The following is a 1,153,433-nucleotide window of genomic DNA, read 5'->3' as shown; positions in this document are numbered from 1 at the left end:
GCGAGGGCAAAAGAGTGCGAGCAAAAAACAAAAACAGAAAAATTTAAAAAGAAAGAGTCAGCAAATGGCGTTTCCATAGTGGTGAAAAAAAAATTAAAAATAATTTGAAAAAAAGTGTTGAAAAAGGTTTTGGAAAAAAAGGAATTAAAAAATTTGAATATGTGGTAAAACATAAAAAAGTTTAATTAAAGCAGAGCGAAAAAAATAAGAGAATTTTCGAATGCGAATGAATTAGTGATGAAAGATAGAAAGCGTTGTGATTTTTTTGTTTTTAGCTTCCATTTTAGCTAGCTGCCATCACCCCATCAACTGGCCAGAGGAAGGAGGACAACATGGTAAGTATATTTTCATAAAAAAAAATATTTATTTCACTTTTTGTATTCGCACCAACTCTGGGGGAAAAGCGCTCTTCAAGAAAGCACATTATTTAACGTTTCTTTAATGGTATTGATTGTTAGGCTTATTTCGCGATAATAACCATTTTTTTCGTCATAAGGGACCAGTTTTTGGGGCATGTGACAACATAGCCAGTAGTTTTGTGGCAAGGTTTTAATGGTACCACAACGTGAGCCTTTTCGAAAAATTCGATCAATCTAATATGTACTAAAAGACATTTCGAACCATCTTTTGAGTAATCTCCACTGCTTGTTTTTACTTTTTGTATTGGCTCACTCTCACCCAATAACACCATAGAACTTTGACTTTTGAGAGAATCTTAGAAATTGGAGAACCATAATTCTAATGTTGAGAATAATTGCGGTCTTTTGGTCTCGCTAACTCGCTCACTGGCTCACTTTTCTAATTTGCGTTAGTATGCATGTATAAACTGAACTCCACTTTGAAATGTTAAGATAAGTTAGCGTCTAAACTTATTGAGAACACGTTAGTATACAATAACACAGGAATGTTATGTTCAAGAGATCTATTGCCCAGGAGAAAAATAATGTGAATAAAAAATTGTTAAATTACATGACAAGCCTTTAGTAATTTTGAGAGAAGTTCGAACACGAACTTATGTGAAAGTGAACTGTTAATAAAAAAAATGTTAAATTACATGAAAAACATTTGTTAATTTTGAGAGAAGTTCGAAAGCGAACTTGTGAGTGAAATGTTAGTTTTATAATAGTGGAGAGTTAATGTTAGATTTTAATACCGAATCTTTACAGAAAAATGTTCGAGTAAACACATTTGAGAAAACAGCGTTTGAGATTAATGGAAATTTTTGCATTGTTAATGCTTATAATCTCTCTGTTAAGTTAATATGAGTTATACACCCAACTATGTACATATATTAAGTGGTTCATGTCAACATACCCAAAGGCAGGGATAGGAAATAATTGGATTTTTGTAATAAATTTAAGTTGAAATTAGTTTGAAAAAAAATGATTGCGTAAATTATTTGTATAGTTGCTAGTTGAGGCAGTGGTGAATATGACTTTGGGCTAAAAGAGCCAACGTCCATTTTCTTTCAGCGGGTTGTGTCGGTTATAACGGAACGGTAACAACATGTTTAGCCTTCCACAACACGGCCGAAAGATCTTTAACCCGGTGAATGGTATGACGACCAATAAGTTTTAAGATGGCAAGTTTTATTTGAAGGTCTATTCAAATTTAGGGACAATTTAGTTTTTTTTCATGCAACCTTCCTTTGTCCCGAAAAAATTTTTTTAAAACCTCTGGTTGAAATTTGTTTGTGTGAAGCCGAGAAAAAGTCTGCGTAGGAGCAAGTTCCCCCCCTCATTCGCTGAAGGCTAGCTGGTACCAGCAACCAGAGTATCCGCTCCTTAAACTATATACGTACTCGGAGAATCAGGTGTTCGAATGGTCGGCGTCCGAATAGATGGTTGAGCAGTTAATAATAATTTTCCCAAACGGGCTAACCCTACCAGAAGCCGCTATTCTCAGTAGTTCATTACACAGTTTGAATGGATAGTTCAATGGCGGGGAGTCATAGGCAGTGGAGTAATTAGATTTAAAGAAGCTGGCAAACATATTGGCGATTTGCTTGCCATCATTAGAACTTAGATTGTTAAACTTCATTACGGTTGGAAACCTTTTGATCTTTCTTTTCGAGTTGACGAACGAATAAAGGACTTTGGATTTGAGGAAATTTTATGCTTAATCTTTTTTAAGTAATCCGCATAACATCTTCCCTGTAACCTATTGTACCTGTGGTGCAGAATAGATTATGCCGCAGAGTCACTTCTTGATGCGGATAATTTGAATCTCTTAAAAGAACGCGTTTTTTCGATTTTTAAAATACTTGAGTTCTTTAGAGCTCCAAGCAGAAGTTGGAACTGCTGAAGAGGTGTTAGATATAGGTACGCATTTGTGAAATATCGCATACAAAGCATTGTTAAAGTGTGTACAACTCCTTTCGATATATCCATTGTAGGCGGGCCAAGAAATTTTGGAAACCTCATCAATAAGCACATACAGATTAGCCTTCCTGAAAAGAAACCGGTCAGAACACACATTCCTAATAGTCCTACGCTCCGGTGCAAGGAGATAATCCAAGTATAAAGCCAAAGCCGTACGGTATACATCTTCGGGCAGAACTATTGGATCGCATCGACTCACTGAACAATTCGACGAGTCATCTGAACAAATTAAGTCTAAGCAAATACCAAATTCATTATGAATCCTATTCAGTTGAAGCATTTAGAAATTCGTAGAATATATCGCGAGATGATGTGGGAATTAACAAACCATCAATGATATTCCAAGACACAAGGCAAATTAAAATCACCAGCCACGATGACAGAATCAACAGGCCTAGCCAAAGAAAATACCAACCTCACCAGGGAAGCATGTTTTATATATATAGAAATATCTGACTGGGGCGGAATATATAATGCTACAAAATATTTGTAAATAGTAGAGAGTGTTACTCTCACCCAAAAGAACTCAACATCATTAGCGTCTGCGAAATACATTTCCTCCGCAGAGAGCCTGGTATGCACGGCAATCAACACGCCACTACCCACTCTGTTTAGACGTTCTTTCCAAAATATTTCATAAGAATCGGATAAAATTTCAGAATTGAACACCGATGGTTTCAGTCATGTCTCGGTAAGAATTAGAACTTCGTAACTGAAGTCATAAATTTTTACGAAAAGGTCCACTAATTTAGTATTAAGACCGCAAACATTCTGATAATAAATAGAGAGAGTGGTATTGTCTGACAAATTTAGAGGCAATTGCTCGTTAATACAATTGTTTCGGGAATTAGTTAAGTCTACGACAATACAGGATTTTCTCCGGGCTTCGAAAAAAAAAACGGAAGGGTTTAATAGTTACTTTGGTAGGCCACAGCGCAGCGTTAAAAAGTTTGCTATAGTCAGATGCAAACACACGAATCTTAAATGAAACTCTCACCAGAGAGTTTACATCGACTTCTCTCTTAGTTAACTTAAAGCAAGCTAATATCGAGGAAGCAATGCCAAAGTGAAAAGAAATGTATTTACTGCAATACTCTCTTCAGTAACTGATACATGGATCCACTTATATTTCACAAATACATCCAAATCAGCATTGTCATTAATGCCACTAACAAAAGCACGCGAATTACGATTTGACTCTTTTCCTGCATTCGTTACTTGTTTGTGTGCCAAAGTATTATTCGACATGAGCAAAATAATTGGAAGTAGCAGAGAACGATGCCGCAGTATTAGTTGTCGTAATGTTAGCAGAAACTGTGGAATTAGAGTTGATATCATTACTAACTTTGACTGTAGATTGCGCAGCTGCACTTGATTCGGATTTATTTGCTGATTTTGCAATATTATTATTTTTTGCAGGTGGCCTAGATGTAGAAGAAGGCGCCTTTATGTTTAAATAGCCTTGGTCCACCCATTAAGAGTGAAGCTGAGTGGAAAAAATAAAACTCCTTTATTGCTAAGTATGTAAACTCAATTTTTTATGACAACGTATCTCTTTCTAGGTATGGATTGACCAAAAAAGATATGTACGGAAGAAGGCATCAAAAAATGCTTTTTACGCGAGGGGGACGGGAGGCGGGCCCAACAAAACACAAAAGCTTTCGACTGCAGAAGAGGCAATATACCAACTGCTGGTATTCAAGACTCACATAGCTACAGAGTTCTTTCAAAAAAGGCCAAAATTAGTTCGCCAATCGAAATATTATCGAACATTGTACTATGAGACAGTCCTGGTTGTAGTAGCGATGACGTCCCTGGTTGTAGTACGGATTTGCCTAAAAGCATGGCGGACAGCGAACCTGTTGATCTTGTTGCTGCTGAACGGGAATGTCCACCAAGCGATAGCAACACTCAGCAGGTTCTGCAAAGTAGACCTAAGTCCAACAAAAAATTGACAAACACAGAGTTAATTCACAAGGAACTAGAGACTCAACAAGGCCTATGTTGTAAATTGGGCGAAATTTTAGCAGAAATTAAACCAAATAACGATAGATTGTGCCGTACACTGGATTCTAAAAGAAAAAAAATAGTTAAATTTAAAAAGCATAACCTGAAAATGGAAAAGTTGCGAAAACGTGAAATTGAGGAGCAAATTGAATTTAATCGACGGACGTTAAGTTAAAAAATTAAAAATTGAAATTCTAAGACGAAAAACCAAAGACTGAGTTTTAAATTTTTTCAAATTTATTTTAAGCGAATTTTCAATGAACGAAAGAGTTATTTATTTAGTTAAATATTTTCATTTTTATATATATGTATATAGTTTAGTGCAATGCGGTATTTGTGTTCCTTTTTTTTTACCATGAAATGAAGTATTGATGTTTGATTTTTCTAGAAATAAGTTTGATAACAAAGGTACCTTAATACTTTAAAATAAAAATAATGAATGAATTTAAATTAATATTTTTTATTTAAAGAGTGTTTGTGATTTCTGTACGAATACGCTGACCTGCCACCGTATAGGTACTGTTTTCTTCGCCAATATGTTGATTTTCTAATGTAGGAGTCTCGTTCAAATATCCGTTATCAGATGGCGTTGGAAAATTTGCTACACTTTTGTAATAAATGCAAATGTTATGTAAAGCTGCGCAAACGTTATTTATTTTTTATATAATAATTTGGGAAAAATTTAAACAACGTGACATCAGGACGGACAAGGCGACTACTGTTTCGATTATACCTTTTAAATCTCTTCAAAGCCTTTTCTCCTGGGAGTCGAACCCGCACTCCTACGATAGTTGAAATGGTTACAAACGCATTTAGCCACGTCATGTCTTAGTTGTTGTAAAGTTTTTCCCAATTGCCTTCTTTCGCATATATTATCTTCTACACATCACATACTTCGTATGTAGTTATGTATTGAAGTTATGCATGTTTGTAAGGCGGTTTTCAGAGAAACTTGTCTTTGTTGCTGTTTTTGTTCTATTTACAGAACTACAACGAATTAACAAAATGTTGTCTACTTATATGAGTTAACCGGAGATTGCCCGTATCGCTTTCAATGTATGAAAACATTTATTTCAAGCAATTTTTTATTTTATAATTTATTTAATAATTTAGGAAAAATTTAAACAACGTTACATCAGGACGGACAAGACGACAGCTGTTTCGATTATACCTTGTAAATCTCTTCAACGCCTTTTATCCAGGGAGTGGGGGTCGAACTCGCACTCCTACGATAGTTGAAATGGTTACAAACGCATTCAGCTACGTCATGCTTTAGTTGTTGTAAAGTTTTTTCCAATTGCCTTCTTTCACATATATTATCTTCTACGCATCACATATTTCGTATGTAGTTATGTGTTGAAGTTATGCATGTTTGTAATGCGGTTTCAGAGAAACTTGGCATTGTTGCTGTTTTTGTTCTATTTACAGAACTACAACGAATTAACCAAATGTTGTCTACTTACATGAGTTAACCGGGGATTGCCCGTATCGCTTTAAATGTATGAAAACATTTATTTCAAGCAATTTTTAATTTTATAATTTATTCAATAATTCGGGAAAAATTTAAACAACGTGACATCAGGACGGACAAAGCGACAGCTGTTTCGATTATACCTTGTAAATCTCTTTAAAGCATTTTCTCCCGGGAGTGGGAGTCGAACCCGCACTACTACGATAGTTGAAATGGTTAAAAACGCATTCAGCTACGTCATGTTGTTGTAAAGTTTTACCCAATTGCCTTCTTTCGAATATATTATCTTCTACACATCACATACTTCGTATGTAGTTATATGTTGAAGTTATGTATGTTTCCAACGCCTTATGATGTCCTCCCTCTGCGAAAAAACCAACACATGCGCTCAACTTTACAATTGGTGGTACTCCAAGTTTTTGCTACAATGGTGACAAGGAGTTGGTAAGAATATCTAGCAAATAATTGAATGCCGGCTTATTTAGCCTTTAATATTGTAGAAAACTAGTTGAAGAGAAGTTAATTTGTTATTCAAAAGTACTGAAAATAGTAATTTTTAACTTACAGTGAGTCACTTATCTCCAAATGGTTATAACTGTCCCTTAATTTCCTCCGAATCGCTCTCACATTTATATTCTCCTCGCGCTCAGTCAACACCAACCTAAGTACAATACTAAACATTTTTTTCAAAATTTTTTTATCTCTATTTTTGCTGTATTTTAAGGAAATATATGCTTGTTTACAAAATTTACGCAATTGCAAATAAATTATTTGTTCACTGCTAATTCACAATAGAGCATCAGCTGTTTCGAAGTGAACTTTTGTTCCTGAAATTGCCGATAGGCGGAAAAAGTTCACCCGAACAAAAAAGTGAAGGCGAACAATTTTCCGCGTGAACTTCGCGATAAGAGTGATTTTTTTTGTGGCTGAAAAGTTTCACAAAAACTTAAACTGTGCACGTGGTCCCACTTTATAGTTTTTTCAATACGAAAGAATAAAATCTCAAATAAAACTACAGTGGCGACAGTGCAGGTTAAAATATGAGATTTAACAAATTTTAACAGTTACGGTTCTAGGTGGAGATATGCATGCTGTTATTAATTATTATTATTATTATTATTATTATTATTATTAATATTATTATTTATAGCATATAAATAAATTTTGACAATCTGAACAAAGGTATGTTGTCGCTGTAGAGATGAGCCAACCATATAGTTGAGTTTTTAAAGTTGCCATACGCATACATAATTCGAGATTTAATTTATTTTGCAAGATTTAACGTTAAATCGTTTCAGAGGCCTAAATCTCGAATAAAGCTCTAAGTGGAAATATGCATATCCCACCTAGAGCTTTAACTGAGAAAATTTACCCTTCAAGACGGAGGTGACTAGTTCACCCATACATTAAAAGCTATTTTCGCTCTCCACTAACACATCGACGTTTCATGCTGTCATCGAAGTGACAGTGTCATCTTTAATGACAATTTATGAATTATTCCGAGAAAACATATAATTGTGATTTATCAAAATTATGTTTTGACAGAAATAAAAATTTATATTTTCGTTTTCGGATTCTAGAAACGGAGCTCGAGGCGCGTCTTTTCATTCCACCTTTGATTATTTTTGATAAAAATTAGGTGGTACACCGTCTTGTAAAACGTTACCATATTAAGTTGTATAGGATCGACGGGACGGCCTAGAAGATTTCACGTCATACTAAATCGCTCCCGAGATGGTCGAGCTAGTACCTTAATGCTTCCCGAACGTACCCGATCTGCATCCAACAAAGGACCAACAAAGTCGATAACGGGGAGTGTCCTTATCGCTACAACATCAACAATATTATTTACTTTCTGCTTTTCATTAATACGTATGTGCATTTTTAAATAATAAAAAATTGTTATATTATTCTAATAGATAGCATCTATGCCGGGGTGCGATTCAGCTCAGAATATGCCATAACCAGAGGAAACCTACAATTAAATGCAGATTCACGTATCATTTGCCAAGGTATTACCGGTAAGCAAGGTACTTTACACAACCAACATGGAATACGGTACCAAACGGGTTGGATGTATTTCCCTAAAAAAGGGTGGAACTACGCATCTTGGTTTGTCAGTATTTGCTTCGCTAATTTATATTGATTTGTATTGATTATAAATTGCAATATTAGATAATGTAATGCGAATTAAAATTGAACAAGTAGCCGGAGCAAAAAAGGCAGCTGATCCGCATGCAACTTTTATTCATGTGGCGCCACCAGGAGCTGCTACTGCTATCCTAGAAGCATTAGAAGCAGACATTTCTTTGATTGTTTGCATCACCAAAGGTGTGCCATAACGCGATATGGTTTGCGTTAAGCACGCTCTCTTAGGGCAAAAAAATCGCGTCCAGTCAAACCCGATTGTCCAGGAATCATCGCACCAGAAAGGGCAAGTAAATTGCCTACCATATTAAATATATAAACATGTATGAATTGTTAGTAATAATTTGTTATGCTTTTGTTGATAATCAACTGAAGAATGCAAATACCACAAAGTTCGAAGTTCATGTAAATACCAATTGATTTTTTTAATTAGCGTTTAGAGAGCAAAATACATACCGTTACGAATATTGGCAACACTAAGGGGTACTGTCATCTCGAAGCGATGCTAAGAGTGACTTGTATGCACATCCATAAATCAATCATTATGTCTACACATATGTACGTACACGCAGCGGAGAAGCAACGCACAAACACATGCAGATATCTTATCTGAGATTCTCCCAAAAGTATGCAATTGTTATTGTGGATGTGTCGCTCACAAATACACGCGCATATGAGAGCTACACTGGTACATCTGTAGTTATAATTATATACCAGTAACTAAGTAAATTCTGGAAGCGCCCAGAAGATGCAACGAGGAAATCACACAGTATAAAAGCAGCAACAGTAGAGGCGCGATATTCAGTTTGAGTTAAGCAAGCTATCAGTAAGCGAAGTATAAGTGTTATTGTGAAGTACTTTAATAAACACCATTTTACATTATCGAATATTGGAGCTATTTATTCAACAGTTTAGTGATTCGAACCTTAGCAGAAGATTTGAAATAAGCGGAATTGCAGTAAATTCGTTACAATATGTATGTATGCATAGAACTGCATAGAAAGGGAGGAATTATTTAATTATGATCAGTAGATTTACAAGATTTTTTCTCATTTCCCTGCGTCGCAGTTGTGATTACATTGCGTTAAGAGAGGACATCAACACCTTATTACCCACAGCCAGTTAAAATTTTAGTAAATCTTGCTCTTTTCATCACTGATTCAAAACGTGGAAAGTTATATATCGAGCATTCCATGGAGAATTGTAAATTTTAGCAGACTTTCGAATTGCGGTCATTATTAATATTCAATCCCTAGATGGTTTAATGTAGTCATATCAAGAGTTCCCGAGATGGTCGGGCTAGTACCTCAATGGTGCTTGTTACCGGAACGTAGATAGATAGATAATTTATTGAGGCTTGCACAGTGACTTGCACATCTCCTTCACAGCACCTCATCCTAGCCGACTTCCTTGATGAACCTTGGCAGTGTTTTTGGCTTGAGGGATTAAATGTGGGAATACTCTGGCCATGGTGAGTCCATAAATTTAACCCTACGTCTTGAGATTGCGTCGCAGTCTAGGAGGATATGGTCCGCCGTTTGCTGATCGATCACATAATCGGCATGTGTTGTTCCATATTATACCCAGCTTTTGCATCTGACTGTTCAGTCTACAGTGTCCTGTAAGAATAACCTTTAGGAATCTTAGGTTACCTTTCGGGAGGCCTATTAATACCCTATATCGAGTTGTGCTGTAACCCCTAATAGTCACTTAGATTGTCTCAGGCCTGGCATATTGCGCCAGTGTTCTTCTCTTCACTACTGTCTAAGCTTTGGGCAATTGAGGGCGAGCAGTTTAATAAGAGTTATAAATGAGTAATTTTATGTGCTTGTAAGCGTATGAGTCGTGGCACAGTGGCTGAGGTACCCGACCAAACGCCCGGGGTTGCGGGTTCAACTCCCACCAAGCATTCCTTTTTTTTTTTTTTAATTTATAAATTATTATTAATGGACTGTATTGAGTTTATGGGGTTTTTGATTTAATGTATTCCATTTATTGAGTTGGGTAGTTTTAGTGTTATTGGTGTATTTAAGTCATGGGAGGATGCATAGCATCAGTACATCTTTATTTTTTTGTGTTTATTTTAAGGGATTCAGTTTATTAAGTTGGGTAGTTTTAGTGTTATTGGTGTGTTTAAGTCATGGGAGGATGCATATCATCAGTACACCTTTTAGTTATTTAATTTGGGGGCGAGCACTGGGGGCTCTGAGGCTTCGCTCTACTGAGCCACCTCATCCTCTATTTGAAGAACCCTTTAAAATGTGATATGGAGGCGAGCACGGGACGGCTCTGAGGTATTGGCACCCCATTTTCTACAAGAAAAACCTCTATTTATTTAATTTGGGGCGAGCGTTGGGCACTCTGAGATTTCGCTCTAATGAGCCACCTTATCTTCTATTTGAAGAACCCCTTCAAAGTGTGATATGGAGGCGAGCACTGGGCTCTGATGTATTAGCACACCATCCGAAGAACCTCGCTTTTAATTAAAAAACTCAAACTATGTCTTTAGAATATTTCACTAACCAGTTGAGAATTACAAGCACACTCAATGGCTACTGAAACAAACGAACGAAAAATGTTCATAGTTTAAGTCGCTTAAACATACTCCCCCCTTAGACGGCTTAGTCGTCTAATGAAACTTCCATACGAGCCAGTGATCCGGCTCGGAGGACCATGTCTAAGCTTTGGGCAATTGAGGGCGAGCAGTTTAATAAGAGTTATAAATGAGTAATTTTATGTGCTTGTAAGCGTATGAGTCGTGGCACAGTGGCTGACGTACCCGACCAAACGCCCGGGGTTGCGGGTTCAACTCCCACCAAGCATTCCTTTTTTTTTTTTTTTTTAATTTATAAATTATTATTAATGGACTGTATTGAGTTTATGGGGTTTTTGATTTAATGTATTCCATTTATTGAGTTGGGTAGTTTTAGTGTTATTGGTGTATTTAAGTCATGGGAGGATGCATAGCATCAGTACACCTTTATTTATTTATTTGTGTTTATTTTAAGGGATTCAGTTTATTAAGTTGGGTAGTTTTAGTGTCATTGGTGTGTTTAAGTCATGGGAGGATGCATAGCATCAGTACACCTTTTAGTTATTTAATTTGGGGGCGAGCACTGGGGGCTCTGAGGCTTCGCTCTACTGAGCCACCTCATCCTCTATTTGAAGAACCCTTTAAAATGTGATATGGAGGCGAGCACGGGACGGCTCTGAGGTATTGGCACCCCATTTTCTACAAGAAAAACCTCTATTTATTTAATTTGGGGCGAGCGTTGGGCACTCTGAGGTTTCGCTCGTTAGGGGTACGATTGCCTCCTACAGCATTTCTAAGCCGAGTTACAAATTTTAACACGTACGCTGTTACGCGTAGGGCGCGGGGATAGGAGGAGAACCGTTCCAAGAAGTCTTCTGACTCTTCCGCTGCATGCAGTGATTCGACTCGGCGAAGTTCGGGGGGTACAATATTTCTGGCCGTTGGTGTTGGCCAGTCCTCGGGGGGTCGGGAAAGCCACTCTGGGACATTCCACCATAGCGATGAGTTAGCTAGCTCGAGTGGGGTGCATCCTCTGGTGCCCATATCTGCGGGATTGTCTTTGCTTCGCACATGTCGCCAAGGGACATTTCCAACGAGGTCTATGATCTGCGCTGTTCGGTTAGAGCCGTATGTTTTCCACGAGTGGGGTGGCTTTTCCAGCCAGGCTAGCACGATTTCCGAATCGGACCACATGATTAATTTTTTTTGATTTAGGCCGAGATGGGGTTGGACTACTGCGACTAATTTTGCTAATAAGAGCGCTCCGCATAGCTCCAGGCGTGGCAGACTAATAGTTTTGAGAGGAGCCACTTTGCCTTTGGACACTATAAGGTGAGAGTGGACCTGAGTACCGACGGTACTTCTTAGGTACAGGGTTGCGCAATAAGCCTTTTCTGAGGCGTCGCAGAATCCGTGGAGCTCAACGTATTGATCGGGCGTAAAATTCATCCATCGGGGTATCTGGATGGCTGAGATAGAGGGAAGGTTTTGAGAGAACTGCGCCCATTTGGCTAGACGGATGGGTTTAACCTTCTCGTCCCATTCGGTCCCATCTAACCACAATTCTTGCATGAGCATCTTCGCTTGGATCATTATGGGCGTCAGCCACCCTGCGGGATCGAAAAGTTTCGCAACAGAGGAGAGGATTTGCCGCTTCGTGGCTGCAGTGGATGCCGGATTTGAGTTGACGGTATACGAGAATGTATCCGTTAGGGCGTTCTACTGGATGCCCAGGGTCTTGGCGGTGCTAGTCTTTTCGAACTCGAGGAAGTTTGTTTCCAGCAGATCAGTTTTCGATATTTTTTGGAGGATGTTGGGATGGTTTGCCGTGATCTTTTTTAGGGGAAAGCCAGCTGAATTGAGAGCATCTATAGTCTCTGTTAGGGATTGCTCGGCTGATTGAAGATCATGACTGCCAGATAAAATATCGTCAACATACGTCTCGGATTTTAGTATTGGGGCTGCGCGTGGATGGGAATCGGCTATGTCTATCGCTAGCTCGTGTAGAGTGCGAATAGCCAGGAAAGGCGCGCAGTTAACCCCGAAGGTGACCGTTTTTAACTTGTAGTCCTTTATTGGACTGTGTTCGGGGGTTCGGAATATTATCCGTTGGTAGTCTCGGTCATCGGGGTGCAAGAGAATTTGGCGGTACATTTTCTCGACATCGCCATTAAACACATATTTATATGTTCGCCATTTCAGCAACATAAGTCGGAGATCGGGTTGGAGGGTTGGTCCGGTACATAAAACATCGTTGAGGGAGTGACCGGAACCCGACTTTTTGGAGGCGTTGAACACAACTCTGACTTTTGTTGTCTTTTTGTCTGGCCTTACGACTGCATGGTGAAGGAGATAGAATGAGCAGTATTTACCCAGGGATTCTATTTCATTGGGACTGCATTCTTCCATGTGGCCTAGGGACAGATATTCTTCGAGTACCTGGTCGTACTGCTGCTTGAGATCGCCCTTTTTTGAGAGGGAACGTTCCATGCCGTGGAACTGTCGTAGGGCTGCAGTACGGGACTGACCTAGGTCGACATCGTTCGGGAATGTTGGTTAAAGGGGAGCCGAACCATATATCGACCGTCATCCATGCGAGTGGTTGTGCTTTGATAAAAGTCTTCGCACATTTTATCTTCTGGGGTTTCCACTCGCACTCTGGGTATTTCTTCGATTTCCCAGAATTGTCTTAGCTGTTCATTCAGCTGGACATTCGTCACTTCCCACGCTTGAGAGGAGTGTGATCCGACCTTTTCGGGGGTTTGGCCACTTATTATCCAGCCAAATATCGTGTTTTGTGCTAGCAGTGTGGGCGAGATCTTTTCTATGCCATTTAGCATTATTTGTGGGATAAGATCACTGCCTAATACCAGATCAATTTGGGAGGGGTTGTGAGTGTTCTGGTCTGCTAGCTTGAGATGGGACCATTTACGTATTTGGTCGTTATTTAGCGTGAGTGTTGGGAGCTGCCTAGTGAGTCGAGGTAGCACGATTGCCTGGGCCTTTATTTTTCCTTGTGGTCATTTGAGACTAGGGTCAGTGAGCATAGCTTGTTGGAGGTTTGTACTACTCCGCCTCCCATTCCCGATATTTCAAATAGGGAGTGGGTATATGGGAGGCCTAGCTTGATTTGAGCTTTCGACGAGATGAAGGTACGCTCTGACCCTTGATCCACTAAGGCTCTGAGCCTGAAGCAGTCCCCTCGGTGTTCTATGGACACTATCGCTGTTGGGAGAATGATCTTGCTATCATTTTCCGCATACAAAGATTGAATGCGGGCAGCGTTTGAGGTGGTGGGAAGTTCCTCGTTGGGATCTGGGTTGGTAACGTCCTGAGTAGTTGCTACTTGGGATGCCGTTCTTCGAGGGCCATTGGTTTGGTGTGATGTTCCGGTATCGTGGAGGGTGGAGTTGTGGCGACCTTGGCAGTATAGACACGTTCCTGTGCTTGTGCAATCTTTTTCGAGGTGGGTTTGTGACAGGCAGTTTTCGCAGAGATTGCTTTCTCTCACGAATTTTTTCCGTTCGGGGATTGCCAGCTTTTTATAATGCAAGCAGCTTTGTAGCTTGTGGGAGTTCTGCTTGCACTTTCTGCAGGCGTATACTTTTTGATGCTCGGCCACATGAGCATTTGTGCGAGTTTGAGAGTAGTTGTTGTTCTGCGGGGGGTTGCGGCTTTGGTTAGGGGTTTGAGCCTGCCTGAACTGGGGATTGTTTTGACTTTTGTGGGAGGCTTTGAGAAATTAGTGGAGGGTGGGTTATATCGGGATTTGGCTGGTCGCCATTGATCCACCCTTTCCACAATCTCGTAGCGAGTAGTCAAAAACTGATCCATTTGGGACCAGTTCGGTAGGTCTCTTCTGGAGCTTAAAGATTGCTCCCAAAGCGCAACTGTATTTTCCGGCAGTTTTGAGGTTACCAGATATATTAATATGGGGTCCCAACTGTCTGTCGAGACTTGATGGGTTGCTAATATCTGGAGACAGTTATTAACGGAGGATTGCAATCGCTGGATGTCTTCGCTGTTTTCAGTCGGAATGGGCTTGAGGGTCATGAGGGCTTTTATTTGGTTGTCGACCAGGACTCTTTTATTTTCATAACGGGATTTAAGAGCTTCCCAAGCCAGAGCACTACTACTATCTGGCCGGCTTTCCCTTGGGTTTTTTACCTGAGGTGGTACAGTTATTGGGGGCTCGAGAGTTTGGGGTGGTTGATATAGACCGCCGTGAACATGTCACGGAAGGACGGCCATTGATCATAACTCCCGTAAAAGACTTCGGTGTCACAGGCGGGTACTTTGAGGTGCATCCCGGAATTTTCTTGGGGAGTGGTAGTTGTAGCGGGGACGGGATTACTTAGTACCCTTAGCTGGAGCTGATCGCCTATTCTTGCCTTTGTGTCTTCATACGCTATAAGGCAGGCGCGGTATTTATTGAAGGCTGAGGCCTTAAAGTCGTCGGGAGGTCGTTGTCATCTGACTCTACGACGGCGTCATATGCGCTCTGTACCCTTTCCCAGAACACATCTATATTTTTATCTTTTATTTTTAGGGATGCCTCGGTGTTATCTTGGATCTCTGTTGTGCCGAACCGAGCGCAGTAATCCGAAAAGAGATCCGTTTCGGATATAAATTTATTTTCGACCACGGTAGCCATTCTAAAAAAGGACTTGCTTAATGTCACTTTGGCTATTTTGGGAATTTTTTGGGACTGCCTGGTGTTTATTTATGAGGGAATACCAAAGGCAGAAGCTTTCCTATCGGTCAAGAGTGGGTAGGTTAGGACCAGTTAGACTCAATTGGGAGTAGTCTGGGACCAGTCGGGCAGATTTTACTGCTGGGTAATTTAAACTATGAAAGTGTGGCCGAATTTGCTGCTGGGTCTCCCGAGTAATAATGATGTAGGGATATGTATTTATGTTATACCGGGAGGATGCATAGCATCATTACACCTTTATTTATTTATTTGTGTTTATTTTAAGGGATTCAGTTTATTAAGTTGGGTAGTTTTAGTGTTATTGGTGTGTTTAAGTCATGGAAGGATGTATAGCATCAGTACACCTTTTAGTTATTTAATTTGGGGGCGAGCACTGGGGGCTCTGAGGCTTCGCTCTACTGAGCCACCTCATCCTCTATTTGAAGAACCCTTTAAAATGTGATATGGAGGCGAGCACGGGACGGCTCTGAGGTATTGGCACCCCATTTTCTACAAGAAAAACCTCTATTTATTTTATTTGGGGCGAGCGTTGGGCACTCTGAGGTTTCGCTCTAATGAGCCACCTTATCTTCTATTTGAAGAACCCCTTCAAAGTGTGATATGGAGGCGAGCACTGGGCTATGATGTATTAGCACACCATCCGAAGAACCTCGCTTTTAATTAAAAAACTCAAACTATGTCTTTAGAATATTTCACTAACCAGTTGAGAATTACAAGCACACTCAATGGCTACTGAAACAAACGAACGAAAAATGTTCATAGTTTAAGTCGCTTAAACAACTACAGTATTGACCCTGTGCGATGTCAGGACGGTGTCCAGCTAAGATCAGGAATCAAGGTTGTGTGGCTGACTCATTAATAGCCTGGCTACACGGAAATGATTCTTGACCATGGTTTCTGGGGTATCTTTCTCTTTCTTTCTTTTACTTTTTCTCTCTTTTTCCTTTTTTCTGTTTCCTTTCCTTTTCCGGGGCTGGGTCAAGGCGTTATGCGTTTCCGTGCCGATGATCAGCCAGGCTGGGGGCCCCTAAATAGCCCAGTCGCGAACGGAGCCCTCCTGGCACCAAGTCGCACCAGGTTGTATGAAGATCTTACCCGGGTATTGCGGATCTCTGCCCGGGTGGACGTTCCTTTTCTCCGCCACTCGTGGGATTATGAACGGAAGTAATAAGAAGACAAAAAAACAAAAAGAGACCGGCGCTCTTCAAAAGCCGGGAGGGCTTCTGCCCACCACAACTGTGACCAGTGCGATGCAGGGTCATTCTAACCGCCAGAATATCGCTGCCCACCGCAACTGTAACCAGTGCGATGCAGGGTCATTCTAACCGCCATAATATGGCTAAAAAAGGTGTTGGTTCAAGACCAGTGGCGATGCCGGGTAAGAACCCTCTCCCCAACCAAACTTTAGGCCGTGAGCCAGGCAAAAGGGTGTTCTCCGGGATACTCCTGGCACTAGCAGAGACGCAGCAGGTATACGGAATGCAGCCTCGGTTGAAGCTGGTGCGCAGGCCCCGCGTGGCCTACCCCCGACACCCACGGCCTTCACGAAGCCTAGTGACCAAATCCCAGTGAAGTTGGATACAAGCACAGGAGAGCGGCTGCAAGGATCCTCACCAGATCCGCACATATGCGAGACCTCGAGAGTAGAGCGGAAAGCGACAGCGTAGGAGAAATACTGGCGGAGATTCAATTGGCGAAAGAGGTGATACCCGACTTTCGTCTGGCAGAAGAAAGGGGCCACAAGTGGCAACCAAAAGGGCAAGATCGGCGGAAGTAGTGCGTACCAAACCAAAGAGGCCGAAGGTGCATGGGCGCTTTTTGCAGAAGTGGTCAAGGACAAAATCCTGCTAGGGGTGCTTGACGACAATCAGGAAGACGGCGAAATAAAGAAAGTCAAATAGAAATGAGTGAAAAGCGAGTTCTCGAATATCACCCTGGACGTTCTTACGCGCAATCCTGGACCGCCACCGGTATGCAAGGATGCAGGGTGATTCCAGCGTATATCAAAGTCGTGGCATGCGGAGACGAGAGGTCCGCAGCCGTATACAAAAAGGCGGTAGAGTCTGTAGGTGAAGTCTACCCTGGAGCAAAGCTCGATTTCAAAGACATAACGTCACGGCCACGAGCAAGGGTGTGACTACCGGCAAAACCAGCTGAACCAGAGGATACTCATTATGATAAGGAATCTCAACCCGACGCTGCCAGCCGCCAATTGGAGAGTTGTCAGCGTGGAGAAGGGGGACAGAGCCACACGTCAGGCTGTCCTCCTACTGAATGAGGAATCGCTGACAGTATTGAGGAAAACTGGAGGCGAGATAAACTATGGTTTATACACCGTGACTGTAAGGGTCTACAGTAACGACGTCAACGCCGCTAGGAACTGGGTAGCCGAGTTGGAGCCAGAAGAAGAAGGTAGCGACGAGGACGTGGTTACGAAGGCAGATAGGGGTGAGCCGGACACGCTGGACGGCTACGCCTGGTCTACTTTATCCATGGGGATAGGCGTGTTAAACCTGCATTATACGGAGGAGGAGCTGATGATGGAGGATGCAGCTAACTCTACGCTCAAAGAGGGAGAGGAACTGTGCGATGTTGGTGCGGGTCCTCCAGATAAACCTGCACCATAGTAAAGCAGCTTTCGCTGCATTGCTGCTCCGACTGACATCTAAAGGGGCAGCAGATATTGTCCTCATCCACGAGCCGTGGGTGGTAGGACAAAACATTTGCGGACTCAAGTCCACCGGCTACACCCTGGTAAGTTGTGGCACCTCGGGAAAGCCCAGATCGTGTATACTTGTTAGTACCAAGCTTAATGTTTTCTTTCTTCCTCAATTTAGTGATGAAGACACGACAACGATCAGCCTGAGCCTTAGTATGGGTCAAATCAGGCTATCATACATTTATCTAGCGCATGAGAAGACGGTGCCGACATCGACCGTCAATCAGATGGTGGAAGCTACGTCAGGTGCACTGATACTGTGAGGAGATGTAAACGCGCCCCACTCCACCTGGGGGAGTAATGACGAAAACAAAAGGGGTGAGTTACTTTTTGATTTCATCCTAAACTCTAGACTAACCACAAGCAATAGGAAAACTGAACCAACATTTATTACAAAAACAAGAAGGGAAGCTCTCGATGTCACCTTAGTCTCAGAAGATGGGGAAGAGTTGGTCAGAAACTGGAGGGTCCTAAGGACCACTCATTCTCTGACCATCGTTAGATCTAATTTGACTGAGGCTTGGTCAAAACGCAGAGCGCTGCCACCAGAAATATTAAAAATACAAATTGGCAAAAATACAATAGGGAACTAGTTAAGATATTGCCACTTGAGAGCGTACCCGAAACACTAGGTAGCATACCAGAACTGGAAAGACTGGTAAATAACTTCACGGGGCATGCCGCAAGGCACTAAATAAAGTCTGTCCCAAGAGTATTCAAAGGGGTAAAAAGAAGCCACCATGCTTGAATTCACAAATTGAAAACCTTTGCAGGTTAAGTAGGACCACTTTCAATGCAGCTAAAGCTTCTGGCGATGAGCAGCATTGGGAAGTATACAAAGAAAATCTTAGAAACTATAACTTTGAGCTAAGGAAAGCCAAAAGATCCTCCTGGCGAGATTTCTGTAGCAGCACGGATGTCTGAAGGGGGTAGACTCAGGAAATTACTTTCCAGATCGGCTAATACGGCCCCAGGATGTTTGCAAAGGCCTGATGGTTCGTGGACCGAAACTGGGGAGGAAACCCTGGATCTACTGCTGGATACACACTTTCCAGGTGCAGCTAGGAACGAACCAAGGGATACACAAAGCTTGACACAAGCAATAGTGCAACCTATACTGTACAACCTAATTACAAGAGATAAGATATCTTGGGCCACCCAATCTTTTGAACCATTTAAAACTCCAGGGCTGGACGGAGTTACACCTATACAACTCCAACAGTCACTGGAATGCAGCACTAGCTGGCTATATGCTATAATAGGAGGTGTCGTGGCACTAAACCACATCCCAATTATATGGAAAATATCTAAAGTGGTATTTATTCCCAAGGCAGGCAAGACATACCACGCGAATCCTAAGGATTTCAGACCCATCAGTCTATCTTCGTTCCAACTAAAGGTGATGGAGAGGCTGATGGAAACATATATCAGGGAGGCAGTGAATGACCAACTCTCGGAAGCACAACACGCCTATATGAAGGGTAAATCAACGGAAACGGCATTGCACGAAATTACATCGTGCATAGAGAGATCGTTCTCTTCCAAGGAATACTGCCTGGCAGCCTTCCTAGTCATAGAAGGAGCGTTCAATAACATTAAACCCGAGTCAATCATTAAGGTACTGACTGAACTGGGCATCGAATCTCAGCTGGTGGGTCTTGTGCACCAATTGCTGCTATGCAGGATAGTACAGGCAGAACTTGCAAGGATATCGGTGAGCAGGTTCGTCAGTAGGGGAACTCCCCAAGGTGGAGTCCTATCCCCTCTGCTGTGGGTCTTGGCACATGGAGGAGGGGAGGGGCTGTAAAGCTATAACATATGCTGACGACCTTGCCTTGGTGATAAGTGGGAAGTTTCCACAAACTCTCTGCGATATGATGCAGGTGGAATTAAGAAGGGTCGAAACATGGGCCGTTGATAATGGTCTGGGCGTGAACCCAAATAAAACGGAGCTGGTGCTCTTTACGAGGATGTATAAGATACCACGTCTCTCAAACACAGTGCTTAAGTTAAGTGAGTCCGCCAACTATCTAGGGCTCACACTTGATAAGAAATTGAACTGGACACAAAACACCACAGAACGTGTCCGTAAGGCCACGGTTGCCCTCTACACATGTAATGGGGCAATTGGACGGAAATGGGGTATGTCCCCTATGATAGCACATTGGATATACACGGTCATAGTTAGGCCAATATTGCTATACGGGGTGGCGGTATGGTGGCCCGCCCTGAATAAATCCTCGACGGTTCTTGCTCTTCAAAAGGTGCAAAGATCTGCACTACTATGCATAAGCGGAGCCATCCGCACAACGCCAACGGAAGATATGAATGTAATACTGAACCCACTACCCATAGATATAGTAGACATTAAATATGCAGCATGTGCAGCTATCAGGCTGAGGAAACTGAACACATGGTCGCACTGCAAACATACTGAAATTCTCGTCAGATTCTGCATACCAGATTTGACATATTTCTGCAAACCACATACCAACTTTAACAAGGGATACCATATATTAATCCCTGAGATGGAACAGTGATTGGCCCAATAACAGCATTCAGATCTACACATATGGATCTAAACTGGATAACAGGATCGAAGGGGGTGTCTATTCGGAACGATTGGAGATACAAAGATCGTTTCGCCTTCCGGATCACTGTAGCGTATTTCAAGCCGAGCTTGCGGCCATACAAGACGCTGTGGACTGACTTAGGGAGAAGGCAGTCTCTCAGAAGCACATTTATATTTTCTCAGACTGTCAAGCAGCACTGAAAGCCCTTGACTCTGTCACAGCTAATTCTGAAACTATAGTCGGCTGTCGCAGACAAAGTTTACTCTGCATCTGGTATGGGTTCCGGGACATAAGGGCATACCAGGTAATGAGATGGTGGATGAGCTTTCAAGAAAGGGTACCCCCTTCCACTTGCGCCATCCTGGAAGAGGCTGGTCATGCCGCTCTCCACCTGCAAGCTCAAGATAAAGGAGGCTCTACTGATGGAAGCGGGAGCCATGTGGAAGCATCATTATAGATGCCACACGGCAAAACTCACATTGCCGGAATGGAATGAGAAGAGATCGCGAGAGCTTCTCACCCTCCGTAAGAGGGCTATTTCCTTAGTTGTAGGTCTTCTTAGGGGTCATGTTTGTTTTGGATCGCATGCGGGACAGATTGGCGCTTCATATAATGATTATTGTAGAAGCTGCGGCAACGAAGAAGAACCTGAAACTGTTAGGCTTCTACTCTGTGAATGTCCAGCGCTCGGTAGAAGAAGGCAACGTTTTATGGGCAAGATGTATCTCGTAGATCTGACTGATATAGCTGAGATCAGCTGAGTTAACTTCATAAACTCAACGAAGTGGTTTGATTAGGAGGGTAGGAACAAATCCTTGTGGTTTCAAAAAGGGCCTATAAAGGCCAAAGTGTGCCGCTCCAATGCGGACGGCAGCCACTTGAACCTAACCTAACCTAACCTAGGCTTGGTTAGTGATAGCAGATGTAGGAAGTGCGGGTTGGAGGAGGAAACGATCGATCACGTTCTGTGCTCGGGGTCCTGCGCTTGTCAGGCTAAGACTCCAGCTATTAGGCATGATACAGCTGTCAGATCTAGAAGCAGCAAGTGGCTTAAGTCCTAGGAAGCTTCTAGTATTTGTCAAGAAGGCGGAGTTATTTTATAACATAGATCCTGGTTGTTGATAGGATTTTCAGCTTGGTCGTTAAAACAAACTTCTGGTAACACTACGGACTCATTCAGTCTATGTGAAGTCCTCATGAACCGGCCAGTTCAACCTGACCTATATTTTGTTTTGGTTTTTACTTTAGAATCAACCGGTTAAGTAAGCGATGTCAGCTAACTTAGCGCCTTTAAATGTAGATCCATAAGGAACATGGTGTCGCCAGAGCCTCGGCTGTTAAAGAAACAGGATTCGCCCGGGTAGGTGGGGTTGACAATTGGGTTCGAGAAGCTATATATTGCGCTGGCAACCTATTGAGAGAGTTGCGCTACACAACCCATTGAACCAATTTGGTATTTTAGTCGCCTCTTACGACAGGTATACCTACCGTGGGTATACTCTAAGCCCCTAACCCGCTGGAGCCATGAGAAGCGTGAGTGCACTTTGGGTGTCCCAAGACAAGTTCCGTCGTGCCTGGTGTTGTTGGGTGAGCGGCCAGACAGAAGGTGCAACAAATGCACCTTTCAGTAAGATACCCTTTCTGAGCCCCGAAAAGCGGGGAAAATTAGATGTAGCAAACAAGTATATTCTGTATCATAGATCAACTTGGAGACAACCAAACGTTTATTTTCCTGTCCAACACAGAACTGGTGCACGCACTGCTGCTAAAGAAGGATAGGCATAGTCATATCAATTTGTTCCCGGGTTACTCATGGAAAGCAATTTTAGCAGTACTTTGTCCTTTTCAAATTTCACATCCATTCAAGAACTTCGCATAATGGATTAAGCAGTCATCTGCATTTATTTGTTTTTGTAGCGAGCCTAATTTACTTCTTAACATCAATTAACCCTTGTTATAATTTTATGCTTTCTATAAATGCAACAGCGAGTTATCTTCGGGCACCCCTGCCATCGGAACATACCTTGGCATGGTGCAGGTTCACTTGAAGGTACTTTACAAGGGCCTGATTCTGGTTACCTGAAATCTCATTGAGTCCCTTAAGCCTTTGGCCTATCAGAAAAGAGCTAATAGTGGAGTCCTATTTATAGAGCACTTTTCCGGTTATATTAAAAACTGTTAATCTATCCTTACTGAAATTAGTTTCTTTTTCATTCTAGGTAATTTAATTTTGACGCTGTGTGTATACCAATATTCCAAATATTTCAGCTGTGGCTGTACGAAGAACACACATTTGCTCAAATAACAGGAAAACTGCGACAACTATCCCTCCACCTTTTTATTACCACATATATGGCCCTACCAAGCATATTATGGGAAACGGTCAAGGCCAAATGCTCAACATCACCTGTCAATCGACTTTAAAAGCACGAGTTGGGCTGCCTATATGCCGGTATTTTACCTACAAAACTCATATGGCTCTGCAAACTGATGTTGAACAACACCAGTACAGGAAAAATTGGGCAGCATCAGTTTGACCTTCCAAACAAGGTTGCAGAATAGGCACGACTATGAATGGACGTTAAAGTATTTATGTAGCTTGTACATATCAATATTTTATTTATTTATTTATACGTTAAGTTTATTAGGGTCATAAGGAAATAACTTAAATTGTAAAAACCATTATAAATATGAATTATTTGTTGATTAAATATTATTTAAACAAAAAGGACGCGTTTCATTCATGGAAAAAGCGTATTCACAGTAGGCAACCGGTACGGGTAAACGGCAAGCCGTGTTGTTGTTGTTCCATATGTTTTGGGTAGCGATAACGAAAACATACCTGATGAAGTAACTTCAAAATATAAATAACATCGAGCGAGAAGGAATGTCGAAAGGGTAAGAGCGAGAAAGCGAGTCACACGTACACTATTTTGAGAGAGCGCGTGCGTTACTTTTTTCACGACATCAATGTAAAAGTGATTAAGACGATAATTGGTGACCAAGATATCGGTGACGATTAAGTAATCGATTACGTAACGAGTACCTGTCTTGTAAGGTATTCATTGTACATACAAAAGTTGCGTTCCAATGAAGCGTGATCCATATATGGATTGAAATTTAGCATGCAAATGCAACAACAACGCTGTGATCCTGACATCTATCTGGATCAATTTCTGATCAGCAGACATACAAGGAATATACATACATATCAGACTTTATATACTTAGTAATCGGGTTGATTTTTCTTTCATTAATCGTGTAAAAATTCGCTAAAATTATTTCCATTTCCATGGCATCGGCCTTTGTCTATTCCTCTGAGTCACCTTCTCCGTTTTCCATAATCTGTGCGACAAAAGAAAAAATGTTCCATTGGTAGAAACTCTTCCGAGGTTATTAATTTCCCTCCCCACAAAGATATTGAGTGGCTCCATCGGACTAAAGTTTTTTTACAGCTGATGTTTTGACAGCCTTTGGCGAGATATAAATGCAGGACGCGAGTGATTGAAAAGGACCATCAGTTTACTTGCCTATTCGCACGGCATAGGAAAAAGATTGAAATTGCTTTGGTAGGTTCAATTCTCTCTTACTTCAGTAGATTTGTATTCAAAGTCAATTTTCTGTGCTATCAAAAAAGAAATAACTACATTAAGAAGAATATTTTTCTTAGAAAATAGAGAAAACTAGTACATTGCTATTGCATTTTTCAAACCCACAAACCAGTATAGATACAGTAGTTGACCATATGACGCTAAGAAAAATGTATGAAGGAACTTGTACTAAAAGCTTTTATAATAAATTGCCTTTTTTTTAATTATTTATTTATTTATATATATTTAGTCTATGATATTACAAAACCTAACAGACTAGGTATCAATATCTTATACAGTAGAAAAAAAACTTGACTTACAATTATAAAAAAAAAACTCCAAACAAGCAAGGACTTAAAAATAGAAAAATTGGAAGAAATATCCATGAACAAATCTCACCTGGTCTTTCTTCGCTTACTCTGCACGAATTCTTTCTCCAGTTAAAAGACTTTAATCTTCTTTTAAAACGTTATAAATTCTTCAATTTTTAATATTCACTTTTCATAGTTTGACTTTCAACAATAAATGGAATTAACTTAAGAATATTGAATACAGATATATGCACAAAGTATTAAATATGAATATATGCAAAATGGGACCGCGTTCGCGGTTGCCGAGTGATAGTACTCGACTGCCTTGACTAGCTTATTGGAAAATTGTTGATGCGCCTTTTAGTTGGCGCCTTTCCACTCGCCGGGAACGGCTGCGCATTTGCATTTTGACGCCGCCATCTAAATGGTAATGGAGGCGGCTTAAACATCCTGCTCGCCCTCCAGGGAGGTGCTTGTGAGCACCTTCTGCAGTTCCTGCAAGGCGCGGATGGTAGTATCTAGGCGCGATTGGCCATATTACGTCGTTGGTATTGCGCCATTTGTAGGCCTTGTGTGGTGCGCGTGATCGTGCGCTTGGCCATCCGTTCCGGTTTGGTGGTTGCCGCTGGTTTCTTCTCTTGTTCGGTCCGCTGCGCGTGGTAGCGGTGGCAGAGCTGACACTGAAGGCAGCTGTCGGTCTCTGCTGAGGGAGCCATATGGGCGTCGTCCTGGAAGTATAAGAACAGACAGAGAAACGAGAAGTAGTTGGATACAGTAAATGATAAACGGAAAGTTAGTTCTGCAAGGAAAGTTAATTATACAAGGAAATGTATATAAGTTAGAGCGCTGTGCCCGAAGAGTGCTCCATTGGAAGAAAGCAAAGTTTAACTAAGGGGCGCATGACAAGCCCATTTCGGGTGCGAACCTCTACAACCCGAACATGGTTGCCAGGTCCGAGGCGAACGGAAGATTTCGCTGTGGCGTTCGCCATTTATAATGCTTCTGAAGGTCCTTCAGATAATCCCCTTTCCAGCGTCGACTGAGTTGGTGATGAAGCGATTTAAGTTTTTCCTATCGATTTATCCAGGAGAGGTCTTCCGCGTTAGGCTCAGGAATGGCTAATAGCGCCGCACCTCGAAGAAAGTGACCCGGAGTTAGCGCTGTGAAGTCAGCTGGATCCTGGGATAGTGAGATTAGAGGCCTCGAATTGAGAACTGTTCCAATACGCACCAGCAGCGTCGTGAATTCTTCGAAAGTAAACTTGTGGGATGCAGCGGTTTTTTTTGAAGTGGGTCTTAAAACTTTTTACTGCGGATTCCCACAAGCCGCCCATATGAGCGGAGCATTCGTTAAGAAATTTAACGAGGTCGCGTTCGATTGCGCGCTGAGCGCCAATGAACGTTTTACCATTGTCGCTCATCATTTTTGAGGGATAACCTCGTCTGCCAACGAATCGGGCGAATGCTGCGCGAAAGGCTTCGGTGGTAAGGTCCGAGCATAGCTCGAGGTGTACTGCCTTTGTGGAAAAACAGACGAACACAGCCACGTACCCTTTTAATGATAGTAGTCTACTCCTGTTGTGGAAAAGGGGAGTGAGAAATTGCAGTGCTCAGGTGGTAGAGCTGCCATTATTTGCGTGCGCGTTTTCTGTTTGAAAAGCGTGCACGATTTGCATTGAAAAATGCCTTTCTTTATAAGAGGCTTTAGTTTTGGTACGTAGTACTCTTGTCTCACCATTTGGAGCATTAACCGCATTTCTGCATGAAGAAGCAGGTGGTGTAAAAACTCCAGATACAACTGGCAGAGCCTTGAATCCGGAGGAAGGATTACTGAATGCTTCTCGTTGTATTGCATTGTAGAATGTTCAAATCTTCCACCGATACGTAGGAGCCCGTATGCATCCAGAAATGGGTCAAGAGCCAGAAGGGAACTCTTTTTGCTGATTGGCATATTGTTTTGAAAGGCGCTCTTTTCCGCCCCGAAATGGCGAGATTGTGCCATTGCCACAAGCCGCGTTTTCACATGTTGCAACTCCTTGTACGTCAGATTGGGATTATGTGTTGTTGCCACCGATTTGGATTTGTTGCAGGCATTGTTCGCAAAGCGGAACACGTATGCAATCACACGGAGAGCTCGAGGGTATGAGGAGAAACGTTGAAGAATATCGTCCTTTTCCTCGAGTGCGTGATATGCTTCGAACTTGCGTTTCTCGGGCGGAGAAGCGCTACCTGCTTTCGGCTTTGGCCATGCCGAAATGTGGCAAGAAAGCCATTGTGGTCCGTGCCACCAAAGTGAAAACCCTATCAAATCATGCGGCTTGCAACCACGTGTGCCAAGATCAGCAGGGTTGTCTTGGCTAGATACATGGCGCCAGGTGCCGCTGGGAAGATATTCTCGAATTTGAGAGGTACGGTTGGCCACATAAGTCTTCCAGGTCGATGGAGATTTTTCTAGGCAGGCTAGTACAATCTCAGAATCTGACCATAAGAATATGTTGCATGCTTGTAAGTCGAGCTGTTTTCGCACAGTTGAAGCCATTTTTGCGAGTAGCACTGCACCACATAGCTCTAAGCGGGGTAAGCTTACAGTTTTTATGAGGGCAACTTTGTCTTTCGCAACCAAAAGAGAAGATTTTATTTGGTTGCCCACATGTTTGCGGATTTAAATCGCTGCGCAATATGATTTTTCAGAGGCATCACAAAACCCGTGGATTTGGGTGTCTTGCCCTGGAACGACATTAAGCCATCGAGGGATTTCGATGTGGCAAATGGCTGGCAGATTTTCTGCGAAATGTTGCCATTTTGATAATGTTGCGGGCTTGGCGCTTTCATCCCAATCGCTGCCATCCAGCTAGATTTCTTGGAGAAGCATCTTGGCCTGGATCATAACTGGCGACAGCCATCCTGCCTGGTCAACAAGTTTTGCAACAGAGGATAAAATTTGTCGCTTTGTGACCGCATTTTGGGTGTGTTCCGGCAGAATGGTTTATGAAAATTTGTCGAATTTATCGAATGCCAAGCGTTTTGGTATTGGAAGTTCTCTCAAATTTCAAGAAGTTGGAGTCTAGAAGGTCCTCCTTCGGAAACTGTTCTAATATGGCCGGGTGATTAGCCGTTAACTCCTTTAGTATGAAACCAGCTGATTTTAGGGCGTTTATCCCTTGAACGAGTGATTTAGTGGCGTTATCGATGGTACGACTTCCGGATAGGATGTCGTCGACATACGTTTGCGTCCTGAGAATTGTTGCAGCCAACGGGAATGTCGCTTTCGTGTCATCGGATAGTTGATGCAACGTACGAATAGCGAGATATGGTGCACAATTGACGCCGAATGTAACCGTTTTCAGATTGAAATCGCTAACAATGGAGTTGGCCGATTTGCGAAATAGGATTCGCTGAAAATCGTTGTCATCCTCGTGTATAAGGATCTGACGGTATATTTTTTCAATGTCTCCATAGAACACATACTTATGCATGCGCCACTGTAGAATTAGTAGCATGAGATCTGGTTGGAGAGTTGGACCAGTGTATAGCACGTCATTCAGGTATCTTCCTGACCCAGATTTTTTAGAGGCGTTGAAAACCACACGAACTTTGGTGGCGACCTTATCTGGTTTGACTACCGCATGATGTGGCAAGTAAAATGAGAAGGCCTTGCCATTCGAAGTTATTTCGCATGGGTCGGTAGATTCCATGTGATCAAGGTCGAGATATTCTTGCAACACATTGTTGTACATTGTACCTAACTCCTCCTTTTTCTGAAGCGATCGCTCCATGCTGAAAAACTGCTGCAGAGCAGCCGGGCGGGATTTGCCGAGGGAGAGTTTTTCAGGAAACTCTTCCTTGAATGGAAGTCGCACAATGTATCGACCGTTTGGTGCACGTGTCGTGGTTGTTGCGTATATCTGCTCACGCGCTTGATCCTCGGGGGATATCTGTGGAGGTTGTGGAATTTCCTCCTCCTCCCAAAATGTTCTCAGTTGAGAACTGAGTGTCTCGTTTGACGCTTGGACTTGTGTCGAGAATGACACAACATTTTCAGTTATTGGACCACTGAGAATCCAACAAAAATGGTTTGTTGCGCAAGAATGCTACCGCACACCTTTTGTATGCCTTCCAGCAGAATTTGTGGAAGTATGTCGCTGCCAATGACCATGTCAGTCTGACCTGGTATGTGGCAACTGGGATCAGCGAGCTCAAGGAGCTTGAACTGCTACCAGATTTTGCGACTAAAGGTGGATGTTGGCAGATTTTTTGTCAGTTGCGGCAACACAATGGCATGAGCCTTTATCCTTTTCATAGCCTTGGTGGCAACCAGTGTCAAAGAACAAAGCTTGGAGGACTTTTGTACTTGTCCACCCATGCCAGAAATTTCGAACTTTGAATGTTCGAATGGAAGTTTCAACCGTTTTTGAACTTTCGAGGAAATGAAAGTTCTTTCCGAGCCCTGATCCATAAGGGCTCTCAGTTGAAATAATTCCCCTTCGTGTTCGACTGCGACCATAGCAGTAGGAAGGAGAATTTGATTATCATTGGCTGCATGCATTGATTGAACCGGTGCGTGTTTTGAACAACACGGTAGCTCGCTAGAACCGGAGCTATTCTGCGTTTGTCGAACGGGAGATGTTGACTCAGAAGTTGTGTGCTGCACGTTTGGTGCATTCGTTCGCGGGGTGGAACGTTGAGCTTGTGGGCTCGCATGCAACAGCGTGTGATGCCGTTGATGACATGTCGAACATCACCACTTGCTCGTGCTGCTAAGGCAGTTTGTACACAGCTTAGCTTGTTTTACGAATTGTGTCCGGTTTTGCACAGACATTCGTTTGAAACGTGGACAGGGGAGTTGCAAAATTGGCAAGTTTCCTTTTTAGATTCTGCCACAAGGGTTTGCGTCCTGTTGAAGGGCCTGTTTTGCGCAGAATTTTGATGAGCGACTGGTCTTTGTTTGCTTGGTTGAAGCCTATTGACCCTTTCAACGACTTCATATCTCGAGGTGAGAAAGTCGTTCATTTGTGACCATGAGGGTAGTTCTCTTCGAGAAGAGAGAGATTGTTCTCAAAGGGACAGGTCTGTTTCGGGGAGCTTTGATGAACAAATGTACACCAGAATCGGATCCCAACTGTCTGTCGTAACTCATTGGGAGTGAAGGACGGATAGGCAGTTGTTGATTGTATTTTGCAATTTCTGAAGTTGCTCACTGTTTTTGAATTGAATAGTGGCATGAGTCAGTACGGATATGATCTGGTTGTCAACCAGGATCCGCTTGTTTTCGTATAGTGACCGTAAAGCTTCCCAGGCAAGGGCAATGTTAACATCGCTCAACGCATATTGTTTGACGATGGAGCCGGCTTTGCCTTGCGTTTTGTACCGGAGATGGTACAATTTCTGAGCACGGGAGAGCCTTGGGTGGTTAATGTACACCGCTGTGAACAGGTCACGAAAAGCGGGCCATTCTTCATAGTCACCATAAAAGGTATCCGTGTCGCATGCTGGGACTTTGAGGTATTTGCTCAGCCGGGGGTTGTTCCACGCGGGGTGGTGGACTCGGAGTTGCCATCATTTTTATCAACGAAAGTTGATCGGCAATCTTTGCTTTTGTCACTTCATACGTATCAAGGCAGGCGCATTGTTTGCCTTGTACTGAACTCTTAAAATCTTCAGGGAAACTTTCGTCTGGTTTCGAAAACACCAGATCATAAACCGATTAAAGTCGTGCCCAATAATCATCTAGTGATTTGTCCTTTATAATGAGATACGATTCAGTGTGATCCTGAATCGGTGCTTCGTTGAATTTTGCAGAGTATCTCATCAGATTGTCACTTTCCGCGATGAACTTTTGCGCGGATGGGTCAACTGATTTGGATTTCCGGCGGGGGGATGTTGACCTTTCCTAGGCCGTTTCTTCCTTTGGGCCACCTTTTGGTTTTGTCCCGGTTTCGGACGTTTTTGGGGGACTGAGAGGCATTTTATGCAAACTTTTGGGTTTTCACCAAAAAAAAAACCGAATAAGATATTTGTCCGCTCAGAGAACGTTCGCAAAATTCGAAGATGGAAAACTCTTCGTACCACAGAAATTTAAAAAAAGGGAATTTAAATTGGTGGCGGTGTTTGTGTTTGTGTTTTTTTTTTTTTTTTGTTTTGAAAAATAGAGTCAAGCGCGGACAACGGGACGTTCCTTAAATAATTTATATCCGCGAAATTCGGCATTCAATAGTTTGTATAATGCTTTGTAAAAACAAAAAATATTAAATTAAAAAAAAAATCACAAACACTTCACTTATATATACGTGCAAATATACGTGTGGAAATAAACGTGTATTTGTAAATTACTGGTATATATAGGTATGTATTTTTAGAAAATAATAATACTTTGAGGTTTGTAGGAATATTTTTGAAAAGTTCCTATACGGACGAAAATATCTCAAACTTAGTTTTGTACGACAGAATAAGTACAAATGTACGTGCGCAATATACAAACGTATGTGTGTATAGATGTTTGTTTGTGCGGACGTATGCACGTGAATCAGATGAGCTTCTCTGTTTATGTTTACAAAGAGAAGAGTTTGTTTTGATTCGCTTCTTCGTCGCTTTAATGTCGCGTTTCTTTTGTGAAGCTGAGTGCGCTTGTTTGCACTGTTGGGAGAGTGCAGCAAAGAAAGATGAAAAAATTGCAAATATGAGTGGTTGAGAAATTTGATCAGCAGTACACAACTCTCGTTGCTAATGTAGCTATATGTGCTGGGAGAATGTCGCTGGAAGAGCGACTTGAACGTGTGAGTAAACAAGTATGATGTTCTCAGAGTGGAGAAATAGGAATGTTGGAAAAGCAACTTGAAATTATTCGTACATGTATGTAAGTATGTACATACATACGTATGAATATTATACTTTTCTATATGCTGCGAAGCAGAAAAAATGATTTGGAAGTTTAACTGTATCGCCAAGTTCAACGCTCTGTGCGAACAACGGGGTAAACTCAGCTGATGTTGTTCTTGCACAGTGGGTTTGAGTGGGCAAGTAAACTGCAATTTTTTGTTGGTTAAATACCACTAGAATATGTATACATATATATATATATAATTGGCGGATTTTGCCTATTGGTGTAGCGGAATATTTTCTACCAATTTTTGGTTGCAAAAGGGTTGCAGTAAAACCAACGGTAAAAAAATTTCCGCAATATTCATGTATATATGTGGATATATATATATGCTTTTGCAGTTTACAAAAATAATAGAACTTTTTTGGAAAAAGTTTTATTATTTTCTATATTTTTATGAAAAATTAAAAAACCGCCTACTCACCAATTCTTGTATGTACAGCTTCTTATTGTGTTGTTGTTGCCTGTTCTGCTTGTTGTTGATGATAAGCTGGCTGTTGTTGCTACTGCTTGGTTGCTTAGGTAAAGATTATTTTTAATTTTTTATTTTTTGAGTTTCAAAAATTTGCTTTTCTCTTTTAAAAAACAATTTTTCTGTGCATTTAAGTGTTTGTATTAATATATGTTTGTATGATGAGTGCGCCCACAATTTTCAAAACATTTTTTTTCTTTTGTGTTTTAAAGGTCTTAAAATTTTTTTCCGATTTTTGGCCGATCTACATCAATTTTTCGCTTTTGTTTTTTACACCAACGTTTACAGGTATCTGCCGGAGTACCTCCTGTGCATGTCGACAGCATTGTTACAGGCTTTGTATCCATCCATTTGATGACACATACTCGTTCGTCACTCCTTACTTTTTCATCCCACTGTCCTCTTTGCAGAGCCTTATCAGCCTTCAGTTTCTTTGTTACTGGGCCAATGCGATTTATCATCACAGTCCTAGTCAGAAAAATGCCATCATTTTTTTTAGCAAAAGCTCGGCCAGTTTTAGACTAGTAAAAAACCTGTCGGTGTACAGGACACAGCTGTTTACAATTGTGCGACAAAGTTTTTGTACCATGCCTGCTCCTAGTCCTAGACTTTTCACAACCTCTTGGGGTAGAATATTTTTGCCAACATAAATCTCAAAATCCAACACCAGCCCATCTCGGGCAGCCAGTACATAGTTCTTAAGACCAAGAGGATTTGGCTTAGATGGCACATATTGGCGAAATTCACATCGTCCTAAAAATGGAATCATTTGTTCGTCTATGGACATATGCTTAGACCGTGGCAACTTATGGAATTTCTTCAAAATGGGGTATATTAATGGTCTTATTTTCCATTGTTTGTCATCGGCATTTGGCTTATTTATATCTACAAAGTGTAGATAATTTCGAAGCTCAAAAAATCTGTCTCGGTTCATTGTATCTGCAATAATAAGCACACATAAATCTATATTCCAGTAAAGCTTACCTTGAGTATATTTGAGGTTGCCCATCATCAAGTGCACGCCTGCAAATTTAATCATTTCAATAGCGTTCGTGTTCAACGATTTTAAATCCCGCTTTTGTGCCGAATATAGGTTGCTCTGCTCTGCTACTAACTCCCAGAATTCTAGGCCCAGATACTCAAAAAAGCAGTACAATATATTCATGTCTGAAGTACCCTCCGAAACAAGTACATCCTCTGAAATATCTGGCCCACGAGGGGTCATTTCAGTAGTGCGCCACAACGCTGAACGCAGTGTATTCTGCGATTCCTCTCCTAAATTCGTCTCGTGGTGTACCAGCTGCACACCTGCATCTTCTTCGCCATCCATTTCCATGACATCTGCAACCTCTTCGCCACCCATTTCCATGATATCTGCACCTTCTTCGCTGTCCGCTTCCATGAAATCTGAAGGAAGGTACTCATCATCTCTATCTCCAGAGAAGTCCAAGTCGCTATCACTCAATAAAGCCTCAACTTCTCGGTCGTCCATGTTGAAACTGAAAATCGGTTATACATTACACAAAACTAAGGTCTAGTCCTGAGGTACACATATGTGCACCACAGAAAATAAGGAAAAGTTACGCGGGTAGAATTAAGAAAAATGTAAAACTTACCTTTTCATACGATAATCCAACACTTCAACTGTAGTATCCACTTTGAATTACCAAACAAAAAGTGAACAATTGATTTTTTATAGAATTTCAAAGTTACTGAGTAGGCGTCTCTTGCAAAAATTCTCAACTGTCAAATTCAAATTAAATAAATACATAAAAAATAAGTGTTTAGGGACACCTAGTGATAAATAGTGGAAACTTTGATAGCTTTAGAAGAATTTGTAGTACAAACCTTTACCATAAGATGTCACTAAGATGATTAAGTTGTATGAAATTAAAAGAGCACATATGTGTACCCAGGGTCTGAAGAGGGTATAGTAATATGGATATATTTGAGTGAAATAGAATTCTACATACATATATAACACATCTCTACCCTTAATTTGATACTATGTTAAATTATTTCTTATTGGTTTTTGAATGTTCGGCGGTGAACAGCGATTATCACCTCGACGTATTCGATTACTTTTTCGTAAAGGTTTATCCGATTCAGACGGAATGCTTGGTTTCGGCGTTTGATTTTGATTCGCTAGCGGATTCGAAGATGGCGTATACCTTTTGATTGGAGCATTTGAAGTATTATTGGAATGCACCTCACCCTAATGTATATACATACACGAATATCGACCGCACAAGCTCTCATATTTACTGACCTAGATAACCACTTCAAATCAGCATGAGTTTGTTTACGACCGTACACATATATCGATTAGTCGCACCAACCGACATATGCGCGTCATATTGACAATATTTAGGTCACAACAATAATATGCTGACCAGCAATTGTTTATTGTGAAATCATGTACTTTTAGTATGTAAGTATTAGTGTTACTACATATATGTAAACTAAGAAATTGTGTATAAAAGGAAATGCATTTCTCCAATAAAGTCAATAATGTTCAAACGCTAAACATCGGCGTTTCATTTATTTTATTTTGCTTATTTCATGGCGATCCTTGACAGTTCGATCCTTAATAAGCATAAAATTTGCTGAACAAACAAAAATTGCTAAAACGATCTGACTGGAAGAGATCCTGCCAGTTTGAAAAGCAAGACATTAAAGAAATCCTGCTGTTTTGCGGGGCAGTGTGGACCCGGGGAAGTCGGCCGTGTGCGTCGCAAATAAAAGAAAATAAATACCGAATTAGTAAATAGTAATCACAAGTTTATTTATAAAATATAAATTTATTGAAAATGTATAAAGGAATTAGCGACGAGCTACAATTTATGAAAGTGAAACACTCACAATTTTCCTGTTCGTCAGGAAAGTTAGTTACTTCACAAGATAAATAGCGATTCCGATTTAATATGGAGTCGTGCAATTGGAAAGAAATTAATTGAAATAAAAAATGCACTTGGCACATTCAAATGTATGCAAGTGATTAATTGCAAATAGAAAATTGAAAATTTAAAGTTTAAGATTTACACTTGTGAAAATTATAACTCGAAAATGGTTAGGAAACTCACCTGTGAGATAGCTGCTGTCGCTCGAACGTTCAAAAACAGAAGAAAGAGTTTAAAACGAAAAAAGGTCCGCACCACCTGCCGATAGCTAACTTTCGTCGAGTTTTTCCCCTTTGAAGTTAGCGCTCGGCAGGGGTGGGCCGTTACCGGTAAATAATAATACTGCCAAAACTGTGCATTAGGGTGGTAGGGAATATTTAGGCAGGTGGCCTAAACACCTGCCAAATTGGAAAAACTAATACCATGGAAGGAGCAAAGGATAAATAACGCATATGCATACCCAAATGCAAACTCAATCGCAAACGCAAACAAAGCCACAGGAATTATGATAAACCACCAAACAGAATGCATTATTTTCAAACAACCAACGTACGAGCAATTTTGACGGCCATATTTACATATTTCATGGCATCTTCTATAACGCCTAAAAGGGTGGAATAAATTGAGCAATTTAGCAGCAAAATAGGACCAGAAGATATCTTTTCAACTGGCGGCGTGCCGTTTGAGACTGGCAGCAAGTTGGCGTAATTATTATGAGTATATTTAAATGTTAGAATAAATTGAGCGGCCTTACGGACGCTTAACCAAGAGCAAAAACTTTTGTTGTTGTTTAGGAATTTTTTTTAGAAAACTAGGACTTGTGTTTAGTTGAGATAAATATATAAACTGAAAAGCTAACTTGTTAAATTTTTAGGAAAATTTTTTGAAAAAAAAGAAGTAACAAGAAAATTAAAATGACTTATTAAATTTGAAATAGAAAATATTAAAATCAATTTTAACAACTAAGTAAAGAGTAAATTGGAATGCAGAGGGATTTCTCAAAAAACCCCATTAAATGGTGGGATGAAGATACAACTTTAGAATTATAAAACAGAAATTTTGAAAAAGAATTAGAATGGCTAACAACTTTCTGGAAAAATATAGGCATGAATAGGGAACCCACAATAGAGGATGTAAAAAAATCCTACAACCAGGGAAGAAGACACCATGAGAAAGATTAGGATGGTTTTCCCTAATAGGGATTAAACTAAGTTATAATAGTATTGTAAAATTGCACACCTGCATCATCTTCGCCATCCATTTCCATGACATCTGCACCCTCTTCGCCACCCATTTCCATGACATCTGCACCTTCTTCGCTGTCCGCTTCCATGAAATCTGAAGGTAGGTACTCATCATCGCTATCTCCAGAGAAGTCCAAGTCGCTATCATTCAATAAAGCCTCAACTTCTCGGTCGTCCATGTTGAAACTGAAAATCGGTTATACATTACACAAAACTAATGCTTAGTCCTGAGGTACACATATGTGCACCACAGAAAATAAGGAAAAGTTACGCGGGTAGAATTAAGAAAAATGTAAAACTTACCTTTTCACACGATAACCCAACACTTCAACTGTAGTATCCACTTTGAATTACCAAAAAAAAGTGAACAATTGATTTTTTATAGAATTTCAACGTTACTGAGTAGGCGTCTCTTGCAAAAATTCTCAACTGTCAAATTCAAATTAAATAGATACATAAAAAATAAGTGTTTAGGGCCACCTAGTGATAAATAGTGGAAACTTTGATAGCTTTAGAAGAATTTGTAGTACAAACCTTTACCATAAGATGCCATTAAGATGATTAAGTTGTATGAAATTAAAAGAGCACATATGTGTACCTAGGGTCTGAAGAGGATATAGGAATATGGATATATTTGAGTGAAATAGAACTCTACATACATATATAACACATCTCTACCCTTAATTTGATACTATGTTAAATTATTTCTTATTGGTTTTTGAATGTTCGGCGGTGAACAGCGATTATCACCTCGACGTACTCGATTACTTTTTCGTAAAGGTTTATCCGATTCAGACGGAATGCTTGACCTCGGCGTTTGATTTTGATTCGCTAGCGGATTCGAGGATGGCGTATACCTTTTGATTGGAGCATTTGAAGTGTTATTGGAATGCACCTCACCATAATGTATATACATACACGAATATCGACCTCACAAGCTCTCATATTTACTGACCTAGATAACCACTTCAAATCAGCATGAGTTTGTTTACGACCGTACACATATATCGATTAGTCGCACCAACCGACATATGCGTGTCATATTGAAAATATGTAGGTCACAACAATAATATGCTGACCAGGAATTGTTTATTGTGAAATCATGTACTTTTAGTATGTAAGTATTAGTGTAACTACATATATGTAAACTAAGAAATTGTGTATAAAAGGAAATTCATTTCTCCAATAAAGTCAATAATGTTCAAACGCTAAACATCGGCGTTTCATTTATTTTGTTTTGCTTATTTCATGGCGATCCTTGACAGTTCGATCCTTAATAAGCATAAAATTTGCTGAACAAACAAAAATTGCTAAAACGATCTGACTGGAAGAGATCCTGCCAGTTTGAAAAGCAAGACATTAAAGAAATCCTGCTGTTTTGCGGGGCAGTGTGGACCCGGAGAAGTCGGCCGTGTGCGTCGCAAGTAAAAGAAAATAAATACCGATGTTTGAGCGACTGTCGTAGTCGCCAACAGCCAACCCTTCTATTTAATAGAACTTAGGCTTAAGAAAACCTAAACATGAATTTAAATGAATTTAGCTGAATTTTATATTGAAGTTTTTTACATATGTACCTTTTACGTATAAGTACGCATTCTGAATTATTTGCACGTACGAATACGTAATATCATATATTACGTACATATTTATTAAATTTAAGAATTTGAAATGTTTGTATTTTACGCTAACACGCGAGCGTATTTCACCTCTCTGGCAACCCCAACAATGGGTTGACAGATGTGACTATGTACGTACATACATACATTTATATTATTGTTTTGACACTTCTTTTTACTTTACTTATTCGAAATTATCCATCTCGTGTGTGACACAAAAAACCTTGTAAAATCTCTTTAAAGATATATTTGTATAATATATTAGACAGAAAAATTTATATAAATTGAAAAAAAGTGTATTATTCGAATTCCTTTAACCATTCGGGTGTGACCCTGTACTTTCTATAATCAAAAGAAATCTCGTGAATTAAATAGTTTGTTTAAAGAAAGTTAAATTCACGAAGTGCCTTGTTCTTTCTCTTGGTGGAGAAATATTCGCCACAGTTACTGTGCAACTAAAGAACTGCAGCCAGCATTGCAGAATTGGAAAAAGGGGCCTACTGTCGCCGTCACCATCACCATCCTCCACACATCACCAACCCAGCGGTACCCACATTCACTCAGCCACATCCCAAAAGAGGTAAGGTAAATTTATCCAGCCACCCCGTAAACAGTGGTCCTTCGACGCCACTAGGGAAACCAGCGCAGGAAAAACTTAAATACCCATTTGCCAAAAACCGTGAGTATTAAATGAGATTTTAATACACCCCTAAACACGGAAAAATATATATAAAATCGGAAAAAGTAAGGCAATTTGATCCTCAAAAAATTATTATTTCCCGCAAAAAGTTATAATTTCCCGCCAAAAATTGCACATACCACTTCGTATATATACATATATATATATATATATATATACAGCAATAACCTCATATTGCAAAACTCAATACGGTATATGTGCAAAGCAAAATAAGAAAAACTCAGTAGTTAGCTACAGTGGGCACATTTGCTAAAAGCACCCCTTATATTTTAATACGACAAACCTCTTAATAATTTAAAATTTCCTCATTTTAAATTAAAATATCTCTTGTCGTTAATTAAATATATTGCACAACCTCTGCTAACTTCTCATTTTTCCCAATTTAAATTAATATAAAACGCAAAAAACATTTGTAAATCTCCATACTTGCGTATACATACATACGGATATACAAAAGAAAGAAAACGACATAAGCGGTGAAATAAAATATCGTGCACAGTGGTACAAGAGTGGTGCAGTGCGTATTATAGCACTTTTCTCGCATTAAATTTGCACGCTATAAATTCTCAATCCCCATTAAGAATTTCGATAAGCTACTAATTTCTCTCTCCTCAAAGCCCCTACAGTCCAACAAATCGAAGCTAAATAAGACTCCTCTAAGTCACACAAAAAAAAATAAATAAAAATACACATTTTTAGATAATCTCATACGTATCAAAATTATAATAATTTACCCCCGAGATACTTTTAATACGTATATATGTAGGATGTGAATTCATTTATTTATTTTTCAAAGTACATTGATTGTTACATTTATAATGATAATGAGTTAAATAAAGTATTTGATGATTAAAATATGTGTTGGATGAATTAAACTGTATATTGGCGTGTTACTTCGTTGAAATTCGTACGTAAACTAACTTGTCGTCTTTTCGGTTTTTTTTCGTCCGTCTCGTTTAGGTTTAAAAGTCAGGGTTGTATTTGTACATCTGGGTTGCATTTTTACGTCTAGGTTGTTAGTCGCTATGAGGGTTGTACGTCACCGTAAGTACGTCCACTTCTGGTACGTCCCTTATCCGTTCCTACAATCGGCCGTCCTGACATTCGTTCGTCCCCGAACGAAGCTTGCCATTTTTTCATAAATTCCGCTACTGTCGTCGTCCGGTTTGGCCCTTCGTGCTCGCCTACCTTTTCGACATCATACCGACCGTGATTTAATTTGCGGACAACTTTATAAGGACCTAGGAATTTTTTCTTAATTTTCAGAGCGGGACCATACTGTGTACGCTTTATAGCTACTAGCTCGTTTTCTTCATACGTTTGTTCGGCTTTTCGTTTTGCATTAAAACTTTTCCGATTCTCTTCTTGAATTGCCTGAATGCTATCCCTTGCTGTTTCCCTAATGCGTTCGCGCTCTGTCTCCAATTCTTTTATTGCGTCATCCACAATAAACTCATTTAAATCTATATCTTTTGTTAAACGCATATTAAGACCTGTCAAAAGTTTAAATGGGGATACTTTCGTGCTACGACTGGGACAATTATTTAAAAACTGTTGTACATTCCCAACGTTTTTGTACCATTGGTCCGGATTGTTCAAAGAAAGTTTCGTCAACATTGGAATTACGGTTCGGTGGATACGCTCCACTTGACCGTTACCCCTCGGAACTCCTGTCGCTATATAGAGGTGTTGTATACCTTGCTCACTACAGTACTCTTTAAAGGCTTGTGAAGTAAACGCTGCACCTCTGTCAGTTACAATTCGTTTTGGGTTTCCAAAAACGGTGGCTAGTTTGCTCAACCTGTCAACTACTGCTGATGCTCCCGTATCTTTTGTTGGGTATAACCAAACAAACTTGGAGAATGCATCTACGACTGTCAAAATATGGTTATAACACTTTGTTGTAATTGTCAGAGGTCCTAAGTGGTCTAAATGGTACGTGCATAACGGTTGATCATCTTTGGGAATTGGTGTGAGAAACCTCTCTTTCTTACCCATTTTTGCATTTGCCACAATACACTCTACGCAACTGGTTACAATCTTGGCTACCTTTTGACTAAGCTGTGAAATATAGTATGACCTTTCTATTAACTCCTGCGTTTTCCGCGCAGCACAATGACCCTGCCTATGCACGGTTTTTATTATATCCTCTTCCATCTGACAAGGCACAACCACAAGCTCTTTGGAAGGGTCTTTACATAATATGCCATGGGATATATAAAAATCTTCATAGGGTCCCTTTTCAAGAATCGTCGTAACAGCTTTTATCCAATCATCGTTCAACTGAGATTGCAACAACCGATGCCTTAAGGTATCTTCCATCTGTAGGCAATGCATTCTGCTTAAGGCATCTACATGCCTCATCTGAGTTCCAGATCTGTGTACAATTTGATAGTCAAATTCTTGTAAGAAAATCGCCCATCTTGCAATACGAGGCGGCACGTCTTCTTTGCGCATCGTAAGTGCGAAAGCGTTACAATCGGTAACGATGGTGAACTTAACACCTTTCAAATAAATTCGCCACTTTTTAAGAGCAGCAATTACTGCCAAAACCTCCAATTCATATGAACTGTAGTTCTCTTCTGCGTGACTTGTTTTTCTACTTAAAAACTGAACGGGATGAAAATTTTGGTCTTCACTCCATTTTTGCATGAAGATCGCCCCATAACCAAATTTTGACGCATCCGTGTGAATCTCCGTCATTGCGTTAGGGTTATATAACCGAAGAACTGGTGAAGTGGTTAAAATTCTTTTTAACTTTTCGAAAGAAGCTACTTGCTCTTCTCCTATTTTAAAAATACTATCTTTTTTTAACAAGTCAGATAAAGGTCTTGCTAAAATTGCATACTTGTTTATGAACCGCCTAAAGTATGACGTTAGTCCAAGAAAACGTTCGAGAGTTTTCTTATCCCTCGGAATTGGGTAGGACTCTATCGCTTGTATCTTTTCTTCAGATGGCCTAATTGTTCCTTCCTCAATGATGTAGCCCAGAAAGTTAACTCTTTTCTCTAAAAATTGGCATTTCTTCCATTTGATACGTACACCGTACCGCGACCCTACTTCTAAAACGCGTTTCAATTTTAGCAAACCCTCGTCAACATCTTGCGATGGAATGATGATGTCATCCATATACATCGCAATAGTCCCATCTTGTATTAGTTCTCTGAACACAAAGCTTACAAACCTACAGAAAACCGCCGGCGAGTTGCATATACCAAACGGAACGTATTTAAATTCGTATTGTCCATCCGGTGTCACAAAAGATGTGTACTTCCTTGAATCTTTGGCGACTGGAACATGGAAGAACCCATCTTCCAAGTCCAATGTTGTGAAAACTTTACCTCTTTGCAACCTGTCCAGCACGTCATCGATGCGCGCCATGGGAAAATTATCTCGGATAATTTTCTTGTTTAACAATCGGTAATCACAGCATAATCTTTTTGACCCGTCTTTTTTCCCTACTATTACGATGGGAGATGCGTAGTTTGAAAAGCTTGGCTGGATAATATCTGCTTTCAGCCATTCTTCAACTTGTTTGCTCACAAAATTTTTATCATCCAAGGCCAATCTGCGTGGACGCTGAAATACAGGTACTTCGTCACTCAAAAGTATCTTCATTTCAGTTTGGCACTTTTCGATACGTTGTGGCTTGTAACTTTGTATTAATTCTTGAATAATTGTGTTTTCGCTGTAGACTCCTGCAGTCATACATAACTTTGCAAACTCTTCTAATAACTCCATCTTTTTTCCCTCACTACTTTCTTTTGATTCTGATAGCGTACTAATCCTCTTCTCGAATTTTGTACCTTCTGGCTTTACACTAATATTCACTTTATCGAGTACTGATGTACCTATAAATACTGAATACGGAATCGCGTTTTCACTAGTAATGTGAAATTTTTGTAAGAACTTCAAGTCATCTACTTCAAGCTCTGTGACGAAACTACCGCACGTCGAAAACTCTTTTGCACAAGCGCCGTATAATGTTCGCTTGTCGTCGGTAACCTCACCGCTGAAATTAATTTTGTTGAACACATCACGCCGGATTAGGCATAAACAACACCCTGTATCGACCAAAGCATCAGTTTCCAACCCACCCACCTTTACAATTTTCACTGGCAACTTTATTTTTTCTTTTTCCATATCTACAACATTAATTTTGTCAGACTCTTTTTTAACTTTCACGCTTTCAGTACTCTTACACTCAAAAGACTTGTGTCCAATGCCATTGCACTTAAAGCATTTAGTTTGTTGACTGGTGCAGTCACGAATGAGATGTGTGCTACTTCCACATCTAAAACATGGCCTTGACACCTTTTGAGCGCTAGAAGTACTTGCTGTACTCTGGATTGGTCTAGAGTTTTGATTGATCGTTTTGCAATGAATTTTCTCATAAATTTTAATTTTTTCTTTAAGCTCACCAACGGTCTTTGCCTCATACAAAACCGTTTTGTTTAGCCTGGTGTCTACTATGCCCTCTATAAAGTATGATATCAAACTTTCAGTGTCAATATTTATTGGTTTACCAATTTCAGTAAGTACATACAAATACTCACGAAACGTTTCGCTTGCTTTCTTTTTACGGTTTCTTAATTTGCTATGTACTTCAGATGAAGAAATTTTTTTTCCAAATTCCTCGATAAGTGCATCTTTTAATAACTCCCAACTGACTAAACCTCTCTGACTTCTAATAAATAATTTCGCTGCCCCTCTTAGCAACTGCTTTCCATATATGAATTTCTGCACACTATTCCACCCTACTACCACAGCATTCTCTTCAAATTCATTTATCCATAGCTGTACATCAACGTTATCATCACCATTGAATTGTGTTAGACTTTCCTGTATGTCTTTAAAGGTAAACATTGATCTACCAGCCGGTGCGACGGCGGCAGCGGAATTTGTTTCTGGTGCGTCTTCATACGTACTACCCGATTCGTCATTGTCATCGTTGTTACTTATCTCGTGTCCGTAGTGTGACAATAATCTTTGTTGTAACTCCGCTTTACGCCCCGCAGTTGATTGGTCAAGTTCACGGAGTGCTTGCTGCAACTCCTTTAAATTAAATGTAAGTATTGTCTGTCTGTCCATTTTTTACGCTACGCTTTTGTAGTATTTAAAGTAGGTATTATGTTATAAATGAAATTGTGTGTTTACCAGTAAGAAAAAATATTCGAAGATCACTTAAACAAACTACTTTGAACGAAATACATAAGATTGTATGAATATATGTAAGTTCTTTTCTTCGCTTTGTTGTGATATTGATTTCCACTTATCTGTTGTTTCTTCTTTGCTTCAGCTTATTCAATGTTCCGTATCGCTTTTATACTTCTTTTACTTCAATTTGACTTTGTTTTATTATCGCTTTCTTCTCATTTGCTGTCTATTCTTTGCTCTTCTTCCTTCGATGTCTCGAATTTATTACTTTCCTTTGTCTTCGCTTGATGCTGCACAACTTTGATTTGTTTCTGCTTGTGTCAGTCGTTCTATTTTCTCGCTGCTTGTGTTGCTATGTTTTCTCTGCTCTGCTTTCCTTCTGATGTATTCTACTATTGACTTCGCTTAGCTATGTTTTGATGTTGATTTCATTACTTCATTTGATGCTGCACAACTTCGCATCGTTTTATTTTCTTGTTGCTTGTATTGCTACGTTCTCTCTGCTCTGCTTTCTTTCTGATGTCTTCTATTCATTTGATGATGCACAACTTCGCATCGTTTTATTGTATCGCTGCTTGTGTTTCTACGTTTTTTCTGCACTGCTTCCTCTGATGTCTTCTTCTATTCTGCTTAACAACTCTTGCGTTCTCTTTTGCTCGTTGTCGTTATATTTTTTCTGTCTCTATACGAATTCGCTGTTTTCGTGCCAACGATTTGTCTACTCAAATTCTATTCGTCGCGTTTTGAACGTTACGCAGTTTAAAATTTTATTTGGCTTCGTTGCCACTTTTCACAAGCTTTTGATGACGCTTGCTTAATTTCAAAATTGTATGCTGCGATCGACTGCACAGCGTTTGACGACGCTTTTGTGTCTTTCGGCGTTGAAAATTTATATAGCGTTTGGAGACGCTTGTTTCCTTATTAACTTTTTCACGTACGAATGAAGTCTGCACAAATATTTTACTGCGTTTGATGACGCTTGTTAATTCTTTTGCGCTTGAAGACGTTCACAAGTTCAACTTTTCAGCGTTTGGCGACGCTCACACACAGCACAATACACGTTTTATGGCACGATCCCGGTTGAGCCCCCAATTTGTAGGATGTGAATTCATTTATTTATTTTTCAAAGTACATTGATTGTTACATTTATAATGATAATGAGTTAAATAAAGTATTTGATGATTAAAATATGTGTTGGATGAATTAAACTGTATATTGGCGTGTTACTTCGTTGAAATTCGTACGTAAACTAACTTGTCGTCTTTTCGGTTTTTTTTCGTCCGTCTCGTTTAGGTTTAAAAGTCAGGGTTGTATTTGTACATCTGGGTTGCATTTTTACGTCTAGGTTGTTAGTCGCTATGAGGGTTGTACGTCACCGTAAGTACGTCCACTTCTGGTACGTCCCTTATCCGTTCCTACATATATACATATATCTCACATAATTTTTCCCACGTATATTTAAACCACCCTCATACACATATATTAAATATAGTGCAAACGCAGCACAGTGGTAAAATTTTCTCAGTCTCACCCTCAAATAAATTTAACTTAAAAACTTTTTTTGGTTTTGAAAAGTATTCTCTCTTGCTATTTAACGTGAATATTTTAACGTAACTCCCTCACATAGTTAAAAGCAAATACTCTCTCTTCAAAAAAAAAAAAAGTTTTCTCTCTGAAGTTAAATTTTTTGTTGATTCTCAACTCTAAGCGACATAAAACAAAGCTCAAAAATGAGTGACGATGAAACCAAAAAAGGTGGCTCCAAAACTCAAGGAGTTAAAAAATTTAAAATCTCGTCTGCCCCCAAAAAATTTACATCCGAAACGGACAATTTTTTGGAATATTGTGCTCGGTTTAGGTCGACGTCGCTCCAAGACAACACGGAGTCCTCACTCAAAATAAAAAACGCCAATATAGACAAATTTTGGAATAGAGTCCAAGCAGTCTTCGATAAGATTGTCGAAACCCCAGATCAGAACCTGCCCGAAGATTTTCCAACATCTGCTAATAGCATATACAGGTCCTGTCTCATAGCATACGAAGACACAAAAGCCCAGATCGAAGACCAGCTTCAGTTGCTTAAACAAGCAAATGCCCCCGCTCCCCCTACCGTCACAACAGGTCCACCCGATAACTCCGGTATTTCGCTAAAAATCCCTCCCTGCGATACCGAAATATTTCATGGTGGTTATGAAAAATGGCCCTCATTTCGTGACATGTTCACAGCCGTTTATATTAACCATGCGAAACTCTCCCAAGCGCAAAAATTGTATCACCTCAGATACAAAACCCAAGGAAAGGCAGCTCAAATAGTCAACCAATTTCCCTTGACTGACGACAACTTTGCCTTAGCGTGGGAAGCCCTAAAGGCCCGATACGAGAACAGACGAGTTCTCGTAGATAACCAAATATGGGCCCTGATGAACTTAAAAACTATCACTACCGAAAACAGTGAAGACATTCAAAGGTTGCAATCGTCCGTAAATAATTGCCTTCAAATTCTCGCCACGCAACAAGTCTCCACAGATAACTGGGACCCCATACTTATTTATCTGGTTACCTCTAAACTCCCAGAAAATACAGTCACGTTGTGGGAGCAATCTCTAACCTCAAGAAGAGAACTTCCCAACTGGTCCCAAATGGACCAGTTCCTCACAACGCGGTACGAAGTGGTAGAAAGAGTTGATCAATGGCGCCCAAGTAAAAGTAAATTCACTCCTCCTCAAACTAGGCCGCCATTTAAACCCCAACAGTCACATGCGTTTCCAAATAAACCGACCTCCCACACCCAGTCCCATGTGACAGAGCAGCGGACAATGTACAAGTGCGCTATGTGTAAAACCTCATCTCACCCCCTTATAAGTTGCTTCAAATTTAAGAAGCTGTCGACCTCTAATCGCAGAAGGTTTGTGAGAGAAAACAATATGTGTTTCAATTGTCTCTCTCAGTCACACATATTGAAAGACTGTTCCAGTACTCAAACTTGCAATCAATGTCAAGATCGGCACAACTCAGTTCTTCACGAAGACTCATCTCAAGTGCCGAAAAGACAACCCTCACGATTGCAAAGGACAGCCTCACAAGCCACCACCACGAATTCCACAGTCTCACCCGGCAATACTCCCGATCAAGCCAATGCTCTGGATGAAAGCCCTTCATGCTCGCAGAAAAGCCAAGTGCAATCGTTTTATTCCGAAAACGATTGTGAAATAATTTTACCCACGGCTATCGTTCCCGTAGAGCATAAAGGAGAAATTTTTAAACTACGAGCTCTTGTGGATCAGGGATCTGAACGAAGCTTTATCTCTACCAGAGCCCAAGATAGACTCAAACTCCCATTCAAACCCTCTAGATTTGAAATATCAGGGATGGGCGGCAAGGTAGTTCAGACCTCAAACAAATTGTGCTCTCTGACTTTGGTATCCCCCGATTTCAAAACCAGAATAAGTGCAGAGGCAATAGTATTACCCCGGCTAACTAAAATGCTCCCCTCGCTTAAGCTCACTAGCGAGCTTCAAGCAAAATGGGCACACCTCAACCTCGCAGACTCGAACTGTCACTCCCCCTCGCAAATAGATCTCGTCCTAGGCAGTGATGTAATACCGCAAATCATCCAAAACGGCGTTGAGAAACTTTCCCCCCATCTTCTAGCGCAGAAAACCATTTTTGGATGGATTCTGAGCGGTAGAGCTCCTGTGATGGTAAACGCTTTCTGCATGCAAGTGTCAGAAGTGTCGAACGAAGATCTTCACTCTCTATTGCGTAAATTCTGGGAATTGGAGGAAGTTCCCACCAAACCCCAAATAATCCCAGAAGACGAGTTTTGCGAAAATTTCTATGCAGCCACAACCTCACGCGATGATAACGGTCGTTATATCGTAAGGCTGCCGTTTAAACCCAGCTTCCCAGAGTCAATCTCATTATCCCACTCTCGGTCTTCAGCTCTAAGCCAGTTTCTTGGAATGGAGAGAAGTCTGCAGAAGAAAGGGGATTTAAAGACTCAATATGATAGTGTTCTAGAAGAATACCTCACCCTCGATCATATGGAGGAAACCGGCTCCTATGAAAAATTTGACGGAGGAAAATGCCTCTCATTTTATCTTCCTCATCACGCAGTTGTCAAACCCGAGAAAAAGACATCAAAGGTGCGGGTCGTGTTTAACGCCTCAAAGAAGTCGGCATCTGGACATGCGCTCAACGACGTTCTGTATACCGGCCCTACCCTCCAGCCCGATCTGATGCTTCTGATTCTCAAGTGGCGTACCTACCAATTTGTTTTTAACGGAGACGTAGAAAAAATGTATCGTCAAATCATAATGCATGAAGACGACAGAGACTATCAGAGGATAGTCTTTCGCTCATCTCCGAGCGACCCCATAAAAGACTATCGTCTGAAAACAGTCACATTTGGTGTGAACTGTGCCCCCTACCTCGCCATACGTACTCTTCACCAACTGGCCAAAGATGTAAAGGAAACTTTCCACAAAGCCGTCCCTGTTTTAACGAAAGAAACATATGTAGATGACATTCTCTCTGGCAGCCATGAAATTCTCTCTGCTGAAACATCTCTCTCCCAAGTCATCCAAGTGTTAGCGTCAGCAGGATTTCCATTACGGAAAATAACGGCCAATCACCCCAGTATAATAAAAAACATCAAAGAAGAGGACTTGCTAGATACCAATCTTTTGGAATTCGAGAAAGCAAGCAACACCAAAACTCTCGGCATACAGTGGAACGCTCTGACCGACACGTTTTCGTATACAGTGGACTCAATACCCCTCTCGTCCGCTAATACAAAGCGACAAATTCTCTCCTCGGTCGCAAAACTTTTTGACCCCGCAGGGTGGCTTACGCCGATTATGATTCAGGCCAAGATTTTACTCCAAGAGCTATCGATAGACCGAACTGGCTGGGACGAACCAGTGAAGCCCCTCCGCTTCATTAAATGGACGCAGTTCGCAAAAAATTTACCCAACATCTCAGAGATAAAGATACCTCGATGGGTTGACTACATGCCGAACCAGCAGGTTGAACTGCATGGTTTCTGCGATGCGTCAGAAAAGGCATATTGCGCCACTATATATCTGCGAACAACCCACGGTGCCACCACTTCGTCCCACCTTCTGGTCGCTAAAGGCAAGGTTGCCCCTCTTCGCACTACCAGTCTTCCAAGACTAGAACTATGTGCAGCTCTACTCCTTGCCCGACTAATCGCCGTCGTACAATCCCATCTCGAGCTCTCTCTTACAAATCTTTACATGTGGTCTGACTCGGAAATTGTGTTAGCATGGCTCGAAAAGCCTCCCCACGCTTGGAAAACTTTCGTATCCAATCGAACAGCTGAAATTATGGATCTCGTCGGAAGCGCCTCCTGGAAGCATGTAGGCAGTCGCGACAATCCAGCAGACATGGGCACTAGAGGATGCAAACCCATGGACTTGGCAAATTCTTCGCTGTGGTGGAATGGCCCTGCGTGGCTGACCCAGCCCCCCGAAGCTTGGCCAAACCCATCTACCCGCAGCATCAACCCGCCTGAAATGCGCCGAGTCGAAGCACTATACTCAGCTGGAGATGACCCTAATGTATTGGATCGATTTTCCTCATTTCCTCGCGCCCTCAGGGTCATGGCATATGCCTTCAGGTTCATTAATAATCTCAAGGACCGAATTCGAGGCATTAAACCCGCTTACACCCCCTCTCTGTCTCATGAAGATCTCCGCAAAGCGAAAAATAAACTTGTGACGTTAACACAAACCCGATATTTTCCTCGCGAAAGAGCATGCTTGGAAAATGCAAAACCCATTGATCAAAGAAGCTCTCTACTAACCCTCAACCCATACCTTGATGAAAACGGGCTCCTCAGGGTTCATGGTAGACTAGTTCATTCGACGTTGACTTACAATGAAAAACATCCCGTTATTATCCCAGAAAAATCAAGATTCGCTGTCCTCTATATACAGTACCTCCATGAACTTCTTCTCCATGCCGAAATACGTCTCATGCAGCAATGCCTCAGACAGGATCTCTATATTCCACGACTTAAACCCCTCATAAAGAGATGCATACATCAGTGCAAAACTTGTACCCTCCACAAGCAGCAAATGCGATCGCAAATCATGGCGGCTTTGCCCCCGGAACGATGCACATATGCTCCGCCTTTCACCACTACCGGTGTCGACTTTGCGGGGCCTTTTCAAATAAAAGCCTCCTTGCTAAGGTCTCACACCTTACTGAAAGGCTACGTGGCCGTTTTTGTCTGTTTCGTGACAAAAGCTGTCCACCTTGAGCTGTGCTCGGACCTAACAACAAATGCCTTTCTCGCAGCATTCGCTCGCTTCGTCGGACGTCGTGGATATCCTGCCACAATGATGAGTGACAACGGCAAAACGTTTATTGGAGCTAAAATAGCGACGGAAAAAGAGTTCGTTGACTTCATGAAAACTGCCTCTCAAGAAGTAATCGCAAAATACTCTCCCCAGGGCATTAATTGGAAATTCATTCCACCCGGAGCTCCCCACATGGGCGGCTTGTGGGAGTCTGCAGTGAAGAGTTTCAAACTGCACTTCAAGAGGACTGCAGGAGCCCACAAGTTCACATTTGAAGAATTTACCACCCTCTTGGTAAGAATTGAAGCCGTATTAAACTCTCGTCCTATCTCACCTTTATCCCAAGATCCCACAGAGTTTACCGCGCTGACCCCCGGCCACTTTCTCCGAGGTAGCCCCCTCCTCGCTATCCCTGAAGTGGATCACGCGGATTTATCTCTTATAAACCGATGGGACAGGGTAAAAAGCTTACATCATCAATTCAGCAAAAGGTGGAAGGAAGACTACCTAAAGGATCTCCAGAAAAGGCAGAAGTGGAATTTCCACAACCCCAACCCAAGGTCGGTGAGTGTGTCTGCATTCACGACGACTCACTTCCCCCGGCTGAATGGCGCCTTGGACGTATTGAAAAAGTATATCCCGGACCTGACGGCCATATACGTGTTGTTGACGTTCGTACTCAAACCGGCACCCTCACACGGCCACTTGTCAAGCTCTGTTTCCTCCCTCAGATTGAAAGCCCACCCTCTCGGGCATCCCCGGAGAATTCGTAGCTACTCTCAAACCACCTCTGACCACTCTTACCACATCACCGTCTCCAATAGTCGTATTTCGCAACATAATGCCAACTGAAACTCCCTGCCTTAACATTTCTCTCACCTAAAAGGCATTTACAACTATACTTTCAGATTGTCATGAATCGCGAGCAGCAACGGGCACCCCGAAACTCCTTGCGGTCAGCAGTGGTCGCGCGCAGCCCGCCGCTGCAAATCGACTACCGACGATGCCGCGTATGTATGCAAACCCACGCTCTTCGCAATTGCAGAGTCTTCAAGCAACTGAAGCCGCCACAACGATGGATTCTCGCGACGGCGCATAAATTCTGCCTAAATTGCTTAGCGCTATCGCACGCCACAGATGAATGCAGCTCACATGATCGCTGCCGAACTTGCGGCTTACGACATCACTCTCTGCTACATCGACGGGATGCAACCCCGAGCATCCCACGTCATACCCAGGCACCCCGGCCTGGTCGCCAAGTAGTACCACCTCAGGTACCCTCGGCCCCCACCGTGCAACCCCGTTCTCGCCCAGCTATCTCTCGGTCTCGTCCAGCTACCGAAGCACAACCGCCAGCATCTACTGCCGCTCGACGCACCGTTCGGTGCACCGCTCAAGGGCTGCAAACTGCCACTTTCAGGGGAAAGGTGTCTGACCTCCTCGTACGAGATGCGCTACGGACTCTTCAAGAGCTGCAAGAGGCTCTAGCCGCTGAACGCGCCTAGGGCGGGGACGATGTTTGAGCGACTGTCGTAGTCGCCAACAGCCAACCCTTCTATTTAATAGAACTTAGGCTTAAGAAAACCTAAACATGAATTTAAATGAATTTAGCTGAATTTTATATTGAAGTTTTTTACATATGTACCTTTTACGTATAAGTACGCATTCTGAATTATTTGCACGTACGAATACGTAATATCATATATTACGTACATATTTATTAAATTTAAGAATTTGAAATGTTTGTATTTTACGCTAACACGCGAGCGTATTTCACCTCTCTGGCAACCCCAACAATGGGTTGACAGATGTGACTATGTACGTACATACATACATTTATATTATTGTTTTGACACTTCTTTTTACTTTACTTATTCGAAATTATCCATCTCGTGTGTGACACAAAAAACCTTGTAAAATCTCTTTAAAGATATATTTGTATAATATATTAGACAGAAAAATTTATATAAATTGAAAAAAAGTGTATTATTCGAATTCCTTTAACCATTCGGGTGTGACCCTGTACTTTCTATAATCAAAAGAAATCTCGTGAATTAAATAGTTTGTTTAAAGAAAGTTAAATTCACGAAGTGCCTTGTTCTTTCTCTTGGTGGAGAAATATTCGCCACAGTTACTGTGCAACTAAAGAACTGCAGCCAGCATTGCAGAATTGGAAAAAGGGGTCTACTGTCGCCGTCACCATCACCATCCTCCACACATCACCAACCCAGCGGTACCCACATTCACTCAGCCACATCCCAAAAGAGGTAAGGTAAATTTATCCAGCCACCCCGTAAACAACCGAATTAGTAAATAGTAATCACAAGTTTATTTAAAAATTTAAATTTATTGAAAATATATAAAGAAATTAGCGACGAGCTACAATTTATGAAAGTGAAACACTCACCATTTTCCCTTTTCGTCAGGAAAGTTAGTTACTTCACAAGATAAATAGCGATTCCGATTTAATATGCAGTCGTGCAATTGGAAAGAAATTAATTGAAATACAAAATGCAATTGGCACATTCAAATGTATGCAAGTGATTAATTGCAAATAGAAAATTGAAAATTTAAAGTTTAAGATTTACACTTGTGAAAATTATAACTCGAAAATGGTTAGGAAACTCACCTGTGAGATAGCTGCTGGCGCTCGAACGTTCAAAAACAGAAGAAAGAGTTTAAAACGAAAAAAGGTCCGCACCACCTGCCGATAGCTAACTTTCGTCGAGTTTTTCCCCTTTGAAGTTGGCGCTCGGCAGGGGTGGGCCGTTACCGGTAAATAATAATACTGCCAAAAATGTGCATTAGGGTGGTAGGGAATATTTAGGCAGGAGGCCTAAACACCTGCCAAATTGGAAAAACTAATACCATGGAAGGAGCAAAGGATAAATAACGCATATGCATACCCAAATGCAAACTCAATCGCAAACGCAAACAAAACCACAGGAATTATGATCAACCACCAAACAGAATGCATTATTTTCAAACAACCAACCTACGAGCAGTTTTGACGGCCATATTTACATATTTCATGGCATCTTCTATAACGCCTAAAAAGGTGGAATAAATTGAGCAATTTAGCAGCAAAGCAGGACCGGAAGATATATTTTCAACTGTCGGTGTACCGTTTGAGACTGGCAGCAAGTTGGCGTAATTATTATAAGTATATTTAAATGTTAGAATAAATTGAGCGGCTTTACGGACGCTTAACCAAGAGCAAAAACTTTTGTTTTTGCTTAGGAATTTTTTTTTAGAAAACTAGGACTTGTGTTTAGTTGAGATAAATATATAAACTGAAAAGCTTACTTGTTAAATTTTTAGGAACATTTTTCGAAAAAAAACAAGAAGCAAGAAAATTAAAATGTCTTATTAAATTTGAAATAGAAAATGTTAAAATCAATTTTAACAACTAAGTAAAGAGTAAATTGGAATGCAGAGGGATTTCTCAAAAAACCCCATTAAATGGTGGGATGAAAATACAATTTTAGAATTATAAAACAGAAATTTTGTAAAAGAATTAGAATGGCTAACAACTTTCTGGAAAAATATAGGCATGAATAGGGAACCCACAATAGAGGATGTAAAAAATCCTACAACCAGGGAAGAAGAAACCATGAGAATGATTAGGATGGTTTTCCCTAATGGGGATTAAATTAAGTTATAATAGTATTGTAAAAAAAATATATTCATTTTATTAAATAAATAAAATAAAACGACGAAAAATTTTTAATCTTTTATATATGGCATGGTATCCCAATAGGAACAACAAAGTACGAATTCGAGATGCCAAGAAATTAATCAATGGGAAGAAATTTACGTCACATTACCCTAGGAAAAAACGAAAACTGATAGGTCATACAAATGCATAAATAAAAATACTAATATAAAAACAGAAACAATAGCAAAGCATTTGAATATAATTTTAGAGGCACTAAATAGCATAGGACAGGTGATCAATAAAGTATATCATATACTTACTAAAGAGCACCAAAAAGAGCTTACCAATTTTTTTTGGCAAGACACAACATAGAAATAACAATGCCTACCACAATAGAGGAGAAATTCCAGGTGGATTTTAACTAAATTTTATCAGAACCTTCTCGAAGCCAAACTCCATCACTCTCTCTGGGTCAGACTCCAGCAGTGGAAGAACACAAGCCATTAAATATACCAAATATAAATGTTACATTGGCACAAACAGTAGTAGAATTCATTAAAACTGCTTCGCCAATATTACCAGTGTTTGATGGTAAACCGGAAAATCTGCACAGTTTTTAGACGCCCTTGACATACTCGATCAAATTGTAATGGTTACGCATCTACTATGGAAGCAGCAAGGAAGCCAGTCGGCATGATATCTTGGTGCACAGTGGCTAGTAATGTCGGCTGGGCTGGGTTCTTGCCAACCTTGCTGTCCTGCGCCATAAACAGAAAAAAAGGTCATATCATGCCTTTGGAAAAAAAACTGACAGAGCCAACTCAAAACGCTATAATTCAATCTAAAAAAACATCCGGCCGAACCGGATGTCACGGACAGACCGCTCAATTCAATTCAAAATCTAAAAAAAATAAACGCAAAAAAAAAGAAACAAAATTAACCGAAGCGGATACGACCGGTTACCCAACGCTGAAACAAAAGAAGCTAAAACGGCTGAAGGAAAAAATAAATAAACGGCTGAAAATTAAAAGAACAAAAAGGCCGAATATATATCGGGGGCGCCGCGGGTTTGTCGCGACGCCCGGTGCATAACCCACCCTCAAATCCATGGCCACCGACGAACCTATATTCCTGTGGCCCCTTACCTGTTAGCCCTATGTGCCTTCTAAAGGAAAACGAACACCAGCATTACCATTTTCAAATTACAATTTTATTTAAAATTCATTATAGAGAATAAAGGAATAAACAAAGGTTGCTTAAACACAAAAGGGTGCTACCGCAGGGGCTATAAGGACAAACCAAGACTGCTTATGGTAAACCCAGAACCTTGAACGAGAACGAAAAACTTAGAACTACGAATATCGAAAATCGCAAAAATACTTAAAATGCCGATTTTAGCTAGTTCAAGGAAGAACAAACTTTTAACCTTCGAAACTGAAATTAATTTCATTAAACTGGAGAGATTTCATCTGTTTGCGGTGAACTATTAACCTGGCAATTCACTTCTAAAGCCGAGTCTTGTTCTGACTTTAACCCCCGCCGCGGTTCACCGGTTATTTTAAAGGTTCTTTCAATCTTGGCCAACTTTCCTTCCTAGTTATTTGAAGGGTTTATAATAATTATAGGCAACGTGAATAAGGGCCTTATAATTCAGCGCAACTGTTATATAATATTCTTTGCTTAAACGCAAAACAAAAGTTTATTGAAGGAACAAGAGATATTCAGAGGAAGTTTGTCGCTCCTACGAATTTAGAAAATGCCTTATAATGCCCTTATTTTCCTAGTAATATAATTTGTTTACGACGGGTTACAATTATTTCCAAATTTCCCGCTTACAACTAACATTTCGTGAAGAGATAAGAAACAATTTTGCAAGAAATTCACCTTTTGTCAATTTCCCCTCATAAGTGGTACTTCAAGAGTCTCTAAATAACATTATATACAAAGGCGGCGTCAGCTAAAATGTTATATATTATATAAACAAAAATAAAGGTGTAATAGTTAATATGGGCAGGACGCAGAGTTTTATCTAGTTTCCGAACGAAATTATAGCTAATTCGTTGTATTTGTTGTAGCCACCCTTCTTTTCCCCTTTTGTAATTATTTAATTTACTTATTCATTTTATTTATTTATCGGGTTCACTTGTTCTTCTCATTTATTAATAGGATTCATTTATTTTAAATTAATTTTAATTAAATTTAATTGGAATTTTACTGAATTTAATGGTATTTAGATTCATTTTAACTTTTATTTTAATTTTATATCTAACATTTTATGCTTACTCATGGGTGTACACATATATCCACATACGTATATATGTGTATATATATAGATATATATAATTCCTTCTAATTTTATTTTTCGAAAGCTGAAAAAAAATGTGCTGGCTACTTTACCTAAGCCTTAAGTTTTTCAAAAAAAACCATACAATAGTTTAAATTTGTTTCTCCATTTAGTGGACATGAATCATTAATGCATAGACGACATAATACAATTTACAATTCTCCGAAGTTGTCGGTTGCATTCTCTGCTACGACAAATTTTTCCAAAAGCAGCATGTTGTGGTTGAATTATGTCCACACAATCGAATTCATACACATTTAAACCGATGTGGGCCCGTCAATCAAATCAAAGCCTAATTGCCCAGAGCGGAAATTTGCGTTTACAAAAAAGAGTCTTTCCTGACTTGGTCTATGCTCATGCTTTACGTTAGACGATTTAATCGTTTTTAATTTATGATTTTGTAAAATTTTGTTCAATTAAGAGTATAGTGGAACAAACTAACCGACTTAGACGTTGTTCTTGTTGTTGTTTCTATGTACGGCGGCCCTGCTGTTGTTGTCGTTGCCGCTGTGGTTGTTTTGCCGGCAGATTGTCGTTGATAGTGTTGTTGTCGTTGCCGGTGTGGTGGTCGTTGCCGGTATGGTTGTTTTTGCCGGTAGGTTGTCGTTGATAGTGTTATTGTCGTTGCCGGTATGGTTGTCGTTGCCGGTATTTGCCTTGTGCTGGTTGTAGTGGTAGCGCACGGGGTTGGCAGTGGCGTGCGGCTTTGCGCGCGGTATTGGTGGTGGCGCGCGGCGTTGGCGCTATCGATTTGGTCGCGCGTGGTGTTGGCGCCGTAATATGCTACGTGGCGGCAGCGTACCTGTGTAATAAATCAGTTAATAAGTGTATTCATATAAGTGTATAAGGGGTATTTGCTTTATGCGGAAGAAGGAGGTTTACTACAGAGGAAGTTGAAAGGCATTTTTAAGCATGGCAAAGGTATTACACAACGATGTCTCAAAATTACATATGGATTGCGCAGACTTTAAACAGCCCTTCCGAGCTATTAAATAGCCCTTCAGAACCATTTAATGTAAGAAATTAATTCAGAGGTCACTAAAAGCCTTATTTCACTTCGTTGTAAACTTACCAGTAAGCCAACCTATCGCAGGTCAGTTTAGAATATCCATCATTACAATTTGAAATTAACTTCGGGTTACCGCTGTGTGCACGGAGGTCAAGGCGCAATCCTGTCTTTACCCCCTCCTGTCCCTTTTCCCAGGTTTTCACAATACTAATTTTAGTTAGGTGCTAAGCGAACGATATACAGTTATGTAGTTAGTCGCGACGTACGGACTCTGCTTTTTATATGTTCATTCAATGGCGGTTCTGCTACGGCCAGCGTTATGGTACTCCGCTGTGTGCCAGGCAATATAAAATCCACCGCCAAATCACAATTTTCACTTTTATATTTTTCCACTACTTTTATTCCCACAGGCTATGATGTAAAACAACGTGTAAAACCATTTTTTGCTTGTAGCGGATATGATCGCAAATCCGAACAATTTATAAGAAATTTTCTTTTCGTTTAGACTGCTCCACTAATCCGATCACCACGCTTGCTATTTGATTATTGACATTTTTTTTAAATGCCCACCCACGACATCGTGCCGTTGGAAAAGAAAAAGGAATGTCAGTATCGCGCATGCGCCAAAAATCAGTCATATGCCCAGATCTAGTGGTGGCGCCATTCTTGTGTGTTTTGGCAATATGGTGGGCTGATCCCTCCTACAACACGTGCCGTACTCTGATTGTCAAAACCCTCGTGTTGAGGTTGGGCGACGGAATGGAGAGAACCTTGCAACTCTTGCGCGTTGTGGGAGAATTATGCGCTAAATTGGATAGTAACTGACCACCACGGCAGTAAATAATTGTCAATGTGTTGGGTTCAATCTTGCGTTTGCCATCTCCTTTTTACAATCCCCATGCCAGTGAAATGGAGGGAGAACTAAGTTAGCTGCTGAGATGAGCCACCTATACAATTGAGCCAGGTGTTATTGAAAATTCGTCAATGTCATGGGAATTTTTGGCGATGCCACCCGCACGAAATTAAGAAAAATCGTTTTAACCACCCCAGGCAGACATGAGTGAGGTAAATCCTGACCTTTTCGCCTATCACTAGCCAACTGGTATGTTCCAAGGGTGAATCTCCCCAGTGAACCATAACAAAATCAAGGACACACACGACGCCTTAGCAATAACAATGATAAACACCAAGCTAAAAGGCACGGCAAGAAACTTCATTAGCAGCGAAAGCACAATTGCACAAATAAAGCTAAAATTAAAAACTGCAATAAAAGGTGAATCAGTAGAAGTTTTGACAGCAAACCTCCTGAATATTCAACAGCGCAGTAAAACCGCAAACCAATACACGGAGGAAATAGAAAAAATAACTAGGTCAGTGGAGGGAGCCTTTATCTCGGATGGACTAAATCCAGACTTGGCAACCAGATACGTTACTCAACCAGCAGTCAAAGCCATGTGTAAGAACTGCTCCAATGACAAAGTGAAAATGATTATGCAAGCAGGAAAGCTCACAACAATGAACGACACGATTTCCAAGTTCACAAACAGTTGCACGGAATTAACAGGCAGCACAAACACTATTTTGAACATAAGACATCAAAGTAAATATCGGAGTAATTTCCGTGGGGGTTACCGAAGTAGTAACTATGGAAGTTATAGAGGCAGAAGGTTCAGACCGCAACCAAGATATAACGATAAAACAAGACCAAGTAATAATTCCCAAAGGGTCGCAACCCAAAATGGAAATATAAATTATAGCCAGACCCGTAACGTTCGCAACTGTACGCACTAGGAAAACCAGCAGACTCCACTTCAAGAGCAGTAAGCAGAAAAATATGTGTACTAAATTTACACTTAAATAACTACATACCCACTAAAACGACTCTAAGTAACTCAGTTTCAAACCTCCTAGTAGATACAGGAGCAGATATCTCAATTTTCAAAAAGAATCGAATAGATAGTCATACAAAAATAAATACAACACAAATAATAGATTTAAAGGGCATCGGTCAAAGTATAACCAACACATTAGGCACAGTCAAAGCGGACTTAAAAGGTGATGACCTCCTAATTTATCATAAATTCCACGTCGTAGAAGACGACTTCCCAATACCATGTGATGGAATTATAAGACTAGATTTTATAAAGAAATATAATTGCATTCTAGGTTACGGCAAAACAGAGGATAAATTTATCCTACGACCATATGATTTTCTCCAAACAACAACAATGCATCTGACAAATTGTCTGTCTGTTAATACAATTACGATCCCTGCTAGATCTGAAGTCATTAGACAAGTTACAGTGAACACCGATAGTAAAAACATTTTCATACCCCATCAACAATTATCTGAAGGCATTTTCATAGCAAACACAATCACAAATAAAGACCAAACTTTCGTTAGAATTATCAACACAACAAATAAAAACACAACTATTCAAAATTACAAAATTAATACTCAAAATGTAGATGACTACACACTAATTGAAATAAGCACACACACTAAAAATAGCAATGATACAGAAAAATTAAAAAGACTAACCAAAAACTTTCTAAAATTTGTCAATTCTCAATTAACCTCGTTATGCACAGAATTCATAGACATATTTGCACTAGAAACAGAACAAATTTCTTCCAATAACTTTTATAAACAAAAACTACACATGAAAGACGACACCCCAGTTTACATAAAAAACTATAGATTGCCTCAGACCCAAAAAATTCCAAATTAAGACCGACCACCGCCCTTTAACATATCTTTTCTCGATTAAGAGTCCTTCATCTAAGTTAACACGAGTAAGACTCGATTTATAGGAGTGTGATTTTGAAGTGGAATACATTGCTGGAAAAGAAAACCACGTCGAGGCTGCATTGGCTCGCATTAACATAACAAACCTAAAAGAAATGACAGTGGAAGCATGCAAATTAATGAAAGTCACAACTAGATCAGCAGGTAAAAATACTAAAATAATATTAAAAAGAAGAAATTCACCAAGAGAACTCCAAAATATATGAAGCCCTAAATAAATTTGAAGTACAAAGACATGTCAGGCTCGTTCTCGATCCCCCAAATTATATTTCAAAAGGGAAAGAAAATTTTTAGCACTATAAATACAAGCAACTTAATTGCACTAACCCAAAGGGTTAGAAATGTGACAAATCCCGATACAATTAAAGAAATTCTTCATAAACACCATGGCGATCCCATCATGGGTGGCCACCCTGGAATAAATCGCATGATAAAGAAAATCAAGAAAAAATATAGCTGCAAAAACATGAGAAGTGACATAAAGAAATACATACACAACTGCATCCACTGTAAAACGAATAAAGTTAATAAGCATATTGTTTAGGCCAACAGCCCAAACTCAAAACATAAAAGGTCGCACTCGCACTTTTTCTTATATTGTTAACAGTGCCAGTCAAACTGTTTATGTTAACCATACAAATGAACATCGCTGGAATAAATAAACAGTTTGACTGGCAAGCGGTATTGACCTGTTATACATTTTTTACTTTACTTGTTTTTACACATCAGTTTCCAGATTCAACCAAAAGGTAACCTAAAAATATATATATAATTAATTTTTGTGCACAATCTTGATTTCGAATAAAGATATTATATTTAAATTAAAATTCTAATACCAAACTTTTTCTTCTTTTCTGCACTATATCTTGACCGGCACCATCCCTGAGCTGTGGCCCGGCCAAGACATTGGTCCATTCAATCCGATTTTTCACAGCGACCATTTCGGCATCAACAAGCGCGAGTGTTTAAATATTATTATAAAAGCGACCATTTTGTGAGCAAAAAACACAAATTCCAAAATCACAGGATCGATTTGGGCCCCCGTGATACGTTGTTTGCTACAAAAGTTTATATATTATTGGATTTGCGACCAACAGCAATATCAACTTAAACCACACAGCCGTTTATACAGCCATTTCTTTACATATTATTTCATCCATTTCATCAGGACACATCTACAAATATAAAGGTACGTGGTTATGTCACATGAGCACATTAGTTAATAAATTAAAAATTTGTGAAAGTGAAAAGTGCGCGAGTGATTTGTGAAACAAAAACAAAATTAAATTTGATTTGTACAAATAGCCTTTTTGACCATCAAATATTGCTTGCCGCCGACGGTAAATAATATTTGACACGGCTTAAGGGTCTTCGCTGTTGCATTATTGCACACAAATATTTGTACAAACAGTGTTTGGGAATATTTTAATAGGAAAGTGCAAGTAATTTTTCAAAATTTAATTAATTCAATTCACATTTATATGACTCGCACTTCTCTGTTATTAACAGCCCACAACAACAACACTGCACTGTGTAATTAACCTCACTTTGGGTTTGGTTCATCACAGTTGAATTTGAGAAAAATTTATTTCACAAAAGTCACTCGGTTTTTAATTAAATTCACTTTTTTAAAACAAATAAAATATAATTTGAGCGTTTATTTAGTGGACGGAACATTTTTCCTCCAACTTTGCTCAGTTTTTTCACTTGCGTCGTTTGATTTGAATATACTGTGCTACATACATATATACACGCACACGTACATAAATATATTTGAATTTAAGAAAAATTAATTTCACAAATGTCACCCGGTTTTTCATTCAATTCAATTTTTAAAACAAAACAATTTAATTTGAGCATTTATTTAGTGGACGGAACAATTTTCCTCCAACTTTGCTCAGTTGTTTCGCGTTTGATTTAAATATATACTGTGCTACATACATATATACACGCACACATACATAAATATATTTGGTTGGAGAGCAATAATTTTTTTTAACACGTATATTTATACGTATATACAGTCCACTGTACAGTCCACAGTTTTTTACTCTGAAAATTATTAAATTTGAGTTTTGTATCAAAATAAATATTTTACATTAGAAATTTACACTCAATTTTTTAGAAGTTATTCAATTTATTGGGGTCCCTTTGTTGGTGGGAAGCCTTGTCTAATTTTTATATTAGCGAATTTGGTAATTCCACAGATTCTGTCTCTGTGTACGTAATTTATTTTAAAAATCAATTCCGTCGGTTTTTTTTTTCATTTTCAATATGGAAGCATATAACCGCTCGACACAATTATTGAGTTCGACATCGAATTTTTAAGCATAGCCACTAGCGAACACTCCAAAAATTCGCTGAAAATTCAGCAGCAGGAGTTGAAATCGATGTGGAAAAAAGTTAAAGAAGCTTTTGATGCGTTATTATAATCCGAAAATATATCTGAGAAGAATGTCACGGCAATTAGAAAGAAAAACAAGTCGTGCTATACTGTTTTTGTGCGGTGTATGACAAAAATAAATGATTTGGCAGAAAAACTTGAGAAGGCAGAGAAGGAAAACAATGCTGCCTTCACGCCACGCAATTTGCATTTAGCATTTGTGATACTGATATATTCAAAGGTGATTATTTGTCATGGCCAACTTTTTGTGACATGTTCAGGGCCATTTATATTCTAAATAAAAGCCTGTCGCCAGTACAAAAATTATATTATCTCATACAAAAAACCCAAGGTGAAGCCAGAGAAATCGTTAAGAAATGCGAATTGACGAATATGGTTTTGATATAGCTTGGAAAAATTTGTGCGACAGGTATGAAAACAAGAGAATATTAGTCAACACCCAATTAAAGATTCTTTTCAACCTTCAATCAGTCGAAACTGAATGCGGTAATTCAATAAAAAGATTACAAAGGGACATAAATAATTGCATATCCTCGTTAGTAAGTCATCATATTGACATATCTAATTGGGATCCAATTATTACATACTTATGTTCAACTAAGCTTCCTGATGTGACCCTTTCGCTATGGGAACAGTCCGTAGAAAACAAGACAGAAACTTCCAAGTGGGCGGATATGGACCGATTTCTGACAAATCGTTTTCAAACGTTAGAATCAGTCTCAGGTTTAAGATGTACAATGAGTATAAAACCTCAAAAGGTACAAACCTCAAAGCAGGCCTCTGGACATCCCCAAAGAAACTTGGCGCTTTCCAAGCAAGTGTAGCTAAAGGCACTTGTAAAATGTGTCAAAGCAATGATCACAAAATTTATGCGTGTTCAAAGTTCAAAAATTTGAACACGAATGAAAGACTTGCTTTCATAAAAAGAAATCACTTCGGCCTAAACTGTCTGTCATCGGGGCATTCAGTGTCAAAATGCACAAGTGCGCACAATTGCAGCAACTGCCATTTAAGACATAATACCCTTCTGCATTTACAGACAAGTAAGGCAAAACCTACACAGGCAAATAATTCTGCAGATTTATTGGATGAGCAACCGTGCATTTCAAAGCAAGCTCAATCTCAAAACGAATCTGCAAAACAAAAAAAGCAGAAAGATAAAACTACTGTAAAATCTAATTTTATTAATACCAGTAAAGGGGTTTTAATAGACACAGCTCGCGTCACCATTCATTATAATGGTACAGAATTTTCGGCCAGAGCTCTCATAGATTCGGGATCTGAATGCTCTTTTATCACTGAAAGACTCAGACGAAGAATCAACCTGCCAACTCGAAAGATGCATGCTCAAGTTTCGGGCATCAATAATTCAGTTTCTGCGCTGGTAAAAGAGGCATGCGCCATTCAGTTGCGGTCCCCAGTTGACCCACTAATTTCTATTGACGCTTTAGTTCTAGTTCTACCACATTTGACAGGTAATTTGCCAACATGCGATGTTAGTGCATTAACACAACAAGCATTCCCTGATCTCGTGCTTGCGGATAAACGTTTCTTCGTGAATGAGCCAGTTTATCTTGTTCTGGGCGTGGATATTTATCCGCAAATCATATTAGACGGTATCAAAAAAAATATTCTTAGCACTCTTTCAGCTCAAGAAACTGTCTTTGGTTGGATACTGACTGGTCGTGCTGATGCAGCCAGTCCAACCAATCATAATCGGGTATCCTTTTACAATGAAGTGGCTTTAGACAAGCAGCTAAGGTCATTTTGGGAGCTCGAAGACACGCCGAAAGCTAAAGCCTCCACATTAGAAGATACATCTTGTGAGGAATTGTATCAACGTACAACGCAGCGGAATTCTGACGGAAGATACATTGTGTCGCTTCCGTTCAGGTCAGACTACCCAGGAGAGATAAATCTAGGTCCATCATTAAGAATAGCGTGCTCTCAATTCTATAAAAATGAAACCCGACTTAGAAAAAATCCCGATTTACAGAAAGAGTACAATAGAGTCATACTAGAATACGAGACTATGGGGCATATGTCAAAATTAGATTCAATTCAATCGGCCAATGCAGTCGATAATTACTATTTACCACATCATGCAGTAATAAAAGAAGAAAGCATCTCTACCAAAGTTAGAGTTGTTTTCAATGCTTCTTCACGCTCTTCAAATGGTGTCAGCCTGAACGATGTTCTTCTTCCTGGTCCTGTGCTTCAGGCCGATCTACCAATATTAATTCTTCGCTGGCGACTTTTCAGATACGTCTTCAATAGCGATATTGAGAAGATGTATAGGCAAATCCTAGTAGATCATAATCATACAAGATACCAAAGAATAGTTTTCCGCTCAAGTCCAGATGATCAAATCAGTCTGTATGAGCTCAAAACAGTGACATTTGGTATCAATTGTGCTCCTTATCTAGCAATAAGAACTTTACTTAAACTGGCTGATGATTCCGAAAAATCTCAATCAATCGGCTCAAATATCCTACGAAAAAATATGTATGTCGACGACGTTCTTTCGGGTGGGCATACTATAGCATCTGCGATCAGAGCAAGAGATGAAATTTCCGGGATTTTAAGTTCAGCTATTACAGGGTATTCCCAAAGCTCCTCTTCTGAGCGAAGATTTCTTAGAATTTGAAGATTCAAGTAATGTAAGGGCGCTCGGTATTAGGTGGAATGCTCATTCCGATCAGTTTTACTTCATAGCAAAACCTATAGAAGAAAACACCGAGCCCACAAAAAGAGCGATACAATCTACTATCGCAAAACTCTTTGATCCATTAGGGTGGCTAGCTCCAACTATTATCGTGGCAAAAATGATTATGCAAAATATCTGGTTAGAGGGTACTGGCTGGGATGAAACCGTTTCATCTGCAACATAAGACAGGTGGACAAATTTTACCAATTCGTACAAGGAGATCGACAAAATACGAATACCGCGATGGGTAGCCTTTTCCCCAACAGAAAAGGTCGAAATCCACGGATTCTGCGACGCCTCCGAGAAAGCGTATGGTGCAGCCGTGTATTTGAGAGTGGAAACCAACGACGGCATATTTGTGAATCTGCTTTTGGCAAAAACAAGAGTAGCTCCAGTCAAAACCATCTCACTTCCTCGACTGGAACTTTGCGGTGCTGTATTATTAGCGGAGATAACCGAATCTATCTGCGCTAGCCTTGATTTAGGTCAACAAAACATTCACCTGTGGACAGATTCGACAATCGTGCTGGCTTGGATACGAAAACCTCCGTGCTCATGGTCAACTTTCGTTGCGCATCGAATTACAAAAATCGTCGACAAAGTTGGAAGTTCATCGTGGTATCACGTGGATTCAGGTACAAATCCAGCAGATTAGCCAGTAGAGGAATACTAGCCGAGGATTTAGTCAACAATTCTCTGTGGTGGCAGGGTCCTTCTTGGCTCCAAGAAGGGGAGGAAAAGTTGCCAACACAAGATTTGGATTTTACCACGAATATTGAAAAAAAACGCGTGCAAGTACATGCAACCGCAATTTCAAGCAATATTAATGATATTCTCGATAGGTTTTCAAATCTTCCTAGGGCTTTAAGAGTTATCTCATATATATTCAGGTTTTTTCATAGAACGCATTCTAAAACGAAAGATTGTAGTCAACCTGAATCTTATTTAATTTCTTCAGATGAAATTAAAACTACAACAACCCGTTTAATAAAACTTGCTCAGAAGCAATATTACGGATCAGAAATATCAAGTTTGCAATCCAAAACACCAATTGGATCTAAAAGCGAAATACTTTCGCTCACCCCATATCTTGATGAAGACGAAGTAGTGAAAACGGGTGGACGACTTGGTGCATCCAAAGATTCTACAGAATCTAAACGCCATCCCACAATACTTCTGTACAATTGTAGGTTTACACGACTTTATGTTCAGTTCGTCCATGAAATGTCTTTCCATGGTGAAAAGCAATTAATGCTGCGCATCATTAGAACGCAATACTGGATACCAAAAGTTAAGACCGTGATATGATCCGTAATTCATAATTGTAAGATCTGCACGATCTTCAAGAAACGATCTCAAAATCAGCTCATGGGAATTATATCCCAAGAACGCACCACCGTTTCGCGTGCATTTACCAATACAGGGGTAGATTTCGCAGGGCCTTTCAATATTAAGAGTTATAGTGGGCGCGGGTGTCGTACCTCAAAGGGTTACGTTTGTCTGTTCGTTTGCTTTTCTACTAAGGCCATACATTTAGAAGCCACTAGTGATTTGAGCACTTCCTCATTTCTAGCCGCTCTTTCAAGACATTTATTCGGACAATGGAACAAACTTTGTCGGTGCATCACGTGCATTAAAAACTGAATTTAAGGAATTTCTTGCCAATGTAAGAAACCAAACCCTGTCAAAATATTCCCATCAGGCATTAAATTGGCATTTCATACCAGCAGGAGCTCCACACATGGGAGGACTATGGGAAGCGGGAGTAAAAAGCTTTAAAAGCCACTTCAGAAAAGAGGCCTTAAACAACAAATTCACTTTTGAGGAATTTAACAAACTGTTATGTAGAATTGAGTCATGTCTCAATTCTCGTCCTCTTAGGCCCGCTTCAAATGAACCATCTGACCTTGAGTCTCTAACACCAGTACACTTTCTTATTGGAGGACACCTAGTAGCACCAGCGGAAATCAGCGTGGATAAAAATACTGCCTCAATTGTCAATCGCTGGCAGAAACTCAAGGCGTTGCATCAAAACTTCTGCAGAAGATGGAAATCAGAATATCTTTCGGAACTACAGAAACGGATAAAATGGAAGCATCCTAAATCAAATATGCAAGTCGGAGATATGGTGGTTATACGGGAAGCCAATCTTCCTCCCAACGAATGAAGATTGGGGCGTGTGATAAGGTTACACCCTGGTTCATACAACCGGGTGCGCGTTGTGGATATAAGGACTGAAAGGGGGCAAGTAACAAGACCACTTGTCAAATTAATGTTACTACCACCATATACCGCGGACACCGAAAACACGTCAGACCGTAATCTTCAGCAGTAACGCTACAATTGGAGTTACAAAATCTTCACACAACATCAAAACTTCTCCTAATCAAAACTAATCAACTTCAACAAAACTCATAGTGGAAACAAAAATATCCTTTTTGATCCAGCCTAATGTTACATACGTACATATGCATGCTTGCGCACATGGGTGGTATGGTTTACATTTACAAAGGCAACAATATTTTGCTACAATTGATGAACACATTTTATTATTAAATGTTCAATTTTTAATGCGTTTTTACACACTCACTACAAAGTGAAGTTATATCTGGGTAGTCTCCACCGAAAACATGTGCACAAACATGTACATAATGACTATATGCATTGGAGTGCATGGAATCATGAAGAAAAAATGTTCGGGTCTGCTTAGGCAATCAAAAGAAAAAAGAAAAAAATCATGGGTTCGCAAACCACATATTCAATCATGAAATTTCCCTCAAATAAATATTTCCTTTGTTCTTTTTGCCTAATGCATTATATATAAGGGTGCTCACATAAACATAATTTTTTATTTTTGTTGTGAAGAAATGAAAAAATGGATAGTACAATGGCAAAGGCAACGCTACTTAAATTAAACAAAATCGCTGCCAATTCCATTGCATACACCCGTTTTTATCGAAATAAAAATAAAAACAAAAATAAAATAAGTAAAAAAAAAATAAAATTACGGAAATAAAAATTTTTCAATTAAGGACACCCTAATATAATGCACGGCACATAGCACAATTCCTTTTTACTTTTCGAAGCAAAAACCAACACAAAAAAAGGTAATAGTGCAGTTTACGGTACCCACCGAAATTTGGGCCAACATTTTACCCGTTCAAAAGATATTAACGAAAAACCGAAAAAAGACCCCGGGTCCCTCCGAAACCGGGGGTGGGATCCATAGTATTTTTGCGCAGAACACCTCTCTGCGTTGGCGCCCTTCGGCCGCGCTTATAAAAAATAACCCTGGGCTACGCCATGCCAAGTCCGGGTGTGTAGTATAACCGTGGCTACCGCCACGGTGATGCACAATTTTTTTTGTGGGCATAAACACAACAACAACCACATTAAAATCGCCAACTTCAACTGCAAATATCTCCGCCTTCGGATTATTGTTAATACACGTCTTTTAATACGTCACTCGAAAATCTTGGCCCAACTTTAGGGCGGGTACCGTAAACTGCACTACTACCTTTACACGTTATCCTCTGGAAAAACAACACCGATTTGACGCCTAATCTCGTCTTGCACTTGAGCAATAATCAAACTGACATTGTGCGTAACGTTTTCGTTTTCGATTTCACCCTTCAATATGCTTTGACGCGCTGCCTCAGCCTCGTAACGCAAACCCTCTGCATTTCTGTATTTAGTAACAAGTTTGCCTTTAGGCAAAGGCCATTCTTTCGCCTGGCCATCAGCATCAATAAGTTTAGTCGGACACCAAAAATCGATCAGCTGGTATAATGTAATAAAGAAAGTAATAGAAAATAGGGTAACAGTCTAGTAGAGGGGTCCACTGCTAATACGCTACCAAAAATATCGAGGGAGGTGTCAAACAACGCGTCTTGACATCAGTATTTATAATCCGAAGGCGGAGAATAAAATGTTTAACTCGTTCAAAATATATTAACGAAAAACCGGAAAAAGACCCGCGGGTATCTCCGAAACCGGGGGTGGGATCCATAGTATTTTTGCGCAGAACACCTTTCTGCGTTGGCGGCCTTCGGCCGCGCTTTCAATAAATTACCCTGGGCTACGCCATTCCAAGTCCGGGTGTCTGGTATAACCGTGGCTCCCGCCACGGTGATGCACAATTTTTTTGGTGGGTACGACACAAAAACAACCACATGAAAATCGCTAATTTCAGCTGCAAATATCTCCGGACAAAGATAAAATGTTTCTTTTCAGTCTTCGGATTATTGTTCTCGAGATTAATACGCGTCTTTTGACACCTCTCTCGATATTTTTGGTAGCGTATTAGTAGTCGACCCCTCAACTAGACTATTACCGAAAATAGAATACAATAAACACAAAGAAGTATAATAAGCTTACCGTAATTTCCCCTTTAGTACCTTTAAAGAATGCCTTATCGTCCAACGAAGCTTTACCGCCAAATATTAGCTTGCCAACACGTCCACCTGAGTACTGCAGTTCGGCTTCAAAATATTTATCGACACCTTTTTCATTTAATTCACCTTTAGCTATGATTTTCTGTGGGGCCTCTTTAAAACCCCACTATGATGCCTGAATGTTATATACACCCAAATCTAAGACAACACCACCACCTAAATTCTTCTTACTAAATCGTGAAAGAACGGAAAATATGATATCTATATTTTTAAAATTGAATTTGAATAGCGTGCAAACAAACTTACGTTAAACGATCGACAGTACTCAAATCAAAACCAAATATCACTTATATTTCTTTGATATCACCCAAAGCACCGTTCTATAATTGTTGTTGTAGGTACTGATAAGCAGGGGAAAAACGAGACCAAATTGCTTCCATGAGAAAAAGGCTTTTACTCTTGGCAAGATCTGTTAACTTTTTGGTTTGTTTATAATTTATGCATAATGGCTTCTCACATAGCACATGCTTGCCATGGTTGAGATAAAGCGAATGTAGTTCGAAATGCTGTGCACCAATGTAAACAATATCTGCGGAAAATGTAAAATAACAAGGTGTATCTTAATGTTTACATGCATATCCACACTTACCAACATCTGCAAGCTCGTACAATTCTTTGTAGCTGCCAAAAGGATTTGGTATTTCGTGTAATTTAGCGAATTCTTCAGCCCGCTCCTTCTGGCGTGCTGCTACTGCAAAAAGTTTGTGATTCTTCGCCGGTAAAGTGCTCAAAGCAACAGCGAAGTCATGACTAATTTTTCCCGCAGACGCGATACCCCAACGCAAAGCCATATTTTTGATTTGCAAGACAGTTGTTGAGATCTGACCACTTTGAGCACACAATTAAAACTAAATGAATCAATATATTTACTTGTTATAAATAAAAACTGTTATAAGGATAACCACTTAAGTGTTGCTTTTGTGTGTACTTATTTCACTCGAATGTATATAGTAAATGTAACGTACATTATCTATTTGATAAAATAAATGAATACTCATAATTCACGCATATATGTAGTTGTTTCTGAGTAATGCGAATAGTGTACATATTTCAGCTGCCATCAATATTATCACTCAAAAATTATTAAAAATTCGTTCAAACAAAATATATATTTGAAATAAAAAAATACTTAGAATTATGTACAAAAACATCACTTTTTCAAGAGATCCTCATTCAAAACTTTTAAGTTGCTAGCATAAGTAGACGAAGCTTTCAAATCCGTTCCAGTGCGCAATGGGTTGTCTATCAAGTCAGATTGGATGTGCACTTTAAAATTTTCTGCGCATCTTTTTACTTTGTGTATTTTCTCGCTAATGACAGATTTATTCATCCCAATGCCATGAATTACGGTACTTGGGCTTATACTCAGTAGGAAATCTGAAAAACCTTCCAATATCCTCCCAACATCAATCAGATTTTTCCTGTCATCGTTTGCAAGTATTGTCACAAGTTCATATAGATTTTGTATTTCTCCGATTACTTGATTTTTAGTGCACTGATGGTAGCGTGCTCCGCCTATCACACCGTATGCCCTGGGTTCAACTCCCGGGCAAAGCAACATCAAAATTTTAGAAATAAGATTTTTCAATTAGAAGAAAATTTTTCTAAGCGGGGTCGCCCCTCGGCAGTGTCTGGCAAGCGCTCCGATTGTATTTCTGCCATGAAAAGCTCTCAGTGAAAACTCATCTGCCTTGCAGATGCCGTTCGGAGTCGGCATAAAACATGTAGGTCCCGTCCGGCCAATTTGTAGGGAAAGATCAAGAGGAGCACGACGCAAATTGGAAGAGAAGCTCGGCCTTAGATCTCTTCGGAGGTTATCGCGCCTTACATTTATTTTATTTTTTTTAATCATTATATTAAAAGTGCCCAATTCATATAAAATTTGATTCAGTTCAAACAGTTGAAATAGGTGCTTCCGTAGAACATTTAATGATTTTTCCGTAGCCATGGCTTTGTAATTTTAATAAATTTGTTTCTACTACCTGTTAATAAAATAAAACCTTTATAAATTTGTAATTTATAAAAAGAGAACACGTTTCTTAACTTCTATGAGCAATAAAAAAAATATTGAACTTTAATATTTAAATAAAATAAAAAATATTTCATAGATACCTACTTAGATACTGAGATACCAAGCCACTTGCACAGTCGCTGCACTATCTTTACTAGCCTTAACCTTAGCCTTAACTTAAATGTTGTTGTTGTTGTTGTAGCGATTAGGTTACTCCCCGAAGGCTTTGGGGAGCGTTATCGATCCGGTAACACAGCACCATTAAGGTGCTGGCCCGACCATCTCGGGAACGATTTATATGGCCACATTAAACCTTCAGGCCATCCCTCCCTCCCCACCCCCAAGTTCCATGAGGAGCTTGGCCTAAATTTCGGTGGGTACTGTAAACTACAGTATTACCCAAAAAAACACTTAAAAGAAAAAAAAAATTTTCGTTCACAATAAAAAAATCACTGCACAACCTACTATAATGTAACAACATACGATCGCATGATTTTATTGCGAATCGTAGCAACAACAAAACACAATTACACACTTTTTACATAACTTGTTGCTCTGCTTTGTTGGAGGATTTTTACATGACCTTTCATAGGTCTTTATTATCACATTTTTTTTTCTTTCCTCTCTTTATAATTTGCAACATGTATATACATATATGTACATATGTATATTTTGTTTCACTAAACCACTTCACAGACACGGAATATACACTAAATATTCGCGATTTACATTTTTCGCCCGCACGCGCACTATTTTTCTTGCAATTACAATTATATTGCAATCACAAAACAGAAATCACACGCGCCACGTTTGTTTTTTTCGTGTTTCATTTTCATTAATTAATCCGGAACTGAAGTTAGTGAAACATGCAATATATCGATATTGCAAACAATCGATACACTAGTAAGGTAGCATAAGGGGGTTGACACATCATCAATTATCCGTAAGGCTACATGCGTCACATACGGAAAAGCATGACGTAGACATTTACATTTTTGAGAAACTAGTTAGTAATCAAAAATAAATGCTATAAATGCTTGGAAATATATAAATTAGACATTGTTTGAGAAAATTTTTCCCGTTAATGTTTGGGTTGGCGTTGTTTCTGGGTATCATTTGTTTCCGAGGGTATCATTTGTAAAACAAATGAATATCAATTATATTAGAATACAATACAGCTATCGTGTATTTATATTTCGTATACATTACCCTGCTTCCACCAACAACCCCTTATAAGGTGAAGTTCACATTTACTTTATCAGAATTGCTCGCCAACCGAAATACGCTCGCTACGTCGACAAAACCCATGAGGAAAGCGACACCCTCTCCATTAACGCATCGGAGGTGGAAGCACAGTCATCTGCAGTGGAAACGTCTGCTTTCCATCCGGAGGCCTCAGGTGGAGTGGAATCATCTGCATTCCACCCACCTTCTACGAGCGGATTGGAAATGAAAACTTTCCAACTGCGCCGTTTTCGTCCTCTACTCCTACATGACGTGATTGCAAGCGGATTGGAAATGCAAACTTTCCAACCGCCCAAAAATAGCTACAATGGAAAAGGCAAGAAAAATCGATGAAAGCAGCAAGCGCATCATAGTCGCGCCGCAAGGAGAGTGGAATCACCTGCATTCCACCTCCATCCAACGAGTGCCTTCATGAATTGTAAATACCTTTCTTATACAACATATTTTTTTTACAAAAAAAAAAAAAAAAATGATTTTAAATACTACTTATGCATATACATAAGCAATGATATATTTTATACATACATATATGAAATAAAAATGAATGTGCCACTGAGATTGATCCATGTACATTTATTATTTATTTTTCTTCATTTTTCGACCTTAGGTAATTCAAACGGAACCTGAGCTGAAAATGGTTTTAAGCTTAATTGAAACAAATACTGCGAACCAGCGGCGGAATATGTCCAAACAAATCTTGCGTATCGCAAGGGGCCGGCATGTTTAGGCCAACAGCCCAAACTCAAAACATAAAAGGTCGGCCTCGCACTTTTTCTTATATTGTTAACAGTGCCAGTCAAACTTTTTATGTTAACCATACAAATGAACATCGCTGGAATAAATAAACAGTTTGACTGGCAAGCGGTACTGACCTGTTATACATTTTTTACTTTAATTGTTTTCACACATCAAAAGGTAACCTAAAAATATATATATAATTAATTTTTGTGCACAATCTTTATTTCGAATAAAGATATTATATTTAAATTAAAATTCTAATACCAAACTTTTACTTCTTTTCTGCACTATATCTTGACCGGCACCATCCCTGAGCTGTGGCCCGGCCAAGACACATATAAAGGAACCAATGACAATAACGGAAACACCTACGGTTGGACATTTACCGAAATCGATAAATGGAAACGAATATGCAGTTACCATTATATGCGTACTAACCAGATACTTGGTAGCAATCCCCGTCCCAAGCTAACATGCGATAACAGTTGCTAAAGCTGTATTCGAGAATTTGATTTTAATTTATGGTTGCATGAAACCAATTGTAACAGATATGGGAACCGAATACAAAAAAAAACTTATTCGAAGATCTTTGCAAACTATTAAAAATTAAGCATAAATCCTCAACACCATACCATCATCAAACTTTGGGCACTCTAGAGCGTAGTCAAAGAACGTTTAATGAATATGTACGCTCATACATATCCAGTGACAAAGATGATTGGGATGAAAATCTCAGGTATTTCACTTACTGTTACTATAAAACGCCATCCACTGTACATGGGTATTGTCCTTTCGAAATCATATTCGCGAAAAACCCCCCGACTTACGAATTTAATCTATTTAATCTATTTATTTATTTAATCTTGAAATTGTTACATTTCTTACAGACTAATTACAAATGTAGGCAAATACCAACTAACTTAACTGGTCATTAAGTAGCATTTTAAACCTATTTTCACAAAAGGAGAAATCCAAAACTGAAGATTTTGGAAGCAAATTAAACTCTTTAAGAGCTCTGACAACAGGAGCATTGGCAGCATAATTAGTCCTCGCCAGCCCCACATAAAATGTGGCATGATTCATTAAACAAATATTAGGAATAACAAAGAAAATACGTTCAAGTGAAAAGGGGCAGTCCACCACCCCAGATATCACAGAGCATACTTAATAAAGATTTTCTAAACTCCTTCCAATCGACTTATATGATAGGAATAATACGGACGCCAAATAAAAGCAGCATATTCTAGTTTCGAGCGTACCAGTGAAGTAAAGAGTGTCTTTAAAGTATACGGATCGGAGAAATCTGAACTGAAACGTCTAACAAAAGCCAGCATAGAGTACGACTTAGCTATGATATAGTTAAGATGGCTATGAAAAGTAAACAACCCATCGACATCAGTCTGTGACGACATCTTGATTTGACGAATCCCAAGTTCAATATCATCTAACGAGAGTTCAAGAGCCCCAAAGTTTAGTAAAAAATCACTAGCATCCAAGGCACAAAAAAAACCACCACTACTCAAGACAGGGTCAGCCTCGAAATTCGTGCTGAAAAAATTTGCAAAAAGATTTGCAGCATCTAAAGCCGAATCCGCTTGTGTATCTTTGTAAAATACAGCAGAGGGAATACTAGAACACGATCTCTTTGACTTCACATAGCGCCAAAAAGCCTTCGGATTCACTTTAATATCGTCTTCAAATTTACTTATATAATTCCGCTTCAAAACTTTGCTCAATGACTTAAATTCTTTCAAATATTTTAAATACAATTCCTTTGAAGTAGGAGACCTATATTTTTTAAATTTTTTGAAAAACTTGTTTCGCAAATTCTTCAGTTTTTTCAACTCTTTTGTGAACCAAGGAATTTTGTAAACCTTTTTTCTTACACTCGGAATATTTTCACAACAAATGCAATTTAAATTATTCTTAAAAATATTAAAACAACTAGTAACTTCAACCTCAGAAAATAGCGAATCCCAATCAATAGACTCAATTGCCGCATTAACAGCATCAACATCGTAATTTTTAAAACAAAACTTGGAAAATGAATCTTCTACGTAAGAATTAAACTCATAAAATTCCAAATGAAGAACAAGCGGTACATGATGGGGACCAGGAGTGGACAAAGGGTCTAGACATTCCTGGAGGCAAAAATTCATATTATCACTTAAAAATATGAGATCTAATATTCTATTAAGACTGTTATTAAAACTGTTAATCTGACTAAGGTCACATCTTGAGAAGCCGTCAATCAAATAGGTTTCAGCAAACGCATTTGAAGACATAGGAAGAAGCCCCCGACTATTATCAAAAGTATACCATTCTAGATTACTGAGGTTGAAGTCGCCAAAAACGCAAACATTTTCATGACTAGATGCTAAGGCTAAAATATTATCAACATGCTCTTTATAAAGTAAATCGCTACTAGTAGGCGGTACATAAGAAACACAAATTAAAAGTTTAGAAACTCCATGTACAGAAACGCAAAGCATATCTAAAAGAGAATCAGCATTCGGCAATGGCACCAGAGTCGCTCGATATTTTCGCCGAATCGCAATTAAAACGCCTCCTCCTCTAGACAGACCAGTTTTTAATGCATCGCGATCTTTTCGAAAAACGTAGAATAAATTTTCATCGAAAAATTCACCATCCATAAAAGTGTCATTTAGCCAGGTCTCGACAATAACAAAGATGTCAAAATCCAAGTTTGAACTCATCGTATATAGTGAGTCAGACTTGGTTCTTAGGCCTGATAATTTTGAAAATAAATTTTAAGATCCTTGTGAGAATGAATATTAGCTACATCCCGCGTCGAGGTTTGTATAGAAATGTTTAAACGGTTCCTTGTACCATCTGACCCAACCGAATGCCATTGGACAACGGTTGGACCTCGTCGTTTTTTGAACGAAAATTAAAAGGACGCACGGCAATGTTTGAAGGCCATAAGTCAGGCACCAATAGCTTAGGTAGTACACTTTCCTCTAGAAGAAAATAAAATATGCCCAGTGTATAACCTCGTGGCATACGATAAAGAAATAAAATACAAACTACAAATAGCACAGCAAAGAGCTAGGAACTTAGTCCAAGAGGCTAAAGAGAACCACAAATTTAATTATGATAAAAGTAGCTATAGTAAGGAAATAAACATAGGATATTTAGTGTTAGTTAGAGAAGAGGCCGGCCATAAGCTAGATAATAGATATAAATGATATTATAGAGTTAAAAGTATTGATAAATACAACAACTTCACAATAATACCACATAGAATAGGAAATAGGATTAAGAACAATAAAGATAAGGAAATAATAATCCATAAGAATAGGCTTAAACCAATATAAAACATCTGCTAGTAACTCAAATAATTTAACAAAAAAAAAAACACAGTCTCAACATAACCATTCCACTTTACTCGTCAAGCAAAAAAAAACAAAAAAAAAAAAAACAAGAAAAAACAAACAAAAGTCAGCATAACAGTTCATCTGTAAAGCAAATATAAGCAAAAAAAAAACACATAAACAAACAAACTCATTACCTTTTATATCAAGTGACCACTATGTCATAAATTACAATTTAATGTGGAAGACAATTGAAATTTGGTAACCCAAAGCAAGTTAAGTGGGTCATTAAACGTAAAATTAAACAGCACGGCACCCTTATATCAATGCCACTAGAATGACCGTATATAATTAGGCGCCAAATTATATACGTTCATTCCTTAAAGGCTGGTGGTGAAGTGTTATTGGAATGCACCTCATCCTAATGTGACAAATATACATACACGAATATCGACCACCCCTCATATTTTACTGACATAGATAACCACTTGAAATCAGCAAGAGTGTTTACGACCGTACACATATATTGATTAGTCACACCAAGCGACATATGTGCGCGTTTTATTGACAATATGTAGGTCACAACAATAATATGCTGACAAGCAAATGTTTATTGTGAAATCATGTACTTTTAGTATGTAAGTATTAGTGTAATTACGTATATGTAAAGTAAGAAATTGTGTATAAAAGGTAATGCATTTCTCCCAAAAGTCAATAGTGTTCAAACGCTAAACATCGGCGTTTCATTTGTTAAGTTTTATTTATTTCACATTAACTACATATACATATGTGTATAGCAATATGGATATATTTGAGTGAAATAGAAAAGATATAACACAAACTCTGACCGCGTACTCCAGTTTAGACCTAACAAAAGCATAAAAAAGTATTTTTTTCGTGTAGGGATCCTTAAACTCACGACTATTCCGTTTTATAAAGGAAGAGCGGCATAAGCCTTAGGTATAGTAAAGTTAAGATGCTCTGTAAGAGGGAAATTGTAATCGAACAAACACCAAGATCCTTAATTTTGGTAAGATAATTTAGAGCAAAATTCGAAATGAATTACGGGGATTGAAGGGGCGTTCACGTTTTGTGGTAAGTAACGAAGCAACATTTGTCGACGTTTATAGCTACCTTATTTCGTCTACCCCAGTCATCGAAGCAGTTCAGCTGATGTTGAATAATTTCAATCTCACTGTAACATTTTACCATCATGAAGGTCTTCAAGTCATCAGCATAGAAAAGATGATGACAGAACTTAAAACAGGAACTGACATCATTAATAAATATTAAAAATAGTAAAGGTCCCAGTATACTACCCTGAGGTACCCCCGAAGTAGCAATATAAGGAGGTGATTTCGCATCGTCAACAACAACATAATTAACACTATTGGCAAGATAAGATTTGATCCAACTGATAATGCCCACCAAGCAAGGATAACTTACTCAGTAGCAAATTATGACTAACTCTATCAAATGCTTTTGATATATCAGTGTAGATAGCATCCACCTAACCCCCCTTAATAAACGATAAAAAGCAATAATTCGAAAATATAGAAGACAGAAATATACGGTTTAAACGCAAAGGCGAGCTTACTACTTACAATACTCTCAAATACTTTATATAAATATACGGCTTAAACGCAAAGGGGAGCTTACTACTTACAATACTCTCAAATACTTTAGTAAAATTAGATAGCTTGGAAATTGGGCGATAGTTTGAAATATCACATTTATCACCTGCTTTGAATATGGGGTGACAAATGCTACCTTCCAATCATCTACAAATATGCCTAACATCAGTGAGAGATTGATCAATAAGCCTAAAGGCTCGCAAATCGAGTATATGCATTGCTTAAGTACGAATGCGAAAAGTACATGCACATCAACAAGCTTTGAAATTTTTAATCCAATTATTGACTTAGAAATTTCTGCTTCAGAAATTGTCAGAGTGCTAAAATTTAAAGAGTTTGACAAGTTAATACCTCCTAAATTAACATCGGAAGAGTCAGCATCAAAATTTGACTTGAACAAATCAGCAAACAAGTTTGCAGCCTCTAGTGAAGAATTGGAGGTTAAGCCATTATAAAACATCGCAGCCGGAATATACGAAGTTGCTCGTTTAGAACTGATGAAATTGCAAAAAGCCTTTGGATTGAACCTTATGTTTGATTCAAACCCCAAAATGTAATTTTTATAAAGAAATTTATTTAAGCAATTGAAATTCCGCATATATTTCTCTTGTAATAATTTATAATAAGCAATACCAGTTCTATTGAATAGGTTATGATACTTACTTCGCAACTTCTTGAGTTTTTTTAATTAGCTATTATGCCACGGTAGTTTAAATATTCTTTTACGATATCTAGAGATAAAACGTACTAAGGTATCTGATATTATATCCTTAAACAAAGCAAAGCATTCTGAAAGGCTACAGCCTTTGAATAACGAAATCCATTCCAGGGATGAAATGTGGCTATTTATCTGCACAAAGTCAACCTGACTAAAATTTAATTTAAAACAGTATCATTTTTTACGTAGGCAAATTCATAGAACTCAAGTTCCAATACAATCGGCACATGATGCTTATCAGTAATTGATAAGGGAGCTTCAGATTTAGATATCCAATACCTTAAGTCACTTGATAAAAAAGTTAGATCCAAACTTCAATTGAGATCATTAACAAGCAATAACAAATGCACGATATTATCAACATGATCACAATATAATTTGTCATGGCTATTGGGAGGAATATAAGATACGCACACAAATCACACAAGAAGATTGCGCAATGCGCATGTAAACATTAGATCAACCGTTTTTTATGAGGTATGAATTTACCCTTTTCCTTTAGGTCCTTTTTTCTTGCTCTTTTTGCATTCGCTCAAGGGTCAGCTGTGACGTAGATGCGCAGAACAAAGGAATTTTGAAGTCGTGAATGTTCAATCTGGGTAGGTGATTTTGAGACACGCAAAGGTAGAGCATACTTTGCACACAAATCACACACACAAGATTGCGCATTGCGCATGTAAACAAAAGATCAGCTGTTTTTTGTGGGCAATTTTTACATCATTTTCCTTTAGCTCTTGTTTTTTTCTCTCTTTCTTTCATTCGCTCAAGCAGTCAAGTGTGACGTAGATGCGCAGAACGAAGCAATTTTGTACTCGCGAACGCGCAATCTTCAGATGTGATTTGTGTAGTTTGCAGCCCAATAATCGATACACATAACTGGGCAAGCAGCGAATCCGGGTTTTTTAAGGCAACTTCGATCGCTTTCAGATGATTTCTTACCACAATAAGTACACCACCACCACGCGTAATATCGGTAGCTATACTATCTCTATCCTTGCGAAACACTGTGAATATAATTGTTAATTTTACCAAGTAGCGCAACTAACAGCTAATCGGTGAAAATTCGCACATTCACACGCACAGTTCTCGACCCAGTTTCAAAAAAAAACTTTACATCAAAACGTGACATCAGGACGGACGAGGCTGTACCTTGTAAATCTCTTCAAAGCCTTTTCTCCCGGGAGTGGGAGTCGAGCCCGCAATCCTACGATAGCTGAAAAGGTTACAAACGCATTCAGCGACGTCATGCCTTGGTTGTTTTAAAGTATTTCCCAATTGCCTTCTTTTGCATATTTTAATCTTTTACACACTGCATACTTCGTATGCAATTATGTGTTAAAGCTTGCTTGTTGGTACGGCGGTTTTCAAGGAAACTTTGGTATTGTTGCTGTTTTTGTTCTATTTATAGAACTACAACGAATTAACCAATTTTGTCTGTTTGTATGATTTAATCGGGGATTGCCCGTATTGCTTTTTTTTTAAATGTATGAAAACATTTATTTGAAGCAATTTTTAATTTTATAATTTATTTAATAATTTGGGAAAAATTTAAACAACGTGACATCAGGACGGACAAGGCGACAGCTGTTTCGATTATACCTTGTAAATGTCTTCAAAGCCTTTTCTCCCGGGAGTGGGAGTCGAATCCGCACTCCTACGATAGTTGAAATGGTTACAAACGTATTCAGCTACTTCATGTCTTAGTTGTTGTAAAGTTTTTCCCAATTGCCTTCTTTTGCATATTTTAATCTTTTACACATTGCATACTTCGTATGGAATTATGTGTAAAAGCTATGCTTGTTGGTACGGCGGTTTTCAAAGAAACTTTGGTATTGTTGCTGTTTTTGTTCTATTTATAGAACTACAACGAATTAACCAATTTTGTCTGTTTGTATGATTTAATCGGGGATTGCCCGTATTGCTTTTGTTTTTTTTAAACGTATGAAAACATTTACTTAAAGCAATTTTTAATTTAATAATTTATTTAACAATTTGGGAAAAATTTAAACAACGTGACATCAGGACGGACAAGGCGCCTCCCAAGGCAGTCGGTTCTATGTACCGGAGCGACTCGGGATTTTTCCCGACCAAGGACTGTCATTTCAGTGTGACCCCATTTAATTTGTTGCGTCCCTCCCAGCAGCTCCCTGCAGCAGGATTGCTACATATTCTCTTACTCCGGGAAGGCATCGAATCCAATCCGGGTCCGCCTCCTGACCCCGGTCCTGAGAAATGCACGGCTGCATCTGCCGGAAAAGAATCTTTTTAGGACGGTCATACTCTGTTCAGTGTGTCTCGTGCAAGGGATGGTTGCATCGGACAGGTTGTTCTGGCCTTGATCCCAAAACCCGACGTCCACGTAACTTTTATAAATCTTTTGTGGCTCCTTGCTGTTCACGCCCAAGGGCGTCCCGTAGTCTACGCCTCAGCGCTGGTTGGTCGGCAGGCATCGGTGCAATTTAGAAACGAAACATCAAAACCAAGGAGAATTAAACAAGGGGTGCCACAGGGTGGTGTCCTATCCCCACTTTTGTTTAATTTCTACATATCTAAGCTACCTTCACCACCGGAAGGAGTCACAATCGTTTCCTACGCCGATGACTGCACAATAATGGTGGGCCCAGACGGCATAGCCATGCCGATGCTTAAAAGCCTAGGGAAAGAGGGTTTCAAATATTTAGCGCATGTCTTCAACCTGCCTCTTTCCACCTTTGTCATACCCGAGAAATGGAAAATGGCCAAGGTGGTCCCGCTACTAAAGCCTGGGAAACCAGCTAACATAGGTGAGTCGTATCGTCCGATATCTCTCCTATCGCCAGTAGCAAATACGCTTGAAGCCATTTTACTCCCTTATTTCCAAGCAAATTTGCAGCTAGCCTCTCATCAGCATGGCTTCAGAAAACTCCATAGCACTACCACCGCGCTAAATGCCATTAGCACCCAGATAAATTGCGGTTTAAATCAATACCCCACCATAGAAGAGTACTCGTAGCGCTAGACCTATAAAAAGCTTTTGATACGGTCAACCATGGCTCGTTACTGCAAGACCTGCAAGGGTCTACCCTTCCCCCATGTCTAAAAAGGTGGACCGCAAATTATCTGGGTGGTCGGCAGGCATCGGTGCAATTTAGATACGAAACATCAAAACTAAGGAGAATTAAACAAGGGGCGCAACAGGGTGGTGTCCTATCCCCACTTTTGTTTAATTTCTACATATCTAAGCTACATTCACCACCGGAAGGAGTTACAATCGTTTCCTACGCCGATGACTGCACAATAATGGCCACAGGCCCAGGCCCAAAGATCGATGCGCTATGCAATAAAATAAACAGCTACCTCCCTGATCTCTCCAGTTTTTTCACCTCGCGAAACCTGGCATTGTCACCGAATAAACCTTCCGCGACCTTATTTACAACATGGACGTCCCAAATGTCGACTATTTTGAACATCCACGTCGATGGCACTACGCTACCGACTGTCCTACACCCCAAAATCTTGGGTGTGACGTTTGATCAGGATCTACATTTTGGTGAGCACGCATCCGCAATTGTTCCGAGAATTCAGAGCCGTAACAAAATCTTCAAATCCCTCGCTGGCAGTACCTGGGGAAAAGATAAAGAAACGCTCATGGCTACATACAAAGCAATTAGCCAGCCGATTACGTGCTACGCGTCACCCATATGGTCGCCAAGCCTAAAAAGTACCCACTGGAAGAAATTACAGGCCTGCCAAAATATTGCTCTCAGAATCGCCACGGGCTGTCTTCTTATGTTCCCAGAACACCATCTGCATAATGAGGCGAGAATACTCCCCATCAGGGAGAGAAATGAGATGCTCACCAAACAGTTCCTGTTGAATACCCAGAAACCTGAGCATCCCAACAGACATCTGATTGATGAACCAGCACCGCCTAGGGGCTTAAGGAGTCATCTCCGTAAGCATTTTGAGGAAATACGGCACCTGAGAACCCAGCCGTATGAAGCGAAAAAACACAAGCAGGTCCTTGGTGTAATCCATATACAGGCGGACCTTTATGCCGGGAATTGCCCGGTGAATCTAGTACTTAAAGAAAAGTATCCACAACTCGCGGAAGAGGAACGCATATTCCCCATGGAAACGCGTGTCACTCTTGCTCAACTTCGTTCTGGATACTGTAACAGGTTAAACTCTTACCTATCCAGAATCAACCCCGACATACAAAATGTATGCCCCGCTTGCAATATGTCCCCACATGACACCAACCATCTCTTTAATTGTAATGTGGAACAATGCCTCTAACACCCCTTTCCTTATGGTCCACCCCTGTTGAAACGGCATGTTTCCTTGGACTCCCGTTAGAGGATATTGATGATAATTTGTGATCGGTCGCGGCTGATAGGTGGGGCGAAGCATTTCTACGACAACAACAACAACAGCTGTTTCGATTATACCTTGTAAATCTCTTCAAATCCATTTCTCCCTGGAGTGGGAGTCGAACCCGCTCTCCTACGATAGTTGAAATGGTTACAAACGCATTCAGCTACGTCATGCCTTAGTTGTTGTAAAGCTTTTCCCAATTGCCTTCTTTTGCATATTTTAATCTTTTACACATTGCATACTTCGTATGAAATTATATGTTAAAACTATGCTTGTTGATACGGCGGTTTTCAAAGAAACTTTGTTATTGTTGCCGTTTTTGTTCTATTTATAGAATTACAACGAATTAGCCAATTTTGTCTGTTTGTATGATTTAATCGGGGATTGCTCGTATTGCTTTTTTTTTTTTTTGAAAACCGCCGTACCAACAGGCATAGCTTTAACACATAATTGCATACGAAGTATGCAATGTGTAAAAGATTAAAATATGCAAAAGAAGGCAATTGGGAAAAACTTTACAACAACTAAGGCATGACGTAGCTGAATGCGTTTGTAACCATTTCAACTATCGCAGGAGTGCGGGTTCGACTCCCGATCCCGGGAGAAAAGGCTTTGAAGAGATTTACAAGGTATAATCGAAACAGCTGTCGTCTTGTCCGTCCTGATGTCACGTTGTTTAAATTTTTCCCAAATTACTAAATAAATAATAAAATTAAAAATTGCTTCAAGTAAACGTTTTCATACATTTAAAAAAAAAAGCAATACGGGCAATCCCCGATTAAATCATACAAACAGACAAAATTGGTTAATTCGTTGTAGTTCTATAAATAGAACAAAAATAGCAACAATACCAAAGTTTCTTTGAAAACCGCCGTACCAACAAGCATAGCTTTAACACATAATTGCATACGAAGTATGAAATGTGTAAAAGATTAAAATATGCAAAAGAAGGTAATTGGGAAAAACTTTACAACAACTAAGGCATGACGTAGCTGAATGCGTTTGTAACCATTTCAACTATCGTAGGAGTGCGGGTTTAACTCCCACTCCCGGGAGAAAAGGCTTTGAAGAGATTTACAAGGTATAATCGAAACAGCTGTCGCCTTGTCCGTCCTGATGTCACGTTGTTTAAATTTTTCCCAAATTATTAAATAAGTTATAAAATTAAAAATTGCTTCAAGTAAATGTTTTCATACATTTAAAAAAAAAGCAATACGGGCGATCCCCGATTAAATCATACAAACAGACAAAATTGGTTAATTCATTGTAGTTCTATAAATAGAACAAAAACAGCAACAATACCAAAGTTTTTTGAAAACCGCCGTACCAACAAGCATAGTTTTAACAGATAATTGCATACGAAGTATGCAATGTGTAAAAGATTAAAATATGCAAAAGAAGGCAATTGGGAAAAACTTTACAACAACTAAGGCATGACGTAGCTGAATGCGTTTGTAAGCATTTTAACTATCGTAGGAGTGCGGGTTCGACTCCCACTCCCGGGAGAAAAGGCTTTGAAGAGATTTACAAGGTATAATCGAAACAGCTGTCGCCTTGTCCGTCCTGATGTCACGTTGTTTAAATTTTTCCCAAATTATTAAATAAATTATAAAATTAAAAATTGCTTCAAGTAGATGTTTTCATACATTTAAAAAAAAAGCAATACGGGCAATCCCCGATTAAATCCTACAAAACTTTAGATTATTTAACTCAAATTTTAAAGTGAGATAATCCTTACGAATTTATGTATATATAAGATATAAGGGGTTTTGTTGTTATTAAAACAATAGTTTTATTTATATTAAAGCTTTTATCATTTTTTTTTTTAACTTTGAAAAAACTCCGAACACCATTCCTTCATTATATGACATTCGACTGCCTAGTCCACTGCCTTCCACTCTATTCGCAACATAACCTCATTTAAGCTGCCAAACTATATAGTAAACAATGGCGAATATGCTAGTGTCAATCACCAATTGAGGGCACACAAATGTAGGTTAGTACTTTTTCCTGTTAACGCCTTTATATGGCACATTGGAAACACTTATTTAGATCGATGACAATTTTCGGAACAGGGATGTCGAAATATTTGTCATTTGATTTTTTATCATTCAATTTTTGGATAGTTTCAATGAAAATAGTTTTCCCGTTAACTTCCTTGTGCTTTATTATCATTTATGCCTGGTTTTCCAGTGCGAGTTCAAACTCTAGTTAAAGTTGACTTTGTTCGATAACATAAAATTTTGCTGCTCATCTCAGCTTAAGCGGCCGAAGTGGCAGGGTTGAACTCTAGTCAACTTTAACTGAAAAACCCAGCCTTAGATTTTAGAAACAAGTTTTTTCAATTACAAGAAAATACGTTTAAGCGAGGTAGCCTCTCTGCAGTGTTTTGCAAGCACTCCGAGTGTATTTCTGCCATGAAAAGCTCTCAGTTAAAACTCATCTGCCTTGTAGATGCTTTCAAATTCGACATAAAACAAGTACGTGCCGCCCCGCCAATTAAAGAAGCACGACGCAAATTGGAAGAGATGCTCGGCCTAAAATCTCTTCGGAGGTTATCGCGCCTGACATTATTTATTTCTATGTTATATTTGAGCGGGTTTTGTGCATGTACGACATTTTTCACAATTGATTAATTCTAGAAAAGTGTGTGCACACTCAGCAAAGGCTGCATTTATTTGAATGCATATTCTGTGTTAAAATTTTTTTTATTCAATTACTTTATTCTTTCTTCGAATAAGTTCAGGAGTGTAATCTTTTCTTCCACTACTGAATGAAGAATGGGTTAAATTGTAAGCCACATTCCTTAATAAGGAATGAATGAATAAAGAACCAGCATTCTTAAATATATCATTTAAAATTGCAAATAAATACACATGTTACGGCTCTGATCTACGCTACATCTACATTTGCAGGTGAAAAAAACGCGTACCACTTAGATAATGTTTTGGAGACTCCGACAGTGGTAAATTACTCGCTACAAAAAGGGTTGTACTGAACAGCGGCGACACGCACCTATAACTGAATCAGTTGGGAAGAATAGTGGACCCACAACCTTTTCGGTCATAGAAGTGGAGAATTTTGTAGTGGTAAAATGGAGACACATTTAAGTTGCACCTGAGTATAATGCATACTGACATTTGACAGTACTAATTTTATGCGCACAAATTGCATAAGTGTAGATAAAGTTATACATTAAGCAGATTAAATTGATATGAATATACATATAAAAAAAACAGTTCGTATTGAACAACGAAGGCTTGGAGAATAAAGCATTCCAACAATACATTTGGACTAAAATCCAATTCAGCAGCACCTGTAGATCGGGTGTACTAAGTGATAATAATAGTGTTAGGCTTTCAAAAATTAAGATATTTTAATGTTTTTAACCGATATACATCGTGTTTTCTGGCAACTCTAATTAACAATTGTTTCGAAATTTTTTCGCTCGTATGTTTAACAGCCAAAATATATAACAATTATTGCAATAGAAAGTGTAATATTTGTATAAACAGTAAATTACAAATAAGTAAACCGAAATAATGGGAAATTATATGAAGTTACATTAAATTATTAAAAATCAACCAGAATCTTTAATTTGTGATATTGAATCGATACAGTATGGATGGCGGAGGAGGGGAAACTTGCGGTAAATTCAAAAAGAAATTTACAAACGACGAATGTATTGGTTGTGAAGGGGTATGCCAAAAGTGGTTTCATGATAATTGCGTGAACATAACAGCAACGGAGATGAGGATGATTTCAAAAAATAAAAACCTGGAATGGTTGTGCAATGACTGCAATGACCAGTATGTAAATATGGTAGATACTTCCGTGAAGAAAATTATGAGTGAGATGATGGAAACCATGAAGGTAGCTATGGAAAAAATGGTGACAAGCAAGTTAACCGAGATAATGAAGAAACACAAAAACACTGACAACAACAACAAGGTAAACATGCCATCATATGTAAAGAAGGTAGCGGAGAGCAATGAAGAAGTTATTCGTATACAACCAAAAAAACAAAGTCAAACAAGTGAAGTTATTAAGAAGGCATGCAAAGAAAAATTTAATCAAACATGTAACGTAGCAAGTGCTACGCCACAATATCTATTTCCCATTTAGCGCCCATCCCTAACATTATATTTTCCATTTACTGCCCACCCCTAGTATTATATGTACCGACATACATATACATACATACTGGCCCAACAACCATCGCGCAAGCACTAGGCAAGACAGCGATGGTGAACGCACAATGCTTGGGAATTTTCGTTCGTGGCGCGCTGTGCGCGACAATGAGAGCATAATTCTCAATGTGTTCATAGTTACATATGAATATAATGATTGGCCAGAATACACCAGGGACACTTCGCCGTAGGTACAACATCATCGCCATCCCGATCCTTGGACATCCCATTCCGAAGTCTAGCCACCACCGTCGTCATAGCTATTTGGTGAGAACTACCGTCACTCAGTACTCTCTCTTCGGGCGTGATCCTAACTACCGCCGCCATTACAACCGCCGTTAGCACCCCTTAGCGAGAGCTACCGTCGTCTTCACCATCTCAGCCACCGCTTAGCTAGCACTCTATCTCCCTCTCTCTGTGGAGAGCCCTCGTCCTTGGGTTACACTATATTGTCAGCGACACTACCTAGTGAACATCACTCTCTCTCCTGGACATTTTAGCCTGAGAGCCGCGCGTGTGTGTGTGTTCGAAATAAAAACACTAATTTACTGTGTATTTATTTGGGTGGGGGAAGTGGGACCTCCGTCCGACTCTGGATTGACTTGAGCATACCTCAGATTTTGACCAAACCCACCTCATAAACATAAATGAAAGTTGGAATTGAAAATGTTAGAAAAATTAAACATGGTGGCATTGCAATAATTTGCAAGACCAAGGATGAAATTCAGAAAATAAATACTAAAGTTGTAAAGAAGATGGGAAAAGAATATGAAAAATGCCAGAATGGAAGAAACCAGAGTTAAGGATATACGGCGGCGAATATCTATTGGAAAATGGCGAGTTATTAGAGGCAATAAAAAATTAAAACCCAGAATTAATCACTGCAGAGTCGGAAATCGAAATAAAAATAAATAAGAAAACAAGGAATGCAAACATAATTGTGCTGGAAAGTGATCAACTGACATTTCGAAGAATGATGGAGGAAGGAAAAGTAAACATCAAATGGCAGAAGTGTAAGGTTCAGGAGCATTTGGTATTATCGCGATGCATGAAATGTTATGCGTATGACCATGGAAGTGATGTATGTAAGGGCGAAGGGGGGGGAGGAGGATCTCCTAGTCTCCGAGGGCGAAGCCGCCAAGGATGGGGTGCAGAAAAAGAAGGGTGGTGTTGATGGAAATCCGTCAAATCAATCTTCAGCATTCTAAGGCGGCTTCCGCAAACTTGTTGCTCTGTCTTGAGAAAGGCGGAGTGGATATAGTCCTTGTCCAGGAGCAGTGGCTGAGTAGCAACGTCGGAAAAATTTCTGGAGTAAGGACGGGAAAATTCAAAACCTTGGTGCATGGGGAGGCAGGTAAGCCTAGATCCTCTGTGATTATTAAAAAGGAATTTAAAGCTTTTATCCTCTCTAATTTCAGCAATGCTGACGTAACCACGGTCTGCCTCGAGCTAGGCAGTAACGAATTGTGGGTGGTCCCAGCGCATATGCCCCATGGGGACGTAACGGGACCACCGCCTGTGATACTGGGCGAAATCACCGCTGAAGCAAGGCGCAGAGGTGTTGGCGTAATCATAGGTGCCGATGCTAATGCACACCATAGCAGATGGGGGAGCTCGGATACGAACACCAGAGGTGAGTCTTTATTTACTTTTATTGTAGATGAGGGACTTTGTATATGTAATAGGGGGAATGACCCGACTTTTATTACTGCGGTAAGGGAGGAGGTCCTGGACCTTACCCTGGTTAGCAGAGAACGGGAAGATCGGATATCTGGCTGGAGGGTTCTCAACGAGCGCTCTTTCTCTGATCACCGATATATTCAGTTCTCGGTGAATGAAGAACGTCCCGGTAAAATATCTTTTAGGAACCCTAAAAGTACCAGCTGGGAATTGTATTGTAGGAAGTTGGGAGAGCTATTGCCTGAGGCGCCTATCGTTGGTTCGGCCCTCCCCGAATCTGAAATAGACGGTCTGGTGGAAAACTTCACCTTGGCAAGCAAAAGCGCCTTTCAACAGTCCTGCCCACTGAAAACTTACAGGAGGAAGGGCAAGCCGCCCTGGTGATCTGATTCCCTTGACGACCTAAGAGCGTCCAGTAGGCGGCTCTTTAACAGAGCCAGGAGGAGTAAACTACCCTCGGACTGGGAGCTCTATAAGGTGAGTCTGGGGATTTATAAATATGAAATAAGGATAGCCAAGCGAGATTCATGGCGAAGCTTCTGCGAAAACGTAGAGGGCTGCAATGAATCCGCGAGGCTTAGAAAAATACTCTCTAGGAATCCCACCCCTCGGGGGTATCTGAGAGATGGTGGTGGGGACTGGTCGATGAGTAGCGAGGAGTCCCTGAGACTTTTACTGAGACTTTTTAACTCGCCTGGGACGCCCTAAAGACTAGGTATGAAAATCGCAGAATATTAGTAGATACTCAGCTGAAAACTTTATTGAATCTTCCTCCCATCTATTCGGAAAATGGTGAGCAAATACAAAAAGTACAATCCACAATCAATAATGGCTTGTCGACGCTCTCAACACAAGGAATCTCAACCAGCGATTGGGACCCCATTCTTGTGTATCTCTGTTCATCGAAACTCCCCAGTGAATCCCTCTTTCTCTGGGAACAATCACTTAGCTCACGGAAAGAACTACCTATGTGGGCAGATATGAGCAAATTTCTCACAAGCCGATACGAAGTTGTAGAAAGACTGCATACCTATCGGCCGGGGAATGCAAAACCCCCGCACTCTAATTTCACTCCCAAAGCGCCATCTCAAAACTCTACATTTGTAAATAAAAACAGAACTCAAAATTTTCATGCAGAGGTAAGCCATCCAATCTCTTGCAAACTGCATAAAATTTAAGGCGCTATCCGTAGCTGATCGCGTAAAATACGTTAGAGAGCACGGTTACTGCGAAAATTGTCTGTCAAATTCCCACTCAAGCAACAATTGCCATAGCAGCTTCTCGTGCGTGTATTGCCAAAAAAGACACCATTCCCTCCTGCATTTCCCGCGGAATACCCAAAGCTCAGGACAAAACTCGAAATCCCAGGGGACAACAAGTCAGGTAGCCATCTAGCGTCAAATTAACGATGAAAGGCCTTGTTGTTCAAAAAATGTAACACACTCAACCACTGAACAAAGTCCATCTAAAAACAACGCGAGTAAAGTTTCGTCACATTTTTCAAGCACCCATGTAACAACACTACTTCCAACTGCAATAATACCCATTTATTGTGATGGTGAATACCACAATATTCGACCTCTGGTGGACTAAGGCTCACCGCTGTTATGGAGAGCCCAGGTACGCGGCCATGCTTCGAATACTCGGGGTGGTATCATGGATTTAGACTGATTACTTGTGCTGACGAGCGGTCGGCCTGTATCTTTAAGAAAATAATTTCTTTGGTTGGGGAAGTCTGGAGGGGAGCCAGACTCGAGGCCGTGGAACGGAGGGATCTCCCCCTTCGACCGAGGGCTCGAGTGTGGTTGCCTGCCGGGCCCTCTCAGCCGGAGAAAATACTTGTATTAATGCGTTACTGCAACCCGAACCTTCCGAAGCATAACTGGAGGGTCCTCAGAGTAGAGGAGGCTGTTGGGCCACGTCGGCAAGTGCTGATTTTGCTAAACGCAGAGTCCACCGGTCCTCTCTCTGATACGAGGGGGGGTTATCTCCTATGGCCTCGAGCGTGTGGTTCTCAAAATCTACCACGCCGATTTCAGGGCAGATGGTTCCTCTCCCCCAGAGACTGTTCGGGAGGTGGAGGCGTCCGCAGGGGAGCCAGTACCCATGATTGTGGATGCTGACCCCGCTAATTTGGACAGCGAAAGCACTGTTGACGTCCCGTCAATAGCGGGATCTGTCATCAGTGCTAGTCGTCTGGCTGACAGGGCAGAGGAGGAGCTCCTAGCCTCCGAGGGCGAATCATCGATGGCGGGATACGTCATCAGTGTAAGTCGTCTGTTTGGGGGGGGGGGGGGGGAGGATCTCCTAGTCTCCGAGGGCGAAGCCGCCAAGGATGGGGTGCAGAAGAAGAAGGGTGGTGTTGATAGAAATCCGTCAAATCAATCTTCAGCATTCTAAGGCGGCTTCCGCAAACTTGTTGCTCTGTCTTGAGAAAGGCGGAGTGGATATAGTCCTTGTCCAGGAGCAGTGGCTGAGTAGTAACGGCGGAAAAATTTCTGGATTAAGGACGGGAAAATTCAACACCTTGGTGCATGGGGAGGCAGGTAGGCCTAGATCCTGTGTGATTATTAAAAAGGAATTTAAAGCTTTTATCCTCTCTAATTTCAGCAATGCTGACGTAACCACGATCTGCCTCGAGCGAGGCAGTAACGAATTGTGGGTGGTCTCAACGTATATGCCCCATGGGGACGTAACGGGACCACCGCCTGTGATACTGGGCGATATCACCGCTGAAGCAAGGCGCAGAGGTGTTGGCGTAATCATAGGTGCCGATGCTAATGCACACCATAGCAGATGGGGGAGCTCGGATACGAACACCAGAGGTGAGTCTTTATTTACTTTTATTGTAGATGAGGGACTTTGTATATGTAATAGGGGGAATGACCCGACTTTTATTACTGCGGTAAGGGAGGAGGTCCTGGACCTTACCCTGGTTAGCAGAGAACTGGAAGATCGGATATCTGGCTGGAGGGTTCTCAACGAGCACTCTTTCTCTGATCACCGATATATTCAGTTCTCGGTGAATGAAGAACGTCCCGGTAAAATATCTTTTAGGAACCCTAAAATTACCAACTGGGACTTGTATTGTAGGAAGTTGGGAGAGCTATTGCCTGAGGCGCCTATCGTTGGTTCGGACCTGCCCGAATCTGAAATAGACGGTCTGGTGGAAAACTTCACCTTGGCAAGCAAAAGCGCCTTTCAACAGTCCTGCCCACTGAAAACTTACCGGGGGAAGAGCAAGCCGCCCTGGTGGTCTGATTCCCTTGACGACCTAAGAGCGTCCAGTAGGCGGCTCTTTAACAGAGCCAAGAGGAGTAAACTACCCTCGGACTGGGAGCTCTATAAGGTGAGTCTGGGGATTTATAAATATGAAATAAGGATAGCCAAGCGAGATTCATGGCGAAGCTTCTGCGAAAACGTAGAGGGCTGCAATGAATCCGCGAGGCTTAGAAAAATACTCTCTAGGAATCCCGCCCCTCGGGGGTATCTGAGAGATGGTGGTGGGGACTGGTCGATGAGTAGCGAGGAGTCCCTGAGACGTTTACTGGACAATCATTTTCCCGATGTCCCAGTTGCACAGGGATCTTCGCTTGCGTGGTCGGCGGTTGCTGGCCATGCAGAAACGCCTGCCATCCCACTACGGGAAAGTCAAATAACCTGGGCTATAAATTCGTTCAAGCCCTATAAGTCACCCGGCCCGGATGGCATCATTTCTGTGCAACTTCAAAGGTCTTTAGGGATTTCCTGCCGCTGGTTGGCCATCATCTACACTAACTGCCTCAGGCTTAACTATATCCCTAAGTCGTGGCACACGGTTAGGGTCACCTTCATTCCGAAGGCCGGCAGGAGCTCTCATGTGTCACCTAAGGATTTCAGGCCAATCAGTATCTCGTCGTTTCTTCTTAAGACGTTTGAGCGGCTGATTGACCTGTACCTACGGGAAAGGATACCTTGGGGCGGGGGGGGGGGGGGGGGGGGGGGGGGTGTTACTGTCGGCTTCACAGCATGCGTACTGCAAAGGCAGATCGACGGAAACGGCCCTCCTTTCGATTGCAAAGCAAATAGAGGGGTCTCAAGAACATAAAGAGTATGCTCTGGGTGCCTTTCTAGACATCGAGGGGGCTTTTAACAATGTCTTACGGGGGGCAATCGAAAGAGCTCTGGTGGGTTTAGGAGTCGAAGCGGATCTGGTTGAATTTATTAGCAACCTTCAATGCGGCAGAATTGTCGCAGCGGAGTGGAGAGGGCCATAATTAGGAGGAAGGTGTGCAGGGGCACGCCACAGGGGGGGGGGGTGTCCTATCTCCTCTGCTCTGGGTTGTGGTAGTCAACGAGCTTCTTGTAAAATGTTGATGGACATGTTTAAAGTTGGGTATTGATGGGGGAGGATGACGATATTATGAAGGGAGATTAGTATTGTTGTTTTGATTGTCTCTATCTTTACTGTTGAGTGCACGTTTTAGTTGCGCTTTAAGTCGTTTAGAAGCTTTTTTTGGAAGAATCTTAGTTGTTTTGATTTTATTTAAGGATGTTGGAAAATCTTGTTGGTCGTCGAATTCGTAATTGTATTGTATTGTATTGTATTGTATTTATTTAAAATCAATTTTTTACAATTCGTTTACAATGGAAACAGTTCCCGCGAAGCTTGGCGCCTATCTGCGGTTATTCAGATATAACAACAAAAAATCTTAAAATTAATACATTGAGTCTTAAGACTAAATTCACAAATTATATAGATATGTCTAGACATTATTTAAAGGAAGAATATATAAGAGTTGGTAGTGTAGGAAGAAGGGAAAGAGTGGGAAGAAAGATACAGAATTTATGTATGTGCTTGGACAATCATTATATTATGCTCTTAATAAACTTTACCAAAACTGACTTCCTGGCAGGAGTATTAGGCAAGTTAGTGAGATTGACCGGAAGGTTATTTAAAATTTTAGGGAATTGTACGGTAAGAGTTCTTTTTGTGTAGTTGTTCGAGAATTTTGGGATTCTTAACCTGTTTTCGTTACGCTTACGGGTACCAATGTGATGATCAATGGGTATTCGCCACTTACCTTCACCGTAAAATTCATTTAGAACTGTAACTGTATATATAGATTTTACATTTAGTATACCGAGCTCTTTGTTGAGGGATATTGTCGAATCAGGTATCTTTTTCTTTCTGCCTAGAATTTTAAGGATCTGGTTCTGACTATCTTGTAAATAGTTGCAATATGTGGATGAACCCCACGCGGTAATTCTATGTCTCAAGTACGACTCTGACAGTGCCAAATAGGCTTGTTTTAATACATCATACGAGCTGCAAAAACTAAGATGTTTCAGAAAGTATGATGTCGACCTAAGCTTTTTTTGCAGATGGTTGATATGCGTACTCCATTTGAAGTGGTCGTCCAGATGCACACCCAGATATTTGTATGTGTTCACTTTTTCAAGAACCTCGGAACAATTACACGCTGCGGCGTTATTATGTATGCAATTGAAGCTATGAAACAGGATATTTATCTCTGAGGATGGAATATGCGGAGGTCTCATATGCATAATTTTAGTTTTAGATGCGTTTATTCTCAAACCATTGTCATGGGACCACTTGGTAATTACGTTAAGCTTTCTCTGCATGACTTTTATTGCTTGGTTAAGGTCTACGTGGGGAACTAATACAGCTGTATCATCAGCATAGGCAAACACTTCAGAATTCTTTAGCAGTTGAAGCATGCTGTTAGTGTATAGAATGTATAAAAGCGGGCCTAGCTTTGAACCTTGGGGAACTCCGCATTCAATTGTTAGTATCTCGCTATAAGTGTTATGTATTTTTACTGTGTATTTCCGCATTGAAAGATAATTTTCAATCCATCTAAGGATTTTCCCTCGCACCCCTGAATTATACAATGCACTGACGAGATTCGAGTGGGATAAGGTGTCAAACGCTTTGCTAAAATCTATAAATAGTGCTAATCAATGATGGTTTCTACCTAGACTTTCATTCACCTTATTAGAAAAATGTCCTAACAGCTGATTAATATTTTTCGCTTTCTGGAATCCATATTGGTTTTCGCTTAATATATTATATTTATTAATAAAATGTCTCAATCTTCGTACCAATACTTCCTCCATTATTTTCTCAATTACGGGCAGTATTGATATTGGCCTATAATTTACAGGGTCGGTTTTTATACCCGATTTATGTATAGGCTTTATTACTGAAACTTTTAATGCTTCAGGGATTTCGCTTTGACTTAGACTGAGGTTTACAAATTTAGCTAAGATTTGACTCATTAAAATTGCGTTGTTCTTAACGTCCTTTGGTCTTATACCGTCTATACCGGGTCCTTTTTTGCAATCTAATTTTTGTATGATATCCAGGACTTCCTCCTCGCTTACTTCGTCTAAATAAATTGAATTCGATATACTGCATTCTGGTGAAATTAAAGTCTTTATGTCACAATTGTGGACTGCTTGTTTAATGCCGTTATCAAAAGTTATAATAAAGGTATCACAGATACTTTTGAAATCCCCACCTATAAAATTCCTAGACAACATTTCGTCAGTGCTAATGGGTTTTCTTCCTATTAATTCATTAATCACCTGCCATGTTTTACGGATATCATATCTGCAGGCTGCGAATTTTTCTCGATAGTATTCGTTTTTTCTTTTATTAATTGTTTTATTTACGTGATTTCTAAATTTTTTGTATTGCATTTCTATGTTCCTTTCATATGGGTTAGCCTTCCATTTTTTGTACAGACTATCCCGCTTCTTACACAGACGTATAATTTCGCTCGTTAGCCAATCATTTGCTTTTCGAGATTTCTTTGTATGTTTGACCAAAGCATTCTCATAGATACATCCAAAGGTAGAAAGTATCTTTTCATACATAGTGCTAACGTTTGTACATTCTAGTACTTCGTTCCAATTAACCTCACGCAGTTGATCAGCGACTTTTTTGTCACTTAATGATAAGGAGAACCTACTACTTGTGCTCTTACTAACTCTGTCGCGTTCACCAAAAGAGACACCAAGTAAAAGGGAGTAATGGTCAGAAATATTGGTCTCTATTATTGCGGAGTGTAATTTTGCATCTTTGCTTTTGATAAAAATGTGGTCAATGCATGTGGCGCTTTTTCTCTTCACATCTACTCTTGTATAATCTTTAATAATATTTTCAAATCCATACGAAGATAACATGTCTAGGTAAAGCATAGCTTGCCTATTGTTGGTATCAAATATATTGATGTTTATGTCACCAATGACTATTGCGCATTCTTCATCATCCGCATTCTTCAGTGTGCTCTCTAGCTCTCTGACAAACTCACGGGTGCTATTGAGTGGGGGTCGGTATATGGCGTATAGTTTGCATTTGAGTTCAGTGTTGTTGTTAGGTAAGATATCAATTACTATGGTTTCGTAAGAAATAGTTTTCGAAGGGGTATATTTATAGGACAGGCGATCTCTAATAAATACAACTACACCACCTCCTTTACTTCGTTCTCTGTTGACGAACTCTGCGACAAAGCCAGCGATAGAAAATAGATTTTGTTCTCCTTCTACTATATTGGTTTCAACTAAGATTATTATATCAATATTATTTATGATTGGATCTATTTCTGTTATAAAGCTGTTAAAATTTGTTTTTGGCGAACGTATATTTAGGAAGACGTAGTTTATGGTAAAGTTTTTTATATTTATCGTATTGATGTCTCTAAAGCTTGTATATTTGTTATAGGTTATAGTGTTTATTAATAGAGAAAAGTATGGAAAGTAAAAAGTTTCGATATATAACGAGAAGTGAGAAATTGGCGTAAAAAGTACTTAATACTAATTTATGAGATCGATGTCTGATTCGGAATAAATATATATATAATCATTGTTTTCCCCCTTTTTGGCTAGCACCTTGCCCTCCTTAACCCAAACGAATTTCCAGCCGCACGCCTTTGCCTTATTTTTGGCGGCCCACAATAGGTAACGATTGTATGCGGTGAGTTGATCATTCACATGCACATATTTACCAGCTCCATTGCCATTGCCTAGTACAGCACCTGCACTCAGCTTTTTACCCTTCGTTTTCTTTATGAATTCCCTTTTCTTTGTTGTACGGCAAAACTTAACAACTATATTACCCTGCTTCCTCTTTTCCCTGTAGACGTCGTCTATATCACTCTCCTCAATGTTTACATCGGCAATCGCTGCTATCCGCTCTACAATTGCGCTCAAATTTTCGTCGTCTCTTTTATCAATGTTTCTTATAACGACGTTACGTATAAGTGATTGCTGCTGCTGTGCACTCTCATTATGCTCTAATCTAGAAATTATTAAAGTTTGTTCATCGCACTTTTCACGAAGGTCAGCAACCTGGCTCTTCAACTCTGCTATTGTTTTCTCAAACTGGAATGTTGTTTTTGCAAATTCCTGTCTTAAGTCTTCCTGCGATTTTTCAAATTTAGCAGATAGATCTGATATAAGACGCATTATTTCCTTACTGTCATCTTTGAGTTCGCTGACATCAGATTGCACAGTATGGACGTCAACGTCGCTGCTTGTACCTTGTCCGGCCTTATCCTTCTTAAGACTAGGAGTAGGCGGTAATGATGATGATGTTGTTCCCTTACTTTTTGAGGCGCTTGCTTCATTTCTGACTTGGCAGATTGCCTGCACCTGTGGCATCTCCAGGCGCGACGGCGCTCAGCGTTCATCCCAGCATGTGTGTTGCTAGATATTGTAGTGCAACTGGAGAAATGATATGCGTTTTTGCAAGTGGTGCAGGTGGCGTAGTCTCCATCGGTCGGCAAGGGTTGCTTACACTCATCACACGCGATTGTTGTTGTGTTCAAAACTTCCATAATTTCACTTTTTAACTATTCTTTAATTGCTTATTTCGTTTATTATTATAATTTTTTTATTTTTATTTTTTTCTCGTTTGCTTGCTTGTTGAGTTTACACAAGTAGCCACAGCAAATCGCGAGCACGTCCGCACAGCAGCTCGCTAAGCTTGCATCGGATTCGGTTGTTAGTTCCGGTAGGTCGGAGTAATCTACCTGGTTTCGTCTTGTAGTAATTTGTTGCGGAAGTTGTTGTTTTGTTGATGTAGTGTTTTGTAGGTGGCTTGAAGATTTGACTTCGTTTTTCCCTGTTGGTTTGTTGTTTTGCTGGGTTATTATTTGTGTTTGATTTCGAGAAATAGTTGGGTTTTACTGGTGTCTTTCGTTGTATATATTTAGGGCTGATTTGAAGTCAATTTTTTGGTAGTTTTAATGGCATGGATCTCTTTTTGTTTTATGAAAACTGGACATTTTTTGTCGACTGCTGTGTGGTCAGGTTGTAGATTTTGTCTGATGCAATTTATGCAGGCTTCTTCGTTGGTGCTCTCTCTTGCTTTTCCTCATTGATGTGATGGCTGTTGGCGCAATTAGGGCAGATTTTTTCGCTTTTACAGATGTTTGCTCTATGACCCTATCTAAGGCAATTTTTGCATCGTAATGGTAAGGGTATGTATGGTCTTACTGGTATTTTTTCGTAGCCTACTCTGATGTCGGAGGGCAGATTTGTAGAGCTAAAAGTGATCGTTATGAGACCTATTTCGACAAGTTTTTTTTTAAATTTCTGTAATATTTTTTTAACTTCGGTCACGTTTTGGTTTTCCAATTCGGCACAAATATAGTATTCTGGAAGATCTCTAAGTGCGTTGCAATAAATTACACCTTTTATTTGGTTAAGGGTTTGTGTTCGGAAATTTCGACTGTTGTGTTGTCGTCTAGGGCTATTAGTGAAGTTAGTTTGTTGGCATGCAGATTATTTTTAGTTTTAATTAATATTTGATAACTTCGCGTTTTTTACACTCCTCTATTTCACTGCCGCATGTAGGATCGATGGTTTTTTTTACAAGAAAAGGTGAAATATTTGCCAGTGTTTCGTTGCTGTTTGTTCTGGTCATAATTAAGTATATGGGGCCATTATTCATGAATTGAGAATTTTTCGTTTTATCCCACGTAAAGTTTGGGGTATTTGATTGAGTTTTTTCCGAATTGGATGGGTAGCCCATTTTATATTCCTGGTATATTGCTTCCATAATTGTAGTAAAACACGTGTTTCGCGTATTTATTTATGTATACGGTGAGCGGATATAGCACAAAAGAGAAATCGTGTATTGACTTTTTGTTGAATAGGTAGACTACCGTTCGCTTTGAGTGTTAGTCGAAGACTACCTAAGGCCAATTAATATCCTTCCAGTGATAGAAAAAGTTATTGAAACTATTGTACAAGCATATATCTGAAAATAGGTTACTTACAAAGCATCAGTAAAGCTTTAGAGAGAAACACAGCACAGAATCGGCTTTGCAACTAGTTATAGAAGACTGGTTAAGAGCCATTGATGGAGGTGAAGGCGTACTAGTAGTTTTTCTAGACTACAAAAGAGCATTTGAAACTATTAATAGGGATCTGTTGTTGAAAAATTAAGGAAGCTATATAACATCACTGGAAGAGTTTATGAATGGATAGAAAATTATCTAATTCACAGATATCAAACTGTAAGATTTAATAATAAAGTTTCACAGGAGATAGAAGTAAAACATGGTGTTCCACAAGGAAGTAAATTAGGTCCGTTTTTGTTCATAATGTATATAAATTATTTGCCAGTATTACATCATTGCAAAATACATATGTTTGCGGATGATACACTGATTTATTTAAGGGAAAAGGATGTGCAAGTTGGGCTTGGAAAGATTGATGAAGATTTACTTATTGTATACGAATGGTTGTGTATGAATCAATTGTGTGTTAATGTGCAGAAAACAAAATGTATGGTATTAGGAAAGCCTGGATTTAGGGAGGAAGCTGAAATGATATTAGTTTTACTTTCAGGGTCACAGCTGGAATGGGTCCAAAAATACAAGTATCTAGGGCTAATTATAAATAATAGTTGGAGTTTCAAAGAACATGTTGAATATATAAATGGCAAAATAGCAAAGAAAGTCAACTTGCTGCGTTGGTTGGTTGCTGTGCTGCCCGGCTATGGAGCCGGACCCAAGTAGCGCTCTAGGCGCCATTTTGACACAATTCCTCCTGGAACCAATTACGTTTTGGATTGATGTACCCTACTATAGTTTTACTCAAACCACTTGGTTAGATCAATAAACCTACTGATGTCCTTGATTAGGCAGTTTGACACCGCCCTTAAGTCCGAAAACACATAACTGCCTAGAGTTCGGGACCGAAAATTCGCGAGGGCTGGGCACTCGGAGAGAAAGTGAGTAACCGATTCCTCGGCACCTTCCTGTCTATAGCTCCTGCACCTCTAATTGTAGGGGATACCCATTCTATTCGCGTGTGCGCCAAATGACCAGTTCCCTGTAATAGTGGCCTTGATTCTGTGTATTTCCTTCCTAGACCTATTCAGTAGGCCATCGGTTCTTTTCTGGTTGTAGTCTGGCCATATTAGTTTGAGGATTCTACAGGTGTCCGTAGAGTACCAATGGCGAATTGCTATTTTCCTTAGATAGGTGAGAATGTCTCTTTGAAATGATGTGAGTGGTCGATGCACAGCGACTGCTTCCGTGATGTCTAACGATGCTCCTTCCTTTGCTATTTCATCCTCTTTTTCGTTGCCGTCAATGTTCCTGTGGCCGGGTACCCAGCTGAGAGCGACAGCTGCCTGGTTGGCTGCTTCACGTAGCACCCTCTTAAAGTTTCGACGGCTTTAGACGATGTGAACGGTGATTCTAGCGCTTTGAGTGCCGCTTTGATTTCGGAGTATATAACTACCTCATCGTATATCCGGTTCTGCAAAAGGAAGATGCAGGCCCTCTCAATTCCTTACAGCTCTGCTTGGAAGATGCTTCCTGTGTTTGGAAGACGGATAGGGATTGCGACTTTTAGTTGGTTGGAGTAGACACCTGCACCGACGCCGCAGTCCATTTTGGACCCGTCAGTGTAGATTGAGGTGGCCTCCTCCCTGCCAACTCTGTCGTCCGCCCAATCCTTTCTAGAGGGTATCTGCACCTTGTAATTTCTGTCGAAAATCAGTGTCTTTGAGAGGTTATCTGTTGTCGAATCCACATCGGTGAACATCGTTAGGATGTCACTGCGGCCATAACCTTTTTCTTTCCAGCATATAGACTCCCTTAATCTGATAGCTGTGCTGATCGCTGTATATCTGATGTGGAGGGTCAGTGGCAGCAGGTTAAGTTTAACGTTTAGTGCATCCGTCGGGCACGATCTAAGTGCACCTGTTACCCCTGCGCATGCTGCCCTTTGTATTTTGTCTAGTTTTTTAGTGTTGTATTGCTTGTTCAGAGCAGGCCACCATACTATGGCTCCGTACGCCAGGATGGCCTTATGACAGCCGTGTATAGCCACATCATAAGCTTTGGCTTTAGCCCCTATTTCTACTGACTATTCTCTTGCACGAGTAGTATGCGGTATACGCCTTCTCTACTCTTTTTTCGATATTGGTTTTCCAATTTAACTTGTTGTCTATTTCGACGCTCTGTATACCGCTTCCAGCCAGAGGATCATTGGATCACCGTACTGTCGTTCTAAGTTTCCTAAGGTCCCCGCTCTATCAGAGTGGGGACTGCTTTTTACGAATACTAAATGGGGTGCACTTGTTGAAAGAGGTAGTTATTGCGAGCTCTACCTTGCCGACTAGCTCATCGAGCTTTTGAGGGCAGTTTATGTTTGGTTCGCTCATTTCTAAAGCTGGCGTAGTTATCCTTACAAATTTATCCCACTTTGTTCTTCGAGAGAGAGGCTTTGTCTGACACTCTCCAGTTTTCCACTAACGCCGGGTCATCGTCGGTTGTCAAAGTTAGATCTAGGACTTCCTCCCAGCCCTGAAACCTGTCTGAACTAGGGAATATAAAAGTGGGTTTGTTACCGCTGTTGCAAATACTGAGGTTGGAATTAAAAATAAAATGTAGAAGTGACTCACCCCCCTCGTTGGTTAAGGAGCTGCCCCATATCGTGTTTCCTGCATTGCGTCGCAGCCGATAATTATCCTGCATCCGTCGCTATAATTAATTAAGACCACGTAGATGGCCTGGTTGGACGCGCCCTCTAGCTTTACCACTGTTAGGTCTGCTGTGCTGTAGTTTGAACATAAGAAAGTATTTATACGTTTTTTGATTAAAATGCCTGCTCTTGGCTTACCTGCATCCGTTTTGTAGAACGGATTGTGTGCGCTGATGTTTAGCCCCATGATATCCTGATTGTGGACCCAAGGCTCTTAGATTAGGCAGATGTTGGTATCCTCCTCACCGAGAAGGATTTTATTATTATCTGTAGCTATTTTAGAGTGCTGCAGATTAATCTGTCTACACTTAGTGTTTTGTTGTGTCCCCGTCCTTGATGTTGACACCCTGCAGCAGATTACCTGCCCCTTCAACTTCATCAGGGTCGTCTTCACCAGGGATTGTAACGCCGCGGAATATCTTTACCTTGGCTATGCGAAACGCAAAGGCGATTTTGTAGTCCGCCTTGGCCAGAGCCTCTAGGGACTCCTCGTAGATGGCCACCAGGATTGGTTTACTGGTTTTCGACGGCGTTTCTTATTTTATCAACTGCCATTCTGCAATGGCCGGAATCCTGCTGTTGTACAGTTTGGTGCAGTCCAGCAACTCCTCTCCCGAGTCCTCCAGGGGGGAGCCAAATGCGCGCACGAGGTCCATTTGGAACCTCTGAGGCAGGTATTAGCTTTAGCTGGAGGTTGCTTACCTCTCCGCTAATTTGTGCTACACACCTTGTCAGAAATTCCAACGAGACCTGGTCCGTGCACCTGATGATCCTATATCCTCTGAGGGTCTCGGAGGAGTCAAAGACTGGGAGAGGTTCATTCGGGTTGTCGCGCACGTGCCGCCTAGCAAGTTTCGACAAACCGACCTCGATCTCCACCCAGTTCTGTTGAATCGTTGCTGGCGATCGGCTGTCAGCATCCACTATGGCCACGTGCAGGTGATCTCTGGCGACTTCGCTGAAGTGTCTCTTGGATCTCTGTTCCGTGTCCGCCCGTTTGGGTTTCTTCGAGGCAGCCTCATTGCTGTTTTCAAGGCCGGATCTATTTCTCTTTTGAGAAACATCCCCAGCCGAGCTTGGTTGTCTTGGCTGTTGAGGAGTCGGATGCTCCGTTTGGAAGCGTTGGTACTCCTCCACCACCGATGTGAGGGATGCGATGTCCGAGGAACCGCTTGCGATCGCGCCAGTTTGTATCCTCCGCAGAGTATACATCACTCGCTAGTACCTATTACGCCTAATCTGTCCTTGACTTTTCTTTTTCTTCTTTCCTCTGGAGGCCTGAGTGCTGCGGTTGGTACCACCAGCCTCCTTGGAGTTAGGGGTTGGTCCCTGGGTTCTGTGGTTGGTACCCATCTGGAACTTTTTTTCTGTTGTTTTTGAGACTGATTGCGCCTTTGGTGTACTGTGGATGGTACTACCGCAAGTGCTGTTTATCGTCTCCTGACTGTAGGCGAGAAGCGTCTCCTCTTCAGACTCCATCGCATGTGGCACCGGGCCCTGTGAGTGTCAAAGTTCGTAGTCGTTGTCCTTGTCGTCGTCGCCATTTCCGTCAGCGTTACGTCCGTTGCGGAGTCGATTATGTCCATTGTCGTTATGTCCGAGTTTATGTTTTTTTGTTTTTTTGTTTATTAGCTATGTTTTCGTTCATGTTGGTCCCACAAGTAAGCCGGAAGGGGTTAGTCATTCGTCCGCGGAGCCGGTATGCGTTTAGAAAGCACTTATCATCCATCGGCACGGGTACCTCAACACCTTGGATTGGGGTGGTGCTGGTGCGGCAATCCTCCCCTCGCTTATAGTCGTAGGAGACGTAAACTGACCTGTTGAGTTCTGTTTACAATCCCACGGTTGCAAGCCACGAGAGCCTTTCCTCTTAGTTCACCACCGTCTAATGTTCTCTAATAGAGAGATTCCTCAGGCAGTCATTTAAGCCCCCTCGCCAACGACAAGGCACCAGCACGAGGAGGTAAACGTAGTTATAGCTGGTAATTTTATAGCTCGTAACTAACTAGTAAATTCTAGAAATAGAAGCGCCTAGAAATATTTCGATGAGGAAACCAAACAGTATAAAAAAGCAGCAACAGTTGAGGCACGATAAGTCATTTTGATTTAAGCAAGCTATCAGTTGCGAAGTATAAGTATTATTTTCAAGTAGTCTAATAAATACCATTTTTTTCATTATTCAATATTTGAGTTATTTATTCAACAGTTTTGTGATTCGAGCGTTAGCACAAGATTTGGAATAAGCGGAATTTCAGTAAATTCGTTACAATACGAATGGCCCTGATGGAATAAGTTGTGATACAATTAAAAATTGTGGGAAGCGGTGCTGAAGTAACTAGTATTGTACATCAGTCACTTACACAAAGAAGTATGCCGCATGCACTAAAAACGTTGCGCCCATCGCCAAAATCAAGGGAAGTGTGGATTGCAATGACCTAAGGCCAATTAATATCCTTCCAGTGATAGAAACAGTCATTGAAACTACTGTACAAGAAAGATTGCTTAAGCATATATCTGAAAATAGGTTACTTAGAAATCACCAGTAAGGCTTTAGAGAGAAACACAGCACAGAATCGGCTTCGCAACTAGTCATAGAAGACTGGTTAAGAGCCATTGATGGAGGTGAAGGCGTACTAGCAGTTTTTCTACACTACAAAAGAGCATTTGAAACTATTAATAGGGATCTGTTGTTGAAAAAGTTAAGGAAATTATATAACATCACTGGAAGAGTTTATGAATGGGTAAAAGATTATCTAAGTCACAGATATCAAACTGTAAGATTTAATAATAAAGTTTCACAGGAGATAAAAGTAAAACATGGTGTTCCACAAGGAAGAAATTAGATCCGTTTTTGTTCATAATGTATATAAATGATTTGCCAAGAGTATTACATCATTGCAAAATACATATGTCTGAGGATGAGACACTGATTTATATAAGAGAAAAGGATGTGCAAGTTGGGCTTGGAAGATTAATGAAGATTTACTTATTGTATACGAATGGTTGTGTATGAACCAATTTTGTGTTAATGTGCAGAAAACAAAATGTATGGTATTAGGAAAGCCTGTATTTAGGGAGGAAGCTGAAATGATATAAGTTTTTCTTTCAGGGTCACAGCTGGAATGGGTCCAAAAATACAAGTATCTAGGGGTAATTATAGATAATAGTTGGAGTTTCAAAGAACATGTTGAATATATAAATGGCAAAATAGCAAAGAAGGTCAACTTGCTGCGTAGATTGAAAAAAAATATTTCGAAGTCAGTAAAAACTACATTATTTAAAATGATTTTGGTGCCTCATATAAAATGTTGTTCTACAATACTATTGATGGCAAGTAAACAAGCAATATGCAATTTGAAAAAAAATTTTAATAAAGGTATGAGGGCAGTATTGAACAAAAAGCATACTGAACGTGTTCAAAATATGTTAAGAGATTTAGGACATTTATCGATAGAAAATGCAGTGAAAAGAGATGTACTAACTTTGATCTATAGAGTTGAAATTGGCATATTACCTGAATATTTAGAATCTTTAATTAGAAGAAACTCTGATGTACATCAGTACCTAACTAGACAGGCAAATCAAAATGGTCAAAAAATCAGTTTCACTTGGAGCCTGTACGTACAACTAAGGGCTTAAAATCAGTATTTAATAATGGAATAGCAATGTATAATGCCGTCCCAGATGAAATAAAAAATGTAAGAACCGTTGGATTGTTTAGGGAAAAGATAGGTCTCTGGTTAGATGCTAATGCAATGAATGATGATTAATGTGATGTAAAATAATATTTAATAAATCTACTTATTTTAATTTTTAATTATAATTAACTTAAAATTGTATATACAGCTGGCTGTTAAACTTAATAAGAAATAATAATTGTATAGATTTTAATTGAATTAGCCGTAGGCTCCTTTTTAATAAATTTATGAAATAAAATACAACATACAATCATTGTAGTGTTCAGAGGGGCTATGTTTAAAGATATACTCTATAAGATAATAAAAAACTTTGTAAATTGCCTAAATGTGCTAAAATAATGGCCCATAGTTATAGTCAAAATAAAACGGCACATAGTCATAGCCAAAATAAAATAAGTTTTAAATTTAGTTGCAGCTTTTTTCACAGATACCTGATAGAAAATAATGGCAAAAAGCTGCAATTAAATTTAAAACTTATTTTATTTTGACAATGACTATGCGCCAATAAGTTTAACCACCTTTCACTAGAAAATAGTCAACAATTATGGCCCCTATTGTGAGCATTTTTCAATCTTCGATGGCTATCGAAAATCGAATTTGAAATTGGTATTATGACATCTAATCTCTGTCGAAAATTTCGTTGTGTATCTAATCTTGAAGCGAATAGAAATTTGTTGTCGACGCTGTATCGAATTAGAAGAAAATTGTTTGAAACGTAAGTTTTTGTGTTTATCTTCCACTTTTTTGCTACATAATAGTAATTTCAAACTATTTGTATTAATCGTGTATAGTGTAGCAGGCTTTATTTTTATTAAAATTAATATCCACACAAAAATTATTTAAAAGAAAATGTTATATTTTCGTGATGCAAAATTGAATAATAAGGCAAGGTGCACACGAAGCTACGTGTCATAGACGCGTATTAGACGCTGCAGGTGAAATCTGAACGCTTTGATCTCGAACACATGCACTTGAATGCAGAGCTGCACACGAGGCGCAAGCTGCATGAAAGCGACAAAACATGAAGTCTTCATGTGGTTAAGCGTACAGCAATGTTGGTCGCTGAGCGTACGTACGCTTGAAAAAAAGGTAAGAAGAAGATATTTGTTTACATTTTTTTGTATGCAAATTTGTGTAATTATTTAGAAAATGTTTATTTTAGTTAATAAAAGTGCGTAAAGGGTAAAAAAGCGAAAAAAGTATTCAACATCATAAAAGCTTGGTTAGACATTGTTGAAGCAATTAAAAGGCTAAAAAGTGTTGGAAACTAGAAATCAGTTTTCTCTAGTCCGCGGTGGTGTAAAGTTGCTTTTCACAATTTACAAAGGCACGTGGATGCAAACAACTTTTAATACCTATTTTCCTTTGGTTTCGGGGACGGATATACCTGAAGAAATTTAAATTCTTATTTTTTTCAATAATTGTTTGCTTTTCGTAGCGACGCTTGAAAGTAGCTTCGTGTGCAGATCTTGAGGCGTAGAGAAATCGTAGCTACATGTCATATCTTGTACGCGTCTATGAAGCTACGCCTCATGTGCATTTTGCCTAATGAAAATTTTTTAAAATAGAAAAATCAATATTGAAAATTAAAATATTGTAAATCTTATTAAAATCACAAAGTTCAAAGTAACATAATAACAAAGTTAAATAAAAATAATTGAGTCAGTATAATTTAAGAACCCTACATACAGGTCCAAGGTCGTGAATACAAAACAAATGCTTGGAAGACTGGTTTGGAAAATTGGACAAAATCCGTTTTTAACAATAGGAATTTGCAGAAAGGATCAGGTAGAAAAAATTCCGAGTGCCTTCTCGTACCCGATGCTCAGTTGAGACAATCCCTAGGGCAAAATATTAGAAGTGTTGCCAATTTGCAAATGGTTGGAATATACTTGGCTCTTATACATAGTTGCAGCGATTCATCTTTACTGGATAGCAAGTGCTTAAACGCTTCTATTGTCATTATGAAGTTTAGTTTTTAACACATGTAAAAACATGTTTAGAAAGTTACTGTGGCAACCTAAACAATTGAACTACGCTGGTAACCCAGCAAAAGCGAAAGAACGAAACAAAACGAACTACAAGTGCACTTAGCAAAAAGAAGAAAATGTTTTCAATCGTCAAATCGTCATGGAAACGCCGGCACGCTTAAATTCGACACCAAATATTCACATTAAATTTATACCTTTATTAAATAATTAGAGTTCCTTACTTTTAGTAAATAACATGCAAATGAATTAAAATTGTCTTAGTGTAGTAAGCATTTACAAAGTGAATTAAAGTAAACAAATAAAAACCTAAAACTCGTAGACTCATTATCCCCATAAAGTGGTGACCCCGAAATAAAAACCCGGTGATAGTCAGTCTTAAAGCAAAGGACGATTCAAGTGAGATTGTATGGTGGACGCACCGGCATTTGGACCCACAGCAGATTCTGTAAGAGTCGAAAAGCAAACGCGTAGGTATTACAACGTGACCATAACGGCATACATCATAACGGTTCTCAAAGACACTTTCGACCTCTGGCAAAATGAGCGACGACGAGGCAGCAAAAGCCGCAGCGGCTGCAGGAGGCGGCAGCAACGTCCACGCCTACGGCGGTGCTAACGACGAAAATGCTGATAGACCGCAAATAAATGCGATATTTGGGAAGTTACCGTTTCCCAAGCTTAATTCCAAATACAACATAGAGTCATGGTTTATCAAAATCGATCCGTGATTTGAAATCCATGGTTTTAGTGTACGTAAGGAAAAGGATAAGTACACAGCTATTATAGCACATGCGGACGACTTCATTTTAGACCAGGTTTTCGATTTAGTGCGCTGCCCACCTAAAACAGCCCCGTATGCTAGGCTTAAAAAAGCGATAATAGAGAAATTCAGCGATTCTGCTATGGCCCGACTCGATAAGTTAACCGGCATACAACTTGGCGACAGTAAACCAAACCATTTTCTGAGACAAATGCAACGAACGAATGCCACGACAGACGAGTCAATTATCCAGCAATACTGGCTCAAACAGCTACCTGAATCAGCACGCGCCGTTATCGCCGGCATGCTACAGACACAACCCAACACGCCATTGCATCAACTCGCAGTCATCGCAGACTCAGTACGAGATGCACTAAGCCGAGACTCGAACGCATCAGCTCCACCTAGAAGATCCGCCATCAACGCTGTCGAAACATCATCCAACCGTGTGTCCGAGTTAGAAAGACGAGCTGAAAAGCAAGAGACCATACTCGACAGCATGAACAGCAAGCTAAATCAGTTAACACTCAACAATCGCAGTCGACCACGTGAACGTTCACGAAACACAGCTAAACAAACTAATACACAGTACGGCACGGCAAAGGTGGAACAATCTCGGACTTGTTGGTATCATCGCGAATACGGAACGCAAGCTCGTAAGTGTCGCAGTCCTTGCGATTTTTCATCGAAAGCTACAAAGGCAACAAAAAACTGAACACTGCCGCAACGGGTATTTTCGACGGTTGCGGCAAAATAAAATAATCAAACAATCGGTCCCAATGCGAATTAGAGGTAAAGTTTTCAGAATTCATTAAATCTAAACGTTTTTTTTATACCCGATAGAAAATCGAAGCAACTGTTCCTAATCGACACCGGAGCAGAAGTTTTTGTGATTCCCCCAAGCCGGGCATGCCGTTTGTCAAATGTTAAAGGCAACCCACTCTTTGCAGCTAATGGCACACCCATAAAAACGTATGGTGTAACACGACGAACACTCGACTTAAGTCTCACACGAACATTCACGTGGGACTCCGTCATCGCAGAAACGAGGTACGCTATTATCGGCGTCGATTTCCTTCGTCACTTCAACCTCATAGTAGACATCGCGAGCTCCATACTTATCGACAAGGCATTACAAACGAACCCACTTCGCGTATGTAGTCTCGAACAGCCAACAATCAGCGCGTCCCAATTTCCCAACGAAATCGCAAATCTGCTCGATGAGTTTGGTGAAATCACCGACATGAACGCACCAGTCCTTCCAAAACTCAAATGGGTTTAACTCACTCATCGAAACAAATGGTCCGCCTGTTTTTGCTCGACATAGACGACTCACCCTAGACAAGCTCAAAGCGGCAAAAGACGAGTTTGAATACTTAACCAGACTCGGAAATTGTCGCCCGTCTAAAAGTTCGTACGCTTCCCCACTATACATGGTAAAGAAGGCAAGTGGCGAGTGGCGACCATGTGGTGACTATCGCGCTCTCAACGCCCAGACAATACCGGATCGTTATCCATTGCCACATATACAAGACTTCACACATTTCTTGTACCAAAAATGAGTTTTCAGCAAAATTTACCTAAACCGAGCTTATCACCAAATTCCAATCGAGCCCAGCGACATTCCGAAAAAGGCAACAACCACGCCATTCGGACTATTTGAGTTTACGCACATGACATTTGGTCTATGCAATGCTGCACAAACATTCCAACGGTTCATGCATGCAGTTTTTCGAGGGTTGGAATTTGTTTTTGTTTACATCGATGACGTGTGCATCGCTTCAGAAATCGTCGACGAACATAAAATCCAATTGCGACAAGTTTTTTGTAATGTCACCTTAAGTTGGTAATGTCACCTCTAGTTTTAAGTTTTATTCATATAAGCAACCCTGTACATAGCAACCCTGGAATAGGATGTCGAGTATAAAAGAAAATGTTAAAATGTCAAAAAGAGGGAAGCGCAGCTAACTTCACTGATTTCCTTCTTCTTCCTGTGCCAGCCAAAAGGACAAGTAACCATTTTGTAAGACAAACTAAATATCGCAAATAAAATAAAAACATCCTCTCGAATAAAACGATAAAGTTTAAACTTCAGGTGTGGGAAGACACCTACTAATGTTTAACGTGAATATTTAAGCCTGATTGCGAATTAAAAAAAAAAAATATTGAAGAAATGCGTTCAACACGTACCGCGGCCAAAACCTTGGGAGTTAGCGGCGATTCGAAACGCAGTAGCGAAACATCGTCAACTTCTGGTGCAACTATTAAGCCGCAGACAATCAACTTAGCGACCACAAATGCACATAGAGCTGCTGAAACTGGTATAACCGAAGAATTTGAAATATCTGCTGCCATTATACGTAATGCAACTTTCGCTGCGGCACCGGCTGCTGCTGTAGAAGATCAAACCTATTTCACCTCTGTTGAGACAGCACCCGAAACCACCGCTGCCATTTGTTTCTGCTGCTATGTCAAATCACGATGCCTTATCATTTACTCATAACCCTGGCTTTCATGTTGCTTCTAACTCACCTTTTGGAGAAGCTAGTCAGCTAGAGGACCAGTTAAGAGTCCTGAAATTGCGCCGCGAAATCGTGGAACTCCAAAGTCAGCAATGACAAATACAAAGCAACCCAAGTGTTCGCATAAGAAAATATATAAATTTCGATGAACTAGACGCTGCAGTGCCAAAGTTTAGCGGTGATAATCATTATGATATCAACAGGTGGTTCCTGCAGTTCGAGGACTACGCTGATGCCAATAAGTACGATGAAAGGCACAAGTGCCTAGCACTGAGGCGGTGCATGACCGGAACGGCAAAAAAATGTATTTTAAACAAGGGTCTTATGGAGTACTCAGCTCTTAAGTCGTCGTTGTATGCGATGTTCCGACGCAATTGCTCGCGGCAAGAAGTTTATAGTCAACTAAGGCTACGCAAATTGAACCCATCCGAAACTTGCATTAGCTACGTCGTCGCGATGCAATCGATAGCCGCTCCGGCAGAGATACCGGAATCGAAGTTGGTCGATATAATCATTGACGGGATCCCAGACAGTAGCAACAATATTAGTATACTCTATGGCGCCAATTCGGTGTCAGAACTAGTACGGTGAACTGAACGGTATGAGCAGCGCCACCAGAACTCTTCACGGAGGCAATTTGGAAATACCGCTGGAAGCATCGAAACAAAAACGCCGAGGGCAGTTACCGGCGAAGATTTGACATGAGTACCCTGCTTCAACTGCTCCCGATTTGGTCACTATCAGAGCAGTAACCCAAAGCCTCAACGCCCTGCAGGTTCCTGTTTTACATGCCACCAGTTGGGACATATGCGCAAGGATTGCCTTCGTAAGAAGAACCAACTCACTCGTGTCGCCACCATCTCCAATACTGAGGATTACTATGATATAGCAGATAAGCAAGAGGTAAGTGTGGCGTTTTACAATTTAAATCGAAACAGATGGTCAGGTTTTGTAAATATTATTTCTCTCCTTGATTCCGGTGGTCCGAAATTTATAAAATGACCACCTATTGCGGTACCTACGAAGTACATCGGGGTCGGCAGAAATAGACTTCACTCGTTTGGCACAAAATAGTGTACAGTTAAATTTCGTGGTACAACCAAAATGATGAACGTTATGATTGTACCAGATGAATCACTCTCCATACCACTGATCCTTGGTCAGGAATTTATGAATAAATTTAATATTTATTTTGTAAAATTTAATAACAATGTAAAGTAAATGAATTTAAAAACAAATGCAATGTAAATGTGGATTCAAAAAGAAATGAATTTATTAACATACTTTGAAACCTTATACATCTGATTCGATTACTCATAAAATACCTGATGGTGACTATAGTAATAGATCGCTTAGCGATGAACATATATTGGATAAAACGTATGGAAAATGTGATCAAGAATTTGCAGTGAAACAAAAGTTAGGCGATGGTAATAATTATTGTGATAATGGAGGTAGCGCGTTTGACTTGATAGCGAAAGAGATATGTGCTATAAATGAAAGTGTTGTTCAATCAGAAATAGATATAGGTCCCAATCTCAATAAAAGTGAACGGAAAGCCATCATGGATGTTCTAAATAGTGCTTATTTGGCCCCACTATGAATCGATAAGAAACCTTACGATTATAAAATGATAATACGAACAACTGACGACACCCCTTTCTACTGCTTGCCTATAAGATTATCTTTTAAAGATAGAGATGAGTTTCAAAATATCACCGATGACTTAGTTAAGCGACAAATTATTCGGCCTAGCAACTCCCCTTATGCATCTGCTATTGTCCTAGTGAAGAAAAAGAATGGTGAAACGTTAGGGACAATTTCCCATTACCCCTAATAGATGATTGTATTGAATATATGTCAGGGAAAAAGTGTGTTACGTTACTCGACCTGAAAGATTGTTTCAATCAGCTAGCGATGCACGAGATTCTATTCCTTTAACGTCATTTGTTACACCACATGGTCAATTTGAATACCTTAAGATGCCTTTCGGGTTAAAAAATGCACCAGCAGCAATTTTGAATGTCACATCGAGTGCCTAGGAAAAGTGCTCAGCAGGGCCTATGAAAGGAATTTAGAACTTAAGCTGAAGAAGTGCAAGTTCGGCTATAACAAAATAGAGTACTTAAGTTATCTCGTCAGTCCGTCAGGGATACAACCATCGACATTCCACATTAAAGCAATTGCAAATTACCCAATTCCGAGGAAACAGAAAGAGTTTCGTTCTTGTATTGGACTATTCTCCTATTTCCGTAAGTTTGTACCCTAATTCTCCAAAACCGCTCATCCACTTCTGAACCTCTTACTTAAAGAAGCTGAGTTCATATTTTCGGAAGACTGCTTGAAGGCCTTCAAAGCTCTTAGAAATGCGTTAGTCAGTGCCCCACTTTTGGCTATATATGATTGCAATCTTGAAACACAACTTCACTGTGATGCAAGCAGTCAGGGTTTTGGATCTGTTCTGTTGCAAAAACAGGATGACGGTAAATTTCACCCAATTGCATACTTTTCTAAAACAACCACTCCGGCCGAGTCTAGATATCATAGCTTTGAGCTAGAAACCTTGTCGATTATTTATGCCCTCCGAAGGTTTAGAATCTACTTAGAAGGCATCCCATTTAAAATTATTACTGACTGTAATTCGTTGACAATGACTTTGAACAAGAAACAAATTAACCCTCGAATAGCCCGATGGGCACTTGAGTTGGACAATTTTAACTACTCTGTTAAACATCGAATCGGAACAAACCTTGGGCATGTAGACGCCCTAAGTCGAACTCCGTTATTAGAAAAGGAGGAGGGCGTAGGCTCAATTGTAAAACACGAAGCATGCAAACGCGAAGACATAGTGAAACCTCGGCCCTCGGTGAAGAAATGTATGTTAGTTGCTGCAGTAGACCTGGATGATTTGGATGTTTCGATCTAAATCGCCCAGAATCGAGACGAAAAACTTAAGAAACTTATGAGCGAATTGGAAAAAGGGGAAATAATAGGTTACGAAATGGTCGATGGCTTAATATGTCGCAGGATTGGTCGAAAGGTCATGCTGTGTGTCCCTACAGAAATGCAAGACAATTTAATTCGGTTTACACATGAGAAAATAGGTCATCTAGGGGCAGATAAATGCTATAATCAAACACGGAAAACCTATCGGTTCAGCGACATGAAGGAAAAAATTCGTAGACTAATCCAAAACTGCATCAAATGCATTATATATTTTGGGCCTGCTCGTTCTAACGAGCATAACCTCTTTCGTATTCTAAAGAAACCAATTCCATTTGACACCCTCCATTTCGACCACTTCGGCGCCCTGCCCGCGATTAGGTCAAAGCGTACACATATATTGGTCGTTATGGATGCCCTCACGAAGTTTGTAAAATTGTATCCAGTAAATTCTACGAGCACAAAGGAAGTGTGCTGCTCACTAGAAATGTACTTTGGCTACTACAGCCGTCCTCGACGGATCATTACTGACCGAGGTAGCTGTTTCACCTCCCTTGAATTCAGCGAGTTCTTATTAAAAGGGAATATAGAACATATTAAGGTTGCAGTGGCGTCACCGCAAGCGAACGGGCAGGTAGAAAGGGTCAACCGTGTCCTCAGGGCAATGTTAAGTAAGATGACTGAGTCCGAGGAACACTCTGATTGGACCATTAAATTGTCGCAAATAGAATATGCAATGAATAACAGCGTTCATAGTACGACTAAATACACTCCAAGTGACTTACTTTTCGGAGTAAATCAAAGGGGCTGTGTCGTCGATGAACTGACCGAATGTCTGGAGGAAAAATTGTCAAATGAAGATGTTAGGAGCCTTAGTGAAACCCGACAAGACGGACTTAAAAACATAGAACGGTCCCAGAAATATAATCAACGATACTTCTTGAGAAACAGTGTCCCTGCCAAGACCTACTCAGTTGGAGATTTCGTAGTTATAAGGCACACTGATACAACCGTCGGAACCAACAAGAAACGTATCCAGAAATATAGAGGACCATACGTTATCCATAAATCATTGCCAAATGACCGTTACGTCATCAGAGATATAAATAACTGCCAATTGACACATTTACCATATGATGGAGTCGTTGAAGCTTTAAAAATTCGTAAATGGTGTTCGCCAACCAATGGGAACATAGAAAAAAATAATAATAATGTCCAGTCACCAACGGCAACCGGTCACACTACCTCAACATGAAATGTTAATTGATTGAGTTCTATCATTATGTCAGATTGGCCGAGTTATAGTTGTTATAAATTATACATTCATCTGGTCACCTTAACATAATTATGTAGTGTAACAAGAGTCGGTTAACATCATCTGAGAACACACAAATATAGAGATACTCAATTATGTATATATGTTAATAGTGTAAAGCTCAAAGCTATAAGTATGCTGCATCAAGTGACAAAATAAAAACCAGTTTCTCACCGACCGTATAACACAAACTTTGCTTATAATTTTCAATCATTTTTATATATAATAAATTTATTGTTATTAAACCTACATCGTTTTTCTGTTAAATCTTGATATTTCATCATTGTAGCAGAGCAAGGTTTGTGAACAAGAAAGATTAAAAATTATCACGGGTTCGAAATAGAAAATTAAAAAAGTGGCACTTCGTGAGAAATAGAGAATTAAAAAATTAGCACTTGGTGCGAAAAATAAAAAAACTAAATTTGGAAACTAAGCTTGAAAATTAACACATGGTGAACTTAAAAAAAACAACGACGAATTTAATAAAAGCCAAGATACGCAAAATTATACTAGACACATCTTTCTTGAAAATTTAAAAATAATATTGGTCTTAAAAAACGAAATATGAGAAAATATAAAAAAGGAGAAACAATGGCTAAGCATGAAAAAATTGATTATATTTGCGTTCCAATTTTTAGTGGCGCAAATTTTAGTACCTGGAAATTCAGGTTGATAACTCTTTTGAAATATAAAGAATGTAGTGAACTTGCAATGAGAGGAAAGGAAGAAAATGAAAAGCCTGAAAACTGGAAAGCTGATTTAAAAGCAAAAACAATATTAATAAGTGCCGTAACAGACAAGCAGTTAGAGTATTTGAGTGACTGCAAAACTACCCTCGAAATGATGCAAAAACTAGAAATAATGTACTCAACCAAATCTACAACAATGCAAATTATAAACAGAAATAAATTGGATGAAGTGAAACTAAAGAACTACGATAATGTTGAAGATTTTTTTAATAATTTTGAAAAGGCATGCAATGATTTAAAAGCAGCATGTGGAAGCCTAAATGAGGAAGCAAAAATGAGATACATGATTAAGGCATCGCCACCAAGTTATAGCTACATTGGTGATTTTATAAACTTAGTACCACAAGAGCAAAAAAAGTTGACTTAATAAAATAGAAAATCCAAGAAAAAAATTTAACTAAGCCGACTCTGAAAAGAAGCCAAATGTGAGTACATTTAATGTTAAGACCAAAGGAACCTGTTATCAGTGTGGAAAAACAGGGCATTGGGCCAAATACTATTGGCATTGTCAGAAAAATATCAACACAGGTGAAGTCGTGCAAAGTAGCCGGACAATATATGCTCCAAGAGTGCGAGGTTCACACAGAAATAACGGAGGTGGAGCACAACAAAGTAACGGTCGAGCCGGAAGGTCAAGGCAACTAAAAGCACGGAACGACGAACAATATGGGTCAACAAAAGAAGCATGGGCAGCTCAAGTAGTGGGAGTAAATGTGAATCACGTAGATTTACCTGAACACAAACAGCCTAACGAAATTGAGTGGTTATTGGACAGTGGTTGCACTGATCACATTATTAATAATGAAAGGTATTTATCAAATTGTATCGATTTAGAAAAATCAATTGATGTAAAACTGCCCGACGATAAAACCTTAAAAGCGACAAAGATAGGGACGGTAAAAACTTACTTTAAAACTTACTATAACGAAATAGAAGTCGAATTAACAAATGTTTATTATGTAGAAGGTATCAAGAGAAATTTATTGGGCTTTTCAAAAATAAGTAAATATAACAAAATAATAGAGAGAAATGATGTTGCAAATATCTATAACAAACACAGAAAGCTAATAGTAGTAGCGAACGAAAAAGGTGGTTTATATTGTATGAAAAGTTTTTATAACACGAATAATCCTAAAAATAAAAATAATGCTTGTATAAATTTAGTGAAGATAACGGAAAAAGAAAAATGGCATAGGGCTCTTGGCCATATAAATTTTCAATACTTAAATAAACTAGTAAATGATAAATTGGTGGAAGGTTTGCCAGATGGATTATAAACTAATGATATGAAATGCACAAATTGTATACAGAGTAAAATGGCCAATATGCCATTCGAGAATAAGCGAACACATGCAACTGAAATATTAGAATTAATACATACAGACTTAAATGGGCCGCATAAAACTACAGGGTATTGCGGGGAAAAATATTTTGTAACTTTCATTGATGATTTTAGCAAATCTGCTAAAATATATTGCATCAAAAACAAGTCAGATACAGCAAGTTGTTTCATAGAGTATGTAAATTTAGTTGAAAATCAATTCAACAAGTACATTAAAAAATTTCAATGCGACAATGGAGGAGAATATTTAAATAAAGAAATTTATAATTATGACAAACACAAATGTATTGAAATTTTACCCTGTCCACCTTATGTGCATGAGTTAAATGGTGTAGCTGAACGCTACAATAAATAGGCAATGGATATGGGCAGATGTCTGGCAAGAGAGGCAAAAATACATAACAGATATTGGCCAGAAATAATGACAACTGTCTCCTATTTAAAAAATCGTACATTAGCTAACACACAACAAAATAAAACTTCATATGAAATATTTTTTGGTAAAAAACCTAATGTAAGCCACTTAAAAATCTATGGCAGTAAAGTTTTTGTAAGAGTACCAGAAGTATTGAGAAAAAGCAAATGGGAAGATAAAGCACAAGTAGGAATCCTAGTGGCGTATAAAAATAATTGTTATAGGGTTCTTGTTGAAAATAAGGTTATCAATGCCAGACATGTACGAGATATAGAAAATGAAACAGAGTTGATTTGCTTAGAAAAAGAAAATGAAAGTTTCGTGCATTTAAGTTTGAAAATGAGAATGAGGGCAATGATATTAGTGGGGAAAAGGAAAATATTAATGATAATATACCTAATCAAATACCCTCTGCACCTACCCTAGAATCGTGTAGCGAAAAAGAAAATAATTTTGAAGGTGAAAACAAAAATAGTAATTTACAACAAGAAGAGAAGAATGAGCAAAACCTCTTAATAAGAAGAACCTCACAACGAAATAAACGTCCAGTAAATAGATTCGGTAGTCCTGTTACACATTATATTTACCTAAACTATGTCAATGCAAATATACCTAATACGTTCGATGAGGCTATAAATTGTAATGAACATAAAGAATGGAAAAAAGCAATGGACTCAGAAATTAACACTATAAAAAGGAATAAAACGTGGGTTGTGGTTGATAAGCCTAAAGGTAAACAAATAATTGATACAAAATGGGTATATGTATAAAAAGAAAAATGACAATACGTATAAAGCTAGGCTAGTCGCCAGAGGTTTTCAACAAAAGGAAACTATTGAAAATGTATACTCCCCAGTAGGGAAAGCTCAAACATTAAAAATACTGCTTTGTTTTTGTTGTGTAAATCATTTAGAAATTGAACAAATGGATTTTGATTCTGCATATTTGAATGGTTGGCTAAAATCAGAAGTATACATTTATGAACCCTAGGGCTATGAAACTGGACAAAACAAAGTATGTAAATTGCAAAAAGCTCTTTATGGTTTAGGAGAAAGTCCAAGAGCTTGGTATAAGCATTTAAATCAACTTATGGCAAAATTTGGTTTCATAAGAAGTAATTGTGATTATTATTTGTACGTAAAAGATCAAAACAAAGATCCAATATATATTTTATGTTTGTTGATGATATGTTGATTTGTTGCAAAGACATAAGAAAAATCAAGGAGATTAAAGAAAATTTGAAGAAAAATTTTTCAATGAAAGACATGGGACATAACATATAGTACTGATAAAAGTAAAATGACCTTGAGCCAAACTAAGTATAATATAACCTAGAATATTCAGGGTTGTATGATACCACAATGGAAAGTAAACTAAAATTATAGCAATCTAGTGAGACAAGTGAAGGAATCAAATATAGAAATTTGATAGGTGAGCCGTTGTATATTAGTGCAGGTACGAGACCGGACATTGCATATAGTGTAAATTATTTAAGTAGGTTTAAGAGTTGCTATAATGAAACACATTTTAAGTACGCGTTAAGGGATTTGAAATACTTGTATAAAACTAAGGATTTGAAATTAACATATTTTGATAACTTAAAAGGCAGACCTCTTGATTGTATGGTTGGTTCTGATTTCGAAGGCGACAATATTGATAAGAAATCAACTACAGGCTTCATTATTAGATTGTATGGGAATTTAGTCTTTTGGAAAACGCACAAACAAAATAAAGTAACTAAGTGCTCAACATTTGCTGAGTATACTGCAATGTCAGAAGCAGTGACTGAAGTACTGTTTGTTAGAAACTTGTTGAACGATGTTTTCAAATTATCATTAGAAAAACCTATTAAAATATTTGAAGATAACTCAGGTGCAATAGCTATTGGAAAGATCGGAAATTTCACTAAAAACTCTAAGCACATTGAGGTACAATATCATTACATAAACGAGAGTTATGAAAACGGTTTAATAGATAAAGTCAAGATCGAGTCCTGGAATAATCTGGCAGATTTTCTTACTAAAAGTCTGGATAAAGTTAATTTTGTAAAAATAGAGCAAATTTAAATTTGATTTGAAAATTTAAAAGTACTATCAGGTGCAGAATTACTATGAAAAATTATTAAATTGTAAAAATTTGGAATTGTAAAATAATGAATTCTGCGTAAAGCAAATTTTGTAAAAAAATAAAGAAAATTTAAATTTAATTTGAAAAAATGAAGAATATTAACTGATGCTAAATTACTATGAAAAATTATTGAATTGTAAAATAGTACTAAGTTAACATTTAAAAGGTGGCCAACATTAATGTAAGGAGGTGTGTATTAATTATACATTCATCTGGTCACCTTAACATAATTATGCAGTGTAACGAGAGTCGGTTAACATCATCTGAGAACACACAAATTTAGAGATACTCAATTATGTATATATGTTAATAATGTAAAGCTCAAAGCTGTAAGTATGCTGCATTAAGTGACAAAAAGAAAAACCAGTTCCTCACCGACCGTATAACACAAACCTTGCTTATAATTTTCAATCATTTTTATATATAATAAATTTATTGTTGTATATCGTTTTTCTGTTAAATCCTGATATTTCACCAGTAATGTCACCTTAAGTTGGTAATGTCACCTTTAGTTTTAAGTTTTATTCATATAGCAACCCTGGCGTAGGATGTCGAGTATAAAAGAAAATGTCAAAATGTCAAAAAGAGGGAAGCGCAGCTAACTTCACTGATTTCCTTCTTCTTCCTGGGCCAGCCAAAAAGACAAGTTGCCATTTTGTAAGACAAACTAAATATCGCAAATAAAATAAAGACATCCTGTCGAATAAAACGATAAAGTTTCATTTTGAACATTTACGGCAATTTCACTTGACTATTAACCTCAAAAATTGCAAATTCATGCAAAATCAGATAGATTTTCTCGGGCACGTTGTCACTGCGGATGTCATGCCTGAAAAAATGCAAGCCATCATAAATTTTCCACTCCCCAAAGTTTCCAGAGAACTACGGCGATTCTTGGCGATGATCAACTTTTACCGGCGTTTCGTTCTTAATGCAGTACGCATCAAATACCTTTAATCAGTTTGATTCCGGGGAGCCGAAAAAACGATAACACCCCTATTAAATTCAATGACGAAACGACGAACCATTTTAATGAGTGCAAGAAGCAACTGGCAAACGCAACCCTCCTCGTGCACCCAGCGACAAACACTTAAATATCGAAATACAGACGCCAGCGATACCGCTATTGGTGCTGCACTCAACCAAATCGTTAATAATAATCTGCGCCACTGGCATTTTATAGCAAAAAGTTGACCGATACCCAACGGAGGTATAGCACCTACGACCTTGATTTTCTCGCAATAGATATGACCATAAAGCACTTTCGTTGCTTTTTAGAGGTGAGACCTTTCGAGATACGAACCGATCATAAACCTCGTTTACGCATTTAAGAAAAATCCGGAAAAGGCGTCACCCCGGCAGCTGCGGCAATTATATTTCATCGGGCAATTTACCACGACCATCGTTCACTCAACTCCAATCATATCGCCGAACAACAAACAAAATGTCCATAATTAAAAAAACTATTAGAAGGTAATACTTCCCTCCAATTGAAATGGATACGCTTACCAGGCACGAAACACAAAATCTGCTGAGATGTGTCTACGGCAGAGGTACGTTCATTCATAACAAAATCGTTGCGTAGAAATATCGTCGACAAGATGCATAGTATATCGCACGGTGGTGTTCAAGCAACCACCAAGCTCATCAAGGCACGCTTCGTCCGGCCGAACATGGGAAAAGAAATAGCGAACATAGTACAACGACGCCTCAGCTGCCAACGATCTAAGGTTAGCAAACGGGTCCGATCTCCGTTGCAGCCAATTCCGTTACCATCATCCAGGTTTGAGCACATTAACGTGGACATAGTAGGTCCCATTTAACGATTATCAGTACTGCCTTAGGATCATTGACAGGTACACTCGCTGGCCATAGGCAATACCGATTCACGACATATGTGCAGAAACCGTAGCCAAAAAACTAGTCAACATTTGGTTCTCACGATTTGGTATACCAGCACGCACCACTAACCACCAAGGAAGGCAGTTTGAGTCCCAGCTCTTCAAGGAGTTGTCACTCATGCTAAGCATAACACATCTGCGTACAACGCATATCGTCCACAGGCGAACGGAATCATTGAGCGATGGCATCGAACCCTCAAAACTGCAATTACGTGTATCGAACGAAATTATTGGGTTGATCATTTGCCTATATTACTACTAGGCCTTCGCTCTGCATTTAAACCTGACATCGGAACCACAGCTGCGCAACTTGTTTATGGCACTAATCTACGGTTACCAGGCCAGTTTTTCAATTACAGCGACAAACACATACCGCTACCAAATTTCGTTAACAACTCACAGATTTAATGCAAAAGGTACGCCCAAATCAAACGGCAAATCACGACGCTACGAAAGCTTTAGTATTCAGCAAATTATCCTACGCAACTCATGTATTCGTGCGCAACGACAAAACCAGACCAGCATTTCAACCGCCGTACGATGGCCCGTATCTCTTAGTTTCTAAACACCCAAAGTATTTTAACGTCGAAATAAATCACAATCGAGTAAATATATCTGTAGATAGATTAAAACCAGCATTTATGGAAGAACAACAACAACATACTCAATCGCCGACCGTCGTAACACCACAAAGCCCAACCCAAGGACCTGCAGCAACACCATCATCAGATAAACCAGACATCCCATCTCAAACGATTTCAATCGCTCAGAACTCAGTCCAAGCGACCACTACATCATCATCAACGATCACCACAAACGAAACGCCTACTAATAGCCGCGGTCGCAAAGTAAGACTTCCCGTCCGTTTCAGGACGTAAAGTCTGGGGGGACCTCTGTGGCAACCTAAACAATTGAACTACGCTGGTAACCCAGCAAAAGCAAAAGAACGAAACAAAACGAACTACAAGTGCACTTAGCAAAAAGAAGAAAAAGTTTTCAATTGTTAAATCGTCATCTCGTCATCGAAACGCCGGCACGCGCATTTAAATTGGACACCAGATATTCACATTAAATTTATACCTTTATTAAATAATTAGATTTCCTTACTTTTAGTAAATAACATGCAAATGAATTAAAATTGTCTTAGTGTAGTAAGCATTTACAAAGTGAATTAAAGTAAACACATAAAAACCTTAAACTCATAGACTCATTATCCCCATAAAGTGGTGACTCCGAAATAAAAACGCGGTGATAGTGAGTGTTTAGCCCACCAAGCTAAATTCTTTTTATATGTCTTCGCGGATGACCCACCCTAATCCTACACTCCTTTGGGCATATCGCCAGTCAGCCAACGCTAGCCCCATGGCACCCACAAAGAAATCAGTCACGCAAGAAAAGCACAGCTAATGTGCATTATTCTGGTAAGGCTAATGCCTTAACTTATAAAACATACCCAACATCTAAGTCCGATGTAAGACTCATATAAACCGTTCAGGCAAAAATACTAAGGCCTCAATAAGGCGTTCGTTTTTCGCATCGGCAACCCACAAGCAGGTTGGTAGCCAGCAGAACAATTAATATACCATTGTTTTGTTATGTTTTCAAACGCCTACCAATAACATGCACGAACATATCCGTGCCTGCTTAGAGCAATGAACGGACGGTACAGTTCTTAGGTTTAGCATAATAACAAACGCTCAAACCTATTGCCACATATGTGAGTATATGGATGGACATATCGGTAACCATTTATATTTTTTTGTGGCAGCATTCCTCTGCTAAGGCATCTGCCTGAATGCATGGCGAAGTATGTACATCCATATACGTGCATATATCTTACAGATTTCCTCCTATTGTATGCGCTTTTGAGCAAAGGTAATTTCCCCTCAAAACGGTTAGCTATGTTAACTGCGGCTCGAGGGGTTTATCTCTTTTGCGAAGAACTTAACTTTTACTTTTCTGTCCACCTTCAGCGGATCAGCAGCAACCACATCACCGGGTAAGCCTATATATATATACTTAGCTATAACTTACAATAAAATTTCATTTGTCTATAACGCTATTACTATCACTTACATGAATTGAACTTTAATAAATTTTATAACGATTATATGATTAAAACTCTCTCTCTCTTTACTTCTTTATATCGACACAATCCACCGGGAATCTGAGCTATCCAATCCCTCTGAATTGTGTTCATGGTCCTTACTCACCCGGAACTAGAGAGATCGGCACCAAAATCCACCATCCATCGGAAGTTATTTGAAAAGCGATATAAAGGCGCACTAAAACTACCGGCAGGTTTTAAAGAGGTGATAAAGCGAGCACAACAACACAAATATCACCACGAACAGAGGTTATTAGAAGCGGATACAAGGCACCATAATACAAGTTAAAGAGTCATCCAGCAACGAAATAATTACAAGGTGCGTGGTTATATTTCAGTGACACTTAGGCTATATACACGGTGTATACACGAAAATACGGCCCAGAGCCAAGAATAAAACCCGCGGTAGTGTTTTTTTGTCTTTCTTGCGTAAATTTCTAGCACTTCCCCCACCAGTGGTAAGGGGTGCCAGAACTTGCGCAAAACACTCTTTAGTTTCGGCCAATAAAGGCAAAACCTTGCGTCGGTCTGTTGCTTCCCCCCACCAGCGGTAAGGGGTATCAGATCCTGCGCAAGAAACTACGTTATCCACTCCGTTCAATTCGCAAATAACTTGGAGCAACTCTAGTATTTCCCCCACCAGCGGTAAGGGGTATTAGTTATTGGTCAGGTTAGCGAATCAACTCCCTAGTGCTGCGTCGACGAAACTTTGATTCAGTCTGGTACTTCCCCCCACCAGTGGTAAGGGTTCCGGATACTGCTCAAAGTGAAGGAATTAAATTCCGTCATCCTCCCTCTGTATGCATATTCGGGAACGAATGCCCAGCCCCTCATATCAGAGCACTCATAAAAATACGTTAAATTAGCGAAACGAAACATTATATTAGTGGCAGTTGGGTGGCGAGACTAATTGCCAAACGATACCAACCTTCAGTTATCCCTTGCAAGATACATATATACGTCTGTATAGCAAGCCCCCGAAAGGCACATTTTTTGCTTTTAAAACAAAAAAAAAGATCAGATCCCCCTCCTTGATTAGAATCGTGTCCTTTATTCAACCATAATTATGGAGTCGTATATCAGGCTGGCTGATGGCTTCATCGAATTCGGGTCAGACTACAATGACATGCCTGTGGCTAACCACACAAAACACACCCTTGCAATCCAACAGGAAGAGTTAAAAGCCATATGGAAAAAAGCGAAGGTATCTTGCGACAACCTTTTAAACGCAGACACATTGGAGGCAAACAATATTTCGGCTGTAAAAATAAAGCATAAAGCAGCTTATGCAATTTTCCTCCGCTGTATGTCCAATATGGCCGAGCTTCAGGCAAAATTAAATAAGAAAGATACTGATGGAGAGGAACGAACCGAGCGCGAGCGCGAACGAAATATGCGTTTACCTCCTTGCGACACAGAAGTTTTTAAGGGAGACTGTCTCTCATGGCCAACATTCCGTGATATGTTCACGGCCATATACATTCAAAACAAGAGCCTGTCAAATGTTGAGAGATTGTACTACCTTAATGAGAAAACTCAGGAAGAAGCGAAAGAAATTGTGCAAAAATTCCAGTTAACTAACGACGGTTTCGCCACGGCGTGGAAAAATTTAACAGATAGGTACGAAAAAAAACGCATTCTGATAAACACACAATTGAAGACTTTATTTAGTTTAGGAAAAATTTAAAGTGAGTGTGGCACCTCGATCAAAAAGCTGCAACGTGAAATAAACAATTGTATCGCGTCTCTCAAAACCCATCAAATCGACATCTCTAACTGGGATGCGATCATCACATATCTCTGCTCGACTAAGTTACCAGAAAGCACCTTGGCGCTCTGGGAACAAACAGTGGAGAATAAGACAGAAGTCTCCAAATGGGAGGACATGGACAAATTCTTGTCCCATAGGTTTCAGACATTGGAAACCGTCTCGGGCATTACAGGTAGCAAAAGCACCACAGCCCCGAAACAACAACCTGGTAAACAAACTACCGATACTTCGCTCCGCAAGCTTGGCGCATTCCAAACGAGTGTGTCCAAGGGTTCGTGCAAGATGTGTACATCAAATGAGGACAGGCTTCAAAACTGTCCGAGGTTCAGGAATCAAACACCCCTCGATAGACTTAATTTTATTAAAAATAATAATAGTTGCATCAACTTCCTATCCCCGAGACATACTGTGTCTAAGTGCACGAGCTCGTACAATTGCAGCACTTGCCACCTACGACACCATACGCTTCTCCATATCCAGGCAGTTTTACCAAAACCAGCTGGTAGGGCTACAACGTCGTACCCCCATAACAACTCCCCAACCACTTCGGCCCAGGCACAGCAGAAACGTGATGTTGCAACCAAGCATGCAAACAGCGTCAGTAACGTAACATCATGCTTCTCAAATACCAACAAAGGGATCTTGCTAGGCACAGCACGCGTTAACATCTATTACAACGATACCAATTTTTCAGCGCGCGCCTTGATAGATTCTGGGTCCAAATGTACGTTTATAACGGAAAGGCTAAAGCGCCGTATTAACTTGCCGCCTAAAAAGATATCTGCCCAAGTTTCGGGCATCACTAATAAAGTGTCTGCGTAAGTGGAGGAAGCGTGCCTTCTCCAACTGCGATCACCGATTGATCCTTTAGTACACATTAGTACAACTTAGTACAACAAGCGTTGGTTTTACCACAATTGACAGGGGACCTTCCAACCTGCCAGGTGAATCCAACCACTATGCAAGCTTGCCCTGACCTAATATTAGCAGACAAGCGCTTCTTTATTAACGAACCGGTCGACCTGATATTAGGCGGCGACATCTACGCGCAGGTGATGCTAGGGGGCATCAAGAAGGACGTATTAGGAACTCTAATCGCTCAGGAAACAGTATTCGGCTGGATAATGACCGGCCAAACTGAAATTTCACCCCTTCCGAAAAGTGTGTACCAGTTGTTAGCAACGTAACACTAGACAAGACTCTACGTTCATTTTGGGAATTAGAAAATGTGCCTAATAAGAGGCCATACAGTGAAGATGACGCTTATTGCGAAGAGATGTACAGGAGAACGACGAAACGAACCGAAGAGGGAAAATATGTGGTATCACTTCCATTTAGGCAGAATTTCCCAAACGACGTACAGTTGGGTCCATCGTTCAAAATTGCCTGCTCACAATTTTTTAGAATGGAAACTAGGTTAGCAAAAGATCCACCCCTACAAAAAGAATATAATAGAGTATTAGCCGAATATGAGACCCTAGGACGTATGTCGTGTATCACCGACCGCATTCACTTGTGGCGATCCAAAATGGAAGCCTTCTTTTGGGAGGTCGCCGCCTCCAAATTGTTGCCATTTTTGCGGTATAGGGATTTATATTACGCGAGGGGGCCTTCGCCGCCAGAACATCAAGAAATTGTTGTTTCTAATAACGCTTTGGAGAAAAACTCACTATTTAGTTTTTAATTTCTTTCTTATTAATTAATTTGCGGACACTGCCGAAGCCGGACAAAATTGGAATGCCGCTCGTGTATGTTTTTTATTTTTCTTTCTTTTTTTCTTTTGTGTGACGTTGGCTGCAGTTGTACTTGCCATGCGTGTTGCCACTGCGTGCTCCTGTCAAGTACAACTAAAGCCTCAACCACATAAGATACCTTATTATAATTTTGCTAATGCTACATCACCCTTCCTTTGAAAAAAGAAGAATTTGGCAACTTGATCATTTTTGCCATATTCTTCTTTTTGCATTCTATATAATTAATTGGTTCGAATGAACGAATATATTAGGGTGCACCTTCCTTTTGAACTCGTTCATTAGAAGCAATTTTAAATTTTTTTTGTTATCTAAACTTTACATTAGGGTTTTTGAATTTTAGTTTTGTTTTTTTTTTCTTTTATGTACATATATAAATCAGATTGTATAAATTTCCTCTTCTTACATTTATATTAACATATATATTAGAAAAAAATTTTACAAATTGTACATATTCATTTTAGTATAACGATTTGGTTTATATTAAATTTTTCCATTTTCATAGGAAAATAAATTTCTTAGATACTATTTAAATAGTTACCATTACATTATACATTAGTGATTATTTTGGTTCTGTCATTTTTGATAATACAATTTAACTTTGAATTTTCATTTTCTTGATTTTACATTAGAAAAATATAAGTATATACATTTTAAATTAGTTTTTTTGTTTCAAGTTTTTTTTTTTTTTTGTGCCTTCTTAGCTATTTAACAGTGCTTATTTACCTAACACTTAAATTATTAGAATGTTTTGGATTTTTTTTTTTTTATAAAATATTACTTTAATTTTATAAGTCGATTTTTGTGTACTTCTTTTTCCTTTTTATTTGTTTCGTCGATAATTGTTGCATTAGGCCCGTCTATTTTAGTTACCGTAAATGGACCTTGGTATATATTTTCGTGTTTTTGATGAGGTTCTTTTTGTAAAAGAACCTTGTTGCCTACTTGGATAGATAACGGACGTGCCGTTTTATCAAAATGTGTCTTAACCTGAATTTTATGCTTATTTATTAAATGTTTTGCCAATTCATGTGATTTTTGCATTCTAAATTTGACTTCTTTACTATAGTTTTCCACGTTATAAATGGGATCTATTTTTTCTTTTTTTAATTCGTGTGGCAATGTAGCCTTTTTCCCAAATACTAACTCAAAGGGAGTAAATTGGTTATTGAAAGCTGTATGTGTTGTTGTGTTATGGAAAAATGTGAAGTATTTCAGGTATGTGTCCCAATCGGAAAATGTTTCATCTAGGTATGCCCTTAAATATTCATTAAAAACTCTATGATTTCTTTCAACTGAACCAACCGTTTCATGGTGGAAGGCCGTTGAAAAATCATGTTTAATATTTTAAAGTTTGGTTAATTCGAAAAATACTTCATTTTTAAACTCTGTTCCTAAATCAGATCAAATGGATTTCATTATTCCGTAATTTAAAATGAAACTCTCAAAAATTGCTGATGCTACTGTTTTAGCTGACTTATCTGGTATTGCAACTGTTACCAGATATTTAGTTAAATCACAAATCATGGTAACTGCGAACCTGTTACCATATTTGGATTCTGGTAAAGGTCCTATTGTATCTACTATTAAAATATCAAACGGATTGCAAGGTGTAGGTGTAATAACTAATTGTTCTTTTGTTTTAGGTTTCGCTTTATTTAAAAGACATTTATTGCAATTTTTAACGAATTTAGTTATATCACGACTCATGTATTTCCAATAGTATTTAGTTCTCAATTTTGCATATAGTTTTTTCGTACCGCAGTGTCCGCCTAGAAGTGGGTCATCGTGAAAAATTGTCATCAGTTTCTGTTTTTTGTCGTTCTCTGTTACCGTTTCTACTGGGTCTGTTAGTATAATTTGTAAACTTTTTAAAATTTGATTTCCTCTATCTTTTAAATTTGTGATCGTGAAATATTTGAAAAATATATAATTTTTTGGCCATTCTAACTGTTTAATCTTGTGAATGTCGGCTACTTTTTCAAGCCTCAAAAGTAACTCATCTAAATTCATTATTTCGTTGGCATTCGCAAAATTAAGTAACTCGTTTTTTTTGTGTTTTAAATGTGCACATAGTTGAAAATTTGAAATTTGGTCGCTTTTATCGTAGGTTATTTGTGTTTTAACTCGCGATATTTTCTTCGAGAAGTCGTACGAAAATTTGTCGTAAACCTGTACTGATTGTATTTCACTAGTTTCGTCTGTCTTGGGTTTGTCGTCATTTTGTGGTTTTGTCTGTCTTGACTTTGACCTTGTTGTAACTGCTAAAACATGTTTCGTCGAGTCTTTTATTTCGTCTATCGTTATTCGTGAAAGCGCGTCAGCCACAACGTTCGATTTGCCTTTAACGTATACTATTGTAAAATTATATTCTGCAAGTTCTAATCTTATTCTTGTAAGTTTGGATGACGGATCCTTCATATTAAAAAGATAAACTAATGGTCGATGGTCGGACTTTACTATAAAATGTGTACCGTAAACGTACGGATGAAATTGTTTAATTGCGAAATATATTGCTAAAAGTTCTAACTCAATGATAGATTTTTTCTGTTCTGCTTTGTTAAAAGATTTTTAAGCAAAACAGATTGGTAAGTCAGCATCTTCATGCTTTTGACTTAATATAGCACCGCATCCAACTTTTGAAGCATCAACTGTAATTATGAACTCTTTACTAAAGTCAGGATACTATAAAATTTGAGGAGACATTAGAGCTAATTTTAATTTCGAAAAAGCAACTTCACAAGCTTCGTCCCAAACAAAGTCCACTTTTTTTCTACTTAAACGATTGAGAGGTGTTGCCAGCAATGCGAAATTCGGAATAAATCGTCTATAATAGTTTGCAAAGGCGACAAAGCGCCGAACGGCATCTTTGTCAGTAGGCTTTGTATATTTTTTAATCGCATTTATTTTAGAATCGTCTGGCAACGATCCTTTCGAGGAACATTTGTGTCCTAGGAAAGTTACCTCGGAAGGAAGGAAATTACATTTGTTGGGATTCAGCTTTAAGTTGAATTTTCTACAAGTTTCAAGTACTTTCTCAAAATTTTTACAATGATGTGTCTCGCTACACCCTATGACGATAATATCGTCGATATACATGAATGCTTGATTAGGCGCAATGCCTGAAAATGCGAGTGACAACATACGCGAAAATGAATTGGGTGCGACATTTAAACCAAAAGGTAAGACTTTCCACCGAAAAACTCCTCTATTAGTACTAAAAGATGTTACGTCCCTGGAGTTAGGATGCAGTGGAATTTGATGGAAACCAGAAAAAAGATCTAAAGTTGAAAAATATTTTGCCCTACCAAGGTTGTCAAGTATATCGTCCACTCGTGCTAACGGAAATTTGTCAGCGATAAGCTTTTTATTAACCGCTCTAAAATCTACGCACATACGATATGGCTTTTGACCTGTGTGATCTTTTTTGTAACTGAAATTAGTGGGCTATTGTAATTTGAAAAACTTGGCTCTATTAAATCGTTCTGCAGTAAATTATCAACCTGTCTATTTATTTCTTCCCGTTGTGAATAAGGCAAACGATAGTTTTTAATGTAAACAGGATTTTTGTCAGTTAATCTAAGTTTCTGTTCGTAAAAGTTGTTAAGAGTCATACGGTCCGTTTTTTTAAAGCAAATACATCGGCATATTTTAGGCATAAATCAAGCAATTGGCATTGGTCATATTTTGGCATTTGGTTTTGTAGAACACTTTTTAATTCTTCCAGACGTTTTGTATTTTCTGAAGTTTCACTGATTTTGTATACGTTGAAGTTGGTAATTTCTTCGGTTACTATATTGCATTTGTTGACATATTTTACCTCATCGGTTATATTTAAAACTTTTAAAATTGGGTTATTTGTGTCAACAATGCACTTTGCGGTAAAAACACCACTACAAATTTCTTGCGCGTCTACAAAAACGGGATTTTTATATTTTTTCAAATTAAACAACCGATAAACTTCACATCTTGGAGGAATCACTAAAGTGTCTGTGGTCATACCATGTAAAATTTGTATACTATGAGTTTCTGTGCCAATGCTAATTGTTATGCTATTGTTTGCATAGTCGATTATGCACTTATATGTTTTTAGAAAATCCATGCCGAGTATGCCGTCCGAAGGTATGTTAAAATCGCCACTTACTACGTGTAATTTATGCGGAATGAAAAAATTTGATGCATTTAAATTTGTATTTACTGTACCTAACGTTGAAACCGATTATGTTGTTACACCTGTTATGTTAATAATATCTTTACCGTTAATTTGAACTCTATCTGTTAAACTTGAAAATTTAATTAAGGAAATGTCAGCTTGAGAATCTACGAGAAAAGTGCATGGCTTATAAGAATCACTACATTTTAATTCGATGAAATCGGAATAGTTGAGATTCAAACAGTAAACAGCGTTTTTAGGAAAGTTTTCATCTAGTATTCTAGCTCTTGCTCCCCCAGTGTTCGCTCCTGAGGGGCATCCGCGTTTAAAGCACGCACATTAGCATTATTACTCGCACGACTGTTACTATTGTTTCCCCGAGAACTAGACCGATAGCCCGAATTATTGTTATTAGAATTATTACTGTGGCCTCTTCTGCTATTGCTATTAAACCTATAACTGTTTCCATTATTATTGTATCTGCTGTTATTGTTATTGAATCGGCTGTTATTGTTATTGAAACGACTGCTATTGTTATTGAACCTATTACTGTAATTATGTCCCCTAAATCCGCCTCGAAAACTATTTGGCCTATTAACACGCGACTGAAACGCTAGCACTTGACATTCTTTAACTTCATTATTACGCTCTACTATCATTTTTGCAACTACGTCCTTTGAGTCGCTGAAAGTAGTTGATGCTAAAATTTACTTTACTAATTCTGAACGAGTGTTCAGCCTACATACGTTAACTGTTTGCTCTACAGCCATTTCGTGAGCTTTCGCTTGCGTCATACCTTCAATGATCAGGGAACGTTCTAATGAGTCTGACAATTCTTCAACACGCTTGGCAAATTCCGAGTAGTTATTGTTTACCACATGTAAAGACGCGATTTTACCCGCGACAACTTTTGAATTGTCGGGTTTAATTCTACTTCGTAACGCGGCTTTAATTTGACTAACGGAATTTACCTCAGTTGGAATTGCTTCGCATGCTTTACCCTCGAGTTTTGATTTTAGAAACGATATGAAAGTACCAGTTAAATGTTCATCGGCGAACTCTTCAAGTAATTCAATTTTGTCTATAAAGGACTCAAGCGCCAACGTATCGCCGCTGTAGTTTTCTCTAATAGAAGTAGCACATATGGTAATGAAAGATCTCTTTTGCTCGAGTGTTGCCATGATTTGATCGTTAAGATCTGAAGCTGAATTAGAAGAAGTTGAGGCAATGTTTGGACTAATTGGATCGTTACGATCTGGGTTTAAGTTAGAAGAAGTTGAAGTTAATTTTGCACTATTGGAATCGTTGAGATTTGACTCTAAACTAGAAGTTACATTTTTGCTAGAAGAATCTTCGAAGCCTGCGAAATCTGCTGACAAAGGTAATTTATTTTCCTGTTTTGTGACTTTTTCGGTCGACGATGAAGTTAAACTTTCCGAGCTTGAAGCTAGTTTATCGGAATCTGGTTCTGAATCTGAAGTTTTGTGAACTCGCTTCCTATCTCTAAGGTTGTGCATGTAGTTATAAGAAGAGCAAAAGAATTAAGTTTAAACTACTATGAAATTAATGAAGCACTTATTTGAATATATACTTGAAGCTGAAATGTTGAAAGGAAAGAAAATTGGAAAGGGAACTGGTTTACAGTGAATTGTCGCTAACGAAGTATTTGTAATTTACTGGAGAATCTAACTGAAACAAAAATATTGATGCTAGAAAGCTGAAAGAAGAAATTGAATTTAGAATGGGCTGAAAGATTTAAAAGTATGAATGGCAAAAATCTCAGTTATGTGGTAATCACGGACGCACCGCATTGTTAAAAAAAAATCTGAATTGGTTTTCCACAAACCAACGTTTATATCAAAATTCCAAACTGCTTATATAGTTCACTTATATAGTGAAAAATAATTTTTTTGAGAATGTAAGTATTAAAAAACTGAAGTATAATGAAAATTTGAGAAATGGAAATACAGACATGTGAAACTTTGAATGAAAGATGTGTGAAATGATTTGAAAATTTGAAATTAAAATTGAAGCTTGAGAGTATGGGAATTTGTAAAATTAGTTGAGAAGCTTTTAACTTAGAAATTTGAAAATATTAAAAATTTGAAGAAAATGTGGATTCGTAAAATCAGTTGAAACTTGAGAAAAAATTTAAATGTAAATTTGCAAATGTTGAATTTTATAAAATGGTTCGAAAATTTTAGAATTGTTGAAAATTGAAAAAAGTATTAATTGTTAAGTTTATACGGACGCACCGCTTTAATCAAAAATGTATTTGGTTGTTCAACAGTACCACCGTTTTAATCGAAATCCAAAATAATTTATGTATATACGTAAATTTGTGTATGTAGAAAAAAAATTTGCACAAAAACTACATATACATATGTAAGTAATATACTTAAATGCTGCTTCCGAGGTTCTGCCTAGCCGCCGCTGCTTCTTCTGCTGCGCTGCTGCCCCGATGTTGGTCCTGCTGCTGCTACTGCGCTGCCACTGGTGAAACTCGTTCAGCTCCCCTTCGCTCATAAGGAGGATCCGACAACGTCCTCCTAATGGAACACGCAGCACATCCCATTTCGTACTATTAAAAAAAAAAAAACAAAGAACCCGATACAGTCCACTGCCCCCTAAAATAGAAATAAAAAACGAAGTCCGAATCGTCGAGCTCGACAATTTGACAAATTGAACAAACCTCACCCTGTAGAAAGGTCCCTAACGCAATTAAAACAAAGAAGACTTCACTGCTTGAATTATGAATGTCGAATTGTCTTTATTCAAATAATTCAGCCTATTTATATTAGATTATTCTAAACATATTCTTATATATCTATTTACATTTAAGCTTACATACTTACATACATAACTACCTTAAACATACATACTTACATACCTACATACTACTCGGCACAAAATATGTACCTACATATATGAGCTGCAAATTTATGGGAAATGCTAACCTTGCAAGTTGCAGGAATGCAAATTGCTGGGATTCAAATTCGTTTGGTTGTGTGTTGTACACGTCTGTTTATTAACGGCTGTGTCAGCATTAATTCTCAAATGCATTTTTATGTGTTGATGAACATTTAGACTATTTTTGTAGCAGGTTAGAATATTAGACTGATTTAAATATTTTGGATTAAAATGAATTGTTGGCTGCTTACACTACCTACATCTCCTTTTTTTTTTTTAGAATGCTTATGCATTTGGGGAATGCATGAGTATTCTATTTTTGTAAATTAATTCTACTTTTGTATTTTAATGTTTGTAGGTTGAACATCTTCTTATTCTACTAATTTAAGTCTATTTTTGTGTATTTTTATTTGCCTATTCTCTATGTTACCACTAAATTTTTGCTTATCCTCATTTCCTATTCTAGATGGGATTAAGGTGTCATAGTTTTTATTATTAGTGTTTCCTTCTTCATCGATTTCTTCTACCTTATAGGGGATTAATGTAAAATTATTGTTTTCATCGATGTTTACTACTCTAAAGGGCACTTTATATCTATTATCTAACTTATGTCCTGATTCATTTTTTACTAACACTACATCTCCTATTTTTATTTCCCTATAGTGAATATTCTTATCATAACTAATCTTTTGTTTTTCTTTAGCCTCTTTTACTAATTTAAAGGCTCTATCCTGTGCTATTTGTAACCTATATTTAATTTCTTTATCGTAAGCCTCATAATTGTACAATGGGCTTACCGTATTTTCTTGTAGAAATTCGTAAGTCTGGGGTTTTTTGCCAAAGATCAATTCGAATGGACAATAATTATGGACTGTAGATGGGGTAGTATTGTAACAGTATGCAAAACATTTGAGATATTCATCCCAGTCATCTTTGTTAATGGATATGTATGAGCGCACATATTCATTGAAAGTTCTATGACTACGTTCAACCGTGCCTAACGTTTGGTGGTGATACGGCGTAGATGTTTTGTGCTCAATATTGAGAAGTTTACATAGTTCTTCAAACAGGCTATTTTTATATTCATATCCCATATCCGTTATTATTGTTTTCATACTTCCATAAATTAATATGAAATTCTCGAATATGGCTCTGGCTACTATTTTTGCATGTTTGCTTTGTATAGCAATTGCTACTAAGTATTTAGTTAAATCACATATTAGAGTAACAGCGTATTCGTTTCCATTTAATGATCTTGGTAAAGGTCCAATTGTATCTATTTGTACTGTTTCGAACGCTTTTGGCGGTGTTTCAGTTAAAATCATTGGTTCTTTTAAATTTTTATAAATTTTATTTTTACTGCAATTAACGCATTTCTTTATGTATATTCTGATATCATTTTTCATATTTTTTCAGTAATATTTTTGTCTTATTTTATTAGTTGCACGATTGATTCCTGGGTGCCCACCAATAACAGGATCATCGTGATATTTTTGAAGAATCTTTTTAATTTTATCGTTTTCCGTCACATGCACAACCTCCGGAGTTAATGCAATAGTTAAATTTTTGAGAACTTTGGTACCTGTTTATTTAAATGTGTCTACCCGGGCATAATTATCTCTAAACAATTTGTCTCCTAAGGACAACTGTATTTTCTTAATTCCCAAATTGCCGGCTTTTTCTATAAAGAATTGGCCTAAGTCAATCTTCGCCTCAACAATTTGATTTATTTCACTACAAATTTTCTTTCCTTTTTTGAAATATAATTTCGGAGGATCGAAAACGAGCTGGACTAGTCTTTTTACTTCACATTTATTAAGCGCTTCGTATATTATAGAGTTCTCTTTGTGACTTTTCTTCTCTTCATTTTTATGACTGTTATTACTGGAATTATTTTAAGTTTGCGATCTTGTCGTTACTTTCATTATTTTACATGCCTGTACTGACATTTCTTTCAACTCATTGATATCTATTCGTGACAGAGCGTCTGCCACGTAATTTTCTTTTCCTGCTATGTACTCCACCCCAAAGTCATACTCTTCCAAATCTAGCCTGATTCTAGTTAATTTAGATGAAGGGTTCTTCATTGAGAATAAATACGTTAAAGGTCGATGATCCGTTTTCACTGTGAATTTTCTGCCATAGACATATGGTCTGAAATATACAATTGCCCAATGTATGGCCGCTAATTCTTTTTCGATCGTGGCTTTGTTTATTTCGCCTTTTGTAAATGATCTTGAGGCATAGGCAATGGGCAATTGTTTTCCCTCATATTCTTGGCTTAGCACAGCACCGCAAGTATAACCACTTGCGTCGGTTGTAATAAAGAACTCTTCATCAAAATTGGGGTATTGTAGGATATTTGGACTAACTAGTGCATTTTTTAGGTAATTAAAAGATTTCTCGCAGTCGTCTGTCCAATTGAAAATTACATTTTTCTTACTAATACTATGTTCAAACAGAAAAATATATTGAGGAAATTTCGATTTGAATTGAGTGCTGTTCATACAACTCGATTTAGCTTACACAATAGTAATTAGATAGCTGGTTGGCTCATCTCTACAGCAAGAACATACCTTTGTTCAGACTGTCAAAATGAACACGCACATTATTAGGCGAATGAAATGGAATGAAAACATAAAACTTTGAAATTTTTGTGTGTTGTAAGAAAATTTGTTCAATGTTTTGGTTTCATTTTGATTTTGCCATCTTTTTTGAAATCCGTACTCCAGTGAAATGAAAGACATAAAATCAGCTGATTAGATGAGCCAACCATATAGTTCAGCCATGCGTAACTGACGTTTAAGTATACTCAATAAACACACTTTACAATGTTGCATTTGCAGTTTGAAACAATTTATTACGCTTTTTTTTTTAAATTGGCAATTTATTATTACAATTTATTATATGACAAATTGCGTAATAAATTGCCCAAATAGTATAAATTGCCAATTTGGTGTGTGTTTGAACCTAGCATAAGTCTTGTTAGTATGCTGGCGTATTCCACGAAATTTGGTATGAATCTTCTATAATAATTACAAAATGCTACAAATCTTTTTGCTTCATCGGCATTTTTGGGAGTTGGGTAGTTTTGAACAATTTTAAATTTGCTTGGGTCTGGTAAAATTCCAGTACTTGTGCATTTATGTCCAAGATAAGAGACTTCTTGGCTGAAAAATAGGCATTTGACCGGATGTAATTTTAAATTATATGTCCTACATGTGGAGAATACACTCCGTAAATTTTTAATCATATGTTTTTCAGAGCATCCCAACACCACTAAATCGTCCATGTACAAGAATGCTTGTGATGGTTTTAGACCTGCGAATGCCAATGTCATCATCCTCTGGAATGAGTTTGGCGCTACTTTGAGGCCATAAGGTAATCTCTTGAACCGATAAGTACCGTTGTTTGCTGTAAAGGATGTTATATCTCTTGATTCTGGGTTGAGTTCTATTTGGTGAAATCCTGACATTAAATCTAGGCATGAGAAATATTTTGCTCTTCCCAATTGATCCAGAATATCATCTATTCTAGGCAAAGGGAATTTATCAGCCGTTAATTTTTTATTTATTTGTCTGAAATCGACCACTAATCTCCACCTTTTTTCTTCTTTGCCCGGAAGAGATTTTTTAGGTACTAATAGAATAGGGCTGTTGTACTCTGAGGTTGATGGTTCAATAATATCATCTTGAATTAGTTTATTTACTTGTTTATTTATTTCATTCTTATGTGCTTGGGGTAGTCTATAATTTTTAATTTACACAGGAGTGTTATCCTTCAGATGCAACTTTTGTTTGTAGAAGTTGTTGGTCGTAATTGGTTCTGTTTCTAATGAGAATATATCAATGAATTCTGAGCATAATGTGTTGAGTGATTTACTAGCGAATGGTGGGAAATTTTTATTTAATCTTTCTAACTTTTCTTTACTATTATCTTTACATAGAGGTGTATTTTCAATTATTACATAATCCTCTAAACTTTCTGTTTTGATGTCATAATCTTGAATGATTGCATGTTTATCTGTTGTATTTATGCTTCTGATTAAAGCTTGATTTGAGTTTACTATAGTGTTGGCTACAAAAATGCCCTTAGTCAATTCTTGATGAGGCACTAATAGTTCCTTATTGTGACTATTGATATGAACCTGTCTAACTACTTCAGCTCTAGCGGGTAGTGTAATGCTATTAATTGTTGGTTTATTTGTCATTTGTATAACTATATCTTCTGGGTAGTCATATGGTTTTAATATTAGGCTGTCCCCAATCTTATTATAATCTAATATACAATTATATTTTTTAATGAAGTCGAGTCCCAAAATCCCATCACATGGGATTGGGAAATTGTCTTCTACTATGTGAAACTTATGTCGTATTAAAAGACTATTATCTGTTAGATCTTCTTTTACTGTTCCAAGTGTGCTTGTTATGCCTCGGCCTATACCTTTTAAATCTGTGATTTGTGAGTTTTTTATTGTGACATTACTGTCAATTTGACCCTTCTTTATTATTGAGATATCCGCTCCTGTATCTATCAGGAACGTCGAAGTTGACTTATTTAGGGTAGTATTGGAAGATATGTAGCTGTTAGATGCAAGTTGAATGTGCATACTTTATTACCGTTAGAATTTACTGTTGGGGTGGAGTTGGCTGGTTTTCCTGTTAGTTTATATTACGGAGGTTCCTTGTGTTACCCTGATTGGATGATCTTGACTGACCTCCAAAATTACGTCTTTGGATATTATTATTTTGTCTATTATTATTGTTGTTGCTATATCTGTTAGTGTTACCGTAATATCTTCGGGTTTGGTTACTTCTATAATTATTATTTTGGTAGCTTCTTCGGAAGTTACCTCGTAATTACCTTGCGAGCGCGTCAAGCGTAACACTGTATTTGGGTTACCCGTGACTTCAGTACAGCTATTCGTGAATTTTGAAATAGCCTCGTTCAGAGATGTGAACGTTCCTGCCTGCATTATTAGTTTTACTCTTTCGTTAGCCGAGTTTTTACACATAGCTTTTACAGCTGATTGTGTGGCATATTTGGTTGCCACATTAGGTGCAAGTCCGTCTGATATGTAAGCACCTTCTAACGATTTTGTTAATTTTTCTATTTCTGCAGTGTACTGGTTAGCTGTTTTACTGCGCTGTTGAATGTTTAGGAGTTTTGCTGTCAAAACCTCTACCGATTCTCCTTTAATTGCTGAACTCAACTTTTGCCTTATTTCTAGTATTGAGTTTTCGGTGCTCAAAAGGTTTCCAGCTGTTCCCTTGAGCTTTGTTTTTATCATGGAGACTGCTTCGGTCTCGTGAGTATCCTTAATTTGTTCTAGGATATCCAGTGCATCTAAGAAGCTATGTAAGTTCTCATGTTTACCATCAAACTCAGGCAGGATTGACGAAGCCGTTTTTAAGAATTCTACTGTGGTTTGAGCCATTTTGTCTTTTCTTGTTTGGTAGTTTGGCGTCTCTGTTAAACTTTCTTTTTGTTCCTGTTTTTCTTCTTCTTTTTGTTCTACTTTTCATTCTTCTTCTAAATCAGATGCTGACTCCAGAAGGAATGTGTTATAGTCTATTTCTATTTCTTTCTTAAAACTCGTTGGTACTATGAAGTCAATATCATATCTTGCCAGTGAGGACACCAATTTGTCTCTAATGCTGGAAAAAATTTGATATGCTTGGTCTTTCGATTGCTGCCGAGTTTACCATTTAACTGTTGAATTATTTTTCCTATTTTGTTAAACGATTCAACTATTATTTTAAGATGCTTTACTACTGTTTCTGCCTTAATTTTTGTATTTTTATTAATCCATTTGTAAGATTTTTCTCCTATCGTTTTTTCTTATATGAGTAGTTTAACGACATCTTCCCATTTGCCCATTGGAGATGGCAGTTAAAATTTTGTTAAGCCTTATCTAAACCGTCTGCGCGGCTAGCATATCGCTTTTTTAGGAATTTATTATGGGTTGAGTAGAGTTTCAGAAACAAACTTATGCAACTGAATACGCAAATTATTAGAAGCATGATTTTGATAGTATCTAGTGCTTCAGTATGGTCTACTACTTGGACTGAGTTTACAACGTTTGCCGTTGGTTTTTCTATTTTCGATTCTTGGCCTCCCATCGTAAAAAAAATAATATGAAGACAAAAAATTTTTGGTTTTTAAATTTTTTTTTTTTTTAATATATTAGTCCTTTCTTCCCATAAATTTGACCTCGAATCTATATAACTCTTCAGGTGTTGTTGCTTGTGCGTTTCGTACGTTCCACATAGTTGGTTCTCTAGGCATATCGATAAGTTTCCACCACCATTTCAAAAATACTTGTTGTTTTTCTTCATCTACAACTTTGATTTCATTTTTAAGGTCCTCAAGTGGGCCTTTTACATAAGTTTTAATCCTTCTTGGTCTTTCCATAATTTAAAATTAATAGTTTTACAAAATTATACTTTTTTTTTTCAACACCCTAATATTTACATTGTTGGATTCGGTTTTTATGTTTGTAACTATTGTTTCTTAATTCCTTAATTTCTTTTTTTAGTTGAATTTTCTCTGCCTGATTAGTGCTTAAATTTTTATTTTTTTTTATTTTTCTTGGCTATTGATTTTCGTATGCCAAATTGCTCTCCTCCTCTTTTTCTTTTTAATTTGACCGGCTTTGGAACTTCAGGTTCCTCAATTTTTTGAATTTTGTTCCTCTTTCTATACTCTTCAATTGTTATTGGCTTAGGGCCTTGGTTTATTTTCTCGGGTGTTTTCTTTGCACCTTCTAGGAAATTTAAATTTTGTCTAGCTAGTTTATAAAAAATTTGGTCAAACTGACTTTGATTTTGTATGTCCTCTTTTGGGAACATAATTCAATAAGCAGTAAAAAAAATTTTTTACAGCAAAAATATAATTTTTGCTTGTCAATAGGCAGCCGCTAGGTTGCCCGAATATTTTTTTTTTTTTTTTAAATAATGGTTAAAGAAATGACTTCATACTTAAGCTAGTGTATTTATTATACTTATCATTATCATGCTCCTCTTGTTTATCACCATTGAAAATGTGGTACGCTTCACGAGATCAGTGTCATTCTTGCTCTGGGGCTATGCTAGTATCGTTCCAATTTTAATGTATTTTCCGTTGAAGTAATTGCCACAATATGCTAATCTTCGTGTATTTTCCGTTGAAGTAATTTTATTATTGGTGCCCGACTTTAACACCTTCTCTTTTTTTTTTTTTTACAAGGCTTAGGCTGTAATCAGCCAGAAAATCCTGCCCGTTATGACATTAGGCTGAAAAATCAGCCAGTAGCATCATAGGCAGGATCGCCATGTAGAAAGGCCCTAACGCAATTAAAACAAAGAAGACTTCACTGCTTGAATTATGAATGTCGAATTGTCTTTATTCAAATAATTCAGCATATTTATACTAGATTATTCTAAACACATTCTTACATATCTATTTACATTTAAGCTTACATACTTACATACATAACTACCTTAAACATACATACTTACATACCTACATACTACTCGGCACAAAATATGTACCTACATATATGAGCTGCAAATTTATGGGAAATGCTAACCTTGCAAGTTGCAGGAATGCAAATTGCTGGGATTCAAATTCGTTTGGTTGTGTGTTGTACACGTCTGTTTATTAATGGCTGTGTCAGCATTAATTCTCAAATGCATTTTATGTGTTGATGAACATTTAGACTATTTTTGTAGCAGGTTAGAATATTAGACCGATTTAAATATTTTGGATTAAATTGAATTGTTGGCTGCTTACACTACAACCCGAAAACGAGCGTTCCATCTTGTTACCTTCGCTATATTAATGAAAGATTTCCGTTATTTCACAAATGCATTTATTGGTTAACTTACATACTCTAAATAATCAATAAAAAAGGGAGCTGAATGTTGTTCCAGGGGCGAGCGGGAAGACGAAGCTACGTCCCCTGCGCTGGCCTCTCCCACACTATCCGGACCGATTCCGAAATCACAGTGACGGAAGCCGACCTTCCAGGCGTCAACTGTATTTCCGCGAACGGCCGGACGGCGGCAGAGGGGGCAGCCACGGGACGCGTCCCGGAGTCCCCGCTCGCCAGGCTCTGGGGGAGGAAGATATCCCTGGAGCTGACGGGACTGTCCCGCACCCTCGCCACTCTAAAAACCAGATCTCGTACGCTAGGGGGAGCAGGCCTCAGCTCCAGAGGATATACCTCCCTCACCCGTGGACACTCGTAAAAGAGCACATAGTAGTTCCAAAGAACCCGATACTGGAACAACTCATCCCCCACCAAATCAATACCCGTAGCGTTACGGACATCCATGAGGATGTGACGCACCACCCGCTGCCAAAAGCTAAGCTCCATAAAATGCCTGAATGGCACGGGGAACTGGCTCTCTGTGTATTCCCCCGGGTGCTCAGCTAATAATAAAGAAACATCCACGCGTGACATGACCCTGGAAAGGGAAAAGAAACCCGAATGAGTTAAAGTGCAAGGGTTATCTACGTGCCCATCTCCCTTTCACCAATCAACGCACCGGCCCCTTAATGGACCACAAGGCTTACAAATAGAACAGTCGCAAGACAAACGAAAACAAATTAACTATTCTACTACACAGTTAAAAATAAAAATGTAAGGCGCGATAACCTCCGAAGAGAATTTAGGCCGAGCTTCTCTTCCGAATTGCGTCGTGGTCTGCAGGGCAGATGAATTTTCACTAAGAGCTTTCCATGGCAGAAATACAGTCGGAGTGCTTGCCAAACGCGTCCGAGGGGCAACCCCGCTTAGAGAAATTTTCTTCGAATTGACAAAAAAAAAACCCTATTTCTAGAATATGATGCTACCTTGCAGTAGGTGGAGCACGCTACTATCTTACCACAAACTGCAAACAATTGGACAATCACTACACTAATTAAACAATAACTACGAAATCAACATCTGGATGGATCCCTTAATAGGAAGAGCGACGTCTTAGTTGCGAATATTATTTGCTAGGTAGCAAGCAATATGAAGCCAACCAACTTAACAGCCGAAATTAGAAGTCCAGCATATTTGGTAATATCGCTGTTCTCCTCCCAGAAGTCAACAAATGTCTGCTTGCAGCCACGACGCTAAATATTTTCTATCCGACAATTGCTGTCCTTGCAGCTTGATGGCGGGTAATAGCCTTGGAATGAATAATCCACATAGGAATTTTTACCACAGCATTCAATACTAATTTGAATTGCATCTATATAATCAGCTTTGCGTATGCGACACGCCCACGCCTTTTCGACCACATCGCCCATTATCACCAAATATCCATCTTTTTGTACCCACATGTAAATGACCAAAGCGATTTGGCCCACATACGGAACGAAGAGTAGCACAGAGTACGTCATCGACGTGCAGTATGATTCGCGTATCGCGCCACAACAGCCAAAACGATAAGCAATATACCGCATATCGAACAAAAAATTAAATAAGAATAACAAAGATATTTAACCAGAGAAAGACCTTTTTTTGTATTTCAGCCCATTTCAAAAAGGCTTTAGAGAGATTGACTGTTGTATTTTATTACTTTATGCATTTATTTTTTCGTTTAACAATTAAATAAGGATCTCGCTTATATGCATACTCATCGAAAGAAAATATATTTAAATACACACATACATACTTATGTAGGTACTTATTCTGCTTCATAAACTCTACAAAAAATATCAAATGTCATGAGAAATAATATTAGGCCAACGCAACCAACAAGGTGCATTTCGGGTTTGCATTAAAAAAGGTCGAGCTTGTGCACTGAAACCCAATCCAATGCGCCACGCATGGTATCTGTAACTTGACGTGCCACTTCATATTGCTGCAGTAAATTTGAGAGCATTACTTCACGCGTTTTCACATCAGGCGCTACAGATGGCACAGCTTTTGTTCAACTACTGCAATATCTTCCTTTGGTGGTGGCACATTACCCTTTATACCCATTAAACGCATAAATTTCGATGCTACCTTGCCATCGGTATCTTGAGAGAATTGCGCATTACCCCACCTTTCGCTGTATTCTCCGTCTTTTTAGCACCCCAAATCAATTTACGTTTTTGCACCTGTTCAGCATATTTGTTTGGATTTATAACATTTGGATTATAGTAACTAGGAAGTTGTATTACTGCAGGTTCAGCAGAAGAAGAAGACGCTGGTATTATGGCAATCACATTTGGTTGCTTTGGCGCTATTTCGCTGAGAGGCAGAGCCAATAATGGGTGCGTATGACTACGGAAACTAGAGCCACTGGCATATGTTTGGTACTCATTTTTGAGTTCCATGCTGATCATCTGTTTGTATTTTACGTTCCATCTCGAATGCAGAGTTCCGCGCTTTCTCTACAGCAAACTTTCGCGGTCACTGCGTTCACGTGACACAGAACGACGTTTAGGCGTCCTGGAACGCGAACGAGATCTAGTGCGGTGTTGTCTATAAGATTTATCAGTACGCGTATATGAACGTTTATGAGAATAAGAATGGCGTGGATGTGGCTGAGGTGGTGGCGATTGAGAAGGTGAAATACTGCATATGTGATTGCGGCTACTCGAACGAAAGTTCGTTGCGATCGCGATCTGAATGACGTTGATCGTATGATCGATTGTGATGATAAGGTGGACGAAAAGGAGAATTTGGTACAGTGGTAATTATTTTTAGTATTTTAATTGTTATTTTTATCCACGTCACTTGTTGCCAGCTCCGTCGTTGTTTTAGACCGAGATCAGTGCAAAGTGGTGCTTGGCATCAATGCTCAAATAAGTGAGCAGTCAGTTAGTTAAGGAGTCAACCACCACAGCCAGCCAGCTAACCGGTAGCCAAACAAAATGTGTAGAGCACCAAAGGCATTAGATTCATGCCAAAACAATAGCCTGTTGCTGTTGTTATTGACGATTGCTTCTGGTATCAGCTCATAGTGTTAATATTATTATTTTAAACTTTCAAGCTTTTGTAGATGCTGGTTCAACACTATACCAGTGTCATACTGCGTTTGCGTGGAAATATGATTTTGTTATATTTTCACTCGTTTTTGGGAATAAATACATTGTTTACAATTTGGTGTTGACAAATTTTTTCGTCGAAACGTCAATGCGTGTGAGCAGTGTTACCAGAGAGGTTTTCACAAAATTCACATGCAGATGGTTGCATGGCACTATAAAGTAGCAAAGGCCTTGTGAGTGATTTTGATCGCTCAAAGGCACGGCCACTATAATCACATTTGTGATGCACCTCATCATTAACGTTATTTTTTGATGTGGTTATGTGTGATTCAACAGCAACCCACCCAATACCAGACCTATTCTCAACTTAATCTTCTATCGACTTAGATACATAGCCTATGCCTCTATTGGGTTTAGCCACAGCAACGCCTCGAGCGTTGCTCGTCATACAATAACATATTTTACTTAATCAAGCTACATTAGATCTTACAGTTAAACTTTTCCCCTTTTGACAATTTCGAACATGTCGAGCCGCGCGGTGCGATATTTAAGAAACGGGCGACAGCATCAAGACTGGGCCAGGATAGCTAGAGCGGTAAACCCTAACCAAGTATGGATTTGACACGCGGATGTCAGTAAAAGTTCTCGAAAATTAGTGTTTACAAAGGATTTTCCGAATGATAGTCTGTAAATGGTGTCGGAATAAACGCTAGATGGAATCCTTTAAAGATGTGAAGACTTGTTGTTGCGCTAACGACGGGACACTCCTCGAAGGTTTGGAGAGGGTTATCGATGGTCTTTACCGGATATATACCCTATACGTTTCGTAACGAGCCGCCATTAGGGCACTGGCGGGACCATCTCGGGAGGATTCGTATGACCACATAGAAACTTTTCTTTATGCTGTGTTGGTTAAATTGGACACTTAGGGCATTGGTTGTTGGCGCATATATGCATGTCGAAACCATACAAGTTGTAAATTTGAGGTCACAATTGGAAGACTTAAGACATATCAATATTAGTTAGTGAACATATGGGGTCCTGGGCATACACATACATTCTTCGTTCTTAGCATACTGGGTTAGTTTCTGAATTAAGCCCCGTTTTAGTTCAATTAGCTCTACCATCTGTGATTTTCGGTTGGCGATAATCTAACTACATACATGCCAAATGGGTCTCACTTGTTTTTACCTTTAAATATGTGTTACAGCTGCAGAGACGACTGGAACCTTGTGTGCGTGTTGATTGAACAAAGATCGATGGTAACAATATTTTGCGATTTTTTATATATTATAGCTGAATTGCAAATGTAGTACTTCCGTGGCAGGGTTACAGCTGCAGCGACGACTGGAACCTTGTGTGAGTGTAGATTGCACAAAGATCGATGGTAGCAATATTTTGCGATTTTTTCTTTATATATTATAGCTGAATTGCGAGATGTGGCACTTCCGTGGCAGGCATTGTTTACTATATAGTTTGGCAGCTTAAATAGAGCTTATGTTGCGAATAGAGTGGAAGGCAGTGGACTAGGCAATCGAATGTCATATAATGAAGGAATTGATGTTCCGAGTTTTTCAAAATTTGCCCGAAATCCTGAATCACAAAAGGGAGTGTATTTAAGTACGAAAATGAAAAAATGTAGTTAGGTTTTGCTCCTTTTTTAGCATGAGATTTTCATTTTAAAAATGTAATATACAAACCAGTGTTCATTCTATGACTTTTTTAGCAGGAGATTTTCATTTTAAAAATGTAATATATAAACCAATGTTCCTTCTATTACTCATTTGATCTATGGAGCTTCACATGCACTTTATAAAAACGTGCTTTTTATTTTTACGAACTTACTCCTCAATGAAAATAAATGAAACACGTATTAATATAAGCATCATAAATTGCATGCATTTTATACATATGCATTATATTTTAAATTTTCTCTAACTATTCGTTTTGTGCTGACTAAATTTTGCTTATGCATAACTTTATTTGGCTATATAAGATAACAATTCCGGGGACCGTTTTCACTATCTTCGGTGAACGCTAACAAACACTTTATTTGAAAGAAATTGTTCAGTGATTCGTCAAATAAGGGTTACTTTAAAATAACGGACGTTAAAATTTCCCCTGTCACATGAGGAAAGATGAAATACAACTATTTTTATAACATGAAGATAGATAGAATATTTATTGGGGATTGCACTGCGACCGTTGATCTATTGTGCCCTTATCAGATTGCGTCGCGTTCCAGGAGGATATGTTCCACCGTCTCTCCTGATCGATCACGAAATCGACATGAATACAAAATTATGTTTTTTATTTAGTTGAACGGCGATAGAAATTCTTATATTTTTCAAGAATTCCAGGAAACTTCAAGAAGAACCCTAAGTGTTTAATTATTTGTGTTTTGCTTTGACGTTGGCGGTGCGTTGCTTATAGATTGAAGCAATTAACGCGCGTGTGTTCAAAGTCAGATGTAGACGCAACGCAAGTGCCAAACGACTCAAAAGTTACCTTAAGCTTAGTTGCTTCACGTGTTATTTATCATTATTAATTAAAAATGTTGGATCTCGTAAGAAGCTAAACTTAGGCAAGATAAACACGAGACATAGCTTTGTAGACGCGTACAAAATATGGAATGCAGCTTCGATTTTCTACGCCTCAAGATTTTTTATGCTATACCTAATACGCGTCTATGAAGATACGCCTCGTGTGCATCTTCCCTTAGATTATTTTCAAAGAAAAAATGCTTTGTTTTTTTAAACTTTATTCACATACATGTCTACTACTATAGCTGTCGCTTCCATACTACTATTTCATTATATACAAAAAAATTTGTTCGGCAAAATGCAACCTTGTCACATGCGTTCTCAAACACGGTTGCCACACCATGTTTTCATTTAGGACCAAAATGCATCGAAAAAAAAACCAGATCTCAAAAAAAAGGACCAAATTTTTGGTTTTTTATTGGTATACAAACAATTGGGATGTTTCAATGGTTTAATATATAAAATGTTAATAAAGTAGAAGTAAATCGTAAATAAAACTAAGCAGTGGTGCTAATGCTATTTTTACAGATGTTTACTTTTTCCCTAACAGTTTAAACTTCATACCAGAGCCTAGATTTAGTAAGTGTGAGTTGGAACTCAGACTAAAAATCAAGCGTCTTAAAAGTTTCAACTGTGTAATAACTGAATGCCGATCGAAATATCTAATCACTAAAACTTTTTTCTGATAAGTCCGTTGTTTCATCAAAAATTAATGACAATGTGTTTGCCCGAACATTCAACACTTCCCTTATTAATGCCTTGCCTAAATTATCTGCCGGGTGAAATTTCATTGTTCTGCTACATTTTATAGATAGAGGAATTTTCGTGGTAAGAATTCCATTGAAGTGTAAATTGGTTAGGTATTTCAATTATTTTATACGATGTTTAATGATTAAGTTGAAACACGACTTTTCTAGTGTTTAGATTTACCGGAAGTTCCGGCCACCATATTTATTTTCAAGTTTGCCCTCTATTTTCATATCGATAGTTTTATAATATTTACAATAGGGTTGCTTAACGTCTAATAACTTAAGCTGCATGTACATGGGTTTACAGAAGTAAATTGAAAATTATGTGTGGGTAATATATTTGCCGAAAATTTTATTAGTAGTATTTTGAATTTTTGTTTCAGAGAAAAAGAAATAAAAGTACTAAATTATTGCCGAACAAGAACCAAAATTGAGAAAAAGGGACCAGCGGACCATATGGGGTTGAAAAGGGCTATTTTTTGTCCAAATGGACTGAGGTGGCAACTGTGTTCTCAAATGCAAGCTTCCACATCAAATACATCAGGTATGCTTAACCAACAAAACGATATCATTTCGTTACGATAATCAACGTTAATAAACGAAACGAAGTCATTTCGTTTATTAACGTTAAGATCGTAAAATTAACGTTTATTAACGTTGATTATCGTAACGAAATGATATCGTTTCGTTGGTTAAGCATGCCTGAAATACATACACATATAAGTACTTCGACATTACGAAATACATTGTGGCGTTGTAAGCCAATGTATTTTTGCATAAAACATTTTTGACCACCACAGTACCACAGATTAAGTGTAAAATTTCACAAAAATAATACATTTTTTCGAAAAATCGCATCGAATAACTGCAGTCCTTGTTTACGAATTTAGAATCAATGAGAATGGCAAACACGAACGAGTATGAAATATAATGTCAAAACGTATATGCACATGGTTGTATTTCAATGCACGAAAGTGCTTTAAAAACGCATGAAATTGTTAAATTAAAGTTGAAAAAAAAATGTTAAAAACTTTAATATCAATAAAAAGCTTCTTTTAATAACAACAAATACGCCTTATATATTCTATTAATACATCAATTGGTAAGGTTTATCTCACTTTAAAATTTAAGTTAAATAATCTAAAGTTTTTTTTTTGAAATTGAGTCGAGAACTGTGCGTGTGAATGTGCGAATTTCACCGATCAGCTGTTAGCTGCGCTACTTGGTAAAATTTACAATGGTGGCAGGGTTCATGCAAATATCAAGTGTTGTATAGACGAACTTCTGTCTCAACATCGTATTGAGTTGTCGATTTTTCGATACTTTCGTTTTTGCTCACCACCAGTAAGAGATAAAGGTGTATGTGATGCTAAGCAGCGCGACACCGAGCGGCACGACACTTAGCGACACGTACTACAGGGGTTCAATCCCCTAACTGAAAAATTTTCAGTCATTGAAAACTCATCTGCCCACATAATTTGCACTTTTTTAATAAGATTCTGTAAATTGTTGTGCACATTGTTTCGCTGAATGTAAAGGCCTTATGTCAGTGAGAAATTATTCATCAAACGCCATGAAAACAAAAAGGTCATTCTGTAACAGGGCGTATTAGTTTTGAATATCACAATAGTGTACACTGGCTGCCAAGAAAACTCACGAAGTTTTTATCAGTGAGTCCTTTTGGTTCACAGTTTCGCTTTACAGAATCATAATTTCAAAGTTTGCACAATTTCTTGAAACTTAAAATGGGCGAATGGGGCCCCAGAGCACTCGCGGCATTTTTGCCTAATAGAGGCGCGTGAACTCTATGCGGCGCGACACTGTAAGAAAAATTGTGTCGCTACATGTCGCGTCGTGTGGTGTGCACTCTGCTTAGTTGGTCAACTAGGTTGGGTCGTGGCGTCTGACGGTCGCCAAATCTGCATGGTTCGACAAGTATACATGCAAAGAATATTATGTCACTATACGTCGCGTCGTATAGGAGCATTCAGCTTACACGAACCCGATCGTTGAAGGCACACGAGAAATCAATGACTATAGCCAACGAGAAAGTAAAGCAATATCTTGATGGCCTGCATGATAGGTCGCAATGTTTATTATGCAAAATTAACCACCAGCTGCCCTATAATTCCCTGTCTATATCTAACTTGCTCGCCACCCAACCCATCGTCAAATACAGAAGGTCATGCATTGGTTTATCTAGCGAACCTCTCTTTCCAGATTCAACATGACTCGCTTTACGGCATTGCGTGAAAAGGCAGAGAGCATGGTACAACGATATCCCGCACCATGCCACCTATGCGAAGGTAATCACCCCCTTCGTCTATGCCCAAGCTATAGGGCGAAAACTCCCGAAGAGAGGCTAAGGGAAGTACTCGTCGAACGGCTTTGCAGCAACTGTTTGTCCATATCACACAGCGCCGGCGCATGTACCAGCCAAGGACGGTGCCATAGGTGTCAGGGAAAACACCACACCACCCTACACATCGGAGGAGAAGACCAGCCAGAAATCGATACACGACCGTGGTGTGTGCAAGTTGAGAGCGAAGAAGAAAATGAAAACTGGCTGACACTAGATGCATCTGGAATTGAAACCGACGACCTGGAGGAAGGGGAGATTGTAGAAGTCGGAGCGGAATCTCGGACTTTCCACCCAGCCCCCCGGAGGGAAGCGGAAGCCAGAACTTGGCGCGGAACCGCGGCCTTTCCGCCCATTGCTACAACAACAACAACATCAACGTGGAGCGGAATCTCGGACTTTCCGCCCACCCATACGAAAGCAACAGCAGCGTGGAACGGAATATCGGTCTTTCCGTCCACCCATAAGAGAGCAACGCCAGCGGGGAGCGGATTCGCGCCCTTTCCGCCGCCCTACGAAAGATCAACGAAAATTTGGAACGAAATCTCGGACTTTCCGTCCTCCCCCTCGACAACAACAACGGCGTGGAGAAGAATCACGGACTTTCCGCCCATCCAACCAACTTCGCCGCAAGCCGAACGAAAAGAAATCGTCACATCGCCAAATGATTCCTGTCCGCACGGTAGCCAGAACGGCCTCTCGAGCCTCGCAGCTACCGGCATCCTTCAGAAATGGGCACATCGTTCGTGAAACGGTAGCCTTGAGGCCGTTCGTTTCAATATCACCAACTGCATTGGTAAAAATAGTGGCACGAGGATGCCTTCACATGGTCCGAGCGCTGATCGACGCCTGCGCCCCAACTTCCATCATCGCGCACGACCTAGCGCGAGAATTACACTTCGCGGATGACGCTCCGGGTACTCTCCGAGGGTGCCTCCTTCGAATACGGGGTTCGCAAGGAGTAAATAAGCGGTTGACAGTGCACGCCATTATCAAACATCGCGGTGATAAGTCCAACCGCAAACGTCGATCCGTCGATCGCCAGCACGTTCACGCACATAAGACTTGCGGACCCCAATTTCCACACCTCCGCGCCTGTTGGACTGATACTGGGAGCCGACGCATACGCCGAAATGTTGCTAACAGGAGCGCAACCAACAACGATGGGCCCCTTTTTGGCTCAAAGTAGCATCTTTGGGTGGCTCTTGTCAGGATCGTGCGCTGCATAAAGATCAACAAGCAAAATTATACCCTGAAATTGAAGAACGTATACGCATACGCATACGAAAAACCACATATATTAAAATTAAGTAAAGAACCAATACAACGTATACGCACACGCATACGCAAACGCAAAATACGCATGCGCCTTGAAGAATGAGTTTATGAATTTTCAATGAATTAGTAATTTGTACATAAAAAACCAAAATAAAAGAATGTGCCAAACAAACTGAAATATCAACCATGTCTTGTTTTCGTAATTTTGCTTACTCTTTCATCCCAGCGCAAGAACCAAGGATGCGAACGAAGACGAGTCGACGCGTTGGATGAAATCTCCACCTAAGCACACATCTGTTAGAAATTAAGTAATCCCGGCCAAGTCTCGTGGCTGTGCTGATCCATAGCCGTTGCTCTGGCAAGGGGGCCGGCATGTTTAGGCCACCAAGCTAAATTCTTTTTATATGTCTTCGCGGATGGCCCACCCTAATCCTACATTCCTTTGAGCATATCGCCAGTCAGCCAACGCTAGCCCCATAGCACCCCACAAAGAAATCAGTCCCGCAAGAAAAGCTCAGCTAATAATAAAGAAAAATCCACGCGTGATATGACCCTGGAAAGGGAAAAGAAACCCGAATGAGTTAAAGTGCAAGGGTTATCTACGTGCCCATCTACTCCCTTTCACCAATCAACGCACCGGCCCCTTAATGGACCACAAGGCTAACAAATAGAACAGTCACAAGACAAACGAAAACAAATTAACTATTCTACTACACAGTTAAAAATAAAAATGTAAGGCGCGATAACCTCCGAAGAGAATTTAGGCCGAGCTTCTCTCCAATTTGCGTCGTGGTCTGCAGGGCAGATGAATTTTCACTAAGAGCTTTCCATGGCAGAAATACAGTCGGAGTGCTTGCCAAACGCTTCCGAGGGGCAACCCCGCTTAGAGAAATTTTCTTCGAATTGACAAAAAAAAAAACCCCTATTTATAGAATATGATGCTACCTTGCTGTAGGTGGAGCACGCTACTATCTTACCACAAACTGCAAACAATTGGACAATCACTACACTAATTAAACAATAACTACGAAATCAACATCTAGATGGATCCCTTAATAGGAAGAGCGACGTCTTAGTTGCGAATATTATTTGCTAGGTAGCAAGCAATATGAACCCAACAAACTCAACAGCCGCAAATAGAAGTCCAGCATATTTGGTAATATTGCTGTCCTCCTCCCAAAAGTCAACAAATGTCTGCTTGCAGCCACGACGATAAATATTTTCTATCCGACAATTGCTGTCCTCGCAGCACGATGGCGGGTAATAGCCTTGGAATGAATAATCCACATAGGAATTTTTACCACAGCATTCAATACTAATTTGAATTGCATCTATATAATCAGCTTTGCGTGTGCGACGCGCCCATGCCTTTTCGACCACATCGCCCATTATCACCAAATATCCATCTTTTTGTACCCACATGTAAATGACCAAAGCGATTTGTCCCACATACGGAACGAAGAGTAGCACAGAGTACGTCATCGACGTGCAGTATGATTCGCGTATCGCGCCACAACAGCCAAAACGATAACCAATATAGCGCATATCGAACAAAAAATTAAATAAGAATAACAAAGATATTTAACCAGAGAGAGATCTTTTTTTTGTATTTCAGCCAATTTCAAAAAGGCGTTAGAGAGATTGACTGTTGTATTTTATTACTTTATGCATTTATTTTTTCGTTTAACAAGTAAATAAGGATCTCGCTTATATGCATACTCATCGAAAGAAAATATATTTAAATACATACATACATACTTATGTAGGTACTTATTCTGCTTCATAAACTCTACAAAAAATATCAAATGTCATGAGAAATAATATTAGACCAACGCAACCAACAAAGTGCATTTCGGGATTGCATTCAAAAAGGTCGAGCTTGTGCACTGAAACCCAAACCAAGGCGCCACGCATGGTATGTGTAACTTGATGTGCCACTTCATATTGCTGCTGTAAATTTGAGAGCATTACTTCACGCTTTTTCACATCAGGCGCTACAGGTGGCACAGCTTTTGTTCAACTACTGCAGTATCTTCCTTTGGTGGTGGCACATTACCCTTTATACCCATTAAACGCATAAATTTCGATGCTACCTTGCCGTCGGTATCTTGAGAGAATTGCGCATTACCCCACTTTTCGCTGTATCCTCCTTCTTTTTAGCACCCCAAATCAATTTACGTTTTTGCACCTGTTCAGCATATTTGTTTGGATTTATAACATTTGGATTAAAGTAACTAGGAAGTTGTATTACTGCAGGTTCAGCAGAAGAAGAAGATGCTGATGTAATGGCAATCACATTTGGTTGCTTTGGTGCTGTTTCGCTGAGAGGCAGAGCCAATAATAGTTGCGTATGACCACGGAAACTAGAGCCACTGGCATATGTTTGTGACTCATTTTTGAGTTCCATGCTGATCATCTGTTTGTATTTTACGTTCCATCTCGAATGCAGAGTTCCGTGCTTTCTCTACAGCAAAACTTTCGCGGTTACTGCGTTCACGTGACACAGAACGACGTTTAGGCGTCCTGGAACGCGAACGAGATCTAGTGCGGTGTTGTCTATAAGATTTATCAGTACGCGTATATGAACGTTTATGAGAATAAGAATGGCGTGGATGTGGCTGAGGTGGTGGCGATTGAGAAGGTGAAATACTACAGATGTGATTGCGACTACTCGAACGAAAGTTCGTTGCGATCGCGATCTAAATGACGTTGATCGTATGAACGATTGTGATGATTAGGTGGACGAAAAGGAGAATTTGGTACAGTGGTAATTATTTTTAGTATTTTAATTATTATTTTTATCCACGTCACTTGTTGCCAGCTCCGTCGTTGTTTTAGACCGAGATCAGTGCAAAGTGGTGCTTGTCATCAATGCTCAAATATGTGAGCATTCAGTTAGTTAAGGAGTCAACCACCACAGCCAGCCAGCTAGCCGGTAGCCAAACAAAATGTGTAGAGCACCAAAAGTAGCAGATTCATGCCAAAATAACAGCCTGTTGCTATTGTTATTGACGATTGCTTCTGGTATCAGCTCATAGTGTTAATATTATTATTTTAAACTTTCAGGCTTTTGTAGATGCTGGTTCAACACTATACCAGCGTCATACTGCGTTTGCGTGGAAATATGATTTTGTTATATTTTCACTCGTTTTTGGGAATAAATACATTGTTTACAATTTGGTGTTGACAAATTTTCGAAACGTCAATGCGTGAGAGCAGTGTTACCAGAGAGGTTTTCACAAAATTCACATGCAGATGGTTGCATGGCACTATAAAGTAGCAAAGGACTTCTGTGTGATTTTGATCGCTCAAAGGCACGGCCACTATAATCACATTTGTGATGCACCTCATCATTAACATTATTTTTCGATGTGGTTATGTGTGATTCAACAGCAACCCACCCAATACCAGACCTATTCTCAACTTAATATTCTATCGACTTAGATACATAGCCTATGCCTCTATTGGGTTTAGCCACAGCAACGCCTCGAGCGTTGCTCGTCATACAATAACATATTTTACTTAATCAAGCTACATTAGATCTTAAAGTTAAACTTTTCCCCTTTTGACAATTTCGAACATGTCGAGCCGCGCCGTGCGATATTTGAGAAACGGGCGACAGCATCAAGACTGGGCCAGGATAGCTAGAGCGGTAAACCCTAACCAAGTATGGATTTGCCAATAGAAAACAGGCGGATGCCAGTAAAAGTTCTCGAAAATTAGTGTTTACAAAGGATTTTCCGAATGATAGTCTGTAAATGGTGTCGGAATAAACGCTAGATGGAATCTTTTAAAGATGTGAAGAGTTGTGGTTGCGCTAACGACGGGACACTCCTCGAAGGTTTGGAGAGGGTTATCGATTGTCTTTACCGGATATATACCCTATACGTACCGTAACGAGCCGCCATTAGGGCACTGGCGGGACCATCTCGGGAGGATTCGCATGACCACATAGAACCTTTTCCTTATGCTGTCCACGTGTTGGTTAATTTGGACACTTAGGGCATTGGTTGTTGGCGCATATATGCATGTCGAAACCATACAAGTTGTAAATTTGACGTCACAATTGGAAGACTTAAGACATACAAATATTAGTTAGTGAACATATGGGGTCCTGGGCATACACATACATTCTTCGTTCTTAGCATACTGGGTTAGTTTCTGAATTAAGCCCCGTTTTAGTTCAATTAGCTCTACCATCTGTGATTTTCGGTTGGCGATAATCTAACTACATACATGCCAAATGGGTCTCACTTGTTTTTACTTTTAAATATGTGTTACAGCTGCAGAGACGACTGGAACCTTGTGTGCGTGTTGATTGAACAAAGATCGATGGTAGCAATATTTTGCGATTTTTATATATTATAGCTGAATTGCAAATGTAGTACTTCCGTGGCAGGGTTACAGCTGCAGCGACGACTGGAACCTTGTGTGAGTGTAGCTTGCACAAAGATCGATGGTAGCAATATTTTGCGATTTTTTCTTTATATATTATAGCTGAATTGCGAGATGTGGCACTTCCGTGGCAGGGTTCATGCAAATATCAAGTGTTGTAGAGACGAACTTCTGTCTCAACATCGTATTGTGACTTATCGATTTTTCGATACTTTCGTTTTTGCTCACCACCAGTAAGAGATAAAGGTGTATGTGATGCTAAGCAGCGCGACACCTAGCGGCACGACACTTAGCGACACGTACTACAGGGGTTCAATTCCCTAACTGAAATATTTTCAGTCATTGAAAACTCATCTGCCCACATAATTTGCACTTTAAATTTTCATAAGATTCTGTAAATTGTTTTGCACATTATTTCGCTGAATGTAAAGGCCTTATGAAAACAAAAAGGTCATTCTGTAACAGGGCGTATTAGTTTTGCATATCACAATAGTGTACACTGGCTGCCAAGAAAACTCACGAATTTTTATCAGTGAGTCCTTTTGGTTCACACTTTCGCTTTACAGAATCATAATTTCAAAGTTTGCAAAATTTCTTGAAACTTACAATGGGCGAATGGGGCCCCTGAGCATTCGCGGCATTTTTGCCTAATAGAGGTGCGTGAACTCTATGCGGCGCGACACTGCAAGGAAAATTGTGTCGCTACATGTCGCGTCGTGTGGTGTGCACTCTGCTTAGTTGGTCAACTAGTTTGGTGTCGTCTGACGGTTGCCAAATCTGCATGGTTCGACAAGTATACATGCAAAGAATATTATGTCACTATACGTCGCGTCGTATAGGAGCATTCAGCTTACACGTACCCGATCGTTGAAGGCACACGAGAAATCAATGACTATAGCCAACGAGAAAGTAAAGCAATATCTTGATGGCCTGCATGATAGGTCGCAGTGTTTATTATGCAAAATTAACCACCAGCTGCCCTATAATTCCCTGTCTATATCTAACTTGCTCGCCACCCAACCCATCGTCAAATACAGAAGGTCATGCATTGGTTTATCTAGCGAACCTCTCTTTCCAGATTCAACATGACTCGCTTTACGGCATTGCGTGAAAAGGCAGAGAGCATGGTAGAACGATATCCCGCACCATGCCACCTATGCGAAGGCAATCACCCCCTTCGTCCATGCCCAAGCTATAGGGCGAAAACTCCCGAAGAGAGGCTAAGGGAAGTACTCGTCGAACGGCTTTGCAGCAACTGTTTGTCCATATCACACAGCGCCGGCGCATGTACCAGCCAAGGACGGTGCCATAGGTGTCAGGGAAAACACCACACCACCCTACACATCGAAGGAGAAGACCAGCCAGAAATCGATACACGACCGTGGTGTGTGCAAGTGGAGAGCGAAGAAGAAAATGAAAACTGGCTGACACTAGATGCATCTGGCATTGAAACCGACGACCTGGAGGAAGTTGAGATTGTAGAAGTCGGAGCGGAATCTCGGACTTTCCACCCGGCCCCCCGAGGGAAGCGGAAGCCAGCACTTGGCGCGGAACTGCGGCCTTTCCGCCCATTGCTACAACAACAACAAAATCAACGTGGGGCGGAATCTGGGACTTTCCGCCCACCCATACGAAAGCAACAGCAGCGTGGAACGGAATATCGGTCTTTCCGTCCACCCATAAGAGAGCAACGCCAGCGGGGAGCGGATTCGCGGTCTCTCCGCCGCCCTACGAGAGAGCAATGCCAATTTGGAACGGAATCTCGGACTTTCCGTCCTCCCTCTCGACAACAACAACGGCGTGGAGCAGAATCACCGACTTTCCGCCCATCCAACCAACTTCGACGCAAGCCGAACGAAAAGGAATCGTCACATCGCCAAATGATTCCTGTTCCTACGGTAGCCAGAACGGCCTCTCGAGCCTCGCAGCTATCGGCATCCTTCAGAAATGGGCACATAATTCGTGAAACGGTCGCCTTGAGGCCGTTCGTTTCAATATCACCAACTGCATTGGTAAAAATAGTGGCACGAGGATGCCTTCACATGGTCCGAGCGCTGATCGACGCCTGCGCCCCAACTTCCATCATCGCTCACGACCTAGCTCGAGAATTCCACTTCACGAATGACGCCCCGGGTACTCTCCGAGGGTGCCTCCTTCGAATACAAGGTTCGCAAGGAGTAAATAAGCGGTTGACAGTGCACGCCATTTTAAAACATCGCGGTGATAAGTCCAACCGCAAACGTCGATCCGTCGATCGCCAGCACGTTCACGCACATAAGACTTGCGGACCCCAATTTCCGCACCTCCGCGCCTGTTCGACTGATACTGGGAGCCGACGCATACGCCGAAATGTTGCTAACAGGAGCGCAGCCAACAACGATGGGCCCCTTTTTGGCTCAAAGTAGCATCTTTGGGTGGCTCTTGTCAGGATCGTGCCCTGCATAAAGATCAACAAGCAAAATTATACCTTGAAATTGAAGAACGTATACGCATACGCATACGCAAAACCACATATCTTTAAATGAAATAAAGAACCAATACAACGTATTCGCACACGCATACGCAAACGCAAAATACACACGCGCCTTGAAGAATGAGTTTATGAATTTTCAATGAATTAGTAACTTGTACATAAAAAACCAAAATAAAAGAATGTGCCAAACAAACTGAAGTATCAATCATGTCTTGTTTTCGCATTTTTGCTTACTCTTTCATCCCAGCGCAAGAACCAAGGATGCGAACGAAGACGAGTCGACACGTTAGATGAAATTTCCACCTAAGCACACATCTGTTAGAAATTAAGTCATCCCGGCCAGTTCTCGTTGCTGCGCTGATCCATAGCCGTTGCTTTCGCAAGGGGCCGGCATGTTTAGGCCACCAAGCTAAATTCTTTTTATATGTCTTCGCGGATGACCCACCCTAATCCTACATTCCTTTGAGCATATCGCCAGTCAGCCAACGCTAGCCCCATGGCACCCCACAAAAAAATCAGTCCCGCAAGAAAAGCACAGCTAATGTGCATTATTCTGGTAAGTCTAATGCCTTAACTTATAAAACATACCCAACATCTAAGTCCGATGTAAGACTCATATAAACCGTTCAGACAAAAATACTAAGGCCTCACTAAGGCGTTCGTTTTTCGCATCGACAACGCACAAGCAGGTTGGTAGTCAGCAGAACAATTAATATACCATTGTTTTGTTATGTTTTCAAACGCCTACCAATAACATGCACGAACATATCCGTGCCTGCTTAGGGCAATGAACGGACGGTGCAGTTCTTAGGTTTTGCATAATAACACACGCTCAAACCTATTGCCACATATGTGAGTATATGGATGGACATATCGGTAACTATTTATATTTTTTTGTGCCAGCATGTCTCTGCTAAGGCATCTGCCTCAATGCATGGCGAAGTATGTACATCCATATACGTGCATATATATCTTACGGATTTCCTCCTATTGTATGCGCTTTTGAGCAAAGGTAATTTCCCCTCAAAACAGTTAGCTATGTCAACTGCGGCTCGCGGGTTTTATGTCTTTTGCGAAGAACTTAACTTTTACTTTTCTGTCAACCTTCAGCGGATCAGCAGCAGCCACAGCACCGGGTAAGCCTATATATATATACTTAGCTATAACTTACAATAAAATTTGATTTGTCTATAACACTATTAATATCACTTACATGAATTGAACTTTAATAAATTTTATAACGATTATATGATTAAAACTCTCTCTCTCTTTTTACTTCTTTATATCGACACAATCCACGGGGAATCTGAGCTATCCAACCCCTCTGAATTGTATTCAGTGAGCCTTAAAGCAAACGACGATTCAAGTGAGATTGTACGGTGGGCGCACCGGCATTTAGACCCACAGCAGATTCTGTAAGAGTCGAAAAGCAAACGCGTAGGTATTACAACGTAACCATAACGGCATATATCATAACGTTTCTCAACGACACTTTCGACCTCTGGCAAAATTAGCGACGACGAGGCAACAAAAGCCGCAGCGGCTGCAGGAGGCGGCAGCAACGTCTACGCCAACGGCGGTGCTAACGCCGAAATTGCTGATAGACCGCAAATAAATGCGGTATTTGGGAAGTTACCGTTTCCCAAGCTTAATTCCAAATATAACATAGAGTCATGGTTTATTAAAATCGATGCGTGGTTTGAAATCCATGGTTTTGGTGTACGTAATGAAAACGATAAGTACAAAGCTATTATAGCACATGCGGACGACTTCATTCTAGACCAGGTTTTCGAATTAGTGCGCTGGCCAGCTACATCAGCCCCGTATGTTACGCTTAAAAAAGCCATAATCGAGAAATTCAGCGATTCTGCTATGGCCCGACTCGCTAAGTTAACCGGCATACAACTTGGCGACAGTAAACCAAGCCATTTGCTGAGCCAAATGCAACGAACAAATGCCACGAAAGACGAGTCAATTATCCAGCAATACTGGCTCAAACAGCTACCTGAATCAGCACGCGCCGTTATCGCCGGCAAGCTATAGGCACATCCCAGCACGCCATTGCATCAACTCGCAATCATCGCAGACTCAGTACGAGATGCACTAAGCCGAGACTCGAACGCATCAGCACCAGCTAGAGGATCCGCCATCAACGCTGTCGAAACATCATCCAACCGTGTGTCCGAGTTAGAAAGACGAGCTGAAAAGCAAGAGGAAATACTCGACAGCATCAACAGCAAGCTAAATCAGTTAACACTCAACAATCGCAGTCGACCACGTGAACGTTCACGAAGCACAGCTAAACACACTAATACACATTACGGCACGGCAAAGGTGGAACAATCTCCGATTTGTTGGTATAATCGCGAATACGGAACGCAAGTTCGTATGTGTCGCAGTCTTTGCGATTTTTCATCGAAAGCTACAAAGGCAACAAAAAACTGAACACTGCCGCAACGGGTATTTTCGACGGCTGTGGCAAAATAAAATCATCAAACAATCGGTCCCAATGCGAATTAGAGGTAAAGTTTTCAAAATTCATTAAATCTAAACGCTTTTTTATACCCGATAGAAAATCGAAGCAACTGTTCCTAATCGACACCGGTGCAGAAGTTTCTGTGATTCCACCAAACCAGGCATGCCGTTTGTCAAATGTTAAAGGCAGCCCACTCTTCGCAGCTAATGGCACACCCATAACAACGTATGGTGTAAGACGACGAACACTCGACTTAAGTCTCACACGAACATTCACGTGGGACTTCGTCATCGCAGAAACGAGATACGCTATTATCGGCGTCGATTTCCTTCGTCACTTTAACCTCATAGTAGATATCGCGAGCTCCATACTTATCGACAAGGCATTACAAACGAACCCACTTCGCGTATGTAGTCTCGAACAGCCAACAATCAGCGAGTGCCAAATTCCCAACAAAATCGCAAATCTGTTCGATGCGTTTCGTGAAATCACCGACATGAACGCACCAGCTCCTTCCAAAACTCAAATGGGTTTAACTCACTGCATCGAAACAAAAGGTCCGCCTGTTTTTGCTCGACCTAGACGACTCGCTCCAGACAAACTCAAAGCGGCAAAAGACGAGTTTGAATACTTAATCAGACTTGGAATTTGTCGCCCGTCTAAACGTTCGTACGCTTCCCCACTACACATGGTAAAGAAGGCAAGTGGCGAGTGGCGACCATGTGGTGACTATCGCGCTCTCAACGCCCAGACTATACCGGATAGTTATCCACTGCCGCATATACAAGACTTCACACATTTTTGGTAAAAGAAGTTTTCAGCAAAATTGACCTAAACCGAGCTTATCACCAAATTCCAATCGAGCCCAGCGACATCCCGAAAACGACAATAACCACGCCATTCGGACTATTTGAGTTTACGCACATGATATTTGGTCTGTGCAATGCTGCACAAACATTCCAATGGTTCATGCATGCAATTTTTCGAGGGTTGGAATTTTTTTTTGTTTACATCGATGACGTGTGCATCGCTTCAGAAAGCGTCGACGAACATAAAACCCAATTGCGACAAGTTTTTTGTAATGTCACCTTAAGTTGGTAATGTCACTTTTAGTTTTAAGTATAAGCAACCCTGTACATAGCAACCCTGGCATAGGATGTCGAGTATAAAGAAAATGTTAAAATGTAAAAGCAGCTAACTTCACTGATTTCCTTCTTTTTCCTGTGTCAGACAAAAGGACAAGTTGCCATTTTGTAAGAAAAACTAAATATCGCAAATAAAATAAAAACATCCTGTCGAATAAAACGACAAAGTTTAAACTTCAGGTGTGGGAAGACACCTACTAATGTTTAACGTGAATATTTAAGCCTGACTGCGAATTAAAAAAAAATAAAATATTGAAGAAATGCGTTCAACACGTACCACCGCCAAAACCTTGGGGGTTAGTGGCGATTCGAAACGCAGTAGCGAATCATCGTCAACTTCAGGTGCAACTATTGAGCCGCAGACAATAAACTTAGCGACCACAAATGCTCAAACTGGGAAACCCGATGAATTTGAAATATCTGCTGCCATTATACGTAATGCCACTTTCGCTGCGGCACCTAGTGCTCCAGCTGCCAACTTAACTTCATTTTCGGCCAGCGCTACTACTAGTGCTACCAACTCTGCCATTGCCACTACCGCTGCCATTTTTACTACTGCCGCCACCGCTGTTCATGATGTTGTTGGGCCTGTATTAAGTGCTGCTGCTGTAGAAGATCTAACCTATGCCACCTGTGTTGAAACATCACCCGAAACCAACGCTGCCAATTGTTTCTGCTGCTATGTCAAATCACGATGCCGTATCATTTACTCATAACACTGGTTTTGATGTTGCTTCTAACTCACCTTTTGGAGAAGCTAGTCAGCTAGAGGACCAGTTAAGAGTCCTGAAATTGCACCGCGAAATCGTGGAAGTCCAAAGTCAGCTATGACAAATACAAAGCAACCCAAGTGTTCGCATAGGAAAATATATAAATTTCGATGAACTAGACGCTGCAGTGCCAAAGTTTAGCGGTGATAATCATTATGATATCAACTGGTGGTTCCTGCAGTTCGAGGACTAAGCTGATGCCAATAAGTACGATGAAAGGCACAAGTGCCTAGCACAGAGGCGGGGCATAACCGGAACGGCAAAAGAATTTATTTTAAACAAGGGTCTTATGGAGTACTCAGCTTTTAAGTCGTCGTTATATGCGATGTTCCGACGCAATTGCTCGCGGCAAGAAGTTTATCGTCAACTAAGGCTACGCAAATTGAAGCCATCCGAAACTTGCATTAGCTACGTCGTCGCGATGCAATCGATAGCCGCTCAGGCAGAGATACCGGAATCGGAGTTGGTCGATGTAATCATTGACGGAATACCAGACATTTGCAACAATATTCGTATATTCTATGGCGCCAATTCTGTGGCAGAACTAGTACGGTGAACTGAACGGTATAAGCAGCGCCGCTAGAACTTTTCACGGAAGCAATTTGGAAATACCGCTGGACGCATCGAAACAGAAACGCCGAGGGCAGTTACCGGCGAAGATTTGACATCAGTACGCTGCTTCTACTGCTCCCGATTTGGTCACTATCAGAGCAGTAACCCAAAGCCTCAACGCCCTGCAGGTTCCTGTTTTACATGCCACCAGTTGGGACATATGCGCAAGGATTGCCTTCGTAAGAAGAACCAACTCACTCGTGTCGCCACCATCTCCAATACTGAGGATTACTATGATATAGCAGATAAGCAAGAGGTAAGTGTGGCGTTTTACAATTTAAATCGAAACAGATGGTCAGGTTTTGTAAATATTATTTCTCTCCTTGATTCCGGTGGTCCGAAATTTATAAAATTACCACCTATTGCGGTACCTACGAAGTACATCGGGGTCGGCAGAAATAGACTTCACTCGTTGGCACAAAATAGTGTACAGTTAAATTTCGTGGTACAACCAAAATGATGAACGTTATGATTGTACCAGATGAATCACTCTCCATACCACGGAATTTATGAATAAATTTAATATTTATTTTGTAAAATTTAATAACAATGTAAAGTAAATGAATTTAAAAACAAATGCAATGTAAATGTGGATTCAAAAAGAAATGAATTTATTAAACATACTTTGAAACCTTATACATCTGATTCGATTACTCATAAAATATCTGATGGTGACTATAGTAATAGATCGCTTAGCGATGAACATATATTGGATAAAACGTATGGAAAATGTGATCAAGAATTTGCAGTGAAACAAAAGTTAGGCGATGGTAATAATTATTGTGATAATGGAGGTAGCGCGTTTGACTTGATAGCGAAAGAGATATGTGCTATAAATGAAAGTGTTGTTCAATCAGAAATAGATATAAGTCCCAATCTCAATAAAAGTGAACGGAAAGCCATCATGGATGTCCTAAATAGTGCCTATTTGCCCCACCATGAATCGATAAGAAACCTTACGATTATAAAATGATAATACGAACAACTGACGACACCCCTTTCTACTGCTTGCCTATAAGATTATCTTTTAAAGATAGAGATGAGTTTCAAAATATCACCGATGACTTAGTTAAGCGACAAATTATTCGGCCTAGCAACTCCCCTTATGCATCTGATATTGTCCTAGTGAAGAAAAAGAATGGTGAAACGCGTATGTGCATAGACTACAGAGCCCTCAATAAGAAAAATGTTAGGGACAATTTCCCATTACCCCTAATAGATGATTGTATTGAATATATGTCAGGGAAAAAGTATGTTACGTTACTCGACCTGAAAGATGGTTTCAATCAGCTAGCGATGCACGAGGATTATATTCCTTTAACGTCTTTTGTTACACCACATGGTCAATTTGAATACCTTAAGATGCCTTTCGGGTTAAAAAATGCACCAGCTAATTTCCAGAGATTTGTTTATAACATTTTTCGGGACATGATAGATGCGAGAGATATTATTGTGTACATTGACGGCATATTAACAGCTTCAAACAATTTTTAATGTCACATCGAGTGCCTAGGAAAAGTGCTCAGCAGGGCCTATGAAAGGAATTTAGAACTTAATCTGAAGAAGTGCAAGTTCGGCTATAACAAAATAGAGTACTTAAGTTATCTCGTCAGTCCGTCAGGGATACAACCATCGACATTCCACATTAAAGCAATTGCAAATTACCCAATTCCGAGGAAACAGAAAGAGTTTCGTTCTTGTATTGGACTATTCTCCTATTTCCGTAGGTAGGTAGGTTGAACTGGCCGGTCCATGAGGACCTCACATAGACTGATTGAGTCCGTAGTGTTACCAGAAGTTTGTTTTTTTCGACCAAACTGAAAAACCCTATCAAAAACCAGGACCTATGTTATAAAATAACTCCGTCCTCTTGGCAAATACTAGAAGCTTCCTAGGACTTAAGTCACTTGCTGCTTCTAGATCTGACAGCTGTATCACTCCTAATAGCTGGAGTCTTAGCCTGGCAAGTGCAGGGCACGAGCACAGAACGTGCTCGATCGTTTCCTCCTCCAACCCGCACTTCCTACACCTGCTATCACTGACCAAGCCTAATTTAAAGGCATGTGACGCCAGAAGGCAGTGTCCAGTCAGAATACCCGTCATGAGTCTACAGTCCTCTCTTTTTAATGATAGAAGCAACTGTGTTAGTCTAAGGTTGTAAGACCTACACATAATCTTCGACACTTTACAGCCCCGCGCTTGAACCCACGCCTTTTCTGCTTGGTCGATCATGTGCACCTCTCGCCTTCGCTTAATCTCGCCCAATCTAATTGGGACGTCTACGGAGCAAGCTTCAAGGGATGCGCTCTTTTTTAGCTATTTCCGTAAGTTTGTACCCTCATTCTCCAAAACCGCTCATCCACTTCTGAACCTCTTACTTAAAGAAGCTGAGTTCATATTTTCGGAAGACTGCTTGAAGGCCTTCAAAGCTCTTAGAAATGCGTTAGTCAGTGCCCCACTTTTGGCTATATATGATTGCAATCGTGAAACACAACTTCACTGTGATGCAAGCAGTCAGGGTTTTGGATCTGTTCTGTTGCAAAAACAGGATGACGGTAAATTTCACCCAATTGCATACTTTTCTAAAACAACCACTCCGGCCGAGTCTAGATATCATAGCTTTGAGCTAGAATCCTTTTCGATTATTTATGCCCTCCGAAGGTTTAGAATCTACTTAAAAGGCATCCCATTTAAAATTATTACCGACTGTAATTCGTTGACAATGACTTTGAACAAGAAACAAATTAACCCTCGAATAGCCCGATGGGCACTTGAGTTGGACAATTTTAACTACTCTATTAAACATCGAATCGGAACAAACCTTGGGCATGTAGACGCCCTAAGTCGAACTCCGTTATTAGAAAAGGAGGAGGGCGTAGGCTCAATTGTAAAACACGAAGCATGCAAACGCGAAGACATAGTGAAACCTCGGCCCTCGGTGAAGAAATGTATGTTAGTTGCTGCAGTAGACCTGGATGATTTGGATGTTTCGATCTAAATCGCCCAGAATCGAGACGAAAAACTTAAGAAACTTATGAGCGAATTGGAAAAAGGGGAAATAATAGGTTACGAAATGGTCGATGGCTTAGTATGTCGCATGATTGGTCGAAAGGTCATGCTGTGTGTCCCTACAGAAATGCAAGACAATTTAATTCGGTTTACACATGAGAAAATAGGTCATCTAGGGGCAGATAAATGCTATAATCAAATACGGAAAACCTATCGGTTCAGCGACATGAAGGAAAAAATTCGTAGACTAATCCAAAACTGCATCAAATGCATTATATATTTTGGGCCTGCTCGTTCTAACGAGCATAACCTCTTTCGTATTCTAAATAAACCAATTCCATTTGACACCCTCCATTTCGACCACTTCGGCGCCCTGCCCGCGATTAGGTCAAAGCGTACACATATATTGGTGGTTATGGATGCCCTCACGAAGTTTGTAAAATTCTATCCAGTAAATTCTACGAGCACAAAGGAAGTGTGCTGCTCACTAGAAATGTACTTTGGCTACTACAGCCGTCCTCGACGGATCATTACTGACCGAGGTAGCTGTTTCACCTCCCTTGAATTCAGCGAGTTCTTATTAAAAGGGAATATAGAACATATTAAGATTGCAGTGGCGTCACCGCAAGCGAACGGGCAGGTAGAAAGGGTCAACCGTGTCCTCAGGGCAATGTTAAGTAAGATGACTGAGTCCGAGGAACACTCTGATTGGACCATTAAATTGTCGCAAATAGAATATGCAATGAATAACAGCGTTCATAGTACGACTAAATACACTCCAAGTGACTTACTTTTCGGAGTAAATCAAAGGGGCTGTGTCGTCGATGAACTGACCGAATGTCTGGAGGAAAAATTGTCAAATGAAGATGTTAGGAGCCTTAGTGAAACCCGACAAGACGGACTTAAAAACATAGAACGGTCCCAGAAATATAATCTACGATACTTCTTGAGAAACAGTGTCCCTGCCAAGACCTACTCAGTTGGAGATTTCGTAGTTATAAGGCACACTGATAAACCGTCGGAACCAACAAGAAACGTATCCAGAAATATAGAGGACCATACGTTATCCATAAATCATTGCCAAATGACCGTTACGACATCAGAGATATAAATAACTGCCAATTGACACATTTACCATATGATGGAGTCGTTGAAGCTTTAAAAATTCGTAAATGGTGTTCGCCAACCAATGGAAACATAGAAAAAAATAATAATAATGTCCAGTCACCAACGGCAACCGGTCACACTACCTCAACATGAAATGTTAATTGATTGAGTTCAATCATTATGTCAGATTGGCCGAGTTATAGTTGTTATAAATTATACATTCATCTGGTCACCTTATCATAATTATGTAGTGTAACAAGAGTCGGTTAACATCATCTGAGAACACACAAATATAGAGATACTCAATTATGTATATATGTTAATAGTGTAAAGCTCAAAGCTATAAGTATGCTGCATCAAGTGACAAAATAAAAACCAGTTTCTCACCGACCGTATAACACAAACTTTGCTTATGATTTTCAATCATTTTTATATATAATAAATTTATTGTTATTAAACCTACATCGTTTTTCTGTTAAATCTTGATATTTCATCATTGTAGCAGAGCAAGGTTTGTGAACAAGAAAGATTAAAAATTATCACCGGTTCGAAATAGAAAATTAAATAAGTGGCACTTCGTGCGAAATAGAAAATTAAAAAATTAGCACTTGGTGCGAAAAATAAAAAAACTAAATTTGGAAACTAAGCTTGAAAATTAACACATGGTGAACTTAAAAAAAACAACGACGAATTTAATAAAAGCCAAGATACGCAAAATTATATTAGACACATCTTTCTTGAAAATTAAAAAATAATATTGGTCTTAAGAAACGAAATTCAGGAAATTCAGGTTGATAACTCTTTTGAAATATAAAGAATGTAGTGAACTTGCAATGAGAGGAAAGGAAGAAAATGAAAAGCCTGAAAACTGGAAAAAAGCCGATTTAAAAGCAAAAACAATATTAATAAGTGCCGTAACAGACAAGCAGTTAGAGTATTTGAGTGACTGCAAAACTACCCTCGAAATGATGCAAAAACTAGAAATAATGTACTCAACCAAATGTACAACAATGCAAATTATAAACAGAAATAAATTGGATGAAGTGAAACTAATACTAGGTTCAAACACACACCAAATTGGCAATTTATACTGTTTGGCCAATTTATTACGCAATTTGTCATATAATAAATTGTAATAATAAATTGCCAATTTAAAAAAAATTGCGTAATAAATTGTTTGAAACTGCAAATGCAACATTGTAAAGTGTGTTTATTGAGTATATATAAACGTCAGTAACGCATGGCTGAACTATATGGTTGGCTCATTTCATCAGCTGATTTTATGTCTTTCATTTCATTGGAGTAGGGATTGTCAAAAGAAGATGGCAAAATCAAATGAAACCAAAACATTAAACACATTTTCTTACAACACACAAAAATTTCAAAGTTTTATGTTTTCATTCCATTCCATTCACCTAATACCAACACGCACATTTTGACAGTCTCAACAAAGATATGTTGTTACTGTAGAGATGAGCCAACCAGCTATCAATTTACTATTGTGTAAGCTAAATAGAGTTGTATGAACACCACTCAATTTAAATCGAATTAGCCTCAATTTATTTTTCTGTTTGAACATAGTATAAAGAACTACGATAATGTTGAAGATTTTTTTAATAATTTTGAAAAGGCATGCAATGATTTAAAAGCAGCATGTGCAAGCCTAAATGAGGAAGAAAAAATGAGATACATGATTAAGGCATCGCCACCAAGTTATAGCTACATTGGTGATTTTATAAACTTAGTACCACAAGAGCAAAAAACAGTTGACTTAATAAAATTGAAAACCCAAGAAAAAAATTTAACTAAGTCCGACTCTGAAAAGAAGCCAAATGTAAGTACATTTAATGTTAAGACTAAAGGAACCTGTTATCAGTGTGGAAAAACAGGGCATTGGGCCAAAGACTATTGGCATTGTCAGAAAAATATCAACACAGGTGAAGTCGTGCAAAGTAGCCGGACAAGATATGCTCCAAGAATGCGAGGTTCACACAGAAATAACAGAGGTGGAGCACAACAAAGTAACGGTCGAGCCGGAAGGTTAAGGCAACTAAAAGCACGGAACGACGAACAATACGGGTCAACAAAAGAAGCATGGGCAGCTCAAGTAGTGGGAGTAAATGTGAATCACGTAGATTTACCTGAACATAAACAGCCTAACGAAATTGAGTGGTTATTGGACAGTGGTTGCACATTATTAATAATGAAATGTATTTATCAAATTGTATCGATTTAGAAAAATCAATTGATGTAAAACTGCCCGACGATAAAACCTTAAAAGCGACAAAGATAGGGACGGTAAAAACTTACTTTAAAACTTACTATAACGAAATAGAAGTCGAATTAACAAATGTTTATTATGTAGAAGGTATCAAGAGAAATTTATTAAGCTTTTCAAAAATAAGTAAATATAACAAAATAATAGAGAGAAATGATGTTGCAAATATCTATAACAAACACAGAAAGCTAATAGTAGTAGCGAACGAAAAAGGTGATTTATATTGTATGAAGAGTTTTTATAACACGAATAATCCTAAAAATAAAAATAATGCTTGTATAAATTTAGTGAAGATAACGGAAAAAGAAAAATGGCATAGGGCTCTTGGCCATATAAATTTTCAATACTTAATTAAACTAGTAAATGATAAATTGGTGGAAGGTTTGCCAGATGGATTAGAAACTAATGATATGAAATGCACAAATTGTATACAGAGTAAAATGGCCAATATGCCATTCGAGAATAAGCGAACACATGCAACTGAAATATTAGAATTAATACATACAGACTTAAATGGGCCGCATAAAACTACGGGGTATTGCGGGGAAAAATATTTTCTAACTTTCATTGATGATTTTAGCAAATCTGCTAAAATATATTGCATCAAAAACAAGTCAGATACAGCAAGTTGTTTCATAGAGTATGTAAATTTAGTTGAAAATCAATTCAACAAGTACATTAAAAAATTTCAATGCGACAATGGAGGAGAATATTTAAATAAAGAAATTTATAATTATGACAAACACAAATGTATTGAAATTTTACCCTGTCCACCTTACGTGCATGAGTTAAATGGTGTAGCTGAACGCTACAATAAATAGGCAATGGATATGGGCAGATGTCTGGCAAGAGAGGCAAAAATACATAACAGATATTGGCCAGAAATAATGACAACTGTCTCCTATTTAAAAAATCGTACAATAGCTAACACACAACAAAATAAAACTTCATATGAAATATTTTTTGGTAAAAAACCTAATGTAAGCCACATAAAAATCTATGGCAGTAAAGTTTTTGTAAGAGTACCAGAAGTATTGAGAAAAAGCAAATGGGAAGATAAAGCACAAGTAGGAATCCTAGTGGCGTATAAAAATAAAATTAGCACGGTTAATTAGCGGTTTAAATCAATACCCCACCATAGAAGAGTACTCGTAGCGCTAGACCTATCAAAAGCTTTTGATACGGTCAACCATGGCTCGTTACTGCAAGACCTGGAAGGGTCTACCCTTCCCCCATGTCTTAAAAGATGGACCGCAAATTATCTGGTTGGTCGGCAGGCATCGGTGCAATTTAGAAACGAAACATCAAAACCAAGGAGAATTAAACAAAGGGTGCCACAGGGTGGTGTCCTATCCCCACTTTTGTTTAATTTCTACATATCTAAGCTACCTTCACCACCGGAAGGAGTCACAATCGTTTCCTACGCCGATGACTGCACAATAATGGTGGGCCCAGACGGCATAGCTTGCCGATGCTTAAAAACCTAGGGAAAGAGGGTTTCAAATATTTAGCGCATGTCTTCAACCTGTCTCTTTCCACCTTTGTCATACCCGAGAAATGGAAAATGGCCAAGGTGGCCCCGCTACTAAAGCCTGGGAAACCAAGCTAACATAGGTGAGTCGTATCGTCCGATATCTCTCCTATCGCCAGTAGCAAAGACGCTTGAAGCCATTTTGCTCCCTTATTTCCAAGCAAATTTGCAGCTAGCCTCTCATCAGCATGGCTTCAGAAAACTCCATAGCACTACTACCGCGCTAAATGCCATTAGCACCCAGATAAATTGCAGGTTAAATCAATACCCCACCATAGAAGAGTACTCGTAGCGCTAGACCTATCAAAAGCTTTTGATACGGTCAACCATGGCTCGTTACTGCAAGACCTGGAAGGGTCTACCCTTCCCCCATGTCTTAAAAGGTGGACCGCAAATTATCTGGGTGCTCGGCAGGCATCGGTGCAATTTAGAAACGAAACATCAAAACTAAGGAGAATTAAACAAGGGGTGCAACAGGGTGGTGTCCTATCCCCACTTTTGTTTAATTTCTACATATCTAAGCTACCTTCACCACCGGAAGGAGTTACAATAGTTTCCTACGCCGATGACTGCACAATAATGGCCACAGGCCCAGGCCCAAAGATCGATGCGCTATGCAATAAAATAAACGGCTACCTCCCTGATCTCTCCAGTTTTTTCACCTCGCGAAACCTGGCATTGTCACGGACTAAACCTTCCGCGACCTTATTTACAACATGGACGTCCCAAATGTCGACCATTTTGAACATCCACGTCGATGGCACTACGCTACCGACTGTCCTACACCCCAAAATCTTGGGTGTGACGTTTGATCAGGATCTATATTTTGGTGAGCACGCATCAGCGGAAGTTATCGCGCCTGACATTATTTATTTCTATGTTATATTTGAGCGGGTTTTGTGCATGTACGACATTTTTCACAATTGATTAATTCTAGAAAAGTGTGTGCACACTCAGCAAAGGCTGCATTTATTTGAATGCTTATTCTGTGTTAAATTTTTTTTTATTCAATTACTTTATTCTTTCTTCGAATAAGTTCAGGAGTGCAATCTTTTCTTCCACTACTGAATGAAGAATGGGTTAACTTGTAAGCCACATTCCTTAATAAGGAATGAATGAATAAAGAACCAGCATTCTTAAATATATCATTTAAAATTGCAAACAAATACACATGTTACTGCTCTGATCTACGCTACATCTACATTTGCAGGTGAAAAAAACGCGTACCACTTAGATAATGTTTTGGAGACTCCGACAGTGGTAAATTACTCGCTACAAAAAGGGTTGTACTGAACAGCGGAGATGCGCACCTATAACTGAATCAGTTGGGAAGAATAGTGGACCCACAACCTTTTCGGTCATAGAAGTGGAGAATTTTGTAGTGGTAAAATGGAGACCATTTAAGTTGCACCTGAGTACAATGCATACTGACATTTGACAGTACTAATTTTATGCGCACAAATTGCATAAGTGTAGATAAAGTTATACATTAAGCAGATTAAATTGATATGAATATACATATAAAAAAACAGTTCGTATTGAACAACGAAGGCTTGGAGAATAAAGCATTCCAACAATCCATTTGGACTAAAATCCAATTCAGCAGCACCTGTAGATCGGGTGTACTAAGTGATAATAATAGTGTTAGGCTTTCAAAAATTAAGATATTTTAATGTTTTTAACCGATATACATCGTGTTTTCTGGCAACTCTAACTAACAATTGTTTCGAAATTTTTTCGCTCGTATGTTTAACAGCCAAAATATATAACAATTATTGCAATAGAAAGTGTAATATTTGTATAAACAGTAAATTACAAATAAGTAAACCGAAATAATGGGAAATTATATGAAGTTACATAAAATTATTAAAAATCAACCAGAATCTTTAATTTGTGACATTGAATCGATACAGTATGGATGGCGGAGGAGGGGAAACTTGCGGTAAATTCAAAAAGAAATTTACAAACGACGAATGTATTGGTTGTGAAGGGGTATGCCAAAAGTGGTTTCATGATAATTGCGTGAACATAACAGCAACGGAGATGAGGATGATTTCAAAAAATAAAAACCTGGAATGGTTGTGCAATGACTGCAATGACCAGTATGTAAATATGGTAGATACTTCCGTGAAGAAAATTATGAGTGAGATGATGGAAACCATGAAGGTAGCTATGGAAAAAATGGTGACAAGCAAGTTAACCGAGATAATGAAGAAACACAAAAACACTGACAACAACAACAAGGTAAACATGCCATCATATGTAAAGAAGGTAGCGGAGAGCAGTGAAGAAGTTATTCGTATACAACCAAAAAAAACAAAGTCAAACAAGTGAAGCTATTAAGAAGACATGCAAAGAAAAATTTAATCCAACATGTAACGTAGCAAGTGCTACGCCACAATATCTATTTCCCATTTAGTGCCCACCCCTAACATTATATTTTCCATTTACTGCCCACCCCTAGTATTATATGTACCGACATACATATATATACATACTGGCCCAACAACCATCGCTCAAGCACTAGGCAAGCCAGCGATGGTGAACGCACAATGCTTAGGAATTTTCGTTCGTGGCGCGCTGTGCGCGACAATGCGAGCATAATTCTCAATGTGTTCATAGTTACATATGAATATAATGATTGGCCAGAATACACCAGGGACACTTCGCCGTAGGTACAACATCATCGCCATCCCGATCCTTGGACATCCCATTCCGAAGTCTAGCCACCACCGTCGTCATAGCTATTTGGTGAGAACTACCGTCACTCAGTACTCTATCTTCGGGCGTGATCCTAACTACCGCCGCCATTACAACCGCCGTTAGCACCCCTTAGCGAGAGCTACCGTCGTCTTCACCATCTCAGCCACCGCTTAGCTAGCACTCTATCTCCCTCTCTCTGTGGAGAGCCCTCGTCCTTGGGTTACACTATATTGTCAGCGACACTACCTAGTGAACATCTCTCTCTCTCCTGGATATTTTAGCCTGAGAGCCGCGTGTGTGTGTGTGTTCGAAATAAAAACACTAATTTACTGTGTATTTATTTGGGTGGGGGAAGTGGGACCTCCGTCCGACTCTGGATTGACTTGAGCATACCTCAGCCAAACCCACTTCATAAACATAAATGAAAGTTGGAATTGAAAATGTTAGAAAAATTAAACATGGTGGCATTGCAATAATTTGCAAGACCAAGGATGAAATTCAGAAAATAAATACTAAAGTTGTAAAGAAGATGGCAAAAGAATATGAAAAATACCAGAATGGAAGGAACCAGAGTTAAGGATATACGGCGGCGAATATCTATTGGAAAATGGCGAGTTATTAGAGGCAATAAAAAATTAAAACCCTGAATTAATCACTGCAGAGTCGGAAATCGAAATAAAAATAAATAAGAAAACAAGGAATGCAAACATAATTGTGCTGGAAAGTGATCAACTGACATTTCGAAGAATGATAGAGGAAGGAAAATAAAAATCAAATGGCAGAAGTGTAAGGTTCAGGAGTATTTGGTATTATCGCGATGCATGAAATGTTATGCGTATGACCATGGAAGTGATGTATGTACGGGCGAAGGGGGGGAGGAGGATCTCCTAGTCTCCGAGGGCGGAGCCGCCAAGGATGGGGTGCAGAAGAAGAAGGGTGGTGTTGATGGAAACCCGTCAAATCAATCTTCAGCATTCTAAGGCGGCTTCCGCAAACTTGTTGCTCTGTCTTGAGAAAGGCGGAGTGGATATAGTCCTTGTCCAGGAGCAGTGGCTGAGTAGTAACGTCGGAAAAACTTCTGGATTAAGGACGGGAAAATTCAACACCTTGGTGCATGGGGAGGCAGGTAGGCCTAGATCCTGTGTGATTATTAAAAAGGAATTTAAAGCTTTTATCCTCTCAAATTTCAGCAATGCTGACGTAACCACGGTCTGCCTGGAGCGAGGCAGTAACTAATTGTGGGTGGTCTCAGCGTATATGCCCCATGGGGACGTAACGGGACCACCGCCTGTGATACTGGGCGAAATCACCGCTGAAGAAAGGCGCAGAGGTGTTGGCATAATCATAGGTGCCGATGCTAATGCACACCATAGCAGATGGGGGAGCTCGGATACGAACACCAGAGGTGAGTCTTTATTTACTTTTATTGTAGATGAGGGACTTTGTATATGTAATAGGGGGAATGACCCGACTTTTATTACTGCGGTAAGGTAGGAGGTCCTGGACCTTACCCTGGTTAGCAGAGAACTGGAAGATCGGATATCTGGCTGGAAGGTTCTCAACGAGCACTCTTTCTCTGATCACCGATATATTCAGTTCTCGGTGAATGAAGAACGTCCCGGTAAAATATCTTTTAGGAACCCTAAAAGTACCAACTGGGACTTGTATTGTAGGAAGTTGGGAGAGCTATTGCCTGAGGCACCTATCGTTGGTTCGGCCCTCCCTGAATCTGAAATAGACGGTCTGGTGGAAAACTTCACCTTGGCAAGCAAAAGCGCCTTTCAACAGTCCTGCCCACTGAAAACTTACAGGGGGAAGGGCAAGCCGCCCTGGTGGTCTGATTCCCTTGACAACCTAAGAGCGTCCAGTAGGCGGCTCTTTAACAGAGCTAAGAGGAGTAAACTACCCTCGGACTGGGAGCTCTATAAGGTGAGTCTGGGGATTTATAAATATGAAATAAGGATAGCCATGCGAGATTCATGGCGAAGCTTCTGCGAAAACGTAGAGGGCTGCAATGAATCCGCGAGGCTTAGAAAAATACTCTCTAGGAATCCCGCCCCTCGTGGTATCTGAGAGATGGTGGTGGGGACTGGTCGATGAGTAGCGAGGAGTCCCTGAGACGTTTACTGGACAATCATTTTGCCGATGTCCCAGTTGCACAGGGATCTTCGCTTGCGTGGTCGGCGGTTGCTGGCCATGCAGAAACGCCTGCCATTCCACTACCGGAAAGTCAAATAACCTGGGCTATAAATTCGTTCAAGCCCTATAAGTCACCCGGCCCGGATGGCATCAATTCTGTGCAACTTCAAAGGTCTTTAGGGATTTCCTGCCGCTGGTTGGCCATCATCTACACTAACTGCCTCAGCCTTAACTATATCCCTAAGTCGTGGCACACGGTTAGGGTCACCTTCATTCCGAAGGCCGGCAGGAGCTCTCATGTGTCACCTAAGGATTTCAGGCCAATCAGTCTCTCGTCGTTTCTTCTTAAGACGTTTGAGCGGCTGATTGACCTGTACCTACGGGAAAGGATACCTGGGGGGTTACTGCCGGCTTCACAGCATGCGTACTGCAAAGGCAGATCGACGGAAACGGCCCTCCATAAAGAGTATGCTCTGGGTGCCTTTCTAGACATCGAGGGGGCTTTTAACAATGTCTTACGGGGGGCAATCGAAAGAGCTCTGGTGGGTTTAGGAGTCGAAGCGGCTCTGGTTGAATTTATTAGCAACCTTCAATGCGGCAGAATTGTCGCAGCGGAGTGGAGAGGGCCATAATTAGGAGGAAGGTGTGTAGGGGCACGCCACAGGGGGGGTGTCCTATCTCCTCTGCTCTGGGTTGTGGTAGTCAACGAGCTTCTTGTGGAGCTGGAAGCCAATGGTTGTCGGGTGGTTGCCTATGCAGATGACCTCGCTATCCTAGTCAGGGGCAAATTTCTGGGCGCCCTGCGCGATGTTCTGCAGGGCTACCTGGATACTGTGGCTAGGTGGGCTGAATCATGTGGATTGGCGGTCAACCCGGGAAAAACAGAATTGGTTCTTTTTACAAGGATATATAAGATACCCGACTGCAGAACTCCTTCGATTGGAGGGGTACCGTTGGTACTTACTGACAGGGTTAAATATTTGGGAATTGTTCTGGACAAGAAGCTGTCCTGGAGGCCCAATGTGGAAGATAGGGCCTGGAAGGCCGCGGTTGCCTTGTACTGCTGCAGGGGGGCTATCGGAAAGAGATGGGGGTTCTCGCCAGGAGTAGTACACTGGCTTTATGAGATGGGGGTCAAACCGATTCTGCTCTATGCGGTGCTGGTCTAGTGGAAAGCACTGGACACGGCGAGCACCTCCAAATTGTTAGTGTCAGTACAACGGGCGGCGCTTATTGGTATCAGTGGCGCTATGAGAACAACACCTACCTTGGCACTGAATGACATGCAGAATATACATCCAGTAGATATTGCGGGAAAGGCAGCCGCGGCCCGGTCGTTGGTCAGGCTTCGTGATATGGGTTATATGCTTTCTGATTTCGGACACTCTAGCCTTCTTACTAGTTTCGACTTTATCCCGGACAGGACGGCCTATTGCATGCCGGTGGCCGCTCCCTATACAACCTTCACCCCAGTCATTCCCCCGAGGGAGGAGTGGAGAAGAGGAATTATCTGGGGCATGGGACCGGTTAACTTGTTCACGGATGGGTCGAAGTTGGACGGAAAGTTTGGCGGGGGGTCTTTTGTCAAGAGCTAAATATAAGCCGCAAGTTTAAGTTGGCTGATCAGATAGGTAGGTAGATGAAATGCTATCCAGCGCTATTACGGTTAGGGAATTTAACATCTTCTCTGATAGCCAAGCGGCTATAAATGCCTTGAGCTCAACTACAGTGCGATCGAGGATGGTCTGGGAGTGCCTGACCTCACTTGCGATTGCATCGAATTATTTTACAATTAAGATTACCTGGGTCCCGGTCCATAGTGATATTCCGGGTAACTGTCAAGCGGATCTCTTAGCCCGAATCGGTACAACTGAACCGGATGAAGATGGCTTTAGGGATTTCGGGATTCCGCTAGCCACCTGTGGATTTCTCTTCCATAGCTGGGCCTCGAGTCAGCTCAGCAAACGTTGGGCGGACACTACTTCTTGCAGGATATTAAGATCTTTCTGGCCGAAAGTGGATGGCAGGAGGTCTGCTGAAATATATGGGTTCACTAAGGCTCACCTATCAATGGTCATTGGGGTTTTGACAGGGCACTGTCCCATGGGTATCCATGCTGTATGTCTCAATATATTGGAAACTACAATCTGCTGCAGCTATATGGAGGATGATGAGATGGAACCACCAAATCACTTTATGCTTGACTGCCCAGCTTTTGCCAGAACTAGGCGAAAGTATTTCGGTCGTGACTCACTTGGATCTCTCGAGGAGCTATACAAGGTTGAGATCGGGATCATTCGGAACTTTATCGTTGCTACCCAACGATACCCCAAGTAGTTATATCTACGTCACCGTTAGTTTAGTTTATTATATGTGGTATCACAACGGACCGTCATGTTTTCCAAGTGAGCTTCCCCTATCAGTGAAGCTACCACCCAACCTAACCTAACCTATCACTCACATATACACGCGCATATGAGAAGCTATAAACGTAGTTATAGCTGGTAATTTTATAGATCGTAACTAACTAGTAAACTTTAGAAATAAAAGCGCCTAGAAATAAGTCAACGAGGAAACCAAAGAGTATAAAGCAGCAACAGTTGATGCACGACAATTCAATTTGATTTAAGCAAGCTATCAGTTGCGTAGTATAAGTGTTATTTTCAAGTAGTCTAGTAAAGACCATTTTTTGCATTATTCAATATTGGAGTTATTTATTCAACAGTTTAGTGATTCGAACGTTAGCAGAAGATTTGGAATAAGCGGAATTTCAGTAAATTCGTTACAATACGAATGGCCCTGATGGAATAAGTTGTGATACAATTAAAAAATTGTGGGAAATGGTGTGTGATGAAGTAACTAGTATTATACATAAGTCACTTACACAAAGAAGTATGCCGCATGCACTAAAAAAGTTGCGCCCATCGCCAAAATCAAGGGAAATGTGGATTGCAATAACCTAAGGCCAACTAGCTGCTATGGCTATCGGCTCAACTTATAATTAAATATTAATTTATTATTATTATAAAAAGCTGTAACTTATAATTAAAATTACAAGTTAAGAAAATTTGAATAATTTCAATTATATACTTATGCATTTACATATATTTCATTTTGTAATTGAGAGTTTGGTTGTTGTAAATATAAAAGGAATTTTTTTTTTTTTTTTAATTTGGAAATAAAGTCTTGTATTTTTCAGGAATTTTATAACTACTTCTATATTTTGTATGGAGGGATTATTAAGGAAGTGGGTTGGATTAAGGCATTGGAAAGTCTGGCTTCTAGAATGATGAAAGGATGGGCATTCGAGGAAGATGTGTGTTATTTTGAGAGAGGTGTTATTTCTACAGTAAGTACAGGTGTTGGGAAGGTTGTTGTTGAGTATGTATTGATGGGAGATCTTTGTGTGTCCGAGTCGTAGTCTGGTGTATTTTGTGATGTCTAATCGGGATAGGGTTTGATGGGTATTTATGTTTGGGAACTGGATTACGTTAGTTTTGCTTGTGCTATTTAATTTGTACCATGTGGATGTTCGGTTCCAGATTAATTGTGTAGTCTTTTGATTAAATTTACTTTTTTGGAATTTGTACACATCGTTTTGGTTTAGGTTTTGTATTGTATGTACTGATGAAGTTGCAGCTACTTTGGCGACTTCGTCTGCGTATACGTTACCGGGTATTTTTGTGTGTCCAGGGATCCAAATTAGAATTATTTTCGGAAATAAGCCTATGAGTATACTTCTTAATGTTTGGGGTAGAATTCGTTGTTGTTTATGTTTTGGATGGCTTTTAAAGATGAGAGGGAGTCAGAGCAGATGGCGTGTTTTCCTCTATTTTCCTTTGTGTAATTTATGGCTGATAAAATTGCAAGCATTTCAGCTGTGTATACCGTTGTGTATGCTGGGATATTATTATTGTTGACGTTTTTGTGGTGACACTTGTTCCTATGATTGATCTATAGCATAATGAATTCCTATTTTATCGAAGTCTTTTGTGAAATCTAATAAAATGAGGGATGCGTGTTTTTTCTTTACGAGAGAGTCGGTAATCATGTGCTCTACATATAGTAAGGCAACATTTATCGACTTTCCTCTTTTGAAACCTTTTTGGTTGTTATGAGTGAGTTTGTTATTGCTAACGAACCACCATAACCTGTGATCCAATGATCTTGTCCATCAATTTAGCTATACATGAATTTAGGGATATAAGGCGGCAAGACCTCGTATGTTCCATTGTAAAATGTTGATGGACATGTTGAAAGTTGGGAATTGAAGGGGGAGGATGACGGTATTATGAAGGGAGATTTAGTTTATGTGATTTTTCTTAGTTCTTTATTAGTATTGTTGTTTTGATTGTCTCTATATTTACTGTTGAGTGCACGTTTTAGTTGCGCTTTAAGTCGTTTAGAAGCTTTTGTTGGAAGAATCTTAGTTGTTTTGATTTTATTTAAGGATGTTGGAAAATCTGGTTGGTCGTCGAATTCATAATCGGATTCGGTTGTTAGTTACGGTAGGTCGGAGTAATCTACCTGGTTACGTCTTGTAGTAACTTGTTGCGGAAGTTGTTGTTTTGTTGATGTAGTGTTTTGTAGGTGGCTTGAAGATTTGACTTCGTTTTTCCCTGTTGGTTTGTTATTTTGCTGGGTTATTATTTGTGTTTGATTTCGAGAAATAGTTGGGTTTTACTGGTGTCTTTCGTTGTATATATTTAGGGCTGATTTGAAGTCAATTTTTTGGTAGTTTTAATGGCATGAATCTCTTTTTGTTTTATGAAAACTGGACATTTTTTGTCGACTGCTGTGTGGTCAGGTTGTAGATTTTGTCTGATGCAATTTATGCAGGCTTCTTCGTTGGTGCTCTCTCTTGCTTTTCCTCATTGATGTGATGGCTGTTGGCGCAATTTTGGCAGATTTTTTCGCTTTTACAGATGTTTGCTCTATGACCGTATCTAAGGCAATTTTTGCATCGTAATGGTAAGGGTAGTATGGTCTTACTGGTATTTTTTCGTAGCCTACTCTGATGTCGGAGGGCAGATTTGTAGAGCTAAAGGTGATGGTTATGAGACCTATTTCGACAAGTTCTTTTTTAAATTTCTGTAATATTTTTTTAACTTCGGTCACGTTTTGGTTTTCCAATTCGGCACAAATATAGTATTCTGGAAGATCACTAAGTGCGTTGCAATAAATTACACCTTTTATTTGGTTAAGGGTTTGTGTTCGGTAATTTCGACTGTTGTGTTGTCGTCTAGGGCTATTAGTGAAGTTAGTTTGTTGGCATGCAGATTATTTTTAGTTTTAATTAATATTTGATAACTTCGCGTTTTTTTACACTCCTCTATTTCACTGCCGCATGTAGGATCGATGTTTTTTTTTACAGGAAAGGGTGAAATATTTGTCAGTGTTTCGTTGCTGTTTGTTCTGGTCATAATTAAGTATATGGGGCCATTGTTCATGAATTGAGAATTTTTCGTTTTATCCCACGTAAAGTTTGGGGTATTTGATTGAGTTTTTTCCGAATTGGATGGGTAGCCCATTTTATATTCCTGGTATATTGCTTCAATAATTGTAGTAAAACACGTGTTTCGCGTATTTATTTATGTATACGGTGAGCGGATATAGCACAAAAGAGAAATCGTGTATTGACTTTTTGTTGAATAGGTAGACTACCGTTCGCTTTGAGTGTTAGTCGAAGACTACCTAAGGTCAATTAATATCCTTCCAGTTATAGAAAAAGTTATTGAAACTATTGTACAAGCACATATCTGAAAATAGGTTACTTACAAAGCATCAGTAAAGCTTTAGAGAGAAACACAGCACAGAATCGGCTTTGCAACTAGTTATGGAAGACTGGTTAAGAGCCATTGATGGAGGTGAAGGCGTACTAGTAGTTTTTCTAGACTACAAAAGAGCATTTGAAACTATTAATAGGGATCTGTTGTTGAAAAATTAAGGAAGCTATATAACATCACTGGAAGAGTTTATGAATGGATAGAAAATTACCTAATTCACAGATATCAAACTGTAAGATTTAATAATAAAGTTTCACAGGAGATAGAAGTAAAACATGGTGTTCCACAAGGAAGTAGGTCCGTTTTTGTTCATAATGTATATAAATTATTTGCCAGTATTACATCATTGCAAAATACATATGTTTGCGGATGGTACACTGATTTATTTAAGGGAAAAGGATGTGCAAGTTGGGCTTGGAAAGATTGATGAAGATTTACTTATTGTATACGAATGGTTGTGTATGAATCAATTGTGTGTTAATGTGCAGAAACCAAAATGTATGGTATTAGGAAAGCCTGGATTTAGGGAGGAAGCTGAAATGATATTAGTTTTACTTTCAGGGTCACAGCTGGAATGGGTCCATAAATACAAGTATCTAGGGCTAATTATAAATAATAGTTGGAGTTTCAAAGAACATGTTGAATATATAAATGGCAAAATATTAAAGAAAGTCAACTTGCTGCGTTGGTTGGTTGCTGTGCTGCCCGGCTATGGAGCCGGACCCAAGTAGCGCTCTAGGTGCCATTTTGACACAATTCCTCCTGGAACCAATTACGTTTTGGATTGATGTACCCTACTATAGTTTTACTCAAACCACTTGGTTAGATCAATAAACCTACTGATGTCCTTGATTAGGCAGTTTGAAACCGCCCTTAGGTCCGAAAACACATAACTGCCTAGAGTTCGGGACCGAAAATTCGCGAGGGCTGGCCACTCGGAGAGAAAGTGAGTAACCGATTCCTCGGCACCCTCCTGTCTATAGCTCCTGCACCACGGTGATTCTAGCGCTTTGAGTGCCGCTTTGATTTCGGAGTATATAACTACCTCATCGTATATCCGGTTCTACAAAAGGAAGACGCAGTCCCTCTCTATTCCTTACAGCTCTGCTTGAAAGATGTTTGCTGTGTTTGGAAGACGGATGGGGATTGCGACTTTTAGTTGGTTGGAGTAGACACCTGCACCGACGCCGCAGTCCATTTTGGACCCGTCAGTGTAGATTGAGGTGGCCTCCTCCCTGCCAACTCTGTCGTCCGCCCAATCCTTTCTAGAGGGTATCTGCACCTTGTAATTTCTGTCGAAAATCAGTGTCTTTGAGAGGTTATCTGTTGTCGAATCCACATCGGTGAACATTGTTAGGATGTCACTGCGGCCATAACCTTTTTCTTTCCAGCATATAGACTCCCTTAATCTGATGGCTGTGCTGATCGCTGTATATCTGATGTGGATGGTCAGTGGCAGCAGGTTAAGTTTAACGTTTAGTGCATCCGTCAAGCACGATCTAAGTGCACCTGTTACCCCTGCGCATGCTGCCCTTTGTATTTTGTCTAGTTTTTTAGTGTTGTATTGCTTGTTCAGGGCAGGCCACCATGCTATGGCTCCATACGCCAGGATGGGCCTTATGACAGCCGTGTATAGCCACATCATAAGCTTTGGCTTTAGCCCCCTATATCTACTGACTATTCTCTTGCACGAGTAGTATGCGGTATACGCCTTCTCTACTCTTTTTTCGATATTGGTTTTCCAATTTAACTTGTTGTCTATTTCGACGCTCTCTATACCGCTTCCAGCCAGAGGATCATTGGATCACCTAGTTTTTGTAGCATTACCGGGATAACGCCATCCAGACCGGGCGATTTGAATGGAGAGAAGCCATTGATAGCAAACCTAATCTTTTCGCTGTCTATTATTATGTCCACTAAGCGCTCTGAGGGCTGAGAGTCTCTGCAGAGAGATTCTTTTACTGGTGCTAGATCGCATCCAGGGAAGTGAGTATTGATGAGTGTGCCCAGGGAGCCCTCTGCTGAGTTTGTCCATAGGCCTACCTCGCTTCTTACGAAGTGATTATTGTGGTGTTCTTTGGACAGAATTTTACTCAGTCTGGAGGACTCGCGAGTGTTTTCTATTGAGGAGCAGAAGGATTGCCAGGATACAGCCTTCGCTACCTTTATAGCTCTTTTTATATGTTTTGAGCGCCTGCCTATATGGCTGCCACTCCTTGGTTGTAAGGCACTCATTAAATGCCTTCCGTACTGTCGTTCTAAGTTTCCTAAGGTCACCGCTCTATCAGAGTGGGGACTGCTTTTTACGAATACTAAATGGGGTGCACTTGTTGAAAGAGGTAGTTATTGCGAGCTCTACCTTGCCGACTAGCTCATCGAGCTTTTGAGGGCAGTTTATGTTTGGTTCGCTTATTTCTAAAGCTGGCGTAGTTATCCTTACAAATTTATCCCACTTTGTTCTTCGAGAGAGAGGCTTTGTCTGACACTCTCCAGTTTTCCACTAACGCCGGGTCATCGTCGGTTGTCAAAGTTAGATCTAGGACTTCCTCCCAGCCTTGAAACCTGTCTGAACTAGGGAATATAAAAGTGGGATTGTTACCGCTGTTGCAAATACTGAGGTTGGAATTAAAAATAAAATGTAGAAGTGACTCACCCCCCTCGTTGGTTAAGGAGCTGTCCCATATCGTGTTTCTTGCATTGGCGTCGCAGCCGATAATTATCCTGCACCCGTCGCTATTATTAATTAAGATCACGTAGATGGCCTGGTTGGACACGCCCTCTAGCTTTACCACTGTTAGGTCTGCTGTGCTCTAGTTTGAACATAAGAAAGTATTTATACGTTTTTTGATTAAAATGCCTGCTCTTGGCTTACCTGCATCCGTTTTGTAGAACGGATTGTGTGCGCTGATGTTTAGCCCCATGATATCCTGATTGTGGACCCAAGGCTCTTAGATTAGGCAGATGTTGGTATCCTCTTCACCGAGAAGGATTTTATGATTATCTGTAGTTATTTTAGAGTGCTGCAGATTAATCTGTCTACACTTAGTGTTTTGTTGTGTCCCCGTCCTTGATGTTGACACCCTGCAGCAGATTACCTGCCCCTTCAACTTCATCAGGGTCGTCTTCACCAGGGATTGTAACGCCGCGGAATTCCTTTACCTTGGCTATGCGAAACGCAAAGGCGATTTTGTAGTCCGCTTTGGCCAGAGCCTCTAGGGACTCCTCGCAGATGGCCACCAGGATTGGTTTACTGGTTTTCGACGGCGTTTCCTATTTTATCAACTGCTATTCTGCAATGGCCGGAATCCTGCTGTTGTACAGTTTGATGCAGTCCAGCAACTCCTCTCCCGAGTCCTCCAGTCCTCCAGGGGGGAGCCAGATGCGCGCACGAAGTCCATTTGGAACCTCTGAGGCAGGTATTAGCTTTAGCTGGAGGTTGTTTACCTCTCCGCTAATTTGTGCTACACACCTTGTCAGAAATTCCAACGAGACCTGGTCCGCGCACCTGATGATCCTATATCCTCTGAGGGTCTCGGAGGAGTCAAAGACTGGGAGAGGTTCATTCGGGTTGTCGTACACGTGCCGCCTAGCAAGTTTCGACAAACCGACCTCGATCTCCACCCAGTTCTGTTGAATCGTTGCTGGCGATCGGCTGTCAGCATCCACTATGGCCACGTGCAGGTGATCTCTGGCGACTTCGCTGAAGTGTCTCTTGGATCTCTGTTCCGTGTCCGCCCGTTTGGGTTTCTTCGACACAGGCTCATTGCTCTTTTCAAGGCCGGATCTATTTCTCTTTTGAGAAACATCCCCAGCCGAGCTTGGTTGTCTTGGCTGTTGAGGAGTCGGATGCTCCGTTTAGAAGCGTTGGTACTCCTCCACCACCGATGTGAGGGATGCGATGTTCGAGGAACCACTTGCGATCGCGCCAGTTTGTATCCTCCGCAGAGTATACATCACTCGCTGGTACCTATTACGCCTAATCTGTCCTTGACTTTTCTTTTTCTTCTTTCCTCTGGAGGCCTGAGTGCTGCGGTTGGTACCACCAGCCTCCTTGGAGTTAGGGGTTGGTCCCTGGGTTCTGTGGTTGGTACCCATCTGGACCTTTTTTTCTGTTGTTTTTGTGACTGATTGCGCCTTTGGTGTACTGTGGATGGTACTACCGCAATTGCTGTTTATCGTCTCCTGACTGTAGGCGAGAAGCGTCTCCTCTTCAGACTCCATCGCATGTGGCAACGGGGCCCTGCGAGTGTCAAAGTTCGTAGTCGTTGTCCTTGTCGTCGTCGCCATTTCCGTCAGCGTTACGGCCGTTGCGGAGTCGATTATGTCCATTGTCGTTATGTCCGAGTTTATGTTTTTTTGTTTATTAGTTATGTTTTCGTTCATGTTGGTCCCACAAGTAAGCCGGAAGGGGTTAGTCATTCGTCCGCGGAGTCGGTATGCGTTTAGAAGGCACTTATACAACCGACCTTGCCCGGGCGTCGGAGGGGACCGTTCGGGATCAGCAATTCTAATAACCCACCCGCTGACCATTCATCCATCAGCACGGGTACCTCAACACCTTGGATTGGGGTGGTGCTGGTGCGGCAATCCTCCCCTCGCTTATAGTCGCAGGAGACGTAAACTGACCTGTTGAGATCTGTTTACAATCCCACGGTTGCAAGCCACGAGAGCCTTTCCTCTTAGTTCACCACCGTCTAAGGTTCTCTAATAGAGAGATTCCTCAGGCAGTCATTTAAGCCCCCTCGCCAACGACAAGGCGACCAGCACGAGGAGGTAAACGTAGTTATAGCTGGTAATTTTATAGCTCGTAACTAACTAGTAAATTCTAGAAATAGAAGCGCCTAGGAATATTTCAACGAGGAAACCAAACAGTATAAAAAAGCAGCAACAGTTGAGGCACGATAAGTCATTTTGATTTAAGCAAGCTATCAGTTGCGAAGTATAAATATTATTTTCAAGTAGTCTAATAAAGACCATTTTTTTCATTATTCAATATTTGAGTTATTTATTCAACAGTTTTGTGATTCGAGCGTTAGCACAAGATTTGGAATAAGCGGAATTTCAGTAAATTCGTTACAATACGAATGGCCCTGATGGAATAAGTTGTGATACAATTAAAAATTGTGGGAAGTGGTGCTGAAGTAACTAGTATTGTACATCAGTCACTTACACAAAGAAGTATGCCGCATGCAATAAAAACGTTGCGCCCATCGCCAAAATCAAGGGAAGTGTGGATTGCAATGACCTAAGGCCAATTAATATCCTTCCAGTGATAGAAACAGTCATTGAAACTATTGTACAAGAAAGATTGCTTAAGCATATATCTGAAAATAGGTTACTTAGAAATCACCAGTAAGGCTTTAGAGAGAAACACAGCACAGAATCGGCTTCGCAACTAGTCATAGAAGACTGGTTAAGAGCCATTGATGGAGGTGAAGGCGTACTAGCAGTTTTTCTACACTACAAAAGAGCATTTGAAACTATTAATAGGGATCTGTTGTTGAAAAAGTTAAGGAAATTATATAACATCACTGGAAGAGTTTATGAATGGGTAGAAGATTATCTAAGTCACAGATATCAAACTGTAAGATTTAATAATAAAGTTTCACAGGAGATAAAAGTAAAACATGGTGTTCCACAAGGAAGAAATTAGATCCGTTTTTGTTCATAATGTATATAAATGATTTGCCAAGAGTATTACATCATTGCAAAATACATATGTCTGCGGATGAGACACTGATTTATATAAGAGAAAAGGATGTGCAAGTTGGGCTTGGAAGATTAATGAAGATTTACTTATTGTATACGAATGGTTGTGTATGAACCAATTTTGTGTTAATGTGCAGAAAACAAAATGTATGGTATTAGGAAAGCCTGTATTTAGGGAGGAAGCTGAAATGATATAAGTTTTTCTTTCAGGGTCACAGCTGGAATGGGTCCAAAAATACAAGTATCTAGGGGTAATTATAGATAATAGTTGGAGTATCAAAGAACATGTTGAATATATAAATGGCAAAATAGCAAAGAAGGTCAACTTGCTGCGTAGATTGAGAAAAAATATTTCGAAATCAGTAAAAACTACATTATTTAAAATGATTTTGGTGCCTCATATAAAATGTTGTTCTACAATACTATTGATGGCAAGTAAACAAGCAATATGCAATTTGCAAAAAAATTTTAATAAAGGTATGAGGGCAGTATTGAACAAAAAGCATACTGAACGTGTTCAAAATATGTTAAGAGATTTAGGACATTTATCGATAGAAAATGCAGTGAAAAGAGATGTAGTAACTTTGATCTATAGAGTTGAAATTGGCCTATTACCTGAATATTTAGAATCTTTAATTAGAAGAAACTCTGATGTACATCAGTACCTAACTAGACAGGCAAATCAAAATGGTCAAAAAATCAGTTTCACTTGGAGCCTGTACGTACAACTAAGGGCTTAAAATCAGTATTTAATAATGGAATAGCAATGTATAATGCCGTCCCAGATGAAATAAAAAATGTAAGAACCGTTGGATTGTTTAGGAAAAAGATAGGTCTCTGGTTAGATGCTTATTCGGCCTGGGTGCGTCTGAAACCGGCATGGGTAGGAGCACACGGGTCGATCTTGGAGTGGATGGTTCGCTCAAAAGAAATAAAAGAAACATACGCAAAGAGGATTTCCTCGTTATAATAATGTTTTATTAAGAGTGTTAGGAAATATAGAGTGGATACAATATTACCTTGGTGTTGAACGTGACGATGGCGATCTTGGCCGATGTGTGCTGGTTGGCGGTCAATCGAGAAAGAGGCCGGTTATCCCGTTGAGAACAACCGCTAAGCCGCGAGAAAGTCCTCTGGTATTAAGGAGGGGAAAAAAGCCACACACACAACAACCCCCACATATACGTGCATGGGTGCTGACAACCCGCACACACACGTGCATGCGTATGAAACGCATGCATGTGCATGCATGCACACAAATGCGGCGTGAGTGTGGGTGGCTGGAAATATTATTAAAACGTTAGGGAGGGGCGCCGTCAATCAGATAAAAGTTAGGCATTGGGCCTAAATATGCCGCCCCCCTTGCGGTACGCAACATCACAGTCCGCCAAGGATCACCGACCGTGAAGAAGAGAAAAAAATAAAAAACTTATAATTAATTATATCTAACTTAACATAATGCCGGCCAGTCCGCCGGCTTGGCGGCACGCAAAATGGTTTGCGCAGTGTGGGAGCTTGGTTGCTGCTGCCTCGGTCATTCACCAATTTTCCCTTTATGGTGTAAGGCGTGAGCCAGGTTTGCCTAGAGCTAGGGATTGCGAAAAGAAGTAAGAAGATATACGTGTTCATATTTCTTGCCGTTTATTACAAATTCATTGGAAATTCTATGCTTGTGAATTTTGTATGAAGAAAATTCAATAAAAAATAACTTATTGTAATGATACAGGATTTTAAACGCACACCTCCATTGTGAATCCATACAAGTGGCGAATTTTTGGTAGAACGTTCACAATAGTGAACAGCTTCGATCACCTGTTCAATCGCTGTTGATTACTTAAATCATTAGCTAACAGTTGTTTTCAAACATCTTGTAGACGACTGGTATATTGCTTTTTACATAATTTAAATGCCTGCATAGTTGGTTACGCAAATTTAATCCATAAACTTGATTTTAGGAATGAGTATTAATATGTAGTCTGATTTTCTGTATACAAATTTAAAAGAAAAGCTGATTTGAAGCAAATGTGCAATTCATGGCACTTCAATTTAGTAACGGCGAGCACAATAAAAAGACCTTTCTTCCATTCTCTGGCCCTTCGCGACAGCCGTTCTCCCTGTCAGCTATGATTTGACACGTAGGCATGGCAATGGAGGGATAGAAAGATTTTTCACTTGTACGAACTCACAATGCACACCTCTTGCGACTGTGTACAACAGAAATTCAATAAAATAAAAAGGATAAAAAGTGTAAAAATTCATGTATTTCGGTCGTTACCGAACATTTTGCTGTTAGGTCTTCGCTGTGCCCGAGAGTACCCAACCGAAGATGGTACTCTGAGCTAACAAAGGGCCAAACGTGGTGGGCAGAATCCCTGGGAGTATTATCTCGGCATATACATCTGTGCCTAGGACGAGGCGGATCGGAGCGGATGAGTAGAACTGCGGATCCGCCAGACGAAGATGTGCGTACGGGGCTGCGATGGCACTGTCGATGCTGGTTGTGGGTGTCGTGCGCCGGAAATTGGCTACGACCGCAGCATGGGTCGCAATCCTTCTGTTCTGTCCGTGTCTTCCTCGGATACGCAGCAGACATCCTGCTTGCCCGCCAATGCTGCTGGTAGGAAGTTGGAGCTCCTGGGCGAGCTCATCCGCAATCACTGTGGTGGGGGAGCATCCGTCGATTAAGGCGCGAACGAGGTGTAGCCGCCCCCTGCTTCTATTTTCACGACCGCGGTGGGGGTGATCGCTACCGTCGGTATCATGGTGGCGGTGGCAGCTGAATGCGGGGCTAGGAGCCCTGCCCGGAAGGCGGACACGGTGGTGGGCTGCAGCGAGTTGGATCCGTGACTGCGATCTCGTGGTTGATGATGGGTGTGATGTCGTTGTTGCAGGCGAAGAGGCCTTGTCTCCGCTCTGCGATCGCGCGGTGGTTGTCTTCGTTGAGGGTCCTTAGTTTGCCGGCGAAGAGACCGAGTCTCCGCTCGGCCGTCACGAACATGGCGCTGGACTGTAGATGTGTTTTGCTGGAGCCGCTTCCTTTCATGCTGCAAAAGCGGTCGAAACGATTTGGCTGCTGGTGTTGTGTTCGGGCGAAGAGACCGAGTCTCCGCTCCGGTTCGGTGGATTCGAGCTGGACGAAGAGGCCCAGTCTCCGTTCCAGCATCTGACGCATATAACGATATGGAGTCGTCAATCCGCTCACGGGGTGATTCCAGCTCCTCCTCAACTTGTACACTCCATGGCTTGGAGCGGGCTTCGTGGAGTAGCTGTTCCTCTTCATCAATCGAGGAGATGTGAAGCATCGTGTGATGTTTTTCGCCGCATTTTTTACATCGGCCTTGGCTTGGGCATGCGTTAGAGCGGTGGTCTAGAGCCAAGCAATTTCCACAGCAGCTCCCGCGGATCGCTAAGTAAAGGCGCTCCTCGGGTTTTTTGGCCCGAAAGATGGGGCACAGGCGTATGGGATGTTGCTTAAAACAAGCGCGGCATTCCGACGTATAACGCATGACGTTCTTGGCAGCGCTTCGTTGCATAGCGGCAAAGCGACCAATTTTTCTGAAAGAAATGCAATATGTTTGACTGGGTCGAGTCATTCTCGAAAATGCGGGGGCGAGTGGTCCCTAGTTGTATTATTGGGGATTTGGGAAATTTTATTAGCGCGCGCATAAGGGGAAACATCTGTCGCTGCATAAAAAAAAATATTCATATGTGGCGTGCATTATGCAATGCATCTTTCCCCGCACGTTATGTGCCTGGGTCTTTAGTGCCTTATTTTGTTTATTTTGTGTCACCCGGTAGCGTTTTAGTTAGCCACGGGCACACTAATGCTGCAGAAAAATTAGCATTTACGATTTTCGGTTCGCACATTCTGGTACCGAACCGGGTAGAAAGTGTATAGCGTGGGTTCTTTTGAGTCATTGTTATTTGTGTTCTTGGTGCTAAAAACCAACAACTTTCCTTCCCGCCGCAAAAAAAATGTTTGGACAGCAAAATCGTATGCTATATAAAGAAAAAAAATAAAGGAAATGTTCGTTTTGGAAGAGGGGAGAGATTTATAAACTGTATAATTTTTTATTTGTTTGTATTGCCCTTCACTTATTTCTTCAACTTTTCCCCAAGTACGCTTGTAGTCCTGTTTTATTGATGGCCTTTAGCAAACGCCACGGTTCCCGAAGGGTCTTTGGCTCCGGTACCGATTTTTTCCGGAAACGGGTTTTTGGGTACCCGTTTGCATCTTTTTATGCATCCCTAATACAATGTACATTTAAAACTCGGCATATATATGTACATACGTTGGTACAAGTATATGGGCAGTCAGTGCACGGACTTTACCGCATTGGTAGATTGACCTACCTTTTTGATCCATTTTCATTTTCTACTACTTTTACGACTTCTGCTACCAAAACTAAGATTCTACCAATATTTCAGTATTTTCGCGCTGAAAACGTATACTGCATTGCAGTATTGAATTGCCGAGCCCACCAACTAATCTTAGGAGGGGATACTGATTAAAGCAGTCAATTTTGAAAAACTTTGTGAACAACTTTAAACAAGAAGTAAATTTTTGATGAGATAAATAGCCCTTTTTTTTTTTTGAATAATTTGAAGAAAAAAGTTTTACGCAAACGATAACATGCCGAAATCGGTTATTTTGTGGCAGTATTTTTGGTATTTTGGAATATTGTTGTGGTAGTGAGATGTTTTGGTATGTTTTGTCTGTGTATTTCAGGAAATAATGAGTATCCTAAGGCTTAAGCTGTGTATGTACAAATTTACATGGATTTTGTCTTGTGTACATGTTTTTACAAGTGTTATTTCCCTGACATTCGCTTTATTTGCTTGACAATAAATGATGAATAATTCATGATAATTCAGTAACAAATATTGTTTTGCACGCAAATAAACTACCAATTCCTACTGCTATTTTCATTTCTCGTTTACCAACATTCCTTTTATAAAAAGTCCGCGCACTGGTATATGTATACCAGACAAAAAAAAAATATGAACATTCCTACGCACAAATTTACATTTCTCTGAATTGAAGCAAACGGTAAACGGATCGTTCGATTCATGGCGCCGTTTGTTTCATTCTTTTCGTTTTACGCGTAGTGGAGTACGGTGCTTGGGATCATGGCGAACAAATAGTAAGTAAAATTTATTACATGATAATTTAATATATTCTTTTTGATAATTAATTAATTTTTTCTTTCTTTTCAGGTTACTGGCATGGATGGTGGTGACGGTCCTGCACGTTGGCCTGGGCACCAGGATTGATTGGGTTTTCCTCGTTTTTTTTGTTTTTTAGGTTACCGGCATTGCAAAGGGGTGCTCCAACTGCGGCGTCGGCCGCGCCGTCAGTTGTCACACCCTTGCGATGCCCATTGATGCAGGCACTAATGGATTTTCTCTTTGCAGGTTTTGGTGCGGAACATCCTGGCCTGGGGCGTAAGTCCACCAGCAAAAACAACCACAAACCTTTTGTATTAAATTTGTTATACAACGAATGAGAACGGTTTGTGGGCGATTCTGTAGTAGCTTCGCTATTTTCGAATAATTTTTAGTTGAGAGGAAATGAATATAACATCAACTAAACTTTTTGAAAAAATCATGAAGTAGATATAAATAATTCGAAATTTTCTGCGAATTTTCATCAATAGCTGGTGGATACACGCAATTTGTTGATTTGTGAACAAGGCAATATATCTTCGTTACTGAAGACGGAATTTTTTTTTTTTCACCCAGCCAACATGGCGGACGACAAACAATTTTCGCTGAGTTGGAATAATTTTAATAGCAATTTATCGGCTGGATTTCATGAGTCGCTATGTCGTGGCGACTTGGTGGATGTCACGCTAACGGCAGAGGGGCAATTCGTTAAAGCGCACCGATTGGTATTATCAGTTTGTTTGCCCTATTTTCGGAAAATGTTTACCCAAATGCCGGCGAACCAACATGATTTTGTCTTTCTGAAGGATGTAAGTCATTCGGATTTGAAAGATCTAATACAATTTATGTATTGTGGTGAAGTAAATGTAATCAAGAAGCCCTACCAGCGTTCATCAGTACAGCAGAGGCTTTACAAATAAAGGGATTAACTGATAGCGATCCACCACCCTCGCAATCACCAGCTGAGCCATCGACACTCACACCACAATTTCAACCAATTTCTTCACCGCGCGTCCGTCAACGAACATCAGCCTCTCGCTCATTTAAAATTGAATCAGTTGATGATTCGGGAAATGATAATAAACAGACTCCGATTGTTATACAAACGAATGCAGACATTGTCCGGCGTTTAATGGTATTCGTTGTGGCATTAATGGAGGAATCCACATCACCTTTTGCCAGTGCCTTCCCCGTACTACCTAACAATGTTACGGGTAAACAAAAAGTGGCTAATTTGTGTACGGTCGACCCCACGAACCATTCTGCTACGCTGCTACCAGGCGAGATTGCCTTCGAAAATATTTAGTTGGATATGCCATATCAAAGGTATTTCTCGATGACACGGGTCATCACTCCCCCCTTCCCTTGGTTCCGCTAGCACCCGGTGTATCTGCCGATTTTCTCGCATTCACGGCAATGGTCAAAAAGTGCGCTTTGAAAGAGGTGAGACATTTTCAAATGTCAGCGGTTCTTGGGAATATTCTGCGCTCGCTTTAATTGATTCACTTTTTCTGAAGCTCGGAAATTATTTTCACAAGTTTAAGTGAATTACGATAAAAATGATAACCTTAAAAGTCTCTGACAGCTAACGTGTCGAGTGACGAATTTTTGCAATAAAGATCGTGAGAAATTTGCTTACGCTTTTTATTGGTCCGAAACAACACCGACCAAGGGCGGTGCTCATACTTACCTTGTATATTTGTATGTAGTCCCTCGCAAGCACAGCTGCCGTCCGTCGGACATAATGGATTTGGATTTTATTAAGTTGAATAGGCTATCCGATACAGAAATAGCGGCGCATATGCGAAAATTGAATTATGAGAAATTCAAATCGTTGGTGCGCATGCATCTTTCCTTCGAGCTAGATTTAAACACGGATGACTGTGATTTACCATGTCATGAAATCGAATATGAAGAGGAAGGCAAGCTGAAGAAATGGAGTCGTTTGCCTAAAAGGCAAAAACATGCCGCCGCAACGGGCTGTGCGAGCTCATCATCGAAGGGGTCAATAAGCGCAGACGATAGTCCTGTGGAAACACTGCATCAACAAATTAATGCCGGCTTTTTGATGCACCTAGAGGAAATAAAGCATTTTAATGCAAGAAAAAAATCTCATACAGGAGGGCCTATTTCGGAAGACGGGATCGGCTTCTAAGCAAAACGGGCTACGGCAACATATACAAAATGACAAACCACTCGATTTGGAAGGTGGTGGCTATTCGGCACACCATTGTGCACTGGATTTAAAAGTTATCTAGCCGATTTGTCGGAGCCATTTCTTACCAACGCACACTATTCACCTCATCAGCAAATAGCACCACTTTGCCTAGGCTCCGGCTCTTGCAGTAGCAGCAGTACAGGGACGTTAACACGTCCTCCAAATCCGGAACGTAGCAAACGTGAACAACCCTTACTTAGTTCAGTCCAATTGGTAATGTTGTTGTTGCCTGACGATAATCGACAATTACTAACATATCGTTGAAATTTTACATGCTGTAGCTGCGTATGAAATAAAATGACACCAGAAAATTTAGCTACCATATTCGCACCACATCTTATGAAGGAATAGGAGGACCGGATACCAGCGGAAAAAGGTATGAGTTCACAATCAGAAAGCACCAAGAGTTCCGTGCCTTTGAAGTAGGATATGTTATGAGGAATTAAAGGTATGACTTATAATATAGTGTACATATAAAGAAGCTTGTGCCATAATATGAGCATTACAAATCCCCTATTAGATGGTTGTGTCGGTAATATAAACAAATCCAAAAACAGGCAAAATATTGGTAATATAGCAATGGACGGAGGCCAATATGATGGAAAGGTAGATGTTAACGTCTGTTGCATGACTTATGCGTACACGAGCCGCATCGATTGGATACTGATGAGTTGGATTGACGGTGAGTAATTTTTTTTTTGTGTTTAGTTTTCCTTTTGGAGTGTGGCTTTAGAATTTGGCCAGTAAGAATGCGAAATGTTGTTCATAAAAAAGTTGGTTGGAAATGGTTCAGCGAAAGGGATTCTCGTCACTAGATAGTGAAGGCAGGCTAATTTAGTTGTCGTAAAAAAAGGGAACTGCAGCACAACTTCGTGTTTGGTTGCAACCGGAAATAGGATGACCATATCAGCAGCTCTCCCGCTTTTAAGCAATGCCTTACGAAGATATCCTAGGCCCCTTACTTAAACCGCTGACGGTTTACGACGCACTCTTAACCTATTGAACCCATATGATTTGAAGTTTTGTGTGCCATTTTTACGCCACTCATTGCCAAATCTACCACAACCCAGATCTCTCTTTGTTTAATAATAGATTTTATGTAATGCACTTTTGCTTGCTGTTGTGTCATGAGAGAATTTTATTTGCAAAAATTTATCACACGAAACAATGAATCAAATCTAATTTATAAATAGAGTAAAGAGATGATGGGCGCGTATAGTACACAAAGTTATGCCGGAAATTGCACTTTGGAAACTTTTGTTCAAAATTTAGCTCTTTGAAAATACAAATTTAGACGTTTTTAAATCTTTAGTTACTGGTCTAATATATTTTTACTAGTCAGAATATAAATTTAACTGTTTCTGTTAACGAGTTCAAATCCAATTTAATTTCTTTAAAAAGATTTGTGCAGATATGAGTCCTGTAAGAGTCATAAATGACTCATATGTCGCATAAGCATATCAGGCGAATATCGCGCATAGAAAAACTATTTTTGATCTGCTAAATGTTAAAAGTAAACGCTCCGATTCAGACATGTTATATCATGGTGCCAATTATTTGATAGGAGACTTTTCTTTTAACTCACATATGACTCCAGCAATTTTTAAAATATGTGTTTCTGCTTTTTGTAATAACCTTTTGTAATTATGTGGAATTTCATAAATGTTATATGTATCCCCTATAATTTCTAAGCTATTTTTCAAGTTTTCTAAACAAGAAGTTTGAATTTAGTCCCCGTATACTGTGAATTCTTCATATTTAGTCATGTTTTGAAGCAAAATTAGAGCAAGTAACGGTTCAATTACGACAAGATTTTTTGTACATAAGGCCATGCTAAATCATCTAATTAGGATAAGACGCGATCAATTCCTTTTACGAGTAAAATGCCGTTATTGACCTTCTAAATTTGGATACATAAATAACGGAAGTATTTATTTATAAGGAGTTCTGTGGCAGACCGTGAGTCTGCATTAGGGCTCTGGTGTCCTCGCTCGGGGTGAGCGAGTGAATTTAGGGTTTGACTCCAGCAAATTTTTTGAAAGTTTAAAATTTTAATGGGCCGGAGCATGCCTCCGTTTTCTGTGGCAGATCGGTTCGCCCTTCTGCGGTCGGCTTTTCTGTTGTCCTCGTTATGGGATAACGAGTGAATTGGGGTTGGTTCTTGAAAATTCTAAATAAAATAGGCCGAAGGCCTTTATGTTCTTTGGCAGATAGCGGGTCTGCGTTAGGTTATTGGTTGGCCTCGTTCCGGGTGAACGAGGGCTGGGGTTGATTTTTGGAAAATGTAAAGACGAGGTTGATTTTTATTGATTTTTTTCTTTTAAAGGAGGTATGTGGAAGAACGGAGGGATTGTTAAGAGGAGCTCGTAGTCCTCTCACAGTCTGTCTCCATGGGAAGAAGGATCAGTTTGACCAAAGGTCGTCTGACTTGACCCTTCTCGGTTATGAGGTCGACTACACGTACTCGGTTATCTTCGCCGGCGTGTACGTTGACGACTTTACCTAACCTCCATTCGTTGGGAAATAAATTGTCCTCTTTGAGGACAGCGAGATCTCCCACTTTTATATTTTCCTTGGGATGCTTCCACTTCACTCGTTTTTGGAGTTCGGATAAATATTCGGTTTTCCATCGCCGGCAGAAGGTTTGATGGAGGGCCTTGAGCTTCTGCCATCTATTTAGCATGGAGGCAGGGCTTTCGTTCGCATCCGGTTCTGGCGGCGCCAGAAGATGGCTGCCGGTGAGGAAATGTCCTGGGGTTAGTGGTTCCAGATCCGTTGGGTCATTCGACCCTGGACTGAGTGGGCGCGAGTTGAGGCACGCCTCAATCCTGCACAAAATGGTTTGGAACTCCTCCATGGTGTACTTATGGGGGGATGCGATCTTTTTGAAGTGGCTTTTGAAGCTCTTCACTCCCGCCTCCCACAAGCCGCCCATATGTGGAGCAGCGGCGGGAATGAAATGCCATCTTAATGCTTGATGGTTGTACTTTGAGACTGTTTTGTCTCGGCTTTCGGCCAGAAAGGCTTTGAATTCCGATCGTAGATATCTGGAAGCTCCGAAAAAGTTCGTACCATTGTCGGAGTAGATTTTCTTCGGACATCCCCTTCTCGCGATAAAACGCGAAAAAGCCGCGAGGAAGCCTGGGGTACTAAGGTCACTAGTGGCTTCTAAGTGGATGGCCTTAGTGGAAAAACAGACGGAAAGGCATACGTAGCCTTTTGACAGTCGACATCCCCTACCGCGGTAGCTTTTGATGTCGAAAGGCCCCGCAAAGTCTACCCCGGTATTGGTGAACGCGCGGGTAAAAGTAGTCCGTTCGCATGGAAGGGTCCCCATAAGTTGGGACTGTGCCTGCTTTCGGTGAATAATGCAGGTTTTGCAATTGTGGATGATGGCTCTGATCATGGTCTTGACATTCGGTATCCAGTATTGGGTTCGGATAAGACGGAGCATGAGTTGGTTCTCGCCATGAAGGGAGTCATGATGAGCCATCATAACGGTAAGGCGAGACAGCCTACAATTGTACGGCAAGATGATCGGATGACGCTCATTGTATGACATGTCCTTTGAAGCCCCTAGACGCCCCCCCCCTGTTCTAATAATATCATCTTTGTCGATATATGGGTTGAGTGACAGTATTTCACTCTTTCGATCGATAGGTTCCCTATTTTTCAATTTTAAATATTCTGTCCCGTAAAATTGTTTCTGGCAGACTCGTATTAATGCTTGAGTCGTTGCCTTAATCTCATCGGCTGAGATTATACACGACCTTTCGTGGAACATTGCTTTAGTTTTTGGGTGAGTTCGTTTATAAAATCTCCTAACATAGGATAGAACCTTCAAAGCCCTGGGTAAATTTGAAAAACGGTCGAGAATATCTACATGATCTACCCTTGTCGTGGCATATGTTTGTGCCCTCTTCTCCTCAACGGACGTTTTGTATTCGGTCTCTTGTGCTGGCCAGTGGGAATTGGTTTCTTGCAGCCAAGAAGGTCCCTGCCACCACAACGAATTGTTGACCAACTCTGATGCAAGTAGTCCTCTGCTTCCTAGATCCGCTGGATTAGATTCCGAGTCCACGTGAAGCCAGTCCTTGCTACCGACCATATCGATGATCTTAGTGATTCGGTGTGCGACGAAGGTTGACCAGTAACAGGGCGGCTTTCTTATCCATGCGAGTACGATGGTTGAATCCGTCCAGAGGTGAACTTTTGCTGGTCCCAGATGAATGTTTCTGAATATTGATTCCATGATCTCTGCAAGCAGCACGGCGCCGCATAGTTCTAAACGTGGTAGCGAGATGGTTTTCACTGGAGCTACTCTGGTTTTCGCTAAAAGTAAGTGTATGAAAACCTGATCGTTTCTTTTCACGCGCATGTATATCGCTGCCGCATATGCTTTCTCGGAAGCGTCACAGAAGCCGTGGATTTCAATGTCGTCTTCCGGTGAAAAATTTACCCACCGCGGTATCCTAATGTTATCTATTTCGCTATAGTGTTGGGTGAAATTTTCCCACCGTTCTAAGGTAGTTGGGGAGACAGGTTCATCCCACCCGGTGCCCTCTAACCAGACATTTTGCATTAGTATTTTTGCTACTATAACCATTGGTGCAAGCCAGCCTAAAGGGTCGAAAAGTTTGGCTATAGCGGATAGGATTGCGCGTTTGGTGGTATTCTCGCCATTCCCTAAAGCTCCTGCTGTAAAGTAAAACATGTCTGAGTGCGCGTTCCATCGTATTCCGAGTGCCTTCACCGAGCTAGCCTCTTCAAACGCTAGGAAGTCCTCGCTGAGCAAATCCGTTTTGGCGATGTCCTGAAGGATTTCCTCACAATTTGATGTCCACTTGCGCAATGGAAAGCCAGCTGAGTGTAATGCTTCGCGAATCTCGTTTCTTGCTCTGATGGTTGACGCCATTGTATGCCCTCCAGATAAAACGTCGTCGACATACATACTTTCGCGTAATATACCCGATGCTATTGGGTGGGTATTTTCTATATCATCAGCCAATTGTAGAAGTGACCGTATCGCGAGGTAGGGGGCGCAGTTTACACCAAAGGTGACAGTCTTTAGTTCGTAAAGACTGATGGGTTCGTTGGGGGATGTTCGATGGACAATCCGTTGAAATTTGGTGTGATTTTCGTTCACCCAAATTTGCCTATACATCTTTTCGATGTCGCTATTAAAGACGAAGCGATACAGTCGCCAACGTAGAATTAAAATAGGCAAGTCTGCTTGGAGTACTGGACCTGGGTGGAGTATGTCGTTTAGACTAATGCCATTTGCTGTCGGACTTGACGCGTTGAAGACGACGCGCACCTTGGTAGTGGTACTTTCTGCCTTTACAACGGCGTGGTGGGGCAGGAAATAATTATCCGAATCGTCGGATGGTACATTATTTTTGTTTTTTCTCATATGTCTAAGTGTTTCGTATTCTGACAACACCCGAACTTACTCTTTCCCTAAATCTTGGTTTTTCAGTAATCGCCCCTCATTTCTGAAGAATTGTGAACATGCACGCTTTAGGGACGGTCCTAATTTAATATTCTCAGGGTAATCCTGCCTGAATGGTAGCGAAACTGTATATCTTCCACTTTCATCACGTTTTGTTGTGTCCTTAAATAATTGTTCACAATACCTTTCTTCTTCATTCAGCATTTTGTTTTTGGGAACATTTTCTACCTCCCAGAAAGCTTTTAATTGGTTGTCCAACGCAACCTCGTTGTAGAATGACATGATGCTCTTCGCTGGACTCGGTGCTTCGATGCGACCGGTTAGTATCCAACCGAACACTGTCTCTTGGGCCAAAAGTGTATTTAGTACATTCTTTTTCAGACCGCTCAGTATAATTTGGGGATATATGTCTCCTCCAAGTATGAGGTCTACATCTTCGTTGATCTAGAACCTCTTGTCTGCCAAAACCAAGTCTGGGAATGCCTGCATAGTCATGACGTTGATATGGCAGGATGGAAGATTCCCAGTGAGTTTACTAGGACTAGAACGGGTGTAGTCAGGCTGAAGCAGGCATCCACGGGTGAACGTAATTCAATTTTGGATGCTTCTTTCACCTGAGCTGACACCGAATTTGTGATGCCTGAAACTTGGGCATACATTTTTCTCGCTGGCAAATTGATTCTGCGTTTCAGTCTTTCAGTTATAAAGGAACATTCAGACCCTGAATCAATTAATGCCCGTGCGGAGAAGTCGGTACCATTATGGCGAATGTGTACGCGAGCAGTTCCTAATAGCACGCCTGTGCTGGAATTGGCATGACAGGATTTTACATTCTGGTTCGCAGATTGTCGCGCCTGTGCCGAAGTTGTTGGGATATTATCCGCATCTTTGAAAGGATTGCGTACAGCCGTGTGCTGAGATGTATCCGCATGCAGGAGCGTGTGGTGACGAGAGTGGCACTTGGAACAGTTGTAGGAACTGGTGCACTTCGTCACGGTGTGTCCTGGGGATAAGCAATTCATTCAGCCACTTGTGGATTTTATAAATTTAATCCTTTCTACTAGGGTTAACTCGCAGAAGCGTGAACAGTTGCGTAATCTGTGTTCAGGGGATTTACACATTTTACAAATTGTTTTTATTGTTTGCTTGGATACTTTCGTTTGAAAAGCACCAAGTCTTTTCGTAGGGGGCTCTGTTGATTGTCGCGACGCGTTTAGTTTTTGCACTTTCGAAGTGGCATGCCCTGTAAAACCAGACACTGTTTCAAGTGTCTGAAACCGATTAGAACGGAATTTATCCATATCCTCCCACTTGGATATGTCCATTTTATGATCTATACTTTGCTCCCATAGAGCCAACGTGCTCTCTGGTAGCTTGGTTGAGCAGAGATAAGTCAGGATTGCATCCCAATTGGAAGTGTCAATTTTGTGGCATTTGAGGGACGAAATACAATTATTTATATCATTTTGCAGCTTTTTTATTGAACTGCCACACTCACTTTCTACCTTTTTTAAGTTAAATAAAATTTGTAGTTGTGTGTTAACTAAGATACGTTTGTTTTCGTATCTTTCACACAAGTTTTTCCAGGCCATCTCGAAACCATTCATTTTTTAACGATATCTTTTGCTTCGCCCTGCGTTTTGTTGTTGAAATGGAATAACTTTTCCACCCCTTTCAAGCTGGAATTGTTTATATAAATTGCCGTGAAAAGGTCGCGAAACGTTGGCCAAGACAGATATTCCCCTTTAAAAACTTCCGTGTCGCAAGCAGGGAGGCGAATTTTATGCGCATGAGGTTCTTGCTCAGGGTTGACGTTCTTTTCATCCTTCTTGTATTTTTCTGCCTCAGCAGATATAGACGCTGAACATCGCACGTAGATTGCGTATGCTGCCTTTTGCATCTTTCTGATCGCCATAACGTCATCCGCTGACACCTCATCAGATCCCAATAGCGAATCAAACGAAGACTTTACCTTCTTCCACAAGAGCCGCAACTCTTCCTACTGTATTGCAAGGGTGTGTTTGCTATGGTCGCTCTCCGGAATAAGGCTGTAATCTTTATCAAACTCTGCGATTGATTCTGCTAAACGGATGTAGGTTTCCATTGTTTTATTTACGTTTATTAACGAGAAAATTTCCGATTAGAAAAATAGAACTCTTCTGAGTTAATATGCCTGCCCAGCCCTAAATAAAAACTATTGAACTTCGAGTTTATTATTTATTTTATTTATTGCAGACTTTTTGTCTTGGTAGCGACAACGAAAAGGGTTTATTTTATGGACTTTTTGTCACAGCAGCGACAACAGAAAAAAGGTTTAATTTACAGACTTTTTGTCTCAGCGGCAACAACAAAAAAGGGGACCACTCGCCACCTCCACAAATAATGGGTGTATTTTGGTGAAAGTGAAAAAAATGCGTGCGATATTGCAAAACAAGCGCCAAAAAATTAAAAAAGTGAACTTAATTTCGTGTTTGTGAAGTACAAAAAAAACAACAAAAACCTCTTTAGTATGGCGCGGAAAGTGAGGTTAGGTTGCCCTCTTCCTTGTGTTGTGTCTGGAAAACCTTACCACTGGTGGGGGGATAGACCAGATAATCACAAGGACTGAAAATAAAGGCTAACAAACCGAGTGATTTAACCTTTGAAATTAGAAAAATAAAGTGGTGCTCACTAAATCACTTCACTGTTTTCACTTTTACTTTCAATTTTTCGCGCACTTCACGGGGTTTTTTTTCTTTATTTTGCAAAAAAAAAAAAACAACACTCAAAAAAAAGTGGCAAGAAATATAAACTTACTTCTCTTTGTGCTGTGGCTCCGGTGGCTCTGCTAATATGTGTTGTGGCAAACAAATTTTTTGTAGGCAAAATGTGCTGTGGCTCTGGTATTTGTCTAATATAAAAGCTCCAACTTTTTCCTTGTCAGCAATTAGTGGCAAATAAATTTTTATTAGGCAAAATCCTTCGGCAAATTGTCTAGTAGGCAAAATTGTGCTGCGTTGTGGACTGTAATTTGTAGGTGCTTTTAGTTCCTTTTTCGGGGAGTAAGGACCAATGTTCGGCCTGGGTGCGTCTGAAACCGGCAATGGGTAGGCGCACACGGGTCGATCTTGGAGTGAATGGTTCGCTCAAAAGAAATAAAAGAAACAAACGCAAAGAGGATTTCCTCGTTATATAATGTTTTATTAAGAGTGTTAGGAAATATAGAGTGGATACAATATTTCCTTGGTGTTGAACGTGACGATGGCGATCTTGGGCGATGTGTGCTGGTTGGCGGTCAATCGAGAAAGAGGCCGGTTATCCCGTTGAGGACAACCGCTAAGCCGCGAGAAAGTCCTCTGGTATTAAGGAGGGGAAAAAAGCCACACACACAACAACCCCCACATATACGTGCATGGGTGCTGACAACCCGCACACACACGTGCATGCGTATGAAACGCATGCATGTGCATGCATGCACACAAATGCGGCGTGAGTGTGGGTGGCTGGAAATATTATTAAAACGTTAGGGAGGGGCGCCGTCAATCAGATAAAAGTTAGGCATTAGGCCTAAACAATGCTAATGCAATGAATGATGATTAATGTGATGTAAAATAATATTTAATAAATCTAATTATTTTAATTTTTAATTATAATTAACTTAAAATTGTATATACAGCTGGCTGTTAAACTTAATAAGAAATAATAATTGTATAGATTTTAATTGAATTAGCCTTAGGCTCCTTTTTAATAAATTTATGAAATAAAATACAACATACAATCATTGTAGTGTTCAGAGGGGCTGTGTTTAAAGATATACTCTATAAGATAATAAAAAACTTTGTAAATTGCCCAAATGTGCTAAAATAATGGCCCATAGTTATAGTCAAAATAAAACGGCACATAGTCATAGCCAAAATAAAATAAGTTTTAAATTTAGTTGCAGCTTTTTTTACAGATACCTCATAGAAAATAATGGCAAAAAGCTGCAATTAAATTTAAAACCTATTTTATTTTGACAATGACTATGCGCCAATAAGTTTAACCACCTTTCACTAGAAAATAGTCAACAATTATGGCCCCTATTGTGAGCATTTTTCGATCTTCGATGGCTATCGAAAATCGAATTTGAAATTGGTATTATGACATCTAATCTATGTCGAAAATTTCGTTGTGTATCTAATCTTGAAGCGAATAGAAATTTGTTGTCGACGCTGTATCGAATTAGAAGAAAATTGTTTGAAACGTAAGTTTTTGTGTTTATCTTCCACTTTTTTGCTACATAATAGTAATTTCAAACTTTTTGTATTAATCGTGTATAGTGTAGCAGGCTTTATTTTTATTAAAATTAATATCCACACAAAAATTATTTAAAAGAAAATGTTATATTTTCGTGATGCAAAATTGAATAATAAGGCAAGGTGCACACGAAGCTACGTGTCATAGATGCGTATTAGACGCTGCAGGTGAAATCTGTACGCTTTGATCTCGAACACATGCACTTGAATGCAGAGCTGCACACGAGGCGCAAGCTGCATGAAAGCGACAAAACATGAAGTCTTCATGTAGCTAAGCGTACAGCAATGTTGGTCGCTGAGCGTACGTACGCTTGAAAAAAAGGTAAGAAGAAGATATTTGTTTACATTTTTTTGTATGCAAATTTGTGTAATTATTTAGAAAATGTTTATTTTAGTTAATAAAAGTGCGTAAAGGGTAAAAAAGCGAAAAAAGTATTCAACATCATAAAAGCTTGGTTAGACATTGTTGAAGCGATTAAAAGGCTAAAAAGTGTTGGAAACTAGAAATCAGTTTTCTCTAGTCCGCGGTGGTGTAAAGTTGCTTTTCACAATTTACAAAGGCACGGGGATGCAAACAACTTTTAATACCTATTTTCCTTTGGTTTCGGGGACGGATATACCTGAAGAAATTTAATTTCTTATTTTTTTCAATAATTGTTTGCTTTTCGTAGCGACGCTCGAAAGTAGCTTCGTGTGCCGATCTTGAGGCGTAGAGAAATCGTAGCTACATGTCATATCTTGTACGCGTCTATGAAGCTACGCCTCATGTGCATTTTGCCTAATGAAAATTTTTTAAAATAGAAAAATTAATATTGAAAATTAAAATATTGTAAATCTTATTAAAATCACAAAGTTCAAAGTAACATAATAACAAAGTTAAATAAAAATAATTGAGTCAGTATAATTTAAGAACCCTACATACAGGTCCAAGGTCGTGAATACAAAACAAATGCTTGGAAGACTGGTTTGGAAAATTGGACAAAATCCGTTTTTAACAATAGGAACTTGCAGAAAGGATCAGGTAGAAAAAATTCCGAGTGCCTTCTCGTACCCGATGCTCAGTTGAGACAATCCCTAGGGCAAAATATTAGAAGTGTTGCCAATTTGCAAATGGTTGGAATATACTTGGCTCTTGTACATAGTTGCAGCCATTCATCTTTACTGGATAGCAAGTGCTTAAACGCTTCTATTGTCATTATGAAGTTTAGTTTTTAACACATGTAAAAACATGTTTAGAAAGTTACTGTGGCAACCTAAACAATTGAACTACGCTGGTAACCCAGCAAAAGCGAAAGAACGAAAAAAAACGAACTACAAGTGCACTTAGCAAAAAGAAGAAAATGTTTTCAATCGTCAAATCGTCATCGAAACGCCGGCACGCTTAAATTCGACACCAAATATTCACATTAAATTTATACCTTTATTAAATAATTAGAGTTCCATACTTTTAGTAAATAACATGCAAATGAATTAAAATTGTCTTAGTGTAGTAAGCATTTACAAAGTGAATTAAAGTAAACAAATAAAAACCTAAAACTCGTAGACTCATTATCCCCATAAAGTGGTGACCCCGAAATAAAAACCCGGTGATAGTGAGTCTTAAAGCAAAGGACGATTCAAGTGAGATTGTATGGTGGCCGCACCGGCATTTGGACCCACAGCAGATTCTGTAAGAGTCGAAAAGCAAACGCGTAGGTATTACAACGTGACCATAACGGCATACATCATAACGGTTCTCAACGACACTTTCGGCCTCTGGCAAAATGAGCGACGACGAGGCAGCAAAAGCCGCAGCGGCTGCAGGAGGCGGCAGCAACGTCGACGCCTACGGCGGTGCTAACGACGAAAATGCTGATAGACCGCAAATAAATGCGGTATTTGGGAAGTTACCGTCTCCCAAGCTTAATTCCAAATACAACATAGAGTCATGGTTTATTAAACTCGATGCGTGATTTGAAATCCATCGTTTTGGTGTACGTAAGGAAAAGGATAAGTACACAGCTATTATAGCACATGCGGACGACTTCATTTTAGACCAGGTTTTCGATTTAGTGCGCTGCCCACCTAAAACAGCCCCGTATGCTAGGCTTAAAAAAGCAATAATAGAGAAATTCAGCGATTTTGCTATGGCCCGACTCGATAAGTTAACCGGCATACAACTTGGCGACAGTAAACCAAACCATTTGCTGAGACAAATGCAACGAACGAATGCCACGACAGACGAGTCAATTTTCCAGCAATACTGGCTCAAACAGCTACCTGAATCAGCACGCGCCGTTATCGCCGGCATGCTACAGACACAACCCAGCACGCCATTGCATCAACTCGCGGTCATCGCAGACTCAGTACGAGATGCTCTTAGCCGAGACTCGAACGCATCAGCACCAGCTAGAAGATCCGCCATCAACGCTGTCGAAACATCATCCAACCGTGTGTCCGAGTTAGAAAGACGAGCTGAAAAGCAAGAGACCATACTCGACAGCATCAACAGCAAGCTAAATCAGTTAACACTCAACAATCGCAGTCGACCACGTGAACGTTCACGAAACACAGCTAAACAAACTAATACACAGTACGGCACGGCAAAGGTGGAACAATCTCGGACTTGTTGGTATCATCGCGAATACGGAACGCAAGCTCGTAAGTGTCGCAGTCCTTGCGATTTTTCATCGATAGCTACAAAGGCAACAAAAACCTGAACACTGCCGCAACGGGTATTTTCGACGGTTGCGGCAAAATAAAATAATCAAACAATCGGTCCCAATGCGAATTAGAGGTAAAGTTTTCAGAATTCATTAAATCTAAACGTTTTTTTTATACCCGATAAAAAATCGAAGCAACTGTTCCTAATCGACACCGGAGCAGAAGTTTCTGTGATTCCCCCAAGCCGGGCATGCCGTTTGTCAAATGTTAAAGGCAACCCACTCTTTGCAGCTAATGGCACACCCATAAAAACGTATGGTGTAACACGACGAACACTCGAATTAGGTCTCACACGAACATTCACGTGGGACTTCGTCATCGCAGAAACGAGGTACGCTATTATCGGCGTCGATTTCCTTCGTCACTTCAACCTCATAGTAGACATCGCGAGCTCCATACTTATCGACAAGGCATTACAAACGAACCCACTTCGCGTATGTAGTCTCGAACAGCCAACAATCAGCGCGTCCCAATTTCCCAACGAAATCGCAAATCTGCTCGATGAGTTTGGTGAAATCACCGACATGAACGCACCAGCTCCTTCCAAAACTCAAATGGGTTTAACTCACTCATCGAAACAAATGGTCCGCCTTTTTTTGCTCGACATAGACGACTCGCCCCAGACAAGCTCAAAGCGGTAAAAGACGAGTTTGAATACTTAACCAGACTCGGAAATTGTCGCCCGTCTAAAAGTTCGTACGCTTCCCCACTATACATGGTAAAGAAGGCAAGTGGCGAGTGGCGACCATGTGGTGACTATCGCGCTCACAACGCCCAGACAATACCGGATCGTTATCCATTGCCACAAATACAAGACTTCACACATTTCTTGTACCAAAAACGAGTTTTCAGCAAAATTGACCTAAACCGAGCTTATCACCAAATTCCAATCGAGCCCAGCGACATTCCGAAAAAGGCAACAACCACGCCATTCGGACTATTTGAGTTTACGCACATGACATTTGGTCTGTGCAATGCTGCACAAACATTCCAACGGTTCATGCATGCAGTTTTTCGAGGGTTGGAATTTGTTTTTGTTTACATCGATGACGTGTGCATCGCTTCAGAAATCGTCGACGAACATAAAATCCAATTGCGACAAGTTTTTTGTAATGTCACCTCTAGTTTTAAGTTTTATTCATATAAGCAACCCTGTACATAGCAACCTTGGAATAGGATGTCGAGTATAAAAGAAAATGTTAAAATATCAAAAAGAGGGAAGCGCAGCTAACTTCACTGATTTCCTTCTTCTTCCTGTGCCAGCCAAAAGGACAAGTAGCCATTTTGTAAGACAAACTAAATATCGCAAATAAAATAAAGACATCCTCTCGAATAAAACGATAAAGTTTAAACTTCAGGTGTGGGAAGACACCTACTAATGTTTAACGTGAATATTTAAGCCTGATTGCGAATTAAAAAAAAAAAATATTGAAGAAATGCGTTCAACACGTACCGCGGCCAAAACCTTGGGAGTTAGCGGCGATTCGAAACGCAGTAGCGAAACATCGTCAACTTCTGGTGCAACTATTAAGCCGCAGACAATCAACTTAGCGACCACAAATGCACATAGAGCTGCTGAAACTGGGATAACCGAAGAATTTGAAATATCTGCTGCCATTATACGTAATGCAACTTTCGCTGCGGCACCTAGCGCTACAGCTGCCAACTTAACTTCATTTTCCGCCCCCGCTACTACTAGTGCTACCACCTCTGCCATTGCCACCACCGCTGAGATTGCCACTACCGCTGTCATTTTTACTACTGCCCCATCGCTGTACATGATATTGTTGGGCCTGTATTAAGTGCTGCTGCTGTAGAAGATCAAACCTATTTCACCTCTGTTGAGACAGCACCCGAAACCACCGCTGCCATTTGTTTCTGCTGCTATGTCAAATCACGATGCCGTATCATTTACTCATAACCCTGGCTTTCATGTTGCTTCTAACTCACCTTTTGGAGAAGCTAGTCAGCTAGAGGACCAGTTAAGAGTCCTGAAATAGCGCCGCGAAATCGTGGAACTCCAAAGTCAGCTATGACAAATACAAAGCAACCCAAGTGTTCGCATATGAAAATATATAAATTTCGATGAACTAGACGCTGCAGTGCCAAATTTTAGCGGTGATAATCATTATGATATCAACAGGTGGTTCCTGCAGTTCGAGGACTACGCTGATGCCAATAAGTACGATGAAAGGCACAAGTGGCTAGCACTGAGGCGGTGCATGACCGGAACGGCAAAAGAATTTATTTTAAAAAAGGGTCTTATGGAGTACTCAGCTCTTAAGTCGTCGTTGTATGCGATGTTCCGACGCAATTGCTCGCGGCAAGAAGTTTATAGTCAACTAAGGCTACGCAAATTGAAGCCATCAGAAACTTGCATTAGCTACGTCGTCGCGATGCAATCGATAGCCGCTCCGGCAGAGATACCGGAATCGAAGTTGGTCGATATAATCATTGACGGGATCCCAGACAGTAGCAACAATATTAGTATACTCTATGGCGCCAATTCGGTGGCAGAACTAGTACAGTGAACTGAACGGTATGAGCAGCGCCACCAGAACTCTTCACGGAAGCAATTTGGAAATACCGCTGGAAGCATCGAAACAAAAACGCCGAGGGCAGTTACCGGCGAAGATTTGACAAGAGTACCCTGCTTCAACTGCTCCCGATTTGGTCACTATCAGAGCAGTAACCCAAAGCCTCAACGCCCTGCAGGTTCCTGTTTTGCATGCCACCAGTTGGGACATATGCGCAAGGATTGCCTTCGTAAGAAGAACCAACTCACTCGTGTCGCCACCATCTCCAATACTGAGGATTACTATGATATAGCAGATAAGCAAGAGGTAAGTGTGGCGTTTTACAATTTAATCTAAACAGATGGTCAGGTTTTGTAAATATTATTTCTCTCCTTGATTCCGGTGGTCCGAAATTTATAAAATTACCACCTATTGCGGTACCTACGAAGTACATCGGGGTCGGCAGAAATAGACTTCACTCGTTTGGCACAAAATAGTGTACAGTTAAATTTCGTGGTACAACCAAAATGATGAACGTTATGATTGTACCAGATGAATCACTCACTACCACTGATCCTTGGTCAGGAATTTATGAATAAATTTAATATTTACAATGTAAAGTAAATGAATTTAAAAACAAATGCAATGTAAATGTGGATTCAAAAAGAAATGAATTTATTAAACATACTTTGAAACCTTATACATCTGATTCGATTACTCATAAAATAGCTGATGGTGACTATAGTAATAGATCGCTTAGCGATGAACATATATTGGATAAAACGTATGGAAAATGTGATCAAGAATTTGCAGTGAAACAAAAGTTAGGCGATGGTAATAATTATTGTGATAATGGAGGTAGCGCGTTTGACTTGATAGCGAAAGAGATATGTGCTATAAATGAAAGTGTTGTTCAATCAGAAATAGATATAGGTCCCAATCTCAATAAAAGTGAACGGAAAGCCATCATGGATGTTCTAAATAGTGCCTATTTGGCCCCACCATGAATCGATAAGAAACCTTACGATTATAAAATGATAATACGAACAACTGACGACACCCCTTTCTACTGCTTGCCTATAAGATTATCTTTTAAAGATAGAGATGAGTTTAAAATATCACCGATGACTTAGTTAAGCGACAAATTATTCGGCCTAGCAACTCCCCTTATGCATCTGCTATTGTCCTAGTGAAGAAAAAGAATGGTGAAACGCGTATGTGCATAGACTACAGAGCCCTCAATAAGAAAACTGTTAGGGACAATTTCCCATTACCCCTAATAGATGATTGTATTGAATATATGTCAGGGAAAAAGTGTGTTACGTTACTCGACCTGAAAGATGGTTTCAATCAGCTAACGATGCACGAGGATTCTATTCCTTTAACGTCATTTGTTACACCACATGGTCAATTTGAATACCTTAAGAACCCTTTCGGGTTAAAAAATGCACCAGCTAATTTCCAGAGATTTGTTTATAACATTTTTCGGGACATGATAGATGCGAGAGATATTATTGTGTACATTGACGGCATATTAATAGCTTCAAACAATTTTGAATGTCACATCAAGTGCCTAGGAAAAGTGCTCAGCAGGGCCTATGAAAGGAATTTAGAACTTAAGCTGAAGAAGTGCAAGTTCGGCTATAACAAAATAGAGTACTTAAGTTATCTCGTCAGTCCGTCAGGGATACAACCATCGACATTCCACATTAAAGCAATTGCAAATTACCCAATTCGGAGGAAACAGAATGAGTTTCGTTCTTGTATTGGACTATTCTCCTATTTCCGTAAGTTTGTACCCTCATTCTCCAAAACCGCTCATCCACTTCTGAACCTCTTACTTAAAGAAGCTGAGTTCATATTTTCGGAAGACTGCTTGAAGGCCTTCAAAGCTCTTAGAAATGCGTTAGTCAGTGCCCCACTTTTGGCTATATATGATTGCAATCGTGAAACACAACTTCACTGTGATGCAAGCAGTCAGGGTTTTGGATCTGTTCTGTTGCAAAAACAGGATGACGGTAAATTTCACCCAATTGCATACTTTTCTAAAACAACCACTCCGGCCGAGTCTAGATATCATAGCTTTGAGCTAGAAACCTTGTCGATTATTTATGCCCTCCGAAGGTTTAGAATCTACTTAGAAGGCATCCCATTTAAAATTATTACCGACTGTAATTCGTTGACAATGACTTTGAACAAGAAACAAATTAACCCTCGAATAGCCCGATGGGCACTTGAGTTCGACAATTTTAACTACTCTATTAAACATCGAATCGGAACAAACCTTGGGCATGTATACTCCCTAAGTCGAACTCCGTTATTAGAAAAGGAGGAGGGCGTATGCTCAATTGTAAAACACGAAGCATGCAAACGCGAAAACATAGTGAAACCTCGGCCCTCGGTGAAGAAATGTATGTTATTTGCTGCAGTAGACCTGGATGATTTGGATGTTTCGATCTAAATCGTCCAGAATCGAGACGAAAAACTTAAGAAACTTATGAGCAAATTGGAAAAAGGGGAAATAATAGGTTACGAAATGGTCGATGGCTTAGTATGTCGCAGGATTGGTCGAAAGGTCATGCTGTGTGTCCCTACAGAAATGCAAGACAATTTAATTCGGTTTACACATGAGAAAATAGGTCATATAGGGGCAGATAAATGCTATAATCAAATACGGAAAACCTATCGGTTCAGCGACATGAAGGAAAAAATTCGTAGACTAATCCAAAACTGCATCAAATGCATTATATATTTTGGGCCTGCTCGTTCTAACGAGCATAACCTCTTTTGTATTCTAAAGAAACCAATTCCATTTGACACCCTCCATTTCGACCACTTCGGCGCACTGCCCGCGATTAGGTCAAAGCGTACACATATATTGGTGGTTATGGATGCCCTCACGAAGTTTGTAAAATTGTATCCAGTGAATTCTACGAGCACAAAGGAAGTGTGCTGTTCACTAGAAATGTACTTTGGCTACTACAGCCGTCCTCGACGGATCATTACTGACCGAGGTAGCTGTTTCACCTCCCTTGAATTCAGCGAGTTCTTATTAAAAGGGAATATAGAACATATTAAGGTTGCAGTAGCGTCACCGCAAGCGAACGGGCAGGTAGAAAGGGTCAACCGTGTCCTCAGGGCAATGTTAAGTAAGATGACTGAGTCCGAGGAACACTCTGATTGGACCATTAAATTGTCGCAAATAGAATATGCAATGAATAACAGCGTTCATAGTACGACTAAATACACTCCAAGTGACTTACTTTTCGGAGTAAATCAAAGGGGCTGTGTCGTCGATGAACTGACCGAATGTCTGGAGGAAAAATTGTCAAATGAAGATGTTAGGAGCCTTAGTGAAACCCGACAAGACGGACTTAAAAACATAGAACGGTCCCAGAAATATAATCTACGATACTTCTTTAGAAACAGTGTCCCTGCCAAGACCTACTCAGTTGGAGATTTCGTAGTTATAAGGCACACTGATACAACCGTCGGAACCAACAAGAAACGTATCCAGAAATATAGAGGACCATACGTTATCCATAAATCATTGCCAAATGACCGTTACGACATCAGAGATATAAATAACTGCCAATTGACACATTTACCATATGATGGAGTCGTTGAAGCTTTAAAAATTCGTAAATGGTGTTCGCCAACCAATGGGAACATAGAAAAAAATAATAATAATGTCCAGTCACCAACGGCAACCGGTCACACTACCTCAACATGAAATGTTAATTGATTGAGTTCAATCATTATGTCAGATTGGCCGAGTTATAGTTGCTATAAATTATACATTCATCTGGTCACCTTATCATAATTATGTAGTGTAACAAGAGTCGGTTAACATCATCTGAGAACACACAAATATAGAGATACTCAATTATGTATATATGTTAATAGTGTAAAGCTCAAAGCTATAAGTATGCTGCATCAAGTGACAAAATAAAAACCAGTTTCTCACCGACCGTATAACACAAACTTTGCTTATAATTTTCAATCATTTTTATATATAATAAATTTATTGTTATTAAACCTACATCGTTTTTCTGTTAAATCTTGATATTTCATCATTGTAGCAGAGCAAGGTTTGTGAACAAGAAAGATTAAAAATTATCAAGGGTTCGAAATAGAAAATTAAAAAAGTGGCACTTCGTGCGAAATAGAAAATTAAAAAATTAGCACTTGGTGCGAAAAATAAAAAAACGAAATTTGGAAACTAAGCTTGAAAATTAACACATGGTGAACTTAAAAAAAAACAACGACGAATTTAATAAAAGCCAAGATACGCAAAATTATATTAGACACATCTTTCTTGAAAATTTAAAAATAATATTGGTCTTAAAAAACGAAATATGAGAAAATATAAAAAAGGAGAAACAATGGCTAAGCATGAAAAAATTGATTATATTTGCGTTCCAATTATTAGTGGCGCAAATTTTAGTACCTGGAAATTCAGGTTGATAACTCTTTTGAAATATAAAGAATGTAGTGAACTTGCAATGAGAGGAAAGGAAGAAAATGAAAAGCCTGAAAACTGGAAAAAAGGCGATTTAAAAGCAAAAACAATATTAATAAGTGCCGTAACAGACAAGCAGTTAGAGTATTTGAGTGACTGCAAAACTACCCTCGAAATGATGCAAAAACTAGAAATAATGTACTCAACCAAATCTACAACAATGCAAATTATAAACAGAAATAAATTGGATGAAGTGAAACTAAAGAACTACGATAATGTTGAAGTTTTTTTTAATAATTTTGAAAATCCATGCAATTATTTAAAAGCAGCATGTGGAAGCCTAAATGAGGAAGAAAAAATGAGATACATGATTAAGGCATCGCCACCAAGTTATAGCTACATTGGTGATTTTATAAACTTAGTACCACAAGAGCAAAAAACAGTTGAATTAATAAAATTGAAAATCCAAGAAAAAAATTTAACTAAGTCCGACTCTGAAAAGAAGCCAAATGTGAGTACATTTAATGTTAAGACCAAAGGAACCTGTTATCAGTGTGGAAAAACAGGGCATTGGGCCAAAGACTATTGGCATTGTCAGAAAAATATCAACACAGGTGAAGTCGTGCAAAGTAGCCGGACAAGATATGCTCCAAGTGTGCGAGGTTCACACAGAAATAACAAAGTAACGGTCGAGCCGGAAGGTCAAGGCAACTAAAAGCACTGAACGACGAACAATATGGGTCAACAAAAGAAGCATGGGCAGCTCAAGTAGTGGGAGTAAATGTGAATCACGTAGATTTACCTGAACATAAACAGCCTAACGAAATTGAGTGGTTATTGGACAGTGGTTGCACTGATCACATTATTAATAATGAAAGGTAATTATCAAATTGTATCGATTTAGAAAAATCAATTGATGTAAAACTGCCCGACGATAAAACCTTAAAAGCGACAAAGATAGGGACGGTAAAAACTTACTTTAAAACTTACTATAACGAAATAGAAGTCGAATTAACAAATGTTTATTATGTAGAAGGTATCAAGAGAAATTTATTAAGCTTTTCAAAAATAAGTAAATATAACAAAATAATAGAGAGAAATGATGTTGCAAATATCTATAACAAACACAGAAAGCTAATAGTAGTAGCGAACGAAAAAGGTGGTTTATATTGTATGAAAAGTTTTTATAACACGAATAATCCTAAAAATAAAAATAATGCTTGTATAAATTGAGTGAAGATAACGGAAAAAGAAAAATGGCATAGGGCTCTTGGCCATATAAATTTTCAATACTTAAATAAACTAGTAAATGATAAATTGGTGGAAGGTTTGCAAGATGGATTAGAAACTAATGATATGAAATGCACAAATTGTATACAGAGTAAAATGGCCAATATGCCATTCGAGAATAAGCGAACACATGCAACTGAAATATTAGAATTAATACATACAAACTTAAATGGGCCGCATAAAACTACGGGGTATTGCGGGGAAAAATATTTTCTAACTTTCATTGATGATTTTAGCAAATCTGCTAAAATATATTGCATCAAAAACAAGTCAGATACAGCAAGTTGTTTCATAGAGTATGTAAATTTAGTTGAAAATCAATTCAACAAGTACATTAAAAAATTTCAATGCGACAATGGAGGAGAATATTTAAATAAAGAAATTTATAATTATGACAAACACAAATGTATTGAAATTTTACCCTGTCCACCTTATGTGCATGAGTTAAATGGTGTAGCTGAACGCTACAATAAATAGGCAATGGATATGGGCAGATGTCTGGCAAGAGAGGCAAAAATACATAACAGATATTGGCCAGAAATAATGACAACTGTCCCTATTTAAAAAATCGTACAATAGCTAACACACAACAAAATAAAACTTCATATGAAATATTTTTTGGTAAAAAACCTAATGTAAGTCACTTAAAAATCTATGGCACTAAAGTTTTTGTAAGAGTACCAGAAGTATTGAGAAAAAGCAAATGGGAAGATAAAGCACAAGTAGGAATCTTAGTGGCTTATAAAAATAATTGTTATAGGGTTCTTGTTGAAAATAAGGTTATCAATGCCAGACATGTACGAGATATAGAAAATGAAACAGAGTTGATTTGCTTAGAAAAAGAAAATGAAAGTCTCGTGCATTTAAGTTTGGAAAATGAGAATGAGGGCAATGATATTAGTGGGGAAAAGGAAAATATTAATGATAATATACCTAATCAAATACCCTCTGCACCTACCCTAGAATCGTGTAGCGATAAAGAAAATAATTTTGAAGGTGAAAACAAAAATAGTAATTTACAACAAGAAGAGAAGAATGAGCAAAACCTCTTAATAAGAAGAACCTCACAACGAAATAAACGTCCAGTAAATAGGTTCGGTAGTCCTGTTACACATTATATTTACCTAAAATATGTCAATGCAAATATACCTAATACGTTCGATGAGGCTATAAATTGTAATGAACATAAAGAATGGAAAAAAGCAATGGACTCAGAAATTAACACTATAAAAAGGAATAAAACGTGGGTTGTGGTTGATAAGCCTAAAGGTAAACAAATAATTGATATAAAATGGGTATATGTATAAAAAGAAAAATGACAATACGTATAAAGCTAGGCTAGTCGCCAGAGGTTTTCTACAAAAGGAAACTATTGAAAATGTATACTCCCAAGTAGGGAAAGCTCAAACATTAAAAATACTGCTTTGTTTTTGTTGTGTAAATCATTTAGAAATTGAACAAATGGATTTTGATTCTGCATATTTGAATGGTTGGCTAAAATCGGAAGTATACATTTATGAACCCTAGGGCTATGAAACTGGACAAAACAAAGTATGTAAATTGCAAAAAGCTCTTTATGGTTTAGGAAAAAGTCCAAGAGCTTGGTATGAGCATTTAAATCAACTTATGGCAAAATTGGGTTTCATAAGAAGTAATTATGATTATTGTTTGTACGTAAAAGATCAAAACAAAGATCCAATATATATTTTATATTTGTTGATGATATGTTGATTTGTTGCAAAGACATAAGAAAAATCAAGGAGATTAAAGAAAATTTGAAGAAAAATTTTTCAATGAAAGACATGGGAAAAGTTTCTAATTATATAGGCATCGACATAACATATAGTACTGATAAAAGTAAAATGACCTTGAGCCAAACTAAGTATAATATAACCTAGAATATTCAGGGTTGTATGATACCTCAATGGAAAGTAAACTAAAATTATAGCAATCTAGTGAGACAAGTGAAGGAATCAAATATAGAAATTTGATAGGTGAGCCGTTGTATATTAGTGCAGGTATGAGACCGGACATTGCATATAGTGTAAATTATTTAAGTAGGTTTAAGAGTTGCTATAATGAAACACATTTTAAGTACGCGTTAAGGGTTTTGAAATACTTGTATAAAACTAAGGATTTGAAATTAACATATTTTGATAACTTAAAAGGCAGACCTCTTGATTGTATGGTTGATTCTGATTTCGCAGGCGACAATATTGATAGGAAATCAACTACAGGCTTCATTATTAGATTGTATGGGAATTTAGTTTTTTGGAAAACGCACAAACAAAATAAAGTAACTAAGTGCTCAACATTTGCTGAGTATACTGCAATGTCAGAAGCAGTGACTGAAGTACTGTTTGTTAGAAACTTGTTGAACGATGTTTTCAAATTATCATTAGAAAAACCTATTAAAATATTTGAAGATAACTCAGGTGCAATAGCTATTGGAAAGATCGGAAATTTCACTCTAACTTCACTGATTTCCTTCTTCTTCCTGTGCCAGCCAAAAAGACAAGTTGCCATTTTGTAAGACAAACTAAATATCGCAAATAAAATAAAGACATCCTGTCGAATAAAACGATAAAGTTTCATTTTGAACATTTACGGCAATTTCACTTGACTATTAACCTCAAAAATTGCAAATTCATGCAAAATCAGATAGATTTTCTCGGGCACGTTGTCACTGCGGATATCAATAAACCATTGCCTGAAAAAATGCAAGCCATCATAAATTTTCCACTCCTCAAAGTTTCCAGAGAACTACGGCGATTCTTGGCGATGATCAACTTTTACCGGCGTTTCGTTCTTAATGCAGTACGCATCAAATACCTTTAATTAGTTTGATTCCGGGGAGCCGAAAAAACGATAACACCCCTATTAAATTCAATGACGAAACGACGAACCATTTTAATGAGTGCAAGAAGCAACTGGCAAACGCAACCCTCCTCGTGCACCCAGCGACAAACGCTAAAATATCGAAATACAGACGCCAGCGATACCGCTATTGGTGCTGCACTCCACCAAATCGTTAATAATAATCTGCGCCACTGGCATTTTATAGCAAAAAGTTGACCGATACCCAACGGAGGTATAGCACCTACGACTGGGATTTTCTCGCGATAGATATGGCCATAAAGCACTTTCGTTGCTTTTTAAGAGGTGAGACCTTTCGAGATACGAACCGATCATAAACCTCGTTTACGCATTTAAGAAAAATCCGGAAAAGGCGTCACCACGGCAGCTGCGGCAATTATATTTCATCGGGCAATTTACCACGACCATCGTTCACTCAACTCCAATCATATCGCCGAACAACAAACAAAATGTCCATAATTAAAAAAACTATTAGAAGGTAATACTTCCCTCCAATTGAAATGGATACGCTTACCAGGCACGAAACACAAAATCTGCTGAGATGTGTCTACGGCAGAGGTACGTTCATTCATAACAAAATCGTTGCGTAGAAATATCGTCGACAAGATGCATAGTATATAGCACGGTGGTGTGCGATCAAGCTCATCAAGGCACACTTCGTCTGGCCGAACATGGGAAAAGAAATAGCGAACATAGTACAACGACGCCTCAGCTGCCAACGATCTAAGGTTAGCAAACGGGTCCGATCTCCGTTGCAGCCAATTCCGTTACCATCATCCAGGTTGAAGCACATTAACGTGGACATAGTAGGTCCCATTTAACGATTATCAGTACTGCCTCAGGCTCATTGACAGGTACATTCGCTGGCCATAGGCAATACCGATTCACGACATATGTGCAGAAACCGTAGCCAAAAAACTAGTCAACATTTGGTTCTCACGATTTGGTATACCAGCACGCACCACTAACCACCAAGGAAGGCAGTTTGAGTCCCAACTCTTCAAGGAGTTGTCACTCATGCTAAGCATAACACATCTGCGTACAACGCATATCGTCCACAGGCGAACGGAATCATTGAGCGATGGCATCGAACCCTCAAAACTGCAATTACGTGTATCGAACGAAATTATTGGGTTGAGCATTTGCCTATATTACTACTAGGCCTTCGCTCTGCATTTAAACCTGACATCGGAACCACAGCTGCGCAACTTGTATATGGCAATAATCTACGGTTACCAGGTCAGTTTTTCAATGACAGCGACAAACACATACCGCTACCAAATTTCGCTAAATAACTCACAGATATAATGCAAAAGGTAAGCCCAAATCAAACGGCAAATCACGACGCTACGAAAGCTTTAGTATTCAGCAAATTATCCGACGCAACTCATGTATTCGTGCGCAACGACAAAACCAGACCAGCATTTCAACCGCCGTACGATGGCACGTATCTCGTAGTTTCTAAAAACCCAAAGTATTTTAACGACGAAATAAATCACAATCGAGTAAATATATCTGTAGATAGATTAAAACCAGCATTTATGGAAGAACAACAACAACATACTCAATCGCCGACCGTCGTAACACCACAAAGCCCAACCCAAGGACCTGCAGCAACACCATCATCAGATAAACCAGACATCCCATCTCAAGCGATTCCAATCGCTCAGAACTCAGTCCAAGCGACCACTACATCATCATCAACGATCAACACAAACGAAACGCCTACTAATAGCCGCGGTCGCAAAGTAAGACTTCCCGTCCGTTTCAGGACGTAAAGTCTGGGGGGACCTCTGTGGCAACCTAAACAATTGAACTACGCTGGTAACCCAGCAAAAGCGAAAGAACGAAACAAAACGAACTACAAGTGCACTTAGCAAAAAGAAGAAAAAGTTTTCAATTGTTAAATCGTCATCTCGTCATCGAAACGCCGGCACGCGCATTTAAATTGGACACCAGATATTCACATTAAATTTATACCTTTATTAAATAATTAGATTTCCTTACTTTTAGTAAATAACATGCAAATGAATTAAAATTGTCTTAGTGTAGTAAGCATTTACAAAGTGAATTAAAGTAAACACATAAAAACCTTAAACTCATAGACTCATTATCCCCATAAAGTGGTGACTACGAAATAAAAACGCGGTGATAGTGAGTGTTTAGGCCACCAAGCTAAATTCTTTTTATATGTCTTCGCGGATGACCCACCCTAATCCTACACTCCTTTGGGCATATCGCCAGTCAGCCAACGCTAGCCCCATGGCACCCACAAAGAAAAGCACAGCTAATGTGCATTATTCTGGTAAGGCTAATGCCTTAACTTATAAAACATACCCAACATCTAAGTCCGATGTAAGACTCATATAAACCGTTCAGGCGAAAATACTAAGGCCGCAATAAGGCGTTCGTTTTTCGCATCGGCAACCCACAAGCAGGTTGGTAGCCAGCAGAACAATTAATATACCATTGTTTTGTTATGTTTTCAAACGCCTACCAATAACATGCACGAACATATCCGTGCCTGCTTAGAGCAATGAACCGACGGTACAGTTCTTAGGTTTAGCATAATAACAAACGCTCAAACCTATTGCCACATATGTGAGTATATGGATGGACATATCGGTAACTATTTATATTTTTTTGTGGCAGCATTCCTTTGCTAAGGCCTCTGTCTGAATGCATGGCGAAGTATGTACATCCATATACGTGCATATATATCTTACAGATTTCCTCCTATTGTATGCGCTTTTGAGCAAAGGTAATTTCCCCTCAAAACGGTTAGCTATGTTAACTGCGGCTCGAGGGTTTTATCTCTTTTGCGAAGAACTTAACTTTTACTTTTCTGTCCACCTTCAGCGGATCAGCAGCAGCCACATCACCGGGTAAGCCTATATATATACTTAGCTATAACTTACAATAAAATTTCATTTGTCTATAACGCTATTACTATCACTTATATGAATTGAACTTTAATAAATTTTATAACGATTATATGATTAAAACTCTCTCTCTCTCTTTACTTCTTTATATCGACACAATCCACCGGGAATCTGAGCTATCCAATCCCTCTGAATTGTGTTTATGGTCCTTACTCACCCGGAACTAGAGAGATCGGCACCAAAATCCACCATCCATCGGAAGTTATTTGAAAAGCGATATAAAGGCGTACTAAAACTACCGGCAGGTTTTAAAGAGGTGATAAAGCGAGCACAACAACACAAATATCACCACGAACAGAGGTTATTAGAAGCGGATACAAGGCACCATAATACAAGTTAAAGAGTCATCCAGCAACGAAATAATTACAAGGTGCGTGGTTATATTTCAGTGACACTTAGGCTATATACACGGGGTATAAACGAAAATACGGCCCAGAGCCAAGAATAAAACCCGCGGTAGTGTTTTTTTGTCTTTCTTGCGTAAATTTCTAGCACTTCCCCACCAGTGGTAAGGGGTGCCAGAACTTGCGCAAAACACTCTTTAGTTTCGGCCAATAAAGGCAAAACCTTGCGTCGGTCTGTTGCTTCCCCCCACCAGCGGTAAGGGATATCAGATCCTGCGCAAGAAACTTCGTTATCCACTCCGTTCAATTCGCAAATAACTTGGAGCAACTCTAGTATTTCCCCCACCAGCGGTAAGGGGTATTATTTATTGGTCAGGTTAGCGAATCAACTCCCTAGTGCTGCGTCGACGAAACTTTGATTCAGTCTGGTACATCCCCCCCACCAGTGGTAAGGGTTCCGGATACTGCTCAAAGTGAAGGAATTAAATTCCGTCATCCTCCCTCTGTATGCATATTCGGGAACGAATTCCCAGCCCCTCGTATCAGAGCACTCATAAAAATACGTTAAATTAGCGTAACGAAACATTATATTAGTGGCAGTTGGGTGGCGAGACTAATTGCCAAACGATACCAACCTGCAGTTATCCCTTGCAAGATACATATATACGTCTGTATAGCAAGCCCCCGAAAGGCACATTTTTTGCTTTTAAAACAAAAAAAAAAAATCAGATCCCCCTCCTTGATTAGAATCGTGTCCTTTATTCAACCATAATTATGGAGTCGTATATCAGGCTGGCTGATGGCTTCATCGAATTCGAGTCAGACTACAATGACATGCCTGTGGCTAACCACACAAAACACACCCTTGCAATCCAACAGGAAGAGTTAAAAGCCATATGGAAAAAAGCGAAGGTATCTTGCGACAACCTTTTAAACGCAGACACATTGGAGGCAAAAAATATTTCGGCTGTAAAAATAAAGCATAAAGCAGCTTATGCAATTTTCCTCCGCTGTATGTCCAATATGGCCGAGCTTCAGGCAAAATTAAATAAGAACGATACTGATGGAGAGGAACGAACCGAGCGCGAGCGCGAACGAAATATGCGTTTACCTCCTTGCGACACAGAAGTTTTGAAGGGAGACTGTCTCTCATGGCCAACATTCCGTGATATGTTCACGGCCATATACATTCAAAACAAGAGCCTGTCAAATGTTGAGAGATTGTACTACCTTAATGAGAAAACTCAGGGGGAAGCGAAAGAAATTGTGCAAAAGTGCCAGTTAAATAACGACGGTTTCGCCACGGCGTGGAAAAATTTAACAGATAGGTACGAAAAAAAACGCATTCTGATAAACACACAATTGAAGACTTTATTTAGTTTAGGAAAAATAGAAAGTGAGTGTGGCACCTCGATCAAAAAGCTGCAACGCGAAATAAACAATTGTATCGCGTCTCTCAAAACCCATCAAATCGACATCTCTAACTGGGATGCGATCATCACATATCTCTGCTCGAATAAGTTACCAGAAAGCACCTTGGCGCTCTGGGAACAAACAGTGGAGAATAAGACAGAAGTCTCCAAATGGGAGGACATGGACAAATTCTTGTCCCATAGGTTTCAGACATTGGAAACCGTCTCGGGCATTACAGGTAGCAAAAGCAGCACAGCCCCGAAACAACAACCTGGTAAACAAACTACCGATGCTTCGCACCGCAAGCTTGGCGCATTCCAAACGAGTGTGTCCAAGGGTTCGTGCAAGATGTGTACATCAAATGAGGACAGGCTTCAAAACTGTCCGAGGTTCAGGAATCAAACACCCATGGATAGACTTAATTTTATTAAAAATAATAATAGTTGCGTCAACTGCCTATCCCCGAGACATACTGTGTCTAAGTGCACGAGCTCGTACAATTGCAGCACTTGCCACCTACGACACCATACGCTTCTCCATATCCAGGCAGTTTTACCAAAACCAGCGGATAGGGATACAACTTCGTACCCCCATAACAACTCCCCAACCACTTCGGCCCAGGCACAGCAGAAACATGATGTTGCAACCAAGCATGCAAACAGCGTCAGTAACGTAACATCATGCTTCTCAAATACCAACAAAGGGATCTTGCTAGGCACAGCACGCGTTAACGTCTATTACAACGATACCAATTTTTCAGCGCGCGCCTTGATAGATTCTGGGTCCAAATGTACGTTTATAACGGAAAGGCTTAAGCGCCGTATTAACTTGCCGCCTAAAAGATATCTGCCCAAGTTTCGGGCATCACTAATCAGGGTCAAAGTATGTAAATTGCAAAAAGCTCTTTATGGTTTAGGAGAAAGTCCAAGAGCTTGGTATGAGCATTTAAATCAACTTATGGCAAAATTGGGTTTCATAAGAAGTAATTATGTTTATTATTTGTACGTAAAAGATCAAAACAAAGATCCAATATATATTTTACATTTGTTGATGATATGTTGATTTGTTGCAAAGACATAAGAAAAATCAAGGAGATTAAAGAAAATTTGAAGAAAAATTTTTCAATGAAAGACATGGGAAAAGTTTCTAATTATATAGGCATCGACATAACATATAGTACTAATAAAAGTAAAATGACCTTGAGCCAAACTAAGTATAATATAACCTAGAATATTCAGGGTTGTATGATTCCCCAATGGAAAGTAAACTAAAATTATAGCAATCTAGTGAGACAAGTGAAGGAATCAAATATAGAAATTTGATAGGTGACCCGTTGTATATTAGTGCAGGTACGAGACCGGACATTGCATATAGTGTAAATTATTTAAGTAGGTTTAAGAGTTGCTATAATGAAACACATTTTAAGTACGCGTTAAGGGTTTTGAAATACTTGTATAAAACTAAGGATTTGAAATTAACATATTTTGATAACTTAAAAGGCAGACCTCTTGATTGTATGGTTGATTCTGATTTCGCAGGCGACAATATTGATAGGAAATCACCTACAGGCTTCATTATTAGATTGTATGGGAATTTAGTTTTTTGGAAAACGCACAAACAAAATAAAGTAACTAAGTGCTCAACATTTGCTCAGTATACTGCAATGTCAGAAGCAGTGACTGAAGTACTGTTTGTTAGAAACTTGTTGAACGATGTTTTCAAATTATCATTAGAAAAACCTATTAAAATATTTGAAGATAACTCAGGTGCAATAGCTATTGGAAAGTTCGGAAATTTCACTAAAAACTCTAAGCACATTGAGGTACAATATCATTACATAAACGAGAGTTATGAAAACGGTTTAATAGATAAAGTGAAGATCGTGTCCTGGAATAATCTGGCAGATTTTCTTACTAAAAGTCTGGATAAAGTTAATTTTGTAAAAAATAGAGCAAATTTAAATTTGATTTGAAAATTTAAAAGTACTATCAGGTGCAGAATTACTATGAAAAATTATTAAATTGTAAAACTTTGGAATTGTAAAATAATGAATTCTGCGTAAAGCAAATTTTGTAAAAAAATAAAGAAAATTTAAATTTAATTTGAAAAAATGAAGAATATTAACTGATGCTAAATTACTATGAAAAATTATTGAATTGTAAAATAGTACTAAGTTAACATTTAAAAGGTGGCCAACATTAATGTAAGGAGGTGTGTATTAATTATACATTCATCTGGTCAACTTAACATAATTATGCAGTGTAACGAGAGTCGGTTAACATCATCTGAGAACACACAAATTTAGAGATACTCAATTATGTATATATGTTAATAATGTAAAGCTCAAAGCTGTAAGTATGCTGCATTAAGTGACCAAAAGAAAAACCAGTTCCTCACCGACCGTATAACACAAACCTTGCTTATAATTTTCAATCATTTTTATATATAATAAATTTATTGTTAAATCCTGATATTTCACCAGTAATGTCACCTTAAGTTGGTAATGCCACCTTTAGTTTTAAGTTTTATTCATATAGCAACCCTGGCATAGGATGTCGAGTATAAAAGAGAATGTCAAAATGTCAAAATGAGGGAAGCGCAGCTTACTTCACTGATTTCCTTCTTCTTCCTGTGCCAGCCAAAAAGACAAGTTGCCATTTTGTAAGACAAACTAAATATCGCAAATAAAATAAAGACATCCTGTCGAATAAAACGATAAAGTTTCATATTGAACATTTACGGCAATTTCACTTGACTATTAACCTCAAAAATTGCAAATTCATGCAAAATCAGATAGATTTTCTCGGGCACGTTGGCACTGCGGATGTCAGTAAACCATTGCCTGAAAAAATGCAAGCCATCATAAATTTTCCACTCCCCAAAGTATCCAGAGAACTACGGCGATTCTTGGCGATGATCAACTTTTACCGGCGTTTCGTTCTTAATGCAGTACGCATCAAATACCTTTAATCAGTTTGATTCCGGGGAGCCGAAGAAACGATAACACCCCTATTAAATTCAATGACGAAACGACGAACCATTTTAATGAGTGCAAGAAGCAACTGGCAAACGCAACCCTCCTCGTGCACCCAGCGACAAACACTAAAATATCGAAATACAGACGCCAGTGATACCGCTATTGGTGCTGCACTCCACCAAATCGTTAATAATAATCTGCGCCACTGGCATTTTATAGCAAAAAGTTGACCGATACCCAACGGAGGTATAGCACCTACGACCGGGATTTTCTCGCAATAGATATGGCCATAAAGCACTTTCGTTGCTTTTTAGAGGTGAGACCTTTCGAGATACGAACCGATCATAAACCACTCGTTTACGCATTTAAGAAAAATCCGGAAAAGGCGTCACCACGGCAGCTGCGGCAATTATATTTCATCGGGCAATTTACCACGACCATCGTTCACTCAACTCCAATCATATCGCCGAACAACAAACAAAATGTCCATAATTAAAAAAACTATTATAAGGTAATACTTCCCTCCAATTGAAATGGATACGCTTACCAGGCACGAAACACAAAATCTTCTGAGATGTGTCTACGGCAGAGGTACGTTCATTCATAACAAAATCGTTGCGTAGAAATATCGTCGACAAGATGCATAGTATATCGCACGGTGGTGTTCGAGCAACCACCAAGCTCATCAAGGCACGCTTCGTCTGGCCGAACATGGGAAAAGAAATAGCGAACATAGTACAACGACGCCTCAGCTGCCAACGATCTAAGGTTAGCAAACGGGTCCGATCTCCGTTGCAGCCAATTCCGTTACCATCATCCAGGTTTGAGCACATTAACGTGGACATAGTAGGTCCCATTTAACGATTATCAGTACTGCCTTAGGATCATTGACAGGTACACTAGCTGGCCATAGGCAATACGGATTCACGACATATGTGCAGAAACCGTAGCCAAAAAACTAGTCAACATTTGGTTCTCACGATTTGGTATACCAGCACGCACCACTAACCACCAAGGAAGGCAGTTTGAGTCCCAACTCTTCAAGGAGTTTTCACTCATGCTAAGCATAACACATCTGCGTACAACGCATATCGTCCACAGGCGAACGGAATCATTGAGCGATGGCATCGAACCCTCAAAACTCTGCAATTACGTGTATCGAACGGAATTATTGGGTTGATCATTTGCCTATATTACTACTAGGCCTTCGCTCTGCATTTAAACCTGACATCGGAACCACAGCTGCGCAACTTGTTTATGGCACTAATCTACGGTTACCAGGTCAGTTTTTCAATGACAGCGACAAACACATACCGCTACCAAATTTCGCTAAACAACTCACAGATATAATGCAAAAGGTACGACCAAATCAAACGGCAAATCACGACGCTACGAAAGCTTTAGTATTCAGCAAATTATCCGACGCAACTCATGTATTCGTGCGCAACGACAAAACCAGACCAGCATTTCAACCGCCGTACGATGGCCCGTATCTCGTAGTTTCTAAACACCCAAAGTATTTTAACGTCGAAATAAATCACAATCGAGTAAATATATCTGTAGATAGATTAAAACCAGCATTTATGGAAGAACAACAACAACATACTCAATCGCCGACCGTCGTAACACCACAAAGCCCAACCCAAGGACCTGCAGCAACACCATCATCAGATAAACCAGACATCCCATCTCAAACGATTCCAATCGCTCAGAACTCAGTCCAAGCGACCACTACATCATCATCAACGATCACCACAAACGAAACGCCTACTAATAGCCGCGGTCGCAAAGTAAGATTTCCCGTCCGTTTCAGGACGTAAAGTCTGGGGGGACCTCTGTGGCAACCTAAACAATTGAACTACGCTGGTAACCCAGCAAAAGCGAAAGAACGAAACAAAACGAACTACAAGTGCACTTAGCAAAAAGAATAAAAAGTTTTCAATTGTTAAATCGTCATCTCGTCATCGAAACGCCGGCACGCGCATTTAAATTGGACAACAGATATTCACATTAAATTTATACCTTTATTAAATAATTAGATTTCTTTACTTTTACTAAATAACATGCAAATGAATTAAAATTGTCTTAGTGTAGTAAGCATTTACAAAGTGAATTAAAGTAAACACATAAAAACCTTGAACTCATAGACTCATTATCCCCATAAAGTGGTGACTCCGAAGTAAAAACGCGGTGATAGTGAGTGTTTAGGCCACCAAGCTAAATTCTTTTTATATGTCTTCGCGGATGACCCACCCTAATCCTACACTCCTTTGGGCATATGGCCAGTCAGCCAACGCTAGCCCCATTGCACCCACAAAGAAATCAGTCACGCAAGAAAAGCACAGCTAATGTGCATTATTCTGGTAAGGCTAATGCCTTTACTTATAAAACATACCCAACATCTAAGTCCGATGTAAGACTCATATAAACCGTTCAGGCAAAAATACTAAGGCCTCAATAAGGCGTTCGTTTTTCGCATCAGCAACCCACAAGCAGGTTGGTAGCCAGCAGAACAATTAAAATACCATTGTTTTGTTATGTTTTCAAACGCCTACCAATAACATGCACGAACATATCCGTGCCTGCTTAGAGCTATGAACGGACGGTACAGTTCTTAGGTTTAGCATAATAACAAACGCTCAAACCTATTGCCAAATATGTGAGTATATGGATGGACATATCGGTAACTATTTATATTTTTTTGTGGCAGCATTCCTCTGCTAAGGCATCTGCCTGAATGCATGGCGAAGTATGTACATCCATATACGTGCATATATATCTTACAGATTTCCTCCTATTGTATGCGCTTTTGAGCAAAGGTAATTTCCCCTCAAAACGGTTAGCTATGTTAACTGCGGCTCGAGGGGTTTATCTCTTTTGCGAAGAACTTAACTTTTACTTTTCTGTCCACCTTCAGCGGATCAGCAGCAGCCACATCACCGGGTAAGCCTATATATATATACTTAGCTATAACTTACAATAAAATTTCATTTGTCTATAACGCTATTACTATCACTTACATGAATTGAACTTTAATAAATTTTCTAACGATTATATGATTAAAACTCTCTCTCTCTTTACTTCTTTATATCGACACAATACACCGGGAATCTGAGCTATCCAATCCCTCTGAATTGTGTTCATGGTCCTTACTCACCCGGAACTAGAGAGATCGGCACCAAAATCCACCATTCATCGGAAGTTATTTGAAAAGCGATATAAAGGCGTACTAAAACTACCGGCAGGTTTTAAAGAGGTGATAAAGCGAGCACAACAACACAAATATCACCACGAACAGAGGTTATTAGAATCGGATACAAGGCACCATAATACAAGTTAAAGAGTCATCCAGCAACGAAATAATTACAAGGTGCGTGGTTATATTTCAGTGACACTTAGGCTATATACACGGTGTATACACGAAAATACGGCCCAGAGCCAAGAATAAAACCCGCGGTAGTGTTTTTTTGTCTTTCTTGCGTAAATTTCTAGCACTTCCCCCACCAGTGGTAAGGGGTGCCAGAACTTGCGCAAAACAATCTTTAGTTTCGGCCAATAAAGGCAAAACCTTGCGTCGGTCTGTTGCTTCCCCCCACCAGCGGTAAGGGGTATCAGATCCTGCGCAAGAAACTTCATTATCCACTCCGTTCAATTCGCAAATAACTTGGAGCAACTCTAGTACTTCCCCCACCAGCGGTAAGGGGTATTAGTTATTGGTCAGGTTAGCGAATCAACTCCCTAGTGCTGCGTCGACGAAACTTTGATTCAGTCTGGTACTTCCCCCCACCAGTGGTAAGGGTTCCGGATACTGCTCAAAGTGAAGGAATTAAATTCCGTCATCCTCCCTCTGTATGCATATTCGGGAACGAATTCCCAGCCCCTCGTATCAGAGCACTCATAAAAATACGTTAAATTAGCGAAAAGAAACATTATATTAGTGGCAGTTGGGTGGCGAGACTAATTGCCAAACGATACCAACCTTCAGTTATCCCTTGCAAGATACATATATACGTCTGTATAGCAAGCCCCCGAAAGGCAGATTTTTTGCTTTTAAAACAAACAAAAAAGATCAGATCCCCCTCCTTGATTAGAATCGTGTCCTTTATTCAACCATAATTATGGAGTCGTATATCAGGCTGGCTGATGGCTTCATCGAATTCGAGTCAGACTACAATGACATGCCTGTGGCTAACCACACAAAACACACCCTTGCAATCCAACAGGAAGAGTTAAAAGCCATATGGAAAAAAGCGAAGGTATCTTGCGACAACCTTTTAAACATAGACACATTGCAGGCAAAAAATATTTCGGCTGTAAAAATAAAGCATAAAGCAGCTTATGCAATTTTCCTCCGCTGTATGTCCAATATGGCCGAGCTTCAGGCAAAATTAAATAAGAAAGATACTGATGGAGAGGAACGAACCGAGCGCGAGCGCGAACGAAATATGCGTTTACCTCCTTGCGCCACAGAAGTTTTTAAGGGAGACTGTCTCTCATGGCCAACATTCCGTGATATGTTCACGGCCATATACATTCAAAACAAGAGCCTGTCAAATGTTGAGAGATTGTACTACCTTAATGAGAAAAGTCAGGGGGAAGCGAAAGAAATTGTGCAAAAATGCCAGTTAACTAACGACGGTTTCGCCACGGTGTGGAAAAATTTAACAGATCGGTACGAAAAAAAACGCCTTCTGATAAACACACAATTGAAGGCTTTATTTAGTTTAGGAAAAATTGAAAGTGAATGTGGCACCTCGATCAAAAAGCTGCAACGCGAAATAAACAATTGTATCGCGTCTCTCAAAACCCATCAAATCGACATCTCTAACTGGGATGCGATCATCACATATCTCTGCTCGACTAAGTTACCAGAAAGCACCTTGGCGCTCTGGGAACAAACAGTGGAGAATAAGACAGAAGTCTCCAAATGGGAGGACATGGACAAATTCTTGTCCCATATGTTTCAGACATTGGAAACCGTCTCGGGCATTACAGGTAGCAAAAGCACCACAGCCCCGAAACAACAACCTGGTAAACAAACTACCGATACTTCGCACCGCAAGCTTGGCGCATTCCAAACGAGTGTGTCCAAGGGTTCGTGCAAGATGTGTACATCAAATGACGACAGGCTTCAAAACTGTCCGAGGTTCAGGAATCAAACACCCCTCGATAGACTTAATTTTATTAAAAATAACAATAGTTGCGTCAACTGCCTATCCCCGAGACATACTGTGTCTAAGTGCACGAGCTCGTACAATTGCAGCACTTGCCACCTAAGACACCATACGCTTCTCCATATCCAGGCAGTTTTACCAAAACCAGCGGGTAGGGCTACAACGTCGTACCCCCATAACAACTCCCCAACCACTTCGGCCCAGGCACAGCAGAAACGTGATGTTGCAACCAAGCAAACAGCGTCAGTAACGTAACATCATGCTTCTCAAATACCAACAAAGGGATCTTGCTAGGCACAGCACGCGTTAACATCTATTACAACGATACCAATTTTTCAGCGCGCGCCTTGATAGATTCTGGGTCCAAATGTACGTTTATAATGGAAAGGCTTAAGCGCCGTATTAACTTGCCGCCTAAAAAGATATCTGCCCAAGTTTCGGGCATCACTAATCAGGTGTCTGCGTAAGTGGAGGAAGCGTGCCTTCTCCAACTGCGATCACCGATTGATCCTTTAGTACACATTAGTACAACTGCGTTGGTTTTACCACAATTGACAGGGGACCTTCTAACCTGCCAGGTGAATCCAACCACTATGCAAGCTTGCCCTGACCTAATATTAGCAGACAAGCGCTTCTTTACTAACGAACCGGTCGACCTGATATTAGGCGGCGACATCTACGCGCAGGTGATGCTAGGGGGCATCAAGAAGGACGTATTAGGAACTCTAATCGCTCACGAAACAGTATTCGGCTGGATAATGACCGGCCAAACTGAAATTTCACCCCTTCCGAAAAGTGTGTACCAGTTGTTAGCAACGTAACACTAGACAAGACTCTACGTTCATTTTGGGAATTAGAAAATGTGCCTAATAAGAGGCCATACAGTGAAGATGACGCTTATTGCGAAGAGATGTACAGGAGAACGACGAAACGAACCGAAGAGGGAAAATATGTGGTATCACTTCCATTTAGGCAGAATTTCCCAAACGACGTACAGTTGGGTCCATCGTTCAAAATTGCCTGCTCACAATTTTTTAGAATGGAAACTAGGTTAGCAAAAGATCCACCCCTACAAAAAGAATATAATAGAGTATTACCCGAATATGAGACCCTAGGACGTATGTCGTATATCACCGACCGCATTCACTTGTGGCGATCCAAAATGGAAGCCTTCTTTTGGGAGGTCGCCGCCTCCAAATTGTTGCCATTTTTGCGGTATAGGGATTTATATTACGCGAGGGGGCCTTCGCCGCCAGAACATCAAGAAATTGTTGTTTCTAATAACGCTTTGGAGAAAAACTCACTATTTAGTTTTTAATTTCTTTCTTATTAATTAATTTGCGGACACTGCCGAAGCCGGACAAAATTGGAATGCCGCTCGTGTATGTTTTTTATTTTTCTTTCTTTTTTTCTTTTGTGTGACGTTGGCTGCAGTTGTACTTGCCATGCGTGTTGTCACTGCACGCGCCTGTCAAGTACAACTAAAGCCTCAACCACATAAGATACCTTATTATAATTTTGCTAATGCTACATCACCCTTCCTTTGAAAAAAGAAGAATTTGGCAACTTGATCATTTTTGCCATATTCTTCTTTTAGCATTCTATATAATTAATTGGTTCGAATGAACGAATATATTAGGGTGCACCTAGCTTTTGAACTCGTTCATTAGAAGCAATTTTAAATTTTTATTGTTATCTAAACTTTACATTAGGGTTTTTGAATTTTAGTTTTTTTTTTTTTTTCTCTTTTATGTACATATATAAATCAGATTGTATGAATTTCCTCTTCTTACATTTATATTAACATATATATTAGAAAAAAAATTTTACAAATTGTACATATTCATTTTAGTATAACGATTTGGTTTATATTAAATGTTTCCATTTTCATAGGAAAATAAATTTCTTAGATACTATTTAAATAGTTACCATTACATTATACATTAGTGATTATTTTGGTTCTGTCATTTTTGATAATACAATTTAACTTTGAATTTTCATTTTCTTGATTTTTTAAATATAAGTATATACATTTTAAATTAGTTTTTTTGTTTCAAGTTTTTTTTTTTTGTGCCTTCTTAGCTATTTAACAGTGCTTATTTACCTAACACCTAAATTATTAGAATGTTTTGGATTTTTTTTTTTTATAAAATATTACTTTAATTTTATAAGTCGATTTTTGTGTACTTCTTTTTCCTTTTTATTTGTTTCGTCGATAATTGTTGCATTAGGCCCGTCTATTTTAGTTACCGTAAATGGACCTTGGTATATATTTTCGTGTTTTTGATGAGGCTCTTTTTGTAAAAGAACCTTGTTGCCTACTTGGATAGATAACGGACGTGCCGTTTTATCAAAATGTGTCTTAACCTGAATTTTATGCTTATTTATTAAATGTTTTGCCAATTCATGTGATTTTTGCATTCTAAATTTGACTTCTTTACTATAGTTTTCCACGTTATAAATGGGATCTATTTGTTCTTTTTTTAATTCGTGTGGCAATGTAGCCTTTTTCCAAAATACTAACTCAAAGAGAGTAAATTGGTTATTGAAAGCTGTATGTGTTGTTGTGTTATGGAAAAATGTGAAGTATTTCAGGTATGTGTCCCAATCGGAAAATGTTTCATCTAGGTATGCCCTTAAATATTCATTAAAAACTCTATGATTTCTTTCAACTGAACCAACCGTTACATGGTGGTAGGCCGTTGAAAAATCATGTTTAATATTTAAAAGTTTGGTTAATTCGAAAAATACTTCATTTTTAAACTCTGTTCCTAAATCAGATCAAATGGATTTCATTATTCCGTAATTTAAAATGAAACTCTCAAAAATTGCTGATGCTACTGTTTTAGCTGACTTATCTGGTATTGCAACTGTTACCAGATATTTAGTTAAATCACAAATCATGGTAACTGCGAACCTGTTACTATATTTGGATTCTGGTAAAGGTCCTATTGTATCTACTATTAAAATATCAAACGGATTGCAAGGTGTAGGTGTAATAACTAATTGTTCTTTTGTTTTAGGTTTCGCTTTATTTAAAAGACATTTATTGCAATTTTTAACGAATTTAGCTATATCACGACTCATGTATTTCCAATAGTATTTAGTTCTCAATTTTGCATATAGTTTTTTCGTACCGCAGTGTCCGCCTAGAAGTGGGTCATCGTGAAAAATTGTCATCAGTTTCTGTTTTTTGTCGTTCTCTGTTACCGTTTCTACTGGGTCTGTTAGTATAATTTGTAAACTTTTTAAAATTTGATTTCCTCTATCTTTTAAATTTGTGATCGTGCAATATTTGAAAAATATATAATTTTTTGGCCATTCTAACTGCTTAATCTTGTGAATGCCGGCTACTTTTTCAAGCCTCAAAAGTAACTCCTCTAAACTCATTATTTCGTTGGCATTCGCAAATTTAGTAACTCGATTTTTTTGTGTTTTAAATGTGCACATAGTTGAAAATTTGAAATTTGGTCGCTTTTATCTTAGGTTATTTGTGTTTTAACTCGCGATATTTTCTTCGAGAAGTCGTACGAAAATTTGTCGTAAACCTGTACTGATTGTATTTCACTAGTTTCGTCTGTCTTGGGTTTGTCGTCATTTTGTGGTTTTGTCTGTCTTGACTTTGACCTTGTTGTAACTGCTAAAACATGTTTCGTCGAGTCTTTTATTTCGTCTATCGTTATTCGTGAAAGCGCGTCAGCCACAACGTTCGATTTGCCTTTAACGTATACTATTGTAAAATTATATTCTGCAAGTTCTAATCTTATTCTTGTAAGTTTGGATGACGGATCCTTCATATTAAAAAGATAAACTAATGGTCGATGGTCGGACTTTACTATAAAATGTGTACCGTAAACGTACGGATGAAATTGTTTAATTGCGAAATATATTGCTAAAAGTTCTAACTCAATGATAGATTTTTTCTGTTCTGCTTTGTTAAAAGATTTTTAAGCAAAACAGATTGGTAAGTCAGCATCTTCATGCTTTTGACTTAATATAGCACCGCATCCAACTTTTGAAGCATCAACTGTAATTATGAACTCTTTACTAAAGTCAGGATACTATAAAATTTGAGGAGACATTAGAGCTAATTTTAATTTCGAAAAAGCAACTTCACAAGCTTCGTCCCAAACAAAGTCCACTTTTTTTCTACTTAAACGATTGAGAGGTGTTGCCAGCAATGCGAAATTCGGAATAAATCGTCTATAATAGTTTGCAAAGGCGACAAAGCGCCGAACGGCATCTTTGTCAGTAGGCTTTGTATATTTTTTAATCGCATTTATTTTAGAATCGTCTGGCAACGATCCTTTCGAGGAACATTTGTGTCCTAGGAAAGTTACCTCGGAACGAAGGAAATTACATTTGTTGGGATTCAGCTTTAAGTTGAATTTTCTACAAGTTTCAAAAACTTTCTCTAAATTTTTACAATGATGTGACTCGCTACACCCTATGACGATAATATCGTCGATATATATGAATGCTTGATTAGGCGCGATGCCTGAAATGCGAGTGACAACATACGCGAAAATGAATTGGGTGCGACATTTAAACCAAAAGGTAAGTCTTTCCACCGAAAAACTCCTCTATCAGTACTAAAAGATGTTACGTCCCTGGAGTTAGGATGCAATGGAATTTGATGGAAACCAGAAAAAAGATCTAAAGTTGAAAAATATTTTGCCCTACCAAGGTTGTCAAGTATATCGTCCACTCGTGCTAACGGAAATTTGTCAGCGATAAGCTTTTTATTAACCGCTCTAAAATCTACGCACATACGATATGGCTTTTGACCTGTGTGATCTTTTTTGGAACTAAAATTAGTGGGCTATTGTAATTTGAAAAACTTGGCTCTATTAAATCGTTCTGCAGTAAATTTTCAACCTGTCTATTTATTTCTTTCCGTTGTGAATAAGGCAAACGATAGTTTTTAATGTAAACAGGATTTTTGTCAGTTAATCTAAGTTTCTGTTCGTAAAAGTTGTTAAGAGTCATACGGTCCGTTTTTTTAAAGCAAATACATCGGCATATTTTAGGCATAAATCAAGCAATTGGCATTGGTCATATTTTGGCATTTGGTTTTGTAGAACACTTTTTAATTCTTCCAGACGTTTTGTATTTTCTGAAGTTTCACTGATTTTGTATACGTTGAAGTTGGTAATTTCTTCGGTTACTATATTGCATTTGTTGACATATTTTACCTCATCGGTTATATTTAAAACTTTTAAAATTGGGTTATTTGTGTCAACAATGCACTTTGCGATAAAAACACCACTACAAATTTCTTCACGTCACTGCGTTCACGTGACACAGAACGACGTTTAGGCGTCCTGGAACGCGAACGAGATCTAGTGCGGTGTTGTCTATAAGATTTATCAGTACGCGTATATGAACGTTTATGAGAATAAGAATGGCGTGGATGTGGCTGAGGTGGTGGCGATTGAGAAGGTGAAATACTACAGATGTGATTGCGACTACTCGAACGAAAGTTCGTTGCGATCGCGATCTAAATGACGGTATGAACGATTGTGATGATTAGGTGGACGAAAAGGAGAATTTGGTACAGTAGTAATTATTTTTAGTATTTTAATTGTTATTTTTATCCACGTCACTTGTTGCCAGCTCCGTCGTTGTTTTAGACCGAAATCAGTGCAAAGTGGTGCTTGTCATCAATGCTCAAATATGTGAGCATTCAGTTAGTTAAGGAGTCAACCACCACAGCCAGCCAGCTAACCGGTAGCCAAACAAAATGTGTAGAGCACCAAAAGCAGCACATTCATGCCAAAATAACAGCCTGTTGTTATTGTTATTGACGATTGCTTCTGGTATCATCTCATAGTGTTAATATTATTATTTTAAACTTTCAAGCTTTTGTAGATGCTGGTTCAACACTGTACCAGTGTCATACTGCGTTTGCGTGGAAATATGATTTTGTTATATTTTCACTCGTTTTTGGGAATAAATACATTGTTTACAATTTAGTGTTGACAAATTTTTTCGTCGAAATGTCAATGCGTGTGAGCAGTGTTACCAGAGAGGTTTTCACAAAATTCACATGCAGATGGTTGCATGGCACTATAAAGTAGCAAAGGACTTCTGTGTGATTTTGATCGCTCAAAGGCACGGCCACTATAATCACATTTGTGATGCACCTCATCATTAACGTTATTTTTCGATGTGGTTATGTGTGATTCAACAGCAACCCACCCAATACCAGACCTTTTCTCAACTTAATATTCTATCGACTTAGATACATAGCCTATGCCTCTATTGGGTTTAGCCACAGCAACGCCTCGAGCGTTGCTCGTCATACAATAACATGTTTTACTTAATCAAGCTACATTAGATCTTAAAGTTAAACTTTTCCCCTTTTGACAATTTCGAACATGTCGAGCCGCGCCGTGCGATATTTGAGAAACGGGTGACAGCATCAAGACTGGGCCAGGATAGCTAGAGCGGTAAACCCTAACCAAGTATGGATTTGCCAATAGAAAACAGGCGGATGCCAGTAAAACTTCTCGAAAATTAGTGTTTACAAAGGATTTTCGAATGATAGTCTGTAAATGGTGTCGGAATAAACGCTAGATGGAATCTTTTAAAGATGTGAAGAGTTGTGGTTGCGCTAACGACGGGACACTCCTCGAAGGTTTGGAGAGGGTTATCGATGGTCTTTACCGGATATATACCCTATACGTACCGTAACGAGCCGCCATTAGGGCACTGGCGGGACCATCTCGGGAGGATTCGTATGACCACATAGAACCTTTTCCTTATGCTGTCCACGTGTTGGTTAAATTGGACACTTAGGGCATTGGTTGTTGGCGCATATATGCATGTCGAAACCATACAAGTCGTAAATTTGAGGTCACAATTGGAAGACTTAAGACATACAAATATTAGTTAGTGAACATATGGGGTCCTGGGCATACACATACATTCTTCGTTCTTAGCATACTGGGTTAGTTTCTGAATTAAGCCCCGTTTTAGTTCAATTAGCTCTACCATCTGTGATTTTCGGTTGGCGATAATTTAACTACATACATGCCAAATGGGTCTCACTTGTTTTTACCTTTAAATATGTGTTACAGCTGCAGCGACGACTGGAACCTTGTGTGCGTGTTGATTGAACAAAGATCGATGGTAGCAATATTTTGCGATTTTTTATATATTATAGCTGAATTGCAAATGTAGTACTTCCGTGGCAGGGTTACAGCTGCAGCGACGACTGGAACCTTGTGTGAGTGTAGATTGCACAAAGATCGATGGTAGCAATATTTTGCGATTTTTTCTTTATACTCAGTTGAGCAGAGCTCACAGAGTATATTAAGTTTGATTGGATAACGGTTGGTTGTACATATATAAAGGAACCGAGATAGATATAGACTTCCATATATCAAAATAATCTGGATCGAAAAAAATTTGATTGAGCCATGTCCGTCCGTCCGTCCGTCCGTCCGTCCGTCCGTTAACACGATAACTTGAGTAAATTTTGAGGTATCTTGATGAAATTTGGTATGTAAGTTCCTGAGCACTCATCTCAGATCGCTATTTAAAATGAACGATATCGGACTATAACCACGCCCACTTTTTCGATATCGAAAATTTCGAAAAACCGAAAAAGTGCGATAACTCATTACAAAAGACAGATAAAGCGACGAAACTTGGTAGATGTGTTGAACTTATGACGCAGAATAGAAAATTAGTAAGATTTTGGACAATGGGCGTGGCACCGCCCACTTTTACAAGAAGGTAATTTAAAAGTTTTGCAAGCTGTAATTTGGCAGTCGTTGAAGATATCATGATGAAATTTAGCAGGAACGTTACTACTATTACTCTATATGTGCTAAATAAAAATTAGCAAAATTGGATGAAGAACACGCCCACTTTTTAAAAAAAAATTTTTTTAAATTCAAATTTTAACAATAAATTTAATATCTTTACTGTATATAAGTAAATTAAGTCAAAATTCAACTCCAGTAATGATATGATGCAACAAAATACAAAAATAAAAGAAAATTTCAAAATGGGCGTGGCTCCGCCCATTTTCATTTAGTTTGTCTAGAATACTTTTATTGCCATAAGTCGAACAAAAATTTACCAATCTTTCTCAAATTTGGTAGGAGCATAGATTCTATGACGGTAACTGTTCTCTGTGAAAATGGGCGAAATCGGTTGAAGCCACGCCCAGTTTTTATACACAGTCCACCGTCTGTCCTTCCGCTCGGCCATTAACACAATAACTTGAGCAAAATCCGATATATCTTTACTAAACTTAGCCCACGTACTTACCTGAGCTCACTTTTTCTTGGTATAAAAAATGGGCGAAATCTGACCATAACCACGCCCACTTTATCGATATCGAAAATTACGAAAAATGAAAAAAATGCCATAATTCTATACCAAACACGAAAAAAGGGATGAAACATGGTAACTGGATTGGTTTATTGACGCAAAATATAACTTTGGAAAAACCTTTGTAAAATGGATGTGACACCTACCATATTAAGTAGAAGAAAATGAAAAAGTTCTACAAGGCGAAATCAACAGCCCTTGGAATCTTGGCAGGAATACTGTTAGTGGTATTGCATATATAAATAAATTAGCAGTACCCGACAGATGATTTTCTGGATCACCTGGTCCACATTTTGGTCGATATCGCGAGAACGCCTTCACATATACATCTAAGGGCCACTCGCTTTTAAAACCCTCATTAATACCTTTAATTTGATATCCATATCGTACAAAAACATACCAGAGTCACCCCTGTCCCACCCTAATGGCGATATCTCGAAAGGGCGTCCACCTATAGACCTAATGCCCCCTCCCTCTTAAAATGCTCAGTAACACCTTTCGTTTGATACCCATATCGTACAAACATTCTAGAGTCACCCCTGGCCCACCCTAATGGCGATATCTCGAAAAGGCGTCCACCTATAGACCTAGTGTCCACTCCCTCTTAAAATGCTCAGTAACACCTTTCGTTTGATACCCATATCGTACAAACATTCTAGAGTCACCCCTGGCCCACCCTAATGGCGATATCTCGAAAAGGCGTCCACCTATAGACCTAATGCCCACTCCCTCTTAAAATGCTCAGTAACAGCTTTCGTTTGATACCCATATCGTACAAACATTCTAGAGTCACACCTGGCCCACCCTAATGGCGATATTTCGAAAAGGCGTCCACCTATAGAACTAAGGATTACTCCCTTTTAAAATACTCATTACCACCTTTCATTTGATACCCATATCGTACAAACACATTCTAGAGTCACCCTGGCCCACCCTAATAGCGATATCTCGAAAAGGCGTCCACCTATAGACCTAATGTCCACTCCCTCTTAAAATGCTCAGTAACACCTTTCGTTTGATACCCATATCGTACAAACATTCTAGAGTCACCCCTGGCCCACCCTAATGGCGATATCTCGAAAAGGCGTCCACCTATAGACCTAATGTCCACTCCCTCTTAAAATGCTCAGTAACACCTTTCGTTTGATACCCATATCGTACAAACATTCTAGAGTCACCCCTGTCCCACCCTAATGGCGATATCTCGAAAAGGCGTCCACCTATAGACCTAATGCCCACTCCCTCTTAAAATGCTCAGTAACACCTTTCGTTTGATACCCATATCGTACAAACATTCTAGAGTCACACCTGGCCCACCCTAATGGCGATATCTCGAAAAGGCGTCCACCTATAGAACTAAGGATTACTCCCTTTTAAAATACTCATTACCACCTTTCATTTGGTACCCATATCGTACAAACACATTCTAGAGTCACCCTGGCCCACCCTAATGGCGATATCTCGAAAAGGCGTCCACCTATAGACCTAATGCCCACTCCCTCTTAAAATGCTCAGTAACACCTTTCGTTTGATACCCATACCGTACAAACATTCTAGAGTCACCCTTGGTCCAGCTTTATGGCGATATCTCGAAAAGGCGTCCACCTATAGAACTAAGGATTACTCCCTTTTAAAATACTCATTACCACCTTTCATTTGATACCCATATCGTACAAACACATTCTAGAGTCACCCTGGCCCACCCTAATGGCGATATCTCGAAAAGGCGTCCACCTATAGACCTAATGCCCACTCCCTCTTAAAATGCTCAGTAACACCTTTCGTTTGATACCCATATCGTACAAACATTCTAGAGTCACCCTTAGTCCACCTTTATGGCGATATCTCGAAAAGGCGTCCACCTATAGAACTAAGGATTACTCCCTTTTAAAATACTCCTTACCACCTTTCATTTGATACCCATATCGTACAAACACATTCTAGAGTCACCCCTGGCCCACCCTAATGGCGATATCTCGAAAAGGCGTCCACCTATAGACCTAATGCCCACTCCCTCTTAAAATGCTCAGTAACACCTTTCGTTTGATACCCATATCGTACAAACATTCTAGAGTCACCCCTGGCCCACCCTAATGGCGATATCTCGAAAGGGCGTCCACCTATAGACCTAATGCCCACTCCCTCTTAAAATGCTCAGTAACACCTTTCGTTTGATGCACATATCGTACAGACACCCCTGGTCCATCTTTATGGCGATATCTCGAAACGGCGTCCACCTATGGAACTAAGGATCACTCCTTTTCAAAATACTCATTAACAGCTTTCATTTGATACCCATATCGTACAAACACATTATAGAATCACCCCTGGTCCACCTTAATGGGGACATCTCGAAAAGGCGTCCACCGATAGACCTAAGGCCCACTCCCTCTTAAAATGCTCAGTAACACCTTTCATTTGATACCCATATCGTACAAACAAATTCTAGAGTCAGCCCTGGTCTACCTTTATGGCGATATCCCTAAATGGCGTTCATCCATAGAACTATGGCCTACTCTCTCTTAAAATACTCTTTAATACCTTTCATTTGATACACATGTTATACAACCACATTCCAGGGTTACCCCAGATTGATTTTCCTTATTTTGTCTCCATAGCTCTCAACTGAGTATGTTATGTTCGGTTACACCCGAACTTAGCCTTCCTTACTTGTTATATATTATAGCTGAATTGCGAGATGTGGCACTTCCGTGGCAGGGTTCATGCAAATATCAAGTGTTGTAGAGACGAACTTCTGTCTCAACATCGTATTGTGACTTATCGATTTTTCGATACTTTCGTTTTTGCTCACCACCAGTAAGAGAAAAAGGTGTATGTGATGCTAAGCAGCGCGACACCGAGCGGCACGACACTTAGCGACACGTACTACAGGGGTTCAATTCCCTAGTTGAAAAATTTTCAGTCATTGAAAACTCATCTGCCCACATAATTTGCACTTTAAATTTTCATAAGATTCTGTAAATTGTTGTGCACATTGTTTCGCTGAATGTAAAGGCCTTATGAAAACAAAAAGGTCATTCGGTAACAGGGCGTATTAGTTTTGAATATCACAATAGTGTACACTGGCTGCCAAGAAAACTCACGAAGTTTTTATCAGTTTTGGTTCACAGTTTCGCTTTACAGAATCATAATTTCAAAGTTTGCAAAATTTCTTGAAACTTACAATGGGCGAATGGGGCCCCTGAGCATTCGCGGCATTTTTGCCTAATAGAGGTGCGTGAACTCTATGCGGCGCGACACTGCAAGGAAAATTGTGTCGCTACATGTCGCGTCGTGTGGTGTGCACTCTGCTTAGTTGGTCAACTAGTTTGGTGTCGTCTGACGGTTGCCAAATCTGCATGGTTCGACAAGTATACATGCAAAGAATATTATGTCACTATACGTCGCGTCGTATAGGAGCATTCAGCTTACACGTACCCGATCGTTGAAGGCACACGAGAAATCAATGACTATAGCCAACGAGAAAGTAAAGCAATATCTTGATGGCCTGCATGATAGGTCGCAGTGTTTATTATGCAAAATTAACCACCAGCTGCCCTATAATTCCCTGTCTATATCTAACTTGCTCGCCACCCAACCCATCGTCAAATACAGAAGGTCATGCATTGGTTTATCTAGCGAACCTCGCTTTCCAGATTCAACATGACTCGCTTTACGGCATTGCGTGAAAAGGCAGAGAGCATGGTAGAACGATATCCCGCACCATGCCACCTATGCGAAGGCAATCACCTCCTTCGTCTATGCCCAAGCTGTAGGGCGAAAACTCCCGAAGAGAGGCTAAGGGAAGTACTCGTCGAACGGCTTTGCAGCAACTGTTTGTCCATATCACACAGCGCCGGCGCATGTACCAGCCAAGGACGGTGCCATAGGTGTCAGGGAAAACACCACACCACCCTACACATCGAAGGAGAAGACCAGCCAGAAATCGATACACGACCGTGGTGTGTGCAAGTGGAGAGCGAAGAAGAAAATGAAAACTGGCTGACACTAGATGCATCTGGCATTGAAACCGACGACCTGGAGGAAGTTGAGATTGTAGAAGTCGGAGCGGAATCTCGGACTTTCCACCCGGCCCCCCGAGGGAAGCGGAAGCCAGCACTTGGCGCGGAACTGCGGCCTTTCCGCCCATTGCTACAACAAAAACAACATCAACGTGGGGTGGAATCTCGGACTTTCCGCCCACCCATACGAAAGCAACAGCAGCGTGGAACGGAATATCGGTCTTTCCGTCCACCCATAAGAGAGCAACGCCAGCGGGGAGCGGATTCGCGGTCTCTCCGCCGCCCTACGAGAGAGCAATGCCAATTTGGAACAGAATCTCGGACTTTCCGTCCTCCCTCTCGACAACAACAACGGCGTGGAGCAGAATCACGGACTTTCCGCCCATCCAACCAACTTCGACGCAAGCCGAACGAAAAGGAATCGTCACATCGCCAAATTATTCCTGTCCGTACGGTAGCCAGAACGGCCTCTCGAGCCTCGCAGCTACCGGCATCCTTCAGAAATGGGCACATAATTCGTGAAACGGTCGCCTTGAGGCCGTTCGTTTCAATATCACCAACTGCATTGGTAAAAATAGTGGCACGAGGATGCCTTCACATGGTCCGAGCGCTGATCGACGCCTGCGCCCCAACTTCCATCATCGCTCACGACCTAGCGCGAGAATTACACTTCACGGATGCCGCTCCGGGTACTCTCCGAGGGTGCCTCCTTCGAATACGAGATTCGCAAGGAGTAAATAATCGGTTGACAGTGCACGCCATTATCAAACATCGCGGTGATAAGTCCAACCGCAAACGTCGATCCGTCGATCGCCAGCACGTTCACGCACATAAGACTTGCGGACCCCAATTTCCACACCTCCGCGCCTGTTCGACTGATACTGGGAGCCGACCCATACGCCGAAATGTTGCTAACAGGAGCGCAACCAACAACGATGGGCCCCTTTTTGGCTCAAAGTAGCATCTTTGGGTGGCTCTTGTCAGGATCGCGCCCTGCATAAAGATCAACAAGCAAAATTATACCCTGAAATTGAAGAACGTATACGCATACGCATACGCAAAACCACATATATTAAAATTAAGTAAAGAACCAATACAACGTATACGCACACGCATACGCAAACGCAAAATATACACGCGCCTTGAAGAATGAGTTTATGAATTTTCAATGAATTAGTAACTTGTACATAAAAAAACCAAAATAAAAGAATGTGCCAAACAAACTGAAATATCAACCATGTCTTGTTTTCGTATTTTTGCTTACTCTTTCATCCCAGCGCAAGAACCAAAGATGCGAACGAAGACGAGTCGACACGTTGGATGAAATCTCCACCCATGCACTTTTGAGCAAAGGTAATTTTCCCTCAAAACAGTTAGCTATGTCAACTGCGGCTCGCGGGTTTTATGTCTTTTGCGAAGAACTTAACTTTTACTTTTCTGTCAACCTTCAGCGGATCAGCAGCAGCCACAGCACTGGGTAAGCCTATATATATATACTTAGCTATAACTTACAATAAAATTTCATTTGTCTATAACACTATTAATATCACTTACATGAATTGAACTTTAATAAATTTTATAACGATTATATGATTAAAACTCTCTCTCTCTTTTTACTTCTTTATATCGACACAATCCACGGGGAATCTGAGCTATCCAACCCCTCTGAATTGTATTCAGTGAGCCTTAAAGCAAACGACGATTCAAGTGAGATTGTACGGTGGGCGCACCGGCATTTAGACCCACAGCAGATTCTGTAAGAGTCGAAAAGCAAACGCGTAGGTATTACAACGTAACCATAACGGCATATATCATAACGTTTCTCAACGACACTTTCGACCTCTGGAAAAATTAGCGACGACGAGGCAACAAAAGCCGCAGCGGCTGCAGGAGGCGGCAGCAACGTCTACGCCAACGGCGGTGCTAACGCCGAAATTGCTGATAGACCGCAAATAAATGCGGTCCATTTGAATCAATTCGGCCCCCTGCCCGCGATTAGGTCAAAGCGTACACATATATTGGTGGTTATAGATGCCTTCACGAAGTTTGTGAAATTGTATCCAATGAATTCTACGAGCATAAAAGAATTTTGCTGCTCACTATAAAAGTACTTTGAGTACTACAGCCGTCCTCGACGGATCAATACTGACCGAGGTAGCTGTTTCACCTCCCTTGAATTCAGCGAGTTCTTATTAAAAGGGAATATAGAACATATTAAGGTTGCAGTGGCGTCACCGCAAGCGAACGGGCAGGTAGAAAGGGTCAACCGTGTCCTCAGGGCAATGTTAAGTAAGATGACTGAGTCCGAGGAACACTCTGATTGGACCGTGAAATTGTCGCAAATAGAATATGCAATGAATAACAGCGTTCATAGTACGACTAAATACACTCCAATTGACTTACTTTTCGGAGTAAATCAAAGGGGCTGTGTCGTCGATGAACTGACCGAATGTCTGGAGGAAAAATTGTCAAATGAAGATGTTAGGAGCCTTAGTGAAACCCGACAAGACGGACTTAAAAACATAGAACGGTCCCAGAAATATAATCTACGATACTTCGTGAGAAACAGTGTCCCTGCCAAGACCTACTCAGTTGGAGACTTCGTAGTTATAAGGCACACTGATACAACCATCGGAACCAACAAGAAACTTATCCAGAAATATAGAGGACCATACGTTATCCATAAATCATTGCCAAATGACCGTTACGTCATCAGAGATATAAATAACTGCCAATTGACACATTTACCATATGATGGGGTCGTTGAAGCTTTAAAAATTCGCAAATGGTGTTCGCCAACCAATGGGAACATAGAAAAAAATAATAATAATGTCCAGTCACCAGCGGCAACAGGTCACACTACCTCAACATGAAATGTTAATTGATTGAGGTCAATCATTATGTCAGATTGGCAGAGTTGTAATGTCACCTTTACTTTTAAGTTGCTTTTCATATAAGCATCTCTGTGCATAGCAACCCTGACATAGGATGTCGAGTATAAAAAAAATGTCAAAACATCAAAAAGAGTGAAGCGCCGCTAACTTCACTGATTTCCTTCTTCTTCCTGTACCAGCCAAAAGGACAAGTTGCCATTTTGTAAGACAAACTAAATATCGCAAATAAAATAAAGACATCCTGTCGAATAAAACGTTCATTTTGAACGATTACGGCAATTTCACTTGACTATTAACCTCAAAAAACGCAAATTTATGCAAAATCAGATAGATTCTCTCGGGCGCGTTGTCACAGCGGAAGGCAATAAACCATTGCCTGAAAAAGTGCAAGCCATTATAAATTTTGCACTCCCCAAAGTTTCCAGAGAACTACGGCGATTCTTGGCGATGATCAACTTTTACCGGCGTTTCGTTCTTAATGCAGTACATCATCAAATACCTTTAATCAGTTTAATTCCGGGGAACCGAAAAAACGATAACAACCCTATTAAATTCAATGAGGAAACGACGAACCATTTTAATGAGTGCTAGAAGCAACTGGCAAACGCAGCCCTCCTCGTTCACCCAGCGACAAACGCTAAAATATCGTTGTGTACAGACGCCAGCGATACCGCTATTGGTGCAGCACTCCACCAAATCGTTAATAATAATCTGCGCCACTGGCATTTTATAGCAAAAAGTTGACCGATACCAAACCGAGGTATAGCACCTACGACCGGGAGTTGCTCGCAATATATATGGCCATAAAGCACTTTCGTTGCTTTTTAGAGGGGAGACCTTTCGAGATACGAACCGATCATAAACCACTCATTTACGCATTTAAGCGAAACCCGAAAAAGGCGTCACCACGGCAGCTGCGGCAAATATATTTCATCGGGCAATTTATCACGACCATCGTTCACTCGACTTCAATCATATCGCCGAACAACAAACAAAATGTCCAGAATTAAAAAAAACTAATAGAAGGTAATACTTTCCTCCTATTGACTTGGATACGCTTACCAGGCACGAAACATAAAATCTGTTGCGATGTGTCTACGGTAGAGGTACGTCCATTCATACCAAAATCGTTGCGTAGAAATATCGTCGACAAGATGCATAGTATATCGCACGGTGATGTTCGAGCAACCACCAAGCTCATCAAGGAATGCCTCGTCTGGCAGAACATGGGAAAAGAAATAGCGAACATAATTCAACGATGCCTCAGCTGCCAACGATCTAAGATTGGCAAACATGTCCGATCTCCGTTGCAGCCAATTCCGTTGCCATCATCCAGGTTTAAGCACATTAACGTGGACATAATAGGTCCATTACCACCATCTAACGATTATCAATACTGCCTCACGATCATTGGCAGATACACGCGCTGGCCATAGGCAATACCGATTCACGACATATGTGCAGAAACAGTAGCCAAAAAACTAGTCAATATTTGGTTCTCACGATTTGGTATACCAGCACGCTTGACTACCAACCAACGAAGGCAGTTTGAGTCCAAACTTTTAAGGAGTTGTCACGCATGCTAGGCATAACACATCTGCGTACAACAGCATATCATCCACAGGTGAACGGAATCATTGAACGATGGCATCGAACCCTCAAAACTGCAATTACGTGTATCGAACGAAATGATTGGGTTGATCATCTGCCTATATTACTACTAGGCCTTCGCTCTGCATTTAAACCTGAGAACCACAGCTGCGCAATTTGTTTACGGCACTAATCTACGGTTACCAGGTCAGTTTTTCAATAACAGCGACAACGCCATACCGCAATCAGATTTCGCTAAACAACTCACAGATATAGGTACGCCCAAATCAAACGGCATAACATGACGCTACGAAAGCTTTTGTATTAAGCAAATTAGCCGACGCAACTCATGTATTCGTGCGCAACGACAAAACCAGACCAGCATTTCAACCGCCGTACGATGGCCCGTATCTCGTAGTTTCTAAACACCCAAAGTAATTTAACGTCGAAATAAATCACAATTGAATAAATATATCTATAGATAGATTAAAACCAGCATTTATGGAAGTACATACCCAATTGCCGACAGTCGTAACACCAAAAAGCTCAACCCAAGGAGCTGCAGCAACACCATCGTCAGATAAACCAGACATCCCATCTCAAACGATTCCAATCGCTCAGAATTCAGTCCAAGCGACCACTAAAACATCATCAACGATCACCACAAACGAAACGCCTACTAATAGCCGCGGTCGCAAAATAAGACTTCCCGTCCGTTTCAGGACGTAAAGTCTGGGGGGACCTCTGTGGCAACCTAAACAATTGAACTATGCTGGTAACACAGCAAAAGCGAAAGAACGAAACAAAAGGAACTACAAGTTCACTTAGCAAAAAGAAGAAAAGGTTTTCAATTGTTAAATCGTCATCCCGTCATCGAAACCCCGGCACGCGTTTATATTCGACACCAAATATTCACATTAAATTTATACCTTTATTAAATAAAATGAGTTCCTTACTTTTAGTAAATAACATGCAAATGAATTAAAATTGTCTTAGTGTAGTAAGCGTTTACAAAGTGAATTAAAGTAAACATATAAAAACCTTAATTTCGTAAACTCATTATCCCCATAAAATGGTGAACAGACCCCGAAATAAAAACGCAGTGATAGCGAGTCTTAAAGCAAACGACGATTCAAGTGAGATTGTACGGTGGGCGCACGGGCATTTGGACCCACAGCAGATTCTGTCAGAGTCGAAAAGCAAACGCCTAGGTATTACAATGTGACCACAACGGCATACATCATAACGGTTCTCAACGACACTTTCGACCTCTGGCAAAATTAGCGACGACGAGGCAGCAAAAGCCGCAGCGGCTGCAGGAGGCGGCAGCAATTTCGATGCCAACGGCGGTGCTAACGACGAAAATGCTGATAGACCGGAAATAAATGCGGTATTTGGGAAGTTACCGTTTCCCAAGCTTAATTCCAAATACAACATAGAGTCATGGTTTATTAAAATCGATGCGTGGTTTGAACTCCATGGTTTTGGTGTACGTAATGAAAAGGGTAAGTGCACAGCTATTATAGCACATGCGGACGACTTCATTTTAGCCCAAGTTTTCGATTTAGTGCGCTGCCCAGCTACATCAGCCCCGTATGCTACGCTTAAAAAGCCATAATAGAGAAATTCAGCGATTGTGCTATGGCCCGACTCGCTAAGTTAACCGGCATACAACTCGGCGACAGTAAACCAAGCAATTTGCTGAGCCAAATGCCAGGAACAAATGCCACGAAATACGAGTCAATTATCCAGCAATACTGGCTGAAACAGCTACCTGAATCAGCACGCGCCGTTATCGCCAGCAAGCAATAGGCACATCCCAGCACGCCATTGCATCAATTCGCAATCATCGCAGACTCAGTACGAGATGCACTAAGCCGAGACTCGAACGCATCAGCTCCGCTAGAGGATCCGCCATCAACGCTGTCGAAACATCATCCAACCGTGTGTCCGAGTTAGAAAGACGAGCTGAAAAGCAAGAGGACATACTCGACAGCATTAACAGCAAGATAAATCAGTTAACACTCAACAATCGCAGTCGACCACGTGAACGTTCACGAAGCACAGCTAAACGCACTAATACACATTACGGCACGGCAAAGGTGTAACAATCTCGGACTTGTTGGTATCATCGCGAATACGGAACGCAAGCTCGTAAGGGTCGCAGTCTTTGCGATTTTTCATCGAAAGCTACAAAGGCAACAAAAAACTGAACACTGCCGCAACGGGTATTTTCGACGGTTGCGGCAAAATAAAATCATCAAACAATCGGTCCCAATGCGAATTAGGTGTAAAGTTTTCAGAATTCATTAAATCTAAACGTTTTTTTATACCCGATAGAAAATCGAAGCAACTGTTCCTAATCGACACCGGAGCAGAAGTTTCTGTGATTCCACCAAACCAGGCATGCCGTTTGTCAAATGTTAAAGGCAGTCCACTCTTCGCAGCTAATGGCACACCCATAAAAACGTATGGTGTAAGACGACGAACACTCGACTTAAGTCTCACACGAACATTCACGTGGGACTTCGTCATCGCAGAAACGAGATACGCTATTATCGGCGTCGATTTCCTTCGTCACTTTAACCTCATAGTAGATATCGCGAGCTCCATACTTATCGACAAGGCATTACAAACGAACCCACTTCGCGTATGTAGTCTCGAACAGCCAACAATCAGCGAGTGCCAAATTCCCAACAAAATCGCAAATCTGTTCGATGCGTTTCGTGAAATCACCGAAATGAACGCACCAGCTCCTTCCAAAACTCAAATGGGTTTAACTCACTGCATCGAAACAAGAGGTCCGCCTGTTTTTGCTCGACCTAGACGACTCGCTCCAGACAAACTCAAAGCGGCAAAAGACGAGTTTGAATACTTAACCAGACTCGGAATTTGTCGCCCGTCTAAACGTTCGTACGCTTCCCCACTATACATGGTAAAGAAGGCAAGTGGCGAGTGGCGACCATGTGGTGACTATCGCGCTCTCAACGCCCAGACAATACCGGATGGTTATCCACTGCCGCATATACAAGACTTCACACATTTTTGGCAAAAGAAGTTTTCAGAAAAATTGACCTAAACCGAGCTTATCACCAAATTCTAATCGAGCCCAGCGACATCCCGAAAACGACAATAACCACGCCATTCGGACTATTTGAGTTAACGCACATGATATTTGGTCTGTGCAATGCTGCACAAACATTCCATCGGTTCATGCATGCAGTTTTCCGAGGGTTGGAATTTGTTTTTGTTTACATCGATGACGTGTGCTTCGCTTCAGAAAGCGTCGACGAACATAAAACCCAATTGCGACAAGTTTTTTGTAATGTCACCTTAAGTTGGTAATGTCACCTTTAGTTTTAAGTTTTATTCATATAAGCAACCCTGCACATAGCAACCCTGGCATAGGATGTCGAGTATAAAGAAAATGTTAAAATGTAAGAGCAGCTAACTTCACTGATTTCCTTCTTTTTCCTGTGTCAGACAAAAGGACAAGTTGCCATTTTGTAAGAAAAACTAAATATCGCAAATAAAATAAAGACATCCTGTCGAATAAAACGACAAAATTTAAACTTCAGGTGTGGGAAGACACCTACTAACGTTTAACGTGAATATTTAAGCCTGATTGCGAATTAAAAAAAAATAAAATATTAAAGAAATGCGTTCAACACGTACCACCGCCAAAACCTTGGGAGTTAGTGGCGATTCGAAACGCAGTAGCGAATCATCGTCAACTTCAGGTGCAACTATTGAGCCGCAGACAATAAACTTAGCGACCACAAATGCTCAAACTGGGAAACCCGATGAATTTGAAATATCTGCTGCCATTATACGTAATGCCACTATCGCTGCGGCACCTAGTGCTCCAGCTGCCAACTTAACTTCATTTTCGGCCAGCGCTACTACTAGTGCTACCACCTCTGCCATTGCCACTACCGCTGCCATTTTTACTACTGCCGCCATCGCTGTTCATGATGTTGTTGGGCCTGTATTAAGTGCTGCTGCTGTAGAAGATCAAACCTATGCCACCTGTGTTGAAACATCACCCGAAACCACCGCTGCCATTTGTTTCTGCTGCTATGTCAAATCACGATTCCGTATCATTTACTCATAACACTGGTTTTGATGTTGCTTCTAACTCACCTTTTTGAGAAGCTAGTCAGCTAGAGGACCAGTTAAGAGTCCTGAAATTGCGCCGCGAAATCGTGGAACTCCAAAGTCAGCTATGACAAATACAAAGCAACCCAAGTGTTCGCATAGGAAAATATATAAATTTCGATGAACTAGACGCTGCAGTGCCAAAGTTTAGCGGTGATAATCATTATGATATCAACAGGTGGTTCCTGCAGTTCGAGGACTACGCTGATGCCAATAAGTACGATGAAAGGCTCAAGTGCCTAGCACTGAGGCGGGGCATGACCGGAACGGCAAAAGAATTTATTTTAAACAAGGGTCTTATGGAGTACTCAGCTTTTAAGTCGTCGTTATATGCGATGTTCCGACGCAATTGCTCGCGGCAAGAAGTTTATCGTCAACTAAGGCTACGCAAATTGAAGTCATCCGAAACTTGCATTAGCTACGTCGTCGCGATGCAATCGATAGCCGCTCAGGCAGAGATACCGGAATCGGAGTTGGTCGATGTAATCATTGACGGAATACCAGACATTAGCAACAATATTCTTATATTCTATGGCGCCAATTCTGTGGCAGAACTAGTACGGTGAACTGAACGGTATGAGCAGCGCCGCCAGAACTTTTCACGGAAGCAATTTGGAAATACCGCTGGCCGCATCGAAACAGAAACGCCGAGGGCAGTTACCGGCGAAGATTTGACATCAGTACGCTGCTTCTACTGCTGCCGATTTGGTCACTATCAGAGCAGTTGCCCAAAGCCGCAACGCCCTGCAGGTTCCTGTTTTACATGCCACCAGTTGGGACATATGCACAAAGATTGTCCTCGTAAGAAGAACCAGCTCACTCGTGTCGCCACCATCTCCAATACTGAGGATTACTATGATATAGCAGATAAGCAAGAGGTAAGTGTGGCCTTTTACAATTTAAATCGAAACAGATGGTCAGGTTTTTTAAACATTATTTCTCTCCTTGATTCTGTTAGTCCGATTAATATCATGCAAATATCTGTTGCTACAAAATTTATAAAATTACCACCTTTTGCGGTACCTACGAAGTACATCGGGGTCGGCAGAAATAGACTTCACTCGTTTGGCACAAAATTGTGTGCAGTTAAATTTCGTGGTACAACCAAAATGATGAACGTTATGATTGTACCAGATGAATCACTCTCCATACCACTGATCATTGGTCAAGAATTTATGAATAAATTTAATACATATTTTGTAAAATTTAATAACAATGTAAATGAATTTAAAAACAAATGCAATGTAAATGTGGATTCAAAAAGAAATGAATTTTTTAAAGATACTTTTGAACCTTATACATCTGATTCGATTACTGATAAAATTTCTGATAGTGACTACAGTAATAGATCGCTTAGCGATGAACATATATTGGATAAAACATATGGAAAATGTGATCAAGAATTTGCAGTGAAACAAAAGTTAGGCGATGGTAATGATTATTGTGATAATGGAGGTAGCGCGTTTGACTTGATAGCGAAAGAGATATGTGCTATAGATGAAAGTGTTGTTCAATCAGAAATAGGTATAGGCCCCAACCTCAATAAAAGTGAACGGAAAGCCATCATGGATGTTCTAAATAATGCCTATTTGGCCCCCCCACAAATCGATAAGGATCGTTACGATTATAAAATGATAATACGAACAACTGACGACACCCATTTCTACTGCTTGCCTAGAAGGTTATCTATTAAGGATAGAGATGAGGTTCAAAATATCACCGATGACTTAGTTAAGCGACAAATTATTCGGCCTGGCAACAGCCCTTATGCCTCAGCTATTGTCCTAGTGAAGAAAAATAATGGTGAAACGCGTAAGTGCATAGACTACAGAGCCCTCAATAAGAAAACTGTTAGGGACAATTTCCCATTACCCCTTGTTGTTGTTGTTGTTGCAGCGACACGGCTGCTCCCCGAAGGCTTTGGGGAGTGTTATCGATGTGATGGTCCTTTGCCGGATACAGATCCGGTACGCTCCGGTACCATAGCACCATTAAGGCGCTAGCCCGACTATCTCGGGAACGATGTATGTGGCCACATTAAACCTTCAGGCCATTCCCTCCCTCCCCACCCCCAAGTTCCATGATGGGCCTAGGAGTCGCCAGAGCCTCGTCTGGTAGTGAAACAGGATTCGCCGCTGATAGGTGAGGTTGACAATTGGGTTTGGAGAAGCTATATATTGAGCTGGCAACCTGAAGGGTTGCCCTACACAGCCCCTTGAATCTGGTGTTTTAGTCGCCTCTTACGACAGGCATACCTACCGCGGGTATATTCTGATCCCCTAACCCGCTGGGGGTCCCATTACCCCTAATAGATTATTGTATCGAATATATGTCGGGGAAAAAGTGTTTTACGTTACTCGACCTAAAAGATGGTTTCAATCAGCTAGCGATGCACGAGGATTCCATTCCTTTAACGTCAGTTGTGTTACACCACATGGTCAATTTGAATACCTTAGGATGCCTTTCTGGTTAAAGAATGCACCAGCTAATTTCCAGAGATTTGTTTATAACATTTTCGGGACATGATAGATGCGAGAGAAATTATTGTGTACATTGACGGCATATTAATAGCTTCAAACAATTTTGAATGTCACCTGGAGACCCTAGGAAAAGTGCTCAGCAGGGCCTATGAAAGGAATTTAGAACTTAAGCTGAAGAAGTGCAAGTTCGGCTATAACAAAATGGAGTACTTAGATTATCTCGTCAGTCCGTTAGGGATACAACCATCGACATCCCACATTAAAGCAATTGCAAATTACCTAATTCCGAGGAACCAGAAAGAGCTTCGTTCTTGTATTGGACTATTCTCCTATTTCCGTAAGTTTGTACCCTCATCCTCCAAAACTGCTCATCCACTTCTGAACCTCTTACGTAAAGAAGCTGAGTTCATATTTTCGGAAGACTGCTTGAAGGCCTTCAAAGCTCTTAGAAATGCGTTAGTCAGTGCCCCACTTCTGGCTATATATGATTGCAATCGTGAAACACAACAACAACAAGCAGTCAGGGTTTTGGATCTGTTCTGTTGCAAAACAGGATGACGGTAAATTTCACCCAATTGCATGCTTTTCTAAAACAACCACTCCGGCCGATTCTAGATATCATAGCTTTGAGCTAGAAACCTTGTCGATTATTTATGCCCTCCGAAGGTTTAGAATCTAATTAGAAGGTATCCCATTTAAAATTATAACCGACTGTAATTCGTTGACAATGACTTTGAATAAGACACAAATTAACCCTCGAATAGCCCAATGGGCACTTTAGTTGGAAAATTTTAACCACTCAATTAAACATCGAATCGGAACAAACCTTGGGCATATAGACGCCCTAAGTCGAAGTCCGTTATTAGAAAGGAGGAGGGGGTAGACTCAATTGTAAAACACGAAGCATGCAAACGCGAAGACATAGTGAAACCTCGGCCCTCGGTGAAGAAATGTATGTTAGTTGCTGCAGTATACCTGGATGATTTGGATGTTCAGATCCAAATCGCCCAGAATCGAGACGAAAAACTCAAGAAACTTATGAGCGAATTGGAAAAAGGGGAAATAATAGGATACGTACTGGTCGACGGCTTAGTATGTCGCAGGATTGGTCAAAAGGTCATGCTGTGTGTCCCGACAGAAATGCAAGAGAATGTAATTCGGTTTACACATGAGAAAATAGGTCATCTAGGGGCAGATAAATGCTATAATCAAATAAGGAAAATCTTTTAGTTCAGCGACATGAAGGAAGAAATTCGTAGACTAATCCAAAACTTCATCAAATGCATTATATATTCTGGGCATGCTCGTTCTAACGAGCTTAACCTTTTTAGTATTCCAAAGAAATCAATTCCATTTGACAACCTCCATTTGGATCAATTCGGCCCCCTGCCCGCGATTAGGTCAAAGCGTACACATATATTGGTGGTTATAGATGCCTTCACGAAGTTTGTAAAATTGTATCCAGTGAATTCTACGAGCACAAAAGAATTTTGCTGCTCACTATAAAAGTACTTTGGGTACTACAGCCGTCTTCGACGGATCATTACTGACCGAGGTAGCTGTTTCCCTTTCCTTGAATTCAGCGAGTTCTTATTAAAAGGGAATATAGCACATGTTAAGGTTGCAGTGGCGTCACCGCAAGCGAACGGTCAGGTAGGAAGGATCAATCGTGTCCCCAAGGCAATGTTAAGTAAGATGACTGAGTCGGAGGAACACTCTGATTGGGCCATTAAATTGTCGCAAATAGAATATTCAATGAACAACATCGTTCATAGTACGACTAAATACACTCCAAGTGACTTACTTTTCGGAATAAATCAAAGGGGCTTTGTCGTCGATGAACTGACCGAATGTCTGGCGGAAAAATTGTCAAATGAAGATATTAGGAACCTTAGTGAAACCCGGAAAGACGCGCTTAAAAACATAGAACGGTCCCAGGAATATAATCTACGATACTTCTTGAGAAACAGTGTCCCTGCCAATACCTACTCAGTTGGAGACTTCGTAGTTATAAGGCACACTGATACAACCATCGGAACCAACAAGAAACTTATCCAGAAATATAGAGGACCATACGTTATCCATAAATCATTGCCAAATGACCGTTACGTCATCAGAGATATAAATAACTGCCAATTGACACATTTACCATATGATGGAGTCGTTGAAGCTTTAAAAATTCGCAAATGGTAATGGGAACATAGAAAAAAATAATAATAATGTCGAGTCACCAACGGCAACCGGTCACACTACCTCAACATGAAATATTAATTGATTGAGGTCAATCATTATATCAGATTGGTCGAGTTGTAATGTCACTTTAAGTTGGTAGTGTCACTTTAATTTTAAGTTCTTTTTTTTCATATAAGCAACCCTGTACATAGCAACCCTGGCATAGGATGTCGAGTATAAAAAAAAATGTCAAAATGTCAAAAAGAGGGAAGCGCAGCTAACTTCACTGATTTCCTTCTTCTGCCTGTGCCAGCCAAAAGACAAGTTGCCATTTTGTAAGACAAACTAAATATCGCAAATAAAATAAAGACATCCTGTCGAATAAAACGTTCATTTTGAACGATTACGGCAATTACACTTGACTATTACCCTCAAAAATGCAAATTCATGCAAAATCAGATAGATTTTCTCGGGCACGTTGTCACAGCGGAAGGCAATAAACCATTGCCTGAAAAAGTGCAACCCATCATAAGTTTTCCACTCCCCAAAGTTTCCAGAGAACTACGGCGATTTTTGGCGATGATCAACTTTTACCGGCGTTTCGTTCTTAATGCAGTACGTCATCAAATACCTTTAATCAGTTTAATTCCGGGGAACCGAAAAACGATAACACCCCTATTAAATTCAATGACGAAACGACGAACCATTTTAATGAGTGCAAGAAGCAACTGGCAAACGCGCAGCCTCCTCGTTCACCCAGCGACAAACGCTAAAATATCGTTGTGTACAGACGCCAGCGATACCGCTATTGGTGCTGCACTCCACCAAATCGTTAATAATAATCTCCGCCACTGGCATTTTATAGCAAAAAGTTGACCGATACCAAACGGAGGTATAGCGCCTACGACCGGGAGTTGCTCGCAATATATATGGCCATAAAGCACTTACGTTGCTTTTTAGGGGGGAGACCTTTCGAGATACGAACCGATTATAAACCACTCATTTACGCATTTAAGCAAAAACCAGAAAAGGCGTCACCAGGGCAGCTGCGGCAATTATATTTCATCGGACAATTTACCACGACCATCGTTCACTCGACTTCAATCATATCGCCGAACAACAAACAAAATATCCAGAATTAAAAAAACTAATAGAAGGTAATACTTCCCTCCTATTGAAATGGATAGGCTTACCAGGCACGAAACATAAATTCTGCTGCGATGTGTCTACGGCAGAGGTACGTCCATTCATACCAAAATCGTTGCGTAGAAATATCGTCGACAAGATGCATAGTATATCGCACGGTGGTGTTCGAGCAACCACCAAGCTCATCAAGGCATGCTTCGTCTGGCCGAACATAGGAAAAGAAATAGCGAACATAATTCAACGATGCCTCAGCTGCCAACGATCTAAGATTGGCAAACACGTCCGATCTCCGTTGCAGCCAATTCCGTTACCATCATCCAGGTTTGAGCACATTAACGTGGACATAATAGGTCCATTACCACCATCTAACGATTATCAGTACTGCTTCATGATCATTGACAGGTACACTCGCTGGCCATAGGCAATACCGATTCACGAGATATTTGCAGAAACAGTAGCCAGAAGCTAGTCAACATTTGGTTCTCACCATTTGGTATACCAGCACGCATCACTGCCGACCAAGGAAGGCAGTTTGAGTCCCACCTCTTCAAGGAGTTGTCACGCATGCTAGGTATAACACATCTGCGTACAACAGCATATCATCCACAGGCGAACGGAATCATTGAACGATGGCAGCGAACCCTCAAAACTGCAATTACGTGTATCGAACGAAATGATCGGGTTGATCATCTACCTATATTACTACTAGGCCTTCGCTCTGCATTTAAACCTGACATCGGAACCACAGCTGCGCAACTTGTTTACGGCACTAATCTACGGTTACCAGGTCAGTTTTTCAATGACAGCGACAACCACATACCGCAATCAGATTTCGCTAAACAACTCACAGATATAGGTAAGCCCAAATCAAACGGCATATCATGACGCTACGAAAGCTTTTGTATTCAGCAAATTAGCCGACGCAACTCATGTATTCGTGCGCAACGACAAAACCAGACCAGCATTTCAAGCGCAGTACGATGGCCCGTATCTCGTAGTTTCTAAACACCCAAAGTATTTTAACGTCGAAATAAATCACAATCAAGTAAATATATCTATAGATAGATTAAAACCGCCGACAGTCGTAACACCACAAAGCTCAACCCAAGGAGCTGCAGCAACACCATCATCATATAAACCAGACATCCCATCTCAAACGATTCCACTCGCTCAGAATGCAGTCCAAGCGACCTCTATATCATCATCAACGATCCCCACAAACAAAACGCCTACTAATAGCCGCGGTCGCAAAATAAGACTTCCCGTCCGTTTCAGGACGTAGAGTCTGGGGGGACCTCTGTGGCAACCTAAACAATTGAACTATACTGGTAACCCAGCAAAACGAAAGAACGAAACAAAACGAACTACAAGTGCACTTAGCAAAAAGAAGAAAAAGTTTTCAATCGTTAAATCGTCATCTCGTCATCGAAACGCCGGCGCGCGCAAATAAATTTGACACCAATATTCACATTAAATGTATACTTTTATTAAATAATTAGAGTTCCTTACTTTTAGTAAATAACATGCAAATGAATTAAAATTGTCTTAGTGTAGTAAGCATTTACAAAGTGAATTAAAGTAAACACATAAAAACCTTAAACTCGTAGACTCATTATCCCCATAAAGAGGAGTAGGTGATCCCACTCTCGCTTTCTTTGTGAGTATTCCATAGAGTACATACGTGAGAGTACGTTCCAAAGTACTTTCACTGTAGTACTCCATAGAGCACCCACAGAGGATCATATGCCAAAGTACTAAAGAGGAATTATGTCGGAAAGAATTATCGAAGTGAATTGAATTTAAAATTAAAGTAAATGAAGAGGGGCAATACAACTTTTATATTTTATACTACGAATATTCTTATATTATTTAGCATTTGCGTGAATATAGAAACTAATATTTCTCTATACATACTGTAGTATGTATACATAAAACCGTGCGCTGTTGTATTTTATCAGAGTTGCCAAAGTAAAATTTTATTATTAGTTATTTGCATGCAATATTTTACTTTTGGCAACTCTGTTCGATCGTCATCGTGTCGTGATCACTGTCGTTAAAAACGAGCTATGATCGGCTGATGGTAGTCCGCAAACGCATTGCAAAGGAGTATTGTTAGTGCACTCCAACTTGAAGAAAATGGAACACGTAATCCAACAATTTTTGCAGGGTATACATTGCAGTGCCATCTACTTGCTAAATTTCATATACAGGGTAATTTAACTTAGATTAACATTATTTCCTTCAACACTTTCCCTTGTTAATTAAAGTTAAATAAACGTATAATATTACATAAATAACAACGCCTCTTTCATTTCATATAAGTCAAATCTTCAGTGAAAGAATCTTCAATCGTGTGTTTGGCAACGGTTTAGTCATAGTATCTGCTAACTGGTAGTCTGTAGAAATTTTTTTAATACCCAACTTGCCTTCTGTCACCTTTTCTCTTATGAAAAAGTGCTTAATCGATATGTGTTCCGTTCTACGATGAAATTCCGGGTTTCGAGCCAGTCTTGCTGCTGCAGAGTTGTCAACTAGGATGACGGGGACATCTATCAGCTTCAACATACCTTTAAAGAGCCTGCTCAACCAAATTGCTTATTTGGCTCCCTCGTTTGCTGCGATAATTTCTGCTTCAGTTGTGGAAGTGGCCACAATAGCTTGACGTTGACTCATTCAGGAAATTGCTCCTCTTGCATATTTCACAATGACTTCGGAGGTTGAGCGACCTGCCTTCATGCATGCTCCAAAATCAGCATCACTATAGACTTCCAAAAGCCCTCATCTTCATTATGCCGGTAGACTATTCCAAGATACAGAGTGCCTGCTATGTACCAAAGAACTCTCTTGAATCGTACGATGTCGTCCTGAGTGGGATTTTCTAAGGCTCTGGAAATAAACCCCACACTGTACGCCAGGTCAGGTCTTGTGTCAAGCATCAGGTACATCAGTGCTCCAACAGCTTGTCTGTAAGGAAATTTTGTTGCTTTGTCATCTTTCCCTGGTCTGGAAGTTTTTGCGTCTTTGATCATTGGAGTTGAAACTGGCTTACAATCTGAAAAATTGAAACGTTCTTAAATTTTCTTTGCACATGATTTTTGACTTATTTTAATAAAATTTTCTTTTTGTTCAATTTCAAGCCCCAAAAAGTAGTTTGCTTCATTTGAGACTATTTTAAACTCTGTTTTCAACTCTCCAATGAAAGTATCCATCTCATGTGTATCTGTTGCGGCTAGGAGACCATCATCTACGTAAATCACAAGTATGAGTTTTTGACCACGTCTTCTCGAACATACAAACATGGATCAGCGCAACTAACTTTGAATCCATACTTTTCAAGAAAAGCTCCGACCTGTTTATTCCAAGATCTAGGTGCTTGCTTTAGACCACATAGGGTTCTCTGCAACTTACATACCTTGTTGGTTCCGTCCTCATACCCATCTGTCTGTTTCATAAACACGAGCTCTTCGAGCTCACCGTAAAAAAAGGCTGTTGATACATCAAATTGTGTTAAATGCATCTTCTCACTTGCTGCTATGCTAAGTATTGAACGAATTGTGCCCATTTGCGCTACTGGACTGAAGGTTTCGCTGTAATCGATGCCTTGACGCTGATTGAAGCCCTCAACGACCAACCTTCCTTTATATTTGTCGATGTTTCCATCCGGATTTTTCTTAACTCGGAAGACCCATTTGCATGGAATTGCTCTTGCACCTGATGGCAATTCTGTTAAAGTCCAAGTGTTATTTTCTTTTAACGATGCAATTTCGCGATCCATGACTTTCTTCCACTCTACTGAATCCTCACTCTTTAGAGCATTTTCAAAAGTATCAGGTGTTTCTGTCAATTGGTTGTGAATTTCCTCCACAATCATTGCGTAATCCTCAAGATGTTTGGGCTGCTTTAAAGCCGATCTCTCCCTCAATATTCTGGGTGTCTGCTGCGCTTGTTCTCCAAAGTCACTTTCAGACTGTTCTTCAGTGCCAGACTGTTCTTCAGCGCCGTTTAGTGGCTCACTGTCATCTTTTTCATCGGTCTCTGCCCCAAAATGGTCGTCACTTTCATCTTCTTGTATTTGATCTTGATCGTCTTCATCAGTGTCCCTCATTGGCAGCTTGACTACACTTTCACATTCTTTGGGTGTTTCGTGGAATTGGACATCTCTCGATAGGATTACTTTGTTATTGCTCGGAATGTAAATTCGATACCGCTCATCTCCATCATACCCCACTAGGAATCCTTTTTCTGCCTTCTTATCCATTTTCTTTCTCTTCTCAGCTGGTACATGCACATAGCATGAGGACCCAATTATGCGCAAATGTTTGATTCTTGGCTTCTTCTTCATCCATAGTTCGAAGGGGGTGACTCCTTCTTCTGATGTTTTTCCGGTTCTATTAAGAATGGAAATAGCTGACGTCACTAGCTCCGCCCATATTGTATCTGGAAATTTAGCTTCACAGTTTGAATACTTAAATATCCTTGCCATCTCGACAATCGTTCGATTTTCTCGCTCACTACCGCCATTTTGCTGTGGTGTGTATGGCGCTGTTAGTCTATGTACGATTCCGTTCTCTGCTAGAAAGCTTTTTACTTCTTCGCAATCAAACTCTCCGCCGTTATCACTAAGTAGTTCCTGAATATTGTGCCCAATAGTATTTGCATGTGCTATAAACTGCCTTAAAACAGTTTTCACATCTGATTTTGTTTAATTGCAAAACCATAACGAAACTTGGTGTAGCTGTCCTTGAAAACAACTAGAAATCGTGCCTTGCTAAACGATTCACAAAATGGGCCTACAACATCAGTGGAAACAAGTTCGCCTGCCGGTTACGAATCTTTACTCTAGTGTCGAATGGTAGACGATGTGCTTTGCCAAAAACACAGAGTTCACATATTTCTCGTTCTAGCTTAACTGTGATGCCCAACTCTATTTTGAGTATATCTCTTGCGTGTCGCATGTCTTGTTGACCTCACCTATCGTGATTATTATTATTATTAGCTTCTTTATTTAGCCGTAGTTATTTAAAACTTTCAGGTACAGTTTATTAAAACATAAAAGCTAATTGGCTCATTGTGAGCTATAATGTTCTCTAATATGATATATTATCAGTCTTTTAAATACATTAATATTTCTTTCGTTTTTTATATTGCTTGGCAATTCATTTAAAAGTTTTAGGCCTTTATATATTAAAACGTTTTGTGCCTTATTGGATTTATAAAATTTATATGCTATTTGGCTCGTTAAGTACTTTGGTAGTAGGTGATAGTTCATTTTAAACACAAAAAGAAGTACGCAATAATTGTTCTTTGATTGATATTTAACCATTTCAGAGTTTCTAATATATATGTGATTGGTGTCAGCCTATTACATAATAGTAAGCACCGCATCCCTTTGTTTTTTAGTTTTTGCAGCCTGTTTTTCATCTGTGTGGATCCAAGGAATAAAATGGTCGAAGAGTATTCAAAATGTGGCTTGATCATTACATTAAATATCTTTACGGCGCTATTGATAGATATATTTTTGCGAATTCTTTGGAAAAATCCAATTTTTTTCGAGATTTTACAGCAGATATAATCTATATGCTTATCGAAATTTAAGTTTTTGTCGATGAAAATCCTTAAATATTTAATTTCGTCAACTTTATCTATTATTTCATCACTAACTATAATATTATCTTCCGATTCGCCGTTGATTACAATTGCTTTCGATTTTTTAACGTTGAGTTTTAGCTTGTTCATACTAATATAGTTATAGATACATTTTAAATTATAGTTCAACCTAGCAATACACTCCTGACATGAATTTCCGGTTGTATATAGTAGTGTATCATCTGCAAATTGACAGATACAACTGCAGCGTCGAGCTTTCTGCTTCAGCCATACTGACTCTCTCTACGTTTCCAGCAATTAACGGTTCAATAGCTGCCTTGTACAGAGTTCCGCCTCTCTCACGATTTCCGCACAGCACCGTTTTCCCATTTACCTCCAGCCAGCATTTGGTTGAAATCGAGTGAAATATGCTATTTTCATTTCTGTCTTGAGCTGCTAAAACTGAAAAGAGATCTTTAGAAATTTTTGGAACATACCAGGCTTCGGTTAAGATCATCTTTATTGTGTTGTCTTCAGTAAATGTCTTCTTGAATAGTTCCTTTTCCAAAGGCGATGATCACACGGGGATCATGAAACTTGTCTCGACGAATTGGTCCGGGCAGTTCATTACATGCCTTTTGGCTCCATTGTCAATCCACCATCCCGATGAACTGGTCTCAACTTGATGAATATCTTCACTGATGCTACATAGGGCTACATTGATAACTAGTGCATTGCTCTGAGGGGCGTTCTTTGGCGGTCGTCCATCAGCAATCCACTTTTTACACGTGGTTACCCAATGTCCCTTCTTTTTGCAATAGTTATAAATGTCGTTCTCTTTTGACCTTTGTGATCCTCTTTCTGGCTTAACTTTTCCGATTTTCACAAGAAGTGCTTCTCCGGTGATGGCCTTTCTAAAATTTATTTCGTATATGCATAGCTGCGTAATCAGCTCTTCAAACGTTCTTTCTTCATTCTTCGACAATAGCAACCAACTGGATCTGAAATTCTCGAAGTCACTAGGCAAAATTTGCAAAACTAGAATAAGGCCGGAAAGTTCGTTCTCATCTTTTTATCTCAAACCATTATTTAGTTCGTTCCATAGGTTTCTTAACTTATCAACGTGCGTCGAAACATCTTCGCCATTACTCCAATCAAACGCAAAAAATTCTGTACACATTTTAAACAGTTGATCTTTTGACGATGCTTCAAAATTCATTTTAAGTGCCTCCCACGCCTCGTTTGCTTTCTCCATTATTTTCTGATAAATGACGTCTGCTACTGAACTCGAAATCACGGATTTTGCATAACTGTTGGCCTTTCGGTACAAATCATTCTCCTGCTTGTGTTTCTTCACTTCGCTTTCTGATGCACCTTCTTCCAAGGGCTGTGCTTTCACCAGTTTGCCGTCAATTGCATCTAGAGCACCTTCATAGTAATCTAGCAAATCTCGCACCTTCCTTTACCAGATTGGCCAATCTGCTTCACCAGCCAGAGGTTTGATGTGTTTTGCCAGTTCCATATTAAAAGAAAAAACGCAACACGTGGAGAATTCTTGTTTGTAGTATTCCTTTTCTTGTTTTTATAACTTGCGTAAACTGGTACCCATAACCTGTTACAGTATTTTCTCGGCAAGAAAAATAAAAAGAAGATTGCTTAGTCCGTTTGAAGTAGCTGTTTATTTGTTACTGAGTAATTCTTACGGTTTTACAAAGACTTTTATTTAGCTGTCTCAGCAAAAGCAAATACCAAATTATTAAGGCGCGCTGCGCAGCTGACTAAAAAAAATATCAAAATAGAGTGTAACGGCATGGGCCGAAAAGTATGATTTACATACATATATACATTGCAGTGCCACCTACTTGATAAATTTCATATACAGGGTAATTTAACTTAGATTAACATTATTTGCTTCAACAATTATGCGTTGAAATTCATTTCAGTGTTTCGTACCTCTGGCTAGTTCCAGTACTTAAGCTTTTTTCTTCATAATAAATATTTTTGCTATTTTATTTGACAGATGATGGGAATGTGCTTTTCTGAACGGTTGAATTTATCGAATTACCGAACAATGACACTAGTCTTGTTCGAATGAGTGTCATAATACCGAATGAAAATTCGTTCGATCAGCTCTTTCGACCACAGTCGAAGATCGAATTTGTCTCATAATAGGGGCCTATGAGAACAAAAATACAACTGAGAAATAAGTGGTATGACCGTGAGCTTACAGCTCTCCATAAAAGAAAACTTGAGCTATATAATATTGCCACATAAACAGGATACTGGGATGAATACAGTGTATTAAAAAAATATACAAAAGTACGATTATGTATAAGAGGAAGATGTATATGGAAGGAAGAGTTCACAGCAATAACGGAAACATGAACCGGATGTGGAAGTGTCTGAAAGACCTCGCAGAGCTTACATATAACAAAAAACATATCACTAAGATAGTAATACATGGCGAATGCCTCGATAATGAGTATCATATAACTAATGCCTTAAACAATTTTTTTGTACAGAGCATAATCGAAATTAGTGATAGTATGGAAGAAATGCCTACTGCACCTGTAAAAAGTATAGGAAACAATACTTTTTATATTTTAGGTCAATTGTCTTATTTACAATATATGTAGATTTATTTATTATTTAGTACAAGATACTTATAAAATTGACGTGAATGTACGCTGCTGGTTGATGCTCAACTGACAATACTGTCAATACAATCTGACAGTGTAATTTGGCTGACAGCTCTGGTAACACCAAACCAATATCATTACACGCTCTTTTTTTTTTTTTTTGTTTTAATTAATTCAGTCCCACCCGTATCTTTGTGGAGTCCGTATGTTGCGACCACTACGGGTTGTATACGCATGATCTAAACCAGGATCACGGTCCGATACTTCATTTTCCGACTCTGCTCCTGAACCCTCACTACCAGCCGTTTCATATTCGTCCGTAGACGTAGATTCATTCAAATCAACCCCAGCTGGTGGTTCACGCTCATTCGCCTCACAGTTATTTTCAACCCCATGCCAGATCCAGACCCGTTTGGTATTATTTTACTTTCGCTAAATTTGTTCTGACCATTACAGTCATTTTTGATACTTTCCTCAAATACCAATTCCGACGCATCAAAATCGGAATTTTTTGTCTTTGCAATAAACCTGCGATTTCGTCTAAAGTAGTTATCGAGGCCGTCACGAATAATATATGAACTACCGTTTATATTTCCAATGATCTTTCCGTAATTCCACTCCTTACTATTCTTTTTAAAAATTACCAAATCACCCTCGCTTAATGCTGGCAATGACTTCGCATTTCGATCATAGTAATATTTTTGCACTTCTTTTTTCTTTTCCATTGTTTTTATAATTTTCGATTCCGCGATACTCTTTCTGACCAATAATGAACCAGAGATCGGTAATTTGGTTGTAACCAGCCGACCAAAGAATAGTTCCGAAGGAGTTATACCCATACTTGTGAAAGGTATTGTATTATATTCAAGTATTCGATACTGAAATTGATCGACTTCGCCTGCTTCATAGCACCGCTTGAGGATATTCTTCGCAATTGCAACAGCCTTCTCCGCTAAGTCATTGCTTTGCGGGTATCTTGGACTTGAATATTTGAATTGGATGTTAAATGCAGTCGCGAATCAAACTCAGCCGAGTTAAATGGAACATTGTCACTCCTCACAATAGTTGGATATCCGACCTTGTCAAACATCTCCCGAATGCTTTCAATAATATGCCCCGATGTTTTGTTATTGAGCTTAAAGGCCGCCAGATAATTCGAATATGCATCTATCAGTGCCAAAAAAGTCGCGTCCCGCATATTCAAACAAATCCATCGCTACTACCTCAAATGGATAATTCGGCCCCTTCCTGTTTTAAATGCTCTTTTTGATTATTTCGCTTGAACTTTTCACAGATGGTACGTGACGTAACAAGATCTTTAATTTGCTCATTCATTCTTGGCCAATAATAGAGCATTCGAGCCCGAGCAAGCATCTTCTCTATTCCGAGATGAGCACCATGCAACCAACTAGCAATCTTCTTTTGTAATTCAGTTGGAATCACTAGTCGGTGATTTCGAAACAACAATTTATTTTCAACATGCAGTTCTGATCTGAATTTGTGAAATTGCTGGCTCAAATCATCAAGCTGATGAAACTTTGGCCACCTATTTTCAACATAATTGCATATTCGTGAGTATTTTTCATCGTCGTTTAGTATCTTGCGATAAAAGTTGTAATTTTCTTCCGTGGCACAGACAGTTTTTGTTACCTAATGAATGATTCCGGATAAGCCATTTACCTCCTCCACTTCCGATAACTGTCTCATCTCTTTACCTGGCTTATACACAACCGACAAGTTTGGATATTTTAGCAAAAACATAAACATCCTTTGCAGGCGCATTGTTACGTCATCAATGTCACGCTTAATCAATGTTTCAATTGGTTTATGATTGCTTTCAACTTTGAAGTTACGTCCGTAAAGGAAAAAATTAAAGCGTTAGCACGCGAAGACAATTGCCAATAATTCCTTCTCAATTTGAGCCCATTTTTGCTCACTCTTACTCAGTGTTCTTGATGCAAATGCAATCGGACGTCCCTCCTGCATTATCACACAGCCCAAACCATCCTTTGATGCATCCGTTTGAACCGTGAATATTTTGCCCGGGTTATATATTGCCAACACTTGTTCTGATGAGACGATGCTCAACAAGTTTTGAAATTCCGACTCGTGTTCTTCACACCACTTGAATGGGACATCATTTCTTGTTAAATTACGCAGATTGGCCGTTTGTTTTGACAGATTTGGAAGGAAACGAGTAATATATTTCAACGAACCCAAGAATCGTAAAACAGCCGCTTTATCATTTGGCCTTTTCATTCCAAGAATTGCGTCCCGGTATTTTGGTTTTGGCTTTATTCCCCCACCAGAAATTGCATTACCCATGAAACTTATTTCGGTCATACGAAATTGAAGTTTGTCCGGGTTGAATTTTATACCGTTCTTTTTTGCCCGATCAATAACTTGTGCCTTGATTTCGTCATGTTCTTTTTCATTGCCTGCATAAATGCCCACGTCATCAAAATATACCATAACACCCGGAATGTCTCCAAAAATTTCGATCATTTTCTTTTGAAACATTTCAGGTGTACAGTTCAACCCGAATGGAACCCGATTAAATTTAAACCGCCCAAATGGTGTCATAAATGTCGTAAGGTTTGAACTGTCCTCGTCCAATTCCATGTGCCAAAATCCACTGCTAAGGTCAAGCACCGAAAAACATGTTTTATTCGCAAGCTTGGTCGTTAAGTCCTCAATTGTTGGAATTAAGAAATGCTCACGTTTGATGCAAGAGTTCAGGGGTTTTGGGTCCAAGCAAATACGAAGCCTACCATTTGTTTTTTCTACGATCTGTAGATTATTAACCCAATCCGTTTGGTAGCCAACAGGTGATATGATCTTGTCTCGGACCATTATATCAAGTTCAGTCTTTAATTTATCCACCAATGACAGTGGGATTCGCTTCTTGTAGTGCAATACTGGTTGTGATTTTTCTTTTAGAATTATCGAAAACTTTCCGGGAAATTTGCCCAGTCCGTCAAAAAGGTCTTGATTAGATTTCACAAATCTTTCCTTTGTAATGCAAGCGATTGCACCAACGTCCATTCGTTTAATGAAATTAAATCGAACACAAGTATCAAGTCCGAGAATTGGTTCAAAATTGTCATCAACAACGATAAATTCAGCCGAATGTTTAGTTCGTAGGGACAAATCAAAACATTCCAATTTAACAATTAGATGAACACTAATTTTATTGTTACTATAATCGAAAACAGAGAAATCATTTTGTCGATCAAGAGTTTTAATATTCAATTTCCTAATTAGTGTTGCCGGCACACAATTTACGTCAGCGCCAGTATCAATTTTGAATTCTACTGTTTGGCCCCTTATGCTATATTTCTTGGTCCATTTCCCATTGTCTTTCGAATTTATTCTATAAATGAATTTCATACAACTAAGCGTGTTTACAAAAGCGTTACCACTGTCAACCAAATTACCTGTGAGATCACTCCAGTTAAGTCCAGCGACGTTCTTATTTTCCAATGGTTTTTTTTTCTTCTGATAACTCTGCTGGTTTCCCCTTTGATTTGCGACACATGGCTTGAAAGTGTTCCTTTTTTGAGCATCCTCGGCAAATAGCTTCTTTTGCCTTACATACCATATTATGCTTTGGTTCCCATGGTTTAGCACAATTAAAACAAAAACGTTTTGTTGTGTTAATCGCATCCACCTCATGTGACGATGATACCGTAGCAACCACTAATTTCTTTGAGGCCAAGATTCCTTTGTTGACATTTGCCGATTCAAACGTTTTTGCAATATCGATAACCCGTTCAACTGTTTCATCTCGACCGTCCAACAATTTTAATTGTAGTTTTTTGTCGAACACGCCGGTTATTATTTGATCACGCAACATTCGGTTTTCATATGAGGCACCACATATGCATCGGTACTCGCAACGCTCCAATTGAGTGCGCAGTTCCGTCAGAAATTCATTAAATGTTTGCTTCTCCTTTTGAATTAATTATTAAATCGATAAAATTCCATTGCAACATTTTTTTGTGGCAAACAATGCTCATCGAACTTCTTGAAGACCTCAGATAATGTGCGTTGCTGAATTTCTTCTACGACACGTTCTGGTTGATCATCAGTTGCCTGAATTGTACGATTTACAGTGGTTGTTCCCAATAATGAGTTTTCTGAGCCATCATTTGGGTATAATGTATTGAATATATTCGCACCCTTTGTGCCAATCAACCACAGAAATATGGCAATTTTCGTTGGTTCCGGTTGAGCGTTTTTGTTGTTTGCAATCATGTAAACTGAGAAATCTCGTTTCCAATTTTTCCATTCTGTTGACAAATTCGAGCAATCCAGTTCTTTCAATTCTTTCCGTGCTTCTGCCATTTTGCACCCAGTCCGCTGATTTTCATTTATCAGTATTTATCAACTCAACAATTTCAGTAATGCTTTCACACTGTTGTACGTAATTGCATTCACCTTTGATGTTATGTTTCATCACCATGTGATAAAATCAATTCTTCGTTCTATGCGTGTGACTGACGAAAATCGATGGTGGTACTTTAACTTCTGACACCATGTAAAAAGTATAGGAAACAATACTTTTTATATTTTAGTTCAATTGTCTTATTTACAATATATGTAGATTTATTTATTATTTAGTACAAGATACTTATAAAATTGACGTGAATGTACGCTGCTGGTTGATGCTCAACTGACAATACTGACAATACAATCTGACAGTGTAATTTGGCTGACAGCTCTGGTAACACCAAACCAATATCATTACAGCACCCGAACTAAACGTTGATCGCTCGATCGCAATAGAACCCTTTCTTTGCACTGACATTGTGTTAGATGATATAATGAATATCACAAAAGCTTTTAAAAATAAATATGGCGGAGAAAAGTTTTATCTGAGGGTGTTTTCAAGTATTCCATGATGTACATTTGTAACTTTTACAAAGACATAATAAATGAGTCCTTAAATAATGTCATTGTTCCAAATTGCAGGAAAGTTTCAACAATAGTACCTGTGGAAAAAGTAAAAATACATTGAAACGGGAGAAGCTACGGCCAATCAATAACCCTTTCTTTGCACTGACATTGTGTTAGATGATATAATGAATATCACAAAAGCTTTTAAAAATAAATATGGCGGAGAAAAGTTTTATCTGAGGGTGTTTTCAAGTATTCCATGATGTACATTTGTAACTTTTACAAAGACATAATAAATGAGTCCTTAAATAATGTCATTGTTCCAAATTGCAGGAAAGTTTCAACAATAGTACCTGTGGAAAAAGTAAAAATACATTGAAACGGGAGAAGGTACGGCCAATCAATACGTTACCCTCAGATGAGAAAATTATGGAAATGGTGGTGAATAATCAATTGGTGGCATACCTAGGAAAGCACAAAGTTATTATAACAGAACAGTCTGGATTCAGGAAGAGCCATTCTTGTGAAACAGTACAATGGAAAGAAGATACATCAGATAAAAAAGTTGTGGTGTCTGTCTTCTTAGAGTTGAAACGGGACTTTGAAACAGTTGATAGACGGGAATTATTGAATGTTTTGTTCAAAACTGTTGTCAGAGGAAAGACTTTGGAATGGTTCCGAAGTTATCTCAGTGACAGAAAGCAAAGGACGATAATTGGAAACGCAGTCTCATCGGTTGTGGATGTAGATATCGGATTGCCAAAAGTTCAGTACTTGCACCGATACTATTTACATTAGCCGTGTTTTTTAACACGCGTATATCCGTTTACGCTTAAACTTTATATTGACTGCTAAGGGACAAACTATAAATACACCTCTGAAATTGCTGCTCATAAATTTTGTCCTACTAAATTTCAATACGCATTATACTCAGATGTAACTGAAATATGTGTCTTTGTGTCACCCTCTACACTAATTCTATGTATTCTATGTGTGTCCACAATTCATCGCAACTGATTCAGCTATATGTTATACCCTATGGCCATCAGAGCGTTGCGTCTCCGCTTTTCGGTACACCGTGTTGCTGTAGCTAGTTGTTTAACCACAGCCGCTAGATGGGTCTCCTAAGCATTATCTAAGCGAAGATAGGCGTTTTTTAACACGCGCAAACGAAACGTATACGCGCGTGTTAAAAACACGGCTATTGTACATAAATGATATAAAAAATGCTTAAAATATTGCAATATACCTTTATTTGCGGACGATTCACTGCTCATCATCAGTGAGAAATATGCCGACTGTGCAATGCAGAAAGCACAAGAAGATCTTGATTCTCTGTACAACTGGTTGTGCCTTAAAAAATTGAAGTTAAATATAGATAAGACTAAGTTCATGGTATTTTGCAAAAAACAGAACATCATACGTAATAACGATTTAAACAATATAACCCTGAAGATAAAAAACAATTTAATTCAAAGAGTAAATGAAAGGAAGTACCTAGGAGTGTTAATTGATGAATACGTGAATTTTGGAGAACATATAAATTATATTGAAAGAAAAATTGCGCAGAAAATAGGATTCATGTACAGAACATTCAAACATTTTAGTAAACGTCATAAAATAATGGTGTAACGTTCAATTATTGAGCCGCACTTTATATACTGTCCTACAATTCTGCTGATAGCCAGTGATATGCAAATTAAAAGACTACAAATACAACAAAACAAGGCAATGCGATTTATATTAAAATGTCCCCCAAGAACATCAAAAACTATAATGCTGAATCGGTTAACTGGCTTAGTATAAAACAGTCAATAAGTTATTTCACTTTGAAATGTATACATCATGTAAGATTAGGAATCATCCTTCTTAATATCGCATATAAGGTCCTTTCAAGTGTATTGTGCGAAAGATTGAAGCCCACCGTGAACCGGCTGATTGGACCTTATCAGTGCGGCTTCAGACCTGGTAAATCTACCATCGACCAGATTTTCACAATGCGTCAAGTCTTGGAAAAAACCCGTGAAAAGAGAATCGACACACATCACCTCTTCGTCGACTTTAAAGCCGCCTTCGACAGCACGAAAAGGAGCTGCCTATATGCCGCTATGTCTGAATTTGGTTTCCCCGCAAAACTTATACGGCTGTGCAAAATGACGTTGAGCAACACCATCAGCTCAGTCAGAATTGGGAAGGACCTCTCCGAGCCGTTCGAAACTAAACGAGGTTTCAGACAGGGTGACCCCCTATCGTGCGATTTCTTTAATTTGATGCTGGAGAAAATTATACTAGCTGCAGAACTTAACCGCACTGGAACAATATACTATAAAAGCGTGCAATTACTGGCATATGCTGATGACATTGATATCATCGGCCTAAACACCCGCGCTGTTAGTTCTGCTTACTCCAAGCTGGAAAAAGAAGCGGTAAAGATGGGTTTGATGGTGAATGAGGACAAAACGAAGTACCTGCTGTCATCGAGCAAAGAGTCAGCGCATATGCGCCTTGGCAACCACGCTACTGTTGGCAGCCATAATTTCGAAATAGTAAAAGACTTCGTTTATTTGGGAACCAACATCAACATTTGCAACAACATCAGCACTGAAATCCAGCGAAGAATCAATCTTGCCAATAAATGCTACTTTGGACTAGGTAGGCAATTGAAAAGTAAAGTCCTCTCTCGGCGAACGAAAATCATACTCTACAAGTCACTTATCGTACCCGTCCTGCTATATGGGGCAGAAGCATGGACCATGACAACAGCAGATGAAGTGGCTTTGGGAGTGTTCGAGAGAAAAGTTCTTCGAAAGATTTATGGACCTCTACGCGTTGGCGATGGCGAGTAACGAAGCAGATTTAATGATGAGCTGTACGAGCTATACGCAGACATCAACATAGTCCAGCGAATTAAAACGCAGCGGCTGCGCTGGCTAGGCCATGTTATGCGAATGAGAGATGATGCTCCGGCCAAGAAAGTGTTTCTATCGGAACCCGCCTATGGAAGCAGAGGTAGAGGGCGGTCCCCACTCCGTTGGAAGGACCAGGTGGAAAACGATTTAAACTCCCTTGGTGTGACCAATTGGCGCCGGTTGGCGGAGCGAAGGAGCGACTGGCGCGCCTTGTTGGACGGCCATAACCGTTTAGACGGTTAAGCGCCAATTAAGTAAGTAAGTAAGTAAGTAAGATTAGGAATGCTACCGAGTTACCTGAGTAATAAAATATTATATAATCACGAGATCCATAGTTGTGGAACTAGATATTGCAATAATATAAGACTGCCTAGAGTAAGAAAAGAGCTCGCAAAGAAGACTTTAGAATACACAGGGTACAAAATGTACAATGAACTACCTACTGAGATAAAAGATTGTGAAAATATTAATAAGTTTAAACGAAATTATTTTTATATTGTAAAACACTTAATATTTAATGAAACAAATGTTTACTTAACATCAACTAGGTTTTTAAGACCGTAATAAATAAATATAATAATAATAATATATGATATTTTAAGCTGTCAGCATTTATTGAATGTTTATTAATTATATAAGGGTTGAATTTTTATTGCATGCGTCAATATTTATTGCAAGTGTAGCCCTAGCTGAGACTATCGATTGTTGCTGTTAAACGATAACTCTTTTTTCTTCTCATCCTTTTTTTCTATTTTAGAAAAATTGTAGTAGCGGTATAATTGAAGTATATGAGTGGAGCTTTAGAAACCTATTTTATGCATGTCTTCTTATTTTAATAACTGGAATTTGAGAAACGTGATCATCGAAAATTTAGGATAGTTAAAAGTGGTTTGAATTTTATGTCGAATGTTTCCACATTGGGATGATTAAATGTGGTGTATGTGGTGTTCTTTTCGTAAATAAAGGATAGTTTTTGTTTTTTTTTTTCAAATAAAATACTAGTTGTGTTAAAAAATTTGAATTCGAAACTGGCGTGGTGTATTAGACAAGAATTTCTATAATTAATCCAAAGGTGATGGCACTGTCAGTTAAAAATTGGGTGTACATAAAAATTTAAGAACTCTTATGAGTGGTGGCTTCGCAAAGTTTCTGTATACACATATGAAATGAATATGAATTCAATTTGTACATCCGAACGTATGATATTGCAGACAGCATTCTTATTGCTAACTGGTATTGCAACTACACAAGAATTTACAGTACAAAATTTAATGCAAAGTAAATAAAATGAAGTCTATAACAAAAAACGTAAGTACTTCTGTAAAATAAAAAAATGGGGAAAATTAGGGTAATAGTCTAGTTGTGGGGTCGACTGCTAATACGCTACCAAAAATATCGAGAGAGGTGTCAAATGACGCGTCTTGAACTCGTCCAAAAGATATTATTTTTTAATTTTTATTTTATATTGACAATTGATATTGACAAAAAACCGCAAAATGACCGGTAATAGTCTAGTTGAGGGGTCGACTGCTAATACGCTACCAAAAATATCGAGAGAGGTGTCAAACGACGCGTCTTGACATCAGTATTAATAATTGCGCAGAAAACCTCTGCGTTGGCGGCCTTCGGCCGCGATTATAAAAAATAACCCTGGGCTACGCCATGCCAAGTCCGGGTGTGTGGTATAAACGTGGCTACCGCCACGGTGATGCACAATTTTTTTTGGGGGTACAAACACAACAACAACCACATGGAAATCGCCAACTTCAAATGCAAATATCCCCGAACAGAGATAAAATTTTTCTTTTCCGCCATCGGATTATTGTTCTCGAGATTAATACGCGTCGTTTGACACCTCTCTCGATATTTTAGGTAGTGTATTAGCAGTCGACCCCTCAACTAGACTATTACCGAATGACCACGGGTACCTCCGAAACCGGGGGTGGTATCCATAGTATTTTTGCGCAGAACACCTTTCTGCGTTGGCGACCTTTGGCCGCGCTTATAAAAAATTACCCTTGGTTGATCCAACACCGGTTTGGAGGCCAAAACTATCCGCACAAAACAATTATGTTCACAATTTTTTTGTGGGTACCCAACACAACAACCACATGAAAGTCGCCAACTTCAACTGCAAATATCTCCGGACAGAGATACAATTTTTGGTAATTGTGCAGTTTAGGGGCCCCACCCTAAAACTGGGCGTTTCTTTTTTAGTGAGGTATCAAAAGACGCGTATTCATGTCTAGATCAAGAATCCGTGGCTACCGCCACGGTGATGCACAATTTTTTTTGTGGATACAACACAACAATAACCACATGAAAATCGCCAACTTCAACCTCAAATATCTCCGGGCAGAGATAAGATTTTTTCCGCTTTCGGATTATTGTTCTTGAGATTAATACGCGTCTTTTGACACCTCACTCGAAGATTTTGGCCCAACTTTAGGGTGGGGCCCCTAAACTGAACTACTACCCAATTTTTCTTTTCCGCCTTCGGATTATTAATCTCGAGATTAATACACAATGTAAATTTTACCAAGTAGCGCAACTAACAGCTGATCGGTGAAAATTCGAACATTCACACGCACAGTTCTCGACTCAGTTTAAAAAAAAAACTTTAGATTATCTAACTCAAATTTTAAAGTGAGATAATCCTTACGAATTTATGTATATATAATATATAAGGTGTTTTTGTTGTTATTAAAACAATAGTTTTATTTATATTAAAGCTTTTATCATTTTTTTATTTAACTTTGAAAAAACTCCGAACACCATTTCTTCATTATATAACATTCGACTGCCTAGTCCACTGCCTTCCACTCTATTCGCAACATAACCTCTACTTAAGCTGCCAAACTATATAGTAAACAATGTTAATACGCGTCTTTTTACACCTCTCGATATTTTTTGACGCGTATTAGCAGTAGACCCCTCAACTAGACTTTTACCCAAAAAAATTGTGAACATAAGTGTTTTGTGCAGATATAGTTTTGGTCTCCAAACCGATGTTGGACCTACCCAGGGTAATTTTTTGATGGCGCGGACGAAGGCCGCCAACGCAGAAAGGTGTTCTGCGGAAAAATACTATGTATACCACCCCCGGTTTCGGAGGTACCCACGGGTTTTTTTCGGTTTTTCGTTAACATCTTTCGAACGAGTTAAAATTTTTATTCTCCGCCTTCGGATTATTAATACCGATGTCAAGTCGCGTCGTTTGATACCCCTCTCGATATGGACGATTGGACGAATATTAGGAGTGTCATGCTGTCGTAAGGAATTACCGCGCGGCCGAAGGCCGCCAACGTAGAAAGGTGTTCTACGCAAAAACGGTTGGATTTTCACACTTTTTTTGATTTGTAATTGAAGAGGGGCTCCTAAAAATCACCAAAATGGCATCCGCAGCTCTAAGAAACCCTTAGTTTGTGAAATATAAGAGTTTAAATATCCAAATTTAGTAACTTTCCAACTTAAGTCCTGCGCCTAGAATTCGGGTCGCATGCAGTATTAAAAGACGCGTGTTATCGTCAAGATTCAGGATCCGAAAGCAGAAGCTATATGTTTTATCTCGTTTAAAAGTTATTCGCAGAAAACGTCGGTACTATTGTCGCTTTGGCAGCGATTTAGTTTAGCACCTCCCGAGTTTAGGGGATGTTTACCGGTCACAAATATATACATTTTAAAGTGCGCAAACTTATAATTTAAAAGTTATTTGTTGTTAAAGTTTGCAAATTTCTATACAACTTTTATATGTGTATACGTATATAGATTTTATGACATTACAAATCTGTGCTGCCACATCTAAAAAACGGAACAAGTGCAGAATCGAAAAATAACTCTTAAAAATACCTTTCATCTGATGTATATTTATATTTAACTTTTCTAGTCTTTATTTACCAAAAATTTGAAAAAACGGCAGCGATTTAGTTTAGCACCCCCCGTGTTCAGGGTTTAATTTTAATTTAATTTTATTTTATTTATTATTACGGCTGTTTAGGCCTAAAACTTAAACTACTAAGTACAATTCATTATTATATCATTTATTTCTATTGAATATGCTGTTAGAATGCCCTGTGATTCCGATCAACATATTTACTGGCGTAACAAACGGACGAGTCTGGGAGCCAGTCATTTAAGGAAGGTTGGAAAGGACGCGTTTCCAATCCTCCAGGGCTCCCAGCTTAAGGCAACAAAATTTGGAAGTTATATTTTTCAATTATATTTGTATTTTAAGCTGTCGGAATGTATTGGTCTCCGATATACACATAGCTAAACATGTCTTTGGATGTTGGAAATTGAAAATAAAGTGTACCCAATCACCCGTCAACTTTGTTTAGTAAAGACGTTGTCGGAACGCATGAAGATTCCGATCAGCACATCTCAAAATATATTGGGAGGTTGAAAAGGACGTCTTTCCAATCCACCCTGCTCCAACTTTTATTTGACCTTATTTTGGTTACACATCATATAATTTTATTGTTATGTTAATGCTGTCGGAATGCGAGTGATCCCGATCAGCAACAGTAAATATAGGCTGAAAATACCGAATTCCAGCGAAATTTGTTGTTGGAACTATCTGGAGTTACAGGTGTCGACTGATTTTCTTTTCCGTAGGGCCGCGTGCATTGTATTTTGCTGCTACCAGTATTACCATTCCCTTTTCGCGCTCGAGTATCGGTATGTCATGTAAAAAATAAAATAAAAAAAAAACTTTATCTTATTGGAAGGGTTTTACAATGCTCCAATAAACTTTTTTTAAAGTTATCCTTTAGTGACTTCGTCGGCGGAAAGCTTTCGAGCGTACCCCTTGTCGATGTAGTGATTCATTTTCTCAATGACGAATTCTTTCAACTCGGCGCACTTTTCCATCTTTCTTTCAAGACATTGAAGTCGATGATAAGCAATTTGGAAGGAGTCGGGTAAATCAATTATGTCGTATCTCTATAAGAGGCCAGTCTCCCACTTCTTCTCGCATGGTTTATATTTGACTGTATTCTGGATTATGGTATATGCGCGTTCGTCTGCCTTTGACCTGAGCGGTTTGACGATGGGACTGGTACCTATCAATTCTATGGAAAAATATGTTCTCATCAAGCTGTCCACTTGATTATCTCGCGTACAGGGGCATACGTGCAACAAGCTTTCCTCTACTGGATGATCGGAATTTTTTTTGGCCATATACCGACCAGCCTAACTTGCAACGCGCAGCTACTAGATCATCACCCTCGACTTCGTGTACCTCTATCGGAATGGAGAGCTTTGTGTTATCCAAACCTATCAACAAACGTGCTCTTCAATTAGTGTATGGTACAATAGGCAGTGGTCTCAAGTGATGGTGCTCTGCCAGCTCTTCGGCGTTTAGAGATTGTTGCGGTAGTTCTAGGTTAGTGATGGTGCCCACGTTACGCATACGGTATCGCGTTGAGTTTTCTCCTCTGCCAGATATTTCGCAGCCTACAAACTTCGAGTTAGCCTCTTGTTGAGTGATATCGCCTGTCCATCTCAAACAAAGTTCTTCGCTGGGACCGTCAAGCCCCAAGTGCTCGCCCAAGCTATTATCCATCAGTGTGCACGATGCTCCTTCGTCGATGAGGGCAAACGTCTCTAAAGTTGATTTCGGTCCATAAAGAGTCACCGGAATGTAGCGGAAGATTGCTCTCTTGAATTTGCGCTGATGGAATAGGACTGTGGGACCGTCATTATTGTTCACCTTGCTGTTGTCAGCTCCAGATGATCGACTATGTAATAGTGGGTTGTGGGCCATTCTACAACCGTCAACTCCGCACTCTTTCTTGGATGCACAGCGCCGAAGCAAATGCGTTTCGAAGCAACGGATGCATAGTTTTTTGTCCTTCACCACCTGCCAACGTTCATTACTGCTCTTTGCGTTGAAGTTTTGACACTCGGGGAGATTATGGTCGTTGCCACACAGATGACAGAGAGGTTTTGTTCTAGCATGCCCTTTGGAATTACTGTCGTGAATGAGGACTCTTTCTTTGTTGCCCCTTCGTCCCGCTTTTTCTTCCCCAGTCGTATAAGTGGGAGAGCTAAGTGGTGTCACATGGCTAGCGCACGATGCTAGGCCGAAAAGCCAATCATCAAATGCTATAATGTCGACGCGAGCCGTGGTCATTCGACGGCGACCCCAATCTAGTTTCATATCCCCTGGAAGTTTGGCCAGCAACTCATTTATCAACATTGGATCATTAAGATAGTCGCTAAGACCCAACGCCTGCATCGTTGCCCTACAATTTTGAACGGCCAGAGAGAGATCGATTAGGGTGTGCAACCGATCAGTTTTTACGTTGGCATTTGTCTCAACTTGCGCTGAAGTGTATCGTGGATTACATCGGGTCGCCCGAAAAGCATGCGCAATGTAGCAATGGCAAGGTGAACGGTGGAGGGCATCATTAGTTTCCCTCTCACAGCTTCTAGAGCCGCCCCGCGTAGTGACTTTTGAAGTCGAATTAGATTTTCCTGTTCAGTAAACCCACAACGCTCAGTTGATTGCTCGTAGTTCGTGATGAAGAGCGGCCACTCCTCTGCTTTTCCAGAGAAGAGTGGCAGATCTTTACTAAGCACGTGTCGTGCTGCCGCTTACGATGGTCAGGCTTACGTCCAGATTGTACCGAGGCTGCGTGTATAGACCACACCACGTGCTGTCACTGACGGGCGCTAAACCTCCATGTGGTTGCCCGGAACAGCCGTGCACTGATAGACGGGTTGGTATGGCGCGGGAGCGCCATATGTTCCTATATATGCAGTGCCCACGTTAGCCTGTGATGTATCGAATGGTAATTGCGATGCATGCTGGTCGTTACCCCTTTGAATGGATGTGAAAATGGTGCTATTCGGTCCGTGACGGCTCTGACCGTACACGCATCCAGATGGGTGAGCAAACGTTGAGTTTAGCTGAGGTTTACCAATATATGAGGGTACATTATTATAAAGAGAAACTTGGTTATGCATCATATGTGTGCTAGTATAACATGGCTGTTGATTTATGGGTACACCCAGGCCTCCGAGCCCGGCATGTAGCGATGTGTATGGTGACATTTGGTAAGCACTATTCGTGGAAAATATTCCGGACACACTCCCTGGTATTGTGGTAGCAGGTGTTCCAATTGATAAATTACCCCCCGTAACATGTGACTGCGGATTACTGCTGCATGCACCAATAAGCGGAGGTGCATCACTAACAAGGGAAACTTCGGAATTTTGCAAGTCATTCATGGCGTGTTAGCAAATGGCGGATGCGTAGAAACAATATATTTTCCACAACGTGCTTTCGTTTGTCGTTTTCCACAAGTATTTTAGAATGTTTGCGGGTGGAGAAATAACACGTATTGTAAGCTGTATTACCTTGTAAAATTCATTTAATTCAGGTGTAATTCTGTACAAAGGAAATGATTAACTTATATTGCAATTATATGATTGTAAATCTAATTATAAGCGTGGTCGTGGTCGCAAAATACTTGTGCTGCTTGTCCTCCTTGTTCAACACCGCCAACGAAAAAGAAAGGCAAAGGATCCAATGCAATGCCTTAACGTCAGTTGAATTGAACTCGTGTAGGCGATTTACTTGACATACAGACACAAGGTTGCATTTTGAAGTAGAATAAATTTGTAACTTTAGGTACTCAAGGGTGTACTGGTTTGTTGCGCGCTAACATACCCTGTGGAACTCCAGACGTTGCATAAAAAGGTAGGGACTTGCAGCCCTCGGTTCGATAGATACGATTTTAACCAAGATAAGAATACAGAGTGAAATCCAATATACTCAAGTTTAGATAGTAAGATTTGATGTGAAACTTTATCAAAGCCTTTGAGAAGTCGGTATATATACATATATTATTGAATCAGTTGTCGGGATGGACTGTGATGCCGAGCAACGGAATTGATTATCAGTGCTGTCGGAATGGACGTGATTTCGAGCAGCTGATGTATATTTAACACACAATAGTAGGGCTTCGATGTGTGGGAGGTTGGAAAGGACGTGATTCCAAGCCACCCGCCCAAAGTAACTATTGATTATTAGTGCTGTCGGAATGGACGTGATTTCGAGCAGCTGATGTATATTTAACACACAATGAGTGGGGCTGCGATGTGTGGGAGGTTGGAAAGGAGGTGATTCCAAGCCACCCGCCCAAAGTAACTGGAGCAGGTAACAGATTTAGTTTAACATGTGATTTTGAAACAGTTATGAGTTCAAGGCAGTGAGTATATATTTTTTTATACTGTAAAGTGTGTCGCAAGTATCAATACTAGTGCAGTGACTTATGACATCCCAAACTTCGTCTCGGGTGCATCTCTGAGAGTCTACTTTCAAAATGTTGGCGGCATGCGCACCAAATCTAAAGACTTTCTTTTAGCTACGTCTCGTTTGGACTACGACGTATACGTCATCGTTGAAACGTGGCTTAACGAAGACTTCTTTGATGAAGAGTACTTTGACCCTAAGTTATTCCTAACTTTCCGTAAAGACAGAGACTTCGCGAACACCGGTCAAAAGAAAGGTGGCGGTGTCCTAATTACAGTGAACAGAAGCCTGCATTCATTAAAGTTTCAACTACATAATCAGGATACGCTGCTCGATCAGCTGTGTGTCTGTGTTTCCAGTTCGTCTGGCTCTACTTTCATTTGTTGCTCGTATATACCGCCCAATAGTGGTGATTGCTTATATAATGGTCATGTGGAGAACATCGTTAATTTATGCGAAACTCATACTGATGCCAACTTCTGTATACTTGGAGACTTCAATCTACCAGATATTGTCTGGTCAGATTTTCAATATAATGGAATTTTGACACCTACCAATGTCACGCGTTCTAATGAAATTAGCCTTATAGATAATACCTTAAGTTGTAATTTGATTCAAATCAATAATTTATTTAATACTCTCTCGAGGTTAATTGATGTTATATTCGTCGACGAGAATTTAATATATCAACTCTCTGAGAGTACTTTTCCTGTATGTCTATCTGATAGGCATCATATACCAATAGCTATTCATCTACATAACTTTGATGCTATCCCTATGTCACCTGCTTTAGATAATTCCTCTTTCAACTTTCGATCTACTGATTTCGGCGAGCTGAACAATGTATTATTTCAAATTAACTGGGAAAAAATATTTCCCTCTAATGACGTCAGTGTTTGTTATGATATTTTCTTATCGAATTTGACTGAAACATTTCAAAGAATAGTGCCTCGTTTTGGGCCCAGGCTTCATAAATTACTATGGTATAATACAACTCTTAAGAGGTTGAAAAATAAGCGTAGCAAACTCAATAACTTATTCAAGGCAGATTCAGATAATATCCTTCTAAGAGAACAGTTCACTACCAGTGTGCGTCAATTTAATGTCCTTGACAAATTCCTTTACAATCGCTATATGGGTAGGCTCGAAAATGAGCTTAAAGAAAATCCTAAAGCCTTTTGGAACTTTATCCGATCCAAACGTGGTTCGACGAATATACCGATCTGCATGAGCTTTAATGGTGTACGCTCCCAGTCCCTACCAGAAACAGTTGAGATGTATTCTGATTTCTTTAAATCAAACATTGATGATGCTACTGTAGATCTGAATGACTCTTATTCGCGATCCGGGCTCTATGATCGTCTAGATTTTGGCTCCCTCGTGATCTCCGGCGATGACGTCAGCATTGCTATGTCCTCCCTTAAACCCTCGTTAAAATGTGACAGTGACGGCCTCTGTGCCTTTCTCCTGAAGTTCTGTAGTTTATCTTTGTGCATACCTCTTCGGCATATATTCAATTTATCCCTGTCTTCCGGAACTTTTATCGATAGGTGGAAAAAAAGTTCCATTTGTCCAATCTTTAAAGCTGGCAATAAAAATGACGTCTATAATTATAGGCCTATCGCCAAACTAACAGTTTGCTCGAAGCTTTTTGAGAAAATTATAAAAGAGAAGCTAACTTTTGTCATCAAAAGCGTCATTGAGCCGTGCCAACATGGGTTTGTGGCTAGTCGCTCGACTGTTACGAACCTAGTGTCGTTTTCTGATTTCTGCATCTCTGCATTTCAGGACGGTTGCCAGGTAGATACTGTATACACCGATTTCACGAAGGCTTTCGATAAAGTATCTCATAAAATCTTATTATTTAAACTGGAATGCATTGGATTTCACTCTGTTTTCCTATCATGGTTCAAATCTTATTTGTCGAATAGGTCCTTGTGCGTCGAAATTGAAGACTGTAAGTTCCAACCTTTCTTGGCAACATCCGGGGTACCTCAGGGTAGCATTCTTGGTCCTCTTTTATTTGTACTCTTTATTAATGACATTGGTTCCTGCTTTAATTCGTTTGATTTCCTTTTATATGCAGACGATCTTAAGATTTTTCGTAGAATTAATGGCCCGTCAGATACAGTGCCCCTACAAAATGATCTAAATAATCTTGTTGCTTGGTGTAATGCCAATAGTCTCTACTTAAATGACAAAAATTGCTTTCAAATGTCTTTTTCCAAGTCGTCTACCCTGCATACCACGCCCTACGGTATTTCAGGTGTTCCACTGGCTTCTGTCAAAGAAGTTATTGATCTAGGTGTTATCTTCGACACCTCTTTCCCCTTCGTTAGTCATATCTGTTATGTCCTTTCGAAGGCTTATAGAAACCTTGCCTTCGCAGATATGCAAAAGACCTTAAGGATCCCTATACCAGGAAGGCACTTTTTATCTCTTTAGTTCGCTCAAAATTAGAATACGCCTCAGTTGTCTGGAATCCTATCTATAGTGGCCACTCTGCCAGAATAGAGAGGGTTCAAAGAAAATTCATTAGATTTTGCTTAATTTCTATTAACTTTGACGATCCAACCCCATCCTATTACGATGCATACTTATCAATCTCCAGTCGCTTGAAATCCGGAGAACTGCGCATCTACTAATGTGCTCTTCTAGCTAAAGTTAATTTTAATGTACTAATAGGTGTCCTAATAGGTGTCTTCGTACTTTCTTGCCCTTTTACTTGCGTATGGCTAGAGCTAACTATTGCATGTTTGACCCGATTTTCCGCGCACTTACCGTATTTAATAGGCTCTCAGGGAGTTTCCTTCTTGACTTCTCTTTGTCGAGAAGTAGGTTCAAGTCTTCTCTGGATTTGTGGCTGTAATTTATTTTTATTATTTATTCATCTCATTGTTATCTTTTTTCTTTTTTATTATTTACACGGTAATTACATATATAAGTTTGACTATATAGTTTTTATATCTTTCTATTCATTTGTATCTAGTCTGTAGGATTCTTTTCGATCATAGACTTAATAAACATATACAATTCTTACATAGTGCCGTCAGTCCATCTTGTGTTAGTGTGCGCGAAAATACAAACAACAATAACCACGGGTCTGCTACAGCTGCGCTTTCGTCTTTGCCGTTGTCTTTTACACCTTCTGTTTACCCTATACCTACAATGTTATCACCTGTTTTTTGCAATGTCAACGGCACTTCGGCATTCGTACAGTCAAATGGTGTGAGTGGGCAAAATACATGTTCTTTAACAGATGTTACTAAGGGTCATGCAATGTCTGCTAATAATGCTATCGTGAGCAACGTACCTTCTGCCGATGGGACTGTTATTGCTTCGACTGGTGCTCAAACGTTTGCCTCTGCTGTTGCTAACAGTGTGAATGCATTGGCTTCTTCAGCTGACGATGTTTATAATCGTAACAATGCTACTTATACCTCTACGAATCCTGTTAAATCAGATGCTGCTGATACTGCTAATGCTAAAGCATCAAAATCTACAAAGAAGCGCACACTTAAGGAAATACCTGCTGCAATTGCTGTTAACCCTGATGAGTTAAATATTACTTCTAGTGGTGGGAATCCTAATATGCAATCAAGTACATCGTCGGGATTGGACATCCAACCTAGCTCGCCTAATGACAATAATAATAATAACAATAACAAGAATGCCAACAACAACAACAATGTCGGTAACACCAACAATAATGTTAATAACAATCATAGGCGTTCACGGAGGCGCGTGATTGGCTCTTGTGTGTCTACTGACCTTGGGGTAGCTGCTCGTTTCAGATGGTTTCATCTTTCTTCTTTTTTACCCTCGGTCAAACCTGAGGATATTATTGAGTATGTGATTAAACATACTAATCTAAATAAGCGTCAACTGCAGTGTTTCAAGCTTGCTAAGGAATCGGAGTCGATTAACCGTACATATGTTAATTTTAAACTTGGTGTAGATGAATTGCACTTTGATAAAGTTCTGAAGGCTGAGTTGTGGCCAGTCAATGTAACGATCAGCGACTTCCGTTTTTTTCAAAAGGACGCAAAACTACAACAGCGGACTTAGTTCATAGTGTCAATCACATGCCATGCAAATATATCAATATCTTTTTTCAAAATGTTTCTGGCCTTAGAAGCAAGACCGAAAATGTGCGCCTATTTAGTTCTTTATTGGAGTATGATGTATTTGTCATCATTGAGACTTGGCTGAATAGTAATTTCTTAGATGCTGAATTTTTTGATCCTAAGCTTTATCATGTTTTCCGTAAGGATAGAGATGCAACAAAGACTGGCCTAAATAGAGGAGGTGGTGTGCTGATTGCCGCCCGGGTCGGTCTCCAGGCCTCGCTTATTTCTTTAACTGTTAGTGACACGCTTCTTGATCAACGTTGTGTGCGGATTCATGGCTCTCTGGGTCAACTGCTCATTTGTGCTTCATACATTCCGCCGTCCAGCCCAGAAAGTATTTATAAGGCTCATGTAAATAATATCTTAAATCTTAAGCGAAGTTCAGGAGAAACGCAGCTATGTGTTCTGGGGGATTTTAATTTAAGTAATGTTAGCTGGATCTCTCTTGAAAACAATCTCTATTTAACTCCTACTAATATTAACAGCTCTTATGAATCGTATCTTATTGATAATTGTGGAGGGGTTGGTTTATCTCAAATTAACAGTTTCCATAATTCTTTAAATCGCACTCTTGATTTAATTTTTGTAACTAATAATATTAGTTTTGTTAACTCGGAACCTGCGTCTTCAATTTCGCCACCAAACTTGCATCACCTGCCCTTAAAGCTTGAAATTCAGTTCTTTGAGTATTTCTGTATTCCTACATCAAATATGAAAAAATCGTTCAATTTTCGAAGATGTGATTTTAATCGTTTAAATTCTGCTTTACGTGCAGTTGATTGGGATGCTATGCTTGGCGAAAGTGAAGTTGGAAAGTCTTTCAATGTATTTAAAAATGAAATTCATAAGATTTGCGAAAAAATCGTGCCGATATATAAAAATAACATTTACAAATCTCCCTGGCACAATAGTGCGCTCAAACATCTAAAAAATTTGAGAAACAAGTTCTTTAAAAAATATAAGTTTACTAATCAGCGTCGATTTTATGATTTGTTTATTGTTTATAAGAAAAAATTTAACAATCTTAATAAGTCTTTATATGCTAAGTACGTCAGAAATTTTGAGGTAAACATCAAGAGCAATCCGAAGAACTTTTGGAATTACATTAACTCCATGAAGAGCGTATCTAGCATACCGAAATCAGTAAGCTACAATAATATTACTGCCAACTCTGTTAATGATGCTGCTAATCTCTTTGCTGACTTCTTCTCGGCGAATTTTATCACAGATAATGATTTAACTGTGGAAGATACAGATAACATACACAAGTTAATTAAGTCTCACTCTGCTAATAATTTTGGGTCACTTACTCTCACTGAGGCAGACATAATTGAGGGGATTATAAAACTTAAAAATTTCTCCAGAACTGATGTTGATAATCTTTCAGTTATTCTATTGAAAAATTGTCCTTCTCTAGTACGACCCTTAATGATTATATTCAATAAATCATTGGAATCGGGTATTTTTATTGATGACTGGAAACAAGCATCCGTCACTCCCATTTTTAAGTCTGGCAACAAAAGTAACTGTTCTAATTACAGGCCTATTTCCAAATTGTCTACAACTTCGAAGCTATTTGAATGTGTTGTCAATGACAAGCTTTACTTTAGCATTAAACACCTGATTTGCGCCAATCAACATGGTTTTGTCCCGGCCAGATCCACATTAACGAACCTCGCTGTCTTCTGAGGATTGCTACGCGGCATTTAGGCGGGGTTTTCAGGTTGATACAATATACCTTGACTTCTCCAAAGCATTCGATAAAATTTCTCATAAAATTTTAATTGCGAAATTAGCTTGTTATGGGTTCCACTCTACGTTCCTACAGTGGATTAAATCTTACCTGCACAACAGAAGTAATGTTGTAAATATTGACGGTGTTTATTCGAAACCATTTTGGGCCACCTCTGGAGTGCCCCAGGGCAGTATTCTGGGCCCTTTACTATTTATCTTGTTCATTAATGACATTAGCTCTTGCTTCTCATCTACCAAATTTCTGCTTTATGCTGATGATCTTAAGATCTATTCTGAGATCAGTTGTTATAATGATGTCGTTGTTCTTCAATCTGAGATTAATAAGCTTTATATCTGGTGTGTTAAGAACCGTCTTTTCCTTAATATAAGTAAGTGCCACACTGTGACGTATGGTAAAATGCTGAGGCCACTTCATACCTCCTATCATATTGCAGAAACCTTTCTTCGAACGAATCTTGAAGTTAAAGACTTGGGGGTATACTTCGACTCAAAGTTTAATTTTAACACTCACGTCAGCTTCACAATTTCTAAGGCGCTTTCAATGCTTGCTTTTGTCAGACGCCATTCCGCAAACTTCTCTGACCCCTACACACTCAAAGTTTTATATACGTCCTTTGTGCGGTCCAAACTTGAGTATGCGGCTTTCATTTGGCGGCCCTACCACACATCACATCAACCGCCTGGAGCGGGTTCAAAAAATCTTTATGCGCTTCGCGCTTATTTCATTACGTTTCTCCGAACCGATCCCGTCTTATGAGTCTCGATGCCAACTAATATCCTTATTATCCCTTAACAATCGCAGAATTCTGTTGGCCTCGTTGTTCATTTTCGATCTTTTCACGGGCAAAATTGACTGCGCGCTGCTTCTTGAAAGACTATGCTTAAATACTCCCTGTAGAAACCTCCGCCACTTTGAAATCTTTTTCATAGGGCTGAGTAGAACTGTTTATAACTCAAAAGCGCCTATTAACAGAGCCCTATCAGAAATTAATTGCTTCTCTAGTGTTTTGGATATTGATTTCTCCGACTCAAAATACGCTTTTCAACTTAAACTAAAAAATTACTTAATCTGTAATAATATAAATTCTTCTTGTTAATGTTCTCCATTGCTTAATATAAGCTGGTCTCTGTAATTTAGTCATAAGTGTCTGTACTAAACATTTGTTACCAGACTAAATAAATAAATAAATAAATATTATTGAAATCTTGACACAGACAACGAAGAGGTTCATGCATTTGAAAATTCGATCACATGTATTTAAATATAGCGGTTGGAAATACCGAGAGGGCCTAAAAGGGACATTAAACATCACCTCGCCAAGCAAAAATGGACTGTTTATCATCCCCCTAAATAGTTTTACCATAAATAAAACGCCAAGCATCTCCCTATGGCTCTGGTGTGAAGCAGCTGTAAAAGTTTTAACCGGCTGCAATAGGGCGGTAGGTTCCTTGATGGATCCCAGGGCAAATGATTTAAAGCAAAGAGCAAAAATTGCTTCTGGACCGATTCCAATTTTTCGCTATGAACCTGATAACGCGGGTTCCAGATAATGGAAGCATATTCCAATATAGGTCTTACTAACGATAAAAAGAAAGTTTTACTGACATAGGGGTCATTGAATTCCTTTGACCACCTTTTTACGAAAGCCAAAGTGCCTCTAGCCCTATTCACACACAATTCGATATGTATTTTGAAGTCCAGTTTAGGGTCCATTATAACGCCAAGATCAGTAAAGTTTGTGACTTGCCTAATGATATAATCGCCTATCATGTACTGATAGGTTTTAAAAGATTTCCTCGTAAAACACATAAACTTGCACTTCGGTAAATTTAGTGACATGACGTTCACGTCACACCACTCAACCAGATTATTCAGATCCAATTGAAGAAGTGCCCTATCTTCAGGTGAGCGAATGGGCATAACCAGTTTGACATCGTCAGCGTACATCAGCGGTATGCAGCGCTTCAAAACATTTGGGAGGTCAGTAATGAAGAGCAGAAACAGCACTGCACCAAGGTGACTGCCCTGTGGAACTCCAGAAGATACATTGATTAATTCAGACAAACAATTGTTAAACACAACGGTTTGCTTTCTGCCTACCAAGTACGAAGAGACCCAAGAGAGAAGCCGTGACAGAAAACCCAATCGATCGAGTTTTAGTAGGAGTAAGGAATGGGAAACTTTTTCAAACGCCTTACTAAAATCAGTGTAAATGACATCAACTTCGCAGTTCGTCCTTAAGTTATTGGATACGAGGGTTGTGAACTCCAGCAAGTTAGACACAATGGAATTACCCCTGCAAACCCCATGTTGTGACAGGTCCAGTGCCGAAGATACTGCAAAAGCCAGTTGATTTGTGACAACTGATTCAAATAGTTTTGGAATAGCACAAAGTTTGGCTATTCTTCTATAGTTTGTGACTCAAGATCTACTCCCACTTTTATAAAGTGGTATTATAAACGACTCCTTCCACTTCTTAGGGAATATCCCTTGCCTCAAAGAGGCATTAAATAAGCAGGTAAGGGGTTGACAAAGAAATTGAGCGCAAATTCTGAGCACAACAGATGGTATTTCATCAGGTCCACTGGAGTAGGAAATGTCAGACTTTCCAGATGCCTTAGTACCTCATCTGTATGAATATATGGGATACCTACTGAGTTAAGCGAAGGTAACATGTATTGATAATCCACCGGAGGGGAGTCAGGGATAGTCGAGTAATTAGATTTAAAAAAGTCAGCAAACATATTTGCAATCTCGGAGTCAATACTGGAAATCCGATCGTTATACTTCATTACAGAAGGAAATCCTTTAATTTTTCTTTTGGAGTTGAAGGAATAAAATGTTTTTGGATTGGATGCTTAATCTTCATCAGATAATTCTTATAGCATCTTATCTGTAGCCTGTTGTACTTAAGGCGCAAGATGCAGTATGCAGCATACTCACTATTAGAGCCAGATAATTTCAAACGCTTGAAGAAGCGTGTTTTTTTGTTTTTTAGATAATTAAGTTCTCTAGAGCTCCAAGCAGTAGCTGGAGATGCTGAGGAGGTTTTGGAAAAAGGCACACATTTGAGGAATATCGCATGTAAAACGTTGGTGAAATGGACGGATCTCGCTTCAATATCTCCGTCGTACTCAGGCCACTTTATTTTAGAGACTTCGTCGATTAGTAAAGACCATTTGGCCTTTCTAAACAGAAGCCGGCGGGAAGACACATTCGGATCGGTAGTATACCGCACGGGTAAGCTAAGACAATCCAGGTAAATTGAAAGTGCTGGATGATAAACATCCTCAGGCAATACCACTGGATCACATCGAGTAACAGAACAATTCGATGTGTCGTCTGAAAAAATCAAATCAAGATATTTGCCAAATTTATTATGAATTCTGTTAAGTTGATAAAGACCAATGTCTGCAAGGCCATTTAAAAACTCGTAGAATACAACATTACAACGCTTCCCAAGGCAGTCGGTTCTATGTACCGGAGCGACTCGGGATTTTTCCCGACCAAGGACTGTCATTTCAGTGTGACCCCATTTAATTTGTTTCGTCCCTCCCACAAATTGTCATCCTCCCAGCAGCTCCTTGCAGCAGGACTGCTACATATTCTCTTACTCCGGGAAGGTATCGAACCCAATCCGGGTCCGTCTCCTGACCCCGGTCCTGAGAAATGGTTTTGCTGCATTTGCCAGAAAAGAATCATTTTAGGACGGTCATACTCTGTTCAGTGTGTCTCGTGCAAGGGATGGTTGCATCGGACAGGTTGTTCTGGGCTTGATCCCAATACCCGACGTCCACGTAACTTTTATAAATCTTTTGTGGCTCCTTGCTGCTCACGCCCAAGGGCGTCCCGTAGTCTACGTCTAAGCGCCCCTCCACTACCTTCCAGCAGCCTAGCTGATCAGGAAGCCACAACAAGCACCCGCTGCTGCTCGCGCCCCACGGCGCCAACAACTCAAACAGCTGATACCACTCATAACTACTACCTTCGTAGTAGAGCTGGTAGCAATGCTGAGCATCAGCCCCTGCCCCCGTCTTCTTCTCCCCCCCCCCCCCCCCTCTTTTCTGGCAGCAGTCGTGCAGGTCAGGGAAACAGACTCTTAGTCCCTACCTCCGTTTGCACCGTCTGCCAGCACAGAATATATAGGTTTGCGACATCCGCTCAATGCAGCTCCTGCCTTGGGTGGTGCCACTTTCCTAGATGTTCTGGTCTCCGCGACGGCAGCCCCTCGACGGGTTTCATCGCGCCATGTTGCCAGGTCGCAAACCCAAATGCTTGCCCGGGTACCCCAATGCTTGCCCAAAGGCGCCCAGTACCAAGGCCACAACAGCAATTGCGTCCTGGCCTTCCACAACCTAGGCGTAGTCACCCGTCACTTACCCCTAGAGTGGCGGCGTCACCCCTCATGCACTTCTGCCGTTAAACTGTAATGGACTAACTGGGAAGATTACGGAGATAGTCGATTTCATGAAGCGGCCCAACATCCGCATTGCTGCGATTCAAGAGACTAAACTCACAGCAAGATCTGCATTGCAGACCTGCTCTGGGTATAATGTCCACAGGAAGGACCGCGAGAGCGGAAATGGATGCGGTCTCGCGTTTATTATACACCACTCTGTGCAATATCATATATTTGATCCTGGCATCGACCGCAGGGACAATGTCTTAGAACGTCAAGGCCTATCTGTCCGGTCAGGCAATGCAAATCTAGATATCATCAACATCTACATCCCTCCTGTCACCTGTTGCCCCAGTGGATACCGCCCTAAAATCGAGGCCTTACTCACTGGCAACAATCGCATTATGTAGGCGATTTCAATGCCCATCACGACCTATGGCATTCAAACTTGCGGGCGGACAGTAGGGGTGAGATGTTGGCGGATCAAATAGAAGAAACGACGTTCTGCACAATAAACGGAGACGCCCCCACACGTATGGTAGGAAGCTGTCATAGCTCGCCAGATATCTCAATCGTGAGCGCAGAACTCGTAAACTGCGTCAACTGGCAGCCGATGGTAACATTGGCATCCGACCACCTGCCCATACTTATTTCGTTCGAGCGTATCGCCGACTTCATCGTCACCGAAAAACGCACTTTCATAAACTTCAAAAAAAGAAAGTGGGAAGAATATAAATCTGCAACAGACAGCAGCTTTGCTGCCCTCCCTATCCCGACTGATGCCCGCCAAGGGGAGCGTGCCTTCCGTAAGGTCATTGAATCCGCCTCGGCACATTTCATTCCCGCCGGGAGAATTCCCGAAATCCGGCCCCACTTCCCGGCGGAGGCCGCGAGCTTAGCGAGGGAACGCGACCTTATAAGACAGCTTGATCCAGGCGACCCCCAAATAAGGGATATAAACCAACGCATCAGATTGCTTGTGGACGAACACAAGCGGGCGAAATGGGAAGAGCACCTAAGAGGTTGTAACCTCTCTACCGGTGTAGGTAAACTTTGGTCCACCGTAAAGTCCCAATCGAATCCGACTAAGCACAAAGACAAAGTTTCCATCGCCTTTGGCGATAAGGTGCTGTCGGATGCGGAAAAATGCGCGAGCGCTTTCTGCCGACAATATATAATGCATCCTACGGTCGACAAAGATAGACGGAGAGCCAATAGACACGCACATAAACACAAATTCAGCGCGTCACCAATCACCATCACCGCTAGAGAGGTTGAGGACGCCATTGGTCGCGCTAAACCATCCAAAGCAGTGGGCCCAGACGGCATAGCCATGACGATGCTTAAAAACCTAGGGAAAGAGGGTTTCAAATATTTAGCGCATGTCTTCAACCTGTCTCTCTCCACCTTTGCCATACCCGAGAAATGGAAAATGGCCAAGGTGGTCCCGCTACTAAAGCCTGGGAAACCAGCTAACGTAGGTGAGTCATATCGTCCGATATCTCTCCTATCGCCAAGCACATTTGCAGCTAGCCCCTCATCAGCATGGCTTCAGAAAACTCTATAGCACTACCTCCGCGCTAAATGTCATTAGCACCCAGATAAATTGCGGTTTGAATCAATACCCCCACCATAGAACAGTACTCGTAGCGCTAGACCTATCAAAAGCCTTTGATACGGTCAACCATGGCTCATTACTGCGAGACCTGGAAGGGTCTACCCTTCCCCCATGTCTTAAAAGGTGGACCGCAAATGATCTGGGTGGTCGGCAGGCATCGGTGCAATTCAGAAACGAAACATCAAAACCAAGGAGAATTAAACAAGGGGTGCCACAGGGTGGTGTCCTATCCCCACTTTTGTTTAATTTCTACATATCTAAGCTACCTTCACCACCGGAAGGAGTCACAATCGTTTCCTACGCCGATGACTGCACAATAATGGCCACAGGCCCAGGCCCAGAGTTCGATGAGCTATGCAATAAAATAAACGGCTATCTCCCTGATCTCTCCAGTTTTTTCGCCTCGCGAAACCTGGCATTGTCACCGACTAAATCTTCCGCGACCTTATTTACAACATGGACGCCCCAAATGTCGACCATATTGAACATCCACGTCGATGGCACTACGCTTCCGACTGTCCTACACCCCCAAATGAGAGAAATGAGATGCTGACCAAACAGTTTCTGTTGAATACCCAGAAACCTGGGCATCCCAACAGACATCTGATTGACGAACCAGCACCGCCTAGGGGCCTAAGGAGTCATCTCCGTAAGCATTTTGAGGAAATACGGCACCTGAGAACCCAGCCGTATGAAGCGAAAAAACAGGGATTCAAGGGGTTGTGTAACGCAATATATAGCTTCTCCAACCCAATTGTCAACCTCACCTTCGAGCGGCGAATCCCGTCTCACTAACAGACGAGGCTCTGGCGACCCTAAGCTCCTCATGGAACTTGGGGGTGGGGAGGGAGGGATGGCCTGAAGGTTCAATGTGGCCATATAAATCGTTCCCGAGATGGTCGGGCCAGCAATTTAATGGTGCTGTGTTACCGGAGCGTATCTGATCTGTATCCGACAAAGGACCATCACATCGATAACACTCCCCAAAGCCTTCGGGGAGTAACCTAATCGCTACAACAACAACAACAACAACAAGCGAAAAAACACAAGCAGGTCCTTGGTGAACTCCATAGACAGGCGTCGGACCTTTATGTCGGGAATTGCCCGGTGAATCCAGTACTTGAAGAAAAATATCCAGAACTCGAGGAAGAGGAACGCATACTCCCCAGGGAAACGCGTGTCACTCTTGCTCAACTTCGTTCTGGATACTGTAACAGGTTAAACTCTTACCTATCCAGAATCAACCCCGACATACAAAATGTATGCCCCGCTTGCAATGTGTCCCCACATGACACCAACCATCTCTTTAATTGTAATGTGGAACCAACGCCTCTAACACCCCTTTCCTTATGGTCCACACCTGTTGAAACAGCAAGTTTCCTTGGACTCCCGTTACAGGATATTGATGACAATTTATGATCGGTCGCGGCTATTAGGTGGGGCGAGCATTGCTACAACAACAACAAGCAGTGGGAACTAGTATTCCGTCAATAAAATGCCACGACACAAAGGGCAGATTAAAATCGCCAGCCACTAAGACAGAATCAACAGACCTTGACATAGCAAATATAAATTTCAATAGGGAAGAGTGTTTTAAGTATATAGAAATATCTGACTGGGGCGGAATATAAGACGCAACAAAATATTTATAAGTAGATAAAAGTTTAACTCGCACGCAGAGGATTTCAACATCAGAAGAATCATCGAAGTACACTTCCTCAGCAGAGAACCTGGTGTGTACGGCGATTAACACGCCTCCGCCAACTCTGTTTCGTCGGTCTTTCCTAAAGATCTCATAAAAATCTGCTAATATCTCAGAGTTAAACACAGTTGGTTTCAACCATGTCTCAGTAAAAACCAAAACGTCATAACAGAGTTCATGACTACGGAGAAAAAGATCAACTAGTTTAGTATTTAGACCCCTAACATTCTGATAATAGACGTTGAGGCCATTATGAAAGGTGTCAGACAAATCTATGACTCCGCGGAAATTTCTACATCTTTTCGAAAAAAACGGAAGGGCTTAATGTATACATTACTGGGCCTAAGAGAAGCATTGAAAAGTTTGCTATATTCACTTTCAATCACTCGAACTTTAAAAGCGACTCTCACTAAAGTGTTAATGTCGACATCTCTCTTTACTAACTTAAAACAAGCGACATTAGAAGCAGCAATGCCAAAGTGATCAGAGATGTATTTAGCAATACTCTCCTCAGTGACCGATGGCTTAAATGAGGACAAATTAATCCATTTATACCGCACAAATACATCTAACTCAGCATTGTCATTGCTACCACTAACAACGCGCGATTTTTGCGTAATTTCTTTTGATGCACTCTTTCGTTGTCTGTCAGAAACATCAACAGATGGCACATTTGCATTAACTGCGCTAGCTGCAGCATCTGCATACGATACAGTGCCAGCAGAGCGCGACACTGCACTAGTATTTGTCACATTGTTGACAACCATTTGAGTATCAGACTTCTTGGAATTAACAGAAGGCACATTTGAATTATTTTTATGATTGTTAGCTTTAGTTGATTTAGATGTGGATGCAGTAGATTTAGTTTTAGATGTAGAATTGGAACTAATTGATGTTGATGTATTTCCAGATGTAGATGTAGTTTTAGACGAACGAGAGACTTTAGAAAATGAGGCGTTTTTAGATGTAGTTGTATATGTAGATGCAGGCGAAATAGAAGTTGTCTTTGTAGTAGAACTAGTAGTGAGAATATTAGATGTTTGCGGCTGAGTAATAATAGCAGCAGGTATAGATGTAAGAGTAGTAGTAGGTGCAGGTGATGAAGCATTAGCTCTCAGATTATCGATAGGGGAATTAGAGAACTCCGTGCCAAGCGGGGTAGCGGGAAAATCCATTAGGTTGCTTTGTATTAAGTTGTTGTTATTGGATGCCATGGGGAGAGCAGAAATAAATAGCGCACTATTTCTGACATTCGGACAACCATATGACTCAGGAACATTTAATTTGTTGTTGGATGACTTCAATGAGTCCATTATATGATTTTTTAAAGCATCGAATTTTTTAGACACAGCATTAGAAATTATGTCAAAACCTTGTTTTTGAGCCACAAGAATAGCGTTCAAAATATTAGATAGCTTGTCCGGCATGTATTTGTATTTTATTAAATTTTTCCTAACAACAATTTGACAAAATTATTTTATAGTGCTAGTCAGAACAATGGCGAAAATTCAAAAAATGTTTCAATAACTTAGTTAAGCAATAGATAATTTGTAAAATAAGACTTAATGGTTACAATAAATTTTAAAGAGCTTAGCCTAGGGACACAGAACAGAAATAAGAATAGAGGGGACATTGCAAGGGTAGGTAGTACAGTAATAATATTAGGTTCTATCCTTTGAGGAAATAGGAGGTGGCAAGAAAAACGGATAGAAGATCAGTAAAGAGAGTCAGTTGAAGAAGGAGAGGTGAGTCAATTAAAGAACAAGATTAATTCTTTTTTGAAATGCAGTGCATTACTTATTTGTCTTATCTGGCTGGAAGGGAGTTCCAAAGACGAATCGAAGTAACGAAGAATTGGCGTTCAGAAATTAGCATACGGTGCTTAACATGTGCAAGAACCATTGTCCTCGTAGAATGAAGAAATTGAAGCCTTCGATATAGGTAATAAGGCTCCTTTGTGTAGATTATCTTATGCAAGGTAATAAGTGTTCTAAACTTTTAAAAGATTGTCAAAAGAAATGTTTAGCAACTTTGCAGAATAACAGGAAACGTGATGAAGTATATTCAGCCCGTAAATGTATCTAGCAATGTTATTGTAGGCAACATTAAGCTTATTTTTACTCACAGCATCACATCGATAACACTCCCCAAAGCCTTCGGGGAGCAACCTTATAGCTACAACAACAACAACAACAACAGCGTAGGTATTAAGTACGCTTTGGATAAAAGTAGTCGAATATGTAGCGGAGTGAAATACTCAGGCCTGTTCTGAATTCCGATTCCTATCAATTTTTTCGGAATCGAAATGGATTGGTGTTTTTAATTTCGATTCCGACCAAAAATTATCGTTTTGAAAAGTATTGTCTCTGAGCAGTCGGAATGAAAATTAATTGGCAGATTAAACACAAATGTTGCGATATTTGTCTTTCAAATAATTTTTTTTTAATTCTTCGTTTTATTTGGAAGAGTTATGTGTAGTTTTTTGTTTAAATTTGAGTTAAATATGCATAATAAATCTTTCTTTAAAAACTTCTATCAAGAAATCTATTAGGCAAAGAAATCGATAATGATCGAAATGAACTCGACCTGTTCTGAATTCCGATCCAGCGCATGCGCAGTATTAATCGAAAAACTCATTATTGCCATGTGTAGAGAAAAAATATTCGAGTGCCATATTCGAAGAACATAAAATCTAAGCACTTTTATTTTTGGTCCTATGTTTGTTATTCTATTGGCATTATATGAGGAATTATAATAATAATTGTTATTATTTATAATTATTATAAAGTAATTGCTAAAATTCATCAAAGTAATACAATTTTCGAAAATATTTTCGTCCAATGAATTTGTCACTATAAAAAGTACGACTAATGGCAACGCTTATTTACTTCGATCAGCTGATATCTATTGCATTGTGTATCATACGAAGTGTGATAAAAATAAATATCTTACAAATATTTGGGAAAAACAAGAGATTATGTTGTGTAAGTATTCATTTGGCAGTTTTACTTTGCTTTAATTTGTTCCAAATATGGATATATATATATGTATGTTCATATATTTCAGGGGAAAGAAGCGAAACCCAAAGCAGGAAGAAATCCTCTTATCCTTTATGCAAGTTAACGAAGCCATTGCTTAAGGGGACAGGATGGATGTAGAAGCAAAATGGGGTGAACTAACAAAGTCCCTGAATGCTGTTGGTCCTCCGTGCAAAGATTTGGCTGGTTGGAAAAAGGTAAGGAAGTTTGTTTGGTTATTCTTTACTTTAGCTCCCAACGGCTAAGACTCAGCAAAAAATTTGGGAAAAGGGATGGAAAGACGCGTTTTGACCGTATCAATAATTGGAATACATTTTTTTGTTTCTGTGAACATTTATTGGCACCTTTCTGAGTTGGCTGCATTCGGCCACGATTTAAAAAAAAAACCCTTAACCGATCCATCACCGGCTACGCGATAATCAGTATTACTTTGCAGAACAGCTTTCGGTAGTACTGCAGTTTACAGTACTCACCCTAAAGTTGGGCCAAGATTTTCGAGTGAGGTATCAAAAGACGCGTATTAATCTCGAGAACAATAATCCGAAGGCGGAAAAGAAAAATTTTATCTCTGTCAGGAGATATTTGCAGTTGAAGTTGGCGATTTTAATGTGGTTGTTGTTGTGTTTATACCCACAAAAAAAATTGTGCATCACCGTGGCGGCAGCCACGGTTATACCACACACCCGGACTTGGCATGGCGTGGCCCAGGGTTATTTTTTATAAGCGCGGCCGAAGGCCGCCAACGCAGAAAGGTGTTCTGCGCAAAAATACTATGGATCCCACCCCCGGTTTCGGAGCGACCCGGGGTCTTTTTTTGGTTTTTCGTTAATATCTTTTGAACGGGTAAAAAAAGTTAACTTCAGGTTTCGGATTCTTGATCTAGACGTGAATACGCGTCTTCTGATAGCTCACTTGGCACTTTTGGCCAAAATTTCGGTGGGTACCGTAAACTGCACTATTACCCAGCTTTCTGCACTTTTCGGAACACTCTAAATGTGTGACTACAACAACCAATAAAAATTACGGAGTGTTGAACTTTGATTGCAAATATCTCGACAGAAATAAAAATCGCCTTCGGATTATTGATAAGGTCAAACCGCGTATTTTTTGTATAACTCCCCCGGCATTTTTGAACGTGTTTTAGCAGTTGCGTGCTGTCGCAGAGAATAATCCAAATCTCGATTGCAATTCGCTTATTGTAGTAAAGAATTGTGGAGGTTCACACCAAAAATACACGATTCCAAAAATGTTTAAAATTGACTTTTAAATGCACATATCTTTCCCTGGCGCCCGCTGCTACTACTATGCTGTTCATTCGAAAAAACTTTTTTCAATTTACTTAAAATTATAAATAAGTGAATTGTGCTTTTCTGGTGTGGACCTTCACAGTTACTCTTTGTTTTCTTTTGGTTTTATTTCAACTCTTTTTACAGTCTTGGGTCGATTGGAAGTCCACTATAAAAAAAAGTTGTCAGATAACCGGCGCGAAGTGAATTCAACTAGTGGTGGACCATATTCCCAGCAGCCTATTTCACCGACTGAAGAAGCGATTGCGGTGCTCTGTAGCCTATATAAATCCGTGAATGGTATGGATGGCGTCAGACGCTATGGACCCTCACAAGCTCCAACTACAAGCAGCAACCGGGAAGTCCCAGGTGACGGCGCTGAAAAGTCTGCTGGTGAAAGCAGCGACAGTATTGCAGAGTCAACCACAAATAAAGCTGCTACAATTGAGCCACGAAATACATCGCGTGCACGTCGGCGATCTATTGACACTTTTGAAAAAATGTGCATGGAGCAAAATGCTGCATTTGATCGGATTGCCCGTGCATTCGATGAACTGCTAACATTCAAGAAAAAAGAATTGGAGATTAAAGAGCAGGAGGAAAAGGAGAGAAAAAGACATAACGAAAGATTGGAGGAAATAGAGATGCTGAAGTTGGAAACTTTACGAAAATTTTTGTAATTGCAATGCTAAACCAATGCTGTGAATATCGATCTCTATATATACATTAGGGTGTCCTTTATTTCCCAAGTTGTTTATAAGCAGCACCCGCAAAATTTTGGTTAAGGCCTCATAACTAATTTAAGAACCAGAAAATTTATTAATTTTTATTATTACTATTAATTTTGTAGAAGTCAATGGATTACAGGTATTTTTTTTTTTAGCAATTTTCGCCTCCTTTGGCTTCAGTAAAAGTATTTTAATATTTTTTTTATAAATGTATATGTTAGTGAGTGTTAAAAAATTTGTAAATATTAGTTTACAAAGTACACAAAAATTTAAATAATTTTCGGAAAAACTTTTACGTTTGTAGTACTAATCTTGAGTCTATAAAAAAGAATTTTGTAAAGTTTTTGCAAATTTTGCATAAAGTGTTAACTTTTAATTTACTGTTTGTGTAATATACATATACCCCATTTCATAATCATAAGGTCACTCACGTGGACATGTTCCAATTAAATTAATTGCCAGTTAGGAGCCGTTCAAATCTGCGTCCTAAACTTTTTAAATATTCTTTTAAAGAAAAAAATTTCTAAAAATTAAAATAAATTTTCCTAGACTTAGGAGTTATACCCCTAGAATCTAGAATTTGATGGAGTTTCGGTTTTTTGATTTGAAGTATTTCAAAAAAATGTCAACGTTTTTCAAAACTTTTTTCAACTTATTTAAAATTTTTTATTTAAGGCGTATATTTGCAAGGCTCCTAACTTGGAATTAATTTATAGAAAAATTAAAATTTAAACGAAATGATAAACAAAATAAGAACGTTTTAATATGAGTGACCTTATAATTATGAAATTGGGTATATATTTGAATAGAAAATTAGGAAACATAATTTTACTGAAGCCAAAGCTGAAGAAAATTGCAGGAAGTTGCCTATACGCAGACTTTGGTTTGGATAGAGATTCGAATCCCGAATCAGAAGCATCTTTGAATTGAACGGAGAATCAAATCACAAGTAAAATTTTTATTTTATTTGAACAAATTATTTAAGGTACGAATAAAACGATTGTCAATTTAACACTTTAATTTGACCAGCAGTAAAACACGTGTATATATTTCAGGGACGTTCTTGTTTCAAGAGGAGCCATTAATAATAATACGTAGTTATTGGAATAAAAGTTATAAATCACCATTATCAATATAATCAATTTATTTTACCAAACCTAATAAATATGAGAATTTTTTTTACAGAGTGGGGGAAAATTATGGGGGGGGGGTGGGAATATCAGAGGAAAAGGAAGAGGAGTTAGGAATGTCAGAAGCAAAAGACTAAGGAGTGTGTGATGAAAAGTGAGAGGAGGAAGGTGGAGAAAATAGGAAGAGAAAACTCAAGACCCTGAGATTGAGGTTTCCGCAAGGAAAGTGCGAGTGACCTCATTCCTGACCTCTGCTCCATCTATAATGACCTGCTCAATTGGTTCATGCTCCTCTTCGGTTTCAGCATTTCTCTCTGGCATTTCGTGATTTCTATCATCTTCGTTGCTTGGAACGTTACGCTTGCGGCAAATGTTGTGTAGCGCAGAACAAACATTGATAATCTGCGCAACAAACTGTGGATCATAGTGCAGAGTTCCTTGCAAGCAACGAAACCGACTTTTCAATAACCCTATAGTACGCTCAACCATATTGCGGGCTGTAGCATGCTTTTTATTGTATACATGTTCCATGGATCCGTGTTGTGGGTTCCTGTATGGTGTCAACATAAAACTTTCCAGGGCATTTGATAAAGTTTCTCATTCTATACTTTTATTCAAACTTGATCGGTTAGGATTTCCTCCTTTGCTTCTATCTTGGGTTTCTTCTTATGTGAGGGAAAGAAAACAAACAGTTATATTTAATAATTGTTGGTCTCGGTTCATAAACGTAACTTCTGGTGTTCCCCAAGGCAGCCATCTTGGTCCGGTTTTGTTCCTGTTGTTCATTAATGACCTTCCTTGTGTTTTGAAGAGCTGTAAGCCGTTGATGTACGCTGATGATGTCAAACTTGTAATGCCTATCCGCTCACCCGTGGATAGGGCATGTCTTCAGGCTGATCTGAATAGTCTTGGTGACTGGTGTAATGTAAACGCCATGTCACTAAACCTACCTAAATGTAAGTTCATGTGTTTTACAAGGAAGTCCTTCCAATCCCATGATTATGTTATTGGCGACTATGTAATCAAGCAAGTTACAAATTTTATTGATTTAGGCGTTACAATGGACCCAAAACTCGATTTTAAACTTCATATTGAATCTTGCGTGAATAGCGCGAAAGGTACTTTGGCTTTCGTTAAACGTTGGTCTAAAGAATTTAATGACCCATACGTTACAAAAACTCTTTACCACATTGGTCAGACCTATCTAGCGAGCAAGAGCAGTATTATTTTGAATAGTAGAGTTTCATTTGACCTATCAATCAGTTTGGTTATTAAGCAAGCTATTCGTTGCACAGTTTGAGTGTTATTGTGAATTACCATTAGGCCATTTTACATTATTACAAATTGGAGTTATTTATTCAACAGTTTAGTGATTCGAACTTAGCAGAGGATTGCAAATAAGAGGATTTGCACCAAATTCGTTACAATTACAAAGCAAACATTTGCTGAAAAAGTATCCTATGCACTGACTCAGAAAATTGCCTCACTTTTGAGTAACCCCGCATACAAAGCTCATCGTGTGGAATTGGAAAGGCCAGACTGGGTAGACACAATTTTAGAAGCATTAAAAGGAACGCAGCCGTCAAATGCTTTAAGTGTGGAAAGCCAGGGCATTTTGCATGTTATTGCAGTACCAACCCTAATAGTTCCAACAATGTGGGTGGCCGTAAACGCAGAGCTGAAGGAGATGAGCAAATCTCCAAATCTACTCAATCGGTAAACTAAAATTTAGTCAAGAAGATAAAACCATTGCTTGGAGTAAGATTACGTACAGCCACGGGAGAGGACACCCAGGTAATTGGAGAAGTAGCATGTGAAGTAGCAATTGGAAACGTCACGGTACTATACAATATTATAGTGGCAGAGATTGTTGATGAAATCATAATTGGAGTGGACTTCTTAATCGACCAAGACATCAAGGTCGATATGCAAAGCAAGACGATGCGATATAAGAACATGGATATTCCACTTAAATTCGGCTACGAAAGAGGCTACAGCAGTAAACGAGTGCTGGCGGGTCAGAGTCAGCAAATATCACCAAAATCAGAAGCAGTCATCTGGGCAAAGGTTGATGGAGATTGTGGGACAAACAAATTGTGGGTTGTCGAAGCAGCAAACAAATCAACACCGAATGTTCTTTTAGGAAAAACCCTGACTATGACAAAACAAGATGGACGTATTCCGGTAAGAGTACTCAATGAGTTCAAGTCACCACTGAAACTGACCAAAGGAGTTATATTGGAAAGATGCCAAGAGGCTGATGTAATTATTAACTGCGAGTAGCTCCAGGAACACGTTTCAAATAGCAAGACTGATCTTTCGAATGAAATCACGGCATGGAGGGAATAGAAGAAGACTATCATAGTAAGGCAAAAGAGCTGCCCCTAAAGTACGCCAACATATTTAACCAAGATGGCTCCAAACCAGGTCGCACCAACGTTGTGAAACATCAAATTGACACTGGAGATGCTAGGCCAATCCGTCAAGTTTCTCGTAGTGTTCCACTGGCGAAGCGGGAAGTGGTGAGTCAAATCACACAAGAAATGAGTGACAGCGGCGTAATAGAACCATCAGCTCGTCCATTGAGCTCACCGGTGGTACTTGTGAAGAAGAAGAATGGAAAAATTAGGTTTTGCGTGGACTACCGGAAGTTGAATGACGTTACGAAAAAGGATAGCTACCCATTGCCAAGAATGGACGATACTCTGGCCTCGCTATCTGGTACAAAATGGTTTTCCACAATGGAATTAAAAAGTGGCTACTGGCAAGTTGAGGTGAATGAGGAAGATAAGGAGAAAACAGCCTTCAGTGTCGGAGATGGTATTTGGCAGTTTATAGTAATGCCCTTTGGACTACGTAATGCACCAGCTACTTTTGAAGGACTCATGGATCAGGTACTGAAAGGACTACGAGAAGACGATATCATCGTATTTGGAAATAACTTCGAAGAGCATCTAAAGAACTTGGAAGAGGTTTTCCAAAGAATAGCTGGTGCTGGTCTGACACTTAATCTTACAAAGTGTTCTCTGTTCAAGAAGCAAGTTAATTACTTGGGTCATATAGTAACGACGGAGGGCATCTGTACCGCCAATGAACAGATAGAAGCAGTGAAGTATTGGCCAAGACCACAGAATCTCCATAAGCTAAGAAATTTCCTTGGGCTGTACACATATTACCGCCGATTTGTACCAAATTTTGCCCATAGCCTCCACGAGCTAACAAGAAAAAACAAAGCTTTTGAATGGAAGAAGGAGCAAGAAGTGGCTTTCCAAACATGAAAGAGCGTTTGTGCACTGCCCCAGTGTTGGCATATCTGATTCCGGATCGAGCGACTCCAAAGCTTTGACTTTTCCATTGAGCATCGGAAGGGTAGTACCGATGGAAATGCTGATCCAATGTCACGAAGACCATGTAGATTGGAACGCAAACACTGCTCAAAAGCTGAGGTTAAAAAAGACATTATAGATGTCCGGCTAATGAATATAACGTGTACGGATGAATGGGACAAGCAACAACTAAAAAAGTGTCAGCTAGCAGATACAGATCTGTCACATGTTATGCAAGGGCTCGAATGAAACGAATGGCCAAATAGAGAGGAGGTGTCAGCAGAGAGTCCCATTGCGAAGTCATATTGGGCACAGCGGAACAGTTTAGAATTGATATCCAGTTGCTTGCATCGAGTATGGGAGAGTGAGGATGGTCAATGCAAGAAGAAACTGATAGTTGTTCCCAGGAAAAGGCATAATGGGTCAAGCGGAGTTCATCTCCGATCGGGAAAATTAAGCAGAGATTCTATTGGGTTGGTTGCCGTCAGTCGGTAACCGAGCGGATTGCCAACTGCGAGGTTTGCAGCAGAGCGAAAGGGCCCAAAACACGAATTCATGGCCAGATGAAGCAGTATATTTCAGGTGCACCATTTGAAAAGATCGCCATGGATGTCATTGGTCAATTTCCTACTAGCAACCGCGGAAACAAATACGTACTGGCGCTTATGGATTATTTCAGTAAATGGCCAGAGGTATATCCAATCCCAAATTAAGAAGCGGAAACAGTAGCAGAAGTGGTTATAAACTATTTGGTTACAACGTATGGTGTACTAATGGAGTTACATTCTGACCAAGGCAGGCATTTTGAATCAGCGGTGTTCAGCGGCATTCGAAAAACACGGACAACTGCATTGCACGCTCAGTCCGATGGCATGGTGGAACGATTCAACAGAGCCTTGGAGGAGCACTTAAGGAAAGTAGTCGACAAGCTCCATAAAGAGTGGGATACACACATATCATTATTCGTGATGGCTTACCGATCGGCAGTGCATGATACAACGGGCCAAACTCCCGCAAAGATAATTTTTGGCAATGACCTTCGACTGCCAGCTAATTTGAAGTTTGGGATAGATGCCGATGTCAAGAAATCCACTGATGTCTTGGAAGAAGAGATGAGAGAAATATACGATCTTGTAAGGCAACGAACAAAGATTACGAGTGACAAGATGAAAGCCAGATACGATAAAGCAGTTAATTTGGAAGGTTTGCAGGAAAGAGATTTGGTGCTGTTATACAACCCACAACCAAAAAAAGTTTGTCCCCGAAATTGCAGTGTAATTTGGAAGGCCAATACAAAGTTGTAAAACGGATCAACGATGTAGTTTACCGCATACAAACCATTGGAAAATCACGAACCATAATGAAAGTGGTTCATTTGGAAAGGCTGGAAAGGTTTAGGTCAGGAAATTTGTCTGATCGTGACGATCAGACTTAGGTGGAGGGCAGTGTGATGAATATTAGCATCACTAACCTAATACTAGTATCACTAAGCTGATACTAAGCAGCCACTCGTATGTACTTAAACACATCAATCATCATTTACACACATATGTACATACAAGGCAACGAGGATATAATCACAGACCCTTGTATCATCAGCTGAAGTAGTACTCACGCATACCCCCGCATATGGCTCTAAGAGAAACATAAACTATAAATAGGTATACATGTATATAGCTAACAACCAAGCAAGTGATACAATTGTTCTGGAATAAAGTTTCGCGAAATGGCTAGACCTTAAGAGAAATGGATGAACGAGAAAACTGAGAGTATAAAAGCAGCGAAAGCTGAGGAATCAGTAATCTGTTTTGATTTACGCACGCTATTGGTTGTGAAGTATAAGTGTTATGTGAAGTACTTTCAAAGTAGTCTAATAAAGACCATTTTGTATTATTGAATGTTGGAGTTATTTATTTAACAGTTTAGCGATTCGAACGTTAGCAGAAGGCTTGGAATAAGCGGAATTTCCCTAAACTCGCTACAATATAAATGCGCGATAGAGTGTAAGCAGACTCTGGAGGGAATCGGTACAGGGAGAAGCATACGTGTATATTTGGTCCCAGGGCATATGGAAATAGATGGGAATGAAAAGGCAGATGAACTAGCTAAAAAGGGCGCATCCCTTGAAGCTTGCTCCGTAGACGTCCCAATTAGACTGGGTGAGATCAAGCGAAGGCGAGAGGTGCACATGACAAACCAAGCGGGAAAGGCGTGGGTTCAAGCGTGGGGCTGTAAAGTATCGAAGATTATGTGTAGGTCTTACAACCTTAGACTAACAAAATTGCTTCTTTCATTAAAAAGAGAGGACTGTAGACTCATGACTACGGTTGCCAGACGTACTGATTTGGGCAGGACAGTACTGAATTTTCACTCGCTGTCCTGAATTTTCACAATTCCCAATTCAGTACCCAAATGTCCTGATTTTTTACAATTCTGTACTGATTTGTGCTGATTTTTCTATCTCGACATATTTAATCGCAAAACTTCTGAAGTTAGAATGAATTTTTGGAGCAAGTAAGAGTGTGTTTTTTGAGTTGAAGAAAGACAATGCCGAAATAATTGGAATAGGGTGCTTATGCCACGTTATTCACAATACTTTTAAAAAGACATTACCTGTACTTAAATTTGATCTTGAAAATATTGTTATTAAAATCTATAATGAGTTTAGTGTTTCAAAAAAAAGAACTGTATGTCTTAAGGGCATTTTTGAATTCTGAAATATTGAATGGGCAGAAACTTTGCGTCACGTTCCGACCAGATGGCTTAGCGCCAGCTATAGAAATGCTTTTAAAAAATTACCCTGCAAATAGATTAAATTTTGAATCGCAAAATGACTGTTCTCGTAGTTTAAAACAATTTTTTGAATGTAGTGCAAGTGAAGCATATTTGGGCTTTGTTCAAAATATTGGAACCCCACTAAATTGCTACATTAAAGAATTGGAAGAAGACAATTTAGTTATAATAAATATTTATCAGATAATGTCTGATTTGCGAGACAAACTTCTACAACAAAGGGAACAATCGTTTTACGGTGATATATGAGTCACTTCGAACAAATTGTAATAACTTTAACCAATACAATTTGTTTAAGGAAAGAGCTGATATTTATTTGCATGAATTGGTTAGTTATCTGGAAAGAAAATTCCAGTAAAATGATAATAAATTTGAAAAATTGAAAGTATTAATAGAAATAATAATAATAAGTATTATTAGAAATAATTAATGATTTTTATACTAGAGACATCGATTTAGATATGCTGCTTGATGAATTTCTTGCTTTAAACATTTTTCTTACTAACGAAACAAATAGTTCAAGTTTTGAAAATAAATGTATACAATTTTTTAATAGTGGCTCTATTCCCCAGTTTGAAAAAATTTATAACATTAATTTCTCAATTCCACATTCCAACGCAGCTGTTGAGCGAATTTTTAGTTTTATGTTTGCAGCGTCCCGTAAAGAAAGAAATCGCCTTTTAGTTACTTCAATTGAAAGTGAACTTCAAATAAAAGTAAATTTTTTAATGAATTGCGAGGAGTTTATAAAATTTTTAAAAATCAATGACGGCCAAAAACTAATCAAACTGGCACAAAAATCCAACAAGTGTTAGAAAAAAAACATATCCGTATGAATATGTAGAAAATAATTTAATTTTATTATACATAAATGTATGCTGTAAATGTCCTAGGTACTAGCCCTCACACTCCTTATCAATCTGCGCGTGAAATTTTTAAAAATGTGAGGCGTAGCATAACCTGATTAAGGTTCTGTTGGTCTTACTTATGACTATCAATAGAAATTTTACTCGTACAACGCTTTTATATAATTGTCTGATCAACGCCCTAGATTGATGAGGAGTGTGATGACTAGTACCTAGGACCTACCTAATTATTTTCAAGCTTTTAGAATTATTATTACTTCATGTAAGTATTATTTTCAATAAAACCGTTTAACTAAAAAATTTTTTTTTATTATTTTATTTTCAAGTTTTTAGTCTTTATTTTATTGCCTATTATTATTATTCTATTTAGTTCATTTATTTAATCATTATTACAAGGACTCTTTCCTGACAATTTGTTACCATCTAAGTCCTCAATACGTAATCCTTCCAAAGACTTTACTCGACTCTGCGCCACGTATGCTTGTCCCTCCTCCAACTCCAAAAAATTTTAATGTCACTTCTACCGGACAAATCAGACATCATAGGTCGCTTTCTATTCATGTAGGTATTATGTGTTCCAAATATGAGCCAAATCGCACCACAAATACGAGTTTTGTGAATATATAGATCCTTGCGCTACCTAGTGGTGATTTTTTTCAGAGGTCGCTCTCTATTATTGTAGGTATTATGTGTTCCAAATATGAGCCAAATCGGACCACAAATACGATAACGTGAATACCTCGATCTTTGCGCCACCTAGCGGCGACTTTTTTTCATAGGTCGCTTTCTATTCTTGTATGTATTATGTGTTCCTAATATGAGCCAAATCGGACCATAAATATGATTTTTCTGAACATCTAGATTCTTGCGCCACCTAGCGGCGATTTTTTTCTTATTACTGCATTGTCATCGGGTTCTGAACTATATTCCAAGTTTAAAGCTTGTAGCTTATCTGGAAGTTACTTAAATTTCAATTACGAAATACGTTCACAACGGCCGTGCAGCCGTGCAGCCTGCCAAGCAGTGTTGCCAGATTGACGACGCCGTCATCATTTTGACGATTTTCAACTAGAATGACGCTTGGACGATTTTTAATGAAAAATTACGATTTAAGCCTGCCTTCTATGTAAGATTTATTTTAAATATTGAAACACCAAGAAATAGATCCACTAATGTTGATTTTAGATGGACACAACAGTAATAAATATTGAAGTGATCAACTTAGCTCGTGAAAACGGAGTGGTGATGATATCATTGCCTCCGCATTTCACTCATAAAATGCAATCGCTAGACAGAGCATTCATGAGCCCACTCAAGGCTTATTACATTAACGAATTAAAGAGTTTTATGAGAGAAAATGGACGAAAAGTTAAATTCGATTTAGTTGGTCTCTTTTCCAAAACGTATTATAAGGTTCAGACCGGCCAGGTTGCAGTTAACGGTTTTAGCTTGTACTGGTATATACCCATTCGATCTAAGCGTTCCTCCAACGTAGTGCGAAAGACCCCTCACCGGTTTCTGTTTAGAAAAGCCAATTGGTCTAAAATAATACTCGAAATATCGAGAATAAATTGGCCTGAGTACGATGGGGATATTGATGAGAGTATATCCCATTTTAGTAATGTACTATACGGAATATTTAAAAAATGCATACCGACGTCCGAAACCACTGCTATATCATCATCGGCTTGGAGCACTAAAGAATTGAAACGCCTGAAAAATCAGAAGACGCGTTCATTCAAACGCTACAAACTTTCTGGATCAATGACTGACTATGCCGCCTACTCAATTTTACGTCACAAATATAACACATTGAACAGAATTTGTTATAGGAATTATATCAGTAGGATTAAAAGCCAAATTTTTGTCAATCCTAAGTCGTTTTACAGCTTTGTTAATTCAAAAAGGAAGATAAAAGGGGTTCCTTCTACAATGAAGCTAAATGATCAGATTTCCAACGATAGCTTCGAAATTGCTAACATGTTTGCGGATTTCTTGGAATCTACTTATTCAAACACCTATGATTACCCGCCATCGAATTATCCTTTCAGATTGTCTCCTCTGGATTCCCAGGCAGTCCCATATATATGTACTGATGATGTTTTAACTCATCTGGAAAATCTAAAAATTTCTTACTCTAGTGGTCCGGATCAAATTCCGTCGGTAGTGCTGAAATCTTGTGCTCGATACTTATATCGACCTCTAGCCTGTTTGTTTAATGCGTCCCTGAAGCAAGGGGTATTCCCCAAGAAGTGGAAAGAATCATTCATTATACCACTTCATAAAAATGGAAGCAGAACGTGTGTTATAAATTATAGAGGAATAGCCAAAATCAACACTATTCCTAAGCTATTTGAATTGATTATCACAAAACAGATTGCTTTTAGAGTATCTTCATTAATTGACTTTTCACAACATGGCTTTTGCAAGGGTAAATCAACGGTGTCCAACTTGCTCGAGTTTACAACCTTTGTATCCAACAGATTTAAGACTAATTGTGAAATTGATGTTATTTATACTGATTTTAGTAAGGCATTTGATAAAGTTTCTCATTCTATACTTTTATTCAAACTTGATCGGTTAGGATTTCCTCCTTTGCTTCTATCTTGGGTTTCTTCTTATGTGAAGGAAAGAAAAGAAACAGTTATATTTAATAACTGTTGGTCTCGGTTCAAAAACGTAACTTCTGGTGTTCCTCAAGGCAGCCATCTTGGTCCGGTTTTGTTCCTTTTGTTCATTAATGACCTTCCTAGTGTTTTGAAGAGCTGCAGGCCGTTGATGTACGCTGATGATGTCAAACTTGTAATGCCTATCCGCTCACCCGTGGATAGGACATGTCTTCAGGCTGGTCTGAATTGTCTTGGTGACTGGTGTAATGTAAACGCCATGTCACTAAACCTACCTAAATGTAAGTTCATGTGTTTTACAAGGAAGTCCTTCCAATCCCATGATTATGTTATTGGCGACTATGTAATCAAGCAAGTCACTAATTTTATTGATTTAGGTGTTACAATGCACCCAAAACTCGATTTTAAACTTCATATTGAATCTTGTGTGAATAGCGCTAAAACCGCTAAAAAAAAACTCTTTTTACATCATTGGTCAGACCTACTTTGGAATATGCTTTAATAATTTGGAATCCGCGTTATCAGGTTCATTCCGACAAGCTGGAATCGGTCCAGAAACAATCTTTACTTTTCGCTTTAAAACACTTACCATGGGATCCTTCTAAAAATCTTCCCCCTATTGCAGCCGGTTAAAACTAATACAGCTGCCCACATTGCAGAGCCGCAAGGAGATGCTTGGTCTCTTATTTATTGTTAAATTAATAAGAGGGTCAATAAATAGTCCATTTTTGCTTGGTGAAATTAAGTTTAACGTTCCTATTAGGCCATCTAGACATTTTCAATCAATTTTTGTAGCTATATGCAGGTCGAATTATGAAATGCACGAACCACTTCACTTTTTATGTCGTGATTTTAATAAACACTGTAAAAATTTAGACGTCTGCGACTCGTTTCTTGGTATTCAAAAATAGCTTTTAACTACATTAAATTTGTAATTCGAAATGAAGCAAAGAACGCTAAACCGTGATATACTGTTCAACCCTCTGTTTCAAATTTGAAGTACCAGTTACTTGAAACTTGTTTGCAAAATTGCGTTGTGATCATTATTTTTATATGTATGCAATCAAATTTACTCTGTATAAATTCTATTCTGTATATATTTTATCTACTATTAATTTGCTTTATTGTCAATTTCATAAATTATTATTTACTAGCTCCTTCATGAGTACATTTTAACACATTTTCAACAGTTTATCTTTTGCTTACTTCTAAGTTTTTAATTGAAATTGTTAAGCGTTTAATTCAATACTGTTTAAATATTTAAAAATTAAATTAAAAATTGATGACTGAGATTTAAGTGTCGGTATATTTGGTCTGTATAATTGTTTAATTTGTAGACTGATAAATAGATAAATAAATAAATAGCCAGAGTCCGCCAAAATCCAAGAATTTTCGGTACGATTATTGATGTAGAATTGTCTCACGTCACTTTGATTCCAAATGAAAGAATCATGGCACGAACCAGGGTGACTTGCATCTACTGCTATTATTTCCATATTGTAATTGCAAACCTGTAAGACATTTCATGATTTCTAGCCAAATATTGTAATATTTGATAACATACTATCATAACATTAACGCTAAAATATCCCTTTCTATTGAAAAAGAGGGACTCGTCCACTGCTGGCTTTATTATATTCGCGTGAGTGCCATCTACACAACCAATGACACCCGGAAAATTAAATTGCCTGTAGAAATATTGCTTGGATCGATCCATCTCCACAGCAGATATATTCAATTGAATATTCTCTTCACAAATACAGTTCTCCAATTCCTGGATAGTATAGTGTAATATCTTCGAAAAACTACTTCTGCCAACGTTTATGTCCTGATCCTTAGCTACAGCCAGTTGGTATGATCCAGTAGCTAAAAATCGGAGTGTAGCCGCTAGTTGCGTAGTTGGTGAAATAAGAGGATGTCTTTCTGCCAACTTGTTGCCTATTTTGCCGAGGAATATTTTAAAAATATCCTTGTTGTTGTTGTTGTTGTTGTTGTTGTAGCAATGCTCGCCCCACCTAATAGCCGCGACCGATCACAAATTGTCATCAATATCCTCTAACCGGAGTCCAAGGAAACTTGCCGTTTCAACAGGGGTGGACCATAAGGAAAGGGGTGTTAGAGGCGTTGGTTCCACAATACAAGTAAAGAGATGGTAGGTGTCATGTGGGGACACATTGCAAGCGGGGCATACATTTTGTATGTCGGGGTTGATTCTGGATAGGTAAGAGTTTAACCTGTTACAGTATCCAGAACGAAGTTGAGCAAGAGTGACACGCGTTTCCCTGGGGAGTATGCATTCCTCTTCCGCGAGTTCTGGATATTTTTCTTCAAGTACTGGATTCACCGGGCAATTCCCGACATAAAGGTCCGACGCCTGTCTATGGAGTTCACCAAGGACCTGCTTGTGTTTTTTCGCTTCATACGGCTGGGTTCTCAGGTGCCGTATTTCCTCAAAATGCTTACGGAGATGACTCCTTAGGCCCCTAGGCGGTGCTGGTTCGTCAATCAGATGTCTGTTGGGATGCCCAGGTTTCTGGGTATTCAACAGAAACTGTTTGGTCAGCATCTCATTTCTCTCCCTGATGGGGAATATTCTCGCCTCATTATGCATATGGTGTTCTGGGGACATAAGAAGACAGCCCGTGGCGATTCTGAGAGCAGTATTTTGGCAGGCCTGTAGTTTCTTCCAGTGGGTGGTTTTTAGGCTTGGCGACCATATGGGTGACGCGTAGCACGTAATCGGCTGGCTAATTGCTTTGTATGTGGTCAAGAGCGTTTCTTTATCTTTTCCCCAGGTACTGCCAGCAAGGGATTTGAGGGTTTTATTACGGCTCTGAATTCTTGGAACAATTGCGGTTGAGTGCGCACCAAAATGTAGATCCTGAAGCGGTGATGGTGATTGGTGACGCGCTGAATTTGTGTTTATGTGCGTGTTTATTGGCTCTCCGTCTATCTTTGTCGACCGTAGGATGCATTATATATTGTCGGCAGAAAGCGCTCGCGCATTTTTTCGCATCCGACAGCACCTTATCGCCAAAGGCGATGGAAACTTTGTCTTTGTGCTTAGTCGGATTCGATAGGGACTTTACGGTGGACCAAAGTTTACCTACACCGGTAGAGAGGTTACAACCTCTTAGGTGCTCTTCCCATTTCGCCCGCTTGTGTTCGTCCACAAGCAATCTGATGCGTTGGTTTATATCCCTTATTTGGGGGTCGCCTGGATCAAGCTGTCTTATAAGGTCGCGTTCCCTCGCTAAGCTCGCGGCCTCCGCCGGGAAGTGGGCCGGATTTCGGGAATTCTCCCGGCGGGAATGAAATGTGCCGAGGCGGATTCAATGACCTTACGGAAGGCACGCTCCCCTTGGCGGGCATCAGTCGGGATAGGGAGGGCAGCAAAGCTGCTGTCTGTTGCAGATTTATATTCTTCCCACTTTCCTTTTTTGAAGTTTATGAAAGTGCGTTTTTCGGTGACGATGAAGTCGGCGGTACGCTCGAACGAAATAAGAATGGGCAGGTGGTCGGATGCCAATGTTACCATCGGCTGCCAGTTGACGCAGTTTACGAGTTCTGCGCTCACGATTGAGATATCTGGTGGCTATGACAGCTTCCTACCATACGTGTGGGGGCGTCTCCGTTTATTGTGCAGAACGTCGTTTCGTCTATTTGATCCGCCAACATCTCACCCCTACTGTCCGCCCGCAAGTTTGAATGCCATAGGTCGTGATGGGCATTGAAATCGCCTAAGATAATGCGATTGTTGCCAGTGAGTAAGGCCTCGATATTAGGGCGGGATCCACTGGGGCAACAGGTGACAGGAGGGATGTAGATGTTGATGATTTCTAGATTTGCATCGCCTGACCGGACAGATAGGCCTTGACGTTCTAAGACATTGTCCCTGCGGTCGATGTCAGGATCAAATATATAATATTGCACAGAGTGGTGTGTAATAAACGCGAGGCCGCCTCCATTTCCGCTCTCGCGGTCTTTCCTGTGGACATTATAACCAGAGCAGGTCTGCAATGCAGATCTTGCTGTGAGTTTAGTCTCTTGAATCGCAGCAATGCGGATGTTGTGCCGCTTCATGAAATCGACTATCTCCGTAATCTTCCCAGTTAGTCCATTACAGTTTAACTGCAGAATTCTGAAGTGCATGAGGGGTGACGCCGCCACTCTAGGGGTAAGTGACGGGTGACTACGCCTAGGTTGTGGAAGGCCAGGACGCAATTGCTGTTGTGGCCTTGGGACTGGGCGCCCTTGGGCAAGCATTGGGGTACCCGGATGATTTGGGTTTGCGACCTGGCAACATGGCGCGATGAAACCCGTCGAGGGGTTGCCGTCGCGGAGACCAGAACATCTAGGAAAGTGGCACCACCCAAGGCAGGAGCTGCATTGAGCGGATGTCGCAAACCTATATATTATGTGCTGGCAGACGGTGCAAACGGAGGCAGGGACTAAGAGTCTGTTTCCCTGACCTGCACGATTGCTGCCAGAAAAGAGGGGGGGGGGGGGGAGAAGAAGACGGGGGCAGGGGCTGATGCTCAGCATTGCTACCAGCTCTACTACGAAGGTAGTAGTTATGAGTGGTATCAGCTGTTTGAGTTGTTGGCGCCGTGGGGCGCGAGCAGCAGCGGGTACTTGTTGTGGCTTGCTGAGCAGCGAGGCTGCTGGAAGGTAGTGGGGATACGCTTAGGCGTAGACTACGGGACGCCCTTGGGCGTGAGCAGCAAGGAGCCACAAAAGATTTATAAAAGTTACGTGGACGTCGGGTTTTGGGATCAAGCCCAGAACAACCTGTCCGATGCAACCATCCCTTGCACGAGACACACTGCACAGAGTATGACCGTCCTAAAAAGATTCTTTTCTGGCAAATGCAGCAAAACCATTTCTCAGGACCGGGGTCAGGAGACGGACCCGGATTGGGTTCGATACCTTCCCGGAGTAAGAGAATATGTAGCAGTCCTGCTGCAAGGAGCTGCTGGGAGGATGACAATTTGTGGGAGGGACGAAACAAATTAAATGGGGTCACACTGAAATGACAGTCCTTGGTCGGGTAAAATCCCAAGTCGCTCCGGTACATAGAACCGACTGCCTTGGGAAGCGAATCACGTCCTTTCCAACCTCCCACTCATCACAGCTCTACTCATTGTGTGTTAAATATACATCAGCTGCTGGAAATCACGTCCATTCCGACAGCACTAATAATTAATAGTTACTTTGGGCGGGTGGCTTGGAATCACGTCCTTTCCAACCTCCCACACATCGCAGCCCTACTATTGTGTGTTAAATATACATCAGCTGCTCGAAATCACGTCCATTCCGACAGCACTGATAATCAATTCCGTTGCTCGGCATCACAGTCCATCCCGACAACTGATTCAATAATATATGTATATACATATTTTATAATATAATTTTGTTCACTATGTATGCTTGTTAATTTTACACTGTAATCCGCATTTATATTCATTCATTCATTCATTCATATTTAGTCTGATTGATTGTAAAATTTGTAGACTAACAAATAAATAAATAAATATTCCTCTGTAGGGTGTAGATACTCCCTCCATCCAGCAATTTTATTTAAGTATACATACTTGCAGTCCAGGTGCCTAAAGATATTCACACAGGATCTTAGATCCCGATTTTTACGATTCGCACGCACAATAGCACGTGTTCTTGCGTCTGCGCATCCAAAAACCATAGCTGCACGCATTTTTTAATTAAAATAAAATTTTATGATATTTAAACCAAAACACATAAACAAAAACAGCTGATTAAACTGGTTATCGAGTCGGAATGAAAACGATTCGAAACCGACTTCGAATCAGTTTTTTACAATCGGAATTGAGAACACCAAATAGAAAGCGAGTCGAAATCAATGTCGTTTTACTTTTCATTCCGAGTCGGAATTCAGAACACGCCTGACTGTGTCAACCACAGTGTACGGAGCATACCGTACACTTTTCCTACGGTTCTAAAGATATGGTCTCTCCAGGACAATGTTTTGTTAAAAACTATGCTAAGATTTCTTGCCGTGTCAACAGATTCTATAACAGAATTTTCAAACATAATATTGTTTAAGCCATTTGTAGCTAGCGGCTTTCTATGGATAACAATGCACTTCGACTTTCTAGGATTTAGACATAAACCATTCATGGAAGCCCATACACCTATTTGACTAAGGTCTTGATTCAAGTTACTTATACATAAACTCATACAATCGACAGGACAGCACGTATACAATTGAACATCGTCAGCATAGATGTGGACGTCACAATACTTAAGAACACGAGGCAGGTCATTAATGTACAATACAAACAACAAAGGACCAAGGATTGACCCTTGGGGTACACCACGCGAAACGTCTAACAAGTTTGACTTTGTATTATCTACACATACTGCCTGCGTTCTGCCGTCTAGATAAGATCTGATTAGGTTGGTTGCATGACTGGAAAAATTAAACATGTTTTCCAGCTTTTTACATAGTAGGGAATGGTCAACAGAGTCAAAGGCTTTAGAGTGGTCAAGAAGGGTTAGGAAAGCCGTAAAGTTATAATCTATGCGCTCCCGTATATCTTCTACCACAGAAATAAGTGCCGTAGTACAGCTCCTTTTTGGTCTGAAACCGGACTGATGGTCCGTTAAAAGTTTATTTGCATGCACATATGTGGCGATCTGCCCATGTAGGATGCGCTCAACGACCTTCGAAAGAAAAGGCAGTATGGCTATCGGCCTGTACTCTTTGTTTTGTTTGGGAATGGGGATAACTTTAACAGCTTTCCAACATTTTGGAAAGACAGAGGTGGTTAGGATAGAGTTTATTAAATAGGTTATATGGAGCAGGATTACGGGTAGAATAATTTTCACAGGTAACTTTAAAGAACTATCATTGATATCGTTAACATCTACATCAGGGGGGACAGAGAGATCGGCCTTGGATTTGCCAATTCCAATTTTCTTGATCCTATTCCAAGTTTCTTTTGAATTTAAAGCGGTGCTGAACTTATTTTCCTAGAAATGTACTTTAGCCGATCTTATGGCTTTATTGGCAGTGACTCGTGCAGCTTTGAAGCGCATGTGCATTTCCACAGTTCTGTATCTTTTCCACCGGGAATAAGCTAGATTACGCAAGTGAATTAGATGCATAATACTGGCGTCAAACCATGGATTGCTATTGTGTTTCGTCACCTTAAGTTTCGTAGGAACGTGGTGTTCACACACTTTTCACACAAGTAAAGCAAATGAGGGTTAGCCTTGATTAGCTTTACTTCATAGTCCGATATACCCTCACTACAGGCTCTGTGGAAAATCCTCTTGCAGAACCCATTACACGGCACTAGACTATTGTCACCAGTTCTGGAAAATTGTTTATTACACTTTCCACAAAATTCATCCATTTTGGCAATTTAAAGTAAAAGAAAATATAAGAATACGTGAAAATATGAGAGCGATTAAAACACGTCCGTACGCGGGGAGAGAACAAACGAAAAAAAATATTTAAATAGAAATATAAAAATATATTAAAATAGAAGAGAATACGTCTTCAATTTATCGAAATAAAGAGATGCTGGGAAATATTTGGAATTTTGTCAAAAAAAAAAAAAAAAAATCGGACTTTATAGCGATTTTTATGCTGATTCCAACGGTATATTTCTTTTTTGGTGCAAATGAAAGGTTTAGGGGTAATTCCACGTCAAAAGGCGAAATTATGAATTTTTCAAATCAAAATATCTCCGAAACTAGTGGATGGATTTCAAAAATTAAAAAATCGAAAAATAACTTATAAAAATACCTTTCATCTGGTGTATATATATCTTTAACTTTTCTAGTCTTTATTTACCAAAAATTTGAAAAAGCTCTTTTTTGGTGGCCATGCACAGTAATTCTGCGTTGTTGTTGTTGTAGCAATGCTCGCCCCACCTAATAGCCGCGACCGATCACAAATTGTCATCAATATCCTCTAACGGGAGTCCAAGGAAACTTGCCGTTTCAACAGGGGTGGACCATAAGGAAAGGGGTGTTAGAGGCGTTGGTTCCACATTACAATTGAAGAGATGGTTGGTGTCATGTTGGGACACATTGCAAGCGGGGCATACATTTTGTATGTCGGGGTTGATTCTGGATAGGTAAGAGTTTAACCTGTTACAGTATCCAGAACGAAGTTGAGCAAGAGTGACACGCGTTTCCCTAGGGAGTATGAGTCCCTCTTCCGCGAGTTTTGGATAATTTTCGTTAAGTACTGGATTCACCGGGCAATTCCCGGCATAAAGGTCCGACGCCTGTTTATGGAGTTCACCAAGGACCTGCTTGTGTTTTTTCACTTCATACGGCTGGGTTCTCAGGTGCCGTATTTTCTCAAAATGCTAACGGAGATGACTCCTTTAGCCCCTAGGCGGTGCTGGTTCATCAATCAGATGTCTGTTGGGATGCCCAGGTTTCTGGGTATTCAACAGGAACTGTTTGGTCAGCATCTCATTTCTCTCCCTGATGGGGAGAATTCTCGCCTCATTATGCAGATGGTGTTCTGGGGACATAAGAAGACAGCCCGTGGCGATTCTGAGAGCAGTATTTTGGCAGGCCTGTAGTTTCTTCCAGTGGGTTATTTTTAGGCTTGGCGACCATATGGGTGACGCGTAGCACGTAATCGGCTGGCTAATTGCTTTGTATGTAGTCATGAGGGTTTCTTTATCTTTTCCCCAAGTACTGTCTGCGAGGTATTTGAGGATTTTGTTACGGCTCTGAATTCTCGGAACAATTGCGGCTGCGTGCTCACCAAAGTGTAGATCCTGATCAAACGTCACACCCAAGATTTTGGGGTGTAGGACAGTCGGTAGCGTAGTGCCATCGACGTGGATGTTCAAAATGGTCGACATTTGGGACGTCCATGTTGTAAATAAGGTCGCGGAAGATTTAGTCGGTGATAATTCCAGGTTTCGCGAGGCGAAAAAACTGGAGAGATCAGGGAGGTAGCCGTTTATTTTATTGCATAGCGCATCGATCTTTGGGCCTGGGCCTGTGGCCATTATTGTGCAGTCATCGGCGTAGGAAACGATTGTGACTCCTTCCGGTGGTGAAGGTAGCTTAGATATGTAGAAATTAAACAAAAGTGGGGATAGGACACCACCCTGTGGCACCCCTTGTTTAATTCTCCTTGGTTTTGATGTTTCGTTTCTAAATTGCACCGATGCCTGCCGACCACCCAGATAATTTGCGGCCCACCTTTTAAGACATGGGGGAAGGGTAGACCCTTCCAGGTCTTGCAGTAACGAGCCATGGTTGACCGTATCAAAAGCTTGTGATAGGTCTAGCGCTACGAGTACTGTTCTATGGTGGGGGTATTGATTTAAACCGCAAATTATCTGGGTGCTAATGGCATTTAGCGCGGTGGTAGTGGTATGGAGTTTTCTGAAGCCATGCTGATGAGGGGCTAGCTGCAAATTTGCTTGGAAATAAGGGAGAAAAATGGCTTCAAGCGTCTTTGCCACTGGCGATAGGAGAGATATCGGACGATACGACTCACCTATGTTAGCTGGTTTCCCAGGCTTTATTAGCGGGACCACCTCGGCCATTTTCCATTTCTCAGGTATGACAAAGGTGGAAAGAGACAGGTTGAAGACATGCGCTAAATATTTGAAACCCTCTTTCCCTAGGCTTTTAAGCATCGGCATGGCTATGCCGTCTGGGCCCACTGCATTGGATGGTTTAGCACGGCCAATGGCGTCCTCAACCTCTTTAGCGGTGATGGTGATTGGTGACGCGCTGAATTTGTGTTTATGTGCGTGTCTATTGGCTCTCCGTCTATCTTTGTCGACCGTAGGATGCATTATATATTGTCGGCAGAAAGCGCTCGCGCTTTGTCGCCAAAGGCGATGGAAACTTTGTCTTTGTGCTTAGTCGGATTCGATAGGGACTTTGCGGTGGCCAAAGTTTACCCACACCGGTAGAGAGGTTACAACCTCTTAGGTGCTCCTCCCATTTCGCCCGCTTGTGTTCATCCACAAGCAATCTGATGCGTTGGTTTATATCCCTTATTTGGGGGTCGCCTGGATCAAGCTGTCTTATAAGGTCACGTTCTCTCGCTAAGTTTGCGGCCTCCGCCGGGAAGTGGGGCCGGATTTCGGGAATTCTCCCGGTGGGAATGAAATGTGCCGAGGCGGATTTAATGACCTTACGGAAGGCACGCTCCCCTTAGCGGGCATCAATCGGGATAGGGAGGGCAGCAAAGCGGTTGTCTGTAAAGGATTTATATTCATCCCACTTTCCTTTTTTGAAGTTTATGAAAGTGCGTTTTTCAGTGACGATGAAGTCGGCGGTACGCTCAAGCGTATATAAGTATGGGCAGGTGGTCGGATGCCAATGTTACCATTGGCTGCCAGTTGACGCAGTTTACGAGTTCTGCGCTCACGATTGAGATATCTGGCGAGTTGTGACAGCTTCCTACCATACGTGTGGGGGCGTCTCCGTTTATTTTATTGTGCATCATGATGGGCATTGAAATCGCCTAAGATAATGCGATTGTTGCCAGTGAGTAAGGCCCTGATATTAGGGCGGTATCCACTGGGGCAACAGGTGGCAGGAGGGATGTAGATGTTGATGATTTCTAGATAGGCCTTGACGTTCTAAGACATTGTCCCTGCGGTCGATGCCAGGATCAAATATATAATATTGCACAGAGTGGTGTATGATAAACGCGAGACCGCCTCCATTTCCGATCTCGCGGTCTCTCCTGTGGACATTATACCCAGAGCAGGTCTGCAATGCAGATCTTGCTGTGAGTTTAGTCTCTTGAATCGCAGCAATGCGGATGTTGTGCCGCTTCATGAAATCGGCTATCTCCGTAATCTTCCCAGTTATTCCATTACAGTTTAACTGCAGAATTCTGAAGTGCATAAGGGGAGACGTCGCCACTCTGGGGGTAAGTGACGGGTGACTACGCCTGGGTTGTGGAAGGCCAGAACGCAATTGCTGTTGTGGCCCTGGGACTGGGCGTCCTTGGGCAAGTATTGGGGTACCCGTATGATTTGGGTTTGCGACCTGGCAACATGGCGCGATGAAACCCGTCGAGGGGTTGCCGTCGCGGAGACCAGAACATCTAGGAAAGTGGCACCACCCAAGGCAGGAGCTGCATTGGGCGGATGTCGCAAACCTATATATTCTGTGCTGGCAGACGGTGCAAACGGAGGTAGGGACTAAGAGTCTGTTTCCCTGACCTGCACGATTGCTGCCGGAAAAGAGGGGGGGAGAAGACGAGGGCACGGGCTGATGCTCAGCATTGCTACCAACTCTACTACGAAGGTTGTAGTTATGGGTGGCATCAGCTGTTTGAGTTGTTGGCGCCGTGGGGCGCGAGCAGCAGTGGGTACTTGTTGTGGCTTGCTGAGCAGCGGGGCTGCTGGAAGGTAGTGGGGGGGGGGGGGGCGCTTAGGCGTAGACTACGGGACGCAAGGAGCCACAAAAGATTTATAAAAGTTACGTGGACGTCGGGTTTTGGGATCAAGCCCAGAACAACCTGTCCGATGCAACCACCCCTTGCACGAGACACACTGAACAGAGTATGACCGTCCTAAAAAGATTCTTTTCCGGCAGATGCAGCAAAACCATTTCTCAGGACCGGGGTCAGGAGACGGACCCGGATTGGATTCGATGCCTTCCCGGAGTAAGAGAATATGGAGCAGTCCTGCTGCAAGGAGCTGCTGGGAGGATGACAATTTATGGGAGGGACGAAACAAATTAGATGGGGTCGCACTGAAATGACAGTCCTTGGTCGGGAAAAATCCCGAGTCGCTCCGGTACATAGAACCGACTGCCTTGGGAAGCGATAGAACAACTTCTGCGTAGAACACCTTTCTGCATAGGCGGCCTTCGGCCGCGCTTATAAAAAATAACCCTGGGCTACGCCATGCCAAGTCCGGGTATGTGGTATAAACGTGGCTACCGCCACGGTGATGTCCTTGGGTTGGATTTTATATAAGGTGCCACGATTTTCAAATTTTTGTTGATTTGTAGGGGTAGAGGGGGTCCTAAAAATCACAAAATTATCATACGCAACTCTAAGAAACTCTTAGTTTATGAAATATAAGCTTTTTAATTTCCAAATTTAGTAAAATTTCAACTTAAGTCCTACACTTAAAATTCGGTTCGCACATGTCGATAGCGGTATCAAAAGACGCGTATTTGCGTCAAGATTCAGAATCCGAAAGCAGAAACTATATTCTTTATCACGTTTAAATGTTATTCGCGGAAAACCCGTCGGTACTATTGTCGCTTTTTTCGTTGTTGCAATTATACAAACGAAAACATATGAAGGTGGTGAATAGTGTTGCCAGCTCCGCAACAATATCTTTTTATCATGGTAGAACATTATAAGGTGGTGGCACGTTGACATAAATGCAAACAAACATACACTATCAATGTATTTTGGGCTTACGTGCAGAATACATACATTTGTCAAAAAAAAAAAAAAAATTATATGATTATCGGTAGTGGTGTTTATGGTGAGTTCAACCGTATAATTTTTTTTGGTGCAAATAATAACTATAGGGGTAATTCCACGTCAAAAGGTACTCAGAAGGGTGTACTACGCAGAAGGACATCACCGTGGCGGTAGCCACGGTTATACCACACACCTGGACTTGGTATGGCGTAGCCCAGGGTTATTTTTTATAAGCGCGGCCGAAGGCCGCCTATGCAGAAAAGTGTTCTACGCAGAATTAAAATTTAAAAAATTTCCACCAAAAAAGAGCTTTTTCAAATGTTTGGTAAATAAAGACTAGAAAAGTTAAAGATATATATACATCAGATGAAAGGTATTTTTATAAGTTAATTTTCGATTTTTTAAAATTTGAAATCCATCCACTAGTTTCGGAGTTTGAAAAACTCATTGACATGGAATTACCCCAAACCTTTCACTTGCACCAAAAAAGAAACATACCGTTGGAATCAGCATAAAAATCTCTACAAAGTCCGATTTTTTTTTTTTTGACAAATGCATGTATTCTGCACTTAAGCCAAAAATACATTGATAGTGTATGTTTGTTTGCATTTATCTCGACGTGCCACCACCTTATAATGTTCTGCCATGATAAAAAGATATTGTTGCGGAGCTGGCAACACTATTCACCACCTTCATATGTTTTCGTTTGTTTAATTGCAACAACGAAAAAAGCGACAATGATACCGACGGGTTTCCGCGAAAACTTTTAAACGAGATAAAAAATATAGTTTCCGCTTTCGGATTCTGAATCTTGACGCAAATACGCGTCTTTTGATACCGCTATCGACATGTGCGACCCGAATTTTAAGTGCAGGACTTAAGCTGAAATTTTACTAAATTTGGAAATTAAAAAGCTTATATTTCATAAACTAAGAGTTTCCTAGAGTTGCGGATGATAATTTTGTGATTTCTAGGACCCCTCGAAAAAAAAGTTGGAAAATCGTGACACCTTATTCAAAATATTCCCCTTATGCGTAGTACACCCTTCTGGGTAGGCGGCCTTCGGCCGCACTTTAAAAAAATAACCCGTAGCCGATCCAACACCGGATGTGCCATGCACAGTAATTCTGCGTAGAACATTGACGGGTTTGTTTGGAGGTGAGTTTTTATTTTAGTGTTCTTTTTGCCGGTGTCGGATCGGTTAAGGGTAATTTTTTAAAGTGCGGCCGAAGGCCGCCTACGCAGAAGGACATCACATACCACACACCCGGACTCTGCATGGCGTAGCCCAGGGTTATTTTTTATAAGCGCGGCCGAAGGCCGCCTATGCAGAAGGGTGTACTACGCAGAAGGACATCACATACCAAACACCTGGACTCTGCACGGCGTAGCCCAGGGTTATGTTTTATAAGCGCGGCCGAAGGCCGCCTATGCAGAAAGGAGTTCTATGCAGAATTATTATGCATTGCCACCAAAAAAGAGCTTTTTCAAATTTTTGGTAAATAAAGTCTAGAAAGTTAAAGATATATATACTAGATGAAAGGTATTTTTATAAGTTATTTTTCGATTTTTTAATTTTTGAAATCCATCCACTAATTTCGGAGATATTTTGATTTGAAAAATTCTTAATTTCGCCTTTTGACATGGAATTACCCCCAAACCTTTCATTTGCACCAAAAAAGAAATATACCGTTGGAATCAGCATAAAAATCTCTATAAATTCCGACTTAAAATTTTTTTTTTGACAAATGTATGTATTCTGCACTTGTTCCAAAATGAAAATTCCAAATATTTGCCAGCATCTGGCACATTCAGTAAATTACAAAAGCAATGTAACTGTATGTTTATTTAAATTTATGTTTAGCCGCCACCGCCTTGTATTAATCCTATCAGAGAACAACAAAAGTAATGTTGCTGTTGTTTTTGTAGCAATGCTTCGCCCCACCTAACAGCCGCGACCGATCACAAATTGTCATCAATATCCTCTAACGGGAGTCCAAGGAAACTTGCCGTTTCAACGGGGGTGGACCATAAGTTTAACTGCGACCATGGCTTGTTTAACTGCGACTTCAAAAGAGCCGCGTAAGCAATTTATTTCCGCGGTGAGGGAAGCAATTGTATTGTCTTTTTCTACCATATCGCGCTGAAACGCATGGAGAGCTGAGTGCAAGCTATCAAATTTTAACGAGAGTTTTTTGTTATCATCTTTTAGAGCACTGACCACATTAAAAACACGAGCATTCTCTGCTCTAAGAGAAGATATTATATTAAATAAAGATACCAATGTTGGTTGTTGTCTGTTGACGTTGTTATTAGTGTTGTCACTTTTTATCGCATTGTCAGGCTTAGATTTCGTAGATTCTGAAGAATTACTTTCTGACAAATTCGAATTTATGGCAATAGCCTTTTCATCCATCACCAGAGTTGGGGGAGGAGAGCGAAGGGAATTCCGACGCTGAGTAGCACAATTTTTACAAAAAAAACTTTGCTGGGAGTTCAATAAAAAATCGACGTCTGACTGACGGATATCAACACAACGTATGTGAAAGAGATTGTTGCACTTAGCGCACTGCACTTTCAGTTGATTTCTATCAACTTTTTGACCGCACACTTAAGGCATTTTAATTAAAAGTTTAAATAATTGGAATTAATAATGATAATTTCCAAAAGTCAGCAATTTGTCAAATGTGTTACCATTGCAAAGCCACTTTTACTTTCACAACATGGTGGATTTATAGATTTATGAAAGATCGTTTTAAAAACACGTCCGAACTGCACGAGCGCAGATAATTGAGGCGTTGGTTCCATATTACAATTAAAGAGATGGTTGGTGTCATGTGGGGACACATTGCAAGCGGGGCATACATTTTGTATGTCGGGGTTGATTCTGGATAGGTAAGAGTTTAACCTGTTACAGTATCCAGAACGAAGTTGAGCAAGAGTGACACGCGTTTCCCTGGGGAGTATGCGTTCCTCTTCCGCGAGTTGTGGATACTTTTCTTTAAATACTGGATTCACCGGGCAATTCCCGGCATAAAGGTCCGACGCCTCTATATGGAGTTCACCAAGGACCTGCTTGTGTTTTTTCGCTTCATACGGCTGGGTTATCAGGTGCCATATTTCCTCAAAATGCTTACGGAGATGACTCCTTAAGCCCCTAGGCGGTGCTGGTTCATCAATCAGATGTCTGTTGGGACGCTTCCCAAGGCAGTCTGTTCTATGTACCGGAGCGACTCGGGATTTTCCCGACCAAGGACTGTCATCTCAGTGTAACCCCATTTAATTTGTTGCGTCCCTCCCACAAATTGTCATCCTCCCAGCAGCTCCTTGCAGCAGGACTGCTCCATATTCTCTTGCTCCGGGAAGGTATCGAATCCAATCCGGGTCCGTCTCCTGACCCCGGTCCTGAGAAATGGTTTTGCTGCATCTGCCGGAAAAGAATCTTTTTAGGACGGTCATACTCTGTTCAGTGTGTCTCGTGTAAGGGATGGTTGCATCGGACAGGTTGTTCTGGGCTTGATCCCAAAACCCGACGTCCACGTAACTTTTATAAATCTTTTGTGGCTCCTTGCTGTTCACGCCCAAGGGCGTCCCGTAGTCTACGCCTAAGCGCCCCCCACTACCTTCCAGCAGCCCCGCTGCTCAGCAAGCCACAACAAGTACCCGCTGCTGCTCGCGTCCCACGGCGTCAACAACTCAAACAGCTGCTTCCACTCATAACTACAATCTCCGTAGTAGAGTCGGAAGCTATGCTGAGCAACAGTCCCTGCCCCCGTCTTCTCCCCCCCCCCCCCCCCCCCCCCTCTTTCCGGCAGCCATCGTGTAGGTCAGGGAAACAGACTCTTAGTCCCTACCTCCGTTTGCACCGTTTGCCAGCACAGAATATATATGTTTGCGACATCCGCCCAATGCAGCTCCTGCCTTGGGTGGTGCCACTTTCCTAGATGTTCTGGTCTCCGCGACGGCAACCCCCCGACGGGTTTCATCGCGCCATGTTGCCAGGTCGCAGCCCCAAATCATTCGGGTACCCCAATGCTTGCCCAAGGACTCCCAGTCCCAGGCCCACAACAGCAATTGCGTCCTGGCCTTCCTCAACCCAGGCGTAGTCACCCGTCACTTACCCCCAGAGTGGCGACGTCTCCCCCCATGCACTTCAGAATTCTGCAGTTAAACTGTAATGGACTAACTGGGAAGATTACGGAGATAGTCGATTTCATGAAGCGGCACAACATCCGCATTGCTGCGATTCAAGAGACTAAACTCACAGCACGATCTGCATTGCAGACCTGCTCTGGGTATAATGTCCACAGAAGAGACCGCGAGAGCGGAAATGGAGGCGGCCTCGCGTTTATAATACACCACTCTGTGCAATATTGTATATTTGATCCTGGCATTGACCGCAGGTACAATGTCTTAGAACGTCACGGCCTATCTGTCCGGTCAGGCGATGCAAACCTAGAAATCATCAACATCTACATCCCCCCTGCCACCTGTTGCCCCAGTGAATACCGCCCTAATATCAGAGCCTTACTCACTGGCTACAAGCGCATTATCTTAGGCGATTTCAATGCCCATCACGATCTATGGCATTCAAACTTGCGGGCGGACAGTAGGGGTGAGATGTTGGCGGATCAAATAGAAGAAACGACGTTCTGCACAATAAACGGAGACGCCCCTACACGTATGGTAGGAAGCTGTCACAGCTCGCCAGATATCTCAATCGTGAGCGCAGAACTCGTAAACTGCGTCAACTGGCAGCCGATGGTAACATTGGCATCCGACCACCTGCCTATACTTATTTCGCTCGAGCGTACCGCCGACTTCATCGTCACCGAAAAACGCACTTTCATAAACTTTAAAAAAGGAAAGTGGGAAGAATATAAATTTTTACAGACAACCTCTTTGCTGCCCTCCCTAGCCCGACTGATGCCCGCCAAGGGGAGCGTGCCTTCCGCAAGGTCATTGAATCCGCCTCGGCACGTTTCATTCCCGCCGGGAGAATTCCCGATATCCGGCCCACTTCCCGGCGGAGGCCGCAAACTTAGCGAGAGAACGTGACCTTATAAGGCAGCTTGATCCAGGCGACCCCCAAATAAGGGATATAAACCAACGCATCAGATTGCTCAGATGAACACAAGCGGGCGAAATAGGAGGAGCACCTAAGAGGTTGTAACCTCTCTACCTGTGTGGGTAAACTTTGGTCCACCATAAAGTCCCTATCGAATCCGACTAAGAACAAAGACAAAGTTTCCATCGCCTTTGGCGACAAAGTGCTGTCGGATGCGAAAACTGCGCGAGCGCTTTCTGCCGACAATATATAATGCATTCTACGGTCGACAAAGATAGACGGAGAGCCAACAGACACGCACATAACCACAAATTCAGCGCGTCACCAATCACCATCACCGCTAAAGAGGTTGAGGACGCCATTGGCCGTGATGGAAGATTGCTTTTCTGAAAGCGGCAACAATATCGTTATTGGCGACTTTAATATAAATGTCAATACACACACAACATACTCGAGACAGTTAATTAGGACATTCGAATCAGTAGCAATGTATCAATTAATTAATTTTAATACAAGAGTAACAGAAACAACGCAAACGAGAATAGATCTACTCTTTAGTAACAAAACTGAAGTTGAAGTATCGAATTTGGATTCGCATAAAATATCGGATCATGAAACTATTTCATTCAAACTACCAATTCAAAAGAAGTATCAAATGAGAATCTATGAAAACCGCGTGTGCTGGAATAACTATGCAAAAGACCACTTAGTAAATCTCATTAGAACTTACAGCTGCTTAGCTGAACTAAACAACTGCGAAGTTAGCCTAAAGGTCCAAAGAATAAACATTATCCTTAATGACGCAATGGCCACTTTAACATATAAAAAACGAGTTCAAGTTCAATTGATTAATAAATGGTACGACCATGAACTAACAGAGTTGAATAAGCTGAAATATGAACAACTTAAAATAGCAGAGAGAACCAATAATTGGGATAACTATATTACAATAAAACGATATTACAAAAAAGCAGTTAAAATAAAAAAGAAAACATTTATGGAAAACAAAATCTCAAGAAATACTAATAACCAAAAGTTAATGTGGAAATATCTTAAAGACTCCATAAATCTGAGTAGTGAGGTAGCACAAATTCAAAAAATTTCTATAAATGGTGCTCTTATTGAAGATGATTATGAATTAGCAACTGAATTAAACCGTTACTTTAATGAGAGCATAATCAGAATCAGAGATAGCATTGAAATCTTCGAAACAGGTGGAAATCAAATGGAGATAAGCAGAAGCTTGTTTAAACTGAAGGAAATAGATGTTGAAGAAATTATGAGAGTTACAACGAAATTAAAAAACAAGTACGGAGGAAAAAAATTAGTAACGGAAGGTTTATTAAAAGACAGCATGGAGTACTTAGGCTATACCTACACATGTGTAATTAATGAAAGTTTTCAATTTGGTGTATTTCCAGACTGCTGGAAGACCTCAGTAATTGTACCTGTGGAAAAAGTAAAGGGAACAATTAAACCAGAGGAGATACGACCTATAAATACCTTACATAGCGATGAGAAAATAATAGAATCTGTAGTTAGGAACCAATTGCTGGATTACTTAAATAAATACGAAATTATTATAAAGGAGCAGTCGGGGTTTAGATCAAAACACTCGTGTGAAACTGCACTTAACCTGGTAATTGCAGAATGGAAAGAAAGTAGAACGAAGAAACAATTTACAATTTCAGTTTTCGTCGACCTAAAAAGAGCTTTCGAAACAGTAGACAGAGATATTCTTATAAGAAAACTGTATAAGATTGGCATTAGAAACATAGCGCTTAACTGGTTCAAAAGTTACCTTAGTGGAAGAAAGCAGAAAACTGTAATAAGAAATAAGATTTCCCCCGAAGTGGACATTGAAATAGGATTGCCACAGGGATCGGTGCTTGCAGCAATTCTTTTTATAATTTACATAAATGATATTAAAAACTGTATCAAATACTGCAAAATAAGATTATTCGCTGATGATGCACTTTTGACTATAAGCGGTAACACAATTGATGCGGCAGCCTCAAAAATACAATCGGACCTACAGGCAATATATAAGTGGTTGTGCCACAATATGCTTAAAATAAACATAGAAAAGACAAAATGGATGATAATGGGGTCTAGAGTGACTCAAGATGATGTGTCGCTAAAAATAGCAAATACCCCTATAGAGAGAGTAACCCGAATAAAATACCTGGGAATAATTATAGATGACAAATTAAAATTTGATGAACATCTAAAATACATCGAAGGGAAAATTTCCAAAAAAAAGGGTTCATGTTCGGTCATGCAGGCATATTAGTATGCAATACAAAAAACTGGTCTATAGATCCATTATCGAGCCGCATTTCATTTACTGTCCTACAATCATATTCGCATTAGCTGATTCGCAAAAATCCAGGCTACAAATTAAGCAAAACAAAATTATGCGTTTCATATTAAGAAAACGGTATGATACCCTAATTAAAGATTTACTAGACAGCTTAAACTGGCTTAGTGTAAAACAGAACATCACTTACTACACATTGAAGTTTATAAACAACATAAAGTTGGGAAACCTGCCGAATTACCTAAGTGAACGTGTCAGACTAAACAGAGAGGTCCATAGCTATCAAACAAGACACAATAACAACTTTTACTTGCCGGTAGTGAGATCCGAATTCGATAAAAAAAGTATATACTACGAAGGAATTAGAGAATATAATGATCTGCCAATTGATATTAAAAACTGCAATAATACCAAAAAATTCAGAAAGGTTTTATACAGCTAATGTAAAGCGCTACCTATAAAGTAGTTACATTTTTTTTAGTAAATAATTTTATATATTATTATATAATTATTATATAATTTTATAGATTATTATATAAAGAAATTCAATGAATTGAAACAAATATGTAAACATTAAAAATACTTTGTACCTTATTGTCAGGAACACACCTATCATCGGTTCAGGAACACACATACAATCGATTCACAATACACTTTCCTATATATACATATTACTGCACAACCACTTTTTTATTGTACACACTTGAATATACATATTATTAAAGATTGTTCTAGACACGAACTATACTAAAACACGTGCCTTCTCAATCGTTCTATTTTATTTAACAAAAGTAATTTGTACCAAAGTTAAGGTACATTACATGGTGCCGAAACCCGAATTAAAGCGAAAAAATGCCAGAATCAGCAATTAATAGCGTAAAACCGGACCACAATATTAGACCACCAAAAATTTTTGGCATCAACAATTACCAAAATGTGGCAAACGAGTGGAAATTGTGGCTTGAACAATTCGAGTGGTACGCGATCGCGACAGAACTGGATACTAAGAAACCAGAAGTGCAAGTCGCAGTATTCATGTCGTCGGTAGGAAATGACGCAGCAGTAATTTACAATACTTTTAATTTAACAGAAAGTGATAAAAAAAAGCGTCAGCGCAAACAAAAGGCGATTTGCAGAATATTTTACACCCCAAATCAACGAAACGTACGAAAGATATGTATTCAACACCATCGTACAAAAGGAGTGTCAAACATTTAATGAATTCGTTACAGATCTAAGAAGCAAAATTAAAAATTGTGGCTACGGGACGTTAGAAGACACTTTAATTCGCGACAGAATAGTAGTAGGTATAAAAAATGATACAACAAGAGAAAAACTACTAGCGGAAAGCAAATTAACCCTGGAAAAAGCAATAGATATATGTCACTCTGCAGAGCAAGTTAAGATGCAGGTAACAACAATGAAGCAAGCGGCCACAGTTGACGCCGTTACGTGGAACAAAAAGCAAACTAAAAGAGACATCAAAGAAACTAACAAAAAAGATGAACCCTTTCACTGCAATAGGTGTGATACCACGCACGGTCGCCGTAACTGTCCGGCCTTTAAAAAGGTTTGCCAAAAATGCAAAAGAAAAGGCCACCTTACCAAATGTTGCAAAAGCAAAACGGTCAATGAACTGGTCCAAGACCGAGAAAGCAACGATTACAGTTTTTTAGTGTCTACGGTAGGTGCGGATTTAGACAGTGTGGACGTCGAAGATTGGTATGAAAAAGCTACGCTGGCCAAAAACGTAATGGTAAAGTTTAAGCTTGACACAGGTAGCCAGTGCAACGTTTTAAACTACGAAATAATAAAGAAAATAGACGTTCACATCAGTCCATCGCCAACAAAGCAATTAACATCGTTTTCAAACCATAAAATCCCCGTACTGGGTGAAGTGGTCATGGACACGCTTATTAAAAAACAAGAGGTACCCATAAAATACTTAGTTGTCAAAGCGGATGTTACAGCAGTGCTTGGTAAGTCAACATGTGAGAAATTGAAATTAGTGAATCGTATTGAAACTTTAACTGTTGATGAAAACTTGTTTGAAAGAATTGGTTGCCTTAAGCAATACAAATACGACATAGACTTAATAGAAAATCCGAAACTAAGCATATGCCCTGCGCGAAAAATCCCGCATACTATTAGACAGACAGCAGGTTAAAGATGAGCTTGATAGTATGATAGCGCAAAAAATAATTAAACCCATAACCAAGCCGACACCGGCTGTGTCACCCATGGTCGTAGTAGTAAAAAATAATAAAATTAGACTGTTTAGATCCATCGGAGATAAATAAAAATCTCAAAAGACGTCATTATCCACTTACTACTTTAGAAGAAATTACAGCCCGCATCCACGGCTCTAAGTGGTTCACGTTACTCGATTGTAAAAAAGGCTTTTGGCAACTGCAAGTAACACCCCGTACTTCAGAATATCTGACATTCAGTACCCCATTCGGAAGATACTCTTCCTTAAGAATGCCATTTGGCTTAGCATCAGCTCCGGAAGTTTTCCAACAAGTAATGAGTTCGTTGATAGCGGACGTAAAGAACGCGGAGGTGTCTATGGATGATGTTCTCTTGCATGCCACCAGCAAACTAGAACTAGAGAGGATCACTCAAGAGGTACTTGACAAATTCAGAAAAGCAGGCCTTAAGCTTAATAAAGAAAAATGCGTTTTTAATACACAAGAAGTAAAGTTTCTGGGACATATAGTCTCCGCTGAAGGGGTAAAACCTGATCCCGAAAAAATAGAAATTATAACGAAAATTAAGCAACCGGAAAACGTGAAATAGTTGCAAAGATTCTTGGGTATGGTAACATACGTGTCGAAATTTATAAAAAATTTGGCAGATATCACCCAACCACTAAGACAATTATTGCGAAAAGATGTTGAGTGGGTGTGGGATACGCAACACAATGAAGCATTCAATAAATTAAAAAATCTGTTGAAGAATCCACCAGTACTAGGGTATTATGACACTAAAGCGCCAATTTTGCTGTCAGTAGATGCCAGTAGTTATGCATGTGGCGGAGTACTAATACAAAACAGAAGCCGATCGCTACTGTGCGAAATCGTTCACAAAAACTGAACAGGGCTATATCCAATTAGAAAAAGAAGCAAACGCCATTCTAGTTGCATGTAAAAAATTTCACATGTACATTTGGGGTTGCAAAGATTTAACGATTGAATCTGACAATAAGCCTCTTGAGACAATATTTAAAAAGCCAATTATGCACCACCGAGATTGCAAAGAATCATGTATCAAATCCTGCCTTATAATCCAAAAGTCACTTATAACAAGTAAGGAAGGTTAAGTTCGGGTGTAACCGAACATTACATACTCAGTTGAGAGCTATGGTGACAACATAAGGGAAAATAACCATGTAGGAAAATGAACCGAGGAAAACCCTGGAGTGTGTTTGTATGATATGTGTATCAAATGAAAGGCATTAAAGAGTATTTTATGAGGGAGTGGGCCATAGTTCTATAGGTGGACGCCATTTAGGGATATAGCCATAAAGGTGGATCAGGGTCGACTCTAGAATGCGTTTGTGCGATATGAGTATCAAAAGAAAGGTGTTAATGAGTATTTTAAAAGGGAGTAATCCTTATTTCCATAGGTGGACGCCGTTTCGAGATATCGCCACAAAGGTGACCCTAGAATTTGTTTGTACAATATGTGCATCAAACGAATGTTGTTAATGATTATTTTAAAAGGGAGTGGGCCTTAGTTCTATAGGTGGACGCCGTTTCGAAATATCGCCATAAAGGTGGACCAGGGGTGACTCTAGAATGTGTTTGTATGATATGGGTATCAAATTAAAGGTATTAATGAGAGTTTTAAAAGGGAGTGGTGGTAGTTGTATATGTGAAGGCGTTTTCCAGATATCGAACAAAATGTGGACCAGGGTGACCCAGAACATCATCTGTTGGATACCGCTAATTTATTTATATATGTAATACCTGGCAAGACTTCAAGGGTTTTTATTTTGCCCTGCAGAACTTTTTCATTTTCTTCTACTTAATATGGTAGGTGTCACAACCATTTTATAAAGTTTTTTCTAAAGTTATATTTCGCGTCAATAACCAATCCCTTTTTTCGTATTTGGTATAGAATTATGGCATTTTTTTCATTTTTCGTAATTTTCGATATCGAAAAAGTGGGCGTGGTCATAGTCGGATTTCGTTCATTTTTTATACCAAGATAAAGCGCGTTCAGATAAGTACGTGAACTAAGTTCAGTAAAGATATGTTGATTTTTGCTTTAGTTATCGTGTTGACGGCCATGCGGAAGGACAGACGGACGACTGTGTATAAAAACTGGGCGTGGCATCAACCGATTTCGCCCATTTTCATAGAAAACAGTTAACGCCATAAAATCTATACCCCTACCAAATTTCAAAAGGATTGGTTAATTTTTGTTTGACTTATGGCGTTAAAAGTATCCTAGACAAATTAAAGGAAAAAGGGCGGAGCCACGCCCATTTTGAAATTTCCTTTTATTTTTGTATTTTGTTGCACCATATCATTACTGGAGTTGAATGTTGACATAATTTACTTATATACTGTAAAGATATTAAATTTTTTGTTAAATATTACTTAAAAAAATTTTTTTTTCTTAAGTGGGCGTGGTCCTTCTCCGATTTTGCTAATTTTTAGTAAGCATACATATAGTAATAGGAGTAACGTTCCTGCCAAATTTCATCATGATATCTTCAACGACTGCCAAATTACAGCTTGCAAAACTTTTAAATTACCTTCTTTTAAAAGTGGGCGGTGCCACGCCCATTGTCCAAAACTTTACTAATTTTCTATTCTGCGTCATAAGGTCAACTCATCTACCAAGTTTCGTCGCTTTGTCTGTCTTTGGTAATGAATTATCGCACTTTTTCGGTTTTTCGAAATTTTCGATATCGAAAAAGTGGGCGTGGTTATAGTCCGATATCGTTCATTTTAAATAGCGACCTGAGATGAGTGCTCCCTACATACCAAATTTCATCAAGATACCTCAAAATTTACTCAAGTTATCGTGTTAACGGACGGACGGACGGACGGACATGGCTCAATCAAATTTTTTTTCGATCCTGATTATTTTGATATATGGAAGTCTATATCTATCTCGATTCCTTTATATATGTACAACCAACCGTTATCCAATCAAACTTAATATACTCTGTGAGCTCTGCTCAACTGAGTATAAAAAAGGTACGGAATTGTATGTAGCAGATTTACTGAGTAGAGACTGCGAAAACTTAGATAGTGAAGATTTAAATACAGAAAATTTACAAATATGTGCTATTGTACCATTCACGAAAACGCGAAAAGACGAACATAAAGCAGAGACCTCAAAAAGTAAAGAACTTAATGATTTAAAGTCAACCATATTAAAAGCATGGCCAGAGACCATCAATAAAGTGCCGGTAAATCTCAAAAAATATTGGTACTACAGAGAGGCTCTCAGCGTTCACGAGGCACGGCCAGAGACCATCAATAAAGTGCCGGTAAATCTCAAAAAATATTGGTACTACAGAGAGGCTCTCAGCGTTTACGAGGACATAATTTTTAAAGATCACAGAGTATTGGTTCCAAACTCAATGGTGCCATTAGTAATGAAACATTGCCATCTTAGTCATAAAGGACTACAAGGGACGCTAAAACTGGCCCGTGACAATGTATTCTGGCCAACAATGATGCATTGCATGCAGCAAAATACAAAAAGATAATCAGATGGAACAAATAAATCTACAAGCAGCACCGAAACGCCCATGGAGTACTGTCGCTTCGGACATATTCCACTTAAGAGGAAAGGATTACATCCTCATTGCAGATAGCTACTCAGGATACTTTGACTTTAAACAACTAAACAATATCACCAGCTTCAACGTCATTAAAGAACTTAAGACATGGTTTGCTACCTTCGGCATCCCGGAAGTACTATTATCAGATGGTGGTAAACAATTTGATTGCAGCGATTTCACGGCTTTTCAGAAAGAATGGAACTTTGAACATAGAATATCGAGCCCTCATTTTCCATGTTCAAATGGTCTAGCCAAACGCTATGTACAAGAGGCAAAAAACCTGATGAAGAAGTGCCTCGAAGACAACACGGACATACAGCTAGCGCTGCTACATCATCGGAATACTCCACGCATGGACCTAGGGTATCCAGTTCAACGGTTAATGAACAGAAGAACCAAAACGCTATTACCTACCAATGAAAAGCTACTCAATCCAAAAATAATAAAAAACGTAAGCAAAAAACTAACAAAACTCAAGGAAGGTGAGAAAGAAACAGCAGATAGAAATAAAAAACAGAGTAGAGAATACACAACGCAAGAGAAAGTACTGCTTAGACAAAGCCATAATAACTGTGTTCCAGCTTATATAGTGAGACCAGAAGGACACCGCTCGTACAGAGTACAAACCGAGGATGGCGCCATATACAGAAGAAACACATGGCATCTTAAGCCAGCCACTTCATCCCTCGACGTTGATCCTAACTCGTTCACAGATCGTCCTATTGTTGTAACAAAAAACCAAAGTTCTTCGAGTCCAACACAGCCACCGACAGAAACCACAACACAACAGTGTTCGCCAGATGATGTGCCTCGTGAAGCTGAACCTTCCACGCCCGGTACACCACAGGATGCAGCTAGCCTCAATCATCCACCACGCACTCGCTCTGGACGTGTAATTAAAACACCCGCAAGGTACCGCTGAAAAGGAGGGATGTCAGGAACACACCTATCATCGGTTCAGGAACACACATACAATCGATTCACAATACACATTCCTATATATACATATTACTGCACAACCACTTTTTTTATTGTACACACATGAATATACATATTATTAAAGATTGTTCTAGACACGAACTATAATAAAACACGTGCCTTCTCAATCGTTCTATTTTATTTAACAAAAGTAATTTGTACCAAAGTTAAGGTGCATTACACTTATTAAATTATATAGATCTTCAAGATCGTAAATAAATAAATAAATTAAAATTAAAATTAAATAAAAATACCCTATGCCAATGATTTATTGAATATAATCATTAACGGTCGTACTAGCGAAGGACAGTTTTTCAATAGAATAACTGAAAGGTTGTCAACATCAGTTCTGGAGGAATTTTTAAGTTTTATAATCCCCTCAACTATGTCTGCCTCAGTGAGAGTAAGTGACCCAAAATTGTTAGCGGAGGGAGACTTAATTAACTTGTGTATGTTATCTGTATCTTCCACAGTTAAATCATTATCTGTGATAAAGTTCGCCGAGAAGAAGTCAGCAAAGATATTAGCAGCCTCATTAACATAGTTGGCAGTAATATTATTGTAGCTTACTAATTTCGGTATGCTAGATACGCTCTTCATGGAGTTAATGTAATTCCAAAAGTTCTTCGGATTGCTCTTGATGTTTACCTCAAAATTTTTGACGTACTTAGCATATAAAGACTTATTAAGATTGTTAAATTTTTTCTTATAAACAATAAACAAATCATAAAATCGACGCTGATTAGTAAACTTATATTTTTTAAACAACTTGTTTCTCAAATTTTTTAGATGTTTGAGTTCACTATTGTGCCAGGGAGATTTATAAATTTTATTTTTATATACCGGCACGATTTTTTCGCAAATCTTATGAATTTCATTTTTAAATACATTGAAAGACTTTCCAACTTCACTTTCGCCAAGCATAGCATCCCAATCAACTCCACGTAAAGCAGAATTTAAACGATTAAAATCACATCTTCGAAAATTGAACGATGTTTTCATATTTGATGTAGGAATACAGAAATACTCAAAGAACTGAAGTTCAAGCTTTAAGGGCAGGTGATGCAAGTTTGGTGGCGAAATTGAAGACGCAGGTTCCGAGATAACAAAACTAATATTATTAGTTACAAAAGTTAAATCAAGAGTGTGATGTAAAGAATTATGGAAACTATTAATTTGAGATGAACCAACCCCTCCAAAATTATCAATAAGATACGATTCATAAGAGCTGTTAATATTAGTAGGAGTTAAATAGAGATTGTTTTCAAGAGAGATCCAGCTAACATTACTTAAATTAAAATCCCCAGTACACATAGCTGCGTTTCTCCTAAACTTCGCTTAAGATTTAAGATATTATTTACATGAGCTTTATAAATAATTTCTGGGCTGGACGGTGGAATGTATGAAGCACAAATGAGCAGTTGACCCAGAGAGCCATGAATCCGCACACAAAGTTGATCAAGAAGTGTGTCACTAACAGCAAAAGGAATAAGCGAGGCCTGGAGACCGACCCGGGCGGCAATCAGCACACCACCTCCTCTATTTAGGCCAGTCTTTGCTGCATCTCTATCCTTACGGAAAACATGATAAAGCTTAGGATCAAAAAATTCAGCATCTAAGAAATTACTATTCAGCCAAGTCTCAATGATGACAAATACATCATACTCCAATAAAGAACTAAATAGGTGCACATTTTCGGTCTTGCTTCTAAGGCCAGAAACATTTTGAAAAAAGATATTGATATATTTGCATGGCATGTAATTGACACTATGAACTAAGTCCGCTGTTGTAGTTTTGCGTCCTTTTGAAAAAAACGGAAGTGGCTGATCGTCACATTGACTGGCCACAACTCAGGCTTCAGAACTTTATCAAAGTGCAATTCATCATCGACTCCGACTCCTTAGCAAGCTTGAAACACTGCAGTTGATGCTTATTTAGATTAGTATGTTTAATCACATACTCAATAATATCCTCAGGTTTGACCGAGGGTAAAAAAGAAGAAAGATGAAACAATCTGAAATGAGCAGCTACCCCAAGTTCAGTAGACACACAAGAGCCAATCACGCGCCTCCGTGAACGCCTATGATTGTTATTAACATTATTGTTGTTGTTACCGACCACCAAGGCAGGAGCTGCATTGGGCGGATGTCGCAAACCTGTATATTCTGTGCTGACAAACAATGCAAACGGAGGTAGGGACTAAGAGTCTGTTTCCCTGACCTACACGATTGCTGCCGGAAAAGAGGGGGGGGGGGGGGGGGGAGAAGACGGGGCAGGGGCTGATGCTCAGCATTGCTACCGACTCTACTACGAAGGTAGTAGTAATGAGTGGTAGCAGCTGTTTGAGTTGTTGGCGCCGTGAGGCGCGAGCAGCAGCGGGTACTTGTTGTGGCTTGCTGAGCAGCGGGGCTGCTCGAAGGTAGTGGGGGCGCTTATGCGTAGACTACGGGACGCCCTTGGGCGTGAACAGCAAGGAGCCACAAAAGATTTATAAAAGATACGTGGACGTCGGGTTTTGGGATCAAGCCCAGAACAACCTGTCCGATGCAACCATTCTTTGCACGAGACACACTGAACAGAGTATGACCGTCCTAAAAGGATTCTTTTCCGGCAGATGCAGCAAAACCATTTCTCAGGACCGGGGCCAGGAGACGGATTCGATGCCTTCCCGGAGTAAGAGAATATGGAGCAGTCCTGCTGCAAGGAGCTGCTGGGAGGATGACAATTTGTGAGAGGGACGCAACAAATTAAATGGGGTCACACTGAAATGACAGTCCTTGGTCGGGAAAAATCCCGAGTCGGTCCGGTACATAGAACCGACTGCCTTGGGAAGCGCAACAAAAGTAATCACCAGCGTTGCTGAGCTGGGAACACTGTTCACTTTCATGTGTTTTCATTTCGACAGTAATTTGTTGTAAAATTTGTTTTGATATTTTATAAGTAAATCAGTGAAATTTAACATAATTTTTTCGTTAATTCGTGCAAGTTAGATTATGTTAATATACTAAATATAAAAAGTAAAGTGATGTGTGCTCTTAAAAGATTGTAAACGTGCGGGAGCAATATCTATCACTCAAACCTGTTTTTCGTGGATAACTTTTAAACGGGTAAAAAAAATTTACTTACGCTTTCGGATTCTTAATCTAGACGTGAATACTCGTCTTTTGATACCTCACTCGAAAATTTTGGCCCAAATTTCGGTCAGTACCGTAAACTGCACTAATACCGTCTTTTCTTGTCTTGTATTGTCTTGTATTGTCTTAACTTTCTTGTCTTGTCTTGTCTTGTCTTGTCTTGACTTGACTTGAAGCACTGCTGCAACAACAACAGCAACCAATTTCCATATTTCAACTTTTCACACACATACATATACATACAATTGTTTTTTCTTCATACAACCTAAGGATAGGTTGCGGAATTTTTATAATACTTAGTCGGCCGGTGGCCCGAACAACCCCGCCTTTTTTTTTTCTTTTGTGATGCCGTAATCGTGGACATACGCTGTTTTACTCAGGAACCGTTAATGAAACTTTTCCATTCCCCACAAATACATTTTTTTAGGAAGACAAAGTGGCGCGAAACAATTGAATTGGAAATTATATATATAATTATTGTCAATGTGTTATTTGAGCATTTTCTTTTGTAAACCATTACTTTTAACGTTTTTTTATACACATGCGCACACGCAAATAACCTTTTTTGAAACGTAAGTTTTGAATTTTCAGTAATTTTTATTTTGTTGGGTTAATCAAGTTTTTGGCATACCCTATTCTGTTCTATAAAGGACAAGCAAAAGTCTTTTGACGAAAGTTTATGAAATAACACTGGGTTGCGGGACATGCTAAGTATATACAATTTTGTGTGTGGGTATTGTTGCCATTAAATTCGGTCCTATTAAGGTGGCAGACACACTATAGCAAACAACAATATTATATATTAAATAATTTATACCTCATTTATTGGCAATTTAGTACCGCAAAAAAAAATTTAAAGCTGCGTCCGGTTCCGAGAAACGGGAGTGTCTGCTAGCTTAAGACTCAAGCCAGCAGACACTTCGTGAAAACACGACCTACGACTTCCGAACGACTTGGATAATTGATATTACATTTATTGGCAATTTAGTACCGCAAAAAAAAATTTAAAGCTGCGTCCGGTTCCGAGAAACGGGAGTGTCTGCTAGCTTAAGACTGAAGCCAGCAGACACTTCGTGAAAACACGACCTACGACTTCCGAACGACTTGGATAATTGATATTACATTTATTGGCAATTTAGTACCGCAAAAAAAAATTTAAAGCTGCGTCCGGTTCCGAGAAACGGGAGTGTCTGCTAGCTTAAGACTCAAGCCAGCAGACACTTCGTGAAAACACGACCTACGACTTCCGAACGACTTGGATAATTGATATTACATTTATTGGCAATTTAGTACCGCAAAAAAAAATTTAAAGCTGCGTCCGGTTCCGAGAAACGAGAGTGTCTGCTAGCTTAAGACTCAAGCCAGCAGACACTTCGTGAAAACACGACCTACGACTTCCGAACGACTTGGATAATTGATATTACATTTATTGGCAATTTAGTACCGCAAAAAAAAATTTAAAGCTGCGTCCGGTTCCGAGAAACGGGAGTGTCTGCTAGCTTAAGACTCAAGCCAGCAGACACTTCGTGAAAACACGACCTACGACTTCCGAACGACTTGGATAATTGATATTACATTTATTGGCAATTTAGTACCGCAAAAAAAAATTTTAAGCTGCGTCCGGTTCCGAGAAACGGGAGTGTCTGCTAGCTTAAGACTCAAGCCAGCAGACACTTCGTGAAAACACGACCTACGACTTCCGAACGACTTGGATAATTGATATTACATTTATTGGCAATTTAGTACCGCAAAAAAAAATTTAAAGCTGCGTCCGGTTCCGAGAAACGGGAGTGTCTGCTAGCTTAAGACTCAAGCCAGCAGACACTTCGTGAAAACACGACCTACGACTTCCGAACGACTTGGATAATTGATATTACATTTATTGGCAATTTAGTACCGCAAAAAAAAATTTTAAGCTGCGTCCGGTTCCGAGAAACGGGAGTGTCTGCTAGCTTAAGACTCAAGCCAGCAGACACTTCGTGAAAACACGACCTACGACTTCCGAACGACTTGGATAATTGATATTACATTCATTGGCAATTTAGTACCGCAAAAAAAATTTAAAGCTGCGTCCGGTTCCGAGAAACGGGAGTGTCTGCTAGCTTAAGACTCAAGCCAGCAGACACTTCGTGAAAACACGACCTACGACTTCCGAACGACTTGGATAATTGATATTACATTTGTTGGCAATTTAGTACCGCAAAAAAAAATTTAAAGCTGCGTCCGGTTCCGAGAAACGGGAGTGTCTGCTAGCTTAAGACTCAAGCCAGCAGACACTTCTTGACAAAACGACGTACAGCTCCCTAACGACTACAATAATTTATACCTTATTGATTGCCTAAATGTTTCGTTGTCCTGAAAAATATTTTCACTATACACTATAATACACGTAAAAAAATCCGTACTTCAAATAGCGTTTGGTTTTTTTTCTTGTTCATTTTCACATGCAAAAATTGAAGAGTTTGTTTTTTACATTTTACCAGGTGTTGTTATCACAACACTGATTGCATCTTCTTGATTATTTCTCATACAACACGTAGGTACAACAATATGTCAGTTAATCAAAATCAATGAAGAATTTCTTCTGACTTGACATTCTTCTGTTTTGCGAAATAGTTGAATTAATTTGAAACTCTTAGTAATAAAATGTTTTATTTTTAATATAATAATGTGTTACCGATAGGGTTGCCAAAAATACTGATATTTTAGCAAACCAAAGACAATATGCATTTGTACTCATTTTTTCGAATTTGTACTGGTTTTGAGGATATGTCGATTCATTAATTCATTGCTTTTATTTTACGGTTCGTTCGGAAGACAGATCAAAATTAGGGGTTTGTGTAAAACGCTTTCAATTTAGGCTGATAACAATATTCTTATTACCACTAAAGAAAATTACAAGCAACTTTTACACTCTGATGGTATTTTGTTGCTAAGAGTTTCTGGAAAATATCGTTACCATCAGAATAGGTGGCATAGGCTTATTAACAGTCAAAATTACAGTTTTTTTTGTTTTCAAAATAGGGTATTCTTTGACCGATTTCCGTGAAACGACATTTTTCGAATTCTGAGATAGGGTGTTCTTAAAATAAATTGTAATATATGGAGTTTTCAAAAGTTTTCAATGATAGAGGGGTTTCAAACCGGTATAGAGGGATGTACCACTCAGCCGCCGAAATAATACTTATATTTGTTTTCAAATCCGTATCCACTCATTTTAGAAGATTGTAACATCTTTGAAACTTATTGAAAATCAAATAGATGTTTTAATATCATATGTAGCATGTCGTAGACAAACTTCCATACATTTTTGGAGTTTAAGTATTTTTTGTTTTAATTTCACATGAACGGCCAATGTTTAATACCGAATGCATCCCTCATAAATCAAAAATTTATGAAGTCACAGAAGAACATAAAATAGTTGGCGCACACCTCATGTACTGAATTCGATTGAGAAAAAATATTCTAAAATATACTGATGCCCAGACCAAAAGTACTGATATCACCACCTGAAAATCCGGCAGCCCTAGTTGCCGATAAAAGTAATACAGATCAAAACGCTATTTACCATTTATCGTTCCTTCGACAGCGTTCTCGGACAAATAGTAATTCTTAAAAAGTATGGGGCATTTGTAGCGGCTTTCCTCCCAAACTTTTTCGGTAATTACGTGTTGCCATGCTCCTTGCTTAAACTTCGTCCACGTTCGTGTATAAACATTTTTTGCACAAGCTCGCTTGTTCTTTTTTTTTACGGTAGTCGAAATTTGCTTGAAAATTTCCCTTTCTAAAATTATTTCAAAAGCTATCGTGTCTGTTTCTTCATCCATATCTTCCTCTGAATCGTCATTAATCGTAGTATTCCGAGATGTTATAAAACTTAGCTCCTCGATACCACGTAACTTGTCCAATACTTTAAAAGCATTCACACATACTTTGGTATAAAGTGTAGTTGGTTTTACGTCCACATTTAGTTCATCAGCAATAACACGCCAAATTTCACTATTTTTACTGGCAATTACTCGGTCTTCCTTTAGTATTTCGTCTTTGTGCTCAATACACGCTTTTACAAACGGTTCTTCTAAAACTGTTGGCTTACGACCAACCATAGGAGCCACTTAAAACATAAAGAACAACAGGAAAACGTTAGCTGCATTACAATTTCCATCGGATCTAAACTTACTCTTTATTCGGGTTTATTCGACTGAAATTATTAGAACGGTGCATAGACCCTAGCCAGGGTGGGTCCCTGTTACGAATTTTCTATTAAAAGTCCTAGAAAAACAGGTATTTTTCTACTGTAATTTTTTTAAATTATTTTAATTCCTTGGCTTTTTTTAGTCCAATAATATCTGTTAAACCAAGCCAAGTATTTTTTTGGCAAAAATAGAAGGCTTGCACGAGTTTTGATCAAGCCATTGAATCTATATAAACATCGATTGGCCTTATGTCTAGAATTAAAAAATATATAGTTTGTTTAAAATGGAGTGTTTCGTTTGTAAGATATACATAAATCAAATACTTATATGTAGTCTAGTTCGTGACACATAGCAAAATGATATTTCTATGGTACTTCGATACACTTTTTGCAGAACAATGAAACACCCGATGTTAAACTAACTATATATTTTCAAATTGTCGACATTAGGACCAATCGGTTGGTTCCAAATTTTTAAATATAGGATTAATACTTTTAATCTTTATCCGACCAAGCCTTTTATTTTTGACAAAAAAAATTGGCTCCGTTTAACTGATATTATCTAACTGAAAAATTAAGTATGAAGTATGTTGTACTTTTTTTAAATAAATCAGAAAAATAGAAAGGATACACGATTCGTCATGAGTATGAGCAAATATTACGTACTATATTCCCCTAAAATATTTTCGAAAATATTACATCGTCGCTCGCTAGCCTGAAGCATGAATGTCAAATTTTTCCGAATTTGTGTTAGAGGCCTCTTTGGATTACCCTTTAGACTCTCTAGGTTCTACTTAAATCTACAGCTTCCTACCTTACATGGAAACCCCAATAATTTATGCCGTTTACACGAATGTATAAATCAATCACACAAAATTGGGTTAGAAAAATGAATGTGGTATATTCATGTTTCTCGATGACAACAAAGTAATGCTGTTCCTGTTTGTATGACACATTCGTTGATATGGCTCAACAATTTTTGAAATTAAGGTAAGAACAGCACACATTCATTCATTAATTTTTACTAATAATTCGAATTATTTTAAATATTTAATTATTTCTATAATAATTAAAAAATGGGATTCGGCACAACGCTATCCGAAAAAAGGGTAATTTACCAGTTGGGCCAATTCTTATAGCGTATTCGGACTCAGCGCATCAAAATTCATAGAAAACATGAGCCGCATTACCTGATCCGACTACATTTTTTAATTTTTTTGTATAGCTGTGTTAAAAAAAATTAAATCAGTTTTTAAAACTTTTGTTGTGCCAGAAAAATTAATGGGCTAAATCTCGGAGAATAAAAGGGATGGGAGCAGAACTGTTATTTCAGTTGAAAGAGCATATTGTGAGTATAATATATATGTAGATACGTTTTTACATTAGAAACTAATTCTTCTAAATTTGAGAGAGCAATAAAGTTTGAAACTCGATTTCCCAGCAATTTAATTTTGGCACATTCATGCTTCTGCTAAGCGGGCGACGATATAATACGCGCTACACGTTCATCAAAAAATCCTTTTTTTTTTATTTCAAAGTGGAGTGTTAGTTCAAAAAATATTAAATCATTTATGACGTGACGCCGAGCAGCTTGCCTACATTTACTTGCAGCAGGCAATTTGTTTCACTAATTGTATGCAGCTAACGCGTGCCTTTGTATGAATGCATGGTCGAGTTACCCTGCAAAAATTCGTGCGATTAATACATAAAGAGATTGGACTCCGCTTGATCTCTTTTGTCTACATTTGAGCATAATTGCTCCCCTTTAGTCCCTTTCGGTTGCAGTTGCGATTAGTTTGAAATCTATGTAGCCCATTTTAAAAAATATTTAATATAAAACGCCCTAAATTTGTGGATAATATTTGTTATTCCTTTTTGAAAAACGGGGAAAACAACTTTCAACAAATAGATTTGGTGGCTTGGCATACCCTTCGATAGTGTTTCTGCCACGAAAATGCAACTGCTGCCTATTTGAGACCTTGTTGAACCGATAGGGACTAGTCTTCATATGTTCGCATAAAGGTACAAAAGGGACTGGTTATATCGATCCCTTTCGGTATAAATGGGTAAAATTCTTCATAGGACATGCTCAAACAAAAGGGAACAGTTGAACTCATACAAAGAGATCAAAACAGGCATTGGTCACATACTCCATTGCGACTCAACCCGGATTCATCATAGACTAATCGCATTTTTGCAGGGTAACTACACATACATACATATGTACATATGCAATCGTAAATAAACGTACTAATCACTTGGTAAGTAGCTAGTATTTGTGTTTTACCAAACCATTATTGTAAGACAATAGGATACAAATGAAAAAATTATTTCTATTCTTTTATAAATTTTATTTTCACACTTCATTGCTCATTTTCCACTTATAACAATAAAATAACAAAATTTAATAATAACTTGTAAAATATTAATTTTACAAAAATAATTAATATAAATTATAATTTATTATTAGAAATTATTAAATTCTATTTTCGAAAAGGAAATTTTTTATATTATTACATGAAGTATCTAAACGTGTACACTATACTGGGTCGAATTATTAACCGATAGCGCGACATCGTTTTTTCGATAGGATTTGGGCTCAGGAAAACAAAGTTCCACTACACATGCCCAAAAATAATAATTTTCGAGCCTGTGAAAATTATAATTTTTTTTTACTTTTTTTCGACTTTTATTTTTAAGTTTTTTTCATGACCTACTAAAAAATCTTCATTTGATTGTAAAATTTTCATGTATGTATACCCTGTCCGACCAAAAAATGTCCGCTAAAAAAATATTCTTTTTTTTTCAAAAACTGTTATCGACAACGTTTAGCGGATATTTTTGGGTAGGACAGGGTATACATATGAAAATTTTTTTAGTAGGTCATGAAAAAAAACCTTAAAAATCAAAATCGAAAAAAGTCAAAAAAATGACATTTCGCGGGCTCGAAAATTATTTCTTTGGGTATGCGTAGTGGAACTTTTTTTCCTGAGCCCAAATACTATCGAAAAATCGATGGCCCGATATCGGTTAACTTTCGTCCATACAAATCGACCCACCCTAGTGTACACATATATTTTCTTACGAAGGTTTTGAAATGTGCGTTGTGAATGAAAATAAAATTTATAAAATAACTAAAGGAGTAGAAATTATTTTTTTATTTGTATTCTATTGTCCTTTGTACTACAATAATGATTGCATATGTATATATATATATATATATGTATGTTGTTGTTGTTAAGTTGACCATGCATACATACGTACATATGTATATACATACTAGGCACGCGTTAGCTGTATACAATTAATGCCACCTATTGCTTGCTGTAAGTAAATGTAGGCAAGCTTGTCGTAGTAACGTGAGAAATTAGTTAATATTTTTTGAACCAACAAAATAAAATAAAAAGGGGAATAGAGTATGTAATATTTGTTTAAAAAGTATAACTTTTATTTACTATTTCGATTTTATAAAATAATAATTTTATTATTTATTTACTATTTCGATTTTATAAAATAAAATCTTTCTTTAACGCAGTTATAAAGTAAATGTCGTTACCTTCAAAATAAAACAAAAACGACGAGTGGAACCAAATATATAGAATTTTGAATGTGGGCAAGTTTGCTTAACCATGGAATCTGAACACATGCAGATCTTTGAAATAAACTTTTTTTGAAGGAAGTCTTGATATACATATGTATTTAGGTATTGACTTAAATTGTGAAAAGATTCCAGGAAATCTGGTATCTTTTAACCTTCCTATACCCGCGCATTGGTCTGTGAGACCAACAAAACGCTTTTACGTAAATACTCTTTTTTCCAGCAACCCTAGAAATTTGAATTTTCTGTTAGCTGCCGCTTTTTTTACAGGCTTTGTTTTAGTGTTTGTGCGAGACGGGCATACTGGTGTATTTGATAATAATTGGTCTGTGAGACCGGCACGGGTATATGTGTAACTTTTTGTGCAGGTAAAATTTTTTTGGTGTTTTTTCTTCATTGCTGTGCATTTTAAGTTATTGCATAGATTTTATCGCGGGCTTGGCGACCAAATCAAAAAAAACCGTAACGGATATTTGTCAAAAAAGGTTCGAAAAGGTTCGAACAGTTTCGAAAAAGTTTCGGTGTTAGCAACAAGATGATTACATAAAATTGTATCTATTTATGCGAATATTGGTTGTTGTCTTTGGTGTACATTTATTTTCACTACTGCGCTGTAGATGGCACTGGTAACCGCCAGATGCCAGATGACCTGCACGCTAGATGATGCACACCAACACACACACACACACGCTGTACAGAATTGCCATTGTTGCTGTTGAACTTAGTACAGTAATTACGCACATAGTTGTTCCCTTTGATTTTAAGTTATTGCATAAATTTTATCGCGGGCTTTGAGCGTGGCGACTGAATCAAAAAAACCGTAACTATATATGTACATAAAATCATGGAATAACATCTGTTAATAACAGCAAAAGTTTCGGTGTTAGCAACAGGCTGATCACATAAAATTGGATCTATTTATGCGAATATTGGTTGTTGTCTTTGGTGTACATCTATCTTCACTACTGCGCCGTAGATGGCACTGGTAACCGCCAGATGCCAGATGACCTGCACGCTAGATTTAATCAATAAAAGTAAAAAATTTGTTTTCTTATCGGTCACCACGCTTAAAAAGTGTAACTTGAATTAATATCAAAGACAAAACTTGAATTAATATCAAAGAAAACAAAATGTTGCATAAATATTATAATTGCATAAGTGATAATATGCAATAGCTTTACCGTGGCAGTCCCCGAGTGCCACACGTCCTTTTTTATTATTTTGAAGGTACCTGTAATTATCAAAATGAATCAAGAGCAAATCAAACTACTTTTGGAGGAAGAATTTTCGAGTTCTGAATATAAGGATGAAAATGACAGCCAGGTTGAAGATTTGTTTGGAACATGCTATTATGGTATGTTCTAACTGTTACTGTAGGGTGAAGAAGCTTTTTTCTTACCGCGGAAAAAATTCGAAACAGGGACTGGGCTGTGCTCTAAATTAAAAGAAAAATAGCACGATAAAACTACGCCTCTTGGTGGTTCACTGTAGACTAGTTTATTCAATATAAAGAGAAATGTAGCTTAGTTCTAGTTACATATATAACAATAGCTGTGTTTTTTTTACTTCTATATACGTTTACGCTTAAACTTTATATGGACTGCTAAGCGACAAACTTTAAATACACCTCTGAAATTGATGCGCATAAAATTTGTCCTACTAAATTTCAACACGCATTATACTCAAATGTAACTGAAATATGTGTCTTTGTTTCACCCTCTACACTAATTCTATGTATTCTATGTGTGTCCACAATTCATCGCAACCGATTCAGCTATATGTTATACCCTATGGCCATCAGAGGGTTGTGTCTCCGCTTTTCGGTACACCCTGTGATGTTATGTTAGTTATTTAACCACTGCCGCTAGATGGGTCTCCTAAGCATTATCTAAGAAAAGATAGGCGTTTTTTCACGCGCAAACGAAACGTATACGCGAGTATAAAAAAACACGGCTATTGTTTCAGTGTAGCTGCATATGTAGGTATACATACATGCGTTTGTTAGAATTAGTCTAGAGGGTTACATAGAATTAGTCTAGAGGGTGAAACAAAAACACATATTTCAGTTACATCTGAGTATAATGCGTATTGAAATTTAATAGGACAAATTTTATGCGCAGCAATTTCGCGTAAACGTACATACATATATAGAACTAAAAAAAACACAGCTATTAATTATGTGGGTACACACATGTCTGTTTGTATTATGAGTTCATGCTCTAATATTGAAATGTCAATGCGACAGTTATGTACATTATTAAATGGTAAGGTAATGATTGAATTTAAAGTAAATACATTTGCAAGTGTTCCTGCCTACGACAAAATGCAGCGTGTGAAAAATTCCTAGTTATACATCAAGCAAGGAATATGTGTGTAAGTGGAAGGAAGATAATAATCTGTTTCATAGTTTTCAATCAATTTTTGTAAAATTGGAAATTATTACCACTACGACCCAACTTAAAATGTTGATGAAAACAAAAGTTTAGTGCATTGTGCTCTAATTAAATGTTGCGATATGAATTATAAAAATACTTACTTCTTGATACACTTTTTCACGCTCGCGATTTAAAGAAATGTCGACTAAATTCGTATAAAAATAACACAAAATTCACTCTATTAATAAATAATATTTTATCACATTTATTTAGAACGCACAACTTTTTGAATCTATTTCTTATTTGCAACTGAAGAAATTCCTCAGAGCAACCTCTTTAGTTAACAAATCGCGAAACAATAAAACATCGAATTCGGCAACAAAGAAGTTGAAACCATCAAAAAATTGTAGTAAATGATAATTACATACAAAAATATGCATACCCCACGCGTACCCGTTAGCGCAGGAGTCCTGCGCGCATGCCATTTGAAGCTTATCGAAATACAAACTTTTCTCTGATTTTCGAAAGAAAGAAGAGCGAGATGCATTTTATAAACCGTTATAGTAGCAAACGTTTCCTTTTTTGTTAACATAGGTATATACAATCAACATATTTATGCAACTAAATTTACGCATTACTTAAATCATTTGTAGTAAGCACGGTTGCCACATCATGTTTTCATTTGGGACCAAAATTCATCGAAAAAAGGACCAAATCTCAAAAAAGGGCCAAATTTTTCTTTTAGTTTATTGTTATACAAACAATTCAGCAATTTACTAGAGTGTCGTTTCGTTGTGAAATATAAAAAATTTAGGATTTTTCCTTGGTTTCCTACAAAAAATAGATACCACCAGCTGAGTTTAAATCAGGGATGCACCTTAACGTTAAGCTAATCGTTTATCAAAAAATTTCCACCGTTTCCGTTGAAACACTTCGAAATATTATCGATAAAGAAATTATCAAGATAAATTGTATCTCGTTTTTAACCGAAACGAAAAGCTTTCGTTAACGTTAAAAACGTTAACGAAAACGTGATACTTTATGTTTGAATTGTGCTGGCAATGCTATAGCCATGGTGAAGCCGTAAGGTGGCAACAACGAGCGCACATACACACACAAACTCTATGTAATTTGTTTGTGTAATTCGTTGGTGGTAATGTCAAAAATACTCTGAGAAATGTTCGTACTGTCAAAATTCATGAGAAAAGTTGCAATCAGCTTGGATAATGCTTTCACCTTTAATGACTCCGCCATCAATCAGCTTTGCCAGCATAGTTTGAAATTAATAATCAACATAAACGATTTGATTTCGTTTTGATATGGCAGAAAACGAAACGAAATCATTTCGTTAATTTAACGATCTTAACGTTAATAAACGAAACGAAATGACTTCGTTTCGTTTATTAACGTTGATTATCGTAACGAAATGATATCGTTTCGTTGGTTAAGCATGCCTGGTTTAAATTAATAAATAGAAAAGAAATATTAAAAGTATACAAATACTACGTTAATTATTTAGGTATAACATTTCCACATTTCTAGGATAAGCCTATGTCTTTCACCAAATTTAATGACAATGTGCTTGCCCAAGGATCCAACACATCTCTTTTTAATGCCTCGCCTAAATTATCTCGTTGGTGAAATGTCATTGTTCTGTTACATTTTGTTGACTGAGCAATTTTTATATTAAGAATTACATTGAAGTAAATTGAAAATTATATGTGAGTTAACGAGTGTGTGGCAAATTTTGTGAGCAGTATTTTGAATTTTGCCCTCAGTGAAAAGGAAAGGAAAGTACCAAAGTCGTGGCTACTTTCTAAAAAGGACCAAAATTTAAAAAAGGAACCAACGGACCAAATTGGCAACAGTAGTGTAGCAGGTATGCGCGCTAACATGTATGTATGTACAGTTGTGAACACGAAAATAGCAGTGAAATTCTAAATAGTATGATTTTCACATTATAGCTGTGTTTTTATACATACATATGCACTCAAACATTATATGGACTGCTTAAGGTATAATTTTATCTATTATGAAATTTTTGCGCCTAAAATTAGTACTGCTAAATTGCGGTATGCATTATACTCAGTTGCAACTGAAATGTGTCTCTCCGTTTTATCTCTGCGTCATTCTCCACTTCTATGACCGAAAAAGGGTGTGTGTCCACTATTAATTGTAACCGATTCAGCTATAGGTGATACACTATGACCAACAGAGGTGCGTGCCTCCGCTATTCAGAACAACCCGTTTTGTAGCAAGTTATTTACCACTGCTGCGAGTCTTCAATAATTGCCGCTAGATGGACCTCCTAAACATTATCTAAGCGTTTTTTTAACCACAAATGTAGATGTATATGAAGAGTAAAGAAGAGCAAGATGTATTTCATAATTTATGTTCTTTGGGATGGGCCAGATATAAAAAGTAAAATTTTTTCTTTTGGTATAGTAAAAATGTTGTTGAGAACAACGAAAAAAATGGTCCTTAAAAATTGCAGCTTTTAATTTTTATGTTAAGAAGTGCCTCATCGCGATTTTAGTTTCTCCATACAAAATTATATGGGAAGGTTTTGATTTTTTATTTGAAGTGTACCTGCACTGGGTCTTAAATGATGAGCAATACCCATTCGTATAAAAAAGTGTGAGTTTCAAGCAGCTGAGAAGCCGTGTTGATTTAAAAAAAAAATTTTAAGACTAACTTACGCACTTTTGCCATATATTCCAGGAGAATAATAGAGTTTTCTTTTCTGAAATAAAAGTTTTCCTAAGTAAATGGTAAAGCCTTAATAGAGTTACTCCTACCTCAGAAAATTTTCAACATTTATAGTGCATGCAAAGAACATAAATGGCTACCCCGTGTATTAGCTGATTTTCAAAAACGCACACAGAATTATTTCCTTCATTTAAATTTTCGTCGCTAAAAATTTGTGAAGTTATGAAAATAAATTGCCACGATCAGGTGGTTTAGCAGGGTTGTTCTGCCACACCGCCATTTTTTGCAGGGTAAAAGTGTAACGCTTTTGCGTTGCAAGCCTGCAACAATTACACAAAAGAACGAAATACCCCGTAAAGGCGTTACCTGCTTTTTAGAATAGAACAAAATATATTTACAACTCTTACGCCGCGTACAAAAATCATAACACTTTTGCCAGAAAAGAAAACGCTATAAGACCGGATCATTAAGTAAACGTCATTAAAGCGTAGGTACACATCGAATAAAAATTCCCCATGTAATTTGTAAGAGAAAACTAGATTCGCATGATGCACCTCTTAACATTAAAATTAAAACCTGCAATTTTGACAGGCTAAATTTTTCGTTGTCCTAAACAATATTTTCTAATAGCACGAGATCGCAGGAGATCTACCCTAGTGCGTACATATGAAAACAGATATGTACAATGTGCATGCCAGGGTTGCCATTTGGATACAATTGTATACATTTGAATACATTTTTAATGAGTGGATACAAATATACAAAAAAGCTAAAATGTATACATTTTATTTTGGAAGATTGAAGCTCTGTCCCTGTCATGGGAACTACAAATTATCAGTAAGATTTCTAAAAAATGTTTGAATATGCAGTTTTATAGTAAATCAAATTTTAGAATGATATTTATTTTTTCCTTTCTATCTATATTATATATATAGATAAACCGTATTTCTTCTACATAATCTAATTTTGTTGGTATTAGTTTTGTTTAAAATAAGTAGTGTTTGTTAAAAAACGTATAAACAATAATTTCGTTTAAATAAACGCGTTTCGATATGTTAAATAGAAAAACCTTTATAACAGCGACATTTATTTAAAACTGAGCGTTGGTAAAATTTTATAAAATTCAGTTGTGTGATCCGTTTAGCCAAAATAGTGCGGTGATGTTTTGTTTTAAATATTATTAATTTCAGAATTTTGTTTCACACATTATATAAAATTCAGACGAAATGACTCAAAAACTTTGTATCAATCTATTAAAACGAATTGATACATTTTTTCAAGAATGATACACTTTATGAACAAAAAAAATTGCGCGAGTGGCAACGCTGGAACATACATTCAAGGTAGCGAGCATACTTACTACAAATGATTTGAGTAATGAGTAAATTTAGTTGCATGAATATGTTGATTGTGTATGTGTTAGCACAAACTGATATGTTTGCTACTATAACGGTTTCTAAAATACATCTCGCTCTACTATTTTTCGAAAATCAGAGAAAAGTTTGTATTTCGATATGTTTCAAATGGCATGCGCGCAGGATTTCTGCGCTAATGGGTACATATGAAAAATTGCATATTAGGGTGGTTCGAAAAAAAATTTTGTCCAAATTCTATCCTCTGAAATGTTTCAATTTGATGTAAAAATAAAACCCTCACCAAAGTTTGGTCCTATTATTCCACCCTAAGTGGTACCCGAAAAACGGATTTCCCGCCGGGTTTTAAGGTCTTGTACAGGCTTCAAACAATTTGTATGATTTTTTTCTCTAATCATATCATTTATAAACACTCTTTAATATATTGAGATCTTAATTACGATTTTTGTCCAAATTCGTGGCCATTTGAAGTTGTGTTCTTTGACGAAATTGTGTAAACAGTTATTTCACACTTAAAAAGTCTATTGAAATGATAAAGCATAAATTCACATAGACATAACTAAAACAATATAATAATAACATAAATTCGTAATTAAGGTCGCAATACATTAAGAGTGTTTTCAAATGATATGATTAGAAAAAAATCATAAAACCTTTTTGTAACCTGTAAAAGACCTCAAAACTAGGCAAAACGGCACATAAAAGATTTTCGTAAAAAGTTGAGTAAATTCAAGTTTGGACAAAAAATAGTTGTTCCCATGTTAACGAAATGGGAAAATAAAATAAAAATATCGTACCCTGTAGAGTGGAATTATAGGACCCATCTTTGGTGGGGGTTTTTTGTTTTTAATAAAATAGAAACATTTGAGAGGATGGAAATTGAAAAGTTGTTTTTCTCGGCACACCCTAAAGCACATATGTGCCCGTTATCAGAAATCCTACGCGCAAGCGGGAAAATACCAGGCATGCTTAACCAACGAAACGATATCATTTCGTTACGATAATCAACGTTAATAAACGAAACGAAGTCATTTCGTTTCGTTTATTAACGTTAAGATCGTCAAATTAACGAAATGATTTCGTTTCTTTTTCTGCCATATCAAAACGAAATCAAATCGTTTATGTTGATTATTAATTTCAAACTATGCTGGCAAAGCTGATTGATGGCGGAGTCAATAAAGGTGAAAGCATTATCCAAGCTGATTGCAACTTTTCTCATGAATTTTGACAGTACGAACATTTCTCAGAGTATTTTTGACATTACCACCAACGAATTACACAAACAAATTACATAGAGTTTGTGTGTGTATGTGCGCTCGTTGTTGCCACCTTACGGCTTCACCATGGCTATAGCATTGCCAGCATAATTCAAACATAAAGTATCACGTTTTCGTTAACGTTTTTAACGTTAACGAAAGCTTTTCGTTTCGGTTAAAAACGAGATACAATTTATCTTGATAATTTCTTTATCGATAATATTTCGAAGTGTTTCAACGGAAACGGTGGAAATTTTTTGATAAACGATTAGCTTAACGTTAAGGTGCATCCCTGGAAAATACAAATACGAAATATGCACAAACTTTTCTCTGATTTTCGAAAGAAAGAAGACCGACATGTATTTCATAAACCGTTATAGTTGCGAACATCATCAACACAAAAACAATCAACATATTGATGCAACTAAATTTACGCATTACTTAAATCATTGTATGCGCGGTAACATGTACATTGTACATGTGTACATATGTATGTATGCATGTATGTTCATACGTGTTTTCGCGAAGCGTCTGCTGGCTTCAGACTTAAGGGCCCATTACTGATACTTAGCATAGACTTGACTTGACTTGGCGTAAACTTGGCAATTTAGCACCGATTATACTCCACTTAGCGCATACACTCTGGCATCATAATCAATAAGTGTCAATCTGTATGTCAAAATGAAATGGAAACAAATAAATGGCATCTCAAAATGTAAACGTCACTTAGAACTTACATAGAAAATCAAAATTCAGCAGACTTCTAAGTCAAGTTAAGTGTTGCTAAGTTTTGAGTAATCAGTAACATGCAACTCACTGATTTTCGAAAGTTATAATTTATATTTATTAGGGTCGGCAAAATATAAAATTTAATTTTTCCTTTTGGTATAGTGAAAATATTTTTCAGGACAACGAAACATTTAGGCAATCAATAAGGTATAAATTATTGTAGTCGTTATGGAGCTGTACGTCGTGTTGTCAAGAAGTGTCTGCTGGCTTGAGTCTTAAGCTAGCAGACACTCCCGTTTCTCGGAACCGGACGCAGCTTTAAATTTTTTTTGCGGTACTAAATTGCCAATAAATGTAATATCAATTATCCAAGTCGTTCGGAAGTCGTAGGTCGTGTTTTCACGAAGTGTCTGCTGGCTTGAGTCTTAAGCTAGCAGACACTCCCGTTTCTCGGAACCGGACGCAGCTTTAAATTTTTTTTTGCGGTACTAAATTGCCAATAAATGTAATATCAATTATCCAAGTCGTTCGGAAGTCGTAGGTCGTGTTTTCACGAAGTGTCTGCTGGCTTGAGTCTTAAGCTAGCAGACACTCCCGTTTCTCGGAACCGGACGCAGCTTTAAATTTTTTTTTGCGGTACTAAATTGCCAAGAAATGTAATATCAATTATCCAAGTCGTTCGGAAGTCGTAGGTCGTGTTTTCACGAAGTGTCTGCTGGCTTGAGTCTTAAGCTAGCAGACACTCCCGTTTCTCGGAACCGGACGCAGCTTTAAATTTTTTTTTGCGGTACTAAATTGCCAATAAATGTAATATCAATTATCCAAGTCGTTCGGAAGTCGTAGGTCGTGTTTTCACGAAGTGTCTGCTGGCTTGAGTCTTAAGCTAGCAGACACTCCCGTTTCTCGGAACCGGACGCAGCTTTAAATTTTTTTTTGCGGTACTAAATTGCCAATAAATGTAATATCAATTATCCAAGTCGTTCGGAAGTCGTAGGTCGTGTTTTCACGAAGTGTCTGCTGGCTTGAGTCTTAAGCTAGCAGACACTCCCGTTTCTCGGAACCGGACGCAGCTTTAAATTTTTTTTTGCGGTACTAAATTGCCAATAAATGTAATATCAATTATCCAAGTCGTTCGGAAGTCGTAGGTCGTGTTTTCACGAAGTGTCTGCTGGCTTGAGTCTTAAGCTAGCAGACACTCCCGTTTCTCGGAACCGGACGCAGCTTAAAAATTTTTTTTGCGGTACTAAATTGCCAATAAATGTAATATCAATTATCCAAGTCGTTCGGAAGTCGTAGGTCGTGTTTTCACGAAGTGTCTGCTGGCTTGAGTCTTAAGCTAGCAGACACTCCCGTTTCTCGGAACCGGACGCAGCTTTAAATTTTTTTTTGCGGTACTAAATTGCCAATAAATGTAATATCAATTATCCAAGTCGTTCGGAAGTCGTAGGTCGTGTTTTCACGAAGTGTCTGCTGGCTTGAGTCTTAAGCTAGAAGACACTCCCGTTTCTCGGAACCGGACGCAGCTTTAAATTTTTTTTTGCGGTATTAAATTGCCAATAAATGAGGTATAAATTATTTAATATATATTATTGTTGTTTGCTATAGTGTGTCTGCCACCTTAATAGGACCATTAAATTCCCCAATAGGGTAGTTAATTTTTAATTAATTTTTTTGAGCGACGTCAAAATGATAAAAATTAGTCATTAAGATATGGATAGTTAGTTTTATATGTGTGTTAATGTTAGTATGGCCAGGCCATTTTTTACATGCAAAGCGATTCTGCCCATAAATTAACCTTTTTTTAACCCAAACGATTTGAATATATATATAACGTCGGGAGCAAACCGACGTTTGTTACGAGAGTCAGGGCAGAGGTCCTAGATATAACACTTGGCAACAACCTAGCTGAGAATATGATCTCGAAATGGAGAGTCTCAGAAGAACCCTCCCTATCGGATCACAGGATCATAAGGTTTGAGCTGGGTGCTGTATCGGGGCAATCCAGCCCTAGAAGAAATCCCAGGAAAACAGACTGGGGCAGCTATAAAAGTATCATAGAGGCTAACGCGGATAGTCTCAGAAATAAGAGCAGAAGCACTAACTGTACTGAGTTAGAAGGCAGAGTTGAGAGAGCAAATCAGATAATGATAGATGCCTACAACTCCAGTTGCCGAGTCTCCCTAGTTAAGGGTAAGAAGGCAACCCCCTGGTGGTCGCATGACTTGACACTACTAAGAAAGAAAGTGTAATGTAACTGCTTGGTCCGGGGCGAGAAGTGTGGCGGTTAGGCATGGTGGTAGCCCGGCTGAGGCTCGTCGGCGTTGAGGCGCGGTTCTTGCCACCTAACTCGACCCACAGTCACAAAAACAAAATTAGGAGTTCATGCCTAGGTTAGGAAAACACAGAGACTAGAAAAAGTTAGCGACAAAAGAGAAGAGAAAAGGAAAGCGGGAGAAGACTGTCCGTGTCAGGTGGAGTCATCCCACCCGTCTTGTTCATGAGGCATGAACAACCTTGAACTCCACTTTGACTCCGATAACCGAGTGGAGTTCCCTTATCCTGACATAGTCCGTCCGTGAAAGTCAAAGGTCGGGCCTAACCCATAGTCTGTCAGTCTAGTCGCAACACCTCACCCATTCCTAGTGTGCCGCAAGGGCAACACCCACACTAACACCAAAGGGACTTAAAGGGCCGACATTTTACCTACAGTCGCTTCAACTAAAAACTCCAAAAGGTACCATTACCTTTGCTTACAATGTTTTATTTCAAAATTTCAGTATTAACTTACGTGCTAGGGACCTCAATTCTGTAGAGCGATATGACTTATATTAGCTTATTAAAATCTACCCTTACCAAAAAAGGGATATTGAAATTCAAATAACAAAATCGACAAAAAGGATGGCGAAACTAAAATGCGCTTAACCTAAACTTATTTCAAGAACTCTCTTTACCAAACAACTAAGAAATCAAGGCAAAAAGCAATTCAATTCAATAAAAACAATTAGAATTATAAAGAAATAGAAATATAATAAAACTTCCTAGGGGAACACCCTTTTTAGCTAATACTCCATATTTCTTTACAGACACAGTAATTCATTAAGAAGTCTGAGCATGAGCAAGTGAAAAAAAGGAATATGTAAATGAAATGAGAGATCATAGAAAAATATTATATATTACCGTTTTCTTTAACTCTCTACACTCATCTGCAGTCCAGGTACCAAGGCTGAGGTGATGTGAGCTGAAAAGAAAAGAAGGAAAGAGAAAAAGTCCTACTCGTTTTCCACCAAATTTAGTGTTCTCTTCGGTTGGCCACATGGGACCTTCAGTTCCGGTTTACATGAATTAAAATGTGTACGCATATTTTATCGCGATCGCGTTGATTGATAAAAAAATTGCATAAAAAAAATATGCGAACGCGAAAAATAAATGAAATAAAACAAATGGTGAGAAGTGAGTTGGGTTGGTTATTTGTTAAAAACCAGGATGATCAAATAATAGAAAAAGAAATTTAAGAAAAGAAAAAGGAATTGAAAGTAGCAAGAAAAGTGTGAACAAAAGTGTGGAAAAAGAATGTTGAGGCAAAGATGTTTTGTGTTTGGTGTTCATTTAAGGGGCAATAACAGAATGTTGCTATAAAAGAACAAAAAAAAATTAAGAATTATACGGAAGGAAAGAAACAAATACAAAAAAAGCAATACAAGAAGTATAATGGAAGCAGAAGATGTTTGCATGAAAAAAAGGGAAATTCCGTAAAGGAAGCGAGTAACAGAAATGATAAAAAAAGCTCTCTTTTGTAAAGCAAAACAAAAAAAGGTTAATGCAAAATTACGAGTTTGCCAAACGTAAGTAAAAAAAAAATGAAAACTGATAAATTAAAAATAAACAAAATGCAACAGTGAAAAACAAGTGAAAACTAAATTGTATAAACTTAAAATTTTGCAGCAAAAAAAAACTTATAGAAGTCTGTGTGACAATTATTGGGTAAGTGTTAAAAACAAAGATTTAGATATGTATATATAAGAAAGAATGTAGGGAAATAGAAATAACAATCCCGATAAAAAATTTATGTGTGGAGGGAATTACGAAACGAATAATATGGGGCTTAGTCTAAAAAGAATGGTTGTTAGAATTTAAAAATTATACGGGTGTTTTCCGGTCTCTGTGGTACTTGATTCCCTTTTAGTTGGTGGTGTTGTTGCGGCGAATTCGTGGTAGTGGGGAGCACGCTCTCTACCTGGCGATCTTCTCCCGACTTCGATTGCTCAGTCTAGCTGTCCTATGAACCAATCCACACCAGTGATCGGATAACAATTACTCACCGCGATGCCTTCTTTGGTGTGACGTGATGTTATAATAGATAAAATGATGTGATGTGCGGTACTGCGATGTATGATAGCGTGATGTGATGGAGGTGGATGTGATGTAATGATTGTGCTGTCGAGCCTTCTTTTCAATGATTTACCTTCTTTTCAATAATTTACCTGTGTTTGTGTTTTTAGATGTTGCGTGGTTATTGTTGGTATGATTGTTGCAAGTCGTTGTGCTGGTTTTATGGTGAACGTGGTTTGTTGTATTTCGCTGGTGTGTTTGCGATGGGCTTGTGTGGTTATAATAAGTGGTGTGGTTGGTTCTGGGTGTATGATAGTTTGCGGTGTTGATGCGTATTTGTCTTTGGATGTTTGGTCGTGAGTGCAGGTGGATGATATTTGGTGCTGCTGATGTGTCTTAGTGTTTAGATGGCTAGTTGTGAATGCGGGTGAATGTTTTCTGGTGATGGTGTGTATCTGAGTTTAGGTGGCTGGCCGTGGCTGCGTGTGAAGGTGAATGTATGTATGATCTTGGTGTTGTTTGCGTTTCGATGTATCCTTTTACTTAGAGTCTGGTTATGGAGTTTTATACGAGGGAATGTATGTCGACTTGGTATTCGGTGCGGTGTGCTTTAGTTTAGGTTTGTGTGCTTGCGGCTCAGTGTGTTGATCTTGAGTGTTATGGGGTGCTTACCGGTCGGGTGGTTATGTTTGGCTACGGTGCCTCACACCGGACGTGCTGGTGAATCTCCAAGCTAATGGTATCGACGTTCCTGCAGCGAAAATCATAAAACAAAATATATAAGTCGGCTGTACATACTTTACTTGGTTGAAAGCAATTTAGTCCCGTTTTCTCACGTAACTTCCAAGGTTTGTCTGGCAGACAAAATTTCCACTTAGGGCAGAAAAAAAAACCTCTAAAGTTCACCTGAGAAAACGTAATTAAATTTGTCCTCGGATTTAGTCACTTAAGGGAGGATGGTTTCACTTACCTGTGTTATTGGTGGTGACTCCGTTGGTGGTTAACTGTTGTCATCCGCTAGGTTGCGGAACCTTTTTTTTTTTTATTCACTAAGTAGGCCGTTCCTTAAGGGAAACGGTAACTTTGCACTTAAACTTTTAACCTCTTTTTTTTTCACTGCACTCGCGGCTTAAAGCATACGCACGTCGCTTTCACTTTAGACTTTTGAAAGGGAAAGATGGAATGGTGGCCCTTTTATAGGCAATCTTTTTTTTCCACTGCCACTACCGTTTTGCGTTGACTGCCAAACCATTTTTCTTCTTGTTCAAAGTCACTCAAAGATACTGGAAGCCTTTGAACATGTTGAATGGAATGCTAGGTAAGATAACCACACACACACACATACACATAATACAGAGGCGATTTGCTGTTTGTTGGCACGCTTACTTGCAGAAATAGCTTTGAGTAATCATGCAAGTGCAGGGGCGTAGTTTATACAAAGGCTGTCGTTACAGGGTCGCATCCGCCGATGATGCCCGCGTCATGGAGCGTGTGCGTAAGAAAAATTCATAACGCAGCCGCCAATTACTCTTTGTTCTGGCCCAACGTGTGGCCTCGACCCACTCCCAATGCCGGGCTTCACAGAGTTGTACCCTTTACGCTCATATTTTTTTAACACGCGCGTATACGTTTCGTTTGCGCGTGTTAAAAAACGCCTATCTTCGCTTAGATAATGCTTAGGAGACCCATCTAGCGGCTGTGGTAAAAGAACTAGCTACAGCAACAGGGTGTAGCGAAAAGCGGAGACGCAACGCTCTGATGGCCATAGGGTATAACATATAGCTGAATCAGTTGCGATGAATTGTGGACACACATATAATACATAGAATTAGTGTACAGGGTGAAACAAAGACACATATTTCAGTTACATCTGAGTATAATGCGTATTGAAATTTAGTAGGACAAAATTTATGCGCAGCAATTTCAGAGGTGTATTTATAGTTTGTCTCTTAGCAGTCAATATAAAGTTTAAGCGTAAACGGATATACGCGTGTTAAAAAACACGGCTATTAAGACATATAGACATAGGGACAACTATTCCAGTATTAAAATCACTGGGTCTTAAGACTACTTATCACAGGTATCACTGGTTAAGAAAATCTAAGTCTATATTGAAGGTTAGCCTAAATCTATATCACAGGTTAATCTTATTCTATATCACAGCTTAATGTTGTGGTAAAAAAAAAACAAAATCTAAATGTATAAATGCTAAAATAATCACACAAATAAATAAATAAATAAATAAACAAAATGGTTAATAAATACATGGTCAAGTCGGATACTTAGTCAGAGTGTGTTATTGGTCTAGGGGATTTCTACCGTCGTTAACAATAAATAACATAAAACATAATTTGGGAACAAACTACACTTTACATTGGTTACAAGGACTACATAGAACATATATCTTAAGCCGCGAAAAGATCCTTTCCGTGGTATACCCCGATTGATTTGCCGCTGGTATCTCCTAACTCGTACATCGAGTTGCCAACGACCCTAAGTACAATGCACTTAACTTGCTTTGGTGCAAGTTTTGCGTTAAAATTATCTACTTTTGAACTTTGTTTAAAATTGCGGCGGTATACCACTGCCCTACTTTAAAAGCTACTTCTCTGCTTCTGAGGTCGTACGTCTTCTTACTTTTCTCGTGTGCCAATTTAAGTTCCTTCATGATCTTTTCCCTGAGTATGTGCATCTTATATTCTGTTGTCTCTACTTCCACGTCAGTATCTTTCAGGGCACTCAATTTCCTGCATAATTCGTATGACGCGCCGTGTTGCATCATCGGGATTCCAAACACAGCTGCATATGGCGACGTACTTATTGCCGTATGTACGACACTGCGAAGGGCAAATGCTGCGTCGCTTACGGCTCTATCCCAATTCTTTTGGTTTCCTTTAATGTACGACCGGATGATTTGCAACACGGAGCGGTTAACCCTCTCTGCGGCATTCCCTTGTGGCGAGTAAAATGCGGTCTTTATGTGCGTCGTACCATACTTCTTCAAGAAGGAGTTAAATATATCTGACGTGAATTGCTTTCCGTTGTCTGAATGCACATACTCAGGTACTCCGAAAATATGGAACACGTCTCTCTCTAGATATTTCACGACTTCGGCAGAGGTGGCTTTTCGCATTGGCTTGAGAAAGACAAATTTTGAAAAATGATCTAAACATACAAATATATAAACGTTACCGTCACAAGTACGTGGGTATGGACCCATGAAATCGACGAACAGACGTTGAAAAGGGCGTTCGGTGAGGTGCTGATTTCCCATTGTTGGTTTGTGGAAGGCGTTTTGAGTTTTGTTTCCTTTGCATATTTCACATGCTTTTACATGTGCATGCACATCTGCAACCATACCGGGCCAATAATATCTTTCTCGGACACGTGATAGGGTCTTATGGATTCCACCGTGTCCAGCTGAAGGCGATCCATGTGCTGTTTCTACCAAACTCCTTCGCAGCTCAGTTGGAACCCAGAATTTCCAGGTATGGTCTTCCTGTAGTTCGTCTCCCTGTTAAATTGTGTTCGTCTGTACACGTAGCCGTCTGAAACGCAAAGCTCTGGTAGTCTGTCTTTATTCTCCGTTATTGTCTTCTGTAGCTCGACGTATTCAATCGACTTAAAGGCTTCCGAGTTAATGTCGATGTCTAGTCTTCTGTCATTGACGTCGATTTCATCCATGTCCATTCGTGAAAGAGCATCAGGGACTACGTTTTGGGTCCCCTTACGGTGTTCTATCTTGAAATTATATGACTAGTTTTAGGCTCCATCTAGCCAATCGACCTGAAAGATCCTTTTGCCCCATGAGCCACTTCAAGCTAGCGTGATCTGTTATCACCGTAAAAGGTAGACCCTCCACGTATGGCCTGAACCTCTTTATGCTGATTACTGCAGCGTAACATTCCAGTTCCGTAATACTGTAGTTGCGTTGCGCTTTATTTAGTTTAGCTGACACATACGCTATCGGTCGTTCGTTGTTTTCGTCTTCCAGTTGGAATAGTACTCCACCCACCCCGTCTGTCGATGCGTCACACTGTATGTAAAAATGTCTGTTGAAGTCCGGGTGAGTCAGCACTGGTGCCGATATCAGGCTTTGTTTTAGGCTGTTAAACGCCGCCTTTGCATCCTCCGTCATTGAAAACTTTTTTATGTTTTCTTTCGTCAGTCTGTCGTGTAGTGGTGCAGCAATCGTGGCATAGTCCTGTATAAATCGTCTATACCATCCCGTCATCCCCAAGAACCTTCTAAGCTGTTTCGGAGTTCGTGGCTCTGGAAAGTCTCGCATCGCCGCTATTTTACTATCGTCTGTACGGATGCATCCGTCCGCGACCACGTATCCGAGATAGCGCACTTCTTTGTAACAAAATTTGCTCTTCTCAACGTTGATCGTCAATTTCGCATCACGAAGACACTTAGCTACAACAGATAACAAATATAAATGAGACGAAAAATCTTCTGAACAAACAAGTAAATCGTCTAGATACACAAACAATGATTCACGAAGGGAAGCGGGTATCACCTTGTCCATTAGTCGGCACATGCGCTGTGCAGCGTTGCACAGTCCAAACGGCATTACCGTGAAATGGTACAAAGGTCTACCAGGCACTGTGAAAGCCGTCTTTTCTCTTGATTTCTTCTCTAATGGTATCTGCCAAAACGCGTCTTTTAGGTCGATGGCAGATATATAGCGGGTATTTTGTAGTCGGCTTAAAATACCATCAATATGTGGGAGTGGATAGGCATCTTTAATGGTGCGTGCATTAACTTTTCGGGCATCGAGGCACAGTCTGTTTTTGGTTCCTTTGATTACGAGGGACACAGGTGAGTTCCAGCAGCTGTTGCTCTCTTCTATCACTCCCATCCCTAGCATGCGATCGAGCTCGTTGTATATTAATTTCTGTATTGCGGGTGAAATAGGATAATGCCTTTGCTTCACGGGTAGGTGTTCATCAGTGACTTCAATAATGTGTTCCTCCATGTCGGTTTTTCCCAGTCCCAGAACAGCAAACGACGGAAACTGCGCCTTGATGCCCTCTAACGCTTTGTTTTCTTCCAGGCTTAACACGTGTTGCACCGCATCAAAACACAGATCACCCTCGGCGGGCGCAAGTTCTGATACGACAGCACTTTTAGACGTGTCACTTCGCCCCCTACTAACAACACTAAGTTCAAAAGCCTGCCAAAAATCAACACCCAGGTAGACCTCCTGCTGTAGGCCAGGGACAATCAAGAATTCCAGATCCCGGGTCATCCCATCCCACCGAACTGGTAAAGTTATAACACCCTGGACGGATGTTTCACCTCCATTCGCCGTCCGTATCTTCTGTCCCTTGACTGGTAGGATCAGATGTTCCTTATCCTTTAATATATTTTCCGAATTTTTTCCCAAACAACAAGCTCCTGCACCTGAGTCTAATAACGCTAATACTTCCCAACCCCCTATCTCGGTTCTTGCATAAAATCGGTTATCACCCTTAATTGTAACGATTGTGGCTATTATCTTATTTCTTATTCTCCTAAAATTCTTTTTCTTTTCCCGCATTTTATGTATTTTGTTTTAATTCCTATTTGTACCTCTATTTCTTCGTTTATCTAGCTCTTCGCAAAATATGCGTCTGCGGGCTTCCTCATACCTAATTTTCCTACTGTGCAAACTATCTTTTTCCATCCTTGGTTTCTCTTCTTTTTCTTCTCTATCCGGTACCCCTACTATCTTCTCACGTTGCAAAATCTTAATGCCTACCTCTTGGCCTAGTTTGTTTGCTGCCTTTCCGGGTGTTCCTTGTTCTGGACAGAGTGCCCGGACATCTCCGCCAGACCCCGGTTTCCCGCCTCAGGTTTAAACACACAGAAGGACGAATCTTTACCACACGCAAAACACTTCATAAGGCGAAAAGAGGACTTACATTTAATGATATTTACCAGTTCTGGCTCCGGAATCCTTGCTCTCAGGCGGAAAGTGAGATCATGGATGTCAGCGTAGAATTCGTCAAAAGTCTCATGTGGAAGTTGCTTTCTCTCCATGATCTCGCGGATCACCTCATAGTCCGAGTCCGCCGATTTGAACTGAGCCAAAAGTTCCGCTTTCAGGCGAGGGTAGTCGAAGTTTGGGTCGTCCACATTATCTTCTAAGACCTGCCAGTACCATTTGAGTGCCGAGCCAGTGACTAAACAGTGAAAATCTGTAAGGATCTGCTCGTAACTCAACTGGTACTGCATTCTCATCCTCTCTACCCTGAAAACAAAACTTTCGACCGTCATTCCCTTCGGCGACCCATCGAACTTAAGGTTCCACTTATGCAGATCGATCCGTTTTCTGCCGTAATTGTCGCTGGCCCTATCCTCGCGCTGTTTTGTGTTGCCGCTAGTTTCCCTGTTTTCCCTATCGTAACTTCGCCCTGGTGTTGAAGTAGATGCTGGCTGGTGTGGCGCTGCTGGAGCATGCAACGATGTCTCTACGTTTGCCACTCGGCTACTAAGACGCGTCACATCGGCCCTCATCTTCCGAAACTCGTCCATTGTTTCCAACACGATTTGGTTTTGTTGCGATATTGTTTCCATTATGGCATTCAAATTCTCCATACGACCAGCTGTCGGTCTCTGTGTGTAGTCTGGCCTTCTTTCTTGCTCAGCATTTCCAGGTGGATTACGCGGCATTGCTCCTCCGTATGCTCCCCTAGTCCCCAAATCCTCTGTTGGGTCAGACATATCTAGCATAGATAACTTGCGGGAAAAGCTTAGCGAATTATCAACGTTGTCTACCACGACAGTGTTCGTTACAGCAACCTCTTTTCTTCCCTGTCCCCTAGGCTCCAAGTTACCAAAAATCCTAGCAGAACAACGGTTGAGGAAATCAGTTGGCAGGAAGTCTACTGGAATTTCGATACCTGTGTCTATCTGCGTGAATATAGACCCAACTACCTGGTTTTCGAGTGCCCTCGTAATGCTACGGGTGACTGGACCTTCTCTGTTGCAACTAAGAATCTCTAGTCCTGGCCTTGGTACTTCTTCTTGGTTTTTCTCCCTCTCCATGTACCACACGGTGCGGTGTAGAAGAACGCAGTTAAAGAAAAATAAAAAAAATACGAAAATTAAAAATTCAATTACAACCTTTGGTTTTACGAGGTCTCTTAAGCTAGCCCAACCTTTTCAGCCCAATCAAAAAACGAGACCGTACTAAATTGCACAACATTTATTACTAATTTAGTACCGATTAATTAAATTTATTACCCTTATATTTTAAAAAATATCGAGGGTTGGGCTAGCTTAAGTTTAAGCCAACCCAACCCATATGCACAATCAAAAAACGAGACTGTACTAAATTGCACAACATTTATTACTAATTTAGTACCGATTAATTAAATTGATTACCCTTGTATTTTAAAAAATATCGAGGGTTGGGCTAGCTTAAGTTTAAGCCAACCCAACCCATATGCACAATCAAAAAACGAGACTGTACTAAATTGCACAACATTTATTACTAATTTAGTACCGGTTAATTAAATTTATTACCCTTGTATTTTAAAAAATATCGAGGGTTGGGCTAGCTTAAATTTGAGCCAACCCAACCCATATGCACAATCAAAAAACGAGACCGTACTAAACTGCAAAACATTTATTACTAATTTAGTACCGGTGAATGAAATATATTGCCCTTGTATTTTAAAAAATATCGAGGGTTGGGCTAGCTTAAGTTTAAGCCAATATGCACAATCAAAAAACGAGACCGTAATAAATTGCACAACATTTATTACTAATTTAGTACCGATTAATTAAATTTATTACCTTTGCATTTTAAAAAATATCGAGGGTTGGGCTAGCTTAAGTTTAAGCCAGCCCAACCCATATGCACAATCAAAAAACGAGACCGTACTAAACTGCAAAATATTTATTACTAATTTAGTACCGGTTAATTAAATTTATTACCCTTGTATTTTAAAAAATATCGAGGGTTGGGCTGGCTTAAACTTAAGCTATGCACAATCAAAAAACGAGACCGTACTAAACTGCAAAACATTTATTACTAATTTAGTACCGGTTAATTAAATTTATTACCCTTGTATTTTAAAAAATATCGAGGGTTGGGCTAGCTTAAGTCTAAGCCAACCCAACCCATATGCACAATCAAAAAACGAGACCGTACTAAACTGCAAAACATTTATTACTAATTTAGTACCGGTTAATTAAATTTATTACCCTTGTATTTTAAAAAATATGGAGGGTTGGGCTAGCTTAAATTTGAGCCAACCCAACCCATATGCACAATCAAAAAACGAGACCGTACTAAACTGCAAAACATTTATTACTAATTTAGTACCGGTGAATGAAATTTATTGCCCTTGTATTTTAAAAAATATCGAGGGTTGGGCAAGCTTAAGTTTAAGCCAATATGCACAATCAAAAAACGAGACCGTAATAAATTGCACAACATTTATTACTAATTTAGTACCGATTAATTAAATTTATTACCTTTGTATTTTAAAAAATATCGAGGGTTGGGCTAGCTTAAGTTTAAGCCAGCCCAACCCATATGCACAATCAAAAAACGAGACCGTACTAAACTGCAAAACATTTATTACTAATTTAGTACCGGTTAATTAAATTTATTACCCTTGTATTTTAAAAAATATCGAGGGTTGGGCTAGCTTAAGTTTAAGCCAACCCAACCCATATGCACAATCAAAAAACGAGACCGTACTAAACTGCAAAACATTTATTACTAATTTAGTACCGGTTAATTAAATTTATTACCCTTGTATTTTAAAAAATATCGATGCACAATCAAAAACGAGACCGTACTAAAGTGCAAAACATTTATTACTAATTTGGTACCGGTTAATTAAATTTATTACCCTTGTATTTTAAAAAATATCGAGGGTTGGGCTAGCTTAAGTTTAAGCCAACCCAACCCATATGCACAATCAAAAAACGAGACCGTACTAAACTGCAAAACATTTATTACTAATTTAGTACCGGTTAATTAAATTTATTACCCTTGTATTTTAAAAAATATCGAGGGGTGGGCTAGCTTAAGTTTAAGCCAACCCAACCCATATGCACAATCAAAAAACGAGACCGTACTAAACTGCAAAACATTTATTACTAATTTAGTACCGGTTAATTAAATGTATTACCCTTGTATTTTAAAAAATAGCGATGCACAATCAAAAAACGAGACCGTACTAAACTGCACAACATTTATTACTAATTTAGTACCGGTTAATTAAATTTATTACCTTTGTATTTTAAAAAATATCGAAGGTTGGGGATCACGTTTAATGCTAAATGCCAGGGTAATAAATACAAGGGTAATACATTTAATTAACCGGTACTAAATTAGTAATAAATGTTTTGCAGTTTAGTACGGTCTCGGTTTTTGTTTGTGCATATGGGTTGGGCTGGCTTAAACTTAAGCTAGCCCAACCCTCGATATTTTTTAAAATACAAGGGTAATAAATTTAATTAACCGGTACTAAATTAGTAATAAATGTTTTGCAGTTTAGTGCGGTCTCGTTTTTTGATTGTGCATATGGGTTGGGCTGGCTTAAACTTAAGCTAGCCCAAACCTCGATATTTTTTAAAATACAAGGGTAATAAATTTAATTAACCGGTACTAAATTAGTAATAAATGTTTTGCAGTTTAGTACGGTCTCGTTTTTTGATTGTGCATATGGGTTGGGTTGGCTTAAACTTAAGCTAGCCCAAACCTCGATATTTTTTAAAATACAAGGGTAATAAATTTAATTAACCGGTACTAAATTAGTAATAAATGTTTTGCAGTTTAGTACGGTCTCGTTTTTTGATTGTGCATATGGGTTGGGCTGGCTTAAACTTAAGCTAGCCCAACCCTCGATATTTTTTAAAATACAAGGGTAATAAATTTAATTAACCGGTACTAAATTAGTAATAAATGTTTTGCAGTTTAGTACGGTCTCGTTTTTTGATTGTGCATATGGGTTGGGCTGGCTTAAACTTAAGCTAGCCCAACCCTCGATATTTTTTAAAATACAAGGGTAATAAATTTAATTAACCTGTACTAAATTAGTAATAAATGTTTTACAGTTTAGTACGGTCTCGTTTTTTGATTGTGCATATGGGTTGGGTTGGCTTAAACTTAAGCTAGCCCAACCCTCGATATTTTTTAAAATACAAGGGTAATAAATTTAATTAACCGGTACTAAATTAGTAATAAATGTTTTGCAGTTTAGTACGGTCTCGGTTTTTGTTTGTGCATATGGGTTGGGCTGGCTTAAACTTAAGCTAGCCCAACCCTCGATATTTTTTAAAATACAAGGGTAATAAATTTAATTAATCGGTACTAAATTAGTAATAAATGTTTTGCAGTTTAGTACGGTCTCGGTTTTTGATTGTGCATATGGGTTGGGTTGGCTTAAACTTAAGCTAGCCCAACCCTCGATATTTTTTAAAATACAAGGGTAATAAATTTAATTAACCGGTACTAAGTTAGTAATAAATGTTTTGCAGTTTAGTGCGGTCTCGTTTTTTGATTGTGCATATGGGTTGGGCTGGCTTAAACTTAAGCTAGCCCAACCCTCGATATTTTTTAAAATACAAGGGTAATAAATTTAATTAACCGGTACTAAATTAGTAATACATGTTTTGCAGTTTAGTACGGTCTCGTTTTTTGATTGTGCATATGGGTTGCGCTGGCTTAAACTTAAGCTAGCCCAACCCTCGATATTTTTTAAAATACAAGGGTAATAAATTTAATTAACCGGTACTAAATTAGTAATAAATGTTTTGCAGTTTAGTACGGTCTCGTTTTTTGATTGTGCATATGCGTTGGGCTGGCTTAAACTGAAGCTAGCCCAACCCTCGATATTTTTTAAAATACAAGGGTAATAAATTTAATTAACCGGTACTAAATTAGTAATAAATGTTTTGCAGTTTAGTACGGTCTCGGTTTTTGTTTGTGCATATGGGTTGGGCTGGCTTAAACTTAAGCTAGCCCAACCCTCGATATTTTTTAAAATACAAGGGTAATAAATTTAATTAACCGGTACTAAATTAGTAATAAATGTTTTGCAGTTTAGTGCGGCCTCGTTTTTTGATTGTGCATATGGGTTGGGCTGGCTTAAACTTAAGCTAGCCCAACCCTCGATATTTTTTAAAATACAAGGGTAATAAATTTAATTAACCGGTACTAAATTAGTAATAAATGTTGAGCAGTTTAGTACGGTCTCGTTTTTTGATTGTGCATATGGGTTGGGCTGGCTTAAACTTAAGCTAGCCCAACCCTCGATATTTTTTAAAATACAAGGGTAATAAATTTAATTAATCGGTACTAAATTAGTAATAAATGTTGTGCAATTTAGTACGGTCTCGTTTTTTGATTGTGCATATGGGTTGGGCTGGCTTAAACTTAAGCTAGCCCAACCCTCGATATTTTTTAAAATACAAGGGTAATAAATTTAATTAATCGGTACTAAATTAGTAATAAATGTTGTGCAATTTAGTACGGTCTCGTTTTTTGATTGGGCTGAAAAGGTTGGGCTAGCTTAAGAGACCTGGTTTTACGCGAACCGCTGCCAACAAAAAGTATAACATGAACTTAAGAAAGAAACAATGTTACAACCGAAACGACTGATTTCAGCAACTATCTCCAAAAATTCCAATAAAAAACAAAAACAAGGAAGGGAAGTATATATGTATGTTGTATGTAAAAAAAAAATATGTGAAAAGGTTTTGGTAACACCTTTTCGTAAAAAAAAACTCAAAAATAAACGTATGAAAACAAATAAAAATTCAGTATGAAATTTAGAAATATGTATACATATATATGTATGAGTGTTGAAAAATTGAAATCTAAATGTATAGGAGTAGTTTGTGTGCATGTGTTAATTTTTCTTAACGGTATGGAAATTTCTTTGAGAGGCTCAGGATTCAGTATCCTCTGAAAATTTCGAATGCTTATATCTTTTGTTGTTAGACTCGATTATTATGACTAAGTTGAAGGAATTTTATTAAAAGAAATATAGGGAAAATTCAGAAGAAAATTAGAACTACACATCCACCTTTAAACTTCAAATCGGTGGTCTATAGTTTCCTAGGGACTAACTTATTAAAATAATGTAGCAAAAGTTAAGCGGAAAAAGTACGATTAAATTCAAATTTGTTTTTTTTTTTTGTTGTATTAACACCAAAATCTAATTTTATAATTCCCTTTCTACAAAAAAGTAAATTAAAAGTAAATTTTCCCCAATTTTAGCAATTTATTACTAGTATATCAAGATTCAAATAAAAACTTCAAAACGAGTTTTCTTCTTCGAAATTTACGCTGATTTCTGAATCGTTAAATTAATGCAAAAATATCTAAATTGAATATGTATGTGTTAGCGGTTAGTGCGTTTTGGTGTTGACCTTGCGAAGGAATTGAAACTTAGGTCGGTGCTGCTTACGTCCGTCAGTTCTCAGTCCGAAGTCATGTCAGCTAGTCCCCCTTTTAGTTACCCTATTCGACACTTCAACGGTCAGAGCACTTGCTCCAGCCGTGGTTGCCGAATATCTTTGAATAAAAACCCGAATCTACCCCCAGTGGACAAAAGCTGCTAACCTCACGTGCAGGTGTTACTGGAACATTTGCATGGCAGCTTGAGCAGCTTCGCCACAACAATCGTCATGAAATGTGCTAGTCTCGACTTCGAATACCACCTTTTCACGACGTTGAAATCGAAGAAAGGGAACTTCGAAGTCACACTAACAACCCCCCGTCTATCTAAATGTCACTTAGGCACAAATCACTTCACCGACTCGGAAAGTGATGCTACCCTCGTAACCCTAACCCGTCCGAAAGAAGGAAAATTCATTAGAAAGAAAACCACCAGGAAAATTAACAAAATAGCCATAGAAACAAATTAATTAAGATTAAGGTAGTAGACTGTAAACGGAGATTGAAATTAATGTGGAATTTGATGAATTAAGAGAGACAAAAAGTAGGACGAAAGCAAACTGGTAAGCAAGAAGTAAAGTTACTTACAATAGCTATTTCGTTGGATATTTGAAAGATAGAAGAATTTAAAAAAAAATTTCGGAAAATGAGAGGTATAGTAGAAATGAAAAGATATGGGAAATAAAAGGTGATCGGCTATTACCGTTGGGCGCCATTGTAATGTAACTGCTTGGTCCAGGGCGAGAAGGGTGGCGGTTAGGCATGGTGGTAGCCCGGCTGAGGCTCGTCGGCGTTGAGGCGCGGTTCTTGCCACCTAACTCGACCCACAGTCACAAAAACAAAATTAGGAGTTCATGCCTAGGTTAGGAAAACACAGAGACTAGAAAAAGTTAGCGACAAAAGAGAAGAGAAAAGGAAAGCGGGAGAAGACTGTCCGTGTCAGGTGGAGTCATCCCACCCCTCTTGTTCATGAGGCATGAACAACCTTGAACACCACTTTGACTCCGATAACCGAGTGGAGTTCCCTTATCATGACGTAGTCCGTCCGTGAAAGTCAAAGGTCGGGCCTAACCCATAGTCTGTCAGTCTAGTCGCAACACCTCACCCATTCCTAGTGTGCCGCAAGGGCAACACCCACACTAACACCAAAGGGACTTAAAGGGCCGACATTTTACCTACAGTCGCTTCAACTAAAAACTCCAAAAGGTACCATTACCTTTGCTTACAATGTTTTATTTCAAAATTTCAGTATTAACTTACGTGCTAGGGACCTCAATTCTGTAGAGCGATATGACTTATATTAGCTTATTAAAATCTACCCTTACCAAAAAAGGGATATTGAAATTCAAATAACAAAATCGACAAAAAGGATGGCGAAACTAAAATGCGCTTAACCTAAACTTATTTCAAGAACTCTCTTTACCAAAACAACTAAGAAATCAAGGCAAAAAGCAATTCAATTCAATAAAAACAATTAGAATTATAAAGAAATAGAAATATAATAAAACTTCCTAGGGGAACACCCTTTTTAGCTAACACTCCGTATTTCTTTACAGACACAGTAATTCATTAAGAAGTCTGAGCATGAGCAAGTGAAAAAAAGGAATATGTAAATGAAATGAGAGATCATAGAAAAATATTATATATTACCGTTTTCTTTAACTCTCTACACTCATCTGCAGTCCAGGTACCAAGGCTGAGGTGATGTGAGCTGAAAAGAAAAGAAGGAAAGAGAAAAAGTCCTACTCGTTTTCCACCAAATTTAGTGTTCTCTTCGGTTGGCCACATGGGACCTTCAGTTCCGGTTTACATGAATTAAAATGTGTACGCATATTTTATCGCGATCGCGTTGATTGATAAAAAAATTGCATAAAAAAATATGCGAACGCGAAAAATAAATGAAATAAAACAAATGGTGAGAAGTTAGTTGGGTTGGTTATTTCTTAAAAACCAGGATGATCAAATAATAGAAAAAGAAATTTAAGAAAAGAAAAAGGAATTGAAAGTAGCAAGAAAAGTGTGAACAAAAGTGTGGAAAAAGAATGTTGAGGCAAAGATGTTTTGTGTGTGGTGTTCATTTAAGGGGCAATAACAGCATGTTGCTATAAAAGAACAAAAAAAATTAAGAATTATACGGAAGGAAAGAAACAAATACAAAAAAAGCAATACAAGAAGTATAATGGAGCAGAAGATGTTTGCATGAAAAAAAGGGAAATTCCGTAAAGGAAGCGAGTAACAGAAATGATAAAAAAAGCTCTCTTTTGTAAAGCAAAACAAAAAAAGGTTAATGCAAAATTACGAGTTTGCCAAACGTAAGTAAAAAAAAAATGAAAACTGATAAATTAAAAATAAACAAAATGCAACAGTGAAAAACAAGTGAAAACTAAATTGTATAAACTTAAAATTTTGCAGCAAAAAAAACTTATAGAAGTCTGTGTGACAATTATTGGGTAAGTGTTAAAAACAAAGATTTAGATATGTATATATAAGAAAGAATGTAGGGAAATAGAAATAACAATCCCGATAAAAAATTTATGTGTGGAGGGAATTACGAAACGAATAATATGGGGCTTAGTCTAAAAAGAATGGTTGTTAGAATTTAAAAATTATACGGGTGTTTTCCGGTCTCTGTGGTACTTGATTCCCTTTTAGTTGGTGGTGTTGTTGCGGCGAATTCGTGGTAGTGGGGAGCACGCTCTCTACCTGGCGATCTTCTCCCGACTTCGATTGCTCAGTCTAGCTGTCCTATGAACCAATCCACACCAGTGATCGGATAACAATTACTCACCGCGATGCCTTCTTTGGTGTGACGTGATGTTATAATAGATAAAATGATGTGATGTGCGGTACTGCGATGTATGATAGCGTGATGTGATGGAGGAGGATGTGATGTAATGATTGTGCTGTCGAGCCTTCTTTTCAATGATTTACCTTCTTTTCAATAATTTACCTGTGTTTGTGTTTTTAGATGTTGCGTGGTTATTGTTGGTATGATTGTTGCAAGTCGTTGTGCTGGTTTTATGGTGAACGTGGTTTGTTGTATTTCGCTGGTGTGTTTGCGATGGGCTTGTGTGGTTATAATAAGTGGTGTGGTTGGTTCTGGGTGTATGATAGTTTGCGGTGTTGATGCGTATTTGTCTTTGGATGTTTGGTCGTGAGTGCAGGTGGATGATATTTGGTGCTGCTGATGTGTCTTAGTGTTTAGATGGCTAGTTGTGAATGCGGGTGAATGTTTTCTGGTGCTGGTGTGTATCTGAGTTTAGGTGGCTGGCCGTGGCTGCGTGTGAAGGTGAATGTATGTATGATCTTGGTGTTGTTTGCGTTTCGATGTATCCTTTTACTTAGAGTCTGGTTATGGAGTTTTATACGAGGGAATGTATGTCGACTTGGTATTCGGTGCGGTGTGCTTTAGTTTAGGTTTGTGTGCTTGCGGCTCAGTGTGTTGATCTTGAGTGTTATGGGGTGCTTACCGGTCGGGTGGTTATGTTTGGCTACGGTGCCTCACACCGGACGTGCTGGTGAATCTCCAAGCTAATGGTATCGACGTTCCTGCAGCGAAAATCATAAAACAAAATATATAAGTCGGCTGTACATACTTTACTTGGTTGAAAGCAATTTAGTCCCGTTTTCTCACGTAACTTCCAAGGTTTGTCTGGCAGACAAAATTTCCACTTAGGGCAGAAAAAAAACCTCTAAAGTTCACCTGAGAAAACGTAATTAAATTTGTCCTCGGATTTAGTCACTTAAGGGAGGATGGTTTCACTTACCTGTGTTATTGGTGGTGACTCCGTTGGTGGTTAACTGTTGTCATCCGCTAGGTTGCGGAACCTTTTTTTTTTTTATTCACTAAGTAGGCCGTTCCTTAAGGGAAACGGTAACTTTGCACTTAAACTTTTAACCTCTTTTTTTTTCACTGCACTCGCGGCTTAAAGCATACGCACGTCGCTTTCACTTTAGACTTTTGAAAGGGAAAGATGGAATGGTGGCCCTTTTATAGGCAATCTTTTTTTCCACTGCCACTACCGTTTTGCGTTGACTGCCAAACCATTTTTCTTCTTGTTCAAAGTCACTCAAAGATACTGGAAGCCTTTGAACATGTTGAATGGAATGCTAGGTAAGATAACCACACACACACATACACATAATACAGAGGCGATTTGCTGTTTGTTGGCACGCTTACTTGCAGAAATAGCTTTGAGTAATCATGCAAGTGCAGGGGCGTAGTTTATACAAAGGCTGTCGTTACAAAAGTCAGGAAACTCTTCAACGGGGCAAGAAGAACCGGCAACTGGGAGGAATACACTCAAAATCTAACAAAGTACAATAAAGAGATAAGGAAAGCTAAGAGGGAAAGTTTAAGAAATTTCTGTGAGGGAATTTCTAGCACACCTGCAGCGGCAAGGCTCCACAAGGCCCTACACATAATACAGAGGCGATTTGCTGTTTGTTGGCACGCTTACTTGCAGAAATAGCTTTGAGTAATCATGCAAGTGCAGGGGCGTAGTTTATACAAAGGCTGTCGTTACAAAAGTCAGGAAACTCTTCAACGGGGCAAGAAGAACCGGCAACTGGGAGGAATACACTCAAAATCTAACAAAGTACAATAAAGAGATAAGGAAAGCTAAGAGGGAAAGTTTAAGAAATTTCTTTGAGGGAATTTCTAGCACACCTGCAGCGGCAAGGCTCCACAAGGCCCTAGCCAAAGAGCAGAGGGAGATTAACCTAGCGATTAGGCTCCCAGACGGTACCTATACCGGAACGGTGGAGGAGCGGGCGAAGGCCCTGCTACAAACGCATTTTCCGGGTGCCTCTTCGCAAGTACCGGAACCTGTGTTCCCCAGAGTGAAACCAACCCCATCAGACTGCCAAGTGGCCAACTCCCTCTTCAGTGAGGCCAGAGTCTGATGGGCAGTGGAATCCTTTGAGAAATACAAATCTCCGGGGGTGGATGGCATCTACCCGGCGCTAATGCAGCAAGGGACACAGATTATCTCACATCTGGCCAGGATCATGAGAGATAGCCTGGCACTGGGATACATACCCATGATGTGGAGAAGAGCAAAAGTGGTTTTCATACCAAAAGTAGGAAAAAAGGACTATTCACAGGCAAAGTCCTTCAGACCAATAAGTCTAACTTCCTTTGTCTTGAAGGCAATGGAAAAGATATTGGACCAAGAATTTAGATCGAACGCCCTCAAGAGCTGGCCCCTACATCATAGCCAGCATGCGTACAGAGCGGGTAGGTGCACGGACACAGCTTTGTACCAATCAACATCTGAAATACAGAGGGCGTTCGAAACAGAGGAAACAGTGATTTGCGCTTTCCTTGACATCGAGGGTGCCTTTGACAACACATCTCACGAAAGCGTAAACATAGCACTGCAGAGAAGAGGAATTCAGATGCCTATCCAGAGATGGATTGACAATCTACTCCGCACAAGTATCGCTGAAGTCCATGTAGGCAACAGCGCAGTTAAGGTTAATACCACGAGGGGGTGCCCTCAAGGAGGTGTTCTATCACCCCTTCTGTGGAGTCTAGTAGTGGATGAACTCCTGCAAAAGCTATCTGACAGTGGCATAAGATGCCAGGGATATGCTAACGACATCGTCATAATTGCAAGGGGTAAATTCGAGAGTACGCTCTGTGACATAATACAGAGAGCATTGAATATTACAAAGGGATGGTGTGCCAGTGTGGGGCTTAACATCAACCCATCTAAAACGACCATCATCCCTTTCACCAGAAGAAGGGCCCTACCAGCCCTGAGAGCAATTACAATAGATGGCGTGGCACTAGAGCATGGAACCGCGGTGAAATACTTGGGGGTCATTTTTGACACCAAGCTCCTATGGAAACAGCACTTCGACTCCATGAGAGCTAGGGCCACGAGGTCCATCATGATATGCAAACGTTTAGCAGGGAAATCATGGGGCTGTAGCCCGCATGTGCTAAGATGGATGTATACCATGATAATACCTATAACATACGGTTCGATAGCCTGGGCATCGAGAGCAACTCGGGCGACGACGAGGCAAGCACTGTCAAAACTTCAGCGACTGGCATGTGTATGCATCACGGGAGCTATGCGCACATGCCATGCCCTACATCAGCGCTGGAGGCTATCCTCGATCTGACCCCGCTGCATATATCAATAGAGCAGTCAGCCAAGCGAACGCTCCTGAATTCCGCTAAGGAGGGCTCGGGCATAGGTAAAGTCATATCGTCCCGAAACATGGAGGAATTGAGAGAGAAGATCCCAATATCTCAACTCCCGAGGGATGATATCCTCAGGCAGATAGTCTATGAGAGAAGGTTCAAAGTAGAACTGGGAGACAAGGGCACGTGGGAGGAAAGCAGAATTGAGTACATTCATCAGCTAATAGAATAGTATGGTATACCGATGGCTCGAAGACGCCAGAGGGGATTGGATCTGGAGTAATTGGACCCAGAGCCAAGATATTAACGCCTCTGGGGCACACCCGAGCATTTTTCAAGCGGAAGTATTTGCTATAAGCCAGTGTGCTGACCTGAACATTCAGCGCGAATACTCCAAAGAAACAATTGCTATACTCAGTGACAGTCAGGCCGCCATCAAGGCGATCTCGGCGTCTGAAATAAAATCAGCACTAGTCCTTGAGTGCGTTGAAAAGCTAAATCAACTAGGAGCACACAACAAACTGTTGTTGGCCTGGGTTCCTGGCCACAGGGGAGTGGAGGGCAATGAGCAAGCGGACAGCCTGGCAAGAGAGGCAGCAACGACACTACCTATTGGTCCTGAGCCGTTCCTGCCAGTAGGCCGGCAGGAAATCAGAGGGCATCTACTAGTAGAAGAAAGGGAAAAGAGGGAAGAACACTGGTGCAATATGCCAGGCCTGAGGCAATCTAAGTTACTGCTAGGGGGCTACAACACAACTCGATATAGGGCATTAATTGGCCTGTCGAAAGATAACCTGAGGATCCTAACAGCTATTCTTGCAGGACATTGCAGACTGAACAGCCACATGCAGAAGCTGGGCATACTATCGAACAACACATGCCGATTTTGTGATCGATCAGCGGAGACAGCGGAACATGTACTCCTGGAATGTGACGCAATCTCAAGACGTAGGGCTAAGTTTTTGGGCTCACCATGGCCAGAACATTCTCACATCAAATCCCTCAAGCCAGGTGAACTGCTAGGGTTCATCCGAGAAGTCGGCTTGGATGAGGTGCTGTGAATCAGTTGAGGGCACAATAGACCAATGGTCGCAGTGCGATCCTCAATTAATTATCTATCTATCTATGTAACCCAAACGTATATTTTTTTGTCATCGATACCTATACACATATATACACTATGGAGCAAAAGTGAACACTTAAGAATCAATTTTGCAGGTGATGTCATGCACAAAACGTAGTGTTATAATATGATAGAAATCAACCAGGTTATTAGCATTGCAATTGTTTTTGGAGCGAAAGTAAATTAATAAACAAAAACAACAACAAATACATTTAACACAATTCGTCTTTAGGTAAGGTTAGGTATAGTGTTCGCTTTTGCACTCATTGAAATTTTTTGCACTTGAATAAAGTAGGACGTCGTTTAATACCGTTATTCGGTATGAAGCGAGCGGTCCAAGGTAGGGCGGGCTTCCTGTGGTTGAGAAATGTACATGTATTTTTGAGTAGGCTAGTCTGATCTAATATTTCCTGGTACAAATAGAGATTTATTTTACCTTTCGCCCAACGTTTCGCTGAATATTTCAGCCTCTTCAGGGGCTACACTATTTTTATTTTCAAATAAATAAATAAACAAAATGTAACAACACATAGAAATTAATATGAAAACATTAAATTACACTTACAACAATATTGGACAATAAGAACACACATATAGAACTAAAATATCAGTACCACCCTACGTGGTAGTCTTGTCATTACTAATTTATTTATTTACTCAAGCATAGCATGTATGCAGCGGCGATATTGTCGCTGTCCTCCTTTCTGTTCATCGTCGTTTGTCTGTTGTTTAAAATGTGCAAGCTTTCAAGTGTGTATCTCACCATCTCCCTTTTTTCGTTATCAATAATTTTGGTGTTCGTGAAATCAGCTGTATGGTCACAAATCGCAAAAATACAACTAAAAAAAAAAAAAAAAACAAACAAAGAAATGTTTAATAATATCAATACCCCAATAATTAATAAGCAAAAGGAGGAAATTATAAGAGAGGTTAAAAAGGTTGCAAACCAAAATAAAGCTGTTACTGCTAAGGAAGTCAATTCATATGCCAATATTACTAAGGGAATTCCTCCAATAGTAATTAAACCCAACGTTAAACAAGCATTAGAGAACACAAAAACAGAATTGAATAAAATAGATCCATCCAATTTGAATATAGGTAGGGTACACAAATAGAAACAATGGTACAATAATTATTAGTGCGAAGTCAGCTAGTGATAAGGATAAAATTAACGACACTCTAACAGAAAGGCTAGATAAAAGTAAATACAACATAGCTGAACCGAAAATATATTTTCCTAAAATCATGGTGACTAACATTAGTACTGAGCATCCTGAAGAGAAAATAGTTGGTAAGATCACCAACCAAAATGAGTTTTTTCGAGATGCTCAAATGAAATGTGTAAGTAATATTAAACCAAGGAAGGATCGGCACACAGGCAAAAAACTGTCCAGCAAGGGTATTTTGTGACTTTTTCAACGAAAAAATAGATCAATTGAGTGATGTTGCTAGTGAAACGCTAATAATGTGTGATTTTAATATAGATTGGCTAGTAAACAGCGCATACAAGCAGCACATTTTTCAAGCAGTCTCAGACAATGCGTTTACGTAAGTTGTTTCAGAACCAACAAGAGTTACGAATACTAGCGCTACATTGATTGATTATGTAGTGACTAATATGCCTGATGTTGAAGCTAAGATGAACATGAACTATAAAATAAGTGACCACGAATCAATTGAGATAAATCTAAAAAACCGGCAAATTAACCGTGATAAAATAAAAATTACTGTTCAAAAATTCAAATTTGATAATGATCTTTTGATAAGACAACTGCAAGATACAAATTTTGAAAATATTATGAGGAGCAATAGAGGTCTAAGCGACATGGCTAGTATTTTAAGTAATAAACTAAAAGAGTCCATTGATAAAATGATCACTACTAAAATGGTTACAAAAAAGAAAAAAGTTTGATGTGTGGTTTGGGAACAATCTACGCAAAATGAAGCATACTAAAATACAATTATACAAGTTAGCCAGGTGGAGCAATTCGTTTGCGGATTGGCAAAATTATAAAGATTATAGAAACTACTATACTAAGGAGCTCCAAAGTGCGCGAAACAAATATATGTATATCTAATAAAACTGATACTTCAAAAGACCAAAAAGCAATGTGGAGAACAATAAAGCAACTCGTATTAAACGCAGAAAGAACTGAAATAGGCAAAATAATTGTGAAAGGCCATGAACTAAAAAATAAAGTGGAAATAGCGAATGAGCTTAATACATTTTTTATAGAAAGTTTTGAAGAGCTCAACAGAGATATTCCCCAAGTGTCATATACTAACTATATTAAACCATGTGGAACGCAATTTAAATTTAAAACATTTGACTTAAACGATCTGTTTAGCGTTATTAAAGTCATGAACAGTAAAAAAGATTACAACCGCAAGCGGACAGCCTGGCAAGAGAGGCAGCAACGACACTACCTATTGGTCCTGAGCCGTTCCTGCCAGTAGGCCAGCAGGAAATCAGAGGGCATCTACTAGTAGAAGAAAGGGAAAAGAGGGAAGAACACTGGTGCAATATGCCAGGCCTGAGGCAATCTAAGTTACTGCTAGGGGGCTACAACACAACTCGATATAGGGCATTAATGGGCCTGTCGAAAGATAACCTGAGGATCCTAACAGCTATTCTTACAGGACATTGCAGACTGAACAGCCACATGCAGAAGATGGGCATACTATCGAACAACACATGCCGATTTTGTGATCGATCAGCGAAGACGGCGGAACATGTACTCCGGGAATGTGACGCAATCTCAAGACGTAGGGCTAAGTTTTTGGGCTCCACCATGGCCAGAACATTCTCACATCAAATCCCTCAAGCCAGGTGAACTGCTAGGGTTCATCAGAGAAGTCGGCTTGGATGGGGTGCTGTGAATCAGTTGAGGGCACAATAGACCAATGGTCGCAGTGCGATCCTCAATTAATTATCTATCTATCTATGTAACCCAAACGTATATTTGTTTTGTCATCGATACCTATACACATATATACACTATGGAGCAAAAGTGAACACTTAAGAATCAATTTTGCAGGTGATGTCATGCACAAAACGTAGTGTTATAATATGATAGAAATCAACCAGGTTATTAGCATTGCAATTGTTTTTGGAGCAAAAGTAAATTAATAAACAAAAACAACAACAAATACATTTAACACAATTCGTCTTTAGGTAAGGATAGGTATAGTGTTCGCTTTTGCACTCATTGAAATTTTTTGCACTTGAATAAAGTAGGAGCGTCGTTTAATACCGTTATTCGGTATGAAGCGAGCGGTCCAAGGTAGGGCGGGCTTCCCGTGGTTGAGGAGTGTGTGGCGTAAGAGGATGAATGAAGAGGAGAATAAATGTCTGTTACATTAACGGCGGACGGACGTGTATTTTTTAAAGTCATTAAAGAAAGCGAAAATTGTTAAGTTCTGTGCGTTAATAAGCACACAAAAGTGGTGTAAACAATAAAGTTACAGCAGGTGATGTACCAACATTCAAAAAATAAAGTGTTTTTGTATACAAATAAACATTAAAGTGAAATTTTCAGTTGGTATTGTGCTAAAATATATTTTGCTTGTTCAGTTCGACATATATATATATATGTATGTAACAGTGAAAACAGAAAAATAAAAGAGAATGTAGGTGTGCGATAAATGCCACAAAAAAATAAAAGAGGAGACAGGTGTACGATGTGAGGGTGTGTGTGGTAAAGTGTATCACAAAACAATTGCATGTGCATCTATGGACGAACTGCTTGCAAGGCTGCCAATTTTTAAGATTTATGTGCGATGGTTGTATGACATATATCTCCAATGTAGATGATGCCCTCAGAGAAATACTTTCTATTTCAGAAATTAACAAAGTAAATTTAAGGGAGCAAAAGGGTGAACTTGAAAAAATGTTGAATGATCACAAAAGGGAGATAAGCGCATCCATAACGCACAGCGAAAGAGAGATGAAAATAATTGTGGATAATATAAACAGCGTGAACACGGAAAAATTAGAGTTGATTAAACATGTAGAGAGTCTTTTCAAAGCAAACAAAGAAATGTTTAATAAGATCAATACCCCAATAATTAATAAGCAAAAGGAGGAAATTATAAGAGAGGTTAAAAAGGTTGCAAACCAAAATAAAGCTGTTACTGCTAAGGAAGTCAATTCATATGCCAATATTACTAAGGGAAATCCTCCAATAGTAATTAAACCCAAGGTTAAACAAGCATTAGAGAAAAAAAAAAACGGACTTGAATAAAATAGATCCATCCAATTTGAATATAGGTAGGGTACACAAATAGAAACAATGGTACAATAATTATTAGTGCGAAGTCAGCTAGTGATAAGGATAAAATTAAGGACACTCTAACAGAAAGGCTAGATAAAAGTAAATACAACATAGCTGAACCGAAAATATATTTTCCTAAAATCATGGTGACTAACATTAGTACTGAGCATCCTGAAGAGGAAATAGTTGGTAAGATCACCAACCAAAATGAGTTTTTGCGAGATGCTCAAATGAAATGTGTAAGTTATATTAAACCAAGGAAGGATCGGCAGACAGGCAAAACTGTCCAGCAAGGGTATTTTGTGACTTTTTCAACGAAAAAATAGATCAATTGAGTGATGTTGCTAGTGAAACGCTAATAATGGGTGATTTTAATATAGATTGGCTAGTAAACAGCGCATACAAGCAGCACATTTTTCAAGCAGCCTCAGACAATGCGTTTATGCAAGTTGTTTCAGAACCAACAAGAGTTACGAATACTAGCGCTACATTGATTGATTATGTAGTGACTAATATGCCTGATGTTGAAGCTAAGATGAACATGAACTATAAAATAAGTGACCACGAATCAATTGAGATAAATCTAAAAAACCGGCAAATTAACCGTGATAAAATAAAAAATACTGTTCAAAAATTCAAATTTGATAATGATCTTTTGATAAGACAACTGCAAGATACAAATTTTGAAAATATTATGAGGAGCAATAGAGGTCTAAGCGACATGGCTAGTATTTTAAGTAATAAACTAAAAGAGTCCATTGATAAAATGATCACTACTAAAATGGTTACAAAAAAGAAAAAAGTTTGATGGGTGGTTTGGGAACAATCTACGCAAAATGAAGCATACTAAAATACAATTATACAAGTTAGCCAGGTGGAGCAATTCGTTTGCGGATTGGCAAAATTATAAAGATTATAGAAACTACTATACTAAGGAGCTCCAAAGTGCGCGAAACAAATATATATCTAATAAAACTGATACTTCAAAAGACCAAAAAGCAATGTGGAGAACAATAAAGCAACTCGTATTAAACGCAGAAAGAACTGAAATAGGCAAAATAATTGTGAAAAGCCATGAACTAAAAAATAAAGTGGAAATAGCTAATGAGCTTAATACATTTTTTATAGAAAGTGTTGAAGAGCTCAACAGAGATATTCCCCCAGTGTCATATACTAACTATGTTAAGCCATGTGGAACGCAATTTAAATTTAGCGTTATTAAAGTCATGAACAGTAAAAAAGATTACAACCGCGTCTCGACAAAAATTATACTGTGCGCCTTCGAAATAATAGGACCAACCCTCCTGAAAATTATTAATAATTCTCTAGAGAGTGGTGAATTTCCCAGCAACTGGAAAATGTCCATGGTGGTACCAGTGGAAAAAGTAAAAAACGCGGTGAATCCAGAAAAGTTTCGACCAATTAATATGTCAATGACCGAAAGTAAAATACTTGAGAAAGTGGTACACAAGCAATTGGAAGCCTATATGGAGAAGAATCAACTGATATCCGAGAACCAATCAGGATTCCGGCAGCGACATAGCTGTGAGACAGCGTTAAATTCAGTAATTTCTAACTGGAAATCAGAAATGAATGAGGGAAAATGCATAGCTGCTGTATTTCTGGACTTCAAGCGAGCATTCGAAACAATTGACAGGTGTATTTTGGTAGAGAAAATGAGAAGGTATGGAATTGATGGTGTCGAAAATCAGTGGTTCAAAAGCTACTTGAGTAACAGATGGCAACGCACGAAAGTCGCAGAAGGCATCTCAGAGCCTGCACAAATAACACTAGGCGTACCACAAGGTGCAGTGCTTGGTACTCTTCTGTTCCTAATATATATTAATGATATGGAAAATATACTACAAGGAGTTGAAATCTGTTAATTTGCAGATGATACACTACTATATACTACCGGAAATTCATGTCAGGAGTGTATTGCTAGGTTGAACTATAACTTAAAATTTTTCTATAACTATATTAGTATGAACAAGCTAAAACTCAACGTTAAAAAAATGAAAGCAATTGTAATCAACGGCGAATCGGAAGATAATATTATAGTTAATGATGAAATAATAGATAAAGTTGACGAAATTAAATATCTAGGCATTGTCATCGACAAAAAATTATATTTCGATAAGCATATAGATTATATCTGCAGCAAAATCTCGAAAAAAATTGGATTTTTCCGAAGAATTCGCAAAAATATACCTATCAACAGCGCAGTAAAGATATTTAATGTAATGATCAAGCCACATTTTGAATACTGTTCGACCATTTTATTCCTAGGATCCACACAGATGAAAAACAGGCTGCAAAAACTACAAAACAAAGGGATGCGGTGCGTACTATTATGTAATAGGCTGACACCAATCACATATATGTTAGAAACTCTGAAATGATTAAATATCAATCAAAAAACAATTATGAACGTACTTCTTTTTGTGTTTAAAATGAAATATCACCTACTACCAAAGTACTTAACGAGCCAAATAGCATATGTAGGAGATGTGCAACCCTACGGCTTAAGGAACAAGAATGATTTTAGAATTAAATTTTATAAATCCAATAAGGCACAAAATGTTTTAATGTATAAAGGCCTAAATTTTTTTAATGAAGTGCCAAGCAATATAAAAAACGAAAGAAATAATAATGTATTCAAAAGACTGATAATATATGATATTAGAGAACATTATAGCTCACAATGAGCCAATTAGCTATTGCTAAGATTGCCGATTTTGTATAACTAAACTGTACCTGAAAGTATTAAATAGCTAAGGCTAAATAAAGAAGCTAATAATAATAATAATAACAGAGCCTCATATATCAATGCAGTCATTGAGATTGAGCACAAATACTATGAAGACGTGTTGAAATGCAAGAAAATCAATATTGGTTGGGACCGCTGTCCAGTTTACGATGCTCAAACGGTAAAAAGATGTTATAAATGCTTAGGGTTTAACCATATAGCGGCTACTTGTACACTTAAACAGATGTGTAGTAAATGCAGCGGGGACCATAAAGTCGAAGACTGTACAGAGAGTGCACCCCTAAATAAATGTGGTAATTGCATTGATAGTAATAATCGGTTAGGTTTAAATATTGATACAGAACACGACATAATGAGTCATGAATGCCCAGTTTATTTAGATAGATAGATTGATATTTATTATTAATATGTTTACATATTTTTTTATTTCACAATAAATTTTAAATATTATTATTATTATTATTTTATTTATTACGGCCAAAAAAGCCTAATTCATTGTATAGTACAGTTTACAAAATTCATAATTGTTTCTTAAAACTATTTCATTAAAAAGAAATGAGTAAATTTATTGTTTAACTAGTATTAAATATTTAAATTTTTACAATATAGAAATAGTTTTTCTTTAAACTTAACAACGTCACAGTCTTTTATCTCTGCTGGTAGTTCATTATACATTTTATAGCCTACGTATTCTAAGGTCTTTTTTGCGAACTCGGTTCTTACTTTGGGCAGTCTTAAATTTCTGCTACTCCTAGTTCCATAGTTATGGATCTCATAATTGTACTGTATCCTATCACTCAGATAATTTGGTAACATTCCCTGTGTTATGTAATGTATAAACTTAAAAGAGTAATAACAGATTAATTGCTTAATACTAACCCAATTTAACATAGGAAGCATAATACTTTTTGATGTTCTATAAGAGCATTTTAGTATCAAACGCATTGCTTTGTTTTGCTGTATTTGGAGCTTATTAATTAACGTATCATTTGTTACTAGTAGTATTGATGGGCAGTAAATAAAATGTGGGTCTACAATTGATCTATATACTAATATTTTATGATGTTGGCTAATATGCTTACATGTTCGATACATAAATCCTATTTTCTGTGCAATTTTCTTCTCTAAATGATTCATGTGTTCTGTGAAACTTAGTTTCTAATCAATTATTACACCTAGGTACTTCATTTGACCTACTCTTTCAATTGCATTGGTTTTTATTTTCAGACTAGACTGGATTAAGTTATTATGGTTCTTGTTAAATATCATATACTTGGTTTTATCAATATTAAGTTTTAGCTTTCTACTGCATAGCCACTTAAATAAATTATTTAAGTCTTCTTGTATTTTCATGACAGCGCAATCTACATTTTTGTCACTAATGCTAACTAATGCATCATCCGCAAAAAGACTTATTTTACAATTTCTCAAGCAAGTTTTTATATCATTGATGTAAATTATAAACAATATCGGAGCAAACACTGAGCCTTGTGGCAGCCCAATGTTAACATCAACAACCGATGAAACTGCGTCTCCAATTACCGTCCTCTGCTTTCTGTTACTGAGGTAACTACGAAACCATTCCAAAGCTTTTCTCTTGATCCCAATTTTATCTATTAACTTCAGCAATTCATTTCGATCGATTGTTTCAAACGCCCTCTTTAAGTCTAAGAAGCAAGAGAAGCCTCTTTCCACTCTGCAATTACCATATTCAATGCTGTTTCGCAGGAGTGGCCTTTCCTGAAGCCTGATTGCTCTGGTATGATTATATTATGATCGTCTAGGTATGCTACTAGTTGCTTTTTCACCACTGTTTCCATAATTTTTTCATCAATAGGTAGGGTATTAATCGGACGCATCTCGTCAGGTTTCATTGTACTTTTTACTTTTCCCACTGGTATTATTGTGGATATCTTCCAGCAGCTGGGAACAATGCCACTATCAAACGATTCGTTTATAATGTCCTTATATAAGTGTGCAATGTACACCATAGAGTCCTTGATAACACCCTCTGACAATAGGTTTTTACCGCCATATTTGTTTTTAAATGATTTTGTTATGTTCATTATATCTTCTAACTCGATACTGGTGAGCTCAAATGTTGCTACCGTGTTGGTTGTTTCACTTTCATCAACAAGTTCAATTGTTTCAATACTATCATTGATTTGAATTATGCTCTGAACAAAGTAACAATTCAAGACATTAGCTATATCGTTGCTATTTTCTAGACATTCACCGTTAAATACTATTTTTTTAATATGCTCTTTATTATCTGCAAGTTCCACAGCATCTTTCAAACATTTCCACATGGATTTCATATTTCCTTTATTAATAATCACTTGATCTTCCATGTATTTCTTCTTTTTAAGTATTATTGTTTTTTTATATATTTTTTTAACGGCATTATAATCATCCCAGTGACCTGTGCTAATCGCAATTTTATATAATTCAAATTTTCTTTTATGTAGTACTGTTAGTTCACGGTCGTACCACTTATTTCGCAATTTTATATTGATCCTCTTCTCGTACGTCAACGTTTGCATGGCTTCAGACAAGATATCATTCAAAGCCTGAACCCTATTTTCTAACACTATATTAGATATAGAACTTATATCACATATCCGCAGCATATTTATCAGGTTCTCCGCGCTGTAGTTCTCCCAACAGACAGCATTAGCATATTTTCTCATTCTGCAATATTTTGAAGTAGGTATCTGAAAGCAGATTGTCTCATGATCAGATATTTTATATTCGCTGGCACATTCAATTTTGATCTGGTCATTATTGGCAAATAGTAGGTCAATTTTTGTAGCTGAGTGCTCCGTTACTCTCGTATTAAAATCAATTTTTTGTACCATGGCCATTTGTGCAAACACACTTCTAAGCTGGTTAGAGTACGTGGATGGTATATATATAAAGTCCCCAATAATTAGATTATTATCCGAATATTTAAGGTGCTCTGTGACGATCTCATTTAAATATTTAACAAAATCTGCATCGCTGCTACTAGGTGAGTGGTAGATTACTCCAAGTTTCCACTTTAGAGCGCATTTTTTAATTTTTATAATAATACACCATATGTTCATGTCGAAAGACTTATTGCATACAAATCACAAATTCATTTTCATTTCACAGACGTGTATGATATATATATATGTATATATATTAAGTAATAAAAAGTAATAAAAAAGTATTTTAGCCTCGAATAAGATCTATGCATAGCCGTTTAAAATTCATAATATTATTCTCTCCTTTGATATAATCAGGTAACGAGTTAAATATGTTAAGGCCCTTATATAATAATGTGTTTTGGGCTGCAGTAGTCCGCTGTAATCCTAGTCGAAAGTCATTCGCATTCCGCACAGCATATTGGTGTGTATCTCTAACATACTGAATGCAACTTGCCATGTTCTGTTTAATTTTAAAAATCACTATTAGTGTATTGAACATCAGTTTTTGCTCAATATTTAGCCATTTCAATGTTTCAAGCATGTGACTTATTTGGGTGTATTTGTGGCATTTTATTATTGATCTCATACATTTGTTTTGTAATTTCTGTATTCTTGTGATTGGTTACAAGATGTGTACAGAATTGTGGAACAGTATTCAAAATGTGGCTTTATGACTGTATTGTATATTTTTATTGCTGTTAAAGTGTCTAATTTATTTCATATTCTTCTAAAGAAGTAAATTTTTTTTGCAGCTTTTTTACACAAATAGTCCACGTGATTGTTAAATTTGAGCTCATTGTCTATTATTACACCTAAGTATTTCATATTGGTTACTTGCTCAATACTATTATTATTTATCACTAAATTTATTTCGCTATTTGTATTCATCACCATTACTTTTGTTTTCTGTTCATTCAATTTGAGCCTATTCATTTTAAGCCATTTCATAATTTCATCTATATCACATTTTAACTTTCGTTTACATTCTTCCACTGTTTCTGCTTCTGTATATACCAATGTATCGACTGCATACATTACCACTTTGGGTTTTGATATCACTTTCTATATAATTTATGTAAATTATAAACAGAATTGCTCCCAGAAGAGATCCTTGGGGCACCCCTGTATTCACATATGAAAAACTTGATTTTGTGGATTTTATTTTTGTTTGCTGTCTACGATTTGTAAGGTAGTCCTTAAACCAAAGTAGCTCTTTTCCTCTTATTCCAGACATATACAGCTTTTTTATTAGAATACCTCTGTCTATTGTTTCAAATGCTCTTTTAAAATCAAGAAACAGCGCTGCTATTATTGTTTTTCGTGGACGCTTCTTTCATTCACTTACGACGAAGTTTATTGCACTTTCACATGAATGATTCTTACGAAATCCGGACTGGTTTAGAGACAGTATATTATTAGTTTCTAGGTACGTTTGTAGTTGATTCTTCACAACACTCCATTATTTTTTCAAATGTCTTAAGAGTATTTATTGGACGAAACTCTTCAAATTTTTTTGTTTAAGCGATTTTTTCAACTGGCACTACCAATGAGTCCTTCCATTCATTTGGGAATACTCCGCTCATTAATGAATGATTTATTAACTTTGTTAAGAAAGGCCCAAGCACATTCCAATTGCCTTTAGTTCGCAAATTTGAAAAATTTAAAATGAAAGGTTTCAGGACAATGATCAATATTGTTAATATATATTTCTTTATCAATTGAATGATCTTTTAATTCTATGCTCTCAATGAAGTATTTATTGAGCTTATCAGCTATTTCATCTTCATCACTTATTTCTTCGTTTTTATAAATTATAGAGCTTATTTCGTTTACATCTTTGCTAAGTATTAAATTTTTAAGTATTCTCCACATTTCTTTTTGATTTGTTGCGCTATTGATTTTTAGCTTAAAGTATTTATTTTTTGCCTTTATAATCTCTTCTTTGTATGTTTTACATACACTTTTATAAATTAACCATGAATTGGTATCGTCCATTACTCTTGCAGCTTGGTATGCTCTAATTTTATTTATTTTTAGCTTCTTTAACGTTGAGTTAAACCATTTGTTGCGACTTGAGCTATTTCTAATCGTTCTACTTCTCGTATTAGCTACCACCAAATCTTGTATGCACTTTTCCAGAATAACAGTGTTTTCATTTACATCATATGCGTTACTATGTTTTAGGTTTTTGTTTAAAAGCATTCTATTAAATTCACCCTGATTGTAGTGGAATTGTTCAATTACTTTGTGCTTTGGTTTTATTACACTTTCGCGAGTAGGTTTTTCTATAACTATCGACTCATGATCTGATATTTTTAGAGAATTTTGCACTGTTACTCTCAGATTGTGTATATTCGTTAAAACATAATCAATCAAGGTTTTAGAGTTTCTAGTTATTCTAGTACTCTCGTTCATTTCTGCATTATACCGTTATCATTTGTTATTTTTTCTAATTTCGCTTGTATAAACTATCTTTCGACCAGTCAATGTTAAAGTCGCCTGCTATTATAAAATCTTTACTTATTTCCGTTATTGTTTCCAGTTTATCTTGAAATGTGTTGCAAAATTCACGTTCCGAGCTATTTGGTGATCTATAAAGCCCCATGATGTACAGCTCGTTGTTATCAACGATGCATTTTATTGTTAATGTCCATATTTTAATATCACTGACTAGACAGTCTACTGTATTCGCTTTAATTTCTTTACGCGTGTATATAATCACGCAACTTTTTCTTCGAGAGATTGATACACACTGAAAACTATTGAAATTTTGTAGTTTTATTTCACTAAGTTCTATGTCTTCAGTTACATGAGTTTCCGATAGAATTATTATATCGTATTGATGCTCTTCTATAATATGCTCTAACTCCGCTTTATTTTTTATAAGTCCTTGTATATTTGCATAAAAAAGTATTATTGACTTTGATTGCTAGTAACCATTTTTTCTCCTTTTAGCTTCCAGTTTATTTAGATATAGTGGACATCTTTTACTAAATGTCACGTGATTAATGTCCACATCGATATTTAGTCTTTCTTTCGCACGTATGCAGTTAATACATTTATTTGTTAATTCTCGGTTGCAATCCCTTGAACTATATTTTTCTAAAGATTTCACACAGATTTCTTCATTTTTACTGTGCGGCTTTGTGGTTGAATCCTCTACATTTATAGCACTGTTGTACCTCAAGGCCATCAAAAACTCTACATTTTTCCCAACCTATTTAAGGAAACTTAAGCTGGAAAGACAACGCGTGGGCTTTTAGCCACCAAAACTAGCTGATCGGGGGATAAAAGCTTTTAACTTACAGTGCATTTACCTAAATATTTGTAGTTTTCTAGCCAACAAAGCTGAACTCGAAAGAATCATAGAAGAGTTAGATGCGGACATCGTTCTATGTTCAGAAGCTTGTATAACACCGGATGTTAGTGATGCGGAAATAAACATTCCTTATTATACAATGGTTCGTTGCGATTCTCATAGTAGACACACAGGAGGTGTAGTCTTACTATTAAAAAAAGGTATCGGTACAAAGTCAGGTATAATAGATCTATTGATTTAAATGTTTGGTGTGCTATAATTAAATTAAAAAAGGTCGACATTAAATGGCAAATAGGTGTGTGGTACCATTCTCCAAGCTCTAGTGATATCGAATTTTTAAATCACCTGGAAGCTATACTTTTTGAGGAACTGGAGAGTGGTACAAATGTTAATACCGCAACGAGTTCTAAGCTCAATGAGATATTTTCACGTAGCGCGATGAGGCAAATGGTGAATTTCAATACAAGGATTGCTGACAGGTGCCAAACGCGAATAGATCTATTATATGCAAATGCTGATGTACTGTCCTGTACTAATCTTGAAAATCACAGAATTTCTGATCACGAAACCATTTAATTTGCTTTCAAAGTGTGTAATTCAAATCCTCTGCGGAGAATGATACCCACAATGTGTTAGTTAGTTATTTTTTTTATTACAGTCTTTAGACTTATTTTTGTTTCTTGTGTTATAGTTATGGACATCGTTGCTGTATTTTACACGATTATTTAGATAATTTGGTAGGTTTCCTAATTTCATGTTGTGTATGAATTTCAAAGTATAATATAACACAAGCTGTTTTACACTAAGCCAGTTCAAGCTGTCTTGTATGGGAGTATCAAAACGATTCTTTAAAATAAATCGCATCACCGTATTTTGTTTTTTCTGCAACGTATTTATCCTTGAATCAGCTATTGTAAATAGAATCGTTGGGCAATCTATAAAATGAGGTTCAACGATAGACTTATAAACCATTGTTTTATAGTATCGGCTTATGTGCTTGCACGTCCGTATCATAAAACCTATCTTCTTTGAAACTTTCCCCTCTACATATTTAAGATGCTCATCAAACTTTAATCTTTCATCTATTATAACTCCTAAGTATTTTATTTGGTTTATTCTTTCTAATGGGATATTTGCTATTTTTAGGGTTACATTGTCAACTCCTGAGTGTATTTTACTCATAACCATCCATTTTGTTTTCTCAATATTAATTTTGAGCTTGTTTTGACATAGCCATTTATATACAGAGTCAATATCCGCTTGTACTTTTGATATGGCCTCAGTTACGGATGGACAGCTTATCGTCAACAATGCATCATCTGCAAATAGTCTTATTTTATAGTGACTCAAACAAGTTTTAATATCATTTATGTATATTATGAACAGAATCGCGGCTAGTACTGATCCCTGTGGTAAACCTATTTCAACTTCTATTTCAGGAGATGTAACGTTTCTAATTAAAGTTCTCTGTTTTCTTCCTGTAAGGTAGCTTCTGAACCACTTTAAAGCTGTATTTCGGACGCCGATGTTATATAATTTCCTGAACATCATATCTCTATCAATAGTTTCAAAAGCTCTTTTAAGGTCAATAAAAACTGTGACTGTTACTAGTTTGCAAGAATTATTCTGCTGATAACCTCATTTACTTATTAAGAAAGTATGATTTCAGCGTATTAAAAAATATGGATCTGACTCGGTTGAATATATAAATACCTGCTAGTGAGGTTGAGAAATAAGTGGTACGATCATGAACTGACCGAAATTAACAAATTAAAAATCCAATTGCGCTCACAAGCCAGAAGATCTGGTGAATTTTCGGAATATAATACGGTTGCGAAGTATTATAAGAAACTAATCAAAATTAAAAAGATTAAGTATATGGAGAAAAATATCGCCTTAAATTCTTCTGATAGGAAATTAATGTGGAAACACCTCAAGCATGAAGTAAACTTAACTGAGGTGCGTGACAATATCCTGACAGTGACTGTAAATGGTATAAGATATGAAACACCCGAAGATATAGCTGAAGCATTGAATTCCTTCTTTGTTGATATTGATTGACATAAATCGAGAAATCGAAACTTTTGATAGTGGCGACAGTGTGCAATACACGGTTAGCACATGTCTGAAATTCCAAGAAGTTACGGTTGATGATGTCATATTGGTAGCTAAAAGGTTAAAAAATAAAATCGGAGGAACAAATTTACTATCAGAAGGAGTAATTAAGGATTCGGTGTCATACATGGGATATTTCTATGCGGATATCATAAATAAATCATTAGTAGAGGGAATAGTGCCTGACGCATGGAAAATATCAACAATAGTGCCAATAAAGAAGGTAAAAAATTCATTAAAGGCAGAAGATCTGAGACCGATCAACACGTTGCCGAATATCGAAAAAATTCTAGAAACAGTAGTAAAAAATCAGCTCATAATTTACTTGGAAATAAATAAAATACTAATTAAAGAACAATCCGGTTTCAGAGAAGGCCACTCTTGTGAAACGGCGTTAAATTATGTAATATCGAGTTGGAAAGAAGAACTAAATCAAAATAAAAGTATACTTGCGGTTTTTATCGACTGAAAGAGAGCATTTGAAACTATAGACAGAAATATAGTGATTAAAAAATTAGAAAAAATTGGAATTAGGGGCAACGAGCTGCAGTGGTTTCAGAGCTTTTTAGGTAACCGAAGACTAAAATCAGCCAATGAGTCGGTTGTCTCGGATGAGGTATTGACAGGAATTGGATTGCCACAAGGATTGGTTTTGGCACCGGTCCTATTTAACATATATATAAATGATATATCTTCGGCGCTAAAAAATAGGAAGACTTGAACACCCTATACAGGTGGCTTTGTAACAATAAGCTTAAACTTAATATTAATAAAACCCATTTTATGGTCATATCTAGAGAGATGAATAAGGAATCTTGTAATATCGAGCTAAAAATAATGAACTTAAACATTAACGAAGTTAAAACTTTCAAGTACTTAAGGGTTCAGATTGATAATAAATTAAAATTTAATGATCATATTGATTATATAGTTGCCAAAATAGGCAAGAAAATTGGTTTTTGGAGGAGGTCATGCAAATTTATCAGTAGAAAATACAAACTGAAAGTGTATAAATCCATCATAGAGCCGCATTTCATATATTGTCCCACAATATTCTTTATGCCCAATGGAACTCTGGTAGATAAGCTACAAGTTATGCAAAATAAAGCTATGAGATTTATATTAAACATGAGGTATGATACTCCCATTAATAACATGATAGAAGCACTAAACTGGTTGAGTATAAAACAGCTCATATTCTACCACAGTATGAAATTTGTATTTAATATTAAGCACGGTAAATTACCAACATACCTCAGCGAAAAGCTTATATATGTAAATGATGCACATTCATACGTAATCAGAGAAAACAATAATTTTAGATTACCTCTTTTCAAAACATAAGTGGACAAGCAAAATATATTTTATAAGGGCCTGAAATATTTCAATGAACTTCCTCATCACATAAAAAGTAGTAATAACTTCAATACTTTTAAAAAAAGTTTATTGGAGCATTATAAAACCCTTCCAATAAGATAAAGTTTTTTTTCTTTTATTTTTTACATGATATACCGATACTGGAGCGCGAAAAGGGAATGGTAATATTGGTAGCAGCAAAATACAATGCACCCGGCCCTAAGGAAAAGAAAATCAGTCGCCACCTGTAACTCCATACAATTCCAACAACTAATTTCGCTGGAATTCGGTATTTTCAGCCTATATTTACTGTTGCTGATCGGAATCACTCGCATTCCGACAGCATTAATATAACAATAAAATTATATGATGTGTAACCAAAATAAGGTCAAACAAAAGTTGGAGCAGGGGGGATTGGTAACACGTCCTTTTCAACCTCCCATTATATTTTGAGCTGTGCTGATCGGAATCTTCATGCATTCCGACAGCGTCTTTACTAAACAAAGTTGAGGGGTGATTGGGTACACTTTATTTTCAATTTCCAACATCCAAAGACATGTTTAGCTGTGTTGATCGGAGACCAATACATTCCGTCAGCTTAAAATACAAATATACTTGAAAAATATAAGTTCCAAATTTTGTTGCCTTAAGCTGGGAGCACTGGAGGATTGGAAACGCGTCCTTTCCAACCTTCCTTAAATGACTGGCTCCCAGACTCGTCCGTTTGTCACGCCAGTAAATATGCTGATCGGAATCACATGGCATTCCAACATCATATTCAATAGAAATAAATGATATAATAATGAATTGTACTAAGTAGTTTAAGTTTTAGGCCTAAACAGCCGTAATAATAAATAAATTAAATTAAATAAATATGTGTCCATCCGGCTCCTGGTTGGAGGGTTGAGAACCACTGCCCATTGTATACTGAGCTAGCCAGGGTTCCACCAACGGCCAAACGTTCGTGTACGTGACATATATTTATATGGCGCCCAAACTAAAAGACAGGAAAGGACATATATTTGCATAGAGATATGTAGGTATATGTCATTTGGTATTGTTTTTTTTTACATAAATATTAACGCGGCAAAAAGTTTAAATTGGCGCCCACTCAAGATCAGTAAAAATCCTAACATGTGTTAATGGATAATAAAATTGTTGTCGAATCTTTTGATTCTTTTAAAGTCTTGTTGTTTTTCAAAATAATTTATTTAAACTTTTTGTACATTAAAATCATTCATCGTAAAAGGGTCGGATGAAAGCGGTCTTTCTTGGCGAACGAGGTGACTTGCTTAGGTATTTTGTTACAAAAGTTCAACTGCACTATTCAATAGACATTCGATAGCATAGTAGCTTAAGACTCAAGCCAGCAGACACTTCGTGAAAACAGGACCTACGACTTCCGAACGACTTGGATAATTGATATTACATTTACTGGCAATTTAATAACGCAAAAATATTTAAAGCTGCGTCCGGTTCCGAGAAACGGGAGTGTCTGCTAGCTTAAGACTCAAGCCAGCAGACACTTCGTGACAACACGACGTACAGATCCCTAACGACAATAATTTATACCTTATTGATTGCCTAAATGTTTCGTTGTCCTGAAAAATATTTTCACTATACCAAAAGGAAAAATTTAATTTTATATTTTTCCGACCCTAATAAACATAAATTATAACTTTCGAAAATCAGTGAGTTGCATGTTACTGATTACTCAAAACTTAGCAACACTTAACTTGACTTAGAAGTCTCTTGAATTTTGGTTTTCTATGTAAGTTCTAAGTGACGTTTACATTTTGAGATGCCATTTGTGTGTTTCCATTTCATTTTGACATACAAATTGACATTTACGCCCCGATTCTAATGTGGTAACAACATTCTTCGCCACGGTAACGAAATCATGTGGAAACTTCTACACCCTTTTGGTATTCTATCCGCGAAAGTAGTCGGATAATTTTTTACCCACAAAAGTAGGTGGTTACATCGAAATAACCACACAACAGTCGGTCGCAAAAATTTCATAATAGATAAAATTACACCTTAAGCAGTCCATATAATGTTTGAGTGCATATATATGTATAAAAACACAGCTACAATGTGAAAATCACACCATTTAGAATTTCACTGTTATTTTCGTGTTCACAACTGTACATACATACATGTTAGCGCGCATACTTAGGAAGTAGCCACGATTTTGGTACTTTTCTTTCCTTTTCAATGAGGGAAAAATTCAAAATACTGCTCACAAAATTTGCAACACACTCGTTAACTCACATAAAATTTTCAATTTACTTCAATGGAATTCTTAACATAAAAATTGCTCAGTTAACAAAATGTAACAGAACAATGACATTTCACCAACGAGATAATTTAGGCGAGGCATTAAAAAGGGATGTGTTGGATCCTTGGGAAAACTCATTGTCATTAGCTTTGGTGAAAGACATAGGCTTATTCCAGAAATGTGGAAATGTTATACCTAAATAATTAACGTAGTATTTGTATACTTTTAATATTTCTTTTCTATTTGATAATTTAAACTCAGCTGATGGTATCTATTTTTTGTAGGAAACCAAGGAAAAATCCTAAATTGTTTACATTTTACAACTAAACGGCACTCTAGTAAATTGCCGAATTGTTTGTATAACAATAAACTAAAAGAAAAATTTGGCCCTTTTTTGAGATTTGGTCATTTTTTCAATGAATTTTGGTCCCAAATGAAAACATGATTGGCAACCGTGCTTACTACAAATGATTTAAGTAATGCGTAAATTTAGTTGCATAAATATGTTGATTGTATATACCTATGTTAACACAAAAGGAAACGTTTGCTACTATAACGGTTTATAAAATGCATCTCGCTCTTCTTTCTTTCGAAAATCAGAGAAAAGTTTGTATTTCGATAAGCTTCAAATGGCATACGCGCAGGACTCCTGCGCTAACGGGTACGCGTGGGGTATGAACATATGAATGTTTTTGTATGTAATTATTAAATACCTGCAACGAATCATCCATTCGGCGTTTTAAGCCACTGGCAAAAATCGTTGCTTACTAGTCTACACAACAATAACTCGCCATATGATCCGAACAGCTTGTAAGCAACGACCGAAGCGAATCTCACTGCACTGCAGCGATGAGAAATGCGCGTTTGTTTTTGTGGCACATTATGCACTTAACTCGAAAGGCAAATGAGTCTATTGACAATTGAGTCGATTGACAATTGATTCGAAAGGCAATAGTATAATATTCAACTACAAACATATATGTACATATGTGCGTGTATTTCCTAATTTTTTACAAAGTGTTAAATGTATGACTCAATTTCGACAAAGCGCAAAATACGGTTATAAATAAATCGAGTTTTGGATGAGTTTAGAACAACAATAAACAAACTGGCTATTTCTAAAGAGACATAATTTTTGGATAATTTGAACTTCGTTTCGTAAATTTAACACTTTTTAAAAAAATTATGTGTAAAACAGAAGAGTTTTCTTAACTCAGGTACATTTGTACTTATTTTTATTTCGTATAATGTAAGTAGGTACATTTATGTTTACAAGTAATTGAGCATTAGGACACTTCCTGATTCCTCATAGAAAAAAGAACAAAATCAAAAAAGAATATTTGCTTTATAAATGAAAAATTAGATTTTTTCGGTATTAAACAAAACAAAATAGAAAGGAATTTCATAAATATATAGTAATATGGCATTAAATACTAATACTACTAAATGTACTAATTCAATAATTTAATGTCCATATTATTATGCTAAAACATTATCTGATGTACCGAAAACGAGCTGCAACCGATCGCACTCCGCTTTTCTGATATTAAGTGCCTAGCTTTGTAAAAAACTCTTTCCGAAGCAGCACTGCTGGCTGGAGTCGCTAATAAACTATTGGCTACTTTATAAAGTAAAGGAAATTCTAATCGATGAAGGTGCCACTACTGAATCGCATTGAAGTCGCCATATTACGTGACATTAGTGGACTCGTATTTAACTAGCTCATTAAATACAATATCGTCCCCATTCGAAACTTGAGTTGTCTGTAAAAATACGTTAAAAAGCTGGGATTTGCGAGTAGGAGGATTCGCTGATGTACTTTGTTCGTCCTGGTTGGCAGTTTCATTGACGTAGTTTGACATTTGCGTTCTGCATTCAGTTCTTATAAGAAACTTATCATTTTCATTAAAAAATATTAACTTGTTAGTTGGTAAGATTTTGCCAAACAGTGGTGTCCAACATGTCACTCAGCTCGCCCTTAAATTGTTTCATAAAGGATAAGTCAGTTTCATTTATTGCGCAAATACCTTTCAGTCTGTAAACATGAGGAAGAACCAAATGCAGGGTTGGATAGTTTTCACCTTCTAGCTCCTTTGATGATTCTTCGAAAACCTCTAATACCTTCAAAATTTCCTCCACGTAGTTTATGTTAATACCATTGAGTTTGGACAATTCACGTTTTCTTTGCAATATGCTATTAATTTCCGTCCAGTTTTTTTGATTGAGCTAAACATATAAAATACAGTGTTCCATCTTGTTGGTGAACAGCTTTTAAGGGTTGATTGTAAGTTTGAATTTTCACCAGATTTTTTAAAATATTTTACGAGTTTAGTAGCTTTATCACATATGTCATCCAACTCAGGTACAGCTTCAACAGAATCTTCCAACACATTATTTAGCAAATGGTTAATGCATGAAATATTTGCATAGGACTTAAAAGCCTTCTTCACGTTTGTTCCCCTATCAGTTACAAGAATTGACTGTTACTAATGTTTTTCTGAAGTGCCTAGCCAAAGATTAATGTTCCGCCGAAGTCTAGTCAAAATTTAAATATTTAACTTTCATTTTAAACTTTTAAACAGTGAAATTCAATAATGCACTTTTTAAAAATTTGCGAAATATCAATTTTCAGATTTATCACATCCTCTCATACAAAAAAATGTTTATCTCGGGACCTATGAGGACGTACCGTTTAGAATTTGGCAACAGCATCTTTGATATTGGTCCCATAACATGAATTTTTTTAAATATGCGTATTTTTTTATTTAAATGTAACTACGAATTTTTTGCCAATTTTTGCTAAATATAACTTTTTCGCAATAAACAAAAATCATAAAATTCTTTTTTATCGAAAAAGATCAAATGATTTATTACATTGGACCTTTTTCTATAAAAAAGTACTTAATGATTTTTTTGATGTAACCGATATTTATCGAGTTATAATATGATTGGTTATTACAAAACTTCTAAAAAAATAAAGTTTCGCAATTCCTTATGTATGGTAATATATTAGGAGTATATCTAAAACATGGTAAAGTTAGAGCAATATCTAAAAAAAAGTCCGATTTTTTATGGAAATACCTTGGAGGAGCTCACATATGTTTAACATATGAAGCGTGCGCACATATATTTGCATGGGGAGAGTGTTAGCCTATTATTATTAGTATTATTATATCACACGTTTTATTGCAAACAGAAGTAATTCAGAATGCCATTTTTTTCGCCTAAAGCAAATAAAGTATTTTTTTATATACAATTCCTTTACAAAAATTAAATTCAAAAAACTTAAATTTTAAGTTACATCTGCTTACAATAAAACGTGAGAGTTTTACTTTAATTATAAAAGTCAAACATATTAGTTAAAATTTGATATTTTAAATCAATATTAGACTAAATTATTCACACGGACATAGAATTAACAATTTAATAGGAACTATTACATAATTTTGAATTTAATGCCTTTTACCTGTACATCTTTCCCCTTTAAACGCTCATAAACCTAATAGCCGATTGATAAGTTCACCATCCTTTATGTAATGAATTGTCAGGGACATATATGAAGTTCTTATAAAGTTATCGGTCCATATATCATAGGTTAAGCCGTAACCTATCTTACTTCCATTTCTTATCATAAACTGCAACTAATTTTTTACTATTGCTACTACTTATATTTCTGGATATTGTTGATGGATGTGGTAGCAATGCTTCAACATTTACATGTGGCCCATATTTCGCGCCAATTGATACAAGGAACTCAGAAAATTTCAGAAGACCACTGTGTTGTACTATTTGAAACGGTCGGCAATTAACAATCACCCATCCCGTTAAAATATTAATTCCTGTGTGTTTCAAGTCAGCACTAACTTCCTGTTTTGAAGTAGAAACATTATCCTTCATGGTTTTATAGCACTTATGCCTCACTAAATTGGAAGTGCTTTTTTTATTAAACTTGTACACATTCCAACAAGTTCTGCAAGCAACTATATTTTCCAATTCGATGCCCGCGTTAGTTTTAATTTTTCCAAAAATATTCCAAACTGCACTACGCCCTTTTTTGCTACAAATTTGGTACTCCTTACTAAGAATTTTGCTTTTTATTTCGCGAACATTTTCATCCCCACTACTGGCATCATCAATTTGTGGTACAGAGCTACTCGAATTTAACTATAACGTAAATATAATTTCGTTTACATAATATCCACTAAATAACGTTAAGCAAAAAAAAAAAAAAAAAAATACGCATCAATAAAATATACTTACACCTCCTTCCATTTTAGCGTCCTGTTCTTTTATAATTTTATATGCTTTGAAAATGCAGAACGCAAGCAAGCAACGACTCAGTAGCAAGTCTCGAATGAATAGAGTTATTTACAGCATTTAGTGGTGTTGTAACTGTTAACTAGCTCGTAAGTCGAAAGGCAATACAAATTGGAACAGTGCAAACTGTTCATGAGAAGAGCTGCTGCATTGTCGCTCATTGCTTGTTGACGATTGCTGTTGAGTGAGTGTTGATCGTTTGCCAAACGAATCAAAACAAACATCAGCTATAACACCGAATCACAGTGTGTGCATAGCGAAGTGAATCAGCTTGTGCAGCACTTTAGTAATTATCATTTAGTACAATTGCTTGATGGTTTCAACTTCTTCGTTGCCGAATTCGATGTTTTATTGTTTCGCAATTTGTTAACTAAAGAGGTTGCTCTGAGGAATTTCTTCAGTTGCAAATAAGAAATAGACTCAAAAAGTTGTGCGTTATAAATAAATGTGATAAAATATTATTTATTAATAGAGTGAATTGTGTGTTATTTTTATACGAATTTAGTCGACATTTCTTTAAATCGCGAGCCTCAAAAAGTGTATCAAGAAGTAAGTATTTTTTTAATTCATATCGCAACATTTAATTAGAGCACAATGCACTAAAATTTTGTTTTCATCAACATTTTAAGTTGGGTGGTAGTGGTAATAATTTCCAATTTTACAAAAATTGATTGAAAACTATGACATCATCCTTGCTTGATGTATAACTAGGAATTTTTCACACCCTGCATGTTGTCGTAGGTCAGGAACACTTGCAAATGCATTTACTTTAAATTCAATCATTACCTTGCCATTTAATAATGTACATAACTGTCGCATTGACATTTTAATATTAGGGCATGAACTCATAATACAAACAGACATGTGTGTACCCACATAATTAATAGCTGTGTTTTTTTTTTTAGTTCTATATACGTGTACGCTTAAGCTTTATATGGACTGCTAAGCGACAAACATTAAATACACCTCTGAAATTGCTGCGCATAAAATGTGTCCTATTAAATTTCAATACGCATTATACTCAGATGTAACTGAAATATGTGTTTTTGTTTCACCCTCTACACTAATTCTATGTATTCTATGTGTCTCCACAATTCATCGCAACCGATTCAGCTATATGTTATACCCTATGGCCATCAGAGTGTTGTGTCTCCGCTTTTCGGTACACCCTGTGATGTTATGTTAGTTATTTAACCACTGCCGCTAGATGGGTCTCCTAAGCATTATCTAAGACGGACATGCTTAACCAATGAACCGATATCATTTCGTTACGATAATTAACATTAATAAACGAAACAAAGTCATTTCGTTTCATTTATTAACGTTAAGAACGTCAAATTAACGAAATGATTTTGTTTCGTTTTCTGCCATATCAAAACGAAATCAAATCGTTTATGTTGATTATTAATTTCAAACTATGCTGGCAAAGCTGATTGATGGCGGAGTCATTAAAGGTGAAAGCATTAGCCAAGCTGATTGCAACTTTTCTCATGAATTTTGACAGTACGAACATTTCTCAGAGTATTTTGACATACCACCAACGAATTACACAAACAAATTACATGGAGTTTGTGTGTATGTCCGCTCGCTGTTACCACCTTACGGCTTCACCATGGCTATAGCATTGCCAGCACAATTCACACATAAAGTATCACGGTTTTGTTAACGTTTTTAACGTTAACGCGAGTATAAAAAAACACGACTATTGTTTCAGTGTAGCTGCATATGTAGGTATACATACATGCGTTTGTCTATATGTTAGCCGTGTTTTTTTTTTACACTTGATACACTTTTACTTTGATACACTTTTTCGCGATTTAAAGAAATGTCGACTAAATTATAAAAATAACACATAATTCACTCTATTAATAAATAATATTTTATCACATTTATTTAGAACGCACAACTTTTTGAGTCTATTTCTTATTTGCAACTGAAGAAATTCCTCTTTAGTTAACAAATCGCGAAACAATAAAACATCGAATTCGGCAACGAAGAAGTTGAAACCATCAAAAAGTTGTACTAAATGATAATTACATACAAAAACATTCATATGTTCATACCCCACGCGTACCCGTTAGCGCATGCCATTTGAAGCTTATCGAAATAAAAACTTCTCTGATTTTCGAAAGAAAGAAGAGCGAGATGCATTTTATAAACCGTTATAGTAGCAAACGTTTCTTTTTGTGTTAACATAGGTATATACAATCAACATATTTATGCAACTAAATTAAGCATTACTTAAATCATTTGTAGTAAGCACGGTTGCCACATCATGTTTTCATTTGGGACCAAAATTCATCGAAAAAACGACCAAATCTCAAAAAAGGGCCAAATTTTTCTTTTAGTTTATTGTCTATATGTTAGCCGTGTTTTTTTTTACACTTGATACACTTTTACTTTGATACACTTTTTCGCGATTTAAAGAAATGTCGACTAAATTATAAAAATAACACATAATTCACTCTATTAATAAATAATATTTTATCACATTTATTTAGAACGCACAACTTTTTGAGTCTATTTCTTATTTGCAACTGAAGAAATTCCTCTTTAGTTAACAAATCGCGAAACAATAAAACATCGAATTCGGCAACGAAGAAGTTGAAACCATCAAAAAGTTGTACTAAATGATAATTACATACAAAAACATTCATATGTTCATACCCCACGCGTACCCGTTAGCGCATGCCATTTGAAGCTTATCGAAATAAAAACTTCTCTGATTTTCGAAAGAAAGAAGAGCGAGATGCATTTTATAAACCGTTATAGTAGCAAACGTTTCTTTTTGTGTTAACATAGGTATATACAATCAACATATTTATGCAAATAAATTAAGCATTACTTAAATCATTTGTAGTAAGCACGGTTGCCACATCATGTTTTCATTTGGGACCAAAATTCATCGAAAAAACGACCAAATCTCAAAAAAGGGCCAAATTTTTCTTTTAGTTTATTGTTATACAAACAATTCGGAAATTTACTAGAGTGCCGTTTCATTGTAAAATGTAAAAAATTTTGGATTTTTCCTTGGTTTCCTATAAAAAATAGATACCATCAGCTGAGTTTAAATTAACAAATAGAAAAGAAATATTAAAAGTATACAAATACTAAGTTAATTATTTAGGTATAACATTTCCACATTTCTAGGATAAGCCTATGTCTTTCACCAAAGTTAATGACAATGGGTTTGCCCAAGGGTCCAACACATCTGTTTTTAATGCCTTGCCTAAATTATCTCGTTGGTGAAATGTCATTGTTCTGTTACATTTTGTTGACTGAGCAATTTTTATGTTAAGAATACCATTGAAGTAAATTGAAAATTATATGTGAGTTAACGAGTGTGTGGAAAATTTTGTGAGCAGTATTTTGAATCTTTCCCTCATTGAAAAGGAAAGAAAAGTACCAAAATCGTGGCTACTTCCTAAAAAGGACCAAAATTGAAAAAAGGAACCAACGGACCAAATGGGGTTGGAAGGGACCAAATTGGCAACAGTAGTGTAGCAAGTATGCGCGCTAACATGTATGTATGTACAGTTGTGAACACGAAAATAACAGTGAAATTCTAAATGGTGTGATTTTCACATTGTAGCTGTGTTTTTATACATACATATGCACTCAAACATTATATGGACTGCTTAAGGTGTAATTTTATCTATTATGAAATTTTTGCGCCTAAAATTAGTACTGCTAAATTGCGGTATGCTTTATACTCAGTTGCAACTGAAATGTGTCTCTCCGTTTTATCTCTGCGTCATTCTCCACTTCTATGACCGAAAAAGGGTGTGTGTCCACTATTAATTGTAACCGATTCAGCTATAGGTTATACACTATGACCAACACAGGTGCGTGCCTCCGCTATTCAGAACAACCCGTTTTGTAGCAAGTTGTTTACCACTGCTGCGAGTCTTCAATAATTGCCGCTAGATGGACCTCCTAAACATTATCTAAGCGTTTTTTTAACCACAAATGTAGATGTATATAAAGAGTAAAGAAGAGCAAGATGTATTTCATAATTTATGTTCTTTAGGATGGGCCAGATATAAAAAGTAAAATTTTTTCTTTTGGTATAGTAAAAATGTTGTAGAGAATAACAATAACATGGTCCTTAAAAATTGCATCTTTTAATTTTTATGTTAAGAAGTGCCTCATCGCGATTTTAGTTCCTCCATACAAAATTATATGGGAAGGTTTTGATTTTTTATTTGAAGTGTACCTGCTTTAACGACTGGGTCTTAAATGATGAGCAATACCCATTCGTATAAAAAATTGGACGATCTACAAAAAAGGTCTAAAGAGATTTTTCACTAAGACGAATCGTTTGTAAGATATTCTGGGTTGAATGTCAACCCCAAATGCAAAGATCTGCATATTTTACCTAAACTTTGAACCATTGACTTAGGCTCTTAAGAAGTATTCTGGTTATACAGTGTTGAAGCCAATTAAATTTGAGTAAGACAAAGTGTCAGTTTCAAGCAGCTGAGAAGCCGTGTTGATTTAAAAAAAAAAAATTTAAGACTAACTTACGCACTTTTGCCATATATTCCAGGAGAATAATAGAGTTTTCTTTTCTGAAATAAATGTTTTCCTAAGTAAATGGTAAAGCATTAATAGAGTTACTCCTACCCCAGAAAATTTTCAACATTTATAGTGCATGCAAAGAACATAAATGGCTACCCCGTGTATTAGCTGATTTTCAAAAACGTACACAGAATTATTTCCTTCATTTCAATTTTCGTCGCTAAAAATTTGTGAAGTTATGAAAATAAATTGCCACTATCAGCTGGTTTAGCGGGGTTGTACTGCCACACCGCCATTTTTTGCAGGGTAAAAGTGTAACGCTTTTGCGTTGCGAGCAGGCAACAATTACTCAAAAGAACGAAATACCCCGTAAAGGCGTTACCTGCTTTTTAGAATAGAACAAAATATATTTACAACTCTTGCGCCGCGTACAAAAATCATAACACTTTTTCCAGAAAAGAAAACGCTATAAGACCGGATCATTTAGTAAACGTCATTAAAGCGTAGGTACACATCGAATAAAAATTCCCCATGTAACTTGTAAGAGAAAACTAGATTCGCATGATGCACCTCTTAACATTAAAATTAAAACCTGCAATTTTGACAGGCTAAATTTTTCGTTGTCCTAAACAACATTTTCTAATAGCATGAGATAGCAGGAGATCTACCCTGTGCGTACATATGAAAACAGATATGTACAATGTGCATGCCAGGGTTGCCGTTTGGATACTGTTCGGCCTGGGTGCGTCTGAAACCGGCAATGGGTAGGCGCACACGGGTTGATAGTGCACTCGAAAGAAATACGAGAAAGAAAACACCAAGAGGAATTCCTCGTTATAATAATGTATTTAATTGAATTGAACGGAAATGTACAATGTAAAGATGACAAGGGTTATTTTACCTGTGTAACAAAGTACAGCGTTGATCCTTGGACGATGCGTATCGGTAGGCGGTTGATCGAAAAAGAGGCCGGTTGTGCCGTTGATGACAACCGCTAAGGCGCGAAAAGGTCCTCTGGTATTAAGGAGGGGAAAAACCACCCACACAACCACCCTTACGTATACGTGCATGGGTGCTGACAACCTGCACACACACATGCATGTGTACGCAACTCATGCATGTGCATGCATGCACACAAATGCGGCGTGAGTGTGGGTGGCTGGAAATATTATTAAAACATTAGGGAGGGGCGCCGTCAATCAAGTGAAAGTTAGGCATTGGGCCTAAACATGCCGCCCCCCTTGCGGTACGCAACCTCACAGTCCTCCAAGGATCACCGACCGTAAAGAAGAGGAAAAAAAATAAAAAACTTATAATTAACTTAACCTAACGACGGCCAGTCCGCCGGATTGGCAGCACGCACGATGAGTTGCGTAGTGTGCGGGCTTGGGTGCGGATGCCTCGGTCATTCGCCACTTTCCCGTCATGGTTAGAAGCCTGAGCCATGTTTGCCTAGAGCTAGGGATTGCAAAAAAGTAAAAAGATATATATGTTCATATTTCTTGCCGTTTATTACAAATTCATTGGAAATGAACAAGCATAGAATTTTGTATGAAGAAAATTCAATAAAAAATAACGTATTGTAATGATACAGGATTTTAAACGCACACTTCCATTGTGAATTCATACAAGTGGCGAATTTTTGATAAAACGTTCACAATAGTGAACAGCGAGTGAATATTAATCTGTAGTCTGATTTTCTGTATACAAATTTAAAGGAAAAGCTGATTTGAAACAAATGCGCAATTCATGGCACTTCAATTTAATAACGGCGAACACAAGAAAAAGAAACCTTTCTTCCATTCTCTGGCCCTTCACGACAGCCGTCCTCATTGTCAGCTATGATTTGACAAGTAGGTATGGCAATGGAGGGATAGAAAGATTTTTCACTTGTACGAAGTCACAATGCACACCTCTTGCGAATGTGTACAACAGAAATTCAATAAAAAATAAATAAAAAAAAGAATAAAAAGTGTAAAAATTCCTGTATTTCGGTCGTTACCGAACATTTTCATGTTAGGCCTTGGTTGTGCCCAAGAGTACCCAACCGAAGATGGTACTCTGAGCCAGCAAAGGGCCAAACGTGGTGGGCAGAATCCCTGGTAATATTATCTCCGCATATACATCTGTTCCTAGGATAAGGCGGATCGGCGCGAATGCATGGAACTGCGGATCCGCAAGACGGAGATGTGCGTACGGGGCTGCGATAGCGCTGTCGATGCTGGTCGTGGGTGTCATGTGCCGAAAATTGGATATGACCGCAGCATGGGTCGCAATCCTTTTGTTCTGTTCGTGTCTTCCTCGGATACGCAGCAGACATCCTGCTTGCCCGCCAATGCTGCTGGTAGGAAGTTGGAGCTCCTGGGTGAGCTCATCCGCAATTACTGTGGTGGGGGAGCATCCATCGATTAAGGCGCGAACGAGGTGTAGCCGCCCCCTGCTTCTATTTTCACGACCGCGGTGGAGGTGATCGGTACCGTCGGTATCATGGTGGCGGTGGCAGCTGAATGCGGGGCGAGGAGCCCTGCCCGGAAGGCGGACACGGTGGTGAGCTGCAGCGAGTTGGATCCGTGACTGCGATCTCGTGGTTGATGATGGGTGTGATGTCGTTGTTGCAGGCGAAGAGGCCTTGTCTCCGCTCTGCGATCACGCGGTGGTTGTCTTCGTTGAGGGTCCTTAGTTTAGTGAGGGTCTCCGCTCGGCCGTCACGAACATGGCGCTGGACTGTAGATGGGTTGTGCTGGAGCCGCTTCCTTTCGTGCTGCAAAACCGGTCGATACGATTTGGCTGCTGGTGTTGTGTTCGGGCGAAGAGACCGAGTTTCCGCTCCGGTTCGGTGGATTCGAGCTGGACGAAGAGGCCCAGTCTCCGTTCCAGCATCTGACGCATATAACGAGATGGAGTCGTCAATCCGCTCACGGGGTGATTCCAGCTCCTCCTCAACTTGTACACTCCATGGCTTGGAGCGGGCTTCGTGGAGTAGCTGTTCCTCTTCATCAATCGAGGATATGTGAAGCATCGTGTGATGTTTTTCGCCGCATTTTTTACATCGGCCTTGGCTTGGGCACGCGTTCGAGCGGTGGTCTAGAGCCAAGCAATTTCCACAGCAGCTCCCGCGGATCGCTAAGTAAAGGCGCTCCTCAGGTTTTTTGGCCCGAAAGATAGGGCACATGCGTATGGGATGTTGCTTAAAACAAGCGCGGCATTCCGACGTATAACGCATGACGTTCTTGGCAGCGCTTCGTTGCATAGCGGCAAAGCGACCCATTTTTCTGAAAGAAATGCAATATATTTGACTGGGTCGAGTCATTCTCGAAAATGCGGGGGCGAGTGGTCCTTAGTTGTATTATTGGGGATTTGGGAAATTTTATTAGCGCGCGCATAAGGGGAAACATCTGTCGCTGCATAAAAAAAAAATATTCATATGTGGCGTGCATTATATGCATGGGCTCTTTCCCCGCACGTTATGTGCCTGGGTCTTTAGTGCCTTATTTTGTTTATTTTGTGTCACCCGGTAGCGTTTTAGTTAGCCACGGGCACACTAATGCTGCAGAAAAATTAGCATTTACGATTTTCGGTTCGCACATTCTGGTACCGAACCGGGTAGAAAGTGTATAGCGTGGGTTCTTTTGAGTCGCTGTTATTTGTGTTGTTGGTGCTAAAAACCAACAACTCCCTGCCCGCCACAAAAAAAATGTTTGGACAGCAAATTGTATGCTATGTAAAGAACAAATAAAAAATCTTCGTTTTGGACGAAGAGAAAAATTTGTAGAATGAATCATTTTTTTTTTTTTTTGTATTGCCCTTCACTTATTTCTTCAACTTTTCCCAAGTACGCTTGTAGTCCTGTTTTATTGATGGCCTTTAGCAAATGGCACGGTTCCCGAAGGGTATTTGGCTCCGGTACCGATTTTTCGGAAACGGGTTCTTCGGTACCCGTTTGCATCATTTTATGCATCCCTAATATAATGTACATTTAAAACTCGGCATATATGTACATACGTTGGTGTAAGTATATGGACAGTCAGTGCACGGACCTTACCGCATTGGTAGATTGACTAACTTTTTCTGACCCTTTTTCATTTTCTACTACTACTACCGAGGCCCAAAATCTACCAATATTGTCAGTATTTTCGTATTGAGAACAAATAATGTGATCATTTTGTAAAAGTATTTAATTGTTGAGCACACCAGCTAATATTGGGCGGTTACACTAACCACCCCAACGATATTTGGACAAAGTTGTGCACAAATGGAAAACGGAAATAAATTTGTTTGTGAAATAAATTCAGTAACTGAGCCGAAAATACTTTGGTATGTGAATACTTTTCCGAATAACATGCCGAAATCGGTTGTTTTGTGGCGATATCTTTGGTTCATTGGAAAATTGTTGTGGTAGTTAAACGTTTTTGTATGTGATTTAGTTTGTGATTTGTTTGTTTTACAATGAATTGGGAATTTTTGTGACAAACGTAGTTATCGTTTTCATGAAACTTCTACTACCATTTTTCGTCTCCCAACATTTTGCCTTTAAAAGTGTCCGTGCACTGGTAAATATTTACCAGCAGCAAAGACAAACATATTGTGCACATTCATACACACCCGTGTATGGAATGTAAAATTCCTATGAATTGAAACAACGGGAAATGTATACAGCGATTTTCCGTTCGTTCATTCCATTTTTTACTACGGCGTGGCGTACGCCTGTGCATAAAACATTTCATTTACAAACAATTCACAAATTAAACTAGTGGTATCAGAAAAGGCAAACAAATTTTGCTTTCCTACTGCCTAGCTGTTTACAAAACTGGATAGTGTTGGAATTTTAATAATTTTATTAGGCACACCAAACCTAAGAACTTAACAGCTCCAATATAGAACTGACCTTGGCCGCAAACTGCAACAGCAGCAACAGTAAGGACAGTTGTGTGGATTAGTGCAAAAATGTATACTACACCGGTGCGTCATCCCTCGGCGGGGGGCCACCACCACAGGGGCCATTGAAATTTACTAGCGTTGATACACTTGAATGCATCAAGGAGGATTTAAATTTTCTACAAGCACAATATCATACATTGGAATTGGAGTGCGAAAAGCTTGCCAATGAACACCGAAATGCAGCGCCATTATGTCATGTACTACGAGATGTCATATGGCCTTAATGTTGAAAATGCACAAAACAGTCGGAAAATCGTAGTCAGCATGCCGGCGTGGTTTTGGGTGATCAAGCGGATAATTTGCCACTGTACGTATGTATGAATGTAGGTATATTTGTATATTATTTAAACATTACTATATAAATATCGATATATATTAATATACATATATAACAGCACTATTTTTCATAGATGTGCTTACTATCATCATATACCTACATATATTATTTCTGATTGCTGTTTTTATGTACGGGTCCCTTTTTCGTTCTTATTTGAAATCCAAAATCTATCAATAGAGTTTTGGTCAAAGACACCGTCGATTGCACACGTTTGCGCTTTGTTCTGAAATTCGATTTACGAGTCCCTAATACACTACTTGCTTCACGATGGTTAGGGAGAACAAAGCTGCTTGGAAAGCTTAATATTTCCTGAAAGTTGTTGAACTTTTTGATGAATATCCGAAACGTTTTATTGTCGGCGCTGACACTGTTGGATCTAAACCAGATGCAAAACATCCGCACCAGTTTGCGTGGCATGGGCGTTGTACTCATGGGTAAAAATACAATGATGTGCAAAGCTATACGAGGGCATTTGGAGAATAATGGTTTGTTGGAGAACTTGTTGCCGCATATCAAAGGAAATGTTGGCTTCGTATTTACCAAGGGTGACTTAAACGAAAGACGTGTAAATTGCTTGAGTCAAAAGTGCGTGCGCCTGCCCGTGCTGGCGCTATTGCCCCTTTACATGTCGTTATTCCAGCACAAAATACTGTTTTGGGTCCCGAGAAAACATCTTTCTTCCAAGCTTTATCTATTCCCACCAAGATTTCGAAGGGTACTATTGAAATCATAAACGATGTACCTACTTTGAAACCTGGTGATAAGGTCGGTGCTTCCGAAGCAACACTGCTGAATATGTTAAGCATCTCGCCCTTCTCATATGGTTTGGTCATCACTTAAGTCTACGATTCTGGTTCTATTTTCTCACCCGAAATCGTGGACATTAAACCAGAGGATTTGCGCGTCAAATTACAAATGGGAGTTGCCAATTTAGCCGCTGTGTGTTTAGAGATTGGTCTGCACCGCACAGCATTGCCAATGGTTTCAAGAATCTTTTGGCACTTGCTGCTTCAACCGGAGTGGAATTCAAAGAAACTGCTACCATCAAAGAAGTTACCAAAGATCCCAGCAAACTCTTGGAAAGTAATTATTTATTATTACCTCTCGTAAGGATTTTCTGGGTGACACAATAGAACATTTTTTTTGTTTGAAAGCGATATTAATACTGTTTTTACATAATGAAAAAGACCAAAGTCAAAATTTTTACAAAAAGAAAGGGATATGAACGAAATATCTATATACTGCATATCTTTGGTTTCCAGTACTTTGTGTGCTTTCCATTTGCTTTCATTACATATTGCTAATGATGTGGCATGGAACTAACAACTATTGATCTCACCTCGATACAATTTCTGCCATTACACGAAAATAACGGCTCTGAGCCTTTCTTACTACAAAATGGTCCTTTTTTTGAATTTTTCTATCTAGGTTCTTCCATAGATGATAGATAAGTTGAGGTACAGTGAATTGGGTGGGTGATCTAAAATGTGTGGAGTGTGTTACAGCATCCGGTCTTTGACAATTTTCGCCGTGTGGTCGGGTTCATTGTCCTGCTAAAAAGCCCATCATTGATCTAAACTAAATTTTTCGGCATTCAATTATTATTTTACATGTTCAGAAGGTCTCATTTGTTCATGGAGATTTCTATGAAAACCAAATTTTCAACATCGCCTAAGGCCAAACACTACACCATCACCGAGCCGCTCATGTTTCACTGTGGATATAAGATTGCAAGATTGCGTTTGGACAAGTGTCTTATTTCTTGTTTTCCATATTTTTCTTTGTTTTTTCTTCCATGACACATTTAAATTGCTTTCGCTGCTAAAAGTACATTTCAAAAGAATATGTCCTTATACTAAATTTTTTAAAATAAAATTTAATCGTTTTATTTGATTGGGTTTGGATATAAAGATTTTTTCCAGTGGAACGTGCCATGTGAACTGTTTTCATATAATTGTCACTTACCGTCACACCTGATATTTCTAAAATACTTTTCGACAAGTTTTCAGCACTTCCGGAAGGATTTTTCACTACACTTCACCGTATTTTAGCACCACTTAGTCGGTGATATTGGCCTAATTCGAAACGAGTTTCTAATTTTTCTTATTCTTTGTCTTTGTCAGTAATAATTCTTACAGTGTTGTGAATTCTATCATATTAGTTAATATCTCCAATTCGGTGCATGGCATTTCCTTCCTTATGATATTTTATCACAACCTATCAACTGTCGATGACATTGTTCTTCTGCCAATATAACCAAAGCTCGCAACAGCAAATTTGCTGCTGCCGCAGCTGCAGTTGCCCCAGCGGCTGGCGCGAGCGCTGCTGCCGAAAAGAAGGAAGAAGAGTCGGAATCTGAAGAAGACGACGACATGGGTTTTGGTCTATTCGACTACGTGCTATGACAGAAGCTTTTACGTTTGGCAAAAATTTTAATCCTCTAAAGAATGTGTTTACATGCCATGGTCAACACACTGGTGGAGTCAATGCATTAAGGTGCAGGTGATCGGAAGTTTGGACTCATTTTCAATTCAGCTTTCTAAGCTTCTTTCTGGCTATCTTTGTTGATTGAATAATGAGTTTTATGACAATCTCACACAGAGGCTTAATGAAATAATTATCAAAGTTTTCTACATTAAAGCCCTATCGAACTCAATCTTCGATACAAAATACAAATTCTTAACTGTCTCATTATTGCTTTTTTGAATGCCTAATCCAGTGAAACATCGGTTTTGCTTGGTGCTTTCGCCTTCAATGTAGCTAATTACAAGAAAAAAAATTATACGAACAATAGAACACCACGAACAAAAAAAACACAGAATTTCATTTTTTCTGCAGTTGCTGGAAAAGAAGATACCTCCTTTTCGAAAAGAGGCACGTATTTGGTTAGGTGCAACCTCTATGGGTAGTTGCGCATGGATTTTTATTTTGATTGTATTTATAGTTAAGAAGGAAACGGTTGCTTTCCATTTTAACTATTTTTTAATAGCTATTTCAAGTTTTTGGGTGATGGGATGAATCCTGATACATCTTGTTGGCCTCGCGCCTTGGGCCGAGTGTGTAGGTGTTCTGTCATCCTCGCTCGGGGTGAGCGGGTGAAGTTGGGTTGATTTGCTGTCCTCGCTCTGGGAGAGCGGGTGAATTGTGGGTTGGTTTTTAAAAATGAAAATCTAGTGGGCCAAATGCCTTTCGGTTCTGTGGCAGATATCGAATCTGCGTTAGGTTATTGCTTGGCCTCGTTCCTTTGGCTGAGTGCATCAGCGTTCCGTGGCAGACCCTGAGTCTGCGTTAGGGTTCTGGTGTCCTCGCTCGGGGTAAGTGAGTGAAGTGGGGTTTGGTTTTGAAAATTAAAAATAAGTGTTTTGTGGCAGATGCGGACCTGCATTAGGGTGGTTGATTGGCCTCGTTTCGGTGAACGAGCGCTGGGTTTTGAAATTTTAAAAATTTAAAAAGATTACGGGCCGAGTGCCTTTGTTTTCTGTGGCAGACCGAGGGTCTGCGTAAAGGCTTCTCTGGTATACTTGTTATGGAAAAACGAGTGAGTGGGATGGTTTGGGATATTTCGAAAGTAGGGAGGAACGGAGGGATTGTTAGGAGGAGCTCTTGGTCCTCTCGCAATCTATCTCCTCCGTGGGAAGAAGGATCAGTTTGACCAAAGGTCGTCGGACTTGACCCTTCTCGGTAAAGAGGTCGACCACACGTACTCGGTTATCTTCGCCGGGGTGTACGTTGACGACTCTACCTAACCTCCATTCGTTGGGAGATAAGTTGTCCTCTTTGAGGACAACGAGATCTCCCACTTGTATATTTTGTTTGGGGTGTTTCCACTTCACACGCTTTTGAAGTTCGGATAAATATTCCACCTTCCATCGTTTGCAGAAAGTGTGGTGGAGGGCTTTGAGTTTCTGCCATCGATTGATCATCGAGGCAGAGCTCTCACTGGCATCTGGTTCTGGCGGAGCCAGTAGGTGGCTGCCCGTTAGGAAATGTCCGGGGGTTAGTGGTTCCAGATCCGTTGGGTCATTTGACCCTGGACTGAGTGGGCGCGAGTTGAGGCACGCCTCAATCCGGCACAAAAGGGTTTGGAACTCCTCTATGGTGTACTTATGGGGAGACGCGATCTTTTTGAAGTGGCTTTTCAAGCTCTTCACTCCCGCCTCCCACAAGCCGCCCATATGTGGAGCGCCGGCTGGAATAAAATGCCAAGTTAACGCTTGATGGCTATACTTGGAGACTGTTTTGTCTCGGCTTTCTGCCAGGAAGGCTTTGAATTCCGATCGTAGAGATCTGGAAACTCGGACAAAGTTCGTACCATTGTCGGAGTAGATGTTCTTCGGACATCCTCTTCTCGCTATAAAACGCGAAAAAGCCGCGAGGAAGCATGGGGTACTAAGGTCACTAGTAGCTTCTAAATGGATGGCCTTCGTGGAGAAACAGACGAAAAGGCATACGTAGCCTTTTGACAGTCGACATCCCCTACCGCGGTAGCTTTTGATGTCGAAAGGCCCCGCAAAGTCTACACCGGTATTGGTGAACGCGCAGGTAAAAGTAGTCCGTTCGCAGGGAAGGGTCCCCATAAGTTGGGACTGAGCCTGCTTTCGGTGAATTATGCAGGTTTTGCAATTGTGGATGACGGCTCTGATCATTGTCTTGACGTTCGGAATCCAATATTGGGTTCGAATAAGACGGAGCATGAGCTGGTTCTCGCCATGAAGGGAGTCGTGATGAGCCATCATAACTGTAAGGCGAGACAGCCTACAATTGTAAGGCAAGATGATCGGATGACGTTCGTTGTATGACATGTCTTTTGACGCCCCTAGACGCCCACTGTTCTAATAATGTCATCTTTGTCGATATATGGGTTGAGTGACAGTATTTCACTCTTTTGGTCGATCGGTTTTTCAATTTTAAATATTCTGTCCCGTAAAACTGTTTCTGGCAGACTCGTATTAATGCTTGAGTCGTTGCCTTAATCTCATCGGCTGAGATTATACGCGCTTTTTCGTGGAACGAGGCTTTTGTTCTTGGGTGAGTTCTTTTATTAAATCCCTACCCTTGTCGTGGCATATGTTTGTGCCCTCTTCTCCTCAACGGACGTTTTGTATTCGATCTCTTGTGCTGGCCAGTGAGAATTGTCTTCTTGAAGCCAAGAAGGTCCCTGCCACCACAACGAATCTGATGCAAGTAGTCCTCTGCTTCCTAGATCCGCTGGATTGGATTCCGAGTTCACGTGAATCCAGTCTTTGCTACCGACCATATCGACGATCTTAGTGATTCGGTGTGCGACGAAGGTTGACCAGGAACAGGGCGGCTTTCTTATCCATGCGAGTACGATGGTTGAATCTGTCCAGAGGTGAACTTTTGCTGGCCCCAAATGAATGTTTCGGAATATTGATTCCATGATCTCTGCGATTTGTGAAAATTGTATCGTCCCTTTTTACGCGCATGTATATTGCATATGCCTTTTCCGATGCATCGCAAAAACCATGTATTTCGATGTCGTCCTCGGGCGTAAAATTTACCCATCGCGGTATCCTAATGTTATCTATTTCGTTATAGTGTTGGGTGAAATTTTCCCACCGTTCTAAGATAGTTGGGGAGACAGTTTCGTCCCACCCGGTGCCCTCTAACCAGATATGCTGCATTAGTATTTTTGCCACTATGACCATTGGTGCAAGCCAGGCTAAAGGGTCGAAAAGTTTGGCTATAGCGGATAGGATTACGCGTTTGGTGATGTTCTCGCCACTCTCTAAAGCTCCTGCGGTGAAGTAAACCATGTCTGCATGCGCGTTCCATTGTATTCCGAGTGCCTTCACCGAGCTAGCCTCTTCAAACGCTAGGAAGTCCTCGCTGAGCAGATCCGTTTTGGGGATGTCCTGAAGGATTTCCTCACAATTTGATGTCCACTTGCGCAATGGAAAGCCAGCTGAGTGTAATGCTTCGCGAATCTCGTTTCTTGCTCTGATGGTTGACGCTATTGTATGTCCTCCAGATAAAACGTCGTCGACATACATACTTTCTCGTAATATACCCGATGCTATTGGGTGCGTATTTTCTACATCATCAGCCAATTGTAGAAGTGACCGTATCGCGAGGTAGGGGGCGCAGTTTACACCAAAGGTGACAGTCTTTAGTTCGTAAAGACTGATGGGTTCGTTGGGGGATGTTCGATGGACAATCCGTTGAAATTTGGTGTGATTTTCGTTCACCCAAATTTGCCTATACATCTTTTCGATGTCGCTATTAAAGACGAAGCGATACAGTCGCCAACGTAAAATTAAAATAGGCAAGTCTGCTTGGAGTACTGGACCTGGGTGGAGTATGTCGTTAAGACTAATGCCATTTGCTGTCGGACTTGACGCGTTGAAGACGACGCGCACCTTGGTAGTGGTACTTTCTGCCTTTACAACGGCGTGGTGGGGCAGGAAATAATTATCCGAATCGTCGGATGGTACATTATTTTTGATTTCTCTCATACGTCCAAGTGTTTCGTATTCTGACAACACCCGAACATACTCTTTCCCTAACTCTTGGTTTTTCAGTAATCGCCCCTCATTTCTGAAGAATTGTGAACATGCGCGCTTTAGGGACGGTCCTAATGCAATCTTCTCAGGGTAATCCTGCCTGAACGGTAGCGAAACTGTATATCTTCCACTTTCATCACGTTTTGTTGTGTCCTTAAATAATTGTTCACAATACCTTTCTTCTTCATTAAGCATTTTGTTTTTGGGAACATTTTCTACCTCCCAGAAAGCTTTTAATTGGTTGTCCAATGCAACCTCGTTATAAAATGACATGATGCTCTTCGTTGGACTCGGTGCTTCGATGCGACCGGTTAGTATCCAACCGAACAATGTCTCTTGGGCCAAAAGTGTATTTAGTACATTCTTTTTCAGACCGCTCAGTATAATTTGGGGATATATGTCTCCTCCAAGTATGAGGTCTACGTCTTCGTTGATGTAGAACCTCTTGTCTGCCAACACCAAGTCTGGGAATGCCTGCGTCATGGCGTTGATATGGCAGGATGGAAGATTCCCAGTGAGTTTGGCTAGGACTAGAACGGGTGTAGTCAGGCTGAAGCAGGCATCCACTGGTGAACGTAATTCAATTTTGGATGCCTCTTTCACCTGAGCTGACACCGCATTTGTGATGCCTGAAACTTGGGCATGCATTTTCCTCGCTGGCAAATTGATTCTGCGTTTCAGTCTTTCAGTTATAAAGGAACATTCAGACCCTGAATCAATTAATGCCCGCGCGGAGAAGTCGGTACCATTATGGTGAATGTGTACGCGAGCAGTTCCTAATAGCACACCTGTGCTGGAATTCGTATGACAGGATGTCACATTTTTGTTCCCGTTTGAACCTGGTTTTTCTGATTCCTGTCTCGCTAATGCCTGTCTAGAAGTAGAGGGCCTATTATCGTAGGAGTGTTGGGGCGGGTTGTAGGTGGTGTTTTTCTGTAGGGTATCCGCATGCAGGAGCGTATGGTGACGAGAGTGGCACGTATTGCAGTTGTAGGAACTGGTGCATCTGGTCACTGTGTGCTGGGGATAGACAATTCAGACAACCACTTGTAGATTTTATGAATTTAATCCTTTCTGGAGGGGTTAACTCGCAAAAGCGTGAACAGTTTCGTAATCTGTGCTCTGCGGACTTGCACATTTTACACATTGGCATGCCCTGTAAAACCAGACACTGTTTCAATTGTCTGAAACCGATTAGACAGGAATTTATCCATATCCTCCCACTTGGATATGTCCATTTTATGATCTATACTTCGCTCTCCGGAATAAGGCTGTAATCTTTATCAAACTCTGCGATTGATTCTGCTAAACGGATGTAGGTTTCCATTGTTTTATTTACGTTTATTAACGAGAAAATTGCTGATTAGAGAAATGGAACGATTTTGAGTAAAAATACCTGCCCAGCCGTAAATAAACACTATTGAAATTCGAAGCTTTATTATTTCTTTTTATATGGCAGACTTTTTGTCTCGGTAGCGACAACAACAGAGGTTTATTTTTCAACTTTTTGTCACAACAGGGACAACAAAAAGGATTTATTTTTGGACTTTTTGTCACAGCGGCGAAAACAGCAAAAGATTTAATGTACAAATTTTTGTCACAGCGGCAACAACAAAAAGGGGACCACTCGCCACCTCCACAAATAATGGGTGTATTTTTGAAGAAGTGAAAAAATGCGTGCGATATTGTAAAACAAGCGCCAAAAAAAGTGTAAAAAGTGTTTAAAAAGTGAAGTGAGCACCGGATTAAATAATTAAATTGAACTTAATTTCGTGTTTGTGAAGTACAAAAGAAACAACAACAAAAACCTATTTAGTATGGTGCGGAAAGTGAGGTTAGGTTACCCTCTTCCTTGTGTTGTGTCTGGAAAACCTTACCACTGGTGGGGGATAGACCAGATAATCACAAGGACTGAAAATAAAGGCTAACAAACCGAGTGATTTAACCTTTGAAATTAGAAAAATAAATTGGTGCTCACTAAATCACTTCACTGTTTTCACTTTTATTTTTAATTTTTCGCGCACTACACGGGGTTTTTTTCTTTACTTTGCAAAAAACAACACTCAAAAAAAAGTGGCAAGAAATATAAACTTACTTTGTTTTTGTGGAAAAATTGATGTGATGGCTGTGGCTCCGGCGGCTGATAATGTCGTGTATAGTATCAAACTTCCAACTTTTTGGTGGTTCTGCTGGACTATGCTGTGACAAATAAAACTTTTGATGATTTTTTTGTGGCAATTCGTGCAAATTTAGTAGTAGGCAAATGTGCTGTGTTGTGGACTGTATGTATAAAGAGGCGCTTTTAGTTCCTGGTGAGGAGGACCAATGTTCGGCCTGCGTGCGTCTGAAACCGGCAATGGGTAGGCGCACACGGGTCGATCTCGGGTTGATAGTGCACTCGAAAGAAATACGAGAAAGAAAACACCAAGAGGAATTCCTCGTTATAATAATGTATTTAATTGAATTGAACGCAAATGTACAATGTAAAGATGACAAGGGTTATTTTACCTGTGTAACAAAGTACAGCGTTGTTCCTTGGACGATGCGTATCGGTAGGCGGTTGATCGAAAAAGAGGCCGGTTGTGCCGTTGATGACAACCGCTAAGCCGCGAAAAGGTCCTCTGGTATTAAGGAGGGGAAAAACCACACACACAACCACCCTTACGTATACGTGCATGGGTGCTGACAACCTGCACACACACATGCATGTGGTGCTCACTAAATCACTTCACTGTTTTCGCTTTTATTTTTAATTTTTCGCGCACTACACGGGGTTTTTTTTTTTTACTTTGCAAAAAACAACACTCAAAAAAAAGTGGCAAGAAATATAAACTTACTTTGTTTTTGTGGAAAAATTGATGTGATGGCTGTGGCTCCGGCGGCTGATAATGTCGTGTATAGTATCAAACTTCCAACTTTTTGGTGGTTCTGCTGGACTATGCTGTGACAAATAAAACTTTTGATGATTTTTTTGTGGCAATTCGTGCAAATTTAGTAGTAGGCAAATGTGCTGTGTTGTGGACTGTAGATCCATAGGTCGCTGGTTCATATCCGGCTCGAAGGACCAATGTTCGGCCTGGGTGCGTCTGAAACCGGCAATGGGTAGGCGCACACGGGTCGATCTCGGGTTGATAGTGCACTCGAAAGAAATACGAGAAAGAAAACACCAAGAGGAATTCCTCGTTATAATAATGTATTTAATTGAATTGAACGGAAATGTACAATGTAAAGATGACAAGGGTTATTTTACCTGTGTAACAAAGTACAGCGTTGATCCTTGGACGATGCGTATCGGTAGGCGGTTGATCGAAAAAGAGGCCGGTTGTGCCGTTGATGACAACCGCTAAGCCGCGAAAAGGTCCTCTGGTATTAAGGAGGGGAAAAACCACACACACACAACCACCCTTACGTATACGTGCATGGGTGCTGACAACCTGCACACACACATGCATGTGTACGCAACGCATGCATGTGCATGCATGCACACAAATGCGGCATGAGTGTGGGTGGCTGGAAATATTATTAAAACATTAGGGAGGGGCGCCGTCAATCAAGTGAAAGTTAGGCATGGGGCCTAAACAGATACAATTGTATACATTTGAATACATTTTAATGAGTGGATACAAAGATACAAAAAATCTAAAATGTATACATTTTATTTTGGAAGATTGAAGCTCTGTCCCTGTCATGGGAACTACAAATTTTCAGTAAGATTTCTAAAAAATTTTTGAATATGCAGTTTTATAGTAAATCAAATTTTAGAATGATATTTATTTATTCCTTTATATCTATATTATATATATAGATAAACCGTATTTCTTCTACATAATTATTTTTTGGCATTAGTTTTGTTTAAAATAAATAGTGTTTGTTAAAAAACGTATAAACAATAATTCCGTTTAAATAAACGCGTTTCGATATGTTAAATAGAAAAACCTTTAAAACTGAGCGTTGGTAAAATTTTATAAAATTCAGTTGTGTGATCCGTTTAGCCAAAATAGTGCGGTGATGTTTTGTTTTAAATATTATTAATTTCAGAATTTTATTTCACACATTATATAAAATTCAGACGAAATGACTCAAAAACTATGTATCAATCTATTAAAACGAATTGATACATTTTTTCAGGAATGATACACTTTTGGAACAAAAAAAAATTGCGAGAGTGGCAACACTGGAACATACACTCAAGGTAGCGAGCATACTTACTACAAATGATTTGAGTAATGAGTAAATTTAGTTGCATGAATATGTTGATTGTGTATGTGTTAGCACAAACCGATATGTTTGCTACTATAACGGTTTCTAAAATACATCTCGCTCTATTATTTTTGAAAATCAGAAAAAAGTTTGTATTTCGATATGTTTCAAATGCTAACGGGTACATATGAAAAATTGCATATTAGGGTGGTTCGAAAAAAATTTTGTCCAAATTCTATCCTCTCTATTTGATGTAAAAATAAAACCCGCACCAAAGTTTGGTCCTATTACTCCACCCTAAGTGGTACCCGAAAAACGATTCTGAGCGTTACCGGTAAAATAGTACCCAGAACATTATGTAACCGAAAATCGTTACCAGTTCTTTTATTCGCGATTCTGGCCAAAGTGGTAACGCTGTCATCACTGAAAAACTCACCAATGTCTGGTGAAATTTAAAAGTTGGTTTTCTTCGCTTTACCCATGGCGGAACGATACAAAGTGGCAGCATGCGACAGCTGAATATAAACTTTTTTATTTGATTTGATACATCAACTTCCGGCGCAGTACGATTTTGACATTCGTCCATCGAATTTACAAAAACAAAGTACATGTAATTTTTATTTATGTTTGTAGGTATGTCACCATGCTGCCACCTTGTATGGTTCCGCCATGGCTTTATCGAAAATGTGTCACCTGTAGAAACGAGGCTAACGAATAAACGAGACGATGTGTATGTACATACATGCATAAGATTTTACATAGCTATATTGTAACTTATTCTGTGAAAGTACATAATGTAAACAAATATATTGTAACGAATTTACTTGCAAATCCTCTTATTTGCAACCCTCTGCTAAGTTCGAATCACTAAACTGATGAATAAATAACTCCAATATTTAGTAATGCAAAATGACCTTTATTAAAGTACTTCACAATAACACTCAAACTTTGCAACGAATAGCTTGCTTAAAACCAAACTGATTGATAGCTCACATGAAACTCCTCTTCGCGTCTACTGTCGCGCCTTTTATACTTTTTGATTTCTCATTGCATACTTCCAGGCTTTTCCATTCCAGAACTTACTAGTTAGTTTCAGCTACAAAATCGCCAGCCACAACTACGTTTATAACTTCTCATTTGAGTAATACTTGCACAAATTATTGCCCTCTCTTGTGAACAATTCAGATAAGATATATGCATGTGTTTGTGCATTGCTTCTCCGCTGCTCGTATACGTACATATGTGTAGACGAAATTATTGATTCGTTTATGTAGATACATAATGATTGATCTATGGATGTGCATGATATCACTGTTTAGCATCGGCTTAGAGATGACAGCACCCCTTAGTTTTGCTAATATTCGTAACAATATAATATATAGCAAGAGGCAACACTTTTTTACTATTATCTTTACTTATTTGCGCTTACAATTCTTTATTTTTCAGTTTTGCCTTTTTCTAAACAACAGCTGTTGTGTGGTTATTTCAAAATTCAACAGACTTCTAAGTCAAGTTAAGTGTTGCTAAGTTTTGAGTAATCAGTAACATGCAACTCACTGATTTTCGAAAGTTATAATTTATGTTTATTAGGGTCGGCAAAATATAAAATTTAATTTTTCCTTTTGTTATAGTGAAAATATTTTTCAGGACAACGAAACATTTAGGCAATCAATAAGGTATAAATTATTGTAGTCGTTAGGGAACTGTACGTCGAGTTGTCACGAAGTGTCTGCTGGCTTGAGTCTTAAGCTAGCATACACTCCTGTTTCTCGGAACCGGACGCAGCTTTAAATTTTTTTTGCAGTATTAAATTGCCAATAAATGTAATATCAATTATCCAAGTCGTTCGGAAGTCGTAGGTCGTGTTTTCACGAAGTGTCTGCTGGCTTGAGTCTTAAGCTAGCAGACACTCCCGTTTCTCGGAACCGGACGCAGCTTTAAATTTTTTTTTTGCGGTATTAAATTGCGAATAAATGTAATATCAATTATCCAAGTCGTTCGGAAGCTGTAGGTCGTGTTTTCACGACGTGTCTGCTGGCTTGAGTCTTAACCTAGCAGACACTCCCGTTTCTCGGAACCGGACGCAGCTTTAAATTTTTTTTGCAGTATTAAATTGCCAATAAATGTAATATCAATTATCCAAGTCGTTCGGAATTCGTAGGTCGTGTTTTCACGAAGTGTCTGCTGGCTTGAGTCTTAAGCTAGCAGACACTCCCGTTTCTCGGAACCGGACGCAGCTTTAAATTTTTTTTTGCGGTATTAAATTGCCAATAAATGTAATATCAATTATCCAAGTCGTTCGGAAGTCGTAGGTCGTGTTTTCTCGAAGTGTCTGCTGGCTTGAGTCTTAAGCTAGCAGACACTCCCGTTTCTCGGAACCGGACGCAGCTTTAAATTTTTTTGCGGTATTAAATTGCCAATAAATGTAATATCAATTATCCAAGTCGTTCGGAAGCTGTAGGTCGTGTTTTCACGACGTGTCTGCTGGCTTGAGTCTTAACCTAGCAGACACTCCCGTTTCTTGGAACCGGACGCAGCTTAAAATTTTTTTTTGCGGTATTAAATTGCCAATAAATGTAATATCAATTATCCAAATCGTTCGGAAGTCGTAGGTCGTGTTTTCACGAAGTGTCCGCTGGCTTGAGTCTTAAGCTAGCAGACATTCCCGTTTCTCGGAACCGGACGCAGCTTAAAATTTTTTTTTTGCGGTATTAAATTGCCAATAAATGTAATATCAATTATCCAAGTCGTTCGGAAGTCGTAGGTCGTGTTTTCACGAAGTGTCTGCTGGCTTGAGTCTTAAGCTAGGAGACACTCCCGTTTTTCGGAACGGGACGCAGCTTTAATTTTTTTGTGCGGTATTAAATTGCCAATAAATGTAATATCAATTATCCAAGTCGTTCGGAAGTCGTAGGTCGTGTTTTCTCGAAGTGTCTGCTGGCTTGAGTCTTAAGCTGGCAGACACTTCCGTTTCTTGGAACCGGACGCAGCTTTAAATTTTTTTTGCGGTATTAAATTGCCAATAAATGTAATATCAATTATCCAAGTTGTTCGGAAGCTGTAGGTCGTGTTTTCACGAAGTGTCTGCTGGCTTGAGTCTTAAGCTAGCAGACACTCCCGTTTCTCGGAACCGGACGCAGCTTTAAATTTTTTTTGCGGTATTAAATTGCCAATAAATGTAATATCAATTATCCAAGTCGTTCGGAAGTCGTAGGTCGTGTTTTCTCGAAGTGTCTGCTGGCTTGAGTCTTAAGCTAGCAGACACTCCCGTTTCTCGGAACCGGACGCAGCTTTAAATTTTTTTGCGGTATTAAATTGCCAATAAATGTAATATCAATTATCCAAGTCGTTCGGAAGTCATAGGTCGTGTTTTCACGAAGTGTCTGCTGGCTTGAGTCTTAAGGTAGCAGACACTCCCGTTTCTCGGAACCGGACGCAGCTTAAAATTTTTTTTTGCGGTATTAAATTGCTAATAAATGTAATATCAATTATCCAAGTCGTGTGGAAGCTGTAGGTCGTGTTTTCACGAAGTGTCTGCTGGCTTGAGTCTTAAGCTAGCAGACAATCCCGTTTCTCGGAACCGGACGCAGCTTTAAATTTTTTTGCGGTATTAAATTGCCAATAAATGAGGTATAAATTATTTAATATATAATATTGTTGTTTGCTATAGTGTGTCTGCCACCTTAATAGGACCAACTAAACTGGTTGATTGTGAAACAGTTGTTATTTTACCATAGTATGAAATTTGTATTTTATATCAAGCATGGTAAATTACCAGCCTACCTAAGTGAAAAACTTGTTTATGTGAATGAAACCCATTCTTACATAACCAGGGAAAATAATAATTTTAGATTACCTCTTCTGAAAACAGAAATGGACAAGCAAAATATATTTTACAAAGGCCTGGAATGTTTTAATGAACTACCTAATCATGTTAAAAATTGTGAAAACTTAAACAGAATACAGAATTGCAAAACCCTTCCAATAAGATAAAATATTTTGTATCTGTATTTCATGTTACTGATCCTTGAGCGTACATGGCAATCCAAATAGACACAGAGGAACCTTATGCATTAGGTCAAATACATATATCGCTCGCAATCAAATTGGGAAAAAATTCCTGAAAATATCGTCCCAGACAAACAGTTGGAGTGTTCATGTGAATCACGTATATTCCTACAACAATGATATATTAAATTAATTATGTTTACATAAAAGCTGGTACAGGGAGGATTGGAAACACGTCCTTTCCAACCGTCCGATAAGAGCGGCTCATTCTGCTGAGCTGCTAGCTTTCGAGTTGACCGGAATCAAATGCATTCCGACAGCATAAATAATAAAACTGTGTAATCATACGTCTTGGAGTAGGGCAGGATTGAGAACACGTCCTGCCAACCTCCCAATGAGATGACTCCAAGACTCGCCCGTTGGGACCACCAGTTCCTGTGCTGATCGGAATCTCATGCATTCCGACACCCCAAACGCTAGAAATCCTATTATTATTAAAATGTATTTATAATTTGTAATAATCTAAGTTTTAGGCTTAAAACGCCGTAATAATAAATAAATAATAATAATAAAAAATAAACTTAATAAAATTCACCCACACAGTATTGTTTTACTAAAATGGCTTACAAAGACTTAAGTTGTTTTTGCACATTATATTTTTTAATAGTTTGCCATAAACAAGAGAGATTACATAAAAGCCTAAGAGAAGATAGACCATTATTCATTATTATTATTATATTATTATTATATTTATTTATTACTGTCTTTAAGGCCTAGTTGATATTAAGTAAACATTTGTTTCATTAAATATTAAGTGTTTTACAATATAAAAATAATTTTACTTTAAACTTATTAATATTTTCACAATCTTTTATCTCAGTAGGTAGTTCATTGTACATTTTGTACCCCGTGTATTCTAAAGTCTTCTTTGCGAACTGTGTTCTTACTTTAGGCAGTCTTATATTATTGCAGTATCTAGTTCCATAACTATGAATCTCGTGATTATATAATATGTTATTTCTCAGGTAACTCGGTAGCATTCCTAATCTTACATGATGTATAAATTTCAAAGTGAAGTAACTTATTGACTGTTTTATACTAAGCCAGTTTAACCGATTCAGCATTATAGTTTTTGATGTTCTTGGGGGACATTTTAATATAAATCGCATTGCCTTGTTTTGTTGTATTTGTATTCTTTTAATTTGCATATCACTGGCTATCAGCAGAATTGTAGGACAGTATATAAAGTGCGGCTCAATAGTTGAACGATACACCATTATTTTATGACGTTGACTAATATGTTTACATGTTCTGTACATGAATCCTATTTTCTGCGCAATTTTTCTTTCAAGATAATTTATATGTTCTCCAAAATTCAGGTATTCATCAATTAAAACTCCTAGGTACTTCATTTCATTTACTCTTTGAATTAAATTGTTTTTTACCTTCAGGGTTATATTGTTTAAATCGTTATTACGTATGATGTTCTGTTTTTTGCAAAATACCATGAACTTAGTCTTATCTATATTTAACTTAAATTTTTTAAGGCACAACCAGTTGTATAGAGAGTCAAGATCTTCTTGTGCTTTCTGCATTGCGCAGTCGGCATATTTCTCACTGATGATGAGCAGTGCATCATCCGCAAATAGATGTATATTGCAATATTTTAAGCATTTTTTTATATCATTTATGTACAATGTAAATAGTATCGGTGCAAGTACTGTACCTTGTGGCAATCCGATATCTACATCCACAACCGATGAGACTGCGTTTCCAATTACCGTCCTTTGCTTTCTGTCACTGAGATAACTTCGGAACCATTCCAAAGTCTTTCCTCTGACACCAGTTTTGAACAAAACATTCGACAATTCCCGTCTATCAACTGTTACAAAGGCCCGTTTCAAGTCTAAGAAGACAGACACCACAACTTTTTTATCTGATATATCTTCTTTCCATTCTGCAATAACCATGTTGAGTGCTGTTTCACAAGAATGGCTCTTTTTGAATCCAGACTGTTCTGGTATAATAACTGTGTGCTTTTCTAGGTATGCCACCAATTGATTATTTCATTTCATTTATTTATTACGGCAAAAAAGTCTAATTCATAAATTAAATTAGATTACAATTTACTATCTTATTGCTAAGGTTTTACAATATTCGTAAAGTTTTGCTTTAAAAGCTACGATTTCATTACAACTTTTTATATATATAGGCAGTTCATTGAAACTTTTTAGACCTTTATAAAAAATAGTTTGCTGATCTATTTCAGTTCTGAATAAAGGCAGTTTGAAATTAGGTTTATTCCTTGTATTAATGTTATGTGTTTGCTTAACTAATACTACGTTTTTAGTTAGATATTCAGGTACATTTTCACTTTTTATATTAAATATAAACTTCATAGCGTGAAAAAAAGTCTTTTGCTTGACACTTAACCAGTTCAAACTTCTCAGCATATCAGCCGTACGAGTATCTCTAGGTTTTTTAAGAATAAATCTCATACATCTGTTTTGCATCTTTTGAAGTTTATCTATTTCTTTGTCTGACACAATGAATAGAATAGATGGGCAGTATACAAAGTGCGGTTCTATAATGGACTTATATATAATTATTTTGTACTTTTTTTGAATATATTTGGATGTTCTCTGCACAACCCCAATTTTTTTCGCAACTTTCTCGACTGTGTAGTTTATATGTTCTTCAAACTTGAGTTTGTTATCAATTATAATTCCCAAATATTTTATACTGTCAATTTTTTGTATGCTTTCATCATTTATTTTTAAACCAATTATATCCTCATTAACGTTCCTCCTTGTTATTATCATAAATTTCGTTTTATTTATATTAAGTTTCAGTCTATTTCCGCACAACCATTTATACAGGTTATTCAGTTCATGTTATATTTTAGAAAGTGCAGAATTAATATTATTCTCACTAATCATTAACTCTTATTTCCATTCATGTATCACCAAATTAAGAGCTGTCTCACATGAATGTTTCTTTCTAAAGCCTGGCTGTTGGTGGGCTAGTATATTATTATCTTCAAGGTATTTCATTAACTGGTTCTTAACATAAGCTTCAAGTATTTTACAATCACTAGGCAGGGTGTTTATGGGTCTAAGTTCTTCAGGTTTTACTGTCTTTTTAACTTTTTCCACTGGTATCACCGTTGACGTTTTCCACTTTTCTGGTAAAACACCCTCTTCTAGGCTGTTATTGATTATTTGTGCGTAGAAATATCCTGTATACGATATACAGTCTAAGTCTAAGTACTTCCGAGTACGGACGTGTTTGCTTGTGCTGTGTGGGGTGCGCGCTGAGTTTTCACGTTTAATAATTAATAACAAACCAAAAAAATAATAGAAAACCAATAAGAGTACAAACAACAAAATCAAAAAAAAAAAAAAAAAAGTGACAATAAATATCTAAGTTATTAAATCTGTTAAATACATATTTGCCGCCAATAACTTAAAATACAAAATCATGAACTGTGTACTATGCAAGGATAAGGTTGATCGCTTTGATCCAACTAAAGTTGTTTGTGTAGAATGCAATCGCATTTTTCACGGCTTATGTGTCAAAATAACTACAGCGGAGATAGAATATATGAAAGCCTCGAATGCTAAGTATCGGTGCGATTCGTGCTCATCTGCCCGCCGAAGCTCTCTACACCGAGATGCTTTACCGCCAACTCAGCTTTTACAACAACAATTTCAACCCACAAATGTCAACCTGCAGAAAAATAGTAAGCCAAAGACACCAAGCACAACCGGTTTTCCAAATGATCTGCAACAACAACAACATAATACCGTGCAGAGCAATGCTGATAACATGTCTAGCAGCAAAAACTCGGAAAACGAAAATGCAGTAAATAGCGTGGAGAGTGATAATGTAATAACTCTTGTACAAAGAGATCATTAGCCTCAAAGGAATTAACACTGACTTTTTGGCAACAATAAATAGTCTAAAAGGGGAGAATGATGCGTTACAAAAGAGAGTCGCTAAGCTGGAGCATAAGCTGAATTGGAGTGAGCAGAAACACATGGAGAGGGACATTGAAATTGTTGGTTTGCCTAACTTAACTAATGATAAAATTTACGAATGTCTTGAACAAATAGTTGTGAGAGCGGTAGGTGTTTCTGTGTCGCCTGGCCAAATCGAGAGGCGATACATAAAAACGGTCAATAGCTCTTCGTCTTCACCACGTGAAGTGCTATGTGTTCGGTTCTCTTCAATGGAAGTAAAGCGCAAAGTAATGAGTGCAAAATCTAAGGGCAAGAATAAACTAACTACCGGATTGTTTTCAGGGACCAACAATAAACAAAAAATTTACATAAATAATAGCTTAACTAATTACAATAGAGCTTTGTATGCTGCTGTTAGCAAAATTAAAAAGGAAAAGGGTTATAAATATGCATGGTTTAGCAATTCAAGTATAATGCTAAGGAAAGCTGATAATGATAAGGTTGTTTTTGTGCGTTCTTTTGATGACTTGCCTGGGATTCCAGACTAGTTTTATTTCTAAATATTATTATTATTATTAAATTATTATCTTTAAACCAATGGAAATTAATGATATCAACACCAACAACCTCATCATTAACAGCCCTTTAAATTCTGTAGACCAGGTTATTTCTGACAGAAATGCTCTTTATATTATTCATCAAAATATTCGTAGTCTACGGCAGAACTTCGACTCATTACTGTGTAACTTAGAAACATTTCCAGTCTACCCAGATGTAATATTTGTATCCGAAATATGGATATATTCTCATGAGACGAATTTTTACAATATTCCTAATTACGATTTTTTTGCTAACTATAATGATAAATATTCTGCAGGTGGAGTAGGAGTTTTTGTACGCAATTCAATGGATTGCAAATTTTTTAAATATTATTTAACGAGCGCAGATATCTTGAAAGTTTCATTAAAATATGGGAATAAGGTTTTAGCCCTGATTTGCGTTTACAGGTTTCACTGTGAATCTAGTCAATCCTTTCTGGAGGAATTCTCAAACCTTTTAATTAATGAAAAATCGAGTTTTGCAGTTGTACTAGGTGATTTGAATTTAGATATTTTACAATTTAATGCAAGTTCTGAGAACTATCTAGCATTAATGGCGAGTAACGGATTTATTTCCTATTTAAACGAACCAACAAGGCTTTATTCTGGCACCTGCTTTGATCATATTTTTTGCCGTTCCAACAGTTTGTGCACCTTCACTGGTATTAATCTGGATCTGGATATTACAGATTACTCCATGACGGGTGTCAAGATAGGATTTCCCTTTCAAGAAAAAAAAGGAGAAACCAAAAATAACAAAAATTAACTATTCACTACTAAATGAAAAATTACGTCAAGAGGATTGGGTTGATGTTTATTCAGAGAATGACATATCCAATGCGTACTCTACATTTTTAAATTTGCTTCAAAATTATATCCAGTTTGCTAGCTTTACCCGCGCTCCACGAAAAAATAAAATTAAACTTAAACCTTGGATAAGTTTTGACCTTATCAAGAAGACAAAGCTTAAGAATAGACTGGGTGCAAAGTGTAGGAAACACCCAAATAATCAAGAGCTCCATTCCAGGTATAAAAAGTTGTGTAAACAATTACAAAAGAATATTAAGTGGCAGAGAGATACTTATTTTCGTAATAGGTTACTAGAATGTAGCGGCAACGCAAAGAAGGAATGGGAAATTGTTAATAGTATTATCAACCCAAACGGCATCGGTGATGAAAAGTCTATTGCTCTAAGTGATCATGGCAACATCATTGACGACTCCTCTGCTGTATCTAATATATTTAATGATTTTTTTGCTTCAGTCGGTCAATCTAATGCCTCTTCCTGCAATTGTGTGATGTCAGGTATGGAAGGAACTAGTTCAGGCAATAGTTTGAACCTTTCTCTGGCTCTGAGATCCTAACAATAATAAAACAACTTAACAACTCCAGTTCTTGTGGTCATGATGCTATTTCCAACCAGTTGCTTAAAAATATAGCCCTTAACCTACTAGACATTCTGAAACATCTCTTTAATGCTAGTGTATACTCAGGAACTTTTCCAGAAGACTTGAAATGTGCGATTATTATTCCTCTGTTCAAAAAGGGTAACAGGGAAGATAAAAACAATTATAGGCCAATTTCATTAGTACCTTCCATTTCTAAGGTTTTCGAGAAAGCCCTTAAAAGCCGTATTTTACTTTTTCTTGAAAGCAAGAGCTTTTTCAGCCCAAGGCAGTTTGGATTTAGAGCCAACCGGTCAACCGAGGATGCTCTATTAGATTTTTGTATATTTATTCACCAAGAATTGGACAGTAAAAAACATTGCGCGAGTCTTTTCGTTGACATCACAAAAGCTTTTGATACTGTGGATCATGTAATTCTACTTGATAAATTATATCATACTGGCTTTCGAAGATTTATACATGAGTGGTTCAAATCGTATCTTACTGGAAGAGTACAACGCGTTAAAGTCTGCGGAACCCTCAGTAGCTCTAATCCAATTAAAGTTGGCGTTCCACAAGGTTCCGTTCTCGGTCCTATTTTATTTCTGGTCTACGTAAATTCAATTTTCGACATGCCATTCTTAGGGAAGGTCACTGCATTTGCAGATGATCTAGCGATAGCTTACGGCTCATCAAATACGTTCGACTTGATAAGTTGCATAAATCATGATGTACATGTTTTAAGAACGTGGTTCGCTAAACACAAGCTCGTTGTTAGCAATAAGACCAAGCTAATGTTTTTTAGCTTGAATGCAAAAATAAGACCAGACGTAGACATTGTTTTCCACTCCTCCAGTTGTGAGCGTCTCGCTCTCCACGATAATTCGTGCCAAATGGCTCAGTATGGTATTTTTAATCCGCTCGCTATTTGTAATAACGAGTGCTTTATAATTGACGTTGTTGAAGACTTTCGGTATCTAGGTGTAACTGTAGATCAAAATATGAACTGGGGCATCCACATATCCCGCCTAAAGCATTATCTCCAATATTCTTTACGTTGTTTCTATCATCTCAGAGGTTGCTGCTCTAACTACACCCTTAAAACAGTTTATTATGCGCTTGTTCATTCTAAATTGTTATATGGTATCAGCTGTTGGGGGGAGCATCCTTTAATAAAATTCAGTCTATCCTAGTTTTACAAAAATTCGTTATTCGTAAAATATCTAGTGTAAATCGACTGCATCCCTCAAGAGAGCTTTTTAGAGATCTAAGGATTCTTCCAATAAGGGACCTTTATTATTTTAAAGTTTTAAAAATCTTTTTCATTAGGTGTGGTTATCTGCAGAGTATGAGGTCGGAAACTTATAACCTTAGGATAAACTTTCATCCTACAGTTATTGTTCCTCCTTCCAGAACCACACGCTCAACAAAGTTTTATACAATTGTATGCAGGAAACTCTTCAACATACTACCCTCCGAAATTCGGGCCAAGAGGAATGTTCTACAATTTACAAAATGTGTGAAATCCTTTCTTCTGAGTTTCTCACATAATGAAATCGAAGTTTTGCTACGATCTATTCAATAAGCAGCTTATTAACAGAGACTAAAAGCAAATAATAGTAGTAACTTTCTTTACTTTATTTTATATACCTACACCATTATTTTTTCTTTTACTTACTTTTAGCTTTTCCAATAGTAGCATCTTGTAATAAGGCTAAAAATCATATTTAGGTTTTAAAAAAATTATAACTTAATTTCTATATTTAGCAGTCACCCCACTGCACTAATGTTTCAATATTTTTGATAGATATGACATTTGCCACTATGTTAAGCTTAACATAAAAAATGTCTTACCTTTTTCTTATATCTACACGGTCTCATACACATATTATGCATTCGTTAATTTATACTTCATAATGTTAAACTTTTTTATTTTTTTTTTTTGCTATTGTAACTTTGCTACATATGTAAATAGATAGGTATAAGAAAAATGAAAATGAAAATATATACTACTAATATTTTTTAAGTGCTCCATGAGATAAAAGTTTTCTGCCGCGTATTTTATATTTGAACTCTTTCAGAATATTAATAGCTTCATCTGTTGTTATTTTGGCAAACTTTAATCTAGAATTGACTTGTACATCACTTAGTGCTACACGGCAAGGTTCTATGATGTTATTAATTTCTATCACGCTATTTATAAAGAACCTATTTAGACCATTTGCCAGCATCACTATTATATTTATCCCAAGCTGTGATTTTCTTGGTCATTCTCATCTGGTATGATTTAGACGTTTTAATATTGAACATTATTGTTTCATGATCTGAAATTTTGTATGCAGGCAAATTATTGCACTGAATTTCATCTGAATTTGAATATAATAAATCAATTTTAGATGCACTTGTATCTGTAATTCGAGTATTAAATTCTACTTTTTGGGTCATACCCATTACAGAAAATATCTCATTCAATTACTATATGTTGATAAATAGTTCATGTTTATATTAAAATCCCCGATTAGTATATTACATTTACTTCTTTCAAATTTATCGATTAATATTTCATTTAGTTACTCGATAAACGCTGCATCACTTGCGCTTGGCGAATGATACAGAACTCCTATTTGCCACTTTTTATCGACCTTTTTCAATTTTATTATAATGCACCATAAGTTCATATTGACACTAGCATTATAAATTACATTTATCTCCACTGTCCTATGAACATACACTAGTACTCCTCCTGTATGCCTGCTGTGCGAGTCGCATCTAACCATATTATACGATGCTATTTCTAATTCGCTGTCTTCAACATCTTTCGTTGTACACGTTTCCGAACATAATATGATACTTGGTGAATGTACTTCAGCCAACACTTCCAGTTCACATTTGTTTGATACTATGCTATTAATATTCAAGATATGCACTTTAGTTCATTGTGTCTAGTCCGCAGTCTTTCTTTGTATCGAATTTTCTTCAGCGGTATCTCATTGGATTGTGGCGGGCTAATCAGTGCGTCGGGTGTTCGGTGCTAGTATCCTAGCCTTTGTTTTTTTGCATTCAAGTGATTTAGGTAGACTGGACACTTGCCTGCTATTGCACGAGTGATTGGCATCTAGTCCTAGATTTAACTTCTCATTTGCCTTTATGCAGTTTTTACACTTGTTTGCTGGTTGTTCATTACACTCAATGGTCTTATGCTTACCCAAGCATTTGGTACAAACTTCCTCGTTTTTGCATTCAGTTGGCTTGTGATTGTATCCTCTGCATTTGAAACACGTTGTCACATCAACGCCATCGTAAAATTTGCATCTTTCCCATCCTACGTTCAGCTTATCCAATTTTAAAGCATTAGTAAACATTTCCTCGTCCACCTCCACTATTGCGTTGTAATAGTTTTTGTTGCTAGTTTTAACATTATATTGCTTAATAATTTTTATTTCAGCCTGTTCTAGGCATTTGTTTTGCTTTCTTAGACACTCGATCAGGTCATCTCTATTCCTTTCAAACTGCATGCCTGTTATAAATAATTTTGGTTTATAGTCACGTGGTATCTTTATTTCATATTCATCACTTATTTTTTTGTCCATAATTTGTTTAATCTTATTGCTTTCATCTTCATTAATACTATCGATCACCATAATACCATTATGGCCCGCTTTAATGTCTGTTATCTTTAGCTCGTTAGGGTTAATTTTATTGTTTAGATCTTGCCTTGTTCTTTCCCTAGTTTGTTTTGCCTTCGGTTTAACAATAATAGGAGCCCGTTTCTTAAGTTCTGAAACGGCCCTAGCTGTGTTTTTATTTTCACCCGTTCTTAGCATATTTGCATATGTTTGTTGTGGTATCGTTTTTCTCCTTTACTATTTTTTTTATCTCACTACAAAATTTCTCATTCTCCCTCCCCACTACTTCAGCTTGATTTTTTATTTTCTCTGCTATCTCCCGCACTTTCTTAATTTCAGCTGCATTTTTAATATACATTTCTTGGTGCATTTTTAAGGTCGCCAAACGTTCATTGTATTTTTCCTCCATTGTTTTCATTAACGCCCGCATCTCTTTTTGGTTTTTAAAGCTTCTTCAAATTCGTTTTTGTATTCTTTTAAATAACCACTGTTCCTATTAACACTCTCTTGCATGTCTCGCAATACCAGGTCAATATTATGTATGTACGTAATACACTCTTCGCAAATAAAATTCGTTATAAAAGTGGACCAGGGTTGACTCTAGAATGCGTTTGTACAATATGGGTATCAAACGAAAGGTGTTAATAAGTGTTTTAAAAGGGAGTGGGCCTTAGTTCTATAGGTGGACGCCTTTTCGGAATATCGTTATAAAAGTGGACCAGGGTTGACTCTAGAATGCGTTTGTATAATATGGGTATCAAATGAAAGGTGTTAATGAGTATTTTAAAAGGGCGTGGGCCTTAGTTCTATAGGTGGACGCCTTTTCGAGATATCGCCATAAAGGTGGACCAGGGGTGACTCTAGAATGCGTTTGTACAATATGGGTATCAAACGAAAGGTAATAATGAGTATTTCAAAAGGGCGTGGGGCTTAGTTCTATAGGTGGACGCCTTTTCGAGATATCGCCATAAAGGCGGACCAGGGGTGACTCTAGAATGTGTTTGTACGATATCGGTATCAAATTAAAGGTATTAATAAGTATTTTAAAAGGGAGTGGGTCTTAGTTCTATAGGTGGACGCCTTCTCGAGATATATCCATAAAGGTGGACATATTCATGCAACTAAATTTACTCATTACTCAAATCATTTGTAGTAGGTATGCTCGCTACCTTGAATGTATGTTCCAGCGTTTCCACTCGCGTAATTTTTTTTGTTCCAAAAGTGTATAATTCCTAAAAAAATGTATCAATTCGTTTTAATAGATTGATACATAGTTTTTGAGTCATTTCGTCTGAATTTTATATGATGTGTGAAACAAAATTCTGAAATTAAATAAATAAATAAATCAAAACATCACCGCACTATTTTGGCTAAACGGATCACACAACTGAATTTTATAAAATTTTTACCAACGCTCAGTTTTAAAGGTTTTTCTATTTAACATATCGAAACGCGTTTATTTAAACGGAATTATTGTTTATACGTTTTTTAACAAACACTACTTATTTTAAACAAAACTAATACCAAAAAATAATTATGTAGAAGAAATACGGTTTATCTATATATATAATATAGATATAAAGGAAAAAATAAATATCATTCTAAAATTTGATTTACTATAAAACTGCATATTCAAAAATTTATTAGAAATCTTACTGAAAATTTGTAGTTCCCATGACAGGGACAGAGCTTCAATCTTCCAAAATAAAATGTATACATTTTAGATTTTTTTGTATCTTTGTATCCACTCATTAGAATGTATTCAAATGTATAAAATTGTATCCAAACGGCAACCCTGGCATGCACATTGTACATATCTGTTTTCATATGTACGCACAGATCTCCTGCTATCTCATGCTATAAGAAAATGTTGTTTAGGACAACGAAAAATTTGGCCTGTCAAAATTGCAGGTTTTAATTTTAATGTTAAGAGGTGCATCTGCGAATCTAGTTTTCTCTTACAAATTACATGGGGAATTTTTATTCGATGTGTACCTACGCTTTAATGACGTTTACTAAATGATCCAGTCTTATAGCGTTTTCTTTTCTGGCAAAAGTGTTATGATTTTTGTACGCGGCGCAAGAGTTGTAAATATATTTTGTTCTATTATAAAAAGCAGGTAACGCCTTTACGGGGTATTTCGTTATTTTGTGTAATTGTTGCCTCACACTTTTACCCTGCAAAAAATGGCGGTGTGGCAGTACAACCCCGCTAAACCAGGTGATCGTGGCAATTTATTTTCATAACTTCACAAATTTTTAGCGACGAAAATTGAAATGAAGGAAATAATTCGTTTTTGAAAATCAGCTAATACACGGGGTAACCATGTTCTTTGCATGCACTATAAATGTTGAAAATTTTCTGGGGTAGGAGTAACTCGATTAAGGCTTTACCATTTACTTAGGAAAACATTTATTTCAGAAAAGAAAACTCTATTATTCTCCTGGAATATATGGCAAAAGTGCGTAAGTTAGTCTTAAAATTTTTTTTTTAAATCAACACGGCTTCTCAGCTGCTTGAAACTGACACTTTGTCTTACTCAAATTTAATTGGCTTCAACACTGCATGACCAGAATTCTTCTTAAGAGCCTAAGTCAATGGTTCAAAGTTTAGGTAAAATATGCAGATCTTTGCATTTGGGGTTGACATTCAACCCAGAATATCTTACAAACGATTCGTCTTAGTGAAAAATCTCTTTAGACCTTTTTTGTAGATCGTCCAATTTTTTATACGAATGGGTATTGCTCATCATTTAAGACCCAGTCGTTAAAGCGCAGGTACACTTGAAATAAAAAATCAAAACCTTCCCATATAATTTTGTATGGAGAAACTAAAATCGCGATGAGGCACTTCTTAACATAAAAATTAGAAGCTGCAATTTTTAAGGACCATCTTATTGTTATTCTCAACAACATTTTTACTATACCAAAAGAAAAAATTTTACTTTTTATATCTGGCCCATCCTAAAGAACATAAATTATGAAATACATCTTGCTCTTCTTTACTCTTCATATACATCTACATTTGTGGTTAAAAAAACGCTTAGGTAATGTTTAGGAGGTCCATCTAGCGGCAATTATTGAAGACTCGCAGCAGTGGTAAATAACTTGCTACAAAACGGGTTGTTCTGAATAGCGGAGGCACGCACCTCTGTTGGTCATAGTGTATAACCTATAGCTGAATCGGTTACAATTAATAGTGGACACACACCCTTTTTCGGTCATAGAAGTGGAGAATGACGCAGAGATAAAACGGAGAGACACATTTCAGTTGCAACTGAGTATAATGCATACCGCAATTTAGCAGTACTAATTTTAGGCGCAAAAATTTCATAATAGATAAAATTACACCTTAAGCAGTCCATATAATGTTTGAGTGCATATATATGTATAAAAACACAGCTACAATGTGAAAATCACACCATTTAGAATTTCACTGTTATTTTCGTGTTCACAACTGTACATACATACATGTTAGCGCGCATACTTAGGAAGTAGCCACGATTTTGGTACTTTTCTTTCCTTTTCAATGAGGGAAAAATTCAAAATACTGCTCACAAAATTTGCAACACACTCGTTAACTCACATAAAATTTTCAATTTACTTCAATGGAATTCTTAACATAAAAATTGCTCAGTTAACAAAATGTAACAGAACAATGACATTTCACCAACGAGATAATTTAGGCGAGGCATTAAAAAGGGATGTGTTGGATCCTTGGGAAAACTCATTGTCATTAACTTTGGTGAAAGACATAGGCTTATTCCAGAAATGTGGAAATGTTATACCTAAATAATTAACGTAGTATTTGTATACTTTTAATATTTCTTTTCTATTTGATAATTTAAACTCAGCTGATGGTATCTATTTTTTGTAGGAAACCAAGGAAAAATCCTAAATTGTTTACATTTTACAACTAAACGGCACTCTAGTAAATTTCCGAATTGTTTGTATAACAATAAACTAAAAGAAAAATTTGGCCCTTTTTTGAGATTTGGTCATTTTTTCGATGAATTTTGGTCCCAAATGAAAACATGATTGGCAACCGTGCTTACTACAAATGATTTAAGTAATGCGTAAATTTAGTTGCATAAATATGTTGATTGTATATACCTATGTTAACACAAAAGGAAACGTTTGCTACTATAACGGTTTATAAAATGCATCTCGCTCTTCTTTCTTTCGAAAATCAGAGAAAAGTTTGTATTTCGATAAGCTTCAAATGGCATACGCGCAGGACTCCTGCGCTAACGGGTACGCGTGGGGTATGAACATATGAATGTTTTTGTATGTAATTATTAAATACCTGCAACGAATCATCCATTCGGCGTTTTAAGCCACTGGCAAAAATCGTTGCTTACTAGTCTACACAACAATAACTCGCCATATGAGCCGAACAGCTTGTAAGCAACGACCGAAGCGAATCTCACTGCACTGCAGCGATGAGAAATGCGCGTTTGTTTTTGTGGCACATTATGCACTTAACTCGAAAGGCAAATGAGTCTATTGACAATTGAGTCGATTGACAATTGATTCGAAAGGCAATAGTATAATATTCAACTACAAACATATATGTACATATGTGCGTGTATTTCCTAATTTTTTACAAAGTGTTAAATGTATGACTCAATTTCGACAAAGCGCAAAATACGGTTATAAATAAATCGAGTTTTGGATGAGTTTAGAACGACAATAAACAAACTGGCTATTTCTAAAGAGACATAATTTTTGGATAATTTGAACTTCGTTTCGTAAATTTAACACTTTAAAAAAATTATGTGTAAAACAGAAGAGTTTTCTTAACTCAGGTACATTTGTACTTATTTTTATTTCGTATAATGTAAGTAGGTACATTTATGTTTACAAGTAATTGAGCATTAGGACACTTCCTGATTCCTCATAGAAAAAAGAACAAAATCAAAAAAGAATATTTGCTTTATAAATGAAAAATTAGATTTTTTCGGTATTAAACAAAACAAAATAGAAAGGAATTTCATAAATATATAGTAATATGGCATTAAATACTAATACTACTAAATGTACTAATTCAATAATTTAATGTCCATATTATTATGCTAAAACATTATCTGATGTACCGAAAACGAGCTGCAACCGATCGCACTCCGCTTTTCTGATATTAAGTGCCTAGCTTTGTAAAAAACTCTTTCCGAAGCAGCACTGCTGGCTGGAGTCGCTAATAAACTATTGGCTACTTATAAAGTAAAGGAAATTCTAATCGATGAAGGTGCCACTACTGAATCGCATTGAAGTCGCCATATTACGTGACATTAGTGGACTCGTATTTAACTAGCTCATTAAATACAACATCGTCCCCATTCGAAACTTGAGTTGTCTGTAAAAATACGTTAAAAAGCTGGGATTTGCGAGTAGGAGGATTCGCTGATGTACTTTGTTCGTCCTGGTTGGCAGTTTCATTGACGTAGTTTGACATTTGCGTTCTGCATTCAGTTCTTATAAGAAACTTATCATTTTCATTAAAAAATATTAACTTGTTAGTTGGTAAGATTTTGCCAAACAGTGGTGTCCAACATATCACTCAGCTCGCCCTTAAATTGTTTCATAAAGGATAAGTCAGTTTCATTTATTGCGCAAATACCTTTCAGTCTGTAAACATGAGGAAGAACCAAATGCAGGGTTGGATAGTTTTCACCTTCTAGCTCCTTTGATGATTCTTCGAAAACCTCTAATACCTTCAAAATTTCCTCCACGTAGTTTATGTTAATACCATTGAGTTTGGACAATTCACGTTTTCTTTGCAATATGCTATTAATTTCCGTCCAGTTTTTTTGATTGAGCTAAACATATAAAATACAGTGTTCCATCTTGTTGGTGAACAGCTTTTAAGGGTTGATTGTAAGTTTGAATTTTCACCAGATTTTTTAAAATATTTTACGAGTTTAGTAGCTTTATCACATATGTCATCCAACTCAGGTACAGCTTCAACAGAATCTTCCAACACATTATTTAGCGAATGGTTAATGCATGAAATATTTGCATAGGACTTAAAAGCCTTCTTCACGTTTGTTCCCCTATCAGTTACAAATGTGGCATTTTCAACAAGTAAGTCATGGAATTTTAATATTATCAGCATCTTATGTTGAATGTTTTCCCCTAAAGAAAGAATTGACTGTTACTAATGTTTTTCTGAAGTGCCTAGCCAAAGATTAATGTTCCGCCGAAGTCTAGTCAAAATTTAAATATTTAACTTTCATTTTAAACTTTTAAACAGTGAAATTCAATAATGCACTTTTTAAAAATTTGCGAAATATCAATTTTCAGATTTATCACATCCTCTCATACAAAAAAATGTTTATCTCGGGACCTATGAGGACGTACCGTTTAGAATTTGGCAACAGCATCTTTGATATTGGTCCCATAACATGAATTTTTTTAAATATGCGTATTTTTTTATTTAAATGTAACTACGAATTTTTTGCCAATTTTTGCTAAATATAACTTTTTCGCAATAAACAAAAATCATAAAATTCTTTTTTATCGAAAAAGATCAAATGATTTATTACATTGGACCTTTTTCTATAAAAAAGTACTTAATGATTTTTTTGATGTAACCGATATTTATCGAGTTATAATATGATTGGTTATTACAAAACTTCTAAAAAAATAAAGTTTCGCAATTCCTTATGTATGGTAATATATTAGGAGTATATCTAAAACATGGTAAAGTTAGAGCAATATCTAAAAAAAAGTCCGATTTTTTATGGAAATACCTTGGAGGAGCTCACATATATTTGCATGGGGAGAGTGTTAGCCTATTATTATTAGTATTATTATATCACACGTTTTATTGCAAACAGAAGTAATTCAGAATGCCATTTTTTTCGCCTAAAGCAAATAAAGTATTTTTTTATATACAATTCCTTTACAAAAATTAAATTCAAAAAACTTAAATTTTAAGTTACATCTGCTTACAATAAAACGTGAGAGTTTTACTTTAATTATAAAAGTCAAACATATTAGTTAAAATTTGATATTTTAAATCAATATTAGACTAAATTATTCACACGGACTTAGAATTAACAATTTAATAGGAACTATTACATAATTTTGAATTTAATGCCTTTTACCTGTACATCTTTCCCCTTTAAACGCTCATAAACCTAATAGCCGATTGATAAGTTCACCATCCTTTATGTAATGAATTGTCAGGGACATATATGAAGTTCTTATAAAGTTATCGGTCCATATATCATAGGTTAAGCCGTAACCTATCTTACTTCCATTTCTTATCATAAACTGCAACTAATTTTTTACTATTGCTACTACTTATATTTCTGGATATTGTTGATGGATGTGGTAGCAATGCTTCAACATTTACATGTGGCCCATATTTCGCGCCAATTGATACAAGGAACTCAGAAAATTTCAGAAGACCACTGTGTTGTACTATTTGAAACGGTCGGCAATTAACAATCACCCATCCCGTTAAAATATTAATTCCTGTGTGTTTCAAGTCAGCACTAACTTCCTGTTTTGAAGTAGAAACATTATCCTTCATGGTTTTATAGCACTTATGCCTCACTAAATTGGAAGTGCTATTTTTATTAAACTTGTACACATTCCAACAAGTTCTGCAAGCAACTATATTTTCCAATTCGATGCCCGCGTTAGTTTTAATTTTTCCAAAAATATTCCAAACTGCACTACGCCCTTTTTTGCTACAAATTTGGTACTCCTTACTAAGAATTTTGCTTTTTATTTCGCGAACATTTTCATCCCCACTACTGGCATCATCAATTTGTGGTACAGAGCTACTCGAATTTAACTATAACGTAAATATAATTTCGTTTACATAATATCCACTAAATAACGTTAAGCAAAAAAAAAAAAAAAAAAAATACGCATCAATAAAATATACTTACACCTCCTTCCATTTTAGCGTCCTGTTCTTTTATAATTTTATATGCTTTGAAAATGCAGAACGCAAGCAAGCAACGACTCAGTAGCAAGTCTCGAATGAATAGAGTTATTTACAGCATTTAGTGGTGTTGTAACTGTTAACTAGCTCGTAAGTCGAAAGGCAATACAAATTGGAACAGTGCAAACTGTTCATGAGAAGAGCTGCTGCATTGTCGCTCATTGCTTGTTGACGATTGCTGTTGAGTGAGTGTTGATCGTTTGCCAAACGAATCAAAACAAACATCAGCTATAACACCGAATCACAGTGTGTGCATAGCGAAGTGAATCAGCTTGTGCAGCACTTTAGTAATTATCATTTAGTACAATTGCTTGATGGTTTCAACTTCTTCGTTGCCGAATTCGATGTTTTATTGTTTCGCAATTTGTTAACTAAAGAGGTTGCTCTGAGGAATTTCTTCAGTTGCAAATAAGAAATAGACTCAAAAAGTTGTGCGTTATAAATAAATGTGATAAAATATTATTTATTAATAGAGTGAATTGTGTGTTATTTTTATACGAATTTAGTCGACATATCTTTAAATCGCGAGCCTCAAAAAGTGTATCAAGAAGTAAGTATTTTTTTAATTCATATCGCAACATTTAATTAGAGCACAATGCACTAAAATTTTGTTTTCATCAACATTTTAAGTTGGGTGGTAGTGGTAATAATTTCCAATTTTACAAAAATTGATTGAAAACTATGAAAAATATTATTATCTTCCTTCCGCATACATACATATTCCTTGCATGATGTATAACTAGGAATTTTTCACACCCTGCATGTTGTCGTAGGTCAGGAACACTTGCAAATGCATTTACTTTAAATTCAATCATTACCTTACCATTTAATAATGTACATAACTGTCGCATTGACATTTTAATATTAGGGCATGAACTCATAATACAAACAGACATGTGTGTACCCACATAATTAATAGCTGTGTTTTTTTTTTTTAGTTCTATATACGTGTACGCTTAAGCTTTATATGGACTGCTAAGCGACAAACATTAAATACACCTCTGAAATTGCTGCGCATAAAATGTGTCCTATTAAATTTCAATACGCATTATACTCAGATGTAACTGAAATATGTGTTTTTGTTTCACCCTCTACACTAATTCTATGTATTCTATGTGTCTCCACAATTCATCGCAACCGATTCAGCTATATGTTATACCCTATGGCCATCAGAGTGTTGTGTCTCCGCTTTTCGGTACACCCTGTGATGTTATGTTAGTTATTTAACCACTGCCGCTAGATGGGTCTCCTAAGCATTATCTAAGACGGGCATGCTTAACCAATGAACCGATATCATTTCGTTACGATAATTAACATTAATAAACGAAACAAAGTCATTTCGTTTCATTTATTAACGTTAAGAACGTCAAATTAACGAAATGATTTTGTTTCGTTTTCTGCCATATCAAAACGAAATCAAATCGTTTATGTTGATTATTAATTTCAAACTATGCTGGCAAAGCTGATTGATGGCGGAGTCATTAAAGGTGAAAGCATTAGCCAAGCTGATTGCAACTTTTCTCATGAATTTTGACAGTACGAACATTTCTCAGAGTATTTTGACATACCACCAACGAATTACACAAACAAATTACATGGAGTTTGTGTGTATGTCCGCTCGCTGTTACCACCTTACGGCTTCACCATGGCTATAGCATTGCCAGCACAATTCACACATAAAGTATCACGGTTTTGTTAACGTTTTTAACGTTAACGCGAGTATAAAAAAACACGACTATTGTTTCAGTGTAGCTGCATATGTAGGTATACATACATGCGTTTGTCTATATGTTAGCCGTGTTTTTTTTTACACTTGATACACTTTTACTTTGATACACTTTTTCGCGATTTAAAGAAATGTCGACTAAATTATAAAAATAACACATAATTCACTCTATTAATAAATAATATTTTATCACATTTATTTAGAACGCACAACTTTTTGAGTCTATTTCTTATTTGCAACTGAAGAAATTCCTCTTTAGTTAACAAATCGCGAAACAATAAAACATCGAATTCGGCAACGAAGAAGTTGAAACCATCAAAAAGTTGTACTAAATGATAATTACATACAAAAACATTCATATGTTCATACCCCACGCGTACCCGTTAGCGCATGCCATTTGAAGCTTATCGAAATAAAAACTTCTCTGATTTTCGAAAGAAAGAAGAGCGAGATGCATTTTATAAACCGTTATAGTAGCAAACGTTTCTTTTTGTGTTAACATAGGTATATACAATCAACATATTTATGCAACTAAATTAAGCATTACTTAAATCATTTGTAGTAAGCACGGTTGCCACATCATGTTTTCATTTGGGACCAAAATTCATCGAAAAAACGACCAAATCTCAAAAAAGGGCCAAATTTTTCTTTTAGTTTATTGTCTATATGTTAGCCGTGTTTTTTTTTACACTTGATACACTTTTACTTTGATACACTTTTTCGCGATTTAAAGAAATGTCGACTAAATTATAAAAATAACACATAATTCACTCTATTAATAAATAATATTTTATCACATTTATTTAGAACGCACAACTTTTTGAGTCTATTTCTTATTTGCAACTGAAGAAATTCCTCTTTAGTTAACAAATCGCGAAACAATAAAACATCGAATTCGGCAACGAAGAAGTTGAAACCATCAAAAAGTTGTACTAAATGATAATTACATACAAAAACATTCATATGTTCATACCCCACGCGTACCCGTTAGCGCATGCCATTTGAAGCTTATCGAAATAAAAACTTCTCTGATTTTCGAAAGAAAGAAGAGCGAGATGCATTTTATAAACCGTTATAGTAGCCAACGTTTCTTTTTGTGTTAACATAGGTATATACAATCAACATATTTATGCAACTAAATTAAGCATTACTTAAATCATTTGTAGTAAGCACGGTTGCCACATCATGTTTTCATTTGGGACCAAAATTCATCGAAAAAACGACCAAATCTCAAAAAAGGGCCAAATTTTTCTTTTAGTTTATTGTTATACAAACAATTCGGAAATTTACTAGAGTGCCGTTTCATTGTAAAATGTAAAAAATTTAGGATTTTTCCTTGGTTTCCTATAAAAAATAGATACCATCAGCTGAGTTTAAATTAACAAATAGAAAAGAAATATTAAAAGTATACAAATACTAAGTTAATTATTTAGGTATAACATTTCCACATTTCTAGGATAAGCCTATGTCTTTCACCAAAGTTAATGACAATGGGTTTGCCCAAGGGTCCAACACATCTGTTTTTAATGCCTCGCCTAAATTATCTCGTTGGTGAAATGTCATTGTTCTGTTACATTTTGTTGACTGAGCAATTTTTATGTTAAGAATACCATTGAAGTAAATTGAAAATTATATGTGAGTTAACGAGTGTGTGGAAAATTTTGTGAGCAGTATTTTGAATCTTTCCCTCAGTGAAAAGGAAAGAAAAGTACCAAAATCGTGGCTACTTCCTAAAAAGGACCAAAATTGAAAAAAGGAACCAACGGACCAAATGGGGTTGGAAGGGACCAAATTGGCAACAGTAGTGTAGCAAGTATGCGCGCTAACATGTATGTATGTACAGTTGTGAACACGAAAATAACAGTGAAATTCTAAATGGTGTGATTTTCACATTGTAGCTGTGTTTTATACATACATATGCACTCAAACATTATATGGACTGCTTAAGGTGTAATTTTATCTATTATGAAATTTTTGCGCCTAAAATTAGTACTGCTAAATTGCGGTATGCTTTATACTCAGTTGCAACTGAAATGTGTCTCTCCGTTTTATCTCTGCGTCATTCTCCACTTCTATGACCGAAAAAGGGTGTGTGTCCACTATTAATTGTAACCGATTCAGCTATAGGTTATACACTATGACCAACACAGGTGCGTGCCTCCGCTATTCAGAACAACCCGTTTTGTAGCAAGTTGTTTACCACTGCTGCGAGTCTTCAATAATTGCCGCTAGATGGACCTCCTAAACATTATCTAAGCGTTTTTTTAACCACAAATGTAGATGTATATAAAGAGTAAAGAAGAGCAAGATGTATTTCATAATTTATGTTCTTTAGGATGGGCCAGATATAAAAAGTAAAATTTTTTCTTTTGGTATAGTAAAAATGTTGTAGAGAATAACAATAACATGGTCCTTAAAAATTGCAGCTTTTAATTTTTATGTTAAGAAGTGCCTCATCGCGATTTTAGTTCCTCCATACAAAATTATATGGGAAGGTTTTGATTTTTTATTTGAAGTGTACCTGCGCTTTAACGACTGGGTCTTAAATGATGAGCAATACCCATTCGTATAAAAAATTGGACGATCTACAAAAAAGGTCTAAAGAGATTTTTCACTAAGACGAATCGTTTGTAAGATATTCTGGGTTGAATGTCAACCCCAAATGCAAAGATCTGCATATTTTACCTAAACTTTGAACCATTGACTTAGGCTCTTAAGAAGTATTCTGGTTATACAGTGTTGAAGCCAATTAAATTTGAGTAAGACAAAGTGTCAGTTTCAAGCAGCTGAGAAGCCGTGTTGATTTAAAAAAAAAAAATTTAAGACTAACTTACGCACTTTTGCCATATATTCCAGGAGAATAATAGAGTTTTCTTTTCTGAAATAAATGTTTTCCTAAGTAAATGGTAAAGCATTAATAGAGTTACTCCTACCCCAGAAAATTTTCAACATTTATAGTGCATGCAAAGAACATAAATGGCTGGCTACCCCGTGTATTAGCTGATTTTCAAAAACGTACACAGAATTATTTCCTTCATTTCAATTTTCGTCGCTAAAAATTTGTGAAGTTATGAAAATAAATTGCCACTATCAGCTGGTTTAGCGGGGTTGTACTGCCACACCGCCATTTTTTGCAGGGTAAAAGTGTAACGCTTTTGCGTTGCGAGCAGGCAACAATTACTCAAAAGAACGAAATACCCCGTAAAGGCGTTACCTGCTTTTTAGAATAGAACAAAATATATTTACAACTCTTGCGCCGCGTACAAAAATCATAACACTTTTTCCAGAAAAGAAAACGCTATAAGACCGGATCATTTAGTAAACGTCATTAAAGCGTAGGTACACATCGAATAAAAATTCCCCATGTAACTTGTAAGAGAAAACTAGATTCGCATGATGCACCTCTTAACATTAAAATTAAAACCTGCAATTTTGACAGGCTAAATTTTTCGTTGTCCTAAACAACATTTTCTAATAGCATGAGATAGCAGGAGATCTACCCTGTGCGTACATATGAAAACAGATATGTACAATGTGCATGCCAGGGTTGCCGTTTGGATACTGTTCGGCCTGGGTGCGTCTGAAACCGGCAATGGGTAGGCGCACACGGGTTGATAGTGCACTCGAAAGAAATACGAGAAAGAAAACACCAAGAGGAATTCCTCGTTATAATAATGTATTTAATTGAATTGAACGGAAATGTACAATGTAAAGATGACAAGGGTTATTTTACCTGTGTAACAAAGTACAGCGTTGATCCTTGGACGATGCGTATCGGTAGGCGGTTGATCGAAAAAGAGGCCGGTTGTGCCGTTGATGACAACCGCTAAGGCGCGAAAAGGTCCTCTGGTATTAAGGAGGGGAAAAACCACCCACACAACCACCCTTACGTATACGTGCATGGGTGCTGACAACCTGCACACACACATGCATGTGTACGCAACTCATGCATGTGCATGCATGCACACAAATGCGGCGTGAGTGTGGGTGGCTGGAAATATTATTAAAACATTAGGGAGGGGCGCCGTCAATCAAGTGAAAGTTAGGCATTGGGCCTAAACATGCCGCCCCCCTTGCGGTACGCAACCTCACAGTCCTCCAAGGATCACCGACCGTAAAGAAGAGGAAAAAAAATAAAAAACTTATAATTAACTTAACCTAACGACGGCCAGTCCGCCGGATTGGCAGCACGCACGATGAGTTGCGTAGTGTGCGGGCTTGGGTGCGGATGCCTCGGTCATTCGCCACTTTCCCGTCATGGTTAGAAGCCTGAGCCATGTTTGCCTAGAGCTAGGGATTGCAAAAAAGTAAAAAGATATATATGTTCATATTTCTTGCCGTTTATTACAAATTCATTGGAAATGAACAAGCATAGAATTTTGTATGAAGAAAATTCAATAAAAAATAACGTATTGTAATGATACAGTATTTTAAACACACACTTCCATTGTGAATTCATACAAGTGGCGAATTTTTGATAAAACGTTCACAATAGTGAACAGCGAGTGAATATTAATCTGTAGTCTGATTTTCTGTATACAAATTTAAAGGAAAAGCTGATTTGAAACAAATGCGCAATTCATGGCACTTCAATTTAATAACGGCGAACACAAGAAAAAGAAACCTTTCTTCCATTCTCTGGCCCTTCACGACAGCCGTCCTCATTGTCAGCTATGATTTGACAAGTAGGTATGGCAATGGAGGGATAGAAAGATTTTTCACTTGTACGAAGTCACAATGCACACCTCTTGCGAATGTGTACAACAGAAATTCAATAAAAAATAAATAAAAAAAAGAATAAAAAGTGTAAAAATTCCTGTATTTCGGTCGTTACCGAACATTTTCATGTTAGGCCTTGGTTGTGCCCAAGAGTACCCAACCGAAGATGGTACTCTGAGCCAGCAAAGGGCCAAACGTGGTGGGCAGAATCCCTGGTAATATTATCTCCGCATATACATCTGTTCCTAGGATAAGGCGGATCGGCGCGGATGCATGGAACTGCGGATCCGCAAGACGGAGATGTGCGTACGGGGCTGCGATAGCGCTGTCGATGCTGGTCGTGGGTGTCATGTGCCGAAAATTGGATACGACCGCAGCATGGGTCGCAATCCTTTTGTTCTGTTCGTGTCTTCCTCGGATACGCAGCAGACATCCTGCTTGCCCGCCAATGCTGCTGGTAGGAAGTTGGAGCTCCTGGGTGAGCTCATCCGCAATTACTGTGGTGGGGGAGCATCCATCGATTAAGGCGCGAACGAGGTGTAGCCGCCCCCTGCTTCTATTTTCACGACCGCGGTGGAGGTGATCGCTACCGTCGGTATCATGGTGGCGGTGGCAGCTGAATGCGGGGCGAGGAGCCCTGCCCGGAAGGCGGACACGGTGGTGAGCTGCAGCGAGTTGGATCCGTGACTGCGATCTCGTGGTTGATGATGGGTGTGATGTCGTTGTTGCAGGCGAAGAGGCCTTGTCTCCGCTCTGCGATCACGCGGTGGTTGTCTTCGTTGAGGGTCCTTAGTTTGCCGGCGAAGAGACCGAGTCTCCGCTCGGCCGTCACGAACATGGCGCTGGACTGTAGATGGGTTGTGCTGGAGCCGCTTCCTTTCGTGCTGCAAAACCGGTCGATACGATTTGGCTGCTGGTGTTGTGTTCGGGCGAAGAGACCGAGTTTCCGCTCCGGTTCGGTGGATTCGAGCTGGACGAAGAGGCCCAGTCTCCGTTCCAGCATCTGACGCATATAACGAGATGGAGTCGTCAATCCGCTCACGGGGTGATTCCAGCTCCTCCTCAACTTGTACACTCCATGGCTTGGAGCGGGCTTCGTGGAGTAGCTGTTCCTCTTCATCAATCGAGGATATGTGAAGCATCGTGTGATGTTTTTCGCCGCATTTTTTACATCGGCCTTGGCTTGGGCACGCGTTCGAGCGGTGGTCTAGAGCCAAGCAATTTCCACAGCAGCTCCCGCGGATCGCTAAGTAAAGGCGCTCCTCAGGTTTTTTGGCCCGAAAGATAGGGCACATGCGTATGGGATGTTGCTTAAAACAAGCGCGGCATTCCGACGTATAACGCATGACGTTCTTGGCAGCGCTTCGTTGCATAGCGGCAAAGCGACCCATTTTTCTGAAAGAAATGCAATATATTTGACTGGGTCGAGTCATTCTCGAAAATGCGGGGGCGAGTGGTCCTTAGTTGTATTATTGGGGATTTGGGAAAATTTATTAGCGCGCGCATAAGGGGAAACATCTGTCGCTGCATAAAAAAAAAATATTCATATGTGGCGTGCATTATATGCATGGGCTCTTTCCCCGCACGTTATGTGCCTGGGTCTTTAGTGCCTTATTTTGTTTATTTTGTGTCACCCGGTAGCGTTTTAGTTAGCCACGGGCACACTAATGCTGCAGAAAAATTAGCATTTACGATTTTCGGTTCGCACATTCTGGTACCGAACCGGGTAGAAAGTGTATAGCGTGGGTTCTTTTGAGTCGCTGTTATTTGTGTTGTTGGTGCTAAAAACCAACAACTCCCTGCCCGCCACAAAAAAAATGTTTGGACAGCAAATTGTATGCTATGTAAAGAACAAATAAAAAATCTTCGTTTTGGACGAAGAGAAAAATTTGTAGAATGAATCATTTTTTTTTTTTTTTGTATTGCCCTTCACTTATTTCTTCAACTTTTCCCAAGTACGCTTGTAGTCCTGTTTTATTGATGGCCTTTAGCAAATGGCACGGTTCCCGAAGGGTATTTGGCTCCGGTACCGATTTTTCGGAAACGGGTTCTTCGGTACCCGTTTGCATCATTTTATGCATCCCTAATATAATGTACATTTAAAACTCGGCATATATGTACATACGTTGGTGTAAGTATATGGACAGTCAGTGCACGGACCTTACCGCATTGGTAGATTGACTAACTTTTTCTGACCCTTTTTCATTTTCTACTACTACTACCGAGGCCCAAAATCTACCAATATTGTCAGTATTTTCGTATTGAGAACAAATAATGTGATCATTTTGTAAAAGTATTTAATTGTTGAGCACACCAGCTAATATTGGGCGGTTACACTAACCACCCCAACGATATTTGGACAAAGTTGTGCACAAATGGAAAACGGAAATAAATTTGTTTGTGAAATAAATTCAGTAACTGAGCCGAAAATACTTTGGTATGTGAATACTTTTCCGAATAACATGCCGAAATCGGTTGTTTTGTGGCGATATCTTTGGTTCATTGGAAAATTGTTGTGGTAGTTAAACGTTTTTGTATGTGATTTAGTTTGTGATTTGTTTGTTTTACAATGAATTGGGAATTTTTGTGACAAACGTAGTTATCGTTTTCATGAAACTTCTACTACCATTTTTCGTCTCCCAACATTTTGCCTTTAAAAGTGTCCGTGCACTGGTAAATATTTACCAGCAGCAAAGACAAACATATTGTGCACATTCATACACACCCGTGTATGGAATGTAAAATTCCTATGAATTGAAACAACGGGAAATGTATACAGCGATTTTCCGTTCGTTCATTCCATTTTTTACTACGGCGTGGCGTACGCCTGTGCATAAAACATTTCATTTACAAACAATTCACAAATTAAACTAGTGGTATCAGAAAAGGCAAACAAATTTTGCTTTCCTACTGCCTAGCTGTTTACAAAACTGGATAGTGTTGGAATTTTAATAATTTTATTAGGCACACCAAACCTAAGAACTTAACAGCTCCAATATAGAACTGACCTTGGCCGCAAACTGCAACAGCAGCAACAGTAAGGACAGTTGTGTGGATTAGTGCAAAAATGTATACTACACCGGTGCGTCATCCCTCGGCGGGGGGCCACCACCACAGGGGCCATTGAAATTTACTAGCGTTGATACACTTGAATGCATCAAGGAGGATTTCAATTTTCTACAAGCACAATATCATACATTGGAATTGGAGTGCGAAAAGCTTGCCAATGAACACCGAAATGCAGCGCCATTATGTCATGTACTACGAGATGTCATATGGCCTTAATGTTGAAAATGCACAAAACAGTCGGAAAATCGTAGTCAGCATGCCGGCGTGGTTTTGGGTGATCAAGCGGATAATTTGCCACTGTACGTATGTATGAATGTAGGTATATTTGTATATTATTTAAACATTACTATATAAATATCGATATATATTAATATACATATATAACAGCACTATTTTTCATAGATGTGCTTACTATCATCATATACCTACATATATTATTTCTGATTGCTGTTTTTATGTACGGGTCCCTTTTTCGTTCTTATTTGAAATCCAAAATCTATCAATAGAGTTTTGGTCAAAGACACCGTCGATTGCACACGTTTGCGCTTTGTTCTGAAATTCGATTTACGAGTCCCTAATACACTACTTGCTTCACGATGGTTAGGGAGAACAAAGCTGCTTGGAAAGCTTAATATTTCCTGAAAGTTGTTGAACTTTTTGATGAATATCCGAAACGTTTTATTGTCGGCGCTGACACTGTTGGATCTAAACCAGATGCAAAACATCCGCACCAGTTTGCGTGGCATGGGCGTTGTACTCATGGGTAAAAATACAATGATGTGCAAAGCTATACGAGGGCATTTGGAGAATAATGGTTTGTTGGAGAACTTGTTGCCGCATATCAAAGGAAATGTTGGCTTCGTATTTACCAAGGGTGACTTAAACGAAAGACGTGTAAATTGCTTGAGTCAAAAGTGCGTGCGCCTGCCCGTGCTGGCGCTATTGCCCCTTTACATGTCGTTATTCCAGCACAAAATACTGTTTTGGGTCCCGAGAAAACATCTTTCTTCCAAGCTTTATCTATTCCCACCAAGATTTCGAAGGGTACTATTGAAATCATAAACGATGTACCTACTTTGAAACCTGGTGATGAGGTCGGTGCTTCCGAAGCAACACTGCTGAATATGTTAAGCATCTCGCCCTTCTCATATGGTTTGGTCATCACTTAAGTCTACGATTCTGGTTCTATTTTCTCACCCGAAATCGTGGACATTAAACCAGAGGATTTGCGCGTCAAATTACAAATGGGAGTTGCCAATTTAGCCGCTGTGTGTTTAGAGATTGGTCTGCACCGCACAGCATTGCCAATGGTTTCAAGAATCTTTTGGCACTTGCTGCTTCAACCGGAGTGGAATTCAAAGAAACTGCTACCATCAAAGAAGTTACCAAAGATCCCAGCAAACTCTTGGAAAGTAATTATTTATTATTACCTCTCGTAAGGATTTTCTGGGTGACACAATAGAACATTTTTTTTGTTTGAAAGCGATATTAATACTGTTTTACATAATGAAAAAGACCAAAGTCAAAATTTTTACAAAAAGAAAGGGATATGAACGAAATATCTATATACTGCATATCTTTGGTTTCCAGTACTTTGTGTGCTTTCCATTTGCTTTCATTACATATTGCTAACGATGTGGCATGGAACTAACAACTATTGATCTCACCTCGATACAATTTCTGCCATTACACGAAAATAACGGCTCTGAGCCTTTCTTACTACAAAATGGTCCTTTTTTTGAATTTTTCTATCTAGGTTCTTCCATAGATGATAGATAAGTTGAGGTACAGTGAATTGGGTGGGTGATCTAAAATGTGTGGAGTGTGTTACAGCATCCGGTCTTTGACAATTTTCGCCGTGTGGTCGGGTTCATTGTCCTGCTAAAAAGCCCATCATTGATCTAAACTAAATTTTTCGGCATTCAATTATTATTTTACATGTTCAGAAGGTCTCATTTGTTCATGGAGATTTCTATGAAAACCAAATTTTCAACATCGCCTAAGGCCAAACACTACACCATCACCGAGCCGCTCATGTTTCACTGTGGATATAAGATTGCAAGATTGCGTTTGGACAAGTGTCTTATTTCTTGTTTTCCATATTTTTCTTTGTTTTTTCTTCCATGACACATTTAAATTGCTTTCGCTGCTAAAAGTACATTTCAAAAGAATATGTCCTTATACTAAATTTTTTAAAATAAAATTTAATCGTTTTATTTGATTGGGTTTGGATATAAAGATTTTTTCCAGTGGAACGTGCCATGTGAACTGTTTTCATATAATTGTCACTTACCGTCACACCTGATATTTCTAAAATACTTTTCGACAAGTTTTCAGCACTTCCGGAAGGATTTTTCACTACACTTCACCGTATTTTAGCACCACTTAGTCGGTGATATTGGCCTAATTCGAAACGAGTTTCTAATTTTTCTTATTCTTTGTCTTTGTCAGTAATAATTCTTACAGTGTTGTGAATTCTATCATATTAGTTAATATCTCCAATTCGGTGCATGGCATTTCCTTCCTTATGATATTTTATCACAACCTATCAACTGTCGATGACATTGTTCTTCTGCCAATATAACCAAAGCTCGCAACAGCAAATTTGCTGCTGCCGCAGCTGCAGTTGCACCAGCGGCTGGCGCGAGCGCTGCTGCCGAAAAGAAGGAAGAAGAGTCGGAATCTGAAGAAGACGACGACATGGGTTTTGGTCTATTCGACTACGTGCTATGACAGAAGCTTTTACGTTTGGCAAAAATTTTAATCCTCTAAAGAATGTGTTTACATGCCATGGTCAACACACTGGTGGAGTCAATGCATTAAGGTGCAGGTGATCGGAAGTTTGGACTCATTTTCAATTCAGCTTTCTAAGCTTCTTTCTGGCTATCTTTGTTGATTGAATAATGAGTTTTATGACAATCTCACACAGAGGCTTAATGAAATAATTATCAAAGTTTTCTACATTAAAGCCCTATCGAACTCAATCTTCGATACAAAATACAAATTCTTAACTGTCTCATTATTGCTTTTTTGAATGCCTAATCCAGTGAAACATCGGTTTTGCTTGGTGCTTTCGCCTTCAATGTAGCTAATTACAAGAAAAAAAATTATACGAACAATAGAACACCACGAACAAAAAAAACACAGAATTTCATTTTTTCTGCAGTTGCTGGAAAAGAAGATACCTCCTTTTCGAAAAGAGGCACGTATTTGGTTAGGTGCAACCTCTATGGGTAGTTGCGCATGGATTTTTATTTTGATTGTATTTATAGTTAAGAAGGAAACGGTTGCTTTCCATTTTAACTATTTTTTAATAGCTATTTCAAGTTTTTGGGTGATGGGATGAATCCTGATACATCTTGTTGGCCTCGCGCCTTGGGCCTAGTGTGTAGGTGTTCTGTCATCCTCGCTCGGGGTGAGCGGGTGAAGTTGGGTTGATTTGCTGTCCTCGCTCTGGGAGAGCGGGTGAATTGTGGGTTGGTTTTTAAAAATGAAAATCTAGTGGGCCAAATGCCTTTCGGTTCTGTGGCAGATATCGAATCTGCGTTAGGTTATTGCTTGGCCTCGTTCCTTTGGCTGAGTGCATCAGCGTTCCGTGGCAGACCCTGAGTCTGCGTTAGGGTTCTGGTGTCCTCGCTCGGGGTAAGTGAGTGAAGTGGGGTTTGGTTTTGAAAATTAAAAATAAGTGTTTTGTGGCAGATGCGGATCTGCATTAGGGTGGTTGATTGGCCTCGTTTCGGTGAACGAGCGCTGGGTTTTGAAATTTTAAAAATTTAAAAAGATTACGGGCCGAGTGCCTTTGTTTTCTGTGGCAGACCGAGGGTCTGCGTAAAGGCTTCTCTGGTATACTTGTTATGGAAAAACGAGTGAGTGGGATGGTTTGGGATATTTCGAAAGTAGGGAGGAACGGAGGGATTGTTAGGAGGAGCTCTTGGTCCTCTCGCAATCTATCTCCTCCGTGGGAAGAAGGATCAGTTTGACCAAAGGTCGTCGGACTTGACCCTTCTCGGTAAAGAGGTCGACCACACGTACTCGGTTATCTTCGCCGGGGTGTACGTTGACGACTCTACCTAACCTCCATTCGTTGGGAGATAAGTTGTCCTCTTTGAGGACAACGAGATCTCCCACTTGTATATTTTGTTTGGGGTGTTTCCACTTCACACGCTTTTGAAGTTCGGATAAATATTCCACCTTCCATCGTTTGCAGAAAGTGTGGTGGAGGGCTTTGAGTTTCTGCCATCGATTGATCATCGAGGCAGAGCTCTCACTGGCATCTGGTTCTGGCGGAGCCAGTAGGTGGCTGCCCGTTAGGAAATGTCCGGGGTTAGTGGTTCCAGATCCGTTGGGTCATTTGACCCTGGACTGAGTGGGCGCGAGTTGAGGCACGCCTCAATCCGGCACAAAAGGGTTTGGAACTCCTCTATGGTGTACTTATGGGGAGACGCGATCTTTTTGAAGTGGCTTTTCAAGCTCTTCACTCCCGCCTCCCACAAGCCGCCCATATGTGGAGCGCCGGCTGGAATAAAATGCCAAGTTAACGCTTGATGGCTATACTTGGAGACTGTTTTGTCTCGGCTTTCTGCCAGGAAGGCTTTGAATTCCGATCGTAGAGATCTGGAAACTCGGACAAAGTTCGTACCATTGTCGGAGTAGATGTTCTTCGGACATCCTCTTCTCGCTATAAAACGCGAAAAAGCCGCGAGGAAGCATGGGGTACTAAGGTCACTAGTAGCTTCTAAATGGATGGCCTTCGTGGAGAAACAGACGAAAAGGCATACGTAGCCTTTTGACAGTCGACATCCCCTACCGCGGTAGCTTTTGATGTCGAAAGGCCCCGCAAAGTCTACACCGGTATTGGTGAACGCGCAGGTAAAAGTAGTCCGTTCGCAGGGAAGGGTCCCCATAAGTTGGGACTGAGCCTGCTTTCGGTGAATTATGCAGGTTTTGCAATTGTGGATGACGGCTCTGATCATTGTCTTGACGTTCGGAATCCAATATTGGGTTCGAATAAGACGGAGCATGAGCTGGTTCTCGCCATGAAGGGAGTCGTGATGAGCCATCATAACTGTAAGGCGAGACAGCCTACAATTGTAAGGCAAGATGATCGGATGACGTTCGTTGTATGACATGTCTTTTGACGCCCCTAGACGCCCACTGTTCTAATAATGTCATCTTTGTCGATATATGGGTTGAGTGACAGTATTTCACTCTTTCGGTCGATCGGTTTTTCAATTTTAAATATTCTGTCCCGTAAAACTGTTTCTGGCAGACTCGTATTAATGCTTGAGTCGTTGCCTTAATCTCATCGGCTGAGATTATACGCGCTTTTTCGTGGAACGAGGCTTTTGTTCTTGGGTGAGTTCTTTTATTAAATCCCTACCCTTGTCGTGGCATATGTTTGTGCCCTCTTCTCCTCAACGGACGTTTTGTATTCGATCTCTTGTGCTGGCCAGTGAGAATTGTCTTCTTGAAGCCAAGAAGGTCCCTGCCACCACAACGAATCTGATGCAAGTAGTCCTCTGCTTCCTAGATCCGCTGGATTGGATTCCGAGTCCACGTGAATCCAGTCTTTGCTACCGACCATATCGACGATCTTAGTGATTCGGTGTGCGACGAAGGTTGACCAGGAACAGGGCGGCTTTCTTATCCATGCGAGTACGATGGTTGAATCTGTCCAGAGGTGAACTTTTGCTGGCCCCAAATGAATGTTTCGGAATATTGATTCCATGATCTCTGCGATTTGTGAAAATTGTATCGTCCCTTTTTACGCGCATGTATATTGCATATGCCTTTTCCGATGCATCGCAAAAACCATGTATTTCGATGTCGTCCTCGGGCGTAAAATTTACCCATCGCGGTATCCTAATGTTATCTATTTCGTTATAGTGTTGGGTGAAATTTTCCCACCGTTCTAAGATAGTTGGGGAGACAGTTTCGTCCCACCCGGTGCCCTCTAACCAGATATGCTGCATTAGTATTTTTGCCACTATGACCATTGGTGCAAGCCAGGCTAAAGGGTCGAAAAGTTTGGCTATAGCGGATAGGATTACGCGTTTGGTGATGTTCTCGCCACTCTCTAAAGCTCCTGCGGTGAAGTAAACCATGTCTGCATGCGCGTTCCATCGTATTCCGAGTGCCTTCACCGAGCTAGCCTCTTCAAACGCTAGGAAGTCCTCGCTGAGCAGATCCGTTTTGGGGATGTCCTGAAGGATTTCCTCACAATTTGATGTCCACTTGCGCAATGGAAAGCCAGCTGAGTGTAATGCTTCGCGAATCTCGTTTCTTGCTCTGATGGTTGACGCTATTGTATGTCCTCCAGATAAAACGTCGTCGACATACATACTTTCTCGTAATATACCCGATGCTATTGGGTGCGTATTTTCTACATCATCAGCCAATTGTAGAAGTGACCGTATCGCGAGGTAGGGGGCGCAGTTTACACCAAAGGTGACAGTCTTTAGTTCGTAAAGACTGATGGGTTCGTTGGGGGATGTTCGATGGACAATCCGTTGAAATTTGGTGTGATTTTCGTTCACCCAAATTTGCCTATACATCTTTTCGATGTCGCTATTAAAGACGAAGCGATACAGTCGCCAACGTAAAATTAAGGCAAGTCTGCTTGGAGTACTGGACCTGGGTGGAGTATGTCGTTTAGACTAATGCCATTTGCTGTCGGACTTGACGCGTTGAAGACGACGCGCACCTTGGTAGTGGTACTTTCTGCCTTTACAACGGCGTGGTGGGGCAGGAAATAATTATCCGAATCGTCGGATGGTACATTATTTTTGATTTCTCTCATACGTCCAAGTGTTTCGTATTCTGACAACACCCGAACATACTCTTTCCCTAACTCTTGGTTTTTCAGTAATCGCCCCTCATTTCTGAAGAATTGTGAACATGCGCGCTTTAGGGACGGTCCTAATGCAATCTTCTCAGGGTAATCCTGCCTGAACGGTAGCGAAACTGTATATCTTCCACTTTCATCACGTTTTGTTGTGTCCTTAAATAATTGTTCACAATACCTTTCTTCTTCATTAAGCATTTTGTTTTTGGGAACATTTTCTACCTCCCAGAAAGCTTTTAATTGGTTGTCCAATGCAACCTCGTTATAAAATGACATGATGCTCTTCGTTGGACTCGGTGCTTCGATGCGACCGGTTAGTATCCAACCGAACAATGTCTCTTGGGCCAAAAGTGTATTTAGTACATTCTTTTTCAGACCGCTCAGTATAATTTGGGGATATATGTCTCCTCCAAGTATGAGGTCTACGTCTTCGTTGATGTAGAACCTCTTGTCTGCCAACACCAAGTCTGGGAATGCCTGCATAGTCATGGCGTTGATATGGCAGGATGGAAGATTCCCAGTGAGTTTGGCTAGGACTAGAACGGGTGTAGTCAGGCTGAAGCAGGCATCCACTGGTGAACGTAATTCAATTTTGGATGCCTCTTTCACCTGAGCTGACACCGCATTTGTGATGCCTGAAACTTGGGCATGCATTTTCCTCGCTGGCAAATTGATTCTGCGTTTCAGTCTTTCAGTTATAAAGGAACATTCAGACCCTGAATCAATTAATGCCCGCGCGGAGAAGTCGGTACCATTATGGTGAATGTGTACGCGAGCAGTTCCTAATAGCACACCTGTGCTGGAATTCGTATGACAGGATGTCACATTTTTGTTCCCGTTTGAACCTGGTTTTTCTGATTCCTGTCTCGCTAATGCCTGTCTAGAAGTAGAGGGCCTATTATCGTAGGAGTGTTGGGGCGGGTTGTAGGTGGTGTTTTTCTGTAGGGTATCCGCATGCAGGAGCGTATGGTGACGAGAGTGGCACGTATTGCAGTTGTAGGAACTGGTGCATCTGGTCACTGTGTGCTGGGGATAGACAATTCAGACAACCACTTGTAGATTTTATGAATTTAATCCTTTCTGGAGGGGTTAACTCGCAAAAGCGTGAACAGTTTCGTAATCTGTGCTCTGCGGACTTGCACATTTTACACATTGGCATGCCCTGTAAAACCAGACACTGTTTCAAGTGTCTGAAACCGATTAGACAGGAATTTATCCATATCCTCCCACTTGGATATGTCCATTTTATGATCTATACTTCGCTCTCCGGAATAAGGCTGTAATCTTTATCAAACTCTGCGATTGATTCTGCTAAACGGATGTAGGTTTCCATTGTTTTATTTACGTTTATTAACGAGAAAATTGCTGATTAGAGAAATGGAACGATTTTGAGTAAAAATACCTGCCCAGCCGTAAATAAACACTATTGAAATTCGAAGCTTTATTATTTCTTTTTATATGCGACAACAACAGAGGTTTATTTTTCAACTTTTTGTCACAACAGGGACAACAAAAAGGATTTATTTTTGGACTTTTTGTCACAGCGGCGAAAACAGCAAAAGATTTAATGTACAAATTTTTGTCACAGCGGCAACAACAAAAAGGGGACCACTCGCCACCTCCACAAATAATGGGTGTATTTTTGAAGAAGTGAAAAAATGCGTGCGATATTGTAAAACAAGCGCCAAAAAAAGTGTAAAAAGTGTTTAAAAAGTGAAGTGAGCACCGGATTAAATAATTAAATTGAACTTAATTTCGTGTTTGTGAAGTACAAAAGAAACAACAACAAAAACCTATTTAGTATGGTGCGGAAAGTGAGGTTAGGTTACCCTCTTCCTTGTGTTGTGTCTGGAAAACCTTACCACTGGTGGGGGATAGACCAGATAATCACAAGGACTGAAAATAAAGGCTAACAAACCGAGTGATTTAACCTTTGAAATTAGAAAAATAAATTGGTGCTCACTAAATCACTTCACTGTTTTCACTTTTATTTTTAATTTTTCGCGCACTACACGGGGTTTTTTTCTTTACTTTGCAAAAAACAACACTCAAAAAAAAGTGGCAAGAAATATAAACTTACTTTGTTTTTGTGGAAAAATTGATGTGATGGCTGTGGCTCCGGCGGCTGATAATGTCGTGTATAGTATCAAACTTCCAACTTTTTGGTGGTTCTGCTGGACTATGCTGTGACAAATAAAACTTTTGATGATTTTTTTGTGGCAATTCGTGCAAATTTAGTAGTAGGCAAATGTGCTGTGTTGTGGACTGTAGATCCATAGGTCGCTGGTTCATATCCGGCTCGAAGGACCAATGTTCGGCCTGGGTGCGTCTGAAACCGGCAATGGGTAGGCGCACACGGGTCGATCTCGGGTTGATAGTGCACTCGAAAGAAATACGAGAAAGAAAACACCAAGAGGAATTCCTCGTTATAATAATGTATTTAATTGAATTGAACGGAAATGTACAATGTAAAGATGACAAGGGTTATTTTACCTGTGTAACAAAGTACAGCGTTGTTCCTTGGACGATGCGTATCGGTAGGCGGTTGATCGAAAAAGAGGCCGGTTGTGCCGTTGATGACAACCGCTAAGCCGCGAAAAGGTCCTCTGGTATTAAGGAGGGGAAAAACCACACACACAACCACCCTTACGTATACGTGCATGGGTGCTGACAACCTGCACACACACATGCATGTGTACGCAACGCATGCATGTGCATGCATGCACACAAATGCGGCATGAGTGTGGGTGGCTGGAAATATTATTAAAACATTAGGGAGGGGCGCCGTCAATCAAGTGAAAGTTAGGCATGGGGCCTAAACAGATACAATTGTATACATTTGAATACATTTTAATGAGTGGATACAAAGATACAAAAAATCTAAAATGTATACATTTTATTTTGGAAGATTGAAGCTCTGTCCCTGTCATGGGAACTACAAATTTTCAGTAAGATTTCTATTATATATATAGATAAACCGTATTTCTTCTACATAATTATTTTTTGGCATTAGTTTTGTTTAAAATAAATAGTGTTTGTTAAAAAACGTATAAACAATAATTCCGTTTAAATAAACGCGTTTCGATATGTTAAATAGAAAAACCTTTAAAACTGAGCGTTGGTAAAATTTTATAAAATTCAGTTGTGTGATCCGTTTAGCCAAAATAGTGCGGTGATGTTTTGTTTTAAATATTATTAATTTCAGAATTTTATTTCACACATTATATAAAATTCAGACGAAATGACTCAAAAACTATGTATCAATCTATTAAAACGAATTGATACATTTTTTCAGGAATGATACACTTTTGGAACAAAAAAAAATTGCGAGAGTGGCAACACTGGAACATACACTCAAGGTAGCGAGCATACTTACTACAAATGATTTGAGTAATGAGTAAATTTAGTTGCATGAATATGTTGATTGTGTATGTGTTAGCACAAACCGATATGTTTGCTACTATAACGGTTTCTAAAATACATCTCGCTCTATTATTTTTGAAAATCAGAGAAAAGTTTGTATTTCGATATGTTTCAAATGCTAACGGGTACATATGAAAAATTGCATATTAGGGTGGTTCGAAAAAAATTTTGTCCAAATTCTATCCTCTCTATTTGATGTAAAAATAAAACCCGCACCAAAGTTTGGTCCTATTACTCCACCCTAAGTGGTACCCGAAAAACGATTCTGAGCGTTACCGGTAAAATAGTACCCAGAACATTATGTAACCGAAAATCGTTACCAGTTCTTTTATTCGCGATTCTGGCCAAAGTGGTAACGCTGTCATCACTTAAAAACTCACCAATGTCTGGTGAAATTTAAAAGTTGGTTTTCTTCGCTTTACCCATGGCGGAACGATACAAAGTGGCAGCATGCGACAGCTGAATATAAACTTTTTTATTTGATTTGATACATCAACTTCCGGCGCAGTACGATTTTGACATTCGTCCATCGAATTTACAAAAACAAAGTACATGTAATTTTTATTTATGTTTGTAGGTATGTCACCATGCTGCCACCTTGTATGGTTCCGCCATGGCTTTATCGAAAATGTGTCACCTGTAGAAACGAGGCTAACGAATAAACGAGACGATGTGTATGTACATACATGCATAAGATTTTACATAGCTATATTGTAACTTATTCTGTGAAAGTACATAATGTAAACAAATATATTGTAACGAATTTACTTGCAAATCCTCTTATTTGCAACCCTCTGCTAAGTTCGAATCACTAAACTGTTGAATAAATAACTCCAATATTTAGTAATGCAAAATGACCTTTATTAAAGTACTTCACAATAACACTCAAACTTTGCAACGAATAGCTTGCTTAAAACCAAACTGATTGATAGCTCACATGAAACTCCTCTTCGCGTCTACTGTCGCGCCTTTTATACTTTTTGATTTCTCATTGCATACTTCCAGGCTTTTCCATTCCAGAACTTACTAGTTAGTTTCAGCTACAAAATCGCCAGCCACAACTACGTTTATAACTTCTCATTTGAGTAATACTTGCACAAATTATTGCCCTCTCTTGTGAACAATTCAGATAAGATATATGCATGTGTTTGTGCATTGCTTCTCCGCTGCTCGTATACGTACATATGTGTAGACGAAATTATTGATTCGTTTATGTAGATACATAATGATTGATCTATGGATGTGCATGATATCACTGTTTAGCATCGGCTTAGAGATGACAGCACCCCTTAGTTTTGCTAATATTCGTAACAATATAATATATAGCAAGAGGCAACACTTTTTTACTATTATCTTTACTTATTTGCGCTTACAATTCTTTATTTTTCAGTTTTGCCTTTTTCTAAACAACAGCTGTTGTGTGGTTATTTCAAAATTCAACAGACTTCTAAGTCAAGTTAAGTGTTGCTAAGTTTTGAGTAATCAGTAACATGCAACTCACTGATTTTCGAAAGTTATAATTTATGTTTATTAGGGTCGGCAAAATATAAAATTTAATTTTTCCTTTTGTTATAGTGAAAATATTTTTCAGGACAACGAAACATTTAGGCAATCAATAAGGTATAAATTATTGTAGTCGTTAGGGAACTGTACGTCGAGTTGTCACGAAGTGTCTGCTGGCTTGAGTCTTAAGCTAGCATACACTCCTGTTTCTCGGAACCGGACGCAGCTTTAAATTTTTTTTGCAGTATTAAATTGCCAATAAATGTAATATCAATTATCCAAGTCGTTTGGAAGTCGTAGGTCTTGTTTTCACGAAGTGTCTGCTGGCTTGAGTCTTAAGCTAGCAGACACTCCCGTTTCTCGGAACCGGACGCAGCTTTAAATTTTTTTTTTGCGGTATTAAATTGCCAATAAATGTAATATCAATTATCCAAGTCGTTCGGAAGCTGTAGGTCGTGTTTTCACGACGTGTCTGCTGGCTTGAGTCTTAACCTAGCAGACACTCCCGTTTCTCGGAACCGGACGCAGCTTTAAATTTTTTTTGCAGTATTAAATTGCCAATAAATGTAATATCAATTATCCAAGTCGTTCGGAATTCGTAGGTCGTGTTTTCACGAAGTGTCTGCTGGCTTGAGTCTTAAGCTAGCAGACACTCCCGTTTCTCGGAACCGGACGCAGCTTTAAATTTTTTTTTGCGGTATTAAATTGCCAATAAATGTAATATCAATTATCCAAGTCGTTCGGAAGTCGTAGGTCGTGTTTTCTCGAAGTGTCTGCTGGCTTGAGTCTTAAGCTAGCAGACACTCCCGTTTCTCGGAACCGGACGCAGCTTTAAATTTTTTTGCGGTATTAAATTGCCAATAAATGTAATATCAATTATCCAAGTCGTTCGGAAGCTGTAGGTCGTGTTTTCACGACGTGTCTGCTGGCTTGAGTCTTAACCTAGCAGACACTCCCGTTTCTTGGAACCGGACGCAGCTTAAAATTTTTTTTTGCGGTATTAAATTGCCAATAAATGTAATATCAATTATCCAAATCGTTCGGAAGTCGTAGGTCGTGTTTTCACGAAGTGTCCGCTGGCTTGAGTCTTAAGCTAGCAGACATTCCCGTTTCTCGGAACCGGACGCAGCTTAAAATTTTTTTTTTTGCGGTATTAAATTGCCAATAAATGTAATATCAATTATCCAAGTCGTTCGGAAGTCGTAGGTCGTGTTTTCACGAAGTGTCTGCTGGCTTGAGTCTTAAGCTAGGAGACACTCCCGTTTTTCGGAACGGGACGCAGCTTTAATTTTTTTGTGCGGTATTAAATTGCCAATAAATGTAATATCAATTATCCAAGTCGTTCGGAAGTCGTAGGTCGTGTTTTCTCGAAGTGTCTGCTGGCTTGAGTCTTAAGCTGGCAGACACTTCCGTTTCTTGGAACCGGACGCAGCTTTAAATTTTTTTTGTGGTATTAAATTGCCAATAAATGTAATATCAATTATCCAAGTTGTTCGGAAGCTGTAGGTCGTGTTTTCACGAAGTGTCTGCTGGCTTGAGTCTTAAGCTAGCAGACACTCCCGTTTCTCGGAACCGGACGCAGCTTTAAATTTTTTTTTGCGGTATTAAATTGCCAATAAATGTAATATCAATTATCCAAGTCGTTCGGAAGTCGTAGGTCGTGTTTTCTCGAAGTGTCTGCTGGCTTGAGTCTTAAGCTAGCAGACACTCCCGTTTCTCGGAACCGGACGCAGCTTTAAATTTTTTTGCGGTATTAAATTGCCAATAAATGTAATATCAATTATCCAAGTCGTTCGGAAGTCATAGGTCGTGTTTTCACGAAGTGTCTGCTGGCTTGAGTCTTAAGGTAGCAGACACTCCCGTTTCTCGGAACCGGACGCAGCTTAAAATTTTTTTTTGCGGTATTAAATTGCTAATAAATGTAATATCAATTATCCAAGTCGTGTGGAAGCTGTAGGTCGTGTTTTCACGAAGTGTCTGCTGGCTTGAGTCTTAAGCTAGCAGACAATCCCGTTTCTCGGAACCGGACGCAGCTTTAAATTTTTTTGCGGTATTAAATGCCAATAAATGAGGTATAAATTATTTAATATATAATATTGTTGTTTGCTATAGTGTGTCTGCCACCTTAATAGGACCAACTAAACTGGTTGATTGTGAAACAGTTGTTATTTTACCATAGTATGAAATTTGTATTTTATATCAAGCATGGTAAATTACCAGCCTACCTAAGTGAAAAACTTGTTTATGTGAATGAAACCCATTCTTACATAACCAGGGAAAATAATAATTTTAGATTACCTCTTCTGAAAACAGAAATGGACAAGCAAAATATATTTTACAAAGGCCTGGAATGTTTTAATGAACTACCTAATCATGTTAAAAATTGTGAAAACTTAAACAGAATACAGAATTGCAAAACCCTTCCAATAAGATAAAATATTTTGTATCTGTATTTCATGTTACTGATCCTTGAGCGTACATGGCAATCCAAATAGACACAGAGGAACCTTATGCATTAGGTCAAATACATATATCGCTCGCAATCAAATTGGGAAAAAATTCCTGAAAATATCGTCCCAGACAAACAGTTGGAGTGTTCATGTGAATCACGTATATTCCTACAACAATGATATATTAAATTAATTATGTTTACATAAAAGCTGGTACAGGGAGGATTGGAAACACGTCCTTTCCAACCGTCCGATAAGAGCGGCTCATTCTGCTGAGCTGCTAGCTTTCGAGTTGACCGGAATCAAATGCATTCCGACAGCATAAATAATAAAACTGTGTAATCATACGTCTTGGAGTAGGGCAGGATTGAGAACACGTCCTGCCAACCTCCCAATGAGATGACTCCAAGACTCGCCCGTTGGGACCACCAGTTCCTGTGCTGATCGGAATCTCATGCATTCCGACACCCCAAACGCTAGAAATCCTATTATTATTAAAATGTATTTATAATTTGTAATAATCTAAGTTTTAGGCTTAAAACGCCGTAATAATAAATAAATAATAATAATAAAAAATAAACTTAATAAAATTCACCCACACAGTATTGTTTTACTAAAATGGCTTACAAAGACTTAAGTTGTTTTTGCACATTATATTTTTTAATAGTTTGCCATAAACAAGAGAGATTACATAAAAGCCTAAGAGAAGATAGACCATTATTCATTATTATTATTATATTATTATTATATTTATTTATTACTGTCTTTAAGGCCTAGTTGATATTAAGTAAACATTTGTTTCATTAAATATTAAGTGTTTTACAATATAAAAATAATTTTACTTTAAACTTATTAATATTTTCACAATCTTTTATCTCAGTAGGTAGTTCATTGTACATTTTGTACCCCGTGTATTCTAAAGTCTTCTTTGCGAACTGTGTTCTTACTTTAGGCAGTCTTATATTATTGCAGTATCTAGTTCCATAACTATGAATCTCGTGATTATATAATATGTTATTTCTCAGGTAACTCGGTAGCATTCCTAATCTTACATGATGTATAAATTTCAAAGTGAAGTAACTTATTGACTGTTTTATACTAAGCCAGTTTAACCGATTCAGCATTATAGTTTTTGATGTTCTTGGGGGACATTTTAATATAAATCGCATTGCCTTGTTTTGTTGTATTTGTATTCTTTTAATTTGCATATCACTGGCTATCAGCAGAATTGTAGGACAGTATATAAAGTGCGGCTCAATAGTTGAACGATACACCATTATTTTATGACGTTGACTAATATGTTTACATGTTCTGTACATGAATCCTATTTTCTGCGCAATTTTTCTTTCAAGATAATTTATATGTTCTCCAAAATTCAGGTATTCATCAATTAAAACTCCTAGGTACTTCATTTCATTTACTCTTTGAATTAAATTGTTTTTTACCTTCAGGGTTATATTGTTTAAATCGTTATTACGTATAATGTTCTGTTTTTTGCAAAATACCATGAACTTAGTCTTATCTATATTTAACTTAAATTTTTTAAGGCACAACCAGTTGTATAGAGAGTCAAGATCTTCTTGTGCTTTCTGCATTGCGCAGTCGGCATATTTCTCACTGATGATGAGCAGTGCATCATCCGCAAATAGATGTATATTGCAATATTTTAAGCATTTTTTTATATCATTTATGTACAATGTAAATAGTATCGGTGCAAGTACTGTACCTTGTGGCAATCCGATATCTACATCCACAACCGATGAGACTGCGTTTCCAATTACCGTCCTTTGCTTTCTGTCACTGAGATAACTTCGGAACCATTCCAAAGTCTTTCCTCTGACACCAGTTTTGAACAAAACATTCGACAATTCCCGTCTATCAACTGTTACAAAGGCCCGTTTCAAGTCTAAGAAGACAGACACCACAACTTTTTTATCTGATATATCTTCTTTCCATTCTGCAATAACCATGTTGAGTGCTGTTTCACAAGAATGGCTCTTTTTGAATCCAGACTGTTCTGGTATAATAACTGTGTGCTTTTCTAGGTATGCCACCAATTGATTATTTCATTTCATTTATTTATTACGGCAAAAAAGTCTAATTCATAAATTAAATTAGTTTACAATTTACTATCTTATTGCTAAGGTTTTACAATATTCGTAAAGTTTTGCTTTAAAAGCTACGATTTCATTACAACTTTTTATATATATAGGCAGTTCATTGAAACTTTTTAGACCTTTATAAAAAATAGTTTGCTGATCTATTTCAGTTCTGAATAAAGGCAGTTTGAAATTAGGTTTATTCCTTGTATTAATGTTATGTGTTTGCTTAACTAATACTACGTTTTTAGTTAGATATTCAGGTACATTTTCACTTTTTATATTAAATATAAACTTCATAGCGTGAAAAAAAGTCTTTTGCTTGACACTTAACCAGTTCAAACTTCTCAGCATATCAGCCGTACGAGTATCTCTAGGTTTTTTAAGAATAAATCTCATACATCTGTTTTGCATCTTTTGAAGTTTATCTATTTCTTTGTCTGACACAATGAATAGAATAGATGGGCAGTATACAAAGTGCGGTTCTATAATGGACTTATATATAATTATTTTGTACTTTTTTTGAATATATTTGGATGTTCTCTGCACAACCCCAATTTTTTTCGCAACTTTCTCGACTGTGTAGTTTATATGTTCTTCAAACTTGAGTTTGTTATCAATTATAATTCCCAAATATTTTATACTGTCAATTTTTTGTATGCTTTCATCATTTATTTTTAAACCAATTATATCCTCATTAACGTTCCTCCTTGTTATTATCATAAATTTCGTTTTATTTATATTAAGTTTCAGTCTATTTCCGCACAACCATTTATACAGGTTATTCAGTTCATGTTATATTTTAGAAAGTGCAGAATTAATATTATTCTCACTAATCATTAACTCTTATTTCCATTCATGTATCACCAAATTAAGAGCTGTCTCACATGAATGTTTCTTTCTAAAGCCTGGCTGTTGGTGGGCTAGTATATTATTATCTTCAAGGTATTTCATTAACTGGTTCTTAACATAAGCTTCAAGTATTTTACAATCACTAGGCAGGGTGTTTATGGGTCTAAGTTCTTCAGGTTTTACTGTCTTTTTAACTTTTTCCACTGGTATCACCGTTGACGTTTTCCACTTTTCTGGTAAAACACCCTCTTCTAGGCTGTTATTGATTATTTGTGCGTAGAAATATCCTGTATACGATATACAGTCTAAGTCTAAGTACTTCCGAGTACGGACGTGTTTGCTTGTGCTGTGTGGGGTGCGCGCTGAGTTTTCACGTTTAATAATTAATAACAAACCAAAAAAATAATAGAAAACCAATAAGAGTACAAACAACAAAATCAAAAAAAAAAAAAAAAAAAGTGACAATAAATATCTAAGTTATTAAATCTGTTAAATACATATTTGCCGCCAATAACTTAAAATACAAAATCATGAACTGTGTACTATGCAAGGATAAGGTTGATCGCTTTGATCCAACTAAAGTTGTTTGTGTAGAATGCAATCGCATTTTTCACGGCTTATGTGTCAAAATAACTACAGCGGAGATAGAATATATGAAAGCCTCGAATGCTAAGTATCGGTGCGATTCGTGCTCATCTGCCCGCCGAAGCTCTCTACACCGAGATGCTTTACCGCCAACTCAGCTTTTACAACAACAATTTCAACCCACAAATGTCAACCTGCAGAAAAATAGTAAGCCAAAGACACCAAGCACAACCGGTTTTCCAAATGATCTGCAACAACAACAACATAATACCGTGCAGAGCAATGCTGATAACATGTCTAGCAGCAAAAACTCGGAAAACGAAAATGCAGTAAATAGCGTGGAGAGTGATAATGTAATAACTCTTGTACAAAGAGATCATTAGCCTCAAAGGAATTAACACTGACTTTTTGGCAACAATAAATAGTCTAAAAGGGGAGAATGATGCGTTACAAAAGAGAGTCGCTAAGCTGGAGCATAAGCTGAATTGGAGTGAGCAGAAACACATGGAGAGGGACATTGAAATTGTTGGTTTGCCTAACTTAACTAATGATAAAATTTACGAATGTCTTGAACAAATAGTTGTGAGAGCGGTAGGTGTTTCTGTGTCGCCTGGCCAAATCGAGAGGCGATACATAAAAACGGTCAATAGCTCTTCGTCTTCACCACGTGAAGTGCTATGTGTTCGGTTCTCTTCAATGGAAGTAAAGCGCAAAGTAATGAGTGCAAAATCTAAGGGCAAGAATAAACTAACTACCGGATTGTTTTCAGGGACCAACAATAAACAAAAAATTTACATAAATAATAGCTTAACTAATTACAATAGAGCTTTGTATGCTGCTGTTAGCAAAATTAAAAAGGAAAAGGGTTATAAATATGCATGGTTTAGCAATTCAAGTATAATGCTAAGGAAAGCTGATAATGATAAGGTTGTTTTTGTGCGTTCTTTTGATGACTTGCCTGGGATTCCAGACTAGTTTTATTTCTAAATATTATTATTATTATTAAATTATTATCTTTAAACCAATGGAAATTAATGATATCAACACCAACAACCTCATCATTAACAGCCCTTTAAATTCTGTAGACCAGGTTATTTCTGACAGAAATGCTCTTTATATTATTCATCAAAATATTCGTAGTCTACGGCAGAACTTCGACTCATTACTGTGTAACTTAGAAACATTTCCAGTCTACCCAGATGTAATATTTGTATCCGAAATATGGATATATTCTCATGAGACGAATTTTTACAATATTCCTAATTACGATTTTTTTGCTAACTATAATGATAAATATTCTGCAGGTGGAGTAGGAGTTTTTGTACGCAATTCAATGGATTGCAAATTTTTTAAATATTATTTAACGAGCGCAGATATCTTGAAAGTTTCATTAAAATATGGGAATAAGGTTTTAGCCCTGATTTGCGTTTACAGGTTTCACTGTGAATCTAGTCAATCCTTTCTGGAGGAATTCTCAAACCTTTTAATTAATGAAAAATCGAGTTTTGCAGTTGTACTAGGTGATTTGAATTTAGATATTTTACAATTTAATGCAAGTTCTGAGAACTATCTAGCATTAATGGCGAGTAACGGATTTATTTCCTATTTAAACGAACCAACAAGGATTTATTCTGGCACCTGCTTTGATCATATTTTTTGCCGTTCCAACAGTTTGTGCACCTTCACTGGTATTAATCTGGATCTGGATATTACAGATCACTCCATGACGGGTGTCAAGATAGGATTTCCCTTTCAAGAAAAAAAAGGAGAAACCAAAAATAACAAAAATTAACTATTCACTACTAAATGAAAAATTACGTCAAGAGGATTGGGTTGATGTTTATTCAGAGAATGACATATCCAATGCGTACTCTACATTTTTAAATTTGCTTCAAAATTATATCCAGTTTGCTAGCTTTACCCGCGCTCCACGAAAAAATAAAATTAAACTTAAACCTTGGATAAGTTTTGACCTTATCAAGAAGACAAAGCTTAAGAATAGACTGGGTGCAAAGTGTAGGAAACACCCAAATAATCAAGAGCTCCATTCCAGGTATAAAAAGTTGTGTAAACAATTACAAAAGAATATTAAGTGGCAGAGAGATACTTATTTTCGTAATAGGTTACTAGAATGTAGCGGCAACGCAAAGAAGGAATGGGAAATTGTTAATAGTATTATCAACCCAAACGGCATCGGTGATGAAAAGTCTATTGCTCTAAGTGATCATGGCAACATCATTGACGACTCCTCTGCTGTATCTAATATATTTAATGATTTTTTTGCTTCAGTCGGTCAATCTAATGCCTCTTCCTGCAATTGTGTGATGTCAGGTATGGAAGGAACTAGTTCAGGCAATAGTTTGAACCTTTCTCTGGCTCTGAGATCCTAACAATAATAAAACAACTTAACAACTCCGGTTCTTGTGGTCATGATGCTATTTCCAACCAGTTGCTTAAAAATATAGCCCTTAACCTACTAGACATTCTGAAACATCTCTTTAATGCTAGTGTATACTCAGGAACTTTTCCAGAAGACTTGAAATGTGCGATTATTATTCCTCTGTTCAAAAAGGGTAACAGGGAAGATAAAAACAATTATAGGCCAATTTCATTAGTACCTTCCATTTCTAAGGTTTTCGAGAAAGCCCTTAAAAGCCGTATTTTACTTTTTCTTGAAAGCAAGAGCTTTTTCAGCCCAAGGCAGTTTGGATTTAGAGCCAACCGGTCAACCGAGGATGCTCTATTAGATTTTTGTATATTTATTCACCAAGAATTGGACAGTAAAAAACATTGCGCGAGTCTTTTCGTTGACATCACAAAAGCTTTTGATACTGTGGATCATGTAATTCTACTTGATAAATTATATCATACTGGCTTTCGAAGATTTATACATGAGTGGTTCAAATCGTATCTTACTGGAAGAGTACAACGCGTTAAAGTCTGCGGAACCCTCAGTAGCTCTAATCCAATTAAAGTTGGCGTTCCACAAGGTTCCGTTCTCGGTCCTATTTTATTTCTGGTCTACGTAAATTCAATTTTCGACATGCCATTCTTAGGGAAGGTCACTGCATTTGCAGATGATCTAGCGATAGCTTACGGCTCATCAAATACGTTCGACTTGATAAGTTGCATAAATCATGATGTACATGTTTTAAGAACGTGGTTCGCTAAACACAAGCTCGTTGTTAGCAATAAGACCAAGCTAATGTTTTTTAGCTTGAATGCAAAAATAAGACCAGACGTAGACATTGTTTTCCACTCCTCCAGTTGTGAGCGTCTCGCTCTCCACGATAATTCGTGCCAAATGGCTCAGTATGGTATTTTTAATCCGCTCGCTATTTGTAATAACGAGTGCTTTATAATTGACGTTGTTGAAGACTTTCGGTATCTAGGTGTAACTGTAGATCAAAATATGAACTGCGGCATCCACATATCCCGCCTAAAGCATTATCTCCAATATTCTTTACGTTGTTTCTATCATCTCAGAGGTTGCTGCTCTAACTAAAACAGTTTATTATGCGCTTGTTCATTCTAAATTGTTATATGGTATCAGCTGTTGGGGGGAGCATCCTTTAATAAAATTCAGTCTATCCTAGTTTTACAAAAATTCGTTATTCGTAAAATATCTAGTGTAAATCGACTGCATCCCTCAAGAGAGCTTTTTAGAGATCTAAGGATTCTTCCAATAAGGGACCTTTATTATTTTAAAGTTTTAAAAATCTTTTTCATTAGGTGTGGTTATCTGCAGAGTATGAGGTCGGAAACTTATAACCTTAGGATAAACTTTCATCCTACAGTTATTGTTCCTCCTTCCAGAACCACACGCTCAACAAAGTTTTATACAATTGTATGCAGGAAACTCTTCAACATACTACCCTCCGAAATTCGGGCCAAGAGGAATGTTCTACAATTTACAAAATGTGTGAAATCCTTTCTTCTGAGTTTCTCACATAATGAAATCGAAGTTTTGCTACGACCTATTCAATAAGCAGCTTATTAACAGAGACTAAAAGCAAATAATAGTAGTAACTTTCTTTACTTTATTTTATATACCTACACCATTATTTTTTCTTTTACTTACTTTTAGCTTTTCCAATAGTAGCATCTTGTAATAAGGCTAAAAATCATATTTAGGTTTTAAAAAAATTATAACTTAATTTCTATATTTAGCAGTCACCCCACTGCACTAATGTTTCAATATTTTTGATAGATATGACATTTGCCACTATGTTAAGCTTAACATAAAAAATGTCTTACCTTTTTCTTATATCTACACGGTCTCATACACATATTATGCATTCGTTAATTTATACTTCATAATGTTAAACTTTTTTATTTTTTTTTTTTGCTATTGTAACTTTGCTACATATGTAAATAGATAGGTATAAGAAAAATGAAAATGAAAATATATACTACTAATATTTTTTAAGTGCTCCATGAGATAAAAGTTTTCTGCCGCGTATTTTATATTTGAACTCTTTCAGAATATTAATAGCTTCATCTGTTGTTATTTTGGCAAACTTTAATCTAGAATTGACTTGTACATCACTTAGTGCTACACGGCAAGGTTCTATGATGTTATTAATTTCTATCACGCTATTTATAAAGAACCTATTTAGACCATTTGCCAGCATCACTATTATATTTATCCCAAGCTGTGATTTTCTTGGTCATTCTCATCTGGTATGATTTAGACGTTTTAATATTGAACATTATTGTTTCATGATCTGAAATTTTGTATGCAGGCAAATTATTGCACTGAATTTCATCTGAATTTGAATATAATAAATCAATTTTAGATGCACTTGTATCTGTAATTCGAGTATTAAATTCTACTTTTTGGGTCATACCCATTACAGAAAATATCTCATTCAATTACTATATGTTGATAAATAGTTCATGTTTATATTAAAATCCCCGATTAGTATATTACATTTACTTCTTTCAAATTTATCGATTAATATTTCATTTAGTTACTCGATAAACGCTGCATCACTTGCGCTTGGCGAATGATACAGAACTCCTATTTGCCACTTTTTATCGACCTTTTTCAATTTTATTATAATGCACCATAAGTTCATATTGACACTAGCATTATAAATTACATTTATCTCCACTGTCCTATGAACATACACTAGTACTCCTCCTGTATGCCTGCTGTGCGAGTCGCATCTAACCATATTATACGATGCTATTTCTAATTCGCTGTCTTCAACATCTTTCGTTGTACACGTTTCCGAACATAATATGATACTTGGTGAATGTACTTCAGCCAACACTTCCAGTTCACATTTGTTTGATACTATGCTATTAATATTCAAGATATGCACTTTAGTTCATTGTGTCTAGTCCGCAGTCTTTCTTTGTATCGAATTTTCTTCAGCGGTATCTCATTGGATTGTGGCGGGCTAATCAGTGCGTCGGGTGTTCGGTGCTAGTATCCTAGCCTTTGTTTTTTTGCATTCAAGTGATTTAGGTAGACTGGACACTTGCCTGCTATTGCACGAGTGATTGGCATCTAGTCCTAGATTTAACTTCTCATTTGCCTTTATGCAGTTTTTACACTTGTTTGCTGGTTGTTCATTACACTCAATGGTCTTATGCTTACCCAAGCATTTGGTACAAACTTCCTCGTTTTTGCATTCAGTTGGCTTGTGATTGTATCCTCTGCATTTGAAACACGTTGTCACATCAACGCCATCGTAAAATTTGCATCTTTCCCATCCTACGTTCAGCTTATCCAATTTTAAAGCATTAGTAAACATTTCCTCGTCCACCTCCACTATTGCGTTGTAATAGTTTTTGTTGCTAGTTTTAACATTATATTGCTTAATAATTTTTATTTCAGCCTGTTCTAGGCATTTGTTTTGCTTTCTTAGACACTCGATCAGGTCATCTCTATTCCTTTCAAACTGCATGCCTGTTATAAATAATTTTGGTTTATAGTCACGTGGTATCTTTATTTCATATTCATCACTTATTTTTTTGTCCATAATTTGTTTAATCTTATTGCTTTCATCTTCATTAATACTATCGATCATCATAATACCATTATGGCCCGCTTTAATGTCTGTTATCTTTAGCTCGTTAGGGTTAATTTTATTGTTTAGATCTTGCCTTGTTCTTTCCCTAGTTTGTTTTGCCTTCGGTTTAACAATAATAGGAGCCCGTTTCTTAAGTTCTGAAACGGCCCTAGCTGTGTTTTTATTTTCACCCGTTCTTAGCATATTTGCATATGTTTGTTGTGGTATCGTTTTTCTCCTTTACTATTTTTTTTATCTCACTACAAAATTTCTCATTCTCCCTCCCCACTACTTCAGCTTGATTTTTTATTTTCTCTGCTATCTCCCGCACTTTCTTAATTTCAGCTGCATTTTTAATATACATTTCTTGGTGCATTTTTAAGGTCGCCAAACGTTCATTGTATTTTTCCTCCATTGTTTTCATTAACGCCCGCATCTCTTTTTGGTTGGTTTTTAAAGCTTCTTCAAATTCGTTTTTGTATTCTTTTAAATAACCACTGTTCCTATTAACACTCTCTTGCATGTCTCGCAATACCAGGTCAATATTATGTATGTACGTAATACACTCTTCGCAAATAAAATTCATCATTGGATGCGTTCCTATTACAGTAGCTTTATAGCTATCCAAGCCGGAACATTTTGCTGCCGAGTGGTATACTTTCGCACACACATCCACACATCTAATTCCCGTCTCCCCGCGAATTGCAAGTTTGCACTTGTCACACTTATTTTCGCTTTCAGACATATTGCCTTTGCTATCGTTTTCACTATACCGTTTTCGTTTTGTGTTAATTTGTAATTATATATGCATGTGTATGCGTTTCTATTCGCTAGACTTGAGTCACTTTCTCACCGGTATAGAATTATTAAATATTTAAATGGTATTTCACTAGGTTTTGAATCGTTATTGATATTTGATTTTGTTAAATTAAAAGTGAACTGATCTGCTTACAGAGTCTCTATCTCACATATCTGTCACTTTTAATAATTATTGAAAGGGTTTCACCATTTTTGCAAACAAAATTCAACGAGCGATCTTAAACACATCCGTTCCTCTCGACTTCAAGTTATTTAATTTATTCACCACCATTTCCATAATTTTCTCATCTGAGGGTAACGTTTTGATTGGCTGTAGCTCCGGTTTCACTGTATTTTTTACTTTTGCCACAGGTACTATTGTTGAAACTTTCCAGCAGTTTGGAACAATGCCATTATTTAGGGACTCATTTATTATGTCTTTGTAAAAGTTACCAATGTACATCATGGAATCCTTGAAAACACCCTCAGATAAAAGCTTTTCTCCGCCATATTTATTTTTAAAAGCTTTTGTGATATTCATTATATCATCTAACACAATGTCAGTGAAAAGAAATGGTTCTATTGCGATCGAGCGATCAACGTTTAGTTCGGATGCAGTAGGCTTTTCTTCGATACTATCACTAATTTCGACTATGCTCTGTACAAAAAAATTGTTTAGGGCATTAGCTATATGATACTCATTATCGAGGCATTCGCCATGTATTACTATCTTAGTGATATGTTTTTTGTTATCTGTAAGCTCTGCGAGGTCTTTCAGACACTTCCACATCCGCTTCATGTTTCCGTTATTGCTGTGAACTCTGCCTTCCATATACATCTTCTTCTTATACATAACAGTACTTTTGTATTTTTTCTTTAATACATTGTATTCATCCTACAGAGACAGGATGGCAATATTATATAGCTCAAGTTTTCTTTTATGGAGAGCTGTAAGCTCACGGTCATACCACTTATTTCTCAGTTGTATTTTTGTTCTCTTCACATATGTCAGTGCATTACTTCAGTAAGAATATTGTTCAGGGCTGTAGTTTTATTTTCTACTCCCGCATTACGCATAAAGCTAAAATCGCATGTTCTTAGCTTATTTAAAAGGTTTTCGGGACTATAGTATTCCCATGAGGTAAAAGTAGAGTAACTTCTCATTTTGCAAAACTATGTTGTTGGCACTTTGGAATTAATTGTTTCATGCTCCGAAATTCTGTATTCAACTATATTTTCCGACCTAACTTGATCATTCTTACTAAAGAGCAAGTCAATTTTAGTAGACGAGTTCTCTGTTATTCTCGTATTGAAAATAATTCTTTGAATCATTGCCCTTTGTGCGAATAAATTTAATAGGTGTTTCGAATATGTTGACGATACATTCATATTGATGTTAAAACCTCCAATTATGATATTATTGTCTGATTCCTTGAGGTTTTCAGTCAGGATTTCATCTAAAAACGTAATAAAGTCGGCGTCACTGCTACTCGGTGAGTCATAAAGTACACCAATTTGCCAATTTAACGCACATTTTTTGATTTTTATAATGATGCAACATATATTCATGTTAATGGATATATTGCAGACTATACTAAACTCTAAATTTTCATGAACATACATCAAAACACCACCCGTATGTCTACTATGGGAATCGCAACGAATATATTTGTATGTCGCAATATTTAATTCGGTATCCATTATAAGATAAGTTGTGCATGTTCGCATATCGGGAATTGTAGCTCTTAAAAACAGCCGAAAAAACTGGAGGCGCCCTGTGCCACGAGAGTCATGAGTATTAATAGACCGTTAATAGCAACCGTAAGTCGCCTTTGTGCGTGACCGCAAAGGAGCCACAAATGATTTAAATAAATTGTTTAGGAGTTAATCCCACGCTTTGCAAGAGATATACATACAAAAGCGTGACCATTTTATGTATCTCTATTTGTTTTCAGCAGACGCAGCAGTACCAATTCCAAAGACCGGGGTTAGGTTCGAAGCCTCTCTGGAGTAAGTGAACGGCGGACAATCCGCAGGGAGCTACTCCTCAAAATTTTTGAACGATCTGCGAGATTTTGAGGCAAAAACCCCGGATCTTTCCGAAATGGCCAAAACGTTGATTTCCTTAAATACATACAAACAAAACCTTTCCTAAATATTATTTTTTTAAATAGTAAAATTAAGCTTTTTAAAGTAAGAACACCGGCGTAAACCTCTACTATATAGCACCCTGCTTTGCTCGGTAAACTGCATGTTCATTACCTTCATGTCCCCGATGTCCAGGAACCCATCCTAACAAAACCCTGTTTTTGGCGCCCAGGTCATTAAGGATTTCAATGCAGTCCTCCAATAGCTTAGATGTAACCGTGTTGGATTGCAAGGAAACCAGGACCGCCTGGTTCACCGGCATAATGTAGATGCTCTTCGAGGATGAGCCTCCGCAGACTTCTATTGCATGGATTTCTGCCTGAAATATGGTGGGGTAGCTTTCCATTGGTATCGATTTATTGAAGTTCGGCCCATAGATGCCAGCTCCCGTTCTTCCGTCATCGAATTTAGATCCGTCCGTGAACCAGACCTCTGAGCCGTCCATCCCTGTGATGCAACTACCTAGGTCATCTGCATACCATTCATGAAGGAGGTCATCGATGACCAGGGTCCACAGGAGAGGGGAGAGCACACCTCCTTCTGGGCAACCTCTTGTGGCCGCAATAGATTCAGTAATAAAGTCAATGGCCTTAAGTTTTGTAATTTCCACATTTATGCTGCGATTAAGAACATGTTGTCCTCGTGATGGTACCACTTTGTTCGTAAATAATTTGAATTATGATTTGAATCAAATAGGCGTGTGGGCTTCTAAGAACGGCCTATGTCTAAACCCAAAAAAGTCGAAATGCGTCGTTATTAATAGAAGGTCGTTCTCCCCAAATTACAATATAGGGAATGAAAATTCTGTCAGCGAATACGTTGACACACCAAAAAAGCTATGAGTAGTTTTTAACAAGACTTCGCCCCCTTCATCTGCCCTTCGGAATCGGCATAAAATGTGTGGGTCGCCTCACCTCAATTTGTAAGCAAATAAAAAATGGCACATCGCAAGTTAAAAGAGAAGCTCGTCTAAATCTCATCGGAGGAAAGTCGCGTCAAGTATTTTTTATATATAATTATAAATATATATTGTTAAGAATATTAGCAACACTAAGGGGTACTCTCATCTCTAAGCCGATGCTAAGAGTGACTTGTATGCACATCCATAAATTAATCATTATGTATCTACATAAACGAATCAATCATTATGTCTATACATATGTACGTACACGCAGCGGACAAGCAACGCATAATGCAGATATCTTATCTGAGATGCTCCCAAAAGTAGGCAATTGTAATTGTGGAAGTGTCGCTCACAAATACACGCGCATATGAGAGCTACACATGTGCATCTGTAGTTATAGCTGAGAAACTTATAGCAGATAACCAACTAGTAGGTTCTAGAACAGAACCGCCTAGAAATGTCAACGAAGAAACCAAACACTATAAAATGCAGCAACAGTAGAGGCGCGAGAATCAGTTGGATTTAAGACGCTATCTAGCGAGAAATAGCAGTATTATCGGTTTCATTTAAGCAAGCTATTAGTTGCGAGTTATAAGTGTTATTGTAAAGTACTTTAATAAAGGCCATTTTGCATTATTAAATATTGGAGTTATTTTTTCAACAGTTTAGTGATTCGAACTGCAGTAAATTCGTTACAATATTTTTTCATATGTATAATGTTTTGTGGAGAGATTAACTAAATAGAATATAACTATTTTCCTATTTTTTAAACTGTTATACCTTGCACTACCATATCTCTAGTGCACATTGGTCCCAAATCCAAAATTTGTGACATAAACTCAATTTTTAAACTTTGAAGTGTTCGAAAAAGGCATGCAGTTTCCAGTAGTTCATATACTATTGCACCTAAAAACCAGTTTTATTCAATACATCTGGCAACCATTAGTTTCTGACAAGCCATCAAAGTCAGCTGTATCGACACAATAATATCTAAGTTTTGCGTTTTTTTTTTTGCTGTAAACTATTTATGGAAAACCTAAGCTTGATTGAAAAAAGTGTACTTTTTTGTGGATAACGTAGGAAAATGTAAGTAGAATTTACTTTTAACAAGTTTTTTCATGTTTCTAAGTGTATTAGGGTAGCTTTGAAGTGCTTTGCGAAAGGTATTTTATGTTAAAAAAATTTTATAATTTTTGTGTTTCGTAGACAAAAAGTTATATAATTACACAATACTTCACAAAAGTAAAGACGCTATTTAGTAAAGTGTAAAGCCGTGCAAAAATATTATAGCCGTTTTTTTCCGTTTTTAAAAAATTCGATATTTTTCCAGTGAACTTCTATCTCAGCAATTCCGAATTGTTCGACATTTGGGTATTAAATGGAAAAAACAAAGAATCAATCTCAAAGTGGGTGTTCGGAAAAATAAGTGCAAGTCTCACAAAACGGAAAATTCAAGAAATTAACAAACAAATTGCAAATTTTGACACCTATATTAAGAGATTTTTTAAAAAATTCAAGGGAGATATTGAACGATTCAAGAGTGAACATCAGAAGTGGCATTCTCGGCATATGGTAATAAAAATTGGAGAAAAAGATTGTGTGAAGTCTAGTAAGGTGGACGCCCCTCCTTGACATATTCTGAAGGCGGTACTAGATTAAAAAGAAAACAAGTAAGGAAAGCTAAGTTCGGGTGTAACCGAACATTACATACTCAGTTGAGAGCTGTGGATACAAAGTAAGGGAAAATCACCATATTGTAAAAAGAACCTAGGTTAACTCTGGAATGTGTTTGTATGACATGTGTATCAAATGGAAGGTATTAAAGAGTATTTTAAGAGGAAGTGGGCCATAGTTCTATAGATGGACGCCATTTAGGGATATCGCCATAAAGGTGGACCAGGCCTGACTCTAAAATTTGTTTGTACGATATGGGTATCAAATGAAATGTGTTAATGATAATTTTAAAAGGGAGTGGGCCTAAGTTCTATAGGTGGACGCCTTTTCGAGATATCGCCATAAAGGTGGACCAGGGGTGACTCTAGAATTTATTTTGTACGATATGGGTATCAAATGAAAGGTATTAATGAGTATTTTAAAAGGGCGTGGGCCTAAGTTCTATAGATGGACGCCTTTTCGAGATATCGCTATAAAGATGGACCAGGGGTGACTCTAGAATTTGTTTGTACGATATGAGTATGAAATGAAAGGTGTTAATGAGTATTATAAGAGGGCGTGGGCCTTAGTTCTATATGTGGACGCCTTTTCGAGATATCGCCATAAAGGTGGACCAGCGGTGACTCTAGAATTTGTTTGTACTATATGGGTATCAAATGAAAGGTGTTAATGAGTATTTTAAAAGGGAGTGGGCCATAGTTCTATAGGTGGACGCCTTTTCGGAATATCGTTATAAAAGTGGACCAGGGTTGACTCTAGAATGCGTTTGTACAATATGGGTATCAAACGAAAGGTGTTAATAAGTGTTTTAAAAGGGAGTGGGCTTTAGTTGTATGGGTGGACGCCTTTTCGGGATATCGCCATTAACGTGGACCAGGGGTGACTCTAGAATGCGTTTGTACAATATGGGTATCAAATGAATGGTGTTAATGAGTATTTTAAAAGGGCGTGGGCCTTAGTTCTATAGGTGGACGCCTTTTCGAGATATCGCCATAAAGGTGGACCAGGGGTGACCCTAGAATTTGTTTGTACGATATGGGTATCAAATGAAAGGTGTTAATGAGTATTTTTAAAGGGTGTGGGCCTTAGTTCTATAGGTGGACGCCTTTTCAAGATATCGCCATAAAGGTGGACCAGGGGTGACTCTAGAATTTGTTTGTACGATATGGGTATCAAATGAAAGGTGTAAATGAGTATTTTAAAAGGGAGTGGGCCTTAGTTCTATAGGTGGATGCCTTTTCGAGATATCGCCATAAAGGTGGGCCAGGGGTGACTAGAATTTTTTTGTACGATATGGGTATCAAATGAAAGGTGTTATTGAGTATTTTAAAAAGGAGTGGGCCTTAGTTCTATATGTGGACGCCTTTTCGAGATAGCGCCATAAACGTGGACCAGGGGTGACTCGAGAATGTGTTTGTACGATATGGGTATCAAATTAAAGGTATAAATGAGGGTTTTAAATGGGAGTGGCCCTTAGTTGTATATGTGAAAGCGTTTTCGAGATATCGAGCAAAATGTGGACCAGGGTGATCCAGAACATCATCTGTCGGGTACCGCTAATTTATTTATATATATATAATACTACGAACAGTATTCCTTCCAAGATTCCAAGGGCTTTTGATTTCGCCCTGCAAAACTTTTTCATTTTCTTCTACTTAATATGGTAGGTGTCCCACCCATTTTACCAAGTTTTTTTCTAAAGTTATATTTTGCCTCAATAGACCAATACAATTACCATGTTTCATCCCTTTTTTCGTATTTGGTATATAATTATGGCATTTTTTTTCATTTTTCGTAATTTTCGACATCGAAAAAGTGGGCGTGGCCATAGTCGGATTTCGGCCATTTTTTACACCAATACAAAGTTAGTTCAGGCAAGTACGGGAACTGAGTTTAGTAAAGATATATCGATTTTTGCTCAAGTTATCGTGTTAACGGCCGAGCGGAAGGACAGACGGTCGACTGTGTATAAAAACTGGGCGTGGCTTCAACCGATTTCGCCCTTTTTCACAGAAAACAGTTATCGTCCTAGAATCTAAGCCTCTACCAAATTTCACAAGGATTGGTAAATTTTTGTTCGACTTATGGCATTAAAAGTATCCTAGACAAATTAAATGAAAAAGGGCGGAGCCACGCCCGTTTTGTAATTTTCTTTTATTTCTGTATTTTGTTGCAACATATCATTACTGGAGTTGAATGTTGACATAATTTACTTATATACTGTAAAGATATAAACTTTTCTTTTAAAATTTGAATTGAAAAAAAAAATTTGTTTAAAAAGTGGGCGTGGTCGTTCTCCGATTTTGCTAATTTTTATTAAGCAGACATATAGTAATAAGAGTAACGTTCCTACCAAATTTCGTCATGATATCTTCAACGGCTGCCAAATTACAGCTTGCAAAACTTCTCAATTACCTTCTTTTAAAAGTGGGTGGTGCCACGCCCATTGTCCAAAATTTTACTAGTTTTCTATTCTGCGTCATAAATTCAACTCACCTACCAAGTTTCATAGCTTAATCCGTATTTGGTAATGAATTATCGCACTTTTTCGATTTTTCGATATCGAAAAAGTGGGCGTGGTTATTGTCCGATATCGTTCATTTTAAATAGATGAGTGCCCGGGAACCTACATACCAAATTTCATTAAGATGCCTCAAAATTTACTCAAGTTATCGTGTTAACGGACAGACGAACGGACGGACGGACATGGCTCAATCGAATTTTTTTTCGATACTGATGATTTTGATATATGGAAGTCTATATCTACGATTCCTTTATACCTGTACAACCAACCGTTATCCAATCAAAGTTAATATACTCTGTGAGCTCTGCTCAACTGAGTATAATTAGCTCTGAGTTTTTGGAAAAACATGAGCATAATACAGATCTGCTTACACACGCAGCTGCTATGGGAGCTAGGAAGTCAAAACGTAACGACGTGGCACTTGTGTTAAAGGAGATATTGACTACACCTAGCAAATTTAGTGAGGTTAGAAAGAAGCTTGAGTATCATGAGCCCATTCCCATAACTCCTAATGAAGCTTTGGCCTTTTTGTTTGAAAATAGTTTAACTAAAACAACATATAACAACACGAGACTTCTAAATAAAAGTAAAAATTGTGATATATATCCGAGTTATAAGCAGTTGATTGAGGCTAAAGTAAAATGCAGACCTTCTGGATTTCATGTCTCGGAAACTGTCGTTTATGTATCATTACAAAATCTGTTGAATCATACTGTTGAGCGCATAATTACAATGCAACAGGACATTTTTGATCAATTTCCTGACATTAGGAATGTGAAACTAATAGCCAGCTTTGGTTTTGACGGTTTCACTGGACAAAGCATATATAAACAGAGCTTCTTAGAAGAAGAACCGAAATCGCTTGATCAATCTTTGTTCGTCACAACGGTAATACCATTACAGTTACTCAATCCTACTGGCCGAATAATTTGGATTAACCGTTCTCCGCAATCTATCAGGTTTTGCAGGCCCCTTAAAATAGAATTTGCCAAAGAAACAACGGAACATATTTTAAAGGAAAGGGCTAATTTGGATACACAAATTGAAGACTTGCAACCATTTGTGTGCTTTATAAAGAGAACTATTACTGCCGAGTTTGAGCTGAACATGACTTTAATTGATGGAAAAGTCTTGAATATATTGACGGGGACTAATTCCTGTCAATCATGTCCGATATGTGGGGCAAAGCCCACGGAATTTATAAAATCTACTGATCTGAATTCCGAATGTTTCAAACCAAGGCCTGGAAGTCTGCTGTATGGCGTGAACCCCCTTCATGCGTGGATCCGTTTTCTGGAGTTTGTGCTGAAAATATCTTATAGGATCGGGGTAAATATATGGCAAGTAAGAGAATCAAATGATAAGGCCATGGTGAAAGAACGTCAAACAAAAATTCAAAAGAGATGATGGGAAGAAAGGGGACTGCACGTTGACAACCCGAAACAAAACGGAAGCGGAAGTTCCAATTATGGTAACACGGCTAGGAGAGCGTTTTCGAATTGTTACTTGTTTGCGTCAATATTAGACTTTGATAAAGAAGTCCTTAAACATTTTCATACAATTTTAATAACAATTCCCTGTGAATATAATGTTAATGCTTCAACATTTCAACTATTCTGTGAAAAAGCTGCGCTTCTGTATTTGGAAGAGTATCCGTGGTATCCAATGTCTCCGACCGTTCACAAAATTTTAGCGCACGGTTCTCAGATTATTTCCGCTTCTGCACTTCCGGTTGGCTGTCTTGGAGAAAATGCTTCAGAAGCTCGAAATAAATTTCATAAGCACGATAGGCTATCACACGCTCGAAAAAACAGTCGGAACTAACAATATGTTTGATGCTTTCCATAGAGCTATTGACTCTTCGGATCCATTGCTATTTACCCTTTGTCTTACTAAGATAATATCTCGAAATCTACATAAGGCTCTCCCACCTGATGTAATTAGTCTTGTGGAACCAGCGAGTCATATTTCTAATGAAGATTGCGCTAATATATCTTTCAATGACAACGATGACGTTTCAGATGAGGACGACTTGCAAAGTGTAAATGAATATTCATTTGATTTGGATGTGGAATCTATTTAAATTTTAAAATATGGAAACAATCGATTTGTCAACTTTCAACTGCTTAGCTGCATTAGTTTAATTTATGCCAAAAAAATGGAACTGGAACCAATGTGTAGTGGTGGTATTTTTACGTACCATATACAAATTAACAGTCTCCTATTTTAGGAGGTGTTTTTAAAAAATAATAAAACGTATGGTTAGTTACCAAACGTAACGTCGACACCAAACTGCCTTTATATTTCTGAATTGCTCTTATTTATAATTTAATTTTAGTTTATTGCGTTTGATACCTAACTTACTTTAAAATTTATAATAACTGAACACTTAGCATAAGCATTGCATCAGATTCGCTAATGAAAACCGATGCGTGAGAATTGGAGTATTTGCTTATAAACATTTCTATTGGCATTGCATCCGCTTCTCCAATGAAATGCCAGTGCCTTGAGAAGTGGAATACTTATTTATAATTGCCATAAGAACACTATGGGAAGTGTACTGTTAAATCCTCCCTTTCTTTAAGAGAATCGCGCCGATTCTGTAATTTTGTTTGTAATTTTATTAATTTTAACAGTTATCTCATTAAAAATTTCTTCTTGTTTTATTAACTGCCTATTTATTTTCCATCTCTCAACCACTTTGTTGATCTTAAAAAATATATATATTATAATTATAATACATGTTAATACAATAACAATCCAATATAAAAGGTGTGATTGTATTTAATTTTTTACATGGTTGATCAGATTAATGTTTTCAAATTTCAAATTGTAGTCTTTTGACTCAATGTAATCTACAATTTCAAAATTACTTACTTTACTATTCCTGATATACTGCCAAATTTTTGTATCTATATTTTCGTATGTAACATTGTCAATATTTGTTTGATTTTGAAACGTAACTAAGTAAATTCCATCTACTTTCTGATTATCAATAATATGCTTCCCTGAAACTAATATAGCACAATTTAATAGTAACAGCGGAAGTATTAAAAACACAAATACTGAAAAAATCCGAACAAATGTTACTAAGCTTTCAAAAGCGCGCCTAAAAATTATATTCACACCATTAGGAATAAACTACATACAGAGTGTATGTGCCTACATGGTGATCAAAAGGAATATAAACAAAAAGGCAACTCTTAGAGACCAATTGTACAGCGAACAACGGGACATTCATATGGCTTAGCAGCTAAAAGGCTTGCACTGATATGAATGTTGGAGATTCGAGTTCAACGCTCAGCTCCCGAAAAGCTAGCTGATGAAGAAGTGAAATTCAGAAAAATGTCCTAGTAACCATCGCCGTTTGTAAACTTACAATTTTTCTCTAATTTTGGATATTTTATGTAAATAACTATTAAATCTTCATTTTGCAATATTTCAAAAGTAGATATGTCTATTAAATCTGATATAGATATTCGTTCGTGCTCATTTTCGGTTATATTTTTTATTTCATCAAAGTGTAAAATTACTGGATTTAAAACTCCTACTTTTGCCATTGCTATAGTATTAACGAGATTTTGTAATTCCGACATTAAAAATTCATTTCTTCGTTTTACATGTAATTTAACATATTCATCTCCATTTAAACTTCTTATTGCTTCGGTTAATCTATAAATTTCTTTAAAAATTTCCGAGTTTATAGTGTACTGTTTATTATTATTATTATCAGCTAATTCGTTCAATTTGTTATTTACTAATACCAAATCATCATGGTCTGCTGATCCTGCTATCCGTTTCCATATTGTCCCTAATTCATTAATACCCCTTTTATTTCTTCCATTCTTTCTTTGTAGTTGCCCCAATAATGTTCCTATTAAACCAGTTTCAAATTCTAAGTCTAAATTTTTAATATCTGCTTTTTCAAACGTTTCCTGTAAATTATTATATCCAAATTTTGTATTGTACAATTTCTTATCTGCCATTAAGAGATTTACAAAATAAGTTAAATTGGTTATGTGAAAAATTGTTCCAAAGCTGCGGTATAAGCCAACATCACCATCTTCTACTATTAGTATATAACCCTCCCGTGTATAGTCTACTATGTCTGATATCGCTAGAGCAATTAGTGATAAAATTATTACTGGTGTCATCTAAAAAAAATATATAATTAAGATTTTATATTATCTTTGTGCACTATTCTTGATTAATTTTAACCCTATTGAAATATTCGTAATTGAAAGACGTTGCACGTTTGATTGTGCGACATTAAGTCTCCCCTTTATTGAATAAATTTTTGTCTTTTATACTAATTTACTTAACCTATACATTCATAAATATCTTAATACTAATAACTAAAAATAAGTACATAGGAAATGGGTTATGCATACATGTACGTTTGTATACAGTCTTTGTATACATGTAGTTTTGTATGCATAACTCCATACATGTAGTTTTGTACAATTTCCAGCGTCAGCAGATCAGTTTGAATATTTTGGTATTTTCCCACAATTAGTTGAATGTTTGTATGTATATTACAATGGGTTGTGTGTTTATATGTATAATTTATTAACTGTGATATGTGTCTCATATTCGGCATTCCGTGCCGTCTGGGTTAGTTCAATAATTGTAATATGATTATTACTAAAATATATTTGAATTTGTTATGCGTAAAGCCGCAAGTATGTTGCAGTAGGTGTGGCATATAATGATACAATACAGTGTGTGACGTATAATGCTACACTATTGCCTAATCCTCCTTTACTATCCGTGTCTTATACTTGGGTCTTAATTTATTTCTCTCTCCTATGATTTTCTCGTATATAGCATCGCCACATCAATAAGTTTTCATTTTTCTGTTTTTGTTTTGTCTATCTAACATCTTTTCTGGCGCCAATAGTAATTTTGGTTACACAGTATCATGTTTAGCCTTATTGTAAAGTACCTCAAAAGGTTTACTTTCAATTACGGAGTGTATTGTTTTATTATATTGATAAACCGCTCTATACATTGATTCAGAAAAACTGATCAAATCATAATCCTTCTTCATACATCTCGCAATCTCAATTATCGTTGAATTAACTCTTTCAACCTGTCCATTTGTTGTACTGTGATTTGGGTTACAAAAATATACCTCAATATTAAGTATCTGCATCAAAGTTTTAAATTGCACAGTAGTAAATCCTGGTTCATTATCTAGTGTTATCATCTTTACATTAGGAAAACCGTGTAATATCTATAATTCTTTATCTTCCAACTCAATGTTATCCTCAATTTGTTTAATCACCAAAAACTTTGAATATGCGTCAATACATGTAATAAATTTCAAAGATTGAGCATAAAATATATCCATATGAACCTGTATTCCTTCCTCGTTAGGTATTTTCTTCGGGTGCCTGTCATATTTATTTCTATTACAAATATCGCAGTTTCTAATATATTATCTGAATTGCTTATGCATTTCAGGCTAATAGTACATCGTACAGATTTGTTTTATATTTTCCTCAAAACTCCTGTGTGCTCTGTTATGTGTTTGTTCTATTATCGCACCTTGGTCGTCCCTGTTTGTTACATCTATAGGAAAATTTCAGGTATACAAAAATTTATTTGTAAACGTTTCCTTTAATTTAGTTTTAATCCCATAGAGATCTTCTGGTGTACAGTGAATTGCAGTCACAAGATTTGGTTGTATAAATTCTTTTAAAATTGTTATCAGATTTTCCACCTTATCGTATTCAATAAAATGTCTTGTCCTACCAAAGTTTACCACTGATTCATGTATGGTAAAACGTCCTTTACTCAGCAAAATCTGCTGTTTAAACTGATCCCAAAGTTTTTTTTGTGTCCGGAATTTCCACACCATCTGAGCTTTCCGCAGATTGCTGCGTAGCACGATCTGATGAGTTATCAGATACCTAATTCAAATATTGCCTAGATAATGCATCCGCTCTATATTCACTTTACCTGGCTTATAAATTATTTTTGGAGCATATTCTTCGATTATAGTGTGTCATCTTTTCATTTTAACATTAGGGTTTCTTGGAGAAACCGAAAAAGATAATGGCTGATGATCCGTGTGAATCTCCAAATCTGATACCCTATTTATAATTTCTTAAAGTTTTCAATGCCCAAACGATTGCATAAAGCTCCTTTTCGTTTGTCGCATAATTTCTTTCTGTCGAATTCAATGGTTTCGATATAAAAGTAATGGGCTTTTCTTCCTGACTTAATACTCCTCCAAATGCGTCATTTGAGGCATCTGTTGTCAATATAAATTTTTTTGTAAAATCCGGCTGAGTTAGTTCGACTTGGTTTGCAAGTAATTTCTTTAATCTTTCAAAAGCCATAATTGCGTCCTGTTCTAATCTAAGCTCAATTTTTTTAGACATGTGCTGTGACACATGTCCATTTTTCCCTGATAAATGCTTCGTCAATGGTTTCGCTATGGCTGCATAATCTTTAATAAATTTTCTATAATAACCTGTCATCCCCAGAAAACTACGAAGTTGTCTCACTGTTTTAGGTAATGGATATCTCGAAATCGCTTCAATCTTTACCGGATCGGTTTTAACAATATTGTTAGCCACAATATACCCTAAAAATTACTTCCTTTCCGTAAAATTTCGATTTTTCCAATGTAATTTTCATATTTGCTTTCTTCAACGTATCAACAACCGTCTTTAAATGCTCCGTGTGCTCCGTAAATGTTTTGGAAAACACAATGATTTCATCTATATATACGTGACTAAATTTGCGTTTTGTTTTAATCTAACCTCAATTTTTTTAGACATGTGATGTGACACATGTCCATTTTTCCCTGATAAATGCTTCGTCAATGGGTTCGCTATCGCTGCATAATCTTTAATAAATTTTCTATAATAACCTGTCAACCCCAGAATACTACTAAGTTGTCCCACTGTTTTAGGTAATGGATACCTCGAAATCACTTCAATCTTTTCCGGATCAGTTTTAATAATATTGTTTGCTACAATATACCCCAACGAAATTTTCATACTTGCTTTCTTCAACGTATCAACAACCGTCTTTAAATTCTCCGTGTGCACCTTAAATGTTTTGGAAAACAATGATATCATCTATATATACGTGACAAAATTTGCCAATGTGATCCCTAAGAACGTTATCCATAGCTCTTTGAAAAATACTAGGTGCGTTTTTCAGTCCAAAAGGCATTCTTAGAAATTCATATTTCCCGTTATTAACTGAAAATGCTTTTTTTCCACATCACTATCCTTCATCAAAATTTGATGGAATCCCGACTCAAGGTCAATTGTAGAAAAATTTTATATTTATCCGAAACATTTACTTCGTTTAATTTTTTAAAGTGCACAACCATCCTCAACTTTTGTGTACCATCTTCATTTATGCTTTTTTTTTGGTACAACCCAGATAGGTGAATTGTATGGGCTTGGACGAACCACACTATCTTGCAATAAAACTCTGATCTCATTAACAAAGCTATTTGCAGCTAGCGGATATTGATACTGCTTACTCCAAACGGGAGTATTACTCGTAGTACGAATATCCGCTTTAACATCTGTTCTAAATGGGGGACTGAACAATTTAGATTTAGATTTCCTTTTCCCTAACAATAAATTTATTTGACTCTTTCTTACTACAAGGTTTGTAATTATTTTCTGCATTGCCGGAACATACATCGGTTGGTGCTTCAAAGGATTCTTCCTGCAAAGTAATTGCATTCAACGCCCCTTCAGCATTTCTTTGTCCTGAATGTTTTCCTTTTTCCCTTTCTTTCTTTTGCCGGTATTACCATCGGCTGGCACTTTAGAAGTTCTTGCTCCCAAAGTATTTTCATTTTCTAAAGTTTCCTGTCGCTCGGATTCACTTCCCAAGCTAAATATTTCTTCTACTTTATCATTGTTTATTATCAACCTCTTCCCTTCAAGATTAATGACCGCTTTTATATCTCTCAAAAACTTATATCCGATTAATAAATCTGCTTCTAAATTTTCAATTTCATAAAAAATTTGCTTTTTACCAAACACCGTTAAAAAATGAATAGCCATTAATTGTTTTCACTCTTTTTTGTATAGCCAATTCATTTCTATTCTTGTAAATACCTGACTTTATATATCAGCTAGTTGCTCCTGTGTCAATTAAGACTATAAAATGTTTACCTATTGCCCTTTCATACAAGAAAATGTATGGCAAAGCTAATTTTGGTCTAAAAAATGAGCCTGTTGTTGTTGTAGCAATGCTCGCCCCACCTAATAGCCGCGACCGATCACAAATTGTCGTCAATATCCTCTAACGGAGTCCAAGGAAACTTGCCGTTTCAACAGGGGTGGACCTTAAGGAAAGGGGTGTTAGAGGCGTTGGTTCCAAATTACTATTAAAGAGATGGTTGGTGTCATGTGGGGACACATTGCAAGCGGGGCATACATTTTGTTTGTCGGGGTTGATTCTGGATAGGTAAGAGTTTAACCTGTTACAGTATCCATAACGAAGTTGAGCAAGAGTGACACGCGTTTCCCTGGGGAGTATGCGTTCCTCTTCCGCGAGTTTTGGATACTTTTCTTTAAGTACTGAATTCACCGGGCAATTCCCGGCATAAAGGTCCGACGCCTGTTTATTGAGTTCACCAAGGACCTGCTTGTGCTTTTTCGCTTCATACGGCTGGGTTCTCAGGTGCCGTATTTCCTCAAAATGCTTACGGAGATGACTCCTTAAGCCCCTAGGCGGTGCTGGTTCATCAATCAGATGTCTGTTGGGATGCCCAGGTTTCTGGGTAGTCAACAGGAACTGTTTGGTCAGCATCTCATTTCTCTCCCTGATGGGGAGTATTCTCGCCTCATTATGCAGATGGTGTTCTGGGGACATAAGAAGACAGCCCGTGGCGATTCTGAGAGCAGTATTTTGGCAGGCCTGTAGTTTCTTCCAGTGGGTAATTTTTAGGCTTGGCGACCATATGGGTGACGCGTAGCACGTAATCGGCTGGCTAATTGCTTTGTATGTAGTCATGAGCGTTTCTTTATCTTTTCCCCAGGTACTGCCAGCGAGGGATTTGAGGATTTTGTTACGGCTCTGAATTCTAGGAACAATTGCGGCTGCGTGCTCACCAAAATGTAGATCCTGATCAAACGTCACACCCAAGATTTTGGGGTGTAGGACAGTCGGTAGCGTAGTGCCATCGACGTGGATGTTCAAAATGGTCGACATTTGGGACGTCCATAGTGTAAAAAAGGTCTCGGAAGATTCAGTCGGTGATAATTCCAGGTTTCGCGAGGCGAAAAAACTGGAGAGATCAGGGAGATAGCCGTTTATTTTATTGCATAGCGCATCGGTCTTTGGGCCTGGGCCTGTGGCTATTATTGTGCAGTCATCAGCGTAGGAAACGATTGTGACTCCTTCCGGTGGTGAAGGTAGCTTAGATATGTAGAAATTAAACAAAAGTGGTGATAGGACACCACCCTGTGGCACCCCTTGTTTAATTCTCCTTGGTTTTGATGTTTCGTTTCTAATTTGCACCGATGCGTGCCGACCACCCAGATAATTTGCGGTCCACCTTTTAAGACATGGGGGAAGGGTAGACCCTTCCAGGTCTTGCAGTAACGAGCCATGGTTGACCGTATCAAAACTTTTGATAGGTCTAGCGCTACGAGTACTGTTCTATGGTGGGGATATTGATTCAAACCGCAATTTATCTGGGTGATAATGACATTTAGCGCGGAGGTAGTGCTATGGAGTTTTCTGAAGCCATGCTGATGAGGGGCTAGCTGCAAATGTGCTTGGAAATAAGGGAGCAAAATGGCTTCAAGCGTCTTTGCCACCGGCGATAGGAGAGATATCGGACGATATGACTCACCTACGTTAGCTGGTTTCCCAGGCTTTAGTAGCGGGACCACCTTGGCCATTTTCCATTTCTCGGGTATGACAAAGGTGGAAAGAGACAGGTTGAAGACATGCGCTAAATATTTGAAACCCTCTTTCCCTAGGCTTTTAAGCATCGGCATGGCTATGCCGTCTGGGCCCACTGCTTTGGATGGTTTAGCGCGACCAATGGCGTCCTCAACCTCTCTAGCGGTGATGGTAATTGGTGACGCGCTGAGTTTGTGTTTATGTGCGTGTCTATTGGCTCTCCGTCTATCTTTGTCGACCGTAGGATGCATTATATATTGTCGGCAGAAAGCGCTCGCGCATTTTTTCGCATCCGACAGCACCTTATCGCCAAAGGCGATGGAAACTTTGTCTTTGTGCTTAGTCGGATTCGATAGGGACTTTACGGTGGACCAAAGTTTACCTACACCGGTAGAGAGGTTACAACCTCTAAAGTGCTCTTCCCATTTCGCCCGCTTGTGTTCGTCCACAAGCAATCTGATGCGTTGGTTTATATCCCTTATTTGGGGGTCGCCTGGATCAAGCTGTCTTATAAGGTCGCGTTCCCTCGCTAAGCTTGCGGCCTCCGCCGGGAAGTGGGGCCGGATTTCGGGAATTCTCCCGGCGGGAATGAAATGTGCCGAGGCGGATTCAATGACCTTACGGAAGGCACGCTCCCCTTGGCGGGCATCAGTCGGGATAGGGAGGGCAGCAAAGCTGCTGTCTGTTGCAGATTTATATTCTTCCCACTTTCCTTTTTTGAAGTTTATGAAAGTGCGTTTTTCGGTGACGATGAAGTCGGCGGTACGCTCGAACGAAATAAGTATGGGCAGGTGGTCGGATGCCAATGTTACCATCGGCTGCCAGTTGACGCAGTTTACGAGTTCTGCGCTCACGATTGAGATATCTGGCGAGCTATGACAGCTTCCTACCATACGTGCGGGGGCGTCTCCGTTTATTGTGCAGAACGTCGTTTCGTCTATTTGATCCGCCAACATCTCACCCCTACTGTCCGCCCACAAGTTTGAATGCCATAGGTCGTGATGGGCATTGAAATCGCCTAAGATAATGCGATTGTTGCCAGTGAGTAAGGCCTCGATATTAGGGCGGTATCCACTGGGGCAACAGGTGACAGGAGGGATGTAGATGTTGATGATTTCTAGGTTTGCATCGCCTGACCGGACAGATAGGCCTTGACGTTCTAAGACATTGCCACTGCGGTCGATGCCAGGATCAAATATATGATATTGCACAGAGTGGTGTATAATAAATGCGAGGCCGCCTCCATTTCCGCTCTCGCGGTCTTTCCTGTGGACATTATAACCAGAGCAGGTCTGCAAATCAGATCTTGCTGTGAGTTTAGTCTCTTGAATCGCAGCAATGCGGATGTTGTGCCGCTTCATGAAATCGACTATCTCCGTAATCTTCCCAGTTAGTCCATTACAGTTGAACTGCAGAACTCTGAAGTGCATGAGGGGTGACGCCGCCACTCTAGGGGTAAGTGAGGGGTGACTACGCCTAGGTTGTGGAAGGACAGGACGCAATTGCTGTTGTGGCCTTGGGACTGGGCGCCCTTGGGCAAGCATTCGGGTACCCGGATGATTTGGGCTTGCGACCTGGCAACATGGCGCGATGAAACCCGTCGGGGGGTTGCCGTCGCGGAGACCAGAACATCTAGGAAAGTGGCACCACCCAAGGCAGGAGCTGCATTGAGCGGATGTCGCAAACCTATATATTCTGTGCTGGCAGACGGTGCAAACGGAGGCAGGGACTAAGAGTCTGTTTCCCTGACCTGCACGATTGCTGCCAGAAAAGAGGGGGGGGGGGGGAGAAGAAGACGGGGGCAGGGGCTGATGCTCAGCATTGCAACCAGCTCTACTACGAAGGTAGTAGTTATGAGTGGTATCAGCTGTTTGAGTTGTTGGCGCCGAGGGGCGCGAGCAGCAGCGGGTACTTGTTGTGGCTTGCTGAGCAGCGAAGCTGCTGGAAGGTAGTGGGGATACGCTTAGGCGTAGACTACGGGACGCCCTTGGGCGTGAGCAGCAAGGAGCCACAAAAGATTTATAAAAGTTACGTGGACGTCGGGTTTTGGGATCAAGCCCAGAACAACCTGTCCGATGCAACCATCCCTTGCACGAGACACACTGAACAGAGTATGACCGTCCTAAAAAGATTCTTTTCTGGCAAATGCAGCAAAACCATTTCTCATGACCGGGGTCAGGAGACGGACCCGGATTGGGTGCGATACCTTCCCGGAGTCAGAGAATATGTAGCAGTCCTGCTGCAAGGAGCTGCTTGGGAGGATGGCAATTTGTGTGAGGGACGAAACAAATTAAATGGGGTCACACTGAAATGACAGTCCTTGGTCGGGAAAAATCCCGAGTCGCTCCGGTACATAGAACCGACTGCCTTGGGAAGCGCGGTCTGCGGCGTGCTTCCATATGGTCTTTTGTCTATATTATCACTTTGATTGTTATTATTTTGGTCATTATAAGCAGGTTTGAACTGCGGAAGATTTTGTACCTTGATGCTGGGATCAACATCCATTGGGGTCGGTCGGGGTTGCCTTCTTGCAATTCTTTGGTTAACATTTCTTTGAAGCTGTGCTGGTGCAAACCTCAGATTATTATTGAAGTTTTTTATGGCTATAGTTATTTTGCCCATTATTTGCTGAAGGCGAAAAATGGGTTGGCGTACCGAACTGTAAAGCAAAATTTGCTCGCATAGTATTCGACTTCAACTCCCGGGCCTTTGCCAAAGCGTTCAGCAAATCGTTAGGCGACAATGAAAACAGGATATTTGATAAATTCCTATTCAGGCCGGTTATAAATATGCGTAAGCATCTCGCCTATTCTTGTCATTAAATTCGTTAGTGAAAATTGTCAGTACCGTAGGTCATGATCGTTTTATTAATTAACAAATTTAATTTCTCGTTAACCTTATTGTAATAATCAATTATTGAATTAAAGCCCTGTCTCAGAATGCTCATCTCTTGTTAAATGATGTGAGCTGGCCTCATGTCGGCGTATGCAAAATCGAATCGTGCCAAAATGGCATCAAAATTAAGTACTGTCCTATGATTTGATAACAAATCATTGGCTTCCTTGGTGATATTATTTCTCAATATCGTTAGTGCAGCAAAATACCTACGGCTGCCTATAACGTACAAACTCATCGTGTTATTAGCGGATTCCCTCCAACTAATATATTTGCTTTGATTTCCCGTGAATTCGGGCAAAGACTTTATTATTTCTAAAGACTCCTCGCATTTTATTATCTGGTTGATAGTCTCAGGCTTTTACTCTGCAATGTTAGCTGCCTGAGTCATCCCCTCGATTTTCCTGCGCAACTCCGCTACCTCTAATTTCAAAGAAGCGTTAGTTGCAGAGTAAGTAAGTAAGTAAGTTAGTTGCAGATATTAACCTAGCCACTAGGGATTCATTTTCACTTTCTAATGACATATTTCTAAAGACTTGTATTAATGAATCCACACTTAAAATGTTTATACTCAGTTGAGCAGAGCTCACAGAGTATATTAACTTTGATTGGATAACCGTTTGTTGTACAGGTATAAAGGAATCGATATAGAAATAGACTTCCATATATCAAAATCATCAGTATCGAAAAACAATTTTATTGAGCCATGTCCGTCCGTCCGTCCGTCTGTCCCTCTGTCCGTTAACACGATAACTTTAGTAAATTTTGAGGTATCTTGATGAAATTTGGTATGTAGATTCCTGGGCACTCATCTCAGATCGCCATTTAAAATGAACGATATCGGAAACGATATCGAAAAACCGAAAAAATGCGATAATTCATTGCCGAAGACGGATAAAGCGATGAAACTTGGTAGAAGGGTTGACTTTATGACGCAGAATTGAAAATTAGTAAGATTTTTGACAATGGGCGTGGCACCGCCCACTTTTAAAATAAGGTAATTTAAAAGTGTTGCAAGCTTTAGTTTGGCAGTCGTTGAAGATATCATGATGAAATTTGGCAGGAACGTTACTACTATTACTATATATGTGCTAAATAAAAATTTGCAAAATCTGATGAAACACGCCCACTTTTTAAAAAAAATTTTTTTAAAAGTCAAATTCTAACAAAAAATTTTATATCTTTACTGTATATAAGTAAATTAAGTCAACATTCAACTCCAGTAATGATATGAATCAACAAAATATAAAAATAAAAGAAAATTTGAAAATGGGCGTGGCTCCGCCCATTTTCATTTAGTTTGTCTAGAATACTTTTAATGCCATAAGTCGAACAAAAATTTACCAATCCTTAAATTTGATAGGGGCATAGATTCTATGACGGTAACTATTTTCTGTGAAAATGGGCGGAATCGGTTGAAGCCACGCGCAGTTTTTATACACAGTCCACCTTCTGTCCTTCCGCTCGGCCGATAACACGATAACTTGAGCAAAACCCGATATATCTTTACTAAATTTAGTCCACATACTTATCCGAACTCACTTTATCTTGGTATAAAATATGGCCGAAATCCGACTATAACCACGCCCACTTTTCGATATCGAAAATTACGAAAAATGAAAAAAATGCCATAATTCTATACCAAATGCGAAAAAAGGGATGAAACATGGTAATTTGAATGGTTTATTGACGTAAAATATAACTTTAGAAAAAACTTTGTAAAATGGGTGTGACACCTACCATATTAAGTAGAAGAAAATGAAAAAGTTCTACAGGGCGAAATCAACAGCCCTTGGAATCTTGGCAGGATTACTGTTCGTGGTATTGCATATATAAATAAATTAGCAGTGCCCGACAGATGATTTTCTGGATCAGCCTAGTCCACATCATGGTGGATATCGCGAAAACGCATTCACATATACATCTAAGGGCCACTCGCTTTTAAAATTCTCATTAATACCTTTAATTTGATACCCATATCGTACAAACATTCTAGAGTCACCCTTGGTCCACCTTTATGGCGATATCTCGAAAAGCCATCCACCTATAGAACTAAGGATTACTCCCTTTTAAAATACTCACTACCACCTTTCATTTGATACCCATATCGTACAAACACATTCTAGAGTCACCCCTGGTCCACTTTTATGGCGATATCTCGAAAAGGCGTTCACCTATAGAACTAAAGCCTTTCCCTTTTAAAATACTCATTAACACCTTTCATTTGATGCCCATATCGTACAAACACATTCTAGAGTCACCCCTGGCCCACCCTAATGGCGATATCTCGAAAAGGCGTTCACCTATAGAACTAAGGCCCATTCCCTTTTAAAATGCTCATTAACACCTTTCATTTGATACCGATATCGTACAAGCACATTCTAGAGTCACCCCTGTCCCACCTTTATGGCGATATCTCGAAAAGGCGTCCACCTATAGAACTAAGGATCAATCCTTTTTAAAATACTCATTACCACCTTTCATTTGATACCCATATCGTACAAACACATTCTAGAGTCACCCCTGGCCCACCTTAATGGCGATATCTCGAAAAGGCGTCCACCGATAGACCTAAGGCCCACTCCCTCTTAAAGTGCTCAGTAACACCTTTCATTTGATACCCATATCGTACAAACACATTCTAGAGTCACCCCTGGCCCACCTTAATGGCGATATCTCGAAAAGGCGTCCACCGATAGACCTAAGGCCCACTCCCTCTTAAAATGCTCAGTAACACCTTTCGTTTGATACCCATATCGTACAAACATTCTAGAGTCACCCCTGGCCCACCCTAATGGCGATATCTCGAAAAGGCGTCCACCGATAGACCTAAGGCCCATTCCCTCTTAAAATGCTCAGTAACACCTTTCATTTGATACCTATATCGTACAAAAAAATTCTAGAGTCAGCCCTGGTCCACCTTTATGGCGATATCCCTAAATGGCGTCCATCCATAGAACTAGTATGGCCTACTCTCTCTTAAAATACTCTTTAAAACCTTCCATTTGATACACATGTCATACAACCACATTCCAGGGTTACCCTAGGTTCATTTTCCTACATGGTGATTTTCCTTATTTTGTCTCCATAGCTCTCAACTGAGTATGTAATGTTCGGTTACACCCGAACTTAGCCTTCCTTACTTGTTAATAATTCTTTTTAAATACCGTAAGTATAGCAGGGAGTTCTTAGTCACTAAACATAGTAAGCATAAAAGTTAATCTTACTTTACTGCCTTATTTTTCACGTTCTTCTTTTGGGAGCGTGTCATTATTCTGTATTACAAAATTCTGGGTGACAAAATTCTATAAATTGCAAAAAAATTCTGCTTGAACAAAATTCTGCTTGAACAAAATTCTGCTTTTTTAAAATTCTGCTTTTTAAAATTCTGCTTTCTAAAATTCTGCTTTTTCAAAATTCTGCATGTTTAATTCTGGAAGTCAAAATTCCGGAATTATGGCATGGCGTAGCCGGTGTTGGATCGGCTAAGGGTTATTTTTTTTAAGTGCGGCCGAAGGCCGCCTACGCAAAGGGTGTACTACGCAGATGGACATCACCGTGGCGGTAGCCACGGTTAAAACCACAACCCGGACTTGGCATGGCGTAGCCCAGGGTTATTTTTTATAAGCGCGGCCGAAGGCGCACTTTTTCAAAATAATTACATGACCTCTTTAACATTATATTTTAATACAGAATTTTGTAATACAGATTTTGAGAGCAGAATTTTAAAAGGCAGAATTTTAGAAAAAACAGAATTTTGTGGCTGAATCAATTATATCCTTGTTTGTTGCGTTTGCTATAGTTCCCAGTTCAATTGTTGCTTCTGCTGCTAATTTGAATCTGTTGTCTTTTCACTATTCTTTTCGCTTGGCCAGCGTTGCAAAAATTTTTAACACACGTACAAGGAATTCTTTATATCACAACTCTCTTTTGTGCTGTCTACTGTTTTCAATATTTGGCAGAGTATAAAATGTTTCACTTTGAGTTTCGCGTGTTTTCCTCCAATAACACGGTCACTGCATCCAAAAATCACTTCTGTCTTTTGCAAAAATTTTCACTTTTTATGTGAATTAGAAAAATCGGCTTAATTTTTTTAGCACTGTTCTTTTTTATTTGATTTTTGTTAGCTGTAGCAATTTTGTTACCGTTGCTGATTGCGGTTTCATTAAATTTTACGTCAAGTTTTCCTTGTTGTGTTTTTTTGTTTTTTTCTCGCCCCGTGACGATACTTATAGTTTTTAGTTTTCTCTGGTGAAATTTTACGTCAAGTTTTGCTTCTTGTGGTTTTTTTGTTTTTTTTCTCGTCCCGTGACGATACTTATAGTTTTTTAGTTTTCTCCTCCCATGAATATACTTGGAAAAACTTACAACGCGTGCCTTATACGTTGGGCGCCAATTAACAGCCTCCTATTTTAGGAGGTGTACATATAAAAATATATATATATGTAATATATATTGAAAATTTTGTTAAGATTAAAACTGTAACCCCCATTTTTAACCCAGGCGTGTTCGTTATCCGCTTTTGACGGATCTATATATAATACAAAGGACCACAATTCCACCAAATTACAAAGTGATATTAACGGCTTTTGTTTTGCGGCTTGCAAATCTTTTGAATTTTCTTTTGGGCGGCGCCACGCCCATTTTACAAAGTTGTAATACATTTTTATTGTACATCGTAGCCTTTTTTTATCCACTCGTCAAGTTTCACTACTTCTAAGTTCGCAAGTAGAGAAAAGAGCTATGCAATGTTATTTGCCGCCATTAAGGGTGGACTTGCATCGACACGAATGAGATAACATTTTTCTAAAAGAGTTCTGCAGGATTACGCCCAATTATCACATTTTCTGATAATTTTTATCTTTTTCAGGAACTCTAGAACTATTGAGAAACTAATCACAACACCATTTTTTGTTTATTTAATTTTATCCTTTTCAGGAACTTCAGAACTATTGAAAAGCATTTTGTTTTAATTTTAAAAATTTCGACTTTTAGAAAAATGTTATTGTTGCCATAAATGTTTTTCTTCTTTTAAGGAAATCCAAAACTGTTGAGTAGCTTACTCAGAACAACATCTTTTTAAAAATTTAAATCTTTTAAAAAGAAATTTTTCGAGTTTTAAAAAAGTATGATAATTGAGCGTAATTTCGCAGACCTTTTTTTTCGTTACAGGAAATCCAAAACCATTGAAAATCTACTCAGAACACCATTTTTTTATTTTCTAGTTTTTTAAAACACCATTGAAAAGCTACTCAGAACACTATTTTTGTTATTTTCAACTCGACACTTGGAAAAATGTGAACTTTTTTTCTCCTTTTCAGGAACTCTAGAACTATTTGAAATCTACTTAGTAGTCCGTAAACACGATAAGTTGAGTAAATTTTGAGGTATCTTAATGAAATTTGGTATGTATGTTCCTGGGCTATAACCACGATATTAAAAATTTCGAAAAACCGAAAAAGTGCGATAATTCATTACCAAAGACGGATAAAGCGATGAAACTTGATTGGTGGTAGGCAGAATAGAAAATTAGTAAAATTTTATACAGTGGGCGTGGCACCACCCACTTTAAAAGAAGGTAATTTAAAAGTTTTGCAAGCTGTAATTTGGCAGTCGTTCAAGATATCATAATGCAATTTGGCAGGAACGTTACACCTATTACTATATGTGTTCTAAATAAAAATATGCAAAATCGGATGACGAACACGCCGACTTAAAAAAAAATTTTTTTTATACCAAATTATAACAAAAAATTTAATATCTTTACAGTATATAAGTAAATTATGTCAACATTCAACTTCAGTAATGATATGGTGCAACAAAATACAAAAATATAAGAAAATTTCAAAATGGGCGTGGTTCCGCCCTCCTTCCGCTCGGCCGTTAACACGATAACTTGAGCAAAAATCGATATATCTTTACTACACTTACTTCACGTATTTCTCTGAACTCACTTTGCCTTGGTATTAAAAATGGGCGAAATCCGACTATGACCACGCCCACTTTTGCGATATCGAAAAATGAAAAAAAAGCCATAATTCTATACCAAGTACGAAAAAAGGGATGAAACATGGTGATTGGATTGGTTTTTTGACGCAAAATATAACTTACGAAAAACTTTTTAAATGGGTGTGCCTCCTACCATATTAAGTAAAATAAAATGAAAAAGTTCTGCAGGGCGAAGTCAAAAGCCTTTGGCATCATGGCAGGAATACTGTTCGTGGTATTACATATATAAATAAATTAGCGGTACCCGACAGTTGATGTTCTAGTTCACCCTGGTCCACATTTTGGTCGATATTTCGAAAACGCCTTCACATATACAACTAAGGGCTACTCCCTTTTAAAACCCTCATTAATAACTTTAATTTGATACCCATATTGTACAAACACATTATAGAGTCACCCCTGGTCCAGCTTTATTGCAATATCTCGAAAAGGCCCACTCCCTTTTAAAATACTTATTAACACCTTTTGTCACCGACAGTTTCGATTAATTCGGTGTGATCCTAACATGAACTACATTGTTGCTAATTTGCCCATTTTCCTTATTCTTTGTTTTAATTTCACTTTCCTACTTAGCATATAACATACAAATACATGATATGCTTTATTACATACTCGCATATATGCATATTTTTATGTACGATCTAACGGCAGAATCAGCTCATACTTAAAAGGTATAAATACTGAAATAACTGTGTAAAATGTCTAGTTTTATCAGAGGCAGCGAATAAAGTTAAAGTTTAAAAGCATCCGCTTAATAAAATCTTTGTTCTTATTTTTTCTGAAAAACAGGCGTGTTAAGTGAACGCAAAAATTCTTTTAAACTTCAAAGTGTAATTCGAGATTAAAACCAATAAACATGGATAAAAATTGTCAAGTATGTGAAGAGGTGGACAATGAGCGAATGGTCCAGTGTGACGCCTGTAACTCGTGGTATCATTTCGACTACGTCGGAGCTGGAGCTGCGTCGGGTGTAGGCGCGACGTATTAGCTACAACTGCTCAACCAACAGCTTTATCATCGCCAAATACTAATAAAAGTAACGGGCATACGCAATATGTTCCACTGTGCCAATCAGTTACAACAGCACAAATATTGGGAACGATCGTAAGGGCGTATACTCTGACCACAACAGCCACCACTGTTATCCCAACACCTATTGCTTAGGGCATCGCAGTGCCTGTAACAACAAATTTTTCAACTTCGCAACATCAAAACCTCGTAAGCACGACTGTTACGAATGCTGTCTCGCACACAATTCCACAAGCACCCTTTACGGTAAAGTCGTCGACGCAACCCGTAGATATTGGAAGGCACGCGCCGATTCCCTTGGTACATCACTCACAGCATTTAAATGCTGGCTATATAGCTAGCTCGTCAACTAATATTTCATGTACTAACGCAAATACAGTGCCACGTCAAAAAATTAGTGCATTAAACGACATGTGTGATAAATCCGACATACAGCGAAACCTTCAATTAGAGCGTCTTAAAGAAGAAATGGAGATACAACAACAATATTTGGATAGCAAATACAGAATTTTGTCACAATACAGTGAGCTTCCTTCTACTGTTTTTTCTCCATTCTCGCAGAATGTAGGACCGTCGCATTCGCAACTAGTGGCAAGGCAAGCGATCCCAAAGCAGCTTCCTATATTTAGTGGCGAACCAGAGGAATGGCCACTCTTTATCAGCAATTTTGAAAATAGTACAGCAGTTACCGGATACACCGATGCAGAAAATCTCATAAGGCTCCAGGCCTGTCTCAAGGGTAAAGCTCGCGATATGGTTAGAGCGAAACTTTTCCTGCCTGCAATGGTTCCCGAGATTATTCGTACTTTGAAAATGTGTTTTGGAAAGCCCGAGTACATACATCAACGCATGGTCAACAGAGCTCGAGCAATGCCTCCTCCAAAAGACAAATTGGAAGGCCTTATTGATTTCGCGCTTTGTGTCAGAAATATTTGCAATACTATGGAAAGTTGCCAGATGCATATGCATCTCCATAATCCACTATTAGTTAAGGAATTCGTCGATAAACTCTCCAATACTCATAAGATGAACTGGGCTGTCCATCAAAAAGATAATACTATTCCGATCGTGAAGCAATTTAGTGACTGGAGCAGAAGCGGCTAGCACAGTTGTCAACTTGGCACCAGGTAAGATTAATGCCACGGTTAACACCCATACAATTGAAAGTAGTGCAAAACAGTCGAAGTTAGTATCTTATAATACAGCTAACAAACAATGTTGCATATGTAAAGGCTACGACCATAAAGTGCCCCAGTGTGAAGTATTTAAAAGGTTTGCTTTATCACGTAGATGGGAAGTAGTTAAAGCCAACAATCTTTGTCGGCAATGTCCTGGTTCGCATAGACGCAAATGTTTCATAAACAAAGCGTGTGGAATAGAGGACTGCACTACAAAACACCACCCTCTACTACACAAATACGCCGAGGTATCAATTGAACAAGTTAACACTCACAACAGTAGCCACGAGGACTCGCGCCCCCTTTTTACAATTTTAACTGTTCGTTTGTATTCAGGCAATACAGTGGTCGATGTTCACGCATTCTTAGACGAAGGCTCGTCAGTGACTTATAGAAAGGGAAGTGTGTAACAAACTTGGCGTAAAAGGTGAAAAGGTGAAAAGGGAACTCTATGTTTGCGTTGGACTGGTAATACCACTCGCATCGAAGAAAACTGAAAAGGCGTCCATAGATATTTCTGGTAGGAGCCTCAACCATAAATTCACACTGGGAAATTTACGCAGGGTAGATAACCTTGATCTCCCAGTACAGTCGCTTAACACAACTGATATGCAATCGAAATATCAGTACCTTAGAGGGCTTCCCATCGAATCGTACAATAATATAAAACAGTCGGTACTTATTGGTGCTGATAATTGGAAGTTGGCCATACCGCTTAAAGTTAAATAAGGTGCCTGGTGTCAGCCAATAGCCTCCAAGACGCGTTTGGGGTGGACACTGCAGGGGTGTGAGAGAAACCAAAACGACAAATTTTATCTGAATGTACACACGTGTGACTGCCAACTGAAATACGATCACCTGCATGAAATAGTGAAGGATTTCTTCGCAAAGGAATCCCCAAAATCAAAGGAGATCCTTTCAAAGGATGATGCTAAAGCTTTAAATATCATGACCAGCACGTGCCAGCAACTTTGCGATCGTTACGAGATTGGGTTGTTGTGGCGAGATATAAATGCGCCTCTGCCTGACAGTTATCCAAATGCAATACGACGTCTGATGTGCTCAGAAAAGAAATTCGCTAAATCGCCGCGATGTCATTAATGAAAACTTGGCGCCTACAAATAGGGAGGTTCTCCAGGTGGTAATGTCTATTTTCGATCCTTTGGGGTTCGTCAACTGCTACACTGTAGGGTTGAAAATTCTCCTCCAAGATGTGTGGCGATCCGGTATTGCCTGGGACGATCCGCTATATGACAAACTCTACGACAAATGGTGCCATTGGAAAACTATGGTGCAACTTATAACTGCTGTACAAATTCCTCACTGTTATTCCTCATTGCTTAAAGGGGCAGACGATGTACAACTGCACAGGATGCAGGAGAAAACGCGTATGCAGATGTTTGCTATTTAAGAATACAAAAAGGCAACGATGTGTCTGTCACTCTAGCAGCGGCCAAATCCAAAATCGCACCCCTCAAGCCATTGTCAATCCCGAGGCTGGAATTACAGGCAGCGGTTGTCGGCACCCGACTGGCCTCTACGGTAGCTAGTGTGCAACGAATTGGCACAACGTCTATGCATTGGTGGACCGATTCGAAAACGATATTGCGGTGGATCCGGATGGATCCCAGAAACTTCCATCAATACGTTATGCATAGGGTTGGTGAGATACTCGAGACATCAAATACAGACCAATGGAGGTGGGTACCCTCGAGGTCGAATCCCGCCGACTTGGCTACTAAAATAACTAGCCCTACTGCTACGGCCTACAAGCCATGGTTTGAAGGGCCGGAGTTTTTAGCGTTAGAGCAGAAGAACTGGCCGCATTTCACCGACGTAAACTCAAATGATGATGACTTTGTTAAATCACGAGCTGATTTATATTTTAAATTCAATGATTGCAATTTATTCACAAACTTTGGCCTTAGTCTAACAAAATTAATTTTAAGTTACGTATTCCCTTTCAGTAGTTTATCAAATTATTCAATTATTTACAAAATTAAATTGCTATGTAATTCTTTAAAGCAATTCCAAATGAAACTTTAATTTACGCAAAATAAAGGGATTTAATAGAATTATGTTGAATACTTATGTATGTATGTTGATTGTACTTGTTGCTGAGTAGGATCCCGTGTCGTTACGGGAGATGCTCCGTCTTGTGGATTGGTGATGAAAAAAGGAGAGGCAAGTGGCAAAGCGCCCAGGGCTTATATAACCTTTTGGACATTGGAAGCCCGTTCCAATGAGTTGTCAAATAGTGACGAGTGCATGCAGGGATGCATTATGCACATATGTGTGACTGATGTGGGGAAAACTGCGGGAACGTGAGTCACCACAGTACTCGTAGACTCTTCACATGAGCGTGAGTCATAGAAGAGTGGTTTAAGTGGAGAAACTCACTTAAACATCGCGCCCCCTTTGCACCGGTGCAAGGCTGACCCTTAATCGCTCCAAATCTCTGATCACCCGGTTTAATTGGGTATGCACGTCTACCGTTGTTGGCCGTGCTCTGCGTGGTAGCTGGGTTGGAGCCGGGTCTTCGCCGGCTTGCGGCCGGTGTAAGAGCGTATGGTGTGGCTCGTGACAAACTTTGCATGTTTCCGGCGACGAGCACTGGCGTACGTTGTCATGGTTGCGCGCCAAACAATTTGGGCAATACTTGTGTTGCCGTACACATACGATGCGCTCATTAGTGGACATATCCCGAAATTTGGGACAATAACGCAAGGCGTGATATCGCTGACAAAGCTGACACATGTGAAGTCGTGGGTTTCGTGGCGCCCGAATCGGTGACGGAAGTTGTGGGGATCGTCTGTAAGTAAAGATGATATTAGTCACAATTCAATAAAGCGATAAGTTGGAATATGTGTGTTGTGTGAGATTGTGAAGTTAGTGTAGATAAAATTAGGGAGTTGAGGGAGTTGGCGCATCGGAATAAATTGGTAGGGGACATAGTTTTACGATTGGTCTAGTGAAACGACCATGCTGTGTTGGAACATCCGCAACTCTGACAAGATTATCCGCTCCAAGGCCTAAGCGCCATTCTTGAGGGGGAAGTAAGTCATTTTTGACGACCACAAAGTCACCTACGGAGATATCTTTCTGAGGGTGTTTCCATTTATAACGCCGATGTAACTCCTTAAGATATTCGTCCTTCCATCTCTGGCTGAATTGTTGGTGAAGAGTCTTAAGTTTTTCCCATCGATTCTGAAGTGAAAGATTATCTATTCGGGGTTCTGGGGGAGCCAGCAATGGCGCACCGCGCAGAAAATGTCCTGGTGTCAAGGTTAGTAATTCGTCGGGATTGTCCGACATAGGCGATAGTGGACGGGAATTGAGCACCGCTTTGATATGCGCGAGCAATGTAGCTAATTCTTCAAAGGTGAAGTGATGGCTTCCAGCGACACGTTTAAAATGAAATTTGAAGCTTTTGACAGGTGCCTGCCACAGGCCACCCATGTGAGGTGCAGCCGGTGGTAATAACTGCCATTCGAACCAATGTATGCCATGTCTTGCTTGAATATCGACGGACGTGGATTTGAGGAACCGGTCGAAATCCCTTTGAAAGGCTCGGTTTGCGCCGACAAAGTTTTTCCCGTTGTCAGAATATACGCATTTTGGTAGCCCACGCCTTCCAATGAATCACAGAAACGCTGCTTCGAAGGCTTTGCTGGAAAGGTCAGAACAAGGCTCTAAATGAATTGCTTTTGTTGAAAAACGTACAAAAACGCAGACATAACCCTTTATTATGGACGATTTTCGGAGAGCTGACGACCTGAGATCCAAGGGACCTGCGAAGTCCAACCCGGTAAATGTGAATGGTAAGGAGAAGTTGGAGCGTTCTGGTGGTAACGCTGCCATGATTTTGGATTGAGTATTCTTCTAAAAAATGGTGCACGTTTTGCAACTGCGAATACATAGTTTTATTTTCGACTTCAGTCGAGGAATGGAATATTCTTGCCTGACCGTCCAGATCATGAGTTGATGCTCAGCATGCATTATTACATTGTGTACAAATTGGAGAAAAAGATGGCAATACCGTGAAGATTCAGGGATGATTATAGCGTGCTTTTCATTGTGTGGGAGATTGGAGTTGGCTAATCGACCATTTACTCGAAGAAGGCCGTTTTCATCTAGAGAAGGATTCAAAGGTAAAAGTTTACTTTTGTTGGAAATTGGTAGTTGGTTCGAAAGTTTGGCATATTCATTATGGTAATATCTTTCCTGAGTGAGCCTAATCAGGCGTGCTTTGACCCAGTGAATTTCTGCTTGGGAGATAACTAGGGATTCATAATTTATTGATGGAGTGGACTGTATGGGCTTGGTTCGATGTATACAACGAAACATGTAAGTTATCACCCGGAGAGCTCTCGGCCATGATGAGAAGCGATCTATTATATCAGGTTCACTATCCAAAGTAAGTAGAGCTTGGACTTTTCGTTCTTCTGGAGGTACTATCTTTTCTCTGGACGAAATGGGCCATTGATCGGAAGCTTTTAGCAGCCAGTCAGGGCCTTTCCACCAAAGTTGTAGTTGGATTAAATCTTGAGGCCTACACCCTCGAGTACCGAGATCAGCAGGGTTGTGGTTTGTGGATACGTGGCGCCATTTGATGTTCCAACATTTTGTATGATCTGGGATGTGCGATTTGCCACGTAGACTTTCCATGTGCATGGCGGTTTTTCAAGCCATGACAACACGATCGATGAATCTGACCATAAAATGAGTTCGATATTTCTTAAGGGAAGTTGTGATGCATTTGGACAGTAAGACTGCTCCACACAGCTCCAGACGCGGAAGGCTCACTGTTTGTAATAGCGCAACCTTAGTTTTAGAGAAAAGTAAATGAGACGAGACTTTGCTGTTTGACTGTGAACGAAGGTAAACGGCCGCACAATGCGCTTTCTCTGATGCATCACAAAATCCGTGTACTTGTATTTTATTATTAGGGGAAAATTCAGTCCATCTCGGTATTCGAATTTGCTCTATCATTGGGAAGTCTGCTAAAAACTGTAGCCATTTTTGGAGAGATAATGGTTTGACACATTCGTCCCAATCCGTGCCTTCCAGCCATATTTGTTGCAACAATATTTTCGCCTGAATAAGAATTGGCGCTAGCCACCCTGCGGGGTCAAAAAATTTCGACACCGACGATAAAATCTGCCTCTTGGTTGCACTAGTAGGGGGCTGGGTTGGCTCAATGGTATATAAGTCATCGCTTAAAGCATTCCATCGGATGCCAAGAGTTTTAGTAGAACTGGAACAATCGAATTTCAGAAAATCTGAATCGAGCAAGTCTTCTGCTGAGATGTGACTAAGGAGATCGGGATGATTAGCAGTGATCTTTTTAAGGGGAAAACCTGCAGACATTAAACAACTAATTGTTTGGGATTGGGCCTGGATACAAGATGGGATGTCATGTCCACCGGACAGTATGTCATCCACGTAGGTTTCCTCTGTTAAAATTCGCTTTGCTAAGGGATAAGTGACTCGAATCATTCGCCAACTGATGTAAGGTGCGTATGGCTAAGTACGGCGCGCAGTTTACTCCAAACGTGACAGTCTTGAGAGCAAAATCGGTAAGCTTTGTTTCGTTGCTTATGCGGAAAAGAATCCTTTGAAATTGTTGATCCTCCTCGTGTAATAGTATTTGGCGGTACATCTTCTGGATATCTCCGTTGAATACGAATTTGTAAAGACGCCAATTTAAAATTACTAACATTAGATCAGACTGCAGAGTGGGACCAATGTGGAGAATATCATTTAGAGATTTGCCAGATGAGGTTGATTTAGAAGCATTGAAAACTACTCGAACCTTAGTAGATTTACTATCTGGCTTAACTACTGAATGGTGTGGAAGGTAATACGAGAAATAATTACCGTTTTCCTGAATTTCCTTGGGATCGATGGGTTTCATGTGATTCAGCATGAGATATTCTTCTAAGACACGCTCGTACTCGTGAGATCTGGATTCTTAGTGAGCATGTGCTCCATTCGAATGGCTTGCGCCCGAGAGGGACCAAGGGCGAGATTAGAGGGAAATTCCGATTTAAATGGTAGACGTACCACGTACCGTCCATCAGGGTGTCTGTAGGTGGTTTCCTTGTAAAACGATTCGCAGATTACGTCGTCATCTGATGGTTGATGTGATTCTTGCACTTCTTCTATCTCCCAGAAGCGTTTCAGTTGCATGTTGAGATTTTCATCGGAAATCCCGGTAGCGTATGTATGAAAAGTGGAACAATAAGTGGAAGATAGAGGTTCACTAAGGTACCAACCAAATATGGTATTTTGCGCGAGTAAGCTGCCAAGAACCTGATGTTTGATGCCTTGGAGCAGAATTTGAGGAATGAGGTCACTGCCTATAACAAGATCTATTTGACCGGGAGTGCAAAAATAGGGATCAGCGAGATCTAAATCTTTAATTTGGGAAACGTCTGGTTTAGGGATTTGGAAAGATGGGAGAAAACTCGTTAGCTTTTTCAAAACGATCGCATTGGTGTTGATGCGTGTGTTGTAGCGCTGGGAAACTAGCGTAAGTTGACAAACTCGGTTTGCATTTTCGACAATTTTTCCACCCATTCCTGTGACTGAAAAATTGTCTTTAGATGTAGGGAGTTGTAAACGAGTCTGAGCCTTTTGGGGTATAAAGGTTTTTTGCGAACCTTGGTCAATTAAGGCTCTTAAGGTATAAAGCGAACCCAGGTGTTCAATTTGAACTTGGGCGGTGGGAAGAAGCGTTTTCTCATTATTAGTGGAGAAATTCGCTTGGACCTTTGACTCACTACCTGGACTAGTCTTGGACGATGAAGGGGATTCCTGCCAATTGGCCTTGGTTAGGTCAAATATCGGATGCCTGGACTTCTGGTTTGACTCAGTGTGAAGTAAGGCTGGATTTTGAGAGGATGTAGTAGAGGAAGTTCTACCGTTTGATTTTGGGTTAGGCTTATTAGTGACTTGGGGGTGCAGCATTGTATGGTGATTTTTCTTACAATGTGCACATCGGAATGTACTGGAACATTTAGAAAGTGCATGATTGTAGGCGAAACAGTTACTACAATACTGGTTTCGCTCTACGAACTGCGTGCGTTCGGCGACAGTTAGCTTACGAAATTCAGGACACGATTTCAGTGGATGATGATTTGTGCATAACTTGCATTTCGGAGTTAAATTTCCATGCGAATGATATGTTTGAATTTTGGGAGGAGATTTAGTGGTAACTGAGTTCCGGGATTTGGTACTTTTGTACCCATGTAGGCGTTCAACTACCTCATATCTACTAGTGAAGAACTGGTTCATTTGGGACCAGTTGGGGAACTCTTTTCGGGATTCTAAGGATTGCTCCCATAAAGAAAGGGTTTCTTCGGGAAGCTTGGTGGAACACACATAAATCAGAATAGGATCCCAATCGGACACAGACACCCCTTGGGATTTGAGAATAATTAAACAGTCGTTAATGGTATTTTGTCCTTTTTGGATTCCCTCGCTATTTTCCAACGTGACTGGAGTAATATTAAAGAGCGTCTTAAGTTGCATATCAATGAGAATCCGTTTATTCTCGAATCGTGTTCTTAGTGCTCCCAGGCCAATTGAAAATTCCCATAAACCAATGGATACTGCTTCACGATTGCTCCTGCTTTTCCTTTGGTTTTGTTTCGTAGGTGGTACAATTTCTGGGCAAGGATTAATTTGGGATGATTGATATACACTGCCGTGAACATGTCACGGAATGACGGCCAATCTTCGTAGCTACCGTAAAATATTTCGGTATCGCAAGGGGGTACTTTGATACAAGGGACTGAATTGGGGTTGACATATGTGGAGAGAGATTGACGGGATTGGTTGTTTGTTTCGCCCGATGCGCCTTGGAGAAGCTTAAGCTGATCCAAAATTTGGGACTTACAGATATAAAAACTATCAGTACAAAGTTCAAATTTCTTAGCTGCTTCCTCTTTGAAGTCCTTTGAAATACATTGGACATCTCCAAGACCTACAGTGCGATACGAGGCCTGCAAGGTTTCCCAGCGTGTGGTGAGGTCTTGGAGTTTCACTTCTAACAAAGTGTCGGTATTAACCCCGGGATCTACCTTTTCAAAATGTGAACAAAAACTGATCAAATTGTTACAGTCGAAAATGAAAGCGGACATTGCTGCTGCGCCCGTTGCCATAGTTTAATTTTAAACGTAATATGAGATTTCGAGCTTGATTTTAAGGAAAATTTAAAATGGAGAGAAAGTGTATGTGGAGGTGATATTTGGGGATTTGTATGTATACAGTGGAATTTTTTAGCGAATTTTTAATTTTATAAACGTGTCTGTGTTTAACCGTTTCTTTTTTATTGCACGCTACTGTAGTTAGATATTTTCCGCTATCGACTCAATTTGGTTTAATTCCCCAAATGTTTTAACTTTTACGTCTACGTATATATCTTCTATGGTCACTTCTTCCAAGATACGTTATGTTGTCGCTAATCGCAGCTTAAAATGTGCATGTGTACAAAAAATGTATGCTTGACGCCGGCAGCGAGTCGGTAAATAACCCAACTAACACCAAAATTCACAAGTATTCCAATTACAATTAGGTTTTGCGAAATCAATTAACAAATAGAATAACTGCTACGTTCCAAACCTCTTGGATTATTAATGTGTAGTTTTATGGTATTTGAAAAAGGTAGAAGGGACTAAGAATAGTTATATATTTTCTTGCGGGACTTGCAAATTGATAGGATTTTAAAAGAACGCATTAATGGCTGTGATATCACAATTTGGAGTGATTTTAGGGATTAATTTCTTGAAAGTGGGACTTTGATTGAAAATTATTATTTGAAACTCTCAAGTCGATACGATGCGCAACTGTTTGCTGGTATATGATGTCTTTTTGTATGTACAAATGCTCGAACGAAAGATTTACAACAACAAAGACTCGACCATATATTTTATGCCCATGTATGTTTAATGAAAATTAAGAATTTAACGCCAAATGACAGAGAATTTGCTTTAAAAATTATGTATGCATGTTTGTGGGAGTTTACATGGGAAGAATTTATTTATTATGAGAATGAGGGTATTTAGCACTGGTTGCAAATCTAACCTCAACTGTATGTATATATTTCAGTCGCCTTGGGGATTTTCGATACTTCTTGAACGAGTACTTTTACTTGGCGATGTACATATATAAATACATATGAACCGTTTGCCGGTAACAGTAAATGTGCCGTTTGAAATGGAAAATTTTCAGAGACTGGACATAATTCCTTGTGCTTTACCAATGTGCCTTCTGGGATAGCTTTTCGGGACTATTGTTGCGATGTGGTGCTCCCTCGTTGAGCCAACAATATGGCTTTTCTGCTTTGGCTGGATACAAATTCGGCGACGGATGATATTGAAAAATATTAAGTAAATCCCACGGTGGGCAGCGGCACTTGTTTTAATAAAAACACTTTTAATTTCCACCACGTTTCGCTTTTATTCTTAATTTAGTTTTCCGCACTTTTATTTAACCTGTTTTTTACGTATTTTAGTTTTTTGCTGCTTGTGCCGATGAGCTGCCAAATTTGCCGGTTGACGAAAATGAAGTGTGTTTGTGTGTTCAGCGAGTGATCGCTGTCAAAGCTAAGGCCAATGTTGTTTCTTTGCGTAAGGAATTAGAGGGAAATTTTTGCGTTGCCAATTTGCTGATTCCAACGAAGAGATAACCTTTTTGCTGGACGGGAAACCTTTGAAAAGGTCGAGCAAATTATATTCTCTGGATGTCTACTTGGACGAGACAGGTATAATCAGGAGTAGGAGTCGCCCGGGAAACTTGAATAACCGAAAATACGCTATTGTCATGTCTGCTTCTAACTACGTCACGTTCGGCTCACGAGCAATTTCACCACCAAATGCACGAATCAGTTATCAACCATGTACGCGGACAATACCTTATACCACGTCTTAGAGTTCTCTATAAAAATGTTCGTAAATGTTGCCAGCTATGCAAAAACAACAGAAGTATTCCCAAAGCCCCACAAATGGCAGCTCTACCATCGGCAAGACTTGCCGCGTTCGAGAGACCGTTCACGTACGTCGGCATAGACTATTTCGGTCCCCTACAGGTGGTCGTAGGGAGAAGGCGCGAAAAAAAGATGGGGTGTAATTTTCACGTGCTTAACAATCCGTGCCATACACATCGAAATAGCATACAGCTTGGACACAAGCTCATGCATAATAGCGATACGCAACTTTATTTCACGACGGGGCTATCCCAGAGAGATATTCACAGACAATGGGACTAACTTCAAGGCGACAGAGAAGGTTATATGCGCTAAGCTCAAGGAGATCAACTTCCCGGATCTTACGCTATCATTTGACACGATAAAATGGACATTCAACCCTCCAGGTGCACCCCATATGGGCGGGGTGTGGGAAAGACTTGTGAGATCTGTCAAAAACGTACTGTATCATATTCTTCCATCTACGAGTTTCAACGACGAGAGTCTACGTAATGCATTATGTGAAGTGGAGTTTGTTATCAATTCCAGACCACTCACCTTTGTATCGCTCGAGAGTCACGATGACGAGGCGCTTACTCCCAACCATCTACTTATTGGATCGTCGAGTGGCTACAAACCTATTTGCAACGACAGCTCCAGCCTTCGTGAACGTTGGCGTCAGTCTCAAAACTTTGCTGACAGTTTTTGGAACAGATGGATTAAAGAATACATTCCTATCATATCGCGACGCAGTAAATGGTTCGCGAAACAGCCCCCGGTACGTGTAAACGATATCGTAATAAAGGTAGATCAAAATCTCCCCCCAAATTGTTGGCCGAAAGGTAGAGCAATAGACGTTGTGTCAGCTAAGTATGGCCAAGTTCGAGGCGTGAAAGTCAAAACATCAGCTGGTATACTTCATCGACCCGTAGTTAAAATTGCAGTACTAGATGTCGGCGATATACGAAGTAAACATACTGAGACTAGTTCGTTTACAGTCCAGGGGATGTCACCGACAGTTTCGATTAATTTGGTGTGACCTAACATGAACTACATTGTTGCTAATTTGCTCATTTTCCTTATTCTTTGTTTTAATTTCACTTTCCTACTTAGCATATAGCATACAAATGCATGATATGCTTTGTTACATACTCGCATATATGAAAATTTTTATGTACGATCTAACGGCAGAATCAGCTCATACTTAAAAGGTATAAATACTGAAATAACTCTGTAAAATGTCTAGTTTTATCAGAGGCAACGAAGAAAGTTAAAGTTTAAAAGCATCCGCTTAATAAAATCTTTGTTCTTATTTTTTCTGAAAAACAGGCGCGTTAAGTGAACTTTCATTTGATACCCATATCGTACAAACATATTCTAGAGTCACCCCTGGTCCACCTTTATGGCGATATCTCGAAAAGGCGTCCACGTATAGAACTAAGGTCCACTCGCTTTTAAAATACTCTTTAATACCTTTCATTTGATACCCATATCATACAAACACATTTCAGGGTTGCCCTAGGTTCGTTTTCCTACATGGTGATTTTCCCATATTTGACAAAGGATGAAGGAAAATCGTTCCAAAAACGTCACCCTTGGTCTACAATTTGGTCGATATTTCCCAAACGTATGTGATATGGAATTAAAAACCACTTATAAATCTACGAAACCAACGCAGCTATAATTATACTCAGATGAGCAGACCTCACAGAATATATTAATTTTGTTCGCATAACGGTATTCTGTAACGGTATAAGCTAATCGAGATAAATTTAGACTTCCATATATCAAAATTAAAAATACATTCTTGGCATACGGCTCATAATTTCCACCTGATAGGAGTCATATATGAGTATTTTATGGTTATAGGTTTAGATTTTCTCGAGGCACATATTTCGGACTCTTATCGGACTCATTATTAAGAGCGCTTCGAAAATATTTCAGGTGTGATTTAAAACAAAAAAAATGATAAAGAAATGCGTTCAAATTTAATCAAATTATCATATTAAAAAAATATTCAAATAAAACGAATTGATAGCTGAAGATAGCAAATGCAAGTTGCTCCACTTTTTAGTATTACCATTTGTATGTATCCATGAAAAAGGCAATTTTGTCTCCAAAGCTCCCAGCTGAGTATGTAATGTTCGGTTACTCCCGTACTTAGCCTTCCCTACTTGTTGTTTTTTGTTTTGCGAGTTTGTGCATTCAACTTAGAAGATATCCCATAGTAGTAATTGTAGAAGAGTGTCAAATGCGTCACTTAAAACAATTTTTGCAAAACACAGATTGCATCTGTAAATTGTTTTAATTATTTTCTATGAAATTGGAGTACAAATTAATTATAGCTTTTTACTACGGCGGCCGCCGTGAGCTCTGTGAAGTTGCCACCTACATGTGCGAGTAATTAAAAAACCATATCTCATTCGTTTGTCCAGGCAAAATTTTCGTTTGTCCACCTTTTGTAAAAAAATTAAAAAAAAAAAAAAAAAATGTGTGAAGTTGGCACCTCCATTTGCGAGTAATTAAAAAAACCAAATGCCATTCGTTTGTCCATGTTTGTCCAGGAAAAATGTTCCTTTGTCCACCTTTTGTTAAAAAGTTATTTCAAAAAAAAAAAAAAAAAATTAAAAATCGTGTGTGAAGTTGGCACCTCCATTTCCGAGTAATTAAAAAAACCAAATGCCATTCGTTTGTCAGTCGTTTGTCCAGGAAAAATTTTCGTTTGTCCACCTTTTTTTAAAAAGTTATAACAAAAATTTTTTTTTTTTCGAAAAACCCCAAATTTTTTTTTTCGCTTTTTGTGCTAAATCGTATGTCCATCGTTTGCCCATCGTTTGTCCATGTTTTTCCAGGAAAAATTTTCGTTTGTCCACCTTTTGTTAAAAAGTAATTTCAAAACAACAAGTAAGGACGGGGCTGTCTTCGGCTGTGCCGAAGACTTCATACCTTTCATGAATGGGGCTGAACAATAATCTTATCCCATTCGTAATCTCCAAATAATGCGCTGTATAAGATAAGAAATATATAGTGAACAGATGTACATACCTAAACGATTTTAAGATAAATATAAAAAAATGGCAAAAAACCCCCTTATCTGAACGATCAGTTGTATGGGATATATATTATATATAGCTCCGATCGAAATGATTTTTACAGGAAATCTTCTATGATATATTAAAATATATATCACCAAGTTTCAAGTTTTTATATTGGAAACTAAGAGAAAAATGGCGAAAAATCTTTCTATCTGAACGATCGGTTGTATGGGATAGGTATATACTATATACATATAGCTCCGATCAAAGTGATTTTTTCAGGAAATCTTCTATGACATATTAGAATAAATATCACCAAGTTTAACGTTTTATATTGGAAATTAAGGGAGAAATAGCTAAAAATCTTTCTATCAGAACGATCGGTTGTATGGGATATATATTATATAGAGCTCCGATCGAAATGATTTTTTCATCAAATCTTCTATGATATATTAGAATAAATATCACCAAGTTTAACGTTTATATATTGGAAATTAAGGGAGAATTTGCTAAAAATCTTTCTATCTGAACGATCGGTTGTATGGGATATATACTATATATAGCTCCGATCAAAGTGATTTTTTCAGAAAATCTATGATATATTAAAATATATATCACCGAGTTTCACGTTTATACTTTCTAAATTAAGGGAGAAATGGCCAAAAATCTTTCTATCTGAACGATCGGTTGTATGTGATATAACTATATATAGCTCCGAAGTGATTTTTCAAGATATCTTCTATGATATATTAGAATATATATCACCGAGATTCACGTTTATACTTTCTAAGTTGCGGCAGGAATGACCAAAATCGTCTTATCTGAACGATCGGTTGTATGGGAGATATATGTCTTTTGTTAAGTTATAACAAAATTTTTTTGCGGCGTTTAGTTGTTATATAATTGGTGATTGAATATGTATGTATATGCTTATATCTGTTTGAAGGAGGAAAAAAGAAATACGCCAAGCTTTCTGTACAGAATTTCTGAACTAATGAGAGCCCACCAGATTCAATCCGTCACGACGTACACCATTTTCCACTGAGAGCACGTACGTGGTGGAAAGTGAGACACAAAACGACTGCGTAAATACTTTTATTTAGTAATACAACTCTTAAAGCATAAGGCCGGGGAAGAACAGTTTGGTCTGATCATATAACCATTAACATCTTTCAACTCAAAATCGCAAACTTCGCCGCCGGTATACTCTGGATCCTACGCCGCCGCCGAAAAAGTGATCAGCGTAAACCTCTAAAAGTATGTCATCAAAAATAAAAAAAAATTTATTTTTAAGTCATAAATATAATTCCTTTATATTTTAATTTTTTCAGAATAAAAGATACCTTAAAATGACAGTGATATTTATAAATTTTGAAATACATGACAGCTGCAAATGTTACACATAAGCTGAGCTATTTAATGGTTTCTATACAAAGGCCATTGATTTTTTAAAATTATTCAGAATTCAAAGTTTTTTACATTCATGTTTTGCATTTACAGAAAAATTATTATCATTATAACTAATTTGTTATTAATTATTGTCCATGTGATGTAACTCAAAATTTATTTTATTTTTTTGAGAAAACGCAAACAAATTAATTTTTTTTTCGTACTTTCGTTATGAAAATAATATTCAAATAAACATCCAGTGTTCAGAGTCTTAATTGATTTATTGACAATTTTCACTAATAAATACTTCAGCTAAATTTATGCCGATACTTTTCTATAACAATATGTGTCAATATATGGTAAAATCAATGTAAGTGAAATTTGGAAATATGAAAAATTATTCCATATAACATACATTTTGAGGTCCACATAAAAACGAAACATTTCCTAAATGCAACCAAGCCTTTGTGTTTTATGGTAAAGATCCCTATGAATTTGAAAAAAGTGCTAACATCAAAAAAAAAAAGAAACAAGATATACAATGTAAAGCTGGGCCAGTATCGTGTTGTAAGATCCGTGATTGAAATAAATTTTTTAAATCGCAATAGCGCTGAATTGGTTAATCAGATTAGGAAAATATTTGAAATGGTGGCTACTCATAAGATGGACAAACGATGGACAAACGAATGGCATTTGGTTTTTTTATTATTCGCAAATGGAGGTGCCAAATTCAAACACGATGTTTTTTAAATAACTTTAACAAAAGGTGGACAAACGAAAATTTTTCTTGGACAAACGTGGACAAACGAATGACATTTGGTTTTTTTAATTACTCGCAAATGGAGGTGCCAACTTCACACAAACGATGGGCAAACGGCGGACATACGATTTAGCACAATAAAGAAAAAAAAGTGTTTGGGGTTTTTCGAAAAAAAAATAATAATTTTTGTTATAACTTTTTAACAAAGGGTGGACAAACGAAAATTTTTCCTAGACAAACGTGGACAAACGAATGACATTTGGTTTTTTTATTACTCGCAAATGGAGGTGCCAACTTCACACACGATTTTTTTTGTTTGTTTTTTTTTTAAATAACTTTTTAACAAAAGGTGGACAAACGAAAATTTTTCCTGAACAAACATGGACAAACGATGGGCAAACGACGGACATACGATTTAGCACAATAAAGCAAAAAAAGTGTTTGGGGTTTTTCGAAAAAAAAAAAATAATAATTTTTGTTATAACTTTTTAACAAAGGGTGGACAAACGAAAATTTTTCCTAGACAAACGTGGACAAACGATAGACAAACGAATGACATTTGGTTTTTTTTATTACTCGCAAATGGAGGTGCCAACTTCACACACGATTTTTTTTGTTTGTTTTTTTTTTTTAAATAACTTTTTAACAAAAGGTGGACAAACGAAAATTTTTCCTGGACAAACATGGAAAAACATCGGACATACGATTTAGCACAATAAAGCGAAAAAAAAATGTTTGGGGTTTTTCGAAAAAAAAAAAAATATTTTTGTTATAACTTTTAAAAAAAAGGTGGACAAATGACGAATGGCATTTGGTTTTTTTAATTACTCGCAAATGGAGGTGCCAACTGCAGACACGATTTTTTTTTGTTTGAAATAACTTTTTAACAAAAAGGTGGACAAACGAGAATTTTTCCTGGACAAACGATGGGCAACCGACGGACATACGATTTAGCACAATAAAGCGAAAAACAAATTCTGGGTTTTTTCAAAAAACAAAAGGTGGACAAACGAAAAATTTTCCTGGACAAACGAATGGCATTTGGTTTTTTTAATTACTCGCAAGTGGGGGTGCCAACTTCACACACGATTTTTATACTCAGTTGAGGAGAGCTGCAGGGCGGCCACCGTGGTGTGATGGTAGCGTGCTCCGCCTATCACACCGTATGCCCTGGGTTCGCACCCCGGGCAAAGCAACATCAAAATTTTAGAAATAAGGTTTTTAAATTAGAAGAAAATTTTTCTAAGCGGGGTCGCCCCTCGGCAGTGTTTGGCAAGCGCTCCGGGTGTATTTCTGCCATGAAAAGCTCTCAGTGAAAACTCATCTGCCTTGCAGATGCCGTTCGGAGTCGGCATAAAACATGTAGGTCCCGTCCGGCCAATTTGTAGGGAAAATCAAGAGGAGCACGACGCAAATTGGAAGAGAAGCTCGGCCTTAGATCTCTTCGGAGGTTACCGCGCCTTACATTTATTATTTTTTATTTGAGCAGAGCTCACAGAGTATATTAACTTTGATTGGATAACGGTTGGTTGTACAGGTATAAAGGAATCGAGATAGATATAGACTTCCATATATCAAAATCTTCAGTATCGAAAAAAAATTTGATTTAGCCATGTCCGTCCGTCCGTCTGTCCGTTAACACGATAACTTGAGTAAATTTTGAGATATCTTGATGAAATTTGGTGTGTAAATTCCTTGGCACTCATCTCAGATTGCTATTTAAAATGAACGATATCGGACTATAACCACGCCCACTTTTTCGATATCGAAAATTTCGAAAAACCCAAAAATGCGATAATTCATTGCCAAAGACGGATAAAGCGATGAAACTTGGTAGATGGGTTGACCTTATGACGCAGAATAGAAAATTAGTAAGATTTTGGACAATGGGCGTGGCACCGCCCACTTTTAAAAGAAGGTAATTTAAAAGTTTTTCAAGCTGTAATTTGGCAGTCGTTGCAGATATCATGATGAAATTTGGCAGGAACGTTACTACTATTACTATATATGTGCTAAATAAAAATTAGCAAAATCGGATGAAGAACACGCCCACTTTTAAAAAAAAATTTTTTTAAAAGTCAAATTTTAACAAAAAATTTTATGTCCTTACTGTATATAAGTAAATTAAGTCAACATTCAACTCCAGTAATGATATGATGCAACAAAATACAAAAATAAAAGAAAATTTAAAATTGGGCGTGGCTCCGCCCATTTTCATTTAGTTTGTCTAGAATACTTTTGATGCCATAAGTCGAACAAAAATTTACCAATCCTTCTTAAATTTGGTAGGGGCATAGATTCTATGACGGTAACTGTTTTCTGTGAAAATGGCCGAAATAGGTTGAAGCCACGCCCAGCTTTTATACACAGTCCACCGTCTGTCCTTCCGCTCGGCCATTAACACGATAACTTGAGCAAAAACCGATATATCTTTACTAAATTTAGTCCACGTACTTATCCGAACTCACTTTATCTTGGTCTAAAAAATGGCCGAAATCCGACTATAACCACGCCCACTTTTTCGATATCGAAAATTACGAAAAATGAAAAAAATGCCATAATTCTATACCAAATACGAAAAAAGGGATGAAACTTGGTAATTTGAATGGTTTATTAACGTAAAATATAACTTTAGAAAAAACTTTGTAAAATAGGTGTGACACCTACCATATTAAGTAGAAGAAAATGAAAAAGTTCTACATTGCGAAATCAACAGCCCTTGGAATCTTGGCAGGAATACTGTTCGCGGTATTGCATATATAAATAAATTAGCAGTACCCGACAGATGATTTTCTGGATCACCCTGGTCCACATTTTGGTGGATATCGCGAAAACGCCTTCACATATACATCTAAGGGCCACTCGCTTTTAAAATCCTCATTAATACCTTTAATTTGATACCCATATCGTACAAACATTCTAGAGTCACCCCTGGCCCACCTTTATGGCGATATCTCGAAAAGGCGCCCACCTATAGAACTAAGGATTACTCCCTTTTAAAATACTCATTACCACCTTTCATTTGATACCCATATCGTAAAACACATTCTAGAGTCACCCCTGGCCCACCCTAATGGCGATATCTTGAAAAGCCGTCCACCTATAGAACTAAGGATTACTCCCTTTTAAAATGCTCATAACCACCTTTCATTTGATACCCATATCGTACAAACACATTCTAGAGTCACACCTGGCGCACCCTAATGGCGATATCTCGAAAAGGCGTCCACCTATACACCTAATGCCCACTCCCTCTTAAAATGCTCAGTAACACCTTTCGTTTGATACCCATATCCTACAAACATTCTAGAGTCACCCTTGGTCCACCTTTATGGCGATATCTCGAAAAGGCGTCCACCTATAGAACTAAGGATTACTCCCTTTTAAAATACTCATTACCACCTTTCATTTGATACCCATATCGTACAAACACATTCTAGAGTCACCCCTGGCCCACCCTAATGGCGATATCTCGAAAAGGCGTCCACCTATGGACCTAATGCCCACTCCCTCTTGAAATGCTCAGTAACACCTTTCATTTGATTCCCATATCGTACAAACACATTCTAAAGTCACCCCTGGTCCACCTTTATGGCGATATCTCGAAACGCCGTCCACCTATAGAACTAAGGATTACTCCCTTTTAAAATACCCCTTAACACCTTTCATTTGATACCCATATCGTACAAACATATTCTAGAGGCACCCCTGGTCCACTTTTATGGCGATATCTCGAAAAGGCGTTCACCTATAGAACTAAAGCCCATTTCCTTTTAAAATACTCATTAACACCCTTCATTTGATGCCCATATCGTACAAACACATTCTAGAGTCACCCCTGTTCCACCTTTATGGCGATATATCTAAAAGGCGTCCACCTATAGAACTAAGGATTACTCCCTTTTAAAATACTCCTTAACACCTTTCATTTGATACCCATATCGTACAAACATATTCTAGAGTCACCCCTGGTCCACTTTTATGGCGATATCTCGAAAAGGCGTTCACCTATAGAACTAAAGCCCATTCCCTTTTGAAATACTCATTAACACCTTTCATTTGATGCCCATATCGTACAAACACATTCTAGAGTCACCCCTGTTCCACCTTTATGACGATATCTCTAAAAGGCGTTCACCTATTGAACTAAGGCCCATTCCCTTTTAAAATGCTCTTTAACACCTTTCATTTGATACCTATATCGTACAAACAAATTCTAGAGTCAGCCCTGGTCCACCTTTATGGCGATATCCCTAAATGGCGTCCATCCATAGAACTATGGCCTACTCTCTCTTAAAATACTCTTTAAAACCTTCCATTTGATACACATGTCATACAACCACATTCCAGGGTTACCCTAGGTTAATTTTCCTACATGGTGATTTTCTCTATTTTGTCTCCATAGCTCTCAACTGAGTATGTCATGTTCGGTTACACCCGAACTTAGCCTTCCTTACTTGTTTTTTTTTTTTTTTTTTTTTTTTTGAAATAACTTTTTAACAAAAAGGTGGACAAACGAATGGCATTTGGTTTTTTTAATTACTCTCAATTGGAGGTGCCAACTTCACACACGATTTTTTTTTTTTTAAATAACTTTTTAACAAAAAGGTGGACAAACGAGAATTTTTCCTGGACAAACATGGACAAACGATGGGCAAACGACGAATATACGATTTAGCACAATAAAGCGAAAACAAAAATTTTGGGATTTTTCGAAAAAAGAAATATTTTTGTTATAACTTTTAACAAAAGGTGGACAAACGAAAATTTTTCTTGGAAAAACGAATGGCATTTGGTTTTTTAATTACTCGCAAGTGGAGGTGCCAACCTCACACACGCTTTTTTTTTTTTTTGAAATAACTTTTTAACAAAAAGGTGGACAAACGAATGGCATTTGGTTTTTTTAATTACTCTCAATTGGAGGTGCCAACTTCACACACGATTTTGTTTTTTTTTTTTGAAATAACTTTTTAACAAAAAGTTTGACAAACGAGCATTTTTCCTGGACAAACATGGACAAACGATGTGCAAACGACGGACATGCGATTTAGCATAATAAAGCGAAAAAAAATTTTGGGATTTTTCGAAAAAAAATTATTTTTGTTATAACTTTTTAACAAAAGGTCGACAAACGAAAAATTTCCCTGCGCAAACGTGGACAAACGAATGGCATTTGGTTTTTTAATTACTCGCAATTGGAGGTGGCAACTTCACACACGATTTTTTAACAAAAGGTGGACAAACGAAAAATTTTCCTGGACAAATGTGGGCAAACGAATGGCATTTGGTTTTTTAATTACTCGCAAATGGAGGTGCCAACTTCACAAACGACTTTTTTTTTAATAACTTTTTAAGAAAAGGTGGACAAACGAAAATTTTTCCTAGACAAACATGGACAAACGGTGGACAAACGAATGATATATGGTTTTTTTATTTACTCGCACATGTATGTGCCAACTTCACGGAGCTGCCGCCGTGGTATGATGGCGGCGTGCTCCGCCTACCACACCGAAGATCCTGGGTTCACGCCCCGGGCAACATCAAAGATTTTCAAACAAGTTTTTTCAATTAAAAGAAAATTGCTCTGAGCGGGTTCGCCCCTCGGCAGTGTTTGGCAAGCACTCCCAGTGTATTTCTGCCATGAAAAGCTCTCAGTGAAAACTTATCTGCCTTGCAGATGCCTTTCGGAGTCGGCATAAAACCAGTAGGTAATTTGTAGGAAAAATTAAAAGGAGCACGACGCAAATCGGAAGAGAGTTTCGGCCTAAAATCTCTTCGGAGGTTATCGCGCCTTACATTAATTATTCAAATGTTTATACTGTTACGTTTTTTTGAATAAATAGAATTAAGCCCTTGAAAAGTTGCCTTGAACTTTTACCTTTTTTAAACATTTTTTATTTAGCCTTTTTTTAGCTCATGGTTTAATTAGTAAAGGTTACCCATGTAGCCTTAGACCACCCTGTGCGTTTCACATTCCAAACTCCCAAGTCGATCCTAAAAATGAAATGATAACATTCGTGAAAAATTTTATAATTTTGCTGTAAATTTTTGGGTAAATTACTAATAAAAACGCAATTTTGTAACAATGTTGAGTACTTGAACTTTGTAATTATTTTGCAGATGCCACAAATAAGCTCAAACCCTGGTTGCTGTGCTGCCCGTATGCTAAAGACCCGTAAGTAAAGAATGTGGTGCTGTTTTGATGCACTTTCTTGCTGCTGGTCAGAAGTATGGTAGGCGCTCTTTTCAAAACATTTGGCTCGCCCTAAGTAAATTCCGAAAGTTTCGGCTGTGTGTAGCTGCCAATAGGTTGAAACCTAGCGTGTGCTCAAGCTGGGCATAGCAAAAGGCAGTGCGTGACTGTTTCTTTGCAGCTCTCCTCGACGCAGCTCATGCCAATGCTGTAAAAAGGGATCTCCGTTCTTTCTTCATCAGGCCAGTGGACAGTGATTGTGGCAATGATCCTAAAGATTTATTTTCTTAAATGATGCATCTCGACCACCTATGATGCATCCATCTGGGGATGTTGCGTAGTTAGCTGCAGCCTAAAGCGACCTCTTGCAGCTGCTGACGATCTTAGACGAAGTGATGGGGGGAGGTAAGCGCCATGAGCGCTGCTTGAGTAAGTGCTCAGGTGTGTTATTTTGTAACTATTCGAAAGAAATTTTTTCCGGATTAAACATTTTTTTTGTATTTGAAAGCTTTTGCAACGCATTATTCTTTGAATATAGTTACAGGATAAGACCCCAAGACTTCTGCTTCGAAGATACTAGCCGAGTTTGAAAGACGGGCTGACAGCGACAGTTAAAATTGCTGAGAAGCTTTCAGCTCCTAAACAGTCCATATATCCATCTTAGGATTTATCTATGACGCGTTATGCACACCATCATTTTCCCTCAGTGTCAAATGTGACTAACAGGTTGTTTATTACGGCCATATTCTCTAACAAAGCCCTTGGCTAAAGTTTTATCAATCGTCATGTCTCAAAAGGAGATTTTTGTCAAATTTGCGCCCTTAGAAAAAGGGAATTTCTTTTTCCCCTTTCTCCACTTCTTGTTAAAAACAACCATGAGTGCGGAGTGTCACATTTAAAAAAAAAGCTACATGCGAAACCTCGTGTAATTGAATCATGTTTTAGCTCATATTTTTTGTCCATCTAGCCCCCTGGCTACACTCACAACAATATAGCTAGATATGTATATGGGTTGAAAAAACTTGGCCACGTTTCGTATCACGCTGAAAGGTTGCTAAAAGTTAAAACACTGACTATTCCTCACAAAATTATATATACAAAGGAACATGACTATATCGGAGGCCTACTTTTCTTCGTTCATCGAGATCAGTGCTTCTTCTCATGCACATAAGGTACCGTTTGCTAACCTCTGGATGGCAGTTCTTCGTTACTTCTATACGCCTTTGGAACTACCTTCTCGCAAGACTAAGACTAATAGGAAGTGCTCGGCACTTCAAAAATTGTTAAGCACTTTTTCTTAATAATTTGTCAGCCGAAAGTATTTCTGTATTAATGAAAATCTATTATGTTGTTAAATGATCGCTATTATTCTTATTCTTAATTTTATGTTTTCTTGTTTTCCTTCCCCATATTCTTTTACTATTGAATACTACTTGTTGAATGTCGTAGTAATATTTGTATATATATTATTTTTACTGTTGTTGATGTTGTTGTTGTAGCAGTGCTTCGCCCCACCTAACAGCCGCGACCGATCACAGATTGTCATCAATATCCTCTAACGGGAGTCCAAGGAATCTTGCTGTTTCAACAGGGGTGGACCATAAGGAAAGGGGTGTTAGAGGCGTTGGTTCCACATTACAATTAAAGAGATGGGTGGTGTCATGTGGGGACACATTGCAAGCGGGGCATACATTTTGTATGTCGGGGTTGATTCTGGATAGGTAAGAGTTTAACCTGTTACAGTATCCAGAACGAAGTTGAGCAAGAGTGACACGCGTTTCCCTGGGGAGTATGCGTTCCTCTTCCGCGAGTTTTGGATACTTTTCTTTGAGTACTGGATTCACCGGGCAATTCCCGACATAAAGGTCCGACGCCTGTTTGTGGAGTTCACCAAGGACCTGCTTGTGTTTTTTCGCTTCATACGGCTGGGTTCTCAGGTGCCGTATTTCCTCAAAATGCTTACGGAGATGACTCCTTAAGCCCCTAGGCGGTGCTGGCTCATCAATCAGATGTCTGTTGGGATGCCCAGGTTTCTGGGTATTTAACAGGAACTGTTTGGTCGGCATCTCGTTTCTCTCCCTGATGGGGAGTATTCTCGACTCATTATGCAGATGGTGTTCTGGGGACATAAGGAGACAGCCCGTGGCAATTCTGAGAGCAGTATTTCGGCAGGCCTGTAGCTTCTTCCAGTGGGTAATTTTTAGGCTTGGCGACCATATGGTCATAGAACCATCGACGTGGATGTTCAAAATGGTCGACATTTGGGACGTCCATGTTGCAAATAAGGTCGCGGAAGATTTAGTCGGTGATAATGCCAGGTTTCGCGAGGTGAAAAAACTGGAGAGATCAGGGAGGTAACCGTTTATTTTGTTGCAAAGCTCATCGATCTGTGGGTCTGGACCTGTGACCATTATTGTGCAGTCATCGACGTAGGAAACGATAATAACTCCTTCTGATGGCGAAGGTAGCTTAGATATGTAGAAATTAAACAAAAGTGGGGATAGGACACCACCATGTGGTAGCCCTTGTTTAATTCTCCTTGGTTTTAATGTTTCCTTTCTAAATTGCACCGATGCCTGCGAACCACCCAGATAATTTGCGGTCCACCTTTTAAGACATGGGGGAAGGGTAGACCCTTCCAGGTCTTGCAATAACGAACCATGGTTGACCGTATCAAAAGCTTTTGATAGGTCTAGCGCTACGAGTACTGTTCTATGGTGGGGGTTTTGATTTAAACCGCAATTTATCTGGGTGCTAATGGCATTTAGCGCGGAGGTAGTGCTATGGAGTTTTCTGAAGCCATGCTGATGAGAGGCTAGCTACAAATTTGCTTGGAAATAAGGGAGCAAAATGGCTTCGAGCGTCTTTGCCACTGGCCATAGGAGAGATATCGGACGATACGACTCTCCTATGTTAGCTGGTTTACCAGACTTTAGTAGCGGGACCACCTTGCCCATTTTCCATTTCTCGGGTATGACAAAGGTGGAAAGAGACAGGTTGAAGACCTGCGCTAAATATTTGAAACCCTCTTTCCCTAGGCTTTTAAGCATCGGCATGGCTATGCCGTCTAAGCCCACTGCTTTGGATGGTTTAGCGCGAGCAATGGCGTCCTCAACCTCTTTAGCGGTGATGGTGATTGGTGACGCGCTGAATTTGTGTTTATGTGCGTGTCTGTTGGCCCTCCGTCTATCTTTGTCGACCGTAGAATGCATTATATATTGTCGGCAGAAAGCGCTCGCGCATTTTTTTCGCATCCGACACCACTTTGTCGCCAAAGGCGATGGAAACTTTGTCTTTGTGCTTAGTCGGATTCGATAGGGACTTTACGGTAGCCCAAAGTTTACCCACACCGGTAGAGAGTTTACAGCCTCTTAGGTGCTCCTCCCATTTCGCCCGCTTGTGTTCATCCACAAGCAATCTGTTGCGTTGGTTTATATCCCTTATTTGGGGGTCGCCTGGATCAAGCTGCCTTATAAGGTCACGTTCTCTTGCTAAGTTTGCGGCCTCCGCCGGGAAGTGGGGCCGGATTTCGGGAATTCTCCCGGCGGGAATGAAACGTGCCGAGGCGGATTCAATCACCTTGCGGAAGGCACTCTCCCCTTGGCGGGCATCACTCGGGATAGGGAGGGCAGCAAAGAGGTTGTCTGTAAAAGATTTATATTCTTCCCACTTTCCTTTTTTAAAGTTTATGAAAGTGCGTTTTTCGGTGACGATGAAGTCGGCGGTACGCTCGAGCGAAATAAGTATAGGCAGGTGGTCGGATGCCAATGTTACCATCGGCTGCCAGTTGACGCAGTTTACGAGTTCTGCGCTCACGATTGAGATATCTGGCGAGCTGTGACAGCTTCCTACCATACGTGTAGGGGCGTCCTCCGTTTATTGTGCAGAACGTCGTTTCTTCTATTTGATCCGCCAACATCTCACCCCTACTGTCCGCCCGCAAGTTTGAATGCCATAGATCGTGAAGGGCATTGAAAACGCCTAAGATGATGCGATTGTTGCCAGTGAGTAAGCCTCTGATATTAGGGCGGTATCCACTGGGGCAACAGGTGGCAGGGGGGATGTAGATGTTGATGATCTCTAGGTTTGCATCGCCTGACCGGACAGATAGGCCTTGACGTTCTAAGACATTGTCCCTGCGGTCGATGCTAGGATTTCACAGAGTGGTGTATTATAAATGCGAGGCCGCCTCCATTTCCGCTCTCGCGATCTTTTCTGTGGACATTATACCCAGAGCAGGTCTGCAATGCAGATCGTGCTGTGAGTTTGGTCTCTTGAATCGCAGCAATGCGGATGTTGTGCCGCTTCATGAAATCGACTATCTCCGTAATCTTCCCAGTTAGTCCATTACAGTTTAACTGCAGAATTCTGAAGTGCATGGGGGGAGAAGTAGCCACTCTGGGGGTAAGTGACGGGTGACTACGCCTGGGTTGAGGAAGGCCAGGACGCAATTGCTGTTGTGGCCCTGGGACTGGGCGTCCTTGGGCAAGCATTGAGGTACCCGGATGATTTGGGTTTGCGACCTGGCAACATGGCGCGATGAAACCCGTCGGGGGGTTGCCGTCGCGGAGACCAGAACATCTAGGAAAGTGGCACCACCCAAGGCAGGAGCTGCATTGGGCGGATGTCGCAAACATATATATTCTGTGCTGACAAACGGTGCAAACGGGGAGAAGACGGGGGCAGGGGCTGTTGCTCAGCATTGCTTCCGACTCTACTACGAAGATTGTAGTTATGAGTGGTAGCAGCTGTTTGAGTTGTTGGCGCCGTGGGGCGCGAGCAGCAGCGGATACTTGTTGTGGCTTGCTGAGCAGCGGGGCTGCTGGAAGGTAGTGGGGGCGCTTAGGCGTAGACTACGGGACGCCCTTGGGCGTGAACAGCAAGGAGCCACAAAATATTTATAAAAGTTACGTGGACGTCGGGTTTTGGGATCAAGCCCAGAACAACCTGTCCGATGCAACCATCCCTTACACGAGACACACCGAACAGAGTATGACCGTCCTAAAAAGATTCTTTTCCGGCAGATGCAGCAAAACCATTTCTCAGGACCGGGGTCAGGAGACGGACCCGGATTGGATTCGATACCTTCCCGGAGCAAGAGAATATGGAGCAGTCCTGCTGCAAGGAGCTGCTGGGAGGATGACAATTTGTGGGAGGGACGGAACAAATTAAATGGAGTTACACTGAGATGACAGTCGTATTATTTTTACTAATAATGTTTTATTTATTTTTTTTATTCTATTGTCATATTAATTAATTTATTTTAAAATTAACTATTTACAATCCCTGACCAGCACTGTAATATAATTTACAAAATTGTTGTGCTAGGAAAATATTTAATGAAAATAAGATATATCTATATATGTACATAATTACATTTATGCAATACATAAACGCTTTTATTGTCTTATGGAGTATTTTTAAACTGCGACGTTTGTGAACACTACAAATAGTTGTATGCCGTATTTAAATACATCCGCAAGAAAAGCCATACGTAAAACGAATTAAAAAAACCTACACAAGTTTTGAGAACTTGCGACATTTACGTCATTTCTTATATTGGTATTTGCACTTTGAGGAGATACATTGTATGTCTGAAAACGAATAAGTGACTATTAAACGCTTATTTCATAATTTTCATTAATTTTTAATTAATTTAAATTTCGTATTTGTATCTAATCCAAATAAAAAAATTTTACTAAGTGCTCTTATGTTTGACGTGTAGACATAAAATACGGGACGAGCTCGCAAAATGTTCCTCAGTGGAAACATGAGAGTCTGGAGCGTACCACATCTTATAAAAATAACAGTAATTCGGCGCGATATACCTACGAGGAAATTTACGACGGGCTTCTCTTCTAAAAGCGCGTCATGCTGCCGCCAAGTCTTTTTATATAAAAAGATCACATGTTTTTTGTTTTATTTTATAACTTGGGAATAGCTTTGACAAAATCTACTAACCCGATATATTCGGGCTGTTATGTAGGTGATTTATGACATGTTGCGTCGCAGTCACTCACATTCACCACTGAGTATATAATAAAAAAATTTCACAATCACACTCAGATTTACTGTCAATGAATACTTTTATGGTCTAAATAACAATCGCCTTTTGCGTCGTTTAGGAGTTGGCGTCACTTTGCGCGTTGAAATTCTCCCTGCTACTACAATGAACGCAAAAGAAAAAGTTTCATTTTGATTTTTGTCATGATGAAAAATAAAACTAACACATTTCAAATCAAACAAGGATATTATTTCAAATGGAACAAAAGAGATTGAAAATGGATATACTTTTTCCTCCACAAAACCACGTAAAACGTAAGTTTTCGAATTTTTTTGTGTTACTGCGGCGTTGTCTGAGGATTAAGAACAACACATTAAGACGTGTGTTTTCAAAGTCAGATGCTGACGCAACACAAGCGCCAAAACATTACAAAAGTTGAATGGGTACCTCATGCTTTTGTACCTTAAAAATTTCTCGTGGGTTCGCGTGTCGTTGTACATACTTTGGCCTAAATGTGCCCGCATTCGGTTGAACGAATCATTAGATATAATGATAGCAAATGAGCTGACTTACATTATTTCTTTGACAGTTCAGATTTAGTCGAAGGGAGAAAAAAGAAGGGCAGAACTTAAGCTGGCTCAACCAGCGACATTTAAAAAACCCACGTGTAATAAATTAAACTAACCCGTTTTAAACTAGCATTAAATATTATGAAATTTAGTGTGATATCGTTTTATTAATAAAATTTAATAACTAACCCGTATTAAGTTAAGATTAAATTTTGTTCAATTTAGTGCGCTCTCGTTTTTTGATTGGGCTGGAAAGGATGGGCTAGCTTAAGAGACGTCCATAATCCCCTCAAAAGAAAATTACTATAAACCGCTTATAACTCATAAAACTTCACTAAATTGTAAAAGTAAATAATACACTAAATGTTTTTACCAACTTTTAATCTTTTCTTTTTATTTATAGGCACTAAGGATGCTTTTCTGATGTATGTGTTTAAAACAGATAAATTCTAACCGTGCAATGAGTCTGCGATGCCATGTAATCTAATGAGCAAATCGTTTTTCGCGTAGATATTTTTATATGTATATAAAAATTTGGAGTAAACAAGAAGAAACGAAACAAGAAACATCATAATATAGTGGGTAATATTAAAGTAGTTGGAATTAATTTCACAAATTGAAAAAGTGCATGAAACTTTGTCATTCAAATAACCCAAACACAATGCACGATACTAATATGTGCACTGCGGATAAACCCCTCTTTGCCACAGGGAACGCTGGTGATTTAAAGTATTTAGAGAACAAAATACCAGATAAGATGTTTAGAGACATCAAAGATGTTAGCACTAAAAATAAGAAAACTGTTCTAAGTGATAGCGTACAAAATCAAAAGGTGACATCAAAAGGTATTATATTTTCGTTTGATGTGGAAACAGCTATTATCTGCCGCAATAAGTCAAGACAAAGCATTGGCTTTCCCAGAATTAAGTATCGAAACTGCAAAACCTATCGTAACCAATTGAGAAACACCATGGTAACAGCGTTAGAAGACCCAATATCTTGGAACCCCAGAGGACTATCGATTAATAAAATAGTCTTGACACGTCCATCAGAAGTGGAGCGTGTGACATCTCTTTTAGCTACGCCGTATTTATCATCATCATCATCATTATCAATGTCGTCGACGTTGGAAGTGCCGTTTTTGATACAAACGTCATTGGAATTCTCTGTTTTTTCAACACAGGCTTGGTATCAATATCTGCTACTATTGGTAATTAATTTAATTAAGTTATCCGACGCAATGCGAATAAATAGTCCAGTAACATCTAGAGAAACAAAGAAAATAGTTCGAATTGATAATTGGCCGCAGCGGCGCCTGACTGTATCAAAAATATCTTCAGCTCTCCCAAAAAGAATAGTATATTCACATCCAGAATCACGTTGTAAAATACGTGCATCAGTCATACCTTCTGGGCATTCATCTACCGGATCATCATCACATACTAAGTTTCGTTTACTACCAGGTTTACGCGCAACATCATTCTGTACGTTACTGACTCTTATTTTCCTGGAAACAGTGCTGCTCTCTACTGTATCAAATTGTGCTAAAACGTTCTATATGCATTGGAACACGTCAAACAGCATGTGAGTTAAACCTTCCTTTAAAACTAAAAAGATTTGGCAGGCATTTATTAGTCACCAATTATTTAAATACTCATCTACAATTCACTTTGTTTAGAAAAAATTATCAATTTATTTAATGTTTGTCACTTTTGACGCATCTGAATTATAGACGAAAATTCGTCCCCAGCGGGTTAGGCGGCTTAGAATATACCCGCGGCAGGTATGCCTGCCGTAAGAGGCGACTTAAATACCAAATTGATTCAAGGGGTTGTGTAGCGCAACCCTTTCAAGGGGTTGTCAGCACAATATATAGCTTCTCCAACCCAATTGTCAACCTCACCTATCCGTGCTGAATCCTGATCGTTTAACAACCGATGCTCTGGCGACCCCAAGTTCCTCATGGATCTAGGGGTGGGAGGGCGGTATGGCCTTGACGGTTTCATATGATCATACCAAATCGTTCCCGAAATGGTCGGGCTGGTACCTGTTGTTATTGTAGATCTATGTAGTATCTATGTGATGGTCCTTTGCCGTATACAGATCCGGTACGCTCCGGTAACACAGCACCATTATGGTACTAACCCGACCATCTCGAGAAGGATTGATATGGCCACATTAAACTTTCAGGCCATCCCTCCCTCTCCACCCCAAATTCCATGAGGAGCTTGGGGTCGCCAGAGCCTCGTGTGTTAGTGAAACGGGATTCTCCGCTCGAAGGTGAGGTTGACAATTGGGTTGGAGAAGCTATATATTGCGCTACACAACCCCTTGAACCCCGGGCTGGTGCCTTAATGATGCTTGTTCGCGGAACGTACCGTATATGCATCCGTCAAACAACCATCAACATCGATAACACTCCCCAATGCCTTCGGGTAGTGTCCTTATCGCTACAACAACATTAACAACAGACGGAAATTCGTCTATTAGGGAACCTCTTTAACAGCGAATACAATGTCAGTAACAAATGGTACATTTATGGTACATTTATGGTGGCTGCCGTGGTGTGATGGTAGCGTGCTCCGCCTACAACACCGAAGATCCTGGGTTCGCTCCCCGGGCAAAGCAACATCAAAAAAATTTAGGAACAAGTTTTTTGAATTAGAAGACAATGTTTCTAAGCGGGGTCGCCCCTCGGCAGTGTTTGGCAAGCACTCCGAGTGTATTTCTGCCATGAAAAGCTCTCAGTGAAAAATCATATGCTTTGCAGATGCCATTCGGAGTCCGCATAAAAAGAGTACGTACCGTCCCGCCAATTTGTAGGGAAAAATTAAAAGGAGCACGACGCAAATCGGAAGAGAAGTTCGGCCTAAGATCTCTTCGGAGGTTATCGCGCCTTACATAATATCTTTGCTCCCAAGATCTTTAGCCAACCTGCTCGAATCCATGTACACTGTGCTGATTTCTCTTCCCTTACAGTGCTCAAGCCTGATATTAGTCTGCCCATACGTCAATCAGTAATTGAGGCGCGAATTTCCTTTCACATTTTTTATTGCTGTTACAGCAAAACCGATTATAGCTGCAGACTTCTTGTCTAAATATGCCTACTTATCGATATTACTTATTTGTCCCTAACAGTTTAAACAGTTATGATCGTCCAACAAGGCGGGCCAGTCCCTTCTTCGCTCTGCCAACTGGCGCCAATGGATCACACGAAGGGAGTTTAAATCGTTTTCCATCTGGTCCTTCCAGCGGAGTGGGTGCCGCCCTCTACCTCTGCTTCCATAGGCGGGTTCCGATAGAAACACTTTCTTGGCCGGAGCGTCATCTTTCATTCACATAACATGGCCCAGCCAATGTAGCGGCTGCGTTTTAATTCGCTGGACTATGTGAATGTCTGCGTAAAGCTTGTACAGCTTATCATTTAATCTTCTTTGACACTCGCCATCGCCAAAGCGTAGATGTCGATTAGTCTTTCGAAGAGCTTTTCTCGAACACTCCTAGAACCGCTTCATCTGATGTTCATCTGATGTTGTCATGCTTCATGCTTCTGCACCATATAGCAGGACGGGTACGTTAAGTTACTTGTAGAGCATGAGTTTTGTTTTCCGTGAGAGGACTTTATTTTTCAATTGCCTACCTAGTCAAAAGTACCATTTATTGGCAAGAGTGATTCTTCGCTGGATTTCAGAGCTGTTATTCTTGCTAGTGTTGATGCTGGTTCCCAAATAAACGAAGTCTTTTACTATATCGAAATTATGGATGCCAACAGTAGCGTGGTTGCCAAGCCGCATATGCGCTGACTCTTTGCTCGATGACAGCAGGTACTTCGTTTTGTCCTCATTCACCATCAAACCCATCTTTACCGCTTCTTTTTCCAGTTTGGAGTAAGCAGAACTAAGGGCGCGGGTGTTTAGGCCTATGATATCAATATCATCTGCATATGCCAGTAATTGCACTCTTTTATACAGTATTGTTCCAGAGCGGTTAAGTCTTGCAGCTTTTATAATTTTCTCCAGGATCAAATTAAAGAAATCCCACGATATGGGTTCACACTGTCTGAAACCTCGTTTAGTTTCGAACGGATCGGAGAGGTCCTCCAATTCTCACTGGGCTGATGGTGTTGCTCAATGTCATTTGCACAGCCGTTTAAGTTTTGCGGGGAAACCAAATTCGAACATAACGGCATACAGACAGCTCCTTTTCGTGCTGTAAAATCGGGGCAAGAGGTGGTGTGTGTTGATTTTTTTTCTCGGGTTTTTTTCCAAGATTTGGCGCATTGCAAAAATATGGTCGATGGTAGATTTAGCACTGATAAGGTCCAATCATCGGGCATGCTCTCGTCCGACCATATTTTATAAAGGACCTGATGCAGGCGCCTTACCAATTACTCGCCGCCGTATTTGAATATATCCGCACGCAATCCATCAGCGCCCGCGGCCTTGTTTTTTAATCTGGTTTTTGCTTTCTGACTTCGTCATAATCGGGTGTGGGGGCATTTATTCCATCATCATCGATTGCGGGATCGGTTTGTCAGTAAATCGCTGTCTCCATTTAGGAGAGCAGAGAAGTGCTCTCTCCATAATCTAAGTACTCTCTGGGTATCGGTTACAAGGCGCCGGCTTCGTTCTTACAACAGTTCGCCCCGGACTTAAAATATTCCATCTTTCCCCAAATTTTTTGGTAAACTTTTCGGGCGTCATTCCTGGTGGCTAGCAGCGCAAGCTCCTCGCACTCAAGTCTGTCTACCTCTGCTCTTTTCTTCCTGAAAAGTCGTCTCGCTTCCCTTTTCAACCCCCGATAACGTTCACGCACTCCTCTTGTTGCGCTCGCCTTTAACGTAGTCCTGTATGCACTGTATTTTATTTCGGTTGCAACGTGGCATCTTTCATCGCACTAGTTGCTTTTCCGTGGTCGCCGTTAAAAATTTTTTCCTCGGCGGTAGTACAAAGTGCTTTGGAGATATGCTCCTGCATTCTATCGGGTTAACTTGTACTCTTAGAGAGCAGGTGTGAGAGTCGAGTTGCGAAATCATCGGCAGTCTGCTGAGATTGCAGCCTTTCGACGTCTAGCTTTCCTTGTGTTTTTTGTTCGTTGGTTTTAGCCGTACAGAGGCAGGCGCGTATTTTGGCTGCGACGAGATAATGGTCCGAGTCGATGTTAGGTCCTCGGATTATGCGCACATCTAAAACACTGGAGGCATGCCGCCCGTCTATCACAACGTGGACGACGTGATTGCGAGTATTTCGATCCGTGGACAGCTATTTAGGTTGATGTATCATTTTATGCATGAACCTCTTGCTGGATATGACCATGTTTCGAGCACCCGCAAATTCAATCAGCCTCAGTCCATTAGGAGAGGTTTCGTTGTGTAGGCTGAACTTTCCGACTGTGAGGCCAAAAACACCTTCTTTGTCCACCCTGGCCTTAGAGTGCGACTTTTATATCATGGCGGGGAAGCGTTCGCATGTGCGTTCTAATGGCTCATAGAAAGCGGGTTTCACCTCATCGTCTTTCTCCTCTGTCGGTGCTTGGGCGCAGAGGAATAGGTATTAAAAAATTTTGCTTTTATTCGGATAGCGGCTTGACGTTCGTCCACAGGCGTGAACGCAATACTTGGCGACTAAATCTTTCTCCCACCAAGAATCCGACGCCGAAACTGCACTTATTTGTATGGCCATTCCTTGCTTCGTCCAACGCTTTTCTTGGATGGCGAAGATGTCAAATTTTGCTTTGACGAGGATATCAACCAGCTGGGCATCTGCACCAATCCCATTCAGAGAGCGGACGTTCCAGGTGCATTCCCTCAAATCATTGTCTTTCAAACGTTTGCATGGTCGTCATCAGCAAAGGGTTGTATTTTTATCTAAGGCCTGTTTTTTCCTTCCACTGAAGTGTGGTTTGACTTGGTGGGTCCCAAGCTCAACGCAAAACCCGCTCAGCGGGGATGAAAATATTATTTGCACGTTTGTAAAGCGAGCCGCTTGATCCAAGACAGACGCCCGCTTGCAGCCGCACCTCATGGTGGACAGACGCTGCCGATGAAAGATCCCCAGCTAGCCCTTAAACTGAGTATGTCAGTGGCCTAGCCAGGTTGTCGCCTCAGAATCGCTCACCACGAAATGGATGTTCAATGGCTATAGTATGAAACGATAAGCCTTAGTTTCTGGTATGATGTCCAAAACAATAATTAATTTTATTAGCGGAATTACATTAATATTTATACAAAATTATTCTAGTTAATTTATATGAGCTACCGACATTACATATTTACATTAATACATACGTACATACTAAGTGTACAAAATATAATTAGCCAGCGAACTGCGTAGATACAGATATACAGCTCGGGGGGAAGCGTAAGCTCAGCATAAATAAAATTAGTTGTGGGAAATGCATAATAAGCAAAAATGGAATAGAGTATGGAAATTGTCGTGGGACTAGATTGTGTGCAGGCAAAGGTTAGTGGTGAGCCATTAGTTAGCTTTAAATTGAAATTGAAGAAGCCTTAAGTTACGAGACGCAGGCTGTATGTATGTATAAATGAATGAATATGTATGTAAGAGTCAATGCATCCCAAGACATACCAAAACGAGTCAAAATATATGTTTGTACAAATGAATGAATGAGTGAATGAATTAATGCTACAGAACCGCATGCAAAAGAATCACTCTGGCCATTCGCAGGTGAATGGCTGCCAGAACCTTTACGCACTTTTGTGTACTTCTACACACGGCTCCACCGTTATCGATATTGGAAACAAAAATTTAGTTGACCCGTTGACCGGCCTTTCAGTCAACACGATCTCATGGTTTTGCAATACCCTCTTCCAAAATTTTTTTAAATTAGATAATCTATATACAAAATAATTATTAAAGTCTTCCATCCTTGATAATTGAGCGATATATCTCGAAGCCAGATCAGCGTTCTATTATCCACAAACTTGTTATCTACTGAAGGAAACCTTCCTTTCTCTAAGCCTTTAGATCCGATTAAATTTAAAGTGGCCAAAGCCGAATTGTAATTTTTGTTAAAAACTGGAGTATGAAGACTATCGAGTTCATCCGTAGCATCCCCTCTTCATTTAGTACCAACAAGAGGCTGATTACTGGCGTCCTTGTGAAGATTTTCGTAGACTAAATGTAGTAACAGTTCCTGATCGTTATTCGCTGACCCACATCCACGATTTTAATATGAAACTTAGAAACAAAAACATATTGACGTATTTAAATCATACCATCAAATACCCTCGGCCTAAGCAAAGAGTTTTTGTTTGTTAAGAGCCGACACTTGATACTTTGGCAACAACAAAGCAACCAATTCATGCCGAATGTTTTCTCCAGGAAGTTTTGGTTAGTTTTCTTTAACTACATCCTATATATTTATGCTGTGTAGTGACTTTGCATAATTGCGATTTTTTGGAAAAAGAACTTGTTAATTAATTTAGGCCTTTTTATAGAAATATCTGACAAAAAAAAAAAAAAAAAAAACAAAAAAAAAACCAGCGACTACCTTGAGAACACATCGAGTAATTTGCCAAAGTATCGAGTGAGGGCCCTTAACAAATAAAAACTCTTTGGCCGCAGATATTATATACAAAACGCCAATAACAACACATTTCCAAATTTCCAATTTTTACGTACGCCTTTCGGTTTACGAATTGCAGCACAAACTTTAAAAAGGTCTATTAATGAAGTTGGTAAAGATGAAGAAGAGCATTTGAAGCACTTATGCTACTTTTCGAACGTTTATCCGAATATGGTTGAAACATTAAACCAAGTAAATGTACCTTTGGTGCTAAAAATATTGACTTTTTATGGCATAACATTTTTGGTAGTGGAATTCGGGATTTAGATCATAAAGTAATGGCCATAAGTAGTTTCGAGCGTCCAAAACTTTCCTTAAATGTTAATGCATCTAACACAGCAATTAGAGGTGTCCTACAGCAACATTTTATGCCCCTATTACGGTTTACAACTCAACTTAGTTGGATTGTAATTAAAACAACTCAACTCCTGTTTGGTATTACGAATTACAACTTATTTCAGTTGAAGTTGTTACCAACCTAAAAAACTAATGATTTTACACACAAATGACCAGCTGATCAAATTGTGGCGGAAATTTAAGCATTTGCAAAAGTGATTTTTTTATTAATAGCAAAATGGATATTAGCTCAGATATATTGTATAACGACGAAAATGTTGGTGATAAAATTGACATGTCGCGAATAAGGAAAAAATTCGCGTGATCAATCCAACCCTTTGGAACTAGCAAGCGCCAAGTAAGAAAACGTTTAAGTGACGAATGATTAGTTTCTAATGGAGTTATTTTGCAGATATGTAAGTTATTTTCGGTTAACGCCCCAATTCTAGTGTGGTAACAACATTCTTCACCACGGTAACGAAATCATGTGGTAACTTTTACACCCTTTTGGTATTCTACCCGCGAAAGTAGCCGGATAATTTTTCACCCACAAAAGTAGGTGGTTACTTCGAAATAACCACACAACAGCTGTTGTTTAGAAAAAAGCAAAACTGAAAAAGTAAGAATTGTAAGCGCAAATAAGTAAAGATAATAGTAAAAAAGTGTTGCCTCTTGCTATACATATTTGTTTACATTATGTACTTTCACAGAATATATTACAATATACCTATGTAGAAACTTATGCATAATATGCATATACACATCGTCCCGTTTATTCGTTAACCTCGTATCTACAAGTGAGACATTTTCGGTAAAGCGAACACGGTTGCCACCATGTTTTCATTTGGGACCAAAATTCATCGAAAAAAAGGACCAAATTTATTAGTATAAAATACAAAATTTTAGGATGTTTCCATATAAAATTTTACTAAACATAGTGAAGACTCCTTTAATTCAAGCTGAACAAACAAATATATGTGTATGCAACCAAAAATGGTACTATATTTTGACATACGATAATGCCCCTATTACCGTTTACAACTCAACTCTGATTGGGTTGAAATTTCGCAATTTGGTATTACAGATTACAACTCAACCTGTAAAAAAAAAATGTCGGTTGAGTTGTCTAGTCTAACAACTTTTTGTGGCATTGCCGTTTACAGCCTTGTGTTGGTGTAGTTGTCAAAGCCGTCAAAATCTTACAACTGATTACTAGCAGTTGTCTCGTACAATTTTGCAGTTGTTTTGACAAAATGTAACGTTTTACAAGACGGTTCACCACCTAATTTTTAACAAAAATTTTCAAAGTTGGTATCGAATGACACGCTTCGACCTCCGATTTAAGAATCTGAAAACAAAAATTAAAAATTTAATTTCTGTCATATCATTTCGGTTCAAATTTGCATGTGGTTGTTGTATTTTGCCAGATTTTTTGTACACACTAGTTCAGAAAGGCGTTGGACCCACCCAGGGTTATTTTTACAAATCGCGGCCAAAGGCCACCAACGCAGAAAGATGTTCTGTGCAAAACAAACTGTGGATCGGGCCTCATATTGCGGACCCTCTCTGGGCCATTTTGTGGGTTTTTGTAAATATTTTTCGACAGAAATAAAATTTTTAATTTCCGCTTTCGAATCCTAAAAACGGAGATCGAAACGCGTCTTTTGATACCACCTTTGATAAGAGTTAGATGGTGCACGGTCTCATAAAACGTTACCAAAAAAAAGAAATTTAAGGCCGGTAGTTAAACCTTTTTTAATCAAACAAGTATCAACAATTTTGTACACATTTATAGAAAAAACTTCTTTTAAACGAAGGATTACATAGAATAATTTTTTGACTTTATGGAGCGACATTCCGAAGTTCGACGAGGCTGGCCGCAGTGCGGATGCAGCCAAAAGAGGTGAAATTATGCGAGCGTGAGTCCCATTGATACTAATCACTACTCCTGGGAATCCTGTTTTAGAGTAAAATACAATACAATTTTGCTGTTTGGGTTTTAATCCACTTCGCGCAATTATGCTCCTCAATAATATCTAAAACCAGTCCAACACCAAAATCATTTCCACAGCATATTTTATAGCTGCCGTCAGTAAAGAATCGGAGTGTGGCGCATAATTTTAAAATACGAACGCGTATGCGGAAATAGTCCTTAATTTTGTTTAGTAAGGAGCAAAATGCTTCCTTTCAAATCTGCAAAAATAACTTCATTAAAAGTTCATCGTTTGTCACTTAAACATTTTCTTACTTGGTGTTTGGTAGTTCCAAGGAATTGGAATGATCACGCGAATGTTTCCGTATTCGCGACATGTCCATCACCAACATTTTCGCCATTATAAAATATATTTCATATAATATCCGTTTTGCTTTTAATAACAAAATCACTTTTGCAAATGCTTAAATTTCCGCCACAAATTGATCAGCTGTTCATTTATCTGTCAAATCATCACTTTCTGAAGTTGGCAACTCAATTCAACTTCAACTGAAATAAGTTGTAATTCGTAATACCAAACAGGAGTTGAGTTGTTCTAATTACAACCCAACTAAGTTGAGTTGTCAACGGCAATAGGGGCATAAGTCTATGTCTTTCACCAATCAAACGTTGTGAACCTAGTTTTGGTCACAAAGTTCTTGGTTCTAGCATTATGTTGGTGATTGCAATGAAATAAAATGTATAGTGCAGTTAGGTTTTAGTAAGAAACGGTTCAAAATTTGCGTTCTGGTGTTGCGAACTATGTATCTGGAAAACTCAGTAAATCATAAATGTTAGTGCTATTTTTATAGATGCTTTCTTTTTCCCTTAACGTTTAAACTTCATATCGGAGCCTAGATTCTGTAAGTGTGAGTTTTGATCCCAGGCCTCAGGGGTTCTGCTAGCACCTACGGGAATGTGGAAAACTCAGTAAATCATAAATGTTAGTGCTATTTTTATAGATGCTTACTTTTTCCCTTAACGTTTAAACTTCATATCGGAGCCTAGATTCTGTAAGTGTGAGTTTTGATCCCAGGCCTCAGGGGTTCTGCTAGCACCTACGGGAATAATTTTATACAAAACATTTATTCCGAAATTAAATCTCTTTTGCATTTCCTTCCTTCTGTCTTCGAGTTAAAATATTTTTTGTGCCAAGATACTTAGTTTTCAATTACCTTGCGTGGCTTAACACCACAATAGTCCTGGAATTCCTTGAACTCATTGAGCTGGATGGGAAAGATTTAAATATCAACGTGCCAGACGAGAAGTAATGCATAGAATTCCTTTGCATAAGTTTTGAAAGTGTTAGGCTCACGGCAGAGTGCTCGCTATAAGCTATGCTAGGCGAGAAGCAATTTTTATTTTCATATATTTATTGTAAAACACTACCAATTTAGTACTGTATACGTAGGCTTCCATAGAATCAATAAAAATTTATGCCTGCTAAGTATTCTGTTTAGGCAGGATGCCTAACTTTTCCGCATCTGACTGCGACCCCTCCAATGCAACTCTGCAAATCGATACTCGATACTCGAATTAGTTTATAACCACCCACACCATCACCCTCATGCATGTGCATGCATGTACATGCACGTGTATATGTGCTTTTTGTCAGCACTCATGCATATGCATGTCGGGGTTGATGTGTGGGTGCCTTTCCCCTCCAAAACGGAGGATTTTGCGGGTCAACGGTTGTAGCTTGCTATACAACCGGCCTCTTTGATTTTAACAGCCAACCAGTTAACATCTGCCGCCAACGATCTCTGCCGTTCTTTCCTACAATACATTCAGGTAATATTGTAATCAGTTTGTTTTACTTCTACTTAATAAAACATATCATTATAACGAGAAATCTCGTATTCTCCTATTTTTATTTCCACACGCCATATTCCCATTGAGATCGACCCCGGTGCGCCCACCTCTCCAGGATTAGACGCACAGCGGCCGAACATTTGGTCCATCTTCACCAGGAATTTGGAATACAGTACCTATATACAGTCCACATCACAAGATACCATAGCTGACCGCACACACTTCAGAATTCCTAACATAAAAAGTTATACGGAAAAATATTTGCCCATCAACAGCTATACCACAAAATTTGGATAGTATATTATTTAATACCATCGTGCAAAACACTGAGCAAACGACAGCTAGATTAAGCCATCAGCAACACCACAAGTCATCTTGCCACATCACCACCAGAACATACAAATCACCAAAAAGCCAGAGTAAGTGCAATATTTCTTGCCACATTTTTTTTGGTTGGTTAAAAACAATAAATAAAAAGTGCGAAAAATCATTTAAAGTGCCATACGTGATTGTAGTTAACCGCGAAAAGTGTGAAAAAACTGTGTAGTGCCAAAAAAGAAAATAAGTGCAAACGCGTTGCATTAACGTCGGTTAAGATTCCTTGTGACTATCTGGTCTGTCCCCCCACCAGCGGTAAGGCTCTCCAGACACAGCACAGGGAAGAGGTGTACATAACCTCACTTTCACAAAAAATTTCACGCCATTTGACTGCGGAAAAATTTAATTTCTTTTGCGTCACTATTATTTTCACTAATTTCCTTAATCAATCTTGTTACACAGTTTTTTGTTCTTTGTTGCATAAGATCTATTTCACGGTTTCACACTTTTCGTCGAGTTTATATCAACGCGCGCACTTAGTATACAATACAATTTAACTTGGAAGTGGCGAGTGGCCCCCTTTATTTACACAAAACACATTGGTGTTGCTTCCCCCGCTCCCTGTTTTACGGCACAATAATCTGCAAAGTCAGACAAAAATAAACAAATTAAAAGTAATAATCAATTCTGCGTAATTTTAATAGTTGTTGGTTGGGTGTTTCGCTCAGGTTTTTTCAAGTTTATATCCCTTGGTTAATTCGCTCTCCACTTTTCAACCATGAACATGGACTCCTACATTAGATTGGCCGATCGAATAATCGAATTCGAGGCCGATTTTAATGATATCAATGCGGCTCTGCACACTATACACACTCTTGCAATACAGCAAAAAGAGTTGCAAGCTAAGTGGGACAAAGCAGAGAACGCCCTAGAGGAGTTGCTTGGCTCTGACACGCTCGACGCAAAGAAAATTGCAGCGGTCAAGATCAAGCATAAAGCGGCATATGCCGTATTCCTAAGATGCATGTCGAACATGGCTGAACTTCAAGCCAAATTGAAGGAGGAAAAAGACAGGGCAGTCAAACCTGAGGGAGAACGTGCGCGCGAACATAGTATCCGCCTGCCAGCTTGTGATACTGAGGTGTTCAAGGGCGACTACCTATCTTGGCCAACGTTTCGTGACCTGTTCACGGCCATATACAAAAACAACAGTCGCCTAAGCCCGGTAGAAAAGTTGTTCCACCTCAATCAGAAAACTCAAGGTGAGGCAAAGGACATCGTCAAGAAATGTCCCTTGACAAATGAAGGCTTCGAAACAGCCTGGAAAAACCTATGTGAGAGATACGAGAATAAGCGGATTCTCGTAAACTCACAACTACAAATTTTGTTTAATCTAAAAAAGATAGATAGCGAGTGCGGCAGCTCTATCAAAACCTTACAGCGCGACATAAATAATTGCTTGGCATCTTTAAAAACACATCAGATCGATGTTTGAAATTGGGATGCGATTATTACCTATTTATGTTCGACGAAATTACCTGAAAATACGTTGGCTCTCTGGGAGCAGAGCATTGACCACAAGACGGACATATCCAAGTGGGAGGATATGGACAAATTCTTGTCAAATCGTTTCCAGACACTTGAAACCGTGTCTGGTTTTACAGGGAATGCCACTTCTAAAGTGCAAAAATCAAACACGTCGCGCCAGTCGACGGAAAACCCTACAAAAAGACTTGGTGCTTTTCAAACCAAAGTAACCAAGCAAACAACAAAATCAATATGTAAAATGTGCAAATCTACGGAGCACAGATTACGCAACTGTTCACGTTTTTGCGATTTAAATCCGGTAGAAAGGATTAAATTCGTCAAATCCACAAATGGTTGTCTGAATTGTTTATCCCCAGGACACACAGTGACGAGGTGCACCAGTTCATACAACTGTTCCAAATGCCACTCTCGTCACCACACGCTCCTGCATGCGGACACGCTTCAGCAACCGGTGGTGCGCAACCCGTTCAAAGATGCGGATAATACCCCATCAACTTCGGTACAGGCACGGAAAAGACAGGAATCGGGACAACCACCTTCTTCTACGAACCAGAATGTCAAATCCTGCCATGCCAATTCCAGCACAGGTGTGCTATTAGGAACTGCTCGCGTACACATTCACCATAATGGTACCGACTTCTCCGCGCGAGCATTAATTGATTCTGGGTCTGAATGTTCCTTTATAACTGAAAGACTGAAACGCAGAATCAATTTGCCAGCGAGGAAAATGCATGCCCATGTTTCAGGCATCACAAATGCGGTGTCAGCTCAGGTGAAAGAAGCATCCAACATCGAACTACGTTCACCAGTGGATCCCTGCTTCAGCCTGACTACACCCGTACTAGTTCTAACGAAACTCACTGGGAATCTTCCATCCTGCCATATCAACGCAATGACTGTGCAGGCATTCCCAGACTTGGTTTTGGCAGACAAGAGGTTCTACGTCAACAAAGACGTAGACCTCATACTTGGCGGAGACATATATCCCCAAATTATAATGAACGGTATAAAAAAGAATGTGCTAAACACACTCTTAGCCCAAGAGACAGTGTTCGGTTGGATACTGACCGGTCGTATCGAATCACCAAATCCAACGAAGAGCATTATGTCTTTCTACAACGAGGTTGCGTTAGACAACCAACTCAAAGCTTTCTGGGAGGTAGAAAATGTACCCAAAAATAAAATATTAAATGAGGATGAAAGGTACTGCGAACAACTATTTAAAGAAACAACGCAGCGAAGTGAGAATGGAAGGTACACCGTGTCACTACCATTCCGGCAGGATTACCCTAACAACATTAACTTAGGACCATCCCTGAAGCGTGCATGCTCTCAATTCTTCCGGAATGAGGGACGGCTAATAAAAAACCCAGATTTAGGAAAAGAATATGTTCGAGTGTTGTCAGAATATGAAACGCTCGGACATATGAGAAAAATTGAAAAGAATATTCCATCCGACGATTCGGATAATTATTTCCTGCCCCACCACGCCGTTGTAAAAGCAGAAAGTACAACCACCAAGGTACGCGTAGTATTTAACGCCTCGAGCCCTACGGCCAACGGCAATAGCTTAAACGATATTCTCCTCCCAGGCCCAGTTCTACAAGCCGATCTACCCATACTTATCTTACGATGGAGACTATACCGCTTCGTATTCAATAGCGACATCGAAAAGATGTATCGACAAATTTGGGTGAACGAAAATCACACCAAATTTCAACGTATTGTGCATCGCACTTCCCCGAATGACCCTATTAGTCTTTACGAATTAAAGACGGTTACCTTCGGAGTGAATTGCGCTCCATATCTCGCGATAAGAACGCTCCTACAACTAGCAGACGACGTCTCAAACTCGCACCCTACAGCGGCTAGCATACTGCGAGAATACATGTATGTAGATGATGTGTTAGCGGGTGGACATACGATCACATCGACTATTAAAGCCAGAGATGAAATTCGTCAAGTCCTACAATCAGCGGGCTTTCCACTTCGCAAATGGACCTCCAACTCAGAGGACATTCTAAGGGACATCCCCAAAGCAGACCTGCTCAATGAAAACTTCCTGGCATTCGAAGATACCAGTTCAGTGAAAGCATTAGGTATTCGATGGAATGCCCTCTCCGACTTATTTTATTTTCAAGCAGGGACGCTGGACAACCCGGAAAATATTACGAAGAGAGCGATACTATCAGCAATCGCCAAACTTTTCGATCCCTTGGGATGGCTGGCACCAATGGTCATTGTGGCAAAAATACTCATGCAAACTATTTGGTTGGAAAGCACCGCTTGGGACGAACCAGTATCTACCAGTACGCTGGAACGATGGAAAACCTTCACCGACCAATACCACGAAATCGATAAAATCCGGATACCTAGATGGGTCAACTTTTCACCAGGAACCGACATCGATATCCATGGATTTTGTGACGCATCCGAGAAGGCTTATGCAGCAGCCATTTACATGCGCGTCAAAACGGATGATAATGTCTGCACGAACCTGCTTCTAGCCAAAACCCGAGTAGCCCCAGTGAAAACTCTTTCTCTTCCACGTTTGGAACTTTGCGGAGCCGTGCTGTTAGCGGAAATCACCGAATCAATTTTCAGGAACCTCAAGTTGGGACCAGTGAACGTGCACCTTTGGACGGATTCAACTATCGTCCTCGCATGGATAAGGAAACCGCCGTGTTCCTGGTCCACTTTCGTCGCACATCGGATCACCAAGATCATCGACATGGTCGGAAATAAGGACTGGTTGCATGTAAACTCAGAATCTAACCCAGCAGATTTAGGTAGCAGAGGATTACCTGCGTCTGAATTGGTCAACAATTCATTGTGGTGGCAGGGACCTTCTTGGCTGCAAGAAGACACTTCCCAATGGCCAGCACAAGAAAGTGACTACATCACCTCCGTAGAAGAAAAGAGGGCGAAGACCTGCGCAACAACAACAGTAAATACTATCGATGTTCTTCAACGCTTTTCAGACCTACCTAGGGCTTTACGGGTGCTCTCATACGTAATGAGGTTCTACCGAAGAACTCACCCCAAAACAAAAAAATCATTTCAGGTCGAGTCACCTTTAATCTCTCCTGATGAGATCAAATCAGTAACCCAAATCTTAATTAAAATCTATCAGAAACAACATTATAGTTCCGAATATAATGATCTAAAGGCCGGAAAACCAATTGGAGGGAAAAGTGTAATACTCTCACTTAATCCCTACTTAGACCAAGATGGCATCATTCGGGTAGGAGGGCGACTAGGGGCGTCAAAGGACTTAGCTTTTACTGAACGCCACCCAATCCTCCTCCCATACAACTGTCGGTTATCCCGGCTGACAGTCCTAATGTTTCATCAACAAAGTTTGCATGGGGAGAACCAACTCATGTTGCGTCTGATACGCACCCAATACTGGATACCTAACATCAAAACCATGATTAGGGCTACAATTCACAATTGCAAAGTTTGCACTGTGCACCGAAAGCGTGCTCAGACCCAACTTATGGGTATTCTCCCTCGCGAACGCACGACATTCAGCCGTGCATTCACGAATACTGGAGTCGACTTTGCCGGACCCTTCGACATTAAAAGTTACCGCGGCAGAGGGTGTCGACTATCCAAAGGCTATGTCTGCCTTTTCGTGTGTTTTTCCACACGAGCGATTCATCTGGAGGCCACTACTGACCTCAGCACCCCATCATTTCTTGCGGCTTTTGCCCGTTTTATATCTAGGCGCGGATGTCCCAGAAACGTCTACTCCGACAACGGTACAAACTTTGTCGGAGCTTCACGATCCCTACGATCGGAATTCAAAACTTTCATGGCACAAGCCCGAGACAATGCTGTCTCGAAGTACAGCCACCAGTCACTCACTTGGCATTTCATCCCTGCGGGCGCTCCCCACATGGGAGGGCTGTGGGAGGCTGGAGTGAAAAGCTTCAAAAGCCACTTCAAAAAGATAGCCTCACCACACAAATTTACATTCGAGGAATTCCATACACTCTTGTGCCGCATCGAGGCATGCCTGAACTCGCGGCCCCTCAGCCCGGCATCCAATGACCCAACGGACCTTGAGCCGCTTACTCCAGGTCATTTCCTCACTGGCGGCCATCTACTGGCTCCGCCAGAGCCGGATGCTAGTGAGAGCCCTGCCTCGATGATCAATCGGTGGCAGAAACTCAAAGCCCTCCATCACACTTTCTGCAAGCGATGGAAAACCGAATATCTATCCGAACTTCAAAAAAGAGTGAAGTGGAAGCATCCCAAACAAAATATAAAAGTGGGAGATCTCGCTGTCCTCAAAGAGGACCACTTATCTCCCAACGAATGGAGGTTAGGTCGAGTTGTCAACGTACACCCCGGCGAAGATGACCGAGTACGCGTAGTCGACCTCAAAACCGAGAAGGGTCAAGTCAGACGACCTTTGGTCAAACTGATCCTTCTTCCAACGGAAGAGACGGATTGCGAGAAGGCTAAGTGCTCCTCCTAACAATCCCTCCGTTCCTCCCTACCCCTCCCTTCAAAAAAAATCAAACCCAATTTCACCCGCTCCCCGAGCGAGGACACCAGAAACCATCCCATTCACTCGTTATCCCATAACGAGGACATCATAAAAGCCTACCGCAGAAGGGCGAACCGATCTGCCACAAAACACTTATTTTTTAAAGAAATTACAAATAACACCCCAAGTCACTCGCTCACCAGAGCGAGGACAACATCAAACCCAAATTCACTCGCTCACCCCGAGCGAGGACACAAGAAACAACCCCCGGTCTACCACAGAACATAGGCACTCGGCTAAAGGCACGAGGCCAACAGGAATTTCATCTCCAAAATAATAGAATTTAAAAAAAAAAAAAAAAAAAAAAAAAAAAAATTTATATAAAATTCGTTAAGAGGCATGGAAGTTTTCCCCACTATAAACGCAGTATATACTGATAATTAGTTGAAACTCGAACAATCACAACTCGTTAAGGTTTGGTTATTTAGCAATCAGGTTTTCAGATCAGACAATTTCTAGTTTTTCTCAAATAACGTGCAGAACGTTGATATTTGTTCTACGAACTAATTCTGAAAGTCATGCATGCGCCAACTAAAGAATGGCCGCCCTTCTAATGGGTCGTGGGAGAACCCAAGAAATGTTTTAAATGCAGCCCTCCTCTCTTAAAAAAAAAAAAAGAAAAAAAAAACCTTTATGATCATACTTTGAAACTTTCCAAGGTATCTACTCAGAAAGAGCGATCCAATTGTACTCATAGGTAGAGATATTCAAATTCAATCAACAGCCTTTAACTCGCGAATCGGATTAAGGAAATATGGTAAATAGGGCTTTCTCTTAGGTACGAATGTATTGACAGATTCTCTTTTTATCGTCTCACTGAACAAGCACTTCCAGATCCAGTACACTCCTACCCACCCGCCCCCCCCCCCCCCCCCCCCCCCCCCTCCCTTTTTATTCTCTGGCACACTATGGCCAAAACACGGGAGCTTAGGAACAATAAGAGCAACTACCTATTCACAATTCAAAGAATTATACCCCTCAGGGACACCTACTAAAGCAACAACAACTGGCAAGAACGCGTCTCTTGCTAAAAGCTAAAAGGTATTTTTTCTCAAAAAATAGCAGTCTGTACAATTCATAATAGTGCATGCACTCTCACCTGCAACAACGTATCCGCCAGTATTTCATCTGATCAATTCTAGCGCACGCATAAGAGCTTCCGGTGCGGGGGGGGGGGGGGCATAGAATCGAAATGCACCAAATCATCTATGCCGCGTTCATTTTAAATTGCAACACACCTGCACCTACAAGTGACGAACCAGTTAATATCGTATTTACATTCACCATTCTTTGGCCACTTACCTAAATTTTGAACGCAATATTTGCGAATGTGAGCTGTCCTGTTCACGATAAAAGACTGCTTGTCACTCAAAATGGGAAGGTGTTGTAAATTCATCCTGCAACCGAGTGCTATACTCTTCAACCGCCTTACTATTTATGTATGTAACGTATCCAAATATCACGTGCAACCCCTGAAGAATCATTTATTTTCACCTTGCTAACATGTCGACCTTTAGTTAATGCCCTTTGTAGCGTACGTGGCTTGGATGGCCCAACACCACGCAAGAGAACCAATCGACAACCATGCTGTAGAACATGTTGTTCAAAGTCCGGTTGCAGCAAAATTTGTTCGTTGACGCCATGAGACATTATCACACGGACATTCTCACGCATTTATTGATCTGTTTTGCGCCCATGTATAATTGAAATCACACACACTGCATTAAGTACGATGAATTACTTATAATTGTGGTTCATTGAGGGCCACTAAGTACCTTAGCTATCAAAGGGCCACTGCCCACAAACACACACAATCACCTTCGCTCCTGCAATACTGAGAGGGTTATCTTACGTAAAGGTTTTACTGGGTGTTAGCGTGAATTTCAAACGAACAAATTCATCAATTTCTATGCAGTTATCCCTTGTTTTTTTTTTCCAATCACTGTTTTCGATGTCCTTAGCTGGCAATTGTTTGTTATTATTTACATATTAGACAACGTTAAGGGTTGCCAAGCATGCATGGACACATACATAATCCAGTGCTTATGCTGTCGTCACGGAAACGTTCTGTGTCGCGCCCTGGCCACGTTCAACCACCCCACGTGACGTTGCCTCGTCACCGATCAGACATCGCAAATATTTGTAGAGTCTGTAAGAATTGACATATTTTACGCAATTGGAACTAGATGCAAGTCTTCCATTCAATATTTGACACGGCGAGTTAACAGAAAGTTACCTGGATCCTTCTGTAATTGCAGAAGTAGCCATTGTGACAACAGCCGTATCCGAACTTGAGGTTCGCTCCCGTTCTATACACATTGATACCTTTGTCATCGGCACTTAACGTTACGGCAATATCATCTTTCTGTTGATGTTGAATATTCTCACTGGTTTTCAACTATTGCTTAATGGAATTGTTATCTAACAAACAAAAAAACAAGACTCCTGATTATACGTTACTAAACTATTATTATTTTTTCTGATTATGAAATATACTTCCATCGAAAATTCTAGTTGGGAAATTCTGCTCTTGGCGGTTATATTCCTGGAAAGAAGGGCAAGTTACATGGTCACACATCTCCTTCTCCAAATTAGCAGCATTACCTGGCGATACAAAGATGTCTGAAATCTCTACCTCACCCACGACCAAATAAAGGGCTAGCGTTTTGCAACCAGCAGTTGCTTTACGTCTGTGTAAGTAGTCCATCAAACGTGTCAGCGCTTGTGAAGCATAACATGTATCAAAATGTAGTATGGAAAAATGTGCGACACGCACCTCCAGCAAAAGGCACCATAAATCGATGCAGCGTTGAAATTGTAAAGCATCTGCATATGAAGCGCCTCGAAATGTTAAACGAAAAAGCATATCTTTGTGCGTTATGCCGAGTATACGTTCATAAATTAATGGACTTTGAATGCGCATTGCATCCACATCTGTGACGATACTGTCAAGCGCTTCGAGTGGTAAATTCCACGGCACTTCCATACGCGTTCCGTAGTGGCAAAGGTGCGATCGTCGAGTACTTCATAAAGGCCACGCTGTTCAATATCCGCCTCACAAACGATTACCAAATATCCTGCTACAGGCACGCAACCACGTTTGCAGGCTATGAAAAGCGGTGCGCAACCAGTTCGCATTTTTCGACAATTTCGCGACGGATGCCACGGCCATAGCTTTCCAAATCACCACGTATGTTTGGATAGCACAGAGTCATCCTTACAACGTTTACATTCTTCTCTTAAATCATAATTTATCTTGTGATTTTTCGTTGCATACTGGGCACTATAGCCAGCCGTTATCTCGGCCCACATTTGTTGGACCTGTTTTTTAAATTTAATCCAGCTGTGCCATTGTTCGAATTAGAATTGCTACCACTCATTACTGCGCCTAGTGTGCGAGACCTCCGCTGGCCAGCTGTTACGTTATTATTGGGGGTTTTTCAGGCTTCTGTGGAGAACTCCTCGACCGCCAGGACATTTTATTGTAGGGGTCAGCAATTTGCACCTTATTTAGATGCAATGAGCAATATAGGTGGTATTTTTAGGATTTTTCATCACCAATACCTCCGTACCTGACACCTCTATACCTGAAACAAGAAATCAAACAAAAAATAAGAAAGGAAACGACATTAATGAATGAAATAAGAGAAATAAAATTCAACAATGAAATTGAAATAAAACCTAACCTACGACATACTTACCGCGTGCGTTTTTTTTTTTTTCTTTTCTTTCCAATGGAAATATCATATATATACACGTCACGTACGGATTTGGCAAGTTCACCACAGCAATCAGTGCGTATAATGGGACGAGAAACGAAAGCGTTGCCATGCTCGCTAACTCGACCTCTAAATGGTGCGTTTCCCTACGGGTCTGTCAATGTCCAAGCATTCCCTTTCTCTTATATAGGACGACCACGATTACCCACACCACCCCTTAAAAAACAGCCCCAACAACTAAGTATATAAAATTAGTTCTTTAAATGGCAATTCATTGTTTAATATTAAAACTGAAATAAAGAACACAAACAAGGTAATTCATTTATGTATTTCTTTCTCCACATCTCACTGACACTATCGGGGATGAATCCGCTTTCTGTGTAGGGAGAGCGACGCTGATGAAGGGTACCTTTTTGGGCACTCCCAGCACCGATAGGGATAAAATCCCATATGCCCATTCAAGTGTCCCACTAGGCATAAAAATGACGATAGGGTTCGGTGGCACACGCGGCAGTTGAGCGTACCACGCGAAGGTGAACCGTGGAGTGGCCGCCGGAACCACAATACACCCTCATAGCTGGCGTAAAACTGGCCATACCAGGCGATGGTTTTCCCGCGCATTTTTACAATAATCGGCATCAGCAGAGCATGGAGGATACAGGGGTTCACGCGCCGCAACCCCTCTGCCACCGCCTGCTGCACAAGCTCCTCCGGCGCGTGACAGATGAAGGATCCCCTTCGCCGCTCAGGATACTGCACATCAGCCACCACCTGGATGGGCTCCTCGTCCTCAGCCTCTACCGTCACTAAAATAAACTGCATTGCTTCCATCTGAAACGAAAAAAAAAAAGGGGGAAAAGAACCATTAGGACAAATACTCAAATGCGTTACAAGTATCTCCTACTTACGTCGTTCAACGTCGGTTGTTGCTTAAATATTGACAAAGAAGTAGAAGGCATGTACTCACCACAACCTTCCAGTAACGGGTCCTTAAAGTCCCGGTTACGCGTCTATAGCGTAAAGGAATCAGGACTGCCATAAACTCTTATAAGCACACGTCACCCATACCTTTTGCGTGTATAATCCATAAACACCATAATTTTCCACGAGATGGCAACCCACGGCAACACCGACAGTCTCATTAGTGCTGTCATATTAAGAAAGGAAAAAAAGGCGGATACCGATAAGTACACCAAAGCAGTACCGAAGACCGCAAAACATCAGAATCGGTATTGACGTGTTTTTGCCGAATATGGGCATCGCTGCAGTACCAAGCAGGCATACACAACAAAGGAATTAAAAAAAAAGGAAAACAAAACAAAAACAAACCTCTCCTTGCACAAAAAATTAAACATTTTTTTACAAAGAAATTTTTTTTTTTGTTGTTTTCTTGTACCCTTTCCGTTTTTTGGGCACTGTTTTCTGGCTGGGGGGCAGGACTTGTTGTTTTTCAACAACAAACATCACAAAAAGTCATTATAAGGGCTCGGTACAAAACAATCCGAGTCCCGAAATAAAACAATCCCGACACGACAAAATCCCGAAATGGGAAAAAGTCAACTGTTTCTACCGGCCTAGTGTGCTACTGCCCCAGTGACCTAGTTTTTTTTCAAGGGCAAGCAAGTAAATATATGTATATATATATATATTCGCACACCACAAATTCACCATACCAGCTGTCAGCTAACCAAGAAATACACGACAGAGTTGCATGGTACATTTAGCATAATGGTACGTGCAGATAGAACGCGTCGTGAAGAACGCATCGACAATCTGCATGTAAGCACCGGCAGTTGGTACATTTTCCAATTTAATTACGATGTTCGCTATTCGTCATGAGCTGTCGCACAAAATTAAACCAATACCGTCGTCAGCCTCTACGGTTCGTTTTTAAACTCGGTTTATTCATATATTTTAACGTACGTTTGTTAATAAAACACCACGCGTATCACGAAAACAAGTAATTTTGCGCGGGTGGCTTGGAATCACGTTCGCTCCAACCTCCCACACACCGCAATCTTGCTGGTTATGTTGAAATATATAAGCTGCTCGAAATCACAGCACTAACTATTTTGCAAAAATGCTCTCGTCACTCCACGTCATTTGACTAGTAATTTTACGGTGACAGGTTATATTCGTAGTCACATTTGCATGGGCGTGGGTAGGTTTGTGACCAGGTGTTTTGTAGGGTAATAATATAATACACAACTGACGAAATACATGCGCTGCGGCGAAAACGCGCATCACCCAACCAACCTCACGGCCACTCGCCCTGGCACATCCATAAAAGGCCACAGTCGCCCCTAGAGCGACACGATACAATAGACGCTGGAACGGAGACCTCGGCCTCTTCGTCCAGCCCAGAATAAACCCAAACAAAAATAATGCGAGTCTGGAACGGAGACCTCGGCCTCTTCGTCCAACCAACACGAAAAAAAACCGCAAATATGGAATGGAGACCTCGGCCTCTCCATCCGAAACGACAAAACCAAAGAACAACAAAAAATGGTGCCACTCTGGAACGGAGACCTCGGCCTCTTCGTCCAGACTTACTGGCCATCGACTATAGATATATTACGTTCTGAATCTCAATATTTAAGAATTATGTATAATTCAAGGGCAAGAAATATTCACTTCACTGTTCATAACCGCTAATTCTTTCATCTTAGCTCAGGTGGCATGCTAAGCAAGTCGAAAGGGATTCCCGGCCATTTTGCGTCGCAGACGAACTCTTCATTTAGATTAAGTTTAGTGTGTAAGTCTTATAATATTTTTTCTCGTTTCAGCGGAGGTCATTGGCGGAAAACGATGTTGCGTATCGCAAGGGGGGCCGGCATGTTTAGGCAGGATGCCTAACTTTTCCGCATCTGATTGCGACCCCTCCAATGCAACTCTGCAAATCGATACTCGATACTCGAATTAGTTTATAACCACCCACACCATCACCCTCATGCATGTGCATGCATGTACATGCACGTGTATATGTGCTTTTTGTCAGCACTCATGCATATGCATGTCGGGGTTGATGTGTGGGTGCCTTTCCCCTCCAAAACGGAGGATTTTGCGGGTCAACGGTTGTAGCTTGCTATACAACCGGCCTCTTTGATTTTAACAGCCAACCAGTTAACATCTGCCGCCAACGATCTCTGCCGTTCTTTCCTACAATACATTCAGGTAATATTGTAATCAGTTTGTTTTACTTCTACCTAATAAAACATATCATTATAACGAGAAATCTCGTATTCTCCTATTTTTATTTCCACACGCCATATTCCCATTGAGATCGACCCCGGTGCGCCCACCTCTCCAGGATTAGACGCACAGCGGCCGAACATATTCTGATATACAGCGTCTTCCAACAATTTCCCTTCCAAGCTCTCGTGCGCATACAATAAAAGTCGCCGAAGCACATACTGCAACGCATCACTCGATCGTATCAGTGCATCGCCGTTCGGATGTTGCCTTCGCGCTTTACGAACATGCGTAAAAGTCGCCGAAGCATATACTGCAACGCATCACTAGATCATATCAGTGCATCGCTGCTCGGATGTCGCCTTCGTGCTTATTCGTAAACGGCCTTCATACCAGAGATAACTGGCATCAAAATAGTGTTGGCATGATTCGGAGGTCTGCCACAGTTCAGCACCATACGGTAGTTCATAGATATAACTAGGTTAGAATTATATGTTAGTCTAGTTAAGATTATTATATATGGGGTATTCCATCCCATTTCGACCAATTTTGAACCCGACCCCTTTAGAATTGGCTGAAAGTTTTTCTTCTTTTTCTAGCTTACGAAAGACGTTTTTCAGAAGTTTTTCAAGTTTTTTTTTTATTTAATTGAAAAAAAAACTTTAACGTTTTTTTCAAAATATTTAAAACTTATTTTGAGTTGGAAAACGGTGTTTTTTCAAAATGGTATAACTTGTTCAAAAATTGACCGTTTGGGATCATTTTTTTTTTAAATATGTTTTTAAAGGTACTTTTCGGAAAAAATACAAAAAAAATTTTAAAGCGTTCGAGGCTTCAATAAGTTTTTCAATCTAATCCTTCGTTAAAACCTTGTTTTTTCTATAAATATGTACAAATTGCTGATTATAAAATTTGTTTAAATTCATTTTAAAAGGTTTAATTACCCGCTTTCCAGTTTTTAAACGGTTTTATTTAGCTTGACTTGACAGGCTGGCTGGCTGGCCGGCACGAATTTTGTAATTGAAATTAAGTAACTTCCCGATAAGCTACAAGCTTGAAACTTGGAATATAGTTCAGAAACAGCCGACAATGCAATAATAAGAAAAACTCCGATAGGTGGCGCAAAGATCGAGATATTAAAAAAACGTATTTGTGATCCGATTTGGAACACATAATACATACATGAATAGAAAGAGACCTATGAAAAAAATCGCCGCTATGTGGCGCGAGGATCGAGATATTCAAAAAATCGTATTTGGGGTCCGATTTGGGTCATATTTGGAACACATAATACATACATGAATAGAAAGCGACCTATGAAAAAAATCGCCGCTAGGTGGTGAAGGATCGAGATAATAAAAAAAAAATCGTATTTGTTGGTCCGATTTGGTCCATATTTGGAACACATAATACATACATGAATAGAAAGCGACATATGATGTCCGATTTGGCTCATATTTGGAACAAATATTACATACAGTCCGGTAGAAGTGTCATCAAAATATTTTGGAGTTCGAGGAGGGACAAGCATACGTGGCGCAGAGTCGAGTAAAGTCTTTGGAAGGATTATGCATTGAGGACTTAGATTGTAACAAATTGGAAGAAAAGGAAAGAATCCTTGTAATAATAAGTAACAAAATGAACTAAATATAATGAGAAATAATATGCAATTAAATAAAGACTAACAACTTTTTTTTTTAATTTATTTAAAAACTTGAAAATAAAATAAGTTAAACGGTTTTGTTGGAAACAATACTTACATGAAGTAATAATAATACTAAAAGCTAGAAAATAACACTACTCGACAAAAAAAAATCTCCAAAAATAAAATAGGCCTTTCCTAAAGTAAAATTTTTTCCTGATTTTGAATATGACTTCCATTTTCCTGTGGCAGATCTAGTTTCCGAGATATCGGCGAAAATATGAAAATTCCCATTTTTGCAGAACAAATACTTCATATAGGTAGGGCAAAAATTTGTAGTTTTCATTTTTTCGTTTTAAACTGTTGAATTATACATTATACTAATTCCCATAAACATTTCTTACCTTCACCTCCTTTCAGTATCTTCAGTAGTTTGACCACTATGCCAAAAAACGTTGAAAAAATGTTGAGAAAAAAAGAAATTTTTTACAAAGTTTCAGATTTAACCACTTTAAAATCGGAAAAATGCTAAAGTTAGCCCTCCTATGTTGTAGGTAATTTAACTACGAAAATTTTAAGCATACCAGTACAACAATCGGACGTGCCGTTGAGACTATAGCCCCGTTAACTTGCAAGCGTCTATCCTAAAATTTTAGTATTACTTTGATAAAATTGGCGAGATATTTCATTTGGTCACTCTGTCTTAGGGTCTAATAAATTTAAAAAGACATCAAGTATTTAATTGTCACTACTGTTTGTTGTAAATTTTGTTTTGCAAATTGTAGTGCAAATTTATACATACTATATCGGTAGATGTGTTTACGAAATGGCTTGTTGCAAAAGAGGTTTTAAATGTAAAAATAATCCGAATGATTTTTGCTTTATTTTCGGAAACTCAGAAATTTGACATTATCGAAATTTGATAGCGAAGTTCTAGGATCTCGTTTGCACCAATGGGGCAGCCTGGGCCCTTCGAAAAGTACTTCCAAATTTCGAAATAGACACAAGACTTTCTCTTCTTTTTTTACTATAAGTGAAAATATTTGCTACTGCAATGATGTTCAAGGTTTATTTGAAGCACTAAAATTAGAAAATAAAGTGGCTGATTGGCGCTTGTTTATAGACAGTGTAAAGCATAGTTTAAAAGCAGCATTACTCCATAAAGGAAATTTGTTACCGTCAATACCAGTGGCACATTCTGAGAATACTAAAGAAATTTATTTAAGCATATCCAATTTACTTGAGCTCATTCAATATAAACAATTTAATTGCAAAATTTGTGCGGACTTAAAGGTAAGCAGTTTCGGTGGTACAATTTAAAATAAATAGTATATGAAATACATCCCAGGTTGTAGCTATAATTGTCGGACTTCAAGGAGGTTTCACTAAATATTACTGTTTTCTATGTCTTTGGGACAGCCGTGCTAGAGAAACCCATTATATTCAGGAAAGCTGTTGTTGTTGTTGTTGTTGTAGCAGTGCTTCCCCCACCTAACAGCCAAGACCGATCACAAATTGTTATCAATATCCTCTAACGGGAGTCCAAGGAAACTTCCTGTTTCAACAGGGGTGGACCATAATGATAGGGGTGTTACGAGGCGTTGGTTCCACATTACAATTAAAGAGATGGTTGGTGTCATGTGGGGACACATTGCCATACATTTTGTATGTCGGGGTTGATTTTGGATAGGTAAGAGTTTAACCTGTTACAGTATCCAGAACGAAGTTGAGCAAGAGTGACACGAGTTTCCCTGGGGAGTATGCGTTCCTCTTCCACAAGTTTTGGGTACTTTTCTTTGACTACTGGATTCACCGGGCAATTCCCGGCATAAAGGTCCGACGCCTGTTTGTGGAGTTCACCAAGGACCTGCTTGTGTTTTTTTTGCTTCATACGGCTGGGCTCTCAGGTGCAGTATTTCCTCAAAATGCTTACGGAGATGACTCCTTAAGCCCCTAGGCGGTGTTGGCTCATCAATCAGATGTCTGTTTGGATGCCCAGGTTTCTGGGTATTCAACAGGAACTGTTTGGTTAGCATCTCATTTCTCTCCCTGATGGGGAGTATTTTCGCCTCATTATGTAGGTGGTGTTCTGGGGACATAAGAAGACAGCCCGTGGCGATTCTGAGAGCAGTATTTTGGCAGGCCTGTAGCTTCTTCCAGTGGGTAATTTTTAGGCTTGGCGACCATATGGGTGACGCGTAGCTCGCCAATTATTTTGTATGTAGTAATGAGCGTTTCTTTATCTTTTCCCCAGGTACTGCCAGCAAGGGATTTGAGGATTTTATTGCGGCTCTGTATTTTCGGAACAACTGCGGCTGCGTGCTCACCAAAATGTAGATCCTGATCAAACGTCACACCCAAGATTTTGGGGTGTAAGACAGTCGGTAGCGTAGTGCCATCGACGTGGATGTTCAAAATGGTCGCCATTTGGGACGTCCATGTTGTAAATAAGGTCGCGGAAGATTTAGTCGGTGATAATGCCAGGTTTCGCGAGGCGAAAAAACTGGAGAGATCAGGGAGGTAGCCGTTTATTCTGTTGCAGAGATCATCGATCTGTGGGCCTGGGCCTGTGGCCATTATTGTGCAGTCATCGGCGTATGAAACGATAGTGACTCCTTCTGGTGGTGAAGGTAGCTTAGATATGTAGAAATTAAACAAAAGAGGGGATAGGACACCACCCTGTGGCACCCCTTGTTTAATTCTTCTTGGTTTTGATGTTTCGTTTCTAAATTGCACCGATGCCTGCCGACCACCCAGATAATTTGCGGTCCACCTTTTAAGACATGGGGGAAGGGTAGACCCTTCCAGGTCTTGCAATAACGAACCATGGTTTACCGTATCAAAAGCTTTTGATAGGTCTAGCGCTACGAGTACTGTTCTATGGTGGGGGTTTTGATTTAAACCGCAATTTATCTGGGTGCTAATGGCATTTAGCGCGGTGGTGGTGCTATGGAGTTTTCTGAAGCCATGCTGATGACAGGCTAGCTGCAAATTTGCTTGGAATTAGGGGGAGAAAAATAGCTTCAAGCGTCTTTGCTACTGGCGATAGGAGAGATATCTGACGATACGACTCTCCTACGTTAGCTGGTTTCCCAGGCTTTAGTAGCGGGACCACCTTGGCCATTTTCCATTTTTCGGGTATGACAAAGATGGAAAGAGAAAGATTGAAGACATGTGCTAAGTATTTGAAACCCTCTTTCCCTAGGCTTTTAAGCATCGGCATGGCTATGCCGTCTGGGCCCACTGCTTTGGATTGTTTAGCGTGACCAATGGCATCTTCAACCTCTCTGGCGGTGATGGTAATTGGTGACGCGCTGAATTTATGTTTATGTGCGTGTCTGTTGGCTCTCCGTCTATCTTTGTCGACCGTAGAATGATTACATATTGACGGCAGAAAGCGCTCGCGCATTTTTTCGAATCCGACAGCACTTTATCGCCGAAGGCGATGGAAACTTTGTCATTGTGCTTAGACGGATTCGATAGCGACTTTACGGTGGACCAAAGTTTACCCACACCGGCAGAGAGGTTACAACCTCTTAGGTGCTCCCCCCATTTCGCCCGCTTGTGTTCATCCGCAAGCAATCTGATGCGTTGGTTTATATCCCTTATTTGGGGGTCGCCTGGGTCGAGCTGTCTTATAAGGTCACGTTCTCTCGCTAAATTTGCGGCCTCCGCGGGGAAGTGGGGCCGAATTTCGGGAATTCTCCCGGCGGGAATGAAACGTGCCGAGGCGGATTCAATGACCTTGCCGAAAGCACGATCCCCTTGGCGGGCATCAGTCGGGATAGGGAGGGCAGCAAAGAGGTTGTCTGTAAAAGATTTGTATTCGCCTGACCGTACAGATAGGACTTGACGTTCTAAGACATTGTCCCTGCGGTCGATGCCAGGATCAAATATATGATATTGGACAGAGTGGTGTATGATAAACGCGAGGCCGCCTCCATTTCCGCTCATGCGATCTTTTCTGTGGACATTATACCCAGAACAGGTTTGCAGTGCAGATCGTGCTGTGAGTTTAGTCTCTTGAATCGCAGCAATGCGGATGTTGTGCCGCTTCATGAAATCGACTATCTCCGTGATCTTCCCAGTTAGTCCATTACAGTTTAACTACAGAATTCTGAAGTGCATAGGGGGTGACGTCGCCTCTCTGGGAGTAAGTGACGGGTGACTGCGCCTGCGTAGAGGAAGGCCAGGACGCAACTGCTGTTGTGGCCCTGGGACTGGGCGTCCTTGGGCAAGCATTGGGGTACCCGGATGATTTGGGTTTGCGACCTGGCAACAGGGCGCAATGAAACCCGTCGGGGGGTTGCCGTCGCGGAGACCAGAATATCTAGGAAAGTGGCACCGCCCAAGGCAGGAGCTGCATTGGGCGGATGTCGCAAACATATATATTCTGTGCAGGCAAACGGAATCTTGGCAGGAATACTGTTCGTGGTATGACATATATAATTAAATTAGCGGTATCCGACAGATGATGTTCTGGGTCACCCTGGTCCACATTTTGGTCAATATCTCGAAAACGCCTTCACATATACAACTAAGGGCCACTCCCTTTTAAAACCCTCATTAATACCTTTAATATGATACCAATATCGTAAAAACACATTCTAGACTTACCCCTGGTCCACCCTTATTGCGATATCTTGAAAAGGCGTCCACCTATAGAACTAAGGCCCACTACGTTTTAAATAATCATCAACACCTTTCATTTGATACCTATATCGTACACGCGCATTGTAGACTCACTCCTGGTCCACCTTTATGGCGGTATCTCGAAAAGGCTTCCACCTATAGAACTGAGGCCCACTCCCTTTTAAAATACTCATTAACACCTTTCATTTGATACCCATACCATACAAACACATTCTAGAGTCCCCCCTGGTCCACCTTTATGGCGATATCTCGAAAAGGCGTCCACCTATAGTACTAAGGCCCACTCCCTTTAAAATACTCATTAACACCTTTCATTTGATACCCATATCGTACAAACACTTTCTAGAGTCACCCCTGGTCACCTTTATGGTGATATCTCGAAAAGGCATCCACCTATAGAATTAAGGCCCACTCCCTTTTAAAATACTCATTAACACCTTTCATTTGATACCCATATCGTACAAACACATTCTAGAGCCACACCTGGTCCACCTATCCCGAAATGGCGTCCACCTATATAACTATGGCACATTCCCTTTTAAAATACTCTTTAATACCTTCCATTTGATACCCATGTCACACAAACACATTCCAGGTTTACCCTAGGTTCATTTTCCTACATTCTGATTTTCCCTTATTTTGTCTCCAAAGCTCTCAACTGAGTATGTAATGTTCGGTTACACCCGAACTTAGCCATCCTTTCTTGTTAAGATTGCAGCTCTTCGTTACAGAGATATCTTATATGTATATGTTTGTATTTTTATAAAGAAAGTGGACGTAGTTGTCTGCCGATTGTATTTTTTTTTTTGAGCACTTCCTCCTTGAATAGGAATGTCTGAAGATATTGCTCCCGACTTGAAGGCAATAGCTCAATTAGGTTTTAAAATATCGAAAAGTCAATTTACAGGGTATATTTTATATACATATAAAAACTCTGCGTGGCTATATACCGATTACCGGCTGCTTGTAGGAACCTTACTCGTGTTCTAAAGTAGCGGCATGACAAATTTCATTACAACAATTAGCAACAAACGAGAATTTTGCTATCAGACCAGCATTGGTGCTAATAGATGAGGAAGGAAGGGAGGTGCGCTTAAACGCGGTGTGAATCGATCTTGGTTGTGAACAGAAAGGAGCTATACATGTTTTAAAGAAATCGCGTCGACAACAAGTATTAGGGGTTAGCCTAAAACATCGCGTTTTGCATGTGACATATATGTGCCCGTTTTATAAATATGTATTTCTTCGGTAGATGGGGCAGTGATAGTCTCTAGGACCGAACGAAGGACAGTCTCTCCACAAGGAGTCTGAAGGAAAATGAAAAAAAAAATTTCTTTGCTTTCCTTTTTTCTGTTGCTGAAATATTTTCCAAATTTAAATTCAATCAATTTTGTAATACTGAAAATTAGTACAGCATTTTCAAACCCTGAGAAATACCTACTCGTAGATGAAGGCTATTACGATCAATACATCGTACAATTGTTTGTATGTTCCTTTGAAAATCAAATGTTTCTGCTGAAATAGTAAATAAAAATTTACTTTTACTTATTTTCAGCAAGTAATTCGAAACCAGAATTTCGGCTGTTAAAAACTGAAAAATGTTTACTTAAAAATAATTGATCATGAAATACTTATAGCTTCAAAGCACAGTAAAATAATCAAGTTTTTTTTTCTGCTGACGACGACAGCTCGCATCCATTCAAGTTACATCTGAAGTAAAATGAAAAAAAAAAAAAAAAACAAATTTGTTTGCTTTGCTTTTTTCTGTTGCTGAAATATTTTCCAAATTTAAATTCAAGCAATTTTGTAATACTGAAAATTAGTTCAGCATTTTCAAACCCCGTATTTAACTAGATTGACTAAAATTTTGGGATAAAAAAGTATTACTGAAGTTAGCCTAAGTTAATGACGCTATTATAAAGTACAGTAGTAACGATATAAAATATATATACATTAGGGCGGGTCGATTTAAAAATCGCTCATTGCTCTGTGAAAATCGTATTTTAGGGATCAAAATAAGAAACTTTGCTGAAGGAACCATACCTCTAAAACGAATTCTGAAATTTGCCCCTACGACCCAAAGGGGGGACATCAGAATTCGTTTTAGAGGTATGGTTCCTTCGGCAAAGTTTCTTATTTTGATCCCTAGAATATGATTTTCACAGAGCAATGGGCGATTTTTTTGCCTCCCTGCAAATCGGCCCGGCCTAATATACATAGATATAGTAGACTTATTATAGACAGTTAATTAAAACTATACTAGTATAGAATTAAAAAGAACACGTTCAATTTTCAATTGGACTTCACTGTTCTGTACCTTTTCAGCCACTGCCTTTATTTTCCCAAAAACCAAATTCACATAAAACGGTGCTTAAACTTAAAACAAGATGCATATACTTTACATGTCCTTTTTGATATGCAGTTAGGTCGAATTGACTTAGCTAAAACTATAGGTGGTATCTATTATTGATGTATATTGTATTTAGAGAGACAAAAGAAAAAGTAAAATATGTATTGAAATGCTATGTGCGACTATCAGTGCAATTAACTGTGCTGTGATAGATATGTACAGAGGTATGTAGGTAAATATGTTATGCAGTACTTATGTATTATACCAATGTAATATATGCGAAACTGTATGATAATATGGGCGCAGTATTTGTGCACAAGCAGAGGGGTGCTTCTGGGTAATTATTCCAAATCTCAAACATCCTGCCCAGCTGAACCCCCGCGGTTCAGAATTTCTTCGTTTATTCCAGTCAGCCTCACAACCTTTTGTACTGGTCGCTGACACTGGCGTTTGACGTATGTTCCTTCCGAAGTTAGTTGGTCGCCGTTGTATGCAATGGTAACCACTCGTACAAGGCCATCGCTGCCAGGTTGGGTATCAATAATGCGACCAATTTTCCAGTACGCCGGTGGCAAGTTCTCATTTCGAATAAGTACTACATCATCGAGCTGTAGGTTTGGTTCAGGCCTCATCCACTTGCTGCGTGCCTGGAGCGAGGTCAAATATTCATTATGCCAGCGTACCCAAAAATGCTCGTACATTTTTTGCAACCGTTGACAGTACAGTAGGCGGTTTTCGGGGATGTCCGGCAGGGGAGGTACTGGACGGCTATTTAGAGGGCGGCCAAGAAGAAAATCGTCCGGTGTTAGAGCCAAGACACCTTGCGGGTCATCCTGTAATGCCATAAGTGGCCGGGAGTTTAAACAGGCTTCAATCCTTGTTAGAAGCCTATTAAGGTCATTATAACGTAATGATTGTCTGCCCATGATTCGAAGTAGATGCTTTTTGGTCGAGCGAACAGCCGCCTCCCAGATCCCTCCATGATGTGGCGCAGCTGGTGCTATGAAATTCCATTGCGTACCCGCTTGAGCTACCTGCTGCTGCGCATACGTTGACATCCAGGCCTTTAAATCATCACGCATCTGCCTATCAGCTCCTACAAATTGAGTACCATTGTCACTGAAGAGCTTAGCACAAATTCCGCGGCGGCTTATAAAGCGATCGTACACATCTATGAAGGACCTGGTGCTTAAATCTTCTGCAAGTTCTATATGGACGGCGCGTGAGGCCATACACACGAATACTGTCGCATAAGTTTTCGTCGTTGCATTTGACCTCTTGCCACCCGTGCGTACATGAAACGTGCCACAATATCGAGGCCGCTGTTTGAAAACGGTGGGGCCACAAGTACTCGTTCTCTAGGCAGCGATGCCATTTGCTGCTTCTGAAGGATTCGCTGATGTCGCCGGCACACGCTACATCTCCAGACGTACGCCTTCACTTGTGACCGCGCGTGTATTACCCAAGATCTTTGTCTTCAGTATTGTAACATCTGCTGAATACCAAGCGCAGACATCGATGATGGGCATCAGCAATTATTAAGTTGGCAAATGTACCCTTGGGGATAATAATTGTGTGCCGCTGCTCGTGCGGTATGTCGGCATTTTTGAGGCGTCCACCGAAGTGAATTATATCTTCGTCGACCATGTATGGGTTAAGTGTCAAGACGTGACTTCTGCTATCGAGCCTGAAATTCGCTTTAAGGGCATTAATTTCGGTTTTGTACTCCTTAACCTTGCACTTCGCGTTCTTCCGCCGTCAGCGGTTTCGACAACTGACCTCTGTAGAATTTGAGAAATCGCCGCAGTCTCACTATTGTGTTCAGGACGCGATCAAGTGTGCTAAATTTGTCAAGAAGAGGAATGCGATGACCAAATGCTGCTGTTGTAAGTAATTGATGATCTAGGTTTATAGCTACTAATGCACGCAGTGGGTGACAATCCGCAGTATGCGATTGGTATTGATCATCAGTAAGTTCTGGAACCACAGCTTCATCATCATAACGAAGCTGGCAACGAGGTGGACCTGTCCACCACAATGGATGGCACTGGAGAACGGAGGGCATAATTCCTCGGCTTGCACATTCAGCTGGGTTGAACTCGAAGCGAATGTGGTGCCAACATGTAACGTCGGTATTGGCCTGTATATATGCCACCCGATTAGCCACGAATTGCCTTAATGACGCTGGTTGTTTGCGAATCCAATAAAGGACTATTGTCCACTCCAGAGTATATAAGGTGAATGTTCCAAAAGCAAAGCATTCCTTACATGATTTAGGGTTGTAACAAGGAGGTGAGCCGCACATAGCTCCAAACGTGGTATTGTAATTCCTTTTACCGGTGCCACCTTGGTTTTAACAGTAACAAGTGCCATCTTGGAATAACCACTTGGTGACATACTGTTCGCATATATAACAGCAGCATAAGCCCTTGAGCTGGCATCACAGAACCCATGTAGTGTAACCGATGCAGACGAGGACATGTATAACCAACGAGGTACCCTAATTTGCGCTAATTCCTGTAGACCGTTTCGAAACTCGGCCCATTGATCGCGCAAATCTGTGGGAAGTGGAGTATCCCAATTGAGGTCTGCCTTCCACAACAGCTGAATAAACATTTTCGCCACAACAACAACAGGCGCAAGGACACCAACCGGGTCGTACAATTTAGCTACGTCACTTAAAATATTCCGCTTAGTCGGTGGTGTGTGGATTTCGGAAATACGGACCTTAAATAATAGTTCATCGGTTAGTGGATCCCAATGTAAGCCTAAAACAGTGGCTTTGGAATCGCTGAATTCGATGTCTTCCGATGATTTATTAGGAACGGTGATCGCTCCAAGTGTTCTGGTACAGTTGGAGTTCCATTTGCTTAAAATGAAGTGACCTTGACGAAGTACTTTAACCACATCTTGGGCGCAATGAACAGGCTCCTCGGAAAAATCAAAACTCTCCAAGTAGTCGTCCACATAAAATGCACCAAGTATGCTATTTCTCGCTGTAACTACCGGCAATCATTGACGACAGTCCCGAAATTATCTATGGCACATTGGCGTAATGAACGCATCGCATTGTACGGACCACTTGTCATGCCGTACGTCACCGTTGCTAACTCAAATATTCGTAGTGAATCTAAAGGAGACTCGCCACAAAATACGTTGCCATTTCCGATGCAATGGATTGACCTCAACCTGGCGGAACATTTTCCTTATATCTGCAGTTATGGCAATCCGGAAGCGACGGAACCGGTGAAGAATATCTTTCAAATTATCTTGAAGTTGTGGTCCTGCAAATTGCGCGTCGTTGAGAGATAACCCATTGGTTGTTTTACAAGACGCGTTAAATACAACACGAAATTTTCCCGCCACCGCATGGTGAGGATGTAGTAGCATTCCGTTGGGTCAATCGAGTCATAATCGACTGCATTCATATGGCCAAGCGCAATGTACTCGCGCATAAACGTTAAGTAATTGTTGCGAAGTTCAACATCGCCGGCTAGCTTACGCTCAAGGTTGAAAAACTGATGTCTCTCTCGTCGTTATGGTTGGCAATATTTAAACCTCGAACTGTGCTGAAAACGTGTTATCGATGAGGGACGTCATTTGCACCGTCGTGGTGCCTTTAGTATAAATTGTTGCGTTTGCCCCTATACCTTCCACTCGTATCTCGCCAGGGGTTCTGCGGAGATTTAGAAATTTAATCACCTGAGATCTGTTGTCGCATAGTGCCCGACACTCATGTCGCTGTCCATAGCAATTTGCCAGCTGCACTCTGGCCGATGCAAGTAAGATAGTCCGGTCACCTTGGACAATGAATGACTGGACCTCATCTGTATGTCATTGCTGACGTGAATACACTCGTGGCGCGGTTGGTCCTTGTGCCGGTGCATTTGTCGAGGTGGATGACGAAGTGGAGCTGGATATTTCTGGTACTGAGTTTCTAGTTTCTTGGCTCACTCCACGTGCTGTATCTCCACCACGGCAGAGTAGAGTGTTATGTTTCTGTTTGCAGATCGAGCACACACCAGAAGAGCACTGCCGACTTGTATTCCCTGGCCGAAGACAATTGAAACACACTGATACCTGTTTTGCAGTCTCCCAGCGTCGTTGTAAATCTAAGTTGCGAAAACGTTGGCATTTCATTAGGCGATGATTAGCTGAGCACTGTGGGCATACAGCATCTGGTGACGTATTCAATGATTGCGTGGCGTTTGCGATACCAACATGCGCCTTAACGGTACACCCAGAACCGCGCTTGAGCACAGGTTGCATAATAGCAGACGTTGGTGTAGAATTAATATTGTCGGAACGCCTTTCGATAAACTGTAGTAAGTCCTCTAGCTTCGGTATGTCGGACGTTTTGAGGCTCATACCCCATTCGTTTCGCGTCGTTGTCGGTAGCTTCGGCAAAAGGACCGGAACAGCAATTGCATCCCAGTGTTCCACAGAAATTTCCATTACGGCGAGGGCACGGAATGAGTTGCGCACACAATCGACAATGTTTCGCAGCGCAAGCGGAGGCTCTGCTGGATTATCTGGAAGGTTAAGGAAGCTCTGTACATGTGTTTCGGATAATAGGCGGGGATTGTCATAACGGAGTTTTAACTCTGACCACACATCATCGTAGCCGCCAGTGTACAATCCCCCAATCATGGAAACCCTGTCCTGGTCAACACATTGACGAAGCTTGCCTAGTTCGAAGGCAGGCTTCAAGTCGGATCGGTTATGTACCAAGGTTTCGAATAAATCCTTAAAAGCCAACCAATTTGTCGATTTCCCATCAAAACGAGGAATTAATAAAGGGTCTAGAAGCATATCAGCCTGATGGTTGGTGTTCACGCCCTGGGTTACCTTCTTCAAAGCCCCGATTTCAGTTACTCCGTTGGATTGGTTCGGATGGTTCTGCTTCTTTGCTGCAAGTTCCAGTGTAGGCCGCCTCAGATCCAGCAATTTTTGTTGGAATAAAACTCTTTCAACTCCGTAATTGTGCGATTCGTGATCGTATATTTATTAAAATCTAGAGTATAACTCTGGCTTATTTTGACTCACTGTTTGTGAAATGTCTTCGCAAACGTTAATGTTCACAGAAGTATAATTTTCTATATGTTATTAAATTCAACGTTCATAAAATTTCATAAGTAAAAGGATATTGTTTTCACAAACTTTATGCGATATCTCTTATTAGAACTTGTATGGTTGTAATTAAACATATACTGGTTTCCGCAGAGAAAACGAGATCAACAATTTTCGGGAAACAAAAAAAGAATTCCACAGCTTACGGTGATGATTCTTTTTTGAAAACTTTTGTACAATTTTCGGTAGCGCAAAACGACGAGGGTGATGATTTTTCTTTCCAATTACAATTGTGTTTTTTTATTGATACAAAGGTGGTGGTTTTTCTGACAGATGGCCGATCATGCCATATCGCCATCCTGCATTTGCGGCGAATTAAATTTGGTGGATTTTCGCGGTGGAGGCTGCCACACGTCCATTAGTGTTCCCAATAGGGAATTTAAAGGGTAAATACAATTCATGGATTATGCGGGTAATTCTCTATAATACAATTCCATAATAAAATACAGTACAAGATACGGAATATATATAAATTCATCGATATACGTATGTACAAGGGGGAGATGGGGCGAGTGGCAGCCCACGCCGCGTAAACATCCTGGGCCGCCTAGGCGCACTAAGCGCCTAATGTGTGCTTCAGTTCCTGCAAGGCGCGTACTGCTTCCTGGATCAGGATTTTTCCCACCTTCGTTTTGTATGTGGCGGTGCGCAAGCCGGTCGCGGTGCACCGGATGGTACGCTCTTCGACGCTGCGTCGCGGGGTTGGATGCGCGGTAGGCGCGCGCTGAGGCGACCTCGCAGGCTGCTGTTGACGACGACGACGGTGATGTGTAGCGACGCGGCGGCGTGGTTGTTGATGAGACTCCTCTTCGGTGGGTGCTTGGCGGCCTCCGGTGCCGCCGTGTAGCATGGTGTGGTGGAAGCCCCCGCAGTCCCGGCATCGTTCAGTAGATGTGCATTGGTTGGTCCGATGCGATAATGCCAAACAGTTGCTACAGAATTGGTGTGCCTTGACTATAACCAACCGCTGATGCGTGGGCATTGCCTGAAAGAGAGGGCACACCAAAAGCGCGTGATGCTGCAAACAGAGACGACATTTGCGGTAATCAGCCACCGCGGGGGTGATGCGACGTGTCGGGGCTGCGGGTACTACGACTCGCGATTCCAGCGAGCGACGCGGTGTGGGAACCGGAGGGCGCTGACGATCCATCTGTGAAACGAATGCGCATTAGTGGTATGTCTGAGAGGAATCGCCAGGTTAGAGGCTGATTGTGAGAGATGCGGGATGGTTCAGTTATGTTCTGAGATGGTGTCAATAGTTAAGCTTAGTGGACTGTAGTTGGTTGGGGAGATGGTAGGGAACCGTGGGGTTCTGAGCCGAATTCCGCTGGTGGCAGGAAACACAATTTTGTGATAGGCCTGGTGAGCACACCATTTTGCGTGCGTACGTCGACTACTCGGATATGGCCGTCTCTTCCTATATGGGTGTCTTCCACGCGTCCTAGGCGCCATTCGGTAGGGGGTAGGTTGTCTTCCTTAATGACGACTAGATCGCCGATTTTAGGGGGAGGTTGAGCGGTTTGCCATCGATAACGCTTATGTAACTCCATGAGATAGTTATTCTTCCAGCGCTTGCTGAATTGGTGATGTAAAACTTTCAACCGGTCCCAACGGTTGATCATAGAGAGGTGTTCATAGTTCGGCTCGGGGATGGCCAGGAGGGGTGCGCCTCGGAGAAAGTGGGCAGGTGTGAGGGCGGTGAGATCCGCTGGGTCCTGGGAAAGCGGGGAGATAGGGCGAGAATTGAGAACGGCCTCGATACGAATCAATAGAGTTGAGAATTCTTCAAAGGTGAAACTGTGTGTTCCGGCAACCTTTTTAAAGCTTTTGACGGCAGATTCCCATAATCCGCCCATGTGGGGTGCGCCGGGGGGTATAAATTTCCAATCGATGCCTTGTGGCGCATACTTTTGGACAATATCTGTCGAGACTTCGTTGAGGAAGGTGACGAACTCTACTTCGGTAGCTCGCTTAGCACCAATGAATGTTGTGCCGTTGTCGCTCATCATTTGCTTCGGGTACCCTCGACGCCCTACAAACCGGGCGAAGGCAGCGAGAAAAGCCTTACTAGTGAGATCCGAACACAATTCCAGGTGGATCGCCTTGGTAGTGAAGCAAACGAAAACGGCCACATAACCTTTTACGAGGGTTGGAGATCGGAGCATCGAAGCTTTGATGTGAAACGGGCCGGCGAAGTCTACGCCAGTAGTAGTGAAGGGGGGCGCGAAAGTGCATCGTTGGGGGGGGGTAAAGCTGCCATTATTTGGGATTGCGTTTGTCGCTTATGAATGGTGCAGACTTTACATTGGAATATACATTTTTTCAGCTGAGGTTTGAGTCGGGGGGTATAGAATTCCTGCCTCATAGCTTGTTGCAGGAGGCGGAGGTCCGCATGGAGGAAGCTCTCGTGTAGAAACCTTATATAAAGGGTAGTAAATCTAGCCTTTTCGGGGAGAATGATAGGATGACACTCATTGTAGGTCATGTCGGCGTTTACTAATCTTCCGTTGGCACGGAGAATCCCGTTTGTAACCAGGAAGGGGTCAAGTGCCAGTAGGGGACTTCGCTTTCCGATTGGTTTTGAATTTTCGAGGGAGGCTCTTTCGGAAGCGAAGAATCTCGACTGAGTCAAGCTTAGCAGACGGTTTTTCGCGCGGTCGCCATTGATCCACCCTTTCCACTATCTCGTAGCGAGTAGTCAAAAACTGATCCATTTGGGACCAGTTCGGTAGGTCTCTTCTGGAGCTTAAAGATTGCTCCCAAAGCGCAACTGTATTTTCCGGCAGTTTTGAGGTTACCAGATATATTAATATGGGGTCCCAACTGTCTGTCGAGACTTGTTGGGTTGCTAATATCTGGAGACAGTTATTAACGGAGGATTGCAATCGCTGAATGTCTTCGCTGTTTTCAGTCGGAATGGGCTTGAGGTTCATGAGGACTTTTATTTGGTTGTCGACCAGGAAATTTCTTTACTATCTGGCCGGCTTTCCCTTGGGTTTTGTACCTGAGGTGGTACAGTTTTTGGGCGCTCGAGAGTTTGGGGTGGTTGATATAGACCGCCGTGAACATGTCACGGAAGGACGGCCATTGATCATAACTCCCGTAAAAGACTTCGGTGTCACAGGCGGGTACTTTGAGGTGCATCCCGGAATTTTCTTGGGGAGTGGTAGTTGTAGCGGGGACGGGATTGCTTAGTAACCTTAGCTGGAGCTGATCGCCTATTCTTGCCTTTGTGTCTTCATATGCTATAAAAGGCAGTCGCGGTATTTATTGAAGGCTGAGGCCTTAAAGTCGACGGGAAGATCGTTGTCATCAGATTCCACGACAGCGTCATATGCGTTCTGTAGCCTTTCCCAGAACACATCAATATTTTTGTCTTTTATCTTTAGGGATGCCTCGGTGTTATCTTGGATCTCGGTTGTGCCGAACCGAGCGCAGTAATCCGAAAAGAGATCCGTTTCGGATATAAATTTATTTTCGACCACGGTAGCCATTCTGAAGAGGGACTTGCTTAGTTTTACTTTAGCTATTTTGGGAATTTTTTGGGACTGCCTGGTGTTTATTTATGAGGGAATACCAAAGGCAGAAGCTTTCCTATCGGTCAAGAGTGGGTAGGTTAGGACCAGTTAGACTCAATTGGGAGTAGTCTGGGACCAGTCGGGCAGATTTTACTGCTGGGTAATTTAAACTATGAAAGTGTGGCCGAATTTGCTGCTGGGTCTCCCGAGTAATAATGATGTAGGGATATGTATTTATGTTATACCGCAAGGGACACAAGTTAATTTTGTAAAAGTATGAGTGGGAATTGCCGGTTTGTAATACACCTAGTTTATGTATATGCGTATATGGGAGTGGGAATGTATATGTACATATATATACTTATTACGATGTCATGCAATTTAGGCGGCAAAAATGTATTTATGGCGGGATATATTTTCCTTACGAGATTTTAATTTTTCACTTTTATGGTACTTGAAGGGGCGTACTATTGTGAGGGGAATAGAAATTTGATTTTCTACTTACAGTTTTGGGTATTTATGTTTTGTGTTGCGCTGGCTTGTTGATGGCGTCGAAGGACCACTGTTCACGCCCTGGGTTACCTTCTTCAAAGCCCCGATTTCAGTTACTCCGTTGGATTGGTTCGGATGGTTCTGCTTCTTTGCTGCAAGTTCCACTGTAGGCCGCCTCAGATCCAGCAATTTTTGTTGGAATAAAACTCTTTCAACTCCGTAATTGTGCGATTCGTGATCGTATATTTATTAAAATCTAGAGTATAACTCTGGCTTATTTTGACTCACTGTTTGTGAAATGTCTTCGCAAACGTTAATGTTCACAGAAGTATAATTTTCTATATGTTATTAAATTCAACGTTCATAAAATTTCATAAGTAAAAGGATATTGTTTTCACAAACTTTATGCGATATCTCTTATTAGAACTTGTATGGTTGTAATTAAACATATACTGGTTTCCGCAGAGAAAACGAGATCAACAATTTTCGGGAAAAAAAAGAGAATTCCACAGCTTACGGTGATGATTCTTTTTTGAAAACTTTTGTACAATTTTCGGTAGCGCAAAACGACGAGGGTGATGATTTTTCTTTCCAATTACAATTGTGTTTTTTTATTGATACAAAGGTGGTGGTTTTTCTGACAGATGGCCGATCATGCCATATCGTCATCCTGCATTTGCGGCGAATTAAATTTGGTGGATTTTCGCGGTGGAGGCTGCCACACGTCCACTAGTGTTCCCAATAGGGAATTTAAAGGGTAAATACAATTCATGGGTTATGCGGGTAATTCACTATAATACAATTCCATAATAAAATACAGTACAAGATACGGAATATATATAAATTCATCGATATACGTATGTAAAAGGGGGAGATGGGGCGAGTGGCAGCCCACGCCGCGTAAACAGTTGGTTATCGTAGGCTTCACCTGAGTAGCGGGGGGTTTTAAACGACGCTGTAACGCAACACATATTGTAGTGTACAGCTCCTCTGTTGTAGCAAATAATTCATCATGAGCTGTAACCTCCTCTTGTTTGGTCTTGCCCACTAGATCGAAGTGATGCTGTACAAACCGGTAAAAATGTTGGTTTACACGGCCAAGTAACACCTCACACTCCACGTCGTCGGGATCGAAGTTTTCATCTTGGATTTCCCTTCCAAGACGCACAATTGACGAGTGTGCTGAGGCACGTAAATTTAATGCGGCCATAAAATATAAGCTGATGATATAGGTGATCGTGGTTCATCACAAGAGGCACCAAAAAATGTATAACATTAAAAAGAACACGATCAATTTTCAATTGGACTTCACTATCCTGCACCTTTTCACCCACTGCCTTTATTTTCCCAAAAACCAAATTCACATAAAACGGTGCTTAATCTTAAAACAAGATGCATATACTTTATATGCCCGTTTTGATATGCAGTTAGGTCGAATTGACTTAGCTAAAACTATATGTATCTATTATTTATGTACATTGTGTTTAGAGAGACAAAAGAAAAGGTAAAATATGTATTGAAATGCTATGTGCGACTCTCATTGCAATTAACTGTGCTGTGATAGATATGTACAGAGGTGTGTAGGTAAATATGTTATGCAGTACTTATATATTACACCAATGTAATATATGCGAAACTGTATGAAAAGATGGGCGCAGTATTTGTGCACAAGTAGAGGAGTGCTTCTGGGTAATTATTCCCAATCTCAAACAATACTTAAGGTAGACGATTTGGAAAAAAATTGAGTAAATAAATGGTCAGTTTAAGATTAATGTGAAGTGAAATAATTGAAAAGAATGCGCTTAAAGTTGCTTTGGTTTACATTGTTCCTTATTGCAGCTGGGATTGAGTTCCATATACGAATGGTGTAAAATAAAATAAATAAAAACAAAATAAAGTACACATCCAAGTGTTTTATTAAAGAAATCCCGGCCTTGAGCTCAACCAAAAATTTCAGTTTTTCTATTTTTTTATATGATAAACATCTCCAGATGTGTTTTATACCAAAAATATTTGTTTGATATTTTGATGTAACAATGAGTTTTGTTATATTTTGCTCTACATTTTTTTTATTAGGGAATTGTTTGTTTTGCTATAAAAGATAAATTGTGCTTACAGTACCAATGTAAATTCTGTTAATAAATGAAATTAAATAAATGAATGTAATGTACATTGGTAGCCACGATCGCTAGTGGTTAAACGTATTTTGCTCATGTTTACGCGGCGTAGGCGCGTCCCATCTCCCCCTTGCACATACGTATATCCATGAATTTATATATATACCCCGTATCTTGAATTATTCGATTATTGAATTGTATTTTATTATTGAGTTGTAGTGTATCGAATTATCCCCTAGAATCAATGCATTGTAGTTAACTTTAAATTACCCATTGGGTCTTCTCATGGACGTGTGGCAGCCTCCACCGCGAAAATCCACCAAGTTCAATTCGTCGCAAGTACAGGATGGCGATATGGCATGATCGCCAACCTGTCAAAAAACCACCACCTTCTGGTCATGGAAAAAAAACTTATTGTCATCTTAGCAAGTTCAGCACAGTTTTGCAAAATTTATTATTGTTGGCGATTTAACAATTTCCGCACATTTTTATACCTTTCATGAAAATGAAATGGTATATTAATTTCGCCACGAAACCCAAAATTGTAAGTCCTTAAAGGAAAATAGATAGACCCACCATTAAGTATACCGAAATAATCAGGTTGAAGAGCTGAGTTGATTTAGCTATGTCCGTCTGTCTGTTTGTATGCAAACTAGTCGCTCAATTTTTGAGATATCTTGATAAAATTTGGTGAGCGGGTGTATTTGGGTGTCCGATTAGACATTTGTCGGAACCGGATCGGACCACTATAGCATATATCCTCCATACAACCGATTTTTCAGAAAAAGAGGATTTTTGTAATATCTTACTCAATTTAACAGATTGAAGCTTCAAACTTCACCATATAATTTCTTAATTTGCACATATTGTTGCCTGAAAAAATTAATGAAATCGGTCGTATATATAGTATATATCCCCCACAACCGATTGTTCAGATAAGAAACTTTTCGTAATTGCTGCCCTATTTTAAGAGATAGAGGCTTCAAATTTCAACGAATGCTTACGTATATAGCATATATTGTTGTCTGAAAAAATCATATAGATCGGTGGTATATATAGTATATATATGGTGGTATATATAGTATATATATATATTTTCGCAATTTTAGCCCCATTTTAACAGATTGAAGCTTCAAATTTCACCGAATGCTTACGTATATGGCATATATTGTTGTCTGAAAAAATCATAGAGTTCGGTTGTATATATAGTATATATCTCATACAACCGATTGTTCAGATAAGAAACTTTTCGCAATTTCTACCCCATTTTAACAGCTATAAGCTTCAAATTTCACCGATTGCTTACGTATATAGTATATATTGTTGTGCCAAAAATTATAGAGATCGGTGATATATAATATATATATGATGTTATATATAGTATATATATATTTTTTTGCGATTTCGGCCCCATTTTAACAGCTAGAAGCTTCAAATTTCACCAAATGCTTACGTGTATAGCATATATTGATGTCTGAAAAAATCATTGAGATCGGTGGTATACATAGTATATATCTCATACAACCGATTGTTCAGATAAGAAACTTTGCGCAATTTCTTCCCCATTTTAACAGCTAGAAACTTCAAATTTCACCAAATGCTTACGGGTATAGTATATATTGTTGTCTGAAAAAATCATTGAGATCGGTGGTATATATAGTATATATCTCATACAACCGATTGTTCAGATAAGAAACTTTGCGCAATTTCTGCCCCATTTTAACAGCTAGAAGCTTCAAGTTTCACCAAATGCTTACATATATAGCATATATTTTTGTCTGAAAAAATCATACAGATCGGTGGTATATATATTATATACTTCATATAAACTGTAATTTTTGCCCCTTTTTTACGGATAGAAGCTTCAAAATTCATCAAATTTCATCAAATAGTTACGTTTACGTCATATATTTTTGAAATACGTGATTCGTAGTCATAGTTTTTACATTCAGACCACAAAAACGTGAAGCTTTGCATCCTCACACAAAGTACCTACCTATTTTTTATTTTATATTTATCTTAAAAATCGTTTAGATATGTTCAAATTTCACCAAATGTTTACGTGTATAGCATATATTTTTGTCTGAAAAAATCATAGAGATCGGTGGTATATATAATCTCATACAACCGATTGTTCAGATAAGAAACTTTGCGCAATTTCTTCCCCATTTTAACAGCTAGAAGCTTCAAATGTTTACGTGTATAGTATATATTGTTGTCTGAAAAAATCATTGAGATCGGTGGTATATATAGTATATATCTCATACAACCGATTGTTCAGATAAGTAACTTTGCGAAATTTCTGCCCCACTTTAACAGCTAGAAGCTTCAAATTTTACCAAATGCTTACGTATATAGCATATATTGTTGTCTGAAAAAATCATAGAGATCGGTGGTACATATCTTATATACCCCATATAAACTGTATTTTTTTGCCCCTTTTTTACGGCTAGAAGCTTCAAAATTCATAAAATTTCATCAAATAGTTACGTTTACGTCATATATTGTTGAAATACGTGATTCGTAGTCATAGTTTTTACACGCAGACCACAAAAAACCTGAAACTTTGCATCCTCACACAAAGTACCTACCTATTTATACTCAGTTGAGCAGAGCTCACAGAGTATATTAACTTTGATTGGATAACGGTTGGTATAGGTATAAGATAAGGTAGGATAAGGTATAAAGGAATCGAGATAGATATAGACTTCCATATATCAAAATCATCAGTATCGAAAAAAAATTCGATTGAGCCATGTCCGTCCGTCCGTCCGTCTGTCCGTTAACACGATAACTTGAGTAAATTTTAAGGTATCTTGATGAAATTTGGCATGTAGGTTCCTGGGCACTCATCTCAGATCGCTATTTAAAATGAACGATATCGGACAATAACCACGCCCACTTTTTCGATATCGAAAATTTCGAAAAATCGAAAAAGTGCGATAATTCCTTACCAAATACGGATAAAGCGATGAAACTTGGTAGGTGAGTTGAACTTATGACGCAGAATAGAAAACTAGTAAAATTTTGGACAATGGGCGTGGCACCGCCTACTTTTAAAAGAAGGTAATTTAGAAGTTTTGCAAGCTGTAATTTGGCAGTCGTTGAAGATATGATGAAATTTGGCAGGAACGTTACACTTATTACTATATGCCTGTTTAATAAAAATTAGCAAAATCGGAGAACGACCACGCCCACTTTTAAAAATTTTTTTTTTTTAAATTCAAATTTTAAAAGAAAAGTTAATATCTTTACAGTATATAAGTAAATTATGTCAAAATTCAACTCCAGTAATGATATGGTGCAACAAAATACAAAAATAAAAGAAAATTTCAAAATGGGCGTGGCTCCGCCCTTTTTCATTTAATTTCTCTAGGATACTTTTAATGCCATAAGTCGAACAAAAATTTACCAATCCTTGTGAAATTTGGTAGAGGCTTAGCTCCTAGGACGATAACTGTTTTCTGTGAAAAAGTGCGAAATCGGCTCAAGCCACGCCCAGTTTTTATACACAGTCGACCGTCTGTCCTTCCGCTCGGCCGTTAACACGATAACTTGAGCAAAAATCGATATATCTTTACTAAACTCAGTTGACGTACTTATCTGAACTCACTTTGTATTGGTGTAAAAAATGGTCGAAATCCGACTATGACCACGCCCACTTTTTCGATATCGAAAATTACGAAAAATGAAAAAAATGCCATAATTATATACCAAATACGAAAAAAGGGATGAAACATGGTAATTGTATTGGTCTATTGACGCAAAATATAACTTTAGAAAAAAACTTGGTAAAATGGGTGTGACACCTACCATATTAGGTAGAAGAAAATGAAAAAGTTTTGCAGGGCGAAATCAAAAGCCCTTGGAATCTTGGAAGGAATACTGTTCGTGGTATTACATATATAAATAAATTAGCGGTACCCGACAGATGATGTTCTGGATCACCCTGGTCTACATTTTGGTCGATATCTCGATAACGCCTTCACATATACAACTAAGGGCCACTCCCTTTTAAAACCCTCATTAATAATACCTTTAATTTGATACCCATATCGTACAAACACATTCTAGAGTCACCCCTGGTCCACGTTTATGGCGATATCTCGAAAAGGCGTCCACATATAGAACTAAGGCCCACTCCTTTTTAAAATACTCATTAACACTTTTCATTTGATACCCATATCGTACAAACAAATTCTAGAGTCGCCCGTGGTCCACCTTTATGGCGATATTTCGAAAAGGCGTCCACCTTAAGAACTAAGGCCCACGCCCTTTTAAAATACTCATTAACACCTTTCATTTGATACCCATATCGTACAAACAAATTCTAGAGTCACCCCTGGTCCACGTTTATGGCGATATCTCGAAAAGGCGTCCACATATAGAACTAAGGCCCACTCCTTTTTAAAATACTCATTAACACCTTTCATTTGATACCCATATCGTACAAACAAATTCTAGAGTCACCCCTGGTCCACCTTTATGGCGATATTTCGAAACGGCGTCCACCTATAGAACTAAGGCGCACGCCCTTTTAAAATACTCATTAACACCTTTCATTTGATACCCATATTGTACAAACAAATTCTAGAGTCACCCCTGGTCCACCTGTATGGCAATATCTCGAAAAGGCGTCCACCTATAGAACTAAGGCCCACGCCCTTTTAAAATACTCATTAACACCTTTCATTTGATACCCATATTATACAAACGCATTCTAGAGTCAACCCTGGTCCACTTTTATAACGATATTCCGAAAAGGCGTCCACCTATAGAACTAAGGCCCACTCCCTTTTAAAACACTTATTAACACCTTTCGTTTGATACCCATATTGTACAAACGCATTCTAGAGTCAACCCTGGTCCACTTTTATAACGATATTCCGAAAAGGCGTCCACCTATAGAACTAAGGCCCACTCCCTTTCAAAATACTCATTAACACCTTTCATTTGATACCCATATAGTACAAACAAATTCTAGAGTCACCCCTGGGACACCTTTATGGCGATATTTCGAAAAGGCGTCCACCTATAGAACTAAGGCCCACGCCTTTTTAAAATACTCATTAACACCTTTCATTTGATACCCATATCGTACAAAAAAATTCTAGAGTCACCCCTGGCCCACCTTTATGGCGATATCTCGAAAAGGCGTCCACCTATAGAACTAAGGCCCACACCCTTTTAAAATACTCATTAACACCTTTCATTTGATACCCATATCGTACAAACAAATTCTAGAGTCACCCCTGGTCCATCTTTATGGCGATATCTCGAAAAGGCGTCCATCTATAGAACTTAGGCCCACGCTCTTTTAAAATACTCATTAATACCTTTTATTTGATACCCATATCTCGAAAAGGCATCCACCTATAGAACTAAGGCCCACTCCCTTTTAAAATACTCATTAACACCTTTCATTTGATACCCATATCGTAGAAACAAATTCTAGATTCACCCCTGGTCTACCTTTATGGAGATATCTCGAAAAGGCGTCCACCTATAGAACTAAGACCCACGCCCTCTTAAAATACTCATTAACACCTTTCATTTGATACCCATATCGTAGAAACAAATTCTAGAGTCACCTCTGGTGCACCTTTATGGCAATATCTCGAAAAGGCATCCACCTATAGAACTAAGGCCCACTCCCTTTTAAAATACTCATTAACACCTTTCATTTGATACCCATATCGTACACAAAAGTTCTAGAGTCACCCTGGCCCACCTTTATGGCAATATCTCGAAAAGGCATCCACCTATAGAACTAAGGCCCACTCCCTTTTAAAATACTCATTAACACGTTTCATTTGATACCCATATCGTACAAACAAATTCTAGAGTCACCCCTGGTCTACCTTTATGGAGATATCTCGAAAAGACATCCACCTATAGAACTAAGGCCCACTCCCTTTTAAAATACTCATTAACACCTTTCATTTGATATCCATATCGTACAAACAAATTCTAGAGTCACCCCTGGTCTACTTTTATGGAGATATCTCGAAAAGGCATCCACCTATAGAACTAAGGCCCACTCCCTTTTCAAATACTCATTAACACCTTTCATTTGATACCCATATCGTACAAACAAATTCTAGAGTCACCCCTGGTCCACCTTTATGGCGATATCTCGAAAAGGCGTCCACCTATAGAACTAAGGTCCACACCCTTTTAAAATACTCATTAGCACCTTTCATTTGATACCCATATTGTACAAACGCATTCTAGAGTCACCCCTGGTCCACGTTTATAACGATATTCCGAAAAGGCGTCCACCTATAGAACTAAGGCCCACTCCCTTTTAAAATACTCATTAACACCTTTCATTTGATACCCATATAGTACAAACAAATTCTAGAGTCACCTCTGGTCCACGTTTATGGCGATATCTCGAAAAGGCGTCCACATATAGAACTAAGGCCCACGCCGTCTTAAAATACTCATTAACACCTTTCATTTGATACTCATATCGTACAAACAAATTCTAGAGTCACCCCTGGTCCACCTTTATGTCGATATCTCGAAAAGGCGTCCACCTATAGAACTAAGGCCCACGCCTTTTTAAAATACTCATTAACACCTTTCATTTGATACCCATATCGTACAAACAAATTCTAGAGTCACCCCTGGTCCACCTTTATGGCGATATCTCGAAAAGGCGTCCACCTATAGAACTAAGGCCCACGCCTTTTTAAAATACTCATTAACACCTTTCATTTGATACCCATATCGTACAAACAAATTCTAGAGTCACCCCTGGTCCACCTTTGTGGCGATATCTCGAAAAGGCGTCCACCTATAGAACTAAGGCCCACACCCTTTTAAAATACTCATTAACACCTTTCATTTGATACCCATATCGTATAAACAAATTCTTGAGTCACCCCTGGTGCACCTTTATGGCAATATCTCGAAAAGGCATCCACCTATAGAACTAAGGCCCACCTTTATGTCGATATCTCGAAAAGGCATCCACCTATAGAACTAAGGCCCACGCCCTTTTAAAATACTCATTAACACCTTTCATTTGATACCCATATCGTACAAACAAATTCCAGAGTCACCCCTGGTCCACCTTTGTGGCGATATCTCGAAAAGGCGTCCACCTATAGAACTAAGGCCCACACCCTTTTAAAATACTCATTAACACCTTTCATTTGATACCCATATCGTACACAAAAGTTCTAGTCACCCCTGGCCCACCTTTATGGCAATATCTCGAAAAGGCATCCACCTATAGAACTAAGGCCCACTCCCTTTTAAAATACTCATTAACACCTTTCATTTGATACCCATATCGTACAAACAAATTCTAGAGTCACCCCTGGTCCATCTTTATGGCGATATCTGGAAAAGGCGTCCATCTATAGAACTTACGCCCACGCTCTTTTAAAATACTCATTAATACCTTTTATTTGATACCCATATCGTACAAAATAAATTCTAGAGTCACCCCTGGTCCACCTTTATGGCAATATCTCGAAAAGACGTCCACCTATAGAACTTAGGCCCACTCCCTTTTAAAATTATCATTAACACATTTCATTTGATACCCATATCGTACAAACAAATTCTCGAGTCAGGCCTGGTCCACCTTTATGGCGATATCCCTAAATGGCGTCCATCTATAGATCTATGGCCCACTTCCTCTTAAAATACTCATTAATACCTTCCATTTGATACACATGTCATACAAACACATTCCAGGGTTACCCTAGGTTCCTTTTACAACATGGTGATTTCCCTTACTTTGTCTCCACAGCTCTCAACTGAGTATGTAATATTCGGTTACACCCGAACTTAGCCTTCCTTACTTGTTTATTTTATATTTATCTTAAAAATCGTTTAGGTATGTAGATCTGTTCACTATATTACGAATGGGATAAGATTATTGTTCAGCCCCATTCATGAAAGGTATGAAGTCTTCGGCACAGCCGAAGACAGTCCCGTCCTTACTTGTTTATTATTAATATTCATTTTTTGTGATATGCAAATCATCGGTTTCTTTTCCTTGTGTATCGTTATCATTCCAAAAGGTCGGAATATTTAATTTATCTTAAAAATATCTTTTATATGCTGATATTTATACTAAGATATGCTAATTGTGTCTTAAAAGTGAATAAGAATTCTCTCGTAAATTCATAATAAAGTTGATAAGCCATAAATTGTCCTTGAATACAAAAAACCGAGTGATCTGATTGGAAAATTTGCTAGAAGGTTAAAGAGTAAAAGGTGGATAAGCAATAGCCACAATTCCGCTGCTACGTGAGCCTGAAATTGTCGGTGAACGCCGAGGTAACCTCAAACTTACAAATACATCGTTGATAGATTGCGCATTGGTGGAAAAGCAACGTATTGTATTGGAGAGGAGGAGCAGCGACAGCAAGAACCAATTTAAAAGCAATAACACTGACGCAGCAAACGCCGCCACCAGTCGCCCAAACCGCACCAGCCCTACTAATACTGATTTTCCATACCAACCGGTGAGTACCAGCCTCTTATTTAAGTAATGGTCCTTCGTCCTTCGTCGCCATTGACGAAACCAGCCTCTTAACAATATACATACACATACACATTTTAAGTATATCCCCCGAATAAATTTTGGTGGCTCCCGCCAAATCCAAATTTCTCCCGCCAGAATTATAATTTCCCGCCAAAAATACATTTATATATATATATACATTCTCACCCCATATACACCTGTACGTAAAAGCGGTGCATTAAAAAATTTCGGGGCAAATCCCACACACACTTGCACAAAGTTAGCTCATTGCCCTTTAATATTTCAGTCCCTTGCGGTATAATTTAAATACATATCCCCACATTTACATTGTTGGCGATACCCAGCAAAAAATTCAGCCACATTTGCATTGCTTGAAATACCCAGCAGCAAATTCGGCAGCTCATCCCAACTGAACCCACACTACCTACTCCCAATTCAGTCTAACTGGTCCTAGCCTACTACACTCTCGACCAATAGGAAAACTTCTCCCTTTGTTTTCCCGTATAAATAAACACTCGGCAATCTCCAAAAATTCCCAAAATAGCTAAAGTAAAATTAAGCAAGTCCCTCTTCAGAATGGCTAGCGTGGTCGAAAGTAAATTTATATCCGAAACGGATCTCTTTTCGGATTACTGCGCTCGGTTTGGTACAACCGACATCCAAGATAACACCGAGGCATCCCTAAAAATAAAAGACAAATATATCGATGTGTTCTGGGAAAGGCTACAGAGCGCATATGACGCCGTCGTAGAGTCAGATGACAACGACCTTCCCGACGACTTTAAGGCCTCAGCTTACAACAAATACCGCGCCTCCCTTATAGCGTATGAGGACACAAAGGCAAGAATAGACGATTAGCTCCAGCTAAGGGTGCTAAGCAATCCCGTCCCCGCTACAACCACCACTCCCCAAGAAAGTTCCGGGATGCATCTCAAAGTACCCGCCTGTGACACCGAAGTCTTTTACGGGAGTTATGATCAACGGCCGTCATTCCGTGACATGTTCACGACGGTCTATATCAACCACCCCAAACTCTCGAGCGCCCAAAACTGTACCACCTCAGGTAAAAGACCCAAGGAAAAGCCGGCCAGATAGTAAAGCAATTCCCACTTAGTGATGACAACTTTGCTCTGGCGTGGGAAGCCCTGAAATCCCGTGATGAAAACAAAAGAGTCCTGGTTGATTCAATCGGAAAACAGCGATGAAATATAAAGATTGCAATCCTCTATAAACAACTGCCTCCAGATATTAGCAACCCAACAAGTCTCGACAGAGAGTTGGGATCCCATTTTAATTTATTTAGTAACGTCCAAGCTCCCAGAAAATACTGTTGCGCTTTGGGAGCAATCTTTAAGCTCCAGACGAGACCTACCGAACTGGTCCCAAACGGTTCAGTTTCTGACTACTCGCTACGAGATAGTGGAAAGGGTTGATCAATGGAGACCAGCCAAACCCCAATATAATCCACCCTCCACCAATTTCTCAAAGCCTCCCTCAAGTCAAAACAATCCCCAGTTCAGGCAGGCTCAAACCCCTAACCAAAACCGCAACCCCCCGCAGAACAACAACTACTCCCAAAATCGCACAAATGCTCATGTGGCCGAGCATCAAAAAGTATACGCCTGCAGAATGTGCAAGCAGTCCTCCCACACGCTTGTGCTTGCATTACAAAAAGCTGTCAATCCCTGAACGAAAAAAATTCGTGAGAGAAAACAATCTGTGCGAAAACTGCCTGTCCCGATCCCACCTCTTAAAAGATTGCACAAGCACAAGAACGTGCCTCTACTGCCAAGGTCGCCACAACTCCACCCTCCACGACGCCGGAGTATCTCATCAAACCAATGGCCCTCGGAAAACAACATCTCAAGTAGCAACTAGTCAGGACGTTACCAACCCAGATCCCAACGAGGAACTTCCCACCACCTCACACGCTGCCCGTATCCAATCGCTGCATGCAGAAAATGATAGCAAGATCATTCTCTCCACAGCGATAGTGTCCATAGAACACCGAGGGGACTGCTTCAGGCTCAGAGCCTTAGTTGATCAAGGGTCAGAACGTAGCTTCATCTCGTCAAAAGCTCAAATCAAGCTAGGCCTCCCATATACCCACTCCCTATTTCAAATATCGGGCATGGGAGGCGGAGTAGTACAAACCTCCCAACAAGTTATGCTCGCTGACCATAGTCTCAAATGACCACAAGGTAAAAATAAAGGCCCAGGTAATCGTGCTACCTCGGATCACTAGGCAACTCCCAACACTCACGCAAAATAACGACCAAATGCGTAAATGGTCACACCTCAAGCTAGCAGAACAGAATTCTCAGAACCCCTCCCAAATCGATCTGGTGTTAGGCAGCGCTCTCATCCCTCAGATCATGCTAAATGGCATAGAAAATATCTCGCCCACACTGCTAGCCCAAAACACAATATTTGGCTGGATAATAAGTGGTCAAACCCCCGAAAAGGTCGGATCACACTCCTCTCAAGCGTGGGAAGTTACGAATGTCCAGCTGAATGAACAACTACGGCAATTCTGGGAAATCGAAGAAATACCCAGAACGCGAGTGGAAACCCCACAAGATAAAATGTGCGAAGAATTTTATCAAAGCACCACCACTCGCATGGATGACGGTCGATATATGGTCCGGCTCCCATTTAAATCAACACTCCCGAACGATATCGACCTAGGTCAATCTCGTACTGCAGCCCTACGACAGTTCCATGGCATGGAACATACTCTCTCAAAAAAGGGCGATCTCAAACAGCAATACGACCAGGTACTCGAAGAATATCTGTCCCTAGGCCACATGGAAGAATGCAGTCTCAATGAAATAGAATCCCTGGGTAAATACTGCTCATTCTATCTCCCTCACCATGCAGTCGTAAGGCTAGACAAGAAGACAACAAAAGTCAGAGTTGTATTCAACGCCTCTAAAAAGTCGGGTTCCGGTCACTCCCTTAACGATGTCTTATGTACCGGACCAACCCTCCTTGTTAAAATGGCGAACATATAAATATGTGTTTAATGGTGATGTCGAGAAAATGTACCGCCAAATTCTCTTGCACCCCGATGACTGAGACTACCAACGGATAATATTCCGAACTCCCGAACACAATCCAATAAAGGACTGCAAGTTAAAAACGGTCACCTTCTGGATTAATTGCGCGCCTTTCCTGGCTATTCGCACTCTACACGAGCTGTCGAAAGATACAGCCGATTCCCATCTACGCGCAGCCCCAATACTAAAATCCGAGACGTATGTTGACGATATTTTATCTGGCAGTCATGATCTCCAAACAGCCGAGCAATCCCTAAGAGAGACTAGAGACACTCTCAATTCAGCCGGCTTTCCCCTAAAAAAGATCACTGCAAACCATCCCAATATTCTGCAGTCAATACCAAAAGCAGATTTGCTGGACACTAATTTCCTCGAGTTCGAAAAATCGAGCACCGCCAAGACCCTGGGCATCCAGTGGAACGCCCTAACGGATACATTCTCGTATACCGTCGACTCAAATCCGGCATCCACTGTCTATCCAAATGGGCGCAATTCTCTCAAAATCTTCCCTCAATCTCAGCTATCCATATACCCCGATGGATGAATTTCACGCCCGATCAATATGTTGAGCTCCACGTATTCTGCGACGCCTCCGAAAAGGCTTATTGCGCAACCCTGTATGTAAGAAGTACCATCGGTACTCAGGTCCATTCTCACCTTATAGTGTCCAAAGGCAAAGTGGCTCCTCTCAAAACTTTTAGTCTGCCACGCCTGGAGCTATGCGGAGCGCTCTTATTAGCAAAATTAGTCGCAGTAGTCCAACCCCATCTCGGCCTAAGTAAAAAAAAATTAATCATGTGGTCCGATTCGGAAATCGTGCTAGCCTGGCTGGAAAAGCCACCCCACTCGTGGAAAACATACGTCTCTAACCGAACAGCGCAGATTATAGACCTCGTAGGAAATGTCCCTTGGCGACACGTGCGAAGCAAAGACAACCCCGCGGATCTTGGAACCAGAGTATGTAACCCCGACGATCTCTCTAACTCATCGCTATGGTGGAATGGTCCAGAGTGGCTTTCCCGACACCCCGAGGACTGACCAACACCAACGGCCAGAAATATTGTACCCCCCGAACTTCGCCGAGTCGAAGCACTGCATGCAGCGGAAGAGTCAGAAAACTTCTTAGAACGGTTCTCCTCCTATCCCCGCACCCTACGCGTAACAGCGTACGTGTTGAAATTTGTAACTCGGCTTAGATATGCTGTAGAAGGCAATCGTACCCCTAACGATCCCGCCCTCTCTTACGCCGACGTCATGCGCGCGAAAATCCGTCTGCTGAGCTTGACTCAGTCGATATTCTTCGCTTTCGAAAGAGCTTCCGTCGAAAATTCAAAACCCATCGAAAAGCGAAGTCCCCTACTGGCACTTGACCCCTTCCTGGACGCAAACGGGATTCTCCGTGCCAACGGACGATTAGTAAACGCCGACATGACCTACAATGAGTGTCATCCCATCATTCTCCCCGAAAAGGCTCGATTTACTTCCCTCTATATAAGGTTTCTACACGAGAGCTTCCTCCATGCGGACCTCCGCCTCCTGCAACAAGCTATGAGGCAGGAATTCTATACCCCCGACTCAAACCTCAGCTGAAAAAATGTATTTTCCAATGTAAAGTACAACGTACAACTAACACACATTCATACTCCTTTTTTTCAACAGATGAATCGTCAACGTGCCCCGGTTCCTACACCACGCCGCTCCTTGGCGTCCCAAGTGACAGTGCCAGCGACTCCATCACGAATTGACGACGCCGTGTCCGATTATCGACGCTGCCGTCTGTGCATGCGACACCATGCGTTGTCAACATGCTTTCTCTTTACGGCCATGCAACCGCCACAACGCGCCATTATCGCCCAGGCCCACCACTACTGCACTGACTGCTTGGCCCTATCGCTTGCCACTAGCGGATGCACCTCCATCGAGCGCTGCCATCTTTGTGGGCTGCGCCATCACACCATCTTGCATTGGGACACGGAGCGTCACCAATCCCCGTATGCAGCATCACAGCCGGGGCGCCAACGCCATTCGTCACGCCGCCACAAGCCTCGCAACAGCGACAGTGGGTACGTCCAGCCACCACCATACCATGCAAGCACGTTCGGCCCTGCATCCAGCGCTCGCCGCAACCAACGCGCCCGACTGTGCCCGATTGCACGATACGAGGCACCGCCACCGGTCTGCGAACAGCAACTTATAAACAAAAAGTGGGCAATATACTAATTAAAGAAGCAGTTTGAGCTCTGACCGAGCTGCAGCACACGTTAGGCGCTTAGTACGCCTAGGCGGGCCAGGATGTTTACGCGTCGTGGGCTGCCACACGCCCCATCTCCTCCTTGCACATACGTATATCCCCGTATCTTGTATTATATTCAATTATTGAATTGTATTGTATCGAATATCTATGAATTTATATATATCCCTTGTATTGTATTTTATTATTGAATTGTAGTGTATCGAATTATCCCCTAGAATCAATGCATTGTAGTTAACTTTAAATTTCCCATTGGGTCTCCTCATGGACGTGTGGCAGCCTCCACCGCGAAAATCCACCAAGTTCAATTCGCCGCAAGTACAGGATGGCGATATGGCATGATCGCCAACCTGTCAAAAAACCACCACCTTTTGGTCATGGAAAAAAAATGTATTGTCATCTTAGCAAGTTCAGCACAGTTTTGCAAAATTTATTATTGTTGGCGATTTAACAATTTCCGCACATTTTTTATTATTAATATTCATTTTTTGTGATAGGCAAATCATCGGTTTCTTTTCCTTGTGTATTGTTATAATTCCAAAAGGTCGGAATATTTAATTTATCTTAAAAATATCTTTTATATGCTGATATTTATACAAAGATATGCTAATTGTGTCTTAAAAGTGAATAAGAATTCTCTCGTAAATTCATAATAAAGTTGATAAGCCATAAATTGTCCTTGAATACAAAAAACCGAGTGATCTGATTGGGAAATTGTGCTAGAAGGTTAAAGAGTAAAAGGTGGCTAAGCAATAGCCACAATTCCGCTGCTACGTGACCCTGAAATCGTCGGTGAACGCCGAGGTAACCTCAAACTCACAAGTACATCGTTGTATAATTTTATAAGGCCTGGAAAGATTGCATCATTGGTGGACAAGCAACGTATTGCATTGGATAGGAGGAGCAGCGACAGCAAGAACCAATTTAACAGCAATAACACTGACGCAGCAAACGCCGCCACCAGTCGCCCAAACCGACACCAGCCCTACTAATACTGATTTTCCAATACCAACCGGTGAGTACCAGCCTCTTATTTAACTAGCTCATGTGGCGAATAAAAATCTGGCTTAGAAGTACAGGGATAAAGTCTAGAGTACGAGCATTCAATGGAAAATCATTAGCTTTCGCCGAGTTTCGAATTGCTCTCCTTATAAATTTTCAATGCCTATATAAGTATGTATTTTAAATATATCATACCTGAACGTGCCAAGCAGGAAGAATTTAAAATTAGTATCAGCTTGAGAAAAAAAAAAGAGGTATGAAAAATGGAAACAAATTTGAAAATCAAAAAATTCTCAAAAATTCCTTACCAACCATTTTTTTATTCCTTCATATTAATTAGCTGAAAAAATTCAGAATGCTAGATTCTGAAAATAGACTAAGCCTGTAGCTGGAATATGTATGAGTCATTTAAAATCGTCTAATTGGCAAAGCCGACCTATTTTAGATTTCAGTGTAGTTTTGAGAAACTCTTCTCTAGAATCCCAAAGAACAAAATTTACATGAGTTTGAAATTTACAATCGATCGTATTGGAATTACGTCTAAATTCAATATTTTTAAGCTTTATCAAGTTTTGTTATAAAATTTTTCTTTTTAGCGATATTGACATGATCAAAGAGGAATTCTAAGGGGAAAAGATAGTAGTTTACACGAAGATTATTTACAATAAATGTTGTTTATCGGACAGATAAACCTTAAAGTTTACATGAGACATCGGACCTAATACCATTTTCACACAGAAACTTAATCGAATCACAATTCTATTGAATGAAATAATTAATGCAAATTTTTAATTTTTATAAGCTTTTCTAATTTAATTGTTGATAGTGCGAATAAAAGAGACTTATTCCACCTTTTAACCCAACGTTTCGCCAAATTTCCTTGGCATCATGAGGAGTTAAGATATCTCTATTTATTTAATAAAAGTAAGCGAACATTACAAAAACATAAATAAGTTTTGTGTATTTTTTTACATACATATATATAGAGATATGTGTTAATTTTGCACTTACTTACATAAAAATGTGTTGGTTTAATTATTAAAATATGTAAAAACCATTAAACTATTAAAACTAAATCAAAAATCGATACCATCGTTTTTTGTGGTAAACTTGTCTCTATAAATGTTATAAACATAATAAATATGAAGCGGCAATATTGTCAGTGTCTTCTCTTCTGTTAATCGTATGTTCTCTTTTTTGAAGTATTCGAAGGCTCTCTATGGTGTATCTCTTTTCTCTTTGTCCAATATTCTTGTATTTGCAAAGTCAGCTGTGTGGTTGTTTGTTACCGCGTGTTGAGATAAAGCTGTTTCCCTTTTCATACAGAACCTTTTGCTTCATTAAGCGAACATCTGTCAGCAGCCCCAAAAAAATTTTCGTTTTTACAAAAAATAGTTAAAATGGAAAGCAGCCGTTTCCTTCTTGACTATAAATACAATCAAAATAAAATGGATGCGGAACTATCCATAGATGTTGCACCTAACCAATTATGTGCCTATTTTCGAAAAAGCCATATTATCTTTTGCAGCAAATGCAGCTAAAATTAAATTTTGAATTTTTCGTGTTTTTCTATTTTTCGTAAATTATTGAAAATAATTTATTTTTGATTGTCATTTGTTACATTTACAATAAAATACGAAGCAGGAGTTGGTGATGTAAGCAATTTTGCCGGTGAGAGATATGCAAGCAAAGCCGACTGAATTTTTCACTCGATTAGGCTTTCAATAAAGCAATAATGAGATAATTAAGACTTTGTATTTTGTATGGAAGATTGAGTTCAATTAGGGCTTTAATGTAGGAAACTTGTCTAATTATTTCATTAAGCCTCTGTGTGAAATTGGCATAGGTGTAAGTAAGTATAATTGACTTAGTCGATACCTCTCAATAATAGTAGCGTGCTGAAAGTATTTTTTTTTTTTTAATTTTTCGTGAATTTCAATCGATTCTAGTGTCTTAACTGCTGAGAATTAAAAAGTCATATTCAGCCGAAATTTAAGTATGCATATCATAGACAAAATTCAGCCACGAGATGACCCGAACAACACACTCCTTATAGGAGTAAACGTTGCTTTGAAGTTTTGAAATAAACAAAAAAAAAAAACATTATTTGGCTCACAAAAATCTCCTGTTATTTCCTTTAACTTTTGAAGACTGTGCTATTTGTTTTGTTATTTTCATGGTAATAATCAACTTAATTTTTTTTATTTTTCAAATAAATAGAAGTTTTGGTCGCTTTGGCCGTACCGGTTTTTTGGAAACTTTCAACTCTTTGTAAAAGCTCAGTTGTTATTTATATGTTGATTGGACCAAATTCTCTATGAAATTGTTTGCTGGGTTGGAGCTGTTTTGGTCGATATTTATTTATTTATTTATTTATTATTTAAAGTCGACGACAAACTATGGTCGACTGCATAATATAAAAGATATATAAATATACAACTCAAAAGATAAAATTTAAGATATATCGAGCTTTCAACAATGTTATATTACAAACAAAGAAATATTAATGAACATTACTATTTAATTTCAGAATATAATAATAATAAGAAATATGAGCAGAAATAAGATCTTATGCCGAAATCTTATACTGGCGGAATGCATCAGATTCCGCTCAGCATGATTTCGGAATGCAGTGGATTTCAATCTCCCTGTTGGAATGCAACAAGATTCCAATCAGCATGTCATGGGAATCCGGCAGTGCTAAGAGTAGTGTACTGAGGATACGCCATCACAAGGCATAAAAAAGTAACATGACCTGTGTTGTTGGAATGCACCGGATTCCAATCAGCTCGATGCCTAACCCATAAGATTATACTGCCGGAATGCATACGATTCCGGTCAGTGACTCATGAAAAAGCATGTTTTTTACGTTGTTGGAATGCACCAGATTCCAATCAACACAGTACTGTCTTGTTCCTTCTTAATGATACATGTTGATAAATGTTCCTCCATCCTTAAGCGAGATAGTTCCTGTGTTTTATCGAAGGAATAAAATGCCGGCAAATTAAATTAGCTTATATCTCTTAAATTAGATAGGCAAGTATTGCATTACGTATAGTGGCAAAAGTACATTCAAGACTGATGCAGCTATACAAGTCATTGTAGTGCGCGCACCAGATAAGAAGAGGATTATTTTTAGCAAAGTTTCGTCGACAAAGTGGTAAATAGAAAGGAACGTAGTGTCTGGATACTCTAGGGGGAACCGCAAAAAACAAGCGGCTGAGGAGGTTCGCGGAATCAATTTCTCCAATAATGAGCTTATGGATGAACAATACCGCCAGTAATATTCTCCGATTTTCCAGAGTGGGTAAGTTAATAAGAAGAAGTCTACTTCTGTATGGAGGAAGGTGGAGACTTGAGTCCCAATTAAGGCCGCGCAATGCAAATATCAAAAATTGCTTTTGAACTGACTCAAGACGCTTTATATGCTTTTGAGAAACAGGGGACCAAACGCATGAGCAATACTCGAGTATTGGACGAACCAGCGATGTGTAAAGAACCTTAGTGAGGTACGGATCATCGAACTCTTTAGCCCATCTTTTAACAAATCCAAGTAAACCCAACGCTTTGATGGCTATAGATGAAATATGCATGTTAAAACTCAATTTCGGATCAAAAAGGACACCTAGATCATTTGCAATAGATCTACGCTCCAAAGGCGTACCATCTATTACATAAGATTTCAATGCTGGCTTCACTCGGTGAAATGTCATATGCTTACATTTAGAGCAATTTAAAGCTAGTAAGTTTGTTGTGCACCAACATTGGAACGAGTCCAAGTCGACCAGCAAAGTTTTACATCATCCGCATACATTATAGTATGGAGGTGTAGGATGAATTGGGGAGTCCAGCGAAATCAACATTGGTGACGTAGAACAAACAGCCGCAAAGGTACCACTATTAGTTCGAGCATCGTTTAATTTACCAGAGATCGTCTCACTGGAAGTCTCGACACAGCCTTGTGGAGATTCTTGTGGAGATTCCTGAGCTGCATTGTTCATAACGTCTTTGGTAAGCCTGTTCGTATCAGTCAACGCGGTTGAAGGGACATTCGTAGGAGGACAGCTTTGCCCCTGACTCGAAGACAAGTTGGAGTCATTGTTGGGATATGTATAAAGAAAAACCAAGAGTTTTTACTTTTCTCTTCTATGCATTTCGACGCGTCCGCGTCATCATCAGGAAGTCTATTTTATTTTCAAACAAACAACATGATAAATACAAAACGAATCATTCATTTTCAATAAACATTACAAATTCAACATTAAAACAATAACTCTTTTGTTTTTCTGTTTTTTGCGTCCATTTCATGTTCGTGTATTCTCGTTCTCAATGCTCTTTTCGTTGTGCCAATGTAACATTTATTGCAGGGATTGTTGGTGTTACCGTTGCATTGAATTTTATACACTACATTGCATTGTTCCTTGTCTTTTTGGTCTTTTGTTTTTGCAAAGAAACGATTAAGTGTATTGTGTGGTTTGTGAGCAAATGTTATGTTGTCTTTTTTCATAATTCTCCTGATTACTTGTTAGTCCGGGTATGTAGGTAACTCCAATATAAGTTTTTTTGTGTTTGCTTCTATTTGTCCATTTGATGAATTAGGGTGGTCCATTTCTTGTGTCGCATTAATTATAAGCTTTTCTATTAGTGTATTCGGGTAGCTATTTTTGAAGAGAATATTTTTTATTTTCTTCTTGTTTTCTTCTATGAAATCACCTTCACTTAGAAGGTGTATTTTCCTTATTAGACTTGTTGCTGTGTTAATTTTCTGCTTCCATGGATGATTGGAGTGATACTTGATAATTCTTCCTGATGCCATCGACTTTGCATACCAGTTGAACGTTAAGTTTTGGTTTTTTCGGTGTATTTCTACGTCTAGGAAGGCAATTTTGTTGTTCTGTTCTAATTCTTTAATAAATTGTATCTTGGTATGCTGTAAACTAAATACTGTTAGTATGTCTTCCACGTCTTTAGCTTTAACAATTGCGAATATGTCATCTACATATTTGGTTATGTATTTGACATATATGTCTTTGCTTTTTAATTCAGCGAGGCTGTCGTCCAATATTTTGTCCAGAACGATATCTGCAATGGTTGGAGATAGCGGGTTGCCCATTGGCATTCCGTAGATTTGTTGGTATAGGGTCTTGTTATATGAAAAGTAATTGTTGTCACGTAAGTAGAAATCGAGTATCGTCTGGAACTGTTTTTTGTCTATTTGTGTATGTGTCTCCAATTTTTCCCATTTTCGCATAATAGTGCGTATTGCTAAATATATGGGTATATTCGTAAAAAGAGATACGACGTCGAACGAAATGAGAATTTCGTCGTCTTGAATTGTGAAATTATTGATTTTTTCTTTAAGTTGAACTGAACTTTTTATATTAAGATCTTCGGATATAATATTTTCTAAAATGCTTCCAACAAATTTTGATAATTTGTAACATGGTACATTAATAGACGAGCAAATCGGTCTAAGTGGTGCGTGTGGTTTGTGAATTTTCGGAAGTTCGTAAAGTCTTGGAGCATTAGCAGCCGCGGATGTCAGCTGAAATTTTTGTTTTGCGTCGAGTCTTATTTGTGTGTAAAGATTATTTATAATTGTGTTATTCTTCCTCATCAGTTTTTGTGTGGGATCATTCCTAATTGTTTTGTATGTGTTTTTCTCGTTTAGCAACTCTTTCATTTTTAGTTCGTATTCGTTTTCGTACATCATAATTGTCTTGTTGCCTTTGTCTGCATTTGTTATTATGATCTCGTTTCTGTCCTGGTTAAGGAATCTTTTGGTGTCTGTCGATGTTTTCAGTATAAAATTTTTCTTTATACATATCGACCAAAACAGCTCCAACTCAGTTGTTATTGTTTCAAAGATCGCTCTATTGTTTAGACAAAGATTTTTTTTTTTGGTCAGATACATTTATAAAAGTGCTTTCTAGATATTTTCATGGCGTATTCATGTTTATTTTAATGATTGAATGAAATTAATCAATTAATTCGCTTTCTAAAAATCGCAATTACGGAAAGTGACTACATCGACATTCGCCAAAGTATCGACTGACGGCTCTTAATAAATAAAAACTTTGGTTTAGATCGGTTGTTTTAGTAATTTCATGTGTGCATTTGCATGCTCCATGGCGAGAGGGGTGGCGGGTAGGCATGGTGGTAGCCCGGCTAAGGCTCATCGGCCTCAAATACCTACGGAAGGGCGCAGCATTTACCAAAAATATCTTTCCTGCTCATACAAAGCAATATTTAAAGCTATCAATTAAATTCTGAGGAGCCCGCGATTTAGAGGTACTATGACATTTTTTTTAATTCAGGAGAGTCTTTACTTGTTCCATGTCCAATTTTTAAGCCGAATTTCAAAAGCATCGAAAATCTGCATTTCGTTTTAATATTATAGTGAAGTGTGAAAAATAAAAATGTATATATATAAAAAGAAAGGCTAAAATGTGTGTTAGTTGGTCGCCGGTGTTTGAAGAGATGCGTCGGTCGATTTTTTTCAAACTTTCACACAAGTTGCGTAAACCTCACGGTTACTACATACGTTCGGTTGCCATCGACGTACAGGGTCTCGTGATATAGGCCGAAACGTTGACCCGAGTACCCCTAGAATGTGTTTATAGAATATGGATAACAAATGAAAGCTGTTGATGAGTGCTTTAGTAGAGGGTAATATATTATCCAGAGACGGACTGGGACTGAGACTCGGAGTGGGACAGGCAATAAGGAATGCGGAAGAATGAGAAGGAATTGAGATATGAGAAAAGAGAGAAGGAGATTGAGAAAGAGATAGAATGAGACGAAGATGGAGATAGATGAAGCGAAAAAGAAGGAGGGAGGAATGAATAAAAGGATTAGCAAAAAGTGAAGAGGGGGGGGGGGGGGAGGGGGGGAAGGTTTGAGTCAGACGGAAAAAGCTTATTAAAATGTATGCAGATATGCCAAATTTAGGGCAGGACAACGTCTGCCGGGTCTTCTAGTTAGTTTATAAAAAAGTGGTTACCACAGAAAGTTATTTAACAACAAAAAACTTTAGGGAAGAGAAGGAAGGTGCCAACAGATTATTGTGGTTTCAAAACGCGTGTTGAGGCAGATCCTCCTTTTTCCTTTACTTACTTACTTACTTAATTGGCGCTTAACCGTTTAAACGTTTATGGCCGTTCATGAAGGCGTGCCAGTCGCTTCTTTTCTCTGCCAACCGGCGCCAATTGGTCACGTCAAGGGATTTTAAATTGGTTTCCACCTGGTCCTTCCAGCGGAGTGGGGGCCGCCCTTTACCTCTGCTTCCATAGGCGGGCTCCGACAGAAACACTTTCTTGGCCGGAGCGTCATCTTTCATTCGCATAACATGCATAATACGTTTTAATTCGCTGGACTATGTTGATATCTGCGTAGAGCTCGTACAGCTCATCGTTAAATATTCTTCGGTACACGCCATCGCCAACGCGTAGAGGTCCGGGTACGATAACTAACTTGTAGAGTATGATTTTCGTTTGGCGCGAGAGGACTTTACTTTTCAATTGCCTACCTAGTCCAAAGTAGCATTTATTGGCAAGAGTGATTCTTCGCTGGATTTCAGAACTGATGTTGTTGTTAGTGTTGATGCTGGTTCCCAAATAAACGAAGTCTTTTACTATTTCGAAATTATGGCTGACAACAGTAGCGTGGTTGCGCATATGCTCGATGACAGTGGTACTTCGTTTTGTCCTCATTCGCCATCAAACCCATTTTTACCGCTTCTTTTTCCAGTTTGGAGTAAGCAGAACTAACGGCGCGGGTGTATATACCGATGATATCAATGTAATTGCACGCTTTTATAGAATATTGTTCCAGAGCGTTTAAGTTCTACAGCTACTAAAATTTTCTCCAGCATCAACTTATAACACTGCCTTAAAATTTTATTTTTGGAGTTCGACTTTTTTCGGCCATTTTCGGTAATTTTTCCTTTTTCTACATTTTTTAATTCGATAAAAAAGTTTTCTGTATAAAGAGGTTTTTAACGATTCGGTCTTTTGTTTCGAAAATTTTTTCGACATATCGTACGGATCCCAGGCAGCTGCTTGTCATGCTGTCGAAGGCGGCTTTAAAATCGATGAAGAGGTGATGTGTGTCGATTCTTTTATGGCGGTTTTTTTTTCCAAGTTTTGGCGCGTTACGAATCCGGTCGATGGTAGATTTACCAGTTCTGAAGCTGCACTTATAAGGTCCAATCAGTCGATTCACGGTGGGCTTCAATCTTTCACAAAATATAATTGACAGGACCTTATATGCGATATTAAGAAGGCTGATTCCGCGATAGTTAGCGCAGTTTGCAGTATCCCCTTTCTTGTGGACTGGAAAAGAACACTTAGATTTTTCCTTTATTTCGAAGAAAAGAAATCCAAACAAAAAATACAACGGATTTCAATGTATTCAATAAAGAAAAACGAAGTAAAAAAAAATATAAGAAAATAAAGTTTATCAATATATAGTGCAGTGGTGGATCTAGGATTGTACTTCCGGGGAGGGTTTTTAGTTCATTATTTTATGTCATATATTTGATTGTGACATAATGTAGGCAGGGTGCGTTTATTGAGATATGTAATGTATTTAAAAACATTACTTTTTTAGCATTTAAATTGAAAAAAATAAACATGTATTATTGGTAACAAGTAAGGAAGGCTAAGTTCGGGTGTAACCGAACATTGCATACTCAGCTGAGAGCTTTAGACCTAGGGTAACGCTGGAATGTGTATTACATGGGTATCAAATGGAAGGTATTAAAGACTATTTTAAAAGGGAGTTGGCCATAGTTCTATAGGTGGACGCCTTTTCGAGATATCACCATAAAGGTGGACCAGGGGTGACTCTAGAATTTGTTTGTACGATATGGGTAACAAATGAAAGGTGTTAATGAGTATTTTAAAAGGGAGTGGCCTTAGTTCTATAGGTGGACGCCTTTTCGCAATATCGTCATAAAGGTGGACCAGGGGTGACTCTAGAATTTGTTTTTACGATATGGGTAGCAAATGAAAGGTGTTAATGAGTATTTTAAAAGGGAGTGGGCCTTAGTTCTATAGGTGGTCGCCTTTTCGAGATATCGACATAAAAGTAGACCAGTGGTGACTCTAGAATGCGTTTGTACGATTTGGGTATCAAATGAAAGGTGTTAATAAGTATTTTAAAAGTGAGTGGGCCTTAGTTCTATAGGTGGACGCCTTTTTGAGATATCGTAATAAAGGTGGACCAGGGATGACTCTAGAACAAAGGCAGGCAAATATTTTCCTGGGAGTCGAAGTATGTTCGGCCGTCTCACGTACACAGTTCGTAATTACACGCACACAACACGAGCGTCAACAAGCAGATCACAAAAAATCAAATTTTATTCAGTTTCATGCAATCATTAAATGAAGCAGGTTGATACCGCATTGCTTGATCATTTAATCATTAAATTTAAATTTAATGGTACACTGAGCATAAATGCAAACTATATTTTATTGATCAGGAAGATGGAGTTTGAAAACGATTTTTTGTGTTGTCTAAATATTTTTAATGATGCTGAGTGTCTTGTATGCAGCCAAGTTTTAAAATGCAAACACGAATTTCACCTTAAGCGCCATTATAATGCTCGTCATCCTGATCTCCAGTTGGTAAGAGGAGTAAAGAGAGATCAGTTGATTGCTAAACATAAAGACTGTTTTAGGATAAAATATAGGAAATTATTGAATTGTTTTATATTTTTTTATTGAATACAGAGCATGCTGACTATAATGCTTTGGAAGACAGTCAACTGAAGGCAACATATGCAATAGCTTTAGCGTTAGCAAAGAAAGGTAGGCCTTTTGAGGATGGGGTTTTTTAAAGAAATGTGCCTTGAAATATCTCCGTTTTTCGGAAGCGTAGGGAAGCAAATGACTGCAATCGTAAATGGTCTTCAGTTTTCAGCCAGAACTATGACTCGAAGAAGTGAAATTATTGGGAATTTCCTAGAAGCGGAGACCAAAGAACGTATAGAAAATGCTAAATATGTATCGGTTTGCTTTGATGAAAGCCTCGATATTTGCGACACTAGCCAGATGATTGTATGCATAAGATCAGTTGACAACTTTTTTAATGCATCTGAAGAGATTTTAAATCTGCAATCAATGTATGGCAATGTTACTGGGGAAAAAATTTACGAATCTTTCGAGCGCAATGTTTTATCAATAGTAGGCAAGGAGAAGCTTTCACTGGAAGAAGCTACAGACCTGCCAAAATACTGCTTTCAGAATTGCCACGGGCTGTCTTCTTATGTCCCCAGAACACCATCTGCATAATGAGACGGGAATACTCCCCATCAGGGAGAGAAACGAGATGCTGACCAAACAGTTCCTGTTAAATACCCAGAAACCTGGGCATCCCAACAGACATCTGATTGATGAGCCAGCACCGCCTGTGGGCTTAAGGAGTCATCTCCGTAAGCATTTTGAGGAAATACGGCACCTGAGAACCCAGCCGTATGAAGCGAAAAAACACAAGCAGGTCCTTGGTGAACTCCACAAACAGGCGTCGGACCTTTATGCCGGGAATTGCCCGGTGAATCCAGTACTCAAAGAAAAGTATCCAAAACTCGCGGAAGAGGAACGCATACTCCCCAGGGAAACACGTGTCACTCTGGCTCAACTTCGTTCTGGATACTGTAAAAGGTTAAACTCTTACCTATCCAGAATCAACCCCGACATACAAAATGTATGCCGCGCTTGCAATGTGTCCCCACATGACACCAACCATCTCTTTAATTGTAATGTGGAACCAACGCCTCTAACACCCCTTTCCTTATGGTCCTCCCCTGTTGAAACAGCAAGTTTCCTTGGACTCCCGTTAGAGGATATTGATGACAATCTGTGATCGGTCGCGGCTGTTAGGTGGGGCGAAGCACTGCTACAACAACAACAACAACAGAAGCTTTCAGCTATATGTACAGACGGAGCATCTGTTTTGGTTAGCCGTAAGCCGAAATAAATGTTCCCACGTTTCATTGTATTATACACCAACAAGCTCTATTTGCAAAATCAATTGGCCATGTCGAAGTAATGAAAACTGCTGTGCAAATAATCAATCGTTTGAAAGGTGGACACAACGCTCTTACACATAGGAAGCTGGTAGCGTTTTTGAAGGAAATAGATTCAGAATACAAGGATGTGTTACAATTTACAGAAGTCAGGTGGCTCAGTCGGGGAACAAGTTTAGATCGTTTATTTTTTCTTAGAGAAGAAATAGCTCGTTTTTGGAGTCCGAGGCTCTTCCAAAGGATGCTCAAATAATTAATACCATTAGATGTCCCGAATTTTTATTACATCTAGCTTTTCTTACAGATATTACATTGCAAATAAATAATTTAAATTTAGTTTTGCAGGGAAGAAATAAAAGCATATGCGACTTGCTTCAAGCAATAATTGAGTTTATTCCATTGGAAACCGGCATTCCTTTTTGGAAAGATATTTGCCCTAACAAATACAGGACCACTAGTGACCTTGTGACCAATGTTTTCGACAACATATATATGTGAGTTTACATTTTCGTCAATGTCTCTCATAAAACGCAAACATCGAAGCCAGCTAACGGACAAGCACTTGGAAACATTGCTCAAAATAAAGCCCTACGATAAGGAAATTCAAATTGAAAAATTATTAGACTTTCACAATTTATGTAAATAGTTAACTTTTTAAACTTTCTGTAGTTTGTAATTATAATTATAATCACATTATTAGTTTATATTTCATCAAAAAATTAATAGTGATTTCAAAATGTAAAAAATTTAAATAATTAATACATACTCCCCTAAGGAAAAGTTTACTAAGGTCACGTAAAAATTACATATACATATCGGGTATTCCATCCCATTTCGACCAATTTTGAACCCGACCCCTTTAGAATTGGCTGAAAGTTTTTCTTCTTTTTCTAGCTTACGAAAGACGTTTTTCAGAATTTTTTAAAATTTTTTCATCCAACTCAAAAAAAGTTATGAATGAAAAAAAAAACACCGTTTTTGTTTTCAAAATGCTATAACTTTTTGAAAAATTGACCGTTTGGGATCTTTTTTTTTTAAATTTGTTTTTAAATGTACTTTTCGGAAAAAATACAAAAAAATTTTTTAAGTTTTTTTTTTATTTTTCAGTTTTTCGAGATTTTTCGAATTTCGCCATTTTGTTTTTTCTCATAAAAAACTTCAATCAATTCTGCAATCATCCCCACTAATCCGGGAGTGCGCCGATTTTTTTATATTTTTTTTTATTTAATTGAAAAAAAAAATTCAAAAATAAAAAATTTTTTTTTGTCAATTTTATTTATATAACAAAAAAATGTAAGAAAATGATCTTTAAGTATTCTTTTCTTTATATATTATGGTAATTGTTTGTATTTTTTCCGAAAAGTACATTTAAAAACAAAATGCAAAAAAAAAAAAGATCCCAAACGGTAAATTTTTGAAAAAGTTATAGCATTTTGAAAACAAAAACGGTGTTTTTTTTTTAAATTCAAAACTTTTTTTGAGTTGGATGAAAAAATTCTTTCGTAAGCTAGAAATAGAAGAAAAACTTTCAGCCAATTCCAAAGGGGTCGGGTTCGTTCAAAATTGGTCGAAATGGGATGGAATATCCCATATGTAGGTATGCTACTTTCTTTTTTGAATTACCTAACTTATTTTGAATATTCATAGTAGGTACACGAAGTACGTTAGCTTTATTTTTCTGAACACACACATATGAATTTAAAAAAAATTTTATTTTTAATTATTGACAAAAAAAATTTAAACAAAATTAAAAAAATTTCTATTAATATTTAGGTATTTTTAACTGTTAAGTTATGCCTACAACAGATACTTTTCGTATTACAGAACTTACTTAAATTCATAGTGCTTGAAGCACTCGCTTTATTTCGTTGAAAACCCATATCTTAAGTAAAAAAAAAAGTTATTTATTTATTGATAAACAACTTAAGAAAAACTAAGCACAAAGCATACACACATGTTTTTTTTTATTAATATCTAAGTTAAACCACCTTCATAATTTAACTATTAACACAACAGATACATAGGTACACTTTGAATTCCGAAAATGTGCTTGAAGCACGTTAGCTTGATTTCCTAAAAACCCACATATGAATTAAAAAAAAAGATTTAATTTTCAAAAAAAAAAAAAACCACCCTCCAAAAAACTTGAAAAAAAGTTCAAGTAGACACAAAACATAAGATTTTTATGTTTTCCTGTCAATTTAAGTTACGTCGACCACTTCAAGTTTTATCTGTTAACTTATACAACATATAAAATTTTTCCAGTGCAATACCACCAACACATAAGCATTTTTGAGCGTAACACACTAATATTCCCACATATTGCGTCCTCTCACCGTGCCGGCCTCTGCTCTAGAATGTGCTTGTACGATATGCGAATCGAATGAAAGGTGTTAATGAGTATTTTAAAAGGGAGTGGGCCTTAGTTCTATAGGTGGACGCCTGTTCGAGATATCGCCATAAAGGTGGACCAGGGGTGACTCTATAACGTTTTGTACGATATGGGTATCAAATTAAAGGTACTAATAAGGGTTTTAAAAGGGAGTGCATACAAGTATGGCAGCTTGCTTTATTGTTGTTGTGGCTTTATTTACTTAGTATCAGATTAGTGATGCGAGCATAACTTAGTGTCACTAATATTCGTCACAATATGTTATCTGCCTAAGCGACAGAGCAGCGCTCAGCCTGCCTTATAACTGTATACTATGCATTCTGCTTTGAACGTCAGAGCTATCTTGAAGATGGTGCTTATTGCAAATAATGTGTAGCCTACGGAAATTTCACTGGCGGGGAAACTGGTGAAAAGTTGGGTCAACTTGTAACCAAACCATTTTGCAAATGGAAAAATGCGAAAGAAGTTTTCTTGGCCCACATGGAAAAATACTACCATCAAAACTCCATGGTTGGAATCGAAAATTTAAGATCCATCAAAGATGGGGAAAATGGAAGCCGTTAACGACCAACTTGGTAGTCAAAAAGAAAACAATTTGAAAGAATTTCGATAGAAATTAAAACCCATCGTTGGTGCCATTCTTCTGTGCGGGCGTCAAAGAATCGGTCTTCGAGGACACAGAGATGACGGACCTTTATTTCAAACAGGAGAAATAACGGAAGAATCTGGCAATCATCAGTACCACAATGGGGGACATTTTCGAGCAATTTTACGCTTCCGTGCAGAAAGCGACAATGGCTTAACACAAAATCTGATATCCTTGGCCAAAAATGCAAGTCACATCAGCCAGACGACCCAAAACGAAATTATCGATATTTTCCATTATTTGGTTAAAAAAAAAATGTAAATAGAGCGAAGGAAGCAAAGGTTTTTTCTGTTTTGGCAGACGGTACCACAGATTCTGCTGGGATTGAGCAATTCTCGATTTGAATCCGGTATGTGGATTCATCAAGAAATAAGCTTCGGGAGGACTTTTTGGGATTCGTAGAACTTCAAGACGCTTCTGGGGAAGATCTTGCAAAAACTATTAAAAAGTATCTTTTGGAAGTAGGTTTAGATTACTCTTGTTTTAATGGCCAAGGTTATAATGGAGCTCCAGCGATGAGTGGAGAATTTCATGGTGCGCAAGCATACATTCAATTGGATTTTCCTCCTGCCATTTATGTACACTGTGCAGCACATAGTTTTAATTTAGCGGTAAATGCAGCTTGTGATATAGCTGGCATCAAGAATGCACTGGAGACAATCGGATCAATTCATGATTTTTACCGAAAAGGCAAAACGTTCTCCAGAAAAAAATTTCGATTATACAAAAAGAAAGTCGAAGAAAAAAATTGCAAAGCGTCTGTCCAACAAGATGGATGATGTCGTGAAACGGTATCCATTTACATTGAACTTCAGCCAGCAATCTTCGAAGCCTTTGGTGAGATAGCAGAAGGGAAAAACGACAAAACTTCAGCACAAGCTTCTCAGTTTCAGGCTGCTATTTCTACCGTGCAATAACAAACGTTTTGCTATATAATGCAGTCTGCAGTCATTTCATCGTTTTGCTATATAATGCAGTCTGCAGTCATTCCATCGTTTTGCCTTTGAGTAAGCGATTGCAATCAGAAATTCAAGATTTAACCGAAGCCCTGAAATGTGCAAAAGATGCTATGCGGGAATTTCAAGAAATGCGACAAAAATCAGTAATATATTTTCAAGAAAATTCGAAAATGTAAAAAAATAGATATTAAGAAACCACGCATCAGTAAACATCAATTAAATAGATGCAACGTTGATACTGAGAGCGTCGAAGATTATTATAGAATCACATTCTATATTCCATTCCTTGATGCATTCATAACTCATATCCAGAGCCGTTTCATGAAACACCAATAAATTTTCGAAAATTTCGGTGTTTTCTTCCCCAACAATGAGTACAACGCTGAAAAATGCAATAAACTTCATGATTTTTTTGAAAGTGTTCTGTATGTTTTATATATTTTATTCTTTTTTATTTTATTTCCTTCGATTTTATTTTATCTAATATTCTTTTAATTCAACCTATTTAATTTAATTTTACCATGTTTTTAAATTAACTTCTATCGTATGCCCGTTTTTTTTCTGTGGCATGCTTTGTCTTCCATATATTACCCCACAATATTTATTATTAGTCAACCTAATATGATGATATATAGCTTTTAATCTATATGAGTAGTTTAATGGTTTGGGTCCTTTAAACTTTGTTAAGAGTTACATAATATTTGAAAAATGTATGTGCATGTAATTTTTTTTAGCTTAATGTGCAGCCTTTCTTCACTTAATTGCCGCTTAACCGTCTAAACGGTTATGGCCGTCCAACAAGGCGCGCCAGTCGCTCCTTCGCTCCGCCAACCCGCGCCAATTGGTCACACCAAGGGAGTTTTAATCGTTTTCCACCTGGTCCTTCCAACGGAGTGGGGCCCGCCCTCTACCTCTGCTTCCATAGGCGGGTTCCGATAGAAACACTTTCTTGGCCGGAGCATCATCTTTCATTAGCATAACATGGCCTAACCAGCGCAGCCGCTGCGTTTTAATTCGCTGGACTATGTGGATGTCTGCGTATAGCTCGTAAAGCTCATCATTAAATCTTCTTCGGTACTCGCCATCGCCAATGCGTAGAGGTTCTTTCGAAGAACTTTTCTCTCGAACACCCAAAGCCGCTTCTTCTGCTGTTGTCATGGTCCATGCTTCTGCCCCATATAGCAGCCCCATAGCACCATCAAACCCATCTTTACTGCTCCTTTTTCCAGTTTGCAGTAAGCAGAACTAACAGCAGGTCCGTCAAGCTGGACCCCCCCACGATGGATTCGAAATTTGGCAGGCCAGATATTATGTGCTAAAAAATGTTGTGCTCAAAATTTAGGTACTTTTTTCTAACCTCAAAATGGGGGGTCCAGCTAAACCCCCCCCCCCTCATAACCACTAGGCAAAACAAAAAAATTTAAATGTGGGAATTATGTGCTATTTATGTGCTCAATAGTGCCAAAAAGAATTCGGTTTTTGACAACTTATAATGATTTTTTTAAAACTTCAAAATTGGGGGGTCCAGCTGGACGTCCAACTAGACTCCCCCCTCCTCATAAGCACTAGGCTAAACATAAAATTTCAAATGTGGGAATTATGTGCTCAATAGTGCCAAAAAGAATTTGGTTTTTTGACAACTTATAATGATTTTTGTAAAACTCCAAAAGTGGGGGGTCCAGCTGAACGTCCAGCTAGACTTCCAAACTATCGCACAACCAGTATGAATGCTATGCCAAACTAGTCTTCATCTGTCTCTTTTTTTTCTTTGTTCTTTTTTTTGCAAGAAACTGGTAGATTTTTTTTGCTGTAGTCGAGGTAGAGTAGATTTCGATCATATAAAAACAGTCCCAAACCGGATCGGATTACCAAGAACAAACTCTGTCCTTATTTAAGGTGAAATAGCCTAGCTACGCCAGGGAAAAAGGGCGAATCACCCGACAGAAAAAGTACCAAGTTCGAACCCTTAGAGGCGGATATGGGGAAATATAAAATTTTAGCTTTGGTTGTTTGCTAGTCAACGATCGACAGTTACGTAGATGATTTATTTATGCTTGACGCAATTTCAATCATTTTTTTTTTGCACTAGTACGAATTTATGCTGGTATATTCCTGTTTTTTTTTTTTTTTTTTTTGTTAAGCAAATTTGGATGGGTGATCTATAACGTTATTTCTCATCTCTCGGTACGAGTAAGGAAGTCATTGTCTGATCTGACTGTACAAAGGTATATCAAGAAGAAAAGAAAAAAACAATGTCTAACGGGAAGATCAGGCGATTATGCCGTTCGACCTATACCTAAGGAGAGAAGATATGGAAAACTGGAAAACTCCCGGTAGAAGCAAAGGCTTTGAAGGCGTAGGCCAAAGATTAACAAGTTCAGTTTATGAGGAGACATGTTTTTGTTGTTGTTGTAGCAGTGCTTCGCCCCACCTAACAGCCGCGACCGATCACAAATTGTCATCAATATCCTCTAACGGGAGTCCAAGGAAACTTGCTGTTTCAACAGGGGTGGACCATAATGATAGGGGTGTTAGAGGCGTTGGTTCCACATTACAATTAAAGAGATGGTTGGTGTCATGTGGGGACACATTGCCATACATTTTGTATGTCGGGGTTGATTTTGGATAGGTAAGAGTTTAACCTGTTACAGTATCCCGAACGAAGTTGAGCAAGAGTGACACGAGTTTCCCTGGGGAGTATGCGTTCCTCTTCCACAAGTTTTGGGTACTTTTCTTTGAGTACTGGATTCACTGGGCAATTCCTGACATAAAGGTCCGACGCCTGTTTGTGGAGTTCACCAAGGACCGGCTTGTGTTTTTTTGCTTCATACGGCTGGGTTCTCAGGTGCCGTATTTCCTCAGAATGCTTACGGACATGACTCCTTAAGCCCCTAGGCGGTGTTGGCTCATCAATCAGATGTCTGTTTGGATGCCCAGGTTTCTGGGTATTCAACAGGAACTGTTTGGTTAGCATCTCATTTCTCTCCCTGATGGGGAGTATTCTCGCCTCATTATGTAGATGGTGTTCTGGGGACATAAGAAGACAGCCCGTGGCGATTCTGAGGGAAGTATTTTTGCAGGTCTGTAGCTTCTTCCAGTGGGTAATTTTTAGGCGTGGCGACCATATGGGTATCGCGTGGCACGTAAATGGCTGGCCAATTGCTTTGTATGTAGTAATGAGCGTTTCTTTATCTTTTCCGCAGGTACTGCAAGCAAGGGATTTGAGGATTTTATTACGTCTCTGGATTTTCGGAACAATTGCGGCTGCGTGCTCACCAAAATGTAGGTCCTGATCAAACGTCACACCCAAGATTTTGGGGTGTGGGACAGTTGGTAGCGTAGTACCCTCGACGTGGATGTTCAAAATGGTCGACATTTGAGACGTCCATGTTGTAAATAGGGTCACGGAAGATTTAGTCGGTGATAATGCCAGGTTTCGCGAGGCGAAAAAACTGGGGAGATCAGGGAGGTAGCCGTTTATTCTGTTGCAGAGCTCACCGATCTGTGGGCCTGGTACCGTGGCCATTACTGTGCAGTCATCGGCGTATGAAACGATAGTGACTCCTTCTGGTGGTGAAGGTAGCTTAGATATGTAAAAATTAAACAAAAGTGGGGATAGGACACCACCCTGTGGCACCCCTTGTTTAATTCTTCTTGGTTTTGATGTTTCGTTTCTAAATTGCACCGATGCCTGCCGACCACCCAGATAATTTGTGATCCACCTTTTAAGACATGGGGGAAGGGTAGACCCTTCCAGGTCTTGCAATAACGTGCCATGGTTGACCGTATCAAAAGCTTTTGATAGGTCTAGCGCTACGAGTACTGTTCTATGGTGGGGGTTTTGATTTAAACCGCAATATCTGGGTGCTGATGGCATTTAGCGCGGTGGTGGTGCTATGGAGTTTTCTGAAGCCATGCTGATGACAGGCTAGCTGCAAATTTGCTCGGAAGTAGGGGAGCAAAATGGCTTCAAGCGTCTTTGCCACGGCGATAGGAGAGATATCGGACGATACGACTCTCCTATGTTAGCTGGTTTTCCAGGCTTTAGTAGCGGGACCACCTTGGCCATTTTCCATTTTTCGGGTATGACAAAGGTGGAAAGAGACAGGTTGAAGACATGTGCTAAGTATTTGAAACCCTCTTTCCCTAGGCTTTTAAGCATCGGCATGGCTATGCCGCCTGGGCCAACTGCTTTGGATGGTTTAGCGTGACCAATGGCATCTTCAACCTCTCTGGCGGTGATGGTGACGCGCTGAATTTATGTTTATGTGCGTGTCTGTTGGCCCTCCGTCTATCTTTGTCGATCGTAGAATGCATTACATATTGACGGCAGAAAGCGCTCGCGCATTTTTTCGAATCCGACAGCACTTTATCGCCGAAGGCGATGGAAACTTTGTCATTGTGCTTAGACGGATTCGATAGGGACTTTACGGTGGACCAAAGTTTACCCACACCGGCAGAGAGGTTACAACCTCTTGGGTGCTCCTCCTATTTCGCCCGCTTGTGTTCATCCACAAGCAATCTGATGCATTGGTTTATATCCCTTATTTGGAGGTCGCTTGGGTCGAGCTGTCTTATAAGGTCACGTTCTATCGCTAAATTTGCGGCCTCCGTCGGAAGTGGGCCGAATTTCAGGAATTCTCCCGGCAGGAATGAAACGTGCCGAGGCAGATTCAATGACCTTGCGGAAAGCACGCTCCCCTTGGGCATCAGTCGGGATAGGGAGGGCAGCAAAGAGGTTGTCTGTAAAAGATTTATATTCGTCCCACTTTCCTTTTTTAAAGTTTATGAAAGCGCGTTTTTCTGTAACGATGAAGTCGGCGGTACGCTCGAACGAAATAAGTATAGGCAGGTGGTCGGATGCCAATGTTACCATCGGCTGCCAGTTGACGCAGTTTACGAGTTCTGCGCTCACGATTGAGATATCCGGCGAACTGTGACATCTTCCTACCATACGTGTGGGGGCGTCTCCGTTTATTATGCAGAACGTCGTTTCTTCTATTTGATCCGCCAACATCTCACCCCTACTGTCCGCCCGCAAGTTTGAATGCCATAGATCGTGATGGGCATTAAAGTCGCCTAAGATAATGCGATTGTTGCCAGTGAGTAAGGCGCTAATCTTGGGGCGATATCCACTGGGGCCACAGGTGGCAGGAGGGATTTAGATGTTGATGATTTCTAGGTTTGCATCGCCTGATCGGACAGATAGGCCTTGACGTTCTAAGACATTGTCCCTGCGGTCGATGCCAGGATCAAATATATGATATTGCACAGAGTGGTGTATGATAAACGCGAGGCCGCCTCCATTTGGAGGAGACATCGGAAAGACCAGCACGGCTGGCAAGAAATAACTCGTCGGACCCAAACCCGCGTGCGTTGGGACTAAAATCCCCGTGTGTAAAAACATGAAAAGCCCAAGTCGGGGCAATAGTGAAAAATTTTTGAAGTGTTTTTTTTATTAAATATAAATCAAATATGTGTCATTATTACTGCATTCATTTGTGCAGAGAATAATTTATCGTGAAAACTTTGTGAATAGGGCCAAAAGTAGTAGAGGAAACTTTTTTTAAAGTGATGTGAACATTTGGAGCATCGAGAAGTCGAGCCGTCTTGAATAGAACAATCTTCTTCAAAGATATGTATGTTCGTGTGAACCTATGCAAAAATTAAAGCAATTAAAATATCGGCTAAGACTGGAGTTACGAATGCAATATATACATCTGTGCATACATAAAATTGTTCGCAAAGCAATGCCTACCTGTGTAGACGTCTACATTATTTAGTATATTCAGTTGGGCGTGATGTGGAGACTAATCCTCCCAAAGCATTCTTTGAATATTCGTTTGGGTCTTAAAATATTCCCTAACTTCAAAATGTCATAAAATATCGATTTTGTTTGAATACGATCCTGATTGGTAATCGTATTACTCTTATATGCGATCCTCGGAGTTTAGAAAGCAACAAAAACCAACTGAAAATAACTTTTTAAAAAGTGTTGAAAGAAAAAAAACTTTGAAACACGAAATGGCAAACAAAAATTGTAATAAATTACCCAACAAACTTGTATAGGATCTACTTGCTTAACCCGAGAAGAACAGTGAAAAGTGGGTAGGAGTGATGGAAATTACGGCCACTAAAACCGTGATTCATCAAATGAAAATGTTTAAAGAGGCCGATGTGCCCAACTAAATTTAGAAACGTCAACGAAAAATAAGAAAAGAAAAATCATCACGCGGGTGAAGGAGTAGCTGTAACCTTGGTCCATACTCAGGCGCCGAAATTTCCCAACAAACGTCGAGGCGGTCGACTTAACGGATTCCTGGAAATTCAGCTTTAGAGTTAAATAATTTATAAAGATTTTTTTTGTTTCTAAATTTTCTTATGAAAAATAGCTAGTGAAGATTAGTTGCATAAATAAATTAATTAGGGATGTAACTAGTTTCTTGGTCATTCTTACGATCACTCAGTGATAGTTTCACTAGGAGTTAAGGTAATAATCTCGTCGATTTAAGTTTCCCGTAATTTTGGTTTAATTATATGGTGTGGAATTCCGACAAAGTTCACAAACTCGCATTTTCGGTATAAAATTTTAAGAGTTGATCTCGTAGGTAATACCGAAAATGGGCTCGCCCTCTTAAGTTCGTTAATACATTTTTTTTTGTATAACGAAAACCATTCGATTTGCTAGTGATGCCAAAATATGCATTTCATTCATTTCATTTCATTTATTAGGCATTTTCCTTATATCTATGTATGTACATATTAAAATAAAATCGTAAAAGCAAACAATTTAATCTTATATATATGGGATATATGTACAAGTAGATATAGGAAAAGTTAAGACATTTTTATGCCAATTCAGCATAGTGACAAATGTCAATTATAGCAAATATAAAAAATACAGTGGGGTGAACTGTTAAATAAAGTGATTAAATTATAAATGGTTGTTTAATTTAATTATAGTATATAAAAAGATTCAGCTAAAATTCCAACAAACCCATGGGTAAATGAGAGGAAAAGCAATTAAAATTATGAAGTATTTGTTATTATACACGGTTTATGTAGCTGGCTGAAGCAAAACTTCGATTTCATTGAAGGAAGGACTTAACACTTTCTGTAAAATGCCGAAGATTCCGTAAAGTACGTATTTCGGTGGGAAGTATATTGAAGAGTTTTCGTGAAACAATTGTGAAAAACTTGCTTGAATGTGTGGTTCTGGTCGAAGGTACAACGACTCTAGTTTGTGAGTTTGTCCTCAGGTTATATGTTTCCGACCTCATACTTTGCAGATAGCCACATCTAATAAAAAAAAATTTTTAAACTTTGAAATAATACAGGTCCTTGACTGGGAGAATCCCTAGACTTCTAAAAAGTTCTCTCGATGGATGCAGCCGGTTAACATTAGATATTTTTCGAACAGCATACTTTTGCAATACTAGTAACGGCTGGGTTTTGGTAAGGGTGGCGCCACCCCAGCAGCTGATTCCGTATTTTAATTTAGAATGAAAGACCGCATAATAAACTATTTTGAGAAGATTGTTGGAACCGGAAGTTCTGAGATGATAAAGACAACGCAAAGAGAATTGAAGATATTTTTTTAGACGGGATATATGGTTACCCCAGCTCATATTCGTATCAACCGTTACACCCAGATACTGAAATTCATCAACATAGTCTATCGTGAAGCAGTACTTACTACAGGCCACAAGCGAGGCGAAGGTACCGGACTGAAAAACTTGGCACATATTGTCATGTAAAGCAAATCGCTCGCAAATCGCAGAATGAAAAACAATACTTACATCCGGTGGTTTTTTTATATTTAGACTAAAACTCATGAGCTTGGTCTTATTGCTAGCGACGAGCTTATGTTTTGCAAACCAAGTTCTCAGTAGATGTACATCATGGTTTATACTACTTATCAAATCAAAGGTGTTAGGAGAACTATAGGCCATCGCAAGATCATCTGCGAATGCAGTGACTTCCCCCAAGAAGGGCATATCAAAAATTGAATTAACATAAATTAAAAATAAGATGGGACCGAGCACGGAGCCTTGCGGAACCCCTCTCGTGATTGGATTAGTCTTCCCCAGCTTTCCGCAAACTCTGACGCATTGTACCCTTTCAGAAAGGTATGATTGAAACCACTTATGTACAAATCCTCGAAAACCGGCATCATACAATTTATTTATTAAAATAGCATGATCTACCGTGTCAAAAGCTTTGGTTATGTCTACGAAAAGACCAGCGCAATTTTTTTTATTGTCCAACTCTTGATAAATAAAAGAGCAGAATTCTAGTAGAGCATCTTCAGTAGAGCGGTTTGCTCTAAAACCAAACTGCCTTGGACTAAAAAAGCTTCTGCTTTCTAGAAACTGCATAATTCGATTTTTAAGAGCTTTTTCAAAGACCTTAGATATAGAGGATAGAAGTGAAATAGGCCTATAGTTATTTTTATCTTCCCTGTTACCCTTTTTAAACACGGGTATAATAATTGCACATTTCAAGGCATCGGGGAAAATTCCTGTAAAAACACTAGTATTAAATAGATGCTTTAGTACGTCCATCATATTAAGGGCTATTTTTTTAAGAAGTTTATTTGAAATACCGTCGTATCCACTAGAGCCAGAGTTGCTTAGACTTTTTATTATTGCAAGGAGCTCAGTGCCTGTGAAGGGTTCAAACATAAAACTGCACCTAGAAATAGATGCGTCACCACTGGACATGATGCAGTTGCAGGAAGAAGTATTGCATTGACCAACAGACACAAAAAAATCATTAAAAATATCAGCAACAACAGAGGGGTCGTCAATCATATTGCCACAATTATTCAGAGCAATAACCCGTTCACTACCAGAGCTATTTCGGTTGATAATGCTATTTACAACTTCCCATTCTTTTTTAGTGTTCCCATGGCACCTCAATAGTCTACTCCGGAAATAAGTATCTCGGTGTGATTTTATGTCTTTATTTAATTTTTTGCACAACTTTTTGTAACGAGATCGAAGCGCAAGATTCCTTGGATGCTTTCTACACTTAACACCTAACTTATTTTTCAATTTAATACTTTTTAAAAGGGCAGAATGCATCCAGGGTTTAAGCTTGGTTTTGGATTTACGTCGAGCACAAGTGAAACTAGAGAATTCTATGTGACCATGCAATATATTTATAAACAGAGAGTATGCTTTTGAAATATCTTTCTCAGCGTAGACAACAACCCAATCCTCATAAAGCAGCTTTTCATTAAGCATGGAATAGTTTATCATATTCCTTTTTGTATTGCTCGTTAAATCTTTCTTTTTCATATGGAACTCAAGTTTGACACCAGTCATACTGTGATCTGTGCATTCTAACATGTTGCCAGTGTATTTTCAAAAATAATTGTAGCACTAGCAGACATGGTCGCTATACATAATACATCGAACCTACAACATTCCCGTCATCGTCGCTGAGCTCACCGTCGCATCGATGGAGATCAAGTAAGTAGTAAGAAAAAAAATTATACTTCAATTACATACATATTGTTTTTTTTTTTTTTTGTAGAAACATTTGTCGACGTGTTAGATTTGGCAAATATTTTAATTTTTTTTGGTAATACTTAGGTGAAAATGTCCCTTTTTGCCTTTACATTTTGAACCTAAATTTGAAATCTAAGTTTGAATGCGTTTGATCATAAAGTTAACACACTCACAACCTCTTTCATTACCGGGGACGAGTTCGTGTCTTTATTCGTTGCGTATATTTATTTTACTTTAGCGCAAAACTCGAGTTGATAACTCAAAACAAATCCCATATATTGAGGGGATTTGCGAATAATAGGATTTCCCAAGTAAACTTGCGAATGCTTGCAATTAATATTTATATAATTACGTATAAATCTATTACAATAAACGGACCAAACCATAGAGAGCTCGTATATCCGAATAATAAATATGTCGATTAATTATATATCTTTTAATCTTAGGTAGTATTAATTGGCTTTTGAATAAATTGTTAAAAATATCTAAGAGATGAGAATAGGATGGACTATTTTTTTTTGTTATATTCTTAAATACAATCTAGCTATTACCTATTTTTCAATAAATGTATGAAATATTGTAGTATAAAGAAAAAAATGGATTTCTAATTCTTTTATTTTGATGACGAAATGTAGGGAAAGGTTAGTATACCAGGTCTAAGTATTTTTCTTGGGTTAATGTACATATAGTCAAGGTACATTAACAGGTTGGGTGGGTAAAGACGAAGTGGGAAAATTCCATCTTTCCAATCCCTCCATCGCTGGTTGCAATGACCCTTTTTGATTCCGCTTTTGTTACAAGTTTTTTTTGTTTCGCTGCTTGAGTTTCGCTGGTTTTTTTTGTGTTGTATTTTTATCTCCGTTCATGAGGTAAATATTGTTAAATACCCTGCATACCGAATTTGGTTCGTACGAATTTCGCTGTATGTGAACGAGACAAAATAAAACTTAAGCTTATAAAACTGATCATCTTGTCAAGGCTCCCAAATTTCACTTATAAAATAACCTTTTTCGCAGTGAATAAAAGAACGCAGGATTTGCAAAGTTTGGATTAATTCGGACTCTGACCGCTGACTTTTTTCACTGAATTAGTATCATAAGCATGATATCTAAAGATTTGAGATGGATTACAGATTGACGTATTTATTATGTATTCTGTCCTCGCAAATACAAATATTTTTTTTTCGTTTGTTGGACTGTTGGAGTCAATGGATTTGCAGAAAATAAATATTTTTATACTTACATCTGACCTTGATCCACAGCCACAGAATCAAATGCGTTCCATATTTCAACCAAACGGTCAAGTATAAGCTTAGCCACTAACCTCATTTTTACCCAGTATACAAGTACACATTAAGGAGTTAAGCAACCGCGAATTATTAAGTCTAAATTATTAACCTTCCCTACAGAGTAGTCATCAGATTATATTTTATTAATTAGTTGGTTTAAAAACGCGATCGATTGATTGTTTTCATTCCTAACGAATTTTCGGTAGAGACCTAAACATTAACACACTTAACATGTTTTGTTTATTAGTGATTGCTATGATGCCAGTGACACGTAGTCCTGATAATGCCTCTGGTGGCACTGATGGTGCTCAGTTGAACAACCAGTCATGTGCCATATGCACTGAAACCTTGTTAAATAGTCAAGATAGGGGAGAAACGGTGTGCCATCATTGTTTCCACTTAACTTGCATCCATACCTGGTTAGATAATAATGACACTTGTCCAATCTGTAGAAGTCCCTGTTTCGCAAAAGACCTAAAAATCTTAGAAAAGGAAAAACTGAGTATGCCAACCGGTACTATTCCTCGAGAACGACCGCATACGCGGCTTTACGCGCAAACTAATCCCCAATTCCAAACTTATCCGTCAACTGACCGTCGACACGGTCAAACGAATAGTCCACGATACCGACGCGCGACTAATCCACACCAAAGCGGAATTACTGAACAGAGAGTGCAGCAATTAGCTGCTGAATCAATGCAAAACTTTCGTGAAGTAATGACCATGGATATTCAGAATATGTTACAAAACTTAAATATGGATAGAAATACTAGACCATCTCCAGCTGTTTCTCGACGAGAAGAGCAGGTGGAATGGCCACGCGACGCACCGTATCCGGAGCGACTTATTAATGACAATGTTCGGTATGAGAGACGGCCAGAGTCATTAGGCGTTAGCCGATTGTCTGTGGCAAACGAAAAACTGTCAAATCTAGTTCGAAGTTGGCAGGTTCGTTTCAGCGGGTCGAAAGATGGCATATCTGTAGACCAATTTATTTATCGAGTAAACACGTTAACTGCCCTACACCTGAACGGAAGTTTTACAGTACTTTGCAAAATCTACACTCATTGTTTGAAGGCAAAGCTTCGCAATGGTTCGGGCGTTACCGGCAACGCACGAATGATCTGGATTGTTTTGGTTATTGCGAGGCCATGCGACGCCAATTTAAGGATTTTTCGACAGACGCCGAAATACGCGATGACATTCGAAGAAGAAAACAAAAATTTGCTGAGCCCTTTGATGATTTCCTTGAAGTTGTAATGCAAATATCCGACAAGTTGAGAACCCAAATGAATGAGACGGAGCTAGTCGAGATTTTGATACGCAATTTGAAGTCCGACCTGCGCCACGAAATTTTACACCTTGAAATAACGGATATTGCTAGTTTGAGGAAAGCAGCGCGAAAACATGAAAAGTTCTTTAACTATATTCACAGTGGCTCATCCCGGCAAACCACTGGACGTCACCAAATCAATGAACTATTTAATTCGGATGTTACCGGCACCAACCGAGACGAAGAACTCGGCAATGTAGAATCTGTTGAGGCAAGTAAGCTAAAATGTTGGAATTGTCAAGAGACGGGACATAGACTCGCACTGTTAGCCGGATTCGATTCGGAACGTATGTGGTGCCAACAGTTCACATCACTATGTTTTTGAATATACGCGACCCGGTTGGCAACAAACGGACCTCTCTGAAGTTGGCAAGACAACGTTTACGTGGAAAAAAATTACCTATTGGGAAAATTGTCGTGAATTTGCCGTAATTTATCCGTGAAACAAAAAAATTTGCCGTGGTCATATTTTAGAAAATACAGGGTGGCACGCCAACTTCACGTGAATTTGCCGTAAATTTGACGTAGATAAGTGGCATATTTTATAAATTTGAAAAAAAAATTTCAAATATTTTTTATGGTGCACCGCCAACTTCACGTGAAGTTAGCGTGCCACCCTCAGAAAACCACCTTAGAGGCCAGCTAGGAAAATAATTCTTGCACACGAATTTGCCGTAAATTTGCCGTAGATAAGTGGCATATTTTATAAATTCGAAAATGAAAATTCATATATTTTTTATGGTGCACCGCCAACTTCACGTGAAGTTAGCGTGCCACCCTCAGAAAACCACCTTAGAGGCCAGACAGGAAAATAATTCTTGCACAAGAATTTGCCGTAAATTTGCCGTAGATAAGTGGCATATTTTATAAATTCGAAAAAAAAAAAATTTCTAATTTTTTTTATGGTGCACCGCCAACTTCACGTGAAGTTAGCGTGCCACCCTCAGAAAACCACCTTAGAGGCCAGCTAGGAAAATAATTCTTGCACACGAATTCGCCGTAGATAGGTGGCATATTTTATAAATTCGAAAATGAAAATTCAAATTTTTTTTTATGGTGCACCGCCAACTTCACGTGAAGTTAGCGTGCCACCCTCAGAAAACCACCTTAGAGGCCAGCCAGGAAAATAATTCTTGCACACGAATTTGCTGTAAATTTGCCGTAGATAAGTGGCATATTTTATAAATTCGAAAAAAAAAATTTTTTCAAATTCCATCGTACAGTATATATTGCCCACGCCTTAGGCATATTGCCGTATAATGGCCCATATCATCCGGCCCTTTTTGGTATTCCGCACCTTCGTAGCATACCATTCCCGTGAGATTAAATATTGTTCCGTCTTCGCCTGTTAGGTTTTTTGGTAATTTGCGTAATTCAGCATATAAACCACTTTGGGTTAACGACTAAACCTCAAAGCATATAAGAGTTCCTTTAAAGAGTTTAAATTACCTTGTCAATGATGAGGAAAATTATATTAAAATAATTAGCCAATTCACAAGATCTCATACTGTCTCAAAAGTTATTTGATGTTATTTCTCAAATACAAGTGTGTTAAGTTATTATCAAATGAATTATTTATTAATTAAAAAAAAATGTTCGTAAACATATGTAAATAATATCAACGAAAACTAAAGTAGTAAATAGGTTTTTTAATGCGTTTTAGTCATGGGTTTTCATACGTATGTACTTAAATACGACATACAACTCATTGCAGTGTTCACAAGGGTCATAGTTGAAAAATACTTCATAAGACAATAAGAGCCTTTGTGAATTGCATAAATGTACTTGTGTATGTAGATATTAAGTCTATAGATAAAATCGAACGGTTTTCTAAGGTCTCATCTCACATCTTTTACTTATTTTTTAATTGTTCCAAGTAAAAGTCAAATCTAATTACATTTTTATATCCTGTTGGACACAATTCATCGTCAATGATATTTTTCCAGTTTTCACCATACAGAAGAAGTCCGACGCCCACAAAAAAAATGTCCACAATCAGGAGGTCTTATGACGATGAGTTATGTACAGGTGTGTATATTTTTTATATACTAACTAGGTGATTTATTACACAAAGGAACGTAGTTGATGATAGATTTTTTATATCAAATACGTACTTTAAGACGAACTGATACGTATGTATATATTACTGATATGTATACATGTATACTATACATACATACATGCATATGTATACAAGCATACATACATATGCATATGTTAGTTTCAAGCGAACCTCAACCTGCAAAAAATCGTGCGATATATCCCTAAAGTGAGCGGCTTGGGATTGATCTCTTTTGTCCACATTGGCGTATATTTGATCCCTATACTCCATTTTGGGTATTTTTTTCATTAGTCACTTTGAAATTTATGTAGCCAATTGAAAAAAAATGAATAAAAAGCAAACAGAAACGAAATGAATAAAATAAAATGATTAAATGTGACTGAATAGCATTATTTAACAAAAATGCGGAGCTCTATACCGAACCTACAATTCTAGGACCATATGTTCCATTAGCGTAACATTTGTTTTGTTTTTATTATTCTACAACACCAATACGAAAATTAATTAAGAATGTTGTATTGGAGTTTAAAAAATTATAAAATCCGTAAAAAATTCCATAGGCGAACAAAAGATACTTGTGTAACTCTGGCTGTAGAGACACGAAGAGAATATATCCGACACTACCCGTATGTACACAAAAAGGGCCTGCCGGACACTTCGCATAGGGGTACAAAGAGGAAGTGTCGAACAGTACAGAAAAGATCTGTCCACGGGTACTGTCGGAGGTAAAAAGAGGGCGTGTCGAACAGTACCTAAAGGGGTACAAAGAGGAAGTGTCGAACATTACAAAAAGGATCTGTCCGGCAGTACCCGTAGAGGTAAAAAGAGGACCAGTCAGACACTAGGCCCGTTAGGCATAAACAGGTACAATTGGTCTCTCAATAGGACATGCTCAAACAAAAGGGATCCCTCCAACCCTTATAAAGAGTACAGAACTGGCTATAGTCGCACACTCCTTTGCGACTCATCCCGAATTCATCCTAGACTAGTCGCATTTTTTGCAGGGAAGTTTTGTCGTTAATGACAAAAAGTATTTTATATACATATTTACGCAGAATGAATAAATATAAATAAAAAATATATAATTATCATAATTCAGTGTTACATCCATGGCTGCACCGCATTGACAATACTTTTACTTTTGCATTTGGTTCTTAATGGTGTAAACTATTTTGTTCGCAAATAACTCATTTAATTGAGTTATATATGACGGATATTTTTCCTCGGTGGTCGTGTAGTTTTTTACACACTTAATAGTTTTTTTAAAGAAGGACATTCTTTGAGAAAATATTTATTGCAAAGTGTTTATAGAAGTCGCACAATTTACTACAGTGGGCTTCAATCCACTGCTTTCCACGTTTCGGTTCGAATATCTAAGAAGAATTTTGCCTCTTTGAATGTATGAGCCAGATGAGATTCCGTTACGTATTATGTTTTTAACTAAAGTACAAAATTCGTTTTCACATTGTGATATCATACTTATTGCATAGTAGTCCGTCGAAGCTGCAATCATTATTTGGAGTAGGCTGTCGATTCCGCACGTGTATTTGAAAAAATACAGTCTTTTGTCAATTTTTACAAACTCCATGTTCATTGTCGAACCATCTTTGAGAATTGGCAAGTTACTCGCTTTAGAGGTGAATGACAGAGCATCTGCTATTTTCTGAGATATAGGTTACTGTTTTCCTTTACTGCGGCTTTCTCATTTTTTTTTTGCTTCTTTAAGTGCTAAGCCTCCGTAGTTCTCCATCTCATTAAGTGCTACTTTGTATGAAAACCTGGTGCTATTTGTGCATTCAAAACAAGTTCTCCTGCCGTCTTCTGAATATGGATGTAGGAACGAACAATTGTCTCATGCATGAATTCCTTTTTGGCAAACTATGCACAACTTTACAGGTAAGGTTAAGCTTCCACAAAAGCAGTTAGACTCTTGATTAATTACTTTTAATGGAGATCGGTTTGGGTGCAGCTCGGGTAAAATTATGTCAGGAGTTTTACTACCAGCCTTTATCAAGTCAAAATCATTATCTCTTTCTATCGGGTCGCTTACGTCCATAGACTCCGCTGGGGGGTACGACGTGATGATACAGCTCCCTCACGAGGGGTGGCAGTGTTTGGCATATTGTTGGCACGCCGCTCCAAAAACCCCAGCAGATCCTCAAGCTTCGTGATATCATTTGTGCGTAGACTCATACCCCACGCATTCTTCGTTGCATCGGGAAGTTTTGGTAGTAGAACTGGAACTATTATAGCGTCCCACTCTTTGACTGGTAAGCTCATTACGGACAGAGTGCGATAGGTGTTGCGCACATAATCGATAATATCGCGCAACGCCCTTGATGTGTCAGCTGGACGATTTGGCAAATCCAATATTAGCTGGATATGTACTTGAGACAATAATATGGGGTTATCATACCGCCGTTTCAGCTCCGCCCATATTTCAGTATATCCTCCAGTGTACAGTCCACCGATCATTGGAACTTTGTCGGCCTTGACATCTTGGTGCACTCGGGTATAGCGAGTGGTTCTAACCTTAGGTCGCAGGAACGGTGATGGGTTGAAATTGCGTCAGTGGCTCGCTCAGGTACCAGATGCAAACGCTTTCTACGCAGTTGTAGACAAGCCTTAGTGAATATCTCCTCCGTTTCGGCAAACAACTCATCATGGGTTTCTACCTCCTCAGCTAATGAATCAGCAACGAGCAGATAGTGGTGCTCGACAAAGCGGTCCCAATATTGCTGCAACATTGCTGCCGTAAAATCAACTTCCGTTAAGTCAGGTGCTAATCCTGGAGCCTGTAATACTCCAAGAAATCGAGCAATTGATGCGCGAGCAGATTTCCGTATATTTAAGGATGACATTATGATGCTTGTAAATCAGTCCTCACAGGAGGCACCAGAAAATGTTAAATAATAAGCGTGAGCTCAAATCCGTTTGGCCGCGTTGAGTTCTATTTCATATCTAATTTTATTTAGGCTTCAGAATTTTAACATAGGTATCATTACAATGTAAAAGAATGTATGTTTGGATGTATATACACAAGTAGGTACGTACGTACATTGTTATTGAAAAATAATAAAGCATTTAGCGGTACAAAAAGAGATCATCCGAAGGACAGGTATCAAAGTACAAATAACTGCATTTAAATATATATGTTTGTAAGTATGTACTAAAGGTATGTACCTTTAGTTATTTATTGCTTGGTTTCGGTCACCAACATCTGACGCGAGAGTTGGCTGCATTTATTTAAGTATATGGTCATACCTACTTATGCGAAGGGTGTCTCGAAATGAGCAAAGCACCGCGGGTTGTTCAAAGAAGCTTAATAGAATCTTATACACCCTGGTTGTTGCAAAAAATGTTGTACTGAAGTGCTGTCGGATTCGAAAAAATGCGCGAGCGCTTTCTGCCGTCAATATGTAATGCATTCTACGGTCGAAAAAGATAGACGGAGGGCCAACAGACACGCACATAAACATAAATTCAGCGCGTCACCAATTACCATCACCGCCAGAGAGGTTGAAGATGCCATTGGTCACGCTAAACCATCCAAAGCAGTGGGCCCAGACGGCATAGTCATGCCGATGCTTAAAAGCCTAGGGAAAGAGGGTTTCAAATACTTACTTAGGTCTTCAACCTGTCCCTCTCCACCTTTGTCATACCCCAAAAATGGAAAATGGCCAAGGTGGTCCCGCTACTAAAGCCTGGGAAACCAGCTAACATAGGAGAGTCGTATCGTCCGATATCTCTCCTATCGCCAGTAGCAAAGACGCTTGAAGCCATTTTGCTCCCCTACTTCCAAGCAAATTTGCAGCTAGCCTGTCATCAGAATGGCTTCAGAAAACTCCATAGCGCCACCACCGCGCTAAATGCCATCAGCACCCAGATAAATTGCGGTTTAAATCAAAACCCCCACCATAGAACAGTACTCGTAGCGCTAGACCTATCAAAAGCTTTTGATACGGTCAACCATGGCACGTTACTGCAAGACCTGGAAGGGTCTACCCTTCCCCCATGTCTTAAAAGGTAGACCGCAAATTATCTGGGTGATCGGCAGGCATCGGTGCAATTTAGAAACGAAACATCAAAACCAAGAAGAATTAAACAAGGGGTGCCACAGGGTGGTGTCCTATCCCCACTTTTGTTTAATTTCTACATATCTAAGCTACCTTCACCACCAGAAGGAGTCACTATTGTTTCATACGCCGATGACTGCACAATAATGGCCACAGGCCCAGGCCCACAGATCGATGAGCTCTGAAACAGAATAAACGGCCACCTCCCTGATCTCTCCAGTTTTTTCGCCTCGTGAAACCTGCCATTATCACCGACTAAATCTTCCGCGTCCTTATTTACAACATGGACGTCCAAAATGTCGACCATTTTGAACATCCACGTCGATGGCACTACGCTACCGACTGTTCTACACCCCAAAATCTTGGGTGTGTCGTTTGATCAGGATCTACATTTTGGTGAGCACGCAGCCGCAATTGTTCCGAAAATCCAGAGCCGTAATAAAATCTTCAAATCCCTTGCTGGCAGTACCTGGGGAAAAGATAAAGAAACGCTCATTACTACATACAAAGCAATTGGCCAGCCGTTTACGTGCTACGCGTCACCCATATGGTCGCCAAGCCTAAAAATTACCCACTGGAAGAAGCTACAGGCCTGCCAAAATACTGCTTTCAGAATCGCCAAGGGCTGTCTTCTTATGTCCCGAGAACACCATCTACGTAATGAGGCGAGAATACTCCCCATCAGGGAGAGAAATAAGATGCTAACCAAACAGTTCGTGTTGAATACCCAGAAACCTGGGTATCTGATTGATGAGCCAACACCGCCTAGGGGCTTAAGGAGTCATCTCCGTAAGCATTTTGAGGAAATACGGCACCTGAGAGCCCAGCCGTATGAAGCAAAAAAACACAAGCAGGTCCTTGGTGAACTCCACAAACAGGCGTCGGACCTTTATGTCAGGAATTGCCCGGTGAATCCAGTACTCAAAGAAAAGTACCCAAAACTTGTGGAAGAGGAACGCATACTCCCCAGGGAAACGCGTGTCACTCTTGGTCAACTTCGTTCTGGATACTGTAACAGGATAAAATCTTACCTATCCAGAATCAACCCCGACATACAAAATGTATGCCCCGCTTGCAATGTGCCCCCACATGACACCAACCATCTCTTTAATTGTAATGTGGAACCAACGCCTCCAACACCCCTTTCATTATGGTCCACCCCTGTTGAAACAACAAGTTTTCTTGGACACCCGTTAGAGGATATTGATGACAATTTGTGATCGGTCGCGGCTGTTAGGTGGGGCGAAGCACTGCTACAACAACAACAACAACGTGGTAAGTGCAGTTTTGAAAATTGGTGTTAATTATATTTGATTCTTCAACGCAGCTTTTCAAGGTGGCATGAAAGTGATCCCAATGGGCGGATTTGGTATTATACATATAAGTCGAATTGATTGTTGATGCTTGAGTCTTATAATTTTTCATGATTTTAAATGTTATGGCATTGTGGTCTGAAATTTGCATTGCTTCGACATCGACGCGCTAGTCAACAATACCCTGTACAAGGCTGTCTGAAGCAATGTTATGTCTACAATTGACGTGGCAGATATGCCATGACGGATAGCCTTGAATGTGGCTACGTTGCCCTCGTTACAGACTGCCATACTTCTAGACGAAATCATGTTTACTAACAAAGTACCATGTTCGTTATCATTATTTGAGCCCAATGAGGTGTGTCATCCGTTAAAGTCGCCTCCAAGTAGATGCAGTGAAGACGCTGTTTTCTCGAGAAAACTGCTGATTGAAGCCATTGTGTTAAATTTGTCTACTACGGGCTCCACGTAAGCGCTTCCAGCGAATAACTGGCGATTGTCAACATGAAGCCTTATGACACTTAAATTTGGCGTTGAAAACTGGGACATGCCCAAAGATGTACCTACAGACTCTTCCACTAAAATGCAAGCTTTGACTCTTCTGTTCTCTGCAGGAAACTGAAAAGTTAAGATACCACTTGTAGAGCTAATTGTAGTATCTTTGTATATTGGCGGTTCGCTACATAATATTATATCTATAGAGTGGGACGTATATTGTAGTAGCTCTTTGTATGCAGTATAACAGTGGTATACGTTGATTTGGATGCATTTTAGGAGCTTAACACCCATAATCGATCCGTGCGTTAATACGCTGTTGAATTGCTTTGAGTTGCGGGCAATATTTAACACTCGTCGCGGAATGCTTTACATCAACTTTTGTGTTTGATGATTCATTTCGCTCTAAGCCACCGTGGTGTGATGGTAGCGTGCTCCGCCTATCACACCGTATGCCCTGGGTTCAACTCCCGGGCAAAGCAACACCAAAATTTTAGAAATAAGATTTTTCAATTAGAAGAAAATTTTTCTAAGCGGGGTCGCCCCTCGGCAGTGTCATTGTATTTCTGCCATGAAAAGCTCTCAGTGAAAACTCATCTGCCTTGCAGATGCCGTTCGGAGTCGGCATAAAACATGTAGGTCCCGTCCGGCCAATTTGTAGGGAAAAATCAAGAGGAGCACGACGCAAATTGGAAGAGAAGCTCGGCCTTAGATCTCTTCGGAGGTTATCGCGCCTTACATTTTTTTTTTTTTTAATTTAAACATTTTAGCTTTTCGCAATCATTTTTAAAGGGGCAAATCCCGAATTGTTCTTTGCTTGCGAAGTGGGAGGAGGATGCGCTTTGAGAAGTACATTTACTCTTGGTGTGTCCAAATTGGAGACATCGGAAACATTGTAGAAAGGCACTAAAGTCGGATACGTTAATACGCTGATAGTCAATGTTAAGACGTTCAGACACAAGTATTGTTTTACAGACTAGGGGACTTACTTCAAGGACAGCACTGAACATAAAATCAGTGTTTCGGCGATTTCGCTTCACAAAGTGCAGTTTTATATCGCTGTCTTCCATTATGGCTGAGCCTACATTGGGGTTTTGGTTTCTGATAATCGGAACGAGTTCCTCTACTTGCACTTCTTTCGATATTCCTTTTATAATCACAAATGGCCTTCTAGTTTTTGCATTCTCTGGTCTAATGTCAGATACATTTGATAACTTATTCATTGTTGTATCGCGTTGGTCTAAGTTGTCGAACTCGATTCTAACTTTGTTATTTGACATAGGGGCTATTTTTAATGGAGCAAAGTTGGTATCTTTAAATGATACATTTTTTTTTAAACTATTTAACAAAGCTGAGTGATTTTGATTATCCTTAGAGGAGCTGATTACAATTGCTGGATTGCATTTTTTTATTTCCTGATTTGGCTAGATTTGCATAACTTGCATTAGGGGATTCATTGTTTGAATTCAAAAATTGTATTAGCAGAGAGAACTCCTCTCTTATTGTGGCACGTATATTGACCGAGGTGTTAGCAGGTTCATCATTTTTTTCATTTAGCAAAAGTGCTTCTATGGTGGGGATGAGAGCAATGAGCTTCGTTGTTTGATTGATTACGCCAGTTTTTATTTCTCTCTTAACATTGCCGGAATCATGAATTAGTCGCTGTATTTCATTTGAGATGTCGGTGATAGCTTTTATTATAGTTACTGTGGAACTCATCATTTTGGGTTGTGTTCTTGCTGTCTGCAAATAACGATCTTACTTTCCACAACACTACCATCTAGCTAAAATAAATATCCTTACATTCCACATCGATCTCGGCGAACTTGAAAAGCTGAACTTAATTTCTACATCCTTTCCAACTGACGCGAAATATAGCTTACGTTCCACACTCCTATTTGTGACAGTTTTGCTGTTCCACGGCTAACCCTATCAGCTGATTTGGCGAAGGCGCGTAAAAATTTGTGGGCGACAATTTGTATTGTTGTTGTTTGTGTATATGTTACTTTAACATGGGCTTCTTTTTGTAGAAGTGTTTTATTTTGCATTTATTTGGTTGAATTCGCTTACCGCTAGAGCTGGGACAAGAACAGTCTCGATATATGTAACACTTTTTACACCTTGTAAACTTTGTAAACTTTAGAAATTTTATCCTTACTTTGGATATGAAAGAAAACACGTCTCGTCCAAGTGAGCTTTCCTTATCACGGCAGCTACCATTTAACCTAACCTAACTAACCTAAGTGTCCATAAGAGTATTATTTAGAAAAAATACTGCATATTACTTTAAGAGACCTCGTGAATTGCCTAATTATTTTGCCCTTCTTAATTTTGGAATGGATATTATTCCGCACAAGTTGTTTCTAAAATATCCGTTAGATTGACAAGTAATTAAAATATAAATACTTTAAATTTTTTTTTACAGATTTCGCATAGACAACACAGATCATATTATTGATGTGAATAAAGGTAATTTAGCATTCGAATTTGATCAAGTACATATAATATGCCCTGTGTACGAGCCTGGAACGTTTGAAAATGAAACAGAAAAGTATATAATATATAACGTATCAAAAGTAGAGTACGAAACTTGTCGGATAACGAATGCAGATCCGCGTGTTATTGCCATTTGTGATAAACCACAAAAATTAATGTTTTTTACCATAACCTTCCGGCCATTTACACCCCAGCCTGGTGGTTTGGAGTTCCTTCCTGGTAATGACTATTATTTCATTTGTAAGTATTTTATTTTTTACGTTATTAATGGAACTCATTTAAGCATGTGTAGAGTAGATGGTATTTTGGCTATGTCCCTCCGACGACAGGATGTAAGAATATTAAGCTCTATAGCAAAAGAAAAATGAATCGCATAACTGAGACTTCTTAAAATGTAATTAGAGGTTTACACGTCAAGTGTTTCTGTTGAAGCCAAATGCCTTCAATAGTTGGAAGCCACTGGTGTTTCTTCATTCACAGCTGTTTGCCACAAAGCTGCCTTGTGGTTGGAAATCTACCGGGGGTTCTCTTTCGAAGTTATGATTCGTTAACGCTGCGCTCAACTGCAAAGTGATAGTCTTCTACTTACGACAGCAGTTGAGACAGCGTTCCAGAGCAGCAATTAATCCTAAGGTAAAATACGTACTTTGCGGTAATATTAAACCTTACAAATTGTTATCTCTATTGATATTTATATTTATTTTAAATTCGATTTTTCACCCGCATATATCTTCGTATATGCGGTTTCTTCTTCTTCAATAAATTTACACATTTTTATATTATCTTTTTATTAATTGCTTTGTTTCATTTCCTTCTTTCCATTTTTTCGAGTTGGCGTGCGTTCGAACCGGCATACTATTTTGTTTGTGTAGACAAACAGTTTTAAAACACTTGATATCTTCTGGGGCGATATACTACAATAACATATAAAACAGCACTGAACAAAATTACAATCGAATCATAAGCTCACAGGTGCGATTAGAACATTGACTAGCTTTTGCTTCTACGTACATAAAAATGGATTGATTTACAAATTGAAAGCAAATAAATATAAATAAGAAGTTACATGGATACCAATTCGTTGTGGTAATCTTGTCTTACTAATAAATTGAAGCTATAAACATTATAAATATGCAGCGGCAATATCTTCCTTTGTATTATTTTTTTTTCTGCTTGCTGTAGTATTCGAAGGCTTTGCGCTTCCCTGCCTGGCCAAGATTTTTGTGTTTGCAAAGTTAGCCGTATGATTGCTTACTTCGTGAGTGAGTAGGATAAACTCCTTTCCAAAAAATACTCCAGTTTGTCGCACTTGATGCTTTTCACCAAGTACCGAATAAGGTTAGGTTAGGTTGAGCTGCCGCTCCATGAGGACCTCACATAGACTGAGGGAGTCCGTAGTGTTACCAGAAGTTTGTTTGACGACCAAACTGAAAAAACTATCAAAAACCAAGACCTACGCACACATATTATACGTAAGTGTTAGCCTGGCAGGAGCAGAGCACGAACACAAAACGAGCTCGACCGTTTCCTCCTGCACTTCCTACATCTGCTTTCACTGACCAAGCCTAATTTAAATGTATGTGACGCCAGAAGGCAGCGTCCAGTCAGAATACCCGTCATAAGCCTTCAGTCCTCCATTTTTAACATGGCCCCAACCAGTCATTTTAATAATACAAATGGAAAGAAAACAGTATTATTTTTACAAAACAAATTTTTGGTACAAAGTTTTAGTAGATACTTGATTTGTATACTCAGCTTGCTTTGCACAGAGAGTATATTAACTTTGATTGGATAACGGTTAGTTGTACAGGTATAAAGGAATCGAGATAGATATAGACTTCCAAATATCAAAATCATCAGTATCGAAAAAAAATTTGATTGAGCCATGTCCGTCCGTTAGCACGATAACTTGAATAAATATTGAGATATCTTCACCAAATTTGGTACACTAGCTTATCTGGACCCAGAATAGGTTGGTTTTGAAAATTAGCGAAATCGGATAATAACCACGCCCACTTTTTATATACATAAAATTTTGGAAAACACAAAAAACCTGATTATTTAGTAAATAATATACCTAGAATCTGGAAATTTGACATGTGGACTAATATTGAGACTCCTGAAAAAAAATTGGAAAAGGTTTAAAATGGGCGTGGCATCACCCACTTGTGATAGAATCAATTTTACAAATGTTATTAATTATAAATCAAAAATCGTTAAACCTATCGTAACAAAATTCGGCAGAGGGGTTGTCTTTACTATAGTGAATGCTTTGAAGAAAAAATAACGAAATCGGTTAAGGACCACGCCAACTTTTATATACAAGATTTTAAAAGTCGTGGACGAATAAAATAAGTTATATCTTTGCGAAAAAGAGCTTTATATCAATGGTATTTCATTTCCCAAGTGGATTTATAACAATAAATATGAAAAATTTCAAATTTTAAAACAATGGGCGTGGCACCGCCCCTTTTATGACTAAGCATTTTTCTATGTTTCGGGAGCCATAACTCGAAGAAAAATTAACGGATCGTAATGAATTGGGTACACAAATTTTCCCTATAGCAGGAAATATTTCTAGGAAAAATGGACGAGATCGGTTAAAGACCACGCCCACTTTTATATAAAAGATTTTTTAAAGGGTCGTAGACGAAAATAATAAGATATATCTTAGCGAAAAAGAGCTTTGTGTCAATAGAAATTTACTTTCTTAATTGAATTATAACATTAAATTGGAAATAAATAGGAAAAATTTCAAATTTTAAAATAAACGAATATATGGATTTAAAAAATTCTACTTTTCAGTAAAACTTTGAAATATTTACCTTCGATCTGCATCAAAAAAAATACTTGATTCCTTTCTTATATCAGCCAAATTGTTTAAACAAAAGTAACATTTTTATCAAAAAATGCGTATGTGTGTTTGTTCGCTGTGAACTGTATTTTAAAATAATGGGCGTGGCACCGCCCCTTTTATGACTAAGCAATTTTCTATGTTTCGGGAGCCATAACATATTGTAATGAAATTGTGTACACATATGTTCCTTATAGCAGAAAATATTTCTAGTAAAAATGGACGAGATCGGTTAAAGACCACGGCAACTCAGATATAAAACAAGTTTAAAAGGGCCGTAGACTAGAATAATAAGCTATAACTTAGCAAAAACTAGTTTTGAATCAATGATATTTCACTTATCAAGTTTTATTGTAAGAGGAAATGTGGATACATTTTTTTTAAACGGACGGTGCCACGTGTTATGTAGAAAAGTAATTTATCTGAAATGAAATGTACAATTGAAGCTCACGCTGAGTATATAATGTTCGGTTACAACCGAACTTAGACACCTTTACTTGTTATTTCTTCAGTCTGATAATATCAGTTAAATTACTCAAAATATTTTTTTAGTCAAAAATAAAAAGCATTTTGAAATTACAGACGAGCCGATAAGTCTACATACATATATATAAATAAATTTACTAATCGATTGCTATTTTTGTCAACAATCCAAAAACATTTCCTTGTTTACGGTCAGGTGTTTCGTTTTTAAGATATAAATGAAAAAGTAAGAATATTACATAGCATACCTATCTTCTATATACACTACACCACACGGAATTGTCAACACCGCTTGGCCGATTTATTTGCAATATGCACCAATCTCCAGGAAACTAAGCAATTCAGAGCGTAGGGTTCAATTTCGATATATAGGGATCGTGACATCTGACATATAGTCCAACATATTGTGAGCGACGGCAACCTTGGCAATATCACACTAACCGGCAGCGCTACCCCAATAGCTGGAACGAGCAAAAAAGAAGAAGAGGAGAGTTAATTTGGATAGCGATCATACCTTTCATTTATTTTATTAAACCCATATTTCATGTAACTTTTAAAACTTTAACCATTAAAATTAATTTTGATATCGCACAAACAATTGTGTACCTACAGTTTCAGAGTGGGATCAGAATCCACTTGCTACGAATAATAAAATGAAGAGCGTATGATTTTGTGGCTGCGCATGTGAGTACATGCAAAACGGCAAGGCATCCTTATTTTCTTGCAACAGCGTGCAGCGACTGCGCATAATAACTGCAACTCATCAGTGACGGAACGACGAATAAGTATCACTTAACGTAAAGCAGTGAACTTAAAACGAAATCGCTCAGCAGCAGCGACAGCGATTTACAACGAAAACTACTACAGGCAAGTAGACAACGATAACACGGCTAGCACGCATCGCTCAGCAACGTCAAAACGAACGGAAACGAATTTGCAACGTAACAACGAAAAACTATTGGTTTATGCAAAAATGTGGCGAAAATAAACGAACTTAAAGTAGAGCAATTGAAGAAATTGCTACGGGAACGAGAATTGGCAACGACTGCTACAAGGGATCAATTAATACAGCGTCTCGGTGCACACGAGGAGTCCAATGAAGTGGATATGCAGGACGCAAATGTTCAGGAAGAATCATCTCAAATGTCAACGATATCCCAGTTGCAACAACAAATGGAGAAACTTCGCGAAATGATGGCGTAGTTTTTGCAAACGCCAACGCTAGTAAAAACACGTCGAAGGTAGAAGCAAAGATTTTTGAAAAGTAAAGATGTTGCATGCGCGAACTTCGGTGGAAAGCAGCGGAGCTTCACAAAAATCTAATACGTCTCTTTCACCACACCACAAACTTTAACATAATTTAAGCACACAAAATACACTGATTGTAGTTTTAGAGTGTAAAAATGGAAATTCGGAACACATTAGCTGAATAAGTACAAATTATTGTTAAATAATAAATACAGGCCGCGGTAGTTTAACACATTCTTCTGTGATGAGTGGTGAATGTGACCTACTAGAGTTTTTGAAGGTTGCTTCACACTATTTTGCGCGCATGCAACATATTTATTCTTCAAAAGTCTTTGGGAGAAGGACAAGAAGCAGCAGAGCGGCGCGCGTATAACGACAGCACTGTAGCAGGCAACGAGAATGCAAACGAACGTAATAGAAATGACAGATTGTTCTAGAAGACGACGAAAGGGCAGTTTCAACTAATGTTGGCGCAACGCTACGAAATCAAGAAAATACAAATGTTTGAAACGAAATTATTAGGCAAGCATCGGTCAAAGAAATTTCGCACACCCTGCCGGAATTTGATCCGACAAACAACGCAAAAAGTGCCGTAGAGCAATTTATAGATAGGGTCGATAAAGTTGTAGAGGCCTACCGATGAGATAAAAGAATTTTGTTGTTGGCTGTAGATACCCGATTAAAAGGTGCCGCACGTATGTGGTTGGATGCATCACCCACAATGCACACAGCTTGGGACGATTTTGCCAACGCTTTGCAATGCGACTTTGGCTCAGTGAAAGACGAGGCAGAGATTCACTTTGCCATGGCTAATGCGACACGACGACCAAAAGAAACCGTGAAGGAATATTGTTTCCGTATATCACCACTAGGTATTTGGTACATGCTTAGTGAAGCAGCAGTCATCAGATACGCTAGGTCGGGTTTGAAACACCGTGAGCTCCAGCACAGTATATCAGCAATGAAGTTTACAATGATGAAGCACATGTGCGATGCAATCTAGGATTATTTCATTGCATTCTAGTGAGCCGCATGCGAATCAAGTAATCAAACGAGACGAAGCAAAAACAAAATTTTACGCTGTAGAGAAAGCCAACGAAGGGAAACCACAGCTGAAATGCTACAACTACAGCGAACCGGGGTATTTTTCAAACAAATGTCCACTACCACCAAAACGTCATCGCTGTACAGCGTGAAACAAAGTACATCCAAATGGAGGAAATTGCGGCAAAACGACCGCAACCTCAAAACGACTTGGGGCAAATAATTTCTATGGATGTTACAAATGCTTCCGTATATCGCTTTTATTGATACTGGCAACCAGTGCAGTATCATACGTAACTCAGTACCAAATCGTATAAACGCAAAACGTAAAAAGTGCTGCATGCATGTAAAAGGTATTTGTGGAGGTACACGAATGCTCCACAAGTCTATGGTCATGGACATAATCATCGATACAGCTGTCATAAAAGCTGGAGTTTACATCGCTGACGACGAGCTACTGCAAGACGAAGTACTTTAAGGACAATACGTCATTGTCAACGCCAACGTTACGATGAAGATTAAGGATGGTCGAACTATTTTCGAGAATACACGAGCTACAGCAGACTTGGTAATATCCGAATGTAAATTTTCTAAACTTGTGTCTAATTTCAGAGTTCCAACTGAGCAAGTTAAAATGCAAAATCTTTCGATGAGTTACGAAGATGTTTTCTCTAGTGGTTTAAACGGCATCGGCAGAACTGAGGTCTCTTAAGCAAGCCCAACCTTTTCAGCCCAATCAAAAAAAGAGACCATACTAAATTGCACAATATTTAATACTAATTTAATACGGGTTAATTAAATTTATTAGACTTGTTTTTTTAAAAAATATCGAGATTTGGGCTAGCTTAAGTTTTAAGTTTAAGCTAGCCTAACCCATATGCCCAATCAAAAATCGAAAACGTATTTAATTACACCATATTTAATGCTTGTTTTTTAAAAAAATATCGAGGCTTGGGCTAGTTTAAGTTTAAGGAACAAATGTAATTCTGGAGGTGCAATTAAATGAATTATTAATTTATCTTTGTTGCAGAAATAAGATCTTATACCGAGATCTTATACTGGCGGAATGCATCAGATTTCGCTGAGCATGATTTAGGAATGCAGTGGATTCCAATCTTGCTGTTGGAATGCAACAAGATTCCAATCAGCATATCATGGGAATCTGGCAGTACTAAGAGTAGTGTATCTTTTTTTTTTTTTTTTGTTTGCATAAAAAGATACATCAAGCTACATGGCTGTCTCCTGATCGAAATACTCGCAATCAGATCGATCACGTTGTGATAGACGGACGGCATGCCTCCAGTGTTTTAGATGTGCGAACGATCCGAGGACCTAACATCGATTCGGACCATTATCTCGTTGCAGCCAAAATACGCACCCGCCTCAACGCGGCTAAAAACAAGGAACAAAAAACACAAGGAAATCTAGACGTCGAAAAGCTTCAATCACAACAGACTGCCAATGATTTCGCAACTCGACTCTCACACCTGCTCTCTGAGGGCACAACTCATCCTGAAGGAATACAGGAGCAGTGGGAGCATATCTCCAAAGCACTTCATACTGCCGCCGAGGAAAAAATTGGTTACCGGCGGCCACGAAAAAACAACTGGTATGATGAAGAATGCCGCGTTGGAACCGAAAGAAAAGACGCTGCCTACAGGGCTACGTTAAAAGCAAGCGCGACAAGAGGAGTGTGTGAACGCTATCGTGAGTTGAAAAGGGAAGCGAGACGCCTTTTCAGGAAGAAAAAAGCAGAAGCAGAAAGGCGTGAGTGCGAGGAGCTTGAGCTGCTAGCCACCAGGAATAACGCCCGAAAATTCTACAAAAAAATACGGCGACAGACGGAAGGTTTTAAGACCGGGGCAAACTCCTGTAGGAATGAAAACGGCGACCTTGTAACTGATGTCCAGAGAGTGCTTAGATTATGGAGGGAACACTTCTCTGCTCTCCTAAATGGAGGCAGCAATTCACCGCGCAGAGATGAAGAACCCGATCCCGCAATCGATGATGATGGAATATATGTCCCCCCGCCCGATTAGGACGAAGTTAGAATAGCAATAACCAGATTGAAAAACAACAAGGCCGTGGGCGCTGATGGATTGCCTGCGGAGCTATTCAAGTTCGGCGGCGAGGAGTTGGTAAGGCGCATGTAGCAGCTTCTTAGCAAAATATGGGCGGACGAAAGCATGCCCGACGGTTGGAATCTAAGTGTTCTTTGCCCAGTCCACAAGAAGGGGGATACTGCAAAATGCACCAACTATCGTGGAATCAGCCTTCTTAATATCGCATATAAGGTCCTTTCAAGTGTATTGTGCGAAAGATTGAAGCCCACCGTGAACCGGCTGATTGGACCTTATCAGTGCGGCTTCAGACCTGGTAAATCTACCATCGACAAGATTTTCACAATGCGCCAAATCTTGGAAAAAACCCGTGAAAAGAGAATCCACACACATCACCTCATCGTCGACTTTAAAGCCGCCTTCGACAGCACCTTGATAGTGTATGTTTGATTGCATTTATGTCGACGTGTCACCACCTTATAATGTCTACCAAGATAAAAAGATATTGTTGCGGAGCTGGCAACACTATTCACCACCTTCCTTTTTTTTCGTTTGTTTAATTGCAACAACGAAAAAAGCGACAATAGTACCGACGGGTTTTCCGCGAATAACTTTTAAACGAGATAAAAAATGTAGTTTCTGCTTTCGGATTCTGAATCTTGACGCAAATACGTGTCTTTTGATACCGCTATCGACATGTGCGACCCGAATTTTAAGTGCAGGACTTAAGTTGAAATTTTATTAAATTTGGAAATTAAAATGCTTATATTTCATAAACTAAGAGTTTCCTAGAGTTGCGGATGATAATTTTGTGATTTTTAGGACCCCGCCACCCCTCGAAAAAAAAGTTGGAAAATCGTGGCACCTTATTCAAAATATTCCCCCATGCGATTTATTCCTGGGTGGCCACCACTAATAGGATCGTCATGATATTTCCGCAGAATTTCTTTAATTTTCTGGGGATTAGTCACGTACATAACCTCTGGGGTTAGTGCAATTGTTAGTTTTTTGAGAACCTCTATTTCCTGTTTCAATAAATTTGCCTACTCGAGTATAATTACTTTTAAACAATTTGTTCCCTAAGGACAACTGTATTTTTTCAAGTCCTAAATTGGCGGCTTCTTTTTGAGCCTGATAAAGAATTGTCCTAAGTCAATTTTATCATCTACAATTAGGTTGCCTGTATTTATAGTGCTACACATTTTTTCCCCTTCCTGAAATATAATTTCGGAGGGTTGAAAATGATCCTGGCATGCCTTATTACTTCAAATTTATTTAGCGCTTCATACATTTTGGGGTTCTCTGTGTGACTTTCTTTAGTTTTAATATTATTTTTTATATTTTTAGCTGCTGATCTAGTTGTTACTTTCATTATTTTGCATGCTTCCACTGACATTTCTTTTAAGTTTGTTATATTAATGCGAGACAATGCGTCCGCGACGTGGTTTTCTTTTCCGGCAATGTACTCCACTTCGAAATCATATTCTTCTAAATCGAGTCTTACTCGTGTTAACTTAGATGAAGGACTCTTCATCGAGAAAAGGTATGTGAAAGGGCGATGCACAGTGTTTCGTGTAGAACAAGCTAGCTGGACAAAAACAAAGTTCTTATTCCAAGAAAAGTGTAATGAGAAATGAAAGAAAACAAACAAAATAACAGGATTTTTGCTTTTTTTTGATATTTTTTCTCATATATATTGAGTAATTGAAGTAAGAAGGCAGGAGTGGCCGTAAAATGCATTGATTAATTTGCAAAGTTCTTGTTGAATATTAAGCTTCATATTTCTTTTAAGTGAACACTTTTATATAATTTTTTTGGTGGATTCTAAGCTCGAAGGTAAGTTAAATTTTTTAATAATAATTCTTTCGTAATTAGAGTATTTTCAATATATTTAACATTCCGTTATTAAGAAGAAAAGGTATTTTTGCTCTATATTTTTAACTTTAGGGACAAAAAAGTTACATACATCCGCCGACATCCGGGCTAAATTTTACATATGTTATAGTCGAAAGTATTCTCTAATCGTCCAAAGAAAAAACCATTGCGAATTCTTTGCACATCTATTTAAAATTTTTTTTTTGTAGATCTAGTTATCTCTACATATAAAATAGGATGTATGTACGTACCAGCTCCGACGAAATATTTGAACCGTTAAAGCTGATCTACAAACGGCAAAACCAATCCCCAGGTACAGGGAACAAACACGTAGCCATAAAACACAAAAATAAACGCGCAAGGTCAACAAGAGCACACCAAAAGCAAAAAGGCGAAGATCACTGACTTCAACATGCCACAACCTACCGCACCAGTCACCAAGGCATAAAAACAGGTACATACAAAGCAATCCTAATGCAGGTATAACCACACAGGAACGCTACACAAAACAACCCCATTTGGTAGCATCTACGCCAATACCTGAATGTAATATAAATACTGCGCAACTGATAACAAATCAGAACGACACTTAAGATGGCAGCACAACTTCAACTATTCACCCTGTCGGAAAATTAAAAACACAAAGCAGTTAAGTTATAACCGTACCAAGAACGGAGTTTTTTGACATTTGGGTTCAACATTCGAAGGAAACCAGATATAAAGAATTATTGAGTTTTGTTGTACTTAAGTACGATTTAAGCGAAGCATCCGAGTATTCGATAAAAAGTTTAAGCTTACAAATATCGGCATATTCGTCGAAGCTGGATCAAAAGTGGAACACTTCTGGAAGACATAAGGAGCGATTTTTGAATAAAAACTCGGAGTGGCTTTCGGGTCCAGACTTCATATTTACAATAACGGTGGATTCAAAGTTGCCATCAGACCAACCGACCACTTCTTCAGGTAACCCCGGCCCCGGAAGACGAATGAAGGACTTTGTTAGCTGCAGTGAAAAAACCAATCGGCGTCGAGTGGATGACCTCTTGCAATCTAGAAGTCCTGGTGAGTTACTTTATGCGGCAGAAGTATCAACGCATATGTCCGGCAACAGAAATGTTGCTAACATTATAAAAAAATCTCAGGAAACGACTCAAATATCCGGCAAAAAGATGACATGTGAGCCAGATGCAAGATGCTTGAGCAATGTAGAAGCTTTAGCATACTACGTAGATAGCAAGTCGACGACTCATGGGTACAAAACGACTCGGAAGTGGAGCATCAAGGCAGGCCATAAGGTTTATCCATCATTTTATAGTCTAAGAAAAGCTAAGGAAGAATGCTATCCAAATGAAATTGATGTGGGTGAAACACGTGCGGAAATTAAAGTCCAGTCCGTATTAGATAAAACTGTTGAGCGTTTAGTTTTAGCATATCAAGAAGTTTTTGTTAGTTTATTACCTGCAAACTTGACGTATACTTTAATCAGCAAGTGGGGTTGCGATGGAAGCTCTGGCCATAGCACATATAAGCAAAAGTTTACATGCAGTTCTGACACATGAATTTTTGTTTATATTTTCCTTCGTTCCTCTTCAATTACAGGATGAAAAAGGTAACATTGTTTGGCAGAATCTTCGACCTTCTTCTACCATGTATTGTCGTCCAATTAAATTTATTTTTTCTAAGGAAACAAAAGATTTTATTGTTTTTGAAACGAACAAAGTTTTAGAGGAGATAAATGCGTTGTTGCCAACAAAGTACATGCTCGAAGTATACGAAGTTTCCGTAAATCACAATATGCTTCTAACAATGATTGACGGAAAAGTTTGCAACGCTTTGACTGAAACTTCTTCCGCACAAAAGTGTTATATTTGTGGTGCCACTCCAAAGATATGAATAATGAGTTACGGGACTTTACGCCTAACCGAGATAATCTTGATTTTGGTTTGTCTACTCACCATGCATGGATAAGATGTTTTGAATGCTTGCTTCATATAAGTTATCGCCTCGAAGTAAAAAAGTGGCAGGTTAGGAATGAGGCAGATAAAGAGAGTGTAAAGCTGCGTTCCAACGAAATCCAGAATAAATTTAAAAGTGTGCTTGGATTGATAGTAGATAAACCAAAACCAGGTTTCGGCAATACCAATGACGGCAACACTGCTCGTAGGTTTTTCGAAAGCTCTGAGGCTAGTGCTGAGATTACGGGATTGGATGTAACGCTCATCAAAAGATTCGACACTCTCCTTCGCGCATTAGCATCTGGGTACAATATAAATATCCAAAGATTTGAAAAATTTGCGGTCGAGACTAAAAAACTATACATAGATCTCTATCCATGGTTTAATATGCCTGTTACAATTCATAAAATCTTAGTGCATAGTACTGATAGTATAAAATCAGCAATTTTACCTATTGGTCAACTTTCTGAGGAAGCACAGGAAGCCCGTAACAAAGATTTGAGACGATTCGGGGATGATAACACACAAAAGCAGTCGCGTGAAGCCACGAATAGAGATCTTATGAATATGTTGCTTATAACATCGGATCCTTTAGTTAACAGTTTTAGGGAGATACCTAAGAACAAATTTAAAAGTCTGACTTCAGAAGTCTTAAATTTACTGGCCCCCGATAATGTTGAGGAGTCAATAAATACCCCAGTTGTTTCAAGATTTCACAGCAGTGTTGCTGATGCTCATGACTATTCCACAAGTGACTCATCGAATGAAAGTGATGATAGCGAATAATAACATAATTATAAAAGATAACCTACCCTATAACTTTTTGTTGGATCAGGTTTTATTTAATTTAAATCTATTGTCTTTTCTACTTTGTATTATACTTTACTTTTAAGTTTTTGTAATAAGTTATTTTCACATAATTAATTTATTTTTTTACATTGTTGTTATTATTATTGTAATTCACTTTTACATTCCTGACTGGTACTATAAAATAATTTTGTAAAAATTGTAGTGCCAGATAAATACTCAAATAAATACAAAATATGTATGTACATATGTACAGTCACTCACATAAATAAGTAGACACCCCTTTTTGGACAATTCTTACAATCTTCGCTTTCGCAAATTTATTTTAACTAATTTCCCATAAGAAAATTTGTCACGATCTATAACAAAAACTAAATTATATTTAAAAAATGTTTGAAAAATTCGACGAATTTTCATAAAAAATTTTAATTTTTTTTCGGAATTTTTTAGAGTATTGAGATTTAAGTACAATAAAGTAATATTCTTAAGTCCTTTAAATTTTTTTGGATCTATGTCACTTATTCACATTAGTTACTGTATATGAAATAAGCAAATGTATGCATATGAAGTAAAATTTTGGGAAAAAAATAAAAAAAAAAGAACATATGCCTGAAAAAAATGACGTAGTTGTAATAAATGACTGCATATGAAACGGAAAATCTCATAAAATAGTTTTGTCCAGCTAGCTTGTTCTACACGAGACACTGTGCGATGGTGGGTTTTAATGAGGAATTTTCTGCCATAGACGTATGGTCTTAAGAAGGTTATGGCCCAATGGATTGCTGCTAGTTCTTTTTCTATTGTAGCTTTGTTTGTTTCACCTTTTGTAAAGGATCTAGACGCGTAAGCAATTGGTAACTGTTTGCCATCGTGTTCTTGGCGAAGGACTGCTTCGAAAGCAATAGCGTCAGTTGTTATGCAGAATTCTTTATTGAAGTCGGGGTATTGCAAAAGTTTTGGGCTGGTTAATGCTTCCTTTAAGTAGACAAAAGCTTTTTGAATTCTTCTGTCCAGTCGAAGGAAACATTCTTTTTGCAAAGGCTAGTTAATTTTCTTGAGTACTCTGCGAAATTTGGTACAAATCTTCTGTAATAATTGCAGAAGGCTACGAATATTTTAACTTCATCTGCTGTTTTTGGTGTTGGGTAGTTTTGAACTGTTTCAAAGTTGCTTGGGTCGGGTAGTATTCCCTTGCTTGTGCATTTATGTCCTAAATAAGTTACTTCTTGGCTGAAAAATAGGCAATTATCTGGATGTAATTTTAAGTTTTACTTCCTACAAGTAGAGAACACTTTTCTTAAATTTTTCAGCATGTGTTTTTCTGAACACCCTAGTACAACTAAATCATCCATATAGAGAAATGCTTGGAATGGTTTGAGGCCTGCAAATGCCATTGTTATCATTCTTTGGAATGAGTTTGGTGCTACTTTTAATCGATAGAGCAGTCTTTTGAATCTATAGGTACAATTTTCTGCTGTGAATGAGGTTATATCTCTAGAATCCGGGTGTAATTCTATTTGGTGAAAACCTGACATAAGGTCTAGGCATGAAAAATATTTTGCTCCTCCAAGTTGGTCTAAAATATCATCAATTCTTGGAAGTGGGAATTTATCCGCTGCTAATCTTTTGTTTACTTGTCTGTAGTCAACTACCAGTCTCCATCTTTTTTCTGTATTACCTGGTAGTGATTTTTTAGGTACTAGTAAAATTGGACTGTTGTACACTGATATTGAGGGTTCTATAATGTCACCCTAGATCAATTTATTGACCTGCTTGCTTATTTCCTCTTTTTGTGTCTCGGGCAATCTATAGTTTTTTATGTAGACTGGTGTGTCATCTTTCATGTTTAGTTTTTGCTTGTAAAAATTATTAGAGGAAATTGGTTCTTTATCTAGTGCAAATATGTCTATGAATTCTGTGCATAATGAAGTTAATTGGGAATTGACAAATTTTGGGAAATTTTTAGTTAATCTTTTTAATTTTTCTGTGGCATTACTCTGTTTATTGTGTGTGTTTGTTTTAATTAAATTGTAGTCACCTAAATTTTCAGTATGCATTTTGTAATTTTGAATAGTTGTGTTTTTATGTGTGGTGTTAATAATTCTGACAAAAGTTTGATCTTTATTTGTGATTGTATTCGCTACGAATATGCCTTCAGATCATTGTTGATGGGGTATGAAGATGGTTTTATTATCAGTGTTTACTGTTACTTGTCTAGTGACTTCAGATCTAGCAGGGATCGTAATTTTGTTAGCAGACAGGTAATTTTTAGATACATTGTGATTGTTTGTTAGGATTAATTTATCCTCTGTTTTGCCATAATCTAGAATACAATTATATTTCCTTATAAAGTCCAAACCTATTAATCCATCGCACGGTATTGGAAAGTCGTCTTCTACGACGTGAAATTTATGGTAAATTAGAAGGTCATCACCATTTAAATCAGCTTTAACTGTGCCTAATGTACTGGTTATACCCTGACCAATGCCCTTTAAGTCTGTTATTTGTTCTGTACTTATTTTTGTATGATTCTTTTTAATTATGGAGATATCTGCTCCTGTGTCTACTAAAAAATTTGAAATTGGGTTATTTAATGATGTTTTTGTAGATATATAACTATTTAAGTGTAGATTTAGTACACATATTTTCCTATCTACTGATTTTGAAGTGGAGTTTCTTGGTTTTCCTGCTGGGTACAATTGCGCACGTTACGAGTCTGATGGTACTGTCTGTTGTCATTTTGGGTTTGTGGTCCTCTTTGAGCATTGTTATTTGTTCTCGAATTATTGTTGTATCTCGGTTGTGGTCTAAATCTTCTGCCTCGGTAATTCCCATATTTGTTACTTCGGTAACCTCCGCGGAAATTACTTCGATATTGATTTTGTTGCCGTATGTTTAAAATTGTGTTCGAGCTGCCTGTAATTTCCGTGCAGCTGTTTGTGAACTTTGAAATTGCGTCGTTCATTGTTGTAAATGTTCCCGCCTGCATAATCATTTTATCATTGGAGCAGTTCTTACACATAGTTTTGACTGCTGCTTGGGTAGCATATCTCGTTGCCAAGTCTGGGTCTAATCCGTCCGAGATATAGGCTCCTTCTAATGATTTTGTAATTTTCTCTATATCTGCAGTGTACTGGTTTGCAGTTTTGCTGCGCTGTTGGATATTAAGAAGTTTTTCTGTCAAAACCTCCACTTATTCACCCTTTATTGCCGTTCTCAATTTTAATTTTATTTGTTCAATAGTAATTTCGTTGCTAATAAAATTTCATGCAGTGCATTTTAGCTGGGTCTTTATCATGGTTACCGCTAAGGCTTCATGATTATCCTTGATTTCGTCTAGAATATCAAGGGCATCTAAGAAACTGCAAATTTTCAGGTTTGCCATCAAACTCTGGCAACACTGATGAGGCAGTTTTGATAAATTCTACTAAAGTTTGTGCCATTGTAACGTTTATGTGTGGGATATGTGGTGGTTTATGTTCTTCCACTGATGCATTTTGACTTAATTTTGGTGAAGGGGTTCGGTTTCGTGAGCATTCGCTTGGAACTGCGCTAAAATCAGCTTGGAGATTTCAATCTATAGTAGTTGGTATGGGTATTTCTATGTTGTATCTCGCTAATGATGATACTAATTTGTCACGTACGTGTGAAAACAATTGGTAACCTTCGTTTTGGTGTTCTTTAGTAAGTATTTTATTTACCTTATTGATTACCTGTCCTATATTATTTAGGGCTTCTACGATTGTGTTTAAGTGTTTAAGTGTTTAATTATAGTTTCTGGCTTTATCGTGGTATTTTTATTTATGCATTTATATGCTTTTTCCGCTTTAATTTTTTCTTCTGATAATTTGTCGTGAATTTCTTGCCATTTACTCATTTTATTTAAATGTTTTCCTTACCAAATTTGTTTAGGCCATTAAGCTAAACCCAAGGATGAGCACGGCCAATGGTAACCCAGCCTAATGTAAACTATATGTGTTTGCCTAATGTAAACTATATATGTGGAACCAAGAAATCTCCGAGCAGAGGAAAAACAGCAGAAAACTGTTTAACGAGGCTAAGCGCACTGGAATCTGGTCCCATTATAAGGACGCTTTAAAATCTTTCAAGAAGTCAATCCAGAAGGCCAAAAGGGACTCCTGGAAGAACTTCACCAATGACATCGAAGAAGTCTCAGAGGCCAATCTCATACGAAAGGTCTTCTCCAAAAACCCCATACCTCCCAGCTGCATTCGCACAGCGAATGGAGAATGGGCCACTTCTAGTATGGAAATTCTAGATACCCTGGTCAGCACTCACTTTCCAGGCTGCACCTCCCAACCATACCTCTTAAGCACGCAATCTAACCCAAGGCCGTTTCGACCCCTGGACCACATAGTTAGCGAAAAAGGAGTTATATGGACAATCAAGTCCTTTAAACCCTTCAAATCTCCGAGAATGGATGGAATATTTCCCGCTGAGTTGCAAGCTGCAAGCGATCTTATAAGCCCGCTGCTAGCTAAAATCTACAACGCTTGCCTGAAACTGGTCTATATCCCCACGGAATGGACCAAGGCAAAGGTAGTCTTCATACCCAAAAGAGGCAGGATATCGGGCAACAGTCCAAAGGATTTCAGACCAATAAGTCTGACCTCCTTCCTCCTAAGAGGTCTAGAACGATTGCTTGACGCCTATATTAGACGATCGGCAAATAACGCACTAATCTCCAACAACCAACACGCCTACTCTAAGGGCAAATCCGTAGAGACAGCTCTACATGCTATCACTACTAAGATAGAGAAGGGTCTTACCTTTAAAGAATTTACGCTGGGTATCTTTCTCGACATACAACAACGTTCTCCCAGCAGCGGTCACAAAATCTCTACGTTCACTAGGGGTGGAAGAGCCTGGCAGCTCATCGTTAATAAGGTATACCAACAGAGGAACCCCCTAGGGGCGTTCTTTCACCTCTTCTATGGAACCTGACGGTGAACTCTCTGTTATCTATACTACAGCCCACCGGATGCCAAGTCATTGCATATGCCGACGACATAGCCTTGACAGTTACCGGCAAACACCTTCCGGTGCTTGGCGAACTCTTGCAAAATGCTCTTAATCTAACAAACACTTGGTCTAGGGAATGCGGACTCAGCATCAGCAGTGAAAAAACTGAGATGGTACTTTTTACCCGCAAACGCATTATACCGGAATTTACCCTCCCGCCCCTAAATGGGAGGGAAATCAAACTCTCTACCCAGGTTAAATATCTCGGAGTTATTCTAGACAGGAAGCTTAACTGGAAATGTGGAGGAACGATCCAGGAAAGCCACAATGGCTCTCTACGCTTGTAATTCGGCAATTGGAAAAAAGTGGGGTCTCCAGCAACGCATAGTCTATTGGATCTACACGGCAGTGGTGAGACCCATACTCTTCTACGCCGTCACCGTATGGTGGACGGCACTCGATATCGAATCTAACAATAGCAAAGTAACGAGAGTGCAGAGGATGGCGGCAATGCTTACCAGCGGTGCCCTTCCCTCCACTGCCACCAAAGCTCTTGAAACCATAATATTCCTTCTCCCAACTGATCTATATGGTAGATACTGTGCCTCCTGCAACGCGGCAAGGCTCAACGCTATCGTACCATGGAGGGACTGCAGGTTTGGTCACACCTGGATCCTGAAGCAGGTCCCCGAAACCTTCTTGAAATTGGACCATACAACATCGTCCCCTTGCTGGGACAACAAATTCTCCACAAGAATCCCAGAGTGGAACTAGTGGGCAAACGGCGTGGAGCCGGGATCTCACGAAATCTCCGTTTTTACAGATGGCTCTAAACTAAACAACAGAGTCGGCAGCGGAACCGCTTACCCGACCACTGCAGTGTTTTTCAGGCTGAACTCATAGCTATCTGGGAAGCAGCCCTCTATCTTGCTAACCTGCAGGTGACCAATTCTATTTCAATTTTCAATAGGCCACAACGGCCCACGTGAGTCTCCGATCGGACAGCGGAGGCAGCCACTTTAACCTAAACTAACCTATGTGTTTGCTTCTATCTCTACTTTCGCGCACTAACTCCAACGGCTACATATGTCCGTGCAGGCGTATGTGTGTGTGTTGGTGCGCGACTTTCCAATTTAACTAACATTAGTTCAATCACCCCTCAAAACCGCTTTCGGCAGAATTGAGGGGTGAACCCATTTTATAAGAAAGAAGCTCTTTCACTTCTTTTTTGGAAACCTCCGTGACAATTGCAGCCATCAGCCCTGTTATAGGTAAGATTTTCATTTTTGTATAACTTTACCTAAATACATATAATAAGTGAAATACAAATTGTGAATTAGCTTTGAAATGCAAATTATTAAATTGTTAAATTCAAGAATTTAATCTGCTGTGTGTTCTTTTCCTTTTTTTTTCTTTTTTCAACGAGCGCAAAAAACCCCTTGGGAACTTACTAGAGAGCTATCAAAGCCCCAAGAGGTTTTTTCATGGTCCTTCGAGCCGGAATTATTATAGAAACGACGGAATTACCGGCGACCAACTGGATAACCACAGCAAATCAAAGCTATAACCACACAAAAGCGTTTCAAAAGCTAGCCGTTAGCAGCAAAAGCAATCAGCGATATCATATTACCTCAGAGCGTTCCAAAAACGACAAGCACTAAACCAGCAAACAAACACGAGCGGTCAAACAAAAGCACAAATATACGTGGTTTGAGTTCAATTTTTTTTTTTTTTTTGCACAATTAGGAAAATTACACATAGTTTAACTTCCCGGCGTACCAACAGCGCGATTTTATTAATAAATACCAATTACAGGTATATGTGTGGCAATTAAGTTACACAGATTTACAGTCTTCTGATTTAGTAGTTTGTTTGCGGTAACGCATCTATTCGAGGGATATCGCAGCCAGCTGCACAAACTCAACATAACCCCACTTTTTCACTGTAGTTGTTTAGGCAGGATGCCTAACTTTTCCGCATCTGATTGCGACCCCCCAATGCAACTCTGCAAATCGATACTCGATACTCGAATTAATTTATAACCACCCACACCATCACCCTCATGCATGTGCATGTATGTACATGCACGTGTATGTGTGCTTTTTGTCAGCACTCATGCATATGCATGTCGGGGTTGATGTGTGGGTGCCTTTCCCCTACAAAACGGAGGATTTTGCGGGTCAACGGTTGTAGCTTGCTATACAACCGGCCTCTTTGATTTCAACAGCCAACCAGTTAACATCTGCCGCCAGCGATCTCTGCCGTATTTCTGCGTTTATTCAGGTAATATTGTAACTATTGCTAGTTTTACATTTACCCAATAAATCACATATATTATAACGAGAAATCTCGTCTATTTGCTTATTTTCATTTCCAACCCGCTTACTCCCGCTGAGATCGACCCGGTGCGCCCACCTCTCCAGGATTAGACGCACACCGGCCGAACATTTGGTCCATCTTCACCAGGAATTGGAAACAGCACCTAAATTACAGTCCACAACAAAGCATCATAGCTGACCGCATACATTTTAAGAATTCCTCACAAAAATTCATCAGGAAAAGTATTTTGCCCACCAACAAAAGTCTATTATTTAATACCAGCGTCAAAACACTGAGCAAGCGACAGCCAGCGGAAGCCACTGCATCACACAAACTACTTGCCACATAATCACCAGAACAGCAAACAGCCACAAAGTAAGTGCAATATTTCTTGCCACATTTTTTTTTGGTTAAAAATAATAAATAAAAAGTGCGAAAATCCATTTGAAGTGCCATACGTGCTTGTAACTGACCGCGAAAAGTGTGAAAAACTGTGTAGTGCCAAAGAGAAAAATAAGTCCAAGCGCGTAACATTAACGTTTTTAATTCCTTGTGACTATCTGGCCTGTCCCCCCACCAGCGGTAAGGCTCTCCGGACACAGCACAAGGAAGAGGTACACATAACCTCACTTTCACACAAAATTTCACGCCATTCGATTTAAATTTTCTTTTTGCATCACTTTAATTTCACTAGTTTCTTAATAAATTTTCGCACAAGATTTATCACACGTTTTTCCACTTTTCGTTGAGTTCATACCAGCGCGCGCACTTAGTATACAATACAATTAAACTTGGAAGTGGTGAGTGGCTCCCTTTATTTACACAAAACACATTGGTGTTGCTTCCCCCTGCTCCCTGTTTTACGGCACAATAATCTGCAAAGTCAGACAAAAATAAACAAATTAAAAGTAATAATCAATTCTGCGTAATTTTAATAGTTGTTGGTTGGGTGTTTCGCTCAGGTTTTTCAAGTTTATATCCCTTGGTTAATTCGCTCTCCACTTTTCAACCATGAACATGGACTCCTACATTAGATTGGCCGATCGAATAATCGAATTCGAGGCCGATTTTAATGATATCAATGCGGCTCTGCACACTGTACACACTCTTGCAATACAGCAAAAAGAGTTGCAAGCTAAGTGGGACAAAGCAGAGAACGCCCTAGAGGAGTTGCTTGGCTCTGACACGCTCGACGCAAAGAAAATTGCAGCGGTCAAGATCAAGCATAAAGCGGCATATGCCGTATTCCTGAGATGCATGTCGAAATTCAAACTAAATTGAAGGAGGAAAAAGATAGGGCAGTCAAACCTGAGGGAGAACGCGCGCGCGAACACAGTATCCGCCTGCCAGCTTGTGATACTGAGGTGTTCAAGGGCGACTACCTATCTTGGCCAACGTTTCGTGACCTGTTCACGGCCATATACAAAAACAACAGTCGCCTAAGCCCGGTAGAAAAGTTGTTCCACCTCAATCAGAAAACTCAAGGTGAGGCAAAGGACATCGTCAAGAAATGTCCCTTGACAAATGAAGGCTTCGAAACAGCCTGGAAAAACCTATGTGAGAGATACGAGAATAAGCGGATTCTCGTAAACTCACAACTACAAATTTTGTTTAATCTAAAAAAGATAGATAGCGAGTGCGGCAGCTCTATCAAAACCTTACAGCGCGACATAAATAATTGCTTGGCATCTTTAAAAACACATCAGATCGATGTTTCAAATTGGGATGCGATTATTACCTATTTATGTTCGACAAAATTACCTGAAAATACGTTGGCTCTATGGGAGCAGAGCATTGACCACAAGACGGACATATCCAAGTGGGAGGATATGAACTTGAAACCGTGTCTGGTTTTACAGGGAATGCCACTTCTAAAGTGCAAAAATCAAACACGTCGCGCCAGTCGACGGAAAACCCTACAAAAAGACTTGGTGCTTTTCAAACCAAAGTAACCAAGCAAACAACAAAATCAATGTGTAAAATGTGCAAATATACGAAGCACAGATTACGCAACTGTTCACGTTTTTGCGATTTAAACCCAATAGAAAGGATTAAATTCGTCAAATCCACAAATGGCTGCCTGAATTGTTTATCCCCAGGACACACAGTGACGAGGTGCACCAGTTCATACAACTGTTCCAAATGCCACTCTCGTCACCACACGCTCCTGCATGCGGACACACTTCAGCAACCGGCGGTACGAAATCCCTTAAAAGATGCGGATAATGCCCCATCAACTTCGGCACAGGCAAGGAAAAGACAGGAATCGGGACAACCACCTTCCTCTGCGAATCAGAATGTCAAATCCTGCCATGCCAATTCCAGCACAGGCGTGCTATTAGGAACTGCTCGCGTACACATTCACCATAATGGTACCGACTTCTCCGCGCGGGCATTAATTGATTCTGGGTCTGAATGTTCCTTTATAACTGAAAGACTGAAACGCAGAATCAATTTGCCAGCGAGGAAAATGCATGCCCATGTTTCAGGCATCACAAATGCGGTGTCAGCTCAGGTGAAAGAAGCATCCAACATCGAACTACGTTCACCAGTGGATCCCTGCTTCAGCCTGACTACACCCGTACTAGTTCTAACGAAACTCACTGGGAATCTTCCATCCTGCCATATCAACGCAATGACTATGCAGGCATTCCCAGACTTGATTTTGGCAGACAAGAGGTTCTACGTCAACGAAGACGTAGACCTCATACTGGGCGGATACATATATCCCCACATTATAATGAGCGGTATAAAGAAGAATGTGCTAAACACACTCTTAGCCCAAGAGACAGTGTTCGGTTGGATACTAACCGGTCGTATCGAATCACCGAATCCAACGAAGAGCATTATGTCTTTTTACAACGAGGTTGCGTTAGACAATCAACTCAAAGCTTTCTGGGAGGTAGAAAATGTACCCAAAAATAAAATATTAAATGAGGATGAAAGGTACTGCGAACAACTATTTAAAGAAACAACGCAGCGAAGTGAGAATGGAAGGTACACCGTGTCACTACCATTCCGGCAGGATTACCCTAACAATATTAACTTAGGACCATCCCTGAAGCGTGTATGCTCTCAATTCTTCCGGAATGAGGGGCGGCTAATAAAAAACCCAGATTTAGGAAAAGAATATGTTCGAGTGTTGTCAGAATATGAAACGCTCGGACATATGAGAAAAATTGAAAAGAATATTCCATCCCACGATTCGGATAATTATTTCCTGCCCCACCACGCCGTTATTAAAGCGGAAAGTACCACCACCAAGGTACGCGTAGTATTCAATGCCTCGAGCCCTACGGCCAACGGGAAGAGCCTAAATGATATTCTACTCCCAGGCCCAGTTCTACAAGCCGATCTACCCATCCTTATATTACGATGGAGACTATACCGTTTCGTCTTCAATAGCGACATCGAAAAGATGTATCGACAAATTTGGGTGAACGAAAATCACACCAAATTTCAACGTATTGTGCATCGCACTTCCTCGAATGACCCTATTAGTCTTTACGAATTAAAGACGGTTACCTTCGGAGTGAATTGCGCGCCATATCTCGCGATAAGAACGCTCCTACAACTGGCTGACGACGTCGCAAATTCACACCCTACAGCGGCTAGCATACTAAGAGAGAGTATGTACGTAGATGGTGTTTTATCTGGAGGACACACAATAGCGTAAACCATCAAAGCAAGAAACGAGATTCACGAAGCCTTACACTCAGCTGGCTTTCCATTACGCAAGTGGACTTCAAACTGTAAGGAAATTCTAAAGGACATCCCCAAAACGGACTTGCTCAGCGAGGATTTCTTAGCGTTTGAAGAAGATAGTTCGGTGAAAGCCCTGGGAATACGATGGAACGCTCACTCAGACGTATTTTATTTCAAGGCAGGAACCCTGCAAAATGGTGAAAACATCACCAAACGAGCAGTCCTATCCGCTATAGCCAAACTTTTCGACCCTTTAGGCTGGCTTGCGCCTATGGTCATTGTGGCAAAAATTCTCATGCAGAGTATTTGGTTAGAAGGCACCGCTTGGGACGACCAAGTATCGAGCAGTACGCTAGAACGATGGAAAACCTTCACCGACCAATACCATGAAATCGATAAAATCAGGATACCTAGATGGGTCAACTTTTCTCCAGGAACCGACATCGAGATCCATGGCTTTTTTGACGCATCCGAGAAGGCTTATGCAGCAGTCATTTACATGCGTGTCAAAACGGATGATAATGTCTGCACAAACCTACTTCTAGCCAAAACCCGAGTAGCCCCAGTGAAAACTCTTTCTCTTCCACGATTGGAGTTTTGCGGAGCCGTGCTGTTAGCGGAAATCACCGAATCAATTTTCAGGAATCTCAAGTTGGGACCAGTGAAAGTGCACCTGTGGACGGATTCAACGATCGTCCTCGCATGGATAAGGAAACCGCCCTGTTCCTGGTCAACCTTCGTCGCACATCGGATCACCAAGATCATCGACATGGTCGGAAATAAGGACTGGTTGCATGTAAACTCAGAATCTAACCCAGCAGATTTGGGTAGCAGAGGATTACCTGCGTCTGAATTGGTCAACAATTCGTTGTGGTGGCAGGGACCGTCTTGGCTGCAAGAAGACACTTCCCAATGGCCAGCATAAGAAAGTGACTACATCACCTCCGTAGAGGAAAAGAGGGCGAAGACCTGCGCAACAACAACAGTAAATACTATCGATGTTCTTCAACGCTTTTCAGACCTACCTAGGGCTTTACGGGTGCTCTCATACGTAATGAGGTTCTACCGAAGAACTCACCCCAAAACAAAAAAATCGTTTCAGGTCGAGTCACCTTTAATCTCTCCTGATGAGATCAAATCTGTAACCCAACTCTTAATTAAAATATATCAGAAACAACACTATAGTTCCGAATATAGCGATCTAAAGGCCGGAAAACCAATTGCAGGGAAAAGTGAAATACTCTCACTTAATCCCTATCTAGACCAACATGGCATCATTCGGGTAGGAGGGCGACTCGGGGCGTCAAAAGACTTAGCTTTTAATGAACGCCACCCAATCCTCCTCCCATACAACTGCCGGTTATCCCGTCTGACAGTCCTAATGTTTCATCAACAAAGTCTGCATGGCGAAAACCAACTCATGTTGCGTCTGATACGCACCCAATACTGGATACCTAACATCAAAACCATGATTAGGTCAACCATTCATAATTGCAAAGTTTGCACGATACACCCAAAGCGTGCTCAGACCCAACTTATGGGTATTCTCCCTCGCGAACGCACGACATTCAGCCGTGCATTCACGAATACTGGAGTCGACTTCGCCGGACCCTTCGACATTAAAAGTTACCGCGGCAGAGGGTGTCGACTATCCAAAGGCTATGCCTGCCTTTTCGTGTGTTTTTCCACACGAGAGATTCATCTGGAGGCCACTACTGACCTCAGCACCCCATCATTTCTTGCGGCTTTTGCCCGTTTTATATCTAGACGCGGATGTCCCAAAAACGTCTACTCCGACAACGGTACAAACTTTGTCGGAGCTTCACGATCCCTACGATCGGAATTTAAAACTTTCATTTCACAAGCCCGAGACAATGCTGTCTCGAAGTACAGCCACCAGTCACTCACTTGGCATTTCATCCCTGCGGGCGCTCCCCACATGGGAGGGCTGTGGGAGGCTGGAGTGAAAAGCTTCAAAAGCCACTTCAAAAAGATAGCCTCACCACACAAATTCATCTTCGAAGAATTCCATACCCTCTTGTGCCGCATCGAGGCATGCCTGAACTCGCGGCCGCTCAGCCCGGCGTCCAATGACCTGACGGACCTAGAGCCGCTCACCCCAGGATATTTCCTCACTGGCAGCCATCTACTGGCTCCGCCAGAGCCGGATGCGAGTGAGAGCCCTGCCTCGATGATAAATCGGTGGCAGAAACTCAAAGCCCTCCATCATACTTTCTGCAAGCGATGGAAGGTGGAATATCTATCCGAACTTCAAAAACGAGTGAAGTGGAAGCATCCCAAAGAAAACATACAAGTGGGAGATCTCGCCGTCCTCAAAGAGGACAACTTATCTCCCAACGAATGGAGGTTAGGTAGAGTCGTCAACGTACACCCCGGCGAAGATGACCGAGTACGCGTAGTCGACCTCAAAACCGAGAAGGGTCAAGTCAGACGACCTTTGGTTAAACTGATCCTTCTTCCACCGGAAGATACGGATTGCGAGAAGGCGACGCGCTCCTAACAATCCCTCCGTTCCTCCATATCCCTCCTTTCAAAAGAAAATCAAACCCGGCTCTCGTTCACCCGAAACGAGGCCAAACCAAAACTCTATTTCCCCCGACTACCTACAATTAGAGGCCCATGGTTAGTGATAGCATCGAAAGCATGTCTCTCTCTCCCTAAGCTTGTGTTTCTCCCGAGCCATATATTATCATCAACCCCCCGGTCTCGTGAGGGTGCGAGTCTACCGGAGGGGAAACCTAAGGCGTACTACGCGATGGCAATGGGGAAAGGGAGCGCGGGACATAAAGATGCGTTCAACCACGCGCCGTGATGCCCCGCTATCCCTAAGCTTGCGTCGCTCCCGAGGCCCTAATTATAATCAACCACCCCGGTCTCGTGAGGGTGCGAGTCTACCGGAGGGCGATCCTACATCTTATTTTTCTTTTTTTCTCACCCCCGGTCTCGTACCGAGTCTGCCGGAGGGGGAATCCTACACCTAGCTACTTGTGGGCAATGGGGAAAGGGAGCTAGAGACACGAGGACGCATGGGAGCTTACCAAAAGCTCGCAAACAAAAAGCATTTTTTTCTAGGTTTCTTAACAATACTAGCCGGGGGCCCCTTAACAGAAAACCCCACAATTCACCCGCTCTCCCAGAGCGAGGACAGCTAATCAACCCAAATTCACTCGCTCACCCCGAGCGAGGATGACAGAACACCTACACACTCGGCCAAAGGCACGAGACCAACAGAATTTTATTCAAGGAATAGGGACAGCCTTATTTTAAATATGCGGTCACATCCTTGTACAAAAAAATGTAATAATAATAATACTAAATTTGTAAATGCCAACAGGTTTTGGAAGGACATATTCATTTTTTCAGAAGTTGATTGAAGAATGCGGGACATTAGAGTTTTATTCGCAAATACACTATTTCAAAATTTGTTTCAAATACTCCCTATCAGAGCATAAGCCCCGTGCATTTGGGAATTAATGATACGAAGTCTGAGAACCTACGTTCTTGAGTGACTCTAAGATACGGCTTTCTTTGTGACCACTCCTGAAATGGGAAATTCTTGGTTTACGAAAGCGCATGATTATTTGGGGTTCGCACTTTCCATAAAGCCTAGACTCAACCACACTAATAGATCATGGCGTAGTTACTAGATTCATGAATAAATCAACAAAAAAGGTCACAACAGAATTGAGAAGGAATAAACGAAATCTTTTAGAAATAATCCAAGCTCTTGCATTAAGACTCAACAAGAACATAATTGAAAGCATTAGCAGAGCGAATCTACTTGCATTGGTACTAAATTCGCCTTGATCATGAGCATTATAAACCTTTGTTAAATTGTGTTTCTTATATTTTCAACACCCATTATTGAGGTCTAAGGTGTGGGCAAGGTATTTTTAGTTTGATGAGCTTAAACTAACATGAAAAGACAAATTCTAAAATTAGACCAAATCACATGCACGCAAACACGAATATGCATGCGTAATACATATTGCCTGTGTAGGATGTATCTCCGTACATAAAACACATAATGTGATACAAATTATCAATAAATCTAATTAGTGACAGAATCCAACACAGTTACTTCTAGCAAATTCTCAGTAATGGAATTAACTGAATTTATGGTTTCGACTGTATTAAAAACATTAACTGAATTACCGGTGAGTGAACTTGGTATTCCCATATTAATGCTACTACCCATATTCTCGGTTATCGGTATTGGTATTGTATTATTAGTACCCATAATACAACGACTCAGCACTGCATCATCCCATACCTCATCGACGAATCCTATAGCTAAAGTTAGTAAAACTGAGAAGCATGCCAATAAGCCCGATTTCCAGAATTAATTGCAATTCATACAATGAATGCAACGATTACTGATGTCACCTAAAACATTGTTCACGTTGGAACAACAACGTAACGAAATGATTCCTCATATTGTTACATTATTACAAAAGCAGGTACGTGGGTGGACTGCTCGTCGTAGTTATAAAAAAAAAAAAAATTTATTCCCAAAAGAACTGCCAATTCCCCCTGAAATCGAAGAAGATATCATTGGAAAAAGTATTGCACGATTCAACAAGCTTACTTAGTTTGGATCACCTGTTCATATGTGAAAAAAATATTTGCTTGGAAAATTTCAATATTGCATTTAAAGCTTAGTTAGTAAATACCAGCGCACACTTTGCAACGACTAAATTGTGCAGGTCCACCTTATTCGGTTCAATATTTGGAAAAATAAAAAGCTTGAAAGGCAGTATGATAAGCCAAGTCTCTTCCTGGCATGTTTCGGAGTACATTCAAAGCAGAACAATCGATAAAACGCTTTGGTGTCAATACCAACATTTTCAAACGTTTTTGGCTGATTGCTTCGCTGGCAGCTTTCGTCTTCATTTTATATCCCTCGGCTACCCCAAAACAGCTCCGGGAGCATAAACGTAACACCGTATGAACTACCGTGCACGGCATCCGGGCGGAATAAGTTAAGGGTAGCGATATGCCTATCGATTCGATTACCACTATAAAAATACCTTCGAATTGGTGATAGAAACCTTCTTTCAAAAGCATCGGCCACCGACCTGAACTGGAATGATCTTCCGTTACCCGGTAAACCCAACCAAATTGGGTATTATATAACGAAGAATTGAAGAGATTTTCAATCGTTTCCATTATCTAACGACCTTTAGGCGACATAGCCATTTTTCGCTACGTACGAATGAGCTCAAAACGTACGTTTGCGTAGTACCAGCCTGGCTCTTGTTATACTCCTATAAGCCGATTGTGCTACTACGCCAGATCGAACAAGTTATGTGAGGGATTTAACAAAATACGTATATTATATTAGATTCGTAGGTAGCTTTCCTAAATAATCGGGAGATGCTTAAAAATCTACTAGCAGACTTTCACAACAATTTGTCTCGTGATGAGAGTCTACGCTTTATTGGGCAATGTAAATTTATGTTCACGCTAGCGCTGGCTGCCGGTACCGTACCGTTTTCCTTTGGTTCACGAACAATAAAGGAATGGGAACCGCATAAACATTCAATATGACCCCTTATGTGTGAACCGTGGCATCCTGAACACTAGAAGATGTTACCTTCATTTTGCGACTCGCAGCTTGTAGCAAATACAGGGGCAATAAAGAAAAAAGGTGCACGAAGCACATACGATAGGTAGATTACAAGACACGTCCCTTTAACATATAAGCGTTTATTCAGTCGTAATGTATACAAATATTGGCACACTGCCTTCACTATAAATATCAAATGTACAACTCAAAGTGGAAATGTAATGCATTTCGCATTCACTTCATATAAAGGATTTGTCAATACGAAAAACAATGACGTCGCACCAGAGTTGACCGACTACGCTATATCCAACCAGCCCATATACATTGGTTGTTTGAGAAGAATCTTCAGCCCCCAACAACGACGTTTACGCAGTCATTTGCGGAAAATCAAATCTTCCTCATCCCCGTAATCCTTCTTAAGCATGCCGGATATACACAAACCTCATCCACGTCCTCTTCATCATTACGTTGTATTCGATGTTCTGATTCGACGCACGAAGGCACAAATGATTAAAAGTCACTGCCATCATCTGTTGGCAGGACACATGCTAGTTTCCATCAACTATTAAACGATTAATTCTCATATTAGCATTAGGTGTCAATGGGCTTGCTGCGGCCGGTATTTCCCTTCCCTCTGTGTACTTAATCTTAACACTAGGCATTGAGTTGTACTCCGATGTGTTTGTAGCGGACTCAATAACTATGGATACAGATGTTTCGGTCCAGCAACAAAGAAGTTACCTAATTTCTAGTAATTATAAATTTCAGCAAGATGCCGAGAATGTGAAGTCGAAACCTCACAAGTTGAATGTTACACTAAGTAAGAACTACTTGACTCACCGACAATAGCAAATACTTGAATAATTTTACGGCGCTTAATTCTCAAGCCGTCCATATCAACTATAAGTAGGTTGCCGCCACAAGCGATGACCATCAGTGTTGGAATGTTCGGAAAAACAACATGCCGCAATGCGTAGTCGTATCCAATGAGCGCATTGCTCCAATGTGCGATGTATGATTAGAATATTGCCATTATCAGACTCCTTGAGTCGAAATCCATATTTCCGTACATTTAATGTATGGTTAGAATGTTGCCATTATCAGACTCCTGAGTTCAAACCCATATTTCCGTATATCTAATATTTCCACAAAAGGCACCAAAAGCTTTACCTGAAAAAAAGGGAAGATATTTATCAGTAAAATTAAGTCACACAATTTTACAATTTTACCCACCTCTTTTTTGCTTGCCGATCCGCCGTCATCCACGCGCCACAGTGAAAGAAAAGACAACGAAAAAAAAAATCAGTGAACCCCGTTGTTTCAATTCATCGGAATTTTCATTCAATACACGGCGTGTGTATGGATGTTCGTTGGCTTTGTCCGTTGCCGTTGGCATATGGATAACCAACGTATGTATGTACACGCGGGTACCGAAAACCCGTTGCCGTTGGTATATGTACAACCAACATATGTACCTATATTTGCTTGTTTTCTTTAGTGCTGCATCAAATGACGCACACTGGTACCGAAAACCACTAGAGAAACAAAATCGGGATCGGCTTCGACAAACCCAAAAAAAAAAAAAAAAAATACCCACGCACAAAAACAAAGGCAAAAACCTCATTTAAACATAATTATGCTTTCATTTGATTTTGAGTTTTTTGCCGTCGCTACTGAGTGATTTTTGTTGGCTGGGGGCAGGACTTGTTGTTTTTCAACAACAAACATCACAAACAGTCATTATAAGGGCTCGGTACAAAACAATCCGAGTCCCGAAATAAAACAATCCCGACACGACAAAATCCCGAAATGGGAAAAGTTAACTGTTTCTACCGGCCTAGTGTGCTACTGCCCCAGTGACCTAGTTTTTTTTTTCAAGGGCAAGCAAATACATATATGTATATATATATATACTCGCACACCACAAATTCACCATACCAGCTGTCAGCTAACCAAGAAATACACGACAGGGTTGCATGCAATCTCAGAATGGTACGTGCAGATAGAACGCGTCGCTGAGAACGCATCGCCAATCCGGATGCAAGCACCGGTAGTTGGTACACTTTCGAGTTTAATTACAATTTTCGCTATTCATCATGAGCTGTCGCACAAAATTAAATCCATACCGTGAGCCTCTCCGCTTCGATTTAAACTCGGTTTATTCACCTATTTTAACGTACGTTTGTTAATAAAACAACACGCGTATCCCGAAAACAAGTAATTTTGCGCGGGTGGCTTGGAATCACGTCCGCTCCAACCGCCCACACACCGCAATCTTGCTGGTTATGTTGAAATATATATGCTGCTCGAAATCACAGCACTAACTACTTTGCAAAAACGCTCTCGTCACTCCACGTCATTTGACTAGTCATTTTACGGTGACAGGTTATATTCGTAGTCACATTTGCATGGGCGTGGGTAGGTTTGTGACCAGGTGTTTTGTAGGGTAATAATATAATACACAACTGACGAAATACATGCGCTGCAGCGAAAACGCGCATCACCCAACCAACCTCACGGCCACTCGCCCTGGCACATCCATAAAATGCCACAGTCGCCCTGAGAGCGACACGACATGTTATACGCTGGAACGGAGACCTCGGCCCCTTCGTCCAGCCCAGAAAACCCTCGAGTCTGGAACGGAGACCTCTGCCTCTTCGTCCAACCAACAAAAAAACCGCAAATCTGGAATGGAGACCTCGGCCTCTCCATCCGGACCGACAAAAAAAAACCAAAGAATAACAAAAAATGGTGCCACTCTGGAACGGAGACCTCGGCCTCTTCGTCCAGCCTTACTGGCCATCGACAATACACATATTACATTCTGAATTTCTATATTTAAGAATTATGTATAATTCAATGGCAAGAAATATTCACTTCACTGTTCATAACCGCTAATTCTTTCATCTTAGCTCAGGTGGCATGCTAAGCAAGTCGAAAGGGATTCCCGGCCATTTTGCGTCGCAGACGAACTCTTCATTTAGATTAAGTTTAGTGTGTAAGTCTTATAATAATTTTTCTCGTTTCAGCGGAGGTCATTGGCGGAAAACGATGTTGCGTATCGCAAGGGGGCCGGCATGTTTAGGCAGGATGCCTAACTTTTCCGCATCTGATTGCGACCCCCCAATGCAACTCTGCAAATCGATACTCGATACTCGAATTAATTTATAACCACCCACACCATCACCCTCATGCATGTGCATGCATGTACATGCACGTGTATGTGTGCTTTTTGTCAGCACTCATGCATATGCATGTCGGGGTTGATGTGTGGGTGCCTTTCCCCTCCAAAACGGAGGATTTTGCGGGTCAACGGTTGTAGCTTGCTATACAACCGGCCTCTTTGATTTCAACAGCCAACCAGTTAACATCTGCCGCCAGCGATCTCTGCCGTATTTCTGCGTTTATTCAGGTAATATTGTAACTATTGCTAGTTTTACATTTACCCAATAAATCACATATATTATAACGAGAAATCTCGTCTATTTGCTTATTTTAATTTCCAACCCGCTTACTCCCGCTGAGATCGACCCGGTGCGCCCACCTCTCCAGGATTAGACGCACACCGGCCGAACAGTAGTGTTGCAATTTCTTTGCAACAACACCTTAACGCGGTTTATCGCAAGTCACTGCCAATATTTTAGAACCATTGAACACTTAAGTGTAATCCATTGAACCAATTCTTTCGGTACTGACATAAATCAGCGTTACTATCACTAAACCAAAGCCACTTAACCTTATTTTCTTATATACACAACACTAACACTGCGGTGAGTTGGGTGGCAAGAGTGTTCGCATAAAAGCACAATAAGCTGAAAGAATTAAAGAAAAATATACACAGAAAAAATTTACGTGTTTACCCCTTGGTGGCAATCCATTATATTGGGGATATACCCACTAGTAACATCGTCCTATCTTAAGCTTTTATCATTAAAAGGGTGATTGACCCGCGTCAACATGGGTTTGTTGCTGGTCGCTCTACTGTTACTTATTATTATTATTATTAGCTTCTTTATTTAGCTGAAGCTATTTAAAACTTTCAGGTACAGTCTAGTAATACAAAATCGGTAATCTTAGCAATAGCTAATTGGCTCATTGTGAGTTATAATGTTCTCTAATATGATATATTATCAGTCTTTTAAATACATTAATATTTCTTTCGTTTTTTATATTGCTTGGAAATTCATTAAAAAGTTTTATGCTTTTATACATTAAAACATTTTGTGCCTTATTGGATTTATAAAATTTAATTCTAAAATCATTCTTGTTCCTTAAGCCGTAGGGTTGCACATCTCCTACATATGCTATTTGGCTCGTTAAGTACTTTGGTAGTAGATGATATTTCATTTTAAATACAAAAAGAAGTATGTTCATAATTGTTCTTTGATTGATGTTTAACCATTTCAGAGTTTCTAACATATATGTGATTGGTGTCAGCCTATTACATAATAGTATGTACCGCATCCCTTTGTTTTGTAGTTTTTGCAGCCTGTTTTTCATCTGTGTGGATCCCAGGAATAAAATGGTCGAACAGTATTCAAAATGTGGCTTGATCATTACATTAAATATCTTTACTGCGCTGGTGATAGGTATATTTTTGCGAATTCTTCGGAAAAATCCAATTTTTTTCGAGATTTTACTGCAGATATAATCTATATGCTTATCGAAATTTAATTTTTTGTCGATGACAATGCCTAGATATTTAATTTCGTCAAATTTATCTATTATTTCATCATTAACTATAATATTATCTTCCGATTCGCAGTTGATTACAATTGCTTTCGTTTTTTTAACGTTTCTCATACTAATATAGTTATAGATAAATTTTAATCTAGGGTCGTTTTCTGATTTCTGTATCTCTGCATTTAAGGATGGCTGCCAGGTTGATACCATATATACTGACTTCTCAAAGGCTTTTGATAAAGTTTCACATCAAATCTTACTATCTAAACTTGAGTATATTGGATTTTATTCTGTATTCTTATCTTGGTTAAAATCGTATCTGTCGAACGGGTATCTATGTGTTGAAATCGAGGGCTGCAAGTCCCTCCCTTTTTATGCAACGTCTGGAGTTCCTCAGGGTAGCATTCTCGGGCCTTTATTGTTTGTGCTTTTTATAAATGATATTGGTTCCTGTTTTTTTTCGTCCTCTTTCCTTCTATATGCAGATGATTTAAAATTATTTGATAGAGTTAATGGCGAGTCGGATTCCCAACTCCTACAAAATGACCTAAATAATCTTATCCAATGGTGTAATGCCAATAATCTCTTCCTCAATGTGAATAAATGTTTTCACATGTCATTTACTAAATCATCTAACTTACATTCCACCCTCTACGAAATCGCAGGTGCTCCACTGGTTTCGGTTAATGAATTTATTGACTTAGGTGTTGTTTTTGATTCCTCTTTCTCTTTTGTCAATCATATCTCTTATATGCTTCCCAAGGCTTACAGAAACCATGCCTTTCTTCGTAGATATGCAAAAGACTTTAAGGATCCTTATACAAGGAAGGCTCTTTATACCTCTCTCGTTCGTTCAAAACTAGAATACGCCTCAATTGTTTGGAATCCTATCTATAGCTGCTATGCTGCCAGAATTGAAAGGGTTCAAAGAAAATTTATTCGTTTTTGTCTATTTTCACTCAACTTTGACCACCCAATTTCATCCTATCACTCGCGCTGCTTACTCATAAATCTCCAACCTCTCGAATCCAGAAGGATAGAACATCTGCTAATGTTCGTCTATGATATAATAGTTGGCTCTCTTGATTGCCCAGCTCTCTTAGCGAAGGTGTCATTTAATGTACTTAATCGGAGTCTGCGAACATTTTTTCCATTTTACACGCGTACTTGCAGGGCTAATTATTGTAATTTTGACCCAATTTTTCCAGCACTAACTGAATTTAATAGACTCCCAGGGAGGTTTTTTATTGATTTTACTTTGTCGAGAAACATCTTAAAGTCAACTCTGCAAGAGTTCCTCTAATCTTAACTTGCAATATCGTTTTGTTTTCGCTAGTCATGTTACTTACGTTTTTCGTTGTGGTTTTCAGTTGATAATTGGTTTTAAGTTTTTTAATTTACTTTTGTATTCTAGTCTAAAAGATTTTTCTAATCATAGACTGAATAAATTATACATTATACATTATACATTAAACATTAAGCTGAACGTGCCTTCGTGAGCTACTGCTATTAACAAGTTAGATCCATTTTACCCTTAATCTCAGTACTTCTGTCATGTCGAAAGCGATGGAAAATTACATCAGGGTGGCTGATGAAATCATAGAGTTTGAAGCTGACTTCAACAACACATCCGAATCCGAGCATACCAAATATACTCTGGCTATCCAGTAAGATGAGTTAAAGGCAAAGTGGAAAAAGGCAAAACAGCCCATGATGAAATATTAGCCGGGGACACTCTAGAAGGAAAAAATATATCAGCTGTTAAGAAAAGCACAAAAGTGCCTACGCAGTCTACTTGCGTTGCATGTCAAACATAGCAACGCGACAGGCTACATGCAACAATCCCGACCCTAAGCCCGAAGAACAGCACCAGAGGGATACAAATATCCGCCAACCCCCATGTGACACTGATGTGCTCAAGGGAGATTACTTATCCTGGCCTACATTCAGAGACATCTTTAAAGCCATATATATTTTAAATAAGCGACTCACCCCGGTAGAAAGATTGTACCACTTGATACAAAAGACCCAGGGTGAGGCTGAAGAGATAGTGCAAAATTGCCCGCTCACAAACGAAGGGTTCGGTATAGCGTGGCAAAATCTGGTAGACAGATACGAAAACAAACGCATACTAGTGAACACTCATCTGAAAACATTGTTCAGCTTAGAGGCGGTCGAAAAGGAATGCGGCACTTCAATTAAAAAGTTGCAGCGAGACATCAACAAATGCATCCCATCCTTAAAGACACATCAAATCGATGCGTCAAATTGGGATGCGATTATAACTTATTTGTGTTCAACGAAATTACCAAAAAGCACACTAGCCTTATGGGAGCAAACGGTTCAAAATAAAACAGAAATATCCAAGTGGGAAGACATGGATAAATTCTTACAGAACCGTTTCCAGACACTTGAGACAGTCTCTGGCATAACTGAGGATAGCCTGGAAACCAAGAACCCGAAAACCCATAATGGTAGACAATCTACTGAAAACTCTCACAGAGAGCTAGGTGCTTTTCAGACGAGTGTAACCATAGGTGCGTGCAGATGTGTAAATCCACTGAGCACAAACTACAACATTGCCAACGGTTCCGCACATTGGCGGTTTCCGATAGAAACACCTTCATCAAAAACAAAAAAGGGTGTATTAACTGCCTACCCTCAGGACATACTGTGTCTAGGTGCTCAAGCTCCTACAATTGCGCCACCTCTCAGCAAAGGCACAAAACGCTCCCACATATTCAGGCAACGAACAGCAACCAAAACGTAAACAACAACCCCAATAATAACCACCCTGGCCCATCAGCCCAAGCGCAACAGAGACGTACCTATTCCAATAACCAAAGCAATGGAACTAACCACTTCAAGGCCTGCTTTACAAACACAAGTAAAGGGGTTTTACTAGGTACGGCCCGCATCAATATATTCTACAACAACACCAACTTCTCCGCGCGGGCACTTATAGATTCGGGGTCAGAATGTACTTTCAGCGGATGTCTGCACACGTGTCAGGCATCACCAATCAAGTTTCAGCACAAGTAAAGGAGGCGTGTCATATACAACTACGATCTCCCATTGATCCGACAATAAATATCGCCACTACCGCGCTTGTGCTGCCGCAACTAACTGGTAATCTACCAACATGCAAGGTGGATGCCATGGCCATGCAGGCCTTCCCGAACTTAGTATTAGCTGACAAACGTTTTTTGTCAATGAGAAAGTCGACCTGATATTAGGAGGCGACATTTATGCACAGGTAATGTTAGGGGGAATAGAGAAAGACGTGTTAGGAACATTGCTAGCCCAAGAGACGGTATTCGGCTGGATATTGACCGGCCAAACCGAAACAATCTCACCCAGCGAGAAATATGTGTCCCTTGTCAGCGAAGTGCAATTGGACAGGGAGCTACGATCATTTTGGGAAACAGAGGAAGTCCCCAAGGACAAGGAGTACAATAATGATGACATGTATTGTGAAGAATTGTAGAAGAACACAACGATTAGAAATGATGAGGGTAAATATATTGTATCCTTGACTTTTAAACAGGACTTTCCAAAATATAAACAATTAGGACCCTCATTAAAAATTGCGTGTTCACAATTTTTCCGAATGGAAATGCGTTTATCTAAAGACCCACCATTGCAGTCAGAATACAACAGGGTCTTAGCAGAGCATGACACCTTGGGGCACATGTCCCGGGTACCAACACACATCCCCGCTGAAGATTGTGATACCTATTTTTACCACATCATGCCGTCAAAAAAGAAGAAAGCACAACAACCAATGCGTCATCATCAACTGCAAACGGAGTCAGCCTCAACGACATCCTCCATCCGGGGCCAGTTCTACAGAATGACTTAACCATTCTCATATTAAGGTGACGTTTCTTCAAATATGTCTTTAACAGAGACATAGAAAAAATGTACAGATAAATTTTGTTGCACGCTGATCACACTAAGTATCAACGTATTGTATTCCCAACAGAAAGCACGCAACCAATACAACTATATGAGTGAAAACGGTCACCTTCGGAGTTAACTGTGCCCCGCACCTTGCAATACGAACACTGCTCCAGTTAGCGGACGACGTGGAGCACAGCTACCCTATAGCATCAGATATACTACGAAATGCAATGTACGTTGACGACGTGCTGGAAGGAGGCCACACTATTACCGACACCATTAAAGCAAGGGATCAAATAACTACAGCCCTGGGAGCAGCAGGATTCCCGCTTAGAAAATGGACCGCCAACTCGAACAAACTACTTAAAGGCCTACCAAAGGCTCACCTCCTAAACGAAGATCTCCTAGACTTCGAGGACACCAGTATGGTTAAAGCACTTGGCATTAGGTGGAACGCCCACTCAGATATATTTTACTTCAAAACGAAACCCATAGAGGAACAGTCTAGCTTTACTAAACGGAGAATTCTGTCGGCCATAGCAAAATTATTTGATCCCTTAGGGTGTCTGGCACCATTCGTGGTTGCCGCCAAAATGTTGATGCAAGGCATCTGGTTAGAGGGAACAGGGTGGGATGAAACCGTGTCGCCAGTCTCGCTGGATCGGTGGCAAAGTTTCATCGAAAGTTATAAGCACATAGAAAATATTCAGATCCCACGCTGGGTACACTTCTCACCAACAGCCACAGTGGAGATCCACGGATTCTCTGACGCGTCAGAAAAAGCATACGCAGCCACCGTTTACCTGCGCGTAAATATTAATGAACAAATATTTGTAAGCCTGCTATAAGCCAAATCAAAGTCGCGCCAATAAAAACTATCTCCTTACCAAGACTAGAACTTTGTGGAGCAGTTCTCCTTGCAGAAACCCTAGAATCTATCAACAGGAACTTTAATTTAGGCAAACATAAAACCTTATTATGGACTGGCTCAACTATTGTCTTAGCTTGGTTACGAAAACCTCCGTGTTCATGGTCAACCTTCGTGGCCCACCGTGTGACAAAGATAATAGACCAAGTTGGGAACACGGACTGTCGTCACGTGGACTCAGCGTCAAACCCTGCAGACTTAGCCAGTAGAGGACTGTCAGCGCAAGAGCTAATAAACAATTCCTTGTGGTGGGAAGGCCCATCTTGGCTGCAGCAAGACGGCAAGGAATGGCCAAACCAGGAAATAAACTACACCACAACCATGGAAGAAAAAAGATTACAAGTACACACAATCTCGGTTAACCGTAAAGACGAAGTTATAGTAGACAGGTTTCCCAACCTTTCCCGGGCTTTAAGAGTTGTGTCCTACGTTCTACGGCTCTACAAAAGGACTCGTCTCAAAACCTACTTCAATGAAACATCACTGACGATTTCGCCCATTGAGATCAAAGCAACGATGTGTTGACTGATCGTCAATGCTCAACGAAACCATTATGCGGAGGAGTACAGAATACTCAAAGAAAAAGGGTCAATCAAGTCAAAGAGCGATTTACAATCCCTGCACCCATTTCTCGATGAGAACGAGACAATCAGAGTCGGAGGGCGGCTCGCGGCGTCCAAAGACCTCTCGTACAACGTACGCCACCCCATAATTCTGCCCTATCATAGTGGACTGTCTCGTCTCATCACACGATTTGTCCATAAAATCTCGTTACATGGGGGGAATAAGCTTACGCTGCGCCTGATCCGAACTCAGTACTGGATACCTCGCTTGAAAAATATGATAATGGCAGAAATTCACAAGTGCATGATATGCGCAGTGCATAGGAAACAGGCACAAGCACAATTAATGGGCATTCTACCGACCGAGCGAACCACCTATACCCGGGCATTCACTAACACCGGGGTAGATTTTGCCGGCCCCTTTGAGATAAAGAATTATCAAGGGCGAGGCTGTCGCGTGTCCAAAGGATATGTCTGCCTCTTTGTGTGTTTCTCCACTAAGGCCATCCACTTGGAAGCGACTACCGATCTGAGAACCCGGTAATTCTTGGCGGCTTTTACCAGATTCGTTGCGCGACGAGGCTGCCGGAAGAATGTGTATTCCGACAACGGAACCAATTTTGTCGGGGCATCAAGAGCCTTCAGGGCGGAGTTCAAAACCTTCATGGCTGACTCACGCGCCGAGGTAGTAACAACCTATACATACCAAAATCTAGACTGGCATTTTATTCCTGCGTCTGCTCCTCACATGGGGGGATTGTGGGAAGCGGGAGTGAAAAGCTTTAAATTTTACTTCAAAAGGGTAGAATCAAACCTTAAATACACCTTTGAAGAATTCTCTACCCTGCTTTGCAGGATAGAATCATGCCTCAACTCCCGCCCCTTAACGCCCTCTTCAAAGCAACCGTCCGACCTAGAACCATTAACCCCGGGGCACTTTTAATAGGGGGACACCTATTAGCACCCCGGAGCCAGACGCGGACGAAAACCCCGCATCGATTATCAATCGATGGCAGCGACTAAAGGCCCTACACCACACCTTTTGTCGACGATGGAAAACGCAGTACCTCGTCGGACTTCAAAAAAGGAATAAATGGCGCCAACCTAAAGCAAACATGAAGCTTGACGATCTAGTTGTCATAAAGGAAGAAAACCTGCATTCCAATGAGTGGAGGCTCGGGAGGGTTATCAACCTCCATCCGGGATCGGATGGACGAGTACGAGTAGTGGATCTCGTGACGGCAAAGGGTAAGGTCACAAGACCCCTCATTAAACTCGTGCTACTCCCATCCAGCGAAGAGGATCAGGGATCTAGAGAGGCGTAACGGCAGCCAGGCCCGAAACATACAACCTATGGCCCCCCTTTTTTTTCCTTTTTTTAAACATAAAACCAGAAACCTACACCCCAAAAACAGTTGAATGTTAAAAATCAGATGTCAAATATAATTTAATAGAACTTTGAGACTACAGAAATCGAGAACTCGGCTTCTCTAGAGAATCGAAAAACACTTGTACAAGAGAGAACAGATCGTATGCTCTATAAATGTAATACTGCAAATGCAGCGATTAAGTAAATTAAATCCCAAGAAGCTCGCAAGCCTTGCGATTATTTCAAGAATCTCCTCTCGAAAAAAAAAAAAATCGAGAATCGTAAACTCTAATGTCAAACCCCCAATTTACAACTAAAAAAGTAATATCGACAGTATTTATAGGCACACAAAAGATATATATTACCGAGACTCTATCAGCATAGGCTTCAATTCTTGGGACGCACTGTTCCGATTTTTTTCAACCCAGTCTCGAATAATTCGGAAATAAATTCGAAACTAGTTTCGAATGGTCCAGAAATGGTTGGCGAAGAACATCCACGAAACACTCCTTAAGTTATGTTCAACGTCATCCTGAAATATACACTATATTATTTCTGAAGAAATCCCGAAATGGTCCCGAAATTATCCCTAAGCCATTTCCAAAATAGCCGCGAATTATTCCGAAATAGTCCCAAAATAATACCAAGGACAATGCTGAAATGATTCGAAGATCGCATAACCACTAAATTGTCCCAGAAAAAATTACGAAGTAGTACGCGGTTAAAGGTTTGGGCCCAGATGTAAGACTTGTTTCAATTACATATGGGGAAATCCGCCAAACTTTGAATTTTTTTTGGAGAAACAAATTTTTTTTTGGAACATGGTACCGCGCAAATATCTTTTGTTAGGAACATTGAGGGGTAAATTGGAGCTACAGTGCATCGCCGTTACTAGTCTTACATAATGCCTCCAAAAGATCGAGCAAAAGGTATATAAATTAAGGTCGCAGTGTTTAAGATACATTTATTTCAATACTTCTACATAAGTCACCTATACTATCATTGTTGTACTTACTTTTACTTACTTGGCTTTGGTAAACTTGTCGTGGCGCTTCCACTTGGTCCTCCTCCGATTGACTGTAATCATATAATTGTCGTTGTTGTTGTGGCTGTGGTTGTTGCCGGTAAGTCAAATATGTTTGTGCTTGTGATTCAAATTCATCCTCGTCATCGTTTGCTTCGATGGAGCGTGCAGCAAAGCCTTGTGGCTTAGCGGTAGCGGCTGAGGCAGTGACAACGCTCGTGGTGGCAGAGTGCGCGCTGCCTAAAAGGCACGTCGCTGAGACTAGCAGTATAAGTTGTAAGCTTTTTTCTCCTGGTTTATTTTGGCCAATTGCATTTTGCATTTGCTTTTGTAATGTTGTACAAGTTGGAAACAGTGTACCGGTGGTGATATTGAAAAAGTTGCAAGAATCTCTATATAATCCTCCGCAGCTTCATATGGGATGCATTGTGTCAGTAAATCGATTATATTTTGAAATTCTCCCACTTTTAAAACAAATTTCATATCGCTTATATTTTGCTTATACCATTCAGCATAAGCTGTAACGTTCTTATCAATATCCAGTGTTGTAGCTGTTGCAGCGCGAACAGAGAGTAATAAATGTAGCATAGCATCCAGCGAAGGTAATGCAGCTATTTGCGATAGACGTGCGTTGAAATATTTTCGTATGTATGTAGCGCTTTTACAAAGCACATTTCATATTTAAAATAATTTTTGCATTTAAATAAAATTTTTTCTTCCCTTGTTTAAGTTCGTGGGTCATCTTTGATTCGCGGTAAAGCATAGTGGTCTTTGCTAAAATTTTGTTCGTAAGCCGAGTAGCCACGCCGCATTAACGCAAAACCACCATAATTCAAATTCCATTTATTCTCCTTAGCAGCATAACCTAAACGCAACCATATTTTCTCTTGTAAAGAATTTATTTCTACAGATTTTTCTAAATGTGGTATAGCTTCCGCATATTCAGCTTTACGAAAATAATATGTGCCCCAATGCGCTTATGCTCGACCACGTGTCGACGAAAATTCCCAAGCTGTATCATAACAATCCGTATCATCATTAGCATCCCCGAGCAGACAGTGCAACAATACATTGGGTTTCTTTGCCAATTCTTGGCGTATAATCTAAATTGCTTTATGGCGTAGTACCAATTTGGTGTAACATTGTATAACCTAGGGCCATGTTTGTATTTGGAGGTATATATCTAAAGCTGTTTTCGTCATTCCTAATGAAACTAATAAGTCGCATAGCTGTAACTGAATAAGCCATTTTGGTTGTATAAAGCCAGCAAAAGCATATGAGATACGCTCTTGGAGTGTGTATATTGGACTATCAAGCAATTTGACTGCGCCTTCACAGTGTTCCAAGCTCATATCCTGTTAGACGCAATTATTTCTGCTTGCATATGTAAACGTGTTCCCCATCTATGAATCCCGTCCTCACCTGAAAAGAAAAGAAATAAAATGAAAATTAGTATTGTGTGAAAAAATACAATTGATGCGTACCTCGTTTTTTTCCACCAATGACAGGGAATTCATTGAAGGGTAACACAATCCACTTTTACAATAATACAATTCACATTTACAAAAAATCCACATGTACTTTCCGAATGGTGTTACCAGATGCTAAGGCGGCACAAAATCGGGAAAAACGCAATCACATTGATGACTTGACCCTTTATATGGCGAAAAAGGGGAACTTATAACCTGAAATAAATGATCTTCTCCAAAATATCCTATTACCACCCAGATCAAATGGTACCTGATTTCTTATAATGGGGTTAATGTATAATTTATTTATCATATTTTTTGATTACAATATACAAATGTAAACTTAAAAAAAAATTAAATAAATGTAAGGCGCGACAACCTCCGAAGAGATCTAAGGCCGAGCTTCTCTTCCAATTTGCGTCTTGCTCTTGATTTTCCCTACAAATTGGCCGGACGGGACCTACATGATTTTTTGCCGACTCCGAACGGCATCTGCAAGGCAGATGAGTTTTCACTGAGAGCTTTTCATGGCAGAAATACACGCGGAGGGCTTGCCAAACACTGCCGAGGGGCGACCCCGCTTAGAAAAATTTTCTTCTAATTGAAAAACCTTATTGTAAACCCTAATGTAAACTTAGGGGCAGAAATATATAATCAGATGTAGCGGCGTATATGGGCCTCACTCTTCAGGATCCGCTCTTCCATCACCATGTCACCAAAAAAAATTTAGACCAATCACGTACCGAATGCCCCCAATATCTCTTGCACCACCTCGGTGCAATCAGTCATCGCCTGAAAGAACTCAAAGGCCACGGGACAACGCGTTAGATCCAGTGGAGTCGGATCCCGAAGAAAAATCCCCCACTCCGAGAAAGCCGGCACCAGAACCTTGCCTGGGCACGTGCGCCGACTTCGACCGTCAGCTGTGGCTGCCCCTCGTGCAGGCTCCGTAGCTCCCTTCCTCCGTCCAACTCGTGGTGCTGGATTTACGATCTATAGAAAACAAATGAAAAATAAGGGAATATCAATCAATGGTTATTTCAGATTAGGAATAAATAAAACTTACCTCTGTTTTCTTTGGCACGTTCGGCATCCTCGATTGCTGTTTTAAAATGATTAATTAGTCACACAACCGAATACGTTCCACAAAAGTTAACCCCATGCGCCATCTGTCGGCAAAATACTGACAACCGGCCAAAAGCTTACCGCGTGGCTACATTTAAAGCCAAATATGTCAGATCGCACACGAAGCGCACCGTCATAGAGAGGTAATTGCCATTTCAAACAAATCGGGTGGACATCAAGATAATGTACATCAAAATCGCGTTGTATATAGAATTTGTGTTTTTTAAAACACAAAATAAAGGCTCTTGTACAGCTCAGTGCCTAAGTAATTGTAGCTTGATGCCAACCTTTTATCTAGGAATAGCTTCTCGACACCCAGCTACCCTCAAGCATGATGAAATCCCCTCAAATTCTAAACCCTGACCAATGACAATTACCCTTTTCAGGTCCAGCATGACCCGGTATACGACTCTACGCAGGAGGGCGGAACGCATGGCACAGCGGTACCCGAAGCCATGCCACCTATGCGACATCCGATCCGGTTATGCCCGGTCTATCGAGCCAAGTCGACCAAGGAAAGGCAAAGGGAAGCCGCATTGGGACGGTACTGCGGCAACTGCCTATGAGTGGCACACCGCACCGCCGACTTCACGAGCAACGGACGTTGTCACCAGTGCCAAGGGGACCATCACACCACGCTGGACCAGAGCTTCGACAATCCGGAGCCCCAGGAAGTTGATACAAGGCCATGGAGCGTTCAGATGGATAGCGAAGACGAACACATCCTGTCTCTTGAAGCATCGGAAATAGGGAATGACAGCGGGCCACGTGAACTAGAAGGCCGCTTCCGGGAAGATTACGGAGATAGTCGATTTCATGAAGCGGCACAACATCCGCATTGCTGCGATTCAAGAGACTAAACTCACAGCAAGATCTGCATTGCAGACCTGCTCTGGGTATAATGTCCACAGAAAAGATCGCGAGAGCGGAATGGAGGCGGTCTCGCGTTTATCATACACCACACTGTGCAATATCATATATTTGATCCCGACATCGACCGCAGGGACAGTGTCTTACGCTCCCAAGGCAGTCGGTTCTATGTACCGGAGCGACTCGGAATTTTTCCCGACCAAGGACTGTCATTTCAGTGCGACCCCATTTAATTTGTTGCGTCCCTCCCACAAATTGTCATCCTCCCAGCAGCTCCTTGCAGCAGGACTGCTCCATATTCTCTTACTCCGGGGAGGCATCGAATCCATTCCGGGTCCGTCTCCTGACCCCGGTCGTGAGAAGTGGTTTTGCTGCATCTGCCGGAAAATAATCTTTTTAGGACGGTCATACCCTGTTCAGTGTGTCTCGTGTAAGGGATGGTTGCATCGGACAGGTTCTGGGCTTGATCCCAAAACCCGACGTCCACGTAACTTTTATACATCTTTTGTGGCTCCTTGCTGTTAACGCTCAAGGGCGTCCCGTAGTCTACGCCTAAGCGCCCCCCACTACCTTCCAGCAGCCCGCTGCTCAGTAAGCCACAACAAGTATCCGCTGGTGCTCGCACCCCACGGCGCCAACAACTCTAACAGCTGCTACCACTCATAACTACTACCTTCGTAGTAGAGTCGGTAGCAATGCTGAGCATCAGCCCTTGCCCCGTCTAAAGAGACTAAACTCACAGCAAGATCTGCATTGCAGACCTGCTCTGGGTATAATGTCCACAGGAAAGACTGCGAGAGCGGAAATGGAGGCGGCCTCGCGTTTATCATGCACCACTCTGTGCAATATTATATATTTGATCCTGGCATCGACCGCAGGGACAATGTCTTAGAACGTCAAGGCCTATCTGTCCGGTCAGGCGATGCAAACCTAGAAATCATCAACATCTACATCCCTCCTGCCACCTGTTGCCCCAGTGGATACCGCCCTAATATCAGAGCCTCACTCACTGGCAACAATCGCATTATCTTGGGCGATTTCAATGCCCATCACGATCTATGGCACTCAAACTTGCGGGCGGACAGTAGGGGTGAGATGTTGGCGGATCAAATAGAAGAAACGACGTTCTGCACAATAAACGGAGACGCCCCCACACGTATGGTAGGAAGTTGTCGCCAGATATCTCAATCGTGAGCGCAGAACTCGTAAACTGCGTCAACTGGCAGCCGATGGTAACATTGGCATCCGACCACCTGCCTATACTTATTTCGCTCGAGCGTACCGCCAACTTCATCGTCACCGAAAAACGCACCTTCATAAAGAAAAGGGAAAGAAAGGAAAGTGGGAAGAATATAAATCTTTTACAGACAACCGCTTTGCTGCCCTCCCTATCCCGACTGATGCCCGCTAAGGGGAGCGTGCCTTCCGTAAGGTCATTGAATCCGCCTCGGCATGTTTCATTCCCGCCGGGACAATTCCAGAAATCCGGCCCACTTCCCGGCGGAGGCCGCAAACTTAGCGAGAGAACGTAACCTTATAAGACAGCTTGATCCAGGCGACCCCCAAATAAGGGATATAAACCAACGCATCAGATTGCTTGTGGACGAACACAAGCGGGCGAAATGGGAGGAGCACCTAAGAGGTTGTAACCTCTCTACCGGTGTGGGTAAACTTTGGTCCACCGTAAAGTCCCTGTCGAATCCGACTAAGCACAATGATAAAGTTTCCATCGCCTTTGGCGACAAGGTGCTGTCGTATGCGAAAAAATGCTCGAGCGCTTTCTACCGACAATACCTAATGCATCCTACGGTCGACAAAAATAGAGGGCCAACAGACACGCACGTAAACATAAGTTCAGCACGTCACCAATTACCATCACCGCCAAAGAGGTTGAGAATGCCATCGGTCATGCTAAACCATCTAAAGCAGTGGGACCAGATGGCATAGCCATGCCGATGCTTAAAAGCCTAGGGAAAGAGGGTTTCAAATATTTAGCATATGTCTTCACCCTGTCTCTTTCCACCTTTGTCATACCCGAAAAATGGAAAATGGCCAAGGTGGTTCCGCTACTAAAGCCTGGGAAACCAGCTAACATAGGAGAGTCATATCGCCCGATATCTTTCCTATCGCCAGTAACCAAGACGCTTGAAGCCATTTTGCTCCCCCACTTCAAAGCAAATTTGCAGCTAGCCTGTCATCAACATGGCTTTAGAAAACTCCATAGCACCACCACCGCGCTAAATGCCATTAGCACTCAGATGAATTGTGGTTTAAATCAGAAGCCCCACCATAGAACAGTACTCGTAGCGCTAGACCTATCAAAAGCTTTTGATACGGTCAACCATGGCACGTTACTGCAAGACTTGGAAGGGTCTACCCTTCCCCCATGTCTTTAAAGTTTGACCGCAAATTATCTGGGTGGTCGGCAGGCATCGGTGCAATTCAGAAACGAAATACCAAAGCCAAGAAGAATTAAACAAGGGGTGCCTCAGGATGGTGTCCTATCCCCACTTTTGTTTAATTTTTACATATCAAAACTACCTTCGCCACCAGAAGGAGTTAATATCGTTTCTTAAGCCGATGACTGCACTATAATGGCCACAGGCTTAGGCCCAAAGATCAATGAGCTTTGCAACAGAATAAACGGCTACCTCCCTGATCTCTCCAGTTTTTTCGCCTCTCCAAACCTGGAATTATCACCGACTAAATCATCCGCGACCCTATTTACAACTTGGACGTCCCAAATGTCGACCATTTTGAACATCCACGTCGATGGCACTACGCTACCGACTGCCCTACACCCTACACTCTTGGGTGTGTCGTTTGATTAGGATCTACATTTTGGTGAGCACGCAGCAGCAATTGGTCCGAAAATCCAGAGCCGTAATAAAATCCTCAAATCCCTTGCGGGCAGTACTTGGGGAAAAGACAAAGAAACGCTCATTACCACATACAAAGCAATTGGCCAGCCGTTTGCGTGCTACGCGTCCCCTATATAGTCGCCAAGCCTAAAAACTACCCACTGGAAGAAGCTGCAGGCCTGCCAAAACACTGCGCTCAGAACCGCCACGAGCTGTCTTCTTATATCCCCAGAACACCATCTACATAATGAGGCGAGAATACTCCCTATCAGGGAGAGAAATGAGATGCTAACCAAACAGTTCCTGTTGAATACCCAGAAACCTAGGCATGCCAGCAGACATCTGATTGATGAGCCAGCACCGCCTAGGGACTTAAGCAGTCATCTCCGTAAGCATTTTAAGGAAATACGGCACCTGAGAACTCAGCCGTATGAAGCAAAAAAACACAAGCAGGTCCTTGGTAAAAGCGTCGGACCTTTATGCCAGGAATTGCCCGGTGAATCCAGTACTCAAAGAACAGTACCCAAAACTTGCGGAAGAGGAACGCATACTCCCCAGGGAAACGCGAGTCACTCTGGCTCAACTTCGTTCTGGATACTGTAACAGGTTAAACTCTTACACATCCAGAATCAACCCCGACATACAAAATGTATCCCCCGCTTGCAATGTGTCCCCACATGACACCAACCATCTCTTTAATTGTAATGTGGAACCAACGTTTCTAGCACCCCTTTCATTATGGTCCACCCCTGTCGAAACAGCAAGTTTCCTTGGACTCCCGTTAGAGGATATTAATGACAATTTGTGATCGGTCGCAGCTATTAGGTGGGGCAAAATATTGCAACAACAACAACAACTAGAAGAAGGAGAGCGGAGCGAAGACGGAGCGGAATCACGGCCTTTCCGCCCAGCCACCAGTAGGAAGGAGGAACCAAGGAATTTCCGGCCCAACTCGCACACGAACGCCGCAAAGATGGAGCGGAATCTCGGACTTTCCGCCCATCAACCACACGCAAACGTCATCAAAGAGCGTAAGCGGGGCTCAGATCGTCACAAGGGATTAGCGGGATCACGGACTTTCCGCAGCCCGAACCGGCGTCAACATAAACGAGCAGCGGAGTCCCGGACTTTCCGCCCCCGTCAAGGATACGAGTTGGATAGAACAGGTTCTCAGGGCCGGCTGGAACGACACTCTCGACGACTGCCAGCTGCCTTCAAAACGGGGCAATTCACGCGGGAGATCGTAGCACTTCGGCCCTTTACATCAATATCGCCAACTGCCGTAATCAAAATCGAGGCGCGAGGGCGGTTGCACCTGATACGCGCACTCATCGACGCGTGCGAGCCAACTTCGATAATTTCACGAGACCTAGCTATAGAGTTACAACTCGACGAGGAAAACTGCGGATCACAACGCGGGTGCCTCTTGCGAATAAGGGGTAAACATGGGCACAACCGTAGGCTCACTATCCACGCTACGATGTCGACCCCTCCGCCGCGACACCGTATACCCATATGCAGCTCACCACCCCCGAACTAGCTACATATGCCATCCGTGTGAGAAGAGGTGCAAAAGTTGAACTCAACCACGTACTATTTCCTAACGTTTATTCTTTCTTTACTACAGCTCCACGATTTATTGATGGAACCGAAATCTCAATTACCGTGTTAAGCAGGAAACCGCCATGCCGATGCCCTTATTGGGAACATTCACGAATTTTGTTCATTTATATTTTAGTTAGTATTAAGTTGATCAGGGAAGATGGCCGCAGGAATCCACCGATGTTGCTTCTAGCAAGGGGGCCGGCATTTTTAGGCCATCAAGTTAAACCCAAAGATGAGCACGGCCAATGGTGACCCAGCCTAATGTAAACTATCTGTGTTTGCTTCTATCTCTACTTTCGCGCACTAACACCAACGGCTACATATGTCCGTGCAGGCGTATGTGTGTGTGTTGGTGCGCGACTTTCCAATTTAACTAACTTTCGTTCAATCACCCCTCAAAACCGCTTTCGGCAGAATTGAGGTGTGAACGCGTTTTATAAGAAAGAAGCTCTTTCACTTCTTTTTTGGAAACCTCCGTGACAACTTCAGCCATCAGCCCTGTTATAGGTAAGATTTTCACTTTTTGTATAACTTAACCTAAATACATATAGTAAGTGAAATACACATTGTGAATTAGCTTTGAAATGCAAATTATTAAATTCAAGAATTTAATCTGATGTGTGTTCTTTTCCTTTTTTTCTGTTTTTTCAACGAGCGCAAAAAACCCCTTGGGAACTTACTAGAGAGCTATCGAAGCCCCAAGAGGTTTTTTCAAAATTCATAGCTAGATATTGGTATCTTTATGCCTTGAGCTAGTTTAGTCCCCCAAGGCATTTTAATTAATTTTGCTAACCATTTTCTATCAAGCGCTTTAATTTTTTAAAATTTTTTCTGAAATCTTTATAAAATCTTTGATTGTGTTTTCACACTTCTCAAAAATTCTATGGAATTCCTCTTCTGATGTTATTTCATTCATAACAAAGGAAATAACTGTGTATATGTAACGAAAGTTAGCAGGGTATTTAAGAAGCTTTACGACAACGCCCCAAGCATTCTGTTTGAAGTCAGGAGACTATTTTGTCTTGACTGTATAAATTTCTTTATTCAACTGAACTTAAAAAATATAGCAAACAGTTTCTGCGTGCAAAATATTTGATACTATGGACCTAACTGTTTTATGTATGCTGAAAATATGTATTCATTATGCTAGTTGGAATTCAATAACATGAGCTTAGGTAAATAACAGTATTCAAAATTCTTATAAAGAGAGAATGTATACCTATTGCAAAAAATGTAAAAACTTAACTATATACATATGAATGTAAGTCAGCAAATTATGGTGGAACTTATATACTTTTTACAAAACATCTCACCCCGTTGAAAGCCAGTGCTTTCAAGAGAATTTTCCATAGGCAAAAGGCATAACTTGCTGATAGCCCTTTTTGTAACGCCAGTGCTTGTTTTAAATACTGCCACCCGAGCAACGCCATCTGATCCAAGAATCGTTTGAATTACCCGTGCGAGTGGCCATCGAAGTGGTGGTTGATTTTCATCCTTTATTAAGACGAGAGCTCCGATAGGAATTGTATTCTTTTCAGACCGCTGTTGAAGCTGCGTCAGATACTCCGTCGACCACTTCTTCCAAAAAATTTGTTTCATTCTAGATATACGCTGCCAAAGACCAAGACGGTTAATGTTTAGATCGGTTATATCTGGCTCAGGACTCGCAGTTAAAGGACCACCTATTAAAAAATGAGCTGGTGTAAGAACATCAAGGTCATCTATATGCTCTGTAATTGGAGTTAAAGGTCTTGAATTAAGAATTGCTGAGATTTGACAAATTAAAGTACGCAATTGGTCATAAGTTAGAACTGACGACGCTACTACTCTGTTAAAATGATATTTTGCTGATTTTATGGCGGCTTCCCATAAGCCACCGAAATGAGGTGACCTAGGTGGAATGAATTTCCAGTCGATCCCATCTTCCAAGCACTGTTGCAACAATATTTTCTGGTGATCGCTGTTGAGAAATAGCCGCTTCAGTTCAGTGAGTTCATTATTTGCTCCAACAAAGTTTGTTGCGTTATCTGACCAGATGGTTTTAGGTTTTCCACGTAGACTCACAAATCGTTGTAAAGCAGCCAGAAATGCAGACGTAGATAAATCCTTGACGAGTTCCATGTGGATCGCTTTTGTAACAAAGCAAATAAATAAACATATGTAACACTTAGTGGGCGGCCTATTTCGAATTTCAGCGTTATAATAAAATGGGCCACAAAAATCAACCCCAGTGGTAAGGAATGCGCGAGCTGGCTGAACCCTTTCTTTTGGCAAGTTAGCCATAATATGCTCCGTAAGTCTGGGCCTGCAGCGAAAACACAATGCATTTATTGACAACGTATGATACCGTTTTGCGACCACCTATGGGCCAGTAGTGTAAACGGATTGAAGCTAGAAGAGCTTGTCCTGCATGCAATAGCTTTTTATGAAAATAAATTATTAAGGAAATGGCGAGCCGATGCCTCTTTGGAAGCAAAATGGGGTGAGTGGAGTTGAAGTCCAAACCCGCGTTTTTTAGTCGCCCGCCGACACGAAGTTATCCAAAATCGTCTAAGAATGGTGATAGCGAAACCAGTGAGCTGGTTGAGGTGATCGGCTCTTTTCTTTCGAGTGCGGTATACTCGGTGCAAAAGTGAACTCTTTGAATCATTCGTAGAAGATAGAACGTCCCCTTCTGAATATGCAAGGGTGACAACACATTAGAGTGATCTTTGCATACAAATTTGTATACATAACCATAAATTCGTTGCATTGAGTTTAATGAATTTATGTACTTGCAGTCAATAGATGAGTCACAAAATACATGCGATAAGAGTAGTTCACTTTTACGTATCTCACGCAGACCGTTTACTGGCACACATAATACTGGCCACGTATCTGATGGTTGGGCTAAAAATTGTGGACCATGCTTCCACAACGATGATTTGAGAAGCTCAGCAGCAGTAGCCCCTCTAGATAATATATCGGCTGGGTTGAGGGCTGATGGAACGTAACGCCATTCCATTCCTTTTGTAAGCTGTTGAATACTGCTTACTCGATTTGCAACAAAAACATTAAAACGCAAAGGTTCCTCTTTCAGCCATGCCAGAACGATACTGGAATCAGACCAGCAATAAAATTTACAGTCGAAAACGCGGGGCCTTAAAATTGCATGCACAACTTGTGCAAGTAGTGCGGCAGCACAAAGTTCCAATTTCGGTATGGTGAGTGTCTTGAGCGGCGCTACTCGAGATTTGGAGCATAGAAGAGAAGCCTGAACATCGTGGTTACTGATTGAACGTACATACACACATACTCCATATGCCGAGATGCTAGCGTCGCAAAATGCATGTACTTCGGTTTTAGCGTCTGGCATGGAAACGAAACGAGGAAAACAAAACCCTTTCACTGACTCGAGTTCATTATGTAGCTGCTGCCAAGCAGTATGAAGAGAAAATGGCAAGCTCTCATCCCAATTGAATTTATCCATCCAGAGGCGCTGCAAAAATATTTTGGCGTCGTCAACGGTCTTCGCACCAGTAATTAAATCGTCGACATAAAAATCTCGTAGAACAATTTGAGAACCAAGAGGAAATGAATTTTTCTCATCAAAAGCGAGCTGATGCATTGCACGAATAGCAAGGAATGACGCCGGCTTCGTTCCATAAGTGACAGTCTCGAGTTTAAACGTTTTAATTTCGCTATTTGGATCATCTCTCCATAGTATACACTGCAAATAGTCATCAGGGGATGTAACCCGGATGCACCTATACATTTTACATATGTCACCAGTTACAGCTACCGGATAAGTACGAAACCGAATGAGAATATCAGCCAACTTGGGTTGAATCGTTGGCCCAGCCATCAAAATTTCATTAAGTGAGTATCCAGATGTGCTAGTTGCCGAGCCGTCAAACACAACGCGAAGTTTTGCTGTTGTACTGTCACTCTTGAAGACACAGTGATGAGGTAAATAATAAACCTTTGTATTTTTGGGTGGGTGCTCAGCAAATGACATGTGCCTTAGTTGTTCGTACTCTTTGATGAATGCGGAATATTGAGCTTTCACTGGAGTATTATGCTGAAGTCGGCGCTCTAAAGATAGAAACTGCCTGAGAGCTTGCTCATATGAGTCCCCGAGTAAATCAAGGCTATGCTTTAATGGCAATCGAACAGAGATACTGGAGAGTACTATCCAAGCGACGATAGCTGTTCATAAAGTGCTCTTCACATTCAATCTCTTCCTTTGTTGTGTTTGCTGAGGGTTCAAAGCAGTTGTCGATTTCCCAAAATGGCCTCACTAGTTGAGTCAACGATTGTTGTTGTTCTTCACCACTGATTAACACTAACGATGATGAAATTGGCGATTTTTGCTTGCCGCCTGAAACAACCCAACCTAAACGGGTTTTTTGCAAAATATATGGTATATTTTTCAACCGAATTTGCCCAACACATAGTAAATCAAAGAATATACCAGCCCCAAGTAACATGTCGACACGTTGAGATTTGAAAAACAAAGCATCAGCAAGTTTTATATTTGCAGGGATGTTCCAGTCGGATGTAGCAAACGAATAGTTAGGTTGACTGTCAGTAATGGTAGGAGTAACCGCAACTGTTATACTCGCTGAAAAGTCATTATGTACGGACTTGAAGATTATGTTAGCACAGTGGCTAATTTTCAGGCCTGATTCGCCAATACCTGAAACAGAGTACGAAATTTGCGACATTTTCAAATCTACCTGATTAGCAAACCGGGTTGTTACAAAGTTTAACTGCGAAGCAGAGTCCAATATAACGCGACATAGAATGAAAGAACCAGTTCTGGTTTTCACCAATATGACAGCAGTGGCGATTAGTACATTTTCGGTTAGAGTTGGGTCTACTGAAATATTGTTGGACTTTGACACTAGTGTTGTAACTTGTGCCGCTGGAGGAGTTGAGTCAGGTTTCTCATTGGGCGTACAGCCAGTGGTGGACTGCTGCGCCGGAATAAAATGCAAAAGAGTGTGGTGTTGAGCTGTGCACCGTCGACAATTGGAGGATTTACATTGTTGAGCGTGATGCCCGTACCTTAAACAATTCAAACAAATGCTTGCCCTTTTGGCCTCTTTCCAACGTGTTGCTGGACTAAGTTTAATAAACGATGGACACATATAAATCGAATGGTCATCCCTTTTGCAAAATGTGCATCCTTTGTGAGTAGGTTTCGAAACTACAAGAGCAATTTTCTGATGCTGTGTTTTGCTCACCTGAACGTTTGGCGTTTTCTGTCCCGTAGCGAAATTAATGCTCTCCAACGTTTGACACCTCTTCTCGAGAAATGTTTCCATGCTCTACCATGTAGGGATGCTGTTGCATGAGGCTGATTCTTCCCACTTTCTTTGTGTGGATGGATCTAACCTTTGAGCAATAATAAACATGAGTAGACAGTCGGCTATTTGTATCTTACTTACTAGTGTCTGAAGTGCCCTAATGTGAGACGTGAATTTGTCAACAAGCACGCGAAGACTACCTATAGTGTTGGCTTCTGCACCTTTTAGTTCAAACAATTCGCGAATGTGAGCCTGAAAAATAAGGCGTTTATTATCAAAGCGCCATTTAAGTAAACTCATAGCCTTTTTGTAGTTGCTATCGCGTATTTCCAGTGAACGAATGACATCTAAGGCGCTGCTTTGCAAGCAGGTCCGCAGGTGCAGGAATTTTTCTATTTTCGTAAGCTCTGGTTCATTATCGACCACAGTTTCAAACATCGAAATGAAATTTGGCCACTCCGTGAATGCGCCAGCGAATTTTGGCGCTGAAGGTCGGCCAGCCGTGATTTATTTGGCTTTAGCACGACTACTGATGGGGAATCGTGCGGAGAAAATACGGATGTTGATGAATGAGCTTGTGGCTCCATGCGATGTGATTTTAACTCACGGGTGATTGCCGTTTTTATGGCGACATATATGGCAAGAAAATCAGTACGGCTGCTACTATCCAGCTCATCAGGATTTTCTTCTTCCAAGCTAGTCTGAGCGGCCTCAAAGTTGTTTAGTATGTGATCCAGAAGCTCGATTCGCGTCGAAAGTTCCGCATGATCCATAGCCTGAAGCGCTTCCGATGTACTTTGGCGCTGAATAGTCAAGATTTGTCGAACGATAGCGTCACATTTTCTTTTAAAAAAGGAATTATGTACTTGTGGTGCATTTTGATTGTTATCCATTTCGAGAAAATAATTAGTAAAAAAATAATTTTCAAACGATACGAAAAAAAAAAGTTCGATATAGAAAGCGCGCACGTTGCGTTACACAATTACTTGTTGTTTAAAGTGTCACCGAATGTGATCACGTCGGGGTCACCAATGTTTGAAGTCAGGAGACTATTTTATCTTGACTGTATAAATTTCTTTATTCAACTGAACTTAAAAAATATAGCAAACAGTTTCTGCGTGCAAAATATTTGATACTATGGACCTAACTGTTTTATGTATGCTGAAAATATGTATTCATTATGCTAGTTGGAATTCAATAACATGAGCTTAGGTAAATAACAGTATTCAAAATTCTTATAAAGAGAGAATGTATACCTATTGCAAAAAATGTAAAAACTTAACTATATACAATATGTAAGTAAGCAAATTAGGGTGGAACTTATATACTCTTTACAAAAGACATTCCAATTTACTTAAATATTGAATTTTTATTTATTTTACGTTTAATTAATTCTCTTTTTTTTTCTTAAAATTTTTTCTTCTGTTTAAATTATTTCTAATATCTCCTATTGTAATAAAAAAAATCCTAGGCAAAAATATAATTTTTGCCAATGGTTAAGCGTCACAGCGCCGCTCAATTTATTTTAAATTTTATACTTATGTTGTTGCCCGTTTTGCTGTCACGCCTCCAACAGACATCAATTGTAAAGATATTTCCCGTACTGTTTTTGCTACTAAATTGTATTCCACTTCTTCTATGATCGCTTGCTGCCAGTTGGTCACCAATACTTAATTTTCTGTTTTTACCGAATCCTTGCCTCTGTATGCATAAAAATGATCTTTTTATGGTAGTAATTAATTTGTCCTCTCCTTCTCCTTCACTGTGATATGTGCCAAAAAATCCGAACGAAAGGGCTCCGTTTGTAACTATTCAAATCTCGTTTGTGTTCTTTTTGTTGTCTGAGCTGATAGGATCGAAGGAGAATCCTGCTTGTTTATTAACGCGACGCGAGAGAGTTAATTATCGCGAGCTGACAGGTTCCTCTGACCAGCTAGATCTTTAGCAGTTTTACCAAATATTGATCTAGACTGGCAGGATCGCCATGCAGTGTGTTCCAGTTAAATTAAAACAAAATAGATTTTGCTGGCGCTAATGTTCAGCGCAGACATCAGATTAATGTTTATTAACAAATGCTTTCCCTTTTATAGGAATTCTTCTCACAATACTATTACAATATTTTTGTACAATACTTACACACTAAAAATAACTACATTCTATTTCTATATACCTATTCAGTACAATATTCTTATTACCTAACTATGTAATAATGTTTGGTCAGTCGCACCGACAAACCGACGCTGTCGATCAGTTATGCTGATCAACACGTGAGACAGTGAGTGTGGAGTTTATGGCTTAAGCAACTGTAAATGGATATGGCTCCCAGCTGGGTTCAATGTAACTTAACTATGCCGCTATGACTGTGTCACTATGAGTAATTTGTGTGTGGTCGAAAGTGAAATTCATTTGCTTATGCATTTCAAGCTAGACCTATTCTGGCATGTACATAAGTACAAATATCTTGTATTGTGGTAATGCCACACTGCTACCTTTTTTATGCAGGGTTATAATAAAAGACTGTTTCCAAAGTGGCGGGAATGACGCAGATCCCAAAGATAGCTCAAATAATTTTAAAATAGGCTCATACATGTTTTCGGTGCAGTACCTAAGCACGCAACTAGGAACACCGTCCGGTCCCCGAGAAAAGGTGGGCTTCAAAGATTGAAGACTCTGAAGAACAATATTACAATCAATAGCAGGACTCCTAATGGAATTCGAGCTATCTAAGCGATAGGGGTATTGAACGGAATGAAAACCACTGGATGAATACGTGGACTTAAAGAACTCAGAAAATAGTTCAGCAACTTCGTCATCAGTGCAAGCTTTTTTACATCCAAAGGTTAATGAGAAAGGATACCCAGAAATTTTCCGCTTTGAATTAACGAAACTGTAAAACTTTTTTAGATTTTTAAAATATTGGGCCTTACAACAACTCAAGTAATTCTTATAACAAAGCTGATTAAACGGTGAAATTTAGAACGAGCTATTATTAGATATTTAGAGAGGGCTGCAGATGCTCCAGATTTATTAAATATGTTATAAAGCCTAGATTTAGTGTTATTCAGTCTGATAAATTGGCTTGAAAACCAAGAGGGCTTATTCGAACATAGGGTATAGCGAGTAGCAATGCAGGTATCAAAGAAGCCCTCAATCGTACTTTAAAATAGAGAGATTGCCGAATCGACATCAGTGCAAGCATAGAGATCCGACCAATCATGGGAAGCCAACAGATCATTGAGCATAATGAAATTCGATTTGTAGAAGCATCTAGATCGGGGAAGAAACTGTACTTGAATCCTACGCGGTAGGCTGATATCAAGTGATATCTCTAGCGTAGGTTGAAGAGGGTCTTCTGGAAGGGATAAAGGTGGGATTTGCGTAAGGGCATTTCCCACCGAGCCATACACAAATACTAAATCCAGCATTTTATTTCCACTATTTGGAACATTGTTAATCTGTAAAAGAGATGAGTCTAACAGGCAATTGAGAAACTCATGTTGAGCAGTGGGAGTTAAAAAGTTTGAATCACTAATATTAACCCAACTAACTGTTGGCAGGTTAAAGTTCCCAACAACAACAAGTCGATCGTTATCTCCTAACTGCAAATGCAAATCGCAGATGGCCGAGCTATGAGCAAACAATTACGCTATAGCTACCGAATGAAAGCCTAACTGCTATTTTCCAGCGAAATCAACTCAGATGATAGGTTAGATTCAACAGCAATAAGGACACCTCCCGCTCTAGAGATGCGATCGCGCCGATAAACAGCATATTTAGTTGAAAAAAACTCAGAATTGTAATTAACAGGCTTTAGCCAGGTCTCCGTAAAAGCTACAACTTGTGCAGAAAAGTTGAAAGAATTAAGGAAGAATAGAACAAGTTTTGATCCTAAACCACGAACATTTTGGTAATTAATGAGAATACGGGACAGACCAGATTGTTATTACTGTGTTCGTCATACCGTTTTTTGACTGTAACAAAACAGGTTCGGCCCTCGCTTTTCTTATGAACAAGTGAACCACAGTATGCTTAGACCAAAAAGAAGAATCAAGTACCTTATCGATATATTCATCTGAAAGAGATATTTTAAATGAAGAGATGTCTCTCTCATAGTTAAAGTTAAATTTATACATATTTATATTGCTAGTGGGTGCAACACCAAGTTTAGAGCAAACGTAATGAGCAATATCATTTTCGGTAACGAGGAGTGTAATCGGGACACAAATACAGCCCTACGAGGTGGTACGGCAGTCACCTGCAAAGGAGTAGCGGATATCGCACCAGAGAGCTGGGAAGGTGCGGCCGTTGTAGGACAGTTGACAGAAAACGCATTGTTTGACCTAGCGTTGCTTATCGATCCCGTCAATGAAGTACTATTTTTTTCAGGTACTCTTGTATCGCTAGCAACAACCCCAGTATCGGTAACTGTTATTGTTGGAGCTAAAGATACCGGTGGAGGTGTAGGATGAATTGGGGAGTCCAGCGAAATCAACATTGGTGACGTAGAACTACTATTAGTTGGTGCATCATTTAATTTGACAGAGATCGTCTCGCTAGAAGTCTCGACAGAGCTTTGTGGAGATTCGTGAAGTGCATTGTTCATAAATTCTTTGGCAAGCCTGTTCGTATCAGTCAACGCGGTTGAAGGGACATTCTTAGGAGGTCAGCTTTGCCCCTGACTCGAAGACAAAATGGAATCATTTCTTACGTTTTGAGGATTCAGATATCACTTTCAATTTTTTAAAGTGAGCTTCCATCGTTTTGAATCTTTCGTTAAGATCACGAAACCCAATAAAAATGTTGTTGAACTCTTTCTGAGTTTGCCTCATAAAAGCTCGCATGTCATTTTCTACGGAACGACAATCATGACATGTCCAGTTCAGTCCAATTTTGCTGGATATTAGGTCAACAACCCGACCACCTATGTGAGAGAAACCGGCACAGATAACATGAGCCATATTATCATAGAGCCAACAACAAACATAAGTATCACCACGGGAAATTTTCTTCTGATTGGTGCACTTCTTGACACAGCAATCCAACATAATTGCAAAGTTAAACAAACCCAAAAGAAAAATAGGCAAAAGAAACTATAAGTATAGGATAAATTGAACAGCTGTTCAAAAAATATGGGCGGGAGTTATTTTGGAGCACTGAATGCAAATCGCAAGACAGCGTATAGCTAGCAGCGAACACAACACAAAGCAAAAAGGGCACACAATGACATTAACAAGCAGCTACCAACAAAAAGGTATGCAGTTATCACAAATTTTTGTGAAAATCTATGATCTATGAACACACAGACTGAATGTTTAAATTGCAAAAAATCCACTATGTATATTGCACTGTGTAAAGATTTAATACGAAATTAAACTTATAAACTGTTTTCTATTATATTAAAGAATATTTATAAAAGATAAAACTTGTTTACAAAGTAAAAAGAATAACAATTCGAAGAGCGATCAAAAACACGTCCGCGCACGGCAAGGTTACCAGTTATATGGATTACTATTACTTTTATTTTGTTTGTACTATCGCTATTTCCTATCCTATTAGGTATTAACGTATAATTATTATTTTTATCGATTCCTCTTTTATAATTTCCTTTATATCTATTAACTAGATTATGAGTTGCTTCTTCTCTAACTAACACTAGGTCTCCTATTTTTATTTCCTTACTGTAGATGCTTTTATCATAATTCGATTTTTGTTTTTGTTTAGCTTCCTTTACTAATTTTCCAGCTCTTTGTTGTGCTATTTGAAGTCTATATTTTACTTCCTTGTCATAAGCTTCGTTATTATACAATGGACTTATTTTGTTATCCTTAAGAAATTCTAAATTCTGGGGATTCTTTCCAAATATCAACTCAAAAGGACAATATGTATGTATCGTTGATGGTGTAGTATTGTAAAAGTATGCGAAATACCTGAGGTGTTCATCCCAATCATCTTTGTCATTGGGTATATACGAGCGTACATATTCATTGAATGTTATATGACTGCGTTCTACGTTGCCTAAAGTGGGATGATGGTACGGTGTTGAGGATTTGTGCTCAATTTTTAGCAGTTTACACAGTTCTTCAAATAGACTATTTTTGTACTCTGTGCCCATATCCGTTAAGATTGTCTTCATTGGTCCATAACTCAAAATGAAGTGTTCAAACACGGCTTTAGCGACTGTTGCTGCGTGTTTGCTTGGAATTGGGATTGCTACCATATACTTAGTTAGATCACATATAATGGTAACAGCATATTCGTTTCCATTTATCGATTTCGGTAGTGGTCCTACTGTATCGATTTGTACAATATCAAAAGCCTTCGGAGGTGTCTCCGTTATTGTCATTGGCTCTTTTATATGCTTATTTGTTTTATTTTTCTGACAGGGGATGCAGTTCTTTACGTATTTTCTTACGTCATTTTTCATGTTTAACCAGCTATATTTCTGCTTGATCTTATCTGTCATGCGATTTATTCCTGGGTGGCCACCACTAATAGGATCGTCATGATATTTATACAGAATTTCTTTAATTTTCCCGGAATTAGTCACGTGTATAACCTCTGGGGTTAGTGCAATTGTTAGTTTTTTGAGAACCTTGTTTCCTGTTTCAAAAAATTTTCCTACTGCAGTATAATTTCTTTTAAACAATTTGTCCCCTAAGGACAACTAACAACAAGGCCTAAATTGCCAGCTTCTTTTTCAAGCCTGATCAAGAATTGTCCTAAGTTAATCCTATCCTCAACAATTACGTTGCTTGTATCAAAATCGCTACAATTTTCTTTCCTTTTTTGAAATAGAATTTCGAAGGATTGAAAATGAGCTCCACTAGTCTTTTTACTTTAAATTTATTTAGCGCTTCATATATTTTGGGGTTCTCTGTGTGACTTTCTTTAATTTTAACATTATTTTTGATATTTTTAGCTGCTGATCTATTTGTGACTTTCATTATTTTGCATGCTTCCACTGACATTTCTTTTAAATTTGTTATGTTAATGCGAGACAATGCATCCGCGACATGGTTTTCTTTTCCGGCAATGTACTCCACTTCAAAATCATATTCCTCTAAATCGAGTCTTACTCGTGTTAATTTAGATGAAGGGCTCTTCATCGAGAAAAGGTATGTTAAAAGGCGATGGTCGGTTTTAATTAGGAATTGTCTGCCATAGACGTATGGTCTGAAGAAGGTTATGGCCCAATGGATTGCTGCTAATTCTTTTTCTATTGTAGCTTTGTTAGTTTCACCTTTTGTGAAGGATCTAGAAGCGTAAGCAATTGGTAACTTTTTGCCATCGTGTTCTTGGCTAAGGACTGCTCTGCAAGCATCTAGTGTTGTTATGCAGAATTCTTTATTGAAGTCGGGGTATTGCAAAAGTTTTGGGCTAATTAATGTTTCCTTTAAGTAGAAAAAACTTTTTGACATTCTTTTGTCCAGTCAAAGGAAACATTCTTTTTACAAAGCCTAATTAATTTTCTTGAGTACTCTGCGAAATTCGTTACAAATCTTCTGTAATAATTGCAGAACGCTACGAATCTTTTAACTTCATCTGCTGTTTTTGGTGTTGGGTAGTTTTGAACTGTCTCAAATTTGCTTGGATCGGGTAGTATTCCCTTGCTTGTGCATTTATGTCCTAAATAAGTTACTCCTTGGCTGAAAAATAGACATTTATCTGGATGTAATTTTAAGTTGTATTTCCTACAAGTGGAGAAAACATCTTTTAAATTTTTCAGCATGTGTTTCTGAACACCCTAGTACAAATAAATCATCCATATAGAGAAATGCTTGAGACGGTTTGAGGCCTGCAAATGCCAATGTCATCATTCTTTGGAACGAGTTTGGTGCTACTTTTAATCCATAGGGTAGTATTTTGAATCTATATGTGCCATTTTCCGCTGTGAATGAGGTTATATCTCTAGAATCTGGGTGTAATTCTATTTGATGAAAACCTGACATAAGATCTAGGCATGAGAAATATTTTGCTCTTCCAAGTTGGTTTAAAATATCATCAATTCTTGGAAGTGGCAATTTATCCGCTGCTAATTTTTTGTTTACTTGTCTGTAGTCAACTACCAATCTCCATCTTTTTTCTGTGTTGCCTGGTAGTGATTTTTTAGGTACCAGTAAAATTGGACTATTGTACTCTGATATTGAGGGTTCTATAATCGTCATCTTCGATCAATTTATTAACCTGTTTGCTTATTTCCCATTTTTGTGTCTCGAACAATCTATAGTTTTTTATGTAAACTGGTGTGCCGTCTTTCATGTGTAGTTTTTGCTTGTAAAAATTATTAGAGGAAATTGGTTCTGTTTCTAGTGCAAATATGTCTATAAATTCTGTGCATAATGAAGTTACTCTCTCATTACTCTGTTTATTGTGTGTGTTTGTTTTAATTAATGTGTAGTCATCTAAATTTTCAGTATTTATTTTGTAATTTTGAATAGTTTTTTTTATGTGTGGAGTTAATAATTCTGACGAAAGTTTGATCTTTATTTGTGATTGTGTTTGCTATAAAAATGCCTTCAGATAATTGTTGATGGGGTATGAATATGTTTTTACTGTCAGTGTTTACTGTTACTTGTCTAATGACTTCAGATCTGGCAGGGATCGTGATTGTATTGACGGACAGACAATTTGTTAGGTGCATTGGTATTGTTTGTGGAAAATCATATGGTCTTATATGGCCATATAATATATTAACTGAGCTGGCAGGATCGCCATATAATACATTAACTGAAATTAAAACAAAATAGATTTTGTTGGCGCTAATGTTCAGCGCAGAAATCGGTTGTCTTTACTCATGAATACTTTCTCTTTTATAGTAGAATTACTTACAATACTATTACAACATTTACATAAAATACTTACGCAATAAGAACAACTACATTCTATTCTATATACCTAGTCAGCAGAATATTCTTATTACCTAACTATGTAAAAATATTTGGTCAGTCGCACTGACAAACCGACGCTGTCGATCAGGCATGCTGTTAGTTACGTGAGCTAATCAGTGTGACGCATATGGGTTAAACAACTGTAAACGGATACGGCTCCCCGCTGGGTTCAATATAACTTATCTCTGCCGCTATGACTATGTCGCTATCAGTTATTTGTGTGTGGTCGAAAGTAGAGTTGCCCTTTTTCGTTCATTTCAGAGATTCGAATCTTTCGTTCTTTTTCTGATGAACGAACAAGTTGTTCTTTTTGTTCACTTGTTCTTTTTTTTCAAGCAAATTTGTTCGCTGCTGCTCGCCCCCGCGGAAAAAGCCAACAAGTATAGATTGGGGTGTGTATGCAGCAAAGCTTTGTGTAGGTATATTTATATGCGTTATGAATAAATAGATTAATATATATATATATGTATAATTAACTTCAAAAAAAAGTTACAAATTTCGGAAGATCCAGGAAATTGAAAGAGTACAGACACAAATTGTAAATATGAACTTTTCAAGTTTAATAAATGTAATATTTAGTTTCTTACAAAACATGTTTTTCATAAATAGTCCATACATATATTGTTGTAGCAGTGCCACACACAAAGATGACCACACATATCTTTAGGGTAAGTGGCATCATCGACATTCGTGCTCACTGTGAATTTCTGCGTATGTATGTATGAATTTACGTATGTATGTTCGCGAACGAGATGAGAGAAAGAATAACATTAGATAAATCGAACTAAAAGAACAAATGAACTAAAATAACAAATAGAACCGAAATCTAAGATCTAGTTCACTTGTTCAGCTGAGAAACCCGGTCAATTGAACAAGTTCAGAACGAAACGACCCAACTCTAGTCGAAAGTGAAATTCATTTGGTTGTGCATTACAAGCTAGACTTATTCTGGCATTTACATAAATAGAAATATCTTGTATTGTGGTAATGCCACAGCTGCTTTGTGTTGATTAAAGTTTAGACGCATTTTGTCACAGGGTGGCACATTAAGTGGTTTACACGTTTTGGCATTGCAATTGTTGGCTGTTTACACTACACACTGCTCCATGCACCATGCTCATCCAACAAGGAGTGCAAAGGAATAAAGATGTCATTAGTTGTACCGCTGTCACAAACCAAAACTCCGAACTGTACCATTATTTTTGAATTCCTGAGACAAACGGCTTTCTTTATTTTTCCATCGAAGTGCAAACAAAACACTTCTTCAGCGAGAATATTTTTAAGCCGGCTCTTTACTTTATCTGCATTCTTGATGACTCGACGCCAAGTCCCCGATTGCGAAGGTGTGGGTACTGTAATATTGTCTTCAGCTGCTGACAAGCACACTATACTAACTTTACTAAGGATTTTGTTGATTCATACTTGCGTTTAAGGAGGACACACTCTTCTGAATCGTTTCAGTCCGTACTGCTAGTATCTTGTGAGGACCAATGTTGACATCAAATTTGGCCCACACAACATTATCACGGCAAAATAAGGCTGAGCTAAGCCACGCATCGCCTATAATAGGGCGAACACAGCAGGACAGCAGTCAATCTGCACGGATCTGTTGTAGAAAACGGATCTATGCTGAAGATAGCTCGCAAATAGGTTTTAACCAATGTGAGACATTACCATTCAGATTAGACGTGAACTGAGCCGTTGCGGCTTTCCCCGCTTATTATAAGCTTGAGGTGCGGCCACCGTTCCGCCACAGTCAACCGTGAGCCGTATCATATCAACGCGAGTGAATGCAGTGAAAGAGTTGCGAACGAAGAGCACTACACCTGCGTTGACGCAGCCCAACCGCGCTAGCAGCAGAACCATTGCCGCCCCGCAAGTGAGTCAGCCCGGCGCTGTGGTAAATAACCGGATCTACCAGTAGATGGTGATAGCTCGTAAATGTTTTAACCAATGCGGGACATCACCACCCGACGTAGACATAGACTGAGCCGTACTTGAGTGTTACGATTTCCCCCGCTCATTATACGCGACCGCGCAGAGCGTCGACAACGGCAGGATCAAATCACAACAGAGCACCCATAACGTAAAGGCGCTAATCACGACAGCCAGCGCCAACGCCAACAGACCATTCACAGCGACAGAGCACCAACCACGACAGGGAACGCTTCGTTTGGCGACCCAACAGGGACCCTGCAGGTCGTACAGCTAACTATTCAGAGGGAAAAATTCCTGATAAAAATCTACAAGATGATTGAGCCACTTGATACAACGTGGCTGGATAATGTCTCTAAAGGGTAGTTGGTGTCCATCGCCCAAAGACTAGACATCGAGTACACAGGCACAACGCGGGAGATCGGAAAACGCATAGCTTTATTAGTTTCCAAGGCACCGACCGACTTCGAGGTACACGCAAAATGCATATCCATGGAGACCACATACAAGAACACTTTGGAGAACGAAAATGAACCAAAGATCAATCGCACCGACTCCAAGTGAGGCAGCAGCGAAAGTTGCCACAAGGACACCAGAGCCAGAGCAGTTAGCATTTCCAACACAGAACATGCAACCTCCACCTCAGTAGCAAACGCCGTACCCCCCAATGATGCGATAGCCCACGGTAATCGCACCTGTCATCGATGAAGTACGGAAGTGATCAGTAAAGTACGATGTTGGACGGGATCCCCTAGCATTCGCAGAATGGCTGGAAGAATTGACAGAAATATACTTGGTAGACGCAGACCTCCTTCCGAAAACTTTGCCTGAATTACTATGCAGCACCGCCCTCCAGTGGTACCGCAAGAAGAACGAGATTTCAACAGTTTAGCGGTACTTCTCACCCTCGCGGGAGACTATGAAGGCATCCACGAAAGCCACCGACGGCGTCGAAATACCAGTAACCATGCGTCAAGAGCGTGGCCATCTCTACGCCCTAGTCCAACTTGGCGGACCACCAACAGAAGCCATCATCGACACCGGGGCCTCGCTAAGTTTCATATCAACCATAGTAGCAGAGCGCACGGTAAACTCAGGAGGCGGAGAAAGGGTAGCCGCAGCGCTCCAAATAACCATGGCCGACGGTACTAGCAGCCAAATCTTCGACGACATACGGACGGAAGTACGCCTCGGCGAATCGTCGCACCACACAGTGTTGCACGTTATAGTAATCGCTATATTTTTTAATAAATCTTTATTTATTACTTAATTTAAATATATTAACATTTTTAAATTTTTAAAATAACTGTCAAAAAATTTCCTTTTTGAAATAACATACAAAATAAAATAATTCAGAAATAATTTACAATAATAAAGTATATTTAACTCAGGTAGATAACCCTACAATGTGCAATAAATCCATCAATATGAATTTGTGTTGCGTTTTCATTCAAATCAAGAAATGTGCATTAAAATGGCATAGGTGTACTCTTATCACTCACCAAGTAGCAGTGGTGCTGACTTTACTTTATATCTCAACGACATCATCACTGAATACGTAAAGGAATCAGAAAATAATATAATGATTGGGGATATTAATTAAATCAGCTAACAAGTTTATTTGCGTAAATGGCTATGTTGCAGAGGATTACTTTCAGTACGAGAATAACTGAGTACTCAGCTACAAAAATGTATTTACTGTTTAGTAATAAAGACCAAATACTAACTGAAAATTTGAGTGATCATAGAATTTCAGATCACGAGACAATTCATTTTAAGATACCAACAACAAAATGTGTCAACATGAGGAAATTCGACACCGTAACTAGATGGGAGACCTATAGTGCGGATAATCTGATGTCTGCTGCGAGCAAGCGATTTAAGCTTTATGTATAATATTGGAGTAGAAAATAGAGCTATCCAACTGCACGATATCCCAGCTGAAGCCATGCGAGCATTGACGTATGAAAAGATAATGAAAGTACAGCTAAGAAATAAGTGGTATGACCGCGAGCTGAGAATATTACACAAAATAAAACTCGACTACTATAATGCTGCTAAAAACACGGGATACTTGGATGTTTATAATACAGCTAAAAGAACATATAAAAAACTCTCAAATAAAAAGAAGAAATATATGGAAGATAGGGTGATCGATAATCATGGAGACATGAAACGGATGTGGAAGTGTTTGAAAGATCTCGCAGAGATGACTGATAACAAAAAAACACTTAACCAAAAAAGTAATTAATGATGAATGCATTGAGAAGGAATGTGATATAGCCAATGCCTTCAACAATTTCTTTGTTAAGAGCATAGTCGAAATTAATAAAAGTATTGAAATAATTTCTTATACTGCCGAAATAAGCGCAAATAACCCATTTGAAGCGTTTGAATTCACAGACATAGTATTAGATGATATAATATATATCACTAGAAATTTAAAAACAAATATAGACGAAAAAGACGGAAGGTGTATTTAAAGATGCGATGATATATGTATGTACACTGCTCACTTTTACAAAGATGTCATAAACGATTCATTAAATAACAGCATTGTTCCTAATTTCTGGAAAATATCTACAATAGTACCTGTGGAAAAAGTGTAAAATACAGTGAAGCCGGAGGAGCTACGTCCAATCGTTACCTGCAGATGAAAGAATAATGAAATGAAAGAAGAAAGAATGAAAGAATAATGGAATGGTTAAAAATCAACTAGTTGCGTACCTAGAAAAACACCTGAGCAATCTAGGTTTAAAAAAAGTCATTCTTGTGAAACAGCACTGAATATGGTAAATGCGGAATGGAAAGTGAAAAAGTGACAACAAATTTGTGTTATCGGTCTTCCTAGACTTAAAACGGGCTTTCGAAACAATTGATAGAGATATTCTGTTGGATGTCATGTTTGATAAACTTTGTAAAAGGAAAGTGGGTTGAATACAAATCCTTTACAGACAGCCGCTTTGCTGCGCTCCCTATCCCGACTTATGCTCGCCAAGGGGAGCGTGCTTTTCGCAAGGTCATTGAATCCGCTTCGGCTCGCTTTATTCCCGCCGGAAGAATCCCCGAAATTCGGCCTCATTTTCCGGCGGAGGCCGCAAATTTAGCGAGAGAACGTGACCTTATAAGACAGCTTGATCGCGGCGACCCCCAAATAAGGGATATAAACAAACGCATCAGATTGCTTGTGGATGAACACAAGCGGGCGAAATGGGAGGAGCATCTAAGTAGTTGTAACCTCTCTGCCGGTGTGGGTAAGCTTTAGTCCACCTTAAAGTCCTTATCGAATCCGTCAAATCGCCTTTGGCGATAAAGTGCTGGCAGATGCGAAAAAATGCGCGAGCGCTTTTTGCCGACAATATATAATGCATTCTACGGTTGACAAAGTTAGACGGCGAGCCAACAGGCGCGCACATAAACATAAATTCAGCCCGTCCCCAATTACCATCACCGCCAAAGAGGTTGAGGATGCAATCGGTCAAGCTAAACCATCTAAAGCAGTGGGCCCAGATGGCATAGCCTTGCCGATGCTTAAAAGCCTAGCACATGTCTTCAACCTGTCCCTTTCCACCTTTGTCATTCCCGAAAAATGGAAAATGGCCAAGGTGGTCCCGCTAATAAAGCCTGGGAAACAAGCTAACATAGGAGAGTCTCCTATCGCCAGTAGACAAGACGCTTGAATCCATTTTGCTCCCCTATTTCAAATCAAATTTGCAACTAGCCTGTCATCAGCATGGCTTTAGAAAACTTCGTAGCACAATCACCGCGCTAAATGCCATTAGCACCCAGATAAATTGCGGTTTAAATCAAAACCCCTACCATACAACAGTACTCGTAGCGCTAGACCTATCAAAAGCTTATGATACAGTCAACCACGGCACGTTACTGCAAGACCTGGAAGGGTCTACTAATAATAATAATAATAATAATAAAAAAGTCCTAAAAGGTGGACCGCAAATTATCTGGGTGGCCGGCAGCATCGGTGCAATTTAGAAACGCAACATCAAAACCAAGAAGAATTAAACAAAGGGTGCCACAGGGTGGTGTTCTATCCCCACTTTTGTTTAATTTCTACATATCAAAGCTACCTTCGCCATCAGAAGGAGTTATTTTCGTTTCCTACGTCGATGACTGCACAATAATGGTCACAGGTCCAGACCCACAGATCGATGAGCTTTGCAACAAAATAAACGGCTACCTCCCTGATCTCTCCAGTTTTTTCACCTCGCGAAACCTGACATTATCACCGACGAAATCATCGGCGACCATATTTACAACGTGGACGTCCCAAATGTCGACCATTTTGAACATCCACGTCAATGGCACTACGCTATCGACTGTCTTACACCCCAAAATCTTGGGTGTGACGTTTGATCAGGATCTACATTTTGGTGAGGATACAACCGCAATTGCGCCGAAAATCCAGAGCCGTAATAAAATCCTCAAATCTCTTGCTGGCAGTACTTGGGGAAAAGATAAAGAAACGCTCATTACCACTTACAAATCAATTGGCCAGCCGATTGCATGCTACGAGTCCCCGATATGGTCGCCAGGCCTAAAAACTACTCACTGGAAAAAGCTACAGGCCTGCCAAAATACTGCCCTCAGAACTGCCACTGGTTGTCTTGTTATGTCCCCAGAACACCATCTAGATAATGAGGCGAGAAATCACCCCATCAGGGCGAGAAATGAAATGCTAACCAAACAGTTCCTGTTGAATACCCAGAAACCTGGGTATCCCAACAGACATCTGATTGATGAGCCAGCACCGTCCAGGGGCTTAAAGAGTAATCTCCGTAAGCATTATGAGGAAATATGGCACCTGAGAACACAGCCGTATGAAGCCAAAAAACACAAGCAGGTCCTCGGTGAACTCCACAAACAGGCGTCGGACCTCTATGCCAGGAATTGCCCGGTGAATCCTGTACTCAATGAACAATACCCTAAACTTGCAGAGGAGGAACGGACACTCCCTAGGGAAACGCGAGTCACTCTAGCTCAACTTCGATCTGGATACTGTAACAGGTTAAACTCTTACCCATCTAGAATCAACCCCGACATACAAAACCATATGTACTGCTTGTAACGTGTCTTCACATAACACCAACCATATCTTCAACTGTATTGTGGCACCAATGCCTCTAACACCCCTCTCATTATGGTCCACCCCTGTTGAAACAGCAAGTTTAATTGGACTCCCGTTAGAGGATATTGATGACAATTTATGATCGGTCACACTTATGATCGGTCACACCAGGTAGCACTGCAAAGATTCGTCCGTATAAAACCTAACTTAATATCAGAAGCGTTTGAAGTGAAGTGTAATTAAGATATAGCGGCACTCGTGCTACTACATTTGTCAACGCCAACGCATGTTTTTAAAAATATTTCAGCTCCTTGTTTGAACAGCTTAGTAGATATTTCCCTACGCTTTATTGTTTTTAAGTCGGGATTTTTCCACTTCCACTTATGGGCTACCCCTGCTGAAATTGGTAGTTTTCTTGTGAATGGTAGAACCCAACGATTAGGCGAACCACTGTTAATACATTAAGTCGAGATTCTACAACTTAACGTCTATATACATATGCTCCAACAGAAGACATGGCATACTTAAATAAGGGAATTAAAAATGTTGTAACGAATTCTGTGGATTTCTGATATTTATGCACCTTCTGCTAATGTTCGAATCGCGAAACTCTTGAATAAATCACTCCAATATTCAGTATTACATACTGGTCTTTATTTAGATTACTTTGGGATTAGTACTTCACAACCAATAGCGTGTTTAAATCAAAACTGATTAGTTATCACTCACCTTGCGCTGCTTTTATACACTGTTGCCTCATCCGCATATTTCTCCAAAGGTCTAGACGTTTCACCTTCTAGAGCTATTGTATCTCCTGCTTGGTAATTTAGTTATATGCGTGTGTATGTGTGAGTAAGAACTTCAGTTGATGACTGTATCTGTGTGTGAGATATCTCTTAGTTGCCTTGTACATAAGCGTTGTTAGCTTTAATGGTACATGTTGATAAGAGTGGCTGCTTCGTTATTTTGTTGTTGCGTGATTATTTACTAACAGCCTAGTCATGTCAACATTCGCCACATTGCCCTCCACCTAAGTCTGATCAGCAAATCTCTCGATCTAACCGCTGCTAGCCTCCCAAGTGAACTACCCTTCTATTTCGTGGTTTCCCAATTGTTTGTACACGGTAGATGACATCACTGATCTGCTTCAAAACTTTCCCAGGTACATTGAAATGTTGAATGAACATCTTTCCGCCGGTGAAGATTGTATAACACTACCAAATCTCCCTCCAGGAAACCTTCCGAATTATTGTTCTCGTCGTACCTGGGTTGCATGTTACTACACATTATCCTAGTTCGTTGCTTCTTACTCTGTTGTTTGGCCACTGGAATATTTCGTAGGTCTTGATCTTGATGGATTGGCTTCGCATAATCAGTATCGTTCTGACGTTTCACAACAGTAGTGCGCCCTGGCTTGAAACCACCCTTGCATTCTTTCTGGGAAATTCTTTCTTTTGTTTTAGTGCGTCCATTAGGGGTTTTCAATGCCAGTGTTCTTCCCGCAGGTAAATTTGGTTTTGTTCCATTCGTTCCACTAATCTTTACCCTGTTTACTGCCTTTGACTTTTGTGGTCTTTGTCGAATCTCCTCCACCAGCACTCGCTTACTGCTGAACCCCTTCTCACAGCTGAAGATAAGTGGTACATCCTTGTTCTTATATCGCATAATCCGTCTCTGCATATCGATACTGATGCCATGGTCGATTAAGAAGTCCACTCCCAAAATGACTTCATCAGCGATCTCTGCCACAACGAATTTGTGTAGAACCGTGACCTTTCCAATTAATACTTCACATACCACCACTGGACCTGGTTATACTCGCCAGTGACCGTACGCAACCTTGCTCCATGTAATGGCTTTACTCTCCTTTTGACAAATCACACCGGATTACGGAATGAGATGCGTCCGTATCTACAGTCAGTACACGCTCCTTGTTATCCACATTTCCTCTGACGGTAAGACTGCTCGCTTTTCTTCCGATTTGTGATACAGATATCACAGTACATTCAATAGCTGCTCTTGCTCATCTCCTGGAGCTTTGTATTTCAGACCACCCATGCTGTTGGAACCACTAGAATCAACGTCGCAATGCCGTGCAATGTGACCTGGCTTCCCGCATTTGAAGCATTTGATTACTCTGTCACTCCGCTTTTGCGATCCTTTCAGTGCCTCCAATATTGTGTTCACCCAATCTGGCCTTTCTACTTCTACACGACGTGCTTTGAAAGCTGGCTTACACAGAAGCGATGCTGTTTCCTGAATCAGAGCACCTGATACTGTTTCTGCGAATGTGAGTTTTGGGTTTACGTATGTCGCTTGCTTCGTTTTGAGATCCCGTATTCCATTAATAAAGCTCTGAATTTTTACCCTTTCAGTGTATTCCAAGGGATCGTGCGCATTCAACATCCAACGCAAACTCTTGTAATTTTTCACCAGCCCTCTGGTTCACCAGCCCTCTGGAAGCGGTTCAGTAACTCCATTTGGTGCATTTGTCTCCTATATTTAATAAGATCTCATATTTTGTCGAACTTGACTTTTCTTTGTCGAAGAACGTTTTTATTAATTTATTAAAGTGTGTTTTTTAGTTATCAATTCTTTTATATTAGTCTGTATGTGCTAGTTTTTCACTGACTTGTTAACTTTTTGTATTTCTTAATTGTAGTCTGTTTTTTAATTGTATGAAAATTGTTAGTAGTCTGTAAGAATTTTGTTAATAATATGCTGTATAGTTTTTTCATTGGTAGTCTGTAAGAACATGTGTTCATAGACTTAATAAATAAATGGTAAATGGTATATTCGGTTCCGTATCGCCTCTCTAGAGCGCCCATCAATGCTTCATAACAGTGCCGTTGGCCGTCTGGAATGGTCGGTAAGATCTCAGCTGTAGGCCCTTTCAATGCCATGAACAGTGCAGCAACTTTATCTTCAGCATTCCAGTTGTTAACTGCTGCGGTCTTCTCAAACTGTACCTTAAAGACCTGGAACGGAACAGAACCATCAAGGGAAGGGGTTTTTACCTTTGTATTACTCGATGAAACAGCCGGGCGATTTAGTTGTGACTGCTCCATACGAGGACTCAGCCGTATGAAGCCAAAAAACACAAGCAGGTCTTCGGTGAACTGCACAAACAGGCGTCGGACCTTTATGCCGGGAATTGCCCGGTGAATCCAGTACTCAAATAACAGTACCCAAAACTTGCGGAAGAGGAACGCGCTCCCCAGGGAAAGACGAGTCACTCCAGTTCAACTTCGATCTGGATACTGTAACAGGTTAAACTCTTACCTATCCAGAATCAACCCCGACAGACAAAATGTATGCCCCGCTTGCAATGTGTCCCACATGACACCAACCATCTCTTTAATTGTAATGTGAATCCAACGCCTCTTAACACCCCTCTCATTATGGTCCACCCCTGTTGAAACAGCAAGTTTCCTTGGACTCCCATTAGAGGATATTGATGACAATTTGTGATCGGTCGCTCCTATTGGATGGGGCGAAGCACTGCTACAACAACAACAACAACCTTTTAAATCATCGACTTCTGCCTGAAATTGAGCGATTTTTGCATCCTGCGCTTCCAGCTTTGCTGTTACCCTTGCTTCCTGTGCTTCTAACTGCGAAGACATTTGTGCCACCTGCAATGATAAGCGCTCCTCTTGTGCTTCCATCTTGGATGTTATCTGTGTCGACTGTAATTCCAGTTGCGATGACATGTTGGTGGATATTTGTGATGACATTTCGGACATTTGTAAACTTCCAAATATATTAAAAAGAAACGCCGATGCATAGCGTTAGAATATTATTGATTTTATTGGAGAAATACATTTCCTTTTATACAAAATTTCTTAACTTACACATACATAATTACACTAACACTAACAAACTAAAAGTATCTACATTCCTATGCCTGTATGCCAAATCAGCATATTATTACTTTGACCTAATTATAGCTACAGTGGAATGTAAATATTTTCGCAGTCACATTGACGAACCGACAATGTCGATCAGTCACTCTGATCAAGAGCATACTCAAAGCAATGAATAACAAGGAAGACTACAACTTGATATCCCCAAAAATAATACTATGTGAATTTAATGGGCTGGGCCCAATCCTCCTTGAAATTATAAATGCGTCGTTCGAACTGGGAGAATTTTCAAAAAAAATGGAAAACTTCAATGGTGGTACCAGTAGAAAAAGTTAAAAACACGCTTAATCCTGAAGAGTTTCGTCCCATCAATATGTTAATGGCCGAAAGTAAAATACTTGAAAAAGTGGTGCAAAACAATTAGAAGGCTGCATGGAGAATAACGGCTAATATCGGAAAAACAATCGGGATTTCGACAACGTCATAGCTGTGAGTCGGCAATAAATCTAGTAATTTCACACTGGAAGTCAGAAATGGACAACGGGAAATGTATAGTGGCTGTTTTCTTGGATTTCAAGCGAGCATTTGAAACAATTGATAGAGGAATTTTGTTAAAACAAATGAGGCGGTACGGAATTAAGGGAGCCGAATACCGGTGCTTTTAAAGTTACTTAAGTAACAGATGCAGTGCACTAAAGTATCGGAAAGTGTATCAGATCCAGAAAGAATAATGTTAGGTGTACCTCAAGTCGCAGTGCTTGGGACGCTACTATTTTTAATATACATAAACGATATGGAAAATGTACTACAGGGTGGGGTACGAATTTGTCAATTTGTAGATAATATATTACTATATTTGACCGGAAGTTCTAGTCAGGAATGTATTGCGCAGCTGAATGATAATCTGAAAAATATATGTAAATATCTGGAAATGAACAAACTAAAACTTAATGTAAATAAAACAAAGGCAATGATAATCAATTGCGAGTCAAATGAAAACATTACAGTTAATTGTGAAATAATCGGCAAAGTTGATGAAATAAAGTATTTAGGCATTATCATCGATGAAAAATTAAATTTCGACAAGCATATAGACTATGTTTGCAGTAATATTTCAAAAAAGTTTAGATTTTTCCAGAGAATGCGCAAAAAAGTTTCTGTAAATAGTGCCCTAAAGATATATAATGTCATGATAAAGTCACATTTTGAATATTGCTCAACTATACTGTTCCTGGGATACAAACAAATGAAAAGCAGACTCCAAAAATTCCAGAATAAGGGAATTCGGTGTATTTTTATTTGTAATAGATTGACACCAACCACCTCACACATGCTCGATACCCTGAAATGGCTTAACATATTATTATTATTATATTTATTTATTACGGTCTTTAAGACCTAGTTGATGTTAAGTAAACATTTGTTTCATTAAATATTAAGTGTTTTACAATATAAAAATAATTTTACTTTAAACTTATTAATATTTTCACAATCTTTTATCTCAGTAGGTAGTTCATTGTACATTTTGTACCCTGTGTATTCTAAAGTCTTCTTTGCGAACTCTTTTCTTACTCTAGGCAGTCTTATATTATTGCAATATCTAGTTCCATAACTATGGATCTCATGATTATATAATATTTTATTGCTTAGGTAACTCGGTAGCATTCCTAATCTTACATGATGTATAAATTTCAAAGTGAAGTAACTTATTGACTGTTTTATACTAAGCCAGTTTAACCGATTTAGCATTATAGTTTTTGATGTTCTTGGGGGACATTTTAATATAAATCGCATTGCCTTGTTTTGTTGTATTTGTAGTCTTTTAATTTGCATATCACTCGCTATCAACAGAATTGTAGGACAGTATATAAAGTGCGGCTCAATAGTTGAATGATACACCATTATTTTATGACGTTGACTAATATGTTTACATGTTCTGTACATGAATCCTATTTTCTGCGCAATTTTTCTTTCAAGATAATTTATATGTTCTCCAAAATTCAGGTTTTCATCAATTAAAACTCCTACGTACTTCATTTCATTTACTCTTTGAATTAAGTTGTTTTTTATCTCCAGGGTTATATTGTTTAAATCGTTATTACGTATGATGTTCTGGTTTTTGCAAAATACCATGAACTTAGTCTTATCTATATTTAACTTAAATTTTTTAAGGCACAACCAGTTGTATAGAGAGTCAAGATCTTCTTGTGCTTTCTGCATTGCACAGTCGGCATATTTCTCACTGATGGTGAGCAGTGCATCATCCGCAAATAGACGTATATTGCAATATTTTAAGCATTTTTTATATCATTTATGTACAATGTAAATAGTATCGGTGCAAGTACTGAACCTTGTGGCAACCCGATATCTACATCCACAACCGATGAGACTGCGTTTCCAATTACCGTCCTTTGCTTTCTGTCACTGAAATAACTTCGAAACCATTCCAAAGTCTTTGATCTGACACCAGTTTTGAACAAAACATTCAACAATTCCGGTCTATCAACTGTTTCAAAGGCCCGTTTCAAGTCTAAGAAAACAAACACCACAACTTTTTTATCTGATATATCTTCTTTCCTTTCTGCAATAACCACGTTAAGTGCTGTTTCACAAGAATAGCTCCTCCTGAATCCAGACTGTTCTGGTATAATAACTTTGTGCTTTTCTAGGTATGCCACCAATTGATTATTCACCACCATTTCCATAATTTTTTCATCTGAGGGTAACGTATTGATTGGCTGTAGCTCCTCCGCTTTCACTGTATTTTTTACTTTTTCCACAGGTACTATTGTTGAAACTTTCCAGCAGTTTGGAACAATGCCGTTATTTAGGGACTCATTTATTATGTCTTTGTAAAAGTTACCAATGTACATCATGGAATCCTTGAAGACACCCTCAGATAAAAGCTTTTCTCCGCCATATTTATTTTTAAAAGCTTTTGTGATATTCATTATATCATCTAACTCAATGCCAGTAAAAAGAAAAGGTTCTATTGCGATCCAGCGATCAACGTTTAGTTCGGATGCAGTAGGCATTTCGTCGATACTATCACTAATTTTGACTATGCTCTGTACAAAAAAATTGTTTAGGGCATTAGCTATATGATACTCATTATCGAGGCATTCGCCATGTATTACTATCTTAGTGATATGTTTTTAGTTATCTGTAAGCTCTGTGAGGTCTTTCAGACACTTCCACATCCGCTTCACGTTTCCGTTTATGCTGTGAACTCTGCCTTCCATATACATCTTCTTCTTATACATAATAGTACTTTTGTATATTTTCTTTAATACATTGTATTCATCCCAGTATCCTGTTTCTGTGGCAATATTATATAGCTCAAGTTTTCTTTTATGGAGAGCTGTAAGCTCACGGTCATACCACTTACTTCTCAGTTGTATTTTTGTTCTCTTCACATATGTCAGTGCTTGCATTACTTCAGTAAGAATATTGTTCAAATCTGTAGTTTTATTTTCTACTCCTGCATTACGCATAAAGCTAAAATCGCATGTTCTTAGCTTATTTAAAAGGTTTTCGGAACTATAGTATTCCCATGAGGTAAAAGTAGAGTAGTTTTGTTGTTGGCACTTTGAAATTAATTGTTTCATGACCCGAAATTCTATATTCAACTATATTTTCCGACCTAACTTGATCATTATTACCAAAGGGCAAGTCAATTTTGGTAGACGAGTTCTCTGTTGTTCTCGTATTGAAATTAATTCTTTGAATCATAAACCAAAGAACTATCATGAATGTTCTACTTTTTATACTCAGTTGAGCAGAGCTCACAGAGTATGTTAACTTTGATTGGATAACGGTTGGTTTTACGGGTATAAAGGAATCGAGTTAGATGTAGACTTCCATATATCAAAATCATCAGGATCGAAAAAAAATTTGATTGAGCCATGTCCGTCCATCCGTCCGTCCGTTAACACGATAACTTGAGTAAATTTTGGGGTATCTTGATGAAATTTGGTATGTAGGTTCCTGAGGACTCATCTCAGATCGCTATTTAAAATGAACAATATCGGACTATAACCACGCCCACTTTTGCAATATCGAAAATTTCGAAAAACCGAAAAAGTGCGATATTTTATTACGAAAGACGAATAAAGCGATGAATCTTGGTAGGTGAGGTGAACTTATGACCCAGAATAGAAAATTAGTAAAATTTTGGACAATGGGCGTGGCACCGCCCTTTTTCATTTAATTCGTCTAGGATACTTTTAATGCCATAAGTCGAACAAAAATTTACCAATCCTTGTGAAATTTGGTAGGGGCTTAGATTCTGGGACGATAACTTATTTCTGTGAAAAAGTGCGAAATCGGTTGAAGCCACGCCCAGTTTTTATACACAGTCGACCGTCTGTCCTTCCGCTCGGCCGTTGACATGATAACTTGAGCAAACATCGATATATCTTTCCTAACCTCAGTTCACGTACTTATCTGAACTCACTTTGTATTGGTATAAAAAATGGCCGAAATCGGACCATGACCACGCCCACTTTTTCGATTTCGAAAATTGCGAAAAATGAAAAAAATGCCATAATTCTATACCAAATACGAAAAAAGGGATGAAACATGGTAACTGGATTGGTTTATTGACGCAAAATATAACTTTTGAAAAAACTTTGTAAAATGGGTGTGACACCTACCATATTAAGTAGAAGAAAATGAAAAAGTTCTACAAGGCGAAATCAACAGCCCTTGGAAACTTGGCAGGAATACTGTTAGTGGTATTGCATATATAAATAAATTAGCGGTATCCAACAGATGATGTTCTGGGTCACCCTGGTCCACATTTTGGTCGATATCTGGAAAACGCCTTCACATATCCAACTACCACCACTCCCTTTTAAAAGCCTCATTAATACCTTTAATTTAATACCCATATCGTACAAACACATTCTAGAGTCACCCCTGGCCCACCTTTATGGCGATATCTCGAAAAGGTGTCCGCCTATAGAACTAAGCCCCACGCCCTTTTAAAATACTCATTTCCTTTGATACCCATATTGTACAAACGCATTGTAGAGTCACCCCTGGTCCAGCTTTATGCCGATATCTCGAAAAGGAGACCACGTATACAACTACCACCACTCCCTTTTAAAACCCTCATTAATACCTTTAATTTGATACCCATATCGTACAAACACATTCTAGAGTCACCCCTGGTCCACCTTTATGGCGATATCTCGAAAAGGCGTCCACCTATAGAACTAAGCCCCACTACCTTTTAAAATACTCATTAAGACCTTTCGTTTGATACCCATAATGTACAAACGCATTCTAGAGTCACCCCTGGTCCACCTTTATGCCAATATCTCGAAAAGGCGACCACGTATACAACTACCACCACTCCCTTTTAAAACCCTCATTAATACCTTTAATTTGATACCATCGTACAAACACATTCTAGAGTCACCGCTGGCCCACCTTTATGGCGATATTTCGAAAAGGCGTCCACCTGTAGAACTAAACCCCACACCCTTTTGAAATACTCTTTAATACCTTTCATTTGATACACATGTAATACAAACACATTCCAGGGTTACCCTCGGTTCATTTTCCTACATGGTTATTTTCCGTTATGTTGCCACCATAGCTCTCAACTGAGTATATAATGTTCGGTTACACCCGAACTTAACTTTCCTTACTTGTTGTATTTAAAATGAAGTATAATCTGCTACCAAAGTATTTAACAAGCCAAATTGTGTATGTTGGAGATGTGCAACCCTACAGTTTAAGGAACAAAAAAGATTTTAGAATTAACTTTTATAAGTCTAATAAGGCACAAAATATTTTAATGTACAAAGGCCTAAAACTATTTAATGAATTACCAAGTAATATCAAGAATGAAAGAATCTTTAATGTATTTAAAAGACTGCTAATAGATTACGTTAGAGCAGTATTTTAGCAATTACTAATAAGCAAATTACTATCTAATAAGTAAATTGTAGCTGAAAATTTTTATATTTTTAAATAGCAAAAAAAGCTAAATAAAGAAGAATCTAACTAACTAAGTGTGTTTGTCAATGTGACGCGTTAACAATTAGGGTTGACAAATGTAAACATATATGTGCCTTGTGTGTCGGCATATTTGTATGTTGAATTCAAGCTGGGTTCAAAGTAATTTATTTGGGTCGCTATTTGTGTGGTCAATACTTGTATATGCAAAAAAAATGCATTGTATGTAAAGCGTATTCTGGTAATGCTACACCATTCGCCTTAGAAATAGTCATATATAATTGAAGACAATTGAATATAACTATTAAAGAGGCTTAATGACCCACTTAAGATTTGCTTGAGTTTACAAAATTTTAATTGCTTTTGTATTCTATTGTAATTTATTGCATAGCGGTACCTTGATATTGACATTAATGCGTTTGTTTATATCTATTTACATTTCTTTCACATGTTTGTTTGTTGTCCTGACTTTGGTTTATTAGTATTTATTTTTTTTTTTTGACATAACATACTGTGTTGTTTTGTTTGGCTTATGTGCATATTTATTATTATGAGTAAGGTGGAGTGCTTATAGTGAGGTTGTTTGGTTTTTTTTGTTACTATTAAAGATTTTATATTGATTTAAGTCTATTCTTATGGATTATTATTTCCTTATCTTTATTGTTCCTATCACGATTTCTTATTATATGTGGTATTAACGTAAAGTTGTTATTTTTACCAATACTTTTGACCTTATAATGTCCTTTATATTTATTATCTAACTTATGTGAGGCCTCTTATCTAACTAACACTAAATGTCCTATGTTTATTTCCTTACTGTAGCTACTTTTATCGTAATTAGATTTTTGTTTTTCTTTAGCCTTTTGGACTAATTTCCTAGCTCTTTGTTGTGCTATCTGAAGTCTATATTTTCCTTCTTTGTCGTAAGCTTCGTGGTTGTACAATGGACTGATTTTATTTTCTTTTAGAAATTCATAATTCCGGGGATTTTTTTGCAAATATAAGCTCAAAAGGACAATATTTATATATGGTTGATGGTGTTGTATTGTAACGATATGCGAAATACCTGAGGTATTCATCCCAATCATCTTTGTCACTGGATATGTATGAACGTTCATATTCATTGAATGACCTGTGACTGCGTTCTACGGTACCCAAAGTTTGATGATGATACTGTGTTGAGGTTTTATGCGTAATTTTTAACAGTTTCTTCAAATATGCTATTTTTGTACTCTGTCATGCGATTTATTCCTGGGTGGCCACCACTAATGGGATCGGCATGATATTTGTGCATAATTTCTTTAATTTTCCCGCGATTTGTCACATATATAACCTCTGGGGTTAGTGCGATTGTTAGATTTTTGAGAACCTTGTTACCTGTTTCTATAAATTTGCCTACTGCAGTATAAATTCTTTTAAGCAATTTGTCCCCTAAGGACAACTGTATTTGTACGAGTCCTAAATTGCCGGATTCTTTTTCAAGCCTGGTAAAGAATTGTCCTAAGTCAATCTTATCCTCAACAATTAGGTTGCTTTTATCCAAATCGCTACAAGTTTTCTTTCCTTTTTGAAATATAATTTCGGAGGATTGAAAACGAGCTCGAATAGTCTTTTTACTTCAAATTTATTTAGCGCTTCGTATACTTTGGGGTTCTCTTTGTGACTTTCTTTATCTTCGGTATTACTGCTGGTTGTTGTTGTTGTTGTTGCTGTTGTAGCGATAAGGTTGCTCCCCGAAGGCTTTGGGGAGTGTTATCGATGTGATGGTCCTTTGCCGGATACAGATCCGGTACGCTCCGGTACCATAGCACCATTAAGGTGCTAGCCCGACCATCTCGTGAACGATTTATGTGGCCACATTAAACCTTCATGCCATTCCCTCCCTCCTCACCCCCAAGTTCCATGAGGAGCTTGGGGTCGCCAGAGCCTCTTCTGTTAGTGAAACAGGATTCGCCGCGGATAGGTGAGGTTGACAATTGGGTTTGGAGAAGCTATATATTGCGCTGGCAACCTGAAGGGTTGCGCTACACAACCCCTTCAATCTGGTATTTTAGTCGCCTCTTACGACAGGCATACCTACCGCGGGTATATTCTGATCCCCTAACCCGCTGGGGGATTACTGCTGGTAGTTTAGCTGCTGATCTTGTTGTTTTATTTTTTTATTTTACTTGCTTCCACTGACATTTCTTTTAAGTTTGTAATTGTTATGCGAGACAATGCATCCGCAATGTGGTTTTCCTTCCCGCGATATACTCCACTTCAAAATCGTATTCCTCTAAATTGAGTCTAACTCGTGTTAGCTTAGATGAAGGACTATTCATCGAGAAAAGGTATGTTAAAGGGCGGTGCACAGTGTTTCGTGTAGAACAAGCTAGCTGGACAAAAACAAAGTTTTTATTCCAAGAAAATTGTAATGAGAAATGAAAGAAAACAAACAAAATAAAGGGATTTTTGCTTTTTTTTTATATTTTTGCTCATATATATTGAGCAATTGAAGTAATAAGGCAGGAGTGGCCGTATAATGCATTGATTAATTTGCAAAATTCTTGTTGAATATTAAGGTTCATATTTCTTTTAAGTGAACATTTTTATATTAATTTTGTGAATGATTCTAAGCTCGAAGGTAAGCTAAATTTTTTAATAGTAATTCTTTCACAATTAAAGTATTTTCAATATATTTAACATTCCGTTATTAAGAAGAAAAGGTATTTTTTCTCTATATTTTCAACTTTAGGAACAAAAAAGTTACATGCATCCGCGGACATCCGGGCTAAATTTTACATATGTTATAGTCGCAAGTATTCTCTAATAGTCGAAAGAAAAAACCATTGCGAATTCTTTGCACATCTATTTTTAATTTTTTTTTTGTAGATTTAGTTATCTGTACATATAAAATAGGATGTATGTACGTACCAGCTCCGACGAGATATTTGAACCTTTAAACCTGATCTGCAAACGGCAAAAGCAATTCCCAGGTACAGGGAACAAACACGCAGCCATAAAACACACAAAAATAAACGCGCAAGGTCAACAAGAGCACACCAAAAGCAAAAAGGCGAAGATCACTGACTTCAACCTGCCACAACCTACCGCACCAGTCACCAAGGCATAAAAACAGGTACATACAAAGCAATCCTAATACAGGTATAACCACACAGGAACGCTACACAAAACAACCCCATTTGGTAGCATCTACGCCAATACCTGAATGTAAAATAAATACTGCGCAACTGATAACAAATCAGAACGACACTTAAGATGGCAGCACAACAATCATCAACTATTCACCCTGTCGGAAAATCAAAAACACAAAGCAGTTAAGTTATAACCGTACCAAGAACGGAGTTTTTTGACATTTGGGTTCAACATTCGAAGGAAACCAGATATAAAGAATTATTGAGTTTTGTTGTACTTAAGTACGATTTAAGCGAAGCAGCCGAGTATTCGATAAAAAGTTTAAGCTTACAAATATCGGCATATTCGTCGAAGCTGGATCAAAAGTGGAACACTTCTGGAAGACATAAGGAGCGATTTTTGAATAAAAACTCGGAGTGGCTTTCGGGTCAGACTTCACATTTACAATAACGGTAGATTCAAAGGTGGCATCAGACAAACCAACCACTTCTTCAGGTAACCCCGGCCCCGGAAGAGGAAAGAAGGACTTTGTTAGCTGCAGTGAAAAAACAAAACGGCGTCGAGAGGATGACCTCTTGCAATCTAGAAGTCCTGGTGAGTTACTTTATGCGGCAGAAGTATCAGTGCGTATGTCCGGCAACAGAAATGTTGCTAACATTATAAAAAAATCACAGGAAACCACTCAAATATCCGGCAAAAAGATGACATGTGAGCCAGATGCAAGATGCTTGAGCAATGTAGAAGCTTTAGCATACTACATAGATAGCAAGTCGACGACTCATGGGTACAAAACGACTCGGAAGAGGAGCATCAAGGCAGGCCATAAGTTTTATCCATCATTTTATAGTCTAAGAAAAGCTAAGGCAGAATGCTATCCAAATGAAATTGATGTGGGTGAAACACGTGCGGAAATTAAAGTCCAGTCCGTATTAGATAAAACTGTTGAGCGTTTAGTTTTAGCATATCAAGAAGTTTTTGTTAGTTTATTACCTACAAACTTGACGTATACTTTAATCAGCAAGTGGGGTTGCGATGGAAGCTCTGGTCATAGCATATATAAGCAAAAGTTTGCATGCAGTTCTGACACTGATGAGTTTTTGTTTATATTTTCTTTCGTTCCTCTTCAATTACAGGATGAAAAAGGTAACATTGTTTGGCAGAATCCTCTACCTTCTTCTACCACGTATTGTCGTCCAATTAAATTTATTTTTTTCTAAAGAAACAAAAGATTTTATTGTTTTTGAAACGAACAAAGTTTAAGAGGAGATAAGTGCGGTGTTACCAACAAAGTACATGCTCGAAAAATATTGTAACGAATTTACTTGCAAATCCTCTTATTTGCAATCCTCTGCTATGTTCGAATCACTAAACTGTTGCTTAATAACCACACTGATTGATAGCTCAATGAAACTCTACTATTCAAAATAATACTGCTATTGCTCGCTAGATATCGTCTTAATCGCAACTGCTTGACAACTCAAATCAAACTGAATTACATTTTACTCGCTTGTGCCGCTTTTATAGTTTACGCTGCATACATCTAGGCTCTTCTATTTCCAGAACTTACCAACTATTTCGAGTGTTTATAGTTCTCATATAGTTTCTACTTGTTTACAATTTTCTACTTTTCAGCGTCTCTCAGATGTATGTGAGTTTGTAGTTTACAGTCTCTCGCACACACATAGGCGTATAAGTAAATGCATCTGTGTGTGACATCTCTCGGCTGCCTTATATATGTGTATACATGATTTGATTATTGACGTCAACATCGCTTAGCATCGCCTTAGTGATGGTATAGCTTAGGGATGCTAATATCCGTGACAATATGAAGTTTCCGTAAATCACAATATGCTTCTAACAATGATTGACGGAAAAGTTTGCAATGCTTTGACTGAAACTTCTTCCTCACAAAAGTGTTATATTTGTGGTGCCACTCCAAAAGATATGAATAATGAGTTACGGGAATTTACGCCTAACCGAGATAATCTTGGTTTTGTTTGTCTACTCTCCATGCATTGATAAGATGTTTTGAATGCTAACATAAGTTATCGCCTCGAAATAAAAAAAATTTCAGCTTAGGAATGAGGCAGATAAAGAGAGTGTAAAGCTACGTTCCAACGAAATCCAGAGTAAATTTAAAAGTGTACTTGGATTGATAGTAGATAAACCAAAACGAGGTTTCGGCAATACCTATGACGGCAACACTGCTCGTAGGTTTTTCGAAAATTCTGAGGCTAGTGCTGAGATTGCGGGATTGGATGTAACGCTCATCAAAAGATTCGACACTCTCCTTCGCGCATTAGCATCTGGGTACAATATAAATATCCAAAGAATTGAAAAATTTGCGGTCGAGACTAAAAAACTATACATAGATCTCCATCCATGGTTTAATATGCCTGTTACAGTTCATAAAATCTTAGTGCATAGTACTGATATTATAAAATCAGCAATTTTACCTATTGGTCAACTTTCTGAGGAAGCACAGGAAGCCTGTAACAAAGATTTGAGACGATTCAGGGATGATAACACACAAAAGCAGTCGCGTGAAGCCAAGAATAGAGGTCTTATGAATATGTTGCTTATAACATCGGATCCCTTAATTAACAGTTTTATGGAGATACCTAAGAAAAAATTTAAAAGTCTGACTTCAGAAGTCTTAAATTTACTGTCCCCCGATAATGTTGAGGAATAAATAAATACCCCAGTTCTTTCAAGCTTTCACAGTAGTGTTGCTGATGCTCATGACTATTCCACAAGTGACTCATCGAATGAAAGTGATGATAGCGAATAATAACATAATTATAAAAGATAACCTACCCTATAACTTTTTGTTGGATCAGGTTTTATTTTATTTAAATCTATTGTCCTTTCTACTTTGTATGATACTTTACTTTTAAGTTTTTGAAATAAGTAATTTTCACATAATTAATTTAATTATTTACTTCGTTATTATTATTATTGTAATTCACTTTTACATTCCTGACTGGTACTATAAAATAATTTTGTAAAAATTGTAGTGCCATGATAAATACTCAAATAAATAAAAAATATGTATGTACATATGTACAGTCACTCACATAAATAAGTAGACACTCCTTTTTGGACAATTCTTACAATTTTCGCTTTCGCAAATTTATTTTAACTAATTTCCCATAAGAAAATTTGTCACGATCTGTAACAAAACTAAATTATATTTAAAAAATGTTTGAAAAATTCGACGAATTTTCATATTTTACCTAATTTCCCATAAGAAAATTTGTCACGATCTATAAATAACACTAAACTTTATTTAAAAAATGTTTGAAAAATTCGACGAATTTTTGATAAAAAATTTTAATTTTTTTTCCGAATTTTTTAGAGCATTGAGATTTGTAGTCCATTCAATTTAAGTACAATAAAGTAATATTCTTAAGTCCTTTCAATTTTTTTGGATCTATGTCACTTATTCACATGAGTTACTGTATATGAAATAAGCAAATGTATGCATATGAAGTAAAATTTTGAAAAACATAAAAAAAGAACATATGGCTGAAAAAATTACGTAGTTGTAATAAATTACTGCATATGAAACGGAAAATCTCATAAAATAATTTAGTCCAGCTAGCTTGTTCTACACGAAACACTGTGCGGTGGTCGGTTTTAACTAGAAAATTTCTGCCAAAGACATATGGTCTGAAGAAGGTTATGGCCCAATGGATTGCGGCTAATTCTTTTTCTATTGGAGCTTTATTGATTTCACCTTTTGTGAATGACCTGGAAACGTAAGCAATTGGTAACTGTTTGCCGTCGTGTTCTTGGCTAAGGACTGCCCCACAAGCGTACCCACTAGCATCTGTTGTTATGCAGAATTCCTTATTGAAATCTGGGTACTGCAAAAGTTTTGGACTAATTAATGCTTCCTTTAAGCAGACAAAAGCTTTTTGACAATCTTCTGTCCAGTCGAAGGAAACATTATTTTTGCAAAGCCTCGTTAATTTTCTTGATTGTTCTGCAAAATTCGGTACAAATCTTCTGTAATAATTGCAGAAGGCTACGAATCTCTTTTAACTTCACCGGCTGTTTTTGGTGTTGGGTAATTTTGAACTGTTTCAAATTTGCTTGTGTCGGGTAATATTCCCTTGCTTGTACATTTATGGCCTAAATAAGTTACTTCTTGGCTGAAAAATAGACATTTGTCTGGATGTAGTTTTAGGTTGTATTTTCTACAAGTGGAGAACACGTCTCTTAAGTTTTTATACTCAGTTGAGCAGAGCTCTCAGAGTATATTAAGTTTGATTGGATAACGGTTGGTTGTACAGGTATAAAGGAATCGAGATAGATATAGACTTCCATATATCAAAATCATCAGGATCGAAAAAAAATTTGATTGAGCCATGTCCGTCCGTATGTCCGCCCGTTAACACGATAACTTGAGTAAATTTTGAGGTAACTTGATGAAATTTGGTATGTATGTTCCTGAGGACTCATCTCAGATCGTTATTTAAAATGAACAATATCGGACTATAACCACGCCCACTTTTTCGATATCGAAAATTTCGAAAAACCGAAAAAGTGCGATAATTCATTACCAAAGACAGATAAAGCGATGAAACTTGGTAGGTGGGTTGAACTTATGACGCAGAATAGAAAATTAGTAAAATTTTGGACAATGGGCGTGGCACCGCCCACTTTTAAAAGAAGGTAATTTAAAATTTTGCAAGCTGTAATTTGGCAGTCGTTGAAGATATCATGATGAAATTTGGCAGGAACGTTACTCCTATTACTATATGTACGCTTAATAAAAATTAGCAAAATCGGAGGAGGGCCACGCCCACTTTAAAAAAAATTTCTTTAAAGTAAAATTTTAACAAAAAAATTAATATCTTTACAGTATATAAGTAAATTATGTCAACATTCAACTCCAGTAATGATATGGTGCAACAAAATACAAAAATGATGGTAGCGTGCTCCGCCTATCACACCGTATGCCCTGGGTTCAACTCCCGGGCAAAGCAACATCAAAATTTTAGAAATAAGATTTTTCAATTAGAAGAAAATTTTTCTAAGCGGGGTCGCCCCTCGGCAGTGTCTGGCAAGCGCTCCGATTGTATTTCTGCCATGAAAAGCTCTCAGTGAAAACTCATCTGCCTTGCAGATGCCGTTCGGAGTCGGCATAAAACATGTAGGTCCCGTCCGGCCAATTTGTAGGGAAAAATCAAGAGGAGCACGACGCAAATTGGAAGAGAAGCTCGGCCTTAGATCTCTTCGGAGGTTATCGCGCCTTACATTTATTTTTTTTAAAAGAAAATTTCAAAATGGGCGTGTCTCCGCCCTTTTTCATTTAATTTGTCTAGGATACTTTTAATGCCATAAGTCGAACAAAACTTTACCAATCCTTTTGAAATTTGGTAGAGGCATAGATTTTATGACGTTAACTGTTTTCTGTGAAAATGGGCGAAATTGGTTTGAAGCCACGCCCAGTTTTTATACACAGTCGTCCGTCTGTCCTTCCGCATGACCCTTAACACGATAACTTGAGCAAAAATCGTCATATCTTTACTGAACTTAGTTCACGTATATATCTGAACTCACTTTATCTTGGTATAAAAAAATCCGACTATGACTACGCCCACTTTTTCGATATCGAAAATTACGAAAAATGAAAAAAATGCCATAATTCTATACCAAATACGAAAAAGGGATGAAACATGGTAATTAGATTGGTTTATTGATGCGAAATATAACTTTAGAAAAAACTTTGTAAAATGGTTGTGACACCTACCATATTAAGTAGAAGAAAAAGAAAAAGTTCTGCAGTGCGAAATAAAAAACCCTTGAAATCTTGGCAGGTATTACATATATAAATAAATTAGCGGTATCCAACAGATGATGTTCTGGGTCACCCTGGTCCACATTTTGGTCGATATCTGGAAAACGCCTTCACATATACAACTACCACCACTCCCTTTTAAAACCCTCATTAATACCTTTAATTTGATACCCATATCGTACAAACAAATTCTAGGGTCACCCCTGGTCCACTTTTATGGCGATATCTCGAAACGGCGTCCACCTATGGAAGTAAGGATCACTCCCTTTAAAATACTCATTAACACCTTTCTTTTGATACCCATATTGTACAAACAAATTCTAGGGTCACCCCTGGTCCACCTTTATGGCGATATCTCGAAACGGAGTCCACCTATGGAACTAAGGATTACTGCCTTTTAAAATACTCATTAACACCTTTCATTTGATACCCATATCGTGCAAACAAATTCTAGGGTCAACCCTGATCCACCTTTATGGTGATATCCCTAAATGGCATCCACCTATAGAACTATGGCCCACTCCCTCATAAAATACCATTTAGTGCCATTCATTTGATAGACATGTCATACAAACACATTCCAGGGTTTCCCTCGGTTCATTTTCCTACATGGTTATTTTCCCTTATGTTGTCACCATAGCTCTCAACTGAGTATGTAATGTTCGGTTGCACCCGAACTTAACCTTCTTTACTTGTTTAGCATATGTTTTTCAGAACAACCTAATCCAACCAAATCATCCATGTAAAGGAATGCTTGAGATGGTTTGAGGCCTTCAAATGCTAGTGTCATCATTCTTTGGAATGCGTTCGATGCTACTTTTAATCCATAGGGTATGGGGATATGTGCCGTTTTCAGCTGTGAATGGGGTAATATCCCTACAGTCTGGATGTAATTCTATTTGATGAAAGCCTGACATAAGATCGAGGCATGAAAAGTATTTTGCTCTTCCGAGTTGATCTAAAATATCATCAATTCTTGGGAGTGGGAATTTATCAGCTGCCAACTTTTTATTTACCTGTCTGTAGTCAACTACTAATCTCCATCTTTTTTCTGTATTCCCTGGAAGTGATTTTTTAGGAACTAGTAAGATTGGGCTATTGTATTCTGATATGGAGGCTTCTATTATGTCATCTTCGATTAGCTTATTTACCTGTTTGCTTATCTCCCCTTTTTGTGTCTGAGGCAATCTATAGTTTTTTATGTAAACAGGAGTATCGTCCTTCATGTGTAATTTTTGTTTTTAAAAATTATTAGAGGACATTGGTTCTGTTTCTAGTGCAAATGTGTCTATGAATTCTGTGCATAGTGTTGTTAGCTGAGAATTGACAAATTTTGGAAAGTTTTTGGTTAGTCTTATTAATTTTTCTGTATCATTGCTATTTTATTGTTTGTGCTTGTTTGAGTTGTTTGAATTAGTTTATAGTCATCTAAATTTTCAGTATTAATCTTGTAGTTTTGAATAGTTGTGTTTTTATGTGTTGTGTTGATAATTCTAACGGAAGTTTGGTATATATTTGTAATTGTGTTTTTGCTATAAAAAATGCCTTTAGATAATTGTTGATGTGGTATGAAGATGTTCTTATTATCGGTGTTTACTTTAACTTGTCTAATGACTTCAGATCTAGCAGGGATCGTGATCGTATTGACATACAGAAAATTTGTTAGATGCATTGTTATTGTTTGAGGAAAGTCGTATGGTCTTAGGATTAATTTATCCTCTGTTTTGCCATAAACTAGAACAATTGTACTTCTTTATAAAATCTAGTCCTATTATTCCATCACATGGTATTGGAAAGTCGTCCTCTACGACGTGAAATTTATGATAAATTAGGAGGTCATCACCTTTTAAATCCGCTTTGACTGTGCCCAATGGGCTGGTTATGCCCTGACCTTTAAATCAGTAATTTGTTATGTATTTATTTTAAGGTTATTACTAATTTGTTTCTTTTTAATGATGGAGATATCTGCTCCTGTGTCTATTAAGAAATTTGAAATTGAATTTTTTAGTAATGTTCTTGTAGATATATAACTATTTAGGTGTAAATTTAGTGCACATATTTTCCTATCTACTGATCTTGAAGTGAAGTTTCTTGGTTTTCCTGCTGGGTGCATCTGCGCACGTCACGTGTCTGATTGTAAGATCTATTACTATTTTGGGTTTGTGATCCTCTCTGGGAATTATTATTATTATTTGATCTAAAGTTATTGTTGTGTCTTGGCTGAGGTCTGAATCTCCTACCTCGGTAACTCCCACAGTTGTTACTTCTGTAACCTCCACGGAAATTGTTGCCGTATGTTTAAAATTGTATTTAAGCTGCCCGTTATTTCTGTACAGCTATTTGTAAACTTGGAGATTGCATCATTCATTGATGTGAACGTACCTACTTGCATAATCATTTTAACCTTGTCATTGGAACAGTTTTTACACGTAGCCTTTACTGCTGCTTGTGTTGAATATCTCGTTGTCAAGTCTGGATTAAGTCCGTCCGAGATATAGGCTCCTTCTAATGGCCTAGTAATTTTTTCTATTTCGGCGGTATATTGGTTTGCAGTTTTGCTGCGTTGTTGGATTTTCAGGAGTTTTGCTGTTAAAACTTCTACTGATTCGCCTTTTATTACGGTTTTTAATTTTAGCTTTATTTGTGCGATTGTGCTTTCGCTGCTAATAAAGTTTCTTGCCGTGCCTTTTAGTTTGGTCTTTATCATTGTTATTGCTAAGGCCTCGTGTGTATCCTTGATTTGATCGAGTATGTCAAGGGCGTCTAAGAAACTATGCAGATTTTCCGGTTTACCATCAAACTCTGGTAATACTGACGAAGCAGTTTTAATGAATTCTACCACTGTTTGTACCATTGTAACGTTTATATTTGGTATACTTAATGGCTTTTGTTCTTCCATTGACGGAGTCTGACTCAAAGAAGGTGAGGGAGTCCGGCTCCGAGAAGGTTCCGATAGAATTGAGCTAAAATCAACCTAGAGTTTTTCCTCTACTGTGGTTGGTATTGTTATTTCTATGTTGTGTCTGGCTAAGGAAGATACCAATTTATCTCGCACGTGGAAAAAATTGGTAAGCTTCGTTTTGGTTGTCTTTGGTGAGTATATGATTTACTGTATTGATCACCTGTCCTATATTATTTAGTGCTTCTAAGATTATATTCAAATGTTTTACTACCGTTTCTGTTTTTATGGTAGTATTTTTGTTTATCCATTTGTTTGACTTATCAACTTTTGATTTTTCTTCAGATAATTGATCATAAATTTCTTGCCATGTATTCATTTCTTGCTGTATCGAATTTTTCCTTAAACGCGTTGCACATTATGAATTGGCTCAACTTGTTCTTTATATAATTTTTTATTAGAATTGCAATTGCGACAACTAAAAATGTAGTTACGCACACAAAAATAGTTAACCATTTATCTGAAATTTTTTCTCTATTTTCTTTTCGTATTTTGGTTCATATTTGACCAATTTGTTGTCAACTTTTTCCTCTTCAGAGGTTTCCTTACCATATTCGTATCCTGCTATGCTTATTAGGATACCATTTATTATGGTTTTCCACCATGCCATATTTAAGGAATTACAAAAAGGTTTATATATATATATTGTTTTATATATATATTCTTTTTTTGTTTTATTTTATTTATCTATTAAAACGTATATATACTTTTCAATACTACTATGATTAAATTTAATCTCTATTAGGGAATACCATTATAATATGTAATTAAATATGTAGGATGAATATTTCCTCCTCCTTAGTTGTAGGGTTTATTACATCGTTTAACGTAGGCTCTCTATTCATACCTATTAACTTCCATAATTGTCTTAAACTGTTTAATTCTTTTTCTAAATTCTAGTTTCTAGTTCTAATGATGTAGTTTAATCCCACTATTAGAGGGGTTTTTTTGTGAAATCCCTCGGAATTCCAACTTACTCAATTAAAAATATTTCTTTGTTACTTTATATTTCTTAGTTCTTTTATTTTTATTTTTTTTTTTTCAAATTTAATAGAACGTTTTTCTTTTCTTCATACTTCTGTTTTTTTTTTCAAAACATTTTGCTTTAAATTTTAATAGAACAGAATGAGAGTTAACTTGTTCATTTATTTAAAAAATTTGAAACTTTTTTTTTTTCAGTTAAACTAGTCCTAATTTAAAAAAAAATTCCTAAGCAGTCATTTGTTGTTGAAATCAATGGCCCAGTTGGATGCAATGTGATGTATTTACTCCATATGCACTGTTGGTTTCGTCCTCTTTGATGGTAAATAGTTTACTCCGTTGACAGAATTTATTTCCTTTGCCTTGCGGCAGGATAACGTGTTTAACTTTTAAAACTTTGTAGGATCTCCTTTCTGTTAAAACCTTTTTAGCGATTTGCTTTTACTGGTTTTTAAATCTAAACAGGCAGGATCTCTGTTCAGCTAGATCTTTAGCAGTTTTGCTGATGTTTGATCTAGACTGGCAGGATCGCCATGTAAACTTCCAAATAAATTAAAAAGAAACGCCGATGTATAGCGTTAGAATATTATTGATTTTATTGGAGAAATGCATTTCCTTTTATACAAAATTTCTTAACTTACATATACATAATTACACTAACACTTACAAACTAAAAATATCTATATTTCTAATGCCTGTATGCCAAATCAGCATATTATTACTTTGACCTAATTATAGCTATGGTGTAATGTAAATATTTTAGCGGTCACATTGACGAACCGACAATGTCGATCAGTCACGCTGATCGATAAGTGTGTTTGTCAATGTGACGCGTTAACAATTAGGGTTGACAAATGTAAACAGATATGTGCCTTGTGTGTCGGCATGTTTGTATGATGTTGAATTCAAGCTGGGTTCAAAATAATTTATTTGGGTCGCTATGTGTCTGGTCAATACTTGTATATGCATTTGTATATGCAAAAAAAAAAAAAAAAATGCATAGTATGTAAAGCGAATTCTGGTAATGCACACATTTGTGCCGATATTGCAGCCAATATCATGTTCAAGTCTGTGTTCGCCATTGTCTGCGGTGTTTCGTTTTTCTCCTCCAATTTTGTTGTCTCATTGCCATCAAGATGAAAGACATGCTCTACTCTTCGTTAATTCCTTCTGATTCCATTGCCTTTCGTAGTCGTGTTTGTAGTTCGCATTTATTGCCGGTTGTATTCAACCCACGGTTCTCCAACTCCTTTTTGAGCTGCTGGATCTTCAAATCACTTACTAGGTCATATCCTTGTTGTCCTCTAGAATTTATTCAACAATTCCTCTGCTGACACCAATTGTAACGAATTCTGAGGATTTCTGATATTTATGCACCTTCTGTTAACGTGCGAATCGCTAAACTGTTGAATAAATCACTCCAATATTCAGTATTGCAAACTGGGTTTTATTTAGATTGCTTTGGGAATAGTACTTCACAATTATACTTCACAACCAATAGCGTGTTTAAATCAAAACTGATTAGTTATTACTCAGCTTTTATACTTTCTGTTGCCTCGTCCGAAAATTTCGCCAAAGACCTAGACGTTTCACCTTCTAGAGCTGTTGTATCTCCTGCTTGGTAATTTAGTTATATGCATGTGTATGTGTGAGTAAGAACTTCGGCTGATGACAGCATCTGTGTGTGTGAGATATCTCTTCGTTGCCTTGTACATAAGTGTTGCTAGCTTTAATGTGTACATGTGCATAAGAGTGGCTGCTTCATGTTTTGGTGTTGCGTGGTTATTTACTAACAGCCTAGTGATGTCAACATTTGCCACAATATGTTTGGCGACTTTACTGCCAGGAAGAAAGATGCCTCCACCTCTTGGTGGTGAGTTTGGTGGTTAACCAAATACTAAAATATTAATTTTTTTTAAAATATTATTTAATTTATTTGATATTTTAAAATATATATGAATAAAAAATTTTCTTTTTGAAGTATTTATAAATTTTCATTTACCAAAAACTAATTCGATAACAAAATATTTAAAATTCAAAGTATATAATACAAAGTTAATAATTTAACAACAAATAATAAACACTATATTTACTCCCCCTCCAAGAAAATTTAAAGCAAACAAATTATTAATTAATATTAAATGTAACCTTTTTTGTTTTTTTGTTGTTTAATGTATTCGTATTTAAATTAGTGTTAATAAGTATATTTGCTGGTTTAAGTAAATCAATCGAAAAATCTTTAATAGTATTTTTGTATTGAATTGTAAATGTCTTATGTTTCTTAGAAATAACTTTAAAAGGTCCTTCATAAGGTGATTCTGAATTAGATTTACGAAGAAATTTAACAAAAACATACTCACAATTTTCTAATTTTTTAGGAACGAAAAAGTTTTCTTTGTTATGATGAAAAACTTTAGAACGAACAAGCGAAAAATATTTTCTTATTTTTTGAAGAGCGTCATTAGAAAAATCATGTTCTTTATTACTATTTAAATTCACCAGGTATTCTAAGTCTTTGGCCATCAACAAGTACAGCAGATGAACATTTAAAATCTTCTTTAATATAAGTTCGTGAACCAAGTAGAATGAATGGTAAAATGTCAGACCAATGAACCGAGTCGTTTGATGCTATAATTGCTGCTTTTTAAGTTCGATGAAATCTCTCCATCATGCCATTTGCTTGGGGATGGTAAGGAGATGCATGAATTTTATGAGAACATAAAAGTTTAGTTAATTCCGTAAAAAATTTTTATGTGAATTGTGAACCTTGATCTACTGTAATATTTAATGGTACACCAAAACGTGGTATATAATTTTGAATAAAAGTTTTTACTATAGTATTTGTGGAAATGCCTTTAAGTGGATAAGCTTCAGGCCAACGTGAAAATCTATCAATAATTGTTAAAATATAACAATTTTCATTTGAAACTGGAAGAGGTCCAACAATATCCATATGAATATGTTCAAAACGACCTGATGGTATTTGAATTTTTGAATAAGAGATTTAGTATGTCTTGAAATTTTGGATTTTTGACAATTGATATAAGATGAAGTCCAATCGTTAATTTCTTTACGCATGTTAGACCAATAATATTTATTTTGAATTAATTTTCTAGTTGTTCTTTTACTTGGATGGGATAATGAGTGAATTTTGTCAAATATAATTCTTCTCATAGAATGTGGAACATAAGGTCGAAAAGGTTGTAGAGAAACATCACACTATATATTTAAATTAATAACTGGAATATGAATTTCTTTTAAATTATTTTTAGAATTTTGATCGGAAATGGTTTTTTGTAAAAATATATCAGTTTGTTGTTCTTTATATAAAGTTTCTAAATTTATATCTTGAGTTGAAATTGCATTTATTTCTGGAATACGGGAAAGTGTGTCGGCAACTATGTTGTCTTTTCCACGTATATATTGAATATCATTTGTAAATTGAGCAATATATTCAAGATGACGTAGTTGACGAGGAGATCTATCCACTTTAGAATTTAGAACATGAATTAAAGGTTTATGATCAGTATAAATTGTAAAAGTTCGACCTTCAAGAAAATGTTTAATTGAATTATAAATTGCCAAAAGTTCACGATCAAATGTTGAATATTTAGTTTCTGTTGTAATTAATTTTCTTGAAAAATGAGCTAAGGGTTCTAGTATATCATTGCTAGTTTGTTGAAGAACTGCTCCAATAGCAAAATTTGATGCATGTACTGCTAATGATAAAGTATCATTTTTGTCGAAATGTGTAAGTAAAGTATTTTCAGCAAAAAGTTTTTTAACATTTTCGAAAGTTGTTGTGGTTTCATTTGTCCAATTTAATTGTTTGAGTTTGTTTTTAATTGCATGTGCTAACATTTCATGCAGAGGACTAAGTTCTGTTGCTAACATTTTAATATACCTGTGATAGTAATTTATCATACCTAAAAATTTTTGTTATTTATTTATAGAAATTAGTTTTTCAAAATTTGTTATGATTTCAATTCGATCTAAAGATGGTTTAATGCCTTCGCCTGAAATTTCGTAACTTAAGAAATTTAATTTATTTACACCGAGAGTACATTTTGAAGGTTTGATATTTAAATTATATTCTTCAAGTCTTTTGAAAACTGATTTTAAATGAGTTATATGTTGATCTTCATTATCACTGGCAATAAGAATGTCATCAATGTATGTAAATACAAAATCGAAATCAGAAAATACTTCATTAATAAAGCGTTGGAAAGTTTGAGTACTGTTTCGTAAACCGAAGGGCATTCTTACGAATTAATAAATTCCAAAAGGGGTAGTTATTGCAGTTTTATGAATGTCTTCTTCTGCCATTGGAATTTGGTGGTAAGCACGCACAAGATCAATTTTGGAAAAAAGGTTGTTTTTTTTTAAATCAATTGTTAAATCGTTGATATGTGGTAAAGGATACCGATCTGCTGTAGTAATAAAATTAAGTCTTCGATAGTCTCCGCAAGGTCTCCAATCATTTGGTTCTTTTTTAGGAACGAGATGAGGTGGAGATGCTATAGGAGAATTTGAGGGTCTGCATATACCCGTTTTAACTAAACATTCAAATTCAGCTTTAGCAATTTTAAGTTCGAGTGGATCAAGACGTCTGGGTTTCGAAAATGGTAAAAAACCTTTTGTTTCTATCCTGTGAACCGTATGGTGTTTAACTTTTTTAGTATAATCTGGTTCACAGGTAATAGACGGAAATTCATTAAGTAATTTTGAAAACTTATTTTCGACAATAGGAATTTTGAGTGAGAAAATATCAGAAAATCCAGAAGATCCAGCAACTTTAATTTTTGTAGCAGAATCCACTATTTCTTTATTATTAATATTGACCATAATTCTGAATTTTTTTTAAAAAGTTTGCTCCTAAAGGGTGTATCAATGTTCGCAATAATGAATAGAAATTCAAAATCTCTTCTTAAACCTAAATCAATTTTCAGTAGTTTTGTACCGAAAGTTTCAATTGAAGAACCGTTTGCTGCACTCAGAGTAAGATCCGATTTTCTTTCATAAATTTTAAATTTATAAAAAGGAATAACTGATACAACTGCTCCGGTATCGATAAGAAAATTAAGTTTATTGAATTTATCAAATATGAATAGAGGACGAGTAGGTTTAATAATAGTTCCATTATCCTTCACCGTCATAATGGATTGTTTCAGTTTAAATTTTGTTCGGAATTTGAATTATGATTTTGATTAAAATTGCATGGCGGTATACATTTAAAAGCGTTATTCTTAAATTTTTTGTGATACCAACAAATAGTTGTTTGTGAATTAAAATTACGGTTGTTTGAAAAATGTCTGGATCTTGAAAAATTTCGAGATTTAGATCTATTTCTGTCTTTAGATCTTGAACGGATTTGTAATTGATTAATATCATTAGAAATTTTATTTAAATTTTGATAAATAGCCGTAGTTAATTCAGTTAAATTTTTAACGCATTGTCCTAAAATATTGATATTTATATTCGAAACAATTGGAGATTTGGAAGAATGAGGTTTGTTGATTAAATCAAAAAGTTTGTCAGCTAAAATAATTACTTCGTCTTTATTTGGATTGTTATTAGAAGTTAAATGGATTTGTATTTCTTGTGGCAATTTACTAATCCATAATTTGAGTAAGTAATAAGTAATTCTTGACTTACAATGGAGTTAGTACCTATAGGTGATTTCATAAATCTGAATAATTCAGATGGTGAACGATCACCACCAAGTTCAGTTTTTGTAAATACTTGTTCTAATCGCTTCTCTTCACTAAGACAAAATCTCTCACATAAAATTTTTTTGATTGTATCTTATTTATTGAAAAGAGCAGGAGGGTTAATAGCGTCTAAAATTTTAGATATGGTATCTCGTTGAAGAGTAACTAAAACATTTAGAAATTTTAAATTACCATCATTGATATTGTTAATTTCAAATTGTCCTTGAACAAGTAAAAACGAGGCATTGGGAGATTCTTGCCAAAATTGTGGTAATTTAATAGATTTAGTAGAAGAAACATTTGTACAGTAATCTTGTGTTGAAGTATCTTGTGTTATATTAGAGATGTTGTTTTGTGTTGTATTAACGTTAGAATTTTGAGTTGTATTGTGAGCCATTTTGTTATTTGTATAGTTGTTATTTTGATTTTCTGAATTTGTAAAATTACAAGTTCGTATTGGTGAACGTAGAACAATATGAAAACAAATTTAAATGAAAAATTTGAAAATTAGAAAATATTAAGAATGGAAAGGGAGTTAACAACAAAAAGATAATAATAAGATAACAGATGATAGATAATATTAACAATTGTATATATTTATATTTAAATCAATAATATTTAAAAAATAATAATTAAATTAAGTAATTTCATATTATAAATTCTTTAATAAAATAATTATTTTAAATATATATATATACTCACATAAATATATTTATTTATTTATTTATTTATTTATAAAAAATAGCCTACGGCTAATACAGGTAATCCCATACAATTATTACTTACTGAGAAAAAAATATTATTATTATTATTATTATTATGTATATAAATTTAATTTCAATTTCAACTACTATAATATTTATTTGATTTTTCAATTCCAGTCTTATAATTTCATTAAGTACTTATACCTAATTCTAACAAATCAACTTATTGCTCAATTTATTACATCAGCACTTAACCATAAACCAATCTTTTCTCTAAACATTCCGATAGTTCTTACATCTTTAATATCATCAGGTACATCATTATATGTTGCAATTCCATTGTTAAATACCGACTTTAAGCCCTTACTTGTACGTACAGGTTCCAAGTGAAATTGATTAGCTTGTCTAGTTAGGTACTGATGCACATCTGAGTTTCTTCTTACTAATGACTCTAAGTACTCTGACAGCAAACAATTTTCCACTCTATAAATAAAAGTTAATACATCCCTTAACACTTCATTTTCTACGGATAAATAGCCTAACTCACTTAACATACTGTCAAAGTTTCACTACGCCTTTTGTTCAATACTGCTCTCATCCCTTTATTAAAATTCTTTTGCAACTTAGATATATCATTTTTATTTGCCGTTGAGAGTACTGTAGAACAGTACTTTATATGAGGCACCAAAATCATTTTGAAAAGTTTAATTTTTCCATTTTACCATTTATATATTCAACGTGGTCTTTAAAACTCAAGTTGGCATCTATAATTACCCCTAGGTACTTATATCGTGGAACCCATTCCAGAATTGATCCCATAAGCATAACTGATCCCATTTCCATATCTTCCCTAAACCTCCGCTTTCCCAATGCCATACATTTTGTTTTATGAACATTAACGCATAATTGATTCATGCAAAGCCAGTCGCACACGGTAGCTAAATCCGCGTTAATCTTTCCACTCAACCCATGTACATCGTTCCCACTTAAATAAATCAATGTATCGTCTGCAAACATATGTACTTCACAATGATGTAATACATTTGGAAAATCTTTATATATAGTAATGGTACTCATATAATAATGTCGCATGTTTGTAATAACTGCGAAGTTGCAAAGTTGCCACTACGGTTAAATGAATGCCCCATGGCAAATCGTGATGGCAAAACTATTAAAAGTCAGCTGTTTAGTTTGTTTATTGTCATTTGTAAAAAGTAAACATTTAAAAATGCCGAGAAGAAGCGAAAAACAAAAACTGCTTAATTTATTACAAGTAGCAGCATTAAATGATTTGATGATTTTCGATTTTTTTTTGTGAGGACGAAGGTAATAACTTAAATTGCATTTTGCTTCATATGAGTAAAGTTTTATATTTTTTCTAGAAGAGAAGGGAAGAAAAGAAGATAAAATATTTGAGGAACTTCTGTTTGTTTGTGCCCTAGGCGAAGAATGCAGATACAGTGTGCCGTTTATTCAAAATAGCGTTCCAAAGTGTAAGAAGTTTGTAAAAGAAGTGTTATGGGAGCTTGATGAGAGCAGATTCAAGAAGATTACACGCGTAAGCTGGAAAACCTTCGATGTTATTTTAAATTTAATAAGGGATGATGAGGTCTTCAACCAATCACGTTCTTGTAAACAGTTCCCTTTGGAAACACAATTAGCAATCGTATTATATCGCTTAGGCTCAAGCGGTGAAGGTGCTACTTTATCCAAGATTGCCGGTTTGTTTGGAGTTAGTGATGGTGGTATCATTCAAGTTAGTTTCCGATATTGTTTTGCCCATTTATTTTTAACCGTTCAGTTTATCTTAGATTATGACCGAGAGAATTTTCAAAGCGCTATTAAAGTATAAAGATCGTTATCTGTTTTGGCCAAATGTCGATGAACGTAAAAAGCTCGTATCAGAGGCCTGGCATGAACTACCGAATTGTGTGGGATACGTCGATGGTACAGAAATTCCATTGGCAGAAAAACCTTGGCAAGACCCAGAAGCTTACTTTTCACGCAAGCATCACCACTCTGTTAAAGTTCAAGCCGTTTGTGATAATTGGTGGTCATGATGCCCGTATTTTTAATAATAGTGAATTGTCCAATGAAGCTGATAAATTTTTGGAGGAGCTGAATGGATCGCCGGCGACAGTGCCTATAAATTGTCTCGCACAGTTATAACACCATTCAGAGAAAATTATCGAGAGCTAAGACAAAGCCAACGGACTTTCTTTAACAAAATATTCAGCCGTTATAGGATTAGAATTGAACATTGTTACGGCATGAAAAAAGTGAACAAATGGATTATCTGCTGCGTATTGTTGCACAATCGTATGCTACAACAAGACGATCGTTTCGATTACGAACTTGAGCAATCGGAGCACGATGCTGGAGAGTCATTACCAAGTGCTCAAACTAATGAAGGGGAAGCAGTGCGACGAACCATCTACGAAATGTTAAGTTATGTACACAATGAATAAAGAATTTGTACTAACACGTAAATGGTTTCTTACTTTTCCGAACTAAATTCAATATTCCATTAACATGTTTAATCGTCGTCGAAGGTCTATAACCCCATGTAAAAAATTGTTTATATACATTTATACAACCAAGAATATCCGGCAGAATTTGCTCTGCTCATTTTCTTCCATTTTATGTTCCATTTTTCTTCATATTCTTGTGTGTCCCTTATTCGATTTATCTTTCCACTGCAACTTCCACTACATTACGGGAGCCCTGGAAACAACCGCGACGGCTGCACATTATTCTATTCTGCACATTCCACCTGTAGACCTGGTAGCAAAGAACATAGCGTTAACAACTGCAACTAGGCTCGCTGCCTCGTGGCAGCTTGAGCGCCGACCATACGGCCATAGAAGTATAGCGTCATCAATCACAATACGAACAGACTACCTGATTCCCTATCATGACGGCTTTCTGACTGGACACTGCCTTCTGGCGTCACATGCCTTTAAATTAGGCTTGGTCAGCGATAGCAGACGTAGGAAGTGCGGGCTGGAGGAGGAAACGATCGAGCACGTTTTGTGCTCGTGCCCTGCGCTTGCAGGCTAAGACTCCAGCTATTAGGAGTGATACAGCTGTCAGATCTAGAAGTAGGAAGTGGCTTAAGTCCTAGGAAGCTTCTAGTATTTGCCAAGAGGACAGAGTTATTTTATAACGTAGGTCCTGGTTTTTGATAGAGTTTTTCAGTTTGGTCGTTAAAACAAACTTCTGGTAACACTACGGACTCATTCAGTCTATGTGAGTTCCTCATGGACCGGCCAGTTCAACCTAACATAACCTACCTTCCCTCTCATTAAAGTTGCGCCTAAGTAAGGAAAAAGAATTGTTCAATTTCTTTTGCATTTAATTTAAAGAAGACCGTTAAAACACTTATAAGCTTGTTAGGAATATCTACTAAAGCATTGTTCCCTCTAAATCTGTACGCAAAGCAGCAATCCAACAAAACCATTTTAATAGGAAACTAAAATAAATTTGAAACGCAGTTATTTTGACAATAGATGTTCAATTATGGAGTTTCGCACTCCCAGCTTTTAATTTAATTAATGCTGATTTAAATAATGTTTTTTAAGTAATGCTAATAATTTAAAAAATGCTTTACATTTTAGCAACTTATGGTTTATTAGAACTTTTCAATCTCTCGTGCTCCAATCATCTTTTCCATTTCGATTCTTTCTTCTTTCTCTATTTGTAGTTTCTGCAGCTTGAATTTGTTTTCCTCTTTTTCTTTTTCGAACTCCAGTTTTTGTGATTCCAATTCTACCTTTTTAGCTTGAATTTCAAGTAATAATGCAAATGGGTTCGAGTTGTGAGATCTCTTCAAATTTCTTTTTGGTGTATTGGTATTGCTTTGCGTGGAAACACTTAATGTGTTTGACAATAACAGACGGACTAACAACAGTCTCTGATGTAGAAGGTAGCATAATAGACGGACTGACTAATGGACTCTCGGGCAAACTTGTTGAAGATGTTTCGCCGTCAATTTCAGTAAAGATATCTACTTAAATAGGTTCCAGAAGTGAAAGTGGCATGCTCGATTGATATATGGCTGGTGGCTGCACGTTTGCACGACGTCCAAATATTGCGTACAATTCATCATAAAACGGACACATTTTTTTAATATACTCTTCAACACTTTTCACATCTCCACTTTCAAGCAATCCTGCACCTGTTTCTCCCTTCCATTTCAATGCGGACGAAAAACTAGTCCCAACATCCCCAACATCCCCATCCCATTTGATGCTGCATAAATTTGATGAATTTTGCGTAATGCGCTCATAGAATTTTTGAGCAGTTGGTTTCTATAATAAGTTTATCACATATTAAACAACCTGTTATTGAAAAATGCAAAAATATTACCTCGAAATGTTCTGGATTAGCCTTTTCAGTTTCCACTACATTCACGAGCAAATCTTTGGTTTGCTGTTCTGTCCACCGAAAAGTGCCATTTATACGCCCACGTTTTTTCTGTAAATACGGGTATATTATGCATTTATTTTGTTGTTAGTTATTGTAAGAATATTAAAGTTGAATATACTTACTTCATCTATTTTGGAGAAACTAAAATAAAAAAATCGCGCTTTTGTGTGAATTGTTTTGGTGATCAGCTGATATGGATTTGCGATAAAATGCCAAGTATGCCACTCAAAACAGCCTCGCATAGTTGCCATTACGTCGCAACACAAATTCCATACAAAAATGTGCTGATGAGTTGCAACTTTGCCATTTTGCGACGTTTGCAACGAATGCAATAAGTATGCGACATTAAATGAGTCCCCTTAGTATAAACAACAATGGTCCTAATTTACTTCCTTGGGGGCACCATGTCTTACGTCTTACTTCTAGCTCATTGGAAAATCTATTGTTAAATCTCACAGTTTGAAATCTTTCACTTAAGTAGTCTTTTAACCACTCATAAACAAATCCAGTGATGTTGTACATATCCCTTAATTTTTTGAGCAACAAATTTCTATTTATTGTTTCAAAAGCTATTTTGTAGTCCAGAAAAACTGCTGAAACGCCTTCACCTGTATCAATAGCTCTAACCAAATTTTCTATAACAAGTTGTAAAGCCGACTCCATACTGTGTTTTCTCTAAAGCCTGACTGGTTCTTTGTAAGTAATCTATTTTCTGATATGTACTTTAGTAATGTTTCATGCACCACAGTTTCAATCACCTTTTCTATCACAGGAAGGGTATTAATTGACCTGAGATCATTACAATACACACTCCCCTTGATTTCAGCGATTGGCCCAATTACTGACGTTTTTAAGGTTTTAGGCATATTCTTTTGTGCAATTGACTGTTGGACAATACTAGTCAGTTCATCACCCACCACTTCCCACAAGTTTTTAATCGCTTCACAACTTAGGCCATCAGGACCTTTCGTATTTTTCAAATTTTTTATTATTTTTTCAACAGCTTCTTTATCTACTTCTGGGAACTCACTTAGTGAAACATTACCGGCTCTCATTTCCAATTCAACAATGTTTAAGATGATTCCAAAGCTTTTTGGGATCTTTCTTCAGTTTATCAAAGCTATCTTCGTAGTATCTTTTCTTTGCATTCCTCCAAATATTGATAAACTTATTTCTATTCTGCTTGTATTGATCCCACGCTTCATAATGCCCATAACCGGTTTCCTTTAACATACAAATTTTAAAGATATTTATTGAAATTTTTATTGTTGAAATATTGATTGATGATTTGCAATGGCATTTACGCTATTCGAAAATTTTTGATTTTTGATATTGATAAATATTTTCGTTTTGATTATAGTTGGAAGTCTGGCCAGTCTGGTGTGTAGAAGGTCTATTGAGTTATGTATATCGATTTCTTTGATGAGCCAATAGCTTTCATACATGTAGAATGTACAAATTGTATAAAATTTCAATATTACTTTAACTGCGAATAGAATATTTTCGAAATTGTTTTTCTTCGGCCAATTTTGTCGCTTTCGCAAATCGCAAATAAGGTCGTGCACTTAAAATGTTGTATGTACGTCTGTACATAATGAAATACATACATACAATCATTCAATTAGATATTTGACGTTTAGGTTTTGGTAGATATTTCTTGTCTTCTATTTTGGACACAAAATTTCACTTATACTAGGTTCAAACACACACCAAATTGGCAATTTATACTATTTGGGCAATTTATTACGCAATTTGTCATATAATAAATTGTAATAATAAATTACCAATTTAAAAAAAATTGCGTAATAAATTGTTTCAAACTGCAAATGCAACATTGTAAAGTGTGTTTATTGAGTATATTTTAACGTCAGTTACGCATGGCTGAACTATGTGGTTGGCTCATCTCATCAGCTGATTTTATGTCTTTCTTTTCACTGGAGTAGGGATTGTCAAAAGAAGATGGCAAACTCAAAATGAAACCAAAACATTGAACACATTTTCTTACAACACACAAAAATTTCAAACTTTTATGTTTTCATTCCATTTCATTCGCCTAATAATGTGCGTGTTCATTTTGACAGTCTGAACAAAGGTATGTTCTTGCTGTAGAGATGAGCCAACCAGCTATCAAATTACTATTGTGTAAGCTAAATCGAGTTGTATGAACAGCACTCAATTCAAATGGAAATTTCCTCAATTTATTTTTCTGTTTGAACATAGTATTAATTAGATTGCAATTCCAATCGAATTTAAAATACGACGAATTTGTAAATTTATGATATATTTTCTATCAAAACTTCTATGTATTAACATTAAATATGCGTCAATGATTTTATAGTTGCCGTTGATGTTTGTTGTTGTTCGACTATCTGTCGTCTAGCTGCTAATTCAGTTAATTTCTTTGTTGTTCACTTTGTTTTGCCGATATTTCACATTTCGCCGTAGTTATTAAGCCAAGTAGATGTTTTTGTTTTTATACTCAGTTGAGCAGAGCTCACAGAGTATATTAACTTTGATTGGATAACGGTTGGTTGTACAGGTATAAAGGAATCGAGATAGATATAGACTTCCATATATCAAAATCATAAGTATCGAAAAACAATTTGATTGAGCCATGTCCGTCCGTCCGTTAACACGATAACTTGAGTGAATTTTGTACGTTCCTGGGCACTCATCTCAGATCGCTATTTAAAATGAACGATATCGGACAATAACCACGCCCACTTTTTCGATATCGAAAATTTCGAAAAATCGAAAAAGTGCGATAATTCATTACCAAAGACGGATAAAGCGATGAAACTTGGTAGGTGGGTTGAACTTATGACGCAGAATAGAAAATAAGTAAAATTTTGGACAATGGGCGTGGCACCACCCACTTTTAAAAGAAGGTAATTTAGAAGTTTTGCAAGCTGTAATTTGGCAGTCGTTGAAGATATCATGATGAAATTTAGCAGGAACGTTACTTGTATTACTGTATGTATGCTTACTAGAAATTAGCAAAATCGGAGAACGACCACGCCCATTTAAAAAAAAATTTTTTAAAGTGAAATTTTTACAAAAAATTTTATATCTTTACAGTATATAAGTAAATTATGTCAACATTCAACTCCAGTAATGATATGGTGCAACAAAATACAAAAACAAAAACAAAATTTCAAAATGGGCGTGGCTCCGCCCTTTTTCATTTGATTTGTCTAGGATACATTTAATGCCATAAGTCGAACAAATATTTACCAATCCTTGTGAAATTTGGTAGGCGCTTAGATTCTAGGACGATAACTGTTTTCTGTGAAAAAGGGCGAAATCGGTTGAAGCCACGCCCAGTTTTTATACACAGTAGATCGTCTGTCCTTCCGCTCGGCCGTTAACACGATAACTTGAGCAAAAATCGGTATATCTTTACTAAACTCAGTTCACATAATTATCTGAACACACTTTGTATTGGTATAAAAGATGGCCGAAATCCGACTATGACCACGCCCACTTTTTCGATTTCGAAAATTACGAAAAATGAAAAAAATGCCATAATTCTATACCAAATACGAAAAAAGGGATGAAACATGGTAATTGCATTGGTTTATTGACGCAACATATAACTTTAGAAAAAAACTTTGTAAAATGGGTGTGACACCTACCATATTAAGTAGAAGAAAATGAAAAAGTTCTGCAGGGCGAAATCGAAAGCCCTTGGAATCATGGCAGGAATACTGTTCGCGGTATTACATATATAAATAAATTAGCGGTACCGGACAGATGATGTTCTGGGTCACCCTGGTCCACATTTTGGTCGAAATCTCGAAAACGCCTTCACATATACAACTACCACAACTCCCTTTTAAAATTCTTATTAATACCTTTAATTGGACACCCATATTGTACAAACACATTATAGAGTCACCCCTGGTCCACCTTTATGGCGATATCTCGAAAAGGCGTCCACCTATCAAACTAAGGCCCACTCCCTTTTAAAATACTCATTGACACCTTTCATTTGATACCCATATCGTACAAATAAATTCTAGAGTCACCCCTGGTCCACCATTATGGCGATATCTCGAAAAGGCGTCCACCTATAGAACTAAGGCCCACTCCCTTTTAAAATACTCATTAACACCTTTCATTTGATACCCATATCGTACAAACAAATTCTAGAGTCACCCCTGGTCCACCTTTATATCGATATTACGAAAAGGCGTCCACCCATAGAACTAAGGCCCACTCCCTTTTAAAATACTCATTAACACCTTTCGTTTGATACCCATATTGTACAAACGCATTCTAGAGTCATCCCTGGTCCACCTTTATGGCGATATCTCGAAAAGGCGTCCACCTATAAAACTAAGGCCCACTCCCTTTTAAAATACTCATTAACGCCTTTCATTTGATACCCATATCATACAAATTCTAGAGTCACCCCTGGTCCACCTTTATGGCGATATCTCGAAAAGGTGTCCACCCATAGAACTAAGGCCCACTCCCTTTTAAAACACTCATTAACACCTTTCGTTTGACACCCATATTGTACAAACGCATCCTAGAGTCACCCCTGGTCCACCTTTATAAGGATATCCCGAAAAGGCGTCCACCTATAGAGCTAAGGCCCACTCCCTTTTGAAATACTCTTTAACACCTTTCATTTGATACCCATGTCGTACAAACAAATTCTACGGTCACCCCTGGTCCACCTTTATGGCGATATCTCGAAAAGGCGTCCACCCATAGAACTAAGGTCCACTCCCTTTTAAAATACTCATTAACATCCTTCATTTGATACCCATATCGTACAAACAAATTCTAGAGTCACCCCTGGTCCACCTTTATGGCAATATCTCGAAAAGGCGTCCACCCATAGAACTAAGGCCCACTCCCTTTTAAAACACTCATTAACACCTTTCGTTTGACACCCATATTGTACAAACGCATTCTAGAGTCACCCCTGGTCCACCTTTATAAGGATATCCCGAAAAGGCGTCCACATATAGAGCTAAGGCCCACTCCCTTTTGAAATACTCTTTAACGCCTTTCATTTGATACCCATATCGTACAAATTCTAGAGTCACCCCTGGTCCACCTTTATGGCGATATCTCGAAAAGGCGTCCACCTATAGAACTGAGTCCAACGCCCTTTTAAAAAACTCATTAACACCTTTCTTCTGATACGCATATCGTACAAACAAATTCTAGAGTCACCCCTGACCCACCTTTATGGCGATATCTCGAAAAGGCGTCCACCTATAGAACTAAGGCCCACGCCCTTTTAAAATATTCATTAACACCTTTCATTTGATACCCATATCGTACAAACAACACATTCCAGGGTTACCCTAGGTTCATTTTCCTACATGGTGATTTTCCCTTATTTGGTCTCCATAGCTCTCAACTGAGTATGTAATGTTCGGTTACACCCGAACTCAGCCTTCCTTACTTGTTAAAGTTTAATTATGTATTTTATTTTTCAAGTTCACACTTAAATGGTGCATATCTTTACTGAGTTTGAATAACAAATAAGTTCTTTTGTGTTAAATTTATGGTAAAATTCTTAACAATCAATTGACCGATTCAAGTTATTGTTGTTCGTTGCCGCTGCCAATTGTTACAATACTATAAAAGATTCGCGCAAGATCGCCAATATATTTGGTTGTTAACCAAATATTAAAATATTTATTTTTTTTTTAATATTATTTCATTTATTTGATATTTTAAAATATATATGAATCAAAAATTTTCTTTTTGAAGTATTCAAAAATTTTCATTTACCAAAAACTAATTCGATAACAAAATATTTAAAATTCAAAGTACAAAATACAAAGTTAATAATTTAGCAACAAATAGTAAACACTATAGTGAGAATAATACCCAAAAAGTCTACTAAAACCCCGGCGGATAACGGAGCGAGCCCATTTCTGCAGGATAGTAAGGGAGATGAGAAACCATATATTACTACCCCTGATGACGGCCTACGGCAATACGCCGCCTTTGAAATAAACAAACAAAAATTTTCATTTACCAAAAACTAATTCGATAACAAAATATTTAAAATTCAAAGTACAAAATACAAAGTTAATAATTTAGCAACAAATAGTAAACACTATAGTGAGAATAATACCCAAAAAGTCTACTAAAACCCCGGCGGATAACGGAGCGAGCCCATTTCTGCAGGATAGTAAGGGAGATGAGAAACCATATATTACTACCCCTGATGACGGCCTACGGCAATACGCCGCCTTTGAAATAAACAAACCGCCCGAAGAGTACGGACTACAGGCCGAGCTTTGACATACACGCTGGAAAAGGGTTCTCGAAAAGCATGCACAAACTAATGTGCCATTTATGTATAACATCGTAATTAAGGTTTGCCCTGCCAATCCTTGCCGAAAAGAGATTCCACAAACCTCTGCAATTAACGCGAAAGACTGAATCCCAAAGTCTACGAACTTATTGCATCCCTCCAGTGTCGCTTCACACCTGGTAAAATTATAAACGATTAGGTTATTGTGATACGCCAAATCCTGGATAAAACGCATCACAATTGACGTGTTCCTCCTTATTTTCGCCTTCAAAGCAGTTTTTAACAGAGTGGAAAAATAGTTGTTTGTCTGCAGATATGTCTGAATTAGAGTTTAGTTCCCAGTTTAGACGGTTTCGCTCAATTACGTTAAGCAACACCTTCATACCTACGAGTATCGGGGATTGGGTAGGATATTTCCGAGTTATCCGAAATCAAGCTAGGTATGTTTCGGACAAGAAAACTCCTCTCGTGGGATGTTATTAACCGGATTCTGGAAAAGACACTTAAAAGAGCAAATTTAAACTGCGATGATACAATCTTACCATACCTGTCCTGATATATGGCGAGCAGAAATGAATTGCCATTGCACAAATTGTACAAAAATTCTCTTATGGATCAAGGAGTTATTATGACCTCAAACAGTCACCGCCTTAATCGACAAAAAATTTTTGCACCAAGAATTTTTCACTTTTGGCATTCCTTGTAATGTAATTGGAAAAGTTTCTATTACATTTTCATTTCCTTTCGAAAAAAAACTGGCTTTTAAATTAAATTTTTTTTGCTTTTTTCAATTACAAAGAAAAAATTCTTTTGCACTCCGTCTTCAAAAAACGAAACTACTTTTGGTATTGAAATGTAATCAATTCTTTTGCTGTGGATTAAAGGAATTGGTTACTTTCCCCAAGTACATGTAACTCTATTTTCAGTTTTTCCCCGAATCTTTTAAGAAAAGATTTACACCTTTCAAACGATATATACATCAACTAGGAAAACAGCACAACTGTGAAAATTTTCCCAAGGAACACGTTTTCTTTCTTCAACTTTTTTCGCGTTTCGTCAACTTTGGTGTTATCTTACTTACTTAATTGGCGCTTAACCGTTTAAATAGTTATGTCCGTCCAACAGTGCCCGCCCATCGCTTCTTCGCTCCGCTAACGGGTGTCACACCAAGGCAATTTAAACAGTTTTCCACCTGCTCTTTCCAGCGGAGTGGGGGCCGCCCTCTTCATCTGCTTCCATAATCGGGTTCCTATAAAATATTTTCTTAGTCGGAACGTGTTAGAGCATACCTATTAAAGACCCTATATTAGCAACTCAACTACATAACAGTTCTTTTCCAAATCTTCTCACATTTGTGCCGCTATATCAGGCCACCTAATATTCACTTAATATGTACATAAGATTTTATCCATCATACATTACATTAAACTTGCTTAAACTAAACGGTCGTGTGTTTTATTTCCTCGGAACCTTTTTCTGTTAATAATGGTTATGGGCCCAGAGTAAGGCTCCATCATAAAATACACGTTGTGCAAAAAATAAATAATTAGTTTAAATATATGTGAATATCGTTGGTCGATAAAATGGCGAGTGCAATATCGCAAGTTGATAAATTGAATGGCGAAAATTATGCAGTTTCGTCCGTCCAAATGAAAAGTCTTTTGGTGACATTAGACTTATGGTACGTCATTGAAAATTTAAGTAGCAGCACAGCAACGACAGAACAGAAAGCAGCTTGGTCGGCGGATGATAAAAAGGCGCTGGCGACAATAATACTTTGCGTGAAACCATCAGAGCTGCTACATCTGAAATCGTCTGTGACAGCGAAAGGCGCGTGGCTGAAGTTATCCGAAACTTATCGAGTGAAAGGGCCAGCACGAAAAGTGAATCTATTTAAGAAGTTGGTTCGATTTCAATTTGAGCGCAATCAAAGTTACGGCAGTCAAGTAAATAAATTTTGCTTAATAGCAGAAAGCTTGAAGGAAATAGACGTTTCAATTCCCGACGACATCCTCAGCATAATGCCAATTTGCAGCCTTCCGGATGATATGGAGAATTTCGTCGTCGCCATCGAAAGTCGTGACGAATTACCCAAGGTGGACAATTTAAAAATCAAAATCTTCGAAAGTGATCAAGTGATGTACACATTAGACGACAAGAAAAATAAGCGCCAGTCAAAGCGAAAGCCGTGGGATGAAAGGAACAATAACAACATAAAGCGCATCGACGCTTCCCAAGGCAGTCGGTTCTATTTACCGGAGCGACTCGGGATTTTTCCCGACCAAGGACTGTCATTTCAGTGTAACCCCACTTAATTTGTTGCGTCCCTCCCACAAATTATCATCCTCCCAGCAGCTCCTTGCAGCGGGACTGCTGCATATTCTCTTGCTACGGGAAGGTATCGAATCCAATCCGGGTCCGTCTCCTGACCCCGGTGCTGAGAAATGGTTTTGCTGCATCTGCCGGAAAAGAGTCTTTTTAGGACGGTCATACTCTGTTCAGTGTGTCTCGTGTAAGGGATGGTGATACCGGACAGGTTGTTCTGGGCTTGATCCCAAAACCCGACGTCCACGTAACTTTTATAAATCTTTTGTGGCTCCTTGCTGTTCACGTCCAAGGGCGTCCCGTAGTCTACGCCTTAGAGCAATTGCAATTTGATTGAATCGGAAAATTTCACGTTGTATATTAAACGAAAAAAAACGACCCAAAAACGTTTTCTATTTTAGGTCGAAATATTGCATAGGCCGTATATTACTCTACTATCTATATATTAATACGCTAACAAAATTTCCATACTATCAATTGACAGGCTGTTTCGCATAGTTAAATAAATAAATAAATGTAAGGCGCGATAACCTCCGAAGAGATCTAAGGCCGAGCTTCTCTTCCAATTTGCGTCGTGCTCCTCTTAATTTTTCCCTACAAATTGGCCGGACGGGACCTACATGTTTTATGCCGACTCCGAACGGCATCTGCAAGGCAGATGAGTTTTCACTGAGAGCTTTTCATGGCAGAAATACAATCGGAGCGCTTGCCAGACACTGCCGAGGGGCGACCCCGCTTAGAAAAATTTCCTTCTAATTGAAAAATCTTATTTCTAAAATTTTGATGTTGCTTTGCCCGGGAGTTGAACCCAGGGCATACGGTGTGATAGGCGGAGCACGCTACCATCACACCACGGTGGCCGCCCATAGTTAGTCGCATAGTTAGCATACGTAAAATCATATAAAAGTTATATGAATCGATTCAAATGGATCAGCCGCAGTGCGTAGGCCTATTTTTTTTAACAAATATTACTCTATTTGTTTATAATTAATAGAAAAAGTTTTTTGTAAATTAGAAAATCTGTGCAAATATCGAAATTGCCATCTGTAATACCCATTATGTTCACAAAGCCCCCTGAATTTGAAACTCCAAAAGCTGCATTGTCGCGTTGCTCAAATGTTTCATCTCTACATATGTATATATTCGTACGCGCCAAACGGTGAGAGAACTACTGCTTCGCTCATTTTCAGTTCAAATGCATTGTCGCGTTGCTCAAATGTTTCATCTCTACATATGTATATATTCGTACCCACCAAACGGTGAGAGAACTACTGCTTCACTCATTTTCAGTTCAAATAAAATATTGTTTACCATTGTTGCCACTTACCTATATTGATCTGTACCAAAATCCTTAAAAAATTGTTCTAAAATAATTGCTAGCGCACAAAAAAACTTTGAAGAGAAGTAATAACATAACCGGCCTATTTTTTTGGACAAATTTTACTTCCACGTAAATGCATATGGTCTCTGTTTAACATATTCTGTTTTTTATTTTAGGTGCTTTCAAAAAAACATGAAATCACAAATAATGAGTCAACTTTTGTTCAAACTAACTAAATTTATTTATTTATAACAATTAATTGCAAATTTGACCCAAATGTTTTTTGCATTTCCAGATTTTATGCTCATTTTAGATATAGCACGTCTTATAGTGAACAAAAAATAAATAAATTTGCTACAAAGATATTACATTAAAATTTGTATATTGTCTTTTATGCTAATTTATTTTATTATATTATCTTTTATTTCAACTTAGTTTATTATTATTTAAATGCAATTTGATTGAATCGGAAAATTTCACGTTGTATATTAACCGAAAAAAACGACCGAAAAACGTTTTTCGATTTTAGGTCGAAATATTACTTAGGCAGTATATTACCCACTAAATTTATTATTAGGCTAACTTTGTTTGATTATATGCCCATTAATCTGATGCTTAGATCCCATAATCCTAATTTATTTATGTCGCTTAAAATTATGAAATCAATTTTATTTTAGTAAATATGTTTGCGTGAATAATTTCAATGTTTTTGTTTGTTTTTCTTTTCTTTCTAATTTATTCTGCTTTGTTATATCTTAGTATTATATCGTTCACAGACGATATTTTATGGTAGATGTGGTCATACATATATATTCATGAAATGGAATGTTTACAAATTTAATACAAATTAATTACGTACATAGATCTCAATGGGAATCCCAACATTAAATATCCGAATATTAGAATCTTCATATTTCCACAATGATAACATTAAAACCCGGAAAAAGGTCTAAGTGCACTTATTGGGGTTTTTATGGAACTGTTTATTCACATCACTTAATTTTTTCGCACTTTAAGTACTTTATTTTTTTTTTCTTTCATTTACATTTTTTTAGTAAACTCTACCTACTTTTTCATTACATAATTTTTTTATATGTTTATTTTTTATGAAGGTATCCTCTATTCTATTCGAAATTTTCGTTATGTGTCACACTTATGTACATACTACATATGTATTTATACAAAATTAATTTCGGTGAAGCGCCAATTGCATTCCTAACGGGTGGCGTGAAATAGGCTAAATTCCTTAAGCACATTTCTTCGTTTTTAACTAAAAGTTCGTGTTTTTGAATTATGGCACTATTGAAGTAAATGGGCGATATATGTATATGGGTGATATGGGCCTACTGGGGAACCGAGCACACAAAACTAACTTCGGTAGCGCCCAAGCGGGGACCTCCCGGGTGGTGTGGAAAAAGCTATTTTTCAATTTAATGTCAAGTAATTTCACCTTAATTCTATGTCAATTTCTTTTGATTTTACATATTTCTTATATTTTTGTTTAAGGAGCTCCATACCAAAACGTTATAATTACATTTGAAAATTTTGTAGAAAATTTAAGAAAATACAATAAAAATTACAACGTCTTAATGAAAAACTTATGTAAGTTAGACCAGTTTGCTATTGCTTAACTATTAACGCATTATTGCACTACCCCCAACACTGGATGCATAGACTGAGTTGAAAAAAATACAACTTGGTCGAATTTCGACCACAGGCGATACTAGTTTAAATTAAAAGCTGAAAATGAAACTGGTTGTAAAATCAAAATTTTGCGTAGCGATAATGGTAGGGAGTACCTAAGCTCTGAGTTTAATTTATTTTTGAAGCAAAATGGAATAGTTCATCAAACGACCGTAGCATACACACCCCAGCAAAATGGGATTGCTGAAAGGGCAAATAGAACATTAGTTGAAATGAGTCGTTGTGTGCTAGAAGAGTCAAAATTGCCTGAAAGTCTATGGTCTGAGGCAGTGAATACGGCAACCTATTTAAGAAATCGCGCTCCTACAAAAGTTTTACAAGGCAAAACGCCATACGAATGCTGGTTTGGTTGGAAACCATCGGTTTCACATTTAAAAACGTTTGGTTGTGATACAGTCGCATTACAAAAGCAGCATAATGTGTCGAAATTTGAGCCAAAAGGGCGTAAATTGATTTTTGTTGGTTGTTTGAACCAAAGTAAAGAATACAGATTATATGATAGTGAGCGCATAGTAATAGTGACTTCTCGTGATGTTAAATCTTTCGAGAAATCTCTCCCACAAAATCAATTGTCTCTGGATTCTCCAACGTCAGCTTCTGATAATGAAAGCTTTACTACACCTGTTGTTGTAGACGAATATGTGCATAAGAGAGCGTAGCCAAGACATTGTTAGTGTAGATGAAAGTCAAAATAGACAATCGGAATGTATTCAAGCAATTCAATTGATGGAAATGACGAATGCACGGGAAATATTCATAATGAAGCCGAAGAGATTACATCAGATGAAGCAAAGGCGACAAACGTTGATGGAAAGAGAAAAAGAGGCAGGCCGAAATTGAATAGAACTGGAAAGGTTGGTAGACCAAGAAAAGTATTTGTGATTGACGAAAACACCGCTCACGAAGTTGTAAATGCAATTGTTTGCGATCCAATTTCAGTCAAAGATGCACTTGAAAGTCCAAATAAAGAGAAATGGTGGGAAGCCATAAAATCAGAGTACGACTCTTTAGTTAAGAATGAAACATGGCATTTAGTTGACAAGCCCGAAGGTAAAAACGTCATTGGCAATAAATGGGTTTTTTCAACGAAGCGGAGGTGTGATGGTAGCGTCGAAAAATATAAAGCGCGTTGGTTGTTTTCAGAAGCGCAACGTTGACTACCACGAAACATATGCACCTGTCGTAAGACATTCCACAATAAGATTAATTTTAGCTATTGCGGTACAGTATAAATTACTTGTAAATCATATTGATAGAGTCGCTGCTTATTTAAATGGTTCTCTTAACGAAGAGATATATATGTACCAACCCGAAATGTTCGTACAGAAAGATCAGCCAAATAAAGTTTGCAAATGGAAGAAATCGCTGTATGTGCTTAAGCAAGCAGTCAGACAGTGGAATAAGAAGTTTAATGAAATTTTGTGTAGTATATGTTTCCACAAATGTTTGTCAGACAATTGTGTTTATATTATGTCGAAAAATGGATAAATTGTTATTGTGGCTTTATATGTTGATGACATGATGTTAGCATGCTCAAATCAATCAACAATGAGTGACGTAATAACGCAATTAAAAATGTTTGTTGATATTGTGGACCGTGGCCCGATTTCATTCTACCTGGGAATGGAAATAGAAAGAGATGGTTTGAGAGGTCCAATTACTGTTCATCAAAGAAAATATACAACTGAACTTCTGAAAGCTTGTAATATGACAGAATGTAAACCAAGCTCAACGCCTTTTGCTATTGGAACTGAATTAGAGAAATGCATGAATAAGAATTGTAAAGAGGTTTATGACGAAACAAATTTTCAGTCGCTTATTGGTGGTTTAATGTACCTGGCGGTGATATCAAGGCCGGATATTATTCATACGTTATCTAAACTGTCGCAATTTAATAACCATCCACATCAGCACCACTTTATAGCAGCAAAGCACATTCTTCGTTACCTCAAATATACGGCTAATACGAATTTTACATACAGCAAATGGATCGAACACTTTCTTGCTTCACTGATGCTGACTGGGGATCCAGCATTGTTGACCGAAAATCTTATAGCGGTTACATTGTTTTTCTTGCTGGGGGACGATTGGTTGGGAATCAAAAACGCAAAATAGGGTTTCACTTAGCTCAACAGAGGCTGAATATGTAGCCATGTGCGAGGAGGCTAAGGAGGTAATTTGTTATCGTCATCTGTTAACAGAGCTTGGCTCAACAGAGTATTGTAAACGGTCATTAACAGCGATAACCAGGGAGCAGAATTTCTTGTCCGTAATCCAGTTACTAAGAAGAGAAGTAAACATATAGATATTAAATACCATTATCTTAGGGAAAAATATGAATCAAATGATATTGATATAATGTATGTACCATCGGCAGAAAATTTTGCCGACTTGTTAACAAAATGTTTACCTAAAAACAAACATACGAATTGTTGTAAATTACTTAACTTAAAATTGTAACTTGAAAATATTTTTGTTATTATTCGAATTTAAATCGGTCATATGTCTATTATATGTTATGACATGTATTTATGTAGTTGAGTTGAGTGGGAGATTGTTAGAGCATACCTATTAAAGACTCTATATTAGCAACTCAACTACATAACATTTCTTTTCCAAATCTTCTTTCATTTGTGCCGCTATATCAGGCCACCTAATATTCTCTTAATATGTACATAAGATTTTATCCATCATATATTACATTAAACTTGCTTAAACTAAACGGTCATGTGTTTTATTTCCTCAGAACCTTTTTCTGTAAATAGAACGTTATCTTTCATTCGCATAAAATGGCCTAGCCAGCGTAGCCGCTGCGCTTAATTCGCTGAACTTTGTTAATGTCTGCGTAAAGCTCGTACAACTCAGGTCCGTAAATCTTTCGGAGAACGCTTCTCTCGAACACTCCCAGAGCCTCTTCATCTGATGTTGTCATGGTCTATTCTTCTCTACCATATAGCAGGACGAATACGATAAGTGACTTGTAGAGTATTATTTTGGTTCGCCGAGAGAGGACTTTACTTTTCAATTGCCTACCTAGTCCAAAGTAGCATTTATTGGCAAGATTGATTCTTCGCTGGATTTCAGTGCTGATGTTATTGCTAGTGTTGATGCTGGTTCCCAGATAAACGAAGTCTTTTACTATTTCGAAATAATGGCTGCCAACAGTAGCGTGGTTGCCAAGGCGCGTATGCGCTGACTCTTTGCTCGATGACAGCAGGTACTTCGATTTGTCCTCATTCAGTTGGCTTTCTACGTGTCTCAAAAAGGAGAGTGACAAGAATTATATCCTCGGATTTATCGTCAAATAATTTTTTGTTATTTTTTTAAGTTCATGAAAAAAACATTAAAGAAGTAGGTCCCGCCCCGCCAATTTGTAGGATAAATTAAAAGGAGCACGACGCAAATTGGAAGAGAAGCTCGGCCTAAAATCTCTTCGGAGGTTATAGCGTCTTACATTTATTTTATTTTTATATATTATTTACTATATTACTATATTAAAGTCAACACAGGCACAAAACGGTAGACTACTGGATACAAGATACAGTACAAAAAATAAGAAAAAAAACATAAGTGTAAAAACAAAATTTAAAATAAAAACAAAACTATAAACAATAAAATTAATTAAGTTATTTGATAATTTGGGAAAAATTTAAACAACGTGACATCAGGACGGACAAGGCGACAGCTGTTTCGATTATACCTTGTAAATCTCTTCAAAGCCTTTTCTCCCGGGAGTGGGAGTCGAACCCGCACTCCTACGATAGTTGAAATGGTTACAAACGCATTCAGCTACGTCATGCCTTAGTTGTTGTAAAGTTTTTCCCAATTGCCTTCTTTTGCATATTTTATTCTTTTACACACTACATACTTCGTATGTAATTATGTGTTAAAGTTATGCTTGTTGGTAAGGCGGTTTCAAAGAAACTGGTATTGTTGCTGTATTTGTTCTATTTTATAGAACTACAACGAATTAATCAATTTTGTATGAGTTAAGCGGGGATTGCCCGTATTGCTTTAAATGTATGAAAACATTTATTTGAAGAAATTTTTAATTTTTTTTATAATTTAATAATTTGGGAAAAATTTATACAACGTGACATCAGGATTATTTAGTCAAATATTGTTACTCATTTAACTCACAGTGTAAACTTTTGAAAATTGAGCAAATTGGACAAGGATATAATAGTTAACATCATGCAGTGGAAAGGGCTTCTCTAACATGTCTGACACTCTAGGTTCTGTAGTCAGAATCGACTGGTTGCACCAATACAATAGACCCCAGCTGGTTAGGGGGCTTAGAATATACCAGCGGCAGGTATGCCTGTCGTAAGAGGAGACTAAAATACCAAATTGATTCAAGGGGTTGCCAGCGCAATATATAGCTTTTTCAGCCCAATTGTAAACCTCACCTACCCGTGGCGAATCCTGTTTCTTTAACAGCCGAGTCTCTGGCGACCCTAAGTTCCTCATGGATCTGAGGAGTGGGAGGGCGGGCAATACACACATCTGATCCACACGCGCTTTTAACATTTTGTAACTAAAAGAAGTCCGACAAGAAGACAATGGTTAAACGACGTATAATAATCTTAGTGCTGTGCCAGAACTATAAAAGCAGTTCCACTGTGTGGAGCAATCCCGCTGCAAGGATCTGCTGGGATGAAAATTTGTGGGAGGGATTGAACAAATTAAATGGGGTTACACTGAAATGACAGCACTTCGTCGGGAAAAATTCCGGGTTTCTCCAGCTGCCATGGGAAGCATCGTTCCCTTTTTTAATTTTTCCTACAAATTGGCGGGACGGGACCTACATGTTTTATGACGACTCCGAAACACATATGGTGAGAGAATCTCACAGCTTCAAAGTAGTTTTTGAAAGCGCTGCTATGTCCAAATTTTAGTTCTCTAAAGTCGTAAAGCAAATCACGTTTAGCAACTACAATAGCTCCGACAAGATTGGGCAGAACCTCCCCAAGCCAATCGAAACCAAATCATGTGATCAATGAAGAAAGCGGGCATTCGCGTCGTGGCACCTACATACATCATTGTTGAAAACTTTAAATTGAGTTTGAAAGAACGAAATGACTTAGTGTTACTTGTCAAAGCTTAAAGATAAGTCCTATCAAACTTTAAATATAATTTATTTCTTTTTTTAGAAATTTGTTTGTGCCTTTGTCAAGCGAATCTCAGAGAAGCGATGCAGTGAGATTGATTTTAATTGCTAAAATGTTGAAAATGTTTGCACTTTCGAAAAGTGTTTAAGATATGGATTTGTATGATCTTCGTTTAAATGAGTCCCACTATCAATTAATAAGATTTAAAGTCAATACCTATTTACACATGTGAATATCTTTTTATTTCCTCAGCAACTTCATCAAAAGATGACCTCTATCGTCGTATAGGTGGACGATGCTCTACGAATAATATGAAAGTGGTTTTTAAAGTTTGTTGTGCAGTCGAAGATAATAACAAAACAATAAGCGCAGGTGGAGTTAGCAGTGGGCCCTCTACCGGAAGCAGCACTGTTGGTATTGGTAGCGGGTCTCTGGACGGTATAGACATTACGGCTAATGTGGAAATTTCCAATTCGCACGCCAATCTTAATCAACTCATGAAAAATAATGCAAACCCGATAGGCATAAATGGTGTTACCCCTGCATTAATGCCTATAGGTAACGCTAATATCGGTGGTAATGTTGACCCACAGGCGAAATCGATGAACGGCGCTGGCGGCACATCGATTAATACCAATATTGAACAGTTCAATCGAATGCCAATACAAAATGTTGGTATTAATGGAATGGGAAGTAATGCTGCAAGCCTCGGTAATATTGGGCTTGGTGGTCGTGGACATGGTGGCGGTGTTATGTCAACTTCCGGTGGTCATGGCGGTATAAACATGGTTGCTGCAGGTGGTGGTACTTTTGGAATTGGACAATATCCTGTACATCCCGGTCAGATAGGCATACGTGTTAATAATGTGGCATCACAACATCATGCAACGCATAAAAATATTGACAATGGTAAGAAGTCCAAATCGATCATAGCACATTATAAAGATGCTGGTTGTTATAGCCAAGCCCTTTCGGAAATTTTAATAAAAAAAATTGAGTTGGGGGGAGGGGCTGAACTGCACGAAATCCAGCGATTTTTTCCCCTATAGCCGATTTAGTTCAACTAGAAAAAGAGTAAATTATCATTGTGTATTCGTTCATTGGTCCGCCACTCTATCCGTCCGAAAGGTCATCCCCACATGCTTTTTTGCAGTAAATTGATTATTCAAATAGCTTAGAAGTCGTTTATCCCAATATTATAGCAACTAAACGCCGAAATTAAAATTAAAGCAATTATTTTCATTTAAGGAAAAGTAATAAAATTCAGCGTACTACTTACATCTTCCAACCCCGACTAAGACTTCTGCTAAAAATGGGCGCTATAAGTATGTTACTTTAAGGCTTGGTTTCCTCGAAAGCGGTGACGCTATCTAGCGGCCGTTACATAGCGGTAGAGTATGTTGTCAAAAATGTTGCAGTGTTAAAAGTAATTATGTGTAAACTAAGAAGACGGTGAAGTTCACCATAACGTAATATAGCGGCAGGGCATAAAATATTACGGCCGTCATGACGGTAGCAACTCGTTCATCACCGTTTTTTGCCACCGCTATTGTCAAAGCGGTGAACATTTTGTCAAATATTTATAAAATAAACAATATTTTTGAATTAAAATTTTTTTGAACATGTTTTATTTTTGTATGTGCAGTTAAAAAAATAAGAGGAAAAACCAAAAAAAAAAAGGAAAAACATAAAATAAAATTTTGTGGATCGCCTGCCGCAAGTGTTTATAGTTTCCAACAAAGCGGTGTCGCTGAAAACGGCGAGTATGCCGGGCGTTCTTTAGCGGTCGTAATAAAGCGGCACCACTTTCCGAGGAAACCAAGCCTTTACCCACTTTTAAATACTATATATGAAATATTGTTTCAAAATAAAATATAATTATGCCATAATTCGATACTAAACAGGATATCTCTTTAATTTATAAAGCTATAATGCTAGAGTTTTATAGTAACTACTTCGTAGGGATGACTTAAAAACCAAAGTATTTCGAAAAAACGAGCTCTGTGACGCATACTAAGATCGCTTAGGTGTTTTAAAATTTTTCCATCAACTTCGATATAGTGATAAGATAAATCACCTTAGGGACCAGGTAGGAAAATAATTCTTGCACGTGAATTTGCCGTAGATAACCATATTTAATAACATCGAAAAAAAAATTTTATACTATTTTTATACTGTAAATCATTAAATTTGTAATGAACCTTTTCTTTTTTAATTTAAACTAGGTCTAAAAGACCGTGAATAAATACAAGAAAAAAAAAAAACAAAAAAAACTGCATCTGAAGTTAGGGTTCCACTTTTCGGAAACCACCTTAACGAAAAGGTAGGAAAATAACTCTTGCACGTGAATTTGCCGTAGTAACTGGCATATTTAATAAATTCGAAAAAAAAATCTCATATTTTTTTTGTAATGGTGCACCGCCAACTTCGTGTGAATTTAGCGTGCCACTTTTCGAAAACCACCTTAGAAATCAGTTAGGAAAATAGTTCTTGCACGTGATTTGCCGTAGATAAGTGGCATATTTAATAAAATCGAAAAAAAAAATTTCATATTTTTTTTATGGTGCACCGCCAACTTCATCTGAAGTTAGCATGCCACTTTTCGAAGACCACCTTAGAGACCAGTTGAGAAGATAATTCTTACACATGAATTTGCCGTAGATAACTGGCATATTTAATAAATTCGAAAAAAAAAATTTAGCTGGGAAAATAAATCTTGCACGTGAATTTTCCGTATATAAATGGCATATTTAATAAATTCGAAAAAAAGTTCATATATTTTTTATGGTGCACCGCCAACTTCACGTGAAGTTAGCGTGACACTTTTCGGAAACCACCTTAGTGACCAGTTAGGAAAATATTCTTGCACGCGAATTTGCCGTAGTAATTGGCTGATTTAATAAATGCGAACAAAAAAAAATATTTTTGTTGATGGTGCACTGCCAATTTTATCTGAAGTTATCCTTAGATAGTGGCATATTTAATAAATTCGGAAAAAAATGCATATTGTGTTTATGGTGTACCGCCAACTTCATGTTAAGTTAGTGGGCCACTTTTCGAAAACCACCTTAGAGACCAGTTAGAAAAATAGTTCTTGCACGATAATTTGCCGTAGTTAAGTGGCATATTTAATAAATTCAAAAAAATAAAAAAAAAATGAAGTTAGCGTGCAACTTTTCGGAAATCACATTGGGGTCAGTTAGGAAAATAATTCTTGCACGTGAATTTGCCGTAGTCGAAAAAAAGAATTTCATATTTTTTTATGGTGCACCGCCAACTTCATGTGAATTTAGCGCGCCACTTTTCGAAGACCACCTTAGAGACCAGTTGACAAAATAATTCTTACACATGAATTTGCCGTAGATAAGTGGCATATTTAATAAATTCGAAAAAAAATTAAGTTGGGAAAATAAATCTTGCACGTGAATTTTCCGTATGTAAGTGGCATATTTAATAAATTCCAAAAAAGTTCATAAATTTTTTATGGTGCACCGCTAACTTCATGTGAAGTTACCGTGACACTTTTCGGAAACCACCTTAGGGACCAGTTAGGAAAATAATTCTTGCACGTGAATTTGCCGTAGTAAGTGGCATATTTAATACATTCGAAAAAAAATGTCATATTTTTTTTATGGTGCACCGCCAACTTCATGTGAAGTTGGCGTGACACTTTTCTGAAACCACCTTGGATACCAGTTAGGAAAATAGTTCTTGCACGTGAATTTGCCGAAGTTAAGTGGCATATTTAATAAATTCGAAAAAAAAAATATTTTTGTGATGGTACACCGCCAACTGCATCTGAAGTTAGCGTGCCAGTTTTCGAAAACCACCTTAGAGACCATTTAGGAAAATAGTTCTTGCACGTGAAGTTGTCGCAGATAAGTGCCATATTTAATAAATTTGAAAAAAAAATTTCATTTTTTTTTATGGTGCACCGCCAACTTCATGTGAAGTTAGCGTGCCACTTTTCGAAAACAAATTTTGAGACCAGTTAGGAAAATAATTCTTGCACGTGAATTTGCCGTAGATAAGTGGCATATTTAAGAAAATCGAAAAAAAAAATTTTATACTATTTTTATGGCGCACCGCCAACTTCATGTGCAGTTAGCGTGCCACTTTTCGGAAACCACCTTAGGGACCAGGTAGGAAAATAATTCTTGCACGTGAATTTGCCGTAGATAAGTGGCATATTTAATAAAATCGAAAAAAAAAATTCATATTTTATTTATGGTGTACCGCCAGTGGTGTAGTAAAAGAATTATTCGGGGAGGGTCACATAATTTAAAATTCAAATTTTGTTAAGTGATGATAAGTACTTATTATATGGAATAATGTTATTGGGAGGAAATAGTATTGAATTAATTCAGTGATCCCTTTATTGAAAATGTTGTAATAATTAATAGTAAAAAGCAAAATTGCAAATTGATTTTCCTCTGTTTTTGAGCGAATCGGCCAATGACTTCCACTGTGATATACAGTGGCTCACAGCTTATTTCGTGCAGCTATAGAACAAAACTGTTGAGCTATATAGAAAGGAAACTAGTGACGTTGTCAAAAAAATTCAAATGCACAATTTTAATAAAAATATGCTTCTATGTGAACAAATACTTAATTTTCATGTGTTTTTAATTAGCACAAACGTATAAAATTTTATAATAATTAATAATTTAATAAAAACTAAAATTATCTCAAAAACTAAGGTCACAGCTTATTTCGTGCACTGCGCCCTGCCTTAGAAAAAACTACTTTTTGTTTAGTTTAGTACCTCGTATTATGACCACCTTTTTGTTAAATAACATCTTCAAGATGATTTTGCATGGATGCGATTAGTTTTTGAGGGGGGTTCGGGTGGTACATTATGCCGTTCTTCCACAAGAGTAGATTTTAAATCGCTAATCTTACTAATCTGCCTTAGCCGTGTAACCGATTCCAAAATTGATGACAAATATTCAATGGCATTTAAGGCGAGAGATTGTGGAAGTGGATTAATGAGGTGTGGACAGTTCCATATTACCCATGCCTGCACAATCCCGGCACAATCCTAGATATGTGTTAAGGGTATTTGTATTTGTCAATTTTGGAATCGGCTACACGGCAAAGGCAGATTAGTAAGATTAGCGATATAAAAACTACTCTTGTCGAAGAAAGGCATAAGGTGCCACCCGAACCCCCCAAAATTGCATCTACGGAAAATCATCTTGAAGATGTTATTTAACAAAAAGGGGGTCATACGATGTACTAAACTAAATAAACAGTAGATTTTTCTAAGGCAGGGTGCAGTGCACGAAATAAGCTGTGATCATAGTTTTTGAGATAATTTTAGTTTTTATTAAATAATTAGCACAAATGTATAAACACATGAAAATTAATTATTTTTTCAAATAAAAGCATATTTTTATTAAAATTGTGCATTTGAATTTTTTTGACACCCTCACTAGTTTCCTTTCTATATAGCTCCACAGTTTTTTTCTGTAGCTGCACGAAGTAAGCAGTGAGCCACTGTAAATATTTCTATTGATACTTAATAGGGCAATTTAATTCAGCCTATCTTCTTCGGTTGAATTCCTTATCCAATTTTTCAAACGCCTCAATGTTGAAAAACTTCGTTCACTGCTGGCAATGGTTACACCTAACGCGGCTCCAATCTTCAAAAACTTGAAAACGTGTGGAAAAAGTTCTTCATTACAAAGATTTAATGCATCGAAGAATGTCTTTGGGCGATCTTCCAACCCAACGTTGTCTCCATAGTATGACTTCATTTTTCACCATAAATACCGCTGTTCCAGTAAGTGCTGGCCACTGATCCATTATTATTTCGAAAGTTTCAGAAACGTTTTCACCTACTTTTCTAACCAATTTATCAGGAATGACATTTTCAATAATGGACAATGTGTTTTTATGCTTTAGACACTGAAGATATGAAGTGATCGATGAAAGGGATGAATATTAATTTGAGAAAATATTCTTCCGCTGAGCTGTTTTCGTTTTTCTAAATTTTTTTGACGACTGCCAGCAAGGGATTTGAGGATTTTGTTACGGCTCTGAATTCTCGGAACAATTTCGGCTGCGTGCTCACCGAAATGTAGATCCTAATCAAACGTCACACCCAAGATTTTGGGGTGTAGGACAGTCGGTAGCGTAGAGCCATCGACGTGGATGTTCAAAATGGTCGACATTTGGGACGTCCATGTTGTAAATAAGGTCGCGGAAGATTTAGTCGGTGATAATGCCAGGTTTCGCGAGGCGAAAAAACTGTTCTATGGTGGGGGTTTTGATTTAAACCGCAACTTATCTGGGTGCTAATGGCATTTAGCGCGGAAGTAGTGCTGTGGAGTTTTCTGAAGCCATGCTGATGAGAGGCTCGCTGCAAATTTGCTTGGAAATAAGGGAGCAAAATGGCTTCGAGCGTCTTTGCCACTGGCGATAGGAGAGATATCGGACGATACGACTCTCCTATGTTAGCTGGTTTACCAGGCTTTAGTAGCGGGACCACCTTGGCCATTTTCCATTTCTCGGGTATGACAAAGGTGGAAAGAGACAGGTTGAAGACCTGCGCTAAATATTTGAAACCTTCTTTCCCTAGGCTTTTAAGCATCGGCATGGCTATGCCGTCTGGGCCCACTGCTTTGGATGGTTTAGCGCGACCAATGGCGTCCTCAACCTCTTTAGCGGTGATGGTGAGTGGTGATGCGCTGAATTTGTGTTTATGTGCGTGTCTGTTGGCCCTCCGTCTATCTTTGTCGACCGTAGAATGCATTATATATTGTCGGCAGAAAGCGCTCGCACATTTTTTCGCATCCGACATCACTTTGTCGGCAAAAGCGATGGAAACTTTGTCTTTGTGCTTAGTCGGATTCGATAGGGACTTTACGGTGGACCAAAGCACTTTGTCGCCAAAGGCGATGGAAACTTTGTCTTTGTGCTCAGTCGGATTCGATAGGGACTTTACGGTGGACCAAAGTTTACCCACACCGGTAGAGAGGTTACAACCTCTTACGTGCTCCTCCCATTTCGCCCGCTTGTGTTCATCCACAAGCAATCTGATGCGTTGGTTTATATCCCTTATTTGGGGGTCGCCTGGATCTAGCTGCTTTATAAGGTCACGTTTTCCGGCCTCCGCCGGGAAGGGGTCGGATTTCGGGAATTCTCCCGGCGGGAATGAAACGTGCCGAGGCGGATAAAATGACCTTGCGGAAGGCACGCTCCCCTTGGTGGCCATCAGTCGGGATAGGGAGGGCAGCAAAGAGGTTGTCTGTAAAAGATTTATATTCTTCCCACTTTCCTTTTTTAAAGTTTATGAAAGTGCGTTTTTCTGTGACGATGAAGTCGGCGGTACGCTCGAGCGAAATAAGTATAGGCAGGTGGTCGGATGCCAATGTTACCATCGGCTGCCAGTTGACGCAGTTTACGAGTTCTGCGCTCACGACTAAGATATCTGGCGAACTGTGACAGCTTCCTACCATACGTGTGGGGGCGTCTCCGTTTATTGTGCAGAACGTCGTTTCTTCTATTTGATCCGCCAACATCTCACCCCTACTGTCCGCCCGCAAGTTTGAATGCCATAGATCGTGATGGGCATTGAAATCGCCTAAGATAATGCGATTGTTGCCAGTGAGTAAGGCTCTGATATTAGGGCGGTATTCACTGGGGCAACAGGTGGCAGGGGGGATGTAGATGTTGATGATTTCTAGGTTTGCATCGCCTGACCGGACAGATAGGCCTCGACGTTCTAAGACATTGTCCCTGCGGTCGATGCCAGGATCAAATATATAATATTGCACAGAGTGGTGTATTATAAACGCGAGGCCGCCTCCATTTCCGCTCTCGCGATCTTTTCTGTGGACATTATACCCAGAGCAGGTCTGCAATGCAGATCGTGCTGTGAGTTTAGTCTCTTGAATCGCAGCAATGCGGATGTTGTGCCGCTTCATGAAATCGACTATTTCCGTAATCTTCTCAGTTAGTCCATTACAGTTTAACTGCAGAATTCTGAAGTGCATGGGGGGAGACGTCGCCACTCTGGGGGTAAGTGAAGGCTGACTACGCCTGGTTTGAGGAAGGCTGCTGTTGTGGCCCTGGGACTGGGCGTCCTTGGGCAAGCATTGTGGTACCCGGATGACGGGGGCAGGGGCTGTTGCTCAGCATTGCTTCCAACTATACTACGAAGATTGTAGTTATGAGTGGTAGCAGCTTTTTGAGTTGTTGGCGCCGTGGGGCGCGAGCAGCAGCGGGTACTTGTTGCGGCTTGCTGAGCAGCGGGCTGCTGGAAGATAGTGGGGGGGGGGGGGGGGCGCTTAGGCGTAGACTACGGGACGCCCTTGGGCGTGAACAGCAAGGAGCCATAAAAGATTTATAAAAGTTAGGTGGACGTCGGGTTTTGGGATCAAGCCCAGAACAACCTGTCCGATGCAACCATCCCTTACACGGGACACACTGAACAGAGTATGACCGTCCTAAAAAGATTCTTTTCCGGCAGATGCAGCAAAACCATTTCTCAGGACCGGGGTCAGGAGACGGACCAGGATTGGATTCGATACCTTCCCGGAGCAAGAGAATATGGAGCAGTCCTGCTGCAAGGAGCTGCTGGGAGGATGACAATTTGTGGGAGGGACGCAACAAATTAAATGGGGTTACACTTAGATGACAGTCCTTGGTCGGGAAAAAACCCGAGTCGCTCCGGTACATAGAACCGACTGCCTTGGGAAGCGGACATGGGTATCAAATTAAAGGTATTAAAGAGTATCAAATTAAAGGTATTAAAGAGTATTTTGAAAGCGGGTGGACCTTAGTGCTATAGGTGGACGCCTTTTCGAGATATCGCCATAAAGGTGGACCCGGGGTGGCTCTAGAATGTGTTTGTATGATATGGGTATCAAATGAAAGGTGGTAATGAGTATTTTAAAAGGGAGTGGGCCTTAGTTCTATAGGTGGACGCCTTTTCGAGATGGACCAGGGGTGACTATAGAATGTGTTTGTACGATATGGGTATCAAAATAAAGGTATTAATGAGGGTTTTAAAAGGGAGTGGCCCTTAGTTGTATATGTGAAGGCGTTTTCGAGATATTGACCAAAATGTGGACCAGGGTGACCCAGAACATCACCTGTCGGGTACCGCTAATTTATTTATATGTATATGTAATACCACGAACAGTATTCCTGCCATAATTCCAAGGGCTTTTGATTTCTCCCTGCGGAAATTTTTCATTTTATTCTACTTAATATGGTAGGTGTCACACCCATTTTACAAAGTTTTTTCTAAAGTTATATTTTGCGTCAAAAAACCAATCCAATACCATGTTTTATCCCCTTTTTCGTATTTGGTATAGAATTATGGTATTTTTTTAAATTTTTCGAAATTTTCGATATCAAAAAGTGAGCGTAGTCATAGTCGGATTTCACCCATTTTTAATACATAGATAAAGTGAGTTTAGATAACTACGTGAACTAAGTTTAGTAATGATATATCGATTTTTGCTCAAGTTATTGTGTTAACGGTCGAGCGGAAGGACAGACGGTAGACTGTGTATAAAAACTGGGCGTGTCTTCAACCGATTTCGACCATTTTCACAGAAAACAGTTATCGGTATAGAATCTATGCCCTTACCAAATTTCACAGGGTTGGTAAATTTTTGTTTGACTTATGGCATCAAAAGTATTCTAGCCAAATTAAATGAAAAAGGGCGGAGCCACGCCCATTTTGAAATTTTCTTTTATTTTTGTATTTTGTTGTACCATATCATTACTAGAGTTGGATGTTTACATAATTTAATTATATACTGTAAAGATATTAAATTTTTTGTTAAAATTTAACAAAATTATTTTGGGGACCTTTATTTAGTAACCGGCTCGAGGTCAAATGTTGATTTTATAATAAAAACAACAAAGTTTTAATTTTGTTTTCCGATATATTTCGATTACAACCTTCGGTAATCATGTTCAAGGGAACTATAACAAATATAACATTATTTATAATACCAACTTAAAATATTGACGTGATTTATTTTCTTTTTTGGCCGTTAGTATATACCGTTGTTCTTATTATTGAGCTCAAGGCCGGATTAAATAAAACGCTTTTATTTTGTTTTTATTTAACTTAATGTCAATATTTCGACCTCAGTCTGAAGTCATCATCAGGACTGCAAAAAACAATACGTATTTATAACAAACATATGCATCTAAAAACATTAATTTACATATATCATATCAACACAACTTACATCTTAAGCTGCACTTGCAAGACTAACATTTAACAAAACAATTATAAAATGAAACAGCGATTGATAATCTAAACAGAGAGTATAAACAAATGAAAGAACCGTAATTGTAAACAAAAAACTTTCAAAACAATAATGTAATAGACGGCGAATACATAAATGCGTGGTCATCTCAGCATTACAATTACATTCAAAACGAAGACGAAGCCTTTATATTTGTGTGGGTGGGTAAAAAATGTTTCACGAATGTTTGTTGTTCCTAATTAGGTTGCGGTAGACATGTGAACAATTCGCGATGTCCGTTTTAAAATTCATCCTCTTATCATTAGGGGTGTCCACTATGTGTAGCATTTCTAACATGAAACGTTTATTATAATTTCTCTCCTTTTCTAATATAGCGACATTGTCAAAGTCCGGGTAATGTCCTGTATCTTGGCAGTGCGAAGTTAAAGCTGTTTTGTTGTCCGCAAAATTGTTCCTTAATTTTATGTTAGATTTGTGTGCGGATATGCTTGTCTTGAGTTTTGTTTTTGTAGTACCCACATATATATACGATAGGTATCGACGAGGGTTTTAATGTAGAGTTGATTTCATTTCAATATATAATGTGTTCATTCATAAATATGCCACTTATCTACGGCAAATTCATGTGCAAGAATTATTTTCCTAACTGGTCTCTAAGGTTGTTTTCGAAAAGTGACACGCTAACTTCACATGAAGTTGGCGGTGCGCGGTGCCGTAGTTTGGGGACAAACACGTGATTCTGGTCCTATATCCCTAGAGACTCCTCTCCATAATGATGTAACTTCAGATCTTTATTAAGATTTCGGATGAATGCTGGTGACCAAACATTGAAGCAACATTTACTTCAAACTGCCACATTGAATGATCGCGTCACATCTTACACTATTCCACAGATTCAGAATGAACTCATCGAAATTTGCGGGCATATAATTCTTTAAAAGATTGTTGCAAAAATCAACTCAAGCGAATGATGCAATTTAATCGCAGATGGGACAACCGACATTAGTGGCGTGGAACAATACTCACTTTTTTCCGTTATACTGAACAAACTGCTGGTATAACTGGTCTAATTTTTAGAGAAGATTTTCTACAGTTCATCCCGATCGAAGATTGCACTGGTAGAGGACTTGCTTCGTCATTGATAAACATTTCAAAGAAGCAGAAGATCAACCTGGAGTTTCTGGTTTCTCAAGGATACCACGGTGCAGCTGCAATGAGTGGAGAATGGAATGGTTGTGCTGCTGCAGTGATGGAGAATTCGGTCTGCACTTTACATACGTTGCGCTACCCATTCCTTTAATTTGGCGGTTGGTGAAGCGTGCTCCATTTCTCTCATAAGAAACTGTCTTGGGTCCATAAAGCAGATAATTTCTTTCTTCAGACCTTCAGCAAAATGCGAAGCTATTCTCAAGACACTTTGAATTATCCTACAAAGAGAAAACGTTTGAAGCGATTGTGTGAAACAAGATGGACGGAAAGACTAGATGCTGTGATCTGCTTCAAAGAAATGTTTGCTCCCATTTATTTCAGTTTAGAAAAAATTCATGACTGTGGAAACGCTGAAAGTTCTAGAAATACTCTCAGTTATCTACACACTTTGAGGACTGGAGGATTTATTGTGGCAATGGTTGTTATTAACGAAATTTTTTCTTTGGCTCTACCATTAACCTCTTACCTTCAAGGGAAAAGTGTTGATCTTTCTGCAGCAGTTTCAGCGGCTGGTGATCTGGCTGTTTGGTTGGAAGAAATGAGGGAAAAGGCTAAGTCAAAGTTCAAGGAAATGTTTCTTGATGCTAAAGAATTAGCTGAATCTATCGGCTGGGGAAAAGATAAAGAAACGCTCATGACTACATACAAAGCAATTAGCCAGCCGATTACGTGTTACGCGTCACCCATATGGTCGCCAAGCCTAAAAATTACCCACTGGAAGAAGCTACAGGCCTGCCAAAATACTGCTCTCAGAATTGCCACGGGCTGTCTTCTTATGTCCACAGAACACCATCTGCATAATGAGGCGAGAATACTCCCCATCAGGGAGAGAAACGAGATGCTGACCAAACAGCTCCTGTTAAATACCCAGAAACCTGGGCACCCCAACAGACATCTGATTGATGAGCCAGCACCGCCTAGGGGCTTAAGGAGTCATCTCCGTAAGCATTTTGAGGAAATACGGCACCTGAGAACCCAGCCGTATGAAGCGAAAAAGCACAAGCAGGTCCTTGGTGAACTCCACAAACAGGCGTCGGACCTTTATGCCGGGAATTGCCCGGTGAATCCAGTACTCAAAGGAAAGTATCCAAAACTCGCGGAAGAGAAACGCATACTCCCCATGGAATCGCGTGTCACTCTGGCTCAACTTCGTTCTGGATACTGTAACAGGTTAAACTCTTACCTATCCAGAATCAACCCCGACATACGAAATGTATGCCTCGCTTGCAATGTGTCCCCACATGACACCAACCATCTCTTTAATTGTAATGTGGAACCAACGCCTCTAACACCCCTTTCCTTATGGTCCACCCCTGTTGAAACAGCAAGTTTCCTTGGACTCCCGTTAGATGATAATGATGACAATCTGTGATCGGTCGCGGCTGTTAGGTGGGGCGAAGCACTGCTACAACAACAACATACCCGTGTCATACAAACACATTCCAGGGTTACCCTATGTTCATTTTCAAAGGATGAAGGAAAATCGTTCCAAAAATTTCACCCTTGGTCTACAATTTCGGACTTATATCGGACTCATAATTAAGAGCGCTTCGAAAATATTTCAGGGCTGATTTAAAAACAATTATAAAGAAATGCGTTCAAATTTAACCAAATTTTCATATTTAAAAAAAAATATTAAAATAAAACGAATTGGTAGCTGAAGAAAGATAGCAAAGGCAAGTTGCTCCACTTTTTAGTATTACCATTTGTATGTATCCACGAAAAAAACAACTTTGTTTCCAAAGCTCTCAGCTGAGTATGTATTGTTCGGTTACACCCTGATTTCAAAGAGGAAAACATAACACAACTGTGAAAATTTTGAACAGATTTTTTCGGGGTTTTTTCAACTTTATGGACTGATTTATAAAAAGACTACCAACCCTAATTTGCATCAAAACTGAAAACTAATTACGAAATCAACAGATACTAATTTTTTATATACACTTACGGTAACAAAATAAGCCGAGGAAAAACTTTTCCCTTTCCCACTTTTTGGTTATTGTGGTTAACATCGACAATTCCTTAACTCATTATGTGGTATCTTAAGGCGAGAAAGTTAGAAAGTCCCTAGCAATTTTCGTAAAATCAACTTAATTTCATATAAGTAATAGTTTTATCCTTGAAGAAAAAATTAACATAATTGTCTAAAAAGAACAAGGTAATTGTGCAGTTTATGGTACCCACCGAAATTTGGGCCCATTTTTGAGTGAGGTATCAGAAGACGCGTTTTCAGTATAGATTAATAATCCGAAAGCGGATGTTAACTTTTTTTACCCGTTTAAATCGCGCGATTTTTTATTCCAAATTTCTATATTTTATGATACGATTTAAGCGAGAGGGGTAGGGAAGAGAGGAGAAGAGAAGAGAAGAGAAGAGAAGAGAAGAGAAGAGAAGGAAAGGAATGGAAGAGAACATGGCGGAAGGATACAAGGTGGCACAGCTGATTATAAACTTTTTTTATTTGATTTGATACATCAACTTCAGGTGCAGTACGATTTTGACATTTGTCCATCGAATTTACAAAAACAAAGTACATGTAATTCTTATTTATGTTTGTAGGTATGTCACCATGCTGCCACTTTGTATCGTTCCGCCATGGAAGAGAAGAGGAGTGAAGAGAAGGAAAGGGTGGAGAAGAAAATGAAAGGGTGGTGAGAAGAAAATAGAAAGGAAAACAAGAGGAGCGAAGTTTAGAGAAGGAAAGGGAAGATAAGAGAAGGGAAGGGTGGAGAAGAAAAGAAAAGGGTGGAGAAGAGAAGGAAGGGGAAGAGAAGAGGAGGGAAGAGAAGAAAGAAGGGAAGAGAAGAGAGAAGATGAGAAAGGACTGCGCCTAAATAAAAATGAAAATTCCAAATATTTGCCAGCATCACTTTTTATTTGGAAAAATAGACGTACTCTCTTCTCTTTTAATATATTAAATAGCAAAATATTCAGTAAATTACAAAAACAATGTAATTGTATGTTTACTTAAATTTATGTTGAGCCGCCACCGCCATTGTGAACCAAACTATGTGTGATATCTTATCTGTCAACTGCCTCACAGGACGTTCAATATGGCTACTTATTGGCGTTTTGGCAGGGTGTTCAATATGACGACGCATAGGGCCGGCTATCTTCAGCGGGTGATAGAAAGAGATACAGAATGAGACAGCGATAGTCAATTACAAACCAGGTGACCCAATCACTTTGGAATTTTGACGTCTGTGTAGAAGATATCACAATTGGTTTGATTCACAACGGCCACCGCCTTGTATTAATCCTAACAGAGAACAATAAAGGTAATTTCCATCGTTGCTGAGTTGGCAACACTGTTCACTTTCATGTATTTTCATTTGGACAGACATTTTTTGCAATATTTGTGTTGATATTTTATAAGTAAATTAGTGAAATTTAACATAATTTTTTCGTTAATTCGTGTAAGTTAGATTATGTTAATATACCTAATATAAAAAGTAAAGTGATATGTGCGCTTAAAAGATTGTAAACATGCGGGAACAATATTTATCACACAAACCTGTTTTTCGCCGATAACTTTTAAAAGGGCAAAAAAAGTTAACTTCCACTTTCGGATTCTTAATCTAGGCGTGAATACGCGTGTTTTGATACCGCACTCGAAAAATTTGGCCCAAATTTCGGTGGGTACCATAAAGTGCACTACTGCCAAGAACAAATCCCGAAAAATATGGATGGCGTCAGCGGAGAACATTATAATGAATTATCTCTAAGGAGATTATGGACGAAATATATTGGAAAGGTGGCTTTATCCACTCGTTATCGAAGTGGATCAAACTTGCGACACACTGTGGTCGAATAATCTTTTAAGACACTGTACTAATACTACTACTCAAATAATATTTAAAACATAATTAGTTACATACGTACAGCAGAACACTAACTACTAATTGTAAACATGAATATACACACACACATACAAGTTATCTCACCTGTAATCCCAATAATAACAAATGGCCCACCCTTTACTCACGTTGCCAGGCATGTGATCATATTGTTCCACTTACTAACTTCGCTGACGCAGCACACGCGCAACCAACGATCAGGTCAGGTATCGAAATTATTGAAATCATGGGAATTGCAATATAAGCAACTCCTGTCTACACGCGCAAGCATTCGACTTGCGAAATGTGGGAACTGCAACCGTAGCATAAATAGCACTGGTCGACGGCCAAAATTTACCAGAGACGCCGTTATGAAATTCGTATGTAAAACCACCCCCTGATTTCGAAAATCGAGTTCATTTTTGATTCTATGGTACCGTTTTTGAGATATTTGCAATTTACCGTTATTCGAAAAAACCAAAAAGATGGCTCCCTTTAATTACGTATGTCTCACGAACGGGTCAAGCAATTGCAAAGAAATTTACAGAATCGGAAAGACGATAAAATAAATGCATCATACATTCTTTTTTGCTCAACCAGATAGTTTTCGAGATATTAGCTTATCATTTCAGATTTTTGTTTTTTTTATGAAAAAATATGAAAAAAATTACTCTTTGCGAGGGCAGCATTCCAAAACCATAACTTTTTTCCCAAATATTTTATCTTTACGTAAAGCTCTGTTTAATTAGAAAAAAAATAAGCTATCATCGAAGAAAATCGATGCAAAACTACGTAACTTATAAGCGATCAAATAAAAATACCCAGGCTGCGCAATTTCAACGTATACCTCAAAACGTATGTATGGTATAAAGAAGAGTGAAATATCTAGCTATGCTCTGTTTCTATTTAGTTAAAAGTTCAATTTATGAATGAAATTACCCATATTTTTAACTTTTTTTTTATTTAGTTATGTTTATACTATATTTTAACAATCTTTATCTTAATTTGATTTTACTATGTAGTCGAAATAATTATGCGTTCTACTTTGACGCTTATTCAGTTTAGGTTCGGTTTCTCTTATGAGAAACCAGCAGTAATCACTCATCATTGCGACGTCCCAGAATCCTTGATATCTTTCTCAATTGGTTTCATTTGTTGATGAAACCTTTCGCCATGTTCGTCGCCAAGATTTGCCGGAAAAAAGCGCAAATGTGAGTGCAGAAAGTGAATTTTTATAGACATATTTACGCCTGGAAAGAAAATATTAGTTAGGTAAACAAGTTATAGAATTTGGGGAAATTAATTTTAATAAGCCTTTAATATTTACCCATTTTCGCATAATTATTCATTAAGTCGTTCACTATCTCCTCGTAGTTAGGGCTTTTGTGTCTACCGAGAAAAGAAGCAACGACCTTTTCAAAGGATTCCCACGCTGTTGCCTCAACTGATGAGAGTAGTCCTTTGAATTGATTATTGTTGATCAACTTTTTTTTTTTATTTGTGGTCCAACAAAATACCTTCCTTTATCTTGGCTTGAGAAATATCTGGAAAAATTGTTTTCAAATAGTCGAATGCTTCGCCTTCTTTGTCCAAAGCCTTAACAAAGTTTTTAATGAGACCGAGCTTGATGTGTAAGGGTGGAAGTATGATTTTCTCTTTCTTGACAAGAGGGGTGTATTTGATGTTATCCACACCAACGGTAAACTCGACTCTTTCCGGCCAATCCTTTCTGACGTAGTGTTCCTTACGAGCTCGGCTATCCCACTTGCAGAGGAAGCAGCAGTGCTTGGTGTAGCCACTTTGTAGACCGCATAGCCTTGCAACGACTTTGAGATCAGAACATATTTTCCAATCGTGCTCTTCATATTTGATAAATTTGAGTAGTTTTTGCATTTCCTCGTAGGTTTCCTTTGTATTTACTGCATGTGCGATTGGGATAGAAGGCTGTTTGTTACCAATATGCAATAATACAGCCTTCAAACTCAGTTTATTGCTGTCTATGAACAATCGCCGCACTTTTGAATCATATGTTTGACCAAACTCTTTGAATAAACCACGAATGTCGTTGCAGTAGCATATACTGTCTTTCTTGGTATAGTGTTTGGAAAATGGTTTGTGACGAGTTCTGCAATATACACCTTAACATCGAATGACACAAATTTAAATTGTTGCATACGAGAAGTGTGGATCTCGGCCTTTTCCTTGGATAGTTCCAAATCTCTTATCCAATCATTAAGTTGTGCTTGTGACAGAACTTTTCTCTCGTTTCCCATGCGAAATTCAGTACAACTTGATTCCTCGCACTCAGATATTACTGTTGACAATGGAGCTGGATCCGCAACTGCCGTTGAATGTAGTACTGGTAATGTCACTATAGGTACTGGCATAGGTTACTCTTCTTGATCTTCCAACGCCAAGTACTTTTGTTCGACAAATATAACACTCTATTGAATGGCAAGTAGGTTCTCTCTATATCATTGGTGTATCAAATTTTATTTGTTGTCCTGATTCCGACTGAATCAATTCTACTCGACACTATGTACACAAAGTGTTCGGTGTCCATGGTTTTCAGCATTCTTAGGCTCAATGCCAAAATACTTGGAGTATAAAGTTTTGATATGATCTGATAACACTCGTCGTCGCCTTATGATAGTATATTGGCCACACATGAAACAGAACATATCTGGATCGTTATTACACTCAAATTCTCGCGTCCTTTTACTCATTTTATTTTTTTTTAATAAATCACGGTTTTGAAATTTGACTTATGAACTGAACTATCTTCGGCGAGCCTTGCAGATGTTATGAAGTTTCAAGGCGCATTAACTCATATTTATACTGGGAACAAGAATAAAATTGAAAAAATCAAATCTTACCTAGACAGAAAGCTTCCTTTTTATACGAAGCCGGGAGAAGAAAATACTATACTAACTGCTTTATATGTAGGCTTTAAAAATTTTCTGTGCCTTATAATTTTGAAAATCTACCTGCATACTTACCCATAAGTGACGGAAATACATGTTTATAACTACATGCCTACAGCAGGTTTCGAACCCAACCACTCTTCCTTTCGATGCAACCACTCTACCTACTATAAAACAATTCGAGTATTAAAAGTACTATTTGATTTATTTAAGGAAAAAGTATTATCATTGTTATGGTGTTATTCGTTTATCCGGATAATATCCCATTTGCACTTTATATCTTTAATATATGTATGTATACATACATTGAAATTGCGCAACCTGGGTATTTTTATTTGATCGCTTATAACTTACGTAGTTTTGCATCGATTTTCTTCGATGATAGCTTATCTTTTTTCTAATTAAAGAGAGCTTTACGTAAAGAAAAAATATCTGGAAAAGAAGTAGTGGTTTTGGAATGCTGCCCTCGCAAAGAGTAATTTTTTTCATATTTTTTCATAAAAAAGAACAAAAATCTGAAATGATAAGGTAATATCTCGAAAACTATCTGTTTGAGCAAAAAAAAAAGTATGACGCGTTTATAGCAAATTTTAACGTCTTTCTGATTCTGTAAACTGTTTTGCAATTGCTTGATCCGTTCGTGAGATATAGGTAAATAAAGGGAGCCATCTTTTTGGTTTTTTCGAATAACGGTAAATTGCAAATATCTCAAAAACGGTACCATAGAATCAAAAATGAACTCAATTTTCGAAATCAAGGGGTGATTTTACATTCGAATTTCATAACGGCGTTTCTGGTAACGAGAAAAAGTTGAAATTCGTGGTCCAGTGTAGTTAGCAGTAATAGGTTAGCTAATAAGTTAGTTTGGATGTTTAGTTCAGTTAATTTTGGGACGTGCAAGTGGCACGTAATAAATTGTGATTAATTGAAATTGACGTTGTTCGTGTTTTACTTTTAAATGAGTATCGGCGAACAGTGGGTTCGCCGCACCTTTAATTTTTTATATCTCTCAGGACACGAGATACTAACTTACATATTCGCAACCATACCTAATTTTGCACTCACTCTCTTCTTTACCTTTCATGCTTTGTACAAGTTTGCATAACAAACATTCTAAACCCCAGAAATTCATTCTCTCACGCTGATTCAAAGTATCCATATTTTTTATAAACTATAACTTCCCGTAGTTTAACTGGCACCCAACGTTAAAAGGGTCCAGCCGCGAGTGAAAAATAACTTTTACAGTAGCGGCCGCAATCAAAGGACCAATGACTCACCCCCTTACCCACACTTGAGGAAGGGGCAGCGAGTATAATAGAAGTGGAATAGTAGATCTCAAGTACCCAGAAGGAAAAAAGGAAAACATCTATACTTCATGCTTGCTATTTTGCTGTAAGGTTTAGATTAAGAGTATATACGTGAAACTATAAGTGTTTAAATTAAAAGAAGAATTTTAAAGCAAGTAAGGAAGGCTTAGTTCGGGTGTAACTGAACATTACATACTCAGCTGAGAGCTTTAGAGACAAAATAAGGGAAAATCACCATGTAGGAAAATGAAGCTAGGGTAACTCTGGAATGTGTTTGTATGTCATGGGTATCAAGTGGAAGGTATTAAAGAGTATTTTAAAAAGGAGCGGACCATATTTCGATAGGTGGACGCCTTTTCGAGATATCGCCATAAAGGTGGACCAAGGGTGACTCTAGAATGTGTTTTTACGATATGGGTACCAAATGAAAGGTGGTAATGAGTATTTTAAAAGGGGTATCCTTAGTTCTATAGGTGAACGCCTTTTCGAGATATCGCCATAAAAGTGGACCAGGGGTGACTCTATAATGTGTTTGTACGATATGGGTATCAAATTAATGGTATTAATGAGGGGGTTTTAAAGGGAGGGGCCCTTAGTTGTATATGTGAAGACGTTTTCGAGATATCGACCAAAATGTGGACCAGGGTGATCCAGATCATCATTTGTTGGGTACCGCTAATTTATTTATATATGTAAATACCACGAACAGTATTCCTGCCATGATTCAAAGGGCTTTTGATTTCGCCCTGCAGAACTTTTTCATTTTCTTCTAATTAATATGGTAGGTGTCACACCCATTTTACAAAGTTTTTTCTAAAGTTATATTTTGCGTCAAAAAACCAATCCAGTCACCATGTTTCATAAATTTTTTCGTATTTGGTATATAATTATGGCATTTTTTTCATTTTTCGAAATTTTCGATATCGAAAAAGTTGGCGTGGTCGTAGTCGGATTTCGACCATTTATAATACCAAAATAAAGTGAGTTCAGATAAGTAGGTGGACTAAGTCTAGTAAAGATATATCGATTTTTGCTCAAGTTATCGTGCAAACGGCCGAACGGATGGACAGACGGTCGGCTGTGTATAAAAACTGGGCGTGGCTTCAACCGACTTCGCCCATTTTCACAGAAAACAGTTATCGTCATAGAAGCTATGCCCTTACCAAATTTCACAGGGATTGGTAAATTTTTGTTCGACTTATGGCATTAAAAGTATTCTAGACAAATTAAATGAAAAAGGGCGGAGCTACGCCCATTTTGAAATTTTCTTTCATTTTTATATTTTGTTGCACCATATCATTACTGGAGTAGAATGTTGACACAATTTACTTATATACTGTAAAGATATTAAATTTTTTGTTAAAATTTGACTTTTAAAATTTTTTTTAAAAAAGTGGGTGTGTTCGTGATTCGATTTTGCTAATTTGTATTCAGCACACATATTGTACTGGGGGTAACGTTGCTGCCAAATTTCATCATGATAGCTTCAACGACTGCCAAATTAAAGCTTGCAAAACTTTTAAATTACCTTCTTTTAAAAGTGGGCGGTGCCACGCCCATTGACCAAAATTTTACTTATTTTCTATTTTGCGTCATAAGGTCAACCCACCCACCAAATTTCATCGCTTTAGCCGTCTTAGGTAAGGAATTATCGCACTTTTTCGGTTTATCGAACATTTCTATATCGAAGAAGTGGGCGGTTATAGTCCAATTTCGTTCATTTTAAATAGCGATCTGAGATGAGTGCCCAGGAACTTACATACCAAATTTCATTCAGGTATCTCAAAATTCACTCAAGTTATCGTGTTTACGGACAGACGGACGGACGGACATGGCTAACCGAATTTCTTTTTCGCCCAGATTATTTTGATATATAGAAGTCTATATCTATCTCAGATTAGTTTATGACGTTACGGATTACCGGTAAGCGAACAAAATTAATATACTCTGTGAGCACTGCTCAGCTGAGTATAAAAATAAGTAAACAGTGAAAGAAAGAGAAATGCATTTTTTAGTATTTAAGTGAAAATATAAGTGTTTAAATTAAAAGAAGTATTTTAAAAAGTAAGTAAGCAGTGAAAGAAAGAGAAATACATTTTTTTAGCAAACAATTACCTATATAAAATTAAGAGATTTAAATTGTAGGAGATATTATAAATAGTTTTATTTCTTTTTTGCAATCATTTAACATTTGTATTTCAGAATTTTTTTTCTCTTCTCTTCGAAATAATTACATTGTATAATAAAGAGCTTGTACAGCTCATAAATTAAATAGGCAGTTAACAATACAACAAATCCAACTCTGCGATTCACCTGAAAAGGGACCCTCCAGAGATTGTTAAATAAAAGGAAAAAGGAAAAGAATACACAATAACCCAAAAACTTAGAACAAAAATGGCCCAAAATAATGTGCTACGACCACCATTGTTGGGTAATATAGGTGCATCTGCAGCAGGGGCACCAGCACAACCACAGCCTCGGCTGCAACCAGCTGGCATTCCCCAATCGCTGAATGCCTCCCCTGAGTTTAGGAACCTTATAAAGGATCTAATGATCTAATTCGCAAAAAAAGTGTAGGCAGTGCAGACGCTGCACTCGAATCCTATAACACCCTCTTAAATTTGAAAGCAATTTCACAGCACACTATGCCGAAAAACGGGACTTAGGCACTCTAGAGTACCAGATGACTTGTTTGGTCCAAAACAGGAAATCGGTGAATGAATTCTAGGTGAAGGAATTATACGTGATATTAGCGGGAATGCCATGCGTGTCATCACGCGTACATACCGTCACAAGGCACTAGATACCTTTGTTCGAGGACTATCAGGTGACCTGTCCAGACTCCTCGGCATGAAAGAACCGCCTGATTTACCCGAAGCCTTACATTTATGCATTAAACTGGAGAACCAGAACTTCAGAGCTCCTCACGCTAACAGCCAGTACAATTTACACATAAGACCAATGCTACCTGCAGCATCATTTGGAACATACCAACAAAAGTCTGCACTCCCACCGAGGAAACAATCCAATCAACCACTATACCCGCAAATAAAAAAAAAAATATAAGGCGCGATAACCTCCGGAGAGATCTAAGGCCGAGCTTCTCTTCCAATTTGCGTCGTTCTCCTCTTGATTTTCCCTACAAATTGGCCGGACGGGACCTACATGTTTTTACGCCGACTCCGAACGGCATCTGCAAGGCAGACGAGTTTTCACTGAGAGTTTTTCATGGTAGAAATACACCCGGAGCGCTTGCCAAACACTGCCGGGAAGGGGGGGGGGGGGGGGGGGGGTGCGACCCCGCTTAGAAAAATTTTCTTCTAATTGAAAAATCTTATTTCTAAAATTTTGATGTTGCTTTGCCCGGGGTATGAACCCAGGGCAGACGGTGTGGTAGGCGGAGTACGCTACCATCACACCACGGTGGCCGCCCAATCAATGTCTCCATTTACCCGATTTCCCCATCAACCTCAGTACCAACAACTTCAGTATCAGCAATATCACCGTCCACATCTACAGTACTCGAATACACCAAACATCCAAAGGCCCATGCATTACAGTGATCCACCGCCAAGGCCATTACAACCAAAACCACCCACACCTATGGATGTGGACCAATCAAAGCGAACAAGAAACATCAATTACATGAACAGGCCAGGATACAGCAACATAGCGTCGGAGCGACCACCCCCGGCGCACACAGGACAATTCAATAGAAATGCTGCTCCTAAACTTCAAAGGATAGAGCATATAGAACCATCGCCTAACGCCACCGTAGCCGAAACAGAACAATGCGAAGCAAGTACATACGGACACGGAACTGACGAACTAAACGCAGAAGAAACACGATCCTGGGAAGACTACTATCACGGTTATTTGCGGTACGCATATGACAACGAAAAGGAAGGCGAATAGTTTTGCGACGTTCATTTTTTAGACTAACGCACTCGTTATTGCCTTACATCCAGTGCAAAACCGGCAATGGAGAGGTATTAAAATTCCTTATAGACACTGGCTCCAACAAAAACTACATACAGCCTTCATTATCGAAACTCCCCTTACCAAACGAGAATGTTTTTTACGCGAACTCCGTCGGAGGTAAAGTAAGAGTATCGCATCATATATTTTTAAATCTTTTCGGTTTAAACGAGGAACGCCTTAAGTTTTTCATTTTGCCTTCATTGGTGTCATTCCACGGCATCATTGGGAATGACAACCTCAAACAGTTAAATGCGGTAATTCATGCCTATAGGGATTACATGATTATTAAAAATGGTAAGAAAATTAAAATTAAGCAACTGCTATTAAGATCGGTAAATAATTTGGAAATAAAAACAGAGCACCTAACAGAGGAACAAAAGGAAGAGCTGCAAAATCTCTGTAACCAGCAAAACTTTTCGCAGAACCCGATGAAAAACTGACATATACGACGGTATTGGAAGCGGAAATTAAGACGACGACCGGCAACCCTGTCTACACGCGATGTTACCCATACCCAATGTCCCAAAAATCAGAGGTCGAAAGACAAATTAATAAACTCCTGGAAGACATCATCATAAAGCCATCGCGATCACCCTATAATTCACCTGTTTGGATAGTCGATAAAAAACAAGATTCCCTGGGCAACAAACAATACAGACTGGTGACAGATTATCGAAAGTTGAACTCTGTAATAATGGCAGACCGTTACCCTATTCCCGAAATTAACGAGGTCCTTTCCCAACTGGGGAGCAACAAACTTTTCTCGGTCATTGACTTGAAGAGTGGCTTTCACCAAATTCCTTTAAAAAATTCAGACATAGAAAAGACCGCATTCTCCATAAATAATGGAAAGTATGAGCTCACCAGGCTACCAAATACATAACAAACATTCCAAAACCCAGAAATTCATTCTCTGACGCTGATTCAAAGTATCCAAATACAAGGAATGCAATTCTTACACGCGAATTCGCCAAAACTGCTGTTTGCATGTCTAGACACAGATATATATCTTAACGCGCGTTCGCCAAAATTGCGGACTGCATGTCTGGACACCAGACACCAGCAAACGCCAACTTCTCCTATAGCTTAGAGATTGGCCTGTTGTTTGCTATCTCGCTTTTGTTTCCAGACTTAAATATTGGACTAATAGAAGCCAATTTCCATCGATCAATGAAAACGCCTGTGGGCAATGACACATTAAAGATATGGCACAACGGCACGCAAAGCGAACTACTACATTTTTTAACCAAAAAAGAAGACAGCCCATCAAGATCTTTTTTTTAAAGAGGATTGTAGGGACGAGATCCCATTAATAATATCTAATCCTGATACCGATAATGAGCCAAAGTCCAAGGACTCGGCTGTATCAGAACCAACCCTAACATCATAAATATTAGAGTCAACAACAAAATTAGATCTCAAAAAATGAGCAAAAAGGTACACTGTTTCCGCTACTGTTTGAGCTAATGCCATTAAAATTGACAGAAGTTGGAATATCGAAAGAACCTTTTTCCGAACGGCAAAGTTCTAAAAGGCCTTGGGATTTTGCATTAACTCTTCTTCGAAATGAGGGATTTATTTATTATATAAAAACTTATCAAGTACATTGAACTGTTTCATGTATAATAAGTATCGGTCTCTGAAAGAAGTCATTGGTTGCTTTATACAACTTAAAATACTTATTTCTTCTAAGATTTTTCACTTTTTTTAGCCTGGTATTGTACCAGGGTAATTTATGTATTTTACTTCGAAGCAGGGAGAATTTCTACTAAATATGTTAGCAGCACAGAAAACAGACTTCCAGTCAATATCAGCAATACTCGATTTAAGTGCATCAAAATTTGGATCTTTGAAATTGTAGGAGGGAATATTTTGAATGGTATTGTTGTTAGGCACAAATTCAATGAATTCTAATAATAAAGATAAGGGTACATGATGCACGTCTGATTTACAGATGGGAAATTGAAACTCAGATAAGTGAGAAATTATATTTTCATAGAAAAAAATAAGATCTTATATGTTATTTAGCTGGTTCACAAATGAATTAATCTGAATAAAGTCGGCACTAAAAAGAGTATCTAAAAATTATATTTCATGTGGATGATTAACATTCGTAGGTGTTAATAGATTGTCATTTAGCAGTTTTGACCAAGCAACCCTGTTCAGATTAAAATCACCCAAAACGCAAAAGTGACTATTTACGTTTTCTTCGTAAACTTCAAAAATATTATTCACATGCGCGTAGTACAAAGACTCATTACTACAAGGCGGAATATGCGAAACACAAACAGCTTTCCCAATACCCCACAAATAGAGACACAAATTTGGTTGACTATTTACGTTTTCTTCGTAAACTTCAAAAATATTATTCACATGCGCGTAGTACAAAGACTCATTACTACAAGGCGGAATATGCGAAACACAAACAGCTTTCCCAATACCCCACAAATAGAGACACAAATTTGGTCCAGTAGCGAGTCAGTATTGGGGAGCTTAACGAAAAAGGAAAGGAGAGGGAACGTCTTACGGCAACTAGAACCCCACCACCTCTTTGACATCCCGTTTTGATTGGATATGGGGTTGAGCGTTTGTCCTTTGCCCTTTTGGAAAAAATGAAACGGCTGTACTTTAACATGGGTTGGTCATATAAAAAAGTCTAGTAATTTACTATAGATTGAAGTCGAGACCCCAAGTTTAAAATTGCATCTTACTAAGGAGATATAATCTATGTTTTTCTTTACTAGCTTATAACAATGAATAAGAGGTGGCGAAATATTTGTATTTTAGATACATACACTTACGGTCAAAAAAAAAAAAAAGCCGAGGAAACTGTTTTCCCTGTTACGGCGTATATACAGTCACTACAGCTGTGTAACGAAAATTTTTAGTTATTGTGGTTAATATTGATAATTCCTTAACTCATTATGTGGTATTTTAAGGCGAGAAAATTAGATAGTCCCTAGCAGTTTTCGTAAAACCAAATATATTTAATATAAGTAATAATTTTATCCTTGAAGAAAAAAATAATATAATTGTCTATAAAGAACAAATCACGCAAAATATGGAAAGCGTCAGCGGAGAACATTATAATGAGTTATCCCTAAGGAGATTCTGGAGGAAATATATTGAATAGGGGACTTTATTCACACGTTATCAAAGTCGACCAAGAAATGACATTGAAGGCGTTAATAGGAATATCGTCAGGATAGCTCCTCTGAATACATTTAAAATTGTTCCAGAAATTTTCGCGGAATTGAAGGATAGTATAAACATGAAAACTATAATATTGTTGGTCCGCCGTCACTTGAGCTACAATAATTAGATGGTCTCTGGCTAGAATAAAACCAGCTTCTTAGTACAAAAATCTACTAAACTGGTTCTGCGAAAAAAGAAACTGGCCGGGAGCAACTGGCGACGAGTCATATTCTCAGAATAGCGCAAAATAAATAAATATAGTTCAGTTTTGTAATGCGTGGTTAGTCCCAAAAATACCAAAATATGGATTCGCAGCTGCGTTCAGATTACGGTTCTCGATTAGCCCCAATTCTTGGTGAGATACCGTCTTCAATGCTGTCAGTGAAGGCGGCGGAGTTAGTTTAACTCCCCATTAACAAAATCTAAGCGACTCTCACGGTTTTTAATGAGTTCCACACCGTTATATACGGATAATCCTTCACTGTTGCCTTAACGCTGTTTTGACTCAATCTTCCTCATTTTTGGGACTTACTACGCATCGCGAACCTTAACTGATTAAAACTTGTTATGTACTCATAAGAGAATATGAATCGCCAATCGTTCCCTGGCCAATTTATGTTGTTATGTTGTTGTTGTTGTTGTAGCGATAAAGTTGCTCCCCGAAGGCTTTGGGAGTGTCATCGATGTGATGGTCCTTTGCCGGATACAAATCCGGTACGCTCCGGTACCATAGCACCATTAAGGTACTAGCCCGACCATCTCGGGAACGATTTATGTGGCCACATTAAACCTTCACCCCATTCCCTCCCTCCCTACCCCCAAGTTCCATGAGGAACTTGGGGTCGCCAGAGCCTCGTCTGTTAGTGAAACAGGATTCGCCGCGGATAGGTGAGGTTGACAATTGGGTTTGGAGAAGCTATATATTGCGCTGGCAACCTGAAGGGTTGCGCTACACAGCCCCTTGAATCTGGTATTTTAGTCGCCTCTTACGACAGGCATACCTACCGCGGATATATTCTGATCCCCTAACCCGCTGGAGGGTTTATGTTGTTATAATACCAGTTAGCGTGCGGGATCGCTTTTTTGTGATGGAAAGTGGGTTTTTTTTTAGCCATGGGCCATCAAATTCGTTTTTATCAAGAGAAACAGTGCCGGTGCTATTGCAGTTTTCATGTTTATATTATCCTTCAATTCCGCGGAAGTTTCTGGAGCAGTTTTAAATGAAGAGCCATGATGACGATATTCCTATCAACGCCTACATTAGCCTTTCGTGGTCGTCCACTTCGAAAATGAGAGGATAAAGTCACCTATTTAATATATTTCGTCCATTTATTTATTTATTACAGTCTTTGGACTTAGATTAAATCTATGAGATCACATTTATATATTGTACAGTCTTTGGGTTTTGCATAATTGCTTTTGATTTATAAAATGTATTTCTTTTTTACCTGATAGGTACTCCTTTACAATATTTGTATAATAGCCTCTTGAACTCTTTCATATTTTTACAATATTTTAAGTCCCTAAGTAATTCCATCCTTGCTACCCCATGTGCAGGCTACTGCCTTGGAGGGCGCCGCCTCCAGATACTTGCCATGTTTTCAAATGGTTGGTTGTAATCTCGGTGGACGCCGTCGCCACACTTTATAGGGCATTGAAATCAAAAGAAGGTGTACTCCGATTTGGTATAATTAATTTAACACTTTATTTAAATTAAAATCTTTAGGAACAAGTCCGCAGCTTAGAGTCGAAAAAATTATAATACAAGGAGTTGCTGTTAAAACAAGTTTTTCTTTTGTTTTAGGTTTAACCTTGTTTAAAAGGCAAACATTACAACTTTTGATATATTTGGATATATCACGAGTCATATCTTTCCAATAAAATTTTCTTCGTAGTTTTGCGTGTAATTTTTTCATTCCGCAATGTCCACCAGAAATAGGATCGTTATGGTAAATTTTCATTAGCCTTAATTTTGTATCCTCATCTGTTACTGTCTCCACTGGGTCTGTTAAGATAATTTCTAATGATTTTAAAATTTTATTTCCAATATCTTTGAAATTTGTAATAGTATAATGTTTGAATAAAATATCATTTTTAGGCCTTTCAATCTGCCTCGAAAGTAATTTCGCTAAAGTCATTATTTTGTTAACGAGCTCATAACTAAGTAACTCGAGTTTCTTATGTTTAATATGCGCAAAAATTTTCATATTTGTTGTTTTATTATTTTTATCGTAAGTAATTTCAGATCTTATTCGAGGAACCTTTTTTGAAAAATTAAATGAAAATTTCTCGTAGACATGTAAAGTAAGTTGTTTTTCGTCGTTTTTATCTGTTTTCCTAGGAAGGTTATTGTCGTTTGCCTGTTTTGTCATTGATCTTGTCTGTACTGCTAAAATTTGTTTGTTCGATTCCTTAATCTCATCCATTGTAATACGCGATAGTGCATCAGCACCAACGTTTGATTTACCCTTAATACATATATACAATAGTGAAATTATATTCAGCTAGTTCTAGCCTTATTCTTGAAAGTTTTGAAGAGGGGTCTTTCATGCTGAATAGGTATACTAGTGGTCTATGGTCTGATTTTACAATGAAATGGGTGCCACAAACGTATGGTCGAAATTGCTTTATTGCGAAATAAATAGCTAAGAGCTCCAATTCTATAATTGGTTTTTTTCTGCTCTGCTTTATTAAATGCAGTCTATTACATGCAGTTTATTACAGTCTTTGGACTTAGATTAAATCTATGAGATCACATTTATATATTGTACAGTCTTTGGGTTTTGCATAATTGCTTTTGATTTATAAAATGTATTTATTTTTTACCTGATAGGTACTCCTTTACAATATTTGTATAATAGCCTCTTGAACTCTTTCATATTTTTACAATATTTTAAGTACCTAGGTAACTCATTATATTCTCTTAATCCTTCAAAAAATATACTCTTTTTATGAAATTCAGATTTTACAATTGCCTCCACTTACCCGATGCGGTACTCCATTCTTGCTACCCCATGTGCAGGCTACTGCCTTGGAGGGCGCCGCCTCCAGATACTTGCCATGTTTTCAAATGGTTGGATGTAATCTCGGTGGACGCCGTCGCCACACTTTATACGGCATTGAAATCAAAAGAAGGTGTACACCGATTTGGTATAATTAATTTAACACTTTATTTAAATTAAAATCTTTAGGAACACGTCCGCAGCTTAGAGTCGAAAAAATTATAATACAAGGAGTTGCTGTTAAAACAAGTTTTTCTTTTGTTTTAGGTTTAACCTTGTTTAAAAGGCAAACATTACAACTTTTGATATATTTGGATATATCACGAGTCATATCTTTCCAATAAAATTTTCTTCGTAGTTTTGCGTGTAATTTTTTCATTCCGCAATGTCCACCAGAAATGGGATCGTTATGGTAAATTTTCATTAGCCTTAATTTTGTATGCTCATCTGTTACTGTTCCACTGGGTCTGTTAAGATAATTTCTAATGATTTTAAAATTTTATTTCCAATATCTTTGAAATTTGTAATAGTATAATGTTTGAATAAAATATCATTTTTAGGCCATTCAATCTGCCTCGAAAGTAATTTCTCTAAAGTCATTATTTTGTTAACAAACTCATAACTAAGTAACTCGAGTTTCTTATGTTTAATATGCGCAAAAATTTTAAATTTGTTGTTTTATTATTTTTATCGTAAGTAATTTCAGATCTTATTCGAGGAACCTTTTTTGAAAAATTAAATGAAAATTTCTCGTAGACATGTAAAGTAAGTTGTTTTTCGTCGTTTTTATCTATTTTCCTAGGAAAGTTATTGTCGTTTGCCTGTTTTGTCATTGATCTTGTCTGTACTGCTAAAATTTGTTTGTTCGATTCCTTAATTTAATCCATTGTAATACGCGATAGTGCATCAGCAACAACGTTTGATTTACCCTTAATATATTCAATAGTGAAATTATATTCAGCTAGTTCTAGCCTTATTCTTGAAAGTTTTGAAGAGGGGTCTTTCATGTTAAATAGGTATACTAGTGGTCTATGGTCTGATTTTACAATGAAATGGGTGCCATAAACGTATGGTCGAAATTGCTTTATTGCGAAATAAATAGCTAAGAGCTCCAATTCTATAATTGGGTTTTTTCTGCTCTGCTTTATTAAATGCTTTAGAAGCGAAACAAATTGGTAAATCACTACCTTGCTGTTCTTGACTTAAAATAGCGCCACATCCAGTTGTGGAAGCATCAACGGTAATAATGAATTGTTTAGTAAAATCTGGATATTGAAGTAATTTTGGTGAAAGTAATGCTGCTTTCAAAGATAAAAATGCCCTTTCGGACTCCACATCTCATACAAATTCAACTCTTTTTCTGCTTAATCGATTTAGAGGTGCTGGCAGAGACGCAAAATTTGATATAAACCTTTTGTAATAGTTTGCAAACGCGACGAATCGTCGTACCGCGTCTTTATCAGTCGGTTTTGTATACTTTTTATCTGCGTTTATTTTGGAGTCGTCTGCCAACAAACCTTTGGCTGAACATTGTGACCTAAAAATGTAACTTCTGGTCGTAAAAAGTTGCATTTATTTTGGTTAAGCTTGAGATTGAAAGATTTTTAATATGGTGTGCTTCACTACAACCTACGACGATAATATCGTCGACGTACAAAAATGCGACATTGGGTGGTATACCCGAAAAAGCTATTGTCATCATTCGTGAGAATGAATTTGGTGCTATATTTAAACCGAAGGAAGCACTTTCCATCTAAATGCACCTCGGTCAGTGCTGAAAGAAGTAATGTCACGTGAGTCAGGATGCAAGGGTATTTGATGAAATCCCGAAAAAATATCTAATGTGGAAAAATACTTTGCCCTGCCAAGATTGTCTAAAATATCGTCAACTCTAGCTAGTGGAAATTTATCAGCAATGAGTTTTTTGTTTACTGCGCGAAAATCTTCGCACATACGATAAGCTTTTTGACCATTAGTATCCTTCTTTGGGACTACAGTCAAAGGACTATTGTAATTGGAGTAACTGGGTTCAATCAAATCGTTGTCTAACAGTTTATTTATTTGGCGGTTTATTTCTTCGCATTGAGAGTATGGCAATAGATAGTTTTTAATATATACCGGCTCGTTGTCTGTCAATCTTAATTTTTGCTAGTAGAAGTTGTTTAAAGTAATTTTGTCCGTGTCAAGAGCGAAAATTTCGGCATAATCTATGCAAAGGTCAATTAATTTACTTAGAGAATGTTGAGGTATTTGATTTTTTAAAATCGAAATTAGTTTTTTCGTACGTTCGTCTTCTGTTTCTGTCTTGTTAATTGTATAAACATTATAATTTGAAAGTTTTTCTGTCCGAATACTGTTTCCTTTTACATACTTGACATCATCCGTGGTGTTTATGACTTTAATTATTGGCTTACTGGAATTAGTAATGCACCTAGCTGTGAAAACGCCTTTTTAAATTTCCTCCGAGTTCACGAAAAGTGGCTCGGGTGAATCTCCTAAATCAAAAAGTCTGAATATTTCACATCTGGGAGGAATGATACAACTGTCGCTTTCTGTTCTGTGCAGGATTGGTATCGCGACTTTTTCATTACCTACTGAAAAGGAAATACTATTTCTTTCATAATTAATAATGCATTTGTTAATTTTCAGAAAATCTTTACCCAGTATGCCATCGGATGGAATATTAAAGTCTTCATTTACTACATGTAAAGTATGTTTAAGAGAAAAGTTTGAAAATTTTAAATATACGGTAATTTTACCTATAATCGAAACTGAATTTGAAGTGACACCGGTAATGTTGATAATGTCGTTTGTATTTAAGGAAATATTACTGTCTAGACATGATATTTTTATTAAAGAAATGTCTGCTTGAGTGTCTACTAAGATCAAAATTTTTGTGACTCGTTAAGTTGTAATTCTATGAAATCTGAGTAATTTAAATTTAAACAATGGATGCCTATTGGTGAAGGAAGTTAGCTTACTGTAAACGGTTTGAAATAAAATAGACTGCGTTGTGAGTGGTCAAAGCTCAATGCTTAATTGCTCTTTTATTCAAATGTTGTCAGCTTATTTATACAAAATTATTCTAACATATTCTTACATACATATTTACATTTAAGCATACATACTTACATATTTACCTTGAGAATACATACTTACATACCTACATACCTACACCTGTGTTGAGTTGTGACTTCTGTGGGAAATGCAACGTTCGCAAATTTGCTTGAATGCCAATTTGTTTGGTTGTGTGTTGTACACACACCTGTATTAAATCGTGTGAATGGCTATGTCAGCAAGAATTGAAAATGATTTTTTATGTGTTGATGAACATTTATACTATTTTTGTTACAGGGTAGCTTATTTAAATATTTGGCCTTAAATTGTTGGCTGTTTACACTACATCTCCCTTTTTTTAGAATGCATTTGGAGAATGTATGAGCATTCTAATATAAATTAATTCTATATTTTATGTTTGTAGGTTGAAAATTTACTTATTCTATTAATTTAAGACTATTTTTGTGAATTATTATTTTCTTATTATTTATGATATTGCTATTCTCTATGTTACTGGGAAATTTTTGCTTATCCTCATTTCCTATTCTAGATGGTATTAAATTGTCATTATTTTTACTATCGATATTTTCTACTTTATATGGAATTAGAGTAAAATTAATGTTTCTGTCGATATTTTCTACTCTAAAGTGCCCTTTATATCTATTATCTAACTTATGTCCTGATTCATTTTTTATTAACACTACATCTCCTATATTTATTTCCTTATAGTGAATATTTTTATCATAACTAATCTTTTGTTTTTCTTTAGCCTGTTTTACTAATTTATATGCTCTATCTTGCGCTATTTGTAACCTTAATTTCTTTGTCGTAAGCCTCATAATTGTATAATGGGCTTACTGTGTTTTCTCTTAAAAATTCGTAAATCTGGGGTTTTTTTGGCAAATACTAATTCGTATGGACAATAATTATGAACCGTAGATGCGGTAGTATTGTAACAATACGCAAAATATTTAAGATATTCATCCCAATCATTTTTTTCAATGGATATGTAGTAACGTACGTATTCATTGAATGTTCTATGACTACGTTCAACTGTGCCTAAAGTTTGATGGTGGTAAGGTGTTGACGTTTTATGGTTTATTTTGAGAAGTTTGCATAATTCTTCAAATAAACTATTTTTATATTCGCTACCCATTTCTGTTATAATTGTCTTCATGCAACCATAAGCTAGGATAAAATTTTCGAATATCGCTTTGGCTATTGTTTTTGCGTGTTTGCTGAGTGTTGGTATTGCAACTAAATACTTAGTTAAGTCACATACTATAGTAACTGCATATTCATTTTTCGACCTGGGAAAAGGGCCTATCGTATCTATTTGTACTGTGTCGAACGCTTTTGTGGGCGTTTCGGTTATAATCATAGGTTCTTTCAAGTTTTTTATTATTTGATTTTTATTGCAATGAGTGCATTTTTTGATATATTTTCTGATGTCGTTTTTCATTCCTTTCCAATAGTATTTTTGTTTTATTTTATTTGTCATGCGATTTATTCCTGGGTGGCCACCAAAAACAGGATCGTCATGAAATTTGTGAAAAATTTCTTAAATTTTTTCATTATTTGTCACGTGCATAACTTCTGGATTAATGATATACATAGATTTTTGAGAACTTTGGTACCAATTTCTTTAAATGTGTCTACCCGGACATAATTATCTTTAAACCATTTGCTCCTAAGGACAACTGTATTTTTCTAATTCCTAAATTGCCGGCTTCTTTTATAAGCCTGGCAAAGAATTGACCTAAATCAATCTTCGCCTCAAAAATTATATTTTTTATATTAATTTCGCTACAAATTTTCTTCCTTTTTTTGAAACGTAATTTCGGAGGATCGAAAACGAGCTGGACTAGTCTCTTTACTTCACATTTATTTAGCGCTTAAAATTTTATTGGGTTCTCTTTGTGACTTTTTATTTCTTCATTTTTACTACTGGAATCTTTATTGTTATAATTTTTCTCAGTTTCCGATCTAGTCGTAACTTTTAATATTTTACACGCTTCTACCGATATCTGTTTTAGGTCTTTAATATCTATGCGTGATAATGCGTCGGCTACATAATTTTCTTTACCTGCGATATACTCCACCTCGAAATCATATTCTTCCAGATCTAATCTGACTCGAGTTAATTTTGATGACGGATTTTTCATCGAAAATAGGAATGTTAGGGGTCTGTGGTCTGTTTTGACCAAAAATTTTCTACCGTAAACGTATGGTCTAAAATATGTTATGGCCCAATGAATGGCTGCTAGTTCTTTCTCAATTGTTGCTTTATTAATTTCTCCTTTAGTAAATGATCTTGATGCATAGACAATTGGTAATAGTTTTTCTTCATACTCTTGGCTTAATACTGCTCCGCAAGCATATCCACTTGCGTCAGTTGTTTTACAAAATTGTTTATTGAAATCGGGATATTGTAGGATATTAGGGCTTATTAACGCAGCTTTCAAATAGTCAAAAGATTTTTTGCAATCCTCTGTCCAGTCGAAAACTACATTTTTCTTGCAAAGTCTTGTTATTATTCTAGAATATTCTGCAAAATTTGGGATAAATCTTCTGTAATAATTGCAAAATGCGACGAATCTTTTCGCCTCATCCTCATATTGGGGTCTGGCAAAATTCCTTTGCTTGTGCATTTATGACCAAGGTAAGTTGCTTCTTGGTTGAAAAATAAGCATTTATCCGGATGTAATTTTGAATTATATTTTCTACAAGTTGCGAAAACATCTCGTAAATTTTTAATCATGTGATTTTCGGAGCATCCTAATACGACTAAATCGTCCATGTATAGGAATGCTTCTGAAAGTTTTAAGCCTGCAAATGCCAATGTCATCATTCTTTGGAATGAGTTATGTGCTACTTTTAGGCCATACGGTAGTCTTTTGAAACGATAAGTACCATTATCCGCTGTAAAGGATGTGATATCTCTTGACTCTTCGCTGAGTTCAATCTGGTGAAATCCAGACATTAAATCTAAGCATGAAAAATATTTAGCTCCTAATTCATCTAGTATGTCATCAATTCTTGGTAAAGGGAATTTATCTGCGGTTAATTTTTTTATTTACCTGTCTGTAATCTACAACCATTCTCCATCTTTTTCCTTGGTTATTCGGTAGTGATTTTTTCGGTACTAATAAAATTGGACTATTGAATTCTGAAATTGAAGGTCCTATTATGTCATCTTTAACTAATCTGTTTACTTGTTTATTAATTTCACTCATAAGCTTCTGGTATTCTATAATTTTTTACGTAGACTGGGTTGTTGTCTTTCATATGAAGTTTTTGTTTGTCAAAATTATTAGTAGTAATTGGTTCTGTTTCCAATGAAAAAATGTCAATGAATTCTGCACATAATGCATTAAGTGATTTATTTGCAAATTTTGGAAAATTTTTATTTAATCTTTCTAATTTTTCCTTAAAGATGGGTTTGATGGTGAATGAGGACAAAACGAAGTACCTGCTGTCATCGAGCAAAGAGTCACCGCATATGCGCCTTGGCAACCACGCTACTGTTGGCAGCCATAATTTCGAAATAGTAAAAGACATCGTTTATTTGGGAACCAGCATCAACACTAGCAACAACATCAGCACTGAAATACAGCGAGGAATCAATCTTGCCAATAAATGCTACTTTGGGCTAGGTAGGCAATTGAAAAGTAATGTCCTCTCTCGGCGAACGAAAATCATACTCTACAAGTCACTTTTAGTACCCGTCCTGCTATATGGGGCAGAAGCATGGACCATGACAACAGCAGATGAAGCGGCTTTGGGAGTGTTCGAGAGAAAAGTTCTTCGAAAGATTTATGGACCTCTACGCGCTGGCGATGGCGAGTACCGAAGAAGATTTAATGATGAGCTGTACGAGCTATACGCAGACATCAACATAGTCCAGCGAATTAAAACGCAGCGGCTGCGCTGGCTAGGCTATGTTATGCAAATGAAAGATGATGCTCCGGCCAAGAAAGTGTTTCTATCGGAACCCGCCTATGGAAGCAGAGGTAGAGGGCGGCCCCCACTCCGTTGGAATTACCAGGTGGAAAACGATTTAAACTCCCTTGCTGTGACCAATTCGCGGCGGTTGGCGGAGCGAAGGAGCGACTGGCGCGCCTTGTTGGACGGCCATAACCGTTTAGACGGTTAAGCGCCAATTAAGTAAGTTAGTAAGTAATTTTTTTTGTTGGTTTTCCTGTTGTGTAACATTTCGGACATTTGTGGTGTTATTGCGGGTATTTCCTCGCGATCCGAAATTTCGACCAGGTCTTTGGTTATTTTGTCTGTTATTATTATTATTTTTTATTATTATTATTTTTTTTTTGTTACGTGGGGTTGTAACGGCTAGGTGCTACTCTCTGTAGCAGCGAGCCTCTCCGAGTGTAGGACTCCCTTTCTTCTTCTTCATGGGCTACCCACTAAAACCTAACCTCCCACGGCCCGCGTATTTTCCGCACCTGGGACCGAGTTTAGCACAACTTCGGGCACGGAAGCGCGCTACGTGAGCTCCTTGGCTACTCTCACGTTATTGGGCTAAGCAACCATCCTGTGATGAGGAGAATATTCTTTGCATATCTGCTGACCATGTCCCATCTGTCATTTCCGCAGGTCATTTTATGGATGACACTGCCTAGTCGCCTAGTGTTACTTCCACTCTTCTTCGTTGCTGTGCGAAGTGATCGCATTCGAAAAAGGTGTGGCGTACGTCGTCTATGAGCCCACAGTATAAGCAATTCGGATTTTCAACCTTGCCCATCCTGTGGAGGTATTCCCTGAAGTAGCCGTGGCCACTTATAAACTGTATCAGGTAGAAGTCGACCTCTCCATGTGGCCGTTCTAACCATGGCTCCAGCTCGGGAATAAGCTCCCTGGTGCACTTGCCTGCAGTGCTGCAGCTCCATTACTGTTGCCAGCGTCGGATAGAATCTTTTCGCGCCTGCGCGGCAGCAACATCTCTACGTACTTCTCCTCGGAGGTGGTAAATTGATTTCCTCTCAGCGAGAAGATGTATCGGTATGGTTCCCGCAATAACAAGAACTGCGTCTGCGGATACCGTGCGGTAAGCTGAGGCAATTCTTAACGCCCCTCTGCGTTGGACAGAAGTAATAGCTGCTCGATACTTTCGGAATTTCATTGCATCCGCCCAAATTTCTGCACCGTACAGGAGTATAGAATCCGAAGCGGAAGCAAGCAGCTTTCTTATACATGTCCTTGGCCCGCCTGTGTTTGTCATTAATCGGCTTAAGTCTCCTATGGTCCGTGCAGTTTTCTCACAGGCTCCTTGAAAGTGTTCCGAGAAGGTTAGTTTGCTATCTAGCCTCACCCCAAGGTATTTCGTAGAGCTGCGTGTTTGTACTTGTTGTTCTCCAACCATCATATTCATAATGGTGGGAATTCGTCTCTTCGTGAGGATTACGATCTCAGTTTTCGCTGTCGCGAGCTGAAGTCCATGGTCACTTATCCATCTATTTACACTGCGCATTACTTGGTTTAATTTAAGCTGCGCCAGCTCGCAGTTCCGTGCTGTAATTACGGCAGCCCCGTCGTCTGCGAAAGCGACAAGAAAAGCACTTTCTGGCATGTGCAAACGAAGGAGGCTGTCATACCAAGCATTCCAGAGGTCGGGACCTAACACCGATCGATCTTTTAGGTAGTCCCTTAATATGGCTAGTAGATAAGGGGGTACCTTGAAAGAGTGTTGCAGCGCATCGGGCATATCGTCCCACCTGACGGAATTGAAGGCATTTTTCACGTCCAGCGTGACCAGTAAGACAACCGGCCTAGCTTGGTGGCACGCGGTTTCGGCTTTCCTTACCGCATTTATAACCTCGGCTATGGCATCTATTGTGGAGTGACCTTTCTGGAACCCATGCTGCGATGGGACAGACCACCTCCATCATCAATGGCTGCTATCAGCCATTGTTCAAGGAGGCTTTCCATCATTTTCCCGGCCGTGTCGAGCATGCATAATGGTCGAAAAGACAACGAGGAGTTCGGGTCTCCCTTGCCTTTCGGGATTAGCACGAGGTGCGCTGTCTTCCACCTTGTAGGAAAGATCCTGGCTTCCAGGCATTTGTTATACATGTGCAACAGCAACTCAGGACTGCTCTTAGCAGCCAGTCTTATTGCTTCAGCTGGTATCCCATCGGGTCCTGGCGCTTTACCGGGCTTCATTCTGTGTAGGGCCGCTTTTAGCTCACCTTCACTGAACGGCTGCACGTCGTGGCCTTCGTGGGTGACGTGGTCACCTTCTCTGCTTGTGCGAGTGAGGAACAGAGCATCTACTATACTTCGCATCTTTCCCTCATCCCGTTTGGTTCGGTGGGCGGAATTTCCCCATTACTATTTTATACCCTTGTCCCCAAGTTTGCTTTGCTTTATGGCGGCACAGGGAACCTTTTTTGCTCTTTTGTATGCCTCCGCATGCTCTAGCGCGTCAGGCCTGCTGCATGCGCGGGTTGCCAGCCTTCGATTTCTGTGGCATACCCTGCGTAGTTCGGCGATTTCGCTACTCCACCAGTGCACTTGTTTTTTACCTCTCCTATGCCCTTTTCGTGGCATTGCGGTCTTGCATGCGTTGTTCAGGCAACGCATGCTGGCTTCTACCGTAGCGTTCGCCGCTTCGGCACTGTCGCACTGCTGTGCGCTCGCTTGTACAACAGCGGAGAACTTTGCAGCGTCAGCCTTAGAGGCGTCCCATTTTGTTTTCATACGGAACGGTCTCCCTGTCCGACTTTGTCCTGAGCCATTAAGATGGAAGGTGATGTAGTGATGGTCACTACCCGTGAGATCCTCCATCACCCTCCATCCAGCCGCCTTTGAAAGCAGGTTTTCCGATACTAATGTAATATCAGGGATAGAGTGTCCAAAGCCTGGTCGCCGATATGTCGGGGTCGTGCCGGTATTCAGAATGACCAATCCAAGTCGGGCAGCCATTTCTAGCACTAGCCTTCCTCTGGGCATTTCCCACTCAACAGCCCTAGCGTTGAAATCTCCAGCGACGACCACGTTACCGGTTTCATCACGCAAATCGTCTTCGAGTAGTTCTAGCTTATCTTTAAACCCTTGAATTGGATCGTTTGGGGACAGGTAGCAGCTCACTAGTGTGGTGTGCGCCACTGTTACGCGTACGTAGCCGTTTCCGACAACACGGCTTCGTACGTGGGTGCCATCGTCTAGGATCCAGATCGCAGCAGCACCTGTTAGGTCTGCGTGCCAGTCACTCCTGACTATAAGGTTCGCTGATGATGGCATAGCTGGCTCTGTTTTCAAGAACCAGTTGGTCCAGCAGACTATCGGCTAACCTGCTTCGGTTCAGGTTGCCTTGGATGAACCTAATCACTTGCGCGCCTGTTTGGCCTTTGCGGCAGCGAGTGCCACCCTGAAGGTGCTGCATGCTCCAGACCCGGGAAGGTGGTCGACCTTCTCTGACTGGCATAAAAAGCACTTTGGAGTTTCCGTGCAGGCCGAGGCCTGGTGGCCACTCTGTCCGCACTTCCAGCAAGCACTGCTTCTATCAGGGCCTTTGCAGTCTGCTTTTTGGTGTCCGCAGCCCAGACACCTGAAGCATCGCTGCACGTCTACCCTCTGTCTAAGCCTGCATTGCAGCCAGCCGATACAGATCTTGCCCTTGGCTAGTAAAAGGACGCCAACAGCTTTGTCCACTTCAATGGCTGCCATCTTCTGTTCACGCTGGTTTGCCGAGAAAATAGGCACACGGACCTGTCCCGTCATTTCCCCGCCAGCAGCTTTCCTAACAGCCTCGGAAACCTCTTCGGCGGTTGCCAGACAGTCCATGCCCAGCACCTCTATCCGCATTCGCCGTGTAAGCTGCTTGGTTTCGCTCGCTTCTCCAACAGCGCTTCCTATCGCTTGGATGAACGTTGATTTATCGCCGCAACGTGCAGTTTCAATAACACTCCCGGATTTGTTTTTTCGGACGGAGCGTATGACGGTCCCTGTATCTTCAGGCCGAAGCTCGCCCCGGATGGCTCCTACGACTTCGGCGTAGTTCTTTCCCTGGGCTGTTCTAACTACGAAAGTTGCGGCCCGTCTGTTTCTGGGCTTGCCTTTTCTTTTTGTCTTCTTGGCTTGCCCAGCTGATGTCCTTTGTTCTTTCTCAAGACGTGGTTTGGCTTTCCGGTTCCTTACGGTCGTCCAGGCCTCGCCCGAGATTGTCTTCGCAGAACCCTCATCGCACTTTTCTTGGCCTCCGAGGCCCCCGGTTGCGAGCCAGAGTTCGTTCGTGCTATTTTGTTCCCACGAGTCGCTTTCGGTTCGGTGTGCTCTGCGCTTTTACCCTCTAATAAAGAGCGCATGCGACTCAGTGTCTCTTCAAGTTGTGCCATGCCGTTCTTTATGTCCATCGACACATTTTTTTGTTTGGCCGCAGCAGCCTGCATGCTGCGCAGCACAACTCTTGCATACTCGAGGAGGTCAACTTGACATGCCCTCCCCGGTGTTGCACCGCATACGGAGGTTTCCCGCCCGTCATTGCCGTCTCCTTGCCGTTTTAGATTCCCGTGGTTATCTTTGCATGTGCAGAAAGGCCACGCGAGGGTTGACACAGGTCCTTATGAGAGTCTGTGTTCAGAGCCAGAATCCGGCGTAAGTCAGGAGTCATCTCAACTGAGCCTGCACCGCCAACTTAATGGTGACGTGGCTTCGAACGTACTTGGAGACCTGCCAAGGTTTTAACGAGACGGAGACGAAGACGATATTAGCCCACCAGCCGTTTCGACTAGGTGTCACCCTCGGCTACTAAGATGGTAGAATACCGTCCACGCCAGCCCATAGCAATCTTTTCCTTAACATTTTCCAGTTGTCGCCGTCAGGATCTTACTGGGCTCGATCCTGAGGATGCTTATTGAAATTTTAGGGCGGCCCCCACTCGCCCTGCCACCAAGATTCATTGGGTATGTGTGGCCTTTTGCGCCACGCCCTCCTCTATAGTCGCTCTTGGTCGGGGACTGCTTATTGGTTATTCGCAGTTAACCTACTAGAGGCCGTTCACGATCCGCCACCTTGTGACCCCGGTGGAGCCCTGAGCTCAGCCTCCACCCCTTATTATTATTATTATTATTATTATAATTATTATTATTATTATTATCATTATTATTATTATTATTATTATTATTATTATTATTATTATTATTATTATTATTATTATTATTATTATTATACGTATTGAAAGAACGTCTATAATTTCCTCTATAATTATTGTTTTGGTAACTCCTGCGGAAGTTTCCTCGGAAATTGGAATTTTGTTGGCGAATATGTAGTAGTGAATTGGTATTTCCAGTTACTTCTGTGCAACTGTTAGTAAATTTTGATATGACTTCTTTCATTGTTGTGAACGTTCCAGCTTGCATTATTGTTTTTACTTTATCGTTGGAGCAGTTTTTACACATAGCTTTCACATCTGATTGTGTAGCATACTTGGTTGCTAACTCTGGTGTTCGTCCGTCGGATATGTATGCTCCTTCCAACGATTTTGTGAGCTTTTCAATTTGAACAGTGTATTGATTTGCAGTTGTACTGCGCTGTTGGATATTCAGGAGTTTTGCTGTTAAAACTTCAACTGATTCACCTTTAATTGCTGTTTTTATACTCAGTTGAGCAGAGCTCACAGAGTATATTAACTTTGATTGGATAACTAACAGTTGGTTGTACAGGAATAAAGGAATCGAAATAGATATAGCCTTCCATATATCAAAATCAGCAGGATCGAAAAAAATTTGATTGAGCCATGTCCGTCCGTCCGTTAACACGATAACTTGAGTAAATTTTGAGGTATCTTGATGAAATTTGGTATGTAGGTTCCTGAGGAGTCATCTCAGATCGCTATTTAAAATGAACAATATAGGACTATAACCACGCCCACTTTTTCTATATCGAAAATTTCGAAAAACCGAAAAAGTGCGATAATTCATTACGAAAGACGAATAAAGCGATAAATCTTAGTAAGTGAGTTGAACTTATGACCCAGAATAGAAAATTAGTAAAATTTTGGACAATGGGCGTGGCACCGCCCACTTTTAAAAGAAGGTAATTTAAAAGTTTTGCAAGCTGTAATTTGGCAGTCGTTGAAGATATCATGATGAAATTTGGCAGGAACATTACTCCTATTACTATATGTTTGCTTAATAAAAACTAGCAAAATCGGAGAACGACCACGCCCACTTTAAAAAGAAAAATTTTTTTTAAGTCAAATTTTAACAAAAAATTTAATATCTTTACAGTATATAAGTAAATTATGTCAACATTCAACTCCAGTAATGATATGGTGCAACAAAATGCAAAAATAAAAGAAAATTTCAAAATGGGCGTGGCTCCGCCCTTTTTCATTTAATTTGTCTAGGACACTTTTAATGCCATAAGTCGAACAAAAATTTACCAATCCTTGTGAAATTTGGTAGGGGCTTAGATTCTGGGACGATAACTTATTTCTGTGAAAAAGGGCGAAATCGGTTTTAAGCCACGCCCAGTTTTTATACACAGTCGACTGTCTGTCCTTCCGCTCGGCCGTTAACACGATAAGTTGAGCAAAAATCGATATATCTTTACTAAACTCAGTTAACGTACTTATCTGAACTCACTTTGTATTGGTATAAAAAATGGCCGAAATCGGACCATGACCACGCCCACTTTTTCCATATCGAAAATTACGAAAAACGAAAAAAATGCCATAATTCTATACCAAATACGAAAGAAGGGATGAAACATGGTATTTGTATTAGTTTATTGACGCAAAATATAACTTTAGAAAAAAACTTTGTACTATATTAAGTAGAATGAAATGAAAAAGTTCTGCAGGGCGAAATAAAAAACCCTTGAAATCTTGGCAGGAATACTGTTCGTAGTATTATATATATAAATAAATTAGCGGGTCACCCTGGTCCACATTTTGGTCGATATCTGGAAAATGCCTTCACATATACAACTACCACCACTCCCTTTTAAAGCCTCATTAATACCTTTAATTTAATACCCATATCATACAAACACATTTTAGAGTCACCACCTGGTCACTCCCTTTTAAAATACTCATTAACACCTTTCATTTGATACCCATATCGTACAAACAAATCCTAGAGTCAACCCTGATCCACCTTTATGGCGATATCCCTAAATGACGTCCACCTATAGAACTATGGCCACTCCATCTTAAAATACTCTTTAATACCTTTCGTTTGATACACATGTCATACAAACACATTCCAGGATTACCCTCAGTTCATTTTCCTACATGGTTATTTTCCCTTATGTTGCCACCATAGCTCTCAACTGAGTATGGAATATTCGGTTACACCCGAACTTAACCTTCCTTACTGGTTAATTTTTGTCTTATTGCTTCGATTATGCTTTCAGTGTTTATTAGGTTTCTGGCTGTTCCTTTCAGCTTGTTTTTTATCATTGAAACCGATATAGCTTCATGGGTATCCTTAATTGGTTCTAAGATATCTAAAGCATCCAGAAAGCTATTCAAGTTTTCATCGAATTCTGGCAAAACTAATGCAGCAGTCTTTAAAAATTCGACTATTGTTTGTGACATTTTGTTGATTTCAGTTTGTGAGTTTGATATCTCTGTTAAAATTTCCTGTTTTTCTTCTTCTACTTTTTGTTCTATTTCTGGTTTCTCTTCTAAATCGGAGGCTGACTCCAGAAGGAATGTGCTAAAGTCTATTTCTATTTCCTTCTTGAAACTTGTTGGTACTTTGAATTCTATATCATATCTTGCCAGTGACGACACCAATTTGTCTCTAACGCTGGAAAAAAATTTGATATGCTTGGTCCTTTCGATTGCCGTCTAGTTTACCATTCAACTGTTGAAGTTTTTCTTCTTCTACTTTTTGTTCTATTTCTGGTTTCTCTTCTAAATCGGAGGCTGACTCCAAAAGGAATGTGCTAAAGTCTATTTCTATTTCCTTCTTGAAACTTGTTGGTACTTTGAATTCTATATCATATCTTGCCAGTGACGACACCAATTTGTCTCTAACGCTGGAAAAAAATTTGATATGCTTGGTCCTTTCGATTGCCGTCTAGTTTACCATTCAACTGTTGAAGTGTTTTTCCTATTTTGTTAAATACTTCAACTATTATTTTAAGATGCTTTACTGCTGTTTCTGCCTTTACTTTTTTTTTTATTAATACATTTGTAAGATTTTTCTCCTATCGTTTTTTCTTCTATAAGTAGTTTAACGATATCTTCCCATTTGCCCATTGGGGATGGTAGTTAAAATTTAGTTAAACCTTATCTAAACCGTCTGCGCGGATGGTATATCGTTTTTTTAGGAATTTCTTATGGGTTGAGTAGAGTTTCAGAAACAAACTGATGCAACTGACTACGCAGATTATTAGAAGCATGATTTTGATAGTATCTAGTGCCTCAGTATGATCTATGTTGAAATTCTATTTCATGTGGCAACTCTGTTTTTCATTTGCAACTTGTAATCGCATTTTTGCTTTGCGAATTCTTTCTTTGTATTCGCCATTTTAACTTACGAATAATTCTTTTCTTTTCTGTGTGTATCTAACCGACGTTGAAGTAAGTCGAAATAAACATTCTTTATTGTTCAGAAGAGCGGCTGTCTTTATTTTAAATTAGAGGACCTCCAACAGGTTATGGGCCCAGCCCCTACATAAAGTGCTAAGAAAAATGAACAATTCCTCGTTTTTTAATGTTGAGAAGTTGGATGAGTCCAACTATGACGCATGGTGCGTTCAAGTAAAAAGTATACTTGTATACAAGGAGCTCTGGGATGTGGTGTCAGGTGCACTTATGCAGCCAGCTACAGAAGCCGAAGACGCTGAACAAAAAGCATGGAAATCGAGTGATGAGAAGGCCATGGCAACAATTGTGTTAAGCCTAACGCCAATACAAATTGCCTATGTGAAAAAATGCAAAACAGCAAAAGAAGCATGGAGTGTGTTGCAGGATATACATCGACCAAAAGGCCCTGCGCGAAAGGTGTCTTTATTTAAGCAGCTACTGGATATGCGAATGGCAGAAAGTGATAAGGTACAACAATATCTAAGCAATTTTTCGAGTATAGTTGAGAAGCTAGCAGAAATTGGTATAGATCTGCAGGAGGAGTTATTTGTAATAATGCTCCTAGCTAGTCTTCCGAAGTCTTTCGAAAATTTAGTTGTCGCGTTAGAGTCACGCGATGAGCTTCCAAAGCTGAGTTTGTTAAAAATTAAATTGCTTGAGGAAGAGCAACGTCGAAAAATGAGTGTGTCGCCTATTGCAGAAAGTAGCGTGCAGGTTTTCATGGCACATGAAAAGGGTAAAAGCAGTGGCAGCAAGTCGTCGCAGCGAAGTAAATGTTCTAGAAATCGATCGAACTTAAAATGTTTTAGTTGTGGACGCACGGGTCATTTTGCTGCACAATGCAACAAAAGCAACAAAAACCAGGAACAGACAGATAAAACAAACGAGAAACCAAAAGCATTTACTCTGTTCTCAGCGTTTGAGTCAAACAACTTGCAGTCGAACGTATGGTGTATCGATAGCGGAGCCACGTCGCATATGTGTTGTGACAGAAACATGTTCGATGAGTTGAATGAATACAATGAAAACATTTTGTTAGCTGGTAACAAATGTAAAATGGGAAAGGGAACAGTTCGACTATAAGCAGAAGGGAAAGAAATCCAGCTGATTGATGTACTTTATGTTCCTGTATTGCAATGCAATTTTATTTCAGTATCGAAAGCAGTGAAAAATAACCTTTGTGTTAAATTTGCAAAAGATTTTGTCACGGTATATGAAAACAACGGCAGCGTAATATTACGTGGAAACAAAGTTGGTGGTATATTTTTGTTCACAGAAAATAAGAAAATGTTATTCTTTGCAGGCGAGCAGAATGAAGCAATGAAGTGGCATGCACGGTATGGTCATTTGAACTATGACAGCATGCGTATGCTTGTAAACAAAAATTTAGTGAACGGGCTTCAAGTAAATGTGCCAAAATCTATTCCGTGTGTTGTATGTATGCAGAGTAAATGTGTAACAAAACCATTTACATCAAGTTCAAATCGAGCAAGCGAATTACTTGAACTAGTACATACAGATGTATTTGGGCCAGTAAAAACATCGGCTGGTGGTTCGAAATACGTATTGACATTTGTAGAAGACAAATCAAGATATGGTTTTGTTTATTTAATGAAGCACAAAAGCGAAGTTTTCAGTAAATTTAAAGAATTCAAGATTTTCGCTGAACGTCAAACTGGGTGTCTAATTAAAGCCATTAGAAGTGACAATGGCACTGAATACACAAATAATTTGTTTCAGCAGTATGTAAAAGATTGTGGCATTTTGCATCAGTTCACGGTACCCTACACCCCGCAGCAGAATGGTGTAGCTGAACGCTATAACCGGACATTGGTAGAGATGGCACGGAGCATGCTAATTGGTGCGAATTTGAGTGATACATTATGGGCAGAAGCCGTAAATACTGCAGCCTACTTGCGAAATAGGTCACCAACAAAAGCAGTCGATGAAATGACGCCTTATGAGGCATGGTATAAAAGAAAACCAGTTGTGTCACATCTAAGAACATTTGGATCAGTGGCTTACGCCTTAGATAAAAACCTAAAAGTAAATTCAATGCGAAGGGAAAAGCGTATGTAATGGTTGGTTACGGTAGTGCTACCAAGGGCTATCGCTTGTATGATTCTGCCACAAGAGGAATTATTTTAAGACGTGATGTATCATTTATAGAACCAACTATTCCGAAAGAAAATCTAAACGTTGATTTATATATTTTAAAGTCAAATCAAGATAAGCCAGAATGTGAATGTGTAAGCACTGAAGACAAGCTAAAGAGTGAGTGGGTTAGCACTGAAGACAAGCTAGATAATGAACGTGTTAGTGCTGAAGATGACCCAGAGAGTGATTATAAATCTGCAAAAGAAGAAAGTGATGAAGAGCCTGCTACTAAACAAGTAGGACCTGGTCGGCCTAAGTTGGTGCGGTCAGGGAAACCAGGAAGGCCAAAGAAAGAATACCATTATGCAAATTTTCTCAATGATGTTGATATTCCGAATACAGTGGGTGAAGCCATGTCTAGTGACCATGCAAGTGAGTGGCGTAAAGCAATGTGTGCTGAATATCAAGCTCTTTTAGACAACGATACATGGGAGCTAGTAGATTTACCAAAAAATCAGAAAGCCATAAAGTGCAAATGGGTATTTTCGATCAAGAAAAACAAGAACGGTGAAATTGATCGATTTAAGGCAAGGCTAGTAGCCAAAGGGTGCAGCCAAGTATATGGGGTGAACTATACCGACACGTTTTCACCTGTGGTGCGGTATTCTACGATCCGTACAATTTTCGCGTTAGCTGCAGAGTACCAGCTATACCTACACCATGTTGACGTTTCATCTGCGTTTTTAAATGGTATCATAGATGACGAAATATATATGGTGCAGCCTGAAACATTTACAAACAGCGAGTATCCCAATAAAGTCTTAAAGTTAAAGAAAGCTTTATATGGTTTGAAACAGGCAGGACGTCAATGGAATATGAGGTTGCATGACATTTTAATTAATATTGGTTTTAAACAATGTGTAACAGAGCCTTGCGTATATACGAAGCATCACGACGGGCACATCAATTTGTTAGCAGTGTATGTAGATGATTTGCTAATAGCCAGCTCAAACAAGAAAGAGATGAGCTCTATTAAACACGAAATTTCGAAAAGACTGCAAGTGGTAGATAAGGGTCCTGTTCAATTATTTCTTAGTATGGAAGTCGAAAGAGAAGGTGAAAGGGGCGCAATAGCTATACGACAAAAAGGGCAAATCAAAGAATTGCTGCAACAACATGAAATGTTAGACTGTCGCCCTATAGCAACACCACTCGATCCTAAGCAACAAATATTATGCGCTGATTCTAGTTGCAAGCGCGTTGGCAAACAAGAGTACCAGTCGCTGATAGGCTCGTTGTTGTATCTGGCGTTGTGCACAAGGCCAGATATTATACATACAGTGTGCAAGCTTGCGCAGCATAATAATGAGCCACATAGCGAACACTTGGCAGCGGCAAAAAGGGTGTTAAGATATTTATGTTCTACGATTGATTTATCGCTCACGTACAGTAAGAAGGGAACGCCGATACAATGCTATGCTGATGCTGATTGGGGTGGAGAGTCACTCGAGCGCAAATCGTTCACTGGCTATGTATTTCTTTTAGCCGGTGGTGCGGTGTCTTGGGAGTCGAAGAAGCAATCAACAGTGGCCTTGAGCAGCACCGAAGCGGAATACATATCGTTGTCAACTGCCGCAAAAGAGGTTATGTTCATAAAACAATTTTTGGACGAAATAAATGTACATAGGCCTGACAAAATTGTTGTAAATGGTGATAATTTAAGCTCATTACATCTTATCAAAAATGCTGTATACCATACAAGATGTAAGCACATAGAAATTAAATATCATCATATAAGAGATATGTATCAGAAAAATTTAATTGAATTACAATATTGTTCAAGCTCAGATAATATTGCAGATGTATTTACGAAAAATCTAAGCAAGTTAAATCATAACAAGTTTGTAAAATTGTTAGGTTTAATCTAGTACATGTAAAATAACTTCAAAGTTTTTTTTTGAGTTAAATTATTAATTTGTGACTGCAAATGAATACCAGATTTGAGGAGGAGTGTTGAAATTCTATTTCATGTGGCAACTCTGTTTTTCATTTGCAACTTGTAATCGCATTTTTGCTTTGCGAATTCTTTCTTTGTATTCGCCATTTTAACTTACGAATAATTCTTTTCTTTTCTGTGTGTATCTAACCGACGTTGAAGTAAGTCGAAATAAACATTCTTTATTGTTCAGAAGAGCGGCTGTCTTTATTTTAAATTAGAGGACCTCCAACAATCTACTACTTGGACTGAGTTTACAACGTTTGCCGTTGGTTTTTCTATTTTTGGTTCTTGGCTTCCCATCGTAAAAAATATGAAGATAAAAAAATTTTTTTTTGTTTTTTTTTTTCTTTTATTAAAAAAATTTTTCTTTTTTTTTCAATATATTAATATTGTTCTTCCCATAAATTTGACTTCGTACCTATATAATTCTTCGGGTGTTGTTGCTGGTGGGTTTCTTACATTCCATATTGTTGGTTCCCCAGGCATATCAATAAGTTTCCACCATTTTTTCAACCATACTAGAGTTTTTTCCTCATCTACAATTTTAGTTTCATTTTTAAGGTCCTCAAGTGGGCCTTTTACATAACTTTTAATTTTTCTTGATCTTTCCATAATTTTAAAATCAATAGTTTTACAAAATTGTATTTTATTTTTTTTTTCAACACCCTTTACATTGCTGGGTTTCGTTTTTATTTTGATAATTATTTTTCCTTAATTCCTTAATTTCTTGTTTTAGTTAAATTTTTTTCTGCCTGATTTGTGCTTAAATAAATTTTTTCATAAATCTTGGGTATTGTTTTTGGAATGGCAAATTGCTTTCCTCCTCGTTTTCTTTTCAATTTTTATCGGTTTTAGAACTTTATGTTCCTCAATTTTTTGAATCTTATTTCTCTGTCTATATTCCTCTATTGTTATTGGCTTAGGGAATTGCTTGCGTATTTCAGGTGTTTTGTTTTCACCTTCTTAGAACTTCAGATTTAGTTTAACTAATCTTTCAAAAATTTGATCAAATTGGCTTTGGTTTTGTATGTCCTCTTGTGTGAGCGTACCCTAACCTGCCAAATTAACCAAAATAGGATTGAGCGCCATGCAGCAACAACACGTACAATGGAGCGGGGGATAGAGTTCTCATCGCAGATAAAAGCACCTCTCTTAATAACATGCTATATGTGTGTGCTTATGTACAAATACTTTGGATAATCATAAGCTCATTTTGCACAGCTAGCGGAGATGATTGAAAAACAGTAAAAATCAGTCGTCATTCTACAGTAGGCAAATAAATGAGTTTACTCTGTACAAAATTAATAAATTTAATAAACCAACCATTGGACTTCAAACTTGTTGTTGTTTTATCTTTGCGAGTTGCGCACAAACATTTTGGTGCCCCGGGTGAGGCATTTTACAAACATATCATCATACGTTTGACATTGGCATTCGCGAAGGGCATTGAAGCCATAATCCATTCCATAACAACAAGGTTGGGTGTTTTACCTGGAAACAACAATAGTGATACATCGAGAACAAATCGGCGTCTTTTACATGCTGAACTCGTTGACTTTCAAGTGACCGCTGTGAGGTAAGTGTATGCTTATTGTTGCTTGAGGGTTTCTGTTTTTTCTAAAAATGGGGAACGAGATGTCACCAGAAGAAGTTTATAATATGCAGTTGGACCTGCAACGCCAAGTCGAAAGTGCCCTCAAAAACTTTAAAAAGGATCCCGAATCGAGAAAAACCATTAAGTACTTTGAAATTAGAATTGCCACCTTGACTGAGTGCTACCACAAATTCGAGAAAAATCACGTAAAACTTTTTCGATCGGACCTCGGTACTGAGCATGATTATTATGCCAATGAACTCGCCACTAATTTTGAGGAGCTCTATGTATCGGCTCGAAGTGACATAGTTGAAGCATTCAAAACCAAATATCCCACTACATTGATGCCTACTGCGGAACAAATCAAATCGAATAACCAACAGATTGCACGCAACGACAATAGCACCGGCCGTTCGATTACCAAAGTTAACAGTCCCAAGCTTTAGTGGTTCCTACACGGACTGGCCTGCATTCCACGATGCATATCTCCGCTTGATTCATAATAACATTCAAATCGCTAGCATAGAAAAGTTCAATTATCTCCGACTTGCTTGGCCTATTGGTTTTGATGACGACATTATGAAGTTGCCGTTGACAAATGATAACTACAACCTTACATGGGAAACTCTGCTGGGTCATTACAACAATACCCGGGTTTTGTTTACACATTGTATGCAACTGTTTTATTCCCAACCCATCGTGGCCAAGGAAGATTCGACTAAGTTAAAGCATTTAATCGACACGTCCCGATCGTGTTTTAGTACACTACGCAATTTAAACGTCGATGTCGATGCCTGCGATCAAGTCTTTGTACACTTTCTTATTATTAAACTACCTAGGGAAACCCATCAATTTTGGGAACAGGAATTGGAGAATTCCAAAGAAATTCCAACATTCAAAAGGTTTTGCGATTTTATTGAGGTTTGCTATCGAACGCTCGAATCCCTTGAGCTAAAATCAAATAAAATAAAAAATAGGCGGCACAGCAAAGGTTGAGTTTACCTTCACAACCAACTCAAAGATTAAAATTTCGTCGTGATTCAAGGGTTAACCACATTTCTAGCTCTATTGATAGCAAAGGCATTAGTTGCAGCTTGTGTAAAGAGAGTCATATAACTCGACGTTGTCCCAAATTTCTAGGCATGGATTGTTTTGCACGCAAAACTATCGTTGACACCAACAGGCTTTGCGTCAATTGTCTTAGTTCCACACACTTGGTTTCCACATGTCCAAGCAATCGGAACTGCCAGCAATGTGGCAAACGACACCACACATTATTGCATTTTCCTCAAACCATAAACAATCCATCATCTTTTTCACATACTACAGCAACGTCGTCTACCACGCCATCGCATAGGCGTACTATTAGTACCAATAATATTAGCTCCGAAATCGGTCCACTACTGTGCAACGCAATCAAGTTCACTTCTAAAACAAATATACTTTTACCCACAGCAGTGGTTAAGGTTACCCGTCACGACGGCTTAACAGTTTTATTGCGCACGTTAATCGATAAACGCTCCACCGGAGCTCTAGTCAGTGAGCGAGCTGCAGAAACCCTTAAATTGGAACGCTGGCCCACCAAAACTAGCATAAAACTAACAAATGGTCAGCAAACATCTGGAAGATATATCACACAATTTACAATAAAATCACGAGTTGCTACAAACTTCCAGCTAGACGTCACTGCTTCAATCGTTAAAAACGTTACGGAGAATTTACCAGTTACAACCATATCATATCATGATTGGCCTCACTTACGTGATCTTGAATTCACCTTCCACAACCCAACTTATAGAACTTCACGCATTCAGTGATGGCTCCACACAAGCGTATGCTTCCAATGTATATTTACGCGTGCAATATTCTCAAGGTAACTACCATAGTAATATTATTACAGACAAAACTAAGGTAACCCCAAAACCACCTATATGTATTCCTGGTATCGAACTCTGTGCAGCAGTTTTAAGCATAAAACTTGTCAAATGGGTACTTAAACACATTTCCATAGATGCGAACCGAATTAATGTATACTATTGGACTGATGCCACCATCGTTTTGTCCTGGATAAGGGGGGACATAAACCGCTGGCCTGTATTCGTATCAAATCGCGTAGGGCTCATTCATACCGACTCGCATTTCAAACAGTGGCATCATGTTTCGACTCATGAAAACCCCGCCGACCATTCATCAAGAGGCTTGAAAGCAACACAGCTTATAAATTGTGATCTATATTGGCACGGCCCCACTTGGTTGTGCAATCCGAAAGAAACCTGGCCTGCCTCGGATTGGACCTTTTTGGAGAATGAAGAAGACGTCGAACACACGGTCAACGTGGCCATTGTAGCCAATGAGAAACTGCCCTTGTTTGAGTGGTACTCATCTTATACTCGTTTGTTAAGGATCACAGCCATGCTATTACGAGTTAAATACAATCTCACAAATCCTTCGGAAATTCGATTACGAGGTCCACTAATAGCCGCGGAGTTGCAAAATAGTCTCATTCGGCTCGTACAAATTGTTCAAACCCAATGCTATTATGGAGAAATTAAGGCGCTAGCCAAGCATGAAACGGTGCAAAATAAAAGTGACTTTTTCAGCCTAACACTATTCCTGGACGATAACAAAATTATTCGTGTGAGAGGCCGTTTAAGGCAATCGCAATTGCCTTACCAGGAAAGACATCCAATTATCCTTCCAAAAAATCATCGATTTACACATCTTCTCATTGATTTTGCTCATAAATCAACACTCCATGGGGGTATCCAACTAAAGTCAGCATTTATCCGCAAACGTTTTTGGATCATTCATTCACGCAGAACTATAGCTGCTTTCATCAAAAGATGCATCGTCTGTTTTCGTCAGAGGCCGCAACCTTCGACACAGTTAATGGGTGATTTGCCACAAGCAAGAGTTGTTATCAACGTTCGTCCATTTTTAGCCACAGGCGTCGATTACACGGGAGCCATCGACCTTAAAGCATCACGCTATCGCGGACACACTACATATAAAGGCTACATTGCCATTTTCATTTGCTTAACAACTAAGGCTGTCCACCTCGAAGCAGTTTCAGGTATGTCAACTTATGATTTTCTGTGCGCTCTGCAACGATTTCTTGGTCGCCGTGGTCTTTGTCACGATTTGTATAGTGACTGGAACAAATATCTGGGTGCCGAACGGCTACTCAAATTACAAGCACACAAATTTCGCGAATCCCTGCAAAGTTATATCGTACCATATTTGGCTGACAAGGGCATACAATGGCATTTTAATCCACCACACTCGATTGTGGGAGGCGAATGTAAAGTCCCTAAAACATCATCTTAAACGTATTTGCAATGGTACTCCACTCACGTTTGAAGAGCTATCAATCGTGCTGGCGAGGATTGAATGGTGCTTGAATTCTCGACCGCTGTGTGAGCTAACATCAGATAGTGACGACTTGCTCGTGTTGACTCCCGGTAATTTTTTGATCGGTGACCTCGTTACTTGCTCCACTCGAACCAGCCAATTTAGAAATATCACCTACTCGTCAATATATTAAATTACAGCAACAAATTCAGCAGTTTTGGAAGCGGTGGTCTTCACATTGGCTTAGTCATCTACAATCCCGGCCAAAGTGGTGCAACCAACAACCAAACTTGAAAGTGAATGATCTCGTCATCATTAAAGATGATCGTTTACCACCCAATCAATGGATACTTGGAAGGATTGTCGACACCCATCCGTGAAGCGACGGCTTAGTGCGCGTTGTCACCGTCCGCACAAAAAATGGAAGTTACAAACGTTGCATCTCAAAAATTTGCCGCTTGCCCATTGAAACACCCTATGATCACTCAAATTAGCACACACTCTGAATACCCTTTCCTTCCTTCCTTAGCAGATGACACCAAATAGAACATTAAAACTAGCCGACATCCACTGACAAGCCTCTATCACACCTGTTCGCGGAGTCGGACTTTTAAGCACAAAGAAGATTCGTATGCCATGGATATGACATAGGGGGCCGGCATGTGTGAGCGTACCCTAACTTGCCAAATTAACCAAAATAGGATTGAGCGCCATGCAGCAACAACATGTAAAACGGAGCGGGGGATAGAGTTCTCATCGCAGATAAATGCACCCCTCTTAATAACATGCTATATGTGTGTGCTTATGTACAAATACTTTGGATAATCATAAGCTCATTTTGCACAGCTAACGGAGATGATTGAAAAACAGTAAAAATCAGTCGTCATTCTACAGTAGGCAAATAAATGAGTTTACTCTGTACAAAATTCAAACTTGTTGTTGTTTTATCTTTGCGAGTTGCGCACAAACACCTCTTCTGGGAACATATCTCAAGTTTTAGCAAAAAAAAAAAGGTTTTTACAAAAGAAATTTGAATTTTTGCTTGTCAATAGGCAGCCGTTAGGTAGCCCGAATATTTTACCTGCTTAGAAATTATGTCTAAAATGTTAAAACTATTTCAAAATTAAGGTAATTATATTTATTATATTTATACTTATTATGCTGCCAGTCTTGTTGTTTATTCCGAATGTGGTTCTTTTGTTCCTTCCAAGGTAATGTCAATATTTTTACTGGTCAGATCCACTGCTCCTGCATCATTTCGATTATAAAGCCCGTAAATTATCATAAAAATTGCTAAATGGCGTCATTTTTGAGTGCTCCAAATTGGTCATATCCACTGCTCCTGCATCAATTCGATTATAAAGCCCGTAAATTATCAAAACATTGCTAAAGGCGTCTTTTTTGAGTGCTCCAAATTTATTCAAATTAGCTTTCAGTAGATTTCGTTTGATCAGCTCCTTTTTGGTTTTCTTTCCAGGATAACATTTAGAGTAGAAAACTCGTTTTATAGCTTCACTCTTTGTTCCTTTTATAAAGCTTAGGCTGTAATCAGCCAGTAAAGTCCTTGCCAGCTATGAAATTAGGCTGAAAAATGAGCCAGAAGAATCATAGGCGGGATCGCCATGTAAAAGGTTTGAAATGAAATAGACTGCGTTGTGCGTGATTAAAGCTCAATGCTTAATTGCTCTTTTATTCAAATGTTGTCAGCTTATTTATACAAAATTATTCTAACATATTCTTGCATACATATTTACATTTAAGCATACATACTTACATACATATTTACCTTAAGCATACATACTTGCATACCTACATACAACTTGATACAAAATATGTACCTACACACCTGTGTTGATTTTTGACTTCTGTGGGAAATGCAACGTTCGCAAATTTGCTTGAATGCAAATTTGTTTGGTTGTGTGTTGTACACACACCTGTATTAAATCGTGTGAATGGTTATGTCAGCAAGAATTGAAAATGCTTTTTTATGTGTTGATGAACATTTAGACTATTTTTGTTACAGGGTAGCTGATTTAAACATTTGGCCTTAAATTGTTGGCTGTTTATACTACATCTCCCTTTTTTTTTAGAATGCTTATGCATTTGGAGAATGCATGAGCATTCTAATAAAAATTAATTCTATATTTTGTATTTTATGTTTGTAGGTTGAAAATTTACTTTTATACGCTCTATCTTGCGGTATTTGTAATCTATACTTAATTTCTTTGTCGTAAGCCTCATAATTGTATAATGGGCTTACTGTGGTTTCTCTTAAAAATTCGTAAATCTGGGGTTTTTTGGCAAATACTAATTCGTATGGACAATAATTATGAACCGTAGATGGGGTAGTATTGTAACAATACGCAAAATATTTAAGATATTCATCCCAATCATTTTTGTCAATGGATATGTAGGAACGTACGTATTCATTGAATGTTCTATGACTACGTTCAACTGTGCCTAAAGTTTGATTGTGGTAAGGTGTTGACGTTTTATGGTTTATTTTTAGAAGTTTGCATAATTCTTCAAATAAGCTATTTTTATATTCGCTTCCCATATCTGTTATAATTGTCTTCATGCAACCATAAACTAGGACAAAATTTTCGAATATCGCTTTGGCTATTGTTTTTGCGTGTTTGCTGGGTATTGGTATAGTTAAGTCACATACTATAGTAACTGCATATTCATTTTCATTATTTGTACTGTGTCGAACGCTTTTGTGGGCGTTTCGGTTATAATCATAGGTTCTGTCAAGTTTTTTATTATTTTATTTTTATTGCAATGAGTGCATTTTTTGATATATTTTCTGATGTCGTTTTTCATTCCTTTCCAATAGTATTTTTGTTTTATTTTATTTGTCATGCGATTTATTCCTGGGTGGCCACCAAAAACAGGATCGTCATGAAATTTGTGACGAATTTCTTTAATTTTTTCATTATTTGTCACGTGCATAACTTCTGGATTAATGATATACATAGATTTTTGAGAACTTTGGTACCAATTTCTTTAAATGTGTCTACCCGGACATAATTATCTTTAAACAATTTGTCTCCTAAGGACAACTGTATTTTACTAATTCCTAAATTGCCGGCTTCTTTTATAAGACTGGCAAAAAATTGACCTAAATCAATCTTCGCCTCAACATTTAGATTTCTTATATTAATTTCGCTACAAATTTTCTTTCTTTTTTTGAAACGTAATTTCGGAGGATCGAAAACGAGCAGGACTAGTCCCTTTACTTCACATTTATTTAGCGCTACAAATATTATAGGGTTCTCTTTGTGACTTTTTATTTCTTTATTTTTACTACTGGAATATTTATTGTTATAATTTTTCTTAGTTTCCGATCTAGTCGTAACTTTTAATATTTTACACGCTTCTACCGACATTTGTTTTAGGTCTTTAATATCTATGCGTGATAATGCGTCGGCTACATAATTTTCTTTACCTGCGATATACTCCACCTCGAAATCATATTCTTCCAGATCTAATCTGACTCGAGTTAATTTTGATGACGGATTTTTCATCGAAAATAGGAATGTTAGGGGTCTGTGGTCTGTTTTGACCAAAAATTTTCTACCGTAAACGTATGGTCTAAAATATGTTATGGCCCAATGAATGGCTGTTGATTCTTTCTCAATTGTTGCTTTATTAATTACTCCTTTAGTAAATGATCTTGATGCATAGGCAATTGGTAATTGTTTTTCTTCATACTCTTGGCTTAATACTGCTCCGCAAGCATATCCACTTGCGTCAGTTGTTATACAAAATTGTTTATTGAAATCGGGATATTGTAGGATATTAGGGCTTATTAACGCAGCTTTCAAATAGTCAAAGGATTTTTTGCAATCGCCTGTCCAGTCGAAAACTACATTTTTCTTGCAAAGTCTTGTTATTATTCTAGAATATTCTGCAAAATTTGGGATAAATCTTCTGTAATAATTGCAAACTGCGACGAATCTTTGCGCCTCATCCGTATTTTTAGGTGTTGGGAAATTTTTAACAATTTCGACGAATTTATTGGGGTCTGGCAAAATTCCTTTGCTTGTGCATTTATGACCAAGGTAAGTTACTTCTTGGTTGAAAAATAAGCATTTATCCGGGTGTAATTTTAAATTATATTTTCTACAAGTTGCGGAAACATCTCGTAAGTTTTTAATCATATGATTTTCGGAGCATCCTAATACGACTAAATCGTCCATGTATAGTAATGCTTGTGAAGGTTTTAAGCCTGCAAATGCCAATGTCATCATTCTTTGGAATGAGTTCGGTGCTACTTTAAGGCCATACGGTAGTCTTTTGAAACGATAAGTACCATTATCCGCTGTAAAGGATGTGATATCTCTTGGCTCTTCGCTGAGTTCAATCTAGTGAAATCCAGACATTAAATCTAAGCATGAAAAATATTTAGCTCTTCCTAATTAATCTATTATGTCATCAATTCTTGGTAAAGGGAATTTATCTGCGGTTAATTTTTTATTTACCTGTCTGTAATCTACAACCATTCTCCATCTTTTTCCTTGGTTATTCGGTAGTGATTTTGCAAATTTTGGAAAATTTTTATTTTATCGTTCTAATTTTTCCTTATTGTTGGCCTCATTTTCGAGTTTTTTATTTTCAATTATTGTATAATCATCCAAGTTTTCTGTACGTATATTAAAATCTTGCAGTGTTGCATTTTTATTTGTTGTATTTATAATTCTAACAAATGTTTGTTGTGAATTTGCTAGTGTGTTTGCAATAAAAATACCTTCAGACAATTCTTGTTGTGGGATTAATAAATCTGAATTTTTATTTTCTATGTGAATTTGTCTGACCGTGCGGGAATTGAAATACTATTGATTGTTGGTTTGTTAGTCATCTGAATTATTATGTTTTCTGGGTAGTCATATGGTCTCAGTATTAGAGTGCCACCTTCTGTTTGATAATCCAAAATGCAATTATATTTTTTAATGAAATCTAATCCTAATATTCCATCACATGGGATTGGGAAAGTGTCTTCTACTACGTGAAATTTGTGTCTAATTAATAGGTAATCATCTTTTAAATCTGCTTTAACCGTGCCAATAGTGCTTGTTATTCCTTGACCAATTCCTCTTAGATCTGTTTTTTGAGAATTATTTATCGCGACATTACTGTCAATCTGCCCCTTTTTTATTATTGAAATATCCGCTCCCTTATCGATTAGGAGGGTTGATATGGAATCATTCAGAGTTTTTCTGCAAGATATGTAGCTATCAAGATGTAAATTGAAAATATATAATTTGTTATTTATTGAGGTGGAGTTTGTTGGTTTTCCTGTTGTGAAATCTAATCCTAATATTCCATCACATGGGATTGGGAAAGTGTCTTCAACTACGTGAAATTTGTGTCTAATTAATAGGTAATCATCTTTTAAATCTGCTTTAACCGTGCCAATAGTGCTTGTTATTCCTTGACCAATTCCTCTTAGATCTGTTTTTTGCGAATTATTTATCGCGACATTACTGTCAATCTGCCCCTTTTTTATTATTGAAATATCCGCTCCCTTATCGATTAGGAGGGTTGATATGGAATCATTCAGAGTTTTTCTGGAAGATATGTAGCTATTAAGATGTAAATTGAAAATATATAATTTGTTATTTATTGAGGTGGAGTTTGTTGGTTTTCCTGTTGTGTAACATTTCGGACATTTCTGGTGTTATTGCGGGTATTTCCTCGCGATCCGAAATTTCGACCAGGTCTATGGTTATTTTGTCTGTTATTATTATTATTATTATACGTATTGAAAGAACGTCTATAATTTCCTCTATAGTTATTATTTTGGTAACTCCTGCGGAAGTTTCCTCGGAAATTGGAATTTTGTTGGCGAATATGTAGTAGTGAATTTGTACTTCCAGTTACTTCTGTGCAACTATTAGCAAATTTTGATGTGGCTTCGTTCATTGTTGTGAACGTTCTAGCTTGCATAATTGTTTTTACTTTATCGTTGGAGCAGTTTTTACACATAGCTTTCATAGCTGATTGTGTAGCATACTTGGTTGCTAACTCTGGTGTTAGTCCGTCGGATATGTATGCTCCTTCCAACGACTTTGTGAGCTTTTCAATTTCAGCAGTGTATTGATTTGCAGGTTTACTCTGTTGGATATTCAGGAGTTTTGCTGTCAAACTTCAACTGATTCACCTTTAATTGCTGTTTTTAATTTTTGTCTTATTGCTTCGATTGTGCTTTCAGTGTTTATTAGGTTTCTGGCTGTTCCTTTCAGCTTGGTTTTTATCATTGAAACCGCTATTGCTTCATGGGTATCCTTAATTGGTTCTATCTAAAGCATCCAGAAAGCTATTCAAGTTTTCAGCTTTACCATCGAATTCTGGCAAAACTGATGAAGCAGTCTTTAAAAATTCGACTATTGTTTGTGACATTTTGTTGATTTCAGTTTGTGAGTTTGATGTCTCTGTTAAAATTTCCTGTTTTTCTTCTTCTACTTTTTGTTCTATTTCTGGTTCCTCTTCTAAATCGGAGGCTGACTCCAGAAGGAATGTGCTAAAGTCTATTTCTATTTCCTTCTTGAAACTTGTTGGTACTTTGAATTCTATATCATATCTTGCCAGTGACGACACCAATTTGTCTCTAACGCTGGAAAAAAATTTGATATGCTTGGTCCTTTCGATTGCCGTCTAGTTTACCATTCAACTGTTGAAGTGTTTTTCCTATTTTGTTAAATACTTCAACTATTATTTTAAGATGCTTTACTGCTGTTTCTGCCTTTACTTTTGTTTTTTATTAATACATTTGTAAGATTTTTCTCCTATCGTTTTCTCTTCTATAAGTAGTTTAACGATATCTTCCCATTTGCCCATTGGGGATGGTTGTTAAAATTTAGTTAAACCTTATCTAAACCGTCTGCGCGGATGGTATATCGTTTTTTTTTTTAGGAATTTATTATGGGTTGAGTAGAGTTTCAGAAACAAACTGATGCAACTGACTACGCAGATTATTAGAAGCATGATTTTGATAGTATCTAGTGCCTCAGTATGGTCTACTACTTGGACCGAGTTTACAACGTTTGCCGTTGGTTTTTCTATTTTTGATTCTTGGCTTCCCATCGTAAAAAAATATGAAGACAAAAAAAAAAATTTTCTTTTTTTTTCTTTTATTAAAAAAATGTTTCTTTTTTTTCAATATATTAATCTGTTCTTCCCATAAATTTGACTTCGTACCTATATAATTCTTCGGGTGGGTTTCTTACATTCCATATTGTTTGTTCCCCAGGCATAGCAATAAGTTTCCGCCATTTTTTCAACCATACTAGAGTTTTTTCCTCATCTACAATTTTAATTTCATTTTTAAGGTCCTCAAGTGGGCCTTTTACATAACTTTTAATTTTTCTTGATCTTTCCATAATTTTAAAATCAATAGTTTTACAAAATGGTATTTTATTTTTTTTTTCAACACCCTAATGTTTACACTGCTGGGTTTCGTTTTTATTTTGATAATTATTTTTCCTTAATTCCTTGATTTCCTTTGATTTAGTTTAATTTTTTCTGCCTGATTTGTGCTTAAATTAATTTTTTCATAAATCTTGGCTATTGTTTTTCGAATGGCAAATTGCTTTCCTCCTCTTTTTCTTTTCAATGTTATCGGTTCTGGGACTTTAGGTTCCTAAATTTTTTGAATCTTATTTCTCTGCCTATATTCCTCGATTGTTATTGGCTTAGGGCATTGCTTGGATATTTCAGGTGTTTTGTTTTCACCTTCTTGGAACTTCAGATTTAGTTTATCTAATCTTTCAAAAATTTGATCAAATTGGCTTTGACTTTGTATGTCCTCTTCTTGGAACATATCTCAAAATTTAGCAAAAAAAAAGGTTTTTACAGCAGAAATTTGAATTTTTGCTTGTCAATAGGCAGCTGTTAGGTTGCCCGAATGTTTTTCCTGGTTAGAAATTATGTCTAAAATGTTAAAACTATTTCAAAATTAAGGTAATTATATTTATTATATTTATACTTATTATGCTGCCAGTCTTGTTGTTTATTCCGAATGTGGTTCTTTTGCTCCTTCCAAGGTAATATCAATATTTTTACTGGTCATATCCACTGCTCCTGCATCATTTCGATTATAAAGCCCGTAAATTATCATAAAAATTGCTAAATGGCGTCATTTTTGAGTGCTCCAAATTGGTCATATCCACTGCTCCTGCAACAGTTCGATTATAAAGCCCGTAAATTATCATAAAAATTGCTAAATGGCATCATTTTTGAGTGCTCCAAATTTATTCAAATTAGCTTTCAGTAGATTTCGTTTGATCAGCTCCTTTTTGCTTTTCTTATTCCAGGATAACATTTAGAGTAGAAAATTCGTTTTATAGCTTCACTCTTTGTTCCTTTTATAAAGCTTAGGCTGTAATCAGCCAGTAAAGTCCTTGCCAGCTATGAAATTAGGCTGAAAAATCAGCCAGAAGAATCATAGGCAGGATCGTCATGTAAATGGTTTGAAATAAAATATACTGCGTTGTGAGTGATCAAAGCTCAATGCTTAATTGCTCTTTTATTCAAATGTTGTCATCTTATTTATACAAAATTATTCAAATATATTCTTACATACATATTTATATTTAAGCATACATAATTACATACATATTTACCTTAAGCATACATACTTACATACCTACATACAACTTGATACAAAATATGTACCTACACACCTGTGTTGAGTTGTGACTTCTGTGGGAAATGCAACGTTCGCAAATTTGCTTGAATGCAAATTTGTTTGGTTGTGTTTTGTACACACACCTGTATTAAATCGTGTGAATGGCTATGTCAGCAAGAATTGAAAATGCTTTTTTATGTGTTGATGAACATTTAGGCTATTTTTGTTACAGGGTAGCTGATTTAAACATTTTGCCTTAAATTGTTGGCTGTTTACACTACATCTCCCTTTTTTTTTAGAATGCTTATGCATTTGGAGAATGCATGAGCATTCTAATATAAATTAATTCTATATTTTGTATTTTATGTTTGTAGGTTGAAAATTTACTTATTCTATTAATTTAAGTCTATTTTTGTGAATTATTATTTTCTTATTATTTATGATATTGCTATTCTCTATGTTAGTGGGAAATTTTTGTTTATCCTCATTTCCTATTCTAGATGGCATTAAAGTGTCATTATTTTTAATATCGATATTTTCTACTTTATATGGAATTAGAGTAAAATTGTTGTTTCTGTCGATCTTTTCTACTCTAAAGTGCCCTTTATATCTATTATCTAACTTATGACTTGATTCATTTTTTACTAACACTACATCTCCTATATTTATTTCCTTATAGTGAATATTTTTATCATAACTAATCTTTTGTTTTTCTTTAGCCTGTTTTACTAATTTATATGCTCTATCTTGCGCTATTTGTAATCTATACTTAATTTCTTTGTCGTAAGCCTCATAACTGTATAATGGGCTTACTGTGGTTTCTCTTAAAAATTCGTAAATCTGGGGGTTTTTGGCAAATACTAATTCGTATGGACAATAATTATGAACCGTAGATAGGGTAGTATTGTAACAATACGCAAAAGATATTCATCCCAATCATTTTTGTCAATGGATATGTAGGAACGTACGTATTCATTGAATGTTCTATGACTACGTTCAACTGTGCCTAAAGTTTGATTGTGGTAAGGTGTTGACGTTTTATGGTTTATGTTTAGAAGTTTGCATAATTCTTCAAATAAGCTATTTTTATATTCACTTCCCATATCTGTTATAATTGTCTTCATGCAACCATAAACTAGGACAAAATTTTCGAATATCGCTTTGGCTATTGTTTTTGCGTGTTTGCTGGGTATTGGTATTGCACTAAATACCTAGTTAAGGTTATAATCATAGGTTCTTTCAAGTTTTTTATTATTTTATTTTTATTGCAATGAGTGCATTTTTTGATATATTTTCTGATGTCGTTTTTCATTCCTTTCCAATAGTATTTTTGTTTTATTTTATTTGTCATGCGATTTATTCCTGGGTGGCCACCAAAAACAGGATCGTCATGAAATTTGTGAAGCATTTCTTTAATTTTTTCATTATTTGTCACGTGCATAACTTCTGGATTAATGCTATAATTAGATTTTTGAGAACTTTGGTACCAATTTCTTTAAATGTGTCTACCCGGGCATAATTATCTTTAAATAATTTGCTCCTAAGGACAACTGTATTTTTCTAATTCCTAAATTGCCGGCTTCTTTTATAAGCCTGGCAAAGAATTGACCTAAATCAATCTTCGCCTCAAAAATTAGATTTTTTATATTAATTTCGCTACAAATTGTCTTTCTTTTTTTGAAACGTAATTTCGGAGGATCGAAAACGAGCTGGACTAGTCTCTTTACTTCAAATTTATTTAGCGCTGCAAATTTTATTGGGTTCTCTTTGTGACTTTTTATTTCTTCATTTTTACTACTGAAATCTTTATTGTTATAATTTTTCTCAGTTTCCGATCTAGTCGTAACTTTTAATATTTTACACGCTTCTACCGATATCTGTTTTAGGTCTTTAATATATATGCGTGATAATGCGTCGGCTACATAATTTTCTTTACCTGCGATATACATACTCCACCTCGAAATCATATTCTTCCAGATCTAATCTGACTCGAGTTAATTTTGATGACGGATTTTTCATCGAAAATAGGAATGTTAGTAGGGGTCTGTGATCTGTTTTGACCAAAAATTTTCTACCGTAAACGTATGGTCTAAAATATGTTATGGCCCAATGAATGGCTGCTAATTCTTTCTCAATTGTTGCTTCATTAATTTCTCCTTTAGTAAATGATCTTGATGCATAGGCAATTGGTAATAGTTTTTCTTCATACTCTTGGCTTAATACTGCTCCGCAAGCATATCCACTTGCGTCAGTTGTTTTACAAAATTGTTTATTGAAATCGGGATATTGTAGGATATTAGGGCTTATTAACGCAGCTTTCAAATAGTCAAAAGATTTTTTGCAATCCTCTGTCCAGTCGAAAACTACATTTTTCTTGCAAAGTCTTGTTATTATTCTAGAATATTCTGCAAAATTTGGGATAAATCTTCTGTAATAATTGCAAAATGCGACGAATCTTTTCGCCTCATCCTCATATTGGGGTCTGGCAAAATTCCTTTGCTTGTGCATTTATGACCAAGGTAAGTTGCTTCTTGGTTGAAAAATAAGCATTTATCCGGATGTAATTTTGAATTATATTTTCTACAAGTTGCGAAAACATCTCGTAAATTTTTAATCATATGATTTTCGGAGCATCCTAATACGACTAAATCGTCCATGTATAGGAGTGCTTGTGAAGGTTTTAAGGCTGCAAATGCCAATGTCATCATTCTTTGGAATGAGTTCGGTGCTACTTTAAGGCCATACGGTAGTCTTTTGAAACGATAAGTACCATTATCCGCTGTAAAGGATGTGATATCTCTTGATGTAGATGCGGAGATCGCAATATCATTGATACCACAGGAAGAACAGGAGCACGCAAGACACATGTGCAGGGAAATCATAAAAAAAGAGGTGAAAGCAAAGGAAGGACAAAAATCGAATACAGAGGAGAAAACAATAAAGAATCTACGGCATAAACTAAGGAAAAACAATATTGTCACAACGAAAGCGGACAAAGGAAACACCAATGTGCTAATCGAAAAAGAGCAATATATATCCAAAACCGAGGATCACATAGAGGAAATGAAATGTCGTAGAATGAGAGAGGATCCCACAGATGAATACCAAAAACAAATCAAAGTTGCTATAAAAAATGCAACCAATATAGTAGATTCTAACATGGCACATAGATTGGTCCAAATGAACCCTTCGGCTCCTCCACTGGTTGCGCTACCAAAAATCCACAAGCCGGACACGCCAATGAGGCCCATCATTAATTTTAAATCGGCACCATGTTACAAACTGTCCAAATATTTAAAAACGATATTGATAGATACTCTGGAGCTAAGGAACGAATATGCAATAGCTAACACAACAGAACTAATAGAGAGACTGGAGACCGTAGAGCTAACAAGAAACAGCAAATTGGTATCTTTTGACATAAAAGATTTATACCCATCTATACCACTATCGGAGACTTTGGATATAGTTAGCTCAACAATAGTTCATAACACAAAAAACAAAGTGAAAAGTATGCAAATCACAAATACGCTAAGAACCACTTTACGTCAAAGCTATTTTCGATTCAACAATAAAATATATAGACAAACAAACGGTCTTGGAATGGGAAGCCCCACATCAGCAATTCTTATGGAAGTGTTCATGCAAAATCTGGAAGAAAAGTACATACAGGAGCTGAAGTCCAAATTAGGCGTGTCATTTTATGCTAGATACGTGGATGACATAAGATTTAACTATGACATATATAGAAAGTCAACGGCCACCGACACAATAATACACAATACCTCAAATCACCCTCAACAGCATAAAAATGCAGCATTAAGGCACTTGGTACATAGACTTGAAAGAACACCGCTTACACAAGAGGCATATAAGAGAGAACTTGAGGTCATATATAATATCGCTGCAAACAACGGCTATAAAAAAGCACTAGTATGCAAACTAGTCCCTCAATTTTTGAGATATCTTGATAAAATTTGGTGAGCGGGTGTATTTTGGTGTCCAATTAGACATTTGTCGGAACCGGCCGGATCGGACCACTATAGCATATATCCTCCATACAACCGATTATTCAGAAAAAGAGGATTTTTCTCATATCTTACTCAATTTAACAGATTGAAGCCTCAAACTTCACCATATAATTTCGTATATTGCACATATTGTTGCCTGAAAAAATTGATCAGATCGGTCGTATATATAGTATATATCCCCCACAACCAATTGTTCAGATAAGAAACTTTTCGTAATTACTGCCCAATTTTAAGAGCTAGAGGCTTCAAATTTCAACGAATGCTTACGCATATAGCATATATTGTCTCAAAAAATCATAAAGATCGGTGGTATATATAGTATATATATGGTGGTATATATAGTATATATATGGTGGTATATATAGTATATATATATTTTTTTTTGCGATTTGGGCCCGATTTGAACAGCTAATAGCTTCAAATTTCACCAAATGCTTACGTATGTAGCATATATTGTTGTCTGAAAAAATCATAGAGATCGTTGGTATATATATTATATACTTCATATAAACTGTAATTTTTGCCCCTTTTTTACGGCTAGAAGCTTCAAAATTCATCAAATTTCATCAAATAGTTACGTTTACGTCATATATTTTTGAAGTACGTGATTCGTAGTCATAGTTTTTACATGCAGACCACAAAAAACGTGAAGCTTTGCATCCTCATACAAAGTACCTAACTATTTTTATACCTTTCATGAAAATGAAATGGTATATTAATTTCGTCACGAAACCCTAAATTGTAAGTCCTTAAAGGAAAATAGATAGACCCACCATTAAATATACTTAAATCATCAGGATGAAGAGCCGAGTTGATTTAGCCATGTCCGTCTGTCCGTCTGTCTATTTGTATGCAAACTAGTCCCTCAATTTTTGAGATATCTTGAGATATCTTGATAAAATGATCGGTGGTATATATAGCATATATATGGTGGTATATGAGCCGTTTATTTTGAAAGTGGCATAATATTATTGGGGATGTGGGTGCACCAATCGGCATTCCTTTTAGTTGCGTATAGATATTATCATTGAATTTGAAATATCTGTTCTCTTGAATGCAGAAGTTAATTATTTCCATGAACAGCGTTTTTGGTATCTTTGTGTATTCTTTAATTGTATTCCATTTCTCTTGTATTATTTCAAGTGCCAATTGTATCGGGATGCTAGGGAAAAGCGAAACTACATCAAAGGAAATAAGCTTTTCATCTTCGTATATATATGTATTGTTTACTCTTTCTTTAAACTCAATTGTGTTTTTCATATTGTACGTAAACTCGCCGTTACGTTTTTTAAAATGTCTGCCATATATTTGGACAGTGTGTAAGAAGGTGACCCAATTGCTGAGCATATTGGTCTTAATGGAGTTCCTTCCTTATGAATCTTCGGGAGGCCGTAGATTCTGGGTGGCTGTGCGGTGGTTGTTATCATTCTTTTTCTCTCCATCTTTGTGATTAATTCCATGTTAAAAAGTTTGTCTACTAGTGCATTATTCTTGTTTTGTAAACGTGATGTTGGATCCCGTCTCTGAACTCTATATGTTGTTAGATCCATTAATATATCTTCCATTTTCTTATTATACTCTTCAATTTCCATTGTCACCGTTTTATTCCCTTTGTCGGATGTTAAAATTCTAATGTTTTTATTTTCATTCAGGGATTTCTTTGTTTGCTCCACTGTATCTAAAATTGCATTGTCTATTGTACTATGTTTGTTTGTTGTTGCATGATTTGATATTAACAAAGAGAGTTTTGTGCGAGCTTCCTCTTTTTGATCTTTGTTTTTTATGCTTTGTACCAAATCTTCGCCGTCTGCTATATATTTAAAGAGAGGGGAATTCTTGTTATCTACAGGTAGTCCGAACTTCGGCCCCTTTGCTAGCAATGCTTGAATATCTGGCGGGAATTCCAATTTGGTTTTGTTTACATACCACTCTTTATGCTTGGTGTTGTTGGTGAATACTTCATTTCGTTTCGCTCTAATTTTCTCATATTTCAGCTCTTGACGTTTCTTTAAAGTTGTTGTGGTTTTATTAGCGACATTACTCTCGCTATCCAGTGAAAATCTGACTGCTATGATAAAGAAACTACAAAAATTGCGCATAAACCTACGAACACTTTAAAAAACATATTCAACAAAACAAAATCGAAAATACCAATAATGGAAAAAAATAATGTAGTTCACAAGATACCATGTAAAGGCTAAGCGATGAAACGTGCAATAATGTATATATAGGTACTACAAAGTCCAAACTCAAAACGAGAATTTCACAGCATAAGTCTGATTTTAAATTTTGCCATCAAGTTAATAATCAAAAAACAGCACTCATGGCCCACTGTGCAGACAGCGGCCACACAGCAAACTTTGATGAGACTAAAATACTGCAACAAGAACAACACTATAACAAACGCTTCACACTAGAAATGTTACACATTATTAATATTCCGACTAACACACGACTGAACTATAAGAGCGACGTAGATCACAGCGTACATATCTACAAACACCTGCTCACTAAAAACAGTACCATACTCCATGTCAGACAAAGCAGACGTGATAATAAAAGTATGTATTTATGTGATATGTAAAATGCAAAATTTGTTTATTGTTATGTTTATTATTTTTGTTAGTTACTACAATCCTGAAGATGATTGCCGTTGAGCAAATGAAATATATCGATTTAAAAGAAGAATAAAAGGGTGTTTTTAATTTTTCAATTATAAAACACGGACCTAAAGACAGCTATAAATACATATTTAAAGATAAAAGGTCGCCAAAAAATTCATAAATTAACAATCGTTTAGATATGTTCAAATTTCACCAAATGCTTACGTGTATAGCATATATTGTTGTCTGAAAAAATCATAGAGACCGGTGGTGTATATAGTATATATCTCATACAACCGATTGTTCAGATAAGAAACTTTGGGCAATTTCTTCCCCATTTGAACAGCTAGAAGCCTCAAATTTCACCAAATGCTTACGTGTATAGCATGTATTGTTGTCTCAAAAAATCATTGAGATCGGTGGTATATATAGTTTATATCTCATACAACCGATTGTTCAGATAAGAAACTTTGCGCAATTTCTGCCCCATTTTAACAGCTAGAAGCTTCAATTTTCACCAAATGCTTACGTGTATAGCATGTATTGTTGTCTGAAAAAATCATTGAGATCGGTGGTATATATAGTATATATCTCATACAACCGATTGTTCAGATAAGAAACTTTGCGCAATTTCTTCCCCATTTTAACAGCTAGAAGCCTCAAATTTCACCATATGCTTACGTGTATAGCATGTATTGTTGTCTGAAAAAATCATTGAGATCGGTGGTATATATAGTATATATCTCATATAACCGATTGTTCAGATAAGAAACTTTGCGCAATTTCTGCCCCATTTTAACAGCTAGAACCTTCAAATTTCACCAAATGCTTACGTGTATAGCATATATTGTTTTCTGAAAAAATCATAGAGATCGGTGGTATATATATTATATACCCCATATAAACTGTAATTTTTGCCCCTTTTTTACGGCTAGAAGCTTCAAAATTCATCAGATTTCATCAAATAGTTACGATTACGTCATATATTGTTGAAATACGTGATTCGTAGTCATAGTTTTTACACGCAGACCACAAAAAACCTGAAACTTTGCATCCTCACACAAAGTACCTATCTGTTTTTTTATTTTATATTTATCTTAAAAATCGTTTAGGTATGTAGATATGTTCACAATATATATATCTTATCTTATACATCCGATTATTCGGAGATTACGAATGGGTTAAGATTATTGTTCAGCCCCATTCATGAAAGGTATGAAGTCTTCGCCACAGCCGAAGACAGTCCCGTTCTTACTAGTTTTAAGATGCTTTACTACTGTTTCTGCCTTTACTTTTGTTTTTTTATTAATACATTTGTAAGATTTTTCTCCTATCGTTTTTTCTTCTATAAGTAGTTTAACGATATCTTCCCATTGGGGATGGTAATTAAAATTTAGTTAAACCTTATCTAAACCGTCTGCGCGGCTGGTATATCGCTTTTTTAGGAATTTATTATGGGTTGAGTAGAGTTTCAGAAACAAACTGATGCAACTGACTACGCAGATTATTAGAAGCATGATTTTGACGTTTGCCGTTGGTTTTTATATTTTTGATTCTTGTTTTCCCATCTTAAAAAAATATGAAGACAAAAAAAATTTTTTTGTTTTGTTTTTTTTTTCATTTATTAAAAAAATGTTTCTTTTTTTTCAATATATTAATCTGTTCTTGCCATAAATTTGACTTCGTATCCATATAATTCTTCGGGTGTTGTTGCTGGTGGGTTTCTTACATTCCATATTGTTGGTTCCCCAGGCATATCAATAAGTTTCCACCATTTTTTCAACCATACTAGAGTTTTTTCCTCATCTACAATTTTAATTTCATTTTTAAGGTCCCCAAGTGGGCCTTTTACATAACTTTTAATTTTTCTTGATCTTTCCATAATTTTAAAATCAATAGTTTTACAAAATTGTATTTTATTTTTTTTTTCAACACCCTAATGTTTACGTTGCTGGGTTTGGTTTTTATTTTGATAATTATTTTTCCTTAATTCCTTGATTTCTGGTTTTAGTTTAATTTTTTCTACCTGATTTGTGCTTAAATTAATTTTTTCATAAATCTTGGCTATTGTTTTTCGAATGGCAAATTGCTTTCCTCCTCTTTTTCTTTTCAATTTTATCGGTTTTGGAACTTTAGGTTCCTCAATTTTTTGAATCTTATTTCTCTGTCTATATTCCTCGATTGTTATTGGCTTAGGGCTTTGCTTGGGTATTTCCGGTGTTTTGTTTTCACCTTCTTGGAACTTCAGATTTAGTTTAACTAATCTTTCAAAAATTTTATCAAATTGGCTTTGACTTTGTATGTCCTCTTCTTGGAACATATCTCAAAATTTAGCAAAAAAAAAGGTTTTTACAGCAGAAATTTGAATTTTTGCTTGTCAATAGGCAGCTGTTAGGTTGCCCAAATATTTTTCCTGCTTAGAAATTATGTCTAAAATGTTAAAACTATTTCAAAATTAAGGTAATTATATTTATTATATTTATACTTATTATGCTGCCGGTCTTGTTGTTTATTCCGAATGTGGTTCTTTTGTTCCTCCAAGGTAATGTCAATATTTTTACTGGTCATATCCACTGCTCCTGCATCATTTCGATTAGAAAGCCCGTAAATTATCATAAAAATTGCTAAATGGCGTCATTTTTGAGTGCTCCAAATTTATTAAAATTGGGTTTCAGTAGATTTCGTTTGATCAGGCTCCTTTTTGCTTCTTCCAGGATAAAATTTAGAGTAAAAAACTCGTTTTGTAGCTTCACTCCTTGTTCCTTTTATAAATCCTAGGCTGTAATCAGCCGGTAAAGTCCTTGCCAGCTATGAAATTAGGCTGAAAAATCAGCCAGAAGAATCATAGGCAGGATCGCCATGTAAAAGGTGTGAAATAAAATAGACTGCGTTGTGAGTGATCAAAGCTCAATGCTTAATTGCTCTTTTATTCAAATGTTGTCAGCTTATTTATATAAAATTATTCTAACATATTCTTACATACATATTTACATTTCAGCATACATACTTACATACATATTTACCTTAAGCATACATACTTACATACCTACATACAACTTGTTACAAAATATTTACCTACACACCTGTATTGAGTTGTGACTTCTGTAGGAAATGCCACGTTCGCAAATTTGCTTGAATGCAAATTTTTTTGGTTGTGTGTTGTACACACACCTGTATTAAATCGTGTGAATGGCTATGTCAGCAATAATTGAAAATGCTTGTTTATGTGTTGATGAACATTTATACTATTTTTGTTACAGGGTAGCTGATATAAACATTTGGCCTTAAATTGTTGGCTGTTTACACTACATACTCGCTTACTTCGTCCTCCCCCAGTGTTCGCTCCTGAGGGGCATTCGCGTTTAAAGCGCTGACGTTTGCATTTCTGCCTCTACCGCTTGACGACCTAGAATTGTTACCTCTATTGTTACTATTATTTGAATTAGAATTTTTATTTGAATGTGTATTACTATTATTATTATTTTGGTATCTATTTCTGTTATCATATATATCGCTGACTATTGTTACAGTTACGGTTGCTGTTGTATGAGAATGAGCTATTATTTCTATAACCAGTATAGCTGCGATTTGGATAAAAGCCACGATAACTACCACGTGAATTTCTGAATGCATTGTTACCACGCGATTGAAAAGCTAAAACCTGACGCTCTGTTACTTCATTATTTTGTTCTACAATTAATTTCGCTACTACGTCTTTCGGATCAGTAAATGCCGTTGAGGCTAAAATGGGTTTGACTAAATTTGATTTTGCGTTTAAACGACACACGTTAACAGTTTGTTCGACTGCCATTTCATGAGCTTTCGCTTGAGTGATCCCTTCAATAATAAGAGACCGCTCAAGTGTGTCAGCTAAATCTTCAAATTTTTTGGCAAAATCTGTATAATTATTATTGTTAACGTGCAACGCTGCAATTTTCCCTGCTACAACTTTCGAGTTGTCTGGTTTGATCCTACTACGTAGAGCTACTTTAATTTTATTAACTGAATTTACTTGCCTTGGTATTGCTTCACGGGCTTTACCCTCTAGTTTTGATTTTAAAAATGCTATAAAGGTATTAGTTAGATCTTCAGTAGCGAACTGTTCAAGTAATTCAATTTTGTCTATAAAAGTTTCAAGTGCTAGAGGATCACCGCTGTAGTTTTCTCTAATAGAATTAGCACATGTGTTAATGAAAGTTTTCTTTTCCTCAAGTGTTGCCATGATTTGATCATTAAGATCTAAAGCTGAATTAGAAGAAGGTAGAGGCAACGTTTGTACTAATTGGATCGTTAAGATCTGGGTTTACGTTAGAAAAAGGGGTAACTAAGTTTGTACTATTTGAGTCGCTAAGATCTGATTTTAAAGTAGAAGAAGTTGAAGTTAATTTTACACTATTTGAATCGTTAAGATTTGAAGCTAAATTAGAAGTTACATTTTTGCTAGAAGAATCTTCGAAGCCTGGGAAATCTGTCGACAAGGATAATTTATTTTTCTGGTTTGTGACTGTTTCTGTCGAAGATGAAGTTAAACTTTCGTAGCGTGAAGTTGATTTATCGGAATCGGATTCTGAATCTGAAGCTTTTTGCCATTGCTTACCACTTCTAAGGTTGTACATTATTCAAAAAAATGTTAATTGGTTTTTCACGGAACCACCGCATATATCAAAAATGTTAATTGGTTTTTCACAAACCACCGTTTATATCAAAAAGAAAAAAAAATGCAATTGGTTTTTCACGGAACCACTGCATATATTCAAAATGTTAATTGGTTTTTAACGGAGTCACCGCATATATCAAAAAATATTAATTGGTTTTTTAAGGGAACCACCGCATATATCAAAAAAATGTTAATTGGTTTTCCGCAAACCACCGTTTATATCAACAAAGAAAAAAAAAATTCAATTGGCTTTTCACGGCACGACCGCATATATCAAAAAAAAATCTGAATAGGTTTTCCACAAACCACCGTTATATCAAAAATCCAAAATTTATATGAAATGCGAAATTATTTTAATTGAAATGCGAAAGCACTGAATTTTATAAAAATTTTAATGTTTTAATATACATACATATATGCGTTTAAAAAAAACCCGTAGGAAAAAAATGTTAAATACATATACAGCCCAATTCTAACCGAAAATTCCGTGCGAGTTTTTTCCCTTCTCCCATTCCTCGTATTCTAAATAAAAATTCCTTGTGAGTTTTTTCACTTCTCCCTTTCCTCGTATTCTGAACAATGTTCGAAAAAGCGGAAACGGGTTATGGGAGAGAAGTAGGTATTATGAATGTGAGGGAGAGGGAGAATTATCTGCCATTTCATAGGAGTTTTTTCACTAGTTAAATTAAAGGGAATGTATAAAAATAGTTAAAGGAAATTGGTTCTTTTAAGAAAGAACACTTATTTGTACAAATTTGTGCTAAAATATGTATGTACATTCTACCACAATATTCTCACTGTTAATACAACAACAACAACTACAAACACAATATTCTTTATTTTAAGTCGAAAAGTAAAATCATACGCAACGGTAGAGCTCTTGGTATACATATTTGATGCAGCCATCCAGAAATTGCGCAAGGATTTTTTAATAAGGCTTAAATAGATGGTACATGACGAATTCAACTCAACGCGGCCAAAAAAAAATGCTTTGCTGAATGAAAGCAGACAACTCCGGCAGATTTGTGTTATGCGGCTGTCTTCTTCTTATGTTCCGCTGTTGATGTTGCTGTGGCACCAATTCATTACTCATTTCACTGAATACCACATGAAATGTAATAAATACTGTGCATTGTTTATATTTTATTTCTTAATTTCAAACAAATTTGCAACAATAATTAAACTTTTAAATTTTTTAAACAAAATAAGAAATGTGCAACGAAATTTCAATTGACAAAACAGCTGACTTCGAAAATTCGTAATTTCTATTCCCCAATTAATGTTCTCCCTAGGAGAACAGAATAGGAGGAATTTTTCCGCGGGAATAAAAATATCCGCGAGAACAAAATTCCGCGAGAATATTTAGAATTGGTCTGATATATAATATACTTAGTTTTTCACTGCTGCTGGCGTTCGCTGCTGCTGGTTTTCGTTGCTACTGCAGCTGCGCTGGCAGACTTAATTCGCTGCTGGTGTTATTGCTGCTGCTGATTTTCGTCGTTGAGTGTTAATGCTGGTGGTGGTGGAAAATTGCGTTACATTGTGTGAATTTGTTTTTGGGTGCCGTTATGCGTGGCGTGGTGCGAGTGCCGTTATGTAAAGGCCCGCTGGTTTACCAAAGTTAATAGTTTGTAGAATTTGTTAAGTTTTGAGTTAAATTTTGATTATTAAATTCTGTTGTAGTTTTGTTGAATTTTGCTTTAGAAGATTATACCATAGTTTTATTAAATTTTAATTTACGAAGTTGTATTGTAAGTTTGTTAAATGTTGATTAATAAAATTGTTTTGGTGATTTATTAAATTCAATGTAGGTAATTGTATTGTAGTTTTTAAATTTAATTTATAAATTTGAATTGTAGATTTGTTTAAAGTTGTATTAGAAAATTATATTGTAGGTTTGTTAAATTTTAATTTAGGAAATTATATCGTAGCTTAGTAAAATTTTATTTAGAAAATTATATATTGAAGTTTTGTTGAATTTTAGTTAGAAAATTGCATGGTAGTTTAGTAAAATTTTATTTAGAAAATTATGTATTGAAGTTTTATTGAATTTTATTTAGGAAATTACATTGTAGATAGTAATTGAGTTACTTATTGGCCGGTAAAAATATATATCAGTTTGCTAGCTGCACCGAGAGCCCAGGGAGAGGATCAAAAATTCCAAATTGTATGACAAGGAAACGGTGCAGCTAGCCTTTACCTACAGCAACCCATTAAAAAAAGTATTCAGCAAACTGAAAGATCCCATAGCTAAAGAGCAAAAATCTGACGTAGTGTATCGGATTCCTTGTATTGGTGACGGGTCCCACATATTTTTTTTTTTTTTTTTTGTTTTTTTTACGAGGAGGAAGCATCGAAAGCCTCATAGTCAGTGTGGGACTGTAACCGCACTAAACCTCCTACCGTCTGAGTACCATTTACCCCCCGGTACTACCGTCAAGTATTCCGTCGGGAGGTAGGTTCAGCACTAAGCTCTACGTCTGTCGGGGTCAGGTTGCTGTACTTAGATAGTGCCGCGGTATGGTTAACTCTGGGACTGACACGCCCTGCTTACTACCTGAATTTGCTTGACGTATACCTCTTCTACGAATATTAGCAAGCCTACCTTAAACACTGTGCATATAGTGCTTGTGCGTTCGACTACTTGTATTGTAGGGTTTTGTTTTTTATATATGTATATATGTGTAAATATATTATGAATTTTTTTTTTTTATTATTATTTTTTTTTTATTTCAATAGGTTTTTCTGTTTTTCATTTCATTTTTTTATTTTTTTTTTTTGTTTGGTTTTTTTTCCACAATACGTAACGGGGCTTTCCTGGTACTTCCACCGGTTGGAGAGGTCTTCTCGCCAATCCGAGTATAAACTCTGATTACATGTGAGACGTTTACCCTCATACTCGTTGTTTCTACGGTTGGAGAGGCCTTGTCTCCAATCCGTAGGTTTGTCGTTGCGTGTATGTTGACTGCTTTTGGTCGCACGGTTGAAGAGGCCGTGTCTCCAATCCGTGCTTTATTCCTTCACTAGGGGCAGTATTCGAACGGTTGAAGAGGCCTTGTCTCCAATCCGTCGCCTGGTTTGCTATTACATTACCTACATATATTACGGTATTTTCTTATTTTATCATTCTCACGCCGCTAATTGTACGGATGCCTTGCATCCAATACGTGCTCAGTTCGATCCCCTCCACCTTAGCAATTTGTTATCCACCCACACAACTCGACTGTTCAATGTTCGCTGCTGCGCCGTAGCCTTTCAAGACTTCGTAGACACTTCATTCTTCGGGTCCCACATATGCGAGAAAGTATATGTGGGTACTACAAAATCTAAACTCAAGACAAGGATATCCGCTCACAAATCAAACATAAAATTAAGGAATAATTTTTCTGATAATAAAACGGCATTAACAGCACATTGTAAAGACACAGGCCACTACCCGGATTTTGAGAACGTCACCATTTTAGAAGAAGAGAAAAGGTATAATAAACGCTTCACGTTAGAAATGCTACGCATAGTTGACACCCCTAATAATAAACGTATGAATTTTAAGGCAGACACTGAACACTGTGCCTACGCCTACCGCAACCTAATAATAAAGCACAAAAGCCACTCTTGAGCTCTCCCAACAACAACACTACAATGCTGTGATCAATTTTTCTGCATGCTGTTTTTTCGCCGCTTAATGTATTATTGTTTTTATAAAATTTTTGTTTACAATTACGGGACTTCATTTGTTTATGCACGCTCTTTGTTTGAATCGTCGCTATTCCTTAATTTATTTTGTTTTCGCACTTTAGTCTTTAAATCATTGCTTAAAACGTAAGTTGTGCTGATGATTTATCTTAAATATATTTATATTTTTTATATGTTGTTTATATGCTGTTTAAATGTGAAAATGACTTATGTCAAAAATGTTAATATTTGATAAATTTATTAGTGTTTTTGTATTGTTTCTTGCAGTCCTGATGATGACCTTAGACTAAGGTCGAAATATCGAATAAATTAAATAATTAAACACAAAATCAAGTGTTTTATTTATAAAAATAGGCCTTAAGCTCAAAGAAAAATAAAACTTTGTAGATAGTAAAATTTTATTTAGAAACTGATGTATTGAAGTTTTATTGAATTTATTTAGAAAATTATATCGTAGATTAGTAAAATTTTATTTGCCAAATGATATATTGAAGTTTTATTGAATTTTATTTAGAAAATTACATCGTAGATTAGTAAAATTTTATTTAGAAAATTATGTATTGAAGTTTTTTTGAATTTTATTTAGAAAATTATATCGTTAAATTTTCCGCACCACACACACTTTTCCTTTTCACCGCTATCGTCAAAAACTGTCCTCTTCCAAAAAAAAAAAAAATTTCCACTCACCACTGCTGCTAAAATTGAAATGAACGAGGCTCCAGCCTCACGGTCGCCATATTGCCTCCACTTACCCGATGCGGTACTCCATCCTTGCTACCCCATGTGCAGGCTACTGCCTTAGAGGGCGCCGCCTCCAGATACTTGCCATGTTTTCAATTGGTTGGGAAATTTACCCTTACACTTGTGTTATAGTTATGGACATCATTGTTGTATTTTACACGATCATTTAGATAATTTGGAAGGTTTCCTAAATTTCATATTGTTTATGAATTTCAATGTGTAATATAGCACAAGCTGTTTCACACTAAGCCAGTTCAAGCTGTTTAGTAGATCTTGTATGGGAGTATCGCAACGTTTCCTTAGAATAAATCGCATCACCGTATTTTGTTTTTTATGCAACTTCACTGTACTTGAAGCAGCTATTGTAAATAGAATTGTTGGGCAATATATAAAATGAGGCTCAACGATAGACCTATAAACCATTGTTTTATAGTATCGGCTTACGTGCTTGCACGTCCATATCATAAAACCTATCTTCTTTGAAACTGTTCCCTCTACATATTTAAGATACTCATCAAACTTTAATCTGTCGTCTATTATAACTCCCAAGTATTTTATTTGGTTTATTCCTTCTAATGGGATACTTGCTATTTTTAGGGTTACATTGTCCACTCCAGAGTGTATTTTACTCAAAACCATCCAGTTTGTTTACTCAATATAAATTTTGAGCTTGTTTTGACATAGCCATTTATATACATAGTCTATATCCGCTTGTATTTTTGATATGGCTTCACCTACGGATGGGCAGCTTATCGTCAACAATGCACCATCTGCAAATAGTCTTATTTTACAGTGACTCATACAAGTTTTAATATTATTTATGTATAAAATGAAGAGTATCGCGGCTAGTACTGATCCTTGAGGTAAACCTATTTCAACTTCTATTTCAGGAGATGTTACGTTCCTAATTACGGTTTTCTGTTTTCTTCCGGTAAGGTAGCTCTTGAACCCCTTTAGTACTGTATTTCGGACCCCGATGTTATATAATTTCCTGAACATCATATCTCTCAATAGTTTCAAATGCTCTTTTTAGGTCAAGAAAAACTGATGCTGTTACTAGTTTGCAAGACATTGCTTCTTTCCACTCTGCTATCATCATGTTTAGCGCGGTTTCACAGGAGTCTTTTGATCTAAAACCTGATTGCTCGCTTATAATAATTTCATATTTATTTACATATTCGAGCAGCTGTTCTTTTACAATTTTCTCTATTATTTTTTCATCGCTAGGTAACGTATTTATTGGCCGTATTTCTTCTGGTTTTACTGCTCCTTTAACCTTTCCACTGGTATAATTGTAGACGTTTTCCAGCATGCTGGAAAAACACCACTATTAAAACTTTTATTAACTATGCTAGTATAATAGTATCCTAAGTACACCATACTATCTTTGAAGATACCTTCTGTTAATAATTTTTCCCACCATATTTATTTTGTAATGTTGCCACTGTAAGCATAATCTTTTTAAGAATAATTTATTGTAATGTTCTCCGCCTACTATTTCCATATTTTGCATGATATGTCCTTCGTAAACAATTATACTAATATTCTTCTTGAAGGATAAAACTATTACTTTTCTGAAACATTTTTGATTTTACACCAACTGCTAGGAACGTTTTAGCTTTCTCGCCTTAAGATACCACCTAATGAGTTAAGGAATTGTCGATGTTAATCACAATAACTAAAAAGTTTCGTTACATAGCTGTAATGACCGTAGAAACGACGTAACAGGGAACACATTGTCGTTGGCTTTTTTATGGCCGTAAGTGTAAATGATGATATCACTTACATTAACTGTCGGCTTAAATGAAGATAAGTTTAACCATTTTAGGCGGACAGCTAGATTAATATCAGCATTTAAGTTACTCCCTACAACGATAGCAGCAGCTTTCTTGTCTTTGTTTACCTTAATTTCTGTAGTGACGTCATCAGATGCAGATTGTTTATGGGCGATGCTTTCATTGTTGCCTTTATCCATGACAGTGGCGTCAGCATAAGTACGCGCTGTTTCACTGGCAGACTTCAACGGCACCACCTTTTTTGCTGTCATAGTGTTATTGCTTTGCAAAGCAGGAGATTGTGAGTCATTACTGGTTGTGTTTGTCAAAGACAAATCAATTAAAGGAGGCTGCTTTGTTGTTGCAGCAGAACTGGTTTTTGCATTTTATCTAACTATATTATATAGTTGTTTATCTTTAGAGGCCGAGACCAAAGAGGATAAATATAATAAGAGCCACCAGTCCGCTACGAGTGGCGAGTAACCCGCTGGAAGTTAAAAAAATGGTAGCCTAATGTTTTCTAAGAGGGACATTTTTAATTGTCTAGCATTTCTCCATGCCGTGTATGCACCTTGTGCAACTGTGATTTTTGGAAATAGAACTAATTAATTAATTAAATAAAGTCGGAAAAAGAAAGAAGAAAAAGAAAGAAGAAGAAGTAAACGGAAGTAAATAATTTAGCTTGCGCTATTTATATTTATTTTAAATTAGTATAGTGATCTAAAGTAAAAAATAAAGTCAATCATCGGAAAGGGAACATTAGTTGAATGTCCCAAAAGTGAAGTTATTTCCAACAACTAATATAAGAAGCAGATACCCTAAAATAATATTTTGGCTGCGATCACCACTGCACATACAGCTGCACAGCAACAGCAACAACAAACACATACAATAAAAAGAAGCAGAAAGGGTAAGTCAAGTGGCATTGGATTGACACAGGATACGACACAATTAGCGCAGGACTGCATGGGATACCTCCGCAAACAGAGTGTTGGAGCCGCAAAATCCATAAAATATAATATTATATTGGATCAAACTCCATTACTGCTCTGTTACTGCGCTCCCAACGGCGCTCCTCTGTCTTTGTTTCTAGTTTTTGCTTTCCTTCCTGTGCCAATTGTTCTTGCACTTGATTTATTGCACATCATTGTACATATATGCAGTCAGCACCTGCATGGATGTGTAACAGCTGACAATTGACAGTCAAATTGGAGTGCTGCCACCGCGGTTGACTTTTCAATTAATAGTACGTTTTTTATTAGTTGATATATCTACATATTATTTTTATTTTGTTACAACTATTTTGTATTGTGTTATGGTCCACTTGGGAGATGCACCCTTTTGAACGTACTAGTTGGCTAGTGATAGGTGAAAAGGTTAGGATTCACCCTCACTCATGGTCGCCTGGGGTGGCTAAACACACTCTGTGTTAATTTTGTGCGGGTGGCATTGCCAAGAATTCCATCTCATCAGCTGACTTTGGTCTTCTTCCAATTCACTGGCATAGGAATTGTCAAAAGGAGATGACAAAGGCAAAACGAAGAATCAACACAATGCGCATAATTCTCTCACGACATAAAAGTTGCCTCTGAATCCAATACGCGTATCATCAACACAACGACTTTGAAATCTGAACAAGGCATGTGTGACAGGGATATGAGCCAACTATTGGGTTGAACAAAACGATATAGCGATCACAATTCGAGTCGCTTTGACAGAATATCGAGATATCGATTTATCGGTGGGAACCAGATAGCGGAAGTTGGCTGCTTGGTTGGCGTCGTGATGGAGGCTTTCTCCTTTCGTTTTGGCTGGGTAAGGAGGAAGTTTCATTTTGCTAGAACTTGCCCGTTCTGAAATAAAAAAATATTGGTTGCCACCAGCGGCGAAGTCTTCGATTTACTAGTACCTACTTGGATGATTCATGAAAGAGGAAAGGGGCGGAGGAAACACTCGATCTATAACCCAAACTAACCAATTCATTTTCGGATTTGCATCAAGCAAGGAACATTTTCGTTTCCAGGTAATTCCATATGGGGCACAGCTATGCAGCTGGTTGGATGATATTGATGGTATTGCCTGCGGCGTTAAGCACCTGAACGTTAAATGACTAATAACAGTGTTGATGTGGCATAAATATAAAAAGAAAATAACATTCGTTGATTTTGTTGCACTCGTGACCCAATTAATTCACTGGCCACTGTTCCAAGTTAAGGAAAAAGGAAAAATTTCCACGCCACTAATTACCTTCGCGTAGGCGCATATCAAATATTTCAGCCAAGTGTTTTCGCAAGCGCCTTAGCTGGTACCATCGCGTTAGGCGTGTAAACCAATATTTCGCGAGGTCTACATTATCTATAAACCTAAGCGGACCACAGCCTCAACTGGCAGAGAGGAAATGCCAATTGACTCAACCGACGTTATCAAAACTGTGACACGGTCGCACTCAAAAAGTTCAAAGGCGTACAGAGTCTGAAGGAAATGTTTTCCTCGGAACAAGAGATCGCTGCTATTGAAAGTCTCGTCGATGTATTGTCAACTCTTAATTTAGCTCAACAGACACAGCATCATATCTCCCACCACATGAGTACGCATCATCATCATCATCAGCAGTCGCACAAATCACCTCATCATAATCACGAGCATCCAACGCCAAGAGAGATCCCGACACATAGTCGAAATGGTAATATTAGTGAATAACAGCACAACAATACCGACACAGTGGGTGAGTTCTGTCCATAGCGAAAACAATCAAGGCAAATTTATTATATTCCAATTTACGCTAAAACAAAGACGACAAATCCAATATCAGTAAAATGAAGTTTTCCAGTTCATTCGAGGACGAGTTTTTTGTTTAAGAATTTGATTTTTCACTGACAAAAGTCACTTCGAAAATTTCCTACTTCCTACCTAGATGCACATGCATGTACAATATCCTTTTTAAACCTCCTGTGAGGATATATAAAAAACCAAGAGAAAAGTTGGGTGTCAGCAGAAAATGAAGCAGAGACAGGAAAAGGAGATGATTAAAGGATAACGCATTTTAGAATATTTTTAATACATATATTTTTCCCGTCTTCATTAGTTATAATTAATAAACAAAAAAAGTTATATAAAACACTTATAAACTTATACCTATATATGTGACCAATACATGTACTACGTCATACTACTACTATGACAAGTGATGTGCACTAAACTTAATTACTACAAAGAAAAAATAGCGCTAGTCTAGTATACGCACATATATACAAAATACAAAAGATGAGGAACGATCTTATTAAATTATAATTAACTTAGCTCTATAGCGTTTTTTTTTTCTTTTTTTTGGCTACACAATCATATATATTAAATGCATATACGACGATATAATTATAGGTATACATAGCCATATGATAGCTAACTTCGTAAACACAAACACTCTACGGATACCTACATATTCCTATATAAATCATTGCTGAAAATCGTTAGAAGCTATATACCTGCATGGTAGAGAAAAATTAATGTACTTAAATGAAACAAAAATGGTGTAAGAAATTCGAAAACCATTTTACTAATATAATCATAAATGGTATCCGAAGATTGTTGGTTGGCGTATTGCGCGCTTTTATTTCAGATCCAATTTTTCGTGCGTCGTACAAAGTAACAACATGTTGGTACTCTATGTACTATGAGGCCAATAATTTTGAACTTAATATTTCAAGAAGCTACGCTCACAAAACACATATTACAATTTATATAGTACTACAATTAAAAATATTGTAAAAATTGCAGAACAACCGAACATTTTCTTTAAAATACACAGAAAAGTTATTTTAAAACCAAAAAAAAAAAAAAAAGGAATTAGAACACGAAGTTATATTTTATAAACACCAAATACAAATACATTAACAAATTTTACTTTCCCAGTTTTCCTGGCGATAGTCGTATGCGAGCTCGTTTGCGAATCTTTTGCAGGAACCTATAGGTACACTTTTTTTTTTATTTGTTGCAAGTAAAAAATGTTGGTTTTAAAAATTTAGAGAAACTACTACCTTATACGAGGGCTATTCATTTGCACACATAAATACAATCTTAATATAGTTTTTATTACATATATTTTTTTTCCATTACATAGTTGTATTACATAATTATATATTATATCCATACTAGGCGTGCGAGGGATTACATGAAATATATAAACGTACAAAAAGAAATATAGATATGTAAGCTAATATACGTACATATACAGATATATGTATAATAGTATTGAACATTTCAAGAATACGGTATACATTTGACGACAGTCGCAAATGGTTGATTACCTAGTCTATGAACTACTTTGAAGTGAATTTTGAATAAACTTTTGTAATTAAATGGGAATTCTGACATTCTTTTGATTTAGAAGGCATAGGTAACGCAGATAAGGGGCCACCGAAAAATTAGGTGCGTCGGTGGCCATGGATTTGAGGGTGGGTCAAGCACCGGGCGACGCAACAACACCCCCCTATGTATATTCGGCCTTTTTTTTGTTGTTTTCCCCTTTCTAATTTTAAGCTTTTTTTTGTTATTTGCTTCTCCGCGTTGCAACCGCTCGTATACGGTTCGGATTTTTTTGTTGTTTCAGTCGGTTTAAAATTTCAGTTGGTAGTTTTCAGTTGTAGTTCAAATTCAAATTCGAGTCATATTTCCCGGTTAATTTTTTTGTATGCGTTCAGATTTTTCTTTTGAATTTTCAATTTGAATTTTTAACGGTCTGTCCGTGACATCCGGTTCTACCGGATGTTGTTTTTAGTCCATTTGAGCGTTTTGATATAGTTTAGCGCTTTTTTTTTGTAAGGCGTGATAGGTTTTTTTCTGTTTATGGCGCAGGACGGCAAGGTTGGCAAGAACCCTGCCCATCCGACATGATTAGCCACAGAGCACCACTAGATCATACCGACTGCCTTCCTTGTCGCTCCCATAGAAAAAGCGTTTCCATAACAATTGTTAGTGTATATTCTTGCCATACATTAAGGGTGAGCATTTAGCCACACTAAAAGTGGCGAAATGCCTGCGGTAGAATGCAAAGAATGTACCGCCAAATTATTGCAACTAGATGATATAATAACTTGCTCTGGCGGTTGCGGCTATAATTTTTGTTTAAAATGTAGCAACATAAAGAGAAATGAAATTAAGATTCTCGCGGAGAATATTAATTTGAAATGGTTCTGCAATACGAAGTTTATAGAATTAAACATCTGATAAATAAGTGCGAAGAAACCAAACTGAAGGCTACTGATGTTAAGCAGATTGTTGAGCAGTTATAAATGCACTCAAATAATAAATAGTATTGTTTGAGATTTTAACTCATTTCTGGAACATAACATTGAAGTAAAAACTAATGCTATGAAAAATGAAATTATTAGTGAGATTTCTACGGAGCTGCAAAAATGTGGCGATATAGTAAGAAATATGCGCCCAGACACTAGTGATGGTAAAGAAAGTAGTCCAATGAATTATGCAAAAGCTCTTAAGGGAAATGAAGGCAAAGTTGTTATAAAACCTTTCATTAAAAACAAAAAGGCAAAGGAAACGAAGGAAGCGTTAAAAAAGGTGATTGAACCCACAGCCGGCCTAGTTAAAAATGTAAAAGGAATTAATAGAGGAGGAATAGTTCTAGAATGTAATAAAATATTTAAAAAAAAATTTTTAAGTTAAACGGTTTTATTGAAAACAATACTTACATGAAATAATAAAAATATGAAAAGCTAGAAAATAATTAGGTAGGTCCTAGGTACTAGTCATCACACTCCTTATCAATCTAGGGCGTTGATCAGACAATTAAATAAAAGCGTTGGGCGCGTGAAATTTCTAAAAATGTGAGGCGTAGCATAACCTGATTAAGGTTCAGTTGATTTTACTTATGACTATCAATAGAAATATGACGCGTCCAACGCTTTTATTTAATTGTCTGATTAACGCCCTAGATTGATAAGGAGTGTGATGACTAGTACCTAGGACCTACCTAATTATTTTCTAGCTTTTCCTATTTTTATTATTTCATGTAAATATTGTTTTCAAAAAAACCGTTCAACTTAAAATTTTTTTTAAATTATTTTATTTTCAAGTTTTTAGTCTTTATTTAATTGCCTATTATTTCTCATTCTATTTAGTTCATTTAGTGACTCATTATTACAAGGACTCTTTCCTGACAATTTGTAACAACCTAAGTCCTCAATACATAATCCTTCCAAAGACTTTACTAGACTCTGCGCCACGTATGCTTGTCCCTCCTCCAACTCCAAAATATTTTGATGTCACTTCTACTGGACTGTATGCAATATTTGTCCTATATTATTAAATCCTATATAAGCCTATATTATTTAATCTTTATATATATTTAATCTTTATATATAAAAATCACGTGTCACGTTGTTTGTTCGCGATGGACTCCTATACTACCGAACCGATTTTGAATTTCTTTTGCACCCCGTGTGTAGTTTGATCTAACTTGAAATATAGGATAGGTTATATCTCAGTTTATAGTCGCAATATTATTTTATTGCAAATTTATTTATATGATTATACGTAATAATAAAATGTTAAGTATACGCACTGGCACTCATATTTTCAGGTGGTGCGGATATACTTCCGTGTAATTGTTTGGTGTTTAATGATACCACGTTCTTATCAAGTCTAGCACATCACCAGGCCCGGCGAGAGGGGGGGGGGGGATGGGGTGATTACCACCGGGGTTTCTGAGGGGCCCGCGATTTAGAAGTACTAAGACATTTTTTTTAATTCAGGAGAGTCTTTAGTTGTTCCATGAGCAAATTTAAGCCGAATTTCAAAAGCAACGAATATCAGCATTTCGTTTTAATATTATAGTGAAGTGTGAAAAATAAAAATTTATATATATAAAAGGAAAGGCTAAAATGTGCGTTAGTTGGTCGCCGGTGTTTGAAGAGATGCGTCGGTCGATTTTGTTCAAACGTGGACCCGGGTACCCCTAGAATGTGTTTATATAATATGGGTATCAAATGAAAGCTGTTGATGAGTGCTTTAGTACAGAGTAATACATTATACCGCTTGGTGACTAGGGTCTCAAGATATAAGCCAAAACGTGGACCCGGATACCCCTAGAATGTGTGAGTAATATGGATATGAAATGAAAGCTGTTGCTGAGAGCTCTAAAGTAATTTTCATTGTGATATTCGATTTAGTCGCATCAACTTGGAAAAACTGGTAAATACGCATGCGAAGCCGAAATAAAAAAATAAAAAATAAATGTAAGGCGCGATAACCTCCGAAGAGATCTAAGGCCGAGCTTCTCTTCCGATTTGCGTCGTGCTCCTCTTGATTTTTCCCTACAAATTGGCCGGACGGGACCTACATGTTTTATGCCGACTCCGAACGGCATCTGCAAGGCAGATGAGTTTTCACTGAGAGCTTTTCATGGCAGAAATACAATCGGAGCGCTTGCCAGACACTGCCGAGGGGCGACCCCGCTTAGAAAAAATTTCTTCTAATTGAAAAATCTTATTTCTAAAATTTTGATGTTGCTTTGCCCGGGAGTTGAACCCAGGGCATACGGTGTGATAGGCGGAGCACGCTACCATCACACCACGGTGGCCGAAATAGAGACATGATTTAATAATACCCACATACCTATTTACATACGTCCTATTCGATTTGCCTGAAATTTGGTATATAAATTTGCCTATATTAGTATTTACGATCCTTTTTTTCGGGAAGTATACCATAGACGGACTGGGACTGGGATTAGGACTAGGACTGGGACTGAGACTCGGAGTGGGACTGGGACTAGGAATGGAACAAAATACATACCACCCTCTGGGATAGGCAATAGGGATTTAAGGGGTTGTGTAGCGCAACATATAGCTTCTCCAACCCAATTGTCAACCTCGCCTTCGAGCGGCGAATCCCGTTTCACTAACAGACGAGGCTCTGGCGACCCAAAGCTCCTCATGGAACTTGGGGGTGGGGAAGGAGGGATGGGCTGAAGGTTCAATGTGGCCATATAAATCGTTCCCGAGATGGTCGGGCCAGCACCTTAATGGTGCTGTGTTACCGGAGCGTATCGGATCTGTATCCGACAAAGGACCATCACATCGATAACACTCCCCAAAGCCTTCGGGGAGTAACCTAATCGCTACAACAACAACAACAACAACACAGGCAATAAGGGATGAAGAAGAATGAGAAGAACTGGGGAGAAGAGAAAGGAGAGAAGGAGACTGAGAAAGAAATAGAACGAGACGAATATGGAGATAGATGAAGCGAAAAAGACGGAGGGAGGAGTGAATAAAAGGATCAGGAAAAAGCTTATTAAAATGTATGCAGATAGGCCAAATTTAGGGCAGAACAACGTCTGCCGGGTCTGCTAGTATATATATAAATGATATTTCAAATTGTATAAAGTATTGTGATATCAATATTTTCGCGGATGATACATTAATAATGATAAGCGGTGGAAATGTGAGCGAGATGGCTGCAAAGCTACAATATGATATGGATGAAATATATAAGTGGGTGTGTTTGAACAAACTTGAAGAAATTTCGATGCGAGTGACCTTAACTAACTGCCGCCATTTTCATATTCAATAAAGAATAAATACGAAAAATCATAGATACAAATCACTAATTGTCAAAATAATCGAACAAAGAATACGCAGTGCGTAGAGCCCTCATAAACAAATATCAAATCTGGAATTCCCCTAACATAGTGTTGCTAACAGCAGCACCACGAAAAAAGTAAAAAAAAAAATAGGGAATTAAAAACAAATAGGGATCGTCAATACTCAACCACGCTACCAATGGCCGCGACAAAATATGTAGAAACCAATGGATGCATTTAATATGAATAGAGATGTGCAATTATCGGTAATTTGAGGGTCATAAGTACGAAAAATTACTCTTCACGGATAAGGTGGTAACGTGTACAACTCTTGCCAGCCCTGCCACCGTATTATGTGTCTTCTCGTCAGATTTATTATATGACAGTCAATTCTAGATAATATATAAATGATGTTATCCCGAATTAGCTTATTTATTAGTTTTAATTTAACTTTTTCTTGTTGTATGGCATTTTTGAAACTTTTTGAAGTCGAAAAAGTCCTGTTCTATAATACCAACAACCGTTTTTCTTAATGACAAATCAGCTCATAGTCCTGTAGATGTGGCAAATTTGTTTGCCGACTTCTTCAAGTCTAATTTTGATAACAATTATTCTGAGTCAGACCTTGATCTCAATTTTTCTTCTGATGCAAATTTATCGTCAGGTTGTGGGTCGCTTCTTCTCACATATGAAAATGTTGATAATGGTATTTCGAAATTGAAGCCTTCCTCACGTACTGACGTAGATGGAATATCTGCAGTGTTATTAAGGAATTGTCCAGCTTTGATATTCCCTTTACTAACTATTTTTAACAGATCGCTATCCACGGGTGTCTTTATAGATGCTTGGAAATTGGCATCCATAACCCCGGCTTTTTAAAGCGGTAGCAAAAACAATGTAAGCAGTTATAGACCAATTTCCAAATTATCTACTGTTTCAAAGCTACTTGAATGTATTATTAAGGACAAAATGTATTTTTCAGTCAAACGTTTTTTAATTGTCCTAAACCAGCATGGTTTTATTCCAGGGCGCTCTACTGTTTCAAATTTGGCAGTGTTTAGTGAGTATTGTCTATCGGCTTTTTCTAGCAGATGTCAGAGGTAGACTGTGTCTACACGGACTTTTCGAAAGCCTTTGACAAAGTGTCTCATCGGATTCTGATTGCGAAGCTTGAGTGTCTTGGCTTTCGTTGTGGATTTTTGAATTGGCTTAATTCGTACTTACGTCATAGACCATGCGTGGTTATGGTTGATAATGCCTCCTCTTATTCGCATGCTGCGAAATCGGGTGTACCACAGGGTAGCATTTTTGGTCCATTGCTCTTTGCGTTGTTTATAAATGATATATCCTCATGCTTTAAGTTCAGTTCCGTTTTCTACATGCCATGACTTGAAGGTATTTTCGAGAGTTACCAATCTAACTGACGTCGCTAAAATTCAAATAGACCTTCATAATTTATACTTGTGGTGCCTGAAGTCGCACCTTTCGCTTAATATCAGCAATTGTTTTCATGTTTCTTTTTCAAAATCTAATAATCTTTTAGCATCATCTTACAGTATTTCAGCTCATACTCTGCAGATATCCAGTGAAATAAAGAATCTTGGTGTTATTTTTGATGCCAAGCTCTCTTTCAACAGCCATAATGATCTTATAGTATCGAAGTCATGTGATATGCTAGGTTTTCTTAGAAGAAATAGTTCTGAGTTCTCAAATCCCTATACATTAAAGTTGCTTTACACCACTTTTGTACGTCCCTATCTGGAGTATGCAGCCTTTATGTGGCGTCCATTTTATCAAATTAGGATTGAGTGTTTCTTAAGTGTTTCTTAAATACGCTTTGCTTTGCCTTCGCTTCTCGGAACCAGTTCCCTCCTACCGGCTTCAAATTTTTTTTTTTTTTTTTGGTAACGTTTTATGAGCCCGTGCACCATCTAACTCTTATCAAAGGTGGTATCGAAGGACGCGTTTCGATCTCCGTTTTTAGGATTCGAAAGCGGAAATTAAAAATTTTATTTCTGTCGGAAAACATTTACTTAAATCCACAAAATGGCCCGAGAAATTTTAAATATAGGATCATCCTAACATGCACTAAATATTTGGAAGGGAGGTAGATACGCACAAAACATAAAAATGTAGCGGTCAGCCACCCCCTTTCCACAGGCAAAATCCAATGCACCAAGCTACAAATACAACATACATAATAACTTAAGTGAACGGAGATCAACATCAAATCGTCAAAAATAAGCGCCGCTACTAATTGGAATTTTGCTATACATACTTACGCACTCGCATACAACACACCAACGCACGCCGTACAACAGAAGGTAGAAGCCTTGAGCAAAGCAAAACACAACGTTAGAATCAGGTGACAACAAACAAAAGAAAATTTATAAATCTCCCTGGCACAATAGTGAGCTCAAACATCTAAAAAATTTGAGAAACAAGTTCTCTAAAAAAATATAAGTTTACTAATCAGCGTCGATTTTATGATTTGTTTATTGTTTATAAGAAAAAATTTAACAATCTTAATAAGTCTTTATATGGTAAGTACGTTAGAAATTTTGAGGTAAGCATCAAGAGCAATCCGAAGAACTTTTGGAATTACTTAAACTCCATGAAGAGCGTATCTAGCATACCGAAATCAGTATGCTACAATAATATTATTGCCAACTCTGTTAATGAGGCTGCTAATCTCTTTGCTGACTTCTTCTCGGCAAACTTTATCACAGATAATGATTTAACTGTGGAAGATACAGATAACATACACAAGTTAATTAAGTCTCCCTCCGCTAATAATTTTGGGTCACTTACTCTCACTGAAGCAGACATAGTGGAGGGGATTATAAAACTTAAAATTTCCTCCAGACTGATGTTATTCTATTGAAAAATTGTCATCGGGTATTTTTATTGATGTCTGGAAACAAGCATCCGTCACTCCCATTTTTAAGTCTGGCAACAAAAGTAACTGTTCTAATTACGGGCCTATTTCCAAATTGTCTACAACTTCGAAGCTTTTTGAATGTGTTGTCAATGACAAGCTTTACTTTAGTATTAAGCACCTGATTTGCGCCAATCAACATGGTTTTGTCCCGGCCAGATCCACATTACCGAACCTAGCTGTCTTTTCTGGGGATTGCTACGCGGCATTTAGGCGGGGTTTTCAGGTTGATACAATATACTTAGACTTCTCCAAGGCATTCGATAAAATTTCTCATAAAATTTTAATTGGGAAATTAGCTTGTTATGGGTTCCACTCTACGTTCCTGCAGTGGATTAAATCTTACCTGCACAACAGAAGTAATGTTGTAAATATTGACGGTGTTTATTCGAAACCATTTTGGGCCACCTCTGGAGTGGCCCAGGGCAGTATTCTGGGCCCTTTACTATTTATCTTGTTCATTAATGACATTAGCTCTTGCTTCTCATCTACCAAATTTCTGCTTTATGCTGATGATCTCAAGATCTATTCTGAGATCAGTTGTTATAATGATGTCGTTGTTCTTCAATCTGTGATTAATAAGCTTTATACCTGGTGTGTTAAGAACCGTCTTTTCCTTAATATAAGTAAGTGCCACACTGTGACGTATGGTAAACTGCTGAGGCCACTTCATACCTCCTATCATATTGCAGACACTTTTCTTCGAACTACTCTTGAAGTTAAAGACTTGGGGGTATACTTCGACTCAAAGTTTAATTTTAACACTCACGTCAGCTTCACAGCCATTCCGCAAGCTTCTCTGACCCCTACACACTCAAAGTTTTATATACGTCCTTTGTGCGGTCCAAACTTGAGTATGCGGCTTTCATTTGGCGGCTTTACCACGCAGTTCACATCAACCGCCTGGAGCGGGTTCAAAAAATCTTTATGCGCTTCGCGCTTCTTCATTACGATTCTCTAAACCGATCCCGTCCTATGAGTCTCGATGCCAACTAATATCCTTACTATCCCTAAACAATCGCAGAATTATTTTGGCCTCGTTGTTCATTTTCGATCTTTTCACGGGCAAAATTGACTGCGCGTTGCTTCTTGAAAGACTATGCTTAAATAGTCCCTGTAGAAACCTCCGCCACTTTGAAATCTTTTTCATAGGGCTGAGTAGAACTGTTTATAACTCAAAAGCGCCTATTAACAGAGCCCTATCAGAAATTAATTGCTTCTCAAGTGTTTTGGATATTGATTTCTCCGACTCAAAATACGCTTTTCAACTTAAACTAAAAAATTACTTAATCTGTAATAATATAAATTCTTTTTGCTAGTGTTTTCCATAGCTTAATATAAGCTGGTTTCTGTAATTTAATTATAAGTGTCTGTGCTAAACATTTGTTACTAGACTAAATAAATAAATAAATGCACAAACACACAATAGTCAAAGCGAAGGCTGGAAAGCACGGTATGCGGGCAAATACAAATTTATTGTATTCAACAAGGAGTTATGGTGAGTGGATATTTATGGAAAGAAATATTCACCGGAATAACTGTTGTTTTATATTGTTAATATTATTAGTTAGAAATTGTTATTATAAAGTAACCGTTTGCCTGCATGCAAAAATTAGTATATAAGGGTACGACTTCGCATTAAAATTCAGAGATTAGGAGACAGGCATACGAGTCGGTAGGTTTTATGACTACCGACTAAGAGTACCCCTGAAGGTTTTGACTTCATTTGTACTAAAGTATATTCGTTGGAGGCTTTTTACTCCATTCGACCGCAGAGGTTGGCCGCGGGCTTTATTACCTCAGTCACCTCCTACAAAGCAAGAGAATAAGTTAGGAGTAGAAATATAATTTTTATTAAATAAATATTTATAACGTTTTCTACATGAAATAAACAGGGTTATTCACTTTCAAGAACCCTGGACGGACTGAGGCCAACCCCGGCAAAACCAAAGGAAAAGTCCGTCACATTTTGGCGCCCGAACAGGTTTAAATAAAGGAACTTTTAAGATATACTTTCAGAGCATCAGAGAAGGGAGAAACAAGATTCACACACCTCTGTATATAAAGCATAACAATGGTAAAGGTATCATGAGTATACTATCTCACTTGAGAGGATCTGGTAGCCTACAGCACGGAATTTGGGCTAGAGGATGGCGGAACGGTTGACGAGCTAAGAAAACGACTGGCGGCATTCATCCAAGAGGAGAAGGATAACGAAAACTTACGGGATCGATTCACAGAGCTGGCGATTCGGCATGCGCGGTTAACAAACCCACAAACAACAAAGACAAGCAGCAAACTAAATTCACGGAGAAATGACAGGCAGACAAATGGTGCATCGAGTCAACTGGAGGTCGGACAACCACCGGTACATTATATTCAGCAGCCTGGTACGTACGCAACGACAAATTATATTCAATAGCCTGGCACATATGCAACAACCATGGACAGAGTAATGAAGTGGGGATTAAAGTAGGAGGCAAATATCCCCTAGGATTCATCGAAAGAGTGGAAGATCTAGCAGATGGATATGAAATCAAACGCAACACAATTCCGAAAGCGCTGCCGGAGTTGTTGAAGGACAGGCGTTGGTATGGTACAGGAATAACAACCGGCATTGGCAGGAGTGGGGAGCCTTCAAGAAGAACTTCCTGAAGTTCTTCCTAAGCTCCAGATACTTAGAGCAATTGGAAGATGAAATTCGAATGCGCGTACAACGACAAGGTGAGCTATTTAAAGATTATGTCTTAGTACTACAAGGACTCATGCGTCACGCGGGATACACAGAGGAGCGGAAACTAACCCTCATCTACAGAAACTCGCGCAGAGAGTACCAACTATATATAAAGCGAAGCGAGGTCAGCAATCTTGAGGAGCTGGTAAGTTTAGCTCAAGACTATGAGGAACTGGTAAGTTTAGCTCAAGACTATGAAAATATTACTCCAGACAGGGAACCAATGCGACCAACCACAAGGCCATTCATACCACGGCGTCAAGAAGGTCAGTACCAGTATCTCCAGGCAGAACAAAGACAGGAGGAGCGAGTAGAAGTCCAACAACAGCAGAGGTCAGAGCCACAGCAAGAATATGTTGACACAAGAACGGCCTGCAGACGATGCGGGTGCTGAGGCATTAGAAGAGAATTTTGCTGGACATGTGGTAAGATAGGCGTGCTCACGCGTGATTGTTGTAGGAAGCCACAGGGAAACGACTAGGGACTACATTGGAACCGAGGGATGGGGTCTTCGAAGGTGCAACCTTTGAGATGAGATGTGGTGGTCAAGAAATAACGTTGAGAGTAGACGAAAGGGAGCAAGACGTAGCGCCATGTACAACTATGGTCGAAACGACGCTTCCCAAGGAAGTCGGTTCTATGTACCGGAGCGACTCGGGATTTTTCCCGACCAAGGACTGTCATTTCACTGTGACCCCATTTAATTTGTTGCGTCCCTCCCACAAATTGTCATCCTCCCAGTTGCTCCTTGCAGCACGACTGCTCCATATTCTCTTACTCCGGGAAGGCATCGAATCCAATCCGGGTCTGTCTCCTGACCCCGGTCCTGAGAAATGGTTTTGCTGCATCTACCGGAAAAGAATCTTTTTAGGACGGTCATACTCTGCTCAGTGTGTCTCATGTAAGGGATGGTTGCATCGGACAGGTTGTTCTGGGCTTGATCCCAAAACCCGACGTCCACGTAACTTTTATAAATCTTTTGTGGCTCCTTGCTGTTCACGCCCAAGAGCGTCCCGTAGTCTACGCCTGAGCGCCCCCCACTACCTTCCAGCAGCCCCGCTGCTCAGCAAGCCACAACAAGTACCCGCTGCTGCTCGCGCCCCACGGCGCCAACACCTCAAACAGCTGCTACCACTCATAACTACTACCTTCGTAGTAGAGTCGGTAGCAATGCTGTGCATCAGCCCCTGCCCCCGTCTTCCCCCCTATCCTATCTGTCCGGTCAGGCACCTATATACACCCCTCCTGCCACCTGTTGCCCCAGTGGATACCGCCCTAATATCAGAGCCTTACTCACTGGCAACAATCGCATCATCTTAGGTGATTTCAATGCCCATCACGATCTATGGCGCTCAAACTTGCGGGCGGACAGTAGGGGTGAGATGTTGGCGGACGGAGACGCTCAGGCTCAAAGATCGATGAGCTATGCAATAAAATAAACGGCTACCTCCCTGATCTCTCCAGTTTTTTCGCCTTGCGAAACCTGGCATTATCACCGACTAAATCTTCCGCGACCTTATTTACATCATGGACGTCCCAAATGTCGACCATTTAGAACATCCACGTCGATGGCACTATGCTACCGACTGTCCTACACCCCAAAATCTTGGGTGTGACGTTTGATCAGGATCTACATTTTGGTGAGCACGCAGCCGCAATTGTTCCGAGAATTCAGAGCAGTAGCAAAATCCACAAATCCCTCGCTGGCAGTACCTGGGGAAAAGATAAAGAAACGCTCATGACTACATACAAAGCAATTAGCCAGCCGATTACGTGCTACGCGTCACCCATATGGTCGCCAAGCCTAAAAATTACCCACTGGAAGAAGCTACAGGCCTGCCAAAATACTGCTCTCAGAATTGCCACGGGCTGTCTTCTTATGTCCCCAGAACACCATCTGCATAATGAGGCGAGAATACTCCCCATCAGGGAGAGAAATGAGATGCTGACAAAACAGCTCCTGTTGAATACCCAGAAACCTGGGCATCCCAACAGACATCTGATTGATGAACCAGCAACGCCTAGGGGCTTAAGGAGTCATCTCCGTAAGCATTTTGAGGAAATACGGCACCTGAGAACCCAGCCGTATGAAGCGAAAAAACACAAGCAGGTCCTTGGTGAACTCCATAAACAGGCGTCGGACCTTTATGCCGGGAATCGCCCCGTGAATCCGGTACTCGAAGAAAAGTATCCAAAACTCGCGGAAGAGGAACGCAAACTCCCCAGGGAAACGCGTGTCACTCTTGCTCAACTTCGTTCTGGATACTGTAACAGGTTAAACTCTTACCCATCCAGAATCAACCCCGACATACAAAATGTATGCCCCACTTGCAATATGTCCCCACATGACACCAACCATCTCTTTAATTGTAATGTGGAACCAACGCCTCTAACACCCCTTTCCTTATGGTCCAGCAAGTTTCCTTGGACTCCCGTTAGAGGATATTGATGACAATTTGTGATCGGTCGCGGCTGTTAGGTGGGGCGAAGCATTGCTACAACAACAACAACATGGTCGAAACGCATAGCGAAGATTACAAGAAACGCAACCCAATGGCGGCGATAGCAACTAGCAAGACAGAAGATTCGGTGAGTAAATTTCTCAGCCAAGAATTACAAGTGTTTGCAAAGATGTCAGGAGTATCCAACGTGGCCACACACAAAATAGTTATGAGAGACGACCGTCCAATTAAGCAAAGGTACTATCCGAATAATCCGAAAATGCAAGAAATTATCAACAAGGAAATCGACGAGCTGATCGAAAAAGGTTGCATCGAACCATTTAATAGCCCGCACAGCGCACCCATAGTTTTGGCAAAGAAGAAGAATGGCAAATGGAGACTCTGCGTAGACTACCTTGAATTAAACGCAAGATCAGTGCCATACGCATACCCTTTACCACGTATACAACATATCTTGGACAAATTAAGAAGCGCGAGATTCATCAGTAGCCTCGACTTGAAAAATTGATAATGGCAATTCCCTATGGAAGCAAGCAGCAACTAACACACCGCATTCACAGTACCTGGACTATACAATGGAGGGTAATGCCATTTGGCTTGCACTCAGCCCCAGCAACTTTCCAGAGAGCACTTGTCATAGGACCAGAATTGGAACCATACGCGTTTGCATACCTTGACGATATTATCATTACAAGCAAAACATTGGAAGAGCAGATTGGACATTTAACAGAAGTATTTCTAAGACGAAAGACAACGACATGAGCAGACGGGTGAGCTCTCCATAAGACAGGAAGACGAGGAGACTCAGGGCCGAAGGTTCGTGGAGTACACTCTGCGCGCCAGTCTCAGAATGCGCATATATAACGCGCATGTCGAAACCGAACCCCCGGCCAAGCAGAGGATCGTGGAGGCGGTATGCAAACCGCCAACACCGAACAACAACGGCAGCAACATATCAATCCGTTCGGCCAGCGAGGTCAACGACAGCAACGAGGACAACAAAGTATTAAGCCGTTTGGCCAGCGAGGTCAACGACAACAACAGCGACATGTTGAGCCTGATGGCCAGCGACGGCAGTGATGACAAAGGCAGCATGGGCAAACACCACTTCCGCGTACGGATCACGCGCACCGGCATGGTGACCCTAAGCCTCGCTCCGGCAGGTGAGGGGGGAGTGTGAAGACCCCAAATATATATATATATATATATATATATTCTTAACATGCATTTTGTAATATACCTAATATTCGAATTTGTAACTTTGAACCTATTGTTTATACATTTTCATGAAGTACCTGAAATGTATATATAATATAATAATAAATAAATAAAAAAAATAATATATATGGCTGATTCTCCACGAACTTTCAGTTTCGTGAGTGCAAAATTGAAAAAAATAAATGTGCGTAAGTATAAAGTTATAGATTTGACAGGTAAATCTCTGAAATTCGTTTCCACGGTTGTGACCGGAATGCCACGGTTGTGACATTAGTAACAATCGATATAAAAAAATACATTACAGGACTTAGCTAACATTCTTCGCTTTCTTTATATAAAAGTTTAATAATATTTAACCAAAATCAAGTAATTTTTCTATGTTATTTGGTGTATTTCGCGCCAGGAGAAATACGGGGTAAAATTGGCGTCACTTCATTCATTTTGGTGTTGCATCTGGATTACGTTTATTTTTTGTTGTAATCGCGTTTTCGTTTGCGTTCATTTTGATCTTTTCTTCTGATCCTCTTTTCTCTTTCTATCAATTCACCAACAAGTTTTATCTTATTAGCGTCTTTGCGCTTCCAAGCCCTTTCCTTTTCTTTGCGAAGGTAATCATTACATATAACCTTGGATCTTCCTTTATCTTTCGTCTTCTTGCTCGTTCTGCTTCTATTTTCTTCTGAAGACGTTTCTCTCGTTCCCTGTGACCTTCTATTTTGTTCGCCTTTTTATTGGACTTTTTTCGTGTTTTCATATACTCTTTTTCTTAGCATCTTCCATTAATTTTTGACGACGAATTCGCGTTTTGTAACGCGCCATTACTCTAAAAATGTTTATAATATTTAACCGAAATTTCACGACAATTAGTCAGCAGTTAATTAAAAAAAATATTATGTTTAATAGTAACAAAAATGATAAAATTTTTACAATGCTTAACTTTGATTCGAAATGAGCGAACGAAATGACCGACACCGTTTCCAGTTTAACCTTGACTAACTTTATTAAAAAAAAATCAATAAGCAAATGAGTACATGAAGTAATGAGCATCTATATATTAATACGCTAGCAAAATTTCCATACAAACAATTTACAGGCGGTTTCGCATAGGTTGCATACGTAAAAGCATGTAAAAGTGTTATGAATCGATTCGTATAGATCAGCCGCAGTGCATAGGCCTATTTTTGTTAACAAATATTACTCTATTTGTTTATAATTAATAGAAAAAGTTTTTTGTAAATCCAACGATCTCTCCAAATATGGATATTTACTTTCTTGCACAAAAGAGCGCCATCTGTGGACAAATTATGTAAGTGCTCTAAGACACAAACCTACATAAGCGTACGCGCTACACGGTCAAAGATTAAAACATGGTTTCCCATTGTTGCCACTTACCTATAATAGCCTCTACCAATATCCTAAAAAATTGTTCCAAAATAATTTGTAGCGTACCAAAAAATCTTAAATAGAATTAATTTACATACATAACTCTTTGTTTAATAGATTCTTTGTTTTTTATTTTAGTTGTTTTCAAAAAAACATGAAATCGCAAATAATGAGTTAACTTTTTTTGAAACTAACTAATTTATCTATAACAATTTGGCGCAGTTAGAGAATTCATCTTACGACCCATATGACATTTTAGTTAATCGATAATAAATTTGATGATAATCGATTAATTTTAGAAAGTAATAGATTTTAGACAGTGGCGGTAACAGATATGCATTTATACAAAATTAAATTTCTTCGTTTTTAGCTAAAAGTTCGTGTTATTTGAACTATGACAATATTTGAATTATGACAATATTGAAGTAAATGGGCGATAAATGTATATGGGTGCTATAGGCCTACTGGGGAACCGAGGTCACGGGAGGTGTGGAAAACCTTATTTTTCAATACAATTTCAAGTAATTTCACTATAATTCTATGTCAGTTTCATTCGATTTTACATAATTTTTATATTTTTGTTTACAGCTCCATACCAAAAGGTTATAATTACATGTGAAAAGTTTGTAGTAAATTTAAGAAAATACAATCAGAAAGTACAGTCTTAGATCAAATTCAAAATTTTAAAGGAAAACGTAAGTAAGTTAGACCAGTTTGTATATTTCCAACACTTGATGCATAGACTGAGTTGAAAAAAATACACGTTGGTCGAATTTCGACCACAGGCGATACTAGTCATATGTAAATATGCATGCATATAAATTCATACATACGCGTGTACATATGTGCTATATATTAATTAACGTACAAATTGTAACGAATTTACTTGCAATTTCCCTTATTTGCAATCTTCTGCTAACGCTCGAATCACTAAACTGTTGAATAAATAACTCCAATATTGAATAATGGAAAAATGGCCTTTATTAAAGTACTTCACAATAACACTTATACTTTGCAACGAATAGCTTGCTTAATTAAACCAAAGTGATTGATAGCTCAAATGAAACTGATCTCTCGCCTCTACTGTCCGACCTCCTCGTTGCGCAACGCAAATGGCTACCTCGCTGTTCTCTCTCTGTTGTTGTACCTCGGGATTGTTGTTTGCTGTTCGATTGGACGGTGTTGACGCGGTTTGATCTTCACTAGCGTCCTTCTTGTTGCTCTGTTTATGACTTTGCTTCCTGGATTCGTTGTTGTCGGCGGCGCCGGTTGCGTGGTATGCTTTCAGCTCACTTAGGTGCGCTGTCCTCCTCCTTCCTCTGAAGACTTTGTCTAGCTCTACGATCACTGGTGGCACAAAGTTCGTTACCCGGTGAGGTCCACTGGACCTGGGCGCTAGTTTGGCTGCAAAGTTATCCACCGCTTTTGACAGCTGATGCTCCTTTACCAGCACTAGGTCGCCTATCGCCGGTCGCCATTGCCTTCGTCTTAAGTTGTAATACTTCGCTTGCTCCATAGGTGCTGTCTCTTGCTTCCGTCGTACCATCTCGAATATTTCTTTCATCCTCGTTGACTTCTCTCCTGGGTTCGATAATTTATCACCTGTACCAAAAGTCTGTTCATCGTAAAGGCTGTTGGGAATTCTCGGTTCCCTCCCTTGTACTATGTATGCTGGACTGTAACCTGTCGACTCATATACACTTGCGTTCAATGCCAGCGTTATCTCTGGTAACAACTCATCCCATGTCTTCTGCTATTTTCCCGTAAATTGTGCTATCATCCTCTTGATGTTCCTGTTTGCTCTCTCTGTCGGGTTCTCCTGCGGTGTGTACGGTACGTTAATTGGTGTTTCACGCCAAGTTCCTATAAAAATCTCTTTAAACGTCTGCTGACAAACTGTGCTCCGTTTGTCCGTAATAAATACTTTTGGGACGCCGAACCGTGCCAAAATCCTCTCTCGAAATCTTCTTATTAAACATTCTGTCGTTGCCTTTCTGCTTGGTATTACCTCTACCCATTTTGAAAATTTGTCTAAGAAAACTAATGCCATTGTGGTGCCATGCTTCGATCGTGGCATTGGACCAACAAAGTCTGCACAGACTGTTGCCCAAGGCTCCTCTGAAATCTTCGTTAGCATCTTACCCGCTGCTGGCTGTTGACTCGGTTTGTATATTTGACATGTGTGACACTGCTGTACTTACTTCCTTATATCCCTGAACATTCTTGGCCAGTAATAACGAGTTGTTGCTCTTGCTATCGACTTTTGGATACCCATATGCCCTGCGCTCGGTGTGTCGTGAATATCCTCTAGCAATCTGCGTCTCTGAGGGGTCGGCAGACATAGCTTCCATGGCACTGCGTCGTCGCCATCCACTTGACTTCCTATGCGTCTGTACAATTTTCCATCCTCGATAACGTACTCTGGGAATTTCTCCGGGGCCTTTCTTACATCTGCCATCTTTGCGTTAATCCACTTACACTCTGCTTTTCCGTCATCCATCGTCAACGTACCCAACTGCTCGTCCATCGGTTGCCTTGATAATGCATCTGCCACAACGTTCAAATTTCCTTTTCGATACTGTACGTCAAATGAGTATTGCTGTAGTTCCAGCGCCCATATCGCAATCCGACCAGTCGGACTCTATCGCTTTCAACCATTTCAACGCTAGGTGATCTGTTAATACTGTAAACGTGTATACTTCTACGTATGGCCTCATCTTTCGTATTGCCCAAACTATTGCCAAACACTCCTTTTCTGTCGATGAGTAATTCATCTCTGCCTTGTTTAACCTGCGGCTTGCGTATGCTATTACTCGCTCTTCGTCGCCTGACCCTTGCGCAAGCACTGCACCAAGACCAAAATCACTTGCATCCGTCTGTAAACTAAACTTCCTCGAAAAATCTGGACAAGCTAGTCCCGGTGCCTGCGTCAATGCTGTCTTAAGTGCTTCGAATGCTGATTGCTGCTCTTCACCCCACCTCCACTTACTACCTTTCTTAAGCATCGATGTTAACGGGTGTGACACTTGTGAAAAATCCGGCACGAATCTTCTATACCACGACACGACTCCTAGAAAACCTCGTAACTCTCGCATGTTCTTCGGTGGTTCCAGTTCTTTGATGGCTGCTATCTTGTCTGGGTCGGTATGGATGCCTTTCTCGCTAACGACATGACCTAGATATTTTAACCTTTTCTTAAAAAACTCACATTTTCCGGGTTTATCCTCAGGTTCGCTCTATGCAGTCTTCGAAATACTTCTGTTAAATGTGCAATGTGGTCTTCCAATGTTTTGCTTGTAACGATAATATCGTCAAGATAAGCAAACGCGTATGGTTCCAATTCTGGTCCTATGACACGACCAAGTGCTCTCTGGAAAGTTGCTGGGGCTGAGTGCAAGCCAAATGGCATTACCCTCCATTGGTATAGTCCACACCCAGGTACTGTGAATGCGGTGTATTGCTTGCTGCTTGCTTCCATAGGGATTGGCCAATATACATTTTTCAAGTCGAGGCTACTGATAAATCTCACGCTTCTTAATTTGTCCAAGATATGTTGTATACGTGGTAAAGGGTATGCGTCTGGTACTGATCTTGCGTTTAGTTGACGGTAGTCTACGCAGAGCCTCCATTTGCCACTCTTCTTCTTTGCCAGAACTAGCGCATTCATAGTGCGGGCTATTCGATGGTTCGAAGCAACCTCTTGATAATTTCTTGTTGATAATTTCTTGCATTTTCGGATTCTTCGGATAGTACCTTTGCTTAATTGGACGGCCGTCCGTCATATATTCACATATTTTGTGTGTGGCCACGTTGGATACTCCCGACATCTTTGCGAAAACCTATAATTCTTGGCTCAGAAATTTACTCACCGCATCTTCTGTCTTGCTGGTTGCTATCGCCGCCATTGGGTTGTGTTCCTTGAAATCTTCGCTATTCGTTTCGACCATATTTGAACATGTCACTACCTCTTGCTTCCGTTCGTCTACTCTCAACGTTATTTCTTGACCACCACATCTCATCTCCAAGTTTACCTTCGCCAGATAGTCCGTGCCAATCACCACCTCATCGCCCAGTCCCTGTAGGATTAACATCTCGTTCCTCTGTACTTTATCACCCATTATTAATTCTGCATCTACTGCTTCTTTGATTATTATTGCTCTGCCATCGCCCATTCTTACTCGTGTCTTTACTTCCTTGAATTTGCCAGTTTTTAATCTTCTCGCCACTGCATCACTTATAAAGCTCCTCGTCGCTCCCGTGTCAATCGCTGCTACCGCTTCTTCTCCGTTCACATACGTTGTTACCAATATGCGGCCCTTTGTGTATTTGAACATGTCTAATTTCTCCGGGGTTGCACCTCCGAAGACCCCATCCCTCGGTTCCAATGTGGTCTCTGGTCGTTTCCCTGTGGCTTCCTACAACAATCACGAGTGAGCACGCCTATCTTACCACATGTCCAGCAAAATTCTCTTCTTATGCCTCGGCACCCGTATGAAAAGTGACCACCTCTTCCGCATCGTCTGCAGGCCGTTCTTGTGTCAACATATTCTTGTTTTGGGTCTGACCTCTGCTGTTGTTGGACTTCTACTCGCTCCTCCTGTCTTTGTTCTGCCTGGAGACACTGGTACTGACCTTCTTGACGCCGTGGTATGAATGCCCTTGTGGTTGGTCGCATTGGTTCCCTGTCAGGAGTAATATTTTCATAGTCTTGAGCTAAACTTACCATCTCCTCAAGATTGCTGACCTCGCTTCGCTTTATATATAGTTGGTACTCTCTGCGCGAGTTTCTATAGATGCGGGTTAGTTTCTGCTCCTCGGTGTAGCCCGCGTGACGCATAAGTCCTTGTAGTACTAAGACATAATCTTTAAATAGCTCACCTTGTCGTTGTACGCTCATTCGAATTTCATCTTCCAATTGCTCTAAGTATCGGGAGCTTAGGAAGAATTTCAGGAAATCCTTCTTGAAGGCGTCCCACTCTTGCCAGTGCCGGTTGTTATTCCTATACCATACCAACGCTTTGTCCTTCAACAACTCCGGCAGCGCTTTCGGAATTGTGTTGCGGTTGATTTCATACCCATCTGCTAGCTCCTCCACTCTTTCGATGAATCCTAGGGGATTTTTGCCTCCGTCGTACTTTAATCCCCACTTCCTTACTCTGTCCATGGTCCTCGCGTATGTGCAAGGCTGCTGAATAAAAGGTATCGCTGGTTGTCCGACCTCCAGCTGATTGGATGCACCATTTGCCTGTCTATCATGTGCCATTGTTCTGCTGTATATCCTCGTAGTATTAACCCAGAAGTGAGTGAATCTTGTTTCCCTCTTCGTGTCTGATGCTCTGAAAGTATATCTTAAAATTTCCTTTATTTAAACCTGCTCGGGCGCCAAAATTTGACGAACTTTTCCTTTGACTTTGCCGGGGTTGGCCTCAGTCCGTTCAGGGTTCCTGAAAGCAAAAATCCCTACCGGTCCTTCTAAAAGAATAACCCTGTTTATTTCAACTAAAACAAGTAAGGAAGGTTAAGTTCGGGTGTAACCGAACATTACATACTCAGTTGAGAGCTATGGTGACAACATAAGGGAAAATAACCATGTAGGAAAATGAACCGAGGGAAACCCTGGAATGTGTTTGTATGACATGTGTATCAAATGAAAGGCATTAAAGAGTATTTTATGAGGGAGTGGGCCATAAAGGTGGATCAGGGTTGACTCTAGAATGCGTTTGTACGATATGGGTATCAAATGAAAGGTGTTAATGAGTATTTTAAAAGGGAGTAATCCTTAGTGCCATAGGTGGACGCCGTTTCGAGATATCGCCACAAAGGTGGACCAGGGGTGACCCTAGAATTTGTTTGTACAATATGGGCATCAAACGAATGGTGTTAATGAGTATTTTAAAAGGGAGTGGGCCTTAGTTCTATAGGTGGATGCCGTTTCGAAATATCGCCATAAAGGTGGACCAGGGGTGACTCTAGAATGTGTTTGTACGATATGGGTATCAAATTAAAGGTATTAATGAGGGTTTTAAAAGGGAGTGGTGGTTGTTGTATAGGTGGTCGCCTTTTCGAGATATCGCCATAAAGGTGGACCAGGGGTGACTCTAGAATGCGTTTGTACAATATGGGTATCAAATGAAAGGTGTTAATGAGTATTTTAAAATAGAGTAATCCTTAGTTCCATAGGTGGACGCCGTTTCGAGATATCGCCATAAAGGTGGACCAGGGGTGACCCTAGAATTTGTTTTTACAATATGGGTATTAAAAGAAAGGTATTAATGAGTATTTTAAAAGGGAGTAATCCTTAGTTCCATAGGTGGACGCCGTTTCGAGATATCGCCATAAAGGTGGACCAGGGGTGACCCTAGAATTTGTTTGTACAATATGGGCATCAAACGAAAGGTGTTAATGAGTATTTTAAAAGGGAGTGGGCCTTAGTTCTATAGGTGGACGACGTTTCGAAATATCACCATAAAGGTGGGCCAGGGGTGACTATAGAATGTGTTTGTACGATATGGGTATCAAATTAAAGGTATTAATGAGGGTTTTAAAAGGGAGTGGTGGTTTTTGTATAGGTAGTCGCATTTTCGAGATATCCCCATAAAGGTGGACCAGGGGTGAACCTAGAATTTGTTTGGACAATATGGGTATCAAAAGAAAGGTGTTAATGAGTATTTTAAAAGGGAGTAATCCTTAGTTCCATAGGTGGACGCCGTTTCGGGATATCGCCATAAATGTGGAGCAGGGGTGACCCTAGAATTTGTTTGTACAATATGGGTATCAAAAGAAGGATGTTAATGAGTTTTTTAAAAGGGAGTAATCCTTAGTTCCATAAGTGGACGCCGTTTCGATATATCGCCATAAAGGTGGGCCAGGGGTGACTCTAGAATTCGTTTGTGCAATATGGGTATCAAACGAAAGGAGTTAATGAGTATTTTAAATGGGAGCGGGCCTTAGTTCTATAGGTGGACGCCTTTTCGAGGTATCGCAATAAAGGTGGACCAGGGGTGACTCTAGACTTTGTTTGTACGATATGGGTATCAAATGAAAGGTGTTAATGAGTATTTTTAAAAGGGAGTGGGCCTTCATTCTATAGGTGTTCGCCTTTTCGAGATATCGCCATAAAGGTGGACCAGGGGTGACTTTAGAATATGTTTGTACGATATGGGTATCAAATGAAAGGTGTTAATGAGTATTTTAAAAGGGCGTGGGGCTTAGTTCTATAGGTGGACGCCTTTTCGAGATATCGCCATAAAGGTGGACCAGGGGTGACTCTAGAATGAGTTTGTAGGATATGGGTATCAAATTAAAGGTATTAATGAGAGTTTTAAAAGGGAGTGGTGGTAGTTGTATATGTGAAGGCGTTTTCCAGATATCGACCAACATGTGGACCAGGGTGACCCAGAACATCATCTGTTGGATACCGCTAATTTATTTATATATGTAATACCTGCCAATATTTTAAGGGTTTTTTATTTCGCCCTGCAGAACTTTTTCATTTTTTTCTACTTTTCTAAAGTTATATTTCGCTAAACTATGCCCATACCAAATTTCAAAAGGATTGGTTAATTTTTGTTCGACTTATGGCGTTAATGGTATCCTAGTCAAATTAAATGAAAAAGGGCGGAGCCACGCCCATTTTGAAATTTTCTTTTATTTTTGTATTTTTTTGCACCATATCATTACTGGAGTTGAATGTTGACATAAATTACTTTTTTACATTTTTTGTTAAAATTTTACTTTAAACAATTTTTTTTTTAAAAGTGGGCGTGGTCCTTCTCCGATTTTGCTAATTTTTATTAAGCGTACATATAGTAATAGGAGTAACGTTCCTGCCAAATTCCGTCATGATATCTTCAACGACTGCCAAATTACAGCTTGCAAAAGTTTTAAATTACCTTCTTTGAAAAGTGGGCGGTGCCACGCCCATTGTCCAAAATTTTACTAATTTTCTATTTTGCATCATAAGTTCAACTCATCTACCAAGTTTCGTCGCTTTATCTGTCTTTTGTAATGAGTTATCGCACTTTTTCGGTTTTTCGAAATTTTCGATATCGAAAAAGTGGGCGTGGTTATAGTCCGATATCGTTCATTTTAAATAGCGATCTGAGATGAGTGCTCAGGAACCCACACACCAAATTTCATCAAAATACCTCAAAATTTACTCAAGTTATCGTGTTAACGGACGGACGGACGGACGGACGGACATGGCTCAATCAAATTTTTTTTCGATCCTGATTATTTTGATATATGGAAGTCTATGTCTATCTCGATTCCTTTATATATGTACAACCAACTGTTATCCAATCAAACTTAATATACTCTGTGAGCTCTGCTCAACTGAGTATAAAAACGTTATAAGTATTTATTTCATCAAATCTACTTCTAGTTACTCCTAGCTTATTCCCTTACTTTGTAAGAGGTGACTGAGGTAATAAAGCCCTTGACCAACCCCTGCGGTCGAATGGAGTAATAAAGCCTTCAGACGAATATGTTTTAGTACAAATTAAGTCGAAAACCTTCAGGTGTACTCTTGGTCGGTAGTCTTAAAACCTACTGACTCGTATGCCTGTCTCCTAATCTCTCCTCTGAATTTTAATGCGAACTCATCGCCCTTATATACTAATTTTTGCACGCAGGCCATCGGTTATTTTATAATAACAATTTCTAACTAATAACATTAACAATATAAAACAACAGTTATTCCGGTGAATATTTCTTTCCATAAATATCCACGCACTATAATGCTCCTTATTGAATACAATGCCTTTGTATTTGCCCGCATTCCATGCTTTCCAGCCGTTGCTTTAACTATTGTGTGTGTACATTTGTTTGTTGTCACCTGATTCTAACGTTGTGTTTTGCTTTGTCCAATGCTTCTGCCTTCTGTTGTATGGCGTGCGTTGGTGTGTTGTATGCTAGTGTTTAAGTATGTATAGCGAAATTTCAATTAGTAGCGGCGCTTATTTTGATGACTTGCTGCTGATCTCCTTTCACTTAAGTTACTATGTATGTTGTATTTGTATCTGGGTGAATTGGATTTTGATTGTGCAAAGGGTTGATTGACCGCTGCATTTTTATGTTTTGTGCGTATCTACCTCCCTTCCAAATATTCAACGCATGTTAGGGTGATCCTATATTTAAAATTTATGTGGGCGGAAATGTAAATATTTTGTTTGCGTGCAAAAGTGCGCAAGTCTTATTTGTCCTTCAATTTAGTAATTATCCATTCAATGTACAACAGAATATATGTATTTAAGGTATAATTCATAAAGGTATACAAATATATATTTCTGGTGCTTCATATAAAATGTATAAGTGATAAATTCAAATATTATTATAAATTCCAAGTTATTTCAAAATGTATGTTCTTTAGAAAAATTTATGGATATGTGTATGTTGTGAGGATACAAAGTCCTCGGCTTTGGGGTCCTCACAGACTTGAGCACTTTTGCACGCAAGCAAAATATTTACATTTCCGCCCACATACATTTTAAATATAGGATCACCCTAACATGCACTAAATATATGGAAGGGAGGTAGATACGCACAAAACATAAATAATAATGCAGCGGTCAAACAACCCTTTACACACGCAAAATCCAATGCACCCAGCTACAAATACAACATACATAACTTAAGTGAGCTACTAATTGGAATTTTGCTATACATACTTACGCACTTTCATACAACACACCAACGCACGCCGTACAACAGAAGGTAGAATCCTTATACAAAGCAAAACACAACGTTAGAATGAGGTGACAACAGAGAAATGCACAAGCACACAATAGTCAAAGCGAAGGCTGGAAAGCACGGTATGCGGGCAAATACAAATGCATTGTATTCAACAAGGAGTATTATGGTGAGTGGATATTTATGGAAAGAAATATTCACCGGAATAACTGTTGTTTTATATTGTTAATATTATTAGTTAGAAATTGTTATTATAAAGTAACCGTTTGCCTGTGTGCAAAAATTAGTATATACGGGCACGAATTCGCATTAAAATTCAGAGATTAGGAGACAGGCATACGAGTCGGTAGGTTTTATGACTACCGCCCAAGAGTACACCTGAAGGTTTTGACTTCATTTGTACTAAAGTATATTAGTCTGGAGGCTTTTTACTCCATTCGACCGCAGAGGTTGGCCGAAGGCTTTATTACCTCAGTCACCTCTTACAAAGCGAGGGAATAAGTTAGGAGCAGAAATAGAATTTTTATTAAATAAATATTTATAACGTTTTCTACATGAAATAAACAGGGTTATTCATTTAGAAGGACCGGTAGGGATTTTTACTTGCAGGAACCCTGGACGGGTTTGCTCAGCGAAGGGAAGTTTGCTCAGGAAAGTTTGCTCAGCGATCTCGTTAAGAGATTTGCGGCACTTGTCTACTGTCCTGGACTTACATGTGACCGATCCAAGCGCGTTTAGTGCAGCCTGGCTTTCAGAATAAATACAAATTTGATCATAGCCTTGAGTAGCATTTCTCAGGTGATCGACGGCCTCATTTATAGCAGCCACCTCCGCCTGGAAGACGCTGCAATGATCAGGTAGGCTAAAGGATAGATTCCACCCTAGTTGAGGTGCAAGGACCCCGCTGCCCACCTTTTTATCCTGTTTGGAGCCGTTAGTATATATCTGCAGCCTATCACTGAGGTCCGGCAGCTCCTTCAACCAATAATCCCTATCCGGGATAACAACCTCGTACTCCATATCGAAAAATACAATCGGATCGCAATAGTCCGACGTAGGTCAATCCAGATTCTTAAGCATGGCTGCATGGCCATCGACATTGTCTCTCCAGCCGGATAACTCTCGCAGCCGTAAAGCAGAAAAGGCCGCACATTGCTTGGCCTTTAAATCTATTGGCAACGCATTAAAAAGAGTTCCCAGCGCCTCTGCAGGGGTGGTGGCAGGACTCCCCCCACGCAGACTAGAGCACTTCTTTGTACCTTATGGAATACCCGTAGGTTTGATTTAATATCTAAGCTCGTCCACGAGACCAATGCCCCATATAAGAGCATTGGTCTAACCACTGCAGTGCAGAGCCACAGGGTAAAATCCGGTGATAGTCGCCATCTTCGCGCAACAGCTCTCCTACAGCTCACACATGCTCGACACCCTGAAATGGCTTAACATAAATCAAAGAACTATCATGAATGTTCTACTTTTTGTATTTAAAATGAAGTATAATCTGCTACCAAAGTATTTAACAAGCTAAATTGTGTATGTTGGAGATGTGCAACCCTACAGTTTAAGGAACAAAAATGATTTAAAATTAACTTTTATAATGCCTTATTGGAGCACAAAATATTTTAATGTACAAAGACCTAAAACTATTTAATGAATTACCAAGTAATATCATTAACGTATTTAAAAGACTGCTAATAGATTACGTTAGAGCAGAAGTTTAGCTCACAATTACTAATAAACAAATTACTATCTAATAAGTAAATTGTACCTGAAAATTGTTATATTTTTAAATAGCAAAAAAAAGCTAAATAAAGAAGAAACTAACTAACTAACAGCTGTACAGTGCCCCCGTTGCTTTTTTCACACGCTCCTGAGCGTTTTCCATCCAGGATAGTATCCTATGCAAAATGACTACTAGGTATTTGGCAGAGTCCCTCAGAATCAGGGTTGTTGTTGTTGTTGTAGCAATGCTCGCCCCACCTAATAGCCGCGACCGATCACAAATTATCATCAATATCCTCTAACGGGAGTCCAAGGAAACTTGCCGTTTCAACAGGGGTGGACCATAAGGAAAGGAGTGTTAGAGGCGTTGGTTCCACATTACAATTGAAGAGATGGTTGATGTCATGTGGGGACACATTGCAAGCGGGGCATACATTTTGTATGTCGGGGTTGATTCTGGATAGGTAAGAGTTTAACCTGTTACAGTATCCAGAACGAAGTTGAGCAAGAGTGACATGCGTTTCCCTGGGGAGTATGCGTTCCTCTTCCGCAAGTTTTGGATAATTTTTGTTAAGTACTGGACTCACCGGGCAATTCCCGGCGTAAAGGTCCGACGCCTGTTTATGGAGTTCACCAAGGACCTGCTTGTGTTTTTTCACTTCATACGGCTGGGTTCTCAGGTGCCGTATTTCCTCAAAATGCTTACGGAGATGACTCCTTAAGCCCCTAGGCGGTGCTGGTTCATCAATCAGATGTCTGCTGGGATGCCCAGGTTTCTGGGTATTGAACAGGAACTGTTTGGTCAGCATCTCATTTCTCTCCCTGATGGGGAGTATTCTCGCCTCATTATGCAGATGGTGTTCTGGGGACATAAGAAGACAGCCCGTGGCGATTCTGAGAGCAGTATTTTGGCAGGCCTGTAGTTTCTTCCAGTGGGTGATTTTTAGGCTTGGCGACCATATGGGTGACGCGTAGCACGTAATCGGCTGGCTAATTGCTTTGTATGTAGTCATGAGCGTTTCTTTATCTTTTCCCCAAGTACTGCCAGCGAAGGATTTGAGGATTTTGTTACGGCTCTGAATTCTCGGAACAATTGCGGCTGCGTGCTCACCAAAATGTAGATCCTGATCAAACGTCACACCCAAGATTTTGGGGTGTAGGACAGTCGGTAGCGTAGTGCCATCGACGTGGATGTTCAAAATGGTCGACATTTGGGGCGTCCATGTTGTGTATAAGGTCGCGGAAGATTTAGTCGGTGATAATGCCAGGTTTCGCGAGGCGAAAAAACTGGAGAGATCAGGGAGGTAGCCGTTTATTGTATTGCATAGCGCATCGATCTTTGGGCCTGGGCCTGTGGCCATTATTGTGTGGTCATCGGCGTAGGAAACGATTGTGACTCCTTCCGGTGGTGAAGGTAGCTTAGATATGTAGAAATTAAACAAAAGTGGGGATAGGACACCACCCTGTGGCACCCCTTGTTTAATTCTCCTTGGTTTTGATGTTTCGTTTCTAAATTGCACCGATGCCTGCCGACCACCCAGATAATTTGCCGTCCACCTTTTAAGACATGGGGGAAGGGTAGACCCTTCCAGGTCCTGCAGTAACGAGCCATGGTTGACCGTGTCAAAAGCTTTTGATAGGTCTAGCGCTACGAGTACTGTTCTATGGTGGGGGTATTGATTTAAACCGCAATTTATCTGGGTGCTAATAGCATTTAGCGCGGTGGTAGTGCTATGGAGTTTTCTGAAGCCATGCTGTTGAGGGGCTAGCTGCAAATTTGCTTGGAAATAAGGGAGCAAAATGGCTTCAAGCGTATTTGCCACTGGCGATAGGAGAAATATCGGACGATACGACTCACCTATGTTAGCTGGTTTCCCAGGCTTTAGTAGCGGGACCACCTTGGCCATTTTCCATTTCTCAGGTATGACAAAGGTGGAAAGAGACAGATTGAAGACATGCGCTAAATATTTGAAACCCTCTTTCCCTAGGCTTTTAAGCATCGGCATGGCTATGCCGTCTGGGCCTACTGCTTTGGATGGTTTAGCACGACCAATGGCGTCCTCAATCTCTTTAGCGGTGATGGTGATTGGTGACGCGCTGAATTTGTGTTTATGTGCGTGTCTATTGGCTCTCCGTCTATCTTTGTCGACCGTAGGATGCATTATATATTGTCGGCAGAAAGCGCTCGCGCATTTTTTCGCGTCCGACAGCACTTTGTCGCCGAAGGCGATGGAAACATTGTCTTTGTGCTTAGTCGGATTCGATAGGGACTATACGGTGGACCAAAGTTTACCCACACCGGTAGAGAGGTTACAACCTCTTAGGTGCTCCACCCATTTCGCCCGCTTGTGTTCATCCACAAGCAATCTGATGCGTTGGTTTATATCCCTTATTTGGGGGTCGCCTGGATCAAGCTGTCTTATAAGGTCACGTTCTCTCGCTAAGTTTGCGGCCTCCGCCGGGAAGTGGGGCCGGATTTCGGGAATTCTCCCGGCGGGAATGAAATGTGTCGAGGCGGATTTAATGACCTTACGGAAGGCACGCTCGCCTTGGCGGGCATCAGTCGGGATAGGGAGGGCAGCTAGGCGGCTGTATGTAAAGGATTTATATTCTTCCCACTTTCCTTTTTTGAAGTTTATGAAAGTGCGTTTTTCAGTGACGATGAAGTCGGCGGTACGCTCAAGCGAAATAAGTATGGGCAGGTGGTCGGATGCCAATGTTACCATCGGCTGCCAGTTGACGCAGTTTACGAGTTCTGCGCTCACGATTGAGATATCTCGCGAGCTGTGACAGCTTCCTACCATACGTGTGGGGGCGTCTCCGTTTATTGTGCAGAACGTCGTTTCTTCTATTTGATCCGCCAACATCTCACCCCTACTGCCCGCCCGCAAGTTTGAATGCCATAGATCATGATGGGCATTGAAATCGCCTAAGATAATGCGATTGTTGCCAGTGAGTAAGGCCCTGATATTAGGGCGGTATCCACTGGGGCAACAGGTGGCAGGAGGGATGTAGATGTTGATGATTTCTAGGTTTGCATCGCCTGACCGGACAGATAGGCCTTGACGTTCTAAGACATTGCGAGACCGCCTCCATTTCCGCTCTCGCGGTCTTTCCTGTGGACGTTATACCCAGAGCAGGTCTGCAATGCAGATCTTGCTGTGAGTTTAGTCTCTTGAATCGCAGCAATGCGAATTTTGTGCCGCTTCATGAAATCGACTATCTCCGTAATCTTCCCAGTTAGTCCATTACAGTTTAACTGCAGAATTCTGAAGTGCATAAAGGGAGACGTCGCCACTTTTGGGGGTAAGTGACGGGTGACTACGCCTGGGTTGTGGAAGGCCAGGACGCAATTGCTGTTGTGGCCCTGGGACTGGGCGTCCTTGGGCAAGCATTGGGGTACCCGGACGATTTGGGTTTGCGACCTGACAACATGGCGCGATGAAACCCGTCGGGGGGTTCCGTCGCGGAGACGAGAACATCTAGGAAAGTGGCACCACCCAAGGCAGGAGCTGCATTGGGCGGATGTCGCAAATCTATATATTTTGTGCTGGCAGACGGTGCAAAGGGAGGTAGGGACTAAGAGTCTGTTTCCCTGACCTGCACGATTGCTGCCGGAAAAGAGGGGTGAGAAGACGGGGGCAGGGGCTGATGCTCAGCATTGCTACCAACTCTACTACGAAGGTAGTAGTTATGAGTGGTATCAGCTGTTTGAGTTGTTGGCGCCGTGGGGCGCGAGCAGCAGCGGGTACTTGTTGTGGCTTGCTGAGCGGCAGGGCTGCTGGAAGGTAGTGGGGGGCGCTTAGGCGTAGACTACGGGACGCCATTGGGCGTGAACAGCAAGGAGCCAAAAAAGATTTATAAAAGTTACGTGGACGTCGGGTTTTGGGATCAAGCCCAGAACAACCTGTCCGATGCAACCATCCCTTGCACGAGACACACTGAACAGAGTATGACCGTCCTAAAAAGATTCTTTTCCGGCAGATGAAGCAAAACCATTTCTCAGGACCGGGGTCAGGAGACGGACCCGGATTGGATTCGATGCCTTCCCGGAGTAAGAGAATAAGGAGCAGTCCTGCTGCAAGGAGCTGCTGGGAGGATGACAATTTGTGGGAGGGACGAAACAAATTAGATGGGGTCACACTGAAATGACAGTCCTTGGTCGGGAAAAATCCCGAGTCGCTCCGGTACATAGAAGTGACTGCCTTGGGAAGCGCAGAATCAGGGTCGTGCCTGCTAGCACCGGCAGCTACAACGCAGGAATCGTATATTTCCTAGTGAACAGAACCAGTTCAGTTTTGGCTGAATTGACCGATAGACCTTTACTCCTGGTCCAGTTCTCCACCAGTCTCAGCCTAGTTTGAATTAGATCGCATATTGTCTGCGGATACTTCCCGCTTCCTAACAGCACAAGGTCATCTGCATATGCGATTACCTTGCTGCATCCGTCCTTCTCAAGAAGAGCTAAGAGCTCATTAATGGCGGCGACCCAAAGAAGTGAAGAAAGTACCCCACTCTGCGGTGTTCCTCGCCGTATGCGTTTGACCACCGTTGAACCTGCCAGGTCGGCATGAAACTTTCTTCGCAGCAGTAACTGCTGAACAAGTTTCACTAGCCCCGAATCGGCCCCAAGCCGATTAGTGCATCAGTTATCGCAGAGGGAGTAAGGTTGTTGAAAGCTCCCTCAATGTCGAGAAAAGCTATGAGTATAAGTCCTTGTACGCCAAGGATTTATCGATCTGGGAACTGCGTGCAATGCCGTTTCCGTGGACTTCCCTTTCATATACGCGTGCTGGGATGTCGATAACTTTCCCTCCTAGGACTACCTTAGTGCAGAGTCCTTTAACCTCTCGAGTGTCTTCAGCTGGAAGGATGTCAGGCAAATCGGTCTGAAGTATTTAGGGGTCACGTGACAAATCCTTCAGCTTTTGGTATAAAGGTGACCTTTGAATCGTTCCAATCCCGTGGAATATGGTTAAGAGCACAAACTCCTTTGAAGATGTTATACAACCAAAAAGAACTCAGCTCGATTGTTTGCTGGAGCTGTACCGGAGACAACCCATCCGGCCCTGGTGTTTTGAAGGGCTTGAACGACATTATAGCTCATTTAACTTTACCCATAGTAAAGAACTTCCCCTCAAACGGTTCGCCAGTATGAGTCTCCCTCCAGCTCATTACTTCATCATTAGCGCCCGGAAAGTGCGTACTCAGGAGCAGGCAGAGGGTGCTCTCTGCCGAATCCGTCCGTGTCCCATCAGATCCTTTCAGTCATCCCAGGACACCTTTTGGAACACCAGGGAGCACATTCCTGAGCCTAGACCCCTCAGACACCGCCTCCATTTCGCTACGAAACTTCCGCCAAGAGGACCTCTTCGACGACCTTAGCCATTTCTTATAATCCCCGGGAATAATTCTGTATGCATCCCATTTTTCAGCCTCCATGGAGGCTTTAGCAAGATTGAACGTTTTCCGACAAGCCTTGCGTAGATTATCTAGGTCCGCGTTCCTTCATGGTGGTTTGCTCTTACCGCTACATTTCTTCCTAGAGCAGGCCTTATCAAGAGCCTCCCCGCATGCTTTTGTATACAATTGATCCATATTATCCAGCTCTGAAGAGTTCTGGGGAATATGAACAATAGATCGTGAGAGTCTCTTTGGAAGCTCCTCACTATAGATGCGCCATTTTTAAGGTTCCCATGTCAGACAGTTTCGAGCGCCACCGCGCCAAGGCCGAAGCGGATTATTGCAAATCTTAAAGTTATGATAAATAACAAAATCAAAGAGTTACTCACCCCTCTCGTTCGTGTCTCCGCTGCCCCACGCTTCGTGGTGCGCATTGGCATCTCCCGCTAGTAATAATAGCTCCTTCGCTTCCCAATCTATCTTGCAGACTGACCGTCAACGTCAAAGTTATAGCATCCTCGTCGCTAAACTGGGGAAAAAAAGAAAATTTATATACCATGTTACCATGATAAAAGCTCTCGGTTTCCCATGTGTGGCACCACTCACCAACGTCAATCCTGCCGCTTTCAGCCCGCGTATCTTATGCTCTACTACCCAAGGCTCTTGGATAAGGGCTATGTCAGCCGCCCACTGGCAACTGGAGCAGTAGCGTAGCAGATGCTGCTTTACAATGGTGGCGGTTTATTTGTAGGACTCGTAGGACCACCTCCACCACTGTCGAATCGCCGTCATCGTCAGACATTGGCTCCTCTGCAGTGTACGCTCTGAGTCTGTCCAGCGCTAGAGAGGAGATCGAAGACGCGTCCCCGCCCAGCATGTCATCCATCGGACTGACTGCGTTAAGTTCTGCGTCCTCTTCCTCCTCGCTCTCCGCTTTCTCTGGCTCTATCTCCAGCTCCGAATCACGGTGTCAAAACCGAATTTAATAGCGCCATCCGCGCGCTCCAAAAAGGGCAGTGACTCCTTGTTGAGCAGGAGTATCGCCTGACCCGTTGCCCTGGTGCTATGATCCAGCTTCAGGACTCTCCAGCTAGAGAAAGGTAGCTCTGGGTTTAAGGTCCTTATGAACTCAAGGACTCCCTCTGGATCATTCAGCTTGGATGGAATCCAGACCTTAGCTCTCGACCTAGATGAAATATCCTTGAAATCTACAGACCTGAGCATAGCAACAGGGTAGAACTCACCCAACCTAGCCACCGCCTTGTTGTACAAGTCGGCTGACCTCTGGTCATCGCAGGCCACCAACTTAACTTGCCCCTGGTACCAACTCACCTCTTTGCAAGCAGGTGGAGGCCCAGGGTTCTCCCTTACTAAGGCGACTGAAAAACTGGACATTTCCTTATCCAGTTCCATTTGTCTTTGAAGACCTGCTCTCTCATTAGATTAAAGACCACCACAAGGATGCTACTTTTAGGAACCTTTGCAAAGGAGGGGCCTTTGAACCTAAACCTCGTAAGCATTCTACGCAGCCTCCATCGAACGGTTGCGCTTACCAGAGGATTGTTCCTTCACCGGAGCAGACTTCTTAAAGCAGGCACGATAGTCTTCGCCCACTCAATTTTGCCCCTAACTCCCCAACGTCCCCAGATGTTTAAGGGGGTGTGGTTAATGCACAATTTTCCTGCTTTTCCTGGTGGGATGTAGCTGTGGTGATGTTATGATGATGATGGTGGTACCTTGATGATGATGGTGGTGATTTGATGGGTTATGGTGGCGGTGGCGGTGGCACTAGATCCCCTTTTGCTAGTATGCACAATTTAAAGTGTTCCGATTACAAAAGGGGGTTTCTCTGGTATGGCTATTATTTACCAATAATAGTTAGCTCTTATCAAAGCAACTCTTCTAACGAGTATTTTAGTAATAACAAATTTATCACGTAACTTTTATCTAGGACGTGAATTTCAATAGCTTTATAATAATTTATTTGGTTTTCACAGATTCAGTTGGGTCACACACGAGTAGGGTAAAATTTCGAGTGATTAATAATAAAAAGGAATGTCAAAACAAATCATATGTATATATGTATGTACAGACAAACCCTATCTGTCAACTCACGGATGGGGTTGCCAGAGCGGCGAAGTGTGAACTGTTATACTATAATAGATATAAATATAATTCATGGATTTAACGTAATTCATGAGTCTTAAATATAATAGCTATACATCAAATAGTAAGGTATAAAAAGGTTCAGTGTACATATTTATATATATGTAACTTACTACAGTAGTTATAAATAAGGTACATGTTCAAATTCAATATAAAAAGTCAGATAAAATTCAAGTTTTGGTTTTTAATTAGAATATGTTGATGCAGTTGGCTGTGTAATAGTCGCTCAGCCATCGTCCCCGCCCTATGCGCGTTCAGCGGCTAGAGCCTCCTGGAGTTCCTTAAGGGTCCGCAACGCATCTCGCACGAGGATTTCGGACACCTTTCTTCTAGCGTTGGCGGTCTGCAGCCCTCACTCGGTGCATCGAATGGTACGTGGGGCGATGCTAGGTGCTGCTGAGGGAATGTTGTTTCCCGGGCGAGAACGGGGTCGCCCGGTGGCGGCAGGGGGTGCCGGTGTGGCTAATCGACCAGGCCGGGATGCCTGGGCGGCGCGTGCCGGTGCCGGAGTTGGCACGGTGGATCTGTCCGCCGGGGTGCCTGGATGACGCGTTGGGCGCTTGGGGTAGCGTCCCGCCGATGGAATAGGGAGTGATGTCGCGCTCCAAATATCCGGCATCTGTCGTACGAGCTGCACTGGCTGGTGACGTGGGATAATGCCAAGCAATTTAGGCAGAACTTATGGGCTGGTGCAAGCATCCATCTCTGGGCTGGCTTCATCTTTTTAAATATTGCGCAGTTGCGAAGGGCGTGCTGACGGGTGCACATGCGGCACCGTCGGTAATCAGTTAATAGCGTCGAGCTGCGTAATTCATTGGTGCGGTTGGGAGCAACGATCTCCGACCGCATTGGTCTTCGCGATGCCGATTGAGCTGCACGATCCATAGAGACCTGGAAGTACAGGTGTACAAATATTTTAAAGGAGAGAAATACTAATGCAGGGGGTTTCAGTTGGCATTATGTTGCGATATACGACATATTAGTGACGGTGATGTGGTAAGAGTGGCTAGATGTGGTTTGAGGGTAGCTACGAATTCTCCGGGTTTGCCCGAGATGGTGGTCTTTCAGTCTGAGGGAGGAAACATAGCTTAACAAGTGGTCGTGTGTTGGTGCCGGTTTGAGTACGAACGTCAACAACACGTATATCGCCGTCAGGCCCTGGATGTATTTTTTCAATGCGTTCGAGACGACATTCAGGCGGGGGAAGCGAGTCGTCGTGAATGCAGACACACTCACCGACCTTGGGTTCGGGTTATGGACTTTTCCACTTCTGCTTTTTCTGGAGATCCTTTAGGTAGTCTTCCTTCCTCCTTTTGCTGAATTGATGATGTAAGCTTTTTATCCTGTCCCATCGGTTTATAAAAGATAAATCCGCGTGATCCACGTAAGGGATAGCGAGGAGAGGGCTACCTCTGAGAAAGGTGAGATAGGAAGAGAGTTCAACACGGCTTCTATTCTTACCAAGAGGGTGTAAATTCTTCAAACGTGAACTTGTGGGCACCTGCAGTCCTCTTCAAGTGCAGTTTGAAACTCTTCACTACAGACTCCCACAAGCCGCCCATGTGGGGAGCTCCGGGTGCAATGAACTTCCAATTGATGCCCTGGGGAGGGTATTTTGCGATTACTTCTTGAGAGACAGTTTTCTCTCTCTTTTAGCTCCAAATAACGTCTTGCCGTTGTCACTCATCATTGTGGCAGGATATCCACGACGTCCGACGATTCGAGAAAATGCTGAGAGAAAGGCATTGGTAGTTAAGTCCGAGCACAGCTCAAGGTGGATAGCTTTTGTCACAAAACAGACAAAAACGGCCACGTAGCCTTTCAGTAAGGCGTGAGACCTTAGCAAGGAGGCTTTTATTTGAAAAGGCCCCGCAAAGTCGACACCGGTAGTGGTAAAAGACGGAGCATATGTGCATCGTTCCGGGGGCAAGGCCGCCATGATTTGCGTCGCATTTGCTGCTTGTGGAGGGTACAAGTTTTGTACTGATGTATGCATCTCTTTATGAGGGGCTTAAGTCGTGGTATATAGAGATCCTGTCTGAGGCATTGCTGCATGAGACGTATTTCGGCGTGAAGAAGTTCATGGAGGTACTGTATATAGAGGACAGCGAATCTTTATTTTTCAGGGATAATAACGGGATGTTTTTCATTGTAAGTCAACGTCGAGTGAACTAATCTACCATGAACCGTGAGGAGCCCGTTTTCGTCGAGGTATGGGTTGAGGGTTAGTAGAGAGCTTCTTTTATCAATTGGTTTTGCATTTTTCAAGCATGCTCGTTCGCGAGGAAAATATCGGGTTTGCTTTAACGTCACAAGTTTATTTTTCGTTTTGCGGGGATCTTCATGAGACAGAGAGGAAGTGTAAGCGGGTTTAATGCCTCGAATTTGGTCCTTGAGATTATTAATGAACCTAAAAGCATATGCCATTACCCTGAGGGCGCTAGGAAAAGAGGAAAATCGATCCAATACATCGGGGTCATCTTCAGCCTAGTGTAGCGCTTCGACTCTGCGCATTTCCGGTGGGTTGATGCTGCGGGTAGTTGGCTTTGGCCAGGCTTCGGGGGGCTGGGTCAGCCATGCAGGGCCATTCCACCACAGCGAAGAATTTGCCAAGTCCATGGGTTTGCATCCTCTAGTGCCCATATCTGCTGGATTGTCGCGACTGCCTGCATGCTTCCACGAGGCGCTTCCGACGAGATCCATAATTTCAGCTGTTCGATTGGATACGAAGGTTTTCCAAGCGTGGGGAGGCTTTTCAAGCCATGCTAAAACAATCTCCGAATCAGACCACATGTAAAGATTTTTAAGAGAGAGTTCGAGATGGGATTGTACGACGGCGATTAGTCGGGCAAGGAGTAGAGCTGCACATAGGTCTTGTCTTGGAAGACTGGTAGTGCGAAGGGGCAACCTTGCCTTTAGCGACCAGAAGGTGGGAGGACGTGGTGGCACCGTGGGTTGTTCGCAGATATATAGTGGCGCAATATGCCTTTTCTGACGCATCGCAAAAACCATGCAGTTCAATCTGCTGGTTCGGGATGTAGTCAACCCATGGAGGTATCTTTATATTTGAGATGTTGGTTAAATTTTTTGCGAACTGCGTCCATTTAATGAAGCGGAGGGGCTTCACTGGGGCTTCCAGTTCCGTCTATCCATAACTCTTGGAGTAAAATCTTGGCCTGAATCATAATCGGCGTAAGCCACCCTGCGGACTCAAAAAGTTTTGCGACGGCGGAGAGGCTTTGTATTAGCGGACGAGAGGGGTATTCAGTCCACTATATACGAAAACGTGTCGGTCAGGGCATTCCACTATATGCCGAGAGTTTTGGTGTTGCTTGCTTTTTCCAATTCCAAAATATTGGTGTCTAGCAAGTCCTCTTCTTTGATGTTTTTTTATAATACTGGCGTGATTGGCCGTTATTTTCCGTAATGGAAATCCTGCTGACGCTAACACTTGGATGACTTGGGAGCGATATCTTTCAGCCGAGAGAATTTCATGGCTGCCAGAGAGAATATCATCTACATATGTTTATTTCGTTAAGACAGGGGTGGCTTTCGGGAAGGTTTCTTCCACATCTTTTGCTAGTTGGTGAATTGTGCGTATGGCGAGGTAGGGGGCACAGTTCACGCCAAAGGTGACTGTTGTAAGCCGGTAGTCCTTTATGGGATTGCGTGGAGATGACCGAAAGAGGATCCGCTGATAATCTCTGTCGTCCTCATGCATGAGAATTTGGCTGGGTTCGGGTTGGAGGGTAGGGCCGGTATAAAGTGATTCGTTAAACGCATGTCCAGATATCGACTTCTTTGAGGCGTTAAACATGACCCGCACCTTTGATGTCCTTTTCTCGGGCTTAATAACTGCGTGATGGGGAAGATAAAATGAGGCGTCGAATTTTTCATAGGAGCCGGTTTCCTCCATATGATCGAGGGTGAGGTATCTTCTAGGACACTATCATATTGAGTCTTTAGATCCCCTTTCTTCTGCAGACTTCTCTCCATTCTAAGGAACTGGCTTAGAGCTGAAGACCGAGAGTGGGATAATGAGATTAACTCTGGGAAGCTGGGTTTAAACGGCAGCCTTACGATGTAACGACCGTTATCATCGCGTGAGGTTGTGGCTGCGTAGAAATTTTCTCAAAACTCGTCTTCTGGGGTTATTTGGGGTTTGGTGGGAACTTCCTCAAATTCCCAGATTTTTCGCAATAGAGAGTTAAGATCTTCGTTCGTCACTTCTGACACTTGCATGCAGAAAGAGTTGACCATCACAGGGGCTCTACCGCTCAGAATCCATCCAAAAATGGTTTTCTGCGCTCGAAGATGGGGGGAAAGTTTCTCAACGCCATTTTGGATGATTTGCGGTATTACATCACTGCCTAGAACGAGATCTATTTTCAAGGGGGAGTGACAGTACGAGTCTGCGAGGTTGAGGTGTGCCCATTTTGCTTGGAGCTCGATAGTGAGCTTAAGCGAGGGGAGCATTTTTGTTAGCCGGGATAATACTATTGCCTCTGCACTTATTCTGGTTTTAAGATCGGGGGATACCAAATCCAGAGAGCATAATTTGTTTGTGGTCTGAACTACCTTGCCGCCCATCCCTGATATTTCAAATCTAGAGGGTTTGAATGGGAGTTTGAGTCTATCTTGGGCTCTGGTAGAGATAAATATTTGGTCGCCATTGATCGACTCGCTCTACGACTTCATATCGAGTTGTGAGGAACTGGTCCATTTGGGACAAGTTAGGAAGTTCTCTTCTTGAAGTCAGAGACTGCTCCCATAACGTGACTGTATTTTCCGGGAGTTTAGAGGTCACGATATAAATAAGTATCGGGTCCCAGTTATCTGGGGATACTTGCTTGTTTGAGCAACTGAAGCTGGTCTTCGATATGGGATTTCGTGTCTTCATACGCTGTGAGACAGGACCTGTATTTGCTATTAGCAGATGTTGGAAAATATTCGGGCAGGTCCTGGTCTGGGGTTTCGACAATTTTATCGAAGACGTGTTGGACTCTATTCCAGAATTTTTCTATGTTTAATTTTTTATATTGAGGGAAGACTCAGTGTTGTCTTGGAGGGACGTCGACCCAAACCGAGCACAATATTCCATGAAATTGTCCGTTTCGAATATACATTTTTTGGGGGCAGACGAGAATTTAAATCTTTTAACTCCTTGAGTTTTGGAGCCACTTTGTCTCGTTTCATCGTCACTTATTTTTGAGCTTAACAAAAATTTAACTTCAGAGAGAAACAACTTTTTTTTTGAAGAGAGAGTATTTGCTTTTAACTATGTTATGGGAGTAACGTTTAAATCTTCACGTTAAATAGCAAGCGAGAATAATTTTCAAAACCAAAAAAAAGTGTTTAAGTTAAATTTATTTGAGGGTGGGACTGAGCAAATTTGACCACTGTGCTGCGTTTGCACTATATTTAATATATTTAATATGTATATGAGGGTGGTTTAAATATATGTGGGAAAATTATAAGATATATATATATATATATATTAACAAGTATCTAGGGGTAAATTATTATAATTTTGATACGGGAAATTAATTCGTATGAGATTATCTTAAACATTTTTTTTTTGTGTTTTCGGTGTGACTTAGAGGAGTCTTATTTAACTTCGATTTGTTGGACTGTAGAGGCTTTGAGGAGAGAGAAATTAGGGGTTGAGAATTTATAGCGTGCAAATTTAATACGAGAAAAGTGATATTACACGCACTGCACCAATCTTGTACCAATGTGCACGAGATTTTATTTCACCGCTTATTTCGTTTTCTTTCTTTTCTATATCCCTATGTATGCAACTAAAGTATGGAGATATAAAAATATTTTTTGCATTTTGTATTAATTTAAATAGGGATAAATAAGAAAACTTTAGAGGTTTTTGCTATGATAAATAGCAAGGGAAGACACTGTATCGATTTAAGAGGGATTACATAATTTTAGACCGATATACAAATGTAATGCCGAAAAAAATTATTTGAGAGTTAAAATCGATATGCGTGCCCACCGTATCTAGCTTAGTTTTTCTTATTATGTTTTGCACATATACCGTACTGAGTTTTGCAATATGGGGTTATTGCTGTATATATATGAAATGGTATGTGCAAGTTTTGGCGCGAAATTGAGAAAATTTGGCGGGAAATGAGGATTATTTGCGGGAAGTAATAATCCTCGAGAACGAAAATTGCCTTAATTTTTCGCGTCTTATGTATATTTCTTGTGCGGGGGTGTATTAAATCGCATTAAATACTAACACTTTTTTGGAAAGTGGGTACTTATTGTGTCGCTGGTTATTTAGTGGGATCGAAGGACCACTGTTTAAGGGGGTGTGGTTAATGCACAATTTACCTACTTTTCCTGGCGGGATGTAGCTGTGGTGATGTTATGATGATGATGGTGGTACCTTGATGATGATGGTGGTGATTTGATGGGTTATGGTGGCGGTGGCGGTGGCACTAGATCGCCTTTTGCTAGTATGCACAATTTAAAGTATTCCGATTTCAAAGGGGCGTTTCTCTGGTATGGCTATTATTTACCAATAATATTTAGCACTTATCAAAGGCAACTCATCTAACGAGTATTTTAGTAATAACAAATTTATCACGTAACTTTTATCTAGGTCGCGAATTTCAATAGCTTTATAATAATTTATTTGGTTTTCACAGATTCAATTGGGACACACGAGTAGAGTAAAATTGCGAGAGATTAATAATACGGAATGTCAAAGAAATCATATGTATATATGTATGTACACACAAACCCAATCTGTCAACTCACGGATGGGGTTTCCAGAGCGGCGAAGTGTGAACTGTTATACTATAATAGATATAAATATAAATATAATTCGTGGATTTAACGTAATTCATGAGTCTTAAATATAATAGCTATGCATCAAATAGTAATGTATAAAAAGGTTCAATGTACATATTTATATATATGTAACTTAGTTACAGTAGTTATAAATAAGTACATGTTCAAATTCAATATAAAAATTCAGTTAAAATTCAAGTTTTGGTTTTTAATTAGAATATGTTGATGCAGTTGGCTGTTGGTGACTGTAATAGTCACTCAGCCACCAGGCAACGCCAAGGAGAGCAAGTTAGGTACGTTTGCCAACCTTTTCAGGATGCGTATAGCCACCTGCCTATGCCTACTGCGCATCTGTGAGGGAGGTGGCCTATCCTTCCTTTGAGTGTACGCCGTCGGCGTAGCCGGAGGTAGGCAGGCGGGCCGCTCCCCCATGTCAGCAGCTCCCCCAGTAGCAAACTGCTTACCGAGAGGGTTACTGACAGAGGCAACGAATCCATTCGCCGTCCCCAAGGCTCCCCTAGAGGAATTGATGGGCGATGTAGAAGACTCCAGCGCCGCCTGAAGTCTTTGCATACAACCCGTCTTTGCATACAACCCTTCCGGCTTTTTACGAGTTCCGGCCTCGTTACAATTATTTTTATTTATGTTTTTAAATTCCATGTCAGAATCCCATGATTTGCGGAGAACGGGGTCGTCCACCCCAGGCAAAGCGGATCTGGCCAAGATTACAACTGGGCGTGGCCTGGTTCCCAGATGGCTCCGTTAGCGTCTGGGCTATTTGAGGGGGCCCGCAGCCAGGGTGACCAGCGGCACGGCGACGCATAACACCACCGGACCGGGCCCCACCTTGAGACCATGTTCAAGAGTCACTTCCATATGCCAGAGCTATTAAGGAGTTAAGGCACAAATGGCACTGATTCCTGAACTTTGCTAGCACTCCCCTAGCGGGGTTACTGTAGTGACTATTACCAGCCGGCACCCTCTAGGAGGCTTCAGCCGAAGGATTTTCGCCAGCCGCTGTAGCTCTTTATAACACTCACAACCTCCGTGGGATGCTGGGTCTCCGTGCTTCTTTCATAGTACGCATTAAGGATTTGGTTTTTCTGCAGAGTCTCGTTAAGGAGAAGGGCTGTTATGTAGCCCACTACATTTCACGCACCTGGTTCTCATATTGCAATTGGCAGCGCTATGGAAGAAGTTTTGGCAATTCCTGAATTGTGGAATCTCGGGTCTGCGTAAATGTTACCATTTAATGTTGTAGCGATAAGGGCACTCCACGAAGGCCTTGGGGGTGTTATCGATGTTGATGGTCCTTTGCCGTATGCAGATCCGGTACGTTCCGGTACCAAGCCCGACCATCTCGGGAACGATTTGGAATGACCACATTCCACCTTCTAGGCCATAACGCCCTCCCACCCCCTAGATCCATGAGGAGTTCGGGTCGGCAGAGACTCCACTGTTGATGAAACAGGATTCCCCACAGATAGGTGAGGTTGACAATTGGGTTGGAGAAGCTATAAATTGCTCTGGCAATACCTTGAATCTATTTGGTATTTTAGTCGTCTCTTACGACAGGCATACCTACCGCGGGTATATTCTAGCCTCCTAACCCGCTGGGTGGTTCCCATTTGATGCAGTAGTATAGTATACATGCATGGTATAGTATAGATAACGCCACCTATATTCATGGTACAAGTAAGCGCCGACAGCAACGTGAATGAGTTAAAGGCCATTAAATGCAATGGCATAGTGTACATTTAATGGCCTATAACTCATTCACGTTGATGTCGGCTCTTACTTGTGCCATGAATATAGGTAGCGTTATCTTTTTCTCTGTCGATTTTTTGGTAGTAAATTTACTTAAAAGATTTTAAGGTTATCATTTTTATATTAAAAAAGTTCAGACAATTTTTTTTTTTTCACATTTGGTATTGCCTATAAAGCCTTTCAGCAAGTATACTTTAGTTTTTAAACATTTGGGTGCATATGAATAGTATTTTACATTGGCTTTTTCAAGATATCCGCGAACTCTTTTATAGTCTTCGAGATTTGTTAAGTAAATCGATCTTTTATTTTGGTTGTGTTCTTTTATTTTAAATTTTGTTATGTTTAAACCATCTTTGATCAGCTCAATTATTTGTTTTGATTCTACATCAAATGTATTAATAGGTGGAATGTTTTTAATATTGCTTTTGCTTTTTCCATTTGTAATTGTCTTTGCTTCATTTCTGTTATATACACTTCGAGGTGCAGCTTCAGCTGCTGCTGCGCTAGTTGATGGGTTACATTCATTGTTTTGAGTATCAGCTCGTGTTTCTTCGCTGTTGTTGTTTAATTTGGTGGTATGCACATATTGTTGAAATTTTTTGAATGCTTCATTATCATCTTCTAGATCTTCATCTAGTATTGCATAGTAATTGTTTTTGCTACTTTTTGACATCGTGTTTTCTGTCACGCTATCATTTCTTCTTTTTCTTTATAAGTCATTATTTGCAGAGTTTAGCACAGATTCAAGCGCATTGCGCTCGCTCATAATTATGTCCCACTATTTCCGCCGGTTTTAAACCACTATTGTAATTTTTGAAACAATATTACGATATTGTAACGAATTTTGGGAAACTCCGCTTTTTCCACCACTTGCCAACGTTCGAATCGCTAAACTGTTGAATAAATAACTCCAATATTCAATAATGCAAAATGGTCTTTATTAGACTACTTTGAGGGTACTTCACAATAACACTTATACTTCACAACCAATAGCGTGCTTAAATCAAACTCATTACTTACTACTCAGCTTTCGCTGCCTTTATACTCTCTGTTGCCTCGTTCACCCATTTCTCCCAAGGTCGAGTAACTTCGCGAAGTCCATGCCTGGTTACCAGCCATATATGTACGTGTATATTTGTAGTTTATAGTCTCTCCCATAGCCATATGCGTGCGTATATGTGAGTACTACTTCGGCTGATGATGAGCATCTCTCTGCTGCCTTGTATGTACATGTGTTAATGATGATTAATGTGTGCATGTAGCTTGCTTTAATGTTGTGCCTTTATTTAATAACCTTAGGGATGTGAGTCACAACTAGTAATGCTAATATTCGTCACACTGCCCTCCACCTAAGTCTGATCGTCCCGATCAGACAAATCTCTCGATCTAACCGCTACTAGCCTCTCCAAATGAACCCCCCTCTATTTCGTGGTTTTCCAATTGTTTGTATGCGGTTGATGAGAACACTGATCCTCTTCACAACTCTGTACGGGCCTTCCCAACTGCACTAAAATTTGGATGGAACACCTTTCCGCCTGTGAGGGTTGTATAGCAGTACCAAATCTCCCTCCAAGAAACCTTCCGAATTATTGTTCTTGTCGTACCTGTGTTTCATCCTACTACTCATTATCCTGGACCGTTCCCTCACACTCTGTTGTTTGGCCAATGAACTACTTCGTAGAGCTTGCGCTTGACGGATTGGCTTCGCATAATCAGTATCGTTCCGACGTTTCACAACAATAGTGCGCCCTGGCTTGAAACGACCCTTGCATTCTTTCTAGGAAATTCTTTCGTTCGTTTTAGTGCATCCATTAGGGTTTGTCAGTGCCCGTGTTTTTCTCGCGAGTACCTTCGGTTTTGATTTGTTTGGCCCATTCATTCTATAAACTTTTGCCCCATTTACTTTCTTCGACTTTTGTGGTCTCTGTTGAATCTCCTCCACCAGCACTCGCTTACTGCTGAACCCTTTCTCCAAACGGAAGTTAAGCGGTATATCCTGGTTCTTATAGCGCATATTCCTTCTTTGCATGTCGATCGTGATGTCATGGTCAACTAAGAAGTCCACTCCCAATATGACTTCATCAACGATCTCCGCCACAACGAATTTTGTGTAGAATCGTAACCTTTCCAATTAAGACCTTACATACCACATCTCCTTGGTTATACTCGCCAGTGACCGTACATAACCTTGCTCCAGGTAATGGCTCTACTCTCCTGTTGACCAAATCATATCGGATTAAGGAATGAGAGTCCCCGTATCTATAGTCAGTACACGTTCTTTGCCATCCACATTTCCTCTGACGGTAATACTGCTCGCTTTTCTTCCAACTTGAGAGGGAGATATCACAGGACATTCAATAGCTGGGGCAAGTTCTCGAGCTTTACATCTGACTCGCTCTTGCTTATCTCCTCCAGCTTTGCGTTTACGACCAGCCAAGTTGGAACTACCAGGATCGGTGCTGCAAAGACGTGCAATGTGACCAGGCTTCCCGAATTTGAAGCATTTGATTACTCTATTACTCCACTTTTGCGATCCTTTCAGCGCCTCCAATATTGTCTTCACCCAGTCTGGCCTTTATACTTCCACACGGTGTGCTTTGAAAACTGGCTTACACAGAAGCGATGCTGTTTCCAGAGTCAGCACATGGGATACTGTTTCAGCAAATGTTGGCTTTGGATTTGCGTATGTCGCTCGCTTCGTTTCAACATCTCGTATTCCATTAATAAAGCTCTGAATTTTTACCTTCTCGGTGTATTCCACGGGTGCGTCTGTATTTGCGAGTTGGGCCAATCTTTCAACTTCGGACGCAAATTCCTGCAAAGTCTCATTCGCCTTTTGGTAACGGTTTTGCAACTATATATCTGCTTCCTGTGTTCGCTCCCGTATCGCCTCTCTAGAGCGCCCATCAAAGTTCCGTAGTTGTTCCGCTCTCCCTCGGGAATCGTCTGTAAGATTTCAGCAGCAGATCCTTTCAATGCCACGAATAGTACGGCAGCTTTATCTTCAGCATTCCAGTTATTCACTGTTGCGGTCTTATCAAACTGGAGCTTAAATACCTGGAAAGGAACAGAGCCGTCAAAAGATGGACTTTTTACCTTCGTATTACTTGCTGCGATTTAGTTGCAGCTCCAGTATACGACCTTTTAAAGCATCTATCTCAGCCTCGATTTTGTTCTCAAACTGCATTATTTTAGTATCCTGTGCTTTGATTTTACCCTTGCTTCCTGTGCTTCTAACTGCGAAGACATTTGTGCCACCTGCAATAATAAGTGCTCATTTTGTGCTTCCATCTTAGATGTAATCTGTGCTCGTTGTTGTTGTTGTTGTTGTAGCAATGCTCGCCCCACCTAATAGCCGCGACCGATCACAAATTGTCATCTGTGCTCGTCACTGTCTGCGGAGTTTCGTTTTTATACTCAGCGTGCTTTGCACACAGAGTATATTAACTTTGATTGGATAATGGTTGGTTGTACATGTATAAAGGAATCGAGATAGATATAGACTTCCATATATCAAAATCATCAGTGTCAAAAAAAAATTTCATTGAGTCATGTCCGTCCGTCCGTCCGTCTTTCCGTTAACACGATAACTTTAGTAAATATTGAGATATCTTCACCAAATTTGGTACACGAGCTTATCTGGACCCTGAATAGATTGGTATTGAAAATGAGCGAAATCGGATGATAACCAAGCCCACTTTTTATATATATAACATTTTGTAAAACACAAAGAACCTGATTTTTTAGTAAATAATACACCTAGAATGTTGAAATTTGACGTGTGGACTGATATTGAGACTATGGATAAAAGTTTGAAAAAAAAATTTTAAAATGGGAGTGGCACCGCCCACTTCTGACAAAATCAATTTTACAAATATTATTAATCATAAATCAAAATTCGTTAAACCTATCGTAACAAAATTCGGCAGAGAGGTTGCCTTTACTATAAGGAATGATTTGAAGAAAAATTAACGAAATCGGCTAAGGACCACGCCCACTTTTATATAAAAGATTTTTAAAAGGGTCGTGGGCGAATAAAATAAGCTATATCTTTACAAAAAAGAGCTTTATATAAATGGTATTTCATTTCCCAAGTGGATTTATAACTATAAATAGGAAAAACTTCAAATTTTAAAAATGGGCGTGGCACCGCCCCTTTTATGACTAAGCAATTTTCAATGTTACGGGATCCATAACTCGAAGAAAAATTAACGGATGGTAATAAAATTGGGTACACAGATTTTCCCTATAGCAGGAAATATTTGTAGAAATAATGGACGAGATCGGTTAAAGACCACGCCCACTTTTATATAAAACATTTTAAATAGGGTCGTAGACGAAAATAATAAGCTATATCTTAGCGAAAAAGAGGTTTGTATCAACAGAATTTTACTTTTTAAATCGAATTATAACATTAAATTGGAAAACACTAAAATTTTTGAAAATGGGTGTGGCACCACCGCTTTTATGAATAAGTAATTTTCTATGTTTCGGGAGGTATAACTCGAAGAAAAATTAACGAATCGTAATAAAATTGGGTACACACATTTTCCCTATAGTAGAAAATATTTCTAGTAAAAATGGACGGGATCGGTTAAAGACCACGGCAACTTAGATATAAAACAAGTTTAAAAGAGTCGTAGACTAGAATAATAAGCTAAGTATAACTTGGCAAAAAATAGTTTGAATCAATGATATTTCACTTAGCAAGTTTTATTGTAAGAGGAAATGGGGAGACATTTTTTTAAAATGGCGGTGCCACGTGTTATGTAGAAAAGTAATTTATCTGAAATGAAATGTGCAACTGAAGCTCACGCTGAGTATATAATGTTCGGTTACACCCGAACTTAGACACCTTTACTTGTTAACGTTTAAAATGTCTTCAAAGAAAGTCTATTTCATGAAAACTTCATTTTTCTTCTCTGAAGCACTAAAACTACTCCTACCAACGACTTTAACATTTTTTAAATACATACTTAATAACGATAAATACAACTGCTAAAGAAAATAACAAACACAATGCCATGTAAAACAAAAAATACAGCATTTTAAAGAAGAAAAAATTATAGTTAAACTGATTGATTTTTCCTGATCTGAATTAGAATGTAATGCTTAATCTACTTAAAAAAATATTTTTTAGAAGAACTTAATTTTGATTCAATATCTATATCATTTGCAGTCCAAAAATCTTACTAATATTATACTAAAACGTTGATATATACAAAATTCTTCATAAATCAATACGATACATTATTTTTGCAAAAAAAAAAGGGCAGTCGGTCTATGTACTGGAGCAAGTCGGGATTTTTCGACCAAGGACTGTCATTTCAGTGTAACGCCATTTAACTTTTTGCGTCCCTCCCACAAATTTTCATCCTCCCAGCAGCTTCTTGCAGCTCCATATTCTCTTGCTCCGGGAAGGTATCGAATCTCATCCGGGTCCGTCTCCTGACCCCGGTCCTGAGAAATGGTTTTGCTGCGTCTGCGGGAAAAGAATCTTTTTAGGACGGTCATACTCTTGTCAGCGTGTCTCGTTTAAGGGATGGTTGCATCGGGCTTTTGTGGCTCCTTGCTGGTCACGCACAAAGGCGTCCCGTAGTCTACGCCTTAGTGCGCCCCCACTACCTTCCAGCAGCCCCGTTGCTCTGCAATCCACAACAAGTACCTGCTGCAGATCGCAGCCCACGACGCCAACAACTCATACGACTGTTTCCACTCACATCCACAATCTCCGTAGTAGAGTTGGAAGCAATACCGAGCAGCAGCCCCTACCCCCGTCTTCTCTCCCCTTCTTTTCCGGCAGCAATCGTGTAGGTCAGGGAAACAGACTCTTAGTCTCTACCTCCTTTTGCACCGTTTTCCAGCACAGAATATATATGTTTGCGACATCCGCCGAATGCAGCTCCGGCCTTGGACGGTGCCACTTTCCTAGATTTTCTGGTCTCCGCGACGGCAAACGCCACGGGTTTCATTGCGCCATGTTGGCAGCCCGCATACCCAAATACACCGGGTACCCCAATGCTTACCCAAGAACGTCCAGTCACAGGGCCACAACAGCAGTTGCGTCGTTGCCTTTCACAACCCAGGCGTAGTCACCAGTCACTTACTCCCAGAGTGACGACATCTCCCCCGTTGCGCTTCAGAATTCTGCAGTTAAACTTTAATGGATTAACTGGGAAGATCACGGAGATAGTCGATTTCATGAAGCGGCACAACATCCGCATTGCTGCGATTCAAGAGACTAAGCTCACAGCAAGATCTACTCTGCAGACCTGTTCTGGGTATAATGTCCAGGGAAAGGATCGCGAGAGCGGAAATGGAGGCGGCCTCGCGTTTATCATACACCACTCTGTGCAATATCATATATTTGATCCTGACATCGGCAGCAGCGGCAGTGTCTTAAAACGTCAAGGCTTATCTGTCCGGTCAGGTGATGCAAACCTAGAAATCATCAACATCTACATCCCTCCTGCCACCTGTTGCCCCAGTGGATACCGCCCTAATATCAGCGCCTTACTCACTGGCAACAATCGCATTATCTTGGGCGATTTCAATGCCCATCACCTTCTATGGCATTCAATCTTGCAGACAGTAGGGGTGAGATGTTGGCGGATCAAATAGAAGAAACAACGTTCCGCACAATAAACGCAGACGCCCCCACACGTATTGTAGAACGCTGTCACAGTTCGCCGGATATATCAATCGTGAGCGCAGGACTCGTAAATTGCGTCAACTGGCAGCCGATGGTAACATTGGCATCCGACAACCTGCCTATACTTATTTCGCTCGAGAGTACCGCGGACTTCATCGTCACAGAAAAACGCACTTTCATAAACTTCAAAAAAGGAAAGTAGGACACATACAAATCCTTTACAGACAACAGCTCGATCCCGGCAACCCCCAAATAAGGGATATAAACCAAGGCATCAGAATGCTTGTGGATGAACACAAGCGGGCGAAATGGGAGGAGCACCTAAGCGGTTGTAACCTCTCTGCCGGTGTAGGTAAACTTTGGTCCACCGCAAAGTCCCTATCGAATCCGTCTAGGCACAATGACAAAGTTACCATCGCCTTTGGCGATAAAGTGCTGTCGGATCCGAAAAAATGCGCGAGCGCTTTCTGCCGACAATATATAATGCATTATACGGTCGACAAAGATAGGCGGAGGGCCAACAGACACCCACATATACATAAATTCAGCCCGTCACCAACTACCATCACCGCCAAAGAGGTTGAGGATGACATCGGTCATGCTAAACCATCCAAAGCAGTGGGCCCAGACGGCATAGCCATGCCGATGCTTAAAAGCCTAGGGAAAGAGGATTTCAAATATTTAGCACATGTCTTCAACCTGTCTCTTTCCACTTTGTCATACCCGAAAAATAGAAAATGGCCAAGATGTTCCCGCTACTAAAGCCTGGAAACCAGCTAACATAGGAGAGTCGTATCGCACGATATCTCTCCTATCGCCAGTAGCCAAGACCCTTGAAGTCATTTTGTTCCCCTAATTCCAAGCAAATTTTCAGCTAGCCTGTCATCCGCATGGCTTCAGAAAACTCCATAGCACCACCACCGCACTAGATGCCATCAGCACCCAGATTAATAGTGGTTTAAATCAAAGCCCTCACCATAGAACAGTACTCGTTGCGCTAGGCCCATCCAAAGCTTTTGATACGGTGAACCATGTCACGTTACTGCAAGACCTGGAAGGGTCTACGCTTCCCCCATGTCTTAAAAGGTGGACCGCAAATTACCTGGGTGGTCGGCAGGCATCAGCGCAATTTAGAAATGAAACATCAAAACCAAGAAGAATTAAACAAGGGGTGTCACAGGGTGGTGTCCTATCCCCACTTTTGTTTAATTTCTATATATCTAAGCTACCTTCTCCACCTATCGTTTCCTACGCCGATGACTGCACAATAATGGCCACAGGTCCAGGCCCACAGATCGATGAACTTTGCAACAGAATAAACGGCTACTTCCCTGACCTGTCCAGTGTCACCTCCCGAAACCTGGCATTATCACCGAATAAATCCTCCGTGACCTTATTTACAACATGGACGTCCCAAATGTCGATATGGTATTGAGTAATACCATAGCTACACTTAGTCGTCTTTGTAGCTGAGATTTATTTCCAGTAGTAGCCAATCCACGGGCTTCCAACTCCTACTTCAGTTGCTGGATCTTCAATTCACTCAACTTTTCCATGTCCAAGTTGTATTCGCAATCTTCGGAATTTATTCAACAATTCCTCTTCTGACACCAATTGTAACGAATTTAGTGCAATTCCGCTTATTTCAAATCGCAACCTTCTACTAACGTTCGAATCACTAAACTGTTGAATAAATAACTCCAATATTCAATAATGCAAAATGGTCTTTATTAGACTACTTTGAGGGTACTTCACAATAACACTTATACTTCACAACCAATAGTGTGCTTTAATCAAGCTGATTACTTACTACTCAGCTTTCGCTGCTTTTATACTCTCTGTTGCCTCGTTCACCCATTTATCCCAAGGTCTAGTAACTTCTCGAAGTCCATGCCTAGTTACCAGCTATATATGTACATGTATATTTGTAGTTTATAGTCTCTCACATAGCCATATGCCCATATGCGTGTGTATATGTGAGTACTACTTCTGCTGATGGTGTGTATCTCTCTGCTGCCTTGAATGCACCTGTGTACATGATGATTAATGTGTTTATGTAGCTTGCTTTAATGTTTTTGTACCTTTATTTAATAACCTTAGGGATCTGAGTATCAATTAGTGATGCTAATATTCGTCACAGTATTAAATAATTTGATTATCTATTTTTGCACAGGGCAACGAGAGGAATTCTATCCGAATACGTGTTGTTCGCTACGTACCCACGTTCAAACTCCTCCCGGGGGTGGATTTGAACCCGCACTCCTACGATGGTTGAAAAGCTACAAATGCATTCAGCCATGTCATGCCTTGGTTGTTGTAAACTTATCCCAATTTCCATCTTTGCATATATTATTGTTTACACAGTACATATTTCGTATATTATCATGTGTTAAAGATATGCTTTCTGTTGTTTTAACCAATGTTTAATTCGGCTCGTTTTTATATATTTTATGGTTCAATAACCTATATTATTATTTTAATTTACCTAACATGCATTAAATACGTTATAAGAAGCTTCAAAAACGAATCTTTTACCATTTATAGTGCAAAAATATTAATCAAAATTTGGTGTCCCTATTTATTTTTTCAATCTAAATCTGGAATCGTTCAGTTTTCCGCAAATGAGACAAACTGGCGGAATATAATTTATTGCAAAAGAACAACCCTTAACTATTATTTTTATGAGGTGCACCATGCCAAGAAACATATTTAAGTACTGCTGATATAATGGATTTGGTATTTGTCCCTATTATTTTTTTATCACTGTAGCTTAAAATGCAGCCACTCCCTATCTCATTGTTTCCGTGTAAACGTTAGTTAGCAAGCGTTAGGCGACAAAGAACATAACGTTAACAACAGCAACAAGATTCAGTGCCTCGAGGCAGCTTAGGCGCAGACCATACGACCATAGCAGTATACCGCCATAAATCAAAGGAAGAGCAGACTACCTGATTCTGTATCTAGGCTTCGAAGGGATGTAAGAGCCACAATTGAGTTGTATAGTTGGCGCAAGGGTGCGGAAAAGGCAAACAAGGCGATACACGTTGTGAAGACCCCAAAATTACAGGCTTTTGGGCTTCCACAAATTTTGATTTTTCATTGTAGATAAAACAATTTCATATTAAAATTATAAATTGAATTATAATAATTTATATATATATGGCATGAAATGAATTTACTTATACATATACATATGTACATAAATTTTGAATTAAATATACTTTGTGCAATCATACATACACCTTAAAACATATATAATGATAATACATATTTAATTATATATAGGAGATGAAAACTTTTATCGCAGAGTGTAAGAACTCACATAATTATGCACAAACATACATACATACTTACGTATAAGCGAACAAGGAGAAATGGAATTGTCAAACGATAGCGAACACACATGCATCACGGTGTGCCTGAAGCAAGTTTAATTGAAGGGTCAAAGCACAACCGATTTTCTCCTGGATTCTTATTTTATGGATCACATTAAGTCAGAATCCAAAATTTAAGCTTTTTCTACCGATTCATTTTTGAGAAAATTCGATTTAAATTTTGAAAATAGCATAAAATCAGTACAAACTTTTTTGATCTTTTTTGATTTGTGGTCCGATTTGGCTCATATTTGGAACACGTAATACATACAAGAATAGAAATCGACCTATGCAAAAAAATTGCCGCTAGGTGGCGCATGGATCGAGATATTCACAAAAATCGTATTTGTGGTCCGATTTAGCTCATATTTGGAACACATAATACATACAAGTATAGAAATCGACTTATAAAACAAAATTGCTGCTAGGTGGCGCAAGGATCGATATATTCACAAAAATCGCCACCTAGCGAAAATTTTTTTCCCAGGCCGTTTTCTATTCATGTATGTATAATGGGTTCCAAATAGGAGCCAAATCGCACCACAAATACGATTTTTGTGAATATCTCGATCCATGCGCCACCAAGCGGCAATTTTTTTTGCATAGGTCGATTTCTATTCCTGTATGTATTATGTGTTCCAAATATGAGCCAAATCGGACCACAAATCAAAAAATATCAAAAAAGTTAGTACTGATTTTTTGCTATTTTCAAAATTAAAATCGAATTTTCTCAAAAACGGCTCGGTAGAAAAAGCTTAAATTTTGGATTCTGACTTAATTTTGTCCATAAAATAAGAATCCACGAGAAAATCGGTTGTGCTTTGACCCTTCAATTAAACTTGCTTCAGGTACACCGTGGCATATATTTAGCTTAGTTATAAGAACTTTTATTGTAAAACAACGGATTCCGACTCAAAAATCGTATAAAAAGAGGCTTAGAAGTCGTAGAGTGAGGTATATAGTGGGCTTTGTTGAACATCCACTACGGAGCAGCTGGTGGTGTCGAACTTCAGCTGTTTATGATAGGTATACCGCCGAGTCGTGTAAAACGTTCGACGACTACGTATTTTACTAGGGATCCGGTGAGTTGTGTAAAACGCTCACCGATTACGTATATTCACCAGGCATACCACCGAGGCGTGTAAAACAATCGGTGATTAAACATATTATAATCACATGCGTACATATGTATATAGATTTTCACAAGGATTGAAATAAATCATCATTTTTATAATGTTTAACTAACATCTTTTATTGTATAGGCGAACCCATTCGCTGACTTATACCCCAGCTATAAACCCGACTAACTGGGTTCGTTACAACGTGTACTCTGATGGTTCCAACGTAGTGGAAGGAGTAGGGTCTGTGATCTGTATACAATGCTGATCTTTAAAAAAAACAGATCCTATAGACTGTCAAATCACTGTAGCGTTTTTCAGGCGGAAATAGTAGCCGCAACCTTTCATCTGATACGTGCAAAATTTTTACATAATGTCTCTCGAAAAATGCCGAAGAAATCCTCCACCCAAACCTTCAACCCCGCCAAAAACACCAAACACCCCACTTGTAGGCGTAGATGTCAAATTCCAACGCAAGATGGATGAGCAGAGAATGGCGATTGTTGATGAGTTGACAGCAGTAATGAAAAAGACAGTAGCCGATTCAGAAGACAGGGTGATACAGAAACTAGGTGAGTTGGCTGCTGATACAGCAAACCTCAAGCAAATCATCACAACAATTGAAACAAGAGTGACTACCTTAGAAAACTCTTATCGTGAGGTTGCAGCTTTGCGCAGTGAAATTGTTGCTGTTCGGAGTCAGCTTAACGAGCTAGAGAGCAGCGCAGTCACTACTGACATTATTAATGGTATCCCACTTGATTCCGAATTTCGCCAACATATGCAAAGCTGCGAAACTCACCCCACCACCATTGCGTGATGCTTTTCGAATAAGAAAAGCAAAACGCAAAACAACAGCAACAACAAGAATGTCATGCCTATTGTTGTAAAGCTGTGCTGTGCGCGCGAACGAAGCCAGCTGTTTAACACGTTGACTGCCAAGGCCATTTTCAGAAAACTGCCCAAAAATGACATTTTGATTTTTTCACATTATATTACTAAAAACTCTATTTCTAGATCATTGGTATCATCAAAAATCAAAAATGATGTTTTTTAAAGGAGAAAAAGGACCTACGAGTTATCTCGTAGTTGGCGTCTGGGAAAGAACTCGCTACGAATTAACTCGTAGTAGGTAGGTCCTTTTTTCCTAAAAAAACATCATTTTTGCTTTCTATAGTATTTTGTTTTATAGTTATTATTATTTATTATAATTATCATAAGTTTATTATTATTTTCTTTCTTTTTAGATTTATAAACATTCTCTAAAATTACTGTTATAATTATCAAGAACCCAATATGGATAGGAAAACGTCACTGTATCAAAGTGAAATTGAGTACAACGCAAATCTAAGTGATTCAGAAGATGATTTCAGCGATGGTAGTAACGGAATTTATGAGCCTTCTGAGAATACAAGTGATAGTGAAGATGAAGTCATCTCCGAACCTGAAGACGTCTCCGAATCTGATAATAATGAAGATGATTTTCAAGCAACAACGTCAAATGAGAATGATGATTTGTGGACAGAAGTTCAACACAATCCTGAATTATTTCTTTTCGAAGAAAATGTTGGTGTGAAATTAGATACATCAAATTTTACAGTACAAACGCTGGTGGATTTATTTTTTTCGGATGAGTTTCTTGCATTACTGGTAGAACCAACTAATTTATATGCTGCGCAAGGAATTGCAACATTGGAAAATGGGAATCAAAATGCTATAAAAAAATCTAAAAGAATATCAAATTGGCAAGACGTAAGTGCTACAGAGATGAAAGTTTTTATTGCACTTTTATTGCAAACGGGACCTTGTACTTTTCCAACAATAGAATATTACTGGAACACAAATAAGTTATATAATGTAAACTTTTGGCGCACAGATATGAGCCGCAATCGATTCCAGTTGATACTTCGTTATTTTCATTTGGTTTATAACTCACAACCATCTACCGACAGATTATACAAGGTGAGACCAATCCTAAATCATTTCAACGATGTTATGCGTGAAAACTATGTACCAAGTAAAAATATTTGTATTGACGAATCCATGATGCTATGGCGGGGAAGATTGCTTTTCCGCCAATACATAAAAAATAATAAACAAAAATATGGTGTCAAACTATATGAACTATGTGAGTCCGACGGTCTTGTAATAAAAATAAAAATTTACAGCGGAAAATCTGAGGGTACTACCCATAATGTAGGTCACACTGCTGACGTTGTTTTACATTTACTTGAGGACTATCTCGATAAAGGCTACGCGCTTTACATGGATAATTTTTATAATTCAGTTAATCTTACAAAACTGTTATATACACGAAAAACTTATGTGTGTGGAACCCTACGAAGTAACAGAAAAGGAAACCCCAAAGATGTGGTAAGTCGTTAACTAAAAAGAGGGGAGTGTTTTTGGCAGACAAATGGTCCTGTTACTGTATGCAAATGGAAAGACAAACGAGAAGTCCTTTCCATTTCAAACATGCACGCTATTGAAATGGTAGAGGTGCCCAATCGCAATGGAAGAATTTCTATGAAACCGAATATAATTCGAGATTACAATAATGGAATGTCTGGCATTGACCGATCAGATCAAATGATTTCGTACTACTCATCTCTAAGAAAGACTATTAGATGGCACAAAAAGGTTTCACTTCATATTATAGAGATATATATACAAAATCCTCACAGAATTTACCAAAAAGTAACTTCATCTAAAATAAAACTGATAAAGTTCAGAGAAGAATTCGTCTTGGCGTTGATTGGTGATTTTCAACTAGTTTTAAAAAAAAAAATAGATCTAAAGAGCTCCATTATTTAGGGTGTTTACCACCAACGGAAAAAAACAGCGTCCGACAAAGCCAAGAAAAAAAACGCCGAGAAACGCGTTACTTCTGTCCAGCCTGTCCAGAGAAGCCAGCCCTTTGTGTGGAAAATTGTTTTAAAAACTTCCACAAACAATAATATATTACTTTATTTCTTGTATTTGAGTTAATTTTTCCATTATATTGAATGAATTTTTGCATTATATCGAATGAATTTTTCCATACATTTTTTTTTTTTAAATTGTTAGATTTATTGAGCTAAAAGGCTTTTTTTAATAAAAAAAAAGCTCACGGAGGCCAAACCCAAAATTTTTTTCTTTTCCCAGAAGCCATTTATCGATACTAACACTATTATAATACGGTTTTACTCGTAGCTACACAAAAAGTGGTAGTTTTAGGTAGTACGAGATAACTCTTATGTGGCTTCCTGGAAGGGAAATCATACTACGAGTTATCTCGTAGTTGGCAGTCAACGTGTTAAGTCTATTGCTGCATTTTGTAAACATAAGCAGAGATCGCTTGCGTTGTCGGATGCTAATATACCTAGCTATGGATCTTTTTATGTACATGAGAGTTTGTCAACGAGACTAAGAGAAGTTATGTCTTATGCTACGAAGAAGAAGAAAAAGAAGCTTTTAGCATCTGGGTTCTCAATTCGTGGACAAGTTTTTGTACGACTACAGCCCAATGAAGAACCTAAATTGATAGCTAACAAAGGGGAAGTGGATTCTCTTTTGAGCACCGGAGATGGAAGAAGAGCAACTAATTAATATGACCATACTTTTAGTTATATTTCTTCTTTTTTTTTTTTGAATTAGGAATATTTATTAATATGTATAGTAGGGCGGGTCGATTTAAAAATCGCTCATTGCTCTGTGAAAATCGTATTCCAGGGATCAAAATAAGAAACTTTGCCGAAGGAACCATACCTCTAAAACGAATTCTGATTCATTTTTTCATTTACATATGTTCTGACTAAATAAATTTCTAAAGAGAAAAATAAACTACAAAAAGAAAAAACATAGGCATTTCAAAGTGGGATTTTTCAAAATTTGCCCTACGACCCAAAGGGGGGGACATCAGAATTCGTTTTAGAGGTATGGTTCCCTCGGAAAAGTTTCTTATTTTGATCCGTAGAATATGATTTTCACAGAGCAATGGGCGATTCTTTTGCCTCCCCACAAATCGACCCGGCCTAATGTATACGTTTTTATTTTATTCTTTAATCACTTTTCATATGTACTCTCCTCTTACCCCTTCTCTGTTATGCACCCTAGTATGTTGGCAATTTGAAACGCACACTTGTGGATTTATTTATGAAGGTAAATAGTTCAGCTGTTGACTCTAACGAATGTAACAATAAGACAGTACTTAAGTTTTTGAGTGATTGTCATCCTGGATTTCAGGTTTGTCATTTAAACAAACAAAACTTGAATCAAACAAAACTTGATTACTTAAATGACGTTTTTAGCTCTGCGTGTATTGATGTTCTGTGTATAACTGAAACTTGGCTGATTGTAATTACCAATTTCTTGATTACTGTATTGTAAGAAATGACAGTCAGCATGACAAGCGCGGGAAGAGGGAAGAGTAATTGACAGGTCAGATAATCTTGATCCTGTCGAGTTTTTGATGTTTGAGTTGTTCAATAATTCTGAGCGTTGCCTTGTTGTATGTGTATATAATCCGAAAAGGTCGTATGATTTGGGTAACTATTTTAAGAGTTTCGATAAATATAGTGCAATATATGAACACATACTCTTCTCTGGAGACTTAAATATAGACCTGCTTGTGGAAAACGATCGGTCCAAACATTTTGTTGATAACATATCAGGCGTAGGATTGGAAGTTGTAAATAAACTTGCTACGCCTCGAAAAGGCGTCCACCCATAGAACTAAGGCCCACTCCCTTTTAAAATACTCATTAACACCTTTCGTTTGATACCCATATTGTCCAAACACATTCTAGAGTCACCCCTGGTCCACCCTTATGGCGATATCTCGAAAAGGCGTCCACCTTTAGAACTAAGCCCCATTCCTTTTTAAAATACTCATTAACACCAAAAAAGTAGTCACCGACTCACTCTCTATAGTCGTTCATTACCAAAATGTTCGTGGTTTACGATCTAAATTAAATACCTTTTTTCTTAACAGTTTCGCTTTTACAGCGCAGGTTGTTGCTTTCACCGAGACCTGGTTAAAACCTGACAATTTTAACGCTGAGCTCTTTTCAAGTAACTACGTCGTTTACCGGCGTGATCGTATATCTAGAGCAGGCGGTGTTCTTATTGCTGTGGACTCAAGCCTTTCATCCGAGTTGCTGTTGTCGGACAACGCATTTGTCGGATAACGCATTTGATATTGAGTTTATAGCAGTAAAGATTTCACTGCGATGTTTTAGCTTATATATTTGCTGCTCATATATTCCGCCCCGGTCGGATATGTATGTTTAGAATTGCCATAATTTAGCTATTCGAAACTTGTACTCTCAGTTGCGAGACAAAGATCGCTTAGTCATTCTTGAGCTTGAGCGACTCAAACACTTTGACTCCCACCTGTCAGCATGATTTCGTTAAGAATATTTTAGATACATCTCTTGTACAGATCAACAATGTTTTAAATTGTAAAAACAAGATTCTTTACCTGGTATTTGTGGATGAATCAGTGGGTTTGCTCTCAATCGTATTTCTCCTTTATCTTTTCCAGAAGATCCCTTACATCCTACGCTTGAAATAGCAATTAATATTGTTCTAGGAGGCTGTGCTTTACAAAATTAAAATCTCGGTCCCGAGTAATGACGTCGACTCAGCGACTTCATTATTTTACGGTATTCTTGATGGCTTCTTTGAAAGCTGTGTTCCCCTTCGATGTGTTAGTGCTGGAACAAGTAAACCACCTTGGTTCGCAAGACAACTTATAAGACTCAATAATGTTAAATCTAGGCTTTATAAACGTTTCAAGAGATCAGGATCTTTTGCCGATTTTTCTAAATATTCGGTTGCTCGTTGCAACTTTCATTGTCTAAACCAACAATGTTATAAGTTGTACTTAAGCAGTTGTGAATTTCAATTTTTCAACAATCCGAAAAGATTTTACAGTTTTGTTAATTCCAAGAGGAAAACATCTGGGTTTCCAGCTACCTTTTCTTTTGGTTGCAAGAATGCTAGTTCTGATAATGATATTGCGGAATTATTTGCAGAATTCTTTAAGTCGACCTACTCATCTAAACGTTTTCAACCCGGTCAACACTCCTACAACTTGGAAAGTTTTAATTGCATTTCTAATGCAGTAATTGATAAGAATACTGTTCTTCAGAGCCTTCTCGGTTTGAAACCGATTTTTTCTCTGGGTCCAGATGGTGTTCGTAGTTGTGTACTTAAATACTGTGCAGTTAGCTTATCTGATCCGATACATAAATTATTCCAATTATCTGTGGAATCTGCCACTTTTGCATTGATTTGGAAGAAGTCATTTATTATACCTTTGCACAAAAAAGGTAGTAGGTCTAGTATCGAGAACTATAGAGGTATAGCTAAGCTTTCAGCTATTCCCAAAATATTTGAGCGAATAATTACATGTCAACTTCAACACATGTGTAGCTCCATATTATCGCCCTGCCAGCATGGTTTTGTGCCGCGTAGATCAACTACTACCAACTTGATAGAGTTTACTTCTTTTGTAATGGATGGATTTTTAAACAATATGCAAACGGACGTGATTTATACCGACTTCAGTAAAGCGTTTGACTCTGTCAATCATGAGCTTTTAGTTTACAAACTTGATTTAGTTGGATTTCCGAAGCATTTATTTGCATGGCTCGAAAGCTATCTCGCGAATCGGACTCAACAAGTTTTGTTTAAAAACAGGCTTTCTAGGTTTTTTGATGTAACGTCTGGTGTGCCTCAGGGTAGTCATTTGGGTCCGTTACTTTTTACCTTGTTTATAAATGACTTACCACAAACTCTCATACATTCCCGAACTCTTATGTATGCGGATGATGTTAAACTTTGTTACTCATACTTGCCTTCGGATTCTTCCCGTGTGGAGTTTCTTCAGGCAGACTTGGACTCATTTCAATGCTGGTGTACTGCAAATTTACTAGTTTTGAATTGCTCGAAGTGCAAACTAATTACATTTCACCGAGTGAAGCCAAGTTTGACATCGTATACGTTAAACAGCACGCCTTTCGAGCGTATATCTGTCGTAAGTGATCTAGGCGTTCTTTTTGATCCTAAACTGACATTTAATACGCATATTTCATCAATGGTAAGCAAAGCAACGGGTATACTCGGTTTTGTGAAGCGATGGGCTAAGGAGTTTAATGATCCGTATCTGACTAAGACCCTCTACACATCGTTGGTACGACCAATCTTAGAGTATTGTTCGTGTGTCTGGTGCCCAGGGTATCAAAACTTTATAAAGCGTATTGAGTCAGTACAGAAGCAATTCATTATATTTGCACAACGTGGTCTTAACTGGGATTCTAGTGTGCATTTTCCACCATATAGAAATAGGCTTCTCCTTATAAATCTGCCAACTTTAGAAAATCGAAGAACTTTACTCGGGGTAATGTTCATTCACAAGTTCATTATGGGCGAGATCGACTCATCTGATCTTGTTAGTCGACTAAATTTTGCTGTTCCTGGTAGAACGTCTAGGCACTTTGTGCCTTTTTATTTACCACTTTGCCGGCAAAATTTTGCCAAAAATAATCCACTGCGAAGCTGGTGTTCGCACTACAACAACTTGTATAACTGCATCAGTTTTGAATGTTCATTTTCCGAATTACATAATTCAATACTGTCAAGTCTGGCCTGATATTTTGTACTTTCTTTCATATGTATGGTTGAATTTAATTATTTTTAATTGTAACATTAATTTTATATTTTTTATATCTTAGTAGTCGACCGCATTGTGTCTGTGTCGACGTTAATCCAAATAAATTAAATTAAATTAAAAAAAATTTAAATTTGATACCCATATCGTAGAAACAAATTCTAGAGTCATCCCTGGTTCACCTTTATGGAGATATCTCGAAAAGGCGTCCACCTATAGAACTAAGGCCAACGTCCTTTTAAAATACTCATTAACACCTTTCATTTGACACTCATATCGTACAAACAAATTCTAGAGTCACCCCTGGTCCACCTTTATGGCGATATCCCTAAATGACGTCCACCTATAGAACTAAGGCCCACTCCCTTTTAAAATACTCATTAACACCTTTCATTTGATACTCATATCGTACAAAAAAATTGTAGAGTCAGCCCTGGTCCACCTTTATGGCGATATCCTTAAATGGCATCCACCTATAGAACTATGGCCCACTCCCTCTTTAAATACTCTTTAATACCTTCCATTTGATACACATGTCATACAAACACATTCCAGGGTTACCCTACGGCTACACCCGAACTTAGCCTTCCTTACTTGTTTTTCGATAATATCTTTTGAACGACTCAAAATTTTTGTTTTCCGACTTCGGATTATTAATACTGAGGTCAAGCCAAGTCTTTTAGGACACGTATTAGCAGTCGACCGCTGTTATAGATCTTTACAATGTATATATGTGACCCGGCCTATGAAAAGGTGGCTTATGACTTAAAAAAGAAATTGCGAGAAACAGCTGTTAAAGATAAACAATGAATTTCTTCAGTTTCTTAGTAGTAGTAGTTTTTTTTAGTCATAAGCCACCTTTTCGTAGGCCGGCCACATATATATATATATATATATATATACATATTCTTGGAAAATATCCAACCATGTCGAAAAAATAATATATGATAGGCAAACAAATGTGTTTGGAATTTCCATTGTTAGTAATAAAAATATGGCTCACTATGCAAAACTTAAAATTTTATAGGAAATATCCTAGACGTAATCACAAGGAAATAAAAAGAAGTTTCAATCTAATGTACATGGACATATCTTAATAAATTTATCTGGTATATAACAACTTTTTGTTAGACAACTGATCATGATGATGAATGACAACTTGGGATTCAAGGGGTTGTGTAGCGCAATATGTAGCTTCTCCAACCCAATTGTCAACCTCACCTTCGAGCGGCGAATCCCGTTTCACTAACAGACGAGGCTCTGGCGACCCCAAGCTCCTCATGGAACTTGGGGGTGGGGAGGGAGGGATGGCCTGAAGGTTCAATGTGGCCATATAAATCGTTCCCGAGATGGTCGGGCCAGCACCTTAATGGTGCTGTGTTACCGGAGCGTATCGGATCTGTATCCGACAAAGGACCATCACATCGATAACACTCCCCAAAGCCTTCGGGGAGTAACCTAATCGCTACAACAACAACAACATGAATGACAACTTAGAGGATCGCTCCAGTTGGAAGTGATACTATCAACCTAAGTAGTATTTTGCTCATACATATTGTTTGAGCATATTGTTTTGTCGTAAAACAATACGCACTCCCCCGCAAGGTATTCGTCGGATACATCTACAGACATGATAATTTGTAGGTGGGTATGTATGTACCCATATTATGTAGGCATAGCGGTCACGATATACCGTTACATCCACCAATGTACTTGTATGTACAAAATAATTAATGCATAGCCATAACGTTATCCAAAATAGTGGATATATTGATTTTGGATGTAACAAATTTGGCTAGACTTAAGGATGAAAGCATAAAGGATCGTTGCTAAATGAAAGCTTTTGGACGCCAACCTATGAATCCAACATTTTTTTACATATTGTCTGGGCAATTAGAAAAACCGCCGTTTTCGATCCCACATTATTTTATATAATGAGTGTAGTAAAATATGCACATGTGTGTATACTTACCGGAAAATATGTTTAGATCAACGCTCATATGGGGAAATCCGCCAACCTTTGGTTTTTTTGGAGAAAACATTTTTTTTTTAAACCTGGTATCGCGCAAATATCTTTTTGTTAGGAACATAGAGGGGTAAATTGGAGATATAGTGCATCGCCGTTACTCGTCTTACATAATGCTTGAAAAAGATATAGTCAAAAGATCGAGGAAAATATATATAAATTGAGGTCGTAATGTTAAATATACATTTATTTCAATACTTCTGTACCGATTATATCGAAATTTTAACAAAATATGCAAATATATGCAGCTGTTAGCTATGTTTTTTCATACACGAGACCCGGTTTTTGTAGATATCGGTAAAAATATAAAACCGAATAACCGCCAAATATTTTTTACTGCAAAGCTTGCAACACATTTATTTTAACACCTTTCTACCGATTCTTTTGAAACTTTAAAAACATACATATATACATGTGAACGAAGTATGTTTGGGTAAAAAGTTTTAATACCGGAGATCCGGTTTTGGAGATATCGATAAAAATATAAACTCGGAAACCCTTAAATTTTTTTACTTATGTAAACACTTCTTAACCGATTGCGTTGAAATTTTATCGGGAGGTACATATCTGTGTGGGTTATATTTAGGTACAATTTTGTTGATACCCGAAAACCAGTTTTTGAGATATCGGCAAAAATATGAAACCGTGTCACCATCAAATATTTCATACCCGCCTGTTAATTTTTTCTGTTCACCACAGTAGAATACCAACAATTGCCTCATCTTGGAATATTCACGCAAGGAAAGTTATTGTTGTTTGTACATGGGGCAAATATACGAAATTTGCACCAAAAATTGGCAATCGCCAAAAAGTGTAGACAAATTTTTATTTTTTTTTTAATTTTTGTACCAAATTTGTGTTTCTTTTCATTTACTTTTAAATAAAACCTGGTTTAAAAAAAAATTTTTTTTTCTACACTTTTTGACGATATCCAATTTTTGTGGGAAATTTCGTATATTTGCCCCATGTACAAACATCAATAACTTTCCTTGCGTGAATATTCCAAGATGAGGCATTTGATGGTATACTAGTGTGGTATAGAGAAAAAATTAACAAACGGGTATGAAGTGATAAAAGTAAAATTGTAGCTGTGCCCACAAAAAAACATGCTCCTGAAAAAAATTTACGCAACCAAGTGCTTCCACTTTTCTGCCTCTACCTTCAAAACTGAAAGGGGCACATGGAATTTGAAGCCCCAGGTATTTTTAGTCCCTGATAGGCTATTATCGTGCATAATCCAAATTTCAATACTCAGTTGCCTCAAAAAACTATAAGTAAAAACTTGTCAATATTGAAAATGGCAAAAAGTATCGCTACTTTGTTTGATGATAGTTTTGAGTATTGGAGGGACACATTAATTTTGCTCATACTTTTAGAATCTATGTCTCAAAAACAACATTCAGTTTAAATTCCATAGCGTTTCAGCGATGCCTCAAAATTTTATGGTAAAAATCGACTTTTTTACGTTTCGGAGTAATGCAAAAACCTACTATCAACTTTCTTGATTTTTAAAATCATCAGATCGGATAGTAAAACGGTCAAACTTAATGTCTTTGTCCTTTTTCTGGCCTTAAGTTTTTTGCCCCTGTGTAAAACCCGAGTATCCAAAAAAGTAAAAGTTTTTGGGATTTGCCCATGCACCATTCGCCCTATATGTTGCATGTATATATATATTCGCCTCGGTAAGCGCTCACGACTAAATAGTTCAGCTGTTGGCTCTAATGAATTTAACAATATGATAGTACTGAAGATTTTGAGTGATTGTCATCCTGGATTTCAGGTTTGTCATTCTAACTCGAGAGGTTTGAATCAAACAAAACTTGATTACTAAAATCACGTTTTTAGCTCTGCGTGTATTGATGTTCTGTGTATTACTGCAACTTGGTTTCAGAATGATATGGCTGATTGTAATTACCAATTTCTTGATTACTGTATTGTAAGAAATGACAGATAGCAAGACAAGCGCGGGAAGAGGGAAGAGTAATTGACAGGTCAGATCATCTTGATCCTGTCGAGTTTTTGATGTTTGAGTTGTTCAATAATTCTAAGCGTTGCCGTGTTGTATGTGTGTATAATCCGAAAAGGTCGTATGATTTGGGTAACTTTTTTAAGAGTTTCGATAAATATAGTGCAATTTATGAACACATACTCTTGTGTGGAGACTTAAATATAGATCTGCTTGTGGAAAACGATCGGTCCAAACATTTTGTTGATAACATATCAGGCGTTGGATTGGAAGTTGTAAATAAACTTGCTACTCGTTTCGGACCCCATTGCAAACCTAGTTTACTAGATGTATTTTGTGTGGCTGACATGAGCAATGCCTTACATTTTGATCAGCTTTCTCTGGGAGGTGTTAGCGACCATGGCTTGATTTTTTTGAGTTAGTTTTGCAGTCATTTCAATACAATCAATGTCAGAGCTTTAGCTTCTTCACTTCCTTGGAATGACATTTGGTTTGAAGCAGGCATAAATAAAAAGGTTGAAAATTTTTCCAATTTGGTTAACTACCTAGAAATAAAAGCTATTCAATTTGGAGAAAATCCTCTTGTGAAGAAAACTGGCAGGCTTATAAGATATTGCGAAACAGAGCTACGAAAATTACTAGGGATGCCAAAAGGGGTTATTTCCAAAGCAAGCTTGATGTATGCCTACCACCAAAGATTCTCTGGAATAATCTAAAACAACTTGGTATCAAGAATGATTTAAAATCGGAATGCTCGATTGAGGCTGATGTAATGAATGATTTCTTTGCTACCAAGTTGCCGAATGAGAGTGAGGCAAATATTTCCAGCGACGATTTTTTGCTTGATTGGTGCAGTAAATTTAACTTTTCTAATATCACTGAATCTGAAAGAATACAGTCCATACTTTCCATAAAATCAAATGCAACAGGGGAAGATAAAATGAGTCTAAGATTAATTAAACTTATATTACTATATGTGATTGCGCCTTTGACGCATATTTTAAATTTTGCTTTAACATCTCTAAGTTTTCCTGATGCTTGGAAGGTGGCTAATATTATATCTATTCCAAAAAGGGTAGTCCTTCCCAACCATGTGATTTTCGGCAAATAAGTATTCTTCCATGTTTATCAAAAGTTTTGGAAAAGCTCTTATCGAACCAGATTAGGAAATATCTGACTGAATAAAATCTGCTTTCGGAAAATCAATCAGGTTATCGCATTGGGCATAGTTGTTCAACGGCTATGCGAAAGGTTTTAGAAGACATACGACCAATCTTTGACAATGGCGACCTCACAATTCTTACGTTGTTGGACTTTTCTAAGGCGTTCGACACGGTCCGCCACAGAATTCTCCTGCATAAGCTAAAAAGTACTTTGGATTCAGTAGCGATGCTGTAAAGCTACTTGAAAGCTATTGACAAACAGGTACCAACGGGTGATATGTGGATCCAGGTTATTACCAGTAAAATATGCGGTACCACAAGGTTCTATTCTTGGTCCAATATTATATAGTTTGTACATTAATGACATAGAAAAATGCTGTCGTAATGTATCCATTCATTTCTACGCGGATGATGCTCAGGTATACCTTTCTGCCCCTCTTGGCTTAATGGAGGATTTAGTTTGCCGATTAAATGAAGATTTAGAAGCTACATATATTTCAATGGTCTAAAAAGAACAATCTACATCTTCATGCATCCAAAACACAGGCGATTGCTATTTCACATTTTTCCTACAATCTGGATGGAATTTCTCAGATAGTTATAAATGGAAGTGTTGTGAAATATGAGAAGACTGTGAAAACTTTTGGATTTATCTTCAATAAGCATCTTACTTGTGTTGATCATGTGAATTCCTCAATTAATAGGTTATATTATATATTACGGCATTTGTGGAAAACGGCTTATTTTATTCGAGAAGAAAATTATGAGTTTTTGGCGACCTTTATTGCTTAAAATATATAATTTTTGCTGGCTCTAGGTCCGTGCTTAATGAATAAAACACATTTGAGTTTTTCGTTTCAAAAACCGATATATTTCAATTGCACTACGGCAATCATCTTCGGCGTAGAACAACTAAGAAAGTATAAACAAAATTGCGCATTTTACATCTTACATATGTACATACATTTATTAACACGTCTGTCCCTTATGACGTGGAGTGTGGTACTGATTTTTCGTAAAAAATATTGTAAATTAGGATATTTCATTCTCCAAATGAAAAAGTAAGCTTTTGTTTTCCATTAGTATTATACAATTTTTATTGTTTTAAGAACTCCGCAGAATAGCATTACCGATTTGTGCTGAGTGTGGAGATATACGTATGTATATGAACCCTTAGCCTCGTTTGTTTTTTGAAACGAAAAAAAGCACGGACGAAAAAGAGTGTTAGAAAAAAATTTACAAAATTGATACTATTTCAACACCAATAGCAGCCAGCCCAGTACCCACTCATATTTTGTTTACTTCATCAAAAATTTACTTCATTAGAAAACTCAAAATAAGTAAAATTTTGAAAACGTTTATATATCGTTTGTTCAAGATAATTCACTTTAAATTATTTTTAAAAACGTTTAAAGAAATGCTTGTTGGGATGAATATATAAGTATATTTTTATACATGTATATTTGAATTTTTTTCATTTCAAAAATATAAATTCTTCGCCTTGTTTTTTTCTTTACTATTTATGAAAATAATGTACTTTGTATGGCTGCAGCCCATGCTTAAATAATAAATACATAAGCCTTCTATTGTATTTGTTGGCCTTTTCATTGTTTAATCGACTAAACTAAGATTTTATAACAATTACTATACAGAAGTTGGATAAAGGGGATAGTGACCCGTTGAACCCCTTTAATACTTTTTTTACACACGCTACTACAATTCACTAACACTAACAAAGCCCACACATGCGCAGAACATACATTTGCACAGTTTCGGCAAATAATGATTGACAGAAAATTTGCATATTATGAAGATAGGAAGGTATTGATATAGAAGTGTTATATATATGGTTCTAATATTTTAGTCTCTTCGAAGTTTGGTGTGTGGCCGCTACTTGCACAGTGGTCCATGAGTGCTGTTTTTTTATTACTTGTTTGATTGCAACATTTTAAATCAGATTTATGTTGTGAAATTGCTAAATCTGAAAGTTGTGGTACTGAACATATTATTTCAGAGGTTACAGATGGTATCACCAAAATACTTCTCTCATGCGTATACAACCCGAATAAATGTTTATTATTAGATGGCTATTTTTCTGATTTCTTTGTTCATGTTATTGAGTATGAGTGTTATGTTATATGTGGTGATTTTAATGTAAACTTACTTGTGAAAGATTCGATTAGTATCAAACTGCGTGATCAAATATCAGCAGCTGGACTAACTATTGTTAATGAGAAAATACCTACAAGAAACGCTAATAACGCAAGGCCAAGCCTTCTAGATTTTTTTATTACCACTTATCTGGCCTTAATTCTTAAATTTGACCAACTATTTTTCATATCCGACCATGATTTGCTTTTCTGTACTGTTGTTGTAGTGTTAGAACGTCCTGCTGTTGGTGTTACTTTCTCGTACCGTGATTTCCGTTCTGTAGATACCAGTACTTTGTTCTTTGATTGTAACGCCATTTATTGGAATCAATATTGGAATTACGAGTCGGTGGACTCAAAGCTCGCGTTTCTTAATAATCAACTGACTTCCCTCTTTGATCGGCACGTGCGCCTACGTAATGCTAAATTCATAAATAAATCTTGCCCATGGTTTAACAAGAGAGTTAGTGCTGCATTCCAAAAACGAAATAAGTTGCATGCAAAGTGGAGAAGGCTAAAGACGAGTGCGTCATGGTGTGAGTATAAAGTTGCCCGCAACACGGCGACAGTTGTTACTAGGTACTGTCAACTAAAATTGAATCCGTCTCTCCCATCTAAGAAGCTGTTGAGCAATCTAAAAAGTATGCACATCCATGGAAAGAATAATGTGCAATGTGAAATTGACCCTGATGTTATAAATGATTATTTCACTGAGAATGTAAGCCCCGTCCGTATTAGTGTCAACACAGAGTTGCCCTGACAACTTTTAATCGAAAACCCCTTTGAATTCATCTGTGTCAGCGAAAATGAAGTGTACAAAGCTGTCATGGCGATCAAGTCTTACGCAGTTGGTTACTTCCGTATATAGTAGGTGCTCTCACTCACATTATTAACCATATCTTCACAAGTGGCTGTTTTCCGAATGCTTGGAAAAAGGCAATTGTTTTTCCGACTCCAAAAAAACCTCTTGCATCCAACACGAGTGACTATAGACCAATTAGTATCCTACCATCATTTTCCAAAGTGTGTGAAAATTTGATACCTGACCAAATTGCGGTGCATATTCAAAGGAATAATTGGCTTTCTCCATTGCAGTCTGGGTTTAGGTCTGGGCACAGTTGTGCTACTGCTATGCTTAAAATTGTAGATGACATAAGAATGCCTTTTGATAAAGGTCGTGTAGAAGATTTATGTTATAAAGTAAATAAGGATCTGTCTGCTATATTGTGCTGGGCGCAAAAAAATGTTTTGTGTTCAAATGCAAGTAAATCATATGTTGTACCCTTATGTAAAACCGAAATAGACCCTGATGATATACCACCTTTAGTAATTAGTACATCCACCCTTGAGATCACTCACAAAATAAAGAACCTTGGGTTTATAATAAATATTAAACTTAGCTGTGGTGATCGTGTTAACAAATTGGTAAGCAATGTTTACTTTATTCTGCGTAGGTTGAGAATGTCTGCAGCGTTTACGCCAAAAGAGACACGTAAAAAACTTGCGATACAATTGATTGTGCCCCATTTTACGTACGCCTAATTAGTATGTAGTAAACTTGACTCGCTATCAGCAAATAAGGCAATGTTACACGGTATGTTTATGGCATAAGTTCGTTATGCTCACATATCACCATGGCACGTCAAACTTTTGGGTTGCAGTATTATGAAATATTTGGCCGCCAGGAACTGTATTTTCATGTTTAAGTTGCTGGAATGGAAAACCCCTAAATATCTGTATGACAAGATTCAATTAACCAGATCTCAGAGACTAAACGGCTTAATAATCCCGGAATATAGTACACTAACATCTAGCCGGCTGTTTTTAATTAGTGCAATTAAAATGTGGAACAGGATTCCAGAAAATTTAAAATCACAACTAAATAGAAGCAACTTCAGAAAGCTAATATACAAATATTTTACTGACCTCGATATGTAATCAGTTTGATTTAAGCAAGTTGCAAAGTATAAGTGTTATTGTGAAGTACTTTCAAGTAGTCTAATAAAGACCATTTGGCATTATTCAATATTGGAGTTATTTATTCAACAGTTTAGTGATTCGAACGTTAGCAGAAGATTTGGAATAAGCGGAATTTCAGTAAATTCGTTACAATTGGTGTCAGAAGAGGAATTGTTGAATAAATTGCGAAGATTGCGAATACAACTTGGACATGGCAAAGTTAAGTGAATTAAGGATACAGCAACTTAAAAAGGAGTTGGAAGCCCTTGGATTGAATACAACCGGCAATAAGCTCGAAATTCATGCACGACTACGAGAAGCAATTGAATCAGAAGGAATTAACGTGGAAGAGTATGTCTTTCATCTTGATGGCGATGAGACAGCACAATTGGAGGAGAAAAATTAAACACCGCAGACAATGGCGAGTACAGACATCAACATGATATTGGCAGCAATACCGCACAAACATCGACAGTAACATCAATGTCGTCGCAAATGGCATCTCAACTGGAAGAACAGAAGACATATATTGCATCCCAACTGGAAGAACAAAAGACAAATGTAATATCTCAACTGGCAGAACAGAAGGCATATATGGCATTCCAACCGGAATCACAGGAGGCACGTATTTCAGAAATGACGTCGCAAGTGTCATCTCAACTCGAAGAACAAAAGACATATATGGCATCTCAATTGGAAGCGCAAGAGGCATGTATATCTGAAATAGCAGAAATTTTGGAACAGGTATCATCAAAACTGGAAGCGCATGATGCAATAATGGCTCAAATTTCAGGCAGAAGGTCGTATGGAGCAGTTACAACTAAATCGCCCAGCTGTTTCAGCAAGCAATCCGAAGGTAAAAACTCCATCTTTTGACGGCTCTGTTCTTTTCCAGGTATTTAAGCTGCAATTTGAGAAGACATCAGCAGTGAATAACTGGAATGCGGAAGATAAAGTTGCTGCACTGTTAGCGGCATTAAAAGGGCCTGCAGCAGAAATCTTATAGACTATTCCAGAGTACGAACGGAACAGTTATGAAGCATTGATGGCCGCTGTTGTTGTTGTTGTTGTTGTAGCAATGCTCGGTCCACCTAATAGCCGCGACCGATCACAAATTGTCATCAATATCCTCTAACGGGAGTCCAAGGAAACTTGCCGTTTCAACAGGGGTGGACCATAAGGAAAGGGGTGTTAGAGGCGTTGGTTCCACATTACAATTGAAGAGATGGTTGGTGTCATGTGGGGACACATTGCAAGCGGGGCATACATTTTGTATGTCGGGGTTGATTCTGGATAGGTAAGAGTTTAACCTGTTACAGTATCCAGAACGAAGTTGAGCAAGAGTGACACGCGTTTCCCTGGGAAGTATGCGTTCCTCTTCCGCAAGTTTTGTATAATTTTCGTTAAGTACTGGATTCACCGGGCAATTCCCGGCATAAAGGTCCGACGCCTGTTTATGGAGTTCACCAAGGACCTGCTTGTGTTTTTTCACTTCATACGGCTGGGTTCTCAGGTGCCGTATTTCCTCAAAATGCTTACGGAGATGACTTCTTAAGCCCCTAGGCGGTGCTGGTTCATCAATAAGATGTCTGTTGGGATGCCCAGGTTTCTGGGTATTCAACAGGAACTGTTTGGTCAGCATCTCATTTCTCTCCCTAATGAGGAGTATTCACGCCTCTCGGCCGCTGTCGAGCAACGTTACGGAAGCGAACACAGGAAAGAGATATATCAAATAGAATTGCAAAACCGTTACCAAAAAGTTAATGAGACTTTGCAAGAGTTTGCTTCGGATGTTGAAAGGTTGGCTCATTTGGCAAATGCAGCCGCACCCGTGGGTTACACCGAGAGGGTAAAAATCCAGAGTTTTTTTTTTTTTATACGGGACGTAGAAACGAAGCGAGCGACATATGCAAACCCAAAACCCACATTCGCAGAAACGGTATCCCATGCACTGACTGAAGAAACAGCATCACTTTTGAGTAAGCCCGCATACAAAGCTCATCGCGTGGAAGTGGAAAGGCCAGACTGGGTAGACACAATTTTGGAAGCATTAAAAGGAACGCAGCAGAAAAACGATGGCGCCGTCAAATGCTTTAAATGTGGTAAGCCAGGGCTCATTGCACGTTATTGCAGTGCCAATCCTAGCAGTTCCAGCAATGTGGGTGGTCGTAAACGCGGAGATGAAGGAGATGAGCAAATCTCCAAATCCACTCAATCGTTAAACTAAAGCGATCCAGCCGCAAGGGGCGACAGCTGGCTCCCACAATTGAATGCCCTATAATCTCTATCTCGTAAATTGGAAGAAGGTCAAGCAATCTTACTGTCGGAGGACATGTGGATGGAAAGGAACGTTTACTGACTGTAGATACGGGTGCATCCCATTCCATCATTCGATCAGATTTAGGCAACAAGAAGATAAGCCCATTGCTTGGAGCAAGATTACGTACAGCCACGGGAGAGGACACCCAGGTAATTGGAGAAGTAGCATGTGCAGTTGCAATTGGGAACGTCACGGTACTGCACAATTTTATAGTGGAAGAGATTGTTAATGAAATCATTATTGGAGTGGACTTCTTAATCGACCAAGGCATCAAGATCGATATGCATAGCAAGACGATGCGATATAAGAACATGGATGTTCCACTACAGTAGTAAACGAGTGCTGGTGGAAGAGAGTCCGCAAATACCACCAATATCCGAAGCAGTCATCGGGGCAAAGGTTGATGGAGATTGTGGGACAAACAAATTGTGGGTTGTCGAGGCAGCAAACAAATCAACACCGAACATACTTGTAGGAAAAACCTTGGCTATGACAAAACAAGTTGGATGTATTCCGGTAAGAGTACTCAATGAGTTCAAGTCACCAATCAAACTGACCAAAGGAGCTATATTGGGAAGATACCAATAGGCTGATGTAGTTATTAACTGTGAGCAGCTCCAGGACCACGTTTCAACCAGCAACACTGATCTTTCAAATTACATCACGGCATGGACGGAGGGGCTAGAGGAAGACTATCAGAGTACGGAAAAACAACTGCTCCTAATGCAAGCGAACATATTTGACCAAGATGGCTCCAAACCAGGCCGCACCAACGTTGTAAAACATCAAATTGACACTGGAGATGTGAGGCCGAGCCGTCAAGCTCCACGTAGTGTTCCACAGACGAAGCGGGAAGTTGTGAGTCAAATCATACAAGAAATGAGCGACAGCGGCGTCATCGAACCATCAGCGCAGTCCATGGAGCTCACCGGTAGTACCTGTAAAGAAGAAGGATGGAAAAATGAGGTTTTGCGTGGACTACCGGAAGTTGAATGACGTTACGAAAAAGGATAGCTACCCATTGCCAAGAATTGACGACACTCTGGACTCGCTATCTGGTACGAAATGGTTTTCCACACTGGACTTGAAAGCGGCTACTGGCAAGTCGAAGTGGAGGAGGAAGACAAAGAGAAAACAGCCTTCAGTGTCGGTGATGGTCTTTGGCCATTTACAGTGATGGCTTTTGGACTATGTAATGCACCAGCTACTTTTGAAAGACTCATGGATCAGGTACTGAAAGGACTAAATTGGAAAACATGCTTAGTGTACCTAGACGACATCATAGTATTGGGAAAGAACTTCGAAGAACATCTTAAAAACTTAGAGGAAGTTTTCCAGAGAATAGCTGGCGCTGGTCTGAAACTAAGTCCCAAAAAGTGTTCGCTGTTTAAAAAGGAAGTAAATTATTTGGGTCACAAGGTAACGACAGAGGGCATCTGCACAGCGAAAGAAAAGGTAGAGGCTGTAAAAGATTGGCCAAGACCACAGAACCTGCATGAATTGAGAAGTTTCCTTGGGCTGTGCACATATTACCGCCGGTTTGTACCAAAATTTTCCAGCGTAGCCCATAGCCTCCATGAGCTTACAAGAAAAAATAAAGCTTTTGAATGGAAGAAGGAGCAAGAGGTGGCTTTCCAAACATTGAAGGAGCGTTTGTGCACTGACCCTATGTTGGCATATCCGATTCCAGGAGCAACACTTATTCTAGATACAGATGCGAATGAATATGCTATAGGAGGCGTTTTGTCACAACTGGTTGATGGACAGGAGAAGGTAGTTGCATATTACAGCCGTTCAATTGGAAAACCAGAGAGGAACTACTGCGTTACACGGACAGAGCTGTTGGCATTGGTAGAGTGCACTAAACATTTTTACAAATACCTCTACGGCCAGCGATTCCGCGTCAGGACAGATCACGCAGCGTTGAAATGGCTTCTGCAGTTCCGTAATCCGGAAGGACAATTGGCACGGTGGATCGAGCGACTACAAAGGTATGACTTTTCCATTGAGCATCGGAAAGGTAGTACCCATGGAAATGCTGATGCAATGTCACGAAGACCATGTAGTTTGGAATGCAAGCATTGCTCAAAGGCCGAGGCTAAATAAGACATTATAGATGTCCGGCTAATGAATATAACATGTACGGATGAATGGGACAAGGAACAACTAAGGAAGTGTCAGCTAGAAGATACTGATCTGTCACATGTTATGCAAGGGCTCGAACGAAACGAAAGTGCAAATAGAGAGGAGATGTCAGCAGAGAGTCCCATTGCGAAGTCATATTGGGCACAGTGGAATAGTTTCGAATTGATATCAGGTTGCTTGCATCGAGTATGGGAGAGTGAGGATGGTCAATGCAAGAAGAAACTCATAGTTGTGCCCCGAAAGAGGATTCCTGACGTGCTCAGCGAGCTGCATAATGGTCCAAGCGGAGGTCATCTTGGAATCACGAAAACGCTCGAGAAGATTAAACAGAGATTCTATTGGGTTGGTTGCCGTCAGTTGGTCACTGAGTGGATTGCGAACTGCGAGGTTTGCAGCAGAGCGAAAGGGCCCAAAACCCGAAGTCATGTCCAGATGAAGCAATATAACTCAGGTGCGCCATTTGAAAGGATCGCTATGGATGTCGCAGGTCAATTTCCTACTAGCAACTGCGGAAACAAAAATGTACTGGTGGTTATGGATTATTTCAGCAAATGGCCAGAGGTATACCCAATCCCAAATCAAGAAGCGGAAACATTAGCAGAAGTATTTATAAACAATTGGGTTGCAAGGTATGGTGTACCAATGGAGTTATATTCTGACCAAGGCAGGAATTTCGAATCAGCTGTGATCCAGGAAATGTGTCAATCATTGGGAATTCGAAAAACACGGAAAACTGCATTACATCCTCAGGCCGATGGTATGATGGAGTGTTTCAATAGAACCTTGGAGGAGCATTTAAGGAAAGTAGTAGACAAGTACCATAAGGAGTGGGATACACACATATCATTATTCTTGATGGCTTGCCGATCGGCAGTGCATGAGACAACTGGCCAACTCCCGCAAAGGTAATTTTTGGCGATGACCTTCGACTGCCCGCTGATTTGAAGTTTGAGATAGATGCCGATGCAGAAAGAAATGTCAAGAAATCCACTGGTGTCTTGGAAGAAGAGCCGAGAGAGATACACGATCTTGTAAGGCAACGAGCAAAGATTATGAGTGACAAGATGAAAGCCAGATACGATAAAGCAATTAATTCGGAAGGTTTTCAGGAAGGAGATTTGGTGCTGTTATACAACCCACAACGAATAATGCGGAAGATAAAGTTGCTACACTGTCCGTGGCATTGAAAGGGCCTGCAGCGGAAATCTTACAGACTATTCCAGAGTACGAACGGAACAGTTATGAAGAATTGATGGCCGCTGTCGAGCGACTTTACGGAAGCGAACACAGTAAACAGGTATATCAAATAGAATTGCAAAACCGTTACCAAAAAGCTAATGAGACTTTGCAAGAGTTTGGTTCGGATGTTGAAAGGTTGGCTCATTTGGCAAATGCAGACGCATGACTCAAGAAACAGCGTCACTTTTGAGTAAGCCCGCATACAAAGCTCATCGCGTGGAAGTGGAAAGGCCAGACTGGGCAGACACAATTTTGGAAGCATTAAAAGGAACGCAGCAGAAAAGCGATGGTGCCGTCAAATGCTTTAAATGTGGGAAGCCAGGGCACATTGCACGTTATTGCAGTACCAATCCTAACAGTTCCAGCAAAGTGGGTGGTCGTAAACGCGGAGCTGTAGGGGATGAGCAAATCTCCAAATCCACTCAATCGCATGGGGCGACAGCTGGCTCCCTCAATTGAATGCCCCATAATCTCTATCTCGCAAATTGGAAGAAGGTCAAGCAATCTTACTGTCGGAAGACATGTGGATGGAAAGGAACGTTTACTGACTGTAGATACGGGTGCATCCCATTCCATCATTCCATCAGATTTCGTCAACAAGAAGATAAACCCATTGCTTGGAGCAAGATTACGTACAGCCACGGGAGAGGACACCAAGGTAATTGGAGAAGTAGCATGTGCAGTAGCAATTGGGAACGTCACGGTACTACACAATTTTATAGTGGCAGAGATTGTTGATGAAATCATAATTGGAGTGGACTTCTTAATCGACCAAGGCATCAAGATCGATATGCATAGCAAGACGATGCGATATAAGAACATGGATGTGCCACTACAGCAGTAAACGAGTGCTGGTGGAGGAGAGTCAGCAAATACCACCAAAATCCGAAGCAGTCATCTGGGCAAAGGTTGATGGAGATTGTGGGACAAACAAATTGTGGGTTGTCGAGGCAGCAAAAAAATCAACACCGAACATACTTGTAGGAAAAACCTTGGTTATGACAAAACAAGATGGACGTATTCCGGTAAGTTCAAGTCACCAATCAAACTGACCAAAGGAGCTATATTGGGAAGATGCCAAGAGGCTGATGTAGTTATTAACTGTGAGCAGCTCCAGGAACATGTTTCAACCAGCAACACTGATCTTTCAAATGACATCACGGCATGGACGGAGGGTCTAGAGGAAGACTATCAGAGTACGGCAAAACAACTGCTCCTAATGTAAGCGAACATATTTGACCAAGATGGCTCAAAACCAGGCCGCACCAACGTTGTAAAACATCAAATTGACACTGGAGATACGAGACCGATCCGTCAAGCTCCACGTAGTGTTCCACTGACGAAGCGGGAATTTGTGAGTCAAATCATACAAGAAATGAGCGACAGCGGCGTCATCGAACCATCAGCTAGTCCATGGAGCTCACCGGTAGTACTTGTAAAGAAGAAGGATGGAAAAATCAGGTTTTGCGTGGACTACCGGAAGTTGAATGATGTTACGAAAAAGGATAGCTACCCATTGCCAAGAATTGACGACACTCTGGACTCGCTATCTGGCACGAAATGGTTTTCCACGCTGGACTTGAAAAGCGGCTACTGGCAAGTGGAAGTGAAGGAGGAAGGCAAAGAGAAAACAGCCTTCAGTGTCGGTGATGGTCTTTGGCTATTTACAGTGATGTCTTTTGGACTATGTAATGCACAAGCTACTTTTGAAAGACTAATGGATCAGGTACTGAAAGGACTACATTGGAAAACATGCTTAGTGTACCTGGGAAAGAACTTCGAAGAACATCTTACAAACTTAGAGGAAGTTTTCCAGAGAATAGCTGGCGCTGGTCTGAAACTAAGTCCCAAAAAGTGTTCGCTGTTTAAAAAGGAAGTAAATTATTTGGGTCACAAGGTAACCACAGAAGGCATCTGTACTACGAATGAAAAGATAGGGCAGTAAAGGATTGGCCAAGACCACTGAACCTTTATGAATTGAGAAGTTTCCTTGGGCTGTGCACATATTACCGCCTGTTTGTACCAAAATTTTCCAGCGTAGCCCATAGCCTCCATGAGCTTACAAGAAAAAATAAAGCTTTTGAATGGAAGAAGGAGCAAAAGTTGGCTTTCCAAACATTTAAGGAGCGTTTGTGCACTGCCCCAATGTTGGCATATCCGATTCCAGGAGAAACATTTATTCTAGATACAGATGCGAGTGGATATGCTATAGGAGGCGTTTTGTCACAACTGGTTGATGGGTAGGAGAAGGTAGTTGCATATTACAGCCGCTCAATTGGAAAACCAGAGAGGAACTACTGCGTTACACGGACAGAGCTGTTGGCATTGGTAGAGTGCACTAAACATTTTCACAAATACCTCTACGGCCAGCGATTCCGCGTCAGGACAGATCACGCAGCGTTGAAATGGCTTCTGCAGCTCCGTAATCCGGAAGGAAAATTGACACGGTGGAGCGAGCGAATACAAAGCTATGACTTTTCCATTGAGCATCGGAAAGGTAGTTCCCATGGAAATGCTGATGCAATGTCACGAAGACCATGTAGTTTGGAATGCAGGCATTATTCAAAGGCCGAGGCTAAAGAAGACATTATAGATGTCGGCTAATGACTATAACATGTACGGATGAATGGGACAAGGAACAACTAAGTAAGTGTCAGCTAGAAGATACTGATCTGTCACATGATATGCAAGGGCTCGAACGAAACGAAAGAGCACATAGAGAGGAGATGTCAGCAGAGAGTCCCATTGCGAAGTCATATTGGGCACTGTGGAACAGTTTCGAATTGATATCAGGTTGCTTGCATTGAGTATGGGAGAGTGAGGATGGTCAATGCAAGAAGAAACTCATAGTTGTGCCCCGAAAGAGGATTCCTGACGTGCTCAGCGAGCTGCATAATGGTCCAAGCGGAGGTCATCTTGGAATCACGAAAACGCTCGAGAAGATTAAACAGAGATTCTATTGGGTTGGTTGCCGTCAGTTAGCCACTGAGTGGATTGCGAACTGCGAGGTTTGCAGCAGAGCGAAAGGGCCCAAAACCCGAAGTCATGTCCAGACGAAGCAATATAACTCAGGTGCGCCATTTGAAAGGATCGCTATGGATGTCGCAGGTCAATTTCCTACTGGCAACTGCGGAAACAAATATGTACTGGTGGTTATGGATTATTTCAGCAAATGGCCAGAGGTATACCCAATCCCAAATCAAGAAGCGGAAACAGTAGCAGAAGTGTTTATAAACAATTGGGTAAGGTATGGTGTACCAATGGAGTTACATTCTGACCAAGGCAGGAATTTCGAATCAGCTGTGTTCCAAGAAATGTGTAAATCATTGGGAATTTGAAAAACACGGAAACTGCATTACATCCTCAGTCCGATGGTATGGTGGAATGTTTCAATAGAACCTTGGAGGAGCATTTAAGGAAAGTAGTAGACAAGTACCATAAGGAGTGGGATACAAACATATCATTATTCTTGATGGCTTACCGATCGGCAGTGCATGAGACAACTGGCCAAACTCCCGCAAAGGTAATTTTTGGCAATGACCTTCGACTGCAAGCTGATTTGAAGTTTGGGATAGACGCCGATGCAGAGAGAATGCCAAGAAATCCACTGGTGTCTTGGAAGAAGACCCGAGAGGGATACACGATCTTGTAAGGCAACGAGCAAAGATTATGAGTGACAAGATGAAAGCCAGATACGATAAAGCAATTAATTCGGAAGGTTTTCAGGAAGGAGATTTGGTGCTGTTATACAACCCACAACGAAAAAGAGGTTTGTCCCCGAAATTGCAGTGTAATTGGGAAGGCCCATACAAAGTTTTAAAACGGATCAACGATGTAATGTACCGCATACAAACCATTGCAAACCACGAGTTCCCGAAATTCGGCCCCACTTCCCGGCGGAGGCCGCAAATTTAGCGAGAGAACGTGACCCTATAAAACAGCTCGATTCCGGCGACCACCAACGCATCAGATTGCTTGTGGATGTACACAAGCGGCCAAAATGGGAGGGGCACCTAAGCGGTTGTAACCTCGCTGCCGGTGTAGGTAAACTGTGATCCACCGTAAAGTCCCTATCGAATCCGTCTAGGCACAATGACAAAGTTTCCATCGCTTTTGACGATAAAGTGCTGTCGGATGCGAAAAACGGCGCGAGCGCTTTCTGCCGACAATATATAATGCATTCTACGGTCGACGAAGAGCTCTCTGATCTCTCTTTTCGCCTCGCGGAACCTGGCATTATCACCGACTAAATCCTCCGCGACCTTATTTACAATATGGACGTCCCAAATGTTGACCATTTCGAACATCCACGTCGATGGCACTACGCTACCAACTGTCCTACACCCAAAAATCTTGGGTGTGACGTTTGATCAGGATCTACATTTTGGTGAGTACGCAGCCGCAATTGTTCCAAAAATCCAGAGCCGTAATAAAATCCTCAAATACCTTGCTGGCAGTACTTGGGGAAAAGACAAAGAAACGCTCATTACCACATATAAAGCAATTGGCCAGCCGATTGCGTGCTATGCGTGCCCTGTATGGTCGCCAAGTCTAAAAACTACCCACTGGGAGAAGCTACAGGCCTGCCAAAATACTGCTCTCAGAATCGCCACGGGCTGTCTTATGTCCCCGGAACACCATCTACATAATGAGGCGAGAATACTCCCCATCAGGGAGAGAAATGAGATGCTAACCAAACAGTTCCTGTTGAATACCCAGAAAACTGTGCATCCCAACAGACATCTGATTGATGGACCAACACCGCCTAGGGACTTAAGGAGTAATCTCCGTAAGCATTTTGAGGAAATACGGCACCTGAGAACTCAGCCGTACGAAGCAAACAAAAACAAGCAGGTCCTTGGTGAACTCCACAAACAGGCGTTTGCCAGGAATTGCCCGGTGAATCCAGTACTCAAAGAACAGTACCCAAAACTTGCGGAAGAGGAACGCATACTCCCCAGGGAAACGCGAGTCACTCTAGCTCAACTTCGTTCTGGATACTGTAACAGGTTAAACTCTTACCTATCCAGAATCAACCCCGACATACAAAATGTATGCCGCGCTTGCAATGTGTCCCCACATGACACCAACCATCTCTTTAATTGTAATGTGGAACCAACGCCTCTAACACCCCTTTCATTATGGTCCACCCCTGTTGAAACAGCAAGTTTCCTCGGACTCCCGTTAGAGGATATTGATGACAATTTGTGATCGGTCGTAGCTGTTAGGTGGGGCCAGGCACTGATACAACAACAACAACATCATCTCTAAGCCGATACTAAGCAGTGACTTGTATGCACATCAACAAATCAATCATTATGTCTACCCACATGTCCATACAAGCAGTGGAGAGAAACGCACAAACACACGCATATGTCTGAGATACTCCAAAAAGTAGGTCATCGGTGGAACAATCATTATGTCTACACATATGTACGTACACGCAGCGGAGAGAAACGCACAAACAGATTCATATATCTTATCTGAGATGCTCACAAAAGTAGGCAATCATTTGTACAAGTATCACTCACATATACACGCGCATATGAGAAGCTATAAACGTACATCTGTAGTATTTTTTGGTAATTTTATAGTAAATTCTAGAAACGCCTAGAAATATGCGAACGAGGAAATCGAAGAGTATAAAGAGCGCAAGCTGAGCAATCAGTAATCAGTTTGATTTAAGCAAGCTATCAGTTGCAAAGTATAAGTGTTATTGTGAAGTACTTTCAAGTAGTCTAATAAAGACCATTTTTGCATTACTCAATATTGGAGTAATTTATTCAACAGCTTAGTGATTCGAACGTTAGCAGAAGATTTGGAATAAGCGGAATTTCAGTAAATTCGTTACAATATTCTCAGGTAAGTATATACCCATTTGCATTATTTGCTACACTCATTATATAAAATAATAATGGTTTCATCCTTCAGTCAAGCCAATTTTGTTTTGTATCCAAAATTAATATATTCGCTATTTTGGATTAAGTTATGGCTATGCACTGATTGTTTTGTAATCAAAGTTTATCATATTGTTCGCTTTATTTTAGTAATATTGGTTTCATATCATCGCCACTATGTGAGTGTTTTTCGTCCCATTTAGAGAGCTTTTTTCATAAATAAGCATTAATTTTTTCGTTAATATCTTTTGAACGACTGAAATTTTTTCTTTTCCGACTTCGGATTATTAATACTGAGGTCAAGTCAAGTCTTTTTAGGACACGTATTAGCAGTCGACCGCTGTTATAGACCTTTACAATGTATATATATATATACTAGAAGACCCGGCAGACGTTGTCCTGCCCTAAATTTGGCCTATCTGCATACATTTTAATAAGCTTTTTCAGTCTGACTACCCTCCCCCTCTTCACTTTTTCCTAATCCTTTTATTCTCTCCTCCCTCCGTCTTTTTCGCTTCATCTATCTCCATCTTCGTCTCAGTCTATCTCTTTCCCAATCTCCTTCTCTCTTCTCTCAATTCCTTCTCATTCTTCTTTCTTTCTCATTCCCTTATTGCCTATCCCAGAGGGTGGTATGTATTTTATTCCGGTCCCAGTCCCAGTCCCACTCCGAGTCTCAGTCCCAGGCCTAGTCCTAATCCCAGTCCCAGTCCGGCTGGATAATATATTACTCTGTGCCAAAGCACTCATCAACAGCTTTCATTTGATATCCATATTGTATAAACACTGTCTAGGAATTCACTGGCCCACGTTTTTGCCTATATCTCGAGACCCTGTTCCTGTAGTAACCACCGCGTTAGGTTTACGCAACTTGTGTGAAAGTTTGAACAAAATCGACCGACGCATCTCTTCAAACACCGGCGACCAACTAACACACATTTTAGCCTTTCCTTTTATATATATAGATTTTTATTTTTCGCACTTCACTATAATATTAAAACGGACTACAGATTTTCCTTGCTTTTGAAATTCGGCTTAAAAATTCCACATGGAACAACTAAAGACTCTCCTGTATTAAAAAAAATGTCATAGTACCTCTATATCGCGGGCCCCCTCAGAAGCCCCCCCCCCCCCCCCCCCCCCTCTGGGCGGACCTGGTGATGTGCTATACTTGATATCATTCGCTATAATGTTTTTTATTGATAAGCAGGTTGTTTAATTAAACACCAAGCAATTACACGGAAGTATATCCGCACCTCCTGAAAATATGAGTGCCATTGCGTATACGTAACATTTTAATATTACGTATAAACAAATAAAAAAATTGCAATAAAATAATATTGCGACTATAAACTGAGATATAAACTATCCTATATTTCAAGTCAGATCAAACTACACACGGGGTGCAAAACAATTTCAAAATCGGTTCAGTAGTTTACGAGTCCATTGGCCTCAAATTTGTGACACGTGTTTTTAATATATTAAGAAGATATATATATATATATATATTCTTGGAAAATATCCAACCATGTCGAAAAAATAATGTATGATAGGCAAACAAATGGGTTTGGAATTTTCATTGTTAGTAATAAAAATATGGCTCACTATGCAAAAAATATCCTAGACGTAATCATAATGAAATAAAAAGAAGTTTCAATCTAATGTACATGGACATATGTTAATAAATTTATCTGGGATATAACAACCTTTTGTTAGACAACTGATCATGAATCACAACTTATATGATCGCTCCAGTTGGAAGTGATGATATCAACCTAATTAGTATTTTGCTCATACATATGTTTTGAACATATTGGTTTGTTGTAAAACAATACGCAATCCCCCGCAAGGTATTCGTCGGATACCTCAACAGACACGATAATTTGTAGGTTGGTATGTATGTATCCATATGCCTAGATAAGCGCTCGCAGTATACCGTTACATCCGCCAATGTACTTGTATGTACAAAATAATCGGTGCATAGCCATAACGTTATCCAAAATAGTGGATATATTTATTTTGGATATAACAAATTTGGCTAGACTTAAGGATGAAACCATAGGGGATCGTTGCTAAATGAAAGCTTTTGGACGCCAACCTATGAATCCAACATTTTTTTACATATTGTCTGGGCAATTAGAAAAACCGCCGTTTTCGATCCCACATTATTTTATATAATGAGTGTAGTAAAATATGCACATGTGTGTATTCTTACCGGAGAATATGTTTAGATCAACGCTCATATACCATTCGCCCTATATGTGCATGTATGTATATATTTGCCTCGGTAAGCGCTCACCACTTACTGTTGCATCCTAAAATGTACTTGTATGTAGAAATTATACCGTGCATGCAACAAACGAGAATTTTTCTTTCAACAAAGCGGAAAAATAATCAAAAATTATCAAAAAAAAAAAAAAAAATCTAAAATAATCAAAAGTAATCATCTTGATTACTTCTGATTATTTTTGATTTTTTTCAATAACCGTCAAAAAATCATGATTTTTTTGATTGTTTTCTTATGGTAATCAATTAGTAATTAGTTGTTCGGAAAACAATTGAAATAATCATTGGCCATTAAAATAGGCATCTAATTAATTGATTACTAATGCTAATTCAAATTTAACAGGTATCCATGGAACAAATCGATGCCTCGTATCTTAAAAAATGCGATTTTGAGATTTTCATATCAAACGATTCCTATTTTTCTGTTCTATAACTGCAACAAATTCCTATCTCAATAGACTGTGTCTATCGAAAAAAAAATAGGTATACATATCTCGGTATCTCAACCAATGCTTTTTTCATAACTGCGTCAAGCCCTTATCTTAATATACATGTATATTTAAAGGAGTATTAATTGTTTTGTTATCCCCCAAAAGTGTCTTATTATTTTCTTTTGCAATAGCAAAGGTGGGTCCTAGGTACTAGGCATCACATTCCTCATCAATCTAGGGCATTGATCAGATAATTAACTAAAAGCGTTGGACGCGTAAAATTTCTATTGATAGCCATATATAAGATAAACCCGGGAATAAGGGTGGGCGACATCCAAATCTACACTGACGGCTCCAAGATGGAATCGGGAGTGGGGGCCGGAGTCTTCTCTGAGTCCCTAGACTTGTCTGCATCATTCAGACTCCCATCGCACTGCAGCGTGTTTCAAACAGAAATGCTCGCGATTTGGCAAGCCTGCAAATCACTGGAGGGTTTGAATGTAGCTGGTAAAGTTTGCATCCTGTCGGATAGCCAAGCAGCAATAAAAGCGCTTTCCTCCCCACACATTAACTCAAAATTTGTGTGGGCTTTTAAGCGACTCATATCCCAGTTATCCACCAATGTAGAACTACGCGTTATCTGGGTCCCGGGTCATAGGGGGATAGAGGGTAACGAGAAGGCTGACGAGTTAGCAGGCAGGGGCTCATCGGAGATGAACGAGGAAATAATCAGTGTAGCATACCCTTAGCAGTAGCCAAACAAAGTGGAATAACATCACCACCTGTGCAATATCAAAATCCAAATGGCCAACCTATGATGGAATGAGGACGAGAAGTCTTCGGAAGAAATCCAGGGCTAACACACGCAAACTGATAGCAGTCTGCACCGGTCATTGGGCAGTAGGTACGCATGCGGAAAAGATGGGCATTCCGAATAACGAATAACGCAGAAGCTGTAAAGATCCAAATGTCAGGGAGACATTAGAATACTTTATGTGTAAATGCCCGGCTCTAGCTAGAGCCCGGCTAAGGTTCCTTGGTACCCCGTTTCTAGAAGACCTCAGAGGGTTATCTGTGATAGCAATCCCGAATATTCTTAATTTTATCAACAACTCTGGCTGGCTGTAATACATTGACCTTAACATTCCGTAGGTTTTTAGACGAGTTACGGCTCACCATTTCAGCCATTTCACCTACCTACCATATATAAGACCAACTGAACCTTAATCATTATGAGGAATCACGAACCTGAAACACAACAGAATGGATTTTGGATGAAAAAACAGGATGTTTTCTCTCAGTGAAATCTGATAACTCTGGCTTTTTCTCAGAATCCGACTTTTCCGTGAGTGGAAGCGAGTATCATCCTAGCACTGATTCAGATCTATCTAAGTCATCACAGTAAAAAGATCACTGAAAAGCCAGGGATATAAGCAAAACTGGACTAGAAACCGTCAAAAACTAAAGCGAATGTGTGGTCGGGAGTATGCATCGATTAAGAGAACCAAAAAAGAAACTGGGATAATGGAAATAAGAAAAGAAAGAACTTTGAAAGCTCGGTGCCGTTCGGAAATATGTGCCAAAAAATTTGTAAGCAGTGCAACGAAATTACAGAAGAAAATAGGAACGATATTTTTAAAATATTTTGGTTACTGTCATGGGAAGAAAAAAAGCGTTTGTCGTTGCTATGGTGTCCCAAAGGGCGCTCACTTCAAGAACAACTTGTACTATTTCTCGGCGAGTAAAGACATTAGCCTACACTTTAAAAATTTCAGGAGAGATCAAGTTTGTTTGCAAAAAAAATTTTTTAGGAAATGGATTACGGCCAATCTACATACAACCGACATTGGCTTGGTAAAGTAAAGTGAAACAGTAAAACGAAAAAGCAAAAGAAACATTGCCAAAGTAAATCATGTGAACTGTTTTCTACAGAATTTGCCTAAAATGCCTTCACACTATTGCCGACAAAGTACAAGTAGAGAATATGTAGACGTTCAGTACAAAACTTGGGCAGAAGTGTACAAAGATTTTGAAAAATATTTGAAAGATAGCAACATTAATGAGGCTGAAAAAAAAGTACAAATGCTTTTAGACGCTGTACACAAAGCCAATATTAGTATATACAAGCTCAAGAAAGACCAACTGTTCTTGTACAAAAATAAAAATGTGCCATAATTTGAATATCAGATTCATATAAAAAATAAGAGGCGTGCTAGAAAAGAGAAATCCAAAGACAAGGAACTTTGTTGTAAAGGTGATATCCAAATGTTCACGGTAGATTTGCAAGCAGTGCAACCAATTCCTCTACTTTCAACTGGAGCAAAATAAAGGAAGAGAACTCTACGTGCCAGCTGATTTTAACACGGTTATAAACCAATCCAGATTGTCGCAACCTTGTCGCGTTAATTACTTAAACCACAAGTTTTTCTGCGATTTTTCTCAAATTAATTACTTGAAGTCAATTTGGCCAGGCACAAAGAAGGGCGACCCATGTGTTGTTGATTTGCGAGCTCTTAAATATACCTTAAATGACGGAGTTCAATATAAATTATGTTTTGACGAAGAGTGGAATATATTACCTCATTGCGACCATAAGTGCAGCACAATGATGACTTAGTAATACCGGGTCTCTACAATCAGCAACTACCGATTTCTAAAAGAAAATATGAAGACTTACAGGACTTAAAACGTACGATTCCAGCAGACTATCATTCATTTTATGACAATTTTCCACCCCAATGATATAATTAAATTAAAATAAATTAATATGAATTCTGTTTTTTTTAATATCCTAACAAATAAAACCTTAATTTCAAACAAAATATTATTTTTATTTAATAGTTTTGAAGCATCTTCGTTGTACACATATAAGTGCAGCAAACGAGTAACTTATAAATCAAGTTTCAAAAATGAAATTATCGTTAATGCAGAAAACTCGTATCTTAAAAAATTCGTTTTATGCGTAAACTAACATAGTATATAATTTTTACTTGCGCACATAGCTATAATTCATGTGTTAATAATAGCATTAAAATTTTTACATAAAAAACGACGGTAAAAAAAATTAACAGTTTTTTTTTTGCTTCCTGAAAAGTTACCTTGTTTAAGATACCAGGTTGAGAAAGTAAGGCATCGATATGTCTGTATTGTTTCAATGTTACTTCTATTTTTTTTTAAACTTACTTTGTACTCGTAATAAGAATAATAACAAATATGACGCTGTAAAAGACTATGTCTTATATGTGTATTTTTAAATAACTTGAACTTTTTTAAACAAAAAATAAATAAATAAGAGAAAAAAAATTTACGAAGTACATATATAACAATAAAATATGCAAAGGCAATCGGGATAAGTTTAGAACAATTAAGTCATGACGTGGCTGAATGCGTTTGTAACACTACAACCATCGTAGGATTGCGGGTTCGGATCCCACTCCCGGGAGAAAAAGCTTTGAACAGATTTACAAGGTATAGTCGAAACAGCTATCGCCTTGTCCTGATATCACGTTGTTTAAATAAATTTTCCCATTTCATTAAATAAATTAAATAAAAAAAATTCTTTAAATAAATGTTTTCATACATTAAAATGCAATTAGGGATATCCCCGCTTAATTTATACATTAAGATATTTTCGCTTATCAACCATTGAGTGCAACCTTGGGGACGTAGAAGAGGCAGATATCTGTCGTTACTGAAATAATGTTATGAAATTATTAATTAAATGAAATTAATTAGTCCACCACCACTAAACCTAACCAATTTTTCTAATACTTTAAATCATATATTACTCGTTTCTTTTGTAGATGACCACTTTGATAAACATCCGAACGAAGTTGTGAAAAACGAAGAGCTGACGTATAACAGCGGTGCGATGCGGATACAACCATGGATTGTTTTAAAAGTTGTTGGAATAGCAACAAGCTGGCACATTGCAAACCTTTCAAAGTGGTTATTATTCCGAAGTCGGTGGATACTACCTTCAGTATCAAATATCAATAGAGATAAAGGAAATGAAGAACAGATGAACTCACAATTTACAACCCAAAATTCATTTTATATCAGAGAGAAAGGAAAACGCAAAATCAAAGCCACAGTAAAGTTTCTATCTTTTAATTTTAAAGAGATTTTAATTTTTTTCATTGTGTTATTTGCTATAACTCTACTTATGATTAAGTTTTCTTTAAATAGTAGAGAAAGGCTGAATGATAAAACGAACCTCAAACGAACATCAATGGAAAATTTTGGTTTATCAAATGAAAATACATTTGTTCCTCACTCATGGCTAGACAGATTTTACCCATATACGAAGCAAAAGTTTGTTTTTATAGAATTGAAGCTATTTCACCATCATAAGTTAGAAGGACTGACTTCTCAACCCGCAGAAGGAACAATAGTCAGTATTAAAAATACACAGCCTTCTGAAAGCATTCAGGCAGAAAATAATAAGTATTTTTTAAGCACAATGTTAATTCAACCACTAATTAAATATTGTCATAGTCATTTGCTTAATGTTTGTGTTAAAGTGAAAAAATGTCGGTGAGCCTGCCAACACACAAGCAAACTTATATATATAACTTAAGACATAATTTCTAAATTATTATTAAAAAATTAATCTTTAGTATTAATTCCAGCGACAGACAGGTAAACTAAATCTTAAGGAGCCGATTTAGATGTGCACTACAGTTTTATTATTTAGATTAAAAATAAATACACGGTACTGAAAGTATCTTATCTTTCAACTACATATTTAATGGCCGATTTAGATGTGACTACAGTTTTATTATTTAGATTAAAAATAAATACACGGTACTGAAAGTATCTTATCTTTCAACTACATATTTAATGGTTAGTAGAAAAATACTCATCTACTTGAGCGCATTATATAATGTCTAAACTTATTTACTGGTAGGTTCGACAACATACACTTGGCTGGTAATTTTCGATGATTGCTTGAATCGATTATTTGTACATATTCGAATTCAACATCTAAAAATATATAAAAGGTTTGCTGTTTAAGAAAAAGAAGTATTTAGCTTTTATTATTTGACTTCGAGACATCTTTTTCCAATTTACCTCATAGTGCGCAGTAGACAAGATCCATTAGTTTCAATGGAACAGTAGCCCGGTCATGTATTCTTTAGAAACGAATTATAACCTAAAATTCAAACCTTTTTTAGAGTTACGCTTGTGTAGTTTTTCTATAAGTGTGGTAAAGATGTATTTTCGTTATGGATTGTGATAAAAGTGATATTTAATTTATTTATTGTTACGGCTGTTTAGGCCTAAAACTTAAACTACTAAGTACAAATCATTATTACAATTGATTACTTAATACTATTGAGTATGCTTTCGGAATGCCATTTACTAGCATGCCGCTTCTGGAAGCCATTCTTTTAAGGGAGGTTGGAAAGGATGCGTTTCGAATCCTTCGGTGCTCCCAGCATAAGGTAACAAATATTTGGAACATATATTTTTCATTTATATTGGAATTTTAAGCTGCCTCCGGTCAAAAGCAAAACTTGTGTTGGAATGTTGGAAAGAACGTGTTTCTAATCACTCCCCAACTTTGTTTAGTAAAGACGCTGATGAAATGCATGAAGAATCCGATTAGCACAGCTCAACATATAATGGGAGGTTGAAAAGGACGTGAATCGAATCCCCCCTGTTACAACTTTTGTTTAGCCTTGTTTTCGTTACACATCATTTTATTTTATTGTTATATTAAAAAAAGCCTTATCTTATTGGAAGGGTTTTAAGGTGCTCCAATAAACTTTTTTAAAAGTGTTCAAGTCATTACCTACTACTTTTTATGTGATTAGAAAGTTCATTGAAATATTTCAGGCCTTTGTAAAATATATTTTGCTTGTCCACTTCTGTTTCGAAAATAGGTAATCTGAAATTATTGTTTTCCCTGATAACGTATGAATGTGTTTCATTTACACATATAAGCTTTTTACTGAGGTATGTTGGTAATCTACCGTTCTTGATATTAAATACAAATTGCATGCTGTGATAGAATATACGCTGTTTTACACTCAACCAGTTTAGTGCTTCTACCATGTTATTAATGGGAGTATCATACCTCATGTTTAGTATAATCCCAGCGGGTTAGGGGGTCAGAATATACCCGCGGTAGGTATGCCTGTCGTAAGAGGCGACTAAAATACCAGATCCAAGAGCTGTGTAGCGCAACCCATTCAGGTTGCCAGCGCAATATATAGCTTCTCCAAACCCAATTGTCGACCTCACCTATTCGCGGCGAATCCTTTTTCACTAACAGACGAGGCTCTGGCGACCCCAAGTTCCATGGAGAGGGGTGGATGGCCTGAAGGTTTAATGCGGCCATATAAATCGTTCCCGAGATGGTCGGGCTAGCACCTTAATGGTGCTGTGTTACAGGAGCGTACCGGATCTGTATCCGGCAAGGGACCACCACATCGATAACACTCCCCAAAGCCTTCGGGGAGAAAACTTATCGCTACAACAACAAAAACAACAACAACAACATGTTTAGTATAGATCTCATAGCTTCATTTTGCATAACTTGTAGCTTGTCTACCTGAGTTTGATGAGGCTCTATGATGGATTTATACACTTTCAGCTTGTATTTTCTACTGATAAATTTACATGAGCTCTTCCAAAAACCAATTTTCTTGGCAATTTTGGCAAATATATAATCAATATGATCATTAACTTTAAATTTTTTATCAATCTAAACCCCTATGTACTTGAAAGTTTTAAATTCGTTAATGTTTGAGTGCATTATTTTTAGCTCGATCGCATAAGATTCTTTCTTCATTGCTCTGGTTGTGACCATAAAATTGGTTTTATTACCATTAAGTTTCAGCTTATAGTTACAAGGCCACCTGTATAGCGAGTTCAAGCCTTCCTGCATTTTGCTCTTAGCAGACATGTTATCCGTTTCACTTATTTCGAGTAATGCGTCATCCGAAAACAGCCTATATTTTAACGCTGAAGATATATCATTTATATATATCTTAAACAGGACCGGGGCCAATACCGATCCTTGTGGTAATCCAATTTCTATCATTAACTCATCCGAAACAGCGTTTGAAGTTGGTGAGGCTTTGTTAATATAGAATAGTTATCCTTGAGTTGTTCTTTAAACAGATGTATTGCATAAAGAGATTATGTTCTTGAAGCATTAAACTTATATTTTAAAAATACTCTAAAAAAGTTTTCTTAATAACGGGAATCCTCGCTAGATGGTGCTGAAGCTAAAGTTTTTCTTATTTCAATCTTTGTTACTATTTTTCACATAAGTGCTTGAATGTCACGCTTTTTACTCATAATTTCTGGTAACTATTGTTTGGATTAACATATTTTCTAATTCTTAGATAGGTGGTGCCCTAGATAGTTTTATGGAGTTTTTCGTATTTGAATTATTAAATACATAAGTGCACAGGTTTTCATGTTCATTTACGAGATTTAAGATTAGAGAAACTCATTTTGATGCTTGCTATCTATAAATTCCACGATGAATGTTACTATGGACATTTAAGACTACGCTTCCCAAGGCAATCGGCTCTATGTACCGGAGCGACTCGGGATTTTTCCCGACCAAGGACAGTCATTTCAGTGTAACCCCATTTAATTTGTTGTGTCCCTCCCACAAATTGTCATCCGCCCAGCAGCTCCTTGCAGCGAGACTGCGCCATACTCTCCTGCTCCAGGAAGGTATCGAACCCAATCCGGGTCTGTCCCCTGACTCCGGCCCTGGGAAGTGGTTTTGCTACGTTTGCCGGAAAATAATCTTTTTAGGACGGTCATACTGGTTGTTGTTGTTGTAGCGATAAGGTTGCTCCCCGAAGGCACTTTGGGGAGTGTTATCGATGTGATGGTCCTTTGCCGGATACAGATCCGGTACGCTCCGGTAACACAGCACCAGTAAGGTGCTAGCCCGACCAACTCGGGAACGATATATATGGCCACGTCGTTGAAAGGTAATACGTCAGATACCTCTGTTTAGGCAGGATGCCTAACTTTTCCGTATCTGATTGCCATCCCCCCAATGCAACTCTGCAAATCGATACTCGATACTCGTTTTAATTTATAACCACCCACACCATCACCGCCACATGCATGTGCATGCACGTACATGCACGTGTATGTGTGCTTTTTGTCAGCACTCATGCATATGCATGTCGGGGTTGATGTGTGGGTGCCTTCCAAAACGGAGGATTTTGCGGGTCAACGGTTGTAGCTTTCAATACAACCGGCCTCTTGGATTCTAACAGCCAACCAGCTAACATCTGCCGCCAGCGATCTCCACTGTTTTCAACAAGATATTCAGGTAACATTGTACCCACGTTATTTTACTTTTATCTAATAAAGTTCACCCATTATAACGAGGAAAAAAAAATCGTTGGTATTCAGCTCCACGATATAAGTTCAATGGGCTATGCCAAACTTTGAATTCGGGCAAGAAAGAAGTGCCCAGTATGGCTCGGGTATAGAACCGCTTCCCTCTCGAATTTCTAACAATAGCGACGGCAGTTGAAAACCATAAGGCATAAATTCCAATATTTGTTGTTGCAATATGCCCTGGAAAACAGGAAATAATGCCCCCAAAAACGCGCCGTGATGAATTTTCTGGGACCAAAACCTGTAGAGAAAAAAAAAGAAAATCCATTAAGACAAATGCATAAATGGGCAGCGCAAAAAAGGTGACAACTGACGGCGCGGCCGACGCCGCAGTTGGAGCACCCCTTTTGCGATGCCGGTATGCCTAAAACCAGAACGACATCATCTGAACAAACCGTCGCCTAAACTATACAACCAGCCACCTAAAAATAAAAGAAAGTTTATCAATAATATGTAATAAAGCAAATATATTTATTAGTAATAAAATTAGTTTAACAATTTATCATGTACTTACCCTTTCCTTTATATATGTGCCATCGTACTCCAACCACGCGTAACAATGAGAAAGAATTGAGAAAACGTTTTAAATCGTTCAAGTCATGTCCCGTTTGTTTCAATTCATTGGAATTCTACATTCTATACACGGGTGTGTATGAATGTTTATTTGTTTTGTCTTTCGCCGTTGGCAGTGTGTAACCAACGTATGTACATAGGTATGTATGTACTACTACACACAATGAAACGAGAAACGGCAGAGTTGCCACGTTACCTAGCGCGACCACCAAATGGTCCGTTTCTCGACGCCTCTGTCAAATGTCCAAGCACTCCTTTTCCTTTATATAGGACGACCACGATGGTCCACACCACACCTTAAACCAGCACACTCCCCCCCCCCCCCCTTAACAAATAAAATAAAGTATTTAAAGGTCAATTCATTTTTTTAATATTTAATCTGAGAAAAGGAACACAAACAAGGTATATTCTTGTCTCCACATCTCACTGACACTATTGGTGATGAATCCGCTTTCTGTGTAGGGAGAGCGACGCTGATGAAGTGTACTTCTTCGGGCACTCCCAGCACCGATAGGGATAAAATCTCATATGCCCATTCAAGTGGGCCACTAGGCATGCAAACGACGATAGCGCTCGGTTGCACACGCGGCAGTTGAACACACCACGCGGAGGTGAACCATGGGGTGCCCGCCGGAACCACAATACGCCCTCATAGCTTGCGTAAAACTGGCCATACGAGGCAATGGTGTTCCCGCGCATTTTTACTGCTATCAGCGTCAGCAGAGCACGGAGAATACAAGGGTTCACGCGCCGCAACCCCTCTGTCCCCACCGCCGCTCCGGATATTGCACATCCGCCACCACCCGGATGGGCTCCTCGTCCTCAGCCTCCACCGTCACTAAAATAAACTGCATTGGCTCCATTTGACACTGAAAAGAACGAAAAAAAAAGGAAAAGAACCATTAGGACAAATACTCAAATGCCTTATAAGTATCTCATACTTACGTCGTTCCACGGTGGTTGTTGCTTAAATATTGGCAACGAAGTAGAAGGCATGTACTCAGCACAACCTTCAAGGAACGGGTCCTTAAAGTCCCGGTTACGCGGCTATAGCGTCTAGGAACCAGGGCTGCCATAAACCCTTATAAGTACACATCACCCATACCCTTTGCGTGTATAATCCATAAACACCATAATTTTCCACGAGATGGCAACCCACGGCACAACACCGACAGTTTTCATTAGTGCTGTCATATTAAAAAAGAAAAAAAGCGGATACCGATAACTACACCACAGCAGTACCGAAAAACGCAAAACATCACAATCGGGACTGACGTGTTTTTCTATTCCTTACTCATGTGGGCATTTAATGCAGCACCAACCAGGCATACACAACAAAGGAATTCAAAAAAAAGGAAAACAAAACAAAAACAAACCTCTTTGCAAAAAATCTCACATTTTTTTTAACAAAGAAATTTTTTTTGGTGTTTTTTCTTTACCCTTTCCGTTTTTTGGGTACTGTTTTCTGGCTGGGGGGCAGGACTTGTTGCTTTTCAACAACAAATATCACAAAAGGTCATTATAAAGGCTCGGTGCAAAAACCATCCGAGTCCCGAAAGTAAAGAATCCCGACACAACAAAATCCCGAAATTGGAAAAAAGCCAACTGTTTCTACCGGCCTAGTGTGCTACTGCCCCAGTGACCCAGTTTTTTCTTTTCAAGGGCAAGCAAACACTATATATATATATATATATATATATATACTCGCACACCACAAATTCACCATACCAGCTGTCAGCTAACCAATAAATACACGACAGGGTTGCATGCTATCTCAAAATGGTACGTGCAGATAGAACGCGTCGTTGAGAACGCATCGCCAATCTGCATGCAAGCACCGGCAGTTGGTACACTTCCGAATTTAATTACGATTTGCGCTATTCGTCGTGAGGTCGCACAAAATTAAATCCATACCTTCGGCGGCCCCTACGCTTCGTTTTAAACTCGCTTTACTCATCTCTTTTAACATACGTTTTGTAATAAAACACCGCCGTTTCACCCAACCAACCTCACGGTCACTCGCCCTGGCACCTCAAAAGATGCCACACCTCATCCAACAAAAAAAAGGGCAGTCGCCGCGAGAGCGACATGATACACTAGACGCTGGAACGGAGACCTCGGCCTCTTCGTCCAGCCCAGAAAACCCTAAACAAAAATAATGCGAGTCTGGAACGGAGACTTCGGCCTCTTCGTCCACCCAAACAAAAATAATGCGAATCTGAAACGGAGACCGCGGCCTATCCGTCCAACAAAAAAAAAATTTTTTTTTTGCCAGTCTGGAACGGAGACCTCGGCCTCTTCGTCCAGCACGATGGACCTTCTACGTCATATCACTTCATGGATTCTATTAATATCTAAGAATTATGTATAACCAAAGGCAAGAAATATTCACTTTCCTCCACTTCTAATGTTTATTTTTCATCCTAGCTTAGGTGGCATGCTGCGCCAGTCGGGCAGGACTCCCGGTCACCCGCGACGCTGGCGAAATACGCAATTTAGGTTAATTTTAGTTTTAATGCAAACGTTTTTCTCGTTGCTTTTCAGCGGTCGGAGATCGGTGGGGGTAAAACGATGTTGCGTATCGCAAGGGGGGCCGGCATGTTTAGGCAGGATGAGTAACTTTTCCGCATCTGATTGCGATACCCCCAATGCAACTCTGCAAATCGATACTCGATACTCGCTTTAATGTATAACCACCCAAACCATCACCGCCACATGCATGTGCATGCATGTACATGCACGTGTATGTGTGCTTTTTGTCAGCACTCATGCATATGCATGTCGGGGTTGATGTGTGGGTGCCTTCCCCTTCAAAAACGGAGGATTTTGCGGGTCAACGGTTGTAGCTCTCAATACAACCGGTCTCTTGGATTCTAACAGCCAACCAGCTAACACCTGCCGCCAGCGATCTCTGCCGTATTTTTGCGTTTATTCAGGTAATATTGTAACTATTGCTAGTTTTACATTTACCCAATAAATCATATATTTTATAACGAGAAATTCTCGTCTTAATTTTTCTTCTTTATTCCAAAAACCCAACCCGTTCATTGAGATCGACCCGGTGCGCCCACCTACCTCCAGGATTAGACGCACCCCGGCCGAACAGCCTCCTTGCGCCCTTTTATTCGCAAAAGATTCGTGAATAAATGGATTGAGAGAAAGTATTTCACTCTTGAATCTATTAGTTCTCCTGCTTCGAGTTTATTAATTTCCGAACTAAAGTATTGCCTCTGTACAATGATTATTAACCGAGAGATCGTTGATTTAATTTCGGCTGCTGCAACTGAGCAAGACGTTGGCTTAAATGAGGCTTTTGTTTTGGGATTTGTTCTCTGAGAAAACCTAAAAATATACGAGATCACTCTCAAAGCTCTGGGTAGGCTAGAAAATCTTTCAAGAATATCACTAACATTGCCTGTGGTTGTAGTATGTACTTTGACCCTTTTTTCCTCGCTATTAGTAGTATAGTCTGTATTATGTGGCGGCCATTTTTCTTTACCTTCTTGAAGCCAAGAAGGACCCTGCCACCACAAGGAATTGTTAAACAACTCGTGTGCTAACACACCCCTACTAGCTAAGTTAAGTTAATCACTTACCCTCGACATCCACTTTGCTTCTTACGAGCTCCAGTGTTCCACAGTCCACGTCCTTTTCGTTGTTGAACATTTTTTTCCTCACACCGAATCTCCTTCATTTTACTCGAAAAATACACAAATTTTTATTAATATGGAGTAATCCAAATGACCAATGGTATTGGAGTTGCCCATAAAATTGGAAGTTTTCAAAACACAACTTTTCGCGTTTGAATGTCTTTCATTTATGTTTTTTGAATTTATTAAAGTAAAATCAAAACTTTACAAAGATACCGAAAAGTTAAAACAAAAAAAAAATAGAATTTTATTGACAACACCCTCTAATACCAGCGGTCGACGGATCCTACACCTTTTTTTTTGAGCGCACATACAAAAAAAAACCACTTGTGAAAAATATTTTCACTTTTCTTCAAATTTTTCGAAATTTGTAACAGAATTTATCAGCACTTAATTATTGCCACGATTAGTGCTCATTCTAATTACGCATCAAAATATTTTTTATCTTCCACATTCATAGCAATTCTCGAATTTTTTTTTTCCAAAAGCACCGACCCGCCCTAATGCTCACATGTAATGTGTAAATTTATTTACACAATTTCACTATTGACCACAAGGCCGTTTATAAGAAATTACATTAATTTTAAGAAATGATCGCATTTCTGATATTAGGCCAATACACTTGGGTGTATTTCCTATCACCCCGGTTTGGGGTGGGAAGGATACTAAATGCTTCAGATTACCGAAAAATAGCTCTTACGCGATTCCAGTGGTAATGCTGAAGATTTAATTTACTTAGTTGCAGAATGCTTCTATGAAATCTTTTACCTTTCTTTTTGGGTCGACGATTCAATAAAGAAACACAATTTCTTCACCTCGATCAACTTAAAAGTTTTGATTTCTGGGTAAAATCACATACTTGCCACCCAGAAATATCACAGTTTCCAGCATTTGTCATAAAAACTGATAAACCAAATCAGTTCCTAATTTAAAATATGGCTAAATATTGCTCGCCAGCAAATACACGTGACATTTTCCATCCAATGATTATAAATTCTAAGGGGAAAAATGTCATTACAGCAAAATAACCCGCTATTCTGCTATGCGCAAACGCATTGAGTTTGGAGGACAATACAGCCTCAAGTGCAAATTCTGCGGCCGATATCATCCGATTCGGCTCTGTCCAATCTTTCGGGCCAAAAAACCGGAAGATCGTTTACGTGCGGTGCTCATACACCGCTATTGCACAAATTGCCTTGCAGGCACTCATCGAACAGAGAGCTGCTCAAATGAGGGAAGATGTCGACGATGCGACGACGAGCACCATACTCTTCTCCATATTGACACCTCTGCCGACCCGCGAAGAACAACGCACAAACCATCAAGGTACTCACGCCACGAAGACGACGACGATGACGACATCATTTCGTTAGAAGCATCAGTTGTCGAAGCTGAAAATAATACGCCTGTTGAGTTGGAGGAAGGTGAAATACCTGTCTCGGAAGCGGGAACTAGTGCTTCCCGCAGAGACACCAACGAGAAAAGGGAGTCAGATGCACTGCCAACTGGACGAAGCAGCGAGACGACCGACCCCCGATTTAGACCGTTGTTTCATCATGAAAGAACGCAACAAGATGCGTCACGAGCGATTAAGCCGTACCGTCGACAACAAAATGCCCAAACACATCGCCAAAAGCAAAACAAACCCCGGAGGAGATTGTAACCCTACGCTTTCCAGCCTCTGGTTCGCAATAATTTTCGATCTGGTGTTCAGGAACCTGCTGCGTTAATGAGCATACAGTAAACCACCGCGATTACACCGACTGCAGTCGTCAAGGTCGAATCCGGAGGGCGATTACATTTAGTTCGTGCGCTAATTGATCCAAGCGCCAGTACCTCAATTACCGCGGACGGCCTTGTAAAAGATTTAAACCTATCTACGACGGCGACAAATAAGCAAAAAGGTTGCTTTATCAAATTACCAGGCAACTACGGGCATGCGAGTACGGTAACACGCATTCTATAGTTCTGCGGAACTTTTTCAAGCGCTCACCGGCTAACGCGGTTGATAGTGTAATCGTCAGAGTGTACTCCAACCTAAAACTTGCCGACCCGCGGTTTCATAGTCCTGCCCCGGTACGCCTAGTACTAGGAGCAGACGTGTTCCCTAAAATATACAGAGGCACAATCCCAGCAGGCACTCTTGGTCCACTACTAGCCCAAGACACCGTCTTTGGGTTCGTGCTATCTGGGGGCCTGCTAAAAACATATACGTCGTTATTTTGTTCTTTCATTCTTCAAACATTCAACTTTTGAATTTATATACGCATATGAATTTTTGAACTTTATATAATTAATTTGTTGAATTTATGCATGCATTTTTATACGCTAACCAACTGAATTTAAAATATAATAAGTGCATCTGAAATTTTGAAAACACGTACATAACTTTCTTTATTTCTAAAATTGTTCCTACAGAGGAAAACTACCAACTTGTAACCCAAAATCTTGGTCGCTGCCTGCTGTTCTTCTAGGGGATTGCTTGTCGCAAGGGCCCGGCAGGTTTATGCCCACGGTCCAAAACATAAATATTTTTGTCGCCCTAGTATATGAGATGTTAACATTTTGTTAATATCAACTGTTGAATACTTTAGTCAAACATTTAACTACAAGAATGGAAAGATCTTACCGTTTTCAAGGGTTAGCGAAATTCTTGCAAACGGTGTCTCTTCCACTTCTTTTGCGATCACAGAAAGGATAAGCAGCAAATTCCAGCCACCACGATTCACGTAAGTAACAAAAATTAAATTCACATTAATATCTTCATATATACATATACACACCAACACATTACAATATCATATTGTAATTAATTAAACAACTTTGCATATTTAATTAAGTAAATAAATAATATTATAACGTGAAAGCTAATACCACATTTTTGATTTTTCATTTATCTCGTCGGACGAGCCCAAGGTCTCTTGCTTCCTCGAACACTGATATGTGCATGGTCGGAGAAGGATCGTCTATAAAGAATCCTCCAATCATACTTTGATATATCACGTTCGGAGCTCTAATATCCAGAACATTGCTGGATGTTGGACCAATGTATGTAGGGACATTTCCCCTGTTGGCTATTTGCAAATTGGTTGTAACAAAACAGAGATTCGCCTCTCGTTCGTATCTGCTCCTCTCCACGCATTGTGGTGCGCATTTGCATCCGCGCCTATGACCAACCGTCCTTTGCGCCCTTCGTCCCATACTAGCCTCTTGCACTCCATCGGTGTAACCTCCACAGAATGGGCCATGTAGCAGCGTGCCAGGATAAATGCCTGGCTATTTTTTTGCTCAACGGCCACCACTAAGAGTTCCTCAGTAGTGTAATTAGGCAGTATATATGAGTGCAGCTGTTTCCTTATCATTACTACAGCTCTCAGCCGTCTTTCCGTTTGCGCGTAGTAAACGCCAAATCGGAGCGCGCTAAGTCCAGAAACCTTTCCACCTGATGAGAGTCACGGCTCCTGGATCAGCGTCACATCAAACGAACCCTACTCAAGGGTTAGGAGGAATTCCCTCGACGCTGTGTTGGAGGTTTATCTGTAGGACTCGCCGCACCATTAGGCTGTTTGAGAAAGCCGGAGTCGTAGCGTTATCCCCCTTTGACTTATCTCCTGCTTCCGTAGTTGGAACTTACCTCTGACTCGCAGCTTTCGAGGTAGTTGCTACCTCGCTATTGGGGCCCATCTTTCTTACAGCTTTGGGCCTACTTGTCTATGCGACTGCCCTGCTTCGCGGCTCTGTGACTGGGTTCCTTCTGCCACTTTCGTCAGGTTTGTCGCCTTCCGCCGAACGTTGTCTCTTCATTCTGTCATTCGACACTTCTTCCTCCTCGTACCGGTCGCAGAACCAAGGGTTTCTCGCAGCAAAACCTTTGAAGTGCCTTCGACCTACTTCTCCGCCTCATGAGCCCATTCCAAGCGCTCGATCTACACTTCTGTTGGGTTCCAGGCGTTGGATAATTCTTAGTGCTGCACGGTACACTGAGGGAAAAAACAGTCTAACATCAAGAAAAACGATCTTAATTTAAGCCCAAACATTGTTTATAGTTTGTTAAGCTTCAAAATTCTTAATTTTATAATGAAAATCTTATTTTTAGACCACTTAAATATGAGATTATTTCGGTCTGTTTTTAAGAACCAAATCCTTAAAAAGAGATTGATCGTTCTTGTGATAAGATTGAGAGATTCTTCCTTCACGAACGTGTATTCTTGATATTAATCTGCACCATTCTAAATTCAAGAACGTGTATTCTTGATACTAACGTATCGTAACGTACCGGATCTACATCCTGCAAAGGGCAATCAACATCGGTGACACTCCCCAAAGCCTTCGGGGAGTGTCTTTATCGTTAATACAACAACAACAACAAAGCATGTACTTTTAGACTGAATGAATTAAATAAATAAATAAAATGCGCGCACAAAGAAATGACTAGTAATTCAGATTGATATTATTGACAGATTGACTTAGCACATTTTTTTTTAAAGCTGACGACTTAGCACATTTACACATCATTGCCCACAGCACGTAAAAATGAAAAATTTAAATATTTTTTTTTCTGATCGATGTGTTTTGAATTCAGTTTTAAAACTGCATTAAAATACAACTTTTAAAAAAAGGGAGTTAGCACATTTTCACATTAAGCTAACGATATATTTTCATTTTGAAACAAAATATGCTTTATTTTATGAAGTTCAATTGTATTTGATATACTTATTGCAAATTCATTTCCACTTTTATAAAGTGTTCCATTAAATTATTTAAATAATTGGGTTTTTGGGTTTAGAAAAGTCTTCAGGGCAACAACAGCAAGAATACGTTTCGATAAATTACTTATTATTTTTCAAATAACTTACAAGACGAGTGATATTTGGTGATTTGGTATCATAAGTGGTGTTACTTGTATAAAAGTCCACGGATACTGACACGTTTTGGGGTATTTCAGTGAAAATATTTGAAAATTTTTAAAACATAAGTCCAAGCTTTCTATGAATGAGTTAAGTTTATATAAAATGCTATCAAAATAAATATAATAACCCTTAAAATCTGTTTCAACTGAACCCTCAACTATAAGAAACGCCTGCAAAGTTAACCCAGTTGAATAATATTTGTTCATAATATCATTAACTTTAATTTGGTAGTCATTAATTGAAGTCAGCTGCAAACGAAAGTTTTCTTGGGCATCTATTATTGTGACTTTCTTACAGCGCTTTCCGTCCTCGTTTTTAAATCGTGCAGGAGATGGTAAAACCGCATTAAGTAATATCGCACATAGATAATCCTGGACGTCTAATAGAATAAAAATGTTCAAATTTGCATAACAAAAGTAGTTGTATTTAATAGTACCTTTATTCGTTGGCGCCTTTACTTGCTGAAGTAACTGTTTACAAAACTCATTATGGATATTGGCTTCATAAAATAGCAGCACCCGTTCTTTAAATATTTCCCATTTGGCATAGAGCATATGTTCCCTTAATGGATACATAATATTAAAATCAATTTCTATCTAAAATTCAAAAATTTATTAGTAAAGATTTAAAAATTTTCGGGAAAATTTACGAAATCTGGAGCCCTCAATCCATAACATTCGGCCATGACTGCAAAAATTCATTACTTTTCATTGACCTCAATTCTCTTTGTCGAATATGAAAATGTTCTTCCACTTGTCGCAGATTTCGGTCCAGTCAGCACCCACATGTATTTCGACGTATTTAGTCCGAATCTTGGTAGATGTGTGTGGTAGATGGAATGAGGGAAAATGGGGCTGGTCAAATTTCCAGGCGAATTTTATGTGTGGGTGTTATTAGTAAGTTCTAACCTTATTAAAAAGTCGTGGATACAATGGCGAGCTTATTGATGATAAGCTTGAAGATTTATTCTGACCACCTGCGCAGCCTTTGAACCAGTCATGTAATTTCGATGGCACCGACATTGTTTCGTCTTCAATTCCAAACTTAAAAAATTTACCATAGTGTTTCAAACATTTTTACATCAGTTTCACAAATATTGTTATATTTACCTTTTGCTTTCTCCAAGCGAATAACTTTCACGAAACTCGATGCGTAGGCCAAAACGTGGGACTGCTACCTTCAAATCTTCGTTTCGAACATATTGCAGGCATCTATATGGGATTTGTGCAAAAATACATTCCAGATTGAATTCCTTCGAAAAAGTTTTAAGATTTAAATCATCCTCGATATATGAGCTTTCATCTTCAGCTGTATTTAATACGCTTTTGTTGTTTTTTGTAAAACCCGAACTTCCTGCAATTTCCATTGCCCCTGAAGATCTTACTTACTTTCTTAATTGTTGCTTAACCGTCTAAACGGTTATGGCCGTCCAACAAGGCGCGCCAGTCGCTCCTTCGCTTCGCCAACCGGCGCCAATTGGTCACACCAAGGGAGTTTAAATCGTTTTCCACCTGGTCCTTCCAACGGAGTGGGGGCCGCCCTCTACCTCTGCTTCCATAGGCGGGTTCCGATAGAAACACTTTCTTGGCCAGATCATCATCATTCATTCGCATAACATGGCCTAGCCAGCGCAGCCGCTGCGTTTTAATTCGCTGGACTATGTTGATGTCTGCGTATAGCGCGTACAGCTCATCATTAAGTCTTCTTCGGTACTCGCCATCGCCCACGCGTAGAGGTCCATAAATCTTTAGAAGAACTTTTCTCTCGATCACTCCCAAAACCGCTTCATCTGCTGTAGTCATGGTCCATGCTTCTGCCACATATAGCAGGACGGGTACGATAAGTTACTTGTAGAGTATGATTTTCGTTCGCCGAGAGAGGACTTTACTTTTCAGTTGCCTACCTAGTCCAAAGTAGCATTTATTGGCAAGATTGATTCTTCGCTGGATTTCAGTGCTGATGTTGTTGCTAGTGTTGATGCTGGTTCCCAAATAAACGAAGTCTTTTACTATTTCGAAATTATGGCTGCCAACAGTAGCGTGGTTGCCAAGGCGCGTATGCGCTGACTCTGCTCGATGACAGCAGGTACTTCGTTTCGTCCTCATTCACCATCAAACCCATCTTTACCGCTTCTTTTTCCCGTTTGGAGTAAGCAGAACTAACAGCGCGGGTGTTTAGGCCGATGATATCAATGTCATCAGCATATGCCAGTAATTGCACGCTTTTATAGTATATAGTTCCAGTGCGTTTAAGTTCTGCAGCTAGTATAATTTTCTCCAGCATAAAATTAAAGAAATCGCACTATAGGGGGTCACCCTGTCTGAAACCTCGTTTAGTTTCGAACGGCTCGGAGAGGTCCTTCCCAATTCTGACTGAGCTGATGGTGTTGCTCAACGTCATTTTGCACAGCCGTATAAGTTTTGCGGGGAAACCAAATTCAGACATAGCGGCATATAGGCAACTCCTTTTCGTGCTGTCGAAGGCGGCTTTAAAGCCGACGAAGAGGTGATGTGTGTCGATTCTCTTTTCACGGGTTTTTTCCAAGATTTGGTGCATTGTGAAAATCTGGTCGCTGGTAGATTTACCAGGTCTGAAGCCGCACTGATAAGGTCCAATCAGCCGGTTCACGGTGAGCTTCAATCTTTCGCACAATGCACTTGAAATGACCTTATATGCGATATTAAGAAGGTTGATTCCACGATAGTTGGTGCATTTTGCAGTATCCCCCTTCTTGTGGACTGGGCAAAGAACATTTAGATTCCAACCGTCGGGCATGCACTCGTCCGCCCATATTTTGCTAAGAAGCTGCTGCATGCGCCTTACCAACTCCTCGCCGCCGTACTTGAATAGCTCCGCAGGCAATCCATCAGCGCCCACGGCCTTGTTGTTTTTCAATCAGGTTATTGCTATTCTAACTTCGTGATATTCGAGCGGGGGGAGAGCAGAGAAGTATTCCCTCCATAATCTAAGCACTCTCTGGACATCAGTTACAAGGTCGCCGTTTTCTTTCCTACAGGAGTTTGCCCCGGTCTTAAAACCTCCGTCTGTCGCCGTATTTTTTGGTAAAATTTTCGGGCGATATTTCTGGTGGCTAGCAGCTCAAGCTCCTCGCACTCACGCCTTTCTCCGTCTGCTTTTTTCTTCCTGAAAAGGCGTCTCGCTTCCCTTTTCGACTCACGATAGTGTTCACACACTCCTCTTGTCGCGCTCGCTTTTAACGTAGCCCTGTAGGCAGCGTCTTTTCTTTCGGTTGCAACGCGGCATTCTTCATCGTACCAGTTGTTTTTTCGTGGCCGCCGGTAACCAATTATTTCCTCGGCGGCAGTACGAAGTGCTTTGGAGATATGCTCCTACTGCTCCTGTATTCCTTCAGGATGAGTTGTGCTCTCAGCGAGCAGGTGTGAGAGTCGAGTTGCGAAATCATGGGCAGTCTGTTGTGATTGAAGCTTTTCGACGTCTAGCTTTCCTTGTGTTTTTTTGTTCCCTGTTTTTAGCCGCGTTGAGGCTGGTGCGTATTTTGGCTGCAACGAGATAATGGTCCGAGTCGATGTTAGGTCCTCGGATCGTGCGCACATCTAAAACACTGGAGGCATGCCGTCCGTCTATCACAACGTGATCGATCTGACTGCGAGTATTTCGATCAGGAGACAGCCATGTAGCTTGATGTATCTTTTTATGCATGAACCTCGTACTGGATATGACCATGTTTCGAGCACCGGCAAAGTCAATCAGCCTCAGTCCGTTAGGAGAAGTTTCATTGTGTAAGCTGAACTTTCCGACTGTAGGGCCAAAAACACTTTATTTGCCCACCCTGGCGTTAAAGTCGCCAAGCTTTTATATCATGACGGGGGCAAAGATCGTATGTGCGTTCTAATTGTTCATAAAAAGTGTCTTTCACCTCATCGTCTTTCTCCTCTGTCGGCGCATGGGCGCAGATGAATGATATATTAAAAAATTTTGCTTTTATTCGGATAGCGGCGAGACGCTTGTCCACAGGCGTGAACGCCATCACTTGGCGACAAAGTCTCTCTCCCACCACGAATCCAATAGATGTCACAATTTTTGATCTTCTTTCTTCCTTGCTTCGCCCAACGCATTTCTTGAATGGCGGTGATGTCAGATTTTGCTTTGACGAGGACATCAACCAGCCGGGCATCTGCACCAATCCCATTCAGGGAGCGGACGTTCCAGGTGCATGCCCTCAATTCATTGTCCTTCAAACATTTGCCATGGTCGTCATCAATAGAGAGTGTATTTATCCGAGGCTTCTTATATTTCATTGGAGTATGGTTTTACGTGGCGGGTCCCAAGCCCAGCGCACAACCCGTTCAGCGGGGGTGAAAATATTTCTTGCACGTTTATATAGCGAGCCGCTTGCTCCAAAACAGACGCCCGCTTGCAGCCGCACCTAGAGGTGGACAGAAGCTGCCGATGAGATCTCCCCCGGCTAGCCCTTAAACCGATTATGTCAGAGTGGCCTAGCCAGGTTGTCGGCTTCTCACATTAGCTCACCGCTACCCAGAGGATACTTGGTCGCAGGCGACCGGCAGTAGTGAGCTGCTTGAACCGCATGCAAAAGAATCGCTCTGGCCATTCCCAGGTGAATGGCGGTCAGAAGCTTTCCCCACTTTCGTGGATTTCTACACACGGCTCCACCCTCCACCCTCCTCCCTCTGAAGATGGGTTTGTGCTTTTGTCAGAGGTAACTGGTTGCTCCGTCGTTATAAAAATCCAATCGCTAACCAAATTTTCCTCACTTGTAGCATTATTTGAATAAACACTATAGTTTTCCATTTTTCTATTTATTTACTTCGATTAAGATGCGCAATAACTAAAAAAATGTCACAAATTAAAACGACTGCACAAAGTAAATTAAAGTTATTTATAACATCACATTTGCAATATCCAAATAGTTTTAAGCTCTATCATTCATAGTTTAATATTGTAGCGTTCCTAAATTAAGAACGCGGTATAAATTAAGAACATATAGACGAAATTTAAGAACGGGTATTCTCAAAATAAGATTCTATGTTTTATAAACAAGAATTTTGTTCTTGGTACTAGAACTGAGGTCTTATATTAAGAATTCTCTCTTAATTTAAGAACATTTTGGTCTCTTATTAAGACCTTTTCTTACGGAAACAGTACAATCTGACATTAAGCCCAGTAGGCTTAAATTTAGACCGCCATTTTCCTCTGAGTGTACTGCGAGAGAGATCTTTTACTTCCTCTGCGCCGTACTCTTCTCCACTCTTCTACTCCGTTTTCATTTGTACGCTTTTCCAACACGGAGTTCATTGAATCAGCACTACTCTTGCTCCCCGAGTCCGACGCATCGCTTAATGCGTATTTGTCGTCCTTGGCTTGCGACTCAGTCCTCCTCTAATCATTGTCCTCGTTACAATTAGGAGAAAATTCACTGGCAACCCTGGTAACTAAAGGAAAGTTTTTCGCGCTCTTTATACGATTTTGTTTTAAAATTAAAGACTGAATAGCCAATTAAATATAAATAAAGCTAATTTCACAAACTAAAGTGCATATAACAACTTTCATCATCAAAAATTTGTTCCGGCGGACGTATTTTTGTAAAAACAAGTAAGTTTTTAAAGGTGCTCCTGCTTTTTGTTCTTGTGTTGGCAAACCAGCTGTCTCGATATAGCAACAACAACTACGAGAATCTATCATCTGTGCTCTTGTGTTCAGCGCCATCTGTTTGTCAGATAACATTTGATCTTGGTTTGTGTCCTGGAAAACTAACAGTAGCGACATCAAGAACATCCAGCTGAAGCAAACGTAAATAAACAACCTTTAAATATAAAATTAATACAGCAAATAATTTTATACATAAAGTATTATCAATAAGCCATCAACAGTTTCATGAGACCAATGTAAGAAATATTAAAAACACGCTTAAAAAGAATAACTACCCTGACTACTTAATAACCAATCTAATCGACAAAAAACTAATGGACATAAAAAACACAACAAAACAAACCCCAAATATAGATAACCAAACAAAGCGATACTTCAGTGTCACATACATTCCCAGGCTGACAGAAAGTCTTGCACATGATCATAATAATAAGAGAACATCCCACACAACATTGGCATTCAAATCGAATTGCACTCTAGCGACGTGTTTCACTAAAACAAAAAGCCCTATAGATATCCAACAACAAATTAATGTAGTATATGAAATACAGTGCAAAGGTAACGACCGCGAAAACTGCAACAAAGTGTACATTGGCACAACAAAAAGAACACTAGGTACGCGATTAGCTGAACACGAAGCCGACATACGCAAACAAAAACAAAGCACAGCTTTATCTCAACACGCGGTAACAAACAACCACACAGCTGACTTTGCAAATACAAGAATATTGGACAAAGAGAAAAGAGAAAAAACGAGATACGCCATAGAGAGCCTTCGAATACTTCAAAAAAGAGAACATACGATTAACAGAAGAGAAGGCACTGACAATATTGCCGCTTCATATTTATTATGTTTATAGCATTTATAGTGACAAGTTTACCACAAAAAACGATGGTATCGATTTTTGATTTAGTTTTAATAGTTTAATGGTTTTAACATATTTGAATATTTAAAGCAACACATTTTTATATAAGTAAGTGCAAAATTAACATTATTGTCAAGTGTAATTTTTGTTTGATGTGTAATCATGTTCACCGTCTCCTTACATATCTCTATATATATGGATGTAAAAAAAAAAAAAAATAAAAACTTATTGTAATGTTCGCTTTCTTATATTAAATAAATATAGATATCTCAACTCCTGATGATGCCAAGGAAATTTGGCGAAACGTTGAGTTATAAGGTGGAATAAGTCTCTTTTATTCGCACTATCAACAATTAGATCAGAAAAGCTTATAAAAATTAAAAAATCTGCGTGCCAAACAAACTGATCGTTAACAAAAATCTTGTAAATAAACAAAATTAACAATTGATAAACGTCAAGAATCTGCTTTAACTATTACGCAGTCTCAAACTGATTAGTTTTTATATTATAAGTCCAATTAATAAAAATTTTTAAATCGGCTACAATGAGTTTGCAACGTACCCCGACATCCCAAGCTGCAAAGCGTAAGGTGGGTGACACCTCCTCGGACATCTCTCTGCTCGACATCATGTCTGCAATTAAAGGCATTGAGGGCAATGTTAATAAAAAGCTTGATGGTCTAGCGACGAAAGTAGACATTGATGAGCTAAAAGAAACAGTAGGGGCTCAAATTGTACATCTAAAGGCTGAAAATGCCGAACTTAAAGCTGAGTTGGCGCAGATTAGACGTGAGCGGGAAGTAGATAGAGTTGACTTAAGTCGCTTGATGAACGATAGAAGCATGAAACACGTGGTTCTAAGAAATATGCTAAACGAAGGCTTACCTAAGGCGGCGGTTCAAGCTTTATGCCGGGATAAGCTAAACTTGAAGCATATATAGGTCCGGGTGGCGCGTATAATATATTTAAATAAAAATAAAATGGGCGTAATTGCGGAATTTTCTTCAGCTGAGATGGCTAGCGAGGTGCTCAAAAATGCAAAAAAAAAATATCCGGGTCCTCAATATATATTGAAAAAGATCTGACTGCAGAAAAGCCGCAGTACATGAAAGTTCTACTCCGATTAAAAACTGATCTATCGAAGCTTGAGCCCCCGTATAAAATCTTTGTGGGAAACGACTCTATGTGTGTTAATCAGAGGTGGATGGCGTTTAACACGAACAAAGTTTTAATGTGTGATGGTCAACCAGCTGAGGTTGTGCTTCGTAGCTTCTATGGCGAAAACCTACGCAACATAGAAGAAGATGGTTTCAAAAAACTAGTCGTGGACAGTGTCGATGTTGCACTCATGGGTAGAGGGTCCAGTGTTGGCCAAATTTCTATCAAAATTGTTTCTTATAATGTAGCGAATTTAAGCAGTAAGCTTAAGTTCAATAACTTTTTTTCATATATTTATTCTTTTGATGTTTTCTTTTTGTTTGAAATACATGTAGTTTCTGAGGACAAATCAAGATTTTCTTACCTTTTTATTATTAATTAAGGAATACGTTTTATATTGAGTAGATGCTGTTAAGACACATAAAGCTGGTAGCGCTAGTGGTGGGTGTCTATTTGGTTACAAAAGGTGTTTAGAATCTTTTTACAAAATACAGTTTCTTAGCGTCTCAGATTGTGTTGTACTTTCTGTCAATCTCCATGAGAATACAGGGTTTATCCCCCAGTACCTGAATTGTAACAAGTGGTGTGATGATTTTAAACGTTTGGAAAATTTACTAGTTAGCCAGTATCCGACTTCGTTTTGTATTCTTGGTGATTTAACGGCGAGAGTAGGTAAATTGCAAGATATAGACATAAACTTCGTTTCTGGGATGCCTGGGCTTTCGGAAAGCAGAAAGTCAAAAGACGTGGTCATTGATGCAAAAGGTAAAAGATTTCTGGGTGTAGTCGAAGATGTTGGCGGGGTTATCTTAAATGGAAGGCTAGCTGGTGATGTGACTGGTGAATTTACGTTTTGCGGTGTTGTTGGTAGTTTGGTTATATATTACGCCATATGCTCTTTCGATCTTCTTTCGGCAGTTAAAAATTTTTCAGTGTATAAAAAAGAATTCTCAGATCATATGCCGCTTTGCATTCATTTCGAGGTTTCCGTGAAGTAAAGCAATACTCCCGTAAACTTATGTCCCGCGAAGATACCGTGGAAGCAGATGTATGCGCAAAGGTATCCCAGTCTTATCAGCTCAATGCCCATGTGTGATTTTGCTAATACAGATGATGAAATTGACGTTATGGTATATACTTTGACAAATAAAATAAAAACTGCTGCAGAAGATTGTTGCAAGCAATTCAACTTTGTTCCGGAGCAGGTGTGGTTTGACAGCCATTAAGGTGCGCAAAAACATGTTTAAACACTTAGGTGAACTTAGGTCAAGTGGTACTGAAGAGGCTCGTGCGTTATATATTGCACTACGTTCTAGTTGTTTCAAGCTCTGCGCTAGGAAAAAGTTAGAATATAAATGTAAGGAAATTGACTTATTAAATACTGCCAGAAACTCGGGAGACTGGTGGAAAATTTGCTAACTCGTTAAAAACCGTCCTCTCGGTGTGACTGGCAATTTGGCGTTGAGCGATTTTTACAACTATTTTAAGATTCCTTGCATGCACTGGGCGTTGCCTTCGGTGATCGACCCTTTTCTCGATGATCCTTTTGAGCCCCGTGAGCTGCAGCTGGTTCTCGAAAGTTTAAAAGACAACAAGGCTCCCGGTCAAGATCGTATCTGTTATGAGTTTTACAAGTACGCACCAGAGTGTCTCTTAACTGAGCTTCTTGCTTTGTTTAACATAATATTATTACGAGTATTAGCAAAACTAAGGTGTGCTGCTATCTCTAAGCCGATGCTAAACAGTGATATCATGCACATCCATAGATCAATCATTATGTATCTACATAAACGAAACAATAATTGCGTCTATACATATGTACCATGTACGTATATGACCAGCAGAAAATCAATGCACAAAACTGAGATACTCCTGAAAGTATGCGATGAGAGAAGCTATAAAATCGTGCAATTGTAGTTACAGCTGAGAAGTTTGAGAGCTGATGGCAATTAGTAGATTCTGGAAATGGAAGCGCCTAGAAGATGCGAACGTTGAAATCAGAGAGTATAAAAGGCAGCAAATGTAGAGGCGCTGGAATTCAGTTTGATTTGAGCTATCAATCAGTTTCGATTAAGACGCTATCTAGCGAGCCATAGTAGTATTATTTTGAAAGTCAATTTCATTTAAGCTATCAGTTTGGTTATTAAGCCAGTTAGTTGCAAAGTATAAGTGTTATTGTGAAGTACTTTAATAAAGGCCATTTTTCCATTATTCAATATTGGAGTTATTTATTTAACAGTTTAGTGATTCGAACTTAGCAGAAGGACAAATAAGAGGATTTGCAAGTAAATTCGTTACAATATTTTTAAAGAAGCAAATTCCTCAACCGTTTCGTAACTCTATCATAGTTGCCCTTTTCAAAAAGGGTGCTCCCGATGTTCCATCCAATTACAGGGGGCTATCACTGCTTAATACAATATACAAAATTTTCGCTGGTTTGCTTCTGAGCCGTATCAATGCTTGGCTTGATTGTAACAATATGATTTCTGAATTCCAGGCGGGTTTAACTAGTATAGTTCAGTTAAATTTTGGTGCGAAGAAGAAAACTTTCGCCTTCGCCTTTTTTGTTGATTTTTCATGTGCTTTTGACACAGTTCCACGGAATATGCTTTTCTATAAGTTAGCCCAGCTCGGCCTCTCCAGGCACATTATAGAGGTTTTGCGCTCCATTTATGAAGAAACAGCGAGTCAGGTATGGATGAATGGAGTGCTTTGAGATCCGTTTACTCCTAACCACGGTGTATGGCAAGGTAGTTTGCTGAGTCCAACTCTGTTCTCATTAAACATCAACGATTTAAGTGGCAGTCTCTCCGGCGGTGTAAAGGTTGCTGACACAACAGTAAACGTACTTATTTCATTTCATTTTATTTAACAAATTTGTACAACTAAGAACTTAAGTCTTTTATATGTACATCAACTGACATTAAAAACTTATGCTAATACATTTTATGTAAATGGGAAGTTCACAATATAAAAATTTAAAGAAAACTAAAATTTACCTACTGACATAAAAGTATGCGTTTAATATATGCACTTACTTAAATTAATCTTATAACTATTACAAATTAATCGAGACACGTGAATAGCAGAGGTACAGAAAACAATGAAAGGAGAAGCAAGGAAATTAGATGACATAAAGATTATTTTAGAAATAGTATTTTAGTCAAAATATAGAAGAAATATCAACATCTGCGAAGTATTTCAGTATAATGCTTTTGAAGTTGCTATTATTCAGCCCTACTTTAATTGATTCGGGAATAGCGTTCCAAAGTCTAACAGCGCTAATAAAAAACAATCTGCTAGACGCTAAGTATTTGAACATCGGAACCACCAATTTACGGTTTCTTTGAGACCTGGTAAAATGCAGTTTGTCATAAAGATACTTGGGGAGCTTACATTCTAATAGTTTAAACATGAACATGCAGTTTCTGGCGGCCAAGTAATTAAGGATGTTGCATCCCAGAATTTTATCCCTCCAGGGTGATATGTGATCGTATCGACCTACCCCATACACGTACCTGGTAACATTATTGAAGGGTACATTGATCTTGTTGGCGGACTCCGAGTCAAGTTTAGTATACACAAGTTCAAAGTATGTGAATTGGGGTACAATTAGCTGCATTGCAAGCTTGCGACGAGTTTCCTGTGGTGTGAACGGTGCCGATATGCGTAAGGTCCGCAGTATAACATAAACATTGCGGACTACTTTATTAACGTGGTCGAAAGAAGTTAATTTGTTATTTAATACAAAGCCTAAATTTTTAACTTTGTCAGTGGTACTAAGTGCCTGCGAGCCAATCTTTATAGATGGAATACTTTCAGGGTCGATTTCATTTTTGGATATCGGCATAACGTACGATTTTGCAGCGTTAAGACATAAAGCATTGTTTTTAGCCCAGCAGAAAACAGCAGACAGATCACAGTTTACTTTGAAGCATAAGTCTTCAACGAGGCCAACACGATTAGAAAGGTACAACTGAATATCATCAGCATATGCGTGGACGTTAACATACTTACACACGGAAAACACATCATTGACAAACATACTAAATAATAGAGGACCAAGAATTGATCCCTGAGGAACACCTGCTTTAATGGGTTTGAATTCTGACGAAGCTTTCTCTCCTCTGACCTTTTGTTCCCTACCTTGGAGGTAACTAGCCATGACTTTAATGGAACTATCAGAAAAGGCAAAGAAGTGACGGAGTTTCCAGCACAATAGCTCGTGGCTGACCGAATCGAATGCCTTAGAGAAATCCAACATGCATAGAATGGTTAGGTCGCCATTATCAAATGGCCCTCTGATGTCATCCATGATTATTACCATAGCAGTGGCACAACTGTGTTTAGGCTTAAAGCCAGACTGTAGAGGTGAGAGCAAGTTGTTTTCTCTAACAAAATTAGATATTTGTTCAGCCATTAAAGATTCGCACACTTTTGAGAACGATGGTACGATACTAATCGGTCTGAAGTCCGAAGGATCCGCAGCAAGCAGTTTCTTAGGCACAGGCACAACTATTGCTTTCTTCCAAGCAGAAGGAAAACAACCACTTGTAAAACAGTGGTTAATAATGTGGGTCAGAGGATTTACAATAAAAGGAAGAACAATTTTTACGAATTTTAACGAAACCCCATCATTACCCACGGCACACGATTTTATAGACAAGATAGACTTTATTACGTCACACTCACTAACACACTTAAACTCAAACGTATTAATAAAAGTATTGACAAGTTCAGGTATCCTCTCAGGAGAGACAGAGCTGGAGTTGTTGCTGGAACCGATGAAAAAATTATTTAGTATGTCAGGGTCAATACTGCATTCCACCTTATTTCTCCCATGGACCTTTAGGGTTTTAAGGTTACGCCATAGCGCTTTTGATGGCAGAGAAGGATCCAATTTGCTATGAAAGAAATTCTTTTTGGACTGCCTAATTACGGCAGTCGCTTCGTTGCGAGCAGCTTTGTACAAAGCCCATGAAGCATCATTTCGGGACCTTCTCCATTTGGCGTGCAGCTTATTGCGCTTTTTTATTGCACAAATAACTCTTCTACTAAACCAAGGACAAGATTTATTTAAAACATGGACAGTACGTGTAGGGACATGACGATCAAATATGACATTTATGTTTTGGTTAAGATGTTCAAGTTTCTTATCTACCGTATCTAAATACCAACAATCGTTCCAAGGAATACAGGAACAATCGCTGAGCAACACTTTGGTATCCACAGAACGGAAATCACGATATACATAAACATATGGCTCAGGACGATTAAACCCAACGTTAGCAGTACAAAAAATTAGGTCATGGTCTGATACAAAACAAAGCTGGTCAAATTTAAGAATATATGTCAAGTCAGATATCATAAAATAGTCTAATAAGCTGGGATTGGAGTTGTTAGCATACCTCGTAGGCATTGTGCCATTTACTATGACTAAACCAGCTGTTGAAACTTGATCACACAGTTTTTTACTATACGAGTCATTTACAAGTAAATTAACATTGAAATCACCGCTAATGACGTAACATTCATAATCAATTATATACACGGACAGGGCAGTAAAAAAACAATCTAACGTGAAACATTTGGGCGGGTTATGAACACAAGAAACTAAAGCTTTTTTTACACCATTAGAGACCTCAGAAATGATAAACTCAATATCTGAGTCAACAGACATACTAAGAGGCTTAATGCTAAGATTTTTCTTACAATAGATCGCCACACCACCCCCTTTCCTACCTTTCCTGTCATTCCGAATGACGTTATAGCTACTAATACAAGAATGCAGATCAGAGGTATTTTCACTAAACCATGTTTCACTTACACAAACAACATCAACCAACGATTCCTCAAAAATGTATCTAACATAATCCATTTTATCAGAGCTTAAGCTGCGTGCATTAAAGTGAACCATGTTAAGACCAACAGATTGTTTACACAAAATATTCAACAACAACTTATGATTACCATTAGCGCCGGTAGTTGAGTTATCAGTTATGTTAAATTAAATGTGGGCTGACATAGAGACATAATTATATTACAAAACACATATCTTTGACAAGGAAGGGAGAAAGATGGAAAAAACGCAATAGAGAGTATATAAGTAGAACACGGAAAGAGAAAGGAAAAAATATCATTGTATCTTACATTTATAAATTCTGTTATACTCTTAAAATTATAAACCTTAAATAACATTATGTTAAAAATTATAAAGTTTTATAGTTTTATAGTTTTACGCTCTGCCAACAATTTCATCAATGTCTATCTTATCATTTACCCTAATTGCTTCTTCGCCATCTCTTTTTCGAACCATCACCGTTCCTCGCACAGAAAAAGCTGCTGCTAAGAGTTTTTGACGCTTTAGCTGAGCTGCATATTGCATTATCTTGCGGTTCGCTCTCGAAAGGCTTTCACGTATGTAAATTCGAGCAGAGCCTTCGATTGAGATGTCGCTGGCAAACAGAGCTTTTTTGTTGGTTTTACAATAACTAGCAACAGCTTTGAGTAAACGACTTCGAGCATGTGAGGAGAATAGTTTGACGATAATTGGTGAAGAAGAAGCAGAGTTACTGCTCGTTTGTTTGGATTTGTTGGCGGGTATTCTGAAAACTTCTCTAACAGCAGGCACCTCAGTGTGTACAGCTTTACAGATGTTAGCGAAGATCTCCACACACTTCTCATTAACAACATTAGGTATGCCGCTTAAAATTAAATCAGTGGAAACTGCCACATTTTCACATCTGCGCCGATGATATCGTTCTTTTAGCAGACTCTTCCACTGACTTACAGAAAATGGTAAATGAGCTTTACGTGTATAGTACGCAGTGGAGTTTGAGAGTTAACCTGGCCAAATCTAAAATATTAGTGTTCAGGGAATGTAGCAGGTGTCCCTCTTTGGTCTTATGGTAGCGATTTATTGAGATTATGAATGACTACAAGTATCTGTGAGTTCTCTTGAATTACAAACTATCCTTTACAAACACCTCGAGGCAGAACTAGCTGAGGTTAAAACAACGATAAATGCTATCTGTTCAAAATGCATAAAAAACCCTCGCATTTGCACCTCAAATAAGATGAAAAATTTCGAGGCAGCATGTAGGTCCATTATGTTTTATGGTGCGTAAGTCTGGGGTGTTGATAAGTTTGAATGCCTAGAGAAACTTCTTAGCTTCTTTTTAAAAAAGTTAGTTAGAGTTTGCAGACTATGCCGATAATTCTTTTCGGTCGTCACATGATCTTTACTTCGACTTGCTCCCTATGTACTCTACCTATTTTAACGATGAGTATTCTGCGTAAGCCATAAGTCTGATTTTCCGAGCAAGGGGTGGCTTGCTAAATCTTAATGTTCGATGTTTTAAAAATGTTTTTTCCAAAAACTGGTCAATGTGCAATTTATGTGTAGCTGAAGACACCTATCTGGCGGTCACCGTGGTACGATGGTAGCGTGCTCCGCCTACCACACCGTATGCCCTGGGTTCGCACCCCGGGCAAAGCAACATCAAAATTTTAGAAATAAGGTTTTTCAATTAGAAGAAAATTTTTCTAAGCGGGGTCGCCCCTCGGAAGTGTTTGGCAAGCGCTCCGGGTGTATTTCTGCCTTGAAAAGCTCTCAGTGAAAACTCATCTGCCTTGCAGATGCCGTTCGGAGTCGGCATAAACCATTTAGGTCCCGTCCGGCCAATTTGTAGGGAAAAGCAAGAGGAGCACGACGCAAATTGGAAGAGAAGCTCGGCCGTAGATCTCTTCGGAGGTTATCGCGCCTTACATTTATTTTTTTTATTTTTTATTTGAAGACACCTATCACTTCATTGGCATATGTCCTATATATAAAGACATACGTTTTAATTGTTTTGGTGAAAAAGTTTTAGATCTGCAGAAGGTGGTAAATATCCTTAATGGTTATAACCATAATTCACTCTTTGTTTATATAGGAAATTGCCTTAAGTATAGAGAACTTATTGTCAACTAATTTTCCTAAATGAGTTGTTTAGTTATAAGTAATACTAAGACACACAACATTTATTTTTACTGTCTGGAATCTTTATTTATTTATTTGAAATAAAATAAATAAATCACTACTACTACTCCTACAATTAGGTAATGAGTCGTTCATCTTGGTCGTACGACCACCTGTTCGACAAGGCGGGCTCAACGGTCCAGTATTATATACGGGGAGAGAACCGCCCACCACAGCAGCGCACCTTACTGTGGTGAGGCCATCAATACTTCCCTAGGTGGCCCGGTATCGAGAAAGCTCCGTTCGAATACAGCCGAATTTATCCTTATTATTATTAATTTCGTACAAGGTTCCTCGTATCATTAAAAGAGAGGTCCATAGACTCATACGGGAATTCTGACTGGACACTGCCTTCTGGTATCAAATGCCTTTAAATAAGGCTTGGTCGTTGGTGGCAGATGTAAGAAGTGGAGGTTGGAGGAGGCAAACGGGTACGCTTTGCGCTTGTAACGCTAGGACTCCAGCTATTAGGTATGATACAGCTGTCAGATCTAGAAGCAGCAAGTGGCATAGGTCTTAGAAAGCTTCTAGTACTTGCAAAGAGGGCGGAGTTATTTCATAACATGTACTGGTTTTTGATGGGGTTTTCCAGTTTAGTCGTTAAACAGAGTTCTGACAACACTATAGAACATTCAGTTTATGCTAGTTCCCCACGGACCACCCAGTTCAACCTAAACTAACGCCAGTAGAGCCTTATGAGTTAGGCCAAACATATTAGCAAACAATTGCTAAACTCTCTTAATTGTTATTTTAAACCTTGTTGTTGTTGTTGTAACGATAAGGACACTTCCCGAAGGCCTTGGGGAGTGTTATCGATGTTGATGGTCATTTGCCGGATGCAGTTCCGGTACATTCCGGAAATAAGCACCTTAAGCCTTGTCAAATACGTTTCTGCACGAATTGGTTTCTTTGGGTTCTCCCACTTTACTGTCGAAATTCTGTGAATTACTTCATTTAAGTTATGTTAATAATAATGAGCTTAAAGGCCGTGGTTAAATAAAACACAATGTTTAAAATTTCATTGGTTTTTTTAATTTGTCAATATTTCGGCTTCAGTCTGAAGCCATCTTCAGGACTGTAAGTAAACACAAATGTATAAAAAGGGGGACATTCATTTCAGATACATGGTCATTAAAATTTAAGTTATGCAACTAGGTATACATATAAACGAGACACAACTTACACTTGTGGTTATTCTTGATCGACTGATCATATGTTCGGAAAACAAAAGTAAAATAAACATCAAAAATGTATATAATTTTAAAGTACAGTAAGTGTAAACAAAAATATGCACAAACAAATATATAGGGATACAAACAATAGAACAAAGAATATGTCGGCGTCCAACATTATGATTTGTTGATCCTAAATATGCTGCTAGCGGAATAATTTCTGTACGCTGCTTTCTTTCATGTGCGCCGTGAGACTTGCATTTTGTGTTGTTGCTTAAGCAATAAATTGCGATATGCATATGCGCATTGGTCTGTGTCACTTTTAAAATTAATTCTCTTATCATTAGGCGTATTCAAAATGTGGAGCATTTCCATGGTGAAGCGCTTATTATATTGTTTCTCTATGTCCAATATAGTAACATTCTGGAAATCGGGATACTGATACACGACCATCCAAAGAACAATACGATTTCCACACGAGAAAAATTCACACGCAAAATACTGGAAGAAACAAAACGGTTCCTCAAACATAACAAACAATTACTGGTACTCAATGCCGACAAGGGCAACGCTACAGTGGTGATAGACAAAAACGAATACGATACAAAGATTCAGACACTGGTGAACGACATCTCTACCTACAGAGTTTTAAAACGTGATCCGACGAACAAGCTACAAGACAAAAACAATTAGATTGTTCAAAGGATGTTCAACAGCGGTGCCATAGATATCCAGGAAAAGAACAACCGACTGTGTAAAAATGCTATTACTCCCAGAATCTATGGATTACCAAAAATTCATAAAGAAGGTATACCACTCCGACCTATTTGTTCATCTATCGACTCCCCATCATACAACCTCTGTAAATATGTCGTGAGAATACTCAAAAATATCGCTTGTTCGTCTAAATATAATGTCGATGACTCAACAGAATTTAAAAGTAAGGTCAATGGCACATATATTTATGATGACGAAGGCCTTGTTTCCTTGGACGTTGTCTCCTTGTTCCCAAGCATTCCGGTTGATTTAGCCATTGAAATCATATCCGCAAATTGGGAAAACATAAAAGAATATACATCCTTAACAAGGGAACTATTTATCACAATGGTGAAATTTTGAATAAAAGAGAATCGGTATTTTAAATACAATGAAAAAATATACGAACAACGCACAGGATGGGCTCACCAGCCTCCCCAGTCATAGCTGACATTGTCATGGAGGAGCTGCCAACAAGATTCGAAAATGAAACTACTAGCAAACCACGCCTACTTACAAAGTATGTAGATTACTTATTTGCCATTGTAAAAACTGAAGAAATTGAAAACGTTCTCACTGTACTCAACAGCTACAGCAGAAGCATTAAATTTACAATAGAGGTTGAGAAAGATTGTCAACTACCGTACTTACACACTGTATAAAAGTGCACTGTCTGAGGTAATGGTGTACCAGGGAAATGGTGGAGGGGCTGAGCACTTCACTTTAATAAAATATAAACCACGACAACTTTCGGTTTTAAATATATAACTATAGGTTTATTATTAATTATTTAAGTATTAAGAATTTTCACATTTGCAAAGATAAATTTATTTAGTTTTAGAGGCGTTTGTATAGTTAGGCTGATGGCGAATAACTAACTTAAAAGCGGTCCAATGCATTCAGTTGGACCGCTTACTTTTTAACTTAAGGAGAGAGAAAAACGGTAAGTATATAAATAGGTAAATAGGAAAATATGTATGCATTTCTTAAATCTGCATATTTTAGGCAAACGGTAGCTTACTAAATCGATACAGGGTGAATGTAAAATATGAGTATGAGTATGTGATTTTATACAATGTAAATATTTCTGAATGGTAAGTATTTCAAGTAAGGGTAAGTATTTCTGAAATGTCTATACATAATTAAAAAGGGTAGGTATATATTACAAATTTAAGGTAAGTATTAAGATGTAAGTATTATACTTATATATTAATATTGTATGTGTATGTATATGTATATAAATATTTGTATCTGTATACATGTTGATCCGGGTACTTGATGGAAATTGATTCATGTCTTGAACATGGCGGCCGGCCTGCGGAGCTGAGGGATGTAGGCGCTCTTCGAGATCCTCTGAGTTTCCGTCGACTTTGTTGAAGATTCGTCGCTGATGTAGAGAGTTGCTATGGCGGCAGTTCCTGAGATGGAAGGAGGCAGAGTTTAGTAATGTTTCGCATGACTATACCTGCTTGGGTGCGGACATCTACCACACGAACCCGTTGATCGGCGCCTGCATGGAGTTTGATAACTCGGCCCAAGCGCCATTCATTGGGGGAGGGGGGGGGGGGGGGGGGGGTGAAGGTCGTCTTTGATAACGACGATATCTCCTTCGTGAATATTTTGTTGGGGATGTTTCCATTTATATCTTTTATGCAAGGTTTGTAGGTACTCGCTCTTCCAACGTGAGCTGAACTGGTGATGCAGAACCTTTAATCTTTGCCATTTCGTAGTAGGGGATACGTTTTCGGTTCGGGTAAGGAGGTTAAGGGGGCTCCTCGAAGAAAATGTCCAGGAGTTAGGGCTAATAAGTCGCTTGGATCCTGTGACATGGGAGAGAGAGGGCGAGAATTAAGCACTGCTTCGATTCGAATGAGGAGAGTAGTGAATTCCTCAAATGTAAACCTTTGATTTCCAGCTACTTTTGTGAAATGGGTTTTGAAGCTTTTTACTGCGGCTTCCCATACCTTTGTGCAATATCAACAGCTGCTTCTTTGAGGAATAGGGCTATCTCCCTCTGGATCGCTCGCTGTGCGCCAACAAACGTCTTTCCGTTGTCAGACATTATTTTGTGGGGTAATCCGCGTCGCCCTACGAAGCGGGTGAAGGCGGCTCTGAAGGCTTCAGTTGTCAAATTTGTGCATGATTCGAGGTGGACTGCCTTAGTGGAGAAGCAGACGAATACGCAAACGTACGCTTTCGTGTGAGAAGCTCGTCGTAAGAGGGACGTTTTCACCATAAATGGACCAGCGAAATCAACTCCTGTTACGTGAACTAAGTGGCACGTTCGGGGGGTAGAGGGGCCATTATTTGTGAACGCATTTGTTGTTTGTATATCGTGCACGTCTTGCATTGGAATATGCATTTCTTTACTTTCTGCTTGATGCGGGGAATATAGTATTCCGCTTGTATCATGCGAATCATCAGTTGCACCTCGGCATGAAGCAATACTTTGTGGAGAAAGTCTAATAGCAGTGAGCAGAACTTGGAGTTATCTGGGATAATTATCGGGAACCGTTCATTCTCGCTGATGTCGCATTAACTAAACGACCCTTAACTCGCAGGATGCCAGCGTTATCTAGCACGGGATTGAGGGTCAACAATGAACTTTTCTTGCTGATGTGGTTTGAGGCTTCTAATTGCGCGAATTCTGCTGGGAAATGATGGCGTTACGTTAACATGATGAGTTAAATTTTTGCGAAATATAGTTCTTGCGTGAGAACTAGGGAACTGGAAATTGGTTGTTTCTGGGTTTGACGGATAAACCGGTACATGAAGGCCACAACTCTTAACGCGCGCGGATATGTTGAGAATCGTTCCAGTATATCGGCATGATCGACAGCATGCCAGGCTTCGACGAGTTTCTTCTCCGGAGGGGTTGAGGTGGAAGGGACATATTTTGGCCAGAACGAGCTCGGTTTAGAGAGCCATTGGGGTCCATTCCACCATAGCGAGGAGTCAGCTAAGTCTTGCGGCTTGCATCCTCGGGTTCCTAAATCGGCGGGGTTGTCAGCACTGGGTACTTGGCGCCAAGATGCCTTACTAACGTTCTGTAGAATCACGGTGATTCTATGTGCCACGTAGTTTTTCCATGTATGTGGGGGTTTTTCTAGCCAACACAACACGATGGCGGAGTCTGACCAGAGTGTCAGTTCGTGTGGTGGCAGATTTAATTGGGATTGAGTGTTTGCTACTAATTTTGATAACAGTACTGCGCCACAGAGTTCTAATCGTGGTAAGCTAATCGTCTGTAGAGGAGCGACTTTGGTTTTAGCCACGAAAAGCTGAGATGAGAAGGAGTTTTCATCATGTTGTACTCTGATATAGACGCATGCTGCATATGCTTTTTCTGAGGCATCTGAGAAACCGTGTATTTGGATGCATTTATTTGGGGCGAATTGCACCCATCGTGGAATACGTATATTGCTCATGGCTGGGAGACTTTCCACTTATGAACAGATGCGGGTTTGACCTGTTCATCCCAGTCGGTATCTTCTAACCATAGCTGTTTGAGGAGAATTTTGGCTTGGATCATTATTGGCGAAAGCCATCCTGCGAGATCGAACAGCTTAGCTACGGCCGAGAGTATTTGTCGTTTTGTGTGTGACGTAGAGTCCGGTATTGGGTCGTAAGAGTACGAAAAGGAGTCAGAGCATTCTATCTTATGCCCAGAGTTTTAGGGGAGCTGGTGTCATGGAATTTAAGAAATTCCGCATCTAAGACATCAGAGGCTGGAATCGAATTGAGAATTTCTGCTCTGTTTGCAGTGATTTTTTTGAGTGGAAAGCCAGCCGATTTTAGAGCTTCGATAGTTTGATTCATGGAAGCGAGAGTGGACTGTATATTGTGCCCGCCTGAGAGGACGTCATCTACGTAAGTTTCTCGAAGAATGATGTCTTTAGCGAGTGGGTGAGTTTCTTCGCAATCCTGAGCGAGTTGGTGGAGTGTACGGATTGCGAGATATGGAGCGCAGTTTACACCGAAATTGACGGTTTTCAACTTAAAGTCTATGAGTGGCTGGTGAGGAGCTTTCCGAAAGAGAATTCTCTGAAAGTCTTGATCCTCTTCCTTGACGAGAATTTGGCGATACATTTTTCCGATATCGCCATTGAACACGAACTTGTAGAGGCGCCAATTGAGAATTATTGACGTCAAGTCGTTTTGGAGAATCGGGCCTGGGTATAAAACATCATTCAGAGAGTTTCCTGAGTGCGATGTCTTTGATGCATTAAATACCACGCGAACCTTTTTCGTTTTGCTGTCGGGTTTGACAACAGCGTGATGAGGGAGGTAAAATGAGAAATATTTACCATTTCTGATTACTTCTGTGTTTGGAGCGGGATGCATGTGGTCCATTTGGAGGTACTATGTGAGTACTTCTGAGTACTTTTCACATAATTCGGGCTTTTTTCCAGACTCCTTTCTACACTGATGTATTGTTGCTGCGCTGCTGGGCGGGAGTGCCCTAGTGCCAATGAGTGGGGGAAATTGGCTTTAAAGGGAAGTTTTACGACGTAACGTCCATCTTCTCTTCTTGTGGTTGTAGATGTGTAGAGGGCCTCACAAAATTGGTCCTCCGGTGATCTGGATAGAGTTGTTTGGATCTCTTCCTGTTCCCAGAACCGTTTGAGTAGAGTGCTGATGTCCGGTTCTGTTGATTCACTGGCTTGTGTAGAGTAGGTGGAGACTAGTTATTTTACTAGTCCGCTGAGAACCCATCCAAATATTGTGTTTTGAGCTATAAGGGTTTCTTGCGGATTTCGTTGCAGACCATCGAGCAGTATTTGGGGAATTATATCGCTTCCTATAACCATGTCTATTTTTGAGGGATTGAGACAGTTAGGATTTGCGAGCTGGAGAGAGTGGAATGCCTCTAAGCTGACTTTTGAGATTTTCTTATTGGGAAGAAAATGAGTGAGTTGTGGGAGCAAAATTGCGTTGGTGCTAATCTCTTTGCTTAAGTCTGAGGAGCAAAGAGTTACCTCGCAGATTTTGTTTGCTTTTTGCACCACTGTGCCTCCCATTCCTGAGATTTCATGTCTTACATTTATTGTTGGGAGGCCTAGCATTTTTTGGATTCGGGTTGCCAAAAATGTGTTTTGAGAGCCTTGGTCAATAAGTGCGCGCATTTTATGGTACTCCCCGGCATGGTGAATGGGGACTAGTGCCGTTGAGAGTAGTGTTGTTTCACAGCTACTGGAGAAATGTGACGATAACGTGTGGGTGGTTGAGTCCTGGTGCTTCTGCGCCACTGCTTCAATCGCTGCTTGCCTTGATGTCGATGCTTGTTCATCATTTATTTGATATGGGATTGTGGTTTGGGCTAGTGTATTTTGGGGTCTGAGGCCTGTTGCCCGAGATGCGTTCTGATGTTGTTGACAATGGAGGAGAGAGTGATGTCGTTTTTGGCAATAAACGCATGAAAACTTGCCCTGACAATCACGCTTGAGATGTGAGTATGAAAAACAATTCTCGCAATAATTGTTTCTTTTACAAATTTGAGGCGGTCTGCTATCGTAAGCTCTTTGAATTTCACGCAAAACATCATTGAGTGGTTTGAGTTACGCAGCTTGCAAGAGACTTGCTGTGGTTTTGAGTGATGATTATTAGAGTGAAAATTATTTGTTCTGTTTTTATTTGAGAACGTGGAGTTGTGGATTGAGTTTTGGTTTGTGGGCCTGGGTGTGAAATTTGGTAGAGGATTTCTAGGCTTACCTGGTCGGTAATTGTGGAGTCTCTCTACTACTTCGTATCTGGAAGTCAAAAATTTGTCCATATCTGACCACAGTTGCAACTCTTTTCGAGAAGTAAGAGATTGCTCCCATAGGGACAGGGTTTCACTGGGCAGCTTTGAGGTGCAAATATACACAAGAATGGGGTCCCAATTAGAGGTTGGGATACCTTGTGCTTCCAGGGTACACAAACAATTATTTATGGTGGTTTGCAGCTTTTGAATTTGCTCCCCATTTTCTCAGAAAATTTGCTGAAGGCTAAAGAGGGTCTTCAGTTGGTTATCAACCAATATTCTTCGGTTTTCGTACCGAGCTTTGAGGGCGTCCCATGCTAACTGAAAACTGTTGTCTGTGAGAGGGTATTGCTTCACTAACTGACCTGCTTGGCCTCTCGTTTTCTGCCGTAGGTGATATAGTTTTTGAGCTTGAGTGAGTTTGGGATGATTGCCGTAGATTGCCGTAAACATATCCCTGAATGCCGGCCAGTCTTCGTATCCGCCGTGGAATATTTCAGTATCGCAGGGGTACTTTGAGGTATACTTGTTATAAGTTAGAAGAATTTGGGGGATTTAAGGGCTGAGATATTTGAGGCGAGGGTCGCAGTAGTTGTATGACGTCCATAATTTGTGACATGCAAATTTCACAGCTTTCAGAGCACTTTTAGTATTTTTGCTCTATTGAATCGGTGGACTCCTGATGGAATGGAGAAAGAGATATATTTCTGTAGGTGTCTAGGAGTGATTCCCACAATCTTTCGAGTTGTTGTGTTTTTACCTTAAGAAGTGACTCAGTTTGGTCAGCTATCAGGGTTGCTGACCACTTTGAGTAAAAGGCCTCTAGTCTATTGCTTTCGAAAATGAAAGTATCGAGACTTGTGTTGGGTTGACCTACGTCAAGACTGTCATTTGATTTTTTGCTCATATTGATTTTGTTCAGGGTAAACAGGTGTTAATTAAAATTTTATAATATGGGATACCAAATGAGAAGGGTTGGGTATTGTAGTGTATTGCTTGGTTAAATTTAAAGCAGTGCTGATTGGGTAGTAGTATATTAATTAATAGGACACTTTAATTCTACTATGTTGGAAATATAATTTTGGTCTTAATTATTTTCCGGCTTATAAATTTTGTGACGCACTCTAATGCTTCGGGGCAGCTTGAGCGCCGACCATATGGCCATAGTAGTATAGCGTCCTCAGTCACAAGACGAACAGACTACATGATTCCCTACCTGCACTTTGAGGGAGATCTTAAGGCCACAATAGAGGTGGACGGTTGGCGCAAGGGTGCGCAAATGGCGGACGAGGCGATACATGTGTACACCGATGGTTCCAAAATAGTGGAAGGAGTAGGGTCTGCGGTATACTGCGCTGATCCGGAATTAAGCAGATCCTACAGGCTGCCGGATTACTGTAGCGTTTTCCAAGCGGAAATATTAGCCGTAACCAAAGCAGTAGAAACCCTGGAAGAGAATAGCTTAAGCTGCAACCGTGTTAGCTTTTATATTGACAGTCAAGCAGCAATTAAGGCAATAATCTCGCATAGCACAGCATCTAAATGCGTGTTAGAGTGTAAGCAGTCTCTGGAGAGAATCGGGACAGGGAGAAGCATACATCTATATTGGGTCCCAGGGCATATGGGAATAGATGGGAATGAAAAAGCGGACGAATTAGCTAAAAAGGGCGCATCCCTTGAAGCTTGCTCCGTAGACGTCCCAATTAGATTGGGCGAGATTAAGCGAAGGCGAGAGGTGGACATGATCGACCAAGCAGAAAAGGCGTGGGTTCAAGCGCGGGGCTGTAAAGTGTCGAAGATTATGTGTAGGTCTTACAACCTTAGACTAACACAGTTGCTTCTATCATTAAAAAGAGAGGACTGTAGGCTCATGACGGGTATTCTGACTGGACACTGCCTTCTGGCGTCACATGCCTTTAAATTAGGCTTGGTCAGTGATAGCAGGTGTAGGAAGTGCGGGTTGGAGGAGGAAACGATAGAGCACGTTCTGTGCTCGTGCCCTGCACTTGCCAGGCTAAGACTCCAGCTATTAGGAGTGATACAGCTGTCAGATCTAGAAGCAGCAAGTGGCTTAAGTCCTAGGAAGCTTCTAGTATTTGCCAAGAGGACGGAGTTATTTTATAACATAGGTCCTGGTTTTTGATAGGGTTTTTCAGTTTGGTCGTTAAAACAAACTTCTGGTAACACTACGGACTCAATCAGTCTATGTGAGGTCCTCATGGACCGGCCAGTTCAACCTACCTACCTAATGCTTGTACACAGGAACGGGAATTTACAGCGAGATGAGAAAATGAGCAAATATCTGGATCTTATTTATATGTATTTATGTGTGTGCCAGTACTGTGTTTATATTAGGGTGGGTCGTTGTTGTTTTTTTTTTTTGTGGAAATATTAAGTAGGCGAAATATTTTGCAGTTGTGCAAATATTTTTAAATATTATTTACTTACAATTATACTCGTTGCTGGGGTTTTGTTAATACACCCTAGTGAAGGGGTTTTGTTTTACTTGTTTCTGTACTGCCTTAGCGCGTCTAAGTGCAGTTAACGGATTAGGGTTACATTTTTTTTATATATATATATATGTATAATATATAAACTGGCACAAGTGGGAGACTCCAATTTGGGAATTTTGCGGTTATATTTTGTTCTTTTGTTGGGATTGAGAATGAGAGACTCAATACAGTGCTCTTATGCCCGTGCGACAGCAATTGATAACGGGAATGTGCCAGTGGGTATGGAGAGTAAATACGTTGTGGGGTGTTGAAGACATGAGCGATAACCTTATAGAGTTTGAGGATTAAAATTTATATATATAATACATACATATTATCTGAAAAGAAAAATTATAATTATACTGAAATGAATTAATTTCTAATACTTACATTATATATATTTACCTTTTACTTACCTTTGAAATATTTACCTATATGTAATATTTGCTTAAAATTACTTACCTTTATTCTATACTCACCCTTTTTGGAATACCATGTATATTTACCTGTTTGAAGAACCCTGTAAATAAGAAACATAATTACTGTTTAGCGTACACATATCTATGTATACCCACATACATACGTATGCGCTCAGCAAAAGAAGTAAACGGTCCAGTGGAATGTGCTGGGCCGTTGTAATGTTAGTTATTCGCCATCACCCTAACTACAATCGTCGCAAATATAAATATTCAAAATAAACAAAAGTGATAAATTCGAAATTATTAAATAGTTAATCCTAATAAATAAATTTTATATTTGAAATCGAAAGTTATCGCGCTTTTATTTTATTTAGTAAAGTGAAGTGCCTCCCCCTTAATACCTCAGTGCGTCTAGCCGCATTAGTGCATTTTATACATGGTCCTTTGGTACCATCAAGTGACAGTGAACGAGCGACCTAGAAAAGAAAATAGTTCAAATAATAATTAAATAAGATTACATTAAAAACAATACACAAAAGCCGGTAGACGCGACGCGCTAATATAATTATCTAAAGTAAAAGTGCTGAAAACATAAAAGGACAAACAAAAGTTTCAAAATATAAAAAATACATTATATTAAAAAGTATTAAACATAAAATAAAAGTGCAAATTAAGTGTGAAATATTAAAAAATATATACATACAAATACAAATATACAAGTACAGAAAGAATAAAAGCAACAAAAGTATATACCAAATTTACTGAAAAAGTGAGTGGGGCGAAGTTACAGTGGCTAAGTGCTGGAAAAAAAAACGATTTATATTAAAGAAAAAAATATATAAAAAAAAAAAAAGGAGAAAGTGTAGCTCTTGTTGGGAAAAATTAATAAAACCAAATTAGACATAATTTACAAAAAAAAAACGATTTTCAAAGTGGTTTGGAAACGCATCCACAAAGTTTTTAATTTTTAAACCACGAGCAGTAGACCTGCAAAAGTGGTACCCGGCAGCAAAACCGACGCAACAACAACGAAGCAGTACTGCCGCTAGCGCAACAGCATCAGCGACACCGAGCGACAACAACAACAACAATCCAGCAACAGAAAAATCAGGTGGTAAAAGCAAATATGCCAAAGTAAGTACACCTTGCCCAAAACATATGCATATATAAGTGCAGCGGAATTCCCCTAAGCAAATAATCGCACTCATCTACGGTAAAGTTGACAGGATCTTGGAAAGAATCCGTACAAAACACCGCTTTGCGCAAATCTCTCTCATTTAATAAAATTCCGCTAAGCTCTTCTTATATATACATAGGTATATTGGTAATACTCTCAAATTTGTGATTCTTACATATATCCATATATACTCATACACATATCACATATTTACTTATATACCACCCCGCTGTAAGATTTGTCGGGTCTTATACTAGAATTTCCCCTTAAAATTTTACCGTATACCGTTTCTCACAGCCACCACAACAAATTTGCTCTCCTAGAATAAATTACTTTAGATATTGGTTGCGACTTACAAAAGTACAAAAGTTACATATATACACATATGTATTCGTCCCAAATCAAAAGGCAAACTCCGCCCTAAAACTGCAAAATATTTAATGCTGTTTCGGTCCCTGAAACATTCAAAGTTAATCAGCGCATTATTGACTCTCTCAATTCCTTTTAGGTGTACTTATTATAACACCATTTAATTTAGGTAATTTGCAAATTAACTCCGCCCAACACTATTTATTTCTGTTCGCTGAATATATATATTTGTATGCACATAAACATACTTGGACTTAGATGCGCTAAGACAAGTATTTCCCACCCTCACTTGTTTATGCAAATCCGGCTAGTCAAAAGTACAGTGGCCCTCAACTTATAAAAAACAACTCAAAATACAGTGGGTCAAAAGAACTCAAATCACCCTGAAACTTTTGATACAATTTTAGAACCCCTAAATCAACTTCTTCCTATTGAATTAAATTCACAATGGGCGGCACAGGTGAAGAAAAACCACAATCCCTTCTACCCCAAGCACCAAAGAAAACAAGAGCGAAATCTTAGAGTGACGAAGAGGAAGCAGCAATCTTCAATAAAAAATTCATGTTTGAAGCCACAAGATTAGAGAAATTTTGCGACAAGTGGTGGAACATCGCGGAAACTGACCACTCGGAAGCTGGCCTCAAGACCTATCTGGAGCAACTAAACAAACACATGGCTTTGGTGGACATGGCGAATGAAAACCTTCAGATGAGCAACATTGAAGAGACAATAAGGAAATCGAGTGAGGAAAGATACGACCACATCAACGATTCAGGATTAAATACGAGACTACGGATAAATGAGATCCTCTGTAGTATTAGGCCAGCCCCAGAAGAAGCTAGCAGAACCGATCCGACTCCGCTGGCAACGCTCCCACCTTCTAATCAACACAATTATTTAAAGGTACCTGCATGTGACACAGAGGTCTTCTACGGAGGATATGAAGACTGGCCATCCTTTAGGGACATGTTCACTGCAGTGTACATTAGTCACCCCAAACTCTCTCCTGCCCAAAAACTTTACCATTTGAGGCAAAAAACCCGAGGTAAAGCAGCCCTCCTTATTAAAAATTACCCGCTTAATGACCAAAGTTTTGAGCTTGCGTGGAATGCATTAAAGCATCGATATGAAAACCGCAGAATTCTCGTCGACAACCAGCTCAAAACCCTCTTTAATATCCAACCCGTAACCAGCGAAAATGGTGAACGCATACAATATGTGCAAACCACAATCAATAATTGCCTCTCAACCCTTCAGGCAAACGGAGTATCCACAGCTAATTGGGACCCGATGCTAGTATATCTCTGCTCCTCCAAATTGCCAGACGAAACCCTAGCTTTATGGGAGCAATCCCTCAACTCTCGTAAGGAGTTACCTCTTTGGTCCGAATTGGACCAGTTTCTGACTACTCGGTATGAGGTGGTTGAACGCCTAACCACATATAGGCCTAACAAACCAAAGCCTAATCAATCGAATTTCACCCCGCGGTCTTCTACTCCTACTCTTAACTCGCTCCACTCAAGGAACAAGACACACTCATTGCACACTGACCCAAAAAGGCAGGCTTCGTGCAAATTGTGCAACAGTAATCACTCGCTGATGAATTGTGTCAAATTTAAAGAGCTCTCAGTTCAAGACAAAAACAAATTCGTAAGGGAAAACAGGTATTGCCAGAACTGTTTGGCTTACTCCCACTCAGAAAGACAATGCGGAAGCAGTTTCACTTGCGTTTACTGCCAAAAGCGAGACCACTCCCTCCTACACTACTTAGCCAACAACCAAACGCAAAAAATCTCAAAACCGAAGAAAAATCTCGTCACATGTCACGTGACCATCGATGAAGAAAAGCCTTGTACCTCTCAACAAGCGGCATCGATGAACTCTGAGCTAGCTCCTCAAAACAGCACGAAGAACGTACTCTCACACTTCTCTAGTAGTAGAGAGCGAACCTTGCTCCCTACAGCAAACATTCCCGTGTTACACAAAGGAGAAACCTTTAATATTCGTGCTCTTCTGGACCAAGGATCCCAAAAAACTTTTGTAACCGCTAGAATACAAAAGCTACTTGGTCTACCCGTTCAAAAGACCAATTACGAAATATTGGGAATGGGCGGACGAACAGTCCAGAAAGCAGATAAGGTGTGCTCAATCACCATATGTTCTCCAGATCTCAATATTAAAATCGCAACTAATGCGATCATACTCCCTCAACTGACGCAATTCTTGCCAACGTTTAAAGTCTCTTATATAGACCTCAAAGAGTACTCAACACTCTCTCTAGCAGACCCCAACTGTTTCGCGCCTGCCAAGATAGATATGGTACTAGGTAGCGACATACTCCCTCAAATACTGATTCCGGGCCTCAAAACCAATGTAGCTGGAAGTTTAATAGCCCAGAACACAATCTTCGGGTGGATATTAAGCGGGCCACTTAAGGAACAGATCTCAACATTCTCAACTCAAGTAGTTGAAACGCAAAAGGAGTTCCTCGAAGACCTACTCAAAAGGTTTTGGGAACAAGAAGAAGTGCCATCGGCTTCCTCTCTCAAAGACGATGATCTAATATGCGAAGAGCTCTACAAAAGTACCACAATCCGAAGAAATGATGGCCGCTACGTAGTAAAACTCCCATTTAAAGACTCGTTTCCCAACTCAATAGCTTTAGGGCACTCTAGACCCGCTGCTCAGCAACAATACCTCAGCGTAGAACGAAGCATTGAGAAAAAACCAGAGCTTCGAACGACCTACTCCAACGTCTTAGCGGAATACTTAACTCTAGATCATATGGAGCCCACAACCCCTCGGGAAATTATACGTGATGGAAAGTATTTCTCGTTTTACTTACCACATCATGCCGTACTCAAACCCGATAGTAAAACTACTAAAGTCCGAGTAGTTTTCAATGCATCCAAACGATCTCACTCCGGCATCTCACTCAACGACGTGCTTCATACAGGTCCCGTTTTACAAAATGATTTAATGGTCGTTATACTCAACTGGCGACTCTACAAATATGTATTTAACGGCGACATTGAGAAGATGTATCGGCAAATATATGTCCATAAGGAAGATCAAGACTTCCAACGAATACTCTTTCGTCAATTTCCTCAAGGCCAAGTAGAAGATTTTAAATTAAAAACAGTAACCTTCGGTGTTAACTGTGCTCCCTACTTGGCGATTCGCACCCTGCAGCAGCTCGCAGAAGACTGCAAAGCCGAACTCCCCCTCGCTACCAACGTTCTCCTGCGAGAGACCTACGTGGATGATATTCTCTCAGGCGGACATAACATACAGTCCATTCGCGAAACCATGACTCAGTTGATCGAAGCACTAAAGTCAGCAGGCTTCCCACTCAAAAAAATGACAGCGAACCACCCAGAAATATTGGAATCAATCCCCGAATCTGATCTTCTCGATGCGGACTTTCTAAAATTCCACGACTCAAGCTCCACAAAAACTCTTGGAGTACGCTGGAACGCACTCGAAGACTCCTTCTCTTATTCTTACAACCCCATATCAGACGCACACTCGGCAACCAAGCGATATATTCTCTCGTCCGTCGCGAAACTTTTCGACCCGGCAGGATGGCTATCGCCTATAATGTTAGTAGCAAAAACTCTCCTGCAACAGCTCTGGATGGAAGGAACGGATTGGGATGAGCACTTCAAACCCGGTTCACTTCTCAAATGGAAATCCTTTACGGAAGACCTCTCAGCAATTGGAGATATAAAAATTCCACGTTGGGTTCAATTCACCCCCAACGTGCCCACTCAGATACATGGTTTCTCCAACGCCTCTGAAAAGGCATATTGTGCCTGCGTCTATTTAAGAGTTCAACACAGCGATAACTCTATATCCTCTCACTTACTCGTAGCAAAAAGTAAAGTTGCACCCCTACAAACAGTGAGCCTTCCCGATTAGAGCTCTGCGGAGCGTTACTACTCTCAAAATTAGTAAAGCATATTCGAACTTCGCTTAAACTCACAGAGAGCAACTTGACTCTGTGGACAGACTCCTCCATAGTGCTGGCTTGGCTCGAAAAGCCACCACATACATGGAAAACCTATGTAGCAAACCGCGTATCCCAGATACTCGACAATGTCAGTAACGCAACGTGGCGACATGTACCCAGTGGATAAAATCCAGCCGATATGGGCACTCGGGGATGTCGACCACAGGACTTGGTCGACTGTTCACTCTGGTGGAACGGCCCAAGGTGGCTCGTACACTCCCTTCCTGACTGGCCGAAAGATAGCCATCATAATGACTCACCCCCAGAACAACGACGGATAGAAGCCCTGCACTCACTGGAAAATCATGACTTTCTGGACCGGTTTTCGTCATTTGCTCGAGCATTGAGAGTCCTCGCTTACATTCGCCGATTTGTCTCGAAGTCCAGGAAACAGCTGATACCCTCCACAATTCATCTCACCCAAGAAGAGATTCGTCATGCAGAGGTGCAGCTCATTGCGAACGCTCAGAAAAACCAGTATGGAAAAGTGATTGCAGACCTCAAAGCCGCAAAGTCTCTCGGAAAAGGAAGTGCGTTGCTCCCGCTCAACCCGGTCTTGGACGAAATGGGACTATTACGCGTAAATGGACGCCTCGCCTATGCAGACATGAGTCACAACGAAAAGCACCCTATAATCATACCCGACAACTCACGGTACTGCGCTCTCCTTTTGGACTTCCTCCATGCAACCTTACTCCATGCCGATGCGCAACTTATGATCCGCATGGTCCAACAAGAATATTATATTCCCCGCCTGAAACAAAGGGTGAAAAAATGCATATTTCAGTGCAAGAGATGCACTATCTATAAGCAAAAAATGAAATCTCAAGTGATGGCCGCTCTACCACCAGAGCGCGTAACTTACTCACTGCCCTTTCATACCACTGGAGTAGATTTTGCAGGGCCTTTCCTCGTCAAAACGTCAACTCTCCGACGTGCATCATACGCCAAAGCATACGTCTGCGTTTTCGTATGCTTTTCCACCAAAGCCATACATCTCGAAGTCTGCTCAGACCTCACCACTGAAGCTTTCAAAGCAGCATTCGCCCGTTTTGTGGGCCGTCGAGGCATCCCCTCAAAGATTATGTCCGATAATGGTAAAACTTTTGTAGGAGCCCAACGCAGCCTGCAACGCGAGTTTACCACATTTCTCCAGGAAGCTGCCGAAGACATCGTAAGAAAATATGCTCTCATGGCAGTTTATCCCTCCGTACGCCCCCCACATGGGAGGATTGTGGGAAGCAGCAGTGAGAAGCTTTAAAATTCACTTAACCAAGGTTGCCGGAAATCAGAAGTTTACCTTTGAGGAGTTCAACACTCTCCTCATTCGCATAGAAGCGGTCCTCAACTCCAGACCGCCTTCACCAATGTCACAAGACCCCGACGACCTAAAAGCTTTAACTCCAGGTCATTTTATACGCGGTGCTCCCCTTCTGTCTATTCCTGAGCCTAACTGTGAGAACCTCTCTTTAGTGAACAAATGGCAAAAGCTAAAGGTACTGCATCACCAATTCAGCAAACGCTGGAAAACCGAATACCTTCAGGAATTCCACAAGCGATACAAATGGCAACGCCAAGAAGCCAACATTAAGGAAGGTGACCTCGTCGTCATTAAAGACGATCTCTTACCACCCAACGAATGGCGGTTAGGCCGAATCACAAAACTTTATACTGCTCGTGATCAAAGTGTTCGCGTAGTAGATATCCGAACCGAGGGCGGAACTGTCACTCGCAACATAACGAAACTCTGTCTGTTACCCCCCTCCTAATCGTATTCCTCAGTTTTTATAGGACCCCTCATGTTACCCGAATGTAATCTCTCCTCATCACACATACCCCCTTCTAATAAGGTTTCGACGTTTCTTTCCAGATCCAAGGATTATCGGAAGTGCCGCCTCTGCTGCCGCATTCACTCACTTCGATTTTGCCGCGCTTTTCTGGCTATGACTCCAGACGAGCGCTATGAATCCGCAAAGGCGCACCGTTACTGCATAAATTGTTTAGCCACCTCATATGTAACGGGCGCCTGTGACTCTCCAACAAGTTGTCGTCGCTGCGGGCTAGCACACCATACTCTGCTTCACAGGCCCCCACGCGCTCTATCAAAACGCTCGCCAAATCATGACCGCGAAACAAATCGACCTCCGAGGAATCAGAAACAGCGAACTAGCACGGCAACCAGGCCGAAGTCCACTACTCAGTCCCAGCGCAGTCGTGTAGTGAAGCCGCGCCAACCACGTCGTCCTATCCTCCAAAGGCGCCTTCGCGGCTTATTCAATCAAGCCAAGGAAACGCTGGAGGAGCTGCAGGATCTCATGCAGATCACCTCGCCCCAGGCCCGCCGGCATGTTGAAGACATGAGCGATAACCTTATAGAGTTTGAGGATTAAAATAAATTTATATATATAATACATACATATTATCTGAAAAGAAAAATTATAATTATACTGAAATGAATTAATTTCTAATACTTACATTATAAATATTTACCTTTTACTTACCTTTGAAATATTTACCTATATGAAATATTTGCTTAAAATTACTTACCTTTATTCTATACTCACCCTTTTTGGAATACCATGTATATTTACCTGTTTGAAGAACCCTGTAAATAAGAAACATAATTACTGTTTAGCGTACACATATCTATGTATACCACATACATACGTATGCGCTCAGCAAAATAAGTAAACGGTCCAGTGGAATGTGCTGGGCCGTTGTAATGTTAGTTATTCGCCATCACCCTAACTATAATCGTCGCAAATATAAATATTCAAAATAAACAAAAGTGATAAATTCGAAATTATTAAATAGTTAATCCTAATAAATAAAGTTTATATTTGAAATCGAAAGTTATCGCGCTTTTATTTTATTTAGTAAAGTGAAGTGCTACCCCCCTTAATACCTCAGTGCGTCTAGCCGCATTAGTGCATTTTATACATGGGGTATATACGTGATGGGATTTGAGAATATTATGTTATAAGTATATTAGTAACGGTTTGTTTCCAGAGATTTTTTGTGAACAAGATTATGTTGAGAAAATGAAATATCGGTAAGTAGATGTAGGATATATACTGTTACCGTGTGGAGGAGAGATAAAGTTCACTAAATTTAATTAACGACCGCTACTTATATACTTATTAAATTGAGACTTACCGCTAGTCTGCTGTTACTAGGGCTTTTTTGGGACTGTACCTTGCTGAATGTTGTTGTTTCTGTTGTGGAAGGGATGATTTCGTGCTGTTTTTTCTTATTAACTTTAGTTTTCAGGTTTGCAGATAACCTCTTTGCTAACTTTTGATTTTTCTTTTCAACAATTTATTCGTGTCTTTGCAGGTTTTTCCGGAGCACCACACTTATGTAAACCACGCTAATACTTTTCTTTTCCCGATTTTTTCGAACACCGCATTTAGAACTAAGGCCCACTCCCTTTTAAAATACTCATTAACACCTTTCTTTTGATACCCATATTGTACAAACCAATTCTAGGGTCACCCCTGGTCCACCTTTATGGCGATATCTCGAAACGGCGTCCACCTATGGAACTAAGGATTACTCCCTTTTAAAACTCTCATTAATACCTTTAATTTGATACCCATATCGTACAAGCACATTCTAGAGTCACCCCTGGTCCACCTTTGTGGCGATATTTCGAAACGGCGTCCACCTATAGAACTAAGGCCCACTCCCTTTTAAAATACTCATTAACACCTTTCGTTTGATGCCCATATTGTACAAACATATTCTAGGGTCACCCCTGGTCCACCTTTATGGCGATATCTCGAAACGGCATCCACCTATGGAACTAAGGATTGCTCCCTTTTAAAATACTCATTAACACCTTTCTTTTGATACCCATATTGTACAAACCAATTCTAGGGTCACCCCTGGTCCACCTTTATGGCGATATCTCGAAACGGCGTCCACCTATGGAACTAAGGAGTACTCCCTTTTAAAATACTCATTAACACCTTTCATTTGATACCCATATCGTACAAACGCATTCTAGAGTCACCCCTGGTCCACCTTTATGGCGATATGTACGTGAGTCCTAAACTTAATTGTTGTAAACTTTGTTTCTAGGTACCGGAGCGGTTCCTCGAACGACGAGTAACAGAAGCTTAATAATAAGCAGCAACAAAAAAGATTATCAACACTAAAAGCAGAAGAAAAACGAAAATTAGTCGAAGAAATCAATAGTAGATATTCCAAAGAAGTAAAAGTCGAAATTTCCAAATGAAGAGGGACAATAGTTTTAGTGAATCGCGAGGATTTTTACTAATTCAGTGCACTTATCAAGAACCACTTAACTATGCATTGTTTGAAGAACACCCTGTTTCAGATTATATTTTGAACTGCTCCTTGCGATTCACTAAAACTATTGTCCCTCTTCATTTGGGAATTTTGACTTTTACTTCTTTGGAATATCCACTATTGATTTCTTCGACTAATTTTCGTTTTTCTTCCGCTTTTAGTGTTGACACTATTTTTGTTGCTACTTCTTTTTATGCTTCTGTTACTCGTACGTCGAGGAACTGATTCGGGGCCTAGAAACAATGGTTCGGCCTTTCCAGACATAAGTATTCAACCAGAAGTACCTAAAAAGTTAAAACGAAGCTTTATGGAAGCACAAGTACCTTAATAAGATAGATAAAAAAATTTTTCTCACTAATGTCTTTTCTGTGATAGTAAATGAATAAAAGTCTTGAACAATTTCGATATACAAATGTGAACACAAAAATAGTAGTGGCACTTTTAGCAAGTTTCGGTTCCAGTGCCAATTTTTATCAAATTTCAGCAAGTTTCGCTTCAGTTAAAATATTTTTGCAATTTTTTTTTTAAATTATAGGTCAATATATAATTAGACGAATATAAGTTGGAGCTTAAAACTTTACCTATACAACAACCACCACTCCCTTTTAAAACCCTCATTAATACCTTTAATTTGATACCCATATCGTACAAACACATTCTAGAGTCACCCCTGGTCCACTTTTATGGCGATATTTCGAAACGGCATCCACCTATAGAACTAAGGCCCACTCCATTTTAAAATACTCATTAACACCATTCGTTTGATGCCCATATTGTACAAACAAATTCTAGGGTCACCCCTGGTCCACCTTTATGGCGATATCTCGAAACGGCGTCCACCTATGGAACTAAGGATTACTCCCTTTTAAAATACTCATTAACACCTTTCATTTGATACCCATATCGTACAAACGCATTCTAGAGTCAACCCTGATCCACCTTTATGGCTATATCCCTAAATGGCGTCCACCTATAGAGCTATGGCCCACTCCCTCATAAAATACTCTTTAATGCCTTTCATTTGATACGCATGTCATACAAACACATTCCAGGGTTTCCCTCGGTTCATTTCCCTACATGGTTATTTTCCCTTATGTTGTCACCATAGCTCTCAACTGAGTATGTAATGTTCGGTTACACCCGAACTTAACCTTCCTTACTTGTTTCACACTGCTTTTCTTTTGTAAATTTTTCTTTTATCTTTTCAGCAATAACTCACAATTTTGTTTTGCCGATATAACATTGTTTTTTTTTCCTTTTGAATTTTAAGTTGGCTTTTTTTTCCAATTATAATTTTTTTCCACTTTGTTGATTTTTTTATTTCAAATTTCGTACCACTCTATTTATATATGTATGTATAAAATGTGCAAATTTGTAAATTCTATATTTTTTCTTTAGGTACACGCTAAGCCGTACTGTATGTATGTATGTACACATATGTATATGAGTGTTTAATTTTTATTTTATATTTTTTCACAGAACTATGTTTAGTATGTGAGTTTTGATTTTATGTATTATTTATTTCTTTGCAAACTTTTGTTTTTAGCGCGTCGCGAAAACCGATTTATTTATGTTTAATTTTATATTTAAATTTTGTCAATTTCTTTTTTAGGTCACTGGCTAACTTTTATGGCTCCAAAAGGACCATGTATAAAAGTGCACTGTCTGAGGTAATGGTTCACCAGGGAAATGGTGGAGGGGCTTAGCACTTCACTTTAATAAAATATAAACCATAACTATAGATTTATTATTAATTATTTAAGTATTAAGAATTTTCACATTTGCAAAGATAAATTTATTTAGTTTTAGAGGCGTTTGTATAGTTATGCTGATGGCGAATAACTAACTTAAAAGCGGTCCAATGCATTCAGCTGGACCGCTTACTTTTTAACTTAAGGAGAGAGAAAAACGGTAAGTATATAAATAGGTAAATAGGAAAATATGTATGCATTTCTTAAATCTGCATATTTTAGGCAAACGGTAACTTACTAAATCGATACAGGGTGAATGTAAAATATGAGTATGAGTATGAGTATGTGATTTTATACAATGTAAATATTTCTGAATGGTAAGTATTTCAAGTAAGGGTAAGTATTTCTGAAATGTCTATACATAATTAAAAAGGGTAGGTATATATTACAAATTTAAGGAAAGTATTAAGATGTAAGTATTATACTTATATATTAATATTGTATGTGTATGTATATGTATATTAATATTTGTATCTGTATATATGTTGATCCGGGTACTTGATGGAAATTGATTCATGTCTTCAACAGACGTTAATCAATAGGAGAAATAACAAGTTATATATTGACTGGTACAAAAAACCCACAGCTTCGGGAAGACTAATTAACTATTATTCAAAACACGAAAAAAGTACAATAATAAATACCGCCAAAGGCTTCATTAGACGGGTACTTACAATAAGCGACAGAATGTACCACAAGAAGAATATCACGATCATCAAAAATACTCTAGAGGAAAATGAGTTTCCAAGTAGCTTCGTCAATAAACTGGTCCGAAATTTCTATACCAGAGCACGTAATGAACGTAAACCCGAAGAAGCAAATAACCGAATATACAAAGCGATGACCTATGTCCCAAGAATAGCAGAGAGGATCAAGAGATCGGATTTATATGACAAAGAAAAGGTCAAAATAGCGTTCACATACAACAATACATTGAAACAAATTTACAGTAATACAAAGGACAGAATTCCAAAGGATGAGAAATCCAACGTAATATACAGAATCCCATGCAATGGTGACGGGTCTCACTTATGCGAGAAGGTATATGTAAATTAAAATTAAAATTAAAGACAAGGATTTCCGGCCATAAGTCCAATATTAAACTTAGGAACAACGCTTCGGAAAATAAAACGGCCTTAACGGCCCACTGTAAGGATACGGGCCACTATCCCGATTTCCAGAATGTTACTATATTGGACATAGAGAAACAATATAATAAGCGCTTCACCATGGAAATGCTCCACATTATGAATACGCCTAATGATAAGAGAATTAATTTTTAAAGTGACACAGACCAATGCGCATATGCATATCGCAATTTATTGCTTAAGCAACAACACAAAATGCAAGTCTCACGGCACACATGAAAGAAAGCAGCGTACAGAAATTATTCCGCTAGCAGCATATTTAGGATCAACAAATCATAATGTTGGATGACGACATATTCTTTGTTCTATTGTTTGTATCCCTATATATTTGTGTGTGCATATTTTTGTTTACACTTACTGTACTTTAAAATTATATACATTTTTGATGTTTATTTTACTTTTGTTTTCCGAACATATGATCAGTCGATCAAGAATAACCACAAGTGTAAGTTGTGTCTCGTTTATATGTAGACCTAGTTGCATAACGTAAATTTTAATGACCATGTATCTGAAATGAATGTCCCCCTTTTTATACATTTGTGTTTACTTACAGTCCTGAAGATGGCTTCAGACTGAAGCAGAAATATTGACAAATTAAAAAAACCAATGAAATTTTAAACATTGTGTTTTATTTATACCACTGCCTTTAAGCTCATTATTATTAACATAACATAAACGCATAAGGCTATAAAAATTGCCCAAAATTACTTCATTTAATTTAAATGATGCCATTTGTTAAAGCAAAGAAGATATTTTTTAGTCTGCTATGGAGATGCTAGAAGCAGTAATCAGATCAAAGTACTGGCAATAACTTATAAAAACAAACTTCCCTTAGAAAAACTTGAAATATTAACAACCAGGTATTTATACGTAAACGGGTTGATATACATAGATTTTAAACATACAGGTAATAGAAGACAGAATTAACGGGTACTAATGTGAATGGTAGTTGTTTTTGTTGTTGTAGCAGTGTTTCGCCCCATCCAATATGTGTGAGCGATCACAAATTGTCATAAATATCCTCTAACGGGAGTCCAAGGGAACTTGCTGTTTCAACACGGGTGGACCATAATGAGAGGGGTGTTAGAGGCGTTGGTTCCACATTACAGTTGAAGAGATGGTTGGTGTCATGTGGGACACGGTGCAAGCAGGGCATACATTTTTTATATCGGGGTTGATTCTGGATAGGTAAGAGTTTAACCTTGTACAGTATCCAGGTCGAAGTTGAGCTAGAGTGACTCGCGTTTCCCTGTGGAGTATGCGTTCCTCTTCTGCAAGCAACTGGTGCAATATTTTGAAATAAACGAGTTATTCTCCGAATATCAATCTGGGTTCAGAAAAAACATAGCTGTGAATCACTCATAAATTTAGTGATTAGCAGATGGAAAAGACATGTTGATAGAAAAAAACAAAAGCAGCAGAATTTCTCGATTTTCAAAGAGCGTTTGAAACCTTTGATAGAGGAATATTAATAAAACAACTGCAACAATACGGAATATCCGGGCCGGAGCTTCAATAGTTTGAAAGCTATTTGACTGGCAGATATCAACGGACTAAGGTGGGAAAATGTGTATCCGACACTATTTCGGTGAACCTTGGTGTGCCACAAGGCTCTACATTAGGTGCATTATAATTTATAATTTACGTTAACGATATCGAAAAAGTCTTGCAGAATTCAAATGTATGTTTGATCGCTGATGATACGTTATTATATATATCAGCTAATTCAGGTGATGAGTGTATAGATAAACTTAATGCAGACATTATCAGAGTTGAAAGTTATTTAAAAATGAATAAACTAAAACTTAATTTAAAGAAGACAAAATGGATGTTGATCAATGGTAGATCCAACAAAAATATTTCTATAAATTGTGAATATGTAGAGAGAGTAGACCAAATTCAGTATCTAGGAGTTATTATTGATGACAAACTCAAGTTTAATCTGCATATAGCTTATGTTTGCAAAAAAATAGCTAAAAATATTAATTTCGTTAAAAGAATAAGGAAACAAGTTTCAACTATGTGCAATAAATATTTACAATACGATCGTTAAACCACATTTGGAATATTGTTCCACTATCCTTTTCTTAAGCACAATGTCAAGTATAGATAGAATGCAAAAACTCCAAAATAAAGCTATGATATCTATTCTTAAATGTAGTGTAATGACATCGATTTCAACGCTTCTTGAAACGTTGAAATGGATGTCCGTAAATCAGCGTGTTATGTTTAACGCGTTATGCTTTATGTTTAAAATTAAATATAATATTTTACCAAGATATTTATCCTCCGAGATATGCTATGTAGCTGATATACAACCATAACCCCTTAGGAACAATATTGATTTTAGAAGACCACCCCTAATGTCAAGTGCGGCACAAAATATTTTGTTTTATAAAGGAGCTAGCTTATTTAATTCATTGCCGATGGAAATAAAGTCTGAATCTAATATGTACATATTTAAGAGAAAAGTTAAAGTTTAAAGTTAAGTTTGTTAAAGTTAATTACGATTAAGATTTGAAATGTAATAATGAATTACTAAATTTAATTTATAATTTAAAAAGTAGCTAAATTGCTAAATAAATAAACTCTACTATTACTACTTAGATGAACTTAGGTCAAGTGGTACTGAAGAGGCTCGTGGGTTATATATTGCACTACGTTCTGCGCTAAGAAAAAGTTAGAATATAAATGTAAGGAAATTGACTTATTAAATACTGCCAGAAACTCGGGATACTGGTGAAAGGTTGCTAACTCGTTAAAAAACCGTCCTCTCAGTGTGAATGGCAATTTGGCGTTGAGAGATTTTTAAAACTATTTTAAGATTCTGTTGTCGGATACCAATGAAGTTCCTTGCATGCACTGGGCGTTGCCTTCGGTGATCGACGCTTTTCTCGATGCTCCTTTTGAGCCCCGTGAGCTGCAGCTGGTTCTCAAAGGTTTAAAAGACAACAAGGCTCCCTGTCAAGATCGTATCTGTTATGAGTTTTACAAGTACGCACCAGAGTGTCTCTTAACTGAGCTTCTTGCATTGTTTAACATAATATTGTTACGAATATTAGCAAAACTAAGGTGTGCTGCTATCTCTAAGCCGATGCTAAACAGTGATATCATGCTCATCCATAGATCAATCATTATGTATCTACATAAACGAGACAATAATTGCGTTTACACATATGTACCATGTACGTATACGAGCAGCAGAAAATCAATGCACAAAACTGAGATACTCCTGAAAGTATGCAATGGGAGAAGCTATAAAATCGTGCAATTGTAGCTACAGCTGAGAAGTTTTAGAGCTGATGGCAATTAGTAGATTCTGGAAATGGAAGCGCCTAGAAGATGCGAACGTTGAAATCAGAGAGTATAAAAGGCAGCAAATGTAGATGCGCTGGAATTCAGTTTGATTTGAGCTATCGAGCAGTTTCGATTAAGACGCTATCTAGCGAGCCATAGTAGTATTATTTTGAAAGTCAGTTTCATTTAAGCTATCAGTTTGGTTATTAAGCCAGCTAGTTGCAAAGTATAAGTGTTATTGTGAAGTACTTTAATAAAGGCCACTTTTCCATTATTCAATATTGGAGTTATTTATTTAACAGTTTAGTGATTCGAACTTAGCAGAAGGGCAAATAAGAGGATTTGCAAGTAAATTCGTTAAAATATTTTTAAAGAAACAAATTCCTCAACCGTTTCGTAACTCTATCATAGTTGCCCTTTTCAAAAAGGGTGCTCCCGATGTTCCATCCAATTACAGGCCTATCACTGCTTAATACAATATACACAATTTTCGTTGGTTTGCTTCTGAGCCGTATCAATGCTTGGCTTAATTCGTTCTTTTAGCAGACTCTTCCACTGTCTTACAGAAAATGGTAAATGAGCTTTACGTGTACAGTACGCAGTGGAGTTTGAGAGTTAACCTGGCCAAATCTAAAATATTAGTGTTCAGGGAATGTAGCAGGTGTCCCTCTTTTCGTTGGTCTTATGGTAGCGATTTATTGAGATTACAAATGACTACAAGTATCTGTGAGTTCTCTTGAATTACAAACTATCCTTTACAAACGCCTCGAGGCAAAACTAGCTGAGGTTAAAACAGCGATAAATGCTATCTGTTCAAAATGCATAAATAACCCTCGCATTTGTACCTCAAATAAGATGAAAAATTTCGAGGCAGCATGTAGGTCCATTATGTTTTATGGTGCGTAAGTCTGGGGTGTTGATAAGTTTGAATGCCTAAAGAAACTTCTTAGCTTCTTTTTAAAAAAGTTAGTTAGAGTTTGCAGACTATGCCGATAATTCTTTTCGGCCGTCACATGATCTTTACTTCGACTTGCTCCCTATGTACTCTACCTATTTTAACGATGAGTATTCTGCGTACGCCATAAGTCTGATTTTCCGAGCAAGGGGTCGCTTGCTAAATCTTAATGTTCGATGTTTTAAAAATGTTTTTTCCAAGAACTGGTCAATGTGCAATTTATGTGTAGCTGAAGACACCTATCTGGCGGTCACCGTGGTACGATGGTAGCGTGCTCCGCCTACCACACCGTATGCCCTGGGTTCGCACCCCGGGCAAAGCAACATCAAAATTTTAGAAATAAGGTTTTTCAATTAGAAGAAAATTTTTCTAAGCGGGGTCGCCCCTCGGAAGTGTTTGGCAAGCGCTCCGGGTGTATTAATGCCATGAAAAGCTTTCAGTGAAAACTCATCTGCCTTGCAGATGCCGTTCGGAGTCGGCATAAAACATGTAGGTCCCATCCGGCCAATTTGTGGGGAAAAGCAAGAGGAGCACGACGCAAGTTGGAGAGAAGCTCGGCCTTAGATCTCTTCGGAGGTTATCGCGCCTTACATTTATTTTTTTTTATTTTTTATTTGAAGACACCTATCACTTCATTGGGACATGTCCTATATATAAAGACATACGTGTTGTTTTGGTGAGAAAGTTTTAGATCTGCAGAAGGTGGTAAATATCCTTAAGGGTTATAACCATAATTCACTCTTTGTTTATATAGGAAATTGCCTTAAGTATAGAGAACTTATTGTCAACGAATTTTCCTAAATGAGTTGTTTAGTTATAAGTTATATTAAGACACACAACATTTATTTTTAGTGTCTCGAATCTTTATTTATTTATATATATATATATATATATATAGTTTAATTCATTTTATTTTGTAACTATTAGTTGAAAGAAAATAAATAAATCACTACTACTACTACTACAATTAGGTAATGAGACGGTCATCTTGGTCGTACGACCACCTGTTCGACAAGGCGGGCTCAGCGGTCCAGTATTGTATACGGGGAGAGAACCGCCCACCACATCAGCGCACATTACTGTGGTGTGGCCATCAATACTACCCTAGGTGGCCCGGTATCGAGAAGGCTCCGTTCGAATACAGCCGAATTTATCCTTATTATTATTAATTTCGTACAAGGTTCCTCGTATCATTCTGACTGGACACTACCTTCTGGTGTCAAATGCCTTTAAAAAAGGCTTGGTCCTTGGTGGCAGTTGTAAGAAGTGGAGGTTGGAAGAGGCAAGCGGGTGCGCTTTGCGCTTGTCACGCTAGGACTCCAGCTATTAGGTATGATACAGCTGTCAGATCTTGAAGCAGCAAGTGGCATAGGTCCTAGAAAGCTTCTACTATTTGCAAAGAGGGCGGAGTTATTTCATAACATGTACTGGTTTTTGATGGGGTTTTCCAGTTTAGTCGTTAAACAGATTTCTGACAACACTATAGAACATTCAGTTTATGCTAGTTCCCCACGGACCACCCAGTTCAACCTAAAGCAACGCCAGTAGAGCCTTATGAGTTAGGCCAAACATATTAGCAAACAATTGCTAAACTCTCTTAATTGTTATTTTAAACCTTGTTGTTGTTGTTGTAACGATAAGGACACTCCCCGAAGGCCTTGGGGAGTGTTATCGATGTTGATGGTCCTTTGCCGGATGCAGTTCCGGTACGTTCCGAAACAAGCACCTTAAGCCTTGTCACATACGTTTCTGCACGAATTGGTTTCTTTGGGTTCTCCCACTTTACTGTCGAAATTATGTGAATTACTTCATTTAAGTTATGTTAATAATAATGAGCTTAAAGGCCGTGGTTAAATAAAACACAACGTTTAAAATTTCATTGGTTTTTTTAATTTGTCAATATTTCGGCTTCAGTCTGAAGCCATCTTCAGGACTGTAAGTAAACACAAATGTATAAAAAGGGGGACATTCATTTCAGATACATGGTCATTAAAATTTACGTTATGCAACTAGGTATACATATAAACGAGACACAACTTACACTTGTGGTTATTCTTGATCGACTGATCATATGTTCGGAAAACAAAAGTAAAATAAACATCAAAAATGTATATAATTTTAAAGTACAGTAAGTGTAAACGAAAATATGCACAAACAAATATATAGGGATACAAACAATAGAACAAAGAATATGTTGTCATCCAACATTATGATTTGTTGATCCTAAATATGCTGCTAGCGGAATAATTTCTGTACGCTGCTTTCTTTCATGTGCGCCGTGAGACTTGCATTTTGTGTTGTTGCTTAAGCAATAAATTGCTATGTGCATATGCGCAATGGTCTGTGTCACTTTTAAAATTAATTCTCTTATCATTAGGCGTGTTCAAAATGTGGAGCATTTCCATGGTAAAGCGCTTATTATATTGTTTCTCTATGTCCAATATAGTAACATTCTGGAAATCGGGATACTGATACACGAGCATCCAAAGAACAATACGATTTCCACACGAGACAAGTTCACACGCAAAATACTGGAAGAGACAAAACGGTTCCCCAAACACAACAAACAATTACTGGTACTCAATGCCGACAAGGGCAACGCTACAGTGGTGATAGACAAAACCGAATACGATACAAAGATTCAAACACTGGTGAACGACATCTCTACCTACAGAACCTATGGATTACCAAAAATTCATAAAGAAGGTATACCACTCCGACCTATTTGTTCATCTATCGATTCCCCGTCACACAAATTCTGTAAATATGTCGTGAGAATACTCAAAAATATCACTTGTTCGTCTAAATATAGTGTCGATGACTCAACAGAATTTAAAAGTAAGGTCAATGGCACATATATTTATGATGACGAAAGCCTTGTTTCCTTGGACGTAGTCTCCTTGTTCCCAAGCATTCCAGTTGATTTAGCCATTGAAATCATATCCGCAAAGTGGGAAAACATAAAAGAATATACATCCTTAACAAGGGAACTATTTATCACAATGTTGAAATTTTGCATAAAAGAGAATCGATACTTTCAATACAATGAAAAAATATACGAACAACGTACAGGAATACCCATGGGCTCACCAGCCTCCCCAGTCATAGCTGACATTGTCATGGAGGAGCTGCTAACAAGATTCGAAAATGAAACTACTAGCAAACCACGCCTACTTACAAAGTATGTAGATGACTTATTTGCCATTGTAAAAACTGAAGAAATTGAAAAAGTTCTCACTGGACTCAACAGCTACAGCAGAAGCATTAAATTTACAATAGAGGTTGAGAAAGATTGTCAACTACCGTACTTAGACACGTTAATCAATAGGAGAAATAACAAATTATATATTGATTGGTAAAACCCACAGCTTGGGAAGACTAATTAACTATTATTCAAAACACGAAAAAAGTACAATAATAAATACCGCCAAAGGCTTGATAAGACGGGTACTTACAATAAGCGACAGAATGTACCACAAGAAGAATATCACGATCATCAAAAAAACTCTAGAGGAAAATGAGTTTCCAAGTAGCTTCGTCAATAAACTGGTCCGAAATTTCTATACCAGAGCACGTAATGAACGTAAACCCGAAGAAGCAAATAATCGAATATACAAAGCGATTACCTATGTCCCAAGAATAGCAGAGAGGATCAAGAGATCGGATTTATATGACAAAGAAAAGGTCAAAATAGCGTTCACATACAACAATACATTGAAACAAATTTACAGTAATACAAAGGACAGAATTCCAAAGGATGAGAAATCCAACGTAATATACAGAATCCCATGCAACGGCGACGGGTCTCACTTATGCGAGAAGGTATATGTGGGGACAACTAAATTAAAATTAAAGACAAGGATTTCCGGCCATAAGTCCAATATTAAACTTAGGAACAACGCTTCGGAAAATAAAACGGCCTTAACGGCCCACTGTAAGGATACGGGCCACTATCCCGATTTCCAGAATGTTACTATATTGGACATAGAGAAACAATATAATAAGCGCTTCACCATGGAAATGCTCCACATTATGAATACGCCTAATGATAAGAGAATTAATTTTTAAAGTGACGGACCAATGCGCATATGCATATCGCAATTTATTGCTTAAGCAACAACACAAAATGCAAGTCTCACGGCACACATGAAAGAAAGCAGCGTACAGAAATTATTCCGCTAGCAGCATATTTAGGATCAACAAATCATAATGTTGGATGACGACATATTCTTTGTTCTATTGTTTGTATCCCTATATATTTGTGTGTGCATATTTTTGTTTACACTTACTGTACTTTAAAATTATATACATTTTTGATGTTTATTTTACTTTTGTTTTCCGAACATATGATCAGTCGTTCAAGAATAACCACAAGTGTAAGTTGTGTCTCGTTTATATGTAGACCTAGTTGCATAACGTAAATTTTAATGACCATGTATCTGAAATGAATGTCCCCCTTTTTATACATTTGTGTTTACTTACAGTCCTGAAGATGGCTTCAGACTGAAGCCGAAATATTGACAAATCAAAAAAACCAATGAAATTTTAAACATTGTGTTTTATTTAACCACGGCCTTTAAGCTCATTATTATTAACATAACATAAACGCATAAGGCTATAAAAGTTACCAAAAATTACTTCATTTAATTTAAGTGATGCCATTTATTAAAGCAAAGAAGATATTTTTTAGTCTGCTATGGTTTCCTATTAATATATTGGAGATGCTGAGTAAGTGTCATTTACGCTTCATAGCGTGTCGCTTACGTTACATATCCCACAAAACTGTACTAAGAAATTACTTTTATTAGTGTCATGAGATGCTAGAAGCAGTAATCACATCAAAGTACTGGCAATAACTTGCAAAAACAAACTTCCCTTAGAAAAACTTGAAATATTCACAACCAGGTATTTATACGTAAACGGGTTGATATAAATAGATTTTAAACATACAGGTAATAGAAGACAGAATTAACGGGTACTAATTTGAATGGTAGTTGTTTTTGTTGTTGTAGCAGTGTTTCGTCCCATCCAATATGTGTGAGCGATCACAAATTGTCATCAATATCCTCTAACGGGAGTCCAAGGGAACTTGCTGTTTCAACACGGGTGGACCATAATGAGAGGGGTGTTAGAGGCGTTGGTTCCACATTACAGTTGAAGAGATGGTTGGTGTCATGTGGGGACACGTTGCAAGCAGGGCATACATTTTTTATATCGGGGTCGATTCTGAATAGGTAAGAGTTTAACCTTGTACAGTATCCAGGTCGAAGTTGAGTTAGAGTGACTCGCGTTTCCCTGTGGAGTATGCGTTCCTCTTCTGCAAGTTTGGGGTATTGTTCTTTGAGTACAGGATTCACCGGGCAATTCCTGACATAGAGGTCTGACGCCTGTTTGTGGAGTTCACTGAGGACCTGCTTGTGTTTTTTGGCTTCATGCGGCTATGTTCTCAGGTGCCGTATTTCCTCATAATGCTTACGGAAATGACTCCTTAAGCCCCTGGGCGGTATTGGCTCATCAATCAGATGTCTGTTGGGAAGCCCAGGTTTCTGGGTATTCAAGATGAACTGTTTGGTTAGCATTTCATTTATCTCCCTGATGGGGAGTATTCTCGCCTCATTATGTAGATGGTGTTCTGGGACATAAGAAGACAACCAAGGAGGGACGCGTAGCATGCAATCGGCTGGCCAATTGCTTTGTAAGTGGTAATGAGCGTTTCTTTGCCTTTTCCCCAAGTGCTGCCAGCAAGAGATTTGAGGATTTTTTTACGGCTCTGGATTTTCGGTACATTTGCGGCTGCATGCTCACCAAAATGTAGATCCTGATCGAACGCCACACCCATGATTTTGTGGTGTAAGACAGTCGGTAGCGTAGTGTCATTGACATGGATGTTCAATAGGCCGGGTCGATTTGTGGGGAGGCAAAAAAATCGCCCATTGCTCTGTGAAAATCATATTCTAGGGATCAAAATAAGAAACTTTGCCGAAGGAACCATACCTCTAAAACGAATTCTGATGTCCCCCCCTTTGGGTCGTAGGGGCAAAGTTTGAAAAATCCCACTTTGAAATGCCTATGTTTTTTCTTTTTGGAGTTTATTTTTTTCTTTAGAAATTTATTTAGTCAGAACATATGTAAATGAAAAAATGAATTTATCTTAGTAATAGAAAAGAAATAAAAAAAATTATTAGAAATTAGCGTTTTTACAACCCCCTTTTAAAATCAAGGCATCACTGTGATGCATTTGCATGTCGTAAACATAGTTCTTAAGGGGGCTAAGATATTTGGCTTGGATATCATAAGTGGTTTCAGGCTCTGGATCTGGGACTGATATCAGTCTTAGACCGGCCATAGTGACGAATGTCACGCGTGATTAGTTATGACGTCCTGCACGAGGTGCCCCTGCTTCTACTGATAATGGCGGATCTAGAGAGGACAACTCGATAAAACCCGCACCCCCTGAGTCATTGTGCCGAGCTCAGAGGAGGGAGGACTCTTTAAGAGTCAAGATCGGTACACAACGGTGACGAACTGGACTGTTTTAGGGCTTTGATTTCACTTTACATTTTGACTTGATGACTTTGGGCTGGTAGGTGCGGTATTCTGCCACTTTAGTAGGTCGGGGTGAAACCCTACCGAAATGGCTGGTAGGCTAATGCTGCACCTGATCGCGTCCCGTTAAAACCGTGGCGGGCCTCAAGGTACATTCCGGCTCCGTCGCCGTTAAGTTGGTGGTGTAGGTGCGGTTGAAGATTTTCCCCCTTCGCGTCCGGTCTGGCTCTGAACGCATTACTCATAAGGTAATGCGTCAACCCTCACGTGGCCTCCCTGCGTAGCATAGATAATCACGAGACCGTTAAAGGGCGACTACACAATCGGCTCCGGATAGCGGCCTTGAGGGGGAACTTTTTTAGAATGGACAATACTAATACGAATCCGCCAAGGATTGGGTGCGGAAGAAGAGCGCTTTTGATGGAAATCCGTCAAATCAATCTTCGGCACTCTAAGGCGGCTTCCGCAAATTTGTTGCTCTGCCTTGAAAAAGGCGGAGTGGATATAGTCCTTGTCCAGGAGCCGTGGCTGAGTAGTAACGGCAGTAAGATTTCTGGATTAAGGACTGGAAAATTCAACACCTTGGTGCATGGGGAGGCAAGTAGGCCTAGATCCTGTGTGCTTGTTAAAAAAGAGATTAAAGCTTTTATTCTCTCTAATTTCAGCAATGCTGGCGTAACCACGGTCTGCCTCGAGCGAGGAAGTAATGAAATGTGGGTGGTCTCAGCGTACATGCCCCACGGGGACGTAGAGGGGCCACCACCTGCGATACTGGGTGAAATCACCGCTGAAGCAAGGCGGAGAGGTGTTGGCGTGATCATCGGTGCCGAAGCTAATGCCCATCATAGCATTTGGGGAAGCTCGGATACCAACACTAGAGGTGAGTCTTTATTTACTTTTATTGTAGATGAGGGACTTTGTATATGTAATAGGGGGAATGACCCGACTTTTATTACTGCGGTAAGGGAGGAGGTCCTGGACCTCACCCTGGTTAGTAGAGAACTGGAAGGTCGGATATCTGGATGGAGGGTTCTCAACGAGCACTCCTTCTCACCGATATATTCAGTTCTCAGTGAACGAAGAACGTCCCGGTAAAATATCTTTTAGGAACCCTAAAAGTACTAACTGGGACTTGCATTGTAGGAAGCTGGGAGAGCTACTGCCTGCGGTGCCTATCATTAATTCGGGCCTGTCCGAATCTGAGATAGACGTTCTGGTGGAAAACTTCACCTCGGCAAGCAAAAGCGCCTTTCAGCTGTCCTGCCCATTGAAAACTTACAGGGGGAAGGGCAAGCCGCCCTGGTGGTCGGATTCTCTTGACGACCTAAGAGCGTCCAGTCGGCGGCTCTTCAACAGAGCCAGGAGAAGTAAATTACCCTCGGACTGGGAGCTCTATAAGGTGAGTCTGGGGATTTATAAATATGAAATAAGGATAGCCAAGCGAGATGCATGGCGAAGCTTCTGCGAAAACGTAGAAGGCTGCAATGAATCCGCGAGATTTAGAAAAATACTCTCTAGGAACCCCGCTCCTATGGGGTATCTGAGAGATGATGGTGGGGACTGGTCGATGAGTAGCGAGGAGTCCCTAAGGCTTTTACTGGACAATCATTTTCCCGATGTCCCAGTTGCGCAGGGATCTTCGCCTGCATGGTCGGCGGTCGTTGGCCATGCAGAAGTTCCTGCCATTACGGGAAAGTCAAATAACCTGGGCTATAGGTTCGTTCAAGCCCTATAAGTCACCGGGCCCGGATGGAATCATTCCTGCGCAGCTTCAAAGGTCTTTGGGGATTTCCTGCCGCTGGTTGGCCATCACATATACTAACTGCCTCAGGCTTAACTATATCCCGAAGTCTTGGCACACGGTTAGGGTTATTTTCATTCCGAAGGCCGGCAGAAGCTCTCATGTATCACCTAAGGATTTCAGGCCAATCAGTCTCTCGTCGTTTCTTCTTAAGACGTTTGAGCGGTTGATTGACTTGTACCTACGGGAAAGGATACCTCGGGGGTTACTGTCGGCTTCACAGCATGCGTACTGCAAGGGCAGATCGACGGAAACGGCTCTCCATTCGATTGTAAAGCAAATAGAGGGGTTCCTAGAACACACAGAGTATGCTCTGGGTGCCTTTTTAGACATCGAGGGAGCTTTTAACAATGTCTTACCGGGGGCAATCGAAATAGTTCTGGTGGGTTTAGGAGTCGAGGCGGCTCTGGTTGAATTTATTAGCAAACTTCTATGCGGCAGAATTGTCGCAGCGGAGTGGGCTGGGGCCATAATTAAGAGGAAGGTGTGCAGGGGCACGCCTCAGGGGGGTGTCCTATCTCCTCTCCTCTGGGTTGTGGTAGTCAACGAGCTTCTTGTGGAGCTGGAAGCCAATGGTTGTCGGGTGGTTGCCTATGCAGATGACCTCGCTATCCTAGTCAGAGGCAAATTTCTGGGCACCCTGCGCGATGTTCTGCAGGGCTACCTGGATACTGTGGCTAGGTGGGCTGAGTCATGTGGGTTGGCGGTCAACCCGGGAAAAACGGAATTGGTCCTTTTCACAAGGAGATATAAGATGCCCGATTTCAGAACGCCCTCGATTGGAGGGGTACCGTTGGTACTTTCTGATAGGGTTAAATATTTGGAGATTGTTTTGGACAAGAAACTGTCCTGGATACCCAATGTGGAAGATCGGGCCAGGAAGGCCGCCATTGCCTTGTACTGCTGCAGAGGAGCTATCGGAAAGAGATGGGGACTCTCGCCAAGAATAGTACACTGGCTTTATGAGATGGTGGTCAAACCGATTCTGCTATACGGGGTGCTGGTCTGGTGGAAAGCACTGGACACGGCGAGCACCTCCAAAATGTTAGTGTCAGTGCAACGGACGGCGCTGATCGGTATCAGTGGCGCTCTCATAACAACACCTACCTTGGCACTGAACGTCATGCTGAACATATACCCAGTAGATATCGCGGGAAAGGCGGCCGCGGCAAGGTCGTTGGTCAGGCTTCGTGATATGGGATATAGACTTTCTGGCCGCGGACACTCTAGCCTTCTTACCAGTTTCGACTTCATCCCGGACAGAACGGACTACTGTATGCCGATAACTGCTCCCTATACAACCTTAACCCCAGTTATTCCAGAGATAGAGGATTGGGGAAGTGGAATTATCTGGGGCATGGGATCGGTTAACTTGTTCACGGATGGGTCAAAGCTGGATGGAAAGATTGGTGGGGGGGTCTTTTGTCAAGAGCTAAATTTAGGCCGCAAGTTTAAGTTGGCTGATCACTGCAGTGTATTCCAAGCGGAAATTGCTGCGATTAAGGATGCGGTGGATGGAATGCTATCCAGTGCTACCACGGTTAGGGAATTTAACATCTACTCTGATAGCCAAGCGGCTATCAAGGCCTTGAGCTCAGCTACAGTGCGATCGAGGGTGGTCTGGGAGTGCCTGACCTCGCTTGCGATTGCATCGAATTATTTTACAATTAAGATTATCTGGGTCCCGGGCCATAGTGATATCCCGGGTAACTGTCAAGCGGATCTCTTAGCCCGCATCGGTACAACTGAACCGGATGAAGATGGCTGTAGGGATTTCGGGATCCCGCTGGCCACCTGTGGATTGCTCCTCCATAGCTGGGCCTCGAATCAGCTCAGCAAACGTTGGGCGGATACCACGTCTTGCAGGGTAGCAAGATCTTTCTGGCCAAAAGTGGATGGCAGGAGGTCTGCTGAAATAATTGGGTTCACTAAGGCTCACCTATCAATGGTCATTGGGGTTTTGACGGGGCACTGTCCCATGGGTATCCATGCGGTACGTCTCAATATACTGGAAACTCCATCCTGCTGCAGCTGTATGGAGGATGATGAGGTGGAATCACCAAATCACTTTATGCTTGATTGTCCAGCTTTTGCCAGAACTAGGCGAAAGTACTTCGGTCGCGACTCACTTGGATCTCCCGAGGATATATCCAAAGTTGAGATCGGTATCATTCGGAGCTTTATCGTTGCTACCCAACGATTCTCTAAGTAGCTAGATCTAAGTCACCGTTATTTTTGGTGTATGTGGTATCACAACGGACCTTCGTGTTGTCCAAGTGAGCTATCCTTATCAGGGCAGCTACCACCTAACCTATCCTATCCTAAACATAGTTGCGTGGGTTTTTTATTCAACCGTTTTAAGAAATGAAGGTATCACTGTGACACAATTGCAGATCGTAAAGTTGCTTGTGTTGTTTTTTTAAGCCACCACAAGAGCCGGCAGGTAGAATTGAAATTGCCCCTACCCAAAAATACGACCCAAAGGGGGGACATCAGAATTCGTTTTAGAGGCATGGTTCCTTCGGCAAAGTTTCTTATTTTGATCCCTAGAATACGATTTTCACAGAGCAATGAGCGATTTTTAAATCGACCCGCCCTAATGTTCAAAGTGGTCGACATGTGGGACGTCCATGTTGCAAATAATGTCGCCCATGATTTAGTCGGTGATAATGTCAGGTTTCGCTAAGTGAAAAAACTGGAGAGATCAGGGAGGTAGCCGTTTATTTTGTTGCAAAGCTCATCGATCTGTGGGCCTGGGCCTGTGGTATTATTGTGCAGTCATCGGCGTAGGAAACGATATTAACTCCTTCTGGTGGCGAAGGAAGCTTTGATATGAACAAGTTAAACAAAAGTTGGGATAGGACACCACCCTGTGGCACCCCTTGTTTAATTCTTCTTGGTTTTGATGTTGCGTTTCTAAATTGCACCGATGCCTGCCGGCCACCCAGATAATTTGCTGTCCGCCTTTTAAGATTTGGGGGAAGGGTAGACCCTTTCAGGTCTAGAAGTAACGTGCCATGGTTGACCGTATTATAAGCTTTTGATAGGTCTAGCGCAACGAGTACTGTTCTATGGTGGGGGGTTTGATTCAAACCGCAATTTATCTGGGTGCTAATGGCATTTAGCGCGGTGGTTGTGCTATGGAGTTTTCAGAAGCCATGCTGATGAGAGGCTAGCTGCAAATTTGCTTGGAAATAAGGGAGCAAAATGGCTTCAAGCGTCTTTGCTACTGGCGATAGGAGAGATATCGGACGATACGACTCACCTATGTTAGATGGTTTCCCAGGCTTTAGTAGCGGGACCACCTTGGCCATTTTCCATTTTTCGGGAATGACTAAGGTGGAAAGGGACAGATTGAAGACATGTGATAAATATTTTAAACCCTCTTTTCCTAGGCTTTTAAGCATCTACATGGCTATGCCGTCTGGGCCCACTGCTTTAGATGGTTTAGCTTAACCGATGGCATCCTCAACCTCTTTGGCAGTGATGGTAATTGGGGGCGCGCTGAATTTATGTTTATGTGCGTGTCTGTTGGCTCTCCGTCTAACTTTGTCAACCGTAGAATGTATTATATATTGTCGGCAAAAAGCGCCAGCGCATTTTTTCGCATCCGACAGCACTTTATCGCCATAGGCGATGGAAATTTTGTCACTGTGCTTGAACGGATTCGATAGGGACTTTACGGTGGACCAAATCTTACCCACACCGTTTTTATGTTTTGCGGTGTTGTTGGTAGTTCGGTTATAGATTACGCTATATGCTATTGCGATCTTTTTTCGGCAGTTAAAAATTTTTCAGTGGATAAAAAAGAATTCTCAGATCATATGCCGCTTTGCACTCATTTCGAGGTTTCCGCGAAGGAAAGTAATAATCCCGTAAACTTATGTCCCGCGAAGATACCGTGGAAGTAGGATCCATGCGCAAAAGTATCCCAGTCTTATCAGCTCAATGCCCATGTGTGATTTTGCTAATACAGATGATGAAATTGACGTTATGGTATATACTTTGACAAATAAAATAAAAACTGCTGCAGCAGATTGTTGCAATAAATCCAACTTTGTTCCGGAGCAGGTGTGGTTTGACAGCCAATGTTTTAAGGCGCGCAAAAATATGTTGAAACACTTCAAAAGCAAAACGATATTGAATTTAAATATATAAAGTACACTATGCCTCTTTCAAGAATCCTAGTTTGTTTAATGCGTATGTTGTTATTGATGGAGATGCTTTCGAGAGCGTTATGAAAATAAAAATATTGAATAATATAACAACAAAAAATATTGAATATTGAATGGGACCGGTGTATTGTTTATGAAAGCTTAGACGTCGTGAGATGTTACAAGTGTTGGGGTTTTAACCACAAAGCATTCATGTGCAGAGAAACCCAGCAAATATGTGCAAAATGTAGCGCAGTAGGCCATAATTACAAGGAGTGCCAAAATACTGTCTTAAAGTGTATAAAGTGCATAAAAACGAAAGCAAGCCTTAACTTAACTAATATAAATATTGATCACGATACTAGAGACGCGTGTTGTAATGTATTGCAGAGAAAACTGAAAGCTGAAGCTGAAAGAACGTTATATTAGCAATCATAGCATAACATTAGGTGTGCTTATTTTAATATCTGCGGATTATGTTCGAATTATGTTCAACTAGAGATATTCTCCGCGCATCAACGTTCTGATGTGATATGTCTTACAGAAACACACTTAACCAGTGCTATTGAAGACAATGAAATAAGTCTGGGCGATTATTCTATTATTAGATGTGAATGCGAATCAAGGCATACAGGTGGAGTTTTGATCTGCGTAAAGAATCGATTTAGTGTGGACTCTATTGAGCTAGTCGCTCGTGAGAAAATGTTTTGGTCGATTAAGGTACATATTAGTCAAAATTATAAAAAGTTGTGTATTGCTACGGTCTATAAATCACATAACAGACGGTTTTCACCGGAAGCTGCGTTTTGCGATTTCATTAAGACTGAAATAGAAAAGTTATCGAACATGACTGATGTGCTAGTGATTGGTAACTTTAATATTAATTGGCTGGAGAATTCTTCATATAAGAGGCAACTACAGCAAGTATTCGAAGATAACGCGTTTAAGCAAATAGTTACGGACCCGACGAGAATTTCTGCTACATCAACAACACTAATTGATTATGTTGTTACAAATGCGCTCATAGCAAAAGCAGAAATTGTAACTGAACATAAAATAAGTGATCACGAAACGATTTGTATAGAAATTGGTAGCAACAATAACCAGCATAAAAAGGAAGATACAATTGTATCAATAAAAATAATCAGACCAATTGTAAATATTTTCGCGGAATTTTGTTCTCGCGGATTTTTTTATTCCCGCGGAAAAATTCCTCCAATTCTTTTCTCCTAGGGAGAAGAATAATTGGGGAATAGGAATTTCGAATTTTCGAAGTCAGCTGTTGTGTCACTTTAAATTTCGTTGCGCATTTATTATTTTGTTTAAAAAAATGAAAAGTTTAATTATTGTTGCAAATTTGTTTGAAATTAAGAAATAAGGTATAAATAATGCACATTATTGCATTTCATGTGGTATTCACTGGAATGAGTAATGAATTGGTGCTACAGCAACATCAACAGAGGAGCATAAGAAGAAGAAAAAGACGGCGGGATAACACAAATTCGCCTGAGTTGCATGCATTCATTCTGCAAAGCAATTTTATGGCGGCCAAGTCGAGTTGAGTTGGTCTTTCGCCATATGCCAAAATCTATTTCAGCCTTCTTAAAAAATCCTTGCGCAATTTCTGGATGGCTGCATCAAATATACGAAGAGCTCTTCCGTTGCTTATGATATACTTTTCGACTTAAAATAATGAATATTGTGGTTGTTGTTGTTGTTGTATTAACAGTGAGAATATTGTGGTAAAATGTAAATACATATTTTAGCACAAATTTGTACAAATAAGTGGTTTTTCTTAAAAGAACCGATTTCCTTTAACTATTTTGATGCATTCCCTTTAATTTAACTAGTGAAAAAACTCCTATGAAATGGCAAAGAAATCTCCCTCTCCGTCACATTTATAATACCTACTTTTCTCCCATAACCGATTTCCGCTTTTTCGAACATTGTTCAGAATAGGAGGAAAGGTAGAAGTGAAAAAACTCACAAGGAATTTTTATTTGGAATACGAGGAATGGGAGAAGGGAAAAAACTCGTACGGAATTTTCGTTTATAATCGGGCTGAATAAGATTTAATAGGAGAATAATTGCTAACGTCTTCAGCCATAACGTAAATGGCATTCATTCGTACGATAACTTCGAGCAAAAGGCAAAAATGTTTAGTGAACATATTAAAGATGCGTTGCATAAAATGTCAATAAATAAAATCTTAAAGAGTAATGAAATCAGATGTGAATGGTTTAACACATCATTACGTGAAGGGAAATACAAGAAAATTAATTGCTATAAACGCGCTGTATGGACAAAGAATCCGTCTGATTGGGCTGAATATAAAAAAGTAAGGAACGAATACTCATTAAAATTGGATAGAGAGAAAAATAAATATATTGAAAAAAATATTGAGCAGTGCAAAGATCAAAAGTCAATGTGGCAAAAAATAAAAAATTTGGTATTAAAAAAAGATTATAAAGAAATACAAAAAGTAAACTTTAGTGGAACAGTAGTAACTGAAAAGTACGAGATAGCGAATCAACTTAAAATTTTTTTTGTGGACAGCATTAAAACTATTAATGAATCTATACCAGCAATGCCTTTTGCTAATTGGGCACAAACACCAAATGAAAGTTTCAGTTTCCAATGCAGAAAAATAACGTTAAGTGAGCTCAAAAGTTATATTCAAAGTATGAATAAAAAGAAATATTTTAATGGTCTCTCAGCGCCTATACTATTGCAGGCGTTTGAATATGTAGGACCAATAATGGTTGCGCTCATTAATGAATAATTCACGAAAGGCATTTTCCCAGAAAATTGGAAAGAATCCAGAGTTGTGTCAATAGAGAAAGTAAAGAACGCGATCAAGCCAGAAGATCTTCGACCAATTAACACATTGATAGTGGAAAGTAGAATCATTGAAACAATTGTTTTTGAGCAACTGGTGCAATATTTTGAAATAAACGAGTTATTCTCCGAATATCAATCTGGGTTTTGAAAAAAACATAGCTGTGAATCACTCATAAATTTAGTGATTAGCAGATGGAAAACACATGTTGATAGAAAAAAAACAATAGCTGCAGAATTTCTCGATTTTCAAAGAGCGTTTGAAACCTTGGATAGAGGAATATTAAAAAAAAAAACTGCAACAATACGGAATATCCGGGCCGGAGCTTTTATAGTTTGAAAGCTATTTGACTGGCAGATATCAACGGACTAAGGTGGGAGAATGTGTATCCGACACTATTTCGGTGAACCTTGGTGTGCCACAAGGCTCTACATTAGATGCATTATTATTTATAATTTACGTTAACGATATCGAAAAAGTCTTGCAGAATTCAAATGTATGTTTGATCGCTGATGATACGTTATTATATATATCAGCTAATTCAGGTGATGAGTGTATAGATAAACTTAATGCAGACATTATCAGAGTTGAAAGTTATTTAAAAATGAATAAACTAAAACTTAATTTAAAGAAGACAAAATGGATGTTGATCAATGGTAGATCCAACAAAAATATTTCTATAAATTGTGAATATGTAGAGAGAGTAGACCAACTTCAGTATCTAGGAGTTATTATTGATGACAAACTCAAGTTTAATCTGCATATAGATTATGTTTGCAAAAAAATAGCTAAAAAGATTAATTTCGTTAAAAGAATACGGAAACAAGTTTCTACTATGTGTGCAATAAATATTTACAATACGATCGTTAAACCACCTTTGGAATATTGTTCCACTATCCTTTTCTTAAGCACAATGTCAAGTATAGATAGAATGCAAAAACTCCAAAATAAAGCTATGAGATCTATTCTTAAATGTAGTGTAATGACATCGATTTCAACGCTTCTTGAAACGTTGAAATGGATGTCCGTAAATCAGCGTGTTATGTTTAACGCGTTATGCTTTATGTTTAAAATTAAATATAATATTTTACCAAGATATTTAACGTCCGAGATATGATATGTAGCTGATATACAACCATATCCCCTTAGGAACATTATTGATTTTAGAAGACCACCTCTAATATCAAGTGCGGCACAAAATAGTTTGTTTTATAAAGGAGCTAGCTTATTTAATTCATTGCCGATGGAAATAAAGTCTGAAACTAATATGTACATATTTAAGAGAAAAGTGATTGATTTTGTTAAAGTTAATTACGATTAAGATTTGAAATGTAATAATGAATTACTAAATTTAATTTATAATTTAAAAAGTAGCTAAATTGCTAAATAAATAAACTCTACTACTACTACTTAGTTGAACTTAGGTCAAGTGGTACTGAAGAGGCTCGTGGGTTATATATTGCACTACGTTCTGCGCTAAGAAAAAGTTAGAATATAAGTGTAAGGAAATTGACTTATTAAATACTGCCAGAAACTCGGGATACTGGTGGAAGGTTGATAACTCGTTAAAAAACCGTCCTCTCAGTATGGCTGGCAATTTGGCGTTGAGAGATTTTTACATCTATTTTAAGATTCTGTTGTCGGATACCAATGAAGTTCCTTGCATGCACTGGGCGTTGCCTTCGGTGATCGACGCTTTTCTCGATGCTCCTTTTGAGCCTCGTGAGCTGCAGCTGGTTCTCAAAGGTTTAAAAGACAACAAGGCTCCCGGTCAAGATCGTATCTGTTATGAGTTTTACAAGTACGCACCAGAGTGTCTCTTAACTGAGCTTCTTGCTTTGTTTAACATAATAAAAATAAAAAAATGTAAGTCGCGATAACCTCCGAAGAGATCTAAGGCCGGGCTTCTCTTCCAATTTGCATCGTGCTCCTCTTGATTTTCCCTACAAATTGGCCGGACGGGACCTACATGTTTTATGCCGACTTCGAACGGCATCTGCAAGGCAGATGAGTTTTCACTTAGAGCTTCTCATGGCAGAAATACACCCGGAGCGCTTGCCAAACACTGCCGAGGGGCGACCCCGCTTAGAAAAATTTTCTTCTAATTGAAAAACCTTATTTCTAAAATTTTGATGTTGCTTTGCCCGGGGTGCGAGCCCAGGGCATACGGTGTGATAGGCGGAGTACGCTACCATCACACCACGGTGGCCACGGTGCTTAACATAATATTGTTACGAATATTAGCAAAACTAAGATGTGCTGCTATTTCTAAGCCGATTCTAAACAGTGATATCATGCACATCCATAGATCAATCATTATGTATCTACATAAACGAAACAATTATTGCGTCTACACATATGTACCATGTACGTATACGAGCAGCGGAAAATCAATGCACAAACACATGCATATATCTGAGATACTCCTGAAAGTATGCAATGAGAGAAGCTATAAAATCGTGCAATTGTAGTTACAGCTGAGAAGTTTGAGAGTTGATGGCAATTAGTAGATTCTGGAATTGGAATCGCCTAGAAGATGCGAGTGTTGAAATAAGAAGGTATAAAAGGCAGCAAATGTAGAGGCGCGGGAATTCAGTTTGATTTGAGCTGATAGCAGTTTCGATTAAGACGCTATCTAACGAGCGATAGTAGTATTATTTTGAAAGTCAGTTTCATTTAAGCTATCAGTTTGGTTATCAAGCAAGCTAGTTGCAAAGTATAAGTGTTATTGTGAAGTACTTTAATAAAGGCAATTTTTCCATTATTCAATATTGGAGTTATTTATTCAACAGTTTAGTGATTCGAACTTAACGGAAGGGCAAATAAGAGGATTTGCAAGTAAATTCGTTACAATATTTTTAAAGAAACAAATTCCTCAACCGTTTCGTAACTCTATCATAGTTGCCCTTTTCAAAAAGGGTGATCCCGATGTTCCATCCAATTACAGGGGGCCATCACTGCTTGATTCAATATAGAAAATTTTCGCTGGTTTGCTTCTGAGCCGTATCAATGCTTGGCTTGATTGTAACAATATAATTTCTGAATTCTAGGCGAGTTTCCGTAAAGGCTATTCTGCAATGGACAATTTGTTTAATTTAACTAGTATAGTTCAGTTAAATATTGGTGCGAAGAAGAAAACTTTCGCCTTTTTGTTGATTTTTCATGTGCTTTTGACACAGTTCCACGGAATATGTTTTTCTATAAGTTAGCCCAGTTCGGCCTCTCCAGGCACATTATAGAGGTTTTGCGCTCCATTTATGAAGAAACGGCCAGTCAGGTATGAATGGATGGAGTGCTTTCAGATCCGTTTACTGTTAACCACGGTGTACGGCAAGGTTGTTTGCTGAGCCCAACTCTGTTCTCATTATACATCAACGGTTTAAGTGGTAGTCTCTCCGGCGGTGTAAAGGTTGCTGACACAACAGTAAAAGTATTTATGTGCGCCGACGATATCGTTCTTTTAGCATACTCTTCCACTGTCTTACAGAAAATGATAAATGAGCTGAGGTTAAAACAGCGATAAATGCTGCCTGTTCAAAATACATAAATAACCCTCGCATTTGTACCTCAAATAAGATACAAAAAAAATTATTTAAAAATTAAAGTATAAATTACAAAGTATATTTGGTTATAATAATAAACACTATATTTACTCCACCTCCAAGAAAATTTAACACAAATAAATTATTAATATTAAATGTAATCTTTTTTTGTTTTTTGTTGGTTAATGTATTTGCATTTGTATTTAAATTAGTGTTAACAAGTTTATTTGCCGGTTTAAGTAAATCAATCGAAAAATTTTTAATAGCATTTTTGTATTGAATTGGAAATTTTTTATGTTTCTTAGAGATAACTTTAAAAGGTCCTAAGGTGATTCTAAATTAGATTTACGAAGAACTTTAACAAAAACCTACTCACAATTTTCTAATTTTTTAGCAGCGAAAAAGTTTTCTTTGTTAAACTTTAGAACGAACAAGTGAAAAATATTCTCTTATTTTGTGAAGAGCGTTATTAGAAAAATCATGTTCCTTATTACTATTTGAAACAATTAATTCACCAGGTATTCTAAGTGTTTGGCCATAAACAAGTTCAACAGATGAACATTTTAAATCTTCTTTAATAGAAGTTCGTAAACCAAGAAGAATAAATGGTAAAATTTCAGACCAATGAACACAATTATTTGATGCTATAATTGCTGCTTTTAAAGTTCTATGAAATCCCTCCATCATGCCATTTGCTGGGGGATGATAGGGATACGTGTGAATTTTATGTGAACATAATAATTTAGTTAATTCTGTGAAAAATTCGTGGTATATAATTTTGAATAAAAGTTTTTACTATAGTATTTGTTGAAATTTCTTTAAGTGGATAAGCTTCAGGCCAACGTGAAAATCTGTCAATAATAATAAATTATAAAATATAACAATTTTCATTTCAAATTGGAAGAGGTCCAACAATATCTATATGAATATGTTCAAAACGACCTGATGATATTTGAATTTTTTGAATAGGAGATTTAGTATGTCTTGAAATTTTGGATTTTTGCCAATTGATGCAAGATGAAGTCCAATCGTAAATTTCTTTACGCATGTTAGGCCAATAATATTTATTTTGAATTAATTTTCTAGTTGTTCTTATACTTGGATGAGATAATGAGTGAATTTTGTCAAATATAATTCTTCTCATAGAAAATGGAACATAAGGTCTAAAAGGTTGTAGCGAATGTGATGTTTCTCTCCATATATTTAAATTAATAACTGGAATATAAATTTCTTTTAAATTATTTTTAGAATTTTGATCACAAATGGTTTTTTGCAAAAATGTATCAGTTTGTTGTTCTTTATATAAAGTTTCTAAATTAATATATTCAGTTGAAATTGTATTTACTTCAGGAATACGGGGAAATGTATCGGCAACTATGTTGTATTTTCCACATATATATTGTATATCATTTGTAAATTGAGCTATTCAAGATGATGTAGTTGACGAGGTGAACTATCCACTTTAGAATTTAGAACATGAATTAAAGGTTTATGATCAGTATAAATTGTAAAATTTCTGCCTTCAAGAAAATGTTTAATTGAATTATAAATTGCCAGAAGTTCACGATTAGTACTTTACTTACTTAATTGGCGCTTAACCGTCTAAACGGTTATGGCCGTCCAACAAGGCGCGCCAGTCGCTCCTTCGCTCCGCCAATCGGCGCCAATTGGTCACACCAAGGGAGTTTAAATCGTTTTCCACCTGGTCCTTCCAACGGAGTGGGGCCGCCCTCTACCTCTGCTTCCATAGGCGGATTCCGATAGAAACACTTTCTTGGCCGGAGCATCATCTTTCATTCGCATAATATTGCCTAGCCAGCGCAGCCGCTGCGATTTAATGTCGCTGGACACTCCCAAAGCCGCTTTATCTGCTGTTGTCATGGTCCATGCTTCTGCCCCATATAGCAGGACGGGTACGATAAGTGACTTGTAGAGTATGATTTTCGTTCGCCGAGAGAGGACTTTACTTTTCAATTGCCTACCTAGTCCAAAGTAGCATTTATTGGCAAGATTGATTCTTCGCTGGATTTCAGTGCTGATGTTGTTGCTAGTGTTGATCCTGGTTCCCAAATAAACTAAGTTGTAGTTAATTTTCTTGAAAAATAAGCAAAGAGTTCTAGTATATTATTGCTAGTTTGTTGCAGAACTGCTCTAATAGCAACATTTGATGCATCTACTGCTAATGATAAAGTACCATTTTTGTCGAAATGTGTAAGTGAAGTACTTTTAGCAAAAAGTTTTTTTAACATTTTCGGTAGCTGTTTCATTTGTCCAATTTAATTGTTTGAGTTTGTTTTAAATTGCATGTGTTAACATTTCATGTAGAGGACTAAGTTCTGTTGCTAACATTTTAATATATCTGTGACAGTAATTTACCATACCTAAAAATTTTTGTAACTTATTTATAGAAATTGGTTTTTCAAAATTTGTTATGATATCAATTCGATCTAAAGATGCTTTAATGCTGTATATTTTATCGATTTTCCATCATCCCTTGTCAAAGTTGTCCGTCATCCCTTTATATTTGGTTTTGAGACAAACCGGTTTCGGCGTTGTGCCATCACCAGTGTCGATTTTCGTTCTGATCTGTTGTTGTCGTTTGTCCTGTATTTTTAGTTCGTAGGTACACGAGCCAGTATTGTCAAAATTGATGCTTGTGTATATTTAGTTATGTGTATGTGCTGTGTGTTCATTCAGAACCGAGGGTGGTTTTTTTACTGATCGATTTGTGTGGCTGACTGGGGCAGGTAAAAATCCGTAATTTTAGTCGATTGACCTTCTTTGTGGGTTTGCTGTTTTGGTGCGTTAATTGTTTTGTGTTTATTTGTTGTTGTGTGTTTGTCTGTTGTACCTGTGTGATTACTTTGTTTCTTGTAAACAAGTTTTAAAGGCTCGAATATTGTGTCAGAAATTGTGTTTATCTGTTCGTTTATCATTCTACCGTCGAATGTTTTCTGTTTGGAGATTACCATGATTTCGAGTACGTTGAGACGTCGGCCTTTTGCTTGTATGTGAAGAACCCTAACTGTTTTATTGATGTTTGCTGGGGAACACTCATTCTCGAGTCTATCTCAGATTCGGACAGGTTCGAACTAACGTTAGGCGCCGCAGGCAATAGTTCTCCCAGCTTCCTACAATACAAGTCCCAGTTAGTACTTTTAGGGTTCCTGAAAGATATTTTACCGGGACGATCTTCGTTCACCGAGAACTGAATATATCGGTGATCAGAGAAGGAGTGCTCGTTGAGAACCCTCCAGCCAGATATCCGACCTTCCAGTTCTCTACTAACCAGAGTGAGGTCCAGGACCTCCTCCCTTACCGCAGTAATAAAAGTCGGGTCATTCCCCCTATTACATATATAAAGTCCCTCATCTACAATAAAAGTAAATAAAGACACCTCTATTGTTGGTATCCAAGCTTCCCCAGATGCTATGATGGGCATTCGCATCGGCACCGATGATCTCGCCAACACCTCTGCGCCTTGCTTCAGCGGTGATTTCGCCCAGTATCGCAGGTGGTGGTCCCGCTACGTCCCCGTGGGGCATGTACGCTGAGACCACCCACATTTCATTACTCCCTCGCTTGAGGCAGACCGTGGTTGCGTCAGCATTGCTGAAATTAGAGAGAATAAAAGCTTTAATCTCTTTTTTAACAAGCACACAGGATCTAGGCCTACTTGCCTCCCCATGCACCAAGGTGTTGAATTTTCCAGTCCTTAATCCAGAAATCTTACTGCCGTTACTACTCAGCCACGGCTCCTGGAAAAGGACTATATCCACTCCGCCTTTTTCAGGGCAGAGCAACAAATTTGCGGAAGCCGCCTTAGAGTGCTGAAGATTGATTTGACGGATTTTCATCAAAACCGCTCTTCTTCCGCACCCCATCCTTGGCGGATTCGTGTTAGTCGTGTCCATTCTAAAAAGTCCCCCCTCAAGGCCGCTATCCGGAACCGATTGTGTAGTCGCCCTTCAACGGTCTCGTGGTTATCTATGCTACGCAGGGAGGTCACGCGAGGGTTGACGCATTACCTTATGAGTAATGCGTTCAGAGCCAGACCGGACGCAAAGCAGGAAAATCTTCAACCGCACCTACACCACCAACTTAACGGCGACGGAGCTCGGGACGTGGGCAGGTGCAGCATGACCCTACCAGCCGTTTCGATAGGGTTTCACCCCGACCTACTAAGGTGGCAGAATAACGCACCTACCAGCCCAAAGTCATCAATTCCTAAACATAGTCAAAATCAAAGTCCCTAACAATCCAGTTCGTCACCGTTGTGTACCGCTCTTGACCCTTAACAGGGTCCTCCCTCCCCTGTGCTCGCCTCAATGACTCGGGGCTGCGGTTTTTATCGAGTTGTCCTCTCTAGATCGGCCATTATCAGTAGAAGCAGGGGCACCTCGTGCAGGACGTGATAACTAATCACGCGTGACATTCGTCATTATGGACGGTCTAAGACTGGTAACAGTCCCTGATCCAGAGTCTGGAACCACTTATGATATCTAAGCCAAGTATATTAGCCCCCCAGCTCACCGGGAAGTTACTAAAAAATCGATTGCAAGATTCCCCTCGTTTTTCAAGGATTTGTAGTTGTCTCACTTATCGTGCCACCTAGTGGAATTTTGTTTTCTTTAAATTGTATTGCCACCAAGCCTCGAACCGTGTGCCAAGTTTCAAGTCTCTAGGTCACCGGGAAGTTTGTTAAAAATGAATTGAAAGATTCCCAAATCAAGATTAATTTTCTTAATATCTCGATCCATACGCCACCTAGCGATTTTTTTTTTTGATCAAATATTGCATTGTCACCGGGTTCTGACCCACGGCCCAAGTTTCAGGTCTCTAGCTCACCGGGAAGTTACTTAAAAATCGATCGCAAGATTCCCTGCGTTTTTTCAGGGATTTTCGTTTGTCTCAATTCGTCTGCCACCTGGCGGCATTTTGTTATACTTAATGGTGGGTCTATGTATTTTCCTTTAATGACTTACAATTTTGGGATTCGTGGCGAAATTAATATACCATTTCATTTTCATGAAAAGTATAAAAACCTCCCAAAACCGTTTTTGATTTTAGGTCAAACCGGCAACCGGCATCATAGCGGCCGTATTTCATAGGCCGTATATTACCTACTATATTTATTATTAGGCTAACTTTGTTGGATTATATGCCAATTAATCGGATGCTTAGATCCTATAACCCTATTTTGTTTATGTCGCTTAAAGTTATGAAATTAATTTTATTTTAGTAAATATGTTTGCGTGAATAATTTCAATGTTTTTGTTTGTTTTTCTTTTCTTTCCAATTTATTCTGCTTTGTTATATCTTAGTGTTATATCGTTCACAGACGATATTTTATGGTAGATATGGTCATATATATTCATGAAATGGAGTCTTTACAAATTTAATACAAATTAATTACGTACATAGATCTCAAAGCGAATCCCAACATTAAATATTCGAACATTAGAATCTTCATATTTCCACAATGATAACATTAAAACCCGCAAAAAAGTCTAAGTTCACTTATTGCGTTTTTATATGGAACTGTTTATTCACTTCACTTAATTTTTTCGCTCTTTAAGTACTTAATTTTTTTTTTTTTTCAGTTTACCTAAATTTTTTAGTAAACTCTGCCTTCTTTCCCATTACATAATTTTTTTTATATTTTTACTTTATTTTTTATGAAGGTATTTATCCTCTATTCTATTCGCAATTTTTGGTTTGAGTCACACTTACATATTATATATGTATTTATACAAAATTAAACTCGGTAAAGCGCCAATTGCATACCTAACGGGAGGTATGAAATAGGCTAAATTCCTTTGGGCATTTCTTCGTTTTTAAATAAAAGTTCGTGTTTTTTGAATTATTACACTATTGAAGTAAATGGGCGATATATGTATATGGGTGGGGAACCGAGCACCCAAAACTAACAACGGTAGCGCGCAAACGGCGTACCTCCCGGGTGGTGTGGAAAAGGCTATTTTTATACGTTTATATTAAGTCGCTTTCATGTTTGTCCCCTCATTTCCATACGAATTTTTGACCCATGGAAAAGTCTTTTTCGGTAACTGCCGTTGAGCTAGACACTTGATACTTAGAGCACAGTTCAGATCTGGGAGACATTGCAATGCAAGTGAAAAAAAAATCCGTAAGTGGCGCACGGATCGAGATATACAGAAAATTAATTTTAAAATGGAAATTTTGCGATCGACTTTTAACTAACTTCTCGGTGATCCAGAGACTTGAAGCTAAGCACATGGTTTGCGAGTCAACGGCACTACAATTCGTGGAAAAGAAAATGCCGCCAGGTGGCAGACGAATTGAGACAAACGAAAATCCCTGAAAAAACGCAGGGAATCTTGCGATCGATTTTTAAGTAACTTCCCGGTGAGCTAGAGACCTGAAACTTGGGCCGTGGGTCAGAACCCGGTGACAATGCAATATTTGATCCAAAAAAAAATCGCTAGGTGGCGTATGGATCGAGATATTAAGAAAATTAATCTTGATTTGGGAATCTTTCAATCCATTTTTAACAAACTTCCCGGTGACCTAGAGACTTGAAACTTGGCACACGGTTCGAGGCTTGGTGGCAATACAATTTAAAGAAAACAAAATTCCACTAGGTGGCACGATAAGTGAGACAACTACAAATCCTTGAAAAACGAGGGGAATCTTGCAACCGATTTTTTAGTAACTTCCCGGTGAGCTGGGGGGCTAAGGTACTTGGCTTAGATATCATAAGTGGTTCCAGACTCTGGATCAGGGACTGTTACCAGTCTTAGACCGTCCATAGTGACGAATGTCACGCGTGATTAGTTATCACGTCCTGCACGAGGTGCCCCTGCTTCTACTGATAATGGCGAATCTAGAGAGGACAACTCGATAAAAACCGCAGCCCCGAGTCATTGTGCCGAGCTCAGGGGAGGGAGGACCCTGTTAAGGGTCAAGAGCGGTACACAACGGTGACGAAATGGATTGTTAGGGACTTTGATTTTGACTATGTTTAGGAATTGATGACTTTGGGCTGGTAGGTGCGTTATTCTGCCACCTTAGTAGGTCGGAGTGAAACCCTATCGAAACGGCTGGTAGGGTCATGCTGCACCTGCCCACGTCCCGAGCTCCGTCGCCGTTAAGTTGGTGGTGTAGGTGCGGTTGAAGATTTTCCTGCTTTGCGTCCGGTCTGGCTCTGAACGCATTACTCATAAGGTAATGCGTCAACCCTCGCGTGACCTCCCTGCGTAGCATAGATAACCACGAGACCGTTGAAGGGCGACTACACAATCGGTTCCGGATAGCGGCCTTGAGGGGGGACTTTTTAGAATGGACACGACTAACACGAATCCGCCAAGGATGGGGTGCGGAAGAAGAGCGGTTTTGATGAAAATCCGTCAAATCAATCTTCAGCACTCTAAGGAGGCTTCCGCAAATTTGTTGCTCTGCCCTGAAAAAGGCGGAGTGGATATAGTCCTTTTCCAGGAGCCGTGGCTGAGTAGTAACGGCAGTAAGATTTCTGGATTAAGGACTGGAAAATTCAACACCTTGGTGCATGGGGAGGCAAGTAGGCCTAGATCCTGTGTGCTTGTTAAAAAAGAGATTAAAGCTTTTATTCTCTCTAATTTCAGCAATGCTGACGCAACCACGGTCTGCCTCAAGCGAGGGAGTAATGAAATGTGGGTGGTCTCAGCGTACATGCCCCACGGGGACGTAGCGGGACCACCACCTGCGATACTGGGCGAAATCACCGCTGAAGCAAGGCGCAGAGGTGTTGGCGAGATCATCGGTGCCGATGCGAATGCCCATCATAGCATCTGGGGAAGCTTGGATACCAACAATAGAGGTGAGTCTTTATTTACTTTTATTGTAGATGAGGGACTTTATATATGTAATAGGGGGAATGACCCGACTTTTATTACTGCGGTAAGGGAGGAGGTCCTGGACCTCACCCTGGTTAGTAGAGAACTGGAAGGTCGGATATCTGGCTGGAGGGTTCTCAACGAGCACTCCTTCTCTGATCACCGATATATTCAGTTCTCGGTGAACGAAGAACGTCCCGGTAAAATATCTTTCAGGAACCCTAAAAGTACTAACTGGGAATTGTATTGTAGGAAGCTGGGAGAACTATTGCCTGCGGCGCCTAACGTTAGTTCGAGCCTGTCCGAATCTGAGATAGACTCGAGAATGAGTGTTCCCCAGCAAACATCAATAAAACAGTTAGGGTTCTTCACATACAAGCAAAAGGCCGACGTCTCAACGTACTCGAAAACATGGTAATCTACAAACAGAAAACATTCGACGGTAGAATGATAAACGAACAGATAAACACAATTTCTGACACAATATTCGAGCCTTTAAAACTTGTTTACAAGAAACAAAGTAATCACACAGGTACAACAGACAAACACACAACAACAAATAAACACAAAACAATTAACGCACCAAAACAGCAAACCCACAAAGAAGGTCAATCGACTAAAATTACGGATTTTTACCTGCCCCAGTCAGCCACACAAATCGATCAGTAAAAAAACCACCCTCGGTTCTGAATGAACACACAGCACATACACATAACTAAATATACACAAGCATCAATTTTGACAATACTGGCTCGTGTACCTACGAACTAAAAATACAGGACAAACGACAACAACAGATCAGAACGAAAATCGACACTGATGATGGCACAACGCCGAAACCGGTTTGTCTCAAAACCAAATATAAAGGGATGACGGACAAATTTGACAAGGGATGATGGAAAATCGATAAAATATACAGCATTAAAGCATCTTTAGATCGAATTGATATCATAACAAATTTTGAAAAACCAATTTCTATAAATAAGTTACAAAAATTTTTAGGTATGGTAAATTACTGTCACAGATATATTAAAATGTTAGCAACAGAACTTAGTCCTCTACATGAAATGTTAACACATGCAATTTAAAACAAACTCAAACAATTAAATTGGACAAATGAAACAGCTACCGAAAATGTTAAAAAAACTTTTTGCTAAAAGTACTTCACTTACACATTTCGACAAAAATGGTACTTTATCATTAGCAGTAGATGCATCAAATGTTGCTATTAGAGCAGTTCTGCAACAAACTAGCAATAATATACTAGAACTCTTTGCTTATTTTTCAAGAAAATTAACTACAACTTAGTTTATTTGGGAACCAGGATCAACACTAGCAACAACATCAGCACTGAAATCCAGCGAAGAATCAATCTTGCCAATAAATGCTACTTTGGACTAGGTAGGCAATTGAAAAGTAAAGTCCTCTCTCGGCGAACGAAAATCATACTCTACAAGTCACTTATCGTACCCGTCCTGCTATATGGGGCAGAAGCATGGACCATGACAACAGCAGATAAAGCGGCTTTGGGAGTGTCCAGCGACATTAAATAGCAGCGGCTGCGCTGGCTAGGCAATATTATGCGAATGAAAGATGATGCTCCGGCCAAGAAAGTGTTTCTATCGGAATCCGCCTATGGAAGCAGAGGTAGAGGGCGGCCCCACTCCGTTGGAAGGACCAGGTGGAAAACGATTTAAACTCCCTTGGTGTGACCAATTGGCGCCGGTTGGCGGAGCGAAGGAGCGACTGGCGCGCCTTGTTGGACGGCCATAACCGTTTAGACGGTTAAGCGCCAATTAAGTAAGTAAAGTACTAATCGTGAACTTCTGGCAATTTATAATTCAATTAAACATTTTCTTTAAGGCAGAAATTTTACAATTTATACTGATCATAAACCTTTAATTCATGTTCTAAATTCTAAAGTGGATAGTTCACCTCGTCAACTACATCATCTTGAATAGCTCAATTTACAAATGATATACAATATATATGTGGAAAATACAACATAGTTGCCGATACATTTCCCCGTATTCCTGAAGTAAATACAATTTCAACTGAATATATTAATTTAGAAACTTTATATAAAGAACAACAAACTGATACATTTTTGCAAAAAACCATTTGTGATCAAAATTCTAAAAATAATTTAAAAGAAATTTATATTCCAGTTATTAATTTAAATATATGGAGAGAAACATCACATTCGCTACAACCTTTTAGACCTTATGTTCCATTTTCTATGAGAAGAATTATATTTGACAAAATTCACTCATTATCTCATCCAAGTATAAGAACAACTAGAAAATTAATTCAAAATAAATATTATTGGCCTAACATGCGTAAAGAAATTTACGATTGGACTTCATCTTGCATCAATTGGCAAAAATCCAAAATTTCAAGACATACTAAATCTCCTATTCAAAAAATTCAAATACCATCAGGTCGTTTTGAACATATTCATATAGATATTGTTGGACCTCTTCCAATTTGAAATGAAAATTGTTATATTTTATAATTTATTATTATTGACAGATTTTCACGTTGGCCTGAAGCTTATCCACTTAAAGAAATTTCAACAAATACTATAGTAAAAACTTTTATTCAAAATTATATACCACGAATTGTTCACAGAATTAACTAAATTATTATGTTCACATAAAATTCACACGTATCCCTATCATCCCCAAGCAAATGGCACGATGGAGGGATTTCATAGAACTTTAAAAACAGCAATTATAGCATCAAATAATTGTGTTCATTGGTCTGAAATTTTACCATTTATTCTTCTTGGTTTACGAACTTCTATTAAAGATGATTTAATATGTTCATCTGTTGAACTTGTTTATGGCCAAACACTTAGAATACCTGGTGAATTAATTGTTTCAAATAGTAATAAGGAACATGATTTTTCTAATAACGCTCTTCACAAAATAAGAGAATATTTTTCACTTGTTCGTTCTAAAGTTTAACAAAGAAAACTTTTTCGCTGCTAAAAAATTAGAAAATTGTGAGTAGGTTTTTGTTAAAGTTCTTCGTAAATCTAATTTAGAATCACCTTAGGACCTTTTAAAGTTATCTCTAAGAAACATAAAAAATTTCCAATTCAATACAAAAATACTATTAAAAATTTTTCGATTGATTTACTTAAACCGGCAAATAAACTTGTTAACACTAATTTAAATACAAATGCAAATACATTAACCAACAAAAAACAAAAAAAAGATTACATTTAATATTAATAATTTATTTGTGTTAAATTTTCTTGGAGGTGGAGTAAATATAGTGTTTATTATTATAACAAAATATACTTTGTAATTTATACTTTAATTTTTAAATAATTTTTTTTGTATCTTATTTGAGGTACAAATGCGAGGGTTATTTATGTATTTTGAACAGGCAGCATTTATCGCTGTTTTAACCTCAGCTCATTTATCATTTTCTGTAAGACAGTGGACGAGTCTGCCAAAAGAACGATATCGTCGGCGCACATAAGTACTTTTACTGTTGTGTCAGCAACCTTTACACCGCCGGAGAGACTGCCACTTAAACCGTTGATGTATAATGAGAACAGAGTTGGACTCAGCAAACAACCTTGCCGTACACCGTGGTTAACAGTAAACGGATCTGAAAGCACTCCATCCATCCATACCTGACTGGCTGTTTCTTCATAAATGGAGCGCAAAACCTCTATAATGTGCCTGGAGGGGCCGAACTGGGCTAACTTATAGAAAAACATATTCCGTGGAACTGTGTCAAAAGCACATGGAAAATCAACAAAAAGGCGAAAGTTTTCTTCTTCGCACCAATATTTAACTGAAATATACTAGTTAAATTAAACAAATTGTCCATTGCAGAATAGCCTTTACGGCAACTCGCATAGAATTCAGAAATTATATTGTTACAATCAAGCCAAGCATTGATACGGCTCAGAAGCAAACCAGCGAAAATTTTGTATATTGAATCAAGCAGTGATGGCCCCCTGTAATTGGATGGAACATCGGGATCACCCTTTTTGAAAAGGGCAACTATGATAGAGTTACGAAACGGTTGAGGAATTTGTTTCTTTAAAAATATTGTAACGAATTTACTTGCAAATCCTCTTATTTGCCCTTCCGTTAAGTTCGAATCACTAAACTGTTGAATAAATAACTCCAATATTGAATAATGGAAAAGTTGCCTTTATTAAAGTACTTCACAATAACACTTATACTTTGCAACTAGCTGGCTTGATAACCAAACTGATAGCTTAAATGAAACTGACTTTCAAAATAATACTACTATGGCTCGCTAGATAGCGTCTTAATCGAAACTGCTTGATAGCTCAAATCAAACTGAATTCCCGCGCCTCTACATTTGCTGCCTTTTATACCTTCTTATTTCAACACTCGCATCTTCTAGGCGCTTCCATTTCTAGAATCTACTAATTGCCATCAGCTCTCAATTGTTATACTTAATGGTGGGTCTATGTATTTTCCTTTAATGACTTACAATTTTGGGATTCGTGACGAAATTAATATACCATTTCATTTTCATGAAAAGTATAAAAACCTCCCAAAAACGTTTTTGATTTTAGGTCAAACCGGCAACCGGCATCATAGCGGCCGTATTGCATAAGCCGTATATCAGGATGAAGAGCTGAGTTGATTTAGCCATGTCCGTCTGCCCGTCTGTCTGTTTGTATGCAAACTAGTCCCTCAATTTTCGAGATATCTTGATAAAATTTGGTGAGCGGATGTATTTGGGTGTCCGATTAGACATTTGTCGGAACCGGCCGGATCGGACCACTATAGCATATATCCTCCGTACAACCGATTTTTCAGAAAAAGAGGATTTTTGTCATATCTTCCTCAATTTATCAGATTGAAGCTTCAAACTTCACCATATACTTTCGTATATTGCACATATTGTTGTCTGAAAAAATTGATGAGATCGGTCGTATATATAGGATATATACCCACAACCGATTGTTCATATAAGAAACTTTTCGTAATTACTGCCCTATTTTAAGAGCTAGAGGCTTCAAATTTCAACGAATGCTTACGTATATAGCATATATTGTTGTCTGAAAAAATCATAAAGATCGATGGTATATATAGTATATATGTATATGGTGGTATATATAGTAAATATATTAGGGCGGGTCGATTTTTGGGGAAGCAAAAAAATCGCCCATTGCTCTGTGAAAATCATATTCTAGGGATCAAAATAAGAAACTTTGCCGAAGGAACCATACCTCTAAAACGAATTCTGATGTCCCACCCCTCCCCAATTTTGGTCGAACTTTTGGGTAGCGGCAAATTTTGAAAAATCCCCCCGGGGGGCTCCAGGGGGTGTGCCACTGGCATCTGTGGGTCGGGCCTCCAAAGTTAGTGGGGTTCGGTCATTCATTTGGACTCGATTGGAGCACTCTAACTGGGTCAAAGTGGGATTTTTCAAAATTTTCCCCTACCCAAAAGTTCGACCCAAATTGGGGGGGGGACATCAGAATTCGTTTTTTTTTTAAGTAAATAAAGACTCACCTCTAGTCTTGGTATCCAAGCTTCCCCAGATGCTAAGATGGGCATTAGCATCGGCACCGATGATCACGCCAACACCTCTCCGCCTTGCTTCAGCGGTGATTTCGCCCAGTATCGCAGGTGGTGGTCCCACTACGTCCCCGTGGGGCATGTACGCTGACACCACCAACATTTCATTACTCCCTCGCTTGAGGCAGACCGTGGTTGCGTCAGCGTTGCTGAAATTAGAGAGAATAAAAGCTTTAATCTCTTTTTTAACAAGCACACAGGATCTAGGCCTACTTGCCTCCCCATGCACCAAGGTGTTGAATTTTCCAGTCCTTAATCCAGAAATCTTACTGCCGTTACTACTCAGCCACGGCTCCTGGACAAGGACTATATCCACTCCGCCTTTTTCAGGGAGGAGCAACAAATTTGCGGAAGCCGTCTTAGAGTGCCGAAGATTGATTTGACGGATTTTCATCAAAACCCGCTCTTCTTCCGCACCCCATCCTTGGCGGATTCGTGTTAGTCTTGTCAATTCTAAAAAGTCCCCCTCAAGGCCGCTATCTGGAGCCGATTGTGTAGTCGCCCTTCAACGGTCTCGTGGTAATCTATGCTACGCAGGGAAGTCACGCGAGGGTTGACGCATTACCTTATGAGTAATGCGTTCAGAGCCAGACCGAACGCAAAGCAGGAAAATCTTCAATCGCACCTACACCACCAACTTAACGGCGACGGAGCCGGAACGTACCTTGAGGAACGCCATGGTTTTAACGGGACGTGGGCAGGTGCAGCATTAGCCTACCAGCCGTTTCGATAGGGTTTCACCCCGACCTACTAAGGTGGCAGAATACCGCACCTACTAGCCCAAAGTCATCAATTCCTAAACATAGTCAAAATCAAAGTCCCTAGCAATCCAGTTCGTCACCGTTGTGTACCGATCTTGACCCTTAACAGGGTCCTCCCTCCCCTGAGCTCGGCACAATGACTCGAGGCTGCGGGTTTTATCGAGTTGTCCTCTCTAGATCCGCCATTATCAGTAGAAGCAGGGGCACCTCGTGCAGGACGTGATAACTAATCACGCGTGACATTCGTCACTATGGCCGGTCTAAGACTGATAACAGTCTCTGATCCAGAGTCTGGAACCACTTATGATATCCAAGCCTAGTATCTTAGCCCCCCAGCTCACCGGGAAGTTACTAAAAAATCGATTGCAAGATTCCCCTCGTTTTTCAAGGATTTGTAGTTGTCTCACTTATCGTGCCACCTAGTGGAATTTTGTTTTCTTTAAATTGTATTGTCACCAAGCCTCAAACTGTGTGCCAAGTTTCAAGTCTCTAGGTCACCGGGAAGTTAGTTAAAAATGAATTCGTTTTAGAGGTATGGTTCTTTCGGCAAAGTTTCTTATTTGGATCCCTAGAATACGATTTTCACAGATTTCATCGACCCCCCTATATATATATATTTTTTCGCAATTTCAGCCCCATTTTAACAGCTAGAAGCTTCAAATTTCACGAAATGCTTACGTATATAGCATATATTGTTGTCTGAAACTATCATGGAGATCGGTGGTATATATAGTATATATCTCATCAACCGATTGTTCAGATAAGAAACTTTTCGCAATTTCTACCCCATTTTAACAGCTATAAGCTTCAAATTTCATCGATTGCTTATGTATATATTGTTGTGTGAAAAAATCATAGAGATGGGTGATATATATAATATATATATGATGGTATATATAATATATATATATAGTATATATATATTTTTTTGGCAATTTCAGCCCCATATTAACAGCTAGAAGCTTCAAATTTCACCAAATGCTTACGTGTATAGCATATATTGTTGTCTGAAAAAATCATACAGATCGGTGGTATACATGTTAGCACGACACACATTCAAAATATATTTATTCAAAGCTTACAAATATAAGAAGACACCAAATTCCACAGAAAAGTAAATAAAGTAAAGTCACGTACGGATATATGACCCCTTGAAAATAAGAAATTGGGAATGCAACAATTGATGAGAAGCGCATCGTCAGCAAAAGGCCATCTGCAACAAGCGATGGAAATCGGCAAGAGAGTACTCGGAAATAAGCAAATGTGGAAGCAACAATTGATGAGAAGCGCACCGTCAGCAAAAGGCCATCCGCAACATGTGATGGAAATCGTCAAGTGAGTAAAGCAACATCAGAGGCAGTGGCAGAGCTGAGTAGCAGAGCAAGTTAGATTTAAGTAATAACAAATTTTGTAAAGTTAGTCTTAAGTTGAAGTTGAATGAATAAAGAAGCTAAGCTCCCGAAAATATATTTTTTGGAAACTTAAATGTGAAATAAGTTAACTGGCGCCCGAGCAGGGACCAGCGCGAGTGTCGCAAAGTAGTAGTGCCTGAAAACCAAAAAGTAAGGCCACGCGAGTGACGTATATAACAAAACGTTAAAAGTGCCTGAAAAATGACAAGTAAGGCCACGCGTCTACAGCGGCACCGGAAAGTGGAACAAGCAGTACGACCGAGGTACCCAAGTACCAGGAGGGAAAAGGACGAACACCGAAGCGGCGAAAACCCCACATGCAGCGCTGGACTCTTATGTCAGACTAGTTTTTAAGATATCCGTAACAAAGTGAAACATTCTAATCTTGTGAATATTAAAAATTTAGGGAAAACTAAACAAAAAAATAATAAAGAGTAAAAGAAAAATAAACTTACTGTGAAATTTGTAAAAGGAAAAAGGAAGTGAAAATTATTAGAGAAAAAGTCGTTGAAACTTGGAAAGAATTTAAACGAAAATTTTAATTATAAATTCCGAGAAGGAAAAATAAGTGAATAAACTTTGAGAATTTATTGAGTATTTGAATATGTTAGTTAAAAAGAAAACGTAAAAATTGTATTGTCGAAAGAATTGATTGAAAGATTTTGAGAAGGTTCTTATAATGTCATTGAAACAAGTATATTGCTAGAAAGGCAACAAAGGAAAATTAAAAATGCATATGGTTCAAAGGGAATTTATTACTAAATAAGAAGAAAAAAATAGGTGAGTACTTTACGAAGTTGATAACATATACTAAATGTGCAAAGAAGTATTAAATCAGTGAATCTTGCAGAGGATTAATTAATTAAAAGAGTCAATAATTTATGCGAGGGAACTTTCCTTCTTTTTGAATAATATCGAAGAACAAAGGTAATAAAACACATAGTTAAAATGCCAGGTACAGCAAAACAGTTAGTGGAACAACTAAACTAGCTCCGGCTAGATTGCGGAGCGGCTAATCCTGAAAATCCTACAAATCCTTTCGCCCCTAACCCTGCTACTAGTAACCCCACCTTTGTTGAAACAATTGTGCGCGAGGTGCTCGGCCGAATTAGCCAACCTAACGTTACTGATTTTAGTGGTAACGAGCCCAGTGAATATGAATGACTTGGACAGGATTCCCGACATGGTTAAATGTCTACGGGAATTTTCGGGTAAACCGGGGAATTCAGCTCCTGGCGAAAGAGTGTAGATAGAATTTTAAAAGCATATGAAGCATTGTAGGACACGCCTAAATACTTTTCAATCCTTCATACCATACGACATAAAATTGTTGGCGCTACCGACACTGCTCTGGAGTCCTGCAGTACTCCACTCGACTGGGTAGAAATTCGTAAATGCCTCATGATGCATTATTCGGATAAGAGGGATATCGGTACCCTCGAATACCAAATGACTACGTTGGCCCAGCGTAACGATGATATTACGACCTTTTATCAAAAGGTGTATCAACACCTTTCACTTATTCTAGATAAGATATCATGCCTGGATCTTGGCGACGAGTCCATAAGAACGATGACGAACTCGTATCGAGAGAAAGATCTCGATACATTTATTAGGGGACTTAACGGCGATTTACCTCGACTTCTTAGTATTCGACAGCCCGCAACCTTGCCTTAAGCCCTTCATCTATGCCAAAAGCTAGACAACATGGCTTTCCGGATGAAGCGCGCACATAACGTGCATAAATCGTTAAATCAACCACCACCGCGACCTCCACGACAGACTGCAACAAATCACCGACCCTTCTATCCCGAACTTACCTATGCGGCATCCCCGCAGCGGTAAAATTATCCACCAAGACATATGAACAATTACAACAATCGACCATACAATACGACATCCCGAATCGAACCCAATCAGAACAGTCCAACGAATTTCTATAATCGACCAAATTTTAATTTCCAGCCTAACACTGGCTTCGGCACACTCCCTCGACAACAATATAATCCGGGATTCAATAACCGTTCCAATCTACCCCAAAAGCCACCAGCTCCAATGGACGTGGACCTTTCTCTATATTCTAGACAAGTTAATTATCAAAATAGACCCAGTCCTAATCAAAATACTCAACCGCCGAAGCGCCCACTCTCATCGCAACATACGCGCCCTCCTAAAAAAATGCAACGCAACTTCCACACGAACGCTGGGGCATCTGACGGAAATACTTACCTCACGACTACGGATCCAAATCAGACGTATTGCAACAATTCTTATGACGACTATTACGGAGCAACGCAAAAACCGGACGGAGCTCCCGAAGGACAAATTAACTTGACTACCTGCGAACATAATCAAGCCAATCCCGAATTGATTAATTTTTTAGACTAACTCCGTCTTCGCTCCCTTACTTCAAATTTACATCAAGGCGCGGGGCTCATTGGATTTTCTGATCGATACGGGATCCAATAAAAACTATATTCAATCCACTAGAATAAGAAAGCCAATACCCAATAAATCATTTAAGGTGTAATCAGTCGCGGGTACTATAGAGATTACCCACCATGTATTTATAGATATCTTCGGACCAAACGTAGAAAAAATCAAATTTTTTATTCTGCCACCCCTGAATTCCTTTCATAGTATTATAGGCAACGACACCTTGAGGAAAGCTGTCATAGACACTGCAGGAAGCACAATGACTATCTTTCCGGGGATCGTTATCCCACTACAACAGCGAATATCACAGCAGGTTAATAATGTCAAATTGGAAATACCACATCTCTCTATAGAACAACAACGAAACATAAACAATATTATCATGAGGTGCCCAAATTTGTTTTCCGACCCCGATGAAAAATTAACATTCACCACTCTAGTTAAGGGCGAAATTAGGACTACTACCGACAAACCGGTGTATTCCAGACCTTACCCTTACCCCATGGCCCTAAAGAAAGGAATCGAACGACAGGTAGAAGAAATTCTTGATAATGGTATCATTAGAAGATCAAAATCACCTTACAACTCGCCCGTCTGGATTGTTGACAAGAAGGCGGATGCCTCCGGTGAGAAGAAGTACCGAATGGTGATCGATTATCGAAAACTTAATTCGGTCGCTATTCCCGATAAGTACCCCATACCAGAGAAAAACCAGATCTTAGCGAACCTGGGAAACAACAATCTATTTACAGTTATTGACCTTAAAAGTGGATTCTACCAGATACCACTTCGAGAGTGCGACATAGAGAAAACAGTATTTTCCGTGAATAACGGGAAATACGAATTTCTACGACTACCATTTGGACTTCAGAACGCTCCGTCGACATTTCAAAGAGCTCTGGACAATATCCTTCGAGAACACATTGGCAAAATATGTTACGTTTACATTGACGATGTGATAATATTCGGAAAGGACGAAGAAGAGCATTTGAATAATGTCGAAGTAGTATTTAAAACTTTAGAGAAGGCTAATATGAAAATACAATTGGATAAATGCGAATTCGCAAAAGGAGAAGTCGAATTCCTAGGATACGTTGTTGGTTCTGAAGGAATAAAAACCAACCCTAAAAAAGTAGAGGCCGTATCCCGATTCCCAATTCCCCGCAATTTGAAGGAATTAAGGTCTTTCCTGGGAATGTCAGGATACTACAGAAGGTTCATAAAAGACTATTCAAGGATAGCTAAGCCCTTGACCACACCTTCGAGGAGAAGCTGGCAATGTCTCAAAAAGACAATCTAAGAAAATGGATGTAGAACTCAAGGAAGATCCCATCGAAGCATTCAACAGGATAAAAACCGTTTTGGTATCGAGAGATATTACACTGGCTCACCCAAATTTTAAGAGGGATTTAGAGCTCACAACAGACGCATCCGATTTTGCCATCGGGGCAGTCCTCTCACAAGACAATCGGCCGATAACATATATCTCTAGGATACTTAACAAGACCAAAGAGAATTATGCAACCAACGAAAAAGAAATGTTGGCCATAATTTGGGCATTAAGTATTCTGAGGAGTTACCTTTACGGTTCAAATAAAGTTGAAATAATCACTGATCACCAACCTCTAACGTACGCCCTTAGTCATAAAAACGCAAATAGCAAAATGAAAGGTTGGAAGGCAATATTAGAAGAGTATAACCACGAAATAGCTTACAGACCAGGAAAATCGAACGTAGTGGCCGACGCACTCTCTAGGATACCAAACCAAATCAATACACTTACACCGACCATTCATAGCGATGAAAGCTCGAATCATAATTTGATACCCTGTGCAGATGTGCCTATAAATGTCTTTAAAACCAAATCTTTTTCAAACAGGCGGACACAGCCTCCTACCAATTCAATATTGTTTTTCCAACTATTCACCGCCATATAATCGAGGAACCACAATTTAACGAGCAAAATATTATAGGATACTTCAAAAGATACTTGAACCCATCAGCAGTTAACGGAATTCATACGGACAAAAGAACAATGGGAATGATCCAGAGTATTTACCCACATAATTTCAGCAGCATAAAGTGTAGGTACACGCAAAAGTTGGTTCGAGATATTGTGAACCAACACGAACAAAGGAAGTTATCCAAAGGAACACCTACGAGCCCATAAAAACGCGACGGAAAAGAAAACACAAATTCTCGAGGAAAGCTATTTCCCTGGGATGACGAACAAAATTAAGCGTGCGATAGCCAATTGCACAGTCTGTAAGGGGAATAAATACGAAAGGCACCCTAACCAACCACAATTAGCCGTAACCCCATTACCAACCTTCCCGGGACACACCATTCACATAGATATATTCCTTACCGAAGGAAAAAGGGTCATGACTGCTCTAGATAAGTTCACTAAATTTGCAGTAACAAAAATGTTGAACGGCAGGCCTATAGAGGACGTTAGGAGACCTCTTATGGAAATATTATTTTTTTTGGAGTCCCTAAAATAATAGTAATTGACAATGAACCGTCACTGAATTCCACGTCAATCCAATTCATGTTGAAAGACGAGCTCGGAATAGAAGTTTACACTACTCCACCGTATAAGAGCCAGGCCAACGGCCAGGTCGAAAAATTCCACTCCACTTTAAGCGAAATAATGCATTGCATTAAGGAAAATGGTGGTCATAGAAATTTCGAGGAATTGTTGGAAAGAGCAGTGTCAGAATATAACCACTCAATCCATTCGGTGACACGAAAAAGGCCAGTCGACTTGTTTTTCGGGAGAATAGAAAAAGACAAGGCATGGAAACCTACATTAGCTGGCGCAAAAGCAAAGTAAAGACATCGAATACCACAACAGGAAAAAACAGATTCCGAAATCTTACCTGCCAGGACAGGTAATTTATGTAAAAAAAAAAATAGAAGATTAGGAACTAAGTTAAGTAATTTATATAGTAAGGAAGTAGTTAGGGAAAATAGGAATAGTACATTCATAACAGAGAAAGGACAAATAATACATAAAAGCAAGATACGAAACTAACGACCAAAAACATTTCATTACAGACTACTTCTGATAAAATTATGCCTCGCCGAGGTTCAAATACTAGATTACTCAAACTCACAACTAATCACTATAGAAAAAGGACTGGCAAAGCTATAGACCGGAACGTTCATACATAATACATGAAATTGACATCGAAAAATATGCCGAAATCCTCGATCATATTGACTCAAAAGCGGAAATCCTAGCCAAAAACCCAAATTACCCCTTTCTATCCCACCTAATATCTCAAATAAAAATACACATAAGTAACTAAAAACACAGAAAAATTTTAAAAGATCACTGAATTTCTTGGGTAGCGCCTGGAAATGGGTTGCCGGCAGTCCGTACCATGAAGATCACGAAATAGTTTTAAATAAAGTGAACAATGCCCTTGAGAATAACAACAACCAGGTCCTTATCAATAAGCTTACAATCGAAAAAATTAATGCAATTACAAATATTACAAACCACATATTAAAAGAGGTACAAAAAGGAAAAAAAGAAGAGATGGAATTATTTTTTAAATTAAAATAGAAATTGGAAATTCTGAATGAAGAAATTGTAAATATTGTGTACGCAATTCATTGGGCAAAAGCCAACATAATTAATTCATACATAGTGTCAAATGAAGAAATAAATATTGCAAAAACAATTTTCGACAGAGATAATATTCCTTTCGTTAATTTGGACGAAGCTCTAGAATTCGCAGAAATAAAAATAGCAACTAATGGAAAACTGATAATCTTTATTATGAGTCTACCCACGGTAGAAGACCAAATTTGTAAAGTAATAGAAATAAAAGCAGTAAAAAAGAATGGAAAAATTAATAGAATAAAGTTTAACTCAATTCTCACTTGCCAAAATAATACATTTGGAATTAAAAATGATTGCAGAGTATATAACTCCTTACGAATATGTCCAAAAAATAGGTTAGTAGATTTAAGCAAAGAATACTGCATAAGCAATCTTTTAAAAAGCCGCCTGCCAAACTGCACCGTGACCAACAGCCAGCATCTCCCGAAGTCGAACAAATATCACCGGACATCCTATTCCTGAATGACTTTAAAGGAAACATACAGTTAAACGAAGATCTTATACCACTTGACGGTACTTTCCTAATTCATTTTAATAACACTTCAATAAAAATTAAAGGAAAAAGTTTTTCTAATGCGGAGATACTTTCAAGCAAACCTCTTCCTGCTATACTCCAGCCAAGCGAAGAAATACTCTCCCTGCAAATGCTAAAGCAGCTAAACCTAAACAATAAAAAAGAGATAGATTACGCAGAATCAGCTAGTCGATTAAAGCATACCATTAGCATCAGCCTATTTTCAATAATTCTGATAATCATTATCGTATTCCTCACAAAATCAATGCTGTCAAAAAAAAGAGCTGGCGAAAAACGGTCTATTGAACTAACAGAAGCCGCAATGGACGGACGTAACCAAATATTCCAAAAAAGCACCACTTCAAACGCGGACGTTTGAATCTCAGGGGGGAGCTGTTAGCACGACACACATTCAAAATATATTTATTCAAAGCTTACAAATACAAGAAGACACCACATTCCACAGAAAAGTAAATAAAGTAAAATCACGTACGGAAATATGACTCCTTGAAAATAAGCAATTGGGAATGCAACAATTGATGAGAAGCGCACCGTCAGCAAAAGGCCATCTGCAACAAGCGATGGAAATCGTCAAGCGAGTACTAGGAAATAAGCAAATGTGAATGCAACAATTGATGAGAAGCGCACCGTCAGCAAAAGGCCATCTGCAGCAAGTGATTGAAATCTCAAGTGAGTGAAGCAACAGCAGAGGCAGTGGCAGAGCTGAGTAGCAGAGCAAGTTAGATTTAAGTAATAACAAATTTTGTAAAGTTAGTCTTAAGTTGAAGTTGAATGAATAAAGGAGCTAAGCTCCCGAAAATATATTTTTTTGGAAACTTAAATGTGAAATAAGTTAACTTACATAGTATATATTTCATACAACCTATTGTTCAGATAAGAAACTTTGCGTAATTTCTGACCCATTTTAATAGCTAGAAGCTTCAAATTTCACCAAATGCTTACGTATAGAGCATATATTGTTGTCTGAAAGAATCATAGAGATCTGTGGTATATATATTATACACCCCATATAAACTGTAATTTTTGCCCCTTTTTTACGGCTAGAAGCTTAAAAATTCATCAAATTTCATCAACAAGTTACGTTTACGTCATATATTGTTGAAATACGTGATTCGTAGTCATAGTTTTTACATGCAGACCACAAAAAACGTGAAGCTTTGCATCCTCACACAAAGTACCTACCTATTTTTATACTCAGCTGAGCAGAGCTCACAGAGTATATTAACTTTGTTCGCATAACGGCAAAAGCTAATGGAGATATATATAGACTTCTATATATCAAAATGATCTAGGCGAAAAAAGAAATTCATTTAGCATTGTCCGTCCCTCCGTCCGTCCGTAAACACGATAACTTGAGTAAATTTTGAGGTATCTTGATGAAATTTGGTATGTGGATTCCTGGGCGCTCATCTCAGATCGCTATTTAAAATGAACGAAATCGGACTGCAACCACGCCCACTTTTTCCATATCGAAAATTTCGAAAAACAGAAAAAGTGCGATAATTCATTACCAATGACGGATAAAGCGACGAAACTTGGTAGGTGGGTTGACCTTAAGACGCAGAATAGAAAATTAGTAAAATTTTGGACAATGGGCGTGGCCCGCAAACTTTTAAAATAAGGTAATTTTAAGGTTTTGCAAGCTGTAATTTGGCGGTTGTTGAAGATATCATGATGAAATTTGGCAGAAACGTTAATCATATTACTATTTGTGTGCTAAATAAAAAATAAATTTGATATCTTTACAGTATATAAGTAAATTATGCCAACATTCAACTCCAGTAATGATATGGTGCAATAAAATACAAAAATAAAAGAAAATTTCAAAATGGGCGTGGCTCCACCCTTTTTCATTTAATTCGTCTAGAATACTTTTAATGCCATAAGTCGAACAAATGTTTACCAATCCTTGTGAAATTTGGTAGGGGCATAGATTCTATGACGATAACTGTTTTGCGTGAAAATGGGCGAAATCGGTTCAAGCCACGCCCAGTTTTTATACACAGTCGACCGCATGTCCTTCCGCTTGGCCGTTAACATGACAAAATCGATATATCTTTACTAAACTTAGTTAACGTACTTATCCTAACTCACTTTATCTTGGTATAAAAAATGGCTGAAATCGGACTATAACCACGCCCACTTTTTTGATATCGAAAATTATGAAAAATGAAAAAAATGCCATAATTCTATATCAAATATAAAAAAGGGATGAAACATGGTAATTGGATTGGTTTATTGACGCAAAATGTAGCTTTAGAAAAAACTTTGTAAAATGGGTGTGACACCTACCATATTAAGTAGAAGATAATGAAAAAGTTATGAAGGGCGAAATCAAAAGCCCTTGGAATCTTGGCAGGAATACTGTTCGTGGTATTACATATATAAATAAATTATCGGTACCCAACAGATGATATTCTGGGTCACCCTGGTCCACATTATGGTCGATATCTCGAAAACGCCTTCACATATACAACTAAGGGCCACTCCCTTTTAGAACCCTCATTAATACCTTTAATTTGACTAGTATCGCCCGTGACCGAAATTCGACCAACTTTTATTTTTTTCAACTCACTCTATGCATCCAGTGTTGGGGTAGTGCAATAATGCGTTAATAGTTGAGCAGTGGGTGGAAATATAGCAAACTGATCTATTTTACTTAAAGTTCTCAAAAAAATTTTGAATTTGACCTAAGACGTTATAATCTTTGATTGCATTTTCTGCAATTTTCTACAAACTTTTCAAATGTAATTATAAGTTTTGGTATGGAGCTCCTTAAAAAAAATATAAAATTGACAAAATGAAATTGACACAGAATTGTGGTGAAATTACTTGAAATTAAATTGAAAATTTGCTTTTTCCACACCACCCGGGAGATACGCCGTTGGCGCGCTACCGAAGTTAGTTTTGGGTGCTCGGTTCCCCAGTAGGCCTATATCACCAATATAAAATACATATACATATATCGCCCATTTACTTCAATAGCGTCATAATTCAAAAAACACGAATTTTTAGTTAAGAACGAAGAAATGTTCTAAAGGCATTTAACCTATTTCACACCACCCGTTAGGTATTCAATTGGTGCTTTATTATTAAATACGTATTTATAATTAATTAAATTAATTATAAATACATATGTGATATGTAAACGAAAACGAAAATTTCGAATAGAATAGAGGATACCTTCAGTGAAAGCTTATGCGGTGGAAGTCCGCTCACATTGAGGGAATTCAGAAACTCAGTGGTATAATTATTGACTTCTCTTTCATCGTCGCAAATAATTTTATCAAAACTATTATATGTTTTGAATGAACCAGGTAAGCGATTAAGTATGTCATTATTAACCAGGGAGCAGTCCTCATTTGTTGCTGCTAAAATTAAAGAACTCACAACTTGATCTGACAATAAATTTTCTTCAATATTTCCAAATACGTCAGCAATTAGGTTATCTTCATTTCCCACTAATTTCTGTAGTATTTCAATGACATTATCTCCAAACTGTGGATATAAACGTGTTTGACCATCACCAATTTGCTTTAAAAATTCTACAAACTGCAGCTCGTATGGTAATGCTCTCATGTTTTGGTTTAATATTTCATGATGAAAAGAAGCAAATTCATTCCAACTAATAACACAGTTTTCAACCAAAACAGCACGTGATCCATGAGGAACAAAGGGTAGAATTTGTCTAAAATCGCCACAAAATAATATTGTTTTCCCAGCAAACAGCTTGCATTTATCATTTTCATCGGAACACAAATCACGCAGTAGTCTATCTATAGCTTTCAAAATTAAAAGTGGGCACATGGAAATTTCGTCAATTATTATCAGCGCAGCTGAATTTATATATCTACCTTGAGTACTGTTGGGAATGATATTCAGTGCAGAATTTTCGACAACAGGAATGGGTAATTTAAACACATTCTGCACTGTTCTTCCACCAATCAAAAGAGTTGATGCTATGCCACTAAAAGCAGTCGCAATGCATGGAAGATTAAGTGAATTCAACCTGTGAATTACAGCAGTTTGCATAAAAGTTTTACCCCAACCTGCATGAGCAGTAACGCAGAACACATTAGAACCAGTATCATGAAACTGTATTTCCTGGATAACGCGGTCTATTATTGTACGTTGCTCGTTGTTTGCTCGTGAGTAATAGTCTTCAAAGTCTGGCGGCCACCGTGGTGTGATGGTAGCGTGCTCCGCCTACCACACCGGATGCCCTGGGTTCAAACCCCGGGCAAAGCAACATCAAAAATTTTAGAAATAAGGTTTTTCAAATAGAAGAAAATTTTTCTAAGCGGGGTCGCCCCTCGGCAGTGTTTCGCAAGCGCTCCGGGTGTATTTCTGCCATGAAAAGCTCTCAGTGAAAACTCATCTGCCTTGCAGATGCCGTTCGGAGTCGGCATAAAACATGTAGGTCCCGTCCGGCCAATTTGTAGGGAACATCAAGAGGAGCACGACGCAAATTGGAAGAGAATCTCGGCCTTAGATCTCTTCGGAGGTTATCGCGCCTTACATTTATTTTTTTTTTTTTTTAGTCTTCAAATAAAATTAGCTCATTTTCAGGTTGAGGAACATCTGTACTTGTTACAGCAGGATTTGCTGTGGGAACTGGTAATCCAAGGCTTTGAAATGTCACGTTATGACTAAGTAGCACATCTTCGATTTCTAATAGTTCACGATTAAATGAAAATGCTTCATCGCTTTCTATCAGGAAATCTTCAGAAAGTGAATTTTTAAACTCATTCCACAGCGCCACAGCATTTGCTGGAACATTTAGCGCACATATCACAGCAAATAAGTGACGCATTTGTTTAGGAGAAGGAAATTGTCGCGCTTCTTCTAAGCACGACACGCTGCCAAAAATTTATTATATATAACCCCATTATATGTTCGAACGTCCATAAACGATTTTGGTCCAGTTACATGTAAAAGGGGCAAACGTAAATGGAAGAGTTCACTATCCTTCGGCGACAGTACATACATGCGAGCAATGGTTGTATCACCGCCTCGCTGTCTTTATTTCCATTTCTTATCTTCCCAAGTATAATGTAATGGAATTTCTATATATTTATATAAATTTGCCAAAGGATCTTTAATGTTCAAATGAAAAAATGCCAACAACCTGGTTTTTCTCAAATTCTGAACAGCTCGTTGTGCCTGAGCATTAGTAAACACAACGTTTTGTCTTTGCGGTAAGTGAAGGGCAAGTCGCGTTACTGAATGGGACTGACAGTGCATAGAGAATTGGAAAATTCGTCAAGCCGCTTCAGTGGAACCAACGTAACGTCCATTCAAAAAGTTTTGAATCTCGTCACAATTGTCTACTTCACCAGCATTAATGTGTTCAGTAGCTAACCTGACAGTTGCATTTTCATATCCTTTATATGCATATTTATAAAGGTATTTCACACTTTTAACCGTTGAGCAAACCTCCACATTAATGTGGCAATTAAATTTGCCAAGCAAATATGGATTATATGGTACAACATAACGGTTATCAAGAAACGCACCACGAATATCAACACTGACATCATTACCACGTCTTCTTTACATTGGAAACCCATTCACCTCTTCTCGTGTGGACTCTCAAAAATGTTTGGAAAAACTCTTGGAACAATTACCATTTCTCATGCAAACTGCGTTAACATTCAAAGCACCACATGGCCCATGCATCATATGTTTCGAAACGTATTCATGCAATTTTTGGTTTATTTCAATGTCAGGAATTTCCGCACATACGGTTTTGTCTATATCACTAACACCTTCAAGTTTATTCCTTTCATTTTCTTTTGAAATTCTATTGTATAAATAGAAGCAGCAACAGTACCAACAACTTTTTTTGTAGTTATTGTGCTTATTAAATCAATTAATTCGCACTAAACACGCGCTCTATAATTTCTGGGCGATAATTTGGTGTTTCATTGAAATCAACACTCCTGGTAATTTCTGGCCAATTTAGATTGCATGTCATTGTAATAAACAGAGATGGTTTACCAAAATGACGAACTATATTCATAGCGTCCAAGTAGTTTTGGTACATGTTTCTGGGAGAGCCGGTGAATAAAGATGGCAGAATAATTCTTCTTCCAATATTTTCATGCCCATTACTATGAGGATTTGTGATCAGATAATCTGTTATGTTATACAAAACACCACACCTCAGGTTTTCTTGATTAAGTCTTAAAAAGTTAAGTCTTGTTCCCTCAACTCGAACATATATATCTACAATCCACTGTAGATAAAGCTTTTTAGAATGATGTAGAAGACGGAATTCGTCTCTGATCGCAAGTCGAAATGACGCGAACTCAAGCATAGTAGTTTTAAATCTAGCTCGACTTGAAGTAGACGTACTTCGTCTGCTATGCAATATATCAGGATGCCATCCCGCGTTTCCATTGGGAAATAGTAGTGGATAGGCCAACGGATCCAAAGATGAATCTAAAACGGAAATAGTCTTTACCGTACCACTCCTTTTATAAAATCATACCATCCTTCTATCAAATGGAGGTTCACCATCTGTTGTACTAAATATCACGGCAACATCTGTTGCAAGAGCATCATTAAATCTACCCATCTCTATATTCGGCATCTCACGATTAACCGTAATGAGTAAACATATTTCCTTGTATTGGTATTTTCGTGTCTACTAAGTGTTCTTTCATGGAAATAAAAGACCGAACAAAAGGGTTAACTTGATTCAATTGGGCAGATATTTCTGCCATCAAGCCTCTATCGCATAATGCATTTGATGGTTCTCTCAGTCTAAAAGTATTTGCGGTACCAACATCATAGAAATATAACTGAGCATAGCAGGGATTTGGCCTAGCATTTTGTTCATGCGTTAAAGGGTCAGCTCTATGATAAAAGATATTGTGAATTTTAAAATAATAAGCACCTTGCGTAACATTCTCTGCTATTTCCGCTTCAGAACTAACCATCGCAAAATATGCATTGAAACTACGTATATGTTCAAAGTAATTTGTTGATCTCCGCTTTAAGACCAGGTCATTGGAGCGTAAGCCCTCACATAAATTATTGAAAAACTGATTTTGACTATCAACAAATGCGATAGATGTGTTAACATTAGGACGTCTCTCCGTATTACTATCCCTGTCTCTTCTTCTTGTAAGTCGTGGCATTATATATGACTAAAAATAAATTAAGAAACAAAATTAATTTCAAAATTCCCATAAAAATATTTCAGAAATGATCATGAAAATAAATTCATATAATCCGGTAATAAAAAAAACACAGTTCTGTAATGGAGCCTAATCTGCAAAGGTAGTGAAAATTGCTACTTTCTTCAGTTTTTAGTAATGCATTTATGAAAAATTCCTTTCTTGGTAATGCATTCAAGTTATTTGAAAACATAATAATAAACATTTTCTAAGTCATTTTTACTTGCCCTAGGATACGAACGTGGGATGTTGTTCCTGTAAAAACAAAAATTACTCCCCGAAGGTAGGCCTTTACCGAATACGAACCTGGTACGATCCGATACTTGGAACTTCTGGTATTAGGCAGGCGGGAACGAATTTTGGCCCCTTAAACCTACGGGTCTGTAGATTTTAGTAGCCTCTTACGACAGGCATGCCTGTCGCGGGAATTATCTGAGCCCCTTAACCCTCAGGGGGACATACCTAGGATCTTCGGCCAGGATTGTTGTAATCCTTTGCCGAATATGAATCCGGTACTTGCTCCTTCTGGTATAAGCCAGGCGGGAACGAATTTTTACCCCTTGATCCCGCAGGTTTGCGGATTTTATTCGCTTCTTACGACAGGCATGCCTACCGCGGGAATATTCTTAGCCCCTTAACCTGGGATCTTCGACCTGGGTTGTTATTGTAACAGCAAAAATTACTCCCCAACAGTTTACGGGAGTTTTACGGACATGGGTAAGCCTTTGCCGAATATGAATCCGGTACTTGCTCCTCCTGGTATTAGCCATTCGGGAACGAATTTTTACCCCTTGATCCCGCTGGTTTGTGGATTTTAGTCGCCTCTTACGACAGGCATGCCTACCGCGGGAATATTCTTATCCCCTAAACCCGCAGGGGGACGAACCTGGGATGGTCGCCCTGGGTTGTTATTGTAACAGAAAAAAATAGTCCCCAAGAGTTTGCGGGAGTTTTATGGACATGGGTAAGCCTTTGCGAATATGAATCCGGTACTTGCTCCTTCTGGTATTAGCCAGGCGGGAACGAATTTTTACCCCTTGATCCAGAAGGTTTGTGGATTTTAGTCACCTCTAACGACAGACATGCCTACCCCGCGAATTCTCTTAGCCCCTTATCCCGCTGGGGACGAACCTGGGATCTTCGCACTGGGAATTTGTTGATGTTATAAGAATAGAGATTACTTCGCGAAGGTTTAGGAGAGTTTTACGGATATGGGCAGGTCTTTTTCGAATACGAATATGGTACGCTCTGGTACCAGCATCCTCTGGTATTAGCCCACTGGGAGTGGGAGCAGGAATAGGAACGGGAGTGGGGGTAATAGTGGAGTGGGAATAGGTGTGGAACGGGGGGGTGGGATTTAGGAGTAGAAGAAGGAATAGGAGTGATGAAGGAGGGGTGAGTCAGTAGTAGGACCGCCCACATATGTACAAATATTTTAAATAAAAACAAATTTAACAAGTGAGAACGGGACTGTCTTCGGCTGTGCCGAAGACTTCATACCTTTCATGAATAGGGCTGAACAATAATCTTATCCCGTTCATAATCTCCGAATAATCGGATGTATAAGATAAGAAATATATAGTGAACAGATCTACATACCTTAACGACTTTTAAGATAAATATAAAATAAAAAACAGGTAGGTACTTTGTGTGAGGATGCAAAGTTTCAGGTTTTTTGTGGTCTGCGTGTAAAAACTATGACTACGAATCACGTCTTTCAACAATATATGACGTAAACGTAACTATTTGATGAAATTTGATGAATTTTGAAGCTTCTAGCCGTAAAAAGGGGGCAAAAATTAGAGTTTATATCGGGTATATAATATATATATCACCGATCTCTATGATTTTTTCAGACAACAATATATGCTATATACGTAAGCATTTGGTGAAATTTGAAGCGTCTAGCTATTAAAATGGGGAAGAAATTGCGCAAAGTTTCTTATCTGAACAATCGGTTGTATGGGATATATACTATATATACCACCAGTATCTATGATTTTCTCAGACAACAATATATGCTATATACGTAAGCATTTTGTGAAATTTGAAGCTTCTAGCTGTTAAAACGGGGCAGAAATTGCGCAAAGCTTCTTATCTGAACAATCGGTTGTATGAGATATATACTATATATACAACTAATCTCTATGATTTTTTCAGACAACAATATATGCTATATACGTAAGCAATCGGTGAAATTTGAAGCTTAGAGCTGTTAAAATGGGGTAGAAATTGCGAAAAGTTTCTTATCTGAACAATCGGTTGTATGAGATATATACTATATATACAACCGATCTCTATGACTTTTTCAGACAACAATATATGCTATATACGTAAGCAATCGGTGAAATTTGAAGCTTGTAGCTGTTAAAATGTGGTAGAAATTGCGAAAAGTTTCTTATCTGAACAATCGATTGTAAGAGATATATACTATATATACAACCGATCTCTATGATTTTTTCAGACAACAATATATGCTATATACGTAAGCAATCGGTGAAATTTGAAGCTTACAGCTGTTAAAATGGGGTAGAAATTGCGAAAAGTTTCTTATCTGAACAATCGGTTGTATGAGATATATACTATATATACAACCGATCTCTATGATTTTTTGAGACAACAATATATGCTATATGCGTAAGCAATCGGTGAAATTTGAAGCTTACAGCTGTTAAAATTGGGTAGAAATTGCGAAAAATTTCTTATCTGAACAATCGGTTGTATGAGATATATACTATATATACAACCGATCTCTATGATTTTTTCAGACAACAATATATGCTATATACGTAAGCAATCGGTTAAATTTGAAGCTTATAGCTGTTAAAATGGGGTAGAAATTGCGAAAAGTTTCTTATCTGAACAATCGGTTGTATGAGATATATACTATATATACAACCGATCTCTATGATTTTTTCAGACAACAATATATGCTATATACGTAAGCAATCGGTGAAATTTGAAGCTTATAGCTGTTAAAATGGGGTAGAAATTGCGAAAAGTTTCTTATCTGAACAATCGGTTGTATGAGATATATACTATATATACAACCGATCTCTATGATTTTTTCAGACAACAATATATGCTATATACGTAAGTATATGGTGAAATTTGAAGCTTCTAGCTGTTAAAATGGGGCTAAAATTTGCGAAAATATATATATATATACTATATATATATACTATATATACCACCATATATATACTATATATACCACCGATCTCTACGATTTTTTCAGACAACAATATATGCTATATACGTAAGCATTTTGTGAAATTTGAAGCTTCTAGCTGTTAAAACGGGGCAGAATTGCGCAAAGTTTCTTATCTGAACAATCGGTTGTATGGGATATATACTATATATACCACCAGTATCTATGATATTCTCAGACAACAATATATGCTATATACGTAAGTATATGGTGAAATTTGAAGCTTCTAGCTGTTAAAATGGGGCTAAAATTTGCGAAAATATATATATATACTATATATATATATATACTATATATACCACCATATATATACTATATATACCACCGATCTCTATGATTTTTTCAGACAACAATATATGCTATATACGTAAGCATTTGGTGAAACTTGAAGCTTCTAGCTATTAAAATGGGGAAGAAATTGCGCAAAGTTTCTTATCTGAACAATCGGTTGTATGGGATATATACTATATATACCACCAGTATCTATGATTTTCTCAGACAACAATATATGCTATATACGTAAGTATATGGTGAAATTTGAAGCTTCTAGCTGTTAAAATGGGGCTAAAATTTGCGAAAATGTATATATATATACTATATATATATACTATATATACCACCATATATATACTATATATACCACCGATCTTTATGATTTTTTCAAACAACAATATACGCTATATACGTAAGCAATCGGTGAAATTTGAACATATCTAAACGATTTTTAAGATAAATATAAAATAAAAAATAGGTAGGAATTCTGTGTGACGATGCAAAGCTTCACGTTTTTTGTGGTCTTCATGTAAAAACTATGACTACGAATCACGTATTTTAAAAATATATGACGTAAACGTATTTTGATGAAATTTGATGAATTTTGAAGCTTCTAGCCGTAAAAGGGGCAAAAATGACAGTTTATATGAAGCATATAATATATATACCACCGATCTCTACGATTTTTTCAGACAACAATATATGCTATATACGTAAGCATTTTGTGAAATTTGAAGCTTCTAGCTGTTAAAACGGGGCAGAAATTGCGCAAAGTTTCTTATCTGAACAATCGGTTGTATGAGATATATACTATATATACAACCGATCTCTATGATTTTTTCAGACAACAATGTATGCTATATACGTAAGCAATCGGTGAAATTTGAAGCTAATAGCTGTTAAAATGGGGTAGAAATTGCGAAAAGTTTCTTATCTGAACAATCGGTTGTATGAGATATATACTATATATACAACGGATCTCTATGATTTTTTCAGACAACAATATATGCTATATACGTAAGCAATCGGTGAAATTTGAAGCTTATAGCTGTTAAAATAGGGTAGAAATTGCGAAAAGTTTCTTATCTGAACAATCGGTTGTATGAGATATATACTATATATACAACCGATCTCTATGATTTTTTCAGACAACAATATATGCTATATACGTAAGCAATCGGTGAAATTTTAAGCTTATAGCTGTTAAAATGGGGTAGAAATTGCGAAAAGTTTCTTATCTGAACAATCGGTTGTATGAGATATATACTATATATACAACCGATCTCTATGATTTTTTCAGACAACAATATATGCTATATACGTAAGTATATGGTGAAATTTGAAGCTTCTAGCTGTTAAAATGGGGCTAAAATTTGCGAAAATATATATATATATACTATATATATATACTATATATACCACCATATATATACTATATATACCACCGATCTGTATGATTTTTTCAGACAACAATATACGCTATATACGTAAGCAATCGGTGAAATTTGAAGCCTCTAGCTCTTAAAATAGGGCAGTAATTACGAAAAGTTCCTTATCTGAACAATCGGTTGTGGGGGATATATATTATATATACGACCGATCTCATCAATTTTTTCAGGCAACAATGTGTGGAATATACGAAAGTATATGGTGAAGTTTGAAGCTTCAATCTGTTAAATTGGGTAAGATATTACAAAAATCCTCTTTTTCTGAAAAATCGGTTGTATGGAGGATATATGCTATGGTGGTCCGATCCGGTCGGTTCCGACAAATGTCTAATCGGACACCCAAATACACCCGCTCACCAAATTTTATCAAGATATCTCAAAAATTGAGGGACTAGTTTGCATACAAACAGACAGACGGACAGACGGACATGGTGTGAGGACTAAATAAATCCTCATTAATTTGGCCCACATAACGACCCCACAACATATTTGACACGACATTAACACAACAAGTGGCCACAAAAGGCTCTAGCAACACGATCAACCAACAAGTCTCAGCAACACAACGAGCGGTCGCAACATTTAACAGCAACACGGCCAACCAACAAATCTCAGCAACACAACGAGCGCTCGCAACATTCAACAGCAACACGGTGACCATGGCAACGCAACCATTTGAGCTAGCAACACCAAACACAACAGCCATAAAAGGACCGACACAGCAGCACAGCAGTCAGTCAGCACGGAGCTGTGGTCGTGACCAGAGCTACTAGCGAAGTATATCCCTATTGCAGTTGACCTTGTCTATGCAATAGGAATCCACTTCATAGGAGCGAGTCGTGGAATGGTGATTGCGGTTGACCTTCTCTACGCATCACCCCCCAAAGACCAAAGGCCCCGCCACAGTAACGCGCAACCGCGACACGTGACACCCGCTCACCTCCGTCAGTAGAAGTACGCCGGCAGAGGCCGCAACAGAGCGGCAACGCACGTAAACCAGCGCAGAGCGCGGCAGTAAAGTGCAGCAGAGGTCCGCCGACGCACAACGTAACCAGGGTAAGCCAGCGTGAACCGCGGCAGCAGAGGTACGCCGACAGAGGTCACGTCAACGTGGCGACGCATAGCGCAGCCAGGCTAAGCCAGCGCCAAGCGCGGCGGCAGAGCGCAGCAGAGATACACCGACAGAGTAATACAAGTAAGCGCCGACGTAGGGCGCGACAGAGCATCGCCTCAGCAATACGAGTAAACGCCGACGTAGGGCGCGACAGAGTATCGCCCAGCAAATACGAGTAGACGCCGACGCAAGGCGTGGCAGAGAATCACCCAGCAACCAGCAATACAAATAGACGCCGACGCAAGGCGCAGCAGAGTAATTGTATTGTATTTTTGTAAACGCCGACAAAAGGCGCGTCAAGGCACCGACGCCACATACTAACGGGATCCGTCTAACGGAACACGGCGACAGAGCATCGCCTCAGCAATACAAGTAGACGCCGACGTAAGGCGCGACAGAGCACCGCAGCAGAGAGAGACGCCGTCATAAGGCGCGTCAAGGCACCGACGCCACATACTAACGGGACCCAGCTAACGGAATACGGCCGGACCGCTAAGTCCCGCCACCGCAATCAAGGATACCGCAAGATAATCCAAGTGAAATTGAAAATGAAGTATACAAACACGTTTTATTTTATATTATAGAATTTAGAACCAATAAAGAGAGTGAAGTTTTTATATTAAATCGATTTGCAAGGTGCGCTTTAATACAAATTTATTGTAAACGAACCCTGGGCACGGCGAGTATACCCCAGCAAATATCAAAGAAGCAGCGGGGCACGAAAAAGCTTCGTTACAATTGGCGCCCCAGCAGGGACCCTGCAAATCGTACAACGTCAGAAGGAACATTCCTGACTAGAAACCTAACCGTAAAATGGCCGACCAGATTGATACCACGTGGTTAGACAACATTTCAAGGGAGCAGCTGATATCCATCGCACAGGAATTGGGTATTGAGCACACAGGCACCACCCGGGAGATCCGAAAGCGCATAGCAGCTCTGGCTTCGAAAGCAAATGTTGACGCGGAAATACAGGAAAAATTTTTATCCATAGAAGCCGCTTATAAGGGAACTACAGACACGAGTGACTTAAATGAGGTTAAGACACCGATTCCGTCAAACGGAGGGGAAACCATGAACAACACAGATAGACCAGCAGAGCGAGACCAGTTCGCGTTTCCTCCCAGGAAAACAGCACCCCCACAAAAGAACTTAGCATCAGGAATAGCAGTACCAGCCAACGGCACCTCCCAGACACCAATCCCTCCGGCCGCAGAAGGAACCACGACCGGGGGTCAACCACAGCAGAACCCACTGGAATTTCCTCCACGGAATACGCAACGCGCGCAACCGTACTTACCATCAGGGACAAGGGCATCAGCCATAAATTATACGTCTCAGGTAACTCAAGCACCGACCGTTGTGTGCGCACCCATCATCGACCAAGTGCGGAAGTGGTCAGTAAAGTACGACGGTGGACGGGATCCGTTAGCGTTCACCGAGCGGCTAGAGGAGATAGCCGAAGTGTACGCGCTAAACGTGGATCTCCTACCAAAAACCATGCCAGAGCTACTAGGGGGCACCGCGCTACAATGGTATCGGAATAACAGTGCGCACTGGGAAAGGTGGACAAGCTTCAAACAGGATTTTTTATGTTTCTTCCTGCCAGTCAGGTATTTCGAGCGTCTCGAGGACGACATACGCCAACGAAGGCAGCATAACAAGGAAAAGTACAAGGATTACGTGCTAGCTATACAGAGCTTGATGAGACACGCAGGGTACCGACAGCGAACAGCGGCTGGAACGAATCTTCCGTAACAGCCACCCCGATTACCTACTTTATATCCGTCGGAGGGATTTCTTAAGGGAACTCTTAACCCTTGCTGAGGAATTCGAGAGCATACATGAGGGCTATCGACGACCATCAGAGGGACATCGCCGCGAAGTTACGCGACACGTCGTAGGTGACACAACTTTGGTTCCACCACCGCAACCTGTAACCCCATCACCGCCACAACCACCGAACATACCGCACCACTCGCCTCCAGGCAATCAGAGGTGATATACGCACAATCGAATGCTGCCGTCGACGTCAGAGGGCTTCACAAAGAACAAGGCGCAGTGAGCCCAAGGAACCCAGCGCCGAATCGGCAGTAACCATGTACCAAGGGCACGGCCGCCTTTACGCCGTAGCCAGGCTCGGCGCGGAATCAGCCGAGGCAGTCATCGATACAGGGGCGTCGAGAAGTTTCGTTTCGAGCAGCCTTGCAGAACGTGTGGTAAATTCTGGGAGCGGAGAAATGGTGAGAGTGGCCATCAAAATAACGATGGCAAACGGGACTAGCACCACATTCTTCGACGCCATAAGGACTGAGGTACGCCTCGGAGAAGCGTCACACCACACGGTTTTACACGTCATGCCCGGAGCAATCGACGACATAATACTGGGCCTAGATACACTAGGGGACATGGGAGCCACCATATCCTGCGGAGGAGGTCACCTCGCGCTATCCAGGCCAGTCACACAGCATACATTGCCATCAGCCGAGCCGACACAGATCACGGAGGAGGTGCAGCCACCAGGTGAGAACAGCAATAACACAGATGATAGGATCAACAGGATCAATGGGGCCTACGATGAGGACGAGGCGGAACGAGTGCACAGTTTTCTGGCAGAGGAACTCCGAAAATTTGAGAGCATGAGTGGGGTGACGACAATAGCCGAGCACAGGATTATCCTGATGGACGACCGCGCTATCAAGCAACGTTACTTCCCACGCAACCCAGATATGCAGACCATCATCAACAACGAAATTGACGAATTACTTCAGAAAGGATGCATCGAGCCATCCTGTAGCCCACACAGCACACCAATCGTACTAGCCAAGAAGAAAAACGGGAAGTGGAGGTTATGCGTGGACTATCGGCAGCTTAACGCCTGATCCGTACCCGACGCGTACCCCTTACCCAGAATACAACATATATTGGACAAGCTACGACGGGCGAAGTATATCAGCAGTTTGGATTTGAAAAATGGCTACTGGCAAATACCACTGGAGCCCCAGAGTCGTCCCTACACAGCTTTCACGGTACCGGGACGCGGGCGCACCTTGGAGGAGCACATTCGCAACCTGAAAGAAATATCTCGGTATAGCATCTTGGTACCGACGATTCGTGCCCGACTTAGCGACGATCAGCCAGCCACTCACAACCCTGCTGAAAAAGGGCAAACACTGGAAGTGGGGAGCCGAACAACAGGAAGCCTTCGAGGTCTTAAAGCAAAAACTAACGGAAGCACCGATACTTGCCTGTCCGGACTTCACCAAGACCTTCACCTTGCAAACGGACGCAACGACTACAGCGCGCCAACTTCAGAATAAATCCGGAGAAATGCGAGTTTTTCAAGAAAGAAATTCGATACCTAGGACACGTAGTAAGCGATAGGGGAATTCATACCGACCCCGAGAAAGTTGCAGCCACCAAAGACCTGAAACCACCAACGAACGCGAAAGAGGTGCGTCAATATCTCGGTATAGCATCTTGGTACCGACGATTCGTGCCCGACTTAGCGACGATCAGCCAGCCACTCACAACCCTGCTGAAAAAGGGCAAACACTGGAAGTGGGGAGCCGAACAACAGGAAGCATTCGAGGTCTTAAAGCAAAAACTAACGGAAGCACCGATACTTGCCTGTCCGGACTTCACCAAGACCTTCACCTTGCAAACGGACGCAAACGATTTCGGGCTAGGCGCCGTATTGACACAGGATTTGGAAGGCGGGGAACGCGTGATCGCCTACGCCAGCAGGAAACTCAACAAGGCGGAAACCAACTACTCGCCTACCGAGAAGGAATGCCTCGCGATCATCTGGGGAATACGCAAGATGAGGCCATACTTGGAAGGGTGCCGATTCAGGGTAATCACGGACCATATGTCTCTAAAGTGGCTAAACTCCATCGAAAGCCCCTCCGGCCGTATAGCACGATGGGCCTTGGAACTTCAGCAGCACACCTTCGACATAGAGTACAGGAAAGGAAAGCTGAACCTGGTAGCGGATGCACTATCACGACAGCCACTGGAGACCCTACGACTGGCAACGACAACAGAGCGACCATGCAAGTGGTGGCACAAGCGCGTGAGTGAAGTGCGCACTAACCCCGAGAAATATTCTGACTACATGATACAAGAGGGACAACTGTACCGCCATATTCCCTGCCGGTCACAAGATGAGGAAGCGGTACCGTGGAAACTTTGTGTACCCACACCACTGCGACAACGAGTATTAGAAGAAACTCACAATATACCAAGCGCTGGACACATGGGCATCCGCCGGACAATAGCGCGGATTGCCAACCGGTACTACTGGCCCGGCATGTTTCGGGACAGCAGTCGATACGTACGACAGTGCGAGTCTTGCCAGAAGTACAAGGAAACACAGCAAAAGCCGGCCGGAAAGATGCTCACACAAGTGGCCCAAGAACCATTCGCCACGGTATGCGTCGATTTCGTTGGACCACTCCCACGATCCACACACGGGAACACGATGCTACTAGTATTTTTCGACCGCTTCAGCAAATGGGTGGAACTGGTCCCCATGAGGCGTGCGACAGCAGAAGGCCTACGCCGTGCGTTCAGAGAACGCATCCTCGCAAGATTTGGTGCTCCCAAGATACTGATATCGGACAACGGCGTCCAGTTCACCAGCACAATGTGGCAGCGTTACCTCAGGGAAATGGGGATACGACAACAATTCACGGCGCCCTACACCCCGCAAGAAAACCCGACGGAACGGGCGAACAGGACAATCAAGAGAATCATAGCACAACTCACCAGATCACAGCACAACAGATGGGACGACCGTCTCCCAGAAATCGAGCTGGCCATCAACACCAGTGTGACCGCATCCACAGGATACAGTCCAGCCTTCCTCGTACAAGGACGGGAACCGGGACTACCAGGGGCATTGTTTGACGAGGTCAACCTGGGGACGGGCACAGCTACCACAACGGCAGAAGAGAAATCTGGCAGAATGCAAGAGGCATTCAGAATAGTGAGGCAGAACATGGAACGAGCGGCGGCAGATCAAGCACGGCACTACAATTCACGGCGGAGAAAAAGGACCCCCGTAGTCGGCGAACTAGTGCTCGCAAAGGAACACCATCTCTCCAAGGCCGGCGAAAATTTCGCGGCAAAGTTGGCCCCCAAATATGACGGACCCTACCAGATCCTAGGATATGTATCACCAGTGATACTCAAAGTACGAAAAACCAACGGCGGGAAGGAGAAAACGGTCAATATTGGGGAGCTAAAGCCATATCATGCAGCAGAGACCATCGCGGGAAATTAAAATAAATTCAGGGAAAATAATCTAATCATTTTATCGCAAACCACCGAGGTGACAACACGTTCTTTTACTACGAATTTCTTTTCCAAAAAAAAAAAAAAAAAAAAAAAACCCAACAACCTAAGATGGAGAGCCATAACGCCAAACTAAACAACAGCGTCAAGCGTATGCGCCAGCATTACGAAGAGGAGGAAGCAAAGCGCCCCAGGGTAGTACTGCTGGAAGGAGCTACCGGCGCCGACGTCAGCAACACGCGTGGAACCACACGCACAAACAAGTACGCTGACGTCGCACGCAACGTTACACCACGAAGCGCTACTGGCGCCGACGTCCGCAACACTCGTGCAACTAAGCGCGAAAACACGTACGCTGACGTCGCACGTATCATCACACCACCGAACACCACAGGCGGCGACGTCAACAACATGCGTGCAACTACACACGCAAACACGTACGCTGACGTCGCACGCACCATTACATCACCAAACACTGCAGACACCTACACCAACACCACGAACACCGAGTCAGCCGCAGCCGCAGCTTATGCCAGCACCAACAGCAGACGCGCGGCGGAAGCAGCCAGACGGGCAACGGAACTCGTGACACGCACCACGCGCATATCTAAATGGGAGGAAGTCGCGGCCAAGGCCCACATACAATCCTAACACAGTCAAACAACCAATCCCGGAAGACAACACTGAACCGGTAGCACCAGACGCCGAAACAGAGCCACAACAAACAACAGCAGGCCACCAAGAGGTGATAATCGAGGCCCACGACGCGGACGGACCAACGCTAAACCAATTCCCGAAAATTGCAGAAAGCGTGCGAGACATTTTCCGACGCATCGCCGAAGGCAAAGGACGCTCCCGCGTAAGTTTTCGCACACGGGAATACACCGTCAAGGTGGTAAAAGGCAGGGCCCGCATACGAATACTGGGCGCCGAGGGCTAAATTTCTGAAGTGGGTGGGGGGGGGGGGGGAGTGTGAGGACCAAATAAATCCTCATTAATTTGGCCCACACAAAACGACCCCACAACATATTTGACACGACATTAACAGAACAAGTGGCCACAAAAGGCTCTAGCAACACGATCAACCAACAAGTCTCAGCAACAAAACGAGCGGTCGCAACATTTAACAGCAACACGGCCAACCAACAAATCTCAGCAACACAACGAGCGCTCGCAACATTCAACAGCAACACGGTGACCATGGCAACGCAACCATTTGAGCTAGCAACACCAAACACAACAGCCATAAATGGAGCGACACAGCAGCACAGCAGTCAGTCAGCACGGAGCTGTGGTCGTGACCAGAGCTACTAGCGAAGTATATCCCTATTGCAGTTGACCTTCTCTATGCAATAGGAATCCACTTCATAGGAGCGAGTCGTGGAATGGCGATTGCGGTTGACCTTCTCTACGCATCACCCCCCAAAGACCAAAGGCCCCGCCACAGTAACGCGCAACCGCGACAGGTGACACCCGCTCACCTCCGTCAGTAGAAGTACGCCGGCAGAGGCCGCAACAGAGCGGCAACGCACGTAAACCAGCGCAGAGCGCGACAGCAAAGCGCAGCAGAGGTCCGCCGACGCACAACATAACCAGGGTAAGCCAGCGCGAACCGCGGCAGCAGAGGTACGCCGACAGAGGTCACGTCAACGCGGCGACGCATAGCGCAGCAGAGGTACACCGACAGAGTAATACAAGTAAGCGCCGACGTAGGGCGCGACAGAGTATCGCGCAGCAAATACGAGTAGACGCCGACGCAAGGCATGGCAGAGAATCACCCAGCAACCAGCAATAAAAATAGACGCCGACGCAAGGCGCAGCAGAGTAATACAAGTAAACGCCGACGTAAGGCGCGTCAAGGCACCGACGCCATATACTATCGGGATCCTTCTAACGGAACACGGCGACAGAGCATCGCCTCAGCAATACAAGTAGACGCCGACGTAAGGCGCGACAGAGCACCACAGCAGAGAGAGACGCCGTCATAAGGCCCGTCAAGGCACCGACGCCACATACTAACGGGACCCAGCTAACGGAATACGGCCGGACCGCTAAGGCCCGCCACCGCAATCAAGGATACCGCAAGATAATCCAAGTGAAATTGAAAATGAAGTATACAAACACGTTTTATTTTATATTATAGAATTTTGAACCAAAAAAGAGAGTGAATTTTTTATATTAAATCGATTTGCAAAGTGCCCTTTAATACAAAGTTATTGTAAACGAACCCTGGGCACGGCGAGTATACCCCAGCAAATATCAAAGAAGCAGCGGGCACGAAAAAGCTTCGTTACAATGGCTAAATCAACTCAGCTCTTCAACCTGATTATTTCGGTATACTTAATGGTGGGTTTCGTGACGAAATTAATATACCATTTCATTTTCATGAAAGGTATAAAAAATGCATTTGTATATAGATATAATGAAAATTCAACTTATGTATGTAGTTATAAACCGGGTTGCATCCTAAACGGTTTGGCCGGTAGTTAGAGTAGGAGTAGGAATGGAAGTGGGGATAAAGAAAGAGGTGGCGGCAGTAGCTGGAGCGCCCATATAAACGTTTTAACCGATCATAAAGTGGGAGCGTAAAAAGGAGTAAAAGTGGGGTGGCAGTGGCGAGGGGGGTGATAGAGGGGGTAGGATTGGAATTGGGAGTGGGAGTAGCAGGAGTGGGAGTTGGAATAGTAGTAGGAGTGGGAGTGGGGTTGGTGTGGGGTGGGGGTAGTAGTGGGAATAGCAGGGGAATAGTAGTGGAGGTGGAAGTAGGAGTAGCGGGAGTGCGGGTGGGAGTAGAGTGGGAAAAGATGTGGGAGTGGGAGTCAGGAGTAGGAGAAGGAATAGGAGAATAAGTGGTGATAAAGTAGGGGTGGGGCAGGAGTGGGAGCGCCCACATATGTACAAATATTTTAAATAAAAAAATTTAAGAAATGCATGTGTATATAGATATAATTAAAATTCAACATATGTATGTAGGTATATACCGGGTTGTATCCTAAACGGTTTAACCGATCATAAAGTGGGAGTGGGACAGCGAGTGGACGGGGGAGTGGGAGTTAGAGTAGTAGTAGGAATGGAAGTGGGGGTAAAGAAAAGGGGTGAGGGCAGTAGTTGGAGCAGCCATATAAACGGTTTGACTGATAATAGAGGGGAAATAGGAGTCGGAGTGGTAAAAGGAGTAGGGGTAGGAGTGGAAGTAGGAATAGGAATAGAAGTAGGAGTAGCAGGAGTGTAAACAAATCAACTATAAACTGATCTACTGTAAATTTATCTAGAGCTCTTGGCAAAGAAAAATAAGCAAGCTTTGAAATATTTGATATAATTTTTTCAGTTTCGAATTAATTGTAAAACTTGATGAACGATTTTTTTTAAATTAAAACCAATTAGTTTTATAATTTTACTATTTTATTAGTTCAGAAGTGAGACGAATTTGCGTCGTGAAATAAACATAAACGAAAATAAATGTGTTTTTAATCGATTTGCAATTTAATTTTGTGAAATTTGCCTCTGTGCAATATGCATACCTAATTTGCATCCGAACCTCGTGTCTCTGGGACATCAGCTATAAATATTGCGATTTTGTGAAACTCAAAAATGGTATCATTCGAACGTAAAGAGTGAGAACGGGCAATTTATATGATCATACGTTCGTTGTATAGTTGTTAATGAAAATTAATCAATGTTAAATATATGATAATAAAAGAGAAAATGTTGGTTAAAATTGCATCATTAACGGTGCAACAGTTGAAAGATTTTCTTAGTGAAAAGAACTTGAATACTACCGGTACGAAAGCCGAATTAATATTGCGATTGTCGGAAGTGTTAAGATCGGATGAGATTGAAATGTGTAGTCAAAATATAGTAGACGAAGAGCTCGAAACGACACAGAGTCAAAATGGTTCTCTTCAAGAACAAATTAATGAATTAAAAGAAATGTTATCGGGTGTGGTAAATGCTCTGACGCAAATGAATGCGTCATCTGTGTCTCAGCCAAGGTCGGTGATTAGCATTCCAGTGGTTGGAAATGTGAATGAGGTGTCTAGTATGACAAGTGTTCATAATAGGTATTCAGTGAAAGAAATCGCAGAAACTATTCCTGATTTTGATCCTACTAATTATCTTGCGTTAACTGCCGAACAATTTATTGAGCGTGTAAATAGTGCTATGAATGCGTATGTTTGGGAAGAAAAGTGCGTACTGTTGGCTGTTTATAGTCGAATGAAGGGTGTAGCACGTTTATGGTTAGACGGTCAACAAAGTTTGTTTGCAACGTGGCGTGATTTTTCAAATGCATTAATTGAAGAATTCGGTACGAAGATGGACGAGGCTGATATAAACTATGTTATGAGTAGTACGACACGAAAACAAGGTGAAAAAGTTATTGAATATTGTTTTCGTATGAGCGCAACGGGTAAACGGTACGGATTAAGTGAATCAGCAATTATAAAATATACTCGTGAAGGCTTAAAATATCGCGATTTACAATCTGCAATTGCTGTTTTGAAATTTAATACAATGAAAGAGATGCGTGAAACTCTTGACGAATATTTAAAAAATTTGCCTACAACGTCGCGGAATACATATGACAATACATCGAAAAAAACAGAAACAAAAACAGCTCCTAATGGAAAATTTGAAAAATCCAGTGAAAAGTTAACTTGTTATAATTTTTCCGAAAAGGGACATTTGTCTAGTAATTGCCCCAAACCTCAAAATCGTCCACGATGCAAAGACTGTCAAAGAGTGCATCCGCGTAATGATCCTGTAAATTGTGGTAAAAACGTGAATGTGAGAGCATGCGAAACTAGTAAAATATTTGAAAAAGAAATATACATTATGATGTATATTGGAACGATTTTCCGTCATCCCTTGTCAAATTTGGTTTTGAGACAAACCGGTTTCGGCGTTGTGCCATCATCAGTGTCGATTTTCGTTCTGATCTGTTGCTGTCGTTTGTCCTGTATTTATAGTTCGTAGGTATATGAGCAGGTATTGTCAAATTGATGCTTGTGTATATTTAGTTATGTGTATGTGCTGTGTGTTCGTTCAGAACCGAGGGTGGTTTACTAATCGATTTGTGTGGCTGACTGGGGTAGGTAGAAATCTGTGATTTTAGTCGTTTGACCTTCTTTGTCGGTTTTTTGTTTTGGTGTGTTAATTGTTTTGTGTTTATTTGTTGTTGAGTGTTTGTCTGTTGTACCTGTGTGATTAAGTTGTTTCCTGTAAACAAGTTTTAAAGGCTCGAATATTGTGTCAGAAATTGTGTTTATCTGTTCGTTTATTATTCTACCGTCGAATGTTTTCTCTTTGTAGATTTCCATATTTTCTAGTACGTTGAGACGTCGGCCCTTTTCTTGTATGTGAAGAACCCTAACTGTTTTATTGATGTTTGCTGGGGAACATGCATTCTCGACCATGTGATTCGCGAAGTTAGACTCGGGTATAATGTTTGGATTCCGTATTTTTTTGTTGTAATCTCTAATATGTTCTCTGAACCTCGTTCTTATTTGCCGTCCTGTTTGTCCTATGTAACTATGCTGGCATCCGCAGGTAAGCTTGTATACGCCGTGGCTGCTAAACGGATCCTCTGAGCTAATGTTAGTTCTTAGTTTTCGCCCTAGATTGTTCGATGTTTTGAATGCTGTGTTAATGTTGTATTTTTTAAAGAAGTTTGTCAATTTATATGTTGCTTTTCCAGTATATGTCATAGTCGTCCAGCTATTATTTTCCTTTTCATTATTTCTTTTTGGTTCTCCATTTGTCCTTCTCAGCTTATCTACTAGTGCTTTTTTATATCCGTTGTTTGCAGCGATATTATATATGACCACAAGTTCTCTCTTATATGCCTCTTGTGTAAGAGGTGTTCTTTCAAGTCTATGTACCAAGAGCCTTAATGCTGCATTTTTATGCTGTTGAGGGTGATTTGAGGTATTGTGTATTATTGTGTCGGTGGCCGTTGACTTTCTATATATGTCATAGTTAAATCTTTTGGCTTCTTTATCAATATTTATCGTGAGGTCTAGATAGTTGATGCCTCCGTCTTTTTCGGTTTCCATTGTAAATTTTATATTGCCGTGCTGTTTGTTGAGGTACTCCAGTACGAGCTCTTCGTTATTAGTAGTTAAAACGCATATTATGTCATCCACGTATCTAGCATAAAACGACACGCCTAATTTGGACTTCAGCTCCTGTATGTACTTTTCTTCCAGATTTTGCATGAACACTTCCATAAGAATTGCTGATGTGGGGCTTCCCATTCCAAGACCGTTTGTTTGTCTATATATTTTATTGTTGAATTGAAAATAGTTTTGACGTAAAGTGGTTCTTAGCGTATTTGTGATTTGCATACTTTTCACTTTGTTTTTGTGTTATGAACTATTGTTGAGCTAACTATGTCCAAAGTCTCCGATAGTGGTATAGATGGGTATAAATCTTTTATGTCAAAAGATACCAATTTGCTGTTTCTTGTTAGCTCTACGGTCTCGATTCTCTCTATTAGTTCTGTTGTGTTAGCTATTGCATATTCGTTCCTTAGCTCCAGAGTATCTATCAATATCGCTTTTAAATATTTGGACAGTTTGTAACATGGTGCCGATTTAAAATTAATGATGGGCCTCATTGGCGTGTCCGGCTTGTGGATTTTTGGTAGCGCAACCAGTGGAGGAGCCAAAGGGTTCATTTGGACCAATCTATGTGCCATGTTAGAATCTACCATATTTGTTGCATTTTTTATAGCAACTTTGATTTGTTTTTGGTATTCATTTGTGGGATCCTCTCTCATTCTACGACATTTCATTTCCTCTATGAGATCCTCGGTTTTGGATATATATTGCTCTTTTTTGATTAGCACAGTGGTGTTTCCTTTGTCCGCTTTCGTTGTGACAATATCGTTTTTCTTTAGTTTATGCCGTAGATTCTTTATTGTTTTCTCTTCTTCCGGTTTGTCTCAAAACCAAATTTGACAAGGGATGACGGAAAATCGTTCCAATATACATCATTTATCCACCCTGTCGGAAAATCAACCAAACAAGATAAGTCAGTTATTGCTTGTCAGGCTTTTAACTTGAACGCTAACGCGAACGGACTACTAACAATTTACAAGCGACGCCTACTGAAAATATATAAAGCAAAGGCGAGCATTTGGTTCAACAAACAATGGCTGGAATTGAATGTTACTCCGAAATTCGCAAAAATAACAATAAAGGCAAATACCAAATCTAGCAGGAAAACAGTTAGAAAAGCGGAAAAGGATTTTTTAAAATATGAGTTGGAAAGCTTATACTCGAAGAAGGATGAGATAAATGCCGAGTTATTATCTATCCATTTAAGATTGGCAGAACAACTACCTACGACTGCATTAATGGAATGTTTCGACCGCATTAAGACAGAGGTCGATCAGGAACTACAACAAAAATGCAGGTCGCTGAACCGAAAATTGGACAAGCTGGCAGGACGACGAGAGGGTAACCAAACCAAAACACTCACCAGTTCCATGACAAGTTCGTTAACCTCACAAAAGTGGCCATTACCAAGGAAGAGGCACAACTTCTCGAAAAGGGCCTGAAGTACAATATCATGGACCAGAATACAGTAAGAAAAACGAAGCAAGCGATTGTAGATGCGGAGATCGCAATATCATTGATACCACAGGATGAAGAGGAGCACGCAAGACACATGTGCAGGGAAATCTTAAAAAAGGAGGTGAAAGCACAGGAAGGACAAAAACCGAATACAGAAGAGAAAACAATAAAGAATCTACGGCATAAACTAAAGAAAAACAATATTGTCGCAACGAAAGCGGACAAAGGAAACACCACTGTGCTAATCGAAAAAGAGCAATATATATCCAAAACCGAGGATCTCATAGAGGAAATGAAATGTCGTAGAATGAGAGAGGATCCCACAGATGAATACCAAAAACAAATCAAAGTTGCTATAAAAAATGCAACAAATATAGTAGATTCTAACATGGCACATAGATTGGTCCAAATGAACCCTTCGGCTCCTCCACTGGTTGGGCTACCAAAAATCCACAAGCCGGACACGCCAATGAGGCCCATCATTAATTTTAAATCGGCACCATGTTACAAACTGTCCAAATATTTAAAAACGATATTGATAGATACTCTGGAGCTAAGGAACGAATATGCAATAGCTAACACAACAGAACTGATATAGAGACTCGAGACCGTAGAGCTAACAAGAAACAGCAAATAGGTATCTTTTGACATAAAAGATTTATACCCATCTATACCACTATCGGAGACTTTGGACAAAGTTAGCTCAAGAATAGTTCATAATACAAAACACAAAGTGAAAAGTATGCAAATCACAAATCCGCTAAGAACCACTTTACGTCAAAGTTATTTTCAGTTCAACAATAAAATATATAGACAAACAAACGGTCTTGGAATGGGAAGCCCGACATCAGCAATTCTTATGGAAGTGTTCATGCAAAATCCGGAAGAAAAGTATATACAGGAGCTGAAGTCCAAATTAGGCGTGTCAGTTTATGCTAGATACGTGGATGACATAATATGCGTTTTAACTACTAATAAAGAAGAGCTCGTACTGGAGTACCTCAACAAACAGCACGGCAATATAAAATTTACAATGGAAACCGAAAAAGACGGAGGCATCAACTATCTAGACCTCACGATAAATATTGATAAAGAAGCCAAAAGATTTAACTATGACATATATAGAAAGTCAACGGCCACCGACACAATAATACACAATACCTCAAATCACCCTCAACAGCATAAAAATGCAGCATTAAGGCACTTGGTACATAGATTTGAAAGAACACCTCTTACACAAGGGGCATATAAGAGAGAACTTGAGGTCATATATAATATCGCTGCAAACAACGGATATAAAATAGTATTAGTAGATAAGCTGAGAAGGACAAATGGAGAACCAAAAAGAAATAATGAAAAGGAAAATAATAGCTGGACGACTATGACATATACTGGAAAAGCAACATATAAATTGGCAAACTTCTTTAAAAAATACAACATTAACACAGCATTCAAAACATCGAACAATCTAGGGCGAAAACTAAGAACTAACATTAACTCAGAGGATCCGTTTAGCAGCCACGGCGTATACAAGCTTACCTGCGGATGCCAGCATAGTTACATAGGACAAACAGGACGGCAAATAAGAACGAGGTTCAGAGAACATATTAGAGATTACAACAAAAAAAATACGGAATCCAAACATTATACCCGAGTCTAACTTCGAGAATCACATGGTCGAGAATGCATGTTCCCCAGCAAACATCAATAAAACAGTTAGGGTTCTTCACATACAAGAAAAGGGCCGACGTCTCAACGTACTCGAAAACATGGAAATCTACAAACAGAAAACATTATTTGAGCCTTTAAAACTTGTTTACAGGAAACAACTTAATCACACAGGTACAACAGACAAACACACAACAACAAATAAATACAAAACAATTAACACACCAAAACAAAAAACCGACAAAGAAGGTCAAACGACTAAAATCACAGATTTCTACCTACCCCAGTCAGCCACACAAATCGATTAGTAAACCACCCTCGGTTCTGAACGAACACACAGCACATACACATAACTAAATATACACAAGCATAAATTTGACAATACCTGCTCATATACCTACGAACTATAAATACAGGACAAACGACAACAACAGATCAGAACGAAAATCGACACTGATGATGGCACAACGCCGAAACCGGTTTGTCTCAAAACCAAATTTGACAAGGGATGACGGAAAATCGTTCCAATATACATCATTTATCCACCCTGTCGGAAAATCAACCAAACAAGATAAGTCAAATATACATTAATGGTGAACGATTAATTGCATTTATTGATAGTGGCAGTTATTGTCACATGGTACGTGAGTCGATAGCCAAAAAAATAAGTTGTAAAATTATGCCCTGTATAATGAGAATGAAAGGTATATGTGGTGGTACGAAAATTTCTAAAAATAAAATTAACGTTAGTATGCAAGTTGATACAGTAAATTTGCATCTTGACATGTATTTCGTTCAAGATGATTTTTTGTCAACTGATGTGCTTTTAGGGAACGAAATTTTTATAAATGACTTTATTGTAATTATTAATAACGGTAAGTTGAATTTTAATCACAATTCTAAAATTTATAAAATAAAATCGGAAGATAACACAACGTACGATAACAGAAAATTGCAACTAACGAAGCTTTTAGCAGAGTATCGAGATGTTTTTGCTGAAAATTAAAGTGAAATTGGTAAAACTAGTCTCATTGAAATGAAAATTGAAGTCAATTGTGGCGAGCCCATCTGTCAACGTCCAAATAGAGTTCCGAACCAAAAAAAATTTTGGTTTCGAATATGATAAAAGATTTGTTAGATAATGATATTATTTGTGAATCTCAGTCTGAATTTGCTAGCCCTGTAATAATGGTAAAGAAAAAAAATGGAACTGATCGTATGTGCATGGATTACAAGCGATTAAATCAACATACAAAAAAGAAGTATATCCAATGCCAAATATAGAGGAACGACTGCATGAAGCCATGCAGTATAAATATTTCTCCGTACTCGATTTAAATAGCGGGTACTATCAAATTCCAATCGCATCCAATAGTCGGAAATATACAGCTTTTATTACGACAGAAGGTCTGTATGAATTCAAGCGAATGCCATTTGGGTTAAAGAATGCGCCAACCGTCTTTCAACGTTTAATGGCACGAATTCAAGAACAAACGCAAAAGGGTGATATGTTGCATTATATGGATGACATACTCATCGGAAGTAATTCAGTTGTTGAAATGTTTGAGAAACTTGAGCGAATTTTTCAAATACTTCGTAATTTGAATGTAACACTTAATCCAAAAAAATGTGAATTTTTAAAAGAATCGATACAGTTCCCTGGTCATGAGTTGACACCAAATGGAATCTGTCCAGGAAGCGTAAAGACAGCTGCTGTTCAAAACTTTCCTGAGCCACGAAATTTAACTGAAGTTAGACAGTTTTTAGGCTTATCAGGCTATTTTCGAAAATTTGTACCATGTTACGCTGTTATTTCCGAACCTTTACGAATGCTATTACGTAAAGATCAAATTTTCGAGTGGAAAGAACCGCAAATAGATTCATTCAATAAATTAAAATCTGCTTTGGTTAATAAACCAGTAGTAGCTGCATATCGAACAAATGCAGAACATCAAATTCACACCGATGCAAGTTCAATAGGTTTGGCGGGTGTACTTTTACAGAGAGAAGTAGACGATTGGAAGGCTGTTGCTTATTATTCTCGATCTACAACAACAGAAGAACGTAAATACCATAGTTATGAGTTGGAAACGTTAGCTGTGGTTGAAAGTCTTGAAAGATTTCGTTATTATGTGTCTGTCAAAAACGTCAACGTTGTTACTGATTGTAGTGCAATAAAAACTGCCATGCAAAAAAAGGAATTAATTCCTCGAATCGCTCGACGGTGGTTGCGTATACAAGATTTTGAAATAGAAGTAGAACACCGATCAGGACAGCGTATGTTACATGTTGATGCAATCAGTCGAAACCCAGATGAACCGCCTAATGACATCGAAACTGCTTCACTAAAAATAGATAAGGTGGAGATTGAAGAAGACGACTGGGTTTTTAGTATGCAACTTCAAGATGACAACATTAAAGAAATTGTTAAAAAAGTTCACGAAAACGATAAGCAAATTAAAGTTGATTATTGTCTCGCAAATGGACGGTTGTATCGCATGGTAAATAATCAACGTCTTTGGGTTGTGCCAAAATCGTTAAAATGGCAAATAGTTCATGACTGTCATGTGAAATCTGGTCATCTGGGCGTTAAAAAAATTTACGAGAAGCTTCGAAGGAACTTTTGGTTTTCAAGAATGCGAAATTATATTAAAAAGTATATAGCAACCTGCATTGAATGCGCGTACAACAAAAAAATAGGTGATATGAAAGAAGGTCAATATCATTTCAGTGATATGGAACCAATACCGTTTAAAACGATTCATTTAGATCATTTAGGTCCATTTCCGAAGTCATCTAAGCGTAATGATTATGTTCCCGTTGTAGTTGATTCGTTTACCAAATTCACGATTCTCAGAGCAGTAAAGGGTACCGTAACGAAGCATGTTGTTGAGCTGTTGAAAGAAATCAGCAGTTATGTTGGAATACCAGAACGAATTGTAACTGATCGCGGACCAGCGTTCACATCCAAACAATTCCAACAGTATTGTCAGGAAAATGTTATTAAGCATATTTTAAATGCAGTGCAAACTCCTCGTGCGAATGCTCATGCAGAGCGTACAAAGCGAACGGTTCTGTCAATGCTTTTACCATCTATGACTGCAGACGATAAATGGGATAATGAATTAAGCAAACTTCAATGGTCTATCAATACCATGCGAAACGGAACAACTAATAAAACGCCACACGAATTACTTTTCAATTTTACACCCCGAGATATTTTGAAAAATAAGCTTATTCTTGCTCTCAATGATGATACCCAAATAAATTGTGATATAGAACAAATTCGAAAAGAGGCTGCTATGCGAATCAATGAAAAACGTTTAAAAGCAAAACAACGATTTGACAGCCATCATCGAATACCACATGTATATAAGGAAGGTGATTTAGTTCTAGCAGAGAACGCACCGCCATGTACAGGTTTTTCACGAAAGCTTGAACCACGTTATAAAGGCCTCTTGGAAATTGGTAAAGTGATCGATCGGGACCGATATGTAATCCAAGATTTGCCGGGAAGTAGACGTAAATAGCGACCATATAAATCTGTTTATGCTTCAGATAAATTAAAGCGTTACTGTGAACCAACAGAAATCGATGACATATGTTGTACAGAAGATGAATCCGAAGGAGAAGATGTAAACTGATACGAGGTCGTATCAATTAATCAGGAAAGGCCGACTGTAAACAAATCAACTGTAAACTGATCTACTGTAAATTGATCTAGAGCTCTTGGCAAAGAAAAATAATCAAGCTTTGAAATATTTGATATAATTTTTTCAGTTTCGAATTAATTGTAAAACTTGATGAACGATTTTTTTTAAATTAAAACCAATTAGTTTTATAATTTTACTATTTTATTAGGAGTTGGAGTAGGAAAAGGAGTGGGAGTGGTGGTGCGAATAGGAGTAGCAGCAGTGGGAGGGGAATAGGAGTGGGGTAGGAGTGGGAGTGGGAATAGGAGTAGCAATAAGGGTAGTAGGAGTGGGGGAGTGGGAGGAGGATTAGGAGTAGGAGTAGCAGGGGATGGGCATGGTAGTGAGAGTAGCAGGAGTTGCAGTGGAAGTCGCGGCGGGAGTGGGAATTAGAGTAGGAGTATAAGTGGTTATAGAGGAGGGGTGGGGCAGTAGTGGGAGCGCCCGTATATGTACAAATATTAAAAAAAAACAAATTTAAAAAATGTATGTGTATATAGATATAATTGGTAGTACTATTGGGAGTGGGAGTAGAAGTGGTAGTAAGAGTGTGAATAGGAGTATCAGGAGTGCGAGTGGGGGTAGGAATGGGAATGGGATTGGGAGAGGAACAGGAGTAGGAGTGGAGTGGGGGTAGGAGTGGGATTGTGAGTGTGAGTAGGAGTAGTAGGATTGGTAGTAGGAGTGGGAGTGGCGATTGGAGTGGGATAGTAAGTGGGAGTAGGAGTATACGAAGTGGTAGGGGAATTGGAGTGGGGGTAGGAGTTTGAGCAGAATAGGTGTAGTGGGAGTGGGAGTGGAGGTAAGGGTGAGAGTGGGGGTGGAAAAGAGTGGGAGTGCGAATATGATTAGGGGTAGTGTGGGCAGGAGTGGGAGTGGGGGTTGGTAGGAGCAAAAGGATGGGATTGAGAGTGGGAGTAGAAGTATCATGGGGTTAGGAGTGGGGGTAGGAGAGGAAGTAGGAGTAGAAGTAGTAGTAGGAGTAGAGATAGGAGGGGTGGTGGGATTGGAAGTAGGAGTAGCATAAGTGGGAGGGGAATAGGAGTGGGGGTAGGAGTAGCAATAGTGGTAGTAGGAGTGGGGGAGTGGGAGTGGGATTGGGAGTAGTAGTAGCAGGGGGTGGGCATGGTAGTGAGAGCGGCAGGAGTTGCAGTGGGAGTGGGAGTTAGAGTAGGAGTATAAGTGGGGATAAAGGATGAGTGGGGTAGTAGTGTGAGCGCACATATATGTACAAATTAAAAAAATGCATGTGCATATAGATATAATTAAAATTCAACTTATGTATGTAGGTATAAATCGGGTTGCATCCTAAACAGTTTGACCGATCATAAATTGGGAGTGGACAGCGAGTGGGTGTGAGAGTAGGAAAAGGAGTTGGAGTGGGGTGGGATTTGGATTGGGAGTAGGAGTAGCAGGAGTTGGAGTGGAAGTGGGGGTTGGATTGGGAGTGGAAATAGAAGTAGCAGAAGTTGGAGTTGGACTGGGAGTGTGATTGAGGAGTTAGGAGTAGGGTAGTAGTATCAGGAGTGGGGGAAGGAGTGGGAGTAGGAATATGAATAGGAGTAGCAGGAGTGTTAGTAATGGTGGGAGTGGGATTGGGAGAAGGAGGAGCAGGGGATGGGCATGGTAGTGATAGTAGCAGGAGTTGCAGTGTGAGTGGCGGTGGGAGTGGCAGTTCGAGTAGGAGTATAAGTGGAGATAAAGGAAGGTTGGGGCAGTAGTGGGGGCACCCGTATATATACAAATATTTTAAATAAAAGCAAATTTAAAAAATGCATGTGTATATAAATATAATTGGTAGTGGTATTGGGAGTGGGAGTAGAAGTGGTAGTAAGAATGGGAGTAAGAGTAACAGGAGGGGGAGTGAGGGTTGGAATGGGAGTGTGATTGGGAGAGGAACAGGAGTGGGGTGCAATGAAAGTAGGAGTATCACGGGAATAGGAGTAGGGGTAGGAGTGGGAGTAGGAGTGGGAGTTGGGCTGGTTTCCAATGTAAGTTGCTTGAACGGGTGGGATAAAATGTAAACTTACCTGATGTTGATGATAATATAAACGATATAGAATAATGTATGTGTATGTGATGTGCTTTTTTTTGCTTAACCTGAAAATATAAAAATTTTAAATTTCATTTAAAAGTTTGCAAAAATTCACTTACCTTGAGGGTGGGGGTGGGAAAGAGTGGGAGTGGGAGTAGGATTAGGGGTCGTGTGGGCAGGAGTGGGAGTGGGAGTTGGTAGGGGCAAAAGGATGGGATTGAGAGTGGGAGTTGGTAGGGGCAAAAGGATGGGATTGAGAGTGGGAGTAGGAGTATAATGGGATTAGGTGTGGGGGTAGGAGAGGAAGTAGGAGTAGAAGTAGTAGTAGTAGTAGGAGAAGAGGTAGGAGGGGTGGTGGGATTGGGAGTAGGAGTAGCAGAAGTGGGAGGGGAATAGGAGTGGGGGTAGGAGTAGCAATAGTGGTAGTAGGAGTGGGGAGTGGGAGTGGGATTGGGAGTAGTAGTAGCAGGGGGTGGGCATGGTAGTGAGAGCAGCAGGAGTTGCAGTGGGAGTGGGAGTTAGAGTAGGAGTATAAGTGGTGATAAAGGATGAGTGGGGCAGTAGTGTGAGCGCACATATATGTACAAATTAAAAAAATGCATGTGCATATAGATATAATTAAAATTCAACTTATGTATGTAGGTATAAATCGGGTTGCATCCTAAACAGTTTGACCGATCATAAATTGGGAGTGGACAGCGAGTGGGTGTAAGAGTGGGAAAAGGAGTTGGAGTGGGGGTGGGATTTGGATAGGGAGTAGGAGTAGCAGGAGTTGGAGTGGGAGTGTGGATTGGAAGTGGAAATAGAAGTAGCAGAAGTTGGAGTTGGACTGGGAGTGTGATTGAGGTGGTAGGAGTAGGGTAGTAGTATCAGGGGTGGGGGTAGGTGTGGGAGTAGGAATATGAATAGGAGTAGCAGGAGTGGTAGTAATGGTGGGAGTGGGATTGGGAGTAGGAGGAGCAGATGATGGGCATGGTAGTGATAGTAGCAGGAGTTGCAGTGGGAGTGGCGGTGGGAGTGGGAGTTTGAGTAGGAGTATAAGTGGAGATAAAGGAAGGTTGGGGCAGTAGTGGGGGCACCCGTATATATACAAATATTTTAAATAAAAGCAATTTTAAAAAATTCATGTGTATATAAATATAATTGGTAGTGGTATTGGGAGTGGGAGTAGAAGTGGTAGTAAGAGTGGGAGTAGGAGTAACAGGAGTGGGAGTGGGGGTTGGAATGGGAGTGGGATTGGGAGAGGAACAGGAGTGGGGTGGCAATTAAAGTAGGAGTATCACGGGAATAGGAGTGCGGGTAGGAGTGGGAGTAGGAGTAACAGGAGTGGCGGTGGGAAAGGAATGGGAGTGGGATTGGGAGAGGAAAAGGAGTAGGAGTGGAGTGGGGGTAGTAGTGGTATTGTGATTGGGAGTAGTAGTAGCAGGAGTGGTACTAGGAGTGGGTGTGGGGGTAGCGTGGGATTGTAAGTGGGAGTAGGAGTAGACGAAATGGTAGGGGAATTGGAATGCGGGTAGGAGTGGGAGCAGAGTAGGTATAGTAGGAGTGGGAGTGGTGCTGAGGGTGAGGGTGGTGGTGGGAAAGAGTGGGAGTGGGAGTAGGATTAGGGGTCGTGTGGGCAGGAGTGGGAATGGGGTTGGTAGGGACAAAAGGATGGGATTGATAGTGGGAGTAGGGGTATCATGGGAATAGGAGTTGGGGTAAGAGTGAAAGTAGAAATAGGAGTAGAAGTAGGAGTGGGAGTGGGATTGGGAGTAAGAGTAGCAGGAGTTGGAGGGGAACAGGATTAGTAGTAGCTGGAGTGGGGTGGGAAGAGGAAGTTGGAGTGGGAGCGGTGGGAGTAGAAGTAGGAGTGCTAAAAGGAGTGGTAGTGGGGGTAGGGTGGTTGTGGGAATAGGAGTATGGAGTGATGATAGGAGTAGGAGTAGGAGTGGTAGTAGGAGTGGGAGTTGGGGTGGTTTCCAATGTAAGTTGCTTGAACAGGTGGGATAAAATGTAAACTTACCTGATGTTGATGATAATATAAACGATATAGAATAATGTATGTGTATGTGATGTGCTTTTTTTTTGCTTAACCTGAAAATATAAAAATTTTAAATTTCATTTAAAAATTTGCAAAAATTCACTTACTTTTTACTCCTTCTCCTGGCACGAAATTTTTTGAAGTGAGGCAGCGGATGACGAAGTCCATAAGTTAGTCATTTATTTCATATTTTGAGGGTAACTCTCTCTTTAACCCTTAAAACTCAGTAACGATATAGTTGAGTACTTTTAAATAAGAAAAAACCCAACATACGTGTTGCCACCCCTTAAGATTTCGTACAATATTTGATACTTATAGGGGTCATAAAAGAACGTGGAATTTTTAGGTCTAATAGCACATCTCCACCTAGAGCTTTAACTGAGAAGATGAAATAAATCTCCTATTTAAACCTGCACTGTCTCCACTGTAGTTTTAATTTCCGTTTTTTTTTTGCGTATTAAAAATTTATAAAGTGGGGACACGTGTACAGTTTCAACTTTTGTGAAGTTTTTCAGCCAAAAATTTTACATTTTCCAATCAATGTAATGGGCATATTATAATCGAACAAAGTTAACCTAATAATAAATATAGTAGAGCAATGTACGGCCTAAGCAATATTTCGACCTAAAATCGAAAACGTTTTGGGTAGTTTTTTTTCGTTTCATATACAACGTGAAATTTTCCGATTCAACCAAGCCGTTTTTTTCCGTATTGAAAATTTATAAAGTGGGGACACGTGTACAGTTTCAACTTTTGTGAAGTCTTTCAGCCAAAAATTTTACATTTCGATTTAATGTAATGGGCATATTATAATCGAACAACGTTAACCTAATAATAAATATAGTACAGTTATATACGGCCTATGCAATATTTCGACCTAAAATCGAAAACGTTTTTGGGTCGTTTTTTTTCCTTTAATATACAACGTGAAATTTTCCGATTCAATCAAGTTGCATTTATATAATAATAAACTAAGTTGAAATAAAAGATAATATAATAAAATAAAACAAGAAATATCAAAATAAATTAGCATAAAAGACAATATACAAATTTTAATGTAATATCTTTGTAGCAAATTTATTTATTTTTTGTTCAGTATATGGCGGCCACCGTGGTGTGCTCCGCCTACCACACCGTATGCCCTGGGTTCGCACCCCGGGCAAAGCAACTTCAAAATTTTAGAAATAAGGTTTTTAAATTAGAAGAAAATTTTTATAAGCGGGGTCGACCCTCGGCAGTGTTTGGCAAGCGCTCCGGGTGTATTTCTGCCATTAAAAGCTCTCAGTGAAAACCCATCTGTCTTGCAGATGCCGTTCGGAGTCGGCTTAAAACTTGTAGAACCCGTCCGGCCAATTTGTAGGGAAAATCAAGAGGAGCACGACGCAAATTGGAAGAGAAGCTCGGCCTTAGATCTCTTCGGAGGTTATCGCGCTTTACATTTTTTTTTTTTTTATAAGACGTGCTATATCTTAAATGAGCATATAATATGGAAATGCAAAAAACATTTTGGGTCAAATTTGCAATTAATTGTTATAAATAAATAAATTTAGCGAGTTTGAACAAAAATCGACTCATTATTTGTGATTTCATGTTTTTTTGAAAGCACCTAAAATAAACAAGTAAGGAAGGCTAAGTTCGGGTGTAACCGAACATTACATACTCAGTTGAGAGCTGTGGAGACAAAGTAAGGGAAAATCACCATGTTGTAAAAATAACCTAGGGTAACCCTGGAATGTGTTTGTATGACATGTGTATCGAATGGAAGGTATTAAAGAGTATTTTAAGAGGAAGTGGGCCATAGTTCTATAGATGGACGCCATTTCGGGATATCGCAATAAAGGTGGACCAGGCCTGACTCTAGAATTTGTTTGTACGATATGGGTATCAAATGAAATGTGTTAATAATAATTTTAAAAGGGAGTGGGCCTAAGTTCTATAGGTGGACGCCTTTTCGAGATATCGCCATAAAGGTGGACCAGGGGTGACTCTAGAATTTATTTTGTACGATATGGGTATCAAATGAAAGGCATTAATTAGTATTTTAAAAGGGCGCAGGCCTAAGTTCTATATGTGAACGCCTTTTCAAGATATCGCCATAAAGATGGACCAGGGGTGACTCTAGAATTTGTTTGTACGATATGGGTATCAAATGAAAGGTGTTAATGAGTATTTTAAGAGGGCGTGGGCCTTAGTTCTATATGTGGACGCCTTTTCGAGATAGCGCCATGAAGGTGGACCAGGGGTGACTCTAGAATTTGTTTGTACTATATGGGTATCAAATGAAAGGTGTTAATGAGTATTTTAAAACGGAGTGGGCCTTAGTTCTATAGGTGGACGCCTTTTCGGAATATCGTTATAAAAGTGGACCAGGGTTGACTCTAGAATGCGTTTGTACAATATGCGTATCAAACGAAAGGTGTTAATAAGTGTTTTAAAAGGAGCGGTCCTTAGTTCTATGGGTGGACGCCTTTTCGGGATATCGCCATAAACGTGGACCAGGGGTGACTCTAGGATGCGTTTGTACAATATGGGTATCAAATGAAAGGTGTTGATGAGTATTTTAAAAGGGCGTGGGCCTTAGTTCTATAGGGGGACGCCTTTTCGAGATATCGCCATAAAGGTGGACCAGGGGTGACTCTAGAATTTGTTTGTACGATATGGGTATCAAATGAAAGGTGTTAATGAGTATTTTAAAAGGGCGTGGGCCTTAGTTCTATAGGGGGACGCCTTTTCGAGATATCGCCATAAAGGTGGACCAGGGGTGACTCTAGAATTTGTTTGTACGATATGGGTATCAAATGAAAGGGGTTAATGAGTATTTTAAAAGGGAGTGGGCCTTAGTTCTATAAGTGGATGCCTTTTCGAGATATCGCCATAAAGGTGGGCCAGGGGTGACTCTAGAATTTTTTTGTACGATATGGGTATCAAATGAAAGGTGTTAATGAGGGTTTTAAAAAGGAGTGGGCCTTAGTTCTATATGTGGACGCCTTTTCGAGATATCGCCATAAACGTGGACCAGGGATGAATATAGAATGTGTTTGTACAATATGGGTATCAAATTAAAGGTATTAATGAGGGTTTTGAAAGGGAGTGGCCCTTAGTTGTATATGTGAAGGCGTTTTCGAGATATCGACCAAAATGTGGACCAGGGTGATCCAGAACATCATCTGTCGGGTACCGCTAATTTATTTATATATGTAATACCACGAACAGTATTCCTTCCAAGATTCCAAGGGCTTTTGATTTCGCCCTGCAAAACTTTTTCATTTTCTTCTACTTAATATGGTAGGTGTCACACCCATTTTACCAAGTTTTTTTCTAAAGTTATATTTTGCGTCAATAGACCAATACAATTACCATGTTTCATCCCTTTTTTCGCATTTGGTATATAATTATGGCATTTTTTTCATTTTTCGTAATTTTCGATATCGAAAAAGTGGGCGAGGTCATAGTCGGCTTTCAGCCATTTTTTACACCAATACAAAGTGAGTTCAGATAAATACGTGAACTGAGTTTAGTAAAGATATATCGATTTTTGCTCAAGTTATCGTGTTAACGGCCGAGCGGAAGGACAGACGGTCGACTGGGCGTGGCTTCAACCGATTTCGCCCTTTTTCACAGAAAACAGTTATCGTCCTAGAATCTAAGCCTCTACCAAATTTCACAAGGATTGGTAAATTTTTGTTCGACTTATGGCATTAAAAGTATCCTAGAAAAATTTAATGAAAAAGGGCGGAGCCACGCCCATTTTGAAATTTTCTTTTATTTTTGTATTTTGTTGCAACGTATCATTACTGGAGTTGAATGTTGACATAATTTACTTATATACTGTAAAGATATTAACTTTTCTTTTAAAATTTGAATTTAAAAAAAAAAATTTTTAAAAGTGGGCGTGGTCGTTCTGCGATTTTGCTAATTTTTATTGAGCAGACATAGAGTAATAAGAGTAGCGTTCCTGCCAAATTTCATCATGATATCTTCAACGACTGCCAAATTACAGCTTGCAAAAATTCTAAATTACCTTCTTTTAAAAGTGGGCGGTGCCACGCCCTTTGTCCAAAATTTTACTAGTTTTCTATTCTGCGTCATAAGTTCAACTCACCTACCAAGTTTCATCGCTTAATCCGTATTTGGTAATGAATTATCGCACTTTTTCGATTTTTCGAAATTTTCGATATCGAAAAAGTGGGCGTGGTTGCAGTCCGATATCGTTCATTTTAAATAGCGATCTGAGATGAGCGCCCAGGAACCTACATACCAAATTTCATCAAGATACCTCAAAATTTACTCAAGTTATCGTGTTAACGGACAGACGGACGGACGGACGGACAGGGCTCAATCGAATTTTTTTTCGATACTGATGATTTTGATATATGTAAGTCTATATCTATCTCGATTCCTTTACACCTGTACAACCAACCGTTATCCAATCAAAGTTAATATACTCTGTGAGCTCTGCTCAACTGAGTATAAAAACAAAGAATCTGTTAAATAAAGACCTATGCATTTACATGTAAATAAAATTTGTCCAAAAAAAATAGGTCGGTGATGTTATTACTTCTCTTTAAAGTTTTTTTGGGCGCTAGCAATTATTTTAGAACAATTTTTTAAGGATTTTGGTACAGACCAATATAGGTAAGTGGCAACAATGGGACACAATATTTTATTTGAACTGAAAATGAGTGAAACAGTAGTTCTCTCACCGTTTGGCGCGTACGAATATATACATATGTAGAGATGAAACATTTGAGCAACGCGACAATTCAGCTTTTGGAGTTTCAAATTCAGGGGGGTTTGTGAACATAATGGGTATTACAGATGGCAATTTCGATATTTGCACAGATTTTCGAATTTACAAAGAACTTTTTCTATTAATTATAAACAAATAGAGTAATATTTGTTAACCAAAATAGGCCTATGCACTGCGGCTGATCCATAGAATCGATTCATATAACTTTTATATGATTTTACGAACGCTAACTATGCGAAACAGCCTGTCAATTGATTGTATGGAAATTTTATTAGCGTATTAATATATATATACGGCCTATGCAATATTTCGACCTAAAATCGAAAACGTTTTTGGGTCGTTTTTTTCGTTTAATATACAACGTGAAATTTTCCGATTGAATCAAGTTGCATTTAAATAATAATAAACTAAGTTGAAATAAAAGATAATATAATAAAATACAACAAGAAATATCAAAATAAATTAGCAGAAAAGACAATATACAAATTTTAATGTAATATCTTTGTAGCAAATTTAATTATTTTTTGTACAGTATAAGACGTGCTATATATAAAATGAGCATAAAATAGGGAAATGCAAAAAACATTTTGGGTCACATTTGCAATTAATTGTTATAAATAAATAAATTTAGTGAGTTTGAACAAAAGTTGACTCATTATTTGTGATTTCATGTTTTTTTGAAAGCACCTAAAATAAAAAACAAAGAGTTTGTTAAAAAAAGACCTACGCATTTACGTGTAAGTAAAATTTGTCCAAAAAAATAGGCCGGTTGTGTCATTACTTCTTGTTTGAGCGACTGTCGTAGTCGCCAACAGCCAACCCTTCTATTTAATAGAAATTAGGCTTAAGAAAACCTAAACATGAATTTAAATGAATTTACCTGATTTTTATATTGAAGTTATTTACATATGTGCCTTTTACGTATAAGTATGCATCGTGAATTATTTGCATGTACAAATACGTATATTCTATATTACGTACATATTCCTTATTAACTTTAAGTATTTGAGACGTTTGTATTGTACACTAACACGCCAGCGTATTTCACCTCTCTGGCAACCCCAACAATGGGTTGACAGATGTGACTATCTACACATACATGTATTTATTATTGTTTTGACATTTCTTTTTATATTTTATTACTTATTCGAAACTTTTATCAACCTGTGTGTGACACAAAATCGAAAAAATCTCACCGAATTATAGAAAATAGTTTTATTACACATTATAAAGTGCCTTTTTCTTAGTGAAATACCAAAGAAAGTGTACTCTCTGTTTAACACTTAAGCATAATAAGAAGCAAGTAGTTTGAAGTCAAATTCAAAGAAAGTGCTCGCCATCACGCCGCCTAGAGTCACGGGAAAGGGCAAAAAATCTTATACAACCGCATATCAGGAACTCTACAATCATTGCCATCGCCACCACAGTATCGCTATCACTGCCGCAGCAACCGCATCCCAAAAAAGGAAGGTAAATTTGTATTGCCAGCCCCCGAAACAGTGGTCCTTCGATGTCACTAAGGAACCAGCGACACAATAAGTACCCATTTTCCAAAAAATGCGATTTAATACACCCCCACACAAGAAATATATATAAAATCGGGAAAAGTAAGGCAATTTGATCCTCAAAAAATATTATTTCCCGCCAAAATTTATAATATCCCGCCAAAACTTGCACATACCATTCGTATATATACATATATGTATATATATATATATATACATATAGCAATAACCCCATATTGCACAACTCAATACGGTACATGTGCAAAACATAATAAGAAAAACTAAGCTAGATACAGTGGGCACGTATATCGATTTTACCTCTCAAATAATTTTTTCGGCATTACAGTTGTATGTCGCTCTAAAATTATTTAATCCCTCTTAAATCGATACAGTGTCTTCTCTTGCTGTTTATCATAGCAAAACCTCTAAAGTTTACTTATTTATCCCTATTTAAATTAATACAAAACGCAAAAAATATTTTTAAATCTCCATACTTGCGTATACATACATACGGATGGATACACAAAAGAAAGAAAACGACATAAGCGGTGAAATAAAATCTCGTGCACAGTGGCACAAGAGTGGTACAGTGCGTGTAATAGCACTTTTCTCGCATTAAATTTGCACGCTATAAATTCTCAATCCCCATTAAGAATTTCGATAAGCTACTAATTTCTCTCTCCTCAAAGCCTCTACAGTCCAACAAATCGAAGCTAAATAAGACTTCTCTAAGTCACACCGAAAACACAAAAAAAAAAAAAAACAAAACACATTTTTTAGATAATCTCATACGAATTAATTTCACGTATCAAAATTATAATAATTTACCCCCGAGATACTTTTTAATACGTATATATACATATATCTCACATAATTTTTCCCACGTATATTGTATTGGTATCCCACTTGATTCCGAAGAGAGTTTGCCTGATATATTCGCCAACATATGCAAAGCTGTGAAACTCACCCCACCACCATTGCGTGATGCTTTTAGAATAAGAAAAGCAAAAAGCAAAACGCAAAACAACAGCAATAACATTAGTGTCATGCCTATTGTTGTAAAACTGTGCTCTGCGCGCGAACGAAACCAGCTGTTTAAGTCTATTGCTGCATTTTTAAACATAAACAGAGATCGCTTGTGCTGTCGGATATTAATATACCTGGCTATGGATCTGTTTATATACATGAGAGTTTGCCAAAGAGACTAAGAGAAGTTATGTCTTATACTACGAAGATGAAGAAAAAGAGGCTTTTAGCATCTGCGTTCTCAGTTCGTGGAAAAGTTTTTGTACGATTAAAGCCCAATGAAGAGCCTAAATTGATAGCTAGCAAAGAGGAAGTGGATTCTCTTTTGAGCACCGTAGATGAAAAAGGAGCAGCTGATTAATATGACCATACTTTTAGTTATATTTCTTTGTTCTTTTGCATTAGGAATATTTATTAATATGTTTAAGTTTTTATTTTATTCTTTAACCACTTTTCATATGTACTCTCCTGTTGACCCTTCTCTGTTATGCACTCTAGTATGTTGGCAATTTGAAACGCACACTTGTGGATTTATTTATGAAGGTAAATAGCTCAGCTGTTGGCTCTAATGAAGGCAACAATAAGATAGTACTGAAGATTTTGAGTGATTGTCATCCTGGATTTCAGGTTTGTCATTTTAACTCGAGAAGTTTAAATCAAACAAAACTTGATTACTTAAATCACGTTTTTAGCTCTGCGTGTATTGATGTCTTGTGTATTACTGAAACTTGGTTTCAGAATGATATGGCTGATTATAATTACCAATTTCTTGATTACGGTATTGTAAGGAATGACAGACAGCAAGACAAGCGCGGTGGTGGTATTGCGATCTATTATAAAAAGGCATTGCAGGGAAGAGTAATTGACAGGTCGGATCAACTTCATCAACAATATCAGAGCTTTAGCTGCTGAAGCATCTTCACTTCCTTGGAATGACAGTTGGTTTGAAGCAGACATAAATAAAAAAGTTGAAAATTTTTCCAATTTGGTTAACTACCTATTTGATAAATATGTCCCACTTAAGAAAATTAGAGTGAACAAAAATAAGCAACCATGGTTCAGTCGAGATGTACTTCAGGCAATAAAAGCAAGAAATAAAAGCTATTCACTTTGGAGGAAATCTCCTTGTGAAGAAAACTGGCAGGCTTATAAGATATTGCGAAACAGAGCTACGAAAATTACTAGGGATGCCAAAAGGGGTTATTTCCGAAGCAAACTTGATGTATGTCTACCACCAAAGATTCTCTGGAATAATCTAAAACAACTTGGTATTAAGAATGATTTAAAATCGGAATGCTCGATTGAGGCTGATGTAATGAATGATTTCTTTGCTACCAAGTTACCGAATGAGAGTGAGTCAAATATTTCCAGCGACGATTCTTTGCTTGATTGGTGCAGTAAATTTAACTTTTCTAATATTACTGAATCTGAAACAATACAATCCATATTTTCAATAAAATCAAATGCAACAGGGGAAGATAAAATAAGTCTAAGATTTATTAAACTTATATTACCATATGTGATTGCGCCATTAACGCATATTTTAAATTTTGCTTTAACATCTCTAAGTTTTCCTGATGCTTGGAAGGTGGCTAATATTATACCTATTCCAAAAAAGGTTAATGCTTCCCAACCATGTGATTTTCGGCCAATAAGTATTCTTCCCTGCTTATCAAAAGTTTTGGAAAAGCTCTTATCGAACCAGATTAGGAAATATCTGACTGAAGAAAATTTGCTTTCGGAAAATCAATCAGGTTATTGGACATAGTTGCTCAACCGCTATGCTCAAGGTTTTAGAAGACATACGACCAAAATTTGACAATGGCGAACTCACAATTCTTACGTTATTGGACTTCTCTAAGGCATTCGACACGGTCTGCCACAGAATTCTCCTGCATAAGCTAAAAAATATTTTGGATTCAGTAGCGATGCTGTGAAGCTGCTTGAGAGCTATTTGACAAACAGGTACCAACGGGTAATATGTGGGGATCGTGGATCCAGGTTATTACCAGTAAAATCTGGGGTTCCACAGGGTTCTATTCTTGGTCCAATTTTATTTAGTTTGTACATTAATGACATAGAAAAATGCTGTCGTAAAGTATCCATTCACCTCTACGCGGATGATGCTCAGATATACCTTTCTGCCCCTCTTGGCTTAATAGAGGATTTAGTTTGCCGATTAAATGAAGATTTAGAAGCTATATTTCAATGGTCTAAAAAGAACAAGCTACACCTTAATGCATCCAAAACACAGGCGATCGCTATTTCACATTTTTCCTACAATCTGAATGGCATTTCTCCGCTAGTTATAAATGGAAGTGTTGTGAAATATGAGAAGAATGTCAAAACTCTTGGATTTATCTTAAATAAGCACCTAACTTGTGTTGATCATGTGAATTCCTCAATTAGTAGGTTATATTATATGTTAAGGCATTTATGGAAAACGGCTTATTTTATTCGAGAAGATATAAAACTTAAACTTGTCAAAAGTCTATTAATACCAATAATATCTTACCATGAATTGATATATGGTTGCCTGGATAAAGCTTCCATGAACAAATATCAACTACTGATTAATAATTGTGCCAGATATATCTATCTTAAACGGAAATATGATCATATTTCGAACTTCTCAAAAACTATTCTTGAATGCAGTTTATCAGCATTCTTTGACCGTCGTTTACTAATATTTATACATAAGATTATCTTTTCTCGTACGCCGGAATGCCTTTTTGTAAAACTTACTTTCGCACAATCATCCCGTACTTGCAATCTAATTGTACCGCATTTTAAGTATTCAGTAACATCGAGAATGTTTTTCGTTAGGGCTGTGCAGTTGTGGAATGCTTTGCCTAATAAAGTAAAATTAGAATCCAATCCTAAGTGCTTCAAATTAGCTGTACATCGCACCCTTTGTTCTTGAACATTCTTTTGTATTTTACTTTTTCTTTTTCTTTTTTACTTACCTCCATGGAACATATGCTGTATGGTTTGAATGTTACTTCTATTTTTGTTTCTAGCTTTTAAACTTACTTTGTACTAGTAATAAGAATAATAGCAAATATGGCACTGTAAAAGAGTATGTCTTATATGTGTATTTTAAATAAATAAATAAATAAATATTTAAACCACCCTCATATACATATTAAATATATTAAATACAGTGCAAACGCGGCACAGTGGTCAAACTCGATTGGTCACCCCCTCAATAAAATTTAACTTAAAAACTTTTTTTAGTTTGGAAATTATTCTCTCTTGCTATTTAAAGTGAATATTTAAACGTAACTCTCTCACATAGTTAAAAGCAAATACTCTCTATTCAAAAAAAAAAAAAGTTTTTTCTCTCCCTTAGTTAAATTTTATTAATTCTCAACTCTAAGCGTCATAAAACAAAGCTCAAAAATGAGTGACGATGAAACCAAAAAAGGTGGCTCCAAAACTCAAGGAGTTAAAAAATTTAAAATCTCGTCTGCCCCCAAAAAATTTACATCCGAAACGGACAATTTTATGGAATATTGTGCTCGGTTTAGGTCGACGTCGCTCCAAGACAACACGGAGTCCTCACTCAAAATAAAAAACTCAAACATAGAAAAATTCTGGAATAGAGTCCAAACCGTCTTCGATAAGATTGTCGAAACCCCAGATCAGGACCTGCCCGAAGATTTTCCAACATCTGCTAATAGCATATACAGGTCCTGTCTCATAGCGTACGAAGACATAAAAGCCCAGATCGAGGACCAGCTTCAGTTGCTTAAACAAGCAAATGCCCCCGCTCCCCCTAGCGACACACCAGGTCCATCCGACAACTCCGGTATTTCGCTAAAGATCCCTCCCTGCGATACCGAAATATTTTATGGTGGTTATGAAAAATGGCCCTCATTTCGTGACATGTTCACAGCCGTTTATATTAATCACCCGAAACTCTCCCAAACGCAAAAATTGTATCACCTCAGATACAAAACCCAGGGAAAGGCAGCTCAAATAGTCAACCAATTTCCCTTGACTGACGACAACCTTGCCTTAGCGTGGGAAGCCCTAAAATCCGGATACGAAAACAGACGAGTTCTCGTAGATAACCAAATACGGGCCCTGATGAATTTAAAAACTATCACTACGGAAAACAGTGAAGACATCCAAAAATTGCAATCCTCAGTAAATAATTGTCTTCAGATTCTCGCCACGCAACAGGTGTCCACAGATAACTGGGACCGCATACTTATTTATCTCGTGACCTCTAAACTCCCTGAAAATACAGTCACGTTATGGGAGCAGTCTCTGACTTCAAGAAGAGAACTTCCTAACTGGTCCCAAACGGACCTGTTCCTCACAACTCGATATGAAGTCGTAGAGCGAGTCGATCAATGGCGACCAAATAAATTTAAAGCCATCTCCCAAACTAGGCCACCATTTAAACCCCAGCAGTCGCATCCCTTTTCAAATAAATCGACCTCCCACACCCAGTCTCATATGACAGAGCAGCGGACAATGTACAAGTGCGCTATGTGTAAAACTTCATCTCACCCCCTTATAAGTTGCTTCAAATTTAAGAAGCTGTCGACCTCTGATCGCAGAAGGTTTGTGAGAGAAAACAATATGTGTTTCAATTGCCTCTCTCAGTCACACATATTGAAAGACTGTTCCAGTACTCAAACTTGCAATCAATGTCAAGATCGGCACAACTCAGTTCTTCACGAAGACACATCTCAAGTGCCGAAAAGATAACCCTCACGATTGCAAAGGACAGCCTCACAAGCCACGACCACGAATTCCACAGTCTCACCCGGTAATACTCCCGATCAAGCCAATGCCCTGGATGAAAGCCCTTCATGCTCGCAGAAAAGCCAAGTCCAATCGTTTTATTCCGAAAATGATTGTGAAATAATTTTACCCACGGCTATCGTTCCCGTAGAGCATAAAGGAGAAATTTTTAAACTAAGAGCCCTTGTGGATCAGGGATCTGAACGAACCTTTATCTCTACCAGAGCCAAGATAGACTCAAACTCCCATTCAAACCCTCTAGATTTGAAATATCAGGTAGTTCAGACCTCAAACAAATTGTGCTCTCTGACTTTGGTATCCCCCGATTTTAAAACCAGAATAAGTGCAGAGGCAATAGTATTACCCCGGCTAACAAAAATGCTCCCCTTGCTTAAGCTCACTAGCGAGCTTCAAGCAAAATGGGCACACCTCAACCTCGTAGACTCGAACTGTCACTCTCCCTCGCAAATAGATCTCGTCCTAGGCAGTGATGTAATACCGCAAATCATCCAAAATGGCGTTGAGAAACTTTCCCCCCATCTTCTAGCGCAGAAAACCATTTTTGGATGGATTCTGAGCGGTAGAGCCCCTGTGATGGTAAATTCTTTCTGCATGCAAGTGTCAGAAGTGACGAACGAAGATCTTAACTCTCTATTGCGAAAATTCTGAGAATTGGAGGAAGTTCCCACCAAACCCCAAATAACCCCAGAAGACGAGTTTTGCGAGAATTTCTACGCAGCCACAACCTCACGCGATGATAACGGTCGTTATATCGTAAGGCTGCCGTTTAAACCCAGCTCCCAGAGTCAATCTCATTATCCCACTCTAGGTCTTCAGCTCTAAGTCAGTTTCTTGGAATGGAGAGAAGTTTCCACAAGAAAGGGGATTTAAAGACTCAATATGATAGTGTTCTAGAAGAAACCCTCACCCTCGATCATATGGAGGAACCGGCTCCTATGAAAAATTTGACGGAGGAAAATGCCTCTCATTTTATCTTCCTCATCACGCAGTTGTCAAACCCGAGAAAAAGACATCAAAGGTGCGGGTCGTGTTTAACGCCTCAAAGAAGTCGGCATCTGGGCATGCGCTCAACGACGTTCTTTATACCGGCCCTACCATCCAACACGATCTGATGCTTCTGATCCTCAAGTGGCGGACATACCAGTTTGGTTTTTAACGGAGACGTAGAAAAAATGTATCGTCAAATCATAATGCATGAAGACGACAGAGACTATCAGAGGATCGTCTTTAGCTCATCTCCGAGTGACCCCATAAAAGACTATCGTCTGAAAACAGTCACATTTGGTGTGAACTGTGCCCCTACCTCGCCATACGTACTCTTCACCAACTGGCCAAAGGTGTAGAAGAAACTTTCCCCAAAGCCGTCCCTGTCTTGACCAAAGAAACATATGTAGATGAAATTCTCTCTGGCAGCCATGAAATTCTCTCTGCTGAAACATCTCTCTCCCAAGTCATCCAAGTGTTAGCGTCAGCAGGATTTCCATTACGGAAAATAACTGCCAATCACCCCAGTATTATAAAAACCATCAAAGAAGAGGACTTGCTAGATATCAATCTTTTGGAATTCGAGAAAGCAAGCAACACCAAAACTCTCGGCATACAGTGGAACGCTCTGACCGACACGTTTTCGTATACAGTGGACTCAATACCCCTCTCGTCCGCTAGTACAAAACGACAAATTCTCTCCTCGGTCGCAAAACTTTTTGGCCAAGATTTTACTCCAAGAGCTATGGATAGACGGAATCGGCTGTGACCAATCAGTGAAGCCCCTCCGCTTCATTAAATGGACGCAGTTCGCACAAAATTTACCCAACATCTCAAACATAAAGATACCTCGATGGGTTGACTACATCCCGAACCAGCAGGTTGAACTTCATGGCTTCTGCGATGCGTCAGAAAAGGCATATTGCACCACCATATATCTGCGAACAACCCACGGTGCCACCACGTCGTCCCACCTTCTGGTCGCTAAAGGCAAGGTTGCCCCTCTTCGCACTACCAGTCTTCCAAGACTAGAACTATGTGCAGCTCTACTCCTTGCCCGACTAATCGCCGTCGTACAATCCCATCTCGAGCTCTCTCTTAAAAATCTTTACATGTGGTCTGACTCGGAAATTGTGTTAGCATGGCTCGAAAAGCCTCCCCACGCTTGGAAAACTTTCGTATCCAATCGAACAGCTGAAATTATGGATCTCGTCGGAAGCGCCTCCTGGAAGCATGTAGGCAGTTGCGACAATCCAGCAGACATGGGCACTAGAGGATGCAAACCCATGGACTTGGCAAATTCTTCGCTGTGGTGGAATGGCCCTGCGTGGCTGACCCAGCCCCCCGAAGCTTGGCCAAGACCATCTACCCGCAGCATCAACCCGCCTGAAATGCGCCGAGTCGAAGCACTACACTCAGCTGAAGATGAATCCGATGTATTGGATCGATTTTCCTCTTTTCCTCGCGCCCTCAGGGTCAAGGCATATGCTTATAGGTTCATTAATAATCTCAAGGACCGAATTCTAGGCATTAATCCCGCTTACACTCCCTCTCTGTCTCGTGAAGATCTCCGCAAAACGAAAAATAAACTTGTGACGTTAACGCAAACCCGATATTTTCCTCGCGAAAGAGCATGCGTAGGAAATGCAAAACCCATTGATAAAAGAAGCTCTCTACTAACCCTCAACCCATACCTCGATGAAAACGGGCTCCTCAGGGTTCATGGTAGACTAGTTCATTCGACGTTGACTTACAATGAAAAACACCCCGTTATTATATGGGAGAAATCTAGATTCGCTGTCCTCTATATTCAGTACCTCCACGAACTTCTCCTCCACGCCGAAATACGTCTAATGCAGCAATGCCTCAGACAGGATCTCTATATTCCACGCCTAAAACCCCTCATAAAGAGATGCATCCATCAGTGCAAAACTTGTACCCTCCACAAGCAGCAAATGCGATCGCAAATCATGGCGGCCTTGCCCCCGGAACGATGCACATACGCTTCGCCTTTTACCACTACCGGTGTCGACTTTGCGGGGCCTTTTCAAATAAAAGCCTCCTTGCTAAGGTCTCACACCTTACTGAAAGACTACGTGGCCGTTTTTGTCTGTTTCGTGACAAAAGCTGTCCACCTTGAGCTGTGCTCGGACCTAATAACAAATGCCTTTCTCGCAGCATTCGCTCGCTTCGTCGGACGTCGTGGATATCCTGCCACAATGATGAGTGACAACGGCAAAACGTTTATTGGAGCTAAAAGAGCGACGGAAAAAGAGTTCGTTGACTTCATGAAAACTGTCTCTCAAGAAGTAATCGCAAAATACTCTCCCCAGGGCATCAATTGGAAATTCATTCCGCCCGGAGCTCCCCACATGGGCGGCTTGTGGGAGTCTGCAGTGAAGAGTTTCAAACTGCACTTCAAGAGGACTGCAGGAGCCCACAAGTTCACATTTGAAGAATTTACCACCCTCTTGGTAAGAATTGAAGCCGTATTAAACTCTCGACCTATCTCACCTTTATACCAAGATCCCACAGAGTTTACCGCGCTGACCCCCGGCCACTTTCTCCGAGGTAGCCCCCTCCTCGCTATCCCTGAAGTGGATCACGCGGATTTATCTTTTATAAACAGATGGGACAGGGTAAAAAGCTGACATCAGTTCAGCAAAAGGTGGAAGGAAGACTACCTAAAGGATCTCCAAAAAAGGCAGAAGTGGAAAAATCCACAACCCGAACACAAGGTCGGTGAGTGTGTCTGCATTCACGACGACTCACTTCCCCCGACTGAATGGCCCCTTGGACGTATTGAAAAAATACATCCAGGTCCTGACGGCCATATACGTGTTGTTGACGTTCGTACTCAAACCGGCACCCTCACACGACCACTTGTCAAGCTCTGTTTCCTCCCTCAGATTGAAAGCCCATCCTCTCGGGCAACCCCGGAGAATTCGTAGCTACTCTCAAACCACCTCTGTCCACTCTTACCACATCGCCGTCACTAATAGTCGTATTTCGCAACATAATGCCAACTGAAACTCCCTGCCTTAACATTTCTCTCACCTAAAAGGCATTTACAACTATACTTTCAGATTGTCATGAATCGCGATCAGCAACGGGTACCCCGAAACTCCTTGCGGTCAGCAGTGGTCGTGCGCAGCCCGCCGCTGCAAATCGACGATGCCGCGTATGTATGCAAACCCACGCTCTTCGCAATTGCAGAGTCTTCAAGAAACTGAAGCCGCCACAACGATGGATTCTCGCGAGGGCGCATAAATTCTGCCTAAATTGCTTAGCGCTATCGCACGCCACAGATGAATGCAGCTCACATGATCGCTGCCGAACTTCGGCTTACGACATCACTCTCTGCTACATCGACGGGATTCAACCCCGAGCATCCCACGTCATACCCAGGCACCCCGGCCTGGTCGCCAAGTAGTCCCACCTCAGGTACCCTCTGCCCCCACCGTGCGACCCCGTTCTCGCCCAGCTATCTCTCGGTCTCGTTCAGCTACCGAAGCACAACCGCCAGCATCTACTGCCGCTCGACGCACCGTTCGGTGCACCGCTCAAGCGCTGCAAACTGCCACTTTCAGGGGAAAGGTGTCTGACCTCCTCGTACGAGATGCGCTACGGACTCTTCAAGAGCTGCAAGAGGCTCTAGCCGCTGAACGCGCCTAGGGCGGGGACGATGTTTGAGCGACTGTCGTAGTCGCCAACAGCCAACCCTTCTATTTAATAGAAATTAGGCTTAAGAAACCCTAAACATGAATTTAAATGAATTTACCTGATTTTTATATTGAAGTTACTTACATATGTACCTTTTACGTATAAGTATGCATCGTGAATTATTTGCATGTACAAATACGTATATTCTATATTACGTACATATTCCTTATTAACTTTAAGTATTTGAGACGTTTGTATTGTACGCTAACACGCCAGCGTATTTCACCTCTCTGGCAACCCCAACAATGGGTTGACAGATGTGACTACACATACATGTATTTATTATTGTTTTGACATTTCTTTTTATATTTTATTACTTATTCGAAACTTTTATCAACCCGTGTGTGACACAAAATCGAAAAAATCTCACCGAATTATAGAAAATATTTTTATTACACATTATAAAGTGCGTTTTTCTTAGTGAAATACCAAAGAAAGTGTACTCTCTGTTTAACACTTAAGCATAATAAGAAGGAAGTAGTTTGAAGTCAAATTCAAAGAAAGTGCTCGCCATCACGCCGCCTAGAGTCACTGGAAAGGGCAAAAACTCTTATACAACTGCATATCAGGAACTCTACAATCATTCCTATCGCCACCACAGTGTCGCTATCACTGCCACAGCAACCGCATCCCAAAAAAGGAAGATAAATTTGTATTGCCAGCCCCCGAAACACTTCTCTTTAAAGTTTTTTTGTGCGCCAACAATTATTTTAGAAAAATTTTTTAAGGATTTTGGTACAGTCCAATCTAGGTTAGTGGGAACAATGGGAAAAAATATTTTATTTGAACTGAAATTGAGTGAAGCAGTAGTTCTCTCACCGTTTGGCGCATACAAATATATACATATGTAGAGATGAAACATTTTAGCAACGCGACAATGCAGCTTTTGAAGTTTCGAATTCAGGGGGGTTTTTGAACATAATGGGTATTACAGATGGCAATTTCGATATTTGCACAGATTGTCGAATTTGCAGAAAAAATTTTCTATTAATTATAAACAAATAGAGTAATATTTTTTAACAAAAATAGGCCTATGTCCTGCGACTGATCCATACGAATCGATTCATATAACTTTTATATGATTTTACGTACGCTAACTATGGAAATTTTGTTAGCGTATTAATATATAGATAGTAGAGTAATATACGGCCTATGCAATATTTCGACCTAAAATCGAAAACGTTTTTGGGTCGTTTTTTCGTTTAATATACAACGTGAAATTTTCCGATGCAATCAAGTTGCATTTAAATATTATTATTATTATTAATTGGTCTGGAAGCACTGCGACCTTTGTGCAGATATATTGTGCACGACCTTTCAGCCTAATTTTGTATCTGGAGGCTGTTGATGTACCTAAGTACCCCTTCAGGCTTTTTGCTCCATATCAAATAGGGATTAAGAGTCCCACCACCTAGATGGGATAGTCTCTGCCTAGCTAGAGCGACGCATTCGCAGAGAATGTGAACCGGCGTTTCATCATCCAGCTCACAGAAACGACAAATTTGGGTATCAGATAGGTTTAGTTTACTTAGATGATATCGTAGATTGCAGTGTTCCGTGTAGTATCCAGTAAGAGTTCTTAGGTCCTCCCTGCTTAGGTTAATGAGTTTGGCTGATACTTTCGTTTCCGTAAGTATAAACAGTTTGGCCTGCCTTTGCCCTGGGCAATCAATCCAGTGACGCCTGAATTGTTTAGTTTTCCAGTTACTTATAGTTTCCCTGGTGTATGCTTTTGTGAGTTCACAAAAGGGCTCTGGACCATAGAATGCTGATGTAGCACCCTGCTTTGGTGGGTACTCTGCATGTTCATTACCTTCATGGTGCCAGCTCCCGTTTTTCCGTCATCGAATTTCGATCCATCCGTGTACCAGACTTCTTAGTCAGGGTCGTTATAAGGATTCCCTATTTCCCAGTGGGTCCTGTCCACAATGGACACTTCAAAGTTCCGTGAGATTCTGAGCTTAGGAGAAATTACGTCACGCAGTTGTAATGAGGGATTTCCTATGATTTTTTTTATTACTTTCATATGCCCTATCATATTTCATCCTTCAACTCAGAAATATTTGGAAGTGTTAGTGCACCTAGTGTTGCCTCTTTCTCTATCAGAATAGGGAAGGGAGGTATTCCCACTAAAGCACTAAGTGCGTCAGCAGGGGCGGTTCTCATCGCACCCGTTATGCCAACGCAAATTAATCGATGCAGTTTGCTGAGTTTAGCCGTTGCCTTTCTTTGCGTGGCCTTCTGCCACCAAACTAGAGAAGCATAGGTGACATTGGCCTTACGATAGTATTAAATGTCCAATATACCATTTTGGGACAAATCCCCCATGTTTTGCCGTAGAGACGAGTACACGCGAAGAAAGCTCTTGTTGCCTTTTTTAGGATATCATCCAAATGAGCATTCCCCGTGAGGGTTCTATTCAGTGTGACCCCTAGATATTTAGCCTCCATTGAGAATTGTATTTTTGTACCACCCCGGGATAGTTCTGGGATAGATACTTTCCTTCTCCGGGTGAACGGCACTATAACAGTTTTGTTACGATTTATAGATAATCCTTTGGTATCGCACCACGTCTCTATGATGCAAAGGGCTTGTTGCATGCGATCTGATATTGTATCTTCGTGCATACCTGTTATGCAAATAACTAGGTCATCTGCATATATTTGTGTGTCAAATCCCTTGGTTTTCATTAACTGAAGGAGGTCATAAATTACCAGGGTCCACAGGAGAGGGGGAGCACACCTCCTTGTGGGCAGGCTTTTGTGGCCGCAATTGATTCAGTTGTCCCTCCCAGTTCCAAATGGATTTTTCTACTCTTTAACATAGACAGCACCCATCGTATTATTATAGGGTTTATGCCCTTGTCAATCATAGCCTGTTCGATAGCTTGATGTGTTGTGTTATTGAAAGCCCCTGATATATCAATAAAAGTGCAGAGGGCTATATTTTTTGACTCTAGAGCCTTTTCGATTTTTACCTTGAGACTATGAATAGCCGTCTCCGTGGATTTCCCTGACTGGTAGACGAACTGATTCCTACACAGAGGGAGTTTCTTTAGATTGACCTGCCTGATATGCTGATCTAAGATGTTCTCAATACCTTTTAGGAGAAACGAGCTCAGGCTCATTGGTCGATACGACGAGGGCAGTTGCTCGGGTTTCCCTGGCTTTGGTGAGAATACTACCTTAACCTCTGCCCACCTGCTCGGAATATGGCCGAGCAGTAGTGATGCCTTATACAAAGTGGAAAGGACTGCTGCTATATGCTTTATCCCTTGCTGTAACAGACAAGGATAGACCCCATCCGGTCCTGGTGACTTGAATGGGCTGAAATTAGACAGACCCTATTGCACTCGTTTCACAGTGGTGAGCTTTGTTGCTAGGCTTTTTTCATTACCACTGATCGTTGGCAAATCTGCCATTATGGGTGATGATTGATAGCCTGCTGTGCAGTCAGGAAAGTGTGTTTCGAGTAATAGTTTGCTCGTCTCTTCCGGCCGCGTGGTGTAGCTCCCATATGTTTTTTCAGCGTGCCAATTACATTTCTGTGATCTATAGAAAGGGCTTTTTGTAATCGAGCCGCTGCTGGAAGATCATTAATCTTTTCACAGTGTTCTCTCCAGGTAGCCCTTTTAGATTTCCTAAGTTCTTTATTGTAAGATGTTAGAGCGAATTTGTATGAATCCCAGTCGGCCGTAGCTCTCGCTTTATTGAACAGCTTCCTATCCTGGCATCTTAGCTGCTCAAGCTTTTTGTTCCACCAAGGCACATAACGTTGTGTACGTATCTTTCCTTGAGGGCAACTCTCATTGAAAGCTATTTTAATGTCTGAGTGGAGCTGCTCAGCTTCCTTCTCAAGGTCCTGCACGGTGGTTATAGGTCACTGTAAGCTGTTACCAGCTTCCTCAATAATAAAACGGAAAAGCTCCCAGTTCGTTTTCCTGGGATTTCTAAAAGCTGGCATGTGTTCCGGAAAGTGACCAATGTCGAATACAATGTGTTTGTGGTCCGATATTGATTCCTCTCCTGAAACATGTCAGTTAGTGACGGTGCTGGCCATATTATGACTTCACAGAGTAAGATCTAAAACTTCCCCTCTAATAGCATTTACAAGGGTGGGTTCATTGCCCCGATTGATAATGCTTATATTATTACTACTGATAAACTCAAGGAGGTACTCACCCCATGTTGTATGATGGGAATTTGCGTCACAGCAGAGGGTCCATGGCGTGCCACTCTGCTGACAGTATTTGATGAGGGATATTCTTTCGGTTGTTGGGGCCGTTTCTTCCTCCCCCGTAAAGTAGGCAGGGGCCAAGATTGCCTCTTGTTCATCTCTTGGGGTTGGAATTTTAGCCCAAACTGCTACGAGATAAGGCGTCATAAACTGTAAAAGTGGAAGAACCATTAGTTTGTTGCTTAAAAGCATCGCCGCTCTTGGGGGAGAACTGGTGGCATAAACTAGCTTACCCTCAGTACTGTTCAGGCCTTTTACGGCACCTTGTTGAATCCAGGGCTTTTGGATGAAGGCTATTCCCAGACGTTCTTCTGCAAATTTTTTAATTAGGACGTCTGAGGCTGCCTTGGAATGGTGAAGATTCACCTGAAGGCATTTCAGACGTCTTTGCTTTTGGCCTTTGATAGGGAGGGGAGACACTATTTATGGTCTTTGCGGCCCTATTGTTAAGCGACATTACGGCTTCTTCAGCCATTCGTCCTCGTCCTTTTTTGTTCCCTTTCCTGACGTTTGGGCTCCCACGAGGTGGTTGCCTTGTTGCTTGGTTTTGGGGGACAGGCTGGCGGACTGTCGCTGCCTCGTTTGGCCTCGGTGGGCCAACACTAGACCCAGAAGGCCTGGGCTCTTCTTGAGAAGGTTTTTGGGGGGTGTCCGATTGACTCGGCAAATCCTGCTGTTCAGTAGGTAAATGCCTACTAGATACCTTCTGCTTCTTCGAACAGCACGGTTTGCCATCGTCAACCGTATCATCTCCTCAACGTTATTGTCACTGCCGTTGGTATTTATATTTACCAGGGGCAGGGATGGCTTGGTTTTGGGCCTTAACTTGACCCTGTCAAACCTACAGAACATCAAGTAGTTGCGTTGCTTTAATAGCTCCGCAGAAAACGGATCGACGGCTATAGTAATTTCCGCCACCGTGGACTTTCGAACCCGGTTGAGGATTCTCCAGTTCCTGGTATTCAAACCAACACTTTGGGCCTCAGCTAACCTCAAGATGTCATCGTTTGAGGGGCATTTCTCTTCCTTTAAGTACCCCACGAGAATGATGCGACGTGGTATATCCGCATCAGACACATCTTTCAGCTTGGCACCTTGCCATGGAGTGAGCTTTGGGGCGATAGCCCTTAGCCACTTCGCGGTGGTTGCATCCCTGCAGGTGATAGCAAGCCAGCCTGGGCAAGGTGTGCAACCGCTAAAGGTGGGCTTTATAGCACCATCTTTTTGGCTCATCACCTCTCCCAGGATCGCCTTCAGTTACCCTGAAGACTATGCCGTGGCTGGATAATCGGGAGGTATAATGCCCAGCCTTACCCCACTCAGGACATCCCTGAAAGTTGCCGACTGCTTGTCTGTTGCATCACGATGGGGAGGCATGGTTGCCTCGACATTTGATGCACAGCTTTCCACAGGTTTTGACAATATTTTTGTATTGCCAGTTGTGGGCAGCGACATCTTTTTGAGCTCTCTCTCTGGTGGATTCGAGCTATCTGAGTGGCCTCTCTTGGCTGACCCCTCACCATGGACCGATCCCAAGAGTTCTTTGGCAAGTCCCCTGGCTTCATTGTAGCTAATCCCCCTGGCCAATAATCGCTTGAGACGTTTTCGAGCGGCACCACTTAGCCGATCTCGCTCTGCACTCCGGCCAAGCTGATCGCTTTTCGCCGGAGAGGCAAGGAGCCTCTCTTCATCCTTCGGCGAGACTGTGGATTGTGACTCTACCCGATTTGCATCCTGCAGAATCCCCACATCTGCCATCTCCACGTCATGCTGGGGACTATTCGGCCCCGGCAAGTCTTTGGCGACAGCTGATTCGGATTGCACCGAAAGGTTGCAATATACCTGATCTATTGGGAGCTGTTCAGCTCCATTTTGGTTGGTTTTATATTATTTTTATCCATAAAAATACCCACAAGTATGGGGGAAGGTAGGTCAGCTGGGACATAGCCCCCAGTATCCCAGCAAGACTAATTGCAACCAGAGGGCGTCAGGTATCTGGAGGCCACCGTTATAAGATACACTAACGTAGTGCCATACATCCCATGAGCACGGTTCGGATGACACTCGGAATTACGGCTTTTATCGAGTTGTCCTCTCTAGATCCGCCATATTTGTTAGCAAAGCTTGGGCACCTTATTCAGGGTGTGACTCTTCGCCACGTATGGCCGGTCTTGAACTAAAAATAGGGGGTTTGTGAACATAATGGGTATTACAGATGGAAATTTCGATATTTGCACAGATTTTCGAATTTGCAAAGAACTTTTTCTATTAATTATAAACAAATAGAGTAATATTTGTTAACAAAAATAGACATATGCACTGCGGCTGATCCATACGAATCGATTCATATAACTTTTATATGATTTTACGAACGCTAACTATGTGAAACAGCCTGTCAATTGATTGTATGGAAATTTTATTCGCGTATTAACATATAGATAGTAGAGTAATATACGGCCTATGCAATATTTCGACCTAAAATCGAAAACGTTTTTGGGTCGTTTTTTTCGTTTAATATACAACGTGAAATTTTCCGATTCAATCAAGTTGCATTTAAATAATAATAAACTAAGTTGAAATAAAAGATAATATAATAAAATACAATAAGAAATATCAAAATAAATTAGCATAAAAGACAATATACAAATTTTAATGTAATATCTTTGTAGCAAATTTATTTATTTTTTGTACAGTATAAGACGTGCTATATCTAAAATGAGCACAAAATAGGGAAATGCAAAAAACATTTTGCGTCAAATTTGCAATTAATTGTTATAAATAAATAAATTTCGTGAGTTTGAACAACAGTTGACTCATTATTTGTGATTTCATGTTTTTTTGAAAGCACCTAAAATAAAAAACAAAGAATCTGTTAAATAAAGACCTACGCAATTACGTGTAAGTAAAACTTGTCCAAAAAAATAGGCCGGTTATGTCATTACTTTTCTTTAAAGTTTTTTTGTGCGCTAACAATTAGTTTAGAACAATTTTTTAAGGATTTTGGTACAGTCCAATATAGGTAAGTGGCAACAATGGGAAACAATATTTTATTTGAACTGAAAATGAGTGAAACAGTAGTTCTCTCACCGTTTGGCACGTACAAATATATACATATGTAGAGAAGAAACATTTGAGCAACGCGACAATGCAGCTTTTGGAGTTTCGAATTCAGGGGGGTTTGTGAACATAATGGGTATTACAGATGGGAATTTCGATATTTGCACAGATTGTCGAATCTACAAAAAATTTTCTATTAATTATAAACAAATATAGTAATATTCGTTAACAAAAATAGGCCTATGTACTGCGGCTGATCCATACGAATCGATTCATATAACTTTTATATGATTTCACGTACGCTAACTATGCGAAATAGCCTGTCAATTGATTGTATGGAAATTTTGTTAGCGTATTAATATATAAATACCCATAACGTACAAACACTCTCTAGAGTCACCCCCGGTGCACCTCTATGGTGATATCTCGAAAAACGTCCACTTACAGAACTAAGGCCCACTACGTTTTATATAATCACTAAAACCTTTCATTTGATACCCATATCGTACAAACGCATTCTACTCACCCCTGGTCCACCTTTATGGCGATATCTCGAAGAGGCCTCCACCTATAGAACTAAGGCCCACTCCCTTTTAAAATACTCATTAACACCTTTCATTTGATACCCATATCGTACAAACACATTCTAGAGTCACCCCTGGTCCACCTTTATGGCGAAATCCCGAAATGGCGTCCACCTATAGAACTATGGCCCACTCCCTTTTAAAATGCTCTTTAATACCTTCCATTTGACACCCATGTCATACAAACACATTCCAGGGTTACCCTAGGTTCATTTTCCTAAATGGTGATTTTCCCTTATTTTGTCTCCAAAGCGCTCAGCTGAGTATGTAATATTCGGTTACATCCGAACTTAGCCTTCCTTACTTGTTGATTTTATATTTATCTTAAAAATCGTTTAGGTATGTACAATAGGGTGACCGCAGTGATAGGGAGGGGAAATTTTTTGAGGAATTTTGCCAACGGGAACCCCATAAAATGATCAGCCTTTGCAGATTTTAAGATAGCCAAAGTTTAAGAACGATTGGATCATATTAACACGTGCCGCTGGGCACCTAAAATTTCAAAAAACTTGATTTTTTGGCCGATGAGCGACGTTTTTGGGCCGTATCTCCGGAACTCTTCATTATTTTCTCATGATTCATATCTCCAGGTAAAGGCATGTTGTTTCCACTAGTTTATATTCTATGCATACCTCTAGGAACGCACATCTATTAAGAGAATTACACGTTAAGTTATGTGACACTTCGCATTCCCTTTTATGGTAATTAACTTTAAGGTATCTCGAGTTTAGCCCGAATTCTGCGCAATTGATATTGCTTTAGAGCTTTTTGGCGATGCAGTTTTAGCGATGGCGATTTCCAGACTCCGCAGGCTGGAATTTAAAAATGTGCGTGCGCCTGCGTGCGTCTGCATTTCTCTGCAGGTACGCACGAAAGGATGAGTGCATCTACAGTGTAAGCATTTCCGTGCGTTTGACAGTTCACATGTTTTGTAAAATTTTTGCATATACATAAGCAAATTTTTTATATTTGTGTTTGGTTGATATTTTTTATTATTATTGTGTATACTAATCGCACTGTAAACAACATTAAGTTGGCTGCACGCAAAAAAACGCAGTCAAAATAGAAGAAACGCAACTCTTTTGCGCTCGAATCCGTTTTCGAATATAACTTCGAATTTCTTTGCGATTGACTGCGTGTACGTCCGGGCCACTGTAAGCCATTCCCGATGATGCGGCAGTTACTCACGAACGTACGTACCAAAAGCGTGTCAGCTGACACGACCTATCTTATGAGTGTGCAATGTAAGCGAAAATTCACCGACGTGAAACGCCCGTACGTACGTAGCCCGGAACGTAGAAATGAAAACAGTTTTGATTATTTCCGTAAGAACGTGTCAGCTGATCGCTCTCTCACTAGACAGTCCAGTTGCCTAGTAAACTTTTGTACGCAAATTTTTGACCGTTTGCAGTTTTATGCAAAAACACCTAATTAAAGTTTGAAAAATTGTGAAAATAATTCGAAATAACAATTAAAAGTGCAGATTATAAATATGTAATCTATTTATATTTATTTAATATTAATTTCAGCCTTTTACAACGTCAAAAATTAAACTGCAAAAAGTTGATGTTTCCATAAGCGTGCATGCAAAATGGTCAATGGCAACAGTGCTTATCTGTAAACAATACACACACAAATATGTTATGTACATGTACACAGACGTGCACATTGATTCCTATGAGGGTTCGGTCAAACGTGTTTCATACAACAAACGTCTGTACGTACGGCACACGTCGGTGGGTAATTGCCGCTTGACAGTGTGCATTTAACTCATCTGTCAGACGCACGCAGTCGCACGCAACGTGCATTTTAGGAGGGCCTTTAAGCAGCGCCTACTTTGAATAAAACGGACATCTAATAGCGCATTGGCAAAGCCAAATGCCATTTGTGAATTGTATGTACGAGTAACAGCGTCTATTTCGGAGAAATCAAAACTATTGCCGGCCTTTTCGTGTTAAATTACTTATCGAAGTTTCTGTAATACCAATTTATTCAATTTATTGAGTTGTAAATGAGAATTTGAGTAGTTAATATAGCAGAAGTCCAGGTATTTTCAATAATAACAATTAAATATGAGTGATTTGTGTTTTTTTTTTTTTTTTTTTGATTTTGTGCTTTGAAACTAGTGAATGTCTTTTTTTCCTCTCTATTTTGCAGGTTTATCATTCCCGTTTTTGTCCCTAAAATAATGGCTTCCACTTCTGCCATAGAAAGACGAAACAAAGATAATATTTTCATTGTACGCTATCCGGCTCACCAGATAACCGGTTGTAAATTGCCCTCTAATCGCCAAGTTCTGGCCACTTTATTTTACAATTTGCGTAGTGTGAAATTGAGCTTAAAGAATTCAGCAAAAATTACTATTCAAGAAATATTTGTATTTTGGGGAAAAGCTCGAATTCCTATAAAACATGAAAAAGATGCTATTACTTAAATTAGAGAAACTTTACGCAGAGTGGAGAAATTTGCAGAAAGACCAGAAAAAACAATCGGAAGCTGCAAGGAACCAAATCAAAGGGTTCGCCTTAAAGATAGATGATATCTTTGATATCGCTCATCAAGACGCCTTTGCCATGATGAAATCAGAAGAAGACAAACAATTTCTTTTGAAACAAAGGGTCGTCCAGGCTCTATGCTTGGAGTTGAATTGAAGTTAGCTCGAGCTGAAGAAAAAAACTACAAAAGGAACTTGCGAAAAAGAACAAACATATTCGATCGGAATGTTTCAACATAGGCAAGATTTTCTTTTTATTTGGTTTTAAATTTTTTAATTTTTGTTGAAAAGGTTTGCTTAGTTGGTTTCTAATATTCATTATTTATTGAAGTATCGTTATTTTCCTTATTTAGGGTATTTTCCCTTTTCCTTCATAGATATAGATAGTGATAGTGAAGAAGAGGAGGACAGTGATGGAGCGGAAAACATATGCGATGTGTATGATGGGGATGACATGGATGTGTCGAGTATGGACGTATGTTTTGTTACGATTTATAGATAATCCTTTGGTATCGCACCACGTCTCTATGATGCAAAGGGATTGTTGCATGCGATCTGATATTGTATCTTCGTGCATCCCTGTGATGCAAATAACTAGGTCATCTGCATATATTTGTGTGTCAAATCCCTTGGTTTTCATTAACTGAAGGAGGTCATAAATGACCAGGGTCCACAGGAGAGGGGGAGCACACCTCCTTGTGGGCAGCCTTTTGTGGCCGCAATTGATTCAGTTGTCCCTCCCAGTTCCAAATGGATTTTTCTACTCTTTAACATAGACAGCACCCATCGTATTATTATAGGGTTTATGCCCTTGTCAATCATAGCTTGTTCGATAGCTTGATGTGTTGTGTTATTGAAAGCCCCTGATATATCAATAAAAGTGCAGAGGGCTATATTTTTTGACTCTAGAGCCTTTTCGATTTTTACCTTGAGACTATGAATACCCGTCTCCGTGGATTTCCCTGACTGGTAGACGAACTCATTCCTACACAGAGGGAGTTTATTTAGATTGACCTGCCTGATATGCTGATCTAAGATGTTCTCAATACCTTTTAGGAGAAACGAGCTCAGGCTTATTGGTCGATACGACGAGGGCAGTTGCTCGGGTTTCCCTGGCTTTGGTGAGAATACTACCTTATCCTCTGCCCACCTGCTCGGAATATGGCCGAGCAGTAGTGATGCCTTATACAAAGTGGAAAGGACTGGTGCTATATGCTTTATCCCTTGCTGTAACAGACAAGGATAGACCCCATCCGGTCCTGGTGACTTGAATGGGCTGAAATTAGACAGACCCTATTGCACTCGTTTCACAGTGGTGAGCTTTGTTGCTAGGCTTTTTTCATTACCACTGATCGTTGGCAAATCTGCCATTATGGGTGGTGATTTATAGCCTGCTGTGCAGTCAGGAAAGTGTGTTTCGAGTAATAGTTTGCTCGTCTCTTCCGGCCGCGTGGTGTAGCTCCCATCTGTTTTTTCAGCGTGCCATTACATTTCTGTGATCTCTAGAAAGGGCTTTTTGTAATCGAACCGCTGCTGGAAGATCATTAATCTTTTCACAGTGTTCTCTCCAGGTAGCCCTTTTAGATTTCCTAAGTTCTTTATTGTAAGATGTTAGAGCGAATTTGTATGAATCCCAGTCGGCCGTAGCTCTCGCTTTATTGAACAGCTTCCTATCCTGGCATCTTAGCTGCCCAAGCTTTTTGGTCCACCAAGGCACATAACGTTGTGTACGTATCTTTCCTTGGGGGCAACTCTCATTGAAAGCTATTTTAATGTCTGAGTGGAGCTGCTCAGCTTCCTTCTCAAGCTCCTGCACGGTGGTTATAGGTCGCTGTAAGCTGTTACCAGCTTCCTCAATAATAAAACGGAAAAGCTCCCAGTTCGTTTTCCTGGGATTTCTAAAAGCTGGCATGTGTTCCGGAAAGTGACCAATGTCGAATACAATGTGTTTGTGGTCCGATATTGATTCCTCTCCTGAAACATGTCAGTTAGTGACGGTGCTGGCCATATTATGACTTCACAGAGTAAGATCTAAAACTTCCCCTCTAATAGCATTTACAAAGGTGGGTTCATTGCCCCGATTGATAATGCTTATATTATTACTACTTATAAACTCAAGGAGGTACTCACCCCTGTTGTTGATGTTCGTACTACCCCATGTTGTATGGTGGGAATTTGCGTCACAGCAGAGGGTCCATGGCGTGCCACTCTGCTGACAGTATTTGATGAGGGCTATTCTTTCGGTTGTTGGGGCCGTTTCTTCCTCCCCCGTAAAGTAGGCAGGGGCCAAGATTGCCTCTTGTTCACCTCTTGGGGTTGGAATTTTAGCCCAAACTGCTACGAGATCAGGCGTCATAAACTGTAAAAGTGGAAGAACCATTAGTTTGTTGCTTAAAAGCATCGCCGCTCTTGGGGGAGAACTGGTGGCATAAACTAGCTTACCATCAGTACTGTTCAGGCCTTTTACGGCACCGTGTTGAATCCAGGGCTTTTGGATGAAGGCTATTCCCAGACCTTCTTCTGCAAATTTTTTAATTAGGACGCCTGAGGCTGCCTTGGAATGGTGAAGATTCACCTGAAGGCATTTCAGACGTCTTTGCTTTTGGCCTTTGATAGGGAGGGGAGACACTATTTATGGTCTTTGCGGCCCTATTGTTAAGCGACATTACGGCTTCTTCAGCCATTCGTCCTCGTCCTTTTTTGTTCCCTTTCCTGACATTTGGGCTCCCACGAGGTGGTTGCCTTGTTACTTGGTTTTGGGGGACAGGCTGGCGAACTGTCGCTGCCTCGTTTGGCCTCTGTGGGCCAACACTAGACCCAGAAGGCCTGGGCTCTTCTTGAGAAGGTTTTTGGGGGGTGTCCGATTGACTCGGTAAATCCTGCTGTTCAGTAGGTAAATGCCTACTAGATACCTTCTGCTTCTTCGAACAGCACGGTTTGCCATCGTCAACCGTATCATCTCCTCAACGTTATTGTCACTGCCGCTGGTATTTATATTTACCAGGGGCAGGGATGGCTTGGTATTGGGCCTTAACTTGACCCTGTCAAACCTACAGAACATCAAGTAGTTGCGTTGCTTTAATAGCTCCGCAGAAAACGGATCGACGGCTATAGTAATTTCCGCCACCATAGACTTTCGAACCCGGTTGAGGATTCTCCAGTTCCTGGTATTCAAACCAACACTTTGGGCCTCAGCTAACCTCAAGATGTCGTCGTTTGAGTAAGTACCCCACGAGAATGATGCAACGTATATCCGCATCAGACACATCTTTCAGCTTGGCACCTTGCCATGGAGTGACCTTTGGGGCGATAGCCCTTAGCCACTTCGCGGTGGTTGCATCCCTGCAGGTGATAGCAAGCCAGCCTGGGCAAGGTGTGCAACCGCTAAAGGTGGGCTTTATAGCACCATCTTTTTGGCTCATCACCTCTCCCAGGATCGCCTTCAGTTCCCCTGAAGACTATGCCGTGGCTGGATAATCGGGAGGTATAATGCCCAGCCTTACCCCACTCAGGACATCCCTGAAAGTTGCCGACTGCTTGTCTGTTGCATCACGATGGGGAGGCATGGTTGCCTCGACATTTGATGCACAGCTTTCCACAGGTTTTGACAATATTTTTGTATTGCCAGTTGTGGGCAGCGACATCTTTTTGAGCTCTCTCTCTGGTGGATTCGAGCTATCTGAGCGGCCTCTCTTGGCTGACCCCTCACCATGGACCGATCCCAACAGTTCTTTGGCAAGTCCCCTGGCTTCATTGTAGCTAATCCCCCTGGCCAATAATCGCTTGAGACGTTTTCGAGCGGCACCACTTAGCCGATCTCGCTCTGCACTCCGGCCAAGCTGATCGCTTTTCGCCGGAGAGGAAAGGAGCCTCTCTTCATCCTTCGGCGAGACTGTGGATTGTGACTCTACCCGATTTGCATCCTGCAGAATCCCCACATCTGCCATCTCCACGTCATGCTGGGGACTATTCGGCCCCGGCAAGTCTTTGGCGACAGCTGATTCGGATTGCACCGAAAGGTTGCAATATACCTGATCTATTGGGAGCTGTTCAGCTCCATTTTGGTTGGTTTTATATTATTTTTATCCATAAAAATACCCACAAGTATGGGGGAAGGTAGGTCAGCTGGGACATAGCCCCCAGTATCCCAGCAAGACTAATAGCAACCAGAGGGCGTCAGGTATCTGGAGGCCACCGTTATAAGACACACTAACGTAGTGTCATACATCCCATGAGCACGGTTCGGATGACACTCGGAATTACGGCTTTTATCGAGTTGTCCTCTCTAGATCCGCCATATTTGTTAGCAAAGCTTGGGCACCTTATTCAGGGTGTGACTCTTCGCCACCTATGGCCGGTCTTGAACTAAAAATAGGATCTGTTTATAGGAAAACTTGGTCCAGAGTGCGGATGGGAGATGGGAGAAGGGAAATCTGGTTAAACGTAGTAGAAAGGAGGAGGCTCCACCCCAATGTGGGGGGAGGATGCAAGCACATACGGGTCGATGTTTTGGGATGACGCCGGTGTGTGCAAGGCGAGACATCCCCATTAAAGACACCCTGCATTTAAATAATAATAAACTAAGTTGAAAAAAAGATAATATAATAAAATAAAATAAGAAATATCAAAATAAATTAGCATAAAAGACAATATGCAAATTTTAATGTAATATCTTTGTAGCAAATTTATTTATTTTTGTTCAGTATAAAAAATGAGCATAAAACATGGAAATGCAAAAAACATTTTGGGTAAAATTTGCAATTAATTGTTATAAATAAATAAATTTAGTGAGCTTGAACAAAAGTTGACTCATTATTTGTGATTTCCTGTTTTTTTGAAAGCACCTAAAATAAAAAATAAAGAACCTTTTAAATAAAGACCTATGCATTTACGTGTAAGTAAAATTTGTCCAAAAAAATAGGCCGGTTATGTTATTACTTCTCTTTAAATTTTTTTGTGCGCTAACAATTATTTTAGAACAATTTTTTAAGGATTTTGGTGCAGACCAATATAGGTAAGTGGTAACAATGGGAAACAATATTTTATTTGAACTGAAAATGAGTGAAGCAGTAGTTCTCTCACCGTTTGGCGTATACGAATATATACATATGTAGAGATGAAACATTTGAGCAACACGACAATGCAGCTTTTGGAGTTTCAAATTCAGGGGGTTTGTGAACATAATGGGTATTACAGATGGAAATTTCGATATTTGCACAGATTTTCGAATTTACAAAGAACTTTTTCTATTAATTATAAACAAATAGAGTAATATTTGTTAACAAAAATAGACATATGCACTGCGGCTGATCCATACGAATCGATTCATATAACTTTTATATGATTTTACGAACGCTAACTATGTGAAAAAGCCTGTCAATTGATTGTATGGAAATTTTATTCGCGTATTAACATATAGATAGTAGAGTAATATACGGCCTATGCAATATTTCGACCTAAAATCGAAAACGTTTTTGGGTCGTTTTTTTCGTTTAATATACAACGTGAAATTTTCCGATTCAATCAAGTTGCATTTAAATAATAATAAACTAAGTTGAAATAAAAGATAATATAATAAAATACAATAAGAAATATCAAAATAAATTAGCATAAAAGACAATATACAAATTTTAATGTAATATCTTTGTAGCAAATTTATTTATTTTTTGTACAGTATAAGACGTGCTATATCTAAAATGAGCACAAAATAGGGAAATGCAAAAAACATTTTGCGTCAAATTTGCAATTAATTGTTATAAATAAATAAATTTCGTGAGTTTGAACAACAGTTGACTCATTATTTGTGATTTCATGTTGTTTTGAAAGCACCTAAAATAAAAAACAAAGAATCTGTTAAATAAAGACCTACGCAATTACGTGTAAGTAAAACTTGTCCAAAAAAATAGGCCGGTTATGTCATTACTTTTCTTTAAAGTTTTTTTGTGCGCTAACAATTAGTTTAGAAAAATTTTTTAAGGATTTTGGTACAGTCCAATATAGGTAAGTGGCAACAATGGGAAACAATATTTTATTTGAACTGAAAATGAGTGAAACAGTAGTTCTCTCACCCTTTGGCACGTACAAATATATACATATGTAGAGAAGAAACATTTGAGGAACGCGACAATGCAGCTTTTGGAGTTTCGAATTCAGGGGGGTTTGTGAACATAATGGGTATTACAGATGGGAATTTCGATATTTGCACAGATTGTCGAATCTACAAAAAATTTTCTATTTATTATAAACAAATATAGTAATATTTGTTAACAAAAATAGGCCTATGTACTGCGGCTGATCCATACGAATCGATTCATATAACTTTTATATGATTTTACGTACGCTAACTATGCGAAATAGCCTGTCAATTGATTGTATGGAAATTTTGTTAGCGTATTAATATATAAATACCCATAACGTATAAACACTCTCTAGAGTCACCCCCGGTGCACCTCTATGGTGATATCTCGAAAAACGTTCACTTACAGAACTAAGGCCCACTACGTTTTATATAATCACTAAAACCTTTCATTTGATACCCATATCGTACAAACGCATTCTACTCACCCCTGGTCCACCTTTATGGCGATATCTCGAAAAGGCCTCCACCTATAGAACTAAGGCCCACTCCCTTTTAAAATACTCATTAACACCTTTCATTTGATACCCATATCGTACAAACACATTCTAGAGTCACCCCTGGTCCACCTTTATGGCGATATCTCGAAAAGTCGTCCACCTATATAACTAAGGCCCATTCCCTTTCAAAATACTCATTAGCACCTTTCATTTGATACCCATATCGTACAAACACATTCTAGAGTCACCTCTGGTCCACCTTTATGGCGATATCTCGAAGAGGCGTCCACCTATAGAACTAAGGCCCACTCCCTTTTAAAATACTCATTAACACCTTTCATTTGTTACCCATATCGTACAAAGAGATTCTAGAGTCACCCTTGGTCCACCTTTATGGCGATATTTCGAAAAGGCGTCCACCTATAGAACTAAGGATCGCTCCCTTTTAAAATACTCATTACCACCTTTCATTTGATACCAATAGCGTACAAACACATTCTGGAGTCACCCCTGGTCCACCTTTATGGCGAAATCCCGAAATGGCGTCCACCTATAGAACTATGGCCCACTCCCTTGTAAAATGCTCTTTAATACCTTCCATTTGACACCCATGTCATACAAACGCATTCCAGGGTTACCCTAGGTTCATTTTCCTAAATGGTGATTTTCCCTTATTTTGTCTCCAAAGCGCTCAGCTGAGTATGTAATATTCGGTTACACCCGAACTTAGCATTCCTTACTTGTTGATTTTATATTTATCTTAAAAATCGTTTAGGTATGTACAATAGGGTGACCGCAGTGATAGGGAGGGGAATTTTTTTGAGGAATTTTGTCAACGGGAACCCCATAAAATGATCAGCCTTTGCAGATTTTAAGATAGCCAAAGTTTAGGAACGATTGGATCATATTAACACGTGCCGCTGGGCACTTAAAATTTCAAAAAACTAGATTTTTTGGCCGATGAGCGACGTTTTTGGGCCGTATCTCCGGAACTCTTCATTATTTTCTCATGATTCATATCTCCAGGTAAAGGCATGTTGTTCCCACTAATTTATATTCTATGCATACCTCTAGGAACGCACATCTATTAAGAGAATTACACGTTAAGTTATGTAACACTTCGCATTCCCTTTTATGGTAATTAACTTCAAGGTATCTCGAGTTTAGCCCGAATTCTGCGCAATTGATATTGCTTTAGAGCTTTTTGGCGATGCAGTTTTAGCGATGGCGATTTCCAGACCCCGCAGGCTGGAATTTAAAAATGTGCTTAAGGCCCTCCTACAATGTACGATGCGTGCGCCTGCGTGCGTCTGCATTTCTCTGCAGGTACGCACGAAAGGATGAGTGCATCTACAGTGTAAGCATTTCCGTGCGTTTTACAGTTCACATGTTTTGTAAAATTTTTGCATATACATAAGCAAATTTTTTATATTTGTGTTTGGTTGATATTTTTTATTATTATTGTGTATACTAATCGCACTGTAAACAACATGAAGTTGGCTGCACGCAAAAAAACGCAGTCAAAATAGAAGAAACGCATCTCTTTTGCGCTCGAATCCGTTTTCGAATATAACATCGAATTTACTACTACTACTACTGTAGGCCATTCCCGATGATGCGGCAGTTACTCACGAACGTACGTACCAAAAATGTGTCAGCTGACACGACCTATCTTATGAGTGTGCAATGTAAGCGAAAATTCACCGACGTGCAACGCCCGTACGTACGTAGCCCGGAACGTAGAAATGAAAACAGTTTTGATTATTTCCGTAAGAACGTGTCAGCTGATCGCTCTCTCACTATACAGAGTTGCCTAGTAAACTTTTGTGCGCAAATTTTTGACCGTTTGCAGTTTTATGCAAAAACACCTAATTAAAGTTTGAAAAATTGTGAAAATAATTCAAAATAATAATTAAAAGTGCAGATTATAAAATGTAATCTATTTATATTTATTTAATATTAATTTCAGCCTTTTACAACGTCAAAAATTAAACTGAAAAAAGTTGATGTTTCCATAAGCGTGCATGCAAAATGGTCAATGGCAACAGTGCTTATCTGTAAACAATACACACACAAATATGTTATGTACATGTACACAGATGCACACATTGATTCCTACGGGCTTGAGGGTTCGGTCAACCGTGTTTCATACGACAAATGTCTGTACGTACGGCACACGTCGGTGGGTAATTGCCGCTTGACAGTGTGCATTTAACTCATCTGTCAGACGCACGCAGTCGCACGCATCGTGCATTTTAGGAGGGCCTTTAAGCAGCGCCTACTTTGAATAAAACGGACATCTGATAGCGCATTGGCAAAGCCAAATGCCATTTGTGAATTGCATGTACGAGTAACAGCGTCTATTTCGGAGAAATCAAAACTATTGCCGGTCTTTTCGTGTTAAATTACTTATCGAAGTTTCTGTAATACCAATTTATTCCATTTATTGAGTTGTAAATAAGAATTTGAGTAGTTAATATAGTAGAAGTCCAGGTATTTTCAATAATAACAATTAAATATGAGTGATTTGTTTTTTTTTTTTTTTTTTTGATTTTGTGCTTTGAAACTAGTGAATGCCTGTTTTTCCTCTCTATTTTGCAGGTTTATCATTCCCATTTTTGTCCCTAAAATAATGGCTTCAACTTCTGCCATAGAAAGACGAAACAAAGATAAAATTTTCATTGTACGCTATCCGGCTCACCAGATAACCGGTTGTAAATTGCCCTCTAATCGCCAAGTTCTGGCCACTTTATTTTACAATTTGCGTAGTGTGAAATTGAGCTTAAAGAATTCAGCAAAAATTACTATTCAAGAAATATTTGTATTTTGGGGAAAAGCTCGAATTCCTATAAAACATGAAAAAGATGCTATTACTTAAATTAGAGAAACTTTACGCAGAGTGGAGAAATTTGCAGAAGGACCAGAAAAAACAATCGGAAGCTGCAAGGAACCAAATCAAAGAGTTCGCCTTAAAGATAGATGATATCTTTGATATCGCTCATCAAGACGCCTTGGCCATGATGAAATCAGAAGAAGACAAACAATTTCTTTTGAAACAAAGGGAGAAGGGTCGTCCAGGCTCTATGCTTGGAGTTGAATTGAAGTTAGCTCGAGCTGAAGAAAAAAACTACAAAAGGAACTTGCAAAAAAGAACAAACATATTCGATCGGAATGTTTCAACATAGGCAAGATTTTTCTTTTTATTTGGTTTAAAATTTTTTTATTTTTGTTGAAAAGGTTTGATTAGTTGGTTTCTAATATTCATTATTTATTGAAGTATCGTTATTTTCCTTATTTACGGTATTTTCCCTTTTCCTTCATAGATATAGAAAGTGATAGTGAAGAAGGCGAGGACAGTGATGGAGCGGAAAACATATGCGATGTGTATGATGGGGATGACATGGATGTGTCGAGTATGGACGTATGTACCTCTAAGGAAGCTGAGGAGCTTCCAGGGCCATCTCATAGCAAAAAGATTAGGCGTGGGACTAGAGAAATTTTAACTATGAAGCTATCTCTTTTGTTGGGTCGGTGTAAGTTATCTGACAGAAATGCCACACGAATTCTTATAGCTACCATAGAGGCACTTGGGGAGAATCCTGACGACTTCAAAGTGTCAAAAACTCTTATCCAAGAAAGACGAAAAGTATTTAGGGAAAAATACACTGAGTATGTCAAGAAACAAGTTCATGTGACAGAGAAGGATGCTGTTGTGGTTGACTGCGATGGAAAACGTTTACCAAGCATTCTATAGACAGAGCAGACTGAAAGAATAGCGGTTTTAATTTCTTATGGTGAACATGAACGACTACTAGGAGTTCCTACAGCAGATAATAGCACTGGCGAAGAACAAGCCCGGGCTGTTTATAATTGTATCGAGGAATGGGGTATCTCCCATACTATCAAAGCCATGTGTTTCGACACCACTTCATCAAATATAGGAAGGCTTAAAGGAGCTTGTATAATTTTGGAATAAATCTTGGGTAGAGAGCTGCTTTACCTAGCCTGTCGGCACCATATTCTTGAGATGGTCTTGAGAGGAGTTTTCGAATGTAAGTTTAGTTCATCTACTGGACCTGAACCCGATTTATTCAAAAGATTCAAAAGTGCATGGTCGAAGCTCAACAAGAAACAATATGACACGCTTATTAGTAACGAAAATGTGAGGAAACATATACCTCCTGAAGTAATTGCCAACATAACTGTTGATTTCAAAACTAAACTCATAGAATCTCAACCCAGGGATGATTACAAGGAGCTTCTACAGTTGGTACTGGTGTTTGTGGGATTTTTGGATGGAGATAAAGTAGGATTTAGAGCCCCGGGTGCCATTAGTCATGGCCAAGGCCATCTACTGTCTAAAGATATTCTTATTCCGTGGACAATTCAAACTGAGTGATAAAGAAAACAGTGCAGTAGAAGCTGTCTGTGTTTTTCTCGTTAGAGTGTATTGCAAAGCTTGGTTCAATGCTCCCATAGAATATTTGGCTCCCAAGCAAGACTTTGATCTCTTACGATCTTTGTTGGACTATCAGGTGATTGACAAGGATATCTCTGAGAGAGCTCTGTTGAAATTCTCCAATCATATTGTATTCAACAATGTAAGTTCCGTACTTGTTCATATGTGTATTTTTATGATTTTAATATGTATGTTTGTTCTTTTCGTACCTAGTCCTGATGATGGCATCAGACTGAAGTCGAAATATCGACAAATAATATAATTGTATATCAAAAATTTCACGTATTGTGTTTTATTAAGAATATACAAATATTTGGCCTAGAGCTCGTTTATATTTAAAAAATTCTCCAATCATTTGTGGTATTTCAATGCCGAATTGGTAGCACTAGTGTTATTTGATTCCACAATTCGAAAATGGCGAACAAAGTCCTTACGCACACGGTACTAAAGCTGAATCGGACCGAAACCGAATCAGAAAATTCAAGAATTTTAAATCCCAAATTTCTAAGACACCAGTTGAAGGAAATGATTAATGCAGGGCTATCTGATTTAATTACCATTGAAACTATGCATTTTTTTCAGCGTTTCCAAATCAACCCAGATTTTCTCAAAGAACACCCCAGTAGCTGGTCGAAAAATAAACACTGCAACAAGTTTTCAGCAAAACTAAGGACAAAATTTCAAAACTGAAGAAATCTAACGTTATTTTCAGAATTCCTTGCAACGGCGACGGGTCCCACGTATGCGAGAAAGTATATGTGGGGACAACAAAATTGAAACTCAAGACAAGGATTTCCGCTCATAGATCTAACATTAAATTAAGGGATAATGCTTCGGACAACAAGACGGCTTCAACATCCCACTGCAAAGACACAGGGCACTTCCCCGACTTCGATAGTGTAACCATACTGGACAATGAAAAACATTACAGCAAACGATACACTTTAGAAATGCTACATATTTTGAACACCCCTAATGAAAAAAGAATAAACTTCAAAATGGACACAGACAATTGTGCGCAGTCTTACAGGAATTTATTTTTAAAGCAACAACACCACAAAGCGGTCATTTGAAATATTGTCAAATAGTTAAATGGGATGAAATATGTACATACATGCGTACATATGTGTTAAGCTAAGTCTAGTTGTCATATCAATTTTGTTATTGTATACATGATTTTTGTTTACCCTTACTGTTCATGAAAATTGTTTATTTTTACGGGACTTTTCCAAATTGTTTATATTTTGATTTCTTCTTTTGTTTTTCTCGACCTCTTTCATACATGTCCATATGTGTAAGTCATATTTTGTTATTCATGTGTTCATATGTATGTTCTGTGTAATTAACTATTGTTATTATTTTGTCTTCAGCCCTGATGATGACTTCAGATTGAAGTCGAAATATCGACCAAAATTAAAATTTATGAATATAAAACAAACCAAAAGGAAGTTTTATTCATTAACCGCGGCCTTTCAGCTCAACTAATCTACATAATTAATTGAAAAATAATAATTTTAAGGAAGGATTGGAGATTGTGAAGTCACTAAAGGTCGTTAACGATATTGCAGAACGAGGGGTGAAATTAATTACTGACTTCAATGACCTTCTAACCAAAGATGAGGAGCAGAAACAATATATTTTGCAAGTCGTAAGCCAATGCCGAAAGTTGTATCCTGAATGCTCAAAAAGAACATTGAGGAAACCTGTAGAATAGATCATTCATTATTGTATCCTTGTGTCCTTAATAATAATAAAATGTGTTAAAATACATTAACGTATGTAAAAAAACCGTTTTCCCATTCCAACATTTATACTTTAAAGAATTTAAGATATTTTTCATGATATCATAAGTTTGTTCCTAGAGGAACCTATTAACATTTACAAATAACAGACAATATGTATGTAATATAAATTAGTGGGAACAACATGCCTTTACCTGGAGATATGAATCATGAGAAAGTAATGAAGAGTTCCGGAGATACGGCCAAAAACGTCGCTCATCGGCCAAAAAATCAAGTTTTTTGAAACTTTAAGCGCCAAGCGGCACGTGGTAATATGATCCAATCGTTCTTAAACTTTGGCTATCTTAATATCTGCAAAGGCTGATCATTTTATGGGGTTCCCGTTGACAAAAATACGACATCGATTTTTTACGGTCACCCTAATGTACACCTGTTCACTATATATTTCTTATCTTATACAGCCGATCATTTGGAGATTACGAACGGGATAAGGTTATTGTTCAGCCCCATTCATGAAAGGTATGAAGTCTTCGGCACAGCCGAAGACAGTCCCGTCCTTACTTGTTTTTCGTTTAATATACAACGTGAAATTTTCCGATTCAGTCAAGCTGCATTTAAATAATAATAAACTAAGTTGAAATAAAAGAATATATAATAAAATAAAATAAGAAATAAAATAAATTAGCATAAAATACAATATAATAAATTTTATGTTATATTTTTTCTTGTTCAGTGTAAGACGTACTTTATCTAAAGAATTAAATCTGCAAATGCAAAAACATTTTCGGACAAATTTGCCATTAATTGTTATAAATAAGTTTCAACAAAAGTTAACTCATTATTTGTGATTTCATGTTTTTTTGAAAGCAACTAAAATGAACAAGTAACGAAGGCTAAGTTCGGGTGTAGCCGAACATTACATTACATTTGGAGACAAAATAAGGGAAAAAAACACCATTTAGGAAAATGAACCTAGGGTAATCCTGGAATGTGTTTGTATGACATGGGTATCAAATGAAGGCATTAAAGAGCATTTTAAAAAGGAGTGGGCCATAGTTCTATAGGTAGACGCCATTTCGGGATATCGCCGTAAAGGTGGACCAGGGTGACTCTAGAATGTGTTTGTACGATATGGGTATCAAATGAAAGGTGGTAATTAGTATTTTAAAAGGGAGTTTTCCTTAGTTCTATAGGTGGACGCCTTTTCGTGATATCGCCATAAAGGTGGACCAGGGGTGACTCTAGAATCTCTTTGTACGATATGGGTATCAAATGAAAGGTGTTAATGAGTATTTTAAAAGGAAGTGGGCCTTAGTTCTATAGCTGGACGCCTTTTCGAGATATCGCCATAAAGGTGGGGGACCAGGGGTGACTCTAGAATGTGTTTGTACGATATGGGTATCAAATGAAAGGTGGTAATGAGTATTTTAAAAGGGAGTGATGCTTAGTATCAAATGGAAGGTATTAAAGAGATTTTAAAAGGAAGTGGGCCATAGTTCTATAGGTGGACGCCATTTCGGGATATCGCCATAAAGGTGGACCAGGGGTGACTCTTGAATGTGTTTGTACGATATGGGTATCAAATGAAAGATGGTAATGAGTATTTTAAAAGGGAGTGTTCCTTAGTTCTATAGGTGGACGCCTTTTCGAGATATCGCCTTAAAGGTGGACCAGGAGTGACTCTATAATCTCTTTGTACGATATGGGTATCAAATGAAAGGTGTTAATGAGTATTTTAAAAGGGAGTGGGCCTTAGTTCTATAGCTGGACGCCTTTTCGAGATATCGCCATAAAGGTGGACCAGGAGTGACTCTAGAATCTCTTTGTACGATATGGGTATCAAATGATAGGTGTTAATGAGTATTTTAAAAGGGAGTGTTCCTTAGTTCTATAGGTGGACGCCTTTTCGAGATATCGCTATAAAGGTGGACCAGGAGTGACTCTAGAATCTCTTTGTACGATTTGGGTATCAAATGAAAGGTGTTAATGATTATTTAAAACGGAGTGGGCCTTAGTTCTATAGGTGGACGCCTTTTCGAGATATCGCCATAAAGTTGGACCAGGGGTGACTAGAATGTGTGTACGTTATGGGTATCAAATTAAAGGTATTATTGAGGGTTCTAAAAGGGAGTGGTCCTTAGTTGTATATGTGAAGGCATTTTCGAGATATCGACCAAAATGTGGACCAGGGTGACCCAGAACATCATCTGTTGGGTACCGCTAATTTATTTATATATGTAATACCACGAACAGTATTCCTGCCAAGATTCCAAGGGCTTTTGATTTCGCCCTGCATAACTTTTTCATTATCTTCTACTTAATATGGTAGGTGTCACACCCATTTTACAAAGTTTTTTCTAAAGTTATATTTTGCGTTAATAAACAAATCCAATTACCATGTTTTATCCCTTTTTTCATATTTGATATAGAACTATGGCATTTTTTTTCATTTTTCGTAATTTTCGATATCGAAAAAGTGGGCGTGGTTATAGTCCGATTTCGGCTATTTTTATACCAAGATAAAGGGATTTCAGATAAGTACGTGAACTAAGTTTAGTAAAGATATATCGATTTTTGCTCAATTATTGATTTTAAAATTTAAATAGTTTAATTAAAATATTGATTTGTGATGTCAATGATATGATTTATAATCATTTTAAATTGTGAAAAAATTATCTATTTGTAATATTGGATTTTTAATATTAATTAATTTTAGATTTTTATTTTTTTTTATAAGTTTAAATTTTTTATTAAAGAATTTAATTTATTTTTTAGAATGAGAAATTATTAGATTAAATTCTTCTAGAATTATTATAACTTTTTTATTTGATTGAATAAGATTATTATTTATATCTTTTGTATTAATAATTGGTCATGGGTTTTGTTCATCTGGTTTATTTTGTTTAGCAAATATTACTTATGAACGATTGGGTAGTCGTAGATTATTAATCAATAAAGGTTTATTAAATTTTATACCTTCAATGACTTTATGATGATTTTTATTGTGTATTTGTAATATATTCCGGCCAAGCGGAAGACAGGCGGTCGACTGTGTATAAAAACTGGGCGTGGCTGCAACCGATTTTTACATAAAACAGTTATCGTCATAGAAGCTATGTCCCTACCAAATTTCACAAGGATTGGTAAATTTTTGTTCGACTTATGGCATTAAAAGTATTACTGACGAATAAATGAAAAAGGGCGGAGCCACGCCCGCTTTGAAATTTTCTTTTATTTTTGTATTTTGTTGCACCATATCATTACTGGAGTTGTATGTTGGCATAATTTACTTATATACTGTAAAGATATCAAATTTTTTGTTAAATATTTAGCAAACAAATAGTAATATGAGTGACGTTTCTGCCAAATTTCATCATGATATCTTCAACGACCGCCAAATTACAGCTTGCAAAACCTTTAAATTACCTTATTTTAAATGTGCTCGGTACCACGCCCATTGTCCAAAACTTTACTAGTTTTCTATTCTGCGTCATAAGGTCAACCCACCTACCAAGTTTCATCGCTTTATCCGTCTTTGGTAATGAATTATAGCACTTTTTCTGTTTTTCGAAATTTCCGATATCGAAAAAGTGGGCGTGGTTGCAGTGCGATTTCGTTCATTTTAAATAGCGATCTGAGATGAGCGCCCAGGAACCAACATACCAAATTTCATCAAGATACCTCAAAATTTACTCAAGTATCGTGTGTACGCGGACGGACATGGCTAAATGAATTTCTTTTTTCACCTAGATCATTTTGATATGTAGAAGTCTATATCTATCTCGATTAGTTTATTCCGTTACGGATTCCCGTTATGTGAACAAAGTTATTATACTCTGTGAGCTCTGCTCAGCTGAGTATTAAAACAAAGAATATGTAATATAAGGACCTATTTCCGTGTTAAGTGAAATTTGCCACAAAAAATGGACGGGTCAAAAATTAATTCTATTTAAGATTTTTTTGTACGCTACAAATTATTTTGGAACAATTTATTAGGATTTTGGTAGAGGCCACTATAGGTAAGTGGCAACAATGGGAAACCATGTTTTATTCTTTCACCGTCTGGCGCGTACGCATATGTATATAGGAGCAACACGACTACACAGCTTTTCGAATTTCGAATTCAGGTTTGTTTCTTAGAGCACTTACAAAATTGTTCCTACAGATGGTGCGCTTTTGTGCACAAAAGTAAATTTCGGTATTTGCAGAGATTGTTCGAATTTACAAAAAAATTTTTCTATTAATTATAAACAAATAGAGTAATATTTGTTAAAAACGATAGGCCTATGAACTGTGGCTGATCCACACGAATCGATTCATATAACTTTTATATGATTTAACGTATGTTAAGTATGCGAAACAGCCTGTCAATTGATTGTATGGAAATTTTGTTAGCATATTAATATATAGATAGTAGGTAATATACGGCCTATGCAATACGGCCGCTATGATGCCGGTTGCCTATATCGAGCAAATGAAAAGCAAATATAGAAATCAGCTTTTTTTACAATTCGCTTGGTTGAGATTTTTAATTGTTGATTTAGCTTAAGCTGTTATGCCACTATTTTTCAGCCACTTTATTTTCAAATAGGTAATTTTTCCAAAAGCAAAATATATTACAGAGTTAGACAGCCTTAAAAATCAGCTATGTATATGTAGGTTTGTGTATTAGAGCACTTACATAATTGGAGAAATTGTTCGAATTTACAAAAAACTGTTTCTATTAATTATATACAAATACAGTAATACTTGTTAACAAAAATAGGCCTATGCACTGCGGCTGATCCATACGAATTGATTCATATAGGTTAGGTTAGGTTGCAAGGGCTGAGCTGGACACTATGTTAACAGCTCACTACTTAGGCCACCAATGGGCCCATTGTAATACCCTATACGGCCCCAAAGAGGACCCCTACCCTGCCTAAAGCGGGTCAAAGTAAGTAGTGGAAATTATAAATTTTGCTAGAGCCTTTACTTCATAGCTAGAGACATCAGCGAGGTCATGTAGAAAAGGTTTACCAAGGATGGCCAACCTACGCCTACTAAGCGCTGGACAATGACAGAGAAGGTCCTGTACACTTTCCTCCTCTTCTGTACACCTGCAGCTGCGACTATAGTCGAAGGTCGTTGCCCCCATTCTAGCACCATGCGTGCCTATTAAACAATGCCCTGTTAGAACTCTTATCAGGGACGATGAACTGATTTGTTTAAAATCAGAAGCGGTCCTGTGCGCCCCTTGTCATATGAGGTCCAGGTTTGCCTGGATGTCTCACACGATGATATAGCTGACCATAGTCCATTTGCAATTCTTATAGTGCTTGTGTTCACACGAAGCCTGAAAGTGGCCACGGGTATACCTGCCAAATCATTTCCCGGAAGGATATGGTCGGTGGTGCCTCTTCTGGCCAGCTCGCCTGCTCTGCAGTTGCCTTCAATATCCCTGTTCCCAGGTACCCATATAAGGCTGATACTGAAGTGCTGAGCCGTCTCGTTAAGAGATCTGCGGCATTCAGTGACCTACTCTGCGTTGTCGACGAATGAGTCCAGGGCCTTTAATGCGGCCTGACTGTCTGAGAAAATAAACACCCGTTTACCATCCTTAGGCATAGACCCGAGATGGTTCACAGCCCTGTGTATTGCCAGCATTTCCGCTTGGTAAACACTACAGTGATCTGTTAGGCGAAAAGAGACCTCTAGACCCAGATCCGGTGAAAAGAGGCCTGCTCCCACCTTCCCGTCAAGTTTAGAACCATTCGCAAATATGTTGATGGCACCCGGTACCGTATGTTGTCTGGTATTCCAGTCCTGTCGCGATGGTATATATACACTATAATTTTTAACGAGGACGTTTTTTGGCGTGCAGTAGACAGTGCGCACCGGTATTGGGACTGGGGCGTTCGTGCCCAGAATTGTTGCGTGCCCACTAGATCCATTTGACCAGAGACCTGTTTCCCTTATGCGTAGAGCGGCGATGACCGCTATTTCCTTCGCCACCAGGTCAAGAGGTGGAAGGTATAGCATTGTGTTGAGTGCTTCAGATGGAGTGGAGCCGAGAGCCCCGGTGATGCAGAGCTCCGAACTCTGTTACACCTTTTGAAGCATTTTAAGATAGGTAGTTTTAGCTAGTGCAGGCCACCAGACCAAGTCACCATAAAGAAGAATCGGGCGCACAATGGCTGTATAAATCCAGTAGGCCACCTTAGAGGAGAATCCCCAGGAGGTGCCAACAGCGCTGCTGCTGCCTTCTTGCATCGCTCCACTATATGGTCACACCATAATAGCTTCCTATCCAGAATGACTCCTAAATACATGACTTGATCGCTAAACGCTAAAAACGTACCCCCAATTCTTGGCGGTGTTATATTTGGTACTTTGTACCTCCTCGTGAAGAGGACAAGCTCGGTTTTATCCGGGTTGACTTCCAAACCTGTAGCTGTGGCCCAGTGCGAAATCTTGGATAGTGCCCCTTCCATTAGGTTGCAAAGCGTTTGCGGAAATTTCCCTCGCATGGTGACGTAGATGTCATCTGCAAACGCGATCACTTAGTGACCTTCTGATTCCATGAGGCGTAGTAGTTGGTTGACGGTAACCACCCAAAGTAGTGGAGAGAGAACACCTCCCTGCGTAGTGCCTCTGCCGACCGGTCTGCGGATCACGCATCCACCTATCTCAGTTTTAATCTGCCTACGCGTAAGCAGGTTGTATATAAACTCCACCAGACACGCGCTCACCTCCAGATCGGTCAGCGCCGAGATGATGGCATCCGCGAGAACGTTTTTGAAGGCACCCGCTATATCTAGAAATGCCACCAATGTGTATTCCTTGAGATTTAGTGACCTTTCGATAACGGATACCAGTGTGTGCAAGATCGTGTCAGTTGACCTGCTCTTAGTATAGGCATATTGAGCTTGCGAAAGAAGCGACGGCTCAATCCTCCTCCTGAAGTAGTCCTCTAGGAGTCTTTCGAGTGCTTTAAGCAGAAAAGAAGATAAGCCTATAATCATTTGGTTTAGAGTGGGAGGGTTTCCATGCCTTGGGGATAAAGACCACGTTGACTTCCCTCCACGTTACTGGTACGTAATTGAGCCTAAGGCAACCTGTAAACATCTTTGTTATCTAGGGCCTTATAAGTTTGGCAGTATACTGTAGCTGAGCCGGAAAAATTCCATCCGGCCCCGGCGAAAACGTTTTTCGGTCGTTTTTTTTCGTTTAATATACAATAAATAATAATAAACTAAGTTGAAATAAAAGAATATATAATAAAACAAAATAAGAAATAAAATAAATTAGCATAAAAGACAATATAAAAAATTTTTTGTTATATTTTTGTAACAAATTTATTTTTTCTTGTTCAGTATAAGACGTACTTTATCTAAATTGAAGATTAAATCTGCAAATGAAAAAAAATTTTCGGGCAAATTTGCCATTAATTGTTATAAATAAATTTAGTTAGTTTCAACAAAAGTTAACTCATTATTTGTGATTACATGTTTTTTTGAAAGCAACTATAATAAAAAACAAAGAATCTGTAAAATAAAGACCTATGTACGTGTAAGTGAAATTTGCCACAAAAAATGGGCCGGTCAAAAATTAATTCTATTTAAGATTTTTTTGTACGCTACAAATTATTTTGGAACAATTTTTTAGGATTTTGGTAGAGGCCACTATAGGTAAGTGGCAACAATGGGAGACCATGTTTTATTCTTTCACCGTCTCACAGTGTTTCGTGTAGAACAAGCTAGCTGGACAAAATTATTTTATGAGATTTTCCGTTTCATATGCAGTCATTTATTACAACTACGTCATTTTTTTCAGCCATATGTTATTTTTTTCCAAAATTTTACTTCATATACAGACATTTGCTTATTTCATATACAGTAACTCATGTGAATAAGTGACATAGATCCAAACAAATTTAAAGGACTTAAGAATATTACTTTATTATACTTAAATTTAATGGACTACAAATTTCAATGCTCTAGAAAATTCTAAAAATTCCTACAAAAAAATTAAAATTTTTTATGAAAATTCATCGAATTTTTCAAACATTTTTTAAATATAATTTAGTTTTTGTTATAGATCGTGACAAATTTTCTTATGGGAAATTAGTTAAAATAAATTTGCGAAAGCGAAAATTGTAAGAATTGTCCAAAAAGGGGTGTCTACTTATTTATGTGAGTGACTGTACATATGTACATACATATTTTGTATTTATTTGAGTAAATCCTGGCACTACAATTTTTACAAAATTATTTCATAGTACCAGTCAGGAATGTAAAAGTGAATTACAATAATAATAATAACAATGTAAATAATTAAATTAATTATGTGAAAATTACTTATTACAAAAACTTAAAAGTAAGGTATCATACAAAGTAGAAAAGACAATAGATTTAAATTAAATAAAATCTGATCCAACAAAAAGTTATAGGGTAGGTTATCTTTTATAATTATGTTATTATTCGCTATCATCACTTTCATTCGATGAGTCACTTGTGGAATAGTTGTTGTTGTTGTTGTAGCAATGCTCGCCCCACCTAATAGCCGCGACCGATCACAAATTGTCATCAATATCCTCTAACGGGAGTCCAAGGAAACTTGCCGTTTCAACAGGGGTGGACCATAAGGAAAGGGGTGTTAGAGGCGTTGGTTCCACATTACAATTGAAGAGATGGTTGGTCTCATGTGGGGACACATTGCAAGCGGGGCATACATTTTGTATGTCAGGGTTGATTCTGGATAGGTAAGAGTTTAACCTGTTACAGTATCCAGAACGAAGTTGAGCAAGAGAGACACGCGTTTCCCTGGGGAGTATGCGTTCCTCTTCCGCAAGTTTTGGATAATTTTCGTTAAGCACTGGACTCACCTGGCAATTCTCGGCATAAAGGTCCGACGCCTGTTTATGGAGTTCACCAAGGACCTGCTTGTGTTTTTTCACTTCATACGGCTGGGTTCTCAGGTGCCGTATTTCCTCAAAATGCTTACGGAGATGAGTCGGTAGCGTAGTGCCATCGACGTGGATGTTCAAAATGGTCGACATCTGGGGCGTCCATGTTGTAAATAAGGTCGCGGAAGATTTAGTCGGTAATAATGCCAGGTTTCGCGAGGCGAAAAAACTGGAGAGATCAGGGAGGTAGCCGTTTATTTTATTGCATAGCGCATCGATCTTTGGGCCTGGGCCTGTGGCCATTATTGTGCAGTCATCGGCGTAGGAAACGATTGTGACTCCTTCCGGTGGTGAAGGTAGCTTAGATATGTAGAAATTAAACAAAAGTGGGGATAGGACACCACCCTGTGGCACCCCCTGTTTAATTCTCCTTGGTTTTGATGTTTCTTTTCTAAATTGCACCGATGCATGCCGACCACCCAGATAATTTGCGGTCCACCTTTTAAGACATGGGGGAAGGGAAGACCCTTCCAGGTCCTGCAGTAACGAGCCATGGTTGACCGTATCAAAAGCTTTTGATAGGTCTAGCGCTACGAGTACTGTTCTATGGTGGGGGTATTGATTTAAACCGCAATTTATCTGGGTGCTAATGGCATTTAGCGCGGTGGTAGTGCTATGGAGTTTTCTGAAGCCTGCTGATGAGGGGCTAGCTGCAAATTTCCTTGGAAATAAGGGAGCAGAATGGCTTCAAGCGTCTTTTCCACTGGCGATAGGAGAGATATCGGACGATACGACTCACCTATGTTAGCTGGTTTCCCAGGCTTTAGTAGCGGGACCACCTTCGCCATTTTCCATTTCTCAGGTATGACAAAGGTGGAAAGAGACAGATTGAAGACATGTGGTAAATATTTGAACCCCTTTTTCCCTAGGTTTTTAAGCATCGGCATGGCTATGCCGTCTGGGCCCACTTCTTTGGATGGTTTGGTACGACCAATGGCGTCCTCAACCTCTTTAGCGGTGATGGTGATTGGTGACGCGCTGAATTTGTGTTTAAGTGCGCGTCTATTGGCTCTCCGTCTATCTTTGTCGACCGTAGGATGCATTATATATTGTCGGCAGAAAGCGCTCGCGCATTTTTTCGCGTCCGACAGCACTTTGTCGCCAAAGGCGATGGAAACTTTGTCTTTGTGCTTAGTCGGATTCGATAGGGACTTTACGGTGGACCAAAGTTTACCCACACCGGTAGAGAGGTTACAACCTCTTAGGTGCTCCTCCCATTTCGCCCGCTTGTGTTCATCTACAAGCAATCTGATGCGTTGGTTTATATCCCTTATTTGGGGGTCGCCTGGGTCAAGCTGTCTTATAAGGTCACGTTTTCTCTGGCTAAGTTTGCAGCCTCCACCGGGAAGTGGGGCCGGATTTCGGGAATTCTCCCGGCGGGAATGAAATGTGCCGAGGCGGATTTAATGACCTTACGGAAGGCACGCTCCCCTTGGCGGGCATCAGTCGGGATAGGGAGGGCAGCTAGGCGGCTGTCTGTAAGGGATTTATATTCTTCCCACTTTCCTTTTTTGAAGTTTATGAAAGTGCGTTTTTCAGTGACGATGAAGTCGGCGTTACGCCCAAGCGAAATAAGTATGGGCAGGTGGTCGGATGCCAATGTTACCATCGGCTGCCAGTTGACGCAGTTTACGAGTTCTGCACTCACGATTGAGATATCTGGCGAGCTGTGACAGCTTCCTACCATACGTGTGGGGGCGTCTCCGTTTATTGTGCAGAACGTCGTTTCTTCTATTTGATCCGCCAAGATCTCACCCCTACTGTGCGCCCGCAAGTTTAAATGCCATAGATCATGATGGGCATTGAAATCGCCTAAGATAATGCGATTCTTGCCAGTGAGTAAGGCCCTGATATTAGGGCGGTATCCACTGGGGCAACAGGTGGCAGGAGGGATGTAGATGTTGATGATTTCTAGGTTTGCATCGCCTGACCGGACAGATAGGCCTTGACGTTCTAAGACATTGTCCCTGCGGTCGATGCCAGGATCAAATATACAATATTGCACAGAGTGGTGTATGATAAACGCGAGACCGCCTCCATTTCCGCTTTCGCGGTCTTTCCTGTGGACGTTATACCCAGAGCAGCTCTGCAATGCAGATCTTGCTGTGAGTTTAGTATCTTGAATCGCAGCAATGCGGATGTTGTGCCGCTTCATGAAATCGACTATATCCGTAATCTTCCCAGTTAGTCCATTACAGTTTAACTGCAGAATTCTGAAGTGCATAAGGGGAGACGTCGCCATTCTGGGGGTAAGTGACGGGTGACTACGCCTGGGTTGGGGAAGGCCAGGACGCAATTGCTGTTGTGGCCCTAGGACTGGGCGTCCTTGGGCAAGCATTGGGGTACCCAGATGATTTGGGTTTGCGGCCTGGCAACATGGCGCGATGAAACCCGTCGGGGGGTTGCCGTCGCGGAGACCAGAACATCTAGGGAAGTGGCACCACCCAAGGCAGGAGCTGCATTGGGCGGATGTCGCAAACATATATATTCTGTGCTGGCAAACGGTGCAAACGGAGGTAGGGACTAAGAGTCTGTTTCCCTGACCTACACGATTGCTGCCGGAAAAGAGGGGGGGGGGGGGAGAAGACGGGGGCAGGGGCTGCTGCTCAGAATTGCTGCCGACTCTACAACGAAGATTGTAGTTATGAGTGGTAGCAGCTGTTTGAGTTGTTGGCGCCGTGGGGCGCGGGTTTTGGGATCAAGCCCAGAACAACCTGTCCGATGCAACCATCCCTTGCACGAGACACACTGAACAGAGTATGACCGTCCTAAAAAGATTCTTTTCCGGCAGATGCTGCAAAACCATTTCTCAGGACCGGGGTCAGGAGACGGACCCGGATTGGATTCGATGCCTTCCCGGAGTAAGAGAATATGGAGCAGTCCTGCTGCAAGGAGCTGCTGGGAGGATGACAATTTGTGGGAGGGACGAAACAAATTAGATGGGGTCACACTGAAATGACAGTCCTTGGTCGGGAAAAATCCCGAGTCGCTCCGGTACATAGAACCGACTGCCTTGGGAAGCGACTTGTGGAATAGTCATGAGCATCAGCAATACTCCTGTGAAAGCTTGAAACAACTGGGGTATTTATTGACTCCTCAACATTATCGGGGGACAGAAATTTAAGACTTCTGAAGTCAGACTTTTAAATTTTTTCTTAGGTATCTCCCTAAAAATGTTAACTAAAGGTTCCGATGTTATAAGTAACATATTGATAAGATCTCTATTCGTGGCTTCACGCGACTGCTTTTGTGTGTTATCATTCCTGAATCGTCTCAAATCTTTGCTACGGGCTTCCTGTGCTTCCTCAGAAAGTTCCAATAGGTAAAATTACTGATTTTATAATATCAGTACTATGCACTAAGATTTTATGGACTGTAACAGGCATACTAAACCATGGATAGAGATCTATGTATAGTTTTTTAGTCTCGACCGCAAATTTTTCAAATCTTTGGATATTTATATTGTACCCAAATGCTAATGCGCGAAGGAGAGTGTCGAATCTTTTGATGAGCGTTACATTCAATCCCGTAATCTCAGCACTAGCCTCAGAATTTTCGAAAAACCTACGAGCAGTGTTGCCGTCATTGGTATTGCCGAAACCTGGTTTTGGTTTATCTACTATCAATCCAAGTACACTTTTAAATTTATTCTGGATTTCGTGGGAACGTAGCTTTACACTCTCTTTATATGCCTCATTCCTAAGCTGCCATTTTTTACTTCGAGGCGATAACTTATGTGAAGCAAGCATTCAAAACATCTTATCCATGCATGGAGAGTAGACAAACCAAAACCAAGATTATCTCGGTTAGGCGTAAAGTCCCGTAACTCATTATTCATATCTTTTGGAGTGGCACCACAAATATAACACTTTTGTGCGGAAGAAGTTTCAGTCGAAGCATTGCGAACTTTTCCGTCAATCATAGTTAGAAGCATATTGTGATTTACGGAAACTTCGTATTCTTCGAGCATGTACTTTGTTGGCAACAACGCATTTGTCTCCTCTAAAACTTTGTTCGTTTCAAAAACAATAAAATCTTTTGTTTCTTTAGAAAAAATAAATTTTATAGGACGGCAATACATGGTAGAAGAAGGTCGGGGATTCTGCCAAACAATGTTACCTTTTTCATCCTGTAATTGAAGAGGAACGAAGGAAAAATAAACAAAAACTCATCATTGTCAGAACTGCATGTAAACTTTTGCTTATATGTGCTATAGCCAGAGCTTCCATCGCAACCCCACTTGCTGATTAAAGTATACGCCAAGTTTGTAGGTAATAAACTAACAAAAACTTCTTGATTTGCTAAAACTAAACGCTCAACAGTTTTATCTAAAACGGACTGGACTTTAATTTCCGCACGTGTTTCACCCCCATCAATTTCATTTGGATAGCATTCTGCCTTACCTTTTCTTAGACTGTAAAATGATGGATAAACCTTATGGCCTGCCTTGATGCCTCACTTCCGAGTCGTTTTGTACCCAGCTTAGCTTTTCTTAGACTAATTACTCACTATATATAAGCAAAAATATCAATAAAAAAAGCAAAAATCCCGTTTTCTTTAATTTCTCATTACACTTTTCTTGGAATAGGAACTTTGCTTTTGTCCAGCTAGCTTGTTCTACACGAAACACTGTGCGTCTGGCGCGTACGCACATGTATATAGGTGAAACATTTGAGCAACACGACTACAAAGCTATTCAGGTTTGTGTCTTAGAGCACTAACATAATTGGTCCTACAGATGGCGCACTTTTGTGCACAAAAGTAAATTTCGACATTTGCGGAGATTGTTCGAATTTACAAAATAGGCCTATATACTGCGGCTAATCCAAATCGATTCATATAACTTTTATATGATTTTACGTATGCTAACTATGCGAAACAGCCTGTCAATTGATTGTATGGAAATTTTTGTTAGCGTATTAATATATAGATAGTACGTAATATACGGCCTATGCAATATGGCCGCTATGATGCCGGTTGCCGTTTTGACCTAAATTCAAAAATGTTTTACGTTTTTGGAAGTTTTTTTTTTATTTTAATATACAACGTGAAATTTCCCGATTCAGTCAAGTTGCATATATAAATAATAACAAACTAAATTGAAATAAAAGAATATATAATAAAATAAAATAAGAAATAAAATAAATTAGCATAAAAGACAATATTAAAAATTTTATGTGGAGCAAATTAATTTTTTTTTGGTTCAGTATAAGACATACTTATAAATTTAAATAATAATAAACTAAGTTGAAATAAAAGAATATATAATAAAATAAGAAATAAAATAAATTAGCATAAAAAACAATATAAAAAATTTCATGTTATAATTTTGGAGCGAATGTTTTTTTTTTTGTTCAGTATAAGACATGCTTTATCTAAAATGGGCATAAAATCTGGAAATGCAAAAACATTTTCGCGTAATTTTCCCATTAATTGTTATAAATAAATTTAGTTAGTTTCAACAAAAGTTAACTCATTATTTGTGGATTGCTTTCTTTTTTTTTTTGAAAGCAACTAAAATAAAAACAAAGAATCTGTTAAATAAATACCTATGTTTGTATTTACGGGTAAGTGAAATTTGCCACAAAAAATGCGCCGTTCAAAAATTAATTCTATTTAAGGTTTTTTTGTACGCTCCAAACTATTTTGGAACAATTTTTTTAGGATTTTGGAACAGACCACTATAGGTAAGTGGCAAAAATGGGTAAACCATATTTGTATGTAGGCGAAGGATTTGAGCAACATGACTACGCAGCTTTCCTATTGAGCGGGGTTACATAATATGTAGGTTTGTGTCTTTGAATTGAGCACTTACATAAGTGGTCCTACAGATGGTGCGCTTTAGTGCACGAAAGTAAATTTCGATATTTGGAGAGATTGTTAGAATTTACAAAAAATTTTTCCATTAATTTTAAACAAATAGTGTAATATTTGTTAACAAAAATAGGCGGCTGATCCATACGGATCGATTCATATAACATTTATATGATTTTACGTATGCTATGTATGCGAAACAGCCTGTCAATTGATTGTATGGAAATTTTGTTAGCTTATTAGTATATAGATTTTGAATTAATTTTCTAGTTGTTCTTATACTTGGATGAGATAATGAGTGAATTTTGTCAAATATAATTCTTCTCATAGAATGTGGAACATAAGGTCTAAAAGGTTGTAGAAAATGTGATGTTTCTCTCCATATATTTAAATTAATAACTGGAATATAAATGTATTTTAAATTATTTTTAGAATTTTGATCAGGAATGGATTTTTGTAAAATTCTATAAGTTTTTTGTTCTTTATATAAAGTTTCTAAATTAATATCTTGAATAGAAATTGTATTTACTTCTGGAATACGGGAAAATGTATCGGCAACTAAGTTGTCTTTTCCGTATATATTGTATATCATTTGTAAATTGAGCAATATATTGAAGATGATGTAGTTGACGAGGAGATCTATCCACTTTAGAATTTAGAACATGAATTAAAGGTTTATGATCAGTATAAATTGTAAAATTTCTCCCTTCAAGAAAATGTTTAAAATGTTTAATTGAGTTATAAATTGCCAAAAGTTCACGATCAAATGTTGAATATTTAGTTTCTGTTGTAGTTAATTTTCTTGAAAAATAAGCTAAGGGTTCTAGTATATTATTGCTAGTTTGTTGAAGAACTGCTACAATAGCAACATTTGATGCATCTACCGTTAATGATAAAGTACTATTTTTGTCTAAATGTGTAAGTGAAGTACTTTTATTTGTCCAATTTAATTGTATGAGTTTGTTTTTAATTGCATGTGTTAACATTTCATGTAGAGGACTAAGTTCTGTTGCTAACATTTTAATATATCTGTGATAGTAATTTACCATACCGAAAAATTTTTGTAACTTATTTATAGAAATTGGTTTTTCAAAATTTGTTATGATATCATGATATGATGGTTTAATACTGTATATTGGAACGATTTTCCGTCATCCCTTGTCAAATTTGTCCGTCATCCCTTAGTTTTTGGTTTTGCGACAAATGGGTTTCGGCGTTGTGCCATAATCAGTGTCGATTTTTCTGTTGTTGTCGTTTGTCCTGTATTTATAGTTCGTAGGTACATGAGCAGGTATTGTCAAAATTGATGTTTGTGTATATTTAGTTATGTGTATGTGCTGTGTGTTCATTCAGAACCGAGGGTGGTTTTTTTACTGATCTATTTGTGTGGCTGACTGGGGCAGGTAAAAATCCGTAATTTTAGTCGATTGACCTTCCTTGTGAGTTTGTTGTTTTGGTGCGTTAATTGTTTTGTGTTTGTCTGTTGTACCTGTGTGATTACTTTGTTTCTTGTAAACAAGTTTTAAAGGCTCGAATATTGTGTCAGAAATTGTGTTTATCTGTTCGTTTACTATTCTACCGTCGAATGTTTTCTGTTTGTAGATTTCCATGTTTTCGAGTACGCTGTGCCTTTTGCTGGTATATGAAGAACCCTAACTGTTTTATTGATGTTTGCTGGGGAACATTCATTCTGGACCATGTGATTCGCGAAGTTAGACTCGGGTATAATGTGTGGATTCCGCATTTTTTTTGTTGTGATCTCTAATTGTTCTCTGCATCTCGCTCTTATTTGCCGTCCTGTTTATCCTATGTAACTATGCTGGCATCCGCAGGTAAGCTTGTATACGCCGTGGCTGCTAAACAGATCCTCTGAGTTAGTGTTAGTTCTTAGTTTTCGCCATAGATTGTTCGATGTTTTGAATGCTGTGTTAATGTTGTATTTTTTAAAGAAGTTTGCCAATTTATATGTTGCTTTTCCAGTATATGTCATTGTCGTCCAGTTATTATTTTCCTTTTCGTTATTTCTTTTTGGTTCTCCATTTGTCCTTCTGAGCTTATCTACTAGTGCTTTTTCATATCCGTTGTTTGCAGCGATATTATATATGACCTCAAGTTCTCTCTTATATGCCTCTTGTGTAAGAGGTGTTCTTTCAAGTCTATGTACCAAGTGCCTTAATGCTGCATTTTTATGCTGTTGGGGGTAATTTGAGGTATCATGTATTATTGTGTCGGTGGCCGTTGGCTTTCTATATATGTCATAGTTAAATCTTTTGGCTTCTTTATCAATATTTGTCGTGAGGTCTAAATAGTTGATTCCTCCGTCTTTTTCGGCTTCCATTGTAAATTTTATATTTAGGTGCTGCTTGTTGAGGTATTCCAGTACAAGCTCTTCGTTATTAGTAGTTAAAACGCATATAATGTCATCGACGTATTTAGCATAAACTGAGACGCCTAATTTGGACTTCAGCTCCTGTATATACTTTTCTTCCGGATTTTGCATGAACACTTCCATAAGAATTGCTGATGTCGGGCTTCCCATTCCAAGACCGTTTGTTTGTCTATATATTTTATTGTTGAACTGAAAATAACTTTTACGTAAAGTGGTTCTTAGCGGATTTGTGATTTGCATACTTTTCACTTTGTGTTTTGTATTATGAACTATTCTTGAGCTAACTTTGTCCAAAGTCTCCGATAGTGGTATTGATGGGTATAAATCTTTTATGTCAAAAGATACCAATTTGCTGTTCTTTGTTAGCTCTACGGTCTCAAGTTTCTCTATTAGCTCTGTTGTGTTAGTTATTGCATATTCGTTCCTTAGCTCCAGAGTATCTTCCAATATCGTTTTTAAATATTTGGACAGTTTGTAACATGGTGCCCTTTTAAAATTAATGATGGGCCTCATTGGCATGTCCGGCTTGTGGATTTTTGGTAGCGCAATCAGTTGGGGAGCCGAAGGGTTCATTTGGACCAATCTATGTGCCATGTTAGAATCTACCATATTTGTTGCATTTTTTATAGCAAATTTGATTTGTTTTTGGTATTCATCTGTGGGATCATTTCTTATTCTACGACATTTCATTTCCTCTATGAGATCTTCGGTTTTGGATATATATTTCTCTTTTTCGATTAGCACAGTGGTGTTTCCTTTGTCCGCTTTCGTTGTGACAATATTGTTTTTCCTTAGTTTATGCCATAGATTCTTTATTGTTTTCTCCTCTGTATTAAATTTTTGTCCTTCTTGTGCTTTCACCTCCTTTTTTATGATTTCCCTGCACATGTGTCTTGCGTGCTCCTGTTCTTCCTGTGGTATCAATGATATTGCGAACTCCGCATCTACAATCGCTTGCTCCGTTTTTATTACTGTATTTTGGTCCATGATATTGTGCTTCAGGCCCTTTTCGAGAAGTTGTGCCTCTTCCTTGGTAATGGCCACTGTTGTGAGGTTAACGAACTTGTCATGAAACTGGTGAGTTTTTGGGTTTTGGTTCCCTCTCGTCGTCCTGCCAGCTTGTCCAATTTCCGGTTCAGCGACCTGTATTTTTATTGTAGTTCCTGATCGACCTCTGTCTTAATGCGGTCGAAACATTCCATTAATGCAGTCGTAGGTAGTTGTTCTGCCAATCTTAAATGGATATATAATAACTCGGCATTTATCTCATCCTTCTTGGAGTATAAGCTTTCCAACTCATATTTAAAAAATCCTTTTCCGCTTTTCTAACTGTTTTCCTGCTAGATTTGGTGTTTGCCTTTATTGTTATTTTAGCGAATTTTGGAGTAACATTCAATTCCAGGCATTGTTTGTTAAACCAAATGCTCGCATTTGTTTATATATTTTGAGTAGGCGTCGCTTGTAAATTGTTAGTAGTCCGTTCGCGTCCAAGTTAAAAGCCTGAAAAGCAATAACTGACTTATTTTGTTTTTCTGATTTTCCGCCAGGGTTAATAAATGATGTATATTTGAACGATTATCCGTCACCCCTTGTCAAATTTGGTTTTGAGACAACCCGGTTTGGGCGTTGTGCCATCAGTGTCGATTTTCTTTCTTTCGATCTTTCGTTTCAGGGTTGCACCTTAACGTTAAGCTAATCGATTATCAAAAAATTTCCTCCGTTTCCGTTGAAACACTTCGAAATATTATCAATAAAGAAATTATTAAGATAAATTGTATCTCGTTTTTAACCGAAACGAAAAGCTTTCGTTAACGTTAAAAACGTTAACAAAAACGTGATACTTCATGTTTGAATTGTGCTGGCAATGCTATAGCCATGGTAAAGCCGTAAGGTGGTAACAGCGAGCGGACATATACACAAACTCCATGTAATTTGTTTGTGTAATTCGTTGGTGGTAATGTCAAAAATACTCTGAGAAATGTTCGTACTGTCAAAATTCATGAGAAAAGTTGCAATCAGCTTGGCTAATGCTTTCACTTTTAACGACTCCGCCATCAATCAGCTTTGCCAGCATAGTTTGAAATTAATAATCAACATTACCGATTTGATTTCGTTTTGATATGGCAGAAAACGAAACAAAATCATTTCGTTAATTTGACGTTCTTAACGTTAATAAACGAAACAAAATGACTTTGTTTCGTCTATTAACGTTAATTATCGCAACGAAATGATATCGTTTCGTTGGATAAGCATGCCTGTTTTTCGCCTCAAATTTCGTAACTTAAGAAATTTAATTTATTTACACCGAGAGTACATTTTAAAGGTTTGATATTTAAATTATATTCTTCAAGTCTTTTGAAAACTGATTTTAAATGATTTATATGTTGATCTTCATTATCACTGGCAATAAGAATGTCAACAATGTATGCACATAAATACAAAATCTAAATCAGAAAATAATCCATTAATAAAGCGTTGGACAGTTTGAGCACTGTTTCGTAAACCGAAAGGCATTCTTACGAATTCAAACATTCCAAAAGGGGTAGTTATTGCAGTTTTACGAATGTCTTCTTCTGCCGTTGGAATTTGGTGGTAAGCACGTACAAGATCAATTTTGGAAAAATTTTTTTTATGATTTTTAATAATCGGGGATTGCCCATATTGCTTTTTTTAAATGTATGAAAACATTTATTTGAAGCAATTTTTTTAATTTTATAATTTATTTAATAATTTGGGAAAAATTTAAACAACGTGACATCAGGACGGACAAGGCGACAGCTGTTTCGATTATACCTTGTAAATCTCTTCAAAGCCTTTTCTCCCGGGAGTGGGAGTCGAACTCGCACCACTACGATAGTTGAAATGGTTGTAAACGCATTCAGCTACGTCATGCCTGTTGTGAAGTCTTTTCCCAATTGCCTTCTTTTAGCATATTTTAATCTTTTACACATTGCATAATTCGTATGCAATTATGTGTTAAAGCTATGCTTGGTACGGCGGTTTTCAAAGAAACTTTGGTTTTGTTGCTGTTTTCGTTCTATTTATAGAACTACAACGAATTAACCAATTTTGTCTGTTTGTATGATTTTTAATAATTTATTTAATAATTTGGGAAAAATTTAAACAACGTGACATCAGGACGGACAAGGCGACAGCTGTTTCGATTATACCTTGTAAATCTCTTCAAAGCCTTTTCTCCCGGGAGTGGGAGTCGAACTCGCACCACTACGATAGTTGAAATGGTTGTAAACGCATTCAGCTACGTCATGCCTGTTGTGAAGTCTTTTCCCAATTGCCTTCTTTTTGCATATTTTAATCTTTTACACATTGCATACTTCGTATGCAATTATGTGTTAAAGCTATGCTTGGTACGGCGGTTTTCAAAGAAACTTTGGTTTTGTTGCTGTTTTCGTTCTATTTATAGAACTACAACGAATTAACCAATTTTGTCTGTTTGTATGATTTTTAAAAATCGGGGATTGCCCATATTGCTTTTTTTAAATGTATGAAATTTTTTTTGTTTTTTAAATCAATTGTTACATCGTGGATATGTGGTAGAGGATACCGATCTGGTGTAGTAATAAATTTAAGTCTTCGATAGTCTCCGCAAGGTCTCCAATCATTTGGTTCTTTTTTAGGAACGTGATGAAGTGGAGATGCAATAGGAGAATTTGATGGTCTATATATACCTGTTTTAACTAGGAATTCAAATTCAGCTTAGCATATTTAATTTAATTTGATCAAGTCTTCTAGGTTTCGAAAGTGGTAAAATACCATTTGTTTCTATCCTGTGAACCGTATGGTATTTCATTCCATTAGTGTAATTTGGTTAACAGGTAATAGAAGGAAATGCATTAAGTAGATTTGGAAATTTATTTTCATTAATTGAATTTTAAGTGAAAAGATATCAGAAAATCCAGAAGATCCAGCAACTTTAATTTTTGTAGTTGAATCCATTATTTCTTTATTTTTATACTCAGCTGAGCAGAGCTCACAGAGTATATTAACTTTGTTCGCATAACGGCAATCCGTAACGGCATAAACTAATAGAGATTGATATAGACTTCTATATCAAATGATCTAGGCGAAAAAAGAAATTCATTTAGCCATGTCCGTCCGTCCTTATACACGATAACTTGAGTAAATTTTGAGGTATCTTGATGAAATTTGGTATGCGTGTTCCTGGGCGCTCATTCAGATCGCTATTTAACATGAACGAAACCGGACTGCAACCACGCCCACTTTTTCGATATCGAAAAACAGAAAAAGTACGATAATTCATTATCAAAGACGGATAAAGCGATGAAACTTGGTAGGTGAGTTGACCTTATGACGCAGAATAGAAAATTAGTAAAATTTTGGACGATGGCCGTGGCACCACCTACTTTTAAAATAAGGTAATTTAAAGGCTTTGCAAGCTGTAATTTGGCGTTCGTTGAAGATATCATGATAAAATTTGGCAGAAACGTTACTCATATTACTATTTATGTGCTAAATAAAAATTAGCAAAAGAGGATGGCGAACACGCCCACTTTAAACAAATTTTTTTAAATCATATTTTTAACAAAAAATTTGATATCTTTACAGTATATAAGTAAATTATGCCAACATTCAACTCCAGTAATGATAAAATAAAAAAAAATAAATGTAAGGCGCGATAACCTCCGAAGAGATCTAAGGCCGAGCTTCTCTTCCAATTTGCGTCGTGCTCCTTTTGATTTTCCCTACAAATTGGCCGGACGGGACCTACATGTTTTATGCCAACTCCGAACGGCATCTGCAAAGCAGATGAGTTTTCACTGAGAGCTTTTCATGGCAGAAATACACCCGGAGTGCTTGCCAAACACTGCCGAGGGGCGACCCCGCTTAGAAAAATTTTTTTCTAATTGAAAAATCTTATTTATAAAATTTTGATATTGCTTTGCCCGGGAGTTGAACCCAGGGCATACGGTGTGATAGGCGGAGCACGCTACCATCTCACCGCGGTGGCCGCCGGTAATGATATGGTGCAACAAAATACAAAAATAAAAGAAAATTTCAAAATGGGCGTCTAGAATACTTTTAATGCCATAAGTCGAACAAAAATTTACCAATCCTTGTGAAATTTTGTAGGGGCATAGATTCTATGACGATAACTGTTTTATGTGAAAATGGGCGAAATCGGTTGAAGCCACGCCCCGTTTTTATACACAGTCGACCACCTGTCATTCCGCTTGGCCGTTAACATGATAACTTGAGCAAAAATCGATATATCTTTACTAAACTTAGTTCACGTACTTATCTGAACTCACTTTATCTTGGTATAAAAAATGGCCGAAATCGAACTATAACCACGCCCACTTTTTCGATATCGAAAATTACGAAAAATTAAAAAAATGCAATAATTCTATATCAAATATGAAAAAAGGGATGAAACATGGTAATTGGATTGGTTTATTGACGCATAATATAACTTTAGAAAAAACTTTGTAAAATGAGTGTGACACCTACCATATTAGGTAGAAAATAATGGAAAAGTTATGTAGGGCGAAATCAAAAGCCCTTGGAATCTTGGTGAGAGTACTGTTCGTGGTATTACATATATAAATAAATTAATAAATTCTGGGTCACCTTGGTCCAGATTTTGGTCGATATCTCGAAAACGCCTTCACATATACAACTAACGGCCACTTCCTTTTAGAACCCTCATTAATACCTTTAATTTGATACCCATAAGGTACAAACACATTCTAGAGTCACCCCTGGTCCACCTTTATGGTGATATCTTGAAAAGGCGTCCACTTATAGAACTAAGGCCGACTACGTTTTAAATAATCATTAACACCTTTCATTTGATACCGATATCGTACAAACGCATTCTAGTCACCCCTGGTCCACCTTTATGGCGATATCTCGAAAAGGCATCCACCTATAGAACTAAGGCCCACTCGCTTTAAAATACTCATTAACACCTTTCATTTGATACCCATATCGTACAAACACATTCTAGAGTCACCCCTGGTCCACCTTTATGGAGATATCTCTAAAAGGCGTCCACCTATAGAACTAAGGTCCATTCCCTTTCAAAATACTCATTAACACCTTTCATTTGATACCCATATCGTACAAACAGATTCTAGAGTCACCTTTATGGTGATATCTTCAAAAGGCGTCCACCTATAGAACTAAGGCCGACTACGTTTTAAATAATCATTAACACCTTTCATTTGATACCGATATCGTACAAACGCATTCTAGTCACCCCTGGTCCACCTTTATGGCGATATCTCGGAAAGGCGTCCACCTATACATCTAAGGCCCACTCCCTTTTAAAATGCTCATTAACACCTTTCATTTGATATCCATATCGTACAAAGAGATTCTAGAGTCACTCCTGGTCCACCTTTATGGCGATATCTCGAAAAGGCGTCCACCTTTAGAACTAAGGATCACTCCCTTTTAAAATACTCATTACCATCTTTCATTTGATACCCATATCGTACAAACACATTCTAGAGTCACCCCTGGTCCACCTTTATGGCGGTATCCCGAAATGGCGTCCACCTATAGAACTATGGCCCACTCCCTTTTAAAATGCTCTTTAATACCTTCCATTTGATACCCATGTCATACAAACACATTCCAGGGTTACCCTAGGTTCATTTTCCTAAATGGTGATTTTCCCTTATTTTGTCTCCAAAGCGCTCAGCTGAGTATGTAATGTTCTGTTACACCCGAACTTAGCCTTCCTTACTTGTTTATATTGACAATAATTCCGAATTTTTCTAAAAAGTTTGCCCTTAAAATGGGCGTATCAATATTCGCAATAATGAATGGAAATTCAAAGTCTCTTCTTAAACCTAAATCAATTTTAAGTAGTTTTGTACCGAAAGTTTCAATTGAAGAACCGTTTGCTGCAGTTAAAGTAAGATCCAAATTTCTTTTACAAATTTTAAATTTAGAAAAAGGAATAACTTATACGACTGCGCCGGTATCGATAAGAAAATTAAGTTTATTTAATTTATCAAATTGGAATAGGCTTACGAGTAGGTTTAATAATAGTTCCAATATCCGTCACCGTCATAATGGATTGTTTCAGTTTAAATTTTGTTCGGAATTTGAATTATGATTTTGATTAAAATTGCATGGGGGTATACATTGAAGAGCGTTATTCTTAAATTTTTTGTGTTACCAACAAATATTTTGTGAATTAAAATTTCGATTTTTATAAAAATTCCTGGGTCTTGATAAATTTCGTGATTTAGATCCATTTCTTTCATTAGATTGGAGCGAATTTATAATTGATTTATATCATTAGAAATTTTATTTAAAATTTGATAAATAGCCGTAGTTAATTCAGTTAAATTTTTAACGCATTGTCCTAAAATATTAATATTTATATTCGAAACTACAGGAGATTTGGAAGAATGAGGTTTGTTGATTAATAATTACTTCATCTTTATTTTGATTTTTACTATAAGTAGCAATTTACGAATCCACAATTTAAAGAGCAGTTCTTGACTTAAATGGAGTCAGAACCTATAAGTGATTTCATAAATCTGAATAATTCAGATGGTGAACGATCACCAAGTTCAGTTTTTGAAAATAATTGTTCTAATCGGTTTTCTTCACTAAGAGAAAATCTTTCACATAATTTTTTTTTGATTGTATCATATTTATTGAAAAGAGGAGAAGGGTTAATAACGTCTGAAATTTTAGATATAGTATCTCGTTGAAGAGTAACCAAAGCATTTTGAAATTTTAAATTATGCTCATTGATATTAGCTGTTTTTTTTTTTATACACTCGTATACGTTTCGTTTGCGCGTGAAAAAAACGCCTATCCTCGCTTAGATAATGCTTAGGAGACCCATCTAGCGGCAGTGGTTAAACAACTTAGCTACAGCACAGGGTGTACCGAAAAGCGGAGACACAACCCTATGTTGTATTTCTGTGGATAACATATAGCTGAATCAGTTGTGGTAAATAGTGGATGCGCATAGAATACATAGAATTAGTGCAGAGGGTGAAACATAGACACATATTTCAGTTACATCTGAGTATAATGTGTATTGAAATTTAGTAGTACGAATTTTATGCGTAGCAATTTCAGAGGTGTATTTAAAGTTTGTCGCTTAGCAGTCCATATAAAGTTTAAGCGTAAACGTATATAGATGGGGGAAAAAACACAGCTATTGTTAATTTCAAATTGTCTTTCAACAAATAAAAACCAGGCATCGGGAGATTCTTACCAAATTGTGGTAATTTAATAGATTTAGTAGGAAAAAACATTTCTTAAGTTATCTTGTGTTGAATTAGAGATGTTGTTTTTGTTGTCTTGAGTGGAATTGGCAACAATAATTCGGAATTAAACGCGATTTAATTAGATAAATTATACTTTATATTGAGCAGAAAAAAATGTATGTGTTGTAGCTTGTAGCTTTATACAAAAAAGGAAAGAAAAAATAACTGAATAAAAGGAATTACAATAGTAGTAGTACATAGCAAAGGAATGAATGAAAAATCGAAACATTACTGAGTGAACATTATGATATGAAAATGAAAGTAATTTGAATGCGCTGCGGAACGTAACTTCCGATTGTATTCGTTCCAACACTCCTCCCCATTCAAATGAAACCAAGTTGCATTTTCTTCTTAAGGTTTTGATTCGATTAGATGTCAATGGTTTAGTCAACATATCCGCCACCATTTCCTTCGTAGGACAATATGTGCATTTGACGGTTCCTTTGTCGACGTGATCTTTGACGTGGAAAAAACGTAGAAATATGTTTTGATCGATTGGTGAATCGCTCTTCTTTAGCTAGTTTTAAGTAGCTCTGGTTATGTTCAAATATAATTGTTGGATCCTTTAATGGTAAATTAAAATCGTCTAAGATGCGCCGAATCCATTGCGCCTCCTTGCATGCCTCGGATAAAGCAATAAACTCCGCTTCGGTGGACGAAATAGACACACATGTTTGTTTCTTGCAACTCCAGCTTATGATGCCACCAAACAGTTGAAAAATATACCCACTGTTTGATTTTCTATCGAGTCTGCTTTCTCCCCAATTCGCGCCAGCATAACCAATAAGTTGATTCTGTTCATTTGCCATACCGAGCAAAAGTGATAGGTTCGCAGTGCCCTTTAAGTATTTTAGTACACGTTTGAGTTCATTCCAGTCTTTTTGGTTCAGTTTGTTGACCTTCTGTGCCAAAATTGTTACAGCAGCTGATATGTCTGGACGTGTGTTCACAGACACGTAGAGTAAACAACCGATCAATCGCCTATATTCATCATTGTTGATGAGTAATTCTGATTCGCTACCCTTTCCGTATGAAAGGTTGATTGGTATTTCCGATATTTTTGCATTTTCCAGCCCAAAGTCTAGTTACTAGGTTTGTTATATATGATGATTGGTTGATTGAGTAAATTTTGTCTCGATTTCTGCTCTTTTAGTCCAGGTAATTTGATATTACGCCAAGATTCTGGATTTCAAATTTGGATGAAATTGTACGTTCGCATAAAATTAGCAGATCATCGCATTTGCTTGCAACAAGTACGTCGTCAACGTATATTAGTATGTAGCACGATTTTCCTTTCCTTTCCTTTTGTAAATTTGTATAAGCATGGATCATTTTGACTCTGAATGAAATTAGCGTAAATTAAAACTTGATGAATTGTCATGTTCCAAACTCTTGCTGACTGCTTTAAACCATATATACTCCTCCTCAAGAGACAAACATGACTTTCCTTACCTTTCGTTGCAAATCCCGGCGGTTGCTTCAAGTATATTATTACGTCCAGCTTCCCGTTAAGAAACGCTGCTTTCGCATCTAAATGGATAATCTTTAAATTCTCTTTTGATGCAATGACCGGAGCGAAAACTTTATCGTAGTCTGTGCCGAATTTTTGGGAAAATCCCTGAGCTATAAGCCTGGCCTTAAATTGTTGAGAATCTTTACCGATTTTTATTTTGTACACCCATTTACAATCTATAGCATGACGATCCGCGGGCAGTTCAAAAAGATCCCATGTGTGATTTTCCGTTAATGACTTTATTTCGTTCTGCATTGCTGCTATCCATTCCTCTCTGTGATTGGAAGTGATGGCTTCGTTGTAATGCTTTGGTTCCGGTGATTTTCTTTAATGAACGACGTCAATTTCTTCAAGTAATTTAAGCGGTCGGATACCTTTAGTTGTCCTTTGTGACCTGCGCAATTTCTCCGCCATATTTGGTTCTTCAATACCTTTATTCTCCTCTTTTGCATTAACATATGATGTGCTTTTATTTTCTTCTGTTGCGTTAACATTTGACGCGCTTCTATTTTCGATTTCATCGATGCTTTTGTGCTCGATAATTATTTCCGTCTCCTTCTTAACTTGATGGGTTTTCCAATCGCTGTCTTTATGTATGAACCTTACGTTTCGATTGACGATGACCTTTCCTGTTGACGGTACATAGCATCTGTAAGCTTTTAACGACATATCATAGCCGACTAAAATTGCTTTAATTGCCTTTTGATAAAGCTTTTGTCTTCTTTCACCTGGTATAGACGCGTAACACTCGGACCCGAAACGTTTAATATGATTAATGCTTGGTTTGGTTCCGAACCAGTTTTCAAATGGTGTTTCGCCAATTTCTTTTGCAGATAGACGGTTTTGTACATAATTAGCCATTATGACGGCTTCTGCCCAAAATTTATTTTCCATTTTTGCGTCTAGAACCATGCACCGTGCCATCTCAATTAGCGTCCGATTTTTCCGTTCGGCAATCCCGTTTTGTTGTGGGCTGTATGGAGCACTTCTTTGTGCTTGAATGCCATGCTGCTGTAAATATACGTAAAATTTGTGGTTTAGGTATTCACCTTCGTTGTCCGTTCGAATGCACTTGGGTATCTTGTTAAACATGTTCTGGCACATTTTTATGTAGCTTTTGAATCTCTCAAGAACTTCGGATTTATTTTTCAAAAGATAAATAACTGTATATTTCGAATAGTCATCAATCAATGTTAATATGTATCTTTTTCCTGATGGTGATATGGTTTGCATAGGCCCACATACATCCGAATGTACCAAGTCCAAGATTGCTTTAGATGTGTTTTCCGATTTTTGTGGAAATTTGATTCCACTAATTTTTCCTTGTAGGCAAATTTCACAATTTAATTGGTTGTTGCATTCGTTACCGCATGTTTTAAATTCTACTCCATCAACCATTTCCCCTGATGCCAAAGATTTGACCACTCGAATGTCCCTGTGACCAAGTATACTATGCCATTCATGGACGCAGCTGCCCGAATTATTATTTACCGTGTATATCTGATTTGCTGTTCGCAGTTTGTATAAATTGCCAACCATATTTGCTATAGCAATTTGTATTTGACCTTTTCTAATTTCGCATTTACGGTCACTGAAGTTTACTGTGTACCCTTTTTCGGTCAACCGCTTTACCGAGATTAAATTACCTTTAATGCTAGGAATGCACAAAACATCTGTAATATACACTGTATTTGTGTTACCTTCTTCGTTGACAAATTTAACGCAAATCGTAACTTTCCCATTCGCTGTAACCTCTTGACCGTGTGCAAGTAATACTTTTTCCATTTGATCCGCATTGAATTTAGTAAATAGAATTTCATTTCCAACGATATGGAACGTAGCCCCAGAGTCTTCTATCCAACCGTCATCGGATGATGTTGAAAATAGATATTGATCATTTTTACCGCCTTTTGCCGAGTTTGCTTTTTGGTTACCTTTTTGTTCTTGCTTCTGCAGCCACTTCTTATGTTAAACACAGTTTTTCTTTCAGTGCCCTTTACCTTTGCAAAAATAACATGAGATTTCTTCTTTATTTCTCGCCGAATTAACTTTCAGTGCCGTTGAATCTGTGTTACCTTTTTTCCGTTCTTCTCGTCGCCTGTATTCTTCTATTAATTTTGAAGTGATCAAACTCACTGTTAAATCTTTTTCTTCGCGTACTTCAAGAGCTGTTATTAATGGGCCATAAGTTGATGGTAAAGACCCGGGCAATGTTGCACTCATGAACACTTCTGGTTTTAAATCGGTACTGCCTTCATCCAGTCGCTGTTTCATGATGGTACGTAAGATTTTGACACGATTGCTGGTGGTGTCTTTCTCGTAAATTTCTTTTAACTTCATCCAAGCATGTTTTGCCGTTTCGCAATTTCGAATATGTTGAATTTGATCGTCTTCTAGGATAAGTGCTATAGTCGTATGCGTCTTCTCATCCTTTGCCACCCAAGATTCTGTTTTTGGATCCGGAAGACTGTCGCTTATCGTACACCAAACGCACTTTTCTTTCAGAAGCCTTTCGATTTTGTACCTCCAGTTGAAAAAATTACTGCTGTTGAGTTTTTCGATGGTTTACTTTGATTCAGATGTCATTGTATATGCCTTAGGTAAAGTTTTCCTTTTAACACGTGCCTTTATTTCTTTAGGTGTTTACAATTTATCTTAATATCCACTAAATATTTGTGAAAAATATACATAAAAACTCTAAAATTCAACTACAATTAGCGGACATAAATGTTCTGCACTTATTTGATGCAAAAACATTGTAAACTACTTTTATAATAAATTTTGTATATCTGGAAAGAAGAATGGAGAAAAAATGTGACAAATGCAAGAGTAATATACGAGGAGAAGCGTCAAAAATTCGGTGTCAAGGGGTGTGTGGTAAATATTACCACTTAACAACAAAATGCTCAGGCTTGGATCAATACAGCGTCACCAAACTTGAAGAATGTGAGATGCTTAGGTTTATGTGTACTGACTGTGTGCAGTATGTACATAACGTTGATGACATCCTTAAAGATATGCAAATGGTGGTAAAGCAGAATGGACAACAATTAGAAGAGTATAGAAGTGAGTTTGATAATTCACTTAAGAAAAATGAGCGAGAGATTAAACAAGCAGTGGAAGTTGCATTTAGTGAAAGAACCAAAGCAATGCAAAAAGCTCAAGGGTCTTGCGAAAGAAGTGTGAAAGAAGTAAGCAAAATCCGCGAAATAGCAGAAGGGTTCAAGCGAAGCAGTGAGCAAGTATGCGAAGAGTTAAAAAGCAATAAAAATGACAATAAGAAAATGATTGAAACAACTAGTAATGAAAATAAAAAAATATGCACAGAAATAAAGAAAAACGGCAATGTTGAAGCCAAGGCATCGTATGCAGCTGTAACAAAAGCGTTGCCAGAGATCAGAAAAGCTGTTCCCTTAATAGTAAAGCCAACTACAAAGCAAGGTGCTGAAAAAACCAAAAATGATCTAAACTTGAATGTCGATCCAAAGGAGCTACAAATTACAAATATAGTAGCAAGACAAAGCGGTGTAGTGATTGTAGAAAGTGCAAATGACCATGATCGTGAGAAAATAAAAAATTCTATTGAGAACAGCCTCGGAAATAACTACAATGTGAAGATTCCTATGAAAGTGAAACCAACCGTTATTGTAACTGGTATAAATTTCAAGTATGATAATGATGAGCTTACCCAGAGAATTAAACGCCAGAATAATTGTCTATCCGAAACAGATATAAAAATTGTCAAGCAGTATGAAGTTAAAAAAATGAGAAAATTTACTATAATGCCGTACTTGAAGTGGAGATTGAAGCTTTTATGAATATACTAGCCGGAGAAAGGCTCAATGTAGGCTGGGAGCGGTGCAGAGTATATGATGCAGTGTAAGTACTATGTTGTTTCAAATGCAAATGCTACAATCACAAAGCCAGTGACTGCAAAGAAAAAGAAGTATGCACAAAATGCTTGGGTGAGCATAAATATGTGGTATGCAATAAAGAAGCAATAAATAAATGCATCAACTGCATCAGGTCAAATAAAGAATTAAATTTGGGACTGGACGAAAATCACGATTCCATGGACAGAATGTGTCCTGTGTATCAACAAAAGCTCATAGCAAGGAAGAGGAAGATTGACTATTAGCAACCAATGAGGGAATCTGTAACCACAAAACACAAGTCAAAAACTAATACAAACCTGCGCAACAAAGTGCTCAACTTGTACTGTATATATCTTAATATTAATAGTATTACAGCAAATAAGCTAGAGCTGGAACATCTTATAGAAATAAAAAAAACCCAGCATTTTTTTATGCGCGGAAACATGTACAACAGATAAAATCATGGATTCTGAGCTATGCATTTCCACATATAAATTCATCCGCTGCGATTCCCACAGTAGACATACAGGTGGTGTTCTAATGTATGTATATGAAAATTTACAATATAGCATAGTGTGTAATAAAGCTATTGACAGGAATGTGTGGTGCATTATGATAAAACTTAAAACATATGCGTTAAAATGGCAAATTGGTGTACTCTATCACTCACCAAATAGCAGTGATGCTGACTTCATGGCATAATTAAACAATGTCATCAATGAAGACCTCAGGGAATCTGACAACATTATAATAGTTGGAGATGTTAATATTAATATGAATATATCATCAACATACTCAAACCAGCTTATAAGTTTATTTGCACAAATGGCTATGGTACAAAGAATAAATTTCAACACAAGAATAACTGAGCACTCTTCTACGAAAATAGACGTATTGTTCAGCAATAATGAGTAAGTTAAAACTGAACATGTAAGTGAATATAGAATTTCCGATCATGAAACAATTCATTTCAAAGTACCAACAGCTAAATATTGCAAAATGAGAAAAGTTGCTACTATCACCAACTGGGAGTACTATAGCCTAGAAAATCTTTTAAATCTGCTGCGAACATGCGACCTTAGCTCTGTGTCTCATGTAGGAGTAGAACGTAGAACTGAGATCCTGAACAATATTTTAACTGAAGCTATGCAAGCATTGACGTATGAGAAGAGGATCCAAATACAACTGAGGAATAAGTGGTATGACCGTGAGCTAAGGGAACTGCACAAAAGAAAACTTGAATCCTATAATACTGCTAGAAATACTGGCAACTGGGAGGATTATAATGTCATTAAAAAAATATATAAAAAAACTGTTATGTATAAAAAAAAAAAAATATATGGAAGATAAAGTGCTCGATAGTGCAGGAGACATGAAGCGGATGTGGAAGTCTTTAAAAGATCTTGCTGAGCTCACCGATGACAAAAAGGTCGTTAGCAAAATAGTATTTAACGGTGAATGCCTCGAGAAGGAATACGATATAGCCAATGGCCTAAATACATTTTTTGTACAGAGTATAGCTGAAATTAATTGAAATAATTCCGATTGCGGCATAAACAAGTGTAAATAATGCAATTGAAACTTTTAAATTCACCGACGTATAGTTAGATGATATAATGAACATTACTAAATCTTTTAGAAACAAATATGGTGGAAAAAAGCTTTTGTCGGAGGGGGTGTTTAAAGATGCCATGATTTACATTGCTCACTTTTACAAAGATATAATAAACGAATCAATAAACAGTAGCATTGTTCCAAATTGCTGGAAAGTATCAACTATAGTACCTGCGGAAAAAGTCAAAAATACAGTAAGGCCGGAGGAACTGCGCCCAATTAATACGCTACCCGCAGATGAAAAACTTATGGAAACGGTGGTTAAAAATCAATTAGTGGCATATCTAGATAAATACCAAATTATTATACCTGAACAATCTGGGTTTAGGAAGAGCCATTCTTGCAAAACAGCACTGAATATGGTTATTGCGGAATGGAAAGAGGATATAACTGACAAGAAAGTTGTGATCTCAGTCTTTTTAGACTTAAAACGTGCTTTTGAAACTGTGGATAGAGAGGAACTGCTGAATGTTATGTTTAATAATGGGATAAGAGGAAAAGCCTTGGAATGGTTCAGAAGCTATTTGAGTAATAGAAAGCAGAAGACGATAAATGGAAGTGCAGTTTCACCGGTTGCTGATGTATATATTGGGCTATCACAAGGTTCAGTATTAGCACCGCTATTGTTTACAATATATATTAATGATATTAAAGAATGCTTGAAATATTGCAATATTCGACTATTTGCGGATGATGCATTGATAACCATTAGTGAAAGAAATGCGGGCTTTGCGGTATCGAAAATGCAAGAAGACTTAGACTCCCTTTACAAATGGCTATGCCAATGAAAGTTGAAAGTGAATGTGGATAAAACCAAATGTATGATATTTTGCAAAAATCAAAGCATTATGGGTGCCAATGACCTTAGCAATATTACTCTGAAGATAAGAAATGTTGAAATTCAGCAAGTAGACAAGATCAAATACCTGAGAGTCTGGATCGACAAAAACCTTAGATTTGGAGAACACATAAGTTACTTAGAAAACAAAATTGCAAAAAAAATTGGTTTTATGTACAGAACTTGTAAATATATTACTCAACGACACAAAATATTAGTGTATCGATCAATTATTGAACCGCACTTTATCTATTGTCCAACAATCCTGCTATTAGCAAATGACACACAAATAAAAAAACTGCAGATACAACAAAACAAGGCAATGCGATTAATTTTAAAATGTTCGCTTAGAACACCAAAAACTACAATGCTAAATATGTTAAACTGGCTCAGTGTAAAATAGTCGATATATTATTTCACATTGAAATTTATACATCATATGAAATTAGGAATAACACCGAATTATCTGAACGGGAGAATACATTTTAATCATGAAATACATAACTATGGAACTAGAAGCAGCGGAAATATAAGACTGCCTAGAGTAAGAACGGAGTTCGCGAAGAAGACTTTAGAATATATAGGTTATAAAATGTACAATGAATTACCAAATGCGATAAAAGACTGTGAAAATATTAATAAGTTTAAAGCAAAATTATTTTTATACTGTAAGTCATTAAGCAGGTAAAGTATACAATTTATTTATATATGTATTTTTTTTTACCTTGAACTAGGTCTTAAAGACCGTAAATAAATAAATTATTATTATTATATTATTATAAAAAAATATTGCTGCCACACGACGTGGAATGGAACATGTTGTCTTGAGTGGAATTGGCAACAATAATTCGTAATTAAACACGATTTAATTAGATAAATTATACTTAATATTGAGCAGAAAAAAATGTATGTGTTGTAGCTTGTAGCTTTATACAGAAAAGGAAAGAAAAAACAAGTAAGGCAGGTTAAGTTCGGGTGTAACCGAACATTACATACTCAGTTGGGAGCTATGGTGACAACATAAGGGAAAATAACTATGTAGGAAAATGAACCGAGGGAAACCCTGGAATGTGTTTGTATGACATGTGTATAAAATGAAAGGCATTAAAGAGTATTTTATGAGGGAGTGGGCCATAGTTCTATAGGTGGACGCCATTTAGGGATATAGCCATAAAGGTGGATCAGGGTTGACTCTAGAATGCGTTTGTACGATATGGGTATCAAATTAAAGGTGTTAATGAGTATTTTAAAAGGGAGTAATCCTTAGTTCCGTAGGTGGACGCCGTTTTGAGATATCGCCACAAAGGTGGAACAGGGGTGACCCTAGAATTTGTTTGTAAAATATGGGCATCAAACGAATGGTGTTAATGAGTATTTTAAAAGGGAGTGGGCCTTAGTTCTTAAGGTGGATGCCGTTTCGAAATATCGACATAAAGGTGGACCAGAGTTGACTCTAGAATGTGTTTGTACGATATGGGTATCAAATTAAAGGTATTAATGAGGGTTTTAAAAGGGAGTGGTCGTTGTTGTATATGTGGTCGCTTTTTCGAGATATCGCCAAAAAGGTGGACCAGGGGTGACTATAGAATGCGTTTGTACGATATGGGTATCAAATGAAAGGTGTTAATGAGTATTTTAAAAGGGAGTAATCCTTAGTTCCATAGGTGGACGCCGTTTCGAGATATCGCCATAAAGGTGGACCAGGGGTGACCCTAGAATTTGTTTGAACAATATGAGTATCAAAAGAAAGGTGTTAATAAGTGGATAAATCATGGTAGAATAATGATGAAAAAGACTGATAATGGAGACGTTGTTATTCTTAGTACTTTTGACGATTTGTCAAAAGTAACGTAGTTTTTCTAATTATTATTTAATACTTGCATATTTCAAATGGTTTCTCAAATATTTTATATATCAACAACCTCGCTATAATCAGCCCTATTAATGATCTTGATTTGATGTATATTCTACGGATTCGTTTGTTGATATTCATCAAAACATACGTAGTCTTCGGCAAAATTTTGATTTATTGTTATGCAATCTAGAGATGTTTAAAAACTATCCCGACGTAATACTTTTGTCTGAAATCTGGATATACTCCCACGAAATTCATGATTTCACTATACCTGGTAATAATTTTTTCGCGAACACTAATGACAGTTATTCTGCAGGTGGTGTTGGAGTTTTTGTTCGGGATATGTATGAGTGTGATTATTTTGAATGCAATCCACAAGTGCTGACATCCTAAAGGTTTCAATAAGTATTTCCGGTGCAGTCTTTACTTTTATATGTGTTTACAGGCTACATGCGGTACCTGTTCAGATATTTGTGGAAGAGTTCTCAAATCTTCTCCGTAGTGAAAATTCAGCCAATATTGTCATCTTAGGTGACTTTAATTTAGATATTCTTAACGCTAATCCTACCATAGATAGTTTCCTAAATCTAATGGCTGGTCATGGTCTAACATCGTATTTAAATGAACCAACTCGTAGTATGTCTGGAAGCTGCTTGGATCACGTTTTCTGTTGTGTTAGTAATCATTTTCTCAGTAGTTTGCGTAGCCTAAATCTTGATGTCGGAATAACAGATCACACTATGACTGGTGTACTACTAAGCAAGGCCTGTGCAAAAAACAATAATAAAAAGGTTAGTTCTTGTTTAACGCAAATAAATTTTGACGCTCTAAACAAACTATTGCGATTTGAGTCATGGGATGAATGTTACTCTGAAAAAGGCGTATCCAAGGCATTTAATATTTTTCTGAACATTTTTAACAGACACATTAAGTCTGCTAGCTTTTCTTTTATCCCTCGCAGATCTGATTATAAGTTAAAACCATGGATTAGCAAAAAGTTGCTCAAAAAAATTCATCTAAAAAACAAGCTTGGAAAAAAGTGTAAAAACCACCCATCAAACGCAAATCTTCGCAGCAGGTATATGAAATTATGTAGAGAACTGAAAAAAGAAGTACACGTGGAGCGTGATAATTTCTATCGAAATAAGTTTAGGTCTTCCTATGGCAATCCAAAGAAGGAATGGAATATTATTAACGGTCTTCTGAATCGCAGTTGTAAAGCTAATAATACATCAATTGTTTATGTGATGGTAGCGTGAGCTTTTCTGATCCTCCAACAGTGGCAAACCTTTTCAATGATCACTTTCTATCAATAGGGCAATCACCTGTTTTCGAATCCTCCGCTCTGATACCTGAGTTCTCGAATTCGGGAAATAGTTTTTTTTTCGAGCCATTTACTGGCATTGAAGTTTTAAAAACAATTAATTCTCTGAATAACTCTAGATCATGTGGTTGTGATGGAATTTCGAATCAGACTCTTAAATATGTGGCACTAAATTTAGTTGATATCCTAACGCATTTGTTTAATATGAGTATTTTAGGTGGATCATTTCCTTTAGACTTAAAATGCGCTATTGCCATTCCTTTATTTAAAAAGGGTGACAAAACGGATATAAATAACTACAGGCCTATTTCATTACTGTCTTCAATTTCAAAAATTTTTGAAAAACTGGTTAAAGGTCGAATCCTATCATTTCTTGACAATAATAACTATTTCAGCTCAATGCAATTCGGGTTCAAATATGGGCGGTCAACAGAAGATGCCCTGCTGGACTTTTGTTCTCACATATATAGGGAACTAGACAATAAAAAGAATTGTGCTGGACTGTTCGTTGATACACTAAAGCATTTGACATGGTTGATCATCAAATTTTATTAGACAAATTGTATTTTGCGGGCTTCCGTGGGTTTATATATAATTGGTTTAAATCTTATTTGTCAGGAAGAATTCAAAAAGTAAAAGTTGGAAGTAGTATAAGTAACCCAGTTACAATTAGCTTAGGTGTACCTCAAGGATCTGTCTTAGGTCCTATTCTATTTTTGATTTACCTTAATTCAATATTCTCGCTGCTATTGTATGGAAAAGTAACAGCCTTCGCTGACGACCTTGCTATCGCCTATGGCTCATCGACCTATCTGGATTTAGTAGCAGGAATCAATAACGATGTGCATTTGCTAAGAGTGTGGTTTGCAGCACATAAGCTCTGTGTCAGCAAGAAAACGAAGTTGATGTATTTCAATTTGCATCCAAAATCCGCACCTGACATAGCCATTGTATTCCATGCTACTGACTGAAAACGTTTTGTACTAAATAATTTTCTGTTCTGTGCATCGTTTAAAGCTGAAGCAAATTGTTCCGATAAGTGCTTCACTATTGAAAAAGTAAGCGACTTCAATATCTTGGTGTTATTGTTGACCAAAACTTGAGTTGGTCTACGCATATTTCTCGTTTGAAGTCCTACTTGCGATCTTCCGTTCGTTATTTTTACAATTTAAGAAAAGTTTGTTCAAACGAAACACATAAAACTATTTACTACGCTTTAGTCCACTCCAAGCTCCAATATGGTATAACCTGTTGGGGTGGCGCTGCAGGTAATAAAATCCAGCAGCTTCTAACTATTCAAAAATGGATCATAAGAAAAATATGTAATGTTGATCGTTTTCACCACTCTATGGAGTTGTTTAGGGATCTGAAAGTTCTTCCTGTTAAGCATATGTACTACTATAAAACGTTAAAGATATTTTTCATTCGCTGTGGGTATTTACATAGCCTGGTATCGGATATTTATAACTTGAGGCAAAACTCATATGGACTTGTGTATGTCCCGACCTCTCGAACAACCAACTTCAACAACTTCTTTACTATCGTTTCTTGTAAAGCTTTTAATGCGTTGCCTTCATGTATACGTGTCACTAGAAATCCGAATGAGTTTTTGGGAAAGGTTAAATCTTTTCTACTAGAGAAATCACACGAAGACATCAAAATTTTGCTGAACCATAGCACTTAAAAAAATATATGTACATATTGTATTAATATATTTTATTACTTATTATTTTTAATCAAACTTCACCCCACTCACTATTTTACATGTGTTTGAATTCAATTTTATTCGGAGATGGCATTCGATACTAAAATACATATATTTTTACAGAATGCCTTACTTTTCTTTCTGTAATTATGGTTAATTTAATTTAAGTCGCTATTGTAACATATATGCTGTTTTGAAAGAAAATGAATAAAAAATGAAATGAAAATGAAATGAAATGAAGTATGTTAAAAGGAGTAATCCTTAGTCCCATAGGTGGACGCCGTTTCGGGATATCGCCATAAAGGTGGACCAGGGCTGACCCTAGAATTTGTTAGTACAATATGGGCATCAAACGAAAGGTGTTAATGAGTATTTTAAAAGGGAGTGGGCCTTAGATCTATAGGTGGACGCCGTTTTGAAATATCGCCATAAAGGTGGACCAGGGGTGACTCTAGAATGTGTTTGTACGATATGGGTATCAAATTAAAGGTATTAATGAGGGTTTTAAAAGAGAGTGGTGGTTGTTATATAGGTGGTCGCATTTTCGAAATATCGCCATAAAGGTGGACCAGGGGTGACTCTAGAATATGTTTGTACGATATGGGTATCAAATGAAAGATTTTAATGAGTATTTTAAAAGGGAGTGGGCCTTAGTTCTATAGGTGGACGCAGTTTCGAAATATCTCCATAAAGGTGGGCCAGGGGTGACTCTAGTATTCGTTTGTACGATATGGGTATCAAATTAAAGGTATTAATGAGTTGTTTTAAAAGGGAGTGGTGGTTGTTGTATAGGTGGTCGCATTTTCGAAATATCGCCATAAAGGTGGACCAGGGGTGACTCTAGAATTTGTTTGTACAATAAGGGTATCAAACGAAAGGAGTTAATGAGTATTTTAAAAGGGAGTGGGCCTTAGTTCTATAGATGGACGCCTTTTCGAGGTATCGCAATAAAGGTGGACCAGGGGTGACTCTAGAATATGTTTGTACGATATGGGTATCAAATGAAAGGTTTTAATGAGTATTTTAAAAGGGAGTGGGCCTTAGTTCTATAGGTGGACGCCGTTTCGAAATATCGCCATAAAGGTGGACCAGGGGTGACTCTAGAATGTGTTTGTACGATATGGGTATCAAATTAAAGGTATTAATGAGGGTTTTAAAAGGGAGTAATCCTTAGTTCCATAGGTGGACGCCGTTTCGAGATATCGCCATAAAGGTGGCCCAGGGGTGACTCTAGAATTCGTTTGTGCAATATGGGTATCAAACGAAAGGAGTTAATGAGTATTTTAAAAGGGAGTGGGCCTTAGTTCTATAGGTGGACGCCTTTTCGAGGTATCGCAATAAAGGTGGACCAGGGGTGACTCTAGACATTGTTAGTACGATATGGGTATCAAATGAAAGGTGTTAATGAGTATTTTTAAAAGGGAGTGGGCCTTCATTCTATAGGTGTTCGCCTTTTCGAGATATCGCCATAAAGGTGGACCAGGGGTGACTTTAGAATATGTTTGTACGATATGGGTATCAAATGAAAGGTGTTAATGAGTATTTTAAAAGGGAGTGGGCCTTAGTTCTATAGGTGGACGCCTTTTCGAGATATCGCCATAAAGGTGGACCAGGGGTGACTCTAGAATGTGTTTGTACGATATGGGTATCAAATTAAAGGTATTAATGAGGGTTTTAAAAGGGAGTGGTGGTTGTTGTATAGGTGATCGCATTTTCGAAATATCGCCATAAAGGTGGACCAGGGGTGACTCTAGAATTTGTTTGTACAATATGGGTATCAAAATAAATGTGTTAATGAGTATTTTAAAAGGGAGTAATCCTTAGTTCCATAGGTGGACGGTGTTTCGAGATATCGCCATAAAGGTTGGCCAGGGGTGACTCTAGAATTCGTTTGTGCAATATGGGTATCAAACGAAAGGAGTTAATGAGTATTTTAAAAGGGAGTTGGCCTTAGTTCTATAGGTGGACGCCTTTTCGAGATATCGCCATAAAGGTGAACCAGGGGTGACTCTAGAATGAGTTTGTACGATATGAGTATCCAATTAAAGGTATTAATGAGAGTTTTAAAAGGGAGTGGTGGTAGTTGTATATGTGAAGGCATTTTCCAGATATCGACCAAAATGTGGACCAGGGTGACCCACAACATCATCTGTTGGATACCGCTAATTTATTTATATATGTAATACCTGCCAAGATTTTAAGGGTTTTTTATTTCGCTCTGCAGAACTTTTTCATTTTCTTCTAATTAATATGGTAGATGTCACAACCATTTTATAAAGTTTTTTCTAAAGTTATATTTCGCTTCAATAAAACAATCCAATTACCTTACCATGTTTCATCCCTTTTTTCGTATTTGGTATAGAATTATGGCATTTTTTTCATTTTTCGTAATTTTCGATATCGAAAAAGTGGGCGTGGTCATAGTCGGATTTCGTTCATTTTTCATACCAAGAAAAAGTGAGCTCAAGTAAGCACGTGAACTAAGTTCATTAAAGATATGTCGATTTTTGCTCAAGTTATCGTATTAACGGCCATGCGGAAGGACAGACGGACGACTGTGTGTAAAAACTGGGCATGGTATCAACCGATTTCGCCCATTTTCACAGAAAAGAGTTAACGTCATAAAATCTATGCCCCCTACCAAATTTCAAAAGGATTGGTTAATTTTTGTTCGACTTGTGGCGTTAAAAGTATCCTAGACAAATTAAATGAAAAAGGGCGGCGCCACGCCCATTTTGAAATTTTCTTTTATTTCTGTATTTTGTTGCACTATATGCACTGGAGTTGAATGTTGACATAATTTACTTATATACTGTAAAGATATTAAATTTTTTTGTTAAAATTTTACTTAAAAAAATTTTTTTTTTAAAGTGGGCGTGGTCCTTCTCCGAATTTGCTATTTTTTATTAAGCACACATATAGTAATAGGAGTAACGTTCCTGCCAAATTTCATCATGGTATCTTCAACGACTGCCAAATTACAGCTTGCAAAAAATTTTAAATTACCTTCTTTTAAAAGTGGGCAGTGCCACGCCCATTGTCCAAAATTTTACTAATTTTCTATTCTGCGTCATAAGTTCAACTCATCTACCAAGTTTCGTCGCTTTGTCTCCCTTTTGTAATGAATTATCGCAATTTTTCGGTTTTTCGATATCGAAAAAGTGGGCTTGGTTATTGTCCGATATCGTTCATTTTAAATAGCGATCTGAGATGAGTGCTCAGGAACCTACATACCAAATTTCATCAAGATACCTCAAAATTTACTCAAGTTATCGTGTTAACGGACGGACGGACGGACGGACATGGCTCAATCAAATTTTTTTCGATCCTGATTATTTTGATATATGGAAGTCTATATCTATCTCGATTCCTTTATATATGTACAACCAACTGTTATCCAATCAAACTTAATATTACTCTGTGAGCTCTGCTCAACTGAGTATAACAACTGAATAAAAGGAATTACAACCCAGCTAGAACATTATGTCTTATATAAACCCTCATATTTGCCATATCAGTAAGAAAAGTATCCCTTATAAATTTGAAAACTTTCCATTATATTATACAGGCCAAATGGAGAAACTTGAGGGATAAAATGCGTATGAGTTTTTGTCCCTCTCTTGCATATAAGCTTTTCGTATTTATGTATGCTATAGCGCTCTCACTTTAACACCTAATACGTCAGGGATATATAAAGAAATGTCTATGGCATTAAATATGGATGGTAAAAGCAATTATATAAGTGATTGTTACAAGAATTGTATGGGTGATTTATAAGGGAATATATAACCAATTAAAGAAGGAATTATGTATGCTATTAAATAAGACACTATATAAGCAACCAAATAAGGTATTATTAAATGATTAAATAAGAATTATACATTACCCTGGAATACTTCCCAATCCTAGTCATCAAGAAAACAATGGGGTAAAGTATATAAAATTATAAAAGTCTATTAAGTTTATATACCATATAAAGCTCGCAAAATTATATGAAAGATTTTATTATTCATGAGGCTTATATGGATATGGTGATTCTACAATTTTACACAAACACCCTCAACATTTTATAAACTTGAATTTTTGAAGTATATTGATTAAATTTTTGTACTATAACTACTAACTTTAAACAGCATAACATAAAAATTAATTTTTTCAACTTTTTTTACATCTATCGCTTATCTAAAGTAAGTTCTGACAAAAACAAACAGAACAGAGGTGTCTTATAGATGACATTATGACATATCTTTTAATATTTCATTTAATATTTTTATCATGGGTTTTACATTTTCTTTGAATATAGTATATATGTACATTTGAAAAGAAATTTATGACTTTGACAGGAATATTCGAATCTTAATTAGGAATCAAAATAATTATAGCTATTTATGGTCTACAAAAATACATAACTTTCTATTCACAAGCTGTTTGATCCGTTTGTTTCAATTCCACTTTTGATGTAACGTAGTATTACACTTCAAATATATAAAAGTAAGTACATATGTATATAAATAATATACTATTATGATTCAAGGTTCGATTTGAGCTCAAGGCCAGAACAATATTTTTTTTTTAATGATAATTATTGTTATTTTTTAATTTTTCTAAATTTTAAAAATTGTATATTGTTTTCGGAAGAGTAAGTAGAATATTTTTCAGACAACCTGCCATAGCTGCGCAGATAGATCCATTTCGAAGGTTGCTAAGCCCTGTTACGGTCTGCTGTTAAGGTCTACGGTTACGGTTCACTTGGGAGCGTGTTCGCGCGAACACACCTAGTGACTGGCGATGGGGAGAAAGTTGCGATACAAAAGTATCGAAAACAAGAAAAAAACAGTCCGGCGATCACTAGCGAAAATTGCCATGAGTTCAGGCATGACAAAGCAAGAAGGAGTCTGAAAAATTGAGAAACCACAACGAGAGAAAATTGCCATAAGTTTCCGGCATTTGTGATTTGCTTGAGCCTAATTTTTGGCGGCCCGGCGATTATACAAAGGATCGTGTAACATCTATTGGCACAACTTCAACAGCAAAGGCGTCAAGCACCTATACTGCTTCATTAACATTATTGCTACATCAACTGCACATCACCACTTATATTCAACTAATCGCAAAACACTCTTGCCGGCTGTGCACGTATTCAAGCGAGTATTGTTGAAGAATCAAAAGACTGCAACGAGGAATTGCAGGCCGATTCCTTAACCCAACTACTAGAAGAACAAACAGGTAAATGCCCAGAAACTAGGAAAGAGTTGATAGCGCAAAGTACCGACAGAGTTCATTCCGACAAATCTAGTTTCTACTCGTCTATTTTGGGTGGTAATAAACTTTACAACGGGTGTGTTGTGTTGACACAAGCTCAACGTATAGAATATCCAGTTGAAGTAGGTCGGCGTTTCACGGTCGCACCTAGTGAGGAAAGTTCTAGTGATTCCGATTCGGATTCGGGCGGCACTAAACTAATTGTTGATGAGAAACCCTTGGCATCCGAAGATAAATTCCTTTCTCTACGTTTACGAAGTACACTACCACCTTCGGAAAAGCGTCCGACACCAATTCCGCCTCCAGGGCCAGCAGTACGCTGCCGCGTAATACAACTAACGCCAAAATTACCAAGTCATCCAGATCGTAAAGGTCAGCACGAAGCTTTATCGCCACCAGGTTCATTCGATTACCTCGGACCAGAGCGCAACAACCACCAACAGTACCAACACAGCGCGCCCAAGATCGCGCGCCATAACCGACGACAGCGACACCTTCACCAACAACAACAACCTCACCGGTAACCACGCCGGCAGAGACCCATGGTACGTACTCTGACAGCCATGTAAGTACCAGCAAAGTATAACTTTAGATATAATTACCCTACATAAAATTTGGTCATAAAACTTACCCACGCTCATGCAAATGTGACTATGAATATAACCTATGACTGTAGAGTGTCTGGTCAAATGACGTGGAATGACGATAAAGTTTTTGCAGGGTAGTTAAAGAAACTTCTAAGTGGTACTTAGAGGGTTCTATACAGTCCGGTTGAACTATTTAACAGGAGTCAATTTTTTTTTGTCAAATTGTATTATTGAATACTCGAAATTGCTGGCTATACAACAAGGAGCATACATCTCCTTTTCTTCATTTTAATAATATTTTTTCTTGCTTCAAAATGATTGAAGTTAGTTCGATAAGTTTTTAGTCATAAGAAAAGCGGTCTGTATCATTTTAAAAGTTTTAGCGTTCCATTTTTGGAGCTCAACCATAAATTTAAAGAAATTTTTTTTTGCGACAGCAGCCATTCGTCGATTATGCACGAATTGGCAAAAGGATTTCAATTTAATTTTTTCTTATATCATACAAATGCAATATATATATATATATATATACATATGAATCCCTATTGCGGGCAATATCTTTCGAACAACACGACGAAAGTAACATACGTGCACGTAATACCTACTGCTATCGCAATGTCATCTTTATTGCTTTTGTAACAAATTTTCTTAGTACATATTACATATTATTATCATTATACTATGCGCATTAGCATTATACCAATTTGATATTTTGTTACACTAAAAAATAAGTTCTACTATAACAACATAATAATTTTTGTAAGTGAAAAAAAAAACAAATAATAGGTGATTATTGTAACAATGTACTTTAAGGCCAAAATGAATAAGGGCCTAAACTATATAACACTAATATAGTATGTGTATAGAACAAGTATGTATGGATGTAACTTATACACACTCGCAACCAACAACACCAACACCCAACACACCCACAAACCCCTAATGATAGTAACCAAAACAGAACTTTATATATATTTTTGGTTAACAAAATATAAGCAAATTAATTTGAGTACCTTTGTTGTTAGAGAGTATAGTTTATATTAGAATTTAGCTGATAATCCAATGATTTTTCAAAGAAAAGGTTTAACAACAACATATTAATAATGAATTTTGAATAAATTTGTAATTTAAAATGGGAATGCTGACTTCCTTGTTTATTTAGAAGGCACTTAGGGTTACCAGGTAAGGGGCCACCGAAAACTAGGTGCGACGGTGGCCATGGTTTTTGAGGGTGGAATAGCAACGAGCGTCGCAACAACACCCGCGGCGCCCCCTTTAACTTGTATTTTTATTTTTCACCCGTTTTTTTTAGTTTGATTTTCAACGTTGGTAATCGGCCATGTCCGTTTCGGTAATTTTTTTTGCGCTCAGTTTTTTTGAAGTTTCTTTTTTTTGAATTTTAAATTTTTGAATGTTTAACGGTCTGTCCGTGACATCCGGTTCGACTGGATGTTGTTTTAGTTTGAATTTATAAGCGTTTTGAGTCGGTCTCTGCGCTTCTGTCAGGGTTTTTGATTTTGACAGCTTTCAGTTTTGATAGGCATGATAGGAACTTGTTTCTGTTTATGGCGCAGGAACAGTAAGGTTGGCAAGGAGCCACCCCAGCCGACAATTACTAGCCATTGTGCACCACCAAATCATGCCGACCGGCTTCCTTACTGCTTCCACCATAGATGCGATTCCATAACAGCCTTCATCATCAGTACGCTTTAGGCATATTTAGCTATACAGCGGTGGTTTGTTTGACTGGCAAATTTGCTACTTCTATTCCTTTTTGCCAACTATATTTATTCAGTGTTGCGCCATCTGGTGCAAATCACTGATAATGCTGGATTATTGTTTATTGTCAATTACTTTGTTTGACATTCCCAAGTGCTCATGGTTCATTAACAATTGTTTTTGTTTTTATCGGCCTTTTGATAACTGATTCAAGGTTCGATTCGAGCTCAAGGCAAGAAAAATTATTTTTTTCTAATGAAAATTATTGTTATTTTTTAATTTTTTCTAAATTTGATAAATTGTATTTTGTTTTCGGAAATGTAAGTAGAATATTTTTCAGACAACCTGCCATAGCTGCGCAGATAGATCCATTTCGAAGGGTGCTAAACCTTCATGATCAGTACGCTTTAGGCATGCTGCGCTAACCATTTAGCTATACAGCTATACTTACTATTCCGAAAATAAAATACAATTTTTCAAATTTAAAAAAAATTAAAAAATAACAATAATTATTATTAGAAAAAAAATTATTGTTCTGGCCTTGAGCTCGAATCGAACCTTGAATCATTTATCAATAGGCCGATAAAAACAAAAACAATTGTTAATGAACCATGAGCACTTGGGAATGTCAAACAAAGTAATTGACAATAAACAAAAATCCAGCATTATCAGTGATTTGCACCAGATGGCGTAACACTGAATAAATATAGTTGGTAAAAAGGAATAGAAGTAGCAAATTTGCCAGTCAAACAAACCACCGCTGTATAGCTAAATGGTTAGCGCAGCATGCCTAAAGCGTACTGATGATGAAGGCTTAGCACCCTTCGAAATGGATCTATCTGCGCAGCTATGGCAGGTTGTCGGAAAAATATTCTACTTACTATTCCGAAAACAAAATACAATTTTTCAAATTTAGAAAAAATTAAAAAATAACAATAATTATCATTAGAAAAAAATTATTGTTCTGGCCTTGAGCTCGAATCGAACCTTGAATCATTTATCAATAGACCGATAAAAACAAAACAAATTGTTAATGAACCATGAGCACTTGGGAATGTCAAACAAAGTAATTGACAATGAACAAAATCCAGCATTATCAGTGATTTGCACCAGATGGCGCAACACTGAATAAATATAGTTAGTAAAAAGGAATAGAAGTAGCAAATTTGCCAGTCAAACAAACCACCGCTGTATAGCTAAATGGTTAGCGCAGCATGCCTAAAGCGTACTGATGATGAAGGCTTAGCAGCCTTCGAAATGGATCTATCTGCGCAGCTATGGCAGGTTGTCTGAAAAATATTCTACTTCCTATTCCGAAAACAAAATACAATTTTTCAAATTTAGAAAAATTAAAAAATAACAATAATTATCATTAGAAAAAAATTATTGTTCTGGCTTTGAGCTCGAATCGAACCTTGAATCATTTATCAATAGGCCGATAAAAACAAAAACAATTGTTAATGAACCATGAGCACTTGGGAATGTCAAACAAAGTAATTGACAATAAACAAAAATCCAGCATTATCAGTGATTTGCACTAGATGGCGCAACACTGAATAAATATAGTTGGTAAAAAGGAATAGAAATAGCAAATTTGCCAGTGAAACAAACCACCGCTGTATAGCTAAATGGTTAGCGCAGCATGCCTAAGCGTACTGATGATGAAGGCTTAGCACCCTTCGAAATGGGTCTATCTGCGCAGCTATGGCAGGTTGTCTGAAAAATATTCTACTTACTATTCTGAAAACAAAATACAATTTTCAAATTTAGAAAAAATTAAAAAATAACAATAATTATCATTAGAAAAAATTATTGGTCTGCCCTTGCGCTCGAATCGAACCTTGAATCATTTATCAATAGGCCGATAAAAACAAAAACAATTGTTAATGAACCATGAGCACTTGGGAATGTCAAACAAAGTAATTAACAATCAACAAAAATCCAGCATTATCAGTGATTTGCACCAGATGGGTAAAAAGGAATAGACGTAGCAAATTTGCCAGTCAAACAAACCACCGCTGTATAGCTAAATGGTTAGCGCAGCATGCCTATAGCGTACTGATGATGAAGGTTTAGCACCCTTCGAAATGGATCTATCTGCGCAGCTATGGCAGGTTATCTGAAAAATATTCTACTTACTATTCCGAAAACAAAATACAATTTTTCAAATTTAGAAAAAATTAAAAAATAACAATAATTATCATAAGAAAAAAATTATTGTTCTGGCCTTGAGCTCGAATCGAACCTTGAATCATTTATCAATAGGCCGATAAAAACAAACACAATTAATATACTATTATAATATTAAAAATGTACATATAATATTAAAAATGTATATGTATGTGCTTTTGATATACCTCGAGGCAGTTTATGCGTATTTTATAACAGTTGGAAACAAATTTTGAAGGGTGGAATGATTTTTGATTAATTTCAACGCCATACGATTCGCACCAAAATCAATGCAGCAACAGAACCATCGGCAGCAGCAACAAAACAAACACCAGCATCAACAAATTCAACAGCAGCAGCAACAAACCAAACAGCAGCAGAAACAATCTAATATTTTTAGGTATATACCAAAATTTTACTTTTTCGAAAGCAAAAACTTCTTTTGATGATACCGATTATGACTTAATTCGATGCTTTTTCTTAACGCCTTTTCGAACTTATTTCGAACTTCAGTCTTGAAAACCTCTAAAAGGAGGAGAAACAAGTCAATAAAAGTAGTTACAATAAATAACAGCTAAACCTCTATTACCGTATAAATCTTGGTTGAATAGTTTCAAATGCGTCAAAGCTCTATTCTCCTTCCTTCCATCCAAGTTAAACAAAAAGGCTAGATCGTTGGTAATGACCCTGCGGAAAACCTCATCAACTATTCCGATGCTGCCTTTAATTTGGACCAAGTAAGCTTTCTGCAAAAATATTTAAAAAATAAAATATCTTTTGAAAGTATTATTATTTCGTTCACCATTGATTCGAAGTATTCTTGCCGTTCCAGCTTTTCTTCAACGTCTATAGCTGCATCAATAATGACTAAAGGCAATGTTGCAGCGATCTCTATTGCAGTTCGCCTGCCAGACGACCAACCGAGCGTAGCACTTTGGCTACCAATACTTTACATTCGCGGATGGATTGGTTCTGTGCCATTAGCGTTGCCTGGTCGCAGGTTTTTTGATTTTCCAAAATCTCAGCAAAAATCGCATGAAAGTCTATTTAGTAAGTAGAAAAATAATGATAAGTAAATAAACTAGTCTACATATGTATATAAAATAATAAAATAAACAAAATACCATATGAATTCAAGTACCTGGACCTTTGGCGTTGGTGTGTTGGAGGTGAGTTGTGTAACCGCTACTTCGTTCGAATTTTTATCGGATTCGAACAACTTTTTTACAACCTTTGGAGCTGATAGTTTGGTAGTGATTTGTGCGGCAGCTACCTCATTAAATATTCCATCGGTCGCGAAGCGTTTTTTTATTACAATTTTAGCTTTGAAATATCAAAATCTACTATTATAAATATGCACATATATGTATTCAAAATTTTTCATCTTTATTCATTTGTGATGTGATGGGCGTATACGTATTACTTTGACTCATTTGTGATGTGGTGGGAGCATCCATCTCCATCTCATGAAATAAAAATAGTTTAAAATTAGTTGTGTTACTTTATATAAATAATAAATAAATTAAATAAATCAGCGGAAATGCTTTAATGTGAAAAGTCGTGAAAATCATTGTGAAGCAATGGAATCAATATAAATTTATTTTCGTGTGGTATGCAAAAGTATTTAAATTTTATATCCTGGCGTTTTACTTCAACTGTTTGTTCATTTAACTGGCTAGCTACAAGAATACCCAAGCTAGAAAAATATTGT

General features: G+C 38.9%; 1 protein-coding gene, 2 long non-coding RNA genes and 8 pseudogenes across 9 annotated transcripts; 4 read left to right on the top strand and 7 right to left on the bottom strand.

Annotated features, from left to right (window-relative positions):
- Positions 1–44,179: 44,179 nt before the first annotated feature.
- On the bottom strand, positions 44,180–69,914 carry LOC137234848 (trans-1,2-dihydrobenzene-1,2-diol dehydrogenase-like; annotated as a pseudogene).
- Positions 69,915–141,534: 71,620 nt separating this feature from the next.
- Positions 141,535–141,628, bottom strand: LOC137235605 (U6 spliceosomal RNA; annotated as a pseudogene).
- A 1,813-nt stretch (positions 141,629–143,441) lies between these two features.
- Positions 143,442–144,144, bottom strand: LOC137234847 (CD63 antigen-like; annotated as a pseudogene).
- A 45-nt stretch (positions 144,145–144,189) lies between these two features.
- Positions 144,190–145,554, bottom strand: LOC137234846 (arginine/serine-rich coiled-coil protein 2-like; annotated as a pseudogene).
- Positions 145,555–153,430: 7,876 nt separating this feature from the next.
- LOC137234845 (CD63 antigen-like) lies at positions 153,431–153,923 on the bottom strand (annotated as a pseudogene).
- A 41,498-nt stretch (positions 153,924–195,421) lies between these two features.
- On the top strand, positions 195,422–196,246 carry LOC137234844 (rho GTPase-activating protein 19-like; annotated as a pseudogene).
- A 79,650-nt stretch (positions 196,247–275,896) lies between these two features.
- On the top strand, positions 275,897–931,290 carry Ephrin (ephrin). Of its 7 annotated transcripts, none has more exons than XM_067758469.1 (6): positions 275,900–276,468; positions 507,709–507,965; positions 538,927–540,107; positions 635,822–636,132; positions 756,978–757,634; positions 930,279–931,290. In XM_067758469.1, exons 3-6 carry the CDS (start codon positions 539,152–539,154, stop codon positions 931,013–931,015), a joined length of 2,661 nt encoding a protein of 886 aa, XP_067614570.1. In that variant the 5' UTR covers positions 275,900–276,468; positions 507,709–507,965; positions 538,927–539,151; the 3' UTR covers positions 931,016–931,290. The 7 variants fall into 7 exon arrangements, with proteins under 7 accessions (XP_067614573.1, XP_067614572.1, XP_067614571.1 ...); XM_067758467.1 differs by lacking the exon at positions 507,709–507,965 and adding an exon at positions 361,877–362,774; XM_067758472.1 differs by lacking the exons at positions 507,709–507,965; positions 930,279–931,290 and adding an exon at positions 770,732–770,987 and having other exon boundaries at positions 275,897–276,468.
- LOC137234561 (uncharacterized) lies at positions 345,921–353,268 on the bottom strand. Its single transcript, XR_010947818.1, has 3 exons — positions 352,888–353,268; positions 346,739–346,830; positions 345,921–346,672 (listed from the first exon to the last, which is right to left on the bottom strand). It is a non-coding gene; the product is annotated as an uncharacterized lncRNA (long non-coding RNA).
- Positions 416,261–418,398, top strand: LOC137234843 (large ribosomal subunit protein uL10-like; annotated as a pseudogene).
- Positions 458,365–460,501, top strand: LOC137234842 (large ribosomal subunit protein uL10-like; annotated as a pseudogene).
- On the bottom strand, positions 558,912–560,587 carry LOC137234673 (uncharacterized). The gene is made up of 3 exons (XR_010947865.1): positions 560,356–560,587; positions 559,259–560,241; positions 558,912–559,199 (listed from the first exon to the last, which is right to left on the bottom strand). It is a non-coding gene; the product is annotated as an uncharacterized lncRNA (long non-coding RNA).
- Positions 931,291–1,153,433: the final 222,143 nt, after the last annotated feature.

This window comes from Eurosta solidaginis, chromosome X, assembly GCF_040869045.1.
Source record: "Eurosta solidaginis isolate ZX-2024a chromosome X, ASM4086904v1, whole genome shotgun sequence".
In the NCBI taxonomy this organism is placed as follows: Eukaryota; Metazoa; Arthropoda; class Insecta; order Diptera; family Tephritidae; genus Eurosta; species Eurosta solidaginis.
The sequence above is the reverse complement of the archived record's forward strand: the minus strand, read 5'-3'. Positions and strand labels throughout refer to the sequence as shown.

Coding starts and splice junctions, on each gene's coding strand:
- Ephrin (XM_067758466.1), top strand. CDS start 539,152: ATGAAACTTTGTCATTCAAATAACCCAAACACAATGCACGATACTAAT. Junction 636,133..756,977: donor TAATGACTATTATTTCATTT/GTAAGTATTTTA, acceptor TTATTTCCTCAG/CAACTTCATCAAAAGATGAC. Junction 757,635..930,278: donor GCATAAAAATATTGACAATG/GTAAGAAGTCCA, acceptor TTTCTTTTGTAG/ATGACCACTTTGATAAACAT.